The sequence below is a fragment of the Hypanus sabinus genome, chromosome 14 (genome assembly GCF_030144855.1).
Source record: "Hypanus sabinus isolate sHypSab1 chromosome 14, sHypSab1.hap1, whole genome shotgun sequence".
In the NCBI taxonomy this organism is placed as follows: domain Eukaryota; kingdom Metazoa; phylum Chordata; class Chondrichthyes; order Myliobatiformes; family Dasyatidae; genus Hypanus; species Hypanus sabinus.
The window spans coordinates 2,836,484-3,989,916 of NC_082719.1; the positions used below are offsets into that span (position 1 = coordinate 2,836,484).

At 40.7% G+C, this 1,153,433-nt stretch overlaps 6 protein-coding genes across 18 annotated transcripts; 2 read left to right on the plus strand and 4 right to left on the minus strand.

Annotated features, from left to right (window-relative positions):
- The first annotated feature begins 123,361 nt into the window (after positions 1-123,361).
- wdfy3 (WD repeat and FYVE domain containing 3) lies at positions 123,362-477,472 on the plus strand. The gene is made up of 64 exons (XM_059988693.1): positions 123,362-124,920; positions 192,893-193,103; positions 223,504-223,627; positions 225,882-225,991; positions 246,191-246,352; positions 252,951-253,143; positions 253,828-254,014; positions 255,852-256,018; positions 257,425-257,892; positions 260,136-260,234; positions 264,081-264,274; positions 264,625-265,079; positions 275,465-275,642; positions 278,175-278,389; positions 279,600-279,712; positions 286,010-286,235; positions 287,869-287,972; positions 290,851-291,069; positions 291,987-292,168; positions 294,266-294,497; positions 303,408-303,568; positions 304,699-304,810; positions 311,271-311,461; positions 312,457-312,609; positions 314,681-314,754; positions 314,849-315,010; positions 323,049-323,140; positions 323,874-323,994; positions 328,582-328,799; positions 330,578-330,768; positions 332,934-333,068; positions 336,837-337,016; positions 341,641-341,874; positions 342,459-342,558; positions 343,579-343,739; positions 351,805-352,034; positions 365,063-365,172; positions 367,576-367,758; positions 386,187-386,347; positions 388,548-388,625; positions 389,603-389,833; positions 399,169-399,337; positions 406,499-406,662; positions 410,156-410,304; positions 412,518-412,638; positions 412,734-412,819; positions 425,194-425,274; positions 427,794-427,848; positions 431,711-431,830; positions 432,317-432,434; positions 435,726-435,832; positions 446,301-446,454; positions 447,383-447,474; positions 448,378-448,590; positions 449,799-449,946; positions 450,672-450,826; positions 452,227-452,385; positions 458,571-458,750; positions 459,223-459,405; positions 460,714-460,816; positions 462,553-462,885; positions 465,550-465,661; positions 471,500-471,697; positions 474,899-477,472. The coding sequence occupies exons 2-64, from the start codon at positions 192,924-192,926 to the stop codon at positions 475,017-475,019; spliced, it is 10,407 nt and encodes a 3,468-aa protein (XP_059844676.1). The 5' UTR covers positions 123,362-124,920; positions 192,893-192,923; the 3' UTR covers positions 475,020-477,472.
- Positions 442,340-660,613, plus strand: LOC132404527 (retrovirus-related Pol polyprotein from transposon 17.6). 8 transcript variants are annotated; one of them, XM_059988701.1, is made up of 6 exons: positions 442,340-443,263; positions 630,650-632,825; positions 644,945-645,086; positions 652,307-652,566; positions 653,714-653,870; positions 654,063-660,613. In XM_059988701.1, the coding sequence occupies exon 6, from the start codon at positions 656,871-656,873 to the stop codon at positions 658,284-658,286; it is 1,416 nt and encodes a 471-aa protein (XP_059844684.1). In that variant the 5' UTR covers positions 442,340-443,263; positions 630,650-632,825; positions 644,945-645,086; positions 652,307-652,566; positions 653,714-653,870; positions 654,063-656,870; the 3' UTR covers positions 658,287-660,613. The 8 variants fall into 8 exon arrangements, 6 of the variants coding, with proteins under 6 accessions (XP_059844684.1, XP_059844687.1, XP_059844682.1 ...); XM_059988704.1 differs by lacking the exon at positions 442,340-443,263 and having other exon boundaries at positions 628,148-632,825; positions 654,063-654,438; positions 658,823-660,613; XR_009515555.1 differs by lacking the exon at positions 442,340-443,263 and having other exon boundaries at positions 628,162-632,825; positions 654,063-659,019; positions 660,337-660,613.
- Positions 522,217-649,242, minus strand: cds1 (CDP-diacylglycerol synthase (phosphatidate cytidylyltransferase) 1). 5 transcript variants are annotated; one of them, XM_059988694.1, is made up of 15 exons: positions 602,562-604,366; positions 601,933-602,175; positions 592,845-592,920; positions 590,513-590,652; positions 577,240-577,336; positions 568,085-568,182; positions 560,523-560,662; positions 555,132-555,190; positions 547,546-547,628; positions 547,099-547,186; positions 538,521-538,589; positions 537,351-537,503; positions 536,653-536,772; positions 535,790-535,893; positions 522,217-523,806 (listed from the first exon to the last, which is right to left on the minus strand). In XM_059988694.1, exons 1-15 carry the CDS (start codon positions 602,771-602,773, stop codon positions 523,689-523,691), a joined length of 1,800 nt encoding a protein of 599 aa, XP_059844677.1. In that variant the 5' UTR covers positions 602,774-604,366; the 3' UTR covers positions 522,217-523,688. The 5 variants fall into 5 exon arrangements, with proteins under 5 accessions (XP_059844677.1, XP_059844681.1, XP_059844679.1 ...); XM_059988698.1 differs by lacking the exons at positions 601,933-602,175; positions 602,562-604,366 and adding an exon at positions 648,966-649,242; XM_059988696.1 differs by lacking the exon at positions 601,933-602,175 and having other exon boundaries at positions 604,229-606,811.
- A 23,484-nt stretch (positions 660,614-684,097) lies between the features above and the next one.
- tmem175 (transmembrane protein 175) lies at positions 684,098-724,544 on the minus strand. Of its 2 annotated transcripts, XM_059988706.1 has the most exons (11): positions 724,292-724,544; positions 715,665-715,703; positions 714,577-714,674; positions 713,750-713,801; positions 711,019-711,054; positions 710,601-710,684; positions 700,417-700,581; positions 698,575-698,691; positions 690,472-690,550; positions 689,949-690,078; positions 684,098-685,756 (listed from the first exon to the last, which is right to left on the minus strand). In XM_059988706.1, exons 1-11 carry the CDS (start codon positions 724,493-724,495, stop codon positions 685,099-685,101), a joined length of 1,662 nt encoding a protein of 553 aa, XP_059844689.1. In that variant the 5' UTR covers positions 724,496-724,544; the 3' UTR covers positions 684,098-685,098. The 2 variants fall into 2 exon arrangements, with proteins under 2 accessions (XP_059844689.1, XP_059844690.1); XM_059988707.1 differs by lacking the exon at positions 698,575-698,691.
- A 148,975-nt stretch (positions 724,545-873,519) lies between these two features.
- On the minus strand, positions 873,520-876,580 carry LOC132404530 (uncharacterized). Its single transcript, XM_059988708.1, has 2 exons — positions 873,767-876,580; positions 873,520-873,647 (listed from the first exon to the last, which is right to left on the minus strand). Exon 1 carries the CDS (start codon positions 874,949-874,951, stop codon positions 874,061-874,063), a length of 891 nt encoding a protein of 296 aa, XP_059844691.1. The 5' UTR covers positions 874,952-876,580; the 3' UTR covers positions 873,520-873,647; positions 873,767-874,060.
- A 196,780-nt stretch (positions 876,581-1,073,360) lies between these two features.
- LOC132405076 (uncharacterized protein K02A2.6-like) lies at positions 1,073,361-1,090,062 on the minus strand. Its single transcript, XM_059989811.1, has 2 exons — positions 1,089,175-1,090,062; positions 1,073,361-1,073,421 (listed from the first exon to the last, which is right to left on the minus strand). The coding sequence occupies exons 1-2, from the start codon at positions 1,089,630-1,089,632 to the stop codon at positions 1,073,361-1,073,363; spliced, it is 519 nt and encodes a 172-aa protein (XP_059845794.1). The 5' UTR covers positions 1,089,633-1,090,062.
- Between the last annotated feature and the right edge of the window lie 63,371 nt (positions 1,090,063-1,153,433).

Genomic DNA, 1,153,433 nt, shown 5'->3' on the forward strand with positions numbered 1-1,153,433 from the left:
TCACCTTGTATGTCTATTTTACAATTGGAAGTTATTGCAGATACTAAGAACATTAAGTACTGCAGGACTACTCCATCAGCGACTTGCTCGATAGCAGTGGAACTGGATTTATTGCGTAACTGTTGTATTGTCGCCTGGACTTATCATGTTTCATTGGACAGTATGTAGTGCAAGTGATTATCTTGGATGTTTTTATTATGATCGCACGAGCTGGTTTGACAATGGTAACATAGAATACTGCATGTCTGATTCACTGGTTCATCAGCGAGACTAAAGGCAGGGGAGCTGCATCGCCTCGATTGCGACAAGGTCAAGGCCCACGCCGCAGGGTTGCCTGTTACTGCCAACCAGGGGAGGAGACAACAAGATGTGTGGGACAGTCTCCGTGGAGCCTGCTGAGATCCATACTTGGGTTGGAGGCTCTCCCCTCCTGTCAATGCTGATTTCCAGTGTTCCCTCAGTAGAAGAACAAGTTGGACCAGGACAAGTTACCATCAGTTCTGCAGTCATGCCACTCAGGGACTTGAGCTATATTATTTTTTTCCCAGTGACTGCATATTTTTCTGGAATTGTTACCATATGTGCTATTTAAGCTCTATGCTATGCACAGTGTGCTACGTCCTATTGGTAATATCTTTTGTACCTTGGCCCCAGAGGGTTGCTGTTTCATTTGGCTATGTTCATGTACGCTTGAATGATAATTAAACTTGAATGTGAGCTACTGACTTCCCACCTCTCTGCAATTTCACCTCCAACATCTCCTCTGCATTGCCCATACTGACAGAGGGTCTTTCACATCCTTATGTAGAATATATCCAGAAGTGATTCACAGTACCACGAGCACCATGAATGCTTAGCCCAAAGAAAATTAAAGAGAAGCTGCTCCGTTAATCATCTTCAAATTGCAATCCATACTGTACTTGACTGGTTAGTGCCAGAGTTCACTCAAAGGAATAATGAATCACTGGCAATGAATTTTTAAAATGATTATTTTTTCTATGCTACTGGATAAATCTCCTTATGAAGCTCAGATTTATAAAGTTATCACCTTATTGTCTAAAATGGATTTGTCACAGTTGATTCAATAAGCTGGAAAAGTAAGCTCACAATAATAATTTTAGGAAGATTTATTATTTCAACAGACAACAAATGTATGAGTTTAGTCCTGCATATTTTCAGTCTCTGTTTTGCTTCTGGGAAGAAAACCAGCACATACATTGACAAAAATTCAACTACTGTTTTATTGGCTGGTGACCATTATCACTGGTGTCATAAATAGAGCTCTTAATTCATAATATTTCCTTGGCACTTAATAGTGAATTCAACAAGCATCAGATCCACTATATTTCATTAATTCAGTTATGGTCTATCAACCCAGAGTAATCATCAAAACGCCAGTGCTGCAAACAATGACTCATTTTTGATAATCATGTCAAAAGAAATTTGAAATTCAAGCAAGTGTGATCATAGGAATTAAATTCTAATTATTTCCTAAACTAATAAATATAAATTAGCAGTTGACCTGTCTAGAATTTACATTATGAAAGGATGTTGTCATGATGTGTGCGAGCAATATTAGAACCCAAATGCAGAGGAAAGACAGATGCTGTTGTAGAGACGGTGATGAGAGTTCATTCGTAATAATGTCAAAAGAACATCAGTGGCTTGCCCAAGCAACACCGCGAGAAGTAACATCCTCTAAACTAGGACCTCACAATTAGCATTAATAGGGCATCAGATTAAATAATAAGGAATCTCAGAGCCTGTCAAAATAAACTTAACTAGATTAAATAGGAGGCTCCAGGAGACCACGTTATAAAGAGCGAGTCGCTCAAGAAAAACACAAGGAACTCTAAACAATTAAGTACCGTCATTAAACAACAATTAACCAGATCGGGTACTCTTAAAAACCCAGAGTCCAATGCTCTCTGGCGCCACACACAGGCCTGAAGATCTCACTACAGAAGTGAACATTGATGTGTCTTAGAAAGGACCAATAATTGCAAGGAACACAAATATATATTGGCAATGTTTTTGGTTAAAAATTAATGGTGTCGGAACATTAAACACTACCACTTTGGCTAGAAAGAAAAGTCACAACAATTGAGGGACAATCACTTAGGGGTGGGATCTATGGCAATAAACAACAAGATAAATATTAGTTTGTTGTCTTTCTCATTCTGTTTGTTCCATGTTCTGATGTGCATTTAGACAAATGAAGGAAACATGCACTTGAAACATCTCTCTGTATTTATTATTTTGAGTTTTGAGATCTACAGTCTTATGTTCTATACACCATGGTGAGGTTTTACCCAACAGTATCTGTTCGTTGGTGGACTTTGACATAATGGTAACATGTCAGCCATTTTCCTACTACCCCTTCCTCCAGAGCCTGAATAAAGCAGGAGCGGCCTGCAGTAACTGGGTAGCCTGCATGCTAAAGGTGGATATGGCCACAAACCAGGATCCAACTAATACCACAAACTTTCCCGTGAATAAATGCCCATGAAAAGAATGAAGATTCCATATTTACTGGGCTCATGAGAAAAAAAATGATGCCTTAGGTACAACCTCATCCATATATGTACTGTGCTTTAATTACCTTTCCTTTCAGTCAAATATTTATTAAAGCAGTCATGCTGCAAATGGTAACTCTATCAGATAAATAGTTCACTGCTAAATAATAGTCACAATCTAAAATTTCAAGTTGCATTCCATTGAGTTCAGCTCTCCCATCGGTGCTGCTTCCAGCGTGCACTCTCTGAAAGACAAGCTGAATTACCCTCATCTGCAGCAGACCCAGCACAAAACAAGCTGATTTACTTTCATCTGTGGCTGACCCAGCGTGAGATGAGGAACTGCTGCGTGCTTGTTCTTGCGGAAACGTGGCTCCAGGACAACATCCTATGCACTATCAATCTTCAGGCCACACCACTCAAGGACTTGTGCTGGTGTTACATATGTCCTTTTGTAACTATATGTGCTGTGTGCTGTGTGTGACTGTATGTTCTGTGTTTTGCACCTTGGCCCGAGAGGAACACTGTTAGCTTACATGTGTATGGTTGAATGACAATTAAACTTGAACTTGAAATTAGGGGTGGTACTAGGTCTAACAGGAATCCTCTAACAACCAACTTGGACTTAAAAGCTAAAAAGCCTCTTTCAATGCTGCAAGAAAAGATGACAAAGCAATATGCTAAGCATAAATACAAGTTCCCTAATACCCTGTAATGTTTATCTGCAGGCTAAATTTTGTTTCATTTTTATGTTTCTTTCCCACAGTCAGCTGCTAGATGGGAAAGCTTACAGTCGGTAGGTTCGGTGTAGGGCTGATGTAATGAGAGGGATTACAGCGATGGATGGTATGCACATTGTACTCAGGAAAAGCAGATGGTGATTGGAGAGCAGATTGGTGACAGGAGTTGGGTTGAATGACAAAATAATGAACTTCCTATCCAAGCTCCAGTGAGTTCCCTCCCACTGACCCTCTCAGCAAAAGGCAAGAATAGAAGAGAATTTGCTGTCAACAAGAGGTCCCTGCATTTGCCACAGTGAACTAAGTGAGCCCTGGTCAAGAATAGCCTGACACAGGGGTGTTATATTGTGGTGCTCTAGGAGAGCATGATCAACAGCTTGTCCCAGAATTCCTGCTGGTCAGCGCTACTTATTGTGCTTGTGTTAAAATGCATGCATGGTGGGATGTTCAAGTTCGTTTACTGTTACATTTTAGCCTGGATTATATAATTATTCACTTCTGTTCTGTGGGTCACAGTGACTGTTACTGGGGTGTGCAATAATCACCTCCCACGTCTGAGGGTGAGGGTGAGACTGAGCATTTCTCTCCCCAAGTCATCGCACCCAGTCTGTTTTTGTGCTTATCACAGCTGAGCGAAAGGAGCTTCTCTCGTCTGTCATCATGGACCAAATGCTCGCCACAATGTGATACAAAGCCATGTATTGGGCAGCTCAGAAGAAGCTGTACTGATGAAGCAGATGAACAAAGCTGACAGTATAAATCCATGACACAAGGGTTCACCAGGTGTTAGAACTATGAAGATTATTAACAGTTTCACCCAAGTAGCCTACACATCCAACATATCATTTCCACCATCTGCAACAGGATCCTATCACCTAGCACATCTACTCCCTCCCTCTTTCTGCAGGGATCACTTTCTCTGGAACTCCCTTTTCCAGTCATCCCTCCCAACCCATCTCCCTCTTCCCTGGGTAAACACTTCTGTAATTATAGTGTTACATCTGCCCCTACACCTCGCTAAACAGCCCTTCCATGTGAGGCTGCTTCTTCCAGCTTCTTGTATATCTAGAAAATAGAGAAGTGAACAATGATTCGATGTGATGCAGTAACGCCAAACAAAAAAAAATTAGACTAGCTCAAGGCAATGGAGCGAAGAGGGATCATGAAAACCTACTTACGTTGCATTGCCATGAAGGGTCACTTTCAAAATACGAGCCAATCGTTCTCCTTCAGGTAGTGAATAGCTGGCCTCAACTAACCATTTCCAACATTTTTCATTTTAGAAATTCTTAGTTTTCTGGATTTTACAAACTAATTTTCTGGACATACAAAGAGACTGGAGAAAATTGTGCCCTGTTCTCATTGCTACCATCAAGAAGGAGGTTCAGGGGCCCAAAGGCAAGCACTCAACAATTTATGAATGGACATTCAACCCATGAATACTACCTCACTAGATATGTTATTTTTATTCTTGAACTACTTACTTAATTTAACTATTTAATTTATATATGCACACTGTAATTCACAACAGTTTTCCCTGCTGTTATGTATTGCATTGTACTGCTGCCACAAAGAGAACAAATTTCACGACATATACCAGTGATTTAAAACCTGCTTCTCATTCTGAAAATCCACATATAAGACCATAAGACAGAGGAACAGAATTAGGCCATTTGGTCCATCAAGTCTGCTCCACCATTCAATCATAGCTGATCCTTTTTTCCCCTCCTCAAACCCACTCCCTAGCCTTCTCCTTGTAACCTTTGATATTGTGCCCAATCAAGAACCTATCAACCTCCGCCTTAAATACGCCCAATGACTTCACCTCCACAGCTGCCTCTGGTAACAAATTTCACAAAGTTTCTGCCCTCTGCCTAAAGAAATTTCTCCACATCTCTGTGCTAAATGGATGCCCTTCTATCCTGAGGCCGTATCCTCTTGTCCTAGACTTCCCCACCATTGGAAACATCCTTTCTGCACCTACTCTGTCTAGGCCTTTCAACATTCAAAAGGTTTCAATGAAATCCACCCCCCCAACCTTCTAAATCCTAGCAAGTACAGACCCAGAGACATCAAACATTCCTCATAAGATAACCTTTTCATTCCCATTCTTGTGGAATCTCTGAACCCTCTCCAATGCCAGCACATCTTTTCTTAGATGAGGAGCCAAAAACTGTTCACAATTCTCAAGGTGAGGCCTCACAAGTGTTTCATAAAGCTTCAGTAGCACACCCTACTCTTGTATTCTAGACCTCTTGAAATGAATGCTAACATTGCACTTGTTGTCCTCACCAACAACTCTACCTGCAAGTCAACCTTTAGTATGTTCTGCACAAGGACTCCCAAGTCCCTTTGCACCTCAGATTTTTGGACTTTCTCCCTGTTTAAGAAGTAGTCTGCACATTTATTTCTTCTACCAAAGTGCATGACCATGCATTTTCCAACATTGTATTTCATTTACAACTTTCTTGCCCATTCTCCTAATCTGTCTAAGTCCTTCTGCAGCCTACCTGTTTCCTCAACACTACCTGCCCCTCCACTAATCTTCATTTCACCTGTAAAGTCAGCAACAAAGCCATATATTCCATCATCTAAATCATTGATATACAACATAAGACGAAGTGGTCCCAACACCGACCACTGTGGAACACCACTAGTCACTGGCAGCCAACCAGAAAAGAATCCTTTTATTCCCACTCACTGCCTCCACCAATCAGCCAATGGTCTAGCCATGCCAGTAACTTTCCTGTAATACAATGGGCTCTTAACTTGGTAAGCAGCCTCATGTGTGGCACTTTGTCAAGGCCTTCTGAAAGTCTAAATATGCAACATTCACTACAGCCCCTTTATCTATCCTACTTGTAATCTACTCAAAAAATTCCAACAGGTTCGACAGGTAAGATTTTCCCTTACAGAACCCATGTTGACTTTGTCCTATCCTGTCTTATGCACCAAGTACTCCATAATCTCATCCTTAACAATTGACTCCAACATCTTCCCAACCACTGAGGTCAGGCTAACCGGTCTATAATTTCCTTTCTGCTGCCTTCCTTCTTTCTTAAAGAGTGGAATGGCATTTGCAATTTTCCAGTCCTCTGGCTCTATGCCAGAGTCCAATAATTTTTGAAAGATCATTACTAATGCCACCACAATCTCTACCACTATCTCCTTCAGAACCCTAGGGTCCAGTTCTTCTGGTCCGGGTGACTTACGTACCCTTAGGTCTTTCAGCTTTTTGAGCACCTTCTCCCTTGTAATAGTAACTGCACTCACTTCTCTTCCCTCACACACTTCAACATCTGGCACATAGCTAATGTCTTCCACAGTGAAGACTGATGTCAAATGCTCATTTAGTTCCTCTGCCATCTCATTGTCCCCATTATTATTTCTCCTGCCTCATTTTCTAGTGGTCCTATATCCACTCTGGTCTCTCTTTTATTTTTTACATACTTGAAAAAGCTTTTACTATCCACTTTGATGTTCTTTGCTAGCTTACTTTCATATTTCATCTTTTCCCTCCACATGATTACTTTAGTTGCTCTCTATACATGTAATACTAGATCATTTTTCTCAATAAATACATGAACAAGTATAATGTTTTTTGTGTTATTTATTTGATTGGGTTCTCTTTATCTCATTTTTAGACCTATGTGAAGGTCTGATCACATGTTAGGTCATATTTATGCAGAAATAGAGAAAATAATACAGGGTTCACAAACTTTCTAGCACCCACTGTATAACACTTTGATTGTTGTATTTGCTACCCTTTTTGATTCTGCATCCTTAATACATGGTTAATCTCACTGCTGGCTGCAATTTTGTCCTATCATCTCTCTGCCCGTCCTGACAGTCTGACTGCACGCTATCTTTACTTTTTTACCATCCATCCTACTTTCAGTACCTTCACTCTGGTTCCCAACCCAACTCCCCAACAACTCTAACAAACCTGCCCACAAGAATATTGGTTCCCCTTGGGTTCAGGTGCAACAAATCACTTTTGTACAGGTCATACCCCCTCCCCAGAAGAGATCCCAAAGAAGCCCTGCCCCCTGCACCAGCTTCTCAACCATGCATTTATCTGCTAAATCATCCTGTTTTTACCTTCACTGATGTGTGGCACAGGCAGCAACTCAGAAATTACTACCCTGGAGGTCCTGCTTCTCAGCTTTCTAGCTCTCTAAATTCTACCTTCAGGCCCTCTTTGTTTTTCCTTCCTATGTCATTGGTACCAATATGAACCATGACATCTGGCTGCTCCCCTCCCGCTCTAAAATGCTGTGGTTGTGATCTCAGATGTCCCTAAACCTAGCATCTGGGAAGTAATATACCATCCATGTGTTCCATTCACATCCATAGAATCTCCTGTCTGTTCCTCTGACTATTGAGTCCCCTATCAATCCCCTCTTCTCCCTCTTTCCCTTCTGCTCTATTGACCCATGCACAGTGCCAGTAACCCGGTCACAATGGCATTCCATTGGGAGGTCATCCCCCACAACAGTGTACTTATTACTGAGGGGAATGGCCACAGGAATACTCTGTACTAACTGCCTATTCACCTTCCCATTCCTTCTCCTGACACCGTCCCAGCTACCTGCCTCCTGTAACTTAGGGGTGCTACTTCCCCGTAGCTCCGATCGATGATCTCTTCATTCTCACTTACAAGCCGAAAGTCAGCCAGCTGCTGCTCCAGAACTCTAACGTGGTCTTCAAGGAGCTGCAGCAGAATGCACTTCACACAGATGTAGTTTCCTGGGAGAATCTGTGCCTCCCAGGACTCCAACATCTGGCATGAAGAACATACGATGGCCATTTAAACTACACTAAGAACCCATGACACAGTAAGAAAAAAGAGAAACTTAACAGAAACTTACCCGGACAACTTGCCCAGAGCCGGTCTCCCTTGAGGCAAGGCCTGACACTCCCACTCTCACCACTAGCCCACTCCCAACAATGGCCGCTCCACTGGTCCCTTCTGTGCTTCTATTTACTCCTCTCCGCATTGCTCCTGTCGCTAATTGGGCCACCGAATGTTTGTTAGGCTCATCATAATCTTTGTCCAATGGGAACTTCCAATCCTTCGTCATATGTAAAACAAAAAAATTCTGAAACACAGCTTTTAAAAAGGGCATCTGAAAAAGAATGATGTGGCATTTGGCTAATGCTTTCCTTCAATATCTAGTCAGCAAATACATAACTGTCAAATCCTGCAAGTCAGGAAGTATAATTGAAACACTAATGCATGTTATTAAATTAATACCCATGATATACTCACAAAGAGTACAACCTAATTTTTGCAATATCTTAAATGAGAAAGCACAAGAAGGAAAATGTAGCTGGCAATGATAAATTTCCAAGTGATTCAGCCAATGGGGAAAGGAATCGATTGACAAATTACAAAGTTCAAAGTAAATTTTATTAACAAAGTACATATATGACATCACACAACCCTGAGATTCATTTTCTTGTGGGCATACTTAAGAAATCTATAAAATAATGACTATAATAGAATCAATGAAGTGCCATAGGCAACATTCATTTCACCTGTCACATACACAACACAGAAATCAACCAATTGTATGAGATAATGTAAGGTGAAACTCATCCTCTCAGGGATAATGTCAATATTGATTTCTATTCTCCTTAGAGTCCAATGATCTGGATCCAGTTTAAGATGGTGCTGTAGCGGTGTGCTACAAACAGCGCTAAAATTACGACACGGAGTCGGTAACTGCAGTCGAAGGAAAAACTTTATTCGAAAACTTCAGCCTCACTTTTAAGCCTCTGTCAACCGGCCCCCCATGGCGAAGAGGCTCCAAAGCTCTGTGCTCGCAAACCCCCGTAGGCTATCTAATTGTGAGTCGGTTCGCATACGCTAGGAAATGAGCCGCCACATAACCCCCCCCCAGAACCGGCGATACACCCCCCAATGTCCACAGCCTGGGCCAGAACCTGCTTGGGAGGTCGGCCTCTGCGCCGAGGCGCCGGAAACTCGGCCGGTTGCGCCAGGTCCACATGGGCCGGCTTGAGGCGGTCCACCGTGAAAACCTCCTCCTTCCCCCCAACGTCCAGCACGAACGTGGACCCGTTGTTCCGGAGCACCGTAAACGGCCCCTCGTATGGCCGCTGCAGCGGTGGCCGATGCCCGCCCCTTCGTACAAACACAAACTTACAGTTCCGTAGGTCTTTGGGTACGCAGGTCGGGTGCCGCCCATGCTGTGAAGTGGGTATGGGGGCCAGGTTACCGAGCTTCTCGCGAAGTCTGCCCAGGACTGCAGCGGGTTCTTCCTCTTGCCCCCTCGGGGCTGGTAGGAACTCCCCGGGGACGGCCAGGGGCGCGCCGTATACCAACTCGGCCGACGAGGCGTGCAGGTCGTCCTTGGGCGCTGTGCGGATGCCGAGAAGGACCCAGGGAAGCTCGTCCGCCCAGTTGGCTCCTCGCAGGCGGGCCATGAGGGCCGACTTCAGGTGACGGTGGAAACGCTTCACTAGCCCGTTCGACTGTGGGTGGTAGGCAGTGGTGTGGTGCAGCTGAGTCCCCAAAAGGCTGGCCATAGCTGACCACAGGCTGGAGGTGAACTGGGCGCCTCTGTCGGAGGTAATGTGGGCTGGTACACCAAAGCGGGATATCCAGGTGGCGATCAGGGCTCGGGCGCAAGATTCGGAGGTGGTGTCGGTGAGCGGGACCGCCTCTGGCCATCTTGTGAACCGGTCCACGATAGTCAGGAGGTAACGCGCTCCGCGCGACACTGGCAGGGGGCCCACGATATCCACATGAATGTGGTCGAAACGCCGGTGGGTGGGATGGAACTGCTGCGGTGGGGCTTTGGTGTGCCGCTGAACCTTGGCCGTCTGGCAGTGCATGCACGTCCTGGCCCATTCACTGACCTGTTTGCGGAGTCCGTGCCAAACGAACCTGCTGGAAACCATCCGGACAGTTGTCCGGATGGAGGGATGCGCCAAGTTATGAATGGAGTCGAAAACACGTCGCCGCCAGGCTGCGGGGACGACCGGACGGGGCTGGTTGGTGGCGACGTCACAGAGTAGGGTCCTCTCACCTGGGCCCACGGGGAGGTCCTGGAGCTGCAAACCAGAGACTGCAGTCCTGTAACTCGGAATCTCCTCATCTACCTGCTGTGCCTCTGCCAGTGCCTCAAAGTCAACCCCTTGGGAAAGGGCATGAACGGTAGGGCGAGAGAGCGCATCCGCCACGACATTGTCCTTACCCGAGACGTGCCGGACATCCGTTGTGTATTCAGAGATGTAGGACAGGTGGCGTTGCTGGCGGGATGACCAGGGGTCGGATGCTTTCGTAAACGCAAAGGTAAGCGGTTTGTGGTCCGTGAACGCGGTGAAGGGCCGGCCTTCTAGGAAGTACCTGAAATGCCGGATTGCCAGGTAGAGCGCCAACAGTTCCCGGTCAAAAGCACTGTACTTGAGCTCGGGTGGCCGCAGGTGTTTGCTGAAAAACGCCAGGGGTTGCCAGCGACCTGCGATGAGCTGCTCCAGCACCCCACCGACTGCCGTGTTAGATGCGTCCACTGTGAGGGCGGTAGGGGCGTCCATTCTGGGATGTACTAGCATTGCGGCGTCAGCCAAAGCTTCCTTCGTTTGAACGAAAGCGGCGGCGGACTCCTCGTCCCAGGTAATGTCCTTGCTCGGACCCGACATCAGGGCGAACAGGGGGCGCATGATCCGGGCAGCTGAAGGGAGGAAGCGGCGGTAGAAATTGACCATACCTACGAATTCCTGAAGGCCTTTGACCGTGGTGGGTCGGGGGAAGTGGCGGACCACATCTACCTTAGCGGGCAGAGGGGTTGCCCCGTCTTTAGTAATCCTGTGGCCCAGGAAGTCAATGGTATCAAGTCCGAACTGGCATTTGGCAGGGTTGATTGTAAGACCGTACTCACTCAGTCGGGCGCAGAGTTGACGGAGGTGGGACAGATGCTCCTGACGACTGCCGCTGGCTATGAGGATGTCATCCAAATAGATGAACGCGAAGTCCAGGTCCCGTCCCACCGCGTCCATTAACCGCTGGAACGTCTGTGCGGCATTCTTCAGGCCGAACGGCATGCGGAGGAACTCGAAGAGGCCAAACGGGGTGATGAGAGCCGTCTTGGGGACGTCGTCAGGATGCATCGGGATTTGATGGTACCCTCGGACAAGGTCGACCTTGGAGAAGATCCGGGCGCCGTGCAGGTTTGCCGCAAAGTCCTGAATGTGCGGCACAGGGTAGCGGTCCGGTGTGGTAGCCTCGTTCAGCCTGCGGTAGTCGCCGCACGGTCTCCAGCCCCCCGTCGCTTTGGGCACCATGTGCAGGGGGGAAGCCCAGGGGCTGTCGGACCGCCGGATGATCCCCAATTCCTCCATTCTCTGGAACTCCTCCTTCGCCAGTCGGAGCTTGTCCGGGGGAAGCCGCCGAGCACGGGCATGGAGGGGTGGTCCCTGTGTCGGGATGTGGTGCTGTACGCCGTGCCTGGGCATGGCTGCTGTGAACTGCGGTGCCAGAACCGATGGGAACTCCGCCAGGACCCTGGTGAAGTCGTTGTCGGACAGCATGATGGAGCCGAGGTGAGGGGCTGGCAACTGGGCCGCGCCCAGGGAGAACGTCTGAAAGGTCTCGGCGTGTACCAGTCTCTTCCTGGGCAGGTCAACCAGCAGGCTGTGAGCTCGCAAAAAATCCGCACCCAGAAGCGGTTGGGCTACGGCGGCCAGTGTGAAGTCCCACGTGAACTGGCTGGGGCCGAACTGTAGCTGCACCTGACGGGTGCCATAGGTCCTTACTGTGCTTCCATTCACGGCCCTCAGGGGGGGACCCGGTGCCCTGCTGCGAGTGTCGTAACTTGTCGGAGGTAAAACGCTGACCTCAGCCCCAGTATCGACCAAAAAGCGGCGTCCCGACCTGCTATCCCACACATACAGGAGGCTATCCCGATGGCCAGCCGCCGTAGCCATCAGCGGCGGCTGGCCCTGGCGTTTCCCGGGAACTCGCAGGGCGGGCGACAATGGTGGGCTTCTGCACCCCACCGCTGGTGGTAGAAGCACCAGTGTTCATTGGGCCGGGGGTTGGCGGGCTCTGCGGCCGGGCCTGGACTGGTTTGCTGCTGGGACCGTGGCTGGGAGATCTGTGCGATGGACGCCCCGCTCACCTTTTTGGCGTTCCACAGCAAGTCCGCCCGGGCTGCCACCTTCCGGGGGTCACTGAAATCCGCGTCGGACAGCAGCAGGCGTATGTCCTCGGGCAGCTGCTCCAGGAATGCCTGCTCAAACATGAGGCCTGTGTGTCCCTCGGCCAGAGACAACATCTCGTTCATTAAAGCCGATGGAGGTCTGTCTCCCAAGCCATCCAGGTGCAGTAAACGGGCAGCCCGCTCGCGCCGTGAGAGTCCGAAAATCCTGAGGAGCAGGGCTTTGAATTCCGTGTACTTGCCGTCTGCCGGGGGCGACTGTACGAACTCCGCGACCTGGGCAGCTGTGTCCTGGTCGAGGGAGCCCACCACGTAGTAGTAGCGGGTGTCTTCTGAGGTGATCCGGCGAACGTGGAATTGGGCTTCGGCTTGCTGGAACCATAGGTCCGGGCGCTGTGTCCAGAAACCCGGCAGTGTCAACGAAACCGCATGAACAGAGGCGGCGTCGGTCATTTCTGGTCCAAAAATCGTTTGGACCGTCGGGGTCACCAATTGTAGCGGTGTGCTACAAACAGCGCTAAAATTACGACACGGAGTCGGTAACTGCAGTCGAAGGAAAAACTTTATTCGAAAACTTCAGCCTCACTTTTAAGCCTCTGTCAACCGGCCCCCCATGGCGAAGAGGCTCCAAAGCTCTGTGCTCGCAAACCCCCGTAGGCTATCTAATTGTGAGTCGGTTCGCATACGCTAGGAAATGAGCCGCCACAGTGCTACCCAAGGCGTGCGACAGCTTACTGGTTGTTCGAAAGCAGAAGACTTCAATTAAAACCATCATTAATAGCACCTTTTTAAAAGTAAATTGTGGTAAACTATCACTGCAAACAACGAAGAAGTGAACAAGGCAGAGGAAATTTGCGGGATGGGCCCTGCTGGTGCGTTGCAATATCGACGCACTTGGAGCTGGAGCTGTGCTGGTTGCAGTGATCGATTCGGAGGGCAGAAGACTCCGAGGGGTTCCGATGTCCGTCCAACTAACCCAGGTGTGAGTACCAAGCCAACTTGGTGAGGTCAAGAAAGGGCTTCTTTGGCAGCAAAATCCAGGTCCGAAGCAATTCATGGGGCGGCATGATCTAGTCCCAGAGCAATTCACGGCAACAAGGCCCAGGTCCTAATGCAAGGTACATTCCACTGTTTAGGAAATCTAAGTGCCGGCCCAGATAGACTGGAAAGGCAGGGTGTCAAGAGTCAGGCAAGATTGGATTGCTCTGGGTGCCAAGCCAATTTGGAGAGGTTGTCAACAACTCCTTCGGCAGTAAAATCTAGGACCAGAACGATTTGTGGGGCTGGGTCCTAGATAGTCTGGGTGCTGCTCTCTCCATGACGATAAGGCTGTGAGTCTGCCCCCAGCTGCTGTGCTACATGTCTGCAAACTTTGTGGTGATTTACCCTGCTAATACAATGAACTGAACACTGAGGCTTTGGGCCTACTCCAGGGATTTGGATTTAAGGACTCAATTTGGTTCGGAATGCTGTTATTGTTGCTTGCTTCTATTTTTTATATGATTTGTTTTTTGTTTTTTTTCTCTTTCTCTGTGGCACTGGGAGTTGGTCATTTTTTTATTGGGTTTCTTGCTTTGCAACTACCTGTAAGCAAACAAATCTCAAGGTTGTACAATGTAATGAGATCAGCCCCGTGGTTTGTTTATCCTGCAACATATGGGAAATCAGGGATACTTCCAGTGTCCCTGACGACTATGTGTGCAGGAAGTGTGTCCAACTGCAGCTTCTGGCGGACCGCATTGAGCGTCTGGAGCTGCGGTTCGATTCATACTGGAGCATCCGCGATGCTGAGAAAGTCGTGAATAGCACGTTTAGTGAGTTGGTCACACCGCAGGTAAAGGATACACAGGCAGAAAGGGAAGGGGTGGCCACTAGACAGCGTAGCAGTAGGCAGGTAGTGCAGGAGTCCCCTGAGGTCATCTCCCTCCTAAACAGATATACTGTTTTGGATACTGTTGGGGGAGTTGTCTCATCAGGGGAAGGCAGCAACAGCCGAGTTCATTGCACCATGGGTGGCTCTGTGGCACAGGAGGGAAGGTAAAAGAGTGGAGAGCTATAGTGATAGGGGATTCGATTGTAAGGGGAATAGACAGGCGTTTCTGCAGCCACAAACGAGGATGGTATGTTTCCAGGATGGTATGTTTCCAGGATGGTATGTTGCCTCCCTGGTGCAAGGGTCAAGAATGTCTCTGAGCAGCTGCAGGACATTCTGGAATGGGAGGGTGAACAGCCAGTGGTCATGGTGCACATAGGTACCAACGATATAGGTAAAAAACGGGATGAAGTCCTACAAGGTGAATTTAGGGAGTTAGGAGATAAACTAAAAAGTAGGACCACAAAGGTAATAATCTCTGGATTACTACCAGTGCCACGTGCTGGTCAGTGTAGAAATAGGAGGGTATTTCAAATGAATACGTGGCTTGAAAAATGGTGCAAGGGGGAGGGATTCAAATTTCTGGGGCATTGGAACCAGTTCTAGGGGAGGTGAGACCGGTATAAACAGGACGGTCTGCACCTGGGCTGGACTGGAACCAATGTCCTAGGGGGAGAGTTTGCTACTGCTGTTCAGGAGGATTTAAACTAGTGTGGCAGGGGGATGGGAACAAGTGCAGAGAGACAGAGGGGTGTAAAATGAAGGTAGAAGCAAAAAGTAGTAAGGTGAAAAGTAAAAGTGGCAGGCAGGCAAATCCAGGGCAAAAAGCAAAAAGAGACACTTTTCGACATAATTGTATAAGGACTAAGAGTGTTGTAAAAACAAGCCTGAAGGCTTTGTGTGTCAATGCGAGGAGCATTCGTAACAAGGTGGATGAATTGAATGTGCAGATAGTTATTAATGAATATGATATAGTTGGGATCACAGAGACATGGCTCCAGGGTGACCAAGGATGGGAGCTCAACATCCAGGGATATTCAATATTCAGGAGGGATAGACAGAAAAGAAAAGGAGGTGGGGTAGCATTGCTGGTTAGAGAGGAGATTAATGCTTTAGAAAGGAAGGACATTAGCCTGGAGGATGTGGAATCGATATGGATAGAGCTGCATAAAATTAAGGGGCAGAAAACGCTGGTGGGAGTTGAGTACAGGCCACCTAACAGTAGTAATGAGGTTGGGGATGGCACTAAACAGGAAATTAGAAATGCGTGCAATAAAGGAACAGTAGTTATAATGGGTGACTTCAATCTACATATAGATTGGGTGAACCAAATTGGTAAGGGTGCTGAGGAAGAGGATTTCTTGGAATGTATGCGGGATGGTTTTCTGAACCAACATGTCGAGGAACCAACTAGAGAGCAGGCAATTCTAGATTGGGTATTGAGCAATGAGGAAGGGTTAGTTGGCAATCTTGTCGTGCGAGGCCCCTTGGGTAAGAGTGACCATAATATGGTGGAATTCTTCATTAAGATGGAGAGTGACATAGTTAATTCAGAAACAAAGGTTCTGATCTTAAAGAAGGGTAACTTTGAAGGTATGAGATGTGAATTAGCTAAGATAGACTGGCAAATGATACTTAAAGAGTTGACGGTGGATATGCAATGGCAAGCATTTAAAGATCGCATGGATGAACTACAATTGTTCATCCCAGTTTGGCAAAAGAATAAACCAGGGAAGGTAGTGCACCCGTGGCTGACAAGGGAAATTAGGGATAGTATCAAGTCCAAAGAAGAAACATATAAATTAGCAAAAAAAAGCAGCACACCTGAGGACTGGGAGAAATTCAGAGACCAGCAGAGGAGGACAAAGGGCTTAATTAGGAAAGGGAAAAAAGATTATGAGAGAAAGCTGGCAGGGAACATAAAAACTGACTGTAAAAGCTTTTACAGATACGTGAAAAGAAAAAGATTGGTCAAGACAAATGTAGGTCCTTTACAGTCAGAAACAGGTGAATTGATCATAGGGAACAAAGACATGGCAGACCAATTGAATAACTACTTTGGTTCTGTCTTCACTAAGGAGGACATAATCTTCCGGAAATAGTAAGGGACCGAGGATCTAGTGAGATGGAGGAACTGAGGGAAATACATGTTAGTAGGGAAGTGGTGTTAGGTAAATTGAAGGGATTAAAGGCAGATAAGTCCCCAGGGCCAGATGGTCTGCATCCCAGAGTGCTTAAGGAAGTAGCCCAAGAAATAGTGGATGCATTAGTGATAATTTTTCAAAACTCCATAGATTCTGGATTAGTTCCTGAGGATTGGAGGGTGGCTAATGTAACCCCACTCTTTAAAAAAGGAGGGAGAGAGAAACTGGGAAATTATAGACCAGTTAGTCTGACATCGGTGGTGGGGAAAATGCTAGAGTCGGTTATCAAAAATGTGATAACAGCACATTTGGAAAGAGGTGAAATCATCGAACAAAGTCAGCTTGGATTTGTGAAAGGAAAATCATGTCTGACGAATCTTATAGAATTTTTTGAAGATGTAACTCATAGAGTGGATAGGGGAGAGCCAGTGGATGTGGTATATTTAGATTTGCAAAAGGCTTTTGACAAGGTCCCACACAGGAGATTAGTGTGCAAACTTAAAGCACACGGTATTGGAGGTATGGTATTGATGTGGATAGAGAATTGGTTGGCAGACAGGAAGCAAAGAGTGGGAGTAAACGGGACCTTTTCAGAATGGTAGGCAGTGACTACTGCGGTACCGCAAGGCTCAGTGCTGGGATCCCAGTTGTTTACAATATATATTAATGATTAAGACGAGGGAATTAAATGCAGCATCTCCAAGTTTGCGGATGACACGAAGCTGGGCGGCGGTGTTAGCTGTGAGGAGGATGCTAAGAGGATGCAGGGTGACTTGGATAGGTTAGGTGAGTGGGCAAATTCATAGCAGATGCAACTTAATGTGGATAAATGTGAGGTTATCCACTTTGGTTGCAAGAACAGGAAAACAGATTATTATCTGAATGGTGGCCGATTAGGAAAAGGGGAGATGCAACAAGACCTGGGTGTCATTGTACACCAGTCATTGAAGGTGGGCATGCAGGTACAGCAGGCGGTGAAAAAGTCAAATGGTATGTTGGCATTCATACCAAAAGGATTTGAGTACAGGAGCAGGGAGGTTCTACTGCAGTTGTACAAGGCCTTGGTGAGACCGCACCTAGAATATTGTGTGCAGTTTTGGTCCCCTAATCTGAGGAAAGACATTCTTGCCATAGAGGGAGTATAGAGAAGGTTCACCAGATTGATTCCTGGGATGGCAGGACTTTCATATGAAGATAGACTGGATTGACTAGACTTATACTCACTGAAATTTAGAAGATTGAGGGGGGATCTTATTGAAATGTATAAAACTCTAAAGGGATTTAACAGGCTAGATGCAGGAAGATTGTGTCCGAAGTTGGGGAAGTCCAGAACGAGGGGTCACAGTTTAAGGATAAAGGGGAAGCCTTTTAGGACCGAGATGAGGAAAAACTTCTTCACACAGAGAGTGGTGAATCTGTGGAATTCTCTGCCACAGGAAACAGTTGAGGCCGGTTCATTGGCTATATTTAAGAGGAAGTTAGATATGGCCCTTGTGCCTAAAGGGATCGGGGGTATGGAGAGAAAGCAGGTACAGGGTTCTGAGTTGGATGATCAGTCATGATCGTACTGAATGGCGGTGCAGGCTCGAAGGGCCGAATGGCCTACTCCTGCACCTATTTTCTATGTTTCTATGTTTACATTCTTTGATAATAAATCTACTTTGAAACTTTGAAAAAAGAGATTAATTAAATTTGTGTAAACTAACTACTACATTTGATAGGTGGTGCTCTGATAACAAGACATGGTAGCACTTGCTAACTTCAGAGGATATTTTTATTCATATAAAAGAATGGTTGCAGTAGGATATGCCCTCTTACAGGATACCAGCCTCTACTTTCTTAGAATTTTGCAAAGATTTGGTTACATATTGACCCTGTGGCTCCTAAACAAAAAGGGATAACTGCACTCATTTAAGAACTCTTTTATCTTGGTATTTCATGCTCATTATTTATTGCTATTTATTTATTATCTGCATTTGCACAGTCTTTACAGTTTACAGTTCTTGATGTTTACAGTTTACAGATCCTGTTTATAGTTATTGTTCTATACATAACTCAGGATAATTAAACCCAAAGATATGATGTTAGAAAGTTCTACTTGTGGGTGGGATGGAAACCAAGTTATAGTTGACCCTCGACTCCTATTCAATGTTCAGAAACGTGAATATGATGCAATTGTTATTCTCTGATCAAGCTCCTTTAAACCTAATATTTGAACTGAAAGATGTTGCTTCTGCAAGACCACTTTGGCGCTTCCCAGAAAATTTGTTACAATGTTCAGAATTTGTTGAGTTTATTGAAACTCAGATAAAAGAGTTTTTTCTTTTTAATAATAGAGGAATCGTTTCCAAGTTAGTGATTGGGATACATTAAAAGCTTATTTACATGGTCAGATTATTTCATATATAGCTAAGCTGAAGAAACAGACAAGAATGGAATTAAATAAAATTTCTGAACAAATTAAAGATTTAGATTACATCAATGCAACATCTCCAAATATTGATTTGTTTAAAAGAAGAGTGGAATTACAATCACAATATAACTTCTTATTAACTTATCCTTTTGAAGGATATTAGCTTAAATTGAAAAGTCAGTTTTATATTTCTGGGGATAAAAATAATAATCTTTTAGCTTTCCAGTTAAGGGCTGCTGGAGCTAAAGGACAAATTTTAAAGATTCGTAAAGATAATGGGGATTCAGTAAGTAACCATGAAGACATTAGTAATATTTTTCAGGATTTTTATTCTGATCTTTATAAATCTCAATTTCCTGCAGATTCCACTAAAATGAATGCTTTTTTACATAAGATTAAACTTCCTCAAATTACTGTTGAAGATCAACAGATGCTTGATGCTCCAATCACTGAGCATGAAATTCAGAAAGCTATGTTGTCAATGCAATTGGGTAAAGCTCCTGGACTTGATGGCTATTCAGTAGGATTTTACAAAAAAATTGAAAAATTACTCTCTCCACACCTTTTGGAAATATTTCATGAATCTTTTGAGAAGGGTAATTTACCTTCTTCCTTTTATGAAGCTTCCTGTTTCCTTAATCCTTAAGAAAGATAAAGATCCTACTGAATGTTCATCATATAGACCTATTTCATTATTAAATGTGGACACAAAAAATCTCTCTAAGATAATGACTAACCATCTGGAAAATATTTTAACTAAAATTATTTCTATGGATCAAACAGGCTTTATTTATGGCTGTTACTCTTTCTCCAATGTTCAGAGACTGATGAACATTATATATTCATCACTATCTAAGAAACCCCAATGTGTTATTTCTCTTGATGCAGAAAAGGCATTTGATAGAGTTGAGTGGATATATCTGTTTAAGGTATTGGGAAAAATTTGGTTTTGGTAATAATTTTAATAGATGGATTTAAATGATTTATAAGAATCTTACTGCTACTGTTATTACGAATAATCTTAGGTCCTCTTTTTCACTTTCACGAGGTACTATACAGGGATGTCCATTAGGCCCTTTATTATTTAATTTTATACTGAAGCCTTTGGCCATAACACTTTGTGAAGCTAAAAATATTCATGGTATCTCTATAAATGGGACTATGCATAAGATTTCTCTTTACGCAGATGATCTTTTGGTTTATATTTTGAACCCTGAAGAATCTATTCCTAATCTTCCAGAAATACTAAATGATTTTGGAAAATTTTCAGGATATAAACTTAACTTAAATGAAAGTGAATTGTTTACAATAAATGTTTCTGTTTCCATATATAACGATATTCCAATTAGAATTGTTAATTCTTTTAAGTATTTAAGTATTATAATTACTAAAAGATATAAAGATCTTTATAAAGCTAATGTAGTTCCTTTAATGGACAATGAAATAATTATTTTCTAGATGGAACCCACTTACACTTTCTTTAATAGGTCATGTCCACGCCGTGAAAATGATGATTTTACTTAAATTTTTATGTATCTTTCAAAATATACCTATCTTTTTAACTAAAAAATTTTTGAACAAATTGACTGTATTATTTCATCCTTTATTTAGAACAATAAAAGACCAAGAATTAATAAGTATCATTTACAAAATCTAAAAAAGATGGTGGACTTGCACTTACCAATTTAAGACTGTATTATTGGGCTGTTAATATCCAACAATTATGTTTTTGGCTATATTGGCTTGACAAGAGCCAAAGACCAGCTTGGACTGATTTGGAATTAAAAGCTATCAAACAATTTCATTTAACCTCATTATTAGAAGCTCCATTACCTTTACATCTCTCCAAAATTCCAAATTTAAATCTCTATCCTGTTATTAAACAGTCCTTATGGATTTGGTTTCAGTTTCACAATTTTTAAATTTTAAACAATGTAAATCATCTAACTCTCTATATCGAAATTTTTTTGTTTAAACCTTCAATAGCTGATCCCATTTTTCTATTATGGAGAAATAAGGGGATCAGTTTTTTTGCAGATTTATTTTGTGATGGTCGATTGATGACTTTTGAAGAATTAATTAGTAAATATTCTCTTTCTCATACACATTTTTTGCAATATTTTCAGGTTAGACATTTTTTACAAAAATACTTATCTAAGTTTCCAAATATGCAAGAATCTGATTTGTTGGATACTATTTTGAATATGAATCCTTAGTAAGAGGTTCTATTGGTAGAATTTACAATTTATTTTTACTACAAAAAGATAACCTCTCACTAAAGATTAAACAGGATTGGGAGAGAGAACTTAATATGACCTTTGTTAACAAAGATTGGCTATGAGTTCTGAAAATGTCAATTCTTCTTCGATATGTACCAATCACTGTTTAATTCAATTTAAAATTATTCACCGTTATTATTTAACAAAGGAGAGACTATCTAAAATATTTCCTAACACAGACAATTACTGTGATAGGTGTAAAACTGAAGTAGCCACTTTGACACATATGTTCTGGTCATGTCCTTCATTAAAATCCTTTTGGAAAACTTTATTTTCTATAATTTCTAAAGCTCTGAAAATTAATTTACAACCTAATACATTGACTGTTTTATTTGGAATAGTTCCACATCGTATTCAGGGTATTTCATCTTCAGACCAACATGTAATTGCATTTGTTACATTGTTGTCAAGAAGGGCTATTTTATTATAATGGAAAGATACCTCTGTCCCTACATTAATTCAATGGATTTCTCAAGTAATGTTATGTTTTAGTTTGGAAAAAATCAGAAGTAGAACTCTTGATCCTTGATTTCATTTTGAGAGAAGAAGGGGCTCTTTTGCCAAATATTATCATTTAATTTGAACTATTTTATACAGTTTCCTTCCAATTTTATTTTATATAAGCATGAATTGGTGGTTGATGATTCTTTTCTTTTGTGCATATGGATGATGGTAAGTCGTATTGCTAAGGGAGTTGATTCCTAATGGGTTTTTTTCTTTTCTTTTTCTTTCTCTTGTAGTTAGTGGGGTTTCTTTTTTTTTAGTAAGTTGGGGTTCTCTTTATTTCCTTCTTTTCTTATAATTTTTTTTTCATTATCATATATTATCCTTTTTTGATAAGTTTTTTCTCAGCTTTATTAATTGTATATATATCAACTTGTTGAAGTTTTGTATCATTTTAGAGCTGTAGAAGATTATGTATCAATAAAAAGTTTTTAAAAATGAAATTAAAAAAGAGAATTTGAAAAAACGCTATGCGAGGTCGGGGCGACAAGAAGAGAAACACAGCAATGATCGGAAGCTGAAGACATGATCTGTTAAGAGTGGAATTAGTAATGAGTATCTTTACTCTATTAACTTGAAACCCTCAGGGTGAAATCCCTGGAGGAGAGACAATAGCGATAAAAGATTTATTGAAGCTACAGCTATAACATGTAGCAGCTATAATGAGACAATATTGGCAGAGACCAGTGTCCAAAATCCCTACTGTGCAGTTGGGAATTACTTCTGTAAAATCACACCGAAGTATCTGGTCAAGTTTTGGTACAAGTTTGGGAACTGATGTTCCATGGATGATAAACTATTTCATTCCAATGAACCAAGGAACAAGATGGCGAGCCACCCAAGATGAAGAACCAGCGTGGGAACATAATGTGTATTTTGGATACACAAAGGATTTAATACGGTTGGATGTATACGTTTATTTTCATTTGAAGAATCTGAACTTGATTTTCTGTAAGCACTGATTATTTTTGCAAAGACTTGGATGAGCTACTGAATGAGATTTACTTTGTTTAAAAGTTGTGATGTTGAAGAATTGTGGTGAAAGGAGTTAAACTGTATATACAGTAAATAATTTTTGAATTTGAATTTAAACTTGTAGGTATACTGCCTGGAACTGAAACTGAAGTAAACTGTAATATTTGAGAATAGGAATTGTATTTGGTTTTCTATCTAAGTAAAAAAGGAAAGTTTAGTCTGTAAACTTTTTAGGGAATAACACTAGATCTAATTAGCGACAGAGATTAGAGTAATAAATGAATTTCACTGATTCTAATCAAAAAGGAATCTGTTTTGGTTTGATACCTAAGATTTGAAACCTAAACAGCTTTGAATTGTTTTGCTCATGTAAGTATTTTGTACATATTTTTAAAATTTTTCTTGTAAACAGAACCTTATTTCTGGAAGTGTGTGGTTTCTCTTCACTGCCTCCTTCTGATACCTAGAATCCTCTGATGACCTTCTAGCACCTAGTGTAATTTGATTTTCTCAAAGACTGCAGCAACTAGTCACACGCGTTAAGACTGCTGCTACACAAGTGTTGCATATAGATCTGCTAAGTGTGCCCAAACAAAAAGAAGCTCAGGGTTGTTTGTGGGTTGTATGTACTGATAATAAATTGTACTTTGAACTTGGAAGTTTTGAATTTCGAACTTTGGACTAGCTGCATCACAGCCTGGTATGGAAACACCAATGCCCTTGAATGGAAAATTATACTAAAAGTAGTGGATACTGCCCAGTTCATCATGGGTAAAGCTCTCCTCACCACTGAGCACATCTACACAGAACGTTGTCACAATGAAACAGCATCCACCAAACAGGACGTGCTCTCTTCTCACAGCTGCCATCAGGAAGAAAGTACAGAAGCCCCAGGACCAACACCACCAGGTTTAGGAAAAGCTATTTCTCCTCAACCATCAGGTTCTTGGATTGAAGGGAATAACTTCAGTCACCCCATTACTGAACTGTTCACATAACTATAGACTCACTTTCAAGGAATCTTCATCTCATGTTTTTGATATTTATTGCTCTTTTTTTCTTTTTTTCTTCTTGTATTTGCACAGTTTGCTGTCTTTTGCATACTTGTTGTGGGTTGTCTTTTATTTATTCTATTGTGTATCTTGCATTTACTGTGAATGCCCACAAGAAAATGGACTCAGTGTAGTGTATGGTGACATATATGCACTTAGATAATAAATTTACTTTGAACTTCGACCTGCAGTGACCACTCTTAAAAAGCAATATCTAGTTTAGTAAGGAATCTTTAATTCATTGCAAGTTTTTCTATAAGAGATAAGTATTGAAATATGAATAGTGTTTATGAGGGAGTAGTTGTTCCTGACAACAAGCTGCCATATGCATATCACTTGAGTGAATATTGATGATCAGCTTTGTCTCCTAAATGCTTTACCATACAGATCTAAGTTGAATCAGACACTGCATTAACCCTTCCCTATTAACACAGCAATGGACCATTTTGTCTGATGTATCTAATTTCTTCACAACTCTTCTCAATGTGGTAGCATTAATCCACAGGAGTTGGGCTCTAAATTAACTAGCTGAATTTCTACGTGAAAATTAAACAAGCAAAATTCAACAAAAAGGACAATGCATCCAAAAAGACAAATGCAAGTCTAGGTTTTCATGGAAAAAGTTACAAGCAGAGTTCGTGGGAAGAGTTACCAGACTTCAGTTTTAAAAGTGCAATTAATAATGTTATGTGTGCTGAACAGCCCTAATGGAAATGGGGTGAAGAGTTAACCATGCCCCCCCCCCCCGAGAACTAAGAACTATGCTGCTACTGAGAGAGAGATGAAGCACAGAGGCAGGGACATCTGCCACAGATAAGAGAGAGAGAGAGACATTTGATTTATGTATTATGGCTTCTTCCTGGATTGTTTACCTTTTGCTGCAAGGACGTTACTTTGCTTGTTAACATTCCTCAGGAGACAGCAGGAATGGCCTGATTTGATGGACATGGTCATCTTGAGTTGATGGATGGCTGATACCCCGTCAGCGGGGATAAAAGACAGGTGTGGGGAGATACCCCTCAGGCACACCAGTGGACATTGACCAAGTGTTGTGCACCCACAGGAAGGTGGTGGTTTCGGAGACCGAATCAGGAGATCGGTCAACAAAGCTCACAGTGTTACAGCAGGGCCGGTGGGGACTTGTGTGTGTGTCCACTCATGCCAGAGTGACGAGTCCAGCACAGAAGAATGGTCTAGCTGAGGACAGAGGGGTCATAACTGAATGACCACAAAGGTAATATGGGTTCAGAAAGCAACAGAAGGTTTGCTGGCTGCAGCTGCTCATTCTCTTGCTCGCTCTCTCTCTCTCCCACGATTGCAACACAACCATAACTACCTCAGCACACATGAACTGAACTGAACTCTATATTCTTCTATGACAATTCATTTACCCCTAGACATCGATAGACCTTGTTTATTATTGCTTATTATTATTCCTACACTTCTGTGTTTATTATTGCTAACCTGTTTTATATGTATATTTGCATTTTTTGATACTGTATTGTGTAGTTTACTAATAAACACTTTTATACTCCAACGGATTCTTCTATTTCTGCTGGTCTGTAAACCCAGCTGGCACTAGTGATCAACGCGACCAACAGCGGCATCCTGACACAGTTCACGACACTACTTATTTTATTTCTGTACTTCTTTCAAATATGATTCTGCTATTCAGCTGAATGCGATTAGAACCTGTGATTTACATTTTGATGGTGTGTGCTTGGGCCGATTGATCGATCTGGCACTTTGCTGTCTCGTAGGGAGTCGGTGAGATTGCGATGGAGTGTGCTGCCTGGTGACCAGGAAGCCTGCAGCCCATGATCGACTCCAGTGCTTCTCCCCAATGAAGCACTGAGCAAGGATGAAGTCAACAAAGATGAGGGGGGAGTGCCGGCATGTGTTCACTGCCATTTGCCTGCGTTTGACTGGTTCCCTCTCCCTCTCACTCGCTGCTGTCAGAGGAGTGTGTAGGAGTCTGGTGTTCCACTTTACAAGGATTGATTGCTAAGGCTAGTGGCTGTGAATTTACTTTGGGGGACTTTGAAGTCCAATTTGCATGTGTTTCTCGATTCTGGTTACTCTTTTTTGCTGTGTTGAGCAGTTTATTTGGTGTGATCGATGATAAATGGGGTGCCTCTGCAAAGACTGGGTCTGTGGCCTGCAGCATGCGTACAGGGCAGAGCTGACCTGAAATAAACTGAATACCCCGGACTCCTCCTTCGATGTTTAATATTCTATGAGTTGTTGACTCGCTTTTTTGCCATTTGCACAACTTGTTTTTTTATTTTGCACCATGGGTGTTTGGTGTTTTCTTTGAATGGGCTCCACAGTGGCTGCTTGTGGGAGGATGAATCTCAGAGTTGTATTCTGTATACATACTTCATGATAATAAATGTTCTTTGAATCTTTGAAATCTTTCCTATCCAGGTACCTAGTTAAATGTCTTTTAAATGTTATTAATGTAATGGCCTCAATTATTTGCATTGACAGCCCATTATATAACTAGACCACCCACTGGAGGAATAAGTTGTCCCACAGGTTCCTATCCTATCAACTTATGCCTATGTCCTCTAGTTCTTGATCCCCAACTCTAGGAAGAAGGCTCCATTCACATTACCAATGCTCCTCATGATGTTATGTACCTCCATAAAATAACCCCTCAATAATATTGAATCAAGAGTATGACTTTTCAATTGAGATGTTATGAATATGAGAGCTTTGTAAAGAATGATGGCACCGAAGACTAACACATTGCCAGGATGAGATTAGTTTGAAGTGTTTGGACTGGGTTTCCTCCCACAGTCCAGAGAAGTATGGTTGGTAGGTTAATTGGTCATTGTAAATTGTGTACAGTTCTGGTCACCGAATTATAGGAAAGATGTCAACAAAATAGAGAGAGTACAGAGGAGATTTACTAGGATGTTACCTGGGTTTCAGCACCTAAGTTACAGAGAAAGGTTGAACAAGTTAGGTCTTTATTCTTTGGAGCATAGAAGGTTGAGGGGGGACTTGATAGAGGTATTTAAAATTATGAGGGGGATAGATAGAGTTGACGTGGATAGGCTTTTCCCATTGAGAATAGGGGAGATTCAAACAAGAGGACATGAGTTGAGAGTTAGGGGGCAAAAGTTTAGGGGTAACACGAGGGGAAACTTCTTTACTCAGAGAGTGGTAGCTGTGTGGAATGAGCTTCCAGTAGAAGTGGTAGAGGTAGGTTCGATTTTGTCATTTAAAAGAAAGTTAGATAGGTATATGGACAGGAAAGGAATGGAGGGTTATGGGCTGAGTGCTGGTAGGTGGGACTAGGTAAGAGTAAGCATTTGCCACAGACTAGAAGAGCCCAGATGGTCTTTTTTTGTCCTGTAATTGTTATATGGTTATCTGTTTATATAAATTGACCTGTGGTTAGGCTGGGGCTAAATCGGGGAATTGTTGAATGGCGTTGCTTGAAAGGCTGGGAGGGCCTATTCTACCCCATATGCCAATGAATTTTAAAAAGTGAATTAGAGAATGAAAAGTCTCAATATAATATTTTGAATTTGAGATCTGTCCCTTTAGATTGGAAAATTTTGTATGTTGTTATTTCGGAGATGAGAGGGGAAAATTTATAGACCAATTAGTTTTGTATCTTTTGTGATGAGATTGGGGATGTGGAAAATAGGCTGTTCGATTTCTCTCTGATGTGCCGAAAGACAGCGAATGACATGCAAGACATTTCCATTCAAGTTTCTGCAACAATATGAATAACTTGTGAATTTCTTTTCCCATGTAAGATCCATGTTTGTTCCATCTTCTTTTCCTTGTTCTTTTATTTGTCTCAGTTTTCTCTTGCATAAATGAAACAGTAAGTAATTCCACTATCAGAAAGCATCAAGACTGGTCTAATCAATGTACTTTTTTATGCTTTGGGAGTGGCAACATTACCGTCATGTAACAATTGCAGTGTTTACAACAGGCACTCTGAGTATTGAAAAGTACCATACCCGAAGAGGAAATGCACCACCAACAGTACTGAAGTGGCTGGTTTATTTAAGTTTTTGGTCAATGGTGGCTCAATGTATGGTGATAGTAGGGGAATACAATGATAGCAATGGAACTGGTTATCAAGAGATGATTGCATTCTTAATTGTTAGAGACAGGTGTTATGTATTTAATATTTCAGTAATATTTAAGTAATCTTGCAAATATATTCTTTGTACTGTAAGTATTCTTTGTTGTTTATATAATTCATTATGGTTACATGTAAAAATATGTGAATTGCATATGTCATCACACTGCCACATAATACATGCGCACCTTCCTTAAAGTAAAACTCAAAGTTAGACCCATATTTTGACTCCAGAGTCTTCCTTTGAATTATTTCAATGTTTTGAAGTTACAAAACATAACATTGCTGATGAGATATTTTCAAAATGAACCCAAGGAGGCTATTGAGGCATAGCATGAAACAGTGAGAAAAAAGCGCAGCCCAGCACATGCAGAAATTGTCAAGTTTAAAAAAATGCGATTGAGGTTTACTTTTAAAGTCAGTGAATGGAAGAATTCATGGTTCATAAAGAGTGAGTACCAGGTGATAAATAATCATTTTTAAAAAAAGAACAGAAATGGCTGGCTACATCAGAAAGACTGATGTAGTTGATTCCACGAGAGATGACTGGCTCATGTATACTGAGCAAATTGAACAGTATTTTGAAGCTTAAAAAATAGCCAACAGAAACGAGTACCAATTTTGTTAAGTGCATTGGGTTTAAAGGTATACAGTCTGCTTCAAAGTTTAACTGCTCCAACTAAATCATCTGAAATGAGCTTTGCAGGAACCTTTAGAACTGAATTTAGAGCTGATTGCAGAATGTCTTGGGTTTCATAAGTGGAATCAAAAAGAAGGGATTTCCATTTCAGCAAATGTGGCTGAATTGAAGAGACTGCCAGAGCATTGTCACTTTGGTAATGGACTTTATGTTTTGTTGAGAGATTGTTTAGCTGATGGAATCTTAACAAGGAAGCATTCAACAATGACTGCTAACTGAAGCACAACTTAGATTTAAAAGATCAGTTGAAATCGTTGTTTCAAGGGAAACTGCAGACAGAGGCAATTGAGTTGTAGTCAGGAATGAAAGTAGTTGTAGTCAGGAATGAAAGTGAGTGTGAACAAAATTGCAGTATCTAGACAGAGACATACCTGGCTGTACAAATTATGTTACCACTGTGGGAGGGGTTCACATACATCAGACCATTGCAAGTTTCAGGGTGAAACTTGCAGAAAGTATAACAAAGTAGGTCACAGACAAAGAGCATGTCGGGAAGTCAAAAATAAATGGACTGCACAGGGAAGAAAAAAAAGATTTTAAAAAAATCAAGTCGCAGTTTCAAAAAGAGCACTAATCTGCACGCTGTTGATGAAAAATGTGATAATGATGAGAGTGTAACCCCTTGGGTCGCCTCAGGCTCGCTCAGCTCGTTCTTGTCTAGGGGGAGCAGCCTTCGGCCCCGCCAGACTGGGTAATCAGCTGGTGTGGATGCTGTGTGATGTCCCTGCCTCGCCCAAAAACAGACAGTACACCATATGCGATTAAATGAGTACAATTTATAAAGGTTACTATAACTAAGTGATTAATAACGATACAGTATATATGAAGAGAAAATTAAAGAAAAGGCGCCAAACTTATCAAAGTCCAAACCACTTCGTGCACAACCATTGGAGCTCAATTACTGAAGTCTTCTGGCCACCATTCGATCCCCTCCGAACTCCTCGACTCGCAGCTCAGGACCCTCCGAACTCCTCGACTCTCCAAACAGCTCAGGACCCTCCAAGTGGTCAACCAAGCACATCTAGCTTCATCCCCCCCCCTCGGAGAATCTCCCAGCCTCAGACCCCCCTTTGGGGTCCGATCCTCGCCCAGCTTAGAGCATTGCGTCCTCTCTCTCGACCCCCTCGCGCCGATCTGCCCAAAAGCCCGTCAACAAAAGCTTACAGACTCAGAAGAAAGAACATTAATCCCCATTTGGTTTACAAAGGAATACCATTCTCGTTATCAATAAATTAGCATTCCTGCTAGTTAACAAAAGGAAACCCTTTCCCAACAGTAACAAAGAAAAAAAACCCCTTTACAAGAGTGACAGTAACAGTGCAACAGGTGATATACAGTAATCACGGGAAAGACGATATGACAATTAAGATTGTAAGGGAGGACAGCAAGGGACAGGTAAATAAACTTGGTGGAACTGATGGGCTGAAATGTGTTCATTTAAATGCTAAGAGTATTATGGCGGATGAGCTCTGAGTCTGGATCAGTACATGGAATTGCAATATTGTTGCCATTACAGAGACCTGTCTGCACAGGGAACAGAAATAGCAGTGCAACATTCCTGGATTTTACTGCTTCAGATGTGATAGAGAGCATGTGTAAAGGGGTGGACTGATAAGGGAGAATGTCACAGCAATATTGGGAGGGGACATACTCGGCGGTTCATCTTCAGAAGCAATTTAGGTGGAACCCCAAAAAAAAGACAGGCACAATTATGCAGGTGGAATTATACTACAGGACCTGTGAAAGCTACTGAGAGGTGGAGGAATTGCTAAGTATGTAACAGATTATATAGACAAATAGAGGAGTGAACATACTGGACCTATTTTGGGGAAGTGAGGCAGGCCAGGTGACAATTCTGGCAACAGTTATGAGTACAGATAATATTGGATCTTAAAGGAAGGTAATAAATTGAGGAAGGCAGGAGCTAGGAGTAGTCGGTATCAGAGAAATCTACATTTGACTTATGGTAGTTCTTTAAAGGCCAGCTGATCAGAGTTCAGGATTAGTATGTTCCAATAAGAAATAAAAAGTGGATGGTTGTTAGGCCATATTTTGGAGATGTAATATAGCAAATATTAATTTCAACAGCCACCAGCCTTCAGATCTGAATATGGATTGTAGACTGGATTTAAAATGCAGCTTGGAACATTGTCTTCCTGAAGCAGTATTTTAGAGTAAATTGTGGACCAGGAAACACACAATTGACTGGTATGTCCGCATAGCCATTTCGGAGATGTTTTGTGTCAACTCAGAAATTTGATCAGAAAGTTCTTAGGAGTGAACACACCTACTTAAGTAGCACATTTCCAACTTCAGATATGCATCTAATCACACCAATTCTAATACAATGCTGTTTCCAACCTTTTCTGAGAAATTCAGTCACATTACTCCAAAATGCACCAGGTTTCCATGATCCCCTTTGCTATACTTGCAAAAAAATACCCCCTCACCCGCAATCTGGATGCAAACCATTCATTATAAAATATCCTCCTAATCATCACAGAAGATTGCATCGAGTTACACCATTTCAGAGCTTTAAGTACTTACAATAGGCATTTATCCGGTACTTCTGCTGTTTTTGCTAAATGACTTGAACCTCATCAGTATCGTCAGACAGACCCCCAGGATGAATGGAACCCATGATGGAGGAGACATAGAAAGACTTTTCCTCCAACGTTCTGTGATGCCAACACTCTAAGGCCTAAACTCCAAGCTTATTTGGCCACTGCTGCACTCAACTTCCTAGGCTCAAGATCATCCTACATGGCCACAGCTGATATTATGCTATATCTCACAGTTTGCTGCTCCCTGCATCATCATAAGGCCATTGATACTCCGGACTTCCTCTACCTTTTCCATAGAGCAGAACATGAAAGTTGATTTGACAGTCTGCACATAAGAGTGCAAATGTTGGTGCATAAGAGGTGCCTTTCAGCTCCCCTCTAGAATCCAAACCAACTCATGAAATGAGAAGTCTTTCATTTACTCAGTGTTTAGGTTGAATATCCTTAGGTGAAAGCAAAGGAGGAGAACTCATTCATGCACCTGTATCTATAATAAAGAGACTACCTTGAACCAAGTATGCTGAACTTGACAATAACCACTGAGCTTTGTTACTAGATGCGTGATAACAATCTACAGGCACAACAATATTGTTCTAAAGGCAGTGGCTCACAACAGTTTTTACAGAGCCTGCAGCAGCAGCCAGTTAGCGTTTGGGATTGATCAGCAAGAACAAATTAAAGCTGAAATCTTTCCTGTATACCATAGGTTCTTAATTGTCAAGCCGGCTCATGTGTGGCACCTTGTCAAAGGTCTTCTGAAAATCCAAGTACACAACAGCCACCAATTCTCCTTTGTCTATCTTGCGTGTTATTTCTTCAAAGAATTCCAACAGATTTTTCAGGCAAGATTTTCACTTGATTAAACCATGCTGATCACGGCCAATTTTATCATGTGCCTCCAAGTACCCTGAAACTAGATATTTAACAATTGACCCCTACATCATCCTAAGCACTGAGGTCAGGCTAACTGGCCTATAATCTCTTTTCCCCTTCCTCTCTCCATTCTTGAAGAGTGGAGTGACATTTGCAATTTTCCAGTCTTCTGGAACCATTTCAGAATCTAGTGATTCTTGAAAGATCATCACTAATGCCTCCACAATCTCTTCAGCCACCTCCTTCATAACATTGGGGGGTTGACCAACTGGTCCAGGTAATTTATCTACTTTCAGTCCTTTCAGTTTCACAAGAAACTTCTCCCTAATAATGGCAATTTCACACACCTCTGACCATTGACAGTGTTAAACTTCCACCACACTGCTAGTGCCTTCCACAGTGAAGACTGATGCAAAATACTTATTCAGTTAATCCACTACTTCCTTGTCCCCCATTACTACCTCTCAAGCATCATTTTCCAGCAGTCCAATATCCACTCCCACCTCACTTTTATGCTTCTGGTATCTTCTTTTCAAATCATTTCTGGCCAGCTCCTCTCGCATGCCTCTGTAATTCCCTTTACTCCATTGTAATATTGAAACATTTGACTTTAGCTTCTCCTCAAATTTCAGGGTGAATTTGATCATATTATGATCACTTTTCCTTAAGGGTTCTTTTACCTTGAGCTCTCTAATCAATTCCAGTTCACTGCACAACACCCAATCCAGAATAGCTGATCCCCCTAGGGGACTCAACCATGAGCTGCTCTAAAAGGCCATCTCATAGGCACTCTTGAAATCCTCCCCATTGGAATCCAGCACCAGCCTGATTTTCTCAAACTAGCTGCATATTGAAATCACTCTTGACTATTGTAACGTTGCCATTTTGGCATGCATTTTCTATCTCCCTTTATAATTTGTAGACCACGTCTTCAGAATCAGAATCAGGTTCATTACCACCGGCATGTGACGTGAAATTCGTTAACTTAGCAGCAGTAGTTCAATGCAATACATAATCTGGCAGAGAGAGAAAAAATAATAATAAACAAAATAAAACTTAATAATAAATAAACAAGTAAATCAATTGTGCATATTGAATAGATTTTTTTTTAATGTGCAAAAGCAGAAATACTGTGTATTAAGAAAGTGAAGTAGTGTCCAAAGCTTCAATGTCCATTTAGGAATCGGATGGCAGAGGGGAAGAAACTGTTCCTGAATTGCTGAGTGTGTGCCTTCAGGCTTCTGTATCTCCTACCTGATGGTAACAGTGAGAAAAGGGCATGCCCTGGGTGCTGGAGGTCCTTAACAATGGACATCGCTCCCTAAAGATGTCCTGGGTACTTTGTAGGCTAGTGCCCAAGATGGAGCTGACTAGATTTACAACCTTCTGCAGCTTCTTTCAGGCCTGTGCAGTAGCCCCTCCATACCAGACAGCTACTGTCTGGGTGTCTATATACAACTCCCATCAGGGTTTTTTTTACCCTTGCTGTTCCTTAGCTCTATCCACAATGATTCAACAGCTTCCAACCCTATGGCAGCAACTTCTAATGCTTTGTTTTTATTTATTTACCAACAGAGCCACGTCACCCCCTCTGCCCACATGCCTATCCTTTCAATACAATGTGTATCCTTGGATGTTAAGTTCCCAGCTGTAATGTCCTTGCAGCCATGATTCAGCATCATACATGCCAGGTTCATCTACCTCATTATATATATATTGCACACATTCAAACATAACACCTCCTGTCCTGTATTCACCCTTTTCATTTTGCATTCCAACTCTTGCTGACTGCAATTTTGCCCTATCAGCAGCCTCTCCTTGCTAGGAGTCTCACTACATATTGCCTCTGTTTGTAAACCAGCCCTATCATTCTGGTTCCCATCCCCCTGCTAAATTAGTTTAAACCCTCCCAAACAACTCTAGCCAGCCTGTCCACAAGGATATTGGTCCTTCCCGGCTTCAGGTGTAAACCACCCCTTTGGTACAGTTCATACTTTCCCCAGAAAAGATGCCAATGATCCATAAGTCTGAACTACTGCCACCTGCACCAGTTCCTCAGACATACATTCACCTGCCAAATTACCTATTCTTACCTTCACTGGCGCGTGGCACAGTCGGGCAGCAATCCAGAGATTATTACCCTCGAGGTCCTGATTTTCATCTTACTATTTAGCTCCCCAAAATCTCTATTCAGGACCTCCTCATCTATTCTAACGATATCATTTGTGCCAACATGTACCAAGAGTTCTGGCTGCTCACCCTCTGGCTTTAGAATCCCAGACATCCCTGGTCCTGGCACCTGGGAGGCATCATACTATCCAGGTGCCTCTATCACGCCCGCAGAATCCCGTCTCTGTTCCTCTGACTGTGTAATCTCCTGTCAGCACTGCAGTCCTCTTCTCCTCTCTTCTCTTCTGAGCCACAGCACCAGCCTCAGTGCCAGAAACCCAGTCATTGTGCCACCCCCTGGTACATTATCCCCTTCCACAGTATCTACTCATTATTCCATGGAATGACCACAGGGATACTCTGCACTGGCTGTGCAATTCCCTTCCTTCTCCTGACAGTCATTCAATTACCTGTCTCCTGCAACCTCGTGATGACTACCTCCCTGTAGCTTCTGTCTATCACCTCCTCATTCTCCCGTATGAGTCAAGGATCATCGAGCGGCAGCTCCAATTCTCTAACATGTTCTCTCAGGAACTGCCACTCAATGCACTGGGTGTAAATGTGGTTTTCTGAGAGGCTGGTGGTCTCCCAGAATTCCCACATCTCACACACAGTACAAAATACTTCCCCTGGAGCCATTCTCACTGCACTACTATTCCCTAACAGAAAAGGGATGAACAAATAAAAACAAGAAGAGAAACATATCTGACACTTTACCTCATCCAAGCCTGAGGAGCCAAAGCTGCTCTAAACAGTGACACTATAAGAATGACCACTCCACTTGCGTTATTTTTATTGGCCCATTCGAATGAATCCCGCTCAGTGATTGGTTGCCGTGCAACTCTGAGGAACTGCCTCGAAGCTCAGCCTTTTAAATCTTGATCACGGACCTGATGGAAAAAGTAGCTTTCTTTACTTACTCCCACTCGGCACAGTGCACCTCCAGAAGACACTTAAGAAAGAAGTCAGGAAAGCTAAAAGAAGGCATGAGATTGCCCTAGCAGATAAGGTGAAGGTGAATCCAAAGGGATTTTCCAGATATGTGAAGATCAAAAGGACTGTAAGGGACAAAAGTGGTCCTCTCCAAGATCAGAATGGTAATCCATGTGTGGAGCCAAAAGTGATGGGGGAGATCTCAAGTAATTGTTTTTTGCATCTGTATTTTCTCAGGAGACTGACACAGAGTCTAGAGTGGGGCAAAGTAACATCAACTTCATGGACCGTGTACAGATTAGAGACGAGGAGGTGTTTGCTGTCCTGAGGCAAATCAGGGTGGATAAGTCCCCAGGACCTGACAGGGTGTTCTCTCAGATCCGATGGGAGGCAAGTGCAGATATTGCCAGGGCTTTAGCAGAGATATTTAAACCAAACTTAGTGACAGGAAAGATAACAGGGGATTGGAGGATAGCCAATGTTGTTCCACTGTTTAAAAAAGATTTGAAACATCAACTAGGAAATCATAGGTCACTGAGTCTGACATCTGTTGTGGGAAAGTTATTCAAAAGTGTTCTAAAGGACCAGATATATAATATTTGGATAGACATGAACTGATTGAGGATAATCAGTATGGCTTCATACCAGGAAAGTGGATAAAGGCAAGGCAGTGGATGTTGTCCACATTGACTTTAGCAAGGCATTTGACAGGGTCCTGCATGGCAGTTTGGTCAAGAAGGTTCAGTCACTTGGTATTCAGGATAAGGTAGTAAATTGGATTAGACATTGGCTTTATGGGAGAACCACAGAATGGTAGTGGATAGTTATCTCTTTATCTGGAAGTCTGTGACTAATGGGATTGGTGCTGGGTTCATTGTTGTTTGTCATCCATATTAATAATCTAAATGCGGTTAACTGGATCAGTATATTTGTTGATGACACCAAGATTGGGGGTGTCATGGACAGCGAGAGAGGCTTTCATGGCTTACAGAGGGATCTGGATCAGCTGGAAAAATGGCAGACAAGTGTGACGTTTTGCACTTTGGTAAGTCCAACAAGGACAGATCTTACACAGTGAATGGTAGTGCACTGAAGAGTGAAGTGATCTGGGAATATGTGTTTACTCATTGAAAGTGGCGTCACAGGTAGATAGGTTTGTAAAGAAAGCTTTTGGTACGTTAGCCTTCATAAATCAAAGAATTGAGTACAGGAGATGGAATGTTATGTTAAAGTTGTGTAAGACATCAGTGAGGTCTATTTTGAGGTATTGTGTGCGCTTTTGGTCACCTACCTACAGGAACGATGTAAATAAGCTTGAAAGAGTACTGAGAAAATTTACAAGGATGTTGCTGGGATTGGAGGATGTGAGTTATAAGGAAATATTGAATAGGTTAGGACTTTATTCCTTAGAATGTAGAGATTGAGGGGAGATTTGGTGGATGTATAAAAAATTATGAGGGCTATAGATCAGGAAAATGCAAACCAGCTTTTTCCCTTTGAGGTTGGGTGGGACTACAACCAGAGGTCATGGGTTAAGGGTGAAAGGTGAAAAGTTTAAGGTGAACATGAGGGGAAACTTCCTCACTCAGAAGGATTTGAGAGTGTAGAATGAGCTGTCAGCACAAGTGGTGCATGTGAGCTCGATTTAACATTTAAGCGAAATTTGCTTAGGTAGATGGATACATGGGTATGGAGGGTTATGGTCCTGGTGGAAGTCGTTGGGAGTAGGTGGTTTAAATGTTTTTGGCATGGACTAGATGGGACAAAGGGCCTGTTTCTGTGCTGTTCTTTTCCATGGCTCTATGACTCTGATAGTAAATGGCAGTATAACTGAGAAACACCATGGCATATCATGCTTTAAGAAACCTTGTCTCTATTTCAAGATTCTAAATTGTGCATCAAATTATTAGTGTAGAGGCCAAGAGTAACCATAAAATCTCTGAAGCATAGGCTGTTCTGCATATATGGTCCCATTGTGGGCAGTATTTAGCACAGCTATTGGAGACGCAGGTCAATCCACTGATGAAGGCCATTGTTTCCATGGAGATTCTGCTCCTGCTCTGCTGAGCCTGAGGTTCAGCTATCTGATGTCGATAAATAGTAGTACCCTGTGCTACAGAACAAAGTAAAATTTATTATCAAAGTACACATTTGTCACCAAATATAACCCTGAGATTCATTGGCTTGTCATGTGTGACATGGGAGAACGTACCTCTCTTCTGTAGTCTGACGTAGCTTTGGCCTTTGAGACAAAGAGACAAATTACTGAAGAGCACATGTCATGATCGACTCATTTGAAGGACATGTGCATTAATGTTTGTCTAAGGGTGTGAGAGCACTCCAAAAGACTGTATGTATTGGAGAAGGAAGGAGGGAGGGAGTGTCTGTCAATCTCTGGCTCTAAGCAAATGGGCAGGTGAGAGGGGGCTATTTCCCTTTTAGGTGATCAGAGGCTGATAAATGGGTCACCAAGTTGTCTCTGTCTTGCTGTAGGTGTATTGCAGGCCCAAGGAAATACACTCAGGTTGTCAGCAAGAGTCAATAGTAAGAGTACAAAACCCGATCTGCAAGGAGTTTTATAAGAAAATAAGACACTTTAAGCAGAAGGGTAGCCTGCTGCATCATCTAGATCACAGCCGGTTCTTTACTTTGTACACTGACATTCATAAATACCCAACCTCAGCCTTGTGGGACCTCACTGACAGAGCATCCTCAGCATCTGAGGCAATCCTCTGCATAGCAGCTTTTTTTATTTTTGCTTTATCACGGTCTTTAAAGTTCTTCACCCTCAAAAAATGTATGTTTAATTGGATTATAGAAAGTAACATATGTAAAATTTGTAAATACATCAATTAGTTGCCAACAAGATTTCAAGCATTAATCAATTTTTGTCAGCTGGTTCAGGACCGATTGACGCAGTCAGATTTCTCCCCTCTTCCAATACAGAAACAGCCATAAAAACAATTAGTTTCCTCGATATAAAACCATTAGAAAGTCATGGTTCCCTGAATAATTTGAGTATGTTTCATCCATTTAAGCAAGCAATTGTATTACTGTTGTTAACCAATTAATAAATGATCTTGACCTGATCTGCATTTTATAGTTAAAAGAGAACAATTTTTTTCTAACTGTTGTCACAGCAGATGACATTTGATCGTGCAGCAGAAGGTGATTTTGGCTCCCATGCTTGAAAAACAAATATCACTTAGTTAAATTATCTGGAGCGTCAAGGAACTTTGATAAAATCTTATTTGATGAAGGCATGGGATGAAGGCCATAAACTGATTTGTGGTTATTTGTGGTTATCAGGGGAAAATGCTGATCAATATTTCACCAGCATAGGTCCAATGACTGTAATCACTGATCTGCTGACACCTAATCCATTATGGTGTGCCCACTTTACTGTTCTAAAGCAGACCAGAGTTCAGCACCAAGATCTTGAGTATAGCTGGAGCTTGAGAGACACACATTGGAGAAGCTCAATTGCTATAAATCTGCTGCAATAAATTGCTATAAATCTGTGCTTATTAAAGCACAAAACCTTTTTTTGAAGAAATGAACATAAAAAGTAACAACACATAGTAACCCAAGTACTTAGCAACACACAAATGCTGGAGGAACTCAGCAGGTCAGGCAGCATCTACGGAAAAGAGTACTGTCGACTTTTTGGGCCGAGACCCTTCAGCAGGACTGGAGAATAAAAGATGAGGAGGAGATTTAAAAGTTCAGGGGGAGGGGACAGAGAAACACAAGGTGTTAGGTGAAACCAGGAGGGGAAGTAAAAAGCTGGAAAGTTGATTGGTGAAAGAGATACAAGGCTGGAGAAGGGAAGAGTCCAATAGGAGGGAATAGAAGGCCATGAAGGAAAGAAAAGGGGGAGGAGCACCAGAGAGAGGCAATAGGCAGGCAAGGAGATAAGGTGAGAGAGGGAAAAGAGGATGGAAAATGGTGAAGGGGGAGCGGCATTACCAGAAGTTCAAGAAATCAATGTTGATGCCATCAGATTGGAGGCTAAGCAGACAGAATTTAAGGTGTTGTTCCTCCATCCTGAGTGTGGCCTCATCACAACAGTAGAGGAGGCCGTGGATTGACATGTCGGAATGGGAATGTAAACCCTCCCGGTTTCAAAACCACTCCAAGCGTAGTCTGACCAATCAGTCACAGAAACAGGCCCTTCATCCCATTTGGTCCATGCCAACCCACCCAGCTGTCTAGTCTTATCTACCTGCACTCAGACTATTTCCCCCAAAACACAACTCACGCATGAACTTATCCAAACTAGATATGGAGAGACCAGAAGGGAACATTATTGCTACTTCAATTATATTGACATTTCTACTGAACAGACTGAAAGGGGCCTAAAAATTCATGGACGTGCAGGAATAATACGAAACTCACAATGCTGATTTGAAGAAATAGTGGACAAAGCACTAATAATTTCATGTGATATTCTTATGTAATCAACACTTTCCTTTGGAGTGCAGGAGCTGATGGCACTTAGCCCATCAAACCGACGTAATTGATTTAGACTTACCCAAGTCTGCAGCTGAACTTAATTTATGCAAGAGTATGGAGTTATATTACTAAATGATTTAAATGTATGAGGATGTCTGGCTATGATATCTACTGTGGGATATTGAGATATGAAGTGACATTTCCTTAAGTCATTTCTGAGCTTTATTCTGTTTCATTCTTGTCACTCTCTCTGACTACCTCTCCAGAACACATGAGCCCTTTTAAACATTAAACTGACCAAAATGTCATTCAGTTGTGAATGGCAGTCAACGTCATTTCACATATTGACTTAGTAGCCCTGTATGTTAAAATGAATGGCATAATTCCATCCAAATTAGTTTGGTTGTATCTACCATCTATGCATGCAAGATTTAATGGCCTATTTTGACATAGGTTAATGTTTGACATAGGTTAATGTTTGACTTGATTTGACTTGATCAGCTTAATATCAATTGGAAGTTTTCAGTAAATGATTATTAGACTACCTCTAATGTAACGTTTTTTTTAAATCTTTGCTAATGAAACCCTTCGTCATGTAAACAAACCTGTCATTTGTTGTGTTCTAATAAACATCAGTTTACGTTTATCTACATTAAAATCTATCTGCCATTTCATTATCCATCTGCTGAGGAAGATCATCTCTTCTACACTTGGCACATAATTTTCTGTTTAATTACCAAGTGCCATAAAACCATCAGATGCAGTTTCCAAACTTGTTTCAGAACCTGTTTATTGAAATGAGCAGAATTGTAATGATTAGATAAACCCGTCTCTAACAGCAATTTTTCTTTCAAGCATCATGTGTCCATTATCAAGTATGTTTTCAATCAAACTGGTTGCTTGACGACCAGACCAAAGGCATAGAATTTTATTTCAAACAATTCTAAAAGCAATTTAGAAAAGATTGACTTTTGAAAATTGATTAACAAACCGTAACCACTGGGTTAATTTGTTTTTGGGTTAATAAGACACCGCTTTTAAATAAAAAAAATAAACACCTGGAGAAACTCACTGGGTTAGGCAGCATCCATTGAAACAAAGGAACAGTCAGCTTTTCAATTCATCTGGACTGAACGGGTGGGGGAGGGAGCCAATAGAAATAATTAAGAGGGAATGGTGAGGCAAGTGACTGGTGGATCCAGATAGAAAGCGGTGATTGGTAGATGAACACAGATAGGGGGAGAGAAGGGTAAAAGTTCAAAGTAAATTTATTAGCAAAGTACATATATGTCACCATATACAACCCTGAGACTGATTTACTTTTTCTTGCGGGCACACTCAATAAATCCATAATAGAATGATAGCCATAGTAGAGTCAGTGAAAGACCCCACCAGCTTGGGCATTCAACCAGTGTGCAAAAGACAACATATACAAAAAAAAACAGAAATAGTAATAATAATAAAAACTCAAGAACGTAAGATTAAGAGTCCTTGAAAGTGATTTCATGGGTTGTGGGAACATTTCAATGATGGAGCAAGTGAAGTTGAGTAAAGTTAACCCCTTTGGTTCAACAGCTTAATGGCTGAGGGGTAATGACTGTTCCTGAACCTGGTGGTGCGAGTCCTGAGGCTCCTGTACTTCCTGCGTGGTGGGGGTCTCTGATGATGGATGCTGCTTTCCTGTTGATGTACAGAGGCGCTCAATGGCGGGGAGGGTTTTACCCATGGGGCTCTGGGCCATATCCACAACCTTTCTGAGAGATTTTCCTGTCAAGGGCATTGGCGTTTCCATACCAGATTGTAATGCAGTCAGTCATGTGCTCTCCAGTACGCATCTGTAGAAGTATGTCAAAGTTTTAGGTGTCATGCCAAATCTTCACAAACTCTCAAGGAAGTGGAGGTGCTGCATGTTTTCTTTATAATTGTGCATACATGGTGGGCCCAGAACAGGTCTCTGAAATTTAATTTTAAATTGCTGACTCTCTTCAAGCGGATCCTCCAATGAGGACTGGCTCATGGACCTCAGGTTTCCTTCTCCTGAAGTCAATAATCAGCTCCTTGGTCTTGCTGACATTGAGTAAGAGGTCGTTGTTGTGGAATTACTCAGCCAGATTTTCAATCTCCCTCCTATATGCTGACTCATCACCACCTCTGATTCGGCCTATGAGAGTGGAGTCGTCAGTAAACTTGAATATGGCATTGGAGCTGTCATAAGTGTAAAATGATTAGAGCAGGGGGCTAAGGACACAGCCTTGTGGTGCAACTGTGCTGATGGAGATCCTGGAGGAGATCTCATCACTAGTCCAAACTGACTGAGACCTGCAAGTGAGGGAATTGAAGATCCAGTTGCACAAAGAGGTATTGAGACCAAGATTTAGGCGCTTATTGATTAGTTTTGAAAAGATAATGCTGTTGAATGCTGAACAGTAGTTGATGGTTAGCTTCCTGATGTATGCACCTTTGCTGTCCAGATGTTCCAGGGTTGCGTGAAGAGCCAATGAGATGGCATCTGCTGTGGACCTGTTGCTCCAGAAGGAAGATTGCAGTGGATCCAAGTTTCTTCTCAAGCAGGAGTTAATATGTTTCATCACCAACCTCTCAAAGCACCTCATCGTTATGGATGTAGGTGCTACTGGGGATACTCATTGAGGCAGGTTACCACCTTCTCCTCAGCCACAGGTGTAAGTGAAGTCTGCTTGAAGGAGGTGAGTACTTCAGACTGTCAAAGTGAAAGGTTAAAGATCTCAGTGAACACTCCAGCCAGTTGATCAGCACAGGTCTTTAGTACTTGGCCAGGTATCCCATCTCCGCCAGATGCTTTTTGTGGGTTCATCCTCCTGAAGGCTGCTCATACATTGGCTTCAAAGACAGAAACCACGGTATCTTTGAGGGCTGTGGGAATTAGTGATGGTTCCTGCATGTTTTGGCGGTCAAAGCGAGTGTAGAGGGCATGGAATTCATCTGGAAGTGAAGCCCTGTGTCCCCTATGTTGCTTGATTTGACTTAATAAGAGGTGACAGTGTTCAAGTTCTGCCACAAATGCTGGGCATCCTTCCTTGATTCATGTTTAATCTGGAATTGCCACTTCACCCATGAGGTGGCTTTCCGGAGATCATGCCTGAACCTCTTGTAACTTCCCTGATCACCAGGCTTGAACGCCTCTGACCTGGCCCTCAGCAGATTGCAGATCTCGTGGTTCATCCAGGGCTCCTGGTTGGGAAAGACTCTGAATGATTTTGTGGGTCCACACTCTCTACAACTGTTTTAATAAAGTCCATGACAACCATGGTGTATTCATTCAGATCCACAGATGAGTCCTTGAACATGGCCCAGTCCACTAATTCAAAGCAATCCCCCTCTACCTCCTCTTCTCCATAGAGATCTCACCAGAGTCTAGGTTAATAAAACTAAGCTCTGCAGATGATGGAATCTAATAGGAAGGAGATGAAGTATGGAACCAAATCAAGGATGTAGGTAGGGAAGATGGGAAGAGTATGGAGAAGAAATCCAGTGGGAGAAGTGATGAGCGGATGGAAGCAGAAGCAGGTTTAATATCATTGGCATATGTTGTCTATGGCAGCAGTACATTGTGATATATAACATCTTTTAAAACTATAAATTAGAATAAGAAATATAGAAAGAAAATTAAATTAAGTAATGCAATGAGAGAGGAAAAAATATCACGAGGTAATGTTCATGGGTTGTGAGGAAAAAGAAACTGGATTACAGAGGGTTATGGGTGGGATTGGGTGTTTGGAGGACCTGGTTGATCAGCTGGTGCTTTGTCTCATCATTTAAACAACATCACATCAAGAGCACCAAATGTGAAAGCCAAGGATGGTGCAAGTGCATGTGAATCTCTGCCTCACCTCGATCATGGTGATGGAGGAGACATAGAGACAGGTATTGTACCTCCTACAAATAAAAGAAAGGTGCCGGGAGTCAGGGGGGAATGACAAACCAAAGAGTTATGGAGATAGTGGTCCCTGTTGAAAACAGAAAGGTGTGGGAAGGGGAAGAGGGAATTGGTGTTGGGATAATGTTATAGCTTGCAGAAATGTGAAAAAAACACTATGTGCTGGATACACGGGCCATAGGAAGGAAGGTAAGCTCCAAGGGGACTCTGTTTCCACTCTGAAAGCAGAAGTTAGGAATTTGCAGGAGATACAAGTTAAACACAGTTGGGAGGAATCCCCACTTACTGAAAAAAACAGGACATCTCAGATGTCCTGCAATAAAAGGGCTGATCTTGAGAACAGATGTGGTGAAGTTGTTTAGGATAAACACAATTTCTGTTGGAGGGGAGTGTTAGTAGAAGGGAGCTGACTGGATCTATGTTCAAGAAAGTAGCTGAGAACTCTAAGACCTTTCTGACAGAGAATGACAAATGTACAGTGTGTTGACAAAATTTGCTTGAATTATCCTGTAATTTTAACTAAGCTATATAAATATAACAAAACATTAAAAAACAAAGAACTGAAATAAACAGAAAACAAATGAGGTAACGCAGAATAAAGAAGTTTATACAAGTCAGTCGTGGTCTCAGCTGGAACTGTGGCAATAAATGTGGCATGATCTCAGAGTTCATACCCAAGGGTGAAGCAACTTCAAATCTCTTGCTGCTCTGATGATTTTGCCAACATAACCAGTTTGTACAGACTACATTGGTCACTTCCTACTAGTCCACCAAACTAGTCTGGCTTGTATCCCACTCCTGTTAATTCCACGTTTGGAATACGTGCAGAGGTTAATCTCTTGCCTTCCAGGTTTTAGGAACAGGTTAAATGCAGAGATCCTCAAAATAGTAACCAGAAAACAAACAACATTGTCTCTCATTTTCTCAGGAGTTTCATGGCAAATTCCATCTGTTCGGGTGCCACATGCAGCTGTTTGGGAGATAAATTCTACTTCCATGCATTGGACTGGAAAAGAAGACTGACACGATGTTGTCTAAAGCGTTCTGAGGAATCAGAGGGCTGCTGCTATCCAGGTCCCACCAGTTCACTTAGCTAGATTTTCATCAACAGTGAAGGACGTTTGAAGCAATGGTACTGCTACTGAAACTTCTCTGATCTCACAACACGGGCGCTACATCTGTCATTGCCTGATCCAAAGTGAATAATCCAAGCTTGTTCACAGGCTTGATCTGTGAAGAATGCAGAACATTTTATTTTAGTATATTTTCATCTCTTGGCCTGGGTTATTTTTTCCTTCATGGGATGTATTTAATCTTTTACTTATCTGCTACTATTAATTAGCTCAAACCATTTATTTTGATCATTCCTGCTGTTAACTGTAATGAGACTTTCCTTTGTCTCATATCCATTTTTGGTTATCCTTAACTGGCAGACCGAGTAACAGAAGAGATACTGCTGTTACATGTGCACATTGCAAAAATAACTGCTTTCAGACTTTAAAAAGCTGTTCTACTATCACGAGTTCAACCAAGTGTTAGTGTCAATCTATTCCATTATATTTTGCACTCTTCTTTGAATTATTAATGTTTTTAATATACACTAGCTGAGTTATGACCTTGGTAATGACCTGAAAAACTGCTATTTCAGTAGTAACAGACACTGGTAATAAAGAACATCTTTTCACTTAGAACACATTAAAGTTACTTTAAAAAATCATCTGCAAATTGAGCAGTACGTGAGTTCTGCTGTGACTCTTTCAGGGAAAAGGACTCATTCCTGACCTCAGGTGCTGCCTGTTCAGAGTTTGGTTGATCTCCCCATGACCCCTCCCACGTCCCAAAGATCTGCTGGAATGTTAATTAACTGCTGTAAGTTTCCCCATAGTGAAGATTAATGGCAAGAAGAGTCAAAGTGGATTAGATTCAAAGTGAAGTATACAAGAGGGAATAAATAGCCAGGATACAGGGAGATAGGAGGGGGGGTAGAGGCTAAAGGAATTGGTCCCCTTAGAAGCTGGCATGGACCCAATGGACCATATGGCCTCCATTTGTGTTATTACATGTTCTGCAAAAACAATACATTCTAAGAATAAGCAGTTGAAACTTTGGCAAGAATAATTTTTCTCTGATGTTTGAATGCATAAAATGGTGAAGGCCATCCTTAAAGTAAGTTCATCTGTGGGAAAGAATACCTCAAATGAAAATCCTTTCACATAACTCTTTTTATAGCTGTGCTATGGATCTGGCATTTTGTTTCAATGACAAAAGCCAATGTTCAACAGAAATATCAGACTTGAAAAAAGATTCTGGATAGAACAGGTGCACCACAATAGCCTAGGCAATGCTGTAAGAAGAAAGTTCATAGAACAAAAAGTAATAAATCATGTTTTGAAATACTACATACAGAATGCAGGACAAAAAAGAGCAAATTAGGACAACAGTGGAGAAAAGACACAAGGAAATAAATTTAGAGGCAGCGCAGAAGACAAGGAGAATAAAAAAACAAGCAATGTAATTTATAATTAAGGAACTTAAAATTTAAAAAGAAATTGGATAGCATGTATTAGTAAAAAATTGACAAACTCTTCTATAAACATTTCATCCTAATGAAGTTAAAATTAAAGTCTTCTTGCAATCTCAGAGATGACAAAATGTCAAAAGGTCAAGAGAGAGTAAACATGACAAATTTTTATCTGTGTTCTTTGGTGATTATACAAGTCCCCTTTACATATCTCTCTGACAAGGCTGAACGAGTAAAGAAATTAGAGACAAGATAGTGACAAGCTGATACATCTTAAAGGTACAACAATAATTGCCGAAGATGATCATACAAGGTACTTGAATAAGTGACCTGTGAAATAATTCACCTTTGTGATAGTCTATTCAATGATTTAAATGAACATGGAATAGTGCCTGAAAGAATTGGGTAACATCTTTCTACTTCTCACTATATGTATCTTACAATTGGATTCTTCTGTCAAATTATGGAAATTAAGAGCTCTTTATTTTAAGATACTAGTGTTGTCGGAAAAGAATAGAGCAGGCACCTAAAAAGTTTATTTTGTAAATTAGGGGAAAACAGATCAGAGACTTTTATTTACTCATTCTAGGTGAGCTAAGCCCATATTCCAGAAGTAAAATTGTAATACACAACTTCATTCAATGCCCCTCACTGAACAGAAAGTGAGATTGATCCGGCAGTAACTCAGACAGTTACATCTTTAATTGCCAACAGCTACGTTTCCATGTTTGTAATGAAGTTCAGCTTTCCTCTTTCTCTTGTTGCTATAACTGAGCCCTTCTCCTACTCAGGCAGTGTGATACAGAGGAAAGGAATGCGTAGGGTGAGTTAGTTCCACTTTAAAATTCAACTCTAAAATTTAAGTTGCTGGATCCTCGCAGACAGTAAATGATCAAAAAGCTATGTATAGCAAGGACCACAGTAAATCTTCTGGAGCACTTTGCTTTTGATAAGTACTGAAAAAAGGTTATTTTATTATGCTGAAATACATATTTTGGATAAAATAAAATCAAAGCATACATAAATAAAGAGCCAGAGCAGGACTCAGTATGACTCTCCACCAGTTACTCTATTTTCTCTGCACTCTTTCAACTTTCCTTACACCTTTCCTGTAGGTAGGTGACCAAACCTAACCTTTAGATGCTAATCTGTTACAAGCAAAACAAAATGAGCTGCTGGGGGAACTCAGTTGGTCAGGGGGCATTCGTGGGAGGAAAGTGGACAGTTAACGCTGCAGATCGAAACCCGTCATCTGGATTGATGTTCACTGTTCATTTCCTTCCACAGATGCTGCTGGACCCACTGAGTTCCTTTAGCAGTTGATTTCACGCTCCACATTCCAAAGTCTCCAGTCTCTTGAGTCTCTGTTATTCTATACTTTTAATTCACTTTTAAAAAGAAATCATAAAACCTTGTGAATCCAGTAAGTTTCAAGGGAGAGTGCAGGAAACAAAGGAGTTGACTTTTAAGGGAACGGGCAGGAGTCCAGGCGAGTGAAAGAAGTTCCACTGTCAGCGCCCCCATATGATCAGACTGTGGATTATCAGAGTGTTGCTGGGATAAGAAATGTACAAGGTTAAACGTACGTACTGCGTGTCCTGTGCTTATTTAAAACATATAAGCGAATTCTCTCACAATCAGGAGCACACGTGGCTTAGGAGCAATTTGTAACTATCTGGTAGAAATGTTCTCATTTGTTTCTGATCCGTATTGGTGGCATTGCAGTGTGACACTGTGAAGCATGTGCCCCAGTGCAGACGGCTTCCAAGCATCAATCATAAAGGCGACTACAACGACCTTTGGGCAATGTTTAAACACAGTTCTCAAGTATGTTTACTCAGTGTTCTGAAGGAATTTACTACCTTCCACATTCCAGCATCTCTACATTTGCCTTGATTCCACAAATCAGCCTATGTTCCTCCAGGAACTGAATAGCCAGCAAGTGCAAGCTATACTATCCCATTTTCCCACACGCAATTGTCCACAGGGGTAAAGGGTTCATTGAATTACTTTTGACTCCACCCACTGCACAGATCTGAACTCGGAATGCAGTGCAGCATTACAATTACTACCCTCAATAGGGGACAGTCATTCCATTCCCTTTTAAATAATGGAATCAATTCAAATCTGTCATTGTCTATTTTGTAAATCTTGCAAGATTAAACTGAAACATATACTGCACATCCATTAATTCAGGAGTTATAGGAGACTCTTTTCAATTTGATCAATTCTATAACATATTTGGTTAGTGTAAAACAATCTTTCATGTTTACACTTTCAAGAATGGACACATGATATTAGAGGAGGTTTCAGAGAAGCTCTGTGGGACATCCCAGTGGAAAAAATTCTTTCAATCCTGATGGAATTCCACGTATTGCTCAAAATCAGCACTCAGAAGCAAATTGTACTGCAGATTTATAAATATGACAAGAATTTCAACAAATTACTGCACAGTCCCCTGGGTGTTAATGATGGTGAGGTTTGATCGGATCTGTCTTTTCCCGCTACTGCCTGCAACCGTGACTGCGTGGGTTTCCTCTGGGTGCTCCAGTTTCCTCCCACAGTCCAAAGATGTACCGGCTGGTAGTCATTGTAAATTGTCCCGTGTTTAGTCTAGGATTAAATCAGAGGATTGCTGGGCAGTGAAGCTCAAAGGGCCAGAAGGGCCTCATCTGTGTGCATCTCAGTAAATAAGTAAGTAAATAAATAGTAAATAAATAAATAAATTGGTGAATGAATAAATAAATAGATAGATAGATAGATAGATAACAAATAGATAAAGAAAGAAGGCAAGCTAATACCCACAGGCACACAAAAAGGCTGGATGAACTCAGCAGGTCGAGAAGCATTTGTTGAAGGAGCAGTCAACGTTTCGGGCCGAGACCCTTTGTCAGGACTGAAGAAGGAGGGGGCAAGGGCCCTTTAAAGAAGGTGAGGGGAGGGTGGAATGTGCCCGGTGAAAAACCAATCAGAGGAAAGATCAAGGGTGGGGGAGGGGAAGCAGGGAGGTGATAGGCAGGAAAGGTGAAGAAGGGTTCTAAGGGGAAAGCACTATGGGTAGTAGAAGAAGTTAGAGTCATGAGAGGTGATAGGCAGCTAGAAGAGGAGACAGAGTAGAGGTGGGATGGGGGAAGGGAGAGGGAGGGAATTACCGGAAGTTGGAGAATTCGATGTTCATACCAAGGGGCTGGAGACGACCCAGACACTATATGAGATGTTATTCCTCCAACCGAAGGAACAAAACCTACACTCCGTCCGCCATAACAGACTTCACTTCACTTCACTTCACTTCAACTATCCTTCACATTCCCATTCGGATATGTCCATACATGGCCTCCTCTACTGCCATGGTGAAGCCAAACTTCGGTTGGGGGAACAACATCTCATCTACTGCTTTTTTGTTCTTCTTGATTTGACCACAGCATCTGCAGTGTACTTCGTGTTTACCCACAGGCACACTTCTTTATAGCTTTTCGGTTTTCCAGTTCTGATTAGATATGTCAGTAAATTGATACCTTTTGACATGTTACAGTGTCTGAACAACACCAGCAGTCTTGAGCCCCAACCACAACAACCCTCAAGATTAACAGGGCTTCCATTGTTAGTGAGCAAAGTGTTTTTTCCAGCGAGCAATGGGTTAAAACATCACCAGGAATACTGGGGTCGACTTCAGTGCAACTAATAGTCATGGAATCATATAGCAAAGGAGCCATATAGCACCACAGCACAGTCACAGACCCTTTGGGCCATCTAGTCTGTGCCAATCCGTTATTCTGCCTAGTCCAATTGATCTGTAACTGGGCCACAGCACTCCATACCTCTCCCATCCATGTGCGTGCCCAACTTCTCTGGAAAGTTGCAACTGAATCCACATCCTACACTTCCACTGGCAGCTGCTTTCACACTCACACCAACCTCTGAGTGAAGAGGTTCACCCTCAGGCTTCCCATAAATGTCTCACCTTTCACCCTTAACATACAATTTCTAGTTCTTGTCTGCCTGCATTTACCCTATCTAGTCCCCTCATCATTCAGTATACCTCCTCAAAATCTCAACTCATTCCCCTATGCTGTAGGGAATAAAGTCCTAACCTATTCAATCATTCCCTATAATTCTGGTCCTCAAGTCCAGTTACATCCAATTTTCTCCATATTCTTTCAAACTTATTTACATCTTTCCTGTAGGTAGGTAACCAAAAATGCACACAATACTCCAAATTAGGCCTTACTAATGTCTTTAATACAACTTTAATACAATATCCCATCTCCTGTACTCAATATTTTGAATTATGAAGGCCAATGTGCCAAAAACTTTCCTTACATCCCTATCCACCTATGCCGCCACTTCTAATGATTTATGGACCTGTATTCCCAGATCCCTTTGTTCTACCACACTCCTCAAATGTTGTTCACTGACCTACCCTGGTTGGTCTAACTGAAATGCAACACCTCACACTTTCCTGTATTAAATTTCATCGGCCATTTTTCAGCCCATTTTTCCAGCTTGTTCAGATCCCTCTGCAAGTTCCTTGCTGTCCACTACACCCCCAATCTTGATATCATCTCCAACTTCACTGATCCAGTTTATCACATTGTCCTCCAGTTCTTTAATATAGATGACAACACCAATGTACTCAGCACCAGTAGTGGCACACCACTAGTCATTGGCCTCCAGTCAAAAACTGGAACTATCTACTACTACTCTCTGTCTTCTCCCCCAATCCAATGTTAAATCCAATTTACTATTCATCCTAAATGCCAAGCAACTGAAACTTCAGGACCAGCCTCCCATGTGGGACTTTGTGAAAGGCCTTGCTAAAGACCATGTCGGCAACGTCCACTACCTTTCCTTCATCAACTTTCCTGGTAACTTCTTTGAAAATCTCCATAAGATTGGTTAGACATGACCTCCCATGCCTAAAGCCACATTGACTATACCTAACCACTTGCTAAGGAACTGGAACTGCAGCTCGTAGGGAAACTGAAGATGGGAGTTGCAAGGATGACGTCTTGGACTGGGTCCACAGGAAGAGTGGGAGCTTCCTAAAGTCTAGGTATTTATTTGCAACTCTGACATAGGTAGGAAGAGGGAGGATGTCCTGAGAGAAAATTTGGCAAGCTGGGTAGAAAATGAATCCAAGGTAGTAGTTTCTGGATTGCTGCCTGTGCCATGTGCTAGTGAGAGTAAGAATCGGATGATTTGGTAGATGAATGTGTGGGTGCAGGGGGCAGGGTTTCAGATTTCTGGATCATTGGGATCTCTTCTGACAAAGGAATGACCTGTAAAAAAGGGAAGGGTTACATCTGAACCTAGAGGGGTATCAATATCCTTGTGGGCAGGTTTAGGGAGGGATTAAACTAATTTGGCAGGAGGATGGGAAACTGAGTGATAGGGCTGAGGATGGGGCAGTTGATATACAACTAGATGCAGTGTGTAGTGAGATTGTCAGTAAGGACAGACAGATAACAGGGCAAAATTTCAGTCAGTGGGATAAGTTGTAGTGGAATGGGGCTAAAATTGAAAAGACTGAAAGTGTTACATTTGAATGAATGCAGTATACAGAATAAGATGGATGATCTTGTAGTGCAGGTAAAGATTGGCAGATATGATGTTTCAGGCATCACTGAGTCATGGCTGAAAGATTATAGTTGGGAGCTTAACCTCCAAGGATACAACAGACACAAGCAGGGATAACGGCAGAACAGTGTTGGCTGGAGTTTCTGGGAAAAATTCAGAAGGCATGTTATAGATACATCCCAAAGAAGAAGAAGGCAGGATGATACAACTGTGACTGACAAGGGAAGTCAAAGCCAACATAAAAGCAAAACAGAGTAGAAATTATTGGGAAGTTAGAGGATTGAGAAGTGTTTTAAAAACCACAGAAGGCAAATGGAAAAATGGACTATGAAGGTAAACGAGCCAATAATATAATTTCAAAGCGCTTAGCAGAACATTTTTCAGATATATAAAAAGTGAAAGAGAGGTGAGAGTAGATATCAGACCACTGGATAATTAAACTGGAGGGGTAGTAATGGAGACAAATAGGGTAGGTATTTTTAATCAGTCTTCACTGTGCAAGACACTAGCAGTATGCCAAAAGTTCGAGAGTGTCAGGTGGCAAAAGTGAGTGCAGTTGCTATTATTAGGGAGAAGGTAGATAAGCCTCCTGGACCAGATGGACTACACCCCAGGATTCTGAAAGAGATAGCTGAAGCGATTGTAGATGCATTGTTAATGATGTTTCAAGAATCACTAGATTCTGGCATGGTTCCAGAGGACAGGAAAATTGCAAATGTCAAAGGAAATTATAGGCCAATTAGCCTGACCTCAGTGGTTGGGAAGATATTGAAGTCTATTGTTAGTGATACTTGGAGGCACATGATAAAATAGGCCAAAGTCGGCATGGTTTCTTTAAGGAAAAATCTTGCCTCACAAATCTGTTGGAATTCTTTGAGGATTCTTAGGATTACTAAGGAGAAATGCTATGTACCTGGATTTTCAAAAGGCTTTTGACAAGGAGCTGCACTTGAGGCTGTTTAGAAAGATAAGATCTCATGGTATACCCAGGAAGATATTGGTATGGACAGAGTATTGACTTGTTGGCAGGAGGCAAAGAAAAGGAGCAAAGGGAGCCTTTACTGATTGGCTGCCAGTGCAAGTGGTGTTCCAAAGGGGAGCTGGTGTTGGGATTGCTTCTTTTTACATTATATGTCAATGGTTAGAATGATGGAGTTGATGGCTTTGTGGCCAAGATTTCAGAGGTATGAAAGAGAGATGAAGGGGCAGGTAGTGTTGAAGAAGCAGTTAAGCTGCAGAAGGGCTTAGACAGATATGGAGAATGGGCAAAGAAGTGACCCATGGAATAGAGTGTCAGGAAGAGTACAGTGCTACACTCTGGTAGAGGCCATAAAGGCAAAGGCTTTAAAATCTAAGGTGCAAAGTGACTTGGGAATCCTCACGCAGTACTCCCTAAAGGTTAACTTGCAGTCAGAGTTGGTGGTGAGGAAGTCAAGTGCAATGTTAGCATTAATTTCAATTTGACTAGAATATTTAAAAAAAGGATGTAATGCTGAGGCTTTATCAGGCACTGAAGAGGCCTGGCTTGGAGTATTATGTGCAGTGTTGAGCCCCATATTTTGGAGAGGGTTCAAGGGTGGTTCATCAGAATGATTCTGGGAATGAAAGGGTTACCATATGATGACTGATTGTTGGTTCTGGGTTTGTACTCTGTGGTATTCAGAAGATTAATTTTGTTCACATTCCCTTAGACTACCTTGGTAGTCATGTTATCAGTTTGATTCTGGATGATTAATTGCCAATTATTTATTAATACCACAAAAGTTATTTGATGTTTTAAACATTTTAAAGTGTAATAATCTTATGTATTGTTGTTTTATCACATCTATAGAAAATTACCTTTTGCATCCAGTGCTTTGAACTCACTACACAAATTAACCAAAGATCAACAACAGAGTATTCAACAAATTAATATATACAACACATAAAAAAAGACTTTTTTAAAATTTATTCATTTACGGAATGTGGGGCATCGCCTGCTAAGCCAGAATTTATTGCCCATCCATAGTTGCCCTTGAGAAGGTGGTGATGAGGTGACTTCCCTGAGGTGTAGGGACATCCGCCGTGCTGCTGAAAGGTTTGCCCATTACACAGACCATTAATTAAAATGTACATCAAAGTAAGTCCCATATCTGTAACCCAAAGCCCTGTGATAGTTTTACACTAAGGTAAATACTTCCAATGCGAGGTGTTGTTAGTACAAAGTAACACACTTTAGGAGGTATAGTTAGATTGATTGGTTGGAGCTATGATAGCTTCGGATATTCATAGCTTTGCATCACACAAAACAACATTGGATAATGTCACCGAAAGTAAATCTAATCAAGTGCCGCATTTGCTCAACGTTCCACAACTTGTCTGGCTCGGTTTGTATAGGCGCATTTCCCACAGCATTACTTTCCCTTGCAGTTTGTTTTCATTTGCACACTGATTGTCTGTGAGCTTCTGTTAATGTGTAAAATTCCGTTGTTTACCCTGTAAATGCCTGGAAGAGAATGAATCTCAAGGCAGTACTTGGTAACTTCGATAATAAATTTTCTTCAAACCTATCACCCTGATTCATAGTGGGTGTATTCATAGATTTCCCCCCCCCCCCCCCACCCCCGGTGCACAGTCTGGCTGGCTTATTTTAGTAGTATAATTCGGATGAAGCAAATACACAGAGCTACTTAATTGTTAAAAATAGACAATAGGTGCAGAAGTAGACCATTCGGCCCCTCGAGTCTGCACCGCCATTCTGAGATCATGGCTGATCATTCACTATCAATACCAATATCAATATCAAAAAAAAAGTTCTGGTAAACTGAGCAATTTTGTAACCAACACATTACAGATAAGTCCAATCAAAATAAATAATCCCAATTGGCATCAAAGGTACGTGGAGCATGGAAAAGGGCAAAAGCCTTAGAGGATCTACTACTGTGGAGGAACTCAAACATGACAAATGGCTAATGCTTTCTCATATGGTTAAATTACAAAGCAGAACATTTGCCAGGTATTTACTCACAACAAAAAAGGAAACTGTTATCCTGCAGATCAGAATGTAACCAGCCTAGTTCCAACCGTTAACAAAACAAATGAATATTGCTCACAATTAATACCATTCTATTCAAGTTCAAGTTTATTGTCATCCAAACATACATGTGTATACAGCTACATGGAACATTAGTTGAAGATGGCAGTGGAAAGTGGTGACTTTTTGCATGCAGTTTTGATTCTGAACTAGGGCCTCTGGGGAATAAAGAATTTATTCTGGAGGATAATCAGTGCAGACAACTAGCCTCTGGTTATTATTGACATTTAATTGCTTAATGGCCTGAAGGATCACACTTTCTCCTCCAATACTGTTTGTGTGCCTTTATGGCAGTTATTTAGTTTATAATATTTTTGCTTAGTAATTCGTTTGTTAGCATTCTAGTTAAAGTTAGGATTGTTTAAAGTGAATTCGTTGTCTGTGATATACCGTGGCATGCGATGACGTCACATCCGGTTTCGCCGCGTCCTGTGGGAAAATACCGGTTTGGAAAAACGGGAAGGTGGGGGTCGAGACATGTGCGAGCGCAAGCAGCAGCAAAGTTGTCTTTCTATGCACTAGGAACATAGTGAGAGCAACGCTGTGAGTTATGAGATAATCAATATGTTGAATTAAAATGTTAATGGCGATCCTGTTAAAAGTAACAACGGTCGATAAGGTTTATGTTTTCATTAGTTGAAGAGTTGCGGATAGTTTGTGTTGAAGTGTATTTAAAGCAGTCAATGGTGTAGGTAGATTCTGACTGTATGCTGCACTTTAATGTAATGTAGTAGTTGTAGTTTTACCTTTGCAAGTACTTATGATGTAAATGTAATATCAAGAAGGAAACAAAAGCTGTACAAATCTTGTATTGTTTTATCAACAGCTTTCACCATATGTTAATGAAGAGTGAACAGTAAACGGTTAATCTTACTGTGATCCTGTTGTCATTGACAAAGGTTTAACTCAGTGTTTAGTTCAGCGTTATCTTACATGCCGAGCAAGAACACTACACTGTTATCATTAGATCTATCCAGAGCTCACAATCACAGTAGTTTTGAGTTCTGCCTATGGAATTGGCTACGAATGGTTAAGGATATTGCTATTTTTAAGTCTAAATCACATGCTGGTGCAGTCATTTGTGTATTCTGCTGCCTATAAAATAACAAAATCAAACATTTTCACCACTTGCATACTTTAAAACAAAGGAGGAAACCATACCTATATTTCAAGTCTTGAATTAATCAAAATCAGAACTGCTTGCAGAAATTGACCTCAGTTCAGGAAAGCAACTCTAAACCAGAAAATTCTGCTTTTGACTTTGGCGCGTCAGGATGCATAGATATAACTATGTATGCCTGTCTGGACATGCCTGTCTGCTGACTGCTCCTATGGCTCCTCCCACAGACCCCTGTATAAAGGCGATTGGAGGCACTGTTCCCCCCTCAGTCTCCGAGATGCTGTGCTCCGTTTTGTTGCTAATAAAAGCCTATCGTTCGCCTCCCATCTCCAAGAGTTATTGATGGTGCATCAATAACAATTAATTAATTAAAGCAATTTTGAAATGCTGTTGCTTTAATATTAAATCTATTGATTCTGAGAGTTTTCTGAAACACAGTTGCAAGACAAATCAATGAGCCTGAAGCAATCAGGTAGGTGCAATTAGCTCTTCAATCTTCAAGCTTCCTCCCCTGCTAGTGAGCAAACCGTTGCTTCGAATGCTTTTGCTGAAAGGTCACTTTCAACTGTTAAAAGGATACTTTGTACTCTTCAGAAATATGATTTGTCCACTTCTTGTGAATGTCACTTAAGCTTTCTTAAGAACCGAGGGTGAGTACAAACAACACACATAGCAGCCAGCTTCTCACAAACCTCAAGGTTCTCATGCCCTGTTCTCATTGCTACCATCATGAAGGAGGTACAGGAGCCTGAAGGCATCCCCTCAATGATTCAGGAACAGCTCCTTCCCCTCCGCCATGCAATTTCTGGATGGACAATGAACCCATGAACACTGCCTCACTGCTTTTTTTATTTTTATTTTTGCACTACTTATTTAATATAACTAATATGTATATACTTACTATAATTCACATTTTTCTCTATTATTAGGCATTGCATTATACTGCTGCCACAAAATCAACAAATTTCATGCCATATGCTGTTGATATTGAACCCGATTATGAGTCTGAGATGTACACAGGTAGAGGATCCACAGTCACAGTTATATGCAGCCTCCCTTTTGGCTGCACGCACCTGCATTGATCAGATCACTGATGAATGGCCCAGGAGGGCCAGCAATTTTGCCAAACTTGCTTCTAAAATCAATAGTCAGTGCAAAAGGCCACCTAGCTTTACCTTTTGAATGTTTCCACTGTGTTTTTTTTTATTTCAGATTTCCGGCAACAGCAGTTTTTTTTTCTGGATTTTACCAACTTGGAAGACCTCACTGTTGTAACACAACAGTTATTTGAGAGACTATCACCTCTCAGTCAACTTGAACCAATCAGGCCATTCTCCTCTGACCTTTGTCATTGAAAAGGTGTTTTCACCCACAGGATTACTGTTTACTGGATTTTTTTCATTTTTTGCACCATTTTCTGTAAACTCTAGAGTTTAGTAATTCCAAGAGATCAGCAGTTTCTGAGTACGCAAGCCACCCCATCTGGCACCAACAGCCATTCCACAATCAAAGTCACTTAGATCACATTTCTTACCATTCTAATATCTGGTCTGAATACTAACTAAGCCTCTTGACCATGCCTGCATGCTTTTATGCATTGAGTTGCTGCTGCATGATTGGCTGATCAGATATTTGGATTAACAAATAGGTTTACAAGTTGGCCTAATAAATAGTCACTGAGTGTATAGTATATTTGTATCACCTATGGCTTATTTATTTCAAAGAATCTCTCCTTCAATAACACCGAATGTAATGCCCTGAGCATTGACTGGATGGGAAGTTCCCTGCAGCTCTATCCCAGTCAATCCTTGTATTCCGTTGTGTTTTCAATCCTTCATGATTTGGATGGGGCTGTCTATTGATTGAAAATGTAAACAAAGGCTACTACGAATTCAGTAGAGCTAGCCTGAACTCATCTGCGACTTGGGATCACGATAAGAATATCCACTGTAACCCCCAGTGGGAGGCATTTTATTTATATTCTACAGAATTACATTATCAACACTAATTGCAGCAAATTGAAAAGCCACATGCTATGTGAGAGCACTGATGTCAGCTTCAAAATGACAAAAAAGACTTCCTGGAGAAACTTAAATCTATGCAAATGCAAGTTTAATTGTTCTGTCTGCTGCTCTTGAATTTACAGAATTCGAACAGTCTGGAATATTCCAACAAAGGTGTTGCAACGAAGTTATTTTTATTATGTTGTGAGCCTTCTCCATCGTTCTGTCTGTGCTGCATCAAAGCAGAGGAGTCTGTAAACATGACAGCTGGTGTTTATTTCTACCTAAGGCTCCGGCTGTTCAAATTAGTCTTAATATTAGAGCTAAAACACACACAAAATGATCTGATTGCACTTTTCAACTTTAGTAATTTCAACCCCATTTTCTCCACCTAACATAATGCTCGTCTTTCATCCATTTACTCCTAAAAATGATTATCTTGTCAAGAGGCCAGGACAACCATAGACATAGCTTTATATTTAGTGAGAACATGGCCTTCAATTAGTTATGCATAAGGTTTCTTGAGACATTTTACTTTGGTTATTTCTTAATTCGGTATGATATTTCCTTTTTTTTTGCAAATAAAATCAACAAAACTCATTCTTTAGATGCGAATGAGCACTGAGTTTGAGTCCATTAATGATATCGTTCAAAATTGTGCAGGGATATCCAACTTGGTAACTGAAGGTGGTGCAGTAAACCAGCATTCCCATGCAAGCATTAAAGTTCAAGTTCAACTTTCATTCAACCATACACGAACACAACCAAACAAAACAGCATTCCTCCAGGGCCAAGGAGCACATAGCACAATCAGCACAAGGCACACACAGCTTGTCATTCCACCAATCAAACATTGCAGGGCAGAACCAATGGGTGATGCCAGCCCCCTACCGAGCATGGACACCCATCACTCTTTTGGATTTCTTGATCATCTTACCACTGGAAAGGGCAGGGAAGTGGTACATTTAAATTGTAAAAATCGGGTCATGTTCAAATTAGTCTAGAGTTTTTTTGTAAAAATACATCTCACAATGCTCTGACCACATCATCAGTGGTCAGTGGGCATTTCGGGTCTTTCAACATCAGACACTCTCACCCAGGCGACCCAGCCGTGGTTGATGAAGCCACGATTTGTGTTCAGGGAGCATGTGCTGCATACCCCTATGGACTTGCTCTCTTCATCCAGAGCTACCTAGAGGCTTTTTCTGCTGCCTCAGTAATGTTGCCCTTGGCTCTCTGCCTCCTTGTACCAGCGATACCCAATGAGCTGAGAGCTCTGTGAAGAGACTGTCCAGTGAAGCCCTGGCAGCCCACTTCAACGGGAATGCACTTTGCCTTCCATCCCTGCCTCCAACAGTCGCTGTCCAATTCCTCAAATCTGGCAAACTTCCTCCCACGGGCCTCCTCCAGACACTCCTCCCAGGGCACCATCAGCCCCAGCAGGATGACGTGCTTTGCTGCTCTGAGACCAGGAGGACGTCTGGTCTCATGATGGACGACGATGTGCTGTGGGAACCAGTTTTTCTCCAGGTCAGTCATGAGCATGTACCTGAATCCCTGTGGGTGGCTTTACTCTTGCTTCTGGTTGCTCTCCAGCTCTCAAATGGATCGATTTTACGGTTGACCTCATTTGATGTTACTGTTTCTTAAGAAGATTGCTTCCGCAAGGGTCTTCAATATCTGTTCATGTCTCCAGCGCTTGAATTTTCTCTGCAAACAATAATCAAATTTTTAGCCTATCTCAATAGTTACCGGGAGCCTTGCAGTCATTGCTTATTTATAATCGCAAACTGTCAGGATAACCTTTAACCAGCTGAAGTAGAAATAGAAATTATGTGATCAAGTAAGGTGCTCTGAAATCGAAATCCCTGACCCAAGGAATTAACACATTCATTATTTTAGACTACGGCTCTCCCCTAGCAAGTAGAAGGACAATGAGAGGATGAATTAACTGGGATTACTATTGAGAAGGAGGGGGTAAAGGTACTTCAATGGACTCTTTCCCACTGTAAGAGGTATATAAGACAATGGTAATTCTATCATTGTGGATCGACCATTCTTAAATATGAAGGTGTGGACGGTCACGTTTCAATCACAAGTATGCAAGGACGGATCTCCAATGAGATCTCTCAACTGTGTATTTTGACAATGATTGGCACTTCGTATGAAACAATTTGCCAAGCCCCTGGCTCTATTCTCACATCTGGGGCATTACCACTCAGAGCGAAGAAGGAAAATTCTGAATTTTTGAGACAGTTTTAAGCCCTTACATAGGGAGCACACAGAGGTCTTGTGTAAGTAGGGCAAAGAGCACACTTCCTCAGAAACTACCCTCTTAACTCCTTCATCAACCTCCATCCATGTCTGTGGAAGGGCCTGTGTTTCTCGAAGAACCACCTCGGCCCCTACAGAACTGGATCCTGAGACCATACTTAGAAGTCATTGTGACCAGATAAAAGTCTTGCTTTATACTTTACCCTTGGGCCACTATCCTCACTGAAGTTCTCAAAAGTCCACATGCAAGTTTGGTCTTCTCCATAACACACTAAATCCCTGCACTTTCCATCGGTTCCCATTCTTATTATCTCCCAATTCTCAAGGAAACAAAGCAATTTAAAAAACCTAGGTAAAACTTTATTGATACAACTTGAATAACCAGGACTGAACAAACAATTTCTTTGTTCTTGGCCTTTTGATACTCTTTGTTTGGATAAGTATCCCAGTGGACACTGGCAAATAATATTTAGTGAATTTCAACAACACTGAGTGTATGTCTAAAACTGTAGCTTATACAAACAGCAGGATCATAACTCTGCAACAATTAGTTGCATATGTTCAGATCTAATCATTTTACATAATCATGATAACAGGTTAATGCTAGAGGCAGTTGCAAATGGTTGATATGTTTCTAAAATCTGTATTTAAGAACTACACTTAGTACTAAAACAAACTGATACTTGGGAATTTGTTGTGGCCTGAAGTTCAACCTCCACCAATCAAGGTAAGGAACTTCACGGTGGTTTATAGATCGGCTCTCAGTTCTTTTTAATCTAGTAAAACCATTTAATTAGTTCAGTTTATGCAATACAAAAAAATGTAATGGCACGGAATAGCGGTGCAGATTTATTTTGATCTATGTGGGGTAGATTCTGACAGTTTTTTAGTTGGTATGTGGATGTAGCTGATGTGATGAGATAGAAGTCTAGCAGAAGTGGCATCTGCAGAAAGCAGTTGTTGAAATATAAAGGAATTATAACTCAGTTGCCTATAATTTTCCATGTATTCTGTAGATTCAGTCACAGAAACTGATTCATAACCAAAACAAAAATGACAAGAGATTGGGGGAGAATTGAGCTGGATTTCACAAGCATCAGCATTTATAATTTTCATTACAGAACAACTGAAAAAGTAATAGAATTCATCAACATTGTCATGTTTTCACTTGAGTGAAGTGTTTTTGAGTTTCAGCAGAGGTTAAATTGAGAAATACAGGGGGGTTTCCCATAACAGCATGATAAACCTCTTGTTATAGAAAGTTGCAGAACAGACTATGGTTGCCTTTAAAGCACAGATTCAAGTAGGTTTCCCTGATTATATTGTTCTATAACCAATGAAATCCCTGTAATGTAAATAATTTTCCCCAGTCCACCAAACAGTTCAGGTTATGGAAAGACATATTATAGCAGAACTACTTGTATATAATTTTGGGTAACTTAAAAATAGAATTTTCCATTGGTTTCTCCAAGCAGTGAAGAGGACTAATCATTATATGACTAGAAAGTAACGTCTCAAAGAATACAACATTTAGTTCCTCCAGACCAAAAATCTCCAATCAGCTTCAGGATATCAACATTTACACCATTAAATCGTGCACATTATTAAAGTGCATTATTCATTCTTAACATCATGATTTGATATACATTGACTTTAAGAAGTATTCAGCCCCCACAACTATTTTCACTGTTTACTGTCTCATTTACAAAATTTAAAATATATTGAAGTAGGAGTTTTGAGCTAATCTACAAAACATTTTGCTTTATATCAAATCAAAATAAAATCCAAAATCTGTCAATAATTTACTAAAAATTAAAAACTATAATAGTGAGGCTTAGAAAGTAATTACTATGCCAGCTTTCCTGAGGTCCAGTATACAGTATTACATTACCTACTCTCCCAATTTGTTGATGTAGAAAATTGGAGGATCACCTGTTCTCAATGAATTCATAAAAATAAATATCCCCTCTCTCTGTAAGGTCCAACATTATTGCAGATTTTTAACAGGCTGAACAAAATGAAGACCAAAGAGCATTCAAGACAAGTCGAGTAAACGATAATAGCATCATTGCAGCACAAATCTGTAGAAGGTACAAGTCCATCTCAAAGACATTGAGCATACCCCAGAGCTCAGTGCAGTCCATCGCAAAAAAAAGTGAAAGAAGTATGAAAGCATAGCCACACTGCCTTGGTCAGGCTGCTCCTATAATCTTAGTCGACGGAGAAGAGTAGAGCTTGAAAGAAAGGCTACTGTGACACCAACAGTCAATCTGAGTGGCTGCAACCGGAGAAGAAGTTCATGGCTCCTCAATCTCTAAGGCCTTACACAAAAAGAGTTACATGGAAGAAGCTTCAGCTAAAAAACAATTATATCCTTGCCTGTAAAGACTTTGCAAAGTGTCAGTCAGAAGATACTGTAAAGATGTGGAAGAAGGTCCTGTGATCTGATGAGCCTAAAGTGGAATTTCTTGGCCTCAACACTAAACAGCACATTTGCTGTAAATCTCATACTGCACACCAGCCAGGTAACACCATCCCTATTGTCAAGTACGGTGGAGGTAGCATCATGCTATAGGGATGCTTTTCAGCAGCAGTGACTGGAAATCTGGTCAGGATTGATTAGAAGGTGAACACTGCTAAATACAGAGAGATCCTGGATAAAAACCTGCTAACCTCTGCCAGCAGGATAACATCCCAAAGCACACTGCCAGAGCAACTATTAAGTGGCTTCAAATGAAGTAAATTGATGTCCTTGAGTGGCCCAGTCAGTCCTGACCCTAACTGGATCAAACACCTCAGGCAACCCTTCAAGACTGCTGCCCACTGCTACTCCCCAACTAACCCAGCACAGCTTGAGTAATTCTGCAAGGAGGAATGGGCAAATCTTGCTCCATCATGCAGTGCAAAGCTAATAGAGACTTATCCATAAAAGATTACTGGCTGCAACAGTTGCGGGATGTGGTACAAGTAAGTACTGAAACAAAGGGGAATTAATACTCTTGGACTGCTGAGATGACAATTTTTAAGTTTTTCATCCTTTACAATTTTCCCTGTTTTTGGGCTCCACTGTGGAAAAAAGGGGGCATGTTGGAAGTTCAGAATTCAAAGTAAAGTTTATTACCAGAGTACAGACATGTCACCACTTACAACCCTGGGATTCTTCTTCCTGCGGGCATACACAACAAATCTATAGTACAGTAACTGTAAACCAGACCAATGAAAGAGCAGGAGCATAGAAGACAACAAATTGTTCAAATGTAAGTTTAAATAAATTGCAATAGATAACAAGAGCATGGAATAACAAGATAAAGTGTCCTTAATGTGAGCAACTCACACAAAATGTTGGTGGAATGCAGCAGGCCAGGAGGCATCTATAGGAAGAAGCACTGTCAATGTTTCGGGCCAAGACCCTTCGTCAGGACTAACTGAAAGAAAAGATAGTAAGAGATTTGAAAGTGGGAGAGGGAGGGGGAGACCCGAAATGATAGGAGAAGGCAGGAGGGGGAGGAATGAATCTTAGAGCTGGAAAGTTGATTGGTAAAAGGGAGACAGAGCTGGAGAAGGGAAAGAATCATGGGATGGGAGGCCTAGGGAGAAAGAAAGGGGGAGGGCAGCATCAGAGGGAGATGGAGAGCACCCCACCCACATTTCCACCTTTTGCCCTTTCCGAACCAGCAGTTTGATTCATCCTGTGAATCAAGAATCAAGAAGCCTTCGGGTCTGATCACCATATCCAGCATGCTGGGAGGAAGCCATGTCTTGGTCAAACATAGATCACAACAATCTCCATTTCCCTCCATTACAGCAATCTTGCTCTTAGGTCCTCCATTTTGTTCTCCAGCGAGTGCACATTTGCTAACAAGATGCTGGGTAGAAGGGGGTCTCATTCCTTTGTGTTTCAGCCTGGCTTGGAGACCCCCCCCCCCCCACCACCACCCACCGTGCTTCACTTCCAGTCATTCCGATAAACCTTTGTTCGCTTAAAGCTGCCACCCCTGCTTGCTTGAGATTTAGGGCTGCCGAGTCCTTCATAAAACCGGTAGTTTATTAAGTCGATTTTAAAGTACAATGCTTAAAGGAAATTCAAAAGAGGCATATTTAGAAGTACTGTACATAACCTGCAGAACGTCTCCATGGTTCACAACCGCCATCTTGCATGAACAATTGCTCTATTTGCATAGTACATACAAATTCATTCTCCAACAGATATCTGATACTGATACTTGTTACATACTTGCCTATTCAGTCATAGAGTTACATAGCATGGAAACAGGTCCTTCAGTCCAACCCATCAATATTGACCAAGGTGTTCGTCATACTTACCTCTATTTAGCCCTTATCTTGCTAAACCTTTCCAATCCATAAACCTTTCTGAATAACGGTACCAACTTCTACCATTTCCCCTGGCAGTTTGTTCTATGTACTCACCATCCTGTGGGTGAAAGTATTTCCCCTGTTGTGGCAGTGACTGAGTCACTTGGAGACCGGAATCTATTAGTTATAAACACGAACAATCCTGCTGAAGAAATCCATTTCTCCTCTCTCAACATTCAACAGTACAGTGATGTTTTATACTCCTTGAACACAAAGTCAGCCATAAACAATTAACTGCAGTTTCAATGACTATAATTACCTACTTAACTTTAACATGTGGAGCATACACAGGTAACTTTGCAGAATTGCTAATTAACACAAAAGGAGAATATCCCAACTGGTAGAACTTTGAACATCCAAATTACATTGGCTGCTCTGAGGTTTTATGAACACAAAACACGAGGTATCTGTACATCTTTTGCTGCAGTATGGAGACATGGATTCAAAGTTCAAAGTAAATTTATGATCAAAGTACATATATGTCACCATTTACCACCCTGAGGTTTATTTTCTTGTGGGTATTCACAGTAGAACAAAGAAAAACAATAGATTTGATGAAAAATTACACACAAAGACTGACAAACAATCAATGTGCAGAAGCAGATAAGCTGTGCAAATACACACAAATAAATAAATAATTCAAGAATTGTGTGGTGGAGTCCTTGAAATTGAGTTCATAGGTTGAGTGAGGCATCCACATTGGTTCAGGAGCCTGATAGTTAAAGGGTAATAACTGTTCTTGAACATGCTGTTATGGGACCTAAGGCTCTTGTACCTCCTTCCCGATGGTAACAGGGAGAAGAGAGAATGATGGTGGGGATCGTTGATGATGAGTGCTGCTTTCCTGTGACAGCACTCCCTGTGGTTGTGCTCAATGGTGGGGAGGGGTTTTCCTATAATGGACTGGGCTGTATCGTATCCACTACCTTTTGTAGGCTTTTTTCATTCTTAGACATTGCTGTTTCCATACCAGACAATGACATAACTATGAGAAAATCTGATGCTGGACATCCAAAGCAACACACAAAATGCTGGAGGAACTCAGCAGGTCGGGCAGCATCTATGGAAAAGAGTAAGCAGTCGATGTTTTGGACTGAGACGCTTCTTCAGGACCCAGACTGTTCACTCTTTTCCATAGGTGCTGCCTGACCTGCTGAGTTCCTCCAGCATTTTGTGATTGATACAACCAGTTAGGCTACTTTAATTATGGCGACACAGTAGCATAGTGATTAGCACAGTGCTATTACAGCTCAGAGTGTTGGAATTCAGAGTTCAATTTCAGTGCCCTCTGAAGAAGGTTTGTACGTCCTACCTATGAAGCACATAGGTTTCCTCTGGGTGCTCCGGTTTCCACCCACCATCCAAAGACGTAACAGTTAGGTTAATTGGTTATTGTAAATTGTCCTGTGATTAGGCTAGTGTTAAATTGTTGGGTTGCTTGACAGCACAGCTCAGTGGAACAGAGGGCTGTATCACTATGTACTGTAAATAAATAATGCAGTGGATGGCCACAATGTCTTTCCTGATCTCAGCATGAGAGTTTCAATGAGGAGCAATTTACATCGACTTTCACTGATTGTCTTCCCATTCATAGCACAACGGTACAGAATAAGAATGCCATGCATCTGGTTACTGGTTTTCATGGCTTTTAAGTGTCAGCAGAAATTAAATTTAAACAGTTTTTTTTTAAGCTGATCCTCATTTTAACTAACACCTATCAATTCCATAACTCCTGATTAATTCAAATAGATACCATCTACTTTTAGACTTCCTTAACCTGGGAAAGACTGTATAACTATCTACCCCTATCTATGCCCTTCGTATGTTTATAAATCTCTATAAGGTTAGTTGCATTTGCTCTAGAGAAAACTGACCAAGCTTATCCGGTCACTCCTTATTATATAAGACCTCTAGTCCCAGCCACAAACCATGGAGGAGAAACAGAAAACAATATACTGGAACCATATTCCACATTAAACAACCTGAGATTTTGTGCCCGTTCATTCCCATCCACCCAAACTTAAAAACTTTACAAATGCAGTACTCCCAACTTCTCAAAAAGCACCTGGTATTAATAACAGTTAATTACCACAATTAATCATAGATGATTAATTGCTTTAGGTGAAATGTGGTGGTAACAGCAGTTAGCCATTCAGTTATTTCCCTTAAGCACAATCATAATTGATCCATCATCCCATGTCACAATGTCTTAATTAATAATTAATATTATTGAAGATTTCATACTTCTTATGTCTGATTTTTGATTCTTAATCTTTCTGCCCTGGAAGTTCACTGCTTTGCTTTGATATGACAAAAAATCTAATTAAATGGCAATTACGAATAAACTCCTCTTGGGCTTCCAGCCAGGTAGAGGAATCGGTTTTAGTTGATGTTTTGATGACAGATTCTGCCACCTTCATCTTTTAATTATTAATTAGTTTATTGTTGTAACATGTACTGAGATACAGTGCAAAGCTTTTGTTTGTGTGCCATCCAGAAAAATCAATCTATTCATAAGTATATCAAACATAGAAACATGGAAAACCTACAGCTCAATACAGGCCCTTCAGCCCACAAAGTTGTACCGAACACGTCCCTACCTTAGAAGTTACTAGGCTTACCTATAGCCCTCTATTTTTCTAAGCTCCATGTACATATCTAAAAGTCTCGTAAAAGACTTAAATATCTACTTCCGCCACCATTGCCGGCAGCCTATTTCACGCACTCACCATTCTGAGTAAAAAACTTACCCCAGCCATCTCCTCTGTACCTACTCCCCAGCACCTAAAACCTGTGTCTTCTTGTGCCAACCATTTCAGCCCTGGGAAAAAGCCTCTGACTATCCACACGATCAATGCCTCTCATCATCTTATACACCTCTATCAGGTCACCTCTCACCCTCTGTCACGCCAAGGAGAAAAGGCCAAGTTCACTCAACCTATTCTCATAAGGCATGTTCCCCAATCCAGGCAACATCCTTGTAAATCTCCTCTGTACCCTTTCTATAGCTTCCACATCCTTCCTGTAGTGAGGCAACCAGAACTGAGCACGGTACTCCAAGTGGAGTCTGACCAGGGTCCTATATAGCTGCAATGTTACCTTTTGGCTCCTAAATTCAATTCCACGATTGAAGGCCAATATACCGTATGCCTTCTTACCATAGAGTCAACCTGTGCAGCTGCTTTGAGTGTCCAATGGACTTGGACCCCAAGATCCCTCTGATCCTCCACACTGCCAAGAGACTTACCAATAATACTATATTCTGCCATCATATTTGACCTACCAAAATACAAATGTTTGTAAATCACTTCACACACCTGGATTGAACTCCATCTGCCATTTCTCAGCCCAGTTTTGCATCCTATCAATGTTTCGCTGTAACCTCTGACAGCCCTCCACACTATCCACAACACTTCCAACCTTTGTGTCATCAGCAAACTTACTAACCCATCCCTCCACTTCCTCATCCAGTTCACTTATGAAAATTTTGAAGAGTAAGGGTCCCAGAACAGATCCTGAGGCACTCCACCGGTGACTGACCTCCATGCAGAATATGACCCGTCTACAACCACTCTTTGCCTTCTGTGGGCAAGCCAGTTCTGGATCCCATGCCTCCTTACTTTCTCAATAAGCCTTGCATGGGGTACCTTATCAAACACCTTGTTGAAATCCATATACACTACATCTACTGCTCTTCCTTCATCAATGTGTTTAGTCACATCCTCAAAAAAATTACATCAGGCTCGTAAGGCACGACCTGCCCTTGACAAAGCCATGCTGACTATTCCTAATCATATTATTCCTCTTCAAATGTTCATAAATCCTGCCTCTCAGGATCTTCTCCATCAACTTACCAACCACCGAGGTAAGACTCACTGGTCTATAGTTTCCTGGGCTATGTCTACTCCCTTTCTTGAATAAAGGAACAACATCCGCAACCCTCTAATCCTCTGGAACCTCTCCCATCCCCAATGATGATGCAAAGATCATTGCCAGAGGCTCAGCAATCTCCTCCCTTGCCTCCCACAGTAGCCTGGGGTACATCTCATCCGGTCCTGGCAACTTATCCAACTTGATGCTTTCCAAAAGCTCCAGCACATCCTCTTTCTTAATATCTACATGCTCAAGCTTTTCAGTCTGCTGCAAGTCATCACTCCAATCACCAAGATCCTTTTCCACAGTGAATATGGAAGTAAAGTATTCATTAAGTACCTCTGCTATTTCCTCCAGTTCCATACACACTTTCCCACTGTCACACTTGATAGGTCCTATTCTTTCACGTCTTATCTTCTTGCTCTTCACATACTTGTAGAATGCCTTGGGGTTTTCCTTAATCCTGCCCACCAAGGCCTTCTCATGTCCCCTTCTGGCTCTCCTAATTTCCTTCTCAAGCTCCTTATAATCTTCTAGATCCTAGCTATCTGAACCTTTTATAAGCTTTTCTTTTCTTCTTGACTAGACTTATTACAGCCTTTGTACACCATGGTTCCCATACCCTACCATAACTTCCCTGGCTCCTTGGAATGTTCCTATGCAGAACTCCACACAAATATCCCCTGAACATTTGCCACATTTCTTCTGTACTTTTCCCTTAGAACATCTGTTTCCAATTTAAGCTGCCAATTTCCTGCCTGATAGTCTCATAATTCCCCTTACTCCAATTAAACGCTTTTCTAACTTGTCTGTTCCTATCTCTCTCCAATGCTATTGTAAAGGAGATAGAATTATGATCACTATCTCCAAAATGCTTTCCCACTGAGAGATCTGACACCTGACCAGGTTCATTTCCCAATACCAGATCAAGTACAGCCTCTCCTCTTGTTGGCTTATCTACATATTGTGTCAAGAAACCTCCCTGCACTTCCTATCAAAGTAGTAGAAAATGAAAAAAAAAATGCAGAAACCATTTAGCTGCAGGTTGGCAAATAAAGTGCAAGTGCCAAGTTGAAGTCAGTTGAATGATCAAGAGTTTATCTTTAGCATACAGAATTCTGTACAAGAATCTTATATAACAGTGAGATCAAGTTGGCAATTCATGTTCTCAAGCTGATGTTATCATCTGCCCAATGGTGGTGCGGGGTGGGGGGGGGGGGAATGAGGATGACTGGATGGGAGTGGTCCTCAATTACATTAACTGCTTGCCAAAGGCAATTAGAAGTATAGGCAGAGTCAAGGGCAAGAGTCTGGTTTGTCTGATGGACTTGGCTACATTCATAACTAATTTCTTGCAGTCTTGGGCAAAGCAGTTGCCTTACTAAGCTGTGGTGCAAGCTCAATGATATACCTGTAGAAATTGGTGAGAGTCATTGGGGACATGCTGAATTTCCTTAGCCTTCTAAAGATACAGGTGCACTGGCATCAATCATTGTGGGGGATTTCAACCAGGCCAGCATGAGGAGGTCTCTGATCTACCACCAACATACCACCTGTAGAACCAGAGGAGCCAACACCTTTGACACCACATCAAGAACACTTACCAGGCCAACCCACACCCACAATTCAGCAAGTAAGATCACCTGGCTGTAGTTCTATTCCCAGTGTACCGGCAGAGTATCAGGGGTAAAGACCACTGTTCAAGGGAGGACTGCCTTGAATTAGTGGTCTGTACAGGGATTAATTTTCGAATCTGAGTGATTATGCCACTGTTGTTACCAACTTCATCAAGATCCATGTGGATAGGCATGTGCTGTTGAGAACATACCCGACATACCCAAACCAAGAGCCATGGATGGACCAGGAGATTCTCAGCTTGGTGAGGGATAGATGTGTGGTGTTCTGGAACTAATCAAGAATTCTTGGTACAACCTACAGAAGGATATTTTAAGAGCATAGAAACAATTCTAGTTGAACTTAAAGATGGAATCAGATGCAGATCTGTCCTGGCAAGGTTTGCAAGTCATTATGTCCCACAATGAACCTTAAGGTGGTCATAGCCAGGGGAGGTAGTGCGGATAAGCTCCCACTACCTGGTAAATGCTCTCAAAGGCATGAGTCTCACATAACCTCTGACAATAGTTCAGTTCACATGTGACTCAGCTACAAAGCCTGGCGGAACCATTCCTACTGCCAGACGAAGGGGCAAACCCAGTTTACTGGTGCCTTAAAACTGAATTGATGGGACTCATCAGCCGTGGTTGGCATCTCCTCTAAAAGAAGGAAAACTCTGATCTCAAATCTCCACTGTCTTGTTGCTGTACCCACTCATAGGGACAGCTCCGGGAGTAAATCTTGAGGAAAATTCTGGAGCAGGAGTCCCAAATGCAGTCCAACTCCTGCAATGCGGCTGGTGCCAAACTGCATCGGTCTCCACCTTTCCTTTGGATTCTGTGTGAAGAGGGGGAGTCTGCAGCGTGGGCAACAACTTGCTCTTCATATCGTACTGCCCTGGCTTGTGTATCACGTCAACCCACAAGCAAAATCTAACATCATGAACGGCTGTGATTCTTCACTCCTGGAGCTCAATGCCGTTTACGGTCGCTTTGAAAGGGAGAATAAAACTACACTAGCATCTGTTGACCATGTGAAGTCTGTTTCAGAGGCTGACGTTAGAACATCTTTCAAGAGGGTGAACCCTCACAAGGGGTCAGGCCTCGATGGTGTAGCTGGTAGGGCACCGAAAACCAACCGGCAGAAGTGTTCAAGGGCATCTTCAATCTCTCACTGCTGCAGTGGAGTCCCCTACCTGCTTCAGAAAGGCAGCAATCATACCAGTGCCCAAGATGATTAGGGTGAGCTGCCCCAACGACTGTCACCCAGTTGCACGGGCTGGACGCTTTGAGAAGTTGGCCGTGATGAAGCTTTGAGAAATTGGTCATGGCCAGAATCAATTCCTGCCTAAGCAAGAACTTGGACCCATTGCAATTTGCTTATTGCCACAATAGGTCTACAGTGGATACAATCTCATTTGCTCTCCACTCAGCCCTGGACCATCTGGAAAACAACAATACCTGTATCAGGCTGCTTCTTATTGCTTACAGCTCAGTGTTCAACACCACCATCCCCTCAGTACTAATCAACAAGCACCAAAACCTGGGCCTCCGTACCTCCCTCTGCAACCGGATCCTTGACCAGTCAGTGCATAACCCACTGTTCCACTCTCTCTACCCCCACCACTAGGTGGCTATGCAAAGTTAAAACTCCATCTACAAATTTGCCAGTGGCAGAACTGTTGTTGGCAGAATCTCAGATGGTGAAGAGATGTGTTCAGGAGTGAGATAGATGAGCAGATTGAGTGAAGTCACAACAACCTTGCATTCAACATCAGTAAGACCAAGAAATTGATGGTGGACTTCAGGAAGGAGAAGATAAGAGAACACACAACAGTCCTCATTGAGGGATTAGCAGTGGAAAGGATGAGCAGTTTCAAGTTCTTGGGTGTCAACATGTCTGAAGGTTTATCCTGTGCCCACCATATTGATTCTATTTCAAAGAATGCACGACATCCGCTATGTTTCAATAGGAGACTGATGAGCTTTGGTTCATCACCAACACTCCAGCAAATTGCTACAGATGTACTGTGGAGAGCATTCTAACTGGTTGCATCACTACCTGGCATGGAGGGGCCTCTGCACAAGTCCATTAAAAGATGCTGAAGGTTGCAAACTCTGCCAGCTCCATCACAGGCACTGGTACCCTCAGCATCGAGGACATCTACAAAAGGCAATGCCTCAAAAAGAACGCATCCATCACTGAGAACCCCCATTGCCCAGGACGTGTCCTCTTCTCATTGCCTGAAGACGTTCATTCATTGTTTCGGTACAGCTTCTACCCCTTCACCATCAGATTTTTGAATGGAAATTTGAACCAACTCATGAACTTACCTCACGAGGTATTTTTCTCTCTTTTTGCACTACTTAGCTAATTATATAAAACGCATTGTGTTTTATTTATTGCTCTGCATTGCAACAAATGTCTGACATGCGCCCTGATGTTCAACCTGATTCTGATTCCGCCTGTCCATTGCCCTCTCCCCACTCTTCCCAGCCCAGCTCATTGATTTGAACTGTGGTATCTGCTCTCCTGATGTTCAACCTGATTCTGATTCCGCCTGTCCATTGCCCTCTCCCCACTCTTCCCAGCCCAGCTCATTGATTTGAACTGTGGTATCTGCTCTCCTGATGTTCAACCTGATTCTGATTCCGCCTGTCCATTGCCCTCTCCCCACTCTTCCCAGCCCAGCTCATTGATTTGAACTGTGGTATCTGCTCTCCTGATGTTCAACCTGATTCTGATTCCGCCTGTCCATTGCCCTCTCCCCACTCTTCCCAGCCCAGCTCATTGATTTGAACTGTGGTATCTGCTCTCCTGATGTTCAACCTGATTCTGATTCCGCCTGTCCATTGCCCTCTCCCCACTCTTCCCAGCCCAGCTCATTGATTTGAACTGTGGTATCTGCTCTCCTGTCGGTAGATCCTGGCTCGTGCAGTCCTCAACGTGTCAGAAAGAAACATTCTCAAGATACAGTGTGGTTTTATTCCGGGTCGCAGCACCGGCGACATGACCTCAGTTTGCCAGTTTCAAGCAGAATGCGTCAAGCGGAATCGCCTTTAGAGATCGAACCACGTGTTTGATACGGCAAACAGAAAGGCGCTCTGGACTACCCTGTCAAAACCGGGATGCCCACGCAAATCTGTCAGCCTCATTGGCTTTCAATATGATTGGCCAAGTGCTGTCAAATGGTGACACCTCAGAACCATTCAATAGCTCAAAGGGTGTGAAGCAAGGATATGTGCTGGCCCCTCTGCCGTCCAATCTGTTCTTCACGTATGTGCTGAATCACGCATTTAATGACCTTGAAAGTGGTGTCTACCTGAAGTACAGACTTGATGGATCACTCTTCGACCTGCGTCGCCCGAGTGCCAGAACAAACACAGCCAAGAATCTCTTCTTGAAGCCTTCCACGCCGACGACTGCGCCTGATGGCGCTCACCGAGTCCGACCTTTCCGTTATTTGTCAACAAATTTGCTGAAGCCTCGCGATTCTTTAGTCTTACCATCTGTCAAAGCAAGACAGAAGTCCTATTTCATCTTGCTCCTGCTGCTGCCCCTCTATCACTGTCGAGGAAACAGGACTGAGAGCAGGTGTCAGTTCTGCTGATGGCTCAGCGCCGGGATTTGCAAGGCCAGCCCGAACAGTCGTGTGTGATGAACCAGCACAACATCCACCTGTCCACAAAGCTAAAGCTGATGTCTTCAGCAGTCTCCTGTAGGGAGACGAACTCTGTAGCGCAATCCTCAGGCGAGCTTTTGCTGAGCTTGAGGAGGTCCCGCAAAACGCTCAAAGACTGCGCGAAAGCGAGCATTGCACACGCCGGACTTGTACCAAAACGTCTGGATCAGAATGCGCTGGGCCGAGTGGCTGGTGAACCTTGGTTAGAACCGGTCATAACAATCTGGAGGAGAGACGCCGAGTAGTTCTCATCGCTGCCTGACAAAGGAAAGCTATAGCAGCGGCTCCACTTCCAGATCCATCACAGTTTGCATGTCCTTATTGTGGGCGTCTATGTCGCTCACAACGCGGACTCAGCAGTTACCAAACACAAACGTGATTGTAATCATTGGATAGGACGGATAACAGCTGCACAGGTGTACAAAACATCTACATAATTGATGTGGTAATTCATTGACTTGATCATGGCATAACAGAAATCTTGACCACTCGGCTCCTGAAAACTCCACTTTTTAATTTCCATCTTCATTTCAATCTTCATTTCAAAGGCTGGTTGGCCACTGCCATTCTGCGAAGAACATTTCATCCAAGATTGTAGCACTGAATACTAATTAGTAGAAGTAGGACTTTTAAAATTCATAGTTGATTTTAAAATTCCTTCTCCTTCAATACTTTGCCAATACTTTTCCAAGTGAAAACTCTTCAATCCAAATGCAGTATCTTTATTAAACAGATAATAACATTTCAGATAAATTGTAATCCTGCAGAGCCCTCTGCTGGACAAAATTAACTACTATAACTAAGCTTCCGATAACACAAAATTTAGCAATTTTGTTTTCCAAATGAGTAATCAAATATCTAATACAATTAAAAAGTGGAGTTTTCAGGAGCCGAGTGGTCAAGATTTCTGTTATGCCATGATCAAGTAAATGAATTACCACATCAATTATGCTCTTTGCAACATTGTAGAATTGCGGTACAGTCCGAAAGACGACTGGTCTGCAAGCAACTTATTTTGGGAGCACCAAAATCAGGACAGATTTCACTCAAGACCAGAGTAGGTTTACCACTAATCGCTTAGTCCATTGGATGCAAACATGAGAAAACACTCGAGACTGAATGGAAAACCTAATTAGAAATGACCTAGTTGTTAAGAATTCCACTGCCCGATTGAATTTAGAAATTGGATCTCTTTCCTATTTGGTGCACTAAGTGTGACCTGTTCAGCCCTAACGACCAATTGAGTAAAAAATGTACCTTCCCAATGACAGCCGCCACGTCTTTGATGTGAGAGTCCTTGGGATGTGAACCAACACCTTAAGGGAGGAGTCTCCAAGCTAACTAGAGCAGGTGCACCTGATATAAAAACAAAAGTGTTGCAAACACTCAGTGGGCTAGGTTATGTTGTGTCTTTAATATTTCACTAATATTTGAGTAATATTGTAATTACATCATGTGATTAAACATTTTTTCTAAAAATATTTCATTTTGGGTTATATGTAAAAGTACATGAATGGCATAAGTGATCAGGCCACCGTGTCGTATGCGTGCCCCTCGCTAAAAGTGAAAATGAGACACACATGTTCCGCCAGGCTCCCGTCTTCTTCTTCAATTAGTTTTATGAATTGGAGCTTCAAAATGTAACAGTGGTGATGAGGAAGTTTTAAATGAACCTGAGGTGACTACCTACCTGTTTAAGCGCAGCAAGACGTTTACATTTTTCTTTTAAAGTGCAGCTAGGTATCTGAATTTAGTGAGACATTCAAGTTTATAGAAGCCCAGCACATGCTTTTTCAAGAAGGGACAGAGACAATTGAGTTTTAAAAAATAAGGCAGAAAATGGGTGACAATCAAGGGTCCATACACCGTGGGTGGTGGACAAAAATAACCAACATTTTTTTAAAAAGAAGAAATGGTGGCTACACTGAAAAGACAAATGTGTTTGATTATACAGGAGATAATTGGTTGGTGTATATTGAGCAAATTAAGTAGTATTTTGAAGCAAATGAAAAGCAAGTGCCAGTTTTGCTGAGTTCATTGGGTGGAAAGACATACACTTAACTTAGAAGCTTGGCTGCTCCAACTAAACCAGCCAAAATCTGCTGATATTACAAAAGCAAGGCAGGGACATTTATCGAAACCATTGTTGATTGCAGAATGCTTTAGATTGCATAAACAGATCAAACAGGAGTCCATTACAGCTAACCTGGCAGAATTAAAGAGATAACCTGGGCATTGTCAGTTTAGTAATGAGCTTAATGCTGTACTGAGAGATTGTTTTGTTTGTGGAATCTTACTAGAAAGTATTCAAAACAGCTCCTAACTGAAGCACATTTAAAAGAGCAGTGAAAATTGCTGTATCAATGGAAAGAGCAGCCAGGGTCACAACTGAGTTGCAGTCAGTAATAAAAGTGAGTGTGAACAAAATTGCATTGTCTAAACAAAATCTGGCCTGGCTGAACAAACTGAGTTACTGTTGTAGCAGGGGCTCATATACACCAGACCAATTGTCACAACCAGGGTTTGCTTTTCTTTTTGTCAGTTAGTATGTGGGTTGTATTTTCTCCGTCAAGTCAAGTTTATTGTCATTTCAATCATTGACTACTGGTACAGTACACAGTAAAAATGAAACAACGTTCCTCCAGGACCCTGGTGCTACATGAAACACAGAACTACACTAGACTATGTGAGACAGCACAAGGCTACACTAGATACGTAAGAACAACATAAAAAACTGCACTAGACTACAGACCTACACAGGACTACATAAAGTGCACAAAACAGTGCAGGGCAGTACAATAATTAATAAACAAGACAGTAGGCACAGTAGAGGACACATTACAATATAATAATAAATGATGTAGATGTTGTCAGTCTAGACTCTGAGTATTGAGGAGTCTGATGGCTTGGGGGAAGAAACTGTTACATAGTCTGGTTGTGAGAGCCCAAATGCTTCGGTGCCTTTTCCTAGATGGCAGGAGGGAGAAGAGTTTGTGTGAGGGGTGCGTGGGGTCCTTCATAATACTGTTAGTTTTGCAGGTGCAGTGTGTGGTGTAAATGTCTGTAAATGTCAGTGTCACCTTGTGGCTATGCATTGTCCTTGGATTGTCTATATTTTATGTCTAATTGTTTATCTTTGCACTAGTCCTGGTTTTTCATTTGGTGTTGCCGGTGTCTCCAGGACCTCCAGGGTAACAATCTCAGGATTGCTACCTGTGCCACATGCGAGTGAAGCAAGGAACTGAAGGATTATACAGATTAATACGTGGCTGAGAGGATGGTGCAGGAGGGAGGGCTTCAGGTTTGTAGATAATTGGACTTTGTTCCAGGGAAGGTAGGATCTGTTCCGAAGGGATGGTTTACACCTAAACTGGAGCGGTACTAACATTCTTGCAGGAAAGTTTGCTAGTGCTTCTCGGGGGGGTTTGCAGGGGGCAGGGGGCAGGGATCCAGAATGCGAGAGAGGATAGCGAGATGAAGAATAAAGGACAGGTGGAGACTACACGGTTCCGGAATATTAAGTGTGTAGGAGAGAAAGGTGAGGCGGAACAAGTGATAAGGAGGACACATGTACAGAGGGGTGTTCTGACGGAACATGGAGTTAAATGTGCTGCAAGAATAAGTAAATTTAGAAAGGACAACAAAATTCAAGGGGCATATAGCCTGAAGGGAGTTCGGGGAGCTGGGTTAAGCACAATAGGCAGCGATTCAAACAGAGAGAGGAGAAATGGGCTAAAAATTCTATATCTGAATGCACAAAGTGTCAGAAATAAGGCGGATGAGCTTGAAGCTCAGGTGTGAATGGGTAACTATGATGTTGTTGGGATAACGGAGACATGGCTGCAGGGAGATTAGACCTGGGAAATGAATGTACAAGGGTATACGTGCTATCGTAGGGACAGAAATGTGGGCAGAGGGGGTGGGGTGGCCCTGATGGTGAGGAATGAGATTCAGTCCTTTGCAAGGGGGGACATAGGATCAGGAGAAGTAGAGTCTGTGTGGATAGAACTGAGGAACAGTAAGGGAAAAAAGACCCTAATGGGTGTTGTGTACAGGCCACCAAACAGTAGCATGGATATTGGGTGCAAATTGATTAGGGAGTTAACTTTGGCATGTGTCAAAGGTAATGTCGCAGTAGTTATGGGGGGTTTCAACATGCAGATGAACTGGGAGAATCAGGTTGGTGCTGGACCCCAGGATAGGGAGTTTGTAGAGTGCCTACAGGATGCATTCTTGGAACAGCTTGTACGAGAGCCGACCAGGGACAAGGCTATTCTGGATTTAGTCTTGTGTAATGAACAGGATTTGATAAGCAATCTTGAAGTAAAGGAGCCATTAGGAGGTAGTGACCATAATATGATAAGTTTTTATCTGCAATTCGAGAAGGATAAGGGCAGCTTGGAGGTGTCAGTGTTGCAGTTGAACAAAGGAGACTATGGAGCCATGAGGGAGTTGCTGGCCAAAGTTAAATGGACAGATATCCTAGCAGAAAAGACAGTGGAAGAGCAATGGCAGGTATTCTTGGGAATAATGCACAAGGTGCAAAATCAGTTCATCCCCCAGAGAAGGAAGGATTCAAAGGGGGGGAAAGGGGCCACAGTGGTTGACAAAGGAAGTCAGAGATTGCATAACATTTAAAAAAAAGGAAGTATGACAGAGCTAAGGTAAGTGGGAGGACAGATGATAGGGAAATTTTTAAGGAACAACAGAACTTAACTAAAAAGGCAATACAGGGAGAAAAAATGAGGTACGAATGCAAGCTAGCCAGGAATATAGATAGCAAAAGCTTTTTTAGGTATGTGAAGAGAAAGAAGATAGTTAAGAACAATGTTGGGCCATTGAAGAATGAATCGGGTGAAATTGTTATGGGAAACAGAGAAATGGCAGAAGAATTTAATAAGTACTTCAGATCTGTCTTCACTAGGGAAGACACAAGCAATCTCCCAGATGTATGGATGGGCCAAGGACATAGGGTAACAGAGGAAATGAAACAGATTGACATTAGGAAGGAAACAGTGATGAGTAGACTGATGGGACTGAAGGCTGACAAATCCCCAGGTACAGATGGTCTGCATCCTAGCGTACTAAAGGAGGTGGCCCTGGAAATTGCGGATGCATTGGTAATCATTTTCCAATGTTCTTTAGATTCAGGATCAGTTGCTGAAGATTGGAGAATGGCTAATGTTATCCCACTTTTTAAGAAAGGAGGGAGGGAGAAAACAGAGAACTATCGACCTGTCAGCCTAACATCAGTAGTAGGGAAGATGCTAGAGTCCATTAGTAAAGATGAAATAGTGGCATATCTAGATAGCAGTGATGGGATTAGGCCGAGCCAGCATGGATTTACCAAGAGCAAATCATGCTTGACTAATCTATTGGAGTTTTTTGAGGATGTAACCGGGAAGTTAGACAAGGGAGATCCAGTGGATGTAGCGTACCTCGATTTTCAGAAGGCATTTGATAAGGTCCCACATAGGAGATTGGTGGGTAAAATCAGAGCTCATGGCATGGGGGGAAGGTATTGACATGGATAGAAAACTGGCTGGCAGATAGAAAGCAAAGGGTAACGGTGAATGGGTGTTTCTCGGTATGGCAGGTGGTGACTAGTGGGGTGCCACAGGGCTCGGTATTGGGACCACAGCTGTTTACGATTTATATCAACGATTTAGATGAAGGCATTGAGAATAACATCAGCAAGTTTGCTGATGATACTAAGCTGGGTGGCAGTGTGTCATGTGATGAGGATTTTAGGAGAATTCAGGGTGACTTGGATAGGCTGAGTGAGTGGGCAGATACTTGGCAGATGACGTTTAATGTGAATAAGTGTGAGGTTATCCACTTTGGGAGTAAGAACAGGAAGGCAGATTATTATCTGAACGGTGTAGAGTTAGGTAAGGGAGAAATACAAAGAGATCTAGGAGTCTTTGTTCATCAGTCACTGAAGGTGAATGAGCAAGTGCAGCAGGCAGTGAAGAAGGCTAATGGAATGTTGGCCTTTATTACAAAGGGAATTGAGTACAAGAGCAAGGAAATCCTCTTGCATTTGTACAGAGCCCTGGTGAGACCACACCTGGAGTATTGTGTATAGATTTGGTCTCCAGGGTTAAGGAAGGACACCCTGGCTGTAGAGGAAGTGCAGCTTAGATTCATGAGGTTAATTCCTGGGATGTCTGGACTGTCTTACGCAGAGAGGTTAGAGAGACTGGGCTTGTACACGCTGGAATTAAGGAGATTGAGAGGGGATCTGATTGCAACATATAAGATTATTAAGGGATTGGACAAGATAGAGGCAGGAAATATGTTCCAGATACTGGGAGAGTCCAGTACCAGAGGGCATGGTTTGAGAATAAGGGGTAGGTCATTTAGGACAGAGTTAAGGAAAAACTTCTTCTCCCAGAGAGTTGTGGGGGTCTGGAATGCACTGCCTCGGAAGGCAGTGGAGGCCACTTCTCTGGATACTTTCAAGAAGGAGCTAGATAGGTATCTTATGGATAGGGGAATCGAGGGATATGGGGACAAGGCAGGAACCGGGTATTGATAGTAGATGATCAGCCATGATCTCAAAATGGCGGTGCAGGCTCAAAGGGCCGGATGGTCTACTTCTGCACCTATTGTCTATTGTCTCATTTGGGATCACGGGGATTGTTAAACACTTTTTGTATTTATCGTTTTTATTCAATTTGGAATAACTTAATTAGCACAGGATTTTCAATGTCAGGAACTCTGACGTGCTCCAAGGTGTATTTCAGTGGGGCATGCCAAACCTCCCCCCCCACCAACCCTCCATTTGTTGGGTCGATGTGGTATGTCGTACCTTGTCTGGTGAAACTCAGACTGAGTTCTTCTGTGCATTATGAGTGATTTCAGTTCCTCAAGATTCTGTATAGTTTGCCTGAGTTCTTGTTAGTTTTGCTGGTTAATTTTTGTTTGTATTGTCAAAGTCGCTTTGATTCCTCGATTCCAGTGAGGAGATTCCTAAGGTTCACTAGTGACCCTAACAGTACGACTCAGCCAGCAAAAATGAACTCAGCAGGATTCGATGTGTGATCTGATCTGGGCAGAGTGCCACAGACAGCAGGCATGAACAGCAGCTACAGGAAATGGCCACAGCTCTCTTTACCATTGAGGAAAATCTAAAACCCAAGAATCAGGTACATCACAATGTCGGGGGAGAGTACTGACTGCTCCCTAAATCTGCTGACCCTGAAGTGCTTTGACCGGAGTCCCAAGTCATGCTGTGGGTTAATAACCCAGTATTCTCTGGTGTTGAAACTCGTGTGCACAAGTTTCATATTGAACAAAGTCATGTAGCTTATGTTATTCCCCTGCTCTCCAGAAAAGCTCTGGAATGGGCAATAGTGAAGTGGGAGAGAGAGGACCCCAAATGCTCCTTTACTCATTCATTTATCAGCACACTAAAGAGAGTGTTAATCACCCCAGCAGTGGGGTGCTGGCAGCTCTGAGACTTCTCCGCATAGGCGGGGGTGAGAAGCTATTCAATAGAATTCAAAACTTCGGCTTCAGTGAGTAGATAGAACAGCCAAGCTCTGCTGCCCCAGAAAGGCTCAACTACAATCTTAAAAATGATCTGGCAGCTTGTGATCCTGTACCAGACCTTAATGAACTAATGGATTTAACCATTCTGCCTGTCAGAACAGTGGCAAGAGAAGTGTCAGCAGTTTCTCAGTTTCTATCCTACCTACCCTCAGCCTCCTCTAATCTTACTATTCCCTCCTACAGACCCTCCGCTGACCTACTCACCAGCTGACATGGAACCCATGCAGATGGGCAGAACACACTTCTTGCTGGCTGGGCATGATAGAAGGTTTAATGAGAGACGTGTTTGTACTGTAGGGTCTAGGGCATTATCTAGCCATGAGTCCCAGGAAAGACCAGTGAGGAGAAATCTGTGGCGGTCCCTGGGGCTTCTCCCATAAGCACTCCCTCGGGTTTACAGATACTCTCTGGTTTGATATTAGAGTCAGAAGGACACTCCCGTTCAGGCATTTGTCAATTCGGGTTCAGCGGGTATCATTTTCGATTCAGGAATGGCATGACAAATGGGGTCCCGATCTCCAAGCTGGGTCACCCTCTTACCACCACTGCCCTGAACGTTAGGCCTCTTGAGCCAGGTAAGGGTTGTTACATTTACAGACCATTAGGCTTTCGGATAGAGAATCACCATGAAACATTAACGTTCCACTTAATTCATTCTACGGAGATCCCTCCTTTACTCGGGTATCCATGGTTGTCTCAGCTTACCCCTGTGATTGACTGGCCTGGGGGAGCTATTACTGGTTGGCCCCCTAATGTGAGCGCACAAAGTCAAGACAAAGAGCCCAAACCTGTGTCCCATCATCCTGAGTTAGAAGTTATTAATGAGTTGAGTTGACTTTATTTCTTACATCCTTCACATCCATGAGGAGTAAAAATCTTTACATTACATCACTATCTAAATGTGCAATCTGAAACTTTTAGTGATTTGTAGTAAATAGTATAGCTTAGAAATACAGTTGTATCAGCGTGAGTTAATCAGTCTGACGACCTGGTGGAAGAAGCTGTCCCGGAGTCTGTTGATCCTGGCTTTAGTGCTGCAGTTCCATTTCCCAGCTGGTTGCAGCTGAATTCAGAGAGCCCCTCCTGAATACTCAGATCTCCTGGTAGTTTTTCGGAAGGGAAAGGCTACCTTGCAGCCACCTCAGCACAATTATGATTGCACCATTGAGTTACAACCTGGTTCCTGTCCTTCCCAAGGGAGGCTGCTCTCTCTGTCTGGCCTGAGTCTGTGTTCATTACCTCAAGGAGGTGTTGGCAGAGAGGTTTATCAGACCCTTGACTTTCCTTCAGGGACAGGGTTTTTTTTATCACAAAGAGGGACAGCAGCCTGATACCCTGTATTGGTTATCGGGATCTTAACAATGAGCTTTGTCTTTGATTTACAGCAAGGGATCAATGTTTTCACTAAATTGGATCTCCAAAATGCCTTCAAACAGGGTGATGAATGGAAAATGGTATTCAGTACCCCCGCCAGGTATTATGAATACCTAGTTATGCCCTTTGGGCTTGTTAATGCCCCAGAAGTTTTTCAGGCATTCATTAATGATGTCTTGGGAGAGATGTTAAACAGGTTTGTCTTTGTGTACTAGACAATATTTTGATTTCTTCAGGTTCTTGTCAAGAACATGTATCACAAGTTTGTCAGGTTCTTCAGAGTTTATAAGACAACAACTTATTTGTCAAGCTAGAGAAGTGTGAGTTTTGTGTTCCTAAAGTCTCTTTTTTAGGATTTGTTATTTCCCAGGGAGACCTATTAATCGAACTGGATAAAACAGGTGCTGTTTGGAACTGGGCCATTCCAACTTCTGTGAAGCAGGTTCAGAGATTCTTGGGGTTTGGTAACTATTATAGGAGACTTATTAGGAGCTTTAGCTCCATAGCTGCTCCCCTGACTAATCTTGCCAAGAAAGGGTCAGGTCGTTTCAGTTGGACGGCAAAGGAGGAATCAGCTTTCAATGACCTTAACAATCGTTAGTAGCTGCTCCCATATTGCGCCACTGAACTCTGATCTGCCCTTTATTGTTAAGGTAGGTGCTTCCACCACCGACAAAAAGTTGTATCCCTCTGCTTTCTTTCAGAATGGCTTTCTCCAGCCAAATCCAATTACGATGTCGGTAACTAGGAGTTGCTGACTATTGAATTGACCTTAGAAGACAGGCAATGATTGGAAGAGGCAGAGTATCCATTTATAGTTTGAAAGTATCATAAGAATTCAGCTTGTATCCAGAATACCAAGTGACTTAACTCACGGCAAGCTTGTTGGGCAGTTTTTTAGCCATTTTAATTTTATCACACTTATCTTCCAGGTTCCAAGAACCTAAGGCCTGATGCCCTTTGTAGGCAACTTGATCCCCCATATTCGACAGGGAGGCTAGAATCAATACTTTCAGAGAATAAACTTTTAGCTCCTGCCACTTGGGATATTGATTCCCAAGTCAGACAAGCACTCGAGAGGAGTAATCCAGTTTCCAGTAGTGCTCCCCAAGGCCGCCTTTTTGTGCTATGTGAACTTAGGTCAGAGGTCCTCTAATGGGGGGGTATGCATCCAAGATAACAGCCCATTCTGTCATTTCACACACCCTAAAGTTCATAAAAAGACCTAGTATTAATAGGGAGTCAAGTTATTTGTCCAAGTCTGTGACACTTCTGCCCATTCCAAAGATTCCAATAGTCCTCCTCAGAGTCTTCTCCATCCCTCCCCATCCCCTCCTGCCCCTGGTCCCATCTCTCACTGGATTTTATCACTGGGTTGATATTACTTCATACTCTTTCACCGTTATTTTAGTCATGGTTAATCAATTTTCCAAGGCTTGGAAATGTTTTTTCCCTCACTAAATTGCCTTCATGAAACTACAAGTCTTTTATTGCAGCAGGTATTTAGGGTACATGGATTTCATTCTGATATGTCTCTGATGGACCCATGAAATTTTGGCAAGCATTCTGTAAACTTATTGGAGCTACCTCTAGACTTCCTTCCAGTTTTCAGCCATAGACAATTGGTGAAACCAAGATCTAACCAAGATTTGGAACACACTCTTCATTGCCTTGTTTCTGGTAACCAATCCTGTTGGAGTGACTATTTAACCTGGGCAGAGATAGCTCATAAAACTCTTCACCGCTCGTTGCTTAACATGTCTCCTTCCACATGTCAATTTTGTTTTAAACCTCTCTTTCCTGAGCAGGAAGTGGAAGTCAGTGATCCAAAGCCCAACCAGTTTGACAAACACTGTAGACAGCAGTGGCTTCAAGCCAAGAGGACTTTGGGACCTGCTTTGGTGAGGCAATAATTCTATACTAACAAGAAGAGGTATGTGGATCCTCCTTCTTCAGTGGGTTTGACTCTCTACCCAAGACCTCTCCCTTAAGACTGAATCATGGAAGCCAGCTCCTGTCTTCCTTGGGCCCTATAAGGTTGTTAAGAGGATCAATCCTGTAGCTTATAGATTACAGCTTACCAGGTCTCTCCAAATCATCCCACCTTACCCCTAGTCTGTGGTCCTTTGGCTCCAATTCCTAAACTTCTCAAATCACAGACCAAGCCACTCTCCACAGAATATTCTGGATCCTGCTCTGATTATAGATTTTCATCAGCTTCACCCCAACCCCCTTTGACTGGTCGATGTGGTTCCTTGTCTGGTGAAACTCAGACCAAATTCTTCTGTGCATTGCTGACTGATTTCAGTTCCTCAAGATTCTGTATAGTTTGCCTACACTCTCATTAACTTCACTAGTTCATTTTTGTAATAAATCTTTGGTTTTGTTTGAAGTGCTGAAGTCTTCTTGATTCCTGTGCTTGAGTATGCTAGTGACCAACGCAGGTTTAAAGGCAAAACTTGCAGAAAATGCAACAAAGTAGGACACATGCAAAGAGCATGTCAGCCAGACAAAAAAAATGGACTGCACAGGGAAGAGAAAAAGATTTTAAAAAATCAAGTTGCAGTTCCAAAAAGAGCACTAATCTGTATGCTGCTGATGAAAAATGTGATGATGACACAGCACTGAATAGTCTTCAGCAATGGTCGTAAACCACAAAGCATGTGTTACTGGGCCGCAAAGAAATGATATGAGTCAGCTGCACCTTTCCTCATTCCCTGTCACACTCACGCTCACTGTTGAACTTGAACGCATGCAAGGTCATCAGTTGGTATGAGTAAAAAACAAACGTCGCTTGTGATTTTCTTTGGAAGAGGTGGTAGGGGACAAAAAAGGCCTATCAATGATGATAACACAGAGACAGCTGAGGCTGAGACTACAAAAAAAAGAAAGCTTCCTTAGACAGAAAATACGACAAGTCGTACATAAAATATGGCTTTAATGCCACCGGTGACTTGCACGCTCCAAGCCCCCCCGTGTGAGGTATGTGGAGACAAGCAGTCTCATGAGGCAATGAAGCCCTCAAAACTGCTTCGGCACCTTGAGTCCAAGCACCCTGCAATTAAAGACGAACCCGTTGAGTTTTTCTGAGCGGAAAAAACATGAGCAAGCGGGACAGAAGCAAGTGCTGAGAGCCACCACCTCCACAAATGCTGCTGCTCTGAGAGCTTCATACTTAGTGGCGAGCCGTATTGCTAAGGCTAAGAAGCCTTTCACTGTTGGTGAAGAATTGATTCTGCCTGCTGCCAAGGACATGTGCCGTAGCTGTTGGGAGAAGCTGCAGCTAACAAGATGGCACAGGTTTCTCTTTCAGCTACCACAGTTTCACCGAGAATCAAAGACATAGCGGAGGACATCGAAGCACAGCTGTTGGAACGGCTTAGCGAGTCACCATGGTATGCTATCCAGGTCGATGAGTCTACCGATGTCGACAACAAGGCAATAACAAGGCATAAACTGCTGGTTTATGTGCAATATGTATTTCAAGACGATGTGCACGAGGATGTGTTGTGTGCACTGCCGCTGCCAACTAACACAACTGGGGGAGAACTATTCAAGTCTTTGAATGACTACACATCAGGCAAACTGGACTGGTCATTCTGTGTTGGAATATGCACAGACGTGGCTGCAGCAATGACTGGACGGCTGTCTGGTTTCACTACCCGAGACAAAGAGGTTGCTCCTGAATGACAGTCTACACACTGTGTCATACACAGGGAAATGCTGGCTAGCCGAAAAATGTCACCTAATCTTAACAGCGTATTGAGTGATGTTGTTAAAGTTATCAATCACATCAAAGTAAAAGCCCTTAACTCACATCTGTTTGAGCAGCTTTGCGAGGAAATGGATGCAGAGCACAAACACCTTCTCTTACACACTGAAGTCAGGTGGTTATCAAGGGGGAGAGCTCTGACCAGGGTTTTGAGTTAAGAGAGCCACTACAGGGATTTCTTTCAGGAAAAAGTCACCACTGGCAGCACAATTCAGTGACAAGGAGTAGATTGCAAAACTCACTTATCTGTGTGACATCTTCAACCTGTTCAATGATCTCAATTTGTCACTTCAGGGGAGAATGACAACTGTCTTCAAGTTGGCAGATAGGTAACACACACACAAAATGCTGATGGAACACAGCAGGCCAGGCAGCACCTATAAGGAGAAGCCCTGTTGATGTTTCGGGTCGAGAATTTTGCCAGTCCTGACGAAGGGTCTCAGCCCGAAACATTGGCAGTGCTTCTCTTTATAGATGCTGCCTGGCCTGCTGTGTTCCACAAGCATTTTGTGTGTGTTGCTTAAATTTCCAGCATCTGCAGATTTCCTCGTGTTGGTAGATAAGTGTCTGCTTTCAAAGCCAAACTGGGACTGTGGGGACAGAGAGTGGACAGGGGCATATTTGACATGTTCCCAACATTAGCTGGGATTCTGGGAGAAACTGAGGCTGCAACATCCTTCTCACAACTGGTGCGCGATCACCTTTCTTCGCTATCACCAGAATTCGAGCATTACTTCCCAACCGCAAACGACCCAAGACGTGCAAAGGAATGGGTCCGTGACCCATTTGTGAATGTCCCCGATGAATCATCCATGTCAGCCCGGGAAGAAGATCAACTCCTCGAGCTTTCAAATGACGGTGGGCTGAAAAGTATGTTTGACATAATATCTGCGGCGTTGCTTCCATTTCCAACATCATACCTCTGCGAAGCCGGCTTTTCTGCAATGAATGCAATGAAAACTGAATTACGGAATAGACTGGACATAAGGAACCCTCTTCAAGTATCGCTGTCTCCCATCACCCCTCAATGGGACCGTCTTGTTACAGGGAAACAAGCCCAGGGCTCCCACTGATTCAGCAATATTGATGTGTTGCAATGATTTTATATGTTCATACGAGGAAAATATGCGCTGTGTGTTTACTATCCAAACGTTACTTAAAATGTTATGATACCATTGACTTATAAGTGACCTATAATTGACTTATCACTGTATTCATGGCAGGAAAATATGCACTGTGTGTTTATTATTAAATTTGTTAGAGAAACCCTTTCAGAAACAAAATTGAGTGTATTAATTAGCCACTTATAAGTGACTTATAGTTTCACCTATATTCCGGTCATGACTAACAAACCACCCTGCCCTGGTCGGCCGGTCCACAAGAATATTATCAATATTAAACCAGTCTGTGGTGCAAAAAAGGTTGGGGACCCCTGGTCTTCAGAATTACGATGTGAAAACTGCAAAGAGAAAAGCAATTAAACCAGAAGCAAATGGCAAATTAATTAAAATGGAATTGGACACTGGCTCAGCAGTTTCAGTCAATGGTTGAATTCGATATCAGAGAATGTATACAGCACGCAACCTGAAATCCTTACTCTTCACAGACATCCGTGAAACAGAAAAAAATCCCAAAGAATCGATGACAGAAAACTGTTCCAACTCCAAAGCCCCTCCCCCATGCACGATCAGCCGCAAAAGCATCAAACCCCCTTCCCGCTCCGAGCTTGCTTCTGCAAAAGCATCAACTCCTCCCCCCACCACCCACCATGCAAGCAATAGCAGGCCCCCGTGATCTAGAGTCCATCCAGAACTACTGTCCACCCCAATACAGACACCATCTCCCCCAGCTCCCCTTTCTCCCCTCTCCCCCTCCTCCCCCTCTCTTCCCCTTCCCCCTCCTCCTCCTCTCTTCCCCTCTCATCCCCCCCTCCACTCCCCCCTCTCTCTCGCTCACACAATGAGTGCCACAATGAAAGGGGCCATTTTTAGCTCCTCCATACTTCACCTCAGTTTCAGAGACACTGAATTGAAGCCTGGATAGATACAACTAAGAGCTCATACTGGAGAACAGTTAGCAACTGTAACAGTGAGATAAACAACCAACAAGCCACGTTGGGCTTGTATTTGATAAAAACAGGAGGGCCAGCATTGTGGTGGCATGCTTGACTAAACATTGAAGATCCAGCCACCATTTACACGCCACATCCGCTGCAGTGGTCCAGGAGGGCATTGAAGAAGTCGGACATATCAAGGTTAAAATAGAGTGAAATGAAATAATGCAAAAAGATTACACAAGTGTGCTGATAAATTTCAAGCAGTGGTGGATGCCCTAAGGCCAAAGGATGTATCACAGTTGCAGTCCTTTTTAGGATTTGTTAATTACTATGACAGATTCCTGCTCAACCTGGCTACTGTCCTCCACCCCTTGAACTCATTACTACAGACCAGAAAAAAATGACAATGGACAAAATTGTGTGAGGTGGCTTTCCAAAGGGCAAAGGAAATGATGATGTCAGTCACTGTACTCACACATTATAATCCTCATTGTCCAGTGAAGCTTACCTATGATGCCTCTCCTCATAGTATAGATATAATCTTGTCACATGTTATGTATGATGGAAGTGAATCATGTTTCTTTACCATTGCAAAGGAAAATTACGCAGAGATTGATAGGGACCTTAAGTCTGGTTTGGGGTGTAAAATGTTTCAGCCAGTACTTGTCTGGGAGAGGGTTTACCCTGATTACAGATCGTCCACCACTGGTGCCCATTTTCAATCCCCAGAAGGGTGTTCCAGCAGCAGCACAAATGTAGAGATGAGTGTTTCTTGGAGGACACAATTATGAGATTGAATTCAAGAGGGTAACTAGTCATTGAAATGCTGATGGATTGTTCCATTTACCCTTGATTGGAAAAGGAAGTACATGAAAAATTTACAAAGCAGGACACTCCTCTTGACCTATTCTCCTTAATGGAAATCGAAAGTCTCCCTACTGTGGCTTAGATGATCCAAAGGGAAAGCAGAAAAGATGCCACACTGGCTCAGGTCTACACGATCTCCCAAAATGGCTGGAATGTGCAGAAGAATTCCTAGCTCCCAGGTTTTTACCAGCACGAGGATGAACTAGCCCCTGATAGGGATTGCCTTATGTGGGGATTGAGAGTTGCTGTGATGTCCAAGCTGAGAGCTAAAGTATTGGAGGAGCTACAGTACTGTGCAAAACTCTTAGACACATGTAAAAACATTCTGTAAAGCAAAGATGCTTTCAAAAATAATGGAATGAAAAGTTTTAATATAAAATAATTACTATGAAGAGCAGTAAATCATAAAAAAAATAATTCAAATCAATATTTGGTGTGACCAAAGATTTGCCTTTTACTGCATCAGTTCTCTTAGGTACACTGTCATGCAGCTTTGTAAGGAAATCAGTTGGAAGGTTGCTCCAAGCCTCTTGCAGAACTTTGCCACAGTTCTTCTTCAGACCTTGTCTGTCTCGCTTATGTCACTCCAGGTAATCCCAGAGAGCCTCAGTGATGTTGAGATCAAGGCTCTGTGCAGAACTCTGTGTTCTTCTGTTCACTGGTGATACAGTAGTTCATTATGACCTTAGCCGTATGTTCGGTGGTGTTGTCCTGCTGCAGAATGAAGTTGGGACCAATCAGATGCCTCCCTGATGGTATTGCATGATGGACGAGAATCTGCTAGTACTTCTTAGCATTCAGGATTCTACTGATTCTGACGAGACCACTAACTCCATTTACAGAAGTATAGCCCCAAAGCTGCAGGGAACCTCCACTTGGCTACACATACTCATATATGTAGCAGTCTCCAGCTCTACTGTGCACAAACTGCCTCCTGTTCGAGCCAAAAATTTCAAATCTTGACTCGTCATTCCAGTGCACTTGTTCCGCAACCCCAGTACTTATGTTTTTGTGTGTAGCTGAGTCTCCTGGCTTCGTTTCCACTTCGGAGGAATGGCTTTTTGACAACAATTCTTCCATGAAAATCACTTTTGACAAGACGCCTCTAGACAGTATACTTGAGTACCAGTGGCTTCTGTGAGTTCAAGGTTGATAGTAGAGCTGGAAGTCTATGGATTTAGAAGGGACATCAGTTTGATGTTTCTCTTCTTTTGTGGTCTTCAACCTTGCTCATTTCTTTCTACTTCTTCAGAAGAGTATTGTGTAGTATACTGTATATGTAATGTATATTTTTTATTTTTATTTACTTTTTAATTTTTTGTTTTTTAATCACTGTGTATTGTGTATTTTCCCTCGATCTTGAGAGCTTGAGAGTTCAGTGCAGTATTCTTGCTGTTCCTAGTACGTAGTTTGCTCTTCTGGACCGAGATCTCAGATGTTGTTCCTGGAATTTGATAGAGCCACACTCCCAGTCCAGGTGTCACAACTCCAAGTGCTCCTGTCACCATCGGGATTACTCTGGCTTTAACCTTCCACATCCTTTCTATCGGCTCTTTCAAGCCCTGGTGTTATTCCAGCTTCTCACATACTTTCTTCCTGATGTATTTAGTAATTTTTGAATAATATTGTCAATATATTGTTTGATCAAGCATTCTTAGCTCATTTCATTATGGATTATGTGCAAAAGTAGATGAATAACATATGTATGTCACACCACCACATCAAAAGCGTGTACCTTGATAAAAGTAAAAATGAGGTGTTAGTGTTCTCCTGGGATCCAGTCTTCTTCTTTCAATTAGTTTTATGTTTGAGAGTTACAGAATGCAACAGGTTACATCCATGCACAGAGTTAATATTTTGTACCTTTCCACAGATGCTGCCTGGTTTCGGTGTTTTCCAATTCCAGAATCTGCAATTTTGATCGACATTCACAAGTACAGGTATATTACTGATGCACCATCAATAACTCACACTGAGACGTAGGCGAGATATCGGCTTTTATTGACTGGAAGAAGGAACCAGGAGTGAGTGTCTATCATACAAGGTCTTGGAGACTGAGGCCGAGCGTCAGGCCGCAGATCTCCTTTATACAGGGGCCTGTGGGAGGAGCCACAGGAGCAGTCAGCAGGGGCGTGTCCCGACAGGCACATAGTTCACCACAATTACCAATTGAAGGGGAAATAAGGAAATCTTGGTTGGGAGTGGGGGTGGGGGTTGGGGGATGAGGAGAAGAGACCCATCTTTGTGTACGGCCAACCACTACTCTATAAAGCACTGTGCCCCATGGCACTAGAAACCCCAAGATCATCATTCAGTCAGAGGTCCTTCCATCCACAGTCGTTTACACTGATGCAAACCATTTTCTATATTAAAGATGCTTTATTGCTGCATTATGTTATTAAAAAGGAAGAACTGTCATACACACACAGTTTAAAATTCCTATTTTACCCTTTTAGTTGTTAGTATTGTTGGGAAATCAAACAAAGATGGCATTTATGACAACAAAAGGACATAATTAGAACGGCCTTTGCTAATCTAGGCACAGCACATGGGCTCTGCAGTAACTGCTTCATCAGCACATTCATGCTCATATTACTCTCATATTGAATCTCCTCATTAACCATTGCCATTCAAACGATTAGACCCTCAAATCCTTCTTAGTGTGGCACTCTGTTTTTCATGTTGTGTGTAATCTGGCTCAAAATGAATATTCAAGAAGACCAGTTTGAATATATCATCGTAACAATCTTCAGAATATGATGTTCCCGGTTTTGTTCATTATGAATTTACTCAGAACTTATAGATTGCTTAATAATTCAATTATAAACCAGATGATTGTTCTTTAGAGCAGAGTAAACAATCTGCAAATTCCCAGTTGACACCATTGTTGTTGCAGGAATCTCAGGTGTCAATGAGCAGACATACGGATGTGAAGTACATTCGGCTGGTTGAGTGGTGTTGCGACAACAAACTTACGGGCAAAGTCGGTGAGACCAAGGAATTGCTTTTGCATTCCAGGAAGGAGAAGTTGGATGAAAACTCACTCATCCTCATTTAGGGGTCAGTGATAGAACGGGTGAGGAGTTTTAAGTTTCTGGGTGTCAACATCTCTGAAGAACTGCCTAAATCTATTACATTGATGCATTCATGAAGGCATGCCAGTGGCTCAACTGTGTAAGGAATTTTGGGAGATCAGGTTGTTACCAAAGGCTCTTGGAAATTTCTATCAATGAATGGTGGAGATCTTTCACAGCCTATTATGGAGGCTACAATGCACAGGATTGCAAGAGGGGGCAGAGGGTTGTAGATTCAGCCAGCTCCATCACAAGCTCTATCATCTCCACGTGGTGCCTCAGGCAGGCAGTGCCCATACTTAAGGACCATCCAGGATGTATCTTTTTCCCATTCATAACATCGGGAGGTCAGGAGTCTGCAATTCAGAAACAGCTTCTTCGCCTCCACCAGATTTTTGAACAGTCCATGAATACCACTGCAATATTCCTCTTTCTTTGTCCGATATATTCATTTTGTATTTTATAACATTTTTACATCTTTGCACTGCATTGCTACCACGAAATAACATATTTCACATCATACAAGGCAATGATAATAAACCTGATTCTGATTTTCTACTGGTTCTTAATTCTTAATCTGCTCTGTATGTATTTTAATGTAGGTTACTTTAGCTTATTTGATCACATTTATAATATGTACTGTGTATCTTCATTATGACGATAGAATATGATTCATTCTTCTTTGCAGATTGCAACTGCTTTTAACTTTCTGTGAGATAATTTATTTGTTTTCATAGCTTGGCCGTCCATCTTTCCCTTGGGCAACACTTTTACCATATCAGTTTTCTCAAAAAATTACTTTTGTTCTGTTATGACTATAAATATTCAGGCTCTGTCAGTTTTGGCACAATTTTAATCATGCTTATTTTGATCACTTTGACTAATGCAGTTATTTTTTTTTACTTAACCTGCACCACATTATTCTTCAAAATGCAACTTACTTCAAAAAGATTACACTCATTCTCTCAAATGTGACCTTCAGTATATAATCAACAAAAGTCTTTATCATTACAGAACCCCAATTATTTTATCTGTATTCAAGTAATTCTGTCCAATAACTCTTCATTATTACTACCACGGTCACCACCCACAAAGGATATTCACAGTTAGGGCCACCTGCTAAAAGAAACCCAGTAGAATAGATGTGATCACAGATCATTAATTTTCTCCCTCTTGCCTGCATTTTGTACACTTTCCTCCTGCAAGGTTGCATGAAACACATGGAGCCACAACCTATGAACACAGAGTATTTGGTGAGCTTGGCAATTGGAGAGATAAATCAAGAATAGTACTAGCATGATTTTAGAGAGCAAACTGAGAATATAGGGCAGCTACAGAGAGAAATGAATTTATGTAGTGGGTAGGGTAAATACCAGTGGTAGAAGAGGGAAGTAAGTATGTACAGTATATTTCAATGAAATAATACACAATGTTGAATTTTCAAAACGTATGACATGATGGCATATGCTTAACAAGTGTTAGGATCTGGTCCGGAGCCCGCCTTCTGGGTCTTGCTCCGGTCCGCAGACTCCGGACTCTGGGCCTTGCAGCCAGCCCTCCTGTTACATGGAGCCATTGGATCATCTTGGTTTAAGGAGGTACACCTGTTGTCTATTAGGGGGCAGGTGCTTATAAGGGGCTCGGGGACTGAGCCTAGTTGTGGGGTTGACCTGCTCTGAAGCTGGGATGGATGGATGGATGGATGGATGGATGGATGGATGGATGGATGGATGGATGGATGGATGGATGGATGGATGGATGGATATGGAATGGAATCCTGTTCTGTATATGCTCTATCTGGTTGGTCTTGTTCCCCTGTTTCTCTCCTGTGTGCTGGTCCCACTGTTCTGCCTTATTCTCCTTGCTTGAGCTGCCACGCTGTCGGTTGCCTTTCCCAAATTACCTGTGTATCACGGTAGTCCTGCTGTTCATGTGGACCCAGCTTCCTTCTGATCCCTTGCCTCTGTTGGGCAGGTCTGGCTGGACTGCCACTGCCCGGTGGGGGTTCTGCCCCTTCCTACCTGTTGCCTCCGTTGGGCAGGTCTGGCTGGACTGCTGCTGCCCAGTGGGGGTTCTGCCCCTTCCTATCCGTTACCTCTGTCTGGCTGGATTGCTGCTGGCTGGTGGGAGTTTCTGCCCTTTCCACCTATTGTTCCCTAAGGGTTGTGCCCTGCACATGTCCAGGTGTTTCTGCCTGGGAGGTGGCCCTGCCTGGGATTATTGTGGCCCACCATGAGGGATCCTCTGGCCCGCCTCACCCTCACATGCCATGGCATCCCATCCTGTCCTACCCCCAGTACTTCAGTGTCTCTGTCCAATCCTGCCCCTGTTCCTGACCACAAGACAATGAGAGGATCGCATGACAGTGTATACAGTAGGTAAATTTGTAACTTCACCTATACTTATGGAACTGGTTTTGGTTATTAAAATATTTCAAAAGCTTTGGCACAATTGCTTGCTACTTATCATCTTTAAAAGTTTTTTGATATGGCAACAGGTAATTTTTTTCCAATAGTAGGATCTCAGACCTTTGTAGCGGTGTGCTACACGCAGCGCTAAAATAATGACACGGAGTCGGTAAACTGCAGTCAAAGATAATTTTATTCGAACTTCACAGCCTTGCTTTAAAGCCTCCCTCATCCCGCCCTCCCCGAGCACGGATGCTCCAAGAGACACGTACTCACAAACCCCCGCAAGCTTTCTCCCTTTGTTGCGGACTTGGCCTTTGTGCCTGCACGCTGGCTAATTGTGAGCCAGTTCGAGTGTGCTAGGAAGTGAGTTGCCACACCTTCAAAATAAATGTTACTGAATTTACCTGAGGCTTATACCCTCCTCACCCCCACATCCACTAAGCTTATATTACCCAAAATTGAATCAATGGAATATGCCTTTAAAATTTGAGGGAAAATTACCTACTTGTCAGTGGACACTCTAGAGAAATGAAAACTGTAATTATAATAAGACCATAAGACATAGGAGCAGAATTAGGCCATCTGGCCCATCGAGTCTGCTCTGCCATTCAATCATGGCTGATCCTTTATTCTTTTCTCAGTCCCATTCCTGGCATTCTCCCCCTAACCTTTGATGCCCTGGCCAATCAAGAATCTATCAAGCTCTGTCATAAAAACACCCAATGACCTGGCCCGCACAGCTGCCTGTGGTAACAAATTCCACAGACTCACTAGCCTCTGGCTAAAGAAATTTCTCTTCACTGTTTTAAATAGATGCCCCTCTATCGTGAAGCTGTGCCCTCTTGTTCCCGACTCCGCCACCATGGGAAACAAACTTTCCACATCTACTCTGTCTAGGCCTTTCAACATTCAAAAGATTTCAATGAGATTCCCCCTCATTTTTCTAAATTCCTGCAAGTATAGAACCAAGCTATTAAACATTCCCCATAAGATAACCCTTTCATTTCCAGAATCATCCTTCTGAACTTCTTCTGAAACTTCTCCAATGCCAGCATATCTTTTCTTGGATGAGGAGCCCAAAATTGTTCACAATACTCAAGATGAGGCCTCACCAGCGCCTTATAAAGCCTCCGCATCACATCCATGTTCTTATATTCTAGTTCTCCTGAAATGAATGCTAACATTGCATTTACCTTCCTCACCACAGACTCAACCTGCAAGTTAACCTTTAGGGTGTCCTGCACCAGGACTCTCAAGTCCCTCTGCATCTCACATTCCTGGATTTTCTCCCCATTTAGAAAATAGTCTGCACATTTATTTTTCCTACCAAAGTGCATGACCATGCATTTTCCAACATTGTATTTCATTTGCCATGTTCTTGCCCATTCTCAAAATCTGTCCAAGTCCTTCTGCATCCTACCTGTTTCCTCAACACTACCTGCCCCTCCACTAATTTTCATATCCTCTGCAAACTTGGCAACAAAGCCATCTATTCCATCATCTAAATCATTTGATATACAGAATAAAAAGAAGTGGCTCCCAATACCGACCTATGTGGAATTCCATTAGTCACTGGCAGCCAACCAGAAGAGGATCCTATTATTCCCACTCGCTGCCTTCTCCCAATCAGTCAATGCTCTAACCATGCCAGTAACTTTCCTGTAATACAATGGGCTCTTAACTTCATAAGACGTCTCATGTGGTGCTCCTTGTCAAAGGCCTTCTGAAAGTCTAAATATACAACATCCTCTGCATCCCCTTTATCCATCCTACTTGTAATCTCCTCAAAGAATTCCAACAGGTTCATCAGGCAGGATTTTCCCCAAAGGAAACCATGCTGACTTTGTCCTATCTTGTCCTGTGTCACCAAGTACTCCATAGCCTCATCCTTAAAAGTTGACTCCAACATCTTCCCAACCACTGAGGTCTAGCTAACTGGTCTATAATTTCCTTCCTGCTGTCTTCCTCCTTTTTTAAAGAGTGGAATGGCATTTGTAATTTTCCAGTCCTCTGGCACCATGCCAGACTCCAATGATTTTTGAAAGATAATTTCTAATGCCATCACAGTCTCTAAGGTTACCTTTTTCAGAACCCTAGGATGCAGTTCATCTGGTCCGGGTGACTTGTGTACCTTTAGGTTTTTCAGCTTTTTGAGCACCTTCTCCCTTGTAATAGTAACAAAACTCTCTTTTCCCTCACACCATTCAACATCAGGCATACTGCTAGTGTCTTCCACAGAGAAGACTGATGCAAAATACTCATTTAGTTCATCAGCCATCTCCTTGTCCCTGTTATTATTTCTCTGGCCTCATTTTCTAGTGATCCTATCTACACTCTCACCTCTCTTTTATTTTTTACATACTTAAAAAAAGCCTTTACCATTCACTTTGATATTGTTTGCTACCTTGCATTCATATTCCATATTCCCCCCCCCCCATGATTCTTTTAGTTGCTCCCTGTAGGTTTTTAAAAGCTTCCCTATTCTCTATCGTCCCACTAATTTTTGCTTTGTTGTATGCCCTCTCTTTTCCTTTTATATTAGCTTTGACTTCTCTTGTCAGCCACAGTTCTACTAATTTGCCATTTGAGTATTTCTTCTTTTTTGGAATACATTCATCCTGCTCCTTCCTCATTTTCCCCCAGAAACTCATGCCATCACTGCTCTGCTGACATCCCTGTCAGCATTTCCTTCCAATTTACCTCAGCCAACTCCTCTCTCATGCCACTGTCATTTCCTTTACTCCACTGAAATACTGCAACACTTGAAACTTCTCCCTGTCAGCTTTCATATTAAACTCAAACATATTGTGATCACTGCCTCCTCAGAGTTCTTTTACCTCAAGCTCCCTAATCACTTCTGGTTCATTACATAACACCCAATCCAGTATAGCTGATCCCCTGGTAGGCTCAATGACAAACTGCTCTGTAAAGCCACCTCGTAGGCATTCAACAAACTCATTCTCTTGAGATCCACTACCAACCTTATTTTCCCAAATCTCCCATGACCATCATAACATTTCCCTTTTGGCAGGCCTTTTCTGTTTCCTGTTGTAATCTGTGGTCCACACCCCAACTACTAATGAGGTATCAATGTTGAAAATAGACATTCCACTTGTTTTGTTTCTACCAGGTGCCCAGAAACTCCATCAAGTCCTGGCTCTGATTTTAAATCTCTGACAATGATCGATTCAGTCTCGCTTTGTGTTTGATATAAACTATATAGCTCTATGTTTTGTCTAATGATTAACCAATACTGACAGATGTCTTTATGCAATATTGCACTGATTTTGTTCTATAGCTATATAGAGTAGGATAATGTAATGGGGGAAATGAACATAATTCATAACCATTGACATTGAGAACAAACAAGAGAAGATCTGCAAATGCTGGAAGGGTCCTAGCGAAGAATCTCAGCCCAAAACGTTTTCGGCTGTATTCTTTTTCGTAGATGCTACCTGGCCTCCTGAGTTCCTTCAACATCGTGTGTGTGTTACACTGACATTGAGTTGTGGTTTCACTTTAAGAGGCATTGTTTTATTGCAAAAACCTATATTGGTGACCCAGACGCTTTAGGATGATTCCAGAGTTATTGAATACGTCAGCCAATGCAGCCGCTTTGAAACTGCTGGACTTTTCAGATCGAAATGCCATCACTTGGTTTGTACAAGTCGAGGCCCTGTTCGCTATGTAGTACTATAATTGTATTATGTGGTAGTGTCACTCAGCAACTCCATGGCTGTGAGAGTGGTGAGTCTGCTTGAACACCCAATGGAACACGATAAATACCGATGGTTGAAGACTCACCTTTTACAGACCTTTGGACTATTGGAGTCTGAGCACACCAAACAGTTGCTCTCTTTGCCTCCTTCCCCTTCCTTGGCAAGAGGAAGCCTTCAGAGCTAATGGACCATATGCTATCTTTCCTAGGAAATCACCATCCTTGTTTTATTTTTAGAGAACTCTTCATGCAGCAAATGCCTGATCCAGTTCGTGTACCACTCGTTAAAGTGCCCGTGATGGACTATTGGGAGCTTGCTAAAATACCTGATATTCTACACTCAGCTGGGCGGCAGTGCTTCATTCCTTCTCCATTCCCTACCTCAATAAACCTGGCCAGCAAGGTCCCCAACATAATGCCTGCTGCTGTGAAATAGATGACACCTGGCCTGTGTTTTTTGGTAGGAACGTTAGAGAATGCAGACTGCCTTGCAACTTCAGCAGTGCCAGCACATCAGGACATCAGAGGTCTGTGGTTTCTAGCTGCCAGGGTCATCTGCTGTTCATTATGGACAGCCTTTCCGGGTGATGCTTCCTGTGTGACACGGGTGCGCAAATGATTGTGTTGCCAGCATCACCTTGATGAGAAGGCCAAGAGTGAAGAAACCTTGCTGGAGGCCGCCAATGGGTGACGCTACACATGGGACTTCATCCTGGCTAAAGTGAGAGACCTCTGCCTGTGTGCCCAAGGCCTGTTAGTTGATCTGAAGAACTGCCAGCTTGTGGAGGTCAAGGACTTTGGGTCTTTACGTGGTTCCCCCAGTAAGTTCCCCACAATGACTCTGTCAAGTACATGTGAGTTTACGACTGCTGGGCAAACTTCTAGACTTCACCAAGTCCACATTCTCCACTACAGACACAAAACATGGGGTCGAGCATCGCTCTCCTACAAATCTCCCACCACTCCATGCCCGCGTGCATAGACTGGATCCAGAGAAGCTGGCAACTGTGAAGGCTGAGTTGGCCAACATTGAGAGACTCAGAAATGTATGATGGTTGAATAGCCCCTGGGCTTCACCCTTCCACATGGCCCTTAAGTCCAATAGTGGTTGCCGCTCATAGGGTGATTACTGATGCTGTAACAAGGCCACCACCCCAGAACGTGTCCCACACATTCAAGACTTTTTGGCACGTTTAACCAGAAAGTTAGTTTTTTCCAAAGTCAGTCTAATTAGGGTCTACCATCAGGTACCTATGTGCTTGGAGAATGTTCCCAAAACAACTATGATAACTTCGTTTGGCCTTTTTGAGTTTCTGCGCATGCCATTTGGACTGAAAAAATGCAGCACAGACTTTTCAACAACTGATAGACTCTGTATTAAAGGCCTTAGATTTTCCTTTTGATTACCTGGATGATAGACTTGTCACCAGTGCAATCAAATCCAAACACATATCTCATCTCTGCACACTTTCCAATAGCTTAAGCCAACACGGGTTGATTATAAACCCTGATAAATGCCAGTTGGGTTGTCAACTATTGATTTTCTCGGCCATTGAATCTCCACAGAAAATGTGAAACACCTCCCACTGAAAGTAGCCACTATAATGGATTTCCCACTGCCCTGCACAGGTGTTTTTAGATATAGTAAATTACTACCACTCCCCAACACACCCATAGCTTCAGTCTATACTGGGCGCTGTGCATGAACAATTGATCAGAGGTGTGTGGTAGCCACTCGCTTTCTTCAGCTGGTAGCTCCATCCCCCCCCCACCCCCAAAAGCACATTTGACTGTGAGCTCCTTGGTCTGCATTTTCGATTTTTTTCTCGAGGGTCACCATTACACAGCATTCATTTACCACAAACCCCTCATGCACGTGATGGACAAAATATCAGACTATCAGTCTGCTTGCCAGCAATGCCACCTAGCCTACATTTCAGAGTTCGCAGCAGCTATACAATATATCAAGGGGAAAAATAATGCTGAGGCTGACTGCCTTTCACGGCCAGCTGTTGAGACCGTACGTATAGGAGTTGACTATGCCAGTATGGCAGCTGACTAAGTTGCTGACCCAGAGGTCCAAGCTTACCGAACAGCAGTCACGGGCCTCCATTTGGCTGACATTAAGTTTGGGGAAGCTGAGGTTTCTCTCCTGTACGATATGCGAACCAGTCTCCCTTGGCCCATTGTATCGGCAAGCTGGAGATGGACTGTTCTCAACTCCATACATGGCCTCTTACACCCGGGCAAGAAGGCCCCACAGAAGCTGGTTGCACTAAAGTTTGTTTGGCACGGCCTCAGAAAGGAGGTGCGTGATTGGACTGCAGTGTGGAGTGCCAGTGGGCAGAAATTAACAGTAATATTCAAGTGCCTTTGGCACCTTTTGAGGTCCCTGAGCAATGGTTTGACCATGTCAATGTGGACCTTGTTGGTCCTCTTCCCCCACCCCCCCCTGCAGTTTCATGCACCTCTTTACCATAGTGGACTGTACGCCAGGTGGCCAGAATTCATCCCTCTAGTGTTGATGACAGCCACAGGCTCAAGCATTCATCAGCATCTGGGTGATTGGTTTAGCACCCCACCTGATACTTCACCTGACTACGGTCCCCAGTTCATATCAGACCAATGGACTGCAATGGCCCAGAACTTCGGCATTAGGCTACAAAACCCCACGATGTATCACTGCAGTCCAATGGCTTGTGCGAGAGGTTTCACTGCTCCTTAAAGGCTGCCCTGGGAGCTTCCCTGGTCGATGAATGTTGGCATGGTCATCTCCTGTGGGTCCTGCTGGGACTCAGAACGGCTCCAAAAGAGGACCTGCAGTCGTCCACAGCTGAGTTGGTATATGGGTAGTCGTTACAAGTGCTAGGTGATTGCATTCCCGGTGCCATGACCACCTGGTCAGCCTCTCAACAGCATTCCGCCCTACTCAATGGTTGAATTCCTTTTCACCTTTTCCTACCTCCCATCATGGCGTACAACACTCTTGGGTTGCTGTTAACTTGTTTGCTTTCATCCACCATGACACACACCAACATCCCCGTAGCCCCCCTTACAATGGCCATGTTTTAGAATAGACAATAGACAATAGGTGCAGAAGTAGACCATTTGGCCCCTTGAGTCTGTATCACAGGTGAGAGAGGTGAACCTGAGAATATTTACTTAAATCACCTTAAACCTGCCCACCAAGATTTGGAGTATTCCACTGCCATACCCCTGGCATCACAACATGACCATGAGTATGACAATGCACCTCTGGCCAACCCAGAGGCATCTGCAGTTCCTCACCCGTGGCTCATCTGAGATCCAGACAGGCTTACAATGCCTGGGAATTGTGGGTGGCAGGGCTGTGAAGGGTAATATAATTGGTAGAAATGTACATAATTCACAACCACTGACATTGAGTTGTGACTTTGCTTTAAGAGGCTGGTCTGACATGATGACATTGTTATGTAAGGATAGCTTGTTTTTGTGTTCAAGTTTTGGAGTTCAATAAAATGTGCTATGAGTTTCATTAAGCATAAAACACCTCAAACACAAGGAAATCTTCAGATGCTGGAAATTCAAGCAACACACACAAAATGCTGTTGGAACACAGCAGGCTGACAAAGTCAGCTGTACTTCTTCCTATAGATGCTGCCTGGCCTGCTGCATAAAGCACCTCACTCCCTTTTTTGCAAACATCTACAATAGCACTTCACTATGTTTATATCTCAGACTTTAGATATAATACTGAGTCATGTCATCTGCAGAAATTCCCTGATGACTCAGCAATAGTTGGGTGTTTAAAGGGAGGATGGGAGGATGAATACAGGTTCCTGGTGGAGGACTTTGTCAAATGATGCAAACTGAATCATCTGTAGATCAACATTAGTAAGACAAAGGAGATGGTGATGGACTTTAGGAAGACAAATCCTGCACTGCTCCCTGTTACTATTGTGGTGAAGACCTACAAGAATGCTGGGGATGCACCTGGATGACAGACTTGAGTGGAGCACCAACACAGAGGCCGTGTACAAGAAGAGTCAGAGTCACCTCTACTTCCTGAGGAGACTGAGGCACTTTGGAGTGTGCAGGCCTCTCCTTTACATGTTCTACCAGTCTGTTGTCCCCAGTGCAACCTTCTGTGCAGTGGTGTACTGGGGCAATGGCATCAACATGGGTGATGCCAACAGGCTCAGTAAACTGATTAGAAAGGCTGGCTCTGTTATAGGAGTCAAACTGGACACACTGGTGGCTGTGTTAGAACAATGGACCCTATGGAAAATCTGGCAGTACAATGTTTGCACTCTCTGCATGCCACCTTGGTTGAACAGAGGAGCACTTATAGTAATAGACTAAGACAACTGCACTGCTCCAAAGAGCGCTATATGAGGTCATTCTTACCCTCGGTTATTAGACCCTATAATCAATCAATCTATAGCCGGGGAAGTGCTGACCCCCTCCAGTTGGACTGTTTGTGGTAACTTACTTCTTATTCTTTCTACTTCTCTTCTAATATTTATATCTGTGCACTTGTAAAGCTACTGTAACACTGTAATTTCCTTTGGGATCAATAAAGTATCTATCTATCAAAAACTGCTCTTTTGTAACCTATAGTGATTAATAAATTAGCTAGCTCTCGGCTTCTTTCAGTTAGTCCTGACAAAGGGTCTCGGCCCGAAATGTCGACTGTACTTCTTCCTGTAGATGCTGCCTGGCCTGCTGCATTCCACCAGTATTTTATGTGTCAAGGCTTTTATCGTTACTTAATTTTATGCTTTCCAGTTTTAGCTTTCAATTAAGGTAGTACAGAAATAAACTCTGCGGCAGGGTGGGGGTGGAGCTTTCCTTAATTGGAAGCCAGTAACAAGCAACTACCAGTTAATTGAAGTCAACTGACTCCAATAGTGGTGCTTGGGTGCGTAGACTGAAGTCTGCTAAAGTACATTGGTTCTCGGAGTGAGGGACATGAGTGAGGTATAAGTAATAGTTCACAAGTGACTGTAGATGCTAGCACAAAAAGAAACTACAGAGAAAACCTCAGCAGGTCAGGCAGCATCTGTGGAGGCAAAAGGATGATTGATGTTTCTGGTTGAGGTTTTGCATCAGGACCTGCAATTAGTTTGATATTCTTTCCAGGACATCAGTAATACAGTCCACTTAGAGTGAATGACGTGTACTGTATTCAACTGGAGATACAAGAAACTGCAGTGTGCTGGAATCTGGAGCAAACAACAACCTACTAGAGGACTCTACTAATAATAGATGCTTCCTGGCCTGCTGAGTTCCTCCAGCATTTTGTGTGTATGATCTACTAGAGGAAGTCAGTGGGACAGTATCAGTGGAGAAAGGTGGACAGGCTATGCTTTGCAATTCAGTAAAGGTCCTTGATCTAAGCTGTTAACTCTCCATTTCATTCCACTGATACTGCCTTAACCCACTGAGTTCCTGTAGCAGTTTATCGATTTACTTAAACTTTCTTCTTTATTTCACACTATTCTCACTACTTGTGCTTCTGGTCTCTCTTCTATTTTCACAAGTGGAATTTCTGCCAATGTATCTCATTTTTTTAGTGGCGGACATTGCAGTAAGTACTCATACTCAAAATGAACCTGGCACCGTTAGCAGTGTCTAGTACAATTGCTATTCTTATGGTACACTGTGTTGTTTGAGGTACTCTCATAGAATGTATATACTACAAAATCTACTTCAATCAGTGCTGTGTATTGTTGCTAAAAGACATGTGATACTAGAAAGTAATTTGATAGTTAACTAGAACAAATTATCCACAGCCAAGTGAACCCTGTCAGCTCAGGTTTATAAAATTGAAATGCACTTGCAGATTCATTTTTGTCAAGTGGTATTCAGTTATTTAATTATGCCTAGCACTATTGAAGGTGCTGCACTGTGTTGAATTTATTTTCAACAGTTAAATGAAGGCCTATGATATGCTCAGTGAGGTAAATCATATTGGACACTTTTTGGGTATGAGTATTTAGTGAACATATGGAAATGATTATTTTCCAGGATGCAAGCATTGCTAATTAGGTCAGTGTTTATGCCTACAAACACAAGAGATTCTACAGATGCTAGGGATCTGAGCAATGTACAGAAAATGCTGGAGAAACTTAGCAGATCATGCAGCATCCATGGAGGGAAATGAACAGGTGCTGTTTCATGCTAAGAATTTTCAACAGGACTAGAAAGGAAGAGGGCAGAAGCCAGAATGAAAAGGTTGGGTGGAGACACAGAGAAGCAGAAGCTGCCTGCGAATAAGTGAGCCCATCTGAGAGATGTTGTTGATGGATGCCTCTATCTCTCACCTGGACTCAATTATTACTGGCCAACTTGTGCTCTTCCCCCTACCTTTTTATTCTGGCTGAATTTTCACCCCACTTCTAGATGACTTTTGTTTGAATGGCAATGCAAACTGCAAAATCGGCTATCAAAGTGTGTTCAGATCAAGTTAGCCACCACTTCCGTAACAGAAAGGATGAACTCCAATGTGTTTGAACTCCATTTCACATTGGTATTGTTCCTCCTTGCTGTTTGATGTTGAACATGAAGGCTGCCAAATTATTTTAGAAATTAGATTAGACAAGTTATGTGTTCTAAGTCCTTGTCTGAGCAATCAGCATGTAACCTAGTATTCCAGCAAGTTGCCTTTGTCATTGGCTCTTGCACAGCTGCAGGACATATTGTCCTACTTCTTACAGGCTCTGCCACCTTGCTATCCTCCAATAATATGTGATGTTAATAACCAACTGGATGTCAAGTGTTGGAGCAAGTGATAATGTGCTTTAATATTCACTGCCTTGATTTTTTATTACATTATGTGAGAAGACTACCATTCTATGATATTTGAGAAGGACCCAAGAATAAGGTCAATGTGTGTGGAAGATAAAAAGAGCAAAAGCAAAAAGCTTCTTAACATCATTTTCAGCCTTGTAAACTGGAGGAACGTTTGGATGGAGGGAGGGTAGGATGTGAGGACGTGTATCATACTGTTGGCAACTAATGGTAAGTTGCACACCTCTTCCAATAGGGTTAGAATATGCAGAAACATCCTTGCTTCCATTTAGCACCTGGCCAAAAGCGGAAAAATTGTGCACAGGAGTATCTTGTCATTTTGAGAGGTGTAGCTGTCATGATAGAATAATTGTTCCAAGCTGGAGTGTGCTATTGTAAAGCCCATGGTACTACTAATGGAAAGGGTGTACTGGAGCATAAATGTCAGGTACAAGTCTCACTGGTCAAAAATAAGGGTATGGTGAATTGAGCAATATCTGAGTTTGGGGAAGAAGTTGTTATAGGATTTGAAGGTATATGTACTGACCTCAAACAATAGCGAATTTATTATTTCTCAGAGCTTGATTTTCCTTCTAATTAAAATGAATTACTATAGCATCTGTTCTCTTTGCCTTCAGAAAGTATCTAAGAAGCTTCTTAGCTCCTTGTAGATACATAAATTCCTGAGTATTTCTGGTAGCAAAAGGTTTTATTTTAACCAAGTTGTACCACTTTTCACTTTCATGTAAGTTTCACTTTTGGAATGGCTGTCAGTATCTGATCCAGCCACAATGCACATCCACTTTTGGTGCGGGCTTCCTTTAAGTACTGCTAGCTGCCTGAAACCTCATAGGGTGGAATTAGAATGATGCTGATATCATTCAGAAAAGCCAGTGGCACTGAGTTACCATGCTATCTGCAGGTTAACAGTGTATTGCTGACCCATGCCCAATTTTAAACAGTAAGAATGCATCTGAAAGATAATCTAACAAATACAATCACCATTATCTGATTTGGTTAACTTTAATTAACAGCTTTTACAGTTGAGAAGTGGAATTTGTTGAACATCCTGGTCAACATTTACCATTGATGATGAAAAACTGATTAATTGAGGGATTTGCTGTCAATTTACCAAAACTGAGTCTGAAGGATACTCAATATTGTTGTGGTCTATTGCTATTAAGAAAAAAGAAATCCAAAAGGAAGCCAAAATATACTTAGCTTTTGAGAAGTTTCTTATAAATAGGATCTGTTAAATCTCATTTGATTCAAATAAAGAATGCTTTGAAGTTATATTAAGGGAAAAATACAAAATGACATGATGGCAGTAGGTGGTGTCAGCAGGAGATATAAAATCACTTGGAGATGAGATGAATGCATCAGAAAGGTAATGCTAACTGACCGCAGATGTTGCTGACCTGATATAGCACAGAACAGCTATGCCAATTAGCATAGTATTATTACTGCAACTATGCTAGCTCGATAATACAGATGCAAAGTTTTTATAAAGTTTATTCACCCACTCTAGCTCTAAGTAAGTTCTAGACCCCATGGCATGCAAACATGAAAGTTTCAAAGGCTTGTCTGAAGGGTGACGTCTTTTTTTTAAAAAAAGAGATCAGCAACAAAATACAAACTCCAGCAGTTAAACCGGGAAATTGGACTGCTGAAGCTGCATCAGGTTATACTTGGCAAATGAATAGAGAGTCCACTCATCCAAATGGGGAAGACAGTTGTGGGAGAAAATTGCAAATATATACTGTTTTGAATTGTTTTAATTAATTAATTTTGCAAATTTCTTTTCAGATGTTGTAAATGCTTAAATGATTTTCTAAAATTAGTATCTCTAGATTTCATAATATTCAGAAACAAAATATTTGACATCTTTGGCAAAATAATTAGGATACCACTTCCCCCAGTCATTTTATGAATAAGCCTCTGGGCTTTCCAAATGACAGCATTTTATTGAAGAAAAACTTGCTGAAGCACAGAGCTACACAGTTTTGGTTTGGTTTACCAGCAAGTTCATAAGCAAAACTCTTTTGCTGGTGAGAGCCTCATCACTGACACCACTAGCCAATCTAGAGGATGTCAAAGTCTTTAGGAAAGAAGGAAGCACTACATTACCTTATATCCTTAGATGTAGAATTCCCTCTGATGCAATGTGCAAAATATTACTACCTGTTTTGTCCAATTTTATGTTAACAAGAGAGACATTTATAGCTTTATAATAATACGGATTTAAAGATTGTTAAGAAATTGGTTTTGCTTATCCATATGAACATCAAGTCCAATAACAGTATAAACTATTTCAGCAAGATGGAAAGGAAACACAACAGAATACATTCAGTCAAGGAACTGATTGGGCTCCTAGAGGTGCATGTATGTGGGGAGGTGGGAAATTTAGTGGCACAGCACAGATTTATCAGAATATTAATCTGTACAAGCCACAAAAAATTGAGAATTATCTCCTATTAAATTTAGAAGTATGCAAAGTAATATTCCTTGAATAATTCAAAATTGTTAGGGAAGTCCAATGGGTAGGGACACCCTCAGTGTAATAGTGTATAATTATGCCTAACAAGGAGGATTTAAGAATTACAGCCCAAGGATGGGAAGTATTGTAGAAATCTGGAACTGGTTTCCCAGGGCTCTATGGGTGCTGAGTTAATTGAAATTGTGGAAACTGAGAACAGCAGATTTGTAGGGCAACTGTAGAGAGCTAAGGGAGTGGGGGAGGAATAGAAAAAGCAGAACTGCAAAAACAATGAAAGTTGCAGAAAAAGGACAGTATTGAAAATGAAAATAAAGAAATGAGTAAAAGGTGAGAGAATAAATCATGCTGTTTAAAGCTTGAATAATATTTTAATAGCTTAAGTTGTTATTTTCAATGATCAAAATATCACCTGTCAATCTATATTTGGTCATCACATTTATCAAGACTATCATTGGTATTGCTAACAGACCATAACAGATGTCAGTATAGCCTTGAACCAAACAATTTAATTTCAGACATGAAATGGAAGTTACTGCCCTTGATGTCAAGGCAACATCTGATAAGTCTGGCATCCTGAATTAAATAATCCAATGACTGGAGCCAGGCCTTGCAAAACAGATGATTGTAGTTTCTATGGTCAATCATCTCATTTCAAGGCATTTCAACAGGAGTTTCTTGGGGTAATTTACTGTGTTGGATCAACTTCCATTGCTGTATTTATGACTTTGTTTCCAGTACAAGGTCAGATACAGAACGGTTTGCTGATGATTTTTTGTATGTTTAACTGCATTTGCAACTTGGCAAATGAAAGACATGCCTGCAGGCTACCAGAACTTAAGAACTTTCAGACAATGGTACCTAACATCTAAGGGTAACACAATGACCCCCAACAGGAGAACTTGCCACCTATGCCTGGCATTCAAGGCCATTAATGTTGCTAAGATACTCTCATTGTCAGTCATCATTGATATAAAAGGCAGCTGGGCCAAGTGCATAGATACCACTATGATTATAAGAAAAAGGCAGAACCAGGAGATTTTGTGGTAAATGATTTACTTAGTAAGCTATGGAACATACACCACATATCTGATTGAATGCAGTTTCAACTATCAAGAAACTTGCCATATAAACCTTACAATATAAAGCAAGCTGCTTGTTTGGCACAGCATTTGCCATTCAAAATATCCATTCTCTCCATCTTTAGTACACTGGCTGCTATGGGTACAAATGCACTAGAAGCTAAATATTTATTTATATGTATATAAAGCTAAACCATCTACACCCCCCAAATGTTCAATCTCTGCTCCAAGGTGGACAAGGGCCAGGAATGGATTAAGGTTTATTTAACAAAACAGAGAATTGGAGGCCCTCCACAACTGCTTAATACCGTTATTAGTTAATGAGGCAAGCCATTGAAATCTCTAAATCTGATATCAGCTTAGCTACTCATTTTTTTGCTGCACAATAGGATAAAACTGCATTTAGAAAATGACTTGAATGTTTACCTTTCATTAAATAAGCATTTTACATTGGATCTATTCCATGGCAAACTACAAGAAAAATGCAGTTTTCTGAAGACCTTTAAACACATCTAAAAATACTAGCAGCAATTCTTTCCAATTAAAGCAGTAGGCAAGCACAGTAAGTATTTCTTAAACATTGCTGAAATGCCAGATATGTGTTATGTTCTGATATTGTATATTTCTCACATTTCCATTCCACCAGTTCTAATGTTTTCACCACATACTTGAATAACTAAAATATGAAAAAAATCTCAAATTTATTGCATTGGTTTCTTGAAACCTTAAGAGTCTTTTTTCCCAAAATGTCAGACTTAAGTGATAAGCAGAACAGCCAGTAGAACTGCTACCTTATGGTTGCAGAACCCAGCTTCAGTTTTGAACTGCATTGTGAGATGGAGTTTGAACATTTTTACCTGCGATTACATGGGTTTCTTCCAGGTGATCTGCTTTTCTCTTGCATCACAAAACACCCAAGTTAATTGTCACTTAAATTGCTCTTAGCTCCCACTGTGTGTTAGAATATGGGGAGACTGAAATGACTTAAGGTCGGAGTAGAGTAAATAAGGGTGCTTCATGTTTGGTGTGGACTTGCTGGTGTTGCATTTCTCTGATAATATTGCTCTGCTTTTGATTTAATGGACATTTGGGCATCTCTGATCCATTTTTGGTCTTGGTATATTTTTCTCCCTTGCTATTAGCTTTCTAAGAATGTATAAGGCAGGGCCAGGAAAAGTCAGAATCATGTACAACCTGTGACTCTTGACTGAAGGACCATTTTCTTTTGTGTGGTTGTATTTTATCGAATCTTACATATTCTTGTTATGTCGTATGTGCTATGTGTGTCTGTTGGTACTGTGTTTTGCACCTTGGCTCTGGAGTAATGTTGTCTCGTGGCTGTATTCATGGGTATTTGTGTAAGGTTGAATGACAATTAAACTTGAATTGAATTTTGCATCAAAGCTTGCAATAACTTTGTATATCGGCCGGATGTATCCTGTAAAAAAGCATAGCTTAATCATCAGATAGTTAGGACAACGTGCAGCTAGTTCAGTGGCACATTGAATTTTCTGTGCTCAAACTGTATAGTTTAGCATATTAAAAGATATTTATTGAAGTAGTCTCTCATAAAGCAGAATTTTAATGAGAAACTTTACAAATAAGATCACAAACTCTCCTAATTCATATGCAAACAGCTTTCATGTATGGATTTGACTTCCATTCTTTTGGAGTTTTTTGAAAAAGACTTGCACACATATTTCAGCAGAATTGTCAAAGTTTTGTAACGGATCTTCCAAGGAAATGATCTTTACGTGAATGTAGTTATGAATGGCTATATTTTGGTTATTGTCGCATTTATAGAGGTGCAAACTGGTCATGTTGAAGAAATGAAAAGTACTTACAGATTGTTTCCAGTTATTCCACCTTACTGTGAATGAAGCAGCTTCCAGTTGGGTGTTTTATGACTGGCTCATATACTTTGACACTTCTTTAAGGGCTTAATGAACAATGTAGTTTTGACACAGAGCTTTAGTGGAATCTGTGTGACTCTTTCTTGAATCCTACAGCCTTTTGATTATGAAGAATGACTAGTCAACATATTGTTTTCTGTAGTCTGTGGATACTGAGCAGGCACTAGAAAAAATATGGCATTATGAACAACTGTTAATACTGTTAATTTCCACTAAAAGAAAAAGCAGAAGAAATACAGCAAGTAAGTTGATTTAGTAGTTTTAGGTATGCTTGTTTTGTCATGATTTATTGTTGCAATTAGAAACATCCAAATCGAAGTTGTTCACCATTGTAAGCACAGTCTGCTTCAGTTACATCTGCTTGATTATCCAGTAAATCATTCTAACCTTCCTTATGAACTGACAATTCTGAAAACAAATACCTGTTGATTAACATACAATATATTGGCATTAAATCCATGATCAAAGAAAAATACTTGCCTCCTTGCAGTTCTGGCACTACTTTGTTGTTAATTTGGGCTGGATTAATATTAGTCATAGAGAAGTACAGCACTGCCGAACCATTTAAACTGCCAAGTCCCATCAACCTGCACTCTGATCATAGCACTCCATACCCCTCCCATGAGCTTACCTATCCAAACTTCTCTTAAGCATTGAAATTGAGCACGGATGCACCACTTACACTGGCAGCGCACCACACTCTCACGACCCTCTGAGTGAAGAAGTTTCTTCTCATGTTCCCCTCAAAGATTTCACCTTTCACCCTTAACCCATGACCCACCCAACCTCAGTGGAGAAAGCCTGCTTACGTTTACCCTATCTATATCCCTCATAATTTTATACATCTCTATCAACTCTTCCCTTAATCTTCTACATTCCGAGGAATAAAGTCCTAACCCATTCAATCTTTACTTATAACTCGGGTTCTCCAATCCCAGCAACATCTTTGTAAATTTTCTCAGTACTCTTTCAATGTTATTTACATGTTTCCTGTAGGTAGGTGACCAAAAATGCAATACACCAATTATGCCTTACCAATGTCTTATACAACTTCATCATAACATCCCATTTCCTGTACTCAATACTTTGGCTTATGAAAACCAATGTGCCAAAAATGTTCTTCATGAGCTTATAAAACTGTGATACCACTTTCAATGAATTATGGATTTGTATTCCCAGATCTCTTTGTTCTACTGCACATCTCAGTGCCCTACCATTCACTGTGTAAAACCTGCCCTAGTTAGTCTTACTGAAGTGCAACACCTCACATTTGTCTGCCTTAAATTGTGTCAGCCATTTTTCAGACCATTGTTCCAGCTGGTCCAGATCCCACTGCAAGCCATGATAGACTACTTTGCTGCCAACTACACCTCAATCCTGGTATCATCCACAAATTTGCTGATCCAGTTAACCACATTATCATCCAGATCATTGATACAGATGTCAAACAACAATGGACCCAGCTCTCTGTGGCACTCCATTATTCACAGGCTTTCAGTCAGAGAGACAGCCATCTACTACCACTCTCTAGCTTCTCCCCAAACCCAATGCCTAATCCAATTTACTACCTCATCTTGAATGCCTAGCAACTGAACCTCCTTGACCAATCTCCCATACGGGACCTTGTCAAATGCCTTGCTAAAGTCCACGTAAAGACATCCACTGCCTTGCCTTCATCTACTTTCCTGCTAACTTGCTCAAAAAACTAAGGTTGGTTAGACTAGCCCCAATCAGTCCCTGTCTATCTAAATATTCTTATATCTGGTCCCTTCGAATAACTTTCCCACTACTGATGTCAGACTCACCAGCCTATAATTTGCTGGTTTATTTTTTGAGCCTTTCTTAAGCAGCAGAACAACATGAGCTATCCTGCAATCCTCCGGCACCTCACCTGTGCCGAAAGATTTCAATATATCTGCTTGGGCCTCTGCATTTTCTGCACTCACCTCCCACAAGGTCCGAGGGAACACCTTATCAGGCCCTGGGGATTTATTTACCCTAATTTGCCTCAGAAGAAGCATCTTCTCCTCTGGGTCCATGACCTCGCTGCTGCTCTGCCTCACTTCTAAAGACTCTGTGTCCGTCTCCCAAGTAAAAACAGATGTAAAAAATCCATTTGAGATCTCTTTTGGCTTTACATATACTGTAGGTTACCATTCTGGTCTTCCAGAGGGCCAGTTTTGTCCCTTGCAAAATGTTTTCTCTTAACATATCTGTAGAATCCCTTGGGATTCTCCTTTACCTTGTCTGCTGGGGCAACCTCATGCCTTCTTTGAGCAATCCTGATTTTTCTCTTAAATGTTCTCTTGCATTTCTTATACTCCTCAAGTACCTCATTTGTTAAGAATTTGCCAAGAATATAAAGGAGGATAGTAAAAGCTTCTTTAGCTTTTACTAAAGAAAAGGAAAAGGAAAAAAATAGTTAAGACCAAAATTGGGCCATTGAAGACAGAAACGGGTGAATTTATTATGGGGAACAAGCAAATGGCAGATGAGTTGAACAGGTACTTTGGATCTGCAGTAACAGTGGCCAAAGGAACTAGGGTAAAGGATGAACTGAAGGAAATTTATATTAGGCAAGAAACGGTGTTGGATAGACTGTTGAGTCTGAAGGCTGATAAGTCCCTGGGACCTGATGGTCTGCATCCCAGGGTACTTAAAGAGGTGGCTCAAGAAATCGTGGACGCATTGGTAATCATTTTCCAATGTTCTATAGATTCAGGAACAGTTCCTGCTGATTGGAGGGTGGCTAATGTTGTCCCACTTTTCAAGAAAGGAGGGAGAGAGAAAACAGGGAATTATAGACCAGTTAGCCTGACGTTAGTGGTGGGAAAGATGCTGGAGTCAATTATAAAAGAGGAAATTACGACACATTTGGATAGCAGTAGAAGGATCAGTCCGAGTCAGCATGGATTTATGAAGGGAAAATCATGCTTGACTAACCTTCTGGAGGTTTTTGAGGATGTAACTATGAAAATGGACAAGGGAGAGCCAGTGGATGTAGTGTACCGGGACTTCCAGAAAGCTTTTGATAAAGTCCCACATAGGAGATTAGTGGGCAAAATTAGGGCACATGGTATTGGGGGCAGTGTACTGACATGGATTGAAAATTGGCTGGCTGACAGGAAACAAAGAGTAGTGATTAACGGGTCCCTTTCAGAATGGCAGGCTGTGACCAGTGGGGTACCGCAAGGTTCGGTGCTGGGACCACAGCTGTTTACAATATACATTAATGACTTAGATGAAGGAATTAAAAGTAACATTAGCAAATTTGCCGATGACACAAAGCTGGGTAGCAGTGTGAAATGTCAGGAGGATGTTATGAGAATGCAGGGTGACTTGGACAGGTTGGGTGAGTGGGCAAGTGTATGGCAGATGCAGTTTAATGTGGATAAATGTGAGGCTATCCACTTTGGTGGCAAGAACAGGAAGGCAGATTACTATTTAAATGGAGTCAAGTTAGGAAAAGGGGAAGTACAACGAGATCTAGATGTTCTTGTACATCAGTCAATGAAAGCAAGCATGTAGGTACAGCAGGCAGTGAAGAAAGCTAATGGCATGCTGGCCTTTATAACAAGAGGAATTGAGTATAGGAGTAAAGAGGTCCTTCTGCAGCTGTACAGGGCCCTGATGAGACCCCATCTGGAGTATTGTGTGCAGTTTTGGTCTCCAAATTTGAGGAAGGACATTCTTGCTATTGAGGGAGTGCAGCACAGGTTCACAAGGTTAATTCCTGGAATGTCAGGACTATCATATGTTGAAAGATTGGAGAGACTGGGCTTGTATACACTAGAATTTAGAATGATGAGAGGGGATCTGATTGAAACATATAAGATTATTAAGGGATTGGACACGCTGGAGGCAGGAAACATGTTCCCGCTGATGGGTGAGTCCAGAACTAGAGGCCACAGTTTAAGAATAAGGGGTAAGCCATTTAGAACAGAGATGCGGAAAAACTTTTTCACCCAGAGAGTGGTGGGTATGTGGAATGCTCTGCCCCAGAAGGCAGTGGAGGCCAAGCCTCTGGATGCATTCAAGAGAGAGTTAGATAGAGCTCTTATGGATAGTGGGGTCAAGGGATATGGGGAGAGGGCAGGAACGGGGTACTGATTGTGTATGATCAGCCATGATCGCAGTGAATGGTGGTGCTGGCTAGAAGGGCCGAATGGCCTACTCCGGCACCTACTGTCTATTGTCTAGTGTTTCAACCTCTCTATACCTGTTATGCATCTCCTTTTTTCTTAACTGGAACCTCAATATCTCTTGAAAACCAAGGTTACATAAACCTGTTATCTTTACCTTTTATTCTGACAGACACATACAATCTCTGTATTCTCAAAATTTCTCCTTTGAAAGTGTTCCTCTTACCAACTACACTTTTTCCAGAAAACCGCCTTTCCTGATTCACACTTGCCAGATCCTTTCTTATATCATCTAAATTGGCCTTTCTCCAATTTAGAATCTCTACCCGAGGACCAGATCTATCTTTTTCCATATTTTCTTTGAAACTAATGACATTATGATCAACTAGGTGCAAGGTATTCCTCCACACAATCTTCTGCCACCTGCCTTTTCTCATTCACTAAAGGAGATCAAGAATAGCATTCTCTTTCACTGGGATTTCTAAGTACTAAGGAAACTTTCCTGAACACATTTGATGAACTTTACCCTATCTAGTCCTTTTACAGTACGGGAGTCCCAGTCAATATGCGGAAAATTAAAATTATCTACTCTAACAATCTTATGTTTCTTGCAACAGTCTGCCACCTCTCTACAAATTTGTTCCCCTATACCCCACGGACTGTTAGGTGCTCTAAAATATAGCTCCATTAATGTGGTCATAGCTTATTTATCTCTCAGTTCCACCTATAAAGTCTCACTAGATGAGTTCTCCAGTCTGTCCTATTGGATCATTCCCATGAGATTTTCCCTGACTAGTAACTCCATCCTTTCCCCTTTAATCCCTCCTGCTCTGTCCCATCTAAAACAATGGAAGCCTGGAATACTGAGCTGCCAGTCCTACTCCTCCTGCAACCAAGTCTCACTAACGGCTACAATGTCATAATTCCTTGTGTTGGTTTATGCCCTGAACTCATCTGCCTTTCCTACAATACTACTTTCATCGAATTCTTGCAAATAATTAATAAATTATTTAATAGATAATCAGTGATTACTTTGCTGTTCTGTTTGTACTTAACTGTATGATCTGCCAAAAATAAATCAAAATTAAACAAACACCTTTAACCCCAAATGTATTACATTACATTTGATCACTCAGTGTCCATTGAGTGCTAGTTTTCTAAAGAATTTGATAACTACATGTAGAAGGACATCTCTAGTAGTAACATTTTGTTGAAACTACCTTCTTAAATTTGCATTTTGTCATTGACTTTACAAAGAAAATTTATGCCAGCATCCGTTTCCACCTTTAACACTTTTCATATACCTGATAGTCTTCAAGTAGTTATCTTTTGATAAGTGTGTGCAATTTGGTACAAAGACATTTTTGAAAGGTGAATAATAGACAAGGGTGTTGATTGAACAAGTTAATTCTGACCAATGAATTCAACATATTGCTGAGAAGAAAATGGATCTACAAACATATGCGTCATCCTTCCAGTCCCAGCAGAAGCAGAAAGTATATTTTGTGCTATTTGATTTTATGAGTCACTGAATCCCTATCATTTCATAAAGTCCTGAAATGTCAAAAGTCACTTCAAGCTACAAGATCATTGCTAAATACATCAATTTGCAATACATTTGTTTTGTTACATAATTTAGTTCCAGTTCCTCTGTTTTTATCTGTCCCTGTACTGCTTCTTCAGCTGACATACTTGGAAGCACTGTTTGCTCAGCCAGCATTTATCTTTAGAGTTACATTTTTCCTTCACAATTTCACCAAATGATCAATAATTGTGGACACTCACTGAACATTCTCCACCTTTCTTGTTTCTGCTTGCTGTATACTATCCTTTCAGTAGTATAGAGCTCTGAGACTTGTTAGATTCAGTAATATAACATTAGACACACAAAAGGAGTAAACCTTATTAGCTAATCAAAACAAAAAGTAAAGGCAGAGTTTAAAGCTAGAAAAGAGGCTGGATCAATTTCAGAAAGCACAACAGCAAACACTTTTGAAAACATTTGTATGTAGTATGCTTGTGTTTTGGATAATATCACAAGAGGGTGCCGGTAAGGAAAATGCCTTACATCTGACAGTCTCTCCCTACCTGCACCTCACTCCCCCACACTGTATAACATCACTATCGTGAAGGGAACCTCCTATCTGGCCTGACTTGTGTTAATATTCCAGTTGCTCTCCCTACCATGCTGAAACCGGTGTATTGTAGGATCATCCCCAACTTGTGTGTTGTATATTTAATATTTTAGTAATATTTGAGTAATATTGTAAATATATTGTTCGATTAAGGGTTTGTTCATTTAAATAATTCATTAAGGGTTATATGTAAAAGTATGTGAATGGCATTCATCATTACACCACCGTATCGTAAGTGTGAGCCTCCCAAAAGCAAGAACAAAGTGGACACATTATCCCTGGCTCTATGTTTTTTCTTTTGAATAGTTTTATCTTTTGCCCTTCTGGCCTTCATGTGTGGCTTAGCTATCAAGCCCAGAGGAACCATTTTAACTGAGAAGGGGTAAAGACAGGTTACTAGCACCTTAAAACCAGTCACGTTGGGCAGATGGGTCTCATCAGCCATGGTTGGCAGATTTTCTAGAAGGAAGACTCTGATCTCAAACCTCCACAGCTTTACAGTTGTACCCACTGATGGGGAAGGCTTGGGGAGTAAATCCCGGGGGGAAAATCCAGAGCTGAAGTCCCTAAGGCAGTCCCACATTGAATTCAATGCTGACTGGCAATTCCTGTGATGCTGCTGGTACCAAACTGTATCAGTCTCTGTCGTTCCTTTGGGTTCATCAGATGCCTGGAGAGGGGGAGCTTTCTACATGGGCAACAGCTTGCTCTCCATAGCGTACTGCTCAGGCTTGCAATCTAGACAGCTAGGACACAATATCCATGGCTAACTCTGACCGACGGAGGCCTCAGACTCCTCTTTTGGAGTTACAACACATAACAGTGGTGATGAGTCAGTTTGAAAACTAGCCTAAGATAAATCCTATGTTAAAACACAGCAAGATATTCAAGTTTTTTAAAAAATGTGCTGCACACTTTCTTCACAAGAGGAGGGAGATGTTCAAGTTAAAAACAAGTGCACTATGTGTCTTTTCGGAACAGGGAGAGAGATAGTAGAGTTAAAAAGATGAAATTCACAGGTTCATAAACATTGAGTACAAGGAGATAATAGTAGTAAATTTAAAAAAGCAGAATGGCTGGCTACATCAGAAGAAGAGCTATATTTGATTTCAGAAAAGATAATTGGCTGATATTTTTCTGAACAAATTGAACAGTATTTTAAAGCAAATGGAATAGCTGATGACAAACGAGTGTCAGTTTTGCTGAGTGCACTTGGAGGAAGACCATACAGTCTCCTTAGCTATTTGACTGCTCCAACCAAACCAGCCGAAATGAACTTTGCTGATACCATGAACGTAATGCAGGAACATTAAGAGAGGGAAAACTACTCTGATTTCAAACCTCCACTGCCTTGCGGCCATACCCACTCATGGGAAAGGCTTCGGGAGTAAACCCTGAGGATAAATCTGGAGCTGGAGTCCCTAAAGCAGTCCAACGTTGCCTTTAACCTCGTTCTGGCAACTCTTGCAACAATACTGGTGCCAAGCTGTATCGGCCTTTGCCCTTCCCTTGGACAACATCAGTGGTGTGGAGAAGGGAGACTCGCTGCATGGGCAACCACCAGTCTTCCATTCCACCTTGGCCAGGCCTGCACCCTGGAGAGGACACTCCTGAAGCAAGATTTTCCAGGCGCAGATCCATGGTCTCACAAGACTAACGGATGCCACACAGAATGCAGGGACATTTAGAACCAAAACTATTGTTGATTTCAAAATGTTTTTGGTTTCATTAGTGGAATCAAAAGGAAGGGGAGTCCATATCAGCCCACATGGATGAATTGAAGAAGTTTTCTGAGCATTGTCAGTTCAGTGATGGGCTTAATGATGCACTGAAAGATTGTTTAATTTTTAGGATCTTGCAAGAAAGCAATCAAAAATGCCTCCTAACTGAAGCACAACTCACATTTAAAAGAGCAATTGAAATTGCTGTATCAATGGAAATAGTAGAGACGCAATTGGGTTGCAGTCAGGAATGAAAGTGAGTTTGAACAAAATTGTAGTGTCTGAACACAAATCTGCCTAACCAAACAAGTTTTGTACACAACAGACCTCTGCAGGTTTAAAGACAAAACTTGTAGAAAATGCAACAAACTAGGACACATAAAAAGACCTAAACATAAACAGAAAAAAATAAATAGACTGCACAGGATAGAGGGAAAAAAGTCAAGTTACAGTTTCAAAAAGGGCACTAATCTGAATGCTGTTGATGAAAAGTATGATGATGAGAGTGACAGAGGATTGGCCAGCCTTAAGATTTAAAATACTAAAACTAACAATAGACAAGCAAAAGCGACTTACAACAGATGTGAAAGACAAATTAATTAAAATGGAATTATACACTGGCTCGGCTGTTTCAGTCATTCCACAAAATAAGTTTGAGAGGCATTTCAAAGATACTGAACTGAAGCCTGCAGATATCCAACTATGAACTTGTACTGAAGAAAAGCCTAACTCCTGTGGGAATGACATTCATAACAGTGAAATCCATTGGGCTTGCCTGTGGTAAAAACAGGAGAGCCAGTATTGTGGGGCTGTGATTGGCCGAAACAACTACAACTTGGTTGGAGCTCCATCCACCATCTGCATGCCACATCCCCTTCAATAGAGTCAACTGAAAGTGAATTGTAAAAAGATATTGGACGACGCCCTAGCAGCATACAAGGATGGCAGTGGAAAACTGAAATATATCAAGGGTAAAATGGTGTTAAATGAAAACGCCACACCCAAATTTTCCAAAACCTGTCTGGTTCCTTGTACAATTTATGATAAAGTAGATCACAAGGAGCCCAAACAAATGCTTTCTAAGGTTTAGTGAAGCCCATGGACAATGTCAATAGCCAAAAAAGATGGGGTTTGTCTGAATCTATAGTGATTATAACATTGCCATCAACCTAGTACTGAAAGTAAATTGATACTCTCTGCCCAGGATGGAGGGTATCTTTGCAAACCTTTCTGTGGGGAAACACTTCTGCAAAGTGGACTTAGCTGAGGCCAAAGCCAACAGTTGGAGATGGAAGAAGAGTCCAATGTATATCTCATCATAAACACTTACAAAGAGTTTTATTGCTGGAATAGGCTTATTTTTGGAGCAGCTGGAGTGCAGGCAGGAAGCTATGGACCAGGTGGCCCAGGAACTCAGAGTGACATCATTGAAAATGGTAATGATAACAAGGAACATCTCCAAAACCTCAAGACAGTGTTAAAAAGATTAGAAGATTATGGGCTCTGAGCATGACACAACAAGTATGAATTAGTTAAACCAAACATCTTTTACCGTGATCACACCATTGAGGTATAAGATTTATAAGTGTGTTGTGAAAATTCAAGCAGTGGTGGATGCCCCAAGGCCAAAGGACATATCACAGGTGTGGTCCTGTTTATAATTTGTCAACTACTATAACAGGTTCCTGCTAAACCTGGCTATAGTGCTGCACCCCTTGGACTCATTACTACAGATCAGAAAGAAATGGCCATAGATAAAGCAGTGTGAGATGGCTTTCCAAAAGGCTAAGGAAATGGTCGTATCAGACATCGCCCAGTGAATCTTGCCTCTGGCATCTCGCCTTATGGTATACTGTACTGTAGGTGTAGTCATGTCACATGTTAAGAGTGATGGAAGTGAACATCGCACAGCCTTTGCATCACATTCCCTTACCGCCGCAGAGGTGAGTTACGTACAGATTGAAAACACATTGAGTCCTATTTGGGGTGTAAAATATTTCAACCCGTACTTGAAAGAGAGAGAGTTTTTCCCCATTACTGTTCATCAACCACAAATATCTATGTTCAGTCCACAGAAGGGTGTCCCACCAACAGCAGCAGCATAAATGCAGAGATGGCCTTTGTTTCTTGGAGGATTCAATTACAAGATCAAATTCAAGAGGACAACTAATCATAGAAATGCTGATGGATTGTCCCATTTACCCTTGGAAAAGGAAATACCTGAAAAATTTACAAAATGGGACACTCCTCTTGACGTATTCTACCTAAAGCAAATCAAGTCTCCCTATTACGGCAGAGATGATCCAAAGGGAAACTGAAAAAGACACCACACTGTGGTCTACATGGCCACCCAAAATGGCTGGAATGTGCAGCAGAATCCCAGCTCCCCCATTTGTACCAGTGGTGGAAAGAACTTGCTCTTGATGGAGATTGCCTTATGTGGGGATTGAGAGTTGTTGTACCATCCAAGCTGAGAGCTAAAGTGTTAGACAAAAATATGTTGATCATCTAGGTGTGGTCAAAATGAAAGTGTTGTCTCTAAGCTTTTTCTGGTGCTTAGGATAGATCAGCAGATTGAGCAATTTACCATGAACTTTTTGGGATGCCAGCACATCTGGAAGATGCCAAGGAGCAGTGCCCTGGGAATGGCCTGCATTGCAGAAGATTCACATGGATTTTATTGAACTCTTCACAGCAAGAATGCATTGATAGTATTGAATGCAGCTACAAAGTGGCTAGAAGTGTTCCCACCTGATGTGTTGTGAGTGGGCTCTTCTCAAGGTCTGGTGTTCCAAAACACTTAGTCAGTGACGATGGGCCAGAGTTTGTTGTGGAACAGTTTCTGTCATTGCTGAAAATGAATGGATTAAGACATGTTACATTTGCACTGCACTCAACAGCTACAAATGGCTTGGCAGAAAGATTTGTCCAGCATCTAAAGAACACACTGCAGGCAATGTCAGCAGAACACTCTGAATCGGAAGCTCGCCAATTTCCTCCTTGAGTATTGCAGTGCAGGACACTCCGCAACCGACAACTCACCAGCTCTGCTGTTCCTGCAGCATCCCTTGCGCTCACACGTGGATCTGCTCAAACCCAATCTCAGTTGGAGTATGCAGGACAATCAGCTGAGATAGAATGAGTGCTCCTCAAACAAGGAGGCTCTAGGTTTCACTCCTGGACAAGCAGTGCCGGTGAAGGACTGTAGAGATGATGAAAAGTGGATACATGGAAAGATTAAGGACAGAACTTTACCACTTTCCTACACAGCGAGATTGTCTGATGTCATCATGGATCAGTTGAGGAGAGCAGCGTCACTTGTTAGAGAAGAAAGGTGTCCAGAGCTTCAGAACCACTTCCTGCAGTCCCAGAGTCAAATCCTACAGCCACCATGGAGGAGGCCCCAGAACCGAAGATTGTTCCACACTCATAAGTCTTTCCTGCGAAGTAGAGTGAACCTCCCCACCCCGGGTCAGGAAAGACGTTATCCTACAAGAGTAAGAAGGTCTCTACAGTGATTAAATCTTTAGGCCTGAATGGGACAATAAAAAATTTGCTATGCTGTGATGTCCATATAGTAGATGTATTATACAGTATACTGTATATTGAATTGACTTTATTTCCTGCTTCTTTCACACACACGAGGAATACAAATCTTTATGTTACGTATGTATGTATATAAAGTTGACATGCATTCCACGTTGAGTGGGTGTTTGTATCTAAGCAGGGAGGAGTGTTGTGTATTTGATAGTTCAGTAATAAGAGTAATACTGTAAATATATTGTTTGGTTAAGCATTCTTTGTTCATTTAAATAATTCATTACACCAGAATAAAAAAAAAGGGGGGGGGGGAGGACAAGCTAGATGTACCAGGATGAGACCACCCTGAGGCTGGAGGAGCCACATCTAATATTCCATCTGAGTAGTCTCCAATCTGATGGCAGGAACATCAATTGCTCCTTCTGGTTAAACAAAAATCCCTCTCCTTCCCCTCTTCTTCTATTCCCCACTCCAGCCTCTTGCCTCTTCTCAGCTGCCTATCACCTCCCTCCTGGTGTCCCTCCTCCTTCCCTTTCTCCTCTGGTCCACTCTCCTCTCCTGTCATTCCTTCCTCTCCAGCTTTTTATCTTTTTTTACTTTCCTGGCTTCACTTCTCACCATCTACCTATCCTCCTCAACTCCCACCTTTTTTATTCTGGCATCTTCCCCCTTCCTTCCTAGTCCCGAGGAAGAGTCTCGGCCCGAAATGTCAACTGTTGATTTATTTCTGTAGATGCTGTCTGACCTGCTGAGTTCCTGCAGCATTGTTGGAGTGTGTTGCTTTGGATAGAGAACTGATGTCAAAGGTGATTTCATAAAATAATGCTATCAGAAAAAATTATAATAATTTCCAACGGAGAAGGAATAAATGGGAAGTAATACACAAACACAGCTGCAGTAATTTTGAATAATTGGCAACTTAACTTCAAAGGAAACAGATCAACTTGTAGGATAGCTGTTTTCAAAAATGGCATTTGGCTCTGTGTGTTCACTACTAGGTAGAATACATTCATTAATCGCTCCACATTATTCCAAACCTCTTCTTGTGTAGAATATTTGATGATGTGATTCTTCAGATGATTTAGCCCAAGTCATGATAAAATAGCACAATATTGAGAGTGTTGCTCACTGCAATGCAATTGATTAAATTCCTGTTTCTCAATGCAGTTAATGATCTCAAGGAATTTCACTTCTAATAGCATTGATTTATTGATGGAATTCACAATAATTTCAAGTGAATCCCCTATTTAAAATACAGATAGCAAGAAGCAAATGCAGATAAAAATACAATTTTAAAGAAGTAAGAATTCTTTTTTTTAAAACAGTGTCATAATTGGTAACAAATACCCATGACTCCTACAGAATATCAGTTTTCTTTTATATACATCTTTGTCAAAGTTGTATGTGTTTACTCCCATCTCTTTAACCTAATGTGCACAGAGAAATAAAAAGCAACCAGTTGAATCAGAATCAGGTTTATTATCTCTGGCCTGTGTCGTGAAATTTGTTAACTTGGCAGTGGCAGTTCAATGCAATACATAATATAGTAGAAAAATAAATAAATAAATTTCAGCAGATGTGTATTGGAGATTAAAATTGTGCCCCTTATCTGAAATGTTTGTGGCCAGAAATGTTTTGAATGTTAGATTTTGGAATGTATAATGAGATAGCTTGGGATCACCATTATTTTCTGACTCTGAATTTATGTGCTACCAGTCTTCATCTTACACTTGTTCATCACACTTACGCACATCAGCATGTTATATTTTCATCAACGACAATCTTGGGGAACACATCAATGAATTTCTCTGCTGCTTCATGATCAGCAGGCACTTTAATACTACAAAGCTTTAAAAATCTGATGTTGTGTCTTAAATTTCTGCAACCATTTAAAATCATCTTCAATCATCAGTTTCATGACTGGCATCCCAGTAAGAAGCTCTTACACTGAGAAATCCACTCTTTCAATACCTATCCATATCTTCTTTTTTTTGCTTTATGTACTTTAAAAATGTTCATTAATTTCTGTTTATTACATATGTGAGCTCACTCCTCAGCACTGCCTGTAGTATGCAGGGACCTGCACATCGACTGGGAACCAACCCAGTTCCCCATGGAATTATCCGTTTGTGATGTCATGTCAGTACTCAAAAAATTTTGGATTTTGGAGGTTTTCAGATTTCGGATCAGGGGGTGTCCGAACTTCCGCTCCACTCTTTGCCTTTTCAGACGCAAACCAAGGGCTGATTAAATTCATTTCAATTTATCATCCACGGGACGAGCTCCAAACCCATGTGAAACGACTTTGAAGCCAACACATCGGTCTTTCTCGCCGGTCGGAAACGGGCGCTTTGAACACCGCCCCTGTCCCGAAGTTGCCTGGGTGGAAGTGCTCCGGCAGGTGGCAGTCGTTGCCGTGGCGGTCCGCGCCTGCGCTGGGACTTGCAGTGCGCGGTCGCTGGCGAAGGGGGCGCTGTTGGCCGCCAGCGGGATTGCGAGGGAGCAGGGAGCGAGAGCGCCGGCGATGTTCCTCCCTGGGAGCCGCAGGTTCGCTTAGTTCAGCCTCGGGTGAAAGATGGCCACCGCGAAAAAGGGCAACGGCCGAGGGAGAAGCGGCACCGACAACAACGGCGGCAAAACTCTTCCCACTGCTCTGGCATCCCCCGACGCCATCGTCTTGCAGCGCTTCACAGGATAAATTTCAACAAGGGAGGAGGGGGAGACGGAAAGAAGCACCAACCTTCATCTCTCCTTCGTCCGCTGGAGACCTTTTTATTCCCCTGGTGAGTTTGTTGTAAATGTTCCCCCTCGCTTTCTAAATACAAATAAATACCCTGCCGCATTTGGAAAGAGCGTGATGGGCGCACCGAAATAGTGTCTGTTTAAAGCTGGAGCGAGGTTATTCGGAGTTTATTTATATTTCATTCCCTTCTCCGGTTGAATTTCTGGCGACATCCGGCGGGCTGATTTCCGGTTGTGGTGTTTGAAAAGAGTCGGCGTTCGGGTGGCGAATGGCCCCAGTCGTGGTGGCAGCCCCCGGGACTTGGGGAAGGGGGCGAGGAGGAGGGGACGAGGGGACGAGGGGACGAGGGGTAGGGGGCACCCGCAGCCAGACTGGCCACCTCCTCTTCATATTTAATCCTTGTTTCTGGATTTCACTCGAGCTTAGGCCGCTTTTATTTTGTCATCACTTATGTAAAAAAAAGCGTTCATCGCGAAAGGCACGAAGTAGAGACGCAGTCACCACGGGGTTGACGATTGCCCTGCAACGTGTATGCTGCTTTTTATTGGGGGCTGGCTGGGTGGGGGTCGCCTGTTACTGAATCTCCCGTTCGCTCTCGATCGATGAGCGCAGTGCAACCTGAATCAGGCTTTAAAGCATTGCGATTAAAATGGACCAGTTTACTAAAGGAGTTGCTCTTTCAGATACTATTGTTTTTGAAGGTTGGCGAAAGGATCACTTGACCTTTTATAAAATTATGCCATTTCTGAACGCCAAGTATGGAATTGCAGAGTGGCAATTTGGAAACCAAGACAACTGCGGATGCTGGAAATCTGAAGTAAAAATAGAAAATGCTGGAAATACTCAGCGGGCCAGGCATCTGTGGAGTTTTTGTTTCTGTTTCAGATACTGACGGAGTAACTGAGTATTTCCAGCAATTTCTGTTTTATGAAATTACAGATGTTAGCCATTCTGTATTTGAGTCCATAGGTAACAGCAGGAGAAAAAAAATTACGTATTGTAAAGTAGGTCTTAACACATTTCAGTGTCATTCCATGAACTGTTATTCTGTGCAATCAAATGATAAAATAAGCTATAACCAACGACAAAACAAAAGTTGTTTTCACTGCTTCCACCAAGTTTGAAAAGGGGTTAGCAATTTATAATATCTATCCCTGCGGAACTGGATTTGATACAGGATTCCAGTACAGCAAGCACCACTTGATTTAACTCCACAGTAAAAGATTCGTGAACCAAATGGTAACTTGTGAAGTTTTCAGTTCTGATCAGAGACCTTTGACCCAAAATGTTTGTCTCTCCAGAAATGTTGCCTGTTTCAGAATCAGAATCTGGTTTCCTATCACCGGCATATGTCATCCAATTTTTTTAACTTTGTGGCATTAGTACAATGTAATAGATAATAGAAAAAAACTGAATTATAGTTAGTATACATATTAAACAGTTGCATTCAAATTAGTTTTTTTAAAAAAAGAAAGAAACAAGTAGTGAGGTAATGTCTGTTCAGAAATCGGATGGCATAGGGGAAGGAGCTGTTCCTGAATCATTGCGTGTGCACCTTCAGGCTTCTGTACCTCTTTCTGTTCCACAGTGAGAAGAGGGCACATGCTGGGTGATGGGGGTCCTTAATGATGGATGCTGCCTTTTTGAGGCATTGCTCCTTAAAGGTGTCCTGAATACTACAGAGGCTAGTGTCCATGATGGAGCTGACTTAAGTTTACAATTCTCTTTGATCCGGTGCAGTAGTTTCCCTCCCCCTCCCCCCCCCCCCCCCCCCCACCATACCAAGCAGTGATACAGCCAGTTATCTCCATGGTTTATCTGTAGAAATTTGAGTTTTTTAGGTGACACACCAAATCTTCTCAAGTTTTTAATGAAATATAGCTGCTGTTGTGCCTTGGTAGTTGCATCGATATGTTGGGTCCAGGTTAGTTCCTCAGAGATGTTGACACACAAGAACTTGCTCACTGTTTCCGCCTCTAATTCCTCTATGAGCACTGGTGTGTGTTCCTTCCTCTTACCCTTTCTGAAGTCCACAATAAATTCTTTGGTCTTGCTGACGTTGAGTGAAATGTTGTTACTGTGACACCACTCCCGCCCTCTCATCACCATTTGAGATTCAACAATGGTTTATCGTCAGCAAATTTGTAGATGGTATTTGAGCTGCTTTTATTTTAGATTTTCAGCATCTGCAATATTTTGCTTTAGGGTTTGTCAGTTGTTTTCCTTTCTTCCATTTGTATTTCCGTTTCCATTTGTAATGCTTCCCGTAGCTGTTACGATTTTTTCCATACAGGAGTTGTAAAGACTTAATATCTCAGACAGTACAATAATGGAAAAGGGGTAAGATCAACACGTACATAAAATTTAAAGATTATGGAATTTTAATGCAATGGTATTCCTCTTGCTCTTTTGTGAATTTCATAATTTTACGCTGATTAGGGAATTTAACTGCATTTGTGGCACTATAATGACTAAGAAGGAAATATCTTGAGATTTGTATAGTAATTGTTTACCCTTTTTTTTCCAGGATAGAATTCTTTCACTTATTGCTCACTAAAGTTATTCCACAGTAAAAAAAATTGCTTTATGAACAAGCTTTCATTGGAACAAGGTTTATGAATATCAACCTATGAATGGGCAATGAACAAGGTTTCATTGGAACAATGTTTACTTTTTAAAGAGTTGGTTGTTATTGCATTATTTGAGCCGTGTGAAAGCTCTCTCTTGCAGCTAGTCTCTTATCAGATTTATGAATATCAAATATTCATCTATATATCGTTGGAGAGAGAAAAATTTTGTGATGATTTCTATTGGAGTTCAAAAAGACCAGCTTTAGGATGGTATTGAGCAAAATGAATGTGGTTTTTAAAAAGACAACAATTGCACAACAAGCATTAACAAACACCCATTGTAAATTGGAGGACATAAAATCCTCAGATATTACAAATGAATATCTTGAAAGATTTCCGTCTAAGTATTGTTCCTTTGTCACTGTAAGGAAGACTACAATTGCATCAATTTGTTTATTGTTACTTAAGACTTAGGATGACCATCCTTTCAATTTAGTGACAGTTGGTGCTGAATGCAAGATTATGTATCAGGCTTTTGTTTGGAGCATCATTGATTCTGTGGTATTGGTCTAAGAATCTTAATTTGAGTTAGAATAATCATTTGACAAGAAAACCATGGACTGTTTGTTTGTCCTACTCCCATTACGGGAGAGGCTATGCGGCATCCATGCCAGGACCACTATACTCAAAAATAGTTACTTTCCCTAAACTATCTGGCTGATCATCCATTAGCCAACCCTACCACCACTACATGCACTGGTGTCTCTTTACATACAGTCTATGTGTATAGAATAGTTATTTATGCATGTGTTTTATAGAGTTACATTTATATTGTTTTTTGTATTATTTATGTTTGTTGTGTTTTTTATGTCACATTGGACCTGGAGTAGCAGTCGTTTTGTTCTTCTTTACACTGAAGAATGACAATAAACAATTTTAATTCTTGAAATATTACACCTATGATAAATCCAGTAATTGCAGATGCTTTAAAGGTTTAAGATTTCAAGATTGTTTAATGTCATTTCCCATACAAAAATGTAAAGACGAACAAAGCAGTACAAAAAAACACACAGTAAGATAAAGAACACGATAATAAAAAACCATAAGAAATGTACATACTTAAGATTGAATGTACATAATGTGACACTAGCATAGGAGTGCCTGTACATAAGGTGACAGATAAGAAATGATAAAGTAGTGGTGGTGGGGGTAATAGAGATATTGATCAACCTTACTGCTTGGGGAAAGTAACTGTTTTTGAGTCTGGTGGTTCTGGTGTGGATGCTATGTAGCTTCCTCCCTGGTGGGAATGGGATGAGCAGGGTGGATGGGATCCTTCATGATATTGCTGGCCTTTTTTCGGGACCTATCTGTATAATTGTCCTTGAAGGTGCTAGTGAATGGGCAACATAGAGCCTTCCTGGCTGTCACAATGCAGGTTCTGTACTGTGCAGTGATGCAACGTGTTAGGATGCTCTCTACTGCACATCTGTAGAAGGTCATGAATATTGATGTTCATCGTCCAGCTCTCTTCTGCCTCCTCTGAAAGTAGAGATGTTGGTGAGCTTTCCTGATTGTGTATGATGTGTTCAGGAGCCATGAGAAGTTTAATTATTGAGATACAGCATGGAAGAAGCCTTTCTGGCCCTTTGAGTCATGTCACCCTACAATCCCCTTCTTTTCCCCAGTCATGATGAAGGATCTCTTCCCGAATGTCGATTGTTTACTCTTTTCCATTGATACTGCCTGACCTGAATTCCTCCAGCATTTGTGTGTGGTGCTTGGATTTCCAGCAAATGCAGATTTTCTTATCTTTGAAACTGTGATTTAACCCTAGTCTAATCATGGGACAATTTACAATGACCATTTAACCTTTGGACTGTGGGAGGAAACCGGAGCACCCAGAGGAAACCCATGCAGTCATGGGGAGAACGTACAAACTCTTTACAGACAGTGGCGGGAATTGAACCTGGGTAGCCTGTTCTGTAAAGCGTTGTGTGAGATGTGCTGTCCCAGGAGTTTGAAACTGCTCGCATTTTCCACTGTTGTGCCACTTATGTAAAGGGGGTTGTAAATAATACCAGCTCTGAAGCCAATAACCATCTTCTTTGTCTTGTTGACATTGTGGAAGAGGTTATTTGCCTATCATTGGGCCTTCGGCTCTTCCCATCTCCTCCCTGTAGGCTGTCTCATTGTTGTCAGTGATGAGCCCCACTATGGTTACATTATTTGTAAATGACAACGCGATTACTCAGGTGTTCGGCTGTGCAGTTGTATCAGCAGAGTGTACAACAGTGGGCTCAGCACACAGCCTTGGGGGGGGGGGGGGTCATCTGTGTTGAGGATGATGGGGGAGAGAGAAGTGGTAGTATATCTTGACTGTCTAAGGTCTCTTGGTTAGGAAGTCCAACATCTATTTGCACAGACAATAGGTGTAGGAGTAGGCCATTCGGCCCTTTTAGCCAGCACCGCCATTCACTGTGATCATACACAATCAGTACCCCGTTCCTGCCCTCTCCCCATATCCCTTGACCCCACTATCTATGAGCTCTATCTAAATACAGTGGTGTATTTAGACTGGGGAGTAGGAGTTTGTTCACCAAAGTCCGTGGGGCAATAGAATTGAATGCCAAATTGAAATCTAGAAACAGCATTCTGACATAAGTGTCCTTGTTTTCGAGATGTGTCAGGGCCAGGTGCATGACAGATGCTATGACATCTGTTGTAGAGTGGTTCTGTTGATAAAACATATTGGTGAGTGTCCAGAATGGCAGGAATGGAATTTTGATGTGTGCGACTACCAGCCATTCAAGCACTTCTTGATGATTGGCATCACTGCCACTGGGTTGTAGTAGTTTAGTTCTAAAGGTGTAAGAGTTCTTTGATACAGGGGTAATGATGGCTGATTTGAAAAATGGGGACCACAGTCTGGAAGAGTGAAATGTTGTAGATGTCCTTGAAGATGTCGGAATATAGGCATCAGAATATAAAGTGAGAATATTGTCTTTTTATGCCAACAAAGCTGAAATTTTTTTCCCTTTTGAAACCCAAAAATAAGTGAGCCTTGGTGTGCAACTTGTCACTGCACATTTTTGTGAGAGATTTCTGCAGATGCTTCCAAGGTTATTGTTCCTTGTGATGAACATTTCAAAGCATGTCAACTATCTGGTTGTGAAGCTATTTAAAAGGTGTTTCACGTGCTCTTGATCTCAACAATTTTTAATTCCCTAGCCTTGAATGACTAATTTTCACCATGGATGTCCAGTACCTATACACTTCTGTTACCCATCAAGAAGGCCTTAAAACTGTTTGCTGCTTTCTTAACAATAGACCCAACCAGTTCCCTCCACCATCACCCTCCTCCATCTGGTAGAGCTAGTGTTCACTCTCAACAATTCTCCTCCTCCCCCTTTCTCCATACTCAAGGGTAGCAATGGGTACCTACATAGACCCTAGCTGTGCTAACTTTTCATTGGCTATGTAGAACAGGCCATGTTCCAAGCCTCCCCTGGTAATACTCCCCATCTCTTCCTGTGCTGTATTGACAACTGCATTGGTACTGCTTTATGCACCCATGCTGAGCTCATCAGTTTCACGAACTTTGCCTCCAACTTCCACCCTGCCCTTAAATTCACTCGGTCCATTTCTGACACCTCTCTTCTTTCTTGATCTCTCTGTCACCATCTCTGGAGATAAGATCTACCAGCATCTTTTATAACCTACCGAACCATGGCTATCTGTCTCCTGTAAAAAATACTATTCTCCTTTTCTCAGTCCTTCATCTTTGCTTCATCTTTTCTCAAGATGAGGCTTTCCTTTCCAGAATATTAGGGTTTCCCTTCCTTCAACCATTGATGGTGCCCTCCTCAACATCTTCATTTCCTGACTTCTGCATTTGCCCCACCTTCCCACAAACGTAACAAAGAAAGAGTTCCTCTTGGCCTCACCGACTCATGTCCTCTATGTCCAATGCATCATTCTCTGTAGATTCCGCCTTCTTCAGTGGCATCTACAGCAGCAAAACAAAACACAGAAACAATTGCCGCTAACCTGTGACTGCTATAGAGTTGTTATACTTGCATGACGCGCCCTCAGCTGCAATGACACTATTGTTCCAATAAAGAGTTGAATTCTTTATTTGATCCTTTATTAGCAATGAGCAAACATGAAGGGATGAATTTAAGCATACCCAAGTGTAAGCTAAACATTATTCAATTTTTTTTCTCAGTGGTCAGCAAAAGATACACCCTTCACTGGTCCCAAGTTACAGACTGCAACGAAATAAGCAAGAATACCCTTCTCTTTACCATGTTCGCTTTTACCATGGCCACATTGATGTGACTAGTTGTTCTAATAAATGTGCAACACAAAATACAAAGCAGACAGAGTAAAGATACAGGATCCTACCACCAAATGCATCTCGAACTCTTCCCCCACTCTCCAGTTTCCACAGGGATCACTTCCTCCATGATTTCCTTGTCCATTTGTCCCTCCCCACTAATCTCCCTCTTGCAAGCAACAGAAATGCTGCACCTGCCCATTCATCTTCTCCCTTACCTCCATTCACGGCCCCAAGTAGTTCTTCCAGCTGAGACAACACTTCACCTGCTTATCTGTTGGGGTTGTCTATTGTATCTGCTGCTCCTGATGTGGCCTCTACTTTGGTGAAAACCAGTGTAAGTTGGTGGACCACTTTGTCAAGCACCTCTGCTCGAATTACCAAAAGTGGGGTTTTCTTGTGGCCAACCATTTTAATTCCTATCCCCATTCCTATTTTGACATGTTGGTCCTCGGCCTCCTTTTTTGCCACAAGGTGGCCACTCTGAGAATGGAGGAGCAATATTCCATTTAGGTAGCCTCCAACGTTATTGGCTGAACAATGATTTCTCCTGGTAAATTTTCTTCCCCTCCCCCTCCCTCTTCTATTCCTCACTCGGATCTCTTGCCTCTTCCCCTCACTTGCCTATCATCTCCCCCAGTGTCCCTCCTTCTTCCCTTTCTCCCATGCTCCACTTTTCTCTCCTATCAGATTCCTTCTTTTCCAGCCCTCTACCTTTCCCAATCATTCCACCTATCATCTAGCTACTCCTCCTTCCGTTCTTCCTATCTTTTTATCCCTGTATCTTTCCCGTGTCTTTCCAGTCCAGAAGAAGTGTCTCAGTCCGTCTGTTATTAATTTATATAGATGTTGTTTGACCTGCTGAGTTCCTCCAGCATATTGCTGAAAGGTGTGTGTGTTAGGATAGAAGTTAAAATGATGTAAGGAGTTTTTGGTGAGAATAATATTATTTCTACCCACTGGAAAAAAAACGAGCAGAAATATTTTTTGGTATTGCTAAAAATTGCCTGGAGGATAAGATGTATTTAAACAGAGATATCTGTCTATACTGTCCTGCTTACATAATACAGATGAGAAATATTCCTTTAAAACCTTTCTTACAGTATGTCATCTGGTTCCATTCACAAATTATCCTTTTGATCCCTATTAGATCGTACTCATTTTCTAGTTACCCTCATGCCCTTAATATACTTATAAAATGCTTTGAGATTTTCCTGAATCTTGTCTACCAGTGACATTTCAAGCTCTCTTTGCCCTCCTAATTTTTATTTTAAGTACCCTTTTATCATTCCTACCTCCTTGTACCTCCCACATTTTCAGTTCTTGCTGTATATTTATATTTTTAATCCATTCTTCAGTATCTCTTGTTGTCCAGGACTACTTGGTCTTTTGTATGTGCTTTTCACCCACAAGGGACACATTGGTCTTGAACTTTCACTATTTTTTGGGGACACAGTAAGTTTTGTTTTGAGGACACTATAAATTTGAAGACACAGTTTTAAGATGCTTGGAATTAAGTTCAGAGGAGATGTCAGGGGTAAGTTTTTTACACAGAGAGTGGTGAGTATGTGGAATGGGCTGCTGACTGCGGTGGTGGAGGCAGATACCATAGGGTCTTTTAAGAGTCTCCTGGATAGGTACATGGAGCTTAGAAAAATAGAGAGCTATGGGTAACCCTAGATAATTTCTAAGGTAAGGTCATGTTCGGCACAGCTTTGTGTGCCAAAGGGCCTGTATTGTGCTGTAGGTTTTCTATGTTTCTATTTCACTTTTAAACTTGCTCACAGTGAGCTCTTCTACTCTGCTTTTGCTAGGTACTGCCCAGTGGTATTGAAATAAAATGTATATGGTAATTGAGGGTCACATCTGGAATATTGTGTATAATTCTGGTCTATTTATCTAAGGATATGCTTGATAGGAGTGCAGCAAGGATTTACTAGAATAATTCTTGAATGAAAGGTTCGATGTAGAAGGTGAGATTCAACTTGAATTTTTACATGCTAAAATAATGATGGGTGACAGTTGATGTTTCCCCAGTTGTCTGCCCAGAGGATGGTTCACAAAACTATAAAGGGTCAGTCATTCAGGAGAAAGATGAGAAAAAATGTTATCACCTATAAATACAAAATCTTTAGAATTTTACTACTTTAGAGCTATGTGGGTTCGGTTTTGAATATAGATTAATAGCTTCAATATATTGCAGGAAAGTTCAACTGAGGTAAAAAGCCATGATCTTACTGAATCTCAGGCTAGTCTACACTCTTACATTTCTTTACTTATGATCTCTTTACAGCTCTCCACCCCCTTATTATTCCTTAACCCAAACTTTCTGATTAGAAAGCTTTTCCATTATTTGATGATATTACCATAAAACATAGCATCAGAGTAAGGCTATTTGACCCATTGTGTCTGTTCCGCCATTGAATCATGGCTGATTTATTTTTCCCTCTCAACCCCCTTCTCTTGCCTTCTCCCCAGAATCTTTAACACTCTTGCTAATCAAGAACCTATCAGCCTGCGCTTTAAATAAACCCAATGACTTGGCTTCCACAGCCTTCTCTGGCAAAAAAGTTCCACGGATTCACCGGGCTCTTGCAAATGAAATTCTTTCTCATTTTTGTTCTAAAGGATGCCCTTTTATTCTCCGACTGTATCCTCTCTTCGTAGACTTTCCCGTAGCTGGAAGCATCCTCTCTACATCCACTCTATCTAGACCTTTCAGTATTTGATAGGTGTCAATGAGATCTCCCCTATTCTTGTAAAATTTAGCGAATACAGGCGCAAAGCCATTAAACGCTTCTCATACCCTAACCCTTTCATCCCTGGGATCATTCTCATAAACCTGCTCTGGACTCTCTCCAATGCCAGCGCATACTCCATAGATATGGGGCACAACATTGTTCAGAATACTCCAAATGTAGTTTGACCAATGCTTTATAAAGTATCAACCTTACCTCCTTGAATTCATATTCTAGTCCTCTTGAAATGAATACTAACATTGCATTTGCCTCCCCTACTGCTGAATCAATCTCCAAGTTAACTTTTAGGGAATCTTGCACTAGGATTCCCAAGTCCCTTTGTCTCTCTGATTCCTGAATCCTCTTCCAATTTAGAAAATGATCTATACCTTTATTCCTTCTATTGAATTGCAATACTGAAATATAATTCACTGTCTTTTGTTTTTGTCCCTTCTTGAAGAGTCTAGTGAAATTAATGATTTCCCCTTCCTCTGGAACCACTTCTCACTATAGTAATTCTTGAAAGATGAGTACTAATGCCTCCATAATCTCTTCAGCTATTGCTTTCAGATCTGTGGAGTGTAGTCCATCTAGTCCAGTTGACTAATCTGCCTTAAGAGTTTTCAGATACTCTAGTACCTTTTCTTTACTAATACATTCCCTTCTGCTTGCTGACTCAAATTTCTGGCATGTGGCTGGTGTCTTCTACAATAAACATTGCAAAATATTTGTTCATTTTGTCTGCCATTTCTTTGTTCCCCAATACTGCTTCTCCAGCATCATTTTCTAGAGGTCCAATATCTACTATTGGCTCTTGCTCTTTAGAAAGCTAAAAAATATTTCTGTATCTTCTGTCACCTTATAAATATTCTACAATTTTTTGTTCTTGGGATCCTGTGCATATTGAAGTCCCCATGCCTTTTCTATCTTCTGTTCTAATTTGTAGCAATTGAATCCTCAACTTCCTAACCAGAAGATCACAATCTGTGCTGATTGGTGATACCATCTCCTCCTCACTGACGATCAACACTGGTGCACCTCGGGTGTGTGCTTAGCCCACTGCTCTACTCTCTATATACACATGACTGTGTGGCTAGACATAGCTCAGATACCAGCTATAAATTTGCTGACAATACAACCATTGTTGGTAGAATCTCAGGTAGTGATTAGAGGACATACAGGAGTGAGATATGCCAACTAGTGGAGTGGTGCCACAGCCACAACGTCAATAAGATGAAAAAGCTGATTGTGGACCAGGAAGGGTAAGACGAAAGAACACATACCAATCCTCATAGAGGGATCAGAAGTGGAGAGAGTTTCAAGTTCCTGGGTGCCAAGATCTCTGAGGATCTAACCTGGTCCCAACATATCGATGTAGTTATAAAGAAGGTAAGACAACGGTTATACTTTATTAGGAGTTTGAAGAGATTTGGCATGTCAACAAAGTCACTCAAAAACTTCTATAGTTGTACCATGGAGAGCATTCTGACAGGCTGCATCACTGTCTGGTATGGAGGGGCTACTGCACAGGACCAAAAGAAGCTGCAGAGGGTTGTAGATTTAGTCACCTCCATCTTGGGTACAAAGTACCCAGGACATCTTCAAGGAGAGGTGTCTCAGAAAGGCAGCATCCATTATTAAGGACATTTAGCACCCAGGCCATGTCCTTTCCTTATTGTTACCATCAGGTAGGAGGTACAGAAGCCTGAAGGCACACACTCAGTGATTCAGGAACAGCTTCTTCCCCTCTGCCATCCCATTCCTAAATGGACGTTGAACCCTTGGACACTACCTTACTTTTTTGAAATAATATTTCTGTTATTTGCACGATTTATAATTTATTCAATATACGTATATTGAATAAGATTTATTTATTGTGGTTATTATTTTTTCTCTCTCTCTCTACTGGATTATGTATTACATTGAACTGCTGCTGCTAAGTTAACAAATTTCACATCATGTGCCGGTGATAGTGATTCTGACAAATGGTGACTTCTATTCAGATGCCAATTAATAACTTCCATCAGGGTCTTTTTACCCTTGTAGTTTCTTAACTCTACCCAGATTCTACTGTACATCTTTTGGTTATGCCACTTCTTATTAGAAACTATCCGTGATAGCTACCATTGTTTGTTAAATAAAATAATAGACATAAGAGGTTGTTTGTTTTACTAAAAGTAAGTGGACATTAATGTGTTGAAGATAAATTGTGCTTGACTAGTAAATAATATTCTGATAATATGAATATCGAAGAAAAGTAGTCGACGTGTGTTTTCTGAAGATAATTGACAATGTCACATAAAAGACTAACCAGCAAAATTGAAATATTTGCAGTAAAGTGCACATTGGCACTAGCAAAGAATCGTGTAACTGTTATTTCGCAATCAATTCTGCAACTGCTGGAAATCTTGAGTAGCACGCAAAATTTTAGAGGAACTCAGCTAGTTGCAGCATCTGTGGAGGAGAAGAAATCATCAAATTTTTGGGCCAAGGCCCTTCATCAGGACATAATGATGACTGTTTATCCCCTTCATTGAAGATGTCTGACCTGCCAAGTTCCTTCAGCATTTTGTGTGTTTCTTCTGTAAACAATTATTTGTCGGATAGAGTTCCCAAGGAGCTTGTGCTATGATCTTTGAATTCTAATAAGTGATTCACTGTCCTGTGCATTCTAATAGTGATTAAAATGTTTTATTTAGAGATACAGCTCAGTAACAGACTGTTTGAGTCCATGCTGGCCAATTACACCCAGGTGATCAAATAACCTTTGTCTCTCAGATGTGGGAAGAAACCAGAGCAGCTGGAGAAAACCCACATAATCATGGGGAAAGTTTACAAACTCCTTAGAGACTGTGGTGGGGATGCTAGTGAGCAACATTTCTGGACAAAACCAAAGCTGGATGTTGTGGAAAATGGGGTAGCTGTAATATGCAAGAGTAATATATAATCCAGAATTTTCAAGGGTGGCAAATGGTATTTAATACAAGAGTTGAAGTGATAAATTTGTCACAATGAAATGATATAAACTTTAGGTGATACAGTTCAAAAGTGTATAAGCACAGAGGGATGGGAGTATGTAAAACTATATATGGCTGGCTGATTAGTAAAGCAATTATGATAAGTCTTCATAAATGTAGATTTGGAGTACAAAAAGCAATTTTATGTCAAAACAGTAAATAAAGTGTTGCACCCAATTCTGATTGATTCACTTTAGGAAGGGTCTGAAGATCCTAAAGAGGGTTCAGAAAAATAGAATACTTCAGGAACATGTGGTTACAGCTACTTGGTTAAACGGATAGTGGGCTTTACTCTCTCTGGAGCAAAGAACGTTGATAGGAAATTAAGTGTTGTGCACATATTTGTAGCTGGTTTGTGTCTCATAAGTAGAGAAATGTACTAGTTAATGCCAAGAACAAAGGACATGGGTTAAAGCAAAGAGCAAATGTGTGAAAATCTTTTTTATCTAGAAAGGCAGTGATGATGTAACCATATTGAGTGGTAGAAGCGATGTCAATCACAACAGAATTGAATAGGCATTTATGGGACCAAAATTTGCAGGGCAATGGTGAAAAAGTAGGGAACTAAGATCAGCATGAACATGATGTATTTTACCCTGTATGCCGACAAGAAACATGACTACATTATGGTAGTTCTAACTCGAGGACATGGAAACCGACAGTAGCTTGAATTGACTTTATTTCTTACACCCTTCACATAAGTGAAGAGTAAAAATCTTTGTTATGTCTCTGAATGTGCAATGTGCAGATTATAGTAATTTGTAATAAATAGTATGTACAGTAAGAAATACAACAGAACAGTCAATATAGCTTAGAAATACAGTTGTATCAGCGTGAGTTAATCAGTCTGACGGCCTGGTGGAAGAAGCTGTCCCGGAGCTTGTTGATTCTGGCTTTAGTGCTGCAGTTCCATTTCCCAGCTGGTACCGTTTCCTAGATGGTAGCAGCTGGAACAGTTTGTGGTTGGGGTGACTCAGATCCCCAATGATCCTTCAGGCTCTTTTTACGCACCTGTCGCTGTAAATGTCCTGAATAGTAGGAAGTTCACATCCACAGATGTGCTGGGCTGTCCACACCACTCTCTGCAGAACACTGCTATTGAGTGAAGTACAGTTTTCATACCAGGCAGTGATGCAGCCAGTAGGATGCTCTCAATTGTGCCTCTGTAGAAAGTCCTTAGGATTTGGAGACGAACTTTCACATCAAACTTCTTCAACCGTCTGATATGAAAAATGCGCTGTAGTGCTTTTTTCACCACACAGGCAGTATGTACAGACCAGGTGAGCTCCTCGGTGATACGTATGCAGAGGAACTCTCATTCCCAGATCCATTGACATCAATAGGGGTGAGCCTGTCTCTGTTCCTTCTGTAGTCCACAACCAGCTCCTTTGATTTTGCAACATTGAGGAAGAGGTTTTTTTCTTGACACCACTATGTCAGGCTGTTGATTTCCTCTCTGTAGGATTCCTCATAATTATTTGAGATAAGGCCAGTCAATGTAGTATCATCTGCAAATTTAATTAGCAGATTGGAGCTGTGGGTGGTGACATGGGTGTAGAGAGAGTAAAGGAAGGGGCTTAGGAGTCAGCCCTAAGGGGCTCGTGATGAGGGGCAGAGATGAGGGAGCCCACTCTTAACACCTACCAGCGATCTGACAGGAAATCCAGGATCCAGCTGCACAAGGCAGTGTGAAGACCGAGGTCTCTGAGCTTCTTGTCAAGCCAGCTGGATAATTACTGTGCTAAATTGGATAATGTAGCATTAGGATGGGGGCCTGTGTTTACGAGCAGTGCAGGCAGCCTTTCTGGCAGTCGTTGTTTTTCCAGCATTGTGCTCAGTCATATTTAGAGTGTTCGATGTCCACACTTTATTGTCTATAAATAGGGCTGCTCAAGTGACAGCTGCTTGGTGCTCCGAGTGGTCTGTTCCTCTTTAGGCACCTATATCACCATTCAACAGGTGAGCTCAGCAAATACAGCTGCACTGTTATCGTCTGACGTGGAAGACTATGATGATCAAGACTGTGCAAGAACAATAACATGCCAAAAAACATCTTTATTGAACCTCAATGATTGAGAGGGAATTCAAGTAACTGGATGGGCATTTGTTGTTTGAAACTGAAGTGCTGTCATCAGGAAGGGTGGCTCTTGGTACCTCTGTGCAACAGGCAAACTAAAACTTAATTGAAACTTGTAAGTTGGCAGAAGGAAAATCTGCTAATTTCTACACTGATTTTCAATATGCTTTCGGAATTGCCCATGGCTTTGAAAACTTATCAAGGCGGAGGATTCCTTATGGCTATAGGAACTCCAATCAAGAATGGCCAATTAGTACAAGAACTTTTGGATGTCATCCAATGACTGTCAGAGTTGCTGCATTAAAATGTAAAAGCCACTTGAAAATTACTACAATGGAAAGCTGATGAAATTGCAAAATGGGCAGCACAGGAAGGAATAACGGAAATAAAGGAAGTACTGAGAACGTGTTCAATAAACCTGACATCTGAAATTAGGGAAGAAAATTGAACTCTGTAATGCAGACGAAAATACAAGGTATCGGAGAGTCGCAAGTTCAATGCGACAGACAGGAAAAATGGTCCTGGATGAAGAGTGGTGGGAAGTTGAACAGTGATGGAGTATGGAGATGTGGTACTAGTCAAAGACTAGTAGCCCCAACTAGTTGCTTCCTTCTCTGACACAGCAAATACACTCCCTTTGACACATTGGAGTGCAAAAGATGCTTGACAGATTCTCTCAATGTGGTGGAATCCAAAGTTCAGGTCACAAACTCAACAAACATTTGGAAGACACATGATGTGCCAGAAAATGATCCTAGAGCAACAGGAAAGATACCACAATTAAGTGCTTCTGCCCTACCTGATCCATTTTTACATTTACAGGTGGACTATGTTTCTTTACCAAAGTGCCAAGGATACACAGATGTACTGGCAATAGTGGGTAAATCTTCAAGATGGGAGGAAGCCATTCCAACAAGGAAAGCCACTGTCCCACACACAGCAAAACTTTGATCAAGGACTAGATTCCAAGATGGCGAATGCCATGTAAGATCGACTCTGACCAAGGAACAGATTTCACTGGGCGTGATTGCCAGGAATTATGTCAAGTGATGAAAGTTGAACACTCTTTTCATTGTCCACATCACCCAAAGTTGTTGGAACAAGTCGAATGAATGAATGGAATAATTAAACAACGAATGCCCAAGTATCATGAGGACGGTGTGCTGTGGCCTCCAGCTCTTCCTATGGTCATCTGAGCAACCCTAAACAAGAAGACTAAACTTAATCCATTCAAGTGGTAACAGGATGTCCCATGTCACTGCCAGGAGCACTCTACCTTGGAGAAGGTGATACACACATTTATGGCCAATTTATAAGTATTGTATAAAAATAAACACAAACTTCCCAGTCTCTTCTCAAAAGGTTTCTCCCTCTTGGGAAGACCTAGCAGGAGGAGGATGCACCCTGATTCCTAGCGAGTTAATCTTGATATAAAAAAAATGCATATGGAACCACTGTGAACTTGACGGGAAGATCCCTATCAAGTGCTGTTCATTACCAACTCAGTGGTGAAAGTAGAAGGTGAAAGTGGATACACGCCAGCCACTGCAAGCGAGCTAAAGTGGTCCCTGTCGAAGACAGCGAGCGCTGTGGTTAATGCGTCAGTAACATCTTTCACAGTGCCTATGCTGCTGGGGTACGGTGAGAAAATCATTAACCAGCCAGAATACTTCCAACAGTGTTTTTAGCTACTGGACATTATGAAGTTTATTCTAATGTTATTTGATGTTATATTCTTGCCAATTTTTTCCTACTCATAATGGCCAGTTGAGATGGCTGATAATGCACTTGTATTATTGGCAATCAGAAAAATATAATTCAACAAAGCCCCTGTTGAAGTAGTAAGAAATGGTCTAAGTTCATGGAACAATACATACTTTATGTGTGGAAATGGAGCCTACACTTCTGTCCATGTATTATTAGGATCTTATTATTTAGAGTATGTTTCTCCTTCCATGAGACATGCATGCACCTATCTTTACCTCCCAAATCTTGAGGTAAATGAGTCATTTCAGAAGGGGATCGTTTTGCATAAATTTTATTTCCATGTTACGGTGTTGCAAGGAGTATAAAGGAGATTAAAAATGTTGCTGCAGCTTTGGAAAGAGTAAGCAATGACACTGCAGAAGCCTTGGTAAAAGTAACAACAGAAATGGGTCCGTGCATTAGTTGGTCCTTCAAAATTGTATGGTATTACATATTCTCTTGTACTTGCATACCTGATAAGTCTGCAGACATATTTAGCTGATCATATTTGTAAGGAACCACTTAAAAGTTTGATGGATGGGATTTCTTTGATTGGATTCATTCCAGTTTTGGAAGCTTGGGTTACTCAATATTATGAGTCTTATTATTCATATTTGTGTGCCTTAGCATAATTTGCATCATTTTTTTACCTGCCTAAAGGTGATCATTAACAGAATAGTTCAAACTCATGTAAGTGTTCCTACTAATCTGCCTAATGTGATTTTATCAATACTTTGAGGAAAAAAATATGCATGTGTAATATATGTGTGCGTGTTTATGTATATGTGTGTGTATATAGATATTTCATAATCTAATTAGGTTTTGGCTGTTATACGTAATGTAGATGTGCCCATTGCGTCTATCTACATGATGTATAACAAATTTATCTGCCCCTGAATTTTCAGATGTAATGATTCTAAACGTGTGAATTAAGAGGTTGCTGGAACCAATTGTTTAATTTTAATTGTTACTTTTGAGGTTTACCAATCAATTATCTGCTTGTATTTTAAGTAACCTTTTTATGCATAAGTTTTATATTCCTCTAGTGGCTGCACAAAATATAATTCTAGAAGTTCCTTACCTGCTTTGTTCTGTATAAGTATTTTCTCATTGATTTTACTGCAGTATTAAGTAAGTTTTCTAATTAGATTATTCTTAACTATGAAATGTTCCCTATCTGTATAGTATAAAAGTAACTGCATTTTGCTAGGTGCCATCTTTCTTTAGTTTTTTCTCTGCAAGTTGTAGACCTGACACTTCCCCTTTGTTCTTTCAACTCTTAATAAAACAATCGTGAGGCAACAAGTTTAATGCCTCGTTCCTGACTTCTAAAAGGACCTCTGATATAAACACCAGAATCTGACACCCGAAATGAAAGAGTTGACATACTGTATGGGGAGCATTTGATGGCTCTGGTCCTGTACTCACTGGAGTTTAGAAGAATGCAGGGGAGGGATCCCATTGAAACCTACTGAATATCGAAAGGCCCAAATAGAGTGGATGTGGAGAGGATGTTTCCTTTGGAGGCCGAGGCTAGGACCAAAGGACACTCTCAAAATAGAGGGATGTCCATTTAGAACAGAGATGAGGAGGAATTTCTTTAGCCAGGGGATGGTGAATCTGTGGAATTAATTGCTGCAATTGGCTATGGAAGCTAATTCATTGAGTATACTTAAAGCGGAGGTTGATAGGTTCTTGATTAGTCATGGAGTCAAAGATTATATGGAGAAGGCAGGAGTATGGTGTTGAGAGATAATAAGTCAGCCATGATGGATGAGACACGATGGGCCAAATGGCCTAATTCTCCTTATTTTACGGTCTTGTATCCTACATTTGACACTCTACAAAAGGCACTGGCAGACCTTCAGTGGCAGCAGAGTTCAGGCAGTGGGTGGCACCTTCCTGCCCCACACTCTGTGGGGGGGGGGGGTAGTCTTTCACCTTGCTCTATAATAAAATGTGAATGGTTTGTATGTTCTAATTATTGAGGTGTGGCCACATGTGAGTTGATTTGAGCAAGTGTGTGAGTGCAAAAGCTGTCATGTTTGCTCAGTCGATGTTGCAAATTTTAATTAGTACTATTTCAGTGGAAAAGGTAACTAATTGAAATATTTTGCTATTCAGTGAAGTGAATTTGCAGAAGCTCTTATATTTTACAGAGCTGTGCCTTTGAGGTTGGGGAATGTGTTAATGTGTTGGGGGTGCCATCTTTTCTTTCCCTTTGTTTGGAATATGTGTTAAAAGTTTTCTGCGGTGGAAATTAACTGTTCTGAATTTTGCCGTCACTTGTGAAGGTTCTGAAGGATGAAAAGTACATGCATGGATTATGGTTTTGTTTTGTCGAATCTGTTTCTAGGTTGTGTTTTTTATTTGTTTTTACCAAATTAATTGGCCATGTGGAATCTGGGTTAAGCTGATGGAAATCTGTGCATTTCTAATCCAGATATGAAATGCCCACATTTCAGAGAGAAAGTGGCATTTTGGGAAATTTTGTGATTTGTGTATTCTCAAATTGGGAAATTAATACTTGTTTTTGGAGTGAGATTGAAACATTTGGGGAGTGAAGCTTCTTCCTCTGCCTTCAGATTTATGAATGGACATAAACTCCATAAACCATACCTCAGCTTTTTTCCCCTTCTCCTTTTGCACTACGTATTTAGTTTTGTGTGTATGTCTGTTTATATACATTTTGTAGCCTGGGCAAAAAATACACACGCAGGACAACAAATACTTTTTCTGGTCTTAAATTCCCTTATCTGTTTTAGATGTTTTAGAGAGGGTATCAAAATAAAAATGACAAAATAAATTTTAAAAATACAGTTCCCGCCATTACAATCTCAGTTTAACTTCAGACCACACCCTTGTTACTTATGCAGTATGAAAATAACTAAAACAAAACGTACAAAACCGATATGGTAGTGGCAATTCTTAAAAAACAATACAAACAATGTTAGAATCCCACCAATCCCTATATCTTATACAAAACATTGAAAATATGAATAAATACATCTCATCTTAACTAAGAGATGTACTCACATTTGGCACACATGTGCTTAACTTCCAAACACACACAGGCTAGACTTTGAAATGAGTTCTCCTCACTCATACTAGTAAACCGCTTAAGGAACTTTGCAATCTCGCAAAAATCTTTCCTTACCAAACTTGGAAAACACATTTGAACGTCATCCTCTTTAGAATGTGGCAACTCTTCGTTCTCCAACCATGCAAAATTACATCACCATTTTCCCTTAAAGGCACAGGCAGCTATTTTAGCATCACCATGGTGACTACGTAAATGCACTTTAACATTAAAAATTTAATGGTCACCTGGTTTTATATATATGTGTGTGTGTATATATTTTAAAATTTATGTAGTCAGAAGGACAGTACAGAAACATGCCATTCAGCCCATCTAGTCCATAGCAAAACCATTTAGACTGCCTACTTCCGTCGACCTGCACCAGGACCATAGCTCTCCATACCCCTACTATCCATGTAGCTACCCAAACTTCTCTTAAATGTTGAAATTGAACTCGTGTGCTGGAGCTGGAAACTTATTTCATACTTTCACGACCCTTGAGTGAGGAAGTTGCCCCTTCTCTTTCCCTTAAATTTCTCACCTTTCACCCAACCTCAGTGGAAAAAGCCTGCTTGCATTTACCTATCTATACCCTTCATAATTTGTTTACTTTTTGTATCAAATCTCCTCTCAATCTTCTATGTTCTAAAGAATACAGTCCTAACCTATTCAATCTTTCCTTATAACTAATGTCCTGCAGATGTGACAACATCCTTGTAAATTTTCTCTGTATTCTTTCAACCTTGCTTACATCTTTCCTGAAGGTAAGTAAGCAAAACTGCACTCAGTGCTCCAAATTAGGGCTTACTGACATCTTATACAACTTCAATATCCCTTCTGCTGTACTCAGTAGAGTGATTTATGAAAGGCAATGTGTCGAAAGCTTTCTTTACATCCCTATTTACCTGTGTCACCACTTTCTTTTTTTTATTGGTTTTTTAATGCATTTTCTACATCACTAGATAAAAAACCCAAACCAAAATGAAGAAAATTAATACAAAAATTAGTGCAAAAATAAACATGCAATAATAGTATAATACAAAAAAGATAGTTGAGAAAGCACCCAAATTGAAGTCATGTAAAGTTAGTATCCTCCCCAAGCCCCACAACAAAAAAAAACTCCAGACCAACCACAACACAATATAGAGAATATAAATCAGGACATTCAAACCCCCAAAACTGTAAATACACTTGAAAACGGAAGATAATAATGCCTACTACCAAAAAAAGAGCTGAAAGCAAGGGACCGAAGGAAAAAACCTTAATTAAGAGGAAGGTTATAAAAGTACTCAATAAAAAGTCCCCAGACCTTATGGAACTTTATATCCGAATTAAGAACTGAATAATGAATTTTTTCAAGGTCGAAGCAGGACATAATATCATTAAACCATTGAGCATGCGTGGGCGGGGCAACTCTCCATCTAAGGATTAAATGTCACCACTTTCAATGAATTATGAGCCTGTATTCCCAGATCCCTTAGTTCTACCACACTTCTCAGTACCCTACTGTTTACCCTTTAAGACCTACCCTGGTTGATGCTACTGAAGTGCAAAACCTCACACTTGTCTGAATTAAATTCTATTGGCAATTTTTCAGCCCATTTTTCCAGTTCATACAGATCTCTCTGCAAGCCATGATGCCTGGCCTTCACTGCTATTATGTATTGCAATGTACTGCTGCTGCAAGACAACAAATTTCATAACGTGCACCAGTTATGTAACTTGTTTTTCTGAACACGAATGTTCCAATAAAGTTTGAATATATATATATAAATAAAATTGTCAACATACTAATTGAGTTTTGGTTCTTTTGGAAAGAACTTGGTAAAGTTGAGACATAGTCATAGTGTGTGTGTCACAAAATGTAAATGAGTTCACCATTGCTGTCCATAGATAACCAGAGGGAGAAGGCAAGACTAAATAAGACAGCCCACTAACAATCTCAGTAAATAACAACCATCACCCTGTTGATTGAAGCATAACTGTGAATGAAAAGGAACAGGATTGTGAATGCAGAAGTCAGAGAGAGTGTGTCAGCAAGCTGTGAATAAAGTGTTAAAAAATTAATGGTAACAGTACTTTACTTTATTGTCACCAAACAATTGATAGCTAGAGCATACAATCATCACAGCGATATTTGATTCTGCGTACAAATCAAAGTAAATATAATAAAAATTTAAATTATAAATCATAATTAAAAAAGAGAAAGTAAGGTAGTGCAAGTCAGGTCCGGATATTTGGAAGGTATGGCCCAGATCTGGGTCAGGATCCGTTCAGCAGTCTTATCACAGTTGGAAAGAAGCAGTTCCCAAATCTGTCCGTACGAATCTTCAAGCTCCTGAACCTTCTCCCAGAGGGAAGTGTTGGCTGGGTGGGTCGTTTCCTTGATTATCCTGGCAGCACTGCTCCAACAGCGTGTGGTGTAAAGTGAGTCCAAGGACGGAAGATTGGTTTGTGTGATGTGCTGGGCTATGTTCACTATCTTCTGCAGCTTCTTTTGGTCTTGGACAGGACAACTTCCATACCAGGTTGTGATGCACCCTAGAAGAATCTTTCTACGGTGCACCTATAAAAATTAGTGAGGGTTTTAGGGGACAGGCCAAATTTCTTCAGCTTTCGCAGGAAGTAAAGGTGCTGGTGGGCCTTCTTGGCAGTGGACTCTGTTTGGTTAGACCAAGTCAGGTCATTTGTGATATTCACCCTGAGGAACTTAAAGCTTTTGACCTGTTCCACTGGCGCACCACCGATGTAGATGGGGTCATGCAGTCCGCTACTCCTTCTGAAGTCAACAACCAATTCTTTGGTCTTGCTGACGTTGAGGGATAGGTTATTGTCTTTGCATCATGCCACCAGGTTCTTAATTTCCTCTCTGTACTCAGACCCATCATTACCCAAGATATGGCCTTCTTTGTAATGAAGGCTGGCTCTGAGAGGTAGATGATTAGCTATATAGATCAGAATAGAAAGATAGTGGGAAAATACATGGGAAGGATCCAAGTTGTGACAGAGACTTCAAATTACACAACCTTAATGGTAAGGCTGACCGAGAAAGAGAATTTGCACACAGTGTTTCAGGGTAGACACCTCAGCCCGCAATGGGAGTGGACTCAAATGAGCTGGGTCCTTGCACTAGCCCCACCACTGATGGAAGGGACAGTCCAGGATGGAGTCCTTGCAGCTATTCAAATAGAAACCTCTATCTGAGAGATTAGTTGTCAGATTATTCTGATAATCTTTTGTCATGTTATGGAATGTGAACTATTGTCTGTGAACCTAAAGCAAAGTTTCCTTGCTGTGATCTGTCCAAAGAATAACTACTGGTATCCACTACTGATGGTTCTAGTTATCAGTGTTTGAGGAGGCAAAGATAAGGATGTGATCAAAGTGGGAAGGAGTCAACAAGCACACAAATGACAAAGCTGTGTTTTAAAGACTGGCTGAAATTGAGAACACAAATATGTCCAAGAAGATGATGTGGTCAAATTTCTGGACCATTTTATTGCCTTCTCTGCTCAGTCTAGTTAGTAATGCTCATACATATCATATAATGCTATACATATTGTATATGTAGGTACACATAAGGACATGGTGGGTTAGTAATTGGGGAAGGATTCAAAGTGAAGGGCATTTTTGCTGCCCTACTTAATTAGATCCTCCCGAAAGTTTGGCCTTCCTGGAGTCAAGACGAGGCTATGTTAGGGAATTTACTGTGTGAATATGGCAGATAACAATTCAAGGAAGAGATATTCTTCAGTTCTTAATGTAGATTGTAGATTGCAAGCAGTAAATTGGATTTAAATGCATACCGTTGCAAAATGGTGGCCATGAAATGTTCACATAAATGTTCAAATGTTCGGATAACGGTGCACCAAGAGGCTGGTGAACTACAGTAATACACTGGATAGCAACTGTTGGGTTGATAATTTTGGGTATCATAGTGTTACATTTTGTATATAACATAGTGGGGTGACTATAGGGATTATACTAGCCAGCAGATTGGGTATCACTGTGTCGTTTCTTTTGAGAGTTGGGCTGTTGCCGTAAATGCCCACCTTACCTGTTCATTGAATGCCACCATCCCCCATGCTGTTCAAGAAGCATTGCAGCCCTTCGGCTGGCTGCCATTTGGCTCCTACGCTGGCTGATGACATCACAGCGCAGGTAGTGTATCCAGTGAGCGGAAAGCACCTGGCCTCTTATTTTTTTTTGCTCTCTGGGTCTTCACGGACCTGGTCACAACTGCTGCCCTGGAAACACTGGAAGTGTGCTGCAGTAAGCGAAGGCCCAAGTGCACACTTTAGACGAGTATTAATAACTGAGTGTAACTTGAAGGGTCTACTGAATGTTTAGTGTCTGTCTTGTCCTGTAAATAAATGGGTAACTTACTGATAGTAAGTGCCTTCTGTCCCTGAACTCTCGGAACCTGTGAATCTGATTTCACTCAACAGACTCATTGAAGAAAATAGAGATCATGTTATTGGTAGACATACAGCATCAAAGAAAATTAGTACCTTTCCTAAACAAAAACATTTAAGGGAACTAATTAAAACTGTTTTAGATAACATACAGTGGTAAAGAATATTGATATATTGTCCTTTTGTGACATGATATTCAACCTTGACTCAAGAAAGCAATGAAATTGTGGAATCTTTGCAAAAGGTAGTGAATTATTATTCTTTGAGATTTTTAAAGTTTGTGTGTTATGTCATTGTTTTCTTGCATCCCAATACTAAAATTGATGTTGGCAAGACTGTAGTTTTGAGGATCCAAAGCTATTTTCTCTCAGAATTACATTTTCTGGAAATTAAAAAGTAATCTAATTCGCACTTTAAAAAAATTACATATTTTCAGAAAATGTCATTCTATGAATAATATACAAATAGGTTGAAACTTGGTGTCGTAACTGTTTTATGAGTACTTTGGATCAGTGGCTTTTATACAATATTGTTGCCAATATTTTCATGTTATTTTGGAGACATAGAAATTAGTTGATTACTTTGATTAGCCATTATCATGTGATGCTTACCTGCATGGTTACAGGCAAACTAATTGGACCTTGATCTTTTGCTGCTTATCCTAGAATTGTTTGTACTTGTTATCTTCTTGAACCAAAGCAATTCCAAACAGACATGGGTTACATTTTTTTCTTCTGCTTGTTCTCTTTTAAGTTTTCTCTTATTTTTCTTTCTAAGTCATGATTTCTTGTTCTATTTCTTTAGCAGTTTTCATTTTCTAAGCTGATCTAACAGTTGCGGAATTACTGGTTTCCAGTTGTACCCTTAGTGCAACATTATTATTACAGGAAATTGTATGCTGCATTCTGTTTTGGATCAACATTTGATTGTTGATTATCCCGTGACTGAGTTACGGGGTTGTGAGTTAAATGTGTAAGGGAATAAAATTGCTTGCGTTTCCTGTTACGAAATCTTGCCTCCAGAGAAAAACTCAAGAACATAACAGGACTTGTGATGCAATTAATCTGTCAACCTTATTGAATCTTATTCAAACTTAATTGGTTTTGGAATTTATAGGAGCTAATCTAGAGTATTTATAAGTACCATAATGAATTCTACACAGTTGTATTTGCAGTAAAGATACCTGCAAACACCTATGAGTGGGACCATGTTGATAATTGAAAGGGAGTTCCTTAAAAATGGGGGAGGAGAATATCACTGCAAAACAACAGACAGTATATATCTCTTAAAACAATATGATTTTGTACAAAATAGCATTGAATGTCATTAATAGAAAATAAATGAAGAAAACAACGTGTGAGGAATTTCCTAAACAGTGTTTCAGCAGAAACAAAATGGTGTTGGAAAAACTTGGCAGGTCAGACAGCATCTGTTGAATGTGAGACTGTTGAAGACACTTTGACAGTCTATTCTGAGACAGATCTTCGATCTGAAACTTTGTCCTGTCTAACCTGCTAAGTATTTCCGGCAATTCCTGTTTGTAATTCAGATTTGCAGTATCTGCAGTTGTGTTTTTATTTACTCCGTTGCTAGACTGTTCCAGTCAATAGAAATTAATATATGGTGGTAGATGGACTTATTGTGACAAATAAGTTTTTTAATTTGATGCCAAATAAAAGTGACATTTATCTACATGGTTCACAGTTTAAAAATTGACATTGACTTTTGTGAGATTTGAGGAGGTAACTGTGGACAAGCTGGTTACAGAAAAACATTTCATAAATGTCAATGTAAAATAAAGGTTGAAATCAGGATGCACTTATGATTTATGAATGACATGCTGTATGTATACTGCACGTGTACAGAAAGAAGCTAACATTTGCCTAGTATGTAAACTAAGAAGATGAAAAAAAAAATCACACATATTTAAAATTTCTGGTATGCTAGGAGATGTTGAGCTAAAAAAATTACAGAAAGTAACTGTGTAATTTTTAAAGAGTGCTTTGACATTAGGAGTTTCTCTTGTTCAGGTGCAGCTGCATTCAATAGGCATGGCAAATAAAAACACTTATGTTTCAGGTAGATAATGTACTTCTCATATTTTCATAGAAACATAGAAAATAGGTGCAGGAGTAGGCCATTCAGCCCTTCGAGCCTGCACCACCATTCAGTATGATCATGGCTGATCATCCAACTCAGAACCCTGTACCTGCTTTCTCTCCATACCACCTGATCCCTTTAGCCACAAGGGCCATATCTAACTTCCTCTTAAGTATAGCCAATGAACCGGCCTCAACTGTTTCCTGTGGCAGAGAATTCCACAGATTCACCACTCTCTGTGTGAAGAAGTTTTTCCTCATCTCGGTCCTAAAAGGCTTCCCCTTTATCCTTAGGCTGTGACCCCTCGTTCTGGACTTCCCCAACATCAGGAACAATCTTCCTGCATCTAGCCTGTCCAATCCCTTTAGAATTTTATATATTTCAATAAGATCCTCCCTCAATCTTCTAAATTCCAGTGTGTATAAGCCTAGTTGATCTAGTCTTTCTTCATATTAAAGTCCTGCCATCCCAGGAATCAATCTGGTGAACCTTCTCTGTTCTCCCTCTATGCCAAGGACATCTTTCCTCAGATTAGGGGACCAAAACTGCACACAATATTCTAGGTGCGGTCTCACCAAGGCCTTGTACAACTGCAGTAGAACCTCCCTGCTCCTGTACTCAAATCCTTTTGCTATGAATGCCAACATACCATTTGCCTTTTTCACCGCCTGCTGTACCTACATGCCCACCTTCAATGACTGGAGTACAATGACACCCAGGTCTCATTGTATCTCCCCTTTTCCTAATTGGCCACCGTTCAGATAATAATCTGTTTTCCTGTTCTTGCAACCAAAGTGGATAACCTCACATTTATCCACATTAAATTGCATCTGTCATGAATTTGCCCACTCACCTAACCTATCCAAGTCACCCTGCATCCTCTTAGCATCCTCCTCACAGCTAACACCGCTGCCCAGCTTCGTGTCATCCGCAAACTTGGAGATGCTGCATTTAATTCCCTCGTCTTAATCATTAATATATATTGTAAACAACTGGGGTTCCAGCACTGAGCCTTGTGGTACCCCACTAGTCACTGCCTACCATTCTGAAAAGGTCCCGTTTACTCCCACTTTTTGCTTCCTGTCTGCCAACCAATTCTCTATCCACATCAATACCATATCCCCAATACCGTGTGCTTTAAGTTTGCACACTAATCTCCTGTGTGGGACCTTGTCAAAAGCCTTTTGAAAATCTAAATATACCACATCCACTGGCTCCCCCCTATCCACTCTACTAGTTACATCTTCAAAAAATTCTATAAGATTCAGCAGACATGATTTTCCTTTCACAAATCCATGCTGACTTTGTCCGATGATTTCACCTCTTTCCAAATGTGCTGTTATCACATCTTTGATAACCGACTCTAGCATTTTCCCCACCACCGATGTCAGACTAACCGGTCTATAATTCCCCGGTTTCTCTCTCCCTCCTTTTTTAAAAAGTGGGGTTACATTAGCCACCCTCCAATCCTCAGGAACTAATCCAGAATCTAAGGAGTTTTGAAAAATTATCACTAATGCATCCACTATTTCTTGGGCTACTTCCTTAAGAAACTCTGGGATGCAGACCTTCTGGCCCTGGGGATTTATCTGCCTTTAATCCCTTCAATTTGCCTAACACCACTTCCCCACTAACATGTATTTCCCTCAGTTCCTCCATCTCACTAGACCCTCGGTCCCTTACTATTTCCGGAAGATTATTTATGTCCTCCTTAGTGAAGACAGAACCAAAGTAGTTATTCAATTGGTCTGCCATGTCTTTGTTCCCTATGATCAATTCACCTGTTTCTGACTGTAAAGGACCTACATTTGTCTTGACCAATCTTTTTCTTTTAAAGTATCTATAAAAGCTTTTACAGTCAGTTTTTATGTTCTCTGCCAGCTTTCTCTCATAATCTTTTTTCCCTTTCCTAATTAAGCCCTTTGTCCTCCTCTGCTGGTCCCTGAATTTCTCCCAGTCCTCAGATGTTCTGCTTTTTATGTTTCTTCTTTGGACTTGATACTATCCCTAATTTCCTTTGTCAGCCACGGGTGCACTACCTTCCCTGGTTTATTCTTTTGCCAAACTGGGATGAACAATTGTTGTAGTTCATCCATGCGATCTTTAAATGCTTGCCATTGCATATCCACCGTCAACCCTTTAAGTTTCATTTGCCAGTCTATCTTAGCTAATTCATATCTCATACCTTCAAAGTTATCCTTCTTTAAGTTCAGAACCTTTGTTTCTGTATTAACTATGTCACTCTCCATCTTAATGAAGAATTCCACCATATTTTGGTCACTCTTACCCAAGGGGCCTCGCACGACAAGATTGCTAACTAACCCTTCCTCATTGCTCAATACGCATACACATTGGTTCAGAAAACCATCTCGCATACATTCCAAGAAATTTTCCTGATTAGCAACATTTTTATCAGTTTTGCCATGAAATGTGATTCCTGTAAAGGATCAGGGAGTGATTGCTTGTGTTATGGTACTGGTCTGGACAACTATAAAACATGGTAAGTGAACAAATTTGTTATCTTTTTTTTTTGAAGAAGCTGCTAGTTTCAGAAGTGATTCATGAAGTGGTCAGAAGTGATTCATTAAGTACAGAGTTTAGGGTACAGTAAAAGCAATCACACTGATCAAAAGACAGTAAACTTCTTCCAATAACAGTGACTTGCAGTTGTAAGAAAAAGTTTGTGAGCCCTTTGTAATTACCTGTTTTTTTTGTATTAATTACTCATAAAATGTGGTCTGATCTTCATCTAAGTCACAATAATAGTCACACACAATCTGCCTCAACTAATAACACATAAACAATTGTACTTTTCATGTCTTTATTGAACATGTTGTTTAATCATTCACAGTCCAGGCTGGAATCCTTGTATTTAATAACTGTTAGAACCTCCTTTAGCAGCAGTAACCTCCACCAAAAGTTTCCTGTAGCTGCTGATCAGACTTGCACAATGATGATGAGGAATTTTAGACTATTTTTCCATGCAAAACTGTTTCAGTTCATTAATATTTCTGGGATACATGCATGAAGAACCATCTTCAGGTCATGTCACAGTTTCTCAATTGGATTAAGGTCTGCACTCTTGACTTAGCCATTCCAAAACTCAAATTTTCTTATTTTTAAACCATTCTGTTGTTGATTTACTCTTGTGTTGCAGATCATTGTTTTGTTGCATTATCCAACTTATATTAAGCTTCAGGAGATGGAGATTCTCATGTAAAATGCCTCAATACAATTTTGGATTCATTGTTCCCTCAACAATTGCCAGCTGTCCAGGCCCTGAAGCAGCAAAGCAGCCCCAAACCATGATGCTCCTTCTACCGTGATTCACAATTGGGATGAGGTTTTGGTGTTGGTCTGTAGTGCCCTTTTTCCTTCAAACATATTTGTGTGCATTTCTGCCAGAAAGATCAACTTTTGTATCATCTGTCCACAGTACATTATCCCAGAGTGTGGTGGAGTAGAATCCAGGTGGTCTTTTGCAAACTTAATGCATGCAGCATTGTTTTTTGTTCGAAGAGCAGAGTTTCCTCTATGGTGTCCTTCCATGAACCCTGTTCTTGTTTTGTGCTTTTCTTATAGTGAACACATGAACAGAGACTTCAGCAAGTTCTAGAGATTTCTGTGGACCTTTTGTTGTTACTATTGGATTTTTATTCACCTCCTTCAGCATTGCAGTTTGTGCTGTTGGTGTGATCTTTGCAGCATGCCCACTCCTAAGGAGAGTAGCAACAGTACTGAATTTCCTCCATTTTATAGACAATTTCTCTTCCAGTAGATTGAACACTCGGGTCTTTAGAAATGTTTTTGTCGCCTTTTCCTGCTTCATGCATCTCTACAGTTCTTCTAAGGTCCTCTGAAAATTGTTTTGATCAAGACATGGTGCACAGAAACAGATCTTTCTTGAGAAGAGCACGCTCTTTCGGTACCATGGCTTTCTTTTTTTTTTACAGGGCAGGGTACCTCTACAGCCCACACCTCCAATGTCATGTCATTGATTGAAGCACCTGACTCCAAATAATAGCTTTTGTTACCCTGGAAATTCACATACTTTTTTGAACTTAGACTGTGAATTGTTTAAATGGTGTACTCAGTATTGATGAGAAGTACAATTGTTAGTGTGCTATTAGTTTAGGCAGATTGTGTTTGTCTTTTATTGTTTCTTAGATGAAGATCAGACTATATTTTAAGAATATTTAATGCAGAGCACTGGGTAATTGCAAATGGTTCACAAACTTTTCCTTGCAACTGCAGACAAGGAAAAAGTTTCACTGGCAAACTTTGAAGTAGAGCAGCACAGGGATGGAAAATATGGTCATTAGTTGCTGTGAATCTGGAAATGATTTACTTTTGAAAATAACATACAGTGTATATGCACCATCAGATTAAGTAAGAGTTCAGAAGAGAAAGAACTGATGATAGCATTGCCCTTCTCTCCAGTTTTAATTATGTACAGCAGCACAATACAACATACTTTCCGTTAGTGCTGCAGGTAAATGTTAGAAATAAGGCAAGGCAACCAATGAAATGAACAGACATAACTGAAATAAACAAAGTAAGAATGATCCAGGGCTATTAATTATTTTTAATGTGTTTTGAGTTATCCTTTATATTAACTTGGATTTATTTGTGATCACATTCAAAGGCAGTAACTGGTTTTTAGGCCTGGTTAATGGCTCATCCCCAGTTGTGTTAATACTTGTACTATTTTCTAAAGTGGCTATTTGGGAGAAATTCATTTTTGTTTTCTCTTGTCCTGTTTTGTGTGTAAAAAAAAATTACTAGTGATAGTTATGCAGGAAGTATTAATAGTGACATCAATGGGATTTTTGATCTTAGTTATTTTTATACATCATGCATCGGATAATTAAAGTGAAAAGTCATATGTGGATATCAATTTAGAAGCATCACAATTGTTGTGCCTGTAATTTACTTTTAATACTTTTAAATGTAGCATATGTTCACTTGTGCTTTAAAGGATAATATTTTAATGGTTATATGATTTCTATGATCAGCATCTATGACGTGGTGGGGATAATCTTTATAATTGATATGTTAAATTGGTGCAGAAATCTTTCAGCTACAAAGCCTCAAACTAATTTTATCTCTCCCATTAGAATTTTGAATTGCTTTATCTTTCAGGTGATCTGAATGATTGAAGATTGGTAAATCTTCTGTCACTGTCGTTAACTGAGTTAATGGAGTCACTCAGAGTTTTTGATTATCTGTAGCCATCTTTATGCCTTAAAGCCTAGGTTTTGATCGAGCTCACCTGCTCAGTGAATTGTGTTAAAGCACCAGTTTTTGCCTGATAATGCTCCTGGGCATTCTCTTGGAATGTTTTGATACTAAAAATGGGAGGTGTTGTACATTGTTCCTGATGAGAAAAGGCAATCAATACAAGAGCAAAGTGGGAATATATTTATATTTACATTTTGCTTGCATTTCTTACTGTAATTTTTACAATGGAAATTGCCATGTTCCCTGGAAAATATCATTTGAAGTGTCGTACGTAGCAATTATCCTATTACATAGCTTGGTTCATTTGTACTAGTTTTGTGTATTGCATTGATTATTTGAAGTTAAAAGTGAGAGTTCAGGAAGAATAAATAAATTAAGACTCCTATTACATAGTACAACTGTTTTAGTGTGCTTGAGATGAGATTCTTTGTGGGTTCAGCAGGTAGGAAGTCAGAGAATTGCCACCCATCTACAAACCCCATTTCCAGAAAAGTTGGGATATTTTCCAAAATGCAGTAAAAACAAAAATCTGTGATATGTTAATTCACGTGAACCTTTATTTAACTGACAAAAGTACGAAGAAAAGATTTTCAGTAGGTTTACTGACCAACTTAATTATATTTTGTAAATGTAAGCTAACAATTAGATTCCAGAGAGAAGAGTGGAAATAGTGATAGAGGCTAGGGGGTGATAAGTGGAGGCAACAGTGGACTACACATGATGGAGTCTTACAGGAATGAAAGGTGGAACATGAAACCAGGTAAGGGAGGTGTGTAATGGGCAGATGGAGAAAGGTTAAAAGAAATTGATTGGGGCAGGGAGTGGTGTTAAGTGTGTGATTGGAGGAGTTAACGGAGAGAGAAAATAAATAAAAGAGAACCCAGTTACTGAAATTGAACATATTTCCCTCTATCTTTCTGTCCAGGTGAAGGGTCTTCTCCCAAAACGTTGACTGTCCATTTCCCTCTGCAGATACTGCTTGACCTACTGAGTTCCACCAGCAGTTTATTATTGCTCCAGATTCTAGCATTTGCAGTCTGTTGTATCTCCATAATTCATACATAAGCTTTAAAATAAAATTGTTCTGTTCTCTTATTCTTTATCCAACAGTTTTTTTTCCAGTATTTGCACAAAATTTTAATTGAAAGCTATTGAATCTGCTTCCAACATTCGTCTAGCCATTGTTCTAGTGTGTACTGATTTGTTAGTTTGGAAAATCCTCTCTGGTTCTTTTCCCGATTGTTATAAATTTATCCCCTCAGGGTCCTTATCTCCTTGTTAATGGAGAGAGTTTTTCATTTTTCTTTGTAAGAACCACTGCAGAATAATGAAAACCTTTATTTTACGGAACTAAATCTCGTTTCTCAGCACATTTCAAGGGTTACATATCAAAGGTACATTTAATGTCTGAGAAATGTATACAATATACATTCTGAAATGCTTTTTCTTCGCAGCTATCCACAAAAAACAGAAGAGTGCCCCCAAAGAATGAACGACAGTTAAGTGTTAGAACCCCAAAGTCCCCCCCCCCCCGGTTCCCCTACCGCGCGTAAGCGACAGTGAGCAACAAACTCGGCCCCCCCCTTCCCACTGGCAAAAAAAAAGGATTGGCACCTGCCACTGAGCACTCAAAACGTTAGCAAAGGCAAAGACACAGACCTGCAGTACTCCAAAGACTACATTGTTCACCAGGCATTTGACAAATCACCTCTCTCCCTGACACCCCGGTCTTCTGCTAGGACACAAAACTCTGATTCCACACCCCCCACCCCACCCCCCCATCTTCACAGCCAGGAAAACTCTGTCCTCCGAAGGCGAGCGGAGGTCTTAGCCAGAGCCCTTGGCACGTCGAACAATAGCCAGCTGTGAAACCCCGAGAGCAGGTCCCACAAAGAATCGTAGTTAACATGTAACTCCAGGTCAAGGTCTTCAAAGGAATCCTGAAAGGGAGAAATAGAGATATTAAAGATGGAAATAGAGCTGTTTCCGAAGTTGTAAGCAGAAGAGTCACCTCCTAAGCTCCACCATCCTTAATTTCCTAGGCGTTTTTCTTTAAACTTCAAAAATTATGCCAGAAATTTCAAGCCAAGCTAATATAATATCATTGGTGTAATAGACTTTTAATTTTTCTGTTTGTAATTCTGTACAGTGGCATACAGAATGTCATATTTTGTCATACTTTGTGTGGGGGTTGTAGAATGGACATGGTGTCAACTCTTTGGGAAATAAGCGAACTTAATGTAGAATCCTCATAGACAAAGAGAAATGTGAGTCACTCCTTTAACCTTTTGTCTGTTGAGCCCCTCTAGCCTTAGGATTGATATTGCTGTTATCATTTGCCAGTATCCCTACCCCGTGTTGACCTGATAAAGGAATGTAGAAACAGCGGAGGGCAATTTAACCTCTTGAACCACTTTTCAATAAGATTATTTAAATCTGTAGCGTCTCTTCATTTGTCTTGTCATTTCTCATATATGTGGATAATAAATAACTAGCAGATTAAATTGAAGGATTGTCGGTGACTGTGACTAAGTTACTGGAGAAGTGGATATGAAAGTCTTTATTCATCAAATCAACAAGCAAACATTCTTTTGGAGATACTCATGGTAAGCTTTCACATACTCAAAGGTACATCATATTTTTTTATCGTTTAAAATCAAAGGTAATAGGTGATACAGTACAATTTCAATAGTTACAATGGCATCAATATTTTGGGTTGACAATGCTTTCTTTGAATTACATGTCTACAATGGGAGACACCTATGAATGTTCAAGCAACCCTGCTGGGACAAACTAATTAACATAGATATTCTAAAAAATTTTGAAGACAGGATTCCCAGCTATCCAAAATTAATGTTGTCAGATCTGTCTCTAAATATATGAATGTCCTGAGTACACAACACTATTGATTGTCTATACCTGTGACAATATTTGCTATGCTAAATGACAACATCAGTCTGGTCTGCTTGCTCAAACTCAATTCACAGTGGTGCAAATAACTTAACCCATGCTGCCTAGTTTGATGCAGGCCAATTAGCACAACCCCATTGTCTTGACTTTTGGCAAATGTCTCATGGTCACCTTTTTGTAACCCATATTTCTTAGTCCTTTGCTCCACTGGCAGTGCAAAGGTGCATTTTTGACTTCAGTTTTCTGCTTGCAATTTAACAATCCACATTAAGAACTGAAGACAGGTTCGTATGTGAATACAGCAGATATTAATTCAAATAACTCCAAAATACTCCCTTACATAGAAATCTGCTTCTATTTCTTCTATTGAAATGGAAAATGGTTAAAAACATTCAACACATGATGTAACATCTGTGAAAAGAGAAACTGAATTAGTATTCTAGGTGGAAGAATCTCCGTTCTGGATTCCTTCACAAATAAATACATTTTCCACATTCACCTATCATAACTTTGTATTTTTTGGTCAAGCCTTTTGAACCCCAACAGACATGATCCTAGTCTGTCTAAACTTTACTTAGCATGCCCACTCCATATGTTACATTATAATTCAGTGCTAATATTATTATAATATCCTAAATAACTGAAGCATTGCCTCCTTATTTTTCTCTGCAATTCCCTTACAATTTGAAGTTATCCACGCCCTGATACTTTGTTTCCCCTCTCCCATCTGCTAATTGTCCCTCCCATATCTGATTCCTTATCACATTCTTTACTTAACAAATGCAGAATATGCAGCCTTTTGTTGTCTCCACTGATCACCGCTTAGCCTTTGTCTCTATCTCCACCCTACCCTCCCTCACTTGGCTCCAGTTGCCCTTCAGATCCACCTGTCACCAGCTCCTGTCTTGTCTCTTCCCCAAACCCCTCACCTTTTATTATTGGCCATCTCCCCTTTATCCTCTCATTCTTGACCTGAAACATCAACTATCCCACAGCTCCTGTAGATGCTGCCTGACCGACTGAGTTCTTCCAACAGATTGTTTTTATTTTACTCCACATTCCAGCAGCAGCAGTGTCTTGTGAGCATACTGGCTTTTTGTTAATCATACACTAGGTGACTTAATCTGTTTAAATCTCAGTATTGTGCAATCCTCTATATTAAATATTCTGCTAATTTTTCTGGGCATCTGCAATAATTTACAGACATTATACCCATACACACACATGAACCCCAAGTCTCTTTGGATTTGCACTCCTCCTACCTTTCTATCAGTTAAATAGTGTTCTGTTCAACTGGTAAAACAAACCTTTTGCCACAGTTTCAACCAATCTGCACCAGTGATCAATACATCTTTGTTCTCTATAGTACATACAATGCTCCCTACCTGTGAATCAAGAGAACTTGGATACAGGTTTGCCCCGCTATTCGAAGGGAGAGTGTTCCTATGAAATGTTTCGTAAACCGGAATATCATAAAGTGAAGAAGCAGTTACCATTAATTTATATGGGAAAAATTTGTGAGCGTTCGCAGACCCAAAAAATAACCTACCAAATCATGCCAAATAACACATAAAACCTAAAATAACAGTAACATATAGTAAAAGCAGGAATGATCTGATAAATACACAGCCTATATAATTTAGGAATGCTTTTCTGCAATTATTGCAGCACTGTCCACCGCAGCGAAAATCTTACACAAGCGCTCTTGGCAGAAACACACGGCTCAAGTGCTCCCAGCAGAAACACTCTTTCCAGTAACCTTTAAGCTATGAAACTACCAAGTAACACATAAAAATACACAGCCTATATAAAGTAGAAATAATGTATGTACAGTGTTATTTCACTTATCGGAATCGAGAAGACAGTGAGCACACTGATGATGGTGTGTTAGGGTGAGTCGTCAGAGGTTGGGGTGGTGGGAGGTAGAGGAGACTGGGGTGTCATATCACCGTCATCTATTTCCATCAGGGCAGGCAGGTCACCTTCTACGTCTGCCTGCCTCGATGTCGAAGGTCGAGTTTCGTCATCTGCTGTGGCTGATGTAGAAGGCTTGAAAAATGACAGTATGCTTGACTGCTTAGCCTTGTGCATTTTTCTGTCATACAGTTCTTTGTAAACACTCAAACCATCCTGCAAATAAGTCCTAAACCTATAGACCCTTTCAAAATTAAAGTCATTCTTTTCTGCAATCATTTCAGCATTGACAATCGCAGCGAAAATCTCATGCAGTTGCTTCATGTTGAGTTCCTGGAGGACTTCACTTTTGGGCTGTTCGCTACTGCGTTCGGCTTCAATTGTTATCCTTTCCTCTTGTTAGTTCTTCATCTGCCAGTTCTTGGTCATGGGATCCCAAAACCTCTTCATAAAAACATAGAAAATAGGTGCAGGAGTAGGCCATTCGGCCCTTCGAGCCTGCACCACCATTCAGTATGATCATGGCTGATCATCCAACTCAGAACCCTGTACCTGCTTTCTCTCCATACCCCCTGATCCTTTTAGCCACAAGGGCCATATCTAACTTCCTCTTAAATATAGCCAATGAACCGGCCTCAACTGTTTCCTGTGGCAGAGAATTCCACAGATTCACCACTCTCTGTGTGAAGAAGTTTTTCCTCATCTCAGTCCTAAAAGGCTTCCCCTTTATCCTTAAACTGTGACCCCTCGTTCTGGACTTCCCCAACATCAGGAACAATCTTCCTGCATCTAGCCTGTCCAATCCCTTTAGAATTTTATACGTTTCAATAAGATCCCCCCTTTCAGTCTTCTAAATTCCAGTGAGTATAAGCCTAGTTCAGGGGTCGGCAACGTTTACCACTGAAAGAGCCAATATGGACCCATTTCCCACAGAAAAGAAAATACTGGGAGCCACAAAATGAAATAACACTGCATACAACGGGGTTTTTTTTGCCTTTATGCTATGTATAAACAAACTATAATGTGTTGCATTTATGAAATTGATGAACTCCTGCAGAGAAAACGAAATTACATTTCTGCATGCAACAAAAACATTTTGAACTCCGAAAAAAAAGACGTTGGGTTGAAGGTTACTCCATAGTTAGCCTACCTTGGATCGAAGAATTAAAAGAATGCGCGCACTGGCGGGTGTCAGGCATTGGCAGTTGTGATGTATATTAATAGCGATAAAAAGACACGTTGTAGCGGTGTGCTACACGCAGCGCTAAAATAAAGACTGCAGTCAAAGGTAACTTTATTCGAACTAAACAGCCTTGCTTTAAAGCCTCCCTCAACCCGTCCCCGTGGGCGCGGATGCTCCAAAAGACACGTACTCACAAACCCCCGTAGGCTATCTCCCTTAGCCGGAACGGTGGCTAATTGTGAGCCGGTTCGGATGTGCCAGGAAACGGTGTCTCCGCAAAGTTTTCAGATTGTACAAGATCACCATAATCTTCAAATTTCGAATTACATTTCAAAAGCTAACAAACCATGGGGAGCCGCATCACAGAGATCAAAGAGCCGCATGTGGCTCTGGAGCCACAGGTTGCCGACCTCTGGCCCAGTTGATCCAGTCTTTCTTCATATGAAAGTCCTGCCGTCCCAGGAATCAATCTGGTGAACCTTCTTTGTACTCCCTCTATGGCAAGAATGTCTTTCCTCAGATTAGGGGACCAAAACTGCACACAATATTCCAGCTGTGGTCTCATCAAGACCTTGTACAACTGCAGTAGAACCTCCCTGCTCCTGTACTCAAATCCTTTTGCTATGAATGCCAACATACCATTTGCCTTTTTCACCGCCTGCTGTACCTGCATGCCCACCTTCAATGACTGGTGTACAATGACACCCAGTTCAACATCATCTTCGTCAACTTCCACAAACCCTTAGCCAAACTCACTATATCCTTACTTTGTTCACCACGATCGAAATGCTTAATTATGTCTAGTTTTACACTAAGTGTAACACCTTTACGCGCTCTTTTAGGCTTTCCCGATACCTTAGAACTCATCTTGCTAACAGATGCATAAAATAAATCGACGTAAAGCACAGATGCTCACAGGCACGTGTTTAAGCAATGCCAGCTAGAATGCAGTTCCAGGGGAGGAACCTGGCTGTTGGGCGCGCGCGCGCCGCCTTTTTTCATAACAGTGAATACACCTTCTGTTAGCGAAAACAGGTAACTAATGTAGGTCTTTCATAACAGTGAGATGTCGTAAAGCAAACGTTTGAAAAATGGGGGCCACCTGTACATGGGTTTTTATAACATTCAAGTTCTTTGTGCGGATGAATAGCTGTGGTTCAAAATTGACCTTTACAGGAGTCTAAAAAATTATCTTGAATCATTTTCTATCATCCCCCTTTTGTTTCCTGCGATGTTACCAATGTGCAGTACTTTTTGCCCTTTTCTGTGCTACTTAGCATCACTTCATCTTTTTGCTACTTTGCTTCTCTTTGGCAACTGGATCTCTTGCTTGTGGAATTATAGACAGCTTCTAAACTTTTGAACATTTCCCATTGCTGTATTGTTACTGTGTCTTGAGCAGATTTGTAGTCTTTCATAGATGGTCTGCACAACACATGGATATCAGCTGTACCCATGTGTATGGCTCCAGCAGCTAGTTAAAAATGTTATGTAATTATGCATGTAGGCGTTTTGATATTCTCATTGTTTATCTGAACACGCCAGCTATACTTTTAATTTGAACAAATAGTTTGGAATCTTGTAGTTTACTTTCTATTCCAAAGGGAACTGTTTGTAATTAGCCATTTATGCAGTTGTGAGTCCCAGATGAATGCAGAGCCACTAAATGTAGGATCTAGAGTAGGAACAGAGACTCCATTCATTGGAATGTGGACTCTTGGTCTATAGAATAGAGAAGGTAAGTTATTTAGTGCTTTCACGAGGAAATCTGCAGATGCTGGAAATTCAAACAACAACACACAAAATGCTGGTGGAACACAGCAGGCCAGGCAGCATCTGTAGGGCGAAGCGCTGTTGACGTTTCAGGCCGAGACCCTTCGTCAGGACTAACCGAAAGGAAAGATAGTAAGAGTTTCTTTCCTTGTGGTTAGTCCTGACGAAGGGTCTCAGCCTGAAACGTCGACAGCGCTTCTCCCTATAGATGCTGCCTGGCCTGCTGTGTTCCACCAGCATTTTGTGTGTGCTGTTATTTTGTGTTTTAAATAACCATTTTTAGTTTTCATTCTTTTTAAACAGCTCAGAATGCCCAACACTGAAATGGTATTTTATGAAACAAAGAAGCCTTGGCATTGACAGAAGCTAAAGTTTCATCCTTGGCTTTGACAGAACCTAAAGCCTTTTCGGATGTTTTAATGTTGTGGTCCCAGCATTATGACACCTAAAAGACCAGGGAGCAGAGGGACAACATAACTGCCTTTCTTTTTTTGACTCACGTTAATATGGGTGCTAACTGTAGTTATCAATTTTAGATAGTGAACAAGATCCAGCATAATCTACTCCAGTCTGTTTGACATACAGTGCTTCTTGCATTGTGAAGAAAATTTTAGTATTTAGAATTGGATCTGTTTCACAACAATAGTGGCAGTTTAATCTTGTTGGTGTAGGAGTTTTTTTTCCCTTATCCTTTGCGTGTAACTAGTGTCTTAACTACTAATTTCTCTGATTGAAGATACTTTAGGATGCTGTTAGTGAGTTATAGGTGTCTAAATTTTTTAATGACTATACAGGTAGATGAGATATGAGGGGTGATTGATAAGTTTGTGGCCTAAGGTAGAAGGAGTCAATTTTAGAAAACCTTGCACATTTATTTTTCAACATAGACCCCTCCTACATTTACACACTTAGTCCAGCGGTCGTGGAGCATACGGATCTTGAACCTCCAGAAAGTGTCCACATCAGGGGTAATCGATAAGTTCGTGGCCTAAGATAGAAGGAGATGAGTTATACAGCTCTCGTTACATGCACATGCGATTCAATTCTTTGAGTGATTATGCAGAAAGTTTGAAGTTAATAACTCATTGGGGTGATTGATAAGTTCGTAGAAGGAGATACGTAATTCAAACTTTCTGCATAATCACTCAAAGAGCTGAACTGCATGTGCATGTAACAAGAGCTGTATAACTCCTCCTTCTACTTTAGGCCACAAACTTATCAATCACCCATGCTGTGGACACTTTCTGGAGGTCCAAGATCCATATGCTCCACGACAGCTGGACTAAGTGTGTACATGTAGGAGGGACTAGGTTGAAAAATAAATATGCTAGGTTTTCTAGACTCCTTCTACCGTAGGCCATGAACTTACCAATCACCCCTCGTATAATCCATCACAGAAAGTGTCTTGGAGATGTAGTAGGTTTAGCTTTGTTGAACCATCCTTAGTAAGTTGTACTATTTACAGCATCAATTTCAAGCTACAGCTGTATTCAGGAGTGGGGTGGGAAGGGTGGGGTTGGTGGGGGTTGGGGAGAGTGGGGGGGGTTTGGATGGAGAAATGATTGCATGCTTAAAATGGTGCATGCAGTGAATGTTATAGAGAGCATTTCTTCACCATGATTTTGTGCTTCTTTCTCTTCAGGGAAGAGGAATGTTATCCCATCATTCTCCCACTTTTGTATTATACAGCAGGTAGCAGAGTGGTTTTGTTGAACTGTACCTTAATCCACTTCTAACCAACAACTGATCAAGATATCAATATGATTGGTTTACTTGAGTTCCTAGGCAATCAAAACTTAAAAGCTGATGGTGGAGGATTAGGTAATGGCAATCTGATTAGTGTTAAGATTTAGTCTTGTTGGATATCATCTCATTCAGGCAATATCCGGTAGAAATATTGCTCATTATACATCGGTCTAATCCTTAGTTGTACACAGGTTTTTCTGCATATAAAAATAGTATTTCATCATTTGAGGATTTGTAAATGGAGTTGTGCAAACAATTCTCATTCTATCCATATGATGCTCATTTTTGAAACAGCTGAATATAATTGTGTTTGGGATCTGTGGACCTCCAGCAGTACCATGCAATAAATTGACTCTGACAACCATGATGGTATGATCAAGGGCACTGGAATGTTTTATCTCGATCCTTATTGGACTTTTTCTCCTCTCTGGTTTCTTGGTATCATATTCAGTTGATGGTGCTTTGAAGTTGAAGGACAGGTTTTCACTGTGCCTCCCATTTGTGTTTGGATCAAGTTTGTTATGAGGTCTGATGTGGATTGGTAGTCTTGATACAGCTTAACCTGAGCATTGACACACACGTTTTTGGTAAGTCTTTGGCATTTGGTAAAACTGTTGATGAGTAATTCCATAGCTTTATGTCGGGTTGGGGATAGTCTGGGGTTGATTTGTTCTTCATTTTCTGGAATTATCTTTTTACATTTTAAGACAGAACAAGTTTTAGACTAGAATATATGAGGATTTATTACCTGGCTATATTTTCATCCACTCATAGGCACTATAAAGCTATCAGCTTTGGCATATATCTCAGCACCTTGACCAGATATAAATGCATGAAAGTGATTTTAAATTTTGTCTTCTGAAAACAACTTATTTTCCAACATAGTCAAATTTGGATAGTTTTCTTTAGAGCTCTGGAGGCTAAGGGACAACTTTGTAGAAGTATTTAAAATTATTGGTAGCATAAGTAGAGAAGATTGTCAGAGTCATTTTCCAGGGTAGCATTGTCTATGGTGAGGGAGGGAAGTTTAAAGGAAATTTGCAAGGCAAGTTTTTATACACTGAGTGCTAAATGCTTGTACGATTTTGCCAGGTAAAGTGATGGGAGCAGATGAGATAGTGACATTAAAGAGTTGTTTATATAGAATGTATGGTTGTGTCTAGAGAGGGATAACATCTCTGGTGAAGGGGCTTGTCTTGTCCATTTTGGGGCAGCTCAATCACTTTTGGGCCCCACTGGACACTCAGTTCTCACCGGTGGCTGTTTGCATGCGATAGTGACCATACCTTGTGTACACCACTTATGACATACAGGCTACACCAGGTATGGGTAGCCATAGGGCCTCATACCCTGGGGAGAGAGAGGGACAATGCCTCTCCTAGCAAATGAAGTCAGCTCTGGCAGACTGAACATATGAAGGTAGCAATAAGATCCAGTGACCAGGAAAGCATGCTCTGGAGTGCTTTATGGAGAATGAAGGGCATGACAAGGCTCAAAAAGTCACGGTTATCTACTGCAACCAAGGAAAACCTCAGTTTGCAATGACTAATTGATCCACTGGACCCAGACATCTAAGGTCAAGAGAGTGGAGCTGTCCCGTGCAATGGTTTTCCCAATTTAAAAACACTCCCACCGAGGTCTCTTGATAATATTGGATATGATGGACAACCAACAGATAGACACATGAACTTCAAGGGATGAAGAAAGATGGGCCATGTGTCAGCAGATGTGGTTAGTTTAACTTGGCATAATGCTTGGCACAAACATTGTGGATCAAAGGCCTGTTCCTGTATGGTACTGTTCTAAGTTGTAATTTATATGATTGCTTTGCTGGTCTTAGAACATAATCTAAGAAAACAGCAACAGATGTTCACTTTGTATTTTTTGTGTTTCTAATGTGAGCTGTTTGCATGCGATATGTATGCTATTTTTACTATAACACATTTATCAATGGACCATCTGCAACCATTTTGAACTGAGTTATTTCACAGAAAACAGTATAAAATTGCAAATTCACAACTAATTTATGTGTTAGCTTTTGAAATTAAATTGGGAAGTAAATGAAACTTGTTTTTTTTTACCTCCACTGCATTATAAACCTGAAAATTGTCAGTGAACATTAGGGGCTCATCTGGAGTGCAAGAAAAGTTGTTGACTTGTTGAGTTAACTGATCTGTTTCTGTGCTGTACAACATTTTCTTGGGGTTTTTGAGGTTGGAGATGAGAAAGATTGTGGGAGCAGAGTATAGGGAGCTTTATCCTTTGAGGGTATTGTATCTAACTTGGCAATCTGTGGTTGTGCTAGTTAATATGACAAATTTAGTTTATTTTGCCAGTAACTGATGACAGAACATACCGTGGTGCTAGGAAGTTTGTGAACCTTGTAGAATTTTTCTCTATTTTTGTATAAATATCACCTAACATGTGATCATAACTTCATTGGAGTCCTAAAACTAGATAAAAACCCAATTAAATAAATAACACAAAAACATTATGCTTGTTCATTTATTGATTAAGAAAAATGATCCAATATTACATATATTTGTTGGAAAAATTATGTGAACCTTTGTTTTCAGTAACTGGTGTGACACCCTTGTACACCAATAACTTCAACCATACATTTCCAATAACTGTTGATCAGTCCTGTACATTGGCTTGGAGGAATTTTAGGCCATTCCTCCTTACAAAAGTGCTTCAACTCTGGGATGTTGGTGGACTTCCTTACATGGACTGCTTGCTTCAGGTCCTTCCACAACACTTCTATAGGATTAAGGTCAGGACTTTGACTTGGCCATTCCAAAACTCAATTTTTCTTCTTTTGAAATCATTCTGTTGATTTACTCTTGTCTTTCAGATCATTGTCTTGTTGCATTATCCAACTTCTATTAAGCTTCAGGTGACAGACTACTACCTTGCCATTCTGCTGTGAAGTGTCTAGATACAACTTTGATTTCATTGTTCCCTCAACAATTGCAAGCTGTCCAGGCCCTGAGGCAACAAAGCAGTCCCAAACCATGATGCTCCTTCTACCATGCTTCACAGTTGGGATGAGGTTTTGGTTTTTCCACTGAACATAGCAATGTACATTTCTGCCAAAAAGTTCAACTTTTGTCTCTTCTGTCCACAGAACATTGTTTCACAAGTGTTGTAGAACATCTAGGAATTTTTTTTTTTTTGCAAACCTGAGATGTGCAGCAATATCGAGGAAATCTGCAGATGCTGGAAATTCAAACAACAACACACACAAAATGCTGGTGGAACACAGCAGGCCAGGCAGCATCTATAGGGAGAAGTGCTGTCCACGTTTCAGGCTGAGACCCTTCGTCAGGACTAACCGAAAGGAAAGATAGTAAGAGATTTGAAAGTAGTGGGGGGAGGGGGGAATGTGAAATGATAGGAAAAGACCGGAGGGGGTGGGATGAAGCTAAGAGCTGGAAAGGTGATTGGTGAAAGTGATACAGAGCTGGAGAAGGGAAAGGATCATGGGATGGGAGGCCTCAGGAGAAAGAAAGTGGGGGGGAGCACCAGAGGGAGATGGAGAACAGGCAAACAACTAACTATGTCAGGGATGGGGTAAGAAGGGGAGGAGAGGCATTAACGGAAGTTAGAGAAGTCAATGTTCATGCCATCAGGTTGGAGGCTACCTAGCCGGTATATAAGGTGTTGTTCCTCCAACCTGAGTTTGGATTCATTTTGACAATAGAGGAGGCCATGGATAGACATATCAGAATGGGAATGGGACATGGAATTAAAATGTGTGGCCACTGGGAGATCCTGCCTTTTCTGGCAGACCGAGCGTAGGTGTTCAGCGAAACGGTCTCGCAATCTACGTCGGGTCTCACCAGTATATAAAAGGCCACACCGGGAGCACCGGACGCAGTATACCACACCAGCCGACTCACAGGTAAAGTGTCGCCTCACCTGGAAGGACTGTCTGGGGCCCTGAATGATGGTGAGGGAGGAAGTGTAAGGGCAGGTGTAGCATTTGTTCTGTTTACAAGGATAAGTGCCAGGAGGGAGATCGGTGGGAAGGGATGGGGGGGGAACGAGTGGACAAGGGAGTCAAGTAGGGAGCGATCCCTGCGAAAAGCAGGAGTGGGGGGGGAGGGAAAATGTGTTTGGTAGTGGGATCCCGTTGGAGGTGGCGGAAGTTATGGAGAATTATACGTTGGACCTGGAAGCTGGTGGGGTGGTAGATAAGGACAAGGGGAACCCTATCCCCAGTGGGGTGGCGGGTGGATGGGGTGAGGGCAGATGTGCGGGGAATGGGAGAGATGCGTTTGAGAGCAGGGTTGATGGTGGACGAAGGGAAGCCCCTTTGTTTAAAAAAGGAAGACGATACATGCCATCAGGTTGGGGGCTGTTCCAATTCCAACCTCACTCCTTCCAAACGCTCTGCTCTCCGCTCCCTCCGCACCAATCCCAACTTCAGTATAAAACCTGCTGATAAGGGGGGAGCTGTTGTTGTCTGGTGTACTGACCTCTACCTGGCTGAGGCATAGCAACTGGGATAGGGTTGCCCTTGTCCTTACCTACCACCCCACCAGCCTCCAGGTCCAACGTATAATTCTCTGTAACTTCCGCCACCTCCAATGGGATCCCACTACCAAACACATCTTTCCCTCCCCCCCCCCCTTCTGCTTTTCGCAGGGATCGCTCCCTACGCGACTCCCTTGTCCTCTTGTACCCCCCATCCCTTCCCGCCGATCTCTCTCCTGGCACTTATACTTGTAAGTGGAACAAGTGCTACACCTGCCCTTACACTTCCTCCCTCACCACCATTCAGGGCCCCAGACAGTCCTTCCAGGTGAGGCGACACTTCACCTGTGAGTCGGCTGGTGTGGTATACAGCGTCTGGTGCTCCCAGTGTGGCGTTTTATATGTTGGTGAGACCCAACGCAGACTGGGAGACCGTTTCACTGAACACCTACGCTCGGTCCGCCAGAAAAAGCAGGATCTCCCAGTGGCCACACATTTTAATTCCACGTCCCATTCCCATTCTGATATGTCTATCCATGGCCTCCTCTACTGTCAAAATGAATCCAAACTCGGGTTGGAGGAACAACACCTTATATACCGGCTGAGTAGCCTCCAATCTGATGGCATGGACATTGACTTCTCTAACTTCAGTTAATGCACCTCCTCCCCTTCTTACCCCATCCCTGACATATTTAGTTGTTTGCCTGTTCTCCATCTCCCTCTGGTGCTCCCCGCCCCCCCCCCACTTTCTTTCTCCTGAGGCCTCCTGTCCCATGATCCTTTCCCTTCTCCAGCTCTGTATCACTTTCGCCAATCACTTTTCCAGCTCTTAGCTTCATCCCACCCCCTCTGATCTTCTCCTATCATTTCGCATTTCCCCCTCCCTCTACTACTTTTAAATCTCTTAGTATCTTTCCTTTCGGTTAGTCCTGATGAAGGGTCTTGGCCTGAAACGCCGACAGTGCTTCTCCCTATAGATGCTGCCTGGCCTGCTGTGTTCCACCAGCATTTTGTGTGTGTTGTTGTGCAGCAATATTTTGTTTTGGAGAGGAGTGGTTTCCTCCACAGTGTTCTTCCATGAACACCACATTCTTCTAAGTGTTTTTGTTATAGTGGACACATGAACAGAGACTTTAGCAAGTTCCAGAGTTTTCTGCATGTCTTTTGCTGTCACCCTTGGGTTCTTTTTCACCTTTAGCATTGCATGTTGTGGTCTTGGTGTGATGTTTTGCAGGATGCCTACTCCTAGGGAGATTAAGAGCTGTACTGAGTTTCCTTCATTTGTAGACAATTTCTTTTACGGTGTACTGATGAACACGCAGGTCTTGAGAAATGGTTTTGTAGCCTTTTCAAGCTTCATACATCTCTACAGTTCTTCTAAGTCCTTTGAAACTTATTTTGATTGAGGCATGGTGCACATAAACCTTTCTTGAGAAGAGCAGGCTCTGTGAGTGACCTGTCTTGGTGTCTCTTTTTTGTAGGGCAGGGCATCTCTATAACTCATGCCTTCAATCTCATCTCATTGGTTGGAACACCTGACTCCAAATAGCTTTTGTAGAAGGCATTATACCCCAGAAGTTCACATACTTTTTCCAACAAATACATGTAACATTGGATTATTTTTCTCAATAAATTAATAAGTATAATAATTTTTAGTGTTATTTATTTAATTGGGTTCTGTTTATCTAGTTTTAGGATGTGTATAAAGATCTGATTACATTTTGGGTCATAGTTATGCAAAAATGGAGAGAATTCTACAGGGTTCACAAACTTTCTAGCACCTCTATAATGAAATTTCCAACACTCTTGGGGCAACAGAAAGGAGTTAACTTGGATAACTCTTTCAAATAATCACCGTAGCTGTAGCAGCCTTCTGAGGTATATAGTTGTAGATTCTGATCAGTCCAGATGACTTGTTCAGATTTGGATCATTTTCATCGTTTTCTCTTCCTTCTTTAGTCAAACAATGGAGAAGCAGATTAATTTTGCAGAATGAAATAGAAACAAAGAGAATGAGAATCAGAATCCGGTTTATCACCGGCATGTGACGTGAAATTTGCTAACTTAGCAGTTCAATGCAATATATAATCTAGCAGAGAGAAAAAAATAATAAATAAAATATAATATTAAATAAACAAGTAAATCAATTACATATATTGAATAGATTTTAAAAAACAGAAATACTGCATATTTTTAAAGAGGTACTGTCCAAAGCTTCAATGTCCATTTGGGAATCGGATGGCAGAGGGGAAGAAACTGTTCTTGAATCGCTGAGTGTGTGCCTTCAGGCTTCTGTATCTCCTACCTGATGGTAACAGTGAGAAAGGGGCATGCCCTGGGTGCTGGAGGTTGTTAATAATGGATGTTGCCTTTCTGAGACACCGCTCTCTAACAATGTCATGGATACTTTGTAGGCTAGTGCCCAAGATGGAGCTGACTAGATTTACAACCTTCTGCAGCTTCTTTCGGTCCTGTGCAGTAGCCCCTCCATACCAGACAGTGATGCAGCCTGTCAGAATGCTCTCCACGGTATATCTATAGAAGTTTTTGAGTGTATTTATTGACATGCCAAATCTCTTCAAATTCCTATAGCCGCTGTCCTGCCTTCTTTATAACTACATTGATATGTTGGGACCAGGTTAGATCCTCGGAGAACTTGACACCCAGGAACTTGAAGCTGCTCACTCTCTCCACTTCTGATCCCTCTGAGGATTGGTATGTTTTCCTTCGTCTTACCCTTCCTGAAGTCCACAATCAGCTCTTTTGTCTTACTGACGTTGAGTGCCAGGTTGTTGCTGTAACAACACTCGTTGGCATGTTTAACTCCTGTACACCCTCTTGTCACCTCCTGAGATTCTACCAACAATGGTTGTAACGCCAGCATACTTATAGATGGTATTTGAGCTATGCCTAGCCACACAGTCATGTGTATATAGAGAGTAGAGCAGTGGGCTAAGCACACACCCCGTGAGGTGCACCAGTGTTGATTATCAGTGAGGAGGAGATGGTATCACCAATCCACACAGACTGTGGTCTTCTGTTTAGGAAGTCGAGGATCCAATTGCAGAGGGAGTTACAGAGGCCCAGGTTCTGCAACCTCTCAATCAGGATTGTAGGAATGATGGTATTAATTGCTGAGCCATAGTCGATGAACAGCATCCTGACGTAGGTGTTTGTGTTGTGTTGGTGGTCTAAAGGTTTATGGAGAGCCATTGAGATTGCCTCTGCTGTTGACCTATTGTGGTGATAGGCAAATTGCAATGGGTCCAGGTCCTTGCTGAGTCAGGAGTTCTGTCTAGTCATAACCAAGCTCTCACAGCATTTCATCACTCTCAATGTGAGTGTTACTGGGTGGTAGTCATTAAGGCAGCCCACATTGTTGTCCTTAGGCACTGGTATAATTGTTGCCTTTTTGTAGCAGTGAGAGGTTGAAAATGTCCTTGAATACTCCCGCTAGTTGGTTGGCACACGTTTTCAGAGCCTTACCAGGTACTCCATCGAGACCTTTCGCCGTGCGAGGGTTCACTCTCTTTTTAAAGACAGTCTCACTTCGGCCTCTGAGCCAGAGATCACAGGATCATCAGATGCAGCAGGGATCTTCACAGCCATAGTTGTGTTTTCCCTTTCAAAGCGGGCATAGGAGATGTTGAGTTCATCTGGTGGTGAAGCATCACTGCCATTCATATATTGGGTTTTGCTTTGTAGGAAGTAAAGTATTGCAGACCCTGTCAGAGTTGCCGTGCATCTGATATTGCCTCCAACCTCGTTGGAAATTGTCTCTTCACTCTTGAAATAGCCCTTCGCAAATCATACCTGGTTTGCTGGTACAGACCTAGGTTGCCAGACTTGAATGCCACAGATCTAGCCTTCAGCCAATGACGTACTTACTGCTTCATCCACGGGTTTTGGTTTGGGAATGTATAGTAAGTCTTTATGGGCACACACTCATCCATACAGGTTTTAATGAAGTCATTAACAACTGCAGCATATTCATCCAGTTTCGAAGGTGAATCCCTGAATTCAATTCAGTCCGCCGATTCAAAGCAATCCTGTAGGCATTCCTGTGCTTCCCTTGTCCATACCTTCTTGGTCTTCACTGCTGGTGCTGCAGTCTTCAGTCTCTGCCTGTACTTGAGGAGTAGAAATACAGCCAAGTGATCAGACTTCCCGAAGTGAAGGCGTGGAATAGCACAGTAGGCATTCTTGATGGTGGTGTAGCAATGTTCCAGTGTGTTGCTTCCTCTGGTATTGCAAGTGATCTGTTGATGGTGGTTGCTTAGTGATTGTTTTTCAGACTGGCCTGGTTAAAATCTCCCAAGAAGGTGGTGAAAGCGTTAGGGTGCGCTGTTTCATGCATGTTGATTCCATTGCTCAGATCATCTAAAGCCTGATTGACATTGGCCTGAGGTGGAATGTAAACTGATACCAGAGAACTCCCGTGGTAGGTGAAAAGGATGGCACTTTACTGCTAGATATTCCAGGTCTGGTGAGCAGAATTGGGACAGCACTGATATATTTATGCACCAAGAAGAGTTGATCATGAGGCATAATCCTCCATCTCTGCTTTTGAGACACTCTATAGCTCTATCCTGACAATGTATATTTAAACCCATCGATCTGAATTGCTGCATCCGGTATGGAAAGGGTTAACCAGGATTCCGTGAAACAAAGGACACACATGCTCCTAATGTCCCTCTGATTCAGCACCCTGGCTCTGAGGTCATCGATTTTATTCACCAGAGACTGCACGTTCACCAGCAAGGTAGTCAGTATCGGGAGTTTAAATCCCCGTTTCCTTAAACACACTTATAATCCTGATCTATGCCCATGCATCCTCTAAGGAGTCCTCCGTGGCACTTCCGACCACAAATGGTGTTATTTCCATTGGTTTTAAGTAGCAATAGTTCATTTAAACGCATTAAGACATCTTTGTTGACTGTAGTAACCTTGGAAGCAGTTGTGCTTTTTATCTGTTAACAGGCTGAAACGGGAGTATTTAATCGTAGCCATTGAGAGTATTGCTGCTACTTGAGTCGCACCAAAGCGCCCCAGAGCAGGAGCAAGAGTTATCCCTTTGAGCCTGCTTTGCCATTCATTGCAATAATTGATGGTTATTTTTCTCAATAGCTTATCCTGTGCTCTCCCTATACCCTTTGATGCTTTTGTATTCAGAAATTTATTAAAAATATTTGGTGTGATGGCATCTATATCAGTCTGTGATGATGAATTTAACAAATTCATCTCTTTTTAAGTGAGACTTTTTCTTTATCTCCGTCCTAAATCTCTTGCTGTGTAACCTGAGACTGACTGGAAATTGTTGTAGAACTCAAGGGTAAATATGCTCCCCATAATTAGTCTGTGTGGCCCTTTCAGTATTTTTAATTTATATCCCCTTTAATTGTACTGAAGCTCCAATGTATAAAGACTCAGTTGACTTAATCATATACAATGATTCATTTGAAAATCGGTTAATTGAGGCAGTCGCTTATTTGGGTGGAAAATCGAGAAAATAACCATGATCCTCTTTGTTTACTTGGGACACCGTGCTACTTAAAATTGGTGTAGAAAACTGTTGCTGACTGCTTTCAGTCGTGTGCATGTCGTTTGCTCGTTAGTCACTACATCGTGCTTGGAGCAAATGACTGCTCCTTGCGCGTTTGTGTTCAAATGGCAGTGATTTTTGTCATTGATAGTTGGTGAGTAATAAACAGCAAGACAATTCAGAACTGTTTTGCTCTCTGGTTATCAAATATTCAAGCTTGGAGATGCAATAAACAGCCAGATTGAAAATGAAACAATTTCATTACGTCAACAAGCTAGGAGCTTGGAAGAAGTTGGAGGTGTCACCAATCATGTTGAGTGATACAACTAAAATGAAGATTTGTAAGATGTAGTTATCCAAAGCCCTGCTTGAAGGCAGTCCACTATCTGCACTGATTTTGTTCATTTACAGTCAACCAAAGGAACATGTCTTTGTACACTGGATTCTTCTATCAACAACTATTAGGAACTAATACATGGTTTTATAGAACACTACCAAAACTACAACAATATTAATTTATTTTGTGTTTCATTTAAATACATAATTTGTTAGTTAATTTGTCTTTTTTGTACCTTTTTAACTACTTCCATGGAACATTGGCCAAAATGTACTAGTCCTTGTGTGTCCCAATTAACCAGATCCACTGTAAATGATATATGATAAAGGACCTGGCATTGAATCCTGTGGCACACCATTGATTCAAAGCTTCCATTCTGAAAAAAAACAATCCTCATCTATGGCAATTTTGTATCATGATTATTTAGATCCTTGTGAGGATGAAAGGTGACGATTGAGTTGTCATTGATACAGTGGGTATGAACTGACCATTTTCCCAGAGTGGCTATGGTTAATTTAATTTTAAGGTGATTAGAGGAGGATGAGAGGGGTAGGTTGTTTTACAAACTGGTTGATGTGTGGAATGCACTTCCAGGGGTGGTGGTAGAAGCAGACACACCTCTTAGAAAGGCTCATGGATGGGGCAGAAAATGGAGGGACATGTGGGAAGGGAGCATTAGATTGATCTTGAAGTACGTGGAAAGGTTGACACATCGTTGAGCTGGAGAGTCTGCACTGTTCTATGTTCTGTTCGCAAATTTTCTACAAAACTTGTAAAGCTAAGTGATGAGAGCTGGAAAGTAAGCTTAATAACTGCTTTTTGCCTGGCATGACCTCGGTCTTTTAAAAATAATTGTGGAGCTGAAGTTGATAGATGGAGAGATGAAATACTCTTTATGATTTAAAGTGCAGTGTCCAAAATATTAGTAGTCATGCATTAATTAGTACAGAACACAGAAGCTATTCTTCTGCATAATTTTTCACTTTTATTGGTGACAAAACACTAATCTTGACAGTACAATCAACCACTGCTAGTTTACTAAGTATGAACTATCAATTTTATAGTAATCAATTTACTGTAGCTGAATCTAGCAATTCAAATGTTGCTTGTACACAAAGTACATCTAACATTCTTTTCAACCAGGTATACATGTAATCTAAAAATAGAATTCTAATCCACGGGCATTGAAAGCTATACTCTTGATTTGTTTTTTTGGTGTCCGCCTTAATTTTGAAGCTTTTTCTTGAAGGACTTAGTGTTCAGCCTCCAAAAAAAACAATTTAGAATGTATGGTCATGAAATGTAGATTCACACATGTGAGAAATGTACATGATTTCTAATTTGTGACTTGTTCCATCTTTGCAGATTAGGAAAATAACTGAGTTAAGAAATTGAACCCTAAATTTTGAAAAAAAAAATCTGAAAAAAGTGTTCCAAATGCACTTCAAATAGAGCAGGACATGGAAAATGTGTTCAATGTAAAAAGCTAGCAATTGTACTCAGGTTTTGCTTGTGCTGTTGGGGATTTTAAATGTTTTGGCTTTACCTGGATGATATTTTGGTTTATGTCTTTAAGATAGCTTTCTAATCCTCCTAGTTCACATCTAGGAAGAGGGGTTGAGTCGGCTGTTGGTAAAAATTCAAATTAAATCCTGAGAAAGAGATGACATAGGATCAGTAGATGTAGAATCCTTGTGGGTAGAGTTAAAAAGACCTTGATGGATGCTATATTCAGACCTCTGAACAGTAGCTAGGAAGTGGACTACAAATTACAATGGGAGATAGATAAGGCATGTAAAAAGGGCAATGTTTGCAGTAGTTCTGGGGGATTTCAGTATGCAGGTAGATTGGGAAACTCAGGTTGATGCTGGATCCCTATAGAGGGAATTTGTAAAATGCCTATGCTTTTTAGAGCAGCTTATGGTTGAGCCCATGAAGGGAAAGGCAGTTCTCTTTTGGGTGTTACGAAATTACCCAGATTTTATTAGGGAGCTTAAGGTAGAGGAACCCTTAGTAGATAATAATATATAATATGATAGATTTTAACCTGCATTTTGAGGAGAAGCTAAAATTCAATATATCAGTAGTACAGTGGAGTAAAGGGAATTACAGAGACATGAGGGAGGAACTGGCCAAAGCTGATTGGAAGGGGACACTAGCAGGGATGACAGCAGAACAATGGTAGCTGGAGCTTCTGTGAGCAATTCAGAAGGTGCAAGAAAGAAACATCCCTAAGATGAAGAAGTATTCTAAAGGGAGGATGAGGTAACTGTGGATAACAAGGGAAGTCAAAGACAGCATAAAAGCAAGAGAGGGCTTATAATATAGCAAAAAGAATAGTGGGAAGGTAGAGGATTGGGAAGCTTTTAAAAACCAACAGAAGACAAGCAAAAAGCCATAAAGCGCAAAGATAATATATGAAGGTAAGCTGGCCAATTATATAAGAGGCTATCAACATTTTTTTCAGACACCTAAAGAATAAAAATGAGAGGATACTGGACCTCTACAAAATGACACTAGAGACAAAGTAATGGGGATAAAAAATTGGTAGACAGACTTAATAAATATTTTGCCTTAGTCTTCACTGTGGAAGACTAGCAGAATATGCCAGAAATACGAATGTGTTGGTCGAAGTGAGTGTGATTACTATCACTAAAGAAAAGGTGCTTGGGAAGCTGAAAAGTCTGAGAAGATAAGTCATCCAAGCGTTCTGAAAGAGGTAGCTGAAGAAATTGTGGGGGCATTAGTAATGATCTTTCAAGAATCACTAGATTATGGAATAGTTTTGGAGGACTGGAAAATTGCAAATGTTACTCCACTCTTTAAGAAGGGAGTCAGAAGAAAGGAAATTACAAGCCGGTTAACCTGATTTCAGTGGTTGGAAAGATGATGGAGTTTATTATGAAGGATCATGTTTTGGGATATGCGAAGGTTTCCTTAGGGGGAAATCGAACAGGCGGGTAGACAAAGGAGAGTAGGTTGAAGTTCTTTATTTAGATTTTCAGAAGGTGTTTGACAAGGTGCTTAAAAAGATAGGAGCTAGTGGTATTATAGGAATGTACCATCATGGACGGAAAAACTTACAAAAGGTAGTGGATACAGCCCAGTCCGTCACGGGCAAAGTCTTTCCCGCTGTTGAGGATATCTACACAGAACGTAACCCAAAAGCAAAGCCATCATCAGGGAATCTCTTTTACCCCCCCCCCCCCCCCATTCAGCCATTCAGATCATGCTCTCTATTCGCTGCTGCTATGAGGAAGAATGTACAGGAGCTTCAGGTGCCACAGCCACCATGTTCAACAACAGTTATTACCCTCAAACATCAGACTGTTGAACCAGTGGAGATGATTTCATTCACCCCATCACTGAACTGTTCCCCCAAATTATGGGCTCATTTTCAAGGACTCTTCATAGAAACATAGAAAACCTACAGCACAATACAAGCCCTTCAGCTCACAAAGTTGTGCCGAACATGTCCCTACCTTAGAAATTACTAGGTTTACGTATAGCCCTCTATTTTACTAAGCACCATGTACCTGTCTAAAAATCTCTTAAAAGACCCTATAGTATCCGCCTCTACCACTGTTGAAGGCAGCCCATTCCACGCACTCACCACTCTCTGAGTAAAAAACTTACCCCTGACAACTCCTCTGTACCTACTCCCCAGCACCTTAAACCTGTGTCCTCTGGTGCCAACCATTTCAGCCCTGGGAAAAAGCCTCTGACTATCCACACGATCAATGCCTGTCATCACCTTATACACCTCTATCAGGTCACCTCTCATCCTCCGTCGCTCCAAGGAGTAAAGGCCGAGTTCACTCAACCTATTCTCAAAAGGCATGCTCCCCAATCTAGGCAACATCCTTGTAAATCTCCTCTGCACCCTTTCTATGGCTTCCACATCCTTCCTGTAGTGAGGCGACCAGAACTGAGCGCAGTACTCCAAGTGGGGTCTGACCAGGGTCCCATATAGCTGCAACATTACCACTCGGCTCATCAGTTCAATTCCATGATTGATGAAGGCCAGTACACCGTACGCCTTCTTAATCACAGAGTCAACCTGCGCAGCTGCTTTGAGCGTCCTATGGACTCGGACCCCAAAATCCCTCTGATCCTCCACACTGCCAAGAGTCTTACCATTAATACTATATTCTGCCATTATATTTGACCTACCACAATGAACCACTTCACACTTATCTAGGTTGAACTCCATCTGCCTCTTCTCAGCCCAGTTTTGCATCCTATCAATGTCCCACTGTAACCTCTGACAGTCCTCCACACTATCCACAACACCCCCAACCTTTGTGTCATCAGCAAACTTACTAACCCATCCCTCCACTTCCTCATCCAGGTCATTTATAAAAATCACAAAGAGTAAGGGTTCCAGAACAGATCCCTGAGGCACCCCACTGGTGACCGACCTCCATGCAGAATATGACCTGTCTACAACTAACCACTCTTTGCCTTCTGTGGGCAAGCCAGTTCTGGATCCACAAAGCAATGTCCCCTTGGATCCCTTGCCTCCTTACTTTCTCAATAAGCCTTGCATGGGGTATCTTAGCAAATGCCTTGCTGAATCCATATACACTACATCTTCTGTTCTTCCTTCATCAACATGTTTAGTCACATGTTCAAAAAATTCTTCATCTTGTGTTCTCAATATATATTGCTGTTTCTGTATTATGTTTTTTTTTGCTTTTGTGTTTGCAGAGTTTTGTCTTGTGTAGATTGGTTGCTCTTTTGAGAGTAGCCTTTCATTGATTCTTTAATGATTCTTGGATTTACTAGGTATGCCTGCAAGAAAGCAAATTACAGGGGTTTATATGGCGAGATATTTGTACTTTGATAATAAAGTTACTTTGAAGACTGTCAGGAGGCAGAGAGTCAGAATAAATGGGGCCTCTTCTGGTTGGCTGCCAATGACTAGCGGTTTCTTTTCACATCGTATGTCAATGATTTGAATGAAGGAATTGATGGCGTTCTGGCCAAGTTTGCAGACAATATGAAGATACATGGAGGGGTAGGTAGTGTTAAGGGAGCAGTATGTCTGCAGGAGGACTCAGACAGATTGAGAGAATGAGTAAAGAAGTGGCAGATAGAATATAGTGTAGGGAAGTGCACAGTCAAGCACTCTGCTAGAAGGAATAAAGTCAAATAAAGTCATAGATAATTTTCTAAACTGGCTGGGGGGGTGGGGGGGGGGGAAGAATGGAGTTCAAAAATCCAAGATACAAGGGGACTTGGGAGTCCTTGAGCAGGATTCGCTTAAGGTAAACTTGCAGGTTGAGTCAGTGATATGGAAGGCAAATCCAATGTTAGCATTCATTTCAAGAGGATTAGAATACTAAGACAAGAATGTAATGCTGAGACTTTATAAGGCATTGGTCAGATACCACCTGGAGTATTGCGAGCAGTTTTGAGCTCCCTGTCTAAGAAAAGATGTGTTGGTATTGGGGAGGGTCCAGAGGAGGTTCATGTGAATGATCACAGGATGGAAAGGGTTAACATAATGAGCGCTTGATGTCTGTGGGCTTGTATTCACTGGAGTTTAGAAGAATAGGGTGGGGATTTTATTGAAACCTATCGAATATTGAAAGGCCGAGATAGAGTGGATGTGGAGAGGATGTCTCCTATGGTGGGGGAGTCTAGGACCAGAAGAGGCAGCCTCAATAGAGGGGTATCTTTGTAGAACAGAGATGAGGAAAATTTTCTTTAGCCAAAGGGTAAAGAATTCACAAATTCACAAAAGGTATTCACAAGGAATTTGTAATATTGTAATATTGGCAAAAAGTTAGAATACTGGAGAATCACAAATACAGAACAGAAAATTTTGGAAATACTCAACCGTTAAGGTCACATTATTGGGAAGAGAAACAGTGTTTCAGGTCAAAACTCTTCGGCAGATCCCTTTAACTTGAAATGTTAAATGTTTTCTCTACGCACAAATGAGACCTGGCATGCTGAGCATTTCCAGGGTTTCTTATTTGTGATTTCCAGTATCTGCAGTTTTTGATTTTTTTGCAAACTGCACTCATTTAGGGAATGTTTGAACTTTTTTCTTCAAAATTAACTTTGATTTATAAAATGTTCTACCCTTACCTATGCTTTATTTTACCGGCTGTTGTTTTCTAAAATTCTTATTTGCTGACTATACTGCTTATTATAAATACCACTTCAGAATTGTATACAAGTACAAAGGAAAAATAATTCATAATGTAATTGTAAAATAGTATGGTGCAGGGTTTGTTTAAAAGGCATTGTGCAGTTCTTTTATTTTTAAATGTTGAAGAAATATTCTTCAATGATGCAATGCCATTTATGATACAATAGTATTGAAATCAATTTTGAAATAATTGCGCAAGTCTGATGGCATTGGATCAGTCTCTTAATGAAAACAGCTATTGACAGAGTCAACATGGATTCTGGTGTGATGAGTACATTTTGATTGATTTAGTTAACTATGTCCTGACAATAAGGAACAGGGAGTGATGATAATTGATTCCAAGAACAAAATCTCACACCTGGTACAAAGATCACTGTTTTCATCTGCCTGGACTACCTACATCAATTTTCTAATTAATGTACAACATTTTGTGTTCTGTTTTGTAACTCAAAACGCAAAACTAATCAAAAGGAAAACAAGGGAGCCAAAATTAATTTTAAAAGAAGCATGAATAAACAAGTTTTCAAATGGTTTTTTGCTTAAAGTAAAAATTAATTAGGCTCACATTTTTATCCAGTCTACCAACTCAGAGCAGTCCTGTAGATGCTCCTGCACCTTGCTGGTCCATTCCTTGGTCCTCACTACTAGTGCTGTAGTCTTTGATCTTAATCTATACTCAGGGAGTATAAGTACAGCCAGGTGATAAGACTTTCCAAAGTGTGGGTGTGGAATAGCACAGTAAGCATTCTTGATGGTGGTAAAACAGTGGTCAAATGTGTTAGCTCCTCTGGTTCCACAGGTAATGTGTTGGTGGTAATTGCTCAGAGACTTCTTCAAGCTGGCCTGGTTGAAATCTCCTGCAGCAATAGGGAAGGCAATAGGTGCACAGTTTTGTGCCTGCTGATTAAGTTGCACAGCTTTTCCAGTGCCTTTCTGACGTTGGCCTGAAGTGGAATGTGCACCACAACCAGAATGATGGCAGAAAGCTCCCTCGGCAGATAAAATGGACGCCGTTTGACCGCTAGATACTCCAAGTCGGGTTAGCAGGACTGAGATAGAACCACCATGTTTGTGTACCAAGCTGATTTAATCATAAAGCATACTCCACCTCCTCTACCTGAACTGTCAATTTGCCTGTTCTCTCCATTCTTCTAGCTTTGCAATTCTAAACATGTATGTAACTTCTCCACTTCTAATAAAGAGTCCTGGTATTGATTTTTGTTTCTCTTTCCACTGATGTGCTCGAGCATTTTGAGCATTCAACTTTTTTTCTTTAAATGCTGGACCAGTTTGAATAATTTAATATTTATTTTCAACACAACAGAACTTTCATTGCAAAACAAATAGCATTTTGTTTTAAAGCTACTTGTCTTGTTAATTTTAACAGATGCATGGACTGAGAAGCTTTTCAGCATATAGACTGAATTTTCTGGCATTAATCATCATTCCAAAATTATATTAGAAATTATTAAACTTTTTTGACCACCAACATTCACAACTCTCCTGTGGGGTACAAAGTTTTCAAAGTTTTCAGGTCATGCCCAGGTTACAGCAGGGCTCTATTTCTGTGAACAATCCAGACGGTTTAAAAATCAGAAGTGTAACCACAAGCCAAGTTCCTAGGTGCAGAAAGTGGCTGCAGCCCCACCGTACCCAAACCAAGGACATCTGGTTCAAGGATGTTTTCAATCTCCCACTGCTGCAGTTGAAGGTTCAAAAGGATGGCAGCCATACCAGTGCCCAAGAAGAGCAGGGTGAGCTGCCTCTTGTCCAGTAGCACTAACACCTGCTGTGATGCTGTACTTTGAGAAGTTGGTCATGGCTAGAATCAGCACCAAGGACCTATATTCACTGCAATTTGACAGTCATGAATAAGTTGATAGTGGATGCAATCTTACTGGCTCTCCGCTCAGTGCTGGGTCAGCTGGACAATAGTAATACCTATGTCAGGCTGCTGTTTGTTGATTACACTGGTGTTCTGTGCAATCATGCCCTCGATTCTAATCAAAAAGCTTCAAAACCTGGGCCTCTATACCTCCCTCTGCAGCTGGATCCTGACTCTCTCAAAGGGAGAGCTCGGTCTGTACAGATCGGAAATAATATCTCTCCTCACTGACAGTCAACAGTGGCACACTTAAGGATGAGTGCTTAGCCAACTGCTCTACTCTGTACACCCACGGAACTGTGTCTAGCACAGCTCAAATACCATATATAAATTTCCCAATGACACAACTTGGCAGAATTTCAGTTGGTGACAAGGAGGAGTACAAGAGCGAGATAGATTATCTGGTTGTTGAGTGGTGTTGCGACAACAACCTTGCACTCAACATCAGTAAGACCAAAGAATTACTAAACTTGTATTGAGACCTTCACTGTTTGAAATTATTCCTTTATGATATTTCTGTTCAGTTCTTTCAATAGATGTCTGGGGACAGGAGTTTTTGAAATTTCTATCCCTAGTCACTATGGCATTTCTGTAAATAGAAACTTATTGGTATCAATCTCTGGGAAGTAATTGCCTTTTCTAAAGCACAAACACATAGTCTGCAGATGCTGGAAATCCAAAGCAACACACACAAAACACTGGAGGAACTCGGCAGGTCAGGCAGCATCTATGGAAAAGAGTAAACAGTCAAGGTTTCGGGCTGAGACCCTTTTCCAGGACTGAGAAGGAAAGAGGAAGATGCCAGGATTAAAAGGTGGGGGAGGGGGGGAAGAAGTGGCTAGCTAGAGGGTGATGGGTGAAGCCAGGTGGATGGGAAAGGTAAAGGGCTGGAGAAGAAAGAATCTGAGAGTGGTCAGTATGAGAAAGGGAAGGAGGAGAGGACCCAGGAAAAGTGATAGCTAGGTGAGAAGAAGTAAAAGGCCAGAGTGGGGAATAGTGGAAGAGGGGAGGGAAATTTTTAACCAGAAGGATAAATTGATATTCATGCCATCAGATTGGCTACCCAGATGGAATATAAGGTGTTGCTCCTCCATCCTGAGGGTGGCCTGGTCTTGGCACAACGTGTCAGAACAGTAATGGGAATCGGAGTTAAAACGTTTGGCCACTGTGAAATATTGCTTTTTGTAATGGTGCAGAGTGCATCTAGATTTGTTTCATAGTTAGCCATCATGTTTGATAGTTTTATATAGTTTTTCTGCTCTTATAAACAAGGGGACGTATGTCTCCATATAAGTGTAAAGCATAAAACGACCATGTTAGGGAAGTTTCCTATTTTAGGGATCATTTGGTAGTTAATCACAGCCTGACAGAAAGGCAATTCATTACACTTTGCTGAAGTAGTTTGCCCCCCTTCTAATTTCAGAACCACATATACCCGTTGCACTAGTGTGCTCATGGCCTTTCCCATGACAGTTATTCTCTGCTCTAATAACATAGATTAAATGGTCAGTTTTCTTATGCCCATAAGGACTGGGGTGAGTACAAGCAAATTAATTCTAAATTTTGTCTTTACATGATCTGTGAAAAAAGAGGATTATCCAAATTATCTGTCAGCTATAAAAATAATAACACCTAATTATTTGAGCTAGGGTTTTTAAATTACACTGGACATCATTTTATTTCTTGTGTTCTAAAGTCATCCATTTATTTCAAAATGCCATGATATGTTCAAGAAAATGTTCATTTCAGTTTACTTCAAAAATTTGGAAAGTTTCTCCAATTGAGATTAAATTCTTCCCCAAGCCATATGCACATCCAAAAGATGTTTATAGTTCTTGTTGCATTGAAGTTTTTGACTGGGGGGTGGAGTTTCAAGATGGCGACGTAAACATCTGCCTTTTAGGCGCTCTTTATTTTTTCAACTATAATCACCCTTTAATCAAATCTTTTCGAATTTAATCATATGAGTTGATACTTTCGATTAACTTTTTTTTCCTAAAACTATATTTGATCTAATTCTGTCAAACTTAAAATGGCTACAAGCAAGAAATCGTCTAAGGAGCCTTTATCTATCGACGCAATTTCTAATCCTCTGGATGCTAAACTTGCAAGTTTGGAAAGCAAGCTGGAAAGTAAAATGGAAAGTAAAGCAACAAGTTTGGAAAGTAAACTGGCAAGTTTGGAAAACAAGCTTACCACGAAAATGTCTGAACTTGAAGGAGTTGTTAGATCGCTTGATAATAAGCTTCAATCGCAGGCATCGGATATTCAGCGGCATGAAGATAAGTTCACGACTCTTGAAAAATTAATTTGTGAAAAAGTACGTACAATTGAAGCGCTGGACAAGAAGATACAATCGACTGTTAAAACAGTAGATCAGTATAAGTTTAAAATTACTGATCTCGAAAACCGATCTCGCAGACAGAACTTGCGAATCATCGGGTTTCCCGAAAAAGTTGAGTCCGGTGATTTAACTGAATTTTTCTCTAAATTACTGTGGGAAATTTTCGGTGGTGAAGGTTTGCAAGCTAAACCTGTTATCGACCGCGCTCACAGAGCTGCGAGATTTTCGGCTGTGTCTGGTAAACCACGAGCGGTGATTGTTCGCCTTCATTATCCTCGGGAGAAAGAGCTTTTAATTCGATTAGCTCGTAAAAAAGGTATGATTTCTTACAACACCAACACATTTCGTATTGTTGAAGATTATTCGTTCGAAGTAATGAGAGCGAGAATCGCTTTTAAACCACTGATGGCAGAGATTCACTCGATTGGACGATGCCATTTCATTTTAAGTTTTAACCTATGAAGCTGGGTTATAACTTCTTATCCTGATCTACGGGTCTGGTTTTTTTTTACTATCATCATTGTTTATAGATGTTCTTTTTAATTTTTATAATATCTTTTTTTTATTCTTTTTTCTGTTTCGGATATATATGTTTATATTTTGTAATAATGATATACTTTTTTTTCAAGATGTCGTTTCTTTTTCCCGTAAGTGTTTTCTGTAAGCATTTATTTGTTTGCCTGTACTTAGAAATGGGACGAATGTTTTGGATTTTTTGGTCTTTTTTTTATATATTATAGTGTCTATTAAATCCCTTTTTTAATCCTATTTTGATAACTTTTTTTTAATTAAATTTCTTTTAATAGATTGCTGAACTTACATTTGTATTTAGTAATATGGCTTTTCAAAATGTCGTTTCTTCTTCCCATAAGCCTTTGCTTATGAAACGTCATCTTTCTTGTATTTGAATATGGAATTTTTTTTTAAAGGTATATTACACTTTTAAATTTTAATGTTTATACTTTTTTTATTAATGATTGTTTGTTTTATTATATTAGTTTTTTCATTCTGACTGATATATATATATATTTTTCGCAACCCTATATTTAAATCTGGGTGTTACATAGTTTTTTTTAAATCTTTTTATGGAGCTGCCATCTTGAAATGGGGGTAATGTTAGTATTAGATTATGCGCCTGCCGCTTGGCCTTCTTTCAAAGGGTGGGGGGAGGGGGTAGGGATCTTTTTTCACGCTTTTGATTTTTATTTTTTTGCTTTTAGTCTACGGGCCGACTTTAAATTATTAATATTGTTGAGGTGTCATGTTCTCCGGTTGCTCCTGAATCAATTTTCCTTCTTCCTGAATTATGGGTTATGTGTCTTTTTAACCTTTTATGATATACACAACTAATATTGGCATGATGGATAAATCTATTAACTTTATCTCTTGGAATACTAATGGTTTAAATCATCCGATTAAACGTAAAAAAATAATGAAAGTATTCCATAGATTGAACGCTAATATTATTTTTGCACAGGAGACCCATATTAGGAGGGAGGATAATCAGCGTTTTTTTAGGTTCTGGAAGGGTCAACAATTTGACTCGAATTGTACCGCCAAAATTAGGGGTGTGTCTATTTTTATAGACCCCTCAATTTCGTTTACACATCATGAAATTATTTCTGATCCACAGGGCAGATTTTTGTTGATAACTGGATCACTTTTTAATCGAAAAGTCGTTCTAGTTAATATTTATGCTCCAAATTTTGATTGCCCTGAATTTTTTAAACGTTTATTTACTTCCCTTCCTAATCTAAATGAATATATGTTGATAATGGGTGGAGATTTTAATTGTTGTTTGAATCCTTCGATGGATAGATCTAAACCTATCCGTACTCTTCCAAATAGATCAGCCTCACTTATTAATTCTTTTATGGTTGATTCGGGAATCACTGAAATATGGCGGTTTTTGAACCCTAAAGATAAAGAATTTTCATTTTTTTCACATGTATATCATAGCTATTCTAGAATTGACTATTTTCTTATTGATCATCGGTTATTAACGGATGTTATTGATTGTAAATATGATTCTATTACTATTTCGGATCATGCACCTTTGAAGTTATCTATTAAGATTTCGGACTTTTCCAATAATATTAGATCTTGGAGACTTAATGCTACTTTGCTTCAAGACCCAGAATTTATCACCTACATAAAACAGCAAATTGACTTGTTTTTCTCAACAAACTATACTGAAGAAATCGACAGAGGAATACTTTGGGATTCTTTTAAGGCTTTTATCCATGGACAAATTATCTCATATTCCGTTGGTAAAAGAAAACAAAGATATTTAGATATTGCTTTATTAGTGGATAAAATTAAGGAAATTGATAAGATTTATTCAGTGACTCCTACCAAAGAACTTTATAAGAAGAGAGTTGAACTTCAAATGGAACATAGTTTACTATTATCTTCTTCAATTGAAAATCAATTAATTAGGACCAGGGCTCAATTCTATATTCATAGTGATCGAACTGGTAAACTGTTAGCTAATCAATTAAAAGCTTTTTCGACTAAGCGACAAATTATTAAAATTCGTAAACAAGACGGTAATTTAACTACTGATCATAAAGAAATCAATAACACTTTTCAAGATTTTTATAAATCTTTATATCAATCAGAATTTGATGGTGACCTGTCCATGATGGATAATTTTTTTAACAATTTGAATATTCCTAAACTGATAGATGAAGATCGTAGCTTGTTAGATGCTCCTATCTCTATGGCCGAAATAGGCGAGGCTATCTCATCAATGAATTCAGGGAAAGCTCCTGGCCCTGATGGTTATATTGTAGAATTTTTTAAAACTTTTTCTTCTTTGCTTTCCCCTTGGTTATGTGAAATCTTTAATGATGTGTTTGCTAAGAAGAGATTACCTCAATCTTTTTATGAAGCTACTATCTCTCTAATTCTTAAAAAAGATAAAGATCCTACTTTATGTGCATCTTATCGCCCTATATCATTATTAAATGTAGATTCTAAGATTCTTACAAAAATTTTAGCCATTAGATTAGAAAAGGTTATTCAGATTATTTCAGAAGATCAAACTGGTTTCATTAGGAATCGGTATTCCTTTTTTAATGTTAGAAAATTGATTAATATAATTTATACTTCATCACCCACAATCTCAGAATGTGTTATCTCATTAGATGCTGAAAAAGCTTTTGATAGAGTTGAATGGACATACTTATTCAATACATTGAGAAATTTTAATTTTAGTCCCAACTTCATATCATGGATTAAATTAATATATTATAAACCTGTTGCTTCTGTTCTTACAAATAATTATAGATCCTCTTTTTTTCAATTATCTCGTGGTACGAGACAAGGTTGTCCCTTAAGTCCTTTATTATTTAATATCGCATTAGAACCTTTAGCCATTGCTATTCGTGAATCTCGTAATATTTTTGGTATTACCGGTAATGAGAAGTTATACAAATTATCACTTTATGCTGATGACTTGCTGTTATATATTTCTGATCCTGACAGGTCTATTCCCGCTATTTTATCCTTGTTGGCTCAATTTGGTAGCTTTTCTGGTTATAAACTAAACTTGGATAAGAGTGAATTATTTCCCTTAAACGCACAAACTTTATTGAATGACAGGATACCATTTAAAGTTGTTACTGATAACTTTATCTATTTAGGTATAAAAATTACCAAGAAATATAAAGATTTATTTAGACTGATTTTTTTACCTATGCTTCATCAAATTCAACAACTTACTACAAGATGGTCTCCCTTATTCCTATCATTAATTGGTCGGATTAATGCTATTAAAATGATGATTTTACCGAAATTTTTATACTTATTTCAAGCCTTACCAATTTTTATTCCTAAATCTTTTTTTGATAACATTGATTCAAAAATTTCCTCATTTGTGTGGCAAAATAAAAACCCCAGGTTAAGTAAAAAGCAATTACAAAAATCTAAAAAAGATGGTGGTTTAGCTTTACCTAACTTTAGATTTTACTATTGGGCGAATAATATTCGTAACTTAATGTATTGGAAATTAGATTTGGATTCACCACTGTGCCCGCAGTGGGTAAATTTGGAATGTAACGAGGTAAAGGGATATTCTCTATTCTCTGTTCTTGGTTCTTTTCTTCCTGCTGATTTAGTTAAATTCAATAAACAGATATCTAATCCTGTTATCAAACATACATTACGAATTTGGTTTCAATTTCGTAAGTTTTTTACTCTGAAAAACTTTGTTCTTGATAGCCCTATCTTACTTAATTTTTTTTTTCAAACCTTCCTGGACAGATCAAGCTTTTAGCATATGGAAAAGGAAAGGTATAAAATGTTTTCGTGATCTTTTTTTTGAAGGTACTTTGATGTCCTTTGACCAACTTTCCAACAAATTTAAATTACCTAAATCTAATTTTTTCAGATATCTACAAATCAGAAATTTCTTACATAAAGTTCTACCATCTTTTCCCAATTCAACTTCAGTGGATTTCTCAGATTTGATTTTTACCTTAAACCCTTGTCAGAAGGGATTAGTAGCTTTTATTTATAATATGATTATGAAGATACAACCAGAAATATCAGATAGAATTAAACAAGAATGGGAAAAAGAACTTCGATATAATATTTCAACAGATAAATGGGAAAAAATTTTACAAATGGTTAATTCCTCTTCTATATGTGCTAAACATGCTTTAATACAATTTAAAATTGTACATAGAGCTTATATGTCTAAAGATAAGCTTCCTCGATTCTACTCTTATATTAACCCTCAATGTGACAGGTGTCATCTAGAAGTGGCTTCATTGACCCACATGTTTTGGTCATGTCCCACTTTACATAACTATTGGAAGGACATATTTGTTGCCATTTCCTCAATTTGGAATATCGATTTACAACCTCATTTTATTACTGCAATTTTTGGTATACCAAATGAGGATGGTATTCAGTTTTCCCCTTCAATCAGACAAATGATTGCTTTTGTAACATTAATGGCCAGAAGGTCCATATTACAAAACTGGAAAGAAGTAAATCCTCCTACCACGTCTCAGTGGCTTTCCCAAACTATTTCATATCTAAGTTTGGAAAAAATTAGAAGCACTATTTTTGACTCATCAGTCAAATCTGAAGAAACTTGGGGACCGTTTATTCGACATTTTCATATGAATTAATCTGACCTTTTCCAGACCTTCTTTCTGCTTATTCTTGTTCAGGTATGGAGTTCCGGAGTTTTTTTGACACTATCACATACTTATAAACTGTTACTATTGCCCATGTTAGTTTAGTTTAGTGTTTTTTTTTCAATATACATTTTCTTTTACTTATTTTCAATTTTTTTTTTCGTTTTTGATGATTATTTTGGGTTTTTTTTCATATATAGTTATACAGACTTGATTGATTAATGTACTTTTTTCTGTTGATGTTTAATAGGATATTATTATCTTATTACCAATGTAATTTCAAGTCTATTGTATTCATAACCTATTCATTATTATGTTATGTTTTTCTTTATATATATATACATGAAACTCAATAAAAAGATTGAAAAAGAAAGAAGTTTTTGACTGACATGTGTTTGTATATGGATAAGGTGCTAGTGGGGGTGGGGAGAGAAAATGGAGTTGGGTATTGAGATATTGTTTGAGGGATGAGGGCTAGTCCCGTTACTATGCACTGTGGCCACTTTATTAGGTACATCCGTACACTACATTAATGCAAGTATCTAATCAGCCAATCATGTGGCAGGAATTCAATACATAAAAGCATGCAGACATGGTCAAGGGGTTCAGTTGTTGTTCAGATCAGACATTAGAAAGAGGAAAAAATGTGATCTAAGTGATTTTGACCATGGAATGATTGTTGGTGCCAGACAGGATGGTTTGAGTATCTCAGAAACTGATTTTTCATGTACAACAATCTCTAGAGTTTATAGTGAATGATGCAAGGCACAGTATACATCCAGTGAGTCGCAGTTCTGTGGGTAAATAGCAGCTTATTAATGAGAGACATTAAAGGAGAATGGCCAGACTGGTTCAAACCAACAGGAAGGTCAATATCAACTTACAAAGAATATCTGATGAACTTTGAAGCAGAATATTTTTGTTGTCAGTATTTTCACTATCTGTATCTATATTTTCTAAAAGTCAGTTTTCAAATCTTAGTGAACATGATGTGCCTATTGCTCTTGAAATGATTATTTGACTTTGATAGAATGCTGTGTCATTCTTGCACCATTGTGGAAAAATATGATTAGCTTCACAAATATTGTTTTGAATTCAAAATTGTTTTGAAATCCTTTCATGGAAGAATCTATTTAGGAAATCATAATATAAAGTTGCTGCTGTGACTACCTAAAGGTGAATAAATTCCTTTGGGCATGGTGTGCTTACTGTGTAAATGGTGCCATACCTCAGTTTCATTAACGTTCAAACTCTTATTCAACAGGATCGTTCGTGATTTCAGGAAAGAAGGGAAAATGAACATGGTGAAGAGAATCATGGGCCGTCCACGGCAGGAGGAGTGTAGTCCCCAGGATAATGCACTTGGTTTAATGCACTTGCGTCGTCTGTTCATGGAACTCTGTCATTCACCTCGGCATATGACGCAGAAAGAACAGGAAGAGAAGCTGTACATGATGCTACCAGTTTTCAACAGAGTGAGTATAGGGATCCAAATGGTACAAGTAGTGGGAAGTAATGATAGCTATTTATTCTCAAATTGTAACCTAATGCAGAATTGAAAGATAATTGAATAAATGTGGAAACTGATTTGTTGGGACAATGTAATCATGTCTTGGTTTAAATTTCCTAGTTATGCTTCTACTAAATTGATTTGTACACTGTTCAAGGCTTTATTAATGATATAGCAGGATTTACACAAATTTGGGTTGATTTTCCTTTCTTAGGTGTAACTGCTTTTGTTAAGTTCTATAAATATCAGTATTATTATTGATGACTACATTTAGAAATTTATGCTGCACTGTTTATATATGCTAGTATACCAGTTATTTTCTTTTCTTTTAGATGCCTAGAGAAAATTTTGCTTTTTAATAGCAGTATTTATGCATTAACGTTTTGAAGACAGTATATTTGAAAGTTGCATAATTATGTAGATGTTCTGTAGAAAACCTTGTACATAAACTTACGACAAAAAAACTTGTTTTTAAATAAGTTTAATGTTTTCAGAAAATGTCAGAAGCTAGAAATCTCCAGCACTGATATTTTTGATTTTCATTGTCGGTGTTATCTTGCTTTGAATCAAACTTGATGTGTTGTCTATGATTGTGAGTTAAAATAGTAATCAATTGATATTATTGCAAGGTTCCCACATCAGCAGTAAAGAGAATTTGGTGATTCCTCCTGTATGTTGTTATTGGTAGCTAACCAGGATCCATAGGAAACCTTTTGAATAGTGTCAAATTGTAGCGGTGTGCTACACGCAGCGCTAAAATTACGACACGGAGTCGGTAACTGCAGTCGAAGGAAAAAACTTTATTCGAAAACTTCAGCCTCACTTTTAAGCCTCTGTCAACCGGCCCCCCATGGCGAAGAGGCTCCAAAGCTCTGTGCTCGCAAACCCCCGTAGGCTATCTAATTGTGAGTCGGTTCGCATACGCTAGGAAATGAGCCGCCACATAACCCCCCCCCAGAACCGGCGATACACCCCCCAATGTCCACAGCCTGGGCCAGAACCTGCTTGGGAGGTCGGCCTCTGCGCCGAGGCGCCGGAAACTCGGCCGGTTGCGCCAGGTCCACATGGGCCGGCTTGAGGCGGTCCACCGTGAAAACCTCCTCCTTCCCCCCAACGTCCAGCACGAACGTGGACCCGTTGTTCCGGAGCACCGTAAACGGCCCCTCGTATGGCCGCTGCAGCGGTGGCCGATGCCCGCCCCTTCGTACAAACACAAACTTATAGTTCCGTAGGTCTTTGGGTACGCAGGTCGGGTGCCGCCCATGCTGTGAAGTGGGTATGGGGGCCAGGTTACCGAGCTTCTCGCGAAGTCTGCCCAGGACTGCAGCGGGTTCTTCCTCTTGCCCCCTCGGGGCTGGTAGGAACTCCCCGGGGACGGCCAGGGGCGCGCCGTATACCAACTCGGCCGACGAGGCGTGCAGGTCGTCCTTGGGCGCTGTGCGGATGCCGAGAAGGACCCAGGGAAGCTCGTCCGCCCAGTTGGCTCCTCGCAGGCGGGCCATGAGGGCCGACTTCAGGTGACAGTGGAAACGCTCCACTAGCCCGTTCGACTGTGGGTGGTAGGCAGTGGTGTGGTGCAGCTGAGTCCCCAAAAGGCTGGCCATAGCTGACCACAGGCTGGAGGTGAACTGGGCGCCTCTGTCGGAGGTAATGTGGGCTGGTACACCAAAGCGGGATATCCAGGTGGCGATCAGGGCTCGGGCGCAAGATTCGGAGGTGGTGTCGGTGAGCGGGACCGCCTCTGGCCATCTTGTGAACCGGTCCACGATAGTCAGGAGGTAACGCGCTCCGCGCGACACTGGCAGGGGGCCCATGATATCCACATGAATGTGGTCGAAACGCCGGTGGGCGGGATGGAACTGCTGCGGTGGGGCTTTGGTGTGCCGCTGAACCTTGGCCGTCTGGCAGTGCATGCACGTCCTGGCCCATTCACTGACCTGTTTGCGGAGTCCGTGCCAAACGAACCTGCTGGAAACCATCCGGACAGTTGTCCGGATGGAGGGATGCGCCAAGTTATGAATGGAGTCGAAAACACGTCGCCGCCAGGCTGCGGGGACGACCGGACGGGGCTGGCTGGTGGCGACGTCACAGAGTAGGGTCCTCTCACCTGGGCCCACGGGGAGGTCCTGGAGCTGCAAACCAGAGACTGCAGTCCTGTAACTCGGAATCTCCTCATCTACCTGCTGTGCCTCTGCCAGTGCCTCAAAGTCTACCCCTTGGGAAAGGGCATGAACGGTAGGGCGAGAGAGCGCATCCGCCACAACATTGTCCTTACCCGAGACGTGCCGGACATCCGTTGTGTATTCAGAGATGTAGGACAGGTGGCGTTGCTGGCGGGATGACCAGGGGTCGGATGCTTTCGTAAACGCAAAGGTAAGCGGTTTGTGGTCCGTGAACGCGGTGAAGGGCCGACCTTCTAGGAAGTACCTGAAATGCCGGATTGCCAGGTAGAGCGCCAACAGTTCCCGGTCAAAAGCACTGTACTTGAGCTCGGGTGGCCGCAGGTGTTTGCTGAAAAACGCCAGGGGTTGCCAGCGACCTGCGATGAGCTGCTCCAGCACCCCACCGACTGCCGTGTTTGATGCGTCCACTGTGAGGGCGGTAGGGGTGTCCATTCTGGGATGTACTAGCATTGCGGCGTCAGCCAAAGCTTCCTTCGTTTGAACGAAAGCGGCGGCGGACTCCTCGTCCCAGGTAATGTCCTTGCTCGGACCCGACATCAGGGCGAACAGGGGGCGCATGATCTGGGCAGCTGAAGGCAGGAAGCGGCGGTAGAAATTGACCATACCTACGAATTCCTGAAGGCCTTTGATCGTGGTGGGTCGGGGGAAGTGGCGGACTGCATCTACCTTAGCGGGCAGAGGGGTTGCCCCGTCTTTAGTAATCCTGTGGCCCAGGAAGTCAATGGTATCAAGTCCGAACTGGCATTTGGCAGGGTTGATTGTAAGACCGTACTCACTCAGTCGGGCGCAGAGTTGACGGAGGTGGGACAGATGCTCCTGACGACTGCCGCTGGCTATGAGGATGTCATCCAAATAGATGAACGCGAAGTCCAGGTCCCGTCCCACCGCGTCCATTAACCGCTGGAACGTCTGTGCGGCATTCTTCAGGCCGAACGGCATGCGGAGGAACTCGAAGAGGCCAAACGGGGTGATGAGAGCCGTCTTGGGGACGTCGTCAGGATGCATCGGGATTTGATGGTACCCTCGGACAAGGTCGACCTTGGAGAAGATCCGGGCGCCGTGCAGGTTTGCCGCAAAGTCCTGAATTTGCGGCACAGGGTAGCGGTCCGGTGTGGTAGCCTCGTTCAGCCTGCGGTAGTCGCCGCACGGTCTCCAGCCCCCCGTCGCTTTGGGCACCATGTGCAGGGGGGAAGCCCAGGGGCTGTCGGACCGCCGGATGATCCCCAATTCCTCCATTCTCTGGAACTCCTCCTTCGCCAGTCGGAGCTTGTCCGGGGGAAGCCGCCGAGCACGGGCATGGAGGGGTGGTCCCTGTGTCGGGATGTGGTGCTGTACGCCGTGCCTGGGCATGGCTGCTGTGAACTGCGGTGCCAGAACCGATGGGAACTCCGCCAGGACCCTGGTGAAGTCGTTGTCGGACAGCGTGATGGAGCCGAGGTGAGGGGCTGGCAACTGGGCCGCGCCCAGGGAGAACGTCTGAAAGGTCTCGGCGTGTACCAGTCTCTTCCTGGGCAGGTCAACCAGCAGGCTGTGAGCTCGCAAAAAATCCGCACCCAGAAGCGGTTGGGCTACGGCGGCCAGTGTGAAGTCCCACGTGAACTGGCTGGGGCCGAACAGTAGCTGCACCTGACGGGTGCCATAGGTCCTTACTGTGCTGCCATTCACGGCCCTCAGGGGGGGACCCGGTGCCCTGCTGCGGGTGTCGTAACTTGTCGGAGGTAAAACGCTGATCTCAGCCCCAGTATCGACCAAAAACCGGCGTCCCGACCTTCTATCCCACACATACAGGAGGCTATCCCGATGGCCAGCCGCCGTAGCCATCAGCGGCGGCTGGCCCTGGCGTTTCCCGGGAACTTGCAGGGTGGGCGACAACGGCGGGCTTCTGCGCCCCACCGCTGGTGGTAGAAGCACCAGTGGTCATTGGGCCGGGGGTTAGTGGGCTCTGCGGCCGGGCCTGGACTGGTTTGCTGCCGGGAGCGTGGCTGGGAGATCTGTGCGATGGACGCCCCGCTCACCTTTTTGGCGTTCCACAGCAAGTCCGCCCGGGCTGCCACCTTCCGGGGGTCACTGAAATCCGCGTCGGACAGCAGCAGGCGTATGTCCTCGGGCAGCTGCTCCAGGAATGCCTGCTCAAACATGAGGCCTGTGTGTCCCTCGGCCAGAGACAACATCTCATTCATTAAAGCCGATGGAGGTCTGTCGCCCAAGCCATCCAGGTGCAGTAAACGGGCAGCCCGCTCGCGCCGTGAGAGTCCGAAAGTCCTGAGGAGCAGGGCTTTGAATTCCATGTACTTGCCGTCTGCCGGGGGCGACTGTACGAACTCCGCGACCCGGGCAGCTGTGTCCTGGTCGAGGGAGCCCACCACGTAGTAGTAGCGGGTGTCTTCTGAGGTGATCCGGCGAACGTGGAATTGGGCTTCGGCTTGCTGGAACCATAGGTCCGGGCGCTGTGTCCAGAAACCCGGCAGTTTCAACGAAACCGCATAAACAGAGGCGGCGTCGGTCATTTCTGGTCCAAAAATCGTTTGGACCGTCGGGGTCACCAATTGTAGCGGTGTGCTACAAGCAGCGCTAAAATTACGACACGGAGTCGGTAACTGCAGTCGAAGGAAAAAACTTTATTCGAAAACTTCAGCCTCACTTTTAAGCCTCTGTCAACCGGCCCCCCATGGCGAAGAGGCTCCAAAGCTCTGTGCTCGCAAACCCCCGTAGGCTATCTAATTGTGAGTCGGTTCGCATACGCTAGGAAATGAGCCGCCACAAAATGATCTTTTCTGTCCATATCAGTGGCTAGACATGGCCCTAAATTGGCAAACAAGGTAATCTTTCCCTCAACTAAGTATAAGTACTGAAATGTTAACCACTTATAAAAATCATTTTTTTAGCAATGTTTGATTGCATCTCTGACAAAAAAGCTTGAGTGCCTTCATTGAACAATGGTTATCACAGGAATTTTATGTACCGTAGATTCTGGACTACAGAGCACACCTGATTAAAAGCCGCACGCTCTAATTTTAGAAAGAAAATCAATTTTGTACTTGTACAGGCCGCACCGGATTTTAAGCCGCAGGTGTCCCACGTTGTAATATGAGATATTGACACAGAAATTACACGTGAGGATTTTTTAACTTTTAATTAAATCGGTATGGTAACATAAACAAATACATATTGCAGATGCTTTTTTTCGAACAGTGCCTGTAACACAGCTACTTTTAAATAAACATACGTATCGGTAACACACAAATTACGTTGCATATACTTTTTTACTGAACAGTGCACGAACAACATTCCAATATCTCCTAACGACTGGTAAAAAAAAATATATATACTGCAGCCTACCAGGAAAAGTTATTGATCGCCTTCTTCATCTTCCTCCTGCGCACTAAAACCATCAAAGTCCTCTTCTTCAGTGTCCGAATTGAACAACCTCAGGATCTCGTCACTCACTTCAGTCTCTTCGTTGTCGCTCTCACTTGAGCGCACGCGGTCCTCTTCATCACGCAGCAGTCCAGCCTTTCGAAACCCGTTGGTGATGGTGGATGTTGTGACACGGCTCCACGCATTTAGGATCCACTGGCAGACTTGAGTTAAAGATGCTCTTCGTATGCGTCCTGTTTTGGTAAAGGATTTCTCGCCGCTCGTCATCCAAGCCTCCCACTCAACACTCTTTAAATGCCCGGTTCACGCTGATGTCCAGTGGCTGCAAATACTTCGTGGTGCCCCCAGGAATCACAGCTGGAATTGAGTTTGTACTCTTGATGGCAGCTTTCACTGAACTTTCATTGTCAGCCGCTTAAAAATCACCATCGGTGGAAGCTTTAGTCCGGATGCTGTGCAGCTCAGAACACAAGTAAAATGCGTTCTCTCATGGCCACTTGTTTTCAGTGTGATGGACGAGTCACCTTTTTTATTAACAGTCCGAGTGAGAGGCAGGTCAAACGTCAAAGGTACTTCATCCATATTTATGATATCATCTGGCCCGATGGAATTCTCCGCTATCTTTGTTTGAGTGAATGTGCGGAAGTTAGCAAGTTGTTCCTCGTGGTCGGGAGGGAGCTGCTGACACAGACAGGCCTTTTCGTCTCATAAATCTAAAACACCACGATGGCCCACCTCTAAAATCTTCGATTTTCATTTTGGTGGCGATTGCTTTAGCCTTCAGTCTGATCTGCACGGTGGAAACACCGCGGCCGCCTGCTCTCTGTGTGTTAACCCAGTCTTCAAGAAAGTTTTCAAGTTCGGGCCATCTGCTATGAAAGCTCTGAAAGCTTTTGTCGTCTTTTTGCATTGACTCAGTTCTTAACGCTGGGGTCTCCACCGTCTCACGATAGATTCATTTATGCCAAGATTATGTGCAGCAGCTCGATTTCCTTCTTCAACTGCCAGATTGATCGCCTTTAACTTAAAAGCTGCATCATATGCTTTTCTTCGAGTGTTTTCCATGTTGATGAGGGTGAGTACAAATGACTGATTTACAATAATTTAATTGTGAAAGTGCGCCTGATTTATCGTACAATTTCATTGGACCTCTGTGAACTACTCATCAATTTTATTGGTCTACTGTTACGAGGCAAAATGTTTTTGGCGGCATGAAAAAAAAACATGCATTAGCCGCACTGTAGTATAGGCCGCAGTGTTGCCGCAGTGTTCAAAGCGTGGGAAAAAAATAGCGGCTTATAGTCCAGAATTTACGGTATTTTAAAATTTAATCTTAAAGACTCATTCTGATAGGAGTGAAAACTGTTGTAATTTCCCACTGCACTTGATTTTGTGCATAAGACCAGATTTAGAGAAGTCTCAGATATAATGACCTTTACTTTCTGAATTTGCTGATCTCAATAAGCCAGCATTTGGACTGAATTAAGATGAGTTGGCTAGATTATGCAACTAAAAAAGAATCTTGAGTTTCCATTGCTCTCAGACCCTGCATAGTGCTGTTTTGTTACAACGCGGTTATTGAATTCTTTATTGAAATTTTTTAAAATAACAAAAATTCATTCTAAACAACACTTAAAAACTTCTCAAGAGTGGCCACCATTTCAGTGAACATTCAATCAGCCAACAAGAGCGCTTGACATAAGCTCTGAGCCACTCACAGCCAATCACGTATTAGTTTACGCTCTGCCTCCCCTGCACGTGTAAACGTTTTTGCTCCCTTGGCACTTTATTCGATTTTGTTTTCACCCATAATGTCTGGAAAATGGCTTGCAATTTTCCGTGAGGTTAGTACATCTAAGATGCCTAGGGAAAGCATTAGCATGGATGTGAAACTGCAAGCGATATGGCGCTTGAAAGCTGGTGAGTGTCAGGTTGATGTTGGCGTTTCTTTGAAATTTGCAATGTTGATCTATAATGACCCTGACTGAGAGCGAAGCAATAAGACAAAGCGAGGTGTTCTCTCCATGATCCCCTGCTACTGAGAATTGCTTCATGAGAGGAAACTTAAGAAAAGACAGTCAAATCTCGATGCCTACATGAAGAAGAAGCCAAAGTTAGAGTAGCATCCATAGCTAAGATCCCCCCCAAGATGTAACCAATGTCTACTTCCTTCTGCTGCTGCTCCACTGATACCAAAACTCTGTGAATCTTGGATGATTAGTGCTGGCAACTGAGATCACCAAACAAATCCTGGAATTCATTAGCATCCATCAATTCACAATTACTGGTAGCTACAAACAAACCCTGTTAATGCTGAGGGTGCATTCCTTGAAGGTAGAACTCTATGTAAATCAGCGCAATGCAGAATCATTATAACATTACGTAAATAGACCCAAGTGTCTGATTAAAAAAACTCAAACTTGGAATACGTGACTGCTTGAGTAGGTTCCAGAACAGTGTTTTTCTTTTCCCCTTCAATCCTTTCGATGCAGCTACTGTTACTCTGGAAGAACAGAGGAATCTTAGGATCTACACCTATTGATCCTGTGCAAGTTGATAGGGTTGTTAAGAAGGCGTACAGTGTCTTGGCCTTCATTACTTGGGAGATTGAGTTCAGGAGCCGCAAGGAAATGTTGCAGCTCTGTAAAACCCTGTTAAATCACATTTGGAATATTGTGTTCAGTCCTGGTCGCATCATTATAAAGAGAATGTGGAAGCTTTAGAGAGAGTGTAAAGGAGATTTATTAGAATTCTGCCTCTTTTAGCTTGTCTTATGAGGAAAGACTAAGCAAGCTAGGGGTTGGAGCGAAGGAGGATGAGAGACGACTTAATAGAGGTGTACAAGATGATAAGAGGCATAAATTGAGTAGATAGCCAGTGACTTTTTTGCAGTTGGCTAATATGGGTGAATATAATCTTAATTAGAGGAATGTGTAATGGGTATATTAGAGGTAGGTTTTATACACAGAGTGCTCTGTGTAGAGCTGATAGTAGAGGCTGATATATAGTGTTAGTATTTGCAAACCAAATCAGCCAAAAGTGCTGTGGGTGATCTATCTTAGCTACCTCCTGAGGTTCCCACCATCATGTAGGAAAAAGTACAGAATTACAGTATTAGACTGACAACATTATTTTTATTCATATAAGAGATGTGCCTGTTTATTGTTTCTCCTGAATCTGTTGTGAAGGTGGTGGTGAACTGCACTTACTTCAGTGAAAGTACTTCCATAAGGTTGCTGGATAGAGGTTTCCAGGAAGTAGTGACAATAAAGAAACACTAATATATTACCAAGTCAAAACTGTGTGTAACTTGGAGGGTAACTTGCAGGTGGTGATATTCTTTTGCACCCTCAGCCCTTCTGCTCCTTCTTGGTGGAAGCTGCAGGTTAGACTTATTTTTTACTAGAGATGTTTGATGTCTGGGTATCTTGTGATTATTATCACCCATGCTTGAATATTATCTAGCTCCTGTTATTTATGGCATGAAACTGCCTCATTTTCTCAGGGTTTAGGAATGTAATTGAACATTAACCAGTTACCAATCCCACTGCTACAATGGCTACAAGAGCAGGTTGGATACCAACCATACTGCTGAGAATAATACCACCTAACCTCCTAAAGCCTTTCCATGATGGGCAATGTTCCTGGCAGCATTTATAAAATAAAACTCAATATCACATCTACAATCAAGGGCAAAGTAGTCCCTTGCAACACATGTTGATGCTGTCCACCACAGTATACTGTGCTGGTGTGTACACTCCAGTGACAGCATCAACATAAGTAGACAGCAGTTGTTTATGTAGACTTGCATGGGAAAAAAACATAAATCTGTGACCTTCCTCAGAAAGAAGGATAAGTATAACATAAGCCTGGGAACACCATCACTTGCATGTTCCAAATCCACATCTGAGTTTCGAACATGTTGCTGGTCCCAGACTCTGGTACTTCCTATGAAGACATTGTGGAAATAACTACCAGGTAAACTACAGCAGTTGAAGAAGCTGACTCATTATCAAAGACAATAAATTATAAGCATCCAACTTTGCAAAATTAAAATGTGCCTGTTGCCAGTTCAGTTTTGAAGAGTAGTTTCTTTGATGTGGTCCTTTGAACTAATAATGAAGAAGATCATCATAGATTACAGAAGGATCTTGGTAGTTAGGGAAGTAGGCTACGGAGTGGCAAATGGACTTCAGTATAGCTGAATGTGTTTGATGTATAGCTTGATGTAGTTTGATTAAGCCGATGTAGGACTTATCTATGAATGATAGGGCACTAGGGAGTGTAATGGAACAGAGGGATCTAGGAGTACAGGTGCAGAGTTTGTTGAAAACAGTGTCATAGGTAGACAAGGTGGTGAAAAAGATGTTCATCAGTTAGGGCATCGAGTATAAGTGTTGTGCCATTATGTTGTGCGTGAGTCATTTGTGAGGCTGCACTTGGAATATTGTGCACTATTCTTGTCACTTGGTATAATAACAATTTGGTTAAACCAGTAAAAGTGTAGAAAAGATTTGCAAGGGTATTACCAGGATTAGATGGACTAAGTAATACGGGTAGGTTGCCCAGGCCATGTCTTTATTCTGGAAAATTAGAAGAAGAGTGTTTAAAATTATGGGAAGCATAATTTTATGGATCATTATGGATGATGATAGTTTTTTCACCCCCTCCCAAAGCTAGGACACATAGGTTTAGGTTGAGAGGGAAAGATTTAACAGGGACCTGAGTGGCAATTTTTTCATGACAAGGGTGATGACTATCATATATGGCACTGGTTCATGTAGGTATGGTAGTGTCATTTAAGCAACACTGGGTTAGGTACATGGAGGAGTGGGGTTTGGAGGAACATGGGCCAAATGCAGGAAACTAAGACAAGCAGAGACTGCACCGTCGTTGACTGTGTAATGAGTTAGAATATCTAAGTTTCACTTGTATCTTACATTAGCAGTTGTAATTCATCCTTTCTTCCTGTATGGAGTATCCCTAATGCAGAAATTTCGCTGTCCTTATTCTTTATTTTCACAGACCAATTACATTAATCTGCATCAGTCTCTAAATTGGGATTTTCACATTAATCCAAGTCTTCTCTTTTTCTGGCCAAATAGTTCTATTCTTCTTACAAACATGGTAGCTGCTCTGTATTGGAATTCATTAATTAGAAATGTCTTGGATTCATGGATACCTGCTTCATTTTCTGTGGGATGACCCAACTTAAGTACAATGTTACCAGCTAAGGTGAAGAATTCACTAAAATTTGAAAGATTGTTGGTGATAGAGTTAATTTGCTTTTCTAGTCATTCCAATGTAAGTTTGACTTCATAAGCAAGTAAGAGATTTCCTAGGTCATTTAAAACTGCACGGTTATTCCTATGTCTTAATATGAGTCTTATACAAACTCTTAAACCTCTAAATGCTATAAACATTGACTTCCCCCCTTTAATTACTGTACTTTCAGAATTTTAATTACTGCGAGGTAGCATTTATGTAGTACTAAAATAGTTCTCTTTGTGCCCTTTTAATCTATGTATGTATGTATACTTGTTTTTGTATGTATTTGAGCTTTTATTTCTTTTGGTGTAAGCACAGTAGTTTGTTTTTCCAAAATGTTTGTATCAATGTTCATGCCATATATGTTTGGAAACCTACAGCTAAGAGCAAAGCAAGCCAATCCATTGGTCAGGATTTTGAGGCTATAATGTCTTGCTTTAGCAATTCCCTATTGTTATTGGTATTGTAGTGTATGTGTGAATTCTTGAAATTCTCATTCACTTGTAATTCTCCATTGTTGACAGATTACCTGGATGCTTTGGTGTCTCTCATATCATGTTGGATGTGTTTGAAGCTATTATTTTCTCCCTTTTTTTTTGTTTGGGTGAACAGCTCCTTCCAGCTTAAAAAAATTCTCTACAGAAGTGAGTTCAGTAGCATCATCATTGAAGCTGTTGTCATTAAAAGAATCTCTGGGCTGGAGAGAACTATGTATTCAGAGAAAGGTTTAGCTTGAAGCGTCTAAAACATCGAGCAGGAAGGGACAGGTGGTCTGCCAACACATGCTGTAATCACTGCCAGACCCCTGGGATGGCTCATTGTGCCAACCAAGATACAGGTCCAAGCCATACATCTCAGTGCTGATGGATCATCTATACTTATTGCTTCACTTGGCCTGTCCAGCAGCTCTTTAATGCACTCTTTCCACAACAAGCTCTAGATGATTCTGCACTACAGAAGTGCCAGCAGTAGGCGGGAATTTGCGCCAGGTATCTAGCAGAGCAGCACTTTAGTTTTTTTTAAAAAGAAGTACAAAGGGATGTGTATCTCAGAGCGTTCAGATTGGAGGACATTGCAATAAGGAGGTGGTACGTGAGATAGCATTATGGATTACCTGTGCTATAATGCTTATGCTTTTTAACAAATGCATTGTGCATTAAAACTTTAATACTATGTCAGTTATCTTATTATCATATTATGTACAAGACCAAGTCTTAGCAGAATGAGAGGATGAAGCTGTTTTGACCAAATGAAGGTTAAAGATGGGGATAGTATGGGAGTTAGTGAGAACAGTTAGATAATTTTTCTCAGTAGAGGGAGGGGAGAAGGCAATATAGTCAGTGTTGTGGAGCACAGAAAACAGGCCCTTCAGCTTATCTTGCCCATGTCAACTGAGATACCTATTTGGCTTATTTGCCTGCATTTGGTCCATACCATTCTACACCGGAATCTGATATCTTTTAAATGTTATAATTGTACCATTCTCCAGAACAGGGGTTGGCAACCTTTTTGCCTCTGCGGGCCAATCGTGTATTAATGAGTGGACAGTGGTCCAGATAAATGCCATTAAAAAAAAAACTTGAAATATGGGAATTATCCATTTAAATACATCTAGTTATGTTTTGCCTCAAATTAATGAATAACGCATGCTTGAAAATCATTTGTGCTTAAGGTTGCCTACCCCTGCTCCAGAACTTCCATGGCTGCTTGCACCATATATATGCAGAAAAGCTTGCCCTTCAGATCTCCTTCAAATTTTTCTTATCTTACCCTAAACCAGCACACTCCAGTATTAGACTCCCCTATATTGGGAAAAGGAGTATCTCTGCTTTATGCTGTTCATGATTTATCCATCAACCTCCTTCACTCCAGGGAAAACCATCTAAACTAATGCATTCACTAGATCAGAGGTCGGCAACCTTTACCACTGAAAGAGACATTTGGACCCGTTTCCCACAGAAAAGAAAACACTGGGAGCCACCAAACCCGTTTGCCATTTAAAATGAAACAACACTGTATACAACGTTTTTTTTTGCCTTTATGCTATGTATAAAAAAACTATAATGTGTTGCATTTATGAAATCAATGAACTCCTGCAGAGAAATCGAAATTACATTTCTGCATGCAACAAAAACATTTTGAACTCCGAAAAAAAGACTTTGGGTTGAAGGTTACTTTTAAGTAAAATACTCAATGTCTATTTGAGTCCTTCTTGTATTTATGAAAAACGCCGAACTTAAATTGTCCGCCAGCAGCAAACCAAAAATAACGTCAGCCAGCTGTCAACCTGAAAAATAAAAGGACTATTTCACTGAACAATGAAAAAATATGAATATACGTAAAATAATAGGCAATTAAAATATTTATCATACTTGTTTAATGGGATGTCTGCTCCTGGACCTCATCGCACAGCGTCTGCACATCAGGGCTGTATGACGTCACCTTCATCTTTACACAGGATCGCAAGCTGTCATCTGTGAGGCGTGCGCGATGTTTGTTTTTAATAAAGTTCATGTTGGAGAACACCTGCTCACATACATATGTGGATCCAAAGATCGACAGGACTCCAAGCGCATACTTTTTAATGTTTACATAAATGTCAGGGATAGCATTCCATGTTTCAAACACAAGTTTGTCCGGTGTGGGGAGGTTTTCAGTATCACTCCATTTGTGATTCTGAGCAAGAACGGCCTTCTGACGGGCAACATCTTCAAGGTCTGCTGTCAAGCGTCTAAGCTTGGACACCCATATGTCTTTGTCGGCTATGTCGGCCAGTTCCATCTCAAGATCAGGTTGACTCACACCTGCCAATGCAATCGTATTCAGTAGGGATGGATCGATGCTTAGGGGAGTGACCGGGAAGGATAATGTGTTTTTTTTCCTCTCTGAACTCACAGAAGCATTTCCCAAACGATGTTTGCATTGCGATGATTGCAGAATGTAAATACTCCGAATTTATCATGTCGTGAGCTTGTTTGAACTCTCTCAAATTGGGGAAGTGAGACAATGTGCCTTTCTGTAAATCTCTGGCAAGCACTGTCAACTTGCGCTCGAATGCCAAAACATTCTCCAACATGTGCAGGGCTGTGCGTCCTTTCCCCTGAAGAGCTGTGTTCAGCGTGTTCAGGTGCGCTGTCATGTCTACCGTGAAGTGTAGCTTTTCCAGCCACTCTGGCTGTTCCAGCTCAGGAAAGGTGAGCCCTTTGCTGCCCAGGAAAGTTTTCACTTCTTCCAGACACGCGACAAAGCGTTTCAGCACCTCCCCTCTGGACAGCCACCGGACTTTGTTGTGCAGCAGGAGATCAGAATATGCGCTTTCCAGCTCGTCCAGTAACAAACAGAATCGACGGTGATTTAAACTTTTTGCCATTATTTTATTGACAATCTGAATGGCAACATCCATTACTTCTGTGCATTCCGGAGGAAATGTTTGAGTGCACAGTGCCTCTTGGTGCAAGATGCAGTGAAAAGTCAGCAGCTTTCTGTCCAGCGACTTCTGCAGTAAAGCCACAAATCCCTTGTGCGCTCCTGTCATACTTGGTGCCCCATCAGTAGCTACTGACACCAGGTGGGTGGTCTTTATTCCTTTGGCTTTTAAACAATTCAAGACAGAGGTATCAACTCAATCATTTCTTCCTGTGGCCCGGCAGAGTTTACATACCGGCAGAACAGCGCTATTTGTTCAATATCACGTTTGTCTTCAGACTCGTCACAGGCAATCGAGTAGGCCACAGCTGAACTGATGTCTTTAATTTGCTGTCTTGTGATGTCTTCTGCCATTTTTTTGGTTCTGTCTTTGACAGTCTTTGCAGAGAGGGGCATATCCCTGATTTTCTGCACAATTTCACTCTTGTTTTTAAAGTCCGTGAATAGATGCTCTGAAATCTTAATGAAAGATTCTTTTATATATTCACCATCTGTAAACTGCTTCCCGTGCCTGACTATTTCCTGATTTGAAATGATTTTTGCTCAGATCAAACTTCCGCATCAGTTCCGAAACGGCTTTTTTTCTCTCATCTCCATCCGGATATTTTTGAGCAAAGGCTGTGCGTTTATTCTGGAAATGTCTTGCGACGTTTGACTTTTTGTTGTTTTCTAGTTTCTCATTGCATATTAAGCATACCGGTCTCGTCAGCAGTGAAAGCAAATGAATCTGCCCACGTATCATTAAATGTTCTGTTTTCTTCAGTCACTTTTCTTTTTTTAGAATTCTCCATAGTTAGCCTACCTTGGAACAAAAAATTAAAAGAAATCACGCACTGGCGGGTGTCAAGCATTGGCAGTGGTGACGTATATTAATAGCGACAAAATACACATTTTATTTAGATTGTACAAGATCACCATAATCTTCAAATTTAGAATTACATTTCAAAAATGAACAAACTAACATAAAATACATTTTAATTAAATACTCATCAATTATTTTCCAAAGCCACAGGGAGCCACAGCACAGAGATGAAAGAGCTGCATGCGGCTCCGGAGCCTCGGGTTGCCAACCCCTGCACTAGATAGTTAAATGTTGTGAAGTCCTCTGCCTCCATCACTCACTCAGGCATTGCATTGCAGATTCCATTCATATAGTTTGCTATTTTTTTTGCATAGGTTTTATTAAAATTACAAATTATTCTATTGCTCTAATACTATGTAGATGATCTGTTTATTTGTGACGGAACTTAATGTGTATTTTGCAGTGGAAGGAAAATAGTATTGCCCTTAATGAATAAGTAGTTTCATTTGCTCCTTTTTGCAGCTTTTGTGACAGTCTTCACAACCATAATACCTTATTTGTGCAATGTCTGTGTGTTCATTGTTCATTTTCCTTTATGCACAATGTTTTTCATTACACAAATAAACATGCAATTGCATGTACTTGTCTACTGTTGTCTAAGTAGTTATTTGCAGTTTTAATATTAAAGTACAGGTAGTAATGAACTGCCTGTACACACTTACTAAATGCATTAACCTTGCAGTTCATGAAGATTTTTTGTAGATTTTAAGATTAGCAGAACACAATCTGCTGGACAAGAGTCTTAAAAAGATCTATCTGGATCAGGATAAAATATGACTTTTGGAGTTTATTTATGCCAGAAATCTCTGTTAATCAGTTTCTTCACAGCTGCTGAATACTCATAATGCATACATTTTAAATGAATGGAAGCAGGGAAATGAGTTGACAATTTTTCAGTTTCTAAGAGAATTGTAATCACTAATAGAATCCCTTTAAGAGGAAAGATTCAGTTAGCAGAACTTTCAGCCTCTTCAGATCATTCAATTTTCCAGTCCCTTTCAAAAGTCTCTTCTGTATGTCTTTGGCACCATATGGATTTTTCTATTCCAAAATTACTAAATACATTTTCTATTCAGTGCTGTTAGTAATAAAATGAAACGACTTGTTATTTGATTGTTTAAAAGCTTGGTCAGAGGAAATGTGGAATTTACAATTTTTTAAAAAGGAAACTTTGTGGAATCAAGGTATTAATTATTTTATAAGATTTTTTTAATATTGAAATTATGCTACCAATCCCATCATAAAAAGATATGTTAGATGAGATAAAAAGTAGAAAAGATGATTTATCCTCAAAGGTGAAATGTAGTCTTAGTGGGATAGAATATATCTTTAATTTCTGAAGGAAGCAAAGATAGAAATGGAATTCTCTGTGGATGAGTTCTTGAAGGCAGTGTTTGAAAATGTTATATCCTGGGTTTAGGGGAATAATTTTGTGGAGTAGGTCATTTGTCTCCTTGACTCTTCCCTGCCACTCAATAAAACCATAACCAATTATATACCTTGACAACAATTTCTTGCATTAACCCCTTTGATTCCTTTAAAATATAAAAACCTATTGATCGCTGAATGGAATGTATTCACTAACTGAGCCTACATAACCCATTAGGTGAGATAATTCCATTTTCCCTTTAAGTAAAGGAACTGCTTCTTATTTAAAAGGATGTTCTGTCTCAATTACTTTGAGCAGAGGTGAAATTTTTTTCCTGGTATTTGAAGTAGAGGTGAACACAAGATGCTGGAAATTTTGAATAACACACAAAATGCTGTAGGAATTCAGCAATCAGGCAGCAACTATGAAGGGGAAAAAATCAGTTGACAGTTCAGTTGAGACCTAAGTATCAGCTGCTCATTTCCCTGCATAGATGCTGTCTAACTTGCTGGGTTCCTCCAGCTTTTTGTATTTGAATTGATTAAGTGTTTCCTCAAGAATAATGAAATATAAAGGAATATTTTTTATTCCTGAAAATTTTTAAAAGTATCCAATAGTTATTCTATTGTAGGCTTGGGAAGTGAGAAGACCGAAATCTGTGACTACTTTAATAGAAGCATAGAAAAACATACAGCACAATACAGGCCCTTCGGCCCACAAAGCTGTGTCGAACATGTCCTTACCTAAGAAATTATCCGGAGTTGTCCATAGCCCTCTATTTTTCTGAGCTCCATGTACCTGTCCAGGAGTCTCTTAAAAGACCCTATGGTATCTGCCTCCACCACCATTGGCGGCAGCCAATTCCTCGCACTCACCACTCTGTGTGACTAACAAACTAACTGACTTACCCCTATTATCTGCTCTGTACCTACTTCCAAGCACCTTAAAACTGTGCCCTCTTGTGCTAGCCATTTCAGCCCTGGGAAAAAGCCTCTAATTATCCACACAATCAATGTCTCTCATCTTATACACCTGTATCAGGTCACCTCTCATCCTCTGTCGCTCCAAGGAAAAACGGCCGAGTTCACTCAACCTATTCTCATAAAGCATGTTCCCCAATCCAGGCAACATCATTGTAAATCTCCTCTGCACCCTTTCTATGGTTTCTACATCCTTCTTATAGTGAGGCGACCAGAACTGAACACAGTACTCCAAGTGGGGTCTGACCAGGGTCCTATATAGCTGCAATATTACCTCTCGTCTCCTAAACTCAATCCCACGATTGATGAAGGCCAATGCACCATATGCCTTCTTAACAACAGATTCAACCTCCGCAGCTGCTTTGAGTGTCCTATGGACTTGGACCCCCAAGAGCTCTCTGATCCTCCACACTGCCAAGAGTCTTACCATTAATACTATATTCTGTCATCATATTTGACCTACCAAAATGAACCACCTCAAACTTATCTGGGTTGAACTCCATCTGCCACTTCTCAGCCCATTTTTGCATCCTGTCAATGTCCCGCTGTAACCTCTGACAGTCCTCCACACTATCCACACCACCACCAACCTTTATGTCATCAGCATATTTACTAACCCATCCCTCCACTTCTTCATCCAGGTTATTTATAAAAATCACAAAGAATAGGGGTCCCAGAAGAGATCCCTGAGGCACCCCACTGGTGACCGACCTCCATGCAGAATATGACCCATCTACAACCACTCTTTGCCTTCAGTGGGCAAGCCAGTTCTGGATCTACAAAGCAATTTCCCCATGGATCTCATGCCTCTTTACTTTCTCAATAAGCCTTGCATAGGGTACCTCGTCAAATGCCTTGCTGAAATTCATATACACTACATCTACTGCTCTTCCATCATCAATGTGTTCAGTCACATCTCAAAAAATTCAATCAGGTTCATAACACACGACCTGCCTTTCACAAAGCCACGCTGACTATTCCCTAATCATATTATGCTTCTCCAACTGTTCAAAATTCCTGCCTCTCAGGATCTTTCCCATCAACTTACTTACCACTGAAGTAAGACTCACTGTTCTATAATTTCCTGGGTTATCTCTACTCCCTTTCTTGAATAATGAAACAACATCCGCAACCCTCTGATCCTCTGGAATCTCTCCTGTCCCCATTGATGATGCAAAGATCATCAAAGATCAAAGAGACTCAGCAACCTCCTCCCTCACCTCCCACAGTAGCCTGGGGTACATCTCATCCAGTCCCAGTGACTTAACCAACTTCATGCATTCCAAAAGCTCCCGCACATCCTCTTTATTAATATCTACATACTCAAGCTTTTCAGTACACTGTAAATCATCCCTACAATCACCAAGATTTTTTTTCCGTATTGAATATTGAAGCAAAGTATTCATTAAGTAATCTGCTCTCTCCTCCAGTTCCATACACACTTTACCTCACACTTGATTGGTCCTATTCTCTCACACCTTATCCTCGTGCTTTTCTCATACTTGTAAAATGCCTTGGAGTTTTCCTTAATCCTGTCTGCCAGGGCCTTCTCATGGCCCCTTCTGGCTCTCATAATTTCTTTCTTAAGCTCCTTCCTGCTAGCCTCATAATATTCTAGATCTCTATCATTACCTAGCTTTTCGAACGGAACCTTTCGTAAGCATTAAAAGTTGATATTTTGCAAAATTATTGTTTTGCTCTATAATTATATATAGAGGTGCTAAATAAGTATCCAGAATTATTTCAATGTTATTGATGCTGCAGATTAGTTTTAGCATTTATCAGTTTGTAATTATCTAAAATGCATTGTTGCATGGTAGGCAAGAGTAGCGTTTTCAATTTTTGCTATCTGGTATGACTGGGAAGTTTTTAAAAGCCTTGGTTGCTATGCAGATAAATTTTGGAACAACTGTGTTTATTACTTAATTCCTAGTTGCTATGAGATTCTAGGGGAATAAATAAGCTCTGCTTGAGCAAAGATGACAGGATAGAGAATGATGCTAAGATGCACCCTAAGATGTGCTGGGACACATAATGTCAACTGGGGTCATCGGGTATGTTGGGGTCTTTCAACATGGGACACAAGGCAATCTGGGATGTAAGTTGCTTGAAGAGAAAATGTGAATAAGGTGTTGAAGGAAGTGGTAGATTGGGTTTCATGTATCAGACACAATTTAGTGTTAAAATTTGTGAATTCAGCTTGTATGATTCTATGTGCAAGTAAATTTTATTTTGATTGCATTTGTGTATGCGTGTACTTCTGCATATGATAATAAACTGTTTAGCTGTTATTAAAAAAGGAAGTTTGAGGCATCTGTTCTTTAAGCTTTCAGAATATAAAAAGTAGCTGTCATTGGAAACTTGTACAAATTTTTAAGGAAAGGAAGCAATGGAAGTATGTAATTAAGATTAACAATTTAGTGGCGAGAAAGGATTACAATTACGAAGAGGATTTTGGAGTTTCAAATTAGTGTTGAGAAGACCAAGTTGTAATCTGTGAGATTATGAAGAATTTTGGTAGCATGGAAAATGTTAGATAGTTTCCAGTGATTGGATTTGAGAGATATTATGTTACTGCCTTATCCAAACCCTGCAATGCAAAAAAAACATGGTGAACGTAATATGGAAAACTTCAATACTAATTATTGAAGTGAAGTTCTTTGGAAAAAAAAGGAAGTTACAGATGATGGAAAAGCGTGACATTTGGAGTCAATACTGCAACAGGATAAGAATTTTTTAAAACAAAAGTTTGAGTGGTATTTGAAAGGCCAGCTGAATGCTGACTAAAAGTTTATTCAATGTCAACAGAAGTTGTTCTTCCTCTAAGCGATCTCTGAGGATCAGGGATGACCTTTCATTCTGAGGAGTGGAATATGGCTGTGTGTGGATTGGGCAGTACAGTTTTATCCAGCAATCTAGTCCATTATCTTGCTGTGTAGCTTAGTAAAGTTTATAATTGAGAAGCATTTGTGGTGGTGCAGTTCTTTAGAGTCACAAAGCATGGAAACAGGCCTTTCAATCTGACTAGGGCTTGCTGATCAAATTGCCTACTTAGTTTGCCTATTTGACTAACTTTTATGTGCTGCAATTGTACTTATCTTTACCACTTCAAATGCATCCCATTCCACATATCTGGCACCCACTTTGTGAAAAATTGACCTTCCGGACTCCTTTAAAATTTTCCCTTCTTGTGTTAAATCTATGCTCCTCATTTTTTGACTCCTCTGGGCAAAAGGCTTCCACACTAGCTCTGCCTCTCCATGATTTTATGAAGTCACTCCTCATCTTCCGATACTTAAGGCAAAGAAAGCCCCTGTCTATCCAGTCTGTCCCTCATAACTCAGCTCTACAGCTCCCAATGCATGTGTGAGTCTTTTCTGTACCCTTTCCAGTTTATTGACATTGATCCTAAAGGTCACCGACCAGAGGTAACCACAATGTCTTGTACAGTGGCAACACGATGTCCTAATTCCTGCAGTGTGCTCCCCCTTTCTGATCTCCCTGTCTAGCTCTCTTGAGTCCATTCTTAAGCTCCTATCAGTTTGTGCAAAATTTCATCAGTTATTTCGTGGCCCACTTCCCAGTTGTTCTAGATCCTGTTGGGGTCTCACTCCAAAACATCAACCCGTTATTCCTTTCCGTAGATTCTGTCTGCCTTTCCAAGTTCCTCCAGCATTTTGTGTGTATTAATCTGGATTTCCAGCATCTGCAGAATATCTTGTTTCTAATTTTAAACCACTTTCTTCACTGTCCACTGTACCAATATTTTACTGTCATTTGCAAGCTTATTAACTATGACAGCTGCATTTTCATCCAGATTATTAATATTAATAACAAACAACATTAAATCCAGCACCGATCCTGTAGCACACTGCTGGTCACAGGCCTCCAATCCAATAAGCAACTGTCCACTATCAAACACTAATTCTTACCAGTAAGCCAATTTGTATCCATAATTTGCAGATTGCAATGATCCAAAAGTAACTGATCTTTCAAATGATCTTTCAGAGAAAACTTATCAAAATAAGATACAGGATTATAAAACAGAGAAACATAAACATGGCATCAGCAGCAATATTGTGTGTGGTATCTATGAGAGACAAAGGGAAATGATTGTAGTTGGGTGGCAGTGAATTCGGAACAAGGATAGGGCTACTTAATTTTTAGATTTTCTCTGTTTACACAGGAGGAAAAACACCTGATTACTTAATTTTAACTCTTGTTTATTTGGCTATTAATTAGACCAATAAAATGCATGGTGGGTTCTCATGTGCTTTTTTTTGTGGTGCGTGGAAGGGAAAAATGAGAACCAAATTTGGAGACCGTTTCGTTGGGCACTTCCGCTCTATCTGCCAAAAACAGAACTTCCTGGTGGCCATTTTAATTCCGATTCCCATTCGTGTTCTGGCAATGATGGTCCATTGACTCCTGTGCCAAGATGAAGCCACCCTTAGGGTGGAGGAGCAACACCTTATATTCTGTCTGGGTAGCCTCTAACCTGATGCCATGAATATCAATTTCTCTTTCTGGTTAAAAATAAGTATTTCCCTCCCCCTCCCCTTTCCTCTATTTCCCACTCAGGTCTCTTACTTCTCACATGACTTTTTCCCTTGGGTCCACTCTTCCTTTCCTTTATCCTATGATCCACTCTCCTTTCCTCTCGTTTCTTTTTCTCCAGCCCTTGACCTTTCCCACCCACTTGGCTTCACTTATCAACTTCCAGCTAGCCTCTTTCCCACCCCCTCCCCAGTCCTGAAGAAGGGTCTTGGCCCTTCCATAGATGCTGTCCGACCTGTTGTGTTCCACCAGCATTTTGTGTGTGCTGCACCAAAAGGAAGATGTGTGATAGTAGAGCAACAGGAAAAAAATAGGCTAGGAATAGCATTATAGGATGCAAAGTAATGGGGATGGTCTAAATACGAGATCAGTGTTGAGCAAAATATTGAAATTCAAATGATTGTGATATGCCTAATTGAAAGAGAAGATGCTATCCCGGAGTTTCAGTGCAACAGTGTAAGAGAAATGAACACAGGTCAGAGTGAGAATGACACTCATTTTATTATTGAAGTATGTATGCAGAATACAACTCTGAGATTTGTCTTTGGAAGCTCAAAGAATGAAAATTTTATCTATAATACTGAAGTTTGCAGATAGTCAAGTGATGTCTGACTGCCTCAAGCAGGAGCATCAACCAATTGACAATCAAAATGAGAGCCAATATGTATACAGTGGGTTCTGAATGAAATAGATATTTTATTGATCCCCAATAAAATTATACTGTCATAGGAGTATTACAACTGCACAGATATACAAATGTTAGAAGAGAAGTAATAAAGAATAAAAAATAAGTTACCTCAAACAACCTAACAAGAGGGGGTTCATCACTTCCCCAACTCTAGCTTGACTCATGATAGAGAGTAATGACCAAGGCTATCAGATGTCCTTGCTGAAGGTCAATATTTTCATCTTAATCCAAAAGAAATTTCTCAATGATTTTGGAAAGAAAAATACAGTTAAACTATTTTAATACAGTGGAAACATTTGAGATCAATTATGTGTAGTCGGATTTTTAAGGTAATTATTCCACGATTTTACTGCATGTTGACAGCCCAGTTTATAATGGACTAATAGAATGATAGAATTAAAGGTATTTAATTCATCCCATGTTAATGATCCTTTCAGAGGTTTTTTTTTGCCAAGATGGAAGGTCTAAACTCCATTATTCTTCATAGCTTCTGCTTTCAACAAAATTATTTGTTGCCAGAGCGTTATTTTTAAGCTGAGGTTTGGCAGACAGAGCTGGGGGCCAGAGTGGTTGTGATGCATCTAAGAATAACACAGTATGATCAGAACTTCCTCTGGCTAACATTCTACAGCAGGGGTTCCCAACCTGGAGTCCACAGACCTCCTAGTTGATGGCATTAAAATGGTTGGGAACCCCTTCTCTACAGCTTTGGCTTTGTACTTAGTGTTTGGTTGATTTATACTCTTCATTCAACCGTAGATGAATGTAGTCAAATGAAACAGCAGTCATTTAGGGCCAAGGAACAAAACCATGACCAATGGCAAATAACACATATGGTTATGATTTCGGGGGGGGGGGGTGAAGTACAGCCCCTGAGTGACATGACCATAGAATTGATGCTGCTAAACTTGATATTTAATAAATTTATGTTGCATTTGTATTGCCAATATGCATTATGGGCATCACAGCTGGTAATTTCTTAACTGTCTTTGATACAATTGTTGTTCCTAGTTTAGAATTATTTGCAGATAGAGTTTAAATTTAGATCCTGCATCTGAGCATATACAATATAAACTTAAAAGTTGATTCAGTAAAGGGTTCTGAGATACACACCAGGTGTTTATGACTTTAGCCAGCAAATATTATTTTCTATCCTAGCCAAATTTATGTTTATTGCAGTGCTTGTTAAAGAATCCACTGTTGAGTTTATGCAAAACCCTGCGTGTGAACTTTTCTTGTAGTTTTAAATTGAGCTAGTAGAAAGATTGTTTGATCTCAACTCATGGGGAAGAATAGGATGTATGATTCACTTAAAAACACACATAGACTTGTGGGAAATTATGTGGTTAAATTGCATATGTGAGACTGCAAATGTTGGAGCCTAGAGAAAAAAACTAAACTGCTGGAAGAACTCAGTAGGTCAAGCAGTATCTATGGAGGTCAAAAAAAATGATGATGTTTTGAGTGGAAACTCTGCACCCAGGACTGAGATTGTAGAGGGAAGATGGGCGACAAATAGGAATGAGAGGGAGAGCGTACTGGAAGCTTGTAGGTGATAGGTGGAACCAAATGAAGATGGGAAGATTGGCAGATGGGTGGGGTTAGAGAGAGTATTGAGTGAGAGGCTGCTAGACTATAGGTGGTAATATAAAAATGAACAAAATAGCAGGCAACACAAAATGTTGGAGGAACTCTGCACTTTGTGTGTTTTGCTTTGGATCTCCAGCATCTGTTGATCTTCTCATGTTTGTGAAAATAGCAGGCAGATGGAATCAGGTGGGTGGAGAAGGAGAAGGTGAAGGATAGATACAGAGGGTGGAGGTTAGAGTTGGAAACAGGGAGGAATGATGGGCAGATCGAGGCAGTTTGGGGAGGCAATAGCAAAGTTGAATGTTTGAATAAGAAACATAGGTAGATACAGTAGGTACATAAGATGAGGGAGGGTGAGTTTTATAGGTAACAAGTGGGAGTTAAAGTAGGTTACCAGAAGTTGGAAATTTCAGATACAATCCACTAGAGAATCGGCTATTCTGGATTGCCTGTTGTGCAACAAACCAGAATTGATTAGAGAGCTTAAGGTAAAAGAACCCTTAGGGGCAAGTGATCATAATATAGTTGAATTCACTGTGGAATACACTAGCAGTATGGTGGAAGTTCCAGAGGTCGGGGGCATGAAGTGTGTGAAGCTACCGTAACTAACGAGAAGGTTCTTGGAAAACTGAAAGGTCTGAAGATAGATAAGTCACCTGGACTAGATGGTGTACACCCCAGAATTCTAAAATACATGGCTGAAGAGATTGTGGAGGCATTAGCAATAATCTTTCAAGAATCACTTAATTGCTATATTTCTTCGCTATTCTTGGTTGGTGCAGCTGTAACGTAACCCGGTTTCCCTCAGGATCAATAAAGTCTGTCTGTCTGTCTTGAATGGTTCCTCAAGAAAGGTAAATTGCAATTGTCAGTCCACTCTTCAAGAAGGGAGAGAGGCAGAAACAAGGAACCTGCAGACCAGTTAGTCTGACCTCAGTGGTTGGAAAGATGTTGGAGTCGGTTATTAAGGTTGATGTCTCAGGGAACTTGGAGGCACATGATAAAATAGGCCATAGTTGGCATTGGTTTCCTCAAGGGACAGTCTTGTCTGACAAATCTGTTGGAATTCTTTAAAGAAATAGCAAGCAGGATGGACAAAGGAATATCAATTGATGTTGTGCATTTGGATTTCAGAAAGCCTTTGACATAGTGCCACACTTGAAGCTGTATAAAAAGCCACAAGCCCAAGGTATTACAGGAGAGGTTCTAGCATGGAAAAAGCAGTGGCGGAGTGGCAGGAGGCAAAGTGTGGGAATAAAGGGAACCTTTTCTGGCTAGCTGCCAGTGACTAGTGGTATTCCACAAGGGTCTGGTTGGGAACTAATTCTTTTTTATGTTGTATGTCAATGACTTGGATAATGGAATTGATGATTTTGTTGCTAAGTTTGTGGATGATACGAAGATAGTTAGAGGGGCAGGTAGTTTTGAGGAGGTAGAAAGGCTACAGAAGTGTATAGACAGATTGGGAGAATGGGCAAAGAAATGGCAGATGGAATACAGTGTTGGGAAGTGTATTGTGCATTTTGGTAGAAGGGTTGACCATTTTTGAAATGGGGAGAAAATATAAAAAACTGAGGTGCAATGGATCTTGGGAGTCCTTGTGCAGGATACCCTAAAGGTCAATTTGCAGATTGAATCTGGTGTGGAAGATAAATGTGATTTTAGCAATTATTTCAAGAGGACTAGAATATAAAAGCAAGGAGGTAATGTAGAAACTTTATAAACCACAGGTGAGGCTCACTTGGTAACACGTACAACACGCTGGAGGAACTCAGCAGGTCAGGCAGCATAATGAACAGTCAACGTTTCAGGCCGAGACCCTTCGTCAGGACTGAAGAGGGAGGGGGCAGGGGCCCCATAAAGAAGGTGGGGGGAGGGTGGGAAGGAGAAGGCTGGTAGGTGCCAGGTGAAAAATCAGTAAGGGGAAAGATCAAGGGGTAGGGGAGGGGATAGGCAGGAAAGGTGAAGAAGGAATGTAAGAGGAAAGCACTATGGATAGTAGAAGGAGGCGGAACCATGAGGGAGGTGATAGGCAGCTGTAAGAGGAGGCAGAGTGAAACTGGGATGGGGGAAGGGAGGGGGAGGGAATTACCGGAAGTTGGAGAATTCAATGCTCATGCCAATGTTCCTCCTGCATGTTGTGCATGTTGCTTTGACCCCAGCATCTGCGGAGTATTTTGTGCTTTTGTGGCACACTTGGTGTCTTATGAGCAGGATTTGGTCCCTTATCTTAGAAAGGATGTGCTGAAACTGGAGAGGGTTCAAAAGAGATTCATGAAAATGATCCTAGGATTGAAAGACCTGTCATATGAGGACTGTTTGATGGCTCAGGCCCTGTATTCACTAGAATTCAGAAGAATGAGGGGTGACCTCATTGAAACCTATTGATGGTGAAATGCCTTGATGCAGTGCATGTGGAGAGTTTTAAGACCAGAGGATACAGCCTCAGAATAGAGGGTCATCCTTTTTGAATGAAGATGAAGAGGAATTTCTTCAGCCAGAGAGTGGTGAATCTGTGGAATTCTTTGCCTCCGGCAGCTGTGGAAGCCAAGTCTTTATGTATATTTAAGACAGAGGTTTATAGTTTCTTGATTGGATAGGGCATGAAGGGATGTGGAGAGAAGGCAGGAGATTGGGGCAAAGGAAAAAAATCAATCAGCTATGATGAAATGGTGGAGAGGACTTGATGGGCCAAATGGCCTAACCCTGTTCCTATATCTTACTGTATTTTTATAAATTCTGTAGGAATAGGGTCTACTTGAGTTCATAAGTTGCACAGGGATCAAGTTTAGATGAGTTTAAAAGGGCATTGAGAACTATGGTCCTAGTGATTTTAAAAGAGGTATGGGCTCACCAGGGCCCTATGTATTTTAAGGGGATGTGGGGAATAGAAGTCCCGTGAGTTGAAAGGGAGCATGGGAAATGGGCATCCAGTGAGTTGAAAGGGAGTGTGGGGAATGGGCATCCAGTGTGTGGAAAATGGTGATCCAGTGAGTTGAAAGGGAGTGTGGGAAATGGGCATCCAGTGAGTTGAAAGGGAGTGTGGGGAATGGGCATCCAGTGTGTGGAAAATGGTGATCCAGTGAGTTGAAAGGGAGTGTGGGAAATGGGCATCCAGTGAGTTGAAAGGGAGTGTGGGGAATAGGCATCCAGTGTGTGGAAAATGGCGATCCAGTGAGTTGAAAGGGAGTGTGGGAAATGGGCATCCAGTATGGGAAATGGGGATCCAGTGAGTTGAAAGGGAGTGTGGGAAGTGGGGATCCAGTGAGTTGAAAGGGAGTGTGGGAAATGGGGATCCAGTGAGTTGAAAGGGAGTGTGGGGAATGGGTATCCAGTATGGGAAATGGGGATCCTGTGAGTTGAAAGGGAGTGTGGGAAATGGGTATCCAGTATGGGAAATGGGGATCCAGTGAGTTGAAAGGGAGTGTGGGAAATGGGTATCCAGTATGGGAAATGGGGATCCAGTGAGTTGAAAGGGAGTGTGGGAAATGGGCATCCAGTATGGGAAATGGGGATCCAGTGAGTTGAAAGGGAGTGTGGGAAGTGGGCATCCAGTGAGTTGAAAGGGAGTGTGGGAAATGGGGATCCTGTGTATGGGAAATGGGGATCCAGTGAGTTGAAAGGGAGTGTGGGAAATGGGCATCCAGTGTGTGGGAAATGGGGATCCAGTGAGTTGAAAGGGAGTGTGGGAAATGGGCATCCAGTGTGTGGGAAATGGGGATCCAGTGAGTTGAAAAGGAGTGTGGGAAATGGGCATCCAGTGTGTGGGAAATGGGGATCCAGTGAGTTGAAAGGGAGTGTGGGAAATGGGCATCTAGTGTGTGGGAAATGGGGATCCAGTGAGTTGAAAGGGAGTGTGGGAAATGGGGATCCAGTGAGTTGAAAGGGAGTGTGGGAAATGGGGATCCAGTGAGTTGAAAGGGAGTGTGGGAAATGGGGATCCAGTGAGTTGAAAGGGAGTGTGGGAAATGGGCATCCAGTGAGTTGAAAGGGAGTGTGGGGAATGGGCATCCAGTGTGTGGAAAATGGCGATCCAGTGAGTTGAAAGGGAGTGTGGGAAATGGGCATCCAGTATGGGAAATGGGGATCCAGTGAGTTGAAAGAGAGTGTGGGAAGTGGGGATCCAGTGAATTGAAAGGGAGTGTGGGAAATGGGGATCCAGTGAGTTGAAAGGGAGTGTGGGAAATGGGTATCCAGTATGGGAAATGGGGATCCAGTGAGTTGAAAGGGAGTGTGGGAAATGGGCATCCAGTGTGTGGGAAGTGGGGATCCAGTGAGTTGAAAGGGAGTGTGGGAAATGGGCATCCAGTGTGTGGGAAATGGGGATCCAGTGAGTTGAAAGGGAGTATGGGAAAAGGAAATCCCAGTTAGTGTAGCTATGACAAATGGTGGCATGTTGAGTTTCATGAGAATCCTGGAAACGGGGCCCTTATGATTTTAAAGCAAATATGAGAAGTGGACCCAGGGAGGACTTGCGTTTAAGGGAAGCATTGGAATTGGGTCCACCAGTGTGTGAAAATGTATAGGAAATGGGGTTCAGAGAGCCCAATGCTGAACTGTTTTTCAAAACAATTGGTGTGCATTATTGGACTTTTTCTATTCAATTTTCACCATTATTACAATTGGAATGTCATCCACTTTGGAATGAAAATTGATAATCAAGATTATTATTGATATAGTGAAAGATTGTAGTATGCTGTTGTGCAGAGGGATTAGGAGTGCCGATGTTTGAATTGCAAAAGGTTGGTTGCATTTACAAAAGTCTATCGAGGCGAATGGAATCGTGCCTTCATTGCTCGAGGGTCTGAATTTAAGAGCAGGGATTTTATGGTGCAACTGTGCAGGACACTGCTGAGGCCTTAGCTGGAGAATTGCATGCATTTCTGTTTTCCTTACTTGAGAAAAGATGTACTAGCTTTGGAGGGACTGTAGATAAGGTTTACGGCTTGATTCTGGAGATGATGGAGGTGAGGGATGGTAAGCCTCTGAGAAGAGATTGTGTTGACTGGGTCTGTACTCGATAGAATTCCAAAAAGATGAGAGGGAATCTTATCAAATCCACTTCGACAGGCTGGCTAAACCAGTTGAGGATAGCTGGTGGCCTCATACCCTAGTGAGATAGGGACATGCCTGTTCTAGCATGCAGTCTGCTCCAGTGGACTGGGTGAATGAGATCTTCAGTAAGATCCAACAACCAGGAAGGTGGTGCTGCAGTGCTCCGTGGAGAGAAAAGGGTATGATTGGGCACAGAAGACATTATAGTCGTCCAGTGGAAACAAGGAAGACCCCAGTTTGTGCCACTTGTTCATCCCACTGGACTTGAATTTCTAAGGCCAAGAGAGTTCTACTGCCCCAGTGCAATGGCCTTTTCACTTTTAAAAACTCTGCCTCACAGGTCTCCTGTCATTATTGTACATGACAGACAGCTACCATTTGAGACAAGGTAGAGGAATTAAGGGTTAACCAAATTGGTCATGATCTTATGGATAGCAAATCAGACTCGATGGGCCAGATGGTCTACCACTTTTCATATTTATTTTCATGTGGAGCATTCAACAGCTTTTGCCATTGTAACACAGGAATATGCAGCAACTTCCAGAACATGAGATTTACAAGTTGCTGTCAGTAGTTTCCTGCTTTCCCATTGTATGTGTTGTTCAGTAAACATCTCCAGCATAATCTTTGGCAATCAGTGTGTTGGTCATACCTTCAGGTATTTAGGAACAAATCTGGATTATTGAGGCTATGTACGTAAAAATTCTGTGACCCATGACATTAGGCTGTTATTAAGCTGCTCCCAGTTTGTGCTTGTTATTCCCTGAATGTTATATCTGAGAATTTTTTGACTTCAACCTGAATGATGGCATAATTTTTGAGGGGTGTTTAAGATCCCTATACCTGTTCTTAAGAATGATCAAAATCCTGGAAGATGTAATCCTTGCAACAGAGAACACCTAATGTATTGGAGCAGTCTTTTAAGTTTAAAAGTATTTTGCCACTGTCCACAAAATATAGGCTTTATCTTACATTGGTGAAATTTGCACTTTTGTCCCCCATCTTTCAGGTATTTGGAAATGCTCCCTCTGGCACTATGACCGAGAAGTTTTCAGATCTGTTGCAATTTGCTGCCCAGGTGTCACGCTTGATGGTAACAGAAATCAGGAGAAGAGCCTCAAACAAATCTACAGGTAATTGATACATGGTTTCAGTTGAAAGTTACCATTTGAAAGTTTTGTGGTGTTTGGAGATGAGCACAGAAGAAATGATAAGACCGTAAGATATAGGAGCAGAATTAGGCCAATGGGCCCATCGAGTCTTCTCTGCCTTTACATCATGGCTGATCCATTTCCTTCTCAGCCTCAGTCTTCTGCCTATAATGATATAAATTTATATATATACACACACACGCACGCGCACACACACACACACACACACACACACACACACACACACACACACACACACACACACACACAAACTCTTCTCATCCTTATCTCTGCTGAATCCTGAGTTTATCCTTTGTTCTATTTATAATTTACAGCTTATTAATCTTAATGTATTATTGTATTATATAATGTAATAGAGATTTTCATTATAACTTCAGGTTTTAAAATTTGGAGCATTAGATCTCAATTTAGAGTTTCTTGGGTTCACATAACTCTTCAATGTACTTGCCATTCAAATTTGTCCATTTCTTCTATTTCCGTCATTGCTGTCTTTAACTAGTGCTGCTTGATATGCCATTGCGTGTAAATCTTGCTTCATGTCAGTAGATAATTGAGGTTCTTATCCTACTTCACTTAAAAATTTCCTTCTTTCTACCTATCTATAACCAAATTTTAATAATTTCTCATGAATTATTTTTGATAAGATCGACACTAGTTTGAAATCCATTTAATTGGGGCCTGCTAAAAAGAAAATTTCAGCTCTTTAATTTCTAGACTTCAGATTAGATAAGCCCATATGCCAGAAAGAATGAATTATGGATGACTACTCTATCAATTACTTGTTTGAATTTTTGTCGTCTTGTTTCAGCAAAACCTGCAGATATTTATGTAATTTAAATTTATGATTGTTGTCAAGTTGCTGCTGTTTTCTGCATACCAAAGTGTAAGATATGCAGGATAAAATATTCAATTAAAAGAAATAATGAAAAATAAATGCTTAAAATTGATTGATGCTATCCACCACCTTGGCTGAAAAATGTCCATTGACCACCATCCATTGTTTTTTGTCAGGTCATAACAATTCTTCCACTTTCATTTTATTTCTGTGCTTTTGACATCTTATAAAGCCAATGTGGTACTTAGCTAAATGCCTTTTAAGGTCCATTTACACAACATAGTGGCCACTTTATTAGGTACACCTGTATACCTCGTTAATGCCAATATCTGATCAGGCAATCATATGGCAGTGACTTGATGCATAAAAGTATGCAGGTATAGTCAAGAGATTCAGTTCAAACCAAACATCAAAATGGGAAGAAATGTGATCTAAGTGACTTTGACCATGGAGTGATTAGTGCCAGGCGGTGGTTTGAGTATCTCAGAAACTGCTCATCTTCTGTGATTTTCATGCACAATAGTTTCTAAGTTTAATGGAGAATAGTGTAAGAAATATCATGCATTCAGTGAGCGGCTGTTCTGTGGACGAAAGCACCTTGTTAATGAGAGTGGCCGAATGACACACTGGTTTAAACTGACAGGAAGGTAACAAAAAATCAGATAACCATGCATTACAACAGTGCTGTACAGAAGACCTTCTCTGAATGCACATTTTGAACCTTGAAGTGAATGGGCTACAGCAGCAGAGCACTTTACCTTTAGTGACCAAGATGCATTCAGTAATATTCTTTCAAGTACTTTCCATTTTTACCTTGTCTCATATATGAAGTGTTTTTAATATAGCCTACACCATTCCCTTCCTCCATAAAGATGGGTGGGGTGTGCTCTCTTAACAGTTTACCACGTCTTTTTCTTGCCTGTGGAAATTTTTTTTTCTTGGAAACTGTATAAGCTTTCCCAAATGATTACTTGCACTTTGTTTCTGAAGTGTTTCAAAGATCAGTTTAGTGTTGCTTGCTACTGCTTTTCTACAGGCACTTCAAATTTCTTAATCAACTTGGCTATTTTTTCTGTTTCCTGAATGTTATCTGAATCTTGACCCTGATAAATGTCATGTACCTTATTCAGTTTTGATTAATTTGTATAGCTATTTGTCTCACTTTTCCATTGTAAAACTTTTGGAAAAGTTTGTTCATTCATAGAATATTTATTTGTGATGCTTTGTGGCATTGAGTACCAACTTTTATTTTTCAATGTCTATTATTATCAAATAATGAAACGTACACTATTTTGTGACAGCAGGAGCACATTCTGTGACATTTCTAGTTATTAGCACAATGATTAGTTTTGTCTACTTATAATCTCCTTCTGTCAACAGAGGCAGCTAGTCGTGCCATTGTCCAGTTTTTGGAAATTAATCAAAGTGAAGAATCAAGTAGAGGATGGATGCTTCTCACTACAATCAACTTACTGGCGTCATCAGGACAGGTTATTTTACATGTAACAAATAGCATGAAATAGAGCTTAAACGCGAGATTCTGCCAAAGCTAGAAATCCAGAGCAACACACAAAATTCTGGAGGAACTCAGTAGGTCAGGTCAGGCAGACTGAATAAAAATGGTTGGCCACTGGTAAATCCTTTCTGTTGTGGACCCAAATGGAATATGAGATGTTATGAGAAAATGAAATAGAGCTTCCTGGGATAGCTGGAATCTTCTCTCCCACTTTTCTCAATTTCTTCTCTTCCCCGCCCCCTCACTACCCATCTCTATCTGCTCCTGTTCATAACATGCCAGTTTTCCTCTGTTAAAAGAGGAAAGAGCCACTGGTGACCTGACTCTGCACTTTACTATGAATTGGAAACTGGCGATGATTTTGCAATGTAGCTGGCTTTGACTGAAGGCTAGAACTGAAGTGTTGGACTGCCTATTTGGTGTTGGGCCTGTCGTTGGTGCTCACCTGCCAGTGGTCCCAGCCCCAGTACCCATCCTGCATTCCAGACCTGCAGTTTAGCCCTTATTCATGATTAGCTCTGGGCCCAAATAAACTGGTAGGTGGAGATCTGTCAATATCTGACACTGGCTAAGACATTGGTGAGCAAGATTTAGACTATAAAATGGATATAGTATTTGTCCAAATTAATCTGTTGCTGCAGTTTCAAAGAGTTCTAAAGAATTTGTATAAGCATGCTAGACTGTACTGTTCTTGGAAATGTTATCCTTATATTGCTGCTCTCAGCGATTTGCTCGTGTTATAGACTACATATGTGAACTTAAGTGTGTACAGGGAGAAAATGTGGTTTTTTGAATATGACAAGAAAAGAAATGTTTATCCTCTAAGAGCCAAAGGGAAATTCTTGGCAGTTTTTCTAGTTAGAGAAAAACCATCAAAAGGCACTTACTTGTTAAAGTGAAAACAGATCTTTACAGTGTGATCTAAATTAATTATAAATATAAAACACAAAATAATTGATTGCATAAGTATTCACTCCCGTTTTAATATGACATACCAAATCATCACTGGTGTAGCCAATTGGTTTTTGAAGTCACGTATTTAGTTTGGGTGTTTTAGCAATACATAAAACTGTGTGTTGTCGAGGTGTTTCAACCGATTGTAGTAAAAGTACATCTGTATCTGGAAGGTCCAACTGCTGGTGAGTCAGTATCCTGGCAAAAATTGCACCAAGACAAAAGAGCACTCCATGCAACTCTGTGAAAAGGTTATTGAAAAGTACAAGTCAGATGGGAACAGTACAGTTAAGTCAATCATCAAGAAATGGAAAGCATATGGCAGAGCTGTAAATCTACCTAGAGCAGCCATAGAATCATAGAACATTACAGCACAGAAACAGGCCTTTTGGCTCTTCTTGGCTGTGCTGAACCATTTTCCTGCCTAGTCCCACTGACCTGCACCCAGCCCATATCCCTCCATACACCTCTCATCCACGTACCTGTCCAAGTTTTTCTTAAATGTCAAAAGTGAGCCCGCATTTACCACTTCATCTGGCAGCTCATTCCACAGCTCATTTCACTGTCTGTGTGATGAAGCCCCCCCCCCCTCCAACGTTCCCTTTAAACATCCCCCTTCACCCTTAACCTATGTCCTCTGGTTTTTTTTCTCCCCTAGCCTCAGTGGAAAAAGCCTGCTTGCATTCACTCTATCTATACCCATCATAATTTTATATATCTCTATCAAGTCTCCCCTCATTCTTCTATGTTCCAGGGAATAAAGTCCTAACCTTTCTCTGTAACTCAGTTTCTCAAGTCCCAGCAACATCCTTGTAAACCTTCTCTGAACTCTTTCAACCTTTTTAATGTCATTCCTGTATTCGGTAACCAAAACTGCACACAATACTCCAAATTCAGCCTCACCAATACCTTATACAACCTCACTATACCATTCCAACTCTTATACTCAGTACTTTGATTTATAAAGGCCAATGTACCAAAAGCTCTCTTTACTACCCTATCTACCTATGACTCCACTTTTAGGGAATTTTGTATCTGTATTCTTAGATCCCTCTGTTCTACTGCACTCCTCGGTGCCCTACCATTTACCTTGTATGTTCTACCTTGGTTTTTTCTTCCAAAGTGCAATACCTCACACTTGTCTGTATTAAATTCCATCTGCCATTTTTCAGCCCATTTTTTCAGTTGGTCCAGATCCCTTTGCAAACGTTGAAAACCTTCCTCACTGTCTGCTACATCTCCAATCTTTATATCATCAGCAAATTTGCTGATCCAATTTACTACATTATCATCCGGATCATTGATATAGATGACAAATAACAATGAACCCAGCACCGATCCCTGTGGCGCACCATTAGTCACAGGCCTCCACTCAGAGAAGCAATCCTCCACTACCACTCTTTGGCTTCTCCCATTGAGCCAATGTCTAATCCAATTTACTACCTCACCATGTATACCTAGCGACTGAATCTCCTAACTAACCTCCCATGCAGGACCTTGTCAAAGGCCTTTACTGAAGTCCATGTAGACAACATCCACTGCCTTTCCTTCATCCAGTTTACTGGTAACCTCCTCGAAAAACTCTAATAGATTTGTTAAACATGACCTACCACACACAAAGCCATGTTGACTGTCCCTATAATAAGTCCTTGTCTATCTAAACACTTGTAGATCCTATCTCTTAGTACTCCTTCCAATAATTTACCTACTACCAACATCAAATTTACCAGCCTATAATTTCCCAGATTATTTTTAGAGCCTTTTTTAAACAACAGAACACCATGAGCTATCCTTCAATCTTCCAGCACCTCACCCGTAGATACTGACGTTTTAAATATATCTGCCAGGGCCCCTGCAATTTCAACACTAGTCTCCTTCAAGGTCCGAGGGAATACCCTGTCAGGTCCTGGGGATTTATCTAGTTTGATTTGCCTCAAGATAGCAAGCACCTCCTCCTCTTCGATCTGTATAGGTTCCATGACCTCACTACCTGTTTGCCTTATTCCCATTGACTCCATGCCAGTTTCCTTCGTAAATACAGATGCAAAAAACCCATTTAAGATCTCCCCCAATTAGTTTGGTTCCATACATAGCTGACCACTCTGATCTTCAGGAGGACCAACTTTATCCCTTACTATCCTTTTGCTCTTAATATACCTGTAGAAGCTCTTTGGATTATCCTTCATCTTGACTGTCAAAGCTACCTCATGTCTTCTTTTAGCCCTTTAAGTATTCTTTTGCACTTGAAATGAATTGAATTTCGATTTATTTAATTTAGAAACCACAACTGCAATGCAGTTAAAAAATGAAACAACATTCCTCCAGAATGATATCACAAAAGCACACTACAAAACTGACTACACCAGAAAATCCTCATAATGTTTGGTAATCCCCAAATCCCGAGTCCGGAGAGGCTGCTGAGTATTAATATCGCGCTACCATTTTAGCACGTTCCCTGGAAAGGAGCTCCAAACCCACCAGACATAACAAGACTACCCGGACGCACCAAGTCAGGAGACCAACTGTACCACCCAACAAACCAAAAACTAAAGCTACAAGACCTACACAAAACCACACCGTTACAATAGTACAAACAATACCATAATTGATTAAAAAAAACAGACCATGGGCACAGTAAAAATAGTCCAAAGATGTTATAAGACTATAAGTTTGAAAGGAACCACCACACAGTTTCCACAAGTCCTCAGGGTCCCGATAGACTTGTCATCCCACGCTGACGGCAGTAGGGAATACCCCCGCTATGGACATCCAATGGCGTCGCTGGACTCAGCCTCGCAGACGCAGCACACAGTGAAAGCACCCCGACCGCAGCGGACTCTGAGTCCGCCGAACCTCTGAGCTCCGACCATCCCCTCTCTGAGCACCATCCTCTGCTGAGTGCACTACGACGCCTCTGCCACTGGCAACGCGATCCCGAGGACTGGGGGCCTGTTCTTCCCAGCAGAGACCCGGACCTCACAACAGCAGCAGCAACGAAGAACACCTTTCCTGGAGATTTCCAGATGTTCCTCCGTTTTTCATCAGCTTAGGATTGCGCATGGCACACCGCTTGACAACAGATATCAACTCTGGAGAGGCTGTTGCAAACTGCGTCGCATCGCCATCTTGAAGCATCTTTAATACTTTTAATGCTCCTGAATTACTTTATTTGCTCCCTGTTTCCTATACATGTCATACATCTCTCTCTTCTTCTTTATCAGAGTTCCAATATCCCTAGAGAACCAAAGTTCCTTATCCTTATTCACTTTGCCTTTAATCCTGCCAGGAGCATGCAAACTCTGCACTCTCAAAATTTATCCTTTGAAGGCCTCCCACTTACCAATCACATCCTCACCAGAGAACAACCTGTCCCAATCCATGCTTTTTAGATACATTCCTCATTTCTTCAAATTGGCCTTTTTCCAGTTTCCATGATCAAGTTGAAACTAATGGTGTTATGATCACTGGAACCAAAGTGTTCCCCTACACACGCTTCTGTCACCTGTCCTAACTCGTTTCCTATTAGGAGATCTAATATTGCATCCTCTCTAGTTGGTACCTCTATATTTTGATTTAGAAAACTTGCCTGAACACATTTTACAAACTCTAATCTATCTAGCCCTTTAACAGTATGGGAGTCCCAGTCAATGTGTGGAAAATTAAAATCCCCTACAATCACAACTTTATGTTTCCTGCTGTTGTCTGCTATCTCTCTGCAGATTTGCTCCTCCAATTCTCGCTGACTATTGGGTGGTCTATAATACAACCCTATTAATGTGGTCGTACCTCTCCCGTTTCTCAGCTCCACCCATATGGCCTTAGTAGACAAGCCCTCTAATCTGTTCTGCCTGCGCACTGCTGTAACATTTTCCCTGACTAGCAATGCCACCTCACCACCCTCCATTCCTCTACCTATATCACGTCTGAAACATTGGAACCTTTGAACGTTAAGCTGCCAGTCCTGCCCCTCCTGTAGCCAAGTTTCACTAATGCTACAATGTCATAATTCCATGTGTCAATCCATGCCCTCAGCTTGTCAGCCTTCCCCACAATTCTCATCGCATTGACACAGACACATCTCAGAAGATTATTATCACCACACACAACCCTTCTATTTGTGACTTTGCATGAAACTTTAACGTTATTTATTTTCATCCCCACTCCACTATCTACTCTGACACTCTAGTTCCCAACCCCCTGCAAATCTAGTTTAAACTCCCCCAATAGCACTAACAAACCTCCCTGCGAGGATATTGGTCCCCCTGTATTTCAGGTGTAACCCGTCTCTCTTGTACAGGTTCCACCTACCCCAGAAGAGGTCCCAATGATCCTGAAATCTGAAACCCTGCCCCCTACACCAGTTCCTCAGCCACGTGTTCATCCTCCAGAGCACCTTACTCTTACCCTCACTGGCACGTGGCACAGGTAGCAATCCTGAGATTACCACCCTCGAGGTTCTGGTTTTTAACTTCCTACCAATCTCTCAACACTCACTCTTCAGGACTTCTTCACTCTTTCTTCCTATGTTATTGGTACCCATGTGTACCATGACATCTGGCTGTTCACCCTCCCATTTCGGAATGCTGTGCACGCGATTAGAGACATCCCTGACCCTGGCACCTGGGAGGCAACAAACCATCTGGGAGTCTCTGTCACGGCCACAGAACCTCCTGTCTGTACCTCTAACTATCGAGTCCCTTATCACTACCGCTCTCCTCTTCTTCCACCCTCCCTTCTGCACTGCAGAACCAGACTCAGTGCCAGAGATCCGGCTTCCACAGTTTGTCCCAGGTAAGTCATCCCCCCCAAAAGTATCCAAATAGGTATACTTGTTGTTGAGGGGAATGGCCGCAGGGGAGCCCTGCTCTGCCTGCCCTTTCCCCTTCCCTCACTTGACAGTAACCCAATTACCTGTGCACTGTTCCTTTGTGTAACTGCCTCCCTGTGGCTACTATCTATAAACCTCTCATTCTCCCAAATGATCCGGAGGTGATCCAGCTCCTGCTCCAGTTCCCTGACACAGTTTGTTAGGAGCTACAGCTGGATGCACTTCCTGCAGGTGTCGTCGTCAGGGACACCGGAGGTCTCCCTGTCTTCCCACATTCTGCAAGAGGAGCATTCCAACATCCTGCCTGGCATTCTGTCTGCTCTAAACAGAATAAAACAAAACTTAGCGGAACCTACCCTTGCCTCTGCCTGTTCACTTCGAAGTCTGTTGAACCAAAGCTGTCTCAGTCTGACTCGGTCCACTCCGACGATGGCCGCTGCATATGGTGGTCTTTTTTTAAAAATTTGGTGTGCTACGTCACGCGCTGCACAGTCTAGCCTCTTTTCCCCGATCAGTTAAGAAAAAATGGCTTCTCTCTGAGATGCCTTTACTTCTTAACTCTCCGCCTCTTGCTTCAATTTTAAAGCCCGTCCTCAAAAACTGAGTGACAGTGCAAGAAGGGGACTAGTGAGGGAGGCCACCAAGAGACCTGTGACAACTCTGGAGGAGTTACAAGCTTCAGTGACTGAGATGGGAGAGACTGTACATACAACTGTTGCCCGGGTGCTTCACCAGTCACAGCTTTATGGGAGAGTGGCAAAGAGTAAACCATGATGAAAATAAAACTCACATTAAATTTTGGCTAGAGTTTGCCAGAAGGCATGTGGGGTACTCTTAAAGTCAGCTGGAAGAAGGTTTTATAGTCTGATGAAATCAAAATTGAGCTTTTTGGTCATCAGGTTAAACATAAGTCAAACACTGCCCATCATCAAAAACACATTATCTCCACTGTGAAGCACGGTGGTGGCTGCATCATGCTGTGGGGTTGCTTCACTGCAGCAGGCTGTGGGAGGCTTGTGAAGGTGGGGGTAAAATTAATGCATCAAAATACAGGGAAATCCTGATGCAGTCTGCAAGAGAACTGGGAGAAGATTTGTTTTCCAGCAAGACAATGACCCTAAGCATAAACCCAAAGCTATACAAGAATGGCTTAAAAACAAAGTTGATGTTCTGGAGTGGCCAAGTCAGAGTCCAGACCTCAATCCAATTGAGAATTTGTGGCTGGGCTTGAAAAGGACTGTTCACTCACAATCCCCATGCAATTTGACAGAGCTTGAGCAGTTTTGTAAAGAAGAATGGGGGGAAATTGCAGTGTCCAGATATGCAAAGCTGATAGAGACCTATCCACACAGACACAAGGTTGTAATTGCTGAAAAAGGTGCATCTAGTAAATACTGACTTGAAAGGGGTAAATATTCATACAATCAATTATTTTGTGTTTTATACTGGTAATTAATTTTTATCATTTTGTATAAACCTGGTTTCACTTTGACACGAAAGAGCTTTTTCCTGTTGATCAGTGTCAAAAAAGCCAAATTAAATTCACTGTTTTTCAGTGTAATAAATCAATAAAACATGAAAGCTTCCGGGGGGGGGGGGGGTGTATACTTTTTATAGGCACTGTGCATAAACCCTTTCATTCCTGAGATCATTTTCATTAGCCTCTTCTGGACCCTCCAATGTCAGCTCATCCTTTCTTAGATAAAGAGGCCTAAAGCTGCTCTCAATACTTCAAGTACAGTCTGACCAATGACTTGTAAAGCATCAGCATTGTAACCTTGTTTTTATATGCTAGTCCTCTTGAAATGAATGCTAACATTGCATTTGCCTTCCTTAACATCTGCAAACTAACCTTTGGGGTATCCTGCATGAGGGCTGCCAAGTCCCTTTCCACCTCTAATTTCTGATTTGCTCTCTGTTTAGAAAATAGTCTATGACTTTGCTACTTCTACCAAAGTGCTTAACCATACAATACATTCCACCTTGCAAACACGAGGAAATCTGCAGATGCTGGAAATTCAAGCAGCACACACAAAATGCTGGTGGAACGTAGCAGGCCAGACAGCATCTGTAGGAAGAACTACAGTCGAAGTTTTGGGCCGAGACCCTTCGTCAGGACAGTCCTGATGAAGAGTCTCGACCCGAAACGTTGACTGTACTTCTTGCTATAGATGCTGCTTGGCCTGCTGCATTCCACTAGCATTTTGTGTTAATACATCCCATCTGCCACTATTTGTCCATTCTCCTAACTTGTTTTAGGTCCTTCTTCAGACTACCCTGCTTCCTCAGGACTACCTGCATCTCCATCTATTTTCGTGTAATCAATAAGGCTTGACCACACTGCTATCAATTCCACCATCCAAATCACTGACATTTAAGTTAAAAAGAAACAGTTCCAATATCAACCCCTCGGAACACCACTAGTCGCCGGCAACCAATCAAGTCACTTTTTATTGTTATTTCGACCATAACTGCTGGTACAGTACATAGTAAAAACGAGACAATGTTTTTCAGGACCATGGTGCTACATGAAACAATACAAAAACTACTGAAACTATGTAAAACAACACAGACAAAAAAAACTACACCAGACTACAGACCTACCGAGGACTGCATAAATTACACAAAGCAGTGCAGGCATTGCGATAAATAATAAACAAGACAATAGGCACAGTAGAGGGCAGTAAGTTGGTGTCAGTCCAGGCTCTGGGTATTGAGGAGTCTGATGGCTTGGGAGAAGAAAGAAACAGAAAAGACCCCAATTATTCCCACCTTTGCCTCCTGCCAATCAGTCTGTCTTGTATCCATGCTAATATCTCTCCTGTAATACTGTGGGCTCTTATCTTGTTTAGTTGCCTCATGTATGGCACCTTGTCAAAGACCAGGCACCAAGTAAACACCACCTACTGACTCTCCTTTGACTCTTTTGCCTGTTATTTCCTCAAAGAAATGCAATAGATTTGTCAGGCAAGATTTCCCCTTAAGGAAACCATGGTGATGTTGGTCTGTTTTATCATGTACCTGTAAGTACTCTGAAACGTCATCCTTAATAATGGACTCTCACATCCTAACAGCCACTGAAGTCAGGTGAACTAGCCTATAATTTCCTGTGTTTTTGCCTCCCTCCCTTTTTAAAAGAGTGGAGTGACATTTTCAATTTTCCAGTCTTCTGGAGCCATTCCAGAATCTAATAATTCTTGCAAGATTACCATTAATGCCTCCACAATCTCTTCAATTGTTTCTTTTCGAGACTTGGGGTTATCTAGCTTCTGACTTATAGTTTCACAAGCACCTTCTCTTTACTAATAGCACTCACTTCTGCTCCCTGACAGTTTTGAATTTCTAGCATTCTGCTGGTATCTTTCAGCAAGCAGAAGATTGATAGAAAACACTTAATAACTTTGTCCACTATTTCTTTGCTCCCTCCCCCCCCCCCCACACACACACACCTACAGCATCATTTTCTAGTGATTCAATATCCACTCATCCCTCTATTTTACCCTTTATATATCTGGAAAAAAAAACATTGGAATCGTTGAAACCTTTGGTACATCTTAGGCATCTGGGAGGAAATCAGAGCACCTAGAGAAAGCTGGAGTGTTTACAGGAAGAATGTACAAACTTCATGTAGATGATGTCAGAATTGAACTCCGAACTCTGATGCTCCAAACTGTATTGGTGTTGTACTAACTGCTGTGCTACTGTGGTACTCCATATTGTATTGTCTACCCTCTCTGTTGCTTTTATGCTGTCTTTGACTTCCCTTGTCACTCACGATTTCCTCATCTTCCCTTTATAATACTACTACTTCTTTGGGATGTATCTATCCTACACTTTCGCAATTGCTCCCAGAAACTCCAGCCTTTGCTGTTTTGACATCATCCTGTTAGTGTACCCTTCCAAACAAACTTTGCCATTTCATCCCTCATGCCTCTGTAGTTCCTTTTACTTCACTGTAGTACTGATACATGTGGTTTTAGCCTTTCCCTCTCAAACTGCATATCATGATCACTGCCTCCTTAGGGTTCCTTTACCTTAAGCTCCCTTATCAAATCTGGTTCATTACCCAACACCTATCCAGAATTGCCTTTTCTCTAGTGGGCTCAACTACAAGCTGCTCTAAAAGCCAGCTCATAGTCATAATACAAATTCCTTCTCTTGGGATCTGGCACCAACCTAATTTTCCCAATCTACCTGCATATTGAAATCTGCCATGGGTATTGTAACATTGCCCTTTTAAAATGTCTTTTCTATCCTGTTAAAATTTGCACCCTGCATCCTGGCTATTGTTTGGAGGTTTGTATATCTCTCCCTACAGGGTCCTTTTATCCTTTTTTAACTCCTATGTCACCCTTGTCTAAGGATTTGATTGGATTTTTTACTAACATGCTACCCCACCCCTTCTGCCTACATGCCTATCCTTTAAATACAATGTGTATCCTTGGATGTTGAATTCCCAAGTATGATCTTGTTTCAGTCATGACTCAGTGATGCCCACAATGCCATACTGGCCAATTTCTAATTACACTATAAGCTCATTTACCTTTTTCTGTATACTGCATGCATTCAAATAATTCATTACCCTTTTTAGTTTTGCCCCCATGTTCTCAAAAGCTAAACTCTTTCTAAATTTTCTCTGTATTTATTCTGAAGATGAACATAAACCCTGCATTCTCCTTCCCTATTACTTTATCCTCACTTTTCGAAACTGTTGAATCTACTACTTAGTTTAAAGGCACACTTCAATTCAGGCACTGTCTGCAATTTTTACCCTATCATGTGCCTATCCTCCGTCACAGTCTCACTACACACTGCATCTACTTGCCCCATCCCCTCCCCGATCACTCTGGTTCCCAAACCCCTGCCAAATGATTTTAAGTCCTCTCCTTCAGCTCAAGGAATATCTGCCTCCAGTTCAGGTGTAAGTTCAGAAGAGATCCCAATGATCAAGAAATCTGAAACCCCACCCCTTGTACCATCACCTCAGCTGGGCTTTCATCTGTCAAATCATCCTGTTTGCACCCTCACTGGTACGTGGCACACACAGCAATTCAGAGATTACTGCCCTTTAGTCTCTGCTTTTCTGCTTTCTACCTTGCTCCCTATGTTCTCTATTCCTTTTCCTACCTATGTCATTGATACCGATTATATACCACGACTTTCTGATGTTCACCATCCCCCTTTAGAATGCTGTGGACCTGATCTGTGGCGCCCCGGCACCTGGGAAGCAGCATACCATCCAGGTGTCTCTTTCACATCCACAGAATCTCCAGTCTGCTCCTCTCAATATGGAATCCCCTATCACTACTGCATTCCTTGTCTTCCTCATTCCTGTCTGAGCCACAGAACCAGAGACCCGGTCGCTGCTGCTTTCCCCTGGCTGATCATCCCCGCCACCAGTATCCAGAATGGTATACTTATTATTGAGGAAAATGGATATCGGGGATACTGAAGGTCTCTTAGAGTTCCTACATCCCACGTGAAGAACGTCACTGACCTTGAACTCATTCTCATTGCACTAGACACAGAAAGGTAGAAACAACTAAGGGCTTACCCTGCTCACACAAGCACTTGCTTATTAGATTATAAAGCTTTATATTTTTTGTCAAGTGGTTTTGTGTCCAAGGCGAGAGAAATTGCAATTATAAACATAACAAATTATTCAGCAGTTTGGCTAGTACCTCTGCGGAAGGAAATTAAAGTTTCCATTCTGACAGCAGCTCAAAGATAATTGACATTTCCTTTTAGAATATATAGTAATTCTTATAGATTGTGGATAGGACAGAATGGGATTTGGCAAGAACAAAAGGGGAAGACTGATCAAGTGGAAAGTAGGAGTAATTAGATGGCAAAAGAATAATGGATAGGCAAAATAGTAAATTAATAAAATAAAATGTCAATACAAGCCTGAACTCTTGGAGCAGATGCTTTGCCGGTACACAATCCTCCAGAAATGGGAACTGCGGTTATGACATGAAATAGTTTAACTATATATTGGGCAGTTTGTAGTGTTTTAGGTCAAATGAAAAGAAGCATTACTATTTCTTGATACCAATGAACTTTAAAACAGTCCAAATCAAAGACCAGCAGGATGAAAGCTGGAGTATTAAAATATCAAGTATCTGAAATTTATTTTACTTGTGTACAGAATGGAGATTTTGAAGCCTGTTGTATCTTCCCAATGTCAAGGAGACCATGTTGTGTATCATTAACGTTGCATGCTATACTTAACCAGGGGAAAAAGTGAATCAAAATCCGTGTGTTGTTTCATTGACTTGAAATATTAATGTAGTTTCTCTCCATAACAATAGTACTTGACTTGAGAACATCTAGTAATCTTATTTTTTTAACTGAAGATTTACATCAGTTTTGTTTGCATTAGGGTTAGGGTTTTGGGCATTGGATGTTGGAGAAGGAAAAGGGCTGATTCATCTTTACTTTCCTGTACAGGTACTGTGTGAAGTGGGTGTGGCAGGAATCATTTCGTACGTAAGGAGCCTTTTACACACTTGCATATTTCCGTAGGCAGGTACTGTGTGAAGTAGGTGTGGCAGGAATCATTTCGTACATAAGGAGCCTTTTACACACTTGCATATTTTCCTGTACAGGTACTGTGTGAAGTGGGTGTGGCAGGAATCACTTCGTACGTAAGGAGCCTTTTGCACACTTGCATATTTTCCTGTACAGGTACTGTGTGAAGTGGGTGTGGCAGGAATCACTTCGTACGTAAGGAGCCTTTTGCACACTTGCATATTTTCCTGTACAGGTACTGTGTGAAGTCGGTGTGGCAGGAATCATTTCGTACCTAAGGAGCCTTTTACACACATGCATATTTTCCTGTACAGGTACTGTGTGAAGTGGGTGTGGCAGGAATCATTTCGTACGTAAGGAGCCTTTTACACACTTGCATATTTTCGTGGGCAGGTACTGTGTGGTGGGTGTGGCAGGAATCATTTCGTACATAAGGAGCCTTTTACACACTTGCATATTTTCCTGTACAGGTACTGTGTGAAGTGGGTGTGGCAGGAATCATTTCGTACATAAGGAGCCTTTTACACACTTGCATATTTTCCTGTACAGGTACTGTGTGAAGTAGGTGTGGCAGGAATCATTTCGTACGTAAGGAGCCTTTTACACACTTGCATATTTTCCTGTACAGGTACTGTGTGAAGTGGGTGTGGCAGGAATCATTTCGTACGTAAGGAGCCTTTTACACACTTGCATATTTCCGTAGGCAGGTACTGTGTGAAGTAGGTGTGGCAGGAATCATTTCGTACATAAGGAGCCTTTTACACACTTGCATATTTTCCTGTACAAGTACTGTGTGAAGTAGGTGTGGCAGGAATCATTTCGTACATAAGGAGGCTTTTACACACTTGCATATTTTCCTGTACAGGTACTGTGTGAAGTGGGTGTGGCAGGAATCATTTCGTACATAAGGAGGCTTTTACACACTTGCATATTTTCCTGTACAGGTACTGTGTGAAGTGGGTGTGGCAGGAATCATTTCGTACATAAGGAGGCTTTTACACACTTGCATATTTTCCTGTACAGGTACTGTGTGAAGTGGGTGTGGCAGGAATCATTTCGTACGTAAGGAGCCTTTTACACACTTGCATATTTTCCTGTACAGGTACTGTGTGGTGGGTGTGGCAGGAATCATTTCGTACGTAAGGAGGCTTTTACACACTTGCATATTTTCCTGTACAGGTACTGTGTGGTGGATGTGGCAGGAATCATTTCGTACGTAAGGAGGCTTTTACACACTTGCATATTTTCGTGGGCAGGTACTGTGTGGTGGGTGTGGCAGGAATCATTTCATACATAAGGAGCCTTTTACACACTTGCATATTTTCGTGGGCAGGTACTGTGTGGTGGGTGTGGCAGGAATCATTTCGTACATAAGGAGCCTTTTGCACACTTGCATATTTTCCTGTACAGGTACTGTGTGAAGTGGGTGTGGCAGGAATCATTTCGTATGTAAGGAGCCTTTTACACACTTGCATATTTTCCTGTACAGGTACTGTGTGAAGTGGGTGTGGCAGGAATCATTTCGTACATAAGGAGCCTTTTGCACACTTGCATATTTTCCTGTACAGGTACTGTGTGAAGTGGGTGTGGCAGGAATCATTTCGTATGTAAGGAGCCTTTTACACACTTGCATATTTTCCTGTACAAGTACTGTGTGAAGTGGGTGTGGCAGGAATCATTTCGTATGTAAGGAGCCTTTTACACACTTGCATATTTTCCTGTACAAGTACTGTGTGAAGTGGGTGTGGCAGGAATCATTTCGTACCTAAGGAGCCTTTTACACACTTGCATATTTTCCTGTACAGGTACTGTGTGAAGTGGGTGTGGCAGGAATCATTTCATACATAAGGAGCCTTTTACACACTTGCATATTTCCGTAGGCAGGTACTGTGTGAAGTAGGTGTGGCAGGAATCATTTCGTACATAAGGAGCCTTTTACACACTTGCATATTTTCCTGTACAAGTACTGTGTGAAGTGGGTGTGGCAGGAATCATTTCGTACGTAAGGAGCCTTTTACACACTTGCATATTTCCGTAGGCAGGTACTGTGTGAAGTAGGTGTGGCAGGAATCATTTCGTACATAAGGAGCCTTTTACACACTTGCATATTTTCCTGTACAGGTACTGTGTGAAGTGGGTGTGGCAGGAATCACTTCGTACGTAAGGAGCCTTTTGCACACTTGCATATTTTCCTGTACAGGTACTGTGTGAAGTGGGTGTGGCAGGAATCACTTCGTACGTAAGGAGCCTTTTGCACACTTGCATATTTTCCTGTACAGGTACTGTGTGAAGTCGGTGTGGCAGGAATCATTTCGTACCTAAGGAGCCTTTTACACACATGCATATTTTCCTGTACAGGTACTGTGTGAAGTGGGTGTGGCAGGAATCATTTCGTACGTAAGGAGCCTTTTACACACTTGCATATTTTCCTGTACAGGTACTGTGGGAAATGGGTGTGGCAGGAATCATTTCGTACGTAAGGAGCCTTTTACACACTTGCATATTTTCCTGTACAGGTACTGTGTGAAGTGGGTGTGGCAGGAATCATTTCGTACGTAAGGAGCCTTTTACACACTTGCATATTTTCGTAGGCAGGTACTGTGTGAAGTGGGTGTGGCAGGAATCATTTCGTACGTAAGGAGCCTTTTACACACTTGCATATTTTCCTGTACAAGTACTGTGTGAAGTGGGTGTGGCAGGAATCATTTCGTACATAAGGAGCCTTTTACACACTTGCATATTTTCCTGTACAGGTACTGTGTGAAGTGGGTGTGGCAGGAATCACTTCGTACGTAAGGAGCCTTTTGCACACTTGCATATTTTCCTGTACAGGTACTGTGTGAAGTGGGTGTGGCAGGAATCATTTCGGACGTAAGGAGCCTTTTACACACTTGCATATTTTCCTGTACAGGTACTGTGTGAAGTGGGTGTGGCAGGAATCATTTCGTACCTAAGGAGGCTTTTACACACTTGCATATTTTCCTGTACAGGTACTGTGTGAAGTGGGTGTGGCAGGAATCATTTCGTACCTAAGGAGGCTTTTACACACTTGCATATTTTTCTGTACAGGTTCTGTGTGAAGTGGGTGTGGCAGGAATCATTTCGTATGTAAGGAGCCTTTTACACACTTGCATATTTTCCTGTACAGGTACTGTGTGAAGTGGGTGTGGCAGGAATCATTTCGTACCTAAGGAGGCTTTTACACACTTGCATATTTTCCTGTACAGGTTCTGTGTGAAGTGGGTGTGGCAGGAATCATTTCGTACGTAAGGAGCCTTTTACACACTTGCATATTTTCCTGTACAGGTACTGTGTGAAGTGGGTGTGGCAGGAATCATTTCGTACGTAAGGAGCCTTTTGCACACTTGCATATTTTCCTGTACAGGTACTGTGTGAAGTGGGTGTGGCAGGAATCATTTCGTACCGAAGGAGCCTTTTACACACTTGCATATTTTCCTGTACAGGTACTGTGTGAAATGGGTGTGGCAGGAATCATTTCGTACCTAAGGAGCCTTTTACACACTTGCATATTTTCCTGTACAGGTACTGTGTGAAGTGGGTGTGGCAGGAATCATTTCGTACCGAAGGAGCCTTTTACACACTTGCATATTTTCCTGTACAGGTACTGTGTGAAATGGGTGTGGCAGGAATCATTTCGTACCTAAGGAGCCTTTTACACATTTGCATATTTTCCTGTACAGGTACTGTGTGAAGTGGGTGTGGCAGGAATCATTTCGTACGTAAGGAGCCTTTTACACACTTGCATATTTTCGTAGGCAGGTACTGTGTGAAGTGGGTGTGGCAGGAATCATTTCGTACGTAAGGAGCCTTTTACACACTTGCATATTTTCGTAGGCAGGTTCTGTGTGAAGTGGGTGTGGCAGGAATCATTTCATACATAAGGAGCCTTTTACACACTTGCATATTTTCCTGTACAGGTACTGTGTTATGTGGGTGTTGCAGGAATCATTTCGTACATAAGGAGCCTTTTGCACACTTGCATATTTTCCTGTACAGGTACTGTGTTATGTGGGTGTGGCAGGAATCATTTCATACATAAGGAGCCGTTTACACACTTGCATATTTTCCTGTACAGGTACTGTGTGAAGTGGGTGTGGCAGGAATCATTTCGTATGTAAGGAGCCTTTTACACACTTGCATATTTTCCTGTACAGGTACTGTGTGAAGTGGGTGTGGCAGGAATCATTTCGTATGTAAGGAGCCTTTTACACACTTGCATATTTTCCTGTACAGGTACTGTGTGAAGTGGGTGTGGCAGGAATCATTTCGTACATAAGGAGCCTTTTGCACACTTGCATATTTTCCTGTACAGGTACTGTGTGAAGTGGGTGTGGCAGGAATCATTTCGTATGTAAGGAGCCTTTTACACACTTGCATATTTTCCTGTACAAGTACTGTGTGAAGTGGGTGTGGCAGGAATCATTTCGTACGTAAGGAGCCTTTTACACACTTGCATATTTTCGTAGGCAGGTTCTGTGTGAAGTGGGTGTGGCAGGAATCATTTCATACATAAGGAGCCTTTTACACACTTGCATATTTTCCTGTACAGGTACTGTGTTATGTGGGTGTTGCAGGAATCATTTCGTACGTAAGGAGCCTTTTACACACTTGCATATTTTCGTAGGCAGGTTCTGTGTGAAGTGGGTGTGGCAGGAATCATTTCATACATAAGGAGCCTTTTACACACTTGCATATTTTCCTGTACAGGTACTGTGTTATGTGGGTGTTGCAGGAATCATTTCGTACATAAGGAGCCTTTTACACACTTGCATATTTTCCTGTACAAGTACTGTGTGAAGTGGGTGTGGCAGGAATCATTTCGTACGTAAGGAGCCTTTTACACACTTGCATATTTCCGTAGGCAGGTACTGTGTGAAGTAGGTGTGGCAGGAATCATTTCGTACATAAGGAGCCTTTTACACACTTGCATATTTTCCTGTACAGGTACTGTGTGAAGTGGGTGTGGCAGGAATCACTTCGTACGTAAGGAGCCTTTTGCACACTTGCATATTTTCCTGTACAGGTACTGTGTGAAGTGGGTGTGGCAGGAATCACTTCGTACGTAAGGAGCCTTTTTATCACTTGCATATTTTCCTGTACAGGTACTGTGTGAAGTCGGTGTGGCAGGAATCATTTCGTACCTAAGGAGCCTTTTACACACATGCATATTTTCCTGTACAGGTACTGTGTGAAGTGGGTGTGGCAGGAATCATTTCGTACGTAAGGAGCCTTTTACACACTTGCATATTTTCGTGGGCAGGTACTGTGTGGTGGGTGTGGCAGGAATCATTTCGTACATAAGGAGCCTTTTACACACTTGCATATTTTCCTGTACAGGTACTGTGTGAAGTGGGTGTGGCAGGAATCATTTCGTACATAAGGAGCCTTTTGCACACTTGCATATTTTCCTGTACAGGTACTGTGTGAAGTAGGTGTGGCAGGAATCATTTCGTACGTAAGGAGCCTTTTACACACTTGCATATTTTCCTGTACAAGTACTGTGTGAAGTGGGTGTGGCAGGAATCATTTCGTACATAAGGAGCCTTTTACACACTTGCATATTTTCCTGTACAGGTGGAAGTGGGTGTGGCAGGAATCACTTCGTACGTAAGGAGCCTTTTGCACACTTGCATATTTTCCTGTACAGGTACTGTGTGAAGTGGGTGTGGCAGGAATCATTTCGTACGTAAGGAGCCCTTTACACACTTGCATATTTTCCTGTACAAGTACTGTGTGAAGTGGGTGTGGCAGGAATCATTTCGTACATAAGGAGCCTTTTACACACTTGCATATTTTCCTGTACAGGTGGAAGTGGGTGTGGCAGGAATCACTTCGTACGTAAGGAGCCTTTTGCACACTTGCATATTTTCCTGTACAGGTACTGTGTGAAGTGGGTGTGGCAGGAATCATTTCGTACGTAAGGAGCCTTTTACACACTTGCATATTTTCGTAGGCAGGTACTGTGTGAAGTGGGTGTGGCAGGAATCATTTCGTACGTAAGGAGCCTTTTACACACTTGCATATTTTCCTGTACAGGTACTGTGTGAAGTGGGTGTGGCAGGAATCGTTTCGTACCTAAGGAGGCTTTTACACACTTGCATATTTTCCTGTACAGGTACTGTGTGAAGTGGGTGTGGCAGGAATCATTTCGTACCTAAGGAGGCTTTTACACACTTGCATATTTTTCTGTACAGGTTCTGTGTGAAGTGGGTGTGGCAGGAATCATTTCGTATGTAAGGAGCCTTTTACACACTTGCATATTTTCCTGTACAGGTACTGTGTGAAGTGGGTGTGGCAGGAATCATTTCGTACCTAAGGAGGCTTTTACACACTTGCATATTTTCCTGTACAGGTTCTGTGTGAAGTGGGTGTGGCAGGAATCATTTCGTACGTAAGGAGCCTTTTACACACTTGCATATTTTCCTGTACAGGTACTGTGTGAAGTGGGTGTGGCAGGAATCATTTCGTACGTAAGGAGCCTTTTGCACACTTGCATATTTTCCTGTACAGGTACTGTGTGAAGTGGGTGTGGCAGGAATCATTTCGTACCTAAGGAGCCTTTTACACACTTGCATATTTTCCTGTACAGGTACTGTGTGAAGTGGGTGTGGCAGGAATCATTTCGTACCGAAGGAGCCTTTTACACACTTGCATATTTTCCTGTACAGGTACTGTGTGAAATGGGTGTGGCAGGAATCATTTCGTACCTAAGGAGCCTTTTACACATTTGCATATTTTCCTGTACAGGTACTGTGTGAAGTGGGTGTGGCAGGAATCATTTCGTACGTAAGGAGCCTTTTACACACTTGCATATTTTCGTAGGCAGGTTCTGTGTGAAGTGGGTGTGGCAGGAATCATTTCGTACGTAAGGAGCCTTTTACACACTTGCATATTTTCGTAGGCAGGTTCTGTGTGAAGTGGGTGTGGCAGGAATCATTTGATACATAAGGAGCCTTTTACACACTTGCATATTTTCCTGTACAGGTACTGTGTTATGTGGGTGTTGCAGGAATCATTTCGTACATAAGGAGCCTTTTACACACTTGCATATTTTCCTGTACAGGTACTGTGTTATGTGGGTGTGGCAGGAATCATTTCATACATAAGGAGCCGTTTACACACTTGCATATTTTCCTGTACAGGTACTGTGTGAAGTGGGTGTGGCAGGAATCATTTCGTACATAAGGAGCCTTTTACACACTTGCATATTTTCGTAGGCAGGTTCTGTGTGAAGTGGGTGTGGCAGGAATCATTTCGTACGTAAGGAGCCTTTTACACACTGGAGCTCCAGTTAGCATGCTCCATTTCTCATCCATCCTTTGATCTTTCTGGGTTCACTGGAAAATTCATTATTCTACTGTGTAACATTTTTCAAATATTAAACATGTGTTCTATTAATTGGAATGATATCCAAAAGCCTCGTCTGCTAAGCCAGCACCAACAAAGTGTTAAGTATGCCAGATTAATGGAGTTTTTGGTTGCATCATTTGTTTAGTACATAACAATAGAGGATATTTTTCTTTGCTTCTACTTTTAGCAACTAGTACTAGAACTATCGTTCTTGTGCAATTCTTAACCCATATAGTGTTTAGGTTTTTATAGCTAAAGCTTGCTTTTGAGAAGTGTTAGTGTGGTCAATGAGATTGCTTGCCATGAGTAATTAGTAATAGACAGTTGATCCATGCAGAGCTTCCCAGACGAAGAAAATTTTACCTTTGGAGGATATTTATTTGATAGGGAAGTTGTATTTGAAAGTTTGAATCTGCTGTAATGAAAATACAGTTAGGGGATCAGAATGCTCTTAAAATAACTTGTTTTTCTTTCTTTCCTACAAAACAGAAAACTGTGGACTACATGACAACAATGTCCCTCCCTTCCACACTGGTTAAATGCCTCTACCTGTTCTTTGATCTTCCTCATGTGCCTGATGTACCAGGAGGAGCACAGACAGAACTACCATTGAGCGAACGACGAGCACTGTTGCAAAAAGTGTTTGTGCAGGTGAAATATTATTTCATGTATGAATCTACTTGCCATTTTCTTGAGGTTCTTTCATGTCATATGCAGTTCATTCCATCATTACTACACTTCAACCAGAGGATGTACCCTCTTTTAAAAAAAATATATACTCCCCTTCCCAAACCAATGAGAGTGCTGCTAAGAAGGACAAGGATTGCAGAAACATATGAGCACTGCTACCCATCTAAAACATATTTTGCCTGATTTGGAAATATAGTGGATTCTGGTTAATTGAGCCATTGATTAATCTGGCCAGCCGCTTATTTGGGACAACTGTTAAAGAACAAAAACTAATTGAGAAAATAACCGGAATTCTCTTCCTTTATTTGGGACACTATGCTGCTTAATTGAGCAGGGGACTGTTGATGTACAGTTTCGAACCAGCATTTTTCGCGTGCACTTGCATGGCAGTTAGACACAACACTGTGCATTGAGTGAACAGTTTTTAAATAGTATCAGCTGTGCGTGTTTGTGGTAAGAAGCAGCAATTTTTGTCACTGAGAGTTTGTGAGTAAGACACTTTAGAACTGTTTTGCTCAATGCAATTTTGAGCATTCAGGCTTGGTGATGTCAGAAATGGCCAGGAGTGAAAATGAAACTATTTCACTACTTCAGCAAGTTAGAAACTATTAAGAATTTGAAGGTATCATATTCTTTGTAGTTTTTACTTTGAGGTAATATATTGAATGTTGCAATGAAAACGAAGATGTGAAGGATGCAATTGCCAACAGCATTGCATGAAGGTTGTCCATTAACTGCAGACACTAGGTTAATGTCTATTATGTCTATCACTGTGCCACGCAACAGTGAGAGTAGGAATAGAATTAGGTGGAGGATGAATGCGTGGCTATGGGATTGAAGCAGGGGGCAGGGATTCAAGTTTCTGGATCATTGGGACCTCTTCTGGGGCAGGTGTGACCTGTTCAAGAAGGACAGGTTACATTTGAATCCTGGGGGACCAATATCCTAGCAGGGAGGTTTGCTAGGGCTACAGGGCAGACTTTAAACTAGTAAGATGGCGGGGGGGGGGGGGGGCGGGCGGGAATCAATTTGAGGAAATCATGGGAGAGGAGGTTAGTTCACCAGTAGAGCAAGTAAATAGACAGTGTGTGAGGGAGGAAAGGCAGGTGATGGAGAAGGAATGCGCTCAGCCCGAAGATGTAGGGGAGAAGAAAGAAAAGGATAATAAATTTGAATGCATTGTTAGGGATGAAAAGAGAGGAGGGGGTGGAGAGTATCTTAAATGTATCTATTTTAATGCTAGGAGCATTGTAAGAAAGGTGGATGAGCTTAAAGCGTGGATTGATACCTGGAATTATGATGTTGTAGCTATTAGTGAAACATGGTTGTAGGAAGGGTGTGATTGGCAACTAAATATTCCTGGATTTAGTTGCTTCAGGTGTGATAGAGTAGGAGGGGCCAGAGGAGGAGGTGTTGCATTGCTTGTCCGAGAAAATCTTATGGCAGTGCTTTGGAAGGATAGATTAGAGAGCTCCTCTAGGGAGGCTATTTGGGTGGAATTGAGGAATGGGAAGGGTATAGTAACATTGATAGGAGTGTATTATAGGCCACCTAATGGGGAGCGTGAGTTGGAAGAGCAAATGTGTAAGGATTTAGCAGATATTTGTAGTAAACACAAGGTGGTGATTGTGGGAGATTTTAATTTTCCACACGTAGACTGGGAAGCTCATTCTGTAAAAGGGCTGGATGGTTTAGAGTTTGTGAAATGTGTGCAGGATAGTTTTTTGCAACAATACATAGAATTACCGACTAGAGATGGGGCAGTGTTGGATCTCCTGTTAGGGAATGCGATAGGTCAGCTGACAGATGTATGTGTTGGGGAGCACTTCGGGTCCAGTGATCACAATAACATTAACATCAATATAATTATGGAGAAGGACAGGACAGGACCTAGAGTTGAGATTTTTGATTGGAGAAAGGCTAACTTTGAGGAGATGCGAAGGGATTTAGAGAGAGTGGATTGGGTCAAGTTGTCTTATGGGAAGGATGTAATAGAGAAATGGAGGTCATTTAAGGGTGAAATTATGAGGGTACAGAATCTTTATGTTCCTGTTAGGTTGAAAGGAAAGGTTAAAGGTTTGAAAGCACCATGGTTTTCAAGGGATATTAGAAATTTGGTTCGGAAAAAGAGGGATGTCTACAATAGATATAGGCGGCATGGAGTAATGGAATTTCTCGAGGAATGTAAAGAATGTAAAAGGAATCTTAAGAAAGAGATTAGAAAAGCTAAAAGAAGATACGAGGTTGGTTTGGCAAATAAGGTGAAAGTAAATCCGAAAGGTTTCTACAGTTATATTAAAAGCAAGAGGATAGTGAGGGATAAAATTGGCCCCTTAGAGAATCAGAGTGGTCAGCTATGTGTGGAGCCGAGGGAGATGGGAGAGATTTTGAACGATTTCTTCTCTTCGGTATTCACTAAGGAGAAGGATATTGAATTGTGTAAGGTGTGGGAAACAAGTAAGGAAGTTATGGAACCTATGACAATTAAAGAGGTGGAAGTACTGGCGCTTTTAAGAAATTTAAAAGTGGATAAATCTCCGGGTCCTGACAGGATATTCCCCAGGACCTTGAGGGAAGTTTGTGTAGGAATAGCAGGAGCTCTGACGGAGATCTTTAAGATGTCATTAGAAACGGGGATTGTGCCGGAGGATTGGCGTATTGCTCATGTGGTTCCATTGTTTAAAAAGGGTTCTAGAAGTAAGCCTAGCAATTATAGACCTGTCAGTTTGATATCAGTGGTGGGTAAATTAATGGAAAGTATTCTTAGAGATATTATTAATAATTATCTGGATAGACAGGATCTGATTAGGAGTAGCCAGCATGGATTTGTGCGTGGAAGGTCATGTTTGACAAACCTTATTGAATTTTTTGAAGAAGTTACGAGGAATGTTGACGAGGGTAAGGTAGTGGATGTAGTCTATATGGACTTCAGCAAAGCCTTTGACAAAGTTCCACATGAAAGGTTAGTTAAGAAGGTTCAGTTGTTAGGTATTAATGCTGGAGTAATAAAATGGATTCAACAGTGGCTAGGTGGGAGATGCCAGAGAGTAGTGGTGGATAATTGTTTATCGGGATGGAGGCCGGTGACTAGCGGGGTGCCTCAGGGATCTGTTTTGGGCCCAATGTTGTTTGTAATATACATAAATGATCTGGATGATGGGGTGGTAAATTGGATTAGTAAGTATGCCGATGATACTAAGGTAGGAGGTGTTGTGGATAATGAGGTGGATTTTCAAAGCTTGCAGGGAGATTTATGCCGGTTAGAAGAATGGGCTGAACGTTGGCAGATGGAGTTTAATGCTGAGAAGTGTGAGGTTCTACATTTTGGCAGGAATAATCCAAATGGAACATACAGGGTAAATGGTAGGGCATTGAGGAATGCAGAGGAACAGAGAGATCTAGGAATAACAGTGCATAGTTCCATGAAGGTGGAGTCTCATGTAGATAGGGTGGTGAAGAGGGCTTTTGGAACGCTGGCCTTTATAAATCAAAGCATTGAGTACAGAAGTTGGAATGTAATGTTAAAATTGTACAAGGCATTGGTAAGGCCAAATTTAGAATATTGTGTACAGTTCTGGTCACCGAATTATAGGAAAGATATCAATAAATTAGAGAGAGTGCAGAGACGATTTACTAGGATGTTACCTGGGTTTCAGCACTTAAGTTACAGAGAAAGGTTGAACAAGTTAGGTCTCTATTCATTGGAGCGTAGAAGGTTGAGGGGGGATTTGATCGAGGTATTTAAAATATTGAGAGGGATAGATAGAGTTGACGTGAATAGGCTGTTTTCATTGAGAGTAGGGGAGATTCAAACGAGAGGACATGATTTGAGAGTTAGGGGGCAGAAGTTTAAGGGAAACACAAGGGGGTATTTCTTTACTCAGAGAGTGATAGCTGTGTGGAATGAGCTTCCTGTAGAAGTAGTAGAGGCCAGTTCAGTTGTGTCATTTAAGGTAAAATTGGATAGGTATATGGACAGGAAAGGAGTGGAGGGTTATGGGCTGAATGCGGGTAGGTGGGACTAGGTGAGATTAAGAGTTCGGCACGGACTAGGAGGGCTGAGATGGCCTGTTTCCGTGCTGTGATTGTTATATGGTTATAGTTTTATAGGTCTGCAGTAGAATTGGTGGTGTTCTAATTACTTATGTATTTCATTTAAATACATAATTTATAGCTCAGTTTGTCTCTTTTTTATACTTTATTAACAATATTTATGAAACTTCAGCTAATTGGGGCAGCGCTTAATCAGACCAAAATCCTGGCCCCGATGTATCCCATTTAACCGGAATCTCCTGTATATTGTTTTGATTGGGCTTAGTGTAAATATAACTTTTTGCATAGTAACATGGTCAGAGTACTGTTTCCAGAAGAACTGAAGCAGTTCAACAAATGGCTTATAGTTGACCAGCTCAAAAGGAGTGGGCAATAACTGGTGGCCTTGCTTGTTATGTTTACATGCTGTAAATGAATTAGCTTAAAGTAGCAGCTCTCTAGTGCAAATGATCACTTTTTATTCATCATTCAGTGAACAGAATTGAGCAATAACACTGGACAGCAAAGATTTTGCTTCCTGAATAGTTTTGAGTGCATCTTGTGCATTTTGGGTTGCTGATCATGAAAATCACCGTGACATTTCCCTATTACACACCATTTTAAAAAAAATAGCTTGTATTGTTATTTCAACTCATAATTTATGTGAATTACAATGTTGCCCACAATGTAAGCTGAAAAGGTTTCTATCTTATCCAGGCATGCCTGGGCATGATTAGGCAGGGCAGATGCTGCATGACAAGACAGGTTTTAGAAACAAAGAAAGCCTACAGCACAATACAGGCCCGTTAGCGCACAAAGCTGTGCCGAACATGTCCTTACCTGAGAAATTACCTAGGGTTACCCATAGACCTCTATTTTTCTGATTTCCATCCAGGAGAGAATTTAAAGAAGCTTAATGAAAATGATTCTGTGAATGAAAGGCTTATCATATGAAAAGTGTTTGATGCCTCTGGGCCAGTAAACACTGGAATTCAGAAATATCAGGGGTGACCTCATTGAAACCTATCAAATGTTGAGAGGCCTTGACGTCGAGAGGATGTTTCCTATCCGGGCGGGGGGGTAGGGGTGGGTGGGAAAGAGTCTTAAGACCAGAGGACACTGCCTTAGCATAGAGGGGCATCCTTTTAGTACGGGGATGAGAAGGAATTTCTTTCACCAGAGGGCGGTGAATCTGTGACTCTCACTGCCACAGACAGCTGTGGAGGACATAATTGTGTATATTTAAGGCAGAAGTTTATAGTATCTTGATTAGTCAATGGGCCAAATAGTCTAATTCTGCTCCTCTATCTTATAGTTTTATGGACACTGATACTGATATGGATTTTGAACCCTTTGTGTCAATTGAGCCTCATCTGGTAACTCAATCTGAGTTAAATGACCTGGTCAGAGAACTTGGGTTTGTCAAATGGAAATGCAAATTTCAGGACTGTAAGGATGGAATCTGCTGTCGCCAGAAACAAAAGTTTCTGTGAAGGATTTTGATATTTGAGTCAGATGTTTCCCAGAATAACTGACGCTAAGATTAAGAAAGGCATTTTTGGTTTGTCCACGAATCAAAAGGAATCTAAAATTACCATGACAGGCAATTCGAAGAACTTGTGGGACCAGAGAAAATCATATGGAAGGTAATCAACGATGTTGAAAGTTTTCTTGGCGACTACATGCAACTGGTTGACAACATGCTTCAAGAATACAAAACCGTGTAAACATGTCACTAAAGATTAATTTTCTGCATTCCCATTTAGATTTCTTCTCTGCAAATCTTGGTGTTGTCAGTAATGAGCATGGTGAAAGGCTTTACCAGGACATTGCAGTTAACAATAAACCGTACCCGGGTAACTGGAATCCATCAATGATGGCTGATTATTGTTAGATATTTAAGTGAGAAGCCTCAGGCACTAAGTACAAACAAAAATCATCAACAAAATATTTTTAGCTTAGTTGCACTGTTATGAAATTATATGCATTATATTCAATGAAAGCTAATTTCTTGTTTCTTCAAATTCCTACATGGTACAAATAGTCTGAAATTATATTTTGTTTAGCTTCAGGTGGTCTTTCATAAGCATAACATTTCTGAGGAAGCAACACCTTTGGGAAAACTTTGCTGTCCAGTGGAATTTTTAACTGGGGCTTTTAAAATGTTTAGATTAGGTTCTGCAACTTCATTATTGCTATTGTAATTGTTGAATCTGCAGTTTCAGTATTGCTGTTTGATGTACTTGATTAAAAAACCAACAACTGACAAAGCTCATGGAACATCAGTCTATATATGACCAAATTTATAAACCATATTCTAATCATATTTGGAATTCCTGTTTGAATCTGGTATTTTTAAAGGAATATGTTAGTATTTTTAAATGATACCATGATTACATCGATAGGATGCATTACTGGGTTCATTTTTGTTGTGCGGCTCAGCTATGAAGGTTGCCAAGTTTGCAAGCACATAAAATAAATGCATTCATAGAATTTGGCAACACAGTTCTGTTTCTTTGTTTGATAGATCTTGGTGAAACTCTGCAGCTGTGTGTCACCAGCAGAAGAACTTGCCCAAAAAGATGACCTACAGCTACTGTTCAGTGCTATTACCTCCTGGTGTCCTCCCCACAATATTCTTTGGAGAAAGAGTGCAGGAGAGGTGCTAATGACCATATCTCGCCATGGTCTTAGTCTCAATGTGATCAAATATATTCATGGTAGGTACCTGAAATATCATTTCATTTGTATTTTTTATATCCAAAGAAGATTGTGAACTGTAATTCAATTTTAGCTCTAATTTCATTAGGATTGGTTTGTTATCACATATACTGGGATATGGTGAAAAGGTTTTGTTTTGTGTGTTAGCCAGATGTCTGCCATAAGTTGTAAAAAGAAAACAATGCAGAACTGAAGTGTTGCAGTTATAGATATACAGGCAATAGTGAGGTAAATTGGGAGTTCAAGCTTTAATCTTCCAGTGTGAGGCCTTTTGAAGAGTTGTGTTTGAACCTGGTGGTTGGAGTTTTTATCCTCTTCTCAGTGGGAGAGGGGTGATGGGAGAATGACCAGGGTGGGAGGGAACCTTGATTATATTTGTTGCTTTTCTGATTAACTTCTGACATTTATATTTGTTGTCTAACTTAAAACTATACTTGTCAGCTGGGGCCAATATATTTAAAGATTATCTGCAATAAGTTGTAAAGCAGGGTCAAAAAGTTTAATACTGTCATAAAAACAGTGTACCTAATTTTGCATTGGACAAATTATTTTTTGAAGAACCTGCATGAAGTTATCAAGAAAATTGTTCTGTTTTCCCTCATTTGTTTGGAAGAATAAAATATTAGTTGAATTTATCCCAACAACTTTCCAAAATGTTAATACTCTGTTACTTTTGTATATAGAGAAAGAATGTGTAGCCACATGTATCCAGAATATGCAGCAATCAGAAGACCTTTTACCATTGGAAGTTGTTGAAATGTTTGCTGGGCTCTCCTGCTTTCTTAAAGACTCCAGTGATATATCACAAGTTCTATTGGATGATTTTCGGTCTTGCCAAGGTTACCAATTTCTCTGTGATCTTCTGCTCAAGTAAGTGTACAGTAGATTTATGGTTACTAAAGCAAAATTCTGTGGACTAAATTCAGTAATCTGACCCAGGGGCCCAGTGAGTGGAAAGGAAGTGTGGAAACTGGAACTCGAGTGAGTGGATTGAAAAGGTGGGAACAGGTGATCTAATGAAAGGAAATGAAGTGGAAGCAGCAGGACGTTGGTGAAAGGGAACATTGAATGGGAACTGGGCTCCAGAAAAGGACTAGAACCAGCACTTCAGTGGGCAAAAGGGGAGTACAGCCACATCACCTTGTGAGTCTGATGGCAAGCCATTGGGATTTCTGAATGTAGGATAGCGGGTTATTGGAGGTTTTTGTTTTACAAGGTGCTGGAAATAGCAGTTTGTGGAACATCACTAATGGGTGATCACAGAGGGGTAACATTTTCTCATGGTTCTTGTTAATAACCTTATCCGTAGGTATCTTTTCTTAAGTGCAGTATGTAATTTGCTTCATCAATTAGATTGAAGATCAATGACTTGAAATATTAACAACCTTCTTCATTGATGCTCCCCGAATTGCTGAGAATTTTCCATATATTTTCTACAAAAGAGAATTTATTCTGCTTTCTGTTATCCTCTGTAGCTTACTGTTTAGTTTCATGGTAAATATGTGCAGTTTAACATACATCTGATGGGATATTGTGAATACTATAGTCATGCTTCTGTTCTACTATCTAATAGCATCTAATTTCAGTTAGGGTATAAAACACATCTGTCTACCCGTGCTTTCAGTTGTGTTGGCATAGTGATAGGAGGAATAAATAAAATTGTATCAGATCTTGAATGTGAAGATTTTCTGAGAGTGTATGTGTACCCTGAGGAGATGATGGTTTATTTAGTTTCATTTTTAAAATTATGGAATGTATACACTGGGTTAGAAACTTGTTCCAGTTATTTGTGCAAAATGTGAATCATGATGGTGTTTGTGCATTGAATTCCCTCCCCAAGGATTTTTGTCGTACAGAATTGTAAAATATTGCAGTGACTAGATTAAACCTACACACATTGAAGAGATTGAATTTATTTCAGATTGATTTTAGTTCAGAAATGAAAAAGCAGGCCAGTCTGTGTTTATTAAAAGCACTCTTTGTACGCTATAAAATTGTTTTTCACTGCACTGTAATGGTGCTTTTAAGTGTACACTAAGTAAAACTTAGCAGTGAATGAAGATGAGGTAATTTGGCAGGAATCAGTCTTGTGCCTTTTTTTTTTTTGCTATTGTCACATCACCAATAATTTTTTTGGATGTCACAATTTTGCTAAGGCAGTTGTGTTGAACCCAATTTAGTACTTGAATCTTTTAATGACAATCACCGAGTGAACAGTTACTCTCTTCTCTCATCTATAGTAAGCTGTAGTATGCGTGAAGCTGTAGTATTGAGTGTAACTTTATGACTGGCAATGTTCAATTTAGCAGTAAACACTGAGTTTTTGGTATTAATATTGACCTGAAATTTCCATTAAACTACCTGTTCTTCGCAGTCATTGGTCATCACCTTGCAGGACCTGTTTTCAATTACAATAAGTTCCCTGGTCCAAACTTCTGGTGAGTACTTTGATTGAATCAGGGATCAACAAGACCCTCAACTGTCAGCTGCCCCACTGAAATAACTAAGCAACTTCCATCTCCCTCTGTATGTCCAAATGCACTCAAAATCCTCCCTTGCTATTTGCTGATGACTAAATTGGGGCTGTTCTTCATTATAATCTTTAAAATTGGAGGTGATTTGTAGAAAGAAGACTCTGCAGTTAGTTTTAATTATGTTTTGTAAATAACTGATGTTTCCAACTTATTTCTGTACATGCAAATTTTAGATTGGAGCAAACAAAAGAGCTTGATGCTAAAGAAGCATTAAAAGACTTGGTACACTTGGTGACTTCATTGACAACCTACGGGATCAATGAATTAAGACTCACAGGCATAAGTAGTGGAGCACCTTTCCTTCTGCCAGGATTTGCAGTACCACAACCTTCTGGCAAAGGTAATACAATGAATTCTTTCTCAATATTTATTTGAAGTGTAGAACTATCATAAATCTCCTGCAAGGAAGTTTTCATTTCTTGAAAATGTAATATGGTGACCTAATTCATGTTAGCACTCCATTTTGATGCACATGATCATTTCTGTTGCAATCATTATCGCTAGATAAATTTTGATAATGAAGTTTTAATGTTGATCAGGTGTCTTGAAATATGTTTAAATATAATTGTGCTTTTGTGGTGTTGGTTACAATACTAAACAAAATTGGAATTTTAATTCTTTTATTATTTTCACATACTGAAGTACAGTGAAAAGCTTGTCTTACACAGATCAAATAATTTAACAGTGCTTTGTGATAGAACAGGATAAAACAAAAGCAATGACCAATTAAGTGTGACAGTGACAGAGGAAGTCCTGTGCAGGTAAGTAATAAGGTAAAAGGTCAATGGTCCATCTTATACTACAGAACTATTTAATAACTACAGAACTATTTAATAGCTTATATTAGCAAAGTGAGTGTTGACCTTGAGGCTGGCAGTATGTGTTTTCAGGCTTCTGTATCTACCCAATGAAAGAGGGAAGAAATGTTTGAGTAAGTAAGAGGCAAGTTTGGTTTCCATAATGTGATAAGCTGTGTCCACAACTCCTAGCAATTTCTTGTGGTCATGTGTAAAATATTGTGCATCCAAATAGGATGCTTTCTATGGTGTATCGATAAAAATTGGTAATGGTCATGCCAAATTTCATTAGCTTCCTGAGGAAGAAGAGGCATTGGTGAACTTTGACTTCTTGGCTTTGGCATCTTTGTGTTCGGACCAGGACAGACTTTTGGTGATGTTCACTTCTAGGAAATTGGAACTCCCGTCCTTTTATCCTCAACACTGCTACATTTGTAGATGATCAAGTCATATTGATACCAGTTGTGTTCCTCTATAGTTTAATAACAAGAAGGAAAGTTAATGCTGTGCACTAATATAATTAGGCAAGCATTCTTGGAGAAAGAGTAGGAGAGAATGTATTTTTGTTAAATCAAGAAGCCTTGACACCATTTTCTTTTTGTTTTGTATTGTTACCTAATTGTTGTGGAAAATGCTGTACTAAACAATGAAACATTAACATTGAAAATCTTATTGTACTGTGTTTGGAAAACAATTTATGGTATTGATAGGATTCAGGGTCCAGTGTTCATTAAGAAAATTGTAGCACTCTTGTCTCAAAAGTTATCAGCAAATTAAATGCTATATTGTTTCTCACTATTAAGGATATGAAAATAAATGCTACTGTTTATTTTTGATTTCACATAGTTCAATTTTACATTATTGGGGCATATCTGGATTGCATTTTCTAAAATTGTGGACTAGTTATTAAGACTGTGCATTGAATACTGTCATCCTTTTCTTAAACTAGGTCGCACAGTAAAAAACATCCAAGCCTTTTCTGTTCTTCAGATCGCCTTTTTAAAAGTGAAAACAAGCCATCTTGCCAGAATCATTTTAGATGCCATTTCAAACATCTATATGGCAGATAATGCCAATTACTTCATCTTAGAATCTCAGCACACTCTCTCTCAGTTTGCTGAGAAGATTTCCAAAGCCCCAGAGGTGCAGCCCAAGTACTTTGAAATATTGGAGTTTATTATCTTCAGCTTAAACTATATTCCGTGTAAAGAACTAATAAGTGTCAGCATCTTGCTAAAGTCCAGCACCTCTTACCAATGTAGCATCATCGCAATGAAGACGCTTTTGAAATTTGCACGCCATGATCCTATTTTTAGGGATGTGTATCGAGAGGTTGGATTACTTGAGGTGATGGTGAATCTTCTGCACAAATATGCTGCTCATTTAAAAGAACCCATTCAGAATTCTAATGATCCAGGTATTTACTTATTTGTATACATATTTTAGACATGATATTCCCAAGATAACTATTGTATTTGAATTAGAATATTATCTGGATTTTGTGTTCTTGTGTGGAAATGGAATGACAGAGATGGGGTAGGAAGCATGAGTGTGGGGCTATCTTAATGTACTGGCTGTTCATTTTCTGCCCGAGTTTTCAGATCAGAATGCCATATAAAACTTGATGCTATTACGTCAAATATGGCATTATTTATTGTTTCACTATCATAACTGAAGTGTAAAAATCGACTATAGTTTTGTAATTATTATTTTAGAATGCTTTCCAAATGCACCAAGGTTGGCATCCATTAAAATATTGTTGGGCATATTGCAAATTGCCTATCTGTAATTTGCTTTTGTGCTCATTCAGACATAGTTTTAAATCACTAAGTCCATTCATAAGAATGCCAGAAAATAGGCACAGGAGTAGGCCACTCAATACCTCAAGCCTGCCCTGTCATTCATGGCTGAGCTGTCCCATGCCTCACCTCCCCATAATTCTCATTTTCCCAGTCTTTCAAAAAATTATCTGTTTCATTTATGTATCCCCCAGTGATCTAGTCTTCACAGCCCTTTAGCGTAGGGAATTTCAAAGATATATGCAGTACATTCTGCATGATTTAGTCCTTCTGACCTGAAAAATTCTTCTTTTTTCCTACTCTGTCTTCAATGCGATAACCAGTCTATGACAACGCACTTCCCCTTATACTGTATATTAGCCTTTTATGTGACACCTCCAATACCTTTTTGAAAATCCGGCTTGATTCCATCTACAGTTGTCTTCTGTCAACTCTGCTCGTGACATCTTCAAAGAATCTAGCAGGTTTCTCAGTTTCCTTTTCATAAGAGTATACTGACTTGGTTTGATTACAAAACAATTCTCTCAATTAGTAGATATTTCTTTCTTGATTATAGATTCCATTACCTGGCTAACAATAGATGTTGAACAAACCTGCCTATACTTCCCAACATTTTGCATCCTCTCTTTGGAATAATTTAGTCACATATCTGGTTTTCTAGTTCACTGATACCTTCCCAGAACTCAGTGAATTTTGTAAAACTTCATCCAATGATTCTGCTATCCCTGCAGTTGTTTCCTTTAGAACTGTTACTGGTATGTAATCAAGACTGGTGGCCTGTCAGTCTATAACAATATTGTTTCTTGCAAGTTCTTAGTCCATCAGAAATCTTTGGGATTTGTCCAGTGTCCTGCACTTTGAAGATTGATGCAAAATGTGATTTAACATCTACCATTTCCTTGTTAACCATTGTTAATTTCCTAGACATGCTCTGTAAGGGTCTCACACTTAGCCTCCCTGCCCTCTTATGTGTATCTCTGAAAGCCCTTGCTGTTTGTTTTGATATTAATTACTAATTTGCTCTCGACATCAATTTTCCCCTCCTAATTAACTTGTTTGTCTTTTGCTGCTTATTCTTGTAAAATTCTTCTACTATGCTGTTAATCCACTCTGCTTTATATGCTCCAGTCTTAGATTGGATTTCATTTGATTTAATGTTTTTCTTGAAATATATTTAATATTCTAATTTCAATTTAACTATTAATCAGTTTTAGTTTAGTATTTCCATTAGTTGTCAATGCAGATGTATTTTGGTAATCGTGATTTGGCAATACAGGTTTCCCCCGCTATCCGAAGGTAGAGCACTCCTATGAAACCATTTGTAAGCGGAAATGACGTAAAGCGAAGAAGCAATTACCATTAATTTATATGGGAACAACTTTTGAGCGTTCCCAGACCCAAAAAATAACCTACCAAATAACACATAAAAACTAAAATGGTATGAACATATAATAAAAGCAGGAATGATATAATAAATATACAGCCTACATAAAGTAAAAATATTGTATATACAGTGTAGTTTCACTTATCAGAATCGAGAAGACAGCGAGCCAAAATCAATTTGGAGAAAAAAAATTGGCACGTACACGCATGTGCACACAACTGCCCACACAAGGCTTAATGGTCATGGTAGTCTTTCTCAGGGTAAACACACGTATAAAGCGGGCATCTTTTTTTCGTAAAAGTGAAAACCCTCTTTGGTTAGTGAAAACAGTTACTAATGTTGGTCTTTCATAATAGTGAGCTGTCGTAAAGCGAACATTGGCAAAACGGGAGCCACCTGTACAGTTGAAGTTATCAGGGCCTATAATGATGAAGTGAACTTACTATTTTTCCCTTGGAAATATCTTTCCTAAAATAGAATCTAAAGCAAACTTTTCATTGGAAGACCGGAATCAGCTTGCCCTATTGGTGATGGAGGCCCTGACTGTACTCTTGCAAGGATCAAACACAAATGCAGGTAATTTGAGCATCTTTTAATAAATTCAATTACAATGATTTTGAAGAAAATATGTGTTTACATAATAACAGTAATTTTGCATGGAATTCCTCCTCTTTACCCAAAAGAATGGCACATAGTTCTTTATTCATTTTTAGTACATGGATCTTACCAATGAGGTCAGCAAGTATTAATCAACTCACAATGTCCTGAGAAGGTATTGTTAATGTTCTGGAATAGTGCAGTTTTCTAATGAAGATATTCTCATAGTGGAGAATGGAATGTAACATTTTAATTCATGGGCAGTGCTAAAATGATAAAAATTAATTGTCCTTCTAGCAGGAATTGTTAGGTTTGGGAATTGCTGCCGAAGAAGCATTGTTGAGTTGCAGTCAAGCACAATTGTCACAATACGCTCATGGAGCTTTAGACTTGTGAGGTGATGTTCAAGCTTTATCCTGGATTGTGCTGCAGTTTTGTCCATCCATGCAAGTGCAGAGCATTTTGTCATATTTTATACTTTCCTGTAATAGATATTTTGCAAGTGATAAATGAACATTTTAGTACAGAAGCTAGCTGCTTCCTCCTTTAGTAACCAGAGCATTTGCATGATTGGTTGCGTTTTTGGTCATTGTTAATCTAGAGTATTGGTGGCAGATGAATTTGCATAATAATGCTTTGAATGTCAGTAGAAGATGTTTATGGTGCTTATGCCATTACCTGGAACATCTATAATTTTAAATGATGACATATAGTTCAAAATTCTTGTACGAGTTAAAAACTAATTTAATCAACACATTAGATAACCTAACCATTTCAGAAAATCTATTAATCCTTCTCTGAACTGCTTTCAATGCTTAACATCCTTCCTTAAACAAGGAGATCACTGATGTACATAGTACTCTAGATGTCTCCAGGAACAATACATAGTCAAGCTTTGAAGCACCTTGGTTTGAATTGACTGTTTACTCTTTTCCAGAGATGCTGCCTGACCCGCTGAGTTCCTCCAGAGTTTTGTTTGTATTGCTTTGGATCTGCAGATTTTCTTGTTTTTGTTATCGTCTGCTGTGCAACTGTTGGCAAATCTTCGTGGTTCATCATTTAGCTCACAAATGGTGTTTGCTATTCTCTTAGTCACACTCGTTATGGTTCCCACTCTACCTGTTAACTTGTTAGAGTTCTGTTTTCATTTCTCCCTCTCCGCTCATCTGAGTCCTGTTCCCTGTGTCCCCTGTGCACTCACAGCAGCCCTATTTCCTGCACTCACCAGGGGGGACCTTGGCAAGTATTACCTGGTGTGGTAGCTAACAAACAGTTGGGACTTCTGAATATTTGGATAGTGAATTATGTGAGTTTTAATGTAAATTGAATTTGGTCATGTATGAGCCATGATCTCACTGAATAGTTTGAAGTACTAAATGATTTCCTGTTCTTATCTACCCAATCAGATAATGCAGAGATGGTTAGTGGTTTAGGTATGTGTAAAATTACTAACAAAAAATGTTAGATATAATAAGCAGTGACTTTATATCAGTGGTCTTCTCACCAGATTAGTAGCACATTACTACATTGTGACTGTTCAATCTTACGGAAGAAACCGCACATTTTTTCACTATAACGTTGCCCAGGTCATTCCCATCACTTTCGATAAAGGCATTCATTAAAAGCATTCAGCCTGGAATATTTATGTTTTGCTTAATTTAGGAACAATATCAAACAAAAAACACTTTTGAAATCCACTTTTTAAGCATTAGTTACAAAAAAAGTACACTTATTCGTATATATGTGTTTTAGAACTGTTCATGACAGCTGTACAAGATTATGTGTATTCCCTGAGAGAACCAGCTCTAACTGAGTACTGTCTACCATAATGCACCTCCCCTCTGCATTATCCTGTAAATATGTCACAGCTGGTGGACATTAAAAAAAACGATATTGGCACTGAAATACTTCAAATCTTGATAAATTTATTTGGAATTGAGGATTCAGTTGTGTTCAGTATGTCAAGGTTCTATATTGGTCAGTCTGGTCTCAAAGAAGGTATAATTATTTACTACTAACAGTTTTGAATTCTTTGTTACATCATTTTCTCACATTACATATACAGTATTAACATAAAACAATACTCCTTGGAAATTGACACAATCACACACCGTATAAGCATCTTGAAAGGACTTCCAGTTAAGATGGCGCTACCAAACATGTTCGCCAGCTTCTAGTAGTCAAAAAGATAAGAAATCAGACTAAAAACATCACTATGATTACCTTTCCTTTCAAATTGTATTAAATTATCACCACAAACAGTGAAGGAGTGATGGCAAGGCGAGTTTGAGGGATGATTGGAGATGATGTGTTGCAGAATCGTTGCACTTGGAGATCTGATGCCACTAGAGCTGGCCCGGGTATGTGTTTGGATTGCTCTGAGCACTGAAAGGAGAAGTCATGGCCCTAGCAGAGGAGTTCCAGTGCTTGTTAAACTGACCTGGGAGTGAGGTTCATTCAGTCTAGGTTCTGAGCTGATCTGAAGAGTTTGAGAATAACATCAGGCTGGGCATTGGAATTTGGGCCTGGAGTGAAACACTAGGCAGCTTGGTCTAGGCCCCCAGGGCCTTCGCAGTAGCTGGGTATTAGTGCAAGGTACAATACGCTCTTTAGACCATTTAAACACAGGCCCAGATCAGAGATGAGAGCAATTTCACTCACTGTCTGCAATCTTCACTCCTCTCTCCAGGGTGCCAGAGCCTTTGGTTATTCTGTCATTGTGTCCATTTAAACACCAGCCCAGATAGACTGAAAAGACAGTGTCAGTCAGAACAAGAACAGATTTCATTCTTTCTCCATGACGGTTATCTCCATGGCATTGAAATTATGAAGACTGCCCCAGCTGCTGTGATCCATGCCCCATAATAAATGAACTGACAAGCAAGGCTTTGGGCCTACTCCAGGCCGCTCCAGGGTTCGGATCTGAGGACTTAGTTTTGGTTCAGAGTGTTTTTTACTTCAATTGTTTGCATGATTTGTATTTTTTCTTCCTCCTGCACATCCAGTGTTGGCGTTTTTATTTCTTTAATTGTTTTTTTGTTGGGACTTCTCGCTTTGTGAGCAAGCAAATCTCAAGGTTGTATAATTTATGCAGTCTTTGATAATAAATGAATCTTATATTTTGAAATTGGTTAGCAAAATAGGGATCAGAAGAAATTGTCACAGATGTACTATGATAATTTTCAAATGGGTTCTTTAAAATGTTTTTTGAATAATTGATCATAGTTGATAGTTTTAAGCAAATCAAATTCATTCGAACTAAAATGAATGTAAAAGTTCCAAATTTTATTTGGGAAGTGGTAGTTTCTTTTCATTTTCACTGTATTGCTAAAAACTAATAATGGCATTTTTTTCAATATAACTTAAATGCTACATTTAAGTGTTAACATCGAATCAGAAATTTCATTCAGTGGAATTTATATAACTGAACATTAATATTCAAAGTCAATTGGTAAAAAGGGTTATTCTACTCAGGTTGTGTGAATATGTTAAATTATGGTGTACTCTCTTCATGAAAATATTTAATTTTTTGTAATTTCATAATTAGCACCATAGAACAAGTTGTTATGTACTTTAGTGCACATCCCATAGTATGTGAAAACATGGCAAACTGGAACAGCAATTGGTGGTGTTGCCTCAGTGTTCCAAGGATCTGGAGTTGGTCATGGTTTTGGGTGTTGCTTGCAGTTTACTTATTCTCTCCATGACTATGTGATTTTCTTCTGATAATTTCCCAAAAAGTTGCTAGTAGGTTATTGGCTTCTTAAAACAAACAGAATATCATAAAATTATTCAAACAAGTTTTTTTTCTACATTTATTTTAAGGTGTTTTCCGGGAGTCTGGAGGAGCACGATGTGTTCATAATATAGTGAAGTATCCCCAGTGTCGGGAATCTGCACTGATGATCATACAACAGTTGATTTTGTCCCCTAGTGGTGATGATGATATGGGTACCTTATTAGGACTGATGCACACAGCTCCACTTACAGAGTTACAGCTCAAAACTGATATTCTCATGGTAAGATATTTATATTTAGGGTTTGCTTTTATTTTCCTATTTCTTTTAAACTCTGTCAAATATCTAAACCTTAACTTCAACTCAATATCTTATGAACAGTAAGAACTAAATAATGCAGGAAATTTTGATCAATAACTCAAGTTAGGATTAATACTTGAGGCTGTTGTAGATGAATATCGAGGTTTGAACTTTTGGCGATGACGGGCTCTCATATGGTTATTTCTTAATTTATTGAGGTCTTGTTAAATCTGTTTTCTGAACCCTGACCAGATTATGCTATACTAGAGATCTACTCTATATTGTCAATAACCTGCATATTTGTTTTCTTGAAATGCCAATTATCTCCACAGGCTCTCCTTACTGTGCTGAGAGAAAGTCATCGCACACGGACGGTGTTCCGAAAAGTTGGGGGATTTGTTTATGTCACATCGCTGTTAGTTGCAATGGAACAATCTTTGAGTAACCAACCTAAAGGAGTGTGGGAAAAGGTGAACTCAAACCAAGTCTTTGAACTGGTGTATACTGTTATCTCTACACTGACAGCAGCAATGCGTTACGAACCTGCTAATTCACATTTCTTTAAAACTGAAATTCAGTATGAAAAACTAGCAGATGCTGTGCGTTTGCTTGGTTGTTTCTCAAATACACGACAAATATGTGCGACGACCTCATATCCGTTAAATATCCAGCCAATTCAAAAAATACTTGAAGATGATGCATTGTTGGATTCAGCAGGTCCCACACTGAAACATTGTAGTAAACTTTTCTGTTGTCTGTACAAAATGGCCACGGATTCTTTTGACAGGTAAGGACCAGACCAATTTGGCTATTATTAATTTGGAACTTCTTTTAAAGTAAGATTTTTATTTCTACAAAATAACAATTCAAACAACTGTCTGTTTCAGTACAGTTAAGTTTTAGTATTCATGATATATAATTTTTCAATTTTTTCTTTAAATGGTGATACTTAGTAAGAACAAGGTGAAGATTGCATGATTACGCGAATGACAAATGTTTCGTAGCAGTTCTTATTGGAATAAAGTAGTTGTTCTATACTGAATTCTTAGTGTTAGTACTTAGAAGTGACTTAATTTTTTATTCTAATTCTTAAGATTATGATCCTTATATGTATACACAATTGTGATTTACCTGTGTTAATATGGAGTTAAGTAAAATTAATGCCTGTAGATGAACTTCAACATGTATTTCTGCTAAATTTAACATCACTGGAAGATTTTTTTCCCATCTTGTTTACTGGGAACAATGAGTGTGATTTCTGAAACTGCAATATTTCACTTTCAATTTATTTGTGTTTGCTGTTTTTCTGTTTCAATGTTTTTACTAGTATACAAGTATTTTCATTGTTTTTAGCCTTGGCAGTTACAGATTGTATTACAGAGTTCGGACTTAACATTTTTTAGAAAAACTTATTTCTTTGTAAGAAGTTTGCAAACTTCAGCTAGTACCATTTTAGAACCGTCAAGGACAACTGTAGGTACAGTTTGATTTGGGCAACTCGAAAGTAATGAAGGTGCAGTCACTGTGGAATTCAAAAACCAGAGAAGAGCAATCACTCTGGGTTTACACTACTGACTTCTCCCTCCCCGGTGGTCTCTGAGTCATTAAGGAACTGATGTACGGCAAATTAGGGAAAAGTGCTTAATTTATTTTAATGAATCTTGTAGTAGTATATTATAATATATACATAGATTGATACTAAGTTTACTTTGAACTTCAAACTTATTTACTAAAATCAGCCACTCTACCCGCACCGATTACCTTTGTCACCTGTTAGAACAGCTAAATCAAGTTATTGAGACATGACTTGCCCTGCACAGTCATTCTGGGTGTCCTGTAATTAGGCCATGGTTTTCCAAATACAGGTGTCCCCCACTTTACGAATGTTCACTTTACACCACTTTGCTTTTACAAAAGGCTTACATTAGTACAACAACACACACAAAATGCTGGTAGAACACAGCAGGCCAGGCTGCATCTATAGGGAGTAGCGCTGTCGATGTTTCGGGCCGAGACTCTTCGTCTGGAAGGGTTTGTTGTTGTTTGAATTTCCAGCATCTGCAGATTTCTTCGTGTTTGCACTTACATTAGTAACCCGTTTTTGCATTACAAAGAGGATTTTTACCTTTACAAAAATTTTTCCCATATAAATTAATGGTTCTTTGCTTTACGCCATTTCGGCTTAAGAAAGGTTTCATAGGAACACTCTACCTTTGTAAAGGGGGTGGGGGGACTCCGGTACTGGTAAGTGCTATTTCCTAAGAATCTGTAAGATAGGATTACACATGGTAGGTTCATCCAGAAGATTGAGGTGCATGGGCTCCACGATGACTTGGCCATTTCGATTTAGAATTGGCTTACCCATAGAAGACAGAAGGTAGTGGTTGATGGATCTTAATTTTGACTGGAGGACTGTGATTATAGTGTTTTGCAAGTATCCACGTTAGACCTCTGCTTGAATTGAATGAAACCACTGGTTGGGTGGGCCAATAAGTTTGCAGGTATTACAAGTTTTGGAGGCATTGTGGAGAACATGGAAGATTGCCAAAGGATAAAGTGGGATACAGTGGATATGGGCAGAGAAATGGCAGATGGAGTTTAATCTTGCCAAGCGTGATGTGTTGCACATCAGGAGATCAAATATAGAGGGGCAGTGCACAGTTAATGGCTGAAATCTTAATAGCGTTGATGTTCAGATGGATGTTGAGGTCCTCAATCAGACCTCCCTCAAAGTGCCTGTACAAGTTGCTGGGTATAAAGAAGGCATATGGCGTGACTACCTTTATTACTTGGGACATTGAGTCCAAGAGTCAAGAAAGTATGTTGCATTTTTATAAAGCTGGTTAGGCTGCATCTGGAGTATTGCATTAGATTCTGGTGACCCCATGATAGGAAAGATGTGGGGACAACGGAGAGAGTGCAAATAAAGCTTACCAGGATGATGCGTGGATATGAAGAAGTTGGACAAACTCCTTGTTGCTTTCCCTAGAGTGGTAGAGGCAGAGGAAACCAAGTAGAAGTTTATAAGATAATGAGAATACAGGATCATGAGGTTATAAGATCTTTTTCCTTGGGCTGACATGTTGTCAGAGGGCATTCATTTAAGTTGAGAGAGGGTAAGAGCAAAAGAGATGTCTGGAGCAAGTAATAAAGACAAAATTCTGCAGATGCTGGAAATCCAGAGTAACACACACAAAATGCTGGAGAAACTCAGCAGGTCAGGCAGCATCTATGGAAATGAATAAACAGTCTGTGAGTCCAGACCTTTCGTCAGGACAGGAAAGGAAAGGGGAAGAAGCCAGAATCAGAAAGTGTATGGAGGGGGAAGGGAAGGAATACAAGATAGAAGTTGATAAGTGTAGCCAGGTGTGTGGGAAAGGGGGTTAAAATAAGCTGGAATGAAATAGGTGGAAAAGTTAAAGGGCTGAAGAAGGAATCTGATAGGAGAGAGTGGTCCATGGGAAAAAGGAAAGGAGGAGGGGCACCAAGGAAAGGTGATAGACAGGTGAGGAGAAGAGAATAGGTAAGAGAGGAGACAGATTGGGAAATGGAAGACGGGGGAAGGGAGTGGGGGAAATTACCAGAAGTTAGAGAAATTGATGTTAATGCTATCATGTTAGAGGCCACCCAGATGGAATATGAGGTGTTGCTCCTCCAACCTGAGTGGCCTCATCATGGCTGTAGATGAGGCCATGGACTGAAATATCAGAATAGGAATGGGGATTGGAATTAAAATGGAGGACATATCAGGAGCACCAGATATAATAGGTGACCCCAACAGATTCGCAGGTGAGTTGTTGTCTCACCCGGGAGGACTGATTGAGGCCCTGAATCAAAGTGAGGAAGGGGTTGAATGGGCAGGTGTAGCACTTCTGCTTGCAAACACTAGATTCAGGAGGGAAATAAGTGGGGAGGGACAATTGGATAAAGGGAGTGAGCCCTGTAGAAATCAGAGAGTGGTGGTGTAAAGGTATATTTGTGGTAGGATCTCGTTGAAGATGGTGGAAGTTGCGGAAATTGATGTGTGGGATGTGAAGGCTCATAGGGTGGTAGGTGAGTTCAAGAGGATCTCTCTCCCTGTTAAGGCGACAGAAGAGAGTAGTTGCCTGGGAAATCGAGGAAATGCAGGTGAGGGGAGCACCAATGGTGGAGGAATAGAAAGACTGTTCTTTGAAAGAGGAGAAGGAAAGCCTCATCCCGGGAACAGATGTAGCAGAGATGAAGGAATTGGGAAAAGAGAATGGCAACTTTTACAGATCACAGGGTGGGAAGAGCTATGGTCAAGATAGATGTAAGATTTAGTAAATTTATAAAATATGTCAGTAGACAGTTTGTCCCCAGAGATGGAGACAGAGAGATTTAGAAACAGTTTAAACTTGTCACAAAAAGGCAGAGTGGAAGTTGGAGGCACAGTTGATGAAATTGATGAGCTCAGCATTGGTGCATGAAGCAGCACCAATACAGTTGTCAATGTAGTGCAGAAAGAGTTGGGGAGCATTACCAATGCTGGAAGAGAATTATACAGTGGTGGGTGTCTAGAATGCTCTACCGGAGTAGTAATGGAAGCAAACATGATAGCGATATTTAAGAGGCCTTTAGATACATGTATACGCAGAGAATAGAGGGATAGAGAATAGAGGACATTGTGTAGGCAGAAAGGATTAGTTTAAACACGAGGAAATCTGCAGATGCTGGAAATTCAAACAACACACACAAATTGCTGGTGGAACACAGCAGGCCAGGGAGCATCTGTCGACGTCTTCCTTTTTTAAACAAAGAGGCTTCCCTTTCCACCATCAACTTTGCTCCCAAATGCATCTCTCCCATTTCCCGCACATCTGCCCTTACCCCATCCGCCCACCACCCCACTTGGGATAGGGTTCCCCGTGTCCTCACCTACCACCCCACCAGCCTCCAGGTCCAACATATAACTCTCCATAACTTCCGCCACCTCCAACGGGATCCCACTACCAAGCACATCTTTCCCCCCCCCCCCACCATTTCTGCTTTCCACAGGGATCGCTCCCCACGTGACTCCCTTGTCCACTCGTCCCCCCCCCCCCCATCCCTTCCCACTGATCTCCCTCCTGGCACTTATCCTTGCAAAAGGAACAAGTGCTACACCTGCCCTTACACTTCCTCCCTCACCACCATTCAGGGCCCCAGACAGTCCTTCCAGGTGAGGCGACACTTCACCTGTGAGTCGGCTGGTGTGGTATACTGTGTCCGGTGCTCCCGGTGTGGTGTTTTATATATTGGTGAGACCTGACACAGACTGGGAGACCGTTTCACTGAAAACCTACGCTTGGTCCGCTAGAGAAAGCAGGATCTCCCAGTGGCCATACATTTTAATTCCGCGTCCCATTCCCATTCTGATATGTCTATCCATGGCCTCCTCTACTGTCAAGATGAAGCCACACTCAGGTTGGAGGAACAACACCTTATATACCGGCTGGGTAGCCTCCAACCTGATGGCATGAACATTGACTTCTCTAACTTCTGTTAATGCCCCTCCTCCCCTTCTTACCCCATCCCTGACATATTCAGTTGTTTGTTTTTCTCTCTCTGCCCATCACTCTGCCTGTTCTCCATCTCCCTCTGGTGCTCTCCTCCCCCTTTCTTTCTCCATAGGCCTCCCGTCCCATGATCCTTTCCCATCTCCAGCTCTGTATCATTTTCCCAATCACCTTTCCAGCTCTTAGCTTCATCCCACCCCCTCCAGTCTTCTATCATTTCGCATTTCCCCCTCCCCCTACTACTTTCAAATCTCTTAGTATCTTTCCTTTCAGTTAGTCCTGACGAAGGGTCTCGGCCCGAAACGTCGACAGTGCTTCTCCTTATAGATGCTGCCTGACCTGTTGTGTTCCACCAGCATTTAACAACTAGTTTCAGTACTTTTACACGCCATCTTGGACAGAGGAGCCTGTTCCTTCACTGTACTATTTTCTAAGTATTTATTTGTTCAGGGGTTTGTTAAAGCTCTTTAATCATTTAATTTTCTTCTATGAGCAATAATCTGAGTAAACACATTTAGGAAGAATAATTATTTCTATTCTGGTTTTTTTACATTTCTTACCTTACGAAGTTTATTATGTTTTAACATTCTGCTATGTTTAGACATGTATAATCCCATAGCTATACTACATGAAAATATACATCTTTTGTTAGATTTAATCCACACTGTCCTTTAAGTATTTCTCTGAAAAGCTGTGTTTTTAAAAAAGGGTAAAGAGATTACCAGTTTCAAATCCATCAACGTAAAATTTGAAGATATCCTGTGTACACGTGTATCGATTCTAGGATTTGGAAATAGTATTAATTACTTTAAGATGTTTGTTGGCTATGATGACTGTCAATGAAAACTCAACAATTTTAATTCACTGATACCCTCCAGAGAATACCAGTTTTGCAAGGTCTGATTCTCATGTTAGTTCAGACTCACCAGTGTGGTTGACTTCTAAATGCCCTTTGAATTGACCAGTTTTCATAGTCATGAAGCACTACAATACAGAAACAGGCACTTTGGCCCATCTAGTCCCTTCTACCCATACACAGACCATAATCCTCCAAACCCCTCTCATTCATGTACCTATCCATACTTCTGTTAAATGTTGCAATTGAGCCTGCACCCACCAGATCTGCAGACAGCTCTTCCCACTCTCGCACCACCTACTGAATAAAGAAGAACATGCAGTGGATCCCAAGAGTGAAAATTTGTGGAATGCCTATGAGGTGGCTTTTTTGAGCAGTTTGTGGTAGAACCCACGAGAGAAAAGGCAATTCTGGATTGTGCAATGAACTAAGTTTGATTCAGAAGCTTAGGGTAAAGGAATCCTTAGGAGGCAGTAATCACAATATGAAAGAATTCATCCTGCAGTTTGAGAGGAAGAAGCTAAAATCAAATGTTTCAGTATTACGCTTGAGTAAAGGTAACTACAGAGTTATGAGAGAGGAGTTGCCAACATTGATTGGAGGGATTGCTAGTAGGGAAAACAGGAAAGTGGGAGTTTCTTGGAGTAATTTGGAAGACACAGGCACAGTTCATCCCAAAGAAGCAGCAACATTCTAAAAGGGAGGATGAGGCAATTTTGGCTGACAAGGAAAGTCAAAGATAGCGTAAAAGCAAAAGAGGGCGTATACAATACAGCCAAAATTAGTGGGAGCCAGAAGATTGGGAAGCTTTTAAAAAACCAACAGAAGGCAACTAAAAAGGCAATAAAGGCAATTTAGAATCTTAACCAGAGGACCAGTCTATCCTCCATAATTATATTGAAATTAATGAAATTATGATAACGAGAGCTAAAGTGCTCCTCTACATACTCTTCTGTCGTGTTCCCTATCTCATTTCTTAATTGGAAATTCAGAACTGCGTTTCTCTAATTGGGACCTCTACATACTGATTATGAAAACTTTTCTGAACACATTTGACAAATTCTATACTATTTAGTCCTTTTACAGTATGGGATTCCTAGTCAATATGTAGAAAATTAAAATCACCTACTATTACAACTTATATTTTTCTTGCAGCGGTTATCATGCTCCAGATTCACTCCACTAAATGCTGCTGACTATTGGGAAGTCTATAATATACGTTCATTAACATGAAGAGAACTCAGTGATCCAAAAATCGGAATCCCTCCCTCCTGTGCCATTTCCTGAACCTAGGTTACACTACATTATCTTCCTATTTCCGGCCTCACTAGAACCTGGTATGAGGAGCAATCCTGAGATCACCACCCTGGAGCTTTTGTTTTTACTTTAGCACCTTGCTCCCTGAACTCACTTTACAGGACATCATCACCCTTCCTACCTATATCATTGGTCTCGATGTGGACCACAACCTCTGGTTGCTCCCCCTTCCTCTTAAGAATGCTCGATCTGAAACACCTCTGACTCTAGCATCTGAAGACAACATACTATTTGGTAGCTTTGTTCTCATCCACAGAATCTCCTCTGTCCCCTAATCAGTGAATCCCTTATCAATACTGCTTGCTGCTTACTTCCTTCCTCTTCACTTCTGAGAAATTGGAGCTGTTGGTGATGTTTGCAAAGCCTGTATTGCAGGAATGAAAGGAAATGAATAAATCAGCAGCATAGTATGGTGGAGCTAAACCCAACAAGAAATGGGAATCAAAAGGCGAGATTCCCATTCATTGGACTAGAACATTAATGGAAGTTATTTTGTTGCCCAGTGAGCAAAGCTACAACAAATCACTGCAGATGTTCCTCCACTAATGTCAATCTTGTCTATCTCTATACCCTGTAGATCTAAATTATATTTTTCCTTTGGGAATTGCATCATACGTGTATAGGTGGAAGAAACTGTTCTAATATTTCTCAAAACATTTTGAATATTTGCTTCCAAAATCTTATTTTTTCATATAAACAAAAAAAATGCACTTTTCGTTTCAACTTGTTATCCACCATGTGCAATTTTGATTTTCAGTGTTTTTAATTATTTTTACAAAAATGAAGTGTCAGTAATTCTATGTTATTAAATTGTCATTTAACAGTATTCAACTACAATGTTTTTTTCAATGATTGCATGTTTAAACTTCCAGATTATACCAGATAAGCATGGTCTGTTCAAGTTTGTCATACCTCATATGTTTATGTGGAAATGAGAGTGAACCGAAAAGGCAGTGCAAAATCGAGTTTGAGCTACTTTTTTTTTTGTCCAATCTGGAAAAAAGACAAGTTATTAACATTTCTTGTATTTAATCTAATGTTAATAGAGCAAAGTTGACGCACTTTTACTACAAGAATGTAAATGGAGATATTTCTGTGGATATTGCACATTATCATAATTCTTACCAATATTTGGAAACTTATTTTGTTTCTTGCCTTGGTACAACTTTCTCCTCTTTCTTTTACCCACCAGTAATGGCTGAAGCTACTGTATTTCTGCTGCTTTGCATGTTGTTTCCTGAATGAATCTGTGATGTTAATTATTGTACTAACAAGCTTTGTGCTTATTTTTTCTTCTTAACAACCTTTGTACAACGGTGTTTGCTATTTTTTGTCTGTAGTTTTGCTGAACAGGTTCCGCCTTGCTTGACACATGAAACTTCCCTTCCCTCACCTTGGGGTACTCCAGCTCTGTCCAGGAAAAGGTACTTGCCCAGTAGGAATTACTTTGGTGTGTTTCTATACTATTGATAGGCCTCAGTGTTAAAAACAAAAACCAAAGTACTCGTATGGTTCTGTTGCATCTATGAATTATTAGTTTGTCAGTTCTGATATGATGGTCAGCCTGAAGCACAAATTCTTTCTGTGTATGCCTAGTATTTCATTATTTTTTGTGTTATCACAAATTTCTAGAATATCCAGTATTTGGCTTTGCACATTAAACTGGTCTCTATAGTATGGAGTTTTAAATTGCCTTCTGTTGATTGGATCAATAGGGAATGTAAATCTTTCACGGTAAAGTAGTGCTTAGTGCAACACTACTACAACTTGGGATATTCTCGACTTTGGAGTTCAATTCCAGCACCGTTCTGTGAGGAGTCTCTGTACGTCCTCCCCATGGAATGTGTGGGTTTTCTCTACGTCCTCTGATTTTTCTCCCATGGAGCAAAGATGTACTGGATAGGCTTATTGGTCATTATAAATTGTCCCATTGTTAGGTTGGGATTAATTGTGTTTGTTGGGGTTTGCTGGGCAGTGTAGCTCGAAGGGCCAGAAGAACCCATTCCATGCGGTATCACCAAATAAATAAATAAGTGCTTTCGAACTTGTAGTTTTTGCAATTTTACTGTATTACCAGATGTGCTTGCAAATATTTAATGGCTATTTTATATTGTGAGACATTTCTAAGATACTCTAGACTTTAAATTAAAACTTTACATAGTAAATGCTATTTTGCAGCATGTGTTTGATGTTTATTTTGGCAGTGAACTCCACAGAATTGAAGTTCCAGCATTGGAATATATCCAAGTTTTAATGTTGATTTAGGGTAGAAACTCAGACCGTAGGACTTGATTCATGTAGCATAGTACTCAACTAGATGATATGACCTGCCCAGCTTAGGAGCCTTGCTTGGTCATTTAGTTATTTTGGCTAAACTTAATATTTTTAACTGTATATTCTTTAAATTTACCATTGTGATAATCTAAGTTTTTCTGTGTTTGATCTGTAAACAGTATAGAAGATTGTACAGAGTGCAATAATTTAAGAAATAAAATTCCCATTTATATTGTATCTTGGAGGAAGTTTATCTTCATGTTACAAATGCTATTATCAATTGACCAGTCACGCTCAACTGGAAACAGTTATAATAGCTATTAAAGCATGAATGCGGATAAGATCCTGATTCCAGTTAGAAGTATTGCTTTTGTGTCACCATCAAAATTAACAAGGCAGGGGCATAGCGACAGCTCCATTTCTGATTCCAGAGTAAGACCTAAATATATATTGGTTTTAACAAACAAAATGTCATTGTCACACCTTTTGTGCTATTTGTATGTATTTTCTAATCCATAGAATTTGTTATCTTACGTTTATGGTGTATGCCATGATGCATTCAGAAATCTTCACCTTATTTACTTATCATGCTGTACCAGCACCTGTGACAACTCTCAATCAGTTTTTACCAGAGAAATTGGATGCCTCAAGAAATAGTGGGGCAGCTTTGAGGCTATGGAGTTCCAATAAGATTGCTCCTTCTAATTTCAAGGAGAAAAATAAGCTTCATTTGCCCTTTATTAACTTTTTAGGTTTATTTTGCTTTTTCTTGTGATTTCTTAATTGCTGACATGCCAATGGCATGCATCTTTGAATTATTATTACACAGGAAGTCAGTGATGCCTTGGTATATCTAAAAATTCTTAATTTCACACTTTCAACATTTTCTGCTAGGATAATATGAAGTTTGAAATATTAGCCTAGATTTTTGAGGGAGTTTTGGAATAATTCTACATGTGTAAGGTAAAAGAGAAAAATACTTGTGTGAATTATTTATGCCATTACTTGCTATTCTAGAACATTCAGTCCTGCTTATTGTCTTTCAGAAAACAATTAAAAGATATTTATCTATGGTTTAAACATAAAGTGCAACTTGTGATTGTTATTGAATAAGTTCTTATAATTACAAATGTTTTTATTTCCTATTTTGCATTAAAGGAATTGGTGAATGAATACAGGGTAATGTTAATGGTTTTATTTCTTACGTAGGCCGGGCTATCATACAGTTTCAACTCCTCCTGTATTGCCTGCCAAATCCATCTCAGAACTGAAGCTACTCAATGCACTGACTTCCTTGCATTATCCTGATGCAGTCATAATACATCCAGGAGCAGTACTTGCAATTTTAGACCTCTTGGCCTCAGTCAGCTTCGACGAGCAATTTGAGGTAAATAACTGGGAATTACAATGCAATTACTATTGCGAGATTAGAATTTTTACTGTGCTATGGGTTATATGTTTTCAGTTACACTGAATTCAGCAACACTTAGTCAAGAAAATCACCAAAACAAAAATGCAGTTAAAAACAAAAGAAAATCTGCAGGTATTGGAAATCCAAGCAACACACACAAAATGCTGGAGGAACCAAGCAGGCTAGGCAGCATCTACAGAAAAGAATACAGTCAATGTTTTGGGCCAAGACCCTTCATCAGGACTGGAGAGAAAAAAGAGCTGAGTTCCTGCAGCTTCTTGTGAATGCAGTTGTTAATCCTGTTTATGCCTAATCATCTTTATTGTTTTTTTGTTTTCTTTGTCAGTAATTTCTTTTAAAATTTAATGATTATAGCTTCACAGTTTAGAATTTCAGTCTTTCTTTTGTCCTCTCTTACCTTAATGTAATAGCTTTGGATTAAACGATCAAATCCCAATTAAGCTCAACTTAGACCTTACCCTTTTTTCAAATGTTTATACACTAGAACCTGAACTAGAGAAGCCCACACCAGGGAGTATGAATTTTGTTTCAATTACAATTACAATTACAATTTTGTTTCAATTACAATTAGGGAAACCAAAGAATAAATATACAAGTCTTTAACATCTTTTTAAAGTTGGTTAGTTGCAGAGTTTGAAAAGTTGCATAAAAAATTGCTGAATGGCTTGATCATATTTTGCTACAATTTCCTTTTACAGTTTAAAATACTTCTGTCTTCTCTTACCTCAATATAAAAGCATTGGATTAAAGGACTGGAACCCAATCAAACTCACTTCCCCTATTTGCAAATGGTTATACTCATCAATAGAGGCCACAATAAAGAAACAGATTAGTTTCTTTCATCTGGTATCCATCAACTTCCAGCCAACTTTTAGACAAGAGAGGTTGAATGCAATAATAGTATCTCTTTTACTCCTTCACTTGCTGTACTTGTGCTGAACTCAAACTGAACTACTCAAATTTATAAAAATCTCAAATGCTTTCAGTAAAGATTACCATCTGCTAGATCATCAAAAATGTTAATTGGCTTTGTAGCATCATCTCAAAATACATTCACTTCAAAATAGGTTGAGCTGCAAATTGTAGCTTTTTCACAAAGTATACACGCAACCTTATATACCCACAGGTTGTAAATGAATTATTTTCAGCTGTGGTAGCCAAAATGATTATAGGGTAACACACAAACTGCTAGAGGAACTCAGTAGGTCAGGCACCATCTATGGAAATAAATAAGTAGTGACATTTCACTAGCCCTGATGAAAGATTTCAGCCCAAAATGTCAATTATTTATTCCATTTTTATAGATGCTGCCTGACCTGCTGAGTTCCTCCAGCATTCTGTGTGTTTTGCTCTGGTTTTCCAGCATCTGCAGAATCTCCTATGTTTATGATTACAGAATTTCTTTATTTAAATGTCTGTTTATATTAAAGAAACACTTAGTCATTTATGTCTGATTAGGCCATGGATGGATTGCATCCTGGAACAATTGATTTCTTGCATAAAATATATGTTTTTTTTTGGACAGACAGTATTAGCATGAACCTCAATGAAGTGTAATTTTACATGAGTGTACTGTAAAGTTATTGTTAAGGGGTGCTGCAGTAGTGTAGCAGTTCACAAGATGCTATTACAGCTCAGGGTGTCAGAGTTTGGAATTCAATTCCAGTGTCATCTGTAAGGAGTCTGTAAATCCTTCTTGTGGAAGTTGTAGGTTTTCTCTCGGTGTTCCAGTTTCCTCCCACAGTCCTTGGACATATTGGCTAGTAGGTTAATTGGTCATTGTAGATTGTCCTGTGGTATAGGCTAGTTTAAATTACGGGTTGCTGGGTGGAGTGGCTCGAAGGACCAGAAGGGCCTATTCCATGTTGTATCTTAATACTTCTAAATAATATGGAAAAATAAACGAACGTGTAGTAATCTGTAATATAATTTCTGCTCAGTTTATATTGAGTTCTTTTGTTGCCTTTGAAGAAAGAGTTAAACATTTTGACAGAATTGCATTTTTAAAATTAACTTGTCACTAAAATGTCCCTTATAATAAAATTTGTTTATTTTCAATTGTAAATGCAGCCATTGCAAACAACAGAACTTTAATAAAAGCTAATGGAAGATAATAAAAGAGTTTACTAACATCAAAAGTAGATAAAAATATAGTGATGTTAGAAATATAATTTTTCCAAACAATGACAAGAAAATTATTCTACTGTTGAAAAATATTCCAGTGTCTGTAAAAAGCATATTGTAAGGAAGAATATCTTATAAAGCTGGAGTGGATCTTGTCCTTATTGGGTCAAATGTTTCATCATCATGACTAGTGATATTTGGTTGCCAATTTACCCTCTTTGGCACTTATAATTTCTAATTAACAGCTGTAAGTCTTCTACCTTTAGATTTTGCTTACTCTGTTCCAAAAATTACATTATGGAAGAGCTGAGTTGGATCATTTCTAATGTGTATTTTATATTACCTCTTTCCTGTCTGTCTTAGCATGCTTTAGCTCTTCAGTTTGCAGTGGCTAATATTTTGCAATCACTCATCCACTTGGAGAGAAATCAGCAAGTGATGTGTGATGCTGGACTTCATGCACGGCTTTTACAAAGATGCAGTTCAGCTCTGTCTGATGAAGACCATCCTCTACACCCACCACTCCAAAGGATGTTTGAGCGATTAGCTTCACAGTCGTTAGAGCCAATGGTCCTTAGGTAGGAAGTATACATACTGTATGTTAAAAAGTATTAATTAATATAAGATGATTAAGTGTTGATATCCACTGTGAACTGGTCAGATTTTTGTTAGAAGACTTCAATGTAACGTAAGCTTTTCCTCAACAAAATTAGTCAAAATTTGTGGCTTAGCAGTGTAATTTAATTTGTAGCAGGTTGTCATCAGTTTGATAGTTCCAACATCAGAGGTTAATTGAATCTTGCCTGAAATGTAAACAACTTTTCCTATAGCCCCCAGCCTCCAAACCCACCCATCCCAGATGCTCTGCCACTGTTAATGTATCAAACTCACATGTAGGACCTATAAACCCACTAGAATATACATAACTTCCCTGAACAAATGGGCAGCTCCCATGGAGACAAATTTCAAAACCAATGTCATACATAATACACTTTATCTTGTCCTCCTGTTCTCATGTTATTGGGAATTTGAAGATATGCAATACCAAGAATAAAGTTTACCACAAAATACTCTTTTTCATCTCACAGTACTTGTTTTCTCCAACCTGTATGGTAACAACTCCAGTCATGGATACTGAATGCTGTACTGTTATGGAACCATAGAATGTCTTAAAACCTCAAGTGATGAATAATCTTTTTTTTTCATTTTTTCCTCTGCAGTGATATTGATAGATACTTTTGAATGCATTTCATATAGTTTTCAATCAAAGTATTATTTTCAGATACATCAAACTCTGTTTTAATACTTAAATTAAAAAAAACATATGGACTTGGTACTTGGTCGTTGCTCCATCCCAATATTGTTCGCAATAATGGTATTGTTAGTTGTAAGGGCCATCATAAAGGTGAGATAATGTGGCAACATCCTTTTTGTAGGAATTTAACAGTTCGCTTCTTGTATGTTCATCTTAAATATACTATTCCTGTATTAATATACTCCTTAACCACTTAGCATACAACTAATTTTATGGAATTATGTTGATGGAGGTAAATTATCTCCTTTGATTGTGATTAATCTGGCTGTGACATAACTTTATTTCTGAATTATAATATTGAAAGTAAAAGGATTTGTAAGGTTTGACAAGGGTGGGTTTGTAATTAAGAACAAATGTGAAGTATTTTTTGTTCATTGTAGAGAAGAAATACTGTATATACTGACTGAAAACTTTTAAAGTGTTTATTGTTGTTTTCTGCTAATATTGACTATCTTTGTACTGATTGCTTTCAGTGAGTTTCTCCGTCTTGGTAACCCATTGAATTGTGGTGCCTGGGATAAGAAACTAATTAATGTCTATAGGGTCCACAAGCCAAGTTCATTAAGTTGTGAAGCAGATATGAGAGGTATGCTGTAAGGTATATATAAATTGTAAAATATTTTTTTCATAATTTCCATTGGTTTATGTGAATATTCATAATTTTCAAATTTAGTTGGAGTAATTGAAATATAGCAGTTAACAAAAAATATTCCTGTGATATGTGTGCCACATTGCTCTTCAGCAGTTGCTCTGAGGACATTAAAAGATAACCACATACAGTTGCAAAAGTTTGTGAACCCTTTGCAATTACCTGGTTTTCTGCATTAATTACTCAAAAACTGCAGTCTGATCTTAATCTAAGTCAATCTGCCTCAACTAATAGCAGAAACACTAGGGAGAGTAGAAACAATACTAAATTTTCTCCATTTGTAGACAATTTCTCTTACTGTAGACTGATGAGCATTAGGTCTTACTATTAGCGGTGCAGGATAGTATAGTGGTTAGCATAACACTTTACAGTACAGGAGGCCAGGGTTCAATTCCCACCGCTGCCTGTGAGGGGTTTGTATGTTCTTCCTGTGACCGCATGGGGTTCCTCTGGGTTCTCCGTCTTCCTCCCATAGTACCAGTTGGTAGGTTATTTGGTCATTGTAAATTGTCCTGTGATTAAGCTAGGATTAAATCGGGGGATTGCTGGGTGGTATGGCTTGAAGGGAGGAAGGGCCTATTCTGCGCTGTATCTCAGTAAATTTTTAAAAAATAAATAAATTCTTCTTAGGTCTCTGTGCGTTTTTTGATTGAGGCATGGTGCACATAAACACATCCTCCTTGAGAAGAGCAGGCTCTGTCAGTAAGCTGACTCTGTGTCTTTTTTTAGAGTATAGGGCACCTCTGCAACCCACACCTCCATCTCATCTCATTGATTGGAACATCTGACTCCAAATGGCTTTTGTAGAAGGCATTACCCCTGTGGTTCATGTACTTTTTTGAACCAAGACTGTGATTGTTTGAATGGTGTACTCTGTTGATGAGAAGTACAGGCAGTCCCCAGGTTATGAATGAGTTTCGGTCCTGAGTCCGTCTTTAAGCCGGATTTGTACATAAGTCGATACAAGTATTATTTAGCGTCAGTTAGTCAGATGTTTGTCTTAGTACAGAGTATATATTTTACCTTTCTATGCATATAAAATGCTTAAGAAACGTATGTATTTCAATAACTAAACCACTGCATTGCTTAGTAATAATTGTAGCTTTCATCGGGGCAGGGCCTTTCATATGTTCCATTATTCTCACTTTATCCTTTAAAATTGTTCTGTTCGTTGACTGACTGTAGCCTAATGCTTTTCCAATGACCGATGGCGTTTCACCTCTTTCCGATCGCTTTATTACTATCACTTTATTTTCCATTCGTGATCGTTTTCCGTCAACTGAACAGAAACACTGTGGGTTCAGCAGCAGCTGCGGGCGGTGGGTCCTCTGCTCCACCGGGTCCTAAGGTCCACTGTACTGAATTCCCTGGGTCCTGAAGTCCACCCGCAGTGAGATAGGTTAAATGGGACAAGTGGGGGTGGTGCTAACTGGAAAAGGGGGGCGCAGAGTGAATCTTGCTAAGAAATGTTTAAGCCAAATACGGAGTTACGCACTCAACAGTGTTAACGGCAGTGACTTAAAATGGCAGACGGCGCCGTGATCCAACTTAAAGTAGCGGACGGCATTCTCCTCCCTCCTTTCATAAGTACGAGTTGTTTGTAAAGGCTGATTTATACTTCTATGCCGAAGCAAGCATTTATACCTGTGTGATGGTGTGTCTGCGTCACTCTGCAATTCACCGTCAGAATGCTAGTTGTTGGTGGGGCTTCTATGCCACTGTGCAAAGTTTCTTCGTGTACTTCAAACAATGGCGACTGAGCACATCATGTTGGAGTTGGAGCTAATAAATGTTGAACAAGCATTACTTCTTTTGAAATTACGGCAACGCAGAAAAGAGAGAAAATGTCAGAGGAGATGGTGTGTACGACCATTGAACGGATTGAGGCAGAAGGAGGGTGAATTTTCTGTGCTTGTCCGGCCACTGAGAGACACGGACGAGGAAATGCATTTCAGATATTTTCGGATGTCGGCAGGTAGATCTGACGATTTGGTCATCATCTCCAACCATTTATTTTGCATCAGTGTATGCACAGTATGCCTATAGACAGGAGGAAATGCGATGCTACCAAGCAGACCAATCACAGTCATTGCTGTCTGTGTTGTTGCGATGTGCAGTTACATTTTCGGAGAGGTGCGCGTCAGGCTATGGCGTAGGGTACAGCGTAGGTTACACGGCTACACTGTAACGCTGTCAGCGTTCATTTGACGTAGAAGTATAAATCAGCCTTAAGTTGGACATTTGTAACTCGGGGACTGCCTGTATAATTGTTTGTGTGTTATTAGTTAGGCAGAATGTGACTAGGATGAACATCAGACCACTTTTTCTGAGTAATGAATGCAGAAAACCAGGTAATTACAAAGGGTTCACAAACTTTTTCTTGCAACTGTATATAGCTAAGCTGCCAGAGACTTTTGTCCAATATTGTAATATTATTATAGTACTGTACTGCTTCCGCAAAAAGAAACAAATTTCATGACAAGTGTGAGTGATGGAAAACCTGATTCTATTGTGGACTGAGAGTGGGAAGGGGATAAGGAGAGGTGAATCATGGTTGGGAAAAAGTGAAGGGAGAGGAGAGTGAATGGAAAGCACCAGAGAGACATTCTGTAATCATTAAGAAACCAATAGTTTGGAATCAAATGGCCTTGCCTGGTGTCCCAGGACTGGGTGTGTTTGCACCCACACCACCCTCTGCTCCAGCCCTGTTTCTCTGCCACTTATTTGCTCCCACCAGATCTCCAAATTCACTCTCCACTTCACATTGGCAAATACACTACTGTGCCAAAGTGCCTAAGACTTGCAGAGTACTGTACTTTTCAAATTCCCTACAGTTCCTGGTATTCCCATGCTATTATTAGCCTGCCCCAAACAAAGTATCTTACACTGTTTCCAATTGCATTGCTTTTGCCGCACATTTGTCCATTGAAGCCTTTCTGCCTTTTCCAGGTTTCTGCTTCACTATCGATGCTGTAAACACTGAGCAACACACAAAATGCTGGAAGAATTCAGCAGGTCAGGCAATATCTTTGTGTCTCGGTCTAACTCATCAACAATGTATTACCCTGCATAGATGCTGCCTGACCTGAGTTTCTCCAGCATCTTGTGTGAGTTGTTTAAGATATGCAGCGTCTGCGGAGTCTCGTGTCTATGACTGTAAAACTATATTGCTATGTGACCATCTAAGAAGTAAATGTGATGCAAGAAATAGTACATTGCAAAAGTCCTAAATTTGTTTAAGATGTTTTTTGCCTTCTGCGTTAGTGTATCAATAGAAGAGAGTAAATTTCAGATTTCCTAACATTCATTTTCCAAAAAATTAAATGTTAGAGAAGTTTCATAAAAGAATGTAACAGACCACTTTTCAAATAAAAACTTGATTACTTTGTACATATAAAGCCCAGTGCACAATTAAACAAAGATAACAAACAGGTGCTAATGATCAATGACATAATAGGTTGAATGAACTAAGCTGATGAACTGAAACAGGTGTATAGAATAGTACAGCAAGAAAACCACCTAAATCTAATCCCTTCTATCTACACAACGTCCTTATCCCTCCATCTTCCTCTCATTCACGTGGCTAATTATCTCTTGAAAGCCTCTGATGTGTTTGCATCTACCACCATATCAGGCACCCACCTCTCTGTGAGTAAAAAAAAACATCCTTCTCATCCCCTCTCACCTTCAATGCATGCCCACTAGTATTAGACATTTCTATACTGGAAAAAGGTGCTTCTTGTCTCCTATACCTATGGCTCTCATAATCTTATAAACCTCTATCAGATCTCCTCTCAGCCTCCGCAGCTCCAAAGAAAACAACCCAAGTTTGTCCAGCCTCTCATAGTAGCACATGCCCTCTAAACCAGGCAGCATCCCGGGAAACCTCTTCTGCACTCTCTTCAAAGTCTCAACATCTTTCCTATAGTGAGTGGGGTGACCAGAACTGTATGTAATACTCCAGATGTAGGGTTTTAACCAGAGTTTTCGAAAGTGGCAACGTTACCTACTAATTAAGTAGGTCACTCACATTCTTTGTATCCAAGCAAATATTCCATTCTTTATCCTTGAGTGGTCCTACCCTCTCCCTAGTTATCCTTTTGATCTTCATGTATGTGTAAAATACCTTGGGTTTCACCTTAATCCTACTTGCCAAAGACTTATCATAGCTTATCAATTTACTTCTCTAATTCCCTTCTTCAATTTTCTTCGGCTTTTTTTATAATCCTCGTGCAAAAACCCTCATTTGATCCTAATTTCTGAAGTCGTACCTATTTTTCCTTTTTCTTCTTGACTAAATCACCTCTTTGGACACCCAACAAGGTTCTCTGATCTTTCCATCCTTGTCCTTCCTCTTAATGGAAACACTCCTTTCCTGTGCTCTGTGCAATTGATCTTTAAACACCCTCCACATGTCTGCCACACCCTCACCTAAAAAAAAAAGGGTGTTCCCAATTAACTCTTCTTGGCTGTTGCCTAATGACCTCGTAATTGTCTTATTCCAACTTAAAATTCCCCCACAAAGACAATTTCTATCCTTATCTATAGATATCCTGAAAGTTAAGGAGTACAGTAGAAGGTATCAAACTGGACAAAGAACAACCAAGTTTAAAAGATGCGCGTGTGGCAGATGTGATAGTTTAACCTTCAAATCATCAATTTTTACACCATGGCGAGAGTGAGCAAAACAACAAGACACAAAGTGGTCATCCTGCATCAGCAAGGTCTCTCCCAAGCAGAATTTTTTTTAGCAGACAGGAGTTTCAAGGTGTGCTATCCAAGCTCTTCTGAAGAAGCACAAAGAAATGGGTAAGATTGAAGATCAGAAACACAGTGGTCGGCCACGGAAACTGAGTGCAGCAGACAAGAGATACGTCAAACTGATGTCCCTTCTAAGTCCAGAGAAATCCGGCACTGCTATCCGCTCTGAACTCACAGAAACCATTGAAACCTAAGTACACCCCTCTACAGTCTGGAGAAGTCTTGTCAGAAGTGTTCTTCATGGAAGAGTTCCTGCCGGACTGGGATGCTGAAGAATGGCAACAAGTACTCTTGACTGGCAAGTCAAAATTTAAAATTGTCTCAAACAATTGGTAGTTTATATAAAAGCTGAAAAGCGCTTCGTTAATGGGTCTGCAGCAAACAGTGAAGCATGGCGGAGATTGCCTGCAGTTTTGGGGCTGTATTTCTCCAAATGGATTTGGTGATCTATTCAGAATTAGTGAACTCCTCAACGCTGAAAAATGCAATCGGGTTCTCATCCATCACTTAAAACCATCAGGAAGGTTTCTGATCGCTCCCATCTTCATTCTGCAGGAGGCGAGTGACGCCAAACACACGGCCAAGGTCATTAGAGACTACCTTTAGCAAAAAGAAGAACAAGGAGTTATGTAACAGATGTTATGGCCTCTATAGAGCCCTGATCTCAAAATCATCGAGGCTCTCTGGGACTACTTAGAGAGGCAGAAGCAAGTGAGACGGCCATAGTCTTCAGAACTGTGGCAAGTTCTCCATGATGCTTGGAACAGCCTACCTGCCTATTTTCTAATGAAGCTGCATGACAGTGTACCAGAGAGAATTAATGTAGTTTTAAAAGCGAAGGGTGGTCACACCAAATAGTGATTTGATTTGGTGTTTTTTTTTACTTTTTACCGTTCTTTATTGTTTTATATTTAGAAATAATTAAAAAAATTAGAAATATGAAATTTCATTTTATTATTTTTGAAAGCAACTTCGGTTTATAGAATTCCCTATGACTTTCACACTGTCCTATATTTCTAAAGAAAGAAACAAGTATAATCTAGGTTAAAAATTGGTGTACTTATTAACATATGTATTCCCAATCTGCTTCCATACAAATATCCGTGTTGTACATTTAATCATATTATTTTGACTTGAGTTATACATAATCTGTAATATGGTAGAAATAAGGTTAATATTTCTGGGTTGATTTTGTAAATGTTTAATCCCTATAACATTAACTTGGTGTATTTTTTGGACGAGTGAATGTATTTTTCCTTCATGTTCATCCTGATTTCATGATCCTGGATCTGCTTTTTTTAATTGTATTTCCCATCTGTATATTGTTACTTTGCATCTGTGGTATTTCTCATAGTTCTGATTTTATGTGTGCATTGTCATAAGAAATGACCATATATTTAAACTGACATCAAAATGTCTTTTACCTGGTTACTGTATTTATTGTCCCAGAATTTAAATGTTCTCATATCTTAGGGAGTGAAATAGTTGGATTTGGTCCTGAAAATGTATTCACCTTGAATGAAGACAACAGTCACTACAAGATTAGTAAAAGCTTGCTCAAAGGGGGAGAAGGAAGCACAGTACCTCTGACCAGGGTGAAGTGTTTGGTCTCCATGACAACACCACATGACATCAGACTTCATGGTTCATCGGTCACCCCAGCATTTGTGGAGTTTGATACAAATCTGGAAGGTTTTGGGTGAGTATTAAATAGTTTGGTAATGTAGAGGAGAAAAGGGGTTCTGTACAGAAAATTATTTAAATTATTAATCATTTTTCATGCTGAACAAATTAAATAAATATTAAAATAAGTACTAAGAAATAAAATACAATATTTACAATGCCTATAAAATGTATTCAACACCCCCCCCCCCTGAAGTTTTCATGTTTTGTTGTTTTACAACATTGAATCACAGTGGATTAATTTGGTTTTATTTAACACCGATCAACAGAAAAAGACTCTATATGTGTCAACATCTAAACGGATCTCTGCCAAGTGTTTTATATTTGTAATTAATTTAGACACTTTGTAGAGATCTGTTTTCACTTTGACACGAATCTTTTTCTGTTGATCCATGTCAAAAAAAGTCAAATTAAATCCACTACTGATTCAATGTTGTAAAACAATAAAACATAAAAACTTTCAAGGGGGGTGAATACTTTTTATAGACAATGTAGATGTAATCTGAATTTAATGACACACGTCTTGACATGCTTCAGTTCCTGCTTGCACATTGATAAATTTGTGAAATATTAAATACATGTTGAAATTAAAGTCCAGCACCCTTGGGATCTGACAGGTACTGGACCACACAGAAAATCTGCATCTTGTTCTGAACAGGAGAGCTGTTCTTTTAAGTATAGTCACCCCACAGGTTGTGTAAGGGCACTCACTAAGAGCTTTGCATAACCTAAAATTTTCTTAAGTGGGCTGAGATTGCCAAAGTTGCACAGCTAGGTGAATTACCTATAGCACAGATCTTAGTTAATTTCAGATCAAAGTTAGATCTTAGTTGGAATTAATTAATTAGCGCAGATTTGTACTACCGATTCAAAATATGCTGGACGACAGGAGTTGCTGGAGCACAGAATGTTAGGCAAGAGAAGTTCAACATGAAACAGTAGCTACTGGGATCTGGAGGCAACAGCAATCTGCTGGAGGAACAGAGATTTGTGTAGCATTTGTGGAAGCACTGCTTTCAGGGTTTTGACCTGAAGCGTCAACACATCCTTTCATCTCCCAGGTGCTGCCCTCAGCAGATTGTTCGTGGTTTGAACAAGTATATCATAAATAAGCTTAGTGAGAATTTCACAAAACCTGTTTTTCATTTATTTTTTGATAGGTTCAGAATAAAATCTCATAATTTATAAAACCATAAAGAGCTTTGGTGTTTAACTTGTATAATTTATATACATATTTTAATGATACAGTTTTTAAAAGGGTTACCATAAGCTACAGTGCAGAGGAGATTGTGTTAATTGTAAGCCAATTATTTGTCTGAATTCTTATCAATGGAATTCTTTATAGAACATTATTGCAAAATCTGCTATAGCTGTGTTAAACAGCTGGCTGAACATATAGCAAATAAATATTTTAATCTGAGACTTGCTATATTTGATATTTTACTTGAACTGATGTGAGGACTTGGTAAACAGACTAGTGCTTTTATCTGCTTAGGAATTCTACTGCATTTTACCTTTACTGAATGTATTGAACTTCCCCTTGCTTAATTATTTTCATTCATGATTTCAGTTTATCATTATCAATACATGCTATATTGTAGTTTACATTGATTTTGTTATCTTAATATGCTGTACGTTTTTCTTGGCAGCTGTCTGTTTTTGCCTAGTTTGGCCCCTCACAATGCACCCATTAATGCTTCAACCGCTACAGGAGGAATTAACGACGCAGCTGTCACAAGCGGACTTGGCACAGGTAAAAATATAATACAGTTTGTGGTAACTTCTACTTTACAAAAGACCACTCGACAACTTGATGGCCAAAAGAGCATCTTTATCTGGGACGGCAGATGATATTTACAATACAGAGGCTTCCAGGTACCTCGTGCGGTGTGGGTGGAGGAACTATATACAATGCATACTGGGAGTAAAAAGAGTAGAAGTAAAACAGACAGGCGTACTTTATTGATCCTACAGGAAATTGGGTTTTGTTACAGCCGCACCAACCAAGAATAGTGAAGAAATATAGCAATATAAAACCATAAATAATTAAATAATCATGTTAATCATGCCAAGTGGAAATAAGTCCAGGACCAGCCTATTGGCTCCGGGGGTCTGTCACTCCAAGGGAGGAGTTGTAAAGTTTGATGGCCACGGGCAGGAATGATTTCCTATGACGCTCAGTGTTACATCGTTGACTGCTCCTTTCAACGGATGCTGCCCAACCTGCTGAGTTCATCCAGCATGTTTGTACGTGTTAATTTGACCACAGCATCTGCAGTGTACTTTGTGTTTTCTAAATTGTCGTACTGTTTATTTCTTGCCAACTATCAGTGACAAAGATCACTGCTGTTTGGACACAAACACCCATTACTGACACTATTTTAAAACTGTCCTCCCAAAGCACCGTGCTGTGTCTAACACAACTGACACCAGTTAATATCTGTTTGACAAAAGTCTCCTGCCCTAATTAAGCGGCAGGGTGTCCCAAGTAAGCAAAGGGAATCTGTGCTATTTTCTTAGAATATTTTGTTCATAGAATTTTTCCCAAATAAGCAGCTGCCACGATTAGCTGATGGCCCAATTAACCGGTATCCATTTTATATAGTGAAATATACATACTTTGATAATAAATCTACTTTGAACTTTGATTATATGTCTTTTATACCAGCTTCAGAAAAAAGTCGAACATAATAATGTTCTCACTGTTTCCCACTTTGTAATACTTAGCTGATTTTACTCCCTCCAACTTCATTAAAATAAAATAAAAATAAATTTCATTCGTTGTACATATCAGTTAAGTTGATTGCTTCTTCACCAAATTCTGTCATTTTAAATAGCTAATACTTTGTAAGCAGCATACTTGCGGAGAGTTGACCTGTGTTTTCTGTAATTTCCTTCTAACCTCTAACACAGTATCATAGGGATTAATGCCGCAGGTCCCGGAGTTCAAATCCGAGCTCTGTAAGGAGTTTGCATGTTCTTCCTCATGAACACATGGGTTTCCTCCAGGTGCTTTGATTTCCTGCCACATTCTAAAGATGTACCACTTAGTAGGCCATTAGTCATTATAGATTGCCCTGTGATTAGGCTCGGGTTAAATAGGCGGGTTGCTGGCTGGTGCCGTTTGTTGGTCCAGAAGGAGCTGTTCTGTGCTGTATCTCTAAATAAAAATAAATAAAGTAAATAATGTATTTAGCATTGGTGGAACTACAGCAATTTAATACCATGCCTGGTTCATCTTTTTAAAAGCAAAAATATTGCCCATAGATTTTCAAAACATCCACTGATCAGTCAGTATTCTTAAAGTGTTTCCTGGGTACCAGTGAAACTGCAGCAGATGTGCTCCAGTTATATATTGAAGATCTGAAACTGCTGAGGGCAGGCTCCACTCTGGACCTTCTGTTGAATCTATGGTGAACAGGCATTTGTAATTGATCCATCAAAGATGATTTACCTTCGCAAAGTGAGCCATATTAAATATTTTTATTTGTGGTTCAGTTTATTTCTGGTACTAGGTTCTCCTTTTCTGAATTGAAGGAGACCATTTGTTCTCCTATTGAGTGTTGAGTACTTTTGATGAATTGTTGGTTCCTGTTTCCATTATTTAAATAAGCTCTTCTCCCAGATTTATAATAGAATTTTATTCATTTATTTATCTATTTAGTGATACAGCAAAGATTACGTCCTTACAGCCCTTTGAGTCGTGCTGCCCCAGCAACCCCACAGCCCGAATTAACCCTAACCTAAACATGGGACAATGTACAATTTGTTCTAAGTAAAGGTGTCAGATGGAGACATTTTTTTGTCCTGCTTCTAATAGGAACTGCTGTCATGGGATTTTTGAGCTACTGTTTTTGCCAAATTACATCAGTGTTTTTAGCAATGCCTAAGCAGCAAAATAAGGAGGGCCTAATTATCTGTCTTAGTTGTGAGTGACTATAACTCAAGTAATGCAAATTGCAGTGCATGTGTGAAGCAGCAAATGGGATTTGTTCTACATTTATTAAGTCAGTAAGACCCTTTATTGATCAGGGTTGACCATGGATATTGTATCCTAGCTGTCTGTGTGCTATGCTAGCCAGGGCAGTACGATATGGAAAGCAAGCTTTTGCCCATGCAGCAGACTCCTCTATTCCACGCAGCTGATGAACCCAAAGAAAGGCAGAGACTGATGCAGTTTGGCCCTAGTGGCATCACAGAAGTTCCCAGTCAGCGTTGAACTCAAAGCTTGGCTGCCTTAGGGACTCCATGTCAGGTTTCCTCCTGGAGGTTTATTCCTGAAGCTTTCCCTATGAGTGGGTATAATACTGCAGAGGTTTGAGACCAGAGTTTTCCTTCTCCTAGATGAGCTGCTAGCCATGGCTGACGAGCCCCATCTGCCTGAAGGGACTGGTTTTAAGGCCAGTAACCCACCTTTGCACCTTCTCCTGTCAGCAGAAACAGTTCTGTCAGGCTTAGTAGCAAAATGGACTTGGTTGTCAGGTGATAATTTCGGATGCGCACCATTGAGAGCTTATTCCCACTACCTCCCCTGGCTATGACAGCCTTAAGGAACCTAAGCCAATAAGAACTGGAAAAAAATATATGTACTGTCCTTCACTTGTTTGAATAAAAGTAAAACTGTCTTTCAGGTGAACGATTCTTTCCACCTCCATCTGGACTTACTTATTCAACCTGGCTTTGCATTGAGAGATTTAGTAACCCTCTGAACAATCATCCTGTTAAGCTTCTTACCCTTGTGCGGAGATCGAATTCATCTGAACAGCACTATGTTTGTCTTGCTATAATCCTTTCTGGGAAAGACAAGTCCCTGTTTGTTTCTACCAAGGAGGAGTTGTTGCAAAACTATGGTGAGTTAGTGCTAAATTTGTTATTTAAACATGTATGCAAAGTAACAGATAAAAAATGAAGGTTTTGCAAAATAACATTTTATAATCCAAATTATATTTTGGGAGGCATTATTAAGATAAATAGATTTATCTTTGATACTCAAGTTAATATTATGTAGAGCAATATTCTTTCATTCTGATTATTTTAAAGACAACCTGTTCATTATGTTCTCAATGGGCAGACACCATCATCCAGAAATAAATACACTAAACCTATGCTGCACTGCCTCTTGGGCAAGTATGTGCATCCTCAGGAAACTAGGCATTTAGTCCTGGAGTGATGTTGTTAATATCCTTCGCTTGTACTTCAGGCCTCCTCTTTTGTTAACTAGTTTTGTATATTATTCTAATAATCTTGTCACTTGATGTTAGTTTTCATTTGATTAGCAATTTGAAGTATTTTATGTCTATGTTAGTCTATGGAAATTTATTACATTGAAGGGAAAGTTTATAAATTCAAGCAAGTGAATTTCTGTAATAAGCTTAAATTAGTACCAAGGTAATATTAACAAGTATAAAATGGAAAGTATGTTTGAAGAAATTGAGTTATACAGCATGGAAATAGGACTACAGGCCCAACTTGTTATTGCTGTGAAGCCTATCTAACCTAAATCCCATTTGCCTGCATTTTGGTCCATATCCCTCAAAACCTGTTTAAATATTTTTTTATTAAAGAACTTAGTTTGGCCTGCTTCTTCCATCTGCTTTGGTAATTTGTTTCTCATATCTACCACCCTCTGTGTGGAAAAACTTGCCCCTCAGATTTAAAGCTACTTGAAGTACTGGTGCTGATGGTGTATTATGCTAATTTGTTCTGGAATAATGCAGAGTGATGTCATCCTGTGTAACGTGCTAAATTGCTTTCCCTCTTTTTTTAGTTGATGACTTCAGTGAGGAGTCGTCCTTTTATGAGATTCTTCCTTACTGTGCTCGATTTCGCTGTGGTGATCTAATTAATGAGGGACAGTGGCATCACCTAGTGCTTGTGATGAGTAAAGGCATGTTGAAGAATAGCACTGCTACGTTATATGTGGATGGTCAGCATGTTAACACAGTAAAGGTATGATGTCCTGACAGAGTTTCAATGAAATTTAGTCTGAAATTGTAAAACTAACTGCTTTTGTTACTGTCAATCAAATTATTTTTCTGTCTCCCTTCTGTTGGTCATTTCTTATATTTGAAATGACATGATCAGTTCAGTATTTCTTGTACCAAAGATAATTAAGCCAGTGTATTATCATAGCACAAATTATGCTTTTGTATTGTTCAAGAATTGCTATTAGAGGTTTCCCTCAGCTAGGCTATAATGTATAACGATTATTCATAGTTTTTGACTTCACACTTCACCCTGTGGGAAATCCTTCATTCTTGTTATGATATAATTTCCGTTAGCTAATAAAAATCATGTAAGCGAATTGGTTAGCCAGTGGATTTTAATTCCCAAATGAACCTGTGATTTTAGAAGCTAATTTAAATAAGGTGATGGTACTATGTCCCAGACAATTATCAAAGGAGTCAGGTGTATGAACAAAATTGGCTCAGCTGTGGCATACCACTTGTGATGTTGTTGTCAATTGAAAAGTTGCATTAATCAGATTACAGACTTCTTGCATTCATAAAAGGGGACATTTTTATTTTACTCATACTGTTTCAAATGAAAACTAAGAAGGGCAATATCAATATTAAGTAAAGCTTTCAAATATGAGAAAATTGCAGATGCTTGAAATCCAGTACCTGGTCTGCTGAGTTTTGTGCAGTTGCTTAGTAAAGATTTGGTACTGTTGGATGGATGCTTACAATTTTGGATTTTGGTGTATTAAGAGATTTTTGTTATGAAATTTAATGTTCATATAATCAAATTCATAAACAATCGGCAGTTTAATGGTTTATTAAAGACAAGTTTGTTAAGTTTTAACAAGAAAATTTCAGGTACTAATAGATTGATGTTCTACTTGCCCCACTTCAGTAGGGAATATATTATTGTCTTAATTGTAGACACTGCTTTCATTTCACTCATCCTCTATTTGTCTCTGCTGTTAATCTGTTCCTCTGTCTTTCCCTGTAAGTTCTTTTTTAAATTAAATGAGGCTTGCTTTTCAAATAAACTGACAAATTAGTACTCTTTTTTTCTGTAATCCTAATCATAACAGTTATACTTAATAAAGAGATTGTGTTTTATTTCAGTTTATTTCACTGTGCAGAGCAGTTACATTATTTTATCAGACGCTCTAAAAGATATGCCCAGCTTCTTTAAAATAAAAGGCAATAAAAAAAGTTATTCAGACTTGCCACAAATTTAGAATATGCATGGGCGCGTGGTTCTTGATAAAAGAGAACATTACTGGATAATTTGTGTGGTTAGTTGATGTAATTTACCACATTGAAGCTTTTTGGATCCTTCAAGAAACATAATCCAAATAAGATTAATAATATATTTCAACCTATGTGAGTTTTCCTTGACTCTACGTAGCAGTGTAGCTGACTTTCTCTTTAACATTAAGGTTAATTGCTGCTTTGTGACCATCCCAGAATGATAATGAATCCTGACCAGTGCCTTAAAACTTTTATTCTATTTTGGTTATTTATGTTCAATAAACTATCTCAGCTTCATTTAATTCCATAATATGAAGAAGATCAGTCTATCATATTTGATTGCAATATTTTGTCTTAGCTACTGTGCCAATCTTCCATTGTTTTCAATGATTGGTAAACTTGTAGTCTGCTGGCTCTTTTTTTGGCTAAAGACAAATAAATGGAAAAGTAACCAGTCTCATGTTAACATTTTTAGACCAGATGTAAATGTGATCAACTAGATATGCTATCAATTGCATGTGTAAGAGAATTATCCTTTAGAAACATTATCGAATCCCTCGCCCACCCTCACACTTCTTTTAATTGCAAGAGCAGCATGGTAGTATGCTTCATTAATGACTTAATCCCTGATACCACTGAGGAAACTAGTTGTTTGCAATGCAAATATTGTGAGGATTGAGTACCCATTCTGCATTTCTGCCTTTATGTTTGGACTGCAAACTATCTTTGTTTTGCCAAACAGAAATAAACAAATTGTCATTGAAGTGTTACATGAAAAACTTGATCTTTGCAGAACTGATAATTACAGATATTGACCTTATTTTGTTTGTATTTGTATTTCTAGCTTCACTATATCCACAGTTCACCTGGTGGGTCTGGATCTGCAAATCTGCCAGTTGTTAGTACAGTGTATGGTTACATTGGAACACCTCCAGCTCAGCGCCACATCTCATCCTTAATATGGCGTCTTGGACCCACTCACTTTCTGGAGGATGTTTTACCAGCTACCAGCATCAGTATCATTTATGAATTGGGACCAAATTATGTTGGTAGCTTCCAAGCTGTGGGTATTCCATGTAAGTATCATTCTAGATATAAGATTATAAAGTTCAAAATTAAACTGATTAAATTTTTGTCAGATAGAAAAGAGCTTGTTACTTTGAGATAAAATGTGTTGGTGTCGTTACATAACTGATTTACGTGAGCTTTTTGTGTATCTGTTGAAAACTCCTTCTCACATTTTATTGTTTTGTCACATTGATTTAGGCACGATGTTCTGACACTTGTCATTGGTGTGACATTTTTCAGTTGCAGATTATGACTTAAATGTTCTTCTGCACTTGTATATGCATTCCCCCTCTTTTAGCAAGTTCAAGTAATAAACGTAAAGCTAAGATCAGGTCTGTGGACTGCACTCTTCATCACAGTGGCCCTTATTTAGGAAAATTGGCAGGGTTAACAACATAAGAGGAGTCATTAATTTGATCTACAAAGCTTCTTCAATCAACTTGGTTCATTTTTATCTTTTCTCAATTCTGATAAAGGGTTATTGGCCTAAAACAGTAACTCATTCTTTCCATGGATGCTGCCTGCCTTGATGAGCATTTCTAGCATTTTCTCATTTTATTTCTGAACCCTGTGATACCCCACCAACAGCACTCAGCAGTTCTGAAATTTTCTGTTCAATGTTTGCACTAATATACAAACTCCTTGAGGCCTCATATGGTAACATTTCTGTAGTATCTTATCAGATGACCTAAAGTATTTACGTCTTTAATGCTTATGCTTGTTGCATCTTAATAAAGAATTCAAACAAATTTGCTACATGTTATTTCCTATTCATGAAACAATATTGACTCTGCCTAATTATTGGTTAACTGTGGTCTTGTTATGTCAATTTTTTTGTGCAAATAATGGATGCCAGTCTATAAGTGTATAGTTATTCTTTCTTTTTGTCTTCCTGCTGGATGGAATAAGTATTGGCAATCCAGCAAATCAGTAATAAACCCAACATGAGTGGATTTTTTAGCTTGTCGTTATGATCTCTGCTTCAAACACCAATGGATCTAGCTTCCTAGGAGCCAAGAACAAAGATCTTGTCAAGAATCAAGATGCTAGGAGGAGCACTTCAAAGAAACTCCCAACAACTATTCTGTTCTTAATGCTAGTTTCCTTGACTCTAGCCCCAGTCTTTGCATTGCCATTGATTTAAAAAGTTGAAAAGACAATTATGACAGTTGAAAATAACAAACCTCTGGAGTAGACAGTTTCCCTGTTGGAATTTCAGAACTTGCCGGAGCAGAACTTCAGATGCACATTCAAAGTCTAATCTTTCCATCTAAGAACAGAATATGGCAGACATTGTGATCATAACTGTCCATTAGGTGTTTTATACCCCTAGGGTTCAATTTTCTGTGGACTGTCACTTTAAAATGCCAAGAGAATGAGACTGACTTTTGGATACTTGGATTTCTACTGATTACAAAGTTGCTTGGTTACTATGGTGAGAGAGCTGGAGTTATTTCATGGACAGTCAATATTATGTTTTCTCTGTAGCTTGTTTACTTTTTACAAGGACAGTCACAGACACACAGTTAGAATCAAGATGGATTTGGTCAATGGAAGACACCAGTGAGTCGGTCGCTGGTTTAAACTTTCAGTAGCCCAAAAGAGGTGAGTTGAGATCGATTCAGAGTATTGATAAATGACTCTCAAGTCTTCTCCAACTAGAATAAGTTTGCAGGAAGAAAGGAGAAGAGAGGAAGGTTTGAAACAGAAGAAACCTAGTGACAGAGATCACTGCTTGGACTTTCTCTCTAAGTAGCCTGTAAGGGTGAGTTTGTTAACATTCGGCTACGAAAGTGTTATTGTCACTTAGTTAATCCACAGGAGTGGGTTCTCTGGTGAGGGGAAAACCTTTGTGAATACCACGTATGTGTTTACCCTTTGTCTGGATGTGGTAGTTCACTGAAGAAAGGCACCCTTGTGGTAAATCACTGTTGGAGTTATTTCGTATGTCATGGAACTGGATAAGTGGCTATCACGTTGTGCGTGATTGGTGTAAACCTGTGGAATCTACCAGTGTGTCGACCCTTGCCTTGGGTGGTGGTTACCTTGAAGATGGTCCCCTTTGTGATAAGCTATATGCGGATTCTGTTTGAGTATCCTGTGGCCACCACTTTGCGATGTCCCATAGCTGAATTCGGGTGTGGTATCACTTGTCTTGAAAAGATATTCGTTGAAGATCACTGTCGATGATACTTCATGTGTGGAGTGGAACAACTTCGGAGATAAAACCTACTGCTGTTGATATTTTGTATTTCTGTCATGGAATCTGTGGAATATCGACGTAATTGCCTTCTCACAACATTCGCCTTTGGATTACAAACATCTCACGTTAATTAACCTGTGCATTTGAACAGAACTTTTCTGACATACCATTGTAAAACTGTATCACTTACCACCTGAGCTTGAAGGAGTCTGGGAATTATATTTACACGCATACAGTGGCACGCAGAAGTTTGGGCACTCCGGTCAAAATTTCTGTTACTGTGAATAGTTAAGTGAGTAGAAGATGAACTGATCTCCAAAAGTCATAAAGTTAAAGATGAAACATACTTTTCAACATTTTAAGCAAGATTAGTGTATTTTTTTTTACCATTTTAGAGTTTAAAAAAAAGGAAAGGAGCACCATGCAAAAGTTTGGGCACCCCAAGAGATTTGAGCTCTCAGATAACTCTTACCAAGGTCTCAGACCTTATTTAGCTTGTTGGGATATGACTTGTTCACAATCATCATTAGGAAAGGCCAGCTGATGCAAATTTCAAAGCTTTATAAATACCCTTACTCCTCAAACCTTGCCCCAACAATCAGCAGCCATGGGCTTCTCTAAGCAGTTGCCTAGCACTCTGAAAATTAAAATAAATGATGCCCACAAAGCAGGAGAAGGCTATAAGAAGATAGCAAAGCATTTCCAGGCAGCCATTTCCTCAGTTCATAATGTAATTAAGAAATGGTAGTTAACAGGAACGGTGGAGGTCAAGTTGAAGTCTAGAAGATCAAGAAAACTTTCCAAGAGAATGGCTGGTAGGATTGCTAGAAAGGCAAATCAAAACCCTCATTTGACTGCAAAAGACCTTCAGGAAGATTTAGCGGACTCTGGAGTGGTGGTGCACTGTTCTACTGTGCGGTGACACCTGATCAAATATGACCTTCATGGAAGAGTCATCAGAAGGAAACCTTTCCTGCGTCCTCACCACAAAATTCAGCATCAGAAGTTTGCAAAGGAACATCTAAACGAGCCTGATGTATTTTGGAAACAAGTCCTGTGGACTGATGAAGTTAAAATAGAACTTTTTGGTGGCAATGAGCAAAGGTATGTTTGGAGAAAAAAGGGTGCAGAATTTCATGAAAAGAATACCTCTCCAACTGTAAGCATGGGGTTGGATGGATCATGCTTTGGGCTTGTGTTGCAGCCAGCAGCATGGGGAACATTTCACTGGTAGAGGGAAGAATGAATTCAATTAAATACCAGCGAATTCTGGAAGCAAACATCACACCATCTGTTTAAAAAAAAGCTGAAGGTGAAAAGAGGATGGCTTCTACAACAGGATAATGACCCTAAACACACCTCAAAATCCACAATTACCTCAAGAGGCACAAGCTGAAGGTTTTGCCACGGCCCTTACAGTCCCCCAACCGAAACATCGAATATCTGTGGATAGGCCTCAAAAGAGCAGTGCATGCAAGACAGCCCAAGAATCTCACAGAACTAGAAGCCTTTTGCAAGGAAGAATGGGTGAAAATCCCCCAAACAATATTTGAAAGCGTTTACAAGCTTTGATACTTGCCAAAGGGGGTGTTACTATGTACTGACCATGCAGGGTGCCCAAACTTTTGCTTCAGGCCCTTTTCCTTTTTTGTTATTTTGAAACTGTAAAAGATGGAAATAAAAAAGTAATCTTGCTTAAAATATTAAAGAAAAGTGTCATCTTTCACTTTATGCTGTTTGGTAATCAGGTCATCTTTTACTCGCTTAGCTATTCACAATAAACAGAAATTTTGACCAGGTTGCCCAAACTTTTGCATGCCACTGTATACATGTATAACATTGCTAACTCTTGATTTACCTGGTTTAAGTTACTGTATGACGTAGTTACTAATAGATAATGTTTTGTTAACAAACTCAAGGTGTGTTTTCTTGCTGCTGATACCCTTACAGGGTTGCGTGTACATGACACAGGAAAGGCAATACAATTGATTGTGGTAATTACAGAAGGGTCTCCCTGCTATCTGCTACAGGAGAATCATTATAAGCATTCCCTTCAGTTTCTAATGGCCATATATATCTTGTATACAGAGTGAATTTAGATATGATCCTCATTCTATGTGTGAGAAATCCTTTTTAAATGTGACTACAATCAGTGATCCTTCCCTTTTCTGAGTCTGCTGCACCATGGCATGCAAGCCATGATTTTAGCAATGTGGACACTATAGATCCAATCAGAGCGGGGTCAGAAAAGCTCCAACTCTTTTTTTCAGTCTTCCAGGTATGTTGCTGTACTACAGCATACCTTCATGAAGCTTCTTGCTGGAGTGGAGTTAGTCTGCAGGTGAATTAAGAAAGTGTTCACCTTCCATTGCCTCAATTCCAAAATATGGAGGGTTGCAAATGTTGTTCCCTTGTTCGAAAAAGGGAGTAGAGATAACCCAGGAAATTATAGGCCAGTGAGTCTTACTTCAGTGGTGGGCAAGTTGTTGGAGAAGATCCCAAGAGACAGGATTTATGAGCATTTAGAGAGACATAATCTGATTAGGGTTAGTCAGCATGGCTTTGTCAAGGGCAGGTTGTGCCTTATGAGCCTGACTGAACTCTTGAGGATATAACAAAACACATTGAAGGTAAATCAGTGGATGTAATATGTATGGATTTCACTAATGTATTTGATAAGGCTCCCCATGCCAGGCTCATTCAGAAAGTAATGAGGCATGGGATCCAAGACCTTGTTTTATGGATCCAGAATTGGCTTGCCCACAGAAGGCAAAGGGTGGTAGATAGTTTGTATTCTGCATGGAGGAAGGTAACTAGTGTTCTGCAGGGATCTGTCTGGGACTCCTCCTCTTTGTGATTTTTATAAATGACCTGAATGAAGAAGTAGAAGGCTGGGTTAGGTAAGTTTACTGATGACAGAAAGGTTGGGGGTGTTGTGAGTCGTCTGAAGGGTTGTCAGAGGTTCCATCGGGACATCAATAGCATGCAGAATTGGGCTGAAAAGTGGCAAATGTAGTTTAACTCATAAGTGTGAAGTGGTTCATTTTGGTAGGTCATATTTGAAAACAGAAAATAGTTTTAATGTTAAGACTCTTGGCAGTGTGGAGGATCAGAGGGATCTTGGGGTCAGTGTCCATAGGACTCTCAAAGCTGCTGCGCAGGTTGACAGTGTTAAGAAGGCTTTGGTGCATTGGCGTTCATAAACTGTGGGATTGAGTTCAAGAGCTGTGATGTAATGTGACAGCCATATAAAATCTCAGTCAGATCCCACTTGGAGTACTGTGTTCAGTTCTGGTCATCTCACTAGGATGTGGATAGGGAGTGCAGGGGAGATTTACAAGAATGTTGCCTGGATTGGAGAGCATGCCTTGTGAGAATTAGGTTGAGTGAACTTGGCCTTTTCTCCTTGTAGTGACAGAGGATGTGCTGTAGGTGTCTATGTTCTATGTTCCAGAACCAAAGTCGTTTCCAGTTCAGTCATCATGCTGTAGAATACAGATGACACTTGCATCTGTGTTGGAGACTGAGTTCCAAGTTATTAATTCTTTCACTGAAGGATATGAAATAGTAGATTTTGCCCTAAACATCTCCAAAAGTAAGGTGTTCTATCAACTCAGCCCACTGATCTAATACATGTCGCTCCCAACCTCCCTAATCAATAGAGGTGCATTCTGAGGCTCTAAAAATGTGGTTAGAATTTCCATATCCTAGGAGCCACTTCTCAGCAAAGGCAGATATCGGAGATGAAATTCTGTGCTATGTCTTTGTTGTAACATTTGGTTTTGTGAAAAAGGGAGTACAGCATGCCAAATGATCAGGATTTCAAACTCTGTATGAAACTCGGATGGGTATGCTGCAGAAATGAGCATAACCTGCAGGTTGCAATTCAGAGCATTGGAGATGTACAATTAATGCTGCCTGCACAAATTTGCCCATTGGCAGAATAAATGATCCAATATAAGTGTCCTTTCCCAGCCCAGCATCCCTGAGAATAGTCACAGCGTGCTGCAAAGAATAGGCAATAATATTTGCATACTTGATACCAATCTTCCAAATGCTTCCTCAACTTGGATAATAATCTCCATCATGGGAAAAGATTATCAGAACAGGAAGTGTTTCAAGTAAGTTCTCAAAGCCACCTTGAAATAAATTGTCATCCTCACTAACTCAAGGCAATTTTTGGCCCTTTCGCCTTCTGTAGGTGAATCTGTAGACCCAACACTGGCCTCCTCAGTACTTTGGATGCTATGGATCTGGAGTTTTGAAAATGTCATGGAGCACAACAATGCAGAAACAAGCCCTTCAGACCATATAGTTTGTTTTTTCACTGCCTAGTCCTATCTATCCAAACCCAGACCATAGATATGTGCCTATCTAAACTTTTCTTTAATATTACAATTGAACCTACATCCAACACTTACAATGGCAGCTCATTTCATACTTGCACCACCCTTCATCCAAAACCTCTATTTCTAGTCTCATTCATCCTCGGGGGGGGGGGGGGGGGGAGAGCCTGCATATTTTATCTATACTGGGCATAATTTTGCATATCTCTATAAGATCTTGCCTCATTCTCCTATGCTGCAAGGAATAAAGTGTTAACCCATTAAACCTTACACTATAATTTAGGTCCTCCTTTCCCAGCAGCAGCTTTGTAATTTTTCTCTATATTCTTCTAAGCTTATTAATATCTTCCTTGTACATAGGTGACCAGAATGGCATACAATACTCCAAATTCAGCCTTACAATCATCTTATGTAACTTCAACATGACATCCTTGCGTCCTTTACTCAATACACAGATTTATGGTGGCCAATGTGCCAGTAGTTCTCCTTATGATCCTATCTACCTGTAACACCACTTTAAAGGAATTATAGATTCGTATTCCCAGAATCCTTTATTCACAGCACACCTTCACTGTTGTAACTTCTACCCTAGTGTGATCTCCTCAAATGCAACTCCTCACATTATTATCTGTGTTAAACTCCATATGTCATTTTTCAGTCTATTTTCTTGACTGGTCCAGGTTATGCTGCAATAACTCATTGTACACTTTACTCACAGAATAGGTATCATCTGCATGTTTGCTGATCCAGTTTACAACATAATATCTAAATCATTAATATATATGAGTAACAACAGCGGACCCAGTGCCACTCCATGCAACTACTCACAGGGTCAAGAGCCAACTGTTTACTAACTACTCACTGGCTTCTCCCACCGAGCCAGTGTTAAATCCAGTGCTACTTCATCCAGATTGTAAGCAACTTAACTTTCTGGTCCAGTCTGTCATGTGGCAGTTTTTCCAGGGCCTTGCTGAAGTATATGTAGACAAATCTACTGCCTTTCCTTCATCAACTTTCCTCGTAACCTTCTCGAAAAGTTCCATAAGCTAGGTTAGACACGACCTACCACGCACAGACCATATTGATTACAAAGTCATTGCTGATTTTGAGGAAAAGGTTTTGTGTCTGGAGCAGATCATGGCTCATTTAATACCTCTATCCATCCACCTCCTTTTTAGTTGTGTCTGACCTCTAAATACCAAATATTCAATCTTAGTCCCATGCAGCCACACCTCTAGCTATACTTTCAAATCAAACCCATTTGTACAAATGCATTCAGATACTCTGATTTTAGCTGTTTAAGCACTGCCCCTTCTTATCTTGCTTCATTCATTATCAATAAGCTACTTTTCTCAGTGGCTATGTCCTGTTATTTTTAATCTGTAGCTTTTCTCCCACCTAATCTCTGCCCATGATTTCACCACTTCAGCTCAATATTTCAAGCTAATGGATAGCATGGATAAAGCTTTGTATTGCATTTCACTGATGCATAGCACACAGTATGGCTAAATTCAAATGTGTTTGAATTGTATTTGCTAGTGGCTCAGTATATGCTCTTGTTTACAAAGGCTTCATTTCAGTTGCTGCTCTTGGCTCAAGTGTATCAGTTAAGCTGCAAGCTTTCTTTAAAGACAAGCTTGATAAATGATATCAGAGTCCACTACCCTTGTTGCAAATTCTGCTCAAAATATAAAGATTATCAATTGGTCCAGTTGCTTCTGAATTGCTGCTGTATGCTGAATATAGCATGATTCCATGTTTCAAAAGTAAAAAAAGTTTAAAAAGAGATCAGATTAAACATGTGCTTAGATCCATTGTGAAAAATGTGCTTGCACCAAGTTTTAAAATATTGCTATTACAGCCAAGGTAGGGTAAGTATAGAACAAATTAGCTGGTGACACTTCAACTGCAATGCGGCAGAGTTCAGAAGCCTATTGGCCTGAGGGAAGAGGTTTTTTCCCCATCATGACCATTCTTGTCTTTATGAATCAGAGTCTCCTGTCGGATGGTAGAAAGTCAGATGGATGGGAGGATTCTTGACAATGCTAAAGGCCCTGCATACTCAGCACGCCTGTTAAATGCCCCTGAAGGATGGCAGAGAGACCCTTATGATCCTCTTGGCTATTCTCATAGTCCTTTGTTGGAACTTCCAGTCCAATGCTTTGTTGCTCCCATACCAGATGGAGATGCAGCTTGTCAGGACACTCTCAATGTCCTGACAGTGCATTTATACAAAATACAGATTTTGTGTAAAAAAAAAAGGCACTTCTTCTCCATTGGCTTCTTTTAAATAGATTTGCTGCTTTCTTTGAATATCTATGTGACATTTTTTTGAATTATTAATCTTAACTTTTTTTCTTTTTATAAAGGCAAGGACTCAAAACCTGAAATGGCAATTCCATCTCCCATCAGCCTGATTCCTGAAGAGAAAGTATCATTTGCACTTTATGCACTATCAGTCTCTACACTTACGGTGGCCAGAATTAGGAAAAATTACAACAAAGTGGACAGCAAAGCAATAGCCAAACAGGTGAGTAATCCTTCTGAGCCTTCCCTTCAAAAGAACTGCCTGAATTAAAGCACTGGGCTTGGGCCATGACTGATCCAGTCTGTTGTTTGCACCTTATGCTGCTTTCGCAGCTGCAGTAAATTTTGTAGTCCTGAGAATTAAATTGATCAAAACTCTAGTTGGCCCTTTGATCCCTTGTTGTTAAAGGCCTAATGGGCTCTAATAATTTCTTTAATCCTTTGGCAGGAATCTTAAGGGTACAGTTGGATACAATCTATTCAGTTCCCTCCTTTTTCAGCATTTTTAGGATTGCAACATTTTCAACTCTTGATCAGTGGCCAGATTCTCCTTGGAGAGAATGAGAGGTGACTTAATAGAGGTGTACAAGATGATAAGTGACATAGATATAATGGATAGGCAGCGGCTTTTTCCCTGGACAGAAGTGGCTAATATAGAGGGGCATAAATTTAAGGTGTGGAAGGAAAGTATAAGGGTGATGTCAAAGGCAATTTTTTTTTAAATACAGGATGAAATGCACTGCCAGGGTACAGGCATTTACATTAGGGATGTTAATGAAACTCTTGGGTGGGTACATGGATGAAAGAAAAATGGAAGGCTTTGTTGAAGGGGATGGTTAGATTGATCTTGAAATAGTTTAAAGGATCAGCAGAGCATTCTGGCCTAAAGGGCCTATGCTGTTCTATGTTACATGTTCTTAATAAACAGTTAAATTTTATTTTTTTAATACTAATTATCCAAATGAAGTAATAAAACTAGAAATGTGTTCGGTTGTTAGCGCAACTATCATTATTGATTCTTGAATGTACAGTAGCTTTAATTATTTCATCCTTCAGCCTGCAATTATCATTTTGGGTTTTCGTTTCTTATAGTGAAACATCTTTTTGTGTCAATGCTTCTTATTTTTTCAGTTTCTTGGTTAAAAAGAAACCTGTTTTGTAAAGAAAGAATAGCTTGAAAAAGGGGGTGCTTCAGTGAGTGAAAAGTCAGTAAAATTGACTATATAAGTTAAGCAGAAGTAGCTTATTTATGTATTTTACAGTAAGGAGATGTTGCTGCTCCTTTTTAGGTTTTAAAGCAGAAGGCTAAATTCATGAACTACTTAACTACTAACTTTTTTCTGTGTTTTGTAGATGGCCATTTCCTCTCATGAAAATGCTACGCCAGTAAAACTGTTGCATAATGCTGCAGGCCATTTAAATGGACCAGCAAGAACTATTGGTGCAGCTCTGATAGGATACTTGGGTATGGTATTAATAAAATAATTGATTTGCAATCAGTCACAAAGACTTGAATGATTTTAAACCCAATGCTGAAAGTTCAAACCCTAGGTTTCTCAGTTTTGTGTAAGGAATAACTTTCTGTATGATGGGAACTTTTATTTGTTTCAAGTACTCACTATTTTAATATCCATACTCATCAAAATGATTTGTAACCAATTCTTACTGTGCACATTATTTTTATAAGAACAATCTGGCCCAGTGGTGAGGCTTTTTACACCATGTATGTACAAAATGATTAAAAGCAGGACTACACGTACAAACAAGCTGGAGGAACTCAGCAGGTGGGGCATCACCCGTTGAAATGAGCAATCAACATTTCGGGCCAAGTCCCTTTGTCAGGACTGAAGGGGGGGGGGCAGGGGCCCTATAAAGAAGGTGGGGGGAGGGTGGGAAGGTGAAGACTGGTAGGTGGCAGGTGAAAAACCAGTAAGGGGTAAGATCAAGGGGTGGGGGGAGGGGAAGCAGAGAGGGGATAGGCAGGAAAGGTGAAGAAGGAATGTAAGGGGAAAGCACTAGGGGTAGTAGAAGAAGATAATCATGAGAGAGGTGATAGGCAGCTGGAAGAGGAGGCAGAGTGAAAGTGGGATGGGGGAAGGGAGAGGGAGGAAGTTGGAGAATTCGATGTTAAAAGCAGGACTAGCCCTTTCTAACCTTTGAACCTTCATCACAATGAAATTGTGGCTGACCTTTTACTTTATTACCACATGATTTCTTAAATTTTAAAAGGTCCATCAGCATCTTTCTTGAATGTATTCAGTGAATGAGACCTGCAGTCCACTTGAATGGCAAAAATCCACTTGAATTTTGGTGAAGAAATTGCTTATCTCTGGCCTGAATGTGTGGCTGCTTACTCTGAGTATGTGACTCCTAGTTCTGGACATTCTAGATTAGGAAACTATCATATTTGCATCTATCTTGCCAAGGCCTGTAAAAGAGATTTTGCATACAGGTTTCCCCCGCAATTCGAAGGTAGAGTGTTCCTATGAAACCCTTTGTAAACCGAAATGTCGTAAAGTGAAGAAGCAATTACTATTAATTTATATGGGAAAAATTTTTGAGCATTCCCAGATCCAAAACCATAACCTACCAAATCATACCAAATAACAGATCAAACCTAAAATAACATGAACATATAGTAAAAGCAGGAATGATATGATAAATATACAGCCTATATAAAGTAGAAATATTGTATAACGGTGTAGTTTCACTTATGAAACTCGGGAAGACAGCGAGCCAGAATTGACTTGGAGAAAAAAAATCGGCACGTACACGCCTATGTAGGCACAAGCATACGCACATACATGCAAACACACACAACTGCCCGTACAAGGTCTCACAGTCATTGTAGTCTTTCTCAGGGTAAACACACGTATAAAGCAGGTGTCTTTTCTTCGTAAAAGCAAAAATCCTCTTTGGTTAGTGAAAACTGGTACTTATGTAGGTCTTTCGTAAAACGAACATTTGAAAAACGGGGGCCACCTGTATAAACTTGGAACTTAGGATCACCTCTCCTAATCTCTCCTCATGCAGTACGCCTGTTCTTCCAGGACTCAATTTGGTTGTACCATCGCTACTCTCACTTGATTGCAAGTATATATCCTTCCTTTTTAGGGAATCAGATGTGATCACACCAGGGCCTTATGTAATTGGAGCAAGGGAGTTGTATTAAATTCTTCTTTCTAATTACTTTCTGTATCTGTATTTTAAATTTTAGTGATTTCAGTATAATACCTCCTAAATCCACACGTCTTTCAAACACATGTACACAAAAATAGTTTAAAAATACTTTGCTAGTCTAATTGTTCCAGTAAATCAGAATATAATATTCATGTTTTTTGCCTATACACTAAGTATATTTGTCTAAGTACATCTTCCTGAAGTCTTCCTGCATCCTTCACACAGCTACCAGAAATGTATCATCAGCAAATTTGGGTGTATTATATGATTCCCTCATTCAAATTATTTGAAATTATTTGCGAACACCAATTCTAGCTGCACCCTACTTATCATTATCTCTTAAGATAAGAATCCTGTTTGCTCTCTTTGTTTCCTCCGTTAACAAATTGCCATCCCATTACTAGCACAGCATGCTTTGTACTATTTAATAGTCCCTTTTGTGTCACCCTAGCAAAAGTATTTTGAAACACCAAATACTCCATAAAACTGTTCCACTTTTATGTTTCTGCTAATCAAATTTTAAATCTAACAATAAGTCTTCAAAACTTTGTCCAATTTTCTTAACATTTTCAGATTACCTTTTTGCTATTTCCTCATTAATAAATTCTTGTATTTCCATAGTTCTCATTTCAGGACTGCTCTTTAGTTTCTTTTCTTTTTGTGTCTCTATGCTTTTATACTGTTCTGGAAACTATGTATTCCCTATTCACCCTCTCTACTCCCATCATATCCCTCTGACTTACTAGGATACTATTTATTACTCAATTCAAGATCCTTCTTGGTGTTACTGCTTCATAATTTGAACCCATATCCCAGACCACAGTTTTAGCCACACTTAAATTTCCCTGATCTTATTTCCCCAATGCCAGTTTGCACATTGTCTATGCAGGAAAGGGAGTCATTAAAATTCAAAAGTCAGTGCATTTATTTAAATAGTGACTATATTTTAACTGATGAATTCAAGATTGAAGATGGCCTCATCCAAAGTTCAATATGCAGTTGGTTCAGAAAAGATGAAGCAATTCATTTTTATTCTGCAGGGCATGTACCCTGTCTTCAATCTCACCCTTTCTGATTGCCTATCTATTGGACGTCAACTTTGACCTATAGGCTATTTCATCGAGAAAGGCAAAAGGCTGCAAATACACGATAACGCCACTTTCTGCAAGTTCCACTGTTGATAGCACACCGTCCATGAAAATAAATCACTATCTTCATGGTATATTGCTTTTGGAAATCAATAGTATCATCTAGGTTACCTGTCACACTGACTGTTAGCTTTTCTTTTTTTCGCCTTCTGGGAAAAAATACGCGACCTTGAAAGCCCAGATGTTCAGACTTAAGAGCAGTCTACTCTTTATCAACCTTTTGAACCAGTCACCTCTTTCGCACTGTTTCTGGGAGGTGCTGCCATATTCTCACACTCCAAACTCTACCTCTCTGATATTCCACTATTCTCATTTTAGTAATTTTTGTTGTATTTCCAATTGCCTTACAATCATTGCACAATTCAAAATTCAAAGTAAATTTATTATCAAAGTACTTGTATGTCACCAAGTACAGCTCTGAGATTCACATTTCTTATTTGTGAACATACTTAATAAATCCATTATGAATAATAACCATTATAAAGTCACCACCAACTTGGGTACTGAACCAGTGTGCGAAAGACAACAAATGGTGCAAGTAAAAAAAGAAAATAATAATAATAATAAATAGATAAGCAATAAATACTGAGAACATGAGATGAAGTGTCCTTGAAAGGGAGCCCATAGGTTGTGAGAACATTTCGGTGACAGGGCAAGTGAGGTTATCCCCTTTGGTGCAAGAGCCTGATGGTTGAGAGGTAGTACTGTTACTGAATCTGGTAGTGAGAGTCCTGAGGCTCCTGTAAGTATGTCTGTCTGATGGCAACAACAAGAAGAGAGCATGGCCTGGTTGGTTGGGGGTGGGTGGGTGGTGTGTTCTGCTGATGGGTGCTTTACCCGTGATGGACTGAGCTGTATCCACTACTTTTTGTAGAATTATCTGTTCAAGGGCATTGGTGTTTCCATACCAGGCTGTGATGCAGACAGTCCTTGAACTCTCCACTACACATCTATAGATGTTTGTTAAAGTTTTAGATGTCATGCTGAATCTTCACAAACTCCTAAGGAAGTAGAGGTGCAGCCGTGCTTTCTTCATGATTGCACTTGTGTGCTAGGCACATGACAGGTTTTTCAAAATAATAACCCTGAAGAATTTAAAGTAGCTGACCCTCGCTCTCCACCTCTGATCCTCCAATGAGGTCTGGCTTATGGACCAAACACGAGGAAATCTGCAGATGCTGGAAATTCAAACAACACCCACAAAATGCTGCAGGACCCTTAGTCCTGACGAAGGGTCTCGGCCCGAAACGTCGACAGTGCTTCTCCTATAGATGCTGCCTGGCCTGCTGTGTTCCACCAGCATTTTGTATGTGTTGTCTGGCTTATGGACCTCTGGTTTTGTTCTCCTGAAGTCAATAATCAGCTCCTTGGTCTTGCTGACATTAAGTAAGAGGGTATTGTTATAGTACCACTCGATATTATCAATCTGCCTCCTATATGCTGATTTGCCACCACTTTTGATTCAGCCTATGACAGTGGTATCATCAGCAAACTTGAATATGGCATTGGAACTCTGTTTACCCACATAGCCATAAGTGCAAAGCAACTAGATCAAGCAACTAAGAACACAGCCTGCAGTGTATCTGTGCTGATGGAAAACCCGGAGAAGATGTTATTGCCAATCTGAGCTGACTGGTGTCTGCAGGTGAGGAAATCAAGGATCCATTCACACAAGGAGGTATTGCGGCCACAGTCTTAAAGCATTAATTTTGAGGGAATGATGGTATTGAATACTGAGCTGTAATCGATAAAGAGCATCCTGATGTACGCAGCTTTGCTGTCCAGATATTCAAGATTTGAGTGAAGGACCAGTGAGACAGTATCTGCTGTATACCTGTTGTTCTGGTAGGCAAATTCAAGTGGATCCCTGTCACTTGACATGTTTCATCATCAACCTTTCCATACACTTCATTACTGTGGAAGTAAGAGCTACTGGACAATAGTCATTGAGGGAGGTTTTGACATTCTTAGGCACTGGTATAATTGAAGCCTGTTTCAAGTAGGCATGTGCCTCAGACTGGCAAAGCGAGGGGTTAAGGATCTCAGTGGACACTCCAGCCCGTTGATCAACGTAGGTTTTTAGTACCTGGCCAGTTACATCTTCTGGACTGGATGCATTCTGTGAGTTCATCATCCTGAAGCCTGCTCACATTTTGGTGTCAGATCCTAGTATCACATGATCATTGGGGGCTTCTGGAAGGATCACCATGATCCTGAAGAAATACTGGATTAATACCATCCACAAACCCATAAGGAAGCTCAAATCACAGCTTATGTGGTTCAAGGATGACCTGGGACACTCGGGTTAGCTGGCATTTACAGGATTCCTTGTGAATGCAGAGCAGTGTATATCAGCCAGATGGGTCGCACGGTGGAAACCCACATCAAGGTGCACAGGAGGTGTATCCATTTCTTACTTGGAGAAATTGGCAGTAGCAGAATACTGCATTTGCAATGGTCACAGGATTGATTTCGACAGCCCAAAACTACTGCGCCGCACCAATGACTTTTGGGACCTCCTGGTAAAGGAAGCTATTGAAATAAAACTCGAGGAAAAGAATTTTAACAAAGCCGGAGATCTCGCTCTAAGGAAGAACTGGAATTTGATTGTAAACCAGGTGGGAGAGAGGGAACCTGATTGAATGAGGACTAATCAATCAGGAGGGATGGACTACAGAGGTATAAATACCACTGGACTAGACGAGCCCAGGCATCATCCCTAATGAAGATGGCAGAGTTTGTCATTGAAATGTTGGTTACAATCGACACCTGTACCCAGCTGGAAGCCCGCAAAGAGTTTATTTGTCATATACGCCGAGAAAGCACTAGATGCGTTTTCACTGTGTGTTCTGTTTATTCTGTGAGCTTTAAGTGAACAAGAAATTTTATTGCACCCTGGTGTATGTGACAATAATCTTAATCTATTCTTTAATAAATGTAAAAACTCTGAAAATATTTTGACAATAATATTGTAGGACAGTGGAAGTTCAAGGAGGATTGCTCTTATGAGGGGTGACTTGTTGACTTTGTTAGCATCTGCTAATGTGTAATTGTGTGGGGGGTGAAAAATACTTGCAGCTTAAGGTGAATCCTTAAGCTTCAGTTGCAAAACTCTTGTTTGTACTGACATTAGTTAGAAGAGAATGGGAGCTATTTGTTTCAATATGGCACGGGAATTAAAAATGGACTTCCATAATAAGATGTGCCATTCTGTCAGTCAAAATTGGGAAGAATTTCTCCTGGAAGGCATAAATGATGTTTGTCAGTGTCCATGTTGACAATCCAATAAGAAAACAGTGTATATAAATTCAAATACCATGTCATATTCATGCAGCTTGGCTTTTGTCCAGTTCTGTGGCTAGTTGCATTTTTATAATTGCATTTAAAACTACTAGAAAGTAGTTTTTCTCCTCTCTGGTGATGGGTTCCTGACCCAAAACATGGATTCGCTTTTTTCCATTGACTACTGTGTGATTTGCTAAATATCTCCAATACCATTTTTCCCAGATTAAAGCATATGCAATGTTCATTGTACTTAATTTTTTTAATTTTTGTAGGATATTTTTGAATTACTAATTTTTTTTAATTAATTGCCAGGTGTAAGAACATATGTTCCGAAGCCTGTTGCCACTACATTGCAATATATTGGTGGAGCAGCTGCTATTTTGGGATTGGTTGCAATGGCGTCAGATGTTGAAGGTCTCTATGCTGCTGTGAAAGCTCTTGTTTGTGTGGTGAAAAGGAATGCATTGGCAAGCAAAGAGATGGAGCGGATTAAGGGATATCAGGTAAGAACTTTGTGATGGAAAGCTGAAATAGAGCAGCCTAAATGTGTTAACTAAATTGAGGAAATTTGCATTTTGTTTTGCCTTAATGAAGTAACCAGTGGAGAGAAAAGCATGGAAGAAATATAACACTTTAGAAATGACATTAACAAATAAAATACTAAACATAACAAAGGGTTAGATTTTTATACAGCTTGCAGTTCAATACTTTTGTGTGTATGAATATCTAGCGTATACATAAACAACCTGTGTTCAATGTCTTTATACAGGAACATGGAAGCTCATGTTAACATGCTCTCATACCAATGAGCACAATCTTCACCAGAGATATTTCTTTATTATTGTCATACGTACTGAGGAACAGTGAGGCCATTTTGTTTATGTGTCATCTGTTTAGTTTGCATCATACATAAGTATATCTAGGTAGTCAAAAGAAACACAGAATGCAAAATATAGTGCTGGAGTTTCAGAGAGTGAGTGCAGGCAATAAATAAAGGGCAAGAGCAACGGTAGATTGGGACATCAAGAATTCATCTCAAGCATGTGAGAAATCCATTCAAGTTGGATACCAGTGTTGGAAGCTGTTCTTTGGTCTGGTGGACCCTGCTTTTATAACTTCTGCACAATGGGTGAGGAAAGAGAGAAAGAATGACTGGTCGGAGGCATCCTTGATAATGTTGCCTGCTTTCTGAAGGTAGCAAGATGTCCGTGTGATGGACTTTGCTGTAATCACAACTTTTTTTTGTCGTTTCTTCCTGTTCTGGGCAGAGCAGTCAGCATACCAAACAGTGATGCAGCCAGTTGAGCTGCTTTCTGTGGTGCATCTATAACAATTGGTAAGAGTTTCAGGGAACTGGGGGCCATGTGGTGATGATCCTTGATGTAGTGAATGGTTTGCTTTTATCTTTGCTCTTTGGTGTCCTTTCAAGTCTGCCCATAACGATCTTCAATAGAATTGATGATCTTTTCAGTTAAGAGTGTTTATTTTCCTATTTTAGCTCTTGGCCATGCTGCTGAAGAAGAAGCGGACTCTTTTGAATAGCCATATACTTCATCTCACATTTTCATTGGTGGGAACAGTCGACAGTGGGCATGAGACCAGTATTATTCCTAATTCTAATGGATTTCAGGACTTGCTTTGTGACTTTGATGTAAGTTTTAGTTATAATAAATAGCAACAATTACTTAGAAAATGTACAAATTAGACTTCTATCTGACCAAACTCCTCTATTGCTTTGAGGAAGTATACAGTGCCCTGAAAAAGTATCCAGTCCCCACAACTATTTTCATATTTTAGAGTCACATTTTCTAAATTTAAAATATATTTAAGTAGGATTTTCCAGGCTAATCTACAAAACATTGTGCATCATGTCATATCAAAAGAAAAAAAATCCCAAACCTGTCTAAACTAAAAATTAAAAACCAAAATTGTGAAGCTGAAAAAGTATTCATCCCCTTTGAAATTACTATGCTAACTTCCCTCAGGTGCAATATATTATCTTACCAACCCACCCAATTTGTTGATGTCGAAAATTGAATGTTGACCTATTTTCAATGAACTCATAAGAATAAATACCCCCTCTGTCTTTATTAGTCTGTATGAAATTTTTTATAAAGATAATAGAGAAGCACAAATCTGGGAAAGGGTACAAGACCATCAGAAAGGCAGTGACATACCTCATCCACACGACCTAGGTCAGGCCGTCCCTCTAAATTTAGTCTTTGGAGAAGAATGGCACGTGTAAGAGAGGCTATTGTGACTCCCAGCAATCACTCTGAGCGACTTGTTGAAGTCGGTGGCTGCAAACTGGAGATGAAGTTCATGTCTTCATAATCACTAAGGCTTTACACGAAAAGGATATTCATGAAAGGGTGTCAAGGAAGAAGCCCTGGCTTAAAAAAAAGCATATACTTGCCCATAAAGACTTTGCAAGGTGTCACTTAGAGGGTACTGTAAAGATACAGAAGAAGCCCTTGTGGTCTGACGAGATGAAAGTGGAACTTGTTAGCCTAACATTAAGTGGTATGTGTGTTATAAAGCTAATACTGCATATCAGCCAGGTAACACCGTCCCTACTGTAAAGTATGGTGAAGGTAGCATCATGCTATGGGGATGCTTTTCAGCAGTAGGGACTAGAAATCTGGTCAGGTTTGATGGGAAGCTGAAAGCTGCTAAATACAGAGAGACACTGCATAAAAGACCCTGCTAGCCTCTGCCAGAAAGCTTAAACTGGGGTGAAATTGTCTTTCAACAGGACAACAACCCAAAGCACACTGCCAGAGCAACCTTGAAGTGGCTTCAATTGAAAAAATTGATGTCCTTGAGTAACCCAAAATCTTGACCTTAACCTGATCAAACATCTTTGGAAAGACCTCAAGATTGTTGTCCATCGCTCTCCCCAACTAACCTGGCACAGCTTGAGCAGTGGAAAAATCTTGCTGTATCACATTGTGCAAAGCTAAAAGAAACTTGTCAAAAAGGACTACAGGCTATAATAGCTGTGAGAGGATGAATAGTTTTGAACTGCTGAGATTTCAGTTTTTGAATTTTTAGCTTTGTATGCAGTACAGTTTTCCCTGTATTTTGGACCCTGCTGTGAAAAAAGAGCACTCAATTCACAAATGAAAATTCTCAGTTAAATTGATCAAAATCCCTGGTTGTAATACTTATTTATTTGAACAAAGTGTTGGGCGCTGAATACTTTCACAAGTCGTCGTATCCTGTATGAACTGGCCCAGATTCAGAATTCCAATGGAGCAAATGCTTCCTGTAGCTCCCATCAATTCATGATGGAATGCCAGACTCCCTTTAAAATTTCCTTTTGTTTGAGAGTAGTTACACCTGCAGAAATAAATGTATTTATATGGCACCTTTTAATTTAGCCCCAAATTGCTCTTGCTCCCTGAGAGATCTTTTGGGGCAATGAGATATTCTGTAGCAGTTCGGAATAAATTTTGGTATGTTACAACTCTGGAATTCCAGTATATTCAAGCAAATTGTGTAGGAACTACTTGTTGAATCCAAATGAACTTGTTCTGAAGATTTGGGATGAGATCATACCCATGGTGTAGATGAGACTTTAATCTTTACTGCAGTAATGCTAATAGTATAGCACCAAGTTCCAAATTATCAACCTGTGATACAGATTTATTACTTAATAATGATAAAAATGTATTTATGATATAATTTTTGGTATTTCATTAAACATCCTGCATTGACAGGTATGGCTCAATGCACCATATGAACTTCATCTCTCATTGTTCGAGCACTTTATTGAACTTCTGACAGAATCAAGGTATTACTAAACTATTTAAAAAAAAATTGCTCATTAAAATTTCATATACCATAAAAATATTACAAATAAAAGATTGTTTTAATATTGTTTACAGTGAGGCTTCACGAAACGCCAGGTTAATGAGGGAATTCCAGTTGATACCAAAGCTGCTGCTTACTCTGAAAGATAACTTCCTGTCACAGTCGACCATTGCAGCTATCAGTAATGTTCTCAGCCTTCTGCTGCAAGGATTTCCAAACAGCAATGATCTGCTCAGGTAGAGTCATATATAATAAAAAAAATACTTAATTATATAGGCAGTATCAGTTTGTAGCAGGGTTCCATTCCTGGGAGTTGTTCATAACTTAAACTCTTCTTAAGACAGAAAAGAACAGAAATGGCGAGGGAGCAAACAGGTATAGGAGGAGTGGCTGCCTGCAACCCTCACTGTCCCATTGAGTGAGTGAGACAGTGAATTTGCTCAGTGTTCCCAGCTCTGTTCAGCTACATCCAGAAATGTCACATTCCCACCTTGCAGAAGATTCCCACAGCAGCCAGCAAATCCATTCCCATCCATCCTGCCAGCCTCGCAAATGTCCATTTGTATGTATGGGGTGTCCATATGTTAGATGTTTATACCTGGAAGGGCCTGTAGTGAATTATCCAAATATTGCATATCCTTTGCCAGAAATGTCAGGAGGCAAATCACTTGCTGTAGAGTGCATAGTTTCTTGTAATCATGGCGTTTTTTGGATAGGCAAGTTGAAATTCTGGTCAGTGGTGACTTTCAGGGTATTGATGGTCAGGGACCTAACAGTGGTGATGCTACTAATTGTCAAGGATACCTGGCGGTTAGACTATCCTGTTATCATCTGGCACTTTAATGCCCAAATGATGTTGAAGTCTTGCTGCATGCAAACATGAGATTTTTTTAATATTTGCTGAAGAGTCCCTATGGAATTGAATGTTATGTCAACATCCCAGTTCTGACGTTATGCCAGCAGAAAGATCAATGGTGAAGCAGTAGAAAATAGATGGTCCTTAGATACCCTGATAAGCTTCTTCTGTGAAGTCCTGGGGCTGGGACAGTTGACCTTAGACAACCACAGCGATCTTTGTTTGTGGAACACACAATTCCACCCCCCCACCCCCACTGGAGTGTTCATTCCTCTTGACGCCCATTGTCTTCAGTTTTATTAAACCACCAGTATTACCAAATTTGGTCAGACACTGCTTGATGTCTTACCTCATCTCCAAAATGTAATCAGCATTGAAAATACAGAAAAAATATGAAATAATTTGAAGAATGTTCAATTGCAATTACTATTCTGATATTGTGGTTAATACCCATTCATTGTTTTATTCATTTGACATCCCTAGCTTTTACATGGTAACAAATCTAGAAGTTCTGGATAGCTCAGGGCAAATCACAAGAATATATTTTTTAATAGCTGGTCTGAAAGTGAAAGAAGTATTTGCAGTTTTATTGAGAAGAGCCTTCTTACACTAAATAGTTAAAAACGTCTCTAATGCAGTGTTCCCAAACTTGGAGTTATGGCGCCCTTTGGCTCCCAGAACCCCTCTCCCTTTCCCGCCAATACATAATCCAATCTATAAAGAATTTTGATCTATGATGCACAACAAAGAAAAATAGGAACTGCAAATTCAAAGCAAACATTGCAAATAATTGTTCAAATCTATTTAAATCTATTTAAAGCTACAAATAAAATTACTTATTTAATTACAGTTAAAACTATTTTCACCAGTAATTTTAGAGTATACGTTAGTAGACCAACTATTTGCTACTTCATTGCTTCTTCAGCTTTCAATTAGATGGGTGGGCATGGGGCAGTGACAAGTTTCTCAACTTCAGGCGGAATGTCAGGAGTCCCAGACCCCCTTGTTTTTCTAATTTACAGACTGTTTCATTGCTTTGAACGAAGTTGGGTGACTACACTGAAACCAAGTTCCACTAAATATAATGTTGGAAAGGCAGTAAAGAACATCTTGACCCTTTTCCACAATGCACGATAGCATTCAGAAATTTATTTCTGTGACCAAAAGTCGAGATATGATTTCTTGAACCTTGGTTTCAGCTCAATTATTTTGTAACGAGATAAGTTCTGCCGCCATCCTTCCTGGTAATTCCTCTTTGCAAGTGTTTAGGAATAGATTTATTACCCAATCTTGCAAATCTCTCTGCATGACTGTATGCAGCTCACCCAAGAGAACTTTTTCTCTTTGGCAGTTTAATGGGGGCACGACTGCGCAAGCGCATGTAAGTTGGACCGTGAGGCAGCGGGAGTATTTAAAGAGAACAGTTTGTGGAAGTAGGTCATTTTCTTCGGCAGTTTAATGGGGCACGACTGCGCAAGCGCGTGTAAGTCGGACCATGAGGCAGTATTTAAAGAGAACAGTAAACGGAGCGGGCGACAGAGTAGAGGTAGACAGAGTAGGAAGGCCTTGTCTCGAGAGGCTTCGGTGAGCAGAGGCTGAGGACAAGCTTCATTCCAAGTGAGGTAAGGCTGGGTAAGTTCCTTTCAAAGGAGAAAGTTTCAAAACTTGAGGCAAGTATTGGGTAGGTCATGGCAGCTGAGATCAGCCCTGTGGTTTGTTCATCCTGCAGCATGTGGGAAATCAGGGATACTTCCAGTGTCCCTGACGACTATGTGTGCAGGAAGTGTGTCCAACTGCAGCTTCTGGCAGACCGCATTGAGCATCTGGAGCTGCGATTGGAGCTTCATACTGGAGCTTCCGCGATGCTGAGAAAGTCGTGAATAGCACGTTTAGTGAGTTGGCCACACCGCAGGTAAAGGCTACACAGGCAGAAAGGGAAGGGGTGGCCACTAGACAGCGTAGCAGTAGGCAGGTAGTGCAGGAGTCCCCTGAGGTCATCTCCCTCCTAAACAGATATACTGTTTTGGATACTGTTGGGGGAGATGTCTCATCAGAGGAAGGTAGCAGCAGCCGAATTCATTGCTTCATGGGTGGCTCTGCGGCACAGGAGGGAAGGAAAAGGAGTGGGAGAGCAATAGTGATAGGGGATTCGATTGTAAGGGGAATAGATAGGCGTTCCTGCAGCCGCAAACGAGACTCCAGGATGGTATGTTGCCTCCCTGGTGCAAGGGTCAAGGATGTCTCTGAGTGGCTGCAGGACATTCTGGAATGGGAGGGTGAACAGCCAGTGGTCATGGTGCACATAGGTACCAACGATATAGGTAAAAAATGGGATGAGGTCCTACAAGATGAATTTAAGGAGTTAGGAGATAAACTAAAAAGTAGGACCACAAAGGTAATAATCTCTGGATTACTACCAGTGCCACGTGCTAGTCAGAGCAGAAATAGGAGGATATTTCAGATGAATACATAGCTTGAAAAATGGTGCAAGGGGGAGGGATTCAAATTTCTGGGGCATTGGAACCAGTTCTGGGGGAGGTGAGACCGGTATAAACAGGACGGTCTGCACTTGGGCTGGACGGGAACCAATGTCCGAGGGGGAGCGTTTGCTACTGCTGTACAGGAGGCTTTAAACTAATGTGGCCGGGGGGTGGAAACAAGTGCAGAGAGACAGAGGGGTGTAAAATGAGTGTAGAAGCAAAAAGTAGTAAGGTGAAAAGTAAAAGTGGCAGGCAGCCAAATCCAGGGCAAAAAGCAAAAAGAGCCACTTTTCAACATAATTGTATATGGGCTAAGAGTGTTGTAAAAACAAGCCTGAAGGCTTTGTGTGTTAATGCGAGGAGCATTCGTAACAAGGTGGATGAATTGAATGTGCAGATAGTTGTTAATGAATACGATATAGTTGAGATCACAGAGACATGGCTCTAGGGTGACCAAGGATGGGAGCTCAACATCCAGGGATATTCAATATTCAGGAGGGATAGACAGGAAAGAAAAGGAGGTGGGTAGCATTGCTGGTTAGAGAGCAGATTAACGCAATAGAAAGGAAGGACGTTAGCCTGGAGGATGTGGAATCGATATGGGTAGAGCTGCATAACACTAAGGGGCAGAAACACTGGTGGGAGTTGTGTACAGGCCACCTAACAGTAGTAGTGAGGTTGGGGATGGCATTAAACAGGAAATTAGAAATGCATGCAATAAAGGAACAGTAGTTATAATGGGTGACTTCAATCTACATATAGATTGGGTGAACCAAATTGGTAAGGGTGCTGAGAAAGAGGATTTCTTGGAATGTATGTGGGATGGTTTTCTGAACCAAGATGTCGAGGAACCAACTGGAGAGCAGGCCATTCTAGATTGGGTATTGAGCAATGAGGAAGGGTTATTTAGTAATCTTGTCGTGTGAGGCCCCTTGGGTAAGATTGACCATAATATGTTCATAAGGTTCTGAACTTAAAGAAGGGTAACTTTGAAGGTATGAGATGTGAATTAGCTAAGATAAACTGGCAAATGATACTTAAAGGGTTGACGGTGGATATGCAATGGCAAGCATTTAAAGATCGCATGGATGAACTACAACAATTGTTCATTCCAGTTTGGCAAAAGAATAAACCAGGGAAGGTAGTGCACCCGTGGCTGACAAGGGAAATTAAGGATAGTATCAAGTCCAAAGAAGAAACATATAAATTAGCAAAAAAAAAGCAACACATCTGAGGACTGGGAGAAATTCAGAGACCAGCAGAGGAGGACAAAGGGCTTAATTAGGAAAGGGAAAAAAGATTATGAGAGAAAGCTGGCAGGGAACATAAAAACTGATTGTAAAAGCTTTTTTAGATATGTGAAAAGAAAAAGATTGGTCAAGACAAATGCAGGTCCCTTACAGTCAGAAACAGGTGAATTGATCATAGGGAACAAAGACATGGCAGACCAATTGAATAACTACTTCGGTTCTGTCTTCACTAAGAAGGACATAAATAATCTTCCGGACATAGTAAGGGACCAAGGGTCTAGTGAGATGGAGGAACTGAGGGAAATACATGTTAGTAGGGAAGTGGTGTTAGGTAAATTGAAGGGATTAAAGGCAGATAGTCCCCAGGGCCAGATGGTCTGCATCCCAGAGTGCTTAAGGAAGTAGCCCAAGAAATAGTGCATGCATTAGTGATAATTTTTCAAAACTCCTTAGATTCTGGATTAGTTCCTGAGGATTGGAGGGTGGCTAATGTAACCCCACTTTTTAAAAAAGGAGGGAGAGAAAAACCGGGGAATTATGGACCGGTTAATCTGACATCGGTGGTGGGGAAAATGCTAGAGTCGGTTATCAAAGGTATGATAGCAGCACATTTGGAAAGAGGTGAAATCATCGAACAAAGTCAGCTTGGATTTGTGAAAGGAAAATCATGTCTGACAAATCTTATAAAATTTTTTGAAGATGTAACTAATAGAGTGGATAGGGGAGAGCCAGTGGATGTGGTATTTTTAGATTTTCAAAAGGCTTTTGACAAGGTCCCACACAGGAGATTAGTGTGCAAACTTAAAGCACACGGTATTGGGGGTATGGTATTGATGTGGATAGAGAATTGGTTGGCAGACAGGAAGCAAAGAGTGGGAGTAAACGGGACCTTTTCAGAATGGCAGGCAATGACTCGTGGGGTACCGCAAGGCTCAGTGCTGGGATCCCAGTTCTTTACAATATATATTAATGATTTAGATGAGGAAATTAAATGCAGCATCTCCAAGTTTGCGGATGACACGAAGCTGGGCGGTGGTGTTAGCTGTGAGGAGGATGCTAAGAGGATGCAGGGTGACTTGGATAGGTTAGGTGAGTGGGCAAATTCATGGCAGATGCAATTTAATGTGGGTAAATGTGAGGTTATCCACTTTGGTTGCAAGAACAGGAAAACAGATTATTATCAGAATGGTGGCCGATTAGGAAAAGGGGAGATGCAACGAGACTTGGGTGTCATTGTACACCAGTCATTGAAGGTGGGCATGCAGGTACAGCAGGCGGTGAAAAAGGCAAATGGTATGTTGGCATTCATAGCAAAAGGATTTGAGTACAGGAGCAGGAGGGTTCTACTGCAGTTGTACAAGGCCTTGGTGAGACCGCACCTAGAGTATTGTGTGCAGTTTTGGTCCCCTAATCTGAGGAAAGACATTCGTGCCATAGAGGGAGTACAAAGAAGGTTCACCAGATTGATTCCTGGGATGGCAGGACTTTCATATGAAGAAAGACTTGATCGACTATGCTTATACTCACTAGAAATTAGAAGATTTGAGGGGGGATCTTATTGAAACTTATAAAATTCTCAAGAGATTGGACAGGCTAGATGCAGGAAGATTGTTTCCGATGTTGGGGAAGTCCAGAACAAGGGAGTCACTGTTTAAGGATAAAGGGGAAGCCTTTTAGGACCGAGATGAGGAAAAACTTCTTCACGCAGAGAGTGGTGAATCTGTGGAATTCTCTGCCACAGGAAACATTTGAGGCCAGTTCACTGGCTATATTTAAGAGGAAGTTAGATATGGCCCTTGTGGCTAAAGGGATCTGGGGGTATGGAGAGAAAGCAGGTACAGGGTTCTGAGTTGGATGATCAGCCATGATCATACTGAATGGTGGTGCAGGCTCAAAGGGCCAAATGGCCTACTCCTGCACCTATTTTCTATGTTTCTAACACTATATAGTTGAAGATCATATGTTATTCTTTCTTTCCCTTCAAACTCAGAGAAGCTCAAATTGAAAAAGGTCGCGACAGCCGGTGTTGCACTTAGATAGGGTTAATTTGTACAGAAATATGGAGATGACTGATTTGACTTTGATAAGATTCACATAATTTCCTTTTAATTGAAGACTGATTTTATTAAACTTTGTGAATAATTCTAACAAATAAGCAATGTCATGCCTAATATTTTTGAGTTGATTGCTGAATGATGCATTCAAGTTTTCAAAGTCTTATTAGTTTGAAAAAGCACATAAAAACATCTCACACAGTTTTCTTTTGAGAGCCATCTGATTTGTGTGTGCAACGGCAAAATGTACAAACTGGTCATCGTTCTCAATGCAAAGCTCTGGAAATAGTCAACAATTGAGAGCATGGGACTAGATTTTCTTTAATGCTGTGATAATAGTATGTAATGATTTATGCAGCCAATCACTTTTGTGTTTTGCAACTAGGTTTTGTATGTGAATTATATAGTGAATGGTAGATATATTAGGTACAGCTTTTTCCGGGTAGGTAGCAGCCCCACAGTGGCATACTGTCATTGATAGTGCTTATCTGTTGTACAAGCAAGAATGTTGGTGAGCAGAATGTCCTTTTTGAAAAATTGCTCAGCAACCAGAATTATTGATGACTCCTTTGTATCTTTTTCTAATCGCTTGCAAATACAACTCTTGAACTATGCTTTCATCTTTAATTAATTGGTCCAGTGATTTATGCAAAACCGTACTCAGAACCTCCCTTTCTGCTGGCAAAATCAGTTCTTCTCCATTGTATGAGGCTTTCCAGATGTAGCAGTGAGTAATGAACTGTTGTATGAAATATGCAAATCATCGTTACATGCTTGAAATGTTTTCCATTTCTGAAAGTTTTCATGAAGTGAATCAAAATAAGCCAAGTTCTTGTTTGCTTCATCAAAGTGTGTACTCTTCAAATGTTAAGGAGCCTGGGCGGTTTCATTGACTCATTTGGAGGGGAAAAAAGCTTTTTCACAACAGACACATTGGCTGCTGTTGGTTAGTTGGGACTGATATAAATTCATATTTCAGATTCTCCAGACTATACTGTCTACTCTCCTTTTTCATTTTGTTTGCTTCTGCAATTTCATTATAAAATAATGACCATAGTCAATCACCTTTAAGTTCAACCTCGAGCTTAGATCAATAAAGTGGCAAGTTATGACATCATCATAAATTAGTCAAATCCTGACTTTCTGCCTCTAAGTACATATAGTATAAGTATATCTCAGTTGGGCATACCCTTATTACCAGGAATTGTGACTCTGCATGATTAGAGTATGGGAATTTTACTAGCTAACACAGTGAACAGCATTAATGTACGGGCCCAGATATAACACCCTTTCTTCAGTCCAATTTAACATGATATACAGAAGTGTCACATTGCTTTTCAATAACTATGATGCACTTCAAGCAAAATTTAAGAGAATCGTGGGTTAGAAGAGATGAGGTGATTACATGATCACTGTAATCAATTATGAGGTACTGAGGATCAAATGCTTATAATAAGTAAATTATTTTTTAAATTGAGTTTGCAATCCTTCAGCTGCCCTCCTTGCTACCAACCGCCCCCTTTAACTTTATCATAGTCCCCAGTCAGGTGATATTGCACACTTTTACCACCCCTCTAATGTTCTCTATGCGTTGTACAGTTATTATTTTATTAATTTGGGTTTTTTTGGCTAAGGTTTGGACAGTTTCTTTCCTCTACATTGCCTACTTTTGCAGTCTGTGAGAAGTTTATTGTTATGGAGGCTATCAGTGAGGAAAAGGAAGAAGGTAAGCACTGCATCTTTAGCTTATAAATGTGTGTCTTTTTTTTGTGATGTCCTAACCATCTCAATTGACCATACTGTGTTTCAGTATAGTACTATAAATAAACTTTTATTTTAAATTTTAACAGATCCGAGGGCAATTCATAATTGAATAGATATTTGGAAAACTAGAACTGAGGAATATAATTTCAGAAGAACAATATGTACATATAAGAATGAACTTTTCCTTTGCCCCTTCAGATCTGTTGCATTCTCTATCAGGACAGTTGTCAGGATTGTCATTCAATATATTCAGAACTGAAGTGGATGGATTTCCAGATTAATCGAGAAGTTGAGGTTTATGCAAAACAAACAGAAAAATTGAAATAGCGCTAACATTCCTACATAATCATCATTGATTATTGTTGCTTCTTGAAAGAATCTATTAATAGTCATAATTGACCTTCACTTTACATATCCTTTCAGGTTTTCCTTAGTTATCTCTTAAAACTTTATCCAATAATTTGCCTATATTTGATAAACTGGCTGATGAGTAAACACATTCTTAGTGTGACTCAGCATGAGACAAGTCAATGAATATGTTGTAAAAAAAAGATCACTCGCTACTTTGTACGTAGTTTTCTTATTTCGTTTGTTCTTTCCTCTCCTTTCTATAAGTGTATACCTCAAAAAGAATGCTAAATAAGATGCCACTCTACATCTCAGTCTTGAAAAATTGTATTTCATGTTCTTAATAGGTGTTGATGATGATTTTGGTGGCCTTGTCTCAGCAAATACCATTCTACTCAGAAATAGACTCTTAGACGTCTTGCTAAAGCTACTGTATACTTCAAAGGAAAAAAACAATGTTAATTTACAGTAAGTGTTACTTCAATAGTTTCATCTAATTTGCTGTGATTTTTAAGGTATTTATCCAGTACCTTTAAGAGGCCAGGGGAGGAAAAAAACAGAGGTCATGGGTTAAGGGTGAAGGGGGAAAAGTTTAAAGGGAACATGGAGGGGGGGCTTCTTCATGCAGAGAGTGGTGGGAGTGTGGAATGAGCTGCCAGATGAAGTGGTGAATGCGGGCTCACTTTTGACATTTAAGAAAAACTTGGACAGGTAAACTTGGTCAGCTATGTGTGGAACCGAAGGAGATGGGAGAGATTTTGAATGATTTCTTCTCTTCGGTATTCACTAAGGAGAAGGATATTGAATTGTCTAAGGTGTGGGAAACAAGTAAGGAAGTTATGGAACCTATGACAATTAAAGAGGTGGAGGTACTGGCGCTTTTAAGAAATTTAAAAGTGGATAAATCTCCGGGTCCTGACAGGATATTCCCCAGGACCTTGAGGGAAGTTTGTGTAGAAATAGCAGGAGCTCTGACGGAGATCTTTAATATGTCATTAGAAACGGGGATTGTGCCGGAGGATTGGCGTATTGCTCATGTGGTTCCATTTTTTAAAAAGGGTTCTAGAAGGAAGCCTAGCAATTATAGACCTGTCAGTTTGACATCAGTGGTGGGTAAATTAATGGAAAGTATTCTTAGAGATAGTATTTATAATTATCTGGATAGACGGGATCTGTTTAGAAGTAGCCAGCATGGATTTGTGCGTGGAAGGTCATGTTTGACAAACCTTATTGAATTTTTTGAAGAAGTTACGAGGAATGTTGACGAGGTTAAGGCAGTGGATGTAGTCTATATGGACTTCAGCAAAGCCTTTGACAAAGTTCCACATGGAAGGTTAGTTAAGAAGGTTCAGTCGTTAGGTATTAATGCTGGAGTAATAAAATGGATTCAACAGTGGCTAGATGGGAGATGCCAGAGAGTAGTGGTGGATAATTGTTTATCGGGATGGAGGCCGGTGACTAGCGGGGTGCCTCAGGGATCTGTTTTGGGCCCAATGTTGTTTGTAATATACATAAATGATCTGGATGATGGGGTGGTAAATTGGATTAGTAAGTATGCCGATGATACTAAGGTAGGAGGTGTTGTGGATAATGAGGTGGATTTTCAAAGCTTGCAGGGAGATTTATGCCGGTTAGAAGAATGGGCTGAACGTTGGCAGATGGAGTTTAATGCTGAGAAGTGTGAGGTTCTACATTTTGGCAGGAATAATCCAAATAGAACATACAGAGTAAATGGTAGGGCATTGAGGAATGCAGAGGAACAGAGAGATCTAGGAATAACTGTGCATAGTTCCCTGAAAGTGGAGTCTCATGTAGATAGGGTGGTGAAGAGGGCTTTTGGAACGCTGGCCTTTATAAATCAAAGCATTGAGTACAGAAGTTGGGATGTAATGCTAAAGTTGTACAAGGCATTGGTAAGGCCAAATTTGGAATATTGTGTGCAGTTCTGGTCACCGAATTATAGGAAAGATATCAATAAATTAGAGAGAGTGCAGAGACGATTTACTAGGATGTTACCTGGGTTTCAGCAATTAAGTTACAGAGAAAGGTTGAACAAGTTAGGTCTCTATTCATTGGAGCGTAGAAGGTTGAGGGGGGATTTGATCGAGGTATTTAAAATTTTGAGAGGGATAGATAGAGTTGACGTGAACAGGCTGTTTCCATTGAGAGTAGGGGAGATTCAAACTAGAGGACATGATTTGAGAGTTAGGGGGCAGAAGTTTAAGGGAAACACGAGGGGGTATTTCTTTACTCAAAGAGTGATAGCTGTGTGGAATGAGCTTCCTGTAGAAGTAGTAGAGGCCAGTTCAGTTGTGTCATTTAAGGTAAAATTGGATAGGTATATGGACAGGAAAGGAGTGGAGGGTTATGGGCTGAGTGCGGGTAGGTGGGACTAGGTGAGATTAAGGGTTCGGCACGGACTAGGAGGGCCAAGATGGCCTGTTTCCGTGCTGTGATTGTTATATGGTTATATATATGGATGAGAGGGGTTTGGAGGGATATGGTCCAGGTGCAGGTCAGTGTGACTAGGCAGAAAAATGGTTCGGCACAGCCAAGAAGGACCAAAAGGCCTGTTTCTGTGCTGTACTGTTCTATGGTTCTATTATTTAAAGATGGCACAAACAATATATGAATACATATACTGTACATTGCCACCAGATGAAGTTTGCAATGTTGGTGACAGAAGAATATGGTCAGCAGTATAAATAATGAATAAATTGTAGTGGAAAGAGTAAGGAATGGGAATTGCTGGTTCTGCTCATGATTATGCAAGAGTAATGGTGTCTCAAAACTATAAAGAAAATTGAAACGCAAACACGAGGAAATCTGCAGATGCTGGAAATTCAAGCAACACACACAAAACGCTGGCGGAACACAGCAGGCCAGGCAGCATCTATAAGAAGAAGCACTGTCAATGTTTCGGGCCAAGACCTTTCGTCAGGACTAACTGAAAGGAAAGATAGTAAGAGATTTGAAAGTAGTGGGGGGAGGGGGAAATGTGAAATAATAGGAGAAGACCAGAGGGGATGGGATGAAGCTCAGAGCTGGAAAGGTGATTGGCAAAAGTGATACAGAGCTGGAGAAGGGAAAGGATCATGGGATGGGAGGCCTAGGGAGAAAGGAAGAGGGAGGGGAACATCAGAGGGAGATGGAGAACAGGCAGAGTGATGGGCAGAGAGAGAAAAAAACAAACAACTGAATATGTCAGGGATGGGGTAAGAAGGGGAGGAGGGGCATTAATGGAAGTTAGAGAAATCACTGTTCATGCCATCAGGCTGGAGGCTACCCAGACAGAATATAAGCTTGTTGTTCCTCCAACCTGAGTTTGGATTCATTTTGACAGTAGAGGAGGCCATGGGTAGACATATCAGAATGGGAATGGGACGTGGAATTAAAATGTGTGGCCACTGGGAGATCCTGCTTTTCTGGCGGACCGAGCGTAGGTGTTTAGCGAAACTGTCCCCCAGTCTGCGTTGGGTCTCACCAATATATAGAAGGCTGCACCGGGAGCAGCAGATGCAGTATACCACACCAGCCGACTCACAGGTGAGGAGTCGCCTCACCTGGAAGGACTGTCTGGCGCTCTGAATGGTGGTGAGGGAGGAAGTGAAAGAGTAGGTGTTGCACTTGTTCCGATTACAAGGGTTAAGTGCCAGGAGGGAGATCGGTGGGGAGGGATGGGGGGAGGGAAATTGAATGGACAAGGGAATCGTGTAGGGAGCGATCCCTGCAGAACGCAGAAAGCCGGGGGGGGGGGGGGGGGGTGGTGGGAAAGATGTACTTGGTAGTGGTATCCTGTTGGAGGTGGCGGAAGTAATGGGAATTATACATTGGACCTGGCCCTGGTGGGGTGGTAGATGAGGACAAGGGGAGCCCTAACCCGAGTGGGGTGGCAGGCATATGGGATGAGAGCAGATGTGCGTGAAATGGTAGAGATGTGATTGTTGATAGTGGAGGAAGGGAAGCCCCTTTGTTTAAAAAAAGAAAGACATCTCCTTCATCCTGGAATGAAAAGCCTCATCTTGAGAGCAGATGCGGCAGAGACGAGGAATTGCGAGAAGGAGATGGCGTTTTTGCAAGAGACAGGGTGGGAAGAGGAATAGTCCAGGTAGGTGTGGGAGTCTGTAGGCTTATAGTAGATATCAGTAGATAAGCTGTCTCCAGAGATGGAGACAGAAAGATCAAGAAAGGGGAGGGAGGTGTCGGAAAATGGACCAGATGAATTTGAGGGCAGGGTGGAAGTTGGAGACAAAGCTAATGAAGTCAATGAGCTCAGCATGCATGCAGGAGCCAGCGCCAATTGAAAATTGAAAAAATTGAATGAGTACTTGATAAAGTTTGTTTAATTTTTTGAAGTATAGTGTCACTAGGATTTTTAAAAAACTACAGAATTCTTCTGTCATTGTTTATCTTCAACCAAATTATGTCCTAGTTGTATATTCCAGTAACTTCTGTACTGCTCGTTTTCTAATCTTGTTACTATTTCACTCCTGCCAAGTACTAACTGCACATTTAAAATTGAGGCGAGCTTGAAATTTAATCTTTTTTCTGTAGTTCTTTCAATTATGTTTATTATTTTGAAGCATCCAAACTCTTAGTTCATATAGTCAGCTTTATCTTCTTTTGTGTCTATTTCCTCAGTATTTGATTTTTAAAAATATTATTTGTTGCTTTAAAAAAAATCTGAGTTTAAGTTTCAGCCATTACTAACTTCTACTCTCAATTTAGCCCCTTTAAATCTGTCATTAATGTTTGCTGATTGTTATGACATCGGGAGGAATTAATTAAAAGTATATAATTACCAACTTAATCCAGAGTAACTAGCTGAAGCATTTGTGGCTGTATATCCTTTCTTCACTGAGCCTATGGTGCTTGATTGAGTAGCCTTTATATTGTTTAATATTTATATCTAGATGCAATATGTGCAGTTGACCTTACACTATTTGAATTAAATCATTTTACCCATTTTCTGTACATTTCCAAATTAGAGATTTTAGCTTACTTTGTCTTTTCCCTTCCATTTTTTTTAAAAACACACATACAACATCAAAACAGAGCGTGTGAAGAATTGGTGAAGGTATTGGGTTTTGACTGGCTTCTGATGTTCATGGAAGAGCACTTGCATCCCACAACTGTCACTGCAACAATGAGAATTCTTGTAATACTGCTAAGCAACCAAACAATCCTTGCCAAGTTTAAAGAAGGGCTTTCTGGAGGAGGCTGGCTCGACCAGACGGACTCTGTTCTTACAAATAAAATTGGCACTGTATTAGGTATGTGTGAAATCTTATACAAAGTGTAACTGGTACATCTGGAATGTTGCCTGTTTCCTATTTCAAATTACATAGCATATATTTTACTTATGTACTGTTTGCCTTAAAGGGTGTGAACTGTTGGGTTCTACCAAGGAAATTTGAGATATTCCAATTTCTGAAATAAGTAGCTGAAATCAACAAAATTGCTCATAATGCTGTGTTATTGTTATAAGTTGATCATAAAACTATCATGCAAAGTTTTGACTAGCTCTTGCATCAGCATGGCCATTCTGATAGTTCGATGCTTGACATGATAAATTCATTTCTGGGAATAATAGTATAAGTTTGTGACCAAGTATCTCGTTGAACATTTAAAACTGATTTAACCACAAACTGACGTTCTAGGTTGTATTATTTCCAATATAGACACAATGAAATGTCCTAAACCTCGCTCATTCCTGATTAAGGACTGAAGTGTAATTTTATAGTAGACATTTATCCCCTATTATTTGACATTGCAATGAAAAATTACATGTACTACCACTTACAAAAAACAACAAAATGCTATTTCCATATAAACTCTGTGACAAAATGTGAGTTGTAACAAAAGTAACCATAATGTACTATCTTGTACATCATCAGTGGGTGAATTTCATATGTCTATGAAGTATACAGGAACAATAAAATAAGTTTGGAATAATTATATCAGAGTAATTTGGTGGTTCATCACAAAGAAGACCAAAGTTTAAGTATAAAAGATTACTAAAAATGTCATCATCTAACAAGATAATAAGCAAGGGATGTATTTAAAACATAAATCATCCCCGGGTATGTTTGAAGACGAATGGGATTTCTGTATCTTTAATAGTCTGGGATTTCTGTAATAGTCACTACTATTAACATTTTACACTAAATGTGAAAGGTCTTTAACATATGTTAATTCATGAACTTTAAGAAAGGGAAACAGCTAGGATTTTTTTTTAATAAAAAGGCTATGTGAATGAGCTTAGTAGAGAACAACTAGATAAATACTTCAAACACGAGGAAATCTGCAAATGCTGGAATTTCAAACAATACACACAAAATGCTTGTGGAACACAGCAGGCCAGGCAGCATCTATAGGGAGAAGTGCTGTCGACGGTTTGGGCTGAGACCCTTCGTCAGGACTAACTGAAAGGAGAGATAGTAAGAGATTTGAAAGTAGTGGGGGGAGGGGGAAATGCGAAATGATAGGAGAAGACCAGAGGGGGTGGGATGAAGCTAAGAGCTGGAAAGGTGATTGGCGAAAGTGATACAGAGCTGGAGAAGGGAAAGGATCATGGGATGGGAGGCCTCGAGAAAGAAGGGGGGAGGAAGCACCAGAGGGAGATGGAGAACAGGCAAACAACTAAATATGTCAGGGATGGGGTAAGAAGGGGAGGAGGGGCATTAACGGAAGTTAGAGAAGTCAATGTTCATGCCAACAGGTTGGAGGCTACCCAGCCGGTATACAAGGTGTTGTTCCTCCAACCTGAGTTTGGATTCATTTTGACTGTAGAGGAGGCAATGGATAGACATATCAGAATGGGAATGGGACATGGAATTAAAACGAGTGGCCACTGGGAGATCCTGCTTTCTCTGGCGGACCGAGCGTAAGTATTCAGCGAAACAGTCTCTCAGTCTGCGTTGGGTCTCACCAATATATAGAAAGCCACACCGGGAGCACCAGACGCAGTATACCACACCACTTTGTAATTCCAACTCTTGATGAATCAGATTCATCTATTGCAACTGATTAATATTTATTTGTTTTTCAGGTTTCAATGTTGGCAGAATTGCTGGGGGTAGATCAACAGTGCGTGAAATAAACCGTGATGCTTGTCATATCCCTGGTTTCTCTATTCTACAGTCATTCCTACCCAAACATACAAATGTGCCTGAGCTCTATTTTCTGTTAATGGCCCTTTTCCTCCAGCAGCCAGTTACCGAACTTCCAGAAAACTTGCAAGTATGTGATCCTTATTATCTTAATCTTCTGTGTATTTTATTTTTAATTTTAAGTCATTATCTTTTTCAACTTTGAAATATTTTGGATATGTTTGTGGGGTGCAGGTATACAACATGGGATAATGTGAATTTCCATAAAACTCCATATAGTTCTAAAAATAACGGGATGAGTTTTTTAAAATTTCTACAAATGCTTTTATTTAACTAATTGGTTTAATTCAAAATAATGAGTTGATGTTACAAGACGTAAAAAACAGCAATTTATTTTTCAATTAGAGGAACTAAATTTTACTGCTGTATTGAATTGTTTTTATAGTTAAGAATTTTATATTTAATTTTAGAGCCCAAATGTATACTTTTATACCTTATGATGCAGGTTCAATGATAAATAAATGGTAGTATTCTAAGTGTATCTGGTATTTTTACAAGGTGACCTAGAAGATTTTATCCCATTTTATTCACAATTTTGAATGTTACAAATGCATTGGTAAAACCCTGAAGCAGACTGTCAAAAGGTTTCTTGCATATCTAGTATTTTCAACAGAATCTGGAAGATTATAATAAACTTCTTTCTCATTGGTATATTTAGACTTAAGAGAAACAGCTTTTCACTAATTCAGAAAGCCTGTAAGAATTCTCACACTTTTGAAACCAACATGAAAAAATAATGAGAAAATAAGCTGCAACGAAGGTCTAATAGGTAGCATTAAACAGAGTAAACCAAGAATGAAGGCAGCAAAAGAAGTTGCATATTTAAAGCTACTCGTGTGTATATATGAAATCAAAACAAAAAAAATTATGCCAGTACTATAAGTGAAGTGTTGCATCTATGATCTTGTCTTCCTCATAGTCCTTTATTTTGTTGATTTCAGACATTCAGTGGGAAAAACAGGCTAGTGCCAGTCAGCTGGTGCTGTTATATTTAGTTACCAAATACAGTTAGCATTTCCTGAAGAGAATTCTGAAATTCATATGTATTTTAGTATTAACTAAGTTGAGCAAGCACCTTCATTATGAAGTAGCTGATTTTCTGATTTTCTTTCATTTGATGAATTTGTAATGTAGCACATGAATTTTTACATTTAGGTAGTTAAAAATAGCAAAAGTCTCTTCAAATGCTGCCTGTCACTTCCCAAAATACCATCTTGAGCCAAATTTTAACCTGTTGTAAAATAACATGATAGTAATGAGAAATTTAGAATAATTCTTTGTTTGTGAATCACTGATTACAAATTAAATTTACTTGTGGGTCCGTGAAGCGATATGGGCACACCAATAATAAGTCAAATAAGTTGTGTCCTGGCTGTGTGATTAATTCCCTATTATTGACACTGGAGAAGTAAGGAGCTCTTGCATTGTGCATCAGCAAGCAACGATCCCCCCCCCCCCCACACAACAAAAAAGCACACCCGCTACAGAGCAAAAAGTGTGAGCTAGGTGATAGCAAAGACAAAGACCTTTCAGTTTCCCCAAAGACTATCACATTTCATCTGGCATTCGACAAACCACAGGTTCTTTCTCTCCCTAATAAGGGAGAGGGAGGAGTCTTCCATTTTCACAGTGAGTGGGAGACATAACAACAATCCACTAGTTTACGATGTTAAAAAGTCCGTTTTGTCGCTTTTTGCGAGCTCTTCCTGAAGTTCTTTGGGCCCACAGCAAAAGATTTTCTGGTCTCCCCAATGACACGAGTCTACTACCATGACACCGACCCCCTCGATCTGCCTTTCTGCAGAGCTCTGAGATCTTAGGCTTTTAAATTTGAGCCGGACTCTCAGGCCGAACCTTTGGCATGCCAAACAACAATGGCTGGTTCTGAAACCCCGAGAATGGGTCCCATTCCCGCAAAGAACCGAAGTCAACGTGTAACTCCAGGTCAGTGTCTTCAAAAGAACCCTTAAAGGGAAAAGTAAAGATATTAAAGATGGAAATAGAGCTGTTTCCGAAGATGCATGCAAAGGAGTCACCATTTAGCGCCATCTTAATGCTGCCTCCAACTCCAGGCTTTTTTTTGGGTAATGTAAAACTCCGGGTACAGTCACGGCAAGATCCTATATAATTGTAGTAAGATTTATTTTTAATGTAAATTACCTAATAATAATTATTAAAAACCTTGCTTTGCATTTGCTCAACTGGATCTTTTGGGCCTGTGCTTTCTTAATGTAGTTTGATCTGGATTCCATTTGGTCGTTTATCTTTGGTGTTCTTGCTTCGAGTGGAACAGTGATTGCATCAATTCACACTGTATGTGCAGAGGCTGCTTTTTTATTGTTGGGAATGCTGAGAAGTATGCTCAATCTTGTAAGTATACAAAATCTGTATTAAGCTTTGTTGATTTTCTAAACTTCTGTTCGTTATATTATCCAAGTTGGCCTATTTCTTGTTGCATCCTTCCACCATTTGATTTGATTGATATTTTGCTTTCTTGAAAATTTAATTAAAATGTGTATTGCCTCAGTAAAATCTTAAAGTGCTTTATAAGGTTATGAATAATTTAATTAGCATTATGACTAGAATCCATATTTAGTAAGGAAATTGGAGCCTAGATTTTCCATTTCTGTGTGCCAATTTTACAGTCAAAAATCAGGCGGCTAATGGGTGAAAGTGAATTGGGTTCACTTCATGCCAGACCTCCATTAGCTTTACATTGTGATATTGAGCTGTGACAATGGGGAAATTTGGGATGTCCTCTTGCCTTCCTCAGTGTCCTGATCATATAAAGCTTCTAACATCTTCATTTGAAATGGAGATCAACTCAAACAAGGACCAAAGTTAATAGCTCAACGTTTAAGTATTTTGGAAATCTGTTTTATGCCACAAATGCTGGGATTTTAATGAGCCTCAATTATTTTGTGAGATTATTTAGTTTTTCTATGGCAGTTTCCCCAATCTATATTATTTGGGAAAGTAAGATAGGCTGACTCATGTGAATGCAATCAGGCCATACAAAAGGTACTGCTTGTTTACCTTTACTAATCTATAGAAATAGATACCTGGTCCTCTTTTCAAAGGACACTGGGACAGAGAATTTAATTGCACTAAAATACCCACACAACTCTCATTCTTTGTTGCATATGACCAAAATATATCTGTAAACTTTGGTACATTCGTCTGGCATGCAAAGGGTGCTGGCTTCACAGGTCTTAAATAGACATAATATGCAAAGCCTTCCAATGTATTTGTAGGGATATTTGGGGTTCTCACACAGTACGGGATTGTTGTAGTAACTTCTCTTGTCAAGCTGCTGTGAGTGGCACAAAAATAGCTATAACTAATAAAATAGAGAAAATAGGAACAAATCGATCATTTACAGATATGTAATCACTGTCATGTGGGATGCTGGATCAACATTGTGACTTAACCTATTTACAGTCTATCTTAATGACATCGATAAAGGGACAGACTATTCTGAAGCCAAGTTTGCTGTTAACAGAAGGTAGGTTGGTAGGTTTGCAAATTGTGATGAAGACAAAGTGATATTGATAAGTAAGGTGAGCAGGAAATTAAATGGGATATATTGTGATAACAATCCTTGCTACTCTGGAGGTCCTAATTTTCACCTTTATACCTAACTTCCCAATATTCTGTCTTCAGGACCTAATCCATTTTCCTACCAGTGTCTTGGGTACCAATATATACCACAATTTGTGGCAGTTACCCTCCCCTTTCCAAGACAGCTCTGACTGACACCTGAGAGACAATGTAGCATCCGGGTGCCCCTTTCACGTTCACAGAATCTGCTGTCTGCTCCTCTCAATATGGAATCCCCTATCACTCCAGCACTACTCTTCTCTCCCCCTTCCCTCTGAGTCACAGAGATGGACTCAGTGCCAGAGATCCCGTCGTTATGGCTTCCCCATGGTAGGTGTTCCTGCCCCCCGCCCCCAGTAGTGTAGTTTTTATTGAGAGGAACAGCCACAGGGTGCCTATTCCCTTTTCCTTTTCTGACAGTCACCAAGCCACAGCATGCAGGTACAACAGGTTATTAAGAAGGCAAACAGAATGTTGGCCTTCATTGCTAGAGGGACTGAATTCAAGAGCAGGGAGGTCATGCTGCAACTATACAGGGTACTGGTGAGGCCGCACCTGGAGTACTGAGTGCAGTTCTGGTCTCCATACTTGAGGAAAGATATACTGGCTTTGGAGGCAGTGCAAAGCAAGTTCCCCCAGATTGATTCCAGGGATGAAGGGGTTAATCTATGAGGAGAGATTGAGTCGCCTGGGACTATACTCTCTGGACTTCAGAAGAATGAGAGGGGATCTTACAGAAACATACAAAATTTTGAAAGGGATAGATAAGATAGAAGTAGGAAACTTGTTTCCATTGGTAGATGAGATTCGAACTAGGGGATATTGCCTCAAGATTCAGGAGAGGAGATTTAGGACAGGGATGAGGAGAAACTTTTCCCAGAGAGTGGTGAATCTGTGGAATTCTCTGCCCAGGGAAGCAGTTGAGGTTTCTTACATAGTAGAAGAATTAAGGGTTATGGAGAAAAGGCAGGTAGCTGGAGCTGAGTTTATGGACAGATCAGCCATGATCTTATTGAATGGTGGGGCAGGCTTGATGGGCCAGGTGGCCTACTCCTGCTCCTATTTCTTATGTTCTTATGCCTACTACAATTTAGGGGTGACTACCTCCCTGTAGCTTCTCTCTATCATCTCATTCACCGATATGGGCCAAAGGTTATCCAGCTGTAGCTCAGTTCCCTAATATGGTTTATAAGGAGCTGCAGTTGATGCATCTCGTGCAGATATAGTTGTCAGGGAAAATGTCTGCCAGTGATCCCTCATCATCTGCATCTCACATGACTTGTACCACTAACCCTGGACCCATTCTTAGCACGCTAACTATGCACTAATAGACAAAAAAAGGAAAAAAAGCAAGAAACTTGCATAGGGTTTTCACCTCTTGATGCCAAAGCTTGATCACTTTAACACTGGCCCACCCACACCATGGTGGCTCCACATACATCTTGCTTCTTTTTATTGAGCTTTGCCAAGTGCCTAGTAGATCATTGAGATCGAAGCCTGCCGGAGCCTCAAAAGGCCTCAAGCTCTTCTTAAACGTCACGCCGCTCTCCAGCAAGCGAGAGCTGGCAATGATTGAAACCCACTGCAAGTCCCGAAAGTGGTTGAGCAGGTGGGGCCTATATGCATTGGAATTTAAAAGATTAAGAGGTGTTATTGAAATATTTAAGATACTGAGAGGGATTGATGAAACAATGTTGTGAGGATATTGTGCCGAATCAGAGTATTAAAACTGAACTGAAATGAGATAAGAAATGACAGCTTGTAGGACGGTCATGACTCCTGGAATTTTCTACCTTGGAGAGTTGTGGAGGTGGCATTCTTGAATATTTTCAAGTTTGAGATTAAAAGATGTTTCGGCTATAGAGGAGGCAAATGGCATGAGAGTCAGAAAGTGGTGCTGAGACCAAGATTGGATCAACTATGATCTAACAAAATGAAATAACAGGTTGGGTGATTTTATTGATCTACTCCTATTCCCAGTTATTATATTCTTAACTTTTCTTATGAACTAATAATTCCTAATCATAAACAATTAATTAGCTGAGGTTTCCTTTTGCTTCAACTTTACAAGCCAGTGAAGTGTTGAAAAGCAAACACGAGGAAATCTGCAGATGCTGGAAGTTCAAACATTCATGGGTCTCGGCCTGAAACATCGACAGTGCTTCTTATAGATGCTGCCTGGCCTGCTGTGTTCCACCAGCATTTTGTGTGTGTTTGAAAGTGTTGAGAAGTTTGGGTGTCTGCTGAAGCAATATAAATTTTCTGTCCTCACTCTTGCATTGCTCTCTGATTCTAACACCAGTTACAATTGCTGGTGACTCTGTGTTTGCAGAAGTATGTATGCTTATAATGGAAAACTGAGCCAACTAGAAAATCAATCATAAAGATCATATTTCCATTTGAATTGGACTGAAACCAAAAAAAGGAATTTTATTTACTGCTGCTTAATGTAACATCTGGCCAGTTGTGATGGGAGTGATAAATCTCAAATAAAAGCTTACTTTTTCTTGTGCACTAATTTTTTTAATTCTTTCACAGCCCTGGCAATCTGAAGAGGAAGGCTCTTGGCTTAGGGAATATCCAGTCACTTTGATGCAGTTTTTCCGGTATTTGTATCATAATGGTCCTGATTTGACACCTCTGTGGACAAGTCCAGAATTCCTCTGTGCATTTGCAGCAACTGTTTTTCCCTTCAACATCAGGCCATATTCAGAAATGGTATGTGTGTTTAAATGTGTAAAACTGATCATCTAAAATCCTGCAAGGTGTACGAAATGTTGGCACAGTGGTTGTTAGTTTTCATTTGATAATTTATTTTTGTCATCCTATAGTTCATTACAAAATGCAGGTGAAGAAAACCAAATTTAGATTGGGGATCTCAAAGGCAGGAAGAGAAGGGTTCTTTGGAAGAGAAATGCACAGTCGGAATCATTTTTTTAAAAAAAAAACCCTCCAATTAGCAGCATCTGTTAATTACTGGTCAATAGAAGAAGGTGTTTTGTACTTAAATGTGCATTGTAAAAATGGCAAGGTAAAATTTTAAATGTACAGTATCGTGTAAAAGTCTTAGGCACCCTAGATTTTTTTAATATGTTTTAGATGTTCATTTTTGTCTTCTGCATTAATGTGTCAGTAGAAAAGAGCAAATTTTAGATTTCCAAACATGTATTTTCAAAAAAATTTAATGTTACAGAAAAATTATTGTATTTTGATAAAGAAAGTAACATATTAAGTCAAGGACCACTTCTTATTTAAAAACTTGATGACTTTATATGTATAAAGCCCAGTACATGATTAAACAAAGATAAACAGGTGCGAATGATTAATGACATAATGAGTTGAATGAAATAAATTGATTAACTGGAACAGAAATGGTTGTAGAAGGAATCAAACTGGGTGAAAGACAACCAAAGTAAAAGGTGAGGGTGTTGCAGATGTGACAGTTTAACCTTCAAATCATCAATTGCTACACCGTGGCAAGAGTGAGCATAGTAACAGGACACAAGGTGGTCATCCTGCATCAGCAAGATCATAGTCATAGAAAAATATAGAATCTTTGGCTCCTCTAGTCTATGCTGACCACTTACATTGCCTACGCTCATCGACCTGTCTGGGGACCATAGCCTTCCATACCCCCCCTACCATTCAGACACTTATCCAAGCTTTCTTAACCATTTAAATTGAGCTCACATGAACCACTTGTGCTGGCAGTTCCACACTCACAACCCTCTGAGTGAACAAGTTTCCCTTCATGTTCCCCTTAAACTTTTCAACTTTCACCCTTAACCTGTGACCTCTGGTTGTAGTCCCACCCAGTATCAGTGGAAAAAGCCTGTTTGCATTTAGTCTATCTGTTCCACTCATAATTTTGTATACCTCTACCTAATCTCCTCTCAGTCATCTATCTTCTAAGGAATAAAGCCCAGATCTATTCAATCTTTCCATGTAACTCAAATTGTACAGACCCGGCAACATCCTTGTAAATTTACTGTATACTCTTTCAATATTATTTACATCTTTCCTTTAAGTAGGTAACCAGAACTGCATACAGTACAACTTCAACATAACATCCCAACTCCTCTACTCAGTACTTTGATTTATGAAGGCCAATGTGCCAAAAGCTTGCTTTATGACTTTATTGACCTGTGACACCACTTTGAATGAATTATTGTCCCGTATTCCCAGATCCTTTTGTTCTGTCCGCACACCCCAGTACTCTACTGTTCAGGGTATAAGACCTACCCTGGCTTGTCCTATCGAAGTGCAAAGCTCGCATTTATCTGTATTCAGTTCCATCAGCTATTTTTCAGCCAATTTTTCCAGCTTGTCCAGATCTGTCTGTAAGCCATAATAAGTTTTCTCACTGTCCACTACATCCCCAATCTTGCTGTCATCCACAAATTTACTGATCCATGTAATCATGTTATCAACCAGATCATTGATTATAGATGACAAACAGCAACAGACCCAGCACCAATCCCTGCGGCACTTCACTAGTGACCAGCCCTTAGTCAGAGAAGCAACCATCTACTACCACTCTCTGGCTTCTCCCACAAAGCCAATGTCTAATCTAATTTACTACCTCATCTTGAATGCCGAGCAACTGAAGCTTCTTGACCAAACTCCCATACAGGACCTTGCCTTCATCAACTTTCCTGGTAATTTCCTTGAGAAACTATAAGATTGGTTAGATGGCACCTACCATGCACAAAACCTAATTGACTATCCTTAATCAGTCAGTGTCTATTCAAGTAATTATATATCCAGTCCCTTAGAAGACCTTCCAATAACTTTCCCACCACTGATAATCAGGCTTACTGGCCAGTAGTTTCCTGATTTAGTTTTGAGCCTTCCTTAAACAGCGGAACAACATTTGCTACCCTCCAGTCCTTTTTTTACCTCACCTGTCGCTTAGGATGATTTAAATATTTCTTCTGGGGCTTCGGAGATTTCTGCACTTGCCTCACACAGGGTCCAAGGGACTAATTTGTCAGGCCTTGGGGATTTATCCACCCTAATTTGTCTCAAGGCAGCAAACATCACCTGCTCTCTAATCTGTACAGGGGCCATGAAGTTAATACCGATTTGCCTCATTTCTGTAGACTCTGTATCTATCTCTTCTGGCTCCACACATTGATTGCCATTCTGATCTTCCAGAGGACTAATTTTGTCCCTTGCAATCCTTTTGCTCTTACCATAGTTGTAGAATCCCTTAGGATTCTCCTTTACCTTTCCAGCTAGAACAACTTCATGCTATCTTTTAGCCCTCCTAATTTATTTTAGGGTGTTCTGTTGCATTTCTTATGTTCTGTAAGCACCCCATTTGTTCCTACCTGCCTATACATGCTATGTATCTCCCAAGTTTTTTTTTATTAGGGACTTAAAATCTCTTGAAAGCCAAACTACACTTATTATCTTTATCTTTTATTCTGACAGGCATATCCAAGCTTTGTACTCTCAAAGTTTCTCTCCCACTTACCAAGTGCACTTTTGTCAGAAAACAGCCTTTCCCAATCCACACTTGCCAGATCCTTTCTGCTACCATCTAAATTATCCTTTCTCTGATTTAGAATATCAACCCGTGGACCAGACCTATCTTTTCGCTTATCTACTTTGAAATTAATAGCATTGTGATCACTCAATGCAAAGTGTTGTCACACAAACTTCTGTCACCTGCGCTGTCTCATTCCCTAAAAGCAGATCAAATATCACATACTGTTTCGATGGGAGCTCTCCATATTGATTAAGGAAACTTTCCTGAACATATTTGACAAAAACTGTCATTTGACAAGGTCTGGACCAAGCAGAAATGTTCTGGCAGTCAGAAGTTTCAAGATGTGCTGTCGAAACTCTTATGGAGAAACACAAAGAAACAAGCAAGGTTGAGGACCAGAAATACAGTGGTCGGCCATGGAATCTGAATGCAGCAGACAAGAGATTCTTAAACTGACAACCATTCTAAATTGGAAGGTCAGCTCTGAAATCAGAGAAACCACTGGAACCCATGTACACCCAAAAGCCATTTCAATGAAGTGGAAACAGCCAAGAGACTCACCTGTGCACAAAAACAGAAGGACTTGGATGTTGAACAATGGGAGTAAGTGCTCTCTGGATTGATGAGTCGAAATTTGAAATTTTTTCCTCAAACAGTTTTCCAAAGAAGAGATGGAGAATACTACATGGATGAGTGTTTGCAGACAACAGCAAAGTACAGTGGAAGTTCCCTGCAGGTTTGGAGCTATATTTCTGCAAATGGAGTTGGTGATCTGATCAGTATTAATGGAATCTCAATGCTGAGATGTGCAAGCAGATCCTCATCTATCACATAATACCATCAGGGACATGTCTGATTGGTCTCGACGTCATTCTGCAGCAGGACAATGACCCCAAACACATGACCTAGGTTATAAGGAACTATCTTCAGCGAAAAGAAGAATGAGGAGTTCTCTAACAGATGGTATGGCATCCACAGAGCCACAGAGCCCTGATCTCAACATGATCGAAGCTGTCTGCAATTACATGAAGAGACACAAGCAAGTGAGGCAGTCAAAGTCTGGAGAAGAACTGACGAGTTTTCCAAGATGCTTGGAATGCCTGCCAGCAGATTTTCGGGTAAAACTCCACACAATGTACCTAAGAGAATTTATACAATTTTACAGGCAAAAGGTGGTACATTAAATGTTGATTTAAATTAGATTTTTATTTACTGTTTACTGGTCTTTATTTTTTTTTGATATTTAGAAACTTCTCATTACTTTTGAAAGCATCTTGGCTTTACAGAATTTTTTTTTACATGTGCCTAAGACTTTTGCACAGTACTGTACCTTTGACAAATGCATTGCTTTCTAAAAGACCACTTTTCTTCCTCTCAGCCTCCAGCAGCAAGTTTCTTGACATTTAGCTAAGTGCTGATGCTTTGATAAATGGGTGGAGAAAACTGTGAGACAGTGTTGACTGTCACTGAAGTGTTTGTGCTGTTTCCACTGGACACCATGATGGATTTTATATTTTTTAATTCAACCTGAAGAGATTGTCTTTTATGATAACATCTAGACCCAGTTTATCAATGATCTGAATTACATTTCTGTTGTGAAACTTCAACTGCTTATAATTATGCATTGCATGTAATAATTGTAGTAAATGTCCAATGCACTTTTCTACCATATATGCTATATGATAAAGCTAAGTTAGTTTGCTATAAATGTGATTTTACTTCTTTGGGGAAATAAATCTTGGAGCAAATTTAATAATTAGCAAAGATATGCCACAATTTCTAACATGCAACATACCGCTTTTGCATATAACTGTAAAGTAATGTAAACTTCCTCTGGTCCTTATCCAGGTGAGTGATCTTGATGATGAAGTGGGCTCTCCTGCTGAAGAATTCAAGGCATTTGCCGGTGATACTGGCATGAACAGGAGCCAGTCGGAATATTGTAATGTGGGGGCTAAAACTTTCCTCACTAATCATCCTGCCAGAAAGCTTGTATTTGACTTCATGCGTGTTCTTGTGATAGAAAATCTGTGCCTTGCACCTGCTAGTAAACAGACTACTCTTATAGATATGCTTTTAGAGGTAAGTTTAATAAATCTGAAATTATAAGTACAGTGGATTCCAGTTAATTGGGACACAAGGGGTCCCATACATTTTGGCCCAATTAAGTGGCTGCCCAAATTAGCCAAAGTTTCATGGAAATAGTTACAAAATTATAAAAAAGACAAACTACCATTTAAGTGAGTAAGAAATTATGTTTTTAAATGAAATGCGGAACAAATTAAAACACTATATATAATACCATAGTGCTGTAAATCTGTATTGGTTCTTTATAGTTGTCGACAGAAGAATTATGCTGCCATCTTCTTTGGTTGACCATAAATGGACCAAATCAGCACAGACACCGAGTGTAGATAATGGACTGCCTAGTTTTAGACAATTGCTTCTTTCTTGCCAACTGCCAGTGACAAAAATCGCTGCTCTTTGAACACCATCATACAGAAATAATGTTATTTTAAAACTGTTCACTCTAAATATAATGTAGCATTGAACAACAACACAAGAACATGCTTCTGATGCTAGTTAGAAACTGTTTGTTAACAGTTTCCTGCCCCAGTTAAGCAAGGTAATGTTGATTCATGTTTTATGTTCATTTTCTTTTTAAGGCATCGCCTGAAAGATCAACACGAGCTCAGCAAAAAGAATTTCAAACTTGCATCTTGGACAGTGTAATGGATCACTTATTAGCAGCAGATGTATTGTTAGGTAAGTTTAGTTCCTTCCAGCCAGAGTCTCTGGAAGGGAAATTTTAAAAATTATATGAATTTCAACAAAAGGTGTACAGTTAAGAGTTAAAGATGCAGTATCTTGTGTTACAGGTTAGTTGATAAGGTTCTTTCATTGTATTATAGTTAGTGGTGGTACAGTATGTTTGTTTCCCATTTGTATCTTGGCAAAATGTTCAGTGTTGAATCAATAGTTCCCAACCAGTAGATGATAGTAAAGAGATTTTTTAAAAACATACAAGTCTGATGTTTTGTGGTTCCAAAGGTTTTATTGTTGAATTTTTTTTTAAATTAGATGGTTGCTAATTCAATTTATTAACAGCATGTTGCTTCATTTCTGAAGATTTTTTTTCAGTGTTGGAGACCACACTTAGGGATTTGGGTAGAGAATTATTACATTCAGCAAACTTCTTGTGCAATTTCTTGAATGATACAAACTCTTGGAAGGAATACAGTTCTTTATGCTCATGATGTTTAACTTGGAACAAGCTTATTTTTACTAATGAGTTTTGGCAATCAGACTTTTGTTTCAGAGGTTATTGCTTTGGTATTGCAAAATTATTTAGATTATGAAACTAGAACGCCTCTCATAGTGATAATAGCTGCTGGGAATGCATTTTCAATCATCATGATAATTCTGCAGTTTTCAATGTGTAGCATAAAGTGATATCCATTTGATTAAAGATGAATAAATAACATCTGCCAGTGTTAAATGCCTTATTTTGGAGCTGATGCTTTTATCAGAGAATGTTGATATATCACAGTGCAATTTTGCAGTTAGAAAATTTGGAAGGCCCTATTGACCTTGTAATTCCCTCAAAAAACTTGTATTAACAAAGAATTTGATTCTTTTTTTTTTACAAACTGTTGATGAAACTAGAAGTTGAAATCTGCAAAAAGTATTTAATGTATTATCTTCACTGGATCTAGATTATTTGTGATTATTATAGTTCATTCTACAAATGAACATGGCTAATGGTATTTTTCGTACCTGTTTCAGGTGAAGACTCAACATTACCTATTGCTACTGGGGGAAGTTATAGTGTATTAGTGAACAACGTATTTTACTTAACACAGCGACTTGTGGACAAACTTTGGCAAGGCATCTTCAGCAAGGAATCCAAACTTGTTGTTGACTTCATTATTCAGTTGATAGGACAAGTGAGTGTTATAATAACTATTAACCTCAAGAGTTAATGTAGTCTTTCAGTGTAATAAAGTTAAGTTAGTTAAATTTAAATGCAGAAAAGAAGAAGAAAAGTTTAAAAAAATGCTGGAAATGCACAGTGATGGTGTCACCTGTAGTGTTAAATGAATGATTTGTGTCATTAATCCGTGTATACATGAGAAAAATCCGTCCTTTTGATACAAGGAAAGGGTGCAGTGAGAATTTCAAATTGCTGAATATGATTTCTGGTGCTCTGCTGTTAGCCTTCCAATAAATAGAACCTGCTTATGGTCTCCTATAGTGTATGTTAACATATTGCTATGCCTGTACCATAACACTCAGAAAAGAGTCATGAGAGGTAAACTGCATTTCCAGAGTCTTCCCCTCTTCAAACCTATTCTGAATTAAAAGGCAATGATACTCTGCATGCCATTGTAAAGCTTGCGATCAGAACATTGGATCAGATAAAGCAGCTATATTGATTTAATTTGCTCTGGATTATGACTGGTAGTGAAATCACTGCTAAATTTTATTTGACATTTCATTGTTTATGAATGACACTTATCAACAAATAGCATTTCTGTGCTTTATGTGCTAATCAACAGACATCATGTTGATTCCATGAGTAACATTAGGCTTTGAGTCACAGCAAGTTGTATTCCATAAGTAAAATAATCTGGAACGACAATTGCCCCACAAGTAATTTAACAGCAATAGCAAAGTGGCTAATACTTGTTAGAAGGAGCTGATTGAAGGCTTCCTTCAATGTGAGCATCAATGTAGCTATTTGAGGTACTTAATCATTCAAATCCTTAAATTTAATTGGTGAAAGAAATCAGTTGTTTGGCCTATCATTATCCATTTTCAAGATGTTATGTTAAATTCAACTTTTATCATCTCACACTAATTGTAGTTTGTAATATGAAGTTAATTGAAGCAGAATTGAAAAGGGCAAAATACATAAAGCTCATTGCAAGGTGCTCTTGAGGTAGGGTAATGTTTTGAGTTTATTTCAAACTTTTAATTTCAATGGAAGGATGGCCTTTGAAATCTCAACATCCAGGAAAAAGTTGTCATGTGTTCCTGAAGCACAAAGTGTCAGTGCTAGAAATATGAATATGAAATGCCAGAAATACTCAGGAGGTATGATTTCTGGAGTCATCAACAGCTCAGGTTGATGACTTCATTTTTAACTGTTAGCTCTGCTTCTCCATCCAAGGATGAAGCGTAATCCCATCATTTTCCTTTTTTTTTACCTTTTGCACAATTTGTTATTTTATAAGAAAATAATGCAGTACTATCTAATTTCTGAAGCTGGCATCATCGCTGGAAATTTATGTTTTTCTTTCTCAGTTCTACATTTAAATCTAATGGCTTTATATGATTTCACTTGTCATTTTCCAACTTTAACTGAAATTAATCTAATGCTTAAATACCAAAGGCAGCAATTAAGAAGAAATCTTGTTTCTTCTGTTTAAATGTGTACACCAGGCAGTACAGTAATGTACCCCAAGCAGTACAGGATTAAATTTTAAATGATGTAATCCATGGGAATTAATTTAAATCTAAGGTATTTGTATTCTTATTTGGTAACTTCCACCATGCTGTAAGAGCTTAGATGATGTTTGAAGAAAATCTTGGGAGACCTGATGCAATAAGTGGCAACTAACGTATGTGCCACGAAACTGCCAAGCATTGACATCTCCAAGAGACAATTGACTTACTCTTAATATTTTGTGACATTACCCATGTCAAGTCATCCTGTATCAACATTTAAGTGATCTTAAATTCATCTGCAGCAACTATTTTAAATATGATGTCTATAAGAGCAGGTCAGTTGTTGACCATTTTGTGGCAAGTGACTAATCTCTTAACACATCAAAGTGTTTCCAACGAGGCACGGGTCAAAAGTGCAATCAGATATTTTTCACTTTCCCAGATGAATATAATTAAAACAACAGTAAAGAAATCTTAACATCATCCAAAGCAAAGCAACTTGCTTGATTGATAGTCGATCCACAATCCTAAACTTTAGTTCCCTTCACCATTGTCACATCCACTCCTGTTGCACGCTTAGGCTACTCTGACAGCACCTTCCAAGTCAGCAATCTTCACTACCATGTTAAAACAATGGCACGGGAGCTATACCGCCTGTATGTTGTTCTCAAAGATGCTTGCCATCTGCATTTAGAAATATATTACTTTTCTTTACTATTAGTTAGATCTAAATCCAGCAGTCCAACACAGTAGCATTGTAAGAGTATTGGGAAGACTGCAGCAATTCAAGGTGGCTCACGATTACCTGCTTAGCTACACTCATTGATGGGCAGTCAATTGTGGCCTTGCTAGGATATGCTAAAAACAAAATAATTAAAAAAAAAAGATATTGGCAAAGATGTTTGCAGCATAATTACTTTGAAGAGGACTTTGGGCAGACTTCATCATAAAGATGCAGTCGATAGAGACCTCTGTAATGAATGTTTTACTGCAGTATGATTTTTTTTAAAAAGGAGTGGTCTTTAAACGTTCACAAAATAGTGGTTAAAAGCACAGGAAAAATAAATCATTAATAAATGAATCAAATAATGACATGTCAGGAAATAAACTGTCCACAATATAATTATCATCCATAGAGAAGACATTTCATGACTTTTCTTTCCTCTGACCCTACAAGAAAGGTATCTTTCTGGACAGTACTGGTAAATGATCCAGGCCAAATGGAGCAGTTTCCTTTAGAAAACATCTAGGAAACAGTAACTACAATATCATATGGTTTAGAATACTATATAAGAGGCTACACACTAATTAACAGTCAATTTAAGATGGGCATGTTTCAGTCAGATAAGAACTGATCTGGCCTAGGTAAATGGGAATCAAATCATCGATGGTGAAATGTTTTGCATACAGCCCTGAAGGATTATGGCAGGGAAGTTAAAGCTGGAGCCTGATAGATGACGAAGAATGAGTGAGAAAAATGGAACAGACAGAAAAAAGCATGAAACAGGTGCCAAGTTGTTAACATGAGTGAGAACTAGGCTGTTTACAGAAAATTCTGAAGGGAAGTAAATCAGGAGGTATAAGGAACAAAGTGAGATTATAAGGAAAGATTGGCAGTAAACATTAAAGTTAATCCTTATCTCCTCTGAACACAGCAAGAGAAGAAACAGAGCCATATAACAACCAAAAGAGAAATTTACTAATCGGTTAGCAGACAACACAGTTGAAGCACTTTTTAAGTACTTTACATTAACGTTCTTAAGGAAAGATGATGCTGCTGGAGCAAAAGAAGCTGGAATTGAGATCGCAGGTGTGCTTAATATTGATGTTGAGGTCCCAGCTGAAATCTAAGAAGAAATCGTCTGATCCAGATGAGATCCCTCCCAGAATACAAGCGATAAAAGGGAGGAAATTGTATTGACTGTGGCCATTAATCTTCCAGCTATCTGTGGGCTCAGTGATAGTGCCCGAGTTGCAAAACTTGTGGAAGATAAAACCCATTCAATTTACTGATGGTGATGGGAAAAGTTGCAAAAATAATAACCTGTGACTGAGCAATGTTACTAGTCACATGAACAAGAGCAGACTATTTGAGAAAAAGCCAGCATAGATCTGTTGAAAGCAAATTGTATCAAATTAATTTGATGACTTTTTTTGATGCGAAGAGTCAATGAGGGAAATGCAGTTAATTTATAAGTAGATTTCCAAAAGATATTTAATAAAGTATCACAATTAACACTCATGGAATAAAAGAGGTTGCAGTACCGTGTGTAAATAAAAAATGGCTAAGTAACAAGAAACAGTAGTAGAGACATTTTATTTGAGATTTGGGGAAAGGTATACGCTGGAGTTCCCCAAGGACTGGCACTTGGTATGATGCTTTATTGATACATACCAGTGTTTTGGTGTAAAAAAAAATTGCAGATGACACAAACTTAAAGGTGTGGTGAAATGTAACATTAGTAATAGTCTTCAAAGAGCTATATAGATAAGCTGATAAAGCGGGGAAATAGCTTGCAAATGGGATTTAAAAGCATGATAGGTATTGAGAGGGTGGATGGAGAAAAAACTATTTCCACTCGCAAAATTCTGCCCAAGTTAGAAAAATAAGAAAATGTATTTTTAGAAACATCCACTCACTTCAATGGAAGATGAAAATGGGAAGAATTGCAAGAGAAATTGCAGACAAGCCTGAATTGCACATAATATTGCGCCTATATTAACAAGTGACTTGTTATGCAAATTTATCATTCTTATTAAATAAAGATCAAATCTATGTATGACACATCAAATAAAGATCTCAATTTTGTTTAAAAGAAAATTAAGAGTACAGGAAAGCCAATTCCAGGAATTGTTACACACTTTTTGTTAAATTAATGTTATTTTAAAAACTTGCTTATTCATTTTGTGATGTTGTTCGTAAGGACGACATTTGTCTTACAAATAGCCTTCACAAAAATGGTGGGAAGTCCCATTTTGAACTGCTCCAGTCTTCTTGGGACATGTTGTTAGATTCTTATTATTTTGATTTTCTGTTGCTTTTCTATACTTGTATTTAATATTAAATAAACTGAAGTAAACTTGACAAGCCAAATATATAATGATATGTGACTGGAAAGTAGTTCTCTGATGGCTGGGTGGTCATCACTCATTGTCATCAGAAGATGTGATTTTTCAGAATCAATAACTATGCAGAAGCAGTTTCAATTTTAAATGTTATATTTTTAATTGAAATCTGTTATGAAAATAAATCAATATTTTGCTTACATTATTTTTATGTTTCCCCCCCTCACTATTCTGCTTTATCCTTTTGCCTTTATCTGGTTTGCTAGAGCTGTTGGGGAGGGTTTAAACTAAGTTAGCAGGAGGATGGGAGCAAGAGTGATAGAGCTGAGGATGAGTCATTTGGTATACAAGTCGATGCAGTGTGTAGTGAGACTGCAAGGAAGGACAGGCAGATGATTGATCAAAATTGCAATCAGTGGGATGAGTTGAAGTGTAACATGGGGGCAAAATCAAAAAGGGTGATGAATAGAGGACTGAACTTGTTAATATTTGAATGCATGCAGTATACAGAATAAATTAGATCTTGTAGCGCATTTAGAAATTGGCAGGTATGATGAGTGAATTGCTGAGTCGTGGCTGAAAGATAATTATAGTTGGGAGTTTAATATCCGAGGATACACGTTGAATCGAAAGGGCAGTAGGTAAGCAGCGGGGGTGGAGTGGCTCTGTTGGTAAAAAAATGAAATCAAATTCTTAAAGAGATGACATAGGATTAGAAGATGCAAAATCCTTGTGGGTAGAGTTAAGTAGTTCAAGGGCAAAAAGACCCTGCTGGGAGTAGTATACAAGCCTCCAAACAATGGCCAGGAAATAGGAAGGGCATGTAATAAAGGCAATGTTTTGATGGTCGTGAGGGATTTCAGTATGCAGGAGATTGGGAAACACAGGTTGGTGCTGGATCCCAAGCAAGGGAATTTGGAGAATGCCTATGAGATGGCTTTTTAGAGCAACTTGCAGTTGAGCCCACTGGCAGAAAGGCAATTCTGCACTGGGTGTTGTGTACTGAATGAGATTTTATGAAGGAGCTTAAGGTAAAGGACCCCTTAGGAGGTTGTGATCATAAAATGTAGATTTTACCCTACGTTTTGAGAGGGAGAAGATGAAATCTGATGTGGCAGTATTACAGTAGTATAAGGGGAATTAAAAAGCATGGGAGAGGAGCTGTACAAACTTGATTGGAAGAGGACACTAGCAAGGATGACAGCAGAACAGCAATGGCTGGAGTTTCTAATAGCAGTTCAGCAGTTCAAGATAGATACATCCCAAGGATGAAGGAGTATTCTGAAGGAAGAATGAGGCAACCATGGCTGTCAACTAAAGTCAAAGACAGCATGAAAGCAAATGAGAGGGCTTATAATATAGCAAAATTTAGTGAGAAGTTACAGGATTGGGAAGTTTTTAAAAAGCAACAGGAAGCAACTAAACAAAACCATAAGGATAAAAATGATGAAATGTGAAGGTCAGCTAGTTAATAATATAAAAGGGGATACCAAAAGCTTGCTCGAGTATATTAAGAGTAAGAGAGAGGTGTGAATAGATATTGGATTGCTGAAGCCTTGCCTGACAAATCTGTTGGAATTCTTTGAGGAAATAATTGGCAGGATAGATAAAAGAAAGTCGGTGGATGTTGCTTGGATTTTCAGAAGGCCTTTAACAAAGTGCTGCACATGATTCTGCTTAACAAGATAAGAGTCCATGGTATTACATGAAAGACACTAGTGTGGATAGAAGATTGGCTGACTGCCAGGGGGCAAGACTCAAAATAAAGGGGGCCTAATTTGGTTGGCTGGCAGTGACTAGTGATGTTCTGCAGGGGTCGTCATTGGGACCACTTTTCTTATTTCAACGGTGATGGAATTGATAGTTTTGTGGCCAAGTTTGCCAATGATACAAAGACAGGTGGAGGGGCAGGTGGTGTTGAGGAAGCAAGGTGTTTACAGAAGGACTTGGAGAGATTGGGAGAATGGGCAAAGTGGCAGATTGTTTATAGTGTAGGAAATTGTATGGTCATGCAATTTGGTAGAAAGAATAAAAGTGTTGACCATTTTCTAAATGGGGAGAAAATTCAAAAATCAGGGTGCAAAGGGACAATAGAGTTCTTGTGTATGATTTCCTAACGGTTAACTTGCAGTTTGAGCTGGTGGTGTGGAAGGCAAATACAATGTTAGCATTCATTTAAGGAGACTAGATTATAAGAACAAGGATGTGATGCTGAGGCTTTATAAAGCATTGGTCAGACCAAATGGAGTATTGTGAGCAGATTTGGGACCCTTATCTAAGGAAAGATGTACTGATATCGAAAAGGGTCCAGAGGAGGTTCATGAGAATGATTCCAGGAATGAAAGGGTTTGTGTATTAAGAGTGGTTGATGGCTCTGGGCCTGTACTCGCTGTAGTTTAGAAGATTGAAAGAGATATCTCACTGAAACTTAATGACTGTTGAAAGGCTTATATATGTGTGTATGTGGAGAGGATGTTTCCTATGGTGGGTGAGTCTAAGGTTCAGAAGACACAGCCTCAATTGAGGGACTTCCATTTAGACAGGGATAAGAAGGATTTTCTTTAGCCAGAAGGTGGTGAATCTGTGGAGTCATTGCCATAGATTGCTATGGAGGTCAATTCCCTGAGTATATTTAAAGCAGAGATTGATAAATTTTTGGTTAGTCGGGGCATCAAAGGTTATGAAAAGAAGGCAGGAGAATGGAGTTGAGAGGGATAATATATAAGCCATCCTGGAATTGTGAGCTGACCTAATAGGCTGAGTAGCCTAATTCTGCTCCTATGTCTTAAGGCCTTTTTACGTGTGTGTGTGTGTGCGCTCTCCTGTTCGATACCTCACTGGAAAGCACACTGAATCATCTTGGGTGCTCAGTTCAAAATGTTTTTAATTGGGTATTGGGCCAAGTTCACAAATGCTACAGTCTGCAGGTGATACAAACACTGTTTTATTCAGAAAAATGCAAAGGAACTGGACAGATGTTGATAAAGTAGGGAAATGGCAGATATTCTTTCTCACTGAAGGAGAGATGATGTATTTTGGTTCCTAAAAATATTAATAATTACAGTGTAAATGGAAGAATGTCTGATAACTGTGATTTATAACTGAGAGACAGGGCATTAAAGGAAGTGACTCGTCTTTGATGCTATAAGAAAAATCTGACAGAGTTTTAGACTTATTTCAGGCTATCTGGAGAAGACGAATTTCGGAGTTGTATTCTGTGTCCATACTTTGATAATAAAATGAACCTTTGAACCTTCTGATCCTTGGAATAGAAAAGCAAAGTGAGCCAATGGAAAGCCTGGCCTTTATATTAAAAAGGCTAGTCTGTTATGCAAATTAATTATGCATTACCAAAGGAAGTACAGTTTTAAGTCATTTTGAGAAAAGATAAATTTTGACTATCATAGAGCAGAACAGCTTACGAAGCACTTGCAAGTTTCGTAATTGAATTGTTTCTTTTTCACTCATGGTGGTCTTTTTTTTTTCTCTGTCTAGTCAAAACGAAGGTCCCAAGGACTGTCTCTGGATCCTATTTACCATTGCCTTAATCGAACCATACTATGCCAGCTTTCAAGACCGCATAAGACTGTTCCACAACAAGTTGCTCTTCTGGATTCCTTAAGAATCCTGACAGTAAACCGTACTCTTATTTTAGGACCTGGCAATCATGATCAAGAATTTATTGGCTGCCTGGCTCATTGCTTACTTAGCCTCTACACTGGCAGGTAGGTCTTCAGAAAGTAGCATGAGAGTATCTTCACTATGTGGTAACTCAAGCCAGTTTAATATTGCTCAAATATCAGTTCAAAAATATAACATAAAAATGTCTTAGGTTTTCAACAATCATGAGAAATCCCATATCACTGCTTCACAGCAAACATGTTGAACCAGAATTTCTTGGACCTGACCTGCTCTTAAATGGGCTGGATGTGGAGGGTTGGTCTTACTGTTCTTCTGGGCCCTCTCGGCATGGAGCCTTCAGCTCATTTCATCCACACCATCTATGATTCCTTTCTCTGCTGATGCCATTTCCAGGTGTTAGGCTGATATAGAACCGTAGAACATTACAGCACAGAAACAGGCCTTTTGGTCCTTCTTGGCTGTGCTGAACCATTTTTCTGCCTAGTCTCACTGACCGGCACCTGAGCCATATCCCTCCAAACCCCTCTCATCCATATACCTGTCCAAGTTTTTCTTAAATGTCAAAAGCGAGCCCACATTCACCACTTCATCTGGCAGCTCATTCCACACTCCCACCACTCTCTGCGTGAAGAAGCCCCCCCCCCATGTTCCCTTTAAACTTTTCCCCCCTTCACCCTTAACCCATGACCTCTGTTTTTTTTCTCCCCTGGCCTCAGTGGAAAAAGCCTACTTGCATTCACTCTATCAATACCCATCATAATTTTATACACCTCTATCAAATCACCCCTCATTCTCCTACACTCCAGGGAATAAAGTCCTAACCTATTCAACCTTTCTCTGTAACTCAGTTTCTCAAGTCCTGGCAATATGTGTTTATTCCTTTCATATCTAAGTACCTGACCAAATGCCTTTAAAATTCAAAATTGTATCTGCCTCTGACACATCTTCTGGCTGCTTACTCCAATAACCACTACCTGTGAGTGAAAAACATAACCTATATTTCCATCAAGTTTATCTACTGTCACCATACATGTGCTATCTTACTTTCATCTTCCCTGGTGTGGGTAAAAGACTATGTCCCTCATAGTTTTAAAAACCTCTACAAGCTGACCCCTCAGCCTCTTACCTTCCAGTGAAAATAACCTAGCCTATCCAGTTTTGCCCTATAACTACAGCCCTCCATTCCAGATAATATTCTGATGAATCTCTTCTGCATCCTATTGCTGCTGTATCTTTACTGTAGCGTTTTGCTCAGCTATTACATGACATCCCAATTGTTGTATTCAGTGCCAAAGCTTATGAAGGTAAGCAACCAAATGCCAACTCCGCTACCCTGTTCATTTTCAGCAAGGTATGGATTTACACCCCAAGGTCCACCTGTACATCAGTGCTCCTAAGGTACCTAGCATTTACTCAGTGTCCTGCCAGGTTTTGACTGAAATTCATCATCTCACACCTCTCTGGATTAAATTAGATGCCATTGCTATAAATAATTTATTTTTTTATGAATTAAAAAGTTAATTATAATTATTACATCTTTAAAGTATAAGTTTTATCACAGTTTGCTTTACTAATTCTGCAGACAATGATTTCTCTTTTTTTTGTTTATGGGGGCTCCAGGCTCTGCTGTGGGACTCCAAATAGAGTCTGGTGACTGTGTCTGATGATTGATGAGCTGGCATTTTATCACTTTTACTTCAGAACTGTTAGCTACAATCAGAAAGCTTTGTCCTGTAGATTATTTTCTGGTTTGTATGTGATTCATTGATAATATCAAACCACTATCAGAATTTAGGTTGGAAATACTATATTGATGTTTGCAATTGGTACTAGTTACAAGGTTCAAGATTGTTTTTGTCATTCTTTGGTACATGAGTGTAAAGGAGAATGAATTGTTTGTTACTCTGGATCTAATGCAGCATAAAAAGAACCCAATAAGTATCAGGAACACAATAAAAAGACAAAAAGAGCACAATAAATATAACAGTCATCATATGAAACACAATGTACAAGTAGCTGATATATACATAGACTGATTGTATGTACTAGGTGGTACTAGGTAATTAGTGGTCTTGGCATGGATGCTGTGTCACTTGTTCCTTAATGGGAGTGGGACAAACAGTCCATAAGCAGGGTGGGTGGATTCTTTCATGATGTTGGCCTTTTTCTGGCATCTTTCTGTATTTATGTCCTTGATGGCAGGTAGGCTGGTACAAGTGATGCTCTAGGAACTTTTAACTGCCCATGTTAGAACTCTCCTGTCCATTGCAGTGCTGTTCTGTACCTCGCAGTGATGCAACATGTTAAGATGCTCAGATAAATTGATGATGAAATGCATTTCTAGTTGTTGGCTCATCAGTTTAACACTCACAATATAACACTCAATGGAATGACAAGAGAAGTGGAACGTGGATATAAAACTTTACATCAGTCTGAAAGGAAAAGTAGTAAATGATATTTTAGACTAAAAGGAAGAATTTAAAGATGTTCATATACACTTAAACAAGAAAATTCCGTAGACCTTTAGGAAAGAACATGCTTAATATACCAAAAGCAGCCCCCATCTTCAAAAATCCCTTCTGCCTTATTTTATAAACTCTTTATGCCATAATTAGTATAATTTAGAAAATTCAGTTTTTATCCAACTGTGTTGGCTTAATATCAGTTGTAAGAAAAATAATGGAATTCCTACTAAAGGAGTGAATAGAAGAACTTAACTAGTAAAACGATAATGAATAGCCAGCAAGTATTTAAAAAAGATAATCTTGGTTTATCAACTGTGAACGTTAAAAGGAAGTAACAGATAGTACAAAATGCTAAATAGATTTTAAACAATGCTAGATTTTCAAGTGCCTTTCAATAATTTATCCATTTGTAGACTAATGAACAACATCAGTGAATGTGACTTCAGGACAAAAAAATCAGAAAATGTAAATAGAGTTTAATTGTTCACAAAATCAAAGACAAAGTTATTGTCGTATGCACAAGTACATAGATGCAATGAAAAGCTTACTTGAAACCACATGCACAGGCACGTAGTATCATTTGAGCAGCATTCACAAGAAAATCATAAATTATACACAATTACTTTAAGAAATCACAATTAGAACCAAAATAAACAAAGGCCATTTTAGTGCAATGTGATCACACTGGTAATAATTTGCTAAATTGCACTATCAAGTCCAAAGAAGAAACATATAAATTAGCAAAAAAAAGCAGCACACCTGAGAACTGGGAGAAATTCAGAGACCAGCAGAGGAGGACAAAGGGCTTAATTAGGAAAGGGAAAAAAGATTGTGAGAGAAAGCTGGCAGGGAACATAAAAACTGACTGTAAAAGCTTTTATAGATATGTGAAAGGAAAAAGATTGGTCAAGACAAATGTAGGTCCTTTACAGTCAGAAACTGGTGAATTGATCATAGGGAACAGACATGGCAGACCAATTGAATAACTACTTTGGTTCTGTCTTCACTAGGGAGGACATAAAAAATCTTCCGGAAATAGTAAGGGACCGAGGGTCTAGTGAGATGGAGGAACTGAGGGAAATACATGTTAGTGAGGAAGTGGTGATAGGTAAATTGAAGGGATTAAAGGCAGATAAATCCCCAGGGCCAGATGGTCTGCATCCCAGAGTGCTTAAGGAAGTAGCCCAAGAAATAGTGGATGCATTAGTGATAATTTTTCAAAACTCCTTAGATTCTGGATCAGTTCCTGAGGATTGGAGGGTGGCGAATGTAACCCCACTTTTTAAAAAAGGAGGCAGAGAGAAACCGGGGAATTATAGACCAGTTAGTCTGACATCGGTGGTGGGGAAAATGCTAGAGTCGGTTATCAAAGATGTGATAACAGCACATTTGGAAAGAGGTGAAATCATTGGACAAAGTCAGCATGGATTTGTGAAAGGAAAATCATGTCTGATGAATCTTATAAAATTTTTGAAGATGTAACTAGTAGAGTGGATGGGGAGAGCCAGTGGATGTGGTATATTTAGATTTTCAAAAGGCTTTTGACAAGGTGCCACACAGAAGATTAGTGTGCAAACTTAAAGCACACGGTATTGGGGGTATGGTATTGATGTGGATAGAGAATTGGTTGGCAGACAGGAAGCAAAGAGTGGGAGTAAACGGGACCTTTTCAGAATGGCAGGCAGTGACTAGTGGTGTACCACAAGGCTCAGTGCTAGGACCCCAGTTGTTTACAATATATATTAATGATTTAGGCGAGGGAATTAAATGCAATATCTCCAAGTTTGCGGATGACACGAAGCTGGGCGGTGGTGTTAGCTGTGAGGAGGATGCTAAGAGGATGCAGGGTGACATGGATAGGTTAGGTGAGTGGGCAAATTCATGGCAGATGCAATTTAATGTGGATAAATGTGAGGTTATCCACTTTGGTTGCAAGAACAGGAAAACAGATTATTATCTGAGCAGTGGCCGATTAGGAATAGGGGAGGTGCAACGAGACCTGGGTGTCATTGTACACCAGTCATTGAAGGTGGGCATGCAGGTACAGCAGGCGGTGAAAAAGGCAAATGGTATGTTGGCATTCATAGCAAAAGGATTTGAGTACAGGAGCAGGGAGCTTCTACTGTAGTTGTACAAGGCCTTGGTGAGACCGCACCTAGAGTATTGTGTGCAGTTTTGGTCCCCTAATCTGAGGAAAGACATTCTTGCTATAGAGGGAGTACAAAGAAGGTTCACCAGATTGATTCCTGGGATGGCAGGACTTTCATAGGAAGAAAGACTGGATCAACTAGGCTTATACTCACTGGAATTTAGAAGATTGAGGGGGGGATCTTATTGAAACGTATAAAATTCTAAAAGGATTGGACAGGCTAGATGCAGGAAGATTGTTTCCGATGTTGGGGAAGTCCAGAACGAGGGGTCACAGTTTAAGGATAAAGGGGAAGCCTTTTAGGGCCAAGATGAGGAAAAACTTCTTAACACAGAGAGTGGTGAATCTGTGGAATTCTCTGCCACAGGAAACAGTTGAAGCCAGTTCATTGGCTATATTTAAGAGGAAGTTAGATATGGCCCTTTTGGCTAAAGGGATCGGGGGTATGGAGAGAAAGCAGGTACAGGGTTTTGAGTTGGATGATCAGCCATGATCATACTGAATGGTGGTGCAAGCTCAAAAGGGCCAAATGGCCTACTCTTGCACCTATTTTCTATGTTTCTATAACCCTCCTATCCATGTACCTGTCTAAATTTCTCTTAAATGTGACCTCAGGATCTGGTGGGTAACCTATCCTCATTGGGTCTGAACACCTCTCTTTGTAACTGGATCCTGGACTTCTTGAAAAAAAGGACACATCAGTCTGTGTTGGCAAAAACATCTGCAGCTCCATCACACTGCACACCAGTGCTTCTCCAGGGCTGCCTGTTCAGCTTGCTGATGACACAAAAGTGGTTGGCCTCATCAACGACGAAATGGGGTACAAGAGTGGCTGATAGAATGGATCGAGCAGAATGTGAACAAAACCAAAGAGGTGATTGTGAACATCAGGAAGGTGCTGTCTGACCATTCATCACTACACAACACGACTTCTCTGTGAAGAAAATTAGGAGCACGTGGGAGTTTCTGGGAGTGCACATAATGGATGATCTCACCTGGTACCTCAGGTTGACCACCTCTTTGGTCAACTTAAACTTGAACAAATGTTGAAATCTAACCCACAGCCACCACTTCTGCTAGCCGTTCCTTCCGCACTCCCAACAACCTCTGAGTGAAGAAGTTCCCCCCATTTTCCCCTTAAACATTTCACCTTTCATCCTTAAACCATCTAGTTCAAATTTCACCGTCTCAGTGGAAAATGCCTGTTTGCATTTGCCCTATGTATACCCCTCATAATTTTGTATACCTCTGAAAAATCTTCCTTCATTTTCTTACGTGTTGTATATTCAATATTTCAACAATATTTGAATAATCTTGTATATCTATTATTTAATTAAGCATTGCTGTTGGTTTAAATAATTAATAAAGGTTATATTTTACAGTGCGTTAATTACATATGTCATCACACTATTGTGTGGTAGTGTGATACGTGCGCAGCTCGCTTAAAATAAAGACAAAGTTAAACCTGCATTTTGGACTCCTCAGATCTTCCTTTGAATTAGTTTAATGTTTTGAAGTTACAAAACATATTGGCAACAGGGTATTTTTGAGATGAACCCAACATGGCTATGGACTTGTTGCAACAAGACCTTTGGAATTAAGTAAGACACAGCAAGAGCAATGTCGAAACAGCATGCGTCTTCAGAAGCAAAGACAGGATCGAATTTTTTTTTAAAAGGACAGAAACAGAAGATTTCAGGGTTTATTAAAGGGTGAGTACCAGGTGATAAGTATCATTTTTTTTTAAATCAGAAATAGCTGGCTACATTGGAAAGACTGACAGGTTTGATTACACAGTGGTAATTGACTATTGGAACAGTATTTTGAAGCAAATTAAATAACCAATGAGAAGCGAGTTCCAATTTTGCTAAGTATATTGGGTTTAAAGGCATACAGTTTGCTTCTAAGATTGACTGCTCCATCCAAACCATCAGAAATGAGTTTTGATGCTATGGTAAAAGTGATGCAAGAACATTTAGAACCAAACCCATTGTTGGTTACAGAAAGGTTTAGGTCTCATAACTGGAATCAAAAAGGGGAGACCAGTTCAGCATATGTGGCTGAAATGAAAAGATTGTCTAAGTACTGTCAATTTGATAATAGACTTAATAATACACTAAGAGATTGTTTAGTTTGTGGAATCTAACAAGAAAGCTTTCAAAAATAGCTCCTAACCGAAGCACAGCTTATATTCAAACAAGCAGTGAACAGCACCATTTCAATGAAAGCTGTAGAGAGTGACGCAATTGAGTTGCAGTCAGGAATGAAAGTAAGTGTGAACAAAATTGCTGGGTCTAAACAGAAACCAGCCTGGCCGAACAAATTGTGTTATCATTGTGGCAGGGGGTCACATACACCAAATAAATGCAGACAGGCTTAAAGATGAAATTTGCAGAAAATGTAACAAAGTAGGAGAGCATGTCGGACAGACAAAAATAAATGGATTGCACAGAGAAGCGCAAAAGGTAAAAGTTCAAGTTGCAGTTTCAAAAAGAGCATTAATGTGCACGCTGGTGATGAAAAATCTTATTGATGAGAGTGACACAGGATTGTGTAGCCTTGAGATTTATGTGGGAAAATTAACAACAAACAAGCAATATGGCTTACACCAGAAGGGAACAACAAATTAATCAAAATGGAATTGGACAGCTGTTTCATTCCACAAAGTGAGTCTGAACGGCATTTCAAAGATGCCAAACAGAAGCCTTCCATAAAGCCAAATTAAGAAAGGTTCTGGATGATGCCGTTACCCAACAGAGGACAAACAGGTGTTGGTGCCCTCCTCTATGCCTCTGGTTGGAAAGCATATTGGACCAAAGGAGGACCATACTGCTCAGAGGAAGTGTGAAAGTGACCCTTGGTTCAACTACAACAATTTTTATGGGCAATATATCTGAGGAATCTTCTGATGTGTTAATTGAGTAGTTACTTGCAAAATGAGGCTTGGTTTTAAGCTGGAAAAGAGTTCTAGGAGATTCAGGAAAGTAGCAAGCATTTGGCTTTGTGAGTATGAAGAACCAGAATCTACTCTGTGAGCATTAAAGTTATTGCATGAACCTGAAGTGGGAGACAAAAAGCTGCTTGTAGAAGTAGATGCAAAGACCAAAGTCCAGCTGGATGAATGGAAGACCAAGAAGTCAATTGAGATAAGAAAACAGAGGATTCATCAGATAATAATGTGGAAGCCAAGAGGAGATGTCAGATTGTAAAGAGAGCAATGGAAGGAGTAATAAGAGAATACACCAGTGAATTCCATGGACCTTCCCAAGATCAAGGTGTATAAACTAGAAGAAAACAGAGGGAAGAAATGAAGGGAAAGAATGAGAAGGAGAATTGTGTGAAAGAGAAGGAACGTGAGAAAGAAAGGGATAGAAAGAGATCCAGCAATAGGGAAAAAGAGAAGAAAGGTGTCCAGAGCTGTCAGAACCACTTCATGTCGTCCCAGTCGTCAACTACAACCACCACAGAGGGGAACCCAGAACCTGAGATTATTTCACCGCAATAAATCTCACCTGCCAAGCAGAGCGACCAACCTTGTCAGGAAAGATATTATTCCACAAGAGCAAGAAATCCTCCACGGTAATGAAATCTTTCAGCCTGAATGGAACAACTTCAAATTTACTATGCTGTGGATGTCTGTATATGCAGTGGCATGCAAATGTTTGGGCACCCCTGGTCAAAATTTCGGTTACTATGAATAGCTAAGCAAGTAAAAGATGAGCTGATCTCCAAAAGTCGTAAAATTAAAGATGAAACATTCTTTTCAATATTTTAAGCAAGATTAGTGTAATATTTTTGTTTTGTACAATTTTAGAGTGAAAAGAAGGAAAGGAGCACCATGCAAGAGTTTGGGCACCCCAAGAGATTTGAGCTCTCCGATAACTTTAACCAAGGTCTCAGACCTTAATGAGCTTGTTAGGGCTATGGCTTGTTCACAGTCATCGTTAGGAAAGGCCAGGTGATGCAAATTTCAAAGCTTTTTTAATATCCTGACTCCTCAAACCTTGTCCCAACAATCAGCAGCCATGGGCACCGCTAAGCAGCTGCTTAGCACTCAGAAAATTAAAATAAATGATGCCCACAAAGCTGGAGAAGGCTATAAGAAGATAGCAAAGTGTTTTCAGGTAGCTGTTTCCTCTGTTCGTAATGTAATTAAGAAATGGCAGGTAACAGGAACAATGGAGGTCAAGTTAAGGTCTGGAAGACCAAGAAAACTTTCTAAGAGAACCGTTCGTAGGATTGCTAGAAAGGCAAATCAAAATCTCAGTTTGACTGCAAAAGACCTTCAGGAAGATTGAGCAGACTCTGGAGTGGTGGTGTACTGTTCTACTGTGCAGCGACACCTGCACAACTATGACCTTCATGGAAGAGTCATCAGAAAAAAACCTTTCCTGTGTCCTCACCACAAAATTCAGTGTCAGAAGTTTGCAAAGGAACATCTAAACAAGCCTGATGCATTTTGGAAACCTTTGCAAGGAAGAATTGGCAAAAATCCCCCAAACAAGAATTGAAAGACTCTTAGCTGGATACAGAAAGCATTTACAAGCTGTGATACTTGCCTAAGGGAGTGTTACTAAGTACTGACAATGAAGGGTGCCCAAACTTTTGCTTCGGGCCCTTTTCCTTTATTTTGAAACTGTAAAAGATTGAATTTAAAAAAAGGTCATCTTGCTTAAAGTATTAAAGAAATGTGTCATCTTTAACTTTATGCCTTTTGGAAATCAGATCATCTTTTACTCGCTTAGCTATCCACAGTAACAAATTTTGACCAGGGGTGCCCAAACTTTTGCATGCCACTGTAATATTATATACTATGTATATAGTTCTGATACATTCTCTACTGAGTTGTTTATAGCTGAACAAGGAGGAGTGTTGTGTTTTTAATATTTCAATACTATTCAATATTTAATAATATCAGATATTTAATATGTGTGTATTTATATATTGTTTAAGCATTCTTGTTTCTTTGAATAATTATCACAGATTATGTGTAAAAATCTGTTAATTGCATACATCATCACACTACCATGTGATACATGCACACCTCACTTAAAGTTACACCTATACTTCAAACGCCCTGCATCTTCCTTTGAATTAGTTTAATGTTTTGAATTTACAACATAGTATAATGCACCAGGAAATAAATTCCTAACCTATTCAACCTTTCCAAATAATTCAGGTCCTCCAGTCCTGACAACATACATGCAAATTTTCTATGCAGTCTTTCAATGTGAATGACATCTGTCCTGTGAGTAGGTGACCATTACTACACACAATACTCCAAATTAGGCCTCAGCAACGTTTTATACAATCTCAACATAACATCAAAACTCCTGTACCGAATACTTTGATTTATGAAGAACAATGACCATAGTGCTAGAAACTCTTTTTATGACATTACTGCGACACCACTTTCAAGGGAATTATGAATTTGCATTCCCAGATCGTTCAGTCCTACTGTTCTCCTCAGTGCTCTACTGCTCACTGTGTAATTCTTACCCTGGTTGTCCTCCTAAACTGTGAAATCTTACACTTATCTGCATTAAATTCCATCTGCCATTTTCAGACTATTTTTTCTATCTGTCCAGATACCGCTACAAGCTTTGCTAATCTTCCTCACTGTCCACTCTGCCCCCAATTTTAGTGTCATTTGTAAATACGCTGATCCGGTTAACCATATTATCATCTAGATCATTGATATACAGTAGGTACTGTGCAAAAGTCTTAGGCGCATATAGCTAGAGTGCCTAAGGCTTTTGCTCTGTACTGTAGTCATTTCTGTACTGCTGCCGCCAAAAAAAGGAAACTTCATGATGTTTGTGAGTGATGATAAACCAGATGCTGATACGGTTCTGTATTGTGGACTGAGAGCGGGAAGGGGGCAGTGAGAGGGGAATCATGGTTGGGAAGGGGGAAGGGAGAGGGAGGGAGCAGGAAGCACCAGTGAGACATTCTGTAAAGATCAATTGTTTGGTATCAAATGATTTTGCCTGGTGTTCCAGGGCTGAGAGTGCCACCTCCTGCCCTTGGCACTCCTTCTCTGCCACCTGTTCCACACCCTTCCCACAGCTCTCCAGCCTCGCCATTCATAATATCTCTTGCTCCTGCCAGATCTACAAACTCTCTTTCTGTTCCACATTGACAAATACAGTACTATGCAAGTCGTGGCCACCCTAGCTATATATGTGCCTAAGACTTTTACACAGTACTCTGTCACCTACAGTAGTGGGGCCTAGCCCCTATCCCTGCAGCACTGGTTACCAGCCTCCAGTCAAAGAGGCAACCATCAACTACCACTCTCTGGCTTCAAACCAAAGTCAAATCCAACTTAGTACCCCATCGTAAATGCCAATTAACTGAACCTTGTTGACCAACCTCCCATGCAGGACCCTATTAAAGGCCTTGCTAAAGTCCATTTGGATGAAATCCATTACTTTTCCTACATCAACTTTCCTGGTAACTTCCTAGAAAAACTCCTGTAGATTGGTCATGACCTACCCATCACAAAGCCACGTCAACTATCCCTAATCAGTCTCTGTGTACAAATACCTATTTATCTGATCCCTTAGAATACCTTCCAATAACTGTTGTGGACAGATACATCTGCAACAGGTAGATTGGTGGGGACAAGGATAGGTTGTTCCTTTGCACCGCACACAAAATGCTGGAGGAACTAGGAAAAAAGAATCTAGGGAAAAAGTACAGTCAACATTGCAGGGGTTTCGGCCCAAAACGTCAGCTGTACTGTTTTCCTAGATGCTGCCTGACTTGCTGAGCTCCTCCAGCATTTTGTGTGTGTGTGTGTGTGTGTGTTGCTTGGATTTCCAGCATCTGCAGATTTTCTCTTGTTTGTGATGGGTTTTTCCCTTGTTGGTTACCTCACTACCTGATGCAGACAAAATCTAATGGCAGTGTTGCTTGGTAGTGATACTTTGTAATGGAGGTTGGGCTCCCACACCAGAGCGTGTTCTGCATCTTTGCCACTCTCAATGTTTTCTCCAAATTACTTTCTACGTGGTGTGGAATTGATCAATCAGCCAAGGGGGACGTTAGGTGGGAACCAGCAAAAGGTTTCTTGGCACATTTTTAATCTAATGTCATTGGAATTCATGGGATCCGGAATCAATGTTGAGGAGCCTCGGGATTGTGCCCTCCCAACTGTATACTTCTGTGTCACCACTTCAGCTTAGTCTGTCCTGCCAGTAGAACAGGTCATGCCCAAGGATGAAGATGCTGGCGTTTGGGACGTCATCTGTAAGGAAAGATTTGTTGTTGATTATAACATTGTCAGACTGTTGCTTGACAAGTCTGTGAGACAATTTTCCCAGTTTTGACAGAGGCCCTCAGTTGTCACTAGGAGAACTTCACAGAATTAACAGGTCACTTCTTGGAGATCTCTCCAGTTGTATTTCCTTGTAGCTTTCTAGTGGTTCATTATAACTGAATTATTTGCTGGGCCATTTCAGAGGACAGTAAAAAGTTAACCACATTGCCGTGGGTCTAGGCATATGTGGATGCCAGGAAAGCATGGCAGATTTCTTCCCCTATAAGACATCAGTGAATCAGATGGATCTTTAGAGCTATCAACAGTTGTTTTCATGGTTGTCTTTGAATTTGAATTTAGCACCATCTGCTGCAGTGGAACTCAACCCAGATCCTCAGGACCTGCCTTTGGGTATCACCGCACCATCAGTTCTCCCTTTTTTTTATTAGAGGTAGTGTTTTCACTTGTGAGTATATCTTCATTCTTGTCACAGGGTTATAATATTGCAAGTATCTATCAAACCTGCTCCATAAGGACTGCAATAGTTGGAGAAGGTGTGTTGCTGCCAGTTTCTCAAAGGCTGTTGGGGGAGCATGTTTAAACATTATTCTGTCAGCAACACCTGTATTTCATACATAAGTGCAAAAGGATGACACTCTTGCTTTTCAACATCACCTGCATCTCTCCTGCAACTACTTAGTGACTGCTTTTGTTGCCTCTAGGAGTCTAAATTATTTCAAGGCTTTCATGGCCTTCTGTTAATCCTTTTTGCCTTCGGTAAATAGCTCATGAAAAACTGCCAATGTCCTTATTCATAATAGTCTGTTTCATCTTTTCTGTCCTCGTTTTCTCTTTTTCTTCTACGTACCTCCAAATGACATGTCAGGTTTTGATCCTGAAATATTGGTGATGAGAACTGCCATTGGAAAGTGCGGAAGCATTTTACAATATGATAGGTGGTATGTATTTGTCAGTGTTAGTGGCATAGTTAACTTTAGATTAGTTGAATGCATACTGGTGAAAGTTGTGTGGATCCTGGAAGATTAATCATTTTTGTGATTGAGCTGGTTGCAATTTTTTTTTTGGCAATGTTACTTTGGATATTATCAGAACCTTGTTGCTTAAATTATGCAGGGGGTTATATAATCTATATTTTGCAGGAACACAAAAATGTATTGTCTCCACATTTGACAAAAGCATTGATATTATGAATGTATTTTCTAATTCTTGCAGTAGTCTTGAGGGGTTTGGTCTGGAAGCAGAAGCCAGAATGACAACATGGCACGTCATGATACCGTCTGATCTCGAACCAGATGGAACTCATAGCCAAGATATTAGTGAAGGTAAATTATGAATTAAAATTTCCCAATTGCATTATTTAACTCTTTGGTTTACAACTTTCCTAGACTTTTCACTTCCTTCTCTGTGCTGACTATAGTCAAGTAAATTTTGAAGAATTGCTGGAAAATAACAAAAAATAATAATAGCATGACCAAATTATTTATTACATTATGCATGTAGCCAATATGCCTTTCCTTTTTATTTGTGACTTTTACTGCCTTCATAGCTTAGCAGTTATTTCTTCTCAAAGAATTTCACTGATTTATTGACCAAGCAATGTTCCCTTGGATATGTGGATAGAAACTGAAATACTTGGAGATAACCCACATGACTGTGAGGAGCAACTGCAAACTCCATATAAGCAGTATCAGTTAATCCGATTGTACGGGAGTCACTAGAACATTGAGGGAGCTACAGCTTGTATAGTATAATCCTTCCCTCATCCTCTGCAACTTAAAACTAACTAACTTTCCTTTCTTCCCTGATTCAGATAAAGGGTCTTAGAATTGAAATATTAACTCTTTTCCTCCTTCCACAGATGCAACTTAATCCTGCTGAGTATTTACAGAATTACTTACTTTTATTTCTGGTCTTCCATTTGTTTAATTTTGACTCATCTCTAAGGCTAGATGGTTGATAACTGGTATGAGAACACAAAGTCATTAATGGATTAGAGGTGATAATGAAAACTTTCATTGTGGAACACAGTGATTCTTTGAATGATATTGCTGAGTGATACCAGGCCCATAGCATGCTTTTCTACATTTTGAAATAACCATTTTTCCCAATTGTAAAATCCTCCTTAAAACCTGTTTTACCAAGCTTGCTATATTCAAGTATCACCTTTAATTTGGGAATGTTTTGTTAGTCTGATGTGATTTATCAGAATCGGGCTTAATATCACTGGCTTATGTCATGAAATTTCTTATTTTGCAGCAGTAGTATGTTGCAATACATAATAATAAAAACATTTATAATTTGCAATTATATATAAATGTACAAAAAGAGAGGAGAAAAAAGTAGTAAAGTTGAATTCATGGATTCATTGTCCATTCAGAAAGCTGATGGCGGAGGGGAAGAAGCCGTTCCCGAAACCTTGAGTTATGTGCCTTCAGGCTCCTGTACTTCCTCCTTGATAGTAGCAATGAGAAGAGAGCAAGTCCTGGGTGATGGAGGTCCCCAATGATGAATGCCACCTTTTTGAAGCATCGCCTTTGTAAGGTGTCCTTGATGTTTGGATGTCTAATGCCCATAATGGAGCTGGCTGAAATCACAACTTTCTGCAGCTTTTTCTGATCCTGTGCAATGGTCCGTCCATACTAGACTGATGCAACCAGTTAGAATGCTCGCCATGGTACATCAGTAGAAATTTGTGAGTGTCTTTGGTGACATACCAAGTCTCCTCAAACTCCTGTTGCAATATAGCCACTGGTGTGCTTTCTTTGTATTCATATCAGTATGTTGAAGATCGATCTTGAGAGATGTTATTACCCAGAACATGAAAATGCTCACCCTTTCCACTGCTGATCGCTCAATGAAGGTGGTGTATGTTCCCATGACTTCTCCTTCCTGAAATCCACATTCAAGGCATGTTTGTTGTTGCAACCCCACTCAACCAGCTGATCTATTCCACTCCTGTCTGCCACCTTGTCATCATCTTAAACTCTACGAACAGTAGCTGTGTTGTTGGCATATCTATGGATGGTGTTTGAGTTGTGCCTAACTATGCAGTTATGGGTGTAGAGAGAGTAGAGTGGTGGGTTAAGCATGCATTCTTGAAGTCTGCTACTATTGATTATCAGCAAGGATCTGCACTGACTGTGGTCTCTCAGTGAGGAAGTCAAGGATCCAGTTGCAGAGGGAAGTACAGAGGCCTATGTTTTGGAGCCTGTTGATTAGATTTTAATATTGGAAACTAACATTTTCTAATATTAAAAGATCTGCACAAAGTTATGTGGCTATAATCAGGGTGCTAAGAAAATAATGTTTCAATAACTACCAAATAAATACAGTAGATGCCAATACATAATATTTTTTTTAAAACGAGTGATCATTTTCTTTGGGAAAATAAAGGAAAATTAAGAAAAATCACAGATGTTTGTGGAATTTAGTACTTCACTCCCTTGTACTTGTTCCTTGACCTGTGTACAGTAGCAGATTCCTGCAATGTACCACCATATATGTTTCTAAAATACTAGTTTTAAATCTAATTTTGACCAACTATAATCAAACAAGTTAATTTAAAATCAAATATGTCTGAAAATAAAAATGCTAACAGACCAGGAGCACTAACAAGAATAAGTAAGAGATTTGTATTTTAGCTGATTGTATATGAACTGCACAATATTTCTGAAAATATCACATTTGAGATCAGTTGCATTTTAATTTACTATTCCTAACTTTAGGCCGACAGCTTCTTCTCAAGGCTGTGAATCGGGTTTGGACTGAACTAATTGTCAGTAAAAAACAAGCTCTTGAGGAGATTTTCAAAGTAACACTACCTACAAATGAGCGTGGACTGGTGGACTTATCTACAGCTCGGCCACTCATTGAAGATGCAGCTTTAAAGTGCTGGCAAAATCATATGGGTAAGATACATAAAATTAACTTGAAGTGAAATGGTCATAGATATAGACAATTGGTGACGTGAAAACAATCTTTTATTATTGCAAGAATCATTAGAAATAGAACAAAAAGGCATGAATAATTTCGATTTAACTGTTTCTGGTATTTTGATTAAGCTGTAAATCCTGACAGCTGAGTTAGAGATGTGATTAGTAAGGTGAAAGGTCTGTTACATATTGTGAATTTCCAGAAAGGTAATTTTTAGTTGAGTAATTTTATAATTAACTGAAAACAATTTATCAATTGGTGAAAATGAATGTAATTGATTTTTTAAATGCATTGATGCGCAACACTGAAATATATTATCTCGAAGTTTTTCAGTGATTGACCAAGAGTACAAGAAGGATTTATAACTAGATATCCTTTTATTTTGTAGTGTTTAATGTGTGAAAATATTAATCTATCAACTAATTAGGAGCCACGAGATTTAAATAACTTCTTAATTCTTCTTTTCATATTATTAATGTCTTAAGTGCTTATTTCGCAACCTGTCTTCTCAACTGGAAGGAGGGTAGAAGCAAGTACACACCTGAAGTATATTCATTATTTACAAACCCCATTTCCAGAAAAGTTGGGATATTTTCCAAAATGCAATAAAAACAAAAATCTGTGATACGTTAATTCACGTGAACCTTTATTTAACTGACAAAAGTACAAAGAAAAGATTTTCAATAGTTTTACTGACCAACTTAATTGTATTTTGTAAATATATACAAATTTAGAATTTGGCTGCAACACACTCAACAAAAGTTGGGTCAGAGGCATGTTTACTATTGTGTTACATCACCTTTCCTTTTAATAACACTTTTTAATCGTTTTGGAACTGAGGATACTAATTGTAGTAGATTTGCAATTGGAAATTTTGTTCATTCTTGCTTGATATAAGACTTCAGCTGCTTAACAGTCCGTGGTCTCCGTTGTCTGATTCTCCTCTTCATGATGCGCCATACATTTTCAATAGGAGATAGACCTGGACTGGCAGGAGGCCAGTCAAGCACACGCACTCTGTGTCTACAAAGCCACCCACGCTGTTGTAGCCCATGCAGAATGTGGTCTGGCATTGTCCTGCTGAAATAAGCATGGACGTCCCGGGAAGAGACGTCGCCTTGATGGCAACATATGTCTCTCTAAAATCCTATTATACACCTCAGAGTCAATGGTACCTTCACATACATGCAACTCACCCATGCCGTGGGCACTGATGCACCCCCGTACCATCACAGATGCTGGCTTTTGCTCCTTTCGTTGATAACAATCAGGATGGTCGTTTTCATCTTTAGCACGGAGAACTCGACGCCCGCTTTTTCCGAAAACTAGCTGAAATGTGGACTCATCTGACCACAGCACACGGTTCCACAGTCTTTCGGTCCATCTGAGATGAGCTCAGGCCCAGAGAACTCGCCGGTGTTTCTGCATAGAGTTGATATATGGCTTCCTCCTTGCGTAATACAGTTTCAAGTTGCATTTCTGGATGCAGCGACAGACTGTGTTAAGTGACAATGGTTTTCCGAAGTACTCCTGAGCCCAGGTGGCTATAATTGTCACAGTACCATGACGGTTTCTTAGGCAGTGCCACCTGAGGGCTCGAAGATCACACGCATTCAACAGTGGTTTCCGACCTTGCCCTTTACACACTGAGATGTCTCTGAATTCTCTGAATCTTTTCACAATATTATGTACTGTAGATGTTGAAAGACCTAATTTCTCTGCAATCTTGCATTGAGATATGTTCCTTTTGAACTGACTAACAATTCTCTCACGAATTTTGGCACAAAGGGGTGAGCCACGATCCATCCTTGCTTGCAAAGACTGAGCCTTTGATGGACGCTACTTTTGTATCCAGTTATGATACTTCACCTGCTACCAATTAGCCTGCTTAATGTGGAGTCTTCCAAACCAGTGTTCTTGAATATTCTGTGCACTTTTCAATCTTATTTTAAATCTGTCCCAACTTTTGTTGAGTGTGTTGCAGCCATCAAATTCTAAATTTGTGTATATTTACAAAACACAATTAAGTTGATCAGTAAAACTATTGAAAATCTTTTCTTTGTATTTTTGTCAGTTAAATAAAGGTTCACGTGAATTAACATATCACAGATTTTTGTTTTTATTGCATTTTGGAAAATATCCCAACTTTTCTGGAAACGGTGTTTGTACAAAAATTGAGTGAAATCGATATTCGTTAGATTTGTCTTAGTTTAAAAACAGTTTCTGCACTATAGATTGTCATGTATGCATTTAAAATGCAAATGCACCTTAAATACAATTTGAATTTTGTGAATCTAGGCTGAGGAAGCTTCTCAAGGGCTAGTCAGGCTCGTTGCTTCTTACTAGTTAGGTCATGGTACAACATGTTTTGCTGCTTAATAGCACATGAGCCTGGCTGTCGAGGCAGTTGAGAAAGTTGAGGTAGAAGTTACTCCCTCAGTGCTTGCTGGTAGAGTGCACCATTTTGCCCTGGGCTAATGAGGCAAAAATGCGTCAAAGACTTGGAAATGTGTGATTTGGAATGGACCTTAAAAATAGCAAGTTCTCATATCTGTGATACTCTTGTCCTTTTAAATGCCAAAGGTAGTAGTTAGTTAAAGTCTGCCCCAAGCTTTATGGGCTCATCGGGCCAGAGCTTATGCTGGTTTCCATGGCTTGAAGTGACTGAGAGTATGAGACTTCCCCCTGCCCCCCCCCCACCCCCGGATAGGATAGGATTTCAAGAGGTATTGAGGCCCTGTTTAAGGGAAAATACAGGTGCATAGTAGGTATGGGCAAGTAGGAACAAATGAGGTGCTTTTGGAGAATACGATATGCAAGAGAGAGAAATCAGGAGGGCTAAACAAAACATGACATGAGGTTGCCCGAGCAGACAAGGTGAAGGAGAATCCGAAGGTATTCTACAGATAAGTAGAGCAAAAGAATTGCTGGGACAAAATTGGTGCTTTGGAAGAACAGAATGGTAATCTATGTATGGAGCCAAAAAAGATGGGTGAGATTTAAAATAATTTTTTTGCATCTATGTTTACTCAGACAGACGCAGTGTATAGAAGTGAAACAAAGCAGCTCATCGACCAGTTACACAGTTTCATAGACCCTGTACAGATTAGAAAGGAGGAGCTGTTTACTGTCTTGAGGCAAATCAGGGTGGATTAATCTCCAGGGCCTGACAAGCTGTTCCCTCGGGCCCTATGGGAGGCAAGTGCACAAGTCCCTAGCAGAGATATTTAAATTATCCTTAGCAACAGGAGAGGTACCAGATGATTGGAGGATAGCCAGTGTTGTTCTGCTGTTCAAGAAAGGCTCTAATCATAAGGCTCTAATCAAAGGTTGGTGAGTCTGATCTTGGGAAAGTTGTTGGAAGGTATCTAAGGGACAGGATATATAAGTATTTAGGATAGACATGAACTGATTGATATCATGTTTTTGTGCGTGGTAGGTCATGTCTAAGCAATTTTGTGGAGTTTTTTGAGAAAGTTGCCAGGAAAGTTATTGAAAGCAAGGCAGTGGATGTTGTCTACGTAGTAAGCCATTTGACAAGGTCCCACCTGGGAGGCTGGTCAAGAGGTTCAGTTGCTCAGCATTCAGGATGAGGTTGTAAACTGCATTCGACATTGGCCTTGTGGGGGAAGCCAGAGTGGTGGTAGATAGTTGCCTCTTTGACCAATGGCCTGTGATTAGTGGAGTGCAGCAGGGATCAGTGCTGTGTCTGTTGTTGTTTGTCATCTATATCAGTGATTTGGTTGATAATGTGGTTAACTGGATAAGCAAATTTGCAGATGACACCAAAACTGGGGGTGCAGTGGACATTGAGGTAGACTTGCAGAGGGATCTAGATCAGGTGGGAAAATGGGCTGAAGAATAGCAGATGGAATTTAATGCTGTCAAGTGCAAGGTGTTGGACTTCAGTAGGACTAACCAGGGTAAGTCTTAAGCAGTGAATGGTAGGGAACTGAGGAGTGTGGTAGAACAAAGGGATATGGCAATACAGGTCCAATTGAAAATGGCATCCGTCACAGGTAGATAGGGTTGTAAAGAAAGCTTTCAGCATATTGGCATTCATAAGTGTAAATGTGTAAGATGTTGGTGAGGTCTAATTTGGTGTGTTGTGTGCAGTTTTGGTCATCTACCTACAGGAAAGGTGTAAATAAGATAGAAAGAGCACCAAGAAAATTTACAAGGATGTTGCCAGGTCTAACGGACCTGAGTTATAAGGAAAGATTGAATAGGTTAGGACTTTATTCCTTAGAGTGTAGAAGATTGAAAGGAGATTTTTTTTTTAACTTTTTTTATTGAGTTTTCAGATAATTACAGAAAGAAGAAAAAAAGAATACCTTTCCCCCCTCCCTCCTAACATCCCTATAGAAAAAGAAAGAAAGAAAAGAAGAGTGCCTGGATATCGGAAGATCCCCACATGCTCCACGGATTTCGTAATAACTTTAGTATATATATTTATTTCTTTCCCCAAATAACCAATTATTTTATCTTCAGAGCACCTATATATTTAATCCTGTCTTTTGTAAATAAGGGCACCAAATTTTCAAAAATGTTTCATATTTATCTCTTAAATTATAAGTAATTTTTTCAAATGGAATACAGCTGGAAATTCATTCTTCCGACGATCTATACTTAAGTACGCATCCGATTTCCAAGTAACTGCAATAGCCTTTTTGGCTACTGCCAGTGCAATTTTTATAAATTCTTTCTGATATTTATTCAATTTGTATCGGTTTTATCCCTTCAATTTCGCCTAATAAAAATAATATTGGATTATGTGGAAGTTGTGTTCCAATAATTTGTTCCAATAAAATTCTTAAATTTGTCCAAAAAGGTTGAATTTTAGAACAAGACCAAGTAGAATGTAAAAAAGTACCAATTTCTTGGTTACATCGGAAACATTGATCAGATAAATTTGGATTTAATTTATTTAACTTTTGTGGTGTAATATATAATTAATGTAAAAAATTATATTGCACTAATCTTAACCGGACATTTATTGTATTTGTCATACTATCAAGACATTGTCTTGACCAATTTGTTTCTTCAATTTTAATATTCAAGTCACTTTCCCATTTTTGTCTTGACTTATGGACTCCTTGTTTAGTTGCCTGTTTTTGAATCAAGCTATACATACAAGAAATGAATTTTTTAATCTTTCCTATTTGAATTAAAGTTTCTATTTCACTAGATTTCGGCAATAACATTGCTTGACCTAATTTTTCTCTTAAATAAGCCCTTAGTTGAAAGTAACAAAAAAGGGTGTTGTTTCATACTTTATATTTATTCTTTAATTGATCAAATGACATTAATATACCTCCTTCAAAACAATCACCTATATATCTAATCCCTTTTTGAAACCAATTATATAAAAGTTGATTATCCATTGTAAAAGGAATAAGTCTATTTTGAATTAAAGATCTCTTTGCTAATAAGGATTTCTTTATCTCATCGTCAACATTTATCTTATTCCATAAGTCAATCAAATGTTTTAATATAGGAGATTCTTTCTTTTCTCGTATCCATTTAGATTCCCATTTATATATAAAATCTTCTGGTATATTTTGTCATATTTTATCTAGTTCTATTCTAATCCATGCCGGTTTATCTTTCTCAAAAAAAGATGCAATAAATCTAAGTTGATTTGCTTTATAATAATTCTTAAAATTTGGAAGTTGTAACCCTCCTAGATCAAATTTCCATGTCAATTTTTCCAACGATATTCTTGACATCTTACCTTTCCAAAGAAACTTCCTCACATATTTATTTAACTCTTGAAAAAACTTCTGGTGTAATTGTATTGGTAGTGATTGAAATAAGTATTGTACTCTAGGGAATATATTCATTTTTACGGTATTTACTCTACCTACTAATGTTATTGGTAATATCATCCATTTATCAAAATCTTCTTGAATTTTTTTCAATAATGGTAAGTAATTTAATTTGTTTAAGTTCTTTATATCATTATCGACTCTTATACCTAAATATTTTCTACCATTTGCCGGCCATCTAAATTGAGTTATTAATCGACATTGACTATAATCTCCTTTAGTAAGAGGTAAAATTTCACTTTTATCCCGATTTATTTTGTAACCTGATATTTTCCCATATTCTAATCTATAGGATAATTTACGCAACGAGTGCAATGGGTTTTTTTAAGTAGAGCAGAACATCATCAGCAAATATGTTAATCTTGTATTCTTCCTGATTAACTCTGAAACCCTTAATATCTGGGTCCATTCTAATTAATTCAGCTAATGGTTCTATCGCCAACACAAATAATGCAGGTGATAATGGACAACCTTGCCTAGTTGACCTTGTTAACTGAAATGATGTTGAAATTTGACCATTTGTCACTACTTTAGCTTTGGGATTAATATTTAAGGTTTTAATCCATTTTATAAAAGATACCCCTAATCCATATTTTTCCAATACCTTAAATAAAAAATCCCATTCCAATCTATCAAATGCTTTTTCTGCATCTAAAGCAACTACCACACTCGTTTCCTCCCTCTTTTGAGCCAAATGAATTATACTAAATAACCGAGTTACATTATCTGCCGATTGTCTATTTTTAATAAATCCTGTTTGATCCATATGTATTAATTTAGGTAAGTATTTAGATAGTCTGTTAGATAAGATCTTTGCTATTATTTTATAATCAGTATTTAACAAAGAAATAGGTCTATATGACGTTGGCTTTAAAAGATCTCTATCTTTTTTTGGCAATACTATTACAATAGCTGTCGAAAAAGATTCTGGAAGTTTATGCGTTCTTTCCGCTTGATGTATTAACTCCATAAAAGGAGGAATTAATAAATCTTTAAACTTTTTATAAAATTCAGGCAGAAAACCATCTTCTCCTGGAGATTTATTACTTTGAAATGATCCTAAAGCTTCTTCAACCTCTTTTAATGTAAAAGGCATATCTAATCTCTTCTGTTCTTCCGTATTTAATTTTGGAAGAGTTATTTGTGATAAAAACCTTTCTATCTTGACATTATCATTTTGTGATTCTGATTTATACAATTCAGAATAAAAATTCTTGAAAGTTTCATTAATTTCTAAAGGTTTATAAGTAATTTTATTTACTCTTGTTCAAATTGCATTTATCGTTTTAGAAGTCTGGTCTGTTTTTAACTGCCATGCAAGGACCTTATGTGATCTTTCACCTAGTTCATAATATCTCTGTTTAGTTCTCATAATTGCTTTTTCTGTTTGATATGTCTGGTGTATTATATTGTAACTTCTTATTAATAAGTTGTCTTCATTTTTCTTCTGTCATATACCTTTGAGATTCTTTTTCTAATTTTGTAATCTCTTTTTCCAATTGATCTATTTCTATCATATATTCCTTCTTAATTTTAGAAGTATAACATTATCTGACCTCTCAAATATGCCTTCATTTCTTCCCACAATATAAATTTATCATCAACTGAATGTGAATTTGTATCTAAAAAAAAACTGAATCTGCTTTTTCATAAAATCACAAAAATCTTGACATTTTAGTAACATTGAATTAAATCTCCATCTATAAATTGATTCCTCTTTATCTATCATTATCATTGTCATTATCAAAGGAGAATGATCTGACAATATTCTTGCTTTATATTCCATATTTTTCACTCTATCTTGCATATTCGTCGATAATAAGAAAAATCTATCCTTGAATATGTTTTATGTCTATTTGAATAAAATGAATAATCTCTTTCTTTTGGGTTAATTCTTCTCCATATATCAATCAAATTTAAGTCTTTCATCAATGATAGAGTTAATTTTGCTACTTTTAATTTTGTGACAACCTTTGTTGATCTATCTAAAACTGGATCTAAACAAAAGTTAAAATCTCCACCTATTAATATTTTGTCATGTGCGTTAGCCAAATTCAAAAAGACCTCTTGTATAAGTGTTACATCATTTTCATTTGGTGCATAAATATTCATAAGAGTACATAATTCTGAAAAAATTTGACAATGTATAATTACATATCTCCCCGCCGAATCAATTAATACGTTTTGTATTTTAATTGGTAAATTTTTATTAACCAAAATTGCAACTCCTCTCGCCTTTGAATTAAATGAAGCTACAGTAACATTTCCAACCCAGTCTCTTTTTAATTTCTGATATTCTATCTCCGTTAAGTGTGTTTCTTGTAAAAAAGCTATATCTATTGTTACGTATCCCGTAACTGGATAACTCACCAGCAAAGATAGAGAGGTCCGTTGGAGTCTGATGGCACTATTTTCGAACGTTTTATTCATAAAGGGGGCACAAAATTAAGGTTAAACCAAACATTCAGAACATATACATCGGCCAAACTCAATCTAAAGCCCGGGTATAGCAATAATCATCATTAAGAAATAATCTCGACTGTTGTCTAGGGGATAATATATTGTCCGTTGGGAATATAAAAGTCACTCAGAAGTCTGCAGGCTTCAGTCTTTTTCAGGAATCGCTGGGTTTTTCGTGTTTCAGATAGAGTGAGGAGAAAACGGGAAAAACTTGCCCGGGCCTTTGACGAAGCAACACCGTTGAATCAGGGGAGCGTTGTTTCCCTGTTATTAGTTCGAAGTCCTTCTAGGTATTATCAGTCACCCACTCCCTAGGCAGAGAAGTTACGGAGCACACGTGGCTTTTGGCTGGCTTCCAGCTATCACGGAAGCATTGTGCTATCGAGTCCTTCTGGTGCGTCTCTCTGGGGTACCACCTTCTGCAGTCCCCTTTTATCTTGACTTGCAGAGTTGTAGATGTCCATCAAAGTAGGGTGATGCAATCCCCACCCAGTTGTTGCATAGCAGGGTCATGCCCCCAGCACAGGTGTCTCTAAGAGCCATGGCCAAAACCATTACATTGTCTCTCATTTGCCTGGGTCCGAGACCCGAATTAATAGTGCTCTTGCGATTCTCCGGAAGGAGGGGGCTGCTCCCGCCCCTTCGGCCCCTCAGAGCTGTGGTACATTCATAACACTATTTTCATTTTTTTTTATGTATGTTAAAATTCTTTTTCTTTTCACCGGTCCATTAAGCCCATTAACATTAAAACTTTAAAAATTCAGTAAATTAGTCATTTTCAATTATGTTACTCCGATCTATAATAATACCTAATCTTTCAACTTTCGTGGTATCTTGGGAAATCTTTCTAAAATTCTCCATGTTGCTATGTGTGTCCCCACCGATCATCCAGGCAAAAAGATAGAAGAAAAATAGAGTGTAAAGAAAAAAACAAAATACCCCCCAACTAATGTTGTGAAAAAAAAAGAACACAACATTACCCCCCTCTATTGTACAGGTCATGGCGATCGCCATGATTACACACGTGAATCCCATAGTAATCGATCCAAAGCTCCCCAGCCCCCCCCCCCGCAATATAAAAAAGTGTGTGTGTATATATATAAAAGAAAAAAAAAATACTATTCTCAATTAGTATTTCTGAAATTTTGCTTTTCTCCCCTATGTCATCCTTAAATGTCCATCACTTCCATTCACTGTCTCTGTCTTCATCTTTAATCCATTACACTTGGAAATCTCTATGTGTAATTAGAGAGTAGTTGGAAGTTTTTGTGTGAACTCCTCTGCTTCTCGATAATCGGTAAAAAATCTTCTTTTTCCCTCCTCCAAAAAAATTATCAGTGTTGCTGGGTGACGCATTATAAATTTATAACCCTTTTCCCATAAAACTTTTTTCGCTGGGTTAAATTCCTTCTTTCTCTTCAAAAGGTTATAACTTATATCAGGATAGAAAAGAACTGCCTTCCCTGCTATTATCAATGGCCCGTTTCTCTTTTTGGCACATTGGGCAGCCGCCTTCAGGATCTTTTCTTTATCTTGGTATCTTAAGCATTTTATCAAAATTGATCGTGGATTTTGGTCAGCTTGAGGTCTTGACGTTGAGGCTCTATGAGCCCTTCCAATTTCAGTTGGAGTTTCTCCTTCCATTTCCAATTTTTCAGGAATCCATTTTTGAAAAAAATTTATTGGATTTTCTCCTTGTATATCTTCTTTAAGTCCAACAATTTTAATATTGTTCTGTCTTCTAAAATTTTTAAGCTTATCAATTTTTTCCAACAATTGTTTTCTTTCTGATGTCCAGGCAGTAGTATCATCTTCCATTTTATTCATTCTTTCAACCATGTCTTCCATTGTAGTTTCCAAATCTATAATTCTGTTTTCCATTTTTTCCTGTCTTTTTGTCATTTTCTCAAACATAATCTCCACATTTATCTTTTTTTTATTACTTTTAGTGCGCCTAATTTGCGCATTATTTGCATCAAAGTCTTTTCTATATTTCCAGAAGAACTTTTACCTGCATCTTCGTCTGATTTTTCCAGAGAATCTGACTCTCCCTCAGATTCACTTCCACTTTCGGTTTCAGTCGTAACTGAGATTTGTAGTTCAGGTTGTTCTCGTTTGCGCATGCTCCTTCCTCACGTTTGCGCAGTTCTCGTTGGTCTTTTTCTTTAGAAATGGTCGATGTTGCTGCAGTTTCCTGTTCTGTATCGCCGGTAGTAAAATGTACCTGAGCCCGCGGTTCTTTGACAGAGGTGGGCCTTGATTCTGTTCCAACTTGCATTGTCTTCACGGTAGTAGTTTTCTTCATCTTCTGTTTATAAGGCATAACTTGAAACAATCCGGAGTAGTTTATAAGTAACTTTTAGAAAGTATTGACTAACCTTTCTTCATTTAAACATTAATTTACTGATTTTTTACGAGAGAGCTGGGTTCCGGCGTCTCGATCCTACGTCATCACGTGATGTCCCCCGATTGAGAGGAGATTTGATAGGGGTATTAAAAATTATAAGTGGTATAAATAGGGTAAATGCATACAGTTTTTTTTTCCCACTGAGTTAGTGTGGGACCGCAATCAGAGGTCATGGTTAAGGGTGAAAGGGGAAAAGTTTAAAGGGAACATGAGGGGAAATATCTTCACTCGAGAGTCATGTGAGTGTAGAACAAACTACCAGCACAAGTGGTGGATGCAAACTCAATTTCAACATTTCAGCGAAGTTTGAATAGGCACATGGATGGTAGGGGTATAGAGGGCCATATTCTCAGTGCAGGTCGATGGGAGTAAGCAGTTTCAAAGGTTTTGGCATGGACTTGATGGGTTGAAAGACCTGTTTCTGTGCTGTACTTTTCTACCACTATGACTGCTTCCCAGCTCAGTTATAGTGTCCTGAGCCTGGGCTCAGTTATTCTTCATGGTTCAGGCATCAAGGGGAAAATCTTCCTTGGCTCTTAAAGGAGCTTAACATGTCCATGTAGTGGCTAAGTTACTTCAACTTGTTATAGATGTTCATTTTGCTCCATCTGTTGCCCTCTCCTCCATTATCTGCCACTTAGACTAACTTGTGATCTCCCTTTTTTAGTTCTGATGAAATGCTTTAGACCTGACATGTTAAATGTTTCTTTATCATAGGTAGTGTGCCTGGCCTGAGTATTTTTTCAGTAATTTCTGTTTTTAGTTCTGTTACCAGTATTTTCAGTTTTTTTGTGTTGATTTTCTGTTCCCAGGTCAGAATGGCTTGTTAACTTGAAAGGAACTTGGAAATGGTGATGTTTGCATGGTGTTGCTGCCTATCTCTAGAATAAGAGTTTGAAGTTTGGAAGTTGTAGCTTGATGATATATTGATGATCTTGGGCTCTGTAATCACACTGATTCAGTAGTGGAAGTAGTGAATATTTACTGTTATATTTGGTATGTCAGTCAAGCAGTTTGTCCTGGATAGTGTTAAATTGCTTGATTGTTGTTGGAAAAGTAGGTCACTTAAACAGGTCCAGAGGTTTCCATCACACTTTATTGATATCTTTGAATAGTTTTGCACATCCATACATACATCATTCTATAAATGTGCAACCTGACAATCTGCATCACTGCTTGCTACAGAAGCTGCACTGCGGCAGGCAGTGCTCTGCAGTAGGTAGTCAAAACTGTCCAACGCACCACCAGCATCAGCCTACCCACCACCACATATATAACATCAGGGAGGAGGCTGTGTAGCATCCACACAAGGACTGCCAGACTCAAAAACTGTTACTTCCCCCAAACAGGAAGGGTAATCAATACCTTCATCCACTAACTCCACCCCTACTTATTATTTCTTGTAAATCACCTTATGTACGGCCTAGTGTCACTTTATGGACATACAGTCAATCTATGTGTATAAGCTATCTTACGTATTTATATTTATTGTGTTTATTATTATTATTGTATTCTTTATCTTTTGTGAGTTTTGTTTGTACTACATCAGATCCAGAGTAACAATTATTTTGTTCTCCTTTACCCTGGTTTACGGGAAATGAAATTAAACAATCTTGAATCTTGTTAGATGAAAAGTAAATCCTATGGTAAAGAAAATCTTATAGTCAATCCTTAAGTGTGCCAGTACTCATATCTATGTTTCAATTTTTTTTCACCAATTATAGTTGCAAGAAAAAGTTTGTGAACCCTTTGCAATTACCTGGTTTTCTGCATAATTTTTTTCATAAAATATGGTCTGGTCAAAGTCACAATAATAGACAAACACAATCTGCCTCAACTATTAACGCAGACAGTTGTACTTTTCATGTCCTTATTGAACACACAATCTTTCACAGTCCAGGCTGGAATCCTTGTGTTTAATAACTGGTAGAACCTCCTTTAGCAGCAGTAATCTGTACCATGTATTTCCTGTAGCTGCTGATCAGACTGCACAACAGCAAGGTGGAATTGTAGACCATTCCTCCATGCAAAACTGTTTCAGTTCATCAGTACTTCTGCATGTACCGCCCTCTTCAGGTCATGCCACAGCATATCAGTTGGGTTAGGGTTTGGACTCTGACTTGGCCATTCCAAAACACAAATTTTCTTCTTTTTAAATCATTTTGTTGTTTATTTCCTCTTGCGTTTTGGATCATTGTCTTGTTGCATCATCAACTTCTGTTAAGCTTCAGGTGACGGACTGCTACCCTGACATTCTTCTGTATTCATTGTTCCCTTAATTATTGCAAGCTGCCTGAGCCCTGAGGCAGTAAAGCAGTCCCAAACCATGATGCTCCTTCCACCATGCTTCACAGTTACAAAGCAGTCTTGATGTTCGTGTGCAGTGCCCTTTTTCCTCCAAACATAGTGGTGTGTATTTCTGCCAAAAAGTTCAACTTTTGTCTCACCTATCCACAGAACATTGTACCAGAAGCATTGTGGAACATCCAACTGGTCTTATGTAAACTTGGAATGTGCAATAGTTTTTTTTTGGTGAGCAGTGGTTTCCTCCATGGTGGCCTTCCATGAGCATCATTCTTGTTCAATGTTTTTCTTATAGTGAACACATGAAAAGAGTCTTCTGCAGGTCTTTTGCTGTTATCCTTGGATTCTTTCTCACTTCTTTCAGCAATGCACGTTGTGCTCCTGATGTGATCTTTGCAGGGCACCTACTCCAAGGGAGAGTAAGAGCAGTACTGAATTTCCTTCATTAGTAGACAGTTTCCCTTGCTGTGGACTGACGAGCACTCAGATCTTTAGAAATGCTTTTGTAGTCTTTTCCAACTTCGTACATCTCTACAATTCTAAAGTCCTCTGAAAGTTGTTTTGATCAAGACAGGAACAGATTTTTCTTGAGAAGAGCAGGCTCTGTCAGTATCTTGGTTTTACGTGTCTTTTTTATGCAGCAGAGCACCCCTGCAACCCACACTTCAGATCTCATCTCATTTGAATTGAATGAACACCTGACTCCAAATAGCTTTTGTAGAAGGCATTACCCCAAACATTTACATACTTTTTTGAACCTAGAATGTAGTTATTTCCATGGTGGACTCAATATTGATGAAAAGAAGTACATTTGTTTGTTATTAATTTAAGCAGCTTCTGTTTGTCTATTATTGTGACTTAGTTGAAGATCAGACCATATTTTATGAGTAATTAATTCAAAAGCCATGTAATTGCAAAGGGTTCACAAACATTTTCTTGCAACTGTAACTCTGAATTTCTAAAAAGAAGTTGCCAATTTTGACCATCAAAAATTATCATTATGGAGTTTTTCTAGCCAGCAGAGCGAAAATGAGACAATTCTTTCTCAGTCTTTTAGGCTAAAAGCACAATAGAGAGGAGGCTATATACAGTGGCACGCAGAAGTTTGGGCACCCCTGGTCAAAATCTCCGTTACTGTGAATAGTTCAGTGAATAGAAGATGAACTGATCTCCAAAAGTCATAAAGTTAAAGATGAAACATCCTTTTCAACATTTTAAGCAAGATCAGTATACTGTTTTTGTTTTGTACAATTTTAGAGTGGGGAAAAAAATGAAAGGTGCTCAATGCAAAAGTTTGGGCACCCCAAGAGATTTGAGCTCTCAGTTAACTTTTATCAAGATCTCAGATTAGATTATTAGGGCTATGGCTTGTTCACAATCATCATTAGGAAAGGCCAGGTTATGCAAATTTCAAAACTCTGACTCCTCAAACCTTGTCCCAACAATCAGCAGCCATGGGCTCCTCTAAGCAGCTGCCTAGGACTCTGAAAATTAAAATAAGTGATACCCACAAAGCAATAGAAGGCTATAAGAAGCGTTTTCAGGTAGCCGTTTCCTCATTTCGCATTGTAATTAAGAATTGGCAGTCAGCAGGAACGATGGAGGTCAAGTTGAGGTCTGGAGGAACAAGAAAACTTCCTGAGAGAACTGCTCATAGGATTGCTAGAAAGGCAAATCAAAACCCCCGTTTGACTGCAAAAGACCTTCAGGAAGATTGAGCAGACTCTGGAGTGGTGGTGCACTGTTCTACTTTGCAGCGACACCTGCGCAAATATGACCTTCATGGAAGAGTCATCAGGAGAAAACCTTTCCTGCGTCCTCACCACAAAATTCAGCTTCAGAAGTTTGGAAAGGAACATCTAAACAAGCCTGATGCATTTTGGAAACAAGTCCTGAAGACTGATGAAGTTAAAATAAAGCTTTTTGGCAGCAATGTGCAAAAGTATGTTTGGAGAAAAAAAGGGTGCAGAATTTCATGAAATGAACACCTCTCCAACTGTTAAGCACAGGGGCGGATCGATCATGCTTTGGGCTTGTGTTGCAGCCAGTGGCATGGGGGACATTTCACTGGTAGAGGGAAGAATGAATTCAATTAAATACCAGCAAATTCTGGAAGCAAACATCACACTGTCTAAACAAGCTGAAGATGAAAAGAGGATGGCTTCTACAACTGGATACACAGTGATCCTAAACACACCTCAAAATCCACAATGGACTACCTCAAGAGGCTTTGCCATGGCCGGCACAGTCCCCCGACCTAACCATCATCAAAAATCTGTGGATAGACCTCAAAAGAGCAGTGCATGCAAGACAGCCCAAGAATTTCACAGAACTAGAAGCCTTTTGCAAGGAAGAATGGGCAAAAATCCCCCAAACAAGAATTGAAAGACTCTTAGCTGGCTACAGAAAGCATTTACAAGCTGTGATACTTGCCTAAGGGGGTGTTACTAAGTACTGACCATGCAGCGTGCCCAAACTTTTGCTTTGGGCCCTTTTCCTTTTTTTTTGAAACTGTAAAAGATGGAAATATAAAAGTAACCTTGTTTAAAATATTAAAGAAATATGTCATCTTTAACTTCATGCCTTTTGGAAATCAGGTCATCTTTTACTTGCTTAGCTATTCACAGTAACAGAAATTTTGACCGGGGTGCCCAAACTTTTGCATGCCACTGTATTTTGCTCCATGTGAGGAAATAGAAATCAGTGGAACAAAATGGAGAACAACACAAAGCTGCTATTTGTATACCAAGTGCGTGCATCTAAGATTGATATTTTAACTAATCATCTACCTGGATGGTGATAGATTTGATGCAAAGAATGGAACATATGAGAACACTTAAGAAAGAGCTCAGGAGGACTAAAAGAAGGCATGAAGTTGCTCTAGCAAATAAGATGAAGGGGAATCCTACAGATGTGTTCTGAGCAAAAGGATTGCAAGGGACAAAATTGGTCCTCTGGAAGACCAGAATGATACTCTATGTATGGAGCTAAAACTAATGGGGAAGATCTTAAGTGCATTCTTTGCATCTGTATTTACTTGGGAGATGAATATGGAGTCTATAGAAGTGAGGCAATGTGGCATCAACTTCATGGACCCTGTAGAGATTACAGAGGAGAGGGTGTTTGTTGTCCTGAGGCAATTCAGGGTGGTAAATCCCCAGGGACTGACAAGGTGTACTCTCAGATCCCACGGGAGACAAGTGCAGAAATTGCTGGCACCGTAGGAGAGATATTTAAAACATCCTTAGCAACAGGAAAGGTACCAGAGGATTGGAGGATAGCCAATGTTTTTCTGCTGTTTAAAAAAAGCTCTAAAAATAAACCAGAAAATTATCGGCTGGTGAGTTCAAAGGTTCATTTTTTATCTAAGAATACAATTCTGAAATTCATCTTTGGGTAGTTATGAAACAAGAAAGTAAAGAAAGGCAGCATGATCATCAACTCCTAAATCCATCCACCCCCCCCCCCCCGCACGCACAAAAAAGCTAACAAACAGAATAGGCACGTCAACCCCAAATCCCTTCTCCCACACAAAAAAAATGAACAAAACAGAACTGGCACATTGACCCTAAACCCCACTCCCTGCACAAAAATACTGAGAAAGATGGGCAAAAAAAAACCAGAATACAAAAATCTATAGGATTAAAATAATCTATAGTCCAACTCCACATCCAAAATGTAGAAAATGTGGGCAACATTCTCCAAGCACAGTGGCAGACTCTCTCCTCTCTGGAAATATAGCAGAGTCATCCTTAGCGATCAAAAGACAGGCAGCTGGTGCTCACCTTGTTTTAACCTCCCTCACCGAATGTGGTAGAACAAAAGGATCTGGGAATACAGGTACATAATTCGTTGAAAGTGGCATCACAGGTAGTTGGGGCCATTAAGTAACTGATGAGTTTGACATCAGTTGTGGGAAAGTTATTAGAAGGTATTCTAAGGGACCGAGTATTTCGATATGCACGGGCTGAATAAGGATTTTCAGCATGAATTCGTGTGGTAGGTCATGTCTAACCAATCTTATAGTTATTTGAGCAAATTATCAGGAAGGTGGATGAAGGCAAAGCAGTGGATGTTGTCTACATAGACCTTAGCAAGACATTTGATAAGGTCCCAAGTGGAGGCTGGTCGAGAAGTTTCATTCACTTGGCATTCAGGATTAGGCAGTAAATTGAATTAGACATTGGCTTTGTGGGAGAATGGTAGTAGAGATTGCCTCTCTGACTGGAGGCCTGTGACTAGTGGTGTGATGCAGGGATCAGTGCTGGGTCCTTTGTTGCTTGTCAGCTATATGAATGATCTGGATGATAATGTTGGTAACTGGATCACCAAATTTTCAGATGACACCAAGATTGGGGGTGTAGTGGACAGTGAGGAAGAATATTATGGCTAGCGGAGGGATCCACACCAGCTGGAAAAATGGGCTGAAAAATGGCAGATGGAATTTAATGCAGACAAGTGTGAGGTTTTGCACTTCAGTAGGACCAACCAAGGTAAACAATGAAAGGTAGGGAACTGAGGAGTGTGGTAGAACAAAGGGCTGACTTGCTAAACTTTTCAACTCATAAATCAATGTATTGAATGTAGAAGATGGGATCTTATGTTGAATTTATGTAAGACCTTAGTGAGGCCTAATTTAGAGTATTGTGTACAGTTTTGGTCACCTAACTACAGGAAAGATGTAAACAAGGTTGGAAGGGTCCAGAGAAAATTTACAAGGATGCTGTCAGTTATCAGGAAAGATTGAATAGTTAGGACTGTATTCTTTAGAACGTAGAAGACTGAGAGGAGATTTTATAGAGATATGCAAAATTATGAGGGGTAGAGATAGGGTAAATGCAAGCAGGCTTTTTTCTACTGAGGTTAGTTGGGAAAGCAACCAAAATTCATGTGTAAAGGTTGAAGATGAGAAGCTTAAGGGGAACATGAGGGGAAACCTCTTCACTCAGAGGGTGGTGAGAGTGTGGAATGAGCTGTCAGCCCAAGTGGTGCATGCCAGCTCGATTTCAATGTAAAAAGAAGTTGGATAGGTGCATAAGTAGTAGGGATATGGAGGGCCATGGTTCCTGTGCAGGTGAATAGAAATAGTCAGCTTAAGTGGCTTTGGCATGGACTAGATGGGCTGAAGAGCCTGTTTTGGTTCTGTACTTCTCTAAGATTGTGTGACTCCATAACCATAAATTATCATTTTAAATAGTAACTAAAATGTTCTTTATTTCCTGTGATGATGAGGGTGAGTACTGAAATAACCTTTCAACAGTGGTTCTCCTTTCTATATCTACATTTGTCTGTTTTAGTGACAAAAGCTTCTGGAATACAATTGAATGCTTGCTAAAATTGTTAAAAACCCTAGGATACAACTTGGAGATATAAAATGCTTTTAATTTCTTTCTTTCTTGGATAGCTCATGAGAAAAAATATATCAGTCGGGGAGATGCAACCATAGGTCCTGTGACACAGTCAAAATTGTCAAGAGTTAGCAGTGGATTTGGCCTGTCGAAGTTGACTGGATCAAGGCGTAACAAAAAGGAAAGTGGAATCAGTAAAAATAACTTCACATCTCAGGTAGGAATTTTCTCTTTAATTTGATAATTTCTCTTTTATGTCTAATTCAGATACTGAGTGCAAGGTTTTGAAAATGCTGATTCAGATTTATAATTTGAGAAGTCCACAATTTCAAAAAAGAGCATCAGACCTCTTCCCTGTTTATTCAGTGACATACTATCAGTAGGACTAATGCTTAAAGAAAAAAAACATCTTTGGTTAGTTTTGTTTAGTAGCCTCGTCGATGGCCATTGTTCTGTTGAAACTGAGCTTCAAATAAATCTAAATGAAGGCATTATGTTCAAATAAACAAACACTTCTGCGGGGACGATGTCGCGGGTAGCATTTGTGAAGGTAGAGGGATTGCCAGTGTTTGTTTTGTGTGTGGAGGGGAGACAGCCAGCTTCAAAGAGGTGAGGGGTGAATCAGGAGCTGGCAGGCAATAAAGATGAGCTTTGTTTGTCACATGTCTGTCGAAATTTGCAGTGAAATGTGTCGTTTGTGTGAAGTCGAATCAAATCTGCAATGGTTGTGCTGCTCCACTTATAGAACTAGGTGAGGAGGGGGATAATGGGCAGGTTGGGGGAGTTAGAGGCTGGAATGTGGGGATGAAAGACAACAAAGGGCTTCAGATTCTGGAATTTAATAAGTAAGGAAGGTGATGTGCCAACAGGTGAGGGAGGTAGCATGAGTAGAGGAAACCAGTGGCAAAGGAGATGGGATACCCTGTAGGTACAATCTGTGAGTGATAATCAGATGATACCACTTGGGGGAAGGGAGAGAAACTGGTTCACAGGGGAGAGGGGATGTTAGTGGCATTGGGGATTGTTTGGAAAGAAAGGTGGATGGGTAAGATAACCTGAGTGGATGAGAATAAGAGAGAAATGAACATAGGGTGCCAGTTACGTGAAATTGGAGAATTCAATGATTACTCCATTGGGCTGTGGACTACCCCAAGTATTAAAATGTGAAGTATTGTTCATCTAGTTTGTGTTTGTCTTATCCTGACAGTGGAGAAGGCTCAGAAGAGATAAGTTGATGTGGAAATAGGGAAAGGAGTTGAAATGACATGCAATACAAAGAGCACAGGAACTTGGTAAAGTCGCCCCATCTACATGTGGTTTTGCCAATGTAATGAAGGCTATATCACAAGCTGCATATGTAATACAAAGTTGGAAGAGGTGCATGAGATTATCTGCCTCACCTAGGACTGTTCAACTCTATGGATAATGGTGAAAAAAGGAGATGTAGGAAGATGTGTTGCACCACCTAGAGTTGCAGGAATAGGGTGGGTAGGGAGGGATGAGCAAACCAGTGAGTCATGGAGATGCGTGTTCCCTGCAAAAGGCAGGGAAGGGGGAAGAGGGGAAGATGTGTCTGGTGGTGGAACTTCATAGAAGCTGTCAGAAATGACAATAATATGAGATGTTTTATGTGGAAGCTGGTAGGGTGAAAGGCAAGTACCAAGGGGACTGTTCTGTCTTGGGAGAGGCACTGTGAGTGCAGAAGTGCATAAAATGGAAGAGATGCTGCTGAAACCTCCATCGACCACATTAGGGGGTCTCATATTGAGAACAGATGTGGCAGAGATAGAGAATTGAGAAACAGGGTCCCTACAAGAGACAAGTTTGAAGGAGATCTAGTTTAGTTATCTGTGTGAGCCTGGGTTTGTAATAAATGTTTGTAGTTTGTTTGTCTTCTAAGATGGAGAGGGAAAGATTCAGAAAGGGGAATGAGAAAATTGGCAAGTTCCACATTGCAACATCAATGCAGTCTTAAATATAGCTGAGGAAGAGTTGAGGAATGGTGTCAGAGTAACTACTTAAGTTCATCTTGCAGTTTCTGTTGGGTTCCAGATTCCTGCTTGTGCAGAATTAACCTTAGAGAGGAGGGTTTTATTCTGAATTATGTGAATACCAAGATTACTAGCTAGTAGAGCATAATGGAATTATTCTTCTGACATTCCCTGGGATAAATTTCATGAACTGAACAATATACAAGTGACATTGGTTGAGGTTAGTGATTCAACATCAGAGACATTTGTTTTTCTTCAATGTGTCATCTTCCTCATGAGATAACTTCACAGGTCGGGGATTCTGGATGTACTGTGTTTCTAGCACATACTGTGAGGTCATTAACTTCTAAGAGCCGGTTTTCAGAATTGCTTATGTACTCTTAGCAAAATTTCATGTATCCATAAACATTAATGTTTTTCTTTCAGGAAATATCTCAGTGGATGTTTACTCATATTGCTGTCGTGAGAGATTTGGTGGATATGCAGTATAAAGAATATCAAGAGGTAAAGGGCAATGTATTTTTTTTAAACAAAATTGCTTTATTCTCTACATTATCTCTACTTGACCGAAGGGCTTATATGTCTAATATTATCCTGTATCTAGATATTCAAATATCTAGATATTTGTTATACATAATCTAAGCTGTTATTCTAAGGTGGTTGAGCCATTGTAACTAGATCATAGCATTGAGTATAAAGAAGCATAAACATCAAAATTATTTATATTAACAACAGAACCATGCCTGCTGCACATTCAACAAAGAAAAGGATACTTTGGTGATAGTAAATGCTTGTCACTGGAATGTGGTCAAGATTTCATGTCCTAACATATGGACTTGAAGTTAGCCTTGCTTTTAAATTGCACTATTTGTAATCATAATATGGAAGTGGTCATCACACGATTACGGAAGCAGGAAGGGCATCATAATCAAGCCTAGTATTATAGAGTTTCTGAAGAAAAAACACTAGCGGCATCCTGTCCTCAATACCCAATGAACTCAACAAAACTAACTATCTTACAGATTCTATGATAATGTCAGCCACGGACAGAGATTTTTAAAGAATTAACATATTCTGTATTCATCAACAGTTGAAATTGTCTTTCCAAGAAACTTTAAGCAGCAATTAATTTTTGGCTGTGATTACAAAATACAGCTGATGTATACAAGTACAAATTCCTGAATTGGTTAGGACTTGCTGTCAGTTTGTTAATATTAATCACCTGTAGATCACATGAATTTTTCTCATGTTATTTTAGAATTGTGCTGTTAAGCCTAAACTATTATATAATAGAGAGACAGTGGATACATTTTTGATCATTATGTTCTATTGGGAGGACATTTTACATTTACAGATACTGATTTTAACACTCTGCTACCCATCACTTGGTTGGGGTGCACATGTATACTAGCAAAACATGAAATCTTAATCTCCTACCGTACTGTCATTAACAGCTACATAATTGCATTTTGTATTTGTAGCGTCAGCAAAATGTAATGAAGTATGTAACAGAAGAATGGGCTCAGATAGAGTATGAGCTATTGCGAGAGAGGGGCCTATGGGGGCCTCCAATTGGATCACATCTTGATAAATGGATGTTGGAAATGCCTGAAGGCCCCTGCAGAATGAGAAAGAAGATGGTCCGGAATGACATGTTTTACATACATTATCCCTATTTGCCAGAAAATGAGCAAGAATCTACCAGTCTCCAGGTGAGTATTGAAAACTAAGACATGTGAAACAGTATGGTTTCACAATTTATTAAGAATTGCCTTGTAGGCCATTACTTTCTGTTATTAATGAAACCTATATATGTGTTTTAATAGTATTTAACATTTCATTTGTGATAACTTTTAAAATAGATATACAATATGTTAGTGAGACACCTCTGAAATCTAAGTAGATTATTTTACTTAGTGTAATATACTGTAGGACAGTATGATGCTAAAAATCTAATTTTATTCAGAAACATCAAGATGGTTTGTTACTCTCAAAGCATGATTAATGGAGAATTGATATTGTAATCACAAATTTCAATTTAAAGTATGGTATCAAAGTTAATAAAATGGACCATCTTTTGAACTGTCTTAACTTCCTAAAAAGTCTTTTTTATTTTACACAAAATAAGTAATTCAAGTTACATTGCTGTGCAACTGTTATTAATTTCATTGGATTATATAGTTGCTAAGAATTTTAACAGCCCATTACAATTTTTAAATCATTGTAAGATGCGAAGATGATACACATAGTCTATAGTTTCTAATTCTGTGATGCCAGCAATAGACCATCTGTGTTATTTGTGAAAGAATGATTATAATTGTGTTTCCTCGCCTTACTGTACAGTGGAATAACATCTCCGTTTCTTTGAATCAATAACACAAGATGCACAGTGATCAATTAGATTTTCATATCTTGGTAATAAAATAGGGTTCATGCATATTTATCATTTTGATTTGCCAAGTCTATAAGTTGTTATGAACCCCGTAACTGGGTCACTTACCAGCAAAGATAGAGAGGCCTGTTGAAGTCTGATGGTACTAATTTTAAAAGTCTTTATTTATAAAGGGGCACAAAAATAAGATTAATACAGACATTCAGATAAAATACGTCGTCAATACTCAATCTAAAAATGCGGGTATAATAATAATCATCAATCAAGCAATAGCTCTATAGTTTGTCTAGGGGATATTGTATTGGCCGATGGAAAGATAAAAGTCACTGTCCTTTCAAGCTGCAGCTGTTTGGGTTTAAGAGAGACCGTTTTAAACCTGCACAGGAGTTTTATGAGGCCAATCTGTTGCGTCGGGGGAGTGGGTTCCCCGTTGTTAGTTTCAAGTCATTTTCCGTGGTACCAGCCACCAGCCCCCAGGCAAGGGAACCGAACGCACGTGGCTTCCTTCAAATGGCTTCCCGCTATTACGGGATCGCTAGCGTTTCTTCTGGTGCATCTGAGGGGCTGTCCCTACAGCCCCCCCCCCCTTTTATCTTAACTCACCGGGTAGTAGATGTCAATCAGGTTGGGGTGATGCAATCTCTCTCTCAACCAGCCCACTTTGCCTGAGGGCTTCCACGTAGCATAGTCCCCAATCCACAAACGTTGTCTCCAGGAGACAATGGCCAGGTCTCTCTCTCTCATTTCCTGGGTCCTCTGACCCAACCCAATGATGCTCTTGCGATTCTCACAAAGGAGGGGGCGCCCCCGCACCCTTCGGCCCCTCAGAACTGTGGTATATTCATAACAAAGTACAATTATTAACTTCTGCACCTTAAATATTACCAAATTTAAATGAAGTTATTTTGTATGTGAAGTTGATTATGAAGCGCTCAAAGATGTCAGTTGTAGCTCAGTTGATAGTTAGAATTGGAAGGTTGTAGTTTCAAGTCACACGTGAGAGATTTTAGCGCAAACATTCTAGCCTAATTCTTCAGTTATAGAACCAAAAGAGTTTTTCTCATATTTGTACTGTGAGAGAAGACAGGAATGCTGTGGATAACATTTTAGCCCTGAATCGAGAGAAATGCTGTGTTTAGAAAAAATAAGTAAATTAATAGAGTGCAACATCTATTGGCGCAATCTGAGGTTTTGAATGACATTACAAAACTGCAAATTTTAGTGAATTGTATTTTTTGCAAGTGGATTTCTGTCAATGAAGTTACATCTATGAAAATAGTAAAGGCTGGTGTCACTCCATGAGTCAGGCAGCATCTGTGAAGAAGGAAGTGATGTTTTTTCATCAGAATTAAGAAATATTAAAGTTCAGAGGAAGGCAGTGGTGAGAAGAACAAAAGGAAAGTCTGGAATGGAGTTGAGACTTAAGGAGTCTAGATAACATAACTTTGGTGTAAAATGGTGGGGAAGACTCCTTATTTCTAGCGGTTTTGTCTGATTTAATATGAGAAAAGAAGTAGTAGCTACAGAGAATCTAAAATAAAAGAGAATGTTGGAAGTGGAGATAGAAGAAATGGCAGAGGTGAGAATATTAAGCAACAGTTGAATACACTGGAGGAACTCAGTGTGTATGAATGGAAATGGACAGTTGATATTTTGGATCCTGAATTTGATCAGGACTCGGTTGAGGAGGAAGAGTAAATGTAACAGGATGACATCATGTCAGAACTGCATGGTCTGACAAACAGGGAAAGCTTGTTATCTGAAATAGTTGTATTTCATATTACATGTCAAGTGCTGCAAAGTGCAAGATGGAAGATGAAGTACAGTTCCTCAAGTTTACATTAAATTTCATTGAACATTGTCAGAGATCAAAGTGGAAATAAGATAGAAATTAAATTCACAGGCAACTGATAGCCTATTAATTCCTTTGTAGACTGAATGTTTCTAAAGTATGAGCACCAAATGACAATGGGTGGAGGACACCAAAAGTGATATAGATGTTTGAAGGAAGGGATTTGCAACCCTCTGTTCATAATACTGTCATCAAAACTGCTGAGAAAGGACTTGGTCAAGGAGAGAGAAAATAGTCAAGATAGGTTGACATATCCTCTGTGGAACAAATGCAGTTTAAAACAGTGCGTCTATTAGGAGAGTCCTAAAAGTGAATCATGGGAGGGGGTGGGTTGGATGGAAATGGTAGAAGAAGATTGTGCTGGGTTGAGGCACTATGGTGGGAAGATCTCTGGAGGATATTAAGTTATTAGTTGGAAGAGCATTCATGATCCAGCAGGGATTATGAAGAGGGTGGGGAGAGTATGTCCAAGATCTTTTGTTTGATTTCTTTGAGGTTGAGGACAGTTTTCTGAACCACAGCACTGCATTTGGCAGCTGACTTGATGATAGTGTTAATGAAAACTGCAGGTTCAATTGGGGATCAATTAGATTAATAAAGGCATGTGATAAAGTTAAAATGCTCTATATTGCATCAGCACTTACTGATGAATAGATCTTGAGAAGAAGAGACCAGAGGAAGAGGATCCAATTCTCAAGTTAGATGCAAGGGTCCACAATATGGGATGAAGACCCTTGGCCGAGAATATGAATTTGGGTAAGAAAGTATTGGAAGAAAAGTTCAGTGTCATGTCGGGCTTTTAATTCTTTGGGATGGGGACATGGGGGCCCAAACTAGGGTTTATTTAGCAAAGGTAACTCAGCTATTTTTCAGATAAAATACTTTATGTTCGAAACATATTCTTAAATTTAAGCACAATTCTACAAATGTTAATTACTGCTTTTGAGGTCACCTAATTCATTTTCAAGACTTTCTTAAAATTTTGCTAAACGGGCCATTGATGATAGCAGGGAAACCAGTTCTTTTTTATCCTGATATAAGTTATAACCTTTTGAAGAGAAAGAAGGAATTTAACCCAGCGATAAAAGCCTTATGGGAAAAAGGTTATAAATTTATGATGCGTCACCCAGCAACATTGATAATTTTTTTGAAGGAGGGAAAAAGAAGATTTTTTTCCGATTATCCAGAAGCGGAGGTGTTCGCACAAGAACTTCCATCTAGTGGCTAATTATACATAGAGACTTCCAAACGTAATGGATTAAAGATGAAGATAGAGACAGTGAACAGAAGTGATGGACATTTAAGGATATTATAGAGGAGAAAAGCAAAATTTTAGAAACACTAATTGAGAATAGTATTTTTTTTTCTTCTTAAGCATACACTTTTTTATGTTGCGGGGGGGCTGGGGAGCTTTGGACCGGTTTCTGCGGGATTCACGTGTGTAATCATGGCGATTGCCATGACCCGTACAACAGAGGGGGGTAATGTTGTGTTTTTTTTTACACAACATTAGTAGGGGGGTATTTTGTTTTTTTCTTTATATTCTATTTTTCTTCTATCTTTTTGCCTGGATGATTGGTGGGGACACACATAGCAACATGGAGAATTTTAAAAAGATTTCCCAAGTTACCACAAAAGTTGAAAGATTAGGTATTATTATAGCTTGGAGTAACATAATTAAAAATAATGACTAATTTATTGAATTTTTTAAGTTTTAATGTTAATGGGCTTAATGGACCGGTAAAAAGAAAAAGAATTCTAACATACATTAAAAAAATGAAAACAGATATAGCTTTTTTTTACAAGAAACACATTTAACAGATAAAGAACATCAGAAATTTCAAAGAGACTGGGTTGGAAATGTTATTGCAGCTTCATTTAATTCAAAGGTGAGAGGAGTTGCAATTTTGGTTAATAAAAATTTACCAATTAAAATACAAAACGTATTAATTGATTCGGCGGGGAGATACGTAATTATACATTGTCAAATTTTTTTGGAACTATGGACTTATGAATATTTATGCACCAAATGAAAATGATGTAAAATTTATACAAGAGGTCTTTTTGAACTTGGCTAATGCACATGACAAAATATTAACAGGTGGAGATTTTAACTTTTGTTTAGATCCAGTTTTAGATAGATCAACAAAGGTGGTCACAAAATCAAAAGTAGTAAAATTAACTCTATCATTGATGAAAGATTTAAACTTGATTGATAAATGGAGAAGAATTAATCCAAAAGAAAGAGATTACTCATTTTATTCAAATAGACATAAAACATATTCAAGGACAGATTTTTTCCTATTATCAACGAATATTCAAGATAGAGTGAAAAATGTGGAATATAAAACGAGAATATTGTCAGATCATTCTCCTTTGATAATGACAATGATAATGACAGATAAAGAGGAATCAATTTATAGATGGAGATTTAATTCAATGTTACTAAAACGTCAAGATTTTTGTGATTTTATGAAAAAGCAGTTTCAGGTCTTTTTAGATACAATTTCACATTCAGTTGATGATAAATTCATATTGTGGGAAGCAATGAAGGCATACTTGAGAGGTCAGATTATAAGTTATACTTCTAAAATTAAGAAGGAATATATGATAGAAATAGATCAATTGGAAAAAGAGATTACAAAATTAGAAAAAGAATCTCAAAGAAATATGACAGAAGAAAAACGAAGACAACTTATTAATAAGAAGTTACAATATAATACACTCCAGACATATCAAACAGAAAAAGCAATTATGAGAACTAAACGGAGATATTATGAACTAGGTGAAAGATCACATAAGGTCCTTGCATGGCAGTTAAAAACAGACCAGACTTCTAAAACAATAAATGCAATTCGAACAAGAGTAAATAAAATTACTTATAAACCTTTAGAAATTAATGAAACTTTTAAGAATTTTTATTCTGAGTTGTATAAATCAGAATCACAAAATGACAACGTCAAGATAGAAAGATTTTTATCACAAATAACTCTTCCAAAATTAAATACGGAAGAACAGAAGGGATTAGATATGCCTTTTACATTGAAAGAGGTCGAAGAGGCCCTAGGATCTCCAGTAATAAATCTCCAGGAGAAGATGGTTTTCCGCCTGAATTTTATAAAAAGTTTAAAGATTTATTAATTCCTCCTTTTATGGAGTTAATACATAAAGTGGAAAGAACACATAAACTTCCAGAATCTTTTTCGACAGCTATTCTAATAGTATTGCCAAAAAAAGATAGAGATCTTTTAAAGCCAGCATCATATAGACCTATTTCTTTATTGAACACTGATTATAAAATAATAGCAAAAATCTTATCTAACAGATTATCTAAATACTTACCAAAATTAATACATATGGATCAAACAGGATTTATTAAAAACAGACAATCAGCAGATAATGTAACTCGGTTATTTAGTATAATTCATTTGGCACAAAAGAGGGAAGAAATGAGCATGACAGTTGCTTTAGATGCAGAAAAAGCATTTGATAGATTGGAATGGGATTTTTTATTTAAGGTATTGGAAAAATATGGATTAGGAGGATCTTTTATAAAATGGATTAAAACCTTAAATACTAATCCAAAAGCTAAAGTAGTGACAAATGGTCAAATTTCAACACCATTTCAGTTAACAAGGTCAACTAGGCAAGGTTGTCCATTATCACCTGCTTTATTTGTGTTGGCAATAGAGCCATTAGCTGAGTTAATTAGAGTGGACCCAGATATTAAGGGTTTTAGAGTTAATCAGGAAGAATACAAGATTAACTTATTTGCTGATGATGTTCTGCTTTATCTAACAAACCCATTACATTTGTTGCGTAAATTATCCTATAGATTAGAAGAATATGGGAAAATATCAGGTTATAAAATAAATTGGGATAAAAGTGAAATTATACCTCTTACTAAAGGAGATTATAGTCAATGTCGATTAATAACCCAATTTAGATGGCCGGCGAATGGTATAAAATATTTAGGTATAAGAGTTGATAATGATATAAAGAATTTATATAAATTAAATTACTTACCACTATTGAAAAAAATTCAAGAAGATCTTGATAGATGGATGGTATTACCAATAACATTAGTAGGTAGAGTAAATACCATAAAAATGAATATATTTCCTAGATTACAATACTTATTTCAATCACTACCAATACAAATACCCCAGAAGTTTTTTCAAGAGTTAAATAAATATGTGAGGAAGTTTCTTTGGAAAGGTAAGATGTCAAGAATATCGTTGGAAAAATTGACATGGAAATTTGATCTAGGAGGGTTACAACTTCCAAATTTTAAGAATTATTATAAAGCAAATCAACTTAGATTTATTGCATCTTTTTTTGAGAAAGATAAACCGGCATGGATTAGAATAGAACTAGATAAAATAGGAGAAAATATACCAGAAGATTTTATATATAAATGGGAATCTAAATGGATACGGGAAAAGAAAGAATCTCCTATATTAAAACATTTGATTGACTTATGGAATAAGATAAATGTTGACGATGAGATAAAGAAATCCTTATTAGCAAAGAGATCTTTAATTCAAAATAGACTTATTCCTTTTACAATGGATAATCAACTTTTATATAATTGGTTTCAAAAAGGGATTAGATATATAGGTGATTGTTTTGAAGGAGGTATATTAATGTCATTTGATCAATTAAAGAATAAATATAAAGTATGAAACAACACCCTTTTTTGTTACTTTCAACTAAGGGCTTATTTAAGAGAAAAATTAGGTCAAGCAATGTTATTGCCGAAATCTAGTGAAATAGAAACTTTAATTCAAATAGGAAAGATTAAAAAATTCATTTCTTGTATGTATAATTTGATTCAAAAAAGGCAATTAAACAAGGAGTCCATAAATCAAGACAAAAATGGGAAAGTGACTTGAATATTAAAATTGAAGAAAAAAATTGGTCAAGGCTATGTCTTGAGAGTATGACAAATACAATAAATGTGCGGTTAAGATTAGTGCAATATAACTTTTTACATCAATTATATATTACACCACAAAAAATAAATAAATTAAACCCAAATTTATCTGATCAATGTTTCCGATGTAACCAAGAAATTGGTACTTTTTTACATTCTACTTGGTCTTGTTCTAAAATTCAACCTTTTTGGACAAATTTAAGAGTTTTATTGGAACAAATTATTGGAATACAACTTCCACATAATCCAATATTATTTTTATTAGGTGATATTGAAGGGATAAAACCGATACCCAAATTGAATAAATATCAGAAAGAATTTATAAAAATTGTATTGGCAGTAGCCAAGAAGGCTATTGCAGTTACTTGGAAATTGGATACATATTTAAGTATAGATCGTTGGAAGAAAGAAATTTATAGCCGTATTCCACTTGAAAAAATTACTTATAATTTAAGAGATAAATATGAAACATTTTTGAAAATTTGGCGCCCTTATTTACAAAAGACAGGATTAAATATATAGGTGCTCTGAAGATGAAATAATTGGTTATTTGGGGAAAGAAATAAATATATATATTAAAGTTATTACGAACTCCATGGAGCATGTGGGGATCTTCCAATATCCAGGCAATCTTTCTTTCTTTCTTTCTCTTTTTTTTCTATAGGGATGCTAGGGGGGAGGGGTTAAGGGGGGGGAATGGGTAATATACATTTTTTTTCTCTACTTTTATTTTGTAACTACTTGAAATACAATAAAAAAAAGTTAAAAAAAAAATTGCTGCTACCTACTTGTGTTCTCCCTATAATTGCTTGTGTTTCCTCCGGATGCTCTGGTTTTCTCCCACATTCCAAAGACGTGTGGATTGGGGATTATTAAATTGTGGACATACAATATTGATGTTAGAAGCATGGTGACACTTGTGGACTGACCCCAGCACATCTTCGGTCTCTGTTGGTCATTGATGCAAACAATGCGCTTCACTGTATATTTCAATGTTTCAATGTACGCTAACTTTAATCTTAATGGTTTTGCTGCCTTGTGATACTGAAAATCTGATGAGTATTTCCTCTGTTCTCAACACCTTATTTTAGTATGTCACTGCTATTAAAGTATCCGAGATGCCTTGGTTTGATGATGACAGAATAGTTTCTGAAAAGGTAAAGGAGTAAGAAACACAGCAGTCCTTGCTTCGGCCATTAAAAGTTAGCATTGAATGGGCCTGCATGATGGGCATTGTAGCATATCTTTATAATTGGCTTCTTCTGATGCACTTTTTGAGCTACAAGATGATGATTCATTCTCACGCCAAGACTTGTTTTTATTTCACAGTTTTCACCAAAATAGATCTTTGTAAACTGTTCTGAACTGCACACTAACAGGATTTCTTGGGCTGAAGTCTCACCCTAGCACTTGAAATAACATCATTGCTGCTTTTGTGGCCTTGTGATTAAGCTACGTTGTTTCAAGCAAAATGTGATGATGTAACTTGAGTTGGATTAGTTCATTCTTCTTCCTGTTTCCCTTCCTCTATCCCATGGAAAACAAAATATTAGATCAAGACATTTAAAATACCTGCACATTTAAGCAGTTTCAAAATTAAACCTCATCACTTCAATATTAAGTGTTGTTTCACTTATGGAAAGCACTTTTTTCTAAAGCATGTTTACCAAACACAACTTCGCCACATAGTGGTTGTGACTATTTAACTTTGCAGATGATTTATTATTGTGTACATATAGACATGCTTGGCTACTGTAAAACAGTTTTTATGTTTGTAATTTTTGATCTAGTGCTATCTCAAAGGTAAGTTCATGACTATGTAAAGAATCATTTGTGTTGCACTGAAGTACTCTGTTTGCTGTTACAGAAACCTGCTCGTTACCGTAGAGCTATTAGCTATGACAGTAAAGAATACTACCTACGACTTTCTGCTGGAAATCCAACCATGTATCCAGATACAATTGAGGAGAGTTCAGAGGGTGAAACCACCCAGCATGAGCCTGAGCATGGAGAAGACACAATTGCAAGAGTTAAAGGTTATATCATTGTATTATCTGAAATGCTCCTTAATTGTCTTGCAACTGATGTGCAACAGGACTTTTGTTGCACTTATTTTAAAATTATATTTTCCAGATGTTGTAATTACACAATTTTTTAAAAAGCAAAACAAAAATAAATGAAAATTATGTGACCTTTCAGGGTGGCATGATGGCACAATTAGTAGCTCACAGCTCCAGCATTCAGTTTAGAATTCTGGTGTTATCTGTTAAGAGTTTACACATTGTCCTTTTAACTAAGAGGGCCTCCCCTGAGTTCTCAGGTTTTCTCCTGTATCCTCTGTTTGGTGGCAGGTTAATTAGCTATTGTAAATTACCCCCGTGTATGTGGGTGGTAGGTTAATGGTATTCAATCAGAGCTAACTCTTGGAATATACTCCACCACTTACTAAGAGAGAATGGGTTGCAGGGGTGGGGGTAAGTCAATTAGGGAATGAGATTGTTGGAAATGCTCTTAAGTACTGGCAAAGACTTAAAGGGCTGAATGGCCCTTTTCTGTGTCATAGAGAAGACACGAATTGCAGAATCTCATCACATATCCTTCAACCTAAATTGGACTTAATCTACTTTCATAATAGCAGTTATATTCCAAAATGTTAGTACAGCATGAAGAATCATTTTGCTATCTTGAAGATGTAAACGGAAATAATTTTCCTTGTTATAAATGTTTGTTTATAGTAAAATGTCTTCTAATCTGTAAAGGTGAGTTGTTCACTCTGATCTCTTTAAACATAGTCATTCAAGGGCCAATGAAGGGTCGACTGTTTTCTGTTTTCTGTAGATGCTGCCTGACCTACTGAGTTCCTCCAGCATTTTGTGTGTGTTGCTTTGGATTTCCAGCATCAGCAGATTTTCTTGTGCTTGTGATTTACATAGCCATTCAAGCCTTGGAACATGTTTCATAACTAAGTTTGCTTAGTCCTATAACTTCATCCTATAACTTCATACCCTATAACCTTCTTCACAATTTTTTCAGTTGAACTAGGACCAGCTTTTTGTAGGGCCATGTGAGTGTTACGTAATTAAGTTGACTTACTCTGATTTTATCATCTTATTTGTATCTTTGCTTCTTTGCCAAAGGAATTAGTTTCCTTATTGAATCATTTTAATATTACATCAGTCTTAACCTTCTAAATGTTAGGATACAGACAAGAATTGCAAGAGGATGGGAACCAGAGTGCTAGAGCAGCTTGTGGAGTGCGTGTGGGGAAGGAAGATGTTATGCCTACATAACGAAACAGGAATCGATAAGTTGAGTAAGCATGATGGGACTAATGTTCTGAGTATTTCAGACGGTAACATAGGTAAGGCAAATGAGCTTAGACCATGGATCAACATGTGGAATTATGATAGTGTAGCCATTAAAGAGACTTGGTTGCACAAGGGGTAGAACTGACAGCTCATTGTTTTAGGGTTCTGTTGATTTAGACATGATAGACAGGGAGGTATTGAAGGTAGTTTTACTGATCAGGTAAATTGTCACAGTAGTGCTCAGACAAGACAGACTAGAGGGCTTGTCGACTGAGGCTATATGTGTGGAACTGAGGAATAAAAATGGGATGACCACGTTGATAGGATTTTATTATAGACCTTCAAACAATCCATGGGATTTAGAGGAGCAAATTTGTAGAGATCACAGACTGCTGCAAGAAACATAAGGTTCTGATAGAAGGTGATGTTAACTTTTCACATATTGACTGGGTCTCCGATACTATAAAAGGGCTAGATGGGATAGAATTTGTCAAAAGTGTTCTGGAAAGTTTCCTTAATCAGTACATAGAGGTCCCAACTCGAGAGACTGTGATGCTAGATTTCCTATTAGGGAACAAACTAGGGCAGGTGACAGAAGTTTGTGTAGGGAAATACTATGCACCTAGTGATCATAATACCATTAGTTTCATGATAAATATAGAAAAAGAGAGGACTGGTCCTCGGGTATGGATTTTAAGTTAGAGAAAGACCGATTTAAATGGCACCAGAACGAACCTAACAGGTTTTCCAGCAAAGGGATGTTTGGTAAGTGGGAGGGAGGCCTTCAAAAGTGAAATATTAAGAGTACAGAGTTTGTGTGTTCCTATTAGAATAAAAGACATAGCTAACAGGTTTAGGGTACTTTAATTTTTGAGGGCTATTGAGGCCTTGATTAAGGAGAAGGAGATGCATCAAGGAACAAATCAAGTGCTTGAAGAGTATAAGAAATGCATAAGAAAGGGAGTATAAAAGCTTGAGAAGGAAACCGAGAGGGCTAAAAGAAGGCATGCGGTTACTCTAGCAGATAAAGTGAAGGGAAATCCTGAAGGCTTTTACGGATATATTAAAAGCAAATGGATAGTAAAACTAATCCACTTGAAGGTCAATGTGACCATCTATGCATGGAGCTAAATGAGGTGGGAAAGATCGTAGATAGATTGTTTACATCCATGTTTACTTGGGAGACAGGTTCTATAGAATTGAGGCAAAACAGTAGTGAGGTCATAGACCATATTCAAGATTCAAGATTCACAAACGTTATTGTCATTCTAACCATACATCAGCTCTGCAGGGCAGAATGAGAGCATTTCCCAGGTGCAGTGCAATCATAACATAACAAACTCAACACTAAATAATAAACATAACAATAAATAGTAAAACACAACAGCCACATGTTGGTTAAAATCAAGTTATAAGTGTCCAGTGCAAGTTAAAAGTGTCCAAAGCAGAGTCAGGTACAGCAGCTATTTAGCAGTCTGACTGCCTGTGGGAGGAAGCTGTTTAGTGGCCTTGTGGTTTTTGTTTTGATGCTCCTGTAACGTTTGCCTGATGGCAGAAGAACAAACAGTTCATGGAGAGGGTGTGAGGGGTCTTTAATGATGTACTGTGTCTTCTGAAGGCATCGACTCTGAAAGAGGTCTTGGACAGAAGGTAGGGAGACCCCAATAACCTTCTCTGCTCCCCTAACCACCCTCTGCAAGGCTTTTACAGAAGAGGAGAGGATTATAGAAGAGGAGGTGTTTGCAGTCTTAGCACAAATTAAGTGGATAATACCCCAAGGCCTGACAAAGTACCCCCTCAGACCTTACGGGAGGCTGGTGCTGAAATTGCAGGAACCCTGGCAGAGGTATTTTAAAAGTCCTTAGCCGCAGGTGAGTTGCTAGAGGACTAATATTGTTCGGTTGTTTTAGAAAAGCTCTAAGAATAAGCTGGAAAACTATAGGCTGGTGAGTCTGACATCAGTGGTTGGTAACTTAATGGACGGTATTACAAGAAACTTGATTATATATATAACTATTTGAATAGACAGGCTTGAATAGCAATAATGAACATGCTTTGTGTGTGGTAGGTCGTGTCGAACCAATCTTAGAGTTATTCAAGGTGGTTACCAGGAAAGTAGATGAAGGAATGAGGAATGACAGTGGACGCTGTCTACAAGGATTTTAGCAAGACCTTTGACAAAGTTCCACATGGGAAGATGGTCTGGAAGATCCAGTCTCTTGGCATTCAGGATGAGGAGTAAATTGGATTGAACGTTATCTTAGCAGGAGAAGCCTGACTAGTAGGCTTCTCTGACTGGACACCTGTGACTAGTGGTGTGCTGCATGGATTAGTACTGGGTTCATTGTTGTTTGTTATCAGTATTATGATTTGAGTGATATGGTAAACTGGATAAACAAATGTGCAGATGATGCTAAAATTGGGGGCATAATGGACAGCAAGGAAAGCTATCAAAAATTACTGCAGAATCTGGACCAGATGGAAAAATAGGCTAAATGTGGCATTGCAGGTAGATAGAGTCAGAAAATAAAATGTTTGGCACATTGATCTTCAAAAATCAGAGCAATGAGTGCAGGAATTGTGAAGTTGTATAGGATGTTGTATAGTATACCATATTATATGCGGTTTAGATAGGATAAATACATGCAGGCTTTTTTTCCCTGAGGTGGGGTGAGAGCAGAAGTTGGGTGTCATAAGTTTAGGGTGAAGGGTGAAATATCTAAGAGGAACTTCTTCCCCCAGAGTGTGAACGAGTTGCCAATGGAAGTGGTAGATGCAGGTTCAATTACAACACTCAAAGAAGTTTGGATGGGTACATGGATGAGATGAGTATGGGAGAGGTGGCTAAGGTCTGGGTGCAGATCGTTGGGGCTGGGCAAAAAAGCAGGCTAGCACAGACAAGGTTGTCTGAAGGCCTAGTCTCTGCGCTGAAGTGCTGTGACTCACTTTCAAACTCCAAATCCATAGATTTAGGGTGAAGGGTGAAATATTTATGGGGAACTTCCTCACTCAGAGGGTCGTGTGTATGGAATGAGCTGCCAGTGTAAGTGATGGATGCAGTCTCAATTGCAACATTTAAGAGAAACTTGTTGAATGAAATGACTGTTCATCTATGACCTAGATTTATGTTTCTGTTTTTTTCTGCATTGCACCTAACTTAATTTCCCACACAAATATGTCAAACCCAGTTTTGAAATTAATGGTTGTCGTAGCATCATTTGCTATTTGAAAAGAGTTCCAGATTTTCATCATCTGCATATAGAGTGGATTCCGGTTAATCAGGGCAGCCGCTTATTTGGCACAACTCCTCAAGAACAAAAACTAATCGATAAAATTGCCAGAAGTCCCTTTGTTTATTTGGAATACAATGCTGCTTAATTGGGGCAGTAGAATTTTGCTGAACAATTTCAAACTAGTGTCAGTCATGCACTCTTGTGTGGCCATTAGACATTACACCGTGCTTAGAGTGAACAGTTTTTAAAATAGTGTCAGTTGCATGCGATTGTGTTCAAAAATCATTTATTTCTGTTACTGATAGTTGGCAAGAAATAAGCAGTTAAGACAATTCAGAACTGTTTTGGTCAGTATGGTTTTAAGCATTAAGGCCAGCCAAGGTGACAATTCCTCTACTTCAAGTTAGGTACTATGAAAAATGTTAATGTTACAATGAAAATGAAGATTTACAGAATGCAATAGTCGATAACATTGTATGAAGTCAGTCCATTATCTGCAGTAGGTGTTGGCACTGATTTTGTTCATTGCATACACTGGATGAATTCTGATAACTATTAGGAAGTAAGACAGACAGACAGACAGACGTACTTTATTGATCAACAAGGGAAATTGGGTTTCGTTACAGTCGCACCAACCAAGAATAGTGTAGAAGTATAGCAATATAAAACCATAAATAATTAAATAATAAAAATTATAATAATAATAAGTAAATTATACCAAGTGGAAATGTCCAGGACCAGCCTATTGGCTCAGGGTGTCTGACACTCCGAGGGAGGAGTTGTAAAGTTTGATGGCCACAGGCAGGAATGACTTCCTATGACACTCAGTGTTGCATCTCAGTGGAATGAGTCTCTGGCTGAATGAACTCCTGTGCCTAACCAGTACATTATGGAGTGGATGGGAGACATTGTCCAAGATGGCATGCAACTTGGATAGCATCCTCTTTTCAGACACCACTGTTAGAGAGTCCAGTTCCACCCCCTCAACATTACTGGGCTTACGAATGAGTTTGTTGATTCTGTTGGTGTCTGCTACCCTCAGCCTGCTGCCCCAGCACACAACAGCAAACATGATAGCACTGGTCACCACAGACTTGTAGAACATCCTCAGCATCGTCTGGCAGATAAAGAATCTCAGTCTCCTCACTGCTGGGTTTTCTAATTTGTTCTGTGTTTCATTTAAATACATAGTTAGTTACATAGTTTGTTTTTCTAATCTTTTTAACTATTTCTAATAAACTTAACTAATTGGGGCAGCCATTTAATTGGGCTGAAATGTACTGGCCCCACTGTGTCCCAGTTAATCGACATCCACTCTGTGTTTTGTGTGTGTGTTTATATCTGTCTGAATATATGTGTGTGTGTGTATGTGTATGCATACACATGTGTACAGTACTATGCAAATGTCTTGGGCAACCTAGCTATATTCAAGGTACATTTATTATCAAAATATATATACCTTATACAAACTGGAGTTTCATCTTCTAACCCCAAGGTCATATAATGTATACGTGTGTGTGTGTGTGTGTGTGTGTGTGTGTGTGTGTTTATACACACACTAGATAAGTACTGTGCAGTACTGTATGTGTGTATGTATTTATATAAATGTCTGTTTTCTATATTTACTGCTGATAGATCCAGCTAATTTTTGACTGCATTACCTAGTTCTGATCTCCACACATTAAAAATAATAATATCCTTCTAATCGTAATAAAGCCATTTAATATCTTACAATATATATTAAATGGTCCTTTAACCATCTAAATTCCATAGGAGTTAGTTTCTTTAATCATGAGTAAATATTTACTTTTGAAGTATACACGTATATCAATCTATATATCACATTAATGCAGCTTTCCTTCTAAGTCAATCTGTGATTCTTAGAAAGAACTACATGTGAGCATAGTAGTACTGGTGATGTCTGTTGCTATGCATATAAAATTACTGATCACTGGGAATGGACTGCAAGTCTTTTTACATCTGTTCTTTTGAGATTTCAAACATTTGTATTCTTTGAAGGGCCGAAATGGGTAACCACTTTTACCTATATTAAATCAGTTGCCACTATAATGTCAATTGATTTGAGCCAGTTGTCTTACAACAGTGCCTACAGCTGCAACAAATCTGCATATATGGCCTTGCATTACCCCATCTAAGTTTTTTGATTGATAGGTCAGATCTGGTTCATCAGGGATACTCAAACGGCATTAATCACGTCCTGCTAAAGAGATTATCTGTCCATTTCACATCGAATTAGTGTAGCTAATTCCCAACTTCCTTGCATTTCAGCTTTTGTTAAAGGTCCTTTGAGGATCTGAAGACTTTATAAATACATTTCCTTGCCCACTATTTCAATCACCACTTTGAAAACTGATTGAGACCATTAGGCATGCGATCAAAATAGCTTCACGGATATTACTATCATAAATTTGCTACTGCAAAAAAGGTGACCTGGAAATGTTTTAAGAAAAAAGGGAATTTGCATTAAATACAGTAGCCATGAAATTAATGATCATGTGTAACAAGCTGTACTAATTTTATCCATGTGTATTATTTGAATAAAAAGAAATTTAATTAATGTCATTCTTCAGGCAATCTCTTAAGATATGTACATTTTCATTAATTTTGCAAAGTAACATAAAATATAATTGTATAGGGATTGTGAAGCCACCTTTGAAACGTTCACGTTCTGCTCCTGATGGTGGAGATGATGACAACACAGAACCTTTCCTTGACCAGGCTTCTGAAGCAAGTTCAGTGGAAGAAGAAGAGAAGACCGATAACCAAACACTCTTACGATTATTAGAAGAGGGAGAAAAGGTACATAAACCAATGAATATCTTTTTATCAGAGGTGTAGAGAAACCTCAGTATGGATTTAAAAGAAATGAATAGATAGAGACAAGCTTGAAATTTTACAGCAAACAGATTAAGTTTCCTTGCTAGAAAAATTACTGTTTTTTGGTTTCCTTTTTTATATAAATAACAAAAAAATGTTGTTTGACTGGCTACATAGTGAGTATTTTGGGTAAAATGGGAAATAACTGTAGTATTAAGATTTTAGCCCTTTCTGCTCCAGATTAATGTAGTTGCTGGCTAATGCAAGGTAATTTGAATGATGGTTAGAGTAATACTACCCGATCCAATATCAATCAATGGTAATGCAACAAATAGATTTCAAATGACAGAACTAATATTAGTGATATAGTTTTGCAAGATGATTTTCTCTTGTCAGATGATTTGCAGTAGTGGCCTAGTCTGTCATTACATGCTCACTAGATTTACTTTTTTTAAAACTTCATTGGAAATCAGCCCAGAAGATTGTGTATATTTCATTCCTTTGAAAAGAAACTAGACTCGGGAAGGGCTTATTCTAGGCAATAATATTAGCTTGAAATGCAAGTATGAGTTAAGCACAAAGAACACAAAATAAAAACCTATTTAATCATGTCACCAGTCTCCATTTTGAAAGAGAAAAAGATCTACAGTTTTAAAAAATCATAGTATCCCAGAGTAATAGAAAACTGACTAGCTGACTTCTCATGGACTGTGACTAATTTACAGTCTTTGCCCAAGAGTGGTTGGCATCTACTTAAGTTTGGCTGCTGATTATCCGAACCAAACATTGCATGAAGCCTCAAGAGTCTGGCCAGCTGTTGGGCCCAATATCAAATGAGGCTCTGAGACTGACCACTGGAAAGACTAACACAGTGAAGGCTGTGCTAGTTCAATTTCCATCTGAATCTGATAGCATGTGAAGTCCCAGAGATTGATCACCAGATGGGCCTGGCATCATGAGACCAGGAGGTAATGCAAGTTGCTAAGGCTTTAGTAATAATAAAATTAATATTGATAATTATAGTGCATATGTTGTCCTCCTTAAGTTCTGAAGTCACAGCTTTGCTGACAAATGTAGTCCTCATCACTATGGTTTCAAAAGTCACTACAATTCACCTTTTTTTGTATTTGGACTGGCCCAGGTATTCACGTAGCCCCCATTTACCCTCCCCTTCACGTGAAAAAATGAAGCATTGAACTTCAAGGTGAAAAAGTACCCCTTTGACTGAATTAAAACAGGTTCAGCTAGGGACAAGTGCTGTTTTGGGTGGATAATTGAAAACAATTCTGTCCAGATATAGATTAAATTTTGTAGTGCTAATACTTCCGAAGCTCCAACCTTTTATCATTATCATTCTACACTTAGGGATTTGCAGCCATGTAAGGTATTATGGAGAGATCCAATGATTTAGGTATTTCCACAGAATGTAATTGTTAGTTATGTGGAATCATCATTTTTTTCTAGTCTTCAGCTTGTGGCTGCATAAGTATGTATTTCAAATCCTGAGGCTTCTGCATTTAAGTTGCAATGCAAATTGGAAGTTCAGAGCAATGATTGTCTCCAATGAGAAAAGGTCTGAACACCTTCCTGTGACATTTAGTGTTGTTATCATTCTCCCACCATCAACATTATTCCTCATTATGGGAGTCATTATTGAGCAGAAGTTCTGTGGCTACAAGAGCTGCTCAGAGTTTTGTATTGAGTTGGAGAGCCTTAGAATCATAGACAAGTACAACACAGAAACAGGCCATACAGTCCATCTAACCCATGCCAAAATGATTTCACCTGTCTGCTCCCATCAATCTGCATTGGGACCATAGGCCTCCATATCCCTACCATCTGTGTACCTATCCAAACTTCTTAAATGTTGAGATCGAGCTTGTGTGCACCACTTGTGCTGGCAGCCCATTCCACACTCTCATGGTCCTTTGAGTGAAGTTACCTCTTAAACACATCACCTTCTACCTTAAACCCATGACCTCTGGTTGTAGTCCCACCCAACCTTAGAGGAAAAAGCCTGCTTGCATTTACCCTATCTATACCCCACACGATTTGAAAGACCTCTGTCAAATTTCCTCTCAATCTTCTATGTTATGAGGAATAAAGTCCTAACCTATTCAGTCTTTCCTTATAACTCAAGTCCTCTGGACTCGGCAACATACTTGTAAATTTTCTCTGTACTATTTCAACCTTACTTACATCTTTCCTATAGGTTGGTGACCAAAACTGGACACAATACTCCAAATTAGGCCTCATCAACATTTTTTACTACATCAACATAACATCCCATTTTCTGTATTCAACACATTGATTTATGAGTTAAAAAAGAATGATATATTCAGCAATCTGGAATGTGTTGAAAGAGAAATAAAGTTAATAACTCTGGTCACTGGTCTTTCGGCTGAACAGTATAAGTAGGAAAACAAGTATTTTTAATTTGCAAAGTCCGGGAGTGTTTTGCAAGTATTCATCATCTGAAACAATGCTTACATCAGAGAACCATTACTGTCTAGGGCAGGGGTTCCCAACCTGAGGTCCACAGGTCTAGGGAGAGCTCAAGTGGAAAAAAAAGAGAGAATGGGAATTGGTTATCAGAGGTCAGTACTCAAGATAAGATACAGAACAGCTAAATGAAACTTGAAAGGTTAAACAGCATTAATACAAACTAGATATAAAAAGGAAACACTAGCAAAAAATGTACTGTCATTGGGAAAGGCATTTCCTTTTATCAACATATTTTCATTGTTAGTACATATCACTTTAATTTGTTTATGAAGAGAGTACATTCTACAGTGAACTTTTAGTGCAAAGCCTTACCTGTTGGAAGTATACAGTATAAGACTGATTGTCAATTTAATTGTCAATTTTTCAATATGGTAAGATCGAACATATGAGTTATGCATTTCCAGAAATATTCTTCTATTAGGTGTGTACTGCACCTGCAGCTTAAAATTGTAGTGACCCCTTTTGAATGTGGTATGTTACGTAATTAATTTATGCACATTCTCGGGATTGATGGTTCAACCAGATAGAACAAAAAACATTTACTGATGTAGATGAAAGTCCTGAAGTAGCTCATTCCATGATTTCAACATAACATCCCATCTTCAATGTCTCACTAACAATAATCATTAATAAATTTCATAAACTGAAAATGTCATTACTTGAGGACCTAGATTTCCTGATTCTCTTCTTACAAATTCTTTCTGGTGATATTAGTGTTTCCATTTTATCTGCCAGAAATTTTATATTGTGAATTGCAAATTATTGCCAGTGCTGGATATCTAAAAGAGAAAATGATCCTGTAATCTTTCAGGAAATAAGGGAAGTTTTTGCGAAAAGATGGAAGTTTTGCATAATTATTAGAAGAATTCCAATTTTTAAAGTTTCAGTGTAACAACAATGTCGGTGATGTAGATTTATCAGGGGACTATTAACAATAGTATTCAATAAATAGGTTTGTGGTCTGTTTTAGATTCAGCATATTTATCGATGTGCTCGAGTACAAGGGTTGGATACCAGTGAAGGACTCCTCTTGTTTGGGAAAGAACATTTCTATGTGATTGATGGTTTCACAATGACTGCCACCAGAGAAATTCGTGACATTGAAACATTGTCTCCAAAGTGAGTTTTTGCAATGTTCAGCTTTGGTATTCTTTGAGTTAGTTGTCCTGTATTTGTATATTAGGTGCCTTTAAGTTGCACAACCTGCCTTCTCTGAACTACGGAGAAGTTTTTTGTTTTTGTAGACTGCTGTGTGCCAAATGAAAAACAGATTTATGTTTTCTATTTCTCGAGAAGAGTTTCCTCCTGCTCCAGACCCATGACAGTGTCTGAGCACGATGACCATCAATCCTAACCTTCCCTCTACTTAATTCTCAAAGGTGCAATCCTTGAGCTCCAACATCAGAGATTTTGTTTTTGCCTTCAACGAAATATCCTCTGAAGACTTTAGAAACCTCGCCTTCTGTAAATAGCAATCTTCACACTTCTCCATAATAGCTTCATTTTCCAATTAATCACCAAGTCACTGATGGTGTATTCTCCCTTGAAATAGTGCAGGTGAGAGTTCAGAGTTTGGGAACTGGGGTTGTTTCTTCCTCCTGTTATGCGGTAGAAATTGACTGGATCATTGCTGTCCAGTCCTGATGGGGGTCTCAGCCCAAAATGTCAGCTGTTTACTCATCTCCATAGATGCTGCCTGGCCTGCTGAGTTCCTCCAGCATCTGCAGATTTCTCGTATTTGTGATCGTATTAAGAATACGTGGTCTCAATTCACAAATGAAATCAAAAGCGAATCAGTACCACTGTCATGTCAAAATAATAAACTCAATTGATTTGATATTGCAACAACCCTGTTTCTTCAGGAAGCCTAAACATATTGGAAAGGTAGAGGAAGCAGATAGACTTGGAGGTCATTACAAGGTAAAATTCAAGAAAATAAATGGATAGTCAGTGTTTTGGATTGAGCCTCTTCCTCTCGATCTTCAGGGAGCAGTGTCTCAAAAAGGCAGCATCCATTATTTAGGACCTCTAGCACCCAAGGCATGCCCTTTTCTCACTATTACCATCAGATAGGAGATACAGAAGCCTGAAGGCACACTCTCAGCGATTTAGGAACAGCTTCTTCCCCTCTGCCATCGGATTCCTAAATGGTCATTGAAACTTTGGACACTACCTCACTCTTTTTAAAAATATACAGTATTTCTGTTTTTGCATGTTTTTTAATCGATTCAATATACGTAATTGATTTACTTGGTTATTATGTTTTGTTTTATTTATTATTATAGTTTTTCTCTCTGCTAGATTATGTATTGTATTGAACTGCTGCTGCTAAGTTAACAAATTTCAAGTCACATGCCAGTGATAATAAACCTGATTCTGATTCTGACATTCTAGATGAAGGATTGCAGCCCGAAGTGTCATAGGTCCATTTCCCTCCATAGATGTTGCCTGACCTGCTGAGTTCCTCCAGCAATCTCTTGTGTCTCCTTCATGCAAGGGTTAATGTATAAGAAGCACTTGATGGCTTTTGGCCTGAACTCACTGGAGTTTAGAAGAATGGGGGGGGGGGGGGGGATCTCACATAAACCTATCAAATATTGAAAGGCCTTGACGGAGCGGATGTTTCTTGTACTGGTAGATTCTAGGACCAAAGAGTACAGCCTCAGAATTGAACAGTGTCCCTTTAGAACAGAGATGTGGAGGAATTTTATTAGCTGGAGAGTTGGTGACTGTGGAGGCCATGTTATTAGATATAAATAATGTAGAGGTTGATAGGTTCTTTGTTAGTAAGGGTACTAAAGATTACTAGGAGAATGCGATTGAGAGAGATAAATCAGCAATGATGGATTGGCAGAGCAGGCTCGATGGGCCAAATTGCTTTCCTTCTGCTCCTATATTATATCATCTTAAGGATTTTTTCCAGTATTCTTTTTTACCTGTGCTCTGCAGTCATTGCTTGAGATTAGGGTGTAGTCCTGTGGTGCTTTCTGCCAGCCAGTTATCTGTTATTCATGAGTATTCTTGTATGAGCATAAATAACAGTTGTTGACAAGATATTGAACCATGGGTTGGATTTATCTCAACTAATCCAGAATGCTGTCTTATCTACTGTACTTTAACAGATGTGTTGCTAGCAGGACTTATTGTGTAATAGCCAGAAAAACAGCCACCAACTGATAAACTGATTTTGTTATTATAATGCCCTCTACAGGGCGTACTAATTGAACACTAGGATTCTCTGTTACTGAAAATACTAGTGGAATCTAATTTAAATTCAGTTATATTTTATGAGGTAACTAGTATTGACATACCTCTGGTTTGTTTTTTTTTAGCATGCATGAGCCAATTATTCCCAGAGGTGCACGGCAAGGCCAGAGTCAGCTGAAGAGGACTTGCAGTAAATTTGCTTATGAAGACATCAAGGAAGTACATAAGAGACGGTATCTGCTGCAGGTGGGGATTTCCCATATTAAAAGTATTATTTTTACATGCATTAATAAAATCATCTGTTTTATTTCTTCTGATTCTCAAATTAACATCCCTTTCAGCCAATTGCAGTTGAAGTTTTCTCTGGTGATGGACGAAACTATCTTTTGGCCTTCCAGAAAGGAGTTCGAAATAAAGTATATCAAAGGTAGGAGGATTTCCTGTGTGAAACTATAGCTTTCAGGGAGATTTGATGAATTGAAGTGTATTATGTTTATATTTGATGTATGTACAATAAAATACTTCGTTATTTTAGTTATATCAAAATGTTCATAGCCTGTTTTATTAACAAGGTAATTTGATACTTCTTAAAAAAATCTTTGCTTATTGCTGTATGTCCAGAAACACTGTAAGTGGGTGCAAATACTATAATTAACATACAAGATAATACAATGTATTACAAAAGCTGCAAGTTTATATATTATTTGCATTTCTCTCTGCATAAATATTCTAAGTGTAACCTTTTGTTTTGCTACTGAAACAACTGGCGAACGTTAGGCTACTTCTAATTCCAGTTCCATCGGTTTCTGACAAACTCAGTATTTGATATGTATATCCATCTGTAGACCATAAAAGGAAGATATAATTGTTTTTAAAAATTAGCTCCATTTTTTAAAACACCAGACACCTCCATAGCTGCCTGTGGCAATGAATTCCACAGGTTCACCCCTCTTCTGGCTAAAGAAATTCCTCCTCATCTCTGTTATAAATGGATGTCTCTCTGTTCTGAGGTTGTGCCTTCTGGTCCTAGACTCCCCCACTTTAGGAAGCATCCTCTCCACATCCACTCTATCTGGGCCTTTCAATATTTGATAGGTTCATCTCAATGATTCGCCTCTTAAACTTCACCAAACTGCTGGGATGCACTACTACCCCTGATAACCCATTCCAAGCAGCTATTCACTCTATTTAAAAAAAAACACCTAACTTGACCTCATGTCACCTTTAAACTACCAAGCCTTACCCCCTCCCTAAACCTCCTGTGTTGTCAATTCTTGATGATAAGATCTGACTGTCTACTCTACCTATACCTCTCATAATTTTAAAAGCCCTTATCAGGTCTCCCCTCCAACCTTTTCTTATAGTTCATACCCTCTAATCCAGACAGCATCCAAATAAACCTCCTCTGCACCCTTTCCACACCCCATACCCCTCATTTACTAGGGCGACTAGAATTGCACACAATACTCTCTGTGTGGTCTGACAATTTTTATATACCCGCAGTATGATTTCCCTATTCTCATACTCAACACCCCTACCATATCCAGTTGTCTAACCACTTGCTGGCTATTCCTAAGCAAGCCATGCATTTCCACGTGCACATAAATCCTATCCTTCCCTATACTCCCCAGTAGCTTCTTTACCTCTGATAGGAAACTCATTGGCCTATAATTTCCTGGATTATCCCTATTTCCATTCTTGAACAAAGACACAATATTTGCTACTCCTTTGGGACCTCGACTGTTGTTAGTGAGAACAAGAAAATCCTTGTCAAAAGTCCTTGAAATCTCAGTTGCTTCTTTCAACATTCTGGGATATATGCCATTAGACCCTGGAGACTTACTCACTTTAGAAGATTCAGTCTGACCTTTTCCTTAATCTCAAAACATCCCAGTACATTGGCATGCCCCGCTCTTCACTATTCTCCAATTCCTTCTCAGTAAATGTGGACACGAAGTGCTCAGTTAATACTTCAGCCGCTTCTCCTGATCCCAAGCACAAATTCCCTCCTTTATCTTTAAGTGGACCTACCCTCTTCTGAATTATTCTCAATTAGTATAAAATACCATGGGATAATCCTAAGATCCTGCACATCAAGGACATTTCATGGTCCCTTTTGACATCCAAATCACCTGCTTGGGCTCCTTGCTACCTTTATTCCACAAATGCTCAGTCTGATTTTAGCTTCCTAAAGCTAGCATATACTGTACCTCCTTTTCTTTCATAATTAAATTTAGGATTTCTGGGGTTTTCCAAGGTTTCTTTACCTAACTGTCCTTGTCCTTACTGGAACATGCAGATCCTGAACTCTGATTAACAGATCTTTATACAACTCTCACGTGTCAGACATGGATTGTCTTGACAGCATCTGCTCCCAATCAGTGCCCCTTAGCTCTTTTATCCTCTGGTAGTTTGCCCTCCCCCAATTTCAAAGATTCAAAGTACATTCATTATCAAATTATGCATGGAGTATACAACCCTGAGATTTGTCTTCCTGCAGACAGCCACAAAACAAAAAAACATCACGGAGCACATTCAAAGAAAACATTAAGCATCCAGTACCCCCGAGAAAAACAATTTGTGCAAATGGCAAAAAAAAAACAAGCATATAACACACGGAATACTAAACATCAAACCACAGAGTCAGCAAGACAGTCTAGGAATGTTCAGTGTAATTCATTTGGTGCTGTATCGTTCATTGACTACAGGCCACAGAGCCAGTCCATCCCAATCAAAATTGTGCAAAAGAGCAATTGAAAAAAGAGCAACCAGAAATACATGTAACATGAACTGCAGAGTCCTCTAAAAATGAGTCCAATCTACAAACCAAGCCAATTAAACCTTGCCCATGATCCAAGACTCCTGCACCTTCCTCCAGCAGTAGCCAGAGAGAAGGAGTCTGGTCAAACACGTGCGGACGGCACTGAACACCCACTTGCCTTCTGCTCTCATCCTTGTTGATTTCAATCTTGCTCAATGATTTTATTGGCAGGATCGGTGAGAACCCGATAGCGTGTGAACATGGGTTCACACTCCACTATTAGGCCACACACTCCATTCTCAACCATGCCGCATTCCCTCAGAGACAGCAAAAGCACCAGATCGCTCATTTGGCCCAAAACCACATTATCAAAATGTAAATTGCAGGCTCTAATTGCACTCAGTTTAGAAGTAAAAGTATATTTTTTTTTAAAAAGGAAGTAGTGTAGCGGTGTGCTACACGCAGCGCTGCAATGACGACACGGAGTCGGTGAGCTGCAGTTGCAAAAGAGATTTATTCAAACTTCACTACCTCGTTTTAAAGCCTTCCTGATCCCACCCTCCCCGGGCATATTCACAGTCCCGTCCCGCGCGCGGGCTTTTCCCCTTGCTGGTGAACCAGGCTTGGCCTCCATGCCGGTGCGCGCCGCTTTGTGAGCCAGTTCGAGTGCGCTGGGAAGTGGGTCGCCACAGTAGTTTTTTTTTTCTTGATCTGTCTACAGGATATGACCATTAGTCACGTTCATTGGTGGTGCCATCTTGCCATAAGTTTTAGTACCTTACCACAAGGTCCAATCATATTATTAGTCGTAACTATCTTAAAACATAAAGTGTTGTGGTCAATATTCACAGAATGTTCACCGACTCTCCGGTTCATCACCTGGTCTAGTTCATTTCCCAAAACTAGGTACAGTATGCTCTCTCCACTAATTGGGCTCTCCACATACTGTTAAAGAATCCCTCTTGAGTGTGTCACATACCCTGTGACCAGGTTACCAAACCAGCAGAAATGAAATAATACATTGGAGTCTGGTGGTACTGTAACTAAAAGTGTTTATTAGTAAACTAAGTAATACAGTACTATAAAATGCAAATATATATATATATAAAAAACACAGGTTAGCAATGATATATCACATATACAGAAGTGTGGAAATAGGAATCAAAGCAAGCTCTATTGAAAATGAATAGTCTTAAAATGGTGTAGAGTTCAGTTCAGTTAAGCCGAGGTAGTAGTTGTGGCACCGTTTGGGGGGGAAGAGAGAGCGAGAGGTGATGCAGTTGCAGGCAAACCTTCCGTTGTCTTCTTGTCCTGTTGTGGTCACTGACTGTGACCCCTCTGTACCAGGCCAGACCATTCTTCAGTGGTGAGCCTGTCACCCAGGCAAGGGTGGACACAAGCCCCCACCGGTCTGCCTTCACACACTGTGAGCCTCTGATCGATCCTCCAAACCCCTACCTTCCTGTGGGTGCACAACGCTTTTTCAGTGTCCCGTGGTGTGTCTGCCTGTGTCTCAGCAGACTTGCTTTTCATCGCCCCCGCCGGGGTACCAGCCATCCATCAACTGTCCCATCACCTGGTCCCGCCTTGCTGTCTCAGCAAGAATCTTACAAGCAGGCAAAGGAAGTGTCCTTGGAGCAAAAGTAAATAATCAGCTATGGAGCCATAATTTTAAATCTTTGTCTCCCTCTCTCTCATATCTGCGCTGGGTGCCCACTTTTCTCTCTCTCTCTCTCTCTCTCTCTCTCTCTCTCTCTCTCTCTCTCTCTCTCTCTCTCTCTCTCTCTCGCTCTCGCTCTCGCTCTCGCTCTCGCTCTCGCTCTCTCTCTCTCTCTCTCTCTCTCTCTCTCTCTCTCTCGCTCTCTCGCTCTCTCGCTCTCTCGCTCTCTCGCTCTCTCGCTCTCTCGCTCTCTCGCTCTCTCGCTCTCTCGCTCTCTCGCTCTCTCTCTCTCTCTCTCTCTCTCATTAACAGTACGAACAGTGTCCAAAAGCCAGTATCATTCTCCCGCCATTTTAATGTGGTTGTCCACAGAAAATATGAACCCTGGGGGTACCTAATAAGTGCATCAAAGAAATCCTGATCCTTCTTTCTTTCTTTCTTTTTCAATCTTTTTATTGAGTTTCATATATATATAAGAAAAAACATAACATAATAATGAATAGGTTATAAATACAATAGACTTGAAATTACATTAGTAATAGGATAATAATATCCTATTAAACATCAACAAAAAAAGTACATTAATCAATCAAGTCTATATAATTATATATGAAAATAAACAAAAATAATCATCAAAAGAAAAGGAAAAAAAAATTTGAAAATGTATAAAAGAGAATATATATTGAAAAAAACACTAAACTAAACTAACATGGGCAATAATAACAGTTTATAAGTATATGATAGTGTCAAAAAAAACTCCGGAACTCCATACCTGAACAAGAATAAGAGGAGAGAAGGTCTGAAAAAGGCCAAATTAATTCATATGAAAATGTCGAATGAACGGTCCCCAGGTTTCTTCAAATTTAATTGATGAGTCAAAAATAGTGCTTCTAATTTTTTCCAAACTCAGATAAGAAATAGTTTGAGAAAACCACTGAGACGTGGTAGGAGGATTTACTTCTTTCCAGTTTTGTAATATAGACCTTCTGGCCATTAATGTTACAAAAGCAATCATTCGTCTGATTGGAGGGGAAAACTGATTACCATCCTCATTTGGTATACCAAAAATTGCAGTAATAAAATGAGGTTGTAAATCGATATTCCAAATTGAGGAAATGGCACCAAATATGTCCTTCCAATAGTTATGTAAAGTGGGACATGACCAAAACATGTGGGTCAATGAAGCCACTTCTAAATGACATCTGTCACATTGAGGGTTAATATGAGAATAGAATGGAGCAAGCTTATCTTTAGACATATAAGCTCTATGTACAATTTTAAATTGTATTAAAGCATGTTTAGCACATATAGAAGAGGAATTTGTAAAAATTTTTCCCATTTATCTGTTGATATATTGTATCGAAGTTCTTTTTCCCATTCTTGTTTAATTCTATCTGATATTTCTGGTTGTATCTTCATAATCATGTTATAAATAAAAGCTACTAATCCCTTCTGACAAGGATTAAAGGTGAAAATCAAATCTGAGAAATCCAATGGAGTTGAATTGGGAAAAGATGATAGAACTTTATGTAAGAAATTTCTAATTTGTAAGTATCTAAAAAAATTAGATTTAGGTAATTTAAATTTGTTGGAGAGTTGGTCAAAAGACATCAAAGTACCTTCAAAAAAAAGATCACGAAAACATTTTATACCTTTCCTTTTCCATATGCTAAAAGCTTGATCTGTCAATGAAGGTTTGAAAAAAAAGTTAAGTAAAATAGGGCTATCAAGAACAAAGTTTTTCAGAGTAAAAAACTTACGAAATTGAAACCAAATTCGTAGTGTATGTTTAATAACAGGATTAGATATGTTTATTGAATTTAACTAAATCAGCAGGAAGAAAAGAACCAAGAACGGAGAATATAGAATATCCCTTTACCTCACTACATTCCAAATTTACCCACTGTGGACACAATGGTGAGTCCAAATCTAGTTTCCAATACGTTAGGTTACGAATATTATTCGCCCAATAGTAAAATCTAAAGTTAGGTAAAGCTAAACCACCATCTTTTTTAGATTTTTGTAATTGCCTTTTACTTAACCTGGGGTTTTTATTTTGCCACACAAATGAGGAAATTTTTGAATCAATGTTGTCAAAAAAAGATTTAGGAATAAAAATTGGTAAGGCTTGAAATAAATATAAAAATTTCGGTAAAATCATCATTTTAATAGCATTATTCCGACCAACTAATGATAGTAATAAGGGAGACCATCTTGTAGTAAATTGTTGAATTTGATGAAGCATAGGTAAAAAATTCAGTCTAAATAAATCTTTATATTTCCTGGTGATTTTTATACCTAAATAGATAAAGTTATCAGTAACAACTTTAAATGGTATCCTGTCATTCAATAAGGTTTGCGCGTTTAAGGGGAATAATTCACTCTTATCTAAGTTTAATTTATAACCAGAAAAACTACCAAATTGAGCCAACAAGGATAAAATAGCGGGAATAGACCTATTAGGATCAGAAATATATAACAGCAAGTCATCAGCATAAAGTGATAATTTGTATAACTTCTCTTTACGGGTGATACCAAAAATATTAGGAGATTCACGAATAGCAATGGCTAAAGGTTCTAATGCAATATTAAATAATAAAGGACTTAAAGGACAACCTTGTCTCGTACCACGAGATAATTGAAAAAAAGAAGATCTATAATTATTTGTAAGAACAGAAGCAACAGGTTTATAATATATTAATTTAATCCATGATATAAAATTAGGACTAAAATTAAAGTTTCTCAATACATTAAATAAGTATGTCCATTCAACTCTATCAAAAGCTTTTTCATCATCTAATGAGATAACACCTTCTGGGGTTGTGGGTGATGAAGTATAAATTATATCAATCAATTTTCTAATATTAAAAAAAGAATACCGATTCCTAATAAAACCAGTTTGATCTTCTGAAATAATCTGTGATAGTACCTTTTCTAATCTAATGGCTAAAATTTTTGTAAGAATCTTAGAATCTACATTTAATAATGATATAGGGCGATAAGATGCACATAAAGTAGGATCTTTATCTTTTTTAAGAATTAGAGAAATAGTAGCTTCATAAAAAGATTGAGGTAATCTCTTCTTAACAAACGCATCATTAAAGATTTCACATAACCAAGGAGAAAGCAAAGAAGAGAAAGTTTTAAAAAATTCTACAATATAACCATCAGGGCCAGGAGCTTTCCCTGAATTCATTGATGAGATAGCCTCTCTTATTTCGGCCATAGAGATAGGAGCATCAAGCAAGCTACGATCTTCATCTATCAGTTTCGGAATATTCAAATTGTTAAAAAAATTATCCATCATGGACAGGTCACCATCAAATCCTGATTGATATAAAGATTTATAAAAATCTTGAAAAGTGTTATTGATTTCTTTATGATCAGTAGTTAAATTACCGTCTTGTTTACGAATTTTAATAATTTGTCGCTTAGTCGAAATAGCTTTTAATTGATTAGCTAACAATTTACCAGTTCGATCACTATGAATATAAAATTGAGCCCTGGTCTTGATTAATTGATTCTCAATTGAAGAAGATAATAATAAGCTATGTTCCATTTGAAGCTCAACTCTCTTCTTATAAAGTTCTTTGGTAGGAGTAACGGAGTAAATCTTATCAATTTCTTTAATTTTATCTACCAATAAAGCTATATCTAAATATCTTTGTTTTCTTTTGCCAACGGAATATGAGATAATTTGTCCACGGATAAAAGCCTTGAAGGAGTCCCAAAGTATTCCTCTATCAATCTCTTCCGTATAGTTTGTTGAAAAAAATGTCAATTTGTTGTTTTATGAAAGTAATAAATTCTGGATCTTGAAGCAAAGTAGCGTTGAGTCTCCAAGATCTAGTATTAATGGAAGAGTCCGAGATCTTGATAGATAACTTCAAAGGTGCATGATCCGAAATGGCAATAGAATCGTATTTACAATCAGTAACATCTGTTAATAAACGATGATCAATAAGAAAATGATCAATTCTAGAATAACTATGATAAACATGTGAAAAAAATGAAAATTCTTTATCCTTAGGGTTCAGAAACCGCCATATTTCAGTAATTCCCAAATTGACCATAAAAGAATTAATAAGTAAAGCTGATCTATTCGGAAGAGTTCGAATAGGTTTAGATCTATCCATCGAAGGATTCAAACAACAATTAAAACCTCCACCCATTATCAACATATATTCATTTAGATTAGGAAGGGAAGTAAATAAACGTTTAAAAAATTCAGGGCAGTCAAAATTTGGAGCATAAATATTAACTAGAACGACTTTTCGATTAAAAAGTGAACCAGTTATCAACAAAAATCTGCCCTGTAGATCAGAAATAATTTCATGATGTGTAAACGAAATTGAGGGGTCTATAAAAATAGACACATGCCTAATTTTGGCGGTACAATTCGAGTGAAATTGTTGATCCTTCCAGAACCTAAAAAAACGTTGATTATCCTCCCTCCTAATATGGGTCTCCTGTGCAAAAATAATATTAGCGTTCAATCTATGGAATACTTTAAATTTTTTTTACGTTTAATCGGATGATTTAAACCATTAGTATTCCAAGAGATAAAATTAATAGATTTATCCATCATGCCAATATTAGTTGTGTGTATCATAAAAGGTTAAAAAGATACATAACCCATAATTCAGGAAGAAGGAAAATTGATTCAGGATCATGACACCTCAACAATATTAATAATTTAAAGTCGGCCCATAAACTAAAAGCAAAAAAATAAAAAGCAAAAGCGTGAAAAAAGATCCCTTCCCCCTCCCCCCACCCTTCGAAAGAAAGCCAAGCGGCAGGCGCATAAACTAATACTAATATTACCCCCATTTCAAGATGGCAGCTCCATAAAAAGATTTTAAAAAAACTATATAACACCCAGATTAAGATATAGGGTTGCGAAAAGAAAATATATATCAGTCAGAATGAAAAAACTAATATAATAAAACAAACAATCATTAATAAAAAAAAGTATGAACATTAAAATTTGAAAGTGTAATATACCTTTAAAAAAAAATTCCATGTTCAAATACATGAAAGATGCCGTTTCAAAAGCAAAGACTTATGGGAAGAAGAAACGACATTTTGAAAAAGCCATATTACAAAATATAAATATAAGTTCAGCAATCTATTAAAAAAATTTTAGTAAAAAAGTTATCAAAATAGAATTTAAAAAAAAGATTTAATAGACACTACAATATATATAAAAAAAAGACTAAAAAATTCAAAACATTCGTCCCATTTCTAAGTACAGGCAGACAAATAAACGCTTACAGAAAGCGAAGTCTTATGGGAAGAAGAAACGACATTTTGAAAAAAAAAGTAATTCATTATTACAAAATACAAACGTGTATAAAAAAGGATATTATAAAAATTAAAAGAGCATTTATAAACAATGATAATAGTAGTAAAAAAAAAGAACCAGACCCGTAGATCAGGATAAGAAGTTGTAACCCAGCTTCATAGGTTAAAACTTAAAATGAGATGGCATCCTCTCTCCGAAAAATCTTCAATATAACACATAGTTCAAGTTGCACTAGAAGATCGATATTCTTCAACAAATTTCTTCACTTCTTCCGGAGTGTTGAAAAATTGTTGACTGTTGTCGTTCAGCGCAATTCTAAGCTTCGCTGGATACATTAAAGCTTGTTTAAGTCCAATCGAGTGAATCTCTGCCATCACTGGTTTAAAAGCGATTCTTGCTCTCATTACTTCGTATGAATAATCCTCAACAATTCGAAATGTGTTGTCGTTGTGAGAAATCATACCTTTTTTACGAGCTAATCGAATTAGAAGCTCTTTCTCACGAGGATAATGAAGGCGTACAATCACCGCTTGTGGTTTAGCACTCGTAGTCGAAAATCTCGCAACTCTGTGAGCGCGATCGATAACAGGTTTAGCTTGCAAACCTTCATCACCGAAAATTTCCCACAATAATTTAGAGAAAAATTCAGTTAAATCACCGGACTCAACTTTTTCGGGAAATCCGATGATACGCAAATTCTGTCTGCGAGATCGGTTTTCGAGATCAGTAATTTTAAACTTATACTGATCCATAGTTTTAACAGTTGACTCTTCTCCAATGCTTCAATTGTACGTGCTTTTTCACAAATTGATTTTTCAAGAGTCGTGATCTTATCTTCATGCCTCTGTATATCTGATGCCTGCAATTGAAACTTAGTTTCAAGCGATCTAACAACTCCTTCAAGTTCAGATATTTTCGTGGTAAGCTTATTTTCCAAACTTCCCAGTTTACTTTCCAATTTACCTTCTAAACTGCCTTCCAAACCCGCAAGTTTAGCATCCAGAAGGCTAGCAATTATGTCGATAGATAAAGGATCCTTAGACGATTTCTTGCTTGTAGCCATTTTAAGTTTGACAAGATTAGATCAAATATTATTTTAGGAAAAAAAAAGTTAATCAGAAGTAGCAACTCATATGATTAAGTTCGAAAAGATTTGATTAAAGGGTGATTATAGTTGAAAAAATGAAGAGCGCCTAAAAGGCAGATGTTTACATTGCCATCTTGAAACTCCACCCCGAAATCCATCTTGGTTTTTTGTATCAAGGAAATTCCAGACAATACTGGGGAAGTTAGTCCTACACTCTGACAATCCTGTTGTTCCTGCACATTCTGTCTACATACCTGTTCCTCCATCTCACAATGGCTGTTCTGGGTCCTATTAAAATTCTGTCAGTATAATTGCACCTACCCTATTTCTGAGCTCCATCCAAATAGCCTCTGGATGAGCTCTCCAGTATGTCTTCTCTAAGTACTGCTGTGATATTCTCCCTAATCAGTAGTGCAACCTCTCCATCCCTTTTACCTCCCTCTCTATCGTGTCTTAAAGCAATGAAACCCAGGGATATTGAACTGCCCTACTTGTCTCTCAGGCAACCAGGTTCCATTTACTGATCAAACTCTGTTCATCCTCATTGTTGTTGTTGAGTGCTCTTGAGTCGTCATCAACTCATGGCAACCCCATGGGTAGCGTAGTTGTCCATAGGGTTTTCGTAGCAGGATACCAAAGTAGATTGCCAGGCCATTTTTCCACGCAGATACTGCTGCTGCTTAGATTGAGATCCAGCCGGATTCGAACTCAGGACCATCTGCCTTGAAGTCCCAGAAATCTTTCCTGAAATTACCCCCTCTCAAGTTAAATGCATGCCATCTGGTATTAGACATTTCAATTATGGGAGTTGGCGCAGGGTTACTAAGATCAGAGAGTTAAATTAGTGGCTCGTATTGGTGTGGTGGAAGTGGGCTTGAACTCATGAGACATTGGTACCAGTATTAGGAGAGGGGCTATTCTAATGGGATTGGTTCACTTGATCCATGCTGTGACCTGGATCCTGGGTGAATCACATAACTAGGACTGCGAATAGGGCTTTAAATAGTAAAGGGTGGGTTCAACAGCTTGGAAAAGTATGGATAAGGTAAAGGGGAATGAGAGTGGAATGCAGGAGAGGTTACTGAAGTTTCCAAAATAAAGAATAGGATAAAAAGTTTAGAAAGGGAGTTTAAGTTCAGGGAACTTGGATTCAAAATTGAAAAGAAGGGTGGTGAGTACAGGATTGAAGTTTGAATAAGCAAAATAAGATGGTATAGCGCAGTTAGAAATTGCAAGTATAATGTGCTGGGCATTAGTTGAAAGGAGGTCACAGCTGGGAATGTAACATCCAAGGATACACACTTTATTGAAAGGACAGGCAGGTAGGCAAAGAGGATACTTGAATGCACAGAATATACAAAATAAGATAGGTGATTAAAAAATGGCTTACAGGGATAAGGCAAGAGAATAGGATTGAGAGGGAAAGTAAGTCTGGTACAGTCGAATGATGAGGTAGACTCGAATGCTCAAATAGTCTAATTCTACTCATGTTTTATGGTCATTAATTTTATGGATGAACCTCCCAAGTGGACTCGTGTCAAATACTTTACTAAAATCAATGCAGACATCACTCACAGCTCAATTTCAATTCCTCAAAAAACTGAATCAAGTTAGTTAGGTGTACAATAACTTGCCCCATGTAAAGCCATGCTGACTTTTCTAAATTAGGTCATGGTTTTCCAAATGCTCATGGATCCTGTGCCTAAGAATCCTCTCCTGTAACTTCCTTATTACTGACATGAGACTCATCAGTCTATAGTTCCTAGGATTATCTCCTTTTTCCCAGAATTATTTCTTACTTCCCTTGAACCATTGAATAATGGAATAAATTACTCTCCAGGGATTTTGTTGTTAATTAATGTTCTTAACCCATATATCTGCTAATTCTAAACTATTAAAGTTTTCATTAAAGGTAAATAACAATTCTTTGAGGCTTATCAGTGTGCGAAAGCCAATCATTTCAATTTACAATAATGTTTGTGCTGCAGATTTTTAGGTGTGGTTCCCTCTTTGACTGACAGTTCGGAGTCTGTTTCTGGCCAGCGGCCCAATACGAGTGTGGAACAAGGGTAAGTGGAGTTCCAAAAGTGCCTGGGAACTCTTTGGCTGCTTCATTTTCTTTTGAGATTGCATTTTAAATAAGTGAAATAGTTCTTCATGCTTTCAACATGTAATTCTTCAGTTTTATCCTGAAGATTTTGGCATTACAAAACAAAGTCATTAACGCATGACCAGCTGCCAAGAAGCTTTTTGATTTATCTGCTTCTGTTAGGACTTTAATAAACATTGATTTATGTAAAGGTATTAACTCTGAACATTTGCTAATGGTGGAATTTTAGAATCACTCATTGCTGCTGGAGGATGACCCTGTTCTTTTAATATTGAACAGCACAATGTGAATAGTTACCAAGATAATAACTGAGGTACTTAACAGATCCTTCAGGTAGCTACCTCATAATTAGTATCCCATGAGTGATTTTAGATAACTCATTGAACTTAGTAAACTTAGAGGTGAGAACATAGACAAAGCATGCAATAGGAAAATCCCACCTTTTCATTACTGACAAATCTGCGTTCACTCTCAAAAACAATTCTGCAGTCTTCTCAAGGGGCTGTGTTGTGCTGTGTTAAAAAGGTCATTTGGGATGCACAGTAATGCAATGGTTAGAATTACAGCGCCAGTGATCGGGGTTCAATTCCACTACCAGCTCTTAAGGATTTTGCACACATGGGTTTCGTCCAGGTACTTTGGTTTCCTCCCACATTCCAAGGATGTACAAGTTAGTAAGTTAATTTCTCACATTGATGTGGTTAGACAGGAAGGGCCTGTTACTGGGCTATGTTTCCAAATAAAAGAAATTAAACAGAATTAAATCTGGGAAACCAAAGAGCTCAAAAATAGAAATTAAAGAGAACCCTAGTGGAATTGTTCATGATTATCAAAGGGATGAGAGTAAACAATGAAATATCTTGTATTTTTACTGTTTGATGCATTACTATTAAGCAAAAGCAAATAAAAATTCACAGTCTTCCTGGAGCAAGTGGCCAAGCTATGTAATAGTCGAGTTTTTGCAGTGTCAAGCTCAGAGGAGTTTAGCTTTGTGTTTCATTTTCACATACTTCATTGATTTCCTGTTCAACTTTTCTGCCTTTTCCTTTACCATTCTCCACCCTGCCACATACACCAAAAAATGGACTGGAGGAAAGAACTTCAGTAATTTTCTCTCTATACAAGTAAATGGTCAATATAGGTAATTAGGAGGAGCATGAGAGAAATTTCAGAGTAAAGAAGTCTTAAGACTTTCTTGAGCTCCAAAGCAGTTGTCGTGTGAGTTGCATTTGAAGAGGATCCAGTTCATGTCATTTGGCCAAGAGGAGGGTTGTGCCATGATAGAAATGGCTAAGTCACAACTCTGTAGCTGCATACCAGGCTGTGTACAACCAGAATGCTCTCCACCATATATCTATTGGAATTTGTAAGTGTGCCTGGTGACACTGAATCTCTTGTGACTTCTAAGAAAGTGGAGCCAATGCTGTGCCTTCTTTGTGAATACATCAGTGAGTTGTGCCCAGACTAGATCTTTTGTGAAGTGATGCCTAAGAACTTGAAACTGTTCACACTTCCCACTATTTAGTGCAGACTTGTGTGTGTTCTCCTGACTTCATTCCTGAAATCCACAATCAATTCCTTGTTGACATTGAGTGTGAGATTGTTATTGTGACACCACTGAACCAGTTGATCTATCTCACTCCCAATCGCCATCTGAGATTCTTCCCTCAACAGTGGCATCATTGGCGAACTTATAGATGACATTTGTGTTGTGACTAACCTCAGAGTCATGGATTTTGAGTACAGCAGTGAACTAAGCACACATCTTGAGGTGCACCTGAGTTGATAGTCAGTGAGAAGGATAGATTATTACCCATCTGCAAGGACTGCAGTCTTCTCATAAGGAAGTTAAGAATCCATTTGCAGAAGGAGTTATAGAGCCTCAGGTGTTGAAGTTTTTTTTAATTAGTAGTGAGGGAATGATGGTGTTGAATGGTGAACTGTAGTCAGTAAACAGCAGTGTGTCATGTTTTGGTGTTGTCTAGCCAAATGGCAAGCCAGTGAGATGGTTCTTAACTTGAAGTCACTCAAACCACCACTAGCTTTGTTCTGACAGTCTCATTCTTCCCTCAGACCTCTGCTCACTTATCTATACTTGCTCTTAATTTTAACATTTTGCATTATTGATTTCAAGCCTTCTATGGCCCATTCCTATTCCCCAGATTGCAACCCACTTATTTGTTAATAGTCCTCCATATTTTTGCCCCTTTTCTGTCTTCAACCGTTCTAAACCTGATGCTTTAATACATTATGTTGAGGACACAATAAGATATTAAATGTTTTATTAGCATTTTCATTTTCTACTTGATAAATAATTTAGAGAATACTGTTATATCCAAAAATAACACTGTTTCAAGAAATGTATAATTTAAAACTTAAGCTGTCTGTGATAAAAACCTCTATTTCAGTGTCTGTGTGTAGTTTTAAGCAAATGATTCTTAAGTACAAAGTAAACATTTTTAATTTATCTATTCCCAGGTCTGGTTTGCTTAGTACACTGGTTGGCGAGAAGTCTGTAACACAAAGATGGGAGGCAAGTAATTAAAAAAATGGCCAAATAGAAATCAAAACAAGATCACCCTATGTGAAATAAATATGTAATATAGTGAATGAGATCTTTGTTCAAGCTTTTGGGTAAAATCTTTCAGGTGACATCTGTGCAGCATCCAACAAAATTAAGGATGCTGGAGATCTGAAATAAACTTGAAAATGATAAAGTACTCGGGTGAGGTGACAGCTGTCCATAGAATCAACATTTCATATCAATAGCCTTTATTACTTCAAAGGTACATTTAATGTCATAAAAAATGTATACAGAATACATCCTGAAATGCTTATTCTTTGCAACCATCTAGGAAAAGCAGAGGAGTGCCCCCAAAGGAGGAACAACAGTTAAATGTTAGAACCACAAAGTCCCCCCAGCTCCCCTCCCTCCTGCACATAAGCAGCATCAAGCAACAATCCACCCCTCCCCCACCAGCAAAAAAACCTCGGCACCCACCACCAAGCACTCAAGTGTGAGCAAGGCAACAGCAAAGATGCACTACCCTAAAGACTGCTCGTTCACCTGGTAATTCGACATTCCACAGGCTTTCTCTCTCCTTAATAAGGGAGAAAGAGGTGTCTCCGTTTCACAGCAAGAGGGGAAACATGACAATCTTGCTGGTTTAGGATGTTAAAAATCCTTTACGTTGCTTTTTCCGAGCACTGAGCCCAAAGATCTCTGGTCTCTAAGCATGCAGCCTTAGGTCTTCTATCTCCCCTGACACATCAGTCTTATGCTCGGACACTGACCCCTAATCTCTCCCCCCCCCCAGTCTCCAGAACCATGAAAACTGGGTCCTCCGAAGGTGAGCGGAGCTCTTGGGCTGAGCCCTTGGTGTGCTGAACAACAGCCAGTTGTGAAACCCCGAGAGCGGGTCCCATTCCTGCAAAGAACCATAGTCAGCGTGTGTTGTGATGGAAATAACTGGTTCTTTGAGTCTCAACAGTAGAGGCCTGGACCCACACAGTTTTAATAATAAGGAATTTATTTACAAGGGGAAGTCGGGTCAACACAAACAACTACAATATTCTAACAAAAAATGCTTAGGGTTAACACGTGTGGGGAAGGTCGGGTCGGCTGTACAATACACAGAAAGCGGTGTGGGGATAGGGTGCAGTTACACATACAAAGAACAAGGGAAAAGCACTACGACAGCTATCCCCCTTGACCTTGGATAGCTACGGCTCCCTTATCAGGACAAATGATAAACCTTCCCGAACATAAATCAATGCACTTACCTTCAATGAGGTGGTCTGTAAGAGAGAGCGAGCCAGGCGTAAGTCTCACCTTTTATAGCATGAGGCTGGGCGAGATAATCCAATTAAGGAGACCAATAATTTAGATGTGCATCGATTAGTTGGGAGGGACCAAAGGTTAATTGGTGTGTCCTCCGACCAGCCAGGTGGCTGTGCATCTGTCACGTGGCCAGTATCTCTGGATACAGCATGTAACTCTAGATCAAGATCTTCAAAAGAACCCTGGAAGGGAAAAGTAGAGATATTAAAGATGGAAATAGAGCTGTTTCTAAAGATACAAGCAAAGAAGTCACCTTTATTTTTAGAATGTTGGGGATATGTAGTATCTTGTCTTTTAAATGTTTCCAAAGATTTTGCCTACTTAAATAAAAACCCATTTTTAAGTTGTTTATTCTCTATGTAAAGGAATGTTATACATTTTATTATCTGTTTAAATTGGGATGATCAGGTAACATGGATGAAAATTGAGACAGATTTCCAGAGGTGGTGTAGGTATGCTTAGAGAGTGGAGCATTATGTTGGGGACTAGGTGCGTACTCAGTGTAGAAGAACAGCAATGTTCACATAGGCTGGTGACGCTGACTGAATTGACTTGAACAGATCCTTTGAATAGTTCAACATTCTCTAGAAAGTATTTAGGAAATGAGTGTGGACAGCCGAATCCATAATAATTGTTTAAAATACATGCTTACTGACTAACTATTCAGCAAAGAGCCATTAAAGATTCCTTCTGGGACCAGTTTTCACTACCTAAGATGATTTTTCAGCATTGAAGATAACAGTTTACATGAATAGCACAGCTGCAAACTCAAAACATATAAATGTCCTTCTTTAGAATGTAGAATTCATAACTCAGCTTCCCCATTCTACAAAGATCACCTCTCTAATTATCCAGTACTACTCCTGCTGTAAAAAGGAAGAGTCAGGCAGCGGCTTCCATTCCTTTTCTCACACCACACAACCATAGCTTCTAGTCAAATAGTTTGCTGTATGCAAATGAATAGCAACTTCGGCCAGTATCATCTTTGGCATGGTCTGCTGGAGAAAGGCATTGTGTATCTTTCAGAAAATCCTGAAGTTAACCAATCAGCATTGTGCATCTCCAGCAGGATCCTTGTGATGCGAAAATGGATATTTCGGCACACACTGACACATTGAAAATATGCTCCTATGTACCCTCGCTCTTCATTGTTCTACAAGCTAAACCTTTTCATTATTGAGTCCCTTTTAGTGATTGGAAAACAAAGGTCAAACGTTGGAACAAATAAGAGCCCAACATGGTTAAATTGTGGCTGCCCACACCTGTGTAATTTTCTCCCAAATCATTGTAAACTTCTGAACTCCTATTACATTGTGTCATCTTCATGACAATAATACTATGACAAACCTATGATAAATGTTTCATTATATTGCGATTATAGTATTATTGAATAAGCAGTCATGATAGGATATATTTAATTTTAGGTATAAGACAGACATACTTTATTGATCCCGAGGGAAATTGGGTATTGTTACAGTCGCACCAACCAAGAATAGTGTAGAAATATAGCAATATAAAACCATAAATAATTAAATAATAATAGGTAAATTATGCCAAGTGGAAAAAAGTTCAGGACCAGCCTATTGGCTCAGGGTGTCTGACACTCCGAGGGAGGAGTTGTAAAGTTTGATGGCCACAGGCAAGAATGACTTGCTATGACGCTCAGTGTTGCATCTCGGTGGAATGAGTCTCTGGCTGAATGTACTCCTGTGCCTAACCAATACGTTATGGAATGGATGGGATACATTGTCCAAGATGGCATGCAACTTGGACAGCATCTTCTTTTCAGACACCACCATCAGAGAGTCCAGTTCCACCCCACAACATCACCGGCCTTACGAATGAGTTTGTTGATTCTGTTGGTGTTTGCTACCCTCAGCCTGCTGCTCCAGCACGCAACAGCAAACATGATAGCACTGGCCACCACAGACTTGTAGAACATCCTCAGCATCGTCTGGCAGATGTTAAAGGACCTCAGTCTCCTCAGGAAATAGAGACGGCTCTGACCCTTCTTGTAGACAGCCTCAGTGTTCTTTGACCAGTCCAGTTTATTGTCAGTTTGTATCCCCAGGTATTTGTAATCCTCCACCATGTCCACACTGACCCCTTGGATGGAAACGGGTCAATGGTGCCTTAGCCCTCCTCAGGTCCACCACCAGCTCCTTAGTCATTTTCACATTAAGCTGCAGATGATTCTGCTCGCACCATGTGACAAAGTTTCCCACCGTAGCCCTGTACTCAGCCTCATCTCCCTTGCTGATGCATCCAACTATGACAGAGTCATCAGAAAACTTCTGAAGATGGCAAGACTCTGTGCAGTGGTTGAAGTCTGAGACACTGAAATACTGATACTGAAATGAGAGGCTGAAATACTGAGTGTTATGTGGGCATCCTGTAATGGTCCATAATAATATTATGAGATGTGTGGAATAGGCAGTTCCTAGTTTCATAAAGTTAGACAACCCACACCTGTTTTATGTTAAGTCTAAACATGCGTATTTGCACATAGAACAAAGGAACGAAGTTCATTGCATTATTTTTGTCTTTCCTTTAGAGGGGAGAGATCAGCAATTTCCAATATCTTATGCACCTAAACACGTTAGCTGGCAGATCCTATAATGACTTAATGCAGTATCCAGTATTTCCATGGATCTTGGCAGACTATGATTCTGAGGTAGGACGCTTTTCAAATCACTATTTCAGAATTGTTCACAAAAGTAAATTCGCCTAATCCTCTTTGATCCTCAGTATACAGTTTTATTTTGAATGTGTAGATGCCTCTGAATTGTCCAATAAGGTTTAATAAGCCACTTCAAAAATAGGAGGGTTAACTATATTGTGAGCAAGTTTTATTCACCAGTTTACTAACTTTTTTGAAATTGTTATTGTTTAGAAATAGCTACCAAATATTAGCATTTCATATGTAGTTTAAAATATCATTTAAGTACAGATATCAACAATTAATCTTTGCAGTTGGTTAAATCCAGATGGCATAACAAGCGAGTTTGTCAGATTGACTTTAATGAAACACTGTGTGGGTGAATAGTTTTAAACTTTTCCAGTTTTCTTTCAACCAGAAAAACTGTGTTACTTCTAATATATTTGGAGAAAAATTCAAAAGAAATTCTTAGTGATTAAATGATTCCTTTCCTTCGTCTAGGAGCTTGATCTAAAAAATTCCAAAACGTTCAGGAACCTGGCTAAACCGATGGGAGCTCAGACTGAAGAGAGATTAGCTCAGTATAAGAAACGGTATAAAGATTGGGAAGATCCAAATGGTAAATTTTACAGAATAGAACTATAATGTACATGCAATATAAATGAAAACATTTTCTGTGTATATGGATACACTTTATCTCTGTGCTCAATATTTTGACAAATGTTCCATATTTAATATTTCAGTAATATTTGAGTAATGTTTTAAATTGAGTAAGCTTTCTTTATTTGGCTAAACAATTTATTATATGTAAAAATACGTGAATTGCATTTCTCAACGCTAGAACGTGATAAGTGATAGCTTAAAGTAAAAACAAAACTAGATATGTTATCTCTTGGCTCCCTTGTTTTCCTTTTGATTAGTTTTATGTTTTGTGGTTACTAAACATAACATTTAGACCATATTGGAGCAAAATTTGGCTCCTCGGCCTATCGAATCTGCTCCACATTTGATCATGGCTGATTTGTTATCCCTCTCAGCCCCATTTTCTTGATTCCTTCTTGTAACCCATGCTTCACGGAACCCTGGCTAACCCCTTCCATTGTGGATGCAGTGATTCAGATTGACAGATTTGCTAAATACCATCTGGCGAGCCTCTCAAAAGCAGAGATGGTGCTGTATGCCTCATGATCAACTCCTCATGCTGTCAGCGATGTCTCAGTTCAGCTCACCAGACCTGGAAAATCTCACAATGAGGTGCTGTCCATTTTACCTGCCACGTAAAATTACAGTGATCATTTTGGTAGCAGTATACTTTCTACCTCAGGACAATGCCAAACAGGCTCTAGATGATCTGAGCAATGTGATCAACATGCGCGAAACAGCACATCCTCGCACCTTCACCATCATTTTGGGGGATTTTAACCCCCAGTTTGAAAAAGTCACTAAATAATTATTATCATCAAATCACTTGTAGTACCAGAGCAAACAACACACTGGACCACCGTTACACTGACATCAAGACTGCCTACTATGCTATACCACGCCCATACTTCGGTAAGTCTGATCACCTGGCTGGACTTCTACTTCCTGAGTATAGTCAGAGATAAGACTGCAGCACCAGTAGGAAGGACCAAGAAGGTATGGACAAGGGAGACACAGGAGCATTTCCAGGACTCCTTTGTATCATTTGATTGGGCTGTATTCAGGGATTCATCTTTGTATCTGGTTGAGTGTGCTGCAGTTGTTACCAACTTCATTAAGACCTGTATGGGTGAATGTGTACCAATGAAAACTTGCTGTGCATTCCCAAACCAAAAGCTGTGGATGAGCCAGGAGGTTCACTATCTACTGAGGGCTGGAATTGTAAGTCTGGTGCCCCAGGTCTGTACAAGAAAACCAATATGACTTGCGGAGGACTATCTTAACAGTAAAGAAACAATTCCAAGTGAGATTGGAGGTGACTTTGAATGCACATCAACTCTGGCAAGGTTTGTAGGACATTACTTCCTACAAAGTGAAACCCAGTAGTATGAATGGCAGCGATACTTCACTACCAGGTGAGCTCAACACCTTTTGTGACAGCTTTGAAAGGGAGAATATAACTACAGCTGTGTAGATCCCTGCTGCATCCAGTGACCCTGTGATCTCTGTCTCAGAGGCTGATGTCAGGCTGTCTTTCAGGAGGGTGAACCCTTGCAAGGTGGAAGGTCCCAATGGAGTACCTTGGAAGGATCTGAAAACCTGTGCCAGCCAACTGGCGGGAGTATTCAAGGACACTTTCAACCTCTCACTGCTACGGATGGAAGTTCCCACCTGCTTCAAAAGGGCAACAATTATACCATTGCCCAAGAGGAGTAGTCTGAGCTGCCGTATTGACTATCATCCAGTAGCACTCACATCCACGGTGATGAAATGCTGCTTTGAGAGGCTCGTCATAGCTAGAATCAACTCCTACTTCAGCAAGAACCTGGATCCACTGCAATTCATGTACAGCAGACGCAATCTCAGTGGCTCTTCACATGGGTTTAGAACGTTCGGACAATACACACACCTATGTCAGCGTGCTGTTCTTTGACTATAGCTCACCATTTAACACCATGATTCCCACAGTCTTGATTAATATGCTATAGAACGTGGGCCTTTGTACCTCCCTCTACAATTGGATCCTCGACTTCCTAACCAGAAGACCACCATCTGTGTGAATTGGTAATAATATCTCCTTATCTGACAATCAACACTGGCACACTTCAGGGATGTGTCCTTAGCCCATTGCTTTACTCTCTCTATACCCATTACTGTGTAGCTAGGTATAGCTCAAATACCATCTATAAATTTGCTGATATATTGGCCATTGTTGGCAGAATCTTAGATGGAGACGAGAGGGTGTACAGGAACGAGATATACCAGCTAGTTGAGTGGTGTTTCTGCAACCACCTTGCACTCAATGTCAATAAAATAAAGAGCTGATTGTGGACTTCAGGAGGGGTGAGACGAGGGAACATGAACCACTCCTCATAAAGGGATTAGAAGTGAAAAGAGTGAACAATTTCAAGTTCCTGGGTGTCAAAATCTCTAAGGAACTAACCTGGTCCCAACATATTAATGCAGCTATAAAGAAGGCTATATTTCATGAGTTTGAGGAGATTTGGTTTGCCACCAAAAATACTTGAAAACCTCTACAGAAGTAGAGAGCATTCTGACAGGCTGCATCAGTGCCTGGTATAGAGGGGCTACTGCACAGGATCATACAGAAGCTACAGAAAGTTGTAAAAATTAAACAGCTCCATCCTGGGTACTGTTGGGAAGAAGGTACAGAAACCTGAGGGCACAAACTCAGTGATCAGGAACAGCAGCTTCTCTTCAGCCATCCAATTCCTAAATGGATATTGAACTCATGAACTCCACCTCACTTTTTTCTTTATATTCTGTTTTTGGCCTATAATTTCCTTTCCTTTGCCTTCCTCCCTTCTTGAAGAGTGGTCTGCCATTTGCAATTTTCCAGTCCTCCAGAGCCATTCCAGAATCTGGTGAATCGTGAAAGAACATTACAAATGTTTCCACAATCACTTCAGCCACATCTTTCAGAACCCAGTGGTGTAACCTATTTGGTCCAGGTGACTTACCTACCTCCAGACCTTTGATCTTCCCAGGCACCTCCTCAGTTATTATTCATTATCCCTTTAACTTTAGTTAATCGTTAACTTAGCTATTCATTTACTCCTTTAACTTCATTGATTCAGAGATGAAATTAGGTAAAGGTGGATGTAATTGGAGAAATGTGGAATTGAAACACCTTACCTATACAAGTGTTTTGTTAATTTGAATTTGATGGAATGTGCTATGTTTTTTTCATACAGCTTTTGCTGATAATGTTGAATTTGATTGTGTGTGATCTATGTTCTCTTTCTAGGTGAAACACCAGCATATCATTATGGTACACACTATTCTTCTGCTATGATTGTAGCTTCTTATCTAGTAAGAATGGAGCCATTCACTCAAATTTTTCTCCGACTTCAGGTAATTAATGTGCAGTTGAATAAGATATTAATTAAATAGTGGTAGAAATAAACTGTTTGGTCATTTGTGATTGCTGCACCATTCCTTAGGAACATAAGAAAGTAAGCCCAAGGATGATTACCTAGGTCTCTCAAGTTTTCCCTGCAGTCCAATATGATCATGGCTGATCTGCCCCATACTTCATCTCCTCTTCTATAATAATTCACTTTACCTGGCAATTCCCTGATGTTTCAAAATTGTGTTTACTTCCTCATTAACTACTCCACTGGTCAAACCTCTACAACTCTCGGGTAGAGAATTCTAGAGATTCATCGCCATCTGTGAAGCAAAGTTCCTACGTACTCCATTTCAAATGACTTCCTTAAGGATCTTAAAAGTTTCAATAAGATCATCTTTCATTCTAAATTCCGAAGAAGGTGGCTCAAATTTTGTTGGTTCTATAAAATTTTAAGATTATGACTAATCTCAGTGCCACTTTCCTGCTGTAACCAATGTCCCTAAATTTTCAAAGCATCACAAAAAGTCCACCAATCTTTGTCTTAAATATATTCAAAGCTTGAACATTTGCTATTTTCTTTTAATGTATTGTTGCATAGTTTCATATTGAGGATATTTCTTCTTATCCTAGTTCTCAATGACTGTTCCATTATCTTCAGATTGTTTCTTGCTTTTTCTTCCCAGACATGATCCATTATCCCTACATCTCTGTGTTATGCCTCTTAATAATTTGGTATTAGTGAGAGCAACCCACGTTCTTGTAATATTTTGTATTCTGTTTAATGTTGCCTTATTAGACAAATCCACACACCAGGATAAGTCTGGCAAACCGTCAATGCACTCTCCCTCTTGCATAAGGGAGGGTTAACCTTAACCTGTATGCCATCTTCTATTGTTATTACATCAACATCATATGTAATTGTCATAGAACACTACAGCACAGAAACAGGTCCTTTGGCCTTATCTAGTCCATGCCAAGCCATTAATCTGCCTAGTCCCATCACAGACCACCCAGACCACAGCCCTGCATACTCCTCCCATATGTATATCTACTGAAGTCAACCCTACATCCACCGCAAGCGCTGGCAGCTTGTTCCCCACTCTCACCACTCTCTGAGTAAAGAAGTTCCCCCTCATGTTCCCCTTAAACACTTCACCTTTTACTCTTAACCCATGACCTTTGGTTGTACTCACCCAACTTCAGTGGAAAAAGCCTGTTGCATTTACCTAATCTATACCCCTCATAATGTTGTTTACCTCTATCAAATTTTCCCTTAATTGTTTACTTTCTAGGGAATAAAGTCCTAACCTATTCAACCTTTCCCATTAATTTAGGTCCTCAACTCCTGACAATGTTCTTGTAAATTTTCTCTGCATTCCTTCAATCTTATTTACATTTTTCCTCTGGGTAGGTGAGCAAAACTGAACATAATACTCGAAATTCAGCCTCACCAACGTCTTATACAACTTCAACATAACATCCCAACTTCTGTACTCAATATATTGATTCATGAAGGCCAAATGTACTAAAAGCTTTCTTTATAACCCTACCTACCTGTGATAACACTTTCAAGGAATTATTGATCTGTATTGCCAAATCCCTCTGTACTATTGCATTCCTCAGTGCTCTACCGCTCATTGTGTAGGAATTACCCTGGCTGGTCCTGCCAAAGTGCATTAGACAGTACATTGAAAGATCACTGCAGAAGCTAACGGGGTTGTCCTTCACCTTGTCTGCTGGAGTAACCTCATGCCTTCTTTCAGCTCTCCTGTCCTCCTGTTCTCCAAAGGTGTTCTCTTGTATTCCTTAAGTACCTCATTTATTCTTAGCTGCTTGTACCTGCTATGCACCTCCTTTTTCATAACTATGTCTTCAATATCTCAAAAACCAAGGTTCCCTAAATCTGTGATCTTTGCCTTTTATTCTGACAGAAACATAAAAACTCTATACTCTCAAAATCTCATTTTTGAAGATCTCCCACTTACCAAGTCCACCTTTGCCAGAAGACAACTTATCCCAATCCACACTTGCCAGATCCTTTGATACCATTACAACTGGCCTTTCTCTAATGTAGAACCTCAGCCCAAGGATCAGGCCTAACCTTTACCAATATTACCTTGAAACTAATGGCATTATGATGACTAAATTCAGTGTTCCTCTACATAAACTTCTTTCACCTGTCCTGTCTCATCCCTAACAGGGGATCTTCTATTGCACTCTCTCTAGATGGGACTTCCATATACTGATTAAGGAAACTTTCCTCAACACTTTTGACGAACTCTTTCCCATTTAGTCCTTTTACAGTATGAGAGTCCCAGTCAATATGTTGAAAGTTAAAATCACCTATTATCACAACATTGTGTTATTTGCTAGTTGCGATCTCTGTACAAACTTGCTCCTCTAAATCCCAATTGGGTGGTCTAAAATATAATCCCATTAACATGGCCAAACCTGTCCTATTCCTCAGTTCTGCCCATAAAGCTCATTAGACAAGTTTTCCCAACAGACCTGATTGAGCACTGCTGTGACATTTTCCCTGACCAGTAATGTCACCCCTTCTTCTTTAATCCCTCCTGCTCTATCATGTCTAAAACAACAAAACCCTAGAACATTGAGCTGCTAGTCCTGCCTCTCCTGCAATCAAGTCTTCTGCCTTCTCACATCCCAGAAAAGGAGTGTTCCACTAGCCTGCCTGGCATCCCGTCTGCTCTAAATGTGCAATATGAAAGAAAGAATAAGTAACAAAAAAATCTACCTGTGACCTACACCTCTCCTCACCGAAGCCTCAATGAGCCACAGCCTAAACTTCCCACTCTTGGTGTCATAATTTCACATGCAACAGTCCTTTCATTCAAGTATATGCAGTTCAGAATATTAGTCCCACCATGTTCAACCTTTTGATTCCTAACTTTGTATGTAGTCTTTACAACACGTTTCTCCACAACCACTCCACTATCTTTTCTGGCCCTCTGGTTCCCATTCCCCTGCAAGTAGCCCTATGATCCAAAAATCTGAGGCCCTCCCTCCGTCCATACCATCTCCTTAGGCACATGTTAAATCACAATACATGAACTTCCTATTTCTGACCTCATTAGCGTGTGAAATGGGTAGCACTCCTGAAATCACAACCCTGGTGGTCCTGTCCTTGGCAGCTAACTCCCTAAACTCACTTTGCAGGACCTCGTCACTCCACCTACCCATGTCATTGGCATTGACGTGGACCATGAAGTCTGGCTGCTCACCCTTCCACTTAAGAATGCAGTGGACTTAATGCGAAATGTCCCTGACCCAGGCATCCGGGAGACAACATACCATACCATCTGTGAATCTTTCTTGTCCATGGCATCTCCTTTCTGTTCTCCTAATCAACGAATCCCCTATCACTTCATCACCTCTTCTCCCTCTTCTGTTCTGACCCACAGAGCTGGCTGCTGTGGCTTTCCTCTACTAGGTCAGCCCCCCCCCCCCCCCCCCCCGCACAACAGTGTCCAAAGTGATATACCTGTTCTTGAGGGGAATGGCCACGGTGGGTACTCTGCACTTTGGGTGTAAATACCTCTCTGTATGCCCTGTCTATCAACCCCTCAGCTTCCTGAATGATCCGGATTTCATCCAGCTCCATCTCCAACTCCTTAACAAGGTCAGAAGTTGCAGCTGGATGCACTTCTTGCAGGTTTAGTCCTCAAGGACACTGGAGGTCTTCACATCCCAGAAAAGGAGCATTCCACTATCCTGCCAGACATCCCGTCTGTTCCAAATGTGCAATAAGAAAGAATAAGTAAGAAAAAAAAATCTACCTGTGACCTACACCTCAATGAGCCAAAGCCTAGACTTCCCACTCTTAACACTGACCCACTCCTACATTTAATCACTCCCACAGTGGCCACTCCACTTAAACCTAAATTCTTTTCATTGGCCTTGCCAAGTGCTTAATTATGTCTCCTTGAGAACTGTGGGAGTCAGCTGGAGACGTTCATGGAGTGAGTACCGTTTTGGATTCGCTCCATAACCTTTACTTTTTTTAACCTTTGATCACCCTTATTCAGCTTATTTTTACCTATACCGAAAGTTTCTTTATTCTTTTTTTTTTTGGACTTACTGCCAAGAGTTTGTTGTGAACTTTTGAAGATATGCAAACAGAAATGTCTCTCAGGTCTAAGGGACGGGATCCCGGACGTAATCTGAACGGTAACGGAAAAAAGCAGGCTCCGACACAACAAACACAATTAACTTTTGAATTGTTTATGGAGGTTTTGGATAAAAAATTTGCTGAACTACAACAATTTTTTAAAGAAGATATAAAGGCTTTTCAAGAGTACATGGTTAAGACGGATTTAGTAATTAAACAGCAACAAGCTCTTATTGCGTCTCTGCAAGAAGAAGCTCGGAAGCGAGATTTGACTATTGGAAAACTGCAACAGGATTTAATTTCGACCATTAAGCTGATGGAAGCCCTTAAAGCCAAGAGTGACGATTTTGAGAATCGGTCCAGAAGACAGAACTTACGTATACTTGGTCTTCCAGACGGCATAGAAAAAGATGACCCTTCGAAATATTTTGCTCAACTTTTAAAAGAAGCGTTTCCAACGATTTTCCCGAATAACCCCCCTTTATTGGATCGGGCACATAGAATTCGGCGTCGATCACCGAGTGTTACAGACAAACCTTCGGTGGTAATTGTCTGGTTCCATTATGTACATGACAAAGAACAAGTTATAAGAGCAGCTCGTCGGGTAGGAATGATTAAAATCAAAGATTTTTGCTTCCGCCTGATCGAAGATTTTAGTTCAGATCTTTTAAAAAGAAGGCTTCTTTTTAAACCGTTGATGGCTGAATGTTATGAGAAAAATCTGAAACCTGCGCTTCTATACCCTGCGAAGCTTCGAATTTCTCCGTCGAATGCTCCACGACAAGTTTTCCTTTCAACTTCAGAAGCGAGAAAATATCTGGAGGAGAACTTCCCTACTGCTACAGACACCAGTCTTTAATAAATGAATGATTCTGATCGTGTAAGATGGTTCTCGATCTCTTAAACCAGAATTAAAATCTGATTATTTGTGTAGGTTCATCCTACACTTTATACTCAAGTTAAAGTGTGTTTGCGTCATGTTAATTGTTTTGCCTTATACACTTTAATCATTTAACTACATACTTGTCTATTAACTTTGTTCCTTCGAAGGTATATTTTTAATTCTTTGAAGGTAAATTTTTCCTTGATTAAGATGGTGGTTTTTTGGAAAAGATTTTTGGTTTTGCTTAAGATGGCATTATGTTTATATTTTTCGCGTTTCTTCCGTACAATGCATCGCTTATCTTAGCTTAAATATTTTTTGTTTTGTCTGGGCCAGAGCCCGAGTTATAATTGTTTTTTAGTGATTATATTTTTATTCTTTTTACAACTAACTATACTTAGAAATATGGTTTTTATTATAGCGATTTTATTTTTAAAGTTGGGGTGATTCTTTTATATATATCCTTTTTATATGGAGTGTTCTTCAGCTGACATGGGGGTAGGATTAGTCTTACTTTTTCTCTTTTTAAGTCATATTTTGGCTTTTTCTCTTTTTCTCGGGGGGTGGGGGGATGGTCTGTTTTCTAGTTCTATTTTTTTTGTACCAGTTTGTGTTAGTTTTTTTATTCGGGCTGTTTTTGAACTTCAAATATGTCTGTGTTGTCGTCACTTCCGGGTTTTCTCACTACTTTTGTTCCTCTTCCGGGTGCATGAGTTTATAAGTTGGTTAACCCTTTCTATACCAAAGGGTTGATTATAGAATTATGGCTCAGACCATTAATTTTGTGTCTTGGAATACTAATGGTTTAAATCTTCCAATTAAACGAAAGAAGATTTTCAAAGTATTCCAAAGACTTAATGCTCATATCATTTTTGTACAAGAAACTCACGTGAGGAGGGAGGACAAATTTCGTTTTTTTAGATTTTGACGGGGTCAATAGTATCACGCAAATTCGAATGCTAGAGTAAAAGGAGTTTCAATTTTTATTGACTCCTCTATTTCATTTGTTCAACATAATATTTTTTCGGATCCGAATGGCAGATTTTTGTTAATTATGGGTTTACTTTGTAATAAAAAGGTTGCTTTGGTTAATGTTTATGCTCCAAATGTGGATTGTCCTGACTTTTTTAAGTCTTTATTTACTTCTTTACCCAATCTAAACGAATATAAGTTAATAATGGGTGGTGACTTTAATTGTTGTTTAAATCCTCTGATGGATAAATCTTTATTTATTCAGACTTTACCTAATAAGTTGGCCACTTGTATTAACTCTTTTTTGACTGACAATGGAGTTTTTGATATTTGGAGATTCCGGTATCCTAATGACAAAGAGTTTTCTTTTTTCTCACATGTTTATCACTCTTATTCAAGAATTGATTATTTTTTTGTAGACTCTTGTTTTATTCCATTGGTAATCGGTTGTAACTATGATATTATAGCTATCTCTGATCATGCTCCGTTATTACTTTCTATGAAATTTACGGATACAACTTCTAATGCTAGACAATGGCGATTTGACTCTACCTTGTTGCAAGACTCTGACTTTATAAAATTTATGGAGGAGCAGATCGACTTCTTCTTCTCAACTAATTCTACAGATGATATTTCCTGCGGAACACTTTGGGACACTTTTAAAGCTTATATACGTGGACAGATTATTTCTTATTCTGTTGGTTTGAGGAAACGTATCAAGATGGAAACTCTTTTATTGGTTGATAAAATTAAAGAGATTGATAAGAAATATTCGATTGCTCCTAGTAAGGAGCTTTACAAACAAAGGGTTGAACTTCAAATGGAACATAGTTTATTACTTACATCCTCGATTGAAAATCAATTAATGAAAACTAAATCTGATTTTTATATACATAGTGATAAATCTGGTAAACTGTTAGCTAGTCAATTGAAGAATGCTCTGGTTAAACGTCAAATCACTAAGATTGGTCAGCAGAATGGGAACTGACAGTTAATCATGATGAGATAAATAAGGCATTTCAAGATTTCTATACCTCCCTGTATCAATCTGAATTTCCTCAAGATTATAATACTATGTCTGATTTTCTTGGAAAATTAAATTTTCCAAGGTTATCATCTGATGATCTTTTGATATTGGATACTCCTATTACGGATGTAGAAATTAAGGGGGCTATTTCCTCAATGAATTCTGGGAAAGCACCGGGTCCAGATGGTTATACAGTTGAATTTTTTAAATTTTTTTCCGCTACTCTTTCCCCTTGGTTAGGTAAGGTTTTTGAGGAGGCCATTAGATTAGGGAATTTGCCACAATCTTTTTATAGAGCTTCCATTTCTCTAATATTGAAGAAAGATAAAGACCCTACTAATTGTGCTTCTTATAGACCTATATCTTTATTGAATGTAGACTCCAAGATTTTTTCTAAGTTACTGGCATCTAGATTGGAGAAGGTATTACCCAAAATTATTTCAGATGATCAAACTGGCTTTATTAAAAATCGTTATTCTTTTTTTAACATTAGGAGATTGTTGAATATTGTTTATACTCCCTCACATGATACTTCAGAATGCGTGATTTCATTAGATGTGGAGAAAGCATTTGACAGAGTTGAATGGCCTTACTTATTTAATGTGTTGGAGAAGTTTAATTTTAGTCCGATATTTATATCATGGATTAAATTGATTTATCATACTCCAGTAGCCTCAGTGGTTACCAATAATCAAAGATCTCCCTTTTTTCGCCTATTTCGGGGCACTAGACAGGGATGTCCTTTTCGTCTATTTAACTATTACTATTTAACATTGCCTTAGAACCTTTGGCAATTGCCATCAGACAATCACAGGATATTTTGGGTATTAATCGTGGGACAGATATTCATAAGTTATCTTCGTATGCAGATGATTTATTACTATTCATTTCTAACCTGGAGAAATCCATTCCAGCAGTTTTATCATTATTGGCTCAATTTAGTGAGTTTTCTGGGTATAAGTTAAATCTTAATAAAAGTGAATTGTTTCCATTGAATAAACGGGTCCCACTTTATGGAAATTTACCTTTTAAATTAGTTAATGACTCTTTTACTTATTTAGGGATCAAAATCACAAAAAACCATAAAGATTTATTTAGATTTAATTTTTTACCCTTAATTGATCAGATTAAAGGTTTGTTTACTAAGTGGTCACCTTTGTCTCTATCCCTAATAGGTAGGATTAATGCTATTAAGATGGTTATTTTACCTAAGTTTTTATATATTTTTCAAGCGATACCAATTTTTATCCCGAAATCTTTTTTTACTAATGTTGACTCTAAAATTTCTTCATATATATGGCAGTATAAAAATCCCAGGTTAGGTAAAACATATTTACAGAAGACAAAAAAGGAAGGCGGGTTAGCATTACCTAATTTCAGATTTTACTATTGGGCAGTTAATATTAGATATTTGTTATGTTGGTTGAAAGATGGGGGTGGATCTTTTGGCCCTTGTTGGGTGAGTTTAGAAACTAAATCGGTATCAGCTTATGCTTTGGGTTCTATTTTAGGGACTTCTCTCCCTTTTGCTCTTTCTAAATTGCCGAAACGAATTGACAACCCGATAGTTAAACATACATTGCGTATATGGTTTCAATTTCGGAGATTTTTTGGGTTGACTCAATTCGTTTTAAATAGCCCTATTGTATCTAATTGTTTTTTTCACCCTTCCATTATAGATCAAGCTTATTCAGCTTGGAAAACTAAGGGATTACTAAGATTTTCTGATTTATTTTTAGATAATTGTTTCATGTCTTTTGAACAATTATCCAACAAATATAACTTGCCGAGATTTCATTTTTTTAGATATTTACAGATTAGACATTTTTTAAGTTCTGTACTCTCTACGTTTCCAAATTTTGTGCCTTCAGATATTTTGGAGAGTTTATTTGAATTAGACCCTTTTCAAAAAGGGCTTATTTCAAAACTTTATAATATAATTATGAAGATACGTTCAGAGCCTCTTTATAAAACTAAACAGGATTGGGAAAGAGAGCTTAGTTTTAGTATTTCTAGTGAGAATTGGGATAGAATTCTTCAATTAGTTAATACATCATCGTTATGTGCCAAACATTCACTAATACAATTTAAGGTCGTACATAGGGCCCATATGTCCAAGGATAAATTAGCTCATTTTTACTCTCATATAAGTCCTATTTGTGATAGATGTCATTCTGAAATTGCATCTTTAGCTCACATGTTTTGGTCGTGTTCATTTTTGGAGAAATATTGGAAAGATATTTTTGATATTATTTCTGCGGTTTTGAATATTGATTTACAACCTCATCCTATTACCACAATTTTTGGTTTACCAATGTTAGATTCACTGCATTTATCTTCTTCAGCCCATCGATTGATTGCATTTCTAACTCTGATGGCTAGAAGATCTATATTGTTGAATTGGAAAGAAATTGATCCTCCCACTGTATTTAATTGGTTCTCTCAAACTATGTTATGTTTAAATTTAGAAAAAATTAGAAGTGGTACTTTTGAGACTTCTATTAAATTTGAAAAGTTATGGAGACCATTTATTCAACATTTTCATATGATGTAATATGACCCTGTGCCAAGTTCATTTGATTTCCCAGCTTTCAGCTTATGTATTTTGAGAGGACCGGAAGTGACGGCATTGATGAATACTTATTTTTGTGAGATATTATAAACAGCCTGTTTTTTTTTCCTTCTCTTTTGTTTTTTTTTCTTTTATATTACTTATTAGTTATAGTTATTAGATTAGATTAGCTAGTTCTGCATTACATAAATTTTTTTGTTTGTTTTTTTTTCTTTCTTTTTTCTGTTTTTTTTATATTATACATTATGAAATATTTAGATTTACTATGTCCATACATATATCTTATGGCTTATGTCTTGGTAAACTCATTTATATTGTAACTATTATGTATGTTTTTTTTCATATGTAATGGAATGTGTATGTTGGTAATTTCTTTATCAATATATCATCTGTATTCTGTCCATATTACTAATATTAATAAAAAGATTTAGAAAAAAAAAGAGAGAAAACTGTGGCACACCAAAGGTGCCAACTGCCCCTGCTCACTTCTTTAAAACTCCCTCTCCTTCTATGCAATCCAATGTCTCCTAGGGAACTGTAATGTGCAGAAAGTGCTGACTGCTTCGCCCTGCTTACTTTTAAGCTCTCCCTCCCTCTATGCAATCCAATGTTTCCTCAGGAACTATGGCAAGCAAAATGTGCCAGCTGCCCCACTTGCTTCTTTTCAACTCTTTCCCTGTGCATATTCCAATATCATCTCAGGAGCTGTGCCAACAAAATGTTGCCGCCAAAATTGCCAAAATTCCAAAGTTGTGGAAGCAATTGTTATATATTTATTTTGATGTCATCTTTAGGTGAATGCATCTGATTTAAAAAAAAATCAAGGAGAACAACTTTAGAATTCCTGGATTTTTCCCATGTTATTTAATTGTGTCTTCTTTCCTCAGGGTGGTCATTTTGATCTAGCTGATCGAATGTTTCATAGTGTACGAGAGGCCTGGTACTCGGCATCCAAACATAATATGGCAGATGTGAAAGAACTCATTCCAGAATTCTTTTACCTTCCAGAGTTTCTTCTGAATTCCAACAACTTTGATCTTGGTATGGCTGTCAAACAGTGCATAAAGACTTGAGAAACGAATCATTAATTGTATGCTCTTTTAGATGTCTATCTGAGTAGAATTTCTCATAAGCTCTGCAAAATTAATTAATACACTACTTACGAATAATTTTAACACACAATAATGAACTAAGATGGCTTACTGAATGAGCAGTTTTGGAAGTTGTGACTGTTGAAATTTAGAAGGACATTGTACTTAAGCACAGCAAGGAACTAATAACCAGATAACCATAATTTTTCTGTAGTTTGAGTTTGTATTCACAGGAAGAAAGGATCATAATCTAGCAGGAAGGCTAACTGATATCAGTTATAATTATCATATAGACTTGTGCAGCACTGGAATAGGACCTTGATTCTTTTAGTTATAGAAACATACATATTTTGAAGACAACAATATGATTAGAAAACAACATTCATTGAAGAGACTGCAGGGCAACATCTGTTCATGGACAAATTTGTGAGGTTAGTTAGTATCACTGATTTTTTCACAAGATTTTCAACACTCACTTCACCTGATGTTGCTTGTGATGGGTGCATTTGAGGGCATGTTTGGGCTCCTGTGCAAGCATGTTCCATCACAAATCTTCATAATGCATTATCAGGTTGAAGATGTCAAATATTAGCTGTATTTCACTTCCACCACCATAGTCCTGAAGAAATATATTCCACAATCTGATATTTCCAGTGAGATGAGGGTTTTGATGGAGGTTATAGACTTTGTTTCCATCCATATTAGAGTTTGAATTATTACATGTATCCCAGATTTTGTAAGCTCCTTATAGAGCACTACCTCATGGAGCCTTTGAAATGCTTCTGTTTATTTTGTATAAGCGTACAGAATTAGTGTAAGATAATGTTTGCAAATAAAAGATCCCTTTAACTATGCATATTATCATTTTCCACATCTAGGTTATAAGCAAAATGGTACAAAATTAGGAAATGTGTTATTACCACCCTGGGCAAAAGGAGACCCAAGAGAATTCATCAGAGTTCACCGTCAGGTAATTTATCATTGTTCTAATTTTAGTGTCTAGGGTATGTACAACTTATCACTAAAATTCCAAACGAGAAAATTTGCAGATGCTGGAAATGTACGCAACACATTTAAAATGCTGGAGGAACTCAGGAGGTCAGTCAGCATCTATGGATAAGAGTACAGTTGATGTTTTGGGCTGAGACCCTTCATCGGGACTGGAGGAAAGATGGTGAGGAATCAGAGTTAGAAGGGGGTGGGAGGAAGAAACACAAGGTGAAACTGGGTGGGGGTGAAATAAAGAGCAGGGAAGTTGATTTATGAAAGAGATACATGGTTGGAGGGAGAGGACGGGAGGTCATGGAAGAAAGAAAAAGGGGAGGAGCCCCTGAGGGAGGGGATGGTCAGGTAAGGAGATGAGGTGAGAAAGGGAATGGGAAATGGAGGGAGGGAGAGCATTACCGGAAGCTCGAGAAATTGATGTCATACCATCAGGTTGGAGGCAACCCAGACAGAATATAAGGTGTTGCTGCTCCAACCTGGGTGTGGCCTCATCACGTCAGCAGAGGAACCCATGGGCTGACATGTCAGAATGGCTTTGCCAAGTCCCTACGCTCTATCTGCCAGGCAAAGCAGGATCTGCCACTAGCCACCCATTCCAACTGCACACTGAGCATCTCACCTCAACTGCTGATGAAAGATCTGTAAGATAATTGCCAAGCTCAGCGAACACCGCAACATCAAATGCCTCAACCCGAGCTACCAATATTCACTGCCCGTGTAAAATTGTGCCCCTTGATTTACTTGCTGTTTTTATTATTAATTAAATTTAAAGTTCTTTCAAAGACAGACAGTGATATTTTGAATATGCTTCCTTTAGCTGACTTAGTTAGATTTTACACTGTAATTTCAATATATGCTTTTGCTTCAGGCACTGGAATGTGATTATGTCAGTTCACATCTGCATGAGTGGATTGATTTGATCTTTGGATATAAACAACAAGGTGTACCTGCAATAGAAGCAGTTAATGTCTTCCATCACCTATTTTATGAAGGACAGGTTGACATATATAATATTAATGATCCACTGAAAGAAACTGCAACTATTGGGTTCATCAATAATTTTGGACAGATTCCCAAACAGGTAGGCACTACATACAGTCTGTTTTTATTTTGTGTTACATGTGTACTGAATAAGTGTGTACAATGTAGTGGATTTTTACATTTTAATTGAGAGTATATGAGCTTTCTTTCTTCCTCTGTATATTCTGTCTTAATGAGATGTCTTGAGACTCTATTCTGTTTTAAAGAGATCTTCTTTGAACTTCTCTGGTGTTAATCTCAAACAAGATAATTATTATTGATCCTCCCCTTTTGGTTGAAATTTTGTGTCTGGAAATCACCATATTAGCATATTGGAGATTGGGAGTTGAGTGTAGGCAGAAAACTGTCATCAGCGCATCGCGGTGTTCCTTCATAATTTTCAAAATACTGAACACTGACTCTCATCCGTACTTTTGGTTATGATCAGGCCCACCCATTCCACTTTTCAGCCTCTATGAAATTGCTGGAATTCTGCTGCTTGTATCTTAAATCGATATGATGGCTCATCTTTGTGCTTAAATTAAATTCCTGTCTTCTCGCGTTAATTTTTAGATTTCTCATTCTTGTGTTGAAATCTCCTTTAGGATTTGTCTTTCCACTTATCTGTAACTTTTATAACCCTCCAAGAGCTCAACTTTCCTCCACTCAAAGTAAACCCAACAGCAGAGACAAAAGTGTCTGCAAATGTTGGAATTTGGGGCAATAACGAATCTGCTGGAGGAACAGCTGTGATACTCAGGCAGGGTTTCAACCTGAAATGTTGAAAGTTTCTTTCCTCCCATAGATGCTTCGCCTCAGAATAATCCCTAACATCCTTAAAAAGATCATCAGAATAGATTAGACGTAAGAGAGGTTAACTTTGCAACACACTCATTTGAAGAACAGATTTTGCATTCCATTGAAACTAGTTAGTTATTTTTTACTTTTTAAAATATAGGTGTTGCAGTAAAAATCCTGTTGGTTTATTAGCTTATTGATTCCTATTTTAATAAAGTAAAGCAATATTCAGTGTATTGTATTTAAGGCTGATAACTTTAATATATTAAGTTCCATTTTTTCATTATCTGAATACATCATTAGAATCTTCCCAAGTTGTCAACATGGTAGTTACCTCTGCAAGTTATCCTTGTTCATGACATTATCTAACATTTGATACTACAAGTTATATAGAGGAGGTAATGTAAAACGAAGTTCATTGAAATTAATTTTTTGTTATGTCTAATCATCCTTTCTTTTTATTCCTTGCAGTTATTTAAAAAGCCTCATCCACCAAAGCGAACACGTAGCCGGATTAATGGAGACAGTTTAGTTGCACCAACCTCCCTAAGCTGTGCCATGGATAAGGTCTTTTTTCATCATTTGGATAATCTTAAACCATCTTTGACACCTGTTAAAGGTACCAGTCATTACCACTAAGTCAAACTTAGTGAGAATTTTTAGTTAAGTCAGTAAAATATTTCTGTTTGAAAGAATTTCTAGCTTAAATTATTTGAAAATGACCACTGATAAAACGTAATTCATGTTTCCCTTAATTACACATTTTAATATAAGTGAAGATCTAGTCAATGCTGTGTTTCCCTTACAATGTTTTGCTTATTATTTAAATAACTTTTAATCAAAAATATTTCATGTCCAGTATAATCCTAACAAATGTTTTGTTAATTCTGATTGTTTGGCCGTTGTACTGGTGTCATATTTTTCATTATTCTGCAATAACTAAATAAGATTATGCATGATAAAATCTTGATTTAAAGCAAACTAAATCCTGATACTCATAGGGATTTCAATGTCAGCATGTGGAGACTTTTTACCAATTGGTCTATGGTCAGAAACTGTTAATCAACCCTCATCCCGCTTCTTGCTAGAATCAAAAAGAACTGCAATGGAATGGGATCCATTAAGTCAAATAAGACTGCTCTTAAATATTACTTATGATAGTGAAACTGTAATGACAAAAAAAAACAGGAAATCTTTCCTTTGGTATAAAGTACATTTTAAAAGTGTAAAAGTATAAAATACATTTTTAATTGTTTTTCACTTTGTATTAATTCCTACACTGGTCTACATAAATGTTCATGGCTGACATTATTTAAACAGATTCTTTTTTTTCTCTCTCTGTAGAACTCAAGGAACCAGTGGGACAGATAATTTTCACAGACAAAGGTGTTCTAGCAGTAGAACAAAACAAAGTCCTGATTCCTCCATTTTGGAACAAAACATTTGCTTGGGGATATGCAGATCTTAGCTGCAGAGTTGCAAATTATGAATCCGATAAGGTATGTGACAAGAGCTTTATTAAATATGGCATCTCACCACAGAAGTGGCATTCAGAGTAAAAGAAAAACAGGTTGGCATCTAAAGCCTTCCATATTAGCCCATTATTATTTTCTAAGATCTTGGATCAGGCAGTATCTGTGGAAAGAGAAACAGTTAACACTTCAGCCTGAGAACACTAATTCTGAGTGTTCTGTTACTCATTCCACAGATGCCAGCTGATTTGATGAGAATTTTCAACATTTTCTGGCTTTATTTCAGTTTCCAGCAAGCACAGTTTTCTTTTGTCTTTCATTCTAAAGCTTAATTTCCTCATTGCTATTTCTTAAATATCAAAATTGACTGTGGGAGTAATTCAAGAATTCCTTGATTTTATTTTCATCCTATCCGGCACATGATTTTTGACATTTTATCTCAAAATACATTGTGCTTTAAAGTATGTTTCTTATAGCAAATATCATCTTTGAGCATGGTCACTATAACTATAAAGCAGAAGTGTAAAATAGTGTTAATATTACTTACTGACCGCTAAAGTATCAGACTGTGTGAAGGAAAATGTTGGCTTTTAAGAGTCTCCATCAAGCCATACATATTCAAACATGTTGATATCTCACAATAAGATGTCTGTCCATGAAAACAGAAATTTAAAATACCTATGTGCTGATGTTAGAAGGTTAAAAGGATGTCCTGGTTGCACATTTTATTACTGCCAGAGTGATGAAGGAAAGATCACTAAGTTCCATGATTGCATTTTCATCCTGCTTATCTTGTATGTTCTAATATTGATATAAAATTGACAACAGTCTTGTTTTTTTCCTCAGTTGATTATTCCCTTGAGCATTAGGAATGAGGCATGTATCTGTGTTTATCCCATTTTCTCAAATTTTTACCCACATCCTTTCCCTTCCTAGAACCACAGAAGCTTTTCTCTTGCCCTCACCTTCAAGGCCACTGGTTGACATTTATCAAGCCATATTCTTCCATTACTTGCCCCCTCCAGCAAGACGCCATCATCGTGTAAATGTTTTTTTCTTTCTTTTCAGTTCTTTGAAGGAACTGATCCCTCTGTCATTCTCAAGTTGACCTGAAACCTCCTAAAACCCATGCATCAAAAATCTTATATACATAAGCCAAAGGCAACATTTGCCCTTCTTTACACTTCAGTTCCACAAATTAGGCCCCAAAACACGCACAATTGAAACATCAATTCATGTCTTTATATATTCTGACCCAGGTGGATTGTTTTTGGTGGGCGACAAAGGCTGTCACCTGTTTTTGTATTTAATGATAACTAAAGTTGGAGATTTAATATGTAAATAATTAGATTAATTTACTTCAGATTTCTTTTCATGTTTAAAATAATGGGGTGGTTTTCATCTTTTGTGCAATTTCTTTTTCATAGGCGCTGATAGTATATGAAGGCTTAAGTGAATGGGGACAGATTCTCTGTGCAATTTGTCCAAATCCCAAGTTGGTTGTCACTGGAGGAACAAGTACTGCAATCTGTGTTTGGGAAATGGGTACCTCCAAGGAAAAAGCTAAGACTCTGACTCTTAAACAGGTGTGTTTGAACTTAAAAACAAAAGTAAAAGAATCTGTCGGTTAGTGAAAGATGAAACAAACTTATATTATGTATGAAGAATTAATTTAACCCCTCTTCCAAAAGGCAGATTTCTAACAATACAGCTGTTTCTAAGTATTGCACATGGGAATGTTAAATTTTGGGATGGGTTTTGACCCAAAACTTATAACTCAAAAGTGACACTACAGAGATGCTTCAGCTCCCTTTGTTTGGGGAGATTCTAAGTATATGTCTTATTTCAAACCTTAGGTGGAGTATTGCAGAGCAAGATTTCCTTCCCAGTGAAGTCTCAGTGGTATCCACTATCACTTCGTCATCGTTCTATGTTATTTTATCAATGTGCACTCTGTATTACCGTTCCTCAGTGTAAACTGAAGGAAGCTCAGTCTTTCAGAGGTTTTAAGAATCCAGCAGGCAGTGAATATTGTGGTGACACAGGAGATGGAGAATTCTGTATGCAGAGTTCCATGAAACATCTCTAAACAGCAATATATTTTTTTAAAAACTCAAATGAAGTTCTGATTGGTAACTATTCGTAGCCTAACCATTTAGACTTTATATGATTTTAAAATTATGGTTATTTCATTTCTCTGTGATTTTAATTATTTAAGTTTAGGTACTTTTCTGAAAGACATGTTAAAGGTATTTCCAGCTTTTCAGTCACCACTGGCATTGCACTGAGAAGCCAAAGCCATCTTGTCTTCAGAACAGGAAATAATAGAGACCAGAGCATAATTGCATCAGTCTTTCAGAAATAATTCAGCCCTTGTGTTGTCATTTATTTGTAATTTCAGCATGTCATCATCAGACTGTAGCAAAGAAACAGTTGTTCAGAGCATTGCATTTCTTACAGCATAAGCTGAGATCATTTGAGGGCTAAGGTACAAAACTATTGCCACAGCTGTGGAGGAATTGTGAACATGGGAAATATTATTATTGTCTGAAACTTGTGTAAGAAATTTCATTTAATGCATGAAATTCTTATAGAATGAATTGACCTCAAGAAATCAAAAAAAAAACAATGAAAATCTAAATGTAAATAGGTCACAGAATGCGTCAGGATAGACATCTGTAATTTGCTACTTGTTTAGGTCATATTTTTTCATTAATAAACTCTTCTCGAGCTTCCATCTGAGTACGGGTATCAATTTTGTAAAGGAGATTTACAAATTTTGTAAAGGACCCAGGGGGTTACATTGTGAGGTGCTCGTCCGGGATTGATTTCTGTGGAAGCTGTGTGATCACCCTCTTTAAATTGTGTCTGCGGCGAAGAGCTGGTGTGCCTTTGTGGATGTGCGATTGCTGGTTATCACTGCGTGTGTGTTGGGTGGGGTGGCTGCTGTTGGTAGCCTGGAGGTCGTTGTTCGAGTTCCGACTAGTGCTGACAAAATGGTGGTGGGACCATGGGCTTGGAGAGTACTGCTTGGAGAGTGAGGACTGACAGGTTGGGATGTTTCAGCAGTGGTGAGCTCCGCCCGATTGTTGGAATAATGTCCAGCCCTAAAGGGGCGGAGCTGTGGGCGGAGCGGACCCCTCAGTTGTTGGGTGAGTGGCAGTGCATGGCTGAGGAAAAGCGACAGGGGCTGGTTGAAAGTTTGAGTAGGCAGGCTGGTGACTTTGTTAGAACTGTCGGGCGCAATTACCTCGAAGTGACCGCTGCCAGTTCTGGGAACGTGTGGGAAAATGCGTGTGGTTTGACTGGAAGTCAAATGCTGCAGCTGGGGGGCTTATCATATCTGTGGCAGGAGATTGGTGGAAAGTTTTTAGGGTATCCCTTTTGCCTAGGGGGGCAGATAAATTGCTTGTGGTGCCAAGGGGATCAGTTATTCCGTTGATTCGAGAGGTGTCGGGAAACTTAGAGGAGGCCCAGTGGGGGAACGGCTTGGGGTCTCTGGGGGAGCACGTTCCCAGCAATGTACCAAGGAACTCCCAAAAGGAACAGACTCTATTCCTGAAGGCTTAGAGGGGCCACGCGCACAGGTGTTGTTACGGATGGATGGAAGTCAAGTTAAAGCCATCCTCGGCACCGGGGCGTCAGTTAAGTTGCTGTACAGTTTGTTTTATAACCATTATTGGAAGCATTTATCCTTGACGACATTGAGGGCACTGGAGATTTGGGGTACCAGTGCCATTGATTATCCAGACGACGGTGTTGATCAGTGAAAATGGAGTTCTTGGAGGCAAAAGTGGAGGTGACTGAGGTTCATGAATCGTTAATGCTGATGTGTCCGGACACTGTTGAGATGGGCAGCGTTTCTGTTCTAGAGAGAACCAATATCCTGCTGGTGCACTTGGGGGCTTGCCCGGAGGAGGCGGGTGAGCGCTGTTTGGAGGCATTATCGATGCACCCAGAGTTTCGAGCTGCTTGTGCGGACGTGTGTAGCAGCATTGGGCCGATACCGAATTCAAACAAGAGCCAGAGGTGGTACGGCCTGGGGGAAGTATCTGAGGGTGAGACCCTCTTAGTGGACGCTGCGAAATACCACGAGGGAGGGGAGTTGACTGCTGAAGACACCTCGGAGAGAGAGAGGTTGCAGTAACTGGCCCCTGAAACCATGGAAGACATAGGCAGCGTGTGTGTGGATTATATTGCGCTGAAGAGGCGCACTGTCAGTGACCAGAATATGGCCCTGAGGGCCGAAGAGGCGATGGCCTATCTGAGTGGTGCGATGTGGTTTAAGGTGCTGGATCTGAGTAGTGGATGTTGCCAGATCCCGATGAGTGGGGCCGACAAGGAGAAGACGGCTGTTATAAATTCCCTAGGAGTCTTCGGGTCTGAAAAGATGCCACAGGGCATATCTGGAGCCCTTGCAACCTTCCTGCGGGGCAGGTGGAAGACCAAAGGGGATGTGGAGGCGTTTGGAGTTTTGGTGTATGTGGATGATCTCTTGGTATTTGGATTTGCCTCAGGAGAATATGAAGTGAGGTCGTTGCAGGAGTGGCTGAGAATTACAGAGTTAAAGTGTTTTCTGGACACATGCCAGGGCTGGCGAAGGTCGCAGCTCGTGAGTGACTGTCTCTACAGAATCAAGTTTGAAATGAAGACGGAGAGACTGGAGAAAGTGATCTGGAACCACTCGGAAGACTTACAAGTTGGAGAGAATGAAGAAAGTTGTCTGAGGGCAATAGCAAACTGAGAACCTGGAGAGGGAAGTTTGCGGAGGTGAAGAAATTACAGACAAATCTCAGAAGAGGGAAGCGGAAGCTTGAAGGGAACGTGAAGATGACCATCGACAGTCCAAATGAAGTGCAAAACCTGAAAGTTGATCTGGAAGAAGTCATGAGGAAGAAAAAGCTGGAGAGAAGTGCAGTGAATACTGAACAGGAGGCTGAAGAGTCTGCAGGAGCAGTGCAGGCCACGTGTTTCAGTTTGGAGAAGATCAAACAGCAGCTACCGATCGCAGAAATGAGGAAGAATACAGATTCGATGGATGATGTGCTGGATGTGTGGTACATGCTGCCTTTTGCTGACTTTCCCTCAATTGAGGAAGAGACCTTTGGCCCTTCTCCCATTGAGTCAGGTGTAGCGGGGAGGGTTAGCTGTGTGCAGTGTGGGGCATGAGTGAGAGGTTGAGAGAGGAGTTGGTAGTGGGCCCAAGGTATCCCCAGTTGTGTCCGAGCCTGAAGCGTTTAGGTGAGGGGGTACGGAGGTCTCAGAAGGGTTAGGGAACTCCCAGCTAGTTGGCCTAAGTAGCGCCTGAGGACAGGGCGTACGGTTTACTGTGTGGGGAGGAGATGTCACTGTTTGTGCTTGGGTTACAGTGTGTTGGCAGGAAAGGTGGCGAGTTATTTAATAGTCATGAGGACATGACTTTTATTTGGTGGGGGGAGAGTGTAAAGGGGGTTTCTTCTTTTTTCTTTGTTACTGTGTATGTAATCAAAAGGGCTTCTTTGTTTTGTTAACTAGCAGGAATGCTAATTTACTGATAACGAGAATTGTATTCCTTTGTAAACCGAATGGGGATTAATGTTCTTCTGAGTCTGTAAGCTTTTGTTGGCGGGCTTTTGGGCAGATCGGCGCGAGGGGGTTGAGAGGACGCAATGCTGTAAGCTGGGCGAGGAACGGACCCCAAGTGGGGGTCCGAGGCCAGGAGGTACTCCAAGGAGGGAGGATGAAGCTAGATGTGCTTGGTTGACCACTCGGAGGGTCCTGAGCTGCGAGTCGAGGAGTTCGGAGGGGATCGAATGGTGGCCAGAAGACTTCAGTAATTGAGCTCCAACGGTTGTGCACGAAGTGGTTTGGACTTTGATAAGTTTGGCGCCTTTTCTTTATTTTTTCTCTTCATATATACTGTATCATTATTAATCACTTAGTTATAGTAACCTTTATAAATTGTACTCATTTAATCGTTTATGGTGTGCTGTCTGTTTTTGGGCGAGGCGGGGACATCACACAGCATCCACACCAGCGGATTGCCCCGTTTGGCAGGGCCGAAGGCTGCTCCCCCTAGACGAGAACGAGCTGAGCGAGCCTGAGGTGACCCAGGGGGTTGCAATTTTAACTCTGCTACCTTCATCAGGGATGATACCTAGGCATTTCTATTCTGGTGGTATTTATACCCCCATCATCCATCCCTCCTGATTAGTCAGTCTTCATCCAATCAGGTTTCTCCTGTCCCACCTTGTTTACAATCAAATTCCAGTTCTTTCTTAGAGCGAAACCTTCATCTTTGTTAATATTCTTTTTCTCTAGTTTTATTTCAATGGCTTTCTTGGCTAGGTGGTCCGAAAAGCCATTAGCGCAGCTCAGCAGTTTTGTGCCATCAAAGTCAATCCTATGGCCATTACGAATGCAGTGTTCTGCTACCACTGATTTCTCTAGGTATCCAAAGCAGATACACTTCCTGTGCTCCTTGGTACATATTTCCACCATACATCTTGTCTGGCTGATGTACACTGCTGCACATTTACAGAGAATCCTGTAAGTGCCAGCCATCCTGAATCTCAGGTCTCTTTGACCTGCATAAGCTGTGAGCTTCCTTACGGGTTTCCGGATGGTATTAATCTGGTATTTCTTCAGGGTCCAGGCAATTCTTCCAGAAACTGTGGAAATATGAGGAAGACAGACAAGTTCCTACGCGTTGTTGGGTTTCCTGGTTTTTCCATCGGCCCTTTTAGATTGACTTCCTTCATCTTTTAACCATTCTGTAGGGATGTCATCCATATTCGTCTTGTTTCCTCACAAACACTCTCTGGGTCCAAAATAGTTTTTGCATGGTTAATCAAAGTAGAAAGAACTGGTCTATGATGGGAGTTGTGATGGTGGGTGTTACTGTTTAGGTATAAAACAGAGAGAGTGGGTTTCTGGTAGACGTCATGTCTGAGGCTACCATCTGGTTTCTGTCATATTAGCATGTCTATGAGCAGGAGGAAATGATTCTTCCCCATCTCCATCGTAAATTGAATGTTTGAATGTATGCTGTTCAGATGGTCTTGGAGCTGTTGATGTCGATATCTGTACCCGGCTGGAAGCCCAAGAAGAGCTTATTCATTATATATGCCGGGAAAGCACTAGATTCTAGTTCACATATTTTCCGATTATTATAGTTCCATTTTGCTTTATATAGTTCCATCAGAAAATACTTTTAAAACTATAGAGGAAATTGTCTATACAGTTTTGCTGTACATATTCTTTGTAGTAATGGTGTCATGGTGTTTTATTCTTAGAAGGGTGTTTGCATTTTCTGTTGTCTGTGAACATAAGAATTTATTGTGAGGAAAATAGTCAATAAAAATATAATGCTGATTTTATATATTTAATATGACAAAAGGTGGAGTTTATTTTTCATGTATTACTATTAGAATTTACGGTGGGAAAATATGACAAAAATAAAACAAAAAGTATGACATTAGAAATAATGGGGCTCCCAATTATATAATTCCTAATATATTATGAACAGTTAATTTCTGCATCTTCCACTACCTATTTTAAAAAGTAAATGGGTTTAGTTGTAAGTGGAAGCATTTCAAACAGTCTGAACTAGTTGACTAGACTTTATAATAATTTGTAAATAGGCTTCAAATATACTGAGTTTTTACAGAACTTTCTGGAATTTTTTATTTATATTTAGACCATCTACAATATTTCATATTGTAAGCCTTGATTAACTCAGTTAAATAGCTTCAAGTTCTAATAATATGTAAAATATTTTATTTTACTGTAGGCACTCCATGGGCACACTGATGCAGTCACTTGTTTAACTGCTTCATCAGCCTATCACATAATAGTGAGTGGATCACGAGATCGAACATGTATTATTTGGGATTTGAATAAACTATCTTTTGTCACCCAGCTGCGAGGTCACAGGGCACCGGTGTCTGCTTTGTGTATTAATGAATTAACGGTAAGCATTGGAATGTTTTTTAAATGCTGTAAACAATGCTAGGTACTCAGCAGCTTAAAATTAAATTTTAGGTTGCTGTTTCTGTTCCCCAATATGTTACAAAATAGATATATTAAATATTAGCAATGAAAAAGGCAAGCTGAATCAATAAAAACACATTTAAAGTGTATGAGGAACTGTATTTTGTATTCAATGTATTTGCTGCTATGGCTGTGATCAGCATGAATTGTTAAAGGATTTTCTGAATACTCTGAGACTTAGTTACTTTTACGTAAAGTTCTAATCATTCATTCTCAAGATATGATATTACTGGGAAGGTCAGTGTTTATTGATTATCCCTGAATATTCTGGAGTAGGTGAATTAATAAAAGGATTACCATTGTATGTTTGGTGATCTGCTATGAAAGTAAAACAGTTGTAATTTGTTTTTTCACTTTTAGTTAAGATTCTGATTTTACTTAATTTTAAACAGGGAGACATTGTTTCTTGTGCTGGTACTTATATTCAAGTATGGAACATCAATGGAAATCCAGTGGTGAATGTGAATACGTTTACAGGACGCAGCCAACAAATTTGGTGTTGTTGTGTATCCGAGATGAATGAGTGGGACACACAGAACGTAATAGTCACAGGACATTCAGATGGTGTGGTCAGGGTATGTATTCTGATGTGTTTCAAAACAAGAGCTTTTACTTCCCTCTGAGTTTGAGGCAACCTGGATATCTTTTTTGTCTGTCTACTATAGTCAGGACTTGGGTAGTCTGGCGTTTGGAATTACCTTTCTCCCACATTTGCAAAGGCAGCTTATTGTTGCTGTACCCATGTGTATGTGCATTTGTGTTTTTCCTTTTTTCCTCTGTACCTCTCTGCCAGCTTTCAAAGCTTTCATTGCATTTTCATCCTTTGCTACAGTTCCTTTAATTCTTTTTCTTCCCCCACCTTCCTTCTAGGAAAAGCATAGCCAGCCTGCAAACTTAGCCAAAGATGTTTTTGACTCTACTTATTTATTGGGTGCCGCCTTTTAATGGAGTAAAGGTCATGTGGAGCTGTTGCTAGATGGGGAAAACTGCAAATGCTAGGAAGATGAAATATAATGAAAAAATATTGGTGCACCCAGAAGGTTAAGTAACACCGGAGGAAGAGAAACCCAGTTACCATTTCAGGTTGAAAACCATTTGTCAGAATACAGCAGAAATTCTGACAAACGGTCTTCAGTCTCTGAAATATTACCTCTATTATCACAATTGCTGCTTAACCCGCTAAGTGGTGCAAATTATTTTCTTTTGCATGCTGCTATTCAGAGTTATTTATAGTGTATGTCCCAAGGATAAAGTTTCATTTCCAATGAAATGCAAATTGTAAAATTCCAGTAATCTTAATGTTGAGTGAATTACCTAGTCCAAATTCATCATTGGGTTTCTCCCAGTGCCCAAGTTTCCTCACGGATTCTAAAGATGTACAGATTCGGAGGTGAATTGATTACATGGGTGTAATTCTAAATAAAATAAAAATGAAGTTCATTGTGATGTTACTGCAATCACTTTCTCTTTTTCTTTCTCTTTCTCTTCTCCCCCTTGACCTCTCACTCCCCTCATTCCCCCTCACCCCTCCCTCTCTACCTGTCTCTCTCCCTCTCCCCTCCCTCCCATTTTCTACAATGATTCTATTTTAATAGACTGCTTTGGAAAGAAACTCGTCTAACCATATACTGTATCCCCTTTTAGTGCTAGCGGATTTGCTTACTACTGATTTACAAGCTGTCAAACAATTTCATGTCTACATGTGCATTCATTAATCTGCTGTATAATCTTTTGAATAGAACTGCTACAGTACATTTTCCCTTAACTACATCTGTTGCAACAAATGTGCCAGTTTTGAATATGGTGATCTTAATGCATTGTTTACTATTTTGATTTATATCTATTAATATTTAATCAATTAAATATTCTTGATATTATTTCAGTTTTGGAGAATGGAGTTTCTGCAGGTTCCAGAAACTCCAGTTCCTGAGGAGACTAGCAAACTTGCAGAAAATATGCAGGAACCTTCAGAAGATGCACAAATAGGTGAGAGGTCGAAATGATTTGCATCCTCATGTTATGAATAACTATGAGAAGATAAACATGACAGCAATAATTTCCTTTATATCAAAGTTCTAACTTAACAGAAATATCTTTAAAGTGCTTTACAAGAAACTGATGCCAAGTCATATAGGGAAATATTGGTGCAGGTAACCAAAGATATGTGGGTTTAAACCAGCAGACTCGGTGTATTGCTGTTTTGAGAGGAAATTCCAGACTGTAGAAACTCTTGACTGCTCAAGGCACAACTACCCGTAAAAGAAGTTTAAGTTTGGAGTTGCTCAAGAGGTTAGATTTGGAAAATGCAAATAGCTCTGGGATATAGGGCAGGTAGTGATATCAGATCTTTGCAGGGATTTGAAAGTAAGAATCTGAATTTTAAAATTGTCCTTTCACTTAACTATTACACAAGGAAGGAGGATGCACGAAGTGAAATGATGCAATTAGAGCAATGACAAGGGACTGCGGATGACCTTGCACTAAAGAAGACTGGCTAGGAGTGTGTCATAATACTCTTAATTACAAAGTGGTAAAGGCATGGACGAGAAATCCGCTATCAGAACACTACCTTCTCATTCTTTTATTTCACAATTTATTTATTTGCTAAGTTATAGTAATTCTGTGTCTGCACTCCATTGCTGCTGCAAGGTAACAAATTTCACATTATAGAATGTAAAACATTATAGCACAGTACAGGTCCTTTGGCCCTTGATGTTGTGCTGACATTTTAATCTACTCGAAGGTCAATCTAACCTTTCCCTTCTATATAACCCTGCTTGTAGGCAGTGAGAATAGGAGCTATGATGTTGTGGCCATTACAGAGACAATGATGGCTCAGGGGCAGGAATGGCCAGGCTTTAGATGTTTCAGGAAGGGCAGGGAGGGAGGCAAAAGAGGTGGGGGCATGGCACTGCTGATCAAGAGATGGCGTCACGGCTGCAGAAAAGTAAGAAGTCACGGAGGGGTTGTCTACGGAGTCTCTGTGGGTGGAAGTTAGAAACAGGATGGGGTCAATAACTCTTCTGGGTGTTTTTTATAGACCACCCAATTGTAGCAGTGACATCAAGGAGCAGGTAGCTCCAAGTACTGATCCACACCCTAAGCTCATCCGCTTTGCTCATGATACTCCTTGCATTAAAATAGACACATCTAAACGATCAGTCTGAGTGCATCCCTTCTCTTATCACCTGCCTATTCTCACTGCCTACAAGCTTTCTCTACTTGTGAGCCAACCACCCCTTCCTCCATTTCTTCAATTCGGTTCCCACCCCCCAGCAATTTTAGTTTAAACTCTCTGCAGTAGCCTTAGCAAACCTCCCTGCCAGGATATTGGTCCCCCTGGGATTCAAATAAACTCTTCTCAGGATTCAAGCAGATACAAGTATCTGTCATAACCTTCAAGCAGGTACAGGTATCGATTGAAGCCCAAGAAGAGTTTATTCGTCGTATACGCCGGGAAAGCATTAGATCCTTTTTCAAAAAAGATTACCGTACAGAAAACATTGTTGGATTGATGCCTGCAGCTTCACTCTTAGAATCATTATAATCGGTGGTAATTAATTGAAAGTAACTACTATTTAGATCATAACTATTTTAGGTGTAATCAACCTAATTGTCTGGAAGTAATATTCAAATGAAATGCATTTGGACAAATTAGAAAGCAAATGCTGATCTTTTTTCTGAGGATAATTTTAAATACTTGATTTTTATTTGTAATTTAGATGGGGATGCCCAGGATGAAGATAGCAGTGATTCTGAATTGGAGGACCAGAGCATCCACGATCTAAAACCGAAGCAAAGTTTATCTGGCTCTACAGCACATAGAACAAAGGGCACACGAGCGGCCTGGTTTGTAGAAGGCGATGAATCAAAACGCTGGGCTGATCAACTTAGCATAGATGAAAAAGACGGGTTTGTCTTTGTAAACTATTCAGAAGGCCAGCCTAAACTTCAGCCACCATCTCAACAGCAGCCTCAAGTACAAAGTAATATGCAACAACCGCATCAACAGTTAATGCAGAGTGAAATAAGACGTCACAACCAGCTAAGACAAGGTGACTTTTACAGTGCACTCAATTTTAAAACCACTGAATTTGGTCAAAGAACTGGTAAAACTGGAAGTTTGATCTGTGAGAAGTTTTCTGCCATTTCCAGGGTTACCAAATAAATTTGTCAATCAGGCTGGGAGTGTGTCTCTCTTATACAGATTAAGGTATCAGGAATAAATTTATATCAATCAGTTAAAGAGTCTAGGGAAGGTCATCTATAATTTGGAGACAGCATTTCAGGAATTAAGTTAAGAACCACATACATTTAAGAAAGGATGGTAGAAGTTTTGAGCTTTATTGTTGCTAAGTCTGTTGTTAATTTAAAATGTGAAATTTAAACATGGTTATGTGAATTGATTGGGAAAGCTGGTGTAAGTTGAGGGATATTTTCAGAAGTATCAAAATAATGAAAGTTGTCTATACCCTGACTAGGTGTCACAACTATTAAATTAATATGCCAGAACACCACAGGGCAAATTAATTTCTTGCATTCAAAATGCTTGAGATTTGAAATGCAACTCTCCTTGAAAGTGGAGGAATCAAATTCCATAGGATATCTTACATGATCCCCAGCTATGCCTGCCTTTTCATTAGCTATGTAGAACAGTCCCATGTTCCAGGTTTTCCCCAGTAATGCTCCCCAACTCCTCTGCTACGTTGGTGCTGCTTTATGCACCCATGCTGAGCTCCTCAATTTCATCAACTTTACCTCCAACTTCCAGACTGCATTTAAATATACATGGTCCTTTAATGACACTTCCCTCCCCTTTCTTGATCTCTGTTTCCATGTCTGGAGACAAACTGACGACCAACATTTTTTATAACACTACCGATTTCCCATGGCTATCTTGACAACTCTGAAGGAGTTACAAGCTTCAGTGGCTTGAGATGGGAGAGACTTTGCATACAACAACTGGGTGTTTCACCAATCGCAACTTTATGGGAGCATGGTGACGAGAAAGCCACTGCTGCAGAAAAAAACAGATGAAATCTCAGCTAGAGTTTGCCAGAAAGCAAGTGGGAGACTGAAGTCAGCTGGAAGAAGGTTCTATGGTCTGATGAAACCAAAATTGAGCTTTTTAGCCATCAGACTAAATGCTATATTTGGCTTTAGCCAAACACCATACGTCATCAAAAACACACCATCCTTACCTGCATCATGCTGTGGGGATGCTTCACTGTATCAGGCCCTGGAAGGCTTGTGAAAGTAGAGGGTAAAATGAATGCAGCAAAATACAGGAAAATCCTGAAGGAAAACCTGATGCAATCTGCAAGAGAACTGCAACTTGGAAGAATGTATTGTTTTCTAGCAAGACTATGGCCCCAAGTATAAAGGCATAGCCACACAGAAATGGCTTAAAAACAACAAACTTAGTGTCCTGGAGTGGCCAAGTCAGAGTCCAGACCTCAGTCCAATTGAGAATTTGTGGTTGGACTTGAAAAGGGCTGTTTACTCACAATCCCCATGCAATCTGACAGAACCTGAGCAGTTTTGTAAAGAAGAATGGGGAAAAATTGCAGGGTCCAGATGTGCAAAGCTGACAGAGCTATCCATACAGACTCAAGGTTGTAATTGCTGCCAAGGGCGCATTTACTAAATACTGACTTGAAGGGTGTGCATAAGCAATCAGCTAATTTGCTTTTTATATTTGTGATTAATTTAGATCAGTTTGCAGAGATCTGTTTTCACTTTGATGCGAAAGAGACTTTTTCTGTTGATCAGTGTCAATAAAAAAAGCCAAATTAAATCCACTGTGATTCAATGTTGTAAAGCAATAAAATATAAAAACTTCTGGGGGGGGGGGGTGAATACTTTTTAATAGGCACTGTATCCTTGCAAGCAGCCAAAGTGCTAAATCTGCTCATTTCCCTCCACCCTCATCTCCATTCAAGGCCCCAGACAATTCTTCCAGATGGAGCAACACATCACCTGTTGGGGTCATCCATTGCATTGTTGAGACCCTTCATAAACTCCCTTACATCCATCAAAAGTGAACTTCACAGTGGCAAGACATCTTAATTCTAATTTCCACTCCCTTTCAGATATGTCAGTGCTCTTGTGCCACAATGAGGCCACCCTCAGGATGGAGGAGCAACACCTTGAATTCTGTCTGGGTAGCCTCCAGCCTGATGGCATGAATATTGCTTTCTCCTTCCATTAAAAAAAAATCCTTCCCCCTCCCCTCTTCTATTCCTCACTCTTACCTCTTCTTAGCTGCCTATTACCTTCCCCTGGTTCCCCTCCTCCTTCCTTTTCTCCTATGGTCCATTCTCCTCTCCTATCAGATTCCTTCTCCAGCCCCTTGCCTTTTCCAACCCAGCTGGCTTCACCTATCACCTTCTAGTAAGTCCTCCTTCACCCCCCCGCCCACCACTTTTTAATTTTGGTGTCTTCCCCCTTCCTTTCCAGCTCTGAAGAAGGGTCTTGGCCCAAAACCTCAATTGCTTGTTCATTTCCATGGCTGCTGCCTGACCTGAGTTCCTCCAGTATTTTGTGTGTTTTCCTTTGGATTACCAGCATCTGCAGTATTTGTTAGTGTATTGCAGTGTTGGAGTTAAAGTCTGTAACTTCTGTAATAATTAGAAATAAGACAGATATATCCAGCTACAAGATGAAAGGATTTTTTTAAAATCTTAAAGTCATGGAAGTATTTTTCTTTTTGATTCCAGGATACAGATGGGAGCGACAGTTGGTGTTCCGAAGCAAGTTAACTATGCATACTGCATTTGATCGAAAAGACAACTGTCACCCTTCGGAAATCACTGCATTAGGCATTTCAAAGTGAGTGCCATTATTGAATCAGCTCTACAGGAAGTATTTTTTCAATATGGTATTCCAAAACATCCATAGAGACTATCCATGGTTTTCCCATCACTGTGGAAGTTCATCATTATTCACTCTCCAAATCTATTCTCAGTAAATTTAGGCAGGGAGGGACTGTGAGTACTTTCGTTCAGTCACAGGGTCGATTTTGTATTTATTTCTGCTTCCCCGATAATTATCCATCCCCCTCTATCTCCCATTTTGATGTGTATGTCTTTGGCTTCCTGCACTGTTTAAATACGGCCCATTGTAAGCAAAAGAATGAAAAATTTGCATTTGCTTGTGTTCTTTTCGAAGTTCCCTCGTTAATTTAGCTAGCAAAAATTGTACAACGGTTCCTATTCTATTAGCTTGTTCTCATAAAGGATAAGCTCAGTATAGTAATGGAAGTTTTTTTTTCTTAAGCATTGTTTATTGAACTATATTTAAAAATTAAAGTAGTGATCTGCATTGGTAAAAGCTGCCTTCACAGCTCAAAAATGCTGGAAGCTCAACTTCCAGTACTTCAGATTTGTTGTGTATAATGTAAGTGTACACCAAGTGAGGTGTACAAGTGACAAGTGAGGATTATTGTCATTTAGTTACATGTATATAATGTACAGTTGAAGTCAGAAGTTTACATACACCTTAGCCAAATACACTTAAACTCAGTTTTTCACAATTCCTGACATTTAATCCTAGAAAGCATTTCCTGTCTTAGGTCAGTTAGCATCACTACTTTATTTCAAGAATGTGAAATGTCAGAAGAATAGTAGAGAGACTGATTTATTTCAGCTTTTATTTCTTTCATCACATTCTCAGTGGGTTAGAAGTTTACATACACTTCGTTAGTATTTGGCAGCATTGCCTTTAAATTGTTTAACTTGGGTCAAATGTTTTGGGTAGCTTTCCACAAGCTTCTCACGTTAAGCTGCTGGAATTTTGTTCCATTCCTCCAGACAGAACTGGTGTAACTGAGTCAGGTTTGTAGGCCTCCTTGCTCACACACGCTTTTTCAGTTCTGCTGACAAATTTTCTATCGGATTGAGGTCAGAGCCACTCCAATGCCTTGACTTTGTTGTCCTTAAGCAATTTTGGCACAACTTTGGAGATATGCTTGGGGTCATTGTCCATTCAGAAGACCCATTTGCGACTGAGCTTTAACTTCCTGGCTGATATCTTGAGATGTTGCTTCAATATACCCACATAATTTTCCTTCCTCATGATGCCATCTATTTTGTGAAGTGCACCAGTCCCTCCTGCAGCAAAGCACCCCCACAACATGATGCTGCCACTCCCATGCTTCACAGTTGAGATGGTGTTCTTCGGCTTGCAAGCCTCACCCTTTTGCCTCCAAACATAACAATGGTCATTATGGCCAAACAGTTCAATTTTTGTTTCATCAGCCCAGAGGATGTTTCTCCAAAAGGTAAGATCTTTGTCCCCATGTGCACTTGCAAACTGTAGTCTGGCTTTTTTATGGCGGTTTAGGAGCAGTGGCTTCTTCCTTGCTGAACAGCCTTTCAGGTTATGTCAATATAGGACTCGTTTTACTGTAGATACAAATACTTGTCTACCTGTTTCCTCCAGCATCTTCACGAGGTCCCTTTGCTGTTGTTCTGGGATTGATTTGCACTTTTTACGCCAAAGTACATTCATCTCTAGGAGACAAAATACATCTCCTGAGTGGTATGATGGCTGTGTGGTCCCATGGTGTTTATACTTGCATACTATTGTTTGTACAGATGAGCGTGTTACCTTCAGGTGTTTGGAAATTGCTCCCAAGGATGAACCAGACTTGTGGAGGTCCACAGTCTTTTTTTCTGAGGTCTTGGCTGATTTCTTTTGACTTTGTTTGTAAACTTCTGAACCACTGGAATTGTGATACAGTCAGTCAAAAGTGAAATAATTTGTCTGTAAACAATTGTTGGAAAAATTACTCATGTCATGCACAAAGTAGATGTCCTCAACGTCTTGCCAAAACTGTAGTTTGCTAATATGAAATCTGTAGAGTGGTAAAACAATAAGTTTTAATTACGTCAACCTAGGTGTATGTAAACTTCTGATTTCAACTGTATACAGAAATGAGACATTGTTTCTGTGAACCAGCATGTAAAGCATGTTACACACGATAACTTATGAAGATAAGGATAAAATCTACAGTTGAAACACACATAAACAACAAACGAAGTGCATTGATACAAAATATTGCAGGTATTTACCAGTGACACTTCAAATATGATGCAGCTGGGAATTCAGAAACTGAAGGGTCTGGGGAAGAAACTATTTCTCATCCTGACCATTCATGCTTTTATGCATCTTAGTCTCCTGCCTGATGGTAGAAAGTCAAAGAGGATGATGGATGGAAGGGTGGGATCCCGAATAATACTAAGAGCCCTGCGTGTGTAGCGCTCCTGATAAATGTCCCCGATGGATGGTGGGGAGACCCCTATGATCGTCTCAGCTGTTCTCGCAGTCCTTTGTAGGGACTTCTGGTCTGATGTTTGACTGCTCCCAGATGCAACTTGTCAGGATGCTCTCAGCTGTGCTCCTGTAAAACACAATTAAGATGGAGGGGGTGGGGTATGCGCACAGGAGCCCTGCTTGCCTAAATCTTCTTTGGAAGCAGAGGCACTGCTGTGCCTTCTTGTTCGGGAGTGATATTAAGGGACCAGGTGAGCTCATCCATGATGTGAACTCCCGGGAGCTTGGTTTATGTAACTCTCACTACATAGGAGCCATGTATTCGCAGAGGGGGATGGTTTGTCTGCACCTTCCTGAAGTCCACAATGATTTCCTTTGGCTTCTCCATATTCAGGCTTAGATTGTTCTTCTCACACCAATCCACCAGCTGCTTCACTTCCTCTCGTCAGCATTCTTGATAAGGCCAGCCACTGTTGTTATCCACAAACCTGGTGACACTATTTGAGCTGGATCCTGTGATGCAGTCATGTGTCAGCAGTGTGAACAAAAGAGCTGAGCACACAGCCTTGGGGAGCGCCTGTGCTCAGCGTAATGGAATGAGAGATGTTGCTGCCCACATGGACTAACTGTGGCCTTACTGTTAAGAAGTCTAGTATCCAGTTGTAGTGGGAGGTGTTGAGACTCAGCAAGAACTGTTTCCCCAGCAGTTTCTGGGCTATGATGGTGTTGAACATCAAACTGAAGTCTATGAACAACAGTCTGTTCTAGAAACATAGAAAACCTACAGCACAATACAGGCCCTTTGGCCCACGAGACTGTGCCAAACATATCCTGACCTTAGAAATTACCTAGGGTTACCCATAGCCCTCTATTTCTTCTAAGCTCCATGTACCTGTCCAGGAGTCTCTTAAAAGACCCTATCTTTTCTGCCTTCACCACCATCATCAGCAGCCCATTCCACGCACTCACCACTCTCTGCTTAAAAAAAAACTTTCCCGAGATCTCCTCTGTACCTACTCCCCAGCACCTTAAAACTGTGCCCTTCCGTGCTAGCCATTTCAGCCCTGGGAAAAATCCTCTGACTATCCACACAATGAATGCCTCTCATCATCTTATACAGCTCTATCAGGTCACCTCTCATCCTCCATCGCTCCAAGGAAAAAAGGCTGAGCTCACTCAACCTGTTCTCATAAGGCATGATCCCCAATCCAGGCAACATCCTTGTAAATCTCCTCTGCACCCTTTCTATGGTTTCCACATCCTTCCTGTAGTGAGGCAACCAGAACTGAGCACAGTACTCCAAGTGGGGTCTGACCAGGGTCCTATGTAGATGCAACATTACCACTCGGCTCCTAAACTCAATCCCACGATTGATGAAGGCCAATACACCATATGCTTTCTTAACCACAGAGTCACCCTGCGCAGCAGCTTTGAATGTCCTATGAACTCAGACCCCAAGATCCTCCACACTGCCAAGAGACTTACCGTTAATGCTATATTCTGCCATCATATTTGACCTAACAAATGAACCACCTCACACTTATCTGGGTTGAACTCCCATCTGCCACTTCTCAGCCCAGTTTTGCATCCTATCAATATCCCACTGTAACCTCTGACAGCCCTCCACACTATCCACAACATTCCCAACCTTTGTGTCATCAGCAAATTTACTAACCCATCCCTCCACTTGAGGCACACCACTGGGACTGACCTCCATGCAGAATATGGCCCATCTACAACCACTCTTTGCCTTCTGTGTTTAAGCCAGTTCTGGATCCACAAAGCAATGTCCCCTTGGATCCCATGACTCCTGACTTTCTCAATAAGCCTTGCATGGGGTACCTTATCAAATGCCTTGCTGAAATCCATATACACTATGTCTACTGCTCTAACTTCATCAATGTGCTTAGTCACATCCTCAAAAAATTCAATCAGGTTCGTAAGGCATGACCTGCCTTTGACAAAGCCATGCTGACTATTCCTAGTCATATTATGCCTCTCCAAATGTTCGTAAAGTGTGCCTCTCAGGATCTTCTCTATCACTGAAGTAAGACTCACTGGTCTATAATTTCCTGGGCTATCTCTACTCCCTTTCTTGAATAAGGGAACAACATCCACAACCCTCCAATCCTCCATAACCTCTCCCGTCCCCATTGATGATGCAAAGATCATCGCCAGAGGCTCAGCAATCTCCTCCCTCGCCTCCCACAGTAGCCTGGGGTACATCTCATCCAGTCCCAGTGACTTATCCAACCAGAAGCTCCAGCACATCCTCTTTCTTAGTATCTACCGGTACATGTTTAAGCTTTTCAGTTCTCTCCGCCTATGAGACTCATGACCGGAAAGACTTCATCATCCATTTTCTTGGGTCTGAAAGCTGGAAAATGCTTTGAAAAAAATTTATTTTATTCTACATTTATAAGCACTAAAAGACCCTTCATCAGGAATGGGTCACGGCCCGAAACGTTGGCTACTCTTTTCTCATGGATGCTGCCTGACCTGCTGAGTTCTTCTAGCATTGTGTACATATTCTTTGATCCACAGCATCTGCAATTGTATTTTTGTGTACTGACAGCAGTTTTGGATGATCATTTGTTTGGACAAAATGAGCTAAGCAGCAATCCGTTATATAGAGAAGTCCTCACCCAAATGTAATCGAATCATGCAGCTTTTAGTTATTTTTATATCACTGGAATTTTGTACTATTGAAAAAACAATGGCAACTGTGTCAAATTTAAAGTACTGCATATTTATTTTATTCCAGAAGTACTTCCGATACGGTCATTTACCTAGATCTTGTTAGTAATGTCTGAAACACCAGCATTTATTGTTTTCTGTGGAAATGTATCCAGAGAAGTCCTGAACTCTGTGCTGGAGTCAAAGCACAAAATCTGATAACTTGCTTCATCATTGGTTTCCTTATTGAGACCAATGAAAGAGCTCCACCTTGCTGAGGTTTCCAGCATTTATACTGTAGAAATCACTCACGGATCTTGAGGTAGATCCAAAACCCTAAAGGGTATCTTTGTGTTGTGGAGAAGAAAGCAAAATGTAAGGCAAATTCATTTTCAATTATTCCAGGTTTTAATATTTTCTTATTTATATTTTAATGTAATGATTTCTTCATTTTCAACATTTTCTCATTATGACATTAAAATACCAGCAACTTTGAGAGCCAGCAAAGCTCTGGGTAGGGCTTTATTTGCTGTTAAGATTTTCAGAGTTCTTCCATGCACAGTTGGAGATGTGTCATTAATCAGACTAGGACAGCAAAATAAATTTTCCACATCCAGACAGGCAGTGGTCACAAGCATTGTATCTGTCATGGTAAGGTTTGGATTATCAACTCAATGTAGTGATTGTAGTCTTTCTTTCCCCCATCTTCCTCTGCAGGGATCATAGTAAAATTCTGGTAGGTGATGCACGAGGTCGAGTATTCAGCTGGTCAGTCAGCGACCAGCCTGGGAGGACAGCTGCTGATCATTGGATTAAAGATGATGGAGGTGACTGCTGCTCAGGGTGCTCAATGCGCTTTTCGCTGACGGAAAGACGCCATCACTGTAGAAACTGTGGGCAGCTTTTCTGTCAAAAGTAAGAGAGCTTCAATTAGTTTTACCTAAATTTGGGATTTTAATTTTGGTACAATCTTTTGTTACTTATATCAAAAAAAAATTCAAATTGTTTACTTCCAATTTAGTTTGATCTTAATATTAAATTTTGATTTAAATTGTTAAATGAAATTTGAATAACAATGTTGTTTATTTTGGGATTGAATTTCTCTTTGTTTTGTGCCACCAAATCAGGCCAATAGAAGTGTTCTGGTGTTCATCCTATTCATCTCCATATACAAGTTGTACATATTAGTATTGTTTGTATTTTAAGAAAGCGCTCATTCCTTTGCAGATTTAAGTAGGGTTTCAGCATTACTGATAAGATCACTATTGCTAGCCTCTGTCCTTGAGCAGTTGGTGGCCAGCCAGCAGTGATGATGGGCCACTAGAATATTTCCAAGCCGGAATGGCAGGGAACCTGTAAGTGGTGATGTCCCTCTGGAATTGCTTCTCCTGTCCGTGGTAATGCAGGAAATAAGTATCAAGGATAATGGATGGGTTACCAATCCAGCAGGCTGCAATGTGCTAGACGTTGCTGAATAGCTTCAGAATTATTGGAAACTTGAGGTACTTGAAGAGTATAGAAAATTTAAGAAAATACTAAAGAAGGAAATCAGGAAGGCAAAAAGAAGACATGAAGTTGCTTTGGCAGATAATGTGAACATAAACCTGAAGGGTTTCTATAAGTATATTAAGAGTAAAAGGATAGTAAGAGACAAAATTGGTCCCCTAGAAGATCAGAGTGGTTGTCTATGTGTGGAGCCTCACGAACTGGGGGAGATCTTAAAATAGTTTTTTTGCATCAGTATTTACTCAGGAAACTGGCATAGCGTATATGGAAGGAAGGGAAACAAGCAGTGGTGTCATGGAACATACAGAGATTAAAGAGGAGGAGGTGTTTGCTGCCTTACAGTGAATAAAGGTAGATAAATCCCCCAGGCCTGACATGATATTTCCTCAGACCTTGAGAGAAACTAGTGTAGAAATTGCAGGGGCCCTGGCAGAAATATTTAAAATGTCCTTAGCCACGGGTGCGGTGCCAGAGGATTGGAGGGTAGCTCATGTTGTTCCATTGTTTAAAAAATGATCCAAAAGTAAACCAGCTAATTACAGTCAGGTGAGCTTGACATCAGTAGTAGGTAAATTATTGGAAGGTGTTCTGAGAGATCGGATATACAAGTATTTGGACAGCCAAGGGCTGATTAAGGATAGTCAGCATGGCTCTGTGCATGGTAGATTGTGTTTAACGAATCTTGTAGAGTTTTTCAAGGAGGTTACCAAGAAAGTAGATGAAGGAAAGGCTGTGGACGTTGTCTATATGGACTTTAGTAAGGCATTTGACAAGGTCCCACGTGGGAGGTTAGTTCAGAAGGTTCAGACACTGGGTATCCATGGAGAGTTTGTAAACTGGATTCGAAATTGACTATGCGGGAGAAGACAGAGAGTGGTAGTGAATGATTGCTTCTCCTGACTGGAGGCCTGTGGCTAGTGGTGTGCCTCAGAGATCTGTGCTGGGACCATTGTTGTTTGTCCTCTATATCAGTGATCTAGATGATAATGTGGTAAATTGGATCGGCAAGTTTGCTGGTGACACTAAGATTGGAGGTATTGTGGACAGCGAGGAAGGCTTTCAAAGCTTGCAGAGGGATCTGAAACCACTGGAAAAATGGGCCAGAAAATAGCAGATGGAATTTAATGCAGACAAGTGTGAGGTGTTGCATTTTGGAAGGACAAATTAAGGTAGGACATATACAGTAAATGGTAGGGCACTGAGGAGTGCAGAGGAACAAAGGGATCTGGGAGTTCAGATACATAATTCCCTGAAAGTGGCGTCACAGGTAGACAGGTTTGTAAAGAAGGCTTCTGGTATCCTGGCATTCATAAATCAAAGTATTGAGTATAGGAAGTGGAATGTTATGGTGAGGTTGTGTAAGACATTGGTGAGGCCAAATTTGGAGTATTGTGTGCAGTTCTGGTCACCAAACCATAGGAAGGATATCAGTAAGATTGAAAGAGTGCAGAGAAGATGTACTAGGATGTTGCCGGGTCTTCAGGAGTTGAGTTACAGGGAAAGATTGAACAGGTTAGGACTTTATTTCTTGGAGCGTAGAAGAATGAGAGGGGATTTGATAGAGGTTTACAGAATTATGAGGGGTATAGACAGAGTAAATGCAAGTCGGCTCTTTCCACTTAGATTAGGAGAGATAAATACAAGAGGACATGACTATAGGGTGAAAGGGGAAAGTTTTAGGGGAACTTCTTCACTCAGTGGTGGGAGTGTGGATCGAGCTGCCATCTGACGAGTTAAATGCGGGCTCACTCTTAAGTTTTAAGAATAAGTTGGATAGATACATGGATGGGAGAGTTCTGGAGGGTTATGAACTGGGTGTAGGTCAATGGGACTAGCAGAATAAAGTTTCGACACACTAGAAGGGCAGAATAGCCTGTTTTCTGTGCTGTAGTGTTCTGTGGTTCTAACTACATTCATCCAGACAAGTGGAGAAGATTCCATTCTGCTTTGAACATGTCTCATTAGTGTGGATAGGCTTTGAGATGGCAAGAGGGAAGTCGTTCACAATAGGATATCTATTCTCCTTCCTAACATTGTAGTAATGGAACATAGTTAGCTCTTCCAGTTGGTGATGCTGACCCCTACCCAGATGCTGATTGTCAGTGGTGAGGCACTGCTTTTGGAAATGATGACAGAAACATGACTTGTCATTTATTAGGTCAAACCAAGATAGTTACAAGCTTTATTCATTTAAAGAAGAGTTGCAAATGAACTTAATGTTACCAAGCATCACCACTTCAGCCCTTGTGGTGAAAACAACCCCATTAAAGCAGCAGCTGAAGCTCATTGGACCTCAGTTATTGCCCTGAGGACCTCCTACAATGAAATCTAAAGAACTAGTATATTTAACTATCTTCCTTTGTGTACATTGAATGGGATGTTTCCTCTTTATGTCACATAGTTTAAGGCCAAAAGCAGTGACTGCTGCCTCACCTGTGGAATTCAGATCTTTGGTCCACCTTTATAGTAAGACAATGAATGTCTTGAGCTGCAAAACCTTTTTGATAAGTTTGTTAACGTCATCTTCCATCACAAAGCAGATTACATTTTAGCTTCATATAGTCTATGTTCATAACTCCTAATTCGATGCATATTCTTTTCACACTTCAGGTGCAGTCGATTTCAATCAGAGGTCAGGCGCTTGAAAATCTCCTCACCAGTCCGCGTTTGTCAGAATTGTTACTATAACTTGCAACAGGAGAAAGGAGCTGAGGAGAGTGCCAGGAACTAGCAGGTCACTGAGCTGCATCAGTGGTCAGACAAGAATAAACATTATTGCTCTCAGCTATTTCAAATGATTTTATGCAAAATGAAAAGTCATGTTGAGGGTGGGGTGGGAAGAGTTTACATATTTATTTGTACTGTCTTGAAGCACTGTAATATACTGAATAGAAAGGGATCATTCGCTTTGCAATTAATGTGCTCATCTCTATACTTATAGTTGCTGAGAGTAGTTCTGGACCTAAAACCATCCCTCAAACATCTTGGTAATGTCATTCATATTCATTGAACTAGTGGCTTGTAAGATTTTAGATGTAAATCTGCCATCTCTGCAAGAATCCTATTTGTTTATAGTGTAAATAGTTGTAATGGCCTTTTTAACAAGAGAAACTTCTGAATTGCCTGTAACAAGATGTCCTACTAACCACTGAATGTGTGAATTAAGAAACCAATAAGTAGTGTGTCGAGTATCATTTAGTAACTATTTTAAGAGATTAAAAAATGTGCGAAAGCTAACCAGAACTGTTATCATTTTTAATAACATTAATATCTTGCATTTTTTTCATTTTAATTACTGTTTGAATCAAAATGTACAGATATGGATTTGTTTACTACATAGCTCACAGTATCGAAAAGGGGGCAATTGTAATTACTCACGTTGCTGTACCCAGAGTAAATGCTTCCTTGTGTTCATGACTTCAGAAAATATTGATATTTACCTGTAGATATGCTATAACAGTAGCATCTCTATTCCAGGACACACTTATTTAATGCTGTCCTTTTTTGGGAACAATGGGTATTTGTAATTTCGGCACTTTAACTACCACAATCCAAAACTTTGATTTTTGCAGGTGTGGGAGATAAGAGAATTAACTAAGGACTCCCTTATTTTAAGTTTGACTATTAAAAACTTGAAATAATTTTATTATTGTAAGTTTAATAGGCGTATATCTACTTTATCCAAGTTATTCCCAAAATGTTGATTATTTTATATCGCAAAATTTTCTCTGATCAGTTACTGAATTATAACAGTAAACTGCCATTTTAAAATTTAAAACAATTTTATGCTTTGCTAGAATGTATCCATTGTCAGAGTAAAGGGACAAGGCAGCTTCAGTTTCAGCTTTTTGAGATTCATACATTTATTAAGATAACAGCACAACTAAAGCATTAATGTGGTAATCTTGTTTGTTTAGCTGCTCATCAATAGTCATACAGTGAATTTCACAAAATGGCTTCCACACATCTAGATTGTTAAAATTGCTGAAATTATTTATTGTATCAGTTAACTCATTGTTTATGGACTTTGGCAGTTGGCATGTTGCTCTGGATTTAGCCTGCCCTGAGTAGTTATTTGTGGAAAAGAAACTACAATACATTAAAGAGTACCAATGATTAAATCTGAAAAGGACCTCAGCTGTCAAAAAATACTGCTGTTAGTCAACAGCTTTAGTCTGAAAGCACACTGGGGAAATGAAACAACTACTGGTAGTTGTTAATGTGTTAAGTTTGCAAGGGTCTCTTGGAATCAGAAATAATTGGCTGTTAAAGACCCCTTTGCAGTAATACTATGGGCAGAAAACCTTCTTGTGTAAAAAAATGCTGCTACCAGTGCAAGGATCGCCTCTTAGTATCACTGTTTATTTAGAATTAACTTTTCTGTTAAAATTGTGATGGGCATATCAATACATACTACCATAATCTGTAGAAAGCACTTGAGCAATTCATGTTGTAGTAAGTATACTCCATGTGTGTAACTAACATATTCATCTTCTCCTTTCCTCCTGTTGTAAAACACATTATTCATGTATACGTATCTGTATAATGTATTGTGCAATTTGTACCGTTATGCTTAAAGGTAGAACCTGGTGCTGAAGTGCAGCAGTTGTCTACAACAATACTAAAAGTTATAGAAAATTATTTTGCACCTTGCTATTGTGTATAAAACTGGTAGGAATCATTTTATCATATACATTTATCATTTTAAAGACAGCATTTCTTTACAGTAAATGAACTGTATAATATTTATGCAATTATACTACTTTGAAAGTATTTTTAATTTCAGCAAGTTTTGTTACTTGTTGCATGATTAACACAGCTGACTTTTTGTGTCAGTAAAATGTAAATTGTTTTCCACTTTTTTGTTGTGTTTAATATATCAACTAATTATTTGTACCCCTTCCCAAAATTACCATAATCTGTACAGTAATGAAAATGAAAACAGGCTAAACTGGAGTGGGATTTTTCTACTGTATATGAGAATTCAAATCCGTGTTTTGGTGGTTCCTGTGCTAGACTGATGCATTATATTAGTGTGTAAACTGTGGTATCTGAATGTTCATTGTATATTTGTCTTTAATGAAAGAGCTACAGTCACACAATACATATGTAACTAATGCAATAGCAACAAGTCCTGGTACTAATTTTTTCCATTTAAATAAATACCTGCTATTTACCACCAAATCCTGTTTACTAGTTTTGCATTATAGAGGTTGGTAATAAATATCTATTTTGTTTGAAAGATTCTTTGTGAAGACTAACAATAGAAAATATGGTGTGATGTGTTTCATTCTATTAGTGTTGAGTAAAATAATGCATAAATATAAAGTGGTCAAATGGAAATAAAATTATCTACTCTAAGAAGCAAAGATTAGCATTCATCAAAAGCAACTATTATAAATATAGCTACTAGATATTTGGTTTGTTCATTAACCTGAAACTACAATGACATTGTCTCAATGGTGCTAATTGCATATCTGGTGAATTATGGAGGAACACTGTCAGAGAAAGAGATTTCTATTTGACAGGCAAAGGTATTTGTTCAATGCACACTGTCTTTCATTATTGCTTATTTACGGTTTGTTTGACAATACTAGCCAACGGCTTAGCTGAGGAAATCAAATGTCATATTTCCAAATTTGCCAATAAGGCTCAGCTATGGAGCATCGAGAATATATAAAGAGATTCAGATGTTATCAAGCAGTTCAGTGAGTAACACAAGATTATGATAGATCAAAAGTGTGTGAAAAGATGGGAGAGCTCATTGACATTTACAAAAGGTGCAATAAAGATAGAATACAGGGAGGATGAGGATAAGTTTCTCTATTCAGAAAATGGTGAATCTAAAATTCCTAACAACAGGGATCTACAGGGATTTAATTGTTGAGTTATTTAAAACAGAGATAGATTTCTGAATGTTAAAAGAATAAAAGATGAAGTAGATCAGCCATGAACAGCAGGTTAAGCCCAGGAGTCAGGCAGCTTACTTTTGCTTCTTTTACATTTGATTTACACTCACTCGCCATCTACTGGATTGTAAGCTGTGGAAACTATTCATTTGCCATAATTTCTAAGATCTAATGATTATTTCAATAATCAGAGTTTGTTTTAAACAATTTATTCTAATATACAGTAATTTAAGGTGTACTGTCAAATGATGAAGTGGAACTTTTACCATTGAGTTTAGAGAACATGGACATTGCCCAGAATGTATCAAAGGTACCATCTACATTTTTTCAGCTTGTTTTATAGAGTGCAAATTCATGAACATATTAATATCCCTTGTCATGAAGCTCCACTCTACTAGTAAGATACTAATCATAAGTGTAAGTTTTTTTCATCATTAAAGGGTTCCCATCCTGGGGTCTATGGCATAAAAAAAGGTAAGGACCCCAGATTCTACTTCCTTTTTTCCCCCTTACAAAAAATATTGCCTAGATTTTACATCAATCAGTCCTTCCTTTCCAATAATTCCAAAGTAAATGAACCCTCATCAGTTCCAAAGGAATTTAAGAAAAGACCAAATTTTTAAAAAGAACAACTTTTTTTTTAAAAGAAGTACTATTTCCGGTTTGTTATTTGAGCAACACACGAACTGGCCTAGCAAATAATCTATTAAATCAAACAGCCAAAATATGTGGGAGATGGAGACGGGGATTTTATTTCGTGGACTAGCACTAGTATAGGAGAGAAACAGGGACCTAACTATTCTATTGATATGTGCTTCATTAAAGCCTGATACTCAGTCCCAGATATTGAGTTTAATAAATACTCTTAATGTTTAAGTAATGGATTTGTAGATATTGGTGATAAAAGAGTGTTCACTTGATTAATATGCAATTGAAGAAGAAATAATGGTAAAAGAGATCATGTCTATATGGGCAGGGACAACGAAAATACTATATAGATGACAAAAGATAATTAAATGTACTTATTCATACTGAGCAAGATGAGTTAGCAAGCAACAGTGGGTGTTAAATATTTTAAAATAATGGGGTTTTGAAAACAATACAGATAACAGCTGTAGTCAGTGATCAAGTAATAGTGTGAGAAACAGTAACGAATTAATAAATGTCATAAGTATTTAAACTATTGGCTAGAATAGTTTTAAAAAGTGAGTTTGTAACAAAATCAATAATTATTAGTCTTTAGTTTTCATTAGCAGGCCAAATCTGAATGTATTTTCCTAGTATCACAGTCATGCAAATCAACATCTTCAACAAGTTAATGCCGAGTCTACAATATAAAATTGTCATTAAAATTAATGATGGAGATTGGAAGCAAAATTCAAAATTTCAAAATTTGAGTGTAGTTGAATCAAATGAAGTTCTTAAGAATTATATAAATATTTGAAAAATATACCTGTGCCGTTCTAGGGGATATCAGAAGAGCAAAATTACAAGAGCAAGCTCAAATGCATTGAATAGTTGTAACAAAGTTGGACTCACAAAACATCTTTCCTCTCTACATCTGCTGCCCAAGTATTTATAATGTTTCTAAATTTCACTGTATCTAGTCCCCTACAATATTTAAAAAAGCTGTTTTTGTTTAATGATGTGGAAGAAAACAGGTTTCCGTAAGATACAGGAGCAGATTTATGCTATTTGCCCCATCAAGTCTGCTCTGCAATTTAATCATGGAAGTTGTTCACTACGTATGCATTACAAATGAAGAGAGGTTGTTGATATATAGAGCATCCATATCCATTGCAAGTCTAGCAAAAGGATTAGTGTTAACTGGAGTATGACGTTTCAATCTGAAGCACAATCAGCAGATTATAGTTAACCCTAATTTATTTAAAGTATAGTAGTTAGAAGCTTTGACATATGCATGTTTGTGAGCTCTATGTTAGAATGTACAATTGAATACACAGTAATTGATTTGTGACTGGAAGAATGCCAATGGGGACTCGAGGATAGAGTCTGATAGTGACAGGGAATTACTGATTCTGCCTTAACTGCATTGCTTTGGGCTGACAGCTGTCATCAGGTGTTGAACTACTGGCTTATGCATGTTATAAAAACACTCCCAACCCCTCCTTCCAGCGCCCCCCCCCCCCCCCCCATGGGACTCGGTGGTCTGAAATAACTTGTATTACAAATATATAAATAATCTGGACATGAAAAAGCTATCTTTAGTTAACTTTCAACTGTGCAAACACTTGACACGCTCTGTGAAGAAACTAGCTTTTTAAATTGACATTTTTACTCACTATCCATTATAACAAGGTAATGATTTCTGGTATTTGAAGCCTTGATGGGTGTCAAGAGTTTTTTCCTGCTGTAACAGATGTTAAGTAAAGAATGTTCAGTTCATTAAAAGAAGGCCTGACATGGAAAATAGAGCTCAATACCTGAAAGTTGTTGGGGATGTCCAAATTTAAAACATAGCTAAAATTCCTGCTCCATATTTCACTAAGTTTTGAGATAAACTCCTTTCTTCTTCTTCTTTGATAACTTTAGGAGACTCAAAGGTTCAGCATTTACGTATCACTGAATCAGAATCAGGCTTACTATCACAGGCATATGTCGTGAAATTTGGTGTTTTGTAGCAGCAGTACATTGCAACCTGTAATTTTTAAAAATTAAGTACGTATATATAAAAAAGGAAATTATATAAGTAGGGGAAAATACTGTGCCGATGTTCATGAGTTCCTTTTTCATTCAGAAATTTAATGGAGGGGAAGAAGCTGTTCCTGAAATGTTGAGTGTTTGTATTCTGGCTCCAGTACCATCACCTTGAAGGAGGCAACGAGAAGAGAGCACGTCTTGGAGTAGCAAGATTCAAAGACTCACCAACAGAAGCATCTCATCTCAGTCTTGGATTGGTTAATTTTAATTCCATTCCCTTAGTTGTTGACTTCTCTAGGAGGGAAGCGTATCACAGTATCAATCTTAACAAGCCTTCTCAAAATTACCCATGTTTCTTGTAAACCTGGCAGTGTAGGCACATCCTGCTCAACCTTTCTCCAAAGGGAAACTTTCCTATTCTGGTAATCAATCCAGTGAATCTTTGCCACTCTGCCTCCAAGAGACCTAATCCACACATCTTACTCCTGGTGTATCTGACCAAACAAACTACAATTATGACAGGACTTTCTCACTCTTGTACACTATCCCTTTACAAAATTCTGGTTGCATTCTGAGTTTAATGCATCCCAAGTAGGTCAAAGCAAGTTTGATGAACACTACATCTTCAAGCCACCCGTGTTGTAACCTTCCAGATTCAACTGGTTCAATGATTTTAGATAAAATACCATTCCAGTCTTTCTTTGAAGTTCACACATGCATTATTGTTTCCTGTGGGAATTTCAGCTAGCAGTAGCCTAAGCTATTGTAACACTTCCATGTCTACTTTTAGTTATTTGTTAATCTATTTACCATTTCCTTTAACCTCTCCCTTGACTTCATGTCTTCTTTCATTCCCCACATTCTCTGCATCTTGAAATGCGTCTCATCACCAACTATTTTTAGTTTTTTCAATCTGAAATATTAACGTCAGAAGATCTTCATTTTAAATATTGCATGCTTGTTTGTTATGTGATATGAAGATATTGTTTCATTTGATCTGCTAATGCTGATCTTGTATGTTTTTTTCTTTGCACTGCAAGGGATTGCAATAGGGTCAATAACCCATTGTTATCTGAAACAGTAACAGTCTCTTGAAATAAGGCTATTTATTCATTCGTTGCTCTCTGATTGAAAAAGTCACCAACAACTGCATTGTGTTTTGGTACTGTGAGACAATTACAGCATTTAGAGCAAACACGAGGAAATCTGCAGATGCTGGAAATTTAAACAACAACACACACAAAATGCTGGTGGAACACAGCAGGCCAGGCAGCATCTATAGGGAGAAGCGCTGTCGATGTTTCGGGCCGAGACCCTTCGTCAGGACTAACCGAAAGGAAAGAAACTCTCTTACTATCTTTCCTTTCGGTTAGTCCTGACGAAGGGTCTTGGCCCGAAACGTCGACAGCGCTTCTCCCTATAGATGCTGCCTGGCCTGCTGTGCTGCACCAGCATATTGTGTGTACTGCGTTTAGAGTCCAGTCACGGAAAACTTTAGCTGAGCTGTTAAAGTCATTGGCACCTTTGGTGAAATGACACAGATGGATCTTCAACTCTTAATTTAAAATTGTATTTTAGGGGAAAAAATGTGGCTTAAATGCTTTTTCAGTCCATTAACTTGATTCCATGTTCCAAAAGTCTTGAGGCTGGCCCTCAGTAAGGGCCTCAGCTTTGTCCCCCTGTGCCCACACCTCAATGAATCCCACACCCACCATCACACTTCGCTTTACTTCTGCCATCTCTGAGCCTACTTCTTTGGCAAGGATTCTCTACCCCACATCGATGACTCTCTTCTCCCATCTTCAACCCTGGATACCCTGCTCTGGACCTTTTTATTGCCAACTGCTGGTGGGACATTAAGGGTCTAGATTTTAACACTCCTCTCTCCAATTCCAACTTCACTCCTTCTGAACACTGCTCTCCACTCCCTTTACACTGTCCTAACCTCACCATCAAACCTGCAGATAAGGGAGGTGCTTCAGTGGTCTGGCATATATGCCTCTACCTTGCTGAGGCCCAGTGACAACTCTCAGACACCTCCTCTTACTTACCCCTTGAGCAGGATTCCACTAAGGAGCATCAAGCCACTGTCTCTCTCACCATCACAGACCTTATTGACTCTGGGGATCTCCCATCCGCTGACACGAACATCATAGTTCCCACACCCTGCACCTCCTACCCGAGACCCACAAACCTGCTTGTCCAGGTAGACCCATTGTTTCAGCTTGTTCCTGTCCCACTGAACTCATATCTGCATACCTCGACTCTGTTTTGTCCCCCCTAGTTCTGTCCCTTACTACCTCCATCTGTGACAAATCACACGCTCTGGATCTTTTCAATGATTTCAGATTCCCCGATCCCCATCGTCTTATTTTCACTGTGATGTCCAGTCCCCGCACACTTCCAACCACACCAGGAAGGCCTTCGAGCTCTCCGGGTTTTTTTCTGGGCACCATACCCACTAGTTTGGCTTCACCACCACTTCCTTCCGTCTAGTGGAACGTGGCTTCACTCCAAATAACTTCTCCTTTGGCTCCTCCTTGTTACTTGTTACATACACCTGTTAGGCTGCATACTCCAGATACCTTATGAGGTAACCATAGCCTTCAGCCAGGAGCAGATGTCATCAGATGGTTCCCAACCTTCACAGAGTGTTTCGACCCTTAACCACGACACTCTCCAGTTGGTCGTCCGGCAGTGGTGGCCAAATCACTGCCCATCTGCTCCTGGCTTCCAGCTTCCCTCCTCCTACTCCAAATCCAGCAACCAACAAGAGGCTCATTCTGCCTCTTTCCCCCCCAACCCCCACCCCCATCCTACAAGCTACTTCCTTCAAACAAAAGTTATAGCCATGGGCACTCGTATGATTCCCAGCTATGCCTGCCTTTTTGTCAGCTACATGGAACAGTCCATGTTCCAAGCCTACACTGGTGTCCATCCCCCACTTTTCCTATGCTACATTGATGACTTCGTTGGTGCTTCTGCACCCATGTGGAGCTTGTTAACTTCTTCAACTTTGCCTTCAACTTCCAAACTGCCCTTAAATTTACTTGGTTCATTTCCAACATCTCCCTCCCTCTCAATCTCTCTGTCTCTATCTCTGGAGACAGCTTATCTACTAATGTCTATTATAAACCCACAGACTCTCACAGGTATTTAGACTATACCTGTTCCCATCCTGTTACTTGTAAAGATGCCATTCCCTTCTCTGAATTCCTCTGTCTCTGCCGCATCTGCTCTCAGGATGAGGCTTTTCATTCCAGAACTACTGAGATGTCCTCCTTCAAAGAAAGGGGCTTCCCTTCCTCCACCATCAACACTGCCCTCAACCATATCTCTTCCAATTCACGTAGTCTGCTCTCACCCTATCTTCCCACCACCCCACCAGGGTTTCTCTTGTCCTCAACTACCACCCACTAGCCTCTGCATCCTACACATAATTCTCCAGAACTTCTGCCATCTCCAACAGGATCCCACCATGAAACACATCTTTCCCTTCTCCCCTCTTCCTGCTTTCTGCAGGGATTGCTCCCTATGCAACTCCCTTGTCCATTCGTCCCTCCTGGCACATCCTTGCCAGCGGAACAAGTTCTGTACCTACCCCTACCCCTCCTCCCTCACGATCACTCAGGGCCCCAAGCAGTCTCTCCAACTGAGGCAACATTTCACCAGTGCTCCCAGTGTGGCCTCTTATATATCAGTGAGATCCAATGTAGATTGAGAGACCGTCTCGCTGAACACCTACACTCCATCTGGCAGATGAACTGGAATCTCTCAGTGACTACGATTTTAATTCCACTTCCCATTCCCATTCCGATATGTCAATCCACGACCTCCTCAACAACCGTAATGAGGCCACACAGGTTGCAGGTACAGCACCTTGTACTTCATTTGGATAATCTGCAACCTAATGGCGTGAATACCATTTCTCAGACTTATGGTGATGGCCCCTCCCCCACCATTCCCCATTCCCTTTTCCCACTCTCACCTTATCTCCTTGCCTACCCATCACCTCCCTCTGGTGCTCCTCACCCCTTTTCTTTCTTCTTTGGCCTTCTGTCCTCTGCCACCTTCTCCAGCCCTGTTCTCTTACATCAATCAACTTCCCAGCTCTTTACTTCATCCTTTCCCCCACCTTTAAAATCTACTCCTCATCTTTTTCCTCCAGTCCTGCTGAAACGTTGACATTTTATTCATTTCCATAGATGCTGCCTGGCCTGCTGAGTTCCTCCAGCATTTTGTGTGTGATCCTGTTCCCATGTCAATTTTGTATGAATCAGCTTTAACAACAAACATCTTTACAATGAGTGAAGCTGGAGACATAATTAGACGCACCACAGCTGGGGCAGGGTTGGCATGCTATTACTTCCTACAAGGCAAAACCTAGCAGTATAAATCCACTCCCCAATGAACTCAATGCTTTTTGTGCACACTTTGAAAGGAAGAACAAAATGACTCCTGTGCAGATGCCCATGGTATCTGGTGACCCAGTGACCTCTTTCAGGGAGCCAATGTCAGAACATCCTTCAAGAGGGCACCAGGCCCTCATGGTGTACTTGACCAGGTACTGAAAACCTGTGCTGACCAACCTACAGTCGTGTTCAAGGACAGATTCAACCTCCCACTACTGTGGTTTAAGGTTTCCACCTGCTTCAAAAAGGACAAAATTACTACTGCCTAAGAAAGGCAGGGTGAGCTGCCTCAACAATTACCAGCCATAGCACTAACCTCTAATGTAATGAACTGCTTTGAAAGATTGGCCATGGATGGGACGGTTGTCAGCAAGTTTGTCTTCTGTCACGATAGGTCTACAGAGGGCACAGTCTCACAGGGTCTCCACTCTGATTTGCAGCACTCAGACAACTGCAAAAAACATATTAGGCTGCCACCTGTAAATTACAGCTCGGCATACAACGCCATCATCCCTTCAGTAACATAAGACATAGAAGCAGAATTGGGCCACTGGGCCCATCAAGTCTGCTCTGCCAGTCCCATTCCATCATGGCTGATTTATTATCCCTCTTAATGCCATTCTCCTGCCATCTCCCCATAACCTGTGTCCTGACCAACCTATCAACCTCTGCCTGAAATATTACAGAATAACTTGGCCTCCACAGCTATCTGTGGCAATGAGTTCCACAGATTCACTATTCACTGGTCAAAGAAATTTGTTCTCATCTCTGTTCTAAATGGACATCCCTCTATTCTGAGGCTGTAACCTCTGGTCCTAGACTTGTCCACTACAGGAATCGAGCTCTCCACATTCACTCTGTCTACGTCTTTCAATATTCAATAGGTTTCAATGTGATTCTCCCCTCATTCTTCTAAACTGCAACAAGTACAGGCCCAGAACCATCTAATGCTCCTTGTTTGTTAACCCTGTCATTCCCAGAATTATTCTTGTGAACCTTCTCCATTGCTAGCATTTTTTCCTCAGGTAAGGGGCCCAGAACTGCTCACAATACTCCAAGTGCAGTCTGACCATGTCTTATAAAACCCCAGCATCACACCTTTGCACTTATATTCTAGTCATCTTGAAAGGAATGCTAACATTGCAATTGTTTTCCTTACCACCAACTCAACATGCAAGTTAACCTTCAGGGAATTGTGTACAAGGACTCCCAAGTGCAATGGCACCTGATGTTTGAATTTTCCTACACTATGTTCCATCTGCAACTTCTGTGCCCATTCGGTCAATATGTCCAAATCTTTCTGCAGACTCCCTGCTTCCTCAACACTATCTGCCCCTCCACCTATTTTTGCATTGTCCACAAACTTGGCCAGAAAGCCATCAATCCTGCCATCCAAATAATTGATATATGACTTGAAAAGAAGCAGTCCCAATGTCAACCCGTGCAGTACACCATATACCACTAGTAGCCAACTAGAATAGGCCCCCTTTATTCAGGCTCTTTGTCTCCTGCCAATCAGCCATTCTTCTATCCCTGTTGGTATCTTTCCTGTAATATGAAGGGCTCTTGTTAAGCAGACTTACGTGTGGCATCTTGTCAAAGGCCTTCTGAAAATCCAATTAAACCATATCCATGGACTGTTTATTCTACTTTATTGTTATTGTTATTTCCTCAAAGACTCCCAACAGATTTGTCAGACAACATTGTTCCTTAGAGAAACCATGCTGACTTTGGCCTACTTTATCATATGCTTCCATGTATCCCAAAAGTCATCCTTAATAATCAAATCGGACATCTTCCCAACCACTGAAGCCAGGCTAACTGGCCAATAATTTCCTTTCTTCTGTCTCTCTCCCTTCTCAAAGAGTTGTGATTGCAATTTTCCAGTCCCCCGGAAACATTCCAGAATCTGATGATTCTTGAAAGATCGATAAAAAATGCCTCCACAATCTCTTCAGCTTCCTCTTTCAGAACTATGGGGTGTAGTCCATCTGGTCCCGGTGTCTTATCTACCTTCAGACTTTCCATCTTCCTAAACAGCTTCTACTTAGTAATAGCAACTACACTTATCTCTGCTCCCTGACACTCCTGAATTTCTGGCATAATTCTCGTGTCTTCCACAGTGAAGGCTGATGCAAAGTACCCATTTAGTTCATCTGGTATTTCACTGTCCCCCATTACTATCTCCCCAGCAGTATTTTCCAGTGGTTCAATATCGACTCATTTACTCTTTATACAGTGCCTATTTAAAGTATTCATCTTTGGAAGTTCTCATGTTTTATTGTTTTACAACATTGAATCACAGTAAGTTTACTTTGGCTATTTTTGAGACTGATCAACAAAAAAGATCTGTCGTGTCTAAGTGAAAACAGATCCCTGCAGAGTGATCTGAATTAATTACAAACATAAAACACAAAATAATTAGTTGCATAAATATTCATCCATTTAATAGACAATAGACAATAAGTGGAGAAGTAGACCATTCGGCCCTTCGAGCCTGCACCGCCATTTTGAGATCATGGCTGATCATCTACTATCAATACCTGGTTACTGCCTTGTCCCCATATCCCTTGATTCCCCTATCCATAAGATACCTATCTAGCTCCTTCCTGAAAGCATCCAGAGAATTGGCCTCCACTACCTTCCGAGGCAGTGCATTCCAGACCCCTACAACTCTCTGGGAGAAGAAGTTTTTCTTTAACTCTGTCCTAAATGACCTACCCCTTATTCTCAAACCATGCCCTCTGGTACTGGACTCTCCCAGCATCTGGAACATATTTTCTTGTCCAATCCCTTAATAATCTTATATGTTGCAATTAGATCCCCTCCCAATCTCCTTAATTCCAGCGTGTACAAGCCCAGTCTCTCTAACCTCTCTACTTAAGACAGTACAGACATCCCAGGAATTAACCTCGTGAATCTACGCTGCACTTCCTCTACAGGCGGGATGTCCTTCCTTAATCCTGGAGACCAAAATTGTACACAATACTCCAGGTGTGGTCTCACCAGGGCTCTTTACAAATGCAAGAGGATTTCCTTGCTCTTGTACTCAATTCCCTTTGTAATAAAGGCCAACATTCCATTAGCCTTCTTCACTGCCTGCTGCACTTGCTCATTCACCTTCAGCGACTGATGAACAAAGACTCCTGGATCTCTTTGTATTTCTCCCTTACCTAACTCTACGCCGTTCAGATAATAATCTGCCTTCCTGTTCTTACTCCCAAAGTGGATAACCTCACACTTATTCACATTAAACATCATCTGCCAAGTATCTGCCCACTCACCAAGCCTATCCAAGTCACCCTGAATTCTCCTAACATCCTCATCAAATGTCATACTGCCACCCAGCTTAGTATCATCAGCAAATTTGCTGATGTTATTCTCAATGCCTTCATCTAAATCGTTGACGTAAATTGTAAACAGCTGTGGTCCCAATACCGAGCCCTGTGGCACCCCACCAGTCACCACCAGCCATTCCGAGAAACACCCATTCACCGCTACACTTTGCTTTCTATCTGCCAACCAGTTTTCTATCCATGTCAATGTCTTCCCCCCCGATGCCCTGAGCTTTGATTTTACCCACCAATCTCCTATGTGGGACCTTATCAAATGCCTTCTGAAAATCGAGGTACACTACATCCACTGGATCTCCCCCGTCTAACTTCCTGGTTACATCCTCGAAAAACTCCAACAGATTAGTCAAGCATGATTTACCCTTGGTAAATCCATGCTGGCTCGGCCCAATCCTATCACTGCTATCTAGATATGCCACTATTTCATCCTTAATAATGGACTCCAGCATCTTCCTCACCACCAATGTCAGGCTGACAGGTCGATAGTTCTCTGTTTTCTCCCTCCCTCCTTTCTTAAAAAGTGGGATAACATTAGCCATTTTCCAATCCTCAGGAACTGATCCTGAATCTAAGGAACATTGGAAAATGATTACCAGTGCATCTGCAATTTCCAGGGCCACCTCCTTTAGTACCCTAGGATGCAGACCATCTGGACCTGGGGATTTGTCAGCCTTCAGTCCCATCAGTCTACTCATCACCGTTTCCTTCCTAATGTCAATCTGTTTCATTTCCTCTGTTACCCTATGTCCTTGGCCCATCCATACATCTGGGAGATTGCTTGTGTCTTCCTTAGTGAAGACAGATCTAAAGTGCTTATTAAATTCTTCTGCCATTTCTCTGTTTCCCATAACAATTTCACCCAATTCATTCTTCAAGGGCCCAACATTGTTCTTAACTATCTTCTTTCTCTTCACATACCTAAAAAAGCTTTTGCTATCTTCCTTTATATTCCTGGCTAGCTTGCGTTCGTACCTCATTTTTTCTCCCTGTATTGCCTTTTTAGTTAAGTTCTGTTGTTCCATAAAAACTTCCCAATCATCTGTCCTCCACTTACCTTAGCTCTGTCATACTTCCTTTTTTTTAAATGTTATGCAATCTCTGACTTCCTTTGTCAACCACTGTGGCCCCTTTCCCCCCCTTTGAATCCTTCCTTCTCCGGGAGATGAACTGATTTTGCACTTTGTGCATTATTCCCAAGTATACCTGTCATTGCTGTTCCACTGTCTTTTCTGCTAGGACATCTGTCCAGTCAACTTTGGCCAGCTCCTCCCTCATGGCTCCATAGTTTCCCCTGTTCATCCGCAACACTGACACCTCCCAGCTGCCCTTACCCTTCTCAAATTGCAGATAAAAGCTTATCATATTGTGATCACTACCTCCTAATGGCTCCTTTACTGCAAGATCGCTTATCAAATCCTGTTCATTACATAACACTAAATCCAGAATAGTCTTGTCCCTGGTCAGCTCTCATACAAGCTGTTCCAAGAATGCATCCCGTAGGCACTCTACAAACTCCCTATCCTGTGGTCCAGCACCAACCTGATTCTCCCAGTTCACCTGCATGTTGAAATCCCCCATAACTACTGCAACATTACCTTTACCACATGCCAATATTAACTCCCTATTCAACTTGCACCCAATATCCATGCTACTGTTTGGTGGCCTGTAGACAACACCCATTTGGGTCCTTTTGCCCTTACCGTTCCTCAGTTCTATCCACACAGACTCTACTTCTCCTGACCCTATGTCCCCCCTTGCAAAGGACTGAATCTCATTCCTCACCAACAGGGCCACCCCACCCCCTCTGCCCACATTTCTGTCCCTCCGATAGCACGTATACCCTTGTACATTCATTTCCCAAGTCTGATCTCCCTGCAGCCATGTCTCCGTTATCTCAACAACATCATAGTTACCCATTCACACCTGAGCTTCAAGCTCATCCGCCTTATTTCTGACACTTCGTGCATTCAGATATAGAATTTTTAGCCCATTTCTCCTCTCTCTGTTTGAATCGCTGCCTATTGTGCTTAACCCAGCTCCCCGAACTCCCATTGGGCTATATGCCCCTAGAATTTTGTTGTCCTTCCTAAATTTACTTATTCTTTCAGCACATTTAACTCCATGTTCCATCAGACCATCCTTCTGTACATGTGTCCTCCTTATCACTCGTTCCGCCTCACCTTTCTCGACTGCACACTTAATATTCCGGAACCGTGTAGTCCCCACCTGTCCTTTATTCTTCCTCTCGCTATCCTCTCTCACATTCTGGATCCCCACCCCCTGCAAATTTAGTTTAACCCCCCCCCCTCCAAGAAGCACTAGCAAACTTCCCTGCAAGAATGTTAGTACCACTCCAGTTTAGGTGTAAACCGTCCCTTCGGAACAGATCCCACCTTCCCTGGAACAAAGTCCAATTATCTACAAACCTGAAGCCCTCCCTCCTGCACCATCCTCTCAGCCACGTATTAATCTATATAATCCTTCTGTTCCTTGCCTCACTCGCACGTGGCACAGGTAGCAATCCTGAGATTGTTACCCTGGGGGTCCTGCTCTTCAGCTTCACACCTAACTCCCTGAGCTCCCTACACAGGACCCCCTCACTCATCCTACCCACATCATTGGTCCCTACATGGACCACAACATCTGGATTCTTGCCCTCCCTCTCGAGAATAACCTGCACCTGATTTGAGATGTCTTGGACCCTGGCACCAGGAAAGCAACATACCATCCGAGACTCCCAATCTTCCTATCTGCCCCCCTGACTATAGAATCCCCTATCAATAACGCTGTCTTCTCTTCCCTCCTCCCATTCCTAGTCGAGGGTCCAACCTCAGTGCCAGAGACAGGACCACTGCAGCTTGTTCCTGGTAGGTCATCCCCACCAACAGTATCCTAAACGGTATACTTATTTTTGATGGGAACGGCCACAGGGGTGCTCTGCTCTCTCTGTCTTCTCCCCCTGCCTCTCTTGACTGTCACCCATTTGCCTACCTCCTGTCTTTTCAGTGTGACTACCTCCCGATAACTCTTATCTATCTCTGTCTCTGCCTCCCGAATGTTCCGTAGTTCATCCAGCTCCCGCTCCAACTCCCTAACTCGGTCTGATAGGAGCTGCAGCTAGATGCACCTTTTGCACGTGTGGTCATCAGGGACAACTGTGTTGACCCTGACCTCCCACATACTGCATATAGAGCACACCACTGCTCTAACTGTCTCCCCCATCACCTGATCCCAGATTAGTCAGAATAAATGAAAAGCACGTACTCAGGCTCACTGATTTCTTCTCACCGAAGTCCCCTTGCGCTGAAGCCCGCTGAGCCAAAGCCCAGCACTCTGCTCCTGTGCACTCCGCTGCCCTTCTCCTGAAAGTGGGCCGCTTTTTAAAGCCTGCGCTCGCTGCTGACGTCACCCGCGCTTGTGCAGCTTTACCTTCCTCCTCAGGTACTCTCCAGGTAGGTCCGAGGGTCTCGGCCTACCTACAACGGCTGATCCTCCGATCCTCCGATCTCCAGTCATCTGTCGATCACAAGCACTCTGCTGCCCCACCAATATGACACACCAAATCATCACTGGTGCAGCCAATTGGTTTTAGAAGCCACATAATCAGTAAATGGAGATCACCTGTGTGTAGTCAAGGTGTCTCAATTGACTGTAGTAAAAATACATCTGTATCTGGAAGATCCAACTGCTGGTGAGTCAGTATCCTGGCAAAAACTACACCATGAAGACAAAAAAACACTCCAAGCAACTCCATGAAAAGGTTATTGAAAAGCACAAGTCAGGAGATGGATACAAGAACATTTCCAAGTTAGTAAATATCCCTTGGAGTACAGCTAATTCAATCATCAAGAAATGGGTAGAACGTGGCACAGCAGTAAATCAGCCGAGAGCAGGCCGTCCTCAATACTGAGAGACCGTGCAAGAAGATGACTAGTGAGGGAGGCCACCAAGAGACCTATGGCTCTCCAGCAGTTGGACTTTCCAGTTACAGATGTAACTGTTGATCAGTGTCAAAAAAATCCAAATTAAATCCATTGTGATTCAATGTTGTAGAACAATAAAACATGAAAACTTGAATGGGGTGATTACTTTTTATAGATATGGTATATCTGAAACATCTTTTGATATTCTCGTTGACATTTTAGCTAGCCTAACTTTTCTCTCCTTGAGGTCTTTTTGTTAAAAAGCTTCCATTGCTTTTTAAAAGCTTGCTGATCCCCTAACTTCCCACTTGTTTTTGCTATATTATGTGCCTTCTCTTTTGTTTTTATGCTGTCTTTGACTTCCCTTGTCAGCTGTTGTTGCCTCAACCTCCCTTTAGAACACTACTTCATCTTTGGGATGTATCTATCCTGTGCTTTCGAATTGTCCTCAGAAACTCCAGCCATTGCTGTTCTGCCATCATTCCTGCCAGTGTCCCCTTCCAAACAACTTTGGCCAGTTCTTCCCTCATGTAATTCCCTTTGCTTCACTGCAATACTGATACATCGGACTTTATTTTCTCCCTCTCAAACTGCAGGCTAAATTCTATTTTTGTATGATCCTGATGAAGGGTTTTGAACTAAAATGTCAACTGTCTATTCCTTTCCATAGATGCTGCCTGACCTATTGAGTTCCTCTGGCATTTTTTGTGTGTTGCCTTCCAGCTTTGCAGATTTTATAATCACTGCCTCCCAAGAGTTTCTTAACCTTAAGCTGCCAAATAAAATCTAGTTCATTGCAGAGCATCCAATCAGAAAGGCCTTTCCCCTAATGGGCTCAACCACAAGCTGTTCTGAAAAGCCTTCTCATGGGTATTCTATAAATTCCCTCTTCTAGGATCCAGCATCAACCTGATTTTCCCAGTCTGCCTGCATATTGTAATCCCCTGTGACTACTTTAACATTGCTCTTTCTACATTACTCTGTCTATTTCTGGCTGCAGTTTATATCCCATATCCTGGCCACCGTTTGGGGGCCTGTATAGAACTCCCATCAGGGTCTTTTACCCTTGCAGTTTCTTAACTCTACCCCCAAGGATTTTACATCTTGCATTCCTATGTCACATCTTTCAAAGATTTTATTTTATTTTTTAGCAACAGAGCCACCATCCCCTCAGCACGCCTGCCTGTCCTTTTGGTACAAGATGCATCCTTGGATGTTAACCTCCAGCCATGATCTTCTGTCAGCCACGACTCAGTGCTGACCACAACGTCATACCGCCAATCTCTAACTGTGCAACAAGTTTATCTACGTTATTTTGTATACAGTGTGCATTCAAATATAACACCTTCAGTCTTGCATTCATCAACCTTATTGATTTTCCACCTGCTCTCCAAGTTACACTTCACCTCATTCCATTGGCTGCAATTTTGCCCCATCGTCTGCCTGTCCTTCCTCGCAGTCTCACTATTCAATACATCAACTTGTACACCAACTGCCCCATCCTCAATCCTATCACTTTGGTTCTCGTCCGCTGACCAAATTAGTTTAGACCCTCCCCAACCACTCTAGCAACCCTGCCCATAAGAATACTAGCCCCCTCGGGGTTCAGATGTAGCCAGTACTTATTGTGCTGGTCACATATTCCCCAGAAGTGATCCCAATGATCAAGACACTCAAAACCCTGCACCCCTCCATACCACTCCCCCAGCCACTCATTCATCTGTACTATCATCCTATTCCTGCTCTGACTAGCACTTGGTCCAGAGAAAACTACATTGGAAGTCTTCAAGGTAGGTCTTCAGCCTCCTCGCTAAGTCTCTCTGTGCAAGACTTCTTCTCCCCTCTACTCATGTCCATGACCTCTGGCTGCTCTCTCTCTTGAAGATCACTCTGGGTCATCCTGCATCCCATGCACCTAGGAGGCACCTTGCCATCCTGGCTTTTTGTAACCACAGAGTCTGCAGTTCGTCCCCCTAACTGGTTCCTTGGGGTTGTTATAGCTGGAGGTGGTAATGGGAACAATCTCCCACTATATTTACTGCTCCCAATGCCGTGAACCTCTGACAACTGTTATGTACCCGTGACACGTGACAGTGGTGTACTTGTCACGTGACAGGTGTTGAAGCTATACCGGACTTGAGGTAATGTTCTTGTGATGGTGGAGTGACGTCATTTTCCCACCAGTAGAGGTCATGTGACAGGTTTTTTTTACAGGGTATAAAAGGAGAACCCCTCCCTGTGAGGAGGGGCAGTTCGTGGCTGGATTTGCCATGTTCATGCCACTGTGTGATTTAATGTTATGATGCAGTTTAGTTGAAGGATGGAGTTTTATTTAATGCCTCAAGTTTAAAAGGTCGTTGCCAGCAGTTTCTTTATAACACTGCTATTTAAAAATCAGTGGAGAGTGAAGATCGGAGTTCAGGAGTTAAAAGATCGAGGAAAGTCGATTCCGACGGTGAAACAGGTTCGACCTTGTTTGATGATCCTCATTTGGAAGGAATTCGTTGGCTGTCCCCGTGTTAATCCCTGTGAAATAGCAGAAAGGATTGAGTACAGTTTTGTAAAGGAAAGGTCAGTGTCTTTAAGCCGTTTCATTTTCATCTTCATAAATTCTCCGGGAAAAGTATAGTTTGACTGAGAATCGCAACAACACAACGTGAAAGAGAATTTAAATTGTCTAAGAAGTCTCCCCTTTAATGGACTGTAAGCATTTTGAACTTTTGCAGTACTACTTCGAAGAACTGTTTTTGCAACATCGCTTTAAGAACTGTTTAAGCTTTATCGCTTTAAGAACTGTGTAAGCTGCCGCACAGCAGCTGATTTCCGGTTACGTTAGTGGTTTGTTTACTTTTGGGGGTTTGTTTTTCAGTGTTTAATAAATGTTTTATTTGTTATAAAAACCCCTGCCTCACTCATATTTATTGTTGCTGAATCTGTAACATAAATATGGGGGCTGCATCCGGGATGAATCATTTTTGAGTTTAAATGCTTGTTAAGTTTTGAATCGGTGTTTTGGAAAAGGGGAATACTCGATTCTTTTTTTTGATTGGCTTGTGAGTGGTATTCGGCAACAATGAATATCAATGAGTTTCTGGCTTCGCTAGATGTGGAGTTGTTAGCGAAGGCAAAAAAAACTGAGGTGTCTGAGATAGCTAGTAGATTGCGACTTAAAGGTATTTTGAAGTCTACATCAAAGGCTCTAATACAGAGAAAAATCGAGTCACACTATGTGGATTCGGGTGATTTTGATTAATCGATTTTAGAGTCGTTTCCAATAAGTAATACAGAGATGCAGTTGCAAATCGAACAAATGAAGTTGGAACAGAGTAAAGCAGAATTGGAGCATTGTAGGTTAGAAGCTGATAATAAATAAAGGGAATTTGAATATGCGATGACGGAATTAAGGTCTGGGAATCAGTCTTCTGGTTCTAGAAAACCGTTTGTTGCTAGTCAAGAAATTAAATTGGTCCCACCATTTAGTGAAACAGAAGTGGAAAGATATTTCCAACATTTTGAAATGATTGCTCAGATTTCAGAGTGGCTGAAAGATAAATGGTCAGTGTTGTTACAGAGTGTAATTAAAGGCAAAGCACAACAAGTTTATACAGCTTTAACTGCTGTGCAAGCACTTGATTATGATATTGTGAAAAAACATATTTTGAAAGCATACGAATTGGTCCCAGAAGCATATAGGGAAAGATTCAGAAGTTTGAAGAAGTCTGTGGAAAAAACTTATGTGGAATTTGCCTACGATAAAGCTGTGTGTTTTGAGAGATGGGTTTCTTCTAAAAATGTAAATGGGGACTATAATACATTGAAAGAGCTGGTTTTAATGGAGGAATTTAAAAGAAGCATCCCTGTTGAAGTAAGGACCTACTTAAATGAGAGGGATACTGATAAATTGCAGGACTCTGCTAGATTAGCTGATGAGTATGTTTTAATCCATAAGAACAAATTTCCTCAGGGCAGAATTTTTAAGAGGAAAAATAACATAGAGACTCAAGATAAATCAGAAATTAAATCAGAAGTTAATGAGAAAGGTAAGGAGGAAGGAAAACCTGTGAAGGAAAGACAGTTTAGTCTTACTTGTAACTATTGCAAGAAACCTGGCCATGTAATAGCTAACTGTTTCCGATTGAAAAAGAAAGAGAAGGAAGCAGTTCCAGATGCTTGTGTGCAACATACTGAAGCACCTGTAAAATTACAGGGTTTAATAAACAGAAATGAGGTTTTGTTAGAGTCTGACCAAGTTAGAAAGGGATATGATCATTTTATAACTGAAGGGTTTGTATCCTTGAAAGAAGGATCTACTCTGGTGCCAATAAAAATCCTTAGGGATACTGGTGCTTCTCAATCATTGATGTTAGACAGTGTGTTGAAGTTTAATGAAGAGTCTGATACTGGTGAGGTAAATTATATAAGAGGTGTTGGGAGTGATTTTATGCCTGTACATTTACATAAAGTAAATTTAAAGTCAGGGTTAGTTACAGGATTTGTTAAAGTAGGATTACAGCATAGCTTACCTGTGAAGGGTATTTCTTTATTGTTAGGTAATGACTTGGCAGGTGGACAAGTTTTTCCTGAAGTGCATTTGACAATGGAGTCAGAGGAACCAGAGATGAATTCTAACACAGATTCTTCCTGTGTTGTGACTAGAGCTATGGCTAAAAAGATTGATGCACAGAATGAGGTTGTTACTCAGGACTGTTCAACTCAGGATTCGAGTTTTGAGGATGTGTCAGAGACTTTCTTACCTTCGTTGTTTGAACAAGATTCTTGGAGTAAGACTGACTATGAAGATTTATCCCTGTCTCGAAAGGAGATGATAGCAGAGCAGTATAGAGACCCTGTGATTATAAAATTAAGAGAACAAGCTCTACCAGATAGTGAAATTGAGAAGGTGCCAGTAGGATATTACTTGGAAAAAGGAGTGTTGATGAGGAAGTGGAGATCGCCTACAATTCCTGCAAGTGAGGATTGGAATATTGTTTACCAGGTAGTTGTCCCTAAAGTTTATCGAAATGAGATTTTGACTTTAGCTCATTGTGTGCCTTTAGGTGGACATCAAGGGGTAAGGAAAACTGTGGACAAGATTTTAAAGCATTTTTACTGGCCTGGTCTAAGAAAAGATGTGGCGATGTTTTGTAAAACGTGCCATACTTGTCAAATTGTGGGTAAACCAAATCAGGTTACACCAGTGGCTCCATTACAACCTATTCCAGCATTTGGTGAGCCATTTTCTAAAGTTATTATAGATTGTGTTGGTCCATTACCAAAGACAAAAACTGGTTATCAGTACTTGTTGACTATTATGTGTACTTTGTCTAGGTTTCCAGAGGCAGTACCACTTAGGAATATAACAGCCAGAACTGTGACAAAGGCTCTTATAAAATTCTTTACTTATTTTGGATAACCTAAGGAAATACAAACTGATCAAGGCAGTAATTTTATGTCTGGATTGTTTCAACAGATAGTTTATAAATTGGCAGCTAAACAAATCACTTCGTCTGCATACCATCCAGAATCGCAAAGTGCCTTGGAGAGGTTTCATTCTACCCTCAAGAATATGATTAGGACATATTGTGTGGAAAATGAAAGTGATTGGGATGAGGGTGTAAACTTACTTTTATTTGTAGTAAGGGAATCGGTACAAGAATCTTTAGGTTTCAGTCCTTTTGAAATTGTATTTGGGCAGAGAGTTAGAGGACCTTTAGTTATATTAAAAGAACAGTGGATTAGTAAGGAAATACTCACTAATTTGTTGGACTATGTTTTAAAATTTAAGGACAGGTTACATAAAGCTTGTAGCTTAGCCAAGGAAAATTTAAGATTGGCTCAGGAGAAAATGAAAATTTGGTATGATAAAGAAGCTAGGATGAGGATGTTAAGCCTGGAGATGAGGTATTGGTTCTTTTCCCAGTGCAAATGAATCCTTTACAAGCTAGATTTCATGGTCCTTATGAAATTGTGTCTAAAATCAATGATGTGGATTACATGATAAAAACTCCAGATCGTAGAAGGTCAACACAACTTTGCCATATAAATATGATAAAACCATATTTTGAGAAACAATCTGATACTTTGACTGTTGTGGTTAGTGAGAATGAGTTTGATTTAACTAGGAACATGATTGATGATTCATCTGAATTTCTTTCTAAATCCAACATTGTTTCTGTCAGGTTACCAAATTCAACTATTCTTGAAAATATTGATGAGAAACTAGCACATTTACAGCTAGAGCAGAAACAGCAGATGAATAAATTAATTTTTAAATATAAGGATTTGTTTCCAGACATTCTGAGAAGGACTACTATAGCTTCACATGATGTAGATGTTGGAGATGCCAAACCTATCAAACAACACCCATATAGGATGAACATAGAAAAATGTGAACTTGCTGAGAAAGAAATTAAATATATGTTAGAGAGTAATATCATTAGACATTCTAACTTGAATTGGAGTTCACCCTGTGTTATGGTGCCAAAACCAGATGGTAGTATTAGGTTTTGTACGGACTATAGGAAGGTGAATGCTGTAACGAAAACAGATGCATATCCAATTCCTAGAGTAGATGATTGTGTAGATAAAGTGGGAAAAGCAAAGTTCCTTACAAAGATTGATTTATTGAAAGGGTATTGGTGTGTTCCATTAACGGACAGAGGTAGAGAGATTTCTGCATTTGTAACTCCATCTGGGTGATATGAATATAATGTTCTTCCATTTGGGATGAAGAATGCCCCAGGTACTTTCCAGAGGATGATTAACTTTGTGATTCAGGGATTGAAAGATACTGATGCTTATGTTGATGATTTAGTGACAGGAAATGATACTTGGGAAGCACACATTATTGCGGTGGAGAAATTGTTTGAAAGGCTTTCAAAAGCTAACTTAACTATTAATTTAGCTAAGAATGAATTTGGACATGTCACTGTGACTTACCTTGGTTATGTTGTGGGTCAAGGTAAGGTAGCTCCTGTTCAGGCAAAAGTTCAGGCAATTTTAGAGATTCCCACTCCAACGGGGAAAAAAACTCTAAGAAGATTCTTGGGAATGGTAGGATATTATTGGAAATTTTGTAAGAATTTTGCTAATGTTGCCCTTCCATTAACTAACCTTTTGCAGAAGAATGTGACGTTTTTGTGGACAGTGCCTTGTCAAGAAGTATTTGAAAAATTGAAAACTATGATATGTCAACAACCTGTGCTCAAGGCACCTGACTTTGAAAAACATTTTTCATTAGCTGTAGATGCTAGTGATGAGGCTGCAGGAGCAGTATTACTGCAAAGGAATGAGGGTGATGAGGTTGATCATCCAGTAGCTTACTTTTCTAAGAAATTTAATAAGCATCAAAGAAACTATTCGACAATAGAGAAGGAATTGTTATCTCTTGTTTTAGCTTTAGAATATTTTGAGGTATATGTTGGTACAACTCAAAAACCACTTATTGTTTACATTGATCATAATCTGTTAATTTTTCTGAGTAAGATGAAAAACAAAAACAGAAGATTATTAAATTGGAGTTTGATGTTACAAGAGTACAATATTGTGATGACTCATATTAAAGATAAAGATAATGTGGTTGCTGATTGTCTATCTCGATGTTGAATGTACAATGTAATTTTTTATGGTTTTTTTACAATTGTAACACTCCTACTGTATTATAAGTTGTAAGATGTTATATGACACTATGTATATTGTGTATGTTATAAAATTCATACATTTGTTTTTTTCTTGTAAATAATTGTTAAAATTTTTGTTCTTGACAGACCAAAAATTTTTTTTTGGAGGGAGGTGTAACATACCCGTGACACGTGACAGTGGTGTACTTGTCACGTGACTGGGGTTGAAGCTATACTGGACTTGAGGTAATGGTCTTGTGATGGTGGAGTGACGTCATTTTCCTGCCAGTAGAGGTCATGTGGCAGGTTTTTTTTACAGGGTATAAAAGGAGGACCCCTCCCTGTGAGGAAGGGCAGTTTGTGGCTGGATTTGCCATGTTGACTTCATGCCACTGCGTGATTTAATGTTATGATGCAGTTTAGTTGAAAGATGGAGTTTTATTTAATGCCTCAAGCTTAAGAGGTCATTGCCAGCAGTTTCTTTATAACACTGCTATTTAAAAATCAGTGGAGAGTGAAGATCGGAGTTCAGGAGTTAAAAGATCGAGGAAAGTTGATTCCGACGGTGAAACAGGTTCGACCTTGTTTGATGATCCTCATTCGGAAGGAATTCATTGGCTGTCCCCGTGTTAATCCCTGTGAAATAGCAGAAAGGATTGAGTACAGTTTTGTAAAGGAAAGGTCAGTGCCTTTAAGCCGTTTCATTTTTCATTTTCGTAAGTTCTCCATGGGAAAAGTATATTTCGACTGGGAATCGCAGCAACACGACGTGAAAGAGAATTTAAATCATCTTAAAAAGTCTCTCCTTAAATGGACTGTAAGCATTTTGAACTTTTGCAATACTACTTTGAAGAACTATTTTTGCAACATCGCTTTAAGAACTGTGACACAGCAGCTGATTTCTGGTTACGTTAGTGATTTGTTTACTTTTGGGGGTTTGTTTTTCAGTGTTTAATAAATGTTTTATTTGTTATAAAAACCCCTGCCTCACTCATATATATATTGTTGCTGAATCCGTAACACAACCAAATTCAGCTCCTGGCCTTCATGTGTGGCTTAGTTACTAAGCCAGGCAAAACTGTTTCTGCTTACAGAAGACACAAAGGTGGGTTACTAGTGCCTTAAAACCAGTCGCTTCAGGCAGATGGGGCTCATCAGCCATGGTTGACAGCTCATCCAGGAGAGGAAATCTCTGATCTCAAACCTCCGCTGTGCCGATGGAGCAGGCTTTGGGTGTAAACCCTGTGAGGCTGCTGATACCAGACTGTATCGGTCTCTTTGGGTTCATCAGATGCATAGAGAGAGGGAGCTTGCTATATCGACAACAGCTTATTCTCCATGTTGTATCCAGCAAGAATGCAACATCCACAGTCGACTCTGACCGACGAGGTCTCTCCCCCACTAACTATCGAGTATCTATCATTGTTGCCCCGCCTGACTTCACCTTTCCCTGTTGCGCCTACTAATCAACAAAATGTCAAAATCTGGCCATCTGTGTAGCTTCCTCTGCAAATGGATCATTGACTTCCTTATCAGGAGCCCACAGTAAGTGCTTAGTCCACTGCTCTACAATCATGACTACATGGCTAAGCACAGCTCAATCTTCATCAATCACCTTCGTCACCTCTCAAAACTCAATCAACATAGTAAAATATGACTTGCCTCATGTGAAGACATGGTGTCTCTACCTAATTTGGCCACGATTTTCCAAATTCTCCTAAGTCCTAAGCATAGTCTCCAGTAACTTTCCTACCACTGAGGTAAAGCTCACCAGTCTATAGTTTCCAGATTTACCCTATTTACCTTCTGAAGTATTGGAACACTTGCCACTCGCCAGTCCTCTGGGACCTCACCTTCAGCTGCAGAGGACTTGAAGATCTTGGTCAAGACCCCAGCAATCTCACCTCTTACTTCTATCAATAACCTGAAGTACATCCTGCCAGGCTTTGAGGATCTACTCATCTGAATATTTTTCAAGAGACCCTGCAGTATCTACCTCAAAATTCCTTAGCGTTTTAACAGATCTCTCAATTAACTCACTATCCTCTGCGTCCTTCTACTTGGTAAATACAGATGCAAAGTATTACTTTAAGTATTCAACGTGGTGGTATCCATCACTGAGAACCCTCACCATCCGGTACACATCCTCTACTTGTTACTACCAATGGAGAGGACATATGGACCCACACGCAATGATTCAGAAACACTTCTTCCCCTTGACCATAAATTTTCTGAACAGTCCATAAACATTACCTGATTATTTATTTGATTGCTAAGGTTGTCATAGCGAGGGGGGGGGGGAGGGTAGTGGGGATCAGCTCCTACTACCAATAAAGTTCTCCAAATGGCGTGCCTCTGACAGCCAAATCTAACTCCGGGCCTTCACGTGTGGCTTAGCTACTAGGCATTGCAGAATTGTTCTACTGACAAGAAGGGGCAAAGGTGGACCACTGGTGCCTCAGAACCAGTTGCTTCGGGCAGGTGGGGCTCGTCAGCCTGGGACGGCAACCCCACCCCCCCCCCCCCCCAGGAGAGGGAAAACTCTGATTTTAATCCTCCGCTGCCTTGCAGCCATACCCACCCGTGGGAAAGGCTTCGGGAGTGAACCCCGAGGAAGAAATCCAGAGCCGTGGTCCCTAAGGTAGTTTGACGCTTACAACTTCACTCTCACAACCTCTGCGATGACACTAGTGCCGAGCTGTATCAGCGTTTGCCCTTCCCTTGGGCTACATCAGTGATGTGGAGAGGGGGAAACCACTGCATGGGTAACAGCCAGTTTTTTAAATCTTCCCACCCAGGCTTGCAGCTTTTTAGACTTTGTATCCTTAAAAGGGCAGCTCCTTGGGATAGAGGGTGACTTGATTAACACTGGTTTTGTATGTTCCAAGGTGACCAGTCAGTAGGAATTGCACATTCTTTCTCATCTGGGAAAGGATCTGCCTCATGAGGCAGAGGGAAGAAGATGATGCAAACAACTCCTGCCATTTACACAGAGCCTGTGGACTTGGTGATTTCAATCCCACCCCGACAGCCCCTTCACCTTGAATAGTCATGGGTCATGGCTCCCAAGAGTCAACGTCTAGACAGAGTAGATGTTTTCTTAGGAAGGGGAGTCTAGGACAAGAGGGCACTTGGATAGAGTGCCTCAGGATAGAGAGGCATCCATTTAAAACCAATACAAGGAGAAATTTCTTTAGCCAGAGGGTGGTGAATTTGTTAACACAAGCACTCTGTCGCTGACAGAGCCTGATAGGCTCTTGATTGGACATGGCATCGAAGGTTATGGAGAGAAGGCTGAGGAGGGAAAAAAGAAGGATCAGCCATGATGAAATGGCGGTGCAGACTCGATGGGCAAAATGGCCTTATTCTGCTTCATTGTCTTATGGTCTATGTCTATTTTACATTTTCTCAAGGAGTCTTTCAGCACATCCTTGTGTGTCTCCTGCCTACTTGGGTATATCTTGATAGAATTCAATACAAAGCATCTGTTTTAGGAAGTCACATGTGGGGCACAACTGTAGAAGAAGAACCTGGAATTAGGCCTTAACTTTGGGAGTATTGGCCTGGCAGATGTTAAACAATGTCAAGTCAATCCCATTTATCACGCAATGAATTAATAAATTTACTCCTCTGACAACCCCTTTTAGTAGAAGATGAAGTGCATCTACTCTGGCTTTCTGGGTTCTGAGGTGACTAAGGCCATTTCAAGAACTGCAGCCCCTTCCTTAAGTGGGGTAGGTGGTTTGTGATGTTATGTGTTCTTTTGGCATATTAGCTAGTTAGGATGCTGTATTTCAAAGAATCTTGGAGCATATCATTGAATCTTCTTTCTCTATCTGCCTGATAAATCTCCTCACACAACTCAGCTCAAAGTACATCTCAGGCATGTTGACAATCGGGTCTGGTGGAAGTAGCTGACTGAGGTTAACCAGTACCAGGCATGTTGGCCAGGAGAGGATGCCAACATTGGTTTGTTTATTCTACTAGCGAATTCTGAGAATTTTGCAGAACAGTCTGATTCCATTGATCAAGAGGGATTGTGGAACATCCTCAGCAATGTGGCTTTCCAAAGAAAGTCATCCCCATCTTTGGTTGGCACATAAAGTCATTAACCAAGCTTAGTGAAGAGCAGCATCAAGCAAGGATGTATCATTGCTTCTCCTCCTCCTCACTGAGCTAATACACATCAACAAACCTGTGCAAAATGGACTCCTCTTCAGCTGCAAAGGAAAACCAGTGACTACAGTCCTGAAACAATGTTACCCGACACCACTGATTTACTCACCAAAGCCCCTGAGAGGATCTCAAGGTCACCACTCACTTTTACACTAAGAAGGTTTATGACAGGACAATAGAAAGTATACCATTTGTTATATATTGGGAGCCACATCTCAAAGGCAGGCACAGCTTTTGAATGATTGAGGAAAAGCGTATGTGAAGATGAAGACCTAGCACATGGCACAACCTTATTGCCTACCAAGTTGTCTCAGAGATTCTTTTCTTCATCTACACTTTTGGGACCTGGACTACCTATAGTAGGGACATCAGCCAGAAAATAATATTTCTCTGTTACACTGATAAGCTGATTAATGCCATGTTACTACTGTCATTGGAATGAGTAACATCATATTTTCTGAGTTTGTCAGTGTTTTTAAGGTGTGCTAAACAAACCTATTTGAGAATATTACTGCATGTCTTTGTTAAAACTATAAATCAAAGGGAAAAAATAGAAAATGAACTCCTAATTCATCAACATGGACTTCCAGAATTTCATGTGTGATCACTATTGCCCTCAATACGATGATAATAGTTGACAGAGAGTGTAATATTAAGGGAGCTGTGATAAAATCAATATGATAGAGTAACAGTGTGAAAGAATTCCGAAGGTTAGTGTCACACCTCATCTAAAGGGTCTTGGTTGTTGTCATTGAAGGTCGATCATCCCAGCCACAGGATATCATTGCAGGAAGTTCTTGGCCTTTGGACACTACCATAATCATTTGCAGCTACTTCATGAAAAGAGTCCAATCCCATTTGCTGCTTGGCAACTGTAGTCCACTCACAGATAGATAATCCTTTCAGACTGATATATCCCAAGTAACACTTGCACCCCAACCGTGTCAGGCAATAACGATCATCAAAAAGAGAAAGCCTGACATTCAGTGATATTATCCATCATTACCACTGATTAGCATCACACTCCAATCCTTTAAAACTCATTACACCTGTTTCTGGTGGAGAGTGGCAGCTGTGTTGAACCAGCTACAAAGTGTACTGTAGTTTCTCGCTAAAGCAGCACCTCCAACCTTCACAATCGAAATGGAAAACCCATGGGAACAGTTTTCTTCCCAGTCACATGCAATCCCAACTTTCAAATCGTTCCCTGGGCTTTCATGGATGTTGGGTGTACATTAGAGTTTTCCTGTGCAAATTGTTTCTGCACATACCTCATCTTCCTCATTGGAATTGGGTGGAGAATCCACCCTTTCTATACACTGTGGACATAGATGGAGGGGTTTTTATAGAATTGGCCAGTGCCTTCAATTTTCAATATGATTCACTAGACTACTTATTTCTGTAGCCAACATGAGGTAGAGTTCCACATATATAAAGAAGGTATCAGGCCACAGATCCACTTAAAACTTGAAGGGGTTGCTTTTCAAGTTCTGGTTGCACTTCAGTCCCAAGCTTTCTGCACCCAATGTGGAGGGAGTAAGATATCAGGGACTTGCTTGTCAGTCTGGTCTTGCTAAGGTAGCCATTCAAAGAGGCAGGTGGTAGGTCATCAGGTATCCAACTCAGCAAGTACCTGCCACCCCTTTCACCCCCAGGATGAGCATGTAACCTCCACTGGGCCCTTGCCAGACCCACGGTGAACACAGGCATTGCAGTTTATCCTGGGTACAAAGTTCACTGTTTTATGTTTTTGTTATTTTAAAAGAACAATATAAAGCAAAAAATAATTTTAAAATGAGAAATGATCTATGACTATTGCAGTGTTCTGTGAAATCCCTCAAAGAGGTTTATTTAGATTGTTCCAGAAAGTTGTTCGGTGTGGATGCTGATTTCCCCAAGTTTAAATTGTAAATTGGTTTATTATTGTCACATGTACCTACGTACAGTGAAAAACTTGTGTTGCATATTGTTCAAACAGGTCAAATCATTACAACTGTGTATTGACACAGTACAAAGTAAAACAATAAAGGGATGCAGAATGAAGTGTTACAGCTACTGAGAGAGTGCAGTACAGACAGACAATAAGGGACAAAGTCATAATGAGGTAGGTAGTTCGTAAGGTTAGGAGTCCACCTTAATCAAACTAGTCTTCATTCAGTAGTCTTCTAAACAATGGGAAACAAGTTGTCCTGATGGGAGAGGGGAGAGGGGAGAGGGGAGAATTTCCAGGGTGGGTGGGGTATTTGATTAAGCTGGCTGCTTTAAAGTTGAATTTTCATTTAGTAACAAAACTCTACAACAATATACTGTATGGAGACAGAACAAGGTTACAGGGCTCAGACATGGATCATCATCAAAATTATTATTGTACTTTCACTAGCCTGTATCAATTAGCAGGCTCTCAGCTGATGTGCAGAGAAGCAGCGATAGGTAATGAGATATTTATGAAAGCAGTACGCATGCAGAACTGACAACTTAGTGCCTAGTCAGCAAAGATCTCCAGTATTACTGCAGTGTGGATGAGAATTGAAGCCAACAGCCTGGGGCACATCTCTTTTCCATGATTTCCTTGCAGTTAATTAGACTTGGTTCACCAGTGTCACCAGAAGGGAGGTGTATTCTTAAATTGCAGTTGTGTAATATGCAGAGTACCACTACAGTCTCCAGGGTACATATATGGTCCCTGTCATTAGAAACACTCTGCCAGTATTTTGGAAAAATAAACAAGCAGCATTAAACAGAACCACAGCTTTGATTTGTCAGGCATCACCCAGAAGTTTAAAAACACAGGCATGATAACACCGCTTGCAAAAAGGAGCATTTATTTGAATGGTAACATACATGCTACTGGTAGTAAATAAGATGCATCTAATGGAAGAGTAAAATTTGACATATATGGCAGAACTAAACAAGTAAATCCAGCAACGTTGGTGTAATCCAAGGATCCATGGGCACTGATGAATCTTACCTCTCTTAAACTGCAATACTGAAGATGAAAGCAGTAGCTCTAGTGAATAAAATATCTGTATTTAATAAATCTGTGCAATACTGTCTGACAAATGTTGTAGATGTCACTAGAGGCAGTCATCTCAGCTTTCCAACCAGGGATTATCAAAGAGAAAGCTGCAGCGCTTTGCCAGAATGGAGTGCGGAAGATTATGCTGGCACTTCCACAGGATGAATGATCAGGTGGAAGGAGCTACATGAATCAAGACTCAGAAGCAATCCTAGCTGTTAATTTAATTGTCTTGATTCAAAATTATCTTCCAATCAGCTTGGATGACTGTACCTAACTGGCAGAAATGATAAAGGCATAAGGCAGAATTGACAGATAATGTCATTACATTTCCTTTACATGTACTTGACTCATTTTCAAGGATTCTTTACAACTCAAGTTCCCAATATTTACACAATTTGTCTTGTTTTTGCACATTGCACGTTGGCCTTTGTTGGTCTTTTTCAGCCAAACCTCAGGTTATTCCTTGTTCTCAGGCCCAGGCCCTGCCACCTTGATTCGGCTCAAAACCAACCTTAACAACTCAGCCCGCACTTAAATTGGCTGAACAGCGGGTCACTCGGCCCATGGTACTCCGACTTCTCCTCTTCCTTTCCAGTAATGACAAAGCATCTCAGCCCAAAACGTCGACCATTTACTCTTCTCCATAGATGCTGCTTGGCCTGCTGTGTTGCTTTGGATTTCCAGCATCTGCAGATTTTCTCATGTTTATTGATTTGCAGTGATTGTTTTCCAGAAAAAGCATGCTTAATAAAGTAGTTAGTAGTTTTGTTGCTGCCAATAAGTTGTCACTGTGGTTCATTAGTGCTACCTTAATCGGGAACCTGTCTCCTGTTAGTTTTCACAATGTAAATCTCAAGGCTACTCAGTCCTGTATAACTCTTTTCAATAGCGTGCAGATTAGTGCTCTTTTTGAAACTGCTACTTGACTTTTTCATGTCTTCTCACCACTTATTTTTATCTGCCTGACATACTCTTTTTATGTGTCCCACTTTGTTGCATTTTCTGCGATTTTTGCCTTTAAACCTGCCCTGGTCTGATGTATGAGTGAGCCCCTGCCGCAATGGTAACATAATTTGTTCCGCCAGTCAGGCCTCCATCTTGACTGTGCAGATTTGTTCACACTCACTTTCAATCCTGACTACAACTCAATTTTTTCCCTGGCTGCTGTTTCCATTGATATAGTGATTTCAACCACTGTTTTAAATGTGAGTTGTGCTTCAGTTAAAAGCCATTTTAATGCTTTCTTGTAAGATATCGCAAACTAAACAATCTTTAAGCCCATCACTGAACTGACAATGCATGTACTCTGAAATGGACTTCCTTTTGATTCTGCTTATGAAACCGAAAGTGCTCTGCAATCAACAGGGTGTTGGTTCTAAATGTTCCTGCACTACATTCACGATATCAAAGTTCATTTGGGATGGTTTGGTTTAAGCAGTTAAACCCCTAAGCAAACTGTATGCTTTTCCACCTATTACACTCAGCAAACCAGACACGCACATTTTATTGGCTATTTCATTGGCTTCAAAATTCTTCTCAATTCATTGAGTGTACATGACCCAGTTTTTTGTTGTGCAGTCAAACATGTATTTCTTTGCAATGTAGCCAGCCATTTCTGCTTGCTTGCTTATGTATTTTACTATCACCACCACGCAGTACTCACTGTTTATGAATTTCATCCATTGTCTTTTTAACTTGACCCTTTTCTCTCCTTCCGAAGAAGAAAACATGCTGCATTTCTTTTTAACTTGAATGCCTCATTATGCTCCATCAGGTAGGTAGTCATCTTGGGTTCGTTTTAAAACTTCATCACCACTGTTATGTTTTGTAACTCCAAAACTAATCAAAAGAAAATCATGGGAGCTGGGGAAGAATGTGTATTTAGTTTTTATTTTAATGAGGTGTGCACATATGACGTGCAAGTGTAATGACATATGCCATTCACCTATTTCTTATATATAATCCATCATGAATTAAGTAAACAAATAACACTTAATTGAACAACATATTTACAATATTACTCAAACATTACTTAAATATTAAATAGCACCAGTTTTTATTTTAGTCCTTCTACCCTTACAGTCCTGAAAATACTCTTGCTTCTTAAAAAGAGACAAATGACCCAGGGCTATGAATTTAAATTGGGTTGCTTTATCGATTTCTCAAACAATCTAACCTCCTGCGTGATGATTAATAGCAACACATTTCTGTGACCATCCTCTCTTCGTTCCTCAAAGAGAATGGAAATCTGGGAAAAAAAAACAAACAGAAATACTCTACAGCTTAGGCAGGGCAGTATCTATGGATAAAGGAACAGGCAGTTTCAGCTCAACCCCTTTCAGCAGAATTGGGTGTGGTGTGGAAATACAACGAGAACAAGATGTGCATGATAGGATGGGAACCAGGAAAAACTAACACAAGTGCCAGCGGGTAGATTTTGGCAGGGAGATTATAGAACAAAGGGTGTGGGGGTGTAAATAGGAAAGGTAAAATAAAATCTTTAATTATAAAATTAGGTGAAGGCACAGGTACCAGAAATACAAGATTCACAGCAGTGCTGCTTTCTCTGGGCAATCCACCAGGATCAGGGCCATCCACTTAGGTCTGAAATGACTGAAGAGATCATTGGTTAACCTGTGACTTTTCCACTAGGGGGTTAGAAGGGTAGTCCTTGAGGTTGGTGCTGCTTGCCATTTGCACTGAGCTTCTGTAAGCTCTTGATGCATGGCTCAAAGATCTGAATGTCCTCAGAAATGTTCCTGTTTCATCTTCAGTTGTCATAAACCAGGGATTCATTCTCAGTGAGTTAATGTATATATTGTATATTTGCAGCAAGGCTTTGAGCATTTCCTCAGTCCACCTAGTACTCTTTCCCCCTCAAGAGCTTGGAATTGATTGTTTCTTGCAGGACTCTAGAAGTGTGTAAGTAAAGATCTGGCCTCTGATCTATCCAGTGTAGCCAACTAGGTTCAGGATGCTGAGGATGGTGGCTTGGGAGTGAATATTAACATTAGTTTTCTTGTCCCTCAAGGAGATTTACAAGATTTTGAGGAGAGAGTGTTGCTGCCTTCTGTAGGTAGTTAAATCTCAGAAGCATGTGAGAGCAGGGGTCACCACTGCCTTGTACATCACAAATTACATGCCAGGTTTGTGATTTTGATCTTCGAACACTCTTTTCCTCTGTCAGCCAAAGATTGCACCAGCACATTGAGGGTAACAGTGAATTTCACTGCAGAGAGTTGGCTCTAATGAGAAATATTTAAATTCTTCCATTACCTCAGACAGGATCTTTATTGTTGGAGGGCAGGTTGCATTCGACTGTATTCTTTTCCAGAGATGCTGCCTGGCCTGCTGAATTTCTCCAGTATTTTGTGTGTGTTGCTTGGATTTCCAGCATCTGCATATTTTCTCTTTTTGTGACAGAATTTCTCTGAACAATATTGCAGTTTTGAGTCGTAGAGCCCAAACACATTTGGTCCAAATAGCCCATTTTACCATGGTGCTGACCCTACTTTCTCTTGTGTTTGGCCCATCTCCCTTTAAATTCAACACCTCCAATATGCCTATTCAAGTGTTTCTTAAAATGATGCTATTATACATGCATCAACCACTTCTTGGCAGCATGTTCTATATACTCACCACCTTCTTCATGAAGAATTCGCCCCTTAGCTCCCTTTTAAATCTTTCCCTTCATCCGAAATCTAGAACCCCTGGTTTTGGTTCCCCCCCCCCACCCCCACTCTAGGAAAATGGCTGTTACCATCCACTTTGTCTCTGCCTCTCATAATTTGAAACATTTCTAAAAGATTGTCCATCATTCTCCTACATTCAAAAAATAATATCCTAGCCTGGCCACCCTTTCTCCACACCTCAAACATTCTAGACTAGACCTGGCCACATCTTCAAATCTTTTCTGCACATTTTCCACATCCTTCTTGTAAGAGGGTGACCAAAACAGTACACAGTATTCAAATACAGCCCTCATCTATTACTTGTACAACCACAACATAATGTCTAAATTCCTGTACTCAAAGCCCTGACTAATGGTCGGCACGTCAGACAGCTTTTTCACCACCTTGTACACCTGTGACAGCATTTTCAATAAAATCCACACTTGGTCTCTTGCTCAATTACACTTTTTAGTATCCTACCATTAATAGCATAGGTCCTACAATGTTTTAACTTTCCAAAATACATCAGCTCACATTTCTCTATATTAAAATACATTTGCCACTTCTCAATCAAGATCTCCTTGTAGTCTTATAGTAACCTTTGTTACGTACCCTGTAACTGGGTGTCTAACCAGCAGAGAAAGAAGAATCCGTTGGAGTCTGGTGGTACTATATTTAAAGGTGTTTATTAATAAAAATAAGCAAAATAAAAAAATAATGCAATTATACATATAAAACAAGTTAGCAGTAATAAACCTAAAAGTGTAGGAATAATAATAATCAATAATAAACAAGCTCTATCGATGTCTAGGGGTAAATAAATTGTCATAGTATATAAAGTTCAGTTCAGTTCATGAGTGTTGATGTAGTTATGGTTGTTGTATTGTAATCGTTGGGGAGAGAGAGAGAGCGAGCGAGCGAGATGTAACAGCTACAGCAGCCAAACCTTCCTTTGCTTCCTTAATCTGTCGTATCGGTGTGGTCATTCAGCTATGACCCCTCCATCCTTCAGCTAGACCGTTCTTCTGTGGTGGACTCGTCACTCTGGCACACAAGTCCCCACCGGCCCTGCTTTTACACTGATAGCCTTACTGACCGACCTCCTGGTTCAGTCTTCGAAGCCCCCACCTTTCTTGTGGGTTCCAACACTCAATCAGTGTCCACTGGCGTGTCTGAAGGGTGTCTCTCCAGACCTGTCTTTTTATCCCTACTAATGGGGACTCAGCTATCCATCACTCCTGAATGACAGTGTCCATCAAATAAGGCCACTCCTTCAGTCCACTGAGGAATGTTATTGACCAAACTATTGTCCTTGCAGCAAAACAGTAAGTAATTCAAAAAGGAGCCACAATACAGTTAATCAGCAATTTCCCCCTCTCTCTTATCTGTCGCAGATGTTCTTGCCTGTTTTTCGTCTCTCTCTCTCTCTCATGGTCAACATAACAACAGTAATAGTTCGTGTTTCTCGGGGGGGAGGGGATGGTTAACCCCATTGTCCATCAGGTCTGTTCATCACTCATAATACCTTCTTGACAATTAGCGCCACCTCCAAATTAGTTACATTAATAAAGAATACCAGGAGTCTGAACATTTCACCATTGTAGCACTCTACTAGTCCCCAGCCTCCGTTCTAAAGAACCACCCTCATCAATCAATGCTTTGCTTTCTACTTCTGAGCCAATTTTTGCTCTCCACCTAGTCTGAGCACATCAAAGTCAAGTTCCTGGCAATACAAAGGATGTGGTTCATCTCTGAACTGGATCCAGGACCGTCTGCAGACCCAGAACAGAACTGGTGACCACTAATTTATTATGTTGTAAAAATTGCCAAAAATGTCATACTGTCCAAGCAGATATCAGGTGATGATTCAAATAAATACCTAAGTTTTGGTCACAGGAGTTATGCCCAGATATCTGGTCAGGCACCTTCCTGGGAGTGATGTAGAATTAGTGTCACATACATATTGCATCTAGTTCATACCACTGGTGCCACACTGATTCACATTGACTGCTTGACTTGCACTACTTGCCTCTCAGTGTATGGTTGAAAGTGGCCTTATACCATAAGATATAGAAGCAGAATTAGGCCATTTGGCCCATTGAATCTGCTGTACCATTTATAAACATATAACAATTACAGCATGGAAACAGGCCATCTCGGCCCTTCTAGTCCATGCCCAACGCTTACTCTCACCTAGTCTCACTGGCCCACACTCAGCCCATAACCCTCCATTCCTTTCCTATCCATATACCTATCCAATTTTACTTTAAAAGACAATACCGAACCTGCCTCTACCACTTCTACTGGAAGTTCGTTCCACACAGCTACCACTCTCTAGGTAAAGAAATTCCCCCTCATGTTACCCTTAAACTTTTGCCCCCTAACTCTCAACTCGTGTCCTCTTGTTTGAATCTCCCCTACTCTCAATGGAAAAAGCCTATCCACATCAACTCTATCTATCCCCCTCAATTTTAAATACCTCTATCAAGTCCCCCTTCAACCTTCTATGCTCCAAAGAATAAAGACCTAACTTGTTCAACCTTTCCCTGTAACATAGGTGCTGAAACCCAGGTAACGTTCTAGTAAATCTTCTCTGTGCTCTCTCTATTTTGTTGATACCTTTCCTATAATTCGGTGACCAGAACTGTACACAATACTCCAAATTCAGCCTTACCAATGCCTTGTACAATTTTAACATTACATCCCAACTCCTATACTCAATGTTCTGATTTATAAAGGCCAGCATATCAAAGTCTTTCTTCACCACCCTATCCACATGAGATTCCACCTTCAGGGAACTACGCACCATTATTCCTAGATCACTCTGTTCTACTGCATTCCTCAATGCCCTACCATTTACCATGTATGTCCTATTTTGATTATTCCTACCAAAATGTAGCACCTCACACTTACCAGCATTAAACTCCATTTGCCATCGTTCAGCCCACTCTTCTAACTGGCCTAAATCTCTCTGCAAGCTTTGAAAACCTACTTCATTATCCACAACGCCACCTATCTTAGTATCATCCGCATACTTACTAATCCAATTTACCACCCCATCATCCAGATCATTAATGTAAATGACAAACAACATTGGACCCAGTACAGATCCCTGAGGCAAACTACCAGTCATCGGCCTCCAACCTGACAAACAGTTATCCACCACTACTCTCTGGCATCTCCCATCCAGCCACCATTGAATCCATTTTACTACTTCAATATTAATACCTAACGATTGAACCTTCCTAACTAACCTTCCATGCGGAACCTTGTCAAAGGCCTTACTGAAGTCCATATAGAGAACATCCGCTGCTTTATCCTCGTCAACTTTCCTCATAACCTCTTCAAAAAATTCAATTAAGATTTGTCAAACATGACCTTCCACGCACAAATCCATGCTGACTGTTCTTAATCAGACCCTGTCTATCCAGATGATTATATATACCATCTCTAAGAATACTTTCCATTAATTTACCCACCACTGACATCAAACTGACAGGCCTATAATTGCTAGGTTTACTCTTAGAACCCTTTTTAAACAATGGAACCACATGAGCAATACACCAATCATCCGGCACCATCCCCATTTCTAATGACAGTTGAAATATTTCTGTCAGAGCCCCTGCTGTTTCTACAATAACATCCCTCAAGGTCCTAGGGAATATCCTGTCAGGACCCGGAGATTTATTCACTTTTATATTCCTTAAAAGCGCTAGTACTTCCTCCTCTTTAATCATCATAGTTTCTGTAACTTCCCTACTCGTTTCCCTTACCTTACACAATTCAATATCCTTCTCCTTAGTGAATACCGAAGAAATGAAATTGTTCAAAATTTCCCTCATCTCTTTCGGCTCCACACATAGCTGTCCACTCTGATTCTCTAAGGGACCAATTTTATCCCTCACTATCCTTTTGCTATTAGTATAACTGTAGAACTCCTTTGGATTTATTTTCACCTTACTTGCCAAAGCAACCTCGTATCTTCTTTAACCTTTTCTAATTTCTTTCTTAATATTCTTCTCACATTCTTTATATTCCTCGAGCACCTTATTTACTCCATGCTGCCGAGATTCATTGTAGATCTCTCTCTTTTTCCTAACCAAATTTCCAATATCCTTTGAAAACCATGGCTCTCTCAAACTTTTAACCTTTCCTTTCAGACAGACAGACAGACATACTTTATTGATCCCGAGGGAAAGTGGGTTTTGTTACAGTCGCAACAAGAATAGTGTAGAAATATAGCAATATAAACCATAAATAATTAAATAATAACTAAATTATACCAAGTGGAAATAAGTCCAGGACCAGCCTATTGGCTCAGGGTGTCTGACACTCCGAGGGAGGAGTTGTAAAGTTTGATGGCCACAGGCAGGAATGACTTCCTATGACACTCGGTGTTGCATCTCGGTGGAATGAGTCTCTGGCTGAACGTACTCCTGTGCCTAACCAGTACATTATGAAATGGATGGAAGACATTGTCCAAGATGGCATGCAACTTGGACAGCATCCTCTTTTCAGACACCACCGTCAGAGAGTCCAGTTCCACCCCCACAACATCACAGGCCTTACGAATGAGTTTGGTGATTCTGTTGGTGTCTGCTACCCTCAGCCTGCTGCCCAAGCACACAACAGCAAACATGATGGCACTGGCCACCAGACTCGTAGAACATCCTCAGCATCGTCCGGCAGATGTTAAAGGACCTCAGGAAGTAGAGATGGCTCTGACCCTTCTTGTAGACAGCCTCATTGTTCTTTGACCAGTCCAGTTTATTTCCAATTCAACCTAACAGGAACTTAAAGATTCTGTACCCTCAAAATTTCACCTTTACGTGACCTCCATTTCTCGATTACATCCTTCCCATAAAACAAATTGTCCCAATCCACTCCTTCTAAATCCTTTTGCATCTCCTCAAAGTTATCCTTTCACCACTCAAAATTATCAACCCTGGGTACAGTCCTATCCTTCTCCATAACTTCCACCACCATTTCATCATGGTTGATTTAATATTCCTCTCGGCCCCAGTCTCCCGCCTTCTTCCCCTCTCCTTTCATGCCCTGACCAATCAAGAATCTATCAACCTCTGACTTAAATACACATAAAGACTTGGCCTCCACAGCTGCCTGTGGCAAAGAATTCCACAGATTCACCACTGTTTAGCTAAAGAAAGTCCTCCTTGTCTGTTCCAGAAGGATGCCCCTCTATGCTGAGGTTGTGTCCTCTGGTCTTGCACTCTCCCACCATAGGAAACATACTCTCCACATCTATTCTATCAAGCCTTTCACCATTCGATAGGTTTCAATGAGGTCACCCCTCATTCTTCTGAATTATAGTGAATACAGGCCCAAAGCCATCAAACGCTTTTCATATGACAAGCCATTTAATCCTGGAATCATTTTCATGAATCTCCTATAAAACCTCTACAGTTTCAACACATCCTTTCTAAAATAAGGAATCCAAAACTGCTCTCAGTACTCCAGGTGCTTTATAAAGTCTCAACATTACATCCTTGCTTTTATATTCTAGTCCTCTTGAAATTAATGCTAGCATTACATTTGCCTTCTTCACCACACACTCAACCTGCAAAATAACCTTTAGGGAACTCCGCACAAGGACTCCCATGTCCCTTTATGCCATATTTTTTTGAATTTTCTCCCCATTTAGAAAATAGTCAACCCTTTCATTCCTTCTACCAAAGTGCATGACCAAACACTTCCCAAGTCTGTATTCCATCTGCTATTTCTTTGCCTATTCTCCTGATCCGTCCTTCTGTAGCCACCCTACTTCCTCAAAACTATTTGCCCCTCCATCTATCTTCACACCGTCTATAAATTTTGCAACAAAGCTTTCAGTTCCATCATCCAACTCATTGACATAAAACAAAAAAAGAATCAGTCCCAACACAGACTCTGCAGAAAACCCCTAGTCACCAGCAGCCAACCAGAAAAGCTTCCTTTATTCCTACGTTCTGTCTCTTTCCAATCAGCCACTGCTTTATCCATGCTAGAATCTTTTCTGTAATAACTTGGGCCTGTAGCTTGTTAAGCAGCCTCATGTGTGGCACCTTGTCAAAGGCCTTCTGAAAATCCAAGTACAGAATCAACTGATTCTCCTTTGTCTATCCTGCTTGTTAATTCTTCGAAGAATTCCAACAGATTAAGAACAATGTTGGCCCCTTGAAGAATGAATTGGGAGAAATTGTTATGGGAAACAGGGAAATGGCAACAGAATTTAATGCATACTTTAGATCTGTCTTCACCAGGGAGGACACAAGCAATCTCCCAGATGTATGGATGGGCCAGGGTCATAAGATATCAGAGGAATTGAGACAGATTGACATTAGGAAAGAAACTGTGATGAGTAGACTGGTAGGACTGAAGGCTAATAAATCCCCGGGTCCAGATGGTCTGCATCCGAGGGTTCTAAAAGAGGTGGCTCAGGAAATTGTGGATGCATTGGTAATCATTTTCCAATGTTCCTTAGATTCAGGATCAGTTCCTGAAGATTGGAGAGTGGCTAATGTTTTCCCACTTTTCAAGAAGGGAGGGAAGGAGAAAACGGAGAACTATCGCCCTGTTAGCCTAACGTCAGTCGTGGGGAAGATGCTTGAGTCCATTATTAAGGACGAAATAGTGGCACATCTAGATGGCAGAAATAGGATTAGGCCGAGCCAGCATGGATTTACCAAGGGCAAATCATGCTTGACTAATCAGTTGGAGTTTTTTGAGGGTGTAACAAGGATGTTAGACGAGGGTAAGCCAGTAGATGTTGAGTACCTAGATTTTCAGAAGGCATTCGATAAGGTGCCACATAGGAGATTGGTGAGTAAAATCAGAGCTCGTGGCAGGGTTTCAACATGGATAGAAAACTGGTTGGCAGATAGAAAGCAAAGGGTAGCAGTGAATGGGTGTTTCTCAGACTGGCTGGAGATGACTAGTGGGGTACCACAGGGCTCTGTATTGGGACCACAGCTCTTTACGATTTATGTCAATGATTCAGATGAGGGCATTGAAAACTATATCAGCAAGTTTGCTGACGATACTAAACTGGGTGGCAGTGTGACATGCGAAGAGGACGTTAGGAGAATACAGGGAGACTTGGATAGGCTAGGTGAGTGGGCAGATACTTGGCAGATGTCATTCAATGTGAATAAATGTGAAGTTATCCACTTTGGAAGCTGGAACAAGAGGGCAGAGTATTGTCTGAACGGTGTCGAGTTAGGTAAGGGAGAAATGCAAAGAGACCTAGGAGTCCTAGTTCACCAGTCAATGAAGGTGAATGAGCAAGTGCAACAGGCAGTGAAGAGGGCAAATGGAATGTTGGCCTTTGTTACAAGGGGAATTGAATACAAGAGCAAGGATGTTCTTTTGCATTTGTACAGGGCCCTGGTGAGACCACACCTGGAATATTGTGTACAGTTTTGGTCTCCAGGTTTAAGGAAGGACATTCTGGCAATTGAGGAAGTGCAGCGTAGATTCACTAGGTTGATTCCTGGGATGGCAGGGCTGTCTTACGCAGAGAGATTGGAGAGATTGGGCTTGTACACGCTGGAATTGAGGAGATTGAGAGGGGATCTGATTGAAACGTTTAAGATAATTAAAGGATTTGATAGGATTGAGGCAGGAAATATGCTCCAGATGTTGGGAGAGTCCAGTACCAGAGGGCATGGATTGAGAATAAGAGGTCAGTTATTTAAAACAGAGTTAAGGAAGAGCTTCTTCTCCCAGAGAGTTGTGGAGGTGTGGAATGCACTGCCTCGGAAGACGGTGGAGGCCAATTCTCTGGATGCTTTCAAGAAGGAGCTGGATAGATATCTGATGGATAGGGGAATCAAGGGATATGGGGACAAGGCAGGGACTGGGTATTGATAGTGAATGATCAGCCATGATCTCAGAATGGCGGTGCAGACTCGAGGGGCCGACTGGTCTACTTCTGCACCTATTGTCTATTTGCCAGGCAAGATTTTCCCTTGAGGAAACCATGCTGACTACAGCCTATTCTATCCTATGGCTCTAAGAACCCCGGAACCACATCCTTAAACAAACAACTCCAACATCTTCCCAACCACGAAGATCAGACTAACTAGCCAATAGTTTCCTTTCTTCTGCCTCTCTCCCTTCATAAAGAGTGGAATGACATTTGTAATTTCCCAGTCTTCAAGAACCATTCCAGAATCCAGTGATTCTTGAAAGATCATTACTAATGCCTCCACAATCTCAGCCACCTCTTTCAGAACCCTGGGGTGTACACCATCTGGTCCAGTCCCTTATCTAACTTCAGACCTTTCATTCTCCCAGAACCTTCTCTCTAGTTATGTTAATCTCATGTACTTCATGACCTGACACCTGGAACTACCAGCATACTGCTACTGTCTTCCACAATGAAGACTGATGCAATTTACTTTCCACTATTTACTTGACCCCATTACTATTTCCCGTGCATCGTTTTCCAGTGGTCCAATATCCACTCTCGACTCTCTTCTACACTTTAACATTATTGGCTAACTTTCTTTTGTATTCCATCTTTACTGTAATGACTTTTTTAGTTGCCTTCTGTTCCCAATCCCACTAATTTTTGGTCCTTTATAAGCCCTGTCTTTTATATTGGCTTTGACTTCTCTTGTTTGCCACAATGTGTATCCTTGGACATTAAGCTCCAGCTATAATCTTTTTTCAGCCATAATTCAGTGAGGCCTACATCATACCTGCCAATCTGCAACTGTGCTGCAAGTTCATCTACTTTATTCCATATATTGCATGCATTCAAATACAACACCTTCAGTCCTTTTTGATTTTGTCTGCCTTTTACCCTGCAACTCATCCTGTTTTGTCCTGTCAACAGCTTGTTCTCAGTACACACTGCCTGTTTGTAAACCAGGTATCTGATCTTCAGCACTATTATTCGCATTTCCTACGATATTTCTTGCATTGAAATATACACATCTCAGGACACTGGTTGAATCATGTTCAACCTCTTGATTCTCAACCTTGTCTGAGGTCTTAACAAAACCTGTCTCCACAACCTCTCCATTAACTGTTCAGGCACAATGGTTCCCATCCCCTCTTCATCTCTAGTTTAAACCCCACCGTGCAGCAATAATAAACTTCCCACTAGAGTATTAGTCCCCCTTCAGTTCAGGTGCAAACTGCCCATTCTGTACTGGTCCCACCTTCCCTGGAAGAAAGCCCAATGATCCAAAAATCTTCTGCCTTCCCTTCTACACACATTCCTCAGCCAATCTTCCTAGTTCTGGTCTCAGTAGCACATGGCATGGGTAGCAATCCTGAGATCACAACCCTGGGGATCCTGCCCTTTTACTTAGCACCTAACTCCCTGAACTCCCTATAGAGAACCTCATCATTCATCCTACCCAAATCATTGGTACCTATGTGGACGATGACTTCTGGCTGTTCAGCCTCTCATTTAAGAATGCTGAGAATTTGATCCTAGGTATCCTGAACCCTGGCATCCGGGAATCTCACTCTCATTCACAGAACCTCCTCTCTGCTTCCCTAATGAGTCCTTTATCATCAGTGTGCCTTTTCTTCCCCCTTCCCTTCTGAGTCACGGAGTGCTAGAGACCCAACCACTGTGACTTCCTTCTATTAGGTCATTCCCCCACCTCTCACAACAGTATCCAAAGTGATATACCTGTTGATGGCCACCGGGGTACTCTGCACTGGCTCCTTAACTCCTTTCCTCTTCCTGTCACCCAGTTTCCTATGTCCTGCATTTTGGGTGTAACATCCTCTCTATATGTCCTATCTATCACCCCATCAGCCTCCTGAATGATCCGGAGTTCATTCAGTTCCAGCTCCAACTTCTTAATGCGGATTAATGCTGAAGCTGAATACACTTCTTCTTGTTGTAGTTATCAGGGACACTGGGAGTCTCCTTGCTTTCCCACATGCCACAAAAGGAGCATCCCACTACCCTGCCTGGCATCTCTACTGTGCTAGCTGAGCAGATCTAAAGAAGGGAAGGAGAAAAAGCTCGAGCTTTTCCTTCCTTTGCTTTCTCTGACTGAAGCCTCACTTCGCAGAAGCTCTGACAATGACTGCGGTGCTTGCCCCTGCCTTCCTTTAATTCGCTCTTGCTAATCCTTTTTTAGCCTTTTTTCACTGTAGCAACCCACTGCTGCCTTTTGTATGCAGGCAGTGGACCTGATTGAAGCCCCCTCCTTTCAAAACTTCCAATATCTGGATTGGCCACTGATCAAACCTCTTCTGGAACTGGATGAACAATTCTCACCCCTGGTAAATGACGACCTCCAAAGCTTCTCTGTGGTGTCAGAGAAGGAAACAATACTCCAGCTGTGCTTAAACATTATAATGTCCTTGTTGCTCTTCTCTTTCCAATCTGCACTGCCACTTTCAACATTCCCCAGATCTTTGCTGTAACCTCTTTTAGAATCAATCTCTCTGATTGATAACGTCACTTCTCACTCTGCCTACCAAAATGTAGCACCTCACATTTCTCAACATTAAATTCCAAAATCTAGTCTAAGGAAGTATTGCAAACATTTGCAGATATAATTCCAATAATTAAAAGGCATCTGGACATGAACTTGGATAGGAAAGCGATACAGGCCTAAAGCAAGATTGATGTAGAAAGGCTTCACAGTTAGCATGGTCAAGTTGGATCAAACGGCCTATTTGCATTGTTCAACTATGAGTCTGATGGAAATTAAAGCCGATAATATTGTGGTTGATTGGACAAAGCCATTACAAAAATGTGTTCTCTTCTCTCCTATATTTATGTTGCCGCGTTTTGTCATGCTACATGTCCCTTGGCTATGGAAATATGTCAGTGATGAATTAATTGAGTGTTTTAAGGATATCAAAAGAGTTGATACCATACAGGAAAATTATTTCTCAGAAAAGGAATTCAGAACAAAAGCATCACAATGGTAACAGAAATTTGGAACCCCTCCACACAAAAAAGATTAAGACCATGTTTGGTTATTAAATGATTAGAGAAAGAAGATGTGGAAGTGGAATTTAGATACTCATCAATTCTTATTCATCAATAGGACTGCACAGGCTATGTTCCTAAATGTAAACTGGCATATTTTAATGCACCTTAGTAGAAAGGCACACCGTGTCAATTAAAGAAAGTCCTAATATCTTAATATTTTTAAAAACTATAAAGAAAAATAAATCAATTTTAGTCAATTACACACTCATACAAGAATAATAGATTTTTCTTTATTTTGAAATCAAGTTCTAAAATAGTGTCTTGTGATACACCATTCATACCTTGCAGACACATGGTTGGGTTCAAGCTAAATGTCTCCTTAATGACAGGAGTTCATATTTTTGTTTGCTGGAGTACATGACCTCATTACTATGCACACAAGATACAAAACCTACAAAATGCAACAGACTATACAGATAAAGTAAACATTTGAGAAAATCTGCAATAATACAATGCTATAAAACTTTCAAAAAACAGTTACCTTCATAATTCAAACAGGATTAGTATTCAACAGGAATTTTACATCATACAGGAACATACTTTTATTCTTTAAGAATGCAGACTAGACAGATCAATGACAAAGTGTATTGCCTTGTTAAAATATATAAACTAAACAGTTAAGGGTGGTCCAAATGTTCGTTTCAGACTATTTTAATAGAGTTAGCAAAATAGTTCTTTGGGTATATTACTTCCATAATTCACTACAGAGTGACACTGGTTTAATGCGATGTATGGGGATTCACAAATCAAACAAAAGAGGACTATATTTCTGAAGCTCTCTCTGAAACTTGTGTACCCTGTAAGCACAGTTTCTCCTTTGAGGCAGCCAATCATAGAATCTTCTTATATACACGCATTATAAAACTAAAAATCCTCATTTTAAAGCAAATCCAAATTTAAATTGTTCTTCAATTTCTTCATACTTTTAACTTATAAATGTTTATAAATTGATATATACTTGCATTTACATGTACTTACATATTATATACACTTTGTGCATGCCATCTGCCATAAGGTTAATCCTCAGAGCCTTAATCAGCTTGAAATGTTGTAAATAAACCCACGCTTTCTTTTTATATACAAAAGCTGTACTCATTCTAAAACACAACAGATGAATTTCTCACATTTTGCAGCAAAACAAACTGGAGATTAAAAACTTTATTTGCAGCCATTAAAATAAATTATATTCTAAAATTATCCACTGTCAATTTCATTGTTAGATACAGTACAATTCTGGTGCAGTGCATTACCGGACCCATAGATTATCTACGCCTTTCTCAGTAGAATTCATGCTCAAAAAGGAGTGAAAATATCCATATTATGTAATCTTGAAATTAGTACATCCCTGCATAAATACATTCTAGTTCAGTCCTTGCAATCAAAAAGATCACGGATTCAGTTATATTACTTTAACAAGAAAGAATTTACCTTGGATCCTGCTGTTTAAAAGATATTGAAGAAAATAAATAAATAAATTGAAAGACTGCCAATCATATTATACCCACTTAACTTTTGAAAGGTTAAAGTACTACTGAGTATCAAGGACTGTCAACTACAAAGTGCTCAATTTTGGGACTAACATGGACATTCTTAAACTGAGGACTTCAAAAAACTAGATATGTATCCCAGTTTGGATTGGGAAGCTTTCACCACAATGATGGTGAAAAGTTGCTCGAGTCCATTTATTGCTGAATTGCTCCTTTTTCTATTAAATGAGACTTCAGTATGTTGAATATTTGAAGCTGTTGTTCTGGCTGAAGTACCAAAATTTGCTGCAAGACTTTGCTTGGATTTGGTCCTCTGCAAAATATTGGAATGAAACGTAAGTGTATTAGACACAAACACTGCTACAGTTATAGAGTACAACTTAAGATTTCAAAATACTCATTGGATATTCAGCAAAGGTGGAGGGGAAGGAGGAAGGGTGAAGAATAAGGAGGGATTATGATGCCTTTCCTTTTTCTGCTTTTCTCTGCTTCTCAGCTGCTCTCAGGTATTAGCGACAACATTTGGTCTTTAGGCACCTCAACATTTTCTTTCAACAAAAAAGGTTCTGTATGAAATGTCAATTTTTTAAAATTGTTTAGTTTCTGTGTTAGAAAATTAGATATTTTGCAGAATTCAAATTATTATCCTGCTGTATTAAATTGGGAAGGATGTAATAGAGAAATGGAGGTCATTTAAGGGTGAAATTATGAGGGTACAGAATCTTTATGTTCCTGTTAGGGTGAAAGGAAAGGTTAAAGGTTTGAGAGCACCATGGTTTTCAAGGGATATTAGAAATTTGGTTCAGAAAAAGAGGGATGTCTACAATAGATATAGGCAGCATAGAGTAAAGGAATTGCTCGAGGAATATAAAGAATGTAAAAGGAATCTTAAGAGATTAGAAAAGCTAAAAGAAGATACGAGGTTGGTTTGGCAAATAAGGTGAAAGTAAATCCGAAAGGTTTCTACAGTTATATTAAAAGCAAGAGGATAGTGAGGGATAAAATTGTCCCCTTAGAGAATCAGAGTGGTCAGCTATGTGTGGAACCGAAGGAGATGGGAGAGATTTTGAATGATTTCTTCTCTTCGGTATTCACTAAGGAGAAGGATATTGAATTGTCTAAGGTGTGGGAAACAAGTAAGGAAGTTATGGAACCTATGACAATTAAAGAGGTGGAAGTACTGGCGCTTTTAAGAAATTTAAAAGTGGATAAATCTCCGGGTCCTGACAGGATATTCCCCAGGACCTTGAGGGAAGTTTGTGTAGGAATAGCAGGAGCTCTGACGGAGATCTTTAAGATGTCATTAGAAACGGGGATTGTGCCGGAGGATTGGCGTATTGCTCATGTGGTTCCATTGTTTAAAAAGGGTTCTAGAAGTAAGCCTAGCAATTATAGACCTGTCAGTTTGATATCAGTGGTGGGTAAATTAATGGAAAGTATTCTTAGAGATAGTATTTATAATTATCTGGATAGACGGGATCTGATTAGAAGTAGCCAGCATGGATTTGTGCGTGGAAGGTCATGTTTGACAAACCTTATCGAATTTTTTGAAGAAGTTATGAGGAATGTTGACGAGGGTAAGGCAGTGGATGTAGTCTATATGGACTTCAGCAAAGCCTTTGACAAAGTTCCACATGGAAGGTTAGTTAAGAAGGTTCAGTCGTTAGGTATTAATGCTGGAGTAAAAAAATGGATTCAACAGTGGCTAGATGGCAGATGCCAGAGAGTAGTGGTGGATAATTGTTTATCGGGATGGAGGCCGGTGACTAGCGGGGTGCCTCAGGGATCTGTTTTGGGCCCAATGTTGTTAGTAATATACATAAATGATCTGGATGATGGGGTGGTAAATTGGATTAGTAAGTATGCCGATGATACTAAGGTAGGAGGTGTTGTGGATAATGAGGTAGATTTTCAAAGCTTGCAGGGAGATTTATGCCGGTTAGAAGAATGGGCTGAACGTTGGCAGATGGAGTTTAATGCTGAGAAGTGTGAGGTTCTACATTTTGGCAGGAATAATCCAAATAGAACATACAGAGTAAATGGTAGGGCATTGAGGAATGCAGAGGAACAGAGAGATCTAGGAATAACTGTGCATAGTTCCCTGAAAGTGGAGTCTCATGTAGATAGGGTGGTGAAGAGGGCTTTTGGAACGCTGGCCTTTATAAATCAAAGCATTGAGTACAGAAGTTGGGATGTAATGCTAAAGTTGTACAAGGCATTGGTAAGGCCAAATTTGGAATATTGTGTGCAGTTCTGGTCACCGAATTATAGGAAAGATATCAATAAATTAGAGAGAGTGCAGAGACGATTTACTAGGATGTTACCTGGGTTTCAGCAATTAAGTTACAGAGAAAGGTTGAACAAGTTAGGTCTCTATTCATTGGAGCGTAGAAGGTTGAGGGGGGATTTGATCGAGGTATTTAAAATTTTGAGAGGGATAGATAGAGTTGACGTGAACAGGCTGTTTCCATTGAGAGTAGGAGAGATTCAAACTAGAGGACATGATTTGAGAGTTGGGGGCAGAAGTTTAAGGGAAACACGAGGGGGTATTTCTTTACTCAAAGAGTGATAGCTGTGTGGAATGAGCTTCCTGTAGAAGTAGTAGAGGCCAGTTCAGTTGTGTCATTTAAGGTAAAATTGGATAGGTATATGAACAGGAAAGGAGTGGAGGGTTATGGGCTGAGTGCGGGTAGGTGGGACTAGGTGAGATTAAGGGTTCGACACGGACTAGGAGGGCCAAGATGGCCTGTTTCCGTGCTGTGATTGTGATTGTTATATTAAGTTAAACAAATCTATAACTGAGAAACTGAGAGCGGCTAACGGTCTGGTGCAGAGCCAACAACCTGTCTCTTAATGGGAACAAAACAAAAGAGATGGTTGTTGACTTCAGGAGGGCACGGAGCGACCACTCCCCGCTGAACATCGATGGCTCCGCAGTAGAGATAATAAAGAGCACCAAATTTCCTGGTGTTCACCTGATGGCGAATCTCACCTGGTCCCTCAACACCAGCTCCATAGCAAAGAAAGCCCAGCAGCGTCTCTACTTTTTGCGAAGGCTGAGGAAAGTCCATCTCCCACCCCACATCCTCATCACATTCTACAGGGGTTGTATTGAGAGCATCCTGAGCAACTGTATCACTGCCTGGTTCGGAAATTGCACCATCTCGGATCGCAAGACCCTGCAGCGGATAGTGAGGTCAGCTGAGAAGATCATCGGGGTCTCTCTTCCTGCCATCACGGACATTTACACTACACGCTGCATCCACAAAGGAAACAGTTTTATGAAGGACCCCATGCACCCCTCACACAATCTCTTCTCCCTCCTGCCATCTGGGAAAAGGCTCCAAAGCATTCGGGCTCTCATGACCAGACTATGTAACAGTTTCTTCCCCCGAGCTATCAGATTCCTCAATACCCGAAGCTTGGACTGACACCTTGCCCTATTGTCCTGTTTATTATTTATTGTAATGCCTGCACTGTTTTTGTGCACTTTATGCAGTCCAGTGTAGGTCTGTAGTCTAGTGTAGCTTTCTCTGTGTTTTTTTTTATTACGTAGTTCAGTCTAGTTTTTTGTACTGTGTCATGTAACACCATGGTCCTGAAAAACGTTGTCTCATTTTTACTATGCAGTGTACCAGCAGTTATGGTCGAAATGACAATAAAAGTTGACTTGACTTAATAGCATCAAATCGACATGAAACTAGTGCTGTCCTGCAGAACACCAACTCACAGAACATTTGGTCCTTCTGTCCGAATATTTACAGGTTCAGATTTCTGGATGGTAACATTTTCAATGAATACCAGTGAACTATTTCCAATAGGAGAAATTTCTGTGCTTGCATGTGATGTAGCCAAAATGGGGAGACAGCAGCTTCCATCAACATATATAGACCCCTTTAATGGCCAACCCTCACTGTAATGGAGTGAAACAAGGCATAAATCTATGCACACTTCAATGCATGTACCACACAGTACTGATAACTAAAGGATAAAGACCATCTAGAATTACTCCAGACATCATAACCCAGCTTCTTTCATACTGTATATACATAGTGTGCAGACAAAGCCTCAAATTAATCTCTCATACGAAAATAAGTATCATGAAATCCAAGCAGCAGTTCTGCTTTTGCAAGAAGGACTGCGAAGACTGCTTTTTAGAAAATGATGATCATCTTCCTTGAAACTTTGCAAACCACTGAAATGACTCCCACTGACCTACTTGATGGGGAATTCCAAAGCTCTGATCCAACAATGACGTAGTAATGGCAACATATGACTGACACAGTTGGCTCTGCTCTAAATTTTTTTTGTAATAAACACGGCTGATACTTTAATCCTTCAATCACGTGATCAACTACAAGGATGTTCAATCACCTGTGCCACAAATGCTGAACAGACAGCTGAAGTGCTGTTGTATTAAAATTTTGTCTTTGTAGAGTTCTTGAGAGACCTTACTTCTCTTCTCAAACAGTGTTCCACAAACAACTATGTACAAAGCTGCAAAATCCTCACAGCTTAACCCTGAAGTCTTCACTAATTGGGATCCTTGACTTTTCCAAGTATTTATTCCCCAACTGGAAGCTCCATTAGTTCTTAAGGTAAAGAAATGACTCTACAGGCAGCTGAATCCGAAGTTAAGGTTAACAGCCTAATACAGATGATACATGAACACACAAGATTCAACAGATACTGGAAATCCAGAATAAGAACACACAAAATGCTGATGACCCTGTTAGCTCTGTCTCAGAGGCCAACATTACAACATCCTTCAAGGTGAAAGCCTGTAGGGCATCAGGCCCTGATGGTATACCTGGCAGGGTACTGAAAATCTCAGGCGACCACTAGCTGCAGCGTTCAAGGGGATTTTCAACTTCTCACTGCTGCAGTCCAAGTTTATCACCTGCTTCAAAAGGGCAACAGTCATACCAGTGCCGAAGAAGAGCAGGGTGAGCTGCTTCAATAAGCATCTCCTGGTTACACTCACATCTGCTGTGATGGAAGTACTTTAGAGAAGTTGGTCATGGTAGAATGAAATCCTGCCAGAGCAAGGATCTGGACCCAACACCACAATGGGTCTACATTGACGCAATCTCACTGGTTCTCCAGAGTGCTTTGAACCACCTGGGCTACAGGAATACCAAACATGAGGAAACCTGCAGAAGCTGGAAATTCAAGCAACACACACAAAATGCTGGTGGAACACAGCAGGCCAAGCAGCATCTTATAGGAAGAAGCACAGTTGACATTTCGGGCTGAGACACTTTGTCAGGACTAACTGAAAGAAAAGATAGTAAGAGATTTGAAAGTAGGAGGGGGGAAGGGGAAATCTGAAATGATAGGAGAAGGCAGGAGAGGGAGGGGTGAAGCTAAGAGCTGGAAAGGTGATTGGCAAAAGGTACACAGAGCTGGAGAAGGGAAAGGATCATGGGACGGGAGGCCTAGGGAGAAAGAAAGGGGAAGGGGAGCACTAGAGTTAGATGGAGAACAGGCAAAGAGTGATTGCAGAGGGGCAGAGAGAGGGAAAAAAAGAGAGGGTAATAAATTAATAAGGGATGGGGTGAGAAGGGAAGGAGGGGCATTAACGGAAGTTAGAGAAATCAATGTTCATGCCATCAGATTGGAGGCTGCCCAGACGGAATATAATGTGTTGTTCCTCCAACCTGAGTGTGGCTTCATCTTGATAGTAGAGGAGGCCATGGATAGACATATCAGAATGGGAATGGGACGTGGAATTAAAATGTGTGGCCACTGGGAGATCCTCCTGCTTTGTCTGGCAGATAGTGCGTAGGTGTTCAGCGAAATGGTCTCCCAGTCTGCTGTTGGTACAGGAATACCAACGTCAGGCTGCTGTTTATTGATTACAGCTCGGCACTCAACAGCATTCTCCTCTCAGTAATAATCAACAATCTTCAAATCTGGGCCTCTGTACCTCCCTCTGCAACTGAATTCTTAACTTCCTCCTCAGAAGACCACAGTCAGTACAGATTAGTGATAATCTAACAATCAACATAAGCACACCTGAAGAATGTACACATAGCCCACTGCTCTACTCTCCCTACACTCATTACTGCGTGGCTAGGCACAGCTCGAACACTATATTAATTTTCAGATGACAGCACTGTTGTTGGCAGAACCTCAGATGGTGATGAAGTGGTGTACAGGAATGAGATAGATCAGCTAGATAAGTTATGTGGTAACAATAATCTTGCCCTTGGTATCAGCAAGACCAAAGAATTGAATGTAGACTTTAGGAAGGGGCAGTTGAGAGAATGCATACCAGTTGACATTGAGAGGTCAGTGGGTGAACAGCTTCAAGTTCCTGGGTGTTGACATCCACAGAGGATCTATCCTACATCCATCAAGTTGATGCAATCACGATAAAGGCACATCAGATGCAATACTTTATTAGGGTTTGAGGGAGATTTGATATTTACCAAATACTCTAGCAAATTTCGACAGATATAACATGGGGATAATTCTGACTGGTGACATCACTGTCTGGTGTGAAGGTTCCAATGCACAGGGTCATAAAGAGGCTTCAGAGAGGTGTAGACTCAGCCAGCTCCATCATGGGCACAAGCTTCTCCACCATCATGGACATCTTCTGAAGGCAGTGCCTCAAGAAGGTGAAGTCCCTCAGCATCTTGGGACATACACTTTTCTCATTACTACCATCAGGGGGCAGGTGCAGGAGACCCACATCCTAATTTTAAGAACAGGGGCCTCCCCCCTGCTATTGGATTGCTGAAGCGTTCATGAACACTACCTCACTATTCCTCATTTGCAGGTATTTATTTTCATTGTAATTTATAGTAAGTTGTTATGTGTGTACTGCAGTGCTGTCACAAAATAACAGATTTTACTACTTGTGTGACAATAATACTGTCAATGGTGAAACTGCTTTTAAATTCCCAACCGGATTTACTGCATGCTACAAATTTTGATCTCCTCACAACTGAAATCTTCCCCATGTCTGCCTCACTAAGTCTCATACAATCTTAGTATGGAGTCCTCAAATGTGCACAGAACTGTGATTATGTTTTAACCAAAATTCGCTTCCAGTGAATGTCAAAAATAGGAGAGAGGGAGAACCATAGAACATTACAGCACAGAAACAGGCCTTCCGGCCCTTCTTGGCTGTGCTGAACCATTTTTCTGCCGAGTCCCACTGACCTGCACCTGGCCCATATCCCTCCATACACCTCTCATCCATATACCTGTCCAATTTTTCCTTAAATGTTAAAAGTGAGCCCACATTTACCACATCATCTAGCAGCTCATTCCACACTCCCACCATTCTCTATGTGAAGAAGCCCCCACAACATTCCCTTTAAACTTTTCCCCCTTCACCCATGACCTCTGGTTTTTTTCTCCCTTAGCCTCAGTGGAAAAAGCCTGCTTGCATTCACTCTATCTATACCCATCATAGTTTTATATACCTCTATCAAATCTCCCTTCATTCTTCTATGCTCCAGGGAATAAAGTCCTAACGTATTCAACCTTTCTCTGTAACTCAGTTTCTCAGGTCCTGGCAACATCCTTGTAAACCTTCTCTGCACTCTTTCAACCTTATTAATATCCTTCCTGTAATTCAGTGACTAAAACTGCACACAATCCTCCAAATTTGGCCTCACCAATGTCTCATACAACCTCACCATAACATTTCAACTCTTATACTCAATGCTTTGATTTATAAAGGCCAATGTACCAAAAGCTCTCTTTACCACCCTATCTACCTGTGACGCCACTTTTAGGGAATTTTGTATCTGTATTCCTAGATCCCTCTGTTCTACTGCACTCCTCAGTGCCCTACCATTTACCTTGTATGTTCTACCTTGGTTTTCCCTTCCAAAGTGCAATACCTCACACTTATCTGTATTAAACTCTATCTGCCATTTTTCAGCCCATTTTTCCACCTGGTCCAGATCCCTCTGCAAGCTTTGAAAACCTTCCTCACTGTCCACTACACTTCCAATCTTTGTATCATCAGCAAATGTGCTGATCCAATTTACCACATTATCATCCAGATCATTGATATAGATGACAAATAACAATGGACCCAGCACTGATCCCTGTGGCACACCACTAGTCACAGGCCTCCACTCAGAGAAACAATCCTCCACTACCACTCTCTGACTTCTCCCATTGAGCCAATGTCTAATCCAATTTACTACCTCATCATGTATATCTAGCGACTGAATCTTCCTAACTAATCTCCCATGCGGGACCTTGTCAAAGGCCTTACTGAAGTCCATGTAGACAACATCCACTGCCTTCCCTTCATCCACTTTCCTTGTAACCTCCTCGAAAAACTCTAATAGATTTGTTAAACATGACCTACCATGCACAAAGCCGTGTTGACTCTCCCTAATAAGTCCCTGTCTATCTAAATACTTGTAGATCCTATCTCTTAGTACTCCTTCCAATAATTTACCTACTATCAATGTCAAACTTACCGGCCTATAATTTCCCAGATTACTTTTAGTGCCTTTTTTTAAAACAACAGAACAACATGAGCTGTCCTCCAATCCTCCAGCACCTCACCCATAGCGTGATCCTTTCAACACACACACAAAGTGCTGGAGGAACTCAGGACTGCTGAATGGTCTCTGCCCGAAATGTCGACTGTACTTTATTCCATAGATGCTGCCTAGCCTACTGAGTTCCTCCAGCATTTTGTGTGTGTTGAGAGGATTTCCAGCATCTACAGATTCTCTCTTGCTAGTGATCCTCTCTATTCTCTGTAAGGTCTTATGATCTGAATCCTTATAACTTGAATACCACACAATAATGCAGCCAGACAGGATAGTTTGGATTGTGCTCCTGTAAAAAAGTTGCTAGAATGGGGGCAAGGAGCCTTGCATGCCTCAATTTCTTTAGAAAGTATAGACACTGCTGTGCCTTCTTGACTAGTGAGGATGTATTGTGGGTGCATGTTAGATCACCTGTTATGTGCACACTATAGAACTTTCTCCATGACAGAGTCATTGATGTGCAATAGAGAGTGGTTGATCTGCGCCTTCCTGAAGTCCACAATCATCTCTTCTGTCTTGTCCACATTGAGACTCAGGTACTTGTTCTCACATCATTTGACGATCCTCTCTCCCTCCTTGCTGTATGCCAACTCATCTTTGTTGTTGATGTCTGTATGTTGACTTATCATCGTTGTCAATGAGGCCAACCACTGTTGTATCATCAGTGAACTAGATGATGAGGTTTGAGCTGGATCTGGCAGTGCAGTTGTGAGTCAACAGCATGAACAGCAACAGACTGAGCACATGGCTCTGGGGCATCAGTGCTCAGCCTGGAGCTTGACATGTTTCTGCCTGTACAGACCAACTTGGGTCTTTTGAGTCAAGAAGTCCAATATCCAGTTACAGACACGGGTGTTGAGTCCCAACAAAGACAATTTAGCCATCGGTCTCTGAGGGATGATTGTGTTAAATGCAATGGTGAAGACACTGAACACCTCCCTGGCATTCGAGGCATCATTTTCTGGGTGGGACAGTATGAGTGGAGGGCTGAAGCTATGGCATCACCAGTGGAACAATTTGAGTGGTATGTGTACTGGAAAGGATCCAATGTAGCTGGAAGGTAGAATTTGATATGAACCATTACCAGACACTCAAAGCACTTCACCATTGCTAAGTTCAGTGCCACTGAGGAGTAATTGTTTAGTCCAGTTACTGTCGCCGTCTGGGCACCAAAAAGATGGTGGCTGCCTTGAAGCCTGCAGGGACAGTGGACTATTGCAGAGATGTTAAAGATATCTAGTAAGACCTCTATTAGCTAGGCTGTACAATGTCATCACCTCAGCATTATGTTGACTGGCTCCACAGCTTTGTGTGGGTTTCCCCTGGCTAAGATCCTACTCATCTTGAGTGCAACCAGACAGGGTGCCTGTTCCTCTGGGGCTTTCCTTGATGTCACATCATTCATTGTGTTAAATCCTGCATAGAAGGCATTCAGCCTATCAGGAAGGGAGGTGTTGGTGTCATCGATCTGTATTCTGTTCTGATTTGTAAACCTTGCCAAATGCATCACATAGTCCTGTTGTCACAAAGGTGTCTGAATTTTCTGTGGGTACACTTGCTTTGCCTTCCTGATGGCACAGGAGAGGATAGCTCTGACTGACCTCAGAGTCATCTTATCCCCCGATCCCTAAGCAGTGCACAGACCTCTATGCTGCTAGGACAAACCAGAAACCATCGCTGACTGCAGTGTATAAATTATAGTAACATCCTCAATACAATGAAAAGCATCCTTTATTATCTATTTTTTCAATTTCTTTCAAGGATGGTTTAATGTATTACTCCATTCTAAAATTGAGTATCTCCAAAAAGATACGCATGTACATTTATAAAGGTCCTTTCATGAACTTAGAATTTCCAAAACTCTTTACAGATAATGAATACTGCTGAAATGTGGGCACCATGGAAGTCAATCTGTACACAGCAAAGATCTACAGAGGCTATGAAATAAATGGCAATTTATGTTGGTTAAGAGAAAAAAAAACTCTGATTGTCCAAAAAAAAGTTTTCTTCAACCACCACCAAGAAATCACAAGTCTCAGCTTAGCATCTCAAAAATGGGCTGAAAGAAACAAGCAACATTTAAAGATGTTGCTGTCACTTTCAGCCTATTCAGATTTTCCTTCAATACAATGCAGGTGCAGCTGCAAATGGAACTATTCATGGTCCAATTAACAGTAAACATTCTAAGATGGAAAGAAGGACAGACTATGACATTTCCCCAAGGAACTCAAAGTAACCTCCAGGGAACACCATACTTAACCGCAGCTAAAGTAACCTCAATCATTATTCTTTGCACCTGATTGAACAATCCAGTATTCTCCTTGTACTGCTTTTATATTAACTTTCTTAAGACTGTTTACATATCTAAAACCTCAAAATTGTAATTAATAGATTTTGATTAGTGCAGCAATTTGATAGAGTCATAAAGTATATAATTCATGTAAGAACCACTGATATCAGCAAGAATCAGCCTTCAAATTTCTAAATGCACCTTAAAAGCGGTAATTCTTTCAAAAATTACAAGGTGCAAGTGTGTAAACACAAAACATTACATGTTTATCGATGAACAAAAGAGATTCTGCAGATGCTGGAAATTCAGAGCAACACACACAAAATGCTGGAAGAACTCAACAGGTCAGGCAGCATTTATAGAAATGAATAAACAGTGGACATTTTGGGCTGAGATCCTTCACCAAGTCCTATGTTTATTAATGATTTGCTCTGGCCACGTGTGGAGGGGTTCAAAATAAATCACATTAGATAGCTGATCAAATAGCGATGTTAATTATTTTTCAATGTTTGAGAGACCTTCTAACATCACATGGATGATTTCAGGATTGGAGAAAATTTAAGATGCAGATGTTGGAAATCAGAAATGTAAAAAGAAATGCTGGAAACACTCTGCAGGCCTGGCACCATTTACAGAAAAAGAAGTCAGAGACCTTTCGCTAGAGACCAATGTACCACAGAGAGGGGTAAATTTTACCAGGTAGCTATTAACATTAATCAATTCAGGGAAACAACAAATAAATGATCTAAACATTTGAACCATAAGACATCTGGAATAAAGATATTTGGTACCAGGCATTAACTTTAGACATCTTGGTTGTGGCATTTTACATGAATGAAACAAAGGGAAACGCAAATAATAAATGGGCTCAGTCTCCAAAACACGCATGAACAACGGGAGGTTCTACACTGCCCAATTCCCCACGTAGTTGCACGTGGTCATATTTGATGGCTGTTAAATCACCATTCATTATATCTACAAGTATAAAACTTGATATATTTGAATTCTGGGGAGATTTTTCCACCTGTTTGCCTGTACTTAGTAATGGCCTGTTACATCTGCACTCCAGGCTTCAAGTGACTTTTCCAGAATACACTTCCTTGTAAACAATCAAACTACACTGGTAGCATTACTAACTCAAAACAAAAATGTTGATTATAATTTAGTGTACACATTACAAATGATAAATATTTTCAGCAGTGTGATTTGGAATCTAGTCTCATACCATTTTTTTTGCAGCAATCCCTCCTTTCCCAGATTGTACTCCATCTACTTGCCACCCTTCAATTCAAATCAATTTTACTAAACTGGATGCATTTGCCTTAAGTGAAGTCATACACCACGTTAAGCTGTTGGCCAAAACCACCAGGCTGTACTAAATTTAAGTGCCACAACTGCTTTTGTTCAAACACATAATTAACACAATTTGCAAATGTAAATAACCCCACATGATAGTGAAAAGGAAGATTCACCTGATAAAACTAGTGATATAAACATGCACAAAGGTGGCCATGAGGTATTGACAGTCAAAGCGGTCCATAATCCCACCGTGTCCTGGAATTGTGTCAGCAAAATCCTTAAGGAAATAAAAAAAAGTTGTATTTATCAGACGAAGAAAAGTAGCATTTCAAATTTGTAAGGTCTGAAAATGTATTTCTCCCTTTTTAACAAGTGACCATATAGAGAACAGATTCTATGTCAATTTATAAAACACCTATGCCCTCTCTCCCACCTACCCAATTCGTCCTCTGAACTCCCTACCTTCCTCCACACTAAGCAATATCTTGAGATTAAAGAAGAAAGTGCACAGCTGCAAGCTTCAATCAATAGCGTACAAAAAGCTCAGTATCTTTTCCCTTCCCTTTTATTCAGCATAGTTTTTAATTCTATCACTCCTGTAAATTTCAAGTATCACACATCACAGTATCAAGCATTGGAATGTTACAAGATACTGGTTCATTGATACATTTTAAGAAACTATCATAACTGAAACTGTAAACATACCTTAAAAGAGTACAACTTATTGAAAAAAAACACCAATCACAAGATAAAAAAAAAGGAAATAAAGACAACCAGGAAAAGTTTACTACTGACAACCACACAATATCTACACAGCTCTGGGCTTTATGAAAAACTGACAGAATGAGATATCATACCTCCCAGACCTACAAATAGCTTCTCTAAACAAGCTACTGTAATCTTCAAAGCAGTGTTCAGTAATGGCCTATATGCATGAATAAGTTGATACCTCACTTGCGTTCCTCAAATTATTTGTTGTAAAGTATGCATCATTCCTGAGCTACATGTAAATTACCAACATAATTCTGATACTTACTTTAATCTTGAAAGCTCTTTTAAATCCACTGGCAAAAAAGCCTCCAAAAGGCCCAATTAATGATGCAAAGGTGGAAAGGGCAATGCTGTGTATCTGGAATGGGAATAACTGCACTGTTTTCTGTGTGGAATAAGAACAGTTAGAAAAATAAAACGTGAAATTGTCAGTCGAACATTTTAAACTAACCAAGCAGTAAGATTGAGGTTGATTGTACTAGATTATTTAAATATTTTACTCAAAATATGCCATTACAAAAAAACATTAACTTCATCATTAAATTTCAAATTAAATTTAGTAGGCTTTTCAATATCAAATATTGATTAAGTCTAAATTTCTTCTTATTCAACAGAACAAAATTATCCAATTCAGTTTCTGCCTCTACTACATATTTCATGCTTCTGAGCTTCATTCCATCAAATTTCTAAATGCTTGACCACTATAAATTTGGGGCAGTCTAATCCTGACTACTTGCTTAGTACTGATCAGCTGTTTATCTACATAATCTGCAGCCAACTGTTCACACCATATTTTGCATTTAGATCCTGTTTTGCTCACCTCAGGTTGAAGGTCTCTGTTTAAAACTACTAATATTTATACCTCATTACAAAGCAGTCTGAATTTTTTATGAAAAGCACCAAATAAATTTAATTTGTTGCATGGGGTAGAATGCTGTGTTATTCTTAAACATTATAACATACCCATCCAAAGACTGATTGCAGTAAAGATGGAAGTGTGTATTCCTGCAGGTGGAACAGTTGTGAAGGCTCACAGTCAATAATGAAGCTATTGGTTTCACTGCTGTAATCCACTGGGCATACAAAATAATTGTAGTTTGACAATGCATAGGCAAACTAGAAAAAAAATAATTGGGAAGTTAAAAATGACAAACCCTTTAAAATGTGCATAAAACTGCTTTGCAAAACTCTCTATATTCAAATTTGAAATGACACAGATTCAATTTGTGAAATCAAATTATCTCCAAAATAATGTTGTGGATGTAGAAAAACCCTTAAAATATATATTTAAAAAAAAGGTACTCGGGTGCAGAGAAAATCAATACTGATGAATTATTTTCAATTATGATAAGCACACCAAAACTAAAAAGCAGTAATTTTCTTCAGGAAAAATATTAAAATATTACATTAGACAAGACCTTGCTTCTATGCTAATGCAAACTGGTGAGCAATAAATCATGTCAAATCAACAATTATCATCTTCTACTTGCAGAAACACCATCCAGATCACTTGTCCAAAGCAATAAACAGACAAAAGAAATCTGAATAAAGAAACCAAATTTCAAAGTAAATTTATTATCAAGGTATGTATATGTCACCATATACTACCTTGAGATTCATGATGTTATATGGTGACATATATATACTTCGATAATAAACTTACTTTGAACTTTGAGATTTGCTTGCCTAGCTGAAGAATAATCATTTACTGGGTAGTAAGAAGATTGCTGAATTTTGAAGGTGGCTGAATAGTCACAAACTTCTTCAGTCTGAGGTAGGAACGATATTGATCAGATGTACTATGCTCATATATATTTGAGTTATAATTCAATTTGTATAATATCAAGGAATAAACAGATTCATCTGCTGATTTTGAACAGTTCACAGTTCCACACCACTGCTCAGTGGAAATCTTAGGCTGACATTTGACGACGAAGCCTCAGCTAAAATAGCTATGCAAAACTGCCAGTAGGTGCCCTGGAATACCATTCCTAGGCTTTTATTCATGACAAAGCAATTTTCAGTGAATCAGATGTCTCCAACAATTGACATGTAGATTCTTAAATACAATTCTATAATCTTTCTAATGTATCAATAATGAAGTATTTATAGAAAGTTGGAACCTCAACCTACCAGAAATCCAAACACAACTGTTGCAAAGAAACCACCAATGAAACCCTCCCAGGTCTTCTTTGGAGACAACTGTAAAGCAGTAAAAATTCAACATGTTAGACCACCAGCTACAAATACATTATTTCATTTATAATGACTACAACAGGGCTTCATTATGGACATGTCAATTTGACTTCTGCTCAGAGTACCCAAGCAATTTTTGTTAACTATTCCTTCTTCTTCTGGTTTACTAATCCCTATCAAGCACCAATTAAATTACAATAGTGCACAATTCTTTAATTATCTATGACTGAGTTGCGCAGCCTATCAATGTACAATCTGCTCTCATCCCGAGGAATCTGCAGTTGTGAATAGAGCCTTCAAATTCCAACTCAAAGAAATGTCGGTTTTATTCAATATCAATCAATTAACAGAAAGCTCTGGCAAAGGTGTACTTGGAAAGTGAGAGGCCTTCAAAAGTAAAATTTTGAGTGTAAATAAGCTCCTAATGTACCTGCAGAACAAAAGGCAAGGATAACAGGTTTAGAAAAAATAGGAGATGCATAGCAGTTATAGGTAGGCAAGAACAAATGAGGTACTCGACCAGTATAAGAAATTCAAGACAACACTTAAGAAAGAAATCAGGAGGGCTAAGATGTGGCATAATGCTGCTCTTACAGACAAGGTGAAGAAGAATATATTGCTTCTGCAAATATGTTACTGTGGTGACCCACTTCCTAGCGCACTCGAACTGGCTCATAAATAGCCAGCGCGCCGGCATAAAGGCGCCAAGTCTGCTTCACCAGCAAGAGGAAAAGCCCGTACGGGACTGTGAATATGTGCCTCCTACAGCATCTGCGCGCGGGACAGGACTGTGAATACGTGCCCCCTACAGCATCCGCGCCCGGGGAGGGCGGGATCAGGAAGGCTTTAAAGTGAGGCCGCGAAGTTTGAATAAAATCTTTTTGTAACTGCAGTTCACAGACTCCGTGTCGTTATTTCAGCGCTGCATGTAGCACACCGCTACAATTGGTGACCCCGACGGCCCAAATGATATTTGGGCCGAAGATGACCGCAACCACATCTGTTCATGCAGTTTCGTTAAAACTGCCAAGCTTCTGGACGCTGCGACCTCACTTATGGTTCCAGCAAGCAGAAGCTCAATGCCACGTTTGGCAGATAACCTCGGAGGACACGTTACAACTACGTGGTGAGCTCCCTCGACCAGGACACAGCGGCCCAGGTTGAGGAGTTCATACAGTCTCCCCCAGCGGACAGCAAATACACGGAATTCAAAACCCTGCTCATAAGGACTTTCGGACTCTCACGGCGCGAGCGAGCTGCCCGCTTACTGCACCTGGATGGTTTGGGAGACAGACCTCCATCGGCTTTAATGAATGAGATGTTGTCTCTGGCCAGAGGACACAAGCCCTGCCTCATGTTTGAGCAGGCATTCCTGGAGCAGCTGCCCAAGGACATACGCCTGCTGCTGTCCGACGCGGATTTCAGCGACCCCCGGAAGGTGGCAGCCCAGGTGGACTTGCTGTGGAAAGCCAAGAAGGAGAGTGGGGCGTCCGTCCCACAGATCACCAGGCCACGCTCACAGCAGCAGACCAGACCGAGCCCGGTAGCAGAGTCCACTAGCCCCAGAGGGAGGGGTGAGGAGACCAATGAACAATGGTGCTTCTACCACCAGCGGTGGGGCACAGAAGCCCGCCGCTGTCGCCCGCCCTGCAAGTTCCTGGGGAACGCCAGGGCCAGCCGCCGTTGATGGCTACGGCGGCTGGCCATCGGGATAGCCTCCTGTATGTGTGGGACAAGCAGTCGGGACGCTGTTTTTTGGTTGACGCCGGTGCCGAGATCAGCGTCTTACCTCCGACGAGTTACGACACCCGCAACAGGTGACCGGGTCCCACCCTGAGGGCCGCGAATGGCAGCACAGTAAGGACCTACGGCACCCATACGGTGCAGCTACAGTTCGACTCCAGCCGGTTCACACTGGCCGCCGTAGTCCAACCACTTCTGGGTGCGGATTTTTTGTGGTCTCATAGCCTACTGGTCGACCTGTCGATGCAGAGACTGGTCCACGCCGAGACCTTTCAGACGTTCTCCCTGGGCGAAGCCCAGTTGCCAGCCCCACACCTCGACTCCATCACGCTGTCCGACAACGACTTCACCACAGTTCACGGCAGCCATGCCCAGACACGGCGTACAGCACCACATCCCGACCCAGGGACCATCCCTCCACGCCTGTGCTCGAAGGCTTCCCTCGGACAAGCTTCAACTGGCGAAGGAGGAGTTCAAGAGGATGGAAGAATTGGGGATCATACGGCGCTCCGACAGCCCATGGGCCTCCCCCCTGCACATGGTTCCCAAAGCGACAGGGGGCTGGAGACCATGTGGCGACTACCGCAGGCTGAACGAGGCTACCACACCGGACCGCTACCCTGTGCAGCACATTCAGGACTTTGCAGCAAACCTGCACGGCGGACGGATCTTCTCCAAGGTAGGCCTCGTCCGGGGATACCATCAAATCCCGATGCATCCGGACGACGTCCCCAGAACGGCACTCATCACCCCGTTCGGCCTTTTCGAGTTCCTCTGCATGCCGTTCGGCCTGAAGAGTGCTGCACAGACGTTTCAGCGGTTAATGGACGCGGTGGGACGCGACCTGGACTTCGCTTTCATCTATTTGGATGACATCCTCATAGCCAGAAGCAGTCGTCAGGAGCATCTGTTCCCCCTCTGTCAACTCTATGCCCGACTGAGTGAATACGGCCTGACAATCAACCCGGCCACATGCCAGTTCGGGCTCGACACCATCGACTTCCTGCGCCACAGGATCACTACAGACGGGGCAACCCCCTGTCCGCTAAGGTAGACGCAGTCCGCCATTTCCCCCGACCCACCATAATCAAAGGCCTTCAGGAATTCGTGGGTATGGTAAATTTCTACCATCGCTTCTTCCCTTCAGCTGCCCGAATCATGTACCCCCTGTTCGCCCTGATGTCAGGTCCGGGCAAGGACATTACCTGGGACGAGGAGTCCACTGCCACTTTCATTAAAATGAAAGAAGCCTTGGCAAACGCCGCGATGCTAGTGCACCCCAGAATGGACGTCCCTACCGCCCTCACAGTGGACGCATCTAACACAGCAGTCGGTGGGGTACTGGAGCAACTCATCGAGGGTCGCTGGCAACCCCTGGCGTTTTTCAGCAAACACCTGCGACCACCCGAGCTCAAATACAGTGCTTTTGACCGGGAACTGTTGGTGCTATACCTGGCAATCCGGCATTTCAGGTACTTCTTAGAAGGTCGGCCCTTCACCGCGTTCACGGACCACAAGCCGCTTACCTTTGCGTTGATGAAGGTGTCCGATCCCTGGTCGTCCCGCCAGCAGCGCCATCTGTCCTACATCTCTGAATACACGACGGATGTCCGGCACGTCTCAGGTAAGGACAATGTCATGGCGGACGCACTCTCTCGCCCTAACATTCATGTCCTTTCCCAAGGGGTAGATTTTGAGGCGCTGGCAGAGGCGCAGCAGGCAGACAAGGGGATCTCTAGTTACAGAACCGCAGTCTCTGGTTTGCAGCTCCAGGACCTCCCCGTAGGCCCAGGTGAGAGAACCCTACTCTGTGACGTCACCACCGGTCAACCCCGTCCCGTCATCCCGGCAGCGCCGTGTTTTCGACTCCATTCATAACTTAGCACACCTCTCCATCAGGACAACTGTCCGGATGGTCTCCAGCAGGTTCGTTTGGCATGGACTCCGCAAGCAGGTCAGTGAATGGGCCAGAGCGTGCATGCACTGCCAGACAGCCAAGGTGCAGTGGCACACCAAAGCTCTGCCACAGCAGTTCCACCCCACCCACCGGCGTTTCGAACATATTAATGTGGACATCGTGGGCCACTTCCCAATGTCACGCGGAGCGCGGCACCTCCTCACTATTGTGAACTGGTTCACAAGATGGCCAGAGGCGATCCCGCTCACCGACACCACCTCCGAATCTTGCGCACGGGCACTGATCGCCATCTGGGTGTCCCGCCTTGGTGTACCGGCCCACATTACCTCCAACAGAGGCGCCCAGTTCACCTCCAGCCTGTGGTCAGCTATGGCCAGCCTTTTGGGGACACAGCTGCACCACACAACTGCCTACCACCCTCAGTCCAACGGCCTGGCCTGGTGGAGCGTTTCCACCGTCACCTGAAGTCGGCCCTCATGGCCCGCCTGAGAGGAGCTAATTGGGTAGGTGAGCTTCCCTGGGTCCTGCTCGGCATCCGCACAGCGCCCAAAGACGATCTGCACACCTCGTCGGCCGAGTTGGTGTACGGTGCACCCCTGGTCATCCCAGTGGTGTTCATACCAGCCCCAAGGGGGCAAGAGGAAGAACCCACAGCAGTCCTGGGCAGACTACGCGAGCCGCTCGGTGACCTGGCCCCCATACCCACTTCGCAGCACGGACAGAACCCGACCTGCGTACCCAAACACCTGCAGAACTGTAAGTTTGTGTTTGTACGAAGGGGCAGGCGTCGGCCACCGCTACAGTGGCCCTACGAGAGCCCATTTACGGTGATCAGGAACAACGGGTCCACGTTCGTGCTGGACGTTGGGGGGAGAGAGGAGGTTTTCACGGTGGACCAATTCAAACCAGCCCATGTGGACGTGGCACAACCGGTCGAGTTTCCGGCACCGCGGCGCCGAGGCCGACCTCCCAAACAGAGTCCGGCCCAGACTGTGGACATTGCGGGGTGTATCGCCGGTTCCGGGGGGGGGGGGGGGGGGGGGGGGGGGGCTTATGTGGTGACCCACTTCCTAGCGCACTCGAACCGGCTCACAAATAGCCTGCGCACCAGCATAAAGGCCAGTCCCAAAAGGGCGCCAAGTCTGCTTCACCAGCAAGGGGAAAAGCCCGCGCGGGACTGTGAATACATGCATCTACGCACGGGACTGTGAATACATGCATCTACGCGCGGGACAGGACTGTGAGTATGTGCCCCCCATAGCATCCGCGCGCAGGACAGTACTGTGAATACGTGCTCCCTACAGCATCCGTGCCCGGGGAGGGCGGGATCAGGAAGGCTTTAAAGCGAGGCTGCGAAGTTCGAATAAAATCTTTTTGTAACTGCAGTTCATCGACTCCATGTCGTTATTTCAACGCTGCGTGTAGCACACCGCTACATTACGAGCAAAAGGACTGTAAGGGACAAAATTGATCCTCTGGAAGATCAGAATCGTAATCTAAGTATGGAGCCATAAAAGATGGGGTTGATCTTAAATGGATCTTTTGCATCTGTGTTTATTTGGGAGCCAGACAAAGGGTCTATAGATGTGAGGCAATGCAGCAGCAAGGTCAGGGATCCTGTACAGATTACAGAGATGTTTTCTGTCTTAAGGCAAATTAGGGTGAACAAATCCCTAAGGCCTGACAAGGTGTTCCTTCAGACCCTGTGGGAGGCAAGTGCAGAAATTGCAGGGGTCCTAGCAGAGATATTTAAATCATCCTTAGCAACTGATGAGGAAAGGGAGGATTGAACGATAGCTAATGTTGCTCCATTGTTAAGAGAGTCTCTAAAAATAAACCAGGAAATTATAGGCCGATGAGCCCGACATCAGTAGTGGGAAAGTTACTGGAAGACATCCTGAGGGACCATATATGTGAGTATTTGGATAGACAGGGTTGATTTAGAGATAGTCAGCATGGCTTTGCGTGTGGTAGGTCACTTCTAACCAATCTTATAGAGTTTCTTGAGAAAGCTACCAGGATAGTTGATGAAGGCAAGACAGTGGATGTTGACTACATGGACTTCAGCAAGGTATTTGACAAGGAAAGTTTGAGGAGTAAGGTTAGTCAAGAAAGTTCAGTTGCTTGGCGTTCAAGATGAGGTAGTACATCGGATTAGACAATGGCCTTGCGGGAGAACTCAGAGAGTGGTGGCAGATCATTGCCTCTCTGACAGGAGGCCTGTGACTAGTGGAGTGCCGCAGGGATTAGTACTGGGTCTGTTGTTGTTTGTCATCTATATCAATGATCTGGATGATAGTGTGGTTAAGTGGATCAGCAAATTTATGGATAATACCAGATTGGAGGTATACAGCGAGGAAGACTATCAAAGCTTGCAGTGGGTTCTGGACAGCTGGTAAAATGGGTTGAAAAATGACAGAGGGAATTCAATGCAGACAAGTGTAAGGTGTTGCACTTGTTGGGAAACCACTCAGGGTAGGTCTTACACAGTGAACGGTAGGGCACTGTTAAGTGTGGTAGAACAAAGGAATCTAGGTATACCAATCCATAGCAACGTCACAGGTAGATAGGGTCATAAAGAAAGCTTCTGGCACATTAGACTTCTTTGATCATATATTGAGTACAGGAATTCAACATAACTTCAACTTATGATGAAATTGTATAAAATGTTGGTGTGGCCTAATTTGGAGTATTGTGTACAGTTTTGGTCAACTGCCTTATCTGAAAGATGCAAGTAAGATTGAAAGAGCACAGCAAAAACTTACAAGGATATTGCTGGGACTGGAGGACCTGAGTTATAAGGAAAGTTTGAATAGGTTAGAATTTTATTCCCTGGAATGTAGAAGATGGAATGGAGATTTGATAGAGGTATACAAAATTGAGGGGTATAGATAGGGTAAGTGCAAGAATGCTTTTTCCACTGAGATTGGGTGAGATTACAACTAGAGGTCATGCGTTAAGGGCGAATGGGGAAAAATTTAAGGGGAACATGAGGGGCAACTTCTTCACTCAGAAGGTCTTGAGAGTGTAGAACAAGCTGCCAGTGCAAGTGGCACATGTAAGCTCAATTTCAACATTTTAAGAGAGGTTTGGATAGGTACATGGATGGGAGGGGTATGGAGAGCTATGGTCCAGGTGCAGGTTGATGGGATCAGGGAGTCTAATTTGTTCAGCATGGACTAGATGGGCCAAAGGGCCTGTCCCTATGCTGTAGTTTTCTATGACTCTATGATTAAGAGGCAAGATAGAACCACCACATGGAAGACCATTTTCCATTCACATATTTATTCACTGTGTTCACTGTGGCAAGTAACATTTGTGTCAAAGTGTTAGGTAATAACCATTTCCTAGAAGGAAAGTTCTCATTGAGTAAAGCTCCGATAATCTGGCATCTAAGTGTTCAGAAATCCAGGAACCCAGGAATCTGGCTCACTCATTAATGCAGAATGTGAGTACCCAAAGTGTGAGTGGAAAATGATACAAGAGACAAGGTTGGAGTCTGGAGCACCAGAAGTCAGAAACATAGGTAGGTCTGCAGTCAGAATGTCTGTTCATTTCAAGATACCTTTAAATTCACTGGAAAGGTTATTACACTATTGTACAACACGTAAGTGAAATAAAATTGTTAACAGACTAAAATCCAATAGTTTAGAAAATCTACTGACCAATCTGGCACAAGCAAAGTCCCAAGGAATACTGTAACTACATTTGACATTCAATGACATTACCATCAGCACCATTCTTGGGTTAACATTTTACAGAAATTCAAGTGGACATGCCACTTAAAACTCTGATAATCTGGCGCCACTGGGATTTTGCTAGTGCCCAGTAAGCAGGCTTTATGTACTATCGGATGCTACTAACACTTACAATATATTGAAAAAAATTACATTGTAGTGCAATCAATTCTTCAGTCAACCAGATGGGCATGGGGAGGGGTGTGGGGTTGCAATATTTACAAGGCATCAGTTGCAAATGTGAACAAATGCACTCAGCTTGCCAACAACACAAGCAGCTTGAACTCATCCTGGGTAGCCCATGTACTTAACACTCAACAACCACGAAACACTCACTACACCACCAGTATACCAAGGTGGAATGTGTTTCATTTACAAAACGCATGGTAATTACTCATCTATGCTCCTGCTATAAACACTTTACAAAGTGGCAGTCTCTACCACTGATGACAAAAACGCTAGATACAAAGGAAACTTATTACCTACAGATTCCCCTCCAAATCACATGCCATCCTAAAATGGAAATGTACTGGCACTCCTCTGCTCCTTTAGAGCCAATTCTAGGCATACCCTCTTTACCATCTGGCCAAACCCATTCTATCAAACAATTTAAACAATATGCCCCTCCTCACCCCATCCCTTATTTATTTATTCCCCCCTCCTTTTTTCTTTTTATTTTCTCTTTCTGCCCCTCTCACAATCACTCCTTGCCTGTTCTCCATCTCCCTCTGGTGCTCCCCTTCCCTTTTCTTTCTCCCTAGGCCTCCCATCCCATCCCATGATCCTTTCCCTTTCCAGCTCTTAGCTTCCCCTCCTGTCTTCTATCATTTCGCATTTCCCCCTCCCCCTCCTACTTTCAAATCTCTTACTATCTTTCCTTTCGGTTAGTCCTGACGAAGGGTCTCAGCCCGACATGTCGACAGTGCTTCTTCCTATAGATGCTGCCTGGCCTGCTGCATTCCACCAGCATTTTGTGTGTGTTGCTTGAATTTCCAGCATCTGCAGATTTCCTCATGTTTGCATAAATAATGTTTGCTTTTACTTTAGTCCAGCATACAATTAGTCATATTCATAAATTATCAGAGTAAATTGGATAGCTTTTCAATGGATAACTTACCTTAATTAATGGAGTTCTTCCAAAGAAGAATCCAAATAGATACGCCATTATATCATTACAAATTACGATTGAAATTGGTACAATGAACCTGAAAACAAATACAAAAATTGAATTATTCATTGAATGCAAAGCAACTTAAAATCTTCACAATTTGCACTTATTTAACAAAAACAAATGGTTGCACAATTCTAGGGCACAAGGGAGGATTGCCTATTTCCCAGATAACCATGATTATATTGCTAAAACGACACCAATCAATTGTTTGATGATGTATGTGGAAATGACACAGTAGATGACTTCAGGTCAATTCAGTGAATTATGAGGTGTGAGGGAGGGCAGAGAAAGGAGGGAAAAGGCAAAGAAAAAGGACATGAAAACACATACCATAATCCCTTTAAAAATGCACAATTTATTCAGAAATGAAAAACAAGTAAATTTAAAACTTACCAGATCATGCCTTCAAATAAATTTTGGATCACCAGATGAGACTGGGTAACAATGATTAGTAGTGTTACATGAGTCCAGCCAAACTGTTAGGTATAATCAAACCACAATTACTTGTTTTGTAAAATGTGTCTTTAATCATATTACAGTTTATTAATCCTTTTCCCAGTTGACTAATTAATGCAATCCACATGGAAGGTAACAAAATGCTGGTCAAAATTTACCACATAATCTAGTGATGTTTCAGTTCATAATTTAGGAAGTTATCTTTCTCTGATAAACTATTTACTTTCTTGTTTATTTATTTTAACTTTGCAAACCCAGTGATGTATCCCTTCAGTTTTCATATGGAAAGTGATTTGCATGTAAAAAAGAGATCATTACTGAAATTTGCAATAATAGGGATATAGAAAATGTAATCTTTCATCAGGAAGAACTTCCTGAAAGGTCACCAGTCTGAAATATTAATTGTATTTCTCTTTCCACATATGCCTTCTGACACTGTTTCCTGCACTTTCTATTTAATATAAGCAACTATTAAAAAAGTTGCGAAAGGGGAGTGAACAAGTGTATCATCCTCAAGGTTTAATTTCTGCCCATGATCCCAATTTCCTCCAGTCAGTCTACAGATGTACCAAAAATGGATTCATCTGTAGACTGCTGAATCACAAGCAACAGTTATGATTCTATATCTTCATATCAACCATCAACCTCTATTTCTAGTATGATCATTTTGTTGATGAAATCCTCAAATTCCTTTGTCACCTGCATAGAATTCTGTATAATAGTCCTTCATTCAACATCAAATGACAGTTCATCAAAAATTATACTGTTAATTTCCTAGCCACAGGTATATAACATCTCCATTCCAACCCTTTTACTGACCCACATGAGCATCTGGTCCTTCACTGTCTCACATTTGATAGTTTTTTTTCTGGAGCACAATAACTTAATATTACTTCTATCTTTCTTCCATGCTACAAAAACATCTTTAAGAATTCCCCAATCACTGGATCCCTCCTCTTGTCCAACAACCTTTGCTCTGTGATGAATGAATTGCCTAAATTCCAATCTCCAAAAATCCCTTTAAACACCAAACATGGATCTCTTGGCTTTTTAGAACATTATAAAATCTTTTGACAAGAACAGGCCATTTGACCCAATAAAGCTTATCAAATTCCTATTCACACAGTATCTTAAAATAACTATCAAGTTTATAAGGTACGACTTTCATCTACACGACTAGGTAGTTTGTCCCACGAGTCCACAGCTTACTGTGTGAAGAAATACTTCCTGATGTTAGTCTGAAACCTCCCTTTAACTAGTCTCCAACCTATGACCCATGTCCTTGTTGATGGATTAATTTTGATGTAGCAGCTGGCATCCAACTTACTTATACTGCTAACGATTTTGAACACTTCTATCATGTCTCCTGTCATTCTACATCTATTTAGGCTAAAAAGATTTAATTCTTTCAAGCTTTCTTCATACCTCATGACCTGTAGAGTCTAGTTGCCCTTCTCTGAAGTCTATCCAGTGTATTCACATTCCTCACAAAATACGGAGACCAAAATGAACACAGTACTCAAGGTGTGACCTCACAAGTGCATTATATAACTTATGGAGAACATCTCTAAACTTGAACTCCACTGAGTGCATTATGAAGCCCAACATTCTATTATCCTTCCAAATCACTTCAGTGCATTGTCTAGACACTGACATTAATGAGCCTACCAGAAGCTGGATCCTACAGTGAACTTCCTAACTCAAGAATCTCCCCCCCCCCCCCCACCCTGATTGTATATTTCTATCTGGTATTTCTTCTTCCTATATGTAATACTTCACGGTTTCTCAAATTTCATCTGCCATTTATCCCCCCACATCTGGATTATGTTTAGATCTCACCGTATTGATTCTGCTCCTGAATGTTATTAGCCCGTCTCCCTAATTTTGTGTCATCTTCAAACTTTAATAGTTTGTTATGCCCTTATCCAAATCAGCAGCCCAAAACTGATCCCTGTGAAACCCCACTTTTAACATCTAGGTGTTAAAATAATCCTCTCACCATAATTCGTTGCTTTCTGTTTTTGAGCCAATTCTGCACACATTTGCACCTCTTACCCTGAACCTCTACCTCCTGTGATTTGATTATTAACCTCTTGTAGGGTACCTTATCAAAAAACTTCTGAAAGTCCGAGTAAATTATATCAACTGCTCTATAGTTTTCATAAATTTTAGTTGTTTCTTCATGGAACTCCAGTATATTAGTAAAATATGATTTCCCCTTTCTGAACCTAAGCTGGCTTTCTGCTAACATGCCTGTTCTTATCATCTGCTTTTCCAACTCATTCTTTATTATTGTTTCCAGTATTTTACTTATGATGGACATTAAGCTCACTGGTCTATAGTTACCAGGGTCAAAGCTGTCACCTTTCTTATATATTGGGATAACATCAGCCCATTTCCAGTCCTAAGAGATTTCACCCCTCTTCACTAAATTGTGAAAAATATGTTAGGGGTTGCAATAAACAATCACAGACCTTTTCTAAGTATGATTGGGCACATGTTGTCTGGCCCTGGAAATTAACTTTCATCTGAAGCGGACCTCACTTTCTCAGAAATCTAAGTCACTGAAAACACCATTAATTTTCTCTACACTTAGTGGCATATTGCTAACATCTTCGCAGGTAAATACTTCAGCAAAATATGAGTTAAGAGTATCTGCTATGTTCTTCTCTGCATAACTTATTACTCCATCAGCATTCCTAATACACTTAACTTCCTCTTCGAATTTTCTTTTACAACTTAAGTACTGAAAAAAATCTCTGGGGGTTAATCTTAGCATTATGAGCAAGATCCTTTTCAACCTTCCTTTTGGCAATCCAAATTTCCCTCCTGACTATAGCTCTCATATTTTCATATGCTCTACGGTTAATGTCATTACTATTTTTCAGTATTCCTTATATAGTTGTCTTTTCTTGAATAACTTTACTTAAGGCTAATTATTCTTACTGCCCACAAAGGACTATGGAGTTACTTTTCTACACAAAAGACAACAAAAAAAATAAAGAAAGACTCCATTAAATTATTTTTCCTACATTTCCTTTATCTTAAGAAGCAACTCTGCTGGCCTTTGAAAGAGGTACCTGCATTTCATGGCATTTTTCCCTGAACTTATAAATTCACTTTAAAATGTGAATATTAATTTAACTTTTATGTAACCAAAGGACTTTTCAATTAAAGTCCACTATACCATAAAAGTACCTCAATACATTATGCAGATGGTCTAAAATAAGGAAAGTAGTCTATGTACAGAAGCATTCTTAGCTTTCATTTATAAAGAAGTATCTAGTTTTGGTACAAAATCATAGGAAAAGGTTCATGGTGGTTATGTGAGGACCCGTGAAAATATCTGAATTAAGGTTTAAGCTTCCACAACTTAAAAAAGCTGGGTCCACCAACTCTTTGGAAAACAAAGCAAAAACTTTACACAAAATGATGAAGGTACAGGAAAACCCTTACGGGAAGGTGTTAGACTGAGACATTAAATTTAGAGAGATCAGGGAAAACAAGCAAAGGATCACAAGTAATACTGCTACTTGTAAGCACAAACTAAACTTGATGTCAGATTTGTTTTTGTTCCTCATACGCTACAGGTGCCATTACCTGCTGCTTATGTTGCAAGTGCAGACAACAATTAAAAGGAGCTGGATAGGTTTTTAGCTGACACATATCACTGTATTACAAAGAGTAACGTACAGTATTTGTGTATGTTAAGTACAAGTGATATACTTAACAGCCAGAAGAACTGGATGCTAACCCTCCTTCACCCTGTGCCGCAACTTATTTTAGTCAAATTATTATATAGTTGCTGAAGTCTATAGCCACAATATGAATGAAGGGGAGACAGTCAATAGATCAGCTTATCCTTTTCTGCTAGTGATGTTTATTAATGTTTGTAATCAACTGTAAAATTCAGTGAGTGATTTAAGGATACCTACTTTGAAAAATAAACTTTTCAGTGAAGAAATAGTGGGGCTTACCACTACAGAAAGTTTTATTTTGAAACACAGAGATTGGGTATATAATAAACAAAACAGAGTACATAAATCTTTTTAAAAAGTGAATAATTGAGAGATGGCAACAGCTGGACAACTATGAGTAAGTATAAGGTAGAATATGTGCAACAAATAAAAATGTTAAGTGCAGTACTATGAAAAGTCTTGTAGAATTAGGAGTTTCTTCACTGAAACAGAAAGTTGGGGATTTTAGTGATAGTGTGTAAAAATTTTAAGTTTGGTAAAGGAAATTGTGACTGATGTGCTCAGATGATCCCTGCTAATGCTTTTATTCCCCCCCTCCCCACCAAGCCAAGACTCGACGACAATTCTGCACAGAAGTGTTTGCAACCCTCAATGAAAAATTCATTAAGTTTTAAGACTCCCAGGCAAACACTGGGTCCAAATTTGCTGACCAAATTCCATTGTTGATTTCCCAGCTCAGCCCTACAGTTGGATTCTCCAGTTAGCAGAAGTTTAATACAACTCATTAGCACTTGTGGGGAGTGCACCTGAATTCCCATTTATTTGATTGATGATTTTAGGGATGTGGGAAAGGATACACATAGATAAATATGCAAATACAGTTATATATTTAATTATGCATTTCGTTTGATATTTAATTACCTAAAGGGTTTAGAACATATTTATGCTTTAATTAACAGCAATTTCATTTTAAAGTTTTATACAATTCTGAACACCAGAGAGAGTTGAAGACAACAGAAATTGCAGAGAATGACCTGCTGGATCATGTGGTGGTAGGATCCAATAGGATATCTTTCCCTCCCCCCCCACCATCGCTCTTTGGTTTCTGCAGGGATTGCTCTCTCTCCCATCCCCTTGTCCACTAGTCTCTCTCCAGTGATCTCCTTCCTGGTGCTTATCCCTGCAACTGTGACCAGTACTTTACTATCATTCAGGGCCCTGAACAATACTTCTAAGTGAGGCAGTGGCACTTCATCTGCAAGTCTTTCCTGTAACATATTATATCTGGTGCAGCCTCCTGTACATCAGTTAGGCCCAAAGCAGACTGGGGCTTCGTCAAAACCTTCCTCTGTCCACCACAATAGCCAGGATCTCATGATGGTCACTCATTTCAAGTTGGCTTCCCATTCCTACAGCAACACCTTTACTGTCATGATGATGAGACCAAACTCAGGTTGGAGGAACACCACCTCATATTCTACCTGGGTAGTCTCCAACCTGATTGTGTGAACATCAATGTCTCTAACTTCCAGTAACCTTCCTCATTTCCCATCCCCTTCTTTCTTCTATCTATCTTCTCCCCCATTCTGCTGGTCCTCTCAGTCCTCCTCATATTCTTCCCCATTCTCATGCCTGCTCAATACCTTTCTCTGCTGCCTGACCTGCTGGGTTCCTCCAGCCTCTTGTGTGTATTGTACAAGATTTCCAGCATTTTCATAATCTCCATTGTTTTGAGGCTGTAATTTCAGAGTGAATGGGGGACATAGAACAGTGCTGTACCCACCTAGTACACATGGAAAAATCTGGGTCTGCACCTCTATACAATTGAGGAAAGAGTAACAAAGGCTTATAAGTAAGCATGAAAGACTGAACACTTTCTGCATAGAAATACATTACACTGACGGATTCTAAAATATAATAAAGAAATAAGCAAAAGGGAAAATATTTTCTGCACTGACATTCTGATCTTATCTTCTGACCTATTTACTTTATTTCTGCTTGAAGCAACCTCTCTATGCACACTTTAATCAATAAGTGCAAATACATTAAAATAAAAAATGTTGGATTACTTTTAATTGGAAAGCAAACTATAATCAGAAGAACCAAATATTACAAACATGATTTACACATCTGAACTATTGGAAATAATGATATAATTAAAAGATTGTGACAGTATTTAAAAAATTTTTAGTGCCAGATGCAGCAACTTCCCAACCAATCATATTACAAAGCATGTAATAGAATAACAAGATGGAAGGAGGCCCAAGACTTTGGGTGTTCATCCATCGCTGATGGTCCTAGAGAAAAGTAAATGAGTTTCTAGCTCCCCACCACTTTAATTCTGTGGCCACCAAGGTAGCACAGTGGTTAGTGTGACACTATTATAGTGCATGGCATTCTGGGGTTTTGAGATCAATTCCAGCACTGATCTGTAAGGTGTCTTTGTATGTCCTCTGGTTTCCTACCACAGTACAAAGACATAACGGGTAGGTTAATTAGTCATTGTAAATTGTCTTGTTTGGGTTAATCTGGTTTGTCAGGGGTTGCTGCGGTGACATGGCTTGAAGGTTGGAAGGACCGACTCAGTACGGTAATGCTATTTTTTAAAAAAATCACTGTTCCTCTCTTACCTCTGCTTTGTGGGTTCCTAAAATGTTACAATGAAGCCCAATACAAATCAAAGAACAGCATCTTTCATTTGGGTATGTTGCAGAGTATAATATTGAACTCTCCAAATTTAGATAAATTGCCTTTATTTTTTTTAGCAGGATTGCCCAATTTTGCCTATCATTTTTCTGTTCCTTACTTCTTACATTTATACATTCTGGCTTCCTGGGCACATCTCAGACACCCAGACAATACTCTTTTCACAACATTTGCAAGAAAATTCACAAGCAAAAGAGCTTAACATTTAATGACTATATCCTCATTCTCAATTCTGACAAAGGGTCTTAAAACTGAAACAAATTCCTTCCACAGATGTTGCCTGGTCTGCTGAGTTTCCCCAGCATTTCTCCTGATATACTGCAGCAGAAATGATTTCAGTCATATTAGTCTGCAACAGATTTAGATACAAAATAAGGAACATATGCAGTTATGTAAAATTGTTGTGCAAGTATTCAAGCATTTATTCCTCTTAATACTGTGTAGAAGTCCAATCACTGATTACGGGAAAGTGGTAGGGTAGCTCACTTCTGTGAGAACCAGCACTATGCTCAAGGAGTAAGCCTGCATCTATTGAGATCTAGGTAATTCTTAGCTTGATGTAACAAAATTTCTCTATCTGATAAAATTAAACTGAAGGCAGTTCTTCTTTCATGGAACACTGCCAGGTATATTTTAAAATATAGGATATGAACACTATTGGCAATGTCAGCTTTTGCAGACTATTGAGTGTAGCCAAGCTTAATATATTTCTATTTCTTTCTTCCCCCACCCAATGGAGAAGTAAAAATCAATTATATTGTCAGGGACCCAAAGTGGTATGAGCCAGACCAGGTAAAGACAGCAACATCCCTCGTTTAAAAGGCACTGGTGAGCCAAATGTGCTTTTCAGACCTCCTAGTAGTTTTATTGGCACTGTTACTGACACAAGTCATTTAAATCCAGATATTTACACGATTGAATTAAAGAGATGTAAACACCTCTCTCCTTTAAGTTAAGTTTTCAGAATTGGTAATCCCACTATTTAAGTAATTTACCACCACATCAACTAAATCTAAATTTGGTCCACTATTTACTGCAAGAAACGTTTGCAAAGTTGGCAGTCATATGGTACATCCTTTCACTTACATTAATAACTACAAAGTAAATTTGGATACACACCATGTAAAACTGCAGTCGGTAATGTTTCTTCACTAAACTCAGTACAAACATGCAGAAGCCTGAAAAGTGATAGCAGGGAGTGTATTAGACTTCTTAACACAAATTGCAAACGAGTTATGGTGAAACCAATCTAATGTTCGGGCTCTCGCAATCTTCCTGAGTGCTTGCAAAATTCCACAACTTCGTTAGTCATTATTGTAACTGAATGTCATAGAATGAAAAGACAGCTGAATAACTGAACACTTTCAAAATTTAAGTAATTTATAAACATAATTGTTCTAGTAATGTGACCCAACTTTAATCCATCATACAAAGAAATGTGAGCAAAAGAGTGAATCTGTAAATTTAAACCTCCTCATTTCTGGGCTGCAGCCTCGGTACAGGAAATTATGTCCTTAATTCTTTACATGGCACATGACTTCAGTTGTACCTTAATGTGAAAATCAGAGACGTATTGTTTTCTTTACCATGAAGAAGGAAATGTAGAGGAAATAAAACTTTCATAAAATAAATTTGATTCCCCAGCTACCTACTGCGAGTTTCAAAAAAATACTGAAAGATTTAAAAGGTAATTTAACTTTCTAGTGGCCATAATACAGAAATAGAAAATGAAAATAAAAGAAAATTTAAAACCTGTAAAATCAACAGATTGCCTTGGAAGATTAGATGAACAATCTGGGTGTTGAATTTTTAGCAGAAGTTTAGGAATTTGGTTTGGCACAGAATTAATGACAAAAATTACAGTACCTTCCATTTAAACTGTAACTGTCTTGCAACATAGTATACATTTATTTTTTTAAATATTGTTTGAATATTTTGATACTTATTTTAAAATAATATCATTCAAAATTTCTTTAAAAAATCCAGTCAAATGTTCCGCCACTGACTGCGGTGGGGGCTGAGTCCATGCATATATTTAAGGCGGAAGTTTATCATTTCCTGATCAAAGGTTATGACGAGAAGGCAAGTGCACAGGGTTGAGTGGGATCTGGGATTATTCATGATGGAATGGTGGAGCAAACCAGATGGGCTGAATGGCTCAATTTTGCTCCTCTGTCTTATGGTCTTAAATATTCAGTAGTGAAAAGCAAAATTCAGATGTATCAGCATTACAGTGAAGTAAAGGGAATTGCAGAAGCATGAGAGACGAGTTGGCCACAATTGGTTGGAAAAGAAAACTGGCAGAGCAGTGACGGCTGGAATTACTGCAAGCAATGATGAAGGCACAGTATATATACTGCCCGAAGAGGACAACCATGGCTAACAGAAAAAGTCAGAGCCAACATAAAAGCCAAAGAGGGGCCATACAATAGAGCAAAAATTATTGGGATTGAGTTAGCGGATTGGGAAGCTTATAAAAAACCATCAGAAGGTAATTGAAATGTCATTAAGGCAAAGATGGAATATTAAAGTAATCTAGCTAATAATATTAAAAGTTTCTTCAAATACAAAGTTTCCTCAGATAAAAGAGAGGCGAGAGTGGATATCGGACCACTGGAAAACAATGCTGAAGAGATAGTATGTGGGACAGTGAAATAGCAGATGAACTGAATATGTTGCATCATTCTTCACTGTGGAAGGCACTAGCAATATGGTGGAAGTTCCAGGTATCAGGGGTCATGAAGTGTGTGAAGTTACCATAACGAGAGAGAAGGCTCTTAGGAAACTGAAAAATCTGAAAGTAGGTAAGTCACCTGGACCAGATGGTGTACACGACAGAGTTCTGAAAGAGTAGGCTGAAGAGATCGTGGAGGCATTAGTAATGATCTTTCGGGAACGGTTCCAGAAGACTGGAAAATTGCAAGTATCACTCTCCACTCTGTAGAGAGGCAGAATAAAGGAAATGATAAGCCAGAAAGTCTGACCTCAGTTGTTGGGAAGATTTTGGAGTTGATTATTAAGGATGAGGTCTCAGGGTACTTGGGGACACATGATAAAATAGGCTGATGGTTTCCTCAAGGGAAAATCTTGCTTGAAAAATCTGTTGGAATTCTTTGAAGAAATAAGAAGCAGGATTAACAAAGGAGAATCAGTTCCAGCAACTGCAGATTCACTCGTGTTGCCTTGAGAATCAGTTGATATTGTCTACTCAGATTTTTAGAAGGCCTTTAACAAGGTGCCACATGAGGCTGATTAACAAGCTACAAGGTAAGATGTCAGCATGAGTAAAGTAGTGGCTAATTGGCAAGAGGCAAAGAGTAGGAATGAAGGGAGCCTTTTGTGGTTGGTTGCCGGTGACTAGTGGTGCTCTACAGGTGTTTGTATTGGGACAGATTCTTTTTACGTTATATGTCAATAATTTGAATGATGGAATTGATGGTTTTGTGACAAAGCTTGCAGATGATACGAAGATAGGTGGAGGGGCAGGGAATTTTGAGGAAGTAGACAGGGTACAGAAGGACAAACAGATTAGGAGAATGGGCAAAGAAATGGCATGGAATACAATGTCGGGAAGTGTAAGGTCATACACTTTGGTAGAAGAAAAGAAAGGGCTAACCATTTTCTAAATGGAGTGAAAATACAAAAAAACAGAGGTGCAAAGGGCCTTGGGAGTCGTTGTGCAGGATTCCCTAAAGATTAATTTGTAGGCTGAGTGTGTGGTGAGGAAGGCAAATGCAATGTTCGCATTCATTTCAAGAGGACTAGAGTATAAAAACAAGGATGTCATGTTGAAATTTTATAAACCACTGTTGAAGCCTCACTTGGAGTACTGTGGGCAGATTTGGACCCCTCATCTTAGAAAGGACACGCTGAAGCTAGAGAGGGTTCAAAGGAGTTTCACGAAAATTATTCCAGGATTGAACAGCTTGCCATATAAAGAGCGTTTGATGGCTCTGGACCTGTATCTTCTAGAATTCAGAAGAATGAGGAGTGACCTCATTGAAACCTACCGAATGGTGAAAGGCTTTGAGAGTGGATGTGGAGAGGATGCTTCCTATGGTGGAAGAGTCCAAGACCAAGGGACACAGACACAGAACAGAGATAAGGAGCTGATGAATCTGCAGAATTCTGTGCCACAGGCAACTGTGGATGTCACATCTGTATGTATATTTAAGGCAGAGGTTGACAGATTCTTTATTGGTCAGAGCATGAGGGGATAAGGGGCGAAAGCAGGAGATTAGGGCTGAGATGAAAACTGGATAATCCTGATGAAATGGTGGAGCAGACTCGATGGGCAAATAGCCTAATACTGCTCCTATATCCTATGGTATTAATAAAGTAGATAAGCACAAAGGTTTCCCAAAGAAACTATTAACAGTTAACCTTCAAAGGAAATTAAATCCTTTAGTTATCGTTTCTGGCATTTTAATAATTTATGGATTTTAATGTTTATTTGAGAGCATTTCCTCTAATATCACTCTTCTGGAAAGTGTACATGCTGTATTGTGTCATGGACTTTTTAAAAATACACAACTTGGTAATCAGATGCACATACATATATGCCAAAAGCCAAGACAGATTAATATGAGTAGCAGTTCATAGATTTCACTCAAGATTGAACAAATGATTGAATTAGTCCAGGAATAAGAAAACATAAGTCAAAAGGTTAAATCAAATAAAATGCCAACTGCTTATTCCGGATTATAGATACTGAAATAAACTACTTTTAGCAAGAACTTTTTTATTCCTGCATTACACGCAATAAAATCAGTAAGTTTGTTTCAGGTGAGTTTGCATTTAAACTCTATGTATTCTATGGAAAGCATAACCAATCAGCAAAACAACTGAGAATTGGAGTACGGTACTTCCGAAAAATACAACACTCATCTTATTTAATCTAGCAAAACAGTAATAAAAACAAAAACGTTATCCAAATAGTTCATTTTTTAATTAAGCAGTTTTAACCTTCCAAGATAACACAAGGATTCATTGTCCAATTCACTAAAACTAATGCAAATTTGTAAAACTAAGTGGAAAAAGGAAGACTATGTCCTTTTAACGTATACCATTTTAAGGAACATACACTGAAATTTTTAAGCTACATTTGTGTACTTTTCTATGGGGTGTGATTGACACCACAGAATTCTTTAAAAAGCTAGGAATATGAATACTTCTGTAAGAAATACGCAGATTTACACTGCAGTAAATTATACAAGTTCCCTTTTATTGTAGGAAATATCAGACCTGGCTTCTTTTTGTAGCGTAGGGAAGTGTATGGTCATGCACTTTGGTAGAAGGAGTCAAGGCATAGACTAACTTATAAATTCAAAATTCAGAGATGCTGAGGGACTTGGGTGTCCTTGTGCAGGATTCCCTAAAAGGTTAACTTGCAGATTGATTTGGTGGTAAGGAAGGCAAATGCAATGTTAGCATCAATTCTGAGACGATTAGATCATAAAAGCAAGTTTGTACTGTAATGCTGAGGCTTTATAGGGGACTGATCAGACCACATGGAGTATCGTCACCAGTTTTGAGCCCCTTTCCAAGAAAAGGTGTGCTGCCACTCAACAAGGTCCAGGTGAGGTTCACGATCCAGGATATGAAAGGGTTAATGTATGAGGAACTTTTGATGGCTCTGGGCTGAAGTTTAGAGGAATGAGGGGGTGATCTTATAGAAACCTATCAAACACTGTAAAGCATAGATAGAGTGGATGTGGAGAAGGTATTTCCTATAGTGGGGGAATGCGGGACCAGAGAGCACAGCCTCAGAATACAGATGTCCATTTATAACAAAGATGAGGTGGGATTTCTTCAGTCTGAGGATGGTGAATCTGTGGAAGTTATTGCCACAGCTGGCTGTGGAGGACGGGTCATTGGTATTTTTACAGTGGAGGTTGATTATTCAGTTATTCATTAAAGGTTATGGGGAGAAGGCAAGAGAATGAGGTTGAGGAGGATGATAAATCATCCATGCTGGGATAGCAGAGCAGACTCAATTCTGCTCCTATGTCTTACATCCTGATGGTCTTATAGAATACCTCAGTACTGCAATTTATTATAGACCAGTTGTGATATAAAGGAAAATTGCCAAACAATGGTGCATCCTTGCTTAGCCGAGAGTGTACATTCCAAAGATGTACTAAATTGTTAACTATTTATTGCAGATTACCTCTTAGGGTTCTGGGCAAATAAGAATAAAAGGCCATTTGATGGGTACTTGAGAAAAAGTAGGTTATAGAGATCTAGGAATGTTAGAGGAAGGCCAAGCGGGACTACTGGATTTCTCCCTTAGTAGCCAATGTAGATCCAAGACGATCACCTTCTAAGTCTAAGTATTCTCACTGGTACTCTCACAAGTGTTTGGATAATTGAAGGGAAATAAACTGTTACAACTGTAGGAAATCGTTCCCCAGAGACTTGCCTTCACAAGAAACAAATGCAGTAACATTGTTAAACTTATAATTAAAGTAATGAAGGGTCTATCTAAATAGCTACTGAACATTTACTCACCTGCTAGGTACATAGCAAACGAGATGAAGCGATGATAACGGGCTAGGAATTGAAGTGGCACTTCCTTTCTCACTAGGCCACCAAAGTAATCAGCAACTGTTTCCCCATAAAAGAAATAATTTACACACAGAAGAATGTACCTACCAGGAAGAAATAATAATTAGACACCAGAATTACAAACAAAACATTTATCAAAAGAATCAAAATTGCTTCTTATCACTTTAACTTGCCAATATTTTCAAGTTAATTTTCTATTGCTTCAGTACATTTTATTAAACATATGAAACTACTGCAATGTCTAGTAGACAGCAAATATATTTTGGGCAGAACCTCTCACATACAATGTGAAAGAGCTAAATAAAGTGTGACAACAAAGGTTGCTGACTATCAGAGCCAGTTTCAGACAGTCACCAGGAACAGAAGACAGAGTGGAATTTCTGATGGTGACCAGGCTTTTCATCTTCCCAATACTTACAGAGGAAGTTTGATCTAGTATTATTTTTGGGGGGAAATAGTTTAAGAATTGAGAGAGGCAAGAACTGTGCTTGCAATTTTACTTTACAGGAACATTATCAAATAAATATTAATGGCACTCCAGTTATGGAGATAATGTGGCAATGGTCATAAAGATGCTTTCTACAAAAGTGGATGAATGAGTTAAAGAGAAGTGTGGAGAAGTAAAGCGACTTGGAGAAAAATATAGAGCATAGGTCTTGGCAACTGAAAGCATATCTATGAAGACAAAATGTAACCATAATTTTGAATTATGTTGTCTAAGGACAGGAATGATTGAAGAAACAGGGTTTGGCTAAGCGTAGAGCACTAAGCAACGCAGGAAATCAATGCTCTGGGCAGGGGAAGACAAACTATTGCTGGTGATTCCCTGGATACAACTAGACAGATAAGGTTAGTGTAATTGAGACTAACTGGACGATGCTGGTGATGATTAGATGATGTTGAGGTTAATCATGCCAAAGACTAAAGAAAGATTCATTATTGACCTGATCAGTGTTTCAGTATTATTTGGAGAATTCAAAGAGTTCAGGCAAGATGGGCACAAATTACATCCTTTGGAGCAGGCATCTACACTGGTAAAGAAAACTCAATAGCTAGAATTTTAAGTAACAATATTAGTTAGCTTCCCCCATCTAAGTAGCAACATTTACTATAATCTCTTATAAAGTTAAATCAAGTGACACAGGCAACAATAGGGCTTCGCTTCCAGATAAGCTCAATGCCTTCTATACTCCCTTGACTATCAAAACATGGAGAAACCATCACCCCCAATAACCCTGTGATTTTAGTCTCAGAGGGCGATGAGCAAGTAGCCATCAGGAAGGTGAACCCATGAAAAGCATCTGGACCAGACAGGGTGCCTGGTTGAGTACAAAAGACCTGTGCTGATCAAATAACTGGACTAAGATCTTTAACTTCTCACTTCAGCAATCTGAGGTACCCACATGCTCCAAGCATGTTTCAATTATACTGGTGCCTAAGAAGAAAGTAGTAATTTGCCTCAATGACTATCATCCAGTAGCATTTGTATCCACAATGAAGAAGCGTTTTGAGAGGTTGTTGATGAAACACATAACTCTTGCCTGAGCAGCATCTTGAATCTGCTCTAATTTGCCTACTGGAGCAATATGCCCACAACAGATGCCTTCTCATTGGCTTTTCAATCAACTCTGGAACATCTAGACAGCAAAGGTGCATCTATCAGGATGCTCTTTAATCGACTACTGCTCAGCATTCAATACTATTATCCCCTCAAAACTGATCAATACGCTTCTAGACCACGGGGTTCCCAACCTTTTTTTTAAAAAAAAATGCTATGGAGCCTTCCAATTAACTGAGAGGAAGGTGGACCCCAGGTTGGGAACTCCTGTTGTAGACACGGGCCTCAATACGTCCTTGAGCAATTAGACCCTCAATTTCCTTATTTGCAGACCCAAGTCAATTAGGATTGGCAACATTATCACCTCCACGATCTACCCGCTTTACACTTAACACTGTATTGCTGATCACAGCTCTACAGTGCCATATTCAGGTTTGCTAATGACACCATTGTTGTAGGTCAAATAAAAGATCAAGTAGTAGTGGAAATGGCCCAGAACATCCTGGTAAAGCCCTCCCCACCACTAAGCACATCTACATGAAGTGTCATCGCAGAAAAGCAGCATCCATCATCAGGGACCCCTACCACCCAGGACACGCTCTCTTTTTGCTGCTGCCATCAGGAAGGTACTGAAGCCTCAGGACTCACACCACCAGGTTCAGGAACAGTTATTACCCCTCAACCATCAGGCTCTTGAACCAAAGGGGATAACTTCAGATGCCCCCTCATTGAAATATTCCCATAAGCTATGGACTCACTTCCAAAGACACTACCCTCCCCCCACCTCATAAGTGCTTAAGTGCTCTTGATTATATATTTTTAAAAAATAAATAACAAATATGATAGTCTGAATCCAAGAGCAGCGGCTTATCAGCTGTCAAACCATTCTATGGTTACAAATTGACATTTACACTACACTGGGTCTCTCTGGTCAATTGCAAAAAAAAAAAATGCATTAGGGTAGCTAATTAGCCTACAATGAATGGACAGAAGATCACAAATGCCCAATACAGTTCCAAACCAGAATGACCCTGCCTTGGAAGTCAATTTGAAGACAGTGTTTCCATGTACCTGCTGTCCTTGATCTTTAGAATGGTACAAACACCCAGAAAATGCAAAGAAGCCATGGCAAGTTGCTACTGTATACTTGGCAGATGGCACTTAGTATAGCAACAGTGTTCTAGTAATGGATGGCATAGATATTTAGGATGATGAACTGAATACCAGTTAGGTAGACCACAAAATCCTGGATAATGTCAAATTTTATTCTGAGCTGTACACAGCTGTACAAATGAAGAGTATCTGCATATAACTGAAGGCTATGAGAACTTAGGAACAAAGTCGCTGCTCACAGAATACCCAACCTCTGATTTTCTTCTGTAACCACAGTGCATGGTTGGTTGATCGGTTTTTCTAATTTCTAGTTTCTAGTCAATTATGAAGAAAACCTACAAATGCCCTCCACTAGATAAGGGAGGATTTGACAAATCTTCAATATCTACAATTTACAAATGAAACTAAATAATTGTGTCTGCAACTTACCAGAAGGCAATATTTACTGATAAAATAAACAAAGAAACACAGCAAGGTCACGTGTGCAACCTCACCATCTAGCTTCAATCCTGACCCCCTACTGACTGCGTTAATTTCACTCCTCAAGCCCCACCCCTCTCAACTGTTCTTGTTTCCTCCCACATCCCAAAGAAGCAGGTGCAGATTGGTAGGGTAACTAGTTACTGCAAACTACTCCTACTTTACTTAGAGTGGGTGGTAAGAGAATCAGAGTGGAATTGAAAGAGAATAGGGAACCAAATGAGGGAAGAGGATTCACAGGATTGCTCTGAGAATTGGCCTAGGCTTGATAAGCGAAATGGCCTGCTTCTTAATATCATTAAAACATTATGAAAATATTAAGCGTAGAAAGGAGATGATGCTGACATGCATGGCAAAAATCAGACATTTAAGTCAAACCCTGGGGCATTGGACTTCAGAGTTCAATTCTGGCACCAAACTCATTCTCTTTGTGACCACATGAGTTTTCTCCCACAGTCCAAAAATGTAGATGAGTAGATTAATTGGTCATTGTGAATTGTCCTGTGATTGGGCTCAGGTTAAGTAGGTAGGCTGCTGGGCAGCATCGTTTGTTGGGCCAGATGGGCCTGTTCTGCACTCTGTCTAAATAAAATACTAAATAAGACCTAGGTTGCCCAACTTAAGGTAAACTACATAAACCTTCAGTTTCTGCCTTCTTCTACTACCCATAGTGCTTTCCCCTTACATTCCTTCTTCACTTTTCCTGCCTATCCCCTCCCCCACCCCTTGATCTTTCCTCTGATTGGTTTTTCAGAGCACCTACCAGCCTTCCCCTTCCCACCCCTCCACCTTCTTTATAGAGCCCCTGCCCCCTCCCTCTTCAGTCCTGACGAAGGGTCTCGGCCCGAAACGTTGACTGCTCGTTTCCCCGGATGCTGCCCGACCTGCTGAGTTCCTCCAGCTTGTTGTATGTATTGATTTGACCACAGCATCTGCAGTGTACTTTGTGTAAACCTTCAGTAACAGCCCTGCAAGGTACAAACTTAAGCATCTTTGAGATGTGGTAAAGAACCAAACTATATGTATTATTTGAATAATCTGAAACCCAGAGGAACTGATCACTATTCTTAGTTTGCATGAGAGGCTCTTTTGGTGAAAAAAAGTCACTCTTTTTCCAGAGTTGAACTTTATGTGATGCTAGCAATTTGTCAAACTCAGTTGGAAATCCTGTAATTAATACAATTAAATTAGCCAATAAAATTTTATAAACATGTGCAACAAAATATATCCCAACATTTGCAAGACTATGCATTTTGAATATTTCCTTAATTCCCCCAAACTGTTAGATGATGTTAGACAGGATATGGAGTTCAGATATGGATTTCGTGTCAGGAGTCTCATTTTTACAAATGAGGTACTGTTCAAAAATAGTCACCTGAGATTTTCGATGACAACCCATAGGAAAGTGAGCACGTCACAAAAGCTGCTAGCTGAAACAGCACCTAATTCAGGACTGGGATCACTGCCAATGAGTACTGTAATAAATTTTTTTGTAATACTTGGAAAGACAAGATGCCCTCCAGCTTTTCTAAGGTCATCATTTCCCCCTCTCACTTTCAAATATATTTCCCCTATTCACAAGCACCAAGTATACAAGTTGATTTCAAGCAGTTTCCCTATAACCGCTTCCCCACCCCGCAATTATGAAATGATTAGGAATCACGAGCAAGGTGAACATTTAATACCTATCCTTAATTTTCTGAAGATAACTTGGTTCTGGAGTCAAGTAATTACACAAAAGCCAAATCAAGCATCATTGATCATATTACCGGTGAATTAATGATTCTTGATAACACGGTCAACTTTCATCACTTTGCCGATGTTGAAATGTGAACTGATATGGTGATAGTTTACCTGAGCAGTCTTACTCTCGTTTATTTTAAATGACTGCTCATGTTTGAACAATTGGATCAGAAGTATAGCTAAATGGAGATTTCTGGTTTTCAAATGAATATTTAGCATATACATGGTCCTATATTATAGTCTCACAAGAATTTAAATACCCTCAGCGGTGCTATCATCAGGTCCTTCTGCGTTTCCTATTTGAATCTGGTCTTACTGTGGCTTCCAAATATTTATTAGAAAATGTTCAAACAAGCTACATTACAAACCATATGGGAAATCAAGAAAACCATAACTAGATTATTGAGGAGTGTTAGTTACTAATATATTTTCCCTGAGGAATGAATTTCTACGGGTATCCTCCAACATACTGACATTTCCAAGATAAGTGATAACAATGGCATTAGAGCCATTTCCTATAGCACTGCACTTTAGAAGTACCTTTTCACAGCAACAGCTAAGCTTCCGTGAACTTGCTGAACCTTTTCCTTGGAGGATGAAGAATATGTGATTTGACTATTAAAATGCCCCTCATGAGGCTAACAGAGCAAGGTGCCAGCTCAGAGGTATTTTCTTCACTAAAGATTCAGAATTTACAACTTAGAAGACCATTTGACCCATCTTGCTAATGTCATCTGAAGGGCAAGTTACAGGCCCGGCCCCACCTCAAGCTCTGGGTCCGTACTTTTGAAGGACAAGTTTCCATCCAAGTTCTGCCTCGGCCATCTTCTCCGAGTTCCAGACCCTCATTACCCTCTGCATAAAAACAAACATCCCTCCCCACAATTAATTACACCAAATCTACATCCCTAGTTTTGACCCTTCCCTGAGAAATGGGTCATCCTTATCTACTTCGCTTGGAAACCAACTTCCTTGAAAGTCCCCTTGTCCCCTCTTAAATTTTACAAATATTAATTCAGTCTTCCCCCATCTTCCTGTTCTAAACAAAATGATTCTGTCTCTCTTCATGAAACAGCATTTTGGTACTGAAAATGTCTTGATAACTCTCCTCTGTCTTTTCCAGTTCAATGACATCTTTCCTTTGGCATGATGACCAAAACTGCATGCAGCACTGAGTCATCTATTAACATTGTACATAGTGGTAACATAACCTCCCTACACTTACATTCAATGTCTTCACAAATAAAGGATGCCTTTACCATCAGCTCATTGAACTGTGCTGCTATTTTTAAAGGTCTATGGTCATGCCCTTTCACTCATCGTTCCTCCACACTTTCCCTGGCCACACAGCACCACCTCAAATTTTTGTAAATTCACTTCCATTTACTACCTTACTGCCTAACTGACATGACCTAGAACATTGTGCAATGTAAAGGCTTACTGCCAATCACACAAATTTGTTGGATCCTCTGCAAACTTTTCCAATCCCCTTCAAGTCACTAAAATATAACGATAAAAATAAAGAGTTTGAGATTGATGTATAGTTTTATATAACCTGACAAGTACATCTCTACCATTAAACATTCAGAAAGAGACATTATGCAAACTGATGGTTATTAAAAAGATTAAATTTGAAAAGATGAAAATAGTTTTTAAACAAATAAACACAGCCTGCTGCATATACAACTATATCTGTCTATTAAAACCAATTCCCTTCGAAAGGCTAAGGTTTTATCCAATTCTAGAGCAAGAGCTCAGATGCAAAGGCAGACAAAATTTATTTTTAGTGAAAATGGATGACACAATGATACAGAAGAACTACTTGTACAGGACTGCATACATATTACCATTATGAATGTTAAGTTCCTGGTTGTTGTGATGGAAATGAGAAAGATTCTTTGGGTCTCAAAGGCAAGAGCTCTGGACACACAGTTTTAATAATGAGGAGTTTATTTATAAGGGGAGAAAAAGCTTGGGAAGAACACAAGCAGCTACAATATTCGCACAAACACGCTTAGAATAGAGGAGCGTGAGAAAAGTCGGCTCTGCAGTACAATACATGGGAAAACGGTGTGGGGATGGAGTACAGGTACACATACAAGCAAGGGAAAAGTAACTACAATATCTGCCCCCCAGCTATGGGCAAGCATGGCTCTTTGCTAAAGGGACAACAATAAACACTCCCACAACCCTATTCAACTCACACCTTACCACATGTCTCCAGTGTTGTTCTGCAGTCTTCAGCCTGGAGTGAAGCAGGGTGGTCCCTCGAGGATGGCAAAAGAGAGCGAGCCAAGCACATGTAGCACCCTTTATAGGTCAGGGGGCCAATGGCTTGGTGCTAGACAGGTTAATCCAATTAAAGTGGCCAATGGTTAAGTGTGCATTGATTAGTTGGGAGGGGCAAAATGTTGACTAGCAGGTGGTGTGAGCTCCGACCAGGTGAGGGCAGTGCTGTCACGTGACAGGCACGGCTCTCTGGTTACACTGGTTTCCCCAATATTAATGAAATTAGTTCTTTCCCGTTTTAGAAGAATATTTAACAAATCATCCTTTTACCCCTAAGCACTATTCAGTTAAAATTCTTGAAAAAAAAATTGGTCAAACTCACCAGCTCAAGGTTCTGAACCAAGGCAATTCATAAGAACGATACACTCTGTAACCAATTGTGATAATTTCATGAAAACACTTGATTTGAACATAGAGAACCTGGAAAAGAAAATAAATATATTACTGTCTAAAGTAGAATAAAACAATCAGTAAATTGTTTACAAATTAAAATAGAATAATTTGCAAGGAAAGTGTGCTGTCTTTACGACAGTTATTTAGTTTATAATATTTTTGCTTAGTAATTCATTCGATAGTATTTTCTAGTTAGAATTAGAAGTGTTTAAAGTATATTCATTGCATGTAAAATATATCGGCATGCGATGACGTCACATCTGGTTTCGCCGCGACTTGTGGGAAAATACCGGTTTGAATTAGCGCGAGGGTGGGGGCTTACCACGAGGCAGACCCGAGCAGAAGTTGTTTTGCAGGCATGAGAAATCACAGTGAGAGCAACGCTGTAAGTTAATAGATAATCGATATATTGAACTAAGATGTTAATGCCGATCCTGTTAGAAGTAACGACGGTAGATAATGTTTATGCTTTCGTTAGTTAAAGAGTCGCGGATAGTTTGCATGGAAGCGTATTTAAAGTAGTCAATGGAGCAGGTAAACTCTCCCTGTATACTGCACCTTAGTGTAATGTAGTTATAGTCACCTTTGCAAGTATTTACACTTGAAATGTGATATTAAGGAAGGAACAAATACTGTATCAATCTTGTATTGTTTTATCAACAGTTTTCACCATATGTTAATGTGAAGAGTGAACAGTAAATGGTTAATCTTACTGCGATCTGGTTCTTATTAACTGTGGTTTATCTCGACGTTAAATTCGGCGTTCGTTACACGCGAAGGAGAACGTTACAGTGAAAAAGCGGCATTATCAGGTGTTTCAAGTGCTGCAATGTCAGCTCGATCCAGCATCAAGTTGACGCCGCCCAGCGACAAGGGCGGTAAACCGACATCAAGTAAGCCCACCCAGGCGTCATCAGGTGTTCCAAGTGCTGCAATGTCAGCTCGATCCGGGATCAAGTCGATGGCGCCCAGCGACAAGGGCAGTAGAACGACATCAAGTAAGTCCACACAGGCAAGAGCCAAGGCAGAAGCCGCCAAGGTGCGACTGCATTACGCCAGACAAGAAGCAGTTTTGAAAATGAAACAGGCCACCAGAGAAGTCGAAATCCAGAAAGAAAGGGCCGCCAGACAGAGAGAAGAGGCTGCCAGAGAAGCCGAAATCCAGAAAGAAAGGGCCGCCAGAGAAGCCGAAAAGGCCGCCAGAGAAGCCGAAATCCAGAAAGAAAGGGCCGCCAGAGAAGCCGAAACCCAGTTGGAAATGGCAAAAATATCGACAGAGTTGCAAGTGCTGCAGCTAGAAAGAGAAGAAGAAGCTGCCATGGCGGAAGCAGAGTACATAGAAGAACCTGAAGGGTCGCGTGATCTGACCGAAGTAAGATCTACTTCAGAAAGGACCAGACTGGAACGCACAAGCGACTATGTACAATATCAAACAGACTGGCAGGCTCGTCTCCCCTCTCCATACGTATTCGATAACTTCCCCAGCTACGAGGAACCTCAGAGAGTCACGATTGCATCACATCCATACGAGGAAGAAAATTTACCCCCGCGGCTCCGTGATGAAGTCAAGAATGAAAGAGCTGACAACCGATATTCTTTGACACCAAACTTACAAAATTCGATGCGAAGAGACGTGGAGGTCGAATCCAGGATGGCAAATTCCATGAGAAACGTGCGCTCTCAGTCATATAGGCGCCAACGTACTTCTCCAGCCCGCATGCCGCTTACAGTCGATCCCACGCTGCAGTATTTAGCACGACGGGATCTCGTCACTTCAGGACTGTACCAGTTTGACGATAAACCCGAAAATTACCGTGCATGGTACTCCACATTCACCAACGTGATCGACGGAGTCCAGCTCAGTGCAACCCAAAGGTTGGACCTTATGGCGAAATGGCTGGGGAAAGAATCACGCGACCAGGTGAGACGCATACGTTCAGTGTACATCAACAAACCCGAGCTAGCCTTAAGCGAAGTGTGGGAGAGACTTTGGGAGAGATATGGGGCCCCCGACATTATTGAAGCGGCGCTATATCGACGTCTGGAAAACTTTCCTAAGGTGTCAGCCAAAGATCACTTTAAGTTAAGAGAATTCGGAGATTTACTCATGGAGATCCAAGACGCCAAAGAAGATGGCTACTCAGCTGGTCTAGTATACCTAGATACTCCATCCGGGATTAGACAAATCGTGGACAAACTTCCATTTGGGCTGCAGGACAGGTGGCTGACTGTTGCCTCAGAGTACAAGGAAAACCACGGTGGTCGATTTCCTCCCTTTAAGCACCTCACTGAGTGTGTGCGCAAGGAGGCGAAGAGGCGAAACGACCCTAGCCTCGTGGGTCCAGGAAGCAGTTCGATTTACACCAAGCCAGGTAGATCCTCTTCGAATGTTTTCAACATTGATAAACCCGTGTCAGTGCTCAAGACTGAAGCCCTTACAACTAACAACGACCCTGGCAAGTATTGTCCATTGCATAACAAACCTCACCCCCTGAAAGCATGCAGAATGTTTAGGGAAAAACCCCTTGAAGAGAGGACGGCTCTTCTCAAGGAGAAAAGAATATGTTTTAGATGCTGTTCCTCAACCTCTCACCTCGCCAGAGAGTGTACGATCGCCGTGAAGTGTCCGGAATGTGATAGCCCAGATCACGTCGGGGCCATGCATCCCGACCTGTCACCGCAAACCGACAACTCTCCTTCACCCCCACAACAGGACGGCGGGGAGGGAGAGGCTCACTCTAGGTCAACAGCTGTCAGCACGAACTGTACAGAAGTTTGCGGTCAAGCTCAGTCAAGTCGTTCTTGTTCCAAGATCTGCCTCACTAAGGTGTACCCTAAAGGAGCCAAAGACAAGGCCATCAAAGCCTATGTGATTCTGGACGATCAGAGCAATCGTTCACTAGTCAGTCCAGAGTTCTTTAAATTGTTCAACATTGAGAGTGAGCGGTTCCCATACTACCTCAAAACTTGCTCAGGCAACATGGAAACCCAAGGAAGGAAGGCAGAAGGCATCCAGATCGAGTCCCTGGATGGTAAAGTCGTCATTTGTCTCCCTCCGCTCTTAGAGTGCAATGAAATCATGAATAACCGCGCTGAGATCCCGACACCAAGTGCGGTGCTACACCAGCCACATCCACCACATCGCCAAACACATCCCAGAACTGGATCCAAAAGCGGAAATACTCCTGCTATTAGGAAGAGATGTTATCTAGGTACACAAGGTTAGGCAGCAGGTCAATGGACCGCTCGACGCCCCCTTCGCGCAACGTCTGGATCTGGGCTGGGTGGTGATAGGAGAGGTGTGTCTCGGTGACGTACACAAACCGACGGTCGACACACTCAAGACCAATGTGCTAGAGAGTGGCCGCCATTCGATTTTTCAACCCTGCACAAGTTCCATGTATATCAAGGAAGCACAACAAGGCGTTAACAAGCGCGAGGCAAGCGACGAGTCGCTGGGCCAGTCAGTCTTCGCTCAAACGAAGTATGACAACAAACTTGCACAATCAGCTCAAGATACCATTTCTTTAAAAACCAAAGACACCAAGGTCTTCAGAGATGAAGCAAATAATGGGGTTGCCCCATTGCCTATCAGAGAACCACGCCAGCGCTCACCAGATAACAAAGAGCAGGCAGTCAAACGGTTCACGTCCTTACGGAAAACCCGGAAAAGGAAACCTGAGATGCAGCAACGCACCTGATTGGCCCACGAGGTACTGTGCACCCTAATGGCAGAGGTCACAGCCATTATAAACGCACAATCATTCCTACCTGTGTCTTCTGACCCAGAAAACCCCTTTATACTTTCGCCATCAACGCTCCTTACACAGAAGGCAGGAACACCTCCTCCACCAGGAGACTTTTCAGACAAGGATTTGTACACAAAGCAATGGAGACAAGTCCAGGCTCTGGCAAATCAGTTCTGGTCCCGCTGGAGACAAAAATATCTACCTTTGTTGCAACAGAGACAAAAGTGGACAGAACCCCACAGGAATCTTCAAGTTGGAGACTTAGTCCTGCTCAGGGACAAGCAAGCCACCCGCAACAGCTGGCCAACGGCCAGAATCACTGCTACATTCCCTAGCGAGGATGGACATGTCAGGAAGATCGAATTGAAGACTACCGGCCAAGGCGATACAGAAGTTATTCTACTTCTACCCAATGACTGATTAAGAGACTAAGTTTGTACTCTGCTCATTGTGACCTTACGAAGGTCAAGCGGGGAGTGTGCTGTCTTTACGACAGTTATTTAGTTTATAATATTTTTGCTTAGTAATTCATTCGATAGTATTTTCTAGTTAGAATTAGAAGTGTTTAAAGTATATTCATTGCATGTAAAATACATCGGCATGCGATGACGTCACATCCGGTTTCGCCGCGTCTTGTGGGAAAATACCGGTTTGAATTAGCGCGAGGGTGGGGGCTTACCACGAGGCAGACCCGAGCAGAAGTTGTTTTGCAGGCATGAGAAATCACAGTGAGAGCAACGCTGTAAGTTAATAGATAATCGATATATTGAACTAAGATGTTAATGCCGATCCTGTTAGAAGTAACGACGGTAGATAATGTTTATGCTTTCGTTAGTTAAAGAGTCGCGGATAGTTTGCATGGAAGCGTATTTAAAGTAGTCAATGGAGCAGGTAAACTCTCCCTGTATACTGCACCTTAGTGTAATGTAGTTATAGTCACCTTTGCAAGTATTTACACTTGAAATGTGATATTAAGGAAGGAACAAATACTGTATCAATCTTGTATTGTTTTATCAACAGTTTTCACCATATGTTAATGTGAAGAGTGAACAGTAAATGGTTAATCTTACTGCGATCTGGTTCTTATTAACTGTGGTTTATCTCGACGTTAAATTCGGCGTTCGTTACACGCGAAGGAGAACGTTACAGAAAGCTCAAATCCTAGGTATAAGTGCAATCTCTTTACCTATGTCTCTCACTACATTTCATAGTGTAAAGAGGGTTTCTTCTTTTTGTTAACTAGCAGGAATGCTAATTTACTGATAACGAGAATGGTATTCCTTTGTAAACCAAATGGGGATTAATGTTCTTTCTTCTGAGTCTGTAAGCTTTTTTTGACGGGCTTTTGGGCAGATCGGCGCGAGGGGGTCGAGAGAGAGGACGCAATGCTCTAAGCTGTGCGAGGATCGGACCCCAAAGGGGGGTCCGAGGCCGGGAGATTCTCTGAGGAGGGGGGGGGGATGAAGCTAGATGTGCTTGGTTGACCACTTGGAGGGTCCTGAGCTGTTTGGAGAGTCAAGGAGTTCGGAGGGTCCTGAGCTGCGAGTCGAGGAGTTCCGAGGGGATCGAATGGTGGCCAGAAGACTTCAGTAATTGAGCTCCAACGGTTGTGCACGAAGTGGTTTGGACTTTGATAAGTTTGGCGCCTTTTCTTTAATTTTCTCTTCATATATACTGTATCATTATTAATCACAGTTATAGTAACCTTTATAAATTGTACTCATTTAATCGCATATGGTGTACTGTGTTATTGGGCGAGGCGGGGACATCACACAGCATCCACACCAGCTGATTACCCAGTGTGGTGGGGCCGAAGGCAGCTTCCCCTAGACGAGAACGAGCTGAGCAAGCCTGAGGCGACCCAGGGGGTTACAATAGTATGGCTACTGCAGCGAACACCATTACAATAGCCAGGGGTCACCTGCAGCCTATTGGAAAATGCCACTAGGATGCTCGAAGAGATTCCAGTAAATACAGACAAGGCCTAGCAGAAGGAGGAGGAGAGGAGGTGATCATAATGCAGTAATGAATCCAGAGGAAATTAGCTATGTGGGTACTCAAGTCAAATGCAGTTCATGCTATAAGGTCAGTAATACAGCCCTTTGGCCCTGTTGCACAGATGGGGAAGCTAGTAAGTAAAATGCCATCCAGAGACATAGTCTACCTAGCTGAACAGTACAAAGTGTTGAAGCCAACTTTCTTCAAACATAGTAGATGTAAAGGTTCAAGTAATAGAGTACAGACCCCAACATATAACTTAAGGTCATGGAATTCCTTTCAGCACGAGTCCCAACTGCAGGAAACCTTGCTTCTGGATTTACAAGGTTGTACTATTTAACTTCCCTGCTATTATATTCTACAATCCAACTAATGAAGACACATTATTCTGAGAATATAGATCCATAATTTCTTGAAAGTGGTGTCACAGGTGGACAGGATCGTGAAGAGAGGTTTCAGCACATCGGCCTTTAGAAACCTAATTATTGTGTTCAGGAGTCAGGATGTTATGTTAAAGTTGTACAAGACGTGCGTGAGGCCAAATGCTGAGTTTTGTGTGCAATTCTGTTCACCTACCTTCAGTAACGATATCAATAAGATTGGAACAGTACAAAGAAAATTTACAAGGATGTTGTTGAGATTTGGGGACCTGAATTATAGGGAAAGGTTGAAAGGGTTAGGAGCTTATTCTCTGACTTGCGGTGGTGTATAAAATTATGACAGTACAGATAGAGTTAATGAAAGCAGGCTTTTTCCACTGAAGTTGGGCATACTAGAAATAGACGTCACAGGTTAGAGGTGAAAGATATAATATTTATGGGGAACTTCATCACTCAAAGGATGATGCAAGAATGGAATGGATACTGGTTCAATTGCAACAGTTAAGAAAAGCTTAAATACATGGATGGGATGAATATGGAGGGCTATAGTCCAGCTTGGTGGGGCTAGGCAGTATAGGCAGCACAGACTAGACGGGCTGCAAAGCCAGTTTATATGCAGTAGTGCTCTTTGACTCTATGATTCTATTAACTGTCCAAAGTCAATAGTGCTCACTCAAAATTCACCTCAACATTTTCATAAACATCTCAATCGAATACCACAACTTACCTGAACAAGCACCAATACATGTGAGTCAACCAGACCATGAAAATTTAACACTCCTATTTAGAAGCAATAGGAGTGTTAGGCAAATTATTCAATGTGGCATATCAAAGTCATTGCACAATTAACTTTCACAGATCAAAAAACAAACCTCTGAAGTAACTCAATTTGTCAGTCAGAAATGGTGGAGGAAAAGGGATAGTCAAAATTTCAGGTCATACATGGAGAGTAGCCGGTAAAAAGGAGAAAGAGGGAGGGAAAGGCAGAGCCAGTTGGTGATAGGTGGATCTAGAACTGAACCTTGAGCAATGGTGCAGCAGGGTGAAGAGTGGATTTGGGAATCGGGGGTGGTGGGGAGGTGAAATACATGAAAACATACAAGGAAGGAAAAGCAACAGACAGAAGGAGCCAGGTGTGGGGAGGGGAGAGTGAAGACAGGAGGGTGAAGCGAAGGCACAAGAGATGCAAGCAGTCGAATCAGAGAAGAAAAGCTTGATGGGTATACAGAATATATGTTGGGGTCTGTACTCTATTACTTGAACCTTTACATCTACTATGTTTGAAGAAAGTTGGCTTCAACACTTTGTACTGTTCAGCTAGGTAGACTATTTCTCTGGATGGCATTTTACTTACTAGCTTCCCCATCTGTGCAACAGGGCCAAGGGACCTGTATTTGTGCTGTATTACTGACCTTATAGCATGAACTGCATTTGACTTGAGTACCCACATAGATAATTTATAGCATTAACAATGCAGTCAGACAAGGAACTATCAGGAGAGGTAAGCAAAAGCTTTGACATATGGTCAGGTTTTAAGAAAGTGTTTAAAGGGAAGACAGTGGGTCTGTTTCAGAAAGGAAATTTCAGAATTTATAATATTGACCAAAGCATAGACAGCAATGGTGAAATGATCAAGAAACTTATCAGAGCCTAGGCGCATCCATGGTTAAATAACTAGAAGAAACTACACAGAATGGGTGTATGTGATCAATGCCAAATTTGAAAACAAGAGGCAGAGTTTAAAAATCAAGATGGAATTTCAATAACAAGCAGAGTTTAACCCAATTTACCCAAGACATAATTTAGTTGTACACAGAGTAGAATGAGGCTGACTAACCGTGAATATATAGCAGTAGTTATCCCTAGAGTTAGGGATTAACATCCAAGTCATACAGTGGTATAACTTATAATACTCTAGATATGCTCTCAACAAAGCTTTATATAACTGAAGCAGGAACTTCAACTTCAACTGAAGCAGAAACCTCCTCCCCAAATGCAAATTGGTGATCTCTCTATGGAGTATCTGCAATCAATTCACAGGAATGATCCATAACCTTCCGGTTGCCTGCCACTTTGGTTCTCTATTCACTTCTGTCTCCTCCTACACTGTAAATGGCTCAACACAAGTTTGATCTCAATGTCTAATCTTCCATCTGGACACATTGCAATTTAAGCAATGTTTTAAGCAATTTTCTCTGACATTTCCTCCTGTTCCCCTTTTTTTGGCTCAGCTTCTCTTTTTCTGCAAGTATGGTCTGGTCTGCCAGACACATTTCGCACAAGATGTCACCTTAACAAAGAAGCAAAATCAAATCCTGTCAACTTAAATCAGTTGGTTTCATCCCATTGGAGATATTCCCTTTATTACGTTCATCCTTCCCCTAACTTTAGAAAATGATGCTTTCCTTCTTTGCCAGTTCTGATTATGGGTCTTGGGTGTGAAACGTTAACAACATTTTCTCTTTTTGCAGATATTGCATGATCTACCAAGTATTGTAGTATTGCCTCCAGTATTGCCTTTATTTCAGAATCCTAGCCATTGAAATTTTCCTCCTTGAAAGTCATTTCAGTTATTCACAATAAACAATAATAATAGTTTGTTATTTTACTTTCCTTCTAGAGCTGCATATGAGCCTTCTACTAATCATACATTAGGTCACCTAGATCCCTGTATGTCTCAGAGCTCTGCAATACATCCTATTTAGATAATATGGACAATGGATATTTCAGACTTATGGACCTTTAGTCAAAGTTCCAAGCAAGATTATTGGCCTGAAACATTGATTGTTCCTCCACAGAAGCTGCCTGACATGGTGAACATCTACAGTATTTTGTTTTTATTGCAGATTTACAGAATCTGCAGTTTCTCCGATATTCAAGCACCAAGATTTCCCTTCATTTAAAAACCATATAAAATGTAAAGAAAACAAATGTATTTTTAAGGTTAATTTACTAACCACAAACATGAGTACAATAGGTCCCAAGTAGATAATTAGAAAGAAAAATGAGATCATGGCGAGTGACAAGATCCCTCGGATCCACCAGTTCTTCCATCTGCAAAACAAAATACGATCAATGTCTTATCAATAATTGAATTGAAACAGTCAAACAAAAATAAAGGAAATCTTACACAATGTTCTTACAAGCTTCTATCTTGCAATAAACTCTGCCTCGTAACAACATATAATTTAATTAAAAATAAAAAAGCATAATGTCATTATAAAAACTATTCAAGTGTTGGAAACTAACATTCTTAAGAACTTTAAGTCACTTTCCTTCATTCTCAGAAATAAGTTGTGTACACAAGAACACAAGAAATAGGAACAGGAGTAGGCCATCCAGCCCATCAAGCCTGCCCCGCCATTCAATAAGATCATGGCTGATCTGTCCGTAAATTCAGCTCCATCTACCTGCCTTTTCCCCATAACCATTAATTCCCTTACTATGTAATAACCTATCCAACTGTTCCTTAAATATATTTAGTGAAGAAGCTTCAACTGCTTCCCTGGGCAGAGAAATCCACAGATTCACCACTCTCTGGGAAAAAACAGTTTCTCCTCATCTCTGTCCTAAATCCCCTCCCCTGAATCTTGAGGTAATATCCCCTAGTTCTAGTTTCACTTACCAATGGAAACAACTTTTTTACTTCTATCTTATCTATATCTTTCAAAATTTTGTAAGTTTCTATAAGATCCCCTCTCATTCTTCTGAACTCCAGAGAGCATAGTCCTAGGCGACTCAGTCTGTCTTTCATCCCTGGAATCAATCTGGTGAACCTCCTCTGTGCTGCCTCCAAAGCCAGTATATCCTTCCTCAAGTATGGGGAGCAGAACTGCACACAGTACTCTGTATTGTTGCAGCATGACCTCCCTGCTCTTGAATTCAACCCCTGTAGCAATGAAGACCAACATTTCATTTGCCTTCTTAATAACCCATTGTACCTGCAAGCCAACTTTTTGTGAATCATGAACAAGCACTCCCAAGTCCCTCTGCACAACAGCATGCTGCAATCTTTCACCATTTAAAAAGTAATCTTCTCTTCTATTATTCCTACCAAAGTGGATGATCGCACATTTACCAATGATGTATTCCATCTACCCACTTACTTAACCTATCTATATCCCTCTGCAGACTCTTCACATCATCGGTACAATTTACTTTCCCACTCAGTTTAGTGTCATCAGCAAATTTTGCTACGCTACACTCAGTCCTCTCTTCCAAATCATCAGTGTAAATGGTAAACAACTGCAGGCCCAACACCGACCTCTGCGGCACCGCACTCACCAACTGGAGAAACACCCATTTATACCAACTCTCTGCCTTCTTTTTTTTAAGCAATCCACTATTCATACCAATACTCTTCTTCCGACTCCATGCATCCGAATCTTATTTATAAGTCTCTTGTGCAGCACCTTATCAAACGCCTTCTGGAAATCCAAGAATACAACATCCATCTGTTCCCCTCTATCCACTGCACTCATTATGTCCTCAAAGAATTCCAGTAAGTTTGTCAAACAGGACCTGCCCTTTCTGAATCCATGCTGCATCTGGAACCACTCCTTTTTAAATGTTTCGCTATTTCTTCCTTAATGACAGCTTCAAGCATCTTCCCGATTACAGATGTTAAGCTAAGTGGCCTATAGTTGCCTGTCTTTTGCCTACACCTTTTTTTAAAAAAAAGTGGCATGACATTTGCTGTCTTCCAATCCATTGGGACCTGCCTAGAGTCTAGAGAGTTTTGATAAATGATTACCAACGCATCTACTATAACCTCCGCCAATTCCTTCAGCACCCTGGGATGCATCTTATCAGGACCAGGGGACTTATCTACCTTCAGGCCCTCTAGTTTGCTCATCACTATCTCTTTAGTGACAGTGATTTTATCGAAGTCCTCACTTCCCATTTCGTCCATAACATCCTTCTTTGGCACATTAGATGTGTCCTCCACCATGAAGACCGACACAAAATAGTTGTTCAATGCCTCAGCCATTTCCTTATCACCCAATATCAATTTCCCCTTCTCATCTTCCAAGGGACCTATGTTGACTTTAGACACCTTCTTCCGCTTTATATATTTATAAAAACTTTTGCTATCTGTTTTTATATTTTGTGCTAATTTACTTTCATATTCTATCTTCCCTTTCCTTATTTCTTGTTTAGTTGTTCTCTGTGGCTTGTTCAAGTTTTCCTGAAGACATTTCTTCATCTGGAAGCTAGTGAACCTGGGATATTTTCTACAGTGGAATCAATGAAATTATTAAGCATATTCAAGAATGAAGACAGACATATTTCTTCATGCCAAAAGAATCGAGAGATATATGGGGAAAGTAGGAATAAATAATAAAATGGGTAATATGCCACTAATGTTTTAGATGGTGGAGCAGGTTCAAAAAAGGGGGTGAATGGCCTTTTCTTCATATATTCTACATTTATATGAAAAAAACTTATAACAAAGTTCTGAGGGGACACACTAAGATTCTTTTGCTTCTTCACTATTCTTAAAATCTTTCCATTTATTAGATATTTCTTACCTGTTTGCACCATCCCAAAATCCAGTCATCCAACTGACCAGACCATTAACATCCTTCCAAACTCAAAAGTTTTCTCTCCTCCCTTGTTAATCACACTGCCAATTTTTACATCTGTAAAAATGTTACCATTCTGCTAACAAATCAGTTGAAATTGGGATAATGAGTTAGTTGGAGCTTCAGTAGGCTTAAAGGAAAATTAAGTACCTAACTTAAAAAGAAGACTCCCAAAATTTAAAAGCTTAATTTCAGTAAGAAATCTAAATCCTCTTTGTAAGGAAGCTTAGGACATGGGATGAGGATTATAATTATTGGAGTTTGTCTCTTCACATGTTAAAAGAGTGTGAAAGTTACCAGCACCAATTTGGGATTTGAACAGAAACGTCACTTATAAATCTTATAGGAGCATGTCTCACAGGTACTGTTGAACCCCATCTCTGCGCATGGCCCACACATGCAAAATTGAAAAATCATAGAAACATAATGCAAATGTGCTGTGTGTGGAGCTGAATGGCATTTCACATTTCTCTATGCAGTTGAAAATCTTACACACAGAACTCAAAACAAAATTCATGGATTTTTTGCAAAGCTCATAAAGATCTTGATTTTCACTGAAGTTTCATTTTTCATTGAAATGTTTTTCGCATTGTGCACAAAGGCAAAACACTTTGCAATCAGTTTCTAGACATATATTTTCATACTAAATTAACACGTGAAGAAACAAATTCCAACAATTATAATCCTTGTCTCAAAACATGAACTTCTTTATGAAGAGGATTTAGATTTCTTACTGAAATTAATTTTTTAAATATACCTTTCATGACCTCATGGCATACTAAAACATACTGTATAATAACCAATGAAGCATTTTGGAAATAAATGCAGCTACTGTGGCTACATTATCACCACAACAGTCAGATTACACACTACAATTTACAGTAGTACCACAGGTTTAAAGAAACATCAAAATATTTCACCCAATCATAACAGCAAGATTTTCTGGGAATATTGAAAGGTAATAGAAGTACACAGAAATTGCAAGACATCTGGTCATCAAGTCAGTGTTTACTTTTGCGACTAAATCTTTGTTTCTTCACCTTATTCCCTATCTTTGACACTGCTCTACACATCCACAACTAAATTGAACCTTTAAGTTCTATTTTTGCGTCAGCCTGCTCTGGAAACAATCCTAGACTCCAAATTCATTGGGCAAGGGTTGACCAACATTCGAAATCACATAATCCATAATTATGCCACATCATTTTTGATCCCTCAACTAGATCAAAGCAGAAATGGTTTTTCTCTATCTACTCTGTGCCACCCTTTCATATTATAAAACAATCTTCATTTTTAAGCTTAAAAAATTCTAAAGCAGTGCACTGCATTGTTTCTCATTACATCAAGCAACATCCTCACAAAACAGCACCTCTCAAAAGCTTCACCATGCTTCATACCATCAACAGTCTCACTCTGCAAAGGTACTCAGTAGTCTTGGGCTTCCTATCCTTTGCTTTCAAAAACTTTTATTCTGGGATAATAATGACATTTGAACTACCTAAATGCACCATGAAACTGACAGAGCAGAATCTCCATTAATATGGTTTACATGAAAATATTAGGTTGGAGACTTTTAATGCAAACAATGGAACAGATGTGAACATTGGTTTACATGTAAACCAGTCTTGCTCAAAAATTTTACTAAATATTACTCAAGGTCTAAATGAGATGCATGGTTCAAGTGAGTTTCTGTCACAGCTAGTTCAGCAAACAGAATGGTACATGGAAACAAAACTCATCTTATGCTTATGTGTACACTTCGTCCATTCCCACTGATCTCACTCCTGGCATTTATCCTTGCAAGCAGAACATGTGCTACATCTGCCATTATCCCTCCTCCCTCGCTACCATTCAGGGCACTAAATAGTCCTTCCAGCTGAGGAGACATTTCATCTGTGTGTCTGTTAGAGAGAAAAAAAACAAATATTCCATCTGGATAGCCTCCAAACTGATGGCATGAACATGATTTCTCGCATTTCCAGTAATGCCCCCACTTCACCATTCCCCATCCTCTTTTCCCTCTCTCACCTTATCTCTTTGTTTGCCATCGCCTCCCTCTGGTGCTCCTCCCCCTTTTCTTTCTTCCAAGGGCTTCTGCCCTCTCCTATCAGATTCTCCCCTCTCCAGCCCTGTATCTCTTTCACCAATCAATTGCCCAGCTGTTCACTTCATTTCTCCTCCCAGCTTCACCTATCACTGTCTTTCTCTCTCCACCTTTTAAATCTGCTCATCTTTTTTTCTCCAGTCCTGCCAAAGGGTCTCAGCCCGAAACGTCAATTGTACTTTTTCCCCATAGATGCTGCCTGGCCTGCTGAGTTCCTCCAGCATTTTGTGTGTTGCTGGGATTTCTAACATCTGCAAATTCTACCTTGTTCATGCTTATGTACTCTATTTTCTGCACAATATATAAACATGGATTAAAAAGTTAAAATATATTTCTGTCTCACCAAATATGTTTGTTTCCATTTTAAAACTGTATTATACTCTAAAATTAAAGCAGAAACTTTCAGTCAGCTTGATATCATCATTGGACATTAAGAATTCAATTGAACTAACGCTCAGCAGCAGAAAGCAGTAGAAAATGGCAAGTATTCACCCTGGACATCATTACATCTTTGCAGAGAGTTCTTTCTTAAGCTAAGTGTTATTTCTTCAATTCAGAACATGTGGTCAGCATTTTTGCAGAGAGAACCTAAAATCCAAACTCTTTAAAAAAAGTTTTATCTATCCAAAATAATGCAGTTTAAAATGTATGACAAATTTATACATTTTTAAAATATACTCTTATTTATTCAAACTGAATTCAACCTATTATTTTAAAAAATTTTGTTTTTTCTATTTCATCACTACTTTGCAAAAATTCTTGAGTCTCTTAAATAGTTAAATATAGCTCGAAGTTATTCTGAGGTTTTACAAGCATGATCACTACTTCTGAAATTTGTGTTAGCTATTTCTAACTTTTAAATAAATGCTATTTCATTCCCATGAATTCAATATTTTCCTCATCAAATATAAGCAACTTATCTTCCAACTGCTCGATTGCTAAAGTTTTCTTGTCACAAATAGACACTGCAATAGTGACTCTCTAGTACTACTAAAATTAAACCTTTTCTGTTAAACCATAAAGGGTAGAGAAATCATACATGAATTTACCTCCACAAACTGGCTGTATAATCTTTGCATATCTTGGTGTTTCACAATGTAATAATAGATGTGCTTTTTGAAATTGGCTTGAGAGGAAAAGCAAGTAAAACTTGTCTTCTGTCACAACAGGGCGGAGGTTATGATACCTAACATATGGAGAGCACCAATTTACACGCAGATTCAATGAGCCTAATATATATACATGGGGTTTGTTCATTGAAAAACAAAACAGGCATACGAACAAGCATGCAAGAAACTTGTGTACACGCATTCTGAAATTTGTTGACATGCAAAATTCAAATATGGCTTGTATTTCCAATATTAGCACTTGAAGGGGATTAGAAGTGTTTACTGGCTGAATTCTTCTCCTATCATTTCGCATTCCCCCCCTCCCCCCACTACTTTCAAATCTCTTACTACCTTTCCTTTTGGTTAGTCCTGACGAAGGGTCTCGGCCCAAAATGTCGACAGTGCTTCTCCCTATAATGCTGCCTGGCCTGCTGTGTTCCACCAGCATTTTGTGTGTGTTGTTGTTTGAATTTCCAGCATCTGCAGATTTCCTTGTGTTGACCCAAAATGAAGGCAGGCTGATTTCTTCAGCAAATTGCAAGTGCAAAAATCAATCCTCACCATTACGGCAATGCAGTCTCAGAAAGTCCTCAGGTAATTCTGGCTAGTTACGTTGGTGTGAATACACCTACTATAACCCCTAAAACTCTCAAATCATAGAAAATATTGCAGATTTCAAAGTTCACTGCAGTATATATTTTTTTTTAGAAACTGAGAGAAATGTATATCATTTATAAAATTATGAGAGGCATAGATACTGCAGACAGCCAATCATTTTCCAAAAACAGAAATGTCAAAAACTAGAGGGCACAGCTGTAAGGTGAGAGGGGAAACGTTTAAAGAAGATGTGTGGGACAAATTTTTGTTTTTAAACACAGAGACATAAGGACTTAGAAAACACAGGCAGGGGTTGTAGTGGAAGCAGGTGTTTAAGATCCTTTAGTAGGCACATGATTATGCAGGAAATGGAGGAATATTGATCACGTGCAAGCAGAAGGGATTAGTTTAATTTGGCATAATGCTTGGCACAGGCATTGTGGGTAGAGGGGCCTAGCCTTGGGAGAACTGTTCTATGTTCTAATAGGCTCCCAGAGACCTCAGAGATATCTCAGAAATTACTATAATAAACACTTTGACTACAGGTATTGCAAGGAGTGATCTAAAGTGTCTTTTTCTTCTTGATATGATTTGTCTGCCATCTGGAATCAAACTGAAAAAAATATCCGGTAATCTGAAACTAGCTGCATATATTAATTGTTCATTTAACAAAGAAAACCTTGCCCCACACCTGGTGACCAATTATTCTGGATTTTTCAAAAGCATTTGTTGAAAAAAGTTGAAAATAAGCCTTCAATAACTTAATTCAAGGCCCTGCATCTGTAAAATAGCATTTTCCCAACTCTTACCAATAAATTTGAGACAAAATAAACAAAGCAAAATCAACCCCTACTTTTCACTGTTACTTAAAGTAACTCTCACCAGGATTTGTATACAGACGTGGGGCTTGTTAGCTAACTCAGCTAACAGCCAGATGACTCAGCAGAGAGAAGGCCAGCTTTTATAAACAATACATGTCTAGAATTGATATGATTTGGGGTTCAACCAAACAGAAACGTCATGATGTTGCAATTAAAGGAACCTCAATTTGAGCAAATGCTGTGTAAATACTGCCCACACACAGTTAATCGGTAGCCCAGAAATGACAGATTGTATACTAGCATAAAATTATAAGTATATTTAACAAATTTTCAAATTTACAGTTACAGAAGAAAGATACAGAGCCATTCAGTTAAACCAGTACAATGTGCACATAACATTGGAACTCATACTAGAGTAGTCGGTGGGTATATCTCTTTACTCATGTGCTGGATTCATAGTCTGTGTGAAAGCACCCGCCGCATTTCGAACTCCCCTTGAAGACCATCTCCAACGAATTGGCTCTCAGAACAACTGGCCCTTCCTCCTTGAAGCCATTCATCTGCACAAACCACTTCTTGCAACAAAGACTCTCTTTCCAACAGCATTCTGCGGCATCTTCCCTTGTGTCCTGCTCAGCAGCTCCCACCAAAGGACCCCAAAACAGACTACTGTCCTTCAGAAAATTCTTCCCCACAGCTCTCTAGGATCTTCTCTCACATCCTACAATCCTGATCGGCTGACACAACATCCCAGAGATGGACAACATGGCTTCTTATTTTAGCTGAAGCCAAAACACACTTTCCACCATCACACACTTTTACAGAAGACTGCTAATATAAACAGCCATCACATAGCATAGCAGTAGAAATCTTAACCAGAGTATTTACATTAAGAAAATAGTTATGTTTGGAACAGTAACATTATAAAGGAGTTAAATTAGATGAATTAATAGTAGATAGTGGAACTGAATCCATGTCCTAATACTGTATATAACGTATGGATTCACTTTCAAGAACTCTTCATCTCATTTTCTCAGTATTTATTATTATTATTTTGTTTGTTTTTGTGCTTGCACAGTTTGTTTCCTTTTGGATGTTGAGGTTTGTCCATCTTGTGTGCAATTTTCATTGATTATATTGTGTATCTTCGTATTCACTGAGAATGCACACAAGAAAATTAATCTCAGGGTAGTACATGATGAACTTTGTAGTTTTGCCATGCAGTGAAAGGTAATTGTATCAAATGTCAGTTGCACAACAGATGGTGCCATGTGAAACTGAGTCAAGTATTGGGTCAAGTAACCAAAAAAATTTGAACACAAGTTTTGGCTGGCTTCCAAATACTGAACCAATGTATTTTTTTATATATAAAATATTAAACTGAGGCTCTGTGGTATTGCTTAAGGAGAATAATTCTTAGTGTCCTGGCCCTTATGTATTCCTCTAATACTACCATTAAAAAAAGCTAATTGTGGGAGCTTATTATACACAAGCTGACTGTCACATGCCCTACATAATAGCAATGATTACACTTCCAAAGTGCACCATTAGCTGCAAAATACTTGGTAGTGACTTTAATCCATAAAGAAGTGTTTATAGAAATAACAATATTTGTTAGAAGTATCTTATTCTGGTGAAGATATTTGTGCTTAGTATGTCAGTACAGTTCATCTGACAGAAGCAGGAATGGAGCCCATTTACATGCATCATAACTACCTGTCCAAATGGAGAAGCTAATAGCAGAATTGTGGAATGAGAAAAGTATGTAATTATTGTGCTGATCATATTGAAATAGCTTATATTAATAATAATACCAGATTATAAAACGTAAGAGAGCTGGGCCAGTTAGATCATTGAGTCTGCTCTGCCACTCAATCATGGCCATTTATTTTCCCTCTCAAACCCATTCTTCTACCTTTTCCCCTTAATTTTTCATGCTCTTACTAATCAGAACCTCTGCTTTAATTAAACCCAATGACTTGAATGCCACAGCCATCTGTGACAATAAATTCCACAGATGCACCTCACTCAGCTTAAAGATATTAGACTGCATTTATGTTCTAAAGGGACATACTGTATTTCTATTCTGAGGCTGTGCCCTCTGGTCCTAGATTCTCCCACTACTGGAATTATCCTCTACATATCCACTCTATCTGGGCCTTTCAGTATTAGGTAGGTTTCAAGGAATTCCACCCAACCCCCTCATTCTTCTCAACTCCAGTGAGGACAGACTCCAAGCCATCAAATGTTCCTCATATGCAACCCTTTCATTCCAGAATAATTGTTGTCAACTTCCTCTGGACTCTTTCCAATGGCAGCACTACCTTTCATAGAGATTGGGCACAAAATTGCTCACAATACTCCAAATGTGATCTGACCAATCCCTTTTAAAATATCAGCATTACATCCTTGCTTTTATATTCTAGCCCTCTAAATGTTCCCCATTTAGAAAAGTCTACTTCTTTATTCCTTCTAACAGGTGTATGATAATACACTTCCCTACAATGAAATTCTCATTCCCAAGTACTTCTACAGACTCCCTACTTCCTCAATACTGCCTGTCCCTCCATCTATCTTTGTATCATCTGCCGACTTGGCCACAAAGCTATTAATTTTAACATCTAGATCACTAACCTATAACCTGATAAGTAGCAGACCCAACATCATTCCCTGTGGAACACGACTAGTCACCAGCAGAAAAGGCCCCCTTTATTCCCACTTTTTGCCACCTGCCAGTCAGCCCATTTTCTGTCCATGCTAGCATTGTTCTTGTCATACCATGGGCATTATCTTGTTTAGCAGCCTCATGTGCAGCACCTTCTCAAAAGCCTTCTGAAAATTCAAATAAACAATATTCACTAGCTCCCCTTTGTCTATCTTGTCTGTTGTTACCTCAAAGAATTCCAACAGATTTGTCAGGCAAGAGTTCCCCTCAAGAAAACCATGCTGCCTTTGTTCCATTTTATCATATGCCTATAAGTACCTCGTAAGCTCATCTTTAATAATAATAATAATATCTACCTATCACTGAAGTCAGGCTAGATGGCCAATAATTTCATGTCTTTTACCTCTCTCCCTTCTAAGAGAGTGAAACATAGAAAATAGGTGCAGGAGTAGGCCATTCGTCCCTTCGAGCCTGCACCGCCATTCAGTACGATCATGACTGATCATCCAACTCAGAACCCTGTACCTGCTTTCTCTCCATACCCCCTGATCCTTTTAGCCACAAGGGCCATATCTAACTTCCTCTTAAATATAGCCAATGAACTGGCCTCAACTGTTTCCTGTGGCAGAGAATTCCATAGATTCACCACTCTCTGTGTGAAGAAGTTTTTCCTCATCTCGGTCCTAAAAGGCTTCCCCTTTATCCTTAAACTGTGACCCCTCGTTCTGGACTTCCCCAACATCGGGAACAATCTTCCTGCACCTAGCCTGTCCAATCCCTTTAGAACTTTATACGTTTCAATAAGATCCCTCCTCAATCTTCTAAATTCCAGTGAGTATAAGCCTAGTCGATCCAGTCTTTCTTCATATGAAAGTCCTGCCATCCCAGGAATCAATCTGGTGAACCTTCTCTGTACTCCCTCAATGGCAAGAATGTCTTTCCTCAGATTAGGGGATCAAAACTGCACACAATATTCTAGGTGTGGTCTCACCAAGGCCTTGTACAACTGCAGTAGAACATTTGTAATTTTCCAGTACTCCAGAACCATTCTAGAATCTAAGTGACTCTTGAACAATCACTACTGCTGCCTCCACAATCTCTTCAGCTACCTCTTTCACAATCCTGGGGAGTAGTCCATCTGGTCCTGGTGTCCTATCTACCTTCAGACTTTTCAGCTTCACAAACACCTTCTCTCCAGTTCTCTTCTGTCTTGACACTCTCGAATTTCTTACATGCTACTCCTATCCTCCACAGTGAAGAATCATGATACTGTAATTTATCCGCCACTTCCTTGTTCCCCATTACTACACTTCCAACATCATCTTCTAGTGGTCCTTCCTGAGCCATGGTCCCACAATTTGTTTGCTCATCTTTCCTACAGTCTCATTCTCACCCTCACAGGGAGCAACAATTTCAGACGTCCTCTAGCACTATCTCCTGGATCTTCCCAACTGCTTCACATGCATTCACAGCCTCATGTTTCTGGCTACAGACTACATCTAATCAGTGAAACTGCCTCTTGAAACATAGTGTCCAGGAAACTAACTCTTCCCTTTCCTGAGGCTTCACAGTGTTTGAACCTCAGATTCCAGGTCATCTACTTTAAGCCCAAGTTCCTCAACCAACCAACATTTGTTGCAGATGTGGTCACCAGGAACCACAATAGGGTCCACCATCATGCAACTGCAACACATCACCTGATCCTTTATTCCTACTTTATTTAATTAGTTGTAATTTGGTATCTTTTGAGTTAACAATTAAAAAAACCTTATCTTTTCTTACCTGCTACACACTTCACCTCCTTGCTGAAACCTCAGACCTCAAGATCGAACAGTGGCCAACTCACACACAATGGACGATCCAAAATGACCTTGGCTACCACCTCTTCTCACCGAAGCCTCTTGAGCCAATGCCTCAGTTCCCTCACAAACAAGAGAAAATCTGCAGGTGTTGGAAATCCAAGCAACACACTCGAGATGCAAGAAGAATTCAGCAGGCCAGGCAGCATCAATGGAAAAAAGTCTTGGCTCGAAATGTTGACTGTACTTATTTTACGCACCACCCCTCCTCCCCCCCCCCCCCCCCCCCCCCATAGTTGCTACCTGGTTTGCTGAGTTCTTCCAGCATTTTGTGGGTGTTGCCTCAGTTCCCTCTCACTATTCCAAAATCCACACACTCTAGAGACAATTTACAGGGCCCAATTAACCTACCAACTAGCATCTTTAGCAAGGATGTGAAAGGAAACAGGAGGACAGAAACTCAAGCAATTACAGGGACAAATGACAGACTCTACAAAGACAGCAGCAAAGGTTAGAATTGAACCTAGGCTGCGAGAGCTACGAGGTTACACCATAATTGTCTTACAATTTCAAAAAAATAAAAGCTGGAAAAGTGAGTACAGTAGAGAATAAGTTCAAGTTGGACAATGGAAAGAACAACATATGCACTTAACAAGGGGAAAAATTAGCCAAATTCAGACAAGTACTGATCAACGTGGTTTTATGCAATACAGGTTTTCCTCACTATCCGAAAGTAGAGCATTCCTATGAAACCATTTGTAAGCTGAAATGGCGTAAAGCAAAGAAGCAATTACCAATTTATATGGGAAAAATTTTTGAGCGTTCCCAGACCCAAAAAATAACCTACCAAATAATACCAAATAACACATAAAACCTAAAATAACACGAATATATAGTAAAAGCAGGAATAATATGATAAATACACAGCTTATATATAAAGTAGAAATGCTGTATGTACGGTGTAGTTTCACTTATCAGGAAGACAGTGAGCCAAAATTTGGAGAGACAAAATCAGCACGTACACGCCTGCGCATGTACACGCATGCACACACAACTGCCCGCACAAGGTTTTACGGTCATGGTAGTCTTTCTCGGGATAAACACATGTATAAAGCGGGCGTCTTTTTTTCATAAAAGCAAAACTCCTCTGTGGTTAGTGAAAACAGGTACTAATGTAGGTCTTTTGTAACAGCAAGCCATTGTTAAGCCAACGTTCAAAAAACAGGGGCCACCTGTACAAGGCTGAAGGCTACAGCTGAGTGGAATTGTCTGAGTGCATCATTAGCTCTTTCTCATCTTCTGTCAGAGATGAAAACAGGTGTTTGAAGGTGAATTGCTTAACTTTCCTTTCATTGCACAGAATGTCTTTGCCCTGCTTATCATAAAAAATGGAGATGATCACAAACTCAATACAAATATTGAATTATTTGCTTAATTCCCCATCTTCCAAGTCCGCAATTTTTCTTACGTTACGAGATAATGGCTTGGGGAAAGAGACTGGTAAAAGGTAGAAAGTAAAATATCAATTCATCACAAACCAAAATGGTTACCTTGAAGATAACCCTGATAATGCCTTTTTGAATACTTCTGGAGTGGTGTCGTTCGAGGGTGGGACATCAGGAATATCCGAATCACTTTTTACGTCTGGATCACTGACTTCCAGGCCTGTTCCATCATCCCCATCAGTCTCCTGAATTATAAAAACAAATTAAGTTACCCGAGAAGGTATTGAAAGAACAGATATTTAAAAGTCTGCATGCAGGTCCATTCAGAAGACTACTTGAGTGTTAGTTCTGTGAAGTGCTTGACATTTATTGCATAAATCACAGTGATCAAAACACTTGGTTGAGATTAAAAATGTACACAGTTACAATAATGCCTTGAGAACAAAATACAATGCTAAATTCATGTAGGCTAGTGCAAATATCATACAAAATAGTTGTTAAAGGTAGGTCATTCTGGACCCTCAAGGTGACAAGGCATTCAATAAGATCCAATTGTAACTTCAACTCTGCATTCTTACCTACACAAAGTAACCTTTTCCGCCTTACTTATCGATCAATCCATCCATCTATTAGTCTTAAAAATATTCACACTACTTCCATTGGCATTCTCTGTCTCAAAGGACAAATACACATGGCCCACCAAACAAATATTTCACCTCATATTGTAAATGAGCTATCTTTTAATTTTAGTTCAGTGGTTTCAAGTTCTAGATTGTTGCAGAAAATAAAGCAACAGCTCTCCCCCGACCCTATCAAGCCCTCTCAGAATTTTAAATAGCATGAAATAAAGGAAGTTTACCTGAAACAAAAAGCACCAAAGCCCTTAGCATGACTAAACATGACATTGTACGAAGGTATAAGCTAACAAGGCCAGAGCAGACAAAATTCTTTATTTAAGACCAGGGACTTAAATTAGCAAAGTTATTGTAAAGGAAGCACATTCACAAGGAAGAAAACTCAGTTGAGAGCTAATAATGTTTATCAAAGTAAGATTTGACTTGAAATTCAGAGAAGACAAGTGGAAGAAAAGTTTGAGAGTCCAGATGGAGATGTATGTACATGAATGAACAAGGTTCAAGTTCAATGTATATTTATTATCAAAGAACGTATTAATTATACAAACTTGAGATTTGTTTGCTAACAGGTAGCCTCAAAGCAAGAAACCTAAAAAGGACCCAATTCAGAATCAATTCATCATATTAGCAAGCACAGAGCACAGCAGTTGGGTCAGTCTTCATAGCCCTTTATCTCTTTCATCAATCGACTTCCCAGCTCTTTACTTCACACCTCCCCCGGTTTCACCTTTCATCTACTACCTTGTACTTCTTCCTCCCCTTCCCCCTCCCCCCCCCCCATTCTTGCTTTGACTTCTAATCTTTTTTCCAGTCCTGATGAAGGGTCTTGGGCCAAAATGTCAACCATTTACTCTTTTCCATTGATGCTTGCCTGGCTTGCTGACTTCCTTCAGGAAAGAGAAAGGGGGGGGTGGGGGATGGGGGAGAAAAAACCCCACAAATCATGCAAACTACTGACGCAACAACATTCTGAACCAAATTGAATCCTCAGATCTGAACCCCGGAACAGGCCCAAATCCTCAGTAATAGTTCATCTTATTAACGAGCATGGAGCACAGCAGCCGGGGTAGTCTTCATAGCCACATCAGCATTGAAAGAGGAGTGACCATCGTGAAGAGTGAGCGAAATCAGCTCTCGCCTCCAATCCCAACAGCCCGTCTTTCCATTCTATCTGAGCTAGTGCTTATATTGTCCAAACAACAGATAGTACCTCACTATTTCGACGCAGGAACCACTGCAGTGAAAGGCTCTGGTGCTATGGAGAGAGAATGAACATTGTAGACAGTGAGTGCTCCAGGTACAGATTTTGCCAGCCAGCACAAAGCTGCTCTCAAGCTCTTCAAATCGGCTCGGTACCCAGAGCAATCCAACCTCACACCCAGGCCAGTTTGTACAGACAGCAAAATTCCTCTGCCCTGACTTCTCCTCTCCAAACGGATCCCTCAATCTGCATTGACTCTGCAACACACCAGCATGGCTCATACCACAAATGCACTTCTTCATTGTTTGATGTGATAATTTAACACAATTTACTTCAGCAAAGGTGTTATTAGTAATGTCTTAAATCAAATTTCTTCTTTTTCTGTTTTTTTTTCCATATTGTTACACCTAGTTCTCTTGTTTGTACACATTATATTTGTATCATGTATGATTTTGGGAGATGTAATTCTTTTGTACCTATTGTTTATGTATCCATTTATGTTAACTTTTAATTATGTAATCCCAACAATTACGTATTATTTTTTGTTATTTTAATATGTTGATATTAATAAAAAGATTGAAAAGAGAAAGAAATTTCTTGCCTTTTGAACTACCGGTGAGCTGTTATACACGTTCGGTAGCGTCATCTTAACCGGAGGTTCTAAAGAAACAAGCTTTCTAAAGGAAAGCAAAATTGAAAACTTTAATAACTGTGTAAGGATTTAGCATGTGAGACAAAATTTTGGGAATTAGGTTTGAGCAAGCTCAAGAAGTAACATTCTTGGCTGCACTAACCAGTTTAAATAGTTAATAACTTAAAGGAAAATGGTATTTTATTACTAAAACAGTTGCAGTTCGATAGATTCAAAGATTCTAAGTCTATTTATTTGCAAAGTATACATACAGAATTCAACTCTGCAATACGTTCTCCTGCAGGCAGCCACAAAACATAGAAGCACCACGGAAACCATTCAAGAAAAGATCAAACACCCAACGTGCAAAAAAAAAACACAATTCGCACAAATGACTAAAAACAACACAAACTACCAAATATTAAACCAAGCATCCAATAGTATTCAGTTCAGTTCAGAGTCATGCTGCTAGTCCACTGCAGGCTGCAGAGCCATTCTTCACCAAAGCACTCCAGTACACATCAGTTACCAATCAAACCGCTCAAAGATCAAAGAACAAAAAAGTTACCAGAAGCCAGAGATGGAATCTGAAAACAGTTAAAGAACATATAACTGATCAAAAACAAACTGATGCTGGGGAATTAGCCAAAATTTTAAATCTATTCATCTGATCAAGTTATAATTTTCAGAAATGTTTCAGTGGACAACATATATAATTCTAGCATCCAAATATTAATACCAAGCAAGTTCTTTCCCTATCCATTATAAATGATTAAAAACTTATTTATCTTACATTAAAGAAAATCAAAATTGTATAAGCAGTCCCATAATGTGCTAAAGTGTTGAATGCGCCCAATATAGTTGATAATCCAAAACAATCTACGACTTTCTGCAGCTTGATCTGATCCTGTGCAGTGGCCCCTCCATAGCAGACAGTAATAAAACCAGTTAGAAAGCTCTTCACAGTACACCTGTATAAATTTGTAAGTCTTTGGTAACTTAGCAAGCCTCCTCAAATGAAATATAGCTGCTGACGTGCTTTTTTGTAATTGTATCAAAATGTTGGATCCAGCATAGGTCTTCAGGTGATGTTGATACCCAGGAACTTGAAACCACTCACCCCTTCCACTGCTGATCCCTTGATAAGCACTGCACTGGTGTGTGTTCCCTTGATTTCCCCTTCCTGAAGTCCACAATCAATTCCTTCATCTTATTGACATTGGGTGCAAGGCTGCTTTTGGGACATCACTCAACCAGCTTATCTCTCTCACTCCTGTACACCTCCTAGTCACCATCTGAAATTCTGCCAACAGTAGTTGTAGAATCAGTAAATTTATAGAACCGTTTGAACTTCTGCCAAGCCCTACAGTCATGGGTGTAGACAGAGTAAAGCAGTGAACCAAGCACTCATCCTTGAGGTGCACCAGTGTTGACTGTTAGCGAGGAGGAGATATTACTTCCGATTCATACTGACTGTAATCACCTGTTGAGGAATTTAAGAATCTAGTTGCTGAGGAAGGTACAGAGGTCCAGGCTTTAGAGTTTGTTGATTAGAACTGAGGGTATGATTCTGTTGAACACGGAGCTGTAATCAAAAAACAGCAGCCTGACGTAGGTGTCGCTATTGTCCAGGCGGTCTAAGGCCAAGTGGAGAGGCAATGAAATTGCATGTGCTGGAGGCTGATTGTAGCAACAGGTAAATTGCAGCAGGTCCAGGTCCAGGTTCTTGCTTAGTCAGAAACTGAATCTGGTTATGACAACCTCTCAAAGCACTTCATCACAGTAGATACGAGTGCAACTGGGTGGCAGTCATTAAGCCAGCTCACCCTGCTCTTCTTAGGCACTGGTGTGATTATCACCTTTTTGAAGGGGGTGGGAATCTCCAACTGTAGGAGTCAGAGACTGAAGATGTCCTTGAACATTCCCACCAGTGGGTTGGCACACATTTTGAATGCCCTACAAGGTACACCATTGGGGCCCAACACCTTACGAGGGTTGAAAGAAGTTCTGACATCGGCCTCTGAGACAGAGATTTCAAGGGCACCAGATGCTGCAGGGTTTCACACAGATGCAGTTTTATTTTCCCTTTCAAAGGGTGTATAAAAGGCACTGAGCTAATCTCAGAGTGAATCTCCATAGCCACTCATGAGGTTAGGGTTCACCTTATAGAAAGCAATTGCTTACAAACCTGGCCAGAGTTGGCATGTATCCAGTACCAGCTCTATTCTTAAATCAAAATTGTTTTTTTTCCCCACCCTTAAAACAGCCTTCTAAAGGTCATACCTTGACTTGTTACATAGTTCTGGATCAACATTCTTGAACGCCACAGATTAGCCCTCAGCAGACTATGAAACTTGATTCATCCACAGCCTTTGCTTTGGTTATGTTCTCAAAGGCACATAAAGGTCTTGAAGAATTTGGTGACAACTGTGGTGTAGAAGACAGATCTTAGTTATAAACCTGTCCAGATAGTTGGTGTTGATGCACAGCTGCTGCACAAATCCTCTTCTGTATGGAAGAATTGAAATCCATGAGTTTCGAGGCACTGTGTCAATAACGATAAGCACGTTTCCTGGGAGGAATCTGCATTTTGTACCTGACCATTTCAGACCTTCCTGCAACTGTGGCAAATACAACTTGACCCACTGCTCCCAAAGTAAGCTTGGCAAGTATTGGACCTGCTTTCCATCTACGATGAGCACAAATGTCTTCCTTTTGGAACTGTCCTGGTGGTAAAGAAGGTGAGGTCTACAGAAGCAACAGGTGGTTGGGTGCTAATACTTCCAAATAATTGGGATTGGTGGATGCTTTTGGAATTAGACAACCATTGATAACCTCTATTTCACAAAGGACTCTGTGAAAACCCTCTTTGTGAAGATTCTATACCTTCATGGTGGAATTGAGGATCTTTTGCACAGACCTGATCAATCTCTTCCATGTTCCTCCATGATGTGAACCAGCTGCGGGATTAAAAACCCACTTGATTCCTTTTTGGAGAACATCATTGATCTGTGAGTGATTCCACTTCTCAATGGCTTCTCACAGCTCACGCTCAACTCCAACAAAGTTTGTTGATTTTTCAGAGTGCAGTTCACTAACTTGTCCTTCTCTTATTGTAAAGCATTAAAGTACATTAGCATAGGGATCTGTGTCTAAAGAAGATACCCTTCATTGTGAACAGCTTGTATTGCTTGACAGGTGAATATGACCCCATACCACGTCACTGTACTCCTTCTGCTCTTCACCTCAAAAGGTCCAAACTAGTCTACTCCTACATGTGAAAAATGGAGGTTCATCTGGAAATCTCTTACTTTGGCAAAACCCAGCGATCTCCATTTCAGCCTTTCTGAGCTCCTCCACTGTGAGACAACCTCGACTCCCGCAGTCTCTCTCCCCAAAGAAAACCCTTGTTGACTTTCATCCAAGTCAGACTGAGCAACAAAGTTGTTCATTTGCTTCCTCTTTTGACTAAGAAACAAGAGCAGGTTCTTAAATCTAAGAATCCAGGCCAATGTCTTTCTTAAATGGGTCCAATCAAGAATTATACATATTACCACATCCACCTTCTCTTCAATCTGCATGACACTCATTGTAATACTCCTCTCGACTTTTCAGTCATGTACCAGAAGTTCTCCGATCTGGATTCATAACCCATTTACTTTCAGGCTGAAGAAGATACTGAGGCCCTGACACCCATGTCCCATTCTTCAGGAATGCTTTCACCTTCAACCCTCTAGAAGCCGCATCTGCCGGTTGCTTGATGAGTTTATATACCTCCAGTGAGATGCTTGAGAGACCTTAAGAATTTCTGAAACTATGTTTACAATGAAAGTTCAGAACCTAGAAGTTTCATTTTTGATATACTCCAGCGTGGAAGTGCTATCAGTCCAAAACACTGAAGTCATGAATCTGCTAGTGTAACTCCTTCCTTCACAATATGCCTGTAGGGCTTGCCTTTGTAGCAGTGACGAGCTCCATACAAGGGATAGAAACTGTCTGCAGTAGAGCTATCCTAGATTTTCCCATGATAAATGCACTGTGCACCAGAGTGTGCACTGTGCAACAATAGGTAGATCACTACTCCATAGCCAACTTCACTTGCATCTGTAAAATGATGAAACAGTGCAGTGGTAACCACTCCAAAATCTGGGGCTTCAAACATTTAGCAAAATCTGCTTGTCCACTCTTGAGCAACTGATGTTGGTATAGTGTCCTCCCAGCCAAGCTCCTTCTTACATAGATCTTGTAAGATCTTCTTAGCAAATATCACCACTGGACTCAAGATTCGTGAAGAACCATATAAGGAACTAACTATGGAGAAGATCCTCCTTCTAGTGAGTGGTCTGTGAGCATGATCTTAAACTTGACAGTAATGCACTATGACCACCCAATACTCTCTCCACTGAAGAGAGTATTGATCCAAATCGAAATCCTTCATGTCTTTCACTCTTTGCCCTTTGGGTATCACAACCTGCACACTATGTCTGTTGCTTATCCACTTTGTGAGTCAAAAGCCATCTTTAGCACAAATTGATACAAGGTCATGATAGAGAGACACACTGCTTTCTTCCTCGGAGGACACTGGCACAAGGCAGTCATCAACCTAGAAGCAATGCAAAATTTTAATCCAGTGTCTCGTGACTGAACTGCTCTTCAATGTCATCTGCACATTTCCTAAAACCAAAATTGGCACAGCTCGGTGATGAAGCTGCTCCATACAGATGTACCACCATTCTGAAATCCACCATATCTTGGCTGAGATCACCATTAGGCCACCAGAGAAATCTCAATAGATCTGCATCTTCCACTGGTTCTTTTTTGAATCTGGTTGTGAGTCCAAACAGTGCACTAGTACAATCTGGTCCCTGTAAAAGCTGAACATTAAGTGATATTCACTGTAAAGTAGCTGCACAGCCAATTGATCACAACACAAAGTTATCCTTTTCTGCGGTGCTAAATACCATGATGTGGAATATACCAGACTTCCCCATCACTGCATTCCAGATCCTCTGCTGGCACTCTTTCAGCATAACCTTTGGATATGACATCCTTCATGAAAGCTGTGCAGTCAGTGTGAAATGACAAATCCTTCTTAAACCCCTTCTTTAGCTTTAAAGCAAGCCATTAAGCAATCTTCCTGTCATTAGGCTGTTAAATTCCTTCTTTCTCAAAAGGTAAACTAATCTGGTAATGGCCTTCGACCAGTTTTGCGGAGTTTGTAACCAGCTCCGTGAACTAGTGGTTTTCTCTTGACAAGCCAAGTTGGTCATTTTGACTACATTCAGGAACGTTGGCCTCTAATTGCTGCTGCCAAAGCTCATCCAAGTTCTAAACTGAGATCCTATTAACTGTCTGCTCTCGCTCTGCACAGTCTTTTCCATCTCTATGATCTCCTATCAGTGGTTGATACACAGTCCAATCCAAGCAACACACAAAATGCTGGAGGAACTCAGCAGGCCAGGCAGGTTCTATGAAAAAGAGTAAATAGTCAAAGTTTCAGGCTGAGACCCTTCATCAGAACTGGAGAAAAAAAGATGAGAAGTCAGAGTAAGAAAGTGGGGGGAGGGGAGAATGAAATACAAGGTAGTAAGTGATAAGTGAAATTGGGAGGGTGGAGGAGTGAAGTAAAAAGCTGGGGTCAATGGATGAAAGGGATAAAGGGCCTGAGAAGGTGGAATCCGATGGGAGAGTACAGAAGGTCATGAAACAATGGGAGGTAATGGGCAGGAAGGGAGAGGAGATGGGTTGAGAGAGGAAATGGGAATGGGGTATGGTGAGAGGGTAAGGGGAAGCCATTACCAGAAGATCGAGAAACCAATGTTCATGCCATTAGGTTGGAGACTACCAAGACGGAATGCAAGATGTTGCTCCTCCAACCCAAATGTAGCAGAAGAGGCCGTGAATGGACATGTACAAAAGGGAACAGGAAGTGGAATTAAAATGGGTGGCCACTGGGAGATCCCGCTTTTTTTGGTGGATGGAACATGGGTGCTCAGTGAAGGAGTCTCCCAATATACGTCAGGTCTCAGCGATATACAGGATGCCACACCACAGGCACGGAATACAAGAAATGGCCACAACAGAGTCGTAAGCGAAGTGTTGCTTTACCTGGAAGGACTGTTGGTGCCCTGAATGGTAGTGAGGGTGGAGGTGCCGGGGCAGATGTACCATTTGTTCTGCTTGCAAGGATAAGTGCCAGGAGGGTGATCAGTGGGGAGGGACAAAAGAACAAAGAGTACACATAGGGAGCAATCCTTGCTGAATGCAGAAACTGGGGAGGGGGGAGGGAAAGTTATGCCTGGTGGTGGGATCCCATTGGAGATGGGAGAAGTAATGGAGAATTATGTGTTGGGCGTGGAGGCTGGGATGGTAGGTGAGGACAAGAGGAACCCTATTACTGGGGTGGCGGGAGGATGGGGTGAGGGCAGGCATTCAAAATGGAAGTGATGTGGTTGAGGGCAGCATTGATCTATGGATATCCAGCCCTTATACATCTCCATTCCCCACCAGGAAGGCCTCAAAGTCCATGTCTTTCTGGACATGGACATCAGACCCAACCAGTTCCCCTCCTCCACCACAATCCTCCATCTGGCAGAACTTATCCTCACTATCAATAGTTTCTTCCTCGGCTCCTCCCACTTGCTTCAAACAAAAGTTGTAGCCATGGGCACTCGCATAAGTCGCAGCCATGCCTGCCTTTTTGTTGGCTATGAGGAAAAGTCTATGTTCCAAGCCTACACTGGTATTACTCCACAACTCTTCCTACTCTACATCAACGACTGCATTGGTGCTGCTTCCTGCACCCATGTGGAGTGTGTCAACTTCATCAATTTTGCCTCCAACTTCAACCCTGCCCTCAAACTTACCTAGTTCATTTCTCCTGCATATTTCTCAATCTCCCTGTCTCTCTCTCTTTGGAGAGAGAGAAAATCACTGACACTCATAGCTACCTGGACTATATCTCTTCATACCCTGTTACTTGTAAAAATGACATCCCCTTCTCCCAGTTCCTCCATCTCTGCAACATCTGCTCTCAGGATGAGGCTTTTCATTCTAGAACAAAGGAGGCATCATCCTTCAAAGAAAGCGGCTTTCCTTTCTCCACCATCAATGCTGCCCTCAACCGCATCTCTTCCATTTCATGCACATTTGCCCTCATCCTATCCTCCCGCCATTCCACCAGCAATAGGATTCCTCTTTTCCTTACCTACCATCCATATTCCCTTTTCCATAGATGCTGCCCAGCCTGCTGAGTTCCTCAGCATTTTGTGTGTGTTGCTTGGAATTCCAGCATCTGCAGATTTTCTCTTTTTGTGACAGTCCAACCCAGCTTTGTTCTAATTGCATAGGGTCCATCATTAACACTGCAAATCACTTACAATGGCTCCAGTGCTTTAGGCACATTTGTTGTTTTAGCTTTGTTTCTGGCAAATGAACATGTTTCAGGTAAGACCATCCCTGGAAATCCCTCTGGACAGGCATACTTCCCTGCCCATTGATGTGAGGTAAATCACAATAGTTTTCACCATCTAAGCCAGCCACTTCCAATCTTGAAACAATGTAGCAACACGATCTTCTCTTGGCCCATGGTATGTAAGAGAATGCATGTCCTTACTGTGAGTTTGAGCTTGTTCATGAAGCCCACTGCTGCACTTCCTTGATCTAGGAAAGCATAAGTAACCACTTCTTAGACTTTACTTGTTCTGGAATTATGGGAAGTTTACAGTCATGATCGCCAGCCCCTGCAAGGCCATTGGATACCTGGGCACCACTCACTGCTGTGTCAGATTCTTCCATGGCCTGTTTCAGTTCTGCACCCTTTTCGTTGAAGCAAATATGAAGTATGCTGGGATGCTTGCCATTGCATATCTTGCATAAAAGATACTTCCTACAATCGTTGATGTGTTCTGTACTCCTGTACGCAAACAGCCAAAGCAGATACCATTTTCTTTCAGGAAGGCGATCTTCTCACTATGAGCCACTTTCTCCAGCTGAGGACCCTCGCAGAACAAAAAACCCTTTTGGCTGATGAGACCATTTCTCTCATTAGTTCCAGGTTGTTTTAGCTTTACTTCTCACAGAGGTGGCACAGCTGCTTCCTTTAGCCTTGGAGTGACATTGTGACTTAACTTTGTTTACAGCTTTGATTATTGCCAGTGATGTAACATCCTGTATATTCCCAAATACTGGATGTGTAGCAATCTTTATCTGCCCTTCAATAAAATCAACAACACCCAGTGAAAGTAATTTTATGGTTGGCTGTTCTTGCAGTTCACACCACCATTCTCAATTTATTCTAAGTATATAGGGCAATTTCTTTATGACAATCAAAATGTTACAGGATTGTCCAGCTCACGTATGCACTGTACATCTTCCATGGCATTGCAATAGCCTCTAAGAAAAAGACTATAGCTTTACGTCTTCAGATTTGATAGGTACCCCAGAAAGAGTTTTATCATGTAGGCGGTTACAATTTCTCTTTTCACATATCCTTTCTTACGGTCGACATGCTGGCAACTTCTGACAAGTTCTCTAGGGCAATCCCTGGTGTCCTGTTCAAGAAAATAGTCAAGGCACTACTGCTGTCAGTCTTGCTTTTAACACCATTTTCATGAATGCATAATTCTGCAATGGATCTCCATCAAAGATTTGAATCTCTCTTTTTGGTAAAGATGAAATGCACTGCTTAACCAATAAGGTTGCTATTTCATTTTACCTCTTCACACCAGTAATACTATTTTGACCTCTTATCATCTAGAACAAGAGTGTTTCCATGCTGTAAGTTGATATCTCTATGAGCACTTTGAGTTGCTAGATATGACATAGCTTCAGCATGCCTCATTAATGCAGGCTGAGAGTAAACATCCTAAACCACCTCTTGGGGGTCTTGTTCATGTTTCACAGGGATTAGAGGAACGAATAAATCAGCACTGGCACTGGGTGTTTTTGTTTTCCTCTGTGCCTCTTCAATATAGGAACTCACACCCACAGGACCATCCTGCTGGAGCACTTCTAGCACTTGCCTCATCTGAAGTATTAGTACATAAACTTTGGCTACCTGTGCGGCAATTTCTTCCCGCAACTTAAGCTGCTCCTTCCTTTTCCATTGCTGTTCCTCTTGCTCATCAGGCCTTCAATAATTGTTGTCGTGTGATTAATATAGCCTCTATTTTTAATGTGAGCACAGGAGGTATTAGATACAGAAGATGCTCTGCCTGCAGAACTTCTGAGTGCTGACACACTGTTGCTTAGGTCTATGTCATCTTGTGGGTCCTCTGCTATAAGCATAGCCAAAAAATGCCTAGAAATATGAGAAACATTGTCTGATACAAGGTGAGACAATAATCTACTCATTGCAGAAACATGACTTCAATATAACAGGTGTAGCATCCATGCCCCCAATTTACCCCCATTTGCCTAGGGTGAACCACCGTTGCCCCGCCAATAATACAATACTTCGGTGTAAATACGGTGTAATGCCCCCCAGTACACGTTCGCAACACAAATATCAGACAATACACCAAAGGCAAGTAAATAATCACAACTTTATAGTTATTTCTTAGTGATGGGTTAGTAGAATCAGATAACCTAAAGGTGCCAAATCAGTAAGTTTATCAGTTTGTGCACATAATATTTTAATACATTGGAGCTCATGACTCCGGTTCCATCCACAATGACCTTCCGAACCTTCGCCCACTGTCCCAACTGCCGATGTCCAGTATCCACTGCCCTGGAACCGCTGTCCACTCCTCACACGTCAGTCCTCCTCGCTCGCCTCCCGAAAATGACCGTGAACTCCCGCTCAGCTCACATGTACAAGATAGCATAAAAATTCTCCATCGGTTAGTTCCCCCCTTTTCTGCCGTTATAACCCAAACATTCCAGCTACAGAAACCCATTACAGCATTAAGTAAAATTATAGAGAAGCCATTTCATTATAACAATACAGAGAAGCCACTTTGTTAGCCTGAACAGTTAACACCACAGTTAATGGTACTGAGAGCCCTACATTCTCTCCCCACCAAATTTAGTCATGCCCTCATGACACTCACATAATTTGCCAACCCTTCCTGCAAAACACAAAGCCCAACCCAAGTGCAGAAAGCAATGACATAACTCCCCAAAACAGTGGAGATCACACCCTGTCCCCTGGGTGCTACAGAGGCCAACCTATCTGGGGAGTGCCTACTTCTCTGAGACCTGCGCACTCCCTCTTCTAACTCCTCCATGTCGGACACTACAGGAGTCTCATGGAAACTATGAGGCGAACCCTCCCGCGAGCAGTCACCCAAACCCCTCTACACCTCGGAACCCTCTATCTCTTGCTCGGGCCCCTCATCCTCCTCTCCAGCCCTGTGGTATCCCCGACAGCCCATTACTAGCCTCCTTTACCCCATCTAACCCAGTGGGGGAAGGGCCAGGAGCCTTCCCCTCCATCACGGGGTCCTCAGTGAATGGCCACATGCACCAATCGTCCGAGTCATCATCCCTCATAGGGGCTGGATCCGGGCCCACCTCTCCCAGTGTGGGCTCTTCTTCCACCCTGCGTGGACGCAAAGTCCTGGTACTAGCTGCAGCCGGCACCTCTGGCTCCCACTCTACCTGTACATCTCATCCCAGAGGCAACAGATGATTCCAATGGAGAATCTTGACGGGCCCCTTCCCATCCTCAGGCCGCACTCAGAAAACTGCTAAGTTGGACGACTGACTCTCCATCACATAGGACATGCCTGACCAGCGATCTGCCAGCTTGTGCTTCCCAGGTAATCCCAAATTCTTTAAGAAGACTCGGTTTCCCGGCAGACATTGGGAGAACTTCACTTTCTGGTCATACCTCTTCTTATTTCCCCAATTCTGTTTAGCGGCCACCTCCCCAGTCAACACATAAGCCCTCTGCAGCTCTTCATATCAGACATATACTTCAAGTAAGGCTTCAGCAATATTTCACTTGCAGCAGTCGCGAATCAGAGGTTAATGGGCAACCTTGCCTCGCGCCCGATAATCAGATAACAGGGCGAGTACCCAGTAGCATCATTGCGAGTACAGTTGCAACAGTGAACCAGATGTCCAATATGTTGACTCCATCCCACTCTTTTTGCTGACCTCCAGAGTCCCGAGCATGTCTAGCAGGGTCCGAATAAACCTCTCTGGCTGGGGGTCACCCTGTGGAAGATAAGAGTGTGGTCCTCGATTTCTTAATTCCCAGTATATCCAGTAACTCATAGATGAGCTTACTCTCAAAGTCCCGTCCCTGGTTACTATGTATCTGCTGGGGAAGGCCATAATACACAATACTTCTCCCATAGCACTTTGCCACTGTAATCGCCCTCTGATCTTTGGTGGGGAATGCTTACCTGGTGTAATGGTCTGTGATGACTAAGACATTCGCTGTGTTGCTGGTATCGGGTTCTATGGCCAGGAAATCCATACACACCAGGTCCAAAGACCCTGCACTCTGCAAATGCGACAACGGAGCAGCCTGCACAGGCAGCGTCTTCACACATTTGCAACGTATGCAGGACTTGCAATACTCTTCGACCTCCGACCTCATTCAGGGCCAATAAAACTGGTCCTTAAGCAACACATAAGTCTTGTCCACCCCCAAGTGTCCAGAGTCATCATGCAGTGACTTCACCACAACCCTCCGATACTTCTCAGGCAGGACCAGCTACCAATACCGAGGTTGGTCTGGGGGTGACGTTACCCGATATAACATTTGGTTCATTAATCTCATCCGAGGCCATTCTCTCAGTAACAGAGACACGGAGCTGTGTTGTGTCTTCTCCATCCGGGCCACATCCCCCCCTCCTCACTGCGTCCCAAATAGTGACAATGCCAGGGTCATCTCGCTGAGCAGCTGTCACTTCCTCAAGACTCAACTCTGGCAGCTTCACAGCAGTCATGTCACAGTAAACTAGGGGTAGGGCGTCATTGGCCTCTCCTTTTCCTCGGCCTGCATGGTGATAGCAAACTGACACGTGGCCTTCACCACAGATGCAGGAATGCTCTCCCACTCCTTGTCCCCCTCCAGGTCCTCATGCCTCCGTCAGGACAAAGTGTCCGCATCGACATTCCATTTCCCTGGCTGGTACTTCAGGCTAAAATCATATGCAGACAGGTTGGCCAACCAACGATGACCAGTGGAGTCCAGTTTTGCCGAGGTCAGGGTGTAGGTAAGCAGGTTGTTGTCCATCTGTACCTCAAACTTGGTCCCGTAGAGATAGTCACTCAGTTTATCCACCACCGCCCATTTCAACGCCAGAATCTCCAACTTGTGGATGGGATAGTTCCTCTCTGAGGGTGACAAACTCCAGCTGACAAACGCTACTGGCCTCAGCCCAATACCCTGATCCTGATACAAGACGGTCCCTAACCACTCCCAGATGGCATCGGTGTGTAGCACATAGGGCAATCAGGGGTCTGCAAAAGCCAACACCAGCGCCTGAGTAAGCATCTCCTTCAGTGACTGAAAAGCTGCTTCACAATGGTCATCCCATCTCTGTCCGGAGGGTTCTGAAGGATTCAAATATTCTCCAGTCTCCCGTCCTCCTCTCCCTTTCCCTTTCTGCTCCAGAGGGAGATAGTCACGCAGAAGCTGGTTCAAGGGTTGGCTCACCTTGGTGTAACCTTTCACAAATCTCCAGCAGTTTCCACAGAATCCCAAGAACGAGCGCAGAGCGCTCACAGTCTGGGTCCTCAGCCAGGTGGTCACTGCTACAATCTTAGTCGAGTCTGTAGCTACTCCATTCCACGAGATTTTATGTCCAGCATAACTAACAGACGTCTGGCAAAACTGGTACTTGTCCAGGGAAAGTTTTAACCCTTCAGCCAGTTGAGCACCTTCATTAGCCTAGCTTCATGGTCTTCTAAGGAGAATCAAATACTATCCGGTCATCCAAATATACCAGCACTTCAAGCAAGTTCATATCCCCCACAGTCGTCTCCATGACCCTTTGGAAGGTGGCAGGGGCTCCTGATATGCCCAGAGGTATCCTTTCGAATTGGTAAAATCCCAGAGGACATATAAAGGCTGTCTTCTCCTTATCCACTTCACTCATCAGGATCTGGTAATATCTACTCATCAAATCCAACACATTGAGCCACTTCACCCCATTCAAACAGGTCAGCAAGTCTTCAACCCTGAGGACCATATATTGGTCAGGGACGTTGTGTCTATTCAGGATCCTATAGTCCACACACATATGAATCTTTCCATTTTTCTTCCTGGCCACAACTATCGGGGGCGCACAAGGGCTGCGGGACTCCATAATGATCCCAGCTTCCTTCAACTTACTCAAATGCTGCCGCACATCCTCCATGTCTGCAGGGGCCAGTCGCCGCGACCTTTCTCGAAACGTGGTGTCATTAGTCACCCGGATGGTGTGCTCCTGGAACAGCCCATGTCAAACTCGTATAGGGAAAAAACATCTTTCAGCATCAACATCTTGTCCACCATCCTCCGCTTCCAACTCTCCAGCACTGGCAAGGCCCTAAAGTTAAACGGTCAGCTTATCCCTGTTTTCCAATGGTTTGAACACATCTACTTTGTCTTTCCCATTCAAACTTGGGACGTAATGTGATTAGCATGTGATGTTGCTTAGCAACAGCCTCACGGAGACAAATCAAGTCCTCAGGACGAATTGCACTTGTAAGACACTTTCTTTATTTCCCAGAAGATCCTTAGTTGATGATATTAAACCTTTAATTTTGCTCACATTTTGAAGACTTTCAATTCTACCCATTAAAGCAAGTTTAATTTCTCTTTCGCCAGCCCCTATGTGAGGATCGCTGGTGCCAGTTTCATGCTTTGATTCACTCATATTACTTTTTCTAGTTTCACCATTCGTAATTAACTCTTTGTTCACCCACAGATCCGGCAATATTTGATTCAATAAAAGTAAGCAACAAAATGTCTATGCAGCCTCAATGCTTAAACCACACCGAACAAACAGCCTTCAATTCAAATGTCAGCAATTGGAATATTTCAGCAGTTCGATAAACAAAGCAATGAACCCTCAGGTAAACACCATATGATCGAGCAATGGTCCCCAATGGACAAGCAGCGCTGACCATTCAAAACTGTGTTCAAACCAACAAAGTACTGGATTAACTCTTGAGGGCCAGGCAGGATCTATGGAAAAGAGTAAACTGTCGACATTTCGGGCCAAGACCCTTCTTCAGATAAATAAAACTAACAAAACTAAATTAGTGATTGAATAGTGTTCAAATTAATATTCTTGTTACTGTAACTAATTAGCATATTCAAGCATTCCACTGTCGTCCAACTAGTGTCCCAAAATTTGCGTAAACAGTCGAACTAAATTAGCAATTGAACAGCATTCAACTAATGTACTTAAGCAAAGTTCACAACCTAGTTAGCATTCCTAGAACGTCTCAATTAGCGTAACTAAGTGGTCAAACTAAATTAGTGTAACCAGCAGTCAACAAGAAAATATCACCCCACGGCTTACCCCCTCTCAACTAGATTAATCCAAACTAACTAAGCATGAATTTACTCATTTGCTTCTATCATGCTCCAAACCGCATGACAGATTATCACAATAAACAGAAAATAGATACATGGCTCCTACAACGTACATGTAGACTTGGCACCTTTCATTGCGATCACATAGAATCCCTTTTTTCATCAAAGCTTGGAATTCTGCCATAAAACACACAAATTAATCCAACTAGGTTTGTAACCAACTGCTCCAATGATAAATTGACCTCAGCTGAGTAATTCTCAGAAAATAAACTCAAGACAACGTGACAGACTAAACCCTGGTCTCCACACAAAATGCAACTGGATGTTACTTGCCCTTTCTCTTAAACATTCACTATATCTGACTGACTGAGTTTGCTTTATTTTGATGGTTTCAATAAGTTATTCTGATGTGGCTAATTTCATCATAATGATAACCATCATAATTGATGGTGCTTCCATATTTGCAACTGCTGTTGAACACAGTACCAACAAATACATAAACATAAAAAACGACAACCCTGCTCCAGACCTTGAGGGAAATCCTTAGATAATTCCATCAACAATTGGCACTTACCAAATCAGTCAAGTATATTGAAATGCTGCCACAAAAGAATATAAAGTACTACAAACATTATAATCCTACATTGTTGCTGCATCCAATAGAAGTAATGATACAGGCACTAAGGTAACAAATATTTCTATTTCATCCTTTATTTCTAATCAGCCATTGCAGATGCCATCTTCCAGGCCCTACACTCATCTCTGGAGTATCTGTACAGTAAAGGCACCTATGCTAGACTATTGTTTATTGACTAAATCTCAACTTTCAACATTATAATTCCATTTAAGCCCATCTCCAAACTCCTGGACCTCGGACCCAACACCACCCTTTGCAACTGGATCCTTAAGTTCCTGATCATCAGGCCTCCATCAATTAGTAAGGATAAGGAGCAATACGTCCACCACAATTAACCTCAACAATGGTGCCCCACAAAGCTGTATCATCAGCATCTTACTCTATTCCCTATACACTCAGATACTGATCTAACTCCATCTAAAAGTTTGCATACGATACCACTGTAATGGGCAGCATCTCAAACAATAATGATTTAGAGTACATGAAGGAGATAGACACCCCCCAATGTCCACAGTCTGGGTTGGACTCTTTGGGAGTTTGGGAGGTCTGCCTCTGCGCCGCGGTGCTGGAATCTCAACCGGCTGCGCCAAGTCCACATGGGCCGGTTTGAGTTGGTCCGCCGTGAAAACCTCCTCTTCCCCCCCCCCCAATGTCCAGCACGAATGTGGACCCGTTGTTTCTGATCACCGTAAACGGCTCCTCGTAGGGCCGCTGTAGCGATGTGGGATGTCCGCCCCGTTGTACAAAAACTAACACAGTTTTGCAGGTCTTTGGGTATGGTGTGAAGTGGGTATGGGGGCCAGGTTACTGAGCCTCTCGCGTAGTCTGTCCAGGACTGCTGCGGGTTCTTCCTCTTGCCCCCTTGGGGCTGGTATGAACTCTCCTGGGACGACCAGGGGTGCGCCGTACACCAGCTCGGCCGACGAGGTGTGCAGATCCTCTTTGGGCGTCGTGCGGATTCTGAGCAGGACCCAGGGGAGCTCGTCCACCTAGTTAGGCTCTTTGAGGCGGGCCATGAGAGCCGACTTCAGGTGACGGTAGAAACGCTCCACTAGTCCGTTCGACTGTGGGTGGTAGGTAGTTGTGTGGTGCAGCTGTGTCCCCAAAAGGCTGGCCATAGCTGGAGATGAACTGGGCGCCTCTGTCGGAGGTAATGTGGGCCAGTACACCAAAGCGAGATACCCAGGTGGCAATCAGTGCTCGGGTGCAAGATTTGGAGGTGGAGGTGGGACCGCCTCTGGCCATCTTGTGAACCGGTCCACGATAGTCAGGAGGTGCCGCGCTCCTCGAGACACTGACAGGGGGCCCACAATATCCACATGAATGTGGTTGAAACACCGGCAGGTGGGGTGGAACTGCTGCGGCAGAGCTTTGGTGTGCCGCTGCACCTTGGCTGTTTGGCAATGCATGCACATTCTGGCCCATTCACTGACCAGCTTGCGGAGTCCGTGCCAAACGAACCTGTTGGCTACCATCTGGACAGTTGTCCTGATGGAGGGGTGCGCTAAGTTGTGAATGGAGTCGTAAACGCACTGCCGACAGGCTGCTGGGACGGGGTTGGCGGGTGGTGACGTCACAGAGTAGGGTCCTCTCACCTGGGCTTACGGGGAGGTCCTGGAGCTGCAAACCGGAGACTGCAGTTCTGTATGACTGCATGATCCCCAATTCCTCCATCCTCTTGAACTCCTCCTTCGCCAGCCGGAGCTTGTCCGGGGGAAGCCTTCGAGCACAGGCGTGGAGGGGTGGTCCTTGTGTCGGGATGTGGTGCTGTACGCTGTGTTTGGGCATGGCTGCCGTGAACTGTGGTGCCAGAACCGATGGGAAATCCGCCAGGACTCTGGTGAAGTCGTGGTCGGACAGTGTGATGGAGTCTAGGTGTGGGGCCGGCAACTGGGCTTCACCCAGGGAGAACGTTTGAAAGGTCTCGGTGTGGACCAGTCACTTCCTGGGCAGGTCGACCAGTAGGCTGTGAGCTCGCAAAAAATCCGCTCCCAGGAGCAGTTGGGCTACGGTGGCCAGTGTGAAGTCCCACGTGAACCGGCTGAAGCCGAACTGTAGCCATACTGTACGGGTGCCGTAGGTCCTTACTGTGCGGCCATTCGCGGCCCTCAGGGTGGGACCCTGTTCTCTGTTGCGGGTGTCGTAACTCGCCGGAGGTAAGACGCTGATCTTGGCTCCAGTGTCGACCAAAGAGCGATGTCCCGACTGCTTGTCGCAGACATACAGGGGACTATCCCGATGGCCAGCTGCCGTAGCCATCAGCGGCGGCTGGCCCTGCTGTTTCCCGGGAACTTGCAGGGCGGGCTGCAGTGGCAGGCTTCTGCGTCCCAGCGCTGGTGGTAGAAGCACCATTGTTCGTTGGTCTCCTCACCCCTGCCTCTGGGGATAGCGGGCTCTGCGGCCGGGCCTGGTCTGGTTTGCTGCTGGGAGCGTGGCCTGGTGATCTGTGCGACGGACTCCCCACTCTCCTTCTTGGCTTTCCACAGCACGTCCGCCCGGGCCGCCACCTTCCAGGGGTCGCTGAAATCCATGCCGGACAGCAGCAGGCGTATGTCCTCGGGCAGCCGTTCCAGGAATGCCTGCTCAAACATGAGGCAGGGCTTGTGACCTCCAGCCAGGGATAGCATCTCGTTCATCAAAGCCGATGGTGGCCTGTCCCCCAAACCATCCAGGTGCAGTAAGCGGGCAGCTTGCTCGCGCCGTGAGAGTCCAAAAGTCCTATGAGCAAGGCGTTGAATTCTGTGTATTTGCCGTCCGCCGGGGGCAATTGTATGAACTCCTCAACCTGGGCTGCTGTCTCCTGGTCGAGGGAGCTCACCATGTAGTGGTAACGTGTGGCATCCAAGGTTATCTGCCGAATGTGGAATTGGGCCTCTGCTTGCTGGAACCATAGGTGAGGTCGCAGCGTCCAGCAGCTTGGCAGTTTCAACGAAACTGCATGAACAGATGTGGCGTCGTTCCTCTCCGGTCCAAATATCGTTCGGGCCGTCAGGGTCACCAATTGTAGCGGTGTGCTACACGCAGCGCTGCAATAACGACACAGAGTCAGTGAGCTGCAGTTACAAAAAAGGTTTATTCAAATTTCGCGGCCTTGCTTTAAAGCCTTCCTGATCCCGCCCGGGGAGGGCGGGAATGCTGTAAGGGGCGCGTATTCACAGTCCCATCCCGCACACGGGCTTTTCCCCTTGCTGGTGAAGCGGGCTTGGCGCCCTCTTTGGGACCGGCCTCAATGCTGGCGCGCGCCGCTTTGTGAGCCAGTTTGAGTGTGCTGGGAAGTGGGTCGCCACAATAAGGATTCCTGACCTCCTTACTGTCTATCTGCACTACCCCTTCTCTTTAACAGCGTATTCTGCATATTCTAACTATATTCTACACTCTTACAGTTTTACCTTGTACCACCTCAAAGCACTGTTGTAATGTTATACAAGCAGAATGAAAAACTAGCTTTTTACTGTACCTCAGTACATGTGACAATATTAAACCAATTTACCAACTCTAAAAAAATACTATTACAAGCAGCATATGTACTTGACAATTCACAAAATTTTCCCCCTGCAGTACACCAAGAACAGGCTCTGTCTTGTACTATCCTGCCTTTTGTTATCTTTTCTGTTCAGTTTTGTAGTAAATGATTTATTACTATGCTTGATAGAACAATAGTTACAATACTGAAAAATATTTACACACAATTACACATTTCACACTGTAAAATATTTAATTCGGCAAATGCATGACTTCACATCATAATAAACACTTCTCAAGTAGTTTTTGTCAGTATTTATGCAGTTATGCATTAATTGCCAATTAAAAGTTATACTCAGATCTAATCCCAATTGAAAAGTAAATGTTTTAATGCATGTAATATGTAATTCCTGCTACTTAACTTAGTAAATCCAAGAATGCTTGAATTAACCATGTTGCTGTCAATTTAGCAAATTAGTGATATCTTACAACAGGTACAAGGTTTATAATTCATTTTTTAAAATCTGAAAGGCTAGCTTTTCCAGTGCCCCAAATACTTTACAGTTACTGCATTGATGGCTAGTCAGCAGTTCTGTGGATTAATGCCAGCTAGCTGCAGTGCATGGATCAGCATATTTCTATTTTCTATGCTTGAACACTGCAGTATTCCCAAGTTCAAGAGCAAAACTCAGTTGTATTCAGCCATGTGGCCAGCAACACTTTGTACCTGAACAGTGTTGTATGGCTGGTGTATTTAGAGTGACTGCATTTATTTACATTGGTTTATTGGCCTGGATCGAAAAAATCTTTGTTTAAAATTATTTAATTCTGATGCCTCTAATTAATCTATAATGTTTGACGTACAGTAAAATGAATAATTTTTAGTTATCTATATACTACTAAAACTCTCATGCTCTGACTGTTAGTGACCAATTAGCGCAAACGGTGCATTACAGTGGCATTATTTTTGGCTAAATCGACTTAAAATTTGCTAACTTACAGAATGCAGGCAAAGTTCCTGGTTATATATTTGTATAAAACTGTTCACTCGCCAAAATCAACTGCCCCGTTTTCACCCGTGAGCTGATCTGCCATGATGGAAACCGCAATGTGACACCAAGACGCATGCGCGTGTCCAGCCTCAGCAGCGTCTCACAATGCTCACAGAGCCAATTCCACCTTTGAGTGATCAGGCAATTTTTGCAGTGAATGAAGAAGACGAAACCACATAGTATTTAACAGACAGATATATCGGGCACTCTGAAGCTGTCGGATCAATACTTGGATTTCTAATTCACCAGAGGAAATCAGCCATTGTTCGCCTTCAAGTGCATCTTCCCCAACAGCATCAAGTATTCTTTTCAAGATAATGCTGCTGTGCAACTGAATAATGATATGGCAAGAACCACTTTAACGGATAATGATGGATAAAGAGGCACTGATTTACAGATGGAGATTTAATTCAATATTATTAAAACTTCAAGATTTTTGTGATTTTATAGAAAAACAGATTCAATTTTTTTTGGATACAAACTCACATTCAGTTGAAGATAAATTTATATTATGGGAAGCGATGGAAGCATATTTGAGGGGCCAGATAATAAGTTATCCTTCTAAAATTAAGAAGGAATATATGGTAGAAATAGATCAATTAGAAAAAGATTACAAAATTAGAAAAAGAATCTCAAAGATATATGACAGAAGAAAAATGAAGACAACTTGTCAATAAGAAGCTACAATATAATACGCTCCAGACATACCGAACAGAAAAAGCAATTATGAGAACTAAACAGAGATATTACAAATTAGGTGAAAGATCACATAAGATTCTTTCTTGGTAGTTGAAAACAGAGCAGGCTTCCAAAAACAATAAATGCAATTAGAACAAGTGCAAATAAAATTACTTATAAACCTTTAGAAATTAATGAAACCTTTAAAAAATTTTATTCTGAATTATATCAATCGGAATCACAAAATGAGGTTGTTGAGATAGAAAGATTTTTATCACAAATAACTCTTCCAAAATTGAATTCGGAAGAACAGAAAGGATTAGATATGCCCTTTAAATTAAAAGAGGTTGAAGAAACTCTGGGATCACTCCAGAGTAATAAATCTCCAGGAGAAGAGAGCTTTCCGCTTGAATTTTATAAAAAATTTTAAGATTTATTAATCCCTCCCGTTATGGAGTTAATATATCAAGTGGAAAGAACATATAAATTTCCAGAATCTTTTTCGACAGCGATCTTAACAGTATTACCAAAAAAAAAAGAGATCCTTTAAAACCAATATCATATAGGCCTATTTCTTTGTTGAACACGGATGATAAAATAGCAAAACTTTTATCTAATAGATTATCTAAATATTTACCAAAATTAATACATATGGATCAAACAGGCTTTATTAAAAATAGACAATCGGTAGACAATGTAACTCGGTTACTTAGCATAATTCATTTGGCACAAAAGAGGAAGGAAATGAGCGTGGCAGTTGCTTTGGATGCAGAAAAAACTTTGACAGATTGGAATGGGACTTCTTATTTAAGGTATTGGAAAAATATGGGTTAGGAAAATCTTATATATACTGGATTAAAATTTTAAATACTAGTCCCAAAGCTAAAGTAGTGACAAATGGCCAAATTTCAACATCATTCCAGTTAACAAGGTCAATTAGACAAGGCTGTCCATTATCACCTGCCCTATTTGTATTGGTGATAGAACTATTAGCTGAATTAATTAGAACTGATTCAGATATTATGGGCTTTAGAGTTAACCGGGAGGAATACAAGTCTATTTGCTGATGATGTTCTGATTTATCTAACAAACATTTGTTGCATAAATTATCTTTTAGATTAGAAGAATATGGGAAAATATCAGGGTATAAAGTAAACTGGGATAAAAGTGAAATTTTACCCCTTAATAAAGGAGATTATAGTCAATGTCGATTAGTAACTCAATTTAGATGGCCAATAAATGGTATAAAATATTTAGGTATAAGAGTTGATAACGACATAAAGAATTTATATAAATTATTTGCCATTATTGAAAAAAATTCAAGAAGATCTTGATAAATGGATGATGCTACCAATAACATTAGTAGGTAGAGAATGCTGTAAAAATGAATATATTTCCTAGATTACAGTATTTATTTCAAACATTACCAATATAACTACCACAGAAGTTTTTTCAAGAGTTCAATAAATGTGTGAAGAAGTTTCTTTGGAAAGGTAAGATGTCAAGAATATCGTTGGAAAAATTGACATGTAAATTTGACCTAGGAGGGTTACAACTTCCAAATTTTAAGAATTATTATAAAGCAAATCAACTTAGATTTATTGCATCTTTTTTTGATGAAGATAAACTGGCATGGATTAGAACAGAGTTAGATAAAATAGGAGAAAATATACCAGAAGATTTTATATGTAAATGGGAATCCAAATGGATTTGGGAAAAGAAAGAACCTCTTATATCAAAACATTTGATTGATTTATGGAATAAGATAAATGTTGACGATGAGATAAAGAAATCTTTATTAGCAAAGAGACCCCTAATTCAAAATAGACTCATTCCTTTTACAATGGATAACCAACTTTTATATAATTGGTTTCAAAAAGGGATTAGCTATATAGGTGACTGTTTTGAAGGAGGTAAATTGATGTAGTTTGATCAACCAAAGAATAAATATAAAATATCAAATAACACTCTTTTCTGTTATTTCCAATTAAGGGCTTATTTAAGAGATAAGCTGGGTTAAACAATGTTAATGCTGAAGCCTAATAAAATAGAAATTTTAATTCAAAAAGGAAAAATTAAAAAAATTACTTCTTGTATTTATAATTTGATTCAAAAACAGACAATTAAACAAGGAATTCATAAGTCAAGACAAAAATGGGAAATTGATTTGAATATTAAAATTGATTAAATAAGTTGGTCAAAACTATGCCTTGACAGTATGACAAACACAATAAATGTCCGACTTAGATTAGTACAATACAATTTTTTACATCAATTATATATTACACCACAAAAAATAAAGATTAAACCCAAATTTATCTGACCAATGTTTTCGATGTAATCAAGAAATTCGTACTTTTTTTTACACTCTACTTGGTCTTGTTTTAAAATTCAACCTTTTTGGATAAATTTAAGAGTTTTATTGGAACAAATTATTGGAATACAACTTCCACATAACCCAATATTATTTTTACTAGGTGATATTGAAAGGATAAAACTGAAACTTAAACTGAACAAATATCAGAAAAAATTTATAAAAATTGCATTGGCAGTAGCCAAAAAAGCTATTGCAGTTACTTGGAAATCAGATTCATACTTAACTATGGACCATTGGAATAATGAAATTTTTAGCTGCATTCCACTTGAAAAAATTACTTATAATTTAAGAAATGGATATGACATATTTCTGAAAATTTGGCACCCTTATTTACAAAAGATAGGGTTAAATATATAGGCCCTTTGAAGATAAAGTTATTAGCCATTTGGGGAAAGAAATAAATGTATATATTAAAGTTATTTTGAATTACATGGAGCATGTGGGGATCTCCCGATATCCAGGCAATCTTTCTTTCTTTCTTTTTCTCCCTTTTTTTTTAAAGATAGGGATGTCAAGGGGGGGGGGGGGGGGAAGAAAGGTTAAGGGGAGGGGGAAGGGCTGAAATTATACTCTATTATTCTATTCATTCTATGTAATTATCTTAAAAATTGAATAAAAAATATATTTAAAAAAGTGCACCTTCACCAACAGCATCAAGTATTCTTTCGAGATAATGCTGCTGTGCAACTGAATGATGATATGGCAAGAACCACTTTAACGGAATTCATGGATCTTTCCACTCGCAATTTATTTGCAAGAACCCTGTACTATGCGGATATTCCTAGATTCTACACTTAGAACTAACGAGAGATGGGAAAGGAGAATGGGGAAAAGTGTGGAGGAGTACTTCCGGATTTTTGAAGCATATGTTCTGGGTCAAGTGTATACCGTTTCTCCAAAGTGCTGACATCTACTTCTTTAGACTTCTTCTTCTTCATCAGATAAAGGGACCAGTATCTTTCGAATCACTGAAAACACGTAATGGAGATATCCTTCCATCATTAAAAGACGTCTGCGGAGAGAGAGAGAGGATTGTTGCAAGCTGACGATCATTGGCAGCAAACTATGGAAGAAGCAGAGAGAACAAGAATGCCCAGAGCAATGAGAGAATTGTTTGTTGTCTTGCTGACAAACACTGAAATCAACAATCCACAGCAATTATGTAACTGGTTCAAGAATGCAATGTCTGAAGATTTCTTACAAATGGAGAGGAGAACTATCAATGATCGATAAGAGGCATCATGGACAAGCTCTTCTGTATTTCCAAGAGAAACTTGAGAACTTGGGCAAACCAGTTGAAGAATATAATTTGCCAACACCAAAAAATGGTACAATTATTCAAAGTGCTGGCAATCTGGAATTATTGCGTGGACTGCAATACAATAGAGACAAACAGCCGGAATTTGTTTCGCAGAAAGAGCCCCTATTGAATAATGAGCAAAGAGAAGCATACAAATATGTTTGCGACTGCTTGGAAAGGAATTTCTCTTCAACGATTTTCATTGATGCACCAGGAGGAACTGGCAAGCCATTTATCATCAACTTGATCCTCACTAAAGTTAGGCAAAATGGAGGTGTTGCTATTGCTGTAATATCATCAGGTACTGCAGCAACATTGATGCTTGGTGGTAGGACAGTGCATTCAAGATTCAAAATACCCCTCAAAGTCAATTAAGATGCCCTTTGTAACATCGATAAAAACACTGATACTGCAAATTTATTCCAAAATGCGAGGCTTATTATCTGGGATGAGTGCCCCATGATTAGGAGGGAGAGCTTCGAAGCCATGGACTGGAATCTTCGTGATGTATGCGACAAGAATGAGGACTTCGGGGGTATTTTAACTAGTTGCTGCAGCGATTTCCATCAGCTTCTATCAGTTGTGAAATGCAGAAATGATGCTGATGTGGAGAATTCATGCATAAAAAAATCCTACTTATGGAGAAGCTTCATCAAGTTTCAATTGAAGAGAAACATGCGATTGAGTGAGGGAGAAGGACGATATTCTGAGTTCTTATTGGATGTTGGAGAAGACAAGATTGAGAAAAATGAAAATGATGAAATTGAATTAGCTGAAGATAGGATTCTGCCAGCAAAAACTATGGAAGAATGTATTGATTACATCTACCCGACTGTTATGAGTGATGAACAGATCTGATGGACAACGGGGTGCAGAGTTACCCATCCCCCCTCTCTGAGAACCACAAACTATTGCTGCTGTTATGCTGCTCATGAGAGAGAGATAAAGCCCAGGCAAGAACATTTGCTACAGATAAGAGGGGGAGAGAGACTGTTGATGTACTGTATTATGACTTCTACAAGGATTATTTTCCTTCTACTACAAGGATTGTACTTTGCTCGTTAACATTCTTAGGAGATAGCAGGAGTGGCCTGATTTGATGGACACTGTCATTCAGAGTTGATGGACAGCTGAGACCCCATGAGTAGGGATAAAAAGACAGGTGTGGAGAGACACTCATTGAGTGTTGGGAACCCACAGAAAGGTGGGGGCTTCGAAGACCGAGCCAGGAGATCGGTCAGTAAAGCTCACAGTGTTACAGCAGGGCCGGTGGGGACTTGTGTGTGTGTCCACTCATGCCAGAGTGACGAGTCCGCCACAGAAAAACGGTCTAGCTGAAGACCAGAGGGGTCATAACTGAATGACCACAACGATACGACGGATTAAGAGAGCAAAGGAAGGTTTGGCAGCTGTTGTTACATCTCGCTCGCTCTCTCTCTCTCTCTCCAACAATTACAACCCAACAACCATAATTACCTCAGCACGCATGAACTGAACTGAACTTTATACTTTTCTATGACAATTCATTTACCCCTAGACATCGCTAGAGCTTGTTTATTATTATTCCTACACTTTTAGGTTTATTACTGCTAACTTGTGTTACATGTATATTTGCATTATTGGTATTGTTTTGCTTATTTTACTAATAAACACTTTTGAATATAGTAGTACCAGACTCCAATGGATACTTCTGTCTTTGCTGGTCTGACATCCAGTTACGGGGTACGCAACACCTACATTCAACAACCCTGCAGAATCGTTCTCGAGGAATTCTATCTTGGTTCCTTCTCAATGAAATGATGCGAAAAATAAACCACATGCATTAGACACTTCCCTGGAATCATGAAAGAATACTGTTCCTTCAATGCCGTAAGTGAAGGAGCTAACGCCACTCATTTTCCAACAGAATTCTTTGATTCAGACAAACTCTCTGGATTGCCACCAAATAAACTGGAATTGAAGAGGGGATCTCCCATCATTTCGATGAGGAACTTGGATCCACCAAATCTTTGTAGTGGAATGCGAATGATGGTGGAATAACTGCATCATAGCAAAGATAAATATTGGTGCATTCAATAACGACATTGTCATAATCCCAAGAATTACTCTAAATTTATCAGAAGGGGAAGATGTCCCTCTTCAGCAGAGCCAGTTCCTGATAGAGTCATGCTTTGCTATGGCTATACATAAAGCACAAGGCCAATTCATGGAGAATGTGTTGATTTATCTGGAGAAATCGGTATTCCAGCATGGTCAGCTGTATGTGGCTTTAAGCCGGGGAAAAAGAAATGAAAACTTTAGAATATTCTTGAAGGGTGGCAGATCAACCAGAAATGTCGTAATCAAAAGTGTCCTTCGTTAAACGAGGAGGAGCTATATTTGTCTTGCTACTCGTCTTTATTCTTTAATAAACTGAGCTTTTCTTCTTTAATTTCCAAAGCACATCACATTAGACTGCACTACCTTTCTCTCAAAGAGTGCCCCAACGGGTCTCCCGGTTGTCTAGTTTTAATTTAATTGTCTTTAAGTGTCTCTGATCAAACTGGTAAAACATCATGACATTCTGAGATCGAGACCATCTTATGTTGCTATTCTTACAACAAGGAAAACTGGAATTCATTTATTTACCAGGTTTGCAAACTTCAAACTAAATAACCCAAAAGGACAAAAAAGTATATATCTTGAAATTACATGAAACAGCTGACAGCTCTGCATTGAATTTAACAACAGAATAACACTGATCATTTCACTGAGACATACAAGAGTCTATCGTAAACACCAGAGATGCTGGAAATCCAGAGTAACACATACAAAACACTGGAGGAACTCAGCAGGTCAGGCGGCATCTATGGGTAGACAGTCAATGTTTTAGGTTGAGACCCTTCTTCAGGGCTGATGATTCTCTCTTCCGAACCCCAGCCAACAGAAGGAAAACCAGCACAGGAGAATGCCATCAATCCCAGGAATTAAATCTATTGTGCACTAACACCAAATCAATACATCTCTCCTTGGATTTGGAGACCAGTACTCCTATTTTAAATAATTATAGAAACTCCACCTTGCTGTTTGTGGTTCAATGTTTTGGCAATAAAAAGTTAAGCATCCCTTATGTCCTTAATTGTTTCGTTCATCTGCAGTTTATTTTCTACATTAAAAAATATACCAAGCTCCCTTTTAGAATACACAATGTTAATTTAGAAAATATTCTGTTTTGCTGTTCTTGATAAGAGATTTATATAATATCCCATCAGGCACCTCCCTGCCAACTTTGCTGATTTCTTACCCACTCTTCACTGCAATTATCTCATGTAATTTTGTCTTAATTAGAAAAGGACAACGTGAAATTGTGAACAGTTCAGGATTCTTGTGGTATCTTTTAAGTAACAGCCTGTCGTTCATAAAACGGCAATAGCTTCTGTTTCATCCCGAAATCAACAACAATTATACTTACGTGTCACCCCAACCCCACAGAGAATCATTTTCACAAATAATGTACCTTATCATGTGCTTTTTTTCCTCCCATCCATCCTACAAGGTAGCATCCTTATAAAACTCTATTTTGCTTTCATAAAGCATCAAAAGATAGTCACTTTTACACTGCCCATTGCCATGCCCTTGATAATGGATTTCAAAATTCTGCAGACAATTGAATGTATTTTTCATCTTTATCCTTTCCTGAACACTAATGTTAGATTTGTCATGCTCAACACATGTAAAAAAACACTATATTCTAGAATCTCAGACATGCACTTTCAAACATGGCATTTTGTACTGTAATATTTGATCCATGTGCTCTTCCTAGGCTCTTACAAAGTTACGTTCCTGTAAACTGTTTGTAACCCAAATAGTTTGTACGTCAAAAATGTGGCTGCAAACTGAGTTTCCAAACACAAGAAGATAATTGCAGTCTTGCAAGTCAATCCCAGCAGTCTCCCAAAAACTTGTTTGTATCTTTGGGCCCTATTTAAATCAGTCATTTGTAAGTCAGAGGATCTATAGATTTACTTGATGACCTATAGACCTAATGACTCACAGATGTGATTTCTCCACAAGTCTATTGTTAGCATAATAGCACTCTAATGTCAATATTGATCACAAAACCTCTATATTAAAATTGGAGATCAGGATAACCTAATCAATCCTGAATTTAATGCAAAAGGCTGTATAAGTCTTTTAAGGAACTTAACACAACCCAAATATACTTTGGAAGTGGGACCGCTGTTGCAAGGCTGAAATTGCAGAAACAATTTTGCATCTAATGAATTCCTAAAGCAGTAATCTAAAGATCACCTGATAATCTGCTTTAGTGATATCAGCTGAGGAAATACTAGTCACAGCATGGAGGACAGCAGCAAATAAATATTTTCCATCCAGCAGGACAGCAGAAAGGGCTCATCTTTAACAGTTCATCTGAAATATAGGGGAATTTTAGTACCTAAAAATAAAACAATATCAGCCCAGATTTTTCAATAAAGTACTTGGAGTGAATCTTGAACCTATATTTAGCTGATCTGCAGTCTAGTATTATTCCTTTAGAATATTCCCATCCTTTGAAAACACATGACTCTGCAAAAGGCAATATCTAGGGAAGAATGCTGACTTGGTATGTAACACATCAGGGAAGAGGATGCTTTCAAAAAAGAAAAAAAATTACCTCAGTATCTACTTTCTTCATATTGAATGGACTCAACAAACAACTTAACTGGCTTTAAAAGAAATTGCACGATGTGGCCAATTGACATCCAATCACTTACTCAATGGCATATAGTATTTAGAACTGCCATCAACTACCGTGGTTTTAAACTGAAAGTTCTGATATTACAATCTTCAAATGTGGCTGGTAGTATACTAGCCAATGAGATAACATTTTTATAAACATTATATCAAACCAGAACACCATTTTAAATGTGAGAAACCACCTTGGTTTCCTTGGCTGCGCAAGTCTAGGGAAGACAACCTCCGGCCCAGTTAAACTCATGAGATTGAAGCATGCTTGATCTCACCCCAAACCTCAGTTTGTGTGGATGCTGTGTCATTTGCTACCCTGTTACAAATTAATGCCACGAAATAACAGGCAATACATTGTATACAATTAAAGGAATTATATTTATGAATCTTAACTAAAGTATTAGTAAAGAATAACAAAAAAAGGCCAATTCCAATTAAACAGTCAAATGTGCACAAGTGGGAGCTCATCTTGAACTTCTCTGTCACTCACACACTCAAACAAAAGCCCCAAGCCCAACCTTATTGCCCTAAACCAAAAAACCTCTTGCTAATTAGATGGCACACATTCCACATCAACCCTCATCTTCAACAATAACCCAAACAGGCTAGAAGCAGAACCGCAGCTCCAACAGAGCTGCTAAATGAAATACCTACAGCATAATGGTAGAGATGTGAACTAGGGTGTACATCTGAAAACCGTTGCATTTGTCATCTATACAGCAATGTAGGTAGCTGAAAGATCAAGTTGCAGATAAATCTTAGGACTAGACAAAGAAACTCAGAAATTATTAACTCTAAATACTTTGTCCTCTCCTCTGTTTTCATCTCCATTGCATCTAGTTTTCTTCAGACTCTGACTCTTTAATGTTTAATGGCTAATAAGAGTTGGCCAGATCTAGCCTATTTTTGTCAAGCCTAAGCCAGCACAGTATTTTTGAGGCAACTGTAAACTCTCTTCATTGGCTATTCATATTTGGAGTAAGGATCTCCTAATAAAGATCCCATTATGTTTGAAAATATATGCATTTCAACTAGATTCCTCAAGTAATAAAACACACAAGGTGCATCAGAGCAAAGCAAGAACAACAGTGTTAAATGCCTTTGATCTGCAGCATTAATTTTATTGCTCTTTCTACAGAGGATGCCAGACCAGCTGAATGCTTCCAGCATTTTCTGTTTTTATTTTAGATTTTCGGTATCTGCAATTCTATATTTCATTTAGCTTCCTCAAGTAAGTGGTAACAAAATCTTCCTATTTAGAATAAGCTTTTCTTTTACGTCTCCTGTACCTAGGGTCTGCATGTTCAAAATACAGGTTTTGATGATTTACTATTATTTCATATTTATTAATTGCATTGGTGGGATAGGATTCCAGTTCAAGAATGGGCTGTATGTCATTACCAAACGAACCACTGGCAATGCCTGCCTTCCTGACAACACAGCTGTTTAAGATGCAGACAGCAACTGGCATCTAAACAACTCAACTAGAATGACAAAGATTGGGTGCCCCATTCGCACCTTGCCCTCACTTGGACTTTGATCACTTGCCAAAGTTTACAACTTTTGACCTCATACAGGTTTACTTTAAAATGTATTCAAGTGGATCTAAATAAAATATTATAAATATGAAAATATTTTCATGTTAATATTCTTAATATGTTCAACTAAAATAATTTAAACACATATCTATTGTTCAACATTCCCATTTGTCCACCAGCCAACCCTAGTATAAAGCTTAAAGGCCAACTGCAAAATGCATCCAGTTCCACACAGGGCTGACACAATTGTAAGTGAAGGTATATCAAATTGACTAGGGAGAAGGATATAGGGGGAAGAACCAAACACTAAAACTCATGAGAGACATGAGGCACTACTGGGAACTCAGTAGATGCAAGTTAAAATACAGTTCATTGGTGGAAGCAAGTACCAAATGCAAACCAAGCCACATGTTATGTAACACAAAGATAAACAGATTAAAACAAAGTAAATGTGACTTGACAGACTGCTGTTTATTAAAACTATTAAGTACATCTTTTCATGAGACAATGATATCACAATTGAAACAGGGTACAAATTAACCAAATTTCAGACCAAGGAGTTTTAGAAAAGGATATTCAACGTTACAGAAAATTAACTAAACTAGTAAAAAAGTAGGTACAACAGTAGGTACAACAGGAAAGAAAACTGCTAAAAGCCAAAAAAAAGATTAAAGACTTAAAGAACACTCAAAAATAATAATGTAAACAGTAACTTAAAAATAAAGATGGAATTCAAACGATAGGCATAAACTTAACAAAGTGCAGTATTACCCAGAATGGGTGTGTGTTAACTGCATACAGGTTTCCCCCGCTACTCGAAGGTACAGCGTTCTTATGAAATGGTTCGTAAGCCGGAATGTTGTAAAGTGAAGAAGCAATTACAATTTATTTGTATGGGAAAAATTTGTGAGCGTTCACAGACCCAAAAAATAACCTACCAAATCATGCCAAAAAACACATAAAACCTAAAATAACAGTAACATATAGTAAAAGCAGGAATGATCTGATAAATACACAGCCTATATAAAGCAGGAATATTTTTCTGCAATTATTGTAGCATTGTCCACCACAGCGAAAATATCACGCAAGTGGTCTCGGCAGCACTTGCGGCAAAAACACTCTTAGCAGGAAGGCTTGGCGCAAGCACTCTCGGCAGGAGCACTCTTTCCAGCAACCTTTAAGTCAAGTCAAGTCAACTTTTATTGTCATTTTAACCATAACTGCTGGTACAGTGCATGGTAAAAATGAGACGACGTTTTTTCAGGACCATGGTTTACATGACACAGTACAAAAAAACTAGATTGAACTCCGTAATAAAAGAAACAGAGAAAGCTATACTAGACTACACTGGACCACATAAAGTGCACAAAAACAGTGCAGGCATTACAATAAATAATAAACAGGACAGTAGGGCAAGGTGTCAGTCCAGGCTCTGGATATTGAGGAGTCTGATAGCTTGGGGGGGAAGATACTGTTATATAGTCAAGTCGTGAGAGCCCGAATGCTTCGGAGCCTTTTCTCAGATGGCAGGAGGGAGAAGAGATTGTATGAGGGGTGCATGGGGTCCTTCATAATGCTGTTTCCTTTGCAGATGAAGCGTGTAGTGTAAATGTCCGTGATGGTGGGAAGAGAGACCCCGATGATCTTCTTAGCTGACCTCACGATCCGCTGCAGGGTCTTGCCATCCAAGATGGTGCAGTTTCCGAACCAGGCAGAGATGCAGCTGCTCAGGATGCTCTCAATACAACCGCTGCAGAATGTGACGAGGATGGGGGGTGCGAGATGGACTTTCCTCAGCCTTTGCAAAAAGTGGAGACGCTGCTGGGTTTTCTTTGCTATGGAGCTGGTGTTGAGGGACCAGGTGAGATTCTCCATCAGGTGAACACCAAGAAATTTGGTGCTCTTTACAATCTCTACTGAGGAGCCATTGATGTTCAGCGGGGAGTGGTCGCTCCGTGCCGTCCTGAAGTCAACAACCATCTCTTTTGTTTTGTTCACATTAAGAGACAGGTTTTTGGATCTGCACCAGTCCGTTAGCCACTGCACCTCCTCTCTGTAAGCTGACTCGTCATTCTTGCTGATGAGACCCACCACGGTTGTGTCATCGGTGAACTTGATGATGTGGTTGGAGCTGTGTGTTGCAGCACAGTTGTGGGTCAGCAGAGTGAACAGCAGTGGACTGAGCACACAACCCTGGGGAGTCCCTGTGCTTAGTGTGATGGTGTTGGAGATGCTGCTCCCGATCCGGACTGAATGAGGTCTCCCAGTCAGGAAGTCTAGGATCCAGTTGCAGAGGAAGGTGTTCAGGCCCAATAGGCTCAGCTTTCTAAACAGTTTCTGAGGGATGATTGTGTTGAATGCTGAACTAAAGTCTAAGAAAAGCATCCAAACGTATGTGTCTTTTTTATCCAGGTGGGTTAGGGCCAGGTGGAGGGTGGTGGCAATGGCGTCATCTGTTGAGCGGTTGGGATGGTACGCAAACTGCAGGGGATCCAGTGAGGGGGGCAGCAGGGTCTTGATATGCCTCATGACGAGCCTCTTGAAACACTTCATGATGATGGATGTAAGTGCAATGGGATGGTAGTCATTTAGGCAGGACACTGAAGACTTCTTCGGCATGGGGACGATGGTGGCGGCCTTGAAGCACCTTGAAATAGTGGCGCTGCTCAGGGAGATGTTGAAGATGTCAGTGAGAACATCTGCTAGCTGGTCTGCACATTCTCTGAGCACTCTACCAGGGATGTTGTCTGGTCCAGCAGCTTTCCGTGGGTTGACCCTGCACAGGGTTCTTCTCACGTCAGCCACGGAGAGACACAGCACCTGGTCATTCGTAGGAGGAGTGGACTTCCTCGCTGCCACGTCATTTTCCGCCTCAAACCGGGCATAGAAGTTATTCAACGCATTTGGGAGGGAGGCATCACCTGCACAGTCAGGTGATGTTGTCTTGAAATTGGTGATGTCCTGGATGCCCTTCCACATGCGCTGCGTGTCGCCGCTGTCCTGGAAGTAACTTTAAGCTATGAAACTGCCAAATCATACCAAATAACACATAAAAATACACAGCCTATAAAGTAGAAATAATGTACGTTCAATGTACTTTCACTTACCGGAATTGGGAAGACAGCAAGCACACTGATGATGGTGTGTTAGGCTGAGTCGTCGGAGGTTGGGGTGGTGGGACACTGGGGTGTCATCTCATTGTTGTCTGTTTCTATCAGGGCAGGCAGGTCATCTTCTTCTATGTCTGCCTGCCTCGATGTCGAAGGTCGAGTTTCATCGTCTGCTGTGGCTGATGTGGAAAGCTTGAAAAACGACAGTATGTTTGACTGCTTAGCCTTGTGCATTTTTCTATCATACAGTTCTTTGTAAGCACTCAAACCATCCTGCAAATAAATCCTAAACCTACAGACCCTTTCAAAATTAAAGTCATACTTTTCTGCAATCATTGCAGCGTTGTCAATCACAGCAAAAATCTCATGCAATTGCTTCCCGTTCAGTTCCTGGACGACTTCACTTTCGGGCTGTTCGCTACTGCGTTTGGCTTCAATTGTGTCCTTTCCTCTTCATCAGCTCTTCATCTGTCAGCTCTTGGTCATGGGATGCCAAAACCTCTTCAACATCATTTTCGTCAACTTCCACAAACCCTTAGCCAAACTCACTATATCCTTACTTCGTTCACCAGGATCGAAATGCTTTATTAGGTCTAGTTTTACGCAAAGTGTAACACCCTTAAGTGCTCTTTTATGCTTTTCAGATACTTTAGAACTCATCTTGCTAATGGATGTACAAAGTAAATCGACATAAAGCACAGATGCTCACAGGCACGTGTTTAAGCAATGCCGGCTGGAATGCAGTTCCGGGGAAGGAACTTGGCTGCTCGAGGTGTGCGCTGCCTTTTTACGCACACTGCCTTTCTTCGTAACAGTGAAAACATCTTCTGTTAGCCAAAACAGGTAATTAATGTAGGTCTTTCGTAACAGCGAGGTGTCATAAAGCAAAACGTTTGAAAAACGGGGGACACCTGTATCGTGATTTTTCTTTTTTATGATCACCCAATAAAATTCCCATCATGTCCTAACCTCCTCCTTAAGAAACATAACGTTTACAAATAATGACAATCTTAGCTAAGTTTTTTCATCCAAGATCATCATTTTCTCCTGTTAAAAGCTTAAATTCTATCATTTGGAAGTTAAAACAGTCAAAATTAGCACAATATTTCAGGTAATATTTGGCCAGCACAACTCAGTTTACATTTCTAGTTTTTTAATTTACAGTAGAAAATGACTTTTGTAAATTGGTTTGCTGACAAGGTATTGTATTTACTGTGTATCATTATGGATTACTTTCAAATTGAAGATATAGTGCAATCAATGCCTGTGATTATATTGCAGTAACAAGACTGAATGGGTAAATATAGCAATGTATAATTTGGGAATTGATGCAGCAAAATACTGTATATTAAGCAATAGGAAGCCAATGGTCTATAAAACAATGCCAAATTGAAAGACAAATTAAATCAATAGGTGAGCACAGTCATGTTTGCTGTGAAGCTTCAAGCTTTTAAGTTATTAACAAGATATTTTTCCATGACAGTCTGGGAAAAAGGCAACACTCAAAAAGATCTAAAAGATGTAAATATAAAACATTACCCAAAAGGGTAAAACAGTCAAAAAAAAGGTTCGATTTGAGATTCTTAGAACATAAAGTTTACATTAGTTTTCAGTGTGCTGAACGATATTGATCAGAATGTAAATACAGAAACTAAAAGCGATGTATATTGTCAACTTCTCTATTCAACCATGCACAGATTTCAAAGTTTTAGAAAAGTTACAGCTCCGTAATTAATCAAGCTATGTACAACTTTATATTTGCATAAGATGAAGTGTTTCCACTCTCAGACTGTGTTTCTACTGAATGGCAAAGTGCAAATCCAAATGCAAACTTCAATAAAAGAATCAAGATTGTATAATATGCACATTGTGTTGCCCTTAAGGCATTCGTTTAGTTTATTATATTTTCACTTTAGTAATTCCATTTAGTGTTCCATTGCTTCTTAGTACAGGAAGACCATCACAATTTCCTCCATTTCTTATGGCACAAGGACAATGACACCAACAAGGAAGTCATTGAGTACCGGATGAAAGCCCATGTTTTCGGCAATAGTCCACCACCAGCCGTGGTCGTCTATGGGCTGCGAAGAGCCATCAGAGAGGGCGCACAGGAGTATGGCGATGACACCGTTAAGTTTGTAAAGGCACTTCTATGTCGATGACGGCTTGATATCGCTACAGAAAGATGAAACAATCGATCTGCTCCGACGTACACAAGCCTCACTCGCTGAGTCAAACCAACGCTTGCACAAGTTTGCATCAAACTGTCAGGCAGTAATGGAGGCCTTTCCACACGACGACTGTGCTCCGGCAATCAAATACCTAGATCTAGATGGAGAAACCATACCCACACAAAGGAGTCTGGGCCTCCTTTGGGAGATTACAACTGACACATTCACGTTCTCCATGCCGACCATGATCAAGCCATTCACCCACCGTGGAGTTCACTCCACTGTCAACAGTATTTTCGAACCCTTGGGTCTACTGGCGCCAGTTACGATCCAAGGAAGAGTCCTTCACAGAGAACTTACCTCCGAGCTCTCTGACTGGGATACTCCCCTACCAGAAGACAAGCTAAACAGATGGGAGGCTTGGAGAGATTCACTTCAAGATCTAAAACAGCTTCATATTGAATGCGTGATTTCATTAGATGCGGAGAAAGCATTTGATAGAGTTGAATGGCCTTACTTATTTAATGTGTTGGAGAAGTTTAATTTTAGTCCGATATTTATATCATGGATTAAATTGATTTATCATACTCCAGTAGCCTCAGTGTTTACCAATAATCAAAGATCTCCCTTTTTTCGCCTATTTCGGGGCACTAGACAAGGATGTCCTCTTAGTCCATTACTATTTAACATTGCCTTAGAACCTTTGGCAATTGCCATCAGACAATCACAGGATATTTTGGGTATTAATCGTGGGACAGACATTCATAAGTTATCTTCGTATGCAGATGATTTATTACTATTCATTTCTAACCTGGAGAAATCCATCCCAGCAGTTTTATCATTATTGGCTCAATTTAGTGAGTTTTCTGGGTATAAGTTAAATCTTAATAAAAGTGAATTGTTTCCTTTGAATAAACAGGTCCCAATTTATGGAAATTTACCTTTTAAATTAGTTAATGATTCTTTTATTTATTTAGGGATCAAATCACAAAAAACCATAAAGATTTATTTAGATTTAATTTTTTAACCCTTAATTGATCAGATTAAAGGTTTGTTTACTAAGTGGTCACCATTATCTTTATCCCTAATAGGTAGGATTAATGCTATTAAGATGGTTATTTTACCTAAGTTTTTATATATTTTTCAAGCGATACCAATTTTTATTCCGAAATCTTTTTTTACTAATGTTGATTCAAAAATTTCTTCATATATATGGCAGAATAAAAATCCCAGGTTAGGTAAAATATATTTACAGAAGACAAAAAAGGAAGGCGGGTTAGCATTACCTAATTTCAGATTTTATTATTGGGCAGTTAATATTAGATACTTGTTATGCTGGTTGAAAGATGGGGGTGGATCTTTCGGCCCTCGTTGGGTGAGTTTAGAAATTAAATCTGTATCAGCTTATGCTCTGGGTTCTATTTTAGGGACTTCTTTCCCTTTTGCTCTTTCTAAATTGCCGAAACGAATTGACAACCCGATAATTAAACATACTTTATGTATATGGTTTCAATTTCGGAGATTTTTTGGGTTGACTCAATTCGTTTTAAATAGTCCTATTGTACCTAATTGTTTTTTCCACCCTTCCATTATAGATCAAGCTTATTCAGCTTGGAAAACTAAGGGATTACTAAGATTTTCTGATTTATTTTTGGACAATTGTTTTATGTCTTTTGAGCAATTATCCAACAAATATAACTTGCCTAGATTTCATTTTTTTAGATATTTACAGATTAGACATTTTTTAAGTTCTGTACTCCCTACATTTCCAAATTTTGTGCCTTCAGATATTTTGGAGAGTTTATTTGAATTAGACCCTTTTCAAAAAGGGCTTATTTCAAAACTTTATAATATAAATATGAAGATACGTTCAGAGCCCCTTTATAAGACCAAAAACGACTGGGAAGGAGAGCTTAACCTTATTATTTCTAGTGAGAATTGGGATAGAATTCTTCAATTAGTTAATACATCATCGATATGTGCCAAACATTCATTAATACAATTTAAGGTCGTACATAGGGCCCATATGTCCAAGGATAAATTAGCTCATTTTTACTCTCATATTAGTCCTATCTGTGATAGATGAAAATCTGAAATTGCGTCTTTAACTCAGATGTTTTGGTCTTGTTCATTTTTGGAAAAATATTGGAAAGATATTTTTGATATTATTTCTGCGGTTTTGAATATTGATTTACAACCTCATCCTATTACCGCAATTTTTGGTTTACCAATGTAAGACTCACTGCATTTATCTTCTTCTGCCCGTCGAATGATTGCATTTCTAACTCTGATGGCTAGAAGATCTATATTGTTGAATTGGAAGGAAATTAATCCTCCCACTGTATTTAATTGGTTCTCTCAAACTATGTTATGTTTAAATTTAGAAAAAATTAGAAGTGGTGTTTTTGAGACTTCTATTAAATTTGAAAAGTTATGGAGACCATTTATTCAACATTTTCATATGATGTAATATGACCCTGTTCCAAGTTCATTTGATTTCCCAGCTTTTAGCTTATGTATGTTGAGAGGACTGGAAGTGACAGCATTGATGAATATTTATTCTTGTGAGATATCATAAACAGCCCCCCTTTTTTTCTCTTTTTTTTTGCTTCTTTTTTCTTCTATATTAGTTATTAGATTAGTAGATTAGCTAGTTTTGCATTTTTTTTATTTTTTTTCTTTCTTTTTTTCTGTTTTTTTATATCATATATTATGAAATATTTAGACTTATCATGTTCATACATATATTGTATGGCTTATGTCTTGGTAAACTCATTTATATTGTAACTATTGTTTATGTTTTTTTTCATATGTAATGGAATTTGTATGTTGGTAATTTCTTTATCAATATATCATTTGTATTCTGTCCATATTACTAATAATAATAAAAAGATTTAGAAAGAAAAGAAAAGCTTCATATCCCACGTAGGTACACTGCGGACGAATTGGACCAGACAAAGGATGTCATCCTTAAAGAGCAGCTTTTGCAAGGGAGTTTTTGGCCCTCCAAGTTAATAAACCAATACCAGCAATCAGGGCAGCAGGACTGTGGATCCTGGGAGGCAAAACACTGATCAATTCAGTACTCCACAGATGTGTAACCTGCATGAAACTGAGAGGGAAGATGGAAGCTCAACATATGGCGGACCTCCCACCAGAACGCCTCAATGCCTGACCTCCTTTTACGTATGTGGGGCTCGATGTATTTGGTCCCTGGACTATCACCACTAGACGCACAAGAGGATGACAAGCAGAGAGTAAACGGTTGGCCATCATGTTCAGCTGCATGAGTTTGAGAGTGGTACAAATTGAAGTCATCGAATCTTTGGATACATCCAGCTGCATTAATGCTCTCAGGCACTTCTTTGCACTAAGAGGCCCTGCAAAACAGTTGAGGTCTGATTGCAGCACGAACTTTGTTGAAGCATCCAAGGAACTGGGGATGGACAAGACAGTGCAAAGGTACCTCAGTGAGCAGGAATGCAACTGGGAGTTCAACACACCACACACCTCTCACATGGGAGGCTCATGGGAGCGGATGATTGGTATCGCCAGAAGGATCCTTGATTCAATGTTTCTGCAGCAACGCACCCGACTGACCCACGAAGTACTGTGCACACTAATGGCAGAGGTCACAGCCATAATAAATGCACGACCACTCCTACCTGTGTCTTCTGATCCGGAAAACCCCTTCATACTGTCGCCATCAATGCTCCTTACGCAGAAGACAGGAGCTCCCCCTCCACCAGGGGACTTCTCAGGTAAGGATTTGTACACAAAGCAATGGAGACAAGTTCAGGCTCTCGCAAATCAGTTCTGGTCTCGTTGGAGACATGAATATCTACCTTTGTTGCAACATAGACAAAAGTGGACAGAACCTCACAGGAATCTTCAAGTTGGAGATTTAATCCTGCTTAGGGACAAGCAGATCACCCGCAACTGCTGGCCAATGGCCAGAATCACTGCCACATTCCCTAGTAGGGATGGACATGTCAGGAAGGTTGAGTTGAAAACTTCTGACCAAGGTGATGTGAAAACTTACCAAAGTCCAGTTGCAGAAGTCATTCTACTTCTACCCAAGGACTGATTTAGAGACTGAAGTTTGTATTATGTTCATTGTGACCTTACAAAGGCCAGGCGGGGAGTGTGTTGCCCTTAAGGCATTTGTTTAGTTTATTATATTTTTGCTTTAGTAATTCATTTGTAATCGTTTTCTAGTTAAAGTTAAGATTGTTGTAAGTAAATTCGTTGTCTGTGATATATTGCGGCTTGCGATGACGTCATAACTGGTTTCGCTGCGTCCTGTGGGAAAATACCGGTTTGGAGAAACGGGAAGGAGGGGGCTTGTGTGTGCAGGATCAGCGCGAGAAAAGTTTTCTTTCTACACACTAGAAACATCATAGAAGCAATGCCGTAAGTTCATAAGATAATCCATATGTTGAAGTAAAAATGTTAAAGCTGATTCTGTTAAAAGTAATGACTATTGATAAAGTTTATGTTCTTTGTTATTTAAAGAGTTGCGGATAGTTTGTGTTGAAGTGTATTTAAAGCAGTTGATGGCGTAGGTAGATTCTGACTGAATGCTGTACTTTAATGTAATGTAGCTTGTTGTAGTTTTATTTTTGCAAGTATTTATGATGTAAATGTGATGCCGGGGAAACAAATACTGCAAATATTTTGTACTGTTTTATCAACAGTTTTCACCATACGTTAATGTGGAAGAGTGAACAGTAAACGGTTAATCTTACAGGGATCGCGCCTCATTGACTCTGGTTTATACTTTACACCTGTGCGAGAACACTACACACATAGACACACTGCTGTCTGCCATTGGTTTAATACTTGGCTGGATTGCATAATGTGTATAACCTGGAACTATCATAGCAAAATGAAATGCTCTTACAGCTAGTTACATTTTTAAAGGCTTAAGGTCATAAACTAAAACTACAGCATTAGCCATCTGATTGTTTTTGAAATTCATTTATTCTAATTTTCTCCCACATTTATTTTGCAAGAAACTATTTACAACCTTACGAAGATTCTACTGCTACCCAAAGGAACTGAGTTCCTTCGATCCTGGTATCTAATTCTTCCATTAATTTCCAAAGTCAGTCTTGTTCAAATTTAGAACCTCAATAATATATTCTACTAACAAATGCCCAACAATGAATACAATTGCCAAAGTCTCACTATTCCTAAAATACTCCCTTTCTAAAGATATCTTGTTTATTTGTTCCATCTCAGTTTGCTAAACCTATTTTCAAGCCATCTCCTGTGTACCTAAATATTTATCTTACCATTTCTTACCCAAAAATCTAGTCACTATGTACCAATAATATACAGTTTAACAATGTTTTCTTGCAGCCTTCCAATTATATTCAGCCATTCCTATTTCAGGTAACCAGATAATCGATAAAATATGAACACATAACCATGTTCGGCTTTTCTTGTTTTTTTAGCTAAGTCTGCAATTTAGATTCTTCCCGTCTAATGACCTTTGAACAAGTAATTGCAATAAATAAAAGGGTGCAGAATGCCACAGTATATTATGTACTCCAGTTTTCGGTCTGTCACACTACACTACCAGATTGAACATGGTTTTACATAGCTTTTTTTCTTTCACCAGATAATTTGACTTTAGCATAAATGCAAAGGCACAATATTAAAAGGAAATGATGCATTACTTTGCATTAAAGCTTCTGTTTCAAGATGATGAGCTGCACATCTCATATATCATAAGTGATGTGATCAATGATGGAGAATTTTCTGCACCTCAAGAACAGAATTATAAACCTGTTCATCTGTAAATTATCTGCATTACTAACAAAATTGCAGCTACCAAGGATTAATTTCCAAATTTCTGATTACAATTACCAAGTAAAACCATTTTTTAAGTATGAAGAGAACAATTTCTTGAAGATGTCCAAATTGTAATTAAAGACTTAATATTGGCAAGTGACGTTCAAAGAAAAGGAGGAATGGAATTACATATGTCATTAAATTCATTTAGTCAGTACTTGGGTATCACCAGCAATGTCGCCATTTATTAATCAGACTGCATCATCATCTTAACTGCTAATCAGGAATGCATTTTGTGAAGGGCACATACTTAATGGAACAGAATATGTACATTTTCAACAAGTTTAATGAAATAGATGGATTTCCAAACAAAATGTTGCCAAGGACAAATGTTGGGTTTGAATGCATTGGAGTTTTGATCAGATAAATGAAAGTTAACACGAAGTTAAAAATGGGATAGTAACTGAACATAAATAATATTTACAATGTTAATTGACATGGGAAATGGAAGAGTAAATTGTCAGTGATTAATGGAAATGTAATCAATTGCATAACCAAAGGCAAAATAAGCTAAACCGAAAAAAAGATACAACTTCAGGCTTAATTGCAGCAGCAAATCCATGAGGTTAGTTTTGGCTTAGTAAAGAAAGTGCAAAGGAGAGTGTATCAGGGCTAGCTGAACAATTGGTCCAGTCCGAAGTATCAAAGTGTTCAAAATTTCTTCATTACTTGCTGAAGGTTAGAGCAGTTAGGCTTTTGAAACCAGTTGGCAGTGCAAAAAATAACCTATAGATAAAAAGTTTGATAAAGTTCAAATTGATAATGTTCCAAAAATTACAGGAGCACAGGCAAGGACTGGAAAAAGGTTGAACTACTAGTCTGCTATCTAATTTGAATGTAGAACTCGAGGAAACAAAGTTATCTATTGATATGACAAAAAAAAACTGGTCCAAGCGCAGGCAAAATAAATGTGTTTGTTTCGGGGGAGGAAATAAAATGCTATTTTGAACAATTAAAATTCAAAACCACAAAATATCATTAACAAACTAAAATCATGGAGAGCACTAGTTTCATACAATAATCAGTTTCAGTTTTCTTTATAAAAATATAATCTTCAGGCTCCAGTATTTTACGATGGCAGGATAATTAATAAGCTGAGTATGCAAATCATTGTACTTACTGTACTTGCTAAATAAATTATGCCCCTGTATACAACTCACAGCAACCTTTGATTATTGACCTTAGCCATAAAGATAATCTCAGCATACCTCTGTCTCATTACATAATCTCCTTATCTCATACCCAAGACTCTTTTTGTTAATCTGAAACAATCCAAGAATTTATAGGATGGTGAGCCTCACATCAATAGTAGAGAAAATACTAGAGAAGATTCTTCAGGGATAGGATTTACTCATATTTCAAAAAGCATATTTTATTTGGGACAGTCAGCATGGCTTTGTGCAGAGTAGTCTTTCAAAGCAGATTGTCACCTCCTCAAAAAATCAATATAAGATGATTGATGTGGGTTGGGCAATAGATGTTGCATAAAGGAGGCATTAGTAAAACTTCTGACAAAGCCCACCATGTTAGACTGATCCAGATGATTAAGCTATCCACCGGCACTTGGACTGGATTCTAAATTGGTTAGAACATAGAAGTCAGAGGATAGTGTTGGAGGGGTATTATTCTAACTGGAAATCTGTGACCAGTGGTGTTCTGCAGGGATGAGGGCTGAGGCCTCTCGTTTGAATGGAAAGGTATATGAGCTGATTAGTATGTTTGCAAATGACGCAAAACCTGGTAGGGCTGTAGGTAGTGAAGAAGCTTGTCAAAGGATTTAGATCAAACACAAATCTGGGTGGAGAAATGGCAGATGGAGTTCAATCCAGGCAAGTGTGATGTGTAACACTTTGGGAAGTCAAATGCAAGGGGAAAGTAAATGGCACAATCCTTTAGGAGCACTGCTGTACAGAAGGATCTTATGGTCCAAGTCCTTAGCTCCCTGAAAGTGGCAACACAAGTGCCATATGGCATGTTTACTCTCATCAGTCCAGGAGTTGAGTCTAAGAGATCGAAAATTATGTTGCAGCTGTGTAAGACTCTGATCAGGCCACATTTGGAATATCATGTACAGTTCTGGTCAACTCATTACAGGAAGGATATGGAAGCTTTGGATAGGTTTGCAGAAGATGTTCCCTAGGATACTGCCTGGACTAAAGAGTATTAGCTACAGGGAGGTTGGACAAACTTGGATTGTGTCCTCTATAGTGCCAGAGTTTATAATTCTGCTTTAAGGTGAGAGGGGGGATGTCTGAAGAAGATGTGTGGGAAAAACTTCCCACTCCACATGACTCCACAGAGAGTGCAGCCAGAGATGGCAGATGCAGATAGAATTGTGACATTTAAGAGGAAATTAGACAGGCACATAATAGTGTAAGAAATGGAGGAATACTAAGACAGACATGAACTTACAGATACATAGGTTTAATTTAAATTGATATCATGGTCAGTGGAGACATTATGAGACCAAAAGGACTTCTTTCTGTTTGCACTGTTCTACACTCAGTAGCCGCTTTATTAGGTATCTCCTGTGGCCACTGAATGTACATTCATGGTCTTCTGCTGCTGTAGCCCATACACTTCAAGATTCAATATACTGTGCATTTGGAGATGATCTTCTGCACATGAATTGAACTATTTCTTATATCCTTCACATAGATGAGTAAAAATCTTTACATTACATCTGTCTGAATGTGCAAATTATAGTAATTTGTAATAAATAGTATGTACAGTAAGGTATACAACAGAACAGTCAATATTGCTTAGAAATACAACTGTATCAGCCTGCTAATCAGTCTGATGGCCTGGTGGAAGAAACTGTCCTGGAGCCCGTTGGTCCTGGCTTTAACGCTGCGGTACCGCTTCCTGGATTGAAGCAGCTAAAACAGTTTGTGACTGGGGTGACTCGAGTCCACAATGATCCTTCAGGCCTTATTTTCACATCTGTCACTGTATATGCCTGAATCATGGGAAGTTCACATCCACAGATGCACTGGGCTGTCTGCACCACTCTCTGCAGAGTCCAGTGACTAAGGGAAGTACAGTTCCCATACCAGGCAGTGATACAGCCAGTCAGGATGCTCTCAATTGTGCCCCCGTCGAAAATCCTTAGGATTTGGGAACTCATGGCGAACTTCTTGAACCAACTGAGGTGAAAGAAGCGCTGTTGTGCTTTTTTCACCACACAGCTGGTAGGTACAGACCAAGTGAGGTCCTCGGTGACGTGTATGCCAAGGAACTTAAAGCTGCTTACCCCCTCAACCCCAGATCCATAGATGCAAATAGGTGTGAGCTTGTCTCTATTCCTCCTGTAGTCCAGAACCAGTTCCTTTGTTTTTGCAACATGTTGGGAGAGGTTGTTTTCTTGACACCACTGTGTTAGGGTGATGACTTCTCTGTAGGCTATTATTTGAGATAAGGCCAATCAATGTAGTACCACCTGCAAATTTATTTAGCCGATTGGAACTGTGGGTGGCGACAGAGTCGTGGGTATACAGGGAGTAAAGGAGGGGGCTCAGGCCACAGCCCTGAGGAGGCTCCTGTGTTGAACGTCAGAGGGGCAGAGGTGAGGGAACCCACTCTTACCACCTGATGGCAATTTGACAGAAAGTCCAGGATCCAGCTGCACAAGGCAGGGTGAAGGCTGAGGTCTCTGAGCTTCTTGTCAAGCCTGGAGGGAATTATGTTGCTCAATGCTGAACTGTAGTCCAAGAACAGCATTCTCACATCTGGAGGAGTGACTGTTGTCATGCATGGTTACCTGAGCTGTTTTCACATTCCTGTCAGCTTAAACCAATATGGCCATTCTCCTCCGATTTCACTTATTTAACAAGACATTTTTTGTCCACAGAACTGATGCTCATTGGATTCTTTTTTGTTTTTTGCACCATTCTCTGTAAACTCTAGAAACTGTTGTCCCAGGAGATCAGCAGTTTCTGAGATACTCAAACCACCCCATCTGACACCAACAATCAAAGTCACTTACATCACATTTCTTCCCCATTCTGATGTTTAGTCTGAATAACACTGAAGCCGTGTCTGCATGCTTTTATTCACTGTTTCTACAACACGATTGGCTGATGAGATATTTGCATTAATGAGGTATGCAGGTGTACCTAATAAAGTGGTCACTGAGTGTTTGCTCCAGTTCATTTTTTTTAAGCTACTGCCAATCTCTAAGTGCCCTTGAAAAGCAACCTACTTAATTGGCCACACTTCCCCTCATGAAGGCACTACCAGAATAATATTAAGGAAGGATTTCCAGTAAGCACAATGCCAAATGTGGGTAACATAGCTGCAAATCATGATGGTGTGTGACAGAGGGGAATTCACAAGCGATGATGATCTCATGCACCTGCTGCCCATGTCCTTTTTGATAGTAGAGGTCACATATTTGGAGGAGGGGTGGTAAACGGGGAACAGGAGTAGTTTTGGATAAACACTTAGGGCAATGGACAAGTTGTCAAGATGAGAGACCTGTTTTGACTTGGTAATATTGAGCCTCTTGCCAACTGTTGGAGCTGCACTCATCCAGGTGTGTTTAGCATTCTAACAAACTCCTAATGTGCACCACGATTGAGGCATGTCAAAGGATATCCAGCCCTTGACAGGTTTTTTTCCCACCAATGTTCAGTTGAGCTTCTAAAATAACTCAAAGGTAACAAGAATGAATACAAGTAGGTGGCTAGGCAAGCTTTTGTTAGAGATTACTTTTACCCTCTGCATTTATGGTGTTTGTAACTTGCTACTTACCCGTCCATTTCCAAACTGACCACGAGGTCCCAATATATACAGCCATGGACTGCTTTACTTGAAGAGGAGTTTAGAATAGAAATGTACTCTGAATAAGCAGCAGACCACTTCTGAGCATATGATGGAAGGAAAGTCACTGATGAAGCAGTAGGGCCTAGGTCATTGTGTTGAGTAACTAATATAACAATGTCCTACAGTTAGGATGATTGACCAACAATAACCATTGTCATTTGCACAGATTGTGATTCTGACAGTGTTTGCCCCTTGAGTTTTGTTTTACTAAAGCACTTCTTCAAATGCTACTACAATATCAAAGGCCGTCACTCTCGCCTCATTTCTGTAATCCTACTCTTTGATCCGTATTGATTAGAAGTGACGAATTCTGCAATCAAGTAGTCTCAATAAAACCAAAAATGGACATTGAAAGTAGGTTACTGGTGAGGTAGTGCCACTTAAAAGGACCTCTGACACTTTCCACCATTTTCCTGATGACTGAGATGACTGGACATTTTTCTACATTGTCAAGTAGATACCAATGTTGCAACTGCATTGGAGAAATTTGATGTGAGGCGCAGCTAGGTCTAGATTGCAGATCATCAGTGTGGAAATTACTTGTTTCCTATTCCTTGCTGGGTGGAGTGCCTTTAACTGGTTCTGGATATTCCAGGGAATGAAGCAAATTGGCTGAGAACTGGTTTCTGTGATAGTAGAGATGATAGGTGGAAGCAGAGATTGTTCATGAGCACTCAAACAATGATCCTACTACTGAAGATGACTACACTAGGAGTATATTCTTCTCCCAATCTCCATTAGCCATTTAATCATACACTTTTATTTAAACCTAGATGTGGTAGGAGCTTCACACCAGCTGAGAGATCCCTAAATTCTATTGCATACTATTTGTGTTGTTTAGTACTCACATTATGTATGTTATAGCTTCATTATATTGGCACCTCATCATTATAAATATGCGTGTTGCTGCTCCTGGCATGTCCTTCTGCATTTCTCAATGAACTAGGTTGATGCCTGAGTGGATATGGTGGCTAAGTGTTTACAAATTGTCATGGTGTATATTTCAGCTGCTACTGATCGACAGATTTTCAATGGATGCCATTTTTGACATGCCAGAACTGCTCTGACTACCCATTTAACATGATACAAGCTACACAACACAAAAGAGATTATACTGTTTTGGATACTGTTAGGGTAGATGTCTCATCGGGGAAGGCAGCAGCAGCGGAGTTCATTGCACCATGGGTGGCTCTGCTGCACAGGAGGGAAGGAAAAGGAGTGGGAGAGCAATAGTGATAGGGGATTCGATTGTAAGGGGAATAGACAGGCGTATCTACGGCCGCAAACGAGACTCCAGGATGGTATGTTGCTTCCCTGGTGCAAGGGTCAAGGATGTCTCTGAGCGGCTGCAGGACATTCTGGAATGGGAGGGTGAACAGCCAGTGGTCCTGGTGCACATAGGTACCAACGATATAAGTAAAAAACGGGATGAGGTCCTACAAGGTGAATTTAGGGAGTTAGGAGATAAACTAAAAAGTAGGTAATAATCTCTGGATTACTACCAGTGCCACGTGCTGGTCAGAGTAGAAATAGGAGGGTATTTCAAATGAATACGTGGCTTGAAAAATGGTGCAAAGGGGAGGGATTCAAATTTCTGGGGCACTGGAACCAGTTCTGGGGGAGGTGGGACTGGTATAAACAGGGCGGTCTGCACCTTGGCTGGACTGGAACCACTGTCCTAGGGTTCAAACTAGAACCAAGGTCCTAGTTTGCTACTGCTGTTCAGGAGGAATTAAACTAATGTGGCCGGGGGATGGAGAGAGACAGGAGTGTAGAAGCAATAAGTAGTAAGGTGAAAAGTAAAAGTGGCAGGCAGGCAAATCCAGGGCAAAAAGCAAAAAGGGCCACTTTTCAACATAATTGTATAAGGGCTAAGAGTGTTGTAAAAACAAGCCTGAAGGCTTTGTGTGTTAATGCGAGGAGCATTCGTAACAAGGTGGATGAATTGAATGTGCAGACAGTTATTAATGAATACGATATAGTTGGGATCACAGAGACAGGCTCCAGGGTGACCAAGGATGGGAGCTCAACATCCAGGGATATTCAATATTCAGGAGGGATAGACAGGAAAGAAAAGGAGGTGGGGTAGCATTGCTGGTTAGAGAGCAGATTAACGCAATAGAAAGGAAGGACGTTAGCCTGGAGGATGTGGAATCGATATGGGTAGAGCTGCATACCACTAAGGGGCAGAAAACGCTGGTGGGAGTTGTGTACAGGCCACCTAACAGTAGTAGTGAGGTTGGGGATAGCATTAAACAGGAAATTAGAAATGCGTGCAATAAAGGAACAGCAGTTATAATGGGTGACTTCAATCTACATACAGATTGGGTGAACCAAATTAGTAAGGGTGCTGAGGAAGAGGATTTCTTGGAATGTATGCGGGATGGTTTTCTGAACCAACATGTCAAGGAACCAACTAGAGAGTAGGCCATTCTAGATTGGGTATTGAGCAATGAGGAAGGGTTAGTTAGCAATCTTGTTGTGCGAGGCCCCCTGGGTAAGATTGACCATAATATGGTGGAATTTTTCATTAAGATGGAGAGTGACATAGTTAATTCAGAAACAAAGGTTCTGAACTTTGAAGGTATGAGACGTGAATTAGCTAAGATAGACTGGCAAATGATACTTAAAGGGTTAATGGTGGATATGCAATGGCAAGCATTTAAAGATCGCATGGATGAACTACAATTGTTCATTCCAGTTTAGCAAAAGAATAAACCAGGGAAGGTAGTGCACCCGTGGCTGACAAGGGAAATTAGGGATAGTATCAAGTCCAAGGAAGAAACATATAAATTAGCAAAAAAAAAGCAGCACACCTGAGGACTGGGAGAAATTCAGAGACCAGCAGAGGAGGACAAAGGGCTTAATTAGGAAAGGGAAAAAAGATTATGAGAGAAAGCTGGCAGGGAACATAAAAACTGACTGTAAAAGCTTTTATAGATATGTGAAAAGAAAAAGATTGGTCAAGACAAATGTAGGTCCTTTACAGTCAGAAACAGGTGAATTGATCATAGGGAACAAAGACATGGCAGACCAATTGAATAACTACTTTGGTTCTGTCTTCACTAAGGATGACATAAATAATCTTCCGGAAATAGTAAGGGACCGAGGGTCTAGTGAGATGGAGGAACTGAGGGAAATACATGTTAGTAGGGAAGTGGTGTTAGGAAGGGATTCAATTGAAGGGATTAAAGGCAGATAAATCCCCAGAGCCAGATGGTCTGCATCCCAGAGTGCTTAAGGAAGTAGCCCAAGAAATAGTGGATGCATTAGTGATAATTTTTCTGAACTCCTTAGATTCTGGATTAGTTCCTGAGGATTGGAGGGTAGCTAATGTAACCCCACTTTTTAAAAAAGGGAGAGAAAAACCAGGGAATTATAGACCAGTTAATCTGACATCGGTGGTGGGGAAAATGCTAGAGTCGGTTATCAAAGGTATGATAGCAGCACATTTGGAAAGAGGTGAAATCATCGAACAAAGTCAGCATGGACTTGTGAAAGGAAAATCATGTCTGACGAATCTTATAGAATTTTTTGAAGATGTAACTAGTAGAGTGGATAGGGGAGAGCCAGTGGATGTGGTATATTTAGATTTTCAAAAGGCTTTTGACAAGGTCCCACACAGGAGATTAGTGTGCAAACTTAAAGCACATGGTATTGGGGGTATGGTATTGATGTGGATAGAGAATTGGTTGGCAGACTGGAAGCAAAGAGTGGGAGTAAATGGGACCTTTTCAGAATTGCAGGCACTAGTGGGGTACCGCAAGGCTCAGTGCTGGGACTCCAGTTGTTTACAATATATATTAATGATTTAGACGAGGGAATTAAATGCAGCATCTGCAAGTTTGCGGATGACACGAAGCTGGGCGGTGGTGTTAGCTGTGAGGAGGATGCTAAGAGGATGCAGGGTGACTTGGATAGGTTAGGTGAGTGGGCAAATTCATGGCAGATGCAATTTAATGTGGATAAATGTGAGGTTATCCACTTTGGTTGCAAGAACAGGAAAACGGATTATTATCTGAACAGTGGCCGATTAGGAAAAGGGGAGATGCAACGAGACCTGGGTGGCATTGTACACCAGTCGTTGAAGGTGGGCATGCAGATACAGCAGGCAGTGAAAAAGGCAAATGGTATGTTGGCATTCATAGCAAAAGGATTCGAGTACAGGAGCAGGGAGGTTCTACTGCAGTTGTACAACGCCTTGGTGAGACCGTACCTAGAATATTGTGTGCAGTTTTGGTTCCCTAATCTGAGGAAAGACATTCTTGCCATAGAGGGAGTACAGAGAAGGTTCACCAGATTGATTCCTGGGATGGCAGGACTTTCATATGAAGAAAGACTGGATCGACTAGGCTTATACTCACTGGAATTTAGAAGATTGAGGGGGGATCTTATTGAAACGTATAAAATTCTAAAGGGATTGGACAGGCTAGATGCAGGAAGATTGTTTCCAATGTTGGGGAAGTCCAGAACGAGGGGTTACAGTTTAAGGATAAAGGGGAAGCCTTTTAGGACTGAGATGAGGAAAAACTTCTTCACACAGAGAGTGGTGAATCTGTGGAATTCTCTGCCACAGGAAACAGTTGAGGCCGGTTCATTGGCTATATTTAAGAGGAAGTTAGATATGGCCCTTGTGGCTAAAGGGATGGGGGGGTATGGAGAGAAAGCAGGTACAGGGTTCTGAGATGGATTATCGGCCATGATCATACTGAATGGCGGTGCAGGCTCGAAGGGCCGAATGGCCTACTCCTGCACCTATTTTCTGTGTTTCTATGTCCTGTGTGTGAAGACAGAAACATACCTCTACAACAATCACATAATGCCCATCTCTATAAATGCCTTAACGGATAGATTGCCAAAGATGAGGTTCCTATTAGTAACTAATTTAAAAGCTAATCTGCCACGTGAAGATCATAAAAATACTTCAGTGGTAATTAGAACAAATATTTACAATGGTTGTCTATCTTTGTCGTGTACAAGTAGTAACATAGCAATGATTTCTATGAAATTGTTAAACATTAGCTCCTTAAAAAAAAGTGAAATGGATAAAAACCTCACTCCACCTCTGACTCAAAGAAGCTCACTTTTACAAAACCAATAATGCACCAAATCAAACTAACTGATTGCAAGCAGTTCTATAACAAAGTGCCAGCTGAGAGCTATTTGTACTCAACTCACTTCAGAATTCCCACATGTATGACTAAATGTATAAGTCTGTAACAACAACCAAGTACTAAGAAGTGAAATACACTTCTTATCTGGCCGCACAGCTTCACACCAAGACTGGCTAGTACAGTATATAGACATCAACTAATTCATTTGTATACCCATTGAAAATGCAAGTATACCAAGTAAGTAAGCGCTTTTGATTTTTTAATATAATATTTTATTGAATATTTTACTTAGGTCATTAACTAGGCCGATCTGAGATATTTAAGAACAATTGAAAAATTTGTAGTTTAGTTGCTGTCTCTTAGAATTTGCTCTACTTCATGGATTACTTTTCAGGTGCAGAGGGACAAATTGCATAATCATGCACCTCTACACAAGAGGGCAGACACAACAGAGAGCCATTCCAGGCAGCTGGCTCATTACAACCCAATTCCAGACAAATCCTCATAAAGGCGAGGATTTCCTGAAAAAAAAACAAGCAGCAACTTACCTGAAGTTGTATGCTAAAACATTTTTCCTACAATTATAAAATAATTTCATTTTTAAGATGATGACAAATGCTCAGACTATTAGAACTGTTCTTTTTCTGGTACTTCTATATTAATTATAGATTAACAACTAGTATATTATCATTGTAAACCTTGAGTTTGTATAAAATAATAAAATATTTGTTTCAGATTTGGACCGTCCCAGATTGAAGGAGCCTGGGATCCGATAACCATGAGCAGAAAGCTCGAGGGCCAGTCAGCTGGTGAGCCCAGACTTCAGGATCCCATCATCGACTACTCCAGAGACAATACCGAAGATTGAAGCCTAAAGGTCAGTCGTTAGTCCGAAGTACAAATGTTATTTCACTATTTAAGAAGGGAGGGAGGCAGCATGAAGGAAACTATAAGAGTTGTTAGCCCGACATCAGTGGTTGGAAAGTTGTTGGAATCAGTTGTTAGGGATGAGATTAAAGAGTACTTGGAGGCACATGACAAGATAGGCCAGTGCCAGCATGGTTTCCCAAAAGGAAAATCCTGCCTGATATACTGCAATTTTTTGAGGAAATTACAAGCAGGGTAGACAGATGAGATGCAGTAGATATGGCGTACTTGGATTGTCAGAAGGCCTTTGACAAGGTGCTGTACATGAGGCTGCTTAGCAAGATAACAGCCCTTGGAATTACAGGGAAGTTACTAGCATGGGTGGACAATTGGCATTGGCAGAACATAGAGAGTAGGAATAAAGGGATCCTATTCTGGCTGACCAATGGAGTTCCACAGGGGTCAGAGTTGGGACCGCTGCTTTTCACGAAATTTGTCAATGATTTGGACTATGGGATTAATGGATGTGTGGCTAAGTTTGCTCATGATACAAAGATAGGTGGAGGAGTGGGTAGTGTTGAGGAAACAGAGAGTCTGCAGAGAGACTTAGATAGTTTAGGGGAATGGGCAAAGAAGAGGCAAATGAAATACAATGTTGGAAAGTGTATGGTCATGCACTTTGGTGGAAGAAATAAATAGGAAGACTATTATTTAGATGGGGAGAGAATTCAAAATGCAAAGATGCAAAGGGACTTGGGAGTCCTTGTGCAGGATACCCTGAAGGTTAATCTGCAGGCTGAGTCAGTGGTGCAGAAGGCCAAAGCAATGTTGGCATTCATCTTTAGAGGTACAGAATATAAGAGCAAGGATGTGATGTTGAGGCTCTATGAGGCACTCGTGACACTACACTTGGAGTATTGTGTGCAGTTTTGGGCTCCTTATTTTAGAAAAGATATACTGACATTGGAGAGGGTTCAGAGAAGATTAACAAGAATACAGGTAGTCCCCGAGTTACGAACATCCGACTTATGGACAACTTGTACGTACGAACCGAAGAAGGAGAACGTCGTCCGCCATTTTAAGTTGTTGCCGTTGACACTGTGTTGAGTGTTTAACTTTGTATTTGGCTTAAATTTTTCTAAAGTAAGATTCACCCTGACCCCACCCCACCCCCGTTCCGGTCAGCTGGTGGCGCAGTGAGATCAGTGCCAGCCGGGCTGGAGAACAGTGTTTCCCTGAGTTCGATCCAGTGATAGACCGTTCCCATGCCGGGTTGATGTTGATCCAGTGACTCCCGTACCATCGTGCTGGGTTGATGTCGAGCTCGCAACTCGACCTCGTAAATAAAAACACACACACACTGCCTACTCCAGTTTAAATTCCCACGTGGAATATTGTGGATGATCAAATACCCAAACACAGCAGAGCCCCCACTTGTTCCATTTAGCCTGTCTCAATGCGGTGGTTCTTAGGATCCAGCGGAGCTCGGGAGCCGCCGCCCGCAGTGTTCCTGTTCTATTGATGGAAGCAATCGCGATGGAAAATAAAGTGGAAATAATAGCGTTTGGAAAGAGGTGAAACGCCATCGGTTATTGGAAAAGCGTTAGGCTACAGTCGGTCAATGATTGGAACAATTTTAAAGGATAACAGATAAAGTGAGAATAATGGAGCATGTGAAAGGTGCTGCCCCGATGAAAGCTACAATTATTACTAAGCAACGCGGTGGTTTAGCTATTGGAATGCATACCTTTCTTAAGTGTTTTATATTTTACCTTTCTATGCATTTATACTACATACTAAGACAAACGTTTGACTAACGCTAATTAATACCGGATGTACTTGTTCTGACTTCCGTACAAATCCAACTTAAAGACGGTCTCAGGAACGGAACTCGTACATAACCCGGGGATTGCCTGTTATTCCAGCAATAAAATGGTTACCATATGGGAAACATCTGGCAGCTCTTGGGCTGTATTCCCTGGATTTCAGGAGAATGAGGGGGAATCTCATAGAAACATTCCAAATGTTAAAAGGCTTGAACAGATTAGACATGACATAGTTATTTCCCATGGTAAGAGAGTCTAGGACAAGAGGGCACGACTTCAGGATTGAAGGATGTCCATTTACAACAGAGTTGTGGAGAAATTACTTTAATCAGAGGGTGGTAAATCTGTGGAATTTATTGCCACGAATAGCTGTGGAGACCAAGTGATTGGGTGTATTTAAGGCAGAGATAGATAGGTTCTTGATTAGCCAGAGCATCAAAGGATATGGGGAGAAGGCAGGGGAGTGGGGATGACTGGAAGAATTGGATCAGCCCATGATTGAATGATGGAGCAGACTCAAAGGGCTGAATGGCCTACTTCTGCTCCTATATCTTATGGTCTTAAGTTAAAGCCTGGAGTCTGGATTGTCTTTGTGTGTGTGGGAGGGGCATACTTTTGCTGTTGTTATTTTGTTGCTTGTTGTGTTCAGTGGTGTTATGCCAAGCATTGTGAACATGCAATATTGGCATCGGAATGTATGTTAACACTTGCAGGTTGCCTCCAGTACAACCTTAGGTGTGTTGGTTGTTAATGTAAACGATCCATTTTACCATAGAGTCTTAGAAAAGTACAGCACAAAAACAAACCCTTCAGCCCATCTAGTCCATGCTGAACCATTTAAACTGACTACTCCCATGACCTGCACCAGGGCCATAGCACTCCGTACCCGTACCATCCAAACTTCTCAAACGTTGAAATTGAGCTCACATGTACCACTTGCACTGGCAGCTTGTTCTACACTATCATGACAGTCCGAGTGAAGAAGTTTCCCCTCATGTTCCCTTAAATTTTTCACCTTTCTCCCATAACCCATGGCCTCCAATTGTAATCCCACCCAACCTTCGAGGAAAAAACCCGCTTACACTTACGCTTACCCTATCTAAACCCCTCATAATTTTGTATATCAAATCTCTTCTGTCTTCTACATTCCAAGGAATAATTTCCTAACCCATTCAATCTTTCCATATAAATTTGTAAGTTTCCATGTACCTGCGATAAATAAATCTGAATCTTCTACATATAGAAACATGCATATAAACATGAACAAAGTCTTAATCCATGGCTTTACATTTCAAATTCTAACACAGTACATTTGAATTTCACTGTTGTATTTGCTGTTTCTTTTCTGACATATTATCAATGTAGAGCAATGATGTGATGTTTCATAACTTGAAAACATTTATCTTAATAGCAATAAAAATTAAAGTGAAATATCAAATATAGGGATGTACAAGTTCACTTAAGATCAGAAACTTTTTGATAAGGATAATTATAATCGGTTTTCTCCAAGTTTATAAAGTTGGAATTACAATTCTATTAAAAACAAACTTCTAAAAATAGACTTCTTTATAAAATATGGTGCAGCTGTTAAGCATAATAAGTGTCATGTATTTGAACCTAGTGGCATATAGGTCACAATAGACTTCAGAGATGATTGCATTATGTTTAGCAACTTTAAAAAGATGCAGTGCAGCCGACATTATTTATCCATACACGAAATTAAATGCAATGATATTCCATTAATTTGATTCAGAGTATTTACTGAATAATACTGACCGCCGCATTGTATTATTCAGCAAGTTAAACTGTAGTTTACAGAGATGTTCTCAATAATTTGCAAAACCAAGTATTGGCAGGCGACCTTTAAACACCTTAATTTGCTAAGGTATGTGTTTTCTGCATCAGTAATTTTGTGCATTAGTTATACATCAGAGTCTGCTTTGAAAGCATTTTCTTACTATCACCTTATCAGCAACATCGGTAAGGTTTGAAAATCAGCATTATATATATCAGGTTTCATACCTGGTTCCACACAGAAATAGCTTACAGCTGTAATCCCATACCTTGTCGCTCAGGTTCTCCGGCTCTTTTACTGGCTTCCTCCTCCTCCTGGGATCAGTCATTTCTCCGTTTCTTTCCCCTTTCAGCCGATCTGCCAACGCGCGGCCGCTTTACACCCCCTCACTCGAGACCGGGTTTCCTCCGATTTTCCCCTCTCCCGACCGATGCCAACTCGCACTACAGATCCCGAAATAAAACGCGCTCGGCTCGGGACCGCGCAGGGAGAGGAGGGGAGGGGCGCCGCGCCGCGCCCGCGCTCTCCCGTTCTGACGCAGGCTCCGGATTGCCTGGTAACCGTGGGCGGGCTGCGCTCGCTCGAGCCGTCGTGCGCACGCTCCGGGTGCCGCGGTCGCGGCGGCGGCGGGCTGACTGACTGCGTCTCTGGAGTGGCGTTGCTAGCTGGAGCTAAACAAAATGCTTCGCTTGCTTTAATCAGTACCAGGCTGCATGCGCTCTTTCTGTGTTCAATTTCTTCCTCAAAGTTGCACGACAAATTGCAGATTTAGCCAATGTCAATGCCAGGTGATAGTTTGCTCACCTTTAAAAATGCAGGTCTTTCTCCGAGAATATCAAAAAGTCACCTTCTACTTCATTTTGATATTTTGCAATATATTGTCAGCATTGCAAACTTTTGACTTTGGTCAGCTTGTCATTTGGAAAGGGCGTGCATAAAGCTACAATACGAAGGTTGTATTGCGCTGGTCTGAAAACACCTGAGCACTGAGAAAAATATACAAACCTCCGCGCAGTTGAGCACCTGTTCATGTCCTGACGGAGTTCAACTGCAAGAAATCTTTTTTTAAATTTAAATTTCGATTTAGATTTAAAATTAAAAACAGTTTAAATTACCAACGTTTTTACGTTATTTTGTATTGAAGTGCATTGCATGAGTTTATTAATTGCATTATTGACATCAATAATCCAGCAATCCATTTAAGTACAAGGATACTAGAAGTGAACGTACTGTACTCACTGCTCCAGGGGAACCGCTGGTGATAGGTCTATGTCCCTGAGTTCACAATGACAGACCAGGTGGGAAGGGGGAGGACGGCAGTGAGGTCCAAGTATCATAAGAAGCTCAGCAAGGCAAAAATGAAACATTTTCTCAGTCTCCATGAAACAGGGCAATGTGGGAAGAAGTTCTATGAGTTCATTTGTTTTGCTAAGGCCAATGTTCCTTATATCTCTTCCCAATAAAATGCAAACTTGCACTGGGCATACCTATTCAATCATCTCAGCACCACACCCTTTCAGCACCAGTGCAAAGGTTAGGACTGGACCTCAGTTAAAGAGTCTCTTGCAGAAAATATTTGATACCTGTGGTCATAGAGTTAAACTTTAGACTTCCCTACCCTTTGAAAAAGACTGCAATAATCTATCTTACCTCCGCCCTTCATAATTTTCTTTGCTCCAGGGAAAACAGTCCCAGCCTGTCCAGTCTCCTTACAACTAAAGCCCTCCAACGTCCAGTCCTGGCAACATCCTTGTGAGTCTTTTCTGTACCCTCTCTAGTTTAATCTCATCTTTCCTATAGTTTTACAATGAGAATTACGCACAGTATTCCCGGTCTGGTCTCACCAACATCTCCTACAGCTGTAGCAAGGCACTTGTGCTCTGCCCTGTCCGATAAAGGTAAGTATGCCATGTGCTTTCTTCACCACCTTGTCTTCCTGCATTACCACTTTCAGGGGACTGTGTACTTGTATCCCCAAATATCTTGGTACTATCACACACCTCAGGGCCCTGCCAGACCTTGTATAATCCTGCTGTGGCTTACCTTCTCAAAATCTGTCATGGCTCATTTGTGCAGAGTTAAATTCCATCTGCCATTCCTTGGCCCACTTTCCCAATTGATCTAAATTCTGTTGTAGCCTTAGCCAAGCTTCTTCAAAGGTTCAAAGGTAACAATTTAATGTCGGAGAAACATATACAATATACATCCTGAAATGCTTTTTCTTCGCAACCATCCACGAAAAACAGAGGAGTGCCCCCAAAGAATGAATGACAGTTAAATGTTAGAACCCCAAAGTCCCCACCCAGCTCCCCTCCCTCCCGCACGTAAGTGGCAGCAAGCAACAATCCCCTCTCCTCCCACCAGGAAAAAATAGCATCGGCACCCACTACCAAGCAGTCACGCATGCAGCAAAGACACAGACTTGCAGTACCCTAAAGACTATTAGTTCACCCGGTATTTGACATACTACAGGATCTCTCTCTCTCTCCCTAATAAGAGAGAAAGAGGTAACTCCGTTTCACAGTGAGAGGGGAGAGATAACAAACAACTTGCTGGTTTGCGATGTTAAAAGTCTGTTGTGTCGCTTTTCCAAGCTTTGTGCCCAAAGATCTCGGATCTCCGGGCACACAGCCTTAGATCTTCCAACTCCCACGACACACTGATCTTCTGCTCGGACACCGACCTCTGATTTCACCCCCCCCCTCCCCCCATCCGTCTCCAGAGCCACAAAATCTCGGACCTCTGAAGGTGAGCAAAACTATTAGGCCACACCCTTAGTGTGCTGAATAACAGCCAGTCGTGAAACCCCGAGAGCAGGTCCCTTTCCCGCAAAGAACCGAAGTCAGCGTGTAACTCCAGGTCAGGGTCATCAAAAGAAACCTGAAAGGGAAAAAGAGAGGTATTAAAGATGGAAATAGAGCTGTTTCTGAAGATGCAAGCAAAGGAGTCGCCATCAGGCACCACTGATTCTCCTACGCTCCTCCTCCTCCATCACTGTGCATCATACTACCAATTTTGGTATCATCCACAATATTACTGATAAGGCTACCTGCATTTTCATGCAAATGGTTAATATATGGGCAGCACTTTATATAAAGGAGTAGGGAAGTGGTTATGCCAGCTCTAAAGAGGGAAAGTTCACCCAGTAGTTCTGCTCAGGAGGACTCAGATGAGGATGATCCTGATGCATGGTGCAATGCTTGGCATGTTTACTGGCCTGATAGAGATCCTGAAAGGGATATCAAGAAGGTTGGGGGAACTTTCACTGATCTGCAGATTCCACCGTGCAGCAGCAATTTTCTTGAGATCTTTTAGATTAGTATAATGCCTTCAGTCAATAAACTTTGCTACTGACATGTGGCATTGTGTTGCAATGAAATACATTTTCAAAACTACTGCTTTATTGCATGATTCTGGGTCCAACAGAAAATATGGTAACAGTTCACTCAAGAGAAGTTTGTCATCATGCTCCTATTCTGCCATGTCCTATCAATTTAGCCACACAGTTTCCTTTGACCTCATGCAGGACTTTAGGAAAAGGCTAGGCCTTCATTTTCAAGTTGCTGAGCATGCAGCATATAATGATGACATATTTAACTTCTTCTGCAGAGTACTTAAGGCTTCCAGAGATGTGCAAATACCAAAATCAACACAATCTGGCAATCTTCATTCAAATCCTGGCGTCTGCCTTACTGTCAACATAGCAGACTCAGCTGTAGCAGCAAAAGCAAAAAGCCAAGGAAGGAAGGTTGGCCCTTGTCCTCCAACAGCTTGCTCCTTGTGTGCTGTGGCAGCTGAAAAACAGCAAGTACGGCAGACATGCTGGGAATACGAGAGCTTCCCAGATACATGGCATTGACACTGACAAGGTGAGAAATCTTTTCTCATGATCATATGTGAATCAGATATTCAAAGAATGATAGATGTCGAGCTCCAGGCACTAAAAGGGAGCTCAACAGACTGCAAATGCACTCTTTTTCACCACAAGAATGTCACAATCCTCACAAATTTGCTCTGTTTAGGCTGATTCTCCTTTTCCTTCAGCAGAGGCAACAAATTGTTCCTTTGAAAGTCCTTCCTAACACTACAGTGGGCAGCAATCTGGAGGCATAAACTTTCAAGCTGCAGTGCCTGATAGAGAAAGCTCACACCTAGGTGTATGATTGTAGATCTTCCTGCAGATCTCAGTAACCACTAATTTGGAACTTAAATCTGTATTTTTTTGTTAATTGCTTTCAAGGTATGGGTATCTCTATAAGGCCATCATTAATTGTCTATCTCAATCATCCTTGACCTAAGTACCAGCCTGTTACAGAAGGGATATAATTATTAACCACCTTGATAGCTCTGGAGTCACATGCAGGTCTGGCAAGATAAAGATGTCAAATGGCCTGTTGGGCCTTTATGAACTAAATGGCATTTTTAAAATTAATCTAATAGTTTCATGGTGATTGGCAACAATGACGCATCTTTTTTTAAAAAAAAATCCAAATTACTAACTAAATTTAAATTTGAAATTTGTACTCAGCTTTCTGGATCAATTTGTTTTACAGCGAGATGGACCAACCATTGCAGTGAGCAGGAAATTTTTACAAGGCCTAAAAATGCATGGCACTTTAATGAAACGTTATAGAAAATTTCAGCTGTACGGCAACAAAGGCTACCTACACAGGAGCTTTCAGTTACTATGTAGCTGCGGACCTGTGCAGCTTAGCGTGAACAGCGCTCTGAATTACTGGTTCCATAACAACTGTTGTATCACCATCTTACCCCACTGTCCTTCACAATGCTAAAGATAGCAGCATGGGGCATATGAAAACACTTTGGGGATGAAATCTGCATGAATCACTGTAAAACACATATGCTACAGGGTCTTTGCCAATGTTTGCCTTATGTCTGTTGCCCCTTCCTGCATTTCAGATATGAGCAACATATTCAGTATGAGTACCACAGAAGCAACAATAAAGGAAATAACTTCAAACATCAGCCACTCATTTCAGAACCTTCTACTTCCAGATAATACACACAATATGCTGGAGGAACTCAGCAGGCCAGACAGCAACTATGGAAAAGAGTACAGTTGATGTTCCACCAGTCCTGGTGTGTGTTGCTTGGATTTCTAACCTCTGCAGATGTCCTCTTCCTTGCTATTGGACTTCCAGACAATATTCAGGTAAGTATAAAAATGACTGTTAGCCATTAAGAAATTAAAAATTAACAAAATAGCCAAATGAAATGAGCAAAGGACAGTGGAAGTAGACAAAACAAATGTTTTTTGTTGTTACCATGTGGTAGAAGGTATGGAGGTCACTATTTTGTGAGATTGTTCTTGTGACCAACATTTTGTGAATTATTTCTTGGACAGATTCTTGCATTAGGGGTGGTGGATTAAAGCAATTGAAAAAGGAAAAAGATAACAAAGCCCTTTTGATAAACTATAGCAGACTATTCGAAGAGCAGTCTGTGTCTGTGAACTGAAATAACCTGACCGCGGCAGGACTGTAAAGAGACCCGCGGAAAGGAAACGGCAGATTGGGGACCCCCACAAGGCTAACAGAATTAAGGGTGCACCCAAACAAAAGGTAAGCACTTTTTGCGACAATTTAGACTAAGAATTCTGTTGGTTTTGGGGAGGTCTTGAAGTCTCAGAAGTGTGGAACCAGTGCCGAAGGGTCTCTCCGGTCCAAAGAATCTGGCAGAACAGGAGGCTCAGAGGATTGATCAAGAACACTGCAGTGAGGGTAAGTACAAATAAGCTAATAAGAAGTTAAGTGAAGAAAAATTCCATGTGGTGTTGGTAAGTCCCTGTGGATACCGCTTCGTATAAAACCAAGGTCTGAACGGGCAGGGAAAAGAAAAATAGAGAAAATCCTCGTGGATACCGCCTTAAGAGATAAGGGTCTGAATAGACGAGGTGCAAACAGAAAGTTCTGTGGATACCTCTCTGAGTAGAGGTCTGTACGGGCAGAACAGAATAGGAAACAAGGACAGTCCAATATATAGTTTAAAGCGCTGGTAGATAGATGATAGACTAGGCATAGAATTAGAGTAAATAATATTATCGTGTAAACAAACTGTGAATCTCTGAAATACCTTAAAAAGAGAGAACAACATGACAGGTAAAGGAACGGCAGTAGAGATTCTGAGCAAAAAAAATCCCGGTAAATAAATATGAGATCACAAAAACTTCAGAAAAATGGGAAAAGAGAACCAAAAACCTGGTCACAAAATGGCCAAGAGAAGGAACGTTTGATGTAAGCTTGTGCTAAGAAATGGAGGCACTAATTAAAAATTACAAACCAAAAGATAAATCTAAGAAAAGAGGGCAAAAAAGAGAACGAGAAATGGAAGTGCTAAAACTCTTCAGAATGGAGGGAGAAAGACTGAGGACAGGTAGAATATTGATTACAAGTGAGGAAGACACTAAGGTGCTGGAGAAACAGCCTGTTAGAGAGAGAGGAAGGTACAGTGAGAAACTGGCTTCAGCTCCGTACCCGGATGTGAAAGAAACAGAAAAGTCCCCTCCCTATAATGAGGAAGGAACCCCTAAGCAGTGCCCCCTGCCAACGGGGACAGTAAACATGCAGGGAGAAGTACAAGTTTGGGATAATGAGGAGGAAAAAGACAATACGAGAAGGAAAAAGTGGCGATATGGAAGGAGATACAGGCAGAAAGGATAAAGGTGGAACAGGCAAAGAGAGAAATGAAAGAAGAGATTGAACGGATGAAAACTTGAGAGAGGAAAAGGAGTATGAGGAGTATCGGTTATACTATAGAAATAAACAGACTAGAAAAGAAAGTGGCTCATCAGGGCAGGAAGAGATGAGGCATTCAAGAGGAAGTGGAAAAAAGATAGGAGATGAGAGTCTTGGAGAAACACAAGAGAGAAGGGAGTCAAGCACGAGTAAGGATCATGAAGAGTCCCTGTCACAGGTGTACAGACATGGACAGGAAGAAAGAGAAGGTGACTCATTGGAGGAGCAAGAGTTAAGTGGAGAGAGAGAGGATGTGAGAATTTGTGGGGAAGAAGTAGGAGGCAGAAGCCTAGAAGAGCAGAAGGAGGCGGTAGGGAAGCGACTTGCGGAAGTAGAGAGAGAGCTAGATAAGTTACTGAGAGGGGATTGCCAGAGGAGATGCGAAAAATACTCCAGGGGCCAAACAAGTATTGAATCAGGACAGAAAGGAAGGACTCCACAGGGTGACTGAGGGAAGAAGAGGACCCTGGAGAAATTTGTGTGGGAGGCAGTAAAGACATACCCTGAGACGGATGGGGAGTCAGGTGAGGAGGAGAACCAGGGCAGGTGGGAAGGAGGAGGAAGAATGATGCCATTGTTAGTTAAAGGATCAGGACAAGTGCAGTACATCCCTTGGGGATCCCAGGACCTAGAAGGGCTGAAAAACACTCTGCCCAATCTACATGAAGGAGCAGGGAAATGGATTAGAGCCTTTGAAGAAGAAACGGCTGGACGATTATTGGCTATGGGAGATTTGAAGGCACTATTGATAAGGTTGATGGGTACCAAATTTAACGAAATAATGGAAATGGCTGGCATAGTAAACTCGAACGACCCGAGAACTGACGGAGACGGGTTCGACAGAGTGAGGCAGAGGGTATGGCAGGCCCTCAGGAAGCTTTACCCACCCAAAGTGGACCCCAAAGCCTTAAAGGGGGATCCACTGGGAGACACTGAAAACCCAGCAGCCTACGTAGAAAACCAGTTGAAAAGATGGAGACTGGAGACTGAGCAAGAGGTGGAAAATAGCTTATTTATCACCACACTGTTCCGACATAGCATTTTGGATGCAATGCCTTCGCAAGTAAAATCCAAACTGGAGGATGTGGTTGGGCTGATGTCAATGACCCCACAAGAATTTAGAGACCACGTAGTCCATGCGGTTGAGAAATACCGGAAAGGCAAATGAAGGTTGGCTGCTGTGGTGAACTATGTGCCTGTCGGGACACGCCCCTGCTGACTGCTCCTGTGGCTCCTCCCACAGGCCGCTGTATAAAGGAGATCTGCGGCCTGACGCTCGGCCTCAGTCTCCAAGACATAGTATGATGGACACTCACTCCTGGTTCCTTCTTCCAGTCAATAAAAGCCGATATCTCGCCTTACGTCTCAGTGTGAGTTATTGATGGTGCATCAATTTTATTGACTGGAAGTTTTAAAACATGGAACCCGTTTTGCGTCCGGACCGGTTGGATTTGGACCCTCAAGACCCTGACGCAACTCTCGCTTTTGAACACTGGCTTGCATGCTTCCAATCGTACTTGGCGGAGCTTCGTGCGACTGAACCCGCCGTTATGCACAGAATCCTACTCTCGAGGGTCTCCTCCAAAGTTTACTCCATTATCCGGGACCTGCCGACCTACGATGGGGCACTGGACGCCCTCAAAAGACAGTACCTGCGGCCGGTGAACACCGTCTACGCAAGACATCGTTTAGCTACCCGGCAACAGCGGCCTGGCGAATCGTGCGCTGAGTTTCTCCGAGCACTACAGACACTAGTCCGAGCTTGTGACTGCAAGACGCTCACGGCAGAACAGCATGCGGAGCTGCTGGTGCGAGACGCCTTTGTGACGGGACTGAGGTCAGTGTACATGCGCCAGCGGCTGCTGGAGAACTCGGATCTTACCTTAAGCTCGGCGATCGAGACGGCCAATGCTCTAGAAGCTGCGCTGCATAACGCCGACGCTGTCCAGTTGCGTGATTCCCCGCCGGTTCCGTGGACTCCTCAGACCCCGCCACCGCTGGCTCCCGGGAGTGAATTCGCCAACGCCGCCGCCAGTCGCGATTCCACGAGCTCCCAGACCCTGACCACGGCGGTGGCCCGTCAGAAGCCCGTGTGTTATTTCTGTGGCCAAAAGAAACATCCTCGACAACTCTGTCCAGCGCGAGAAGCGACCTGCTCCAGCTGCGGAAAGCGGGGCCACTTCGCCAAGGTCTGTAAGTCTCAACCTCGAGCGGGGTGCAGCGCTGCGGGTGAAACGTGGGGGCCGCCATCTTGCATGCCCGGATGTGGGCGGCCATCTTTGTCGATGTCAGCACGCCCCGCCCCCGATCCTCGGATGCTGACCGGGTACCCCGGATGTGAGCGGCCATCTTTGTCGGCGTCAGCATGCCCCGCCCCCGACCCTCCAATGCTTACCGGGTACCCCGACGGCGATTCAACTCTGGCCACCGTAACCCTCGACCAAAGCGCCCCACACCAGCTTGCAAGGTCCATGATGGACATCCAGGTGGAGGGGCACTGGACTGGATGCCTGTTTGACATGGGCAGCACTGGGAGTTTTATTCACCCGGACACAGTGCAACGCTGCGGACTCGCGACACGGCCGGTAAGTCGGAGGTTCCATTTGGCCTCTGGGTCGCAGTCCACAGACATCCGGGCGGGTTGTGTAGTGACATTGGTGGTGCAAGGCACAGAATATCGGGACTTTGAGCTGCTGGTCATGCCTAATCTGTGCGCACCTGTGCTATTGGGGCTGGACTTCCAGAGCCATCTCGGAAGTGTGACGGGCCCCTCCCACCACTCACTGTCCGGAATCCTCAGTTTTGTGGGACTTCTTCACATACCCCGCTACTGACCACACACACACACGCACACACACATCCCATCCAGCACCAGGCCGACAGCTGCGCTACCGACACTTGCAGCCTCTCCACTCTCAAGGTCCCTCCCCCACCGCTGTTCGCCAACCTGACCCCCGACTGTAAACCTGTGGCAACCAAAAGCAGGAGGTACAGCGCGGGGGACAGGGCCTTCATTAAGTCAGAGGTACAGCGGCTGCTCAGGGAGGGGATCATTGAGCCAAGCTCAAGCCCTTGGAGGGCCCAGGTAGTTGTTGTTCGGACTGGGCAGAAAGATAGGATGGTGGTGGACTATAGTCAAACCATCAATAGGTTTACGCAGCTTGACGCGTACCCCCTACCCCGCATCGCGGATATGGTCAACCAGATTGCTCAGTATAAGGTGTACTCGACAATAGATCCGAAATCCGCTTATCACCAGCTCCCCATCTGCCCAGAGGACCGCCCCTACATCGTCTTCGAGGCGGGAGGCAGGCTCTATCACTTCCTGCGCGTCCCTTTCGGTGTCACGAATGGTGTCTCTGTCTTCCAGAGGGAAATGGACCAGATGGTGGACCAGTACCAACTGCAGGCCACATTTCCCTATCTGGATAACATCACCATCTGTGGTCATGACAGGCCAGATCACGACGCCAACCTCCAACGATTTCTCCAAGTGGCCGCAGCTCTGAACCTTACTTATAACAGGGACAAGTGTGTGTTTGGTACCACCCGCCTTGCTATACTTGGGTATGTCGTGGAAAACAGGGTTATTGGCCCTGATCCCGAACGTATGCGCCCCCTGTTAGAGCTCCCTCTTCCCACCACTCTCAAGGCCCTCAGACGGTGCCTGGGTTTTTTTTCCTATTACGCCCAATGGGTCCCCCATTATGCAGACAAGGCTCGCCCCCTGGTCAAGTCTACCTCGTTTCCCCTCTCTGCTGAGGCCCGCGCGGCCTTCAACTGCATTAAAGCGGACATTGCCAAAGCTACGATGCATGCAGTGGACGAGACCGCTCCCTTCCAAGTGGAGTGTGATGCCTCCGATTTCGCTCTGGCTGCTACCCTCAATCAGGAAGGCAGACCAGTAGCATTCTTTTCTCGCACCCTCCAAGGCTCCGAAATTCGGCACTCCGCGGTGGAGAAAGAAGCCCAGGCCATAGTGGAGGCTGTTAGGCACTGGAGGCACTATCTTGCTGGCAAAAGGTTCACCGTGCTGACCGACCAGCGCTCGGTTGCGTTCCTGTTCAGCAACCAACAGCGGGGCAAGATCAAAAATGATAAGATTTTGCGGTGGAGGATAGAATTCTCCACCTACACCTATGATATCCTGTACTGGCCTGGCAGACTCAATGAGCCCCCTGATGCCCTATCCCAGGGAACATGTGCTAGCACACAGCTCGACCAGCTGTACGCCCTTCATGCACAACTTTGCCATCTGGGGGTCACCCGATTTTACCATTTTGTGAAAGCTCAGAACCTGCCATACTCCCTGGAGGACATCAGGACGATGACCAGGGACTGCCAAATTTGTGCCGAGTGCAAACCGCACTTCTACCGTCCTGACACGGCACAACTTATCAAGGCCACCCGCCCTTTTGAACGACTGAGTGTTGACTTTAAGGGCCCCCTTCCCTCCACTGACCGCAATGTCTATTTTCTCAGTGTTATCGACGAGTTCTCATGGTTCCCCTTTGCCATCCCCTGCCCCGACACCACTGCCACGTCCGTCATAAAAGCCCTGCACCAGCTCTTCACTCTGTTCGGGTATCCCTGCTATATCCACAGTGATAGAGGGTCCTCCTTTATGAGTGAGGAGCTGCGCCAGTACTTGCTAGCTAGGGGCATTGCTACCAGTCGGACCACGAGTTATAATCCCCGGGGTAATGGCCAGGTGGAGCGGGAGAATGCCACAGTGTGGAAGGCCACACTTTTAGCCCTTAAGTCAAAAGGGTTGCCAGTCTCTCGATAGCAGGAGGTCCTCCCTGAGGCACTGCACTCTATCCGCTCTCTGTTATGTACGTCCACCAATGCCACCCCTCACGAACGCCTATTCTCTTTTCCCAGGAAGTCTGTCACTGGGACCACCCTACCAGTTTGGCTGACGTCCCCGGGGCCAGTGCTGCTCCGGAAACATGTGAGGAGCAATAAATACTCCCCGCCGGTGGAGAGGGTTCACCTTCTACATGCGAACCCCCAGTATGCTTACGTGGTCTTACCAGATGGGCGGGAGGACACGGTCTCCATCCGCCACCTGGCACCCGCAGGTGCAGCAGACCACTACCCTGAAGGCTCTCTGGTAACTATGAACCCTGCACCAGAGTTGACACCGTGCTCACCAGGCCCTACACAGACTCCTCACGACACTTGTATACCGGGCGTTTCGTACGCATTTATACCAGGCACCTCGCACATGCATGAGGGATCACCGGCGCCTAGTGGGCAAGAACACGCGCAACCCCCGTCCCCTGTGCAATCACCGATGTTGCCGGCATCTATGCGGTCACAGCCGGTGCTACGTAGATCGCAGCGACAGATTCGACCACCTGATAGACTTGACTTGTAAGAAACTTCGCCACATGAGGACTTTTTCAAACGAAGGGGGGGTGAATGTGGTGAACTATGTGCCTGTCGGGACACGCCCCTGCTGACTACTCCTGTGGCTCCTCCCACAGGCCCCTGTATAAAGGAGATCTGCGGCCTGACGCTCGGCCTCAGTCTCCAAGACATTGTATGATAGACACTCACTCCTGGTTCCTTCTTCCAGTCAATAAAAGCCGATATCTCGCCTTACGTCTCAGTGTGAGTTATTGATGGTGCATCAGCTGAGCAGCAGGAAGAGGTGCAAAGAAAGTTAATACAAATGCAGCTCGAAGAACTCAAAAAGAAGGAAAAAGAGAAAAACAAAAAGATGCTGCCAGCAACCACCGGTCCGAGTACAGCCATCGAACTGGATGAAGCACCGCTATATGGAGGAACCGATCATACTGTAAGACAAGGGCCGGAAAACCCCATGCCAATAATCAACGTCGTTGGAGGAGCATTCCCACAAATGCCCTATCAGGAACAGACTAAATTCAAACAGCCCGGACAGGACTGGAAGTCCCAAGGAGGGGGACAGAGGAGCTATGGGCAGAGGGGACCAGTGAGGAAACAGGGGGAAAGAGAGGTAGAGAGATTGTGCTGGGGATGTAATCAGCCAGGTCACATGAGAAGAGATTGTCCGTTTACACCATGGCCTGTCACACACCAGCAGGAACCGATAAGAAGAGAACTAAAGTTTAGCCAAGGACCAGCCCCCACAGGCCCAAGTGGACCTGTGAACCCCTATGCGGGGTATTAGGGGTGCCCCAAGAACTCGAGTGGGAAGGGACATTACCCAATGATAACAAGGGAGGCAGACGAGGAACCCCTTGTTCAGATTATATTAGAAGGGCAACTGACACCAATGATGATAGATACTGCAGCCACGTACACTTGTGTACAGCCAAAGTATGCCCTTCACCTTCCCATGTCAGGAAAGTTTATTAAGATGGTAGGGTTCTCGGGGAAAACACAATTGGCACAGTGCACGGCTCCAGTGCAGCTGAGAATGGGAAATAAAGGAATTGTTTTGCCGGTGCTAGTATTTAAAGGAACTCCGATTAATTTGATAGCCAGAGATGCCTTATTGAAACTGGAATTAATATTAGAATGCACCAGAAATGGGCTGAGTGTGGAAAGAGCAGGGGTTCAATTGATAGTGCGAGAAGACAAGAAGGCTAATGTCTTTTGGATAGGAGACATCGCAGATCAGATTCAGGAAACCTGGGAAAAATGGAAAAAGGGTGTGCAGGCTTTATTACCCAGGGCTGTAATGCCCAAATCTGAGCTACATTGTACAGTGATTTTTGACGAGACTCAGAACGGGGAGTTAGAGGAGAGATGGCACCTGGAGGCATGTACCCAACAGCACCTGGAAGGGGAGGCTGTGATAATTGGAAAGCAAGGGGCAGCTTTACAAGTTAAGTGGAACACCTTTTTAGAAAAATGGTACAGGATACCGGAGGCTGCGCCCCACGTAATGTTGTTGGTAAACAAGGGATATCAGTCTAAAGACTTAGGACCCTTAGTTAAGAGTGCTGAAACCATAACAGTGTGGAGGAAAATCACGCCAGAGGTGTGGATATCAGAAGACAACAATTGCATTAAAATAATGGTAAGTGTATATATAGGAGGGACAGTGAGAGAGGTCGAAATAACTCCCCAACCACACATGCCTTGCTGGGAAAGGAAAGAGGCCAGCAGAAAGAGAGAAGGTTAGATGAGTTGCCGTCTATTCTGTGGTCACAGCATGACACGGACGTAGGGAAACTAAAAACAGCTAGTCCGGTGGAAATAAGGCTGAAAATGGGAGCAATTCCACCCAGGAGACCACAATACCCTTTAAGAACAGAAGCAGAAGAGGGAATAGCATCGACAGTGCAGGGGTTGCTTGAAATAGGAGTGTTTAAAAGAACAAACAGTCCATGCAATACCCCGTTGCTGCTGGTCTTAAAAGCAGATAAATCTAAGTGGAGATTGGTGCATGATTTGCGAGCGGTAAATGATGTGGTAGAGGACTGGCCAGCGGTAGTCCCCAACCCACATACGCTTTTGACTAATGTTCCACCAGAAGCAAGTTACTTTTCAGTGATTGATTTGTGTTCGGCTTTCTTCAGCATTCCTCTAGCCGATCAGTGTCAGTATTTTTTTGCATTTACTTCCAGAGGTGCTCAGTATACCTATACCAGAATGCCGCAAGGGTTTAAACATTCACCACATGTTTTTAATCAGGTATTAAAGGCAGACTTAGAGGGCATACCATTGTAAAGTACATTGTTCCAGTATGTGGATGACCTATTGATTTGCTCCCACAGTAAGGAACGGTGTGAGCAGGACAGTATAACTCTGTTAGAGAAGCTGGCGCACGGAGGACATAAAGTATCCAAAAAGAAACTGCAATTTTGCACGCAGCAAGTGGAATACTTAGGCAGGGTAATATCCAAGGGAGTAAAGGCGATACAACCAGATCAGATTGAGGCAATAACTAAGGCCCCAAAACCCCAGACTGTAGGGCAGATGATGACGTTTTTGGGAATGGCAGGGTACAGCTCAGATTGGATAGGAGAATATGCTGAGATTGTGGCACCTTTGAGAAAGATAATGAAAGAAGCAGGACATACAAATTTGAAGAACGGCTTACGGTGGAATGAAGAGGCGGAGATAGCTTTCAATACTATTAAGCAGGAATTGCAGTCAGCACCAGCATTAGCTCTGCCTGACTACGAGAAGGTTTTTCATTTGTATGTATCCAACCGACAGGAGGGTTATGTCACAGCGGTTCTAACACAAGAGACAGGCACAGGAAAAGCAAAGCAGCCGATAGCATACTACAGTACAAGACTAGATGAGGTGGCTCAGGGGTATCCACCCTGTTATCAGGGATTGGCGGCGCTGTACTATGCATATGGAAAGGCATCATCTGTAACCCTGGGCTATCCTGTGACTGTACACACACCACAAAGTAGCAGAATTGCTGGAAAGAGGGAAATTTGTGCTGACACCAGCCAGGATAGCAGCGTATCAGATGCTATTGACATTTCCAGATATAACTATACAGAGATGCACTACCAGTAATATAGCCGATTTTGTCCCTTTGGGCTATGAAGGAGAACCCCATGATTGTGTAGGGAAGACGATGACATTTGCCAAATTGAGAGCAGATTTACGGTCAGAACCACTAGAGGATGCAGATAAAAAGGTTCTGTTCGTAGATGGCTCTTGTTATAGGGATTATGATGGAAATCATGCAGGGTTCTCAGTAGTGCAGCAGGATCAGTCGAGCTATAAGATTATTAGGATGGAGTCCTGTCCCCAACCGTGTTCCGCCCAACTAGCAGAAATCAAAGCCCTTACAGCTGTGTGTGAAATGATGGAAGATGAGAAAGTAGACATCTATACTGATTCGGCATATGCTCATGGAGTATGCCATTTGTTCGGGGCAGTGTGGAAACAGAGGTTTTAAAAAAAGCAGTGGCGATCCCATACAACATTGTCAGCAAATTCTAGACTTAATAAAAGCCATGATGAAACCTAAAGCATTGGCTATAGTAAAATGCCAGGCACATAAAAAGGGAAATGATGTAATAACAAAGGGAAATCAAGCTGCGGACGAGGCAGCCAGAAAAGCGTCTGGATGTACATCAGCTGTCATTGCCCCCCAGGTAAGCCTAGCTCCAGAACCTGTGGTAGAGAGCCTAATTGAAATACAAGGTAAGGCAACTTTGGCAGAACAGACAATGTGGAGAGGAAAGGGGGCCAAGCAGAACCCGGAAGGCTTGTGGAGCATGGAAGACAGTTTGTTGGTAGCGCCCACCCCTCTACTGACGATTGATTTCAGAAGCGCATGGGATTAACCATTGTGCAAAGGGGGGGAAGTGATAAAGAAATTAAAGAAGGATGGTTTTTGGTCACCTTATTTACAGGCTTCAGTGGACTTTGTTTTGTCACAGTGCAAGGTATGCGCACAGAATGCAGGGTTCGGACATCAGTTAGTTGACTGGTTAGAAAGTAGACTTGGAGGATGGGGAGCACAGCTGACTAAAATGGCAATAACTGTCAGTATTGTATTGTTGAGCTGTGCGCTTGTGCTGTGCTGATTTCTTGTCTCAAGCCTCTTGTAGTGCATGCTGCAGCCAAACAATTTCCGATGCTCGTGGCAATTACTGAAGCAAGCTTAGCGGAGAAAGACACACCAAAAATGTATTGTTACAGCCTACAACACCTGCAGGATGAACAAGAGCAAAATGACAGTGTGCGAGTAGATTGTAAGGGCTTCTGAGTTTTTTTCCCTGTCTCAGGTACAAAGGGACAGGTTTTTGGCTCAGCGGCCCAGGGTAACAGGGAGAGAATACTTTGAGGTCTTGGCGCAGGAAATTATAGTTTAACCCGCGATTTGGGAATAAGTGCTTGAGTTTATTGGGGCTTTTACGTTGGAGTATAAAAGTTGCATTGTTTGCTGTGTAATCAAAACTATGTAGTCAGCTTTGAGCTTGCTATTTGCTATGCATGTATCCAATTTAGTAGGAGAATGAAATTTTAAGAATGTAGAAGACAATAGTGTGTTAATGAAAGGTAGCTAAGAGATGTAGATTAGAACATGATTAAGTCAATGGGTAGAAACAATAGTGGCGGATGTACTTGTGATACGCAACTGTAGACCGATTGGATATGCTAATGCAACTAAACCAGGAGATTGCTATAAAAAATGCTATGTACAAGGATCGGTGGGCAATCAGCGACTAGCTCAATGACTGTCTCAGCTTTGATTTGCAAATTAAAGTTTAATACTTCTTGAAGCATCTTCTGCGTCTCCTGGTCGTTTGTGGGGCACGAGAAACCACGACAGTAGCAGCTGGAACAGTTTGTGGTTGGGGTGACGCGGGTCCCCAATGATCTTTCAGGCCCTTTTTACATACCTGTCCTTGCAAATGTCCTGAATAGTGGGATGTTCACAACTACAGATGTGCTGGGCTGTCCGCACCAGTCTCTGCAGAGACCTGCGATTGAGGGAAGTACGGTTCTCATACCAGGCAGTGATGCAGCCAATCAGGATGCTCTCAATCATGCCACTATGGAATGTTCTTAGAATTTGGGGGTCATATCAAATTTCTTCAACTGTCTTGAGGTGAAAAAGGTGCTGTTGTGCTTTTTTCAATGTGTACAGACCACGTGAGATCCTCGGTAATGCTTTATAACTTAGAGGGAGGAAAGGGGTGTGTTTTGCTGTCATTGCTTTGTTGCTTATTGTGTTCCATGTCGTTTTGGCCATGTACTGTGGACATGCTATGTTGGCAACACTTGTGGCTGCTCCTAGTATATCCACATGTCAGTCGGTTGTTAATGCAAATGATGCCTTTCACCATGTGTTTCGATGTGCATGTGATAAGTAACTGAATCTGAATAAATCTGAGTGTGCATCTTCAGGCTCCTGTACCTTCTCCTTGATGGAAATAATGAAATCCCTTGATGGGAATAATCAATTCTCCTTGATGGACCTTGTTGGTGAAGGTACTTCTGATGGATACTGCCTTCTTGAGGTATTGTCTTTTGAAAATTAATTTGATGGTGGGGAGTGAGTGCCCATGATGGAACTGATTGAGTTTACAACCCTCTGAAGCTTCTTCCAATCCTCTGCATTGGTTCCACCATACCAGACTGTGATGCCAGCCAGAATGATCTCCACGGTACATCTGTAGACATAAAAGATTCTGCAGATGCTGGAAATCCAGAGCAACACACACAAAATGCTGGAGGAACTCAGCAGATCAAGCAATTCCATGTTCTGCCTCCCTTTTTACCCTTTCCTTCTCCTAACCTGCCCATTGCCTCCCTCTGGTGCCCCTCCTTCTTCCCTTTTTCCCATGGTCCACTCTCCTCTCCTATCAGGTTCTTACCTCTTCTGTCCTTTGCTTCTTTCACCTCCCATCTACTCACCATCCCCTTCTCCTCCACCCACCCACCTTTCCCATTACTCGATTTCACTTATCTCCAGCCAGCTTGTACTCTTTCCACTCCCCCACTATCTTATTCTGGCTTCCTTTCCAGTCCTGATGAAGGTCCTCAGCCTGAACCGTTGACTGTTTATTCCCTTTTGTAGATGCTGCCTGACCCGCTGAGGTACTCCAACATTTTGTATGTGTTGTTGTGAAATAACTTCATTCTGTACATAACACGTGCTGAAAAGTGTGTACTGCATATATATGAGCACATATAATTGCAGAAAGTTCTAAGTTAAATTTTACAAATTGTGCAATTCTTACAAAGTAAATGTGTGTGCTAATGTGTTTTCCACCCCATAAAGCAGGGGTGTCAAACTCAAATACACAGTGGGCCAAAATTAAAAAATTGGTACAAGTCGAGGGCCAGACTGGTTCAGCGTTTATTGCAAAACTTATTGAAATGAATTTATTACACATATTAATCTGGAACTAACAAAGCTTAGGTTACTGCCTACAAAAACAACATTGAACATTAAATAAATAAAAAATCAGTTGCATTTATTTCTTATGGCTTTATCTGCAGCTTTTCCGGAGTAATTTCTCATGAAAACATTTTTCCACAGGCCAACACTCTGTGATTCACACTAGTCTAAGCCAGATACTTGGCATCTCATCTTGGATGCAAGTTCATCAATGTTTGGAGTCAGGCTCTGAGCTGAGGAAATCCTCAGAATTGAGTGAAGGTGTTCATCAGAAAGACGACTCCTGTGTGATGTTTTGTTTATCTTCATCAAAGAGAACAGTTGTTCAGACAGATATGTGCTGCCAAACATAGAGAGCATTTGAGCAGCTTGGGTACGCAGCTGGGGCATTGTGTCGGGAATGAAACGTAGAAACTGTGCAGCGCCCACCGAGTCATACTTTGCCTTGAGTGTGTCGCTACATTGGAGTTCAATCAGCTCCATTTGTATGTTGGTTGGTGCGCTTTCCACGTCAGCTGCAAATGGATTACTCAGCAGTTCAAACCTGCTTTTTTGGGCTTCAAAGTCGGCAAATCGCCATGTGAAGTCAGCACCAAGTATGCTAAGTTTTTCAGCAAACTGCACGTGGGAACACTGCGGTAGAAACCTGCTCTTTCATAGTTTGGCAACATGGAAAATGGCTCTAGTTTTCTTGCTGCATCTGCGTCTCCCACAGGCGCAGCTTGGTTTTAAAAGCCCTCACTGCAGTGTACATGTCTGTGATCACACAACCCCGCCCCTGAAGCTGCAGGTTGAGCGCATAGAGATGGCTCGTGATGTCACACAGAAACGCCATTTCACAAAGCAACTTTTTATCCCGGAGCTCTGTTGTGTCTTTCCCTTTGCTTTCCATGAACTGACAGATCTCCTCACACAACTTTTCAGCACTTTTCCTTGGCTTAACCATCGCACCTCTGTGTGATAGGGCAAATCATTATATTCTGAACCCAACTCCTCCAGAAACGACTTGAACTCGCGGTGATTTAAACCTTTGACTCTTATGAAGTTAACTGCTCGTGTTATGGTGCTCATTATATGTTCCATTTTCAAGGCTTTGCCACACAGCGATTCCTGGTGTATGATGCAGTGATAAGCTGTCAGCTCACCTGCGCCGTTTTCCTCCCGCATCTTCTCCCGGATCCTGCCCACCAATCCACTCTTTTGACCGCACATCGCGGGCTTCTGTTTCTTGTCCAGTTGCTTGTATTTGTCGTGGTGTTTCGTTTCATAGCGTCGTCTTACGTTATATTCTTTAATTACAGCCACACCGTCTCTGCACACAAGACAAACAAGTTTGCCCTTTATATCTGCGAACATATACTCTGCCTCCCACCTGTCTTGAAAACCCCTGTTTTCAAAGTCCACCTTTCGTTCAGCCATTTTTGGGGTGAGGGATAGCTGAAAGTTGACCACACGTGACTAGCGCCATAAGGATGCTGATGAGAGAGTAAGGCAAGCACGAGCAATGCACTGGCAGTGCATTGTGGGATTTGTAGTATTAGTGGTGCATGCAATATACCGGCGGGCCAGCTCTAATAGAGAAAAAAATTATTCATTAATGATATTCAGGAAATAAACCAGGGAAACCGAATAAACACTAAAAACCCTGAAAACCTGGTACCTGAATAAACTCAGCATTAGCCATATCATACGCCATAGGCGCTTTGATTACTGGGGCCAGCTTTAATAGTAATTAGATATTATTTCGTGGGCCAAAGATAATTCCACCGCGGGCCTTGAGTTTGACATATATGCCATAAAGCAACAATCATCAATTGTTTTTCACACAAACACATTTAAAACAGCAAATTTTATAAGCTGTTGTTCTGGAGCAATCTCTTCAGAACATAAACAATAGGAAAGAATAGTTTGACGAGTCAATTTTAGAAGTAGAATATTCATAATATTAAAGTTATTATGGCTGGTTGGTCACCATTTTAAAACACTCAGTGAAAATTGTCTTGGGAGGATTTAAGATCAGGCTGCTCATTTAGCAGTTCAGGTTGTATTTCATCTTCCTCTCATACTCAAGTCTCCTGCTCTAGGCTGGTAGGATCCCTGTCAAAATCAAAGGATACGGCTTCTTGATTTTATATTTGCTAAGATTGTTTGTCATGCCAGAACATAGTGTTGTAACACCCTTACTGAGGATACTCAGCCCATTGATTTATGCTGGTTCTTAGAGCAGTGCCATCATCCGATTCCCCCTTTAATCTATTTTCTATCAAATGCCCACCAACTCTCCTACAATGCTTCTATGCTAGGGATAATTCACAGCAGACAATTTAGCTAACAGCCAGCATATTTGTGGAATCAAGGAAGAAACCCACACAGTCATGAGAGAATGTGCAAACTTTTCATACACAACACTAAAGGTTTGAATCAAATCAGCTTTCTAGAACTTAGAAACAGAAATAGTTTCTTTACTTTCTAAAGCTATTCTGACCAGGGATCTTCTCGGCGTGTCATCACCTTGTCATGGTGGAGAGGACTGTGAGCTCCTGTGATCCCAATAGAGCGATGCCCTCTGGAGTTTAGCCTTCTGCCAATTAGCTACTGGTAAGGTCACCCATGGTGGTAATTCAAAGGGGTTGGTTCCACACAAAGAGTGATCCAACCAAGACTTCAGTGGCGGGGCTGGTGGAAAATGATAACACATCACAATGGCAGTGAAGATGGAGAAGGGCTGCAGCAGTGAGGGGCCCCCAGCCGTCTTGCATTCCATGCCAATGGACCCTGACCCTGAGCTGTAAAGGTTACTCCCCACATTAAACAAAGTCACACACAGCCATTCTCCATTAAGGGTATCCACCCTAACATCCTGGATATATGGATCCTTGATCAGTCCCAACAGACACCTGGGAACCCACAAGCAAACTTTAGGAGGACATCACACTCTTCTGGGGTGATCTCACTACTACAAATTGCTGAGAAGTGATAAATATAAGTTAATATAGTTGGCTGACAGCAAAGAGATAAACATTTTAAAAAACAGCTAATGATGAGACAAGAGAGATAAATAATAGCTGCCACTTTGGATCTGACCTATATTAAACAAAATAAAGGAATACTGACACTGTTAGGGGAGGAGACAAAGTCCACATAGCTTACAATTTTTAGTAACACAAAATGTACTGATGCAAATCTTAAATCTATCATTGATTGACAAAAGAGTAGAAAAAAAACACAATTTGATATGGTATCCCGGTAGTACACTAAGCAGTCAGATCTTATGAGTATCATAAAAACCATGGCTTTTATGATACTTAGTTTAATATTTCTGACAGTTTATGGGCTAACATTAGAAACAGGGCAAGAAAAATTACAATGTGAGATAATTATAAAACCCCAGATAATTTATTATTGCTCGATCCTAATTGGTGAAGTTTTGTGTAAGTCCAGTATGATGTTAGATGGCTGACTTCTAATAATCTCAGAGAAAATCAGAGAGGTAATTAATGCTGCCCTGCAAAGTTGAAAACTCCAAAGAACCAATGGAAACACTAAAGAAAATTACTTTGAGATCAAATTCTAATGAGCAAGGCTGCCACCTAGTGAAGGCGGACTCAATTGAATTATTCAGAATGGTAACAGTTCCTGGTTCATTAAAAGTACTGAGTTTGGTTCCAAAACTGCAGAAGGCAAAAAAATTAAAACCAAGTAAAGCCTCTGTTTTCACTATTCTTGCATAACTTTATATCCGAGCAACACACACAAAATATTGGAACGTCAACTGTACTTTTTTCCATAGATGTTGCCTGGCCTGCTAAGTTCCTCCAGCATTTTGTGTGTGTTGCTCAGATTTCCAGCATCTGCAGATTTTTCTTGTTGGTAACTTGATATCTGCCTTGCTCTGAGATGTTCTATGACTACACTGGACAACAAAGATTTTGTTTGCTGAATACATTTGGGTGTATCTTATGGATTTTGGGTTGCTGATCATAAAACTCATCATGAAATTTCCCTACCACGCACCATTTTTTTGAAATCACCTTAATTTATTCTTTCAATTCATAATTCAAGTCTGAATAACTGATACCAAGATTAAGGAAGGCATTTTTATGGTGGTCCATAAATCAAACAGGTCATCAATGAAAGGCAAGCCGAAGAGCTTCTAGTGGGACCAGAGAAAATTACGTGGAAGACATTCAAGGATGTTACTGAAAACTTTCATGGCAACTAGAGCACTAAACTATGTGCATCTGGTTGACAACATGTTTCAAGCATAAAAAATCATGAAGTGCAACATGTCACTAAAGATTCATTTTCTGCATTCCCATTTAGGCTTCTTCCCTGCAAATCTTGGCACTGTCAATAACAAGCATGGTGAAAGGTTTCACTAGGACATTGCAGTCAACAAAAAATGGTAACCAGGCAACTGGAATCCATCAATGCTGGCTGAATATTGTTGGACACTTAAGTGAGCTGCCTCAGAAACAAAGTACAAATGGAAATTGTCAACTAAACATTATTAGCTTAGTTGAACTATTGCAAAGCGTCATGTTATGCAATTAAACACATTATGTTCAATAAAAGTTAATTACTTGTTTCTCCAAACTCCTATGTGACACAAGTAGTCTGAAATTATAATTGTGTTCAGCTTCAAGCGGTCTATCATAAACAAAAAAAATTCTGACGAAGCAGCACTTGTGAAAAAATTTGTTGTCCAGTGTTATTTGAAACAATGTTATTTCTCCTAATTCACACTTATTCCAGATGCAAAATATGCCTAAAATACCTTTCAAAGAGATATATAATAATGTGAATATACATTATCACTTTTCTTCTTCTATGGTTAGAACACAAAATTAAATTTATAGAGCAAAGGACTGACTGCTCTGAAATTACTCTTCATTTGTTATTATGCACCACAGCCTTTGCAATAATGCCACCGTATGGGGAACAAGCCCAAAAGAGATGCAAAAAATTCTGTCCAGTGAGTACAACATGAATCCGATGCACTATATACATTTTGTACCTTAAATGCGGTCAAATAATATTAGTCTTCTTGAAATTGTGGTAGACCAGATGATAGGATTTGTTTGGTATAATCAATTAATTACATTATAACCACCAGGACTGTCGAAAATTAACTATCTGCACATTGATCTGCATGGTCCTATCTAAGATTTGCCTGGAGCTTAGATATTTCAGTAGAAGTCTTTGCTTGACATGAATATGATTGACCAGGTTTGCAGTGACTGTGAAGGGAAAGAGCAATTGCAACCAAAAGTTATCCCAGATCTTGTTACCATATCCAAAACCTAGAATTGTGACAATGGGTGTATCAATAGCAGTTGTGGTCCTGCCATAAAGCTGAGCTGAGGTTCATTTGTGAAGAGGTCTGGATTGCAGCCTGAATGATCAAAGAATTGAAAATTGTTAATAATCTTTATCAAAAGCTTCTTCAAGTCTCTTCCTGAAAAGGCCACTGCAGCAGGTAAGCACAATTGGATTTTCTGATATTCTAGCTCTATAAGCCACTTGCGATATCCCTACTATGATGCAGTTGTCTTCTCTGCGCTGTGTGGCACATTGGGTGGCTACCTTGCCTTTTCTTTAGCGTTTTTTGTTTTTGACGAGGCTGGGTTGCTAGCTTGACGCTCAACCCAGCATGGATGGAAAGCTGGGTTGGCCGGAAAGGAGCTGGCCGGATTCAAACCGGGAAAAGTACATGAATGGCACACGTCATTATGTCAACATGTCATATGTGTGCATCATTATGCCACCATGTCATAAGTGTGAAAACAAATTTACACACGTCTCTTGGACTCTCTTGTTTTCTTTCAATTAGTTTTACATTTTGGAGTTACAAAACATAACAGTGGCGACAAGAAAGTTTTAAATGAACCCGGGATGATTGTTTAAGTGCAGCGAGACATTCCAGTTAAAAATATGGCAGAAAATGAACGTATTAATCGGTTCATAAACAGTGAGTACTGGATGATAATAATCATAAATTTAAAAAAGCAGAAATAGCTGACTGCATCGGAAAGATAGACAGATTCAATTGCATGACTGCACAAGATGTATACTGAGTGAAATGAGCAGTATTTTAAATCAAATTAAATAGCTAAATACAGTGCTAGTTTTGCTGTGTGTACAAGGTGGAAGAATAAATGGTTTGCTTATAAGTTTAACTGCTCCAACCAAATCTGCCACAATGAACTTTACTGATATCATGAAAGTAATGCTGGAACATCTAGAACCAAAACCAATGTTGATTGCAGAATACTTTAGGTTTCATATATTAAAGCTAAAGGAAGGTGACTCCATTTCAGTTTATGTAGCAGTATGAAAAAGATTGTCTGAACATTGTCAGTTTAGTGATGGGCTTAATGATGCACTGAGAGATCACTTAGTTTGTGGAATCTTACAAGAAAGCTTTCAAATATTGCTCCTCACTGAAGCACAACTCACATTTAAAAGAACAGTTGAAATTGCTGTACCAATGGAAACAGCAAACAGAGAGGCAATTGAGTTGCAGTCAGGAATGAAAGTGAGTGCTAACAAAGTTGCAATGAACAAATTATGTTACCGTTGTGGCAGGGGCCCACGTACACCAGACCAATGAAAGCTTGAAGGTATGTAATGCCCTGGTTAAGATGTTTACTACTATGCTGTAGGTATTTCATTTTAGCAGTTCTCTAAGGGCAGTCTGTTCTGCTTTCAGCCTGTTTGGGTTTGAGCTGAGATAAGAGGCTTTGTTGTTCAACTTAGGAACGTGGTGCTAGCCAATCAGGATGGCGGAATTGGAAGAAAGTTCGGAAGAATGCTGGGCAGAGAAGTTTGTGAGGGACACTGATGTGGTTTAAGGTCATTTTTGGTAGGAGCTGGGAGAGGACAGGAGTGAAAATGGCTGAGGATGCTGTCCCTTTTGCATAAGGTGCTTTGTGCAGGTGAATGGCTTCAAAGAGGAAGGACCAATAGTCCCATGGGACACTCGATTGTTCACGGTGGATTTTGAGTGGTGTTCAGAAGGTGGTGTATGATTTGACACAAACCAAGGGTCTAGCTCATGCATGACAGACAGGTTCAAGATGAGTTCCAACTTAAATACACATTTGACTGTTTAAGAATAATGCACCCTTTTTGTTTTTTTCTTTCCTTTAATAACTGTTTGCTTAAGCTAATATTAAATATACTTCTTTATAATTGTATGGAGTGTACAGTTAATTCTTTCCAACGGGCGATTGCTGGGGGTGGTAAATCAAACAGCATTCACACAAACCAGGGTTTGGGTGGGCAAGACATCCCAACCTCAGGGATTTGGCAGAACCAAAGTTGTATACACCCTAGACGAACAAAGCCTGAGAAAGATGGGCTTCTCGCCGCAGAGTCCAGTGGCTGTTAGCGAGGGTCTAACTAGTCACATTTCTAGAGACACCCAATAAAAAGGAGTTTCAGGTGAAACTTGGAAAAAATGCAACCAAGTAGGACATATACAAAGAGGATATTGGGCAGACAAAAATAAACAGACTCCTAGGGGAAGAGAAAAAGATACAGTCAGATTGCAGTTTCCAAGAGAGCATGCTGTTGAAAAAGCTGATGATGGTGAGAGTGATGCAGAACTGAGCAGCCTTGAGATTTGACATGTGAAAACTAACGAGAGACAAGCAATATGGCTTACACCAGAAGTAAATGGCAAATAAATTAAAGTGGAATTGTACACTGACTTGATTAATTCAGTCATTCCACAAAGTGAGTTTGGATGGCAAAAGATGGCAAAGATACTGAAATGAAGCCTGCAGATTTCCAACTAAGAAGTTACACTGGAGACAAGACAACTCCTGTGGGAACGACATGCATAACAATTAAACACAACGACCAACATGTCACATTGGGCTTGTATGTGATAAAAACAGGAGGGCTAGCATTGTGAGGCCGTAAATAGCTGAGACAATTACAACTTGACTGGAGGTCCATTCACCTCCACTGAACTAGAGACACAGAAAGCAACTTAAGAAAGGTGCTGGATGATGCCACAGTAGTGTTCAAGGATAGAAATGGAAAACTCAGACATATCAAGGCTAAAATAGAAAATGCCACACCCAAATTTTACAAAACCTGTTTGGATCCTTACATCATCCATGATAAACTAGAAGAACAAGTTAATACAACACTGAATGAACTTCAGTCATCAGAGAGAGCGAGCTGGTTTCCCAAGTATTCACCAAGAATGACAGGAATTTGAAATCTAACCATAATAGTGGAATATGGATCACAGTAGATCCAGGGCCATTTGTCCCATGAGTGTGCCCGTGGAACTGCAGGGTTTAGGTGTTCTGTCCTCCCTTACAATGTTAGAATTCCTTCTGCCGATACAAATTCTCAAGCAATATTCTTGTCTTTTCCTGTAAACAGCTTTCTTAGATTAAAGTCACTCCTGTTGGGACAGTGTAGCCAGGACTAGAACACGTTGTGGGCATGCAGCCTGGACATCTGCTTCCCCTTCTATGGGAAGGGAAAACCTTCCAATAGCCAGGTGGCAATCGTAGGGGGAAAAATGTGTAGCCAAGATAGCAGCTGAGTACAATGAATGAAATAAATTATAAAATGCATAATATTTATTAACTTTCTCTATATGAAAGGCGTTTTATGTTCAGATATATAGATTTGTAATTTAACTATTTTAATGCTGAATAAAGTCTTTGTTAAATCTTCACCCTGCAATTGAAAGGAAAAAAACTGCAGGATAATGAACAGCTTAGTCGAGGTGTCCTGATGGATTTCACACCACGCATTAGCGTCTTATTGTCATCCACAGCATTCCATTCAGACTGCATAAAATGCAGTTAAGTGCCAATCATTGCTGCTAATTTATCTACTTTCACCAGTATGAGACACAGCTTCCTCCTTGAAGTCAAAGTCAAAGTCAAAATCAAGATTATTGTCATAGGCACAGGAATACATATGCACCAGTGCAATGAAACACATACTGCATCAGCAACATGAGCACAGAGCATCATACAAGTAGCAAAACATATACATAAATTATGTACAAGTTTCTACAAAAAAAACACAAATTAGAACAAAAAGTAGTCTATTTTATTGCAAAGTGGTCAAGGTGTTGTACTGCAGTAATTAGGATTTTGCAGGTTGGTCAAACAACTGAATGGTTGAAGGGAAATAACTGTTCTTGGACCTGGTGGTGTAAGGCTTCAGACTTCTGTACATTTTGCACAATGGTAATTACAAAAACATGGAATAGGCCAATGGTGGGGATGTTTGATAATTGAAGTTGTCTTCTTAAGTTTCTGGCAAATGGGGCTCTTCAGCGGTGGTTGGCAGCTCACCTAAGAGAAGAAAAACTCTGGTCTCAAACCTCCACTGCCTTGTTGCTCTACTCACACATGGAGAGGCTTTGGGAGTAAACCCTAAGGAAAAATCCAGCGCTGGAGTTCGTAATGTGGTCCTACATTCAACAGTGGCTGGCAACTCCTGCGCTGCTGGTGCCAAGCTGCTTCAGTCTCTGTTTTTTCTTCAGGTTCATCAGCTGCATGGAGAGGGGGAGGCTGCAAAATGGGCAATAGCTTGCTCTCTATATCATACTGCCCTGGCTTATATACTGGCTTGCATGTCACGTAGAGAGCAGGGACTCAACATTCATGGTCAATCCCGATTAACGGAGGCAGTGCTTCTTGTATATACTACCAGTGGTGGGGACAGATGATGCTGACTACAGCTTCTTATGTTCCTGCACATTTGAACTGATGTACGAGACAATAATGCAACCAATCAGTTTGTTGGAGTGATTGATAAGCCAAATCTCTTTAACCTTCTATGAAAGTAAAGACACCAGCACACTTTCCTTATAATTGTATCTATGTGCTGGGCCCAGTGCAGATCATTCAGTAAGTGAACACTCAGGAATTATAACAGTGTGGCAACTGATGAGGGAAGCACAAGTATCTTAAATTTCACATGTGCAGAAGGTTAAATACACTCACAGCAAAGACAAAGCCTTGACTTTTGCATTCCATTTCCGATAAATATGCAAGGTTTCATTCAGGAAGGGTAATGTAAGACCTATTTATTGGTGAATACATGTTACATCTCTCAACGTGCATAAAGGTACTATGTTTTGTACAATCAGACTGCATATGGATATCACCTATTCGGGCTCTACCTCCTTGAGGTAACTGTTTGAATAAATGTGTTTTGGTTTCACCTGTAGATGCTCAATGTGTGTGATTCTCTTGCTCTACATAAGAAATAATCCATTTCTGTTACCCTTGCTTGCCTTCAAGCACATTTTGTCTGCAGGTGTAGACATGCAAATGAATAGTCTGCTAAGATCACTATGTCTTGGATTTTGCCTCTGATTTTAAAAGATTTCATTCAGCCTTTCAAGCTACATATTTGACAATTGAATGGATCAACATCTGCCCATTATATTAAATGTGAATCTCAAGAGAGAATTAAGAACTTGTGAAAATGACCCTCACAATACATCATGAAGCCAAATTTACTGTGTGCCTTCAAATATCCCAGTGACATAAATATGAATAGATGCTTAAGGAAAGAAGTCTTTGCCATGCAGGGATTGAGAGTTAGGAAAATCTAATTGTGAGTAGGCTAATGGTTAGCTTCAAGTCCGTTATATTGTTGGAGATCCATTTATCTATGTCTTGCTATGAAAGCCTGGAACTTAGGGGTTAGCCAGTTACCCCTGCCTTCCCTCTTCCATATCCATTCATCAGGGCAATATGTCTCCTGAGAAAAGGTGGAGCTTTGTGAGCTCCCAGGGTGCCTTACATTCACCACAACAAACTTTAAATGACTAGACGCCTTATACTTCATGAAGTGCTCCAGGTTTCTTGAACTTGAAGTGCCACAACAACAACCTGAACATTGGCAAAAGCAGCAATGCTACTAATTCAAGCTTTTCAGTCTAATCATGTTCTGTGCAAAAAGGAGGAGAGGGAGTAATTTGTAGCACTGGACATCAGTAGCCTTAGCATTGTTGCAGGAGTAGCAAACTGTAAGATACAATACAGATATGCTGCAGCCATATGGAATAACCCAGACAAGGAAAATGAGAGTGACGATGACGTCAACCCCGAATGCATAGCAGTGCAGGTACTAATGAAAGTCTAAATGCAGATCCCCTTCAAGCTGCTTGGTTTTGCTGACAATGCTCCTTAGAGTGGCTGATTTAGGAAGGCAAGTAATTTAAGAACACTGGAATTGGATAAGGAGTACCAAATGTCTATGGTAATGAGCCCTACTATATTTCTCCCTCTGGGGCCCCTGCCTTTGTGTTTATCCAGTCTCAAGTCTTCAAGCCACATTACTAGTTGCTTAAAATCTGCAATGGAGGTAAAAGTAGATAGATACAGTACCTTAATTGTGATTAGGGGTACATGTTAAAACTCTCTGGTTCGGCATTCTGAGGTCCAGCAGCTCCCGTGTTCCATTGAATCTATTAGACAGATCTATACTAATTAACTAATCCTGACCATTATCAAAGGTTAACTAAGATCTGTATAATTTGTGCACAATTAACCTACACAAATTAACTTACTTTGCAATCTCGGCCTACAGTGTTTCTGACTTTGGTTGAGGCATAGTTGCCAGAACCCTAACATGACTTGAAAAGAACAGTTCTTCTGCTCAGAGGATGATGCCTGGGGACAATTTTTATGATCTGGGGTTTTTATGGCTTTGTTCCAGTCAGATTCCAAAGAAGCTGGACTAGAGAGTTTCAACCATATAACTAATTAACTGGTAATCTTTAGGCCTGTGGAACTGAAATTGCAAATTGCAAATGAGACAAGAAGCATACCTTTAAATTGTGTGGCTATAGCATTAACAACATTGTGAAATTTTGTTTGGTTGGTGATTGACTGATGGGTGAGCTCCAGTTAAAATGCAATTCAATTTCACCAGTCAATGTTGAAAAATAAGGTGGCATGAGGATTGAGATAATGATGTGTACACCCTGTGCTGAAAATCTAACACCTGTGCAATCATAAACCAGTCCAGGTTGACTTTCTTAAGTGACTCAGAACAACCTGGAAAATATTGTTTTTCCTTCCCTCTTCAGAAAAAAATGTCATTGCTTGACAAGTGGGGTGACTAGTGGGGTACTGTAAGGCTCAGTGCTGGGACCCCAATTGTTTACAATATATATTAATGATTTAGACGAGGGAATTAAATGCAGCATCTCCAAGTTTGCGGATGACACGAAGCTGGGTGGCGGTGTTAGCTGTGAGGAGGATGCTAAGAGGATGCAGGGTGACTTGGATAGGTTAAGTGAGTGGGAAAATTCATGGCAGATGCAATTTAATGTGGATAAATGTGAGGTTATCCGCTTTGGTTGCAAGAACAGGAAAACTGAACGGTGGCCGATTAGGAAAAGGGGAGATGCAACGAGACCTGGGTGTCATTGTACACCAGTCATTGAAGGTGGACATGCAGGTACAGCAGGCGGTGAAAAAGGCAAATGGTATGTTGGCATTCATAGCAAAAGGATTTGAGTACAGGAGCAGGGAGGTTCTACTGCAGTTGAATGACGCCTTGGTGAGACCACACCCAGAGTATTGTGTGCAGTTTTGGTCCCCTAATCTGAGGAAAGACATTCTTGCCATAGAAGGAGTACAAAGAAGGTTCACTAGGTTGATTCCTGGGATGGCAGGACTTTCATATGGAAAAAGACTGGATCAACTAGGCTTATACTCACTGGAATTTAGAAGATTGAGGGGGGGGGGGGATCTTATTCAAACATATAAAATTCTAAAGGGATTGGACAGGCTAGATGCAGGAAGATTGTTTCCGATGTTGGGGAAGTCCAGAACGAGGGGCACAGTTTAAGGATAAAGGGGAAGCCTTTTAGGACCGAGATGAGGAAAAACTTCTTCACACAAAGAGTGGTGAATCTGTGGAATTCTCTGCCACAGGAAACAGTTGAGGCCGGTTCATTGGTTATATTTAAGAGTAAGTTAGATATGGCCCTTGTGGCTAAAGGGATCAGGGGGTATGGAGAGAAAGCAGGTACAGAGTTCTGAGTTGGATGATCAGCCATGATCATACTGAATGGCAGTGCAGGCTCGAAGGGCCGAATGGCCTACTCCTGCACCTATTTTCTATGTTTCTCTGTTAAATTTCTGGGCCTACGCGAGTAGCTATTGCTTCACCAGCATTAAGACAGTACTGTTTCCACAATGATATTTTAACAGGCTCATGATCCCATTACGTTTCTTTTTACTGAAATGGAATAGCAGCTGGAGATGCAGCATCACAGGATCCTCATTGCTGCTTGAGTGATTTATTCCTTAGAGATTATTGCTATTCATCTAAAGCAAAACAAGGCTGTCTCCAACATGTGATTTCAAGTAATGTACAGTAAGTTCCATTTCAATTTTTGACATGGACTTAGCTAATTAATGGTTCAAGAATCAAGATTGTTTAATGTAATTTCCATTACACAAGTGCAAAGGAGAACAAAATTATTATTACTCTTAATCCAACGCAGCACAAAAACACAATAAGAAAAAGGACATAATAAAAAAAAACAATAAATATAAATACATTTCTTACATAGAGATTGATTGCATGTACCTACATAAAGTAACACCAGGTACAAGAGAGTCTGTACATCAGGTGACTCTGACAGGACATGATAAAGTAGTGGCGGTGGGTGGGGTGGGTTAGTGGGTAGAGGTGTTGATCAGCTTTACAGTTTGGGGAAAGTAAGTATTTTTGAGTCTGGTGGTTCTGGTATGGATGCTACTTAGCCTCTTCCCTGGTGGAGTGGAACAAACAGTCCAGGAAGGAGGGTGTGTGGGATAAGAGCCCATGTATTACAAGAAAGATATTAGCATGGATAGAAGATTGGCTGACTGGCAGGAGTCAAAGAGTGGGAATACAGGGAGTCTTTTCTGATTGACTGCCAGTGTTTAGTGGTGTTCCGTAGGGATCGGTGTTGGGACTGCTTCTTTTTACATTATACATTATTGATTTGGATGATGAAATTGATGGTTTTGTGGTCAAATTTGTGGATTAGATGAAGAAAGGTTGAGGGTCAGGTAGTGTTGAGGAAACAAAGAGACTGCAGAAGGACATAGACAGATTAGGAGAATGAGCAAAGAAGTGGCAGATGGAATACAGTATTGGAAAGTGTATGGTCATACACTTTGGTACAAATAAAAGTATAGTCTATTTTCTAAATGGAGAGACAATTCAAAAATCTGAGGTGCAAAGGGACTTGGGAGTCCTCATGCAGTTGGTGGTGAGGAAGGTAAATGGAATGTTAACATTCGTTTTGAGAGGACTAAAATATAAAAATAATGCTGAGGCTTTACAAGGAATTGGTGAGGCATGGAGTATTGTGAGCAGTTCTGGGTGCCTTATCTAAGAAAAGATATGCTGATGTTGGAAAGGTTTCACAGGAGATCCACGAGAATGTTTTGGGTAAGAAACGATTATCATAGAGGAGAGTTTGATGGCTCTGTGCTTGTACACCTTGAGGGGAGGATCTCCCTGAACCTTTAAAATATTGAAAGGTGCAGATAGAGTAGATGTGGAGAGGATGTTTCCCATTGTGAGGGAGTCTAGGACTAGAGGACACAGATTAGAGGGGCGTCCATTTGGAACAGGGATGAGGAGGAATTTCTTTAGCCTGAGGGTAATGAATCTGTGGAATTCATTGCCAAAGGCAGCCGTGGTGGTCAGGTGTACTTAAGGCAGAGGTTGATAGGCTCTTGATTTGTCAGGGCATGAAAGTTTATGGAGAGAAGGCAAGAGAATGGGGTTGAGAGGGAAAATGGATCAGCCATGATGATGAAATGGCAGAAGACTCGATGGGCCAAATGGGCTAATTCTGCTCCTGTTTATGGTCTTATTTTTTGTATACAATAATTTGAGTTAATATGGCATTATTAATGAAGCCAAATTTAATACAATGGGTTACAGTTAATTGGGCCATCGGTTAATCAGGGCAACCATCTAAGAACAAAAACTAAATTGAGAAAATAGCCAGGATTCCCTTCATTTATTTGGGACACTATGCCACTTAATTGCTAGATTCTAACTAGTGTCAGTCACATGCACTTGGATGCTCATTTAGACACGACTCCATGCTTAGAGAGATCCATTTTTAAACAGCATCAGGTGCCAGTGTTTGTGTTCAAAATGTAGTCATTTTTGTCACCGATATGTTGGCAAGAAATAAGCAGCAAGACAATTCCTAACTATTGTGCTCACCGTGGATTCAAGCGTTCAGGCTTGACGAGGCAAGAAATGGCTGGAAGTGGAAGGTCTTGCACAAACTTTCTTCATGTCAAGCCATGGAGCAAATTGCCACTGCTGTTAATTTTGTTGTTTTTTTTTGTGTTGAGTTAAAACTTCAAACATTGGTCAATCACTTATTTTAAATTACTATTGCAAAGTAATAACATTTCATGCAAAAACAAGGCTGAAGCATTGGTAGCCATCTTCAACTAAAAGTATCAATTGTAAATTCACTTTAGCCTCTATCACTACTGGTGTTACTGTTCAGCCAAATTGCTTGATAGAGTAAATCATCTGAAAAATTGGATGATGCATAGAAACAAGCAAGACTCTGCTCTGACAATATCTTAGCTGTGACATTAAAAATATGGTCTAGAATCAAGTACAATTCCATCCCAGCTACCTTCACATTGGGAAATGTAGCAGTTCAAATAGGAAGCCCAGCACCAACTTCAACTGTGCTTACCCTATTAAGGAATTAAGGGCAGCGTCCATGCTAGCATTTTTCCCATATTTATTTAAATATGATCTCCCAAACGTGATCATTCAAAGCAGCAGAAATTTGCTAGCTCTTAATCATGACTGAATTTAGTCTTCATATTCTAGGTTCAAGATTGTTTAATGTCATTTCCAGTACACGTGTAAAGGAGAATGAAATAATCGTTGCTCCTGATCCAATGCAGCACAAAAAAAATCACAATAAGACAACACAGTAATAAAAAACACAATAAAAATACATAACTTATATAGATAGATCGATCATATGCTAGGTCCAGGAGCGTCCCTACATAAGGTGACTCTGACAGGAAATGATAAAGTAGAGGTAATGGGCACTGTGGAGGGGTTAGTAACCGGAGCTGTTGATTAGGCTTGCTGCTTGGGGAAAGTAACTGTTTATTTTGAGCCTGGTGTGGATGCTACAAAGCCTCCTTCCTGACAGGAGTGGGACAAACAGTCCATGAGCAGGATGGGTGGGATCCTTCATAATATTGCTGGCCTATTCCTGGCACCTTTCTGCATATATGTCCATAATGGTGGATAGCCTGGTGTTGGTGAAGCACAGGGGCAGTTTTGACTACCTATTGTAAAGCCTTTCTGTCCATCGTACAGCATTTTCTGTACCGTACAGTGAAGCAGCAAGCTGGATGCTCTCTACTGTGCATCTGTAGAAGGATGAGAGTATAGATGTGCATTATGCAGCTCTCTTCAGCCTCCTCAGAAAGCAGAGGCATGGATTAGCCTTCCTGATTGGGTGGGATACGTCCTGGGACCATGAGAGGTTGTGCAGGGTGTGTCTTCTCAAGAGATTGAAACTACTCACAATTTCTACTGCTGTGCTGCTAATGTAAAGAAGAGTGTGAGTGGTGTGAGCTCTCCTGAAGTCGATAGCCATCTCCTTTATCTTGTTGACATTGACGAAGAGGTTACTTGCCTGGCACCAGGCCTCGATCTCTTCCACCTCCTCTCTGGTAGGCCGTCTCATGTGACAATCTCAATAAAGGACTATATCCAATTACTTTTGAAGGAAATGAAAACAACACTATTTGATGAGCATAATTTATTTAAAGCCATTACTGTTCACTTACATTGACATTGTAGTCTTAAATTTCCAGATTCTAGAACAATCAGAATCTGACAATAAACACTACAAAAGTTCAACATGGACAAAGAATAAGATGACTATTTAACAACTGATAAATTTGAAGACTTCTAAGACAAAGGTTAAGAGGTACTGCAGAATTTTACATATTTCCATTCTACTATACAATGATTTTCCCAGTTTATTCAAAATATTACTTCATGCTATAACTTATTTGTAGGCCTGTTATAATAACTGCTATATCAGCAAAACCAGTTATGCTGTTGGAGGTGATCATTTGAAATATAACAGGTTCTGTGAAAAGGCATGAAGATGGAAGGACTTATCTGTGGAACATAAATCTGTTATTTCAGAAAATTATTGTCACAGGGTGAAGGAGTCTATCTGGAATGTTCTATACTTAAAAACATATCAATTGTTAAAACAACTTATTTCTTCAGTATTACTTTGCATACAGTAAAATTGTCACTGAGATAATATTGTAGTTGTTTTAGAAAAATGCAATATAAAAAATTGAAAATTGTTTCATGTTAAGCAAAAGGACAAAAATGAAACTTGACATAATACAGAAAATTGAAAATTGCACAGAAATATTGTTATGGTAATAATAACACTGAAACTACACCATTGCTGAATTATTAAAATCCTTTTTTTTACACAAAATGGTGCATGTAAAATATTTAGACAAAAATTAGATACAAAATAAATAACATTATTTGGATATACAAGGAATGTAATTTTACAACATTTTTTATCATCTATGTTGCCACATAACTGTGTTATACAATGACATTTGAGTTTTAAAATTTCACTTTGAGTTTTGAGGTATTAACATGTTTTGTGAACAAAATAATGAGGGAAATTATTACAAAGTTCAAATATGTTTAAGAACATTTTCAACCAAATTAACATTTCCATGTTGTATGCACTGCAACACTGCTTTTCTTACTTCTCACTCACTCACAGAGATGGCACATTCTTCTTCCTCTTTCAACACTGATGTCCTTGGTTTTAATCGATTAAATAACCATTTCACAATAATTAGAGTAATTCGGACAATGATTCGTAAAAGAACAAATGCAAAGGGAACAACAATTTGCATCAAATGGAAAATTTGTGTGCTAAACCTACTTAAAATATATGTCAAGCAGAATGTAACAAATGCAACAGAAGGATAAAGTGAAAGCTTGGCAAACATAAATGTATGCTCTTTGCCCCCATAACGGATATGGCGATGCAAGGTTTCTTTTTCATTGTAAAGTGCTACAATCCATATTGCAAACTGAAAAAGACTTGCAAGAAAAATTATAACGCAATTAATTTGAATGGCCTCAATTTCATTGCGCGACTTGGCAGCAAATTCTTGAGTGAGCCTAAAAGCCAATGGAAGTCCACCAATGAAAGCAAGAGAGAGAGTATTCAGAAGGCCCATTAGTCTTGTTGTCTTAGTGATGTAGAGAAAGAGTGAATGATGCACAAACCAAAGAAGGCCAACAGTCACAAATGAACCAAAATATGCTAAAAATTCCGGACCATACTCACTAAGTGCCATGAAGAGTTTACCATGGAACTTATCTGCAACTTCTTTCGATTCGGGAACATTGTCCTCACTGAAACAACAATGTGTCAATAATGTTACAAGAAAACTCAGTCCATTAGTACCATGACCATCACTTTAGCTAATACATGAATTCAGTTACTCTTTGCATTTATCATAAAAGATCTCCTTTCTTGCCAATAAGATTAAGAAAAGGAAGAAGTAGAAATATAGATCTGAAAAGCTAACACATGACTTATTCACAAAATACCATGTTATGAGCCAATTTTAAAAGATAATGTGAAAGGTAGCAAAATAAAAAACTTAGAGATCAAGCTGGAATGAGAACATCGATGTATCTAAAAGCTCTGCCATCACGGAAGGAAGACATGGTTCAGAAGGCCAACATTAAAGGAATTCCATTGAGGAAAAAATGTACAAATACAAATAATTTATTGTTACCACACAATTGATACTAGAGCGTACAATCATCACAGTGATATTTGTTTCTGCGCTTCGCGCTCCCTGAAGTACAAATCGAAGTAAAAATAATAAAAATTTAAATCATAAATCATAATTAGAAAATAGAAAAGGGAAAGTACAGTAGTGCATATTAGGTCTAGATATTTGGAAGGTACGGCCCGGATCCCGGTCAGGATCTGTTCAGCAGTCTTATCACAGTTGGAAAGAAGCTGTTCCCAAATCTGGCCATATATATGCATAGTTTATGGATTGACTTATAGATCATGAGAGTTTTAAATTTGAGACACAAGAGACTGTAGATACTAGAATCTATCCCAAATTTTAAAAAAAGCTGCTAGAAGAACTCAGTAGGTCAGGCAGTATTTCTGGAGTCAAAGGTTGGTTGATGTTGTGGATCAAGACTCTGCATCATGGCAGTATGTAAAGGAAAGATAACCAGTATAACGAGGTGAGGGGAGGAGTAAAACTGGAGCTGGCAAGCCACTGGTAGATCCAGGTGAAGAGGGCAGTGGAGCGAGGTAGTCTACCAAATTCCATAATTTGTAACCCTCCACTAATTGCCATCTAGCTTCTGTTGCTATTTTCACCCTTCCCTTCTTCATCTGACTCCAGCTACCCACCAGTCCCACCTTTCCTGTATCCATCTATCACTGAAGAGAAAATCTCCAAATGCTGGAAATCTGAGCAACACACGTAAAATGTTAGAGGAACTCAGCAGGCCAGGCAGCATCTATGGAAAAGAGTAAACAGTCGACGTTTTGGGCCAAAATCCTTCTCCAGTCCTGCTGAAGGGCTTCTCCAGCATTTTGCGTGTGTTATTTCATCCATCACTTGCCAGTTCATGCCTCGTCCCGGTCAACCTTTTCACTAGCTACCTCCCCTTTACACACCAAGTCCTGATACAGGGTTTCCAACAGAATTGCTGATTATCCCACTGCCACAACAGATGCTGCCTGACCCACTGAGTCACTTCAGCTACGTGTTTCTTGTTACAGTTTTAAATTTAATGGATTATATTAGGGAGTGAATACAGATCTACAGTGGGGAGAAATGAGAGATGCAAACCTCCCATGTGTTTTAAAATGCTGGAATGTGTAGTGGGTGGAGAGCAAATCACTTGAGTCTGAAAGATAACAATTTGTAAAAGAGTTACCTTACTATATAATTTAGATACCACTACTACTTAATAGTCAGTCATGATTATACTTAATAGTGGAAAGATGAGGAGCAGCTTAGCCTATAAAATCATGACTCATCTAATACTGGCCTTGTCTTCAAATTCATTGGCACTGCCATTGCGGAATCCTACAATATTATCCTGACAGTGATCAATAAATCACAAACTCATTCAAATGCTGTGGCAACTGAGCCAGCTTCTTTCTCCACCACGAACTCTCCACTGAGTAATCAGATGTAGCTGCTACTGCATGCAAGGAGCTTGATGCTATCTACAAGTTGATCAGCCCCCCTCCATTTAATACTTTATGCAAGCTTCCTGTGGCTACAGCCAGCATTACATATGGAATAGTTTATAGTAAACTGCCAACTGTCGTAGTATTTTTCAGACCTGCAGACTCACACAACCATACAGACAAGAGCAGTAGGGATAACACTTGGCTCTCAAAATTCCATTATGGATTATCACAACTTGAATACGTCTTGCTTTTCCTCCATCCTCACTGCGTAAAAATCCTGGATGTCTCAGCAATCAACATTATTGGGTTACCTTTTTCACACAAGTAGCAACTGTTCAAAGTTGGCTTCAATAACCACTGGGAAATGAACAGTAATCACTAAATAAAATCACTCTCTTCTCCTATAAAGCTCTCATTATTATACCACCCTTTCAAAATCATTAACCCACTTTTATTGAAACATTCCTTTCAGCTACGTTAAATAGCAAAGCTCAATTTTGGCAATGCTGATTTAATTGCAGGAAACACTTCTAAAAGCAATAAGGCCAGAATAATTCCAGAAAAAGGAAACTGAATACTGTACAGTTTCATTAATTTAAATGTATATGTTTTGATTCCATGATCCTGGTTTACATAACAGTTGGATGTTTAATATTTTGATGTACCCACAAGAAGATTTTACTTCTGTTCTTTCTTTCTACATTTGAAGCTTTGTTCACTTTCTACCTGTAGGATCAAACTAAGATTCCTCTAAAAATGTCTAATCAAGGTGGCTAATTCCCAAGATACCCTTGTTCATTATTGGCTGAACTTGTATGACATACTTGTTAATGGTTAACTATTCTTTCTTGTCCTCAGACTAGTCGGTCACAAAGCCTCCCTGAATCACTGAGGCAATTTAACACTGCTACTCATCACATAATTCAAAATTGAAAGTAAATTTTTTATCAAAGAACGTACATGTCACCATGTACAACCAGAAGATCCATTTCCTTGTGGGCATTCTCAGTAAATCCAACAACCATAACAATCGATGGACCACACCAACAGTGTGGACAACCAGTGTGCTAAAGACAACAAACAGTGCAAATATATAACAAAAAAACCCAATAAATACTGAGAACATGAGACTAGGATTCCTTGAAAGTGAGTACATAGGTTATAGCAACAGTTCAGTGACGGGGCAAATAAAGTTGAGTGAAGTTATCCCCTTTGGTTCAAAAGCCTAACGGTTGAAGGGAATAACTGTTCCTGAATTTGGTTTGTATGGGTCCTGAGGCTCAGTTATAGAGTAGAATGCTATGAATTCTCTACTTTTGGATAGCTGTTCCCTCACTCATAATACATTTGCTATTAATTGTCTATGATCTATTAAAATCCATGACTCTCAAAAAACAACTTTACCACATTTTAATTTTAAAGAGGGCTTAAAATATTATCAGTTATTAAACACAGCTAAAAAAGTAAAACTTTTAAAAATTTGACTGAATAGATCAGAATACTGCATGAGTAAATCACTATGTTAGATTATGGTTAATAATTCTCTGCAGAATCATTGCAAGAACAAATTCATGGCTCAGCATGTATTTGACTTCTATGGCTGAGTATTACCACATGGAAATTGGAGATGATCTGTTGTTCACATACCAGTGAATCTCATATCCTGCTCTGGTAATAATCTAGCATTACACTAAAAATGATCGACTTTAATTAAGAAAGCAAACCATTTGTTCATGTTTATTATTTTTTGTTTAATTTCTAGTCGTTTTGAGCTTTTTAAAACAATTTTTTTGTTTTTAGTTCTAAAATATTTAATTTTATTTGACTTATTTTTAAGTGATTGACAGTCAGAGATATTTAAAAGCAGTTTAAAAGGCCTTTTGACAGCTGTAAAATGTTGAAAGGCTACCAGGACATTCCAAAGCTGAGTTTCAGTATCCACCACCTGTGGCCTAGTTGCCACCATGACCCACTCTGGAATGACAAGGCAGCTAGGACTCCAAGTCACATGATATTACAAAGCTACAAATGGCTTATGCAGCTCTGGGAAAAGCACAGGAGTTTCGGAGGTGGGGAGTGGAGTTGGTGGTTAGTGGGCAGGGTAAGCAGATCAGATTCAGAGTAATCCAGCCCACGGAAGGTGATAGCAAATGCAAAAGAGTACTTCAGTACCTTTTTCCTTCCATTTCTAATGAAATTGGGGATAGCAATGTTAGGAATCACTGTTCAGTGTTAAATTTGGGTGATTAATCCGTTAAAGGTTTCTATAATATAGCAACACACCAGCAAAGAACCAGCTAAGAAAGTAAAATATGGTTAAGTGGTTGAAAACTCTAATGATGCACACAATGTAGATACATAGCTCACCATATATCTAAGATAAGAAGAGTTGCAACAATAGCATACACTCCATCACTAAAAGCTTCTACTCGCTCTTTGCTCAGCGGCTCATTCGGATGAAATGTGTAAAATAGCACTCTTTGTATTTCTTTTCGACCTTGGAAGGAAAACAAGATACATAAACAAACTTTTTTTACATACTTTTTATTTTTGCCACAATGTATTTTTGCAATTGGAGTACTTAATCACAAATTCTTCATTAAAACTGATCTAAAATTTGTATTCCCTTGGCTTATGCTTGAATTATTGGCCAACTACTTCTTACCACAACACTATATTTCTCAAAAGAATGACAGTATTTTAGTTGTAAACTCTCCATGACTACTACATTAATTATCTTCTGACATTGACAAGAAACGGGAGGAAAGGACAAGCAGCTTCTGGTTGCACTTCCTTAAAACTTCACTTTCTAAATATGATTATAGAGCTATAAACACACCAGGAATGCCAGAAACAGACTTTGCACGATCTTAACATTTCAAATACTCACCCTTTATTTTGTTTCCACACCACTGTGTAATCTGAGTAACGTACGGGAGAAAGATGACAAGTGCAAGCACTACATATGCCTGTGAAGAATAATGTTTCAATAATCAAATCAATGTGAGATCACACCACAATGCAGAAAAAGATACCTGTGGTAATTTAATTTACATGAGAAAAAACAAAGTTTAGTCATACAGCATAGAGGAGCTATTTTGCTCATTATACCACCTGACCAATAAAATACAGCCTAGCTTGGAGGGATCCTATGGCACAAATTTCATCTGGGAAGCACGTCAGACTTAACTGGCAAGCTCTTACACTGTCTAAGTCTGCCTATTTTTTATCCTAATGTTCCTCATATAACATTCCTTTGGCATTTGGCTGTCTTGGCCTTGCATTTACCAAATATCAAAAAGATTGTTTGTGAGGATACAAGACTGTTTCTGAATATGCCTCTCACTTACAAGCACACATGTAAAGACTATTAAAAATGAAACACAGAAATATATGAAACCTTGCTTATTATTTCACCACAGGATCCTTGCCAGTGCTAAGCAGAGCAATGTGCAAACACCACACAAACAGCAACAGATGACAGGATCAAATTCCTATGCCATACCAATTCATTGCCCACCATGATGACTATGCTGGCCTGAGTATCACTTTAGATTCTGCAGGAAGCTTTTCCATCATAAGTTGGATCAAAGCAGATTTGTGTTCACCACTGGATTTGATGAGTGTTAGCCACAGAACATGGTCAGTAGCCATTAACTGTGCAGGAATTCAATTTTCCTGTGTTTACATGCAGTTGTGCGAGAATCCCAAACGTATGTATGGGAATATGGCACCAGTGAACAATGCGACAAACTGCAATGTCCATCAGTTCATGAAACTAGTTCGTTTATTTCTTCTTCTTTCAAATATGATTCTACTACTAAGCTGTGTGTGGTTGGAACCTGAGATTCACATTTAGATGGTTTGATTTTTTTGGCTGGTTGAGTGATCTGGCACTCTGCTGTCTCTGAAGGAGTTTGGTACAGACTGTGCAGCCTGGAGACGGAGTGTGAACCCATGATTGACTTCATTTCTCACTGATTAAAATGGTGAGCAAGATTGAAGTCAATGAGGATGAAAGCAGAGGGCAAGTGGGTATTCAGCATCATCAGCCAGTATTTTACCAGTCTCTCTCTCTCCCTCTCACTCACTACCAGACGAAGGTGCCTCATTTGATGGACTGGTCTCTTTCTCCATCTTGCTCGCTTCTGCCAGAAGAAGGTGCTGTGTTTGACCAGTCTTTCTCTCTCCCTCTTGCTTGCTGCTCTGGAGGAAAGTGCTTGCATTTAACTGGTCTCACCCTCTCGCTCTTGCTCAGTATCTCCAGAGAATGGTGCCAAAATCTTAGGTCTCCAGTTACTCCCTTTTTTATTGCAGCTTTGATTCTGGCAGACTGAGTCAATGAACAACACAACACTAAACTGAAATGAGCTGAACTAAACTGAACATTGTTAGACTGTTTGAAGGACTCTGTGGTTTGATGTTTTATATTCTGTGTTTTTTTGATAATTTTTTTGCCACTAGTGCAAATGGTTCTTTTTTTTGCATATTCTGTTTGTTTTCTTTGAATGGGTTCCATGATATTTCTGTGTTTTGTGGCTGTCTGTGGGAATAAGAATCTCAGGGTTGTTTAATGCATACATATTTTGATAATAAATGTACTTTGAACTTTTGAAGTGAAAAGAGTTCTTTTTTTTAATAAATTTTTAAAATTGAATTTTCAAATTGGTTACAGAAAGAAAAAAATTATCAACCCTTCCCCCTTCCCCTTAACCCCCCCCCCACCCAACATATCCCTATAGAAAAAAAGGGAGGGAGGGAAGGAGGGAGGGAGGGGGGAAGGAAGGAAGGAAGGCCTGGATATTGGAAGATCCCCACATACTCCATGGAGTTCATAATAGCTTTAATTTGTATATTTATTTCTTTCCTCAGATAACCAATAATTTTATCTTCAGAGCACCTATATATTTAATCCTCTTTTGTAAATAAGGACACCAAATTTTCAGAAATATTTCATATTTATCTCTTAAATTATGTAATTTTTTCAAGTGGAATGCAGCTAAAAATTTCATTCTTCCAACGATCTATACTTAAGTATGAATCCAATTTCCAAGTAACTGCAATAGCCTTTTTGGCTACTGCCAATGCAATTTTTATGAATTCTTTCTGATATTTATTCAATTTGGATTTTGATTTTATCCCTTCAATATCACCTAGTAAAAATAATGTTGGATTATGTGGAAATTGTATTCCAATAATTTGTTCCAGTAAAACTCTTAAATTTGTCCAAAAAGGTTGAATTTTAAAACAAGACCAAGTAGAATGTAAAAAAGTACCAATTTCTTGATTACATCGGAAGTACTGATCAGATAAATTTGGGTTTAATTTATTTATTTTTTGTGGTGTAATATATAAATGATGTAAAAAATTATATTGCACTAGTCTTAGCCGGACATTTTTTGTATTTGTCATACTGTCAAGACATAGTCTTGGCCAATTTGTTCCTTCAATTTTAATATTCAAATCAGTTTCCCATTTTTGTCTTGACTTATGAATTCCTTGTTTAATTGCCTGCTTTTGAATCAAACTATACATACAAGAAATAATTTTTAAAATTTTTCCTTTTTGAATTAAAATTTCTATTTTCATTAGGTTTCGGCAATAACATTGTTTGACCCAATTTATCTCTTAAATAAGCCCTTAATTGGAAATAACAAATAAAGTGTTGTTTGATATTTTATATTTATTCTTTAATTGATCAAATGACATTAATATACCGCCTTCAAAACAATCTCCTATATACCTAATCCCTTTTTGAAACCAGTTGTATAAAAGTTGGTTATCCATTGTAAAAGGAATAAGTTTATTTTGAATTAAAGGTCTCTTTGCTAATAAAGATTTCTTTATCTCATCAACAACATTTATCTTATTCCATAAATCAATCAAATGTTTTAATATAGGAGATTCTTTCTTTTCCCGTATCCATTTAGATTCCCACTTAAATATAAAATCTTCTGGTATGTTTTCTCCTATTTTATCTAGTTCTATTCTAATCCATGCCGGTTTATCTTCATCAAAAAAAGATGCAATAAATCTAAGTTGATTTGCTTTATAATAATTTTTAAAGTTTGGAATTTGTAACCCTCCTAGGCCAAATTTCCATGTCAATTTTTCCAACGATATTCTTGACATCTTACCTTTTCAAAGGAACTTCCTCACACATTTATTTAACTCTTGAAAAAACTTCTGCAGTAATTGTATTGGTAGGGTTAGGAATAAATATTGTAATTTAGGGAATACATTCATTTTTACAGCATTTACTCTGCCTACTAATGTTATTGGTAACATCATCCATTTATCAAGATCTTCTTGAATTTTTTTCAATAATGGTAAATAATTTAATTTATATAAATTCTTTATATCATTATCAACTCTTAAACCTAAATATTTTATACCATTTATCGACCATCTAAACTGAGTTATTAATTGACATTGACTATAATCTCCTTTAGTAAGGGGTAGAATTTCACTTTTATCCCAATTTATTTTGTAGCCTGATATTTTCCCATATTCTTCCAATCTAGAAGATAATTTACGCAGCGAATATAATGGGTTTGTTAAATAAAGCAAAACATCGTCAGCAAATTAATTAATCTTATTTTCCTCCTGGTTAACTCTGAAACCCATAATATCTGGGTCTGTTCCAATTAATTCAGCTAATGGTTCTATCGCCAACACAAAGCAGGTGATAATGGACAACCTTGTCTAGTTGACCTTGTTAACTGAAATGATGTTGAAATTTGACCATTTGTCATTACTTTAGCTTTGGGATTAGTATTTAAGGTTTTAATCCATTTTATAAAAGATTTTCCTAACCCATACTTTTCCAGTACCTTAAATAAAAAATCTCATTCCAATCTATCAAATGCTTATTCTGTATCCAAAGCAACTGCCACACTCATTTCCTCCCTCTTTTGTGCCAGATGAGTTATACTAAGTAATCGAGTTACATTATCTGCCGATTGTCTATTTTTGATAAATCCTGTTTGATCCATATGTATTAATTTTGGTAAGTATTTAGATAATCTATTAGATAAAATTTTTGCTATTATTTTATAGTCAGTGTTCAACAAAGAAATAGGTCTATATGATGTTGGCTTTAAAAGATCTCTATTTTTTTTTGGCAATACTATTAAAATAGCTGTCGATAAAGATTCTGGAAATTTATGTGTTCTTTCCGCTTGGCGTCTTAACTCCATAAAAGGAGGAATTAGTAAATCTTTAAACTTTTTGTAAAATTCAGGCGGAAAACCATCTTCTCCTGGGGATTCATTACTCTTAAGTGATCCTAGAGCTTCTTCGACCTCTTTTAATGTAAAAGGCACATCTAATCCCTTCTGTTCTTCCGAATTCAATTTTGAGAGAGTTATTTGTGATAAAAAACTTTCTATCTCAACATTATCATTTTGCGATTCTGATTGATACAGTTCAGAATAAAAATTCTTAAAAATTTCATTAATTTCTAAAGGTTTATAAGTAATTTTATTTACACTTGTCCTAATTGCATTTATCGTTTTGGAAGTCTGGTCTGTTTTTAACTGCCAAGCAAGAACCTTGTGTGATCTTTTACCTAGTTTGTAATATCTCTGTTTAGTTCTCATAATTGCTTTCTCTGTTCGGTATGTCTGAAGTGTATTATATTGTAAATTCTTGTTAACAAGTTGTCTGCTTTTTTCTTCTGTCATATATCTTTGAGATTCTTTTTCTAATTTTGTAATCTCTTTCTCCAATTGATCTGTTTCTACCATATATTCCTTCTTAATTTTAGAAGTATAACTTATTATCTGACCTCTCAAATATGCCTTCATTGCTTCCCATAATATAAATTTATCATCAACTGAATGTAAATTTGTATCTAAAAAAAACTGAATCTGCTTGTTCATGAAATCACAAAAATCTTGACGTTTTACTAATATTGAATTAAATCTCCATCTGTAAATCGATTCTTCTTTATCCATCATTATCATTGTCATTATCAAAGGGGAATGGTCTGACAATATTCTTGCTTTATATTCCATATTTTTCACTCTGTCTTGAATATTCATTGATAATAGAAAAAAATCTATCCTTGAATAAGTTTTATGTCTATTTGAATAAAATGAATAATCTCTTTCTTTTGGATTAATTCTTCTCCATATATCAATCAAATTTAAATCTTTCATCAATGATAAAGTTAATTTTGCTACTTATGATTTTGTAACAACCGTTGTTGATCTATCTAAAACTGGGTCTAAACAAAAATTAAAATCTCCACCTACTAATATTTTGTCATATGCATCAGCCAAATTCAAAAAGGCCTCTTGTATCAATTTTACATCATTTTCATTTGGTGCATAAATATACATAAGAGTCCATAGTTCTGAAAAAATTTGACAATAATAACGTATCTCCCCGCAGAATCAATTAATACATTTTGTATTTTAATTGGTAAAGTTTTATTAACCAAAATTGCAACTCCCCTCACTTTTGAGTTAAATGAAGCTGCGATAACATTTCCGACCCAATCTCTCTTTAATTTCTGATATTCTATCTCTGTTAAGTGTGTTTCTTGTAAAAAAGCTATATTTATTTTCATTTTCTTAATATACATTAAAATTCTTTTTCTTTTCACTGGTCCATTAAGCCCATTAACATTAAAACTTTAAAAAATTCAGTAAAATTAGTCATTATTTTTAACAGGTTTACTCCAATCTATAATAATACCTAATCTTTCAACTTTCAGAGTACCTTGGGGAATCTTTTTAAAATTCTTCACGTTGCTATGTGTCTCACCCCCCCCCCCCGATTGTCCAGGCAAAAAAAGAAAGGTAAAAGAGAAATAGATTAATGTTGTGAATGAAAAAAACACAACATTACCCCCCTCCGTTGTACGGGTCATGGCAATCACCATGATTACACACGTGAATCCCGTAGCAATCGATCTGAAGTTCCTCCAGCTCCCCCATAACATAAAAAAGTATAGAAAGAAAAAAATATCACTACTCTCGATTAATATTTCTCAAATTTTAACCTTTCTCCCCTGGCAATCACCATGATTACACACGTGAATCCCGTAGCAATCGATCTGAAGTTCCTCCAGCTCCCCCATAACATAAAAAAGTATAGAAAGAAAAAAATATCACTACTCTCGATTAATATTTCTCAAATTTTAACCTTTCTCCCCTGTATCATATAATTAAGAATATATTTAAATATTCTTCTGTCCTTAAACATCCATCAGTTCCACTCACTGTCCCTATTTTCATCTTTAATCCGTTTCACTTTTAAACCTTTGACTGTAATTAGCGAATATTTGGGAGTTCTTGTGCGAATTCTTCTGCATCCCGATAATCAGTAAAAAAATCTTCTTTCTCTGTCATCCAAAAAAATTATCAGGGTTGCCGGGTGGCGCAATATAAATTTATAGCCTTTTTTCCCATAAAACTTTTTTCGCTGGGTTAAATTCCTTCTTTCCCTTCAAAAGGTCATAACTTATATCAGGACAGAAAAGAACTGTTTTCCCTTCTATCATCAATGGCCTGTTTCTCTTTCTGGCATATTGGGAGCCGCCTTCAGGATCTTTTCTTTATCTTGATATCTTAAGCATTTTATCAAGATTAATCGTGGGTTTTGATCAACTTGAGGCCTTGGTCTTAAGGCTCTGTGAGCCCTTTCAATTTCAATTAACTGGGTTCCTTCTTCCATTTCCAAAATTTCCGGGATCCATTTTTGAAAAAAATTTATTGGATCCTCTCCCTCTATACCTTCTTTAAGTCCAACAATCTTAATATTGTTTCGTCTGCTAAAATTTTCAAGCACATCCACTTTTTCCAACAACTGTTTTCTTTCTGTTGTCCAGGCAGAAATATTATCTTCCATTTTATTCACTCTATCAATGGTGTCTCCCAATGTTTCTTCCAAGTTTTTAATTCTCTTGTCCATTTTGTCCTATCTTTTCAACATTTTATCAAACATAATCTTCATATTTTAATATCTTTTAAAATTACTTTTAATGCTTTTAATTCATGCATTATTTGCACCAAAGTTTTTCTTATATCTCCATCATTTCCAACCTCTTCCTGTTGCTCTTCTTTGTCTATTCATCTTCATCTGATTTATCCAGAGAATCTGATTCCACCTCATTTTCACTTTCACTTTCAGTTCTGATCATAGCTGGGATTTGTAGTTTGGGTTGCTCGTGTTTGCGCATGCCCCTTCCTTCACGCATGCGCAATTCCTGTTGCTCTTTTTTTTTGGAAACGGTTGATGTTACTGCAGTTTCCTGTTCTGTATCGCCAGAGGTAAAATGCAGTTGAGCCAGAGGCTCTTTCATAGCGACCGGCCTTGATTCTTTTCCAACTTGTGTTGTCTTCAAAGTAGTAGTTTTCTTCTGCTTCTGTTTAGGAGGCATATCTTAAGACAATCCTGAATAAGTAGTTTTAAAAAAGTATTTACTAACTTTTCTTCACTGAAACGTTATTTTACTGGTTTTTTACGGGATAGCTGGATTTCCACGTCTCGATCCTACGTCATCACATGACGTCCCCCGTGAAAACAGTTCTTCACAGAATGCTGGCTTTTTATATGGAAGATTTGGGCTATTATAATCTCTTACTTCATCATTGTACATAGGTCAATGAATATGCATAACTATGTACTAGAATTTGAATGTAATATGTAAGTTACATAATCGTTAGTGCTAAATTTATACTTTGATGTGTGAGTAGTGGTAAAGAACGTATGGGCACACAATTCCTTTTTTATTCATTATAACTATGGTCACCACTGCATACATTTGAAATGAAATCCTTTAATGGAACATGTTTCACAGAACTCTGTAAAGGACATTCGATTTGATGGCAGAAATATATCTAGTGTTCCTTTATGGGAGCCCACTTATGCAAAGTTAGTTTCTCTCAGTACAGCTGCTCATTAAATATCAATCATCTTGCAGTATTTTAAAAACTACCAATCCTGTCATGGAACTTTCTTCCCCTTCTATTAGTTCCCCTACCATATGCTGCAGGTACTGTCTGTAGCTACTTGTACAGGACTGCAGCATCAGCTCATTCTTGATGATGGTCCTCCAAATCCAAGCATACTCTGTTTCCTTGCTGCCCCTGTAATGCTGCTGCCAAAACGTAAGAATATTATTTCATTAGCTGAGGGATCTGGTAATCAATAGGAGGGTTTATTGATCATTTTTGACTGGTACCACAGAGAGTTCATGTGTGTGGAGTCAGGATTCCCTGAGCAATCCCCTTCCAACTATATACTGATGTTCTACTACACCTGCTGAAACCATGATGGAAGACCATAAATAGTTGATTGTACATTTATAACTATGACTTGCCATGGAAAGCTTTTTCAATTTAGACATAAAACTTCAGAAGTGCAAGGAGGATATTGTGGAATTGAGTGGGTTAAGTGTACCTTTATTATGCCTGAGTCTGGTGCAAAATCCATGTTGAGTAGCCTGTCAGTTTACTCATTATGTTTCAATACAACAGTTTTAACAATTGTGTGGCTCACCCGGCCATATCAAGGGTTAGTTCAGAATCAGCCACATTCTCTTGGTGTGGAGTCAAATACAGTTCATACCTTCCTTAGCAGCAAGCCAAAAAACTTTTAAAGACTTTGTGTTGGTTTCACGTTTGCCTTCACTGAAACTGTCTCCTTACTCCAGATTATTTAATCAACTGAACTAAATTTCCCAGATATTATGTCTAAACTGTGAAGTTTAAATTCCACCACTGTATTCGGGAAATTTCATTATCAGTCCTGTAATAGAGCAACTAGTTAATAATGGTCTAGTCAATATAATTAACAACATATTAAAACTTTTTGAATGCAGGTGGTAATTAGTCAGGGATTTACACGCTCTAGGAAAATACTCAATTCTATGCAAAATTCCAAAATAGTCCGCAATGCCACAGTGGGATAGTGGCTAGTGCGTTGCTATTACAGCTTGCAGCGTTAGAGCTCAGAGTTCGATGTTCGATTCCAATGCTGTTTGTAAGGAGTTCGTACATCCTTCCGGTAAGCATGTGGGTTTCCTCTGTGTGCTCTGTTTCTTCCCACATTCCAAAGGCAGACCAGTTAGTTATTAGCCGAGGGTTAAATAGGGAGGTTGTCGGATGGCTCACTGCGGTGAAAAGATTTGTTCTGCATTGTACCTCTAATTAATTATAACTCTGTATATGGAATGGCAATAAAGCCTGAATTTTTATCATAATTGAGTACTTCAATCTTCTGTAAAAGATTTTTTTTTGGCTCCTGAGATTACCAGAAAAGCCTCAAAAAAACAGCTCTCAATCAAATTTGAATATTATACTCTACTAAACAAGAATTAGAAATTATGAGAGTAATTGTTCCTTTCAAATTATTCAGTCTCTAAGGTGATGCATCATTTGTTGATCAAATTTCATTAAATGCAGTGTACCTATAGTATAGAGACAGATATGAAAAGCTCTTCACACATTTCATTATCTGTACTTTGCCAGGATAAGCGGTATGAATCTGGCCCATAACATTCAACATCTTAGTCTGATTATGACATTTTTCTTTGATAAGTTTACTGTAAGAGCTTTCTGCTCATATTCGACAATGTCAATTGTGAGAGTTAAAACAAATGAGGCATCAGGGCATTTAACTCTTCTAAATCAATCAGTACATCAACATCATCGGAACCAACATCTTTCAGCAGATGATGTACTTTTGTGCTAGACCATAATGTAACCAACTGAATTACTGCATTCGCATGTACCATTAGTCCTGAATTTAGTTACAGGAATATTCTTTTCAAATATGGTTCCGGATTGACCAATCATATATAGATCCACAAAACGAAACTTACCACAGGACAATAGATGAAAGATATGATTCCTGCTATGAAGAACAGAACAGGTGCTTGTAAAGTCACCTTTAGAATTTGGTACTTATATGAATTTCGATCTTCTAATGCACAAACATGGGCATTCAATAAATAAGGTTGGTGGAATCCATAGATTACAATTATAGCCTGTTATGGAATTAAAGGAAGAAATCAGATGTTACTTTCTCTAACATAATTACATGAATATGACAGTTAATGACATCAAAAGCATACATTTTTGAATGTATTCTTGTATCTCTGTGATTGAACCACTGTGTTCTGCATTCTTGTTACTGTTTTACCTAGTACTACCTCAATGTACCATTGTAATGATTTGATCTGTATGGACAATACAGGCATTCCCTAAGTTACAAATGTCTGACTTACTGACAATTCGTATTTACGAACGGAGGGAGGAGAACGCCGTCCGCCATTTTAAGTCATTACCGTTAATACTGTGTTGAGTGTGTAACTTTGTATTTGGCTTAAATATTTCTTAGCAAGATTCACCCTGACCACCCCCCCCCCCCCCACCGCTTTCCAGTCGGCACCGCCCCCACTTGTCCCATTTAACCTTTCTCAGTGAGGATGGACTTTAGGACCCAGAGCAGCACAAGATCAGTAACCTGCGGCTGCTCCTGTATTTTTTTTTTATTAAGTGCGATCGTGAACAATAGCCAGGTCAGAAATGCTGATCAAGTCAACTGGTTCCTAAAGAGAACTCTGATAGGCCAATCAGACTGCTGCTCAGTGATAGAACATAAAATCTGCAGCTTTCTGTTCCGCTGACAGAAAACGATCATGATTGAAAATAAAGTGGAAATAATAAAGTGATTGGAAAGAAGTGAAATGCCATCGGTCATTGGAAAAGCCAATTACTTTCATATTACTATAGCCCACCAAAAGATATTGGAAGTTGATACCCCTGGGCATGGCATACAGAGTCTTTCAAATATTTGGGCATCATTATGCCAAAAGATTTAGCAAAATTATCAGAATGTAATTATCAGCCTTTATATAAAAAAATTAAGGAAGATGTGGCAAGATGGAACTTGATTCCTTTTTTCAGTCTCAGTTCAAGGATTGAGTCTATTAAATGAATATACTGCCCAGACTGTTATATCTCTTTCAGACCCTACCAATAGAGATTAATCAAAATCAATTCAATGAATGGAACAAGATGCTAACAAGGTATATTTGGCAGGGTAAAAGGCCTAGAGTTCGTCTCAAAACTTTGCAATTAGCAAAGGAGAAGTGGGGGATGGGGCCTACCTTCTTTTAGAGATTATTATTTTGCAGCACAGTTGAGAGCTGTGATATGTTGGTGCAACCCATCATATGACGCTCAATGGAAAAACATTGAGGAGCGGGTACTTTCCATCCCCATACAAGCAATTTTGACAGATAACAACCTGCAAAGGTACACAAATATTATTGATAACCCATGGGTGAAATTGACTCTTAAAATATGGAAAACTACTATAAAAGAATATAATCTAGAGGAAGATATTGCAATTCTTAAATGGTGTGCATATGACTCGGATTTTACACTAAATAAGTTGGATGCTAGATTTAAGGACTGGACAGCTAAAGGAATAACAGTTCTTTGCAACATAATGAAAGAAGGAATACTGTTCAGTTTTGAAATGTTTAAAGAGAAACACTTACTAGAAAAACAAGATCTTTATCGGTATTTACAGATGCGACAATGTTAATAAGACGCTTAAAATATAACGAAGGCAAGTACATGCTTGATAGAGCTGTTTAGAAAAGCATATAATTCAGATAATGGTAGAAGAATCATGTCAAGCATGTATAAGGGGCTGTCAAATCTTAAAACACATTCGACTTCATACATTAAAACAAAATGGGAGAAGGAAGGAGGGATAATTATATCTGAGGAAGAATGGACAACAGTATGGAGGTATCAATGAAAGTGTACTAGTTCACAGAAATGGAGGGAGGAAAAACTTGATAAGATATTTCATTACACCCTCTCAGAAATCCCATTATGATAGTAACCTCCCTGTTTGCTGGAGAAATTGTGGAAATCAAAATGCAAATCATTATCATATTTTTTGGGACAGCCCTGTTATCAAAAACTATTGGAGGGGGATACACAACGCCCTATAAGACATCTTTAAATGTGAAATACCCTTAGAGAGTAAGACCATATATTTTGGATATGTACCTCAAGAATGGTTGAAAAGAGATAAATATTTAATGAATATACTGTTGGTGGCTGGTTATTACTAGGAAATGGTTATTACAGGAGAGCCCAACTTTAAATACATGGATGGAAATTACAATGGACATTTACAAAATGGAGAAGATAACAGCATCTGTTAATCATAAGCTGGAACAATTTGATTCATACTGTGAAAAATGGTTTAACTACATAATGCCTCATAGGACTGATTTTATTGTCACAAATCAATGAATCTGTTGTAAAAAAAAAGATCACTCCCTACTCCACTCTTTTCTATAAGTGTCCACCTCAGATAAATACTTTGTGGAGATTTGTAATATATATGATTATTTGATATATATGTACTATGTCTGAAATACATCTTATAGAAATGTTTGATGATGAACTTCAATAAAAAAATAAATTACAAAAAAAAAGGAGAAGCTTTAGGCTACAGTCGGTCAACAATTGGAACAACTTTAAAGGATACAGGTAAAGGATAAAGTAAGAATAATGGATCATGTGAGAGGCCCTGCCCTGATGAAAGCTACAATTATTATTAAGCAACGCAGTGGTTTAATTATTTAAATACATATGTTTCTTAAGTGTTTTATATGCATAGAAAGGTGAAATATATACTAAGTCTTAGTATACAAACGTTTGACTAACTGACACTAAATAATACCGGATGTACCTGTTCCGACTTACGTACAAATCCGACTTAAAGACAGACTCTAGAATGGAACTCGTTTGTAACCCGGGGACTGCCTGTATACAAAACATGTCTTTCACTGTACCTTGTCATGTGACAATAATAAACCCACTTAGCAATTTGTTTCATTTATGTAGACTTGCACAAATGGAAGCAGCAGGATATGCTCAAGGGTATCAAGGACAAGCCAGGGAATTACAGGCTGGAAGCCTCACTTTAGTGGTAGGGAAATCACTGGAGGGAATACTGAGGGGCAGAACCTACCATCACTCAGTTAGTCAAGACTAATCAGGAATAGACAGCATGGTGATTGTGTATGGGAGGCTATATCTGACGACTCATTTGGGTTTTTTTTTAAGAGGAAGTAAGAGGATAGATGATGGTTGGGCAGTGGATATTGTCTATGTGGAGATTTTTAAACAAGGTCCCACGTGGCAAGCTGATCTGGAAGATGTGATCACAGGGGATCAGGGGAAGCTCATGAGGCATATTCAGAATTGGCTCAACGATAGGAAGCAGAGGATAATTACTGAAGATTGATTCTCTCACTGGAGGCCTGTGCCTGAGGTGTCAGTGTTGGGGCCTCTGTTTGCATTGTGCACAGAACATAAATGATTCAGATACGAATGTATAAGGCATGATCAGCAAGTTTGCTAATGATACTAAATTGAGGTGCCTTGTTGACAGTGTAGAAAGTTACAATGAATTACAGAGATCTTGATCAGTTAGGGAGATGGGCTGAGGAATGACAAATGGAGTTCAGCTCAGATAAGTGTGAGGTGATACATTTTAGACAATCACACCAGGTCCTGGCCGATAGAGTGACTAGCAGGATATTGATGGGTTTAATTGAAACGAGGGACCGAGGAGGAAAAGTGCACAGTTTGCTGAAAGCTGGGTGGTGGAAAAGAAGTTTAGCGTGCTGGCCTTCATCAGTTGAATAATCAAGTTTCAGAATGTGAACATTACACTGCAGTCATGTAAGTTGTTGGTGAGACCACACTTGGAGTATGTGTACAGTTTTGGTAACCCTGTTACAGGAAAGCCATTGTCAAGGTGGAGTGAATGCAGATTGACAAGGATACTGCCTGGACTAAATGGCTCAAGGTGTAGAGAGCAGTAGGTCATTCTGGATCTTTATTCCTTGGAGAAGTGCCTCACAGAAGTTTACAAAATCATGAGGGGCATGGATAAGATGGACACACATAGTCTTTTCCTCGAAGTTGGAGAATCTAAAGGGTATAGACACATGCCAAGAAGGAGAATTTAAAAGGGACCCGACAGGTAACTTCTTTACACAGTGGGTAGCGAGTTGCAGGAATAATTGCAACAGGTAGTGGTCGAGACAGGTGCAATTATAACATTTAAGATTCATTTGTTTAGGGCAAGAGCTTGGAAGGTTATTGGCATAATGCAGGTAACTGGCACTAGCTGGGAGGATGTTGTGGTTAGCATGGACCACTGGCTGAAGGGCCAGTTCTGTGATTGTACCAGGAATGGGAACTATGCTTGACATTTTTCCTTATTCAAAGATGCTGAGAAAGATTACATCCTGGGAGAGGTGGGATGTCTGCAATAGAGTCGCTCCTTAGCAGCTAGCCAGCTAGTAGGTTAAATAACGTTAGTTATGCTAATGAACGAATGACACCTGTTAAACTCACCTCAACATGTCTTTTACATTTTAACCCACCATGGGCAATTGAAAAGTCACTGTTGCAAACAGTGCAGTGAGCAACACTGTCATTATTTTTGACCCCTATTAGGCAGGGGTACACTTCAGTGTAGTCTGGGGTAAAGTATGTTTTATATTTTCTGTTTTTTGGAACACTCTCTCTCTCGCTCTCAAAAAAATCGATTTCCCAGATATCGAATATAATTTGCGGGCGTCAGGGAGCCGCTATCAATATGTAGGAGACTCCCGGAACTTCCGGGTGAGGTGGGATGTTTGCTTACTACACTGCTAACAAGCCACCAACTTCTCCCTTCCACACAATTTAGTATCATCATTAGATGAGGAAGTAGAAGGGTGGGTTAAGAAGTTTGCTGATGACACAAAAGTTGGGGGTGTTTTGGATCGTCTGGAAGGTTGTCAGAGGTTACAGTGGGACATCAATAGGATGTAGAACTGGGGTGAGTAGTGGCAGATGGAGTTCAACCCAGATCAGTGTGAAGTACTTCATTTCATTTTGCTTCTCTAGTTACTTGGAAGACAGACACTTCTATAGAAGTGAGGGAAAACAGCAGTGAGGTCATGGACCATGTATGGGTAAAGATAGTTAAAATATCCTGAGCCATAGGTGAGGTGCTGGATGACTGGAGTACAGGTTTCCCGTTACCTGAAGGTGAGCGTTCCTATGAAACGGTTCGTAAGCCGGAATGGCATAAAGCGAAGCAGAAATTATCATCAATTTATATCGGAAAAATTTGAGAGCGTTCCCAGACCCAAAAAATAACTATTTATTTTTAAATCATACCAAATAACACATAAAACCAACACAGTCTATATAAAGTAGAAATACTTTTCTGCAATCATTGCAGCACTGTCAAGCGTAGCAAAAATCTCACACAAGCACTCTTGGTGGAAACGCTCTCTCCAGTAACCTTTAAGCTATGAAGCTGCCGTCGCCTCAAAAACTGATCAAACCACCCATAACTACCTTTAAATTCCACTTTTGCAAAAATGTCTTTATTGTTTAAGCTATACCGGCTAGAATGCAGTTCTGGGGGAGCAGCTTGGCTGCTTGGAGCGTGCACTGCCTTTTTTCGAAAAAGCAAAAACACTCTTTGGGTAGCGAACGCAGCTAACTAATGTAGATCTTTTGTAAAACCAAGGTGTCATAAAGCAAACGTTCAGAAAACGGGGGCCACCTGTACAGCTAATTTCATTCCATTGTTTAAGGCAGGCTCTAAGAATAAGTTGGGAAATTATAGGCTGGTGGGCATGATAAAATAAATGGGTAAGTTATTGGAAGGTATTCTAAGGGACTGGATATGTAATTAGTTGGAAGGGCAGGGACTGATTATGGATATTCAACATCACTTTGTGTGTGATCGGTTATGTCTAACCAATCCTATAGGGATTTTCGAGGACATTTCTAGGAAAGCTAATGAAGACAAGGCAATGGATGTTACATAGATTTTATCAAGGTCTTTGACAAGTTCTCACATGGGAGGTTGGTCAAGAAGGTTCAGTTGCTTGGCATTCAGGATGATGTAGTAAATGGGATTCAGCAGAGAAGCCAGAGAGTGGCAGTAGATGATTGCCACTTTGACTGGATGCCCATGTTGGCATGTGGCCAAGTGGTTAAGGCATACGTCTAGTGATCTGAAGGTCGCTAGTTTGAGCCTCAGCTGAGGCTGCGTGTTGTGTCCTTGAGCAAGGCACTTAACCACACATTGCTCTGCAACGACACCGGTGTCAAGCTGTATGGATCCTAATGCCCTTCCCTTGAACAACATCGGTGGTGTGGAGAGGGGAGACTTGCAGCTTGGGCAACTGCCGGTCTTCCATAAAAAAAATCTTGCCCAGGCTTGCACCCTGGAAACTTTCCAAGGCACAAATCCATGGTCTATCAAGACTAATGGAGGCCTACATCGCCAATGGTGTGCCACAGGGATCAGTGTCATTTGTCAACTATCAATTGTCTGGATGGTAATGTAATAAAATGGATCAGCAACATGGCAGATGACACCAAGATTGGGAGTATAGTGGACAGCAAGACAGTAAAATCTGAACCAGTTGAAAAATGACAAATGGAATTTAATGCAGGCAAGATAATGCACATTGGGAAGATAAATCAGGTTAGGAACTACATGGTGTCAGTAGTGCACTGAAGAGTGCAGTAGGACAGAAGAATCTGGGAATATAGATTCATAATTCCTTGAAAGTGGCATCAAAGGTAGATAGGATTGTAAAGAGAGTTTTTGGCGCATTGGCCTTCATAAATCAAAGTATTAAGTACAGGACACATGAGGAAATCGGCAGATGCTGGAAATTCAAGCAACACACACAAAATGCTGGTGGAACACAGCAGGCCAGGCAGCATCTATAGAGAGAAGCACTGTCGACGTTTTGGCCCAAATCCTTCATCTGGACTCACTGAAAGATAGTAAGAGATTTGAAAGTAGGAGGAGGAGGGGAAAATGTGAAATGATAGGAGAAGACCGGACGGGTGGTGGGGTGAAGCTGATAGCTGGAAATGTGATTGGCGAAAGTGATAGAGCTAGAGAAGGGAAAGGATCATGGGACAGGAGGCCTAGGGAGAAAGAAAGAGGGAGGGGAGCACCAGAGGGAGATGGAGAACAGGTAGAGTGATGGGCAGAAAGAGAGAAAAAAAAAGGAGGGGGAAAAAAAACTAAATATATCAGGGATGGGGTAAGAGGGGGAGGAGGGGCATTAACGGAAGTTAGAGAAGTCAATGTTCATGACATCAGGTTGGAGGCTACTCAGCTGGTATATAAGGTGTTGTTCCTCCAACCTGTATGTGGATTCATCTTGACAGTAGAGGAGGCCATGGATAGACATCTCAGAATGGGAATGGGACGTGGAATTAAAATGTGTGGCCACTGGGAGATCCTGCTTTCTCTGGCAGACAGAGCATAGGTGTTCAGCGAAATGGTCTCCCAGTCTGCGTCAGGTCTCAGCAATATATAAAAAGCCACACCGGGAGCACCGGACACAGTATATCACACTAGCCGACTCACAGGTGAAGTGTCGCCTCACCTGGAAGGACTGTCTGGGGCCCTGAATGGTGGTGAGGGAGGAAGTGTAAGGGCAGGTGTAGCACTTGTTCCGCTTACAAGGATAAGTGCCAGGAGGGAGATCGGTGGGAAGGGATGGGAGGGATGAATGGACAAGGGAGTCGCGTAGGGAGCGATCCCTGTGGAAAGCAGAAAGAGGGTAAGAGGGAAAGTTGTGCTTGGTAGTGGGAACCCGCTGGGGGTGGTGGAAGTTACGGAGAATTATACGTTGGACCTGGAGGCTGGTGGGGTGGTAGGTGAGGACAAGGGGAACCCTATCCCGAGTGGGGTGGTGGGCGGATGGGGTGAGGGCAGATGTGCGGGAAATGGGAGAGATGCATTTGAGAGCAGAGTTGATGTGGAAGAAGGGAAGCCCCTTTGTTTAAAAAAGGAAGACATCTCCTTTGTCCTGGAATGAAAAGCTTCATCCTGAGAGCAGACCCCTATAGAATGTGATGAGGATGGTGGGGGGTGGGAGATGGACTTTCCTCAGCCTTCGCAGAAAGTAGAGATGCTGCTGGGTTTTCTTTATTATGGAGCTGATGTTGAGGGACCAAGTGAGATTCTCCGCCAGGTGAACACCAAGAAATTTGGTGCTCTTGACAATCTCTACTGAGGAGCCATTGATGTTCTGCGGGGAGTGGTCGCTCCGTACCCTCCTAAAGTCAACAACCATCTCTTTTGTTTTGTTCACATTCAGAGACAGGTTTTTGGATCTGCACCAGTCCGTTAGCCACTGCACCTCCTCTCTGTAAGCTGACTCGTTGTTCTTGCTGATGAGACCCACCACAGTCATGTCATCGGCGAACTTGATGATATGGTTCGAGCTGTGTGTTGCAGCACAGTCGTGGGTCACCAGAGTGAACAGCAATGTACTGAGCACGCAGCCCTGGGGAGCCCCCGTGCTCAGTGTGATGGTGTTGGAGATGCTGATCCCGATCCCGATTGACTGAGGTCTCCCAGTCAGGAAGTCTAGGATCCAGTTGCAGAGGGAGGTGTTCAGGCCCAACAGGCTCAGCTTTCTAATCAGTTTCTGAGGGATGATTGTGTTGAATGCTGAACTGAAGTCTATGAACAGTATCCGAACGTATGTGTCTTTTTTGTCCAGGTGGGTTAGGGCCAGGTGGAGGGTGGTGGTAATGGCGTCATCCGTTGAGCGGTTGGGACGGTACGCAAACTGCAGGGGGTCCAGTGAAAGGGGCAGCAAAGTCTTGATATGCCTCATGACGAGTCTTTTGAAACGCTTCATGATGATGGATGTAAGTGCAACGGGACGGTAGTCATTTAGGCAGGACACTGAAGACTTCTTCAGCACGGGGACGATGGTGGCGGCCTTGAAGCACGTTGGAATGGTGGCGCTGCTCAGGGAGATGTTGAAGATGTCAGTGAGAACATCTGCTAGCTGGTCTGCACATCCTCTGAGCACACTACCAGGGATGTTGTCTGGTCCAGCAGCCTTCCGTGGGTTGACCCTGCACAGGGTTCTTCTCACATCGGCCACAGAGAGACACAGCACCTGGTCATTTGTAGGAGAGGTGGACTTCCTCGCCGCCACGTCATTTTCCGCCTCAAACCGGGTGTAGAAGTTATTCAGCGCATTTGGGAAGGAGGCATCACCTGCACCATCAGGTGATGTCCTGGGTGCCCTTCCATATGCGCCGCGTGTCGCCATTGTCCTGGAAGTGGCTGTGGACTAGCTGGGTGTGTGCACACTTTGCTCCTCTGATGGCTTGAGACAGTTTGCCCCTTGCTGTTGTTAGAGCTGCCTTGTTGCCTGCTCTGAAGGCGGAGTCGCGAGTCCTCAGCAGCGCACGCACCTCTGTGGTCATCCATGGGTTCTGGTTAGCATGTATAGTGATGGTCTTGGACAGAGTAACATCATCAATGCACTTGCTGATATAGCTGGTCACTGATGGTCACTACTCCTCTAAGTTGGTAGCGTTGACAGGACTTCAGGAACTATCTTGTATGGACAGGTTGAAAGGTTAGGACTTTATTCCCTAGAGCACAGGAAAATGAGGGGAGCTTTGATAGAGGTACACAGAATTATGATATATCTTAAAGAGTTTTTTCTGAGGTTGGAGGAGACTGGAAATTTGCAAATGTCACTCTACTCTTCAAGAAGGTAGAGAGAAAGGAAATCACAGGCTAGTTAGTCTGACCTCAGTGGTTGGGAAGATGTTGGAGTCGATTGTTAAGGATGTGGTTTCAGGGTACTTGGAGACACATGATAAAATAGGCTGTAGTCAGCATGGTTTCCTCAAGGGAAAATCTTGCCTGACAAACCTGTTGGAATTCTTTGAAGAAACGACAAGCAGGATAGACGAATGAGATTGGTTGATGCTGTGTGCTTGGATTTGACAAGGTGCCACACGTGAGGCTGCTTAACAAGCTAATGTTACACACATTAATACCCTGTTCCAAAAAGTGGTTTTGTGACTCATGGTACAAATATGTACAGCTTCACAATATTAATCACTTTCTGCCAGATTATCATGTTGCATTAAAAAAACACTTGGTTTGTACCTGAATTAATCCAATGATGATTGCACAAACACAAAATGCCAGGATTCCAAGCGTGTCATCTGGAAATGAGGCCATCAGAGAAAACTAAGAAAAGAACATTTCAATTACTTAGACAAAATGATATTTTCAGAATAGTTGTTGAACACCAACAATGATTTGCAGACATACTTATTCAATTTGAGATATTTGTTAAAATCTAGTAAATGCATAGTCAAAATTCAACATTGATATAAATTACATGTATTTATAATCCCAAGAACCCACCAAATCACAACTTAATAGAATTTTTTTTACAAGTGTTTTGTGACACACAATTATCCATTTAGAAATTCAGGATGTCAGCAGAATATACGTTTTCTTAAAAGCGTTACATCAAAGAACTGCCTTGTTATCCCACTTTGACATAGTATTTACTTACTGTATAAGGTAAGAAGGTTATGAGCATCATACATGCCTAAAAGATAAACATTACAACTATTTAGCTGAAATACTGAGATTGCATAGATTTTTTTCTTCAAGAGTAGATTAAAAGCATACATTAAAGAAGATAACTGTTAACTGGAGTCAGGACTCAATTTGACCTCTAGAATATCTGAGAATACGTATAGATTGTTAATCATCCCACAGGCTTCATTTCAGATACAGCTCTGTTCAAAATCTTATTTTAACAATGGCTAAAGTATTATCCATAAATAAACTAACCCAACTTCAAAATTTCATTACAAAGAAAGCATGGTCTCACTTGGCTCCATATTCAGTTTAACTGGTCAGTATCTGTCTGTTGGCTCCACATCTCATTGAACCATATTTTGATATGTAGAATTTGATCCACTACCTTTTCCTAAATGAACCAGTGAATTTGGTGAAAGTAAACTGTCGCAAAGAACTGTGAGCACTATTTAAAGGTTTATTACATACAGCACTGTGCAGAAGTCTTTACTTATATGTAGCTAGGATGCCTACCCTTTTGCACAGTACTGTATTTGTCAACATGGAGTGAAGTGCGAGTTTGTAAATCTGGTGGGAAAGGTGAGGGTGGAGCATCGCAGGAGGAGTGTGGGAGAGGGAGTAGAGAAGGAATGCCAGGGTGAAGTGTGACCCAGGTACATACACACCCAGCCCTGAGACACCAGGCAAGGCCACTTGATTCCAAACAATTGGTTTATTGATCATTACAGAATGTCTCTCTGGTACTTCTCACTCATTCCCCTCGCCTTTCTCTTTTTCCCAACTATGATTCCGCTCTCCTTCTACCTTTTCCATTCTCAGTCCCCAATAGAGGCCATAGCAGAATCAGGTTTATCATCACTCACATACGTCAAGCTTTTTTTTGTGGCAGCAGTGCAGTGTCATACATAAAATTACTACAGTATTATGCAAAAGTTTTTATCACCCTAGCTAGATCTATAGACATTTATAAATCTATATCCATTCCTATATCTATCTATCTATATATATATTTATTGTGCGCGCGTGTGTGTGTAAGACTTTTGCACAGTACTGTATTACTGTTTGGTCATGAAAATGAATTTTGAAAGTCAGCTGGTGATTTGCAGGATAATGCCAAAAATACACCAGTACCAATTGACATTGCTTCTAGAATTTTTCCTTGGTCTTAAGACAACAGTAAATAGTGTGTATCCTTTCTTAATGGATATCTTAAATGAGTCACAAGGAAAAGGGAGAGCTTGGTGATGAAAGCTAGGTTTCTCCCCTGACCTGCATGACAATGGAAGAAGGCTGGGAGGTTTTCAGAGCTGCACCAGTTGGTGTAGGAGAGAGGGATGGGGGCAGATAGAGATTCATTTCCTTCTGCTGGCCTGTATCATTGCTCCTCCTTCGCTGTCACCCGGATCTTGTGCTGGACCTGGGAAATTGGTGCACATTTCTCACTTGGTCTCTGGACTACTCCAAGATAAATCACTCTCATTTAGCTTACTACAAGTGCTCAGTTGAAGCACCTGAATGCTGAACTCGGGGGTATCTATTTTAAAACAAATCCAAATTACAAAAATCAGAATAGTAGTATCTAAATTGCATGCTAAAACCAGATTTTCTTCTAATCATTCTTGTCAAAATCAACCTACTGTTTTCCAGTAGAAAAACCAGAGTTTCATTACAGGTACTATTAGTAGACTAATGCCCTTCCCTTGGACAACATTGGTGGCGTGGAGAGGGGAGACTTGCAGCTTGGGTAACTGCCAGTTTTCCATATAAAAAAAACCTTGCCCAGGCTTGCGCCCTGGAAACTTTCCAAGGCACAAATCCATGGTCTATCGAGACTAATGGAGGCCTACACACTATTAGTGGAGTCAGGCCAGGCACTGTGGGTGTTCCGAACACCAGTTGGTTGGGAGTTTTCAAGCATTGATTGAGTAGAGTTTTCCTTTTCTTTGGAATCCTTTAATTTTGATCTTCTGCAGCAGCACTTCTTATGTCAATCTATTTAGAGATCAGGTTGATAAGAGACGGCAGACCACCTATCAGTCACCAGCATTTATCATGACATGGCTAACAAGTACATCTCCTTCCTCTACTGCTTAGACAATGACGTATCCTAACAAATACTTGGATCATTGGGGTTGAGATGATGCCTTTTATTTGTTTCTCCAACAGAGCAGGGTGCGAGTTGTGACAGAGTCTTGGGCTAAGCATATCTTCAGGAGGGAATGTTTTGAACACTTTGCATGATTATTTAAGTGTAGGTAATATATGCAGATATTGCCATTAAACCTTATTCACAAACAATTTGATAATAATTAGATGATAACATTAGAACGATTTTGCTGATATTTCTAATTTGGGCCACTGGACCTTATTGTTACAATTAAAGTGGCAACTAACTAACTTAACATTGATAGAGGATTCAATCTGGAGCCTTCTACATTACTGTGGTATAATTAAAGAACCATTATTAGAGATCAATATGAAACCTACTGCAATGTACTATGTCTTCACTACATGTAATATCAAAAATACAAAAGTACAATCATTTTCCCAGGGACTAAAATTAAGTGGGATTTCAAAGAACAGGAACTGACCAATAAGTTGTTAGTACACCTCCACAATAGTTAAAAATGCTTGATTTATTTTAGATTTAAGTTAATTAAATATTGCAAGGCAGGTTGTTATGAATATTTGATACTCACCAAGTTGAGAAGTGCAAGAACGTCATCTATTCGTTCAATAACCTGGAACAATCTATAAAATTGGTGAGAGATTTAAAAAACTATATGATATATTATTCTTTAGGAAAAACTGTAAAGAGAATATTCTTGCAAGTCAGAATAAAGTATCTCATCGTATTTACAATTGGTTAAAAATAAAAATCAACATTATCCTCAGTTTTATTATATTATTTTCACTTCTAAATTAGAAAATTATGGGTTCAATTCCATTTCAGAATGTAAAATTGGTGACACAAAAGAAACCTTAGAAACAGGCATATGGAGCAACACACAAATTGCTGATGGAACTCAGCAGGTCAGGCATCATCTATGGAGGAAAATGGACAATGTTTTGGTTTGAACTGGAAAGAGGGGAGAGGTTGAGCTGGAGCTGGCAGTGAATTCAGATGAGGGGTAATAATACACAAGTGGGTAAGGGTGGGAGTGGGAATGATGCAAGGACCTGGGACATAAACCTGACAAAGGCTGAAGAAGTATTTGATAGGAGAGGACAGTGGACCAAATAGTAAAGGGAAGGAGGTGAGGAGTTCAAGTTGGTGTTGTAGAGTAGCATTTGAGAAAGCAGCGCTCTCTGTGACCTGGTGTCTTTCACTTAAAACATGAAACCAAGTACACTTTTCTTTACTAACATAACTTGGTGTGTCTTGAATTATCAGTGCAATACTATTTGATATAAACTATAATAATAGGAGGACCTGCACTCACCAATGATGTCTGTTTTGCACGGTAATTTATTTTTACTTTAACATTAAAGTTAAACCGTTGCGTAGTACTGAAACAATATTTACCTGATATGTGACGCCCAGGCCACTGTCACTATTAGAAAAGTCATGATGTAAACAGCAATTTTGGTTGCAAGAAGTTGCTGCAGACTTTCTTCCAGTTCCTGTGAATAGAAAACACAGTAACCTTACCTGGCATTAATTAAAGTGAATATAATTATTACATCGCATAAAAACTGAAAGTTCTGGAAGAACTGCACAGGTTAAGCACCATCGTGAAAAGAGGAAGAGAATTTATGCTTCAGGTCAGACTCTTCATCACATAGCATGCCTGGCAAGGAGTACCTGAATGGTAAATAATAAATTTAACTCTAAGTGTGAATGTATTAGGATCATAATTACTGTCAGCTAACTTAGTATTTGATATGAGTTACAATTAATACATTTTTAAAACAAAGATACAAATTCTACTTCTTCATATCTGTTCTGGATCAGTAGCTCTGGCTCTTACGTCTATTTTTTTTCTAATATAAATCAACTATCTCTTTGGATTAAAGGGATAGTTGATCCCTAAGAAGTTGTTGATTGATAATAAAAAAATCTTAATGCAGTAACTTTTAGGTTCTTAGAACATAAAATCATTAACTTTTATGTCACTTTTGAAAAGTGGTCACTGTTACTTTGTTGCCAATGAATCAATCAATTTGTGTGTAGCAATGCCTCAGAAAAGCAAGTGACTTAGGCCACGTGACTGAGCAGGGTATAAGGAGAAATGCCTACTTTTCTATTACTCCCACCAAAGTGGCACCTGTGGTTTCAAATTTTATCCAAAAGCCACCAGGTCAGAGAAATGCTACCCTAAAATACTACAGTGACTTGAAATACTTGATTAAATTCTGGATTGAGGACAAAACAAATAAATTACTAACTTCAGAGCAAAAGTAATTATTATATTTTCCCAACATTCTGCCTTATTAGAAAAGGGGGTGAGTTTCCAAAATTCCATTAATATCATTCTGTTCCACATTTTATCTTTATCCTAATATGAATATAACAAAATTAACTATCTATTAATGCCATGGTAGATAAAGTAACATGCACGGACACAACAATGATTTTAAACAATTATAGTCAGATTTTATAAGATACAATACCTGGTCTGTTCTAATTTTTATATGGCTTACAGGCAAGATCTGAAAGAAAACACAATTATGAAATTGTAAATGCAGATGTTGCTTTATTTTAAGATTTTAAAAATTGTGAATAAAAACTGGACTGCACTGTTATTCAACAGGTTGAAAACCTAACTTACTATAAATAAAGTTACATTTCTGGTATTGTATCATCAAAAACTGGTGGAAGAGCATACAAAGTACAGTATATTTTCTTCCTAACTAAAGACTGATAAATTCTTAGTTACACCACATGAGAAGACATGTGTAGAATGCCCTCACATTATTGGGGTAAAATTTGCTGCAGCATGGCAACTTATAATTAATGTCATCAGACTTTTATTAGCATGTCTTGACTTAAAATGCTTTGCATGGCAATTGTCAAATGAATAAACTGTGACAATTGCAAAGGGTCATCAGGTAACTCAGTCCTATGCCCTTAACCAACATAAATAAAAGACTAAGAGAGAAATAGAGGAACAAGAAAACAGGGAATGTGTAGAGAAAGATTTGGAGGGAAACAAGAACTCAATCAAAAGAATTAAAAGAAAAGGATGTTAAATTTCTATTAATGTCTATATACAGGAATATATCACAGTCATTTAAAGTGTTTCAATTTTAATGTTGGTAGATTAAATTTATTATAAGGCTATCACAACTATAATTGTTATATATAATTTTCTATGATTAGTTTAATATTAATTAGTGTGAAAATATAACAGTTTGATAAAAGTAGGAAAATTAAAGGCAAAATGTTGTTTGTGCATAGCAAATGGTAGAGCAATGAAAAATGACTGGAAAATCCCAACATCTCTCTTAAACATCTATTTGTTGACCTACTTTTGTAACAAAATATGCAGTTTGCAGTAACAAATCATCATAGTTACGGCAATATCTAATTTATTGCTTTTCCAAATCAACCATAAAAATAAATCACAGGAATAATAACACATAAACAGGCTGCTAGATTCTATCAATCCATTTTGTGTTTATTCCACACATAAGCAATATCCATTATTACTTCTGTACACTTCTTCCTCTTATCCTTTTATTCTTTGTTATTTTAAGCACATAATTAATCTAAGTTAAGCTGGCTGAAAAGAGTTCTGCTTTAATTCTTAATGTTGGGAGTTCACCTCGCAATCTCACAACTGCTTAAAAAGGTTGTTTCAATTCACCATTCTAAAACTCCAGCATTTGAGCTTAAATCTGTTGGCCTTGGATCTGAACAGAATTGGTTAGGTATCCAATACCCACCATACTTCAGAAATTCCTCAGATATTCAGCTTACTCCAGAAAAATGTAGGTATTAACTGTTATATTTAACTCTATCTACACTGATTCAATTGCAGACTCTTTGTTGAACAACTAAATTGAAAGGATGCTGAAGTATTTCTGGGACAAGGGTAACTAGCTGATTATTTAAAATCCTAGGTCTCCTCTGACCCTAGCACATATTTTCCGTCAGGTCATCCTAATATATACGACCCGGTGACCTCCCAACTTAGCTCACCACTTTAAAGTGAAAACGAGACCGAGGATGGCATTAAATCCTCACAACTATACTAAAAAAGGACCCTGCAGGTTTACCTTTTGCATGCTCAAGTTAGGTTAAAGTTACAACAAGGAAGCATATATTCAACATAGACAGAAAATGCTAAAAAAAAATCATGTGAAAAGAGAAGTAATTATTAAATGTCAATAATTTGTCATCAGAATTTTCAGTATATTTTAAATTTTACCTCTGTTTTGCTTTCCATAAATGCTCAGTATTACTGGCATTTTCTCTTTCAGATTTTGTATTTCCATAATCTGTAATATTTTGGTTTTGGCAAAAGATACATAAGCATCAAACATAATCCAATAATTATCCTAGTAAACTTCTCTATCATTTTCAAATTCTTGACATTCCAAATGTGTGGTAGTGTGGTGTTCAGAATAAAACAAAATAAACTAATCAGTGATTCATAAAGGTTTAGAATGGATTCCATGCTTTGTGTAGTTATGACAAATTCAAATTTACAAAGTCATTTGCCCTTGTTAACAGCCAGCTTCTTTCCATAATTTACGAATAACAATCAACTTGCAACTCCTCAAAGTAAATTATACTGCCTTTACACTTAACAACATGAAGTTATGCATGCCTGTTCACCTTTCTATGTCTCCTACTGCTGTCCTCCTCGCTATTTCATACATTGTTAAATTTTGGAGCAGCTGCTGACTTCAAAGTTTTACTTTCTATTTCTAATGAAGATTGTTTATTTGCATTCTCTAGGAAATATCACTACAAACTTTGTGCTAGTCTGAAATGCATCTTCTATGTCTCTCTCTTTCGTCCATTATTGATGTCTAACCTTTGTCAATTATGGACCTAAATAGCACTCTCTGTTTATTCCATTATGAATAAATCCATTGTGGAAACTGAACAGATGCTTTTTCTAAATCCCGTATCATACACCATTGTTTAAATGCACTTAGAATTAGAGTAAAATAATATCTGAGATTACACAACAAAATGATGTAGAGTATGCGTCAGACCCAGACCAAGATGAGGCCGAACAGGAATGTCCATTGAGGTTGTGGCTCAGAGATAGTTGTTCCTCAGGTTCCTAGGAATGGTCTTGTGGACAGTGTGGGAAGTAAGCGGTTGGGATATAGTTTACTTACAGGAATGAGTGGTCAGTGGCAGGAAAGAAAGTGTTAGGGACAGCATAAGGTGCAAATCCAGGTCAGAGTGCTCCTCAATTGAAGATCAGCAATTCCCATGCTCAAATAGCGAGGTTGGTGGGCCCTAACGACGTGGGCCAGTGACTCCTGCCCAGGTTAGCAAGACCCAAGGTTGGAAGTCTGGGCAGACAGAAGGCATGAGGGTCGGCGAACCCCCAAGCTTGCTAGTCCTGGGGTCAGAGGTTCATGCAAGACCAGAGTCAAAGGCCCATGATTGAGAAGTCAGCAAAGTCAACAGCTGGAAGCCAATGGTCAGATTTCAGAGGTCAGAGGCCCAAAGACTGTTTGTCTGGGCCAAGGAATGGAAGTTGGAGACCCAGAGGCAGCTTGTCCTGAGGCTGAAGGCCCGTCTGTGTGTGAGAGTGGATGGGGGGTGGAAAAGGGCTTGTTTTGCTATTGTTGTTTTCTTATTGTTGTTGCTCGTGTTGCTCTAAACATAGTGGGAATGCTATGTTGCTTCTGGTATGTGGCGACACTTACAAGCTGCCCCCAGCACCCTTGGGTTGTGTTGGTTGTTAATGCAAACAACCCATTCAATTGTATACATGCTTCCATGTACAGGTGATATATAAATATATCTGAATCTGAGATAGAAGTACAGATTGGAGGTATTTAGCAAAAGGGAATGGAGTAATTTTATTGTTCAATGTTAGGATAGGGAAATAATTAGTCACATTAAAAGTACAGAATCACAAGTAAACAGCATACAGGTTTCCACCGCTATCCGAAGGTACCGCATTCCTATGAAACCATTTGTAAGCTGAAATGGCGTAAAGCGAAGCAGCAATTAGCATTAATTTATATGGGAAAAGTTCTTGAGCGTTCCCAGACCCAAAAAATAACCTACCAAATCAAACCAAATAACACATAAAACCTAAAATAACACCGACATATAGTAAAGCAAAAATGATAAGTATACACCCTATATAAAGTAGAAATATTGTATGTACGGTTTGTTTCACTTATCAAGCTCGGGAAGACAGTGAGCCAAAATCGATTTGGAGAAGAAAAAAAAAGGCACGTATATGCCTACGCAAGTACACACATGCGCGAACAACTGCCCACACAAGGCTTCATGGTCATTGTAGACTTTCTCGGGGTAAACACACGCATAAAGCGGGCTTCTTTTTTTCGTAAAAGCGAAAATCCTCTTTGGTTAGCAAAAACAGGTACTAATGTAGCGAGCTGTCGTAAAGCGAACGTTCAAAAATGTGGGCCGCCTGTATTATATGTTAATTAGGGAACTATAATTAAAAATTGTAGGGCAATTGGTAGCTCTAGCTTATGTAGTCAATGACTTAGTTGTAAGCTCATCAGCACCCTTCCTTGTTGGCTGTTAGTAAGTACATTTTTAACTTTTCCGTATGCCTTTTTGAGGAACGAAAGATGAGGCTTGAGGGACAAAAATAAAGCACACACAATCCTATCGTGAAATACTAAACTTAAACATCTATTAAAATAGTCACAAACCAGAGCGGCCTCCTCCCATGTCTACCCCATTAATAAAAGATTTTAAAATTAGATTAGCTTTATCTCAAAGAAAGAAAAAAGCGCATAGTAGTTGGAAGTCAATCATCTCAACTCCAATATATAACAGCAAGATTTCCACAGGGTAGTGCCTCAGATACAATCACCTTTACATCTATTATGAGATCAGAAGTGGGTTTACTGACCATTGCACCTGAGTGTTAGGTAGGCAGAAAGCTGAATCTTGCATTCAATGGCAGTGCCACCAGCAAGTTCCAATCAACTTTGACAGAAACTCAACCAGATTAGTCAAAAATCTTAGAACAGGTCAGAGACTACTTATGGTATAGCTTTTGACTAAAACCCTGAGAACTCAAAGCTTTTCCAAATCCATAAGACATGTTAGAAGCATGATGGAATGCCTAGATTGGTACTGAAGTACCTTGACAGTATTCAGGACGAAACTCCTCATTTAACTGGCTCTCTATCCATCCTAAGTGTTCTGCCTCTCCTGTACTGATACAACAGTAACTGCAATGTGCACCATCAATGCACAACGGTTAGTTGGCTAGAGTACTCCAGCTACACCTCACAAACCTGTGACATTCACTATTAAGAAGGACAAGGATTTTCTGTGCATGGAAACACCACCTGCAGCTGGAAATATTGTTACTAGCTGTAAATGCCAGAGCTACTTCCCCAACAGTGCTGTTCCAAGTGCTTCAAAGTTGACTGCTTTTGAAACTTGCTTATGCCTTAGCAGGCCACTTCAGAATCAGTGCAAAGGTGGCTCTGTAGTCACATATTGGCTACAGCAGATGAGAATTGGGCACCAAAGTAGCATAGCGGTTAGCACAATGGTATTACTGGAATTCAGAATTCAATTCCAACACTGTTCTGTAAGGACAGTGGAATTCTCCCTGTGGAGTGCATGTGTTTCCTCCAGGTGCTCCAGTTTCCGCCCAAAATCCAAAAACATATTGGTTAGAGGGTTAACTGGTCATTGTAAATTGTCCAGAGTAGGTTAGGATTAATCAGGCATGTCAGGGGGTTGCTGGGGCTGTGTGGCTTGAAGGGCCAGGAGGGCCAACTCTGCACTGCACCACTAAATAAAATAAAGAATGAAAAATTTTCACCACTAAAGGACAATGTTGTAAAAAAATGGGTTCACAAACCTGGCCGTGCCTTCTCCTCAATGCTGCCAACAGTCAGAGGAACTACCTGACACAGCATTCAGAAGACACTAGGAACAGGTCTGAAATCCCACAACAACTTCTTCCCTATTGCCATCAAGTTCTTGAATGATTTGAAAAACCCTTAACACAACTTTGGTCAATATTTAGACAATACTTCTCCCTCTTTTTCTGTCAATTTGCACTACAGTTTTTATATTGTCACGTCAAAATTATTTAAGTTTATTTTAGAAGACAGTACCAGTCCAAAATTAAGTTTGGAAGGTGTTGCAGGTGATGTCCTTAGATCCTGCCTAGATTTGTTTTTGAGAGTATTTGCAGACTTTTTAAACCTCTCCCTGCTTTAAGAAGGTCACTCTCATTCTGGTACCAAAGAAAAAAACAAGATAAACTGCGTAAATGATGGGAACACAGTGGCTCTGACATCCACCATTCATAAAGTGTTTTCATGACACTTGAGAGGCTGGTCACGGCATGAATTAACTCCAGCCTTCTAGACACCTTGACTCACTGTAATTCACCTACCACCAAAACAGGTCTACACTGGTCACCATCTCCCTGACCCTACACTTATCACCAAAGCAAATGGATAATAAGGACTAATGATTATTGATTACAGCTCCACCTTTAATTCTATAATTCTATGCAAACTCATCAACAAACTCTGAGCCCTGGGAGTCAACATCTCCCTCGATAACTGGATCCTTGGCTTCCCAACCAACAGATGGCAATTAGTAAGTTTAGGCAGCAACACCTCTGAAACAATTATTCTAAACATTGTGCTCCACAAGGTTACATCCTCAGTCCCCTTTTTAATTCCCTATACACTCATGACTTTGAGATTATATTCTGCGCTGACTCCACCTACAAGTTTGTAGGTGATATCACCATAGTGAGCCTTATCTCAAATAACAATGAGTCAGAGGAGACCTTCATCATGTGGCATAAAGCAACAACCTTTCCCTCAATGTCAGCGAAACAAGAAAGCTGTTCATAGACATCAGTTAGGGAAACAGTGCACATGCTCTCATCTACATCACCTGTGCTGAGACTGAGAAGGTTGAGATTCAAGTTCCTAGGAGTGAACATCGCCTATAGCCTGCGCTCCTCTCACCACGTAGATACCACGGTCAAGAAAACTCACCAAGACCTCTAATTCCTCAGGAGGCAAAGAAATTCTGCATGTCGCCATCAACCCTTACCAATTTTTATTGATACACCATAGAAAACATCCCATCCGGATACATAATAACTTATACGGTGATTGTTTTGCACGTGATTGCAGGAAAATTGTAGAGTTGTAGACATAGCTCAGCATATCACAGAAACCAGCCTCCCCCATCCCACCAATGACTCTGTCTATACTTCTCCCTGCCTCAGTAAAGCAGTCAACATAATCAAAGGCTCCACACACCACAGACATTTTCTCTTCTGCCCTTTCCCATTGGACAGAAGATATAAAGCCTGAAAGCATGCACCACCAGGCTCAAGCCAGCTTCTACCCTGCTGTTATAAGACCTTTGAAAGGTTCTTTAGTACAATTACATGGACCCTTCACAATCTATCTCATTATGAGTTTGCACCTTATCGTTCATTTGCACTTTATTTTGCTTTATTGTTATTGTTTTTCCCTGTTCTACTGTATGCAAGATATGCTCTTCACTGTATCTCGTTGAAATAACAAACCCAATCTAATTATGTTGATTTAAGTTTGGCATTGTTGTAACGTACTATGCTACTCCTGAAAAAATCTGATTTTCATTACATTTATATCCTGTGTATATATGTTTTTAACAATAAATTTAAACTTAAGTTCATGTAGAGGTTAGTTCCCAAATGACTATTTTTTAAAAAATACTGCTAAGTACATTTCAATTCCACTTGGGTCTCTGGATTGTTAATCCAAGTGACAGGATGACTATTCCGATACAGCTAGTTCTAATTTTTTTGAAACTGGTGATTTTCAGTAAATATTTTGTTAAGTATATTTTTATGAATGGAAAAGGCTGGGAACGTATTATGGGCATTTCAACAAAGTCGATTCTCGTCAATGGAAAATGGTACTCATTAAACTAATTTTACAAATTAAAGATCCATACCCTTCATGACATTATAGCAAAAATTTATCAATAATGTGCCCATAAATTACTCATAATTTGACCACAATGTCACCAAAGTACAAATATCCTTACAGGCTTTAATGGCTGTTCCATTATGAACTGTCAATAAGCCACAGTGAACAGTTCAGATTGCCCCTCCCTTCTGCACCTACACATTGCAACATGGAAGTTACAAATGAGCTGGAGATCAGTTGTAAACACATCTCATCTCCTGCTCCTATCCTGTACACACATTGAGGACACAGGTCTGAGGGGCCAGATGTACTTTGTACCAACCTTCAGTTTCTGTACCAGTGAATGGTTGGCAAATGAAGTGTGACCCATTTTATTTGATGATCTGAATTTGAGTTCAGATTTATTTTACTCATTCTTAACAGTTTTAATTAGTTTCTAAAACATTAAAGCAATCTAACATTTTCACTTTTTTTCCCTTTAATTTCTTTCAAGTTATCTTCGTATTTCTTTGATTCAGTCAGAAGACAGATCTTTAAAATCCACTGCTGGAGTCCCAAATGTTCCTGGTAGTTCACTCTTCTTTGCTGAATTGCAGCTGCAGTGATGTGAGCACGATTTGTCCTATTAGCTATTTCTCACTATGCACATATTGCTGACCTGCTGGATCCTTTCCCCATCTTTGTTCTTAACATTTAGATTATCTGCGGTGATTTGCTATTTGGTCACAGGTTGGGTTGGTTGTATGATCCCTGAGTTCATAAGATCTAACCACGAAGAAATCTACCAGTCCATCTGAAAATTCATTAAAATCACATTTCCACTAATAGTATTTTAAAATGCCGATCTTTAAGAATTACCAGTACTTCACTGTGCTTTGTGCTTAAAAGATGATTATAGGAGCAATGGCACAATAACTGAAATTCATTAGTTTCAGCTGAATACCCTCTCGAGACATCTTTTATTGCAGGAGTTACATTTGCCATTTAGTCAAATGCTGCGGGTCGCTCCCTGAGCATGTTTGTGAGATTTCCTTGCTAATGCTATTGGGTAATGCGGAAGTTCATCTGTGAGAGAAAGATTGCTCTTTCTACCTACGCATTAATTTAAATCAGAACCGAAACTAAGCTCAAAAGCCACCCCTTCTTACCATGACAGTGGCTATGATAGAAATCAGCGCATCACTGTACGCCAGCAGCCGGTGCGACGACTGCTCGCTGCCGTGACCTGGACGCCCCTCTACATGCCCCGGGCTGCCTCCCGACTGCACCGATTCGTCCTCCGCTGCAGAGCGGACCAAGGGACTCGCCTCTTCCTCGATGCCCTCCCCGAGCCCGTGCCGCGACACAGACATCGCGCCCTCCAGCCAACTCCGGCCCTCCGCGCTGCGGGGCCGAGTCAGTCGCGCGCGTGCGCACGCGGGATGAGAAGTCGGCGACGGGGACGCGCGCGGGGGGAGGGGGAGGGGGAGGGGCGGCGAGAGGGCGCGCGCTTCTCGCCCGCTCGCTCTGGGTAGGGTGGCCCGTCTCCGAGGCAGAGTTGGCCGGCTGAGGGTTACCGCCCCTTCTGCATTCTCTCGTCTACCTGTCTTTCTTTGATGTGATTTTCAGCCATCTCTTTAGTGTTGAGCCGCAATCTTGCACCTCACCTTCAATGTGTTCTTGAGAAGAACTCCCATCTGAATACACTGTGAAACCAAGGTCGCCCTGACCACGGTAGTCACTCCGCACTATGTAAACAACAGGCATTTCTGCACACATTGGGAGGCAAAACTAAAACATCGTTTTATATTCATCAAAAGATACTAGAAAATTAGATTTATGTTCAATGTCTGTAAGACTATAAGGTCATCTACCAATGTGCCCTGTCTGCACCAGGCCGTCACAGAGAGAGGCCCTGGAAAACATTGACCACCTCTCACTGAGCCACCTTTTGGTGAAAGCAGGCATCAGTGATGAAATTCAGCATCATCTTAAATCGCCCGCACAGCCTTTGGTCATTTGAAGGAAAAGAGTATTTGAAGATCAAGACTGCAAACATAAGAAACATACCGTCTGGAAATCGACAAATTGGCCGGGCCACTATGGGCAAACTGGTCAGTGGTACCCATCTACATTAATCCCATCCTTTGGCACTTGGCCTTCAGTCTTCATGTCTGGACAATTTAAAAGTTTGACTAGACTCTTACTAAATTCTATTAGTCACTCTGCTTCCACCATTCTGTCTGGCAGTTAATTCTAGATACTCACCATTATGGGTGAAAAGGGACTCTCCAGGTCCCCTCTAAATCTCTTCTGTCAAAGTGGTAGTGATCCCCAATCTCATAAATACATCTGAATATGGATTACCTACAACAGAAATATCAAGGCACTGGAAGATTAGAGTGTTTAAGCCCATTACCTCTACTGTGGCATAGACTGTTAACAGCAGCTTGGCAGAATCCTTGTCTTTGGCCAGTCTTTCAAGTTGCCCCCCCCCCCCCTCCCAGTGTAGTTAATCTTAAAAGATCTTTCCTCTCCCAAGGATGAGATCTTTGGATCTTCTGCTGACATTTCTGTAGCTCTAGGTTTTAATGGGATGGGATTGCTAGACCCATGTCCAACCCTCCTTTTGCAGTTGGGCTGAGGGCTGTCCATAGTGGAATTCAGACAACAGGCGAATACCATCAATTCTGTTTCTGAAAAATCCTTCAAATTTAATGGAAGGGTAAGCGAAGCAGCATCAGAGGCCTACATCCCCAACACTAAGGTCCAGTTGGGTACAATGGGCATGCAACATTATTTGTGTGTCTGACGTCAGATAGAATATATTTTGAGCATTGACATAGGAGAAAATTAATATATAAACAGATAAAGATTCAAAGCTTTCTAGAATGCTTGCAACATTCCCACCTGGGAATCCCTGGCACCATTTTAAGTTAAGAAACTATCAGAATGGTATGGAGAACTTCAAAGTCATACACTGTGAGCACAAACAATCCAGGCATAAGTGGCAGAAATGGCATGCCACCTCCACAACAAACCACCTGTCTTCCCCATCAAACACTTCCTGCTCCATTTATGGATGGGTCTGCATCCCACATTGGTCTCAGTCTCCTCAGAGCTCTCAATACTGGAATAAAGGCAAGTTATTCCTGACACAAAAGGCTGCCTATGACGAAAAAGATGAAAGTTGAAACAAAACTAAACAGGATACTGTAATTCATGTTTTTATGGGGGAAACTTGGATAGTGTGATGAAATCAGTTCAAAGAACAGAAAATAATTTCTGAGGGAAGCTGAAGGTTGTTGGTGTTTGCAGAGAGATTACCCAGTTGGATTTACCTTGAATATTTGTTAGCTTCACAGACTAATATTTTTAATGTGTATGGATGACCTGACCAAGCCAATACTTTAGATGAGAATCAGAATCAAGTTTATTATCACTGGCATGTATCGTGAAATTTGTTAACTTAGCAGCAATGCATAATATAGAAGAAAGAAAAAATAATAAGTAAGTAAATCAATTACAGTATACGTATATTGAATAGACAAAAAATTGTGCAAAGAAACAAATAATATAAAAAAGTGAGGTACAGGGGTTCAATGTCCATTTAGGAATCAGAGCGGAAGAAGCTGTTCCTGAATCGCTGAGTGTGTGCCTTCAGATTTCTGTACCTCTTACCTGATGGTAACAGTGAGAAAAGGGCATGCTCTGGATGCTGAAGGTCTTTAATAATGGAAGCTGCCTTTCTGTGACACTGCTCCTTGAAGATGTCCTGGTACTTTGTAGGCTAGTACCCAAGATGGAGCTGACTAGATTTACAACCCTCTGCAGCTTCTTTTGGTCCTGTGTAGTAGCCCAGTGATGCAGCCTGTCAGAATGCTCTCCATGGTACAACTGTAAAAGTTTGTGAGTGTATTTGTTGACATACCAAATCCCTTCAAACTCCTAATGAAGTATAGTCGCTGTCTTGCCTTCTTTATAACTGCATTGATATGTTGGGACCAGGTTAGGTCCTCAGATATCTTGACACCCAGGAACTTGAAACTGCTCACTCTCTCCACTTCTGATCCCTCTATGAGGATTGGTATGTGTTCCTTCATCTTACCCTTTCTCATCCACAATCAGCTTTTTCATCTTACTGACGTTGAGTACCAGGTTGTTGCTGCAACACCACTCTCATCTCCATCTGAGATTCTACCAACAACAGTTGTATCATCAACAAATTTATACATGGTATTTGAGTTATGCTTAGCCACACAGTCATGTGTATATAGAGAGCAGAGCAGTGGGCTAAGTACTCAACCTGGAGGTGCACCAGTCATGATTGTCTACAAGGAGGAGATGTTATCAACAATCTGCACAGATTGTTGTCTTACAGTTAGGAAGTCAAGGATCCAATTGCAGAGGGAGGTACAGAGGCCCAGGTTCTGTAACTTCCCAATCAGGATTGTGGGAATGATGGTATTAAATTCTGAGTTATAATTGAACAGCATCCTGACAAAGGTGTTTGTTGTCCAGGTGGTCTAAAGCTGAGCGAAGATCCATTGAGATTGCATCTGCCATTGACCTATTATGGCGACAGGCAAATTGCAATGGGTTCAGGTCTTTGCTGAGGTAGGAATTCAGTCTAGTCATAACCAACCTCTCAAAGCATTTCAAAGACTTGCAGGTCACTGGAATAGAGGGTATATAGAGGATATTTTAAGTGAACAGAATTGTAGCCAATGAAATTATGTAATGTTGCATGTTGGAAGGTGAAATAGGGTGGACAGTTCAACAAATAATGTTGAAATTGTTAAGGTACTGTTGAGGAATTTAGGTGAAAACCTGAATTTTATATTTTTAGGCATGAAAATAGTTGATTGGGAGTTGGGCTTAGATAGGTATAAAATACTATATTGCAAATGGTATGTACTGTATGCAGAATTGGTAATGAGCAATAATTCTTACTGTTTTAATGATTGTATTATACTTTCAGAAAGTTTCAGGGGCAAGACTATGAAGTGCCTTTGAATGAGCAAAACTCATTTTAGACCATAAGACAAAAGTGAAGAATTCAGCCATCTACACCATCAAGTCTGCTCCACCGTTCAATCATGGCTGATTCTTTTTCTTTCTCCTCCTCAACCCCAGTTCGTGGCCTTCTCCCTGTAATCTTTGATGCCATGTCCAATCAAGAACCTATCAATTATGCCTCAAGTACACCCAATGACTTGGCCTCCACAGCTGCATGTGGCAACACATTCCACAAATTCACCACCCTTTTGCTAAAGAAATTTCTCTGTATCTCTGCTTTGAAAGGACACCCCTCTATCCTGAGGGTATGCGCTCTTGTCCTAGACTTTCCCACCATGGGAAACGTCCTTTCCATATCTACTCTCTCTAGGCCTTTCAAAATTCATTTTAACATTCAAAAGGTTTCAATGAGATAACCTTCATCCTTCTGAATTTCAACGAGTATAGACCCAGAGCCATCAAACGTTCTTCATATAATAACCCTTCCATTCCTGGAATCATCCTTGTGTACCTTCTCTGGACCTTCTCCAATGCCAGCACATCTTTTCTAAGATGAGGGGCCCAGAACTGTTCACAATACTCAAGGTGAGGTCTCACCAGTGCCTTATAAAGCCTCAGCATCACATCCTTGCTCTTGTAATCTAGAGCTCTTAAAATGAATGCTAACAAGCCATCAGACTCCTCCATAATCAGAGCCTAGACTGACATCTACATCATTTATTATTATATTCTAATTTGTTCTCTACTGTGCCTACTGTCTTGTTTATATAATTATTGTACTGCCCTGCTCTGTTTTGTGCACTTTATGTAGTCCTGTGCAGGTCTGTAGTCTAGTGCAGTTTTTATGTTTTACATAGTCTAGTGTAGTTTCGTGTTTCATGTAGCACCAGGGTACTGGAGGAACATTGTTTCATTTTTACTGTGTACTGTACCAACAGTTTATGGTCAAAATGACAATAAACTTGACTTGACTTGACATGGCATTTACCTTCCTCACTGCTGACTCAACCTACAAGTTAACCTTCAAGGTGTTCTGCACAAGTCCCTCAAGTCCCTCTGCATCTCAGATTCCTTGATTTTCTCCTTTTTTAGAAGATAGTGTGCACATTTATTTCTACTACCAAACTGCATGACCGTGCATTTTCCAACATTGTATTTCATTTGCCACTTTCTTGCCCATTCTTCTAATCTGTCTAACTCATTCTGCTTCCTACCTCTTTCCTCAACACTACCTGCCACTCCACCAATCTCAGTCTCATCTGCAAACGTGGCAATAAAGCCATCTATTCCATCATCTAAACCATTTATATACAGCATAAAAAGAAGTGGTCCAAACACCAACCCTTGCAGAACACCACCAGTCACTGGCAGCCAACCAGAAAAGGATTATTTTATTCCCACTTGCTGCCTCCTACCAATCAGCCGATGCTCTAACCATGTTAGTAACTTTCCTGTAATACCATGTGCTCTTAACTTAGTATGCAGCCTCATGTATGGTACATTGTCAAAGGCCTTCTGAAAGTCCAAATATAAAACATCCCCTGCATCCCCTTTATTTATCCTACTTGTAATTTCCTCCAAGAATTCCAACAGGTTTGTCAGGCAGGATTTTTCCTGAAGGAAACCATGCCAACTTTGTACTATCTTGTACAGTGTCACCAAATACTCCATCACCTCATCCTTAATAATTGTCTCAAACATCTCCCCAACCACTGAGGTCAGGCTAACTGGCTAACCAATATCCTGTTGGGGAGGTTTGCAAAAGCTATTGGGGTGAGTTTAAACTAGAATTGCAGGGGGGTGGGAACTGAACTGAAGTAATGGAGGAAAGGGAGGTTGGCTCACAAATAGAGAAGCTTGGAGACAGGGCAAAAGGGAGGATAGGCAGGTGATAGAGAGGGGACACACTCAGACCGATGATGTGTGATGTGTATATTTTAATAAAGTGGATGAGCTTGGAGAATGGATCAGCACTTGGAGCTATGCTGTTGTTGTCATTACAGAGACTTGGATGGTGGAGGGGCAGGAATGGCTACTTCAAGTGCCAGGCTTTAGATGTTTCAGAAAGGACAGGGAGGGAGGCAAGACAGGTGGGGGGATGACACTGTTGGTCAGAGATAGTGTCACGGCTGCAGAAAAGGAGGAAGTCATGGAGATGTTGTCTACAGAATCTCTGTGGGTGGAAGCTAGGAATAGGCAGGTGTCAATAACTCTACTGGGTGTTTTTTTATAGACCACCCAATAGTAACAGGGACATCGAGGAGCAGACAGGGAGACAGATTCTGGAAAGGAGTAATAATAACAGGGTTGTTGTAGTGGGAGATTTTAACTTCCCAAATATTGATTGGCATTTCCCTGGAGTGAGGGGTTTAGATGGGGTGGAGTTTGTTTGGTGTGTTTAGGAAGGTTTCTTGACACAATTTGTAGATAAGCCTACAAGAGGAGAGACTATACTTTATCTGGTATTGGGAAGTGAACCTGCTTTTGAAAGGTTCAAAAAACTAGGTAATGATAGAGATCTATAAGATTATAAGGCTAGCAGGAAGGAGCTTAAGAATGAAATTAGGAGAGCCAGAAGGGGCCATGAGGAGGCCTTGATGGACAGGATTAAAGAAAACTCCAAGGCATTCTATAAGTATGTGAAGAGCATGAGGATAAGACTTGAGAGAATAGGACAAATCAAGTGTAACAGTGGAAAAGTGCGCATGGAACCCGAGGAGATGGCAGAGGTACTTAATGAATACTTCGTTTCAGTGTTCACTAAGGAAAAGTATCTTGGTGATTGTAGTGATGACTTGCAGCAGACTGAAAAGCTTGAGCATGTAGATATTAAGGAGGAGGATGTGCTGGAGCTTTTGGAAAGCATCAAGTTGGATGTCACCAGGACCAGATGGGATGTACCCCAGGCTACTGTGGGAGGCAAGTGAGGAGATTGCTGAGCCTCTGGTGATGTTCTTTGCATCATCAATGAGGATGGAAGAGGTTCCCGAGGATTGGAGGGTTGTAGATGTTGTTCCCTTATTCAAGAAAGTGAGTAGACATAGCCCAGGAAATTATAGACCAGTGAGTCTTACTTCAGTGGTTGGTAAGTTGATGGAGAAGATCCTGAGAAGCATAATTTATGAACATTTGGAGAGGCACAATATGATTAGGAATAGTCAGCATGGCTTTGTCAAAGGCAGGTCATGCCTTATGAGCCTGAATTTTTTGAGGATGTGACAAAACACATTAATGAAGGTAGAGCCAAAGATGTAGTGTACATGGATTTTAGTAAGGCATTTGGTAAGATACCCCAAGCAAGTCTTATTGAGAAAGTAAGGAGGCATGGGATCCAAGGGGACATTGCTATGTGGAGCCAGAAATGGCTTGCCCACAGAGAGCAAAGAGTGGGTCATATTCTGCATGGAGGCCAGTGACCAGTGGTGTGCCTCAGGGGTCTGTTCTGGGATCCCTATTCTGTGATTTTTATAAATGGCCTGGATGAGGAAGTGAAGGGATGGGGTAGTAAATTTGCTGATGACAGAAAGGTAGGAGTGTTCTGGATAGTGTGGAGGGTTGTTAGAGGTTACAGCGGGACATTGACAGGATGCAAAACTGGGCTGAGAAGTGGCAGATGGAGTTCAATCCAGAATGTGTGAAGTGGTTCATTTTGATAGGTCAAATATGATGGCAGAATGTAGTATTAATGGTAAGACTCTTGGCAGTGTGGAGGATCAGAGGGATTTTGGGGTCCGAGTCCATCGGACACTCAAAGCTGCTATGCAGGTTGACTCTGTGGTTTAGAAGGCATATGGAGCATTGGCCTTCATTAATCGTGGGATTGAGTTTAAGAGCCGAGAGGTAATGTTGCAGCTATATAGGACCCTGGTCAGACCCCACTTGGAGTGTGCTCAGTTCTGGTTGCCTCACTACAGGAAGGACGTGGAAAGCATAGAAAGGGTGCAGAGGAGATTTACAAGGATGTTGCCTGGTTTGGGGAGCATGCCTTATGAGAATAGATTGAGTGAACTCAGCCTTTTCTCCTTAAGCAACGGAGGATGAGAGGTGACCTGATTGGGGTGTACAAGGTAATGCAAGGCATTGATCATGTGGATAGTCAGAGGCTTTTTCCTAGGGCTGAAATGGCTAGCACGAGTGGGCATTGTATTAAAGTGCTTGGTAGTAGGTACAGAGGAGATGTCAGGGGTAATTTTTTTTTTACACAGTGGTGAGTGCGTGGAATGGGCTGCCGGTGGCAGCGGTGGAGGCGGAAATGATAGGGTCTTTTAGAAGGCTCCTGAATGGATACATGGAGCTTTGAAAAATAGAGGGCTATGGGTAAGCATAGGTAGTTCTAAGGTAAGGACATGTTTGGCATAGCTTTGTGGGCCGAAGGACCTGTATTGCGCTGTATTTTTCTATGTTTCTATCATTTCCTTTCTGTTGTCTTCCTCCTTTCTTAAAGACCGGAGTGGCATTTGCAATGCTCCAGTTCTCTGGCACCATACCAGAATCCAATGATTTTTGAAAGGTCATTTCTAATACCATCACAATCTTTAACGCTACCTCTTTCAGAACCCTAGGGTGCATTTCATATGGTCTGGTAGGTACCTTTCATTCTTTTAGCTTTTTGAGCACTGTCTCTCTTGTAATAGTAACTGCACCCACTTCTCTTCCTCATTAGGCATACTGCTCGTGTCTTCCATAGTGAAGACTGACGCAAAATACTCATTTAGTTCATCAGCCATCTCCTTGTCCCCTGTTATTATTTCACCTGCTTCATTTTCTAGTGGTTCTATATCCACTGTCATTTCTCTTTTATTTTTAACATACTTAAAACAAACTTTTACTGTCCACTTTGATATCATTTGCTAGCTTGTTTTCATATTTCATCTTTTCCCTTATAATAATTTTTTTGTTGCTCTCAATAGGGTTTTAAAAGCTTCCAAATCCTCTATCTTGCCTCTAATTTTTGCTTTGTTGTATGCCCTTTCTTTTGTTTTTACAATACTTCCTTTGTCTGCCATGGTTGTACTGTTTTACCATTTGAGTTTTTCTTCACTTTTGGAATACATATGTTCTGGACTTCCTGATTTTTCCCAGAACGCACACCATTGCTGCTCTGCTGACAGTCCTGATAACAGTTCCTTCCCAATTTACTTTGGCCAACTCCTCTCTCATACCACTGTAATTTCCCTTACTCCACTGAAATACTGTTACGTCAGACTTTACTTTCTCCTTAAAAGGTTGTTTTACTTTAAGCTCCTTAATTGCCTCGAGTTCATTACATGACAGTCAATCCAGTATAGCTGATCCCCAAGTAGGCTCAATGCCAAACTACTTAATTTTAATTAAGAAAGTCCTTAGCATACACTAATTTCATTAAGATGATAAAAAAATCATAGCTATTGAAACTGACAGTCAAAAACACTACAGATACTCCCTGTGGGAGGATGGGATTGGACTGTGTAATTGCAGCCCCTCACGCTACCTGCTGTTAGCTGATGATGTCACAGCGCTGGTAGAGTTTAAATCTAATGGGTGGTCTCTTTTTGGACTCTTAGGTCACTATGGACCAAGTAGTCATGGGTGTCATGGAAACAATATTCAGAGGGAGTGTGCTGCATTGAAGAGAGCATGGACGCACATTTTACATAAGTATTTGCCTCTGTGTACGTTTAGTGTCTGTTTTGGCCTGCACCTAACCTACTTACAGGTAGTGAGGCACTTCTGTCCCCATTCATCGAACCTGTGAATCAGATTTCACACACCAATTGGCACTGCAAGCAGGGAGTGTGACTCAACAAAAGATGAATATCTTTAGAAGGAAAAATAAGACCCCCCCCACCCCCAAGTGAGGAGTACCAAGGCCATAGTGAGGCAGCAGTGCGAGTTTTTTATTAAACAAAATATACTTTATTCAAAAATAAAATTATGTACAATAAACCATTCAATGACTTTCAGTCCTTTACAAATGATTCCATTACAGTCTTTACATTCCTACACTTTGCCACCCAGGTGGTACTCTGTTACTTCATATTTACATACACTTGTTCAGGGGTATACACCCCACCCCACCTACCCCTCAACTCCCGCGGGAGAAGAACCCTAGACTGTGGTCCTTCCCCACCGGGCCCTTGTGGTGGCTGCACCAAGTTTGAATGCGTCCCCCAGCACGTACTCCTGCAGCCGAGAATGTGCCAGTCAGCAGCATTCCCCCACGGAGATTTCCATGTGTTGGTAGACCATCGAGTTTCAGGCCGACCAAAGTTTCACCGAGTTGATGATCTGCCAGCAGCAGTGTGAGTTAATCTCACAAAAGAAGAAAGATCTGTAATGCACTGGTAAAGGTTTCACTGCTCACGTCATGGTCTTTCTGTAGAAGTAGTGTCTGGATTATGGTGAGAGATTAACAGGTGCTTCACAATGCAAGAACCATCCAATCAGGAGAGTAGTTTTTTTTGTGTGCCTGACACTGGTGTGAGCTGGGGTCTTTGTTCAGCAGGAGATGAAGGGAGAAGACTCTGGAGAGAAGCAATCGTTAGACTTGACCTCATGAGGACCGTGATTTGATGTAGCATGGTGCGGAAGTCTCCTGAGGATCGGTGAATATGACTTTTGGAAGAGTTGAGCTCCAACCTGTGCATGTTTGACTGGTTAATCATAATGGGCCCTTTGGAGATGAGGCTGAGTACAGGGCTATGGTGGGAAACTTTGTCACATGGTGTGAGCAGAATCATCTGCAGCTTAATGTGAAAAAGACTAAGGAGCTGGTGGTGGACCTGAGGAGGGCTAAGGCACCAATGACCCCTGTTTTCATCCAAGGGGTCAGTGTGGACATGGTGGAGGATTACAAATACCTGGGGATATGAATCGACAATAAACTGGACTGGTCAAAGAAGACTGAGGCTGTCTACAAGAAGGGTCAGAGCCGTCTCTACTTCCTGAGGAGACTGAGGTCCTTTAACATCTGCCGGACAATGCCGAAGCAGTGCTATCACGCTTGCTGTTGTGTGATGGGGCAGCAGGCTGAGGGTAGCAGACACCAACAGAATCAACAAACTCATTCGTAAGGCCAGTGATGTTGTGGGGGTGGAACTGAACTCTGACGGTGGTGTCTGAAAAGAGGATGCTGTCCAAGTTGCATGCCGTCTTTGACAATGTCTCCCATCCACTCCATAATGTACCGGTTAGGCACAGGAGTTCATTCAGCCAGAGACTCATTCCACCGAGATGCAACACTAAGCGTTAGAGGAAGTCATTCCTGCCCGTGGCCATCAAACTTTACAACTCCTCCCTCCGAGTGTCAGACACCCTGAGCCAATAGGTTGGTGCTGGACTTATTTCCACTTGGCACAATTTACTTATTATTATTTAATCATTTATGGTTTTATATTGCTATATTTCTACACTATTCTTGGTTGGTGTGACTGTAACGAAACTGAATTTCCCTTGGGATCAATAAAGTACATCCATCTGTCTGTCTGTCTGATCAGACAGCAACTGACCTCCTGCTCTGGTGCTAGAACACTGCTGAGTGCCTCTGGAATAAACTGAGCTGGGAAATGGATGCTCTACAAGCAGAAAGTCCTGACATTTGAAGGGGCCAACATTTATTTATAAAAGCTTTTGTTTATATTCATCACTTGAAGGATGAAGTAAGCTTAAATAGCTGAGGTTTACTCTTATTTCTATATGGTATGCATTTTTGTTCCTCCATATTCAGTCCTTCCCTAAAAGAGGAGTATATGAGTATATCCCTATAATAGGTATATTTGGTATATTTAGATTTTCAAAAGGCTTTTGACAAGGTCCCACACAGGAGATTAGTGTGCAAACTTAAAGCACATGGTATTGGGGGTATGGTATTGATGTGGATAGAGAATTGGTTGGCAGACAGGAAGCAAAGAGTGGGAGTAAATGGGACCTTTTCAGAATGGCAGGCAGTGACTAGTGGGGTACTGCAAGGCTCAGTGCTGGGACCCCAGTTGTTTACAATATATATTAATGATTTAGACGAGGGAATTAAATGCAGCATCTCCAAGTTTGCGGATGACACGAAGCTGGGCGGTGGTGTTAGCTGTGAGGAGGATGCTAAGAGGATTCAGGGTGACTTGGATAGGTTAGGTGAGTGGGCAAATTCATGGCAGATGCAATTTAATGTGGATAAATGTGAGGTTATCCACTTTGGTTCCCAGAACAGGAAAACAGATTATTATCTGAACGGTGGCCGATTAGGAAAAGGGGAGGTGCAGCGAGACCTGGGTGTCATTGTACACCAGTCATTGAAGGTGGGCATGCAGGTACAGCAGGCGGTGAAAAAGGCAAATGGTATGTTGGCATTCATAGCAAAAGGATTTGAGTACAGGAGCAGGGAGGTTCTACTGTAGTTGTAGAAGGCCTTGGTGAGACCGCACCTAGAGTATTGTGTACAGTTTTGGTCCCCTAATCTGAGGAAAGACATTCTTGCCATAGAGGGAGTACAGAGAAGGTTCACCAGATTGATTCCTGGGATGGCAGGACTTTCATATGAAGAAAGACTGGATCAACTAGGCTTATACTCACTGGAATTTAGAAGATTGAGGAGGGACCTTATTGAAACGTATAAAATTCTAAAGGGATTGGACAGGCTAGATGCAGGAAGATTGTTTCCAATGTTGGGGAAGCCCAGAATGAGGGGTCACAGTTTAAGGATAAAGGGGAAGCCTTTTAGGACCGAGATGAGGAAAAACTTCTTCACACAAAGAGTGGTGAATCTGTGGAATTCTCTGCCACAGGAAACAGTTGAGGCCAGTTCATTGGCTATATTTAAGAGGAAGTTAGATATGGCCCTTGTGGCTAAAGGGATCTGGGGGTATGGAGAGAAAGCAGGTACAGGGTTCTGAGTTGGATGATCAGTCATGATCATACTGAATGGCGGTACAGGGTTCTGAGTTGGATGATCAGTCATGATCGTACTGAATGGCGGTGCGTACTGATCGAAGGGCCAAATGGCCTACTCCTGCACCTATTTTCTATGTTTCTACATTTCTATGTTTCTAACTTGTAACGGTAGTAAATTACTCAGCATTCACACAAACCGGGGTTTGGGTGGGAGAGACGTCCCAATCTCATGGATTTGGCAGGACTGGAGTGTGTCCAAGAAAACTAGGGTTTCATTGTGGGGGGTATCATCCTGGATTGATTTCATTGGGTGCAGTGTGATTGCCCTGAGCATTGGTCCAGTGGGTTGCGTGTTTAAGCTTGTTTTAAACTATTGTCCGGTAAAGTGATTAAGTTACATGGTTATGGACGCTGCAGGGTTGAGCAGTGATGCGAATTAACAGGATTACTGGTAATGAATGCATGTGTATTGAATGGGGTGGACATTCATAGCCCCAGTGAATTGTTGATTAGAACTCCTGAGTATCATTAAAACATTGGAAACAGTTATGATTATGGAGTGGAGTCTTGACAAAATGGCAGGCAAAGACTGTTTTAGTTCAGATTAACACTGATGTAATGGCAGCAGATCTGCCTCGTAATACTGGGGCCCAGGAGTGGGGGGCCGTGGTTGTCCATGCTTTCTGGGAGGAGGGGAGTGTAGGTGAGGGTGCCAAATCAGAAGCCGAGTTTCCTGTAGCTGGGGTGGAGACTTTGAAGACAAATTACTCTCGTTTCTACAGAATGAGGGGAAGCAGTGGTCTGATTTGGAAGGTCTAATGAGTCCTCTAATGAGGGGTGAGCATTCTGAGTTGGTAGGGGCCCTTTCCTCCCAGGTGAATAAATGGTCAAGTGTCTAGGTGGAGAATCTCAGTTGTCATAGGCTCAGAATGTTTTCAGGGATAAAGCCCATCCCCAAAGGGGAAGAGGAATATGAGACTTGGTCTTAGCAGACTTCTCAAAAGCTAGATGAGTGGCAGTGCTCTGATGATGTGAAAAGACAGCAATGGGAGAGAGTCTGAGTGGTCTGGCTACTGACATAGTGAGATCCTTAAAGATACAGAACCCTTTGGCTACTTCAGTCGGCTATATGCAAGTGCTAGAAAATGTTTTTTGCTGGATGGGAAACCCGATGGAACTTATGACAGAGTTTCAGAACATGCATCAAGAGAAGAGGGAGAATCTTCCTGCCTACATTTTTCAGCTAGAGAGACAGCTGAGTTGCTTGTGGCACAGAGGTGCCAGTCAAATGGCTGAGGTGAATCAGTTAAGGATGGACCAAGTGGCAAAAGGTGCAGAGTCACAGGACACGATTGCTTGGGGTCTCCGAATGTCTCATAAGACACACCCCTCTCTCTCATTTATTGAGCTGATCAGGGAAGTAAGAGAGGAGGAGAATGCGACGGAGGAGTGGAAGGCCTGTCAGCAGGGTACAGACCTTGGTAGCAGCCCAGGTAGCTGATGTGACCCCTGGTAGCTTACCCTTCGGGAGTGGTAAAGGAGTTCATGGCAGAGTTTAGAACTGAGATGTCCTTGTTGTTATTGGTGGGTGTGGCCACCCTGCATGACAAAGCCGAAAGGGGGTCAGACCCACTGAGAGGGTAGACTAAGCAGAGGGCTGCTAGTGAATGGGGTCCTCTGAGAAGGGGAGACTTGTCTGCCATAACTGTGGTGAAGAGGGACACTTCAGGCGTGAGTGTGAAGGATGGGAAAGCCTTCAGAAAGTGAGCCCCGGGTACCTAAGTGGAAACTTGAAAGAGACCCAGTGAGGAAACAGCCTGGTGTCTTGGAGGGAACATGTTCCAATCAAAATATCAGGCAACACTCCAAAGCCAAAAACCCTATTCCTGGAGGCTTAGAGGGGCCAAAATCCAGTGTATTGCTCAGATCAAGGGTTATACTCTAGTCATAGTTGACACAGACTCTCATGTTCTGCTGTACCGTTCATTTTACAACCAGTATTTGACACATTTTCCATTGATGCCACTTAGTACGCTAGAGATTTGGGGTCTTAGTATGGATGATTACCCATATGATGGTTACTTGGAGTCTTCAGAGGCAGATGTGGAAATAGTTGAGATCCTTGATAGATCAGTGTTAGTTTTTCTGGACCTGGTCAAGAAGGGGGAAGCTTCGATTCTTGTGGGAACAAATATTCCACTTGTGAAGAGGCTAGTGGGAGCTTGCAAGGAGAAAGTTGGAGAGCTTCCTGAAAACGTCCATTCACCTTGTGTTCAGAGATGCTTTTGAGGAAGTGTGTGGCTGCACTAGGCTGGATGATGAAAATAAACAAGGGACTATGTTCTTCACCCAGTCTAAACCAATCACTTACTGCCTGGGGGAAGTAGCTAGAGTGATGGGAAACCCCAAATTTGCCAGAATGCCTGATGCTGAGGCCGTCTTGGTGGATGTTCTGGAAGACCAGGAAGAGGAATCATGCTTACCTGTTTGGGCACCAGCAAGGCCTGAACTGCAGAAACTCTCAGTTGTACATGTGAACAGGATGACAATCATTGTCAGGAACACCTCTGAGAGGGAGTGTTGCACAGGGTGAGAGGAGAACTCAAGTGCGGGACACCAGCATGTCGACTGAGTTGGGGATGCTGGCATAGACGTGAATGTAGAACAGCAAACCGGAGGGATCTTGACAAGGAGACAGGATTTGCAGGGACTATCTTGAAACTGCTGAACTTAGAACTAACAGTTCTAATCAGAGAAAGGAACGAAGTATCACACAAGAATAGACCAACAAACTGCTAACCTGTGATAGTGACGCCATTGTACTTATTTCACAGTCTCTGATGAAAACCAGGTGTACTGTAATTAAGTAAACAAGCAGCAATTGGAAATCTAATGACTGAAATTAGGGCATAATCAGTGGGAAAGGAGCGTTAAAGGGGAACAGCCAACCGGAACCATGACAGTACCCCTCCCTCAACGGGAGCCTCCAGGCTGGATGGTCCTGATTGAAATCCTGGATGAGAGAAGGGTCCAGGATGAAGGAGCGGGGAATCCAGGAATGTTCTTCCAGGCCGTACCCCTCCCCGTCGACCAGGTACTAGAGACCCCTGTCCCAATGGCGGGCATCCAATAACCGCCAGATGGTGTATGCCGGATGGTTGTCGATGATCCGGGTTGGGGGGGGGGGGTGGAGGGGGTTTGGTCGAACGGCACAAGGAGCTGACAGAAACCGGTTTTAACTGGAAGACATGAAATGTAGGATGGATCTTCACAGATGTAGGTAGTTTGAGCCAGATTGCTGTGGGATTGATAATGCTCTCAATCTCGAAAGGTCCCAGGAAGTGGGGTGTGAGCTTCTTGGGCTTGTTCTTGAGAGGAATGTCTCTAGATGAGAGCCACACCTTCTACCCAGGTCAATACTCAGGAGCAGGGGTACGATGGCCGTCAGCAATTTTTCAGTTACGGTTGGCTGAGCGAAGCAGGACCGTGCGTGTGACTTCCCAGATTTTTCGGCACCTGTGTATATGGGCCTGGACTGACGGTACCGCAGTCTCCTCTTCCTGGGCAGAAAACAGTGCGGGTTGATAACCAAGAGAGCTTTCAAAGGGAGATTTTCCATTGGCAGTGCTGACCAGAGAGTTGTGGGCAAATTCTACCCATGAGATGGTTGCTTCAGGTGGACGGGTTGTGGGCTGTTATACAACGTAACGCCACTGCCAACTCCTGGTTGACCTGCTCCATTTGTCCATTTGTCTGTGGGTGAAACCAGTGGCCATTATGTTCTGTTGCACGGGGTGACTGAGGAGAACCCAAGTGCAGGACACTGGCACGTCGACTGAGTTGGGGATGCTGGCATAGACTTGAACATAGAACAGCAAACCGGAGGAATCTTGACAAGGAGACAGGATTTACAGGGACTAACTTGAAACTGGAGCTGAGCTTAGAACTAATGGTTCTAATCAGACAAGAGAACAAAGTATCACACAAGAATAGACCAACAAACTGCCAACCTGTGATAATGACACCATCGTACTTATTTTACAGTCTCTGATGAAAACCAGATGTATTGTAATTAAGTAAACTAGCAGCAATTGGAAATCTAATGACTGAAATTAGGGCATAATCAGGGAGGAAGGAGTGTTAACGGACAACAGTCAACTGGAACCATGTTAGGGAGGTCACTTTCAGGTGGGGGGTATGAATGGTGCACCTCTTTCCAGTGACAGTAATGTCTAATGTCCCTGTGAGTCAAGCCAGGGAGAAACTCTCTCTGAAAAAGGGGTGGCCCTTATAGGCAGCGCCTTCCTCTGTATACATCAAATGCATGACTTGCAGTACTCTTAGACCTCCGACTTCACTCGAGACCAGTAGAACTGATCTCTGGCCAATTCATAAGTCTTGTCAACATATTGGGCATCTGGTCCACTGCTACAATTGTACACAGAATGAAGCTACTGGGTACTGGCCGTATTATCTGATGATTGGTCACAAAGCGAGGTTGCCCGTTGACAGTTTTGGGACTGAGAGGAAAAATCAGAAGACTGATTTGAAGTATGTGGCTGACATGAGGAGGGAACTGCAAAGGAACTAGCCGAGGTCTCGGCTACTAAGCAAAATCAAAGAAATAAGAGGAGGTATGATCAAAAGGTTGGATTCTCCCAACTGATGCCTTGAGGCTGAGTCCTCTTAAAGAATTTGGGGCTACCTGGAAAAACATAAGTTGGTTGATCTCCGGGTGGCTACATCCTATATAAGTCAGATGCCAAATATACCAGTTTTCTGGATGAAACCAGAGGATGGGAATGGACCTGTCAAGATTCTCCATTGGAACCACCTTCTACCTCTGGGGCAAGAGGTACGTGTTGACCCAGAGACCTGATCTGGGCTTTACATTTGGTAAGAGGACTCTGCAGTGACGTGGAAGAACCTTCGGACAAGCACTGGAAAGGACTGGACTGAACCTAACATCTGAATGTGATACAGACTCAGAGAATGTAGAAATGTGGTATATGCTGCCCTTCGCAAACTCCCAATAGTTGACGAAGAGATTCATAACCCTCCTCAGGCTGAGGCAGGTGAAATGGTGGGGGGGGGGAACTAGCAGTGAACAGGTAAGTTTGCAGTAAGACAATGACAGGAGGTTGGACTTTAAAGAAACTGGGCATGAGAGTGTGCTCAGCCAAGTGACAAAGGATTTGAGTAATGGACAGACAGGTTTGCAGTTAGTGAATGATGGGAGGTTGGACTCTAAAGTAACTGGGCACAAAGCTGAGCTCAGCCAAGTGACAAGAGGACCTGAGTTGTCAAGAGACATGAGAAATGGACAGGGAGGGGCTGCCCTATGTAGACAGGAAAGAGCCAGGGAGTGTCTGAAACTGAAGAAGTAGATGTTGGGGTAAGAAGGTCTCAAAGAGTCAGGAAACCTCCAGATAGACTGGCCTATATCATACCAGGGAAAAAAAGTGTGGAGCCTATCCCCTTGGTGAGATATGTCACTGACATTTACACTTGGATTAGAGGTCCTGATGCTATGAAATTTCTGTGAGAATTTGTGTTATTCATGAAGGGGTGAAAAATTATCTCAAAGTCATGAGGACATGACTATTTTTGGTGGGGGGCGAGTTTGACACTCTGGTAAAGGTTTCACTGCTAAAATAATGGTCTTTCTGTAGAAGCAGTGTTTGGGTTATGGTTAGGGATAACAAGTGCTTTGGAATGCAAGCCATCCAATCAGGGGAGTGGGTTTTTATTGTGTGCCTGACACCGGTGTGAGCTGGGCTCTTTGTTCGGTGGGAGATGAAGAGAGAAGACGCTGGAGAGAGCCGGTCATCGGATTTGACCCGGCAGGGACTGTTATTCAATCAAATAAGGTGTGGAAGTCTACTGAGGATCAGGGAATATGAATTTGGGAAGAGTTGTGCTCCAACTTGTGCACTTTGACTGGTCAATTATAATGGGCCCTTTTTGTTTTTTTACGTTCTTTTCATTAAGGTAATGTTCATAAATATAATTTCTTTAATGGTATGCAGTGTGCAGTCTGTTATTTCCTGGCATTGAGTTGTAACGGTAACAAATTACACAACATTCACACAAACCAGGGTTTGGGTGGGAGAGACATCCCAATCTCACGGATTTGACAGGACCAGAGTGTGTATTCTCTAGACTTACACAGTCCGAGAAAATTGGGGTTTCAGATAAATAGTTTGAGTAGTGAAGTAGAATTGCTCAACCAATGATGTGTACTTTGAGGGAGGTTGCCTAGTCAGCACCGACCAAGGGCCAACTCCACACATATGGATTATACGAAATGACTGTCACACATCCGTTGTGCACTGTGTGCCAACGATCAACCCAATCTTTTGTGCATGGGAGAGTTCCAAACAATAGCAGTGACAAGCTGAAGTTCCAACAGTCTCTCCTCTCTCCTCTCTCCTCTTCCCTCTCTCCACCACCTCTTACTGAGCAGCAGCGGTTGGCTGCAGCTTGTGACTGATGTCATAGTCCCGCCTCCCTCAGATGCTTAAAGCGACACTCACAGTAAATGAACCTGTGGTCTCCTAACACAATGCACTGGGGGTTCATAGGTTAACCTCGACCATGGTGAGGTACTTAGTTTTAAAGGGAGTGGTGCTGCCCTTATTGGAACCTGCAACGGAGGGGGGGGGGGGGTTAATATAGAAGCCATCAGATTATTGACAGAATTAGAGTACTTGGGGGAAGGTTCCTGTAGTTATATGCACAAATGTGGCAAGCAGCCTGGGGGTGAAGGGTGACCTGTAAGGAAATGATTTTGGTGTTGCTCTGAGCTAAGGTCCTGAAGGAGTAAGTTGCCATTCCTACCATCTATACCTTGTGGAGGGAGCACTGCCAGGAGAAAAGGGGCAAGGAGACCATTTAGGGAGAATGTTCATTCTACAAGCCCTCTCCTGATGAGTACTCGTTTTGCCATCTGCAGGATTCCTTGCATTCCACTCAGGATTCCTCATCCCTTGCTGGAGGGTTGCACACTGGCAGATCTTCAGTGGCAGCACGTGTCAGGCAGTTGGTGGCATCCACATGTCCCACTTGGACAATGTCTCATATTCTGCAGGGGCTAAAGTCCAGGAGTTGGCTGCAGAGTCCGGCATTCTGTGGGTGTTCCAGATCCCCACAAGCAGCAGTGCTGATGGAGCAAATGAATGAACTGCTGAAACAACAGATTTAGTAATGACCCACACCCACACCTTTCAGGGTTGGCCCAGTGTGCTGTGGCAGGCAGTGGACAAACTAAACACCCAGCAAGTGGGCCTGGGAAGATCCCCAATGTACTGGCCCTTGGCAGTGTCAGGTCTTCCAAAAATGGAAGAAATGGAGTTTGAGGAGGAAGGTTTGCATGCAACATGCACAGAGGACACCAGAGTACAGGGAGATACTGGGGTGTGGACTGGGGAAAACACGATGGGTGTCGCTACCAGGAGAACGAGATAGTCTGTCTAAATACCCAGTGACTAACCAGAAGGAAGTTAGTTTGTGTCTCCCTACATTACAGAATGGCAAAGTGGTGAATGCTGACAGCAGTGCCGATAACGGTGGTCGGTTTGAGACCCTACACTACATTCCTATGATTGTGTACAAGTATGCAAGCCACACAAATTCTCTGGACTGTTGGGGCTGCATGAGAGTGCTATCCCATGCTGCAGAAGGGGTACCACTGATACCGATCCTCTAATGGAGAAGAGTAGACTGTTGGGGAAACTTGTTCAGCTGCTTGGGCATTCTGTTTTGAGGAAAACTGGGAGGGAGTAGTCCACTCCAGCCAACCTCACCCCATCGTATGGGAAAGACCTTAAAGAACTTGAGTCTCAGTAACTCTGGTGGAGTAAGTGTTTTAAGGGCTGGTACTTCCCTATTTATGATTTGTCTAATCCCAAGGTCCTGACTTGGAGAGTAATCCCTCTGCCAACAGGGAAGGGGAAGGCATGTTGGTGCAAGCAGCACGTTGAGCACACGTCCAATCAGTTAGTGGATCCTAACTGTCTAGATACGCAAGCCTGTGCAGTATGATATGGACAGCAAGCTGTTGTCCATGTAGCAAGCTCCCCTTTCCAAGCATCTGATGAACCAAAAGAAACAGCAGAGACCGATACAGTTTGGTACCAGCTGCATTGCAGGAGTTGCCAGTCAGCATAGAACTCAGTGTAGGACTGCCTTAGGGACACCAGCTCTGGATTTTTCCTTTGGGGTTTACTCCCAAAGCCTTCCCCATGAGTGGGTATTGCTATAAGGCAGTGGAGGTTTGAGATTAGAGTTCTCCTAGATGAGCTGCCAATGACAGCTGATGAGTACTATCGGTCCAAAGCAACTGGTTTTAAGGTGCCAGTAACCCACCTTTGCTCCCTCTCCTGCCAGCAAAATGGTTTCACCAGGCTTTGTACCTAAGCCACATGTGAAGGCCAGGAGCTGGGGTTGGTTGCCAGAGGTTATTTGAGGTGCATGCCATTGGGAACATTTAATAATGGGAGCTTGTCCCCATTACCAACCCTGGAACCTATACTATTTAAAGGAACAAGATTGCTAAAACAAATACACACACACACACACACACACACACACACACACACACACACACACACACACACACACACACACACACACACACACACACACACACACACACACACACACACACACACACACACACACACACACCCGCCCCCTTAGTAAAATTTAAATGGTTCTGTTCAGGCCTAAAGACTTAATCACTGTAGAGAATTTTCGACTCTTGTGGGATGGCATCTTTCCTGACAAGGGGGATCACTTTGCTTGGCAGGTGAGACTTGTGGCCGTGAAACAATCTGAGGAACTGGAGCCTTCTCCATGGTGGTTGTAGGAGTTGACTCTTACACTGCAAGAAGTGGCTCTGACAGCAGTAGCCACCTATCTTCTTCCTTTTTCTTCTAGTTTGTGCACTTTGATCTTGGGAAGGTACATTTAGCTCACTCGAATACTTTCTTATTAATCCTTCTATTGGTCCCTTTACAATTTGATCTCTCCTCCTGATTGCCTCATTCATGATATCATCTGATGAATCCTCTGTTTATGTATCTCCATTGACTCCTTTCTTTTTGGCCTTCCTTTTATCTAGCAGGGCTTAGGTGTTTGCATCAACTTTTAAAACCAGCTTTTTGTCTCGTGCTTGAAGTTCATGCAATAACCTTAATGCACGCAGAATTGATTCTGGTTTGTGGACTCACAATGCTTTCATAATGCTGTTAGCTTTGTGGTGCAGCGTGTGGTGTAAATGTCTGTAATGGTGGGAAGAGAGATCACAATGACCTTCTCTGCTGACCTCACTACCTGCTGCAGAGTCTTGCGATCTGAGATGATGCAATCCCTGAACCAGGCAGTGATGCAGCTGCTCAGGATGCTCTCGATACATCCTCTGTAGAATGTGGTGAGGATGGGGGGGGGGGGGGTGGTGAGAGATGGACTTTTCTCAGCCTTTGCAGAAAGTAGAGATGCTGCTTGACTTTCTTTACTATGGAGCTGGTGTTGAGGGACCAGGTTAGATTCTCCACCTGGTGCTCTTAACAATCTCAATGGAGGAGCCGTCGATGTTCAGCGGGAAGTGTTCGCTCCGTGCTGTCCTGAAGTCAACAACCATCTCTTTTGTTTTGTTCACATTCAGAGGCAGGTTGTTGGCTCTGCACCAACAATCAAATATATAAATACAAGATTACTCAAATATTACTGAGATATCAAATACACAACGGATAGTATTGAATGCCAAGCTGTAGTCAATGAAGAACATCATAACGTATGCATCTTTACTGTCCAGATGTTCCAGGGTTGAGTGAAGCATCTGCTGTTGACCTGTTGTGATGGTAAGCAAATTGGAACAGATCCAATTTGCATAGCAGGCAGGTGTCGATGTGTTTCATCACCGATCTCTCAAAACATTTCATCACAGCGGATGTAAATCCTACTGGAAGACAGTCTTTGAAGCAGGTTACCATGTTCTTCTTAGGTACCAGTACAATTGAAACTTGAAGCAGGTGGGTACCTCAGACTGCTGAAGTGAGAGGTTAACACTTCAGCCAGTTGATCAGCACAGGTCTTTGGTACTCAGCCAGGTACTGGCTCATTTGAGTCTGTAATGGAATATGTGTGTCTGGTTGAAAAGCTTTGTTTTCAAGAAGTCAGTTTGGAGAATAATCCATGCTTCAGAACAATTTATGAAGGACACTTTAATGAGAGCTATTTCACTTCTCCTTGCCACCAAGTTCAAACAAAGAAGTGGAAAAGTCATTTTGAATGTAAAAGATACATTGAAGAAACAGATCATGGAAGGCCAATTGAACATCATAATGAAAAATGAATTTTTTAGCATTTCTGCTGAACTCTAAAACAACGTCTGTAGTGTTCTCGCACAGGTGTAAAAGACCTCTGAACTAAACACCAAGCTTAAGCCAGTCAATGAGGCAGTCCCAGTAAGATTAACCATTTACTGTTCACTCTTCCACATTAACTTATGGTGAAAACTGTTGATAAAACAATACAAAATATATACAGTATTTGTTTCCTTCTTGATATCACATTTACATCATAAATACTTGCAAAAGTAAAACTACAACAACTATATTACATTAAAGTGCAACATACAGTCAGAATCTACCTACGCCATCGACTGCTTTAAATACACTTCAACACAAACTATCCGCAACTCTTTAAATAACAAAAACATAAACTTTATCAACCGTCATTACTTTTAACAGAATCAGCGTTAAGATTTTTAATTCAACATATCGATTATCTAATGAACTTACGGCGTTGCTTCACTGATGTTTCTAGTGCTTAGAAAGAAAACTTTTCTCGCGCTGATCCTGCACATGTGAGCCCCCTCCTTCCTGTTTCTCCAAACCGGTATTTTCCCACAAGACGCGGCAAAACTGGCTGTGACGTCATCACATGCCGCGATATATCACAGACAACGAATTTACTTTAAACAATCTTAACTTTAACTAGAAAACGATAACAAACGAATTAGTAAAGCGAAAATATAATAAACTAAACAAATGCCATAAAGGCAACACATTGTCACTATCCACTAAAGAATATACATCTGTGGATATGTCTTCCATTGAAAATTCACAACATAACTGAGGCTCAATTTGGAACCAAGAGTGAAGGGAAGGAAATTAGGAGCAAATTTAATAATAGAAACCACAAGGGCAGAAGTTTCAGTTTGTATACTGAGCCTTCCTGATGGATCAGAGACAAGAAGATAGGCTATGTAGTTCACTTGTTAGTACTTAAGGTCCGAAGAGTATCAAAGAAGACTGTGTAATTGAAGATAGTGGTGCAGTGAATTCTAAACTTCATAGCAGCTGTCTCCAGCTTGTTTCATATCACCCTGGAAATACATCTGGACATGTTCCAGCATGAATTGTGTTTCTGTAATTGATACATTTCTGCAATAGCATGTATAGTATTATCATTTGTTATCTGACCCATGGTTTTAGACTCAAAGGATGAAACTTGCCTTTTGCTATAGCTCACAAATGAACCAGATTTCTATAAAGCTCCCTGTGTGGTTAGGAACCATATTCATACTTTATTCACAGTTTCAGAAACCTGGGGATTGTCTACTCATTCTGAAACTACAGTTTGATCATCACTACTATCTGTGGTATATCTACTTTATTTTTTTAGAAGGTGTAAAGCTTGAGTGCAAAAATAAAAGATATTATGAGCAAGAACTGAGGCAAACAGCATGGGAGCCCCATCCCTGTCATGGAAGCTCACTCATACTCTGGATTCCAGAAGTGACTTCCTTTTACTTTAAGCAGACAAGATGAGGCAGAATAGGCACCTGAATTTGGCATCATTGTAATTTCCTTAATGCTCAACCCCTGGTAGATTTTATATTTTGGGCTATGCTTCAGAGTTGGGAGCTTTTCATGCTCATTATTCAAATTAATCAGCATGACATGAATCTCTTCATTCCCACTGTAGATATCCTGGTGGTTTACCTGACTCATTTGATTTAAGCCATAGACAGCTGACAACATATTTAAGAAGAGCACTTTTTCCTTCTATTATTAAAGAGGACATCTGTGTAATTCTGCTACATGGACAGGAAGTTCTCAGTGCTATCCTGAGTGCCATTGATATACCTTTTTGGGAGTCACGTTTCAGGCAGCTCCACAGGAGCGGTGTAAAATTAGGTAATTTGAAAAATAAATATATGAAAAGAAGGATAATTCATTGCTATTTTTAAAGTACATATACAGAAGAAAAAACGTATTTAAAGCTATAGAGAAAGAAATGTACATACTGTAAAAGGTAATAAAGTTGCAGCTTTGATCTAACTGCAGAGTTTGATTTCATAATTTAAACTTGCATATCAACACTGTTCTGAGAGAAATCCAATGTGTTGGGTCAAAACCCTCCATGAAGACTGAGAGTAGAGAGGTATGAAGAGGAGAGGGTGAATGGTGAGACAGGAGACTGAGGTGATTGGTTGACTGAGGGGTGGTGAAAGAAGAAGTGTTCTATCAGGATCAGGGAGGGGAGTGAGAGAGTTGGAGTTGAGAGATAATGGCAGTGGCAGACACTGGTAGCCCTTTGTATTTCTGCTTATCACCTTTCAGTAGCTCTCTCAGATCTTCACTGTCACCTTCCCCCCAGCCTCACTCCACCTGCCTATCTGTTTTACTTCTCTTTGCTTCCATCTATCAACCACCTGCCACTGTCTATCAATTTCAAATCAAAATATTCCTCTCCCCTACCTAGCACAAGCTGTCCATCTTCTTTCACCCCTGCTCAGTCCAGTAATGACTTCAGACTGCTGTCTCACCACTTCCTCTCTTTATTCTGTCCTTTCTGCTCTCCATTCTCAACTCTAATGCAACATTTTGACCCAAAACATCAACAGTCTTTCCTCCTACAAATGCTGCTTGACTTATTGAGGTCCTCTAACAGATTATTTGTTGCTCTAGATTCCAGCACCTGCAGTCTCTTTGATCTCTGAGAGAAATCTACCAAGTTAGAAATCTTTGAACAAGATCTCAAATAGAGATTATGATAACCCATTACAGTAATCAACAACTATCCTTAATAGATATAAAGTGAAGATGAGGAAGTCCTCTTATTCAATTACTGATTGCTCTCAACTAACCTTTACATTGATGTTGTTATGTAAGAAGAAATGCCAGATGTTTTCCAAAACCTATTGCCTTGTATCTGTATTCTACAAGAGTCTAGTCTGATTTTAGCTTCCACATGTGTTCTTTTCCTTTCTGACTAAATTTTGGACCTCAGGTTATCTAACGTTCCTTCACCTTACCATCCTTGTCCTTTCTCTTTTCCTAGAGATGCGTACCTCGAATTCTGATCAGTTGGTCTTTAAATCACTCAGATATCGACTTGTCTGACTGCAGCTGCTCCAAGACAACATCTCTTAGCTCCTGTCTTATCCAGTCATAATTTGGCCTCTCCCAATTTAGTACTTGCCCACATATTACCTTTAATCATAGCTATCTCAAAGCATAATGAGTTGTGGTTACCATTCCCAAAATGTTCACCCACCATCAGGTCTGTCACCTGGCCTGCCTCATTTCCCAGAACAAAGTCCAGTATGTTATCTCCATGTCTTGTTGCCAGAACCCCTCTTAGCTGGACCGAAGAAGTCCTCACCCCAGCTAATTTTTTTTTAGGAAGTTCCAATTAATACTGGGGAGGCTGACGTCCCCACCATGATAATCTTGTTGTTTTCTGTGCTTTTCCACTGTCTGTTAACATATCTGTTCCACCATGTCTCGCTAGCTAACAGGTGGTTTGTTGTATAATCCCATCATTGTGATTGCACCTTTCTTAATTTAGAGCTCCATCCAAATTGCCTCAATGTGTCCTTTTATTGTTGTTGTGACATTCTCCTTTATCAATAGTGCAAACCCCTCCATCTCTTTTGTCCCCTCTATTACATCTAAAACAGCAAAACCCAGAAATGCTGAGCTGCCAGTCCTGTCTCTCAGGTAGCAAGGTCTCTAATGCATCACAACCCATTTACTTATCCAGGCTCTAAGTTCATTCTCCTTATCCATTATAGTCCATGCGTTGAAATAAACATCTCAATCTAGTGGTCCTACAATGTTTATTAGCCTGCTTCATGTTGTACTTTTTTTCCATTTTACTTTATGTATTATCTTTCTTACTGTCAAGCCTATCACCTGTGGTTCCCATCTATCTGCCCTCCCAAGTAACATGAGTAAAGCTCCCAGGGGGATATTGGTTTGTATGGGTCATACTGAATCTGCTCTGGAAGACAGCCCAATAATCCATCATTCTAAACACTGCCCTCCTGCCCCAGCTCTTTAATCACATATTGAACTCATCTCAGTTTGAACTGGCACAGATAGTAATCCTGCGATTACAACCCTGGAAATCCTGCTTCTTAACTTCCTACCTAGTTGCTTAAAGTCATTTTGCAGGACCTTGTCCCTAGCCTGACCTATGTTACTGGTGCCAATATGGACCGAACTCATCTGTGGTATTTTCAGAATCCTGAGTTAATCAACTCCAGTTCCAATTCCTTCACCTAGTCTGGTGAAGTTGCAGATGGGTGCACTTCTCACAGATGTGGTCATCAGGGAAACTATTTCTTTCCCTGACTTTCCACTTCTTGTAGAAGGAACATTCCACTGTCCTTGACTGCCATTTTGACTGCACAATCAAAATCACAAGTTAATAGGAATTTAAAAATGTTACCTGCTACTACTCATGAGACAAACTTTTATAGATGCATAGTGGAGGGTGAATTTACTGGCTGCATTACAGCCTGGTATGGAAACATCAATGTCTTTGAGCAGAAAATCTTACAAAAAATAGTGGATGGATCCCAGTTCACCATGGGTAAAGCCCTCCCTACCATTGAGCATATCTATATGGAGTGCTGTTGCAGGAAAACAGCATTCATCATCAGGGACCTCTCTTCTCATTGTTGCCATCAAGTACAGGAGCCTCAGGTCTCACACCACCAGGTTCAGGAGTAGTTATTACCTCTCAACTGTTCGGCTCTTGAACCAAATGGGATAACTTCACTGAACTTCACTTGCCCCCATTATTGAAATGTTTCGACAACCAAAGGATGGGTTACACCTGTACCCAAAGGGGACCAATATCCTTGTAGGTAGGTTTACTAGAGCTGTTTGGGAGGGTTTAAACTAATTTGGCAGGGGGATGGGAACCAGGGTGATAAGATTGAGGGTGGTAGTTGGTTTACAAACAGAGGCAGTGGGTAGTGAGACTGCGAGCAAGGAGAAGCTGATGATAGGGCAAAATTGCAGTTAATTGGATAAGTTGCAATGTAACAGGGGGCCAAAATCAAATAGTGTGATGGATACAGGACTAAAGATGTTATATTTGAATGCACACAGTATGTGGAATAATGTAGATAAACTTGTAGCAGAATGACGCACCCATAACTGAGAAGAAAAGTCAAAGCCAGCATAAAAGTGTAAGGGAGAGCATATAATGGAACAAAAATTAGAAGAAAGGTAAAGGATTGGGAAGCTTTAAAAACCAACAGAAGGCAATCAAAGAAGTCATAAAGAAGGAAAAGATGGAATTCAAAGGTAAGCAATCCAATAAGGTTAAAGAGGATACCAAAACTTTATTCAGATATATAAAGTGTAAAAGGGAATGGAGGTAGATATTGGACTGCTGGAAAATGACGCTGAAGCAGTAGGAATGGGAGACAAGGAATGTCGGACAAACTGAATATGTATTTTGTATCGGTCTTCACTGTGCCAGAAGTTCAAGAGTGTTGTGGGGCAGAAGTGAGTGAAGGGAGATAGTTTTTGGGAAACTGAAAGATCTGATGGCAGATAAGTCACCTGGACCAGATGGTTTACACGTCAGAGTTCTGAAAGAGGTGGGTGAAGAGACTGTGGAGGCATTAATAATGATCTTTCAAGGATCACTAGATTCTGGAATGGTTCTGGATGACTGGAGAATTGCATATGTCACTCCACTCTTCAAGAAGGAAGAGAGACAGAAGAAAGGAAACTATAGGCCAGTTAGTCTGACCTCGGTGGTGGGGAAGATGTTGGAGTTGATTGTAAAGGATATGGTTTTGGGGAAGGCAAATGCAATGCTAGGATTTTAGTGTTGGTGCGTGGCCAAGTGGTTAAAGTTTTGGGCTGGCAATCTGAAGGTTGTTAGTTCGAGCCTCAGCTGAGGCAGCGTGTGTGTCCTTGAGCGAGGCACTTAACCACACAATGCTCCTACACGTTTATTGCCTAGTGGCGGCGGTTTGTGCAGTATGGACAAGACAAGACAAGATTCATTTTGAGAGGACTGGAATATAAAAACAAGGATATAATGTTAGGCTTTATAAGGTACTGGTGAAGCCTCACTTGGAGTATTGTGAGCAGTTTTGGGTGCCCTATCTAAGAAAGGATATCCTGACATTGGAGCGAGTTCAAAGGAGGTTCATAAAAATGATTCTGGGATTGAAAGGCTTGTTATATGAGGGCCTGTATTCACTGTTGTAACACTCAGCTATATTGGCTCGTACATATCTAGGGGGACCCTGTCCCCCGACCAATCTTGTCTCACGGTTACGTCAGTTGCTGTGCAATGCCACCTGCCACCAATCATCAGCCAGCACACAAGGTACATTTTACAAATTACACTTTATAAATCTTAATTGGACTATGAGATTAATAAAGATACAATACAAAAAGGAATGAATAGAAACAAAAAAAAGGCACCAGACCTATCAAAGTTGAGTTTCTTCATGCACACATTGTTGGAGCTCGGGACCTTCCTTCTTCCCCTGCGATCTGCTCCGACCCCACGACTCGTAGCTCAGGACCACCCGAAGTGATCGACCAGAGCACTCCCAGCACGTCTGTCTTCCTCTCGATCTCCCCTCCAAAAACCCCTGTTTCCCAGCCATATGAGACAGCATGTCACCTCAAAGAAGAATAACATGGATACCCATTGGTTCAATAGGATAACCCAAACAAACGGCAGCGTGAGAGCCTTCTCAGCATTTAGCATAACCAAGAAGCCATTTTAATTAACATATGCAGTAACATAAAAGATTAACATAACAAATAAGCCACTTTGATTAACAAACCCCTTACTCTGTAATTCAGATGAGCCCCAGGGATTTCATTGAAACCTATTGAATGTTAAAAGGCCCTGATAGAGTGAATGTGGAGAGGCTGTTTCCTATGCTGGGAGAGTCGAAGACTGTATGACACAGCCTCAGAATAGAAGGGAGACCTTTTAGAACTGAGATGATGAGGAATTTTTTTTGCCAGAAAGTGGTGAATCAGGGAATTCATTGCCACAGGCATCTGTGTATGCCAAGTAATTGGATATATTTAAGAGAGAGGTTGAGAGTTTCTTGATTAGTTGGGGCATGAAGAGATGCAGGGAGAATGCAGGAGATTGGGAGTGAGAGGGAAATGGATCAGTCATAATGAAATGGTGGAGCAGACTCAATGAACCAAATGGCCTAATTCTGCTCCTATAGCTAAACCTCTTATGATAAGAGAGCAATCAGGTGAAATCTAACTAATCAGTTTGATGGCATAAATGGAGGAATGATTGTTGCCTGAGTCACAGTTCTGCTTGGCACTAAGGTTTAACAATTGTGATTTATTCCATTCACAATTTCATGCTGGTTGGTTTCTTGCAAGTCAGTTTCTAAGTACTTTATACGGCATTTAACTTATCTGTAATCTCTTTCTGGTATGATACGTTCCTGTAATTAGAAAAATTTGTCTTAACAAGAGAGGTTTCATGGCTCTCACAGTCTAAGTTGCTTATAAGGCCATTATTTTTCTCTGGAAATAAATTACCTCCAGTCTTATCACTAGGTCTGATGATTAGTTACGTGGAGAAATTGTTACTGAGGATGAAACTGGGAATGGACAATTAGAGAAGAAAGCATTCAGTGGAATTTTATTGTGGATATCAAGGTTTATACTGGAATTAAAAAATGAAAGGTAAGAAGGAAATTTTGACAAAGAAAAGGACTGTAGATATAAGGAATTAGAGCCAAAATCACAGAATTGTGATTTGGTTTAGAGATGTGGTCAGGCACGTGCAATGAAAGACTGAGCTAGGAAATTCTTAACAAAGAAAAATCATCACCAGCAACATGATGGTGCAAAGTGTAATTACAGCAACTGGCAAGAAGTAAGATTAAATGATTAAGATGTTTAGAGTGGATAGTGCATCAATTGAGTGTATTGTAAACAAACCCACTCATGTGAAAGCAATAAGTACATTGGCATGACAGTGTACTTGGGCTTGCAATCTAATTTGTAGGTATATACAGTAGTTATCTCAGAATGCATGGCAAGGACTTTACCTGTGATCAACAATTTTTGACAACTTTGATATGTTGTTAACAGTGCATTTTTGAACCTTATTTCTAAAACTGGTAGATAATGGAGCATAATGGAAGAAGGGGAGATTTGAGTGTACTTTTCCAAATTACAATCCAACTTTAAGAGTATTTATGAACCATAGAACCATAGAACATTACAGCACAGAAACAGGCCTTTTGGCTCTTCTTGGCTGAGCTGAACCATTTTTCTGCCTAGTCCCACTGACTTGCACCTGGCCCATATCCCTCCAAACACCTTTCATCCATGTACCTGTCCAAGTTTTTCTTAAATGTTAAAAATGAGCCCACGTTTGCAACTTCATCTGGCAGCTCATTCCACACTCCCACTATTCTCTGCGTGAAGAAGCCCCACCTAATGTTCCCTTTAAACTTATCCCCCTTCACCCTTAACCCATGACCTCTGGTTTTTTTCTCCCCTAGCCTCAGTGGAAAAAGCCTGCTTGTATTCACTCTATCTATACCCATCATAATTTTATATACCTCTATCAAATCACCACTCATTCTTCTATGCTCCAGGAATAAAGTCCTAATCTATTCAACCTTTCTTTCAGACAATAAGTCTGGAGAGATAAAAGGCAAAGTAATAAGACTCTGAGAAAAAAGCTGCAGGTAAATGTGAGAATCTGTAACTTAGAGAGTAATTCCTTGCACCAGGTTTTCATCTTGCTGCTTCATGAGTTAGCTGCTATGTATAAATAACCCTCGTATATTTTGAAATTTTAACTTCCTGTGCATCCTAATTTGTGTATTAGTTCCTCATCTTGGTTTGACTTGTTACAGGAAGAACAAACTCACAGCCATGACCCACATAGAAAACCTACTGGTCTGAACATAAAAAACATGTTTTAGTGGAGGATCTGAGAAGATGTTCAAAAATATGTATTTTTGAAAATTAACATATGGACTTTGAGAAAGTTGGCGGTTGAGCACTTCAGTAAGAGGAGTCTAAAGGGAGGCTATTATCTAAATGATAAAAAAAACAATTGCAGATTACACAGAGGGGTATAGGTGTTCTTGTGTGTGAATAAAAGGTTAGCAAGCAGGTACAACTAGTGGCTAGGAAGGAAATGGCATATTGACCTTTATTGTAAGAACATTAGAATTTATAAATAGAGAGGCGTTGTTTGAATTGTACATGTTACTGTTATACGTAGCTTATAAGAATGATAGCATCTTATTGAATATTTAAAATCTTTTGTGGGTATGACAGGGTTGATGTCAAGATGTTTTAGAGGGAGTAACTTAGTATGTGGATATGATTACAAGATTAAGAGAAAAGTACCTGCAACTAAATGTAGAATAACACACACAAACCGGTGGAGGAACTCAGCAGGTCTAGCAGCATCAATGGAGAGGAATAAAGAGTCAAAATTTCAGCTAAGACCTTTCATCAGGTCTTCATGAGTCTTGATAAAGGGCCTTAATCTGAAACATTGACTTTTTATTCCACTTTGTAGATACTGGCTGACCTGCTGAGTTCTCCAGCATATTTCCAGCAGCTGAAGAATCTCTTGTGTTAATGCAACTAAATGTGCAACTTTTGTAGTTTGCAATTTTACTTAATATGAAGTCTTGTGAAGTACCACAAGAAATTATGGCCATGGAGTAATTAGAAGCACACTGAAGTTTTTCCAATTAATTTGTCAATCTTCATCTGTAGGTCAGATGGCTTCAATAAGACTACATGCATTAAATTTGTGAGGCTGCAATGCCAACTATATGTTTTACTTATAGAAATGCAGCACTGGGTGAAGTGGTCAACCCATCTGTTTTTTTGTGCAGATTTAAGTTTTTCTTTGATGTGTTACATTGGTCACCGGAAAATTGGAAGATCTATAAAGTGAGATAGTAGAACTTACTTCCACATAAAAGTTATGTGCATTTCCCTTTGCAGCTGTGCTTCTTAATGGCTTCTGTTGTTGAGGAAATCAACTTCCTTTTGGTTTTCATAGTTTATATCAGTTATAAGCTGATTACATTATTGTCAAGTGACTTCGAGTGAGAATTTACAGGCAGAGAAGAATCAGTAAGAACTTGTTCATTAAGTTAATATTCTATATTGTCTCTGTTGGCTATTTTCAACTAAAAAGTCAGTTCAACTTACTGGTATTCTCTCTAAGGATGTACCAAACATGCAACACATCTTTCCTATTAGATTCTGAATCCTAACTTAAAAAATATGAATAAATTGTTAAATAAATACATACAAATCTATTCTTCATTTAGAGAGGCCAAAGGGAGAAAAAACGTTGGTTTGTAAATTTCTGTTGACTGATGGAGCAGCTTTAAAAGGGTTTGAAAGTTTCCTCTCATAGTGATATTACAATGTCAAAAAATTGTTAACATTAATAATTGTAACAAGAATTACTGTTTCATTATCAGCTTGTCTTTGCATCTGGATAAAACGATTGTTGACAGATTCTCAAGAGCTATTCTACAATATTTGATAGGTAGTGCTGTCTTGCACCAGAGGCTCCATGCATTACGATTATAGAACCTTTTCTGTTGAAGTAAACACTGAGCCAAGCTGCTTCCTAGCTGGGGATTTCTAGTAGGATTTGCTTCTTATATGCAGATTCTGGGGAATGGTTCCCTTTTTAATTGCAGATTTTAGTTGCATGATTAATTTTACTAAAAATATACCATTCAAGTATTACAAGACTAATTTTGAAATATTCACAAAATATTCAGTCAGATATTTGCAAATATAGTTTCTTGCTAAAATAGTTTCTTGTTTAAATTATTAAAAAAATTCTAACACTATGTTACAGCTTTTAAATTTCTGCTTGACATATTCACATTTTTCTTTTTGACAGTATTTTAAATGTTTTTGAAGTACATGACAAGTATAGTACTGTCTAGGAAATTACTAAGTGTTTATCAATACTTCTTCAAAGATAAAAAACAAGTTTGAAAATGCAAGCAATTTATAACAATGAAAAGCTGTCAACATAAACAACACTTCAGTAGTATTGCTACTGCAGATCTCCGGTTACCTATTTTTGATTTGATGTCATTTATGGTCTGTGTGGAGTCTGCATGTTCTCCCGCTGATCAGATGGGATGGCCTCAGGTATTCTGGTTTCCTACCGCTACCCAATGTTATAAGGTTAATTTTCTACTATAAAATTACCCCTTGTAGAGGTGGATGGCAGCAGAATGTAAGAAAGAACACATTTCAGAGATCTAAGTGAGGGAATGGGACTGTTGGGGTTGTTCTGAGAGCCATGTTGACTTGGTAGGCTGAGTGGCATTATTTTATATCACAAGTAAAATAGTGAAAAATAACATATAGTCAAAGGATTGCATAATATTTAATTTTAAGTATTTTTGAAGATTTTACTTGTATCTGAATGGTATGTTACATTTTCCGTTGGAACTGGTAAGGTATGAAAATAAGGTAAATACAGGCTGTAGCTTGGCTGTGAGATTTCTCTAGAATCTGCATCCTGCTGACCCTATTTGTCAAGGATCATGGGTGCTTAACATTTATGACTTGAATTTGCCAGCAGGGAAGTTACAAATTTGCAAAGAAAATTCATTTGACATATTTCAAAAAAAAAACCCTTTCTTCAGTAGGAAGCCTTCTGTCATTGCTCTGAAGAATAAATTAATATAAGAACAGGCACTTGACTATAATCAGTAATTACAAATGAAATGATTTGTTCAATGTCTTGAATATGGAATATATCTTCACTCCATCACAAAAATATTCCTTTTGAACCTAAGCTTTCATTTTAAATGTGAAAATTTGTATTTAAATAATCATCATCATTATAAAAGATTTCTCATTGTAGTCAAGTGCCTGTTTCTAGAATTGTTACTATATTAAATTATTCTTCAGATCAATGATAGAAGGTTACAGGGTTGTAACAAAACCATTTGGCAGTTAAAAACTTGGATTGGCTTCTGCTAATTGCATCCTAGGAGATTTAGGACTTAACTTAGAACTTAACTCTAAATCGATGCTAACATTGCATTTGCCTTCCTTGCTACCAACTCAATCTGCAAGTTAACCTTTAGGGAATCCTGCACTGAGACTCCCAAGTCCTTTTGCAACTCTGATTTCTGAATTTGCACCCCGTTTAGAAAATAGTCTAAGCCTTTTTTCCTTCTACCAATGTGCATGACCATACACTTCCCTAAACTATATTTTATCTGTTACTTCTTTGCCCATTCTCCCAATCTGTCCAAGTCCTTCTGCATGACTTCCCTTTGTCCATCCTACCTGGTATTTCCTCAAAGAATTCCAACAGATTTGTCAGGAAAGATTTCCCCTTGAGGAAACCATGCTGACTTTGGCCTATTTTATCATGTGCTTCCGAGTAGCTCATCTTTAATAATAAGACCATAAGACATAGGAGCAGAATTAGGCCTATCGAGTCTGCTCTCCTCAACCCCATTTCCCAGCCTTCTCCCTATGACCTTTGATTCCATGTCCAATCAAGAACCTATCAATCTCTGCCTTAAGTACACCCAACAATCTGGCCTCCACAGCTGCCTGTGGCAACACATTCCACAAATTCACCACCCTCTGACTAAAGAAATTTCTCTGCATCTCTGTTTTGAATGGATGCCCCTCTAACCTGAGGCTATGCCCCCTTGTCCTAGACTCTCCCACCATGGGAAACATCCTTTCCACATCTACTCTGTCTAGACCTTTCAACGTTCCAAAGTTTTCAATGAGATGTCTCCTCATCCTTCTAAATTCCAGTGAGTACAGACCCAGAGCCATAAAACGTTCCTCATATGATAACCCTTCCATTTGTGGAATTGTTCTTGTGAACCTCCTCTGGACCCTCTCCAATGCCAGCACATCTCTTCTAAGATGAGAAGCCCAAAACTGTACACAATACTCAAAGTGAGCCTCACCAATGCCTTATAAAGCCTCAGCATCACCCCAATATCTCTGCAACTACTGAAGTCAGGCTAACTGGCCTATAATTTCCTGTCTTTTGCCACAAACCCCGCCCCCCCACCCTTCTTAAACAGTGGAGTGACATTTGCGAAATTCCAGTTCTTCAGAGGCATTCCAGAACGTGGTCTATATCTCTCTGTCTCTTGCCTGTTCATGTGCATGTCTAAGTGCTTTTTAAATGTATTGTACCTGATTCCCCACCTCCTCTGGCAGTATATTCTAGGTACTCATTGTGTAAAAATCTTATTTCACAAATCTCCTTTAAACTTCTCTGTGTTACTTTAAATTTATGTCCTTCAGTACTTTACCCAACCTTTTTAACTTATATTTCTTATTTTTAAAAAGATGTTTTTTGGGAATGCATCATTTTGTAAACAGAAGAATATCATTTGGATTTCTGGAAGATATTTAATACTGTGTTGTATAAATTATTACCATAGGACAAGTAAAGGGTTAATAGGCAGAAACATTTTCATGTAGACCAGTTGTAACTAATTGGGTAGATCAGGGATCAAAGATAATAGGATTCAATTATTTGCAATATGTGTTACATATCTAGACAAAGGGACAAATTGTATTATTTGTACATTATAAAATAGTAGATAGTAAAGTAAGAGTTGATGGGAATACAAAAGATCTGCAAAGGAATTTAAGTGGGCAATAGATGAACAAATGTGAATGCATTCACTTTGGTAGGAAGATTAGAAAAAATTAATATTAATTAAACAGCGTGAGACACTTAAATTTTGGCATCTCAAGAAATCTGAGTGTTCCTGCACACATATAGGAAGTCTATAGGAACAGTGCGTAATTTAGAAGATAAATAGAATGTGAGTCTTAATTACAAGAGGAATGGAATACTAAATCAGAAAGTCTTACTGAACCTCTCCAGGGATTTGGTGAGGTCTAACTAGTGTAATGCAGAAAGTTTTTATTTTGTCAATTAAGGAAATACGGTATATATAGTTCAGAGCTAGTATAGCAGAAGTTCACCTCAGATTGAGGAAGTTGTTTTGTGACAAAAGTTTGAACTAAAGTGTTAATACATTCTGGAATTTAAAAGGTTGAGACCTGAAATAAAGTAGAAAATGCTGTTCAGGCAAAATCTGTACATTTTACGTTGAAGGTCTTTCATCAGAAATCAGAAAAAAGAAAAGGAAATCAGTTTAAAGTAGCACAAAAGACAGGGATAGGGATAGCTAAGGCAAAGGGAAAATTTGTGATTGTAGTCTGTGGGTTACTGGTAGAAATTAGAGATTACTGAAACAGATAAAAGAGGATAATACTTTGGGGACTCGAGGGCAGAGGATGTGCCAGGAATTAAGGCTAGTGGACAGAGGAAACTGATCCCATTGCACGGATGGTTTGTTGTAAGGCAAAAATGGTCAGTTCTAATACAGATAACATGACTTCTGGAAGTTGGTTAATTAGTGATGACAACCATAATGTGCACAGATGAATAAAATGTGCTATTTTCCAAGTTTGCATAAGATCTGATAACAGAGCAGGGCACCACAACAAATAGGTCAGAGTGGTAGACAGCCAGAAAGAGGAAGCTCAGGGTTTCTCCTGCAGACTCAATTTAGGGATTTGTATGCAGTTATCCAATCTGTGTTTGGTTTCACCACTGTAAAGGAAACCACATACTTCCTCCTTCTTTTACTCAGTTCTAGCAAATGGCTGATTTACTAGTTTTCTTCTCAAATTTTAAACTTAAGTTATTATCAAAGAATGTATATCAGAATCAGGTTTATTATCACCAGCATGTGGCATAAAACTTGTTAACCTAGTAGCAGCAGTTCAAATCAATACATAATCTAGAAGAGAAAAAAATAGAAATAATAATAATAATAATAAACAAGTAAATCAATTACTGTATACGTATATTGAATAGATTAAAAACCTGCAAAAAACAGAAATATTGTACAGTCGACCCTCCTTATCCACAAGTTCTGTATGTGCGAATTCAACCAACCACAATGTGAGAAAACCTGGAAGTGCTCTTCCAGCACTCATTGCTTGAGCATTGTTCGCCTCGCGTCTCGTTCGTTTTCTACTTTGATCCCGTGAAAAAATGACTCCTAAGAAGCAATTAAGTGGTCAAAGCAATTCTTCAAAGGCTAAGAGGGAACGTAAATTGTTATCTCTTATGAGAAAGTAGAAATATTAGATGTTTTGAAAAGTGGCATGTCGCTTTCTGAAGTGGGCCATGAGGTTGGTAAGAACAAATCGAGCATTCGCACAATAAAGCAGAAAGAAGCTGAAATTCGTGGAAGTCTTAGTGCTGCCCCTACAACAGCAAAAATGGTCTCTCTGGTTCATGATAAAGTGCTTGCAAAGACTGAGAAAGCATTGAATGTGTGGCTTGAGGTCATGTCACAGAAGCATAACCCTGTCGATGGCCAAATTATATGTGAAAAAGCTCTTAGTCTCTTTGAGCACAACTGTGACAGGGTTGATGAGAGCGAGGGAAAAGAGTTTAAGGCTAGTAAGGGATGGCTGGCTGGCTATGTAAAGTGCTACAGCCTCAAGAACGTAAAGATCATGGGAGAATCGGGGTCTTGTTCGTTCGCTGCTTGTGTTGTGAGTGAGAGGAACATGAAGTTTTTTTTTGTCAATAATCCCTAAACAAGACAGCGTAACAACTATTTACATAGTATTTCCATTGTATTAGGTGTTATAAGTTCTGTAATCTAGACATGATTAAAAGTTTTACTCGTTGTTTGATCATGTTCGCCTCGTGTCTCGTTCATTTGCTGCTTGTGTTGTGAGCAAGAGGAACATGTACAGTTATTTTTTCTTGTCAATATTCCCTAAACATTACAGTATAACAATGATTTACATAGCATTTACACTGTATTAGGTATTATAAGTAATCTAGAGATGATTTAAAGAATATGGGAGGATGCGCGTAGGTTATATGCAAATATTACACCATTTTATATAAGGAACTTGAGCATCCATGTTTTTCGGTATCTGCAGGAGGTCCCGGAACCAATCCCTCATGGATAAGGAGGGCCGACTGTATATTTAAAAAAAGTGGGGTAACGTCCAAGGGTTCAATGTCACTGAGTGTGTGCCTTCAGGCTTCTGTACCTCCTACCTGATGGTAACAGTGAGAAAGGGGCATGCCCTGGGTGCTGGAGGTCCTTAATAATGGACACTGCTCCCTGAAGATGTCCTGGGTATTTTGTAGGCTAGTACCCAAGATGGAGCTGACTAGATTTACAACCCCTCTGTAGCTTCTTTTGGCCCTTTGCATTAGCCTGTCCATACCAGACAGTGATGCAGCCTGTCAGAATGCTCTCTACAGTACAACTATAGGAGTTTTGGAGTGTACTTGTTGACATGCCAAATATAATACTCCTAATGAAGTATAGCTGCTGCTTTGCCTGCTTTATAACTACATCAATATGTTGGGACCAGGTTAGATCCTCAGAGATCTTGACACCCAGGAACTTGAAACTGCTCACTCTCTCCACTTCTGATCCCTCTGAGGATTGGTATGAGTTCCTTTGTCTTACCCTTCCTGAAGTCCACAATCAGCTCTTTGGTATTAAATCACCATATAATACCTTGAGATTAATTTTCTTGCAAGTACTTGCAGGAAAATAAAGAAATACAATAGAACTTATGAAAAACTGCACATAAAGAATGACAAAAAAAGATAAAATGAAGAAGAGAAATTCAACAAATAAAAAGTAATACTGAGTACTTGAGTGGCAAAGAGCCCTTGAAAGTGAGCCTGCAGGCTATAAAATCAGTCCAGAGTTGTTGTAAGTGAAGTTGTCCATGCTGATTGAAGGGTGTGATGGTTATTTCTGAAGCTAGTGCTGTGCAACCTAAGGTTTCTCTACGTCCTAACCAATGGAGGTAGTGAGAATAGAGTATGGCCTGAGTGCTGGGGTCTTCGATGGTGGATGCTAATTTCTCCTAGCAGCATTCCATGTAAATATGATCAATAGTGGGGACGACTTTCCCTATGATGGACTGGGTGATTCACTTTTTGTAATCTTATCCATTCCTAGGCTGTGAAGCAACCTGTTAGGTTACTCTGCATCTACAGAAGTTTGTCAAAGTGTTTGGTGACATGCTGAATCTAAGCAAACTTCAAGAAAGTAGAGTTACCATTGTGACTTCTTTGTGATAGCATTTACGTGTTGATCCCAGGGCAGATCCTCTGATCTGTTAGTACCAAGGATTGACTCATAGACTTCTGGCATCTTAATCCTGTCGCTAACAGGGTAGCTCGATTTTAATACGCAGCAGCCCCTCCGGACTCTGGATTTGGGGATTACCAAACATTATGTGGATCTTCTGGTGTAGTCTGTTTTGTTATGTGTTTTTGTGATATCGTTCTGGAGAATGTTGTCTCATTTTTTAACTGCATTGCATTTGTGGTTTCTAAATGACAATAAACTGAATCTGAACTGAACTGAATTGACTTTGGTTTTGCTGATGTTGAGTAGATGTTATTGTCTTGGCACCACTTAACCAGGTTTTCAATCTTCCTTCTAAATGCCGATTTGCCTCCACTTTTGACTAGCCAGCCACAGTGGTATCATCAGAAAACTGAAATATAGCATTGGAGCTGTTCTTAGCCAAATGTTCATAGGTATAAACTGGGTAAGGCTGTAGACTAAGCACACAACCTTGTGGTGCAGCTGTGCTGATGGTGAGTGTGGAGCAGATATTGTTTCTGATCCATATGAACTGGGGTCTTCCAGTGAGGAAATCGAGGATCCAGTTGCACAGGGAGGTATTGAGGCCCAGATCCTTGAGCTTAGTGATGAAATTTGAGGGGATGATGGTGTGAGTTATAGTCAATGAAGAGCAGTTCGACGTTCTGAGATTTACGAGATTGGACTGTATTGGTCTCCTTCAGTTTCTCAGCATTTTCTTTTCTGTGGCTGATTGGTGGGTAGGTGAACTGTTAGCTCTTTGTGTGTGAGTGGGGAGTATCAGGGGTTTTTGATGCTACATTGTCTTTTTTTTGCAGCGAGGGTGTCAGGGATTGTTATTGTCACTGTTTTTTATCTGCAGGGAGGGGTTGGGGATACATTGCTATGGCTGCTGTCTTTTTCTTCTGCAACTGAGGGGTCAGGCATTGCATTGTCACAGCTTTTTTCTGTAGGTGTGCGTGTCTGGGATTGTTATTCCAGTTGTTTTGGCTGCGGGGAGGAGGTGGAGATTTGTTGCTATTGTCACTGTTCTTTTCTGCGGGGAGGGGGTGGAGGATTTTGGAGTCTCTGAATTTTGTTTCTTTTTCATGTGGGGGGAGTTAATGCATGATCTTTCTGTATTCCATGACTTATCTAGAGAAGACAAATATCAGTTATATTGTACATACGTACTTTGACATTAAAATGAACCTTCCTGATATTTGCACTGTCTTGTCCAGATGTTGCAGAGCTGAGTGAAGGGCCAATGAAATTACATCTGTTGACCTGTTGTAATGGTAGGCAAACTGGAGTGGATCTAGGCCACTCCTCAGGAAGGAGTTGTGCTTCATGACCAACCTCTCAAAACACTTCATCACAGTGGATGTAAGTGCTAATAGACAATAGTTGTTGAGGCTGGTTACCATGTTCTTCTTGGGCATTGGTATGATTGAAGCCTGTCTGAAGCAGGTGGGTACCTCAGTCTGCCAAAGCAACTGATTGAAGACGTCCGTAAAAGCTCTACCAGTTGATTAGCACAGGTCTTCAGTACTCAGCCAGGTACACTGTCTGGACCAGGTGCTTTCCATGGATTCACCCTCCTGAAGGATGATCTCATGTTGGCTTCAAAGGCTGAGATCTCAGGGTCATTTGGGGAATGTGGTTTTTGTGAAGGTGCTTCCATGTTCTGTCAGTTAATGTGAACATAAAAGGCATTGAGCTCATCAGGGTGTGAAGCATTGTTGCTTTATTTTACTTTGTTTTGCTTTATAGGAGGTAATGCTTTTCAAGCCTTGCCACAATAATCAAACATCCCTCTGTGATTCAGGTTTAATCCAGAATTGTGACTTTGCATGTGAGATGGCTTTCTGGAGGTCACATCTGGACTGCTTGTACTTTCCAATATCTCATGTCCAGAATGCCAGTGAAACTGGTTCCCCTCTTTTCTCTTCACCTGCCTATCACCACCCCCTGTTGCCCCTCCTCCTCCCCTTACACCCATAGTCCAATCAACTCTCCTATCAGATTCCTTCATTTCCAACCCTTTAAGTTTTCTATTTATTACCACACAGTTTCTAACATCATCCTCCCTCCCTCACCTACCTGGCTTCACCCAGCACCAAGCTTGTACTCCATTCCTTCCCCCAACCTTCTTAATTCTGGCTTCTTCCCCTTTCCTTTCCCGTCCTGATGAAGGGTCTCAGCCTGAAATAGCTACTATTTATTTATTTCATAGATGCTGCCTAACCTGCTGAGATCCTCCAGCATTTTGTATATATTATTCTGGATTTCAATATCTGCAAAATCTTGTGTTCGTCAGACTTCAAGGCTCTTGGTTCATCCAGGGCTTCTGTTTGAGGAAGACTCTGAAAGAGTCTTACTTGTGCATGAGTATCTTTCTAAAGTCTGTGACAACTATGGCTTATTCATGTAGGTCCTCTGACAAGTCCTTGAGCATGGCTTCATCCACTGGCTCGAAGCAATCCTGCAGCTACTCCTCTGACTTTCTTTTCCTTACTTCCTTGCTCTTTAATAACTGCCTATGTGCACCAGATGGTCAGAGGGTTGAAGTGGCAGACATTCTTGGTGGCAGTATAGCAGTGATTGAGTATGTTGGGTGCTTTGCTACTGCAGATGATGTGCTGATAGAAGTTGGGAAGAGATTCCTTCAAGCCAGCCTGATTAAAGTCTCTGGCAAGGATGTGAACTGCATCAGGGTAGGATGTTTTTTTGTTTGTTAATCATGGCACTCAATACATCGAATTCTAGCTTGACATTTGCCTTTGGCACTACCTGAAGAAGGTGACATCCATCACTAAGGACGCTCACCATCTGGGACAGATGATGTTCAAGGATTCATGGACTATTTAGAAATCTGATGGTGGAGGACTGCCACAGGTCCTGATGAAGGGTCTTAGCCCAAAACATCAACTGTTTACTCTTTTTCATAGATGCTGCCTGGCCTGCTGAGTTCCTCCAACAATTTGTGTGTGTTCATTGTTCATATCTTCTTGGTTTTCATTACTGGTGCTGCATAAATCAGACTCTGCCTAAACTCAGGGAGTAGAAGTACAGCCAAGTGATCAGACAGTCCAAAGTGTGGACATGGGATAGCATGTACTCTTGACGGTGGTGTAACAGTGCTCCAGTGTGTTGACTCCTTTGGTACTACAAGTGATTTGTTGGTAATAATTATTTAGAGATTTTTTAAAGCTGGTCTGCTTCAAATCCCCAAAATGATAGGGAATGCATTAGGATGTACTGTTTCATGCCTGTTCATCTAGTGCCTGCTTGACATTGGCCTGTGGTGGGATGTACACCACTACCAAAATAATTGCTGGTATCTCCTTTAGAAGGTAAAATGGATGGCACTTGATTGCAAGTTGTTCCAGGCCAGGTGAACAGGGCTGAGACAGTATTGCCACCTATGTACAGCAGAAGGAGTTGATCATGAAGCACACTCCACCTCCTCTGGCTTTGAAAACTTGCACATCCTAATTTGGTGGTGTATTGTGAACCTGTCAATCTGAACCGCTGTGTCCAGAAGTGAAGGGGTTAACCCAGGTTCCATGAAACAAAAGATGCAACTGGTCCTAATATCCCTCTGATACAGCACCCTCGTTGTTTTATATACCGGAGACTATACATTTGGCAGCAAGATGGTCGATATTGGGAGTCAAAAGCCTCGTTTTTTAAAAAATGCTCCTTTAGTTGAGCTCAATAGACTCTCTTCTGCTGACATCTTAAAGGGGAAGTGTGCCTGCCAAGAATCTGATCTATTTCTGTCGATTTTGAGTAGCAATAGACTGTTCAATCACATTAAAATCTTGTTACTAACTACAGATCTTGGATGCAGTTGTAGTTCTTAGCTGTGGCAGACTGAAACGGATGTATTTGATGTTATCTCTGAGGTGCAATGCAAGTCACCTTTATCAATGGTGGCCTGGCAGGGTGCCTGTTTTTGTCCCAAGTCCCTAAAATCTGTTCATCTATGGCAAGCAATTACGTCCATTTTGCTTCCTTTTGCAACCTTTGTAACTGAAGTATTTCAGACCATCAAATTCTTTCTAGCTTGCCCAGTCTTGTTCAACTTTACCTATGTGTGTACTGACCAAAATTGACCTATTTAAAATGGAGTTTTAAAGTTCTCACCGCTGATTTTATTGCTTTATCCTTCTCCTTCTTTATAATCATACATAGAAGTATTGAATTATCCACTTCTGCCATTTTGCTTAATGCATTAATGCCTACAAATCATTTAGTGATTTTCCTACCCACTCATTTACCATTTGTTTTTGGATCCCTTATTATCTACATTATCTAATTCTGGCATTTTTAGTTTTCATTCCACCATTTTATTTGTTAAAGGTCCCACAATACAACTGTTAGTTAACTATCCTGACACAATTTGGGATATTTTTAAGTAATACGAAATTGGATGTCACTACATCGTTTCAATTTTACATCAACTACTTGGTTTTGTTGTGATATTGATAAATGATTTAATAACTCATTAAAAGCCCTGATAACCTAACAACTTATAAATTTATCTAGGTCAATACAACTAACGTTAAGGCAAAAACTAAACTGCACAGGATGTCAGTATTTCATCATTTACTGTCATTGTAGCTTTATTTCACACATGAAGGATTATTAGAACTTATTGAAGAATGTGGGATGATCCTTCCCCATTTAGCTGTTTAGTTCAGTGAATTTTTTTAAAAGTTGTGACATTAACTAATATTTGAAAGAGCTTAACAATTTCTGACTAACTTTATTAAACAAAACTTACTGAAAAGGGTGTTGAAATTTTCTTGCTGTATACCATTAAAAGCACATTCTTGTCATTAAAGAAAGCCTTGAAGCCATATTTCACTGATCTGCATCTTTTTTAGTTAGCTAAAACCAATATAAATAAACCTGAATTTAGAAATCTGTAGCAAAAGTATATAACACAATTTTAATTTGTCTGATGCTCTAAATATGACATAGAATTGCACTTTTGAATGTTGTAAGTGATTAAAGTGCTTGTAAATATATTTAAATTGGTTAGAATTTAAATTAAACAGTTGGAGGAATCAGTGAGTCCAACAGTGCCATGGGGGAAAGGAGTAATCAAATGCTATAGGTCAGCCCCATTCATTGTCTGAAAGTGGAGGGGGAATATAGTTGTTATAAAGAGAGGGGTAGTGGGGCTGTGAGGTGCATGATAGATGGAATGAAGAAGGGTAACAGATGGGCAGGAAGTGCTAAGTGTGGGAGGGGGAAGTGGTGGAGTTAGGAGACAGAAGCAGACAAGGAAATTAAAAAAAGGGAAATTAAACTAGTTTGAGGGAAGGGAGAGTAAATCTGGAGACAAGAGGCTGGAGGGTAATAAGCAATAACACAAAGGCTGTAAGTCTGGAATCTGATAAGTATGTAAGGTGATAGTGGGAATATTAAGAGGAGCGAAGGGCTGATGGAACCATGTGAGGAAGAGCATCTGGTGGGAGAAGTGTGTGGTGTTCTCTGTCCTCCTTTTTAGGCTCTTCTTTTTTTTTACTGTAGTTGATGGAACTCTCTCTTGGATTTCTTCTATTTCCCAAATGTCTGCTTAACCTCTCTGTTTACAATCAGAACAGAGGTAGTTTGCCCCTAGACCACACCTTCCACCCTACCTGCCTCCATATCCAGCACATCATCCTTTGCCATTTCTGTCAGCTGTAACAGGAACCCTGCCCCTTTCCACACTCTCTTTATGACACTCTGGTCTGCTCATCCCAACCCATGCAACCCTCCTGACCCCTGAAATAAATCCCCTGCAACGTATGAGGCACATCACTTGTTCCTATACCTCCTACCTCATCACCATCCAGGGACCTGTATAGCCCTTTCCAAGTGAGGCAGAGATTCACAGGCACCTCGGTGAACCTAGTTTGATACTTTTGGTACTCCACTTTATAGTGCCAAATTTGATAACCAATTTGAAGCATACTGCATTCTGGCACATGCCATTTCAACTCTTCTTCACATTCTAATACCAACTTGCTTATCTTCAGTCTTCTCCACTGCCAGAGTGAGACCCAATACAAATTAGAAGAACATCTCATATTAACCCAACCTAACAGCATAAAGATAGAATTTTTCCAGTTTCAGATGACACTTACCTCCTGCATTATCCTTTTTTTTAAACCCTTTCTAAATTTAGAAATCACTTATGTAAGAAACATAAAAAAACATAAAAGTTTGATACCAACAAACTCTATTTGTCCTTCTTAAACTATTTTATGTAGTTATACATGTGTCTAGCTTATCATCTAGCCCTCTACAAGTGGAATAAGTGAGGGCAGCAAGGACAATTGGTACCAAGTCCAGAAAATCAGGCCTTCAATTTGTTTCATAGGCCTCATTGGGAACACCGAATGAAGGAGATGAGGTTGGAGGATGCCCTGAATTTGCTTGATTTTTTATTATCATTCCATCAATGTATTTTACATAGCGTTATTGATTGGAAGTGGTAGGAATAGTGTCTTAAATCTTAATTAAGCTTGAAACAACATTGAATGTTATAATAATGAAGAAAAATGGAATGAACTCTTAAAACAAATGCTTTTTAAAACTTTGCCTAAGCCTAGATGCAAGTTAAATAGAAAACACTTACAACAAACACAGAGTGAATAATATGAGCCTTTATATGGTGGCAGGGATTAAGTTTCTGAGATAGTGCTAGGTATGATTCGAATTCCATCCTGGAAAGTTAAAAATTCATATAATTACACAACTCTAAAATAAAGATGGTAGAGTTCCATTTCTGAAGAAAATTAATAAACAAGATGAGTTTTAAATAACACTTTTCTAATTTCATATTCTACACGAAGGAAGGAAATTTTATATTTTTGCCTTGTTTAGTCTATCTGTGGATATCATACAGCATGACATTCTGAGCAAATTTCATATTTTTATGAACAAAATTATTCAACATTGCAGCTGGCAGCATCAGGTTGATCCTGATGAAATAACTACACCTTTGAAATTGCTACCCTTACATACCTAACTGAATCATTTATAAGAGGGAAATTCCCATATGCATAACAACATGTTAGTTATTTATATGCTATAATAGAAAACTGAATTACATCTTCACCTTCTGTCATTGCAGCTTAGTTATATTTAAGCTTAACCAGACAAACAAAGCTTCATTATGTAATTCTAAAAGGTTTCAAATATTATAAAAATGTTCAATATTTACATTATTTTCCAAAACCTCATCTTCAATTGTATAGTATAGCTATTGTCAGTCAGCAATAGAAACAGACCATGTGGCTCATCAAGTTTGCACTGACTACGAAATATCAACGCTCACTTTGTTGTTTTGTGTCAAGTGTTTTTCTCTTCACACTTTTAATTGATTTTTTCTCAAATCACTCCTCCAGCTCGTGGCTGCATCGATGGACTGCAGCAAAGCTGTCTCGGATCTTGCTGAGAGGGCATGTTTGGACCAGGGGGAGGACCTCCTGGGCCGGGACACCACGGGGCAAGCTGGGGTTTGTCGGGTGCCCCATCGGTGTAGTGTTTATGCTGTTCTAGCATGTCGAATTCTGGCAGTCCAGTTTATTCTGGTAGTGTGGTAAAGGGTAAAGCCCGGGAGGAGCGCGGCGGGGTCATTGATTGGATCTCCGCCGGGAAGCGTGCTAGTGTGCCAGTACTGGTGGCATTCAGTGTGTTTGTCATAGGAGTCAAGGCTTTTCAACCTACAGAAGGGTTTTCGGGATTTGAATTGGGAAGTTGGAGGAGCATTTTCGATGATTTTATGAACTGGAATGTTGTTGGTCATATTTTGGAAACGCTTGTAGAATTTTGCTTAAGCTGCTCTTCTACAGATTTCTGGGGTGCTATTCTGCTCATTGTTGGGAGCCATTGGACAGGTGTGGATTTTACACACCTGTCCAATGAAAAAGATAAAAAATATCAATTTTCACTATTCCTACTGTGACAGAGCAGGTTGGGAACGCTAATTCTCCCGCTAACCTTGCCCCTTTGCCCAGTTAGTCACTCCTCCTCGTTCTGTCCCTGGTCTAGTTTCCCCAGTAGTTCACACTCTTTGCCCTCCTGTCCTGTAGCTCTTGGGAGTTCACCATTTACACACCCCAACAGTAAAACAATCACTAGTTTGGCTAATCTTAACAGTCTCTTCAGTTAATGTGCTCTACTAGTTTATAATTCATAAAATAAGGATTCTAGACACAAGCATTCCAAACAGTTTCATTTATTTTCACTCACCCCATTACATCAGTTTATAGACAGCAGAATGACCACAAAAGACCCAAGGGATAGTTTGGGTGTCCTAAAATAATGCCTGGGTTAGTGGGAGCAGGCAGACCACACCCTACACAAAAAACATCATATTCTTTTATATGCATCTGAGCTTGTGGACATTGATCTATGGGTTTAACTAGGACCTTTGTTGTGGGATAAAACTGCAGGATGTTAAAATCCCTGTTTAAAATGTTTCAATTCTGCATGTGAAATAATTATTATGTTCTGGTCAAGTGAGTATCTCCCCCAGCCTTCCCTCAGACTAGCAGTAGAATTTCCTGGTCCTTTTCTGCCAGGGGGAGGCAGATTTAAACCCTCTGCCTGGCTTTGCTGGAGAGGGGTGGAGGTTGGATTTGATGGTTGGTGAATAGTTATATTGGAAAGTTAAAGACAAAAATATGTTGTGGAGAAAGCCTCTGTATGTTTGTAGAGTTTTGTGCATCCTGGTTTGTTTTTCTTTATCTATTTGTAAATACTTTTTTCATCTTCACAACTTTTGGGCACCTTTTGCACTTTTTCTTTGCCTTGCACTAAATGAAACCACTTGCACTAATGAACTGTTGTGGCTTACCATCTATTTTTTCCCAAGTGGCGACCCTCATTGGGCACACTGACCCACACCTGATAGTGATGTGAGATTACCTATGCTAAAGCCATTTCACTCCCTTACATTACTATTAACTGCCTGCTGATTCTACCACTCATCTACATACCCTGGACAATTTACAATGGCAAGTTAACCTCCAAAGCTGTATGTCTTTGGACTTGTGAGGAAACCAAAGAACCCTAATAAAACTCATACAGTCACAAGAAAAATATGTAACCTCAACACAGATATTACCAGTGGTCAGGATTGAACCACTTGTAGAGCTGGTAGAGTTGGTAGAGCTGTGAGACAGATAAAGCAGCCAATAAAACCAAAGACCTCTCCACTTGCCCCAGGAATTCTGTATTCTCCCCTCTCTCATTGGGTAGAAGATAATGTACCTAGGTTCAAGGGCAGCTTCTATCATGCTGTTATCAGACTCTTGAATGGAGCTCTTGTACGATAAGATGTAAAGTGTGGGACCATTGATCATTGGTGAATTAAAGTTGTGTTGACTGGAATGATGAGTTGGTAGGTTATTTGGGTTACCAAAGTTGTTGCCTCTTGAGCTTCCTGTTTCTCTTCTTGATGGTCATCATATAGTCAGTGACAAGAGCTCATGAAGGTGAATGATGCACCATCAATAACGCTCGGAGACAGGTGGCAAACAATAGGCTTTTATTAGCAGCAAAATGGAGCACAGCATCTCAGGGACTGAGGGGGGAGCAGTGACTCCAATCGCCTTTATCCAGGGGTCTGTGGGAGGAGCCACAGGAGCAGTCAGTAGAGGGGCGTGTCCAGACAGGTATGCATAGTTTACCACAGTGAACTTGTGCAAATTCACTCTAGTGCAGACCAGGGAGTCATAGTATGACTCCAGCACTCCTTTATACAGCTGCATAACTTTCATTTTTGCATCTTGCCCTTGTATGCATTGATTGTGGACCAGAGTCACTGACCTGGGCTTTTGTGATAGGCAATGCCATTCAGTAGTCAATCTCAGAAACAAATATCAAAGCTAACTAGTACAGACTGCTGTCCAGGTAACATGTGTTGTGAGGTTGCCCATGCTTGCCCATTTGGAGGCTAAGCAAATGATATGTCTGAATTGATAATGTGACGGGAAAGTATTTTCTCACTAAATGAAAAAAATAATAGTGATATAGACCATTATGAAGGTGAATCGGTACAGATGTACATATAATGAAATCTCCATAATGCATTTTGGCAGGTCATGTCAGTTTTAGTAAGATACTGATCAATTGCCTGTGATATGGTACAAGATTTAGTGGAGTATTTTTAAAACAAGATTGGAAGCCAGATGCAATAACTAGACCCACTAAGTATTGGAGAGAGGGAAGTGGAGTATGTGAAAAGGTGGTGGAGAGAAGGGTGAAGAAGAAAGTGCAGATTATGGTGAACAGGAAAGTGCAGATTGGTGTAAAGACTCTGGAACAAAAGAAATGTATGAGCAACCTAGCAGACTGTTGGTAATGGGGGAATTGTACAAGATGAAAAAGGCAGTAAGGGATGATGGAGAAGGGATATACTGGATAATGGGGAGATGAGGGATTTGAATTTGCCAATATTCTGACATGCTAGCAACAAAGGTAAGGAGTTGCCCTCACAGAGAGAAAACAAACAATTAATTTCACAATTAAGTTGTTCCCTAGTTAAGGTCTAGTTAACTTAAGGTCTAAATGTAATTTTCATGTTAAAATATGATTAAATAATAGTTAATGTACATTAAGAAAGAGAATTGGGATTCAGAGGTTCAGAGTGCCACCTTACAACATGAGCCTGGAATTGCAGACAAACTGAAGGACTTAATTGAACCCAGTGACATAATTCTATGCATTAACTGATTCATTTTAAATGAAAAATAAATCAAAATCAAAACTGAAAATCAAGGACTTGATGAAAATGGTAACAGTTTTGCAAATTTTTTGTTTCTTCTAGTGCATTTCTGGTTGACATGCTACACACAGGAGGCTAGGCATGTAGAACAGTATTCAACATGTTATCACATCTGTAAGCATCTCCTGATACTTTCATTAATGTACATCCAGTCCCTCTAGTTCATGGACTTCTCACAGAGAAAAGTATTTAATGCAGTTGTGAGGCCTGCTTCAGATGACATAAGAATATAAGAAATAGGGACACGAGTAGAGCCTTACATGAACCCCTCTGTTAACCTTGTGACTATAAATTCTTGATGATCTGGTAGATAAGTTCTTAAAAAGTCCTGTTGAGTGTGAGCATTTGGGCTAGATCCTCTAACCACCTAGATCATTCTCAGATGTATGAATTGGATTAGCCTGGAGGTCAGGATACCATGTGGTCCCTTAAAGTGGTGCAGGCCATTTGTGTTAACCAGTTCTTAAGCAGCAATCTCTTAAGGCCAAAACCCATGATCTCCCTGGTGGCTTTCGAGAGTTTGTCACTCACTATGACTTTAACTATTTATTTACAGTATGCCTTTAATAACTTGTCTAGGAGAACATTCGGCTGGACAAGGTGGAGACCATTTTGTTTGAAGTGTTCCACAGAATGATTAGAGTGAGTCCACAAGAAAATAATTGGAGGAATGATATTTACCCACCTTACAATTTTATTAATATACTTAAAGTGCTAAATAAGATTGTGATTTTCATTTCAGCAGTGTGCTTTCACTTATGAAATTTTTTGGATCCAATTACAGGTGTAATTGTACCCATTGTGAGATTGCATTGGAGACTCCTTGGTCATAAAATCCATCAGTGTGCCTGATGTTTCCCTATGTATGCCCCACAATTTTTATGTAACACGTAATAGCTATTTCTGGCCATATTGACCTAAATTGAAGCTATATGATGGATCCCGGCTGATCCGTATAAATGGTTTTCAATGGAATTACCTGCCATTTTGATTACACCTGTGATGAATGACCAACAAGCTCGTCCTATGACACCATTTATGTCCAGTTTACCAATACTACCTATTACTGTACTTCCTTATAATATCTAATTCATTAATGTAGATATGTATCTCCAGGTTTTAACTTTAGCTGACAGTCTCTTAAATAAAAATTTGGTGAACGCCTTCTGGAAGTCCATTCATAGATGTTTGGTAACTTCAGTTGTTCTTCCAAAAGGGTCTTTAGATTCATCAATAGAACTGCAAAAAATAAATGCTGGCTCTGTCTGATCTCATTGTATTTTGCAAAGTGGTAAATGAAGTTCAACCCGGAAATGTGTGAAGTGATTCACTTTGCAAGGTTGAATTTGAAGGCAGAATACAGGGTTAATGCTAGGAGTTCTAGCAGTGTGGAGGAACAGAGGGACCTCTAGGTCCATGTTCTTAGATCCCTCCAAGTTGCCATGCTGGTTTTTATGATTGTTAAGAAGGTGCATGGGGTATTGCCTTTATTAGTTTAAGAGTTGTAAGGTAATGTTGCAGCTCTATAAAACCCTGGTAAGACCACAAATGGAATATTATGTTCAGCTCTGGTTACCTTATTATAAGAAGGATGTGAAAGGTTTAGAGAGATTGCAGATGAGATTTACCTTGATGCTGCCTGGGCTAGAGAACGTGAATTATGAGGATAGGTTGAGCGAGCTTGGGCTTTTTTATTTAGAGTGAAGGAGGAGGAGAGGTGCTTTGATTAGAGGTGTACAAGAGGCTTAGATTGAGTGAATAGCCAGAGATTAACCCAGGGTGGAAGTTGCTAATACAAGGGGCATAATTTAAGGTGATTGAAGGAAAGTGTAGGGAGGATGTCAATGGTAAGGTTTTTACGCAGAGTGATGGGTGCACAGAATGTTCTTCCAGGGCTAGTGATAGAGGCAGATAGGAACATGGATGTTAGGAAAAATGGAGGGCTAGATATAAAGAAAGGGTTAGATTGATTTTAGAGCAGGTTAATAAGTTGGCTCAAAATTGTGGGTTGATGGGCCTGTAGTGTGCTATTATGTTCTATGTTCATAACTATATGTATTGTTTCCAAAGTTACCCTGCTATGAGATATCCTTTGACAATGCAAAAGATGATTAAATTAAATTAGCCATCATTAATAAATGGAAATATTGACATACATTGCAAAACAGATTTCAGGAATGGACAGGGCCACTTTGAGAAATAAACCTTTGTGTACTTGTGAATAAGGTCATGACAGAAATGCTAATTAAGTATAATTTTACTTTAATTATTGTAGAGGAAGGTGGAAGTGTGATCATTACAATACCTGGGAAAAGAAATGACAAAACCAAAAAGAATTTATTTAAAAAATATTATGTTGAATTTGAAGACCTTAAAATGGTCCAGATAACTTGCATTCCTGAGTGTTAAAAGAGGTTGGTGAGGAAATTGTGGAACCATTTAGCATATTTTCAGATAGTCTCTGAGAAAAGTAATGAGAAAAAGTACATATTACAACTTTAGTCAGGAAAGATTTATAACATTCAATTACAATTTGCTGAACCTTAGTTGTGGATAACAAGTCTATTAATCAGAGGCTATTTCAATTAAAGGTAATTGGTATTTAATAAACACAAGAGATTCTGCAAGTTCCTCTAGCATTCTGTGTGTTTGCATTTAATAACTTAATTATGTATCTTTTGCATTGTAATTACATCCTCTGTGTGTGTGTGTGTGTGTGTGTGTGTGTGTGTCTACTACACAGGTGGTTTCCATAATAATTATAAACGTCAGTAATAATTGTTGATACAGAGTAGGGAATGTTGATGAGAACTTGTATGAGTGTCGTAGTCCTGAAGTAACTTGCTGTTTTTCCCAGACTTCTGTGATTGTAGCAGATTTCTTGTAAATCTGTGTAGATGCAAGTTAATCAAGTCAAAAAGTAAGTCCTTTTTGTACAGTGCTCATTACTTACTTCACACAGAGCTGAGTGATCTATGACAGGAAAAGAGAAGCAAGTGCCTCTTTCAATGAGTCCAGCTGTCTCCCCTTTTTATGCTTGCGAGGAAGCATATGCAAATCAAATTCTCCTACAAAACAGCAAATTTACATTCCAAGTTTTTCAAAGTTGCTCTTTGATTGTAATTTTTGTACTTCATTTTTCCTTGTCTTTCTTGCCTACTGGGTTTAGAGAAACAAGGATTGATTGAAGAGAAATGGATTTTGATATGATTTATATAAGAATAGCCGATTAATCTGATAAAACAATAATTATTGTTCTTTAAATACTTAGTTGTGTCACTAACTGAGTGTCTGATTAACTTGCTAATCATCCGAAAATTTTCATGTTCATCGATCTGTGTACATACATCTATGGATGCCTCTGGACACATCTTCAGTGATGTTCCTGGAATCATTGGGTGTTTTGGGTCTTTCAACATCATACATCTTCCTCCAGGTGACCCAGCCGGGGCTGTTCAGACCCCAGCTGATTTCCAGATGGCTAGCTACTTATGACTCCATGGCTCCCCTCTTTTGAGCCACAGCCATCTTGAGGCCCTCTCTGCCGCACCGGTGGTACTGCGGATGGCTCTCTTCCTCTCTCCCTTGATGCCCAAATTGCTGAAGGCTCCGGCTAAAGAACGGGCTGTAGGTCCCCTACATCCAGCCTCCACTGGGAGACACCTTGCTCTCCATCCAGCCTGCTGGCAGTTGCTGACCAGTCCTGTGTACTTGGAGAGCTTCCTTTCAAAAGTTTCTTCCAAGTGATCTTCCCATGGAACTGTCAGCTCTGGAGACAAACTGTCTACTAACATCTTTTATAAACCTACTGGTACCTATGGCTATCTTGATTATACCTTTTCTCACCCTGTCTTCTGTAAAGATGTTCCTTTGTCTCCACCACATCTGTTCCAAGGATGAAGCTTTCCTTGCCAGGACATCAGAGATGTCCTCCTTCTTCAAAAAATGGGGTTTCCCATCTTCCACCATTGATGGTTCCTCAGATGCATCTCCTCCTGGATACCTGCGCTCATCACATCTTCACACCACCTTAATAGTAATAAAATTCCTTTTGTCCTCACCTAACAGCCCATGAACCTTCACATCCAACATATCATTCTCCACAGCCTGGGTTATCTTCAACGGGATCCTACCACCAAACACATTCTTACTCACCTCCACTCCACTTTACACAGGGATCACCCCCTCCATGATTCCCCTGTCATTCATCCCTCCCCACTAATCTCCCTCCTGACACATACCCCTGCAAGCAACAGAAAGGCCACACCTGCCCATTCACCTCCTTGTTTACCTCTATTCAGGGACCCAAACAGACCTTCCAGGTGAGGCAATACCTCACCTGCAAGTCTGTTGGGGTCATCTATTGAATCCAGTGCTCCCTCTCTACACTGCAGCCTCCTCTACACTGGTGAAACCCAAAGTAAATTGGGGGATCACTCCGTCGAGATCCTCACAGTATCCGCCAAAAGCCAAATTTCCTGGTGTTCAAGCATTTTCAATTTCTATCACCGTTCCTATTCCAACATGTTGATCCATGGGCTCCTCTTTTGCTACAATGAGACCACTCTCAGGGTGGAGGAGCAACACCTCATATTCTGTCTAGGTAATCAACCTGATGACATGAGCATCGATTTCTCCTTCCAGTCATTTTCTTCCCCTACCCTTCCCCTTTTTTCTATTCCCCACTCTAGCCCCTTACCTCTTCTCCTCACCTTTCACTGGTTCTCCTCCTCCTTCCTTTCTCCCATGGTGCATGCTCTGCTCCTATCCATTCCTTCTTCTCCAGTCCTTTACCCTTCACATCACCTGGCTTCACCCATCACCTCCTTGCTAGTCTGTCTTCTCCCTTTCTTTCCAGTCCATTGCTGAAGAAGGGTCTTGCCCAAAACATTGCCTGCTGCGTTCCTCCAGCACTTTGTGTGTGTTGAGAGCAGTTGAGGTAATAATTGGCTAAGGAGAAAAGGATCCAAGTGGCTTCCATCTCCCCTAATTTGTATGGTAGTATAAACAATCTATATCCTATTACTATCAGGGTTAACTATCACCTTGCCTGTAACAATAAATAAGAAAATAGTTGGTACACAACCATAACTTTCAGATCTATGCCTGTTCTCTTCCCTATATTAAATATGATCTTATCAGTCAAATGTTACCTTTAATTCATGAGATATTAGAAAAGATTGGATTGGAGAATGAGAAATGTTAAGACTCTTTGACATTCTCCACCATAAGACATAGGAGCAGAATTAGGCTATTTGACCCATTGAATCTGCTCTGCAATTCCTCCACATAAGTTTCAAATATTTCACCAAATATTGCTAGGGTTTATTAAATAGTATATGGAATTTGTGATTTATATCCATTTTACAATTGACGCAATATATATATTTTTGTGAAATGATATAATAGAAGGTACATTTGTACCACAGAATTGAGGATGATAGAGTTCTGAAATTTGTACCTCAGACAGAAATGTAAACTATCCCTGGCCCTGATTGTCTCATTTTCATTATCGATGTCCAGTCCCTACACACCTCCACCCCGCACCACCCCATCAGGAGGGCCTTAAAGCTCTCCCATCTCTTTTAGACACAGACCCAACCCATTCCCCTCCATCAGCGCTCTTATTTATCTGGTGGAACTTGTCCTCACTCTCAATAATTGCTCCTTCAGCTCCTTCCACTTCCATGGGTACTCGCATGGTTCCCAGCTATATCTGCCTATTTGTTGTCTACGTGGAACAGTCCACGTTCATGGGCACTCGCATGGTTCCCAGCTATATCTGCCTATTTGTTGTCTACGTGGAACAGTCCACGTTCATGGGCACTCGCATGGTTCCCAGCTATATCTGCCTATTTGTTGTCTACGTGGAACAGTCCACGTTCATGGGCACTCGCATGGTTCCCAGCTATATCTGCCTATTTGTTGTCTACGTGGAACAGTCCACGTTCATGGGCACTCGCATGGTTCCCAGCTATATCTGCCTATTTGTTGTCTACGTGGAACAGTCCACGTTCATGGGCACTCGCATGGTTCCCAGCTATATCTGCCTATTTGTTGTCTAGGTGGAACAGTCCACGTTCATGGGCACTCGCATGGTTCCCGGCTATGTCTGCCTATTTGTCAACTACGTGGAACAGTCCATGTTCCAAGCTTACACGATATCACTTCCCAACTTTTCTCAATTGTACATCGATGACTGCATTGGCGTTGTTTCCTGCACCCATACTGAACTTGTTGACGTCATCAACTTTGCCTCCAACTTCCACCCTGCCATCAAATCTACCTGGTCCATTTCCAACACCTCCCTCCGCCTTCTCAATCTCTCTGTCTCTGGGGACAGTTTATCTGCAAATATCTTTTATAAACCCACAACTACCTGGACTATACTTCTTCCCATCCTGTCCCTTGTAAAAGTACCATCTCTTTCTTTCAGTTCCTCCATTGCCACCACATCTGCTCTCAGGATTAATGAAATATCTTCTTTCAAAGAGAGGTGCTTTCCTTCCTTCACCATCAATACTGCCCTCATCTACATCTCTTCCATTTCACGCATATCTGCTCTCACCTCATCCTCCTGCCACCCCACCAGGGATAGGGTTCCTTTCATCCTCACCTGCCACCCCACTCACCTCAAACAAGAGAAAATCTGCAGATGCTGGAAATCTGAGCTGTAGGACTGGAGAACCTCAGCAGGCCAGGCAGCATCCGTGGAACAAAGTTCAGTTGATGTTTTGGCCCTGAGTTCCTCCAGCATTTTGTGTTTTACCCAATTAGCTTCTGTGTCTAGCACATAATTCTCCATAACTTCCACCACCTCTATTGGGATGTCACCACTAAGCTCACTTTTCACTCTCAACAGGGGTCTCTCCCTACGCGACTCCCTTGTCCTTTCATCCCACCCTACTGATCTCCCTCTTGGTACTTATCCTTGCAAGCAGAACAAATGCCACATGGGCCCCTTCACTCCCTCCCTCACTATCATTTAGGACCCAAACAGTCCTTCCTGGTGAGTATGTTGGAGTCATCTACTATCTATTCGGTGCTTATGGTGTGGCCTCCTGTATATTGGTGATACCTAATGTAGATTGGGAGACCGCTTTGCCGAGCACCTACAGTCGAAAAAGCGAGATTTTCCGGTGGCCAACCATTTCAATTCTACTTCCCATTCTAACCTGTCAGTCCATGGCCTTACCTACTGCTGCGATGAGGCCATGCTCAGGTTGGAGGAGTAACACTTTATATTCCATCTTGGTAACTTCCAACCTGATGGCATGAATATCAATTTCTCATTTCAATTTTAATCTTCTTTTATTGATTTAAAAAATGTATAAAGACAAATACAAATCAGAGGAGAAGTTAGGGAAAACTAAGAGAATAAAAACTTTTTTAGATTTGTTTTTAGAGAATTGTTTAATGTCCTTTTTGCAGCTAGTGGATAAATATGATATATCTAATGCACAATTTTTTAGATATTTACAAGTTAGGAATTTTCTATGAGATTTATTAATGAATTATCCATTTGCTCATTTACCAAATATGATAGATGTTATTTTTCAGCTTAAACCATCTCAAAAAGGATTGATAGCCATTATATATAAATGGCTTATGAATTTACGAATGATGTCTAATGATAAGGTTAAACATGCTTGGGAATTGGAACTTTGGGAGTCACTTTCAGATGATCAGTGGAATAAAATTTAGTTAACAATTCATCCATCTGCGCCCGTCACTCCTTGATTCAGTTCAAGGTAGTGCACAGGGCGCATATGTCAAAGGATAAACTAGTGGATATTTTTTCTAATATAAATCCCACCTGTGATAAATGTAATGTTGAGGTGGCTACCTTAACTCATATGTTTTGGTCTTGTATAAAGTTAAATAATTTTTGGAGAGTTATTTTTGGACCTACAACCTAATTCACTTACAGCAATCTTCCGAAGGAAGCAGGAAATGTTTCTGCTTCCGAATATCAATATCTCAAACTTCTGGTTATTGCCCCCTCCCCCTTCACCATTCCAATTTCCCTATCACCTAATCTCCTTATCTGCTCATCACCTCCCTTTGGCGCTTCTCCTCTTTTTCTTTCTTCCATGGTCTTATACCCTCTTCTGTCAGATTTCCTCCTTCTCCATCCCTTTATCTCTTTCTCCAATCAATTTCCCAGCTTTTGACTTCACTCCTCCACCCCTCCAGGTTTCACCTATCACCTACCAGCTTGTAATTCTTCCTCCCTTCTCCCCACCTTCTGCACTGACTTCCACACCTGAAGAAAGGTCCCGGCCTGAAACATCAACTGTTTAATCTTTAACATAGATGCTACCTGGCTTGCTGAGTTCCTCCAGAATTTGGTGAGTGTTGCTGTGTTTAAGTCGCGCCATGATTGTAGAAAGGACATGGAGATTATTCCGGAAGTTTGGAGCCCATGAGATACACTGCAAGTTGGCAACTTAGATCCAAAATTAGTTTGATAGGAGGAAGCACAAGTGATGGTGGAGAGTTGATCTTATGTTTGGAAGCATGTGACCAGTTGTGTACCATAGGGATCAGTGGTAGAACCCACACTACTTATCAAATATATTTTGGATGTAAATATAAGAGGTAGAATTAGTAAGTTTCCAGGCAACATGCAAATTGATAATGATGGTTACTGTGAGGAGAAGAGTCGTGAGCAGTGGCAGATTGAATTTATGCATGGATGAGTGAGAGGGGATGCACTATGGAAGGAGTAATACACCCTGTAAGTGAAAAAATAAACATACACATGGTAGGGTTCAAGAGTATTATGCTCACTGGATGTTTCTTTGTTTTACCTACCATTCTCTGTAGAGACTGTTGTGCATGAAAATCCAAGGAGCAGAGAAGTTTCTGAGAAAGTGACCTGCAAGTTTGAAGTTTCCAGTATCACTGATGTTATATGACTTAGTGCTGAATAATTAACAACATGACAGCGAGTACTTGAGTAAATGGTGGCAAATGCATTTTCATCCAAGATGCAACTGCATTTAACTTCAATTTTTATTTGATCTGGGATTGACCCATGAAGTAGCTGAGATTTGTGTGACAAGTTCTCATACCGAGAAATTCTGGGGCTTGTTGTGTACTGCTGGGCAGTGCAGTGTGAGTGATTGTATCGGACATTTTTATTGTGATCGCAAGACCCTGTTGGACATTGGTAATGTAGAATACTGCAAGTCCAGTTCACTGGTTATTTGGTGAAATTGACAGCAGGTGAGCCGCATTGCTTCAACTGAGGCAAGGACTTGACCCTCCTGCCGTGTTGTCACCTGTTGGAGCCATCCAGGGGAGGAGACACTGAGGTAGTGTAAAAGAGAGAGCAGGGGCCTCTGTGGATGCCCTGGATTGGGTTGGGTTAGGGCTGACTCCCATCAGTGTTGCCCTCCCGTGTCCGCTTGGTTGAAGAACAAGGACAACTTGCCATCAATCTATAGTAATGCCACTCAGGAACTTCGCCTGTATTATTTATTTTCTTTGTATGTTTTTTCTGAAATCTTAACTATAAGTGCTTTGTGCTGTGGGCTATTGGTAATGTGTTTTATACATTTGCCCTTGAAGAATGCCCTTTTGTTTGGCTATATTCATGTATGGTTGAAAGATAATTGAAATTGAATTTGAACATGTACAAGATTAGTCTTCTATTCTTATCTATCCCCTCCTTTAAAACCTCTTAGAGACTCACTGCATCCCTAGTGATATTTAAGATTTTGGATAGCAGGGGGTAGAGATTGCGTGTGGAATATCTTGCAGGGAGTATGTTTATTAGAGGGGAAAAGGGAATCTCCCTTGTGGGATCAGGGAAGAAATATCAGCAGGGGGCTAACAGTGTCCTGGTGACAACCAGAAAAGAATTAGTCATGATAGTTTTCAGCTCATGGGAGAGAGAAAAACGTAGTTTGTTTGATGCTTTCTTTAACTTGGGGAATAAATGACTATCATCCAGTAGCACCTACATCCACTGTGATGAAATGCTTCGAGGGATTGATCATGAAGCATATCAATTCTTGCATGAGGAGTGACCCGGATACACTCCAATTTGCTTATCATCACAACAGGTTGACAGAAGGTGCCATTTCATTGGCACTTTACTCAGTCCTGGAACACCTGGAGAATGATGATTTTTATTGATTATAGCTCAGCATTCAACACTATCAACTCTTCAAAACTCATCACTATGTTCCAATACTTGGGCCTTGATACATCCCTGTGTACCTGGATCCTCTATTTTCTCATTGGCAGAACTCAGCAAATACTTTTGACAACAACTGCTCCTCCACACTCACCATCAGCATGGGTGTGTCACAAGGTTATACGCTTAGCTCCCTGCTCTACTCACTTCTGGTAGGGTGGTGCCATGACAACAACCTCTCACTCAGTGTCAGCAAACCCGAAGATTATCGACTATAGGAAGAAGCTGGAGGACCATGATTCAGACCTTATTAGGGGATCTTGTGTGGAGAGGGTCGGTAGCTTTAAATTTCTTGACATCATCATAACAGAGGATCCATCCTGGGATCAGCACACATGGAAACTCAAAGAAGGCACAGCAATCTAACTGTTTGCATCATGGCCTGGTACGGAAACAATGCCCAGGAATGGAAGATACCAAGGGAAGTGATGGATATAGCCCAGTTCATTACAGGCAAACCCCTCCCCACCATTGATCACATTTACACGGATTGCTGCTACAAGAAAGCAATATCTATCATCAAAGACACCCACCATCCAGGCCATGCTCTTGTCTTGTTACTACCGTTGGGCAGGAAGTACAGAAGCCTTTCATCCCACACCACTAGGTTCAGGAACAGTTATTGCCCTACAATATCAGACTACTGACCCAGCATGGATAACTTTAATCACCGCAACCCTGAACTGATTCCTTTGCCTACTGACTCGCTTCCAAGGAATTTTTCAACTTGTTTTCTCTGTACTATTTCTTTTATTTGCAAAATCTGGCTTATTTTGCACATTAGTTGTTTGTCTTTGTTTAGTTTTTTTTTGTAATTTCTAATGTACTCTTTATTTTCCCTGGAAGAAAATGGATCTCAAGGTAGTATATTACATCATGTACTGCACGTACTTTGATAATTTACTAAATTAACTTTGTAATTGTGCCTTATCAGTAGAAGGTTAGCATTTATCTGAGATCCTCCTCTCAGTTGGTGGTCTTACTGTTATTTAAAATATTTGGTTAGTTATGCCCGTCACCCTACTGAGGTTTAGACCACTGACAACATCTCGCCAAAGTTCACTGTCTTGGGCCAGTCCTTCAATTTGTCCCCAGGTATAGCCCATCTTCTTAGTGTGTCATTTCTCTGTCAGGGATGAGATCTTTGGAGCTTTGTAGCTCTGGGTTTATGTGGGATGAGGTTGCTAGCCTCATGCCCAACCTTCCTCCTCTTGCAGCTGGGCTTGGGACCATCCATGGCAGAGTTATTTAAAATACCTGCTGTACATGAAAATTTGTATAAGGTACAAGGAACAACAGGATACAACATTTACTGAAGGATATTAATCTAGTATTGGATGAACACCGGACTAGATTTATGAGACAAATTTCTGGCCCAACAAATGAGCCATGAATTTGTAACTGCTCAGAAACAATAACTTCTCCAAGCTCAAGTGAATGGGGATAATTACATATCTTTTGAAAATATAATGGAAAAAGTTCAAAGTTCAAAGTAAAATGTATTGTCAGAATACATGCAACACCCACAAAAAGCTGGTGAATTTCTAGCATCTACAGATTTCCTTGTGTTTGCATGTCAGAATACATACATGTTACCACATACAACCCTGAGATTCCTTTTCTGCAGGCACACTTAGCAATTCTATAGAATAGTAGCTGTAAGCAGGACCAATGAACAACAAACTGCAAATGCAGATTGAAATAAGTAGCAATAAATAACAAGATGAAGAGTCCTTAAAGTGAGACCATTGGTTGTGGGAACAGCAAAAATAGAATAAGTGTAGTTATCCCCTTTTTGTTCAAGAGCATGATGGTTGAGGGGTACTGACTGTTCCTGAACCTGGTGTTGTGAGTCCTGAGGCACTTGTACCTGATGGTAGCAGTGGGAAAAGAGCATGGCCTGGGTGGGGAAGACCTTTGATGATGGATGCTGCTTTTCTACAGCAATGTTTCATGTAGATCTGCTCAGTGGTTAGGAGTGTTATACCTGTGATGTTCTGAGCTGAATCCATTACCTTCTGTAGGATTTCCCACTCAAAGGCATCGGTGTTCCCATATCAGTCTGTAATGCAGCCAGTCAGCACACTTTCAACCATGCATCCATCAGAATCAATCAGGTTTATTATCACCGGCATGTGCCGTGGAATTTGTTAACTTAGCAGCAGCAGTTCAATGCAATACATAATATAGGAGAACAAGAAAAATATAATAATAAATACATAAGTAAATCAATTACAGTATATGTATATTGAATAGATTAAAAATAGTGCAAAAACAGAAATATTTTATATTTTAAAAAGTGAGGTAGTGTTCACAGGTTCAATGTTCAAATAGGAATGGAATGGCAGAGGGGAAGAAGCTGTTCCTGAATCACTGAGCCTTCATGCTTCTGTATCTCTTACCTGATGGAGCTGACTAGATTTCCAACCTTCCGCTGTCATGGTTCCAGTTGGCAGTCCCCTTTAACACTTCTTTCTCCCTGATCATGCCCCAATTTCAGTCAATTGTTGCTAGTTACCCAATAATTGTACACCTGGCTTTCATCAGAGACTGGGAAATAAATATGAGGATGATCCTATCACAGGTTGCCAGTTTGTTGGTCAATTATTGTGTGATACTTTGTTCCCTGTTCTGATTAGAACTGTTAGTTCTACTCTAGTTTCTAGAGAATCCTTGTGAATCCCATCTCCTTATCAAGATCCCTCTGGTTTCCTGCTCTACGTTCAGGTCTACGCCAGCCTCCCCAACTGAGTTGATGTGCCAGTGTCCTGCACTTGGGTTCTCCTCAGTTGCCCCTGTGTAACATCCACAGCTTCTTCTGGTCCTGTGCAGTAGCCCCTCTATATCAGACAGTGATGCAGCCTGTCAGAATGCTCTCCATGGTACATCTGTAAAAGTTTGTGAGTGTATTTGTTGACATACCAAATCCCTTCAAACTCCTAATGGAGTATAGTCACTGTCTTGCCTTCTTTATAACTGCATTGATATGTTGGGACCAGGTTAGATCCTCAGAGGTCCTGACACCCAGGAACTTGAAACTCCTCACTCTCTCTGCTTCTGATCCCTCTATGAGGATTGGTATATGATCCCTTGTCTTACCCTTCCTGGTCCACAATCAGCTATTTCATCTTACTGACGTTAAGTACCAGGCTATTGCTCTGGCACCATTCCACTAGTTGGCAAGTCTCACTTCTGTATGCCCTCTCATCTCCATCTGAGATTCTACTAACAATGGTTGTATCATCAGCAAATTTATACATAAGTATTTGAGCTATGCCTAGCCACACAGTCATGTGTATAGAGAGTAGAGCAGTGGGCTAAGCACACTCCCTTGAGGTGTACCAGTGTTGATCATCAGTGAGGAGGAAATGTTATCACCAATTTGTACAGATTGTGGTCTTCCAGTTAGGAAGTCGAGGATCCAATTGCAGAGGGAGGTACAGAGACCCAGGTTCTGTAATTTCTCAATCAGGATTGTGGGAATGATGTTACTAAATTATGAGCTATAGTCGATGATCAGCATCCTGATATAGGTGTTTGTGTTGTTCAAGTGGTCTAAGGCCGTGTGAAGAGCCATTGTGATTGCATCTGCTGTTGACCTATTGTGGTGACAGGCAAACTGCAATGGGTCCAGGTCCTTGCTGAGGCAGGAGTTCAGTCTAGTCATGACCAACCTCTATAGAGCTTTGTCAAGGTTTTTGATGACATGCTGAATCTCTGCAGACTCCTGAGAAAGCAGAGGAACTGTTGTGCTTTTTTTGCAATTATATTTATATAATGGGTCCAGGACAAGTCCTCTGAGATAGTGACATCCAGGAACTTAAAGTTACTGATTTCACCTCAGATCCTCTGATGATTATTGGCTCATGGACCTCTAGTTTTCCTCTCCTAAATTCTACAATCATTTCCTTGGTTCTATTGACATCAGGGTGAGAGGTTGTTATGACACCACTCAGCTAAATTTTCTATCTTGTACTTAGCCACAGAGTCATAGGTATAAAGTGAGTAGAGCAGGGTGCTAAGCACACATCCCTGTGGTGCTCCTTTGCTGATGGAGATTGTGGAGGAGATGTTTTGGCCAATCTGAGCCCACTGGGGTCTACAAGTGAGGAAACCAAGAATCCAATAGCACAAGGGTGTTTTAGGTCCAGGTCTTGGAGTTTACTGATTAGTTTTGAGGGGATGATGGTACTAAATGCTGAGTTGTAATTGATAAAAAGCATCCTGCTGTATGCATCTTTGCTGCCCAGATCTCCCAGGGTTGTGTGATGAGCCAATGAGATACCATCTGCTGTAGACCTGTTGCTTCGGTAGGCGAATTGGAGTGCTTCCAAGTCACCACTCAGACAGGAGCTGATGTGCTTCAATATCAGTCTCTCAAAACACTTCATCACTGTGAATGTAAGAGCCACTGAGTGATAGTCAATGAGATGGGATACCACCAATGTTCCCTCTAATTTTTAGTAGTCAGTATGTGCAAAAATTCTTATTTTGTACAATTTTTTTTTTCCTGTGACAAAAGTATGTGCGCACTGAATGCACACATGGCACGTTTTATATTGGTTTATTAAATATCTGACATAAAACTGCACAGAATAACAACAAAATAACATACGTATTTAAGTCACTCCATTATTTTTTCCCTCTCCTGTCTTTGGCATTTACCCATTCTTTGTAAACTCTATCTAGACTAATGGAACTTCCATCCAATTGATAGCTTTTGATTCTCATTAATATACCCAAATGACATTCACCTAAACAGTTTCTCAGCTTGTTTCTGAGTTGATTCATTAGGCATAGCACTCCTGTAACGAGTAATGACGGGTTCTGTTGCCTGAGCTTTTGTACACCATTCAAATGCGATTTACTTGCCAAATGACACTTCAAAAAGTCAAGTTTCCAAATATTATCCCACTTCTTTCCACTAGTAAATTCTCCAACAACCTTTGCATCATGGCAATACAAACAGATAACTCCAGTATCCGAATCATACATAAATATTTCTCGTAGCTGAACGTTCATGACCTCATGAGCTTTTGGTGTAGCAGTTTCTACTATTTTACAAAGCCATTCAACCTTAAACAAATTTGCAGTTCTTTTGCGCTTCAGGCCCTTCGCTTCTTTTGAATTTGACATAGTGAATCAACATATTTTCAATAAAAACTTAGTAAGCTATCTACAGGATTTGAAACAGATCTTTGTAAACTTTACGATATGAACATTGTCCGCCAAAGATGGCTGCCGCCATGATGCAGCTGTACAAACTAGAACAGGACAGGTGAGGTGATTTGCATTGTGGTATTTGAAAAACCGACTAACTAGTTACCAGAAACATTTAGCTAAAAGATTATTTTCAATAAGTATAATTATTAATTACTACATAATTTTTGGTAACTAACCTTTAGTGCGCACATTCATTTCCTTTGTGCACTGGTTGAAAAAAGTGCGTGTGCACGCACACGTGCGCAGCTTAGAGGGAGCATAGGTTACCACCCTCTTTTTGGGCCCTGGTATGATTGAAGACTGCTTGTTAAGCAAATGTGTACCACAATAGCATAACAGAAGTACAATATATAATAAAACAATAGTATTCTTAAACTGAAACATTTAGGATAGGGAATGTTATTGTCGCCATTATAGGACAACCATTACATAGAAACAACTTACTAAACTAAATCCACCTTTGCAGCTTTATAGCTGAGAGATTGCACCACTAGATGGTGCACAGAAACCTAAAGAGCTGTATTTTGGTGATTGGCATATACCATTATAATTCCTTTCAATTTTGCAACAACAGCAAATATACCTGGAATTTAAGATAATCAAATATTATCCTCTCATCTAATCATTGTATCATTCTAGTCTATCAACATATTCAATTCTTAGTTACTGATGAATCTTTTTGGAATGGCCTGAACTCACCCACTTTAAATTAATGTCAGATATAATAGATCAAATTACTCTAATCTCTAAACAGATGAGTCATGTATTGAACTTAAAACAAGTGCAAATTTCCCATTCTGGGAACAAAAAGGATAATCATTACCAAGTCAGATATTTCAGTAAGGCTGGTCTTTCCTTATCTGGCCACATTCCAATAGGCTTGGATATAGCTGCCCTTCCAAATCTGTTCTGAGACAGGCCCATTTTCCTAGACTTCAGGCAATTTGGATATGGTAATAGATTCCTGCCACAAAAAATGCATTCTGCAAATAAAGTAGAAACAAAGTTCCAATAGTATGTCAGGATGTCATAAGCTGGCCAGCAGTCTCAACTCAGCAATATAACTCAATAAAATCGAATTTGGAAATTGTGGTCTAGATACATGAAACTTTGGGATAAAATCAAAAGGACACGGAATCTTTATTAGGACCTCTCTTGTCCTTTGAAAGAACTTTGGATCTTTTCTGCAGGTATTACAAATCTTCTGGGGACCTTTAGATACCTAACCCTCCAAGTGACTCCAGGGATTCATGAGCAAAAGTGGAGGCTCAGTCCTACACATTTGCTGTAATTATATTCATCTAGCAATATGCCAATAAGTTCACAAGAAAAAAATTCAATCCATGCTGTCCAATTGAACTTGAAATATGAAAATAAATAAAGGATAGTGACTACAAGTGCCAGTTCTAGTGGAATTCATCATGTTAAGTCTTATTATACATAGTTATATATTTGGCTATTCCACTGCAACTGATGTACCTAAAGGAACAGGCAAGGATAGAGGAGTATTTGTCCAACTAGAGCAAACCTCATTAGTACAGTCATCAGGCACATCATTGTAAGTATTCAGCTGGTAACAGGATAATAAGGAGCCAATTGATAAATGCAGGATGACAAGCGCTGGAGGAACCATAAGAAAAATACACACCTAATAGAACCAATCACTTAGTTCCACTGGGAATTCTTACATTATTTCTCTTATAACATATTTATATTTTCCTCGTATGTTTGAACAACAAAGAAGGAGAATATTTGAGGAAGTTCCCTATGATAGGCTCATTTAGAAAGTCAGTATCCAAGGAAACTTGACAGCATGGATTCAGACTTGGCTTTCCCATGGAAAACAGAGGGTGGACGTAATGGAGTGTACACTGCCTGGAGTTTGGTGACCAGTGGTGTTCCACAGGGATACGTTCTGGAACTCTATTCATTGTGACTTTTACAAAGGACTTGAGTGAGGAAATATAAGGCTGTGTTAGTAAGTTTGCCGATGACACAAAGGTTGGTGGTGTTGTGGATAGTGTAAAAAGTTGCTGTAGTTTACAATAGGACATTAATCAAAATCAGAGCTGGGCTGAGAAGTGGCAGATAGATTTCAATCCAGAAAAGTGTGAAGTGATACTCTTTGGATTGTCGAACTTGAAGGCAGAGTACAGGGTCAATGACAGAATTCTTAGCAATGTGGAGGAACTGTCAGAGGGTGTCCATGTCTAAAGGTACCTTGAAGCAGGCATGCAAGTTAATAGGATAGTAAGAAGGTATATGACGTGTAGGTCTTCATTAGTTAGATATTGAGTTCAAGAGCCACAAGGTAATGTTGCAGCTCTATAAAGATGGTTAGACCACACTTGAAGTATTGTGTTCAGTTCTGGTCACCTGGAAGGTTGTGGAAGCTTTAGAGAGTGTGCAGAGGAAATTTATTAGAATGCTGCTAGGATTAGTGAACATTTCTAATGAGGATAGGTTGAGTGAGCTGGGCTTTTCTCTTTGGAGAAAATGAACCTACCTCTGCCACTCTCCATATACTTTCCTCTAAGCTGTTACAATATCCGCACAACCACCCCAGCTTCTGGATTTCTGATGCTCCAACTCTCCAGAGCGTGAATAGCTGGCATGGCCTTTTTATGGATTCAGAACTGTCCTGAAAATTGGCTACCAGAATTTTGCCACCAGAATTTCAGTACTTAAGGAGCACCTGAATGGAGGTTCAGTGCTCAATCGTAAGCTCAACTTGGGTTATCATCTAGCATCTTAATTTAGTGCTCAGTTCTCTTTTTAGTCTCGTATTGTCTTGATCCTAGCCTCGGATACTCCAGCACTATCCTTGCCACCGTCTTCTGTCACATAGACACCTTGGATTGCAGGAAAGTATAGGGAGGACATCAGAGATAAGTTTGTTTTGTAAAGATTGGTGGGTGCATGGAATTTGTTGCCAGGGGAGGTGGTGGGGTAGATATATTGGGGGCATTTAAAAGACTTAGATAGGCACATGAATGAAAGAAAAATGGAGGCCTTTGTAGGAAGGAATGGTTAGATTAATCTTAGAATAGGTTAAAAAATTAGCACAATATTGTGGGATGAAGGGAATGTACTGTTCTATGCTCTAGCATTCAGCCCACAAAGTCTGTGCATCTCAGAGAAATCCCATCAATCAATTACAATCTTCCATTTATTTCCCTGTAACCTATCGGCCCTTCTATCAACCACATCTCATAGGGGCAATCCTACAAACCCCACAGTCACAGGAGAATTTGTAACTTCTAAGGATGCCACAAAGTCAGGATTGAACCCTGCTTTCTGGAGTGGTGAGACAGCACCAGCACTTGATGAGCGTTGTGCCACTCATTCTTTAGAGCCCTTCAGAGATAGTAAAAATGAGATTGAAGGTGTTGCATCTCAGGAAGGCATCCTAGGACACAGGACTGACAAAAAGTGGACTTAAGTTAGTTTTGAGTTTGTAGTCAGCAGGATAATCAAGCTGCTTGTTATTCTTGTATCTCAAGATTCTTGCATTCATTTTAATTTGCTTCATGTTTTTCATTGCCATTTGTCCACCATTGTTTGCTAATATTCAATCCAGTCTGGAGTGATCCCGTTGGATTAAAACTAAATACCTCGTTTCAACAAGAGCGTGCATTATATATAGTTTAAAAATCATGCCTAAGATTAAGATGGATATCCTATGAGCATTTTGTGTAAAGATGAGGTTAGATGCTAGGGACTAAGTTTTGGACCTTCTTTGTGGGCTAGTGGGGAGAATAGAGAGATGGGATGGTAGTTAGTGAGAGATGACAGTCAGCAGTAAAGCTTTACATCTTTTGGTTTCAGGCTTTCTAGTGCACGTTGGGAACTAGAATATAAGGTTTAGGATACAACATCGGGAATTAATGAAAAATTTATTGGTGACAGGATGTACTGTTATAATACCGTGTTTCAGAATGTTAGGGTTAAAATTAAGGTTAATTTTTGGAATGTTCTAAGAAAATATCTCTTTTGAAATCAGGATTGTATGTAGGATGAAGTATTACTTTATTATTCTTGAAATATAATGCCCAGGAAAAGTATTCACCCTTGTTTGGAAGTTTTCATGTTTTATTGTTTTACAGCATTGAATCACAGTGAATTTAATTTAACAGCCCTTTTCAAGTGCAACTACAAATTCTCAATTGGATTGTCTGGATTCTGACATGGCCACTCCCAGACATTAACTTTGTTGCTTTTAAGCCATTTCTATATAGCTTTGGCTTCCCAAGTCACAGTTCTCTTGTAGACTACATCAGGTTTTCCTCCAAGATTTCACTGTATTTTGCTGCATTCATTTTACCCTTGACTTTCACAAGCCTTCCTGGGCCTGCTGCAGTGAAGCATCCCCACAGCATGATGCAGCCGCCACCATGCTTTATGGTAGGGATGCCGTGTTTTTGATGATGTGTGGTGCTTGGCTTACGCCAAACATGGCATTTAGTCTGATGGCCAAAAAGCACAATTTTGGTTTCATCAGACTATAGAACCTTATTCCAGCTGAATTCAGAGTCTTCCACATGCCTCCTGGCAAACTCTAGCTGAGATTTCATGTGAGATTTTTTTCAACAGTGGCTTTCTCTTCACCACTCTCCCATAAGGCTGCGGCTGGTGAAGCACCTGGGTAACAGTTGTTATATATGCAGTCTCTCTCATCTCAACCACTGAAGCTTATAACTCCTTCAGAGTTGTAATAGGTCTCTTGATGGCCTCCCTCACTTATACCCTTCCTACATGGTCACTCAGTTTTTGAGGGTGGCCTGCTCTGGGCATATTTACTGCTGTGCCATATTCTTTCCATTTCTTGATGATTGACTTAACTGCACTCCAAGAGATTCAGTGACTTGGAAACTTTCTTGTATCCATCTCCTGACTTGTGCTTTTTCAATAACCTTTTCATATTTTGCTTTTGTCTTCCTGGTGTAGTTTTTGCCAGGATACTGACTCACCAGCAGTTGGACTTTCCAGATACAGGTGTATTTTTACTACAATCATTTGGAACACCTTGACTGCACACAGGTCTCCAAAAACAGATTTCCATTTAGCTAATTATGTGTCTTCTAAAACCTAATGGCTGCACTAGTGATGATTTGATATTGAATACTTATGCAGTCAATTATTTTGTGTTTTATATCTGTAATTAATTTAGATCTGTTTGCACTTTGACATGGAAGAGTCTTTTTCTGTCAATCAGTGTCAAAAAAGCCAAATTAAATCCACTGTGATTCAATGTTGTAAACCAATAAAACATGAAAATTTGCACACAGAGTGAATACTTTTATAAAAAGCACTGTACGTCTATCAAAATTAAATTTGATCACTGTATAATCCTTAAATAGCATTTTGACAAATCATTTTCATATTGATGTGTTACACTTTCCTTGTGCCTAATGGGCTTTTTCAATGATGGAATGTGTTTAGCCCGAAGTGGTCTGGATTGCATGTACATTTTGAACTAAATTAACTGATATTTGCAATGGGACAGTGGGAATAAGGACAGTAACATTATCTTTGGGTTAGGGGTGAATAATGAGCAAGTACTGCCACTGATTACTACCCTACTTGTATAGAAAGGACATTTTATGAGCAAGTATGAAGAGGGGTTGAGGCTTAGATATTAAAAGATTTTAGCTGAACAGTGAATATTGTCCAGGCTTATAGTTAATTACCATGGTAATTATAATGGTGAGTAATTTGCACAGGGAATCAATGACTTCACCAGAGAAGGAATGAAAATTCATTAAAAGTGAATTATCAATACTCACTGAATACTTTTCTTCACTTGCAATTCTCCTAGCATTTTTAAAGATACTATCAGCAGTGAATGTCATCAACTACACTACTATTCATTTCTACATCTGATTTAATTTTATTACATTTACTGCCAAAATAATTTTGGTATATTTTTGTTTATTCATTTACTTAATTTCTTATATGGCTGTAGAGGATACAGGTGATGTATTGTCAGCCATGTTATAACCCCTGCTAATCTGATCTGAATAGAACACATGCCATTGCAAAATTTTACATGTTCTACTGAGGAATACTTGGTTCCCTACAATGGTTCTACTTGTGTCTAACATTAGTGAGGTAATTCTGCAAAATATTTCAAAAATACATCTAAATCTCAATTGCTTTGGATGCAAATGATTGACTCCAAAACAATATGCCTGGTATAAGCTGAAAGCAGTGTAACTGAAAGCTGTTTTATTAGTCAATCTGATTACCATCAGTGTCTTCTCTATCAGTAGAGACACACCTGCAGCAATGTCTTATACAGAAGAAAAATCATATCTGCTTTAAATAAAGTAATTACCATGGGTGGGAATGTCATCTACAGTGAGATGAAGGTGCTTTCAGATGTGGCATTTCATAAAGACTGAAATGGATTTGTGGCAATTGACGGATGACTGTGTATCTATTGAGACATCTTGGATGCTGACAGGTGTTAATATTTCATTGCAGCAGATGGTGTCTATGACACCATGCATGAAACGAAGCACATTATTAAATTATAATGATTCTTAAACACTGAGCTTTTTTTAACAGTAACACTTCTAAGGCTTAATTATTTGACAAGTAAACCTTCACTGCATTTCTTGAATAAAATGAAAGGTCAGAATATCTTACAAAATTTTCTTGGCTTACCTAAATATAGTAGCAATTAACTCGAGTATGTGCATCTAACAAAGAAAATTTTAAATGGTAGTGTTCTTTAGGCCAAATTTTAAATCATTTTTCTGTTGTTCTGAAAATGACAATATCTTTGACCATTCTCATTTAATATATTTCTAAGAAGGTAATTTTATTGAGAGGATGAAATCCTGCTGTACATTCTTAAGTTTGTTCTGACTAACAGTCTCTTTCAAATTCCAAATAATAATTAATTTCTAAGTCATTATCCCATTTTAATCATTTAACAAACATGTATAGAAATTTGATTATAAATACATGAACCTAAAAATGGATCAAGTACATTTTCATTCTCTTGTACTATATTTGGAAATTAATACAATTTTCAATACAGCAATTACTAGGCATATAAATTGGAGCAGGGTTGATACTTTTCCTTGGTTAAATGCACTGTCCAAAACAGAATACTGTTGATATATGTATAGAGGTTATGTCAAAGAATACAAATGCATCACAAAGCCTTCACTAAATTTCTTGAGTAATATAATCTGCAATGCAAATACAGTGGATTCCAGTTAATTGGGCCATTGGTTAATCAGGCAGCCACTTATTTGGGACAACTCTTAAAGCACAGAAATGAATGGAGAAAATTGTCAGGATTCCCTTGTTTATTTGTATTACTGTGCCACCTAACTGGGGCAGGAGTCTTGGCAGAATAGTTTCTAACTAGTGTCGCTCATGCGCACTTGTGTGGCTGTTACCTGCTACACAGTGCTCAGAGCAAACAGTTTTTATATAGCGCCAGTTGCATGTGTTTGTGTTTAAAGAGCATTAATTTTTGTCTCTGATAGTTGGCAAGAAATAAGCAGTAAGACAATTCCGAACTGTTTTGCTCACTGCGATTTCAAGCATTCTGGCTTGGAGATGCCAGATATGGCTGAGAGTGAAAGTGAAATGGTTTCTCTACTTCAGTAGTTTAGAAACTACAGAAAATTTGAAGATAACGACAACCATCTTGAATGTTACAATGAAAATGAAAAGGATAGGATTTTATGAAGGCAGTCCATTAGTTGCACTGAGTGTCTGCGTAGATTTAATTCATTGTGTGCACTGGATGAATTTGTCTGCTGATAACGATCAGGAACTATACACAGTTTTATAGTAATGTAGTACTATTGCTAGTTTTCTAATTTGTTCTGTATTTCATTTGAATCCATAATTTGTTTGTCTTTTTTTATACCTTTTTTAACTAGTTTAATGAAACTTTGGCTAATTGGGGCAGCTGCTTAATTGGGCCAAAATGAACTGGTCCTGAACTAACTGGAATCCACTGTATTCCTGAATTGTATCGGTGTATCATGATATTTCAATTCTCTTTAATAACAACAAGCATTAAAAATTTGTTTTATCAGCATCTGCTTACACCTTAGGAACTGACTTGACAGAATGACTCTGAGATCAGTTTTGCAAAATGAGGATCTATTCCTTGGCTTTGTTTTATTTTTCAGAAATATTACAAGTGCTGTAATATTGCCATCTATTTAAGCCTTTGTTTTGTACTTGAACTTCAAAAAAATAATGGAACAGACTATTAAAAGGTGTGATATATTTTACTGGTAGTCATGGGTGATCATTTCCTCTGATTAAGAAGGGGAAATGGAAGAAATAGGACAGCTTTGTTGTATAACATTGGGCTTCCATGTACAAATTGCACTACTTTACAGTGCCTGCACTTGTGTACCATCAAGTTTGGTCTCACATGGAAAGGTGTTTTAACATTTAGTGAAAATAATCGAAATAATCATCTCAACGATGTACAAGGCCTGAAAGAAATTCAAGCAGCCGAAGCTATTTCAGAGCAGGCTGCCAAATGATAGATTCTTCAAGCCTTCTATGTTAATTCTTCCAAATGCTTTTTTTAGTGCAACTACTCTCCCTCTGCATGTTGTTGCCAAAACTTCACTGTAATCATGGTAAAAGTCTTTGAGGTACATAGCAGGAGCAGCTGCAGGAAGATTTCTAGCATGGAAAGTAGTCCCAGACAGGTTTGTTTTGTGTACGTGTTTAAAAATAAATTAATTACACTCGGCTTTCCACTTTCCTTCTTATGTTCCTAAGATATGCAGGCCATTCTATTCCTGTAGACTCATTGTTTCCATTTGAACTTGTCTCACGTAACTCCTTTCTTCATACCTATAATATATTATTTACTCTGGTCCGTTCTGAACATTTATCCAGAATATTTTTGATACCCTCTACTATTTTAATAGTGTCAGTTTCCTTGTCTCAACCTGCAGGTTTTTTTTTGCCACAGATGTCCATTTGCTTTGCACTTGCATTTTGCTCCAGGATAGCCTGAGGGCCCCTTTCTTCTACCTTCAACAGATGCTAAAAACATTTCAGGAATATCAAATGCAAGCATTGCATTTAGTGCTTCTCATTTTTTTGTTGGTTTGTAGGGAAGGAAAACTTTCCAACTGATTGAGATCCTGCTATGGCCTTAGATAACCTTTCTCGCTCTCCACAACATTATGTGTCATCTGCCAACTTACTAATCATACTTGGTGCATTCATTAATACACATCACAAGCAGCAAATGTCCCAGCACTGTTCACTGTGGTATGCCACTAGTCACAGACATCCAGTAAGAAAAATGTCATCACTACTACCCATTGCTTCTATCACCAAAACAATTGAATTTAATTTGAGTCCTGATGAATGGTCTTGGCCCGCAATGTCGACTGTACTCTTTTCCATAGATGCTGCCTGGCCTGCTGGGTTCCTCTAGCATTTTGTGTGTGTTGCTTGAATCCAATTAGCCAGTTAATTTTGCAGATGCCGTTCCCATAGCTTGTATTGATTTCATTGCTTTGAAAGCATCTTGTATCTTGGACGTTTAATCTCTCTTCATTACAAGGTGTTAGTTGTGAAGAATCAGTACACAGAGTTGGTTGTGGAGATCCCTGAAAGCACAGTAGACCTAGGATATCTTACAGGTTCACATCTTAGTATAGAGTGTAGATATTAGGGGTGCTGGGGTGCTGTATTCTGATGAAGATTTGAAACTGCATGAAGCCCAAGAGCACCAGCAACATTACAGCATTTGTCCCCTGAAAATGAGTCAACACTGCTATGCCAGAGCAGTGGTCGCAGCTGTTCCAAGATCAGTCTTGGTGGAAGCCGACAAGGTGTGTCATTATGATACCAAATAGCAGATACAGCAAAAGGAGGAACTGGCAAGAAAATGCTTTTCTTTTCGATTAATAGCCTGGAGAAAGCTTATTGTCAGGAAGGTAGTTAAATGCTTCCTGGCTGTCTGTGGGAGGATGAATCTCAGGGCTGTATACTGCATACATACTTTGATAATAAATGTACTTGGAATCCTTTGTTAATGTTAAGAGAGAGGACTTGAAGAAAAAAATCACAGCTGTTGATAATTGGTGAGTGCTGTATTGCACGGGGGGAGGATGAGGCTGATAATTGGTGAGTGCTGTGTTACACGGGGGGAGGATGAGGCTGATAATTGGTGAGTGCTGTGTTACACGGGGGGAGGATGAGGCTGATAATTGGTGAGTGCTGTGTTACACGGGGGGAGGATGAGGCTGATAATTGGTGAGTGCTGTATTGCACGGGGGGAGGATGAGGCTGATAATTGGTGAGTGCTGTGTTACACGGGGGGAGGATGAGGCTGATAATTGGTGAGTGCTGTGTTACACGGGGGGAGGATGAGGCTGATAATTGGTGAGTGCTGTGTTACACGGGGGGAGGATGAGGCTGATAATTGGTGAGTGCTGTGTTACACGGGGGGAGGATGAGGCTGATAATTGGTGAGTGCTGTGTTACACGGGGGGAGGATGAGGCTGATAATTGGTGAGTGCTGTGTTACACGGGGGGAGGATGAGGCTGATAATTGGTGAGTGCTGTATTGCACGGGGGGAGGATGAGGCTGATAATTGGTGAGTGCTGTGTTACACGGGGGGAGGATGAGGCTGATAATTGGTGAGTGCTGTGTTACACGGGGGGAGGATGAGGCTGATAATTGGTGAGTGCTGTGTTACACGGGGGGAGGATGAGGCTGATAATTGGTGAGTGCTGTATTGCACGGGGGGAGGATGAGGCTGATAATTGGTGAGTGCTGTGTTACACGGGGGGAGGATGAGGCTGATAATTGGTGAGTGCTGTGTTACACGGGGGGAGGATGCTGATAATTGGTGAGTGCTGTGTTACACGGAGGGAGGATGAGGCTGATAATTGGTGAGTGCTGTGTTACACGGAGGGAGGATGAGGCTGATAATTGGTGAGTGCTGTATTGCACGGGGGGAGGATGAGGCTGATAATTGGTGAGTGCTGTGTTACACGGGGGGAGGATGAGGCTGATAATTGGTGAGTGCTGTGTTACACGGGGGGAGGATGAGGCTGATAATTGGTGAGTGCTGTGTTACACGGGGGGAGGATGAGGCTGATAATTGGTGAGTGCTGTATTGCACGGGGGGAGGATGAGGCTGATAATTGGTGAGTGCTGTGTTACACGGGGGGAGGATGAGGCTGATAATTGGTGAGTGCTGTGTTACACGGGGGGAGGATGAGGCTGATAATTGGTGAGTGCTGTGTTACACGGGGGGAGGATGAGGCTGATAATTGGTGAGTGCTGTGTTACACGGGGGGAGGATGAGGCTGATAATTGGTGAGTGCTGTGTTACACGGGGGGAGGATGAGGCTGATAATTGGTGAGTGCTGTGTTACACGGGGGGAGGATGAGGCTGATAATTGGTGAGTGCTGTGTTACACGGGGGGAGGATGAGGCTGATAATTGGTGAGTGCTGTGTTACACGGGGGGAGGATGAGGCTGATAATTGGTGAGTGCTGTGTTACACGGGGGGAGGATGAGGCTGATAATTGGTGAGTGCTGTGTTACACGGGGGGAGGATGAGGCTGATAATTGGTGAGTGCTGTATTACACGGGGGGAGGATGAGGCTGATAATTGGTGAGTGCTGTGTTACACGGGGGGAGGATGAGGCTGATAATTGGTGAGTGCTGTGTTACACGGGGGGAGGATGAGGCTGATAATTGGTGAGTGCTGTGTTACACGGGGGGAGGATGAGGCTGATAATTGGTGAGTGCTGTGTTACACGGGGGGAGGATGAGGCTGATAATTGGTGAGTGCTGTATTGCACGGGGGGAGGATGAGGCTGATAATTGGTGAGTGCTGTGTTACACGGGGGGAGGATGAGGCTGATAATTGGTGAGTGCTGTGTTACACGGGGGGAGGATGAGGCTGATAATTGGTGAGTGCTGTATTGCACGGGGGAGGATGAGGCTGATAATTGGTGAGTGCTGTGTTACACGGGGGGAGGATGAGGCTGATAATTGGTGAGTGCTGTGTTACACGGGGGGAGGATGAGGCTGATAATTGGTGAGTGCTGTGTTACACGGGGGGAGGATGAGGCTGATAATTGGTGAGTGCTGTGTTACACGGGGGGAGGATGAGGCTGATAATTGGTGAGTGCTGTATTGCACGGGGGGAGGATGAGGCTGATAATTGATGAGTGCTGTGTTACACGGGGGGAGGATGAGGCTGATAATTGGTGAGTGCTGTATTGCACGGGGGGAGGATGAGGCTGATAATTGGTGAGTGCTGTGTTACACGGAGGAGAGGATGGTGGGCTGACGAGGAGCATGAAGTGCATTTTCTAAGCATTGAGTGGACTGTGATGTCAGTCTCTCCCTCTCAAATTACACGCCCCTCCAGCTTCCTCTTGCATGCCGCTGACTGACTTATGGGAGTGAACAAACTACCGGTGTAGTAGAAAATTGGAGGGAAATTTTCATTCTAAATATATTTCAGTGGTGATTTTTGAAGAGGAGGACTCTAGGCCTAGGCCTACAGACAATTCTGACAAGGTTAATGATGAAAAATTACAATCTTCTGAGTCATTTCACTGCACTTGTGCAACAATGGACATAAAAGTTCGTAAAACTATAAACATTTACTTACATAAAAACACACAAATACAACCATTAAGTATTTACAAGGTAGTGAATTAATGTAAATTAAAATATTACTACTGTCCATGAAACAGTCAATTCCCTGGTGGGCCCACCACTCTCGGAAATCTCCCTCTGTACCAATTGTGACTGCATGCTCCCTCTCCAAGGACAACAGCACACGAACGTATCCTCCGAAGAGGGGCAGAAAGTCATCCCTGGCAGAGCCTTCAATTTTCTGCCACCTGGATCTGTGAGTGGCCATCTTGGCCAGGCCCAGGAGCAAGCTCACCAGTAGATCTTCCTCCCTACTAGCCTCCTTCCATACTGGGTGCCCATATGTGAGGAGTGTGGGGCTGAAGTGCGACAGGAACCTGAGCAACAGTCCCTTCAGATACTCAAACAGGGGCTGCAACCTGTCACACTCCAGGTGAGCATGGTACACTGACTCCTGCCGGACACAAAATGTACAGGTGGACGGATGGGGTGTCAGTACCTGTTGCACAGTACTGCCCCATGCAACACGTTCCACCCCAGGTCCCCAGCGTACAGCAGAAGGACCCCTCCATAAAGAGATTTCCACCGGGGGCCTCCTTTGCTGTCGGATGGTAACACAGACTGCCTTGGCGAGTCAGGTCAGCAGATGAAGGCAAGGAGTGAAAGGTGTGCAAGAGGCAGCTCGTACAAGAAGCACCTTGGAGCATCATGAAAGAGGACAGTGGGCATTCCACTGGGATGGCTCATGTTGTGTGGGACCCTCCCCTGTGTGGTATCCTGAGGACTGGATCCGCAGGCAATTCTGGCCTATTGGGGGTGGTGCAGCCGGAACCCCTCCACTTCCTCAACACCCACCGTGATAGCACATGGACCTGTCCCTCTCCCAGCTAGAGCACCGTCCACCTCTGGCGCAGGAGCACACTGTTTGGATGAGACTAGATCCTATCCCCTCAAAAGCTCTCAGTAAAAATGAGGCAGTTCCCTCTCACTGGTGCGGCCTATGCCGTCTGCTGGAAGCCATGTGTCCTCCTGCAGGCAATCTCCCCAGTGGAGAAAGTGCATTGCCAGTATATGCCATCTCGGAGGGTGATCAGTATACAGGTACCTCTGCAGGGTCCTGAGGCAGAGAGCCACCAGCTGCGTGTGCACACAGCAATGACTGACATGCTCCGCGATCGGAAGTCTCATAACTGCAGCAGAGACCCAATGCCTCCTGTTGCCCCAGGAGAAGTCCACCAGCCTCTTCTTGGTCCTGGAGGCAAAAGCAGTGGGTGGAACTAAAGTAATCGGCTGGTACCATATCTTTACAATGAAAGCTCCTTATTCATGGATTTCACATGGACTGGTGATCTAAGTTGTCCTATTCCATTGTGCCTAGTCTGTAGCAAACAAGTTACAAATGTAGCAATGGTTCCTGCAAAACTGAGAAGACACTTAACTACAAACAACAGCCATATGACATGTAAAAGTGCTGATTATTTCAAATGATTATTAGAATCTCAAAATAAACATTAAAACTTATGAAAGTAAGTCACTGTCAGGAACAGGAGTCAGGAAGCAAGTTACTTAGTAGCTTTAAGACCGGTTCACTTGAAAATGTTTGAAAACCTGGACAAAGAGCACACCATTCTCCTGCTACATACAGAAATCTAGTGGCTTAGCAAAGGAAGAGTTCTCAACAGGGTGCTTGAGCTGAAAGGTGAATTGCAGGAGGACCTTCACGAAGATAGTAGTCCAGTACTTGCAAAGTGCTTTGAAGATGAAGAATGGCATTTTTCATCATATGAAACAGTTGAAAAAGTCTCTACAAGGCCCTGGAGAAAATGTTTTGACTTAACATGACAAGATTCTTGGATTTAAAAGGAAACTGAATGGTTGGAAAATCATGCTGTAAACAAGAGAAATGTTAAATTTGTGTAGAACATTGTAATTTCTACATATATTTTAAATAATTTATATTCATCACTTTTGCGAATTTAATAAAAATTTCTGAGGCTGATACCAGAACTAAGAGGTTATATTTCTAAACAAAGCCTTAGCAAGATTGAACACCCTATTGATTTCTTTACAAAAGATGAGACACCATGGCAACTTGATAATATTTATGAAAATGAATATGAAAAAATGTTTGAATATAGATGAAAGCAGAAATAGAGGCATACATATAAAATAATTAATAAGATTAATAATAATTAATATTGTAATACAAGAAGCAGTTCAGGTAATTAGTACAGGTGTGCGCAGAAACTTACTGCATGAAAGAGAACTTACTGCATAACACTTATGCTGTTAGTGTTAGATGAGGAAGGGTAGAGGAAAGCTTGTGTGGAACATAAACTCTTTTGTAGATGAATGAAACTAAGTGGCCTTGATATGTGCTGAAAAGTTGACGAAATTCAATGTCTTATAATTTGGAATTTGCATGTTACACTTAGTTACAGTACAACAGCCTATGACTTGGTAAGTTGACAGGTGTCTAAGCATCAAGCTCATGAAACCATATAAATAATGAAGTGGTTTCCACTGAGAGTCTGGGAAAGATATAATTGTCATTATCTTCATTGCCTTTCATGGGATGGGTTTATGAGATATAGGTAACTACCGTAGCTTTATTTTTTTTCAGATATCAATAGCTTCACATTTTATAAGACTATTGATCAAACAAAATTAATCACACATTACAAAATGTATGTTAAACATTTTAAAAAGATTTAGAATGGACTTTGATATAATTTCATGAAAATAGTCCTCGTCAGTACAGAGCTTTTACATTTAGCCTTTATTTCTGTGTAAATGTAGGAAACATAGAAAACCTAGTGCACAATGCAGGCCCTTCGGCCCACAAAGCTGTGCCGAACATGTCCTGACCGTAGAACTACCTAGGCTTTACCCATAGCCCTCTATTTTTCTAAGCTCCATGTACCCATCCAGGAGTCTCTAAAAGACCCTATCATTTCTGCCTCCACCACCGTCGCCGGCAGCCCATTCCACGCACTCACCACTCTCTGCATAAAAAAACTTACCCCTGACATCTCCTCTGTATCCACTACCAAGCACCTTAAAACTGTGCCCTCTCGTGCTAGCCATTTCAGCCCTGGGAAGAAGCCTCTGACTATCCACATGATCAATGCCTCTCATCATCTTATACACCTCTATCAGGTCACCTCTCATCCTCTGTCGCTCCAAGGAGAAAAGGCCGAGTTCACTCAACCTATTCTCATAGGGCATGCTCCCCAATCCAGGCAACATCCTTGTAAATCTCCTCTGCACCCTTTCTATGCTTTCCACATTCTTCCTACAGTGAGGCAACCAGAATTGAGCACAGTACCCCAAGTGGTGTCTGACCAGGGTCCTATATAGCTGCAACATTACATCTAGGCTCAAACTCAATCCCACAATTGATGAAGGCCAATGCACCGTATGCCTACTTAACTACAGAGTCAACCTTTGTAGCACCTTTGAGTGTCGTATGAACTTGGACCCCAAGATCCATCTGATCCTCCACACTGCCAAGAGTCTTGCCATTAATGCAATTTTTGGCCATCATATTTGGCCTACCAAAATGAACCACCTGACACTTATCTGGATTGAACTCCATCTGCCACTTCTCAGCCCAGTTTTGCATCCTATCAACGTCCTGCTGTAACCTCTGACCACTCTCCACACTATCCACAACATCCTCTGCCTTTGTGTCATCAGCAAATTTACTAACCCATCCCTCCACTTCCTCATCCAGGTCACTTATAAAAATCATGAAGACAAGGGCTCCCAGAACTGATCCCTGAGGCGCACCACTGGTCACCAGCCTCCATGCAGAATATGACCCATCTACAACCACTCTTTGCCTTCTGTGGCAAGCCATTTCTGGATCCACAAAGCAATATCCCCTTGGATCCCATGACTCCTTACTTTCTCAATAAACCTTGCATGGGGTAGCTTATCACATGCCTTGCTAAAATCCATATACACTACATCTATGGCTCTACCTTCATCAATGTGTTTAGTCACATCCTCAAAAAATTCAATCAGGCTCATAAGGCACGACCTGTCTTTGACAAAGCCATGCTGATTATTCCTAATCATATTATGCCTCTTCAAATGTTCATAAATCCTGTTTCTCTGGATCTTCTCCATCAACTTACTATTATGTGATCAGCAACAATGAATATAAAATTGAGTCAGGTTTTATAAACAAACTTAAATATTTATTAAACTCTGCTCAACAAGAGTGAAAAGTAATCAAATGACTAACTTAAGCAGAAGTTAACTGTTATACGGGAACTTAACAAGCAGCCAAATTCTGGAATAGTTCTTAAAGTGGTAAAGTTGAACAGAGTCTTAAAGTGGCTTATACAGTCAGTAAGGAGAGACTTCCCTGAAAACTGATTTCTTCGAAGACATGACATTACTGCTGATCCCAGCCGAGAGGTGCCTTGTCCAAAGAATTCACAATGAAGGAAATAAAACAGCTTAAAGGAACTGACCTTTTTTCCGCTGGAGGGCAAACACTGCACAAACCTTCCTGATCTTGCCAGGGTTATCTCAGATGCAGGTCACTAATCCTGAACGAAGGTCGATCCTTTATAAAACTGCCGAACAACACCAACTTTACTCAATCCTTCGGGTTCCCGTACTTTGGTAAGGTCTTCACTCTCCAATACCAGACAGTAGAGGTAACAAACATGTAAAACAAAAACTGGCAGTGAATGGCAAAACTGCTGGCAATAACATTTCCACCTTAAAATAAAAAGTAAAACTCCATTTTAAAACAAAACTGTGCCATGAGACGAATACGCAGCAAAACTAACTAACTGCGTCACAATGGGGGTTTCCCCGTATATACCTGTTGGAACATGCCATCACATGACCTCACACCGGCAGGAAAATTACATCACCCCCCCCCATCACAAGACAATTACATCATGCTCACAAGATACTCAATTACATCATGATCATAAGACAATCACAAGTGACCCATGGGGTATGTAACATTACCAGCCACTGAAGTAAGACTCTCTGGTCTATAATTTCCTGGGCTATCCCTACCCCCTTTCTTGAATAAGGGAAGAACATCCGCAATCCTCCTATCCTCTGGAACTTCTCCCGTCCTCATTGATGATGTAAAGATCATCATCAGAGACTCAGCAGTCTCCTCACTCACTTCCCACAGTAGCCTGGGGTACATCCCATCAGGTCCCAGTGACTTATCCAACTCGATGCTTTCCAAAAGCTTCAGCACATCCTCTTCCTTAAAATCTAATTGCTCAAGCTTTTCAGTCCACTGCAAGTCAACCCTACCATCGCCAAGATCCTTTTCCATAATGAATACTGAAGCAAAGTATTCATTAAGTATCTCTGCCATCTCCTCCAGTTCCATGCACACTTTTCAACTGTCACACTTGATTAGTCCTATTCTCTCATGTCTTATCCTCTTACTCTTCACATATTTGTAGGATGCCTTAGGGTTTTCTTTAATCCTGTCCACCAAGGCATTCTTATGGCCCCTTCTGGCTCTCCTAATTTCATTCTTAAGCTCCTTCCTGCTGGCTTTATAATATCCTAGATCTTTATCATTACCTAGTGTTATGAGCCTTTTGTAAGCTTTTCTTCTTGACTAGATTTACAACAGCCTTTGTACACCATGGTTCCTGTACCCTACCATCCTTTCCCTGTCTCATTGGAATGTACTTATGCAGAACGCCACGCAAATATCCCCTGAACATTTGCCACATTTCTTCTGTACATTTCCCTGAGAACATCTGTTTCCAATTTATGCTTCCAAGTTCCTGCCTGATAGCCTCATATTTCCCCTTACTCCAAATAAATATTTCCCTAAATTGTCTGTTCCTATCCCTCACCGGTGCTATGGTAAAGGAGATGGAATTGTGATCACTCTCTCCAAAATGCTCTCCCGCTGAGAGACCTGACACCTGACCAGGTTCATTTCCAAATACCAGATCAAGTACAGCCTCTCCTCTGGTCGGCTTATCCACATATTGTGACAGGAAACCTTCCTGAACACACCTAACAAACTCCACCCCATCTAAACCCCTCACACTAGGGTGATGCCAATAAATATTTCGGAAATTAAAATCTCTCACCACAACAACCCTATTATTATTACTCCTTTGCAGAATCTGTCTCCCTATCTGCTCCTCGACGTCCCTGTTACTATTGGGTGGTCTATAAAAAACACCTAGTAGCATTATTGACCTCTTCCTATTCCTAACTTCCACCCACAGAGACTCCATAGACAACATCTCCATGACTTCATTCTTTTCTGCAGCCGTGACACTATCTCTGACCAACAGTGTCACACCCCCACCTCTTTTGCCTCCCTCCCTGTCCTTTCTAAAACATCTAAAACCTGGCACTTGAAGAAGCCATTCCTGCCCTGTACCATCCAAGTCTCTGTAATGGCCACAACTTCATAGCTCTAAGTACTGATCCACGCTCTATGCTCATCCGCTTTTTTCATAATAATCCTCGCATTAAAATAGACACATCTCAAACCATCGGTCTCAGTGCATCCCTTCTCCATCACCTGCCTGTCCTCCCTTTCGTACTGTCTCCAAGTTTTATCTATTTGTGAGCCAGCCTCCCTTTCCTCCGTCACTTCAGTTCGGTTCCCACCCCCCAGCAATTCTAGTTTAACCTCTCCCCAATAGCCTTTGCAAGCCTCCCCACCAGGATATTGGTTCCCCCTCAGATTCAAGTGCAACCCATCCTTCTTGTACAGGTCATACCTGCCCCAGAAGAAGTCCCAATGATCCAGAAATCTGAATCCCTGCCCCCTGCTCCAATCCCTCAACCACACGTTTATCCTCTGCCTCATTCTATTCCTATACTCACTGTCACGTGGCACAGGCAGTAATCCTGAGATTACTACCTTTGAGGTCCTGCTTCTCAACTTCCTTCCTAACTCCCTGTAGTCTGTTTTCAGGACCTCCTCCCATTTCCTACCTATGTCGTTGGTACAATATGTATCATGACACCTGACTGTTTTCCTTCCCACTTCAGGATATCATGGACATGATCAGAAACATCCCGAACCCTGGCACCTGGGAGGCAAACTACCATCCGCGTTTCTTTCCTGTGTCTTCAGAATCGCCTGTCTGACCCCCTAACTATAGAGTCCCCTATCACTGCCATCCTCTTCCTTTCCTTACCCTTCTCAGCCACAGGGCAAGACCCTGTGCCAGAGATGCAACAACTGTTGCTTCCCCCGGGTAGGCCGTCTCCCCCAATAGTACTCAAACAGGAGAACTTATTGTTAAGGGGAACAGCCATTGGGGTACTTTCTAAAACATGCTTCTTGCCATTCCCTCTGCTGACTGTTACCAATCTATCTATCTCCCATGGCCCCGGAGTGACTACCTGCCTATAGGTCCTCTCTATCACCTCCTCACTCTCCCTGACCAGACTAAGGTTATTGAGCTGCATCTCCAGTTCCATAATGCGGTCCCTAAGGAGCTGCAGCTCGGCGCACCTGGTGCAGATGTGGCCATCCAGGAGGCTGGGAGTCTCCAGGACCTCCCATATTCGACACCAAGCACAGAAAACTGGCCACACACACATTCGTTCTGTCTGTATTCTAAACAGATAACCTACCTCGCCTCCGCCCATTATCACTGAAGCCCCATTGAGCCAAAGCCTTCCTACTCTGTCTCCCTCTACCATGCCACCCACTCCTCTGTCGCCTGCTCTGTAAAGCTGACTTCTTTTTAAACTCTTCTCGCTGTTCTCATTGGCTGACCTTTACGCGTTTGCGCAGTTGTGCCCCGTTCGAACTGCAGTACCTTTGGAAATAATAATGCAGTTCAGAACTATATCCCACTCCTCCACACTATTCACAACTTAAACATACCTAGAACATTCTTAACATTTATCCACTCTCACTTTTTAAATGCAGCATTTTAAGTTTACTTGAAATATTACCAATCTAATAATATAGATTTCTTTTAATTATATCAAAATGCACTCTATATACTCAATACTCTCAAGACATTTTTCTCCCCTTCTGTAAGGTGTCCTGGAAAAAAATTGCCCATGGTATACACAAATATATTATTGGTATTATTTAATGATATTTATCATGGCTTCTATGATTTATTGCAGAAAAAGCAGGAAAATGTCTTTTATTTTTGCATTTTTGCATGCTTGGTTAGATGTTTGGGTGAATTTTTGGGTGATTGTAGAGTTAGAAGTGTAGTTAGTCAAGAGCAGCATCAGCGAATAACCTATACGAAATGCTGGAGGAACTCAACACGTCAGGCTGCATCTACAGAGGAGAATAAGCTGTCAAGGTTTTGAGCCAAGACTGAAAAGGAAAAAGGGCAGAAAGCTGATTAAGATGGCAGGGGAGGTGGAGGAGTGCAGCTGGTAGGTGATAGTTAAGGTGAGGTGGGGGAGGGTGAATGGAGTTGGTGAGGTAAGAAACTGGGAAGTGATGGGTGCAAGAGGCAAAGAGCTGAAAAAGAAGGGATCTAATAGGAGAGGACAAGGGACTGTAAAATGAAGAGAATGAGGAGGGGAATGAGCGAGATGATGGGCAGCTGAGGAGAAGAGAAGGGGTGGGATAATAACCAGAATAGAGAATGGGGTGAAAAAGGGAGAAGGGGAAGGGAGGGGTAGGAGAGTAATTACCAGAAATTAGAGAAATTAATGTTCATGACATCAGGTTGGAGGCTAACCAAATGGAATGAGGTGGTGCTCCTTCAACCTGTTTGGCCTCATTGTGGTATTGGAGACATAGATGGACATGTAAGAATGGGAAGTTGAATTGAACTGGGTAGCTACCTTGAAGACCTGCCTTTTGTAGTGGACCTAGTGAAGATGCTCAATGAAGAGGTCCACTAATCTGCATTGGATTTCACTGGGAGTAGAGGAGGTCACATTGGGAGCACCAGATATAATAAGTTACCCCAGCAGACTCTAGGTGGAATTTAGCCTTACCTGGAAGGACCAGTTGGGGAACTGAATACTGGTGCTTCCTTTTCCTTTTCTATGGACTAATGAAAATGACCAGTGTCTCTGAAGGTATACAGTAATTAGGCTCTGTTTATAGAATGACAAAGAAAATCATTGTTGCAATGTAGTCCTGCTGAAAAACATACTGTATGAACAGATGTTGGAGAAAATGGGGTCATGCTCAGCATTGATGCCTCTATGGCTAAAATGCACGTCAAAGCAATCAATCTCTGAGCCTAATGGCCATTTGGATAATGTAACAATTGGTGGTGACCTGTGCATGACCAATTGCATTCTTCAAAAAAGTAGGGTGTCATGTGCACGCAACCCTGTAAGGGTATCAGCAGCAAGAAAACACACCTGGAGTCTGTTAACAAAACACTATCTATTAGTAACTACGTCATATAGTAACTTAGACCAGGTAAATCAAAAGTTGACGGTGTTATGCATATATAGGTGCAAATAAATAAATAAATAAATAAATAAATATAGGTATAATTAATTATTTTTGAAAGTTGTGTAACAGGCATATTTAATTATGTTTGATGAAGTCTGATAAAAGATGCCACATCAGCACTTAACACAAAGTCAAATACAATTTATAGTTTAATATTGATTTATGCTACAAACTTAAAATGACTAGAGGTCTTGAAATCCTTCAACCCTGGTTCTGAGAGACTTTTGCTTTTGATCACCAGATGCTGTGTAGGACATTGAATGTGAACAATTGAAGATTGTTTAGTCGAAGTACAAAGCAATGGTAATGGTTTTCACCTTGAATCCCTGCTTGGTCATTTGGGTATTGTAGCTGTCACCTGACTCTGGGTTCTGTGACAGCTGGATAGATTACTCTGGCAAACGGTGACAGTAAACATTTTAGAAATCTCACTGTCAGAATTGAGAGACAGCCAAGCACAGTTGTGTATGTGGGAGTGGGAGTGGGAGTGGGAGAGAGATGGCTATTCTATGTTAGGAAACTAAGTGTTAAACAGCTAAAAAAAATCAAAAAATGCTGGAAATTCTCAGCAGGTCAGGGAACAACTGTGGAGAGAGAAATAGAATTAGCCTTTTTTGCCCATCACCTTTAATCAGTTAAAGCAGTAATTGAATTATTTTAGTTGGTGAACATAAGAACAGAAAATGATTAAGGAAATAGTAAAGTGGGTGGAAGAAAACAGACAAAATGTGAATAAGCAGTCAGATATGGCATTAATCATGTAACATGTTTCACTGTGATTAGTAATCATACAACACGGTAACAGACTCTTCAGCCTATGGTGCCCCTAGTAGTCATCAAGTACTCTTCTATACTAACCCAGTCACTACATTTCTATGACTTCGTGAATCAAATGCTTGTCTCGAGTAAATGTTATAAATCCAATGTCTATGGTTGATGAGTCATTGGCAAAATTAATGAGACTCACAGGCCTGAAATAAACTGGCTCATTGCCCCTGTTATTGAACAAAGGTTCCTCATTTTCTGTCCTCCAAGTATCAAGCACCTCACCTGAGGTCATTAAAGTTCTAAAAATCTCTGTCAGAGTTTCAGCAAATCCCTCTCTCTTTCTCTTTCTGGATTATATTTCTTCCTCCCCTGGTGATTTAGTAACCTTTAGGACCATTCAGCAGCTCATACCTCCTTTTTAATAACATATTCTAAGACTTTATGGATCCCCTCCCTGAATTCTCAAACTGCAATGACCTTCTCCTTAGTGAGTTTAAGTGAGAAATATTCACTTAAGACCTCGTCTACAACTTCTGACTCCACACACAGATTGCTACTTTGCTCTCTAATCATCCCACTTTTCCAAGTTATCCAATTGCCTCTAATATACAAAGGAAATGCTTTCAGATTTTCTTTAATTTTATCTGCTGGTGATTTTTCAGACCATCCTAGTGTCTTTTAAATATCTGTCCTACACTTTCTACATTCCTGAAGGGCAATCCCCTTTTAATTTCTTTATATCTGCTATATGCTTTCTTTTTTTTTTACAGTCCTCTTGGTATTCTTTGACACTACTATTTCTAAGTCCTTAACTTTAACACTTATGAAAGCATAGTGTCACACTCCAATTATTTCACTTTGAAGTACTTTTACCTGCAAGCAGCTGGTGTCAATCTATTTTTGTTGGATACAGTCATTATGCTATTGAAGTTGGCCAATGGCCTTTCCCAAATCATAACCCTAATTATGAAACATACTTATCTCCTTCCTCAACACCCTTGAAACTCAGTTATAGTGTTATACCACATGGAAGCAGGCTTTTCAGCCCAAATGATCCATACCAACTGAGTTTTCCATCCACACTAGTCCCCCGTTCCCCTTCTGATATATTTGTCTCCTACCCCCATTTCCATTCTGTCATATTGATCTTATCCTCATTCCCGTTCTGACATGTAAGAGATGGCCTCCTCTTCAGCAACAATGAGGCCACTCTCGGGGTAGAGGAACAACATATCATATTTCATCTAGGTAGCCTCCAACCTGAAGGCACGAAGATTGTTTTCTCCTTCTGGTAATTTTTTTCCATCCCCTTCTCTCTTATTCTATTCCCCAATCTGACCTCTTACTGCTTCTCTTCACCTCCCCTTTTTCTCTTTCCCCCCATGGTCCACTCTCCTCTCCTGTCAGATCCCTTTTTCTCCAGTCCTTTACCTTTCCCACCCACTTGGCTTCACCTATGACCTTCTAGCTTCCTTCCCCTCTCCCTACCATTTTATTCTGGCATCTTCCTTCTGTGCTGAAGAGGAGTCTTGGTCTGAAACATCAACTATTTCTTCATTTCCATAGATGCTACCTGATCTGCTGTGTGATGACTGATGAAGGCCAGTGTGCCAATAGCTTTTTTCAACACCCTGTTTACATAAAACCCCACTTTCATCAAATCATACTTCTGTACTTATAGGTCCTTCTGTTCTGTTATGTTTATTTCTTCAGTTTTGTTCATTTTCTCCAAAATACCCTCCCACTGGCACTTTAACTATTTACCTGGCTACATTTTCAAATTTATGTGGGGAAGCCCCTTCTCCTGTAGGACAATCTGTGTGATGGATCAAGCTGTCCCAGATGTGCTTTAAAGTTTACAGCCTTTCACAACAAAGCAATGCAATGGGAATACTGGAAAATCTCAACAGGTTAGACACATCTATTGACCAAGTTTCAGTTAACCTTTTAGGTCATGAAAAATTAACTATTTTTTTTTCCACAAGTGATGCTTGATCTGCCTTGTTTTTCCAGCATTATCTGTTTTTCTTTCAGATTTCCAGTATCTGCAGTTTTTTAAAAAATCACCAAAATTTAGGAAGGTAAAATCCCCTAATACCATCATCCTTTTCCTGTTATATATCTCTGGGACTTATCATTATATCTGCCCCTCCATCTCCATCTCACTTGTATGAAGGCAGATCTGTAACCCAGTAGGAGGATCCAGTTCAAAGTGTGGATACGGGATCTGGAATTGCATGGCTGCATGACAAGAAGCAGAGAATAATATAATTCTGTATTGTGTGAAGTCCGGAAGCAGATTTGTGTTGCTAATGCATCATTTGCAATAGTACCAAAAATACATAATATTTCCTGAGCCAAATAATGCTCATGTAAAGAAAGATGGGTTGAAAGTTTGTTGAATAAGCACAAAGTTGGAAATGCCTTTTGTTATGATAACATGTTGACATGTTGGCAAGAACAAAGTGCTGGAGCACTTTGTTCCTAGACAAAGCCTCCCTCACGCATCTCTGTGCGTGAGGTTCTCCTACCCCAGTTTGATGGCATTTCTTAATATTACTGGCTATAAAAGCTGGGAGCTAATCACAATGTATGCTGTACTTAATGTGGCTAATGTACTGTACCTATAATTCTAAGGATGTTATTTTTGGTTTGATTGATTTTTTACATCAATATAATGGCCATACTTTTCAAGTAATTGAAAGTCCTCTCTAGGAATGGCACCTGAACTATATACTTCTCATCTTATATGACCAGCAATATCTGGTAACTTGGCCAGAGAGGGATTCAGTAGTGTATCACTTTTGATCTTAGAAAAAGCTTAAATCTCTCTTTGGGGCTACAATCATCCTGGACTGCATTTACTTGGGCTTCCAAGTGTTTCTCAATGTGCCTTTCTCTGACTGGAGTTCAGATTGCTGGATGGCCCATAGGTAGTATGCACTTTCTTTGGGAAATTGATTTGATTCTGAAATATTGTTCAAAGCCAGCTATACAGTCAAATTCAAGAGTTCGTCCAATGCTATTGAGCATCTGACACTGCAGATGCTAGAATTTGGAGCAAAAGTGGAACTTAGCAAGTCAGACAGCATCTGAGGAGGGAAATGAGGTTTGGTGTCAAGACCCTTCAGCTGGAGGTCCTCTGAGTTCCTCCTGCAATTTTGTTTAGTCCATATGCAGGGTCTTGACCCAAACATCTGCTGACCATTGCTCTCCGCAGATTCTGCGTGACACACTGAGCTACTTCAGCAGTTTGTCTTTTACTGTTGAATAGCTGATCAATTTGTCCTGCTGATCAGTTATCTGACATTTGTCCAAAGAAATAATTAATCTTTAGATATGACACAATATTACACATACACAGTGCTAATATATCCAATTCATCAAATATAGATGATATGCACCAGTGTAGTCAATGCTCTTCTCATCTTCAGATGTAGTAAAGATGTTTGAAAGGTGTTGTAAATCTAAAAACAAGAATGGGCAATGCAACTACTTGTTTACTTGTCATTGATTACAGCAAACTCGATTTCAATTCCAATATCTCAACTTCGTTGTATGCTAAAAAATCTGTATATTTTTACCTTGCAAGATAAAATAATCTGTGAATCTTGAGTCATGAAGAGTCCAGTTGACTCAGCACCTAAAGCTTTTTTTTGGAGGAGTTCCAGGTTTTTTCCACAGGGAGATAGTTAATCTGTGCTTACCTGATATAATTAATCAATTTGAATGCCCGAGTTAGCCTCTTGAACTTAAAGGAATGAAAACTGTCCATGAAATCGGTCTAGTTTAAACCTTTTCCAGTGTTTATTAGCAATATTTCTAGTGAGTCAATCTTTAGTTGCATTAATCTCTTAACAAATTATTTCAACATTTTACAAGCATTTATAGGATTTCTGGTTCAGCAGTTCAAAATTGAAGAAATTTTAGTTCAGATTCTATTTATGTTCTTGTGAAAGTAATTATTTTTCTTATTATAAAGGTCAAATAGTATGAAGCAAATTGAAAACTCTCAATTTTTAACATAACTTTTTATCTTTTAATGACTGTAGCCCCTTCCATGAATAGTAAAACAGTTTTCAAATATCCTGATTTAGATAAAATGCTACATGTAGGCCTAATGATGTTTTGACCACCTTCTGATCTATAGAACATCGCTATATTAATGTTTTATTCATGGCATATAGCTGTCTTAGAGCACTTCATTTCATCTATATTTCTATAGTAAATTAAGTCTGAGATTCATTAACTATTCATTAATTTAAGCAACTAAATTTAGATTTTGATCATTTACTATACATAACTCTGGTTTTAATTTTCAATCTTCAAAGTTCTTTTATGCATTTTGAAGTATAATAAAGACTAGAAGATGACTTGCACCCCTTTTTGCATGGAAATAGAAGAACTATTTTGCAGTAGTTTCATAAAGCTTAAGAATTCTCATTTCAAACAGCCAATGCAAAGTTCAATGATTTGATCCATATTTCAGATGCTTTTATTTCCATTTTTCTGTCTTGCCTTCATCTCTAGAAAACCACCATCCTGCATGTATCAGTTAGAAAAGGACAATAAGGATTTTCCCAGTTACTCTGAGGGAAACTGATTTCTTAGGCAATTATCTTCTTTACATTGCTCATATAGATACACAAATTTGTAATTAATATAATGTGGAAGTGAAGTAAAATTAAATCTCAATATCAGAGAAAGAAACCAAAATTATGGACCACAGATTTATAACCTGTCAAACTCATTTCTGACTTCCTTCGTTTCCACTTCGTGGTATCAGGATTGTATAGCTGAATAATTTTTTTTAATCAGTAGTGCTGTGTGGAAGATGGACACTAGCGATTATATTTGATAGTTTCTGAATTGCTTCCACTCTTGTCACCACAAAGAACAGTAATTGGAACTACCAAAGCAACGTTCTGCTCTGTTACATTATGTATGTGAATCTTATTTTAGTTTTATTGACAATATTGTTGTATTGGGGATATTTCTGGTTGTACCACTCTGACAACAGGACAGCAACAAGTTGAATCAATAGTTAATGTTCGGCACAATCTTGTGGGCCAAAGGGCCTGTATTGTGTTGTAGGTTTTCTATGTTTCTACATTTCTAAAAGGCTACATTTCCAAAGTGTATCGCCACCTTGATGTTTTAAAAATATATATTACTATATGTCCTATGTCTTTCCATTACATAAAAGGCAAAGTTTGATATGTAAATTTTAAATTTATTTATTACCTGTAAATAGGTTGGATTTGAGTGCTATAATTTTATATTTGTAAGAGTATAATATTTATTTGTCTACCATCTGGCCAAGGGAATTGTGAAATTGTATTCACCAATTTAATGCTATGACATGATACTCACAAAATGTAAGAGCAACACACACCCATTTGCGTTTGATCCTACATTCAATAAATGCATGAGTGATCTAATCAAACTCCATTGTTTTAACTGTATTTCAAAAGTCTGTCTTTCCTAAATATATACTTAGGCTATTTTATTAGGGATATCTGTACACCACCTCATTAATGCAAATATCCAACCAGCCAATCATGTGGCAGCAACTCTATTCATAAAAACATGCAAACATGATCAAGAGGTTCAGGTGATGTTCAGACCAAACATCAGAATGAAGAAGAAACATGATGTCAATGACTCTGACTGTGGAACGATTGTTGGTGCTAGATGGGTGGTTCAAGTATCTCAAAACTGCAGATCTCCTGGATTTTCATGTGCAATCGTTTCTGGAGATTACAGAGTGTGAAAAAAAAAACATTCAGTAAGCAGCAGTTCTGTGGGTAAGAATGCCTCATTGAGAGGTCAGAAGAGAATGGCCAGTCCAGTTCCAGCTGACAGGGAGACAACAGTAACTCAAATAATCACGTGTTAAAACAGTGGTGCGCAGAAGAGCATCCCTGAATGGAAAACATTTCAAAACTGGAAGTGGATGGGATACAGCAGCAGAAGGCCATGAATGTATGCTCAGTAGCCACTTTATTAGGTACAGGAGGCACCTTGATAACCCTAGGTGAAAGGCTAATACATTGTCAGAGAATTTTGTGTACTTTTATTCCCTGTAAAGAACATAAAATGGACAAATGTCCTTAATACCTCCTTTATCATCTACCATATTCACAAGGTTAAATTATGTAAGGTTTTAAAACTGTTTCACACTGTGAGTTAAACTCTGTCCTCAAGTTCTTTAAAAAGCCAGTGAGCTAATAATTTTCAGAAGTTAAGAAATATTTTACATTTCATAATTTATTAATTCAAAGTGGGATACATATTTAAGTAAATCTAAGTAAGACGTGGCTTTACCCTTCCTATTTCATTTATCTGAAAATAAAATCATTTAAATGTGGAAGTTGTTAGTCTGCTGTGGTTGACATGTTCCTAAAACAAAGGGCGCATGAGGCACTGCATATAACTGTGACTCGAGTCTTTGTCTGCAGCAAAGATTGAGGTGAGCCCCTGTAGAACATTACTTTCATAGATACTACTTGGCAGGTTAATATTGTTACTTGAGTTTTTGACTAGACTACTAATCATTAGGAAGCTTTTATAAATGGGCCTAAGATAAAGTGTACATTTACATAATGAAATTTATTTTAGAAAATTTTGGGAAAAAAGGATTAGTTTAGTAAGTTGGTGTTGAAAGCCATTCTCTGGTGGGATGTGAGAACAAGCCTGTGTAAGGAGCATTGCAGGTCCTCTCACTAGCTTCTGTTTAGCTGATGATTTCATGTTGCCAGTGGGGCTTACTCCTAGCATGCAGTAACCATGCAGTCTGTTTTGCTATTGGGTCACAGTGGACCAGGTAGACGAGGGTGCTGTGGAAATGGTAACCATTAACACTCTAGTTGCTAACCACTGTGTGTATACTTAGTATCTGTTTGTCCTGCTATTTCTGACACTCGGCTTACATAAGAATCTGTAACCCAGTTTAGCTTGAAAGGTCATTGAACGTTTAGTGAGGTGGTTGCACTGTTTGCCTTGTAAATAAATAGTTAATGTGCTTACTTGGGAGTCAGTGTCTTCCGTCCCACTCATCGAATATGCAAATCTGTTCCCCGCAACAGGTGGGTGGTAATATGGGTTGTGAGATTGACAAAGAATGCCTTCGGGGGATGTAAACAAGCTAAGTAAATGACAGATGGAAAATAATGTGGAAAAAATGTGAAGTCACCTACTTTGATAGAGAAAAAATAAAAAAAGAGAATCCCTTTCTAATCATGAGAAGTGAAAAGGTGTTGGTTGTTGTGTCTTGTATATTTCAATAATATTTGAGTAATCTTGTACATATATTGATTGATTAAGCATTCTTGCTCATTTAAATAATTAACTATGGGTTATAGGAAAAATACGTTAATTGCATACATCATCACACTTCCATGAGATAGGGTCATGCCTCGATTAAAGTAAGAACAAAGTTACACCTGCATTTTCTGACTCCTCACGTTTCCCTTGAATTAGTTTAATTAAGTTATAAGACCATAAGACATAGGAGCAGGATTAGGCCATCTGGCCCATCGAGTCTGCTCCGCTATTCAATCATAGGCTGATCCTTTTTTTCTCTCTCCTCCTCAACCCCAGTTCCCAGCCTTCTCCCTGTAATCTTTGATGCCATGTCCAATCAGGAGCCTATCAATCTCTGCCTAAGATACACCCAATGACTTGGCCTCCACAGCTACATGTGGCAACAAATTCTACAAATTCACCGCCCTTTGGCTAAAGAAATTTCTCTGCATCTCTGTTTTGAATGGATGCCCCTCTATCCTGAGGGTATGCTCTCTTGTCCTAGACTCTCCCACCATGGGAAACATCCATTCCACATCTACTCTGTCTAGGCCTTTCAACATTTGAAAGGTTTCAATGACATCCCCCCTCATCCTTCTGAACTCCAGCGAGTACAGATCTAGAACTTTGAAATGTTCCTCGTTTGATAACCCTTTCATTCCTGGAGTCATCCTTGTGAACCTCCTCTGGACCCTCTCCAATGCCAGCACATCTTTTCTAAGATAAGGGGCCCAAAACAGTTCACAATATTCAAGGTGAGGCCTCACCAGTGCCTTATAAAGCCTCAGCATCACATCCTTGCTCTTGTATTCTGGAAATGAATGCTAACCTGGCATTTGCCTTCCTCACCACTGACTCAACCTACAAGTTAACCTTTAGGTTGTTCTGCACAAGGACTCCCAAGGCCTTTTTGGATTTTCTCCCTGTTTAGAAAATAATCTTAACATTTATTTCTACTACCAAAGTACATGACCATGCATTTTCCAACATTGTATTTCATTTGGCACTTTCTTGCCCATTCTCCTAATCTGTCTAAGTCCTTCTGCATCCTACCTGTTTTTTCAACACTACCTGTCCCTCTACCAATCTTCATATCATCCACAAACTTGGCAACAAAGCCATCTATTCCATCATCTATATCATTTACATACAGCATAGAAAGAAGCAGTCCCAACACTGACGCCTGCGGAACACCATTAGTCTCTGGCAGCCAACCAGAAAGGGATCCTTTTATTCCCACTCACTGTCTCCTACAGATCAGCAAATGCTCGAACCATGTTAATTACTTCCCTGTAATATGATGAGCTCCTAACTTGGTAAGGAGCCTCATGTGTGGCACCTTGTCAAAGGCCCTCTGAAAGTCCAAATATACAACATCCTCTGCATCCCCTTTATCTATCCTACTTGTAATCTCCTCAAAGAATTCCAACAGGTTCGTCAGGCAGGATTTTCTCTGAAGGAGGCCATGCTACCTTTGTACTATCTTGTCCTGTATTACTAAGTACTCCATCTTCTCATCCTTAACAATTGACTCTAACATCTTCCCAACCATTCATTATCCCCTGTTATTATTTATCCTGCTTCATTTTCTGGTGGTCCCATATCCACTCTCTTTTCTGTTTTATTTTTAACATACTTGATAAAAACATACTACCCACTTCGATATTATTTGCTAGCTTGTTTTCATATTTCGTCTTTTCCCTTCTAATGATTTTTTTAGTTGCCCTCTGTAGGGTTTTAAAATCTTCCCACTAATTTTTGCTTTGTTGTATGCCCTCTCTTTTGCTGTTACGATAGCTTTAACTTCCCTTGTCAGCCACAGTTGTACTATTTTACCAATTGAGTATTTCTTCATTTTTGGAATACACATGCCCTGCACCTTCCTCATTTTTCCCAGAAGCACAAGCCATTGCTTCTCTGCTGACATCCCTGCCAGCAGTGCCTTCCAATTTACTTTGAGCAACTCCTGTCTCATACCACTGTCATTTCCCTTACTCCATCGAAATACTGTTACATCAGACTTTACTTTCTCCCTGTCAAATTTCAAGTTGCACTCAATCATATTGTGATTACTGGTTCCTAAGGGTTCTTTTACCTTCAGCTCCCTAACTGCCTCCGGTTCATTACATAACACCCAATCCAGTATAGCTGATCTCCTTGTAGGCTCAATGACAAACCAATCTAAAAAGCTCTCTTTGGCATTCAATACTCACTCTCTTGAGATCCATTACCAACCCGATTTTCCCAGTCGACCTGCATTTTAAAATCTCCATGACTACTATAACATTGTCCTTTTGACTCGCCTTTTCTATTTCCTGTTGTAACTTGTGGTCCACCTCCCAGCCACTGTTGGGAGGCCTGTATATACAGTAACTGCCATCAATGTTTTGTGGCTCCAAGAGTAGTCACAGCCAAAGGGTGGTAGCGGAGAGAGCTCCCACTGCTAAACAAATGCTCTTCATGGCGTGTGTCTCAAACAGCCTCTGACAACCAAGTCCAACTCCTGGCCTTCACGAGTGGCATAGTTCTTATGCCTGGCGGAGCTGTTCTCACTGACAGGATAAGGGGCAAAGGCGGACCACTGGCGCCTTAAAACCAGTTGCTCCAGGCAGATGGAACTTGTTAACCACGGATGGTAGCTCATTTAGGTGAGGGAAAACTCCGATTTCAACCCTCCACTGCCTTGGGGCTATACCCGCTCATGGGAAAGGCTTTGAGAGTAAACCCTAAGGAAAAATCCGGAGTCAGGGTCCCGAAGGTGGCTGACTGCTGTACCCAGCGCCGGCACGGCAACTCCCGTGATGTTGCTGGCACCAAACTGTACCGACTTCCGTCATTCCTTTGGACCTGTCGTCAGCATGGAGAGGGGACCCACTGCATGGGAAACAGACAGATCTCCTTATCAACTCTGCCCTGGCTTGCACCCTGGAGAGGCCACTTCCCAGTGAACTACCAGAGGCGCAGTACCCATGGTCGACCACGGCCGACGGAGGTCTCTCTCTCTCTCTCTCTCTCTCACACACACACACACACACACACACTGTCCTTTTACCCTTATAGTTTCTTAACTCAATCCATAAGTATTCAACATCTTCCGATTCTATGTCACATTGTTCTACTGATTTGATGCCATTCTTTACCAGTAGAGCCACACCACCCCTTCTGCCTACCTTCCTATCCCTCCGATATAACGTGTAACCTTGGACATTCAGCTCCCAACTACAACCATCCATTAGCCATGAGACAGTGATGGCCACAACATCATACCTGACAATCTGTAATATTGCAACAAGACCATCCACCTTATTTCTTATACTCTGTTCACTGAGATACAACACCTTGAGTACCGTGTTTGCTATCCTTTCTGATTCTGCATCACTAATGATTTGATTCTCAGCCTGTTGGCTGCAACTAACTCCCATCACCTGCCTGCCCTTTCTGACAGTCTGGCTGCACGCTATCTTTACTTTTTTACCATCCATCCTATCCTGAGTCCCTTCACTCTGGTCTCCACCCCATTGCCAATTTAGTTTAAACCCTCCCCAACAGCTCTAACAAACCTACCCATGAGAATACTGGTCCCGCTCAGGTTTAGGTGCAATACGTCACTGTTGAATAGGTTGTACCTCCCTCAGAAGAGATCCCAATTATCCAAGAACCTTAGAATCTCCTGTCGGTTCCTCTCACTATTGAGTCATCTATCACTACCGCTTCCCTCTTCCTTCTCTTTCCCTTCTGCAGCATGGACCCATGCTCAGTGCCTGTAACATTCTCCCGGGAGGTCTCCCTCACAAAAGTATCCAAAACGGCATACTTATTTTTGAGAGGAATGGCCACAGTGGTGCTCTGCTCTAACATTTCTTCTGACCGTCACCCAGCTACTTGCCCCACGCAACTTTGGGGTGACTACTTCCCTGTAATTTTGCTCAGTTATCTCCTCACTCTTCAGTACAAGCCAATAGTCATCCAGTTGCTGCTCCAGATCCCTAATACTGTCTTCAAGGAGCTGCAGCCAGATGCACAATGTTATAGAAACATAGAAAACCAACAGCACAGTACAGGCCCCTTGGCCCACAAAATTGTGTTGAACATGTCCCTACCTTAGAAATTACAAGACTTCCCCATAGCCCTCCATTTTTCTAAGCTCCATGTACCTACGTAAAAGCCTCTTAAAAGACCCTATCATATCTGTCTCCACCACCGTTGCTGGCAGCCCATTCCACGCACTCACCACTCTCCGCATAAAAAACTTACCCCTGACATCTCCTCTGTACCTACTCCCCAGCACCTTAAACCTGTGTCCTCTTGTGGCAATCATTTCAGCCCTGGGAAAAAGCCTCTGACTATCCACACGATCAATGTGTCTCACCATCTTATACACCTCTATCAGGTCACCTCTTATCCTCTGTTGCTCCAAGGAGAAAATGCCAAGTTCACTCAACCTATTCTCATAACGCATGCTCCCCAATCCAGGCACCATCCTTGTAAATCTCCTTGCACACTTTCTATGGTTTCCACATCCTTCCTGTAGTGAGGCAACCAGAACTGAGCACAGTACTCCAAGTGGGGTCTGACCAGGGTCCTATATAGCTGCAACATTACCTCTCGGCTCCTAAATTCAATTCCACAACTGATGAAGGTCAATACACCATACGCCTTCTTAACCACAGAGTCAACCTGCGCAGCTGCTTTGAGCGTCCAATGGGCTCAGACCCCAAGATTCCTCTGATCCATTAATACTATATTCTGCCATCATATTTGACCTGCCAAAATGAACCGCTTTACGCTTATCTGGGTTGAACTCCATCTGCTACTTATCAGCCCAGGTTTGCATCTTATCAACATCCTGCTGTAACCTCTGACAGCCCTCCACACTATCCACAACACCTCCAACCTTTGTGTCATCAGCAAACTTACTAACCCATCCCAGAACAGATTCCTGAGGCACACCACTGGTCACTGACCTCCATGCAGAATATGACCCGTCTACAACCACTCTTTGCCTTCTGTGTTTAAGCCAGTTCTGGATCCACAAAGCAATGTCCCCTTGGATCCCATGCCTTACTTTCTCAACAAGCCTTGCATGGGGTACCTTATAAAACATAACATTGGTGATGAGGTATTTTTAAAATGAACCCATGATGCCTACCGACCTGTTAAATCAGAGCAAAACATTTGAACAAAATGAAAATGCTTTGCGGAACGGTGAAACAGAGTGGCCCATGCAGAGATATCGAGTTAAAAAAAAGGCAGTAAATGGAAGAATTCAAGGATTCATAAAGATTGAGTACCAGGTGATAATAATCAATGATAAATGTCAGAATGGGAAAGGCCGGCAATATCAGAAAGTTTGATTTGTTTGATTGCACAACAGGTAATTGGTCATGCTCACTGAACACGATTTCAGTATTTTGAAGCAAAGGAAGTAGCCAATGAGAAACTAGTGTCAATTTAGTTAAGTGCATTGGATCTAAAGGTTTACAATTTGCTTCGAAGATTGATTGCTCCATCCAAAGCAGTAGAAAGGAGCTTTGGTGATATTGTCAAAGTGATGCAGGAACACTTAGAACCAATAATATTGTTGATTTCAGAAAGCTTTAGGTTTCATAAGTAGAATCAATAGGAGGGGGAGTCTATTTCAGCATATGTGACTGATTTGAAGAGATTGAGCATTGTCAGTTTGGTAATGGTCTTAATGATACACTGAAAGATTAGTTAGTTTATGGAATCTCAAAAGAAAGCATTCAAAAATGTCTCCTAACTAAACCACAGCTTAAATTCAAATGAGCAGTTGAAATTGCTGTTTCAATGGAAACTGCAGACAGAGACTCAATTGAGTTGCAGTCAGGAATGAAAGTGAGTGAGGACTAATTTGTAGTGTCTAAATAGAAACCAGCTTGGCCAAAAAATTGTGATACCATTGTGACAAGGGCTAACATACACCAAACAAATGTAGAGTTAAAGGTGAAACATGTGGAAAATTCAACAAAGTGGGTCATATACAAAGAACATGTCAGGCAGCCAAAAATAAATGGTCTGCACTGGGAAGAGAAAATGCTAAAAAGTTGGAGTTTCATAAAGAGCACTAATCTGCATGCTGTTGATGAAAAATCTGAAAATGGTGAGAGTGATAGAGGATTGTATAGCCTTGAAGTTCACAGAGTGAAAATTAGCAACGGACATACAATATAGCTAACGGCAGATGTGAATGGCAAATTAATTAAAATGGAATTGGACTCTGGCTCAGCTGTTTCAGTCAGTCCACAAAATGAGTTTGAATGGCATTTCAAACATACTAAGCTGAAGCCTGCAGATATTCAACTAAGAACTTACACTAGAGAAAATATAACTCCAGTGGGAATGACATTTGTGACAGTGAAATGCAACAACTAAGAAGCCACTTTGAGCTTGTGTGTGGTAAAAACAGAAGGGCAGGCACTGTGGGGGCATGATTGACTGAGACAACTACAATTTGATAGGATATCCTTCCACAGATTGTCTGCCACATCCCCTGCAATGAAGCCAAATGAAAGAAAATTAGGAACATTACTGGATCATACCACAACTGTCTCCATGTCGAACACCATGAACTGTTGCCCAACAGAAAGCAGGTGTTTGTGCCAACCCCTGTGCCTCTGGTAGGAAAACAAATTGGAACAAATATGGATCATTCTGCTCAGAGGAAATGTGGAGGTGACAAAAGCAGGGGTCCAACGACAACAGGTTTCGTAGACAACATATTTGAGAAAGCTTCTGGTTTGTTAGTCAGGCATTTACTTGCAAAATGTGACTATGTTTTAAGCTTGAAGGGATTTTAGGAAGCTTCAGGAAAGTTGCAAGCATTCAGCAACCATCGTCGGAGTGGGAACTTAGAGACTTTGACTCAAGGCATCGCCAAGAAGTGGCTGAGGCCAGAGAAACCGGTAAGAAGGGTAGTTTTTCCCTTTTAATGTTGCTGATTCGGTCTTGGTTGCCCATAGTACACTGCAGGCAGGATGGCAGATATGACAGTGGAATGCTTCTCCTGTAGGATGTGGGAATTCATGGAACCAGATGGTCTCAGTAATGTCTACCCCCATGGGAAGTGCAGCCAGCTCCAGCTCATGAAAGACTGAATTAAGGACCTGGAGCTGAAGTTGGATGAACTAAAGATCATCCAGGAGGATGTGCAATTGATAGATAAGACTTTTGAGTGGGTGTACACCCAGAGTGCAGAATTCAGGGAGTAGATGGGTGAACACTGAGAGAGGTAAAGGGAGAAGGAAGTCAGTGCAGGGTCCCCCACTGGCCATTCTCCTCAGCAACAGGAATACCCCTTTGGATACTGCTGAGGGGGATGCCCCATCTGGGCAAGGCAGCAGCAGCCAGACCACTAGCACTGTTGCTGGCTCTGAGCCTCAGAAGGGGAGGGTGAAGTCAGGCAGAGCCATTATCATAGGGAACTCGATAGTTTAGGGGACAAATAGGTGATTCTGCTGCAGCAGGATGCTGTGTTGGCTTCCAGGTGCTAGGTCCAGGATGTCTCTGAGCGGTTGCTGAACATTCTTGAAGGGGAGGGTGAGCAGTTGGAGGTCGTGGTACATGTTGGTACCAATGACATAGGCAGGAGAGGGGTAGAGGCCCTGCACAGTAAGTTTAGGGAGTTAGGAAGGAGTCTGAAGAGCAGGACCTCCAAGGTGGTAATCTCCGGATTACTCCTGGTCCCACGAACTGCGGAAGGTCAAAACAGGAAGATAGTACAGGTGAATGAGTGGTTGAGGAGATGGTGCATGGGGCAGGAATTCAAGTTCTTGAATCATTGGAACCTCTTCTAGGGAAGGTGTGACCTGTATAAGCCGGACAGATTGCACTTGAACTGGAGGGGACCCAATATCCTGGGAGGGAGGTTTGCTAATGCTATTGGGGAGGGTTTAAACTAGATTTGCAGGGGAGTGGGAACTGAAGTAAAGAGGCAGAAGATGGGGCAATTAATGCATAAGTAGAGACAACTTGTAGGGAGTTTGTGAGGCAGATGATAGAGCAAAGATTCACTCAGCCTGATGGTTTGAGATGAGTCTATTTTAATGCAAGGAGTATCATAAACAAGGCAGGTGAACTGAGAGCGTGGATCAATACGTGGAACTATGATGTTGTGGCGGTTACAGAGGCTTGGATATCTCAGTGCCAGGAATGGCTGCTGTGTGTGCTGGGCTTTAGATATTTCATAAAGGACAGAGAGGGAGGCAAAAGAGCATGGCATTGCTGATCAGGGATAGTGTCACGGCTGCAGAAAAGGAGGAAGTCATGGAGGGATTGTCTACTGAGTCAGTGTGGGTGGAAGTCAGAAACAGGAAGGGGGCAATAACTCTACTAGGTGTTATTATACCCTTATAGCAACAGAAACATCGAGGAGCAGATAGGGAGGCAGATTCTGGAATGGTGCAATAATAAGAGTTATTGTGATGGGTGATTTTAATTTTCCTCTTTACAGCAAGGGGTTTGGATGTAGTGGAGTTCGTTCGGTGTGTTCAGGAAGGTTTTCTGATGCAATATGTAGATTAGCCAACTAGAAGAGAGGCTATACTTAATTTGGTATTGGGAAATGAACCTGGCCAGGTATCAGATCTCTTGGTGGTAGTGCATTTTGGAGATAGTGAGCATAACTCTTGTCTCCTTCACCATAGATCTGGAGAGGAATAGCAGCAGACAATTTGGGAAAACATTTAATTGGGGTAGGGGGAAATATGATGCTATGAGGCAGTAACTTGGGAGCAGATGCTTTCAGGGAAATACATGACAGAAATGTGCAGATGTTCAGGGTATATTTGCATGGTGTTCTGCATAGGTATGCTCCATTGAGGCAGAAGAAGGATGGTAGAGTTAAAGAACCATGGTGTACAAAGTATGTAGAAAATCTAGTTAAGAAGGAAAGAAATGCTTACTAAAGGTTCAAAGAACTAGGTACTGTTAGAGCTTTAGAAAATTACAAGGTTACCAGGAAGGAGCTTAAGAATAAAATTAGGAGAGCTAAAAGGAGGCATGAGAAGGCCTTGGCAAGCAGGATTAAGGAAAACCCTAAGGCATTCTACAAGTTCTTGAAGAGCAAGAGACATGAATGTGTCTTTGAATGTGAAGAAAACAAAAGAAATGGTTGTTGACTTCAGGAGGGCACGGAGCGACCACTCCTCGCTGAACATCAACGGCTCCTTGGTAGAGATCGTTAAGAGCACCAAATTTCTTGGTGTTCACCTGGCGGAGAATCTCACCTGGTCCCTCAACACCAGCTCCATAGCCCAGCAGTGTCTCTACTTTCTGTGAAGGCTGAGGAAAGTCCATCTCCCACGCCCTCCCCTAATCCTCATCACATTCTGCAGTGGTTGTATTGAGAGCATCCTGAGCAGCTGCATCACTGCCTAGTTCAGAAATTGCACCATCTCGGATCACAAGACCCTGCAGCGGATCGTGAGGTCAGCTGAGAAGATCATCAGGGTCTCTCTTCCAGTCATCACGGACGTTTACACTACACACTGTATCTGCAAAGCAAACAGCATTATGAAGGACCCCACGCACCCCTCATACAAACTCTTCTCCCTCCTGCCATCTGGGAAAAGGCACCAAAGCATTCGGGCTCTCACGACCAGACTATGTAACAATTTCTTCCCCCGAGCCATCAGACTCCTCAATACCCAGAGCCTGGACTGACAGCAACTTACTGCCCTCTACTGTGCCTTTTGTCTTGTCTATTATTTTGTCTTGTTTATGCCTGCACTGTTTTGTGCACTTAATGCAGTCCTGGGTAGGTCTATAGTCGAGTTTATTTTTTTTCTGTGTTGTTTTTACATAGTTCAGTGTAGTTTTTGTACAGTTTCATGTAGCACCATGGTCCTGAAAAACATTGTCTGATTTTTACTGTGTACTGTACCAGCAGTTATAGTCGAAATGACAATGAAAAGTGACTTGACTTGACTTGACAAGCCTGTGAGAATAGGACCAATCAGGTGCAAAAGTGGAAACATGTGCATGCAGTTGGAAGAGGTAGCAGAAATACTTAGTGAATTCTTGGCTTCAGTATACACCAGGGAAAAGGAAATTGTGGGGATGTTTTACAGTGAACTGAAACTCTTGAGCATATAGACATTAAGGAAGAGGATGTGCTGCACCTTTTGAAAAGCATTAAGTTGGATAAGTCATGGGTCTGGATGAGATATACCCCAGGCTACTGTGGGAAGTGAGGGAGGAGATTGCTGAGACTCTGGCAATGATCTTTGCATCATCCATAGGGATGGGAAAAGTACCAGAGGATTAGAAGATTGCAAATGTTGTTCAAGAAAGGGATTAAAAATAACCCAGGAAATTAATGACCAGTGAATCTTGCTTCAGTGGTGGGAAAATTGTTCAAGAAGATCCTGAAAGGCAGGGTTTATGAGCATTTGAAGAGACGCAATCTGATTAGGGATAGTCAGCATGGTTTTGTCAAGGTTGTGCCTTATGAGCTTAGAAAACTAGAGGGCTATGCAGACAGGGAATTCTAGGCAGTTTCTAGAGTAGGTTACACGGTCGGCAGGCACAACATTGTGGGCTGAATAGCCAGTAGTGGCCTGTAGATTTCTATGTTCTCTTCTAACTAAGTGCACTTCCACAAGATTAATATGCACAAACTAGAAGAAGAAAAAGGAGGAAGAAGAGTGATCAGAGCTGTCTGACCCACTTCCTGCAGTCTCAACTACAACGACCACAGAGAAGGCTACAGAACCTAGTTTTGCAGACTCAAGTCTCACCTGCCAAGCAGAGTAACCCCGCCCCAACCCCTATCAAACACAGAACATAGAACAATACAGCGCAGTACAGGCTCTTCGGCCCACAATGCTGTGCTGACCCTTAAACCCTGCCTCCCATATAACCCCCCACTTTAAATTCTTTCTTATACCTGTCTAATAGTCAAGAAAGATGTTATCGCACAGAAGTAAAAAATCCTCCACAGCGATTAGATCTTTAGGTCTGAATGCAACAATTTAACATTTACTATACTGTGGATGTCTGTATATAGTAGTTACATTATATTATATACTGTTGAGATGCATTCTCTGTTGAGTTGCCTCACTTAAAGTGAAGACGAAGTTACACCCACATTTTCAGACTCCCTACATCTTCCTTTGAATTAGTTTAATGTATTGAAGTTACAAACCATAGCACTGGTGTTCATTGCGACCTAGATATTATTGTAGATGAGGATCTGAAAGTGAACAAATAGCTACAGCAATAATTAGGAATGATGGAGTGTTGGCCGTAATTACAGGATGATATAAATACAAAGTTAAGATGAATTACTGCCGTTATTGCCAGAGTGAGACTGTATCTGAATATTATGAGAGTCTTTTTTCCTACACTTAATGAAAAATAAATTTCTAAAACGGGAATGCAATGAAGGTTCAGAACAATGATTCTTGGGCTGGAAAATTTGTCTTGAAGAGTGGTTAAGTAGATTGTACTTGTGTTCTCTGAAGCTTCTAAGAATGAGAAGTGACATTCTTGAATCATACAGTGTTCTTATATAGGGCTTAACAGACTGGAGGAGAGGATGCTGTTTACCCTGTCTGGAGTGTCCAAACCTCAGAATCTCAATCTCAAAATGGAGGGCTGGCCTTTCAGGGCTGAAGTGCAAGACATTTTTTCACCCAGAGAATAATGAGTCTTTGGAATTTACCATCGTAGAGACTGGAGGCTCAGGCATTCAGAATAATTGAGAAGGGGATTATAGAAATGTGGTATATTATATGTGGTAGATTATAGACTGTGAAATATTAAGTCTGCCATGGGATATGGGTAAGTAGAAGGAAATGGAACAACTATAATTTTGTTGAATGGCAGAACACAGCAGGGGGTTGATTGGCCTACTTCTGCTGTTTCTTATAAGCTTAGTTCTCTTGAAACTATTTTGAATTAATTCTCCAAAAAGAAAGACATCACTGTAGCTTCATTCAATTGACGTCAAGTGGTGCTTTGACTAACATCTGCTGAGGCTAGAAATGAGATACTTTTTAAATGTAATTATGAGACTGAGGTGGAGTTAATGAAGATCATATATAGTCATGTGGTCTTTCATTACTTAGAATTAGAGGCAATTGCAGTGTTAATTGAGAGCAAATTTGTAACACAAGTAAACTGAACAATACTACTTTGGATATTGATTGAAGTACTTGTGTCAGGTTAGAATGTATACAGCTCACTGGACTTATTCTTTATAAAGTGATTGCAGTTCCTCAGAAGGCAAACAGAAAAGGTATCTTGGAAAATTCCATTTAACATTTCAAAATATTTTAATAAATATGTTGAATTTCCCAGTACTTGCTTTGAGCATAAAATTTGAGCTAAATTGCTCCCTAGAATCCAAGAAAACACTATTGTTTGGGAACAAAAAAAACCCATTAAATTAAAGATTCAAAGATTCAAAGTAGATGTATTATCATAGTATGTATGCAGTATACAACCCTGAAATTTGTCTTCCCACAGACAGCTATGAAGCAATCACCATGGAACCTGTTCAAAGAAAACATCGAACACCTAATGTGCAAAAAATAAAAAGACAAATTGTGCAAACAGCAGAAGGTAAGCAAACAACACGCAGAATATTAAAGATCAAACTGCAGAGTCCTTGAAACAATCTGGGAATGTTCAGTTTTGTACAATTAAGTTCAAAGTAGTGCTGTTGTTCATTGACTGTAGGCCACAGAGCCAGTCTGTCCCAATCAAAATTGCTTGAAATAACAATGAACAACCAGAAAAAAACATTTTGATAATGCATTTCATACACTGCAGAGTCCTCTAAAAATGAGTCCCATCCACAAACTACGACGATCAGACCTTCCCCAAGACCCACGACTCTAGCATTTTCCTCCAGCAACAGCAAGTAAGAGGCAAAAGGAGACTGTTCATCACAGGCAAATGGCACTGAGCACCTGCTTGTCTTCCATCTCATCCTTGTCAATTTCAATCTTGCCCAATGTTTTCATCGACAAGAAATCAAGCCAAGCATGGTTTGCGCTCTGCCATTAGGCCACACTCTCTGTTCTCAACCATGCTGAATTCCCTCGCTTGGCCCAAAAACACATTATCAGAATGTAAATTAAGGCTCCAATTGTACAGAAATTAATAGATTAACAGTAGGAGTATATGTAAAAGGAGAAGCAGAAGTAGTTTCAGGGACTGTCTGCAGAACGTCACTGTTACTCATGGTGGTCGTTGGTGCCATCTTGCCTGGCCTGTGTGGCTTGGTGCATTGTAATGCATCGGTTAACCTCAAGGTGAGTTTCTGATATTGGATCCAGTTCAGACAGATGGAATGACGCTTCTATTTTAGCTTTAAATAGCATCTAAATTCATGTTTTAAAGATTATTATAGATGAGATACATTAAATATTCAAATTTAATTCCTAGAGCTTCAATTGCTTGAATCACTAGGATCTTTATCAAGTCTTGGTTATTTAAACCTTTTCAGTTCATTTATGAGGGCAATATCTTACTCCAGTTAAAAACACAAAAATAGGATGTATCAGCCTGAAATGGTCTCGTACTCTTTAGCATCAGATTAGACGTTTCGGTCTGCACAACATAATAACGTACATTTAAACATTGTTGTTCCTCAGATTAGTGAAGTGCAGTAGAGCTTTTCCACAAAATCCATGGAATAATTCAAGTATATTTTCTTTTCTTTTCAGGAAAACTGCTTAAATACACCAACAAAATAAGCTTATTTAAAAAAAATACATTACTTTGAGCTTCAGACAAACTTTTAGGAGACAATGGGCAGGTGTAACTTCTTCGTGAATTATTTTATTTACATTTATTGCATAAATTGTTTTTATGAGTTTGACTTACTTTCATAAATGTTTGCTATCAGTTTTACTTAACATTGTAGTTGTTTTTTGTTGTCTCTGAATGTTAAGGCTGATGGCAGTTTTGACAAAGTTTCTCAGCTTCAAATCAGAGCTTTGGTGCAAAGTTATCTGTGATGATATAGGTCAGGGTTTCTCAATCAGGGTTCTGCGAGAGATTGTGATTAAAAGAAATAAACATTGTTTTTGGAACTTGGCGCAAAGTGCGATGCTAGTGCTCACAGCGGTGGGCAGTGAACGAGCAGTCCCGTTAGAAGCTCAGCTCAGTGTGGCAGTGCACAGTAGGGCTGTGTTTATTTGCTTGAATCCATTCTTAATTCTTGATGCAAGATAGGGGAGGCCATTGATAAGTGTTGAATTGCATGGAGGGGAGAATGGTAGGCTGATAATTGGTGAGCACTGTATTGTACGGAGGTGAGGACAGTAGGTTGATAATTGTTGAGTGCTGTGTTGTACAGAGGGGAGGACAGTAGGCTGATAATTGCTGAGTGCTGCGTTGTACAGAGGGGAGGACAGTGGGCTGATAATTGCTGAGTGCTGCGTTGTACAGAGGGGAGGACAGTGGGCTGATAATTGCTGAGTGCTGCGTTGTACAGAGGGGAGGACAGTGGGCTGATAATTGCTGAGTGCTGTGTTGTACAGAGGGGAGGATAGTGGGCTGATAATTGCTGAGTGCTGTGTTGTACAGAGGGGAGGACAGTAGGTTGATAATTGTTGAGTGCTGTATTGTACGGAGGGGAGGACAGTAGGTTGATAATTGTTGAGTGCTGTATTGTACGGAGGGGAGGACAGTAGGTTGATAATTGGTGAGTGCTGTATTGTACGGAGGGGAGGACAGTAGGTTGTTAATTGGTGAGTGCTGTATTGTACGGAGGGGAGGACAGTAGGTTGATAATTGGTGAGTGCTGTATTGTACGGAGGGGAGGACAGTGGGCTAATAATTGGTGAGTGCTGTATTGTACGGAGGGGAGGACAGTAGGTTGATAATTGTTGAGTGCTGTATTGTACGGAGGGGAGGACAGTAGGTTGATAATTGGTGAGTGCTGTATTGTACGGAGGGGAGGACAGTGGGCTAATAATTGGTGAGTGCTGTATTGTACGGAGGGGAGGACAGTAGGTTGATAATTGTTGAGTGCTGTATTGTACGGAGGGGAGGACAGTAGGTTGATAATTGTTGAGTGCTGTATTGTACGGAGGGGAGGACAGTAGGTTGATAATTGGTGAGTGCTGTATTGTACGGAGGGGAGGACAGTAGGTTGATAATTGGTGAGTGCTGTATTGTACGGAGGGGAGGACAGTAGGTTGATAATTGGTGAGTGCTGTATTGTACGGAGGGGAGGACAGTACGCTGATGAGGAGCATGAAGTGTGTTTTCTGTTCTAAATGGACTCGCCCAACTTGGGCTGTGTTGTCAGCATCTTCCTCCTGAATTACCTCCCCCAACTTCCCCTCAGGCGCTGCTGACTGACTTGTGGGAGCAAACAAATGCTACTGGTGTAGTAGAAAATTAAATCTACTGAGCCTTCTTTCAGAAAAATTAAATTCCATTTTGGCTTAAGCCAGTTATTTAACAGAAATTTATTATATTTGTCTTATGAGTTTTTAAAATTTAAGGGAAAGAAGATTAATTTCAAGAAAAGTAAGCTAAGCTTAACTACCTCCTTTTTTTGAAGAAAGGTTGACCCAAAAAAAAAATCATTATTTATTTATTTATTTGGCCATAGAGTGTGGATTTGGCCCTTCTGGCCCTTTGAGTCACACGACCCCAGCAACCCCACAACCCCATGTCATCATACCCTAATCACAGGACAATGTACAATGTCCAATTAACCTACCCTCTACTTAAAAGAGCAATGACAATTATTTTATCTACAACTTACCGATCATGCTAATGTACCTTATGTTGTAGATATAATAATTTTTACATAGGGGTTCCCCGAGACCAGAAAATTATTTCAAGGGTTCCTCCAGAGCAATAAGGTTGAGGAAGGCTGGTATAGATTGTGTTGCTCAACTTAACTACGTACATGGTCAACAAAAGAACTCCTCTACGTCTAGCCTAAGTAAATGCATATAGAAACATGGAGAACAGGGATGGAGTGGAAAATATATCCTTAGATTATCACCTCTCACCTTGGTCATCTTGCAGTCATACTGTATCTTTGTAAATATAATCATTGATGTTTTTAGTTTATTCGCCAGTTAATGAATGGGTTTGCAGTGACATACAGCTATTTCAGGTTTATCTTTTTGGCATCTCTTTGGAAATATTATAAGTTTTCATTTGTGCAGGCGACTGTCATATTTCTATTTCTTATTGTTCAGACTATATGTTAACACTTTTTTTTGTTTGTATTCTTTTGCAGTATGAAGTGGCCCATTCAATCAGTTCAGAATATTGCACACCTTTGCATGCTCCACTCTGCAAAAGTCTAACTTTGTACCTGTAAACACGTAACTTCATCCACTTTTCAATCCTATCACCTTGAGATAAAATGGAAACATTTATTAGCTTTGTAGATTGATATCTAACATTTTCATTGCCTTTCATTATTTTGTACATGTACATCTAGATTACTCTGATCCTTCAAGTTCCTAGTCTCTTAACAAATAAAAAAATACTCTGATCTTTGATTTCCTGTTTGCTCATTTTCCATACTTTCTCTTTCTTTATCCATTAATGTTATTGTTCTCAAATTATCTCCATTTAGTCCCAAACAAGTGTACCCACTTGAAACTACAGCTCACTACTCCTTCAGTCATCATTAATTAGTATGGTGAAAACTTGGTTCAGATCCCTTTTCACACTGTTAATTACAGGTATTATTTATTATCCCCACTCTCTGAACCCCTTTTAAGCCCAAGGCACCAACATTAATTTTCTTTTAGCTTTATTGATCTCTATTAACTCTTTTGTGGAATATGATCAAATACTTTATAGACTTCCACATTAATAAAATGCACAGAAACATAAGATATACTACAGATGCCAGAAATCTGGAGCAATACGCACAAAGCACTGGAGGAACTCAACAGATCAGGTAGCATTATGAAAGGTCTTGGCCTGAGATAGATGCTGTTTGCCCTGCTGAATTCCTCTAGCAATTTGTGTTTGTTGCTTAATATTATTTATTTCTTACCTGTCTTTAAATAGGATTTAGTAATTTATTTAAAGGAGAAAGAAATAGCTTACAATTAATAACACAGTGTTTTTTCTCTCCAGGTAGATAGTAGCAATACACTATTCAAATTAAAAATAGAATAACAGGATGAAATTCTAAAAGTGACAACTTTGAGATGTCGCTTTGAAAACCCAAGACTTAAACAGCCCCTTTTCCATGTATCAGATCCATTTTTGCTTCAAAAATGCATTTTATTTTTTCTTGCAGTGCATACTAGGCCCTTCCAACCCTTTGAGCCTCACCGCCCAGCAACCCCCAATTTTACCCTAGCCTAATCACTGGACAGTTTACAATGACCAATTAACCTGCCAGCTGGTACATCTTTTGGACTGTAGGAGGAAACCAGAGGACCTGGAGAAAACCCACAGGGAGGACGTACAGACTCCTTACAGAATCTGTCAATATTGAACTCTGCTGCCCTTCGTAATAGCATTGTGCTAACCGCTACTCTACTGTGGCGCCTATGTAATATTATTGCAGAATATTTAGTGATATTTAATTTGTCCTGTATTTATTCAACCCGTTTCTCTCCTGGAGACTTGCCTCATGTGCTGAGAACTTCAGTATTTTCATTACACAGTGGTTGATGCCACCAATGCCAGTTTGAGGGCTCTGTGTTGGAAAGAGCATCACACACAAAGTACAAAATTCAGTTTCCCATTATGTGTTTTGCCAATCACTTTCGAATTTCATATTGGTTCTCTTCTGTCGTACATACTAAACACACAGCTGGTCTAAAGAATTTTGCAGGTTATGTTGGAAGTGAACCTCAAGAGACTGCAAATGATATTGCTTAATATATTTTTAAAAATTGAATCTGTTTTAACAATAATGTGACAAAAAATAACTTGGTTGTATTTCTTTTTCCAGAGGATTTGTACCAAGCTAAAAGAGACTATAGGCATTTTACATTAATAGAGAAGACTGTACAAGCTGGTTGAGTTAATGCATATAATGTGGATGTAAATTATCTAGAGTTGTTTAATAATATTGCTGTAACCTGCCCTGAGTGTAAACTTTGTTCTGCTTGAGTCATGGAAATCTGACACTATTACTTGGTAACAAGATGTGTATTGCTCGTATTTCATTCCTCCTATACAAGGGAAAACATACATCAAATACAAAAAGCATCTTCAGTGTTATAGCTTAAATAAGAAATGGTTTATATATTTATTCAGATTTATTTATCACATGTATGTCAAAAAAGACAATGCAATATGCCATTTGAATTAACAACACACACAAGTATGTGCTGGGACAACCCACAAGAGTTGCCCCAAATTCCAGTGCCAAAATAGTATGCCCACAATATTCAGCAGAACATGAACAGTAACAATAAAAGAACAACAGCGAAACATGCCTTTTCCCACCCACTGACACACAGCCAGTCCTCCAACCCCAGGACAGCTCTCCTCTGGGTCTCCAGACTTTGGCCCTGGAATCTCAGACTTACAACCTCCTGTTCCTGGCCTGGGCTTTCAAACTTGCAAGTGTCAGGCCTCTGACCTTCAGACAAGCCAATTCTAGGGTTTTGACCCTTGGGCCTTTACCTCTGGACTTTTAGTCTTCTACCAGATTCACTGTCTTTAATTGAAGGTAAACTATTAGAGGAATCCCTGAACATGGATACCTGCACACCTGAAAGAAAGTATGTGATTGAGTGGCCCTACTCTTGGTCCCTTATGTCATTGAATGGTCCTCCTCATGGAAAATGAGAATGAAACCGTAGATTAGAACAGTGTGAAGAACAGTTTTTTTTTCAAATGGAGACTCTTCTGCATTAGACAGATATGGCCACTATTCCACTCTATTGTTAAATATCACGGCAACAGGAGAACTTACTGCATTACTGGTTTATGTTCTAAACTGTCTATTTCTGCCCATTTTCATAGAATTGTATTTCCAATAGTAGTCAATTACAAGTTGACAAATGAGGAAACAAGCCTATAACAAATTTTACTGTTGAAGTTCAGTCACATGCTATTATTATCAACAAAATAAACAATTCAGGTGTTGACAATTTTCATGATATTTTCAAAAATAATAGAGTAAAACTGCTTGTACACCATGCCTTGACGGTGCTCACTCTCATAATACACTGATGTGATCCTATGGTTCACTCGGAAGCTAGAAATTTCTGATGACAGAAGTTGTTCAGACATACTGCTATCAGAGGATCACGTACTTTTTCAGGTTTATAAAGGAAGTGACTCTTGGAGTAATTAGATTAGTCAATCTATGTTGCGTATCTCAAGACAGAAATAGAAGTCCAGTTTTAAGGAACAATTTGTGATAAATGCAACAAATAATATTCTAGAATGACTTGATATTCATCAACAATGGCCAGAAGAAACTCAGTCAAATTAGAAGAACATTTCTCAGTATATACTAGAACAGTCTTTCTAAACCAGAGTTCTGCAAAAGATCGTGATTAAAAAAAGAAACATGATTTTTTTTGAACTTGGTGCAAAGCACAATGCTAGCGTTCACAGTGGTGGGCAGTGACTGAGTGTCCCCATTAGTAATCTCATTAGAGGTCTCTCAGCCCAGTGCGACAGCGCGCAGAGGGTCTGTGTTTATTTGCTTGTGTCCATTCTCAGATTTTGACGTGAGAAAGGGGAGGCCATTGATAATTGATGAGCACTGTATTGTATGGAGGGGAGGACGGTAGGCTGATGAGGAGCATGAAGTGTGTTTTCTGAACATTGAATGGAATCATCCAATTTGGGCTGTGACTTCAGCCTCTCCCTCCCGAATTAGCTCCCTCAACTTCCCTTCAGGCGCCACCAACTGACTTATGGGAGCGAACAAACTCTACCAGTGTAATAGAAAATTAAACTTTTAGAAAAATTAAGCACCATTTTGGCTTAAGCTAGTTATTTAACAGAAATTTATTGTGTTTGCCTTACGAATTTTTAAAATTTATGAAAGGAAAATTAATTTCAAGAAAGCTTAACTACCTGTTCTTTTCAAGAAAGTTTGGCTAAAATTTCATTCTCTACTTAAAAGGAGCATTGACAATTATTTCTGGATTATCATATCTACAACTTACTGATCACACTCATGAGCCATGAGCTGTAGATATAATAATTTTTATACAGGGATTCCTGAGACCTGAAAATTATTTCAAGGGTTCCTCCAGGGTAAAAAGGTTGATAAAAGATGTACTGAAGTAACTGAACTGACACAATCAATGGGCAAGATACCTCTTTTCACAAGCTTCCTTTGCAGACCCATACCAAGCTCCTGACTAGCTTAATGCTTTAGTAGAACCAATAGCTGACACTTTACCAGCTGTTGCAAATTTAACTTCTGCAGCAGTGAATGCAGTTTCTTGGTAGATTAGCACAACTTTAAATTGTTTTTTTTTGGAGTTTTGCAATGGACAAATCCCCTAACCATTGGAATTATTTATTTTTATTTTGCTCCTTCTGTTGGAACATTGAAACCTGCAAGGACTGGAGTTTGATGACCTCTGCCTTTTGTATAATGGTTTCACTCCTGAAACTCTGCTAACTCCAGTAGCTGACCTGCAATACCTCCCATTATCTCTTATATGCCTGCTTTGCTATTCAATGTACTTGCCTTTTACCTATTCATCTGGTTCATCCTCAACATCGGAAGAGTGAAAAGTACATTCTGCCCTAATCATTATCCTTGCTCCTCTCTTTTTCCTAGGCTGGATCACCAACATTGTGTACGGGTATGCATGTTTCTCACCTCACCTTGAGGAAAGGTTGAAATGTGTCTAGTGCAAATAATCAGTCTAATAGCACAACCCCATGAAAAGATGAGCCGACAAACATTTTTCACTTACCTATCTGGATTTCACATTGTACTGTTTAACATTGGTAACATTTCATTGCAATTTCTTCAGAAATGGAAATATAATCCTAGGACCTCTGGTGGTGGGGGTGGGGGTGTGGGGAATGTGTGATGGACATTCACTGACCTCAGCCAGAGACCTTTTCTTATTTTTTTGTCAAGCTCAGCTTTCTAAACATAGCAGCTGACTCTTCTAGAGATCAAAGTGTTGCTTTTGAATAAATTAATCTTCCAACTTCTTTAATTGCTTGTTGTAAACGGGAGCCAGTCTTAATGTAAATGGCAAGCAATAATCAGTTTGATGTTTAAAGGACTATTTTGCAAACAAACTCTGTTTACAGTGCAGGCTTGCTGGCCCCATAGCCCCTGAGCAAGCAGCTCAAGAGGTGCAGTGTAATATAATGGAGTGTGTTAATTGGCCTTGTTTCAAACAAGACATCGCTGACCAAATTATTTTGTTCAAGATGCTTGCAGACGAGATTGCTTTCATCATTTACCATATCAAAAGACATTGATTAAAGTTGGAAGATCTGTGTGCTCAGAGAGTCAGATTTCACAGCATTAATTGTGGGTACCTGGGAATTTTGTCTCCAGAAACTTTTAGATCAGTTGTGTGAAATGATATCTGAAAAATATCATGTGTGAAGTCACCTAAATGGCAGAAAAATAGTATACTGAAGAGAGCTGGCCAGTACTTTAGGAATGGTCCAGGAACATAAAGAAGAATAACAGAAGCAGGGGGTGAACCAGAATCCATTCCTCTGGCTTTGATTTATATGATGGACAACTGGTTTGTCTGTGGCTCCTAGGTATGTCTTTTCAGTTTATAGAAATTATACCAGTGTTTTGAAAATCTTTAGTATTTTAGAAATGGTTTGTAATTTGGATGTCTTTTATAAGATAGAAATCCTCTGAATTTAAATGTGATTTAAGGGTGTTATTTGAATTTAAGTGTGTATCACTAAAAGTAAATGAACTGTGTTTAAACTACTGTGTTCTCCATCTCCCTCTGATGCTTCCCCCCCTTCTTTCTCCCGAGGCCTCCTGTCCCATGATCCTTTACCTTCTCCAGCTCTTTATTACTTTCGCCAATCACCTTTCCAGCTCTTAGCTTCATCCCACCCACTCCAGTCTTCTCCTATCATTTCCCATTTCCCCTTCCCCCCACTACTTCCAAATCTCTTACTATCTTTCCTTTCAGTTAGTCCTGACGGAGGGTCTCGGCCCAAAATGTCGACAGTGCTTCTCCTTATAGATGCTGCCTGGCCTGCTGTGTTCCACCAGCATTTTGTGTGTGTTGTTTAAACTACTTTGTTAGCTGAAAATATCTCCTCCTTCGTAGGAGGGGGGACCACTGCTCAAATAGTGGGTATTGACAGTTAAACTCACCATGAAGGATAAACAGAGAATTGAACTAATCTTTAAAGATTGTGTAGTTACAGTATAACCTCCCTTTAGTGAGGGAACCTGTAGTTATCTATATCAGATAGAGCTTAAGGTCTTCATTTAAGTCTAAAACTTTGCGGTCAATAACCCTATACCATCACACTGCTTTATGGCCTCCAGTACAGCCTGACCCAGAAGGGTGAAAAAATCAGTGGGCACAGTCTAATCCCTCATCTATAGTATATTAACTATATATTTCCTTGCTTCATTGAAGGTGGTCATGTTAAACCATATGTTACCTAAAATAATTGATTGTTTACTCATAGTATTTAGATGCACATATTTTAAGAATCATGTTGCATAGAATGAAAAATAATCCTTTTGGTTTTGTACACTTCAACCCTTGTTCTCTATCCATTTCTCTTTCATGGTCACTTTCAAACAACCCCAACTAAAGCTGTTTATGGGCAACCGGTCCTCAGTGACTGAATTCATGGCTGGATTGGATTACTTCAGGCATATTTCTGTTTACTGTTAACTCTCCAACATGATTCTTGTTTTTTCTGTTTCATACACTTTCTGGTAAAAAGGTCACTTTCTCTGAGGTTGTCACTTGTTGGTAATTTTGGATGCTAGGAGTGACGTTGGTTCACATTGACTTGCTCTCTGTTTTCTTCCCTCATAGCTCATATTCCGGAATGGAACCTTGATGCTTTGCGTCACCAGGTAGCCCCGGATTAATTATTACTAGTTAGTATTCTACTTCTTAATGTTTCATACATTGAAACACAATTGTATGTTTAATAGCACTAATTTTAACTCATGAATTTTCAGTGAAATATGGACTACATATAAGAATATTAACTCTCTAGACTGAGTTGCATGCTTTCATGCTGTCACTGTTTTTTGATAGAATCTAAATCCATTGGAGGTCAAAGCATGTCCATGAAAAGGTGAGGACTCAGTTGGGGATGGAAAGCGGAAGCAACAAATTCTCTATTTAAGGAGATGGAAACTTCCCAAGTTGTGCTTATCCATCTACACAAATTTTCCTGGACCAAAGAGCACTTCTAAGGGTATTTTTTCTTGAAATATAAACACTTACCTGCTTCTTCTTGTCAACATTGTTGATACACCATTTTTGCTTTTTAAATTGAAGAATGTGTAAGCATTAACTTTGCCTGTAGTCATTTTGTGACTGCGGAATTAGGCCCACATTCCCATACTGGGGAGGTTAGATTACTCAAGCAACTTAAAATGATGGAATTGTGGCTACCCACTTCCCAGTGCACTCGAACTGGCTCACAAAACGGTGCGCGCCGGCAGGGAGGCCGGCCCCAAAAAGGGCGCCAGGCCTTCTTCACCCACAAGGGGAAAAGCCCGCATGCGGGAAGGGACTGGGAATATGTGACCCCTACAGCATTTCTGCCCGGGGAAGGCGGGAACAGGAAGGCTTTAAAGTGAGACCACTAAGATTGAATAAATCTTTTACGCAACTGCATCTCACCGACTGCGTGTCATTATTTCAGCGCTGTGTGTAGCACACTGCTACAATTGCTGACCCCGATGGCCCAAACAATATTTGGACTGGAGATGAACGATGTCATATCTGTTCATGCAGTTTCGTAAAAACTGCCAAGCTTCTGGACACTGCGACCTCACCTATGGTTCCAGCAAGCAGAAGCCCAATTCCATGTTCGGCAGATAACCTCGGATGCCACACATTACTACTACGTGGTGAGCTCCCTCGACCAGGACACAGCCGCCCAGGTTGAGGAGTTCATACAGTTGTCCCCAGAGGACAGCAAATACACGGAATTCAAAGCCCTGCTCATAAGTACTTTCGGACTCTCATGGCGAGAGTGGGCTGCCCGGTTACTGCACCTGGATGGTTTGGGAGACAGACCTCCATCGGCTTTAATGAATGAGATGTTGTCTCTGGCCGGAGGACACAAACCCTGCCTCATGTTTGAGCAGGCATTCCTGGAGCAGCTGCCCGAGGACATACGCCTGCTGCTGTCTGACGCGGATTTCAGCGACCCCCGGAAGGTGGCAGCCCGGGTGGACTTGCTGTGGAACACCAAGAAGGAGAGAGGGGTGTCCGTCGCACAGATCACCAGGCCACGCTCACAGCAGCAGACCAGACCAGGCCCGGCAGCAGAGCCCACAAAACCCAGAGGCAGGAGTGCGGAGGCCAATGAACAATGGTGCTTCTACCACCAGCGGTGGGGCACTGAAGCCCACCGCTGTAGCCTGCCCTGCAAGTTCCTGGGAAATGCCAGGGCCAGCTGCCGTTGATGGCTATGGCAGCTGGCCATCAGGATAGCCTCCTGTATGTCTGGGACAAACATTCGAGGCGCCGTTTTTTGGTCGACACCAGAGCCGAGATCAACATCTTACCTGCGACAAGTTACGACACCCGCAACAGAGAACAGGGTCCCACCTGTGCGAACGGCAGCACAGTAAGGACCTATGGCACCCATACAGTGCGGCTACAGTTCGGCTCCAGCCAGTTCACATGGGACTTCACACTGGCCGCCGTGTCCCAACCACTCCTGGAGGTGGATTTTTTGTGAGCTCACAGACTGCTGGTTGACCTGCAAGGGAAGGGACTAGTCTACGCCGAGACCTTTCAGACGCTCTCCCTGGGTGAAGCCCAGTTTCCGACTCCACACCTGGACTCCATCAAGTTGTCCGACAATGAATTCACCCAAGTCCTGGTGGACTTCCCATCGGTTCTGGCTCTGCAGTTCATGGCAGCCATGCCCAAACACGGAGTACAGCACCACATCCCAACCCAGGGACCACCCCCCCACGCCCGTGCTCGAAGGCTTCCCCCAGACAAGCTCCAGCTGGTGAAGGAGGAGTTCAAGAGGATGGAGGAATTGGGGACCATCCGGCGGTCCGACAGCCCATGGGCCTCCCCCCTGCACATAGTTCCCAAAGCAACAGGGGTCTGGAGACCGTGCGGCGACTACCGCAGGCTGAACGAGGCTACAACACTGGACCGCTACCCTGTGTCGCACATTCAGGACTTTGCAGCAAACCTGCACGGCGCAAGGATCGTCTCCAAGGTAGACCTCATCTGGGGATACCATCATATCCTGATGCATCCAGATGACGTCCCCAAAACAGCACTCATCACTCTGTTCGGCCTTTTTGAATTCCTCTGAATGCCATTCGGCCCAAAGAATGCCACACAGATGTTCCAGTGGCTCATGGACGCAGTGCGACGTGACCTGGATTTTGCATTCATCTATTTGGACGACATCCTCATAGCCAGCAGTAGTTGTCAGGAGCATCTGTCCCACCTCCGTCAACTCTACGCCCGACTGAGTGAATATGGCCTAACAATCAACCAGGCCAAATGCCAGTTCGGACTCGACACCATCAACTTCCTGGGCCACAGGATCACCCCTCTGCCCACCAAGGTCGACGCAGTCCGCCATTTTCCCCGACCCAACACACTCAAAGGCCGCAGGAGTTCATAGATATGGTGAATTTCTACCACCGTTTCCTCCCCTCAGCAGCCTGAATCATGCGCTTCCTGTTCACCCTGATGCCAGGTGAGGGCAAGGACATTACCTGGGATGAAGAGGCTGCAGTCGCTTTCGTTAAAACCAAAGAAGCCTTCGCAAACACCGCGATGCTAGTGCACCCCAGAATGGACGCCCCTACCGCCCTCACAGTGGACGCATCAAACACAGCAGTCGGTGCAGTGCTGGAACAACTCATTGAGGGTCGCTGGTAACCCCTGGCGTTCTTCAGCAAACACCTGCGACCACCCGAGCTCAAATACAGTGCTTTCGACTGGGAACTGTTGGCGCTATACCTGGCAATCTGGCACTTCAGGTACTTCTTAGAAGGTAGGCCCTTCACCGAGTTCACGGACCACAAACCACTTACCTTTGCATTCACGAAAGCATCCCGACCCCTGGTCGTCTCGCCAGCAGTGACATCTGTCCTGCATCTCCGAATACACGACAGACATCCAGCATGTCTCGGGAAAGGACAATGTTGTGGCAGATGAACTATCCAGATTTACCATCCAGGCCCTGTCCTAGGGGGTGGACTATGCAGTGCTGGCGGAGGCGCAGCAGGCAAACAATGAGATCCCTAGTTACAGAACTGCAGTCTCCGGTTTGCAGCTCCAAGACTTCCCTGTAGGCCCAGGTGAGAGGATCCTACTGTGTGAAGTAGCTACTGGACAACCTCACCCCATTGTCCCGGCAGCCTGGCAACAGCAAGTTTTTAATTCTATTCACAACTTAGCGCACCCCTCCATCAGGGGACAACTGTCCGGATGGTATCCAACAGGTTCGTTTGGCATGGACTCTACAGGAAGGTCAGTAAATGGGCCAAAATGTGCATGCATTGCCAAACAGCCAAGGTGCAACGGCACACCAAAGCCCTGCTGCAGAAGTTCCACCCCACCCACCGGCGTTTCGACCACATTCATGTGGATATCGTGGGCCCCCTGTCAGTGTCGCGAGGAGCGCAGCACCCCCTGACTATCGTAGACCGGTTCACTAGATGGCCAGAGGCAGTCCTGCTCACCGACACCACCTCCGACTCCTGTGCCCGAGCACTGATTGCAACCTGGGTATCTCGCTTTGGTGTACCGGCCCACATTACCTCCGACAGAGGCGCCCAGTTCACCTCCAGCCTGTGGTCAGCTATGGCCAGCCTTTTGGGAACACAGCTACACCACACAACTACCTACCACCCACAATCGAACGGACTAGTGGAGCGTTTCCACCGTCACCTGAAGTCAGCTCTCATGGCCCGCCTGAAAGGGCCTAACTTGGCGGATGAACTTCCCTGGGTCCTGCTCGGAATCTGCACGGCGCCCAAAGAGGATCTGCACACCTTGTCAGCCGAGTTGGTGTACCATGCACCCCTGGTCGTCCCAGGAGAGTTCATACCAGCCCCAAGGGGGCAAGAGGAAGAACCCGCAGCAGTCCTGGACAGACTACGTCAGAGGCTTGGTAACCTGGCTGCCATACCGACTTCACAGCATGGACAGAGACCAACCTGCATACCCAAAGACCTGCAGCACTGTACGTTTGTTTTTGTACGATGGGGCAGACATTGGGCACCGCTACAGCAGCCCTACGAGGGGCCGTTTAAGGTGATGAGGAACAACGGGTCCACGTTCATGCTGGACATTGGGGGGAAAGAGGAGGTTTTCATGGTGGACCGACTCAAACCAGCCCATGTGGACTTGGTACAGCCGGTCGAGGTTCCGGTACCGCGGCGCAGAGGCAGACCTCCCAAACAGAGGCCAACTCAGACTGTGGACATTGGGGGGTGTATCGCCGGTTCTGGGGGGGGTGGTTATGTGGCAACCCACTTTCCAGCGCACTCGAACCAGCTCACAAAATGGCGTGCGCCGGCGGAGAGGCTGGCCCCAAAAAGGGCGCCAGGCCTTCTTCACCAGCAAGGGGAAAAGTCTGCGCGTGGAAAGGGACTGGGAATATGCGCCCCCTACAGCATTCCCACCTGGGGAGGGCAGAAATGGAAAGGCTTAAAAGCGAGGCCGCGAAGTTTGAATAAATCTTTTATGCAACTGCAACTCACTGTCTGCGTGTCGTTATTCCAGTGCCGTGTGTAGCACACCGCTACAGAATTATAAATTTGACAAAATTATTCCCAATCCATCATCTGACTTTCAATTACAGTAGCACATGCAAACTATTTTTTATTTTAGAGATTTTTTATCTATTATTTAGAAAAAACTCCTGCAAAATCCATCCAGTGGCTTAAGATTTTTGCATTCTCTACCTTTACTGCAGAACTCAGCTCAATGTAAATATAGATTGCATTTGATCAGGGATCAACACTTCCATATTCAAGACTGCAGTTAATTTAATTAACCCAGGGGGGCAATCCCTGACCGGAATGGCAAGACAAAGACACACATAATATTGGTGAAGAGGACTACTTTCAAATTAACATTTGTTCGATATCTAAAAGACATCACCATTCGGCAGCAAGGATCAGGAACATTGGGAAATTGCTTTGCAAACACAGATGTTGCTGAATTTGTCCACAAGGGTTGCAAATCATACTTATGCATACAAGCCTCTACTCTTGTTCCATTGCCTCTCTCAATTTAGCCTTCTAATATGAATGAAGAAATAAGAATGAGTATTTTATTCCTTCCTATTACAAAGATTCAGAGGTCAATTAATTGTAATCCTACTCCTGTTTCTATACAGATAACAGAGTGGATCCTACTCTCTCCTGTTAAGACATTGGGTTTGTATCCGGTGATGATCATGGCAAGCCTGTAAAGAACTTGAGTGGGAAAAAAAGCACAAAGGAAGTGTGTAATTTTCTAGTTAAAATACAACTTGTATCACAAATTAATAAAGCAGAAGAACGTTCTAAGCTGTACTCCTTTCTAGCTTTTTAATGCAGATTTTGTATCTTGCCAACAAATTGCAATGTTGGTTAAATGGATTTCCCTACAGAGTGCTCATAAATAGTTACTCAGGAATCTTTGACATTCAGTGCCAGTCGGGCAGTGTAAATAATGGATGACATTACTCATCCTCTGTCTGCCTCAGTGAACCCAGATTAACAGTGTGAAAACTTATCAGAGGATTTCAAAACAGTAACATAAACTTAAATACCACTCAAGAGCATAAATTAACAGTAAATGGAAAGTAATAATTAGGAATCATGAAAAAATCTATTCTGCAGATTTTCAACAGGCAAAGAATGCTATGGCTGCAATTTTATTGGTTTAACATTACATCATTCACAGAAACACAGGATGATTACAGAATGAAAGGAGATCATTCAGCTCTTCATCCACATCAGTTAGTGTTAGTTAATACCATTTCTATGCCATCTCAATTTTAGGCCATTGCAATTTCTTCCAATCCCTTCCTGAATAAAAAAAAGTGCTAAACTGGACCAGGTAATTTTCCCATTTGAGTGAGTATATCATTAATATCACATTACTTTAAACTCTCAATTTACAGGTGCCGAGCAACTTGAAGAAGCTGTCCTTATGTTTATTTCATAGTATGCATGATTCTCAGCATCTATTTTGTACCATCTCTTTTATTATGAAGTAGTACCTTATATCATTAGAACTCATAGGATCAAAAAAATTTACAGCAATATCCTTAGTCTTTTTTTAAACTTCAAGAACATTCATATTCAGGCAGTAACTCAGAAGTCACAAGCACAAGTGTTAGACAGTAATTTAACTTGCATCAGGGAGAGAACATATGAAAGTAATAAAACATAGGCAAAAGTTATTAGGAAACATGAAAACTAGATTTTCAAAATATTGTTGAGGCAGGCACATGAAGTCTTATTTGGTTTTCATTTGGTTTTATCCAATTGTCAACTGTTTAAAGTTGACACATACATGAAATGGTTCATTTGAGGGAAAAGAGATGCTGCCATTTATGTGTACCGCATCTACTGCAGGTATCACAGAGCAGGTGAGGAGTGTCTATACTGCAATGTGTTTAGGGAACAGGAAGATGAGACTTAAGCTAAGAAAACCATCTCAGCTGATTGAGGCTGCCTTGATAGATTTAAATGCCAGTGTAATTTTCATTGCATTTATCTCATTGGCAAAGTTGTAAGTTTTAACATCAATCAGTCCATGAATTACTTCATATGCATTGTGAAATTTGACATTTACCCTCCCCAGCTTAGGTATAATATCAATGAGATGAGGTTTTCCTGGAAGCGCATGATATAATGGGTCACGAGCACCAATCATTACCTTACACAATTGCTAGGTGACAATTAAGAAAAATAATTTGACTGTGGTTCAGAATTGATGGAACTGACTATGTACCTAATCAATTCGTTATGATTTCTATAGAAAAGCTGGTGGTAACTCAAAGTACAATCTTAAGATTAGTTTTCTGTAGGCATTGCAGGAAAAAGTTCAAAGTATATTCTATTATCTGTTACGTACTCGTGACACATGACAGTGGAGCCCTTGTCATGTGACTGGGGTTGAAGCTGTGCTGGACTTGAGGTGATGGTCTTGTGATGGTGGTGACGTCATTTTCCCGCCAGTAGAGATCATGTGACGGGTTTTTTTTTACAGGTTATAAAAGGTAGACCCCACCCTGTGAGGAGGGGCAGTTCGTGGCTGGATTTGCCAGGTTGACTTCATGCCACTGCGTGTTTTAAGTGATGACGCAGTTTAGCTGAAGGATGAAGTTTTTATTTAATGCTAAAGTTTAAAAGGTCATTGCCAGCAGGTTCTTTATGATTCTGTTAGTTCGAAATTAGTGGAGAGTGAAGATTGGAAGTTGGAAGTTAAAGATCGAGGAGAATCGCTTTCTACGGTGAAACGGGGGCGACCTTTGTTTGATCCTTATTTGGAAGGATTTCGTTGACTATCTTCGTGTTAATCCCTAGGTTTAACTAGAAAGGATTGAAGGTAGTGGAGAAGGAAAGGTCAGTGCCTTTAAGCCGTTCTGTTTCGTGAATTCTTCGTGGGAAGTTCGACGTCAGGGATCGAAGCCAAGTGACGTGAAAGAGAACCTAAATCGTCTTATAAAGACTCTCCTTTTAAATGGACTGTGAGCATATCGAACTTTTGGCAATACCACTTTTAAGAACTGTTTTTGGAATATCACTTTAAGAACTGTTTTGGCTGCCGCTCAGCAGCTGTTTCCGGTTACGGTAGTGTTTGTTTACTTTTGGGGGGTTTGTTTTCTGTGTTTAATAAACGTGTTGTTTGTTATAAGAAACCCTTGCCGAACTCATATATTTATTGTTGCCTGGATACGTAACATATCAAAGTACTTATATATCACCATATACAATCCTGAGATTCATTTTCTTGCAGGCTTTCACTGTAAGTACAAGAAACACAATAGATTCAATAAAAGACTGCACCAACAGGATGGACAAACAGCCAATGTTGAAAAGACAACAAACTGTGCAAATACAACAATAATAAGTAAGCAATAAATATTGGGAACATGAGAGGAGGAGTCCTTTAAAGTGAGTCCATAGATTGATGGAACAATTCAGTGATGGGACAAGTGAAGCAGAGTGGATTCATCCTCTCTGGTTGAAGAGCCTGAAGGTTGAGGCGCAGTAACTGTTCCTGAACTGGCGGTGTGAGTTGTGAGGCTCCTGTACCTTCTTCCTGATGGCAGCAGCAAAAAGTGAACATGGCCTGGATGGTGGGGGTCCTTGATGATGATGCTGCTTTCCTGTAACAGTGCTTGTGTAGGTGTGCTCAATGGTGGGGAGGGTTTTACCCATGATGGACTAGACCAGGGGTGGGCAAACTTTTTGACTTGTGGGCCACAAAGGGTTCTAAAATTTGACAGGGGGGCCGGACCAGGAGCAGATGGACAGAGTGTTTTGGTAATACACCTCATAAGAGAAAATAAAATATCATGGGATATGTAGAAAACATGTGCTTTAATTTCAATTGAAAATGAACAAATGCATTACAACAAAATATCTGTCTTTGAAGTCCCATGGTATTTAGCTATTTATTGAAATGACTTTTAAAACACTGAAAATTAAATGAATAAAATACAACTTTTTTTAATAGTAACAGTTATTATTTTAACGCACTGAAAATTCTGTTATCCTTCAAGATATTACCATCATCACTCTCCTCCTGACTGTCTTTATTTCAAAAACGGTAGGAGATGCAGGTCTACTTGTCCTGCTCCTTCTTATTCAATTGTCCCCTGTGTCAAAACTCAACAACAACCAGCACAAAGACAGAACAGTGGCCAGTATGCTGAGCGCGTTATTTGATCTGGAGCGCATTTTTTATTTTGAGAAAGTACGTGCACCTGCGCACTACTCATGTCCATCACTTAACAGAAATGACATGTAACATGTAAGGCTTATTGAAAAAAATATTTTCAAATGCATTTTTTATATAACACAACGAAGAAACTTATTTTTAATTTCAGTGGGAGCAGTGTTGTTGGTCTCCCTTTTTAGCCAGCGCATCAAAGTCTGGATTTAGTTTTGTTGTGGCGATTCTCAGGATGGATCTGAGGTGTTGGTCAGTTAACTTGGATCTGTGGCTGGCTTTGTTGATGTTCATGATGCTGAATGCCTGTTCACACAAATAGGTCGAGCCGAACAAAGAGTAAAGTGCAAATGTGGAGTAATACGCTGCATCTCAACAAAGGTCAATGTGTAGCGGTGTGCTACATGCAGCGCTAAAATTACGACACGGAGTCGGTAACTGCAGTCGAAGAAAAAGACTTTATTCGAAATCCCCAGCCTCACTTTTAAGCCTCCCTCAACCTGCCCCCCTGTGCAGAGGCTCCAAAGATCTGTGCTCGCAAATCCCCTCAGGCTATCTCCCTTAGCCGGAACGCTGGCTAATTGTGAGCCGGTTCGGATGTGCCAGGAAATGGGTCGCCACAAATGTATATAGAGTGCGTCATCTATTGGAAAAACACTGGAATTGCGGGGAAAAAAAACGTTAACAAGGTTTATTAATATAATTTCATCAAGTTCTGCGGGCCGGATTAAAAAGCTTAACGGGCCGCATATGGCCCGCGGGCCGTAGTTTGCCCATGCCTGGACTAGACTGTATCCACTACTTTTGTATGTTTCTTTGTTCAAGGACAATGGTGTTTCCATACCAGGCCACGATGCTAACATTCAATATACTCTCCAAGTGCATCAGGGTCAGTAATGTAGGACTTTGTGAATAAAACATGCGAGAGTCATTCTATGTGCTTAACAAACCGAAAACAGTTCCCTTACACTGACATCATTATGTCAGACAGACTCTCTTAAAGTGAACACAACAACTCAGTGACAGTGTCTGTAAATTATGTAGAACAGTTTCTATTATGAACAATATATGTAATCTGTCACCCATTACATTACTCCATAGGATCACTGACGCAGTGACCAGGAGATTCCACCTCCCAGCACCACATTGGGGATATGGCAGTATTGCCAATGGGACAGTTGGAAGGTGGTCTGTCCACTTTCTAATGGGAGATTAAAATAACCAATAGCAGTGGTGTCAGGTTTGCGGGATAGAAAAACTGGCTCATGCATAGGCAGAGTATATTCTACCCAAGCATATGGATTGACTTCAATGACCATAGGACATAGAGCAGAAATAGGCTATATGATCTGTTGATTCTGCTCCACCATTCAATTCAATTCAATTCAATTTATTTTCCCTCACAACCCCATTCTCCGTCCTTCTCTCTGTAACCTTTGACATATTTAATGTAGCCTCTATAAGGAAATATAGCTTGTGTAATTGGATGCTAGTTGGAAGCAAATGGACACTGAGAATTCCCAAATAAAAATACACTATAACACTAAACTTTGCAGCAAAGAAGAAAAGCAGTTATGTTGAATAAGTATTGCACTGTCGGCCACCCGATACAAACTCTGTGGTTCATTTTGCATTATGCTTTATGTTTAAATATACAGTAATGTAATTGATTCTCTGAAGTCCTTTTTTTTGAGTTGATTTTTATTCTTAGACCCTGTATAGGCCCCATGAGATTTTCTTCCTGATTGCAATGGTATTATAAAAATAAAAGTGTGTCACAATTATTGTGCATTGTTTGGTCCCTGGTCTTATCCTTTTAAGTAAAATCAAATCTAATCTCATTATCTTCCAGTCTGCACCTTTACTTATTATATTACTCTCACTATGTGGCCTCTAAAAATAGAAATAGATCTCAAAGAGAAAATGCTACTTTTGGGTAAGACTATTGCCAAAGCATTTTTATCTGCATGGCATTCAACTGCAAATTAGACAGATACGTATAATATTGACATCTGGACATGCTATGTGCTCTGCTGCACTAAATATGGATATGGTAGAAATATAGTTTTTAAGAAACAAAAACAATTTATTGCTATAGTTGTACCCATTATATAATTCACCATAGAAAAAATTATAGACATTAAATTAATTGAACATGCAGACAGTTCACAGCAAAGGATAGACTCAGAACCCCACTTTCCTAGGGGTTCTTCTTTGTAGAATCAGCTGATGTCTGTGCCTATGGTGTGTGATGCAGATGCTAAGACAGAATCTGCAACACCACCTTGTTCTTCCACTGTGCAATTAATAGGCAGCAGGTTTATGGAAACAATAACTCCATTAAACTGCTGTGACGTTTAAAGTGGATGAATTTGTTCACATGGGTGATATATCTCTTAATGAAATCTATCAGGAGTGGCACAGGTAATATTGGTCTCATGACAGAGGACCAATAGATATTTCATCAAGTTTAGAACATCCTCCATATCATCAAGACAAAAAGCCATGCATTAGTATGTCACGGAAAAGTTTCCCTTTTGCAGACATGTAGTTTAAAAGAATCAGCATTTGAAGTGTCATAATTAACAGTGATATTCAGAGGACCTATTTTTGAAAGCATATCAAAATGTTCCTTCCAATTTCCTCAATCAGAACTATCAATTTTAAGACTTTCCAGGATAAAGGGCAGAGTTGTTAAAATTTCAAAATTATCCATGCCAATATTGTTGTAGTTGAAGGAGCACTATGATGTTGGGGGGTGGGGGCAGCAGTGCTATTGACAGCAGTGGATTCACAGGATGGGTGTGGCTCTGTAGTGCCAGACTACTCAATTGTTTCACTTAGTGCTTCATGCAGAGGCTTGGTTCAGGAGGGCAGTGTTTTGGATGGTTGTTTGTAGGTGGCTTGGATTTTTGGTAAAGTTTTCAAATCTATCTTGCTTCAAATGATGTTTGTTACATTCCCAAGACCTTGCTTTGTCACTGGAAGTGGAGTTGGAATGACTTTAGACCAAACCTCATCTTATATTTTGGAAAATAGATTATTTCAGTAATTGAGGCAGTCAGCATGCACCAAAGAGATACAACAAGGTTTAGTTTTAATCTTAAACTTTGAATACCTATTAGGTTAAAGTGCATTGAAATATTTCAGTGGTAGATCTACTTTATCATACTATTTCAGATCAGTGAGTCCAAAGATGGTGACATAACACCTTTCAGATATTCAATATTAATACAATTAAGAATAGCCCCAGCACCTACCTTGTTTGTGTTAAGCTAATTGTGATTTTAAGGCAGAGGATCAAGTAAATGTGGATCATCTGACACTCAAACCTGCTACGCAGGTTGACTCTGTGGTTAAGAAAGCATACAGTGCATTGGCCTTCATCAATCGTGGGATTGAGTTTAGGAGCTGAGAGGTAATGTTGCAGCTACATAGGACCCTGGTCAGACCCCACTTGCAGTACTGTGCTCAGTTCTGGTTGCCTCACTACAGGAAGGATTTGGAAGCCATAGAAAGGGTGCAGCGGAGATTTACAAGGATGTTGCCTGGATTGGGATACCTTATGAGAGTAGGTTGAGTGAACTCGGCCTTTTTCCCTTGGAGTGACGGAGGATGAGAGGTGACCTGATAGAGGTGTATAAGATGATGAGAGACATTGATCGAGTGGATAGTCAAAGGCTTTTTCCCAGGGCTGAAATGGCTAGCACGGGTGGGCACAGTTTTATGGTGCTTGGGAGTAGGTACAGAGGAGATGTCAGGGTAAGTTTTTTATGCAGAGAGTGGTGAGTGCGTGGAATGGGCTGCCGGCGACGGTGGTGGAGGCGAAAATGATAGGGTCCTTTAAGAGGCTCCTGGATAGGTACATGGAGCTTTGAAAAATAGAGGGCTATGGGTAAGCCTAGGTAGTTCTAAGGTAAGGACATGTTCGGCACAGCTTTGTGGGCTGAAGGGCCTGTATTGTGCTGTAGATTTTCTATGTTTCTATAAGAGTTCTTTTAATTGGAGCCACTAATAAATGATATGCACTGTACTGCATCACAATACACCAAAGGCACCGCTTAACACTCATTCGTACAAAATCAAGTTTTAAAATATTGTATTAGATATTATATTTAATGGATAAAACACCATCAACTAAAATTAGTTTGATTAGTGTGTGCTCTAGTATTAAATTCAAAGCAGTAAAGTGAGGACAGGTAATTAAGTACTTATGAGTTTAACTATAATGAGTGTTTTCCAGGTCTACCATTGATTGATAAGACATTTTGTTACATATTCCAGGGATCTGTACAATGATTAGTCTTCCTTTTTGGAGTTATAAGTACTCCCAAGATCATTCAGATTCTTTCAGTCTTCAAGAGTCAGACATTCAAATACCATAATTATTTATTGTAAAAAATTATGAACAGAATTCAGAATCAGGTTTAATATCACTGGCAAATGTCATGAAATTTGTTAACTTTGCAGAAACAGTACAATGCAATACATTATAGTAAAATTCATTATAGTGAATTATATATTATAGTATATATTTTGAGGTTGGTTACAACTTCACTCTGGCAACCTCTGTGATGACACTGGTGCCAAGCTGTACGGCGCTGACGTGGAGAGGGGGAACCTGCTGCATGGGCAACAGCTGGTTCTTCAAACCTTCCCGCCCAGGTTTACGTCCTGCAGTGGACGCAATCTGCTGGAGGCGCAATCCCATGGTTCCCTGGGATCAATGGCTACCTACTATAATATACATTTTAAATAGTTAAATTACTTAAGTAGTGCAAAAATAGAAATAAAGTAGTGAGGTAATGTTCAGGGGTTCAAACTCCATTCAGAAATCGCATGACAGAGGGGAAGAAGCTATTGCTGAATCAATGAATGTGTGCCTTCACACTTCTGTACCTCCAACCTGATGGCAACAATGAGAACAAGGCGTAACCTGGAAGAAGGGGGTCCTTAATGAAGGAACCACCTTTTTCAGGCATATACAACTGACAATGATCAATTTTTGGTGGTATTAATGAAGGACATTCTTATGACAACTGCAGCATCACTGACATCTCAAGAGACTGCTTATTAATAACCTGTTCCTCTTCTCTTAATCATAGTGTCAGATATTGTAAACAGAAGTAAGTTTGTGGGGATATTAAACTATATTGTTTAACATCTCTTTTACTTGTTACATATAGCAATTAATCTCCAGATTTCAACATTTCAGTTCTTTTCTTTCTGACTTGTTAACCACAATTACCACTACTCCATGAGATCTTCTCTCTCCTGGTGTTTTAAATTTTGTCTATAAATCTTCTTATGGTCATTGCTTGACGTGCTTACTTTCCCCTTACACATTTTTCATTCCAGACATTCGTGCCAATCACTGTCAGCCAATGTGCTAGTCCACAGAGCTCTCTCTTTAACCAATACTATTTCTCCACTCTTTGTTGCCTTCAGCAACATTCAAAACCTTTCAGTTCAACTGAAGTTTTGGTTTGTCATCCTAATTTCTCCCTCCATAACTCTGCACCCGTTTTCCTATCATCCTGAGAAGCTCTTTTCCATTTAAATGTATTTTAAAACAAAAAGTGCTTTAAAATGGATTTTTTTAATAATAAAATTATGGCTGTACCAGCAATCTCCCAAGATACCATATCACTTGATTTGATCTTTACATTAATATTGGATAGGTTGGCTGCAAAGGGTGACACCTTATCTAGACCCTTTCTTATCACTACATTTCCAACCAGCAGCCAAGTCGCTGGACACATGTTATTCATAAGGACTCCAAAACTCCCAATACTTGTCTACCTGAAAGGTATTCCTTTTGTTCGAGAAGAATGATTTTCTTCACTCAAGATAATAGTTGGGTGCTTCCAAGATGGGGAAAGTTATAGGAAAATAAAACTCTCGTGATCAGTTACCTAGTCTCTTTATTGGCCAAATCCTGTTCTGTGGTACTGATGGACAGTAGTAAGCAACTACTGAGTAGTTCAAGTCCATGAACAACAGTTTGTTCTCTCACCCTTTTAAATTAATAGGACTACAGGCTTTATTTAATATGCCACTAACCTACCATTACAAAAATAAATGTGGTGAACTTCACTGTTCCTCCTTCATTGCAAATACAATGGATTCAGGTTAATTGGGCCATAGGTTAATTGGGGCAGCCATTTATTTGGGACAACTCTTAAAGAACAAAAACTAATTGAGAAAATAGCCAGGATTCCCTTCATTTATTTGGGACACTATGCCACTTAATTGGGGCAAGAAACTGTTACCTAACAGTTTCTAACTAGTGTCAGTGTAGTTAGACACTACACCTCATTTAGACAGAGCAGTTTCCTTAAAAAAAATAGCATCAGTTGCATGTGTAAGCCTTCAAAGGGCAGTGATTTTTGTCACTGATAATTGGCGAGAAATAAACAGTAAGAAAATTTGGAACTGTTTTGCTCACTGTGGTTTCAAGCATTGAAACTTGAAGATGTCAGAAGCAATTGCGAATGAAAATGTAACCATATAACTTATAACAATCACAGCACGGAAACAGGCCATCTCGGCCCTCCTAGTCCATGCTGAACTCTTAATCTCACCTAGTCCCACCTACCTGCACTCAGCCTATAACCCTCCACTCCTTTCTTGTCCATATACCTATCCAATTTTACCTTAAATGACACAACTGAACTGGCCTCTACTACTTCTACAGGAAGCTCATTCCACACAGCTATCACTCTCTGAGTAAAGAAATACCCCCTCGTGTTTCCCTTAAACTTCTGCCCCCTAACTCTCAATTCATGTCCTCTCGTTTGAATCTCCCCTATTCTCAATGGAAACAGCCTATTCACGTCAACTCTATCTATCCCTCTCAAAATTTTAAATACCTCGATCAAATCCCCCCTCAACCTTCTACGCTCCAATGAATAGAGACCTAACTTGTTCAACCTTTCTCTGTAACTTAAGTGCTGAAACCCAGGTAACATCCTAGTAAATCGTCTCTGCACTCTCTCTAATTTATTGATATCTTTCCTATAATTCGGTGACCAGAACTGCACACAATATTCTAAATTTGGCCTTACCAATGCCTAGTACAATTTTAACATTACATCCCAACTTCTGTACTCAATGCTTTGATTTATAAAGGCCAGCGTTCCAAAAGCCTTCTTTACCACCCTATCTACATGAGACTCCACCTTCAGGGAACTATGCACTGTTATTCCTAGATCTCTCTGTTCCTCTGCATTCCTCAATGCCCTTCCATTTACCCTGTATGTTCTATTTGGATTATTCCTGCCAAAATGTAGAACCTCACACTTCTCAGCATTAAACTCCATCTGCCAACGTACAGCCCATTCTTCTAACCGGCATAAATCTCCCTACAAGCTTTGAAAATCCACCTCATTATCCACAACACCTCCTACCTTAGTATCATCGGCATACTTACTAATCCAATTTACCACCCCATCATCCAGATCATTTATGTATATTACAAACAACATTGGGCCCAAAACAGATCCCTGAGGCACCCCGCTAGTCACCGGCCTCCATCCCGATAAACAATTATCCACCACTACTCTCTGGCGTCTCCCATCTAGCCACTGTTGAATCCATTTTATTACTCCAGCATTAATACCTAACGACTGAACCTTCTTAACTAACCTTCCATGTGGAACTTTGTCAAAGGAACAATTTCACTTCGTCAATGTATTAGGAACTACTAAGAATTTGAAGGAATCAACAATCATTTTGAATGTTACAATGAAAATGAAGATTTGGAGGATGCAATCATTGAATGTATTGTATGAAGACAGTCCATTATTTGTACTAGGTGTCTGTGGTGATTTTGTTCATTTACTGCCAATCAAAAGAACACAGCAACTTGCACTGAATGAATTCCTCTGTTGATAACTATTAGGAACTAATAGTTTTATAGTATTGCGGTAATATTGGTGGTATTCTAATTTGTTCTGTATTTCATTAAAATACATAGTTTGTTACTCAGTTAAATGGTCGTTCATCTTTTTTATACCTTCTTAACTATTTCTGTGAAACTTCAGCTAACTGGGTCAAAATATACTTGACCCAATGTGTCCTGATTAACCAGAATCTACTGTATGTCCCTCAGTAGGTATCAAGACCAAATCTACACACAGTGTTCCAGTTCTTGATCAGTAGTGCTCTATATAATATGGGATTTTAAATAAATACAAAGGAACTGGTCGCTGTGTAATTCTTTTGTTTTGGAAGAGCAATGTTTTATATGCAAGTGTTTTGTCCTTTTTCTATACAAAGCAAATCCCTCTGTATCTTCTTCTTAGTGAAGGTCTCTCATAAGGTGAATGCTTTACCTCTGGGTGGAATTGCTGAAGTTATGACAGAGTGACACCAAGAAAATAATATGGTAGATAGGAGCTACAGGGAGGTAGTCACCCTTGGTTGCAGGAGACACATAGTTAGGCGACTGTCAGGAGCGGCAAAGGGAATAGGAGGCCAGTCTAGAGTACTCCTGAGATCCCCTCAATAATAAGTTTTCCACTTTAAATAATGTTAGGAAGACATTCTTTAAGATGGAAGCCATTGCGACTGGGTCTCTGGCACTGAGTCTAGCTCTGTGGCTCAGAAGGGGAGTGCAGAAGTGATGGGGAATTCCATAGTTAGAGGAGCAGCCATGAATTTCCATGGATGTGAAAGAGACACCTGGATGGTACGTTGCTTCCAAAGTATCAGAGTCAGGGATGTCTCAGCTCGGATCCTCAGCGTTCAATCTGGGGAAAAGGCTGAACAGTCAGAAACTGTGGTATACATTGGTAGCAGCGACATAGGTAGGAAGAGCGATGAGGTCCTGAAGAGAGTATATGGAGAGTTAGGTAGAAAGCTAAAACCAGGACCACAAGGAGTGTAATCTCTAGATTTCTGCCTGTGCCATATGCCAATGAGGGTAAGAATAGGATGATTTGCCAGATGAATGTGTAGCTGAGGAATTATTGCAGGGGCAGGGATTCAGATTTCTGGATCATTAGGATCTCATCTGGGGAAGGTATGCCTGTACTGAAAGAACAGGATACACATGAACTAGGGGGGGCACCAATGTCCTTGGGGACAGCTTTTCTAGGGCTGTTGGGGAGGGTTTAAACTCGTTTTGCATGGGAATGGAAACCAGAGTGATAGGGCTGAGGATGGGGCAGTTGATATACAAGTTCGTGGAGTGTGTAGTGAGACTGAGGAAGGACAGGCAGATAATACGGCAAATTTGCAGTCAGTGTGGGATGAGTTAAAGTATAACATGGGTCAAAATTGAAAAGGGTGATTAAAACAGGACTGAAGATGTTATATCTGAATGCGTGCAGTTTACAGAATAAAGTTGCGCAGTTAGAGATTGGCAAGTATGGCACTATAGCCATCACTGAATCGCTGTTGGAAACTCATTGTTGGGAGCTTAGCATCAAAGGATACACTTTGTATCACAAGAACAGGCAGGTAGGCAGAGGGGGTGGGATGGCCCTATTGGTAAAAAAGGAATCAAATCCTTGGATGGAGGTGACATATGATCAGGAAGTGTAGATTACTTGTGGGTAGAGTTGAGAAGCTGCAAGCATAAAAAGACTCTGATAGAAGTTATATATAAGCCACCAGGATGTGGAGTACAATTTACAACAGGATATAGAAAAGGCATATAAAAAGGACAATGTTATGATTGTCATGGGGGATTTAAATATGCAGGTAGATTGGAAAAGGTAGGAAATTTATAGAATGCCTACGAGGTAGCTTCTCAGAGCAACTTGTGTATGAACTCACTAAGGAAAAGGACATTCTGGATTGGGTGTTGTGTAATGAACCAAATTTGATTAGGGAGCTGAAGGTAAAGCAATCATTAGGAGTAATGATCATTATATGATAGAATTTGCCTTACAGTTTGAGAGGGAGAAGATAAAGTCAGATGTATCAGTATTTCAGTGGAGTAAAGTAAATTATAGAGGCATGAGAGATGATCTTGCTAAAGCTGATTTGAAGGGGACACTACCAGGGATGATGGCAGAACAGCAATGGCTGCAGTTTCTGGGAGCAATTCAGAAGGCTCGAGGTTGATACATCCCAAGGAAAAACTAGTGAGAAGTTAGAGGATTGGAATGCTTTTAAAAGCCACAAAGCAAGCAAAAATACCATAAGAAGAGAAAAGATTAAACAAGAAGATAGCCAATAATATAAAAGCAGATATAAAAAGATATTTCAGATTGTGGCGGAACAGGTTGGTAATGGTAATTCTCTCATTAACCTTGCCCCTTTACCTGGTTAGTCACTCCTCTTCATCTGTCCCTGGTCTAGATTCCCGAGTAGTTCACATACTTTGCCCTCCTGTTCTGCATTTCTTGGGAGTCTATGATTTACACACCCCAACAGTAAAACTTAAACATAAAAAACCTACAGCACAATACAAGTCCTTCGGCCCACAAAGCTGTGCCAAACATGTCCTTACCTTAGAAATTACCTAGGGTTACCCATAGCCCTCTATTTTTCTGAGCTCCATTTATCCATCCAAGAGTCTCTTAAAAGACCCTATCGTATCCACCTCCACCACAGTCGCCGGCAGCCCATTCCACACATTCACTCTCTGCATAAAAAAAAATTGCCCCTGACATCTCCTCTGTACCTACTTCCAAGCACCTTAAAACTCTGCTCTCTTGTGCTAGCCATTTCAGCCCTGGGGAAAAGCCTCTGACTATCCACACAATCAATGCCTCACTATCTTGTACAACTCTATCAAACCACCTCTCATCCTTCGTTGTTCCAAGGAAAAAAGGCCGAGTTCACTTAACCTATTCTCATAAAGTATACTTCCCAATCCAGACAACATCCTCTGCACCCTTTCTATGGCTTCCACATTCTCCCTGTAGTGAGGTGACCAGAACTGAGCACAGTACTCCAAGTGGGGTCTGACCAGGGTCCTATATAGCTGCAACATTACCTCTTGGCTCCTAAACTCAATCCCATGATTGATGAAGGCCAATGCACCGTATGCTTTCTTAACCACAGAGTTAACCTACACAGCAGCTTCTGGATCCAAAAGCAAAGTCCCCTTGGATCCTATGCCTCCTTACTTTCGCAATAAGCCTTGCATGGGGTATCAAACACCTTGCTGAAATCCATATAACTACATCTACTGCTTTACCTTCATCAATGTGTTTAGTCACATCTTCAAAAAATTACATCAGGCTCGTAAGGCATGACCTGCCTTTGAAGAAGCCATTCTGACTATTCCTAATCATATGCCTCTCCAAATGTTCATAAATCCTGCCTCTTAGGATCTTTTCCATCAACTTACTGACCACTGAAGTAAGACTCACTAGTCTAGAATTTACTGGGCTATCTTTTCTTGAATAAAGGAATAACATCTGCAACAATCTTTTGAAACCTCTCTCGTCCCCATTGATGATGCAAAGATCATCACCAGAGGCTCAGCAATCTCCTCCCTCATCTCCCACAGTATCTGGTCCCAGTGACTCATCCAACTTGATGCTGTCCAAAAGCTCTAGCACATCCTTTCTTAATACCTACATGCTCAAGCTTTTCAGTCCACTGTAAGTATTTCCTACAATCACTAAGATCCTTTTCCGTAGTGAAAAATACCTCTGCCATTTCCTCCAGTTCCATACACACTTTTCCACTGTCACACTTGATTGGTCCTATTCTCACATGTTATGTCCTCTTGCTCTTCACGTACTTATAGAATGCTTTGGGGTTTTCCTTAATCCTGTCTGCCAATCATGGCCCCTTCTGGCTCTCCTAATTGCTTTCTTAAGATCTTTCCTGCTAGCCTTATAATTTTCTAGATCTCTGGCATTACCTATTTTTTTTGAAACCTTTTGTAAGCTCTTCTTTTCTTCTTGACAAGATTTACAACAGCCTTTGTACCCCACAGTTCCTGTACCATACCATCCTTTCCCTGTCTCATTGGAACATACCTGTGCAGAACGCCACACAAATATCCTCTGAACATTTGCCATATTTCTTCTGTATATCTCCCTGAGAACATCTGTTCCCAATTTATGCTTCCAAATTCCTGCCTGATTTCCCTTTACTCCAATTAAATACTTTCCTAACTTGTCTGTTCCTATCCCTCTCCAATGCTATGATAAAGGAGATAGAATTGTGATCACTATGTCTAAAATGCTCTCCCACTGAGAGATCTGACACCTGACCAGGTTAATTTCCCAATACCAGATCAAGTACAGCCTCTCCTCTTGTAGGCTTATCTACATATTGTGTCAAGAAACCTTCCTGAACACACCTAACAAACTCTACTTCATCTAAACCCCTTGCTCTAGGGAGATGCCAATCAATACTTGGGAAATTAAAATCTCCCACCACAACAACCCTGTTATTATTACACCTTTCTAGAATCTGTTTCCCTATCTGCTCCTCGATGTCCCTGTTACTATTGGGTGGTCTATAAAAAACACCCAGTGGAGTTATTGACCCCTTCCTGTTCCTAACTTCCACCCACAGAGATTCGGTAGACACTCTCTCCATGACTTCCTCCTTTTCTGCAGCTATGACAATATCTCTGATCAACAGTGTCATGCCCCCACCTCTTTTGCCTCCCTCCCTGCCCTTCCTGAACCATCTAAAGCCTGGCACTTGAAGGAACCATTCTTGTCCCTGAGCCATCCAATTATCTGTAATGGCCACAACATCATAGTTCCAAATACTGATCCACACTCTAAGCTCATCCACTTTGTTCACAACACTCTTTGCATTAAAATAGACTCATCTCAAACCATCGGTCTGAGCGTGTCCCTTCTCTATCACCCACCTATCCTCCCTCACACACTGTCTCCAAGCTTTCTCTATTTGTGAGCCAACCGCCTCTTCTTCCATATCTTTAGTTCAGTTCCCATCCCCCAGCAATTCTAGTTTAAACTCTCCCCAACAGCCTTAGCAAACCTTAGCTATCCTTTTTGTACAGGTCCCACCTGCCTCAGAAGAGTCCCAATGATCAAGAAATCTGAATCCCTGCCCCCTGCTCCAATTCCTCAGCCACACATTTATCCTCCACCTCACTCTATTCCTATACTCACTGTCACGTGGTGCAGGCAGTAATCCCGAGATTACTACCTTTGTGGTCACTAGTTTGGCTAATCAGACCAATCCCTTCAGTTAACATGCTCTACTGGTTTATTACTCATAAAAACAAGGATCTAGACTCCGGCATTCTGAACAATTTCATTTATTTTCGCTCTCCCCATTACATCGGTTTGTAGACAGCAGGACAGTCCCAAAAGACCCAATGGATAGTTCGGGGTGTCCTAAAATAATGCCTGTGTTAGTGGGAGCAGGCGGACCACACCCTACACAAACAACACCATGGGGGGGGGGGGAGAGGCATTATTCTTTTATATTCATCTGAGTGTGTGGACACTGATTTGTGGGTTTAACTAAGGTATTTGTTGTGAAAGAAAACAGTAGAATGTCAGATTCCCTGTTTAAAATCTTACAATTCTGCATGTGAAATAACTGTTATGTTCTGGTCATGTGATAACCCCCCCCCCCCCTCACCCCCAGACCAACAGTAGAATTTCCTGGTCCTCCTAGGCCAGGTGGAGGCAGATTTAAACCCTCAGTCTGGCTTTGCTGGAGAGGGGGCAGATTTGATGGTTGGTGAATAGTTATATTGGGAAGTTAAAGACAAAGTATGTTGTGGAGAAAGCCTCTGTAGATCTGTAATTTATAATATATATTTGTTTTATTTGTAAATACTTTTTTTCTTCACAACTTCTGGGCAGCCCTTGCTCTTTTTATCACCGGGCTCTAAATAAAACCCCTTTGTACTAAGGTGCTATTGGGCTTACCATCTGGTTTTACCCAACGTGACCCTTGTCAGGCATGTTTACCCATACCTGATAGTGAAGTGTGGACATAGATATATAAAGAATAAAAAAGAGACAAGAGTGGATATTGGATTGTTGGAAAATAATGCTGGAAAGGTAGTAATGGGTAACAAAGAAATGGTGGACAAACTTAAATATTTTATCTCAGTGTTCACTGTGGAAGACACTAGCAATATTGCAGGAATTTGAGTGTCGGGGAAGAAGTGAGTGTAGTTGCTATTATAAAGGAGAAGGTGCTTGGGATGCTGAAAGGTTTGAGTCACCTGGACCAGATGTCATACACCTCAGGGTTCTGAAAGAGGTAGCTAAAGAAATTGTGGAGGCATTAGTTCTGATCTTTCAAGAATCACTAGCACTGGAATAGTTCTGGAGAAATGGAAATTTGCAAATGTCACTCCATTCTTCAAGAAGGGAGGGAGATGGAGAAAAGAAAATTATATTTCAGTTAGCTTGTCTTCAGTGGTTGGAGACAATTATTAAGGATGAGATTTCAGGGTATTTGGAGGCACATGATAAAAGGATCTAAAGTCAGTATGGTTTCCCTGAGGAGAAATATTACTTGATAAATCTGTTAGAATTCTTTGAAGAAACAACAGGCAGGATAGGCAAAGGAAAATTAGTGGATGTTGCTTATTTGGATTTTCAGAAGGCCTTTGACAAGGTGCCTTAGATTGGGCGTTTAATAAGATAAGAGTCAATGGTTTTACAGGAAAAATACTAGCATAGATAGAAGGTTGGCTGACAGGCAGGAGGTAAAAAGTCAGAGTAAAGTGGGTCTAATTTGGTCGGCAGCCAATGACTAGAGATGTTCCACTGAGTTCAGTATTGGGAACACTTTTCATGTTATATGTCAATGATTTGGATGACAGAATTGCCATGTTTATGGATGATAGGAAGATAAGTGGAGGGGCAGGTAGTGTTGAGGAAATGGGGAGTAGGACTTGGATTAGGAGAAAGGGCAAAAAAGATAAGATGAAATATAGTGTAGGGAAGTGGGTATGGTTATGCACTTTGCTAGAAAGAATAAAGGTGTAGGTTATTTTCTAAATGGGGAGAAAATTCAAAGATTAGAGGTGCAAAGGGTTCTCATACAGGATTCATTAAAGGTTATTTGCAGGTTGAGTCAGTGGTAAATGCAATATTAACATTATTTTGAGTAGACTAGAATTTAAAAAGAAAGGACGTAGTGCTGAAGCTTTATAAGGCATTTGTCAGACTGCACTTGGATATTGTGCTCAGTTTTCAGCCCCTTATCCAAGAAAAGAAGCATTGGAGAGGATCCAGTGGAGGTACACGAGAATGATTCCAGGAATTAAAGGGTGAAAGTTTGTGGAGAGTTTGATGGCTCTGGGCTTGTTCTCACTGTAGTTTAAGAAGTACGGGGTTGGGGGGGGGGGGAATTCATTGAAACCTTTTGAATTTTGAATGGCTTAGCTAGAGTGGAGAGGATGTTTCCTATAGTGGGTGAGTACAGAACCAGAGGGCACAGCCTCAGAATAGAGGGAAGTCCACTTGGAATAGAGATGAGAAGGAATTTCTTTACACTGAGAGTGATGAATCTGTGGAATTCATTGTGGCTGATGGCTGTGGAGGCTAAGGAGTATATTTAAAGCAGAAGTTGATGGGTTTTTAGCTAGTCAGTGTCCAAGATTACGCAGAGAAGGCAGGAGAATGGGTTTGAAAGGGGTAATATATCAGTCATGATGGAATGGCAGAGCAGACTCTGGTCCGAATAGTCTAATTCTGCTCGCAGAAAGTAATTAGAACTAATTCAGACAACAGGTTTGCAATACAGATGTTCCCAATTGCAGTACATATTGCATTTTGTTTTGTATTTTAAAAAACCTGTGAATTGCCATACAGTTGCTAAACTGATAAACACTGAATGGTGTGGCACTTGGACTGGAAGTCAGGACAAAGGTCAGATTGTATTTCCATTCCTACCTTGATAACAATTATTTGATAACCTGTAAAATATGTATGTATAATTACAGAAGAAGTAGAGGATATGTTTAGTGAATTGAAGAGATTGTCAGGATCAAATTTTATAGTCAATGATCATTTGTGAAGAATAATTCCTTGAATAAGAAAGTTGCACATTATGGAATTGTATTCCAATGTGAGCTACTGTCCTGAGGAGACTAATAGAGAAGAGTAATTGATTAGTGGAGAAAAACTCAGCCGAAAGCACTTTGTTTGACTGAATCCTTCCTTAAGATTTCAGTACCCTTTTTTCTCTGCCTTTTCTGCTGACCTCACAGTACATTTAATTAGATTCTTAAAAAGGTTTGGAATGATTTGTCAGATAGGATAAAATCAGAATAGTTGAAAGCTGGAACAATGTTACTACTAAGATTTATTGCAAGATACTATTTATAAAATGGTCTGTCAGGGGGGCATATTCCAGACAAACACCACTTTCTGCTTCTACTTATGTCGTCAATACTGCACTAACGCTGCATGAGTTCCTGCTGAATTCTCAATTGATAAGAATATTGTAATTTGAAAAATGTTCAAAGGATTCAAATAGATATAAACAGGTGAATGCAAAAAGATTTAGTGCTTTCCTGACATATATGATGAATAAACTGTCCAGCCGGGTACAGCTATCAATCTTATTTATTTATTTATTTACTTATTAAATTTTAGAAATTACAAAGAATAAATGTAATAGTAAAATAGTAAGAAAGATAATATTAACCCTCCCCCCTCCCCTTAACCCTCCCCCCTTAACCCTTATCTAAAGAAAAAGAAAGAAAGAAGAGAAAGATTGCCTGGATATCGGAAGATCCCCACATGCTCCATGGAGTTCAAAATAATTTTGATATTTATTTTTTACTTTCCCCAATTACTATAATTTTATCTTCAAAGGACCTATGTATTTAATCCTATCTTTTGTAAGTATGGGAGCCAAATTTTCAAAAATATATTGTATTCATTTCTTAAATTATATGTAATTTTTTCAAAAGGAATACATTTCATTATTCCAACGATCCATAGTTAAATATAAATCAGATTTCCAACTAACTGCGATAACTTTTTTGGCTACTGCCAATGCAATTTTTATAAATTTTTTCTGATACTTGTTCAGTTTAAGTTTCGGTATTGTCCTTTCAATGTCTCCAAATAAAAATAGTGGACTATGTGGGAGTTGTACTCCAGTAATTTGTTCCAATAAAAGTCTTAAATTTATCCAAAATAGTTGAATTTTAAAACAAGACCAAGTAGAATGTAAAAAGGTACCAATTTCTTGATTACATCGAAAACATTGGTCAGACATATTTGAATTTAATCTATTTATTTTCTGTGGTGTTATATATAATTGATGTAAAAATTATATTGTATTAATCTAAGTCGAACATTTATTGTATTTCTCATACTATCAAAACATAACCTTGACAAGTTTTTCCCATCAATTTTAACATTCAAATCAGATTCCTATTTTTGTCTTGATTTATGAATTCCTAATTTAATTATTTGCTTTTGAATCAAATTATACATGCAAGATGTAAATTTTTAATTCTTCCTTTCTGAATCATTATTTCTATTTCACTAGGTTTTGGCATCAACATTGTTTGTCCCAGCTTTTCTCGTAAATAGGCTCTTGATTGAAAATAACAGAAAAGAGTGTTATTTGATATTTTATATTTATTTTTTAATTGATCAAACGACATCAATATACCTCCTTCGAAACAATCACCTATATATTTAATCCCCTTTTGAAAAAAATTATGTAAAAGTTTATTGTCCATTGTAAAAGGAATAAGTCTATTTTGAACTCAAGTTCTTTTTGCTAATAAAGATTTCTTTATCTCACCATCTATATTTACCTTATTCCATAAATCAATCAAGTGTCTTAATATAGGAGATTCTTTTTTTTCCCATATCCATTTGGATTCCCATTTATATATAAAATCTTCTGGTATATTTTCTCCTATCTTATCCAATTCTATTTTAATCCATGCCGATTTTTCTTCATCAAAAAAAGATGCAATAAATCTAAGTTGATTTGCTTTATAATAATTCTTAAAATTTGGAAGTTGTAACCCTCCTAGATCAAATTTACATATCAATTTTTCCAATGATATTCTTGACATCTTACCTTTCCGAAGAAATTTCCTTACATATTTATTCAGTTCTTGAAAAAACTTCTGAGGTAATTGTATTGGTAAATTTTGAAATAAATATTGCAATCTAGGAAATATATTCATTTTTACAGCATTAACTCTACCTATTAATGTTATTGGTAACATCATCCATTTATCAAGATCCTCTTTTATTTTTTTTTAATAATGGCAAATAATTTTGTTTATATAAATTTTTTACATCATTATCAACTCTAATACCTAAATATTTTATCCCATTCATTGACCATCGAAATTGAGTTGCTAATCGACATTGATTGTAATTTCCTTTGGTGAGGGGTAAAATTTCACTTTTATCCCAATTTACTTTATAGCCTGATACTTTCCCATATTCTTCCAATCTAAAAGATAATCTTTGCAACGATTGCAATGGGTTTGTTAAATAAATCAAAACATCATCAGCAAATAAATTCTTCTTGATTAACTCTAAAGCCCCCAATATCTGAATCTGTTCTAATTAATTCTGCTAATATTTCTATTGCCAATACAAATAAAGCAGGTGATAATGGGCAGCCTTGTCTAGTTGACCTCATTAAGCAAAATAGAGTTGAAATCTGACCATTTGTAACTACTTTAGCTTGAGGATTAGTATTTAAGGTTTTAATCCATTGTATAAAAGATTTTCCTAACTCATATTTTTCCAATACCTTAAATAAAAAATCCCATTCCAATCTATCAAATGCTTTTTCTGCATCTAAAGCAACTGCCACACTCAGTTCTTCTCTTTTTTGTGCCAGATGAATAATACTAAGTAACCGAGTTATATTATCCATTGATTGTCTATTTTTAATAAAACCTGTTTGATCCATATGTATTAATTTTGGTAAATATTTAGATATTCTATTAGATAAAATTTTTGCTAGTATTTTATAATCTGTATTCAACAAAGAAATAGGCCTGTATGATGTTGGTTTTAAAGGGTCTCTATCTTTTTTTGGCAATACAGTTATGATCGCTGTTAAAAAAGATTGCGGAAGTTTATGCATTCTTTCCACTTGGTATATTAATTCCATAAAAGGAGGAATTAATAAATCTTTAAATTTTTTATAAAACTCAGGAGGAAAACCATCTTCTCCTGGGGATTTATTACTCTGAAGTGATCCTAAAGCTTCTTCAACTTCTTTTAATGTGAAGGGCATATCTAATCCTTTCTGTTCTTCCAAATTTAATTTTGGAAGAGTTATTTGTGATAAAAATTTATCTATCTCAGCAGTCTTAGTTTGTGATTCTGATTGATATAGTTCAGTATAAAATTTTTTGAAAGTTTCATTAATTTCTAAAGGCTTATAAGTAACCTTATTTACACTTGTTCTAATTGCATTTATTGTTTTAGAAACCTGTTCTGTTTTCATCTGCCAAGCAAGAATTTTATGTGATCTTTCACCTAATTCATAATATTTCTGTTTAGTTCTCATAATTACTTTTTCTGTACGATATGCCTGGAGTGTATTATATTGTAGTTTTTTTATTAACAAATTGTCTTCGTTTTTCTTCTGTCATATATCTTTGAGATTCTTTTTCAAACTTTATGATATCTTTTTCCAATTGATCTATTTCTGCTGCATATTCCTTTTTAATTTTAGATGTAGAACTTATAATCTGACCCCTTAAATATGCTTTCATCACTTCCCATAATACAATTTTATCCTCAACTGAATGTAGATTTGTATCCAAAAAAAATTGAATTTGTTTTTTCATAAAATCACAAAAATCTTGATGTTTTAATAGAGTTTAATTAAATCTCCATCTATAAATCAATTCCTCCTTATCCATCATTATCATTGTCATTATCAAGGGGGAATGATCTGACAATATTCTTGCTTTATATTCCACACTTTTCACTCTATCTTGAATATTTTTTGATAATAAAAAAATCAATCCTTGAGTAAGTTTTATGTCTGTTTGAATAAAATGAGTAATCTCTTTCTCTTGGATTAATTTTTCTCCATATATCAATCAGATTTAAATCTTTCATTAACGATAAAGTTAGTTTTGTTACTTTTGATTTTATAGCACCTTTAGTTGATCTATCCAGAACTGGATCTAAACAAAAATTAAAATCTCCACCTATTAATATTTTGCCATGTGCATCAGCCAAGTTCAAAAAAACTTCTTGTATAAATTTTGCATCATTTTCATTTGGTGCATAAATGTTCATAAAAGTCCATAATTCTGAAAAAATTTGACAATGTATAATCACATATCTCCCCCCAGAATCAATTATTACATTTTGTATTTTAATTGGTAAAGATTTGTTAACCAGAATTGCAACTTCTCTCGATTTTGAATTAAATGAAGCTGCAATGACATTTCCAACCCAATCTCTCTTTAATTTCTTATGTTCTGTTTCTGTTAAATGTGTTTCTTGTAAAAAAGCTATATCTCCTTTCATTTTCTTAATATATGTTAAAACTCTTTTTCTTTTAACAGGTCCATTAATTCCATTAACATTAAAACTTTAAAAATTAAGTAAATTAATCATTCATAGTACCTTGGGAATTCTTTAAAATTCCCCATGTTGCTATGAGTCTCTCCCCAATCATCCAGGCAAAGAAGAAGAAAAATAGAAAAAAGATAACTAATATATAAGAAAAAAAACAAAATACCCCCCCCACTAATGTTGCGAATAAAAAGAACACAACATTACCCCCCCCCCCATTTTACGGGTCATGGCAATCGCCATGATTGTACACGTGAAACTCGCAGCTATCGATCAGGAGCTCCCCCAGCTCCCCTGCAAAAAAAAAGAAAAATATATTAATAAAGAAAAGAAAAAAATAATAATTAATGTTTCTACTCTCAATTAATACTCCTCAACCGTTTTTTTTCTTATAAATGTCCATCAGGTCCAACCTTGTTTCAGTCTTCATCATTAGTCCATTTCATTTCTATAATTCTTTAGTCCTCTTCATGGGCATCAGGTAATTCTTGTACAAATTCCTCCGCTTTCTGGTAGTCAACGAAGAATCCTCTTTCTCTGTTATCCAGGAAGATTATCAATTTTGCTGGGTAGCTCAATAAAAATTTATAGCCCTTTTCCCATAAAGATTTTTTCACCGGATTAAATTCCTTCCGCCTCTTCAACAGATCGTAGCTTATGTCTGGATAAAAAAAAACTCTTTTCCCTTCTACTATCAATGGCCCATTTCACTTTTTAGCACCTTGAGTAGCTGCCTTCAAGATCATTTCTTTATCTTGGTACCTTAAACATTTTATCAAAATTGATCTCGAATTTTGAACTTGTTGAGGTAGTGGTCTTAAAGCTTTGTGTGCTCTTTCAATTTCAATTACTTGACTTCCTTCTTTCATTTCCAAAATTTCCGGGATCCATTCTTGAAAGCATTTTATTGGATTTTCTCCCTCTGTACCTTCCATAAGACCAACAATTTTAATATTATTTTGTCTACTAGAGTTCTCAAGTGCATCCATTTTTTCCATCATCCGTTTTCTTTCTGTTGTCCAGGCAAGCTTATCGTATTCTATCTTATCTATTCTTTTCGTGTTTTCTACTATTTTTACTTCCATCTCTTTAACTTTATTATCCATCTTCTTTTGTTCTTCCACCACATTATCAAGTGTATTCTGTATGCTTCTTATATCTGTTCTTATAGCTTTAAATTCATTCGCCATATCTGTTCTTATAACTTTTAATTCATTCATTATATATATCAGGATATCTTTTATGTCTCCTTTAATCTCTGCCTTCTTTTCTTCTTCTTTTTCTTCTGGATTTCCCAAAGAGTCTGTTTCAACTTCCGACTCACTTTCAATTTCACTTCCAACCGTAGTTGAAGCTTGTAGTTTTGTTAACATCTGTTCAGGCATACTTTCGCGCATGCGTTGTTCTTGCCGTTTCTTCTTAGAGACCGCCGACATTGCTGCAACTTCATTTCCCGCATCATCAGAAGTGCCATGCACTTCGCCGGGAGGAGATCCAACTTGAGTCCGAGGCTTCGCCGAGATGGTTAGGCCTTTTTCCCCGCCGATTTGCGCAGTCTTCGAAGTAGTAGCTTTCTTCTGTTTCGGTTTAGGAGCCATATCAAAAGATAATCCTGAGTTGCTTATAAATAGTTTCTAGTAGATATTTGTTAACTCTTCTTCATTTAAACCCTATTTCATTACTTTTTGCGAGGGAGCTGGAATCCGTCATCACGTAACGTCCCCCCAGCTATCAATCTTAAACAGGCATCTGCAAATCTATAAGGCTCAAATCCCAGCTTACGTGGGTTGAAGGTGACCTGGAGCTCAGGTTGTCTGGCATTTACAGCATTCCCTTTGAATGCGGAGCAGTGTATATCGGCCAGATGGGGTGCACTGTGGAAACCCGCATCAAGGAGCACAGGATGTGTGTCTGTTTGGGTTATCTGGAGAAATCGGTGGTAGCAGAACATTGCATTCACAATGCATAGCCAGAGGATTGAATTTTGACTGCATGAAACTACTGTGCTGCACCAAAGACCTCTGGGACTTCCTGGAGAAGGAAGCCATGGAAATAGAGAAAAAGAATTTAAAAAAAGATGAAGTTCTGGGGGCCAAAGGGCCTGTTCCGATGCTGTACTGTTCTGCATTCCGTGCATCTCACAGCGTGCTTTCAGAAGTTTGGTTAAAACTTTTTCTTTTTTCATGTATGTTAGGATAGAACTTCCTTTACGGTACTTGCTCTACTATGCCACAGAGAGGTCAAATTGAGCCCTTTGGCCAACACCCAGCAGAACAATTCCAGCTGCACATTCCCCTTTCCTTTCTTTCCAGTTCCCAGCAACTTATTCACTCTCATACACTGACAACGCCGATTTGGTTCCTCTTGCCACTAAAGTGTAATTGACTGAAACTCTCCCAGCACACCCTTGGGCTTCTGGGGACACTGGAGCTTCCATGGGAAACTTGTAGTCGTTGGGAGAAGGTGAAAACAATGATCAGAGAGCCCCTGACGACAGGATTGAACCTTGGTCTCTGGAACCGCGAGATATCAATACGGATCTGTAATGTTGCATTTGTTCAAGTTTAATACATTCTTACTGTTGAACTGGCTACATGCCACCTCCTGTGAAGTATCCAAAAACTGTGCCCCTAGTTCTTCAGTTACTCAATTTTCTTTTTCTTTCACCACCTCACTCCTTCCATCATCCTGTCACCCCACCAAACTGCAGCCTAATCTTTGGCCTATTTAATTTATGGCTTCTGTAAAGATCATCCCGGCATAAGAAAGACTTTGTATGCATTTACATATCTGACCTTTTGTTTGTGTATGATGGAATATTAATACAGCTTTCACAGGCTTCTGGTAAAATAGTGCTGCACTGTTTTAATGTCTTTACTGGTATGGGAGGATTTCTCAGCCAAAATTTTTATTGCCTTTTTTTTTGCCGTGTACATATTTAATCAGCTGGATTGAGACTCAGATTTTAACAAACAGAAATCAAAAATGAAAAATTTTGTCAGATGATTATGTTTTAGGAAACATGAAACTAGAAATTTGCAGATATAGTTTTTGTTTAATGAGTTCTCTTTTGCTCCTGCCATTGTTCAGTAGCAGATGATAATTATCCTTGGCATCATGGGCTGGAGAGTGAGGAAGCAGTTAGACTCACAGTCACTTGGGGGATATATTTAGCAGATGTGTACTTAGCTACTGTGCATAGGTCAAATAACCCAGTCTGCACTAATGTGTATTGAAAACTGGTTCTTGAACAATGGAAAATATGAAAATAAATAGAATACTTATAATCTGCTGAAGTCTTTTATTGTAACCTGTGCTCCCAATGTGGCCTCCTCTACATTGGTGAGACTCGTCTAGCACCTCCACACCATCTGCCACAAGTGAAACTTTCCGGTAGCCAAACATTTCAATTCTGATTCCCATTCCTGTTCCAACATGTCGATACATGGCCTCCTCTTGTGCCAAGAAGAGGTCACCTTCAGAGTTGAGGAGAAACACTTTATATTCTGTCTCGGTACCCTCCAAACTGAAGGTATGAATATCGATTTCTTCTTCCTGTGAAAGAAATTCCACCCCCCGACCCTTTCCTCACTCTGAACTTTCACTTCTCATCCACCCACTACTTCCCCCTGGGTCCCCTCCTCCTTCCCTTCCTCCTATGGTCCAGTCTCCACTCCTGTCAGATCCTTTCTTCTCCAGTCCTTGACCTTAACCACCCACCTGGTTTCACCTATTACTTTCCCCTCCTCCCACCTTTTTATTCAGGCATCTCCCCCCTTCCTTCTCAGCCCTGAAGAAGGGTCTCGGCTCAAAATGTTGACTGTTTACTCTTTTCCATAGATGCTACCTGACCTGCTGAGTTCCTCCAGCATTTTGTGTGTGTTGCTTAGGATTCAGGGGTAAGCTTATGTGTAAGCTGAATGAGTTAGTGCGAACATGGTAAATCGAATATACTGTGGAAATATTTTAAGTCAGCCACTTTGGTGTATAAGACAGAAAAGCAGAGTATTTTAGTAAATGTTTTGGTAGTGTTAATATGAAATGACGTGCTTGTGCACAGGTCATTGAAAACCAACATATAGGTGTAACATGGAATAGGAAGACAAACAATATGTTATAAAATGAGAAATTTGGCAGATGCTGGAAATCCAAAGCAATACACACAAGGTACTTGGGGAACTCGGCAGATCAGGAAGCATCTATAGAAATGAATAAACAGTCCGTGTCTTTGGGCTGAGACCCTTCTTCAGGACATATAATATGTTAGCCTTTAATTCATGACATAAGTAAGAAGATCTTCCAGATATTTTCTTCTTAAACTGGTCCTTGAATACTATTTACAGTTTTGGTCGCTTTACCTTCCAAAGGATAAGCTTGCCAAAGTGTAGGGAAGATAGCTTGACTGGTTCCAGGAATGGCAGCTTGGTTGCTTGAAGAGGGATTGAGCAAAAAAGGGTTATAAACTCCAGAACCTAGATAAAACAATAAAAGGATATCTCATTGAAAATTACAAAGTTGTTACAAGGGTTGACAAGCTGGACATAGGACAGATGTTTACTTTGGCTGTGGAGTCCAGACTAGGTATCACATTCTCAGATTAAACAATAAACTGTTTAGGACTGAGGTGAAGAAACACTATTTATTATGAAAATTCTCTACCTTAAAGAACTGTGGAAGGTTAGTTTTAAATTCATTTAAAACAGAACTAGGTACATTTCTGGATATGAAAAGGATAAGTAGATAGTATAAGAAAATGGTATTGAAGAAAATGATGCTGAATTAAGTGATCAAGTATGACTTTAATGATGGAGCAAGGTGATAGAGATGGAGAGAGAGCAAGAGAAAGAAAGAGAGGGAGAGAGAATGAGAAACTTCTAAGAGTTCTCAAACACTTGATTACCTCATTATCTGAAAAAAAGCTTGCACCGATTCTCCATTCAGTCTTTTGAGTTAAACTGAAGGTGGAAAAAGTGTGCATTTGCTCCCCTTTCATATAATATTTATTGTAAAATTCTACATGGTGCTGAAATTCTGGAACCTACTGCTTTCCAAAAACCTTGAAGAATTTCTATGTTATATTTTTTAAAACATGCTAAGATCAGAAAACATTTTTCTTACAGAACACAGAATATTCCAGCACAGGCCCTTCAGCCCATCATGTAGTGCTGACCCTTTAACTTGCTCTAAAGTCAATCTGACCCTTCCCTCCCACATAGCCCTTCATTTTTCTGTAGTTATGTTTCGCTTACCATGAATTGTAAGTAAATTAGTAACTTCTGAAATCTGAAGCAAATTCTATAAGGAAGAGCTGAATGTCTTATCACAGTGAAGACTCCCAATTAGCAATTGCAGCATGTTTTGCACATAACAATGTTCCTTCCACAGCTGCTGGGCTGCACATATAGAGAGAAACAACCACCTCCTCCATGTTTGAGGTAGGAGCATTTCTGTGGTTTGAAGTTATATATGTGCAATATCAACATTAGATTTTTTTTCTTTCAGGTACTGTTATTCTTTATTCGCCCTGTAAAAATGTTGTTATTCCGATCTCCAGTGGATCTGGTGACAACTGTGCATTATAAGGTTTCATCTTTTTGTCAAAGCACTGAGAAATCCATTTCATTCCAGTGCTCTATGCTTCAATAGGCAAAAGGAAATATTTCCCAGGAAGAGCAACTCCAAAGGTAATAGTTTACCTGGGCTTCAATGGAACTGACTTGAAAATATCAGGTTCCTCGTCACTGGCTGATTATACTTTATTTTTGAGGGTGGGAGACCTCCATTACAAGTTGAATATGGCAAGCAGCAACCAAAGAGACAGGCATTGAGTGCAGACAGGCATTGAAGTAGGTTACATCTAGACTGGTGAATGTATGCCTCAGAAGAGGCCAAGATAAAGGAGAAAAGGATCTTTTTATTCTTCTCCCTCCTTCTCCCCGCTCTTATGAGGGTTAAATTAGCCCTACCTCTCATTTCACCTTATTGTGAATAAGGCATGGTTTACTGCTAGCCCCGAGAAGGCATAATGATTGACACTTCACATTTTGGATAATGCTGAATACTTTGAATACTGGTGTTCCTTAAGTTTACTGGCTTTTTTCAAGAAAATTGTAAGTAAATTCAAGACAAGTTTATTGTCATTTAACTATATATATATATTCCACCAAATAAGACAATGTTTTTCTGGACCAGGGTGTAAAGCACAGTAGTACACATAACAGACATATAAAGCAGAATAACCCTAGGAAATAAGAATTAAATCTAAGAATGAATTACGCATAGATAATCAAAGGAAAGTGCATAAATTAAATATTGTAGGTACAGTACAAATTATCCGGTGACACTTTGAATGCGATGCGGTAGGGTGTTCAGAAGCCTAATGGCCTTTTGGAAGAAATTGTTTCTCATCCTGACCGTTCTTGTCTTTCTGCACTGGAATCTCCTGCCTGATTGTAGAATGTCAAAGAGGATGCTGGCTGGATGGGTGGGATTCTTGATAATTATAAGAAATGGAGGTTAATTTCTCCTTCACCATCAGCATCATACATTTATTGATTCCTGGATTCATGAATGGAGTCAGGCTTTTCAACTTAACTCGTCCTTATTTACCAAGGTATCTATCTACTTTAATCACATTTCTTCCATTTAATCATCCTTCGAAACTTTCCCTAGCCATGTATCAGTCTAGATGTCTTTAAAACATGTAATTGTACCTGCCTCTGCCATCTCCTCCCAGTCATTTCATATACCTATACCTATGTGTGAAAAAAACTTCCCCTCAGATCCTCTTTAAGAAATTCCCTTCTCACTTTAAACATATGCGCTCTTTTAGACACACCAACCATGGGAAAATGACTGTGGCTGACTATCCTATCTTTGCCTCTCATGATTTTATAGAGCACAGTACACAAGGTATAGGCCCTTTGGCCCACAATGTTTTGTTGACCCTTTGACCTGTTCCAAGATTAATCTAACCTTTCTCTCTCACTCAACCCTCCATTTTCCTTTCATTCATGTATCTATCTAAGAGTCTCTTAAATGCCCCTAATTTATCTTCCTCTACCACCAGACCCAGCTGTGCATTCCCTGTACTCACCGCTCTTTGTAAAAACAACCTACTTTCCTGCAATCAGCTCAATATGAGGAATAACAGCACTGTTATTTTTGCACCTTTCCAAAAGCTGCCTCCTGATATATTACTCAGTGACCCTGCTGCTAATGCGGGCCAATAGAATACTCCCAATAGTGCGACTGCTCCTTTCCTGTTTCTGACTTCCACCCACACTGACTCAGCAGATGATCCCTCCATGACGTCCTCCCTTTCTGTGGCTGGATATTATCCGTGATTAGCAATGTCAGTCCACCACTTCTTTTGTCTCCCCCTCTGTCCCTTTTGAAGCATCTAAATCCTGGAACATCCAATGGCCATTCCTTCCTTTCTTCGAGTTTCTGTAATGGCTACAATGCTGAGGCCCTGTACTGGTACATGTGCTAAGTTGACCACCCTTTTTCGTGATACATCTCACATTAAAGTAAGTAAGTGACTGCATTTTATCTATCTATCTATCTATTTATTTATTTATTTACAGAGATATTCCAGCTCTTTGAGATGCAACCCCCAACAATCCTGACTTAACCCTAATCTAATCATAGGACAACTTACAATGAGCAATTAACCCACCTAGTACGTCTTTGGACTGTGGGAGGAAACTGGTGCACCCAGGGAAAGCCCAGCATTCCATGAGGAGGGTGTACAGAGACTCCTTACGGAGGATGCCGGAATTGAACTCTGAACTCCGATGACTGAGCAGTACAGTGCCTTACTAACTGCTATGCTACCATTGTGCCCAATCCACTGTCTAACCTTCCTCACCCTCTGTCTACATATTGCATCTACTTTTACACCAATCGCCCCATCCTCTGACCTATCAGTCAGATTCCCATTCCCCCTGCCGATCTAGTTTAAATTCTCCCCAACAGCTCTAGCAAACCTGCCCGTAAGAAAGTTGGTCTCTCTCGAGTTCTGGTGTAACTTGTCCCTTTTGTACAGCTCCTAACTTCCCCAGAGGAGATCAGGAACTCTGCATCCTGCATCAATTCTTCAGCCACACATTTATCTTCCATATCATCCTTTTCTTACCCTCATTGCTGCATGGCACAGGCAGCAAACCTTAAGGTCCTGCTTTTTTAGCTTTCTCCCTAAGTCACATATTGACTCTTCGGAACCTTAATCCTTTTCCTAGATATGAGGTTGGTATTAATATGTACTGCAACTTCTGACTGCTGACTCTCCCCCATAAGAATGCTGTGGACTTGATCTGAGACACCCCTGACACTGGCACCTGGGAGGTAGCATACCATCTGGTATGTGTTTCCGTAAATATTATGAACCTCTATCGGTCTTGGTCATACCAGGGAAAACAGAGCCAGCCCATCCAATTTCTCCTTATAACTGAAGCCATCCAGTCCTGTGAACCTTTGCTGCACCTCTCTACCTTAATTACATTCTTTATTATAGAGTGGCAATAGGAACAGCACACATAAGCTAATAAGGGGACTACATTCCCTTGGCTAAAGCTAGTCTACAAAACCTGGCCATAATGATGAATGTTTCTTCCTCTTGTAGTTATGTTTACAGGCAGTTGGCGGTCCAATGTAAGGTGCATTACCACCATCTACTGGGCTCAAGTGTGGAGCAAAGAGTCCAGGAGTACACCTTCCTCCAAAACCTCAAATAATATCAAAGATATAATTTTAAATTTGCACTCATGTAGTGTACATTCCAATTGCAGTGATACCCTAACATACTTTCCATGTTACAACGAGTCTGTCCCAATGGTCTCGTTCAGCAATTAGGTGTTTCTTTTACTTTCAAATCTTTTTATTATTATTATTATTATTCAAAAATAGCACAAGTACATCGAAGTAACAACACTTACAATGCCTCATAAAAGAGGAATTTATCTTAAGGATTGAAAATTTTGTGAATAAGAAAAACCCTACTAAGCAAGAAAAGTGAGGGAAAAAAAGGAAACCCATTGGAGGTACAACCCCGGAGCCATGCGTCAGACAGAAAGCTTCTAAAAATAAACATCAAAACACCAACAAGAAAAAAAGATATATCAAAAAACATTTACATTTAGATTGTGGAGGAAATCTATCAGTTAACTGAAATGATAATGACGAGCAAATGAGCCCCATCTCTTCTCAAAATCAAATAAGGGTTCAACTGTTTGACTTCTAATTTTCTCCAAGCTAGGACACAGCATCACTTGAGAGAATCATTGTGACAAAGTAAGAGCTGATATATCCTTCCTTCCCAACAAGATGGCCCTCCTAGCTATCAATGTAATAAATGCAATAACAGGTTGGTCAGACACAGAAATACCATGGATATTTTGAGGAATTATTCCAAAAAAGTACAGTCAATTTATTAGGTTGTAAATTAATTCTGTGTGCTTTAGAAATTGTTGAAAAGACTGACTTCCAAAACTGTTTTAATATAGAATATGACCATAACATATGTGTCAGTGTAGCTGTCTCAGTTTTACTGTCAGTGTAGCTATCTCAGTTTTACATCAGTCAGATGTTTCCTTTGCACTTCATAGGAACTGCGTTTAAACAATATATACTGCACCATTTCATGAGAGGAGCACTCATGCATATTAGTTCTGAACAAGGAATTACTCAACCTAGTATGTTCAATATGTAAACTTGTAAGTGTAGCTGGTCTAGCACATTTCTATCTCAGTGCACTGTATAATGATCTGATCTGCATGGCAAGCTTTTCACTGTATCTTGGTAGATGGGACAGCAATTAGACTAAACCAAATAATAAATGATAAGATAAGGTGCTTTCCTTGAATTTACAAAGGACATTATTAGAAAATACGCTCAGTGGCCACTTTATTAGGTACACCTGTACACTTTCTAGTTAATGCAAATATCTAATCAGCCAATCATGAGACCGCAACTTAATGCACAAAAACATGCAGATATGATCAAGATGCCTTGTTAATGAGAGAAATCAGAAGAGAATAACTAGTCTGTTTCAAGCTGACAGTAACTCAAATAACCATGTGTCACAACAGAGATGTATACAAGAGAATCTCTGAACACACAACATGTTGACCCTTCAAGTGGATGGGCTGTGGCCACAGAAAACCACACTGGGTTCCACTCCTGTACCTAACAAAATTGCCACTGAGTTCATAGGCAGCTGAAGTCAATGAGGTCAGAGTGAAGATGGGTGAAGAATTGAAGTAAGAAGCAACAGAAAGTATTTAAATGTTAATCAGAATCAGAATCAGACTTTAATCGCCAAGTACCTGTACGCATACAAGGAATTTACTTCCGGCAGATGTTGTCTCTCTGCTCATAACAATAATAATGATAAATATAAATGAAAATATAGATTATACATACAGGCAGTGCAATCCAAGTAATAGTTAGCCGACAGTTAACCGGCAGTTAACTGTTCAGCAAAGTGACCGCAGTAGGGAAACTGGATGATTTGGACAAACCTTGGGACAGTCAAGCAAGTTGTGCACTGGTAAGTGTAATCTAGTAATTCATTTCACAAGTTTTGCATAAAAATATCAGACTTTTACAAAATAATCTACACATAATCTTCAGCATCATAACACTGTAATGAAAGTAAGTGGTGGAAATAAAACATACTTTGTCAAGCACATTGCCATGATGAAAACAGTTGCAAAGTGTTTTCCTTTCTATAAAGCCCAATTTGCACAAGGATGAGCTTGTTTCTTGAACTACTGGAATCTTTTTGGTACTATTAGCTTAGGAGGGTTGTCTCCAAAGGAAATGGAAGAATTAGGGACATATCTCCAAGTGAGGATGGTACCTTTTTTCCCAGGCAGCTAGGAGACTGCTGTTTTAGGAGATGCTAATGATGAAATAACTATAGCCATGGGTTGTTAGTCGTGGAAGGAATGAATATTAAGAGTGGAGGTTGGGAGGCCAATCAAGTTAATGCTTTCTCTTGCATGGTTTCAAGCCTTAAATGTTCATTGAACTTCAGTTACCTGGACAGTGGATATAATTTCATTGGAGCCCTAAGGTAGATTGTAATTGTTGAGAGACTTTGGTGAATCAAGTGCCACACTGATACGCGTTCTAACCTACTATTGAGGCCACAGTTTTTTATATAGCTGGTCATATATGCATGTTATATGGCTAATTTCTGATCAATTATGATGCTTCTGTTGTTTTTGATGCTGATTTGGTTATAACGATAGTGATGAAAATCAAGGGAAGATTGTCACTTGGTTATATTGGAGGTGGTGATTGGTTAGAAATAGTTTTTGTCAGTAATCAGCTCTAACAATTGGATGGAATCATCAACTATGGAAAATGTTCTTAGCACTTTGTGGTGAACTACATATATCTGTCTGGACCCGTCCCCTGCTGACTGCTTCTGTGGCTCCTCCCACAGATTCCGGTATAAAGGTGATTGAGGCCTGAGCCCGGCCCTCAGTCTCCAGGATGTAGTATGGTGGTCACTCACTGCTTGTTCTTTCTTCCAGTCAATAAAAGCCGATATCTCGTCTTCACGTCTCAGAGAGAGTTATTGATGGTGCATCAATTTTATTGACTGGAAGTTTTAAAACATGGAAAGCATTTTATATCTGGAAAAATTGGATTTGGACCCCCAAGCCCCTGAAGCAGCTCTTGCCTTTGAACTCTGGCATGCATGCTTCTAATCATACTTGGAGGAGGTTTCTGCAACTGAACCCACTGTTATGCACTGAATTCTCCTCTCGAGGGTCACCCCAAAAGTTTACTCCCTGATCAGGGACCTGTCGACCTACCAAGGGGCACTGGACGCCCTCAAAAGACAGTATCTGCGGCCAGTGAACACAGTCTATGCAAGACATCGTTTAGCTACGTGACGACAGCAGCCTGCAGAGCCGAGCGCCGAGTTTCTCTGAGCCCTGCAGACATTTGTGCGAACTTGCTACTGCAAAACTATCACGGCGGAATAGCATGCGGAGCTCCTTGTACGAGACGCCTTTGTTACAGGGATCAGGTCAGTGTACGTACGCCAGCGGCTGTTGGAAAATGCCGATCTTACCTTACGCTCGGCGATTGAGACGGCCGACACGCTGGAGGCTGCTCTGCACAACGCTGATGCTGTCCAGCCGCGCGATCCCCCACCGGTTCCGTGGACACCTCAGACCCCGCCACCGCCAGTTCCCGCGAGTGAATTCGCCAACGCCACTGCCAGTCGCGATTCCACGAACTCCCCGAACCCGACCACAGCTGCTGCCAGTCGCAAGCCCGCGCAGTGTTACTTCTGCGGACTCGAAAAGCACCCCTGAAAATGCTGCCCGGCCCGAGAAGCTACCTGCTCCAGCTGCGGAAAGAAGGGCCATTTCACCAAGGTCTATAAGTCTAAACCATGAGCGGGGTCGGGCAGCGCTGCGTGTGAGGCATGGGGGCCCCCATTTTGCTTGCCCGCCTCGTGTGAGGCATGGAGGCCGCCATCATGCATGCCCAGATGGGGGCGGCCATCTTTGTCGGTGCCAACATGCCCCGCCCCCTGCCCACCAGTACTTACTAGGCACCAAGACAGCAGTTCAACTCTGGCCACTGTAACCCTCGACCAAAGCGCCCCAAACCAGCTTGCAAGGTCAATGATGGACATCCTAGTGGAGGGGCACAGGACTAGCTGCCTGTTTGACACGGGCAGCACTGAGAGTTTTATTGACCCGGACACAGTGCAACACTGTGGACTCGTGACACGGCCGGTAAGCCAGAGGATCACCATGGCTTCTGGGTCACATTCCACAGACATCTGGGTGGGTTGTGTAGCGGCATTGGTGGTGCAGGGCACAGAATATCAGAACTTTGCGCTACTGGTCATGCCTCAACTGTGCGCCCCTGTGCTATTGGGGCTGGACTTCCAGAGCCAACTTGAAAGTGTGACTATGGCATATGATGGGCCCCTCCCACCACTCACTGTCAGGAATCCTCAGTTCTGTGGGACTTCGTCATATACCCCGCTACTGACCACACACACACACCGACCCGCACAGCCCACCCAGCACCATGCCGACAGCTGCGCTACTGACACCACTTGCAGCCTCTCCACCCTCAAGGTACCTCCCCCATCGCTGTTCGCCAACCTGACCCCCGACTGTAAACCTGTGGCAACTAAAAGCAGGAGGTACAGCGCGGGGGACAGGGCCTTCATTCAGTCAGAGGTGCAGCGGCTGCTCAGGGGGGGGATCATTGAGCCAAGCACAAGCCCTTAGAGGGCCCAGGTGGTGGTTGTTCGGACTGGGCAGAAAGATAGGATGGTCGTGGACTATAGTCAAACCATCAATAGGTTCACGCAGCTTGACGCGTACCCCCTACCCCGCATCGCGAATATGGTCAACCAGATAGCTCAGTACAAGGTGTACTCGACAATAGATCTGAAATCCACTTATCACCAGCTCCCCATCCGCCCAGAGGACCACCCCTACACCGCCTTCAAGGCGGGCGGCAGGCTCTATCACTTCCTGCACGTCCCCTTCAGTGTCACGAATGGTGTCTCTGTCTTCCAGAGGGAAATGGACCGGATGGTGGACCAGTACCAACTGAAGGCCACATTTCCCTATCTGGATAACATCACCATCAGAGGTCACGACTGGTTGGATCACAACACCAACCTCCAACGATTTTTCCAAGTGGTCAAAGCCCTGAACCTTACTTATAATAAGGACAAGTGTGTGTTTGGAACCACCTGACTCGCTATCCTTGGGTATGTCGTGGAAAACGGGGTCATTGGCCCTGATCCCAACCGTATGTGCCCCCTGTTAGAACTCCCTCTTCCCACCACCCTCAAAGCCCTCAGATGGTGCCTGGGCTTCTTTTCCTATTATGCCCAATGGGTCCCCCATTACGCAGACAAGGCCCACCCCCTGGTCAAGTCTACCACATTTCCCCTCTCAGCCGAGGCCCGCGTGGCTTCAGCCGCATTAAAGAGGACATTGCCAAAGCAACGATGCATGCGGTGGATGAGACCGTTCCCTTCCAAGTAGAGAATGACGCCTCAATTTCGCATTGGCTGCTACCCTCAATCAGGAGGAAGGCCAGTAGCATTCTTCTCTCGTACCCTTCAAGGCCCTGAAATTCGGCACTCCGCAGTGGAGAAAGAAGCCCAGGCCATAGTGGAGGCTGTTAGGCACTGGAGGCACTATCTCGCCGTCAAAAGGTTCACCTTGCTGACCGACCATCGCTCAGTTGTGTTCATGTTTAGCAACCAACAGCGGGGCAAAATCAAAAATGATAAAATTTTGCGGTGGAGAATAGAACTCTCCACCTACAACTATGATATCCTGTACCGGCCTGGAAGGCTCAATGAGCCCCCTGATGCCCTATCCCGGGCAGCGTGTGCCAGCACACAGCTCGACCAGCTATACGCCCTCCATGCACATCTTTGCCACCCGGGGGTCACCCGATTTTACCATTTTGTGAAAGCCTGGAACCTGCCGTACTCCCTTGAGGACATCAGGACGATGACCAGGGACTGCCAAGTCTGCACTGAGTGCAAACTGCACTTCTACCGTCCTGAAAAGGCGCAACTTATCAAGGCCACCCGCCCCTTTGAGCGACTGAGTGTTGACTTTAAGGGCCCCCTTCCCTCCAGTGACCGCAATGTCTACTTTCTCAACATTATCGACGAGTACTCGCAGTTCCCCTTTGCCATCCCCTGCCTAAACACCACTGCCACGTCCGTCATAAAAGCCCTGCGCCAGCTCTTCACTCTGTTCGGATATTCTGCTATATCCACTGTGATAGAGGGTCCTCATTTATGAGTGACGAGCTGCGCCAGTACCTGATGGCTAGGGGCATTGCTACTAGTAGGACCACGAGCTATAATCCCCGGGGAAATGGACAGGTGGAGAGGGAGAATGCCACGGTGTGGAAGGCCACACTCTTAGCCCTTAGGCCAAAGGGGTTGCCGGTCTCTTGCTGGCAGGAGGTCCTCCCCGAGGCACTCCACTCCATCCGCTCCCTGTTATGCACGTCCACCAATGCCACCCCTCACGAGCGCCTATTCTCTCTTCCCAGGAAGTCTGTCACTGGGACCACCCTACCAGCTTGGCTGACATCCCCAGGGCCAGTGCTGCTGCAGGAACATGCGAGGAGCAATAAATACTCCCCGCTGGTCGAGAGGGTTCGCCTACTATATGTGAACCCCCAGTATGCCTACGTGGTCTTACCTGATGGGCGAGTGGACACGGTCTCCGTCTGCCACCTGGAACAGCAGGAACAGCAGATCAGTACCCCGAACACTCCACGGTAACTCTGAACCCTGTACCGAGGTGACACTGCGCACACCGAGCCCTACACAGACTCCTCACGACACTCCTATACCAGGCGTCTCGCACGCGCATATACCAAGCTCCTCGCACACGCATGAGGGATCACTGACTCCTAATGGACTGACACCTCCAGTTAGGCCGGAACCAGCACAACCTCTGTCTCCGGTGCAATCACCACCGGTACCTGTGCAATCACAGCCGGTGCTACGTAGATCGCAGCGACAGATTCGACCACCTGATAGACTTAACCTGTAAATATACTTGTAAGAAACTTCGCCCCATGGGGACTCGCTTTTAAAACAAAGGGGGGGTGAATGTGGTGAACTACATATACCTGTCTGGACACACCCCCTTGCTGACTGCTCCTATGGCTCCTCCCACAGACCCCGGTATAAAGGCGATTGAGGCCTGAGCCCGGCCCTCAGTCTCCAGGATGTAGTATGGTGGTCAACTACTGCTCATTCTTTCTTCTGGTCAATAAAAGCCGATATCTCACCTTCACGTCTCAGAGAGAGTTATTGATGGTGCATCACACTTCTTCCTGTTGATGTTTGTTTTGGGATAGTAATGATCTACTAGTTGAAAGGTAACAAAGATTAACATGTTTCCTTCCCAACTTTGACTAAATTTATAAATATGTCCCTTTCTAGACTGCTGATTTCTTGCTGGCTGTATCTTTCAGGAATAACACGGAGTTGGTGGATCACTTCCCCTCCTGGTCCAATAACTAATTAAAAAAATACTTCTTGTTAGCAGCTGCAATTTTAACCCATGTGACAAGTTCCTGGAAACAGCCAGTCAGTATATCAGCTAAATCAGTGACTAACTAACTTGTCATCCAGTCGCCTGGACTCTTCTTGCTCTTCAGCAGTTGCTGGGTATTGATGGTTATTTTCTTCCACTCCAGTTCTTTGGGCTTGAGTTGATTATTGAGGCTGATGTGGGAACTGTAACTACTTCCACAGGAGGGGCTGGACATGCCTGACAGGCCTGGATCAACAATGGACATTTGTGTTCAAGCCCGACTGTAGCAGTTGGGAATTTACATTTTAGTTAATTTAAGAAACAGCTAGTCTCAATATAAGTTCAGCACACAGTTTCCTGTTTTCAATTCCCCAACCTACTCCCACTTTGACCTTTCTGTCTGTGCTTCTTCCACTGTTAGATTAAGATTAAAAATAAGCTTGAGGAACAACATCTATTCTGGGGACATTGAAGCATTCACGACTCAATACTGAATCCTCCATCTTTACTCTTACTTTCTGTTAGTATCAGAACTGTCCATTTCTGCTTGGCTTCGTTCTTGCTCAGTTTTCCTGTGTGGTCTAGTCGGCTAGTTGTGTTCTGCGTCATTATGGATGGAAACATATTTCAAAGATAAAGTAGCATAATCTAATTCTAGCTGCCATATTAACCATACTATCAATAGTATTTGTTCTACTTACTGGTACCTCCTACCTGCAGTGCCACCTAAATCTATTGTGTTGGTCACTGTTCTGTAGTTCTGATGTTGTACCCTGGACTTTTCACAGATGCTCATCTGCTGAGTGCTTCCTGCCTTTTATGTTTTTATTCTAGGCTCAGTAATTGTCACTGTGAAATTACTGGATGTTTGTGAAAGAAGCTACTTGCTTCACAGACATCCTCATAAAGGAAATTTGTCGCTATTCCTCAGTCTGCTCTTACCTCCCCTCTGGATAGAATTGGAATGGCTTTGGCAAGACAGTATAAATGGCCTCTATGTGTCTGCAAGGAAGTAAAACCATTGCCTATCTCCCTCATGGATGAATGTTTTCCAAGTATAGAAAGAGATGCTGTGGTCTTTGTTACTGTTCATCCAGTCTTGCTGTGCAATACAAGACTAAATCTGTGGGATATTCCCAAAGATATACAGCAAGACTAATTTCAACCGCTGTTGGAAGATTATCAGCTTGATGAAAAATGCATTTTACTCTGCTCGAAACCCAGTCACCTACTGCAAGGATCTTCCAGTACTGACTGCTGCAGATTGGTCTATGTCTGCATAGGGATGCATTGAAGCTTGGTTTTCCCACTGCAAAATCTCAGTAGGGAAAGACTCCTGTGCCACTGCACAATGAATCTACAGAAAGGTCACATATCACACATCAATGAAGTATGTTTTTGTAGAAACTGTGAGTTTATGAAGTACAAATCCTAAGTCTGAGATAACAGTTGATAGTTGACCAATAGCTTACAGTGGCTGGTCTCGGGAGTTTGGACACTGATTGTCTCCAGTGTTCTCTGTCTAGACTTCTAAATTGATTGTGAGCTCATGTGGCTTTTTCTCCTATTCACTCACACCAACGGCACGATATCAATGACCATTGCTGACACTTCAAAAGATCCATATCATTTAATTAGATCTAGTACTCAAAAATGCCATTATTTATCATTATTCTAAATAGATACCTCATCTTATGAGCTTTGTTCATACAATTGCATTATTTCATTATCAGGACTAGTCTTGGCTGATCTAATCTGCCCTTCTAAATGCATCTTAAGCAAACCTCTGCATTTTGTTAAACACATATACAATATGTAGACTGCAAAAGGCTAAAAAGGTTGTTCAAGCTTACAGTGAAACTGCCCTCACACACTGCTATTCAGTTGCATCTGAACTGCTACTTGCAATCGTAATAGAGTTGCAACCAAATGTACAGATGGATAGATCCCTCCAGCAATGATCTGAGGACCTGATTCAAACATGGCAAAGTTCTCATTGCCATTTATTCACCTTTTAATTTTGGTGTCTAAACTGAGAGGTTCTCCTACAACTCAAGTAATGGCACAGTTAGGATGTTGTCGGCATCACTGTATCATGGCTGAAAGAAGATTAGAGCTGAGAGCTTAATGTCCGAGGATACACAATGTATTGAAAGGACAGGCAGGAACACAGAGGGGGTGGCATCGCTCTGTTGGTAAAAAATTAAATTAAATCATTAGAAAGAGGTGACATAGGGCTGGAAGACGTTAAATCATTGTGGACAGAGCTAAGGAACTGCAAAGGTAAGAAGTCCCTGATGGGAGTTACATACAGACCCCCAAATAGTAATAAGGATGTGATGTACAAATTATAGTAGGAGATAGAAAATGCATGCCAAAAAGGGAATGATACAATAGTCATGGGGGACTTCAATATGCAGGTAGATTGGGAAAAACAGGTTGGTGGTGGATTACAAGGGGGGAATTTCTAGAATGCCTATGAAATGGCTTTTTAGAAGTGCTCGTGGTTGAGCCCACTCAGGGATCAACTATTTTGGATTGGGTGTTCTGCAATGAACCTGAATTTATTGAGAGCTTAAGGTAAAAGAGTAAAAGAACCCTTGGGGGACAGGGATCAAATTCACCCTGAAGTTTGAGATGGAGAAGCTAAAGTCAGATGTATCACTATTCTAGTGGAGTAAAGAAAATTACAGAGGCATGAGAGAGGATTTGGCCAGAATTGACTGGAAAAGAACACTGTCAGGGATGACAGCAGAGAAGCAATGGCTGGAATTTCTGGAAGCATTTTGGAAGGCACAGGATATATACATCCCAAAAATGAAGGAATATTCTAAAGGCAAGATGACACAATCATTTAGCAACTTGGGAGCTGTTCTGCTGGATTCCTAAAGGTTTATTTGCAGGTTGAGTCTGTGGTGAGGAGGCAAATGCAATGTTAGCATTCATTTCAAGAGGACTAGAATATAAAAGCATGGATGTAATGTTGAGAATTTATAAAGCACTGGTGAGGCCTCATTTGGAGTATTGTGAGCAGATGTGGGTCCCTTATCTTAGAAAGGATGTGCTGAAACTGGAGAGGGTTCAAAGGAGGTTCACGAAAGTGATTCCTGGTTTGAACAGCTTGTCATATGAAGAGCGTTTGATGGCTCTGGGTCTGTATTCACTGGAATTCAGAAGAATGAGGGGTGACCTAATTGAAACCTATCAAATGGTGAAAGGCCAGGATAGAGTGGATGTGGAGAGGATTTTTCTATGGTGAGAGAGTCTAAGACCAGAGGATACAGACTTAGAATAGGGGAGCGTCCTTTTAGAACAGAGATGAGGAGGAATTTCTTTAGCCAGAGAGTGGTGAATCTGTGGAATTCATTGCCACAGGTGGCTGTGAAGGCCAAATCTGTATGTATATTTAAGGCAGAGGTTGATAGATTCTTGGTTGGCCAGGACACGAAGGGATACATGGAGAAGGCAGAAGATTGGGGCTGAGTGGAAAATTGGATCAACCGCGATTAAATGGACCAAATGACTTAATTCTGCTCCTTTGTCTTATGATCTTGTGGTCTCTTTCATTGGTTCTAAATCCAGATTCTCTCTGTTCGAAAGAATTGAAGGAGCTCCTTCAGGAGAAGGGTTCAAGCTGTTCAGGAAGTTGACACATCACCACATTCTCAAGGGCAAACAGGTATGAACAGTATCCTGCTAGTGATATTCTCATACTGTAAGTGAACTTTTAGAGGTTGCCACTGTGGACTGGTCAGTCTAGCAAAGCCATCACCAGTTTTTAGATCCTCTGCAAAACACAAAGAACGCTGGAGGAAGATCCCTCCAGCATTTAGATCTTTTCATTTACAAATTAAGTTATATAGTTCTGAAAACATGTTTGAGCAAATCATTTTGAAAAAAGGATCTTGTAAATAAGGCATTAACTTATAATAATATTATTAGTTGCTTGGTAGGAAACCGTTTGTTCAAATCGTATGTGGAATATAGACCCTGGTCTCTGATTGTTTTTCCTTCCTTGTGTTTGAATAGAATTTTAAGTTTATGATACAAATGTCTTGATAGTTATATAATCTTATAGAAACAGTCTAATATTGTAGATGATATTAATATTGTAGATGATCTGTGTTTCCTTTTGACCTGCTTTAAAACAATTTTCTTGCTGTAAGTTTATATCTAAAGTCAAGCTAAAAGTCTTTGAAATCAAAAGTAATTTTTTATCCTGTATATCTAAATCAGATAACAAAGCCAATGTCTTGCTCACATGATTGAGTGGTCTGAAATTGAAATTAAGTAAGCTAAATTTGAAGTTTAGAGAAATCTATTGCTGGCAACTGCATTCCAGTTAAGCTTGAATGTTACGTCTGGCCAATCTTTTACATAGAGTTTATGTTAAACATTGTTTAACATGATATTTAATATGTCCATACAGCCGAAAGTACAATGATCCATTTAAAAATCATTGATCACTGCAAAGCAGCCTCATGAAAGATCGGTAAACCTAAATGTTGCTATAGTAATGAGCAATGTAGAAGTATGGTAGCCAGCTATCTACTCTGGGACTAATTGGCAATAGATGGTATCAATAACGTAGCACACTCAATTCCAATGTTACAAGATTAAAATATAATTAGAAAATGAATAGCAAATCACCTCCTTCTGCAATATTTTGCTTACTGATAAATCTAATCTCCTTAGCCACCTTACTGCAGTCACGTCTGGGAATTTGTGTATGTTACAAAAGTTCCACGGTAGTGTTGCAAGTATTCCTGTAGACTTCCATCTAAGATGGCATGATGATCAATTCCCTTTTCCCTGCAGTACTAGTAGAAAGCATGGAGTGGCCCAAACTTACCTTAAAGGAGTCAGTTTTGTTAATCTCAGTTGGACGGCTGCAGCAAGAGAACAAGAAGCTCACTCAGCATCTTCGGATCATGATGGACATGTGTTAATCAAGGACAGAGATACTTGCAGAAGCAGCACAATGTAAGGAGATTGACCGGTATTTGAGATGTTAGAGCTACATTAATTCTTTAAGGATAAACCATATCTGTTAACTAACCTTTCATACTTCCACAATCAATTCTTCATCTACCCCTGATTAGATGGGTTCCTGTTCTGTTGTACACAATGATTCATAAATACATAGCAGAAATTTCAAATGAAATATTTTATATATATCTTCTAAGTCATGTGATGTGTGAATATTAGGAATCTGATCCAATAAGGTATTCATATTTCACTTCAAGTGTTTAACCCTGACTCACATTTTGAAAGTGATTTTTTAGCAAGCATCCTCGTTTGTTGGCAGTGTTTCATTGTCAGTTTGCCAATCTGGTTGAGCATTTTAAGGCTGCTTTTTATTTAAGAGCAGGCTGGTTGGCAGAAACTGTCTGCTTCAGGCAATATATTGTTGGAGTACCACATGCATCTCATGCTGGGGCAGCTCTGTGACTCTGAAACTGTCTTATCTGCAGCTGTGCATAGCATCTGGTTATAAAACACTTATAATATGAGTGGTGATTGATAAGTTTGTGGCCTAAGGTAGAAGGGATCAATTTTAGGAAACTTAGCACATTTATTTCTCAACATAGTCCCCTCCTACATGTACTCACTTAGTCCAGCGGTCATGGAGCATACGGATCTTGGACCTTCAGAAAGTGTCCACAGCAGGGGTGATTGATAAGTTTGTTGCCTAAGGTAAGAGGAGATGAGTTATACAGCTCTTGTTACATGCACATGCAGTTCAACTCTTTGAGTGATTATGCAGAAAGGTTGGTTAATAACTCATCTCCTTCTACCCTAGGCCACGAACTTATCAGTCACCCCTCGTAAAACTTTAAACAATAGGAATTACTCTTATCTAGCTGGAAGTATGTAATGTCACTTTGGTCAAAACTTTTGGGTCAAGAAGAAGTAATATTTAAAATCCAATTTCAAATGTCTTAAATGTATGCACATTAGGACTTATAAAGTAAAGTCACAAAATAATTGTTGAATTAAATTTATGTTGTACTGACACTTTATTGGTTTAATTGGCAATTTCTTCTTGGGTGGTGATGCATAACACCTATAATTAATTCAATGTAAAATTCAACTTGGTTGACCACCAATTACAGACATGGTATTTAACCACCACATAGGTAGACTGCAACACACACAAAATGCTGGTGGAACACAGCAGGCCAGGCAGCATCTATAGGGAGAAGCGCTGTCGACGTTTCGGGCCGAGACACTTCGTCAGGACATAGACAGACTGTATAGCTTTTATTATAATTCAGTAAATTTTCAGTAATTAGATCACAGTCGGTAACCTTTCACTGTGTGTTTTCGTATATCAATGGCACAGCAGATGCTGGCATTGGCAAGATATAAAAGAAAGACACATTAATTAAATGTCTTACACAATTTTAGGATGCTTCAGAATGATTTATAGTTAAAGACATATTGAAATAATGTGGTAAGAGCCTTGAGAATTCTTGCTGCAATCCAGCTTCATAGATATTTACCCATTTTTCACTCTTGTAGAATTTATATAGTAGTTTCCTTATCTTCCACCAAATTTTCAGCAGCTACTCCAGATAAGATTTTGCAAGGTTTCAGCTGATCCCTTCAATAGATCAGACTAATTTGCTAATGCCTAGCTTCTCAATACTGTAATTGTGATCTTGTTCATCCACCTTCCAGATGTTTACTTTTCAGTAGTCATATATTCTAATCAGAAATCTAAGGGCACTTATAATTCTTTCTTGACTAGGGCCAGGTGATATTCAGTAGCATTTTCACTAATGCTCAGCATAAAGTTTGAAAGCCTGAAATTTGTTTTAAAACACACTTTATTTATTATTCTATGTTTGCTTTAACACAAAGCTTGTATAGGCTTGGCTGGTAAAATAGTGTTCAACCAAAAGGCACATGTGTGCTGGAAACTCTGTTATCTTTGTTTCTGTATTCACTTATGTATATTATGCCCAGATATGATCGATATGGCCTTGTTGGAAAGTGCCTTATGAAGGGAATAGGCTAATGGTACAAATAAAGAAGGAAGGTCTAAATTGCATTTGATGCAAAGGGGAATAGATTAGAGTAGTAGACATATTTTGTACAAATGTGGCTTTTCTGAGATTCTATCTGGAACACACAGTTTTGGTCTCCTTAGATAATACTTGCTTTGGAGTATGTTTGGGTAAGGTTCACTGATTGACTCCTTAGATGGAGGGCTGGACTCATGAGGGAAAAGTTAGGCAGGTGAGTTTAGACTCCTTGGGATTTAGAATGAGAAGGACCAATATTAATAATACTGTTAATTATTAATTAATTATTAATAATTATTGATATAAAAATTTACCTGGCTTCTTCCATACCCTGTTAATACAGATCAACAATTTTCTTAAAGTTTCTGAAGAAGTGCCTAAATTTTGGACAGAAGGTAAAATGCGTCTTTTACCTGAAGGGGAAATCACAAATGATCCATCAAAATATCAACCTACTAATTGTTTACAAACTATTTGTAAGATCATGCAACAACACTCACTTGGATAACCACAATATACTTACAGAAGTGTTGAAAGGAGGCTGTAAGGGTGTGAAAGGATGTAAAGAACAGTTGATAATAGACTGTGTAATTCTAAATCAAACTTGGCAGAAGAGCAGAAATCTTTCATGTTGTTATATTGATTACTAAACACCATTTAACTCTGTCCCACATTCATGGTTAATAGAAGTTCTTAATATATATATATATATATATATATATATAAACTCCACACAATATTTGAGAAATTCCTGTAACATCTGAGGAAACATTGTCATACAATCTTTTTTAAAATACACTCCTAAAAGACATCATACCTTACGATAAATACAAACCTGACCCAGTTTTAGAGTCAGTTCTACAAATTATATTACAACTGATCCATTATTACAGATAGGACTGTCCATAATAATCATCCGGAAATAATGTTACAGGATAAACAAACAACAACAACTTACTTAATAGATACAGCCATTCCAAACACACATTATAAGTGAAAACACCAGAAATATACTAAATTGAACAACTATGAACAGGGTATATAGAACATTGTCTACAACTGATATCACTCCAAAGTCACTACATAATAGCATTAAACAATTAGGCATACACAGCAACAGTTATGTAATTCTTCAGAAAGCAACAGTACTAAACACTACCAGAATAGTCTGGAAGTTTCTAGCAATTGAGAAGTGAGAGTGCTTGGCTATGCACAGGTTTGAGCTGGGATAAACTAAAAAATAATAAGTAAGTAAATAAATAATACTGATACTATGATCTGTTGAGTCCTTGTAATTGAGTACACAGGCTGTGGAATCAGTTCAGTGTTGTGGTGAGTGAAATTAATCACTGATTCAGGAGCTAGTAACTGTTCCTGACCTGATGGCAACAGTGAGAAGAGAGCATGGCCTGGGATGGTGGCGATCCTTGATGATGGGTGTGCTTTCTTGTGGCAGTGTTTCTTGTACATGTGCTCTGTGGTAGGGAGGGCTTTTCCTGTGATGGACTTGCCTGTATCCAAGACTTTTTATAGGTGGTTTAGTGTCAGATTTCATACTTTGTTGTGAATACACAAGTCATACAATGCTCCAATATCAAAGTGATGAAGCTTTTTCGTTTGCAATGCCCCTGATTAAACAGCAGTTAATTCTAAGTAGCATCAAAGAGGCATGTGGGGTGCCATCAGGAAAGTTAAATATGACAATACACCTTCAAAATACATAAATTGAATCTAAGACATTATCCCCCTTTAATGAATTGACTAGTTTAGAGTAGGATATTCTTAAGATTTGCTTTTGAATAGTAAACACTGTATTTAGTCAGGCTATCTTTGTTAAGACAATCACACTTCATTCTCAGCCTTTTCTAGTTTCTTCCATGCTCCTGATCTTCACTGGATCAGGAAATTTTGTTCAAGAAATTTTGGGCCTTTGCGAAGCAGTTTTTGAAACTACAAGGATTTTAATTGAGTTAAAATTAAAACAATTTCAGTTGACAGAATGGTTGGGAACCAGAGAACACAATGTTAATTGGAAAAGGAAGGTTAATGCAGTTTTTTCGCAAGTACTTATTATGACCTAGAACACCAGAGAGCAGTGGATGCACGTTTGATAAAGTTGAAACAAGCAGTTGTATATATAGTTGAAAAGATTAATTTTATAGCTTGGGGAAGGGGCTCAGTGGAGAGTCTTCAAAGAAACAGCTTAATCAAAGTTAACAGAATAATTTTCTTTTGTTCTGTCTGAGCCTTTGAGTCTTACTGTTTTTCAATCAAATACTTTTTGTTTAATAGAACTCTTCAGCCTTACTGTCCTCCTGTAGATATCCAATCAGCAGTTGAATAGCAAAACATGAGTAAAATCAACAGTAGCACTTAAAAAGCTGCTGTCCAGGGCATCCCATTCCCTTCACCTCTCTGTTCTTCCTATATATGCAAAAAAAACCAGTATTTAAACCAGTATCTAAAAAACTCATTTTAGAACTTGGTATCAGCCAGTTGTACAAGCCTAGAATTTGATTTGATCTTGCTATCGACTTCAGTTCCTATGCCAGTACCTTGGTCTTTTACTTCCACTTTAGAAACTTTATCTGCTGTACTTCCCTGCTCTTAGAAATATTGCACTGTATTATGTGGCCAGCATTGATTTAGAAGCTTAAGCTATAAAGCAGCAAACTTCATTAAAGCAACTGGATAGCATTGTCTGGTCCAGAATGTACAAGGTCATCCCACGTGGTACACTATACACCACCTCACCCCCATATTCAATAGTTCTCAGTTAGCAATACTTCAAGCAGGATATTACAGAAAGCAGAGTGAGGACTCTCCATACTGAGAACCTAGACAGTGGTACGCAAAGAAAAGAACACAAGAAAATGGGAATAGAAGTGGGCACTGGTCTCACAGCTGTCTCAGAGCTCAAGTGATCCAGGCTCAGCTGTGACCTCTATGCAAGCTGAGTGCACATTCTTCCTCTTTTTATATTCATGCTGCTTGTGTGTTCTTCAACAACAAAACTGAAAGATGAAAAAATATCAACAAACTTCAATAAGCTGCATTTATTCCCTTCCATTAAATACATGGAGGAAGTAATTATTTAACTCCCTTCCAGAAAGAATAACATTTCTGGCAGTTTTTTGGCATAGTGGACAATTAGTTCAAGGTGACACTGAATCCCACCAGGAATCTATTGGTGCGATATAGCCTGCTATCTCATGATGAATCAATAATATCAGTTTCCAGAGATCTATGTCAAGGTACTGGCATAGGAACTGAAGTCGATAGCAAGATCAAATCAAATTCTATTTGAGCAAATCAAATTCTATTTGAGCAAATCAAATTTGCTCAAAGTTTCATTAGGGTGATGATGGAATGATGGTCAATTTTCACCAAATTCGGACCAGTACTTCACCTTCTAATTCTTCTACGTAGATCTGTTCAATGTTCTATTCCTCTTAAATTTTATAAACCTCTTCCAGCATGACCACATCATCCATCCTTCATTTGGGGCAGCACAGTAGCATAGTGGTAAGCTCAATGCTTTACAGCACCAGAGATTGGGGTTCAATTCCTATCGCTGTCTGTGAGGTGTTTGTACGTTCCCTCCAGGACTGTGTAGGTTTCCTCTGGGTGCTCTGGTTTCCTCCCACAGTCCAATGATGTACTGGTTGTTAGATTAATTGGTCATTGTAACTTGTCCTGTCATTAGGCTAGGATTAAATCAGGGGTTGCTGGGCAGTGTGGCTCAAAGGGCTAGAAGAGCCTGTTCTCAACAAATAATCAAAAATAAATAAGATCATTCTTAACCTAAGTTCATGAATAGTTAGAATGGAAAACTACTGCAAACCAGGATCTTACTTGATAAAGGAGATCTGGTCAGCAGTTTTCACATTGCAAAAACATCCTGTAGTGGCAACTCGCTGCTGGTGACCACGTAGGCTGTTAGCCTTGTATGACATGCCCAACGATTAATCCAATAATAATGTTCCCAAAAAGTCAAAGAAATGGATTCAAACCTTTACTAGCAACTAGCAAAACATACAGTCTTGAAGCGATGTGTTACGCCCGTGGCCCCCTCCTTTTTGAGAATCGCAAGATCACTATTAAGTCAGGTCAGGAGACCCAGGAAATGAGAGAACGACATGCAGAATCCACAAAGAGTTTGGAATGTGTCCTGGCCTCCAAAAGGCGGAACCATTGATAACAGCTATTGTCTCCTGGAGACGGAATTGTGTATTGAATACTATGCGATGCATCGAAGCCCCCAGGCAATGAACCGAGGGGGGGTTGGTGGAGGGATTGCATCATCCCATCCTGATTGACATCTCAGACCCTGTGAGTCAGGATAAAAGAGGGTCTGGGGAACAGCCCCTTCAGACGCACCAGAAAAAATGCTAGAACTCCTGTAACAGCGTAATAGTGAAAGCCGGTGGAAAAGCCCACGTGCGTCCTTTTCCATTTGCCTCAGAATTGGTGGGCCTTTACCACGGAAGCATGGCTTTAGCTAACCACAAAGGGGAAATCAGCCCCCAACGACTCCCGAAGGATTGACATCATAAAAGGAATGGGCAAGTTAAACCTCCGTCTTTCTCTCCAACCAAAAAGCTGCAGCTTGAATGAACTTGAGTGACTTTTATATTTCCATCGGACAATACATTATCCCCTAGACAACGATAGAGCTATTTCTTATTGATTATCATTATACCCATGCTTTTAGATTTAGTATTGACGACGTATGTTATCTGTATGTTTGCATTGATATTAATTTTGTGTATTTTTATCAATAAATACTGTTAAAAATAGTACCATCAGACTTCAATGGACCTCTCTATCTTTGCTGGTAAGTGACCCAGTTACGGGGTACGTAACAGATGTAACTTATGAAAATAAAAATTAGTGATATTAAACGTACTTAAGCGAACTTAAGCGTTGTTAAGTGGTCATCAAAAGATAAGACACCCGATAGTTCCCAGTTCTAAACTGCCCAGAGCAAAGCATGAGTACGTAACTAAATCCTTTGCTTTTACCATGCCCCACACAGGTGACTAGCTACCATACTAAACATAATAAATACACAACACAGAATGGAATGCAGATAGAAAACAGATGCAAGGCTCCTATATCTCAGCCTCCTAATTATTATACTATAATAATTACAACTACATAATACCAAAACACAGGAGATGTGAAATTTTAACATTCACTCAAATGTCCTCTTTCTGCTAAGAGGTGTATCCTGGATCATGATCTTCTTTTGACAAATCAGGTTGTTTGTCCTGACTGCATTTAGGGAAATATGTCTTGAACTGCTGCTGTCAAAGCTCATCCATGTTCAAAACTGAGATCCTGTTAACTGTTAGCTCTTCCATCTCAATGGTCTCCTTTCAATTGTTCATTAACAGTCCAATCTAACATTGTTCTGATTGCATTTGGTCCATCAACGACACTGAAAATCACTTGTGATGGCTCCAATGCTTTAGGCATATTCACCTCTATCAGCAGCTCAATTTCTGAATCAAACAAATATGCTTAGGTGAGCTGGAGAGCGTCCATAGTGAAAATAAGATGATCAAGGCCAGGGAACTTGAAATCCTTGAAAAGATCAAGAGCGTGTGAGGTGTCATGGATATAACTAGGAAGGGTTGAACTAGGGGAGATAAAACAGTGTCAACGTACCTAAGTTCAGAGGGGCAGGAACAAGCTGAAACAATGGGTCTACCTGGACAGGCAGGTTTCTGGATCTAGGATAGGAGGTAGAAATGGGAGGTGTGGAGTGTGGGAACTATAAAATCGGTGGTGGTGGATGGTTGAGGTTTGCAATGATGTGGGAGACAATGGCCTGGTGTTCCTTAGTGGGGTCCTGTTCGAGGGGTAAGTAAGAGGAGGTGTCTGAGAGTTGGTGCTGGGCCTCAGCAAGGTAGAGGTCAGTACACCAGGCTACTTCAGCCTATTCCTTATCTGAGGGTTTCATGGTATGTCCACCACCATCCCCCACCAGGAAGGCCTCAAAGCTCTCCATCTTTTTTCTGGACACCTGTCCTTGCCAGTTCCCCACCACCACCATTCTCCTCCACCTAGTGGAACTTGTCCTCACTCTAAATAATTTCTCCTTTAGCTCCTCCCACTTCCTTCAAACAAGAGGAGTAGCCACGGACACTCTCATGGGTCCCAGCTATGCCTGCTTGTTTGTCGGCTACGTGGAACAGTCCATTTTCCAAGCCTACACTTGATTTACAAGATAGCTTATCCACTGATGTCTATTACAAACCCATAGACTCTCATAGCTACCTGGATTACATCTTGGCCACTCTGCTACTTGTAAAAATGCCGTCCTCTGTCTCTGCCACAACTGCTCTTAGGATGAGGCTTTTCATTCCAGAACAAAGGAGATATCCCTTTTTCAAAGAAAGGGGCTTCACTTCCTCCACCATCAATACTGCCCTCAATTGCATCTCTTCCATTTCACGCACGTCTGCTCTTAACTCATCCTCACACCATGCTACCAGAGATAGGGTTCTTCTTGTCCTCACCTAGCACCCTACCAGCCTCCGCGTCCAGCACATAATTCTCTGAAACTTCCACCATCTCCAGTGGGATCCCACCACCAAACACATCTTTCCCTTCCACCCTCCCAACTTTCTGCTTTCTGCAGGGAACACTCCCTACACAACTCCCTTGTCCATTTTCCCCTCCCCACTGATCTCCCTCCTGGTACTTATCCTTGCAAGCAGAGTAAGTGTTCCCTGCCCCTACACCTCCTCCCTCACTATCATTCAACTCTAAACAGTCCTTTCAGGTGAGGCGACACTTCACTTGTGAGTCTGTTTGGGTCATTGACTGAGTTTGGTGCTCCTGGTGTGGCCTCCAGTATATCGGTGAGACTCAATGTAGATGAGGAGACCACTTCACTGAGCATCTACGCTCCAATGTCCAGAACAAGCAGGATCTCCCAGTGGCCACTGATTTTAATTCCACGTCCCATTCCCATTCCGATATGTCCATCCTCCACTGTCGTGATGAGGTCACACTCAGGTTGGAGGAACAACACCTTATATTCTGTTTGGGTAGCCTCCATCCTGATGGCACGAACTTCAATTTCTTAAATTTCCGGTAATGCCCCTCACCCCTCCCCTTTCTTTCAACATTTCCCTTTTCCTTCTCTCACCTTATCCCCTTGCCCACCCATCGCCTCCCTCTGGTACTCCTCCCCTCTTTTTCCTTCTTCCATGGCCTTCTGTCTCTCATGCTAATCAATTTCCAAGCTCTTTACTTCATCCCTCCCCCTCCAGGTTTTACCTATCACCTCGTGCTTCTCTCTAACCTCCCTCCATCTTTTTAATCTACTCCTCAGCTTTTTTCTCCAGTCCTGCCAAAGGGTTTTGGCCTGAAATGTTGACTGTACTTTATTCCATAGTTGCTGCCTGGCCTGCTGAGTTCCTCCAGCATTTTGTCTGTGGTGCTTAAGTGAGACCATTCCTGAAGATCCCTCTGAAGAGGAGAGTGCCCTTAGACAGACATACTTTCTTGCACGTAGATGTTAAGTAGTTCATAGTAGATTTCACAATCTAAGCCAGCCCCTTCCAATTCTGAAAGGATATAGCCACTCACACCTTTGCTTGACCCATGTTCTTTTTCCTGTTAGGGTGAGCTTGTTAAAGAGGCTCACAGTACAGAACACTGCTATACTTCCTTCATCTCGGAAAGCATCAGTAGCCACTTTCTTGTTAACCTTCAGATGTCACCTGAACTGAAATGATAGGAAGTTTACAATCCTGATCACCGGCCTCTGTAAGGATATTAGATACCAGGTGCTGCTTGCTGCTGTGTTTGATTCTTTCATGGCTTGTTTTGAATCTGTACCTTTTCCATCAGAGTGAATATGAAGTATGTTGGGATGCATGCCACTGCACACCTTACCTGAAAGATGCTTGGTGCAACCTGGATGATGTGTTCCATACACAAACAACCAAAGCAGACACCATTTTCTTCCAGGAAGGCAACCTTCTCATTATGAACCTCTGAATCTAATTTATGTTCAGCCTGGCAAAACAGCCAGACTCTTTTGGCTGATGAAACCATTTCCCTTTCATTAGTTCCAGGCTCACTTTCAGCTTTACTTTTCTCAGTAGCCACAGTAGTGGCAAAGTTGCTTTAGAACAAATTTGGGACTTAGTTTTATTCACACCTTTGCTTACTGACTGTGATATGGCATTGTGTAAATTCCCAAACATTGGGTGTATAGCAATCTTTAATTGCCTTTTTAATTAATTTTTAATTGCCTGGAACATCAGGACAGCAAAGATGCATACATCAGGCTGCTTTTTATTGATTACAGCTTGGCATTTAACACCATCGTCTCCTCAAAACTAATCAGCAAACTCCAAGACCTGGGCCTCAATAACCCCCTTGTGAAATTGGATCCTGGATTTCCTCAGTTGTAGGCCCCAGTCAGTTCGGATTAGCATTAACATCTCCTCCACAATCTCCATCAGCACAGGAGCACCGCAGGGATGTGTACTTAGCCCCCTGCTCTACTTGCTTTACACTTAAGACTGTGTGGATAAGTACAGCTCCAACACCAAATACAAATTAGCTGACACCACCACTGTTGTGGGCTGTATCAAAGGGGTGATAAGTTAGCATACAAGGAGGGAGATTGAGAACTTGGTTGAGTAGTGTAATAACACCAACCTCTCACTCAATGTCAGTAAGACCAAGGAGCTGATTGTAGACTTCAGGAGAAAGAAGCTAGAGGTCCATGAGCCAGTAATCATCAGAGGATCAGAGGTGGAGAAGGCCATTAACTTTAAATTCCTGGGTGTCACTATCTCGGAGGACCTGTCCTGGACCGATCATGTAAATATTATTGTGAAGAAAGCGTGACAGTGTTTCTACCTTCTCAGGGTTCTGTGGAGGTTCAGCATGTCATTGAAACCTTGGTAAAGCTCTATATTGTGCAAAGTGTGCTGACCGGCTCTATTACAGCCTGATATGGAAACACCAATGCCTTTGTGTGGAAGATCCTACAAAAAGTAGTGAGTTCGGCTCAGGGTAAAACTCTCCCAACCATTGAACGCATCTACATGAAACAATATCATAGAAAAGTAGCATCCATCATCAAAGATCTTCACCAACCAGGCCGTGCTCTTTTCTCACTGCTGCCATCAGGTGGAAGGTACAAATGCCTCAGGACTCTCACCACCAAGTGTAAGAATAGTTACTACTCCTCAACCATCAGGCCTTTGACCAAAAAGGACCCCCATTTGACTCTGTTATCTTGTTATTTCATGGTTGTTATTTATTGCTGTTTGTTTATATCTGTATATGCACAGTTTGCTTACAGTTTATAGTTCCTGATGTTTACAGTTACTGTTCTATAGATTTGCTAAGTATGCTCCCAGGAAAAAGAATCTCAGGGTTGTTTGTGGTAGCACGTACGTACTCTGGTAATAACTTTTATTTTGATCTTTGAATTTCAAACTTAAATAAAATCAACAATGTCAGTAAAAGTAACCTCATGGTTGTGTATTTCTCATAGCTTGTAGACCACTGATCTCCATTTTTCCTTAAGCTTATGGGACAATTTCCTGATGACAATCATCATATTAGCAAGCATACCAGATCACACACATCCTGCACTTCTTCCAAGGAATTGAAACAGCCTGCAAAAAAAAAGACTGCAGTCTTGAACTTACACGTATTATGATTTGATATGTGGCTAAGAAATAGCCCTTTTTATGTAGGTCACAACATCCCCTAAATGTTCATTGCACAAAATTTGGAGATAGTCGCTACAATCATCAGTCTTGCCTTCAATGCTATTCTTGAAATCCTTCATAAATGAATGATACTGAAATGCATCGATATCAAAGATTTAACTCTCTTTTAGGCAGAAGTACAATGCACTGTTGTTTTACTTTTTTTCTTTTGCATCCTTATGGCTGCCAGCCAATCACTTAGACTTTTATCATTTAAAACATGGCATCTGAGGTTACGGGGAGAAGGCCAAGAAGTGAAGCTGAGGAGGGCATAAAAGGATCAGCCATGATGGAATGGTGGAGCAGACTCAATGGGCCAAAGTGGCCTAATTCTGTTCCTATGTCTTATAGTCTTATGAAACACGAGTGTCACCATACTGTAAATTAATGTCCTGAAAGTACCGTGCTATTGGATATGACATAGGCTCAGAGTGCCTCCTTAGTGCAGGCTGAGAATAAATACCCTCAACATCCCAAACTCGTGGCTCATAGACAATGAGGAACAAATGTATCCATATTGACATTGAGTATGTTGGATTTTCTCTGTCCCAACTCACACCATACAACTGTCCTGCTGGAACACCTTTAGCAACCAGAGCACTTGAAGCCTTCAGAACTTTTGCTTTGGCTGTCTTGGCTGCAATTTCTTCTGCAAATGAAGCCATTCTTTCCTTCTTTATATCTGCTCCTTTCCTCTCCGAAGATGTTCTTTGTTTCTCTGAAGCTGTTCTTCCATCTGTTCCTTTTATTCTTCTAATGTATCTTTATCCCTCAATACTTGTTGTCTCATGCATAACTCAGCCAAATCAGCTGCGTTCTGATGTGTGTGAAGGTGGTATCAGTCACACAGGGTGCTCTGCTAGCAAGAGAACCTGCTGCATGCATGTTCACATTAAACCCAATGTCTTCAGGGTGTACTAAAAATCATCAGTTTTATACATAGTCAAAGCATACCCTGTGGCTTGACAAATATTTTCATTTACTCCAGCAACTTGACCTTCAACATTGCACGTTTGGTTCTGCCATTGTTCATCCTCAGCTGTGATTGCATTAATAAGAGTCTGAATATTTGCAAACCTTTCAGTTTGTTAACCTTGCTCTGAGGTAGGCATTAAAGACAACAGCACATTATGCTGCTTAGCAACATCTTCACAAAGGTTTTTCAAATCGTCCAATTGAGACTGCACTTGCAAGACATTTTGCTTTTCTTGCAAAAAACTTTGAATTACTGGTATTAAATCCTTAATCTTCATAACAATTTCATTATATTCCTGTCAAACATACCACGCCTCACCCACATGACGAACTACCATAATAAACATAATAAATGTACAACACAGAATACAATGCAGATAGAAAACAGATGCATGGCACTAAACATCCCGTGGCTTTAAAATTTACAACTGCAGAAAGAAATAAAACTTCTCTGAAATAAACATAAAGAAAACTACAGCAGGATTTGGAGGAAATGTAATAGATTCCCATCCCAATGTATTTTGTGAATTATTAAGCAGCAAAGATATGATAGAAACACTTTTATGTGTACACTTCCCAGTGATCTGCACATACTTCAAAAAAGCATAAATGCAGTGTGTGGCTGCTACTATCAAAATACAGAAATTTATGTAGGAGACTGATAAAGGATGACTGATGTCTGGATGACTGCTTCCATTGCTTCACTATCTACAGCTTCTACAATGCAAATATAAATACAAATATGCAAATTAAAAAACTACGTAATTCAAACTGAGACGTGAAAGTAGAGTTCTAAGATGGTTATACTTATTGTGGAAAATAAAGGCATTAGTCAGCTATCATTTATGGTTTCATAGAAAGCTGTGACCTTTGAAATAAAAACATGAAATCTAATCTGAACTAAAAACAGAAAATACTGCGAGTACTCAGCTGGCCAGGTGACATTTTTGGAAAAAGGAAAAGAAACAACTTTCATCATAATCAGGAAAAGTCAGAAGTCAGACCTGTTTTTAAGTTGCAGAGAATGGGAAAGGGTGGAGGGAACAAAGATATTGTCAATGATTATTTTTCCACCTAGGATATTTAACTTCAACTGGACCAAAGCACAGGTCAATGCATCAGGCCTTTGCAACGCAAAAGTAAACATTTTGACTTTTACTCCCCTCTGCTGATTACTCTCTAGTGAGTTCCCATTCTTTCTGAAATGTTCACTACTATGCTTGTTTGATGAGATCAGTCTTGGCTGTGCTTTCACCTCAGATGAATAATCTTCTGATTCTCCTTGCCTAGAGTCACATCTGAATAACATCCGCTCAGTGCAATACTGGAGGGCTGCTGGCATTAATGGGAACTACCTCAGAAACATTGCCATTTTAAACGGTATCGGCAAGTGGTAACTGAAAAAGATGCCACTGGAGTATTTAGTTATGACTAGCTAAAATTTTCCTCTTTATCGAGTGTCCCTGGGAGGCAGAATGTTCTACGGCAAGAAAGGTTTTCCAGGGATTTCAAGATGTAAGCGCGATCTGATTAAGTAAATTTTGAATTGGTAAGTTGAAAGTTATGCTATGAATCATTCATTTTATTAGGTTTCGTGTTGTTGACCAGGCCAATATTTATTGCTCATCCCTAATTGCCCCAAGAAGATGAAGGTGAGTCACAGTGTAGAAGAACTTTCTGGTGACACAGTGCAGGACAAAGATCCAGTGGTAGTGAAAGGCCAGTAACGTATCTCCAAATCAAGATAGTGCAGCTTGGAAGAGGTATGCAAGTAGTTCTGTTGCAGTGCTTTGGAAGGTTTGTTTTTTTTAGTGGTAGATTTTGCTTCTTTGGAAAAACTTTTGAAGTGGCCTGGGTGAATATGTACAATATATTTTGTTTGTGGTGCACACTACAGTCATCATGCAATGGTTATAGATAGAATGAATATTTCAGACAGGTTGTCTTATCTTAAATGGTTCTGAGCTTCTTGGAATTGCACAAGCATAGACTTGCATGTGCTCCATATTTGTAACTTGTGAATAGTAGAAAGGATTTGGATGCCAATTGATGACCTGACAACTTAGTGAAATGAAGACGACAAAGAGTTTTTGTGGAATCACAAATTGAATTTGTCAATTTGTGTATCAATTTGAATTGATCAAGTATAATCATCAGTGAATATCTTAATTTCTAACTTTGTTTTAGAAGAACAAGCAACTGAAGATGGTTAGGCCTCGAATGAGGTTGGAGGCAACAGTGGGTGTATGACAACTCTGGCAGGGTTTGCAAGACATTACTTCCTACAAAGCGAAACCCAATAGCATGATTAGCAGTGATGTTTCACTACCAGATGAGCTCAACGCCTTCTATGCCCACTTTGAAAGGGAGAACACAGGTACAGCTGTGAAGATCCCTGCTGCACCTGATGACCCTGTGATCTCTGTCTCAGAGGCCGATGTTAGACTGTCTTTAAAGAGCATGAACCCTCACAAGGCAGAAGGTCTCGATGGAGTACCTGGTAAGACTCTGAAAATCTGTACCAACCAACTAGCGGGAGTATTCAAGGACATTTTCAACCTCTCATTGCTACAGGCAGAAGTTCCCACTTGCTTCAAAAAGGCAACAATTATACCAGTCCCAAAGAAGAATAATGTGAGCTGCCTTAATGACTATCACCCGGAGGCACTCACATTGCCAGTGCTGAAATGCTTTGAGAGGTTGGTCATGACTAGACTGAACTCCTGCCTCAGCAAGGACCTGGACCCATTGCAATTTGCCTAACGCCATAATAGGTCAATGGCAGATACAATCTCAATAGCTCTCCACATGACTTTAGACCACCTAGATAACACAGTCACTAATGTCAGGATGCTGTTCATTGACTATAGATCAGCATTTAGTGCCATCATTTCCACTATCCTGATTGAGAAGTTGCAGAACCTGGGCCTCTCTACCTCCCTCTGCAATTGAATCCTCGATTCCTAACTGGAAGACCACAATCTGTGGAAATTGGTGATAACATATCCTCCCCGCAGAGGATCAACACTGGCGCACCTCAGGGGTGTGTGCTTAGCCCACTGCTCTACTCTCTATATACACATGACTGTCTGTCTAGGCATAGCTCAAACATCATCTATAAATTACTGATGATACAAGCATCGTTGGTAGAATCTCAGGTAGTGACGAGAGGGGGTCCAGGAGTGAGATATGCCAACTAGTTGAGTGGTGTTGCAGCAACAACCTTGCTCAACATCAGTAAGATGAAAGAGATGATAGTGGACATCAGGAAGGGTAAGATGAAGGGACATATACCAATCCTCATAGAGGGATTAGAAATGGAGAGAATGAGCATTTTCAAGTTCCAGGGTGCCAAGATCTAACCTGGTCCTAGCATATCAATGTAGTCATAAAGAAGGCAAGACAGCAACTATTCTTCATTAGGAGTTTGAAGAGATTTGGCATGTCAACAAATACACACAAAAACTTCTATAGATGTACCGTGGAGAGCATTCTGACAGGCTGCATCACTGTCTGGTATGGAGGAGCTACTACACAGGACTGAAAGGAGCTGCAGAGGGTTGTAAAACTAGTCAGCTCCATCTTGGGCACTGCCTACAAAGTACCAGGACATCTTCAGGGAGCAGTGTCTCAGAAAGGCAGCATCCATTATTAAAGACCTCCAGCACCCAGGGGATGCCCCTTTCTCACTGTTACCATCAGGTAGGAGGTACAGAACCCTGAAGGCACATACTCAGCGATTCAGGAACAGCTTCTTCCCCTCTGCCATCCCATTCCTAAATGGACGTTGAACCCTTGGACATTACCTCACTATTTTTAATATAAAGTATCTCTGCCTTTTGCATGATTTTTAATCTATTCAATATATGTATACTGTAATTGATTGATTTATTTATTATTATTTTATTTTTTTCTCTTCTAGATTATGTATTGTATTGAACCGCTGCTGCTAAGTTATCAAATTACATGTCACATGCCAATGATAATAAGCTTGATTCTGATTCTGATTCTGATTGTAAGCATTGCCAAAAGGAACTCCTGCAGAGTCCTAAGGCTAGGATGTTTGACCTCAACCACAATCACTTTACTTTGTGTGAGTTGAAAAAGCAAACTGATGAAGGTAGAATGATGGATGTCATGTACATAGATTTTATTAAGGCATTTATGGTCTTATTTGGCAAGGTACCCCACTGTAGACTGTTTCAGAAAGTCAGGAGGCATGGGAACCATGGAAACATGGCTGCAGGGATTCAAAATTTTCTCGCTCAGAGGCAGCAGAGTGTAGTAATAGGTGGAGTGTATTCTGTTTAGCAGTCAATGGCTAATGGTGTCCTGCAAGAATCCATTCTGGAACTCTACTCTTTGTGATGTTTATAAAAAACCTGAATGGGGAAGTGGAAGGCCGGGTTAAATAAGTTTGTAGATGGCATGGAGGCTGGTGATGTTGTGGATAGTGTAGAAGATTGTCATTGGCTTCAATGGGACATTAGTAGGATGCAGAACTGGGTAGGATGCAGAACTGGGCAGATGGAGTTCAATCTGTAACATTGTGAAGTGATACACTTTGGAAGATCAAACTTGATGGCAGAGTACAAAGTTAGTGACAGGATGCTCAGCAGTGTGGAAGAACAGAAGGATCTTGAGGTCTAAGTTCATTGATCTCTCAAAGTCGCACAGATCTTGATAGGGTTGTTAAGAAGGCCTTGGTGTGTTGGCCTCCATTAGTCAAGTTCAAGGGATGTGAGGTTATTTGCAGTTCTACTAGATTCCAGTTAGACCGCTTGGAGTATTGTGTTTATTTCTGGTCATCTCATTACAAGAAGGAGGTGGAAACTTTAGAGAGGGTGCAGAGGAAATTTACCATGATGTTTCCTGGACTAAAGAACATGTCCAATGAGGAAAGGTTGAGCAAGCAAGGGCTTTTAGCAGTGGTGCATGATATTATGAGAGGCACAGATAGAGTGGACAACCAGTACCTTTGGCAATGGCCAGTACCATCTTTTTGTGGTTGGTCATGAGACTTCATGTGTCAGTTAATTAGCTTTCAAAAAGAATGAAGTAGAAAGTATATCTAATGACAATGTAGGAAGAAATCAATTCTCTGTTGACTGTGGGAATCCAAATGATAACCAGAATATGTTATTATATTATTAGGATGACATCATTGTGGGACAATATTTTTTGAATACATTATTGAAGTCCAGTTCAGTTCTTTAGAACAACATTCAGTTTAGGTGCAAAAGAGAAGTGGTGGCTTGGAAGAGTGTTAATACTGTGGACAATGTCTTAAGCTTTCAAAACAAACATTTATTTCCTGATTTTTACTTAAGAATTTGTGCTCTAAACTGTAAGACTGTTACAATTTCACTCTAAGGCTTTTTTTGGAAAACATAGCTTCTCATATAATTTTACTTTTAGCCTCTGTTATCCCGAAATTGGGGCTGTTATTGTAAGATAATTGTGTAATATCTAATCAATTTCAAGGCACACTGATTTATTTAAGATTATAAGGCTACTAGGAAGGAGCTTAAGAAGGAAATTAGGAGAGCCAGAAAGGGTCATGAGAAGGCCTTGGCGGGCAGAATTAAGGAAATCCCCAAGGCATTCTACAAGTATGTTAAGAGCAAGAGGATAAGACGTGAAAGAATAGGACCTATCAAGTGTGACAGTGGGAAAGTGTGTATGGAACTGGAGGAAATAACAGAGGTACTTAATGAATACTTTACTTCAGTATTCACTATGGAAAAGTATCTTGGTGATTGTAGTGATGACTTACAGCAGACTGAAAAGCTTGAGGATGTAGATATTAAGGAGGAGGATGAGCTGGAGCTTTTGGAAGACATCAAGTTGGGTAAGTCACTGAGACCGGATGAAATGTACCCCAGGCTACTGTGGGAGGCAAGGGAGGAGATTGCTGAGCCTCTGGCGATGATCTTTGCATCATCAATGGGGATGGAAGAGGCTCCGGAGGATTGGAGGTTTGCGGATGTTGTTCCTTTATTCAAGAAAGAGAGTAGGTATAGCCCAGGAAATTATAGGTCAGTGAGTCTTACCTCAGTGGTTGGTAAGTTGATGGAGAAGATCCTGAAAGGCAGGATTTATGAACATTTGGAGAGGTATAATATGATTAGGAGTAGTCAGCATGGCTTTGTCAAGGGCAGGTTGTGCCTTACGAGCCTGATTGAATTTTTTGAGGATGTGACTAAACGCATTGATGAAGGAAGAGCAGTAGAGGTAGTGTATATGGATTTCAGCAAGGCATTTGATGAGGTACCCCATGCAAGACTTATTGAGAAAGTAAGGAGGCATGGGATCTAAGGAGACATTGCTTTGTGGATCCAGAACTGGCTTGCCCACAGAAGGCAAAGAGTGGTTGTAGACGGGTCATATTCTGCATGAAGGTCAGTCACCAGTGGAGTGCCTCTGGGATCTGTTCTTGGACCCTTACACTTCATGAGTTTTATAAATGACCTGGATGAGAAAGTGGAGGGATAGGTTAGTAAGTTTGCTGATGATGCAAAGGTTGGAGGTGTTGTGGATAGTGTGGAGGACTGTCAGAGGTTACAGTGGGACATTGATAGGATGCAAAACTGGGCTGAGAAGTGGCAGATGGAGTTCAACCTAGATATGTGTGGAGTGGTTCATCTTGGTAGGTCAAATATAATGACAGAATATAGTATTAATGGTAAGGCTCTTGGCAGTGCGGAGGATCAGAGGGATCTTGGGGTCTGAGTCCATAGGACACTCAAAGCAGCTGCACAGGTCGAATCTGTGGTTAAGAAGGCATATGGTGCATTGGCCTTCATCAGTCATGGATTTAGGAGCCGAGAGGTAATGTTGCAGCTATATAGGACCCTGGTCAGACTCCACTTGGAGTACTGTGCTCAGTTCTGGTCACCTCACTACAGGAAGGATGTGGAAAGGGTGCAGAGAAGATTTACAAGGATGTTGACTGGATTGGGGAGCATGTCTTATGAGAAAAGATTGAGTGAACTCGGCCTTTTCTCCTTGGAGCAATGGAGGATGAGAGATGACCTGAAAGAGGTGTACAAAATGATGAGAGGCATTGATTATGTGGATAGTCAGAGGCTTTTTCCCAGGGCTGAAATGATTGCCACAAGAGGACGCGGGTTTAATGTGCTGCGAAGCAGGCACAGAGGAGATGTCAGGGGTAAATTTTTTACTCAGAGTGAGTGCATGGAATGGGCTGCCTGCAACGGTGTTGGAGGCAGATATGACAGGGTCTTTTAAGAGACTTTTAGACAGGTACATGGAGCTTAGTAAAATAGAGGGCTATGGGAAAGCCTAGTAATTTCTGAGGTAGGGACACGTTTGGCACAACTTTGTGGGCCGAAGGGCTTGTGCTGTAGGTTTTCTATGTTTCTGCGTTTATACTTTTTTATTATACAAATTCTTCTCATTTCAAATTCTGGAAAGTGCATTTGCAAAGTATAAAAACAGACATGAAAATGCTGAAAATACTAGCAAGTCAGGCAATGTTTGTGCAACTGTAGATTCATTTTACTAAGATTATTGCCTGAGTAATTGCCATACCTATAATTAAACATAGGACTAACATTCAACCCAGCAGCTATCAAATGGATTAAGGAATATTGCACTAATAGGCAATACTGCAAATGCATCTTAATGCTTTATACTAGATGGGGAATGTTTATCATTTTTATTCAGCAATGAATACCCTGTTTATTATTGCTTAGTACCAATAAGTAGGAAACCAAGCTATTAATCTCAATTGAAAATAAAAATACTTCTCTATTTTAGTGTCCACATTTCGTCTTTCTCTCTCAAGTGCTTTATTTTAATTATGAGAATAAAAGCTCAAAGATTGCTTTATTCTGTGTACAAATAAGCTAACAAGGAGAAAACAACAGTCAGCATCGTGAATTTTAGATGTACACACCCTGATCTTTTATTCATTGCGTAGGACTGCCATTTGAGATAGAAGTAGAGATGTTTCAGAATTACCATGTTGGTTAAATTATGAGAAGTATTTGCTTTCAATATTACCTGAATTGATACTGATTTCCAGTAGATACTAAGAAAAGTAACTTCCCTGATGTTAACTGAGATAACCCATGCTAAATTGTAGTAGGAGGTAAACTACACATTCTCAATCCTTTTCGATATATTCCAATTTAACCACTTACATTTCAGCAATCCTAGGCATCCATTAGTACTCTAAAGTTGCAGATATTTGCATTGCCACTGAATGTTACTTGAAATCCCAAAGAACTCTGTACTACAACAAGGTCACAATCAAAACATTTCTGGAGATGCCAAAGTTCCCAGAGAAGGGCATGTAATACTTTTATTTAGTGTTGTGGTGATGCCTCGTGGCCCAGGAGGAGTAGGAGATAAGGAAATTTTGACATTCTACTGGTTCTACAATTTATTTGCATATTAATTGTCCTGTGAGGGGAGATTAAGTAGGTTTAGTGAGTTTGGCAAATTGTGCAAATGTTCGCTCCTTGCCAAAGTGTCCAGAACCAAGAGACATGGTCTAAGATTAAAGGAGAGATCATTTGAGACTGACATAAGGGGAAATTTCATCACTTAGATGGTATAGAATCTTTGGAATTTTCTACCCCAGGGGTCTGTGGAAACTTAGTCGCTGAGTTCAGTCAAAACAGAGATGAGTAGGTTTCTGGATATTCTAAGGACACAGGTTTAGTAAAGAAAAATGATGCCGAGGCAGAAGATCAGCTATGATGTTGTTGATGGCAGAGTAATTATGAGGGGCCAAAAAACATCCTCTAGTTTTCTACATCTTATGTTTTATTCACAGGTAAAAGTGATGTGTTTGGAGAATGGAACCAGAAACTGGATTACTCCTTCCTCTCTGCAAAAACTTTGCTGCTGGAGGCGGTCACACTCTGAACGGGTGACATGGTTTCTTTTGCCCAGTGAAGTGTCGTTGCTCATCAGGACTGGTAATAACATTAATGGGCTTATCAGTAGGTTAAACAAAATTGCTTCCATAAGGAAATATCGGCTCTCACTACTCATCAGAACTAGCAGGGACAGATGTGAATGAAAGGAAACAATTTTAAAGCATTAGTTAAAAGGGCTATTGTAAATATACGTGAGTCTGGCAAGCCTGTAATAATGAAATACCTGCAAATATATGGAAGTGGACATGCCAACAGAGAGAGAAAAGGTTATATGAAAAGAAGGAAACTAAAAGATGTGTTCATTTCTTTAAAAAGAGAATTGTTCTGTGCCGCAAAGAAATGGAAATTATCTGTAGATTTCAAGATAACTTACCTTCAGTAAGCTTATGAAGTGAATGAAATTTGAAATCGACTTAATTAAGTTTGAACTAGTTGCATTCAGTACACCATCAATCAAACACCCCATCTATGTGACTGATCATTTCTGAAACCGAGAAAGATGTTAGGGAGAAAGTAAACATCCAGTATTTGTGAGGATCATTTCTGTACTGCCGTTGTTTTGTAGCACCAGATTGTCTGCGATGCACCAGCACATCAATCAGTTATCTTTGAAGTTTATTATTAATTATAATCTGTAAGAATATTATTTTTGTTGTAGATACATTTATTTTCACATGCATCTGTTTCAAACATTCTTTTATGCATGATCGGTCACATAGCTGGGGTGTCTGATTAATCACATACTGAATGCAACAAGTTCAAACTTAATTATGTCATCTTCAAATTTCATTCACATCATGAACTTAATGAAGGTAAGTCATCTAATCTAAATCTACAGATTATTTCCATTTTTCTGCAGCACAGAACAGTTCTCTTTTGAAAGTGAACAAGTCTTTCAGTTTAGCTTCTCAGTATGTTGGATGAAAATGTAATTGGTTAGAAAGGATGAGGAGAAGGACCATTTCTTCAATGTAGCTGAACAGCAATGTTAAATATCAGGATAATCTCACCATTCTGAAGTCTCATATTGATGCCCCAAAGCTGGTTTATTCCATGTGCAAGTCTCATCGGGCATTTGGGATACTTATCCTACATTAAGGGTTGATTTGAGCTAGCTTAGGTGTCAAACTATCATTCTTTTATTTGTTCATTTATTATTAGTGTTATAGACAAAAAGACAGACAGTAGATCTGAAGTCTTTTCATATTACTCAAAATATTACAAATGCTCTATAAGAATATGAACTGTTCCTGCCTAATAATTGGAACCTTTTGTATATATTATATACTCTTTCCAAACAGAAGCTATTTCATACATGTTAGGTCATACTAATGAACAGTTTCAGATTAGTATAAATTAGTGGTTCCCAAAGTGGGCAATATTGTCCCCCGGAGACAGTGGGAGTTTCTAAGGGGTGATAAAAATTAACGGGGTGATGAGGGTGGGGGCTCTTGGTAGCAAGCTGGCTGCTGAGGGATTAGAGGCTTAATTTAAGAAATGAATTATTCATTGTAGGCATTTGAACCTCAGTGCTTCATAATTGATTACAATGATCATGTAATCACCTCATCTCTTGCTAGCCCACCATTTTGTTAGACTTAAAGCACATTATATTTATTGAAAAGCAATGTGACACTTCTGTATTTGCTGTATCATGAGAAATGTGGACTGAAGAAACCATGTTATTTCTGGGCCCACCCCTGCATCATTGCCGTTTGCTACTATAATAGTGTTAGCTAGAACAATTCCCATACTCTAATCACACAGTGACACAGTTCCAGTGAATTAGGGTATGGCACTCAGTGGGTAAACTTTATAATCTGCCCTTTTGAATGGTCTTGGCCACATTTCTCCAGCTCACAATCCAACTAAGATATTTCTGTCCCTTTTTATGTATCTTCAGGCAATGAGTCAGGTTTTGCCTGAACTATGAAGATGTCAAAAATTTCTCCTTAGTTGATCACAGTGCTTGAGGCTGGACCGGACGGATAGGTGATTGACTGTGGTCGTTAATCCATAACAAAAATGGCAGAAGCAAACCAAATGGAAAAGAAGTGTAGTCAGTATAGTGAGGAGGAGAATCTGAAATATGGATTTATACCAGCACCAAGCAACCAACAGCAGCCAATGTGTCAATTGTATGATAAGATTTCTTTCAAATGAGGCATTGAAACCATCCTGGATCCTAGAACATTTGAAGAGAACATAAAGCAAATAAGAACTTGGCTTATTTTCAGTCGCTTCGTGAAAACTTTCAGAAATGGAAAATACCGGTACTTTAAAACATGTTTGTCTGCATTTCACAACAAAACAGTGATGGTTTGCGTGCTTCATACAACATTTAATTGTTCATTGCTAAATCTAGAACATTCCATACAATGGTGAAGAATTGACTCTGCCAGCAGTTAGCAAGGTCCAGAGTATGATTTTGCATAAGTCACCAGACCAAATAATTAAAACAATACTGCTTAGCGACAACTCTGTTCAAAGAAGAATAAATAAAATGTCTGCAAATGTGGAAGACACATTATGCAAAATACCTAGGACAACAGAAATTGTTCTCAGATTTAGATAAGTCAACTTTGCCAGGCAAAGACTATTTGCTTCTTGGTTACGTTTGCTTCAAAAGAGATGAAAGCAAGATTCAAAAGCTATTATTTGCAAGGAGACTAGCAAAAGATTTGAAGGGGGAGTCACTATTTTGCATTGTTGACCAATATTTCAAAGGGAAGGATAACCCACTCACCAACATTCTTGCTTGTATAATAGATAGGGTACCATCAATGACATGACACCACCAAAGGGTTATTATTTTCTTGAAAAAAGCTGTACCTAACATAATTACTATTCACTGTGGCAGAAAATATTTTGTTACAAAAAACGTAAGTGATCAGCTGCCTAAAACCTCTTTCAGAGTCAATGCCTCCAGAAGACACGGTACATCATTAAAGACCCCTCACACCCTCTCCATGAACTGTTTGTTCTTCTGCCATCAGGTAAGCATTACAGGAGCATCAAAACAAAAACCACAAGGCTACTAAACAGCTTCCTCCCACAGGCAGTCAGACTGCTAAATAGCTGCTCTACCTGACTCTGCTTTGGACACTTTTATCTTGCACTGGACACTTATAACTTGTTTTTAACTGACATGTGGCTGTTGTGTTTTACTACTTATTGTTATGTTTATTATTTAGCATTGCATTTGTTATGTTATGATTGCACTGCTCCTGGGAAACGCTCTCATTCTGCCCTGCAGAGCTGATGTACGGTTAGAATGACAATAAAGTTTTTGAATCTTGAATCTACTGTTATCACAGTGGCAAATAAAATCAAGTCCCATGCTCTCAATTCTCAACTACTTTGAGAGTTTTGTATTGAGAATAATGAACAGGTTGAATGCTTGCTGTTGCACACAGAGGTAAAATGGCTCTCAAAATGGAAACTACCTGAAACACTTATATCCACTTTTTGAAACAATGATAAAATTCATTGAAGGCTTGAATGCTTCATTTGGTAAACTCAATAATGTTAGGCACAACACTGCTTATTTGTAGAAATTATTCACAAAGATTAATGGTTGCAAGGAAATGATGCAAATCTTATCAAAGTCCACTCCGTCATCTCCACAGTTCTGTCCAAGTTAACCCTATTTAAGTGTAATACAAGTCATCGTGACTTTTCCCATATCCGAGCCTCTCTGAGTTGGAAGAGAAAGAAAGAATGATGGTGACCTTGAAGTATACTATGCCTAACCGGCTGTGCTGCTTAAAGACATGTCAGAGAGGTTTCAGGGTCTTCTCTTGATCCAAAAGGTTGGGTAACAAATCTATTTCTGAACACTTGTAATGAGGAATTAACAGGAAATGTAGAGGAAGAATCTGAGATGCCTTCCGAGAGATATTCAGCCTGATGTTGAGAAGCTGATATCACAGCACCCAGCCCATCCATCTCACTAGAAGGTGAAAAAAGCAATGAAGTAGTAAATAGTTGGACTACTAATAAATGTTCTAAAATTGTTGGTGAAAATTGTTCTTACTGTAATTAAATAATTCATAGCTTTAAAAAGATTTGAATAATTTTTACAATTATTTGTCACTGCTTTGAATTTGCAGTTCCTATTTTCTTCCATTGTGCATCATAGATCTAAATTCTTTATAGTTTTTATGTATTGTCCTGAAAAGGAGAGGAGACACAGGGCACAAGGTCTGGGAGTCAAGGGGGAGGTAACCCAAAAATGTCTGGGAACCACTGATATAAATTGGGTGTTGTTAATCAAAAAAAGTGTCATCTAAAAGTATTTTGATAGCCCCTTCTGTTGGGACACAATTCAATGCTACCTGAGAGAGTCACAGTTGGCAAGCAACAATTTGCTAACAAGCAAGAACAAAATTAATATGGTAATTGTTAAGTCTCAAAGTGCATAATGTTTAATGAGTTAATTTACTAAATGGACTACTGAAGGATTCAGCATTTATTACTTATGGTGTATGGTATATGAAGGTAATAGCTAAGATTTCAGCAATTCAAATTCATCTCATTAAGGTGCACAAAATATAATTAAAACAATAACATGTACATTTGCAGAGATTTCCCATTCAAACACATTCTTTAAAAATTGCCACCTGGGAAATGTCTGTTATGATTGTTTTTCTCTAATAATGTTATCATCAAGAGTATTTCTGAGATACCCCCTCATCCATTAAATGCTAAGCTGGGACATCATCACATTTTATATATTCCTCCATGCACTATTGCCATCATCTGGAATACCCCAGGGTGCCAAAAATCGTCAGCATTAGTGCATTAATGTAATGACTACATTTTCCTTAGCTCTTCTGGAGCTGAACCTTTGCCCTCTCTATAAGCGAGAGATGGCTTAAAATAAATTATGAACCTTATATCATCAAATTATTGCCAGTTGCTGCTAGTTCCTGAAAAATAGCGCCCAAGAAGATGCTTTATCATTGCTTTATGCAGTGATCTACCATTGTGCTCATGAATAAAGTACAATTCATTTACTACAATACAGATACCTGATTTGCTGTTTGTCTGTTATTTGAATGTTTACAAAATCTTTTAAGGTCCTAGTTATATAGATTTCCATGCTTTTTTTCTGAGTAACGACTGTGGATATTTTGGTGGATAGTTAATTTTAAAAATGCTATTTTAAAGTTTTATGCTACTAATCAATAATAAAATATAATTTATGATTTTAAGCCAAATTTAGCTACAGCCTTGGCTGTCTGATACTGGGGTGTAATGTGACTCTATAAGACCATAAGACATAGGAGCAGAATAAGACCATCTGGCCCATTGAGTCTGCTCTGCCATTTAATCATGGCTGATACTTTTTTTAATCTATTCCTCAACCCCAGTTCCAAGCCTTCCGTCCATAATCTTTGATGCCATGCCCAATTAAGAAGCTATCAATCTCTGCCTTAAATACTCCCAACGACCTGGCCTCCACAGTTGCATGTCGCTGTGAAATCCCACAAATTCACCACCCTTTGGCTAAAGAAATTTCCTCGTATCTTTGTTTTGAAAGGGCGCCCCTCTATCCTGAGGCTGTGCCCTCTTGTTCTAGACTCTCCCACAATGGGAAACATCCTTTCCACATCTAATTTGTCTAGGCCTTTCAACATTGGAAAGGTTTCAATGAGATTTCCTCCCAATCCTTCTGAAGTCCAGCGAGTACAGACCCAGGGTCATCAAACATTCCTTGTATGACAACCCTTTCATTCCTGGAATCATCCATGTGAACCCCCTCTGGACCCTGTCCAATGCCAATACATCTTTTCTAAGATGAAGGGCCAAAAATTGTTCACAATACTCGAGGTGAGGCCTCATCAGTGCCTTATAAAGCCTCAGCATCACATCTTTGCTTCTGTATTCTAGAACATTTGAAATTAATGCTAACATGGCATTTGCCTTCCTCACCACCGACTTTAGCTGCAAGTTAACCTTCAGGGTGTTCTGCACCAGGACTCCCAAGTCCCTTTGCATCTCAGATTCATGGATTTTCTCCCCATTTGGAAAATGGTCTGCACATTTATTTCTACTACCAAAGTGCATGACCATGCATTTTTCAAAATTGTATTTCATTTGTTACTTTCTTGCCCATTCTCCTAATCTGTCTAAGTCCTTCTGCATCCTACCTGTTTCCTCAACACTATCTGCCCCTCCACCAATATTCATATCATCTGCAAACTCGGCAACAAAGCCATCTATTCCATCATCTGATTAATTTATATACAGTATAAAAAGAAATGGTCCCAACACCGACCCTGCTAAACACCACTAGTCACTGGTAGCCAACCTTTTATTCCCACTGACTGCCTCCTACCAATCAACCAATGTTCTAATCATGTTAGTAACTTACCATGGACTCTTAACTTGGTAAGCAGCCTCATGTACGGCCTTGTCAAGGGCCTTCTGAAAGACTAAATACACAGCATGCACTGCATCCCCTTTATCTATCCTACTTGTAATCTCCTAAAAGAATCCCAATAGGTTATTCAGGCAGGATTTCCCCTGAAGGAAACCATGCTGACTTTGTTCTCTCTTGTCCTGTGTCACCAAATGGTCCATCACCTCATCCTTAACAATTGACTCTAACATCTTCCCAGTCACTGGGGTCTGGCTAACTGGTCTATTATTTCCTTTCTGCTGCCTTCCTCCTTTCTTAAAGAGTGGAGTTACATATGCAATTTTCCAGGCCCCTGGCACCATGCCAGGACCAATGCTTTTTGAAAGATTATTTCTAGTGCCACCACAATCTCTAATGCTACTTCTTTCAGAACCCTAGGGTGCAGTTCTTCTGGCCCGGGTGACTTATATACCTTTAGGTCTTTCAGCTTTTTGAGCACCTTCTCTTCCTTCGCACACTACAGCATCAAGCATACTGTTAGTGTGCTCCACAGTGAAAACTGATGAAAAATACTCACTTAGTTCATCAGCCATCTCCTTGTCCCCTATTATTATTTTTCCTGCCTCATTTTCTTGCAGTCCTATATCCACTCTCATTTCTCTTCTATTTTTAACAAAGCTGATAAAAACTTTTACTATCCACTTTGATATTACTTGCTAGCTTGCTTTCATATTTCATCTTTTCCCTCCTAATGATTTTTTAGTTGCTCTCTGTAGGTTTTTAAAAACTTCCCAATTATCTTCCCACTATTTTTTGCTTTGTTGTATACCCTTTCTTTTGCTTTTAGAATAGTTTTGACTTCCCTTGTCAGCCACAGTTGTACTATTTTACCATTTGAGTATTTCTTCATTTTTGGAATACACCTGTCCTGCACTTTCCTCGTTTTTCCCCAGAAACTCACACCATTGCTGCTCTGCTGACATCCCTGCCGGCAGCTCCTTCCAATTTACTTTGGCCGATTCCTCTCTCATCCCACTGTAATTTCCCTTACTCCACTGAAACACTGCTACATCAGACTTTACTTTCTCCCTGTCAAATTTCAAGTTGAACACAGTCATATTGTGATCACTGGTTCCTAAGGGTTCTTTCACCTTCAGCTCTCTACTCGCCTCTGGTTCATTACATAACACCCAATCCAGTATAGCTGATCCCATAGCAGGTTCAATGACAAACTGCTCTAACAAGCCATCTCTTGGGCATTCAACAAACTCACTCTCTTGAGATCCATTTCCAACCTGATTTTCCCAGTTGACCTGCATGTTAAAATCTCCCATGACTACCATAACATTGCCCTTTTGACACACCTTTTCTATTTCCTCTTATAATCTATGGTCCACCTCCCAGCCACTGTTGGGAGGCCTGTATATAACCGCCATCAATGACCTTTTACCCTTGCAGTTTCTTAACTCAACCCACAAGGATTCAACATCTCTGATCCTATGTCACACCTTTCTACTGATTTGATGCCATTCTTTACCAGCAGAGCCATGCCGCTCCCTCTGCCTACCTTCCTATCCCTCCAATATAATGTGTAACCTTAGACATTCATCTCCCAACTACGATCATGATACAGTGATGGCCACAACATCATACCTGGCAATCTGTAATATTGCAACAAGATTATTCACCTTATTTTTTATACTATGCGCATTTAGATACAACACCTTGAATACTGTGTTTGTTATCCTTTCTGATTCTGCATCCCTAATGTTTTAATACTCAGCCTGTTGGTGTAACTAAGTTCCATCACCTGCCTGCCCTTCCTGACAGTCTGACTGCACACTATCTTTACTTTTTTACTGATGCACCATCAATAACTCTCTCTGAGACGTAAAGGCGAGATATCGGCTTTTATTGACTGGAAGAAGGAACCAGCAGTGAGTGACCATCATACTACATCCTGGAGACTGAGGCCGAGCATCAGGCCTTGATCGCCTTTATACAGAGGCCTGTGGGAGGAGCCACAGGAGCAGTCAGCAGGGGGTGTGTCCAGACAGGCACATGTAGTTCACCACATTTACTATCTGTCCTATCCTGAGTCCCTTCACTTCAGTTCCCATCCCCCTGCCAAGTTAGTAGAAACCATCTCCAATAGCTCTAACAAACCTGCCGGCAAGAATATTGGCCCCCCTTGGGTTCAGGTGCAACCTGTTACTTTTGAAGTAACAGAAGAGAACCCAATTATCCAAGAGCCTGAATCCCTGCCCCCTGCATCAGCTTCTCAGCCATGCATTTATCTGCCAGATGGAGTTAGATTGATTTAGGTTTGAACCCTACTATAAAGACCTGAACACATAACCCTTGGTGACATTTCAATGCAATACATTAGAAGTGATATTCTTTTCATTAAGCTTGAGGACTTGCCTGTTCCTTCAGACAGACGTAAACAGTGCAATGGTACTATACCAAAAAAAAGGGCATCAGATGCATCCTAGGAAATAGTTATCCTTTGACCAACCACATTAAAAGGACCAGTAGATACTTTGAGAACTCCCAACTTTGTGGAAAAGGCTATATAAATGTAAATGTTTTTTTTTCCTCTTTTTAATCTTTATACTATTTTGTAAATGATGGTCTAGCTGTTTTAAAGAGGTTTGCTTGAACCAGAAGTTTGCAAGTATACTTTTAACTCCTTGGTCTGTTAAAATGTAACCCCTTCTTCATTATTTGGCATTAATGTAAAATGGTTATTGGAACATGTGATTGGGAAAGATGCATCAAACCTGAGAGACAGGTGCAGGTACAAATCCCAAGTGCATAAAACTACCTGTAATTTTTTTTTAGTTAGATTCATCATGGATGATACATAACTCCTACCCAGCAAGAAGTACATTTAATAAATAAATTTTCAGTGGGTTTATCAAATCTGTCCATTCTGTCAAAATGTTAAATGCTGGTGGTCCGGATCCATTTGATATACAATTTGCAAATGGGGGCCATTTCCACGTGTCCGAGTGCACTGATGATCATTTCCAGACTGATTGGTGAGCTTTCGAAAACTGACTGGGAACTTTGTGTGCATGTCAAATCTAAGGACATCATTCACGTACAGTGGCTGTTTCTGCAGTTACTGATAGAAATTCACTGTTAAAGGTTCGACATTTTGATGACTTATGTTTTCACGCAGTAAAACTAAGAGTAAAACATCAAGCATAAAATGCTGGAAGAATTCAGAAGATTAGGCAGCATCTATGGAGAAGAATAAATAGTTGACATTTGGTCCAAGACTCTTCGTTAGGACTGAAAGGGAAGAAACACAAATAAGAAGATGGGGTTTGCAGCAATTTGGTGAAGAGTAACAAATCTGAAAAAGGATCTAGTGCTTTCCTGGCATATATGACGAATGACCTCTTCTCGGGCTTCCAGCCGGCACAGGTATTGATCATGAAGATGGCAGAGTTTGCCATCGATACTTGTAGCCAACTGAAAGCCCGAGAAAAGTCTATGTTTCTATGTTTCTAAGAGCTTATTCATAACAAATGTAATAGTCACAAATAGATCAATATTATGCCTGCTGGCACTGCCAGAATTATTTTGTGCGTCACTTTTTATCCACATGCTTCATTCATTATTATTAACTTTGAGCAAGTTGCTAAGGTTACCGGCCCCTTGATGAATCTTTAACCTCCAGTGGGTTGGTGCCATTTACAGTATAATGATAGTGATGGGTTGGGTTGCCATGGAGTTATTCAGTTGCATTGGGGTTTCCAGACACACAGGAGAATGCTGTGTTTCCCGTCTCTAATTCTTCTCCCTTCAGCTTTTTTGTCTCACTTCCATTGTGATCTGATTTGCTGCAACACCATGCCTGTTGTTGTTTTCTTTAAGAGCTGTGCAGTAATGATGTTGTAGTGGCAATATCTGCTGGCAGTTTGCATTGGCAACCATTCATGGAAGCTTTTCCAGCGTGACTCAGGGTTAAGACTGCCCTGATTTTTCTCCTCCAGGCTTTTCATTTTCTTTATGGGTCACCTGCTTGGGTTCTGAAGAAACAAGCAGCACCTACTTAGCTTATCAAGGGTGAACTGCAATGTCTGGGTATGAATACTGCTGCCTCTCCATAAAATGTCCTGCATGGTGCTCTTCAGTTCATAACATACACCAATGATATGCAACTCTAGCTTATTACTACCTTTGCCAACCCCACTCAATCTGATTTGCCATAAAAAAACAGAAGATAATGGAAAGCAGTCAAGAAGCATCTCTGAAAGAAAAAAGATCGATATTTCAGTCTTGGACCCTTCATCAGGATTGAGAAAAGGAGAAGTTAGTCTAGCTAGAAGGGGGAGGGGTAAGAGAAAACAAGTTAGTTCTACCTTGCAGAGAGGGTGGGGTGGATTTTGATAGGAGAAAGGGAAGTTCATTGATTGCTTGAGGTTTTGTTTGCTGTGGGGATGAATCGCAAATGTAGACAGTTGGAGGGTGTCAAAGAATGTTGCAAGTTCCATCCTTTCTTGAGTAAAACTATAAACAATACTCTTAATGTCCTGTGCCAGTGCAATAACCCTTCCTTAATTCTGTAGACAAATCCTCTCATAGCTAAAACAACCTGATCTCATTCTACATCTGCATGTTGACCTTCAGTGACATGTCTACCAGCAAAAATACTGTAGGTCTCTGAATATTACCCCTATTCATCTCATCATTGAACAAAAACTGTTATTAAACCAAAGTGAATAACCTCATACTTTTCCACTGTCCATTTCAGCTGTCATATTCTCACTCACTCTGTTTGTCCACATCCACTTGAAGCCTCCTTATATTCTACAACACCACCCCACCCCTGGCAACCCTGTGCTTATAATTCCACAAAATTTAGCATTGTAGGATTGTCAGGGAATGTAAAATTATGTTTGGTCCCCTCAGTCACACTGTGAAAAATTTTTGCGAATACTGGGTGTCCAAATACTGATCCCTGTGGCATCCTGTTAGTCACAGTCTGAGAAAGGTCAATTTATTTCCGCCCACTTATTGCTATTTTTCGAATAACTATTTCAAAGTTCAAAGGTTCATTTTATTGCCAAAGTATGCATGTACATTACAATTCTGATGTTCATCTTCTCCAGGTAGCCACGAAATACAGAAAAACCACGGGAGCCATTGAAAGAAAAGACATCAACAACCCCTCCCCGCAGGAAAAGGAAAAAGAACAAAAACTCACAAACCCCAAATCCCCCACCCCCATCCCCTGCACAAAACACCCACCCACCTGAAAGATGATAGCCAGAACATCAAAAACCCCCAACACCCTCCCTCGCTACTCAAACCCCAAGCCCCTCCCCCACTAAAAAGAACAGCACCAACAGCACCATACCCCCCACCTCCCTCTCCCACACACAGAAACCAACAGATTGCCCACACAGAAAAACCAACAAGAGCATCAAACCACAAATCCCCAACCCCCCCTTCACAACACATCGCCCGTTTGGAACCCCAACCCGCCAATGGGCAACAAGAGAAGAAACACAGAACGCTGAAGGAGAGCGATATAAACTACAGATCAATAACCACATAAATCTCATCATTTTGAAAATATCCTCCCACCAGAACCAAGGAGAGTGGTTGCTCGAACTCTGTTCATCTGGGAAGAACAACTACCACGCCACCGATCTGTGGCTTCCATGGAGAGCGACTGCTGACCTCCTCCACATTTACCTCAATGCTTCTGTCTTCCTCGACACTTTGAAATGGAGCTGATCATGGCCCCACACCCCATCGCTGGTCATCTGCTTGAGTCATCCCATGCTTGCGGTCTTCTTTGGGGACAGCAGAGTACCAGATCACTAGATCGAGCTCCAAACTACAGGGTCAAAACACAATCAAGATACTAGACAAGAATCCAAAGCAGAACTGATGATTGAGCACTGAACCTTAGTTTAGGTGCTCTTTAAATATTAAAATCCGGGTGCCAAAATATAGATTTGGCCAGCAATTCATATTCCAGAAATTCTAAACCCTGGAAGATGGTGTGGTCAGGTGCATATTGTAACCAGACTGCCACCCCTATGGCTGACTCCTGACAGCCCTGGCTGCTTGGAGAGATGATGATGGTAGTCATGGATCAGAGCTGGATCGAAGATGTCCCTTTCTGGAAGCCAGCACCGATCCTTGGGTCCAAATCATTCCCAGTCTGTAAGGAACTGCCGAGCACCCTGTTCTCTACTGACAAACCTGGGTGGCAGTGAAGCAGATGATGGGGTCTAAAGGACTAGTGCTTACTGGCTTTCATTTGGAAATGTGGATGGTGGGATTGATCTTGAGGATCTTGGGGAGCTGCAAGGTGTAAGCCACTGGGTTTACTTTCTTGAGAACCTTGAAGGGTCCAAAGAACTTGGGTGCCAACTTCCTAGACTCCACCCAGAGAGGCAAATCCTGAGTAGGCAGCCAGACCTGTCTACCAAAGCTGGTCCAAGACCAAAGCTGGTCCTTGTTTTCTCTTGCAGTTTGCCTTCATTTCAGCATTCTGGGTAGAGGCCAACAAAATCTCCCTTGCCCTAGGAGGTATGACAGAGCTAAGGTGAGTGGGAGGACAGATGATTGGGAAGTTTTTAAGGAACAACAGAACTTAACTAAAAAGGCAATACGGGGAGAAAAAAGCTAGCCAGGAATATAAAGGAAGATAGCAAAAGCTTTTTCAGGTATGTGAAGAGAAAGAAGATAGTTAAGAACAATGTTAGGCCCTTGAAGAATGAATTGGGTGAAATTGTTATGGGAAACAGAGAAATGGCAGAAGAATTTAAGGAGTACTTTAGCCTGTTTTCACTAAGGAAGACACAAGCAATCTCCCAGATGTATGGATGGGCCAAGGACATAGGGTAACAGAGGAAATGAAACAGATTGACATTAGAAAGGAAACGGTGATGAGAAGACTGATGGGACTGAAGGCTGACAAATCCCCAGGTCCAGATGATCTGCATCCTAGGCATTGGTAATCATTTTCCAATGTTCCTTAGATTCAGGATTAGTTCCTCAGGATTGGAGAATGGCTAACGTTATCCCACTTTTTAAGAAAGGAAGGAGGGAGAAAACAGAGAACTATCGACCTGTCAGCCTGACATCGGTGGTGGGGAAGATGCTAGAGTCCATTATTAAGGATGAAATAGTGGCATATCTAGATAGCAGTGATAGGATTGCACCAAGCCAGCTTGGATTTACCAAGGGTAAATCATGCTTGACTAATCTGTTGGAGTTTTTCGAGGATGTAACCAACAAGTTAGATGGGGGAGATCCAGTGGATGTAGTGTACCTCGATTTTCAGAAGGCATTTGATAAGGTCCCACATAGGAGATTGGTGGGTTAAATCAAAGCTCAGGGCATCGGGGGGAAGGCATTGACATGGATAGAAAACTGGTTGGCAGATAGAAAGCAAAGGGTAGCGGTGAATGGGTGTTTCTCGGAATGGCAGGTGGTGACTAGTGAGGTGCCACAGGGCTCGGTATTGGGACCACAGCTGTTTACCATTTACATCAACCATTTGGATGAAGGCATTGAGAATAACATCAGCAAATTTGCTGATGATACTAAGCTGGGTGGCAGTGTGACATGTGATGAGGATGTTAGGAGAATTCAGGGTGACTTGGATAGGCTGGGTGAGTGGGCAGATACTTGGCAGATGACGTTTAATGTGAATAAGTGTGAGGTTATCCACTTTGGGAGTAAGAACAGGAAGGCAGATTATTATCTGAACGGTTTAGAGTTAGGTAAGAGAGAAATACAAAGAGATCTAGGAGTCCTTGTTCATCAGTCACTGAAGGTGAATGAGCAAGTGCAGCAGGCAGTGAAGAAGGCTAATGGAATGTTGGCCTTTATTACAAAGGGAATTGAGTACAAGAGCAAGGAAATCCTCTTGCATTTGTACAGAGCCCTGGTGAGACCACACCTGGAGTACTGTGTACAGTTTTGGTCTCCAGGGTTAAGGAAGGACATCCTGGCTGTAGAGGAAGTGCAGCGTAGATTCACGAGGTTAATTCCTGGGATGTCCGGACTGTCTTACGCAGAGAGGTTAGAGAGTGGGCTTGTATACATTGGAATTAAGGAGATTGAGAGGGGATTTGATTGAAACATATAAGATTATTAAGGGATTGGACAAGATAGAGGTAGGAAATATGTTCCAGATGCTGTGAGAGTCCAGTACCAGAGGGCATGGTTTGAGAATAAGGGGTAGGTCATTTAGGACAGAGTTAAGGAAAAACTTTTTCTACCAGAGAGTTGTGGGGGTCTGGAATGCACTGCCTCGGAAGGCAATGGAGGCCAATTCTCTGGATGCTTTCAAGAAGGAGCTAGATAGGTATCTTAAGGATAGGGGAATCAAGGGATATGTGGACAAGGCAGGAACCAGGTATTGATAGTAGTTGATCAGCCATGATCTCAAAATGGTGGTGCAGGCTCGAAGGGCCGAATGGTCTACTTCTGCACCTATTGTCTATTGTCTATTTTTCCCTGCAGCATCGAATGAGATCTTGGGCTATAGGAACCCCAGCCTCAGCCTCCTGCTTAGGGAAAAGTGGTGTAGAATATCCAAACTGGCATTCAAACAGGGACTTTCCATGTGCAGAATGTTCTAAGGTGTTGTGGGTGACCTCTACCCACATCAAAAGGTCACACCACTCATCTGTTTTTTTCTGAGGCCAGGCATCTCAGGACTCATTCCATATCCCAGTTCATTTGCTCCGTCTGGCCATTGGTCTGTGGGTGAAACCCAGAGGAAAGATTTGCCATAGCCTTAGTCAGATACAGAATGCCCTCCAAAAATGTGACGTGAATTGAGGACCCTGATCTAACACAGTGTGCCATTGGAAATCCATGGATCTGGAAGTCAATCTCAGCTGTCTTTGCTGCTGACCCTAGTTTGTCCAATGCAACAAGTTTGCAGGCATTCATAAAGTGATCTACAATTAACATGATGATGGTCTTCCTCTTGGAAGACAGAGGACCCATGAAAGTAAGTTAGGAAAGGTACAAGTTGATGCAACAGTAGATTTCAAGGATGGCAGTAAAAAACTCAGACATAAAGGGTATAACAGGGTTAAATGAAAATGCCACACCCAAGCTTTACAAAACCCATCCAATTCCTTACACCATCCATGATAAAGCAGCCAGTGAGCTAGATCACATGGAGGCTGAAGGAATTCCTTCCAAGATTGAGTGGAGCCATGAGCAAGACCAGTAATCCCAGTAGCCAAGGATGGGTTTGTTAGGTAGGATCCATGGTGATTTTAAGGTCACCATCAACCCAGAACTGTAAGTAGATCAATACCCTCTGCCCAGGATTGAGGATATGTCTGCAAAACTTTCTAGAGGAAAACACATCAGCAAAGTGGACTTAGCTGAGGCCCACCTACAGATGGGGATGGAAAGAAAGTCAAAAGGGTTTCTCACCACAAACACTTACAAAGAGCTTTATTGCTAGAAAAGCCTTATCTTTTGGAGTAGAATCTGCACCTAACTCTGGCAGAAAGTTATGGACTAGGCGCTAGAAGGCTCCCCAGGCACTCAGTGTAACCTGGATGACATCATTGCTACAGGTGAGAATGACAAGGAGCATCTCCAAAATCTCAAGGAAGTGTTTTACAAAGATTAGAAGATTATGGGTCAGAGCGTGACATGACAAATGTGAATTCTTTAAACCAATCATCACTTACTGTGGTCACACCATTGACACATAAGATTTACACAAGTGTGCTGAGAAAATTTAGGCACTGGTGGATGCCCCAATGCTGAAGAACATGTTACAGTTGTTGTCCAGTGAAACTTGCCTGTGACGCCTCAATTCATAGTATAATTGCAGTTATATCACATATTATGAGTGATGGGAGTGAATGCCCCAGAGCCTTTGCATCACACTCTCTCACCACTGCAGAGAAAAATTAGAAACAGATTGACAGAGAGGTCTTGAGTCTGACTTGGATAAGTATCTGAAATATTTACAAAAGAGGATGCTCCTTTTAATGTATTCTCTCTAATGCAAGCTGGAAATCTCTATTATGGCAGAGATGATTCAAAGAGGAACTAGAAGAGATCCCACACTGTCTCACATCTACACAGCAGCTTGAAATGCCTGGAATATGCAGCAGAAATTCCAGTTCCCCCATTTTTACCAGAGCTGGCATGAAGTAACCCTTGATGAGGGTTGCCTAATGCTATGACTGAGTTGTGTACCGTCCAGGAGGACATCTGAAGTGTTGGAGCAGCTACATGCTGGCCATGTAGGTGTGCTTAAAATGAAAGCACTGACTAAATCTTTGTCTGGTGACCTGAGTATATCAGCAGTTCAAGCAGCTTGCCATGCATGGTTTGGGATGCTAACACAATCAGAAGGTGTTGAGTGCTGTCAGAACCTATTCCTTCAGTTCTGGAATCAGACATAATCAGCCCTGAGACACCAGGCCAGGCCATTAGATTCCAAACAAATGGTTTATTGATTTACAAAATGACTCTCTGGTGCTTCCCACTCATTCCCCACTCCCTTCCCATTTTTCCAATCATGATTCCCCTCTCCCTGCCCCCTTCCCACTCTCAATCCGCAATAGAATCAGGTTTATCACATATTTCATGAAATTTGTCATGTATATTTTTTCTAACTTGTACATTGTTTCTTTCGAAGCTAATCATTACCTGTGCACCATTATGCCTTTTTAATATATTCTTCTAATCAACCACAGCTACCTCTTTTCTCATTACTTTAGCTTCCTGTTTACACTTAGGATCCTGTTTTCACATTGAGCTATATTATTTTTAAATTCATGAGTAAGTGCTATCAAATTATGGTCCCTCCTTCCCAAAGGTCACTTGACTATTATGAATCAATCACTTCTCTTTGCACAAGTTAAAATTCAAAATATTTTTCATATTTGAAGCATTCTATGAATTAATTTGCTGAATTATTATAGCAAATTTGATTTGTCCAATCTCTCTAGAGGTTAAAGTTCCTCATAGTATCCTATATTCCCTCTGTAAACACACCTCTAATTTCCTATTACAACTAATTAAGTTGTTTATAATACACTCTTTCTAATTTTCTCCTCTTTACTATTCATTGGCTTAACTCAAACTGCTTCCAAATTTGCATTATGGTCTATCCAACTAAGATCATTGTCAGCCAGAGCATTATCCTCTCATGTTAATAATGCCATTTGAGTCCTTTTTTTCTTTTTGCCCGTCCTTCCTAAATATTGAGTCATCTAGAATATTTAGTTCCCTGCAGTTTATTTCTATAATTACAACCAAATCATGCTTTATTATACTTTAATATGTGTAATTAATTTCTATAAACACAGAAAATACTGGAAACACTCAACAGGTCAGGCAGCATTTGTGGAAATGGAAGTAGTTAACTTTCAGGTCCAAAAGTTTTACCTGCATCTCTACAGCATTATCTTTTTTAAAAGATTTCCAGCATCTGCATTTTATTTGGGTTTTCAGTTTATTCAGAAACAAGTCCTTTATTGTTGTCATTTTAACAATTTTGTTCTGTACTTTAACTCTTCCCCCCCCCCACCCCCCGTCACTCAACTTTGTTTTTGGTGTCTATTCCAATTTCCCTGTAAAATTGTTTCACCTTTCTCCAGTAACACCAACAACCCCCTTGCAAATATAAGGTGTAAACGCTCTGATTTGTACAGTTCCCATTTGCGCCACAAGCACTTCCAGTACCTCTGAAATTGAAAGCACCTCTCCTAAGCCATCTCACTAGCCACACATTCATCCGCTCTATCCTACTATTTCTGTGATTCTGAGAACAATCACAATCTTTAAATTCCTACTTCTTAATCTATTAAAACTGTGCAATTAGAAACAGTTTCTCCTTACCTATTTTCTGCTTATCAAATCTCATTTTACTCTTTTTAACTCTAAGGATAACAAAACCAGTGACTTCTCTTCACAAAAAAAAGTCCTAAGACTATTCGGTCTCTCTTCATTAACCAAGTGCTCCAGAACTGGCAATGTTTTTGTGAATCTTTTCTTCATTCTCTTAAGTTTAATCACATGTTTCCTATAGTCGGGCTTCTGGACTGGGCACAATATTCCAGGTGCAGTCTCACTAATGTTGTATTGCCTTATCATGAAGCTTGTTTGAAGGGATTAGTACAAATGGGCACAATAGAATAGTACAGCACAGAAATAGGTCCTTCATGCACTGAAGGACACATTTCTGTGTGGTACGATTCTATGACTCAGTGACAAAGTGGCTGCCATAAATTCTACAGATGAACAGAGATTCATCTGATTAGCTACATCTTCTGACAGAATGCGAATTGTGCTATTTAAATGTAATACTTTTTTATTTGATTTGTATGTTCAGTTTGGCACAGTTTAGATAGCTTCTGAATAGAGTACGGAGTGGCTTATTGTTTTGACTCGGATTTAAATATCAGTTTCTGCCTCCAGTTACAAAGAACAGGCAAGTACATTGGATTCCGGTTAAGTCGCCCATCAATTAATCGGAGCAGCTACCTGTTTGGGACAACTCTTAAAGAACAAAAAATATTTGAGAAAATAGCCAGGATTCTCTTCATTTATTTGGGACAATATTCCTATTAATTGGCAAACAGTTTCCAAGTTGCGTCATCAGTCATGCGCTTGTGTGGTTGTTCGACACAATACTGTACTTTAAGCAAACTGTTCTTAAATTTTGTGTGTGTGTGTGTGTTCAAAAAGCAACGATTTTTGTCAGTGATAGTTGGTATGAAATAAGCAGTAAGACAATTGAAAACTGCGTTGCTTATTGCAGTTTCAAGCATTCAGGCTTGGAGGTGCAAGAAACGGCCGGGTGTGAAAATTAAACAATTTCACTACTTCAAAACTATGAAGCATTTGAAGATTTCGACAATCATCTTGAGAGTTACAATGAAAATGAAGATTTGGAGGATGCAGTTGTCAATAACATTGTATGAAGGCAGCTCATTATCTGCACTAGCTGTCTGTGCTGATTTTGTTTGTTTACAGTGAGAAGAACATGATGTGGATGAATTCCTTCATTGATAAGTATTATGAACAAATGCACAGTTTTATAGTACTGCATTAGTATTGGAGGAGTTTTAGTTGGTTCTGTAATTGATTTAAATACATAATTTATTACCCAGTTTGTGTTTTTGATATCTTTTAAATTATTTCCATGAAACTTTGGCTAATTGGAGCAGCCACTTAAATTAAGCCAAAATGTACATCCCAATTGTGTGCCAATTAACCAGAATCCACTGCATTTATTTCTGATTTACAAAGATCTTAATATTCATCTGTAAAATGTTCTTATTACCATATAAACTAGGTCAAACCTGAACCACATTTGTTCAAACAAAGGAGTATGCAAAAGGATCAGCAGTTTAATCCATCTAAACATTCTTCACTCTGGAGCTTAGTGTATTCTTATAAGCATTGTAGTAAATGATCTGTATAAATTTCATTAAAATGAATTAAATCCAGATTAAACTTATCTAAGGATGTTCTTACCCTAAAGTACCAGTAGTGTAAACCTTGGCCCAGATTTGTTTAACAGGATATTTCTTCTCTTGGTAAATCCCACATGATCAAAGATGACTTCCTCATGTTTGTCTTGGGTTAGTGAGGAGACCGATGAGGCCCATATATCTCTTCCATAGCCAGGACAGGATGATGACTAAAAAGCTGTGTAACTGTGTAGCTTGTTAAGTGTTGGGCACCTTCTCCCCTTTACACAGGGCTTCTGGTTCTGTGTGGTCCCAGTGTATGGATTTGAGATCCTTAGTACCAACCTAAATGCTTAATCCACTTTGAGCAGACGCAGTTAAAGACTACTGAAGAGTCAGTGTAGGTGTTGCATTTTATCAATGAGACTTTGAACTCATCCTGGAATATTTTCTTCTGTTCACCTGGTAATCTTATTCCACAACTGATAGTCTGTTTTAGCTCTCTAGTATCAGGGGTGGAAACAACTGTCCATCTAAACCAATTAATTGGGGTCTTAATGCTGGATGTGTTGGTCTGGGAGTGACCACTAATGGGAGTTTGCTTATTCATCAAATGAAGTTGGAGGTTTTTGTGTAGAGGTCTGGCTGTTATCTTCCCAGTGCCCCGAAGTGTCTGGCAGAAGAAGTCTGAGTCCCTGATGCATTGAGTAGAGCAAGGTGTGGTGAACTACATATACCTGTCTGGACAAGCCCCCTGCTGAACGTCTCAGAGAGAGTTATTGATGGTGCATCACAGGGATCAATGCTGCCCCGTAGATCATGAGTTGTATGCCAGGTTTGAAACCTTGACCTTCCTCAATCAACTCATGGTCAATTTCATCACTGACTTTTGCCTTGACTGAGAAGCATTTCCTGACATGTGAAAAATGGTCTACTTTTCCCAAAGTCTTGCATGAACCTTTATGATCAGAGGCTGGTGTTGTCATCGGGGGTAAGTAGGTAGAGGACAATTGTCTCAAGGCCTACCCTCTTGTACCTAATGGTTTCAAAGTCAATGATGGCTTGCAACGTCGCCACTGAGCACTTAACTACTGAGGTCCAGATAGCCCTGCTTCTGGGCGTAGTCATCATAGCATTACAAGGATTACCTCTTAGCAATAATGATCAATTTGACACAGAGAGAATCTGTTGTTACCTTCATTGTCTCAACTAACTAGCATGTGAATTCACAAAATGACTAACCGTGTGCAGTTCTACTAGGTTTCACTGACTCTCCCTGAACAGTCAAAGAAGAGAAAAACAGTCAAAGAGTCTGTGCTGGCTAGGCTCTCCTTGTGGTCCCAATGTATTCTCCACATGTCCAATCTGAGATCCTCCACATCTGCGATGGTTGGTCTCTGGAGCTGTAACTGCTTTGCATTCAAAGCTCATTATTTTTAAACACTTCTTATCAGTTCAAATGTTGTGTTCCAATCTTGTTGGCTCTGGCCGACCAGGCTAACATGTATCAGCTTCCCGTTGGCTTTTAACCTTCTGGCAAGAGCAAAGACAATTGGTTTGCCAACTTCCAATGTACGTGACTCATTTAAATTCACTGAATTGTAGGTTGTAGTTCTTTCTGGTCAACAATAGGCTGAACAGTTTCCTTCTAGTTGTGAAGATATTCTCTGCTCTCATGGGAGGATTGTTGAAATTGAAGTGCAACATCATGGAAACTTGTGAAGAGAATACTTGGCAGATGGAATGAGCACTGGAAGTGCTTCAACTCACTGACAGCCAAGACATGTGTGGATTATTCCGTGCCATCAAGTTTTTTTTAACAATCCAAATATCTAAAGTCCCAGCTCAAAGTGAGCCAAGGATAGAAAGGAACTTCTCAAAGATGCGTACTGCATGCTGGAAGGGTTACTTTGGTATGAGCACTGTGGGTCAAAGCACCGACTTCCATGCTGTATGACTTTATAACTTTGAAGGACTCCTCAACCATTACCCTGTCCTTGATGTGAGTACACTTTCTGTAACTTTACCCCACAGAATCCTACTCTACCCAGCCTTACTGCCTGTCCAAACCAACACAAAGTTGAAAAGGCCAATAACCACCAAAAATAACAAGTCCTCAGTAGCAGGCAAAGTCCCAAATAAGGTTTCAATACTCAGTGACACTCAACATCCACCATACTTAAAAGTGCATTTGGTAAAAACATGAACAGAGACACTGCAGTCTTTTCTGCAACTGGACTAGATTAAAAAGAAGGTCAAATAGAACTCCTCCATTAACTGTGAACACAACTGAGAAACTTCAGGAATGAACTGAAAGGCAGAATATTGTTGATATGATTTCTTGGGAAGAAGTTTCTTTAAGGTGCTCAGTATATTCTGATTGAATAATTTACAGGTTTACTTGCTGAGCACAGGATGATGTCAATAAGTACAAGTCTTTTCCCCTTACAAAAATCATTCTGTACATTAAGCATGTGCACGTACTGTACGTGTATGTTAAACGTAACCCTACAAACCCAGTTAATTTTCTGTACTGACATTTCACTCACAATCTGCTTTCTGCCATGGAAAATTGAATTGAATTGAATTTCAATTTATTGTCACTTAGAAACCACAACTACAATGCAGTTAAAAAATGAAACAACGTGCCTCCAGAATGAGATCACAAAAGCACATGATAAAACAAACTACACCAGAAAATCCACATAATGTTTGGTAATCCCCAAAACCAGAGTCCGGAGAGGCTGCTGCGTATTAATATCGTGCTACCATCTTAGCGCGTTCCCTGGAAAGGAGCTCCAAACCCACCAGACAAAACCAGACTACCCAGACACACCAAGTCAAGAGACCAACTGTACCACCCAACAAACCAAATACTAAAGCTACAAGACCTACACAAAACCACATAGTTAACATATAGTTACAACAGTGCCATTATTTTTTTTTTTTAAATAATTTTTTATTGCATTTTTAAATGATTACAAAGTATGAAAAAACAATGTATATAACCCATACCCCCTCCCCTTAACCCCTCCCCCCTAACTGCCCCATAGAAAAAAAAGAAAGAAAGAAAGAAAGAAAGAGTGCCTGGTGGTTGGAAGATCTCCACATGCTCCATGGAATTCATAATAATTTTAATATGTATATTTATTTCTTTCCCCTAATAACCAATTGTTTCATCTTCAAAGCATCTATATACTTAATCCTGTCTTTTGTAAATAAGGGCTCCAAATTTTCAAAAATGTTTCATATTTATCTCTTAAAGGGCTTATTTAAGAGAAAAATTAGGTCAAACAATGTTATTGCCGAAATCTAATGAAATAGAAATTTTAATTCAAAAAGGAAATATCAAAAAATTTATATCTTGCATGTATAATTTGATTCAAAGACAGGTAATTAAGCAAGGAGTCCATAAGTCAAGACAAAAATGGGAAAGTGATTTGAATATTAAAATTGAAGAAACAAATTGGTCAAGACTATGTCTTGACAGTATGACAAATACAATAAATGTTCGGTTAAGATTAGTGCAGTATAATTTTTTACATCAATTATATATTACACCACAAAAAATAAAAAAATTTAATCCAAATTTATCGGATCAGTGTTTCCGATGTAACCAGGAAACTGGTACTTTTTTACATTTGACATGGTCCTGCTCTAAAATTCAACCATTTTGGACAAATTTAAGACTTTTACTGGAACAAATTACAGGAACACAATTTCCTCATAATCCAATATTATTTTTACTAGGTGATATTGAAGGGATAAAACCGAAACTCAAACTAAATAAGTATCAGAAAGAATTTATAAAAATTGCACTGGCAGTAGCCAAAAAAGCTATTGCAGTTACTTGGAAATCGGATACACATTTAAGTATAGATTCTTGGAAGAAAGAAATCTATGGTTGTATTCCATTAACAGTGTCATTATTGATAAAAAAAAACAAAGACTATAAGTTCAAAAGAAACCACCACACAGTTTCCACAAGTCCTCAGGGTCCTGACAGACTCGTCATCCCACGCAGGCGACAGAAGGGAATACCCCCACTATGGACTTCCATGGTGCTGGACTCAGCCTCGCAGACACAGCACACAATGAAAGCTCCCCGACTGTAGTGGACTCCAAATCCATCGAACCTCCGAGCCTCCGACCATCCCCTCCGGCACAGCCTCTCCGAGCACCATCCTCTGTCGAGCGCACTACGATGCCCCTGCCACTGGCCACCGGCAACGCAACCCCGAGGACTGGGGTCCTGTTCTTCTCAGCAGAGACCCGGACCTCACAACAGCAACAGCAACAAAGAAGGCCTTCCTGGAGATTTCCAAATGTTCCTCCATGCTCCCACGTCCATTTTTCATCAGATTAGGATTGTGCACGGCACCCCGCTTAACAAATAACAGATATCGACTCCGGAGAGGCCGCTGCAAACTGCATCACGCAGCCATCTTAAAGCTTACACAGTAAGAGAGAAGCATCTTCAGATCAAAGGGATAGGTTAGAGTTGTAAGTCTACTGACTGTACATCTATTTTGACTTCATCTCCTCCTGCCCTGATTCCTGCAAGGACTTCACATATTTTCAGTTCTATTGATCTACTTTGACGACAAGATGTTCCCCATGGCTTTAAAATGTGACCTATTTATCTTACCCATTGCTTTCCCTGTACCATTGTTGACTGGGTTCTAAGTTGCACCTGCTCTGTTTCCCACACTTCTTTTCTCACCTTTCTCTCCAGAGAGAGCATGGACAGGGTATCTACCCCTTGTCATCTCCCTCCACATATGACTAATAGACTCCATAACTTATGTCACTGCCATTGGATGTTCACCCCAGACAACGATTCCTCTTCTCTCCCCTCCAGCATTCTGAAAAGTCAATGTTCTCTTCAACTCTGTGGAAATTTAGTATCTCAATTGGACAACGATGACTACAATATCATTAGACACGATTGGGAGCAGTTGCATGCAAGTGTTCATACATTTGGAAACTTGACATCTTTTAAAAGTGAAATGATAAGAATTTGGGGCCAATCTGCATCTGTAAAGGTTGTAGAAGGGTAACCTTCATTCCTTTCGTTAAGGATTATTTTCTATATGAATAAATACAGTGAAAATATGAGCTCACTACCTTTTAGTTACTTAGCAATCCATCATGACAGTCTGCCACGAAACAAAGAATATGACAAGTAGAAACAGGTAAAGGAGAATGTAAGCTCTTTCCCTGACCATATAGGAAGACTTTACAAACTCAAATCAAATCAAGTTTAAGTATCATTCAAACAATACGTAGATACAGCTGAACGAGACAGTGTTCCTCTGGGGCCAAGGTGCAAAACATTCAAAATAACAAGCAACTGTTAAAAAATAGCGAGGAACATAATTCAAAATATCAAAAAAAGTAACATATTCAATTGAAAAAACATAGTCCAAGACCCTGAGCGACAATGTCCAGCAATTAATGGTAAAGTCTCCTGGCAGTGTACAGGCACACACAAGCTGGCTTGTCATTCCACTGACAGGACAGGACACAGCCGAGCTCAACCAAGAACTAGTCATTCACCTGGTCTGCAGCAGCAGGCGACACAGCTCCCATATCGTTCTCAATGCAACTGAGGCGACACAGCTCCCATATCGTTCTCACTACAACCGAGGCAACACAGCTCCCATATCGTTCTCGCTACAACCGAGACTACACAGCTCCCATATCGTTCTCACTACAACTGAGGCTACACAGCTCCCATATCGTTCTCACTACAACTGAGGCGACACAGCTCCCATATCGTTCTCACTACAACCGAGGCGACACAGCTCCCATATCGTTCTCACTACAACCGAGGCAACACAGCTCCCATGTAGTTCTCACTACAACCGAGGCTACACAGCTCCCATGTACTTCTCACTACAACCGAGGCTACACAGCTCCCATGTAGTTCTCACTACAACCGAGGCTACACAGCTCCCATATGGTTCTCACTACAACCGAGGCTACACAGCTCCCATATCATTCTCACTACAACCGAGGCTACACAGCTCCCATGTAGTTCTCACTACAACCGAGGCTAAACAGCTCCCATGTAGTTCTCACTACAACCGAGGCTACACAGCTCCCATATCGTTCTCACTACAACCGAGGCAACACAGCTCCCATGTAGTTCTCACTACAACCGAGGCTACACAGCTCCCATATCGTTCTCACTACAACCGAGGCTACACAGCTCCCATATCGTTCTCACTACAACCGAGGCTACACAGCTCCCATATCGTTCTCACTACAACCGAGGCTACACAGCTCCCATATCGTTCTCACTACAACCGAGGCAACACAGCTCCCATGTACTTCTCACTACAACCGAGGCTACACAGCTCCCATATCGTTCTCACTACAACCGAGGCTACACAGCTCCCATATCATTCTCACTACAACCGAGGCTACACAGCTCCCATATCGTTCTCACTACAACCGAGGCTACACAGCTCCCATGTACTTCTCACTACAACCGAGGCTACACAGCTCCCATATCGTTCTCACTACAACTGAGGCTAAACAGCTCCCATATCGTTCTCACTACAACCGAGGCTACACAGCTCCCATGTCGTTCTCACTGCAACCGAGGCGACATAGCTCCCATATCGTTCTCACTACAACCGATGCTACACAGCTCCCATATCGTTCTCACTGCAACCGAGGCGACATAGCTCCCATATCGTTCTCACTACAACCGATGCTACACAGCTCCCATATCGTTCTCACTACAACCGAGGCTACACAGCTCCCATATCGTTCTCACTACAACCGAGGCTACACAGCTCCCATATCGTTCTCACTACAACCGAGGCTACACAGCTCCCATATCGTTCTCAGTACAACCGAGGCTAAACAGCTCCCATATCGTTCTCACTACAACCGAGGCTACACAGCTCCCATATCGTTCTCACTACAACCGAGGCTACACAGCTCCCATGTAGTTCTCACTACAACCGAGGCTACACAGCTCCCATATCATTCTCACTACAACCGAGGCTACACAGCTCCCATGTAGTTCTCACTACAACCGAGGCTAAACAGCTCCCATATCGTTCTCACTACAACCGAGGCTACACAGCTCCCATGTAGTTCTCACTACAACCGAGGCTACACAGCTCCCATATCGTTCTCACTACAACCGAGGCTACACAGCTCCCATGTAGTTCTCACTACAACCGAGGCTAAACAGCTCCCATATCATTCTCACTACAACCGAGGCTACACAGCTCCCATATCGTTCTCACTACAACTGAGGCGACATAGCTCCCATATCGTTCTCACTACAACCGAGGCTACACAGCTCCCATGTAGTTCTCACTACAACCGAGGCTACACAGCTCCCATGTAGTTCTCACTACAACCGAGGCTACACAGCTCCCATGTAGTTCTCACTACAACCGAGGCTACACAGCTCCCATGTAGTTCTCACTACAACCGAGGCTACACAGCTCCCATATGGTTCTCACTACAACCGAGGCTACACAGCTCCCATATCGTTCTCAGTACAACCGAGGCTACACAGCTCCCATGTAGTTCTCACTACAACCGAGGCTACACAGCTCCCATATGGTTCTCACTACAACCGAGGCTACACAGCTCCCATGTAGTTCTCACTACAACCGAGGCTACACAGCTCCCATGTAGTTCTCACTACAACCGAGGCTACACAGCTCCCATATCATTCTCACTACAACCGAGGCTACACAGCTCCCATGTAGTTCTCACTACAACCGAGGCTACACAGCTCCCATGTAGTTCTCACTACAACCGAGGCTACACAGCTCCCATGTAGTTCTCACTACAACCGAGGCTACACAGCTCCCATATGGTTCTCACTACAACCGAGGCTACACAGCTCCCATATCGTTCTCAGTACAACCGAGGCTACACAGCTCCCATGTAGTTCTCACTACAACCGAGGCTACACAGCTCCCATATGGTTCTCACTACAACCGAGGCTACACAGCTCCCATGTAGTTCTCACTACAACCGAGGCTACACAGCTCCCATGTAGTTCTCACTACAACCGAGGCTAAACAGCTCCCATGTACTTCTCACTACAACCGAGGCTACACAGCTCCCATATCGTTCTCACTACAACCAAGGCTAAACAGCTCCCATGTAGTTCTCACTACAACCGAGGCGACACAGCTCCCATATCGTTCTCACTGCAACCGAGGCGACATAGCTCCCATATCATTCTCACTACAACCGAGGCTACACAGCTCCCATATCGTTCTCACTACAACCGAAGCTACACAGCTCCCATGTAGTTCTCACTACAACCGAGGCTACACAGCTCCCATGTAGTTCTCACTACAACCGAGGCTAAACAGCTCCCATATCGTTCTCACTACAACCGAGGCTACACAGCTCCCATGTAGTTCTCACTACAACCGAGGCTACACAGCTCCCATATCGTTCTCACTACAACCGAGGCTACACAGCTCCCATATGGTTCTCACTACAACCGAGGCTACACAGCTCCCATATCGTTCTCACTACAACCGAGGCTACACAGCTCCCATATCGTTCTCACTACAACCGAGGCGACACAGCTCCCATATCGTTCTCACTACAACCGATGCTACACAGCTCCCATATCGTTCTCACTGCAACCGAGGCGACATAGCTCCCATATCATTCTCACTACAACCGAGGCTACACAGCTCCCATATGGTTCTCACTACAACCGAGGCTAAACAGCTCCCATATCGTTCTCACTACAACCGAGGCTACACAGCTCCCATGTTGTTCTCACTACAACCGAGGCTACACAGCTCCCATATGGTTCTCACTACAACCGAGGCTACACAGCTCCCATATCGTTCTCACTACAACCGAGGCTAAACAGCTCCCATGTAGTTCTCACTACAACCGAGGCTACACAGCTCCCATATCGTTCTCACTACAACCGAGGCTACACAGCTCCCATATCATTCTCACTACAACCGAGGCTAAACAGCTCCCATATCGTTCTCAGTACAACCGAGGCTACACAGCTCCCATATCGTTCTCACTACAACCGAGGCTACACAGCTCCCATATCATTCTCACTACAACCGAGGCTAAACAGCTCCCATATCGTTCTCACTACAACCGAGGCTAAACAGCTCCCATATCGTTCTCAGTACAACCGAGGCTACACAGCTCCCATGTAGTTCTCAGTACAACCGAGGCTAAACAGCTCCCATGTCGTTCTCACTACAACCGAGGCTACACAGCTCCCATATCGTTCTCAGTACAACCGAGGCTACACAGCTCCCATGTACTTCTCACTACAACCGAGGCTACACAGCTCCCATATGGTTCTCACTACAACCGAGGCTACACAGCTCCCATGTACTTCTCACTACAACCGAGGCTACACAGCTCCCATGTAGTTCTCACTACAACTGAGGCTACACAGCTCCCATATCGTTCTCACTACAACCGAGGCTACACAGCTCCCATATCGTTCTCACTACAACCGAGGCTACACAGCTCCCATATCGTTCTCACTACAACCGAGGCTACACAGCTCCCATATCGTTCTCACTACAACCGAGGCTACACAGCTCCCATGTAGTTCTCACTACAACCGAGGCTACACAGCTCCCATATCATTCTCAATGCAACCGAGGCTACACAGCTCCCATATCGTTCTCACTACAACCGAGGCTACACAGCTCCCATATCGTTCTCACTACAACCGAGGCAACACAGCTCCCATATCGTTCTCAGTACAACCGAGACTACACAGCTCCCATATCGTTCTCACTACAACCGAGGCTACACAGCTCCCATATCGTTCTCACTGTAAACGAGGCTACACAGCTCCCATGTCGTTCTCACTGTAAACGAGGCTAAACAGCTCCCATGTAGTTCTCACTGTAAACGAGGCTACACAGCTCCCATGTAGTTCTCACTGCAGCCGAGGCTACACAGCTCCCATATCGTTCTCACTGTAAACGAGGCTACACAGCTCCCATGTCGTTCTCACTGTAAACGAGGCTACACAGCTCCCATGTAGTTCTCACTGTAAACGAGGCTACACAGCTCCCATGTAGTTCTCACTGCAGCCGAGGCTACACAGCTCCCATATCGTTCTCACTACAACCGAGGCTACACAGCTCCCATATCGTTCTCACTGTAAACGAGGCTACACAGCTCCCATGTCGTTCTCACTGTAAACGAGGCTACACAGCTCCCATGTAGTTCTCACTGTAAACGAGGCTACACAGCTCCCATGTAGTTCTCACTGCAGCCGAGGCTACACAGCTCCCATATCGTTCTCACTGTAAACGAGGCTACACAGCTCCCATATCATTCTCACTGCAACCGAGGCTACACAGCTCCCATATCATTCTCACTACAACCGAGACTACACAGCTCCCATGTTGTTCTCACTACAACCGAGGCTACACAGCTCCCATGTAGTTCACACTACAACCGAGGCTACACAGCTCCCATATCGTTCTCACTACAACCGAGGCTACACAGCTCCCATATCGTTCTCACTACAACCGAGGCTACACAGCTCCCATATCGTTCTCACTACAACCGAGGCTACACAGCTCCCATATCGTTCTCACTACAACCGAGGCTACACAGCTCCCATATCGTTCTCACTACAACCGAGGCCACACAGCTCCCATGTAGTTCACACTACAACCGAGACTACACAGCTCCCATGTAGTTCTCACTACAACCGAGGCTACACAGCTCCCATGTAGTTCTCACTACAACCGAGGCTACACAGCTCCCATATCGTTCTCACTACAACCGAGGCTAAACAGCTCCCATATGGTTCTCACTACAACCGAGGCTACACAGCTCCCATGTAGTTCTCACTGCAACCGAGGCTACACAGCTCCCATATCGTTCTCACTACAACCGAGGCTAAACAGCTCCCATATCGTTCTCACAGCAACCGAGGCTACACAGCTCCCATGTAGTTCTCACTACAACCGAGGCTACACAGCTCCCATATCGTTCTCACTGCAGCCGAGGCTACACAGCTCCCATATCGTTCTCAGTACAACCGAGGCTACACAGCTCCCATGTAGTTCTCACTACAACCGAGGCTACACAGCTCCCATATCGTTCTCACTACAACCGAGGCTGCACAGCTCCCATATCGTTCTCACTGTAAACGAGGCTACACAGCTCCCATATCGTTCTCACTGTAAACGAGGCTACACAGCTCCCATATCGTTCTCACTGTAAACGAGGCTACACAGCTCCCATATCGACTGACCCATCCAGCAGACAAAGGTATCAGGCCTGCAGCAACTTACATTATCACTGTCCAGTGGAGTCCTGCGATTGCAAGTGAGATGTCTGTGACATCTTCTACAGTTATACTGCACCAACTCCGATTCTTCTGATATCGGGCAGCAGCGCAGTCTGAAGCCAGGTGAGTCTTCCAAACCCATGACGGCTCCTCCAACTTTCCGGCTGACTCTTCCAATATCCTGACCGGCTCCCTCAATATTCCAGCGGGCTCCTGCAATATCGAGACCAGCACCTCTGATATCCTGACCAGCTCATTTGATACCTCGGCCAGCTCCACCACTGACACCTGTCCTGCTACTCCGATCAACGAGCAGCTCACTGATGAAGCAGCCCTGCATTGCCCAATATTCTTGCAGTAGCATTGTCTTTGGAACAAAAACAAGTTTTCCAAAGGAAAAAGCACCTTTGGTTGGCCCCCAAGGGGTGGTTGTGATGGCACGTGCTGCCATCTTAGTGTAAAGAATTGGGGAAAAACAACTGCTTGGCAAGGAATACAACTGAAAAGAAGGCGTGTGATGGGATTTAGTCCCACACAGGGAGCAATCACTATTGAGATCACGTTGGACCCTCCAGGTTTTCCATCCATCCATCCATGTCGAGCTGTGAGAATGTCAGCCAGGGCAGGGCTGTGCTCCTCGTGCATGGTGTTACGGAGATTGCCAGTGCCTCGGATGGTGATTACATCTGTGAGAACTGCATCTAGCTATTGCTTCCTACAGTCCATATTAGTGAACTGGAGCTGGATAACCTTCAGACCCGTAGAAGACCGGGGGGTTGTTAGATAGGAGCTACAGGAAGGCAGTCACAGCTAAGTGGCAGGAGGTGAGGAGAGGGGCAACTGTCAGAAGAGGGCAGGGAATCCCTGTGACTGTCCTCTCAATAGGTATACCGCTTGGATACTAGGACTGGCTCTGTGGTTCAGAAGAGAAGGAGGGTGGTGGGGGAGTGGTGGTGATAGAGCATTCAATAATTACAGTAACTGACAGGAGATTCTATGGTCATAAAAGAGACTCCTGGAGGGTATTTTGCCTCCCGATGTCTCAGATTGGGTTATAGCATTCTAAAAGCGTGAGCCAGATAAAATCATGGTATCCATTAGTACCAATCACATAACCAGGAAAAGGATTGTGGTTCTTAAGAGTGAAATAGGGAGTTAGGAAGGAAGCTAAAAAGCAGGACCTTGAAACTAGTAATTTCTGAGTTGCTTTCTGTGTCAGTGAGGGTGATTTGGCAGATGACTGTGGCTGAAAAGTTGATGCAAAGGGCAGGATTTCAGATTTGAGCATCACTGAGATCTCTTCTGGGGAAGGCATAACTTGTACAAAAGGATGTGTCCCATCTGAGTTTGAGAAAGGCCAATGTATTTGCATGCAGATTTGCTGAAGCTTTTGGGGAGGGTTTAAACTAGGTTGGCAGGGGAATGGGAACCAGATATTAGGTAATTTGGTAGGGTAGTTGGTGTAAAGGTAGAGACAATTATCAGGAAGATTGTGAGGAAGAGTAGACAGTGGATAGGGCATAAATGCAGTCAACTGAATAGGTGAAATGTGTTTTATTTAATGTAATGAGTATTAAGAACAAGGGTGACGAATGTAGTGCATGGATCCGTATGTGGAATTATAAAGTTGTGGCCATTACTGTGCCTTGGCTGTTGCAAGGGTAGGATTGGTTGGTTGATTTTCTGGGGTTTGGATATTTCAACAGAGATGGGGAAAGAGGTAAGAGGTAGAGTAATAGTATTGTTAATCAGGGATAGTATCTCAGTTGTAGAAAGGGAAGAAGTTGTGGAGGCATTGTCAACTGAGTGTGGGTAGAAGTAAAACAGAAAGGGAGCAGCAACCCTATTGGGAGTATTCTACAGGAATGTTGAAGGGCAGAACAGTAGGCAGTAAAATAATAAACACAAGAGATTTTGCAGTTGCTGGAAATCCAGAGCAACATGACAAAATGCTGGAGAAATTCAGCAGCATCTATGGACTAGAATAAACAGTCGAAGTTTCAGCCTGAGACTTTTCATCAGAACTGGAAAGGAAGAAGGCAGAAGCCAGAATAAAAAGGTGGGTGCAGTGGAAGGAATACTGGGAGGTTATAGGTGAATCCAGCTAAGGTGGGTTGGTGCCACCTGAAATACCGTCTGCTTCGGATGGAGCGGTTCCACACAGGGTCTCACTGATGTTCAGGAGGTTGCATTGAGAGTACTGCATGCAGTATATGACCCCAAAAGACTCAGAGGTGAAGTGTTGCGTCCCATGGTATGACTGATTGAGGTCTTGAATGGTGGTTAGGGAGGAGGTGAAGGGGCAGGTGTAGCACATATCCCACTTACACAGATACTAGGAGGGAGATGAGTGGGGAGGGATGAGTATACAAGGAAGTCATGGTTAGGACAATCCCTGCAGAAAGCCGAGAGTTGGGGGGAGGGAAGGGAAGAAAAGATCTGTTTGGTGGTAGGATCCCATTGAAGATGGCAGACATTGCAGAGAACGATGTGCTATCAAACCCTGCCTTAAATATACATAAACACTTGAACTCTACAGCTGCCTGTGACAAAGAATTCTACAGATTCCTCACTCTCTGGCTAAAGAAATTCCTCCTCAACTCCGTTCTAAAAGGATGCCCCTCTATTCTGAGGCTGTGCCTCTGGTCATAGCAATTCCCCCCATAGGATACATCTTTTCCACATCCACTCCATCAAGGCCTTTCACCATCAATAGGTTTCTATGAGGTCACCCCTCATTCTTCTGAATTCTGTTGAATACAGGCCCAGAGCCATCAAAGCTGTTTAATCCTGGAATCATTTTTGTGAACCTGCTTTGGACCCTCTCCAGTTTTATCACATCTTTTCTAAGAAAAAGGGCCCAAAACTGCTCACAATACTTCAGTGCTTTATAAAGTTTCAACGTTACATCTTTGCTTTTATATTCACGTCCTCTTGAAATGAATGCTGACATCACATTTGCCTTCCTCACCACTGACTCAACCTGCAAAGTAACCGTGAGTGAATCCTGCACAAGGACTGCCAAATCCCTTTGTGCCTCAGATTTTTGAATTTTCTCTCCATTTAGAAAATAGTCAACCCTTTCATTTCTTCTATCAAAGTGCATGACCGTACACTTCCCAACACTGCATTCCATCTGCCACTTCTTTGCCTATTTTGCTAATCTGTCTAAGTATTTCTGTAGCCTCTCTAATGCCTCAGGACTATTTGGCCCTCCACCTATCTTCATATCATTCGCAAACATGGTAACAGACCTATCAGTTCCATCATCCAAATCATTGACATGTAACATAAAAAGAATCGGTCCCAACACAGAGCCCTGTGGAGCACCACTCGTTACTGGCAGCCAACCAGAAAAGGTTCCCTTTATTCCCACTATTTGCCTCCTGCCAATCAGCCACTGATTTATCCATGCTACAATCTTTCCTGTAATACCATGGGCTCATACTGTAGCTTGTTAAGCAGTTTCATGTGTGGCATCTTGTCAAAGCTCTTCTGAAAATCGAAGTACACATCATCAACCAATTCTCCTTTGTCTATAATGCTTGTCATTTCCTCAAAGAATTCCAACAGATGTGTCATGCAACATTTTCCCTTGAGGGAATTATGCTGACTCTGGCCTATTTTGTCATGTGGCCCCAAGTAACCTGAAACCATATCCTTAAAGTGATTCTTGAAATATCATTACTAATGTCTCCGCAATCTCTTCAGCCACCTCTTTCAGATCCCTGGGGTGTACAACATCTGGTCCAGGTGATTTATCTACCTCAGACCTTCAGTTTCCCAAGAACCTTCTCCATGATAATGGTAAATTTATACACTTCATGACTCCTGACACCTGGAACTTCCACTATACTGCTAGTGTCTTCCACAGTGAAGACTGATGCAAAATACTTATTCAATTCATCCACCATTTCCATGTCCCCATTACTGCCTCTCCAGCATTGTTTTCCAATGGTCTGATATCACTCTCACCTCTCTTTTACACTTAAGTATCTGAAGAAACTTTTGGTATCCTTTTTAATATTATTGGCTAGCTTACTTTCATATTCCATCTTTACCTTCTTACTAACTTTTTTAGTTGCCTTCTGTTGGTTTTTAAAAGCTTCCCAATCCTGTAGCTCTCATTAATTTTTGTCTATTATATGTGCTCCCTTTGGCTTTGACTTCCAGTGTTAGCCATGGTTGTGTTATCTTGCCTTTAGACTACTTCTTGCTCTTTGGGATGTATATACCCTGTGCCTTCTGAATTGCTTCCAGAAATTGCAACCATTGATGCTCTGCTATCAGCTCTGCCAGTGTTTTTTTCAATCAGTTCTGGCCAACTCCTCTCTCAAGCCTCTGTAATTCCCTTTATTCCACTGTAATACTGATACATCTGACTTTAGCTTCTCCCTCTCAAAATTCAGGGTGAATTTGATCGTATTATGATCTCTTTCCCCCCCAGTGTTCTTTTACCTTAACCTCTCTAATCAATTCCAGTTCATCGTACAACAACTAATCCAGAACAACTGATTCCCTAGTGGGCTCAACCATGAGCTGCTCTAAAAAGCCGTCTCCTAGGCATTCTAGAAATTCCTCCTCTTGGGATCCAGCACCAACCTGATTTCCCCAATCTACCTGCTATTGAAATCTCCCATGAGTATTGTAACATTGCCCTTTTGGCATGCATTTTCTATCTTCTGTTGCAACTTGTAGGCAACATCCTTGCTACTGTTTTGAGGTCTGTATATAACTTCTAGCAGGGTCGTTTTACCCTTGCTGTTCCTTAGCTCTATCCACAATGATCAAACATCTTCCGACCTATGTCACCTCTTTCTAATGATTTAGTTTAATTATTAACCAATTGACCCATGCCACCTACTCTGCCTTCCTACCTAGCCTTTCGATACAATGTGTATCCTTGGACACTAAGCTCCCAGCTATAATCTCCTTTCAGCCAACAACATAGTACTTGCCAATCTGTAATTGTGCTACAACTTCATCGACCTTATTCCATGCAGTGCGCGCATTCAAGTATAACAACTTTAGTTCTGTATTCACCCTTTTCAATTTTGTCTGCATTTTACATTGCAACTCATCCTATTGTCTGCGATTTTGCCCTATCATCAACCTCTCCTTGCTAGGAGTCTCACTGCACATTGCCTCTGTTTATAAACCAACTGCCTCATCCTCGGCACTATTACACCAATTCTCACCCCCCTGCTAAATTAGTTTAAACCCACCTAAACAACTCTAGCCAATGTACCTGCGAGGATATTGGACCCCCTCAGGTTCAGATGTAATGCATCCCTTTTGTTCAGGTCACACCTTCTCTAGAAGAGTTCCCAATGATCCATAAATCTGGACCCTTGCCCCCTACACCAGTTCTCCAGCCTGCCAAATCATCCGATTCTTGCCCTCATTAGCATGTTGCACAGGCAACAATCCAGAGAATATTACTGAAGGTCCTGTTTCTCAGCTTTATAACTAGCTCCCTAAAATCTCTCTTCGGACCTCCTCACCTAGAGCCAAGAATCTTCTGCAAGAACTTCCAAGACTGTGCAGCTTCAGACAGTTACAATGCTTCTACCAACATTTCATCAGAACTACTGCCAAATTGCTGGTCCTCTCACCTCCCCATCAAGTCACCTACCTTGTAGGTGACCTGGTCTGCTGCAGCGGACCCTGCCTTCAAGGAACTCAAGAGATGTTTCACCACTGTCCCCCTGCTCCATCATCCAAAACCTTCTGGACCACTGTGGTATAGGTGGACTCATCTGAACTGGGCACCAAGGTCATCCTCTCCTTACAAGGAATGGGAAGACATACCCTTGTGCCTTCTTCTCAAGAAAGTTCAACCCTACACAGTGCCATTATTGAGTGGGAGACAGGAAACTATTGGCTATTAAATGGCCCTTGGAGGAATGGAGAGATTGGCTGATGTGAAACACCAAGCCCTTCCTGATCTGAACGGACCACCAGAACCTCATATTCGTACAACAAGCCCGCCAACTCAACCTACGTATTTTTGTAAATGTCTGTAATGCACTGCCAGTGATGTCAATAACCCTGATTACAATATCATGTTTACTTATTTGGCTAGATGCTGATGGGAGGGTGTTTGTACCACTTGTCTGATTATGTATAAAATGTTACATCTGTATAAATGGAGAGGAAGAACACACCACCTTCTGCCACTTGCAACTGCAAGATTGATTACAAACCATGCAATCCTCTTGTATGGGTGGTGTGAATGAACTTTTTTTGCCACAAAAAGGGTAAACATTAAAGTCCAGGGAATCCTCAGGGGTTATAGGGGGCTTCATCTAGTAAAACAAGGAAACCTCTGTTAGATATAAAGCACTGAAAATGGGGAGACACCCTTCAGGGGTACAGACAGTGTCAGCTGAGCTTTCAGTTAGGAAATCAAAGAGGCCACAAAATATTTCTGGCAGATACGATTATGGACTATTATGGACAAGGTATCTTCTCAGTATATTGAGGGTAAGGGGGTAGTTAGGTAGGTGTGGGTCCCGTTAGAGACCAAAGGGACAATCTGTGAGTGTAGCCAGAGGAGATGGCTGAGATCCTAAATGAATAATTCTTATCTATTCATCAAGAAGAAAGACATTGTGGTGGGAGTTTTCATTTGAAATGGTGAAAATCTGGAGCACTTTCTAAAGAAGGTATTAGTTGTCTCAGCAGCGATAAAGGTAAATAAATCTCCAGGTCCTGAAGAAATATATGCTGGGCTGCTAAGAGAGACAAGGGAGGAGATTACGGGGGCTCTAATGGAGATATTTAATTTCTTGCCAGCTACAGATGTGGCGCCAGATAACTGGAATACAGTGGATGTGATATCTTCATTAAGGACAGCAGAGATAAGCTACTTAATTATAGGTTGATTGGCCCAAATTCAATGGTGAGGAAATTATTGAACAAAATTGGTGTGACATGGTAGTGTATCCTTTAGAATGATGCCATAACAATATCAGCAAACTGGGTTCAATTCCTGCCACTGCATGTAAGGAGGTTGTATGTTCTTCCTGTGATCACCTGGGTTTCCTATGGGTGCACTGATTTCTTCCCATGTTCTAAACATGTACTGGTTAGTAGGTTAAGTAGTCACATGGGTGTAATTGGCCAGCACAGTCTCGTGGGCCAGAAGGGCCTCTTTCTGTGTTGTAGTTCTAAATAAATTAAAAGTAATAAAAATATTCGAAGGACAGGATTAATCCACACTTAGAAAGGCAGGGTTTGATCAGGGATAGTCAGCACAGATTGGTTGGTGGGATATCCTGCCCAACTAATTTAAGTTTTTTGAAGATGCAGTTAAATATGTTGTGTGCCAGTTCAGTTCATGTGGTTTGCATCGACTTCAAAAAGACCTTTGCCAAGATCTCACTTGGAAGACTGGTCCAAAAATTTAGAATCCATGTGATCTAAGGAAAGTTGGCAAATTGCATCCAAAATTGGCTTGGTAGAAGGAGACAAGAGAGTGAGGTTGAATGATTGCAATTGTGATTGGAAGCCTGTGATCAGTGGTGTATCACAGGGGACTTTGCTGGAACTCTTACTATTTGTTATAAATACTTGTAATTTTTACATGAATATAGGGAATATAAATAGTAAAGTTACATATGGCAAAATGTTATGGTGATGTTAATATTGTGGACGGTATAGCACAAAATTCATCAGCTGGCAATGTAGATAGGTTAATGGCAGATGGAATTTAATCCTGATGAGAATGAGGCAATGCATTTTGGAAATCAAATGGTGGCAGGATTTGCTTTAATTTTCTATTCACAGCTTCTGGTGTTTGTAGAGCAATTGTTGCCTTGATAACTTTGATCTGCTGACTGTCACAGGCATTTCCCCTCTCATTATCTCCTACGCCCAACCCTCTGATTGATAACACATTTGCTTTGTCACTTTTCCAGTTCTGAATTGTCCTTAAAATGAAACATTGACTCCATTTCTCTTTCCACTGATGATTCCTGACGTGCTGAGCCAGAATATTCAGTTTTTATTTTTATTTCCAATGGTTTAAAAAGATAACTGACAAGAGTGTAGAATAATCTTCATAGGGTTCAAATTGATCTTTACCAACCTCTCTACCTTCATTATGAGTACAACTGGAAGAGATAAAAAGAAATGAAGGTGTCTGAAGCACTTTCATTTTTATTTGAACCATGGGAGTTACAAGTCACATCTAATTTTACTTGGATCTAGACACAACCTCTCATAACTCAGGACATTTGCCTTAATTAGCACAATCCTTTTATGTGTGTTTCTGCAAAATGCAATACAGCTTCTGAAAGCAATCCAGGTTTTGGTGTGTAGACACATGCTGTGTGTTCCTTCAGTTGGCTCAGAGTTCATAAATTTTAACTTCCACAACACACTTGTGATCAGATATAATTAACATTCCCATGCCCTCCCGTGGTTCCATATGTCTCCTCGACTGGGTAGGAAGAGATAAAGGAAAAAGAGTAGATTCTTGAATCATTAATTCTGTGGTTAGAATTCAAAAGTGCTGATACTTTTAGTTAGGCTATTAGGCAGATGAAGGAAGGGGGAGAGTGGGGATAGCGCCAGAAGCTGGGAGGTGATAGGAGGATGTGACCAAGGACTAAATATAAAGGAGTCTGATAGGAGGGTTCAAAGTGCAAAGTAAATTTATTGGCAACTTGTGTTATATGTTACCTTATGCTATCTTGAGATTCATCTTAGACAATAGAATTTTAGGAAAAACTATACAGTACATAAACAAAGACTGGCAAACCCCCAAGAGTACAAAAGGACACAAACTTTAAATAAAAGAACATAAGTCATAAAGATTCCTTGAAAGTCAGTTCAGAGTAGTGCTGAATGATGTTCTGACTGATTCAGAAGCCTAATAGCTGCAGGGTAATAACTACTGTTGGTGGTGTTGGACTTGCGGCTTCTGTATCACCTACCGATGGCAGGAGCAAGAAGAGAAGATAGCCTGGAAATCAGGGGCCATTGATGATGGATGGGAAGAAATGACGCTGGTGGTAGATGGTGGCATTTTACAGGCAGTTCACAGGAGAGGAAGATGTGGCATGGAATAACAGGGGAGAGTTGCAGAGTGGAATCAGTGGGAGAAATGTGTAGGTGATGGTTGGGAAGAGAAAGAGATAGTGCGATGAGGAAGAAAAGGAAAAGACATGGAGTGGGTGAAATTACCAGATGTTGAAAAGAACTCTTAGAGTATAACATGTCCAACATCGAATTTGTTTACAGCTTCCATTTTGACTAGAATAGCACATAATGCATGAAACAATTCTACATTCTGGATCAGATATAATAATAACATTTTTAATAGAATTCTGTTACAAGGCTGATATTTTCAAAGGCAAACCTTGAAAGAAGAGGGCAGAGGGTCATGCTATAATAGGAATTCAATGGCATCCTATACCCTCTATAGGTACAACCAGTCGGCGCAGGTGATGTATATCAAGTGTTACAAAGATGGATTATCCAATTTGGATATATAACAATGTTTGAAACAGGTTTTCACTTATGATGTTAATATTTTACTTCTTTTTCTATTTTGTTGATAAAATATTCAAAATGGAAATATTATAATTTACTTGTCAGTTATTTTTCATGGTACTTCTAGATCAAGTTTGAGGATGGATGGGGTTGATAGTGATTGGAAGGAGTCCATGGATAATATTGGTGATCACTTCAGAATGATGGGAACCAATCTACCCTAGTTAGCATAGATTCTGAGGAACAGCTCTTCCTTAATTAAATTAATTGCTTTTTTTTTGTGGGACTAGGGAAGGGGGAATTGGTTAGAGTAACGTCGCCTAGAAGATATTTTGTTGTCATGTCCGATAGGAGGTGAGAAAATTAAAGGAGTTCTCGTGAGTAAAACGGCATGGAAAAAGTAATTGTTCACTAATAGAAAACAAAATGCTTGGATCTAATTAGCATTGCAACACAATAATTTGCAATAGGAAACCTTCCTCTCTACATCTATATTAATGACTACAGTATAGACATAAGAAAAATGTTATCAAAGTTGACTGTTTCTGGAAAACTGCAAAATGAAAGGATTCAGGACTCAGGACTCAAGATTTTTATTGGCACTTTTCAGTATATAAATGTAAAAGAGAAAAAAATGATACTCTGGATCCAATGCAGCATAAAAATCACAATAAGCATAAAGACAACAAAAACACAATAAATATACTGTAAATACATAAGATTAGCTTATACACATACAGACATTGATTGCATGCTCATAAACTTACACCAAGTACAGGAGAATCTGTATGCCGCAGAGCAGTTTTCGTACTGCACAGTGGAACAGCAATTTACAAAGCTCTCAACTGCACATCTGTCGATGGCTGTGAGTATTGATGTCCAGCTCCCCTCACCCTCCTCAGAGAGTAGAGGCATGGCTGAGCTTTCCTGACTGTATTTTAGGACCATGAGAGGACGTGTGAGATGTACACTCCCAGGAAGCTGAAACTGCTCGCAGCTTCCACGGCAGAACCGATAGTCGACTCCTTTGTGAGGAAAAAACGTTACTTGCCTGGCACCAGGCCTTGAGCTCTTCCACTTCCTCTCTGTAGGCCGTCACATTGTTGTTGACGATGAGCCCCACCACTGTCGTGTCATTGGTGGACGTAACAATGTCCTTGATTAGGTGTTCGTGTGTGAGCAGTGGGCTGAGCACACAGCCCTGGGGGGCACCCGCATTGAAGACGATGAAAGGAAAAGAAAAGACAATACGGATTAAGGCTATGAATTAATTGGTGGCATATACAATTCCTGCAGAAACTATGAGTTTTGGGAAAAAGATTAGTAAAAATATACAAGAAGGAGTTTTTGTGATTAGCGGAGATGCCAGATCAAGAGGGGCTAAATTTTATATTGACATGGAAAATTTAATGCATGATTAATATTTGCCTGTTTTTCTCAGGCAGACCATGAAATTTGTGTTTCTTGCAAATTATAATTTCAATATCTAACCAGGGCAGCCAGCACTGTTATTTTTATCAGATTAGCAGGAGGCTCAATTTTGTGGCTGCTAGCAACAGCTCAGTTAACCCCTGCATGTGAATATCTGAATGAAGACCAGGAGTAAGCCTCTTGTCCTCTCAAGCCTGCTCTGCCGTTCAGTAAAATCATAGCAGATCTAATGGTAACATCATATTCCTGTCTGCCTGTACTAACCCTTAATTCTCTTGAATGTTAAGAACAATGTAATTCTGCCTTAATATACTAATGTTCAGGAATACAGGTCCAGAGATTCATGGCCTTAAGAGAGAAAAATAATCCCTCATTTCTCTCTTCAAACCTCTGGCAAATGCACCCCAGACTGACCAACCTTTCTTTATAGGACAACCCATCCATTACAAGAAATAGTCTAGGAAGCCAATTAACAATCATATTTAACAGAAGGAATCTATAATGTACGCATTGCTCCAAGTGTGGTCTCATCTGCGCCCTGGATAACCAAAGCCCAGCCTAACTAGAGTCAGACTCATAGAGCACTATAGCACAGAAACATCTCTGCTTGCTCATCCCAGTCCACGCTTCCCTATTTCTCTGTCTAGTCCCATCTACCCCTCCATACCGCTCATCCAAACTTCTCTTAAACATCGAAATGAATAGACATTCAGCACTTTTGCTAGCAGCTCATTCCGCACTTGCACTATCCTCTCATTGAAGAAGTTTCCCTTCCGATTCCACTTAAGTATTTCATTTTTCAAACTTAAGCTATGATCCCTTATCCTAGTCTCACCCAACATCAGGGTAAAAAGTCAACATGCACTTACTCTTTCTATACCCCTCAGAATCTGCATGCCACTGTAAGAAATCCCCTCATTCTGCTATGCTCCAGGAATAAAGTCCCAGCTCTAAAAGAGGTGGCTCAGGAAATTGCAGATGCGTTGGTAATCATTTTCCAATGTTCCTTAGATTCAGGATCAGTTCCTGAAGATTGGAGAGTGGCTAATGTTATCCCACTTTTCAAGAAGGGAGGGAAGGAGAAAGCGGAGAACTATCGCCCTGTTAGCCTAACGTCAGTCGTGGGGAAGATGCTTGAGTCCATTATTAAGGACGAAATAGTGGCATATCTTGATGGCAGTAATAGGATTAGGCCGAGCCAGCATGGATTTACCAAGGGCAAATCATGCTTGACTAATCTGTTGGAGTTTTTTGAGGGTGTAACAAGGATGTTAGACGAGGGTAAGCCAGTGGATGTTGTGTACCTAGATTTTCAGAAGGCATTCGATAAGGTGCCACATAGGAGATTGGTGAGTAAAATCAGAGCTCATGGCATTGGGGGCAGGGTTTCAACATGGACAGAAAACTGGTTGGCAGATAGAAAGCAAAGGGTAGCAGTGAATGGGTGTTTCTCAGACTGGCTGGACGTGACTAGTGGGGTACCACAGGGCTCTGTATTGGGACCACAGCTCTTTACGATTTATGTCAACGATTTAGATGAGGGCATTGAAAACTATTTCAGCAAGTTTGCTGACGATACTAAACTGGGTGGCAGTGTGACATGTGAAGAGGACGTTAGGAGAATACAGGGAGACTTGGATAGGCTGGGTGAGTGGGCAGATACTTGGCAGATGTCATTCAATGTGAATAAATGTGAAGTTATCCACTTTGGAAGCAGGAACAAGAGGGCAGAGTATTGTCTGAACGGTGTCACGTTAGGTAAGGGAGAAATGCAAAGAGACCTAGGAGTCCTAGTTCATCAGTCAATGAAGGTGAATGAGCAAGTGCAACAGGCAGTGAAGAGGGCAAATGGAATGTTGGCCTTTATTACAAGGGGAATTGAGTACAAGAGCAAGGATGTCCTTTTGCATTTGTACAGGGCCCTGGTGAGACCACACCTGGAATATTGTGTACAGTTTTGGTCTCCAGGTTTAAGGAAGGACATTCTGGCAATTGAGGAAGTGCAGCGTAGATTCACTAGGTTGATTCCTGGGATGGCAGGGCTGTCTTACGCAGAGAGATTGGAGAGATTGGGCTTGTACACACTGGAATTGAGTTGATTGAGAGGGGATCTGATTGAAACGTTTAAGATAATTAAAGGATTTGATAGGATTGAGGCAGGAAATATGTTCCAGATGTTGGGAGAGTCCAGTACCAGAGGGCATGGATTGAGAATAAGAGGTCAGTTATTTAAAACAGAGTTGAGGAAGAACTTCTTCTCCCAGAGAGTTATGGAAGTGTGGAATGCACTGCCTCGGAAGACGATGGAGGCCAATTCTCTGGATGCTTTCAAGAAGGAGCTAGATAGATATCTGATGGATAGGGGAATCAAGGGATATGGGGACAAGGCAGGGACTGGGTATTGATAGTGAATGATCAGCCATGATCTCAGAATGGCGGTGCAGACTCGAGGGGCCGAATGGTCTACTTCTGCACCTATTGTCTATCGTCTATTATTCAAAGTCAAAGTAAATTTATTGTCAATGTATGTCTGTGTCACCTAATACTACCTTGAGATTCATTTTCTTGGAGCCATTTTCAGTAAATTAAGGAAATATAATAGAACATATGAAAAACTGTATATAACCGAGACTGAAAAAAACTAATGTGCAAAAGGAGACAAATAGTGGAAATAAAAATGTACTGAGAATTTGAGTTGCAGATTTATGAGTTGGGACCTCTTTCCCCTATAACTCAGGTCCTTAGGTCTTGACAAGATCATTGTAAAATTTGCTCGACACTCTCTCAAGTTTATTGTACTTTTTCCTGTAGGTAGATGACTAGAGCTGCATATAACACTCCCAATTCAACACTTTGTGGAGAGCGAAGGGCATGATAAGGCACTGGTGAAGTCATGGGCATACACTGCATTGAAATCAGACCACAGTTGTGACAACTGCTCATACCAATAGACCTGGACTTCAGAGACTGAGAGAGTAGGACTGCCCCATTCGAAAAACTCTCGCTCAGAGTTCAGTCACCTTCTAATACGACAGACAACCAACAACAATTGTAGGGCAATTTATAATGACCAATTAACGTAGTAACTGCTAGGTGTTTGGACTGAGGAAGGAAAGTGGAGCACCCATAGGAAAACCATGTGGTCACGGGGAGAATGCACAAGCTCCTTACAGATGGTGCCAGAAATGAACTCTGAACTCTTGATGTCAGTTGCATCGGACATTGAGGTGAGTGGTCCCGGATTCAAATCTGACCGACTTCTTGCACGCTTTCCAACACACTGTGTTGAAGATTGAGCTAGCAACTCAGCCTCGTAAAAATTAGACAAATTCTGAAGAAATGGCAATGTTGTCACTCGAGGTACCACAAGGCACGGGGAAGAATAACAATAGTATTTATTGAAGCCCCTGGGATTATCTTTCACTTTGCCTGCTGGAGCAGCCTCACTCCATTGTCTAACCCTCCTGATGACTCTCTTAAGTGTTTTCTTGTATTTCTTACATTCCTCAAGAACCTCATTGTTCCTAATGGTTTGTAACCGATATGTGCTTCCTTTTCCTTCTTAACCAGGGCCTCAGTATCCCTTGTAAACCAATGTTCCCTAAATTAGTTAGTCTTTCCTTTTATTTTAACAGGACAATATAAAGTCTGTACTTTCAATATTTCACTTCCACTTACCAACACCCCTTTGCCAGAAAACAACCTATTTCAATTCACTCCTAATCGAAAGACCACCAAAATTGACTTTTCCCCAATTTAGAATCTCAACCAGAGAACCAGTTTTAAATCTTCTCCATAATTATCTTAAAATTAATGGAATTATGTTCACTAAATCCGATACACTCCTCTGTACCTTGCCCTTTCTCATTCCTGAAGGGAAGCTCCATTGTCACGCCTTCTCTAGTTGGGACCTCTACATCTAATACTTTGCAATCCTCTTCATAGTTACTTGCTGTACTTGGGAATTTGGCATCAAGCAACCAGTTTGTTCTGCATCTCAGAGCTCTCACCATTTGGATATATACTCTTTTTTACTGGTAAAGTGGACAATTTCACATTTTCTTACCTTAGACTCCATTTGTTGGATAATTTGTCACTGTTCCTTCCATGTCCATTTGTTGCTTCTTTATTTCCACTTTGTGGACTAAAGGTGAAGCAAGTTATGCCTTTACTTTCAATATACCTTTATAAATTCACTTTTTAGTTCATTTGTCAGGGGTCTTAGCATTGGTGCCAATTGCAACATTTATCTATCCTTAAAAAGGAGGCAGCAAGCTATCTGCTGTCTTTATGGAAGTTGGATGCCTTATATCTGTGAGTCCATGACAAAAACTGGAGGTTGAAGGCCTTATGTCTGTGCATTTGAGAGTCTAGGACCAAGGAATGTGTGGCACTATTTGTGAACAGCTGCCAGCACTTCCTTGGGTCTGTTGTTGGTTAACACAAATGATGCATTTCACTCGATGCACCTGTGACATATCAACCTGAATCTGATGCTTGGACTGAAATTATTTTCCAGATCAACATGTTTTCTTTGCAAAAAGTGATTGGTTTAAAGAAGTTGACCATAGAATTGTTGAGCTGGATTTGTATTCCCACATCAGTTTCTGGGCAAAGTAAAGTCATCTCAAACTAATACTAAATTTGCAAAAATACTCCTACCTAAGAGAAAACAGGGTGGGACTATTTAATCCTGACTGAAACATTAAAAAATGACTGCATACTGCAAGATAGTCATAAGTAGAAAATGAAATAAAGCTGACATTTGCTACAGTTCTGTTACTCATGTAAATGAAAGCCATAATTACATAATCTCACCCTCTTCCCCACATCTGTGAGAAGTCACCTGCTCTTGCAAATTAGAGTCTGCTGCAAGTTATAGGGTGCTTCTGAAAGCATGTTTTCTTTTGGAGGTACTTCAGTGGAATCTGCTCAGGATTTAATTAAAAGTTAAATGGCACTTGAAGGCAAATTACCTGACAGATTCATAGATGATAACAATATTGAAGTAGGGTACAAAGTATTTTCTGTAGATATTTTCAGTAACCTTTCAATTTTGTTTGAATATTGTTAATCCCCTGTCTTAATCTAATTTATTTAATTCCTGTAGGCAAGAAAGCAGACATACAGCCTTTTGCTTAAAGGATGACTGACTCACTTAGTGTAGGGTCAAATGCAGCTGTGTTTTGCAAATGCAGTGATGCACTGTCAATAACTCACTCTGAGACGTGAAGGCGAGATATCGGCTTTTATTGACTGGAAGAAGGAACAAGCAGTGAGCGACCACCATACTACATCCTGGAGACTGAGAGGCCAGGCTCAGGCCTCAATCGCCTTTATACCGGGGTCTGTGGGAGGAGCCACAGGAGCAGTCAGCAGGGGGCATGTCCACAGGGGTCTGTGGGAGGAGCCACAGGAGCAGTCAGCAGGGGGCGTGTCCACAGGGGTCTGTGGGAGGAGCCACAGGAGCAGTCAGCAGGGGGCGTGTCCAGACAGGTATATGTAGTTCACCACATGGGGTCTGTGGGAGGAGCCACAGGAGCAGTCAGCGGGGGGGGGGGCGAGTCCGGACAGGTATATGTAGTTTACCACATGCAGTCTATTGGCACCATGTAATATCCTGAGAAACCAGTTCTCTCTTCCTTCAGGCAGTCCCCCAGGATTAAGGATGAGTTTCTTATGTGGGTTCTGAGGTGGTGTATGGGACCAATAAGGGAACTGTGATTGCTCCTGCAGAAGGGGCAGATGATGGTTGATAATCCAGGCAGGTGAGTAGCTTGTGATGTGATCTGCTTCTTGCATTGCTAAATCAGGGCTTCAAAGTATTCGCAGTCTCAAACTTTTTAAACCTTCCTGTCTGCTCCATCTCACTTTGAATGTTCATGGGCCAGAGGTTCCCAGGGGGGCAGTGAAGATGTTACTTTTCTTTGAGTAGATTTTGAGCACAGACTAGAGCCTTTTCCTCTCTCTGTCTACTAAAGTTTTCTATTGGCAGAGCTCAGACTGGGATTCTGTTTCAGATGTCTGGTATCAGGAATATAGTCAGTTGATGTAACTAGGGCCTCATTGCCAGGGATATTGACCCTGATGAGAACTTTGGTATTGGTTTGTTTAACTTTTCAGTGAATTCAGAAGATTTTGTGAAGATTCTGAAGCTTTTGGTGGCATTTTTCCACTGTCTTGAGATACCTGCTGTAGGTAGGTCAGATCTCAGAAACCTATGCAAGTGTATTGGTCATGACAGCCTGTCTGACCATATATTTTCTTTTGCCAGGTCTGTGGTGTTGGTCTTCAAATATCCTTTTTGTCAGTCGATTGAAAGCTTTACTGTCATATTGAAGACTGTGGGGGAGTTCACCATTGTGCTGGGACTTCATTGAGCTGCCAAGATGTGTACAGTGGGTCATGTCTTCCAGTGTCTTACCATGAACCTTTACTGATGGTGCATCATTGGTATCATGGATCTTGAATATCATGGTATATCATCATATGTTCTTCAGTGAAAATGTGGACAATAGTTTAGACCTTGGCCTCTGAACATGCACAAATGCAAGGGATGTCTGCATGCTGCAGAGAGTTCCACTGACTTGTATGCTGCAGAACTTTTGTTGCTGGCAGTGATGTAGTTTCTTTTTTGGATAAAGGCTGGGCTAATAAGAAACAGTGATAATTGTACGAATCCTAATCCAACAGCAAAGTATACCCAGGAGATTTGTTAGTTTTTAATTCTTCCTCCAGAAATAACATCATCATCATAATCCAGTTTAAGGTGAATGTTCTGTGCATCATTTTAGTTTTGATGTGATGTGAATCTTTTGTATTCATAAGAATACAAGAAATCGAAGTGGGACTTGACTGTTTGTCTCACTCAATCACCTGATCAAATCAGGACAGAGCTTCTTCCTCAAATCTATCTACTCTTAATATTTGGAACACCACTATTTTATGTTGTACTCCAGAAATCTACTCCTCCATTCATCTCGAAGAGCTTTCTACTTCTCTTTCATAGATTGCCAACTCTAGTTCAGGCGTCAGTCAGGAGGAAATTCTATCTTGATGATCATGATGTATAGGTCAACACAAAACCTGTTCCCTGCCCTGCACACACAAATCGCTGGAGGAATTCAGCAGGGTAAAGGAAATTAATAAACAATCAACATTTTGGGCCGAGACCTTGCATCAGGACTGCTGAAGGGTCTCGGCCCAAAACGTTGACTGGTTATTCATTTCAAAAGATGCTGCCTGTCCTGCTGAGTTCCTCCAGCATTGTGTAAGTGTTGTCCTGGATTTCCAGCTTCTGCAGAATCTCGTGTTTATGACTTACTGCTCCCTGCCCTTTGTTTTAATGTAACAGCAGAATTATTTACTCTTTAAATTTTCTTTTATTATTTGTTCCCACTATGGACATTAAAGGTTTTCTAAAGGGGGGGATATTAGGTGCTTTTTGCTGGATTGGCCTAAAACAGGTCCATAGGAGAGGAGTGATACAAGACCAGTCTTTTACACTGTTGCAATTTATATTGGAAAACACATGAGGAAGCAGCTCCCTGTGGCCCAGTCCCTTCTATTGTGAGGTAAGGATATGGTAGACTAGTGGGTGGTGGCAGAGAATTGCATTGCCACTTCTAGTGTTACACCTACAATATTCAATCTCTTTCCCAGTGGAATGCGATTTTGCAAGAGAGTCACTCCAGTAAGTTCCTGCCATGGTGTCACCTTTCTTTTTCCCTTTGACACACAACAATTTCCTAGTAATTCCCACTCCTCATCTAAGGATCCTCAGCTGTAGGTCATGATCACCTTACTCCTGTACCCTAATCACTATTTGCAACAAGCCAACTCACTGCCCTAAGTGATCGCTCTCCTGTGATGTCCCACTCACTGTGCCTCTTGAGCTCAAAAACATGGGTCCAAACGCATTCCTCCAAACCACAATTTTCCCTATGAAGTCAATTCTCTCTTGTCTACTACCCTTGGACCCACTTTGCAGCTTCTGCCTGGAGGCACAGTGTTGGCTGCAGCTGGATCTGTAAGGAGAAACCTGCAGTTTAAAGGATCATTAGGGCCTCTGTAGTCCCCAGTGAATTCCTGACATTATTTGATTGTTTTTCTTCTCAGTATAAGGAATATGTTGAGGCAACACATAGAACATAGAAATCTACAGTGCATTACAGGCCCTTCAGTCCACAATGTTGTTCCGACCATGTAACCTACTCTAGAGACTGCCTAGAATTTCCCTACCGCGGAGCCCTCTAGTTTTCTCAGCTCCATGCACCTATCTAAGAGTCTCTTAAAAGACCCTATTGTATCCACCTCTACCACTGCTGTTGGCAGTGCATTCCATGCACCCACCACTCTCTGTGTGAAAAACTTACCTCTGACATCCCCCTTGTAACTACTTCCAAGCTCCTTAAAACCATGCTCCCTCATGTTAGCCATTTCAGCCCTGAGAAAAAGCCTCTCATCTTCTTATACACCCCCATCAGGTCACCTCTCATCCTCTGTTGCTCCAAGGAGAAAAGGCTAAGTTCACTCAACCTATTCTCATAGGGCACGCTCTCCAATCCAGGCAACATCCTTGTAAATCTCCTCTGCACGTTCTCTGGAGTATCCACATCCTTCCTGTAGTGAGGTGACCAGAAATGAACACTTTACTCCTAGTGGGGTCTAACTAAGGTCTTGTATAGCTGCAACATTACCTCACAGCCCTTGAATTCAGTCACATGGTTGTTGAAGGCCAATACACCATACACCTTCTTAACAGCACTGTCAACCTGTGCAGCAGTTCTGTGTGTCCTAAGGATATAGACCCCAAGATCTCACTGATCCTCCACACTGCCAAGAGTCTTGCCATTAATATTATATTCTGTCTTCATATTTGACCTACCAAAACGAACCACTTCAGACTTATCTGGGTTGATCTCCATTTGCCGCTTCTCAGCCGAGTTTTGCATCCTATTGATGACCTGCTATAAATTTTGACAACCCTCCAGACTATCCACAACACCTCAACTTTTGTGTCATCAACAAACTTACTAACCGACCCTTCTACTTCCTCATCCAGGCTATTTATAAAATTCACAAAGAGGAGGGGTCCCAGAACAGATCCCTGCAGAACACCACTGGTCACTGACCTCCATGCAGAATATGACCCATCTACAACCACCCTTTGCCTTCTGTAGGCAAGCCAATTCTGGATCCACAAAGCAAGGTCTCCTTGAATTCCATGCCTCATTACTTTCTGAAGGAGCCTTGCATGGAGAACCTTATCAAATGCCTTACTGAGATCCATATACACTACATCTACTGCTCTACCTTCATCAATATGTTTTTTTTTTACAACCACAAAGAATTCAATCAGGTTCGTAAGGCATAACCTGCCCTTGACAAAGCCATGCTGACTATCCCTAATCAGATGTCCCTCCAAAAGCTCATAAATCCTGTCTCTCAGGATCTTCTCCAACAACTTGCCCACCACTGAAGTGGTTTATAATTTCCTGGGTTATCTCTACTCCATTTCTTGAACAAGGGAACAATGTTTGCAACCTTACAATCCTCTGGTACTTCTCCCATCCCTATTGATGATGCAAAGATCATCACCAGAGGCTCAGCAATCTCCTCCCTCACTTCCCACAGTTGCCTGGGGTATATCTCGTCCAGACCAGGTGTCTTATCTAACTTAATACCTTTCAAAAGCTCCAGCACATCCTCTTTCTTAATGTCTATGTACTCAAGCACTTCAGTCCACTAAGTCATCCCCACAATTGCCAAAGTCCTTTTCACTGGTGAATTCTGATGTAAAGTATTCATTAAGTACTTCCACTACCTTTTCTGGCTCCATGCACGTTTCCACTATCGCTCCTGATTGGTCCTATTTTCACACGGCTCATCCTCTTGCTCTTCACATACTTGTAGAATGCCTTGGGGTTTTCCTTAATATGGGTTGCCAAGGCCTTCTCAATTTCAAGCTCTCCTAATTTCATTCTTCAATTCCTTCCCAGCACCTTTGTAATTTTTTAGAGCTCTAACAGTACCTAGTTTCTTCAACCTTCATATGCTTTTCTTTTCTTCTTAACTAGATTTTTAACATCCTTTGTACACCATGGTTTTATTTTACCCCACCATCCATGCTGTGCATCAGTGGAACATACCTAAGCAGAATCTCACTCAAATGTTCCATGAACATTTGCCATATTTCTGCTGTGTATTTCCCTGAGAACATTTGACCCAATTTATGTTCCCAAGTTCCTGCCTAATAACATAATTTTCTCAAATTGTCTCCTCCTATCCCTCTTTAGACCTATGGTAAAGGAGATAGAGTTGTGGTCACTATCTCCAAAATGTTCTCCCACTGAGAGTTCTGACACCTGACCAGGTTCATTTCCCAATACCAGATCAAGTACAGCCTCTCCTCCAGTTGGTTTTTCTATATATTGAGTCAGGAAACCTTCCTGAACGCACCTAATAAACCACTTCATCCAAACCCCTTGCTCTGTGGAGATGCCAGTCAATATTAAGGAAGTTAAAATTACCAATCACAACAACCCTATTATAATTATTACACCATTCCAGAATCTGCCTCCCTACATGCTTGTCAATGCCTCTGTTACTATTAGGGGTCAATAAAAAAACACCCAGTAGAGTTATTGCCCCTTCCTGTTTCTGCCTTCCACCCACAATAACTCAGTAGGCAATCCCTCCATGGAAAAAAAAGTGAAATTTAAGAGACTACTAGACAGGTATATGGAGGAATTTAAAGTGGGGGTTTATGTGGGAGGCAGGGTTTAATTGTCGGCACAACATTGTGAGCCAAAGGGCCTGGACTGTACTGTACTATTTTATGTTCTATGACTTTTTCCTGTTCTACAACTGTGATACTACCCCTGATTAGCAATGCCACACCCCCACCTCTTTTGCCTCCCTCCCTTTTTTTACTTTTTGTAAAACCTACATTTGGCACTCTCAGCAGCCATTCCTGCCCCTGAGACATCCAAGTCTCTGTAATGGCCACAACATCATAGTTCCACATATTGATCCACACTCTCACTTCATTCATCTTGTTTATGATACTCCTTGCATTAAAATAGACACATCACAAACCATCAGGCTGAGTGTATCTTTGCTCTACCATCTGCCTATCCTTCCTCACAAACTCCCTATAAGCTGACTCTACCCATCCTCTGACTCTTTACTTCAGTTCCCACTCCCCTGCAAATCTAGTTTAAACCCTTCCCATTAGCATTAGCGAACTTCCTTCTCAGGATACTGGTTCCCCTCCAGTTCAGGTGCAACCCATCACACTTGTACAGGTCACCCCTTCCCCAGAAAAGGTTCCAATGATCCAAGAATTTGAAACCCTGCCCCCTGCACCATCTCCTCAGCCACCATTCATCTTCCTGTTCTCACCTTCACTAGCTCATGGCAACCAGGAGTAATCCAGAATTTACCACCTTGAAGCTCCTGCTCTTCAGCCTCCTTCCTAACTCCCTAAAGTTATCTCCTGCCTATGTCATTGGTACCAACATGTACAATGACCTCTGTCTGCTCACCCTCTCCTTCAAGAATATTGTGCATCCACTCAGACATCCTGGACTCTAAAACCCAGGAGGCAACACAGCATCCTGGAGTCTCTTTTGTTGCTGCAAAGTCTCCTATCTGTCCCTCGAACAATCGAGTACTCTATGACAATTGCTCTGCCTGACTTCGCCCTACACTTCTGAGGCTCAGAGCCAGCAACAGTGCTAGTGATCTGGCCGCTGCTGCCTTGCCCAGATGGGGCATCCCCCTCAGCAGTATCCAAAGGGGTATTCCTGTTGCTGAGGGGAGTGGTCACAGGGAGACCCTGCTCTGACCTCCTACTCCCTTTACCTCTCCCTGAATTCTGCACTCTTGGTGTATCCACCTGCTCAAAAGTCGTATCCATCAATTGTTCTGCCTTCTGGATGATCCTAAGTTCATCCAGCTCCAGCTCCAGCTCCTTAATGCAGACTTTCATAAGTTGTTGGCTGCACTTTCCACAGGTGTAGTCATCAGGGAGACTATCAGGTCCCATGAATTCCCACATCCTACAGGAGGAGTGTTCCATTGTCATATCTGCCATCCTGCTCGCAATGTACTAGAGGTAACCTAATCTTCTAACCTGTGCCTTTGGCCTCAGCTTCTTCTCATCGAAGTCTTTTGAGTCAAAGCCTGATGTGCCTACTCTCACCGCTGGCCTACTCCAAACAATGGCTGCCCCGACAACGATCGACCCACTTACCCCTCTTGTACTTTTATTTAATTCACAGTGCTCGGTTCCTGACACTGATTGGGCCTCTGGGGTGTCCCAACGCCTGCAAAGCTCTCCTTTTAAACAAGCTCTGCCGACCTGCGAGTGAACTCTTTGAAGAGCTCTGCTCCTGACACTGATTGGGTGTCTGGAATGGAAAAGAGTACAGTCGACATTTCGGGCTGAGAGCTTTCAGCAGTACTGCCTATATAGATGCTATCTGGCCTGCTGAGTTCCTCCAGCATTTTGTGTGTGTTGCTTGGATTTCCAGCATCTGCAGCCTTTCTCTTTTGTTATAAAAATATATTGCCTCTGAATTTAACTGATTTACAAGTGACTTGAGGTTGAAGTTTTAATGTGATAAAGGGCAGGTGTGCTGTAGTCAAGGATCCTTTAAATTTAATTCTCCATTCTGAAGTGACCACAATGGTCTTGGTAATGACCTCTAGGCTTTATCTTGCTTAAGCCTTTTTTTTCAAATGGATGATCCAACATTAATCACAGAAACACAGGAGCTCATTTATAATCCCCCTTGCACAGGCTATCACTTTGCTCTATACACTATCCAATTAAATTGGAGATGACATTTTAAATTACACGCATCTTATTAGACTCCAGTTAGAAATCATGGGACTGCTATCCACAATTTCATTTTTATAGCGGATAAAGAAAATTAGCACATCTTCAGTTCCCCTTTAAAAAATACTGCTTTATTATCTTCTCTCAGTTCTTCCCAGATTTGATAAGATCACTCTGCAATGCTGAATGCAAATCTTAAAACTACAAGCAGACTTGCTTCCTGCTGGAAGATTTCATTCTTTTTGAGCCATGTCTGAATTGAATTAAACCTTTATTTCTTTATCTTTCAGTTTGGATGCCAGCCTCAGATTGGCCAGAAACAAAATTCCAAGTGGTGGATAGATTAACTGCCACTCTGCTAGTGTGTATGTGTGCGTTTCTGTGTGTTTGCTTCTACCTGAGCGTGCGGTGTGTTTTTCCCCATGTTTGTGAGTGAGCATGTCTGTACATTCCTGCCTCCTTTGCGGTGATTTCAAAATGTTTGTCACTGCATTAATACTCGAGGCATCTCAGGAGTTCCTATGTACGGAATGTACATCCCTGCCTCATTCTCGGGAGTTCCTTTGTAGGGAATGTACATCCCTGCCTCATTCTCGGGAGTTCCTCTGTACGGAATGTACATCCCTGCCTCATTCTCGGGAGTTCCTCTGTACGGAATGTACATCCCTGCCTCATTCTCGGGAGTTCCTTTGTACGGAATGTACATCCCTGCCTCATTCTCGGGAGTTCCTTTGTACGGAATGTACATCCCTGCCTCATTCTCGGGAGTTCCTTTGTACGGAATGTTCATCCCTGCCTCATTCTCGGGAGTTCCTTTGTACGGAATGTACATCCCTGCCTCATTCTCGGGAGTTCCTTTGTACGGAATGTACATCCCTGCCTCATTCTCGGGAGTTCCTTTGTACGGAATGTACATCCCTGCCTCATTCTCGGGAGTTCCTTTGTACGGAATGTACATCCCTGCCTCATTCTCGGGAGTTCCTTTGTACGGAATGTTCATCCCTGCCTCATTCTCGGGAGTTCCTTTGTACGGAATGTACATCCCTGCCTCATTCTCGGGAGTTCCTTTGTACGGAATGTACATCCCTGCCTCATTCTCGGGAGTTCCTTTGTACGGAATGTACATCCCTGCCTCATTCTCGGGAGTTCCTTTGTACGGAATGTACATCCCTGCCTCATTCTCGGGAGTTCCTTTGTACGGAATGTACATCCCTGCCTCATTCTCGGGAGTTCCTTTGTACGGAATGTACATCCCTGCCTCATTCTCGGGAGTTCCTTTGTACGGAATGTACATCCCTGCCTCATTCTCGGGAGTTCCTTTGTACGGAATGTACATCCCTGCCTCATTCTCGGGAGTTCCTTTGTAGGGAATGTACATCCCTGCCTCATTCTCGGGAGTTCCTTTGTACGGAATGTACATCCCTGCCTCATTCTCGGGAGTTCCTTTGTACGGAATGTACATCCCTGCCTCATTCTCGGGAGTTCCTTTGTAGGGAATGTACATCCCTGCCTCATTCTCGGGAGTTCCTTTGTACGGAATGTACATCCCTGCCTCATTCTCGGGAGTTCCTTTGTACGGAATGTACATCCCTGCCTCACTCTCGGGAGTTCCTTTGTACGGAATGTACATCCCTGCCTCATTCTCGGGAGTTCCTTTGTACGGAATGTACATCCCTGCCTCATTCTCGGGAGTTCCTTTGTACGGAATGTACATCCCTGCCTCATTCTCGGGAGTTCCTTTGTACGGAATGTACATCCCTGCCTCATTCACGGGAGTTCCTTTGTACGGAATGTACATCCCTGCCTCATTCTCGGGAGTTCCTTTGTACGGTATGTACATCCCTGCCTCATTCTCGGGAGTTCCTTTGTACGGAATGTACATCCCTGCCTCATTCTCGGGAGTTCCTTTGTAGGGAATGTACATCCCTGCCTCATTCTCGGGAGTTCCTTTGTACGGAATGTACATCCCTGCCTCATTCTCGGGAGTTCCTTTGTAGGGAATGTACATCCCTGCCTCATTCTCGGGAGTTCCTTTGTACGGAATGTACATCCCTGCCTCATTCTCGGGAGTTCCTTTGTAGGGAATGTACATCCCTGCCTCATTCTCGGGAGTTCCTTTGTACGGAATGTACATCCCTGCCTCATTCTCGGGAGTTCCTTTGTAGGGAATGTACATCCCTGCCTCATTCTCGGGAGTTCCTTTGTACGGAATGTACATCCCTGCCTCATTCTCGGGAGTTCCTTTGTAGGGAATGTACATCCCTGCCTCATTCTCGGGAGTTCCTTTGTAGGGAATGTACATCCCTGCCTCATTCTCGGGAGTTCCTTTGTACGGAATGTACATCCCTGCCTCATTCTCGGGAGTTCCTTTGTACGGAATGTACATCCCTGCCTCATTCTCGGGAGTTCCTTTGTAGGGAATGTACATCCCTGCCTCATTCTCGGGAGTTCCTCTGTACGGAATGTACATCCCTGCCTCATTCTCGGGAGTTCCTTTGTACGGAATGTACATCCCTGCCTCATTCTCGGGAGTTCCTTTGTACGGAATGTACATCCCTGCCTCATTCTCGGGAGTTCCTTTGTACGGAATGTACATCCCTGCCTCATTCTCGGGAGTTCCTTTGTACGGTATGTACATCCCTGCCTCATTCTCGGGAGTTCCTTTGTACGGAATGTACATCCCTGCCTCATTCTCGGGAGTTCCTTTTTACGGAATGTACATCCCTGCCTCATTCTCGGGAGTTCCTCTGTACGGAATGTACATCCCTGCCTCATTCTCGGGAGTTCCTTTGTAGGGAATGTACATCCCTGCCTCATTCTCGGGAGTTCCTCTGTACGGAATGTACATCCCTGCCTCATTCTCGGGAGTTCCTTTGTACGGAATGTACATCCCTGCCTCATTCTCGGGAGTTCCTTTGTACGGAATGTACATCCCTGCCTCATTCTCGGGAGTTCCTTTGTACGGAATGTACATCCCTGCCTCATTCTCGGGAGTTCCTTTGTACGGTATGTACATCCCTGCCTCATTCTCGGGAGTTCCTTTGTACGGAATGTACATCCCTGCCTCATTCTCGGGAGTTCCTTTTTACGGAATGTACGTCCCTGCCTCATTCTCGGGAGTTCCTTTGTAGGGAATGTACATCCCTGCCGCATTCTCGGGAGTTCCTTTGTACGGAATGTACGTCCCTGCCTCATTCTCGGGAGTTCCTCTGTACGGAATGTACATCCCTGCCTCATTCTCGGGAGTTCCTCTGTACGGAATGTACATCCCTGCCTCATTCTCGGGAGTTCCTCTGTACGGAATGTACATCCCTGCCTCATTCTCGGGAGTTCCTTTGTACGGAATGTACATCCCTGCCTCATTCTCGGGAGTTCCTTTGTACGGAATGTACATCCCTGCCTCATTCTCGGGAGTTCCTTTGTACGGAATGTACATCCCTGCCTCATTCTCGGGAGTTCCTTTGTACGGAATGTACATCCCTGCATCATTCTCGGGAGTTCCTTTGTACGGAATGTACATCCCTGCCTCATTCTCGGGAGTTCCTCCGTACCGAATGTACATCCCTGCCTCATTCTCGGGAGTTCCTTTGTACGGAATGTACATCCCTGCCTCATTCTCGGGAGTTCCTTTGTACGGAATGTACATCCCTGCCTCATTCTCGGGAGTTCCTTTGTACGGAATGTACATCCCTGCCTCATTCTCGGGAGTTCCTTTGTACGGAATGTACATCCCTGCCTCATTCTCGGGAGTTCCTCCGTACCGAATGTACATCCCTGCCTCATTCTCGGGAGTTCCTTTGTACGGAATGTACATCCCTGCCTCATTCTCGGGAGTTCCTTTGTACGGAATGTACATCCCTGCCTCATTCTCGGGAGTTCCTTTGTACGGAATGTACATCCCTGCCTCATTCTCGGGAGTTCCTTTGTACGGAATGTACATCCCTGCCTCATTCTCGGGAGTTCCTCCGTACCGAATGTACATCCCTGCCTCATTCTCGGGAGTTCCTTTGTACGGAATGTACATCCCTGCCTCATTCTCGGGAGTTCCTCCGTACCGAATGTACATCCCTGCCTCACTCTCGGGAGTTCCTTTGTACGGAATGTACATCCCTGCCTCACTCTCGGGAGTTCCTTTGTACGGAATGTACATCCCTGCCTCATTCTCGGGAGTTCCTCTGTACCGAATGTACATCCCTGCCTCATTCTCGGGAGTTCCTTTGTACGGAATGTACATCCCTGCCTCATTCTCGGGAGTTCCTCTGTACGGAATGTACATCCCTGCCGCATTCTCGGGAGTTCCTTTGTACGGAATGTACATCCCTGCCTCATTCTCGGGAGTTCCTTTGTACGGAATGTACATCCCTGCCTCATTCTCGGGAGTTCCTTTGTACGGAATGTACATCCCTGCCTCATTCTCGGGAGTTCCTTTGTACGGAATGTACATCCCTGCCTCATTCTCGGGAGTTCCTTTGTACGGAATGTACATCCCTGCCTCATTCTCAGGAGTTCCTTTGTACGGAATGTACATCCCTGCCTCATTCTCAGGAGTTCCTTTGCACAGACATACCAGGGAGAGCCCTGTCAAGGTTTCAGAGTATGCAAATAGAAAATAAGTCACATCACCTGTAATTTTCAGGAGTAATTATATTTAATATTATATTTACTAATGATATTTTGATGCCATTATCTGGAAGTTCCATTTGACATCTTTGACACTTCTATTTAATTTGTGGAAAGGATGCAGGTACATAATGACACAATATTATTACATATCCTGACCTAGTAATACCTTCAGCAGAGACAACAGCCTAGAAATTAAATGTCACTCTTTTTTTTGGTACACCAAAAAAGGCTGCTGCTCATATGTAGTGGTGTCAAAATACATGCCACACATTGTACACTTTTATGTCACTTGCTCAAAATACATTTGCGAACTGTGCCTTGTAAACAGCAAAGGTCATTCACATGATGCAGTTTTAGCAAAGAATTTGAGACCTGTTTCTTCTGAATGTGAACCAGCTATGACATTCAATCTATGGCCATTGAATTCAACAAATTGATATTCTTGTCAATAAGTCTTCCTTTGGTTTTGGCCCACTGCTTGTTGCCCGACTCAGCCATCCACATCAACCACTGCTAGTGTCGTTTGTCCATCCCTCACAATCTGCCCACCCCCACCCCAACGTGTCCCTAATCACTCCTATACCATGATTTAGGTCTATCCCTGCCCAACTGAAAAAACGCAGTACCCGAATCCCATGGTTCTAACAGATCTTCACTGATTTTGTAGTTAATCTCTCTTGTTATAAAAAAAACATTCTGTTTGCCTTATTGACCGCTTGAATGCTAACTTTGTGCTTTATTCGCATTTCCCCACATTATAAACCATTGAAGATATTTTTGCCCATTTCCAAACTACCTGCCATCACTACTGTATCTCTTTGCCCCTGCATCTACTCTAAATTCTCAGAATACTATACTTGATAAGCTGAAATTTCCTTCTAACTTTAATCCCTGTCATGTACTCTTCTGTCTTGCTATTCACTCTGTCTCTCCTCCTGACTGTGTGCCAGATTTTCAGAATCTTGGTGTCATATCTGACTTTTAAGAAAGTCCAAATCATATATTCCTGCTATAACTGAGAAAGGCAGATTTATTGCACAGAGTGTGGTGGGTACACAGATCACACTGCTTCGGAATGCTGTAAAAGTGGGTAGAATTACAACATTTAAAGGATACTTGGATAGGAAAGCTTTAGAGGGGTGTGGGCCAGATGCGGACGCATGGGTCTAGCTGAGGGAGACATCTTGACCAGCATGGTCAATTTGTGGTGAAAGGCCTGTTTTTTCATTGTATATCTCTACAACTATGGCTACCACAACCAAAATCCATCCTGATTCAATGTCTCTGTCATGTCTTCAGGCCTTTCTTCACTGTTCCCTCCTCTATTGCACTTAAGAATCAGAAGCAAGTATTTTATCACTGACTTGTATGTCATAAAATTGGTTTACTAAAAATCACAGAATAAATGAATAGTGCAATAAAAAGGAATAGTGAAGAGGAGTTCACATGCTCATGGACTATCCAGGGGCCCGGTGATGGAGCGGAAAAAGCTGTCGCTAAAACATTGAATGTGCCTTCAAGCTCTTGTCCCACCTCCTTGATGGTCATAATGAGAAGAAGGGATGACCTGGTTGATGAGTGTCCTCAGTGATGGATACTGATTTCGTGAGGTACCACTTATTGAAGATGTCCTCATTGTAGAGCTGGCAGATTCTACAACCCTCTGAGGCCTGTTTCGACCCTGCACATTGGGACTCACGTACCAGGTTGTGATGCAACCTGTCAGAATGCTTTCCACCATGAACCTATAGACATTTGCAAGACCCTTTGTTAACATACCAAATCTCCTCAAACTGCAAATGAAGTAGAGCCACTGACTTGCCTTCTTTGTGATTGAGTCAATGCTGCAACATTTCTGGGTTTCTTGTCTTGCTCTGACATTGTGGAACCACTGGAATAAGGGCCCAGGTTCAAAACCTGTTCTGTCATGCACATGGGCTTGGGTTGAACATATCCTTTAAGTGCACAGTAATGTCTTGGCTCCTGCTGTACAAACAAAGAAAAACCATGATGTAATCTTCTGTCCTGATATTTTAACTGAACTATTTATGCCTGGCATCTGAAGCAGATAAGTCTCTTGATGGGAAGTCAAACTTAAACTAATGGAAAATGTGAAGCACTACTGCTGTGGCTCCTGCTGATACAGCATCTGCTGCAGTGCAAACTTGCCCAGGTGCATAAGCTGCTCAGTTTGTGAATGTGCAGACCAGCTGTTCCAGAAATACAAGTTACCGGACAGTTCCTCTGCAAGTTTGCACTTCCATTTTAGGTTTTATGGGACGAGAGGGATCATGGTAGCTAGAGGCGTTACAAAGTGGAATCTCGCGCAAGTAAGCAGGGCAGGTTGAGAAGCATCTGTTGAGGGTGGGGTGGGGAAGGATGGAAGAGGAATCGTTTATGTTTTAAATCAAGGCCCTGCATGACTGGGAGTGGAGAGGGAAGATGGCCAGCGCAATGGAGAGGGATGGGGAAGTGGTGAGAAAGGGGCTAGAAGGTGATCAATGGACTGAGTAGGGGAAGGGATCTGGTGGGTGAATTATGTGGGTAGTAGGTGGATGGGACCAGGAGGGTGAGTTGACATATGGGTTGTAGGAGGGTATGGGAAAAGGAACAAAGAATGGGAAATGAACTGGATTGGATGGAGTGAGAGGGGAACATGGATTTATTTTAGTTCATTACTTTTACAGTATTTGTACAGAGCTAAAGTGAAAAGCTTTTGTTTGTGTGCTATCTGGTCAAATCATGCCATGCATACATACAGTACGCAAATACAAAGATAGATGCAGAATGCAGAGTTGCAATTACAGTGGAGATGTAGTCTGATAGACAAATCAAGTGCAAGGACCACAATGAGATAGAGTTAATAGTGTATGAAAGGCCCATTTAAGAGGATGGTGACAACTACATAGAAGCTATCTTTGAGCCTGGTGATACATATTCTCAAACCCTTGTATCAACTACCTGGCAGGAGAGGGGAGAAGAGAGAATATCTAGGGGTAGGTGTGGTGTTTGATTATTTTGGTTGCACCCACCAGAACGGACAAACAACCAGTGTGCAAATGGCAACAATCCGAGGAAACAAGAAAATAAATAAATAAATACATAATCAATTACAGTATGCATATATTGAACAGATTAAAAATCGTGCAAAAACAGTAATGACATATATTAAAAACTGAGGTAGTGTTCATATGTTCAATATCCATCTAGCAAACAGATGGCAGGGTGGAAGAAGCTGTTCCTGAATCTCTGAGTGTGCGCTTTCAGGCTTCTGTACCTCCTACCTGATGGTAACAATGAGAAAAGGGTGTGCCCTGGGTGCTGGGGGTCTTTAATAATGACAGTGCAACTATAAAAGAAAATCAATGAGTAAATAGATAATTAATATTGAGAACATGAAATGAAGAGTCCTCGAAAGTGAGTATGTAAGTTGTGTATATGGGTCATATGTGTACTTTGATAATAAAAAAATAATTTGAACTTTAATATGGAGAAAGGTGAGGACAAGGTAAAACCTGTCTATTGTTTCTAGGTGAAGGTGCAGTAAAAGAGAAGTCCAGGAAATAGAGGGCTCCATCAACCACAGTCCAAGTTGAACCACATTTCCTGAAATTGTGGTTGAAAAAGAGAAAATGGGAGAAAGAGATGGCATGCTTACCAGAGACAAAGTGGGACAAGTTATAGTCTCAGTAGCTGTGAGAGTCAATGGGTTTAAAGTAAATGTCAATGGATAGCTCATCTCCTCAGATGGAGCAAAGTGCAGAAAAGGGAGATGAAGTTTGGAAATGGTACCAGTGAACCTGCCAGCAAAGTGGGAGTTAGTAGCAAAGTAATAAAATTGTTGTGTTCTGCATGGGAGCAGGAAGCAACAGTGATGCAGTCACTGAGGGAGAGTTGGACAGTGGGTTCACAGAAAAGACAAGTGTAGCTGGGGTTCATACAAGTTCCCATGGCTACACTTTTGGGTTGTAGAAAGTGACAGCACTGTGGAGTGTGGTAGAGCAGAGAGATCTGGGAGTAAAGGTCCATAATTCCTTGAAAGACATGTCACAAGTAAATAAAGTCATACAGAGAGTTTCTGGCACGTTGGCCTTCATAGGTCAAAGTATTGAATTTGAGAGTTGGGATGTTATGTTGAAGTTGTCTGAGACATTGGTTAGACTAAAATTAGAGTATCATGTGCAGTTTTGGTCACCTGCATACAGGAAAGATATCAATGAGATTGAAAGAGTACAGAGAAAATTTACAAATAATTTGTTGGGATTTGAGGACTTGAATTATAAGGAAAAGTTGACTAGGTTAGGACTTACACCCTGGAGCATAGTAGAATGAGGGGAGATTTGATAGAGGTCTCCAAAATTATGAGGAGCATAGGTAGGGTTAATGCTAACCAGAAGTCATAGGTTAAGGGTTAAAAGTGAAATATTTAAGGAGTGCTTGAGGGGGAACTTCTTCACTCAGAGGGTGGTGTGAGTGTGAAATGAACTGCCAGAGAGAAATTGGCATAAGTACATGGAACAGAAGGAAATGGAAGGCTATGGTCCGTGTAGTGCTCCAATACTTAACTCTATGACAAGCAAGCTGGAGTACTAATTTTAATCTAATCACCCATTTTACACTCTGCTAAAGTCAATGATGTTTGGCCTTAAGGTCAATGATGTTTTCACTGGACATTTGGATTGAAATTGGTGCTTAATGTCACTAGAGAAATAAATTGGTGAACTTTAAAGCAGTGTTTTAAAAAAAACTAAGATGGAATGACCTAAGAAAAGACCTGGAACCACTGCAATTTGCCTGCCACCACAATAGGCCTATGGCAGGTGCAATCTCACGGACTTTCCACTCGACCTTGGACCAGCTGACAACTGCAACACCTATTTCACATTGCTCTTTATTGCAACTCAGTGTTCAACACCATCGTCCTTTCAGTTTTAATCAAGAAGCTTCAAAGTCTGGGCCTCTGGATCCTTGAATTCTTCATTAGACGACTACAGTCTGTGGATTGGAAATAACATCTCCTTGCTGACGGTCAACACAGGCGCTCCTCAGGATGCATGCCTGTTGCTCTACTCTCTTTGCTAAACACAGCTCAAACATCATCGATAAATTCACTGATTGCACAGCTGTTGGCATTATCTGAGCTGGTGATGAGGAGGTGTGGAGGAGTGAGCTGGTTGAGTGGTAGTACAACAACAACGTTGCACTCAATGTCTGTTACAGCAAGGAATTGACTGTAGACTTCAAAAAGGGGAAGTTGACAGAATACCTCTGAAGATCTATCCTGGGTCAATTATGAAGAAGGCATGCATGCAGCTATTTTTCATTAGGAATTTCAGGAGATTTGCTATGCCAACAAAGACTGTAACAAATTTCTACCAAAGTACAATAGATAGCATTCTGACAAATTGCATTACTGTCTGGTTCAGAAGCACCAGTGCACAGGATAAAAAGAAAACTGCAGAGACGTGTAAACCCAGCCAGCTCCATCATGGACACTAACCACCTCACCATCGAGCATATCTTCAAAAATCGACACCTTAAGAAAGTCCCATCCATCATTCACCACCCTCACTCTCCAGAACATACCGTTTCTCATTACTACCATCAGAGAGGAGGTACAGTTATCTGAGGGCATACACACAATGTTCTAGGAACAGATTTTTCCCATCCACCATCAGATTTCTGAATGACCCATGCCCATGAAGACTAAAACAAACAAGAGACAATCTGCAGATGCTGGAAATCCAAAGCAACACACACAAAATGCTGGAGGAACTCAGCCGACCAGACAGCATCTATGGGAAAAAAATACAGTTGACATTTTGGGCCGAGACCTTTTGGCAGGTCACCTCACTATTTTGTTCTGTAATTGCCTATTTATTTTTATTTCTCATCGTAAGTTACAGTAATTAATTTATGTTTTGCACTGTAACACTGCTGTAAAGCACAAATTTCACTACATATGTCAATGATAATAAACCTGATTCTGATTCTGACTAAGAACAAATAATCAGATGTACAGAGATTTTCATCAGCTTTCTTCAAGAAGGGAAAGAGAGGACATTAGTAATTTACTGACTTAATTGTGGAGGAAAGAGATTGTAAATGTTCACATGGGTCTGTGTACAATTGACAACAGAGCATACTTTTAAGTCCTTTAGAAGGTCTAGGAAAAATTATCATTTTAAAAGCTATCCTAACAAAAATTTCTCCCTATGTTTCCCTTCCTAACTGGATTCTGGGGCAAGGTGGAGACTTGGATTTCAGAACAAGTCAGCCAAAGGACACTTTCCTGTACTGTACAGTACTATGTTTTAAGTTTGAACACTTGCAGGTCAAGGGCAAAGACGAGTCCTCCTATCCTTCTATGGAGTAATAAAGCTCCCATTCCTATTTCAAATAGAAGTTTCAAGTACTTCTCATGGGAACTTTTTTCACTATTTCAATGAATTGTTGCGTTGTTTACATCATTCTCATGGAGTTTACAATTGTAATTTCTGTGATTTACAGAATTCCTTTCCTTTGCTTCCTCTCTCCATGAGAGAGAGCCGCCATAAACCGCAGGGTTCATTATCCAAATCTCAAATGATACGTTTTTCAATGAGTTCAAGTCCTTCCCAGCGCTGGGACTGTTTTGACAACTAAGCTCTACAAAGCACATGCCAAACTCTGTACCCCAGCCTGAGCATTCCCATGTGTAACATTTAATGTCTACTACCTGGAACAAACATGCCAGAAAGGGGGCAGAAAGACCACCACCCCTTCAGATCTATAATCATTCAAGAAACCATTCTGATATTATTGTCTGTAACCCTGGTTGAAATCAAGTGACCTTGAAAAAAGTCTGGGGCCTTCTAAATCTGGCCTTGAGTGCACTGCAGATTTGTGGCTGTTTTGGGATGAAACGAGCATTGCCTGCAGTTTGCTTCATTTCTCTAATGAAATGGTTTGGGTGTGGATCGGACCAGATTAATGCATAGAACTCATTCCGCTGCAGCAGTTTCACGAGTCTTATGTGAAATAAGTTATTCACCAACTGCTACTGAATCTTAGACCTAACACACAAATGGGAAAAGAAGATCATACACGGACTAGTAAATAGTGTTCTTCTGAATTTAAGGGTGATTGAAGTACATTGTTGGAATACAGCATATTGAGTCTCATTCTGTTTTTATTCATTATATGTCTGGCCAATTAACATTAGCTGATGCTCTTATCATAAAGTTAGAGCTGAGGACTGCTGCATTTGCAGCTCCTCAGCTAATTGATTAGTCCATGTGTGAATGCATTTATGACCTTGACAACATCTCAGCAGAGGCTACTGTCTGGTCTTAACTTGGTTCGTTTCAACACCTCTATTGACTTAATTGCTTTTTCAATTAAAACGAATTGCAGTCACTTCTGGAAGTAATTAACCACAAAGGGTTAACCTTGTATTAATGTTGTCGGAATGTCTAAACGTGAAAATGAAGTAGGCAACTAAAGCTTTAATTCTGTGTGTGCCTGGAAACCAGTCAGGAAGATTTGTATTTGTGCTGCATTCCAGTAATTCAACATAAAGACACGAGAAAAGTTTGGTTTACATTAAGGAGGCAATGTGAGTTTTTAAATTTGAAATTCAGACTGTGGTAAACTGGCAGGTAAGATTTTGATTTTCCAGCATCACTATATTAGTTGATATTGTTGGAATGAGTTGTAATGCTTACTTCTGGAAATACATTTCTTGTGCTGCCAAAGGGAACAGGGAGAAATGACAGTTTCCAAATAGCATCAGGAACAATGAGTGATATTGACTAGTTTTGTGGAGTAGTTTAATTTGTTCTTCCAATCTGTGCTGTAATCTTTGTTTTCTAAACTATTCATTAGCTGTACAGGTTAAAATCAATACAGGAAAGGACCTGTGCTCAAATCAATGTGAAAAACATTATCTGGCCATTCCGTAAATTAAAAACTGTGTCCTCTCAGAGAAACTGCAGGAAGCAATTTATGATTTAGCTGGAAGTTAGTGAAAGGTCTGAAATAATTTCTGTCTCAAAAATTAACTAATACCATGCTAAATAAATCCATATCCCAGAAGGATTTTAATGTTTTGCTGCATATTGCATTAAGAATGTAAGTTTGAAAACTGAAATTTCTTTTGATGAAAACAAATGCTTCAATCAGCAGTGAAATATGTTGTTGATAAATATGCTAGCAGCCACAGTAATATGTTTTTCCATCCCTGTACATTGAGTCATTAACTTCCTAAACCTCATCTGGCAGGTTTTCACGGTCCAGTAACTAGCATACATACATTAATATGTTTGTTACAAATCTAGCTTGGCCATTGGTATCTTTTTGAATTCAGAAGTGTTGGTTGGTCTCTTAGTGAACCTCTTTAATGAAAGTTGGTGGCATTTGCCCATGAGCAAAGTAGCATTACCCAAGACAAAACAAAAACTTTACCTTGTAATTTGTACCAGAAATGGGTTTTTGCAAGCGGATTAATGGATTTCTCTGAAAGGAGATGGCCAGATTAGACCTACACATAAGAATCCATTTGAATTGTTGAGATGTTTTCCTCCAAATAAGATGCCCATAGAGAATAACAGCCAAAGATAATGCGACAATGACCTCAGAAAAAGACCTAAATCTTTGGTATAAAGACACAAAATGCTGGCAGAACTCAGCAGGCCAGACAGCATCTATGGGAGGAGGTAGTGACAACGTTTCGGGCCGAAACCCTTCATCAGGAGTGAAGTAACATGGGATGGTGGAGAGGGGATAAGAAGTGGGGGGGGGATAAGAAGTGGGGGGAGGGATAAAGTAGAGAGCTGGGAAGTGATGGGCTGAAGGGAAATGGGCCAGGGGAAGGTGGAGAATTATGGGAAATAAAAGAGAAAGAAATGTAGGGCTGGGGGGAGATTATAGTGAGGGGGGAGAAAGAGAGAGAAAGAGAACCAGACTAAAATAATAGATAGGGATGGGGGCAAGGGGGGGCAGGGGTATCAACGGAGGTCTGTGAGTTGGATGTTCATGCCGGCAGGCAGGAGGCTACCTAGGTGGGAGATAAAGTATTGCTCCATTGACCTGCATGTGGCCTCAACTTGATGGTAGAGGAGGCCATGTTGGAGTGGGAGTGTTCTGTGGAATTGAAGTGTGTGGCCACAGGGAGATCCCGCCACTGCTGGAGGACTGAGCGCCAGTGTTCGGCGAAATGGTCTCCCAGTCTGCGGCGGGTCTCTCCAATGTATAAATGGCCACATCGGCAGCACCGGATACAGTACATCACCCCAGTTGACTCGCAGGTGAAGTGGTGCCTCACCTGAAAGGACTGTTGGGGGTCTGGGATGGTGGTGAGGGAAGAAATGTGGGGCCAGGTGTAGCACTTCTTCCGTTTGCAGTGATGAGTGCCCGGAGGGAGCTCGGTGGGGAGGGATGAGGGGGATGAATGGACAAGGGTGTCACCTAGGAAGCGATCCCTGCGGAAAGCTGAGAGGTGGCGGAAGTTACGGAGGATTATACGTTGGATCTGTAGGCTAGTAGGGTGATGGGTGAGGACCAGGGGACTCTATCCCTGGTGGGCTGGCGGGGGGATGGGGGGAGAGCAGAGGTGCGTGAAATATGGGAGACACGATGGAGGGCAGAGTTGATAGTGGACGAAGGGAAGTCCCTTTCTTTAAAAAAGGAAGACATCTCCTTTGTCCTGGAATGCAAGGCCTCATCAAGAGAGCAGATGCGGCGGAGACGGAGGAATTGAGAGAAGGGGATAGCATTTTTGCAGGAGACAGGGTGGGAGGAGGAATAGTCTAGGTAGTTGTGGGAGTTGGTAGGTTTGTAGTAGATGTCAGTGGAGAGGCTGTCTCCAGAGATAGAAACAGAGAATCTAGAAAGGGGAGCGAGGTGTCAGAAATAGACCAGGTGAATTTGAGGGCGGGTTGAAAGTTGGTGGCAAAGTTAATGAAGTCGATGAACTCCACATGCATGCAGGAAGCAGGGCCAACGCAGTCATCGGTATAACACAAGAAAAGAGGAGGACAGATACCGGTGTAGGCTTGGAACATAGATTGCTCCACATGGCCGACAAAAAGGCAGGCATAGCTAGGACCCATGCGGGTGCCCATGGCTACACTACACCTTTAGTTTGGAGGAAGTGGGAGGGGCCAAAGGAGAAATTGTTAAGGGTGAGGACTAATTCCGCGAGGCAGAGAAGAGTGGTGGTAGAGGGTGACTGGCTGGGTCTGGAATCCAGGAAGAAACGGAGAGCTTGGAGACCTTCCTGGTGGGGGATTGAGGTATATAGGGACTGGATGTCCATGGTGAAAATGAGGCGGTGGGGGCCAGGGAACTTGAAATCTTAGAAGAGCTGTAAAGCATGGGAAGTATCACGGACATAGGTGGGAAGGGATTGAACAAGGGGAGATAAAACAGAATCGAGTTAGGCAGAAATGAGTTCAGTGGGGCAGGAGCAAGCAGAGACAATGGGTCTGACTGGACAGGCAGGTTTGTGGATCTTGGGTAGGAGGTAGAAATGGGAAGTGTGGGGTGTGGGAACTATAAGTTTGGTGGCCGTGGATGGGAGACCTCCTGAGCTGATGAGATTGGAACTGGTTTGGGAGACAATGGACTGGTGCTCCCTAGTGGGGGTCATTGTCCAGGGGTAGATAACAGGAGGTGTCAGCAAGTTGTTGTCTTGCCTCTGCTATGTACAGGTTGGTGTGCCAGACGACAACAGCACCCCCCTTATCAGCGGGTTTGATGGTAAGGTTGGGATTGTTGCGGAGGGAATGGAGAGCAGAGTGTTCAGAGGGGGTAAGGTTGGAATTGGAGCAAGGGGTGTTGAAGTCGAGGTGTTTAATGTCCCGATGGCAATTAGAGATAAACAGATCCAGGGCGGGTAGAAGTCCTGGGCGGGGAGTCCATGAGGAGGAGGAGGAGGAGGGTTGGAGACGGGAGAGTGGGTCATTGGTGGGGGTCGGAGAGTCCGTACCGAAGAAGTGGGCTCGAAGACGGAGCCGGCGGAAGAAGAGCTCCACGTCCTGGCGCACGCGGAACTCACTGAGGTGAGGGCGAAGGGGGACAAAGGTGAGGCCCTTACTAAGGACAGAGCGCTCAGCCTCAGAGAGAGGAAGGTCGGAGGGGATGGTGAAGACTTGGCAGGGTTGAGAGCTCTGGTCCGAGGGGGGTGGGGGGCTGGTGGAGTCAGCAGGGAAGGGGTGGGGGTGAGAGGAAGCTGAAGCCCCCAAAGGGCCCGGGAACCGGTGATTGAACCTCAGGCTCGGAAAGATCAGATGGCAGCATGGTGGTGGGGGAAGGGGAAACGGCAGCGCGTGGAGGTCCAGCTCGGAGCTCCAGGCTGGGATCCAACGTGCTGGTGGGGTGAGAGGGGAGCGGGCAGGTGAGGAGGTCCAGCCCAGAGGTCAAGGCTGGGATCCAGTGAGGTGGTGGGGTGAGGGGGGAGAGGGCAGGTGAGGAGGTCCAGCTCGGGGGTCAAGGCTGGGATCCAGCATGCTGGTGGGGTGAGGGGGGAGAGGGCAGGTGAGGAGGTCCAGCCCGGGGGTCAAGGCTGGGATCCAGTGAGGTGGTGGGGGGAGAGGGGAGAGGGCAGGTGAGGAGGTCCAGCCCAGAGGTCAAGGCTGGGATCCAGTGAGGTGGTGGGGTGAGAGGGGAGAGGGCAGGTGAGGAGGTCCAGCCCGGGGGTCAAGGCTGGGATCCAGTGAGGTGGTGGGGGGAGAGGGGAGAGGGCAGGTGAGGAGGTCCAGCCCAGAGGTCAAGGCTGGGATCCAGTGAGGTGGTGGGGTGAGAGGGGAGAGGGCAGGTGAGGTCCAGCCCGGAGGTCCAGGCTGGGATCCAACGTGCTGGTGGGGTGAGAGGGGAGAGGGCAGGTGAGGAGGTCCAGCCCGGGGGTCAAGGCTGGGATCCAGTGAGGTGGTGGGGGGAGAGGGGAGAGGGCAGGTGAGGAGGTCCAGCCCGGGGGTCAAGGCTGGGATCCAGTGAGGTGGTGGGGTGAGGGGGGAGAGGGCAGGTGAGGAGGTCCAGCCCGGGGGTCAAGGCTGGGATCCAGTGAGGTGGTGGGGTGAGGGGGGAGAGGGCAGGTGAGGAGGTCCAGCCCGGAGGTCCAGGCTGGGATCCAACGTGCTGGTGGGGTGAGAGGGGAGAGGGCAGGTGAGGAGGTCCAGCCCGGGGGTCAAGGCTGGGATCCAGTGAAGTGGTGGGGTGAGGGGGGAGAGGGTAGGTGAGGAGGTCCAGCTCGGAGGTCAAGGCTGGGATCCATTGTGGTGGTGGGGGGGAGGGGAGAGATGGCAGCACGAGGAGGTCCGACTGGAAGTTCAAGGCCGGAGTCTCTGAGGGGGTGTCCATGGCTGTAGGAACCCGCGTTGGTGGTACTGGAGTCAGGGTTTGGGGTCTGTCCGGTGCCGTGATTGGCAGTGGGGGGCGCAATCCAAGATTGATACGTGTTGGCGTCGGAGCCGAAGGGCTCTGGGGTCCGCAGGTGGGCGAATTTGCAGGGTTTGACGAATGAAACAAAGTAAAAAAAAATGACGATTGCATGCATGAATCCGTCAAAGTATGAAGTAGCGGGTGGGTCCACGACACACGGCGAAGAAGGTGTCCCGGAGGTGCGGGAAGTCAGGTTTCTCCTCATCGCAGAGGTGGTCGCTCTCACAGCCCGGCGGGAGGCAGAGTCAATTCCCTGTGAGTACCTGTGATCCTCCGAAGGTCCAAATCGGGAGGCTTGGAAACAAATCCTGAAGCCCGTTGGAGTCAGTTGGTTGCCGAGACACGCACCAAGGAGGGATATGTGACTATAATACCGGGTCTGGGTTAGCTTATGGTCCAGAAGTTTCAGGGCCAAAGAAATAGTAGGTTGGGAGCAGAGAGAGAGGTTCTCGCTGAACTCCCGTCGGAGAGAAGATCTGAACTTTTTCAGTGTAGGCATCACTGGAAGAGGCTTCGCAGTAATGAATTCAAAGGCAACACGAGTGAATCTGCAGATGCTGGAAAGAAATAAAAAACACAAAATGCTGGCAGAACATCACACAAATCTTTGGTGTGTAACTCACTTTTTCCAAAATCAGTCATTGCCGGTTCAGTCCAATCTTTGATCTTCAACAGCAGTGATGTCATCCAGGTGGCAAAAAGATAACATTGAAGTATTCTCTTAGACAATAAGCTATAAACAAAAACATCTTTAACTAAGCTTTTTAAACACTTTACCATTACTAAATAAAAATTGGAACATAGAATCAGAGGACACTACAACACAGAAACAGGCCATTCAGCCCACCTAGTCTGTGCTGAAACATTAGTCTGCCTACTCCCATTGACTTGCACCCAGACCACAATCTTCCGTACCCCTCTCATCCATGTACCTATCCAAATTTCTTTTAAATGTTGCAATCGACCCTGCAACTACCGCTTCGACTAGAAGGTCATTCCACACTCTCACCACCCTCTGAGTGAAGAAATTCCCCCTGATGTTCCCCTTAAACATTTCACCTTTCATGCTTAAACCATGACCTCCAGTTGTAGTCTCATCCAATTTCAGAGGAAAAAGTCTGCTTGCATTTACCCTATCTATACCTCTCATAATTTTGTATACCTGCATCAAATTTCCCATCAATCTTCTAAGGAATAAAGTCCTAACCTATTCAACCTTTACAAATAACTCAAGTCCTGAAGTCCCAACAACATCTTTGTAAATTTTTCTCTGCGTTCTTTTAATCTTATTGACACCTTTCCTGAGGCAGGTGGCCAAAACTGCACACAATACTCCAAATTAGGCCTTAACAATATCTTACAAAGTTGAACATAACATCTGAACTCCTGTACTCAATATACTGATTTAAGAACATCAATGTGCCAAAACCTTTCTTTACAACCTTATCTACCTGTGGCACCACTTTCAATGAAATATGGACCTCTATTCCCAGATTATTTTGTCCTGCTGCTCTCCCCAGTGCCCTATCAGTCATCGTGTTCGGTTCTGGAACCTCTACTTTTCGTGATTTTTATTAACAACTGGATGTGGGGGTAGAAGGGTTGACTGGCAAGTTTGCAGACGACACAAAGGTTGATGGTATTGTGGATAGTGCAGAGGATTGTCAAAGATTGCAGAGAGACATTGATGGGATGCAGGAGTGGGCTGAGAAGTGGCAGATGGAGTTCAACCCGGAGAAGTGTGAGGTGGTACACTTTGGTAGGACAACCTCCAAGGCAGAATGCAACGTAAATAGCAGGACACTTGGAAGTGTGGAGGAGCAGAGGGATCTGGGGGTACATGTCCACAGATCTCTGAAAGCTGCCTCACAGTTAGATAGGGTAGTTAAGAAAGCTTATGGAGTGTTAGCTTTCATAAGTCGAGGGATAGAGTTTAAGAGTCGTGAGGTAATGATGCAGCTCTATAAAACTCTGGCTAGGCCACACTTGGAGTACCGTGTCCAGTTCTGGTTGCCTCACTATAGGAAGGATGTGGAAGCGTTGGAAAGGGTACAGAGGAGATTTACCAGGATATTGCCTGGTTTAGAGATTATGCATTATGATCAGAGATTAAGGGAGCTAGGGCTTTACTCTCTGGAGAGAAGGAGGATGAGAGGAGACATGATAGGAGTGTAACAAGATATTAAGAGGAATAGACAGAGTGGACAGCCAGCGCCTCTTCCCCAGGGCACCACTGCTCAATAAAAGAGGACATGGCTTTGAGGTAAGGGGTGGGAAGTTCAAGGGGGATATTAGAGGAAGGTTTTTCACTCAGAGTGGTTGGTGTATGGAATGCACTGCCTGAGTCAGTGGTGGAGGCAGATACACTAGTGAAATTTAAGAGACTACTAGACAGGTATATGGAGGAATTTAAGGTGGAGGGCTATATGGGAGGCAGGGTTTAAGGGTCAGCACAACATTGTGGGCCGAAGTGTCTGTACTGTGCTGCATTGTTCTATGTTCTGTGTAAGACCTACCCTGGTTGGTCTTTTCAAATGCAACACCTCACACTTGTCTGCATTAAATTCCATCTGCCATTTCACAGCCCACTTTTTCCAGCTGGTCCAGATCCTTTTGCAAGCTTTGATTGTCTTCCTCACTATCTACTATACCCTCATTATTGGTGTCCTTGACAAAGTTGCCAATGTGGTTTCTCATATAATCGTCCAGAATGTTTATATAGATGACAACCAACAATGGATCCAACACCGATTCCTGCAGCACACTACTAGTCTCTGGCTAGTTAGAGAGCAACCATCTGCAAACACTCTCTGGCTTCTCTTGCCAGTCCAACATCTAATCAAACATCCACTGCTCATCCTTCATCAGCTCTCCCGGTAACTTCCTTGACAATCTCTGTAAGGTTGGTTAGACACAACTTACCATGCACAAAGCCATAGTGGTTATCTCTGTTCAGTCCGTGTCTAGTCAAATGCTTATGAATCCAGTTTCTTAGAATAGCTTTCAATAACTTTCCCCACTACTGACGTCAGGTCTACCAACCTATAATCTCCTGGCTTATTCTTAGGGCATTTGTTCATTAACAACATTAGCCATCTTCCAGTCCTCGGGCACCTCACCCTTGGCTAAGGATGTTTTAAATATCCCTGCTAGGGCCTCTACAATTTCTGGACTTGCCTCCTATAGGGTCCAATGTAACATCTTGTCAGGCCCTAGTTATTTCTCCTCCCTAATTTGCCTTAAGACAGGAAACACCTCCTCTGTAATCTGTACAGGGTCAATGACCTTGCTGCTGCATTGCCTCACATCTTTAGACACTGAGTCCATTCCCATGTAAATACAGCTGCAATGGTTCCAATTATGATTCCTCTCCCCCCCCATCTCTTTTGGCTCCATACATAGATTACAGATTTTTCAGATGATCAACTTTGTTCATTGCTATCTTTTTGCTTTTAATATGTCTATCGAACCCCTAAGGATTCTCCTTCCCCTTGTCTGCTGGAGCAACCACGTGTCGTCTTTTAGCCCTCCTGATTTCCTTCTGAAGTGTTCTCTTGCATTTCTTATACTCCTCAAGTACCTCATTTGTTTCTTACTTGTCTATGCCTGCTATGCATCTCCTTCTTTTTCTTAACCAGGGCTTCAATATCTCTTAAAAACCAAAGTTCAAATAACCTGTTATCCTTGCCTTTTATTCTGACTGGAACATACAAACATTGTACTTTCAAATATTCATTTTTGAAGGCCCTCCCGTTTACTAAGTACACCTTTACCAGAAGGCAACAGATCCCAATCCACACTTGCTGGATCCTTTTTGATACCATCAAAATCGGCCCTTCTTCAATTTAGATTTTTATCCCGAGGATCAAATCTATCCTTTTCCATAATTACCTTGAAACTAATGGCATTATGATTACTAGATGCAAAGTGCTCTCCGACATAATCTTGTATGAACTGCCCTGTCTCATTCCCTAATAGGAGATCTAGTATTGCATTGATTAAGGAAACTTTCCCAAATACAGTTGACAAACTCTTTCCCAACCAGCCCTTTTACAGTATGGGAAACCCAGTCAATATGTGGAATGTTAAAATCACCTACTAACACAACCTCATGTTTCTTGCAACAGTCTGCAATCTCTCTACAAATGTGTTCCTCTAAATCCCATGGACTGTTGGGCAGTCTATGTTAATATGGTCATATCTTCCTTATTGCTTAATTCTACCCATAAAGCCTCACTAGACAAGCTATCCAGTCTGTTCTGACTGAGCAAAACTGTGATATTCTCCCTGACTATTAATGCCACCCTCTTTAATCCATCCTATCATGTCTAAAACAACAGAACTTTGAAACAACAACACACACAAAATGCTGGTGGAACACAGTAGGCCAGGCAGCATCTATAGGGAGAAGCACTGTCAATGTTTCGGGCCGAGACCCTTTGTCAGGATGAAGGGTCTCGGCCCGAAACATCGTCAGTGCTTCTCCCTATAGATGCTGCCTGGCCTGCTGTGTTCCACCATCATTTTGTGTGTGTTGTTGTTTAAATTTCCAGCATCTGCAGATTTCCTCATGTGAGAACTTTGAAACATTGAGCTGCTAGTCCTGCCCCTCTTGTAATCAAGTTTCAATAATGGCTACAATATCGCAATTCCATATGCTGATCCATGCCCTAAGCTCATCTACTTTTCCATCATCCTAAATGCTGTAATTTCCACTCTAATTATCCATGTTTCTCTTTACATCTTTAGAATGATCATTTTAACCAAATGGGATAGTTTCACTCAACTTCACTTGCCCCATCATTGAAATGTTCCCACAACCAATTGACTCACCACCAAGGATCCTTCATCTCATGTTCCAGTTATTTATTGCTTATTTATTTATTTTATTGCTTCTTCTTTCTGTATTTGAACAGTTTGTTGTCTTCTACACCCTGGCTAAATGCCCTTGATAGGTGGTCTTTCATTAATTCTGATATACTGTAGTTATTACTCTATAGCTTTTTTGAGTTTGCCTACAAGAAAATGAATCTCAGGGTTGTATATGGTGACATAGACTTTGATATAAAATTTACTTTTTACTTTGAACTTTCCACTTTCCTCTGAAAAAGGAGTGTTTTTGGTAATTTTCCATAGCAATTTGTATTGTGCCAATTATTTGATAATGCTCTTGTGAAATATCTCAGCAATCTTTTGCTATGTTAAGGACAATGTAAGAAGGGCTTGTTACTGGCCTCATTCTATTTGATTCCAACAACATTTGATCATTGACTTACAGATTCATTCCTTCTTACCTTTGTTCAAGATTCTTTTACAAAGTCTATGCAATGTCCAACTCTCCCTGTCCCCTTCCTCCTCAAGAACATTCCCCATATTTACTTATCCCACCCCTTTAGATTGTACTGGTTAAGATCTGTACTGCAATGCTGTAGGCATTTCATTTCAGCAGTTTTCTGCAAAAGCAGTGCATCCTGATGGTAGAATGTTTTGGTTTTGGCTAGAGATAAGAACCCTGCTGTTCCACTTAGGATTGTTGTGTCAGCCAATCAGGAGAAAATTCTAGAGAAAGTGGGCTGGAGAGAGCTTGTTGACGGACAGTAGCAGCTTGTATGTCATTTTGGGGGTAGCTGTGGAGAGGACAGAAGGGAAGATGCCACAGAATGCCATTGGAAGGAGCAAAAAGTGTTTTGTGCAGATGAATGGCTTCAAGTGGAAGGGCCAATATTCCTGAGGGACAGCCAGGTTTAGAAGGGTTTCGAGTGAAGTTCGAAATGTGGTGTGTGCTTTCACGAAAAATCGTGGGTCCAGCACCTGAGTAAGAAACTGCAGGGTGAGCTCCAACTTTATGCGACAGATTTAACTGTAATGGGTTCTTTTATTTTTTTCCCTTTTCTCTTTCCTACTAACTGTTTGATAAAGCTGAAATTAATAAATATACTTCCTTTATAATTTTGTGCAGAGTATGATCTGTTATTTCTTGCTGACTGACAATTGTGTATGGGCAACATTTGCACAGCATTTGCTCCAACTGAAGTTTCTTTAATCAGAACATCACAACATTTCTGTTTGGTTGAACCCCAAATCATACTGACCCTTGACATATATTTGTTAATGAAAGGTGCCTTCTCACCGCTGAGTCCCGTGGCTGTCAGCAGAGCCAGCTAGCGAGCCAAGTTTGTTTATGAGCCCGGTGAGGGAGATACACTACCATCTCTACTGCAAAGTTATCTTTCGTCATCCTCCCAAGCTACAACTACCTTTCTCACTGGATGTTTCTTATCTTAAAACTAACATATTGAAGTTGTGGCTCAGACTTACTTGAATATTTATGTTCATTGGGATAGTTTTGGGGACAGAGTGGCATTAGGAGTCAAGTTAGTGTTTAGGGACAGAGATGTGAGGGAATTAGAGGTCAAGCCAAGTCTAGGCCTCTGCTCCGTGCTTCACATTTGAGTGATATGCTCAAATGACAAAGGACATCTGTGGTCAGGTGTCAGCCAACAGACTAGAGAGGATGAGAGCTTGTGGCCTACCCAGGTCAAAGAGTCATGTGAGGATCCAGTGACACTGTTTTATGTGAGCGGAAGGCATGAGGGCCAGTGAGCCTTGAGATACATGAGACTGGAGTTGCCTAGTGTTCGGATTCCAGTCAATAGCGCGTACAGAGTTCGAGGACTGGAGTTTGGCATCCTCATCCTAGGTCCTCATTCATTGTAATCAGCGAGTCTTGGGTTGATACTGAAGATTAGAGCCTGAAGGTGGATTGGAAGTCTGGAAGTTGAGGTCCAATGTCCAGATCCCAGAGTCTGTATCCACAAGTCTGCTGGAAGCGGAAGGCTCAGAAATGGCCTGTCCCTGGGTTAAAGGTCTGTCTGCATGTGTTTGTGCATGGGTGGGTGGGTGGGAGGGAAATATAGGGCTTGTTTTAATATTGTTTTGTTGCTGTTGTTGTGGCTTGTGTGTTGTGAATAAATGCTGGACAGGCAGTGTTGGTGCCAGATTGTATGGCTCCCTCCAGCACATCCTGAGATTGTGCTAGCTGTTAAGGCAAATGACACATTTCACTGTATGTTTCGATGTACATGTGATAAATAAATGAATCTGAATCTGAAATAATTACGCTGGCAAAATCTGTCATCTATTCCAATTACTCACTCACTCAAACTCACCCTAGCTGTCAGTAACAGCTTCCACCTGCATCAGGGCTTTACCATCAGTTCTGTGAGTTCTCAAGGAGGTCTTTGTGAGGTTGACTGGGATAGAATGACTTTCCCTAGCTGAATTTGGTGACAATGTTGATGCCAGGTGGTGTATCTTGTATATTTTTTTTTCTCGATTAATGTTGTGATTTTGGTGTCATGAAATGGTCTGCTAGAATGTTTCGGAGGACAGTAAAGAATCAATCAAATCTTCTTGATGTTTTGGGAAAAGACCTTCTGTTGTGTAATATTTGAGTAATATTGTAAGTATTTTGTTTGAGTAAGCATTCTTTATTTGTTTAAATAATTATTGGTTATATGTAAAAATAGTGAATTTCATATATCGTGATTCTACCATGTGATTATGTGTACATCTCACTTAAAGTAATAAACAGTCAGATTCTCATTTCAGACTCTCTTGTTTTGCTTCTAATTAGTTTAATGTTTTGGAGTTACAAAATATATCAGTGGTGATGAGCCAGTTTTAAAAGAACCTGAGAGGACCACCTACCAGTTGAAGTGCAGCAAGATGTTCAAGTTAAAAAAAGTACAGCGAGACACAGTCAATTAAAGAAATGCTGCATAGCCTGTGCTCAATTTAAAAAAGGCATAAAACCAAAGAATCATGGGTTCATGAGTACCAGCTGATAATAATCATTAAAAACAGCAGAAATGTCTGGCTATATCAGAGAGATTCATGCATTTGATTATACAACAAATTACTGGATTTTGAAACTGAGCTCACTGAAATGGCCTATGAGAAGCAGATGCCAGTTTTGCTGAGTGTATTGGGTTTAAAGGCATTCAATTTGCTTTGAAATTTGACTGCTCCAACCAAACCAGATGAAATGAACTTTGCTGATATCATGAAAGTAATGCAAGAACATTTAGAACCGAAACCATCGATGATTACAAAACGCTTTAGGTTTCATAAGTGGAATCTAAAGGAAGGTGTGTCCATATGAGCTTAAGTGGCTGAATTGAAGTTGTCTGAGCATTGTCAGTTTGGCAATGGGCTTAATGACACACAGGAGAGATCAAGAAAGCATTCAAAAACGGTTCCTAACTGAAGCACAACTCACGTTTAAAAGAGCAGTTAAAATCACTGTATCAATGGACACAGCAGCCAGAGAGGCAAATGATTTATAGTCAGGAATGAAAGTGGGCATCAACAAAATTGCAGCATATAGACAGAGGTCTCCTGGCCAAACAAATTGTTTTATCATTGTACATCAGGTAAATGCAGATTTAAATGTGAAACATGTAGAAAATGTAACAAAGTAGGGCACATAAAAATAAATGGACTGCACAGGGAAGAAAAAAAGATAAAAAGTCAAGTTACAGTTTCAAAAAGAGCACTAATCTGCATGTTGCTGATGAAAAAATCTGATAATGATGAGAGTGACACAGAACCAAGTAACATTGAGACTTACAATATGAAAACTACCCATAGACAAGCAATATGGCTTGCACAAGACATGAAAGGCAAAATAATTAAAATGGAAGTGGACACTGGTTCAGTTGTTTCAGTCATTTCACAAAATTAAAGTGAACAGCATTTCAAAAATACTAAATTGAAGTCTACAAATATCCACCTGAACTTGTATGGGAGAAAAGAAGTCCTGTGGGAGTGACATTCATAACTGTGAAATACAACAACCAACAAGCCACATTGGGCTTCTTTGTGGTTAAAACAGGAGGGACAGCGTTGTGGGTGGGGTGAGATTAGCTATGACAACTGCAACTTGATTGGAGATCCATCCACATGTCACACCACCTATAACAGAGTTATCAGAAAGCGAAATTAGAAAGGTACTGGATGATGCCATACCTCTCTTCATGCTGTACACCATGAACCATTGCCCAACAGAGGGCAAACAGATGTTGGTGACAGCTTCTGTGTCTCTGGTTGGAAAGCATATTGGACCAAGGAAGGGTCATGCTGCTCGAGGAGTCGTGAAAGTGACAAAACCAGTGTTCTTGTGAGTTGTGGCGATGTTTAAAGCTGGAAGAGAGCTCAAGGAGCTTCAGGAAAGTTGCAAACATCCAGCTTTTGTGAGTATGAAGAACCAGAATCTACTCTGTGAGCATTAAGGTTATTGCAGGAACTTCAAGTGGGAGACAAAAAGCTGCAAGAAAAAGTAGATTCAAAGACCAAAGCCCAGCTTGGTGAATGTAAGACCAAAAAGAACGGAGGCAATCGAGATATGAAAACAGAGGATTCATCAGATGGTATTGTGAATGAGAAAACCAAGAGGAGAGATGAGATTGTAAAGGGAACAATGAAAGGATTAATAGGAGAATACTCCAAGGAATTAAACGGACCTCCCCAAGATCAAGATACACATCCCAGAAAAAGGGAAAGAAAGAGGAAGATGAATGAATGCTATGGAAATGGAAGAGGATAAATGAAATCTAATTTTGTGAGAAATCTACAACTTCAAAGATACTCACAACAAACTAGGAGAAGAAAAGGGAAGGCAAGGAAGAGAAAGAACAATAAGAAGAAATGATTGAAGTAACTCCGGTGAGAAAAGCCATGAAAAGGAGAAGAAAGATGTCCAGAGCTGTCAGAACCACTTGCTGCAGTCTCAAGTCAACTCCTACAACCACCACGGAAGAAGCCCCAGAACCTGAGATTGTTTCAGAACCACTAGTCTCAGCTGACAAACAGAGTGAAACACACCCCCGTCAGGAAATACTTTATCCCACAAGAATACGAAAATCTTCACAGTGATTAAATCTTTAGGCCCAAATGGGACAATTTAAAATTTTACTATGTTGTGGATGTCTGTACATTATATAGTAGCTGAATTATATAGTATACTGTGTATATAGTTGATGCATTCTCTTTTGAGTTGGAGTTTATAGATAAACAGGGAGGGTTGTTGAGTATTTGATATTTTGGCAATATTTGAATAATATTGCAAATATATTGTTTGAGTAAGCATTCTTTATTTGTTTAAAGAATTCATTACTGATTTTATGTAAAATATGTGAATCGTTACCACGTCATACGTGTGAGCCTCACTTAATTTAAAACATGAAGTCAGACTTTCATTTTGGACCCCTTTGTTTTTCTCCTAGTTAGTTTACTGTTTTGGAGTTACAAAACAAACCAACCTTAGCACAGCTTCATGATTTTCTGTAAACACTTCAGTTACAATTTTATTTTCAATGAATGAAAACAAAATTTGCATTGCAAGTACATTTATGCCACCTGCTCCTTCCAGACAAGAATAACTCAGCAATTTGCTGTCATAATAATTGACATCCTGTTCATCAGGGATAGCATTTTAATGTCTTGAAATCAGTAACAGCATGATATAAGAAGCAATTGTTGCCAATGCTGCCATGATATGAATAGTGGGGGTTGGCGGGGGCGGGTTCCTGTTCTGGCTCACCCACTGGTCAGGATAAACCAGGACTTATTTAGGAGCTGTTCTGCAGGCTGTAATTCCCCCAGTGCTACCTCCTAAGTCATCTGATTGCACTGCCAAGGGAAAATATATCTGCTCATTTGCAGTACACTTTCTGTTCTCATATTCTGGCAAATACACTAAGTCAAGTAACTCCACTAGTGTGCAATGTCAGGAGAGGTTAGTACATTTGTTTTGCAAGATCAAGTCTACATTTTTTTCTAGCAAGTCAGTTAGTGAGGTAAAGAATTCCAATGCACAAACAGGCCTTTTGTCCCATCTATTGTGTACCACACCATTACTCTGCCTTGTCCCATTGACCCGCACCTGAACCATAACCCTCCACACCCCTCTGATCCATGTACTTAACCATTTTTTCTTAAATGATGACATCCAATCCACATTCACCATTTCTGCTGGCCCCTGATTCCACTTTCTCACCAATCTCTCGGTGAAGAAGACCCTCTTAATATTTCACCTTTCACTATTAACCTATGACCTTTAGTTCTAGTCACCCAACCTCAGTGGAAAAAACCTGCTTGCATTTACCCCATCTATAGCACTTATAATTTTGTATAACTCTATCAAATATCTGCATTCTCCATCATTCCAGTGAATAAAACTCTAATTTACTCTCCCTTTAATTCAGATCCTCAAGTCCTAGCAACATCCTTGTAAATTTTCTCTGTATTCTTTCAATGTTATTGATTATCTTTCCTGCAGGCTGGTGATCAGAATTGCACACAATACTCCAAATTCAACTCACCTATGTCTTATATGATTTCAACATAACATCCTAACTTCTGTACTCAATACATTGGTTTATGAAAGTTCAGCTTATGAAATGTGGTGACACTTGTGCATGTTAGTGTACTTTGCTGCTAGTACAAAGCAGCTGTGCTGAATGTATATTTTAATGATTAATTTTACCAGCTATCTCAGAGACTGATACCCAGAGATAGAATTAAATTTTCTGCTGTGATCGGAAAAGAACTCAGATTGATAGTTAGTGCATCTCACTCTGGGGAATGAAATATCTTCCAATGCATAACATAGGGAAAAACAGCATTGTGCAATTGACTTTGTCTGTACATTTTCCTCTGAATAAATTATAGCCATTATAGCTGCACCTCCAGTCACTGATGGATAAGTTCATCTGACCTCACAGACATTTCCCTATTTGAATTTTCAAGTTTTGCTTATTGGAGTTTTCCCCTTTAAAACCCACACATCCTAGTCTCCCACCCCACATGCTACCAACCCATACCAACAACAGCTACTGCTTCGGACAGTCCATACATCATGATGACAAATAAGCTATGCTCAGAAATATGTTGTGGCGCTGAATTCCTCCTGGATGTCTTTTCAGAGGTAAGAAGAATGATATATCCTGTAGCCATGAGCTATGATTCCACTGAACTGAGAGCAGAAGCAGAGAAAGCAACTGCAAGACTGAGTGGAGAGGCCCTCAGTGCGAATGAAGAGCAGATGTAAGTGCTAAAGGGAGCATCAGTATGTGTCCCAGAAGGAAGTGGGAATCCAAATTTTTCATTATCTATTCCTCAGAAGGGATATTCTGAGAAGCCATTTCTGCCAATGGAGAGAGAGTGAGGGAGAGAGAGTTGGAAGAGGGGAGGGGAGAGGGAACAGTTCACTGACTTTAATGAGAATTATTGCAGAATTTAAAGGAAAATAAATACAAATACAGGGATGAGGGTTAGCAGGGAGCATAAACATTGTGCTTTTGGTCACGTCTCGACAAGACTAGAACAAGAATAAATGAGTTAAATGCTACCATAACGAACATTAATTAGCTGGAGCACGCACACTCAGGAACCTGTTGCATCACCAGCCTGCAAGGGCACGTAGGCCCTGCAGCAGAGTTTGTGGTTGTAACTGGACAGGTATGTTGTATCCTGATCTCTCCTCTTCTGTGTCACTCACTAAGAAAATGAATTTGAAACTATTAGCCTTAAACATGGCTTCCAAGGAACTTAGCACCACAGAAGAGACAATATTCATGGGAAGGCTACAAGTATCCACATCGGTCTCCCTCAGAGCATAACGTTTGCCAGAAGTAGCACTAAGTTCGAGCCTGCTTATGTATTCAGAAATGTGCTGTATCTTCATGGTGAACATGTTTTCTGATGAAAAATTGGTTAAAGAGTTAAATTTATCAGAGAATTTGTGCTGCAACTGCATTATCATGTCTAGGGCCTGAGTGGCATTGAATGCTAAAATGTTGCAATGAATTCCATTCCTTAGGCAAGCAACTGACCCAGGCTGTCAGAAAAAGCAGAGGCTTGACCCAAAAGCAGAACAGTGGAGCTGACGTAGCAGTGAGCAAGAACTTTAATGATCAGCTGTAAAATAGTAAGCCACTAAGGGCCACAAAACAAGAGAGAAAAGATACTAAAGTCCCAGGCAACAAGGTAATTGAAGGCTCGAGCAACTGGTTAAGGCTGCCTGGTTCGATGAATGAGCAAGCACTGTGGATAAGAATTGGGTTTAAATAGCCTGTTTAGCTGGATGGAGCCTACATGTGAAGGGCTGACAGGACCCCCCCCCCCCAACACAGTTGGCCCCTGATGGCCTAGGATGATCTGGATGGGCCTCAAAGAGCTCGTTGATGACTGATAGGTCCAGGACACAATGGGATGGAATCCAAGATTTCTCTTCCAGTACGTACCCTTTCCAGTCAACCATGAATTGAACACCTAGGCTACAACACCGTGAATCCATCAACGGGCAGACCGTGTACCCTGGACCAGCTTCCACAACCCTAGGCTCCGGAGGAGTAGGCTCAGGTGGGTTTAGTAGCCCATGGACAACGGGCTTGAGACAGGACAGATATAAGGTAAACACGAGGAAATCTGCAGATGCTGTAAATTCCACCAACACACAAAAAATGCTGGTGGAACGCAGCAGGCCAGGGCAACATCTAAGCACCTACAGATGGAAGGTAGGTGTGATCCTGAGGGATGGTGGGAGCTGGAGAGGGTAAGTGACTAGATTGATGTGATGGGTAATCTTGAAGGGACCAATGAACCAAATTGAAAACTTGAGGGAATCAGCGCACAGGGGCAGATCTGGTGTGGACAGCCAGACAAAGTCCCCAGGCCGGGGTAGTCTGGCTGGGTTCTGACGATGGTTGGCCTAGCAGCGGCAGGCACAGTTGGCAGCGAGGATGGTCCTTCCAGGCATTCTGGCATTAGTGAACCAGGGATCTGGCAGGTGGGATCTCCACTGTTGGCTCCTCCATAGGGAACAAAGGGAGAACTTCAAAGGGTGACATATCTGTGGCAGAAGAGGGACAGCTCAGCCCAGAGCAGATACTCTTCCATATGGAAGGGTTAGAGGCAGCGGAGCATCACAGAAACCCCTTCCCTTGCTGATTGGTTCTTTTTGATTGACTGTTAGCCAGTGGATGATAGTCAGAGGACAAAGTCACAGAGATGCAGAGGGAGCAGAAGGCTTGTCAGAAACAGCAGAGGAATTCTGGGCACCGGTCTGACGCAATGTCCTGAGGGAAGCCTGAGAGGTGTGGGAGACCGTGTTGGAGACCAGATTCGCCATCTCAGCAGCTGATTAAAGTTTGGTGAGGACAATGAAGTGGGCCACCTTGGAGAACTGGTCCACCACTGTCATGATCATCGTGGCTTCATCAGAAGGTGGAAAACCTGTAATGAAATCCAGGGTGATGTGTGACCACTGGTGTTGGGGCTGCAGGAGCCTAGTTGGAGGATTTGGACAGGACATATTGAGAGTAGGCAGTGACAAACCAACGTACATCTGTGATGGTGGTAGGCCACTAGAGCAGATGTTGCATAAAATCCATAGCCTGTCATGCTCTTGGATGGCTGGAGAGGGGTGAGATTGGGCCCACTGTGGAGTGCCTTAGAGCCATGGCCAGAGATACATACAAGCAGTTATTAGGTGTGTCAGCCAGAGCAGGCTTGGGCAGACAATCTCCCGGTCCCAGACAATCAAGACACGCACCTGAGAGGCTGGAATGATGGGCTGAGCGTTGATCTCTGTTTCTGCTGGGTTGAAAAGTTGTGCCTTAGTGTTCTTGGACTGAGTGTAAAGGAGATGGTGAAGATGAATTGCTCTAAGAAGAGGGCCCAGTAAGACTAATGTGGGATGAGTTGGTGGGCCTGTTGTAAAGATATGAGGATCTGGTGGTAACTCTAGATCTGGAGGGGCTCAGAGATTCATATCAGCCAATGTCTTCATACCTCCAAGGACCATTTAATGGTGAGTAGCTCCTGGTCTCCTCCTTCATAACGGTACTGTATGGAGTTGAACGTGCGAAAGAAGATGACGCAAGGATATATTCCCTGCCTGGCTCTCACTGGGAATTGGTAGCATTAGGACCTACATCAGGTGTGTCCACTTCTACCACAAAGGATCCAGAGGGGGTTGGATGGCAGAAAATGGGAGCAATAGTGAAACATCTCTTAAGCTCCTCAAAGGTGTGGTCCATAGCAGCAGACCAGATTATCCGTGAGGTAGATGACTTAGTGGGGGAAGTGAGAGGAGCAGCAAATTGGTTGTAGTTCCTGTAGAGGTTGGAAAAACCAAGAATCACTGCAGCTGTTTGAGGAAGCATGGTCGGAGTCATTCAATGATGGTGAGCACTTGCTCTGGGTTCATGGTTATGCTTTGGGGTAGATGGACGTAGCCCAAGAAGGAAATAACTGCGGTGTGGAACTGACATTTTTCTAGCTTGCAGTACAGCTGGTTTTTGAGAAGATACTGAAAGAAGGTACAATTGTTACAGACATAGTCTTGAGGGTCCTTTGAAGAGATGAGGATGCTGTTGAAGTAAATGGACACTTACATGTGTAGCCTGTCTCAGAGGATCTCGTTAGTGAAGACTTGGTAAATAGCTGGACTGTTGAAAAGTGTGAAAGGCAGCACCAAGTGTTCATAGTGACCAGTGAGTGTTATGAACACTGTCTTCTACTCATCTGCCTGGCAGACATGGATCAGCTTGTATGTGCTTGGTGATGATCTGGGCCTGTGGAGTATTTCAAATGTCTATTCATAAAGGGGAGAAGGTTGTGATTCATAATAATAATTTTGTTGAGTCTACAGTAGTCGATGCAGGAATGGAGACCTGTAACCTTCTTTTTGACAAGGAGGAATCTGGCCCTGGCTGGGGATTGAGATGGTGGAATGAAGCTCTTGTGGACACTCATGGCTTGTGTCTCAGCAGGGGACTGAGAGGACAGATGACCCCGGGGAGGGGTGGTGACAGGAGGAGGCTGATCATACAGTTGTGTGGTCTGTGGGATGGCAGGATGCTGCCTTCCCTTTTACTGGAAGCAATAGCTAAGGTGTGGTATTCCTTTGGGAGTTTGGTGAGGTTGATGGTTTCCTGTGACTCCAGGGATTTATGGCATGAAGTCAATGGAGGTTGCAGGCAGGTAGTCCAGCAGGTGGGTCCCTAACTCAGCAGTGAACTGGAAGTCCAGGGGAAATGAGGGTTGTAAGTGGAGAGCCAGGGGTAATTCAAGATGAAATAAGTGTTGGGTGAGTCGATAAGGAGGAATTTGGATGGCTCACGATGCTTTCCGGTGCTCGTGTGCTAACTCTGACCATCCCAGACCCCAGGGGATGTCTGTCAATGGTCATAATGTAGAAGGGGTGCCAGATAGGCTATGTAGGGAGTCCAAGCTGCACACACAGAGCCTGGTCCAGAAAGTCCCCTGCTGTGCCAGAATCCACCAGAGCCTCCTGTGTGCATAGAGCTGTTGAGATGTGGAGGAGAATGAGCTGAGCTGTGGGTGAGCTTACATGATAGAAGGCCTCAGGGACCTAAAAATTAAAGGTGGTTAAAATGGTCTTTCACTAACATGCACAGAAGAGTCAATAAGTGATTTGGCTATTGACATACCTTATCACTGGAGTAATAGCAAACAATGCCAGAAAATTGGAATTATACAGCACAGAAACTGGTCTTTTAGCTCACTGTGTACACACTGGACATTTGCCAGCATTTGTTCATAGCTTTCTATACAATGGAATTTCAGTTACTCATTGAAATACTTCTTAAATGTTGTGAGAGTTTCCACAATATCCTTGTGAAGTGCATTCCAATTATCAATCCATTTTTGGGTTAAAAATTTAGTGTTCCTATCCTTTCTAACCTTCTTACCTTTTATTTTTAAATCAATGGCCTCAGGTCGTAGATACCTGAGTTAAGGGGAAGAACTTTATACTTATTCATCGTAATTTCTCCAAGAGGACCACAACCTTGTTGTGGTTTGGAGGATTATGTGCCTCAATGTCCAAGAGAGGTCTGTTGGCTGGAGTCAGGGCTTTATGCTTTGACCCCTAGTAGGTCAAAGGGTAGAGGCCAGCCCGAGAGTGGTCCACTGATTCCAGGTTTGGGGGTTCAGCTCAGGGCTAACAATGGAAACAGCAATGAAGAATCCTTCTACAAATGAGTGCAACAGTATTCCTGGGTCTCCACCTGGGATTAGCATGACTGACAGTAGTGAAAACTGAGAGGAAGCTACTGACATGATGAAGGAAGCCCTGAACACCACCAGAGATGGAGGACCTTCAATACAGCCCTAAATGCCAATGGCATAGTGGGCAGTAAGTCATCCTAATTACATCCCTCGTAATTGTGCACACCTCAACCAGGTGCCCTCTCCAATGAAAACAAGGGAACGTAGTGTTGAGGCAATAGATAGGAGTTTTAAAGCAGATCTTCAAAGTTTTTTTGTACAGAGAGTGATCCCTAACTAGAATGCCGGAGAATGTGATGGAGTCCTATACAATTACAATGCTTTAGACGAACACTGAAGTAGGAAAAGAATAGCAGGTTAAATTTTCAATGTGGGCAAATGGCATTTTAACAGATGAGCAAAAGCAGCCTCGATGTAAAGGGCTGAGAGACCTATTTCTGCTCTGTACATTCCGTGAAGCAAGATCTAGAGGATTTTATACCCTGAAAATCCAGTCTCTCTTTGTAGCTGAAATACTTTATCCCAGGCAACATCCCCATGTACCTACTCAGTACCTTCTTCAATTGAATTGCATCCTTCCTAAACTTCACAAGTTCTGTCTGTGGCCTAACTAGGAGTTTATGATGTTACTTAATCCATAAAGCACATATCTGCCAGTCTGAAAGCTGTGACACACCACAATACTGCATTAGACTTGGTATTCAAAGAACAAGACCAACACATAGGTCATGGAGTTAGGGAAGAGTCAAGAAGAGCAAACAATGACAAAACAGGACTACTTCACAATACTAAGAAGGAATTTAGAGCAAGATCTGCAGTAATCTATTAAACTCAGTACCTGAGATATGATTTATAGAAAATCCATGATAAATCTCTGTAAGTAGGTGTATCCAGAGAGCCGTGCTTGTCACGTGACAGCACTGCCCTCACCTGGTCGGAGGTCACACCACCTGCCAGTCAACATTTCGCACCCTCCCCCCCCCCCCCCCAACTAATCAATGCACACTTAACCATTGGCCACCTTAATTGGATTAACCCATCTAGCACCAAGCCGTTGGCCCCCCGGTGAATCACCTGGGCTGGACCATCCAGCCCCCTGACCTATAAAAGGTGCTACATGTGCTTGGTTTTCTCTCTTTTTTGCCATCTTCGAGGGACCACCATGCTTCACACCAGGCTGAAGACTGCAGAACAGCGCTGGAAACACATGGTAAGGTGTGTATTGAATAGGGTTGTGGGAGCGTTTATTGTTGTCCTACCCATAGTCAAGGGGGCAGGTATTGTAGTTACTTTTCCCTTGCTTGTATGTGTACCTGTAACCTGTCCCCACACCACGTTCCTGTGTATTGTACTGCAGAGCTGACTTTTCCCACGCTCGCCTATTCTAAGCGCATTTGTGCGAATATTGTAGCTGCTTGTGTTCTTCCCAAGCCTTTTCACCCTTTGTAAATAAACTCCTTATTATTAAAACTGTGTGTCCGGAGCCCTTGCTTTTGAGACCCAAAGAATCTTTCTCATTTCCATCACAACAGTAGGGTAGGAAGTCTTGAAATGGAGACTATGTTTCACCTGTCATATAAAGTTATATGTAGAATCATTGAGCTCCACAGCACAGAAACAGGCATGTTGTCTCATCTCATCCATGGGAAACTGTGATATTGCCAAGTCCCATCGACCCACACCTGAACCATAGCCTTTTCCTTCCATCTACTTATCCCAATTTTTCTTAAATGTTGAAATCGAGGCTTACACCACTTCTGTTGGCAGCTCATTCCACACTCACACTACCCTTTGAGTGAAGAGATTCTCCCACAGGTTCCTTTTAAATATTTTTCACATTTCACCGTTAACCTATGATCTCTAATTTTAGTCTCACCCAATCTTAGTAGAAAAAGCCTGCTTACATTTACCCTCCTAATTTTATATACCTCCTATCAAATCTCCCCTCATTCTCCTACGCGCCAGGGAAATAAAGCCGTAACCTACTGAGCCTTTCCCTATGACACAGTTCCTCAAGCCCTAGCAACATCCTTGGAAATTTTCTCTGCACTCTTTCAATCTTATTGATACCTTTCCTGTACGTAGGTGACCAGAGTACTCCAAATTAGGTCTCACCAAAGTCTTACATAATGTCAACATAACATCATTCTTTATTTATTGCGATACTGTGCAGAATAGGTCCTTTGAGCCACCCCACCTAGCAATCTCCTAATTTAGTCCTAGTGTAATCTTTGGAAATTTACAATGCGCAAATAACCTACCAACTAGTACGTCTTTGAAATGTGGGACAAAACCAAAACACCTGGAGGAAACGCACATGGTAACAAGTAGAACATAAAACTCCTTACAAGAAGAGTGGGAAATGAACCTCAGGTCACTGGTACTGTAAAGCATTGTGCTAACCACAACACTATTCCTGTACTCAAAACTTTGACTTATAAAGGCCAAAAGTTCTCTTTACAGCCCTATCATATTTCATAATATTTTACAGTGACTGTATGATACCATTGAACAATTTTGAATTTCACAATTCACAGTGATTTAAGTTGATGTTGCATGTGTATCACTGCATTTCTCAGTACCTGAAATTTCTGCTATTCCACACAAGTGCTTGGAAGTAGGTAGAGAGGAGATGTCAGGGGTAAATTTTTTATGCAGAGAATGGTGAGTGTGTGGAATGGGCTGCCGGTGGAAACGATAGGGTCTTTTAAGAGACTCCTGGATGGGTATATGGAACTTAGAAAAATAGAGGGCTATGGGAAAGCCTAGGTAGTTCTAAGGTAAGGACATGTTCAGCACAGCTTTGGGGGCTTGATGCACCATCAATAACTCACACTGAGACGTAAGGCGAGATATCGGCTTTTATTGACTGGAAGAAGGAACCAGGAGTGAGTGTCCATCATACTATGTCCTGGAGACTGAGGCCGAGCGTCAGGCCTCAGATCGCCTTTATACAGGGGCCTGTGGGAGGAGCCACAGGAGCAGTCAGCAGGGGGCGTGTCCAGACAGGCACATAGTTCACCACAGGGCTGAAGGGCTTGTATTGTGCTGTAGGTTTTCTATGTTTCTGTAAGTTTATCCATAACAAAATTTCTTAAAATAGGGTGATCACGATAGATCTTTACTTAAGTTTTTCATGCAGTGGTAGCAGAAGTTTAATTGAGTCCCACACTGTAGATTGACTGGGGCTATGGAACAACATCAAGGACATCTCATTTCCCTCTTGATTTCATGGTACCCTTCTCGTGGTTCCCATTAAATCTTGTGTCCCTCTGAGCTTGTTCGTGTTTTGAATGAAAGTGGAAGCACTTAATATGAGCAATGCAGTTTTTGTCATTGTACAAAATTGGCTGAAATGAGATGAATATTACCTCTCATCTGTATGCGTGATCTTGCTTTTGGGTGTCCTTGATATTACAGTCAGATTTATGCACCTTTCATTTTCACTAATCCCAGTGACTTACACAAGCTCTCAGAATGTGTGCTTAACCTTTGCCTCTCCTTGACAATCCATGACTGTTCCAATCAAACCTGTTTCAGTGATAAGGGATTCATCTGCTTTGGGGATAGCAGGTTCATTGACATTGAGTTAATTAGTAATAGTAATAAATAAGCACAAATCTCACAGAGTACCAAAATTACAGCAGTAATTCCCTACCGTGTATAATACTGCTCCCTCAAACTCCACAAGCTCTAATACTGTATGTTTGAGGCTCTTTTTAATATGAATCAATATTATTTCCAATACCCAAATCACATATTTATTCAAAGATACAAGAAACTGCAGAAGCTGGAATCTGGAGCAGTGAACAACCTACTGGAGGAACTCAGTGTGCTGAGCTGTAGGGGGGAAGAGATCTGTTGAAATTCTACGTTGAAAACCTATTAACAGCTGGTAACACTGACAATCCCTTTCCCCTTCACTCGCTGCATGACCCAATGACTTGCTTGTAATAATTCAGCTCTGCTAATATTGCATGTGATTTTTCTCAACACAGTAATTGTTTGAACAGTATGTTGGGAGATATACCTTTCTTCAAACATGCTAAGTAATCTTCCAATTAAAACAAATGTGATGAATTTGAAATCACTTCTCCTTCACTAAGTAAAAACATCTTCCACATTTCCTTACATAAGTTTGTGATCCTCGAGTTTGAAGCAACAGGGTATGTTTTTAATTTGTTGCTATTGCCTTGGAACTTGAAACATCAACTTATAATTATCTACCACCATGCTGAGTTTTATAAATAGGATTGAAACAGGATAAAAATACAGCTTTTTGGGCTCAGCACTTTAAAACAAAATCTTTTCAAAGTGTTTAGCTTGTAAGTTACAAAAAATAATTCCTTATATAATAGAGCCATATAGAAATTTTTGGGAAGTTTTATTGAAAGCATATGCCATTGTCTTAAAGGTGATACAAAAGCTTTTATCAAACCTGAAGAAAATTGCAATTACAACATCAACTCTGACCTGAGACAGCTCTACATCATGATTCTCAACAATGTCAGAACCCGTTCTTGAAAGGTTTGACAAACAACAACAACAATTTTGCATCTGCAAAGGTAAGTCCAACATTCCGATCCATTACATCGAAAAATACTGACAATTACGTTTTCTCTCTTTTCATTTTCCTCTGTGTACGTTTGTATTTGATTTCTCCAGCTCTTATAGCTGTGATTCTGGTGGCTCAGTTCTTGTGATTTGTTTGTGTATCTGTGCCTACAATTACATTGTTGCTGAAAATCCCTTTTCTGGTTACTTCCTTCCTTCCTCTCATTCTGTCTTTCCTTTTAATGCTATCCATCGATGTGTCTGAAAAGGTCTCACCTCTGCTGTACTGTACTTCATGAATCTCAACATCATCTCTTTCTATGTGTCAGAAATTTATTCTCTCGTAAAACAGTTTCACTTTAATTTTCTGACTGTTTGTCAAAGTTTCAATGCAAGATCAGCAGTGATTCTAGCCGGATAGTGTGGGGTGAATGGGAAAGACTAGTTACTTTGTTTGTGAAAGTAGCAGTGAGGCTTCATGCATCATGGGATGTTTAATATTTTTAAGTGTAATGCCTTGTTTTAGATTTTTACTGCTATTCTGGTATTTCACTTTAGCAGTTCTGTAAAAACAGTCTGTTCTGCTTTTAGTATGTTTTGGTTTCAGCTAAAAGATCAAGGGCTATGTTGTGTCATCCAATCAGGATGGTGGAATTGGGAGAAGGGTCTAGAGAGAGCCGGGCAGAGTGAGATTTGTGATGGACAGTGTCTTTTTGGCGGGAGCTGCAGAGGACGGAAGGGAAGAAAGCTGTGAATGCCTTGGGAAGGAGTGACCCTGTTGCACAAAGTGCTTTGTGCAGACAAAAAGCTCCAAGGAGGACTTCCCAGAGAGTGCCCGTTTGTTCAAGATAGAGTTTGAGTGTTGTTTGGAATGCAGTGTGTGCTTTCGTACAGACCGTGGGTCCAGCGGGTGAGTAAAAAGATAACTTCAAGATGAGTTCTAACTTTATGTGGACTGGATTAACGGTAATGGGCCCTTTTTTATTCTTTTCTTTTTCCTACTAACTGATCAATGAAGCTAAAATTTGTAAATATACTTTCCTTATAATTTAAGGCAGTGTACGATTTGTTATTTCTTGTCAACCAACAATTGTGTATGGGTAGCATTTACGCAGCTTTCACTCAAATTTAAGTTTCTTTTATCTGAATATCCGAACCCTTCCATTTGGTTGAACCCCAAATCATACTAACCCTGGATGAAAGGTGGCCTTCTCACCACTGAGTCCCGTGGCTGTTAGTGGGGCTGAGGGTCAGTATCTAGATATTTGAAGTGCAGGAACATATAGGTTATTGTTATTGTCGCTGTTTTTTCTGCGGGGAGGGGTTGGGGATTTGTTTCTATTGTCGCTGTTTTTTTCTGCGGGGAGGGGTTGGGGATTTGTTTCTATTGTCGCTGTTTTTTTCTGCGGGGGATGGAGTCGTGGATTTGATGCTTTTTTTTCTACAGGGAATTTAAGGTTTATGAGTTTTCTTTCTTTTTCTTTTTCGTGCTGGGGACGGGGGAAGATAGTTGATGCCTTTTCTTTTAACAACACCCATGGACTTTCTGTATTTCATGGGTATCTGCAGAAGACAAATATTAGAATTGTATTCTTAGAGAATAAAATGAACCTTTGAACCTTTGATAAGGAGAAAGAGATTTTTTAAAAAATTTTACTGATACAGCATGGAGTAGGTTCCTCTAGTCCTTTGAGAAACATTGCCCCAGCAACCCCTGACAACACCTGAAGACCCCCAAGGTAGCCATTCCTCTGTGAACTTCCTTCACACTTCCATGCTTGACTTCTTCCTCTCTCATGATTATCCTTTATCACATTCTGCCCCCCCCTTCAATGCTCCATGTCTATGACATTGGAGAAAGGGAAGGAGAAGAGGAGAAGGGGACCCAGGGGTTAGTGATAGACCGGTGAGAAGAGGTGAAATGTCAGAGTGGGAAATAGAACAAGGGGAGGGGGATTTTTTTTAACCAGAAAGAGAAATTGATATTCATAACACCAGGTGGGAGGCTAGCCAGACGGAATATAAAGTGTTGGCCTCCACCCTGAGGGTGGCCTTATTGTTGCATAAGAGGAGGCCATAAATGAACATGTCAGAATGGGAATGGAAATTGAAATGTTTCAGCCACTGGGCAGTTTTGCTTTTGGTGGAAGGAGCGGAGGTACTCGATGAAGTGGTCCCACAATTTATGGCTTGTCTCACCAGTGTAGAGGGGGCCTTATTGGCAGCAGCTTACACAATAGATGACCCCAGGAGATTCACAGGTGTAATTTTGCCTCACCTGGAAAGACTGGTGAGGGCCATGAATGAAGGCGAGGGAGAAGGTGATTGGTGTTCCCATAAAGCAGTTGGTGATTTATAATTGTATCAGAGGTAAAGGATAGGTAACATTATCTGTTGTCTATAATCTGTTGCTTTTTGAAATTTCGCTTTCCAAAGTTGATAAGCGTGTTTACTGTCATAGTCAGTAATGAGGTGTTGAAGAAGTTTTGGGTGCCGTAACTTGGCTAGGATTGAAGAGTGTAAAGAAGAAAGGGAAATTTGAACAAGTAATGATTTTGTTTAGAAGTACAACACATAACATTCTTGTTCGTATTTCTTTCACTTTGCTGTTCCATTGTATCTGTTCTGTCTTGCAAGAGTTTCAATTAATTTTTTCTATTCATCTCAACTGTTTCCTTTCCAAGGATTTTACCATCTGTTTTTCTGGCTGGGACAAATTTAGATGAAATATGTTCTGATTAGCTGAAAATCAGTTTTAATGAACAACTCCTCAATACCATCAAGAAGGCACAGCTGTGCCACCACCTCCAGCAGAGAATGAGTAGAGTGAGGCTCTTTACTCCCGTTCTATGAGAGTGTTCTGGCCAGCTGTACCATGGCCTGGTGTGGGAACTGCAAGGCATCTAACCACAAGACCCTGCAATGGATTGTGAGGACAGGTGAGAGAACTATCATGGTTTCCCTCTCCCACATCCAGGACATATACCAGAAGTGGTGTGTTCACAGAGCCCTTTCAATTGTCAAGTCTCCTTCCAGCCATCCTACAATTTCTTTGAACTCCTACCATCAGGCAGAAAATACCACAGGATAAGAACAAAGACAGTTAGGCTGGGTAACAGCTTCTTCCCAAAGGCTGTGAGACTTCTGAACACCCTGCCTCTACCTTGGGCATTATTTACGACAGCCCAATAACAATATACTGTTTTGTATATATAAATATATATCATATACGCACTTTATGTCAACTTGGACATCTACAGAAATTTTTTCATGTTATTATCTATTAATATTATTATCAAATTTTTATGTACTGTATGTGATATATGTACAGTGCTTTGTACTTTGATCCAGAGGAATGTTGTTTTTTTTTAGCTGTACGCGTGTGTACAGTTGAATGACAATGAACTTGAACTTGAATTCTTCGGTGGATGGAAAGCATGGAACTGGAAGATCAGGATCAAAATTGGAATTGGAATCGGGTTTAGTATCATTGGTATATGTCATGCAATTTGTTGTTTTGTAGCAGCAGTACATTGCAATGCACAATAAAGATTAAAAAATACAATACAAACTACAAATATAAAAATTAAATTAATTAAATAGTGCAAAAAGAGAGCAAATAAAAAGAAAAAAATATAGTGAGGTAATGTGTATGAAGGGAAGAAGCTGTTCCCGAAATATTGTGTGCATTTCTTCAGGCTCCTGCACCTCTCCTTGATGGTAGTAATGAGAGAAGTGCATGTCCTGAGTGATGGTCATCCTTAATGACGGATGTTGTCTTTTTGAGGCAGTACCTTTTGAAGGTGTCCTTGATTCTGGGAAAGTTAGTGCTCAGCTTTCTGCAGATTTTTTCCAATCCTGTCTTTCCATACCACTTGGTGATGTTAGAAGTTCAAAGTAAATTTTATTATCAAAATACATATACTCTATGCCACCATATACAAACGTGAGATTCATTTTCTTGTTGCTATACTCAATAAATCTATAGAATAATAATCTTAATAGAATTAATAAACGACTGCCCAACTAGGGCATTCAACCAGAGTGCAGAAGACAACAGACTGTGCAAATACAAACAAAAGAAATAATAATAATAATAAATAGGCAATGAATATTGAGAACATGAAATTAAGTGTCTTTGAAAGTGAAGCAAAGTGAAACAATTGGTTGTGGGATAGTAACTGTTCCTGAACCATCTGGTCTAAGTCCTGAGCATCATCTACCTTCTTCCTGAAGGCAGCATGTCCTGGGTGGTGGGAGTCTCTGTTGATGCAATGTACTTTCCTGCGATAGCGTTTCATGTCCATGTGCACAGTGGTGGGGCATGCTTTACCCACGATGGATTTGGGTCATATTCAGTATGTTGTAGGATTTTCCATTCAAGGACATTGATATTTCCATACCAAGCTGTGATACAGCCAGTCAATATACTCTTCACCACACATCTATAGAAGTTCGTCAAAGTTTTAGAACTCATGCTCAATATCCACAAACCCCTAAGGAGGTAGAGGCACAGCCGTGCTTTATTCATAATTGTACTTAGGTCCTGAGCTCAGGACAGGTCCTCCAAAATAATAGCACCTAGGAATTTAAAGTTGCTAACCACCTCCACCTCTGATTAAAACTGGCCCACGGACCTTTGGTTTCCTTCTCCTGAAGTCCGTAATCAGCTCCTTGGCCTTGCTGACATTGAGTAAGTGGTTGTTGTTGAGACACCACTCAGCCAGATTTTCAATTCTCCTCTGTTATGTTGATTCATCACCACCTTTGATTTGGCCTATGGCTGTGGTGATGTCCTAAACTTGAATATGGTATTGGAGCTGTGCTTAGCCATACTGTCATGTGGAAAGTGAGTAGAGCAGGGGGCTAAGCACACAGGCTTGTGATGCACCTGTGCTGATGGAGATTGTGAAGGAGATGTTGCCAATCCGAACTGACTGGGGTCTGCAAGTGAGCAAATCCAGGATCCAATTGCACCGGGGGTCTTGAGGCCCAGGTCTTAAAGCTTATTGATTAGTTTTGAGGGGATTATGGTATTGAACGAAACCAATTAAAGTTGCTCTCCATGGTACATCTGTAGAAATTTGTGAGAGTTTTTAGTGACGCACCAAGTCTCCTTAAACTCCTTATGAAATACAGAAATGTCATGCCCTCTTTGTCATTGCATCAGTATGTTGGACCCATGGCAGAGCTTCAGGGATGTTAACTGCTGATCCTTCAATGCTGCTCACTCCGCTCTTCTTGGACACTGCTATGACTGTTGCTAAACTTGTCAAATCATTGATGTCATTAAATCTGGGAGTCACCGTGAGCAAAAATAATAACCAATCAGTATCACTCATAATTGTCAGGCTCTTTTGAACCCTAGGCACCAAGATGAGTAAATGTCGATGGTAATAATTTACTATTGACAATTGTAATTTGTCACCAACATCCTGGCTACTGTCTTTTACTCTGGTGGGAGTTATATACAGGCCTGCAAACAGGAGCCAGGATGTCGGTGACAAATTACAATGGGAGATAGAAAAGACTTTTAAAAAGGACAATATTACAACAGTCATGGGGGGATTTCAATACACAGGTTAGTGCTGGATCCCACGAAATGTAAATCGTAGAATGCCTATGAGATGGCTTTTTAGAGCAGCTTATGATTGAGCCAAAAGGGATAAAAGACAATTCTGCATTGGGTGTTGTGGAATGAACCTGACTTAAAGTTAAGGAACCCTTAGGAGGCATTGATCATATTATGATAGAATTCATCCTGCAGTTTGAGAGGATGAAGCTAAACTCAGATGTATCAGTATTATAGTGGAGTATAGGGAATTACAGAGGCAGGAAAGAGGAGCTGGCCAAAGGTGACTGGAACTGGACACTAGGACAGCAGAATAGCAATGGCTGGAGTTTCTGGGAATAATTTGGAAGGTGCAGGATGCATACATCGCAAAGAAGAAGAAATATTGTAAAGGGAGAATGAGGTGACCATGGCTAACAGGGGAAGTCAAAGACAGCAGAAAAGTAAGAGAGGGAATATACTGTAGCAAAGGCTAGTGGGCAGCTAAGAGATTGGAAAGCTTTTAAAAACCAATGAAATACATCTAAAAAGGAAGGAGAGAAAAGATGGAATATGAAGATAGGCTAGCTAATAATATAAAAGTGGATATCAGAAGTATTTTCTGATAAAGAGTGAAAAAAGGAGGTAAAAGTGGATATTGGGCTGCTGGAAAATGACGATAGAAAGATAGTAATGGGGGACAAGGAATTGATGGATGAACATAGAAAATATTTTATATCTGTCTTCATTGTGAAAGAAATTGGAGTATGCTAAAATTCAAGAGTGTCCGAGGACAGAAGTGAGTGTAGTTGCTATTACTAAGGAGAAGGTGCTTGGGAAGCTGAAAGGTCTGAAGGTAGATAAGTCACCTGGACTAGATGTCGTACACCCCAGGGTTCTGAAAGAGGTAGCTGAAGAGATTGTGGAGGCATTAGTCAAGATCACTAGATTCTTGAATGGTTCTGGAGCACTGGAAATTGCCTAATGTCACTTCACTCTTTAAGAGGGGGGAGGGGGGAAGCAGAAGAAAGGAAATGATTGGTCAGCTAGCCTAATTTCAGTGATTGGTGAGATGTTGGAGTTCATTGTTAAGGATAAGTCTTCAGGGTACTTGGAGGCACATGATGAAATAGGCCAAATTCAGCATGTTTTTCTTAAAGGAAAATCTTGCCTGACAAATCTGTCAGAATTCTTCAAAGAAATAACCAGCAGGGTAGACATAGGAGAATCAGTAAATGTTGTTTACCTGGAGTTTCAGAAGGCCTTTGAAAGCCACACGTAGGCTGCTAAACAAGATAAGAGTCCATAGTTTTACAGGAAAGATACTGGCATGGATAGAGGATTGGCTGATTGGCAGGAGGCAAAGAGTGGGAATGAAGGGGGCATTTTTTGGTTGGCTGCCGGTGACTAGTGGTGTTCCACAGGAATCAGTTTTGGCACAGCTTCTTTTCATGTTATATGCCAATGATTCAGATGATGGAATAGATGGCTTTGTGGTCAATTTTTTAAACAATGTATAGGTAGTATTGAGGAATCCAACAGTCTGCAGAAGGACTTAGACAGATTGCGAAAAGTGGCAAAGAAGTCGCAAATGAAATGTAATGCAGGGAAGTGTATGTTCATGCACTTTGGTAGAAGGAATAAAGGCATAGACTATTTTCTAAATGGGAAGAAAATTCAGAAATCTGAGGTTCAAAGGAACTTGGGAGTTCTGGTGCAGGATTCCCCAAAGATTAATGATGCACCATCAATAACTCTCGGAGACGTAAGGCGAGAGTTAGGCTTTATTAGCTGGAAGAAAGCACTGTCAGCAGCAAGAGACCATCACACAACATCCTGGAGACTGAGGGAGGAGCAGTGCCTCCAATTGCCTTTATACAGGGGTCTATGGGAGGAGCCACAGGAGCAGTCAGCGGGGGGGGGGGGGGGGGCGTGTCCAGACAGGTATATGAGGTTCACCACAATTAATTTGCAGGCTGAATCCGTGGTAAGGAAGGAAATGCAATGTTAGCATTCATTTCTAAAGGACTAGAATATAAGAACAAAGATGCAATGTTGAAGCTTTATAAAACATTGATCAGACTGCACTTGGAATACTGTGAGCATTTTTGGGCCCTTTATCTTATGCTAGCATTGGAGAGGTTAACGGGAATGATCATGGCAATGACAGGGTTAACACATGAGGAGCATTGGGTGTTTCTGGACCTTTACTCACCGGAGTTTAGAAAAATGGAGTGGGATCTCATTGAAACCGAATGTTGAAAGGCCTGGTTAAAGTGAATGTGGAGAAGATGTTTCTTTCTTATAGAGAGTATGTCTAGGTTCAGATGGCACAGCCTCTGAATAGACAGATGTCCTTTAGGAACAGAGTTTGAGGAGGAATTTCTTTAGCCAGAGGGCGGTGAACCTGTGGAATTCATTGCCACAGGCAGCTGTGGAAGTTAGATGTGACAGAACAGGTTAGCAATGTTAATTCTCCCGCTAACCTTGCCCCTTTGCCCGGTTAGTCACTCCTTCTTGTTCTGTCCCTGGTCCAGTTTCCCCAGTAGTTCACACACTTTGCCCTCCTGTTCTGCAGTTCTTGGAATTTCACCACCTACACACCCCAATAATAAAACAAACGCTAGCTTGGCTAATCAGTTAGCTCTACTTGTTTATAACTCATAAAAACAAGGATCTAGACTCAGGCATTCTGAACAATTTCATTTATTTTCACTCTCCCTGTTACGTCAGTTTGTAGACAGCAGGACAGTCCCAAAAGACCCAATGGACAGTTTGGGGCGGCCTAAAATAATGCCTGTGTTAGTGGGAGCAGGAAAACCACATCCTACACGGACAACACCACGGGAGGGGGCATTATTCTTTTATATTCATCTGAGGGTGTGGACACTGATCTGTAGGTTTAACTAAGGTATTTGTTGTGGAATAAAACTGTAGAACATTAGAATCCCTCTTTAAAATCTTACAATTCTGCATGTGAAATAATTATTATGTTCTGGTCATGTGATAACCCCCCCCCCCCCACCAGACCAACAGTAGAATTTCCTGGTCCTTCTAGGCCAGGTGGAGGCAGATTTAAGCCCTCTGTCTGGCTTTGCTGGAGAGGGGTGGAGGTTGGATTTGATGGTTGGTGAATAGTTATATTGGAAAGTTAAAGACAAAATGTGAAAGTGTGTCATGGAGAAAGCCTCTGTATGTTTGTAAATTTTTGTTCATGCATGTTTGTCTTCATTTGTCTATTTGTAAATACAATTTTCCCTCAAAAATTTGGGCAACTTTTGCTTTTTTTCCACCAGGCACTAAATAAAACCTTTGTACTAATGGGCTGTTGGGACTTACCACCTATAATTTTTCCAACTGGTGACCCATGTTGGGCATGTTTATCCACACCTGATAGTGAGGTATGACATCAGGTAGAGCAGAGGTTAATAGGTTTAAAGCAGAGGTTAATGGGTTCTTGATTAGTAAGGGTGGCAAAGGTTACAGGGAAAAGGCAGAGGAATAGGGTTGAAAGGGATAATAAACCAGCCAATGCTCTTATGGTCTAATAGTTTTTCTTTTAATTCTTCCCTCAAGAATGATAAATATAATTTTGCAATATATTTCAATGGCTGTGAGATCTAACTTTTTTTCAGTTGAAGTGAATTTTTGTTCTTATTATGCTGTATGTTACTTACCATCAAGTATGCATGTATCTCAGGCCTATCCAGGGTATTGCTAGGATGAGGGATGGTGCTGGGTGAAATATAGTGGATATGCACTGTTATAAGATATAGGTTGGAGAAGCTGTCGTTGATAGGTACTGCTGTTGAATTTGCCATAGTAGGTCAATGAGATGGAAATTTAATTGTGCATTTTGTTCCCTTTAAATCATTCCATTCCTACACCACTTGGACTTCTACATTTTTATCCTAATATTTTTTATGCTTTGTCCTGTTTGCTCAGCTAAGTTCTGTATACGTATGCTCCAACATTCTTACACATTATGCAAAATTGGAAAAGTAAACTTTTCTTTTCATTTGAAGTTGTTTTCTATATTTGGAATCATCAGGCTCCAGCTGACGACTGACCCTATCTTGAATCATTCAAACAGTAATGAGCCATGAATTTGTTGTTCAATGGACAATGTATGCTCATTAATCAGTTGAGGATGTTGGAAGCAAATTCTATCAGCATCTTCTGTGGTAAGTCTTTCAGTCATAGTAAGCCACCTAGCAAAGTAATGAATGCCTAGCATTCCTTTTAATGAAAGAGACAAAGACCGAAGCAAGGTAAAGCAGGAAGTCTTATCGGTGAGTTGGTTCTCTTATTACCTTGTCGGTTACTTGCAATTGTTAAATGGCCCCAGAGAATAAACCATGGCAACCAGATATTGTAATGAATACTAGCTTGTGAAATGACTATTAATTACCATAGACAGATTGTGAAGGAAAATCTTAAGATGGAACCCAACTCTTTTAATTAGATATCTCACATAAAAAAATATACTTCTGAATTTGATTTTTCTTTTAACTTGATTGAAAACTATTTCATAGTAGGATTAAATGTATGAAAAATTAGAAGAATTATCAGTAATTACTTCTCTCTGCAGCTACAGCTGTTTTGTTAAATTAATCCATTAATCAACTGTGTCCATTGAAATGCAAAGGATGTGTCGAACTTCCTTTTACAACTGTTCTACGATATTTTGCAAATCAAATGTGAAAAATAATGGTTCAAATGACCTATAAAGAAACCTCACAAACTAAACAGTATTCTCACAGTTTTACCAAACTACCCTTTTTAAAAAAAAATCCTGTTGATGTACAATTTTGAATTTGTTTTAACATATTAACTTTGTGTTTTTTCATATCAATGTCTGCTATATGAAATTATAGTATTGCTATAAAAAAATCACAATATATATTCCATATTTATCAAAAAGTAACAACTGAAATATGCAGCCATTGGCTAGAAGAGGAAACAGGAATAATTGGAAACTGACTTTGGAAATTGATTTACTGACCCTTTAATCATTTGTAAATTCTTTTCTAGATATTAATAACTGTGAGAACTGAAGCTTGATTTTAAGATGAACAATAAAATAATCTGTTATTTATCATTTTGACTATCCAATTTATTTGTGCTACAGTTCACTTGGTTTATTCATTAATGTCTTCCTGAAACAAAGTGTATATATTCTTGTACTTTTGATGGCATTGGTAGTAAAATCTGTAAGTATATGAAACATAGTATGTTATAGCACAGTACAGGCCCTTTGGCCCAAAATTTTGTGCTGACATTTTAACCTACACTAAAATCAATCTAACCCTTCCCTCCTACATAACCCTCCATTTTTTTCATCATCCATGAGCCTTCTAAGGTTTTCTTCACTGTCCCTGCGTAAAAGTCTACCTGTGCTATCCTTCCTCACCCCCCCCCCCCCAAAGCAGCTTAAAATTATGCCCCTGTGTGTTAGTCATTTCCATCCTGGGGAAAAAGTCTCTGACTATCCATTCAATCTCTTATCATCTTCTACACCTCTATCAAGTCACCTCTCATCCTCCTTCACTCTAAAGAAAAAAAGCCCCAGCTCACTCAACCCATCCTCACAAGACATGCTCTCTAATCATTCATCAGGCACATGGATGATGAAAAAAATGGAGGGTTATGTAGGAGGGAAGGGTTAGATTGATTTTAGTGTAGGTTAAAATGTCAGCACAAAATGTCAGGCCAAAGGGCCTGTACTGTGCTATAACATACTATGTTTCATATACTTACAGATTTTATTACCAATGCCATCAAAAGCACAAGAATATATACACTTTGTTTCAGCATTTTTTTAAATCTTCTCTGCACCCTTTCTCACTTCTTGACTCAGATCTACAACCTATCAATATCTTAATGTAACTTATGGAAACCTTCTGCACTATTGACAATTCCACCAAGCTTTGTGTCATCTCAAACTTGCTAAGCCACTCTTCCACCTCCTTATCCAAGTCATTTATAAAAATCACAAAGGGCAGGGGTTCTATACAGATCCCTGCTGAACACCACTGGTCAGCAACCTCCAAACAGAATATACTCCACCTATTACCACCCTCTGCTTTCTGACAGCCAATCCTGAATCCCCACAGCTATGTTTCCCTGGAACCCATGCCTCCTGAGATTCTGAAAGAGCCTACAAATGCCTTACTAAAATCTATATACAGCACATCCAATACTCTACCATCATCTACCTGGATTGTCATATCCTGAGAAACTTCTATTAGGCTTGACCTACTCCCAACAAAGCCATGTTGACAATCCCTAATCAGATTGTCCTTCTCTATATGCCTGAAAATCCTTTCTCTAATAGTTTTCCCACACTGAAGAAAGACTCACTGGTCTATAATTCCTGAAGTTGCCCCTCCTCCATTTCTTGAACAAAGGAATAACATTTTCCACCCTCCAGTCATTTGGTACTACTATTACCAGTGAGGGTAAATATTCATTGCCAATGGTGTAGCAATCTCTTCCATCACTTTCCATAGTAATTTGGCGTATATACACTGTCTGGTCCTAGGAACTTGCCTATCCTAATGCTTTTCAAAAATTCCAGTACGTCCTTATATTTAACTGCAACATGATCCAGAATTTTACACTATCCACACAAAGATCAAAGTCCTTCTCTCTGGTAAATACTGAAGTAAACTATTTATTAATGACCATCCCTACCTCCTCCCATTCTAGGGATAGGTTTTCTCTTCTACCTTTGATTGGTTCTACCCTCATTCTAGTCATCCTTCTGTTCATCATATGCATGTTGAACTCCTTGTGGTTTTCTTTAATCTTACTTGCCAAGGCCTTCTCGTGCTCCTTTCTAGTTCTCCTAGGTTAATACTTCAGCTCCTTCTGCCTACTGTGTAACTCTCTAGAACTCTATCTGATCCCTGCTTTCTAAACCTTACACAAGCTTCTTTCTTCCTCTTCACTTGATGTTCCACAACTCTTGTCAACCATACTTCCTTCACCCTCCCAACCTTTCCCTGCGAAAATTGTATAAACCTATCTAGAACTCCATGCAGGTGTTCCCTAAACAGTCACCATATTTCTGTTGTGCATTTCTCTGAGAACATCTGTTCCCAATTTATGATTCTCAGTTGCTGCCTAGCAGCATTATAATTCACCCTCCCCCAGTTAAATACTTTCCCATACCATCTGTTTCAATCCTCTCCAAGACTGTGATAAAGATCAGGGAGTTGTGGACACTGTCTCTGAACTGCTCTCCCACTGAGAGATCAGACAACTGACCCAGTCGATTGCCTAGTACCAGATCTATTATGGCTTCACCTCTAGTTGGCCTGTCTGCATATTCTGTTAATAATCCTTCCTGGACACACCAGACAAATTCCGCCCAGTCTAAACCTTTTGCACTAAGGAGATGCTAATCAATATCAAGGAAATTGAAGTAATCGATGACAACAACCTGTTACTTTTGTATCTTTCCAAACTCCGCCTCTTAATCTGTTCCTCAGTAACTTTGTTGCTACAAGCAGGGGTGGGAGAGTTGGTGGTCTATAGAGTACTTACAATGACACCCCCAACCCCGCCACCTCTTTTACCTCCCTCTCTGTCCCTTTTGAACATATAAACTCCGTAACATACAGCAGCCATTCTTGCCCTTGCAACAACCATGTGTTTGTAATGGCCACTCAACATAGTTCCATGTTCTGACTTGTGCGTTAAATTCATCAGCTTTGTTCCTGATCCATCTTGCATTAAAGAAAAAACACTTTAACCCATCCCACTGACTCCAGTTTTGCTCTTATGAAGTATTTGTTTGCTGACATTTTCAGTGAAACCCATCAGTACTTGTGCTGCATCTGCTGCTTAGGGTATTTTTGGATTTGGTGTAAAAACAGGGTTAAATCAGCATTGTAGCTGGGGTGGAAAAGGACATGGAAGTTACCTATGATTTTGTTGCAGAATGCACTAATTAGAGGCTTTCAAAATAAGCTTAATGAGTTACTACACAGTCCTGCAGATCAGGGTTTCTTAACCTAGGGTCCTCAGACCCCGGAGGGTAATTAGACCCACCGCTAGATCAAATATGATCGCGGTCTTCCTGTCTGCAGACTCTAGTGTGACGTAGCTGGTCAACTACCAGCAGCCCTGCACCTAATAGTCACTCACCACCAAACGGTGAAGTCGCTTGTTTTCACATTTGTGACCCAGCATCTACATGCTCTCCATTATTCCCTATCTACAATTGCTTCTTGATCAATGTGAAGATAATCTATGTTTTCTAAACTGGACAACTTAAATGTGAATTCTTAACTCTCCATGAGGTTGCTCGGCCTTTTATAACACCACGTGACTCCATGCACAACAAAGCCAAATTCCTGGAAGGACATAACTTCTGAGCTACTGCTGGAATCTTTCTGTCTATCTGACTATCTAGATGCCATTAAAAGTGTTAGAACTTTGGATATATTGTAAAACATGCCTTATTTTACTTGCATACAAATCTTGAATATCTTATACCACTCAATTAACATACAGATTTTATTGAGTTTCAAGAAATGTCAATTGAATCAAATGTTTTACTTTATTTATTTTATATTCTTTTTGCAGACCCATTTTAAGTTGAAATATCAAAGAAAAGGAAGTAGGATGAAAACTATATGGTTTCACTTGCATTAGTGGATGTGACAGGAAACAAAAAACAATGTTTTTATGTGGGAAAAACTCTTGTGAATGGAAGTATAAAGCCAGCAAAACTGTCAGCGCACCACATGGCAGTCCATCCTGAAAATACATCTGAAGTTTTGTTTTATTCATGCAAAGAAAGTTCAGTTCAAAAAAGTCGGGACACTACCGAAACTTGGATTTGTCATTTCACAAAAAACATTTCTTTATGCATCCTATAAAGTTGCTTACTGGATTGCTAAACAAAAGTAGACCCACACTATTGAAGAGAATTTAATAAACCCACGTGCACTGGAAATGGGCGAGCTGGTTTGTGGAGTGAAACAGAGGGAAAAAAAACAAGAAATGGTTCCCTTTTCAAATAATGTGATACTTTCCAGAATAGATGATATTTCTTTTCACACTTTGAAGTAGATCCTTGAGTATTTGGTAGCCTTGCAATTCCCATTCAGTATAGACATTTCCTGATGTCTCTAGGGAGTTTGGTGCGGTTTGGAGTGAATTGTGTTGCTTGGAGGCCAAAAAGCCTGGAGATGGGACGCAAGCCCATTAACCTCATTTCTTGCTTATCTCATTGATCAAAGCATCGAGGAAGATTGATTTCAATGAGGATGAGAGCAGAAGGCAAGCAGAGGTACACTACCATCTGCCTGAGAGGGTCCGGTCTCTCTCTCACTGCTCCCAGAGGAAGGAGCCTGATGTCTCTCCCTCTCGCCTGTTGATGCTGGAGAATGGTGCCAGAGTCTTGGGTCTTAGGCAAGGTTTGTTGATTGGACACTATGGTTCATTATGAAGTATTGTTGGTTTCTGGTTGCTCCTTTGATTTTGTTGCTGCCGTATCTTGTGCGATTTTGAACAGGGAGGACTGGCTCTGCGGCTTGCAGTCAATAAAAAACACAGCACTAGGCTGAACTGAACACTCCTGGACTTTCAATGACTTAGTGGTGTGATGTTTTATATTCTGCGATTTCACTCATTTTTTTTATGTTTGCGTGATTTGGTCTCTTTTTTGGACATTGGGGGTTTAATGTTTTTCTTTGAACTGGTTTCCCCGGTTTTCTTTGTTTCATGGCTGTCCATGGGAAAATAAATCTCACAGTTCTATATTGCATACATACTTTGATAATAAATGTACTTTAAATCGTTGAATGTAGTCAGCTCCTTGTATTTGTCTGTTATGTGTGTGTTGACATCATTGATTCTTATTTTGTGAGTCCCATTTGGAAACTACAAAGGCCATCGGCACTTTGGAAATGGTAAAACTTCTTTTGCCAAGCAAAACATTGACTGGGAAAAATAAACTTCATACTCTTTGCACAGATGGAGCTCCTGCGATGCTTGGTAATACATCTGGTTTTGCTGTTTTTGTGAAAAAGGAAGCCTCTCACATTGTCTTCTCTCATTGTTTTTTACACAGACCTGCACTGGCAACAATCTTGAAATAAATTTTGTCAGCAACCATAAAAGTCAGCAACTTTATTAGAATATTAGAAGCGTGTCTCTGAGTAATTGCATTTCTAAAAGACTTTGTCAAGAAATGGGTGCAGGATATGAAGTGCTTCTTGACCACATAGAAGTTAGCTGGCTTTCAAGAGGACAAGTACTGAAGTGCTTGTTTGAAATAAGGACAGAAGTTTCACTTTTTCTCAAAGAAAAAGAAACCTTACTCCTGGAACAGTTTGGAGAAAGAAAAAAGATTGCATCCATGGATTGGCTTACCTAGCAGATGTTTTTAATGATATGAATTAAACAAACCTTTCAATTCAAGACCCTAAAGTAACCATTAGAACTGCAAGCTTTTTTTTTGGCTAAGCTGCCTATATGGAAGAAGTGAGTAGGGGCAGACATCTTTGCAATCTTTCATATGCTGGAGGAAGTGCTTTACCAAGATGGAGTTGAGTTACAAAATTCTCTGTCAATATTTTTGAAGAGAGACATCTACAAAGACCTAGAAACACTTCAGAACTCTTTCAAAAGTTACTTCTCTCCTGATGGCATTAAAGTTGAACTATGAATCCACAATCCTTTTCTTTCTGATATAAATTGTATCGAAGATATTGATCTAGCCAAAGATGACAGTCATTGAACTTAGACAAAAAACTTCCTACAATTGGAGGCCAACTCAAAAACCTTGGAGAATTCTGCTGTTCCTCGAGAGAAGCCTATCCTCATGTAAAGCAAGCTATGGAATCTTTAATTCTACTTACAACACATGTCTTTGCAAATCAGGATTTTCAACACTTGTTACCAATAAAAAAAACAAAATTGATTGGCTGTCCAACATGACATGCATGTTGCCTTGTTAAAGGCCACCCTACAGTTTAATGTTCTTATTCAAGCGAAGTAACAACAGTTTTCACACTGATATCTCTTTAAAAAAGAATTTTAACTTGCCTATATTTTAAATGTATAGTCTTCTTATTTGATGTGTTAATAAGGAAGCACATAAATTATTATATCAAAAATCCATTTTTTAATATTTTGTTAACTGTATTTCAATCTAATTGGTTTCTTTTGTAATCCTATGTACTTTATATATTTACGCAAATCATGCTGAGAAGGGGTCCCTAGGCTTCATTGGACTGACAAAGGGGTCCATGGCATAAAAAAAGTTAAGAACCCCTGCTACAGACAAAATTAGACGTTAAGTATTTATCAGAGAATACCTATCTCTTGAGGGAAGGCTTGCTAGTGTAGCAAGGGGAATACTTAAACTAGAACTACAGGGGGATGGGAACCATAGAGCCAGGGCAAATAGTGATGTAGTTTTTTGGAAAGATGTTGCTAAGCCTACATACAAAGTTAGAAATCAAAAGGTTAAGTACGGAGGGACCAGCTGAGCAGAGTGTATTTCCATGCATGGAGTATTTTAGCAAAGGTGTGTGAGCTTAAGGCATAGATCAGCATGTGGGATTATGACATTATAGACATTAGTGAAACTTGGTTGCAGGGCACCCAGCTCAGTGCTCTGGGGTTCCATTGTTTTATACGTGATAGAGTAAGATTAAAGGGTGAGTGGCATTACTAAGCAAGCGTTCCAGCACCAGATCTGTGAAACATCAAATGTCATGGGCATCCAATCACAAAAACTGATCTCCACCATCACCAGGCCAATTTTTGATTTAATTGATCCACTTATCCTGGATTCCATGGGCTTTGACACTTGTGACTCATTTGTAGGTAGAGTACAACAGGTAGTTATAAACAGTGAGCCAAAAGGCCTGATTCCAACTTGTATGGATTGATGAATCTATAAGTGATTAATAGCCAGGGAATGTTGACATTACTTATTACTTAAATGGAAGAGTGGCTTTCTGGCATTTAAAATCTGCCACAGGCTTATGCTGACTGCATTGTTATAAGAGATGTAATTAGAGCTGATCAGTATTAAATGGTTGGTTAATAGCTTAACTTCTGATCTTTACAACAGAGGAAAAGTCAACACAGCATTCATCTGAGGATGTGACTGTAGAGAGCTCCAGCATTAGATTCTTGATGCCATCCATCAACCTTGGCCATCTTCAATTGTGTGCCCAGTCACTGAGACATCCAAATAGATGTCGGTCTGTACTGAAGTAGTCCCGGTGGTGCAGCAGAAATGTTAGACCAAACAACATTATCAAAGTACTATATACTTTGGTAAAGTGTCTTGCTTTCAGCTTTGCATTCTTTATGAACGGGAGAATTTAGATAAAAGGTATCGATAATGTGAAAGAAAAATGTGCTCGTCCAAATTTTAAAATGTGGACTGATGTTGCAGACATTTAAGCATTAGTCCTTAAAACTAAAAATGGTAAATCATATGTTTTCCTGCAAGAGAACTTTGATTTGACTTATTAGGAAGACTTTGATAAAATAGATTTAGCTGGAAAAGTGAAAGAAAAATGTGTAAAATCTCGTTGGTTGTTCTTGCACCCCAAGTATGAGTCTGCAAGGGAAACCTAATTTGAACAGGTTACTGCTGTTCACCAAACATCTACCAGAGTAATAGCAACAAAATAGGAAGAACTCCAAAAATAGCCCAGAGGAAGTGTCCAGACTACTGGGAACTAGAAGTGGGCCATTTAGAACATGCAGATAACATGATAGCACCATTCTACAGTATTGCTATAAACTTTAAATTTCGTGCTTGAAAATTAGAAAATTGGGAGGTCCACATATTCATGAATGAAATAGAGCATTTTTGAAAGGAGGAAGAGAAAATTAAAGGATTTCAAAAATCAATAAATTTGTCAGAGTCATAGAAAAGCACAACACAGAAACAGGCCCTTTGGCCCATCCAGTATGTGCTGAATCAATTAAACTCCCTACTCTCATTAAGTTGCACTTGGATCATTGCACTCCTTACCCCTACGATCTACGTACCTATCCCAACTTCTCTTAAATGTCGAAATCGAGCTCGCATGCACCACTTGCTCTGGCAGCTTATTCCGCACTCATGACCCTCTGCGTGAAGAAGTTTCCCCTCGTGTTCCCTTTAAACAATTCACCTTTCACCCATGACCTTTGGTTGTAGTCCCACCCAACCTCAGTGGAAAAAGCCTGCTTGCATTTACCCAATCTACTGTATTCCACTCATAATTTTGTAAACCTCTATCAAATCTCCATTTGATCTTCTATTTGCAAGGATTAAAGTCCTAGCATATTCAATCTTTTCTTATAACTCAGGTCCTCTAGTCCCAGCAACATCCTTATAAATTTTCTCTGCACTCTTTCAACATTACTTATATCTTTCCTGTAGGAAGGTGACCAAAACTGCATACTATACTACAAATTAGGCCTCCAATGTCTTATACAACTTCAACGTAACATCCCATCTGCTTTGCACAATACCAACAAATTTTTTTTTGTATTTGCTTTGCACATAATTCATGAAGGCCAATGTGACAAAAGCTTCCTTTACGATTCTATCTACCGGTACCTGTGCTGCCACTTACAAATAACTATGGGGCTGTATTCCCAGATCCCTTTGTTCTACTGCACTCCTCAGTGCCCTACCATTCACTGTATAAGGCATCTAAATAGATAGATACTTTGTTACTCCCAAAGGAAGTTACAGTGTCACAGTAGCATTATAAGTGCACATATATACAAATATTAGAAGATAAATAAGTTACCTCAAATAATCTAAAAGGAGGGGTTCATCGCTTCCCTGGCTATAGGTTGACTCATTACAGAGCCTAATGGCCGAGGGTAAGAATAACCTCAAATAGTGCTCTTTGGAGCGGTGCAGTTGTTGTAGTATTTACTAAAAGTGCTCCTCTGTTCAGCCGAGGTGGCATGCAGAGAGTTCTACCACAAGATTGATCAGATTTGAGCCTGTGAGCTGCATGCCCCATTAAAAAAATGCAGGTAAAAGATTTAAGTTGAATAAAAAACTTTGTTTTTCATGCTATCCATTCAAATCATCATCACATCTTCACATACTAGGTAGTAGGATTTAATATTGGTGCTATATGCATTCGACCATCTCTTCGGAATGAATTCTGAAATATATTGTTTATTATTTTAATAATTGCAACCAATGTATTAGTTTATCTACAAAGTACTGTGTCTGGAATTGCCAGGATTTTTTGTCCTTTGTTCATCCATTGCCAGGATGTCCTTTGTTCTGCCACAGTATTCAGTGTGTCCAGTTTGATTCCTACAACAGATCCAACCTTTCTAATCAGTTTATTGAGTTTGTTGGTATTGCCCATATTGATGCCATTGACCCAGCACATCACTACATAGAAGATTATATTGGCGGCAACAGTCTGGTAGAACATGTGAAGGAGAGGCCTGTGCATACTCCAAAGGACCCCAGTCTCCTCAGGAAGCAGAGGTGACTCTGGCCCTTCTTGTACACAGCCTCTGTGTTGGAGCTTCACTCCAGGTGCATCCCCAGGTACTTGTAGGTCTTCACCACATCCACATCCTCACCATCAATAGTAACAATGCAGGTTTAGTCTTCCTAACGTCCATCACCATCTCCTTTGTCTTACTGATGGTGACCTGCAGATGATTCAGCTTGCACCATTTGACAAAGTCCTCTACCAGGGCCCTGTATTTATCCTCCTGTCCTCCCTTTACACACCCAAATATTGCTGAGTCATCAGGGAATTTCTGCAGATGACATAACTCAGTGTTGTATCTAAAGTGCAAGGTATACAGAGTAAACAGGAAGGGAGCCAATGCAGTTCCCTATGGGGTCCCAGTGCTGCTCATGTCCATGTCTGACACACAGCTCTGAAGCCACACAAACTGTGGTCTGCCAGTCGAGTATACCATTATCTAGGGTAGAACAGAAGTGCCAACCTGCATTGAGTGGAGCCTTTCCCCCAACAATGAGAGCATTATAGTATTGTAGACACTTGAGAAATCAAAATACATGTTCCTCACCGTGCTGCCTTGCTTATTTAAATGGGAGTAGGCTCTGTTCAGCAGGTAGATGACAGCAAACTGCAGGGGATCGAGGGCTGATCTGACCAGGGGTCGGAGGTGAGCCAGGGCCAGCCTCTTTAGGGTCTTCTTGATGTGTGAGGTCAAGGCCTCTGGATGGTAGTCATTCAAGACTTTCAGTTGGCCTTTCTTGGGTACTGGGACCACACATGATGTTTTATGCACAGTTGGAGTCCTTTCCAGGCTGAGCTTCAGATTGAAAATGTGCTGGAGAACTCCACACAACTGCTCAGCACTCTCCTTCAGGACCTTAGGGTTCACACCATCCGGTCCCAATGCTCCTCTAAGTCCGAGTTTCTCCAGAGCCACAAACGGTTCTGGCACGCTGGTTCCCATTCCAATGCAACTCTAGTTTAAACTATGCAGCACCAGAAAACCCTCCCAATGGGATATTAGTGCTCCTCTAGTTCAGTGGCAAACTCTCTTTTCTGTACAGGTCCCACCTTTCTTAGAAGAGAGTGCAATGATCCAAAAATCCGATGATGTCCCTCCTGGTGAGGATGACAAATGCCATGCTAGCATTTATTTTAAGAGGTCTAGAATACAAGAGCAAGGATGCATTGCTGAGGCTTTATTAGGCACTGGTGAGGCCTCACTTTGAGTATTATGAACAGTTTTGGGCCCCTCATCTTAGAAAAAATGTGCTGGTATTGGAGAGGGTCCAGAGGTGGTTCACAAGGAAAATTCCTGGAATGAAAGGGTTGTCATATGAGGAACGTTTAATGGCTCTGGGTCTGTACTCACTGGAATTCAGAAGGATGAGGGAGGATTGCATAGAAACCTTTCGAATGTTCAAAGCCCTAGTCAAAGTAGATGTGGAAAGGATATTTCCCATGGTGGGAGAGTCTAGGACAAAAGGGCACAGCCTCAGGATAGAGGGGTGCCCTTTCAAAACAGAGATGCAGAGAAATTTATTTAGCCAAAGGGTGGTGAATTTGTGGAATTTGTTGCCACATACAGCTATGGAGGCCAGGTCGTTGAGTATATTTAAGGTAAAGATTGATAGGTTTTTGATTGGACATGGCATCAAAGGTTATGGGGAGAATGCTGGGAACCGGGGTTGAGAAGGAGATAGAGAAAAGGATCAGCCATGATTGAATGGCGGAGCAGACTTGATGGGCCAGATGGCGTAATTCTGCTCCTATATCTTATGGTCTTACACTAACATGTTGACTTGTGTGATCTTCCTATTCTGGCCTCACTAGCATATGGCATGGATGGCAATCCTGAGATCAAAACCCTGGAGGTCCTGTCCTTTAACTCAGCACCTAACTCCCTGAACATCACTTTGCAGAATCTCATCACTCATCCTACCCATGTTACGGAGTATGACTTCTGGCTGCTCACCCTCCCACTTAAGAATGGTGAGGATTTGATCCGAGATGTCCCGGACACCCGGGAGGCAACGTTCCATCAAGGAATCTTGTTCTTATCCATAGAACCTCCTTTCTGTTCCCCTAATTACTGAATCTCCTGTCGCCACAGCTCACCTCTTCTTCCCCACCCACCCCCCCACTTTCCCTTCTGAGTTGCACAGCTAGTCTTAGTGTCAGAGACCTGATCTCTGTGACTTTCCTCTGTTAGGTCAATCTCCCCAACAGTATTCAAAGTGATATACCTGTTGTTGAGGGGGATGGCCACAAGGGTACTCTGCATTGGCTGTTTAACCCCTTTCCCTTCCTGACTATCGCCCAGTTTCCTGTGGGTCTGTGGGACTACATTGGCACAACTTTAAAAGCTTATAAGGTTCTGCTAATTTTTTTCAAATTAGGGTAATCTGAATTTTGTTTGTGGGCACTTTTCAGGCTTCTAACGTTCATAGAAGACCCAACCTTGTGATGATTTGAGAGAGACAACAGCTGCAATAGCACCTAGAGCTGAAGGGGGTGGGGGTGACTTTTTTTTATCTCACTGTTGGCTTTGGGTAGCAGAGTTATGGTGGACGTCTGGATTTCTAGTGTAGTGCAACTGATGTATCTGTATGATATACTACATAAATTTTCAATTAATTTCAATTTGACTGCCTATATTGAGATGACCATAGGTGTTTCAAATGACAACTTCTGTCAGCAAATATTTTGTCTATGGTGGGTAGGCAGCAGATCCTCTCCAGATCTTTTTTTCTATCCTTTGGTATTGACCACAGATCTGGTGTAAATCCAGATGTAAACACTCCCTTCTGGATTACTGTGCACTGTAATGATAGTCATAGAGAAGTACAGCACTGAAACAAGGCCTTCAACCCATCTAGTCACTGCTAAAACCATTTAAACTGTCTACTCCCATCGACCTGCTCTGGGACCATAGCCCTCCATATCCCTACTATTCATGTATCTATTAAGCATTGAAATCAAACTCGCATGGACCACTTGTTCTGGCAGCTGCTTCCATACTCTCACAACCCTCTGAATGAAGAGGTTTCCCCTCATGTTCCCCTTAAACCTCTCACCTTTCGACCCTTAAGCCATGACTTCTGGGGCCCATTGCTGTGAAAACTTATTATGTTTTGATCTTGGGACTCTTCATGCATATTGAATGATCAAATGAAGTTCATTTTACTGTCTATCCATCTGATAGTAATCTACTCTGAAACAAACACCTCGTAGCTTTTTCAATTTTATCTGAAATGCCCCATTTGCTATTCTGTTTGATTTTATTATCAGAGCCAGGCTGTTCCATAGCTTCTGCCTTTTGCTAGAAGACTTGTCACTGTCCATTAACTTTATTGTGTAAATAGATGCAGTAGTTCACAGGATGAGCTAATAATCTTACTCTCTGCTGCTGATATATGTTTCAGTGATGGTAAAACACCTATGCTTTAATTAACTGTTCTTGCCTTCTCTCATCTACAGCGAGATAAAAGCAGATTACCTATCTTCAGGCAATAGAGCAATCATTGTTTTAATTATGATGCATGCAACGTAGCAAAAGTAAGGATGCATAATTGACACAAAAACACAGCTGCCAACTTGCCTCCCAATTACATTCACTATCTGAAACACACAAGGATTCCCTACTTTCAGAATCAAGAGATAAATATGGAAGGGGCTTGTCAGCCCACCTCAGCTCTCCCATCACACACTTTACAGAGAACAGCATTTTTGAAAGATCTGAGGACTTCTTAATCTTTTGATGTTATCTGAAATTAGATTCCATGGGGATCTGAAAGGTCCTTTACAGGAGGCACCATTAATCTGAGCAAAAGCTTGCTTAAAAGTTTTAGTTCTAAAACCTGCAGCCTGTAAGGGTCATCATTTTTTATAAATATCTGACCCAGCTGAACATGTCCAACACGGAGTCTTTTCATATAATTGTCCTTTCACAGCTGCCACGACCTGTCAAATAGAAAAAGCCCTCAGCAACAACTCACATTGAAGGAATGTCAATGAACGAGAGAACGAGATTCAGAAAAATCAATAGTAGAACACTCCATCTAATATACTAAATGATTAGAGTCAAGGATAGGAAGCTGACCTCTGAACACTTCGCAATCTTGGTAAAATATCCCATGTGATTGAAAGGTGCAAATGTGATATGATATATTAATAAGAAGAATATTTGTCATGATTCCTCAATTTTAACGCAGAAACAGTATCTTCATCTTCAATACCTTCCTACCAGGAAGCACCATGACATGATTTTCACTAGACTAATGGTTTTCATCAAGTATATTGGAAGGTTGATGACACCAGTGTTTCCATTGGATTTCCACCTGGTGTTCGACAGTGGGAAGAAATCTAATGTTCCTAACATGGGAATCGTTAGAGTAATCAAAGCAATCCAAATCATCTATTGCCTTAAATGTACAACTTCTCTATGCTTCTAATGTAACTACATTTCCCTGCTTCAACTGTTTATCCACTTCCTCCTTAAAGTAGTGATTAGTTTCTGCCACGTTAAGAGGAGATGCATGCTAAACTGTTGTTGGAGAAAGTAGGGGAGGAAATATGCTTTGAACATACACATTTGTAAAATTTCAGTCTTTCTACTGCAGGGGCAGCAGTGATGTGTTACAAATACTCTACCTATATGTAAAGGAGAATACACCCAATAACAGTGATAGATATTCGCTTCTCTTTCATTTCACTAAGTTTATTTTTTAAATGGCTGTCTCCATTTGAAAGGTCACAAAAAGTTGTAAGTAAGCATCCAGCTAACTGTTAGTTTAACTTCTGGTCACAAATGGAAGTCAGTCTTCAGTTCTAAAAATGTGAATGAAAAACATTCTTTATAGAACAGCTTTGCAAAAAGGCTCTGCATTTTGTCTATAAAAACTCACTGCACCCACTTTATTATTGCTCAAGAGTAGAGTTGTTTAAGTTCGGTTGTTTCAAACAGACAAGCTGACTCTCATGTTGCTTAGTTCAAAGAAACTTGTAGAATGGATGCCTGATATCATTTAGTATATCAATCAATAACTTAAATGTATATTTATAGTTTGAGAGATTTATATACTCAAAGAAGTTAGCTTTAGAGCACTAATGGTAGCTAGTTAAGATCTATGTCTCCAAAAGATGTTGTTAAACCATTTGTGTTAAAAGGATATTTGAGGAAATACCACCTGCTTGTAAAGTTATCTAAGTAGTTGAAAAGGATACAACTGATGAGAGCAGTTCAGGTTCATTAGGAATGGGATGAGTAACATCAAGAACATGGAAGAACTAGAACCTATTCCTCTAGCTTTGGTTTCTGTGACAAACAACTTGTTTGTCTGCATAATTTAGTTGATAGAAATTATACCTGTGATTTGGAAATCCTTTATCCTTTTTGCTTCATGCTTTACCATTTGTGTTGAAGAAATGTCTATTGCTTTAGGTTTTGGAAGTGGTTTGCATTTTAAAAATGGCTTGTAATTTCAAAATGTTTAGGATTGAAATCCTGTGTGTTCTAAATGTGTTTTAAGAATGTTGTGTGGATTTAATCACGTATCACTGAACATGTGTGAGCTGTGATGAACCTTTTTGTTAGCTGGAAGTGTCCTCTCTTTGGTAGGGAGAGGAGATTCACCAGTCGAATCGAGAGCATCAGCAGCTAAACTCTGCAAGGAGAATAAACAGGGAAGTGAAATAGTCTTTGAGGATTGTGTAACTACAGTATAACCTCCCTAAAGTGAGAGTACTTTTAGTTATTTATATCCAATAGGGATTAATGTCTTCATCTGAGTTTGGAGCTTTGCAGTCAGCAAACTCAATACCATCACACTACAATACCAACTGAGAGAGAAGTTATTGAAATCGAAATTTAAAACAAAAGTGAATGCCTTTTGCTAAAATATAGATTAATATATGACATCCAATAGCTCCTGAAGAAGGGTCTCAGCCTGAAATGCCAACTAGTTACTCTTTTCCATAGATGCTGCTGGCCTGCTGAGTGAATCATCCGCAGAATCTCATTTGTCTACACTCTCAAGGAGTAAGGCCCTATCCATTTAACTTGTCTTTATATGTCAGCCCCTTTATTACAATTACTCATTCCAGTACAAGTAACCTATAAATACTCAAGGATTAATTTCACCACTACACTGTAAAGCTGCAGATAAATTTTCTCATTTTTATGCTCCACACTCATTATGATAAAGGACAATATTCTTTTAGTCCTCATAACCATTAGACCTCCCAACCATTGTGCACATCTACACGAAATGGTGTCGTTGGAAAGGAGCATCCATCATCGAGGGACTCCATCACCCAGATCATGCTGTCTTCTTACTGCTGCCATTAGGAAGAAGGGACAGGAACCTCAAGACTTACAGCACCAGGTTCAGGAACAGTTATTACCCGTCAATCATCTGGTTCTTGAACCAAAGGGATATCAAAGGTTTCAAAGGTACATTTAATGTCAGAGAAATGTAGTCAATATACATCCTGAAAATGCTTTTTCTTCACAACCATCCATGAACATGGAGGAGTGCCCCCAAAGAATGAATGACAATTAAATGTTAGAACCCCAAAGTCTCCCCCCAGCTCCCCCCTCTCACATGTAAGCAGCAGCAAAGCAACAAGCTCCATTCCCCCCACCAGCAAAGACAAAGCACCGGCACCCACCACTGAGCCCTCAAGCTTGCAGCAAGCACCAGCAAAGACGCAGGCTTGCAGTTACCCCAAAGACTACATGTTCATCCAGTATTTGACATACCACAGGCTCTCTCTCTCTCTCTCCCTAATAAGGGAGAAAGAGATGTCTCCATTTCACAGTGAGTGGGGAGACATAAACAATTCACTGGTTTATGATGATAAAAGTCTGCTGTGTCGCTTTTTGTGAGCTCTGTGCCCAAAGATCTTGGGTCTCTGGGCACAGCCAGAGACCGTCCGACTCCCACAACACATCGATCTCCTGCCGGGACACTGAACTTCGATCCACCTGTCACCAGAGCCACAAGATCCTGGACCTCCGAAAGCGAGCTAAATTAGACTGCATCCTTGGCATGTTGAAACCCCAAGAGCAGGTCCCATTCCCCCAAAGAACCAAAGTCAGCGTGTAACTCCAGGTCAGTATCTTCAAAAGAACCCTGAAAGGGAAAAATAAAGATGGAAATAGAGCTGTTTCCGAAGATGCAAGCAAAGGAGTCGCCAGTTAGCGCCATCTTAACTAAGCTCCGCCCTCATCACTCCACTTGAAATGTTCCCACAACCCATGAACTCACTCTCCAGGACTCTGCATCTCATGTTCTTGTTATTTATTGCTATTTATTTATATTTGCATTTGCACAGTTTATAATTTTCTGCACTATGGTTGAGCACTTTCATTGATTCTGTTACAGTTACTATTCAATAGATTTGTTATGTATGCCCACAAGAAAATGAATCTAAGTGTTGTATTTGGTGACATATACGTACTCCAATAACAAAATTTACTTCGAACTTTGAAACATTAGTTTAACTGCCTTCTTCACTTCCATGCTAACTTTTGATGTTTCATTTAATAGGATCCCACACAGCCCCTTAAAATCAGCTGGATGTTGGCAACTAGCTTCTGTCATTTCTCCTGTTTTCCCAGCTCCTTTCCCTTTTGCAGTTGAGACATAAAAAGACATAGAACATAGAAAAACTACAGCACATTACAAGCCCTTTGGCCCACAAAGCTGTGCCAAACGTGACCTTACCTTAGAAATTACCTGGGGTTACCCATAGCCCTCTATTGCTCTGAGCTCCATGTACCTGTCCAGGAGTCTCTGAAAAGACCCTATGGTATCCACCTCCACTACTGTCGTTGGCAGCCCATTCCACACACACACCACTCTCTGCATAAGAAACTTACCCTTGGCATCTCCTCTGTACCTACTTCCAAGCACCTTAAAACTGTGCCCTCTCGTGCTAGCCATTTCATACCTAGGAAAAAGCCTCTGACTATCCACACGATCAAAGCCTCTCATCATCTTATACACCTCTATCAGGTCACCTCTAATCTTCCGTCGCTCCAAGGAGAAAAGGCCAAGTTCACTCAACCTTTTCTCATAAGGCATGTTCCCCAATCCAGGCAACATCCTTGTAAATCTCCTCTGCACCCTTTCTATGGTTTCCACATCCTTCCTGTAGTGAGGTGACCAGAACTGAGCACAGTACTCCAAGTGGGGTCTGACCAGGGTCCTATATAGCTGCAGCATTACCTCTCAGCTCCTAAACTCAATCCCACAATTGATGAAGGCCTTCACTGTATGCTTTCTTAACCACAGAGTCAACCTGTGCAGCAGCTTTGAGTGTCCCATGGTCTTGGACCCCAAGATCCCTCTGATCCTCCACACTGCCAAGAGCCTTACCATTAATGCTACAATCTGCCATCATATTTGACCTACCAAAATGTACCACCTCTGGATCTGGGTTGAACTCCTCTGCCATCTCCATCAGGGCAGTGTACACATTATTGGGATCCATATCCATTACTAGGAACACTCACCCTCTTCTCGTTACATAGCTCCTTACTACCATTGAGGAGAAAGTACAGGAGTTTGACGATCCCCACTCAAAAATTCAGAAATACTTCTTTCCCCACCTCCCATCCCCAGATTTCTGAATAGTCCATGAACTCATGAACGCTACGTTGTTATTCTTTATTTTTCATTATGTATTTATTTTTGTAATTAATAGTAATTTTATGCCTTGGCACTGTGCTGCTGCTACAAAACAGCATTTGGGTCAATGACAATGAGTCAGAGTCTGATTCAAATCCGATAGGGAACTAAGTTCGTGGCTTCCAACAAGCAGATCTCTGAAACTCTGTCAGGAGTAAAGTCTCAAACATTTTTAAAGCTGATGCATCAAACTCACAGAGACAACTAGAACATAGAGCAACAACTCCTGATGCAGGGTTCCAATCTGAAACATCTAAAATTCCTTTCCTTCCTCAGAAACTGTTTGGCCTGCTCGATTCTTCTGGTAGCTTGTTGAAATTCAAACTCATAATCAGATGTAATTAATTTTAAATATCTGTTATTTGAAATCTAGAATAATATGTATTATAAAGTGTCTATGGATGAGAAACCCAATTCCAATTTGTATTACTGCTGTTGAACAGAAGGAATTTATTTTGTGTTCATTGAAGGGAAGTACAAGTTTGCAAAGGGTTAACGATAAGGAGTGACTGAGAGGGCAAATATTATTTGGCGTCTCTCTCTCTCTCTCACACACACACACACACACACACACAGAGTATTCATTCTGTGTTCATTGGGAAACAGATTGTGTTGGCCTTTTTTTTTACATGCAGCCAGTTGATAGAGGCATCTAAATTCTAATCATTCGAGGCAAACAATCCATTTGACTGAAATAACCTGCAGTGCTTCCCTAGAAAATTGTAACCTGTAGAAGATGGTCTGACACTGTCGTGGCTGTCCTTTGAGGTCGAGGATGATGGTCTTCATTCCATTTCCACAGAGCGAAGACGCCTGTGCATGTATTTGTTTAGTGTGTACTTGATGTTGCACTCCAAGAAGCACACGATACTTCACAAATCAATCAACTGATTCCATTTGCATGGAAACCACGACGACTGGAGCTGATGGATTTGTTGCAGCCTTCATCTGCCTTCACAGCCGTTGAGTTCGAAGTAACTTTGTCCGCCTGTTCCATCGTTGAGGTCTTGATTGGATTGTTCTTTATCAGGGACCTCACCCTTGACCTTACCGCCATGGGTGACCCTACCAGGAGCATAGTTCCAGACAGCATCACTCTCTGGATCTCAGGACCACGCGAGCTTCTCCACCACGGAAAGGTGACAATCCACGGAGAAGAGTCTGACGCTAATGGTAATTTGTTTTCAACCAGTTTAATAAGAACATACACTGAAAGCAGGCATCCTGTTAAACTTAAGCCATGGGAGAATGTCTGGTAGAGCCACTAAGGGTAGCCAAATCCTAGTGGAACAGGAATTACAAAAAAAGGCACATGATTTCTTCTAAAAGTAGGTCAGCAGTTCCATGCTGAAGCATTGCACACATTTTGGATCCCATGTAAGTGAGCATGAACTAAGAAATTTTTCCATTCCAACTGAGCTTCATGTGGGACTCCATATTGTCCAACAGTAGAGTGCACACTTCAACAGCTTCCCAGCAATGACTCTGGGAAATCTATCTGCTGAGCCTGTGGTAGACTAGGCCTCATACATTTTCTACCACTTCTGCTGCAAGTGACAATGGGAAGTATTAATTAATATTTTTTGAATGAATTATAGTTAATATTTTTGTGTTTTAAGTGAATTAATTTATTTTATAATTATAAATTAAATAATCATTTTGATCATTTTCTCAGAGCTCGTGAATATTCCTGTATCTTATTAAATGAGAAATATTCATGCCATCTTATAGCTTTGGCACCCAGTTCAATGCCTTTCAGATTGCCTTTCAAAGAATTTATCTGTTGCTTTGGGCTTCATTGATCAGGTCAGGGCCAACTTTATGGATTGGGAATCAGATGAATAGAAATTTCAGCATTTCCAAATTGTCAACAAAATGGGACACCATTAAGATTAATCTTCTGACAGCATTTTAACCATATTGAGTAGGTGGGTTAGTTGCAGTCTAGTAGTTTATTATAAAGTTATTAAAGATTAGATTTGCAGGAATAATTTGAGCATATAATGAGATAATTGGTTTGTAATTTATTTAAGTGTTAGAAGTATTAATAAAATAATTTGACAGCATTACTTTTACCTTTACTTACCAAGAAACAGAAGACAAGAGAATCAAGACAGGCAATTGATTGTAAGGTTGAAGTTAAGTTGCATGAGATTATGTGGAAATCTTAGAGTTATTTCATAACACTGAACAATAGATGTATCTGATTTGGACTGCCTTGTTGTAAACTTAATCTGTGTACAAACAAAAACATGGACCCAATTGAAAAATTCTTATTGATTCAACTTGAAGTCAAATATTAAAACTAGTGTTTAAATTCAAGTTAAATTATTAAAACTAGTGATTAAATTCGTTGAACCTAAAATTTAAGAGAAGAATTAGAAAGGAACCCAATTACAGAGAATAATTATGATATTTTTTAATCTTTACATGGGATGATTCATGTAATTTTATTCTAAGATTTAAGAACATGAATGTACTGGATTTCTTAGGCACAGGGCAAAGAGAAAATTGGGGAATAAGATTATATAAATGATATTGCCCACCTATTTTTTAACCTTTTTAAATTACAATGGTCTAAAATTGAGATGTTCCATTAATTGCGTGCAATAATCCCCATATGAGTTTACTTTTGTCTGCAATCTAAAATACAGTTCAAAAAAATCGGCCTTATAAATTAGCTCAATTTGAGCAAATTAAGGTAGTACCTACTTATTTAGTACCTTCACTATGTCTCTCAGAAATGCCTCAGACTACTTTATTTTTTTTGTAATTTATTTTTTTATTGAAGTTCATCATCAAGCAAACATTTCCATAAGCACACACAAAATGCTGGTGGAACACAGCAGGCCAGGCAGCATCTATAGGGAGAAGCGCTGTCGATGTTTCGGACCGAGACCCGAAGCGTTGACAGCGCTTCTCCCAATAGATGTTGCCTGGCCTGCTGTGTTCCACCAGCATTTTGTGTGTGTTGTTGTTTGAATTTCCAGCATCTGCAGTTTTCCTCATGTTTGAACATTTCCATAAGATGTATTTCAGACATTGTACATATATATCATATAATCATATACGTCACAAATCTCCACATAGTATTTATCTGAGGTATACACTGATAGAAAAGAGTAGAGAGCAAAAACAAGCAAAAGGAAAAAACTATGTACAAACAGGGAGTGATCTTTTTTTACAACACATTCATCGATTTGTAAGAATAAAATCAGGCCTATGAAGCAATATGTAGTTAAACCATTTTTCCCAGTATGAATCAAATTGTTCCAGCTTATGATTAACAGATGCTGTTATCTTCCCCATTTTGTAAATGTCCATTGTAATTTTCATCCATGTACTTAAAGTTGGGCTCTCCTGTGATAACCATTTCCTAGTAAGAGTCTTTTTACCAGCCACCAACAGTATATTCATTAAATATTTATCTCTTTTCAACCATTCTTGAGGTATATATCCAAAATATATGGTCTTAATCTCTAAGGGTAGTTCCCATTTAAAGATGTCTTATAGGGCATTTTGTATCCCCCTCCATAGTCTTTGATAGCAGGGCAGTCCCAAAAAATATGATAATGATTTGCATTTTGATTTTCACAATTTCTCCAGCAAACAGGGAGGTTACTATCATAATGGGATTTCTGAGAGGGTGTAATAAAATACCTTATCAAGTTTTTCCATCCAAACTCCCTCCATTTCTGTGAATTGGTACACTTCCATTGATATCTCCATATTGTTGTCCATTCTTCCTCAGATATAATTATTCCTCCTTCCTTCTCCCATTTTGTTTTAATGTATGAAGTCGAATGTTTTATAAGATTTGACATCCCCTTATACATGCTTGACATGATTCTACTACCGTTATCTGAATTATATGCTTTTCTAAATAGCTCTATCAAGCATGTACTTGCCTTGGTTACATTTTAAGCATCTTATTAACATATTGTTGCATCTGTAAATACCAATAAAAATCTTGTTTTTCTAATTAAGTGCTTCTCTTTAAGCATTTCAAAACTGAACAGTGTTCCTTCTTTCATTATGTTGCGAAGAACTGTTATTTCTTTAAGCTGTCCAGTCCTTAAATCTAGCATCCAAATAATTTGGTGTAAAATCCGAGTCATATGCACACCATTTAAAAATTGCAATATCTCCCTCTAGATTATATTCTTTTATAGTAGTTTTCCATATTTTAAGAGTCAATTTCACCCATTGGTTATCAATAGTAGTTATGTACCTTTGCAGGTTGTTATCAGTCAAAATTGCTTGTATGGGGATGGGAAGTACCCGCTCCTCAGTGTTTTTCCATTGAGCGCCATATGATGGGTTGCACCAACATATCACAGCTCTCAACTGAGCTGCAAAATAATAATCTCTAAGGGAAGGTAGGCCCCATCCCCCTTTTCCTTTGTTAATTGCAAAGTTTTGAGATAAACTCTAGGCCTTTTACCCTGCCAAATATACCTTGATAACATCTTGTTCCATTCATTGAATTGATTTTGATTAATCTCTATTGGTAGGGTCTGAAAGAGATATAACAGTCTGGGCAGTATATTCATTTTAATAGACTCAAACCTTGAACTGAGACTGAAAAAAGGAATCAGGTTCCATCTTGCCATATCTTCCTTAATTTTTTTAATATAAAGGCTGATAATTACACTCTGACAATTTTGCCAAATCTTTTGGCATAATGATGCCCAAATATTTGAAAGACTCTGTTTGCCAAGCCCAGGGATATCTACTTTCAATTTCTCTTGGTGGGCTATAGTAATATGAAAGTAATTGGGTTTTATCTATGTTGATCTTTTATCCTGATAATTGACCATATTGTTCAAAGGATTGCATCAGTTTAGGTAAAGAGTATGCTGGTTGCCCTAGATAGATCAAAATATCATCCGCGTAACAAGCCAATTTATGCTCTGTCCATTTAATAGTAATTCCCCTGATATCTTCATTTTGTCTGATGTATTGAGCTAATGGTTTCAGATATAATGCGAAGAGTAGTGGTGACCATGCACAACCCTGTCTCGTGCCCCTTTCTAGGGTAAGACTATTTGATAAATATCCATTGATTTTAATCCTAGCAGTAGGGTTGTCATATAGAGTCTGTATAGTTTTAATAACTGTGTCTTGGAAAGCAAATCTATGTAAAACTCTGTAAAGAAAATTCAAATTAACCGAATCAAGTGCCTTTTCAGTGTCCACAATTATCACTATTGCTTCGATTTTATTTTATTGTATATGATCCATAATGTGAAGTGTCCTTTGTAAATTTTCTTGTGTTTGGCATTGTCGTATAAAACCTGTCTGATCATTACGTATCAGTATGGGTAGAAACTCCTCTAATAGTTTGGCCATGATGGAGGTAAATAATCTATAATCTACATTAAGAACAGATATTGGTCTAAATGACCCGCATTCCATTTTATCCTTGCCTTCTTTCGGTCTCACTGAGATTATCACTTCCTTCCAACTGGGTGGCATTTGTGCCTTTTTTAGAGCCCAGTTCAAGGTGGGGAGTAAAACAGAAATTAACTCATTTTTAAATTCTTTGTACCCCTCTGCCATATACCCATCTGATCCTGGTGACTTACTTAATTTAAGCCTACTAATTGCAGCTTTTAATTCAGTTTCAGTTATGTCAGCAGTTATTGTTCTATTTTGTTCTTCGCTTAGTGGGTAATTCTAGAGAATTCAAGAAGGTGTCAACTTGGGTTATGCTTTTCCCTGGAACTTTGGAACATAGAGTTTTGTAAAACACTTCAAAAGCTTCTTGAATTTCACTTAGCTTATTTTTTTATCATTTTTGTTGTTAGGTCCCTAATTCTATGAATTATATTTTCTGCTATTTTTTTTCAGTTTCCACGCCAGTATTTTCATAGACTTTGATCCACTTTCATAATGTCTCTGTTTCAGAAACATTAAATTTTTCCTGATTTCTTGCGTAGCCGAACTATTAATTCATTCCTAATTTTTTAAATTTCCCCTAATGTAACCTGTGCCAAATTCAATTTGTGTTTTTTTCTCTAGTTCCTTCAGCCTATTTTGTAATTCCTCTAATGTTTTATTCCTTATTTTTTCTTATATGAAGATATCGCTATAATTTTCCCTCTTAAGACCGCCTTCAGAGTATCCCATAAAATGGGAGGTGAAACCTCTTCATTATCATTAAATTCGAAGTAAAGACCAGTTTCTTTTTTAATTTGTTCCTTAAAGTATGGATTATTGAGTAGAATTGAATTTAGTTTCCAAATAGCATTCTTTGGTTGTAGGTCAAAATCAAGAGATAAATATATAGGTGCGTGGTCACTTACATCTCTTGTCCTAATTCCACAGGTGTTTATTTTGTCTTTGTCTTTTCCAAATGTTATGAAATAGTTTATTCTTGTATATACAAAATGGAGAGCAGAATAATGAGTGTAATCCCTTCTGTCAGGGAAAAGGTCCATATATCATTTAAACCAACATCCTCAAAAAGCATATTAACTTTCTTATGTGAGGATTTTGTTTCATAGATTTTTCTATTGGAAGAGTCTAAATTTGGTTGTAATTGTAAATTGAAGTCTCCCCCGCATATCAGGAGAACTTCCGTTTCCGCTATCATCATATCAGTAATTTTCTGAAAGAAACTGATAGCACTTCCCGGGGGTGCGTTTATATTCAAAAGAGTAACTGAATTTCCATCTATATTCCCCCTTACCAGAATATATCTGTCCTCTTTATCTCCTATTTTGAATACTTTTTCAAAATTTAGCTTACTTGAAATAAGAAAAGCCACTCCTCTCCTATGTCCTTATTTATATGAGGAGAAAAACAAATTAGTGAAGCCCATTTTAGTTTTCTATGCTCATTATCACTTAAATGAATTTCCAGTAAATATACTACATGGGCTTGTTCTTTTTTCATTTTGGATAAAATTTGTATGTACACACACACACACACACACACACACACACACACACACACACACACACACAGATATATATATATATATATATATATATATATATATATATATATATATATATTACATACATACATATATATGCACACATATATATTCTCATTTTGGTGGTGAAAAAGGAGTAAGTGAGCAAATAAAGAATAACAACTAAGTAATATAAAATCCATATTATAATAAGTATTTCTCGAGATAGGTATATCACCGTCTACTTTTGCTTTCGTTTAGCTTCTCAACCTTTTTAAAGTTAGCCAAACCTTATGGCTCTTCTGGAGGCAGTGACAGCTCTGTTTGGAAAACTCCTCTTCTCTTGGCCTCCTCCAGTCTCCTGCCTTCTCGATTCTTGCACTATTTCCCAATCGGAGCGGGATAATTCCTCTGCCAGGCTTTCCCTCGGTTTGATCACGCTGACAGGCAACCCTCTGGTCTTCATGTCTGTTGTCGCCTCTTCTACTGTCTGATACAGTTGGATCCCATCTTGATAAAACACTCGAAGTTTAGCAAGGTACAGAGTTTGAAATCTAATCCTCTCTTGTTTTAGTATTCGCTTTACTTCAGAGTATTCTTTACATTTCAGGACCGCGGAGTGGGGGGTAATCTTGGTCGAAATATATTAATTTATTGTTTAAAAACAACCTCTTCTTACCCCAGGCCCTTCGTAGAATCTCTGCCTTGGTACTGTATCGAAGGAATTTAATTATTATTGAGTGTGTCTTATCTGCTCTATCTTGGGTAGGCTTCGGGACAAGCGTACGATGCGCTCTCTCAATTTCCAGCTCCATAGTCGAGGGAAGCTCCAGCGCGTCCCGCAGCAACTTTCTGACAAACTCCGTCATAGACAAGACCTCCACTCCTTTGGGAATGTTGTATATTCTGATATTTTTCCGCCGTGATCTTCCCTCCAGGTCAAGCAGTTTACCTTCTTGGTAATTTAATATTTTTATTGTCTTACTTAGTATCCGTTCCATGTTTTGAACGTGATCTTCCACCTTCTCAACTCGAGTCTCTGCCACTGCTATTTTTTGATTGACATTGGCAAGCTCTGACTTAATATCATGTAGCTGCTGTTTTATATCTTTCTAGAACTCCCTTATCTCTTTCAAAATTTCGATCATACTTGCTGCTTCGCCTGAATGAGGCCCAGCGTCCACCTCGCTAGCACGTGGTCGGGTAGGAGAGCCGCTCGCTGCACTCCTCTCAGCCGCAGGCTCTGCAGTGTCGCTTTTTTAATTTCCTTTCTTTTTCCCCATTCTTACCCCTCTTATCAGTTCAAATACTTCTGAAAAATATTATATTTGATGGGTTAACTGGGCTTAATATGCGTTTTTCTGGAGGAGCTAGTGACTTAAGCTGCCATTCTTGATGATAATGTCACCGGAACCGCCTCAGATTACTTTAAACATGATTAATTATTTTGAAGTAGTTTTTTTTTGGTTGCTTGGTTAAAAAAGGCAATGAGGTTACTGATCAGCTATCCTGTAGATTTGGTTACAAAAGGAATATTGGCAAGAATGCCAGAAACATTCACACAGCATATTTGCTTTTTATGGGTTGATACAAAAGATTATTTATTTGGTTTTCTCATTGTTTCCTGCAGCAGAGTTTCCCAACATTCTTCATGCCACGGACCCCTACCTTTAACTGAGGGGTTAGGTTGGGAACCCTTGGCCTGGAAGATCAATTATAATCATATGCTCAATTCCTGTAATGTTATTAATTTATTTTGGAGGATTGTTAGTTGTATTTCCACACCTAGAAGATTATTTGCTTTTCCTTTAGGGTAGGGAAAGAATTGTCTTCCCTTCTGACCGAATACAATATATTGCGCTTGGTAGAGGAGATCTTCTAAGGAGGACTTGTGTGAAGCCATTTTTAAGATTATTGGAGAGGTGTTAGGTAATGGCAAGGCACTTGGTGGTAATACCCTGGTGGATGGTTGGACACAGTACAAATCCTATCCATGAAAAATCTAATGAATAACTTTTGCCAGCTGAGTTGTGATCAGTGTCATCAACTGTCAACACAGTGAGTTCAGAAACAATTAAAAGTAAATTATATTACAAATAATTTTTTTAAAAACTTAAAAACTAAAGCACTTATATTTAACACAATTAAAAATAATGCTATCTAAGCTAAAATAATCAAAACAAATTTAGCTAAAATTTAGCTTTCAGCCACTCGTCTCCACTTGAATAAATGGAGATACTGTTTCTATGGGGTTATTTGAACAGAGCTTCTATTATAATTACATTGGAATTGCTTGCTCAGTGTTTGCCACTGCTTGGTGGAGTGCATATATGTAACAACTAAAGACAGCTGTCAGGAAGTACAGGACTGATAGAATTTGAATATGCAAGAGTCTTGGATTTGCAAATGCTAAGAATTTGCACAGAGAAATGCTGGCAGCCCCTAATATCCAAAATTGTTGTGATCTATTTATGAAAGGAATTATGAAGCAAAACGTGTTCCTGTCATTTGTGTCTCATTGCAGTCCATAATGCCTATATTTAGACAGTGATATTTTGTGTGTCTAATCCCATTTCTGTCAGAGCATTGAAGCAGTTGTACAGGGAAGATAGCTGAATTTGTTGCAAGAAGTTCATGTAACACCCTACTAATGCCTAGTAATTGTTTATGTGCAATACACAATTAAATTTTAAATGGAAAATAATGCAGATTTTGAATTTACTGAGTGGAACATGAAGTCTGTGATCTTAGTTCTATAGATAAGTCTGTAATCTCAGTGACCACTTTAGTAAATGCACCCGTTCACCCGATAATTAATGCAAATATCTAATCAGCCTATCATGTGGCAACAACTCAATGCATAAAAGCGTGCAGACATGGTCAGGAGGTTCAATTGTTGTTCGGAACATCAGCATGGGGAATAACTTGCAATCTAAGTGACATTGACTGTGGATTGATTGTTAGTGTTTTGAGTATCTCAGAAACCGCTGATCTGGGACTTTCATGCACAACGGTTTCTAGAGTTTACAGAGAATGCTGTCAGAAACAAAAAAAAACTTCAGTGAGCAGCAGGTCTGTGGGCAAAAATGACTTACTAATGAGAGAGGTCAGAGGAGAATGACTAACCTGGTTCATGCTGACAAGAAGGTAAACTCACATAACAATGTGTTACAACAGTGGTGCACAGAAGAGCATCTCTGAATGCACAACACATCAGACCTTGAAGCGGATGCCACACAGCAGCTGAAAACACAAACATACATTCGATGGCCACATTTTTGGATACAGGAGATACTTAATAAATCGGCTACTGAATTTATGCATATCATACAAGCAACTGGATGATGCTTCCTTGATCCTTGATTTTCAGTGGTGATTGAATAATCTGCGGAGTTTGGGAAGCACAGAAATAGTTGCATACTGTGGCTATATTATGGACAGCTCTATGCTCTTCAATTAGGCCACCCTAACCTTAATGTTTACTCAAAAATGGGTTATGATGAAATTCAACTAGAGTTTATGTGAATAATATTAATTAAAACCTCTTAAATATCAAGTCTGAAAATGGCATTTTAAAATTAAAACTAGATGTTACAGATAATTTTCTCATTCATAAAACAAATGACAGGCATGTATGTTTTATTCATACATAGAGGAGAATCAGGAGTATTTGTATTTCAATAGCATTCAGCATCTTTATCAGTGCGATCTCATACCCCCAATGTAATTCACCTGATTAAAGTTTAAAACAACTTTCTCAATGACAAGGTAAAAAAAAATACAATATATCTACTTTCACATCTCCGCTCTCCTCTTCTTTCCCTTCTTCTCCAGCCCTTTACCTTTCCCACTCACTTGGCTTCACCGATCACCTTCTAGCCAGCCTCCTTCCCCTCCCCCCCACCACCTTTTTATCTTGGTAATTCTGGACAGTATTTCTCACCTTCTGCCTGCCACCTTGGCTGAACAGTGGAGCACTTTTAGTAATAAACTAAGACAACTGCACTGATCCAAAGAGTGTGATATGGGATCGTTCTTATCCTCAACCATTGGCCTCTATAATAAGTCAACCTATAGCTGGGGAAGTGATAGACTGTTTGAGGTAATTTATTTTTTATTCTTTCTTTCTTCTCTTCTCATATTAGTATATTTGTATATCTGTGCATGTGTAATGCCACTGTGACACTGCAATTCCCTTTGGGATCAATAATCTATCTATCTATCTACACCCTTTTGTATGTGACAAATATAAGCCAATTTACCGATTACCATTCAGAAGCTGACCACAGTCACAGTCACAGGGCTACATGGTGCAGCCGAGGTTCACTACTGGTCACGAGAGGACCATCTTGTTCTGTGTTGTCACCACCCATAGTAATGGTTGTCCTGATCCAGTAGTACTGAATGGGTGAGAATAACTTGTTCTACATTAAAACGTAGTTTATCACAAACGGCTATTATACTACATAACTCATGACACTTTAATATTATCAAGTACTGTGATGAGCCTTAAGAATGATTCCAAACATCAGAAAGTCAAGTTAGCCAAGAAGGTGGTTAGACTACGCACATTTATTTCTGTACTGCTGAAATTCAATTGGGTGATCATTTCCTTTCTTTCCCTTTTAGGTGACTCTATATTTTTTTTAAGATGATAGAATTACCTGACAAAATTGAGAACATTTTTCACATTGGCTAACATTTTAAATGGAAAGAAAAAGGTATGAAACAAGGTATGAAAGGGTACCATGGAAATATTTAACAGTGAGGCTAGAACTTCACAGGATGGTATATTTAGCAGAATGTCCAACGTACTCCTTTCAAGTTGGTTTGTTAGAATTATACACATAGGAATTTTACACATAATAAATTAACCGGTACGCTAAAAGTAGCTTTCAGTAGACTTTAGCTCCCTAAGGAGTAAAAGGATTGTGGTATGGTGAAAAAGAAAGGGCAGCGAAACAGATTACACAAATTAATTCAAAGGACAATTGTGTTGCTGAAGAGAAAAGGTCTGAAGGAATGTGATGAGAAGGTGAATATTTCCTTCAGAAAGATTGTTGTTAAAGTACTTTTGTAAAAATACCTTAATCTTTTGGTTTAAGAATAAACTACTCATTAATATAACAGACAATTTGGGGTTGTATCACCAGATAGTGAAAATAAAAAAAAAAGTGACGATGATGGAAAACTGTGACAAGAGCAGAAAATGCTGGAAAAAACACAGCAGGTCAGTCAACATCTTTGTAGAGAGAAGTTAACATGGTGGGTCTGTGACTCTTTGTCAGAACTGAGCAAGACAAAGACAAAACTCCCGAAGAAAGGTCTTGGCCTGAAACGTTGACAGTTTATTCATTTCCATAGATGCTGCCTGACCTGCTGAGTTCCTCCAGGATTTTGTGTGTATTGCTGAAGAGAAAGATGAATATAGTTTTCAGTAGGAGAGAAATGGTGGTGGGAATATGGCGTAGAACAAAAAAGGAAATGTCTGTAGAGAACAGCTTATGGCAGCAGCTACTAGTGGATTACACCTTACTCTTTCTACAATCTCTTGAAATCAGTATTTATAACTCTGCCAAAAATTTCTGGAACTATTGATTGCGAAGATTATAGAACAATCAGTCTTATGAGTCACATAATAAAGATTTTGTTGAGAATTGTTCTCAGTCGTATTAAAAAACAAGTTAAGGCCTGAAACTTCTAAACTACAATATGGGTTTATTGAGGATAGAGGAACTAGGAATGCAATTTTCATACTATGAATGCTTTCAGAAAGGACAATTGAATATTAAAATGATGTATTTTCATGTTTTATTGATTTCACTAAAGGATTTGGCAAAGTACAACATGAAAAATTATTTCAAATTCTCACCAAACTAAATATTGATGGAAGGAACCAACAACTGTTTCAAAATTTATATTGGAAGCAAATGGTGACAGTAAAAATTAATGGTAGTATAAGCAGTTGGACTAATATTCAAAGAAGAGTTAGACAGGGATGCCTCACTGGAATTATTTAATATCTATAGTGAAATGATTCTCAGAGAAATAGAAGACCTAGATGGGTTAAAAATTGGAAGGGTTAACATCAACAATATAAGATATGCGGACGACACCATCCTAATAGCAAGTACTGCTGAAGACCTACAAATCCTCCTAGATAATGTAGTACAAACAAGTACAGATTTTGGTCTAACCATCAACTGTACAAAAAATCAAATGTATGGTAATATCAAAACAGCAGGATACTCCCAACTGCCAATTGTACATCGGTAACCAAGAGATTGAACAAAAGACCAGCTTTAATTTCCTTGGTCGCTTTATTTCACAAGATGCTAGAAGTAAAGTAGAAATAAAAAGAAGAATTGCCATTGCCAAAACCAACTTCCAAACGGTGAAACCCATTTTTACCAACAGACACATTTCTATGACAACAAGGCTTAGGCTACTAAAATGCTACATCTGGTCAATCTTGCCGTATGCTTCCGAAACATGGACTGTAACACCTGAACTCCAAAGAAACTTAGAAGCAACAGAAATGTGGTTTCTTAGAAGAATGCTGAAAATATCATATAGAGACAGGGTAACTAATGAGACTGTACTCCAACGTGCCCATACAAAAAGATCTTTAATGAGAACATTAAATGAGAGGAAACTTAATTTCCTGGGCCATGTCATCAGAAAGGGAGAATAGAATGCCTTACACTACAAGGCCGTATGCCTGGGAAACGCGGCAGAGAAAGGCAAAGACAGACAGACATACTTTATTGATTCCGAGGGAAATTGGGTTTCGTTACAGTTACACCAACCAAGAATAGTGTAGAAATATAAAACCATAAATAATTAAATAATAATAAGTTAATCATGCCAAGTGGAAATAAAGTCCAGGACCAGCCTATTGGCTCAGGGTGTCTGACACTCCGAGGGAGGAGTTGTAAAGTTTGATGGCCACAGGCAGGAACGACTTCCTATGACGTTCAGTGTTGCATCTCGGTGGAATGAGTCTCTGGCTGAATGTAGTCCTGTGCCTAACTGGTACATTATGGAGTGGATGGGAGACATTGTCCAAGATGGTATGCAACTTGGACAGCATCCTCTTTTCAGACACCACTGTCAGAGAGTCCAGTTCCACACCCACAATATCACTGGCCTTACGAATGAGTTTGTTGATTCTGTTGGTGTCTGCTACCCTCAGCCTGCTGCCCCAGCACACAACAGCAAACATGATAGCACTGGCCACCACAGACTCGTAGAACATCCTCAGCATTGTCCAGCAGATGTTAAAGAACCTTAGTCTCCTCAGGAAGTAGAGACGGCTCTGACCCTTCTTGTAGACAGCCTCAGTGACCAGTCCAGTTTATTGTCCATTCGTATCCCCAGGTACTTGTAATCCTCCATCATGTCCTCACTGACCCCTTGGATGGAAACAGGGGTCACCGTTGCCTTAGCCCTCCTCAGGTCCACCACCAGCTCCTTAGTCTTTTTCACATTAAGCTGCAGATGATTCTGCTCGCACCATGTGACAAAGTTTCCCACCGTAGGCCTATACTCAGCCTCATCTCCCTTGCTGATGCATCCAACTATGGCAGAGTCATCAGAAAACTTCTGAAGATGGCAAGACTCTGTGTTGTAATTGAAGTCCGAGGTGTAGATGGTGAAGAGAAAGGGAGACAGGACAGTCCCCTGTAGAGCCCCAGTGCTGCTGACCACTCTGCCTGACACACAGTGTTGCAAGTGCACGTACTGTGGTCTGCCAGTCAGGTAAATCAATAATCCATGACACCAGGGAAGCATCCACCTGCATCACTGTCAGCTTCTCACCCAGCAGAGCAGGGCGGAGGGGTCAAAAAACATGACCCTCACAGTGCTCGCCGGCTTGTCCAGGTGGACGTAGTTACGGTTCAGCAGGTTGACGATGGCATCCTCAACTCCTAGTCGGGACTGGTAGGTGAACTGGAGGGGGTCTAAGTGTGGCCTAACCATAGGCCGGGAGCTGCTCTAGAACAAGTCTCTCCAGGGTCTTCATGATGTGGGAGGTCAATGCCACCATTCTGTAGTCATTGGAGCCACTGGGGCGCGATGACTTCAGTATAGGAACGAGGCAGGACGTCTTCCACAGCACAAGAACCCTAGGGAGACTCAGGCTCAGGTTGAAGACATGGTGAAGTACTCCACATAGCTGGGGGGCACAGGCTTTGAGCACCCTGGGGCTGACACCATCCGGGCCTGCAGCCTTGCTTGGGTGGAGACGTTTCAGCTGTCTTCTCACCTGTTCAGCTGTGAAGCCCACCGTGGTGGTTTCAGGTGGGGGAGGGGTGTAGTCACGAGAGCAGGGTGGGGGGTTGTGAGGAGGGGTAGGAGGGGAGAGTGGATTATGTGTTGGTTGGAGGCCGACAACAGATGAATCATGTGGGGGGTGGGCAGGGGCCACAGTGTTGAATCTGTTGAAGAACAGGTTAAGTTTGTTGGCCCTGTCCACACTGCCTTCAGCTCCTCTGTTGCTGGTTTGCCAGAACCCAGTGGTGGTCCTCATCCCACTCCAGACGTCTCATGTTGTTCTGCTGGAGTTTCCACTCAAGCTTCCTCCTACACCTGTCTTTAGCCTCCCTGACCTTGGCTTTCAGGTCCCTCTGTATTGTCCTCAGCTCCTCCCTATTTCCATCTTGATACGCCCTCTTTTTAGCATTCAGGATGTCCTTAATGTCCTTTGTTACCCATGGCTTGATATTTGAATACCAAGGGACAGTTACCTGTTAATGCATTCAGCATTCTTCCTTAAATCCTCCCGAGGAAGTATGGATATGTAACACAAAAAATGTGCATTGGAAGATGAGGTCTCACACACAGTGAATGGGAGTCATTTCTCAGTTTGGCTTTCGGTTGTCATCGCACTTTAGTCATACCATTGAGTCAATGTGTGCCGTTGTGTTTACTTCTATTTGAAGTCCCAGGAGATTTACACAGTGTAACGGCTGATGACATGAAAGCTAAGTACTGTAACCGAAAGTCAGAGAGTGAATATCCCATCCATCACTGGAAGCCTGACGCATGAGATGGGATGTCATGTCAGTAATTTTGAAGAAGGCTTGAATAACAATACAGGGAAAGGAATGAATCTGAGATGCTAAAGTGAATTAAATCATGAATCAGTGTCATTTTAGAGCATGAATATCATCAAAGACTAACTTGATTATTTTGAATTTTCCTCCGTAAGGCATTATTACAAGCAGGAAGCAACTTATCATTACATTATGTTATTTTGTATAATTTGATCCAAACTAAACAAAATGTAGGAACAGGTGCAGACATTTGAATACTTTATTTTTGTTCTGCTATTCAAATAATGATCTATTCTCCCCACAAGCTTCATTCACACTTCTGTGATTCATTAGCTGAGGAAGAATTTGATCATTTTAATCTTGATAACATAATTTAGAATTAACAATAATTTAACAAAGATAGTTTGGATGCTAACTTACCAATGGTATCAAAATTATTTACAAATTTAAAATATTCTATTTAAATGCCCTTCAATGTGTTGAATTAGAGTCGTACAGTTGTAAAAGTGTACAGCACTAAAACAGGCCCTTTGAATCATGTCAAGCAAGATGCCAATCCAAGCTGGTCAGATCTGCTAGTGGCTTGCCCACAACCCTCCAGACCCACCTCATCCACGTACCTGCCCACAGTCTCCCAAAAGCTGCCTTATTACCTGCATCAACCACGGTCTCCCCCTGTGCACTCCTCTACATCCACACCACCTTCCTTGCAAAGAGGTTGCTCCTCAAGTTCCCAACAAATCTCTTCCCTTCCAACACAAACCTATACCCTTCCCCCAGCTCCTCAACTCCAATCTAGGGGAAGGACCGTGTGCATTCACCCCATCAATGCCCCCCATGACTCCACATATCTCTTTAAATCACCTTTCATACACTCCAATAAACACAACTCCAGCTGCTCAACATCTGTCTATCATAAAGAGTAAAAGGTAGCTAGGAAGAGAGTAGCTCCCCTTAGAGATCAGAAGGGCTGCCTATGACTTGAGCCATGGGTGTGTGAGATACTTTATGAATATTTCTCCTTAGAGATAAGAGAAACAAGTAGAGATGTTTTTGAGCGCATTCATATGACTGGGGAGGAGGTATTTGCAGCCTAACAGTACATTAAGGTGGATTAATCCCTTAAATCCTGACTGGGTGCATCCTCAGAGTTTATGGCAGAAGAAATTGTGGAGGCCCCTGCAGAAATATTTACTTCATCATTACCCACAGGTGAACTTTCTGAAGATTGGAAAGTGAATAATTTTACTTTGTTGTTTGAGAATGGTAGCAAGGACAAGCCAAGGAATTATAGGCCAGTCAGCTTGACATCTGTGGTGGGGGAGTTACCGGAGTGAAGTTTGAGAGAAAGGATCTACCAGCATTTGGTCAGACAAGGTCTGGTTAGGTAGAGTCAACGTGGCCTTGGTACTCATGTTTGATGAACCTTTTGGAGTTGTTTGAAGGGATAACCAAAAGGATAGATGAGGATAGGGTGAGGATGTTGTCTATTTGAACTTTTGCAAAGCCTTTGACAAGGTCCAAGGTGACAGGCTGGTTTGGAAGGTTATGTCCCATGCAATCCAGGAAGAGCTAGTTAGGTGGCCATTTCTGTGTGTGAAAAGGTCTTATTAATGAGAGAGGTCAGAGGAGACTAGTTCAAGCTGACAACAGTAACTCAGTATAAGAGGTACCTAATAAAGTGGCCACTGAGTGTAGTTCTCCAGGTTTATTAAATGTTCCTCACTTGTGTAAACGGTTTACTTTAACCCCCTAATACCACTTCCCTAGATTGCTGAGTAAGACGTTTTGCTTATCAGGATAAAGCATCAAATCATCGCAAGCTGAAATTGTGCTTGATTCATTCACCATCACCTTTTCCCACCATTCCCACCAATGCTTTCCCCATGCAGATGATAATCATGTTCGGATCTGTGGGCCCATTGCTCCTGAGCCTCCTGTTCCTTCAGTTACACGGTGAGGCCTCCACCATGACTGGGCTCAAGCAGCTGTGAATTGACACCTCATCCCCAGACTGATCTGACAGGAGGCAAGACTCAGGACAGAATCGCATAATTATCCACTGGAACAGATATGTAGGCAGATTAAGGAAATACTGTAACAACAATAGCTTTGCTTCGGGGAACTTTAACTTCCATACTGTAAATTGGGACCTCCTGAATGCAGGAGGTTTAGATGAGGCAGAATTTGTTTGGTACATCCGGGAGGATTTCTTAATTCAATATGTAGATAGTCTAGCAAGAGGAGGGTCTGTACTGGACCCTGTGTTGGGTAATAAGCCTGGCCTGGTGACTGACCTTACAGAAGGTAAAATGTCAGGTGAACAGTGACCACGACTCCTTAAGTTTTAAGGTAGCCATAGATAAGAATAAGTATGGACCTTGCGGGAGAGTAGTAAATTTATGAGAGCATTAGGCAGGAACTAGGGAGAGTTAATTGGGAACAGCTGTTTTTGGGCAGGTCCACGTCTGACGTGTGGAGGGTGTTTAAAGACCAATGGTACAGAGTATAGGACAGGTGTGCAAATGAACTGTGGATGTCGATAGAGGTAATGAATTTCATCAAGAAGAAAAAGGAAAAGTATGTAAAGCTGAGGAAGCTAGACTCAAACAGAGCCCTTGAGGAAACCACTAAAGAACTGAAGGAGGGAATTATAAAGCTAGAAGGGGCCATGAAAGGTAGAATCAAAGAGAATACCAAAGCATTCTATACATACACTAAGAGCAAAAGGATAACAAGGAAGAGGGTAAGATCATTCAAGTATAAACGATGGAACCATTTGCTTGTATGCAGAGGATGTGAGTGTGGTCCTTAATGTGTACTTTACATCAGTGTTTACCAAGAAGGATGTGGATGATTAGGTGATCAGGGTTGAGTGTAATAATATGCTAGGGCATTTTGAAGTAAAGGCGGAGGGTGTGTTGCATCTCTATAAGGGCATTAAGGTGGATAAGTCCCCTGAGTCTGATAGGATATACCCCAGGTTATTGAGAGAGGCAGGAGAAGAGATTGCTGGGGGTATTGAGAGTGATTGATGAAAATAGAGCTATGGATGGATGTTACTACATGGATTTTAGACATGCCTTTGACAAAGTCCCCATGGGAGGCTCATGTATGGGATCACGGTGAATTGGCTGTTTGGATTCAGAACTGGCTTGCCATTGAAGACAGTGGATACCAGTCAAAAGGATTTGTTCTAGCTGGAGATCTGTGATTGGTGGTGTTCCGCAAGGACCTGTGCTGGGACCTCTGCTGATAGTGATGTTTATAAATGACCTGGATGAAAATGTAAGTTTGCAGATGATATAAAGATTGGTGCTGGTGTGTGTAGTGTAGAAGACTGGTGAAGAATACAGTGGGATACAAGTCAACCTTTCTCCTCTTATTTCTTATGCCTTGAAGCTCTGGATCAATCATGACTTATTAACTGATTTCTCAATGTCCTGGTACTTTTAAAGTGTTATGCTGCCTCAATCCTCTGTTCTCATGCATCTTCATAATTGAGTAATAAGTCTATACTGGCCATAAATAAATCATTTCACAGTTCTGATTTAGTGTGGACGAAAATACTCCTTTGAATCCTGCCTAAAGATTAGAATCAGGTTTAATACAACCAGCATATGTCATAAAATTTGTTGTCTTTGTGGCAGCAGTACAATGCAATACATAATAATAAAAACAGAATTGCAATAAATATATACAGTATATATATAAAATAGCTAAATTAAATAAGTAGTGCAAAATTAGACATAAAAAAGTAAATAGGTAGTGTTCATAGGTTCAATGTCCATTCAGAAATCAGATGGCAGTGGGGAAGAAGCTGTTACTGAATCATTGAGTGTGTGCCTTCAGGCTTCTGTACCTCTTCCCTGGTGGTAATAATGAGAACAAGGCAGGAACTGGGTAATGGGGGTTATACTTTAGTTCAGAACATTAGCATTTTGGATTCACGTGTAAAGTTTTAAGTTTTCTAACAACTTCTGCTTAAGTTGTTTCTGATATTTGTATCCTGCGTTTCCTTAAGTTGCTGGAATTATTCTTTGATACGACTGCCAAGTTGCAGTGCTCCCAGTGAAGAATGAATGATTGTCAGTGGCAGAATGGAAACATGTTTCCTGGTTTTAACCTGCTGTTGAACTTCGAAGTGCTGCACCTGTTGACATGAAGCAGAACGGCTGCCAAGATCATCAGAAGAAAAGCAAACTTGATGAAGAACAATCTGTGGATTTTTGAATGCTTCCAGATACAGGCACTTGCTTCTGATTGTCCACAGACACCCTTCTTCCCCATTCTGTACCATGGTCAGGGATTCTGGGAGGCTGATCTGGCATTGTCCATTCCTGCGCACCATTATCACGGAGGATGAACGGACTAAGGAACACTTAATAGGCAGTTGCTGCAGGAGGCATCACTCCACATTCCGTAGGTGGCACTTTTTCTGCGAATCAAGCTCTCCAGCATCATGTCTCACATAGGCCAAATTCTCCTTCCAGAAAAGGGACACTTGGTCAGCACAATACCACAACAGGAAATCACAGCTGCTCTTAAATAATCATCAACATATTAGGAGTACATACGTACCCTGGTGAAGGCTCCAGGCCCTGTTATCATCTTGGGTTCCCAGTCAGCAGAGCCCTAAACTCAAAGGAAGATTTTAAGCCCTATCTAATATAGACATCTGTAGGGAGGTTGTACTATATCCAAGTACTCTTCAAACACGAGCTTACTTCCCTGTCTAGCCTCTGCAGGGAGGTCCAGCTGCCAATACCGACTGCTTGAGTGGTGGGTTTTACCAAAGAGGAGATACTTCCAACAAATAAAGTACTTTAAACACAGTTATTTTATTTTTAATGATGCATGTTTAAATTCAGACAAATAATTCTTAACACATACTTAACATTCACAGAGGATTTCTAATTTATAAAATATTTATGTATTACAAAAAAATTACAAACTAAAAAGGATTTCCAAACCAAGTGCAATTCTTATCACCTAGAAGAATATACTAATGAGTTGCAGAGTTGTCTGTCACTGAAACTGAAAGTTGAGGAATGAATTCTAGTTCTTCTTTCTGTAAACTCATCATTCTGTTGGTCTTGTTATTCATAACAATCTACAATGCTGCTCATATTTATACAATTTTCTACTTGATAGCATCATCTGTATGTAGTGTTTTCCAGATACTTTTGCTGGACAAAGTAGCTCACACAGATGGTCTCTGGTGACAGAGATCCCAAAATCCACAATTAAAGCTGTCAGGGCTGACCCCACTGAGTACACAAATATCCCGACTTGTAACTACGTTTGATGTGCTAAGTGACATAACCCCATTGTCTGGCATTTGACTAATGGAGACAAGTCTCCGGGTCACTTTAGTCTGCAAAACTGTGCCTCCAACTTCGAACTTCGAATTCACATTAAGAACTGGAGACTGGTTCTCGTTTACAGCAAAAATCTGAGCAAAGAATATTTGTTAAAAGCTCAACTTTATCACAAACAACTCTGGCCCTTTGGAAAGGTCATGGAACTGTGCCAGAAAGCTGAGTTTAGCAATAAGCCTTTCAGGCCCTGAAAAGTGAATATGCCTGGGACGGTGATTTGCTTGTATTCCTCTTTGGATACTGCCTGAATTGCTGAGTTTCTCCAGTATTTTGTGTGTGTTACATTGGTGCCCAAATCCCTACATGATTATGAACCTTCAATAACAACAAGGACACAAGAGATCTGATCGCATTCTGTTTTAATACATCAAATTCAAAGAGTATATAATTAATGTATTCTTTCTCAGAATTGTGCCCCACCCACCCTCAATGTCTAATTTCCTTTAATTCTGGTGTTCCTTCTATATGGCCTTGAACAGGAATTGAACAACTTTCTATTCTGCATGTAAAGTAGATTGAGCTGGCTATCTTAGCAAGAGAGGTTGATGTCCCTCCTCCTTTATACCTTCTACCTGGTCGCTCAATCCTTGCTGGCCATCTCTGTCCATGTTTTACCCTCTTCCTTTTATTAATTTCGTGGTGTCTGGTGGTATTGTAGGTAATTGTAAGACTCAAGAGCAGCAGAAATATTAAACATTTCCTTAACTACTGTGCTGTCTTTACGACAGTTATTTAGTTTATAATATTTTCGCTTAGTAATTCATTCAATTGTATTTTCTAGTTAGAATTAGAAGTGTTTAAAGTATATTCATTGCATGTAAAATATATCGGCATGCGATGACGTCACATCCGGTTTCGCCGCGTCTTGTGGGAAAGTACCGGTTTGAAATTAGCGCGAGGGTGGGGGCTCACCACGAGGCACACCTGAGCAGAAGTTGTTTTGCAGGCATGAGAAATCACAGTGAGAGCAACGCTGTAAGTTAATAGATAATCGATATATTGAACTAAGATGTTAATGCCGATCCTGTTAGAAGTAACGACGGTCGATAATGTTTATGCTTTCGTTAGTTAAAGAGTTGCGGATAGTTTGCATGGAAGTGTATTCTCAGTAGTTAATGGAGCAGGTAAACTCTCCCTGTATACTGCACCTTAGTGTAATGTAGTTATAGTCACCTTTACAAGTATTTACAATTGAAATGTGATATTAAGGAAGGAACAAATACTGTATCAATCTTGTATTGTTTTATCAACAGTTTTCACCATATGTTAATGTGAAGAGTGAACAGTAAATGGTTAATCTTACTGCGATCTGGTTCTTATTGACTGTGGTTTATCTCGACGTTTAATTCGGCGTTTCGTTACACGTGAAGGAGAACGTTACAGTGAAAAAGCTGCATTATCAGGTGTTTCAAGTGCTGCAATGTCAGCTCGATCCGGGATCAAGTCGATGGCGCCCAGCGACAAGGGCAGTAGAGCGACATCAAGTAAGCTGCCAAGGTGCGACTGTGTTACGCCAGACAAGAAGCAGTTTTGAAAATGAAGCAGGCCACCAGAGAAGCTGAAATCCAGAAAGAAAAGGCTGCCAGAGAAGCCGAAACCCAGAAGGAATGGGACACCCGAGAAGCCGAAACCCAGTTGGAAATGGCAAAAATATCGACAGAGTTGCAAGTGCTGCAGCTAGAAAGAGAAGAAGCTGCCATGGCGGAAGCAGGGTACATAGAAGAACCTGAAGGGTCGCGCGATCTGACCGAAGTAAGATCTACTTTAGAAAAGACCAGACTGGAACGCACAAGCGACTATGTACAATCTCAAATAGACAGGCAGGCTCGTCTCCCCTCTCCATACGTATTCGATAACTTCCCCAGCTACGAGGAACCTCAGAGAGTCACGATTGCATCACATCTATACGAGGAAGAAAATTTACCCTCACGACTCCGTGATGGAGTCAAGAATGAAAGAGCTGACAACCGATACTTCTCGACACCAAACTTACAAAGTTTGATGCGAAGAGATGCAGAGGTCGAATCCAGGACGGCAAATTCCATGAGAAACGTACGCTCTCAGTCATATAGACGCCAATGTACTTCTCCAGCCCGCATGCCGCTTACAGCCGATCCTATGATGCAGTATTTAGCACGACAGGATCTCGTCACTTCGGGACTGTACCAGTTTGACGATAAACCTGAAAATTACTGTGCATGGTACTCCACATTCACCAACGCGATCGACGGAGTCCAGCTCAGTGCAACCCAAAGGTTGGACCTTATGGCGAAATGGCTGGGGAAAGAATCACGCGAACAGGTGAGACGCATGCGTTCAGTGTACATCAACAAACCCGAGCTAGCCTTAAGCAAAGCATGGGAGAGACTTCGGGAGGACTATGGGTCCCCCGAAGCTATTGAAGCGGCGCTATATCGACGTCTGGAAAACTTTCCTAAGGTGTCAGCCAAAGATCACATTAAGTTAAGAGAATTCGGAGATTTACTCATGGAGATCCAAGGTGCCAAAGAAGATGGCTACTCAGCTGGTCTAGTATACCTAGATACTCCATCCAGGATTAGACAAGTCGTGGACAAACTTCCTTTTGGGCTGCAGGACAGGTGGCTGTCCGTTGCTTTAGATTACAAGGAAGAGCACGATGATCGATCTCCTCCCTTTGAGCTCCTCACTAGGTTTGTGTGCAGGGAGGCGAAGAAGCGAAACGACCCTAGCCTTGCGGGTCCAGGAAGCAGTACGATTTACACCAAGCCAAGTAGATCCTCTTCGAATGTTTTCAACATTGATAAACCCGTCTCAGTGCTCAAGACTGAAGCCCTTACAACTAACAACTACCCTAGCAAGTATTGTCCATTGCATAACAAACCTCACCCCCTCAAAGGATGCAGAACGTTTAGGGAAAAACCCCTTGAAGAGAGGACGGCTCTTCTCAAGGAGAAAAGAATATGTTTTAGATGCTGTTCCTCAACCTCTCACCTTGCCAGAGAGTGTACGATCTCCGTGAAGTGTCCGGAATGTGATAGCCCAGATCACGTCGGGGCCATGCATCCCGACCTGTCACCGCAAACCGACAACGCTCCTTCACCCCCACAACAGGATGGCGGGGAGGGAGAGGCTCACCCCAGGACAACAGTTGTCAGCTCGAACTGTACAGAAGTTTGCGGTCAAGCTCAGTCAAGCCGTTCTTGTTCCAAGATCTGCCTCACTAAGGTGTACCCTAAAGGAGCCAAAGACAAGGCCATCAAAGCCTATGTGATTCTGGACGATCAGAGCAATCGCTCACTAGTCAGTCCAGAGTTCTTTAAATTGTTCAACATTGAGAGTGAGCAGTTCCCATACTACCTCAAAACTTGCTCAGGCAACATGGAAACCCAAGGAAGGAAGGCAGAAGGCATCCAGATCGAGTCCCTGGATGGTAAAGTCGTCATCTGTCTCCCTCCGCTCTTAGAGTGCGATGAAATCATGAATAACCGCGCTGAGATCCCGACACCAAGTGCGGTGCTACACCAGCCACATCCACCACATCGCCAAACACATCCCAGAACTGGATCCAAAAGCGAAAATACTCCTGCTATTAGGAAGAGATGTTATCTAGGTACACAAGGTTAGGCAGCAGGTCAATGGACCGCTCGACGCCCCCTTCGCGCAACGTCTGGATCTGGGCTGGGTGGTGATAGGAGAGGTGTGTCTCGGTGACGTACACAAACCAACGGTCGACACACTCAAGACCAATGTGCTAGAGAGTGGCCGCCATTCGATTTTTCAACCCTGCCCGAGTGTCCCGTGCATTAAGGAAGCACAACAAGACGTTAACAAGCGTAAAGTAACTGACGAGACGCTAGGTCAGTCAGTTTTCATTCAAACCGAGCACGGAAACAAACTTGCACAATCAGCTCAAGATGCCATTTCTTTAAAAACAAAGGACACCAAGGTCTTCAGAGATGAAGCAAATAATGGGGTTGCCCCATCGCCTTTCAGAGAACCGCGCCAGCGCTCACCAGATAACAAAGAGCAGGCAGTCAAACGGTTCACGTCCTTATGGAAAACTCGGAAAAGGAAACCTGAGATGCAGCAACGCACCCGATTGACCCACGAGTTACTGTGCACCATAATGGCAGAGGTCACAGCCATTATAAACGCACAACCACTCCTACCTGTGTCTTCTGACCCAGAAAACCCCTTCATACTTTCGCCATCAATGCTCCTTATGCAGAAGGCAGGAGCTCCCCCTCCACCAGGAGGCTTCTCAGATGAGGATTTGTACACAAAGCAATGGAGACAAGTCCAGGCTCTGGCAAATCAGCTCTGGTCTCGCTGGAGACAAAAATATCTACCTTTGTTGCAACAGAGACAAACGTGGACAGAACCCCGAAGGAATCTTCAAGTTGGAGACTTAGTCCTGCTCAGGGACAAGCAAATCGCCCGCAACAGCTGGCCAATGGCCAGAATCACTACTACATTCCCTAGCGAGGATGGATATGTCAGAAAGATCGAATTGAAGACTATCGACCAAGGCGATGTGAAAATTTACCAAAGGCCAGTTACAGAAGTTATTCTACTTCTACCTAATGACTGATTAAGAGACTAAGTTTGTACTCTGTTCATTATGACCTTACAAAGGTCAAGCGGGGAGTGTGCTGTCTTTACGACAGTTATTTAGTTTATAATATTTTCGCTTAGTAATTCATTTCATAGTATTTTCTAGTTAGAATTAGAAGTGTTTAAAGTATATTCATTGCATGTAAAATATATCGGCATGCGATGACGTCACATCCGGTTTCGCCGCGTCTTGTGGGAAAGTACCGGTTTGAAATTAACGCGAGGGTGGGGGCTCACCACGAGGCACACCTGAGCAGAAGTTGTTTTGCAGGCATGAGAAATCACAGTGAGAGCAACGCTGTAAGTTAACAGATAATCGATATATTGAACTAAGATGTTAATGCCGATCCTGTTAGAAGTAACGACGGTCGATAATGTTTATGCTTTTGTTAGTTAAAGAGTTGCGGATAGTTTGCATGGAAGTGTATTCTCAGTAGTTAATGGAGCAGGTAAACTCTCCCTGTATACTGCACCTTAGTGTAATGTAGTTATAGTCACCTTTACAAGTATTTACAATTGTAATGTGATATTAAGGAAGGAACAAATACTGTATCAATCTTGTATTGTTTTATCAACAGTTTTCACCATATGTTAATGTGAAGAGTGAACAGTAAATGGTTAATCTTACTGCGATCTGGTTCTTATTGACTGTGGTTTATCTCGACGTTTAATTCGGCGTTTCGTTACACGCGAAGGAGAACGTTACAACTACCTCCTGTTGTATCTAAAATTGTACATGTGTTTTTCCTCCACTTCCCACCCTTCCCCCACCATATCAGTGGCAGACACTGAAGTTTTGCTTGTCTGCAACCAAGAACAAGTTTTTACCCTGTCACCTGCAGACATTGGTTCTTTCTTAATATATACATTAATTACTCCACGTATTTCCTCCTATTCTATCAACTTTGTTATCAAAATCTATTCAGATAAATGCTTAGCTGGACATAGTAAGTGACCTGGAATTTTCTGGCAGAATTGAGCCATCCATACCTGCACAAACCTGGGTGCAACTTCCCCAGTACAGCTGACATTAAAGTGGTCAGCAAGACCTTGCAGAGCTAAGGACCTTAACGTTACTATTGGCATGGCACGATGCTGTCTGAACAAGCTTCACCCACAGCAGTAAACCTGAGAGTTCCGCAATTCATTTTCTCATTTTTAATTGTCCGAGCGGGAATCTCTAATATTCTGAAACAACTTAAACAATTAGATACAGCACTGGGAAGTTTTAAAATAAAGACTAGAAAACGGCAAAAACAGAAGTCAAAACAATGAAAATAACCAAATGTAAATTACCTAAAACTACATGACTAGGTTAGTATTATAAAGTGTATTCTGCTTTGTTTTCTCATCAAACCTGATGAGATTTTAGGAAGTGGAACCATTTTTTTGCTCCTATGCTACAACAGAGCAGGGGTTTGCGAAAGGAACAGTACCGTCACCACTGCAGCAGAGGAGCAGGTTAAGCAGCAGTTTCCATTTTTTTTAATTTGTCAGGAGCATGGCTGAACAGGGCCGTTTCTCTGAAGAATATGTGAATTGATGCTTGATAAGCAACTTTGTAACTCTTCAGATTAGCTAGAGAATTGGGAATCCTTCAGTATATTACAACTGTCAAAGTATGATGTTGATAGATTACAGATTCCTATTTATGAACACAATGTCACACATTGAAAGCAGCAAATAATGCAAGCAATGTAAATGTCTAGAAATAACAAATGGACTTGCAAACAGCTCCTAATTACAATGAAAAATTTGTGGTTGTTGTTTCACTGATCGGATCATTGATGTAAGCTATAGTTGGAATTCTAACCTTGCAGTTAATCTTACAGTCCAGTCACAGTTGAAACAACACTGACTCTTCTTTGTTGTGAATCTGAAATAGAATACAAGACATCATAAAATGTGATTAGAGCACATGATATTCAGAATCAGGTTTGACATCACTGACATAGTTTGCAGCAGCACTACATACAGTACATAATAATTTTTAAGTTATAAGTTACAATAAGAAATATGTATAAATATTAAGTAAGCAATGCAAAAAGAGGGCAAAAAGAGTAGTGAGGTAGTGTTCATGGATTCATCGTCCACTCATAAATCTGATAGTGGAGGGGAAGAAGCTGCTCCTAAAACAATAAGTGTGTGCCTTCAGGCTCTTACATCTCCTCCATGATGGTAGCAATGAGTAGGGGGAATGTCCTGGATGCTGGGGAGCCTAGTGCCCATGATGGAGCTGGCTGAGTTTACAGGTGATATATGAATTGAGGAATAGGCAAGGGGTAGAAGACAGAATGGATCATTTTAAGGTTGAAAGGCTGTGACTAGTGGGGTCCTGCAAGGAACAGTTCTGAGTCCAAATATGGAGGGAACATAGTGTAGTCATCCACTATAATAGAAAAACTGAAAAAGAAAAGTAACCTTTAAAACTGGTGTGAAGTTGAAGGTATTTTTCAGAGAGATCTGTAGCCATTGTCCAACAATCACTAGGGGCAACTAGGAAGTCAAATGCAACATCAGCCTATATTACAGGAGAATTTGTGTAGAAAAGTAGTATGCCTTGCTTCAAATGGAGTTTTGCTGAGATCAGAATTGAATATTGTGAACAGGTTTGGGCTCTTTACTGAAAGAAGAATGCCCTTGTGATAGAGGGAGTGCAATAATGGTTCTCCCAGTTGAGTCTGGATTGTTATATGAAAGATTAAGCAGATTAGTTCCATCTCTTTTGAGCTGAGAAGAATGAGAGGTGTCCTTACTTAAATGTACAAATTTCTCTGGAGGTTTTACAGGGTTGATGCATATTTGATACTTCCCTGGCTGGAACATTTAGAATCAGGGGTTCTAATCTTGATGTAAGGGTTCAGCCATTCTGAACAGAGATGAGTGTGTATTTCAGAGGATGGTGATTCTTCAGAAATTACTGACAGGAGAGTTGTAAAGGTTCTTTTGCTGGATAAATTCAAGACAGAAATTAATGGATTCATAGATAATCAGAAAGGCAGGGAAATGCAGAAAAGAAGCACTGCAGTTAAAGATCAAGCGTGAACTTATTGAATAACAGAGTGAACACAGGAAGCTGAATTTCAGATATCTGATTCTATTTTTTTCATGTTCTTACTACATTTCTGATGCTTGATTTGACAAGTAATCCAGTGAGTTACTGTTGGGATTTTAATTCTGTGATTTCCTTGAAATATTTCATCACACAAGCTATTAAGTATTCTTCAAGTGCATTTTGTACAGCTGAAGATATATCTGTGTGGAAAACAGAAGGCATTTTTAGTGTGACTTCCAGTACACTATCACCATTTTGATGCAGTTCATTGGAGGTTTAATAATGTGTCTAAGTTTTGGTGGTGGCATCCATCGGTCTCGAGAGACCATGGATCTGCGCCTGGAGTTTCCAGGGCGCAGGCCTGGGCAGGGTTGTATGGGAGACCGGCAGTTGCCCAAGCTGCAGGCCTTCCCCTCTCCACGCCACCGATGTTGTCCAAGGGAAGGGCACTAGGACCCATGCAGCTTTGCACCGGTGATGTCGCAGAGCAATGTGTTGTTAAGTGCCTTGCTCAGGGACACAAACACACTGCCTCAGCTGAGGCTCAAACCAGTTACCTTCAGGTGACTAGTCTGATGCCTTGCCCACTAGGCCACGCACCAACATCTTAGTTTTACATACAAGCTATTTCATGCACCAATAGATGATTGTAGAGCTTTGGCTTGTGCCTCAAGAGGTAATAAAGAATAATTACTTTTATTTTGTAGTTTTGCTAGTAATGGGGTTTTGGTACAGCCATTGTGATTAATCTCAGCCAGAGACCATTCGAATTTTCAAAGTGGAATCTGTGTTTAGAAAAGTCCTAATTATATTAGAGAGAAATCTTTGGGTAATTAAAATATGTTGTAAAATTATATGCATTTCAGCAGGTGTCTTAAAATGCTATTTCTATCCCTGACAATCTTTAGAATAGCATTAAATCCTCGAGATATTTAGTCCCAGTTCAAATATTACAATCCAAAAACTGCCACTTATTGAGAAAAATATAAATAATTGTAAGTGCCTTAAAGAAATAATCTGTTACTGTTTAAAACTTTGTTGGTGACCTTAAGCTCAAATTGGGCACTGAAGCAATAAAGTGTGATTTTACTGGTAAATACTGCTATATTTTAAAGTTAACATTTATGGAAACGCAAGTTGGTACTGTCACCTTCATACTTTATATTATAATGTCACATTGACTACAAATAATACACATTTTTAATTTACCATGTAATGTAAACATCGTTGATCAGACCAATGTTGTGTATCATATGTAAGTGTGCTCAAAATGGTGGCAGTGAGTTTCAACTTGAATTTTTCAGTTTATCTGGTCCAGGTACTCTTGTGGTGCTATTGGGTAGGAGATTGTAGGATTCAGGCCCTGCACTGATGAAGATACAGTGATATATTTCTAACTCAACGATGTTTATGACATAAAGGGGATCCTTTCAATGATTGCATCCCTATGTACCTCTTCTCTTGTCTTTCAGCAGCTGATGAATATCCATCACACTCCTGACTTGTGCGATGTGTGGTGGAAAATCTTTGAGAAGTTACCATTGCAGAATATCCAACTCCTGATCTACTCTTGTAATTATAGTAATTATGCAGTTGGTTCAATTAAGTTTCTGATCAATTATGATCTTCCCTCCCCCCCCTCATCTACCTCTTGCCCCACCTTCCACTTTCCCAACAGCTGCTAGGGTGTTGATGGTGGAGGACTCACTTCTAGATGATATTTCCACCAAAGTATTGGATTTTCCCCTGTTGGAGATGACTTCTCCATTATGTGGCCTTGTCTGGGTTTGGATTTGCCACATTCAGGTATGGACTGTTGCATTAACTGAGAAGCCATGAATATTATGATATCATACAATCATCAGTGAACTCCCCATTACCAGCATTAAGTAGCATCTGAAGGTGGATATACCTAGAGTACTGCTCTGAGGAACAGTGAGGTCCTGGGGCTGAGCTAACTGATGACAAATAATTCAATAATTTTCCTTTCGGCAAGGAATGACTCCAAACAACAGAGTTTTTTCATTGCATTTGATCTGTTTATCAAGGATCAGTCAAATGTTGCCTTCATATCTAGAACAGCTATTTTCACCTCATCTTTCGATTTCCTAGGACTACTCAGCTCTACGTCTCAGTTTTTCATCTATGTTTGGTACGATGGTGAAGCCTTGGAGCTAAGAAGCCCCAGCATGGTATTTGTGAGTGGCTAATGGTGAGTAGGTGAGGCTCAATAATGCTGTCAATATCACCTGCTGAGGTTTGCAAATAATTTGTAGTGATATGATTAATAACGATTAATGATTAATAAGGATAGGTTTGTTTTCTCTAGCATTTTTATGGACACCTGGGTAATCTTATGCATCATCAGTAGGTGCCAGTGATTTAACTACACAAGAACAACTTGGATGGAGGCCCATTAGTTTCTCTGTGTCATATCTTTTGCTGTATTCGGTGACTCACTGTATGTTGGTACCAAGTGGAGTGACTTAAATTAGCTGAAGACTGATTTTGGTATTGGTCTCAATACTAGGAGGAGACTAAAATGGTTTATTCACCCTGACTTCTGGCTGGAAGCTGTCACAAGTTCTCTAACCTTGTCTTTAGCTGCATTCCACTGTGACCAAGCCCAGGGATCCTGCCGAAGCCTCTTTCTTTTGTATGCCTCCAGGATCATTCCTGAGCGGATATGGCAAGACTGTCACATTCACTTTGGGGCGCTATGGTAGCATAGCGGTTCGTATGACACCATAACAGCTAGGGGTGTTTCGAGTTCAGAATTCATTTCTGGCGCCATCTGTGAAGTGTTTGTACATTCTCCCAGTGACCGGGTAGGGTTTTCCCTGGCTGCTCTGGTTTCCATAGAACCATAGAACACTACGGCACAGTACAGGCCCTTCAGCCCTCCATGTTGTGTCAACCCATATAATCCTTAAATAAAAAGTACTAAACCCACACTACCCCATAACCCTCCATTTTTCTTTCATCCATGTGCCTGTCCAAGAGGCTCTTAAATATCTCTAATGTTTTAGCCTCTACCACCATCCCTGGCAAGTCATTCCAGGCACTCACAACCCTCTGTGTAAAAAACTTACCCCTGATATCTCCCCTAAATTTCCTTCCCTTAATTTTGTACCTATGCCCTCTGGTGTTTGCTATTGGTGCCCTGGGAAACAGGTACTGACTATCCACCCTATCTATGCCTCTCCTAATCTTGTAGACCTCTATCAAGTCCCCTCTCATTCTTCTACGCTCCAAAGAGAAAAGTCCCAGCTCTGCTAACCTTGCTTCATATGACTTGTTCTCCAAACCAGGGAACATCCTGGTAAATCTCCTCTGCACCCTCTCCATAGCTTCCACATCCTTCCTATAATGAGGTGACCAGAACTGAACACAACACTCTAAGTGTGGTCTCACCAGAGATTTGTAGAGTTGCAACATGACCTCTCTATTCTTGAGCTCAATCCCCCTGTTAATGAAGCCTAGCATCCCATAGGCCTTCTTAACTACCCTATCAACCTGTGCAGCGACCTTGAGGGATGTATGGATTTGAACCCCAGGGTCCCTTTGTTCATCCACACTCTTAAGTAACTGACCATTAATCTTGTACTCAGTCTTTTGGATTGTCTTTCCAAAATGCATCACCTCACACTTGTCCAGATTGAACTCCATCTGCCATTTTTCTGCCCAACTCTGCAGCCTGTCTATATCCTCTTGTAACCTTCGGCCACGTACAGCTCCATCCACAACTCCTCCAATCTTCGTGTCATCCGCAAACTTACTCACCCATCCTTCCACCTCTACATCCAGGTCATTTATAAAAATCACAAATAGCAGGGGTCCCAGGACAGATCCCTGCAGCACTCCACTAGTCACCGACCTCCAGGCAGAATACTTTCCTTCCATAATTACCCTCTGCTTTCTTCCTTTAAGCCATTTTTTATCCAAACAGCCAAGGTTCCACTTATCCCATGCCTCATGACTTTCTGGATGAGTCTCTCATGAGGGACCTTGTCGAGTGCTTTGCTAAAGTCCATGTAGACCACATCCACTGCCCTACCCTCATCAATTTCTTTTGTTACCTCTTCAAAAAACTCAATCAGGCTCGTGAGGCATGATCTACCCTTCACAAAGCCATGTTGACTATCCATGAGTAGACTGTATTTCTCCAAATGCTCGTAGATCCTATCCTTAAGAATCCTTTCCAGTAGTTTGCAGACCACCGACGTAAGACTCGCCATTCTATAGTTTCCAGGTTTCTCCCTCTTACCTTTTTTAAACAAAGGAACTACATTTGCCATTCTCCAGTCCTCCGGCACTTCCCCTGCAGCCAAAGAGGATTCAAAGATCATAGCTAATGGTCCTGCGATCTCTTCTCTCAATTCCCACAACAACCTGAGGTGTATCATATCCGGCCCTGGGGATTTATCAGTCTTAATGTTTTTAAGATGTTTCTTCCCACAGTCCAAGGACGTGTGGACTAGCAGGCTAGTTAGTCATTGTAAATTGTCCTGTGATTAGGCGAGTGTTAAATTGATGTTTGCTGAGCCGTGCAGCTCATTGGGGCGTATTCTGTGCTGTATCTCTGAATAAGTAAATATGGACTGCAGAGCTCTGATCTGATCTGTTGCGTAAGAGATTACTTTGCTCTGTCTACGGTGTATTGCTTTCACTGTTCAGATTGTATGAGGTCCTCTGTTGCAGCTTCTTCTTACCCCCAGGATGATAGACTCTTAACACCTTGCTGCCACCCAGCACACATCTGCGCCCTGGCTGAATGCCCCTGCTGTTCCCCTCTCCCGACTCACAGACACACTCTCAGTCTGCACTGGTCACTTTCTCACCTATTATTGCTGCTGTTTCACATATTTATTCAACTGTCTGGTATCAGTTACATTACACTGTCTTACATGAACTTGCACCTCACACTTTATGTCAATTTTCAGGCCATGTCATTCAGGGACTTGTGCTAATATTATTTTGTGATTATATGTGCTGGATCCTAACTATGTGCTGAGTGTGACTGTATATTCTGTGTTTTTCACCGTGGCTCCAGAGGAATGATGTTTTGTTTAGCCGTATACATGTTGAATGACAATTAAACTTAAACTTGATTATTTTTAGTTTCCTAACTTCACAGTTCTATCTCATTCTTTGTTCACTATGGTGCAATAATGACATACAAACCAGCTACTAATGAAATAACAATTAAGCAATATAAAGTGGTAATTGAATGGAGATCAACAAACCAAAGTGTAGGCAGAGAGAACAAAATTCAAGTGCTTCCAGCCATTCAATAAACATTAACAACAACGTACCATTATGCTTAAAAGTTATGTGAGTTCAACTCAATAAAATGTTTCTTTCAGATAGTCCAAATATCAATGCCCATGGTGTCATATGCTGCCACATAGGTAAAGTATAATTCCAAAATTTCTATTAAAAGATTATTTGTCAAAGTATGCACGCACAATACAACTCTGATAGTGGTCTGAGTTGCACTGTGCATGCATACTTTGACATTAAGTTGAATCTTTGGAACACTGCAGCAGGCATTCCAAGGCACAACAAAGATCTCAGCAATACTGTCTCTGTAAGACCCTCCAGATCACCATCTTCAGCACTGACAGCCTGATTTCACTCAGATGGACAGGTCATTTACACACTTGTTAACAAACTCCTAGGATGGATAGCAAGTTACTTAAGAATGTGCTCAAAGAGTCTCTGAGGATATGAAATATCTCCTTACTCTTGGAATCCCATTCTCAAAACCATCCTGTTCGTTAATTCGCAAGGAAGTCTTATGTGAGGCAAATTGATCCAGATGCAAATTAGGGAGCAGGTATCATTATTACCTAGTGGACAATGTCCCTGCTTTGGGACATGAATCTTCAAACACTTATTTTCTCAATTGGCTGAAAACTATGCTCACACATTGAAGACGATGGTGAATTTCATCCTGGTTACTGCCATTGCTAAGAGTTGGCTCCTGAAAAATGAGAATTGGCTCAAATTTTCCACAGCTTTGCCATGAAATTTTATTGTTGGAGAGTCGTGCTTCACTTTGGAAGAGGACCTTTGTCCTGCAGACATTGAGTGTGAGATTCATGCATCCATGTACCTTGGTAAAAAATTTAATGAAAGATTGAAGATTGGTCCTGCAGACATATTTTGCCTATCATAAACACAAGAAGGTCTGCAGATGTTGGAGATCTAAAGCAACACACACAAATCCTAAAGAAAGGTCTCGACCTGACACATTGACTTTTTATTCATTTCTGTAGATGTTGCCTGATCTGCTGGGTTCCTCCAGCATTTTGCTTGTGATATTTTGCACATTGCATCTCAGATTTTGAGGATGAAGTAACCTTGGTCCTGAAATGCAAGCATCATATGTTGGAGAGCTTCCCATTAGCTCTGAAGATTTGATTCACTCCTGTAAGACACATATTGGAGACCAAATTCAACGTTTAGAGTGAGAATGGTTGAAGCATGTGCTGAGGAAATAACGCAGCCTGTCTTCACTGAGACTGGCTCTGTTAAGGACCATTGGTTAGGATTCTGGTGCATCACTGTGAAACAGAAGTATGATGGAGATGAATTGTTTTAGCAGACACATTTGAGGAGTGTATTCCACAATCCTTCTCAGTTGAAAGTGTCCAAGGCCTTTCTGAGGTCAAAAAGGCATTACTTAGTAGCTGTTGCTGCTCCTTGAAGTTGTCACATGGTGAAACTCATGTCCATTGTGCCTTTAAATGAATGGAAACCACGATTTGTGAGCTCCTCAGCCACTGAGAATGGGCAGTTAAGGAGATCCTGATAATGATTTTCCCAAATGCAACAGCAAGGAAACTCCTCTGCATTTTCTACAGTAGAATATGTCTCCTTTTTGACAGTCATGAAAATGACAGTTATAAATACACCTGGAATGTACTCCTCTTCTAAGATACAGAAAATAAAGTTGTAAATATGTGCCTGTACTTAGTCCTAGGGTCCAAGGCATTTCATCTGCTCCCACCGTATTATATTTTTTTATTTGTAATATTGTCTTTTGAACTTCTTGGTAGTCAGAAATGACAGCCTAAGTTAGACCACTTAGGCTGCTGCCGAATGGAGTGGAGCGTGCTCACATCAAGAACAGAATAATGGCTGGGTTTAAAGAATGTTCTTTTGAGTGGTTGGTGATACCCCTCTATGCTGGATGAGTTTACCTCTGTTTATATCTCTCGCTGGGATGCGCCTTTGTGGTATGGATTGTACTGGAGAAGTGGTCTGGTCAAGATGGTACCGAGCTATGTCTTTGTTGAAGTTGTGGCTCAGTCTCAGATGAGTTTTAGTTGTATTTTTTTTAGGTTTGTAGGGATGGCTCAGGAGACAGAGAGGGGACTTAGAGTTCAGGTTCAGGTTAAAGAGTTAGAGAACAGCTCAATGTGTAAGCCTCTGCTCCTTATACAAAGACCAGCAATGTAGATGTGTGATGAAGGACATCTGTGATCGGATATGGGCCAACAGACCAGCATAGACAAGGGATAGAGGCTCCTCCAGTTTAGCGGGTCTTTGACATGTTCCAGGATTGAAGTTCCATGTGGGAAGGAGGCAATAGGGCCGATGAACCTGTAGGTATGTGAATTAGTAAGAGTGGAGTTCGAGCCTAGTGTTTGTGGTCTCATCACCGGCGAGTCTGGAGTTTGAAGCCTGGAGTTCAGGGTCCTCATTCATCAGCATCCCCGACTCCTGGGGTTAATACCGAAGATCAAAGCCCGAAGGTCTATTGGTAGTCCAGATGTCGACACCCAATGGCCAGAGCCCACTGGGGAAGTTGAAGACCCAAAATCTCCAAATGCATAAATCCCCTGGAGATAGTCTGTTCCGGGGTGGAGGTTGGTGTGTACATACTTAGGTTGGGTAGGAGGGAGGAACAGAGTTTCTTTTGCTATCGTTTTGTTACTTGGTGTGTTCTGGTTTGTTGTGTGGTCTGTGTTACTCTGTTAAGCACTGTGGGCATTTTATGTTGATGGCAGAATGTGTGGATTGCTCCCAGCACACAGTTATTTGTCCTGGTTGTTAATGCAAATGATGTATTTCAGTTAAACTTTTCCAGTGATGCTGCCTCAGCTGCTGAGTTCCTCCAGCATTTTGTGTGCTTTGCTCAATATCACAATGTTATCATCTGCTCAAAGGTCTCTTGCAGTCTTTCCATCTGCAATCTTTGATTTCGGGTCATAAGATTTCTGGGCTATAGGAAACTGATTCGTCTTCTTTGAGCAATGGTAGAGTTTTCATCCAGGAATTCTGGCTTCTTCCCCCTTCATTTCCAGTCCTGATGAAGGGTCTTGGCTTAAAACGTCAACTGTTTATTCCTTTCCATAGATGCTGCCTGATCTGCTGAGTTTCTCTGGCATTTTGAGTATGTTATTCTGGATTTCCAGCATCTGCAGAATCTATTGTGTTTATACTTAATATTTGCAGTTCATTAGCTCCTTAATCTCTGGATCATTCTTATAAAAGAATGATCCCCGATTCCTTTTGCCTCTCTCCCATACTCTGTGGGGACTCCAAAGCTCCTGATGGCTGAGAATTAATAGATTGCCAGTGAAAAGTGATCTGATACAAAAAACAACTTTACAGAGGTTATTGAGATCTTTTCCATTGATTTTCTATTGACTCTGTTGTTCAGGGGTCATGTTGGAAATGATCCAACAGTTACTGATATCTGGCAAGCATGCATGATGGGATCTTTGTAATCTGCTCAGATGATGATATAACAGGGATGGTGAGGATTGCAGTTGCCATTGTTAAGAATGGCCATGTTGCCATGTGGTCTTACACTTTCATGCCTGATGAAACAAGGTGATGGCTATGATAAGATGAAGTATTCTGTCAGATGTGTCACGTTGAAAGTAGCCTTCCCACCACCTTCCTTGCTGTTTGTTCCTTGCCGGATAGTTTCATTTTACCCCAGCTAGGTTGTCTCCATCTGCGATGTGAACCATGATATTTTCCCAGTGTGGAGGAATTGTCCTCCTTGCCCCTTTCTGAAGCTCTCAGTATTGGGGAACATACATTGATGAACATAATGTGATTACAGCCTTCTTGTACTACTCTGAACTAGTTTATATGGGCAATCTAATGTAAGGGCTCTTGCAGTGGAGTTAATATGTGATGTGTAATTAGTCGAATAGACTGTAGAATCTATTTATATCTTTCTTTGCAGTGTGTGCAGAAATGAGCTGTAATTGTATAGTGTGATAATGTGCTATGCATAAGTGTTATTGCACCCTACAGGGTGCGTTCCAAAATTAAAATTGACTTTGAAGCTGCAGCACAACTTATTTTCGCCAGCAATTATCAGCTTGTTTATTTTGCCTGATCATAAAAGTGGGTTGAGTATGGCTTTTGTGACCACCGACTGCTGCACAGCAGAAAGGAAAATCAAAATCAAGGGTCTCAACACAAAACGTCAGCTGACTGATCCACTGATTTCCTCCAGTATCTTGTGTGTTCCTCCAGATGTCCAGCATCTGCAGGATCTCTTGTGTCACCAATATGACTGATATTTTTTAACTTCCAATTATCTCTTGCCTTTATGAAATTAAATCTTCATTTAAAAATCATACAAAGGAAACTTGTTTCATGGTGGTGAAATGTGTTTACATCTTTTATTTTGTGGTGGTTTGAACAGAGGAAAACAAGCATTTACTGTATATTCCTTTAACAAACCTCTCCATTACTGACTGAGATAGCTATATTACTGCCTCTGTAATTACTGTTGCATTTCAACAGTTTATTCATTGGGAATCAGATCATTGAGGAAATGAATGGGATCAAGCAATCACAATTCAGCCTCCTTGTCCTAAGTTGAAACACTTTTTTGTCATTAATTAAGAAGAAAGCAAGAAATCCAAATGGAGAATTTTATAGAGGTTTCTGTTGTATATTTGCAATAACATTGAAGAAAGACCATACGCTTCCTGATACTGTATTCCATCTGCCACCTCTTGCCCATTTTCCTAATCTGTATAACTCCTTCTGCAGCCTCTCTACTTCCTCAAAACTACCTGCCCCTCCATATGCCACAAACCATTAAAAATCCATGATCCAAATCTCTGACATTATGTATAACATAAAACAAATTAGTTTCAACACAGACCCTGTGGAACAGCACTAGTCACCAGCAGCAAACCAGAAAAGGTTCCTTTTATTCCCACTTTGTCTCCTACCACTCAGCTGCTTCTTTATCCATACTGGAATCTTTACTGTAATACCGTGGGCTCATATGGCAGCTTGTTAAACAGCCTCATGTTTGGAACCTTGTCAAAGGCCTTCTGAAAATCCAAGTACACAACATCAACCAATTCTTCTTTGTTTATCAAACTTGATATTTCTTCAAAGAATTGCAACAGATTTGTCAGGCAAGATTTTTCCTTGAGGAAACCATACTGACTGCGGCCTATTTTGTCATGCACCTTCAAGTACCCTGAGACCTCATCTTTAATGGTTGGGAAGATGTTGGAGTCAATTATTAAGGTCAGACTAACTAGCCTAGTTTTCTTTTTTTCTGCTTCTCTCCCTTCTTGAAGGGTGGAGTGACATTTGCAATTTTTCAGTCTTCCCAACCCATTCCAGAATCTAGTGATTCTTGAAAAATCATTACTACTGCCTCCACAATCTCTTGAGTCACCTCTTTCAGAACACTAGGGTGTACACCATCTGGTCCTGGTGACATGTATCTTCAGACCTTTCAGTTTCCAAAGAACCCTCTCTCTAGTTATGGTAACTTCACGCACATCCGGACCCTGACACCTGGAGCTTCCACCACACTGCTACTGTCTTCCACAATGGAAACCGATGCAAAGTACTTATTCAGTTCGTCTGCCATTTCCTAGTCTCCCATTATTACCTGTCCAACATTGGTCCAATAACCACTCTCACCTCTCTTCTACACTTTATGTATCTGAAGAGACTTCTGATATCCTCTTTAACATTATTCCCTAGCTTACTTTTGTATTCTATCTTTACCATAATGACATTTTTAGTTGATTTCTGTTGGTTTTTAAAGGCTTCCCAATCCACTAACACCCTCTAATTTTTGCTCTATTACATGCCTTCTCTTTGGCTTTTATGTTGGTGTTGCCTTCTCTTGTTAGTCATGGTTGTGTTATCTTTCCTTTAGAAAATTTCTTCCTCTTTGGGATGTAAATATCCTGTGCCTTCCAAATTGCTTCCAGAAATTCCACCCATTGCTGCTCTGCTGTCATCCCAGACTTTTCCAATCAATTCTTGCCAATTTCTCTCTCATGCCTCTGTAATTCCCTTTACTCCACTGTAATACTGATACACCTGACTTTAGCCTGTCCTTCTTAAATTTCAGGGTGAATATGTTCATTTTATCATCACTTCCCCTAAGGGTTCTTTTACCTTAAGCTCTCTAATCAATTCTGGTTCATTGCACAACACCCAATCCAGAATAGCTGATCTCATGGGCTCAACCATGAGCTGCTCTAAAAAGCCAACTCATAGCAATTTTAGAAATTCTCCCTCTTGGAATCCTGCACTGACCAGATTTTCCCAATTTACTTGCATATTTATATCCCCCATGACTATTGTAACATTTCCCTTTTGGCATGCAAAGTCTATCACCTGTTGTAATTTGTAGACTACATCCTTACTACTGATTGGGAGTTTGTATATATTTTCCCCTTGCAGTTCCCTAGCTCTATCCACAATGATTTAACATCTTCCACCCAATGTCATTCTGTTCAAATGATTTGATTTCATTTTTACTGACAGAGCAAAGCCACCCCTCTACCTTCCTGCCTGTCCTTTCTATACAATGTGTATCTTTGTACATTAAACTCACGGCTATAATCTTCTTTCAGCCATGATTCAGTGATACATGCCAATCTGTAACTGTGCTACAAGTTCATCTACCTTATTCCGTATACTGTATGCATTCAAATTTTGCACCTTCAATCCTGTATTCACCTCTTTTTGATTTTGTCCACCTTTTACATTGCAACTCATCCTTTGCAATTTTGACCCATCAACAGCCTCTCCTCACTACACATTGATTCTGTTTGTAAACTAGCTCCCTGGTCTTCTGCACTGTCATCCGCTTTTCCCACGATACTTCTTGCATTGAAATATATCCTGCTCAGGACACTAGTTACCCATTGCTCAACCTTTTAATTCCTAGCTTTGTCTAAGGTCTTACCAAAATCTGCCTCCACAACCTCTCCAGTTCTGATACTCTGGTTCCCATCCCCCTGCAACTCTAGTTTAAACCCCATTGTGCAGCATCAACAAACAACCCTGCTAGAATATTAGTCCCTCTCTAGTTCAGGTGCAAACTGTCCCTTCTGCACAGGTCTCACCTTCCCTGGAAGGGAGCCCAATGATTTAAATATCTTATGCCCTCCCTCCTACACCAACTCCTTAACCGTGTATTAAACTGTATAATCTTCCTAGTTCTGGCCTCACTAGCACGTGGCACAGGTAGCAATCCTGAGATGACAACCTTGGAGGTCCTGCCTTTGAACGTAGCACCTAACTCCCTGTGGAGAACCTCATCACTCATCCTATCCCATATAAATGGTACCTACATGGACCATGATCTTTGGCTGTTCACCCTCCCACTTCAGAATTTTGAGGACTCGATCCAAGATGTCCTGTGCTCTGGCACCTGGGAGGCAATCCAGGAATCTCGTTCTTGCCCACAGAACCTGCTGTCCATTCCTCTAACTAAGAAATCCCCTATCACCACAACCTACCTTTTCTCCCCCTTTCCTGAGTCACAGAGCTGGTCTCAGTGACAGAGACCCGACCACTGTGACTTTTCTTTGTTAGATATCCTACCCGCCCCCCCCCCCCCACTCCTGACAGTATCTAAAGCGATATACCTCTTGTTGAGGGTTCCAACTTGTGCCAGGTGATCAAGGTGCCCTCCTGAACTAGTCCCATTTGCCTGCATTTGGCTTATTCTGTCTAAACCTTTTCGATCTGTTGTGTCCGTGCACAACTACATATCAATTAAGCAAAAGTACGCATGCAGGAGATGGCTTCAACTGGTGTATTCACATTGCAATGAGAGAGGGAGCGAGAGAAGGAACAATGCATACGTGTGGATAACAGCACGTGCACGGACAACAGGTAAATACGTTGTGCTAAGTGGCAGAGGGTTATTGCTGTGAAAGAAATAGATGTATATATTACACCATGACGTTCAATCACTACACAGTCAGACCAGTGTCTTTGAAAGGGCCTGGATCACATGGCCCTTGGGGCTAGAGGATCACACCCTGACCTATTGGCTCTATTGCCAGTGCAGAGCGAGAATGCCGGTTGCAGCGTCTGGCGAGCATTAGGGTAGGGTGTGATAGCTGTCATAAGGTGGTGGACAGGGGAGCAGATTATTATTGGAGTTTCAGTTTGCGATCAGGATGAGGAGCATGCAAGTATGAAGGTTGAAAATGAGTTTCCTGATAAATCTCCTGGGCCTGGGGAAAACCAATGCTATTCCTCCCCTTCCTTGCCAAAAATGTCATTGCTGCCATCACCATCTGCTTATAGCTAAGTGGTGATCTGAAGCCTAGGGGTTTCAATAGCCTGTGGTAAAACAGAACAGCACGTTACAGGCCCTTCAGCCGACAATGTTATGCCAACCATGTAATCTAAGAGTCTCTTAAAAGACCTTATTTTATCTGCCTCTACCACCATTGCTGGCAGTGCATTCCACACACACCCATCACTTTCTGTGTGAAAAACTTAACTCTGACATCCCCTCCCTGTACCAACTTTCAAGCACATGAAAACTGTGCCCCCTTGTGTTAGCTATTTCAGCTCTGGGAAAAAGCCTCTGACTATCCACATGATCAATGCCTCTATTCACTTTATACTCCTCTATCCGGTTACCTCTCATCCTCTAACGCTCTAAGGAGAAAAGGCCAAGTTCACTCAACCTATTCTTGCAAGGCATGCTCTCCAATTCAGGCAATATCCTTTAAAATCTCCTCTGCACTCTCTCTATAGTATCCATATCAGTCCTGAAGTGAGGTGACCAGAGCTGAATGCAGTACTCCAAGTAGGGTCTAATTAAGGTCTTACATTACTGTAACCTTACCTCAGAACTCTTGAACTCAATCCCATGGCTGATGAAGGCCATCACACCATACGCCTTCTTAACAACATTGTCAACCTGCACAGCAGCTTTGAGTGTCCTATGGACATGCACCCTAAGATCTCTGTGATCCTCCACACTGCCAAAAGTCTTACCATTTATATTATATTCTGTCTTCAAGTTTGACCTACCGAAAAGAACCACCTCACGCTTATCTGGGTTGAACTCCATCTGCCATTTCTCAGCCCAGTTTTGCATCCTATCGATGTCCCCATGTAACCTTTGACAACCCTCCAGACTATCCACAACACCCCCAACTTTTGTGACATCAGCAACTTACGAACCGACCCTTCTACTTCCTCATCCAGGTCATTTATAAAAATCACAAAGAGGAGGGGTCCCAGATCAGATCCCTGCAGTACACCACTAGTCACCTGCCTCCATGCAGAATATGAACCATCAACAACTACCCTTTGCCTTCTGTGGGCAAGCCAGTTCTGGATTCACAAAGCCAGGTCTCCTTGGATCCCAGGCTTCCTTATTTTCTGAATGAGCCTTGCATGAGGAACCTGATCAAATGCCTGACTGAAATCCATATACAGTACATCCATTGTTCTACCTTCATCAATGTGTTTTGTTACATCCTCAAAAAATTCAATCAGGCTCGTAAGGTTTGACTTGCCCTTGACAAAGCCATGCTGACTATCCCTAATCAGATATCCCTCCAAATGCTCATAAGTCCTGTCTCTCAGGATCTTCTCCAACAACTTGCCCACCAGTGAAGTAAGACTCAATGGTCTATAATTTCCAGAGTTACCTCTACCCCCTTTCTTGAAAAAGAGAACATTTGCAATCTTCCAATCCTCTGGTATTCTCCTGACCCTATTGATGTTGCAAAGATCATCACCAAAGGCTCAGTAATCTCCTCTTTCGCTTTCTACAGTAGCCTGGGGTACATCTCATCCAGACCCGTTGACTTATCTAACTTAATGCTTTCAAAAGCTCCAACACATCCTCTTTCTTAATGTCTATATGCTGAAGCATTTCCATCCACTGCAAGTCATCTCCATAATTGCCAAGTTCCTTATCTCTGGTGAATACCGAAGCAAAGTATTCATTAAGTTCCTCCAACTCCGTGCACACGTTTCCACTATCATACATGATTGGTCCTATTCTCACATGACTCATCCTTTTGCTCTTCACATACTTGTAGAATGCCTTGGTGTTTTCCTTTATCCTCCTCGCCAAGGCCTTCTCATGGCCCCTTCGAGCTCTCCTAATTTCATTCTTGAGCTCCTTCCTGTCACCGTAGTTAACTTCTAGAGCTCTGACAGTACCTAGTTTCTTGAAACCTTCTTAAGCTTTTCCTTTCTTCTTTACTAGATTTTCCACACCCTTTGTATACCATGGTTCTTTTATCCTACCATCCTTTCCCTGCCTCAACAGAACGTACCTATGCAGAACGCCATGCAAATGTTCCCTGAACGTTTGCCTGAGAACATCTGCTCGAAGAATAGCATCACGACTTTCATTTTTCTCTGAATTGGGTGCTTGATGTTCTTTTTTGAAATGGGTTTTTTTGGGGTTTCTTTGTTTTGTGGCTCCATGACCATCAAGCATTCAATTCAGAGAGAAAAAAAATGTGATGCTATTGGGCATGAACTTGGGAGCAGACGTTCTCAAGGTTGTATAATGTATACAGACTGTACGTTGATAATAAATGTACTTTGAACTTTTGAACTTTGAATTTCTAGTTATCCACTATGACAGGAATTATCACTGGGGTATCATTATCTTTGAGAATATGGTGTTAAAAGGGCAGTGAGAATGTCTCCAACACAATTCATATCACTTTTCTTCTCGTTTGCTGTGCTTGGCGATCCCAAGGTCTTCAAAACAGAGCAAAGAAAACTTCTCCATTGCTGCATTGCAAGATATATCTACCAAATGAAGGATTTAGAACACTCAGTGAATATTCTTTCTAATTTTTTTAATGAAAAGGAGATTTGTCAAAAGGTTCTCATGTGGTTTACATAACACAAAGTTCCTGATCGTGCCCATTTTCCTGTGGGATTCACTAAGCAAAGCCTGTGGATAACTTTGTGGGATCTTAACCAAATTCTATCGATTTGTGCTGCTCAGCCAGTTAAGTATTTGATGCCACAGCATCTCTCACCGAACGCTAGTGAAGAGAAAATGTTAGAAATATTTAGCGAGTTGAACTGCATTTGCGGGAAGAGAAACAGAGCTGATATTTCAGGTCACTGAGCTTTATCAAATCTGGGAAGGGGATACAAAAACCATGTTAAGCAGGGAGGGTGAGGAGGGTTAAATGGGGGGGGGGAATGAAACCAGGGTAACCATAGGGATAAACTATAAACAAGGTTCAATACTATCTGTTTAATAAGTGAATGGGAGTATATAGAGATTGTGAACATGTTATAAAAACCGTTAAGTAGACAGGGTTAGACCAGGACTGTTTGCTGATGTCCTTTTAATGCCCAGTTAAAACATATCCTCTGCTTTATCTATTACCCTTTAAAGGTGTCAGGAGCTGAGTGAATTGGGCTTCAACATCCTCAGCCAATGCCCTTTGTATAGATATGATGTCAGGCTGAAAAGGCTGTTGATTTTGGCAGGCTTTCTTGCTGCCTTACACAGTCTAGTAAAACCTTCTTGTTCAGGGCAGTCACTTCAACATCGGCTGTTGAACTAAGCCCATTGTTTGGGTTGGGAGGAGCTGAATTGTCCTGATGCAGCCCAAACTCTGAGCAAGTCTGTCAGCAAATATCTGGTGGTTATGTGATCCATTATGGTTGTGCCAGCTGGTGATGATCAAAGGACTCTGATAAGCTGGTAACTCCAGTCTCCAATGTGATAGATGTTAGTCTGCAGCCAGATTGATTCTACTCCACTCCATGTGATAAGGCACTGGAAATGGCAAAGTCTATGGATCGGTGGGAAGGGATGGGGGGGAAAAAATGGACAAGGGAGTCGCCTAGGGAGTGATCCCTACAGAAAGCAGAAAACCACCAATCTACTACCCGGCACTTATCCTTGTAAGTGGAACAAGTGCTACACCTGCCCTTACACTTCCTCCCTCACCACCCTTCAGGGCCCCAGACAGTCCTTCCAGGTGAGGCGACACTTCACCTGTGAGTCGGCTGGTGTGGTATACTGCGTCCGGTGCTCCTGGTGTGGCCTTCTATATATTGGTGAGACTGGGAGACCATTTCACTGAACACCTACGCTCTGTCCACCAGATAAAGCAGGATCTCCCAATGGTCACAGATTTTAATTCCATGTCCCATTCCCATTCTGATATGTCTAGCCATGGCTTCCTCTACTGTCAAGATGAAGCCACACTCAGGTTTAAGGAACAAAACCTCATAATCCATCTGGGTAGCCTCCATCCTGATGGCATGAACAGTGATTTCTCCAACTTCTGTTAATGCCCCTCCTCCCCTTCTTACCCCATCCCTTATTTATCTATTTCCCCCCCTTGTTTTTCTTTCTCTGCCCCTCTCACAATCACTCCTTGCCTGTTCTCCATCTTCCTCTGGTGCTCCCCTCCCCCTTTCTTTCTCCCTAGGCCTCCCGTCCCATGATCCTCCCTCTTCTCCAGCTCTGTATCCTTTTTGCCAATCACCTTTCCAGCTCTTGGCTTCATCCCTCCCCCTGTCTTCTCCTATCATTTTGGATTTCCCCCTCCCCCTCTCACTTTCAAATCTTTTACTAACTCTTCTTTCAGTTAGTCCTGACGAAGGGTCTCGGCCCAAAACGTCGACTGTACTTCTTCCTATAGATACTGCCTGGCCTGTTGTGTTCACCAGCATTTTGTGTGTGTTGCTTGAATTTCTGGAATCTGCAGATTTCCTCGTGTTTGCATTTACAAAATATTCCAGTACAGCTTCAATGCTGGCATCTACTTAACTGCACAGTATGGGGGAACAGAGGGATTCCAGGCTGCAGGTTAATAAATCCCTTAAAGTTGCACAAAAGTTGATAGGGTTGTTAAGAGGGCATACGGTGTGTTGAATCTCATTAGTTGGCAGTCTGAGTTTAAGAGCTGTGAGGCAATGTTAGAGTTCTATAAAATCCTGGTTAGACCACACTTGGAAAATTGAGTTCAGTGCTGGTCCCTTCATTGTAGGAAGTGTGTGGAAGCTTTAGAAGGGTTGCAGCGGAGATTTAATAGGATGTTGTCTTGATAGAGGTGTACAAGGTGATAAGAAGCATAGGTCGTGTGATAGCCAGTGACCTTTTCTCTTGTCTAATACAAGAGGACATAATTTTAAGGTGATTGGATAAAATTATAGTAGGATTGTCAGAGATAGACTTTTTGCCCGGCGTGATGGGTGCACGGAACGCCCTGCCAAATGCGGCAGATATATTAGGAGCATTTAAGAAACTCTTAGATAAGGCACATGGTTGACAGAAATACAGAGGGTTATATAGGAGGAAAGGGTTAGATTGATCTCAGAGTAGCTTAAAAGGTTGGCATGACACTATGGGCTAAAGGGTGTGCATTGTGCTGTAATGTTCTATGTTTAGAATATTGACTATTGCACAGTTTTTGTATGTCCTGTGAGTACATGTAGGACAGTTCTACCCTGACCATTTACTGCTCCATTAATCAACCTTTGATCTTAAGTAGAATGACAGATGGATAATTGGAAGTGTTTTTAAGCAATACTTACTTACCAACAATTTGCTCATGGATGTTTAGTTTGAGCTCTGCCCAAGTTACAGTAAAGGGACAAATGTAGTGTATTTAATATTTCAGTAACATTTGTGTAATCTTGTGTATATCTTGCTTGACTAATCATTTTTGTTAATTTACATAATTCATTAGGGGTTATATGTATAAATACCTGAATTTCATACATCATCACGCTACCCCGTGTTTCGCGGGCACCTCGCTCAAAGTAAACTTGAAGTTAGACGCACATATCTGGACTCCTGTGTCTTCCTTTGAATTAGTTTAACGTTTTGAAGTCACAAAACTTAACAACAACCAATGACCTTCCCTGCCGAGAAAACATGGTGGGAAACCTTTCAGCTACAGATAGCCTTTCCACTGATTCTGTAGATATCCCTTTCTAAATATGGATCTCAGGATCTGAGGTGGGAGCAGAACATCAGCTCCATCCTGAAGAAGGCCCAGCAGCGGATGTACTTCCTGCGGCTCTTGAGGAAATGTGGTCTGCCTCAGGAATTGCTGCTGCAGTTCTACACTGCAGTCATTGAGTCTGTCCTGTGCACCTCCATCACTGTGTGGTTTGGAGCCGCCACCAAGCAGGATAGAACCAGACTACAGCGCACAGTGAGGACTGCCGAGCGCATCATTGGAGCCTCCCTGCCTTCTATTGTGGACCTGTACTCTTCCAGGTTGAAGAAGAGGGCAGGGAACATCATAAAGGACTCCTTCCATCCTGCGCAAGGACTGTTTGAACTGCTTCCATCCGGTAGGCGCTTCAGATCCCTCCAGACTAAGACTAATAGGCACTGGAGAAGTTTTTTCCCTACTGCGGTCACTTTGCTGAACAGTTAACTGCCGGTTAACTGTCAGCTAACTATTACTTGGATTGCACTACCTGTATGTATAATCTATATTTTCATTTATATTTGTCATTATTATTGTTATGAGCAGAGAGACAACATCTGCCGGAAGTAAATTCCTTGTATGTGCACAGGTACTTGGCGATTAAAGTCTGATTCTGATTCTGATTCTGATGGAGCAGTGAAAAGGAGGTAAAGTTGGAGCATTATCATTAACCACTCACACTCTTTCCTGTGGATTTGCAAGTCATACTGGCGGTGCATTAATAGAAATATTAATTAGCTTTTCTTACCTTTGTAGTAACAAGAACATATCTTGAGAGTTGCAAGTTCTATTTATGTAACTGATTTCTTAAATATGAAATTGTAGACATAGCCCTTCAGTACGAAACCCACCAGTTCTGATACATTTAAATGGTTTCAGAAACTGGCAAAATGATCTAGAATCTTGCTTAGATCTTTGAGGGTCAGAAACAACACATAGGCAGTGAAGTACTGCAGAAGTTAAAGCCAACATCAAAAGTTATTTTTGAATGTGACTAAATACTACAAGTTTGTTGGGATCCAACAGTCTTTGTGCTAGAGTATATCACAAGGTAACTGCACATACCAATTAAACACCTAGTGAAAGTATTGGAAAGAATTATCTTGTGTACTGGAGAGAGAAGTTGTGATAAAATAATGCTGTTGTAAATTAAATGCTGATTGTAATTAATGAGAATTGACTGTGTGAATTAAATTGCATCGCACGAGTTCACTTAGTACAAAATGAGTTATTTTCAACACCTTCATTTCCAAATATTTGCATGAATTTGAAGTTTTACATTAATTTACTTAAGGTTTAAGGTAGATGTGAAGAAAATAGTTCTGCTTTATTTCTGTTTGTCTTTTCACTACAAATTAAGCAAAATGTACACAAATCATGCAGAGATTATGAAAACTGACAGCAACAATAAGCTTATGAATGGTTAATAAGTTGTCCTATACTTCAGAGTGAAGCACATAAGCAGAGTACTGATCCTATTTCAATAACAATGTGTATCCATTTTTTACAGCTGATTATTGAATTCCTTTTGGATTTCTATCACCATGAGCTGTAAAAAATATATCATGTATGACTTACTTCATGCATATCTTTCCCACAAATGTTTCTTTGGAATTCTAGAGAATCCTTAAATATATCATTGATACTCAATTGACATTTACATGTGATGCACCATCAATAACTCACACTGAGACGTAGGCGAGATATCGGCTTTTATTGACTGGAAGAAGGAACCAGGAGTGAGTGTCTATCATACAAGGTCCTGGAGACTGAGGCCGATCTTCAGGCCGCAGGTCTCCTTTATACAGGGGCCTGTGGGAGGAGCCACAGGAGCAGTCAGCAGGGGCGTGTCCCGACAGGCACATAGTTCACCACATTCACCCCCCCTTCGTTTGAAAAAGTCCTCATGTAGCGAAGGTTCTTACAAGTCAAGCCGATCAGGCGGTCGAATCTGTCGCTGCGATCTACGTAGCACCGGCTGTGACCGCATAGGTGCCGGCAACATTGGCGATTGCACAGGGGACGGGGGTTGCGCGTGTTCTTGCCCACTAGGCGCCGGTGATCCCTCATGCATGTGCGAGGCGCCTGGTATAAATGCGTACGAAACGCCCGGTATACAAGTGTCGTGAGGAGTCTGTGTAGGGCCTGGTGAGTACGGTGTCACCTCTGGTGCAGGGTTCACAGTTACCGGAGAGCCTTCAGGGTAGTGGTCTGCTGCACCTGCGGGTGCCAGGTCGCGGATGGAGACCGTGTCCTCCCGCCCATCAGGTAAGACCACGTAAGCATACTGGGGGTTCGCATGGAGAAGGTGAACCCTCTCCACCAGCGGGGAGTATTTATTGCTCCTCACATGTTTCCGGAGCAGCACTGGCCCCGGGGACGTCAGCCAAACTGGTAGGGTGGTCCCAGTGACAGACTTCCTGGGAAAAGAGAATAGGCGTTCGTGAGGGGTGGCATTGGTGGACGTACATAACAGAGAGCGGATAGAGTGCAGTGCCTCAGGGAGGACCTCCTGCCATCGAGAGACCGGCAACCCTTTGGACTTAAGGGCTAAAAGTGTGGCCTTCCACACTGTGGCATTCTCCCGCTCTACCTGGCCATTACCCCGGGGATTATAACTCGTGGTCCGACTGGTAGCAATGCCCCTAGCTAGCAAGTACTGGCGCAGCTCCTCACTCATAAAGGAGGACCCTCTATCACTGTGGATATAGCAGGGATACCCGAACAGAGTGAAGAGCTGGCGCAGGGCTTTTATGACGGACGTGGCAGTGGTGTCGGGGCAGGGGATGGCAAAGGGGAACCGTGAGAACTTGTCAATAACACTGAGAAAATAGACATTGCGGTCAGTGGAGGGAAGGGGGCCCTTAAAGTCAACACTCAGGCGTTCAAAAGGGCGGGTGGCCTTGACAAGTTGTGCCGTGTCAGGACAGTAGAAGTGCGGTTTGCACTCGGCACAAATTTGGCAGTCCCTGGTCATCGTCCTGATGTCCTCCAGGGAGTACGGCAGGTTCCGAGCTTTCACAAAATGGTAAAATCGGGTGACCCCCGGATGGCAAAGTTGTGCATGAAGGGCGTACAGCTGGTCGAGCTGTGTGCTAGCACATGTTCCCCGGGATAGGGCATCAGGGGGCTCATTGAGTCTGCCAGGCCGGTACAGGATATCATAGGTGTAGGTGGAGAGTTCTATCCTCCACCGCAAAATCTTATCATTTTTGATCTTGCCCCGCTGTTGGTTGCTGAACAGGAACGCAACCGAGCGCTGGTCGGTCAGCACAGTGAATCTTTTGCCAGCAAGATAGTGCCTCCAGTGCCTAACAGCCTCCACTATGGCCTGGGCTTCTTTCTCCACCGCGGAGTGCCGAATTTCAGAGCCTTGGAGGGTGCGAGAAAAGAATGCTACTGGTCTGCCTTCCTGATTAAGGGTAGCAGCCAGAGCGAAATCGGAGGCATCACACTCCACTTGGAAGGGAGCGGTCTCGTCCACTGCATGCATCGTAGCTTTGGCAATGTCCGCTTTAATGCAGTTGAAGGCCGCGCAGGCCTCAGCAGAGAGGGGAAACGAGGTAGACTTGACCAGGGGGCGAGCCTTGTCTGCGTAATGGGGGACCCATTGGGCGTAATAGGAAAAAAACCCCAGGCACCGTCTGAGGGCCTTGAGAGTGGTGGGAAGAGGGAGCTCTAACAGGGGGCGCATACGTTCGGGATCAGGCCCAATAACCCCGTTTTCCACGACATACCCAAGTATAGCAAGGCGGGTGGTACCAAAAACACACTTGTCCCTGTTATAAGTAAGGTTCAGAGCTGCGGCCACTTGGAGAAACCGTTGGAGGTTGGCGTCGTGATCTGGCCTGTCATGACCACAGATGGTGATGTTATCCAGATAGGGAAATGTGGCCTGCAGTTGGTACTGGTCCACCATCCGGTCCATTTCCCTCTGGAAGACAGAGACACCATTCGTGACACCGAAAGGGATGCGCAGGAAGTGATAGAGCCGGCCGCCCGCCTCGAAGGCGGTGTAGGGGCGGTCCTCTGGGCAGATGGGGAGCTGGTGATATGGCGACTGGCGGCGGCGTTGGCGAATTCGCTCCCGGGAGCCGGCGGTGGCGGGGTCTGAGGCGTCCACGAAACCGGCGGGGAATCGCGCGACTGGACAGCGTCGGCGTTATGCCGCGCAGCTTCTAGAGCGTTGGCCTTCTCTATCGCCGAGCTTAAGGTAAGATCCGAGTTCTCCAGCAGCCGCTGGCGCATGTACACTGACCTCAGTCCCGTCACAAAGGCGTCTCGCACTAGCAGCTCCGCATGCTGTTCTGCCGTGAGCGTCTTGCAGTCACAAGCTCGGACTAGTGTCTGTAGTGCTCGGAGAAACTCAGCGCACGATTCGCCAGGCCGCTGTTGCCGGGTAGCTAAGCGATGTCTTGCGTAGACGGTGTTCACCGGCCGCAGGTACTGTCGTTTGAGGGCGTCCAGTGCCCCTTCGTAGGTCGGCAGGTCCCGGATAAAGGAGTAAACTTTGGAGGAGACCCTCGAGAGTAGGATTCTGTGCATAACGGCGGGTTCAGTCGCACGAAGCTCCGCCAAGTACGATTGGAAGCATGCAAGCCAGTGTTCAAAAGCGAGAGCCGCGTCAGGGTCTTGAGGGTCCAAATCCAACCGGTCCGGACGCAAAACGGGTTCCATGTTTTAAAACTTCCAGTCAATAAAATTGATGCACCATCAATAACTCACACTGAGACGTAGGCGAGATATCGGCTTTTATTGACTGGAAGAAGGAACCAGGAGTGAGTGTCTATCATACAAGGTCCTGGAGACTGAGGCCGATCTTCAGGCCGCAGGTCTCCTTTATACAGGGGCCTGTGGGAGGAGCCACAGGAGCAGTCAGCAGGGGCGTGTCCCGACAGGCACATAGTTCACCACAACATGTTACTAATTTATAACTTTCTATACAACCTACTCAATACAATATTTCTCCATATGAAGAAACATTTAAAAAAAATGAACAAGCAAAAATAATCAAGCCAAAATAACATTTCATAAACACAAGAAAGTTGTTGATGCCTGAACTCCAAAGCAACTCTCACAAAATGCTGAAGGAATTCAAGTCAGGCAGCATATATGGAAATGTCAACAGTTTATTCATTTCAGGCTGAAACCCATCTTCAGGATTGAAAAGGAAGGGGGAAGATGCCAGAATAAAAGGTGTGGGAGGAGAAGGTGGCTAGCTGGAAGATGATAGGTGAACCCAGGTAGGTGGGCAAGGTGAGTGCTGGAGTAAAAGGAATCGAATAGGAGAGGAGAGAGGCATTACTTTTAGGTCTCTCATAGATAATCACACTCATTTTTTTTGTCTGACAGATAGGGTTGCAAGAGGCTGTAGAGGTTTATAGACTCAATCAGTTCCATCACAGGAACGAGTCCTCCCTGCCAGTGAGGACATCTTCAAGAGGTGGTGCCTCAAGAAGGTGGTGTCCATCACTAAAGACTCTCACCTATCAGGACATGCCCTCATTATATTACTACCACCAGGGAATGAGGCACAGGAGCATGAGGACCTACATTCATTGTTTTAGGCGTAGGTTCTTCCCTCTATCTGTTGCACAGAGCGACTGAGGTGAACCCAAATGCAGGACACTGGCAGGGAGATTGAGCTGGGGATGACAGACAGACAGACATACTTTATTGTTCCCGAGGGAAACTGGGTTTCGGTACAGCCGCAGCAACCAAGAATAGTGAAGAAATATAACAATATAAAATCATAAATAATTAAATAATAGGTTAATCATGCCAAGTGGAAATAAGTCCAGGACCAGCCTATTGGCTCAGGGTGTCTGACACTCCAAGGGAGGAGTTGTAAAGTTTGATGGCCACAGGTAGGACTGACTTCCTATGATGCTCAGTGTTACGTCTCGGTGGAATGAGTCTCTGGCTGAATGTACTCCTGTGCCTAACCAGTACATTATGGAGTGGATGGGAGACATTGTCCAAGATGGCATGCAACTTGGATAGCATCCTCTTTTCAGACACCACCGTCAGAGAGTCCAGTTCCACCCCCACAACATCACTGGCCTTACGAATGAGTTTGTTGATTCTGTTGGTGTCTGCTACCCTCAGCCTGCTGCCCCAGCACACAACAACAAACATGATAGCACTGGCCACCACAGACTCGTAGAACATCCTCAGCATCGTCCGGCAGATGTTAAAGGACCTCAGTCTCCTCAGGAAGTAGAGTTGGCTCTGACCCTTCTTGTAGACAGCCTCAGTGTTCTTTGACCAGTCCAGTTTATTGTCCATTCATATCCCCATGTATTTGTAATCCTCCACCATGTCCACACTGACCCCTTGGATGGAAACAGGGGTCACCGGTGCCTTAGCCCTCCTCAGGTCCACCACCAGCTCCTTAGTCTTTTTCACATTAAGCTGCAGATGATTCTGCTCGCACCATGTGACAAAGTTTCCCACTGTAGCCCTGTACTCGGCCTCATCTCCCTTGCTGATGCATCCAACTATGGCAGAGTCACCAGAAAACTTCTGAAGATGGCAAAACTCTGTGTTGCAGTTGAAGTCCGAGATGTAGATGGTGAAGAGAAAGAGAGACAGGACAGTCCCCCGTGGAGCCCCGGTGCTGCTGATGTGAACGTTGAACAGCAAACAGGAGGAATCTTGACATGGAGCTCTGATATGGAATCTTGACATGGAGCTCTGATATGGAGTCTTGACACAGTGACAGGGTTTTCATGGAATATCTTGAAACCGGAGCAGAACTTAGAACTAACGGTTCTAAGCAGTCGAGAAACAACGTTATCACATGGGAATAGACCAACAAACTGGCAACCTCTGATACTGACGCCATTGTACTTATTTCAGTCACTGATGAAAACCAGGTGTACCCTAATTGAGTAAGCTAGCAGCACTTGGAAATCTAATGACTGAAATTAGGGCATAATCATGGAGAAAGGAGTGTTAAAGGGGAACAGCCAACTGGAACCATGACACTACCATCAGGTTTCTGAATATGCCATAAATCCATGAACCTCATAATTTATTTTTGTAACGTATCATTGTTTTTATGTCTTGCACTGTATTGCTGCCAGAAAATAACAGATGTTGTGACATATGTCAGTGATAATAAATCTGCCTGTGATTCTGTTTAATTGTTAAGCCGATGACTTCTAATGTTATTGTGGAACACATTGATTTCCAATTGATGAAAAAAATTTTCCCAACTAAAGCCTCTTTTTTTAATTTCTGTGTGCTAAAACAGGAATTTATTTTTATTTTTCTGACTATTCATATGTTTGGTGGCGGGTTTAATAAACAAGTTGGTTACTGGGGAAGAGGTATCAGGTTGTGTGATTGAGCTGCAAGATGAACTGGAACACACGGTTTAAGCATGGTGAAAAAGGTGCCATTTAACAAGCATTTTCTTCAGATATTCGACTTCTCGAACCTCATGGCATCACAATTGCTCACAAGCCAAAGGAATCTTTAAGGAAGCTTGCCTCAAGAACCAAGGTACCAGTAAGGACAACTGACAAAAGCAATGTGGTGTGCAGGATCACCTGTGGGGACTGCAACAAGAACTATGTCAGCCAGATAGGCAGCAAACTCTCAACTCATTTACGGGAAGACAAACTGGCAGTATGCAGACATGATCCACTGTTGCTGATCTCAGTACATGAAGATCAAGGATGACTCTTTAACTGGGACACTGTAGAGGTTCTGGTGCAGGCACAAGAATTTTAGAAACGTGGTTCTCTTTTGATAACTCTGTAAACAAATATATAGAAATAAGCTGCCTCCCACAAACCCCTAAGAACCAAATAAATGCGAACCAATAAAATTCAATGCAAAACCAATAGAAGGTGTATCCAATCAGGATTGAGGCAAGTGAAAGGGTGAGGGATGATGAGACGAGTCTGAGGTGACTGTGGACTGAGGAGGGGTGAGTGACGATGAGACGAGTCTGAGGTGACTGTGGACTGAGGAGGGTGAGGGATGATGCGGAGGTGACTGTGGACTGAGGAGGGTGAGGGATGATGAGGAGTCTTTGGTTACTGTGGGCTGAGGTGTGGTGAGGGACGATGAGACGAGTCTGAGGTGACTGTGGGCTGAGGATGGGTGAGGGATGATGAGACGAGTCTGAGGTGACTGTGGACTGAGGAGGGGTGAGGGATGATGAGACGAGTCTGAGGTGACTGTGGGCTGAGGTGTGGTGAGGGACGATGAGACGAGTCTGAGGTGACTGTGGGCTGAGGATGGGTGAGGGATGATGAGACGAGTCTGAGGTGACTGTGGACTGAGGAGGGTGAGGGATGATGAAAAGTCTGAGGTGACTGTGGAGCACTCACAGAGAGAAACACCTACAACTGAGGACATCACCTGGACGGGTAGTGAAAAGTCTGCAAGCTAATTGCCAAGCTCGGTGAACACCACATCAATTGTCTTCAGTGCTCTGTATCACTACGTGATACTTTAGTTTTTATAGTACACAAAGAAATCTATACATCCCAGCAGATCCATGTCAGTTCCCAACAGTGTAGTCATATCAGTGTCATTTTCCTCCTCATTATGTATTAACTTATTCTCTTTCAAATTCTCATTGTAGCTTTAGCCAGTTAACTATGCTAAAGAGTAATCTATATGAATTAATTAACTGGCCAGCATGTCTTTGACCATGAGACCGTAAGATATAGGAGCAGAATTAGACTACTTGGCCCATTGTGTTTGCTTCACCATTTGATCATGGCTGATCCATTTCCCTCTCAAACCCATTGTCCTGACTTCTTTCCTGTAACCTTTCACATCCTGACTAATCTAGAACCTATCAACCTCCACCTTAAATACACCAAATGACCTGACCTCCAGAGGCAATGAATTTTGCAGATTCACCACTTTCTGGCCAAAGTAGTTCCTCCTCATCTCCGTTCTAGGTGGACATCCCTCTATTCGGAGGCTGTGCTCTCTGGTCCTAGACTCCCCCCACTATAGGAAACATCCTCTCCACATCAACTCTATCTAAGCCTGTCAGCATTCAATAGGTATCAATGAGATCCCCCCTTATTCTTCTGTCGAGTAGAGGCCCAGAACCATCAAATGCTCCTCATATGATAAGCTTTTCATTGCCAGACTCATTTTCATGAATCTCCTTTGAGCACTTTCCAACGTCAGCACATCCTTTCTTAGATAAGGGGCCTAAAACTGCTCACACTACTCCAAATGAGGCCTCACCAGTGCTTTATGAAGCCTCAGCATTTCATTCTTGTTTTTTATATTCTAGTCCTCTTGAAATGAATACTAACTAACATTGACTTTGACTTCCTCACCACCAAGTCAACCTGCAGTTTAGGAATCCTGCATGAGTTCCTTTGAACCTCGGATTTTAGAATTTTCTCCACATTTAGAAAATAGTCAACACTTTTATTCCTTCTAGCAAAGTGCATGACCGTACATTGTCACTTCTTTGCCTGTACTCCTAAACTGCCTAAATCCTTCTGTAGACTCCCTGCTTCCTTAACACTACCTACTCCTCCACTTTTCTTCATATTGTCAGCAAACTAGGCCATAAAGCCATCAATTCTGTCATTCAAATCATTGACATATGATGTTAAAAAGAAAGCAGCACCATCACAGGATACCACTACTCACTAGCAGCCAAGCAGAAAAAGCTCCCTTTATTCCCACTCTTTGCTTCCTGCCAATCTGGCAAAGCTCTTTCCATGCTGAAGGGTTTCGGCCTGAAATGTCGATTGTACCTTTTCCCATTGATGCTGCCTGGCCTGCTGAGTTCCTCCAGCATTCTGTGTGTGTTGTCTGGATTTCCAGAATCTGCAGATTATTATTTGTGCTTACTTCCACGCTAGTACCTTTCCTGTAATACCACGGGCTCTTAACTTAATAGCTTCATCTGCAGCACTTTATCAAAGGCCTTCTAAAAATACAAATAAACAACATCCATTGACTCTCCTTTGCCTATCCTGTCTGTAATTTCCTCAGAGAATTCCAACAGACTTGTCAGACAATATTTTCCCTTGGAAAACTATGCTGAATTCGATCTATTTTATCATGTGCCTCCAAGTACCCCGAAACTACATCCTTAACAATCAGCTCCAACATCTTCCCAACCACTGAGGTCAGGCTAACTGGATGTGAGAAGCAGAAACATTGACTGGAAACCTATGAAGTCTCATTGAGAACAGGGAAACTGCATCAAAATTCATTAGGCAGCATCTACCCATGCAATTCTTCAATGTCTTTAGATACCTTAGTACATCTACTGTAGGAATAACAGAAAATCTTGCATATATATGAGATATGTTGTCTAAAAATGGAACCTGTCATATCCAAAGTCACTGATAACTAAAAAAAAACATTTGCTATTTGATAACAACCACTTTATTCATTGCCTAGTGGAATTATGTTACATAACAACATATTAATTCTCTGCTATTGTAATTCAAAATAAGTGATATTTATTTTAAATAAATAGAACTCTAATCTATTCAGCAAATCCTCCCCTGCTCATCCATTTACTATATGCACAGGCCAGCAGGTGACAATAGTCTGTTCATATTAGTGTGAGTGCTTCTACAAATTGGTTTGCTCTGAAATTTTTGAGGTTAGGCAGTGTCATCCTATTAGTCTCATTAGACAGTCACTATGGTAGGCAGACATGACTCATCCACAGGGCCCTCTACAGATTTTCCAATTATGGATTGATCCCAATTAATGGATTAATGCAAGACTAAGCAAAAAAAAAAAGAATTTTCATGCAGGAATAAGATATTGCCTTTTATATGTGGGTTCTCACTAAACTGGGGATAAAGAATTAGATTAGGTGAGATCTCTGTTAATGAACTCCAGATATTTGAACTATTCACTGGAGTTAGCAAAATTTGGATCAGTGATGACAAAACTTGTTTTTGTTGTGTAATTATGTATTTCCCATTGAATATAGGAATGTATTTTCAAACTATATTTTTAATTTCTTTATTTTTTTAATCTCCAAGTAACTTACTTGACTCTTGTCAAACCACTGTCGTTCAGACAGCAATGAAGGTCTTCCATACCTTGTGGTGCTCAGGGCTTCCTTTGTCATGCCAGTAGCTTCTTAATCTCCAAGTAAAGTTAAATCCTTTCATCACCCAAGTAGGCAATTCAAAAGTAGGCAATTTAAAAGTTCACAGACTTGCCTAGTACCTTAATGGTTTGAGAAGAGCCAGTTGATTTTCTGGCAATGCTTTTAGTATGGGTTGATTGGTAAGAAGCCAATCTGGACCTCATCATTTGCTCTGCCCTCCAAGAGTACAGACTGCAGAAATTGTGACTACATGCAAGTGCCTTTTTACCATCCATATGATTTACCATTCTTTCCAAGGTTGACATCAATCTGTCCAGGCTGTAGCCATTTGGGCTTCCGATCAAACTGGAATGGCAGTGACATCAGCTCCCTTAAAGTGGCCAGAGGTCAGTGAGACTACAGATCACTGCTTCCAAATAAAATTACACAACACGGCCTGGAAGCAAACTTGTGTGTAAATTCACCCAGAGCATAAAAATGTATTGATAAGCAATATAATGACTTCATTCCCACCGTTGTCTGAAAGGAGTTTGTACGTTCTCCCCATGACTGCACGGGTTTCCTCTGGGAGCTACAGTTTCCTCCCACAGTCCACAGATGTACCAGTTGGTAGGTTAGTTGGTCATTGTTAATTGCCCTGTGATTAGGCTAGGGTTAAATTGAGGGCTGCTGGTGGTGCGGCTCAAAGGCCCAGAACAGTCTATTCCATGTTTTGTGTCAATAAAATAAAAATACCTTATGTGGTTCTGGGATTTACCTCTTTAGTAGAGTTTTAGAGCCCTCATCTCTACTTTATATAAACTAAGACCTCACCTCCTACAAATATGGCTTATAGTGTTCCTGTTTCCATGATTGCTGCACACATTTCAATGCCCGTAACTCCTCTAACTCTTCTTTCTGATCTAACAGGAGGCTAATTTCTTTTTTCTTAAGAATGATATATCATTAGATGGTGACCATTTAGAAATTCTCACCTTTATGGGGTGTCTTCTCTGAATTGAATTGACTTTATTACTTACATCCTTCACATACATGGGGAGTAAAAATCTTTACGTCATGTCTCCGTCTAAATGTGCAATGTGCAATTTATAGTAATTTATAAAAAATAGTATATACAACAGGACAGTCAATATAACATAGAAATATAATTGTATCAGCATGAATTAATCAGTCTGATAGTCTAGTGGAAGAAGCTGTCCCGGAGCTAGCTTTTATGCTTTGGTACTGTTTCCTGGTAGCAGCTGGAACAGTTTGTGGTTGGAGTGACTCAGGTCCCCAATGATCCTTCAGGCCCTTTTTACACACCTGTCTCTGTAAGTGTCCTGAATAGAGGGAAGTTCACATCCACAGATGTGCTGGGCTGTCCGCACCACTCTCTGCAGAGTGCTGTGATTGAGGGAAGTACAGTACCCATTCCTGGCAGTGATGCAGCCAGTCAGGATGCTCTCAATTGTGCCCCTGTAGGAAGTTTTTAGGACTTGGGGGCCCATACCAAACTTCCTCAGCTGTAGAGATGAAAGAGGTGCTGTTGAGTACTTTTCACCACACAGCCAGTATGTACAGACCATGTGGGGTCCTCGATGATGTGTGTACTGAGGAACATAAAGCTGTTCACCCTCTCAACCCCAGATCCATTGATGTCAATAGGGGTTATCCTGTCTCCATTCCTCCTGTAATCCACAACCAGCTCCTGTGTTTTTGCCATATTGAGGGAGAGGTTTTCCTGACACCACGTATCAGGGTGATGACTTCTTCTCTCTAGGATGCCTCATCATTATTTGAGATTTGACCAATCAATGTAGTCTCATCAGCAAATTTACTGAGCAGATTGGAGCTGCAGACGGTGACACAGTCATGGGTGTGCAGAACGTAAAGGGTGGGGCTTTGGACACAGCCCTGAGGGTCCCCTGTGCTGAGGGTCCGAGGGGCAGAAGTGAGGGAGCCCACACTTACCATCTGTTGGCGATCTGACAGGAAGTCCAGGATCCAGCTGCACAAGGCAGGGTCAAGGTCAAGGACTCTGAGCCTCTTGTCAAGCCTGGATAGAATTATGGTGTTGAATGCTGAACTGTATTCCAAGAACAGCATTCTCACACAAGCATCCTTCACCAGATGTGTAAGGACGGTGTGGCTATTGTGTCTTCTCTCGATCGGTTGTGTCGGTAGGTGAATTGTAGAGGGTGCAGTTTGGGGGGCAGCAAGCTGCAGATGTAATCCTTGACCAGCCTCTCAAAGCATTTGCTTATTATTGAGGTGAGTGCGGCAAGCTACTTGATTTATTTTTCATGAGTCTCTTGAAAGGAGAGCAGAAATAATGCAAAACTTTGTTCAGGTAAAATTCAACCAGAACATCTGATGCAATATCCAATTTTCTACACTTGCTGCTCCATTTCAGAAAGATTTATGATGCTGGAAAAGGAAGGGAGAGAGATATTGAATGAAAAGTGGAAACAAAATTGTGGTGAGGGCAAGTGATAATAGAAGTTATAATAATGATGCTGCGAAGTTTATCAAGAGAGAAGAGAAGGCTCTTTGTAATTGTTGTGAAGAATAAAAAAGCCAGAGTGGAACATGATGGCAAATGACTCAGAGCACATGCTTGATTGGGTGGACAACGTAGCAGAGGAGGGAGGAAAATTTGTTTGTGTATTAACGATGAAAAACTATACAGGTGTGATACACGGTGGCATCCGTCAGACTCGCAAGACTATGGATCTGCTCCTGGAATGGTTTTCAGGGCGCAGGCCTGGGCAAGGTTGTATGGAAGATCAGCAGTTGCCCATGAAGCAAGTCTCTCCTCTCCACAACACCAATATTGTCCAAGGGAAGGGCAAGGGCCAATACAGCTTGGCACAAGTGTCCTCATAGGAGTTGCCAGAACGAGGTTGAAGGCAACGTCGGACTGCCTTAGGGACTCCAGCTCCAGATTTGTCCTCAGGGTTTACTCCCAAAGCCTTTCCCATGAGTGGGTATGGCTGCAAGGCAGCGGAGGTTTGAAATCAGAGTTTTCCCTCTCTTAGATGGACTGCCGCCCCAGGCTGATGAGCTCCATCTACCCGATGGTATATATTGAAGCATTCACTGGACAGAATCAATCCTAAGGGTAGTGTTCAAGATGATCATCTTTCTCCAAACCTGGTGAACACTGTGTAGTCATTCTATTTGCAGAGATGGAAACAAAACTTTCTACCTCAGCTTTCTTTATTTCAAACATTCGAATTACTTCAACTTAAGGGAGTTTTTTTTCTGATTCAATTGGGCCTCATTTGGAACTGCACTCTGACTGTCAAATTTGTTCTGTTGTTTCAAGTTGGTAGAAAAGAAACACCAGAAAATATTAATTGTGATGATTAAGAATTAAATTGACAACCAGGTGTGATTTTAGTAATGGATGAATAATATTTTTGTTGAATTTTGTGGTGTGTGTATTTCTTGCCAAGGGCTGTACTTGACTGACCATCAACAATGTCATGCAAAAATGAATTATAGTTGGGGACAAATCTTTTTGCCTGTTGTAGCTACGGAGATAGGAAACCAATGACTGGATCTGAGGTGCTTGAATCTTGAAAGGCTCAACCCGGAATTCAGGATTTGTGTTTTAATTATTGGCAAAGGTAAGAAGAAAAAGAAACATGCAATTGAAAGGAAGTGGATTCCACATCTATTGTTCTTGGATATCACCATGTCAAATAATTTAGTGTGGCAAATTTACAAAACGACCACAGTATGCTTCTGAAGCAATACTCATCACCTGATCGAATATTTTTGTAATTCTTTAATTATTTTCCTGCAGATGTTTCAATCCCATTTTACCTTTTCTTGTAATTCACTAATTTACTGATTAAGAAAAAAAATTATGCAATTCAACTGTTTTCACGTGGATTCTGCTTTTGCTCAGTATTCTGTTGTAAATGTTATTGTTTCTATTTGGAAATACTCAGTTACTTTCTTTCATTTTCTAATTGCAACTGTAACTTTGAATTGATCTGTATTCTACTTTCCATTCTATGCCTTTATCCCTTTACAATTATGCAGCATGATTTCAGCTGTGGTATGCCACATAATTAAGGAGTACATGTCTTCTGATTATAGGGTTGATTAGATTCAGTCAGGACTAGTCTGCATTATATGATTCCCATGTTGAAACAGTGACATGCTTAAAATGATAAATTATTGGCTGTAAACCACCTTAGGACATCCTGAGGTCATTAAAGGAGTGGCACAAGACGAAATTATTTTCCTTTAACTGTACTGTGCTGCTTTGTCTGTTGAACATGCAGCTATCTATGGACTGTAATTTCATTCTGAGATTTGCCTCATTCTCCCCAGCAAATGAAAAAAATGCCAATTCATTGGTTACAGATTTCTTTGGTATATTCTTCTCCAATGGGTGAAGGCAAAAGCGTCTTATAGATGCCCTTCTAGATTAGCCAATAGTTTTTCCATTATGCATAATGGTAGTTCAGCACAGAATGTTGTCTCATGAAGGCAAATGATATGGAGATGGCAGGTAGGTAGCCCAAGCTGAAGAAGTTGTAGATTGATTTTTACTCCATTCTGCAATTTTAATTATTGGTGTTTGGTCCAAGCCAACAATTATTTTCACAATGTGCCAATTCACTCATGAGATCTGGTTGTTAGTTCTGTTTCAGCTACTCCACAACTAGATAGGTTAGTGGCCAATAGTTCACAATAGGGTGCTGATTAATTGTTGTTCTTTGGTTATCATGATTTCTGTCTTGTATTATAAGCTTCAGGAAAAGTTATGTTAGGATATTAAGGTAAATAGTATCAATCATGCACATGCAGGCTCCTCCCAATCTTCTACAGAACAGGAGTCACCTGCCACTCCTTTCCTATTTCACCCCAGCTCTCAGCTACAGTCCTTGTTCATTGAACCAGCCAGCCTCAACCAGATGCTGCTAGCCTTCAGTTGCTTTGTTATGTTAAGTGGCTGTTCTCTTTTGTTTTGTGTCTCTCCTTGTGGCTTGTTATTTTGCAGTTTATTATTAAAGTGATCTGTCACTGCGAAATTGTTTCTGCTGCTATGTGTTTGGGACAAACCTCCTCCACATTTCTGGACAGATGGAACCTAGGCTGAATCAGCTTACAGGTTTTTGATTCCCATTTTGTTAAAACATCTTTAATATACTCCTTTGAAGAAAAATAATGTTAGGAGTTGAATAAGAGTAAGACCGTTGCGATGGCCCTGTCATTAATTAAGATCATAACCCTTGACTTCTTCACAGTCCAAAAATCTGTTTATTTCGCAATTTAAAAATTTCCATGATCTAGTCTTTACAGTACACTAGTGTAAAAAATTTTTTAAAAAATTATAGTGCTTTAAGATGATTAGTTCTTCCTCACAAAATTTGATTTAGCATATGGAAGCCAGTGGAGATTAAGAATTTATGGGTAAATAAATGTATGTGGCATTTTGTACGGCCACAGAGAGTCAGAAGCTTCAAAGTTTAGGGGAAGAACTTGAGCGAGAGACATTTGGGTAAGTGCAGTTTGGAAGTAACAATGGTTTAGAAGAGGCTTTCATTGAGATAGCTGGATATTTTCATGGGAAAAATCGAGGATTTTTGAGGAAGACAGAAATGGAACTTGTAATTCAATTTAGGATTAAAAAATATTGTCTTTGTACTTGTCAAGTTCCTTCTGGGTGGGTAAAATTATAGAACTAAAGCTTGCACTTGACACTTATAACTTGTTTTTAACCAACATGTGGCTGTTGTGTTTTACTATTTATTGTTATGTTTATTATTTAGTGTTGAGTTTGTTATGTTATGATTGCACTGCCCCTGGGAAACGCTCTCATTCTGCCCTGCAGAGCTGATGTACGGTTAGAATGACAATAAAGTTTTTGAATCTTGAATCTTGAAAATGTTTATAGGTAATGAGTACAGCAGCTTCCTTTGCAATGTGCAATAGTTCTGCCTAAATGTAGAAACCATTCCCTGTACATAATGCCATAAATACAACTGTTACTTTAACTCTCAGGCTGGTCATTGGCACAGGACATTAAAATGATATTGATTATAAATCCAATGAGGATTTTGAAATGGCTTTTATCATTGGAGAGTTGATACACAAGATGGGAAGTTTAAAATTTTGCTAGTTGAGGTGAATATTTATAGGTTAGGTCAGTAAGTATTCTTCAGGGCTGAAACCAAAACTATACAGATTGAAGGCAACACGAGTGAATCTGCAGATGCTGGAAATAAATAAAAAACACAAAATGCTGGCAGAACTCAGCAGGCCAGACAGCATCTATGGGAGGAGGTAGTGACAACGTTTCAGGCCGAAACCCTTCATCAGGAGTGAAGTAACATGGGATGGTCGAGGGGGGGGATAAGAAGTGGGGGGAGGGATGAAGCAGGGAGCTGGGAAGTGAGAGGCTGGAGGGAAATGGGCCGGGGGGAAGGTGGAGAATTATGGGAAATAAAAGAGAAAGAAGGGTAAGGCTGGGTTGGTAGGGCTCAATCTATACAGATTGAGTTAGATGAAATAGAAGGAGGTTTTGTGGAACACAGCTGGATTATATTACCTCATTCTATGTTAATTTTAAATGCAGAAATATCCTGGATTTTAAGTACTTTTATGCAAAAGCAGGAGTAACTGAGGAATGTTACTTGCTTTCAATGAGTTTTCAGGCCAGTTAACATGGGATTCTTTTTAGTCTCATTTGTGGATGCTAGTGTACTCATTTCTACAGCCAGTGGATGTCTATTTGAAGAACCTATTTTCTTTATTGGTCATAATCATTGGAGAAAATAAATGTTTATTACATGGGATCATAATTCAAAGAACTGGAAATTATTATTTTGAAGAGGGTTTGTTTTGATAAAAATGTTGACAATTTTCCTTTTTGCTGGACAGAAACGCTCACTGGATAAAAATAGTTGGGTGGGGCTATAGAAAGGGGCAACATCTTTCATACTTCACACCCTGAATGTTCCGCTCAGTATATCTGTTTTCCCATGTAATAACAGTGATAACTAATGGAAATTTTAATTCACAAATACATTCATCCACTGACCTATGCCAATGCTCGTTGGCAAAGAAAATTGTGGAGTGTCCCAGAGGGGTTAAAAACCATCTGCATACAAGAGCTGCCATTATGAATCTTCATGTACAGATCCATCATCACTTTGGCTGCAAATAAGAGTTCATGTTGAGTAGAAGATGTAAATATGTGACTGCATTTGTCATATTTCCCTTTGTCTGCAGCTGAGGGAGATGAGGAGCTTTGGCATGCTGGGTCCACGACAATATCCCATGTATCATCAATCTTCAGGTTACGCCACTCGGGGATTTGTGCTAATATTATGTTGTGACTGCAGGTCTTATTGTAACTATCTGTGTGTGACTGTACATACTGTGTTTTTCACCTTGGCCCCAGAAGAAGGCTGTTTCATTTAACTGTATATGATGGGTGCACCTACACTTCGGGGACTGCAGTAGTTCAAGAATCACCACCTTCTCAAGGGCAACAAGGGATGGGCAAGAGATTTAAAAAATGTTATGGTTGAATGACAAACTTGAATTTGATTATTTTTGCTCTCTAACTTCAGTCTATCTCATTCTTTTTTCACTATGGTGCAATAATGTCATACAAACCGGCTATTAATGGAATAACAATTAAGGATTATAAAGGTGCTAATTGAATAGAGATTAACAAGCCAAAGTATAGGCAGAGGAACAAAATTAAGTGTATCCAGCTATTATTTTTTTCCAATATACATTAACAATAATGTACCATTATGTTTAAAATTTATGAGTTCAACTTAATAAATTGTTTGTTTCACACAGTCCAAATACTAATGTTCCATGGTGTCACATGCAGCCACAGTGGTAAAGCAAAATTTTGCAATTTCTATTAAAGGATTATTTGAAGATAAAGGTGGTGTATGATTATTTCTGAGTTATACAGATGAGTAAACTTCCTGCTTTGATCTTTGATCCACATTGAATTAGACTGTCTCTCAGCTGGAATAATATTAACATTCTATAATTGGCCTCTGTTAAAGCAGGCCAAATAAGAGTGAAGTTGATTCTGCGTGCTCCTGTTTCTTTTCGTGTGTTGTTGAGCTGGTAGTGAGCTTGTGTAAACCCCATGTGAGAACAGGATTGGACACAGCTGCGACAGCTTCCTTTGACTGGACAGCCTGCTGGCATTCAGATGCAGAATGGCCGCTTGAGCAATGTACACTCTGCCTCATGCCGCCAATTGAATTGTTTTTTGTCATTTGTCTGGAAAGGGTATTTGACTTGGGGGAGAAGATAATATTCATATGCCAGGTTCACAAATGTTTGTTACCCTACAGCTATCAGGATTGGAAAGATTCAGAAGGTTCTGGGCCAAATGCTGGAAAATAGCACAGAATGGCATGGTAGTGTAGCAGTTAGCATAGTCTGTTTGCAGCGCCATCTGTAAAATCTTAGTTCAATTTCCACTCCTGTTTGTAAGGAGTTTGTACATTTTCCCTGTGACTGTGTGGTTTTCCTCCAGATGCTCCAGTTTCCTCTGTCATTCCGTTAGTAAGGTATGGGCATGTTATGTCAGTGCAGGAAGCATGAAGACACACGAGGGCTGCCTCCGGCACAATCTTTGCTGATTTAATTTGATGCAAACGATGCCTTTCACTGCATGTTTTGATATACATGTGATAAATAAAGCTCATCTTTTAGAAATGGAACTAGCTTAGATGGGGACCTTGGTGAGCATGGTCTAGTTGGGCTGACAGGACTGCTGCCTTGCTGCGTGCTTCTACTGAGGATATAAAAAGTTGTTCCGCCTTTGATAATTTCTCCCTCCCAGAGCACTCTTTGGTAGTTTAACTTCGCTCATGTAAGCAACCACACTTCATCACAGAATTGATTGTTACTCTCAGATACATGACGTGGTACATTGCTTTCCTCTCCTGCATTACTTTTCTCAGAAGTAAAAGAATAGGAAACTCTGCTTATGTTAATCCTGAATAAACTTGCATAAATGAATTTCACTGCATAAGTAAAGCAAGAGGCAACTAAAATTCTTCAGAAGATGGGAACAATTGAATTCAGATTAAGACAAAATCATAGGTACAGGCTGCACGCAGGGGAAAAGAAAATTGAAATCAATGTTCTTTGTTTGAAATTATTGACTGATTAACTCTGGTCTGCTAGAGGTGTTCACACATCCGAGGGTAATGAATTCTGATTTCGCCAGCTGTCAGTCACAGGGGAACAGTGCTGTGGGCGTCCAGCTGATGTGTGTTTAAGTGATGACTCATTCTAGGAAGATTTGGTTGATTTTGAATTTTAGTGATTTGCTGTCATGTGTAATGACAGAAATATTGAAATCCACATCATTTGGATTCAATGTTGTAATACTGGTTCAATTTATTGTAGTATTTATAATGACATAATGGAGCATATCATATAACCTAGTTATCTGGGGTTTTTTGGGTTATTGTTACGTTTAGTGAGTAAAGTGAATAATGAAATTAAATCTTGTGTAAACAAAAGAAATTTCCCCCAGTGTACACAAAATTATGAGGAATATAGATGGGGTATATACAAGCAGGCTATTTGCTTTCTCCCCCCACTGAGGTTGTGTAGAACTGGAGCTAGGGTCTATTGGCTAAGGGTGAAAGGTGAAATATTTAGGGGAACCTGAGGGGAAACTTATTTACATCAAAGGATGGTGAGAATATGCAATGAGCTGCCAGCGGAAGTTGTTGCTGTAGGTTTAATTTCAAATTTTAAGAGAAATTTGGCTAAGTACATGCATGGGAGTGACATGGAGGGCTATGGTCATGTGATTAGACAGAAGGGCCTGTTTCTGCGCTGTAGTGCTCTATGACTCTGTGAAAATGTATTAAGTACCACAGGCCTGTAAAGTACATTTCAGCCTAACCAAACCCAAATGATAAAAAATAGTTGGGTCACTGGCGACTATTTCCTTCCTTGCTTCAAACTGTTGCATACTTCCCTCCTGCTAAAAGCAAAAGAAAATTCTAATCAGTTTCAATAAAAGGCATCCCTGAATGTGATTAATGTTTTCCCATGATAGTGAATGTTGCACATAGAATGTCGTATCAATGGCCATTCAGTTAACCATACATTTTACCTGTTCTGACGAAGGATCAGCAATCCGAAGCATTAATTCTGTTTCTCTTCCTACAGATGCTGCCTGGATTACCATTTTTTAAACTTCACATTGGGATGCATTGTTATTTACTACACTTTGCTGTGTGCTGTTCTGTTTCCTAGTCACAACAGTGAATGCAGTTGATGAGCACTTCTAGTCTTCTGAGACTTCACTAAAACCTGTAAATTGCTGTAAGCCAGTGCCATTGTTTTGTCTCTGTATCAGTCCTTAGGACTGATACACCGCTGGAGCTGTCACCTCTTGTATAAGTTGTTCAGGCCAATCTGTCCCAAGAAGTGGATTGTGAAAGATCTGATGGTACTACTGCAAGGGTGTTTTTCGCTAGGCTTTAACCCTCCAACAACATCACTTAGATGCCATCTGGTCATTGACACTTTCTATTTTCCCTTTCTTCATCAATTTCTTTGTCATATTTCCCAGAACTTCCTGTCTTGTAGTCCACTGTCAGGACTACAGGACTGCTACTTGATAACTTGAAAGCTTATCAAATTCCCATTCTGGAACTGGATAAGCTTTCACTTTAGACTTAATACTCTCTTAAATTTCCTTTGCACCCCACGGTTGGACTACTTTCTTGTTGTATCTTTGAAACTTAAAATGTATATTTATTACAAATCATAATATTTACTTAAAAGCCAGGCATTGACTGTCCACTACAAAATCCTGTTTCTTGTTTTCCAGTCTACCCTCAGGACTTCAGAGTACCTTTTGTTAGGACTGAAAACACTCACTTCAATCATATTACTTGATAGAACCACTTTACCTTTGACCGAATGTGAAACATTACTGTGCTGTCATCTTTCCTTGCAGTCCATTTGCAACCATGATTAACAGCCCTTTTCCAACTGCACAGCAGTGATCTTTGGCTAGTTCACTAGTCGGTTCCTAAATATATGGATTTAGAAATTCATCTTGTACAAGTTCCAGGAAATCATCCTTTAAATTAGAAAGATTAATTTGATTTGTTTAATTTATATTTAAATTTACCTTTAATTATTGGATTAGCCATGTAACACATACTTCTAATGAAGTATCCTGCTCCCACCACAACTATGAATATGACTACAGTAGCATGATACGCTGCATCAAGATCTTTCCTAAAATACTGTCTTATTTACAGCAGTGTTACATCTCCCATTCCATTTTGCCAGTCCTTCTGGAATGCTGGATACCTGGGAATATTTGGATCCTACACTTGGTCACCCTACAGTCACTAATGTACTGGTAAATTTTGGATTGATATTCCTCACAGTATTTTGGATGTAATACAATTAAAGTGGTTTCAAAGTTCAAAGTACATTTATTATCAAAGTACGTATACATCAGACAACCTTGAAATTTGACTCCTTGCAGGCAGTCACAAAAGGAAACCTCGAGAACCAATTTTAAAAAAACATCAAACACCCAATGTGCAGAGAGAGGCAAAAACAAATCGCACGAACAATAAAAGTATGCAAATAGCTTCAGAGCTGAAGTTTTACTGAACTGCAGTTGAGCATCTCTGCAGCCAGAGCAGGCCACAGCCTCAGATTATCACAAAGCCAGTAGATATTTTGGGACCACCTGTGAGGCCAGACGTCACTGCAGCCGGAGCAGGCCACAGCCTCAGATCAGTACAGAGCTGAGTAAATATGGGGGAGCAGCGGGCAGAACCGGTCCAGGCACCCTGACCTTTTCAATCTGGCCTGACCAAACGTCACGTCATTCCTCACTCTCAGACCCCTCTGGGCCCTGAACTCTACTGCCATGATTTGGACTGTACCCGACTTTTCCAATTCAGTTCGACACCAAAATCAATCAGACGTCAGGACTTTTCTCCCCCGTGGTGATGCCACGATTCTGCCTTGGCCTCCCATCCACCTTTGCTTGCCTTGACCATACCTTTCCCGTGCCTCCAACTCCACCTCCGCTTTCCTCAATGATTTCTTGCCTGTGCCTCTGCCACAACCACTGCTTGCCACTCCGTTGTTAGCATTGATCGTTATTAATAAAGTGGTCTTAATAAGGTTTTTGTAATTTTCTTTGTTTTGTTTTTTTGCCACCAAAAAAATCATCCCAGGGCAGTACCAGCACCATTCAGCGTAATGAACACAGGCCTCCAGTTTCTGCTTGCTTGGTGGGAAATTGCTGAATCAGCATGAAAGATCAGTGAATTTTATTTCCATACTCAGCAGGAAAAATCTTCCTGTAATCATCTGTGCAAGTGTAACAAAAGTTGTAAAAAAATGAAAAACAATCCTTACTTATTGGCCATATCCAAGTAGCAAGGGAATTAGCAATGGAAGTTTTTGCATGAAAGAACCGAGAACGATCTTAAAATGTAACTGGTTCCGTTCAACACTAAGGCACTAATTGGTAGAATTGTAAGTACTCTGATCATCTTTCTTAATTTAATAAAAAATTATTTTTGTACTTCAAAAGATACTTTCAAATGTTTCTCTGTAATTTTAAATGATATTTTTGGGTATTTGCCTACAGTTAATTGAATTCTTGTTAAAATATTACATCTCAAATTTCGTGATATATCTCAATTTTAGGTGTACAAGTTTAAATTGTGTTAAAATAGGACCACATTTCAAAAACTGATAGGATTTTGGACAACCCAAGGATAGAAAAGGTGCTATATAACGCAAGGTTCTGAATCCCTGCTCATGGGATGAACAATTTTTTTTTGTTTGACGATGGGCCAGGTAATTTTGGATTCAGCCTCGCTCATTCATTGAGTGATGTGCCAACACATCTGGCTTTACCAGCTCCAGATGAAGGTGGCTGAATGAGCTGATGTTCTGCACCCAAAGAGCAGCTCAGGTGAACAGACTTCAAACTGTCTCTCAGCCTGGGGTGATGTATCATTGAGACCTCATCCCAGAACAGACGAATGGCTCATTGCTGTCAATAGAAAAGTCTAAATTCCCTGAATCATCAAAGCCATTTAAAATAACCATATAGATTCAATAATTAAAATAATAAATTTTATTTAAAAGTATTTTTAAAAGTTTAATTAAAACTCCATCGAAGTATGATACAATAATTTAAAAAAGCCCTGAGAAAGAACTAAATGAGATGCTATGTCTTCCTCAGCTAGCCCTGATGTAAAGCAGAGGGGTTGGATATGCAAAGCCTCTCTCCTCAGCATGAGGAGTCCGCTCAAAGTTCTGATGTGCAGAGGGACCTTGCAGTGAAAGTTCATAGTCCCCTGAAAATGGTAGATAGGTTGGTGAAGAAGACATCCCATGTGCTTGTCTTCATAAGCTCCAGAATGGAGTCTAAGAGTTGAAATGTCATGTTGCAGCTATCCAAAGCATAGACCAGACTGCACTTTGAGCATTGTATACAGTTCTGACCATCACATTACTGGAAAGATGTGGTAGCAATAGCGAGTGCAGAAAAGATTAACCGTAATGTTGCCTGGAATGAATAATAATAATTTCAAATACTGGGTCCAACACGATGATGCACAATCAAGAAGCCAGCTGGACTAGGACAATAAAAGAATACACATGCGAATACTGAAAGTAATAATATTCATAATTATTGGTATAAAAATGTACTTGCCTTCATCTGTACCTATTAATGCATATCAACAATTTGCTTAAAAATCCTGAAAAGTGCCTGAACTTTTGACAGAAGGTAAAACATTCCTCTTAACTAAAGGAGAAATCACTAATGATCCAGCAAAATGTCGCCCTATTAATTGTTTACAAACTATTTGTAAGATCATGCAACAACACTCACTTGGATAACCACAATATACTTACAGAAGAGCTGCTGAAAGGATGCCATAAGGGTATGAAAGGATGTAAAGAACAACTGATAATAGACCCTAAATCAAGCCTGGTGGAAAAGCAGATATCATTTATGTTGTTATATTGACGACCAAAAAACATTTGTCTCTGTCCCACACTCATGGTTAATTGAAGTTCTTAATATATATAAGCTACGCCCAATACTTGTGGAATTCCTGCAACATTTGATGAAGCATTGGTAAACTGTAATCAAACTATATATTAACAACCAAAAAGAACAACCTCAGTTATCAAGCCAAACCAAGGCATTTTCCAAACTGACTCATTAAGTCCACTATGGTTCTGTCTAATTTACTGAATTGGACAAAAATTGCATAGCAAATCAGAAACAATGAAATGAGCTATACCTTAACATACCTTTTAAATGTGAATGATTTGAAATATATGCTGCTTCATCAGTTAAGCTAAAGTAATTAATTCGAATCATAGAACCAGAACTATTTATGAAAGATATAAACATGAACTTTGGACTGGATAAATGCAGAACAATGGAGCTGATGGAATATCAAACAGAGCAGCAGGATACAATACAACTGATGGATAAATATGAAATATGTAAGTATCTGGGATATCAACTTGCAAAGAACATAGATCATAGTGCAATGAAGAATTTGACAGAATTTACTTCAAGGCTTAAGAAAAACTGTCAAACAGAGCTCAACACTTCCTCTATACCTAATTAATGTATTTTTTGGCATAATATCTTGGTCCAAAACCGATCTGGAAATTTTACAAAGAAAACTAAGAAATGAAATGACAAATTTTAGAAAACATTTTAGAAATAAGCTTAGATTAACACTACTTAGGACAGAAGGGGGAAAATGAATAACAAACATTAAAAATCCACAAAGCAGTTAGATAAAACTTCCAAGGATATATTTTAATCAATGGAAGCAGGAATCAGCACTCCATGAAAGCATTTGCATTTCCAATAAGAAATAGATATGACTAAATTTAAATGAGAGCACAACCCAGAAAAATGAAGACATTATCACTATTGAAGAAAAAAATTTAACCAATAGAAGAGCATGACCCTCCATGGAAGACACCCCCATGAACTAAGCTGATTAGCTGTCAACAAGGAAGAGTCGAACGCCTGGCTCAGAGTTGGAGACCGCTTCCAAGAAAGAGGATTCCTTCTGGCAATACAGGATCAGGTGGTTATCACAAAAAAAAATCAAAAATATTAATAAAAGACCAAAAAATTCAACATGATAGAAACTGCCAAGCAAAACTAGAAACAATCCAACGCATTACAGATCCTGTAGCAGTTTAACACAACCTGATTACTAATGCAGCCACAATCGTGGCAAATATCACTCATCAAAATCTTGCTTTAAAACACAAACACATAAAGGAAATCACACTTTACTATAAATAAAAGCCTGATCCACTTGTAGAGTCAGAATATCACAAATTATATTATGATTGATCAGTTGTTACAGATAGGACAATCCACAATAACCGTTTGGATAAATTAATATCGGATAAACAAGCAAAAACTACTTATTTAATAGGTATAATCATTCCAAACACACATAACTTACAGAAATCAAGAAGTGGAAAACACCAGAAATATGCTAAAGTAAAAGAGGAAATTGAAAGACTTTGGAACATGAACAAGATATACACTGTCCCGATAGCAGTATCTACATATGGTGCCCCCCCCCCCCACTGAACAATAGCATTAAACAATCAGGGCTACACAGCAATATATATGTAAATTTTCAGAAAGCCACAAGACTAAGCACCAGTAGAACAGTCCAAAATTTCCTAACGATTGAGAAATGAGTGTGCCCCTTGAGCTGAGAAAAAAATAATAACAATAATGACTTATTTTAAGAGCACCTTTCATACAATGGATCTAGTTCAAAGTGCTTTACAATGGGTTAAAGTGCCAACATGAAAATAAAAGACAAAATAACGTTAGGAGAGATTTGATAGACTGAGTTTATTCTTACTGGAATGTTGAGGGATGAGCCTCGACCTTATATAGGATGATAAAATTATAAAGGCCATAGATGGGGTCAATTTCTCCCCCCCCCCCCAAGGCTGGGGAATCTAAAATATAGAGGGGACAGATTTAAGTGAGAAGGTAAAAGTTCAAAGCAGGTCTGAGGGGCAGATTTCATGCAGGGTGTATTTATAAGCAATGAGCTGTCAGAGGAACTGCTAGAGGCAGATATAATTACCACATTGAAAAACGTTTTGAAAAGGAAAGGAGAAGCTAGATATGGAACTAATGCAGGCAAATGGGATTAGCATTGATAGTCATAGTTGGTATGGTTGGGTGGAGCTAGCGGACCTTTTACTGCGCTATACAACTCCACCTATCTATTATTGGTTTATTATTGTCATATGTAGTGAGGTTCAGTGAAAAACTTTGTTTTGTATGCCATTCAAACAGATTTGTTTATTACAGCAGTGCTGTTATATTACAAAGGAAAAGAATAAAAGAATGTAAAATAGAAGATTATAGTTTCTCTAATGGCCAATTCCGGCAAACCAATTGACGCTGCTGGTGACCTAGCACAAGTTGTTATCTTTGTATGATGCGCCCTCCTTTCACTCCAGCCATGATGTTTCACAAAGTCAAAGAAATTTATTCGATTCTGTACTAGCATCTAGCAAAACAAACAATCCTGAAGCGATATAATTAAGCGTAAATAGTCAGTGAAAGATATGACATCAGTTGGTCCCCAGCTCCAAACTGCCATGAGCGAGTAACTTATTCCCTTCACTTTTACCATACCTCTACTCACATGACTAGTTACCATAATAAACACTCAACACAGAATACAATGCAGATAGAAAACAGATACATGGCCTCTGCATTCCAGCCCCCTAACTATAATAATTAGGAGAAAATGCAGTGTAGTTAAACAAGGTGCCAGGCCATAATGAGAAGATATGTGCTCAAGAGTTCATCTTATTGTACTATGAGGTTGTTCAATAGTCTTATAACAATGAGATAGAAGCTGTTCATGACCTTGGTGGTGTGCACTTTTGTATTTTCTGCCTGGTGGGGGGGGGGGGGGAGAAGAGAAAGTGCTGGAGTGGCTGGGGTCCATGAATTATGTTGGCTGCCTGACCAAGTCAACAAGAAGTGTAGACACTTCTTGAGAGGGTGGCTGGTTTCTGTGGTGTGTCCACAACTCACCGCAGTTTCTTGCAGAGCAGTTGCCATGCCCAGCTCTGATGCATATGGTTAGGATGTTTCATAGGGTGCGTCTATAAAAATTGGTGAGGGTAAGAAGGGGCAAGCTAAATTTCTTTAGTAGAGGTGCTGGTGAGCTTTCCTAATAGAGAGGTTAGATTGGCTGGGCTTATTCTTACTAGAAGGTGAACGTTGACTTTATACAAGTTTAAAAGTTACTGTACAAGGGCCACAGATAGGGTAAATAGTCAAAGCCTTTTTCCAAGGTAGGGGAGTCTGAAAAAAGAGGACAGAAACTTAAGGAGTGGGGGAAGGGGAGAAAATTTATGTAAAGGGATTCAAAAGTAGACATCACAAATTTCTTGCCTTATTCTGCTTGCAGTAAAATTCAGCAAACTTCAACATTTTGAATACTGCTACATTAACAGCAGGTGGTTGGGAACAGACTGTGAAGCAGAATGTGTGAATGTAAAGAGTCACAAGTCTAATGTTAGGGTACTTGTGAAATGGTTTAACATCTAAAGCTGAAGGAGCTTGAGGATTTCAGCCTGGGTGGCAGATGACTGACAGATATTTTCGTGGAGGTATATAAATCAGCTTAAGAAATACAACAAGTAATCTAAAATATTATTGCTGGCTATGGTTTCATTAGTAGTGCTCAAACCTCTGAATTAGGATGTGTATAAATTCAGAATAGGATAAGGTAACAGAGATTCAGTTCAACATTTACCTACACTTTCACCTTGTGGTGGTGATAAACAACAATTGCACTAGCAGAGGTTTTATCTTTAGAATGAGACCTGCAACCTGAGGTTTGATAAAATTGATAAGGCCATTCTATCATGGCTGGAATCCTCAGCCCCATTCTCCTGCCTTCTCCCCATAACATTTAACACCCTTATTAACCAAGTATCTGTCCGCTATGACCCGCACCCATCCGTGCCGGCTTCCGAGGTTTAGATGATCTAACTCCCTGTAGTATGGCTAGCTGGAGGTTGTGTATCTCTAAGCTCTGTCTGGACATTTTCTCGCTGCGACTGGTCTGATACCCCGATACCCCGCTGGGTCCATGTTGGCTCAATCATTTTGTGACAAGAGTCCTTGATGAGGATGGTTTGGCCCCAAATGCTGGAGTATCTGAGGCAAGGATCGAGACTCTGAGAGCAAAACAAACAGTAGATGAAATCATGAATCGACTTGATATTTAGCACCAAACCTCTGTTCAGGTGCTGCTTGAATGCTCAGTCTTGATGGCCAATTAGTGGGACTGTGCAATAGATTTACTACCAGCTACGTGTCTTCCATGGGCTTCAATTACACATGCTTTCAGGCCTGTAGAGAAGTGCTATGGAGGAGTATAATAAGGGATTCATTCAGCTCTCCTCCTTTTCAGCCAGTGCTGGTGGCTTCTTTGTATAGGAGGTTGGGACTCTGTGTCCTTGCATTGATTATAGAGAACTGAATTGCATAATGGTGAAGAATCGTTACTCCCTTCCATTCATGAACTAAGCCTTAGGTTCTCCAAGGGGTAAAGGTATTCTTGCAGCTAGACTTGCAGAATGCTGGTTCGCATAAAGGAAGGTGATGAGAGGGAGACTGGGCACTGAGTATCTGGTTATACCCTTCATCTTTGTGAACGTGCCTGCAGATTTCCAGGCCTTTATAAACAATGTGCTCCAGGATGTTTTCCATAAATATATCTTCGTCTACTTGGGTAATGTCCTAATTTTCTGAAGTCTGCTCAGGAACATGTCATTCACATCAGAGATATCCTAAAGAGGCTTTTTGATCATGGACTTTACGTCAAGCTGGAGAAGTTTGTGTAATTTGTGAATTCCACATAACCACTATTCCTTTTTGGGCTTAATCTCTCATGGCAATCTCAAGATTGAGCCTAGTATAACACAGGCAGTCAGAGATTGGCCACCACTACCCAGCGTGAAGCAGATCCAATGATTATCAGACACCTTAGTTCAGTGGAGGCTCTGCTGACAGCTCTAACCAAAAGATCCATGGGGCCTTTGGCTTGAACTACTGAGGTGGAGGCTCTGCTGACAGCTCTAACCAAAAGATCCATGGGGCCTTTGGCTTGAACTACTGAGGTGGAGGCTGCTTTTGCAAACAGCACTTCACAGTAGCTTCCATTTTGGATGCACCCAAATCGGGCCTTCCTTTCATTGTGGAACTGGACACCTCAGCGATTGGAGTGAGTGCAGTGTCGTCTGAATGGACAGCTTCATAAAGTAAACTGCACTTGTGTGTGTTCTTTTCCAGGTGACTATCCCAGCAGAGGTGAATTATGACATTGAGACAGAGAGCTGCTCGCGGTCAAGTTGGCTCTTTAGGAATGGTGTCACTGGCTTGAGGGTACCAAGAAATCTTTTATTGTATGGATGGACCACAAGGACCTGGCTTGTATTCATGAGGCTGAGAGGTCTTTTTTCTTTAACCATTTTAAATTTTATCCTGGCCTGTCAACTGAGATCTAAGAACCAGAAGCCAGATGTCTTGTCCCATCAGTTTGACAAACTCGAATGAGAAAAGCAGCCTACCACCATTTTGCCCCAAGCCAAGATGATAGTACCTATTCATTGGGGATAATCGCACTTGTTCACAAGGCCCAGTTGCAAGGGGAGATTCCTCAGAATGGCCCTCTAAGTCAGCTGCTCGCTCCGAATCCCATCTGGTCTCGGGTTCGTCAATGGGGAGATGCATCAAGATTGATGTCTCACCCAGAGATTACCAGGGCCTCAGAGAAGGTGTTGGTGGTTGGGAGCTCTGTCAATATATACTGGTATCAGGTGTGAAAAAGAACAAGGAGCCATGCACCCAACCTCAAGAAGTTCTTCACCTTCTGCCTGTTCTGCAAAGACCAAGAACTCAGATCTTCATAGTATTCATCAGGGCCTTCCTCCTTCCAAGGGGAAGAGTGTTATTGAAATTGTGGATCGTTTTTCAAAGGCCTGCAAATTCGTCACCTTGGACAGACTTCCATCTGCGATGGAGCTGCCTGAGATTGTTCTGCAGCAGGCCTTCAGGATCCACGGTTTTCCAATGGACACTGTGTCGGATCGTGGTCCGCAATTCTCCTCACGTTAATCAGGGGTGAGGGGAGGTGTTTGCAAACTGAGACAACAGTGAGTCTTTCCTGAGTTTCACCAGCTGTCTGATGATCAGATGGAGTGGGTGAACCAAGATATAGAATGTATCCTCAGATGCCTGGCCTTTGAAAGTGGGGAGACCATTTGATGTAGGCAGCGGTCACTCAAGCACCTTACGGCATTCAGTGTGCAGGATGTCTCGTTACAAATGCCAATTTGGGTTTTCTCCGCTCCTCTTCCCTGAGCAGGAGGCAGTGGATGGAGTTCTTGCAACTGAAGATCTTGTCTGCCGCTGCAAGGAAAGATGGACTAGGGCAAGGGAGATTTTGTAACTTCTACCCAGAAGGTTGAAGGCTAATCACAAGAGAAGACAGGGACCAGTTTTGCATCCTGGGTAACCAGTCCGGCTGGCAGCTCAGGGTTTGCCTCTGAGTGGAGTCCAGGAAATTGGTGCCCAAGTTCATTGGACCCTTCAGGATTCTCAGGAAAGTAAACCCGGCGGCCTACACCTTGCAGCTCCCAAAGACCCTCAAGATCAATCCCACTTTCCATGTTTAAAGCTTGTGAACACCAGCCCGCAGGGAAGCGGGATTTCACTGTGAGGAGAATTTTGGACTCTTGTACTGTTCAAGGTGCTCAGCAATACCACACGGACTGGGAGGGATTCGGACTGAAGGAGAGGTGCTGAGTCCCTGAAAGAGACAATTTGGATCTGGCTCTCATCCATGACTACAAACATCGTTTCTCTGAGCAGCTAGGGCCATTAGGAGCTGGCCATGGGGCGGGGGAGTGTCCTGTTACAACACACACCTATCCACGCCAGCTTCTGATGTTTAGATGCTCAGGCTCTCCCGAGTACAGATAGTGGTGCTGCCTCTTTAAAGGTTCCTGCTAATTGGTAATCAAGATTTAGGTGCCAAGAATTGAGTATTTAAGGAGCACTTGACCTGAGGCTCAGTCCTCAATCGTAAGTCTACTTGCAATTTTTGTCCAGTGTTTGTTTTGTCCTCAGATTCTCAATCCAGTTTTATACCATGTCTTGATCCTTTCCTTGGATACTCCATCTTCTGGATCCAAGCCATTCTCGTTGAGCACTCTCATCACACCTATCAACCTCCACTTTAAATATACTCAATCACATGACCTCCACAGACATCTGTGGTAATGAATTCCATAGATTCACTGTCCTCTGGCTAAAGAAATATCTCCTCATCTCTGTTCTAAAGGGATATCCCTCTATTCTGAGGTTGCCCTCTGATCCTAGACTCCCTCATTATAGGAAACATTCTCTGCACATCCACTCTATCTAGGCCTTTCAATATTCAATGTGTTTCAATTAGATTCCCCCCCCCACCCCAATTTTTTCTAAAGACTGGATAAAACTGGTAGATTTCTTCCCCTTGAAGAACAGTAGGGCAAAAACTCCTGAGGTTCTGGCCATTTAGTGTTCCTTGGAAAGCTTCTTAACACAGATTATAAACACAAGAAAATCTGCAGAAGCTGGAAATCCAAAGACACACACAAAAATGCTGGAGGAACTCAGCTGGTCGTGCAGCATCTATAGAAGTGAATAAACAATGGCTTTTTCAGGCCGATACCTTTCTTCTGAGGCAAAACGTTCTGTCCTCAGCAAGGTCCTTTCCTTTGTCCCCCTTCACCCACACTAGGGCAGGTGCTCAAGATGTGCGCGGCACAGCTGGCAGGTGTGTTCTTAATTTCTCCCTCTCCCAGTGTAGAGTGCCCTGCTGCTTCAAAACATCTACCAATTGTTGCTGCACCCAAAAAGACCAAGGTAACGTGTCTGAATGCCTGGTGACCTGTCACACTCACCTCAATAATGAGCAAATGCCTTGAGAGGCTAGTCAAGGACTGCATCTGCAGCTTGCTGCCCCCCAAACTGGACCCGCTACAATTTGCCTACTGACGCAGCTGATCGAGAAATGACACAATAGCCACACCGTCCTTGCACATCTGGTGAAGGATGCTTAATTGTGTGAATGCTGTTCTTGGACTATAGTTCAGCATTCAACACCATAATTCCCCCCAGGCTCGACAAGAAGCTCAGAGACCTCAGCCTTTATCCTGCCTTGTGCAACTGGATCCTGGACTTTGTCAGATTGCCGGCAGATGGTAAGAGTGGGCTTCCTCCCCTATGTGCCTCTGACCTTCAACATAGGTGCCCCTCAGGACTGTATCCAAAGCCCCCTCCTTTACTCTCTGTATACCCATGACTGTGTCACCACCCACAACTCCAATCTGCTAATTAAATTTGCTGATGACACTAACTGATTGGCCTAATCTCAATTAATAATGAGTCAGTCTACAGAGAAGAAGTCATCACCCTGACACAGTGGTGTCAAGAAAACAACTTCTCCCTCAATGTCGCAAAAACAAAGGAGCTGGTTGTGGATTACAGGAGGAATGGAGACAGGCTCACCCTATTGACATCAATGGATCTGGGGTTGAGAGGGTGAACAGCTTTAAGTTCCTCGGCATTCACATCACCCAGGATCTCATGTGATCTGTACATACAGCTGTGTGGTGAAAGGCACAACAATGCCTCTTTCACCTCAGGCAGTTGAAGAAGTTTGGTATGGGCTCCCAAATCCTTTCTATAGGGGCATGATTGAGAGCATCCTGACTGGCTGCATCACTGCCTGGTATGGGAACTGTACTTCCCTCAATCGCAGCACTCTGCAGAGAGTGGTGTGGACAGCCCAGCGCATCTGTAGATGTGGACTTCCCTCTATTCAGGACATTTACAGACAGATGAGTAATAAGGGTCCAAAGGATCATTGGAGACCTGAGTCACCCCAGCTACAAAGTGTTCCAGCTGCTACCATCCGGGAAACAGTACCGCAGCATAGAACCCCGGGACCAACAGGCTCCAGGTCAGCTTCGTCCACCAGGCCGTCAGACTGCTTAACTTGTGCCGACTCATCTGTATTTCTTTGTTATATTAACTATCCCGTTGTACATCCTACTTATTAAAAATTACACATTTAGAAGGAGATGTAACATAAAGACTTTTTACTCCTCATGTATTTGAAGGATGAAAGTAATAAAGTCAATTCAATTCAATCCATGGCCACCGTGGCCCAGCTCTTCTTCCATCTCCTCTGTCTCCAAGCCCACTTCTTTGGCAAGAATTCTGCATCCTGCCTGATGACTGCTTCTCCCGTCTCCAACCGTCCTCCCCTTCTTGGACACCCTGTTCTCGTTTCCGCCTGCTCTGGATCTTTTCGTCTTGATTTGACAACAAGATATCAACCCTCTCAATTTCAGTACTCATCTCTGCTTCTGGAACCTGACCCCCTCTGAGCACACATCTCCTATCAGATTCCTTTTTCTCCCGTTCTTATCTTTCCAACCCACCTGGTATCCCTATCTCCTTCTAACAATGTTCCATCCCTATTCTCCCCCCCCCCCCATCTTTTTATTCTGACGTCTTCCCCCTTTTCTGTTCTGAAGAAGTGTGTTGGCCTGAAGTGTTGAATGTTTATTCATCTCCATTGATGCTGCCTGATTTGCTGAGTTCCTCCTGAATTTTGTGTGTTGCTTTCAAAACAGATTAGCTGGCTATTGCTACAGTGTTGATGGTGAGAGCTTTCAATGTGCAAATCTGGTAATCAATGTTCAGGAAATAATTCCTGAACGTTCCTAAATGTTCAGTCCTGATGAAGGGTCTTGGCCCAAAACGTCGACAGTGCCTCTCCTTATAGATGCTGCCTGGCCTGCTGTGTTCCACCAGCATTTTGTGTGTGTTGTTCGAATTTCCAGCATCTGCAGATTTCCTCGTGTTTGTTCAGGAAATAATTGTACACTGAAATGATAGTCTGTAGACCTTTTCTCGATAGAATTAACCTCTCATTCAGCCAGATCTTGTAGAATGAGGTGCAGTTTTGCACAGGCTTCCCTTTCTCCGTTTAACATGATTTCACAAGAGCCTTCTACTCGTTTGCAGAACAGGAAGAAACTGACGATGTGTTATTTACAGCAGCTCTGCTAGAGATGGTGCTGATTTCAGCAGTACTGATCTGATGTAGGTGACAGATTCACCTGTCAGAAGATGGGAATTTAAACACATGCTGCAGGTGTCACTCCAGCACAGTAGTAGGGATGCATTGCCTTGTCAAGATGTCACCTATTAGATGAGACAGCTTGTCTCTGGTGGCATAGATTCCAAACTCAGGTCCTGGAGATGTCACCAGATATGTGGCACCACCAGCTGCAGCTATCAAGTCATTCTGCATGATACTCATTTTCCTGGCTGAATTTTTCACATGCATTTATTCAAGGAGTTGGGTTGAGGCACAAAGGACATTAAAGAAAACCTTTAATATTCCATTGCCTGATTAAAAATAGATAGAACTCAACAGAGTCAAGGAAATCCATTATTTATCTACCCTTTCAACACTATTCATATGTGGGAAGAAAATGTATTGTCCTACTTTCTTGAAAGGAAAATAACTTAATGTAACCTTAAAGAGTATTATTGTATTTTTCTGAATCTTGCAGCAGACTTGGTGTTATTTCTTAGTCATGAGTCGAGTTTATTGTTATATACACTTATGAAAACTTATTTTCAGCAACATCACAGGTACATAGCATATGAGGCGCAATATTACAAGAAAAATGCTTTAAATATAATTTCTTTTTGTAAAATTATACAATTGAGAACAAATTTTGAGCACGGAGAAAGTTATCGTTTAGTCTGAAATAATGAAATATATTTTAAAAAATTAATACGGATCAATGTTTCTTTTTGTTTGCCCATATTTCCATACTTTTCTTCTGAATGTTTACGTGAGATGTAGGCATCTCTGGCTCATTCTTAGTTGTGAACCATCACCTTGAACAATGGTTGTTCATCTGTGGCAAGACTTTCTACATATAAGCAGAGAGTTGAGATTGTTGATCCTATCAAAATGAAGGAACACTGAAAGATGTCAATGTCAGGAATGGGTTGGGGAGTATTGTGTTCCCATTTAGAGCTAGCTTTGTCCTTCCAGATGATGAATTGGAAGATGCTGCAGTGTGTGAATATTGATGGATATGTTCAGAGGTAGTAAACTAGTATTGGTGGACTTAAAACATGTCATCGATTTATAGCTCAGCATTTAATTCAGATTCAGATTCAGATTCAGATTCAGATTCAGTTTATTGTCATTTAGAAACCACAAATACAATGCAGTTAAAAAATGAGACAACATTCTCCAGAATGATACCACCAAAAAAAAGCACACGACAAAAGAGACCACACGGGAAAAATCACATAATGTTTGCTAATCCCCAATCCAGAGTCCAGAGAGGCTGTTGCATATCAATATCGTGCTACCATCTTAGCACGTTCCCCGGAAAGGAACTCCAAACCCATCAAACAAGACAAGACTACCCAGACACACCAAGTCAAGAGACCAGCACTACCACCCAACAAACCAAAAACCTACACAAAACCACATAGTTATAGTTAACATTTAGTTGCAACAGTGCAGACAATACCATAAGTGATAAAAGATTGACAAAAACCACATAATTTAACATATAGTTCCAACAGTGCAAAGCAATACCGTAATCTGATAAAGAGCTGAGCATGGCATGGTAAAAAGTCTCAAAGTCCCGACAGCCCATCATCTCACGCAGATGGTAGAAGGAAGAAAAACTCTTCCTGCCATGAACCTCCAGTGCCGCAAACTTGCTGATACAGGCCTCTGGAAGCTCCCGACCACAGCCAACTCTGAGTCCGTCCGAAAGCTTCAAGCCTCTGACCAGCCCTTCGACACCGAGCACCATCTCTGCCTAGTGCTTCAACCTCGGCCCTGGCCGCCAAGCAACAGGCAAAGCTAAGGATTCGGGGCCTTCCTCCCGGAGATTTTTTGATCACACAGTAGCAGTGGCAGTGAAACAGGCTTGTCAGAAGTTTCACCAGATGTTCCTTCGTGCTTCACCCATTCGTCTCCATCAAATCAGGATTGTACACGGCATCCTACCTGTCAGGCAACAGTTATTCATCCTGAAGTGGCTGCTGTGCGCTGCTGTGTCACGCCGCCATCTTATCTACTATTATTCCCATAAATCCTGATTGAGAAGTTGCAGAACCTGGGCCTCTGTACATCCCACTGCACTTGGATCCTCGACTTCCTAACTGGAAGACCACAATCTGTGCAGATTGGTGATAACATCTCCTCCTCGCTGACGATCAACTCTGGTGCACCTCAGGGGTGTGTGCTTAGCCCACTGCTCTACTCTCTCTATACCCATGACTGTGTGGCTAGGCATAGCTCAAATATGATCTACAAATTTGCTGATGATACAACCATTGTTGATAGAATCTCAGGTGGTGACAAGAGGGCATACAGGAGTGAGATATGCTAACTAGTGGAATGGTGCCGTAGCAACAACCTGGCACTCAACATCAGTAAGACAAAAGGGCTGATTGTGGACTTCCGGAGGGAAGATGAAAGAACACATACCAATCCTCATAGAGGGATCAGAAATGGAGAGAGTGAGCAACTTCAAATTCCTGGGTGTCAAGATCTCTGAGGATCTAACCTGGTCCCAACATATTGATGTAATCATAAAGAAGGCAAGCCAATGGCTATACTTGATTAGGAGTTTGAAGAGATTTGCATGTCAACAAATAAACTCAAAAACTTCTATAGTTGTACTGTGGAGAGCGTTCTGACAGGCTGCATCACTGTCTGGTATGGAGGGGCTACTGCACAGGACCAAAAGAAGCTGCAGAATGTTGTAAGCTGCATCTTGGGCACTGCCTACAAAGTACACAGGGCATCTTTAGGGAGTGGTGTCTCAGAAAGGCAGTGTCCATTATTAAGGACCTCCAGCACCCAGGGCATGTCCTTTTCTCACTGTTACCATCAGATAGGAGGTACAGAAGCCTGAAGGCACACACTCAGCGATTCAGGAACAGCTTCTTCCCCTCTGCCATCCGATTCCTAAATGGACATTGAATGTTTGGACACTACCTCACTTTTTTTAATACATGGTATTTCTGTTTTTGCACAGTAAAAAAAATCTATTCAATATATGTACTTGATTTACTTGTTTATTTATTATTATTATTATTATTATCTCTCTCTGCTAGATTATGTATTACATTGAACTGCTGCTGCTAAGTTTACAAATTTCACATGACATGCCGGTGATAATAAACCTGATTCTGATTCTGAAATAATCTTGTAGTCATATCTCATGGTCTTGTAGTTGAAAGTTTGCACTCTCTTCATTAAACTTCTTGGCCATTGCTGACACTGTAGCTATCCAGATAATTGAATGCAGCAATTTTCTGAGGAATCAGTTGCGCAAAACAGCATGGCCTGCTCTAATAGCTTTGAACTTCACATTCTGATTTGCCACTTTCAAACCTGTAATGAATGGATCTATTTCTTTTAGCGTAATGACTCCCCTTGGCACTAATGGACTGATAACTTACCCATGCATGATGATCTGTTGTTGGCGCATGTGCATTGACCTGTTCTCTCTCTCTGTATATCTTCCCGTGTCTCTCATGTGAGTATACCAGTTAATGCCACCTCTGCATGTGTGCTTTTATTTAATTGATACATAGTTGTACAGACACAACAAAACCCTCAGCAAGTAAATCGATAAGTACTTTAGTTAGTTTATTGTCACCAAACAATTGATACTAGAGCGTACAATCATCACAGGGATATTTGATTCTGCACCTTGTGCTCCCTGAAGTACAAATTCTGGTAAATATAATAAAAATTTAAATTATAAATCATAATTAGAAAAGGAAAAGTAAGGTAGTGCAAGTCAGGTCCGGATATTTGGAAGGTACGGCCCAGATCCAGGTCAGGATCCGTTCAGCAGTCTTATCACAGTTGGAAAGAAGCTGTTTCCAAATCTGGCCGTACGAATCTTCAAGCTCCTGAACCTTCTCCCGGAGGGAAGAGAGACAAAAAGTGTGTTGGTTGGGTGGGTCGTGTCCTTGATTATTCTGGCAGCACTGCTCCGACAGCGTGTGGTGTAAAGTGAGTCCAAGGACGGAAGATTGGTTTGTGTGATGTGCTGGGCTATGTTCACGATCTTCTGCAGCTTCTTCCGGTCTTGAACAGGACAACTTCCATACCAGGTTGTGGTGCACCCTAGAAGAATGCTTTCTATGGTGCATCTATAAAAATTAGTGAGGGTTTTAGGGGACAGGCCAAATTTCTTCAGCTTTCTCAGGAAGTAAAGGCTCTGGTGGGCCTTCTTGGCAGTGGACTCTGCTTGGTTAGACCAAGTCAGGTCGTTTGTGATATTCACCCCGAGGAACTTAAGGCTTTTGACCTGTTCCACCTGCGTACCACCAATGCACAAATGCAGGAAAACTGAAATAAAAACAGATATTGCTGGGAAGATCGGCAGCCTTGGTAACATATATGGCAAGAGAGACAGAGTGAACATTTTCAATTTCCTATTGAAGGGCATTCAACGTTGACACCAGCATACCCCTCAGAAATGAGAGAGACTTTCTCCTATTTCTACTGACTTTGTTTGAGAGAGGATCGTGGACATGTGTTTCGAATATGGAAGGCTGAGCTATTTGAGCATGATGAAAAAGGTAGAAAAGGTTACGAGTAGGGAGTGGGTAACAGAGCATGTGTATAAATGGGTGCATACATGTGTGTATTTGTGTGCATGTGTAAGTGGTCAAATGTGATTAAGTGAGGAAAATTTGAATAGTTATGGAGCTCATTTTTATGTATTATATGTAAGTGTGACTTGTTATTCTCCTTTGGCCAAGGTTTCTGATTGTGGTCAGTCTTTACCACTTGTCAGCTCTTTCGTGCAAACAGAATTAATAGAAGCAGCAGTGGGCCACTTACGCCTGCTTCTTCTTCGCTCCCATTGAGGAGCTCCCATCTCCATTGTCAGAAATCAATGGTTGGGAGTTCAAAGTTTCTATAATCCATTGTATCCACTGTACAGGGAATTGACCTATGCAGCTTTACCAGAGCCCTGTTGGCCGGCTTCACCCATTTGCACCTCTCCAGATGGGGACGTAGAGTTGGACTTTGAGAGGCTCACAGCTGCTTCACTATGCAATAAAGTAATGTTTGATCAATTATCCTGATGCTGCATTCCCGCACTAATTGAATGTCACTTAATCCTTCATAGTCAAGCATTTGTCAATGGAGGGTACCAACATCAAGAGGACCATTCTCTGAACAATGTGATCACCCTCTACTCTCTCAATTTTTGTCTGAATGGAGATGGTGGGCATTGAATACTTCCCTCATTCTCTTTCCTTTGGAAGCTTGTGATGTGTACGAGAGGGTAGAATGTCAATGGTAGGTTCAAAATGGGTTGGGGGTGTATGAGAGAATAATTTCATAGGCTATGGCTGTGGGCAACTATGTATTTTATGCACACCAATCTAAGATATTCTGGGGTTTCAATTATCCCATGCATTCGGAGATCTCAGTTGAATGAAAATGAAATGAATTGCTGGCACGTTTTATTCACTGCTGTCCTTAAAAGTAAGTTACGTTGTCATGCTTTTCTTTACATATTTATTTTAGCACAGCAGCTCTCAGCAATAGTGATGGTTTGGAAGTAGCGTGGGGTACATGTTCGTGTAATCAAGTCTATTTAGAATGCAGAGACGATGTAAGAAGAGAGAGAAACCAAACATATCGCATATCCCATTAAATGCAAAGTAACTTCTCCAGAAAAGACTTCCGTGATTTATGTTCATAAGTGTATTCTAATCACTGATGATCCCAAGGCTGAACTGACAGGGGGATTCCCCAATCATCTCCACTATAGTTAAGTATAATGTTTTTGCTTTATATAATTCCTCAGGCAGTGAACTAGTATCGGCACAGTAGTGTAGTGGTTAGCACAACTCTCTACAGTACAGGCAACCAGGTTTCAGTTCCTGTTGCTGCTGGAAACAGCTTGTATGTTCTCCCTATGACTGTGTGGGTTTCCTCCCAAGGACCAAAGACATACCAGTGGATAGGTTAATTGGTCATTGTAAATTGTCCTGTGATTAGGCTCGCATTAAATTGGGGGATTGCTGGATGGCTTCGCTCGAAAGGCCTATTCTGCTTTGTATCTCAATTAAATAAATAAAATGATAAAAGAGCTCTGCATGTTTCTTTAGCCGTTCTGTATCACAATTCCCTTTTAATTTTGCAATTTAAACAATGTTTCTGTTCTAAGAAGAATCAATAAACATTACAACTACTTTTACTGTAATTATTGAAATTATAATACAGTGGAAACAACAAAAGATGCAGAAACTATGACAACCTGAGCAGACAGCAAAGATTAAATATTGAATCCAAACATATTAATAGTACAAATTTCTCTTGAGAGTGATAACTGGCTCTTAGGTTCTGATATCTGTTTCACCAAGTGGCCATTGCTTTGGTATTGACGAAATGTTCACAATAATGGGTCAGATCACAGTGTGAGTGCACAGTATCATTGTAAATATTCTTAATTATTCACATTTAATTATTCCTGGCTTTTTGCTCAACCTCGCTAAATATTTTTTGAAGCAATTGGCACTCATTAGCAGGTGAATGTTAGCACCAGCCAAGATTTTGCAGTGTGCTTACACCAAAGCTGCTGCTTAACCTTGCAGGGTCAGTGCTGACATCCATCAGCAGGTGTTTAGTTACCGACAGAATTAATTTGATTTAGTTCAGCGCCTGAGGAATTATCTTCAAGCAGCTGTGAAAGCACATAAAGGAACCTGTACCTGCAATGAAAAGGCTAAGTGTTAAAGAAAGTTAAGATGTGTGCTTCAGTTAGATCGTGACATGAACCTTCTCACACAGAAATGCTCAACAAACACATCCACACGTGAAGCAGCAGTCCATAAGGGACACGCCAGTTCTATTCAAGGACATCTGAGTCCAACATTCTAATACCCACGTCACTCAATAGTTCTGCACATTGGAATATGTTATTCAGGGATGCTTGTATATTAGTGCACAAGCTGTATGGTGAACTTGGCATCTCCAAGTAGGAAAAGATCAAAGAAAAAGGGGTTCCTGGAATTTTCTTTTCATGATGGTAGCAGGCTGAGGTTTCCAGCTGGGCGTTCCAAGTGTTACCCACATCAAGAGGCAGAAACATTAGGGACTTTTGAGGTGGTAGAGGAAGAAACATTAAGGATTTTTAAGAGAAGTTTAGATGGAGGCAATAATATGAGGAAAATGGAAGATTATGGATATTGTGTGGGCAGAAGAGATTAGTTTAGTTAGTTCAGTTGATTACTAATTTAATTGTAGTCCAAAGGGTCTGCTTCTGTGCTGTTCTGTTCTATGCAAAGTGTCTTGCGAGTCTTTGTGCAGGATTGCCTAAAAGTTAATTTGTAGCGTAAGTTAGTGGTGAGGAAGGCGAATGCAATGTTAGCATTCATTTTGAGAAGTATAGAGTATAAAATCAAGGATGGAATGCTGAGGCTTTGTAAGGCAGTGGTGAGGCCTTACTTGGAGTATTGAAAGCAGTTTGGCCCCCCCATTTAGGGATAGATGTGCTGACATTGGAGAGGGTTCGGAGGTGGTGCACGGAAATGAGGGTCGGGACTGAGTGCAACAGCCTCTGGAATGTATCACAAATCCATTGTTTAAAAAGGAAACATGAGTGATATGACAAAAGCTAAGAGAATTATTGAACAGAAATGATGATACAATAAAGATAAAGAAATATAATTCCTGATTATAGGTACTAAATATGAATAAAGTATATTTTTCAGGGGAAAACAGACATTCTAGCTTTGATAATCCCAAGGCTGAACTGACAGGGGGATTCCCCAATCGTCTCCACTATAGTTAAGTATAATGTTTTTGCTTTATATAATTCCTCAGGCACTGAACTAGTATCATGCACAGTATTGTAGTGGTTAGCAAAACTCTTTACAGTACAGGCAACCAGGTTTCAGTTCCTGTTGCTGCTGGAAACAGCTTGTATGTTCTCCCTATGACTGTGTGGGTTTCCTGATATTCAGGCTGCTAGCTAACCTGAGTATCAGACAGTTCAGATTCAGAGACAGTCCATGGAAAATTCTGTAGAATGAGACGCAGAGGGAAGGACATTTGGGGAAAAATTAACTGGAAGGAAAAGAGAGAGAAGTAGGTGACTATTTTCAGGAGAAGTGCTGGGAAGAGAATGCACAGATGGTAAATCTGAGCAGAGAATGGGTGTGTTCAGCATTAATAAATATGGTTAACAGGTTTAATGTCTGGATCATTGGCTGCTAAATTGATGCAATTGTTGAGGATGAGGGATAGTCAGTGTGTACATAATGCAGTGCTTGGAAATTGTCCGTAACATTTTTCATTTTATACCTTTGTCACAGGAGAGACCAATTCCATCTCTTTATGTTCTCATCGCACAGCAGCAAAGGTGGTAGAGTGTCCGACACTTTCCTTACACTTAATTTGATCTTTGCCATACTTACATGGCATGAAGATTCCAGACTCAACATTTGACATTTTGCTATGAATCCATTTGGGGAGCTGTCTGTATTTTGGGAATAATTATTCCAGATATCTTTCCTGAAATTGGAACCATAGCCTAATTTTACTGGTAACCTGTTACCCTCACAAACTAGCGCACCAGCCACTTTCAGGGTATTGACGAGCAAGATTGATTTAAGCACATGGGTCAAGTTTAACTAGCAGACATTGATGGCAAAGAAAACTCAAGACTGTTCTGATATAAACCTACTGCTTTAACTGCTGTTGCACTGCCCTACATTGTTCATGCCACTTTTTTGACATTCTAGTAAGTACTTTAAGTACAAATTCGAATGAACTATTGGCTTGTGTATTCTGTGGATGCAATAAAGCTACTAAAACACCTGTGAGTAAAAGTTCAAAAGAGCTTAGGGTTTAGATCAGTTGTACAGTGTTATCTTTAGTTATCTGAGCCCTTGAAAACAGTAAAGATTTGGTGAGAAATAATTTATGAAGAAGGAGTGTTCTGATGTGTACTGTGTACGGGTATAGTTATAGTAACCAAAGAATTATTTGTTTATCTTTTGAAATACTGGATGAATTGGAAATATTCTGTAATCTCCTATAAATTTAGGCCTTGTGTTTATTACACAGTTGTAACTTCAAATGTTACAGATGGATTTACTTGCCATTTGTGTGCTCATGCAGCAGGTTACAAACCAACCATAGTCTGGTTCAATATTCTCACATGGCATATTCTTCACAGAAGTGATACCTACCTGAGTAACACTTCTTCAGAAACTTACTCTGTATTTTAAATAACTAAATCTCACTCAAAGATTCAACGAGTAAATAATTTGAAAATTTCCATAAAAGAAAATGAAAGAAACTGAGGTGGACAATTACTTTATTATTAAATAAAAGACGCTTTTCTAAAGCATATATTCTGCAATAAAGAGTTGGATGGAAAGAGGAAAGCCATGTGGAGCCCTTACATGCAAAGGACCAGCCTGAAGATGTCTCTGAAAACTACCATCGACATGTCACCTGCAGAACCAGAGGAGCAACACACTTGACTGCCACTGTCAAGAACAGTTACCATGCCATCCCATGCCTACACCTTGAAAAGTCAAATTACCTGCTGGCACTTCCAATCCCAGTATATAGAGAGAGACTAAATACCACAGCACCAGTATGAGCACCAAGAAGGTGTGGCTGAAGGAGGCAGAGGAGTGCTTACAGGACTGCTTTGAGTCAGTAGACTGTACAATATTCAGGTATTCATCTTCATCTGAATGAATATGCTACAGATGTCACTGAATTAAAACTGTGTTTATGAGTGTGTGCCTTTGAGAATATACTGCACATACCCAAATCAAAAGCTATAGATGAACCAGGAGATTCATAGCCTGCTGAGGGCTAGATCTCTGGCATTCCAGAGCAGTGATCAAGAAAGATACAAGAAGAGAAGGTATGACATGTGGAAGGCTGTCTTAAGAGCGAAGAAATTATTCTGATTGAGTTTGGAGATGGAATTGAATGCACGTCAGCAGGGGCTTGCAGGCCTTTACTTTCTACAAAGGGAAACCTAATATCACAAATGGCAGCGATGCTTCACTCCCAGATGAACACAATGCTTTTTATGCATGCATTGAAAGGGAGAATATGACTATGTGAACCCCTGCAGCATCCAGTGACCCTGTGATCTATGTCTCTGAGGCCAGTGTCAGAGCATTTTTCATGAGTGTGAACACACATAAGGCATTGGGCACTGATGGTGTACCTAGTAGTGCTTTAAAACCTATGCCAACCAATTGGTGGGAGAGATTGAGGACATCTTCAATCTTTCACTGCTACAGTCAGAGGTTGTCACCTTCAAAAGGGCGACAATCATACCAGTGCCCAAGAAGAAAAGAGTGAGTTGCCACAATGACTGTCGCCCAGTGACACTTATATCGACTGCGATGAAATGCTTTGAGAGATTAGTCATGGCTAGAATCAGCTCCTGCCTAAGCAAAGACTTGGACCACTGCTGTTCACCTATTATCTCAGAAGGTCTGTAGTGGATGTAATCTCACTGGCTCTCCACTCAGTCTTGTATCACCTGGACAATAGTAATACTTACATTAGGCTACTGTTTGTTGACTACAATCTTACCCTCGGCTTAACCAAACAGCTCCTAAACCTAGATTTCTGTATATCCCTCTGCAATTAGATCTTTGACTTCCTCAGTGGGAGGTCACAGTCTGAGTGAATCAGAAATAACATCTCCTCCTTGCTGACAATAAACACATTAATGATAAGTGCTTCACCCACTACTGTACTCTCTTTACACCCATAACTGTGTGGCTAGGCACAGCTCAAGCGCCATCTATAAACTTGCTAATGACACATCTATTGCTGTTGATGCAATTGCAAAGAAGGCACGACAGTGGCTATGTTGCATTAGGAGTTTGATGAGACTTGGCATTCCAAGAAAGACTCACACAAATATCTACAGATGTACAGAGCAGTGCATTCTAACTGGCTGTATCACTGTTTGGTGTGGAGGGGCCACTGCACAGGATCAGAAAAAGCTACAGAAAGTTATAAACTCAGCCAGCTCCATCATGGACACTAGCCTGCACAGCATCCAGGACACCTTCAAAAAAGCGTTTCCTCAGGAACAGCATCCATCATTAAGGATCCCCATCAAGCAGGTCATGGCCTCTTCTCATTGACTCCATCAAAGAGGAGGTACAGGAGCCTGAATACACACACGCGACCTTTCAGGACAGCTTCTTCCCCTCCACCATCTGAATGGACAATGAACCCATGAACACTTCCTCGTTATCTTTATAGCTTTTATTACCGTGTATTGCAATGTACTGCTGCCACAAAGCAACAAATTTAACTTCATGACATATGCTGGTGATATTAAGCCAGCTTCTGATTCTAAATGAGATATCAAAGGGAAGGAGTTTAGTTGTTTTTAGGTTCATAGCGATGGTTTTTGGAACAGCTCAGGGACTGGGGGAGTTAGAGGTAAGGGGCAGCAAATGAAGAATCAAGGCAGGAGCCAGGGTTCTGGTTGGAGATGTACCTTGCTACACAGTCATGTGTAAAGTGATTAGAGCCGAGGCTAAGTGTGCATCCCTGTGGTGCTCCTGTGCTGTGGAGGAGATGTTACTGCTTTTCCAAACTGACAGGACCCCGCAAAAGAGGAAGTCTAGGATCCAATTACACAAGGGGTTATTGAGGCCCAGGTCTTGGAGTTTACTGATTAGTTCTGAGGGGTGGTGGCGTAATCAATAAAGAGCATCCTCATCTATGCATTTTGCTGCCCAGATGTTCCAGGTTTGCGAGAAGAGCCAACAAAATGGCATCTGCTATAGACATGTTGCTTTGGTAGGCGAATAGGAGTGGATCCAAGGCACCACACAGAGAGGATCTGATCTGTTTCTACGCCAGCCTCTGAAAGCACTTCTTCACTGTGGACGTAAGTGCTGTTGGGCAATAGTCCTTTAGACAGGCTAGCTCACTCTTCTTGGGCACCGATATCATTGAAGCCTGCTTGAAGCAGGTGGTTCCCACACAATTCCAGACTGAGAGGTTACAGATATCTGTGAATACACCAGCCAAGTGGTCAGCACAGGTCTTCAGTACTCAGCCAGGTACTCCTTTCCTGGCAGTCTGCATAACATCTTCAGATACTGAGACCAAAGAATCATCGAGAGACTTGGGGATGTGCGCTGGCTCCTCCCTGTTCTGGTGGTCAAAGCCAGCACAGAAGGCATTGAGCTCAAATGGAAGTGAAAGGAATCTAATAGGGGAGGACAGTAGACTAAAGGAGAAAGGGAAGGTGGACCCAGGGAGAGATGATCGGCAGGTGAGAAAAGGTAAGAGGCCAGAATGGAAATAGATGTGGGGGAGGGGGGGGGAGAATTTTATTTACTAGAAGGAGCAATCAATATTCATGTCATCAAGTTGGAGGCTACCCAGATGAAATTTAAGTTGTTGCTCCTCCACCCTTAGCGCAAGAGGAGGCATTGGACCGACATGTTGGAATGAGAATGGGAATTAAAATATTTGGCCATTGGGAAGTCCCACTTTTGGTGGATGGAGAGGAGGAGCTTAACAAACTAGTCCCCAATTTATGATGGGTTTCACCAATGTAGAGGTTGCATCAGGAACACTGGACACAATAGACAACCTCAGCAGATTTGCAGGTGAAGTGTTTCCTCATCTGGAAGGACTGTTCAGGGCCCTGAAAGGAGGAGAATGAAGAGGTGAATAAGGTGGAGGGGTGGGAGGAGGGAAGATAAAGTGGTAGGATCCCTTTAAAGATGGTGGAAGTTGTGGAGTATCACGTGTTGGATGTGGAGGCTCATTGGGTGGTAGGTAATGACAAGACAAACTCTATCACTGTTAAGGTACCAGGGAGATGGAGTGAGCATGAATATTCAGGAAATGGATGTTCAGACGTTGATGTGGATGAGGGCAGCATCGATGGTGGAAGAAACCCCATTCTTTGAAGAAGGAGGACATCTCTGATGTCTTGGAATGGAAAGCCCCTTCCTGGGAAAAGATATAGTGGAGACAAAGGAACTGAGAAAAAGGCACGCACACTGAATGCCAGAGGCATAATGATATGTTGTTCACATACTTTTACATGTAACCTGTAATGAATTATTTAAACAAAAATGAATGCTTGATCAAACAATATATTTACAATATTGCCCAAATATTACTGAAATATCAAATACACAACACTCCTCCCTTCTTAGCTATGAACTCCAGCTCAATATAGAATGCAACTCAATGTAAACAGTATATATAGTAAATTATACTCGATATTACAATGACTATATAGACATCCACACCATAGTAAAATTAAATTCTGTAGTTGCTGTGGAGGATTTCTTACTCTTGTGGGATAATGTCTTTCCTGACAAGGTGTGGTCACTGTGTTTGGCAGCAGAGACCTGTGGCCGTAAAATAATCTCAGGTTCTGGGGCCTCCTCCATGGTGGTTGTAGGAGTTGACTCTGGGACTGCAGGAAGTGATTCTGTCAGCTCTGGACATCTTTCTTCTGGATGTGTTGGCATCTCTAACAGCACATGGCAAGCTGTTCGATCTCCTGATCTTTCTTAGGCCACCAGACAAAGTTTCAAGCCAACACTCTCATTTCAATCATGTCTAGATGACCAGCATGCAGATTCACCAATACTTTAGCTCTCAGCTTGGATGGCACAACATCTCTTAATCCCCACATAAGGTAACCCCCATAAAGGACAAGTTCATCCCGGTGCTGGTAAAAACAGGGGGACTAGGAATTCTGCGGCACTTTCCAGCCATTTTGGGTTGCCATGTAGTCCTGAGACGGTGTGGGTTCTTTTCTGGTTTTCCTTCAGAACGTCCCTGCTATAGTAAGGAGACCATCGATTTGCAGTTGCATCATGAGAAGTGTCCTCTCATAAATTTTTCAGGTATTTTCCTTTTCCAAATTGGACAATTGGGACAATCCATTGGCATTTCCATGATTAGTTGCCCTCTTGAATTCAATCTTGTAATCGTGTCCTTCAGGAAACAGAGCCCATCTCTGCATTTGTGCTTAGTGGAAAACCCTTCTGCAGGTTAAAAATGCACACTAGTGATTGATGATCAGTAACGAGGGTAAACTCTCTCCCATAATTGCCCTGGTTGAAATGTTTTACACCCTAAGCCTGATTCAAGGCCACTCTGTCAATCTGTGCGTAATTTTTCTCTGCAGTACTAAGGGAACATGATGCCAAGGCTTTGGGTCATTCACTTCCATCACTCATAATATGTGACATGACTGCACCTATAACACAAGGAGAGGCATCACAGGCAAGTTTCACTGGACAATGAGGATTATAACGTGTAAATACAGTGTCTGACATCACCATTTCCATCGCCTTTTGGAAAGCCACCTCACACTGCTCTGTCCATTGCCATTTCTTCCCAATCTGTAGTAATGTCTGGATCTCCACACCTTAACCAGGTTTGGAAGGAACCTTGGAAAATCCTGAAAAGGACAGTAATTGTGACATGCCCTTAGGCCTTGAGACATCCAACACTTTTTGAATTTTCTCATCATTCTTGTGTAATGCTTGTACATCAATGGTGTGAGTACAGTAGGTGATGCTTTATTTAAATAATTCACACTTGCGTCTTGCTCTGAGCCCATAATCTTCTAATCTGTATTGAAATTTTGCAGATGTTCCTTGTCATCCTCACCAGTAACAATGATGTCATCCAGGTAACACTGAGTGCCTGAGCAGCTTTGCAGCACCTGGTCCATGGCTTTCAGTTGCTACTCCAAAAATAGGCCTATTATAGTGATAAAGCCCTTTGTGTGTTCCTGTTGAGAAACAGTTTGAAGCCTTTTTCCATCTCCAACTGCAAATAGGCCTCAGCTGTCCACTGTGCGGCAGTGTTTTTCTCCTGAGGGGTTTGCAAAGTTATCCTCTCTCCTGGTCAGAGGGTATTGATCTACTTTCTGTACTGGGTTGATGGTGACCTTACATCACCACAGATCCTGAAAGACCCATCCTTGGCCTCAGGATCTGTAATGTTGCCCAGGGGGTCCACTCAACATTGGAAAGAACTCCTTTAGCCTCTATGTGATCCAAGTCACTGGCTGCTTTGTCATGGATGGTATTAGGAACTGATAGGCTTGCAGAACTTGTCAGTGGCATTTTCATTTAACAGTATTTTATCCTTGATATGTTGGAGTTTTTCAATGCCATCATTGAACACAGCTGTGGCATCAACCAGTAGCTTTCTTAATTCACTTCCAGTTGGGTCTATTGCAGGGGATGTGGCATGTAAATAGGGGATGGACCTCCAATCAAGTTGTAGTTGTCTCAGCCAATCAAAGCTCCACAATGCAGGCCCACCTGCTTTTACCACATACAAGCTCAATGTGGCTTGCTGGCTGTTGTATTTCACTGTTACAAATTTCATTCCCATAGGAGGGCCAGTACTAGTTCTTAGTTGTATATCTCCAGCCTTTTGTTCAGTATCTTTGAAATGCTGTTCAAACTCATTTTGTGGAATTGCAGTGTCCAATTCCATTTTAATTAGTTTGTTTTTCACTTCTGATGTAAGGCATATTATTTGTCTATTGTTAGTTTTCACATTGTAAAACTCAAGCCTATCCAGTCCTGTGTCACTCTTATCACTATCATAATTTTCATCAACAGCATGCAGATTAGTGCTCCTTTTGAAACGGTGACTTGACTTGTTATCTTTTTCTCTTCCCTGTGCAGTCCATTTATTTTTGTTTGTCTGACGCACTCTTTGTATGTGTCCTTCTTTGTTGCACTTTCTGCAAGTTTCATCTTTAAACCTATATTAGTCTGGTGTATGTAAGCCCCTGCCAAAATGGTAAGACAATTTCTTCAGCCGGGCAGGATTCTGCTTAGACACTACAATTTTGTTCATGTTCACTTACATTCCTGACTGAAACTCAATTATGTCTCAGGCTGCAGCTTCCATTGATACAGTGATTTCAATTGCTTTTTTTAAAATGTGAGTTGTGCTTTAGTTAGGAGCCTTTTTGAATGCTTTCTTGTAAGATAACATAAACTAAATGATCTCTTTGTCCATCATCAAGCTTATCACTGAACTGACAATGCTCAGACAATTTCTTCAAGTCAGCCACGAACGCAGAAATAGACTCCCCTTCCTTTTGATTCTGCTTATGAAACCGTAAGTGTTGAGCAATCAACAATAATTTTGTTTCTAAATGTTTCTGCATTGTGTTCATGATATCGGCAAAGCTCATTCTAGCTGGTTTGGTTGGACCATTTAAATTTCTAAGCAAACTGTGTGCTTTAAGAGACTTATTCGAGCTGGAGGTCTGTAATTAAGGGTGTATGGGTGTTCAGTAGGGATCTGTGTTAGGGCCTTTGTTTGTGATGTATATAAATAACCTGGATGAAATGTCGATGGCTGGGTTAGTAAGTTTACAGTTGATACCAAGATTGGCGGGTAGAGTAGAAGACTGGCAAAGGATATCGCGTGATATAGATCAATTGCAGATATGGGCAGAGAAATGGCAGATGGAGTTTAACCCAGATAAATGTGAACGTGTTGCATGGAGACAGTTGCTGAGCAGAGATATCTTGGGGTCTATGTTTATAGCTCCTTGTAAGTGGCTGCACAGGTCGATACGTTGCTTAAAAAGGCTTATGGAATGCTTGCTTTCATTCGCTGAGGCATTGAGCTCAAAAGTCAAGAAGCTATGTTGCAACTTTATTAACACTTTGGTCAGGCCACATCTGGAGTATTGCTTACAGTTCTGGTCACTGCACTTTAGAAAGGATGTTGAGGATTTGGAAAGGTTTCAGAAGAGGCTTACCAGGATGCTGCCTGGTTTAGAGGGTATGAGAGGCTGGACAACTTGGGCTTTTTTTGGAGGCTGAGGTTTATAAGATTATGAGAGGTATAAACAGAGTAGACAGGGAACATCTTTTTCCCAGAGTAGAAATGTTTAACACCAGAAGGCATGAATTGAAGGTGAGAGGAGGTAGCATCAAAAGGGATGTTTTACAATCCGAGAATGGTGAATGCCTGAAATGGTGGTAGAGGCAAATACATTAGAGGCATTTAGAAAGACACATGGATGTGAGGAGGATAGAAGGGTATGAACATTGTGTAGGTAGGAGGGAATAGTTTTTGGGGCTTTTGATTTACTTTTTATCTGGTTTGGCACAACATTGTGGGCCGAAGGGCCTGTTGCGGATCTGTACTGTTCTATGTTTTCTACCTATTGCACTCATTTCTCATAGACTATTCCATCTGCTCAATTCTTTCATCACCGGTTATCTGCTGTTCTGTTGAACACCTTTATCTTTCCGCTGTAGCCAGCCACTTCCACTCTTCTTAAATTTATTTTTATCACCCGGTTCTCACTGTTTATGAACTCATGAACTTCATCCATCTTCTGCCTTTTTTTAAACCCAAACGTCTCTATCCCACTTCTGAAGAAAAAAACATGCAGAGCTTTTTATTAACTCAAACATCTTGCTACAATTAAACAACTTGGGTTTGTTTTAAAACTTCCTTATCACCAGTGTTATGGTTTGTAACTCTAAAGCAAAAAATTAATCATAAGAAAAACACTGGAGTCAGGGATATCTCATGTCCATTTAGTTTTTCTTTAGACAGGTGCGCATGTATGACCTGGTGGCGTAATAACCTACACCATTTGTGTACTTTAACATACACCTCTAATAATTATGTAAACAACAAAAATGCTTCACCAAACAATATATTTACAAGATTACTCAAATATTACTGAAATATTAAATATGAAGGATCAGCACCTGGGGAACTTATCTAATCCAATGCCCTTTAAGAAACCCAACGCTACCTCCACCTTTACCTAGAAATGCCCTAACATATCAATACACTCACCAGTGATCTCCTTATCCTCCGTATCCTTCCCCTTGGTAAATATTGATGTAAAGTACTCATTAAGGGCTGTATCCACATCCTCTGCTTCCTGGTGAATGTCCCCCCCACCCCCCACCCCGTACCCTTGAGTAGTTCTACTCTCCAGCTAGCTATCCTTTTGCTCTTGATGTATATACAGAATGTCTCTTTAATCCTTCTTGCCAAGGACTTTTCATGGCTCCTGCTGGATTTTCCAACTCCCTTCCTGAGTTCTTTTCTGGATTTTTTATAATCCTCAAGATCTTTGTTTGTTTCTAGCTTTGTAAGTGTAAATTCTTTTCCTTTTTCTTTTTAACTGCTTAAATTCATCACCTCTTTCGATACCCAAGATGTACAGCAGCAGTCCCTGTGGTCAATGACAAAGGCTGGTGATCTCCCAGGTTTGAAAATCCCACCAGGCTGGCAAGTCTCAAGATCAGAGGTCAGTGCAGGCAGGAAACACAAGGGTCAGTGAACCTACAGGTCGGCAGGCCCCTGGGTGGAGCTCTAGGTGAGCCTGCAATTCAAAACCCCAAGATCAGTGAGTGCTGGGGTCAATAACGAAGGCTGAACATCAAAGGCTGAAGTTGGCAGGTCTGGAGGTCAAGTCCCAATGGTCAAAGTGCCTGGATCAGCATGTTTGAAAGTCGGTGGCATGATGTTTGCGAGTCTGGAAGTCTAAGCTAAGGACTGGAGGTTTTTGGCCCAGGGATAGCCTGGCCAGGTGACAGAGGCCTGTCTGTGGAGAGAAAAGGGGACTGTCTTGCTGTTGTTTATTTGTTTTGTTGCTGTTCTTGTGGCTCGTGTTGTTCCGATGAACATTGTGGGCATGCTATGTTGCTCCAGAATGTGTGGCAGCTCTTGCCGGCTGCCTCCAGCACACCCTTGGTTGTGATGGTTAACACAAACAACATATTTCATTGTTTGTTTTGAATATGTTACATCTGATAAAGAAATTAATCTGAATCTGATGGCTTCATGAAGCATGATCATGATCAGAATTTCCCAAATGGGATTTCCAATTGGAATAGAACTAATTTTGGCTAGAAGAACATCTGAGATCATACAATGTGCCACGTAGTATTTCAGGCTAGTGTGGAGAAGTATCAGGCAATGCAACCTCAATGTATATTGATTAATGATTATTTTTGAGAATCCACACACACATGCCAACTATCAGAGCATCAATTCATTAAATAAGGATGGAATAGAATAGACTTGTTTACTCTATTGTATAGAAGAATTAGAGATGAGCTCTCAGTCATATGTATAATATTCTAGGAGTATTTCACAGGGAAAATGCTGAGAAGGTATTTTGCTTGGCTAGAAAATAACTAGAACTAATAGTCATAACGTCAGGAGAAGGGGTAAGGCACTTAGTACAAGGAAAGATAAAGCATCTACACCCTGAATTTTCCCTGGAGGGTGTAGTTATTAAATCACTAAGTACATTCAATGTTGTTCAGATACGAAAGAGAATCACTATTTGTGAGAAGCAAATGGGAAAATATAACTATGCAAAAATTCACCTGTAGTCTCGCTGACTCTTGGGGAGGATTGAATGATTTTTATGTTCCTTACTTGTCAAATATTGACATTTTTATAGGTTATGACTTTCATTTGTATTAAAATAATATGAAAATGCAAGCTTATTGTGAGGAGAGACCTAGGAGAGGATGGTTAGGACCTGAGTGTTGAAGTAGAATCGAGACCAAAACAAAGACAGGGTTTTAAACTTGATGTTGGACAAGAATCCAAAATAGAGCTAATGATTGTACACCAAATCTCAGTTCAGGTGTTCTTTAAATTCTGAAATCCTGGCACCAAAACATAGCCACTAAGTAGCCTGAATATTTATAGCCAGGTCTCCATATTCTGGAGTGTTAAGGTGTCTATACCTCTAAGGGTGGCGTGGTTAGGTGTGTGTCATAACAGCTCCATGGACCTCGAGAAGATCAGAATATCGTCCAAGTTGTTGAGGACATACTTATGGAGAACACATCATTTATGAAGGTCTGGAAAACTGCTGGAGCATTTGCGAGGCCAAAGGGCATGTCTATGTACTCATAGTGCCCTTGCTGAACACATCTTCCAAATCCTTGTAGAAGGGGTTACAACCAGTTCAGGATTTGCATATACCCCTGAACATCCCTATGAGGGTGGTTCCAGTGATTGCACCATGCAGTCAACCTCCCATCCTTCCCATTCACAGATGGGTTATGCTGGGGCTGCCAAGGGTGCCTGAGGACCATGGGTATATGAGGAGACTCAATGTCCTCCACATGATCCTCTGTCCTCATCTGCAACACCAATATTTGCTGCCCGGAACCACACAGTCAGCCATCCAGGACAGTTGTGGGCATAGTCTGGCTCAACTCCTGCACTGGTATGTTCAGTTGCTGGGTGGCCCCAAGTCCAGGAAATTACCAGCTGCCCCAGAATCCACAAAAGCATTCACCTCTCAGCAGACCTCTACCTTTAGCAGCACAGCAGAATCCACTGGGTCGGGAGGAGTGGCTGTTACCATCACAACCTTCCCAACACCGGATGGTCTTAGCCGTCCTCCCGACGGCTGCAGCTGCAGACATTCCAGCAATAGCAGTGACCTCAACTCCGACGCTGTGAAGCCAGTTTCCATGACGACAGGATCCTGAGCAGGAGATGGGCTGGTCATTGCCTGAGATTGGGAAGTGGAACTGTGATACCTTGAGGCTAGGATCGGGCTAGCCCTCTTTGACCTCTTGAGGTAGTGTCTCTCTCTCACTCTCACTGTCACTCCCACTCCCACTCCCACTCCCACTCCCACTCCCACTCCCACTCCCACTCCCACTCTCCCACTCCCCCTTCCCCTGGTGAAAGAGCATCCCTTTAGTTTGTCTTGGAGTCTGTGCCGGCACTGAGTGGCCAAGGCCTCCCTGCTCCAGTCACTCTCTTGGGCCAAAGTCTGACACTCAATAGCATAGTCAGCTGCTGACTGACTATCCTGACGCATGATCTGAGGCTTGATTTGCTCCGTGGGATGATGGAAACCCTCCCCATAGTGACTATGAATTCCTCTGAATCTGAGCAAATCTCTGACCTTCACTCCCAATATGCAGGGCCCAGGCCAGGGCTCTCCTAGTCAGGAGAGAGACCATGAAGGCCACCTTTCTGTGCTTGGTAAGGAACCGGGCTGACTGGAATTCAAACACCAATGAGCACTGAGTGAGGAATCTGCAGCAAGAGCCTGGGCCACTGCCGAATCTCTCTGGGGTCAGAAGATGGACTGGCTCCCCAGAGCAACTGACAGCCTCACTCGAGGGACTCTAGCTTCCTCCTTGTGATAGTTGGCGCACGGCGACCTGGAGGTCAAGTATCTCCAGGCTCGGTCGAGAAATTTTCTTCCTGTGGCTGGACACAGCTGACGAGAGCCTCTGATACTCCAGTGGGTCCAGGTTAGGCTTGTTTGTCTGACAAGAGGTCTAGGCGAGAATGATTAGGATCCAAGTGCTGGAGTACCTGAGGCTAGAATTGAGACTGAAATGAAGACGGGGTTCTAGACCTGACACTAGACGAGAATCCAAAGTAGAGTTAATGACTGAGCACCTAACCTCAGTTCAGCTGCTCCTTAAATACTTGGCCGCTAATTAGGGGGTCTGACTCTTTAAAGGGGCCATGCTGGCTCACTATATTCTGAAGAATTAGAGCGTCTGCACGCCAGAACCTGGTGTGGTTGGGTGCATGTCGTAACACATGTTATTAAGTAATTTTTAGCTTACACAGACATACGTGATGGAATCATTCTGTTTTCATGGGCCTTCACTCATTTCAAACCTCATGGTGAAAGCTGCATAGGTCCCATAAATGTTATCCTTAATCCGTTCAGTTTCCTAATTTCTACTTTAAAAAACTGTTGAGTTATAGGAGCATTTCCATCCACTTATATAAAAAAATAAACAATAATGTTTCCTGTGATTTAATATTGTATTGCAAGTCAGATGATTCAATGAAAAAGCCTGAACCCTTTCTGGATCAGCCCAGGAGACATTGTCATGTAATTGTCACATCGCTCATTCACCAGATTCCATTTGTTTGCATGCCAAAATAGAAACAATTTTAATCTATTTCTAAACATGCTGTTAAGAATCCAAAATGTCTTACACCTTTTATTTCTCTTTCATAGGAACAAATTGAAACATGCTCATAGTATGTTTAAGCAGCTTCCACATTTTCTCCTGTTCTTATTAGCTGAGTTAGCTGTATTCAATTTGCGAAATTGATTTACAGTAAGTACCTGTCAACAAAAATGCAAGAATGGATTTTGTATCCATCCATAGTGATGGACGGAAATCTGGAGACTTACTGCTTACAGTACCCTGGCCTGTGCCGCCCAAGAGTGCTTCTCCACACTTGCTTGCCCAATAAGCCTACCATTCAACAAAATCTATAATGATGCATTGCTTGTGTTTAAAGGACGGACTTAGTTAGGAGGTTCGGCATCTGTAGCCTTCCAGTCTCCCTGAATAGATGCCAAGTCGTTAGCTCAGTTGAAAACTGACTTGCATTAGATTGTAGAAAATTAAACTCTGTCTTGGGAAAAGTAACAAATGGAGCTCTACAGCGGCTTGTTCAGGGTCATCTGCTGTTTACACTATTCATTTATAACTAGTGGCTAGATGATCAGCGTAAAGACAACTTAAAGTATTGAAACAGGTTTGAGCAAATTATGTACGAGAATTGCAAATTGCCTGTTAGACTTAAGTACAGGAAATGGAAATTAATGCATAAACAAGCAATGCGAGGTATGAAATAAAAATTATGTGTCTGCTAATAGAAGTGAAATAAAGGGAAAAAAGATGTGATTACTGGAAGTATACAGTCAATGAGAGACTGTTTTCAAAAAGGAGAACTCAACCATCCACTGTGGGCAAAACATCACATGGAACAGTACCAAAATTAATTGGGTACTTTTCAGTATTTTAATGAATTCCTCACACACTTGTTTAAAGTATACTGCTGGGCAGGATAATCAAACTGTGGAATGAAATAAGGCTTCAAAATAACTTGATATCCTGTTGCCAGCTCAGCCAGCCCATCTGCATCTACCAGCATCATCAGAAAATCAACACCATCTCCATTGGGGTATCGAGGATAATTCAAGGACAAACGACCAGGACAACCTGATAGAGTTAACTCTCAGCTTTACATTCCCAGTGGTACTTCCAGTTGATGAGAATATATAGCAGAAACTTGGCAGTGCTGCAATTAGTGTTGTTAAAATTAATAGTCAGAAAATTCTGCACAGCAGCCAGCCAGATTTCCAGAATGCACAGCTGGTTAACAAAGTCTCCCCACCAGTAATATCAAGCTGGAAAATTATTCTTAGAGCTTCTAAAGCTAAGAAATTATTCTCTAGGATTTGATTTATTTTCAAAAAGGAAAACAAATCGGAGATAGATACAATATTTCTTATTTCTTGACTAAATGTGTTGAATAATACTGAGACATGGAAGCAATTTAAAAATCACCCTACTGTATCCTCATCACTTTGCTTGTCTCAGCACATATGCTGCTGAAAGTATGTCCGTGCTTTCATTTCCCCCAGACTCCGCTTGTCCAAAGGCCTCCTAGCACCAATCCTATAAAATCTAACACAACCAGAATTTTGCAGCCTCTGTCCACCTCACACCAAATTCTTCACCAATAATCCCTGTGCAGGCAAACTGACAGACTCGCCATTCAGCAAAGCCTCAAACTCTCATCAATTTGGATCTGATGCAAACTTCATGTCTATAAGATAATATATAGGAACAGAATTAGGCCATTTCATCCATTGAGCCTGCTCCGTGTTTCATCATGGCTGATACAATTTTCCTTTTAGCCCTAAACTTCTGTGTTCTCCTCATATCCTTTCACGTCCCAACTAATCAGACAGACAGACAGACAGACATACTTTATTGATCCCGAGGGAAATTGGGTTTTGTTACAGTTGCACCAACCAAGAATAGTGTAGAAATATAGCAATTTAAAACCAAAAATAATTAAGTAATAATAAGTAAATTATGTCAAGTCCAGGACCAGCCTATTGGCTCAGGGAGTCTGACACTCCGAGGGAGGAGTTGTAAAGTTTGATGGCCACAGGCAGGAATGACTTCCTATGACACTCAGTGTTGCATCTCAGTGGAATGAGTCTCTGGCTGAATGAACTCCTGTGCCTAACCAATACATTATGAAGTGGATGGGAGACATCGTCCAAGATGGCATGTAACTTGGACAGTATCCTCTTTTCAGACACCACTGTCAGAGAGTCCAGTTCCACCCCCACAACATCACTGGCCTTACGAATGAGTTTGTTGATTCTGTTGGTGTCTGCTACCCTCAGCTCGCTGCTCCAGCACACAACAGCAAACATGATAGCACTGGCCACCATAGACTCGTAGAACATCTTCAGCATCTGTGGTGAACTATGTGCCTGTCTGGACACGCCCCTGCTGACTGCTCCTGTGGCTCCTCCCACAGGCCCCTGTATAAAGGCGATCTGAGGCCTGACGCTCGGCCTCAGTCTCCAGGACATAGTATGATGGACACTCACTCCTGGTTCCTTCTTCCAGTCAATAAAAGCCGATATCTCGCCTTATGTCTCAGTGTGAGTTATTGATGGTGCATCAGCATCGTCTGGCAGACATTAAAGGACCTCAGTCTCCTCAGGAAGTAGAGACGGCTCTGACCCTTCTTGTAGACAGCCTCAGTGTTAGGGTTCTTTGACCTGTCCAGTTTATTGTCAATTCATATCCCCAGGTACTTGTAATCCTCCACCATGACCACACTGACCCCTTGGAAGGAAACTGGGGTCACCGGTGCCTTAGCCCTCCTCAGGCACGCCACCAGCTCCTTAGTCTTTTTCACATTAAGCTGCGGATGATTCTGCTCGCACCATGTGACAAAGTTTCCCACCGTAGCCCTGTACTCAGCCTCATCTCCCTTGGTGATGCATCCAACTATGGCAGAGTCACCAGAAAACTTCTGAAGATGGCAAGACTCTGTGTTGTAGTTGAAGTCTGAGGTGTAGATGGTGAAGAGAAAGGGAGACAGGACAGTCCCCTGTGGAGCCCCAGTGCTGCTGACCACTCTGTCTGACACAGTGTTGCAAGCTTACATTCTGTGGTCTGCCAGTCAGGTAATCAATAATCCATGACACCAAGGAAGCATCCACCTGCATCACTGTCAGCTTCTCACCCAGCAGAGCAGGGCGGATGGTGTTGAACGCACTGGAGAAGTCAAAAAACATGACCCTCACAGTGCTCGCCAGCTTGTCCAGGTGGGCGTAGACACGCTTCAGCAGGTAGACGATGGCATCCTCAACTCCTAGTCAGGGCTGGTAGGTGAACTGGAGGGGGTCTAAGTGTGGCCTAACCATAGGCCAGAGCTGCTCCAGAACAAGTCTCTCCAGGGTCTTCATGATGTGGGAGGTCAATGCCACCGGTCTGTAGTCACTGGAGCCACTGGGGCGCGGCGTCTTCAGTATAGGAACGAGGCAGGACGTCTTCCACAGCACAGGAACCCTCTGGAGACTCAGGCTCAGGTTGAAGACATGGTGAAGTACTCCACATAGCTGGCGGGCACAGGCTTTGAGCACCCTGGGGCTGACACCATCCGGGCCTGCAGCCTTGCTTGGGTGGAGTTGTTTCAGCTGTCTTCTCACCTGTTCAGCTGTGAAGCCCACAGTGGTGGTTTCAGGTGAGGGAGGGGTTATTTATCAAGAATTTATCAGCCTCTGCCTTAAATATACATATAGACCTGGCCTCTGCAGTTGCCTGTGGCAAAGAATTCCACAGATCCACCACCCTCTGGCTAAAGAAATTCTTTCTAATTTCCCTTCTAAAAGGCACTGTGGAAATTCCTCCTCAGCAACAACCTGATTTTCCCAATCTACCTGCATATTGAAGTCCCCCATGACTATTGTCCTGACGAAGGGTCTCGGCCCGAAAAGTCGACAGTGCTTCTCCTTATAGTTGCTGCCTGGCCTGCTGCGTTCCACCAGCATTTTGTGTGTGTTGCTTGAATTTCCAGCATCTGCAGATTTCCTCATGATAACTATTGTAACATTGCCCTTTTACTGTGCATTTTTTACCCTGCATTTAATTAGTCAACCACATCCTTACTATTCTTCAGAGGGTCTGTATACAACTCCCATCAGGGTCTTTTTACCTTTGCAATTTCTTAGATTTATCCACAATTTTTTAATACCTTCTGACACTGTGTCACTTCTTCCTAATGATTTGATTTTGATTTTTTACCAACGGACAATGCTGCCCCATCTGCCTTCCTGCCAATCTTTTTGATACAATGTCTATCCTTTGACATTAAGCTCCCAGTTATAATCTTTCAGCCATAATTCTGTGACGCCTACAACATCATAACTGCCAATCTGCAACTGTGCTGCAAGTTCATCTATCTTATTCCATATACTGCAAACATTCAGGTAAAACATCTTCAGTCCTCTATGCACCCTTTCTGTTTTGATGCATCATGCTCAACCTTTTGATTCCTAACTTTGTCTGAGGGCCTACCGACATCTGCTTGCACAACCTCTCCACTAACTGCTCTGGCACTCTGGTTCCCATCCCCCTGCAACTCTAGTTTAAACCCCACTGTGCAGCTAGGAAATTGCTCCCCCTCCAGTTCAGGTGCAAACTGTCCCTTCTGTTCGGGTCCCACCTTCCCTGGAAGAGAGCTCAATGATGCAACAATCTTATGCCCTCCCTCTTACACCAACTCAGCCATGTATTAAACTGTGTAATCTTCCTATTTCTAGCCTCACTAGCTCTTGGTATGGGCAGCAATCCTGAGATCATAACCCTGGATGTCCTGCCCTTTAACTTAGCATTAACACCCTATACGGGACCTCATCATTCGTCCTACTCATGTCATTGGTACCTACATGGCCATTTACTCTTCCACTTGAGAATGCTGCAAACTCAGTCCAAGATATCCCAGACCCTGGCACCCAGGAGGCAACATACCATTCTCACCCACAGAAACTCCCTAACTAATGAATCCCCTACCACCACAGCGTGACTCTTCTTGATGTCATATTTATAGGAACATCTGGAGGGATGTGGGAAATTCTAAAACTTCCAGCATTAACATAGCAATTTATAAGCATGACACATATTGCTATAAAGTGAGTGGCAGAAGGATAGATGATTGTTTAAAACATTTTCTTCATTATATCATAAGTTATGGTCATACTCACCAAGTCCTCACTGAACATCAAGCACCTACTTACACCAATTCCATGATGGCCCCATTTCATTCTCTCTCCCCACATCCCATCAACTCATCTCAGATTCCAGAAGCAATTTAGACTGCCAGATGACCTACTCAGCTGTACGCCCTTGGCATGCAGAGGAAACTGGAGCAGATGGAATAAGTCCGCAAATCACAGGGAGAACATGCAAGCACTGAACAGACTGCCCTGGAGGACAGGATTGAAGCAGAGTAACTGTGAGGGAACAGCTCTGCTCCGATAGAGCAATATACTCCATGCATTGTTGATAGAGGGGCATTTTGTGGCTTACTGAATTCTAAAGCAGGGGTTCTCAATCTTTTTCATACCATGAACCAGTACCATTGAGCAAGTGGTCTGTGGACCCCAGGTTGGTCAAAAGGGACCCTTGCTTCTAACATGAACTAGAGGCTAAGGTTCACAAAGATAATCATGATACGTATCTGTGCCGTTTTGTGGCTCGAGCAATAGGCTTACACATCTTCCTGCTTGCTCAGCCCCTCCACATTTTGGGGTCAAGGCTAATGTTGCTCTCAGTTTCCTGACCCGGGGATCGTTCCAGATTCACAATAGCAGATACTGATGCAACAACTCACTGCTCCACGCACCAACGTACCAAGGAGGTCACTCGAGGAGAAACCAGCTCTTCTGTTTTTCAGTAGGATAATGATTTTTACAAATCCAAAAGCTTGAAAAGCACATGAAAATTTTTGCCTAAGTTCTTTGTGGATCAGTGTTTGTATTTTTCAGAGAGATGACTGTCAATAAGAGGAATTTATGTCAAGTAAAGTGACCATAAGGTACTGGGATGGTACAGTAGCATATGGTCAGCACAACACTTTGCCGTACAGGCAACCTGGGTTCAATTCCTGGCACTGCCTCTAAGGAGTTCTCCCGGTGATCCTGTGGGTTTCCTCCCACAGTCCAAAGGCATACTGATTGGTAGGTTAATTGGTCATTGCACATTGTCTCATGATTAAGCATTGGGGAATTGCTGGGTTGCGTGGCTCTGAGGCTCTGCATAGTATCTCAATAAGTAAATAAATAACCAAATATAAATGATCTTTAAATGTAACTGCACAGCTGTCAGGGTATTATGTCTTAATAGGGCAACTGCAATAAGCAAATTGGCTCAAATGAGGGGTAAAGTGCACTAATTAGTCCTGTAGATATTTTTTTATTTTCTATGGAAGATCTAACATGTGGGTACATTTCGCTTTCCTGCCCCTCTCTCCTGCATTCTGTTCTGAAGCCGGTCCAGCTATGCACCAAAGATGTGAAGAAAATAACAGCTGCTGCAGCCTCAGCAGCCAAAGACAAACCCAGGAGGGATTTATGAGGCATAAAATTGTTTTTCAAAGCATCAGAGCTTTCCTTTGCTGTCGGAAGCATGGAAATATCCCATATAATTGCCTTTCATGCCAAAGCTTTTTCTAGATACTAATTTTGCTTTGAAACGATTGCACTGCTTTTTCTTGTAATCAGCTTTAAGCTGTGATACATCTGATCAAAGATTAAATGTCACAACAGTCCAAGCTACAGAGAACTTAAAAGGCTGGGAGGCTCCATTTTCAGAAGCATTGGAATTGCGTAAAATGTTCACTCAAAATTATTTATATACCATTGCAGCACAATTGTAGCAAAGGAGCATTTATCAAACTGAAGCTCCATCGCAATGATTTTACAATCATCAGAAGCAATGGGAGAAATAGTTCCACATGATCCTGATGACTCAGGTCATTGCTTTCAAGCTATTATTTTTCTAAACTGTTCTTAAATTTATAGGAAAGTACCTGATTGAATTAGTAAATTGAATTGAACAGGAGATCGACACTCATGAGACAAGTTTTATACAGTCTGGCCTTTATTGAGCAAATGTTTTTTGACTTGAAATCATATACTTAGCTGCATCTAGAAGAAAATGTTGCCAGCAAACTAGGCGACCAAGTTCAATGTCCTCCAGACAACTCGTGAAACTAATCCTTTCGCTTCTTTTATGCTTTCTTTTTCGTTCAAATGTGGCTCTGCTCCTGATGGAGCCTGTGATCTACATATCAATAGCATGTTTTTGGACTGATGTGATCTGGCGCTTTATTGTCTTTGAGTGGGTTCCGTGAGGCTTCGAGCAAAGTGTGTGGCCTCGAGACCAAGAGGCCTGGAGACGGGGTGTGAGCCCACAATCAACTCCATTTCTCACCGATCTCGCCAATTAAAATGTTGAGGAAGTTTGAAAATCATCGAGGGCGAGAGCAGAAGGCGAGCGGGCGTTCAGCGCCGTCCACCAGCCTCACGCTTGCTGCTGCCAGAGGAAGGTGTATGTGTGTGACAGTCTCCCTCTCCCTCTCGCTCACTGCTCCTGCTCTCCCTCCTTCCTGGATGCTGTTGGAGATGGTGCCAGTGTTCTGGGTCTAATTGATTTGGTTTGTGGATTGAACTCTGTAGTTCATGTTATGATGTGGTTTCTGGTTTCTAGTCACTCCCTTTTTGTTACTAGTTTGTGTGATTTAGAATTGGGGCAGCCTGCAGATAATGAACAGTAAGCTGAACTTGAATATGCCTGAACTCTTTTTCTCTTTCAATTTGTGTTTTATATCCTGTGTCTTTACTCATTTATTTGTTGTTGTTTGCATGATTTGTTTTTCTTTGCATGTGGGGAGGGGGGTTGTTTGAGGTTTCTCTTTGAATGGGTTCCATGGTTTTTGTGGCTGTCTGTGGGAAGATGAATCTCAGGGTTGTGTACTGCACCCATACTTGATAATAAATGTACTTTGAATCCTTGAGTTGCCGTACAATGTATTTATCGCTTCAGAAATAAACGGCCCTATACGTGGTTTCAAATGTTACCCATGAGACTTATCAAGAATCTTAACTGATTATTACACTGACAGCTTTTTCTGGGGATCCTGAATAACATCAGCAAACACAATTCAAAAGTAGTTAAATATCTATGAACTACTGAAGTATAAACAAGAAGGCAGAAATTCCATACGCCATGAATTTTGTGTCATTCAGAGCTCTTGTTCTTCAACTGCCTATTCTTTAATTGCCTATACACATAATTGTGCACATGACAATGAACTAGACTTTGATTTTGGGACAATCCGAGGATATGAAAGGTGCAATATAAATAGAAATCTCTAACAATTCTCATAGACAGAAAATAAACATATTTGGAAATACACAGCAAGTCAGTCAAACTCTATCATTACTGTTTCAGATCAGAAATGGGAAAAGTTAAGGGACATAATTTAGACTCAGAGAAAGAGGTGATGTATGGACAGTTGAGGGCGAAAGGGCTATGAAAGAGTGCAGACCAGGACATTTTAATGAGTATGTCTGGTGAAAGCTGACGATAGGAGAAGGAGAATGAAACTTATATCATGTCCGTTCTGTTTAGACAGACTTTCATTTTGCCTTTTGGGTCTTTCATGGACTCAAGTGCACAATTCCCGTGACAATAGCATCAAAATTGCATACGTGATCCATCCTTTTGTCCCAGTGCAACAGGATGCTGAATTTCAAACATCCAAAGGGAATAGCACAATAAATGCGTTATTAAGATTGCCCTACAAGGGCAGTCATATACATATAGAGAACATGATGTACAACTGACAAGCAGTTAGTGATAATTTTACTGTAACACCAGCATAGAGAACAAAATTAATCTCTGAGTGGCTGCACTGATTCAGACTTCCATGAGAATATGGCCATTCCATGACAGCCCTAATGAACTATCCTCAAACCACAGCTGCAGTAAATGGAGCCCCAGTGTGGCTAAATCCAAAGAACCATGAAGCAGGATAATGGAGAAGCTTGGCTCAGAGATTTTGGCTATTGTTAAAGTGAACAAAGCAGCTTGTAGATTTATGAATTGCTGAAGAACTGTAAGTGCTGGGCATCACGTACACGGACTACTTACTGCAACTGATGATCACAATCACTGAAAAAAATCACTTGGAGTATGAAAGAGACTCATACGGACATGCCAGTATACTCACATAAACTGCTGGAAGAAAGATGGGACTGTTTTCTGTTGCTGGAGAACAACTATTCAAAATGGATTGAGGTAACGCATATAGGACATGCACCACCACTAAACACTGCGGAAGAACAGAAATCACAAAACTGCAGGTACTAGACATTGAAATAATGAACAGCTTATGCTGGAAACACTCAGCAAAACAGACAGCCTCTATGACAGGAAAAAGAGAATTAAATTTCAGGCAGTGGACTCGTCATTAGACTGTCATCAGTGCTGTCTTTGACTGGAAATTAGTGACTTTGACTGGAAATGTGATGGCTGACCTGCTGATTGTTTCCTGT

Coding starts and splice junctions, on each gene's coding strand:
- wdfy3 (XM_059988693.1), top strand. CDS start 192,924: ATGAACATGGTGAAGAGAATCATGGGCCGTCCACGGCAGGAGGAGTGT. Junction 367,759..386,186: donor GTGCTGGCAAAATCATATGG/GTAAGATACATA, acceptor TTTCTTGGATAG/CTCATGAGAAAAAATATATC. Junction 450,827..452,226: donor CAAATTATGAATCCGATAAG/GTATGTGACAAG, acceptor TCTTTTTCATAG/GCGCTGATAGTATATGAAGG.
- cds1 (XM_059988694.1), bottom strand. CDS start 602,773: ATGGGTTTCTGTAGCTGGAATGTTTGGGTTATAACGGCAGAAAAGGGG. Junction 577,337..590,512: donor TTATCAGGGTTATCTTCAAG/GTAACCATTTTG, acceptor TTTGTTTTGCAG/ATGGAAGAACTGGTGGATCC. Junction 535,894..536,652: donor AAAGAGCTTTCAAGATTAAA/GTAAGTATCAGA, acceptor TATTTCCTTAAG/GATTTTGCTGACACAATTCC.
- LOC132404527 (XM_059988701.1), top strand. CDS start 656,871: ATGGAACCCGTTTTGCGTCCGGACCGGTTGGATTTGGACCCTCAAGAC.
- tmem175 (XM_059988706.1), bottom strand. CDS start 724,495: ATGTCTGTGTCGCGGCACGGGCTCGGGGAGGGCATCGAGGAAGAGGCG. Junction 713,802..714,576: donor GCCTGGGCGTCACATATCAG/GTAAATATTGTT, acceptor CCAATTTTATAG/ATTGTTCCAGGTTATTGAAC. Junction 685,757..689,948: donor CTTCTTATCTTAGATATATG/GTGAGCTATGTA, acceptor TTGTTGTTTCAG/TGAGGACAATGTTCCCGAAT.
- LOC132404530 (XM_059988708.1), bottom strand. CDS start 874,951: ATGGCTCCTAAACCGAAACAGAAGAAAGCTACTACTTCGAAGACTGCG.
- LOC132405076 (XM_059989811.1), bottom strand. CDS start 1,089,632: ATGACCAGGGACTGCCAAATTTGTGCCGAGTGCAAACCGCACTTCTAC. Junction 1,073,422..1,089,174: donor AAAGGGTTGCCGGTCTCTCG/ATGGCAGGAGGT, acceptor CTCATTTTTCAG/GAGCCAACTCTTAGCAATGG.